The 1,027,102-nt window shown below is 52.0% G+C and overlaps 33 protein-coding genes and 3 long non-coding RNA genes across 96 annotated transcripts; 17 read left to right on the top strand and 19 right to left on the bottom strand.

Moving 5' to 3' along the window:
* The first annotated feature begins 3,172 nt into the window (after positions 1-3,172).
* TRPM2 (transient receptor potential cation channel subfamily M member 2) lies at positions 3,173-23,211 on the top strand. Of its 2 annotated transcripts, XM_052804498.1 has the most exons (33): positions 3,175-3,497; positions 5,013-5,279; positions 5,623-5,708; positions 6,209-6,377; positions 7,242-7,422; positions 7,813-7,979; positions 8,419-8,599; positions 9,142-9,203; positions 9,434-9,634; positions 10,020-10,122; positions 10,364-10,485; positions 11,647-11,997; positions 12,460-12,597; positions 13,299-13,428; positions 13,732-13,877; positions 14,036-14,148; positions 14,254-14,467; positions 15,040-15,158; positions 15,483-15,615; positions 15,758-15,929; positions 16,413-16,596; positions 16,876-17,057; positions 17,208-17,340; positions 17,459-17,546; positions 18,179-18,266; positions 18,689-18,840; positions 19,389-19,465; positions 19,557-19,658; positions 19,984-20,070; positions 20,273-20,378; positions 20,926-21,027; positions 21,540-21,656; positions 21,918-23,211. In XM_052804498.1, exons 2-33 carry the CDS (start codon positions 5,085-5,087, stop codon positions 22,041-22,043), a joined length of 4,527 nt encoding a protein of 1,508 aa, XP_052660458.1. In that variant the 5' UTR covers positions 3,175-3,497; positions 5,013-5,084; the 3' UTR covers positions 22,044-23,211. The 2 variants fall into 2 exon arrangements, with proteins under 2 accessions (XP_052660457.1, XP_052660458.1); XM_052804497.1 differs by having other exon boundaries at positions 3,173-3,497; positions 14,036-14,467.
* Positions 23,212-25,357: 2,146 nt separating this feature from the next.
* Positions 25,358-26,858, top strand: LOC128149430 (leucine-rich repeat-containing protein 3-like). The gene has a single exon (XM_052804619.1). It carries the CDS (start codon positions 25,358-25,360, stop codon positions 26,261-26,263), a length of 906 nt encoding a protein of 301 aa, XP_052660579.1. The 3' UTR covers positions 26,264-26,858.
* On the bottom strand, positions 26,079-42,121 carry TSPEAR (thrombospondin type laminin G domain and EAR repeats). 2 transcript variants are annotated; one of them, XM_052804618.1, is made up of 13 exons: positions 41,861-42,121; positions 38,823-39,043; positions 38,498-38,736; positions 38,282-38,372; positions 37,537-37,693; positions 36,994-37,125; positions 35,191-35,423; positions 32,099-32,285; positions 29,895-30,124; positions 29,412-29,599; positions 28,973-29,074; positions 27,073-28,681; positions 26,079-26,187 (listed from the first exon to the last, which is right to left on the bottom strand). In XM_052804618.1, exons 1-12 carry the CDS (start codon positions 41,952-41,954, stop codon positions 28,528-28,530), a joined length of 2,028 nt encoding a protein of 675 aa, XP_052660578.1. In that variant the 5' UTR covers positions 41,955-42,121; the 3' UTR covers positions 26,079-26,187; positions 27,073-28,527. The 2 variants fall into 2 exon arrangements, with proteins under 2 accessions (XP_052660578.1, XP_052660577.1); XM_052804617.1 differs by lacking the exon at positions 41,861-42,121 and having other exon boundaries at positions 38,823-39,171.
* Positions 42,122-52,471: 10,350 nt separating this feature from the next.
* Positions 52,472-73,052, bottom strand: UBE2G2 (ubiquitin conjugating enzyme E2 G2). Of its 4 annotated transcripts, XM_052803432.1 has the most exons (7): positions 72,939-73,016; positions 69,376-69,478; positions 65,643-65,678; positions 65,510-65,555; positions 59,796-59,914; positions 56,484-56,624; positions 52,472-54,563 (listed from the first exon to the last, which is right to left on the bottom strand). In XM_052803432.1, the coding sequence occupies exons 4-7, from the start codon at positions 65,548-65,550 to the stop codon at positions 54,436-54,438; spliced, it is 429 nt and encodes a 142-aa protein (XP_052659392.1). In that variant the 5' UTR covers positions 65,551-65,555; positions 65,643-65,678; positions 69,376-69,478; positions 72,939-73,016; the 3' UTR covers positions 52,472-54,435. The 4 variants fall into 4 exon arrangements, with proteins under 4 accessions (XP_052659392.1, XP_052659389.1, XP_052659391.1 ...); XM_052803429.1 differs by lacking the exon at positions 69,376-69,478 and having other exon boundaries at positions 72,939-73,052; XM_052803431.1 differs by lacking the exon at positions 69,376-69,478 and having other exon boundaries at positions 52,472-54,548; positions 72,939-73,051.
* Positions 73,053-74,273: 1,221 nt separating this feature from the next.
* On the bottom strand, positions 74,274-78,048 carry LOC128149133 (small ubiquitin-related modifier 3). Its single transcript, XM_052803981.1, has 4 exons — positions 77,914-78,048; positions 77,367-77,495; positions 75,664-75,735; positions 74,274-75,002 (listed from the first exon to the last, which is right to left on the bottom strand). The coding sequence occupies exons 1-4, from the start codon at positions 77,932-77,934 to the stop codon at positions 74,940-74,942; spliced, it is 285 nt and encodes a 94-aa protein (XP_052659941.1). The 5' UTR covers positions 77,935-78,048; the 3' UTR covers positions 74,274-74,939.
* A 3,756-nt stretch (positions 78,049-81,804) lies between these two features.
* On the bottom strand, positions 81,805-91,968 carry PTTG1IP (PTTG1 interacting protein). The gene is made up of 7 exons (XM_052803982.1): positions 91,699-91,968; positions 88,867-88,919; positions 87,787-87,895; positions 84,787-84,895; positions 84,614-84,679; positions 84,151-84,197; positions 81,805-82,598 (listed from the first exon to the last, which is right to left on the bottom strand). The coding sequence occupies exons 1-7, from the start codon at positions 91,796-91,798 to the stop codon at positions 82,555-82,557; spliced, it is 528 nt and encodes a 175-aa protein (XP_052659942.1). The 5' UTR covers positions 91,799-91,968; the 3' UTR covers positions 81,805-82,554.
* Positions 91,969-105,726: 13,758 nt separating this feature from the next.
* Positions 105,727-134,874, top strand: LOC128149360 (diacylglycerol kinase beta-like). Of its 2 annotated transcripts, XM_052804480.1 has the most exons (25): positions 105,727-106,006; positions 112,266-112,529; positions 114,673-114,749; positions 116,065-116,230; positions 117,030-117,269; positions 117,980-118,150; positions 118,534-118,583; positions 119,191-119,265; positions 119,379-119,498; positions 120,541-120,658; positions 120,835-120,923; positions 121,379-121,495; positions 121,627-121,725; positions 121,855-121,968; positions 122,066-122,139; positions 122,269-122,343; positions 122,433-122,518; positions 122,732-122,821; positions 123,241-123,401; positions 124,956-125,020; positions 125,999-126,089; positions 128,920-129,121; positions 130,625-130,745; positions 130,835-130,895; positions 131,464-134,874. In XM_052804480.1, the coding sequence occupies exons 2-25, from the start codon at positions 112,463-112,465 to the stop codon at positions 131,560-131,562; spliced, it is 2,628 nt and encodes an 875-aa protein (XP_052660440.1). In that variant the 5' UTR covers positions 105,727-106,006; positions 112,266-112,462; the 3' UTR covers positions 131,563-134,874. The 2 variants fall into 2 exon arrangements, with proteins under 2 accessions (XP_052660440.1, XP_052660441.1); XM_052804481.1 differs by lacking the exon at positions 105,727-106,006 and having other exon boundaries at positions 112,486-112,529; positions 114,673-114,733.
* A 2,015-nt stretch (positions 134,875-136,889) lies between these two features.
* On the top strand, positions 136,890-150,091 carry ETV5 (ETS variant transcription factor 5). Its single transcript, XM_052802781.1, has 13 exons — positions 136,890-136,989; positions 137,482-137,621; positions 137,757-137,844; positions 137,994-138,041; positions 138,144-138,194; positions 143,524-143,653; positions 143,794-144,048; positions 145,840-146,099; positions 146,875-146,934; positions 147,410-147,478; positions 147,865-148,034; positions 148,858-148,959; positions 149,140-150,091. Exons 2-13 carry the CDS (start codon positions 137,577-137,579, stop codon positions 149,359-149,361), a joined length of 1,500 nt encoding a protein of 499 aa, XP_052658741.1. The 5' UTR covers positions 136,890-136,989; positions 137,482-137,576; the 3' UTR covers positions 149,362-150,091.
* A 23,082-nt stretch (positions 150,092-173,173) lies between these two features.
* BOK (BCL2 family apoptosis regulator BOK) lies at positions 173,174-208,921 on the bottom strand. 2 transcript variants are annotated; one of them, XM_052802783.1, is made up of 10 exons: positions 208,826-208,921; positions 208,433-208,666; positions 208,067-208,304; positions 205,615-205,741; positions 193,167-193,871; positions 191,910-192,288; positions 187,774-187,902; positions 180,403-180,566; positions 177,628-177,687; positions 175,264-175,324 (listed from the first exon to the last, which is right to left on the bottom strand). In XM_052802783.1, the coding sequence occupies exons 6-9, from the start codon at positions 192,130-192,132 to the stop codon at positions 177,649-177,651; spliced, it is 555 nt and encodes a 184-aa protein (XP_052658743.1). In that variant the 5' UTR covers positions 192,133-192,288; positions 193,167-193,871; positions 205,615-205,741; positions 208,067-208,304; positions 208,433-208,666; positions 208,826-208,921; the 3' UTR covers positions 175,264-175,324; positions 177,628-177,648. The 2 variants fall into 2 exon arrangements, with proteins under 2 accessions (XP_052658742.1, XP_052658743.1); XM_052802782.1 differs by lacking the exon at positions 177,628-177,687 and having other exon boundaries at positions 173,174-175,324; positions 208,826-208,918.
* A 501-nt stretch (positions 208,922-209,422) lies between these two features.
* STK25 (serine/threonine kinase 25) lies at positions 209,423-230,838 on the top strand. Its single transcript, XM_052803860.1, has 12 exons — positions 209,423-209,614; positions 210,577-210,703; positions 217,086-217,316; positions 218,533-218,589; positions 219,694-219,802; positions 221,082-221,239; positions 221,506-221,691; positions 221,908-222,053; positions 222,956-223,070; positions 223,363-223,434; positions 226,923-227,059; positions 228,625-230,838. Exons 2-12 carry the CDS (start codon positions 210,653-210,655, stop codon positions 228,662-228,664), a joined length of 1,302 nt encoding a protein of 433 aa, XP_052659820.1. The 5' UTR covers positions 209,423-209,614; positions 210,577-210,652; the 3' UTR covers positions 228,665-230,838.
* A 3,519-nt stretch (positions 230,839-234,357) lies between these two features.
* On the bottom strand, positions 234,358-315,245 carry FARP2 (FERM, ARH/RhoGEF and pleckstrin domain protein 2). Of its 8 annotated transcripts, XM_052802893.1 has the most exons (29): positions 315,186-315,236; positions 314,262-314,330; positions 310,429-310,662; positions 292,222-292,326; positions 290,795-290,837; positions 285,941-286,019; positions 283,951-284,048; positions 281,642-281,756; positions 274,042-274,189; positions 272,577-272,666; positions 270,726-270,889; positions 270,513-270,581; positions 269,330-269,387; positions 268,373-268,613; positions 255,014-255,192; positions 249,481-249,570; positions 248,650-248,783; positions 247,571-247,652; positions 246,302-246,539; positions 245,086-245,216; positions 244,208-244,276; positions 243,721-243,810; positions 243,293-243,313; positions 242,926-243,008; positions 240,957-241,075; positions 240,107-240,270; positions 237,668-237,775; positions 236,719-236,870; positions 234,358-235,516 (listed from the first exon to the last, which is right to left on the bottom strand). In XM_052802893.1, the coding sequence occupies exons 3-29, from the start codon at positions 310,630-310,632 to the stop codon at positions 235,426-235,428; spliced, it is 3,165 nt and encodes a 1,054-aa protein (XP_052658853.1). In that variant the 5' UTR covers positions 310,633-310,662; positions 314,262-314,330; positions 315,186-315,236; the 3' UTR covers positions 234,358-235,425. The 8 variants fall into 8 exon arrangements, with proteins under 8 accessions (XP_052658853.1, XP_052658856.1, XP_052658854.1 ...); XM_052802896.1 differs by lacking the exon at positions 314,262-314,330 and having other exon boundaries at positions 315,179-315,245; XM_052802894.1 differs by lacking the exon at positions 314,262-314,330 and having other exon boundaries at positions 310,429-310,664; positions 315,186-315,238.
* Positions 315,246-327,045: 11,800 nt separating this feature from the next.
* Positions 327,046-350,269, bottom strand: SEPTIN2 (septin 2). Of its 2 annotated transcripts, none has more exons than XM_052803661.1 (13): positions 350,203-350,269; positions 347,830-347,862; positions 346,569-346,689; positions 342,160-342,246; positions 341,128-341,251; positions 338,037-338,171; positions 337,631-337,748; positions 336,202-336,303; positions 335,740-335,885; positions 335,015-335,098; positions 332,509-332,566; positions 330,494-330,606; positions 327,046-330,063 (listed from the first exon to the last, which is right to left on the bottom strand). In XM_052803661.1, exons 2-12 carry the CDS (start codon positions 347,836-347,838, stop codon positions 330,502-330,504), a joined length of 1,089 nt encoding a protein of 362 aa, XP_052659621.1. In that variant the 5' UTR covers positions 347,839-347,862; positions 350,203-350,269; the 3' UTR covers positions 327,046-330,063; positions 330,494-330,501. The 2 variants fall into 2 exon arrangements, with proteins under 2 accessions (XP_052659621.1, XP_052659622.1); XM_052803662.1 differs by lacking the exon at positions 350,203-350,269 and adding an exon at positions 349,734-349,972.
* Positions 350,270-350,394: 125 nt separating this feature from the next.
* Positions 350,395-392,634, top strand: HDLBP (high density lipoprotein binding protein). Of its 2 annotated transcripts, none has more exons than XM_052802747.1 (28): positions 350,395-350,537; positions 369,620-369,687; positions 370,230-370,342; positions 371,273-371,427; positions 371,966-372,181; positions 373,843-374,049; positions 374,523-374,738; positions 375,582-375,788; positions 376,003-376,110; positions 376,668-376,772; positions 377,813-377,891; positions 378,588-378,727; positions 379,030-379,134; positions 379,394-379,507; positions 379,838-379,924; positions 380,090-380,221; positions 380,531-380,749; positions 381,563-381,784; positions 382,015-382,233; positions 382,947-383,085; positions 383,846-384,000; positions 384,627-384,731; positions 385,469-385,603; positions 386,168-386,311; positions 387,087-387,272; positions 388,712-388,828; positions 389,295-389,423; positions 390,170-392,634. In XM_052802747.1, the coding sequence occupies exons 3-28, from the start codon at positions 370,267-370,269 to the stop codon at positions 390,254-390,256; spliced, it is 3,804 nt and encodes a 1,267-aa protein (XP_052658707.1). In that variant the 5' UTR covers positions 350,395-350,537; positions 369,620-369,687; positions 370,230-370,266; the 3' UTR covers positions 390,257-392,634. The 2 variants fall into 2 exon arrangements, with proteins under 2 accessions (XP_052658707.1, XP_052658708.1); XM_052802748.1 differs by lacking the exon at positions 350,395-350,537 and adding an exon at positions 365,282-365,393.
* A 977-nt stretch (positions 392,635-393,611) lies between these two features.
* Positions 393,612-402,029, bottom strand: ANO7 (anoctamin 7). The gene is given in 23 exon segments (XM_052805126.1): positions 393,612-393,969; positions 394,072-394,155; positions 394,647-394,680; positions 394,683-394,788; positions 395,199-395,404; positions 395,640-395,791; positions 395,894-395,991; positions 396,127-396,181; positions 396,592-396,703; positions 397,325-397,427; positions 397,519-397,617; positions 397,911-398,048; positions 398,136-398,279; positions 398,573-398,665; positions 398,900-398,994; positions 399,388-399,553; positions 399,646-399,756; positions 400,069-400,126; positions 400,252-400,373; positions 400,729-400,836; positions 401,124-401,264; positions 401,764-401,856; positions 401,940-402,029. Coding segments are annotated over 23 exon segments (2,766 nt in total).
* A 5,584-nt stretch (positions 402,030-407,613) lies between these two features.
* PPP1R7 (protein phosphatase 1 regulatory subunit 7) lies at positions 407,614-424,226 on the bottom strand. 2 transcript variants are annotated; one of them, XM_052803037.1, is made up of 11 exons: positions 424,102-424,187; positions 423,336-423,413; positions 423,045-423,167; positions 418,694-418,749; positions 417,652-417,717; positions 416,863-416,993; positions 415,790-415,952; positions 412,698-412,814; positions 411,619-411,723; positions 410,577-410,663; positions 407,614-408,000 (listed from the first exon to the last, which is right to left on the bottom strand). In XM_052803037.1, the coding sequence occupies exons 2-11, from the start codon at positions 423,376-423,378 to the stop codon at positions 407,824-407,826; spliced, it is 1,068 nt and encodes a 355-aa protein (XP_052658997.1). In that variant the 5' UTR covers positions 423,379-423,413; positions 424,102-424,187; the 3' UTR covers positions 407,614-407,823. The 2 variants fall into 2 exon arrangements, with proteins under 2 accessions (XP_052658997.1, XP_052658998.1); XM_052803038.1 differs by lacking the exon at positions 423,336-423,413 and having other exon boundaries at positions 424,102-424,226.
* A 104-nt stretch (positions 424,227-424,330) lies between these two features.
* Positions 424,331-445,644, top strand: PASK (PAS domain containing serine/threonine kinase). Its single transcript, XM_052803036.1, is given in 18 exon segments — positions 424,331-424,880; positions 425,319-425,532; positions 426,619-426,854; positions 427,818-427,988; positions 429,327-429,467; positions 430,039-430,173; positions 430,862-431,152; positions 431,499-431,598; positions 433,145-433,319; positions 434,529-435,844; positions 436,520-436,701; positions 438,646-438,813; positions 439,558-439,683; positions 440,284-440,418; positions 441,952-442,151; positions 443,594-443,727; positions 444,730-444,876; positions 445,084-445,644. Coding segments are annotated over 17 exon segments (4,035 nt in total). The 5' UTR covers positions 424,331-424,880; positions 425,319-425,360; the 3' UTR covers positions 445,290-445,644.
* Positions 445,645-445,964: 320 nt separating this feature from the next.
* MTERF4 (mitochondrial transcription termination factor 4) lies at positions 445,965-447,233 on the top strand. The gene is made up of 3 exons (XM_052803977.1): positions 445,965-446,342; positions 446,422-446,606; positions 446,701-447,233. Exons 1-3 carry the CDS (start codon positions 445,997-445,999, stop codon positions 447,055-447,057), a joined length of 888 nt encoding a protein of 295 aa, XP_052659937.1. The 5' UTR covers positions 445,965-445,996; the 3' UTR covers positions 447,058-447,233.
* A 51-nt stretch (positions 447,234-447,284) lies between these two features.
* On the bottom strand, positions 447,285-469,890 carry SNED1 (sushi, nidogen and EGF like domains 1). 9 transcript variants are annotated; one of them, XM_052803967.1, is made up of 33 exons: positions 469,586-469,890; positions 466,434-466,721; positions 465,660-465,800; positions 464,801-464,963; positions 463,763-463,888; positions 463,520-463,633; positions 462,590-462,703; positions 462,209-462,322; positions 461,958-462,074; positions 461,534-461,659; positions 461,144-461,248; positions 460,571-460,684; positions 460,299-460,415; positions 459,694-459,810; positions 459,493-459,609; positions 459,117-459,230; positions 458,862-459,035; positions 458,556-458,669; positions 457,493-457,606; positions 457,004-457,117; positions 456,803-456,916; positions 455,883-456,179; positions 454,477-454,660; positions 454,275-454,387; positions 453,471-453,749; positions 452,901-453,045; positions 452,474-452,556; positions 451,605-451,691; positions 451,238-451,354; positions 450,648-450,738; positions 449,938-450,021; positions 449,642-449,679; positions 447,285-449,211 (listed from the first exon to the last, which is right to left on the bottom strand). In XM_052803967.1, exons 1-32 carry the CDS (start codon positions 469,787-469,789, stop codon positions 449,643-449,645), a joined length of 4,338 nt encoding a protein of 1,445 aa, XP_052659927.1. In that variant the 5' UTR covers positions 469,790-469,890; the 3' UTR covers positions 447,285-449,211; position 449,642. The 9 variants fall into 9 exon arrangements, with proteins under 9 accessions (XP_052659927.1, XP_052659929.1, XP_052659936.1 ...); XM_052803969.1 differs by having other exon boundaries at positions 450,648-450,735; XM_052803976.1 differs by having other exon boundaries at positions 455,883-455,945.
* Positions 469,891-481,225: 11,335 nt separating this feature from the next.
* Positions 481,226-486,021, top strand: MAB21L4 (mab-21 like 4). Its single transcript, XM_052803885.1, is given in 5 exon segments — positions 481,226-481,724; positions 482,818-483,040; positions 483,885-484,038; positions 485,209-485,565; positions 485,806-486,021. Coding segments are annotated over 5 exon segments (1,302 nt in total). The 5' UTR covers positions 481,226-481,240; the 3' UTR covers positions 485,890-486,021.
* AGXT (alanine--glyoxylate aminotransferase) lies at positions 485,980-490,190 on the bottom strand. 2 transcript variants are annotated; one of them, XM_052803884.1, is made up of 11 exons: positions 489,903-490,190; positions 489,590-489,782; positions 489,185-489,249; positions 489,005-489,105; positions 488,704-488,774; positions 488,291-488,375; positions 487,968-488,063; positions 487,647-487,716; positions 487,454-487,549; positions 487,114-487,242; positions 485,980-486,675 (listed from the first exon to the last, which is right to left on the bottom strand). In XM_052803884.1, the coding sequence occupies exons 1-11, from the start codon at positions 490,155-490,157 to the stop codon at positions 486,568-486,570; spliced, it is 1,269 nt and encodes a 422-aa protein (XP_052659844.1). In that variant the 5' UTR covers positions 490,158-490,190; the 3' UTR covers positions 485,980-486,567. The 2 variants fall into 2 exon arrangements, with proteins under 2 accessions (XP_052659844.1, XP_052659843.1); XM_052803883.1 differs by having other exon boundaries at positions 487,114-487,239; positions 489,903-490,178.
* A 1,993-nt stretch (positions 490,191-492,183) lies between these two features.
* On the top strand, positions 492,184-534,377 carry KIF1A (kinesin family member 1A). 26 transcript variants are annotated; one of them, XM_052803127.1, is made up of 51 exons: positions 492,184-492,198; positions 497,982-498,133; positions 502,378-502,454; positions 502,559-502,738; positions 503,255-503,320; positions 503,513-503,691; positions 504,047-504,158; positions 504,545-504,622; positions 504,944-505,009; positions 505,285-505,302; positions 505,679-505,754; positions 505,869-505,947; positions 506,158-506,300; positions 506,723-506,749; positions 508,099-508,307; positions 508,841-508,920; positions 509,249-509,324; positions 511,576-511,655; positions 511,944-512,050; positions 512,679-512,762; positions 512,888-513,068; positions 513,151-513,223; positions 513,478-513,571; positions 513,696-513,844; positions 514,004-514,182; positions 514,272-514,409; positions 515,342-515,605; positions 519,039-519,157; positions 519,239-519,324; positions 519,646-519,784; positions 519,950-520,118; positions 520,462-520,552; positions 520,926-521,044; positions 521,228-521,283; positions 522,014-522,122; positions 522,244-522,310; positions 522,403-522,487; positions 522,866-522,971; positions 524,927-524,953; positions 526,483-526,506; positions 527,920-528,034; positions 528,280-528,413; positions 528,550-528,611; positions 528,717-528,862; positions 529,129-529,341; positions 529,500-529,577; positions 529,875-529,999; positions 530,148-530,294; positions 530,412-530,604; positions 530,680-530,798; positions 531,395-534,377. In XM_052803127.1, the coding sequence occupies exons 2-51, from the start codon at positions 498,028-498,030 to the stop codon at positions 531,435-531,437; spliced, it is 5,493 nt and encodes a 1,830-aa protein (XP_052659087.1). In that variant the 5' UTR covers positions 492,184-492,198; positions 497,982-498,027; the 3' UTR covers positions 531,438-534,377. The 26 variants fall into 26 exon arrangements, with proteins under 26 accessions (XP_052659087.1, XP_052659114.1, XP_052659093.1 ...); XM_052803133.1 differs by lacking the exon at positions 492,184-492,198 and having other exon boundaries at positions 508,174-508,307; XM_052803129.1 differs by lacking the exon at positions 492,184-492,198 and having other exon boundaries at positions 515,366-515,605.
* A 551-nt stretch (positions 534,378-534,928) lies between these two features.
* ILKAP (ILK associated serine/threonine phosphatase) lies at positions 534,929-547,693 on the top strand. Its single transcript, XM_052803161.1, has 12 exons — positions 534,929-535,059; positions 535,803-535,868; positions 536,263-536,319; positions 537,400-537,522; positions 538,424-538,550; positions 539,527-539,633; positions 540,100-540,193; positions 542,088-542,175; positions 543,510-543,631; positions 545,419-545,538; positions 546,925-547,006; positions 547,223-547,693. The coding sequence occupies exons 1-12, from the start codon at positions 535,014-535,016 to the stop codon at positions 547,361-547,363; spliced, it is 1,173 nt and encodes a 390-aa protein (XP_052659121.1). The 5' UTR covers positions 534,929-535,013; the 3' UTR covers positions 547,364-547,693.
* A 1,875-nt stretch (positions 547,694-549,568) lies between these two features.
* On the bottom strand, positions 549,569-552,780 carry ERFE (erythroferrone). Of its 4 annotated transcripts, none has more exons than XM_052803165.1 (6): positions 552,375-552,780; positions 552,038-552,225; positions 551,818-551,926; positions 551,654-551,744; positions 551,454-551,532; positions 549,569-549,955 (listed from the first exon to the last, which is right to left on the bottom strand). In XM_052803165.1, the coding sequence occupies exons 1-6, from the start codon at positions 552,778-552,780 to the stop codon at positions 549,935-549,937; spliced, it is 894 nt and encodes a 297-aa protein (XP_052659125.1). In that variant the 3' UTR covers positions 549,569-549,934. The 4 variants fall into 4 exon arrangements, with proteins under 4 accessions (XP_052659125.1, XP_052659124.1, XP_052659122.1 ...); XM_052803163.1 differs by lacking the exon at positions 549,569-549,955 and adding an exon at positions 550,905-551,125; XM_052803164.1 differs by having other exon boundaries at positions 551,654-551,926.
* Positions 552,781-553,701: 921 nt separating this feature from the next.
* On the bottom strand, positions 553,702-558,039 carry KLHL30 (kelch like family member 30). Of its 4 annotated transcripts, XM_052803159.1 has the most exons (8): positions 557,772-558,039; positions 556,669-556,965; positions 556,408-556,576; positions 556,108-556,194; positions 555,724-555,879; positions 555,441-555,629; positions 554,721-554,866; positions 553,708-554,141 (listed from the first exon to the last, which is right to left on the bottom strand). In XM_052803159.1, exons 1-8 carry the CDS (start codon positions 557,898-557,900, stop codon positions 553,890-553,892), a joined length of 1,425 nt encoding a protein of 474 aa, XP_052659119.1. In that variant the 5' UTR covers positions 557,901-558,039; the 3' UTR covers positions 553,708-553,889. The 4 variants fall into 4 exon arrangements, with proteins under 4 accessions (XP_052659118.1, XP_052659115.1, XP_052659119.1 ...); XM_052803155.1 differs by lacking the exon at positions 557,772-558,039 and having other exon boundaries at positions 553,706-554,141; positions 556,669-557,562; XM_052803157.1 differs by lacking the exon at positions 557,772-558,039 and having other exon boundaries at positions 553,979-554,141; positions 554,721-554,954; positions 556,669-557,764.
* Positions 558,040-558,335: 296 nt separating this feature from the next.
* ESPNL (espin like) lies at positions 558,336-560,436 on the bottom strand. Its single transcript, XM_052803160.1, has 3 exons — positions 560,003-560,436; positions 559,738-559,911; positions 558,336-559,648 (listed from the first exon to the last, which is right to left on the bottom strand). The coding sequence occupies exons 1-3, from the start codon at positions 560,090-560,092 to the stop codon at positions 558,410-558,412; spliced, it is 1,503 nt and encodes a 500-aa protein (XP_052659120.1). The 5' UTR covers positions 560,093-560,436; the 3' UTR covers positions 558,336-558,409.
* Positions 560,437-568,168: 7,732 nt separating this feature from the next.
* LOC128148849 (uncharacterized) lies at positions 568,169-575,749 on the top strand. The gene is made up of 3 exons (XR_008237417.1): positions 568,169-568,316; positions 573,594-573,777; positions 574,571-575,749. It is a non-coding gene; the product is annotated as an uncharacterized LOC128148849 (long non-coding RNA).
* Positions 575,750-582,510: 6,761 nt separating this feature from the next.
* LOC128148848 (uncharacterized) lies at positions 582,511-598,855 on the top strand. 2 transcript variants are annotated; one of them, XR_008237416.1, is made up of 4 exons: positions 582,511-582,895; positions 584,197-584,244; positions 586,051-586,131; positions 598,753-598,855. It is a non-coding gene; the product is annotated as an uncharacterized LOC128148848 (long non-coding RNA). The 2 variants fall into 2 exon arrangements; XR_008237415.1 differs by lacking the exons at positions 582,511-582,895; positions 584,197-584,244 and adding an exon at positions 584,549-585,056.
* A 28,589-nt stretch (positions 598,856-627,444) lies between these two features.
* Positions 627,445-631,705, bottom strand: LOC128148850 (uncharacterized). Its single transcript, XR_008237418.1, has 3 exons — positions 630,681-631,705; positions 629,332-629,379; positions 627,445-627,525 (listed from the first exon to the last, which is right to left on the bottom strand). It is a non-coding gene; the product is annotated as an uncharacterized LOC128148850 (long non-coding RNA).
* Positions 631,706-875,928: 244,223 nt separating this feature from the next.
* On the bottom strand, positions 875,929-881,531 carry SPACA6 (sperm acrosome associated 6). Its single transcript, XM_052805125.1, has 9 exons — positions 881,258-881,531; positions 880,644-880,718; positions 880,241-880,309; positions 879,965-879,988; positions 879,801-879,878; positions 879,433-879,536; positions 878,802-878,955; positions 878,323-878,473; positions 875,929-876,070 (listed from the first exon to the last, which is right to left on the bottom strand). The coding sequence occupies exons 1-9, from the start codon at positions 881,529-881,531 to the stop codon at positions 875,929-875,931; spliced, it is 1,071 nt and encodes a 356-aa protein (XP_052661085.1).
* Positions 881,532-887,822: 6,291 nt separating this feature from the next.
* On the top strand, positions 887,823-889,648 carry LOC128149191 (fibrinogen-like protein 1-like protein). The gene is given in 4 exon segments (XM_052804080.1): positions 887,823-888,021; positions 888,956-889,220; positions 889,222-889,502; positions 889,505-889,648. Coding segments are annotated over 4 exon segments (810 nt in total). The 3' UTR covers positions 889,570-889,648.
* A 2,543-nt stretch (positions 889,649-892,191) lies between these two features.
* LOC128148845 (fibrinogen-like protein 1-like protein) lies at positions 892,192-925,504 on the bottom strand. Its single transcript, XM_052803172.1, has 3 exons — positions 925,456-925,504; positions 894,091-894,210; positions 892,192-893,027 (listed from the first exon to the last, which is right to left on the bottom strand). The coding sequence occupies exons 1-3, from the start codon at positions 925,478-925,480 to the stop codon at positions 892,393-892,395; spliced, it is 780 nt and encodes a 259-aa protein (XP_052659132.1). The 5' UTR covers positions 925,481-925,504; the 3' UTR covers positions 892,192-892,392.
* On the top strand, positions 898,762-905,650 carry LOC128148843 (fibrinogen-like protein 1-like protein). The gene is made up of 4 exons (XM_052803170.1): positions 898,762-899,490; positions 901,159-901,302; positions 903,384-903,446; positions 904,533-905,650. Exons 1-4 carry the CDS (start codon positions 899,487-899,489, stop codon positions 905,159-905,161), a joined length of 840 nt encoding a protein of 279 aa, XP_052659130.1. The 5' UTR covers positions 898,762-899,486; the 3' UTR covers positions 905,162-905,650.
* VPS37D (VPS37D subunit of ESCRT-I) lies at positions 915,114-917,971 on the top strand. The gene is made up of 4 exons (XM_052803171.1): positions 915,114-915,296; positions 916,281-916,452; positions 916,808-916,890; positions 917,076-917,971. The coding sequence occupies exons 1-4, from the start codon at positions 915,174-915,176 to the stop codon at positions 917,532-917,534; spliced, it is 837 nt and encodes a 278-aa protein (XP_052659131.1). The 5' UTR covers positions 915,114-915,173; the 3' UTR covers positions 917,535-917,971.
* DNAJC30 (DnaJ heat shock protein family (Hsp40) member C30) lies at positions 921,949-926,660 on the bottom strand. Of its 2 annotated transcripts, none has more exons than XM_052803174.1 (2): positions 925,456-926,660; positions 921,949-923,011 (listed from the first exon to the last, which is right to left on the bottom strand). In XM_052803174.1, exon 1 carries the CDS (start codon positions 926,585-926,587, stop codon positions 925,952-925,954), a length of 636 nt encoding a protein of 211 aa, XP_052659134.1. In that variant the 5' UTR covers positions 926,588-926,660; the 3' UTR covers positions 921,949-923,011; positions 925,456-925,951. The 2 variants fall into 2 exon arrangements, with proteins under 2 accessions (XP_052659134.1, XP_052659133.1); XM_052803173.1 differs by lacking the exon at positions 921,949-923,011 and adding an exon at positions 923,616-925,201.
* On the top strand, positions 926,635-932,070 carry BUD23 (BUD23 rRNA methyltransferase and ribosome maturation factor). Its single transcript, XM_052803169.1, has 12 exons — positions 926,635-926,727; positions 926,843-926,880; positions 927,201-927,296; positions 927,513-927,595; positions 927,693-927,789; positions 928,600-928,696; positions 929,057-929,107; positions 929,633-929,718; positions 929,930-929,975; positions 930,290-930,351; positions 931,458-931,547; positions 931,697-932,070. Exons 1-12 carry the CDS (start codon positions 926,680-926,682, stop codon positions 931,749-931,751), a joined length of 849 nt encoding a protein of 282 aa, XP_052659129.1. The 5' UTR covers positions 926,635-926,679; the 3' UTR covers positions 931,752-932,070.
* A 3,408-nt stretch (positions 932,071-935,478) lies between these two features.
* STX1A (syntaxin 1A) lies at positions 935,479-1,025,826 on the bottom strand. 2 transcript variants are annotated; one of them, XM_052803167.1, is made up of 10 exons: positions 1,025,710-1,025,826; positions 1,007,236-1,007,313; positions 1,005,927-1,006,026; positions 965,186-965,260; positions 961,477-961,550; positions 948,148-948,256; positions 938,690-938,763; positions 938,235-938,372; positions 936,377-936,487; positions 935,479-935,691 (listed from the first exon to the last, which is right to left on the bottom strand). In XM_052803167.1, exons 1-10 carry the CDS (start codon positions 1,025,737-1,025,739, stop codon positions 935,614-935,616), a joined length of 867 nt encoding a protein of 288 aa, XP_052659127.1. In that variant the 5' UTR covers positions 1,025,740-1,025,826; the 3' UTR covers positions 935,479-935,613. The 2 variants fall into 2 exon arrangements, with proteins under 2 accessions (XP_052659127.1, XP_052659128.1); XM_052803168.1 differs by lacking the exon at positions 935,479-935,691 and having other exon boundaries at positions 936,377-936,593.
* Positions 1,025,827-1,027,102: the final 1,276 nt, after the last annotated feature.

Here is a 1,027,102-nt window from a genome sequence, read left to right as displayed (position 1 = left end):
CCGCTCCATCCCCTCTCGCAGACCGGGTGGCTGGGAGCTCCCGGCATTGGGGCTGAGCTGCTGCCCACACCTGCCTGCCGCCTTGGCAGACCTTGCTTCCCAGTGAGCAGACCCAAACGTTGGTGTCGAGAGTTTTGGCGGCCACATCTGCCCCGGCAAGGGCAGCCAAGCATGAGGTGAGGCTGCTCAGGGTGACCACGGGCTCTCAGTGCCTTCTGCCCCAGGCATGGATGCAAAGACGAAAATCTCGTGGAGATTTAGATCAGAAAACTGGCAAGCAGGAGGTGGCTCTTTGGCGCTTCCCAAAGGCTCCCTCTGAGCAGCATCCTCTCGTTGGAGGTCATCCGTGTGGCCTTTTCTGTCCTTCCCCGGCACTCCAGGAGAGCAGGAGGCAGGGTGTTTGCAAGCGGCTTTCTGGCACCTAGAGAAAGATCCAACCCTTGCAGGGCTTTTGGCAAAATCCCCTTATGGCACAGCGTAACCCGCTCTGGTGCTGTATTGCAGGGTGGCATCGGCTCATCTGCACAAGAGCCACTCTGTGCCGGGCATCAGCCCATGCCAGGACCGGGCAGGGATTAAAAGGCTGAATCTGTAATGGATCCTCACTGGGCGACAGGTGTTTAAAGGCTTTGATCTGCTGCTTCTTGATTGTATTCCAGCCCCTCGATGGAATTTCTCACGTGTAACCAAGCCCTGCTAATCCATCCTGGCCATATATAATGGATGGCAGTGGAGTGAAGGAACACAAATGTGGCTGAATATCGGTAACAGATGTCCGGGCAGCGGTGCAGCAGGTCCCTCTGCTGAAGATCCCCCACTGCCAGTACCTGCCCTCTGTGCCAGCCAGTGCAAAACCCTTCCTCTGTCCCCAAAACCTAGCTTGGCCGTGTGCAGGGGCAGGCACCATGACCAGGCTCAGCAGAGAACAGGGACATTCTCTGCTGGCCTGAGGAGCGGGACGAGGCTTGGAGCTGAGCCACCATCTCCAGGACTGGTGCCGGCGGTGCTGAGAGGGGCTGTGCCTGGTTTCTTCCACACCGGTTTGCTAGCCCCTGCGGGCATGCGCCCCTGGCCGTGCCTGGGGAGGGGCTGGTGGCCACAGTGCCTCCACTACAAATGCTCCCTTCCTCCCAGCCAGTGCTGGCCTCTGTCTCCACCAGGCAAGAGGCATTGCTTCAGGAAGGAGGCATCCTTCACAGGAACTCCTTGGAGAAACGGGCCCAAATGATACCTTTGGGGTGCAGTTCCCAAACATCAATCTGGCTGAATTTGACCTGAGGCATGGGACGTGTGTTTGGGCACAGCCCCCCGATAGTGACCAGAGTCCTTCATGCTCTTACCTTGTTCCTCCCGCTGTTGCAAATGGATGTTAACTTGCCAGGATTTGCTTTCAGCCTTGCTGGGTTTTAGCTGGGCTTCTAGGAGGAGTGGGAACCACCCCAGTGCACTGGCTCCATGCAGGTCCCACTGGGCCACAGTGGTTTTGGCATATGCAAAAGTGAAATAAAAGCCACGCTCTCCAGAGAGCTAGCCAGCCAAGAGCGGATGAACGTTCACATTAATGTGTAATTAATATGCAGTTCTGGCTTCAGTTCTTTTGGCAGTGCAGAGTTAATTACAACTAAACTGTAAAGCATTGCACATGGATTTTATTTACTGCCTTATTAGTGGCATCTGTTCTCCCAGCAAAATGTCTCAGCTGTTTGCTCTTGTTCAAGGAATCCAGAACTCATTGCATAGATGGCCCATGCTAACTTATATGCTTTGGCTGGAAAGCAAGCTAAAGGATGTGATTGCACCACCGTGTTTTCTGTTGGACCCTACTTGTTTGTTTAATGCATTGCCCCAGCCCCTGAGCCCATCGGAACATGAAGGGGGACACAGGGCTTCAGCCCCAGACCTGAAGGATGTGCCTGCATTTGAGAACCAGCAACATCTCTCTTCCCAGCTGTCTCCCAGCACTGCCCCATGATGTTTTACAGTCTTCTCCAGCAAGAGTGATCGGGGATGTCCGGGGCCCAGTGCTGCAGGATCCTCAGCTCACGCCAAGTCGCAGTCGCCAGGGCTGCAGCTGAGCCACAGCAGGCCAAATCGCTCACTGCTGCAGCGTCCACTGCCTTGGCTGCCTTCCTGGCCTGGCTTTGCTGCTTAACACATGTCCTGAGGAAGATGAATGCTGGTTTTGTTAAGTGAATCTTGTGGCAAATGCAAATTAAGTGGCTGCAAATCCAGTGGAGAAGCCAGTTCATTTAGGGCATGGAGCATAACGGGAGGAGGAGAGCATCTGAGACAGGGAGGTGGGAAGCACCAGCCGAAAGGCTTTTGATCCCTGTGGTGTGACAGTGAGGTTCCTCACCCGGGGCTTGTGTTACGAACATTCACACCTGGCCTGTGCCAACCAAGGAGAGAGGCTGGGATGCAAAGCATAGAATTACAAGGGTAAATACTTATTCATGGGCATGACGTGTCCCAGCCAAATCAGGGCACCCTAATGTGGTTTTACATGGGGTTCTTATACCCTTCACACGGTCAGGTACAACACGACTTGACTAATCACTAACAGCCACGCTATCAATTGCTAATCATGGTCAAACTTTGCAAAGCCACTCTATTTCTGCAGCATTCTTGCCACTTGTCTATTGACCCAGGCATCCCTGGAGTCAGTCTTGCTTGAGTTACCAATCTGTGATGCCAGACGATGCTGGGAGGGTTTCAAAGACGTGTCAGAAGGGCTGGGATGCTGGCATTATCATGGTTGACTGGGGTACCCTTTATCCTTCAGGGACAGCTCTGAGCTTCCACGAAGCAAAGTCCTTCTTTCCAGGGCCGGGCTGTCCTTTATTTGTTTTACTTCAGCATGAACAATACCAGAGTCTCCAGGAAAATTCCCCTACCTCATCACATCACAGTGTATAACTAAAATATATATATTATATATATATATATAAAGTTAATACACTTTCATACTATATAGTCTGACTGAAATTGATAAGGAAGAGATTTTTCATCACACTTGCCAAGCCAGCGACACACCCAAGTCTCCATCAGAGCCACTGGGCTGCTGCTTCCTTCCGGCAGCATCCGTGTGCCCCTGCTTGTGACATCTGCCAAGAGGGGCTCGGGCACGAGCGTTTCGCCCCACGTGGGGCTGACGGCAGTGGCAGGCTGTGCGCTTGGAGGCTGCAGATGGAAATCGCTGCTGCGGGCAGCGAGGAGCATGACTCAGCTGCTCTAGCAAACTCGGGGCTTGCCTGGGCTCTGCAGCTTCTCGGCAGGGACCTCTTCCGCAGCCTGATTTGCTGGGAGGCTGCCAGCCGCCCTTGCCATCTCCTCCTCTCTGCAGGCAGCTCGCAAGCAGCTCTGCCCTATTCTCCGCTCATCGTCTGTCTCTCCAGTGACAAAATGACCCGCCGGAGGAGAGGGACACGGGGCTGAATCCCTGTGACAGGCACAGAGCAGAGGAGCTGGTGATGCAGTCAGAGGATGCTGCGGGGAAGGTACGGGCAGCCTCGCTGACGGTCGTGCCGATGGAGGGGCTGAGGGGGTGGGCATGGTTCATAGGCAGTGTTCAGCGCCTGCGGTCAGGGCTTTGCACCCTTGTCCCAACCGGTGCCGTGACCACCCTGTGCAGCCGAGAGGTGACCTGACCCCTGGTGTGAGGGTTCTTGTGCTGCCTGCAGTGGGGCAGGCTGCCAGGCCCCTCGGGGGTGCAGCCCCCCTCCCACTGTGCTTGCCGAGCCCCGGGGGGGACGGGCAGTGTGTGCTGCGGGAGAAGCTCTGCCCTTGGCCCTGGAGACCTTAAGGACAGGTATTCTGGGTGTTTTACCAGTACAGTTGTTCACCCCTGGGGTGCCCATAGAGGACCCCACGTGAGAGCCCTTCTGCATGGGCTTAGGAGCTGCTTGTGGCCATGCCCCAAACCCCCACCAGCCTGGCCACCCTGGGGGGCCAGGAAGAAGAATTAAGGATGTGTTTGACCTTATTTAGACAGATCTTTCTCAAGCAATTAGAACTGCCGTGGGTTGTGCTGACGCAGAAAGCCAGTCTGCCAAAATCTGGCTCCTAAGGTTGGTGGGGCTGCGTACTTCCCAGAGGGACCGTTTTCCTCGCTGCTCCCTGCCTGCAGCAGCACAGAGCCTGGGGGAAGGAGATGTGAAGGAAATACACTGGTAGCCATAATTTTGCTCCGCCACGCTGTGTCCCCCCAAAGGGCTCTCCACCCTTTGGTGTGATGCCAAGTTTGCCTTGCAGAAAGGCAGCCAAAATCCTCCTTAAACAAAGGCCTGCTGACCCCACAGCTTTGCCAGCGCTTTACCTGAGTGCTGTGCTTCCTCCATTACCTAATCACATGTCCCCTGAGAGGACACCATTCTCCTTTGGGCTCCAGAAACACCCAGGAGCTTTGCCATCCTTGCTCTGGCAGCTCTCCAGTCTCAGCAGTTCAGGAGCTCAGCAATGGGGGCTGTGGGCATTGGGGAGGGCTCAGGAGTATTTCAGTCCCCGCTATGCAGCATGTCTGTGTGCACCTCAGTTTTAGCTCTGGGCTCTCAGGGGACCTTTGCAGGGGGCATGAGACCCCCGCCTCTACGGAGGAGTGCCCTGTCTCTGCAGCCAGCATGTTGATACAGATTTTCCATGCAGGGCCATGCTTGGGCTGCTCGCACAAGAGACCTGGTTTCTGCTCTCCCTGCTGCCAGAAATATCCCAGCTGCCTGCAGCAGAGAGCAAGGGAGGAGAGCTGCGGGCTGGTGGATGACCAGGCAGCGGAGCAGACAGGCCAGCAGCTGTGCTGGCGGGCAGAGCGTGGTGGGGTCAATTTGTGGAGGCTGATGGGCTTCCCCAGGGTAGTGTGGTGCACGCTGAGGCTGGTTCACCACCCACGTGGCCCCTGTGTCAGGACCGTGGCGAGGGTCCAGCAGGTTTCCCGTGGACGTCTCTCCACCCAGGAAATGATGGACAGGATGCCCCAGTGCTTTAAGCCCATGGGTATCCTTCTTTTCTGCTGCGCTCAGGATGGAGATATTCTGGACCTCCCAGCCTAGGAACAGGAGAGAGGAGGCCAAGTGGGACAAGACACAGCAACCATGGCTGTGCGTGGCCGGCGCACCAAGGTGCTCCCCTCCGAACTGAACAAGGTGTGCCCCGAGAGAGGACACGATCCCGCCACGCACCCCAGGAAGATGAGCGACTTCGAGGTGGTCCCCAACCTCCAGCAGAGCAGTAGCAGTGTCTCAAAGACCAGGCGGAAGGCACATTTCCCTACGGGTAGCAATGAAAAGGCAAGTTCATGAGGTGTTGGAAGAGGGGGTGGTTGGCCACACACAACGGAAGAGCATTAATGAGTTGTCTGGTGACTCATTAATGGGAGCATTAATAACAGATCACTTTAGATTTAGGGACAGACAGAAAAAACCCAAATATCTGAGGTACATGTCCAGCATTCATATCTCCTCTTCTTGGAGTACATCTGGCTTTGTCCTTGCAGATAGCGATGGAGCTTTCTTCCTTCACGTCAAAAGAAGTGCCCAGAGATGCTCCAAGCACCAGGGTGTCTCGCCCCTGGTGTAACTTCTGGTCCTTTGCAGAAACCCTGACCCCTTGCTGCTTTTCCTGCTCCCTCAGGAAAATCTCATCTCATGGATTCCTGAAAACATCCGGAAGAAAGAGTGCACCTACTTTGTTGAAAGCTCCCAGACATCAGATTCTGGGTAAGTCAAACAGTCCTTCATTCCCCTCCCCTGCCAGGAAAGCAGAAGGGGTGTTTGGTGACAAAGCTACAGCACCAGAAAATCCCACCTGTCTGTTAAGGAAGCTGGTGTCAAGGGGATTCACAAATTCCTTTTGGACTGGTTCTTCACGCTGCTGTGTGTCACCGCATGGCTGATATCCCGTGTCCCAGTGAGGAACATTTCTGATGCTTTCGCATGCAGTCATTTCCATCCATGCTTCATCCAGAGCAACCCTAATATTTCTGTCCTAAAACTCTGCAGGCAGAAATATCAATTTTTGCTAAATTCTCCCCCAAACAATGCCTTTGTTTCTGCACACATTCTGAGCCGGAGGATGAGCTGGGTGGGAGATGCTGGTGCATGCGGTGTTCTTAATGAGAACGCCAACACCTCCTGCCTGGCCTGAGGCAGGTGGGCCAGCTGGGCTTTGCCTTTTGGGTTTAGATTGGTTTTGGCAAAGTTGGTGGTCTGTGTTTCAGGAGGATTGTGTGCAAGTGCGGCTATCTCAGGGAACAGCACCTGGAAGATGCTGCCAAACCTCCCATCTTCCTGGGGAAGGAATGGGACCCCAGCAGGCACATCCAGGAAATGCCAACAGATGCCTTCGGTGATATCCACTTCACGGGCCTGGGACAGAAGATGGGGAAGGTGATCTTTTTTTCCCATCTGTGGTGCATGGGGAGACAGTGTTCAGGTCTTGCCATCGCAGATGAAATGCCAGTATCTCCCTCCTGAACGAGAGGAGGTTAGGAAAGTGTGGAAATGCCCCAAAGCAGAGGAAGATGGGGTGGGACAGGATCTCTCCTCTCTCCCAGCCCTGTACCCAGTCCCTTTCTGAAACCATGAGACTGATCTTCATGCTCTGAGGGCCATGCTTCAAGGAGTAGCTGTTCCCTGTCCTTGTCCTTAGGTATATAAACTGGGGGGGAGTCGGAGGGGAGGGATCGCTGCTTGGGAACTAACTGGGCATCAGTCGGTGGGTGGTGAGCAATTGCATTGTGCATCACTTGTTTTGTATATTTCTTCTTCTGTATGGGGGCAACTGATACTGGTGTGGGTTGGTTCGCTGGTTCAGCTGCAGTGCCTGTTGTGGGGGTTGGAGTGGCCACAGTGCCTGTTGCCTTGTTGTTAGATCCAGAGACTTTCTCTTCCTCTTGAGAGTACTGAATAGTGTTGAACTCCCCTCAGTTTATATAGTGGGCATGACATCACATGGTATGGAATATCCCTTTGGTCAATTGGGGTCAGCTGTCCTGGCTGTGTCCTTCCCAAATTCTTGTGCCCCTCCAGCCTTCTTGCTGGCTGGGCATGAGAAGCTGAAAAATCCTTGACTTAGTCTAAACACTACTTAGCAACAACTGAAAACATCAGTGTGTTATCAACATTCTTCTCATACTGAACCCAAAACAGCACTATACCAGCTACTAGGAAGACAATTAACTCTATCCCAGCTGAAACCAGGACAACCCTGTTGGTTTTACCCAAAATGTGTATATGCTCCCTTTTTTGCAGTATGTGCGCGTCTCCTCGGATACCCCTCCACGGGTCATCTACCACCTCATGACACAGCACTGGGGCCTTGATGCACCCAACCTGCTCATCTCAGTCACTGGGGGAGCCAAAAACTTCGTCATGAAGCCAAGGCTGAAGAACATCTTCCGGCAAGGGCTAGTCAAAGTGGCCCAGACCACTGGTAAGAGATGCAGAGGCTCTCCCTGTGGTTGTAGCAGGAGAGGGACCTGTCATCTGGCCATGCCAGGTTCAGTGAGTTGGGCTGCTGTGGAGATGCCGAGCTGGCCCAGGAGGCCTGTAGGTCCCTGTCTGGACTACCACTACCAGGGATGGACTGTTCCTGCTCAGTCGCTGCAAACAGGCTCACAGGGAGCTGGACTGAGAGATGCGACACTGTGCTGAAGAAGGCATCTCCTGTGCTGCCAGGGCTTGATGTAGTGGGCAGGGAAGATGTATTCTGGGGGATGGAGCACCTCTGAGGACCAGGTGTTCCTGCAGCCATATAGGGGGATGTTAGGAGATTGCTGTGAGCAGAGCCTCTCCCTTCCCAAGCCCCTCTCTGACCCCCCAGGGGCCTGGATCATCACAGGGGGGTCCCACACTGGTGTGATGAAACAGGTGGGAGAGGCAGTGCGCAACTTCATCCTGAGCTGCAGCCACAAGGAGAGCGAGATTGTCACCATTGGCATAGCCACCTGGGGGACTGTGTACAACCGGGAGAGCCTCATCTGCCCCATGGTGAGCCAGGCAGAGTTGGAGATGTGTTTGCTTTGCCTTTGTCTGGACTGCTGAGGAAGTCCTGCCAAGGACTGTGGTGGGAAAGGGTGCTTCAAGATGTGCCCGTGGCTGGCAGCCGTGGTAAAACCCAGCAGCACCAGAAGGAGTGATGGTCCTGGGCTGATGTTTGCTGAGAACCCCTCTACCCTACCCAGTATCTTGTGTAGGTGCTGCGCTTCTTCTGGGAGGACTCTTGTGGGTGTGAGGGCAGGTGGAGCAGAGACAGAGGAGCATGGGGCAAGACTGATGAGAGGACTGCAGGGTGGGCAGGGCCAGCTGTTTGGCCAGACTGTCCCCACGTGCTGGCCTGTTCCTGTCCCACACGCTGGTTGCTTTGGGCATCTGGTGCTCCTCCGCAGCCCTGCCAGGCTTTTCCCAGAGCCTCTCCTGCACCTTACAGGGTGGCTTTCCAGCTGAGTACATACTGGATGAGGAGAACCAAGGCAGCCTGTCATGCCTAGACAGCAACCACTCCCACTTCATCCTGGTGGATGATGGGACCCATGGGAGGTATGGGGTGGAAATCCCCCTGAGGACCAGACTGGAGAAGTTCATTTCGGAGCAGACCAAGGTGAAAGGAGGTAACGGCAACACATAGCCAGGCCTGAGGCAGGGGAGGGCACAAGGAGGGATGGGCCATCCATTGGTAAGGGGTGCCCATCCTGGCCTCCGGTGAGAGGGGAGGCTGTGGCTTCCTTGGAGGATCCAGGCAAGGGGTTCGAATGGGTTGTCATGATAAATGTGGAACCTGGTTCCTCAGTAACATAAATCAAAGAGCCTTTCTCTATCAGCTGCTTGACTTATGGGGTCACCAAAGGGGTCTCCAAACCTTGTGATGCTGAGCTGATCGGGGGAGTTGTTTCTCCCAAAGGGCCAGGCCTCCAAGGGGGCTTCTCGCTGTGCAAATGATCTTCTATTCTAACATATGCACACACATGCTCCAGCAGCATGACTGCCAGGAGATCATCTCCCCTCTCTCCTGGAGCCTGGCATGTCAGGGGCAGTGCTCCCACTTTGCCTTTCACACCCCACTGCTCAGAGGGGACCACATTCAGCTGCATGGAGGGGTGGCGGTGGGGGGCTGCCCCACAGGGAGGTGACCCTGGGCTCTGCTTCCCCACAGGTGTTGCCATCAAGATCCCCATCGTGTGCGTGGTGCTGGAAGGAGGCCCCGGGACACTCGATGTAAGGAACTCCTCCTGCCCACTCCCAGCAGAGCTGAGAGGCGGGGGTGGTGGGAGGGGGCAGCTCCTTGCCCAGGGTGCTGCTTTCCAGTGTTGGTGTGAGCATGGTGCCACACTAGCTGAAATGCAGCTGGGTGGGAGTGCTGCGGAGCAGTGGTGTGGGTCTCAGGCTCAGAGAGGGTCTGCTGGCCTCTGGGTGGGATTAGGACCAGACTCCCCACTCTGGTGCAGACCATCTACAATGCCATCACCAACGGGACTCCCTGTGTGATTGTCGAAGGGTCTGGGCGTGTGGCCGATGTCATCGCACAGGTGGCCAGCCTGCCTGTGCCCAAGATAACCATTGCCTTGATCCAGAAGAAGCTGAGCGTGTTCTTCCATGACACCTATGAGCTCTTCACTGAGGACAAGCTGGTGGAGTGGACCAAGAAGGTGAGCCTCTTGCAGGGAGACAGCTCCTCTCGCTGAGCTTGTGGAGATCAAAGGGGTCCCCAGGGCTCCTTGCCCATCAGCAGCAACGCTCCCAGTGTGACATTTAAGGGTCATCTTCCACCGACCATCCATCTTCCCCCAGCCATGCTCAGCATTGTCCTGGTGGGCACCCCAAGGGCTGAAGCTCTGCTCCTCCACTGCTTGCTCCCTTTGGGTAGAGAGGTACCATTTGGGACCAACCCCAGCCGGGCTGGGAGACACAGCACAGGGGGTCTGCAGGCAACCCGAGGGGAGCAAGGAATTGCCCCACACAGGACAGGGGGCTGCGGGAAGTGGCAGGGAGGAGGTGCTGCTGCTGATATCTTGCCCACGGCTCTCCTTGTAGATCCAAGACATAGTGCGGAGCCAGCAGCTCCTGACCATTTTCAGAGAGGGCAAATATGGCCAGCAGGACGTGGATGTGGCCATCCTCCAGGCCCTGTTCAAAGGTGAGGGGTGGGGAGCTGCTTGGGAGGATGGGGCAAGATGAATGGGATGGGGGGGTCACAAGTCACCTCCTGCAGCTGCCTGACTTATGGTGTCACCAAAGGGGTCCCCAAACCTTGTGATGCTGAGCTGATTGGGGAGAGATGTTTCTCCCAAAGGACCAGGTCTCCAAGGGGGCTTCCAGGTAGTATTGTCTCGCCGTGTAAATGATTCTCTGTTCTAACACATGCACTTTGCATGCAGCATCCCGAAACCAGGACCACTTTGGTCGGGAGAACTGGGACCACCAGCTGAAGTTAGCTGTGGCCTGGAACAGGGTGGACATTGCTCGGAGTGAGATCTTCACGGATGACTATGAGTGGAAGGTAAGGGACTACCTGTGCTGCTTGTCTGGTGAGGCTTACAGCTTGTCAGGTCCCACTTGAAGACTGTGGATTGATCGGTATTTTGTTCAAAACCAGTGTCTTTTAAAGACAATCCACTAACCTAGACCCAAAAATACCTCTTGCCAGCTCTGCCCTGTGGTCGCGGCTCATGCCATGTTGTCAAATGGCAACTTGTCCCTAAACTCCTCTTATCCAGCCTGGTGTTTCCCTGCTCAAACTTTACTACAGAGTGGGGCAGGGAGCAGCACAAGCCAGCTCTGCTGTCCCACGCCTGGTCCTGCTGTCAAGAAGTCGAAGCTGAGCAGGGTTATCTGTCCTTTCTGATAGGGTTGTGGGACTTGGAAGGGATTTTCCTATTTCGTTGGACACTTTGGGTTCCCCCAGCTCACATACCTTTTGTGGGACTGGGAAGGGCTAGTGGGAACTAGGAACCCCAGAAGGAAATATTTGATGGTGTGAAAATGCACAGCCCAAGAAAGATCCACAGCTTTGTCAGGAAGGGAGGATGAGGCAGGCACTCAGATTAGCCAATGCAGGCCAGGGCTGTTACAGGTCCTGCAGCCCTGGACAGGTGTGGCTGGTATGAAAAGCTGAGGCTGAAACCAAGCTGTGGCAGAAGCTCAGCAGGTACCTTCCTTCCAGGACAAACATGTACCCCCTTCCCCACGGGCTGTGCTTTCACATGTAAAGGTTGCCTTGGAAAGGAAAACCTCACAAAGGCTGAACTGGGTGACCATCGGGAGCAGCCAGTCTCCCCATGGCTGAGATCCAGCTGGCAGCACCATGATCCTTCTTCAGCTGAAGAGTTTTGCACAGGGGACAAACTTGTGAGGTCCTGTTCATTTGTATGGTGCATCCTCATGAGCTGGGGAAAGAGGGTCTACTCTCTACCCTACCGCATCCCTCCTCCAGCAGCCAAGGGAGCAGAGGGCTTCTACTGCCAGAGGAGAGGGCATACTAACCCACAAGTGTGTCTCTGGGGGATGTCCCACAAGTCCCAGTACCTCCCAGCTGCTCTCTCATACCCAGAAACTCCTTGTGTGCTCAGGGATAAAATCTTCCCCCCATCTAAGTGAGGACCATGGTGGGGGCCCTGCTCTGGGGCCATGGAGCCCCTCACCTCTGCCTCTGGCCTGCCAGCCCACAGATCTCCACCCCGTGATGGCAGCTGCCCTGATCTCCAACAAGCCAGAGTTTGTGAAGCTGTTCCTGGAGCAGGGAGTGCGTCTCAAGGAGTTTGTCACCTGGGACACCCTGGTTTACCTCTACGACAACATGGCACCATCCTGCCTGTTCCACAGCAAGCTGCAGAAGGTGCTGCTGGAGGAAAGAGAGCACACAGCTGGCTCCAAAATGCCAAGAATCCAACTGCACCATGTCTCTCAGGTGCTGCGGGAGCTGCTGGGCTGCTCCACGCAACCTCTCTACCCCAAGCCCAAGCACACGGAGCGGCCCCGGCTCTCCATACCCGTCCCACACATCAAGCTGAATGTACGCATCTCCAGGTTACAGGGTTGTGTTAGGGAGGGGGATGCTGGCTCAAGAAACCATGCTGGAGGTTGCAGCTAGGTCTCTGTCCTCTTGCCTGCTCAAGAATCCCACTTAAACTCCCTTAAAGCCCTGCCCAAGTCATCTGCCCCACATTCAAGGTGCAAATCCCACCCTCCTACACCTGCAGCCCCATGTGGCTGCATGACTCTGGTGGGCAGGAGCCAGTGGGGTGGGTGCACTGGTCAGGATGGACACATCCCCAGGTGATCCTGGCTCTAGAGAAAGTGGCATTTCCAGGAGGAGTCCAGTCTTGGTCACCCTGCTGTCTGCAGCAAAGGCCCTTCCATGGGTGGTGGAAGCAGGCACCAAAGCAGGGTTCAGGGGTGGCTTTGTGCTGAGAGGCTGTCTGCTTTCTGCAGCCTCTTGGTAGGGGAATGGGTCTGACCATTGCACACCTTGCAGGTTCAAGGGTCAAGTCTCCGGTCCCTCTACAAGCGCTCTGCCGGCCGAGTCACCTTCACCATGGACCCGGTCCGCGACCTGCTTATCTGGGCTGTGGTCCAGAACCGCAAGGAGCTGGCAGAAATCATCTGGGCCCAGGTATCACAGCCCAGAGCTGACGGTCCCAGATGAGACGCTCAGATGGAACCAAACCTCCCAGCCCCAGGAGGAAAGATTGAACCTGCTGGCATTTGGGACAGCAGGCGAGCTGGCCCATGGCAGTGCCCGAGCCTGACCCCCAGGCAAATGGGAGCCAGCTAGTGAGCCTCCGGACACTCGTTGTTCATCCCCAGACACACACCATGATGCCAGATCCCTCCCTTCCCCGCCAAAACATACGCTGTGGGCAGAGGTGATGTGCTGGGCCAGAAGCATGCGCTTCCTTGCAAAGCCTGAGAGAGGGCTCAGCACACAGCAGGCAGGACACAGGTGCATGGCAGCTGGGGTGGAGAAGGCTTCCACCGATAAACAGCATTCCCAGGGCAAGAGGCAGTATGGCTGGCAGCATGGTGTGTGCACCATGCAGAGCCGTGGAGTCACACCGTCCCATCACCCAAGGCTTCCCACTGGGAGAGCAGGGGTGTCCCCATATTCCCCATGGCAGTGGGTTACCTGCTGCCCCTGCACCCAGAAGGGAACACAGCTCAGCCCTTGTCACAGCAAGCTGTCCATCCTGAGCAGCAGTCTGCTTGGGACACCTTCCTTCCCTCCCATAGGAGCCATGGAGTGCTTGGCAGGGCTCCCGGGACTTGCAGGATAGGGGCAGACCCCCACACTCTCTCTGGCCTCTTCTGCTCCAGAGCCAGGACTGCGTGGCGGCTGCACTGGCCTGCAGCAAAATCCTGAAGGAGCTCGCCAAGGAGGAGGAAGACACCGACACCACCGACGACATGCTGGCCCTGGCCGAGCAGTACGAGTACAAGGCGATTGGTGAGCGGGAGGGGACCAGGAACCCAGAACTGCTCTCCTGCCCTGCAGGGCTGGCTAGCTTTGCCCAGGAGGTGTCTGGGGGGTGATGGGTGGAGTGGCCGGTGCCAAACAGGGGTCCCCTCCTCACAGTCAGGGTCGTGGGGCTACGAGGGCTATGCCTGGGTGGTGGTGGGAGCGCAGAGGGTGGCCACTGCATGGTGCAATGTCCAGATCCTGCTGCAAAGAGTGACTCAGCGGGCGCCTTGCTGAGCACCAAGCTGGCCCCAGAGCTCAGCCTTGTCCCTCGGGTCCCTGCCCTGCCAGGTGTGTTCACAGACTGCTACCGCAAGGATGAAGAGAGAGCCCAGAAGCTCCTCACCCGTGTCTCTGAGGCCTGGGGGAAAACAACCTGCCTGCAGTTGGCATTGGAGGCAAAGAACATGACTTTTGTGTCCCATGGGGGTGTCCAGGTGGGTTCCCAGCAGTAGTGCTTGGAGGGGGATTGCCCAAGTGAACCCTGCCCCAGATCCGGGGTTCCTTGTTGGCAGCGGTGGGGCTCTGCCCTGCAGCCCCGCTCTGACGGGGGGTGGCTTCTATAACCAGTGCTCCTCTCCCTCCCTCCTCACAGGCCTTTCTAACCAAAGTCTGGTGGGGGAAGATGTGCGTGGACAACGGGCTTTGGCGGGTGATTGCGTGCATGCTGTTCTTCCCACTTCTGTACACCAGCCTCATCACCTTCAGGTACTTCTTGCAGCCAGGGCATGCATGCACCAAGGCTGGCTGGGAGAAGGTGCCGTGGCATCTCCCTGGGCAGTTCAGCCCTGCTTCCACCCCTGCTCCCCGCAGGGAGAAGAGGCTGCAGCCTGTGGGCTGCCTGACACGCCTCCGAGCCTTCTTCACAGCACCTGTCGTCATCTTCCACATGAACATCCTCTCTTACTTCACCTTCCTCCTGCTCTTCGCCTATGTCCTGATGGTTGACTTCCAGCCATTGCCGTCCTGGCGGGAGTACCTCATCTACTTCTGGCTCTTCTCCCTGGTGTGTGAGGAGACCCGCCAGGTACGGGGCAGGCAGAGCAGAGGCTGGGAGGAGGCAAGAGGAGGGAGAGACACCCCCTTGGGTGCTCCTGGAAGATCCTGCGTAGCTCATGTTCCCATGCTGCTTCTCATGTCACCATCCATTCGGAGAGGTCCCAGCACAAGGGACTGCCAAATCCCCCTGTCTCTGAGGCCAGAGAATCTCCTTGGCCACATCTGGTCTGGCCCCTGGTACTTGCAAAAAGACATGCTGTTTTGAGCTGAAAATGTCAGGAGATGGAGGGATCACCTCCTTCCTTGGGCATTTATTCCCAGAAGCATTTCCAGGCTTTGCTTGACATTTAACTTCTTTCAGCTTTTGCTTCAACATCTCAGTGCCTTTCTTCACAGGACTAAACAGCCCCACATCTCAGGTATCTCACCCCATGCTCATTCCATGCCCCTATAGACAACCCCATAGGCTCAGGTTAACTTTGGGTAAGCAAGAGGGTCCAGTGACGGCCAGCAGGTCTGTGTGGTCCCTCCCATCTACAAGGCACATGAGCTCTTACAAGGCTTTCTCTGAAATGCCAACCCCTCTTCTCTTCCCAACAGCTGTTGTATGATCCAGATGGGTTTGGGGTTGTGAAAATGGCTTCCCTGTACTTCAAGGACTTCTGGAATAAGTTGGATATCTGCGCCATCCTAGTCTTTATCACAGGGCTGACTTGCAGGTGAGTTGCACAGCCACTTGTCTGGCAGCGCGCAGGCTCAAGCCACAGCTGTAGGCTATAGAACTAGTGTGAGAATTGTGCAGGTTTTTTAATTGCAATTTCTTCTTCCAAAGGCTGGTGAAGATTTTTGTGGTCATGTGATTAATTCTGACCAATTTGCCACTGCTTTCAGCTGCTTTTAGCAGAGATTTTTTCATGCCGCAGCTCTCACCCAGCACTCTAGGGAAGCTCACTAATCTTGCAGAAATGTAATGCTGTGAGATCAGAAAAAAACCCCCACACCAGCGGCACTGAGATGTTTCCTTTCCTCTCTTGTGTGCCCAGGCTGATCCCGTCAACTTTATACCCCGGGCGCATCATACTGTCACTGGCTTTTATCATTTTCTGCCTGCGTCTGATGCACATTTTCACAGTCAGTAAAACGCTGGGGCCCAAGATCATCATTGTGAAGCGCATGGTGAGAGTTCCCCTCCATCCTGCCAGGGTGATCAGCTGGAGCAACCGGATGCCTGCATGGGAGGGATGTGCCGCCTGTGTTATACTATCCTGGAGTGGGGTTTGCTCCAGGACACAATTTTGCTTCCCCTCTGTCTTTGCAGATGAAGGATGTCTTCTTCTTCCTCTTCCTGCTAGCAGTGTGGGTGGTGTCCTTTGGGGTTGCCAAGCAGGCCATCCTGATCCACAATGAGGAACGTGTAGAGTGGCTTTTCCGTGGCGTGGTCTACCACTCCTACCTGACCATCTTTGGGCAGATTCCCTCCTACATCGATGGTAAGGGACACTGGCCTGTGACAGCGCGTGGCGTGAGCAAGGTGGCTGCTGCAAGGCTGAGGGGTACCAAGCTCATGCCACAGTCTGCCTAGCTCTCGCCATGTTGGCCCGTAGAAGTCCTGCACAGGGCTCCTCTCCAAACACAACATAAGGCCAAGAGGGAGCAAGGACAGGGCGTGGGGATGGAGCCCTGCTCCAGTACGTTGGGAGCATTGCCAGCAATGCAAACCCAGGGACTTGCATCTGCCCAAGCAGCCAAGAGAGCACACTAGCAAAGGCACAGGACCATGAGTCGATCCAGCTCAGTGCCACAGCTGCAAAGCTGGTGGCAGTGAGCAGAGCACCTGGGATGATGCAGATCGAGGTCAAATCCCTGCCTAGTGCTAAGCTCCCTTGATGCTGGCTGCTTTCAGAGAGCCCAGTGTGCTCCCTGAGACACCGTGAGGTTTGGCTGCAACGAAGTCCTGCCGTGCTCTCTTGCAGGGGTCAACTTCAACATTGACCAGTGCAGCCCCAATGGGACTGACCCCTACAAGCCCAAGTGCCCAGAGACAAATGAGGACAACAAGAAACCCATCTTCCCAGAGTGGCTGACGGTCATCTTACTGTGCCTATACCTGCTCTTCACCAACATCCTCCTCCTTAACCTCCTCATCGCCATGTTCAAGTGAGTTTGATCTGGCCCCATGGCCCTGACAGTGAATTGAGCTGGCTTTGCTTACAGGCTTGGCTACAGCCAGGGCACCGCACACTGAGAAAGTGCAAGGAGGGTCCTGGGACACATGCTGACCAGAGCACAGGGGAGTTTTGGGGGGGTTTATAGATATGGTGGAAGTCGCAGATGCAGGCCAGGGCTAATCAGGGATGGGTAGGAGCCAGGGCACCATACAGATACGATGTACCCCCTCATCCCCATGGCATGGCTGACACCTGGGCTCTGCCCCAGCTACACCTTCCAGCAGGTCCAGGAGCACACGGACCAGATCTGGAAGTTCCAGCGGCACGACCTGATCGAGGAGTACCACGGCCGCCCACCTGCACCTCCACCCTTCATCCTCCTCAACCACCTGCAGATCCTGGTCTGGCGAGGCTTGCTCCGCAGGCCGGCCACGCGCCACAAGCTGCTCAGTGAGGACCAACATCTTCCCTCCTGCCCTTTGCCCCCTGCCTGGGGCACGGCACTGTGCACCGAGGCACAAGGCACGACGTCTGGGCTGCGGTACCGGGTTTTGGAATGCCCGGAGATCTGACAGCACTGCTGTCCCCTTTCTCTGGCAGAAGAGAAGCTGGAGAAGAATGAAGAAGCTGCCCTCCTCTCCTGGGAGATGTACCTGAAGGAGAACTACCTGCAGCACCAGCAGTGCCAGGAGAAGCAGAACACAGAACAGAAGATCCGAGACATTGCACAGAGGTACCAGCACTCCTGAGACAGGGACATCCTTCTGTCCTCCAGTGTCCTGGGCAGGAAAGAGTTGGGATTAGTGCAGGAGTGGCTGCTGAGGGGTTTCCTTTCTGCACTGTCCCTCCAGGGTTGACATGCTGGCAGAGCTGCTGGACTTGGACCGGCTGAAGAGGACAGGGCTGGTGGAACAGAAACTGGTCTCTCTGGAAGACCAGGTGAGGCAAAAGCTGAGCAACTACCTAAGAAATGGGGAGTTTTCCAAGGGCTGAGTCAACTGAACTAGAACACAAGAGAAAGTCCCGCTGAATCAATCCCCCGTCAAACAGTTTGAGTTTCCTTGCCAAAACAATAGTATCTGAGAGGAAAAGGTTATGGGAAATGTTCTGTTTGACTCCAAAGTGAACAAGATGAAGGCAGTAAGTGGTGGAATGAGCCCCTGCCTCCACTGGTCACCCAAGCAGTTAGATCTGACCCAGCTCATCTCCTTGGCCCAAGAGGACCCTCCAGACCTTCCCCCTCCTGTGAAGCTGTTCCACACTCTGCATGAGCAGTGGGGTGCCTGGGGAGCAGGACCAGGCCCTGACGTCTCCTCTCTGAGACAGCCGCAGCACAGCTGCTGTTTCCACTTCCATTTCTACCTGCTTTGAAAAAATGTTTCCCCAGAGGTGGTTTTCCAAGCCGAGCATCAGGGCACAGCAAGGATTGCTGCTGTCCTGGGGGGATGAGCAGCCAGGAGCCAAGGGCAGCAGTGCCTCCTGCCAGGGCTGTACCCTGCAGTACTCGAGCGAGGGAGCCTTGAGGGGCAAGCTGGGGTCCAGGAGGGCTGACCCTCTCTTGTCCCATGCAGGTGCACCAGAGCACCCAGGCCCTGAGGTGGATAATGCAGGCGCTGCAGGGCAATGGCTTCGGCTCAGGCGAGGACCTGCCGCCCATTGGTAAGTGGAGCCCGTCTCCACCCCAGCAGCACCGGGGAAGCCCAGGACCCCACGCTGGTGCCCGCAGGCTGCAGTCCAGAGCTGAGCAGCCCCTCACACCCCTCTGTTAAGCAGTAAGGCAGAGGCAGAGGTTCCTTGGGCCCAGGGAGGTTTGGGGGCTCTGTGAGGCTGTCCAGCCCCTCCTGCATCCATTCCCACCCTCCGCACCAGAGCCTGCAGCCCATGGCTGAGGCTTTCCATGGCAGCATCCCCAGAGGAGCTCCTCTGGGGCTTTCCAGAAGGGATGCCGGGGGCCAGGTCCCCAGGGTACAGCAGCATCCCCATGGAGAGACCCAGCCAGCCCCCTCAGCAGAGCCGTGGTCCGCAGCACTGGACTCAGCATCCTGCTTTGTGGGGCCTCGCTGTGTACATCTGCCTTGCAGGCTCCAGCAAAGCCTCAGAGACGAAGGAGGTTGACCTGGAGGGGAAAGCCGAGGAGAGCCAGCCCCCATACCATGTGCTTGCCCGAAACCTCCTGTACCCAGGGTCTCACACCCACCGCTGCCCCGTGCCGGATGAGAAGGTGCCCTGGGAGGTAGGAGCTGTGACCCTGGGCAGTGGGGCTGGGAGCAGGGGCCATGGGGCAGATCCCAATGGTGGTGGGAAGAGGAACAAACCCATCATCGCACCTGTGTCGCACTTGGGAGCTCCTGTTCTTCCCAGCCCTCGGGCAAGTGGCTTCCCGGAGCAGCAGCTCCAAGGCCTTCCCAGGGAAAAGGAAAGGTGAATGGGCATCATTCCTGCTTGGCTCTGCAGTGCTAGGGATGCCTGGGGATGCTTGGTGGGGAAACAGAGGGTACAACCACCTGCCTCTGCGTTTCCTGAATCAAGGCTGGCTCAGGGTCAGGGACAGGATCTGGCACTGGCTTCCACAGGGGCATGAGTGAGAGGCACAGACCCTCTAGCCGAGAGCCTGAACTCAGCCCCCGAGCAGGGCCCGGAGCCCTACATGCCTCGGGGAGTGATGCCACAAGCTAGGCAGAGAAAGGGATTGGGGCAGAAAGTGTCCCCGGGGTCCCAGTCCCTGCCTGCCGCCAGAGCACGGATGTAAGGGGGGGCCTGACATGGCCACGTGCTCTGCAGGTGGACTTCCCACTCTACGACCCTCCCGTCTACTCAGCTGACCACAAGGACATGGCTGTGCAGGACCCGTTCAGCCCGTGAGTGTCCCCCTGAGGCTCCCCGCTCCTCTGCCCCTTCCCCTGGGTGGCACAGCCAGCCCTCCCTGCCGGGCTGCCTCCTGCCCCCCAGCTCTTTGGAGTCTCTCCTGAAGATCAACTACAACACCATGGACGGGCTGATTGACCGGCAGAGCTTCCATGGGCTCTACGCCGTGCAGGATGGGCTGCCGCTGTGAGTGCATCTGCCATGGGGGCAGATGGGCTTGGTGGGAGCTGGGGTGCCCATCTGTAGGCAAAGCACCAGGGAGATGGAGAATCCAGGGGGGCCTGGGTGCATCCATCCCCTTCCCACTTCCCTATGGCTAATGGTGGGGCAGGGATAATGGCATGCATCTTCTTCAGGGCTGTCCACCCCCTCCAAGAAACCCAGAACCCCAGAAGAGGTGCAGCGCAGTGGTGGGAAATTTGGGGATGCGGTTATAGGGCTTTGATCACCGTGACGGGGTGCACAGCAAGACCCTGGCACCATCCCAGCCTACTCACTCTCTCCCTGCCAGGAACCCCATGGGAAGGACAGGGCTGCGAGGACGTGGGAGGCTGCGCTGCTTTGGGCCCAACCATGCCCTGCACCCCGTTGTGACCCGGTAAGCACATGGGGACAAGGAGGTGTCCTGCTCCAGGATGGGGCTGGGGAGGTGGAATGGAAAAGGGGGCACGAAGCCATCTCAGAGAGACTGGCACCTGTCAAAGCCCACCGCTGCCCATTCAACATGGGAACCTGTGCCAGTGTGCTGGGCAGGGGGGAGCTGAGTCCCGGCTGCAGCATAACAGCAGCCTCTCTCACAGCTGGAGGAGGAATTTGGATGGGTCCATCATAAGGAAGAGCCTGAAGAAGATGCTGGAAGTCCTAGTGGCCCAGTACCCACTGTCGGATGTCTGGGCTCTGCCCGGGGTAAGAGCTGGTGTAAACCAGCTGGCACAGAAGGGTCTGGGGAGATGAGGACCAGCTGGTGGCTGGATACCCTGCAGAAAAGGGAGAAACACAGATGGGTGTCACAGCCTTGTCCAAGGAGGTACCTCTGCCCTCCCACAGAGCATCTGCGTGCAGGGCTGTGCTGCCAGGAGTGCTGGACAGGCGGTGGTCCCATTATGTACCCCCACCCACCCTGACCCACTGACTCCTGCTTCTCCCTCCTCCTCCTCCATGGCTTCAGTTCTCACATGTCCTTCGTGTGAGCATGTTAAACCATTGGCATAGCATCCTTTGACAGAGAGGTCCAGGGGTTGAACCAGGCAAACTCAGACATCTGCTTGGGCACAGCTGAGGACTTCTGGCAGGAGAGGGAGGGAGGGAGGCACCACCCCTGCTTGCTCCCCCCACCAGAGCTTGTGGCATCTTCTGCAGTGGTGGCAACTGCCCAATGGCCAAGCTGGTGGAGGTGAGGGAGGCTGGGCTGGGCTAATGGCAGACCCCATGCCTGACATCTGCTTTGGCACAGGGGTCACTGGAGCCAGGTGAGACGCTGCCACTGAAGCTCAAGTGGATCCTGCGCCGGGAGTTCTGGTCCCAGTTCCAGAACTTGCTGAAACAAGGCACCGAGGTGGGGGGGCATGTGGGTGTCCCAGTGGTACAGGGGCACATGGGTGTTACAGCGGTACGGGGACATGCAGGCATCACCCTGGTACAGGGGCACACAGGTGTCATGGCGGTAGAGGCACATGGGGGCATCACCACAGTACGGGCACATGTGGACATCATGGTGGCACAGGGGCATGTGGGTGTACCCAGGGTACAGGGGCAGGGTGCATCACACCTTGGCCACTGCTCCCACTGGGAAGGAATGGCTGGGGGAGGTGGAGACACGCCATAATGGCCTTGTACCATACAGGGGTCTGGGAGGCAGCCCAGGGACCCAGGGGGTGGGCCGCACACACCGGTGTCTGTGCCTGCTGTGATCGCTCTCCACGGCTCCAGCTGAAGTGGGAACAGGGTGCTGGTCTCCAGCAGGGCAGAGGAGCTGTGGGGTGATGCCTCCCCACCCCCGGGGCCTCTCGGTGCCCTCAGATTGGTGGTGAGGGCTCTGCTAATGTGGCATTCCTTCACCATGCACAGATACACAAGGGGTACCTTGACGACCCCCGCAACACAGATAACGCCTGGGTTGAGACGGTCGCCGTCAGCGTGCACTTTGACAACCAGAACGATGTGGAGATGAAGCGGCTGAATTCGGTATGGGTTTCTCACCTTTGTGGTTCCCTGACCCGGCTCTCAGCAGGCATGGGGCAGGGGACCCAGAGCTCGCCCTCGTCAGGAGTGGGCTTCTCCAGCTGCATGCAGTGGAGGAAGAACATGGGGATGAACACGGGGTGGCACTGCAACGGGGGCCCCAAAAAGAAAGGGCAGGAGGCTGGGGACTAGAAGTACTGTTGAGCGTGGCTGGCATGGCCCCTTGCCAGCAGTGCGTACGTGATGTCTCTGGTCCCCTTCCAGTTCCTTCAGGGCTGCGACCCGGAGCTGTGCATCCGCTGGCAGGTGCTGGACAAGAGGATCCCCTTGCACGCCAATCACAAGGAGCTCCTGCGCAAGGTCTCAACCCTCCTCGGCGCCTACTACTGAGTCCTCAAGCACAGGCCAGGGCTCCTGTTGCCCCAAACCAGGTTCTGGTTGGGACCTGCAGCTCTACCCCAGCTCACCTGTGAGACCATGGGCAGCTGCTGGACACTAGGTACTTTGGTTGCCTCCGTGGATGGACATTGCAGGTCTCTGGGAGGAAAATGGTCCCCTCCCCACCAGCCGGGGGCAAGGGGCTGCCTGGGCAGTGCCTACACAGCATCCCAGTCACCCGAGCCACCAAGCTCAGCCCAGCTTGTGTCTTGGTGCTTCCACATCAGCCACAGCACTAGCCCAGGGCTTGGGCCAAGCAGAACCACGGGACTGTTCCTGCGAGGTGTTCCTTCTCTCAGCTCCCACCTGCTCTTTACTTCAGTGTGGGCACTGGGGACTTGCCAGCCTCAGCTACCCCTCCACCCAGGATATCCATCGGGCGTCTCTGCTCCCCTGCTCCTGCTCTGAGCCCTGACAGCCCCACTGCCACAGCTCCTGGAGGATTGCTCTGGAGAAGGCTTGGGGTCTTTTGCACCTAAAGGCCCCGACTGCCCTGCAAGTCACTCCTGTAGCAGCTGTCCCCATATCTCTGTTGTCTCAGACCCAACAACATGGTCCTGAGCTGTGATCCAGCACTTCTGAAGGTGTGAGCAGCTCTTGGCTTATATACCTATGGTTTCATAGCTCTGCACAAGTCCACCCCCACATCCCATACCGTTCTGTGATCCTGCGTGTGTATGCTGAGCACCGTCTTGTAGCTGAACTCCTTCCCTCTGTCTGAGCCAAGGCACCAGCTAAATGTTGCCTGCCTACCCCTGTCCCCTTGTGCACATGGACAGAAAGGAGGGGGCAGCTTGCTGGGACCCAGGTGATCCATGTTCTGTGGTCCCTTGGGCAGGTAGGGACAGGAGAGAGGACATCAGTGTGTCCATTCCAGACATCTCTGCTCTTAAGGTGTCCTTCACTCACCTTTTCTGTTGCCTGCCATTGGGAGAACACAGTTCCCCCACCCTCTCCCGATGGATCAGACACTGGCCAGCCAGGGCAGTTCTTCCCACAGCGGTGGCCACCACAGCACAACTGCAGTTTCACCAATGATGCACTGGGGCTTGATGAGGGTGCGGTCAGAGTGGCAATGTAGCCAACCCAGCTCAATAAACGGTGTATTAAATAACTAAAAGGCTGGTGGTCTGTTATGGCTGTTTAACCAGGGGCCATTCCTGGAGGCAATGCTTGGAGCGCACTTCCAGGACAAGCCCAGTTTGAGCATTCCCACCCCCAGTCTTGTTGCACGAACTCACTTTGCTCGCAGACTCACACACCCCCCCCCCGCAACGCTGGCTGCAGAGATGACTTGACACGTTTGGAGTCAATGTGAGGAGGTGCTGGAAAGCAAGCTGTGTGCCAAGGCGATGGCACACTACCTTCTCCCATTGCTCTTGGCCTGCTCGATGACCGCTTGTGGTCTTCCATCACTGTGCTCAGCCGAGAGCCAGCGCAGGCGCAGGGAGGGCCAGGCGGGGGGCACAGCTGGGGAGGGAAGAGGCAATCCTGCCTTACAACGGCTGAGAAAGCTTTGCAGCCCCGAACCGACGAGCAGCAGCCACAGCCTAAGGAGAATTGCTGAAACCTAATTAGCATCACTCAATTACAGCACAAAAGGGCTCCAAGCAGCCGCTCGCCCACAGCACCCGTGGCTGTGCTGCCTGGGTGGCCCCACCGCCCCGGTCCAGCGGTCTCCTTGTCACAGGGCACCCCCCGATCCCCCCCCCGATCCCGTCTCCCCCGCACCGCCTCTGCACCGCCCGGTGCCGCCGAGGCGGGGACCGTCCGTCCCGGGGGCCCCGGCAGGAGCAGCCGCAGCAACAGGTCGGATCGGAGCCGGAGCCGGAGCCGGAGCTGGAGCCGGTAAGGGACCCCCGGGACTCCAGGAGGCGGGGGGGAAGGGGGGGACTGTTCTGCTGCGCGAAGCCCAGTGGGGCCCCGGCTCCCCAAACCCCTCGCCGGGCAGGTCCGGCTCCCCCGGTCCCCGGCCCGGGCGTGAGAGCGGGTCGGGGCTGGGCATCACCCACCCCCGCTCCGCAAGCACACGGTGGGGGGCGGCTGCGGCCCCTCAGAGCCCTGCCAGGGCCGGGAGCAGGCTCGGGCAGGGGGTGGGAACCGGCATCGCGAAGCGCATCTTTGCTTCCCCCGGAGAGACTGGGTTGGCAGACCCCGGGACCATTTGTAGGGCCAGAGAGATTCCCCGGCAGCGTGATTTAACCTCCCCTGGAAAAGTCCACTGCACAGTCCCACACCCCTGAGCAGGTCTGCTGGCAGCATCCCCCAAGCATGAGCATCCCCCGGGTGGTACCCTGAGGTTGCTCATACCTAAGAGATGCTGGTACTTAAGGGATGCTGTTACCAGGGGGATGCCATTATCAGAAGGATGCTGGTACCAGAGGGATAATGATGTGGTGCCCAGCTGGCACCATGGATAATTTCATTCCCGGGTGAAAGGCTCCCTGGGCCTGCCAGGGTCCCACCCCCGAACTTCCCCCCCCCCCCCCATGGGGATCTCTTCCCCTCCCAGCCTGACCAAGGCAGCAGGAGAGGTGTGAGTAGCACCAAAGGGCAGAGGAAAGAAGACCCACCTGCTTCACCTCCTGCCTCATCCCCAGCAGGGCTGGGGTGGCCCTTGGGGTTCCCAGATCACCCCCTTTACTGTGATAGTCAGTGGCTCCTCTCTTAAGCTCCAGCTCCAGGAGTCAGGCTGTTAAACCATACACTTTGTTTACTTTAAAAAACGAAGTCACCTCCAAACCCCAGCTTTGGCAAAACCCTTGGAAACGTGACTTGTACCAGCTCATGGACCAGATGGGGAAAGCAAAAGAACTCCACATTTTGTTATTTAAAAACCCGGTGGTGATTAAGCCAGTCTGATGATCCGGGGAGTCTGACTCATCTTTTTTTTTTTAACACTCAGGGTCGGTGAGATAGATAGGAATTTACTGCTGCTGTTCTCCAGCAGCAAATCACCGCATCCCATGTGGAAACTGGCAGCAGGCTGGGGCAGAGGCTCGCAGGCCCCATGCCAGTCTCGACACCCCCATCCTGCAGCACCCTTTGCCTGCCTGGGCGGTCTGTGCTGAGATGGGGGGGGGGGGAAGGTTTAATCTCTGCAGCTCTATGTCCAGGTATAATTAATCTTAAACCAAATTAAGCTGTCCTGGAAAAGATGGTAGCCAGTATCATTCTGCCCTTGTTTTCTGGGCTCCTGAGCCCAGCCTCTCACTGCTTTGCCAGGGCACATTACACATGAGACGTAAGTGGTATTCCAGGAAATAATGCCGTGTCATATCCCCTCCACCCACCGCTTTCCTCCAGCAATGGGAGAGGCTTTGCGGGATCGCAGAGCAGCCGCCCTGCTGCCCAGGAGCTGCTGCAGCCTCCGGGGAATCACCAGCAGCCATGCCGAGCTGGCTGGGTGCAAGATGACCCTCACACCCACGCCGGCAGCCAGCGTCGCCCAAGCTTTCTTTTGTCTCTTGCTGTGCGTCCCCTGGGGCAGCTCCTGCCCCCCGAGCTGCCAATGCACAGAGCGAGCAGGGGCAAAGGCTGTCCTCTGCAGCTCTCGGCACTTGGAGGAGATCCCCAAGGACATCCCCAAAGACGCAGTGTTCCTCAAGTTAGACGCCAACAGCATCACCAGGATCCCTAGCAATGCCTTCAGGCACCTCTCCCACCTGGAGGAACTTGATCTCTCCAGGAACGCCATTGAGAAGATCGACAGGGCAGCTTTCAAAGGGGTGGCTGCTGGGCTGCGTACCCTCGACCTCTCCAGCAACCGCATCCGCAGCATTCCCAAGGAGGCCTTGCTGGCACTTAATGCGAAGCTCCGGCTGGCCAACAACCCCTGGCACTGTGAGTGTGCCTTGCAGGAGGTGCTGTGGGAGGCACGGCTGGACCCTGACTCCGTCCAGGACATCACCTGCCACACAGCCCCACGCGAGGAGTATGTGGGCAAACCACTGCTCCAGGTTCTGGATGCCGGCGTCAACTTCTGCAGCGTGCGTCAGAGGACCACGGACGTGGCCATGTTCATCACCATGTTCGGCTGGTTCGCCATGGTCATCGTCTATGTGATCTGCTATGTCCGGCACAATCGAGAGGACACCTGCAAGCATGTTGATTACCTGAAGTCACTGCCGAGCACCCAGGGCCATGCAGAGACCACCAGCACTGCCCTGTAGCACAGGATTGGGGTGCCCTGTTCCCAGCTTCTTTGCAGGGAGCCAGTGGCAACCTGGTGGGCTTCTAAGCTTCTCTATGGGATTTTCCAGTGCTTGCTCCAGTCCTGCAAATGAGTGCCACTGACTTTGCCCCTCCCCAGCAATGCTGGACTGAGCGTGAGCAAATGACATGGGGTAGGGATGCTGGGGACACCCCATGCAGACCTGTCAATGGAGCCCATGTTCCCAGGGAGGAACACCCCCCCATGCAGACCCCTTCTCCCCTGCCAGAGTTGGGCTCGCAGGGAAAGCAGCCCCAGCCACATGCTTGCGATCCATGTGGTTTAAAGAGAACAAGCCCATGGGGCAGAGACAGACTGGGGGAGGGGGCTTTCATAGGGCCTAGAGGTCCCTGGAGCCTGGGGTGCAGAGGGATGGGTCACTCTGTGCAGTGGGGTCACCCTGTCCTGGCTCCAGTGAGGGACCGGCCTTGCAGAGAGCAGGACATCAGCCCCCAGCTCCCGCGCAGCATCTCAGCAGCCTCTGCCTGCCACCAGCAACCCGGGGGTAAGCTCCCAAACCTTTGATTTCTCAATAAAGCCTGCACATAGGAAAAGCCCTCAGGGTCTGTGCTGCACTGGGAGCCAGGTGTCCGGGGAGGGCAGTGGTGCTCGAGGGGGTTGCACTTGTCCTAATTCAATCTCTCCCACAATAGACAAGCCTAAATTCAATGTACCAGCTCGACTCCCATCACATTACATCCCCTCCACCCTTACCCGAGCCTGCCTCAAGCAGGGGCCAGCTGGCTAAATGGTGCCTCTGCCCTTCACCTGGTACGTTTTGCCTTATGTTGCCCTTCCTCAGGGCCGAATTAGAGACACTGCTTGTGGCTCAGCACGATGGAAGCAAATCGAGTTCTGCCTTGTTTCATAAGCAAGAAATGGTCCTTCCTGGCAGAGCCAGCTGCACCCGCGGCTGGGCTGGGAGAGGAGGAAGGTCTGCAGGGGCTGCTTGTGGCTGCTCTCCCAGGCCCGGACCCCAGGGCCACTCAGGTCGTGTCCTCCCCAGCCCATTCTTGGGGGGCTGGCACCTCCTGTGGGCTCCCCAGCGCCAGGGTGGGTGGCCCAGCCCCAGTGGGAAACCCCGGGCCGGGGAAGGCTGAACGATGCTCTGGGCCAGTGGGGAGAGGGTCCCAGGCGGGGGGAGGCAGAGGGGCACCCTCACCCCAGAACCTCACTGTGCTCAGGGCCACCTTGTCCTCGTGGGCCACCTATGACCATGGACATGGCCCTGTCTCGCTCGAGGGTGGCTTGTTGAGTGGAGGGAAGCCTCTGCCATTGGCAGAGCAGCTCGGGTACCTGCAGTTTGTGCGTGGGACGAAGGCTGGGTGCACACAGTTTATTAGAGCGCTGGTTAAGCAAAAGAGTCCCCCAGACAAAGGCGAGGAAAAGAAAAGAGGCCACAGTTTCACCTGGAGCGGTTTTGGGTCTTTCCCATGCCCGTGGTAGCTGGATTGGTCTCAATGCACAGCAGGTTTGCTCAGGAGTCACTGACCTCATGCAAAGAAGTGCAAGGACTGGCAATGGTCCTTGTACATATCTATGGATTTGTACAATATATATATGTCACTTGGTGAGGATGATCAAAACCAGCCACGGCGGAGCGGGAGGGTGGGCAGGCATCCATGGCAGCGGGATGGGGTGGCAAGGCCACCAAAGAGGGACACAAAATGTTGCATGCAATGTCAAACCAGATGGGTCCTCAGCAGTGCCACAGCCCCAGGTGCTGGGCAGCCAGTGCCAAGTCCGAAGCCATCTTTTTCCCCAATTTCTTACTTGCCATTTTCTCCCCATGCCACACACCCACCCTGGCAGCACACGCTCTGCTCAGTTCCTTTCTTCCCTGGCTTTGTGCAAGCTCTGGCCACAACCAACAGCAGCTCTGGGTCCCTCCTGGCTGGAGACTGCCAAGCGCCAGCATCTGGTGAGCCTGGGGAAGCACCTGGGTGCCAGGCACCCTGGGTAGGACATGGCTCTGGAGCATGGCAGGAGAGCTTGCCCAGAAGAAACAGCACCAAAGCAGGATCACAGCCCCTTTGCCAGCCCATGCACAAGGCTGCAGGGAGCCCTGGTGCTCCCTTCCTCCTCCCCCTCCCCCTCCTGCGGAGAGCACAACCAGCCAGCTGCAGGGCTCATGCTGCAGCCATTCCTGGGCTCTGTGGTCCATCTTCACCTCAATGCCCAGCTCGTCCCGATCCTGGTGATGAGCTGAGTGTCTCAGCCACCTCAGGTGGTTTTCAGCTTGAGCACCTTGGAAAGCGGCTCCTTGGCACTAGAGTAGAGGAGGTAGGAGCCCTCGACGGTGTGAAATGCCTCCCAGTCTCTACAGCCAACAGTGGGGAGGTGGTGAGCTGCTACGAAGCCTTCATAGCCTTGCCACCTGCATGGGGAGGGCAGTAAGCTCTTGGGCACAAGCTGGGCACATGAAAGGGGGGCAGGAAAGCTGAGCCGTGGAGCTGGCATCTCCCACCTCCCCGATGTGGCTCAGGGTGGGATGTCCCTCACTGGGCCTTCTCATTCCTGCCCAGAAACCTCCCCAGAAACAGGGAGCAGTGCTATCTGTCCTCCCTGGGCAGATGCACCAGCACCCACAGAGGTTGCCCCCGTGCTGGGCTCCCGGCAGAGTCGTTCCACCCAACCACGCAACCCTGCCCTCCTCCCACAGCAGTACCTGTAGATAATACTGTTAACAGAGAAGGTGAAGCCATCAAAGGAGTTTGCCACCACCAGAAAAGAGTCGTCTCCCACCGAGAAGAACTCCCAGTCCAGGGCACTGGGGATGAAGCAAGTGGAGGGGCAGGTGAGGTGGCCAGCCAAGGAAGGGGCTGCGTGTCCGTGGGGCTGAGCCCACCCCACCCCAATCTCTGCCACCCTGATGATACACAGAAAACCCCGCTATTCCCAGGCTGCTCCTGAAAGGAAATCCACCCTTGTTCCCAAATCCAGGGCCTTCTCCTAGCTCCCACAGGGATTTGGTGCCAAGGACCTGTCACCCATTGCCCTCCCCACCCGTCTTGGTCCCTGGCAGCATGCAAGCCTGCATGAACCCTTGAGGAGACCTCCAGGTTGTTCAGGGGACTGAGGAGCACCCTGACTCTTTGCACAGGTACCTGTAGGTGAGGAGGTCCTGGAATTTGACAAACATCTGGGCAGTGATGTTGAGCTCATAGATGGAGGAGTTGATGGCATAGAAGTTAGAGGGTGCTGGCATCCCACTGTCATAGCTGTGGCTGTTTGCAACAGCCAGGAAGACTCTGTCTCCGATACTGAAGACCTCCCAGTCAGCAGCACCAAAAGTCTGTGGGGAAGGAAGCCCCATGAGAAGCTAGATGTGGACAAGCCTTTGTAAGCCAAGGATGCTGCAAGGTGTGTGGGGAACCTGCAGGAGGCATGGCAGGGAAGTTATCCACTGCTAAAACACTCCAAGGAAAAAAATAAACCTCGCTCTCTCAGTCCCTATGGGAGAATCAGTGGGAAACTATCACTACCTTTCTAGAGGACTGAAGAGCATCTGTCTCTGTAATTATTCCCTGGCTTGTCTAAACCCAGAGGGAGGACCAAGGAGTAGAATTTGATCAGTGACCAAGCCTTACCAGGATAGACTGGAAGAGCTGGAAAGAGCCACTGAGCCAGATGTAGATGTGCGAGTAGATCTTAGTGGATGTGCCATTGAATGTGTTAGCCACAGCCAGGAAGGAATATGGCCCGATGGTGAAAAATTCCCAGTCGTAGGCTCCAGAGGTAGGGATGGTCTGGTTGGTTTCAAACAGCCCTGTCCTGGGGTTCCACCTGTATATCACGCTGTCTATGTTGTGGTTATTCCCTGGGGGAGATGGACAGACAGACGTGCACCATGAGGAAAAGGAATACCTGGCTCACATAAGAAACAAGACCCAGAAACAGGTTCAGCTACACAAATATTTGCCAGCTGGTTGCTAGTGACCGATTGCTCCCCAAGAAGTAGCCAAAGAGACTCAAGAGCCTCCATCCCCACCTAGAGCCTCCATCCCCATTGAACACGCTGGCAGCTTGTTCCCAAGCATGTTGTAGCAGCTTCATGGCAGCCCCTGGCAGAGGAGGGATGGGAGGGTGCCATCTCCCCACATGAGCAGCACACCAGAGGCACCGTGCCAGCATCCCAGGGCGGCCAAGCTCTGCTGGCTGTCCCACAGGGTGGCCATGTGTTGTGGGGCCAGTCCCAGCCAAATCTCTAAGCTATGAACATCATGGGCTGCCGTCACCCTTCGTACACAAGCTTGCACATCTGGGAGGGGGGCCACAGCTGGAAGGGCACCGCACTGATTTTTTTCAGCTCTCCTTTGCTAAGTCCCTGTAATCAGCTCCTGAGCACTGGAGCTGGCCAGGGACCTCCATGTGCTGATCCCCGCTGATAGCATGAACTCCAGAAAGAGGGAGGGGATGCTGCAGCCCAAAGCCTGCCCTGTGCTGAGCACTCGGGCTGGGCCCACCAGCACCAAAGCACATGCTCCATGCAGCTCCTGGGCTCTGTTGAAGCATCTCAACCTCGTGTCTGTGTGGGACCCAGCTGGCTTTAAAGCTAAAAACCTTTCTGCACCTCCAGCCTGGCATGACCCCTCCAGCCAGAGACGTTCTTCTAATAAAGAGCTGGCTTCATCAGGACAGGAGAGGAGCACCACCAGCCCCACACTCACTAAGCACTGCTGTACTCCACTTGGTCCCACTGGTGTTTCTGTTGGCTGGGCAGCAGCAGGACCACGTGTTAATGGCTTTATGGGCAATCCTCATTGCAATGGAAGAGCCTTTGGCAAGAAGGGCTGCAGGGAGTGTGGGAAATGGCCATGTGGATAAGTGGCAGCTCTTCAGGGACCGACCCTCCAACACCCCCTAAGGGGAACATCCCCAGTTTGGCTTGGCCATGATGGTCTTAACCCCTGCATGATGTGCATGGCCAGCGAAGGGACCTTTCTGCTGCCACTGCCACGGGAGTAGGTCTCATCCAAACTGGCCATGGTGGGGTCTAACAGGTCACACGGGGAGCTTCTAGCCCAAGCAACCTGCCACCAGCTTTGAGCCTGGTGCAAGAGGAGTGGATGCCCCAGGAGCCAGCCCTGATGGCAGGGAAGAAGCGCACTGGCCCAGAATCTGAACCCAGCTAGGAGCATCCTGGAGAGCCGGGGCTGTGGTATTGACCCATTCATCCCTTGTGCTGAGGGGTGCACCCCCCCAGTGCAGAACAACTCATGGCCTGGGAGGGGAACGAGGCTGGATCATGTCTGCAGGGTGCCCAGGGAGGGAGGGATGTCGGCAGGCTCTCACTCAGCTTCCCTCAGTTTCCTGTGTGCCCACAAGGCCAAGGCTTTGGCTTCTCAAAAGGCTTAGCCCCTGCAAACCCAGACAGCTGCCCTCACCACCTCACCATGTTCACCACGTTATGTAGCATTGGGGAAACAAATGAAAAGAAGTGGAGACATTCAGCAAAGACACCGTCCCCACTCCTGTCCCTGTCCCCTGCAGTCAGAAACCCAGAGGGGGACCATGTCAGCTACTTCCCCGAGTGCTTTTCTCTCCTAAAATGAGAGGGTCTGCAAGGGCTCGGGCTTCCTGAGGGACACCACACTCTGAGCTGCGTGCACTGACTCCCCGGCTTTGCCCTGCATGCTGGCAGAGGATGCACAGGGAGCTGCAGTGTTTCCATGGCAATGGGAGGATGCTCTCGAGCCGGGTGCCTGCAGCGGGGTGCCGTGGTCCCCACCATCACCCCAGGGCTGCCTGCCCCGGCTAAGCCGGGCCGGTAGGGAATATAAGGGCTGGGTACCTTCTCTGTGGTTGACCACTGCGAGGAAAGCCTCTCCCTCAATGACAAATGCCTCCCAGTCCCTAGCGCTGTGCGTGGTGATCCTCTGGTACGTGATGAATTTCTCTTTCCTGCGGCTCCACTTGTATATTACAGAGAACTCCTGACCCCTGTCATTCTGCTCAAAATTAGCCACTGCTAGGAAGATCTGAAAAATAACAAGCCAGGACATCTTGGTTTTCTCCTCTCAAAGGGGTGCGGACAAGCATGGGCAGGGTGAAGACGGGATGGGTGGGGGAGGCACCCATGGGATGTGGGGCCAGGGTCCGAGGTGGCTGGTGTGGGGCAAGATGGCCCTGGTTGGCTGGGGTCCCTGAGCAGCCCCCAAGCAGCACAGTGCACCCAAATAGGAGGACAGGGGCCCAGTGGCCCGTGGGTCTCTTTGTGCACAGCAGCAGCAAAGCCCACTGCCCGCAGAGCCACAGCCTCAGGGTCAAGAGGAAGGAGAGCCGTGCTGCGGCCGCTCATGCCCCACCAGCCCTGTAGATGGGGAGCATGGCTGTTCTGGCGAAACAGGCTGGGAGGGAGGGGAGGGGTCCAAGCTACCAAACCTTCCTCATAAGGAAAGGTTGTTCAGAAGAAAAATCGCAGATGTGATTATAATACGATAATAACGATGATGACGATTCCCTGAGGCAAAACATTTTCCACACCAAGAAAACCCCCTTGTGAGTGTCAGGGGCAAGTGTGCAGCAGCAGAGATGGGTTTGCGCAAGGCAGGGAGCGCATCCAAGCTCATGGGAGCATGCAGTGTGGCATGCTAGCTCCGCCTCTCCGGCGTGGTTCATATGGAATGGCAGAGGTTATGCCCCAGTCTGGGCCACAAAGAAGCACAGGGACACAGCCCACAAGCAGAAAACAGTCAGTGGGGATGGTCTCCTGCCTCCCACCCAGCACAAGACCCTGCCAGCACCAGCCTGGGACTTCGTCCAGCTGAGGCTCAGCCACCCCTGAGGATGGAGACCTTTCCCCCTCAGCGGCCTGTGCTGGGTCCACACATCCCTCCAGGGAAGGTGCAACTGCAGCGCTGGGCAGCTCTCGCTGCGAGCCCTAGTCCAGGGAGTCTCTTCAGGGCATCTCCAGAAATGTAGCTTCGGAGGGAAGAGAAAAGCCTGGATCCAACTCCGCAACTCAGGAACCTGTGGTCCCTTGCTCTCCATTGGCAGGAGCCACCAAGAGACCCCGACACTTCCCTCTGGGGCTCTTCACCCCATCCTGGCAGAGCATCAGCAGGTCCTGGTGCAGTAACAAGGTGCTGGCACCTCCAGAGGTTCATCCCACCTGCAACGTGTGTGAGGAACCTGGGCTAAATGGAGAGGTCTGTACTGCTGCTGGTGCAACAATTATCTGGTTATCATCTCCATGCAGAAATGTGCCAAGCATGGGCAGCTGCACTCAGGGTGTCTGCCTCTGTCACCAGCCATTCTGAGCTAGCCCCAGCTAGAAAACCTGCCCCAAGCTGTGCAGGAGAGAGGTCATCCTGCCTAGCAAATCTGAGTAAGTTTTTCTCAGTGAAGACCTGAAGGCAAACCCAGAGCACTTGAGCCTTGGCGAGCACCAACACAGGTGCTTTGCCATGTGGGAACCACAGGGAGTTGGGACATCCCAGGCTGGTCATCTTCTCTGCCCCCACAGCCGTCACTGCAAGGGGATGTTGTGGGTCCAGCCTAACACTGGGGAGCCTCAACGTGGTTCCTATCAGCAGATAAACCCAGCCGAGGATGTTGCTGTCTCCTGCCTGTGGGGGTGCAGCCGCTTTGCAGAGTGGGCACAGCGCTGGGGATGGCAGGCATGCTCCCAGCCCAAAGCCAGTTTTGCAACACAGCTGCATTTTCAGGGGTTGACCAGGTTTTCTGCAGGACCCCACCGTCAGGCAGGTAACAGGGGATGTGGCCCATTTGAATCCAAACAGCAGGGCTGTCAGTACCACCAAGCCTGGAGGCAGGACTTCTGCCCATCCCTCTGTACCCTGGAGCACTGGCTTATGATGGGGGAGCCCTGCAGCCACGGTGTGTAGCATCTGGTCACAAAGCCAGAACAGGTCATGCCAGAGACAAAACAATCCCAACACCCCTGGGAGCTCTGCACAGAGCTGGCTCTCAGCAGATGTTTGTTGGTCTTGCCCAGGGCTCCTCACAAAGTGATAAATAGTTCCCCAGGGAGAGAAACCAGGCAGAAGTCCCATGGCAGATTGCCCAGGGGAGAAGAGATGGCTCCAAAGTCCTGGAATGATTTAAAAGCAAGAGGGCTTAAAAACACAGAAGCTTGGACTCGGTGGGTCTCAGGAGGGAGCTATGGGCTCCGATGGCTCTCTAAGACCACGGGTAGATCTCTGAGACCAGAGTGGACCTTCTACATGGCCGGACACCCACCACAGTCAGACCTCAGTGAGGGCTTTGCTCTCTGTGCTCACATGTCAGGAGCTGCATGTCCCTGAGAGCAATGCCACAGCTGCTGCCTGGGGTGATCCCTGCCTCACTTCACAGTGCCAGATAGGAACTGCAGCAAAACCTGCTTTCTGGGGCGGGGGAATCAGCCTTTGCACCAGCGTGGAGGCTGCACTATGAGCACACCCAGGCCAGGCTCTGTACTCTGCACGAAGGACATTTTGACACTGGCACTCACTACATCTGAGGCAGGAACAGGCAGAGCCTGCTAGAAATGAACCCCAGCACATGGCAGGATCCAGATCCAACAGCTGGCTTTGGAGGCTGACCTCGCAGACATCCTGGAGATCCCTGGGGAAGAGATCTGAGCACTCCGGATGCTGCCAGCATCAGTTGCTGAAAATGGCCTGGGTGGCTGTGGTTGTTTCTCAGCAAAAATAGTATACACAGAGGGTAGCCCACAGATCAGCCAGCAGTCCCTAGGACAGACCCTTACTGGCTGAACACATGTATCAGTGTCACCCCATCAAAGAGAGAAGAGAGAAAGATTCACCCCCTAAACCCTGCCCGAGACTCGGGGCTTCAGAGGAGAAGCTGGTGTTGGGCAATTGCAGTTTACTATACTGAAATATGAAGGCACAGAAATAACCTTCCAGGCAGACTTACCTTCTTTCCTATAGTGAAATACTTCCAGGACTGAGCTTGGTAGGTGGGGATGTTCTGGTAGGGCACAAACTTCCCGTTGGTCCACTTATAGATGGCCGATCCCGGGGCGGTGTACCGGTTGGCAGTGGCTGCAAACAGTCCCACCTTGGGGATGGTGAAGACCTCAACACCCATTGTCTCAGAGTTGGTCACCAGGTTCTGGTACTCCTCCAAATAGTCCAGCCTTTGTTTGACTAGGAGACCACAAAAAAAGAGGCATGAGGTTAAAACCAGATGACCTTGCCTGGAGAGGGTCTCCACGTTGCATAGTGGAGCTGGCTCTGTGGTGCTTGCTGATGTATGGAGCTTTACGGCCGGGGGTTGGGGGGGAATGAAGGTCCTGGTGTTGCTGGTGATGCAGGGCCAAAACCCAAGCATGTGGTAAAAGGCCTGACTCCATCTCATTCAGCAACACATCCAGCCCCATCCACCCCTGCCTGTTCTCCGGCGGAGGGCAGGGCTGCAAAATGCTCTGCCGGGAAGTCTCCTCTGGGAGGGGGGAAGAATGACATGCCATGGATTTTGATTGCATCTTACAAAGTAGGCTGATATATTTATCCTAAAGAGAACGGGGAGGAGAGGAAGAGACCTACAGCAAAAGGGCCTGGGCTGCTGAGATGAGCCGGGTTAACCCGCACCCACCTGCAGGTGTGGCAGCCCAGCGCCAGATGTTTTCTCTGGCTGGAGTCAGCATGAGCTCTGGAAGAAGTTAGGGAAGACTTAGACACAATTAATGCCAGAAATTAGAATGGAACAGTCCCAACGGCGAATGGGTGGGCACTGGAAGGGACAAATGGCAGGAGAAGGGCTACAAGAAGGGCCAGTGCTGGTGGCACCAAGTGGTGCAGGTCAGCAAGATCCTGGCACGAGATCTCCTTGGGAAAACAAGGACACAGTGCCAAGTCTGATGACTTCCAGAGGTAGGGAATGATAGGGAGTCCACCCACTGCCAGCTCCTGTGGGGAGCAAATGGCTCATCCAAACCCACCATGTGGGTGCTAGCATAAGAAAAACCCCGGCAGGGGGGGAAGGACGGCTGGGTTGCAGGCATGCTCCGTCCTCCACGTCCTCACCAGGGATCCTGGGCAGACTGCCTGGAGCAAGTGGGAGAGTGCCAGTGGGCAAAATCCATTTCGTTATCAAATAACGTCCATCCCTCCAGGCTCTGGTTGCTTTGCCACCTTCTTGCTCCAATGTTGCCCCATTATTTTCTGCATGAAGGCCACCAGAGCTAGGATGACATGGGGACCTGCCTCCGCCACCCTCCCATTGCTCCCTCTGGTATATCTGGCAGCTGATGAGTCTTTTTGCTCCTTCTTGTACACCCGCAAGTGCTTTGGCACTGGGAGCACCTGCACCTCTGGGGCCCCACAGCAGGGAGCACCCCAGCACTCCAGGCATGGCTTTCCATGGGCTGAGCTGTCCCGCTTGGACAGACCGGGAGCTCGTTCCTGACTGGAGAAGCCCCAGGAGGGACGGACAACATGGATAAGTTGGATGGACAACATGGTCATTGTGTGAGTGATCGGGGAGCTGGCTCACAGAGGCGCTTGAATCCAAAGCTGCACTGGAAGTGTCGATGTGGGCACCAAGAGCAAAGCAAAGCCCAGCCAAGCAGGGGAGAGGCAGGGGGACACCCCAGCCCCTGCATTCTGCTGTTGCCTGACTTGGTTCCCACCCCAAAGTGCTGTCAAGGTCAAATCTCTGCTTCTCCTCTGCTGCAAGAGCCTCCCTCCACCCCAAGAGCGCATTGCACACCAGTACCTTCCAGCATGGAAATCCAGGCGCTGCCGTTGCAGAGGTACAGCCCTCGCCGGGAGGCATTGAACCAGAACTGCGCCTTCTCCTGCTTGGTGCAGGGTGGACGGGACCCCAGGGTCACCTTCGTGTCAGTCTCTGGGCACAGAGAGGAGCAAGGCAAGCGCCTCAGCACACATGATGGAGGAGCAGCAAGGCTCGTCCCCGTGAACATAGGAAGGGTTGGATGTCCCAGTCCCATCCTGATGATAGGCACCAGAGAACGGGGGAAACGGCATGCTGGCACCAAGCTGGGAAGGCACTGGCTGAGAAAAACCTGGGGGCTGGCGCCCGTGGGGCTACTGGCATGAGCCCAGCGCTGCCAAGGGACATGGACAGGGGCTCTCCAGGTGGGTTTGGACCTGGATCCCACACGCACATTGAGAAACATAGGGTACTGGGGACACCCTCTTCCCCTCCACTCCTGCTCGGTGCCCAGCCCCACACAAAGATCCTTCCTCAACAAACGCAAGGCAGCCAATTGAGCCCGCGCCGCAAGGAGTTACTGACCATAGGGATATTTTAGCACCTCGTTGCTCGCTGGCTTTGCGGGGAGATCCTGGAGGACAGTGGGGACAGAGAGTGTCGCTACTTTAAAGTTCATGGCGGTGCATATCCGAAGGGTAGCATCAGCTCCTGGCAGCAGGACAAGCTGCCTCAGCAAGCCCTGGGAAAGTGGGAGCAGCAGGTTGGAGAGCAAGTCCAGCAAGACCAAGAAATGGAAACTGCAGGTGATTCATGCCCTGGATTTCCCTCCCAACTCTTGCTCGTTGCCCTCCCTCCTGGGCTGTGGAAGCCTCCAAGGGACTCACGCACGTTTATCAGATCCTCATTACATGCTCAGCCTACCAAAATCTCCATGCCGCACAATTTAACAGCTGGTGCAAGGGGAGCATTGGCAAGGGGCTTGTTAGCTGCAGATGGCTTTCACCGCCTCCACTTTTCACTACCGGTCAGGATCAGGCACTGCCCTAACCTTTATATCAACGAGACTGTGCCATCAACTGTCTTTCTGCCACCACACCACTGGCAACGTCCTCTTAAATTTGTCCCACAAAGTGCCAGTTGCCAACACCACCCCTTGCATGTCCACAGCCGGACGGGGATCGAGCCCAGCAGCAGGACCCCTGGCCACTTCCCCTACCCGTGCCATGGCCCAAGCCCTGCCAGCATAGGGGGGCTGAGAGAGGGCTGCAGCTTGCCCCATGGCTAGCCACGAGCACCCCTGGGAAGCCCTGCACCATGGGGCACCTACCGTGAACACGCCTTTCCTTCTCCTCCGGTTGCCCAGGTAGAAGCTGGCTCTCTTCACCGACAGAGAGGCTGGAAATGGTGTCTCCACCACCCTGCGGATGGGCAGAGAAGAGGCAGGGGACAATTTCATGGATCTGCTGGTGGCTGGAGGAGATGCTGGTGGAGGAACATCGCCCTGCCAGCCCTCCTGACCCCCCTGCCGCCACCCCCAACCTACACGTCCTTGGGGAGGCTGCAGTCCACCGTCAGGGAGAAGGACTGTCCAGAGACAGCCAGGACAAGCGTGTGCCACTGGTTGTCAGAGAGGGAGACGTTGGGGAAGGTGACGCGGGTCTGCCAGCCGCCGGCGTGCTCCTGGCTCCAGAAGAGGAAGTGGAGCTTGTTGGGGGCATAGCGCAGCCCCACCAGCACACTGGGGCTCTCCTCTGCCATCAGCGTGAAGATGTACTCATTTCTCTGCAGGAGGGCACGGACTCAAATCTGCGTGCCGTAAGCTGCAGGGCTGGGCTGTGCCCGCTCTGTGCCCGGCCGGCGGCACTTACCTTGGCAGGGACGCTGAGGACCCTCAGCGTGACGATGATGGAGAACTCCTCGGGGAAGCGGTCGCAGTGGATGAAGAGCCGGGAGGCGGGGAAGCCCAGGGCATGAGGCCGCGAGGCAGCGAGCTGGAAACCGCGCACCCCCTGCACTTGGAACACCCTCATGCCGCGGGCCAGCCCACTGGTGGGGACGACCTCCGAGAGGATGTCCAGCGGGCGCAGGTCTGTGCCAAGAGACAGCAGAGCATGTCACGATGGTGGCAGCCATCCCACCCTGCCCCGCTGTGGGATGGCGTCCCCGCCTTGAGGTGGGGTGCTCGGCGGCCTGGCTTGCTGAAGGCAGCCAGCCCATCTCCAGCACTGGCCAGAGGCTCCACAGCAGCAGAGGGGGTCCAGCGTGTCCCAGTAGCCTGCTGTCCCCTGCCCAGGGTCTGCGCCAAGCCCCTGCTTTGGGGACACAGGGAAGGTTTGGCCTCCAGGCACCAAGGCTGACATCTCCATCCCCACAGCAGGAACACCAAGTGTGCAGGGTCACTTGCATGAACCGTCCCACTGATGCAGCTCCAAATGCTGACCCTGGGGCTGGGACCTGCTGGCTGGGCAGTCCCAGGCTGTCACCAGCTTCCTCGGGATCCACCAGCACCAGCAACCGCAACCAGAGCCAGGAGAGCGGGCAGGGATCCAGTGCCCGCAGGCTCGCTCATGGGGTGGCCACCCGTCCCTGTCCCCAGGGCGGTGGGGCACGACGCTCCCTGCTCCAGTCCCGATCCAGGCTCTCCCAACCCAGCCCTAATTGCACACAGGCACGTACTCCCCTGGCAGGCACCAAAACCGCTCATTAAATAATTATCCTCTCCCCAGAGAAGAAAACAACGTGCCCAGCCCCAGGGCATCACCCAGGTGAAGAACAGCACTGCACACCGGCACTGCAAAGCCATCCCCATGTAACAGTGCCAGGGTCACCGTCGGTCTGACATCTTGACAAGCTCCGTGCCGGCAGCCATGGGAAGGGCTGTACCCGCGGTGGGTGCTTCTCTGACCTTCCTTGCCTTGGCACCCTCACAGCTTTAATTTTTGAATGCTTCCCTGGCAGGATTGCAGTGTCTGTAGTGAAGGGCAGAGGGGCTCGGTGATGATGCCCAGAGGATGAAGCAGCACTTGGCTAGACTAAAAATCCCCGACTCTGTCCCTTCCCCAGCGAGACCAGGCTTTTAGCTCCTATTTGTACTAATAAATCTCGGCTGCTGGGGCACAGCGGGAGAGCTAAGAGGGAGGGAACTGTGAGCAAGGCTGGACTGGCGTGTGTGTGAATCCAAACCAGCTGGAGAGGGGAAGCATTGCCCCCCCAGGCACCCCCAGCCAGCCCAAACCCAGATGGGCAGAGCAAGGAGGAATCTGCTCGTGTGGCTCCATCCAGCCTGGAGCAGGGACACCGGCGAGGTCCTTCCCACCCTGCCACCTCTGCGTCCCCCCTGCCCGCCCCTCCGCTGGTTTAAGCTGCTCCTAAAGCACAGCCTTGGTGGGGGAGGCTTAACTGAAACAACTTATTTCAGAAATGCATGACTTGGGGAATGACCAGTTCCTGTTTTTCTCAGCAAAAAGCACAAGTTGAATTCAGGCTTGGATTTGCGGAGGGGTTTAGGAGCCCCCAGCTGCCCCAGAGGTGGCTGGGATGAGCTGGGGGACAGCTCAGCCGGGGCCAGAGGCTGTGCCCAAGGCTGTGGGTCGGGAAGGGACCAAGGCCTAAAACCAAAACCAAATCCCTAAACCCAAAGATGTGCATCCCAATCTGCCTCCCACACCAAGGCGCTGCTAACGATCAGAGCGGAGCCTGCGGTTAATGGCCGGGAGAGTGGCTGGAGTGTTTCAGCCCAGGTCGGGCAGTGCACGTGCCTGGCAGCTGCCTGCTCCACAGGGTGGCTGCCCACAGCCAGACGGCATCAGGGCTTCACCGGGAGCTGGGGCAAGGCACCAGCAAGAGGGACACAGGGTTGGTTAAATGTGCTGATGCTGGGGCGTTGACATCCCCTGGACCCCTCCAGCGGAGGCTGCTTGGGGACAGCGGGGACATCCCCGGAGAGACCGGAGCACCTGGGGGAGGAGGCGGTGGACAGAAACTCTCTGATCTCTCCCAGTTTTCCTTCTCACCGCCGGCTGGGCTGTAATAAAATGTAAATACAGGTGCCATCAAACCGAGACAATCCCCAAGCACACACAGCCTGGGCCCAAGCAGCCCCAAAAGCTGGGCTGAAGTTTCACTGCCCAGGCAGGGACTGCGTGGCATGGGGACAGGGATGGGAAGGCAGGGCCAGGGGACGGGGACCCTCTTTGGCGCGGGCTGCTCTTGGCGCTTCCCTGCGGGAAATGCTGTCGGAGTTGCCAGCTCCTTGGCTGGGGGTGGCGGGACCGAAACTTTCCGGGACATTTTGCTGCTGAGAGGGTGTAGGTTGTGTCTGGCAAGAGCACAGGGAGCCCCGGAGAGTCCAGGGCAGGAGGGACTTTCCGGGGGGGACTTCATGGCTCTCCTCTACTTCTCCTTCCAGCCCTTCCCTTCCCCTCCCCACACATCGGTCCCCAGGGCCAGCAGAACTTGGGACAATGCTTGTGCCGCAGGGATGGGCATACAGCTCTCCCCATGGCACTGAGAAGGGCTGGTCGCTCCCCAGTCCTGTGCTATGCCAGGGGGCTGCAGGCGCAGGGTTGACCCCATTACCCACTGCCCATGGGTGCGGGCAGGATGCTGGTAGCTGCAGCACGCGAGGCATTGCGCTGTGCTGTCACCCCGAGACTCAGTCCACTGGCACTCGGGCACTGAAACCCTGGGGCTGGGCTGCCAGGGAGAGGCTGCCCCACATGGGGCACCCCACAGCAGCCACGTATCCCCCCCAAAACGGAGCACGCTATCTGGGGTCTGCCCTGGCAGCGTGGGGAACATCCCATCCGTGGGAGCACACGGGTCCCGGTGTGTTTCCCCGGCACGGCCAACGCCTGTCTTGACACCTCCCTCCCGGCACAGCCCACCCGCCGGCCTTCGCTCCTACCTGTGCAGTGCTGCCACGTCCTGCCCCCCCGGTTGAAGTCCCCTCCGATGGCCCAGTGGAGGAGGATGACCCAGAGCAGCAGCGGAGCCGACATCGGGGGGCTGGCCTCAGAGGGTCCATCCACTGGGGCCCTCCTGCCGACCGCTCCTCCGTGCCCAGGCAGGCACCGCTCGGCTCAGCTCCCCTGGGGGCTCTCGCATAGTCTGCCAGTGGGACGACCTCCTCAGGGACGTGCCACGCTGGGCTGCTGCTTCGCTGCTTCTGGGGTGCTAAGCCCCAGCTCTGCCGTCCCCTTGCGTGGGCATCGCCCCTGGGGGCACGGCAGGGGTGGCGGGTGGGGGGCCGGTGGGGGCTCCCCCGGGGCGGCCGCAGAGGCAGTGCCGGCTGCAGCCTGCGCGCAGACATTTAAATGAGAAGTTCGTGGTGGGAGAGGAGGAGTCCCAGCTCCTTGAAGAGCTTTTATCTTTTGCCCAACCCTCTGGAAGGCGGCTTTGGGGAGTGATTTTTTAATTTCTTTTTTTTTTTCTTTTTTCTTTGCTTCCTTTCATTTTTGGTGATTCATTTTTCCGGGGTCACGTGGGAATAGGTGGAAGATTCGCCCCTGCCTGGAGACACCAAGGTGGAAACTTTCCTGCCCATAAAAGCCTTGGGCTTTCGGCAGCACAATCCTAGCCTGTACTGGGGGAACCTCTCTCCCCTCCGGTCCACTCCACCCTGCCCAAAAAAACCCCAGACCCCACAAGGTGCATATTTCTCCCCCAAAACGACTTCAGGCAAGTGATGCACAGCCAGTGCCTCAGGCAAGGCTCCAGCCCAAAGGCCAGCCACCGGATCCAGCCCTGCCATGAGGATGGCGGCGGCATCGGTTCGGAAACCCTCGAGGTTATGCTGTTCAAATGGGAGAGAGAGCAGTGGAAAAACTCCCTGCACGCAGCAAGCTCTGCTGGGTTTCTCCAGCCACAAAACGAGTTACTTCCATTCCCCGAACAATTGAAATAGGCTCCCACCCCCCTCCCCCCCATCCCCAAAGCCTTCCCGCAAGGCGAGCGCTAGAATAGAAAGCGGATGGCCAGGATGAAACGCCAAAAACTGTGTCGCAAACCAGGGGTTTCGTCAGCAAGGAACAGCCGGAGCCGGACCCGCGGACATGCCTCGCTGCCGGTCTGTCCACACCCCTCACTGGCCCAAAACCCACCGTGCCGGGACCAGGAGGGTGTAGCCCATGGGGTGCGGGCACACATCGGAGCTTTTGGTGCAAGGAGCACCCTGCGCCTCGGTCCCAAATCCTGAGAGGAGCTGCTATTGGTGCCTGGAGACACCCAAACGCCATCAGTGCCTCCATCTCAGAGTCAAACAGCCCCTGAAGGCTGGAGGGCAGCTGCACGCATGTCTGGGGATGCTCTACAGCGAGTAGGGCTGCGTGGAGATCCCCCTCCCCACAAAGCCTCTCATTGGGCATCCCCCAAATTAGGCCTCCACTGCGATCACACTTAAGCAGAGCTTAAGTGGAGCTTAATCTCTCTCTGGAGAGAGCTGCAAAGGCAAGGCACCACTGGCTCCCCATCCCTCCTCATCCTCGTAGTGAGGACGGTGCCCACCAGCACAGCCACCACCCAAACCTGGGGGTCCCGAACGGCAGCCGCTGGTGGTGACCATGAGGGATGCAGGAGGCACGAACCATCCCATCTCGCCTGACAGGCTCGGCCCCTCGTGCTGCTCCCTGTGGCCTCAGGGATGCCCACCAGCACTGGGGCTGGGAGCGGCCATCTCGCCGAGCCCCCACACTGTGTCTGCTGGCAGGAGGAGTGGGGTCCGGCATCCCCGGCCCATCCGGCATAGAGGTCGGTGCGTTGGAAGGGAGGCTGGCGTAGAGCGGAGAACGGCTGCTGGCAAGACCCTGCCTCCCGGCAGGTTGGCGCTGGGTAAGGCGGCACAAATGAGAATCAGAGCCACCACATTTCCCAGGGCTGCACACATGTGTCAAGTTAAGCGTGGCTTTGGCAGCACCACTCTGAGCAGGGGGACTCGCACAAGCGGACGGATTTTGGGAAGTCTCCCGCTGAGGCCAGCCCCAGCTCTGCGAGGGTCCAGGCGGCCCATGCGAACCCTCCCAGGGAGGGAGGAAAAGTCCAGCCAGGGATGCTGGGGTGACTGGTTTTTCCAAAGGGGATGCAGCAGCCTTTGAGCGCTTCCTTGGCCAAAAAGCCGGTTGATGGGGACATGTCTAGACCCAAGGACACAGCTGCGGGTGTCCCCTCCAGAAGCAGGGGGATCTGGGGACTTCCAGGCAGGAGGTGGAGGAACTAAAGCCCCCGTCAATAAGCACGGAGGACATGCCAGGTGGTACTGAGCCCAGCACCGTGGGCTCAGGCTGCTTTTCAGCCACATGCTGTTAATGAACGTCCTCCTGGTGAGGACAGGGACCTTGACAATCCTCAAGGATTTTCTCCATCCTTGGGCTGGGGACCCTGGCATGGCAGAAAATGGTGGAGCGGCTTGGGTAGTGTCCAGTGCTTTTCTCCCTTCCCAGGAGGACCTGCCCAGGGAACCAAGCTGTCATGTGAAATAAGGACAGGGGCCCATTGCTGCCCGCAGTTGCATTGGGTCCAGGACCTGCTTCATGTCCCAACGACAGTAGGAAGTGGTCCGCAAAATTGTTCCTAAGCACACACGCGCACATTCCTATGTGCACAAGCAAGCGCGAGAGGATGAAATAAAAGAGACAAACAGTGAGATGCTTGCCTAATTCGCATGGGTCGTAAATAAAACCATGTGGCGGCTCCGAACAAAACGATCCTTGGATTTCCACCAAAAAGGTTTGGCCATCCCTGGGTTAGAAAAGGTTGAGAAACTCATCTGCAGGCAATAAATTTCAAGCAGAGCTTCCACGCAGAGGACAGTGCAAGGAGGGCACCTAATCAACGCCAGGGACAGGCTGGACCCTGCACACAGGGTAATGTTCCCACTCTTCCAAGACTATAACTCGTTCCTTATTATTTGCAGACACAAAGTCATGTTTCAGGGCTTGTTATGCCCTATTCATTTCAGTCTTTATTCCTGACATCTGCAAGATCTTTCTCTCTTGAAATGCAGCGCGCATACAGGCACTGGCTGTAGCGAACCTTTGAGGGATCCTATACATAACGCCCAGACACATGCAGCACTGCCCATCTCACGGATGTCCTCGGCCCTGGCTCCAGCCAGCAGTGGGCAGCACCGTGTCCATCCTCCTGCCCGCACCGGCAGGGCCAGGGGAGCTGGCTGAGCCCAGCTGGCCACCACGCAGGTATGGCCACACGCACACCTACGGGGATGGAGCTGGAGGTGATCGGTGAGCGGATGGAGCTGGTCTTGCCTGCATGAGCAGCAGGGTCAGGATCAGCCCTTGGGGGTCAGTTACGAAAGGGATGGGGGAAAATTTGTTCTCAGAGCAACACTCCAGATCGCAGTTCCCCAAATCCTAGTTCAGGTTGGACACTGGGAACAACACCTTCCCTGGGATGGTGGGATGGAGAGGGACGGGGTCTCCATCCCTGGCAGTTTCTGAGGTTCCTCCTTTGTCACCTCTGCCCCTTCTTGTAGGCTGAAAATCTTCTCTGTGTTTCCTGGAGCTACTTCAGCTCCCTGAGCCCAACCCACTGACATAAACTGGAGTTCCCACAAGAAATCTCCACACTAGGAAACCTGTCAGTGCCATACAAGAAGTGCAAATGTCGTTAACCCCATCGCCTTTCAAAAATTTAATTCCCATAAGTTTTGGAGAGGTTCTGCCAGGAAAAGTTTTGTCGAAGGACTGGGAGGATTGCAAAAGGCACTGTTTTTAGGAAAGCCACCAAAAAAAGCACAAAGCCGCCCCAACGCTGCAAGTCTTGCTGCCAGCTTCCCAGGTGCGGAGCTGCCTTCGGGAGCAATCCCTGCCGGGCAGCGGTGAACCACCAGCATCGCTCACATCCCAGAGCCTCCTGTGTCCATACACCCGCACACCTCCCTGGCACTGCCAGCCCCATGGTCCCATGGAATGAAGGAACCGGGAGCTGCCATCCTGGCAGGGCTCCTCCGGCTTTGGCCATGGGCAGCAGGCAGGGCTGGCCACCTGCAGCCCAGGTCACTTCCCAGGTAGCTGGGAGCGAGCCGAGCATTGTGCGCCGCGTTTGGAGGACACATGGCAGCCAAGCTGGCAAACTTCGAAAGGGCTGCAAAAAGCAGTCACTTAACTTTCACCAGTATGAGCAAAAAGACAGGCTTTTAGACTACGCTTCTGCACCAGAGCTGCTTGGGACGGGGCTAGGCAGTGCCCAGCAGCTGCATCTTTCCTTGCTTCTCCCCTTCATGTGACAAACAGCCCTTTACCGCTGCCTGTCCCTCGGCGACAATGTTTTTTTTCTTTTTTGCAACCTCCCCCCACTGCGCCTGAACCTCTTGCAAGAGGCTGAGCCACCTCCCCGCAGCCACAGGACCCCCAACCTTTCTCTGTAATCACCATTTTCCAGCAAGGTGGCTCCATACGGATGGAGGGCATCAAACCCAAGCAACCATGAGCATGCAAACTATGGAAATGGGGCTCCGGGTATTTTCTGGAGGTCTTACGTCTACACAGAGGCAAAAGAGTAGCAGGGGGGCTAACATGTCACTCAGTGGTGGTGCAGGAGATCCAGGAGCTCTGCCTGGACTCCCTGCTCCATCTGCAACGTGAAAGCCCTGCTTGCCTTTGAGCTCAGCTAAGATCTCTCTGCAAAGGGAATAAACAGAGCTCCTAAGGCCAAGAGGAAAGAGGCAACATTCTCATTTCATGCTTACTGCTAGAAAGCCCCCAGGTGCCCGTGCCCACCCCAGCCTGCTCCCAGCTCTGCGCTTCTTCAGCGATGGCACTTGCCCGAAGACCCCGGGGGTTTGCAGAGCATGAGCTTGCAAGCGGAGAGTGGAAAAGGGAAGGAGTTTGCAAATGTCTAAGCCTTCCTCTGCCAGGAGCAGCAGTTCATCAGACTGAATATGCAAACCTGAGGGCTCTGCGTGGGGAAGCTTGGCTGAGCAAACTCTGTGCCAAGTGCTGCATCTGTCTCAGCAGGCTGCCTTGGGGTAATGCCTGAGCCCTGGGGCTGGCTCTGGGATGGGGACAGCCGCTCCCCACGCAGAGAGGGATCTCCTTTGGCAGTCCTGCGGGAAACCTTCTGCCTTTGCCTCATAGCCCTTTGATCCTGGCAGTGACCACACGCTCCAGCTCGCAGCAGGCGGATGGCGGTAAACAGCAGAAAAAGCCACAGCAGGGAAGCCCAGGGTCTTGCCCCCACATGCCTGGGCCTGTCAAGGACAGAAAAAGGGATGCATGATGCTGCTTGGCCCAGAAACAATCCCACGGCTCCCCAGTTAGGGCCTGGCCAGCACCTTGTCTCCCAGCTGAAGCCCACCTCAGACTGCCTGGGGCAGTAGGAAAAGGTGTGGGCACCACAAGCCCCTCCGCCGGCCAGAGCTCCTCCAGCGCAGGCAGCAAATTTGCTGCCTGCACTCAGGGCTGGGGCCAGGTCCTCCCTCCTGCCAGGCTGCGGTGGACAGAGCACGGGCAGGCTGAGTGCCCTGCAGTGAAGAACAGCAGCTTTAGCACCACTTTGCTCTGCAGCCTTAAAAATCCTCTTGCCCCATGACAATGAGAATCGCGGCCCAATTTTATTGCTTGCCCATATGACAATGTAAAGCTTTTATTATTATATTAGCGATGATCCAGGCTCTGGGGCGGGACCAGGAGGGCAGCAGGCGGCAGAGCGGGCGGCTCATGAGGTGGGCTTGCCGGGTGCCAAGGCGGGATTGCAGGCAGCCACCCTTGCTCTGCCCACCCACCGGCAGCTGAGCGTGGCTCCATCTCCTCTGACATCCGGGGAGGGAAGAGAACAAAGACAGAGAACAATTGCTATTGTTTTCCACGACTTTCTTCGGGCCAGTTCCTCCAGCGTGGTGCTGCCGCCCAGCCACTCCGGCTGCGGCACCGTGGTCCCACTGCGCTCGGAGCTGTGCAGATGCCGACAGGGACACGGCTCCCATCCGCAGGCGCCTGCCACCCAACTGTCAGAGCCTGGTCCCCACTAGCACAGAGGGAGGTGGAGCTGGCATGGTTACCCCACACGCCACAGCTCTGGTCCCACTCCACTCTCCCCCTGCACCCAGCACCGTCAGGCATCCCCGAGATGCTCAGGCACGGGGATGTCCATCTTCCCATAACCCACCAAGGTGCAATCCCCACAGCGGGGAAGGGGCGATCCCAGCCCACAGCTCAAAGTGGTAGGGAAGGAGAAGAACGGAGCAGGCTGTCCCAGGGAACTTGGCTCACCTTCCCCTTCACCGGTCCCATGCAGTCCACGCGGTGAGGAGAGCCGCCTTTGCTGGCAGTGGGGCCTCATACCGGAGAGCGGGACATCATGCAGCAGGACCGCACATGAGCAGGACGAGCATCCCCTTGATTGCCCCCCTGAGCAGGGCTCTAATTACAGCCCGTCCTCTCCTGGGCCAGCGCCACAGCACCCAGAGATCACTGCCTTTGAAGTCCAAGCTTTCAGAAACCACCTCGAGGCTGCTCCTAATTGCACTTTGCAAGAGCAGGGAGGGATTAGAGAAAGTCAGGAGGGGACAGGTGAGGGTGGCAGCAGGGGCTGCTGCAGGAGGGGGAGCTGGGGTCCTGCCGTCCGGGTGCTCAGCATGTGGCATCACCCTGGGCTGATTGTTCTCCACAGGTCCCGACGGGGGAGCAGAAGGGTGTCAGCAGAAGGGTGTCTACAGAAGAAGAAGGTATCTAACCCATGAGAAGGGATTCAACCTAACATGAGTCTTGTTTGATGGGGATTGTGATTAATTGGTAAAATACATCAGATGCCCCCTGGTTACTGACTGGGTGTTAAAAGGATGGATACTGAAGAGCATCAAATGCTAAAAGCGAGGCTGCATGGGGACAGTTTGGGCAAGTGGCTTCAGCAATGACGCCGATGTTTTCATAAAACCAAGTTTCATATAGAGCCCTAAGACTTTAATGAGGCTCTCAAACATGAGCACTCCCGCCAAAGCCATGCCTAGGCTCCAAGGCAGAAGATCTTGTGTCAAACCAGGACCTGCCCAAGGACAAAACTCAACTTCTAATTGCCTCTCCAGGCAAAGGAGATTTGAAAACACCTGCCCTTCTGGCATCCCTCCTTCATTGCAAGAATGGCTGCCGTTAACCAAGCTCAAAGGGATCGATGCATTGACCAGACCGGCAGAGGAAGATGGGGATCCTGGTGAAGCAGCACACCAGGAGAGGAGCCTGTGTGAACCCATCCCAGGCAGACTCAGCAAAGAAACCCCGATTCACCCAACATCATTATGCCTGCTCCAATTTGGGTTCAATTTGCCAAATTGTTTTGGCGTGGGAAAAACTGGTTCGGGGCAAAACTCCCAACCCTGCCATGGGTGGAGAGCCTCCCTGTGTCGGGCCCAGCATCCAAACGCGTGGGTGCCCCACCCCCACCCCCCCAGCATGTTGCATCCTGCATCTCTGCTGCTTTGAACCCACCTCCTGCATCACCCCGCAGCCCCCAGAGGGGCGGCCGCATCCATCTCCACTCCACAGCCCGGCGAGCCATGCCCCAGGGCACCCATGCCCCCGGCCACCCCCCACCCCCCGCAGCCCCTCCGGCCAGGGTGACCTGGCTCCTTTCAGAGCTGTGACAGCAGCGCAGAGCCATGCCGCACACGCCTGAGTCCTGCCTGCATACTCCAGTTAAACACATCAAAGTGCCCCTGGAGAGCCCTGCCTTGGCGAGCCGGGGCTGGCTGGTGCCCCACGCACGGAAGAAGGGGACTCGGCCCAGGACTTGGCTCATCTCCCCCCCCCCCGCCCTTCAGCAACAACATGACTAGACAGACCCACTTGCAAATCACTCCCCGAGAGCTCACGCACACGCCACTAACACCGGCAGCTACCCTGTAATAACCCACCATCCGTATCATTACCATTAATTATACATTAACATACCCCATAATCTTAACTGCTGCTAAGTCGCATCTCGGGGGGTGCGAGCCACTTTCAAAAGCCACCTGGCTGGTTCTCCTTTGGTTCTTACACCACCCACCCCAGGAGAGGGGCTGGTGGCCGAGGCAGGACTAGGATCAGGCAGGTGTTTGCGAGGATCAGGGCTGGGATGGGCAGGAAGATCACCAGGGCTGGAGTGACAGGGAAGGCACAGATCTCCCGGCCACCTCGTGCTCCTGCGGCACCATGAGAGCACCAAGCACATTACGCAGGACCACCAAGCATTAAGTGGCTCAAGTGATTTTCCCTCTCCAGCACTGGGTTTCATTCCTGTGGCACCAGGGAGCCTTGCACAGCTGTAGCTGCCTGCATGACCCTGATGGTGCTTTTGGTGTACATAACATCAGGCCAGACCCAGCTGCGCGAGAGGTGACACCGGGAGCCCTCACCAGGGCTGGTGCAGAGGCTCGGCCACCTTGCTGTTCAGGCAGCACATGGGGAGAGCAGCTCATCCCAACCAGACCCTCAGATACTAGAGGAATTCTCCAGATTCCTGCACCTTCCCCTTCCCCATGACACCCCTAACCATCCCACCAGCTGGCAGCAAGGCTCTCAGCGTCCCTCACCTTGCGCACCTCCCAGCCCCTGACCTTGCTGAAGGGCAGAGTGATTTTCTTCTTCCACCGAGTCAGGGAAATTTGAGAGAAGCAACACAGGGCAGGTAACGAGTGCTGCTTCTCACCCAGGCAGTGTGGGGACCTCCCAGGCTCATACCTCCATGGCCTGCCGCTGCCCTGGCTCACTGCTGCCCAGCCAGCACACACAGCCCTTGCCCCACGCCACAGGGTAGGGGGAGCTGCTGCTTCAAGGCCCTCGTCTGGAGCTACCTCCTAACAGCTGCGCTGATCCCACATCCAAGACAATCCCAGTATCAGTGGCATGGCTGGTACTAGGGATGGACGTTTGGGGTCTGGGCTCAGAGAGGGGGTGGTTTTCCTTTCGATTCTCATAGGGGTAAAATGCCCGCAGCATCCTCATCAAGATGCAAATTCAGGAGGAAAGCAAGGATCTTCCAGAGATGCAGCTTTCACCATTTTATCTTGAAGGCAGCACACCACCTTCCATTCATGATATAGCTCCAGCCAAAAATAAGCTGGAAAGAAGCCTGGGGCTGGCTCTGCCCTGAAGCTGCAGCCGTTTCATGTGGCTCCAAAGCCTCTTGCCCAGCAGCTTGTGCTTTCAAAGAACCGCTTGCATGCGCACAGGCACACAAAACACAATTAATGAATGTCTCGCATCCCACTGTGTGTGTTCTGACACAGCCCCATTTGCCAAGGAAAAAAAAAGCATGCGTGTGTGGATATATGTATATACAAAGGCTTTAAAGAGGACATTGCTTGCATTTTTACAGCTTTGTTGAAGGGTTTTGTTTTTTTTAATATAAAAGCCTAAAGCAAATATAATCCAGAAAAAGGGGGGTTTAAAATCTTTAATACTTTACCTGCATGCATAACACCTGTAGAGCTCCAACACTCCCCAAAGAACATGTTTTATAGTAACTGTTTCAGACTGAAAAAAGGCAACTGCTCAGGAAAACATTGCTACTGGCTAGTATTACACACGCTGCCAACACGAGTATTCTTTCACAACAGGAGAGGATTAAGCCTGTCAGGGAAGTCTATCACGGGATCGACATGGCAGCTTTACGAGCTTCAACTCTCAGGTGTTCCCCAGATGTAATAAGCTGCCTGCACAGTGAAACCCTCTTGGGGTAAGCTGGGCACAGCAGGAACTCACCCACCTCCACCCAGTCACAGAGCTGTGTGAGACGAACCCTCATGCTGTATGCTAGGATTCAGTTTATTACAGAATAATGACGATGAAGTTTTATTTCTTTCCTGCGAGTAAAACAAACAGGGAATCTACCACTCCAACTGCAGTGCCATGTCTAAGCCTGTCAATGAACACAAATGCTCACCGCCGGTTTCAGCTAAGCAAACAGCCATCGTTCAGGACAGTAGTTCTCACCTTGACAAGGCAAGTTTTAGTCTTCTAAGGTGGGCTTCTGCTTACATTTTGTTGCCTGCAAGACTGCCCGGCATATATCTTCACTCAGTGGCTTAAAACAACCTGAGTTAGCAAGCCCGCTGCATGCCAGTCACTTAAAAAGAAATTATTTTATTTCTAAACAACAGAGATTTGGGGAGTATGGAAATTCTCAGTAGGAATTGGACATCCAACTGTCCTTCTCAAAGCCAAGAGCTAATATCAGCAGATTTTGAATGATATATTAAAACTCACGATTCACCTGTTGCCATAACAAGACCTTCCTAGGCCAGGTACATGGATCATAACAAGACCTTTGTAAGAAGCAAAGTGCATCACATCTTCCAGCTCTCAGATTTTTATATTTTTCCTTGAAGTATCAAGTCATTGCCAGCATCAGAGACAAGACACTTGCTCAGAAAGCCCAAGCAACTATGTCAACTCTTCGACCCCTCTAAAGCATCCCCTGTGTTTTAACTGTGTATAAACCCTTCCACTCCTTTGGACTAAGACTGTATTGGACTCTTTTGAGCAGTTGTTACCCATATAAAAAAACCCACTGCAATACATTTGCATACATCTAGGAAAGGAGAAAATATAATCACTTTATTTTCAGTATACAGACTAAATTCCACCATAAAATAAAGATAATGAGTGAGCACACATGAATAAAATACTCTGCACTTTAAAAAAGCCCGCTTTTGCCATGTCTGCTGAATCCATCGTTTGCCACGTGGTGCTCGCAGCTCTCCAGAGTTGTTTCCAAGAGTGGCTGCAGTACTCCCAGGACCAGTGCTCCATCTACTACAATTCAAAAAAAGCTCCCAGTCTGCATAGATGTGCTACATTTTCCTGTATGCCTTGAAATACTAGTTAGGTACAACACTATTTAATCATCTCTGCTCCCAAACTATGTCAGGTCCCCCTCCCATCCTTACACCAAAGCAAGAAGAATTACTTCTACAAGGAGGCAGAATCAGCAAGTTGTAGCAATACAAACTCTTCAGAGGTGCAGAACAATGGTATACCGCGATCTGCAGCACGTGAATATGCAGCATGGACAGCAAGACATAAATACTGATGAGTTGTACACATGCGCATGCACACAATCACCTCTGTAAAGCTTTCTCCACGGTGCGACTCCTTCAATGTCACAGGCTTGTCACAGGGGAGGGAAAAAAAAAAAAAAAAAAGCAAAGCCCTTTTCAAATGTAGCCCATTTAAAGCTGCCAACAAAATTTGTTTTCATGTCCTATCAATGGGCATGTTATTGCTTGTAGTAAATTGGAGAAGATTTGGACCTACACAAGAGATTCACCTGCAAAGCACAAAGGTCATCAGTGGCCCCTAAGCAGTTTTACAAACTGATTGTGGCTGCTCATGCTTTCCACACCCTCCACCAATGGTTGGCTACAATGCTCTGCAGTTCTAAACATGTGTCGTACCATCCCCTAGAGAACACAGTCGGTGTCTTCTCTGACTAATATTTAAATACACAAGAGCAGTCAGCATAAAGAAGTGTTACAGTTCATTTTACAAAATCCATCACGTCCCTCTTCACTGGTTCACCTGAAAAACGGGTGACCTGGGCTGTAATGGCAAAGGCCAGCAGTGCCTAATCCTCTCAACACCCAAATGTCAACAGAAGAGGAGCTGACAGTATTGCAGAGATATTTTACATGCCCAGTGGAGCACACACATTCTCACTGGACTTTCAGGCTGCCAATGACCTACCTCGTCCATGGTGAACCTGACCAAAACCTTTAAGAATCCAGTTTTCACATCTTGCACCTCTAATTGAATGTAAAGTTTACAATTAAGTGTCTTCAAGGAGTAATAAAGCAACTCTTGGGATTTCTTCCAAGCAAACACTGACTCAAAGGCTCAATACAAACTCACAGTGTTAAATGGGAACACCAGCCCATTCTGGACCCCCAGTCAGACACCGACAACAACTCCCTAGATCTTCTTTTAAAGTTACATGCTGCACAATCACTTTCTTTGCTAATGCATTCTGACTATAACCTTGTTTTATAGCCTCTCTTGCTAACTATACTCTTCAACTCAGTGCTGACTGCAAATGCTGTCCTTAACTTAGTGAGTATCATAAAATTGATAGATTATTTCCTGCCTACTGGTGCTCCAGATGCAATGCTACCTAGAAAAACATACAACTAATTCTTCCAGCAGGTGATCCAAACCAGCTCTGTTCTCAAACAGCAGATTGGTGAAGGCGGGCTGCAGATTGCAAAGTCTCCAAGCTTTCCATACGATGAAGTGAGGTAGCAACAAGCAGCCTTTGAAACAGCATTGTCTCCATATTTTTCCATAGTATTAAATCCCTTTTCCACACAATTTAGTGAGTGAACTAGAGGCTTCTCTGGAGCAGTGGAAGAAGAAAAGAGATGGTAAATAAATAACGAATGATAAGAATAACTAGGCTAATAGTTTTGCAAAGTGTTCCTTTTTGGTACCAGCACTGAGCACTGCTCGTTTTCAGGCGGAGAGAAATACAAAACACTTCAGTCTGTTTGTGAGCTTAAAGTCCAAGTGACTTCTGCACAATCTGCTTGGCAATTTTGTTAAATTGTTCTCTGTCTTCCCGCCACATCTTCGAGGCGTCTACATTGGCTCCACTTTCATCATTTGGCTCTGAAACGAGAAAGACTGAAAGATAGGTAGGCAGGCAGGCAACGGAGCAAGACCCTCTCGCTTTTTCAATAATGCTTCAGCACTGCCACTTCCCTGTGGCTTTGGCACACTCCCCCTGCTTGGGACTACAGAAACACCACTAAAGAAAATCCAATGACAGTTGCTGGGTTCCCAAATGGTTCTGATTTAACTGATCACAAGAGAATATCAGAGCAAGGTTGAGTTTAGGTAAGAAAAAAATGGCAGAGGAGCAAGACTCTCTTTTGTTTATGCTCTCAGCAGTTGAGCCCCAGCATGCACATGGAACACCACAACACGGCACCACCAGTGTCATCAAGCGTTTTTAAAACTGCACACTGCTCCCTGCAAAATGTTTTTTCTGGTTCTGCAGCTTCACAGACACAAAGCCCTCCCGACCAGGCCACCCAAACAGGCTCTGTCACTCTTTAGGATGGCTTGTCCTATTAAAAAACAACAAAACAAACCAAGAAAACCCATAGAATGCTTTCATTTCTACAACATCTTTTATCCGAGGATTTCAGAGCGCTTTACAAAGTACATTAAGCCCCTGTGACTCCAACACTTCATTTTGTACAGAGGTAAGCTGAAACACAGGATTTGTCAGGTTTGTGGTCAGCATACAACAGGACAACTGTCACAGGATTACACAAGCCACTAAGACAGAACATACTCTACCCATTTTGCTTCACACACTAGTCCAAATCCACCCCAGCCCCATTTATGGCAGACATCTTGGGCTCACGTCTTTCTCAACACAATGCTGATGGTCCGCCCTTAAAAGCCAGTAGACACCCAGCTCACCCAGTTTGGTAAGCTTGGGCTTACCTTATCTGCAGAACCAGAGCCAAGAGTTTGCCAGCAGCCTGAAAGAAGCTGACCATTGATGTTTTAGACTAATTCCACCAGAAGCCGTGGGAAAACGGGATGCACAGGCAGAGAATAAGAGAGACCAGGTGACTCCCACACTAACCAGTCTAGGTAAGGCTGCACCACAAACCAACTTCTTGGAGGCCACAGGAAGCCCAGCAAGGTACTGTTTGTCTGCACAGCTTCCCAACGGTAGGTTACTATTCTGAAGCTAAAACGGTCCTATGTAAAAATCTCTTGCTAGCTCTTTGATCAACTTTGCTGCTTCTAAACCCTCTAAACCTTCTAAAATCTTTTATCATTCAAAACGATTCTAAGGGACACAGCTCTGCCCTTTTCGGGCAGTTCAGTGGCTCTGTCCGCTCTGTGGTAAAGAATCTGACTTTCAGGGAGCTGTACACAACGGAGTTGATCCACAGCCCTTGCTAGATTTAGGGAAAGCCATTTAAAAGGCTGCACAAAAAGTTTTTTCACCTCATTCCTCAAGAAACCTTCCCCTGAACCAGAGGTGGCAGAATGGGGTACATTCCCAGGCTGGCAAAAACCAAACAGAAATGGAGGGTGCTGGCTTGTGAATCACGGAGGCCACAGACTCCAGTTTACCATACTGGTTAGATCTGGCTGGTAACCCTTCAGCTGCTAAAGCCAAATCCAACACAAGCTGTAATCAATAGCTTTAAGATGTGCAAGAGCTAAACAGGCATCATAGCAAATACAAAGACAGAGCACAGGTTTTATGCAGGAGCAGGGAACCAGCTGAGCCTCCAGACCCACCTGCCCATCACCATCTCCTCGGCTGCTGCTGACCTGGAAGGAAAGCAGTGCAGTTGCTCGCAAAGCTGGAAACACCTGTTTAGTTATACTTTTTCAATTGTTTTCAGAGAACTGGTTTATTAATAAATAAATACTAGGGCTTTAAGAACTGTGATTGCTGCTGAGCAGCTTTAAATGTCCTTTGCTCACTTAACAAATCAAACAGCAAGAAGCAGTTACTGAGTTAGCTAGAGCAGCTATCTGAGCTACTGCTAACAAAACAGCAGTCCTTACCTGCCAGCATGCTAACAACTGACAAGAGGATCTTTTCCACACTCTGCACAGGACTCCACCGCTCAGCGCTGCTCTCATATCCCATGGGATCATCCCCAGGAGCATGAAGAATAGAGATGCAAACTCTCCCATCTGGGTAAACTGCACAAGAAGTACAGGGGATTGATTGTTACTCAGTGGAAACAGTTGGCCTCTGCGGATCTGTAGCACAGATGAATGTTTGGACACGGCCTTTGTATGACTGAAGCTAAACGCAGTTTTAAATTTCCTCTTCCAAAGGCAAGCGGACACAAAAATCTGAAAGACAAAAATCTAGCAACAATTTCCTTTAAGCAAATCTAACAAACTTGGGTCATCCTTCCCTAACAGAAGCCTGCTGGGAGCACTCCTGTCATTTAATAACTAGTGACAGGCTCCACGGAAAAAGGAAGAGATGCAGCCTGGTGGAACAAGACAAGTATTTACGCACAGACACGGCTCCAAGTTGGTAACCAGTCCTACTTAAATCGAAGGGTAACAGTCACACAGCACTGAATGCACGCTGGAGTCCTCCACTGGACCGTGACTGTAAAAAGAATTAAGCAAACTTGCTCTGCTGCAGCAAGGAGGGAAAAGTGGTATGTTATAAACAATATAATTGATCTTATTTTGAACATTACTGAGGTACAACCAGCTTGCTCTGCTGCAGCAAGGAGGGAAAAGTGGTATGTTATAAACAATATAATTGATCTTATTTTGAACATTACTGAGGTGCAACCAGAAGAGTTCACGCTACTTTTTTAAATTTTGCTTAAAGCTCTCCTGCATTAAAGTGCATGGAAACAAGGTAACCTGTCAATTAAGGATACAGACATCTTCCCCTCCCACCTGTAGCATAAGCAAAGCATGTGCAACAGTACAAGTCCTCTGCACAGACGCGGGACTCCACTGACTTGATAATGAGGCCTAAGAAAGGTTGAAGAGGCAACACAAAGAGAATGGAGTTCAAAACACTGCTTTAGCAGCATGGCCTAATTCTGCAGCCTCCCAAGGTGTGACAACTTTATCTCAGTACTTCCAGTGCTTCTATTCCTCAGGTGTCCAAACCTGTGCCATTGCCAGGTGAACAAGACAAAACAAAAAGAGGGAATGACCGCTGGAAGCAGTTGTGCTCATTTCCAGTTCCTTCCATTCACCCAGCTAATGTCTGCACAAGCTTGCAATACGTAAGCACTTTGGAAGACTTTTATTTGCATCCCCTCCTGCAGCCCCAGGCTGGGGACTGGAGCTGGTCTAGCTGTAGCTGGAAGAGATGAAAACAGCACGTGCTCAGTTAGCACTTCTCCTTGCAAGTTCGGAACACACTGGCAGAAGGTATTTCACTTGTAATTTACTCTAATGTTTTTATGTAGTGCCTCATTTAAAACAGCTGGACCACAGCGGCACAGTCATGATAGCAGAGGCTGATTCCAGGAAGATGTACGCATCTTCCCACTTTGTCACTAAGTGCTAACACAAGACTTGCCATTAATTGCTACTTTGAAGTTATCTTCACCAGAGCATCCACGAACATAGTTTTATTTTAAGAGAATATAGTTCTGTGGTATCGCAATTCCTCCTGTACATAACACAAACTGCAAAGGTAAGGGGAACACAGCAGACTTTTTAAAGATTTTCCTTGCAACTCCTCACAGGTGGAGGAGTAAGCACTTAAGGAACAGAAAAAGCACAGCACAGCCACCCATTTCTACAGCCTTTCTGGGTATAACCAGACCATCACAATCCTACCCGAGAAGAAAGATTGAAGTATCTACTTTAGGTGATCTCAACTTTAGATTAACATGACCCAGAGTCATGGGACTTTAAAGAGCTAAGCTGACCATCCAGTATGTTTCAGTTAACCCCACGGGGGAAGCGCCCATGTGCAGAGCCACTCTGTAACACATGAGAGTCAGGCAGTTTGTGCTTCTCCACACCCCACTCCTCCTGGCTATGCTGCCCACAAAGCAGCTGCGAGCAGCGAACCTCAAGCCAAGGCCACAACTGCAGCTGCAGAGTATTGCCTGGACACAGATTTGCTCACAGAGACCAGTTCTGCCAAGAAGTTTGGGTGAATTAGTCCAGTTGGAGCAAGGTGTCAATGCGGCCACACTGCTTCCAGGTGCCAAACGCTGCACTGCTGCAGACATCAGAGGTGATGCTACGCTGCCTTGGGCACATCCGCACAGTTCTATGCTGTGACATGCAGGTGTGTCTTCCACAGGAGAACAGGAAGATGTGGATTAAATGGGCAAGAATCCGCATCAGTGGTGCTTCCAGAAGGAAAGAACAGAAGAACTTAAAGAAATTGCAGAATTCCTTGGAATAGGATGAAATAAATCGATTCCCAGCTGACATTAAGATCTGCGTTATGCAAGTGCAGGAACGTCAGCTGGGAAGGAAACACTAGGCAGGAGGGCAGCATTTTCCTTTTACTGCTCTCAAGTGGCAGAGAGCTAACAGCCTAGAATACAGATCCAGCCCATCAAATCTGGGTGCTGATAAACAATCTTTATGCAATCCATGTTGATTTAGCAGATGCCATAAGCAACAATTTTACAAAGAATGCCAAGGCTGACTCCAGAAAGCAGTGCTCCAGGCTGCAAAAGGGGGCTTTAAGGTTTTTACCTGTCCAAGGCTCAAACTTGTTAGCTGTACTTGTTACTTCAATTACTTCCACTGAAAAGTCTTAAGATAATATTGTCACCATCAGAATTGCAGAGAAAAGGCCAGCAAAGTCTTAATATTAAATGCCTGCAAATGAGTCATCTACTTGGACGGAGTACTCTGTAATTCAGAAAGATCACATCAGAAATGTCACTAAACTCATGACTCAATGGGGAAAAAGCCATGCTGCCCGATGAAGCTGCACCCACACTTTGGTGAACATGAACACATTTTCACTCATTACAGTAACATCAAACTACTTAAATACAAGCCACAGAGCAAGACTGGAAAGAGTCTGTATTAATTCACTAAATCTTGCATGATGTATAGAAGATCTATCTTTGGACTATTTAGACAATAGTTACAAGTATTCCTGGAATGATCTTAAAGACAGTGAAATTGTTGGAATCTTTATTGGACTGTTTATGACCAAAAGGTATATGAAGAATAATGTGATAAAGTGACAGAGCAAAATTGCTGGACAGCTGAACACTCCTACTGCATACTCAAGGTTGGAAACAGAGAGAACCACCCTTGGGAAGGATGCCAGCTCTCCTGCTGCAAAAGTCTGTTTTTAAGGTGCACAAGCAACCCACTCCCCCATATGTCCTGCTGCATCAGACTCACTGTTCGGATGGAACATCTCGCACGTGAACCTCATCTTCGGAGGACTTAACGGGTAGTCGAGTGGAAAGCTCAGAATAGCAGGGAAAACCCCATACTCAAAACAGGTGTCTTCAGGACCCCTAGAAACAGATAAAAAGCTATTCACCAGAGTTTTAAATAGTTCTTTCACCCAAAAGACATTTTAGGAGGTTTGGGTTATATCATCTTCTCCAGAAAACAAAGAGTTAATGCACTCTTAGCCCACACCTCATAAACTTAAATCCAAATATGGGGTTTGGGAGGGAAGGGGGAAATCAAAGCTTGCACACTAAATTACTAGGAAGGTCACAACACTGCTTAATTAGCAGGGTGTGTCTGCATATAATTGGAGTATCTGGCTCCAAGGCATGTTCCGGGATTTGAGCATCTGCACGTCAAGAGAAAGCAGAGGCAGGTGTGGGACTCCTGTGCCTTTGAAGATACTGTTATGCTGCACAAGACAGAGATGTCAAATGCTGTAGCTCAAAAGTAATTTATAAAACCTCGGAGATTCAAACTGCCAGTATTGAGCATAACCACACATAAACACTCAGCACTATCTGATGCAAAAAATACAGCAATGTTTTGTAAAAATAAAAACACAGCTCAGGGACCATAATTGCTAGATGCAGGACAACAATGTTTCTTTGCAGACTTAAGGTATTTAGTTTGCACTCCCTCAAGTGCATGCGGAGAACAAATGGCTGCATCAGGGTTCTTGTAGAAACATTTCCTTATTGTGCTCATCATCTAGTTCAAAGTGCAATCAAGTTACGAATATAGACAAGTATTTTACTCTCCCTACATAAAACGTTTTTGGAAGGTGAGCAAAAAAGTTTATTAGGCATGATTTATTCGAACTTGAGGAACCATCTGGAAGTTATAACACAAACATGATCTCCCTTGATTGCAAAGATCATGAAACAAGCTTCATCACTGAAAGTCTTAGCCAAGGAAACCTCATGTATTTAGTAAAAAGCTCTTCAAACAAGGGTTACGCTGTCTGGGAAATAAGGTTTAGGAAAATATTCATGCCTTCTCCTTCCAATCCACATTCCCCATGCCAGAAAGAACATAAAAGTTCAAGGACTCCTAACAGTTAAGGCTGCAACTGGTAATCTACAGAAAAAGAAAATTGAGACCAGCAAAACCTAAAGCCCTAGGAGGCTCACTCTCTTAAACTTTGGGATTCAAAAGAGTTGGCTGCTAGATAAACACACGAACTATGTGATTTAAACCTGAATATTGACACTAGCAGGTTAGATTAGAGAAATGCATCAACATACTGCAAGAATGAAAGCTAAACCATCTCAACCATTTTGTTCCCTTTCTGGCCTTTTCCCTAAATTTACTCAGGATTCAATTCGCATCTGAGAGTACACTGAATGCATTTTTTCATGAACATTTTAATTTGAGCTGCATTTTAAAGGCTTATTGTTGAACTTCTAAGAGTATGTACATACACGCATTGAAAAGCTGGTGGGTGTCTTATGTTCTGTTTTGAGAGCAAACACACAGCCTTAAGGGCTCTTCTGTCAAATATGTTAACCCAACATGCTCCATTTCAGGCCCTGTATTATGTGAGCAAAATGCTTTTCTTTTAGCCACTCACTGCTGCCAGGATCAACTTCAAAGAAATTATTAAAGTTAATCCAAGACAGCATTTGCAACTACAAAACACTCAGGAGGCCGCAACATTTAAACTTGACAGCACCACTTTCAGTTCAAAAAGGACATCATCAGGGCCAGAGAGGTAGAGAGCACAGCACCTCTTGAAATCTTTGCAGAGCAGGTGGTGTGATTGCAAAGTACACCACATTCAAAGCCTCCATGCCTTATGCTATGATCTTGTCTGAGCTGCTATGCTAGTCGAAGTCCAGACTACCCAGTACTCGATTAGGGTTCCTCCAAGAAACACCCAGACCATGCAGTGGTGACACCCGTCCCACTGAGCACAGAGCACTGAGCCAACGGGCCAGTTGCCTTCAGCAGTTCCCACACCCCAGGGAAGACAAAGCACTGGCCACTACTAACCGCGAGCACACAAAAGGCACTCATTCTGCATAGGCTCGAGGCATGTAACTCTAAGAAAAACCTTGTCTTAAACCTGCTCCATCTAAGACTCTTTACAGCCTGCAAAGCAGGCAGTCTCTGCATCTTTTTCCATACCCGATGCTACTCTACAGACTTCCCTAAAGCATTGAGGAGCAGCCGTCAGTTCTCCTCCGGCCATTGTATGGCATTAAATGACTTGCTAGACAACCAGACTGCTTAGTTGTGAGAGAGATGTAATGAACAACTCTGTTGACATAAGATATAGAATGAAAATAAGAAACTCTGAACTCCATGAGCTGGCTATTACTTAGGCAAGGGCAAGAAAAGGATGGCGGGTATCTGCCAAAATAGGAGGGAAAAGCACATTGACAAGGACAATTAATACTATAATCATAGCTTCACATACATTTGTAAATGGCTTCTTATTTGTAAAAAGATGCTGGAAGAAGACCAAAACCCACAGTCATCAGATGCTGTCAAGGGGAATTCCGTGCTAAACAAAAGTCATAAGCCTAATTATAGATCTAATTACTTTTCTAGGCAGGTTTTTGGTAAGTTGACTTCAATTTATACTGTTTAGTTTTCAAGCAATCTTTAGTTCTTAACAATTATGTGGTTTTGCATCTTTTGGGGATAAACTTTAATAGCAACACACACTTGCATATGCCAATCAAAAAGGGCAAAACTTGGTCTCGAAACATTCAATTCATGAACTTGCACAACACAATGCAGCCTGTAGGACCTCACGCAGCGCTACGGAATCAAGCGGCATTATGGTAAACTCTCTCGACATGCTGGGGCTATTTATCACCACAAATAAGTCACCCTGTTGCAAAGATTTGGCCTTCATAAATACTCTAATTCAGCTACTGTTTCATGTCTCATCAAAAGGGTGCATTTTACCATCAGGCTCCAAACCTCCACGATTCAGAAAGACTACCACGTTTTATTTTCAGTTGTGGATCTATTACACTCACTTTGGGAGCATAAGAACTGTTCTATCATTCAGACATGTGAATACAGCCTTAACGTTTATATGTTTAACATTTATCCAGTGCTGCTGCTGCAGGCAAGAACACCGGAAATACAAATTATTCCCACCATTATTTTAAAAGGCATTATTTTATCTCTGAGACAAGCTCTTACACCAATCTGTGTAACATTACCTAGCCCACCTCTGAATTGATAAACAGGCAATGTCTTTTCTCTCTTAGGTCTTTTTTTTTTGTATTTATTTGCCATTACATGTGCTCTAGCTTTATATAAATTGGGTGAAGGGAAAAAAAAAGTATTCTATTCTGTTCTTCATTATTGTGCTACTTACTTACCTTTTGCACTTCATCTGTCTAAAACTTTTACGCCAACTATAATTTCCTCATCTGCACTTCTTTCATTCCCATAATCTCACAAAGCACATTTGAGATTACAAAACATTCGAGAAGATTATCACAGACAAATATAAACAAGTCATTTAGCTTGCTTTCCAAATGTACGCAAATACTTCTACTACTAAGACTTTTGTAAAGAGATGAAAGTAACCAAACATGTTTAGGGTAAATATGTTTCTATTGTACCACAGCTTCAGAATTTAGCAGACCTTAAAATATAATTTTATTATGACACACACACAATACAGAAACCAAAATTAAAGCACCTCCACCCCTCATTTTGCGCTGACAAAGACCTGAAGCTCAACACTCAGCACTTTCAATGGCTTTCAAGTCTGCAAGCGGCTCCTCTGTTGTTTAAGAATTTGTCATGGGAAACATCAGAAAAAGTATTTTCTAGGTAATGAACCAAATCCAAAAGTACTTCTGTGTGTCCCCCATGAAAGCTCTACTCAACCACAAAATCTCTGCTATGAGAAAGTACCAATAGGCAGGAATTTCCTTCCAGATTCCAAGAAGTGCATTAAATCCTCTGGGATTTCCATACTCCAAGCAACGCACAGCTGTCTGAACTGAAATTTGGTACATTACAAAGCACATGTTTCAGAAAAGCGGTAACTATCCCACTTGCAGAAAGAGAAAGTATAAGACACTGCAGCCAAAATCTTTGGTGTCAGGCAACAAACCACCTATTTCCATGCTAAGTGTTTCATTTCAGGAGGCTGAGCTACCAGGAAGTACCACCTGTTTATCACAGGATAAATTGCTGCACATAAGCAGAGGCATTTGCCAACTCTTCATATCAATCAGCAAACAAGCAGTGGTAATCCTAATCTCCATTTACCAAGGCCTAAAATAACTCGGAGGCTCACGCTTGCCATAAAATAGGATCACCCACGCAGCTAGCTTGTGTGGAATAGGTGATGTGCTACAGCTTGGTACGCTTTTGTATTGGTTGCATGCCTGATCCCAAGAAATCTTGTTTTTCACCCCTAGACAATACACTCCAAGCAAACTGAGCTAGGAAAATTCTGCCACCCATGCTCGTTGAGAATCTCCTAAGTCAGCACTAGTGGCTGCAGTGAAAACCTGCCAAGAACACAGCAGGTACACTCTGAGCGGGGCCACGGCCACTGCCTGCTGCCCCCAGCATCCTCTGGGACCCCCTGACCCTGGCTGAAGGAAAGGAAATCACCAGCTCTTACTAAAGGAATCTTGAAATATGGAGCCTGGATCTACCCTAACAACAGACCATCAGCTTCAAGACAAACTTAGCCGTTTGGAGCTTCTTCATCTTTTCATTCTGTAGCATTTGCGTAAATTGTCAGACCTGAGTGACAAAGGTCTCTCTTTCTCTCTCCTGCCATTTTAGAACTTTATTTTGTAAAACTCACCAGTTATTCCATGCACTCAAAGTTCCCAAAGAAGGGCACAGCATGAGTAAAAGAGTACAAGCAAGAGAGAAGATGACTTTTAAGATGCTGGGCAAGAAGATTTTGTCTTTTCATGGCAAGTTTTGCTACGAACAACTGGGCCTATCAGTTCAGGAGTGGAAGGAGGAGGACACAGCTTTGTAAAGAAGTCTTTGTCACCCCCCAAAACGCAACAGGTAGTGATCAGAGCTATTCACCAATAGAGGAGCTTTCTACACGGAACCACTGCACCCAACATCTTTACACCAGCAGCCGATTCATGAAGTGTAAAGAATTTCACAAGAATTATTTTTTTTTTAAATTTGAATACTTTCTCAGATCAATCCCCTTCCATTTTTCTAGAAAAAAGTTGAATAGTTAGTAAACCAATTTTAGACATTAATTTTTTTCTTCTGTCACTGATAATCTGTGTATTTTGCTCCACTTAAAACATGAGAAAAACCTGTCCTATATTTGCAGTTGAGTAAAGTTCTCAACAGGTTTGTGTGATTTACAAGCAATTAATTGTTTCCTACGGTGTTTGTATATGCAACGTATATCCAAGGGAGCCCAAATGAGTATTCCTGTCAAATTTGTATGTTACTTATGCTGAATGTTGCTTACTATAATGACAACTGTACAACAAATGATCACTTAAGTCCCAATGCTGCCTCTATCACACTGTTTAAATTCCAAATAGAATTCCCAGTTTGGGTCAGAAAAGAAGCTCCCAGCTAAAGGTAGGCCAAGGTCGATGTTATGCAGAACTGATACATTTTCTGCATTCTTGTTCTCCTAGAATCTAATCATAGCGTGCAGATACAAACCAGTATCAACTTACATAATCAGAGCTTCCCACTCAAAGAAGTTCTCTTCATTCATGGGACCTATTAAGAAAAAACAAAATAACACTTAGCACTACCTGAAAGCAAGGCAACAACTTCACAGTGCACAAACCCTGCTCAGCTCCTCACCTGCTACTATCCCTTCCGGTGGGTTCAGGGTCAGCTCTATAAAAACAAAAACACAAGGAAGGTTAACATGACCTGCAAGCCCGAGCATTTTGGCTGCACTTGGATGGCCACAGCTTAGCACAGAGGCCCCGCCAGCAAACACCCTGGGGGAAAAGCTTGAGGACACCAGGGGAGAAATGTTCTGGCCATGCTTTACTGCACAAGACTCCACATCCAGAAGGCCCAGTATCTCACTGCTGGCAATTTAACTTCTTCATGCAAGAGAGTTTTGTAGCCAACATTATTTGCTGTTTTGTGATTTTTCAGGCTCCCAGAACTAGTCTTCCCAAGGGCAACAATTTAAAACTGAGAAGGAAGGAAAAAACCTCTTTCCACAAAGCATGAGGAACACTCTCCTCTTTGAGCACTGTGGTATCTGCAGGTACAAACTCTACAGCCTGAAAAGAAAATGGGTTGTATTCCCATAACCCCTCTGCACCAATTCAGACTTGGCAGCATCACAATACAAACCCCAAAACAAAGCAAAAAGTTGGAGAAGCAGAAGCAAGAGAGACTTGACAAGCGGCTCTGTTCCTTGAATTTAATTCGACTCCCCCTGCATGGCCTGGAAAATGTGAGTAAAAAAAGCAGCAGCAATAAAGCAGCCATGGCTGCACAAGGCAAGTTTGGATTCATCAACCCTCACTTTCTGTAGGAAACCGGTACAATTCATACAATAACCTCCAGCAGCAGTACCTCATTTCCAGCCTGCTGAAGCCCAGCACTCTGTGCACTGATAAAATAATAACCAGTTTTTCTACTATCTAGTGCAATGACCACCAACTTCCAGTTTCCGAAGTCCTGCAGGGTGGTAGCAGCTGGTGAGGCAAAGTTCAGCTGCGCACAGGCAACCAGTGGACCTGCAGTCCCTGCGGGGCTGAACACCAGCCGCACAGCTCCAAGTGGGACATGGGGCAGCCAGCAGGACTGGTGGCAGGAGGAGACGCTCCGAGGGTGTCAGACCGGAGGAGGTGACAGGATGAGGCCAACTTAAGTGAGGGCTGTAAGCTGCTTACCTAGAACAGTGTTTCCTAACCAATGGCCTGTGGACTGCTAGTGGCCCATAACACATAAAAAGTGGCCACAGGAAGCGCCATGCGCTTTCCCACGCATGAAAACAAGCAGGAATATGGACCCGGGGAATATGGTAAGTCTGATAAACGAGACACCTGACCTAATTTCTGTTAGGCTATACGTGAAAACTGTGGGTAGCGCTGCACAAAACAGCACAATGATTTTTGTCTTAAAACAGCTAAGTTACTGTTGGATTCAAAAATGTACTGAGATACACCAACAGGAAAGATAGTGAAACTCTTCTGTTCACTCACATTGCCATTAACTTTGGCAAAGACCTCTCCAATTGAAGTTCAAAAGCACAGCAGCAGATTGAAACTCAGCGTTACGGTTTCCCATGAAGTCCTGATGTTAAGGAGCAGGTTTTTCCAGCTTGATAGTGGGTCTCTAACAGCTTTTCTTGTTGATGTTTTGAGACAGAAAGAGGGAGATGTCAACCCAGGAGCTCCTGGAATCATTTTGCTCCATCTTGTGGCTCTCTCTAAGAAGAAAATCCCTCTGATATTTCCCACGATTTCCCTTGAAAAGCTCAGCAGCTTTTCCAGCTGCCCGGTGGCAGCATCTGCTTGTCCCCTGCAGTGGGCAGCCATGCAGAGGTGTGCCATACAGCTCTCCACCCCCAAGGAAAACTGGGGCGATGGGAAGCAAGAGCCAAACCCCGCCAAGCAAAGGCCTTCACAACAATGGAGGTTTAATTCTCTACTTCACCTTGCTCAGCTCTCCCCTCAGAGATAGGCAAAAGAGGTTTCCATCCTTAAGGATCAGGCAAAGCGGTAACTGGGCACTGCAGGGGCACATGAGCTTTGATTTTGAGTGGCCACTACTATGCCTGGTCATTGAGGAAGGAAAAAACCCTTTTCCACATGGATGGTCACATTCTACCCTGTGATTTTTCTAGAGCTCATTCAAAGGGAAATTGGAAGCACAGCTTTTGGGAGCTACACAGCACGAACTGCCAGTAGCTGACATAGCATCAGCGGCTTCAGTCTTACCAGAGCCTCCAAAATAGGGTCACTTTAATGGAATGTCAGGGGGGATATTTTCCAATTATTTTTAAGTAAGCAGCAAAAAAACCACGCGATCAGAGCATTTGTTTTAAACTTTCACAAGTCAGCTCAGCCAAACAGTCTCCTACCCCACTCTCCTCCGCCACCCTGTCCCTCTGCGGCTGTCCTCCCGAACAAGTCATGTGGCACAACAGGAGCACGACAGCAGATGAAACAGCCCACCCTCTGCTCTCCACAGCATCTGGCCTGGAGTAACTTCTGGCTAGGCCAAGTTTGGCCTCCTGGCCTGCAAGACAACCCCCCTGCTGCCCTGCATGCATGCTTTAAAGCTTTCCCAAGGAAAGCTCTCCCCCTCTGCAAGTACCATGCCATGCTGCCCTCTCACCGTCCACCCATGACGGCAGCATGCCAGCGCATACCCACACCCCAGGCACCATCACCTGAAGGCCTCAAACACTGACGGGCAGTTTCTGTTCCTGCATGTGCTATTTCCCAGTGATAGCAAGGAGCTAAACCCTCTGCCTGTGCTGAGCATGGACAGCATCCAACACAAGGCATTGATGGGGGAAACGCAGATCCTGAAGCTACACCAGCCACCACCTCCCTGTGCTGGTATTTTACATGGTGCTATCTATCAGAGCTGCCACCACCAGGAGCCGTGGGATAAAGCAGCCTCCCGACATGCAGGGAGCACCCTACTGCCAGGCAAGCCTTCACAGTTCCTACAGAGAAAATGCACAAGCAGCAACATCCTATTAAGGGATTCCAAGAGACGGAAGGACAAGCAGTCAATGTGGAAAAAAGGATAAAACAGAAAGCCAGAAAAGGAATCAGTTCTGAAAGAGGTAAAAGGGAAGGCCAAGAAAAGTCTCTGTGGAAAACAAAGGAACAGCAGAGTCACAAGGAGAAGCTGAGGCTGGCAGCTCCTGCTGGAAGGCAAGGTTGTGGTAACGTATAGGCACCAGGTCACCTATACATCACCAAAACCACTTCAGGGTGCCCCAGGGTCTGGGGGGGTTGTAGGGAGCTCTCTACTCAGACACACGTGTTGGGTGCATGTTGGAGGAGCCCATGGTGGTGCAGCCCACCACCTGATTCAGAGCAACATCTCTTCAGCACTGGAGAGCATTTGGAGCAGTTTCCTTCTTTGCATCCTCCACGAGGCATCCTGTTCGGTTTGCAGGGTGGTTCTGCTGCACGCAGTCAGGGGATTTGCTTCCAAATCGAAACACGATGAAGTCCCAGCTTGTAGCACCACAGCTAAACCTTACTTAAAAGCTTTTCCTTGTAAGCTGAGACTGAATGAAACAGAGCCAACACCAGCGAAGTGCAAAGCTTCTGTTAGGAACTTGGGGCAGATTTGGGTGCACACACAATCAATGCCTCCCTTTTCATTTCACTGCTCATTATGGAGTTGTCACAGACCAATTATGCCTTGGCCAAAAGGAGGAGAACTGAAAACACACCTTTTTGTTAAAGCAGTTAATAAAGGCTGATCACATTCTTAAAAGAGAAGTTCAGCAGTATGCTTTCTAAAAACTCTATCAATTTAGCATATCTCCAAGGTGATTTAAATGCACCAGACTCAGGAAATATTAAGGGCACATACTCACCTCAATATCTGACAGCATCTGGACTGAGATGCTTGAAACCAGAATCTTGTTCTTTCCGCTCTGCCAGAAATTTTGTTTTCTTCTCTCCTCTCTGATGTAGCATCTGATCAGCATAAGGCAATTTGAGCTCAGACGGACACACAGCGCAGTGTGTGTCTGAGATATTTCCTCAGTGTTATGCTTAGGAAAGAGCATTTTCAGAGCACATGTAACAGGGACAGCTGCAGAGGCCTACCACAAACGTTCATCCCTCTCTTCCCCCCAGAGAGAGCGGCTCATCACAACCCTCACTGCTGCCGCGGGACTTTTCTTCAGCTCCACGCGAACTCTCCCTAAGCAGTAAGGATAGGAAGCACCCACTGAAGCACTGCCAGATTCTGTTCTGTACAACAAAGGTGTATTTCTTCTGTGAACTCTGAAATCTCCAAATTAATGTAAATCTCCTCTTTTTAACCCAACAGCACTCCCAATGATACCTGTTGGCATTACAACCCACTGCTCTATTGCCTCTTTGTACCAATAAGGAAGTACAGCGCATACAACTAGGCACTACAATTGTTGTGTCTCCACAGATTTGACTTAATACTTTCAACATAACCCATTTTAGATTTTAAAAGTTCAGCCAGTGATAAAGACATCTTCAAGATCATGCAGCCAGGAAACAGTAAACATACAAGAAGAAGGTTTCCACCTCTTAACTCTCACAAACATAACCTGCTATTGAGAGACTCATTTCAGGCTTTAACACTATTCTAAATCTAAATCTAGAATCAACAACAAACACGTGTTCTAACAGAAAGTATGCCCTTTTTTATATCTGATTTTTTGGAAAGCCTTATCTAAATTAGTTCTGGCAGAGTAGAAAAATACTTGACAGCAAAAAGTATGAGACACTCCAAACATGCAAAAAAAGACCTGAATGAGGACAAAAAATAAATCCATCTCATCTGGCTGCCCAGAGCCACTTTCCCTTCCTTCTCCACAAAGAAGGGAAAACAGTGCAATTTCACAACCTCTCCCAAAATGAAATAATGTATTTGGGCTCCAACAGGTAGAAACTCCTCACAATGTCAAACATTTTTCACACAAGGTAACAATAAACCTTTATTTAAAGATTTAAACATGAGCACGCACATACACAGGGAAAATCAAAGACCAAAACTAAAAAATAAGCAAGTAAGGAAAGAATTAGAAGTCTGGTAAACAAAATACACCCACCAGCAATGCACTGACTGCCAGACATCTCTGTTGCAACTAGAAGTAACTGAAGGGAAGAGATAGAGAAGGAGAAAACTAAAGAAAAAAAAAAAATTGTGTGCACAAATATACACATAGATATATACAAGATTTCATCTGAGGTGGGCGGCCAGGAGGAAGTTTAAAGTCACTTCCACACTCACACTCACACAGGGCCACGCAGCGCTTATGCCTGCACCAGGGACATGCATCGGGAACACGCATCGTCAGGAGGGAGCTGAAAGTTCAAGCAAAGCTGAACCTCAGACTACAGCCCTGTCCCCAGACAGGACCTTCTCTTTTTCTGCAAAAAGAGGCAGCAGAACTACCTACAACTAGGAACTATTTTTATTTTTCAAAATAACTTTCGCTGAAAATTTCTACAGGACAAAACAGCTTCTGAAGAGCTGCGACTGCCCAGTCTTTTCGGAAACACTAGGGAAGGGTTATAATTCAGGCTTGATTCTGGGCTTTGTAGCAAAGTTTGATGAGAGCACCCACTAAAGGAAAGTAACAACCCTGGAAATGCACACCTAGCATAGGGTAATCCAGGCAGCCACAGAAACGGAAAAGGCTGGCTTACCCTAATTCTGTAACTCAGGTCTCCAGAAGTAAAAGCACTGTACACTTAGTCATTGTAGATTACATTCATTTTTTACAACACTATGTTTCATTAGAGTTGGGAAAGTATTTATAAAGGAGGATCACAAACAAGATGGTATCTCAATTCATGGCAAGTGTTACCCTGGGAAACTATCGGAGAAGATTCACGTAATGTCTGCCTGTAGCATTAAGTCAAATTCTTTTTGATGCTCTTTAATATCACTTTTTCCTACAGAATTAATTAATACAAGACATTCTAGTAAGATCTCAGGGCTTCTCAACAACAAAGGATCAGAAACGCTTTTTGGGACTAAGGGGATTTACGTAAGAGAACAGGTAAAAGCAGAGTCAAGTCTTTTTGCAGCTGCCTTTCAGGTCAGTGCTTCTGGATTACAATAGAAAAATGCAGGTTTCTAGGACTTGCTGTCGGCACAAGCTTTACCTGCACAACCACACCGGCGGGGCTTGCTCACCATCCCGAGCAGCTACCGGCAGCAGCCCGAACAGCAGGGGGAACCCACGCCAGCCTCGGCCCTCGCAAACACCTGCGTGACAGTTCAGCTTAGAGACCTGTGCTCTGCAGAGCAGCCTGAGAATAAACACAGTATTGGCAGGAAACGTGTCTACAAATACTCTATTTTATACAGGCTGGAGTCTTCCACAAAATGATGGTAAAGTGAGAAGCAACTCCTCGTCCCTGGACAATGTCGGGAGCTCTGTAAATGACCTTCACTGGAGCAGGAGACCAGTTCTTATAGCTGAACACCATCCTTACCCTACCAAACACGTTTTTTTTTTTCTCCATTCTATTTCCTTGCCTTAAATAAAAGCCAGAACATCGGAGGCCAAAAGCAACTAACAAACAAACAAGCAAAAAATATTTCTTGCCCAAAAAAGGCACCTTCGGACACCCCGCAAGCTCACCAGGAAGCAGGTCACCCACCCCGGGACAAATGGGATGTCCAGAGGGAGCCAGCCTACAGCAGCAGGTCCCTGCTCCCTGTGGTGGGGTCGGCAAAGATAATCTCCCACAGATTTTTAAACAAAGAAGTCTATGCTGTCGATCACTAAATTCGAGTTTCAAGGCTGTTACTAACCGCTGCGCTTCCATTAAGGTCTTGACAAACACCTCTAATTATCTTTGAGGTAGCAAAGCTCTGCAACAGAGGCTTCCTTGGCTCATTTTATTCCACCTGGAAAATTTAACGGGGTAAAAACCAAAAAGAATTGGCCACTGGCCCAGGATCCCCAGGCCTTCCCCATGACTAAGCTCCCCATGCCACTGTGTCCCAGCTGAAACAGCCGGGGCTCACAGCCAGGGTCGGTGCACAGGACGGTTTCCCACCGAGGCCTACAGCAAGGGCGAAGGGAGAACCACCTCGCAGAGGGAAGCAGTGCCAGCCATGTCTCTCCTCTTCCACAGCCGCGCTTCACAGACCCCGGTGCCCCCTAATCCCCCGCCCCAGGTGTCTCTCTAGGGAGTCAGGGAAAGCTCCACAGGCCGAGTGGAGCCGAGCAACCGGCGGGGACCGGGAAACCGTGGCCGGCGGGGGCACAGGGAGGTGCCCCGGGGGGAGGGAGGCCCACGGCCTGCCCCGCCGCCGTCACCGCCTCGCCCGGCCCGCGGTCTCCGGCCCTCCCGGGCTTTCAGAAGGATCCCGTCAGGAGAGGCAGCGGGGAGGGAAGACCAAGGAGTGCCCGGCCCCGCCGCTCCCCGGACTCACGCTTGTACTCGGCCATCAGCCGCTTGAGCGCCGTCCCCGCCATGGCGCGGCCCCGCCGCTCCCGCCACCGCTTCCGGGGCGGGCGCCTAGAGAGGACGGCTAGAGCGGTCGGCCGCCTGCCCCTCCGCCTCTATGATACGCGCCCAGTCCTCCCAGGGCCGAGGCCGCGCATGCGCAGAACGGGCGCCCGCCCTGCGCCGCGCCGAGCACCCCCCGGGCAGAAAAAAAACCTCAGGCGAGAGGCTCGTCAGGGCTGCACGGAAACAGGCGGGCCTGGCGGCGATCCTTTAGGTACCAGGCTGCACAGACGGAGGGAGAAACTACAGCTGTTCGCCGGGGAGGGGAGGAGAGAGAAAAGAGCGCAAAAAGTCGTATTGTGCGGCAAAATCCCCCAGGAAGGGTGGGTTTTGCTGCTAAGGGAGGGGTGCAGCGGATACCCCCAGGGATTTATACTTCTGCTGCCTCAGAAGCCTCCAAGGTGGAGGTCTGAAGCACCGCCGCCGCATACACCTCCCCAGCAGAAAGGGAAAGAACCAGCCAAGGGGGGCACTGCCGTATCGAGCGGAAGGCATGAGACAGAGTACCAAACTATATTTACTGTATACAATAGTAAAGGACAACAAATAAATGTACAAACTGGTGAATAAACAGCAAGATCTACAGGATGTCCCACCCCAGCCCATTTACAAGAAAACGAAAAAGAAAATAAGGGCCTTTCCAGCAAGATTTCCAGCAAGAGGGAGATGATCTAACACTGCCAAAGGGGTCGGGTAAATATAAAAGGCAGGTAACGATCCCACGGGGCAGCAGCACACAACCTACCGAGGGACAACAGGACAGCCTCGGTAAAAATTCATCTGGAACAGGCTCCACACGAAGCCCATCACACAAACGCATTTAAAATTCAGTAAGTTTGGGGAGGCAGTAGATTTTTTTTTTTTTTAAACACACAGACACGCACACACCTCTCTCTCCTTTTGCTCACCAGGTTCTTGACAGCTCTTCTGCACATAGAGCTTGGTGACATTAAAAGGCGCTTTCTCCCCCTCATTTATCAAGTTAATCTACCAAAAACAAATACTAAAAAGAAACCTGAGGCTGCAGACTTCTAGTACCCACTGAGAAATAGTCACATACTAAAGAGAACAGGAGAAAGGTGACAGATTCTGCCCAGCACTCAGCAAACAACAGCTGATGGTGCAGTGACGGGTTTCTGTTTTTATAAGCTTGCACAGCAAAAAAAATGCTGCTGCTCTATCATGAGTGTTGAGTGTTCGTTTTTGGACCAGCTGCTCTGCTAACTCCAGTTCTGACAATAATTCAGGACAAATCTCATTTCTGCATTAAAAAAGTATATTTCAGATGACTTTATCATAATATGACAAAGCATATGTAAATCTGCAATATTTTAAACTCCAACTCTATACTAAGCATCGTATCTGCATGTACCAGCCTCGTGTCACAGGCTTAACGCTTCTGAAGTAACTGTGTTTGCAACACGCACTAAAAACTTAAAATCAGCGTCTCTTTTCCTTCTCTTAGGCGTATCTTAAAAGGAAACTTTTATGCTCACAATTGGCATGAAAATATACTGAATTATTTACATGATTAGAATTAAACAGAGGGGCAAGACCAACAAGAACCAGGAATGAACACTCCATGTCCTAACACATGGATGAATATTTAGGCCACAGGTTTAAAGAAAAAAAAAGAAAAAAAAAAGGTAACAGCAGAGAGACAACGCATATTACTTAATCTGAACTTAAATCAAATTGGCCCAATTTAAGATATAGATTAATCCCTGCAGATACTGTTTTGACTTGCACACGCAGTACGTCAAAGACAACAAGCAATTTTGGTAAATGTCCTCTAAAGTTTAGAAGAATTCCGTGTGATTGGCATGTTCATTTGTTTACTGTTTAATAGCAAATCCAAGGACAGATGAGAGAGTGAGGTGTGATGAGGATCCTTGAACTCCTCTTCTCAAAAGGACGGTATGTCTTAACACGCTCCACCTGTCTGCTGTTGGAACACATCGATAGTGTCTTCATCTTCCATCTCCAGCTGTTAGAGTAATACAGAAAATACAACACTTGAAATACAGTTACAAAAGCACTTAGCTCTCTACTCCTAAACCGTACCAGTAACAGAGCACTTAAGGTGTAACTTTAATTAATTAATGCATGAAACACTTTCCATCAGGCACTCCATCAGCCCTCCCATCGGAGGATCGCCAACACCAAAATGGGTTTCAGAGGCATGCTGGTCAGTCAGACGGAACTGGGCGGTTTAGCATCTTCTACAACAAATCACCCAGCTGAACATCTCTGCACCTTGCCTCCGGCCTTGCCAGCCCAAGAAATTCCCCATGTTCTCAGCACTGCTAGAGCCAATAGTGGCTACGGCTTCAGTGCCGGCTCAGAACAGGTCGACACAGAAACAGGACAGAGCCCAAAGTGCCGGCACTTGCCAGGGGTCCTTTCCACACCAGCACTCCGGTGCCAGCTTGTTCAGCACCAATGCTCCTATGCATTTTCCTCCCCGCCCACCAACAGTGAAAACATACAAGGCAAAACCAAAAAAAATCCCACCCTAGACAAATTATTTGGAACATACTAAACTTAGAGCAACTACTTCAGGATCATTTTGATTTCAAACCCCTTTGATCTGCACACAGACATCAAAATATCTGTATGGCAATTTGCAGTAAAAGTGTTTTTCATACCTGTGCAGGTGTGTCTGTTTCACTAATCGGTTGTCCATCAAATCTGAATCTAATCTGCCTCATTGACAAGCCCTGCAAGTTTAAAATAATTAATATATGAGAAACCATGCTTTTGTTTCTGAATCCAAACAAAACATTTATGGATTTACTGTCAGAACAAATATTAACAAAATTAAGACTCGAAAGATTTAACCAGACAGGAAACTTGGTGCATCTATCTTGCTACATAAATTGAGGAAGCGGAACTGTTTGAGTGACATCCTTCTGCACTGCTGTCACAGCAAGGACTCTATATGGAACCACAGGTGTGGGTTTGGCACCTGGGTCTGATCCAGGTTCTGATCCTGCTCTGCAAGGCACAAGTATCAAAAGCTAATTTACAAAGGTAATTTAAGAAGCGATCAATGAATACACCATTCTATAAAGCCTCAGAGGATATGTCAGGAAGGAGCAGGAATTGTTTCTCATGCAGTCAGAGAAGTAACAGTAGATTAAGTTGACTCAAAGGACAACATTTTAAAAAAATCTGAAAACACCCTACTTTTTAGCGTAACAGCTATCAGCACCGACTACCCCTAGTTAAGACAAGTTTTCACTCCTGCCGGCCTTCTGCTCCCAGTTCTACGTCTTTATCTTCTGGTGAAAAAAGGAACCATGAAGAAGACTGAGGAAAAAAGAACCTGCAGAACTTGATGCAGATTTTTTACCTGCAAGGTTTATTAGAAAAACGCTAGGGTTTAATGTCGGAAAGTTAACGTTGCCCTTAAAATTCGAATTGAATTCATGACTGAATCCTGTTTTGACAGTGTTTAATCACACGAGGCAGTCTTTATTCCCTGCCCCAGGGATCGAGGTCTTTGCTTTGCTCTCCAAAATCCTTCAAAACCCCCATGCGATTCACACTTCCAGTCATACACAGAGCCACAGGAATGCCAAAACTCCCCGAAACTCTCTAAAGAGGTCTATGGATGAAGGGAAATGCCAGCAAACAAAATCTGACTCCACTTCTGAAAGCCATTCACATCCCCACCCTCTGCTCTGCGCCACCTAATACAGCGTAGAAGCGCAGGCACCAAGGGCTACAGACTCGGGAACCGGGCTGTGGGGATAAATCCCTCTCCCGTCTAGCTCAGGGTGGCACTGAGAAACAGCCTCCGGCACAGAGCAGCTGGCTGCCACCTGCAGAACACAGCAGTCCAAACTCTGCAGTGGGTGAGGGGAGAGACACATGAAGGGAGGAGAGAAAAAAAAAACACCCAAACCAACCCACAATGTAAGTCATGGCATAGGAGTATTTGTTTTCTGCTGTTTTCCAAATGGCAAACACGCTCTATATAAAGTTGACAAAAGTTTTTAGAGATGATAGAACTGAGGGGTTGTGAGGCTAAAAATTCAGAGCAAATGGGTCTCAGAGCCAGAATCACAACTCGAAAAATTTTGCTAACCCCGTCACAAGACACGTGTTTAGAGCTCTAGGAGCACCTGATGAACAAGAGGCAGTTTTCATTAACTGAAGAGAAGAACTCTAACGCTTCAGAGTCGGCAGTAGCCCAACTCCTCGCCCTGCCAGGCGCCTACAGGGCTATATGCACCCCGACGCACTAGTACTTGTAACCTTGCAGCCGAGTTCCCGCTGTCCCGAGGACTCTTCCCCAGGGAGAGCGGGGGGAGCAGCCGGCGGGGCCGGGCCGGGCCGGGCCTACCTGCCGCTCGCAGTACGCCTTCATCAGCTTGCTCAGCGGGGTGTGCCGCTTGATTTTGAACTGCACCACGGAGCCGTCCTGCCCCGCCACTTTCAGGTTGATGTGATCGTTCTCCGTTTTCACGCCTTCCTGGATGAAAAGCGGGAGGAAGATGCCGATTCAGAGCCCCGGCCAGGCTCGACGTCCCTCCCCCCCGCCCCCCGCTCCCAGGGCGAGCTGCCGGACCGGCAGCCGCGCCGCCAGCCTCGAGGCGGGAGGGGAGGCCGTGGTGGAGCCGGACGCCACCCGCTGCGGCCTGCGGAGGCTGGGCGGCCTCCCTCGGAGCGGCGGGGGCCCGGGACTCCGCTGGCTGGCCGGCCGCCTCCCCCTCCCGCCGCCGGGCCCCGGCCCGGCCCACGCCGCCATCTTGGCCGCTGCACGCCACCGGTCGGGGCGGAGCCCCACCGGCAGCCCTGCCCCGGGGCCCGGCGGCCAGGCCTCTCCCCCCCCCTCCCCTCGGGCCCGGCCACGCCGCGGCTGACCCCGGCCCGGCCGCGCCTCGCCTCACCTTGGGCTTCTCCTCCGACATGGCGGCGGGGACGGGATGGGGGGCGGGGGGGGAGGGGAGGGGACGGCGCGCTCGCGCGCTGAGAGAGCGGCCCGCGCGCTCGGCTCCCGCCGCCGCCTGCCGCCCGCGAGAGCGCGCGCCTCGACTCCGCCCCCGCCCTGCCACCGCGCCTGCCGCCCCGCGCGCTCATTGGCCGCCCCCGCCCCGTCACGTGAGGAGGGGGGGAGGCCCGTATCGGCCGGGGGCGGGGAAGGCGACGGCGCGCACCTCCCCCGGCGGCTCTGGAAAGTGCGTCACGGGGAACCGGAAGCGCTGCGGAGGGGCGGGGCGCTGCCACGGGGACGGAGGCAAGGGGCGGGGCTAAGGGGCGGAGCCAAGGGCAGCCGGGGCCCCGCCGAACCGCAGGGGGGGCGCTGTGCGCCGCCGCGCTGGCAGCGGTCCGGGGAAGGGGCGGCCGCGGCCTTCCCGCCTGGCCGCCGGGCGGCCGCCCGGGGCAGCCGGCGCTCCGCTCCCCCCGCGCCTCGCCCCGAGCAGCTGCCGTGCCACCGGCAGGGGAATCGGGCGGGAGGCGGGGGGGGATGGGAAGGCTTCCAGCCCCAAAGCACAGCGCGGTCGGGGGCTCCGATGTGGGCCTGTCCGGGAGTCTGCCGGCCCGGCCCGACGCCGAGCAGCCGGGAGGGCAGGAGGTTAGCTCTGCTGGAGAGCACTGGGGGGAGGGTTCCGGGCTTCCCTGAAGAAGAGACCCCCGAAATACAAGGCACATCCCGGCTGGGGCCACTTGTCCCATGGGCAGCGCAGGCAGCTGCCCTTCAGCAGGCGGCTGTGCCAGGGCTGCCTCCCCCAGCCTGGACAGCCTCCCCACAGGATTGCAGCCCTCCGCAGCACGGGGGTGTGCGGGACCAGGAGAGGAGAGGAGGGTCTCCCCCAAACCTCCATCTCAGCCTCTTCCCTCGCCCTGGCCTTCAGGAGAGCAGGCACTGGCCCTTTTGGGGATCTGCTTAGAAGAGGCCCAGTGGACTCTCCCTTCCCCTTCCCTTTCTGGGGGTGCATCCCTCTCCACCAGTTCCCAGGGCCATATCCCTCCCACTCCCCCAGTTCTGCAGCAATGAGCAAAGCAGCACGGAAGAAACCAGGCATGGCCCCTCTCAGCATCCCCGGTGTTTTTATTTCAGAGGGACCCCGGGGGCACCGGCTGCCCCGCTCAGAGGTGGAGCCGGGGAGGCAGCATGCGCCCAGCTCTTCCTCCCGGACCCTCCGCAGCCATGACGGGTCTTGGATGTTCTCTGGAGGGTAGCGGAGCTGGCTGCGCCTGTCACTGTCCCACTGCCCAGACAGGCTCCGGAGACACTGGTGGGGCACGGGGGGCTGCGCTCCCTGTGCCCCACAGAGAGTCTCTGGCACCAGGGACCTCCGGGGCCCCGCTGCCGCTGCCCCTGCCATGGCCCCACATAGGGATGGAATCGGCCATGGGGATGGAGGCCCACCCCACCACGGCCATCCTCCACTGGCAGGCAGGAGGCCTGTGCTCACAGCTCAGTCTTTACCCAGGGATTGCATCTCCCTCAGGGCGTTGTCCCACCTTTCCTATTACACAGCAGAGTGGCCAGCCATGCCCTGCCCTAGGAATGGGCCCAGCACCAGCTTTGTCCAGCCTTTTTGTGCAGGGTTGTCCCACAATCACAGCACCCTGCATGTGCGACTGTCCTGTGGCTTAAAGCCAAGGTCCCCTTTACACCCCATTAACCCCTTCTTTCCAAGTTCCCTTGTGCATCCTCCGAGCGTCCATTGTCCTCGGCCATGCACCCCATGGGTGGTAAGGCACACTGACTGTCCCACTGCTCAGCCATGCTGTCCCTGTTGCCATCTGCTTCCCCCCACCCCAAGCAGGGCTGGCTTCCCAGCATGGTCACCTCGCAAAGGACTAACGAATTCTCACAAAGGGTCTTTTTAGATGCCAGGCTCTTGGTTGCAGTGCAGACATGTTTCTTCCTAGACCTGGGCAGGCATCTCAGCCACCCAAGGTCCCAGCTTCACCTCCCCACTGCAGGCCAGCCGAGCCAAAGGGATCGACAGCTTTGGAGCGCATCAGCCACATGATGCCTGCACACAGCAACCTTCACAGGAGTAATTAGAAAAATTAGCAGAAGCTCCATCACATGCTATGGAAGGCAGCCTCCAGGCCAGGGATACAAGCAGAGGATGCAGCGCTTCTGCCCAGCGATAACTGGTGCTGCCCTGGCAGCACAGCATGCCCTCTGCTTGTCCCCAGGGCATGGTTATGCTCCATCCAGGCAGGGACCCAGTTCCCCAGGTGAAGCAGGTCCCTCTGCTGCCCTGGTTCAACAGAGGAGCACAGAGCCTGTAATGAGTGGGGTCCCAGCTAGGGGAACCTGCTTGCAGGGGTCCCCCATCCCTGAATGTTTTGGAGGCACCACCCCTTACTGCTGGGAGTGGGACCAGTGGAAGTGCTCAGGTAGCCCAAAGGGATTATACTGGTCCCAGTCCCCAGGGCAGGATGGGACCCAGAGCCCAGTGTAGCCCAGAAGGCGTAAACAGCTTTGCAGTTTAGCACCAGCTGCCCCCATACATTGCTTGTTCTTAAACAAAGCTCCCACAGGGTCCCCCATATCTTTGGCTAGCAGGGGGACCACAGCCCCTCCAGGCCAGTGTACCCAGTAAAGCACAGGGCACAACCACGATCTTTATCAACATTTTCACTTCTCCTTACAGGGCTCCACGCTTTGTTTTCCCTGCGCACAGGGCATTTTGCACAAGGAGCTCCAAACCAAATGCAGGGCATTGGGGATTTCTCTAAAGCATCATCTCCCAGCCACGCACAGCTGGGTAAGATGCTATCACCATCTCCCACAGCTCTTGACTGGCAGCACCAGGATACAGCCCCTGCCCAGCCAGTCCAACAGACTAGGACAGCTCATGGGAGAGCACCCATGAGAGCTTGGCAACCCAACCCTACTCTTTCAGTCCTCCTCCTAGCACTGCAGCCTAGTTCACACTTAACAGGAGCCAGGTTACAGACCAGGTGCTTATTGAGCATTGGCAGAGTCATTCACTTTGTTCCTACCGCCTGAAGCCAAGTATCTTCTGGCAGCAGCCAGAGACAGCCTAGATTAAAAGTCACCTGCAAGTCTTGCATCACTGACCATCCTGGCAAAAGCCAGCCAGGTTCTGGCAGCCAGCGCACAGCTCAGGCAGCAGCAGCAAGGTTTCACAGCTGGTTTAGCTTCAGAAGTTCAGCGCGAGCAGTTTGTGTCCAAGGGCCATAAGCCTGGCAATGCAAATGGAGAAGTTTATGCAAGCCCACAGAAATGCTATCATCTGCAGTCCTGAGCGAGTCACCCCACCTGGCAGAAGGCAAGTCAGCTCTTCTTAGACAAAACTATCAGGGTAGATGTATTGCTTGCATGCGAGGCTCCTTCACACTACAAAGCCAATTTTGGTCAAGTATAGGACCACATAAGAGCAGTCAGCTCCCACCCTCCTTTCCCCACCCCTGGGCCCCTTATGCAGGTAGCACAGGACGGGGTTTAGTCTGTGCCCAATGCTGCCCAGAGCCCCCAGGCCACCCTGCTCAGACAAGGGCTTTCAGGGGTGCTAGGAGACACAGGCCAAGCTCTTACAGAAGGACCCAGCTCCTTTCTTAGAGAGCAGCCTTACTCCCAACACCCAGCTTTTCCTAACAACTGACCATCTCCATGAACAGACTCCTCCTTTCAAGCCCAGCAAGAGTTCAAGGAGGCCTTGCTTCTGCCTCCCACAGCTACCCCATCAGGGCCTGACAAGCCAGGGCCACGTAACAGTGACAACTCCATCAGCCATCGCTGCCAACCCATACCTGGTGTGGAAGCAGAATTAAACTGTTTCAGACTAGGATAGTAATCAAATCAGTTTAATATATAGTCAACACATTGTAAATGCATCTGAATCCTACGTATTGCTATCAGCCATGGCCATCAAGCCCAGGAGACCACCCTTCTAGAAAGGCACAGAGAGGTAGGAGAGTTGGGGCATTTCCCCAGAATAGTTGCAAGTGAGAACGTGCACATGGGACCTTCCTCCTGGAGACCCGAGATAGCCAGAAACTTGTGCTTTTTGAAAGGAATGCTAGTGTGCTGGGACAAGTACAGGCACCTGGAATAACAGCCAAGGCCTCCTGCTGACCAATGAGTCAAGAAACTCTTGCTGGCTTTTGTCTGTACTAAAACAAAAAAGAGAAAAAGAAAAGGGGGGGGACAGAAGAGCCTGGCTCTGTGTGTGTGAAGGGTATTTGGTGAGGCAGGAGCAAGAAAGATGCATAAGGTTGGTTTTGCCCTTGGCCAGGCACAAGGACTGTTATTTGCATTGCTTCGGACTCTGTTACCACCCCAGAGGTGAGGGAGAAGAAATGTGTCATCCTCCAGTATTGCCACCATGTTTTCCTGCACCAGCAGAGCAAGAGCAAAGCTCTGGAGCACACCAAGCACCTGGAGCGGGGACAATGGTGTCACCAACCATTTGGCTCATCTTCTATGGCAGTTGAAGTGGGAAGTGGCACCACGGTGGTCTCCTCATGGCAAGGGAAGCATGGAGTCCTGCAGCTTTGCAGTAAGGCACCATTCACCAGGGTGGGCAGGTCCAGAGATGCTAATTCTCAAATTTTGCATAAGGGTTCTCTTCCTTGAACAGGCCTAGAAGAGAAGAGAGATTCATTCAGACAGCAGCTGCCATGCCAGTCACGGCCAGCAAGAAACCTATTTCTTGGTAACAACTCTTGTCATTTGTGCTTCATCCAGCCTCCTGTCCTGCAGCCTGTCTGAAAGACCTGCTCTTACTCAAGCCATGCATGAAGTCAGCACTATTTCACTCTCCTCCTCTACACAAGAGGAGAGATCCATTAAGAAAATCAACCTGATAGCAAACTCCTCTCCCAGGCAGTCCATATAAAGTCCAGGTAAAGCAGCACAACTGATCTTCCAGAGCACCCCTTCTACACACTCCTTCTGTTGGACTGGACTTGGAAGCAGAGAGCCCAGACCCAAACTAAATTAAAACTGTTCTTAGACTTGCTCCCCTGCTCCTACATCCACAAACTGGGAGACAGCAAGGCAGGGTATGGGGCTGACTCCTGGGCTGGTGACAAGCCCCCATGCCACTCTGTTGGCTCCTTTCCCAGCCCTAGCCCAACACTTTTGAGGAGGAACAGCCAGAAAGGACAAGATTGCAAACTCTGCAGTCAGGCTGCAGCAAGACAGAGCCCTGGCATGGCAAGATGGTTCTGGAGCACACACAGCTCTTCCACAATCAGGTGCTTCCCCACCAAGACCTCCTTCAGGCACAACCTTGCCTGCTCTTCCTCCCCTAGAGAAGCCAGCCCAGCCAGAGGCCCCTGGATCTCCTGCCCAACCTGGACCTGCAGCGGGCAGCAGCTGCAGGCAGAGCAAGGGTCTCCAGCTTTCCCCACAGCACCCCCAAAGCCAGAGACCACCCCGCTCAGTGTGCATGAGCCCAACTGCTCCCTGCTCCACGGCCACCCTGCAAGAGCCCCCAGCAGCCCCAACGGGCAGGCAGGAGAGACCACTCCACCGGCCCTGAGTGACCGGCTGCTCCCCGCTTCCTTCTAGGCTGCTGTCCCCCTCAGGCAGGTCCCCACCTGCCCCAGGGCCATGGGACTCATCTGAAGGACAACCCAGCCCCAGGAGGGCGGCTGTGCACTCCCAGCACCAGGGGACTAAGCCACCTCCCAGGGAACTGCTGCCGGTACAGAGGACCAGCTCTGCAGTCAGGCTGGTGCCTGCTCTGTGCTCCTGCAGCTGTGGGCACCTGGGCTTCTGCCTGGCCCCCCACCCACTCGCTGACCAAAGGGCTGCCAGAGGGCTGTGCCTGAAGGGCAGCAGCATTACGGGTGGTGCTGTGTCTACCACCTTCTGCTTCTCCCCTCCAGTCAAGCCCCAGCAGCTTCTCCCACATGGTGAGTTTGGAGGACACAGGTCCCAGGGAGTGTTAAACACTCCCTCATCCCTGCCCAAGAGAAGCAGCACTTGTGCAGAGTCACACACCATGACCCAAGCATCTCTCCACTTGCTCCCAGAGGGCAAGAGAGCAATTCATTGAGACGGGGGAAGCAGAGACTATGTTTTCCCTGCTGGCCAGGTCTCCTCTGCAGCTGTAACCACAGCAAGGAGCACAGTTACCGAGGCTGCTTGATCTAAAGCTTAGTTTGAGTCTCTCGCCTCACTGTACCATATTTTCTTCGGATTTCATCATGCCGTGATTTCATCTCTGCTCTTCTGCAAGAAGCAAAACCAGAAAAGCCACAAGTCAGTGACTGGCAATACAAAACCAAGCAAGAGGAGCTCCTTGTTTCTTCCCAGCTTTGGGAGCTCCAGGCTGCCAGGTTTGCTCAGCCCCCCACCACCCACCTCCTGGAGACTCTGGGGACCACCAGAGCCCACACACATCAGCAGCCCTTGGGAATTTGGACACACAACCCTGTTGTGATGCTGCATCCATGAGTCACCCCAGAAGGACATTGCTTGTGAGGTTTACATTTGAACTAGGTTTGAAGCAGCCACTGACTGCATGTGTTGAGCCCCACGTGCCTCCTGGTATCACGTTTGACAGTACAGGCAGGAGCCAAATCATTCTGCAGCCTGAGGCAGTGCGGCTCGCTCACAGGGAAGCGGGGGCTGTGGGGCAACCTCACCTCTCCTCCTGCCGCACCCGCCTCTTCTCCCGCTCCCTGGCCGCTCTCTCGTCATCCTTGTCTAGCCTGACAGACAGAAAAGCCCGTTAGCAGCGCTCGGCACTCAGTTCTGCAACTGCGCATCGTTGCATCTGAGTTACTCCGAGAAAACAGGGAACCCCTCCAATACTTGCTTTTTGTTCTTTTTCTTACAACGGCAGCAGCAGCAGCAGCAGACCCCCAACATGATAAGGATCACTCCTCCCACCACAGACATTGCAATGATCAGGGCTTCAAAGTTCACTAAAGGATTTGACAAAACACATTTAGCACACAAGTACATGGCTGCCTGGAATTACAATATTTACAAGCATACGGCTACTGTCACCAGCAGCTTCAGTCACTGGGCTGGAGACGGGCATAGCAGCCCGGGAAAGCAAGGTGGACATAGTTATCTATAGGTATACCAAGCATTGGCACCAGCACGTACACACCAACAGAGTATATGTAGCTGCTAACTATAGCCCTCAGTTACTGGCTATGAAGGCAGGCAAGAACAAAACACACTCAGGTCAAACTCCTCTGGCAGAAACAGGAGCAAAGCTGTCTTAATCACTAATCCAGGTGAACAGTAACCCATCAAGGGAAAAAAAACTGGAGGCTTCAGTGCTGAGGAGCAACCCCTGACAGAGAGGCCACAGCTGGCACTGGAATTACTGCCCATAGAAGCCAGCCTCAGAAGTCATCTAAGATGAGATGACAGTGGACTGGAGGCACTTATGGGTGTCTGGAGTCCTTGGGAGAGAGACAAAGTGAGACAAGATCTGTTGGGATTTATCAGCTTGGGGCCAACAGCTGAAGGCAGAGGGCTGCTTCATGCACCCCACTACCACATCTCCCCAGGGCTTGGGGGATCTGCTCGCCCATGCACAGCACAGAACCCGCTGGGACGTGGTGGTGAAGCAGCAGCCTTGAGCCCTGGCCCTAGAGAGGCAGTCATCCTGCTCAGCTCCTGCAGCAATAGCAGTAGAGACACCAGCCAAAACAGACATTATCTAGACATCACCTGAAATCCTTTGCAACAAAGAGGGGTGTCTTCCAAGTATGATTCAGACTGTTCAGAGGCATGGGCCTGTGGAAGTATTTGTTTAGGAGCCACTTCACACACAGCAGCCAAGTTACAGAAACCCTAGTGTGCCTGAGCCTGCTTAGAGCACTTCTGATCCCCTCTTCACCACACAGCTCAGACCGTGAGCCCAGTGGCAAGCCTGAGCACCGCACATGATGCATTTCAGAAGATGCCTGCCTGTCCCCTCACTGCAGGGGCTCAGCAGTAGCAGGCTTATTGAGGTGCTCCAGGCTGAGCTGACTCACCACTGAACTTGCTTTCAAAGCCTTCAGCTCCTGCTCCCAGTGGAGAGCTTCATCACTGCCAACAACTGTGCCATCTGACTCTCAAATCATACCGCATCCCTACCCAGGCTAGAGTGGCAAGCACCACACGAGGAATGTGGTTCCAGATACCAACCACAGACAGCTGCCATGGCCTAGCAGGTCACCAGTGAGACCAGAAGTCAGCAAGCCACCAGCTTGCAGACACTTGTGTTTGTCCCCACAGGTGGGCACACACAGCCTCTCCAGCAGTCACCCAGCAGCAGGGAGGTCTGCAGGTCTGTTTTCCCAGTAAGGCTTTGAGAAATATGGTATTTGAGACCTGACTGTCCATGGAACTATCTTGCCTCGGAGCAATGTGAAGCTTTTGCTGGCTGCGCTGCGAGAGACCCATGGAGTCATGTAGGGGAGAGCCAAAAAGCCAAGGATCAGAAGTCAGCCCAGTGGGGGAGAGACAAACCCAAACAGGCTCTTTAGCTCAAAAGGGAGTTTCTCCACCAGCACATGTCTGTATTGGTGCTTCTGAAACCTTGGCTTTCAGGGTAAGCCTGGGGTTCAGATCACCCCTTCCCACAGAGAGAGGTCCATGGCAGAGCACCGGGCACTTCTCCACCTGATGGTAAAGGCTTAAGTCACACACACAAAAAATGCAGACTCACTTAAAAGCTAATCTCCCACAGGACTAATCTCCTCTAAAGCAAGTTCTACAAGCAAAGGAATGCATTCTTTTATAATGAAACCTTTTGTGAAGCTACTCACATAAAAACTAGTTATTTCAAGGTCTTACACAAGTTTCAGAAAAGCATAACGTAGTGCTCACAAAGAGGAGATTCTTCCTCCACAATGCATGGGAGCGGTTTTAACCCCCTTATGGGTACAGAAGAGAGATCAGCCTCAAGCACAATAGATGACAGGCGACCACAATTCAAATCCAAGCTTCCCATCAAGGGGAGAGGTGAGAGAAACCAAGCCCCAGCTTGCTTCCTAGCTGCCCCAGCCCCCAAAAGCTCCAAGCAGGAGCATGCACCAAGCTTGGTCTAAACAAGACACTAATTTCACCAGAAACCCACCAGGAAACAGAGCACCAAGGAGGAAAGGCAGCCAACAGTCAGCTGGCAGCCAGAAAAAGCTCCCAGAGGTGACCTGGTGGCAGGCAGCCAGCTGCAGCACAGCTTATGCAGGGCTAGTTTTGGAAGAGGGTATTTTCTCAGGTGGGTAAGAGCTGAGCAGGACCGCAGCACGCTCAGCACTAGAAGCCCATGCAGGCCTCCAGAGAAGTCACCTCGCTTTTGGTTCCAAGAGACCCTGTGAGTTTTAAGAGCCCGCCTGGGACAGCAGCCACACCGCTAAATGTAAAGAGCCAAAAGCAGTGCAAGGAACAATGCATGGGGTGCAGAGGAGAGAGCTGCCAAAGAGTCAGACACTGGTGTGCACACTTTGCACACCAAAGGGTTGGTGAAGGGTTGCACAGGCAGCTGCCTGCAGAGTGCCTTCGACTCTTGTTCCTAGGTGCTAGCCACGTTTGGAAGCCTCCATCACACCAAAGCACGAGGAACGTGTTTAGAGTAACTAAAGCCCCGCAGGTCCTTCTTGCCAGAAGGCAGGGACTGCTCACACTCTGCTTTCTCACCCACTCTTCAGGAAGTTTGCAGAACCCTGATTGACTTCAGCCTGTCATTGCTACACCAGTAGTGAGAAAGGGAGGCAAGGGAAACCTCCCATTACCACTAGCACAAGCGGCAGTCAGTGCCGTTTAGCAGCAAGCACTAAAGGCAGTCATCGCTCAAGCACGATCCACTTACCCCAGCAGACTCCCCAGCGTGCAGAGCGGAGCTCACAGAGGTCAGCTGCGGGGAGGACTCTCCGGATGGGGTACTCCATGCACCTCCCGCTGCTGGCACACCACAGGCACTGGGACACAGGAACCAGGCAGCACAGCGTTACTGGCATGTGGCAGTACTGCCTGTTAGCCGCGCTCTGCTTTGTTAGCCACAGCAATAGGGGTACCGCCTCCTGCTCCCAAGAGCCAGGTACCACCCAGCAGCAACGGGACGCTCAGGTGTAAGAGTTGTATATGATCAGCACAGACTGCATCAGGCTTGCCTGCACCAGGAAAGGCAGGTGAGGGGAGCGCAGATTTCTAGAGCAAGTAAAGGTGCTGAGAACCCTTCTCCTGGCTTGCATGGTGGTAGTAATCACCAAATCCTTTGTGTTTATTCTGTGCAACATTTTTGGGACAAGAAAAAAGCCTTTGAGACAAGCCAATCAATGCAGAACTGATGAGCAGGAGAGGTTTGTGTGTGCCCTTACTAGTCTTCCACAGCCACACTACCTGCAGCGGCTTTGCACCCTCCTCTCCTGGCGGCTTCAACCCCCAACACCAGCATTTGGTTGGGTTTGGTCAAACTGGTTCTGGCTACGTCAGCTGTGAGATCTGACTCAAGTTCAAGTTTGCTGATACCAGAGATAAGGCAGCAGAGGTTGGCAGGACACAGGTATGCATCCCACATCCACCCAGTGCCACGGTACCCACAGACTGGTGGAGGGGCAGCTGGACCAGCCAGTCCAGCCCACTCACTCCTTCACCATGTGCATCCCCCTGACAGTGTCTCCCATTTGCGAGGAGGAGCTCAGCAATTCCATTACTCAACTAGAAAAGCATACAACAAAACCCAAGCAGTTTCTAGCAACCTCTTCCCAGAGCACCAAGGGGTGTTTGCCCTCTCACCATCACGGGTGGGTGGCATTTGCAGCATGCTCAGGACAAGAACAGGGGAGCAGCCCCCCTTCCAGGAGGGAAACTGCTCTGTAACAGCCCCACAAAGCCCATGCTACGTTTTCAGGCATCACGAGAGGTTGGGAGTTTTATTGCTGCTACTTACGGTGACATTTTTCAGACACTCCTCACAGCTCCTGTTCGTATACTGGTGACAATCTACAGGAAGGAAAAAAGACACCTCAGTACTTTGAAGAGATTCTCAGTGGTTTAAAACTCTGGGTGCCTTGCAGCCTGCTCCTGCCCACTGCTTTGCTCGCTCCAGGAGGCAGTCACTCCTGTTGGACCAGCAGCAATGCAGCTTAATGCTGCTGCAAGAGCTACCAGCTGCAAAACACAGTGTCACGGTGGGAAGACCAAATGCAAAGGGAATTCATCTGCATTGCCCACGCTGACCCAAAGCCCCGAGCTGTGAGTTCCTCTCCCTGGGTCTTATTTCCCTAAAAGCCTGAGCATGTGCTGTGGCCAGCAGGCAGCAGGACAGCTGGGGGACACAGCTGGGGTCAGTCCAGGGGGACCCCACGGGGACAAGGACAAGCATTGGGCAGGTGGTGCAGTCCCATATCACCGGATGATGGAGCAGCTCAAGCAAACAAGTCCCAGACAAGGAAGTTACTACCAGGAAAAGCAGAAACAGAGGAGCACAAGGGGGGACACACAGCTACAGTCCCTGTGGGAGCCTGTACCCTCCCACTGCATATGAGGACTGTACCCTGCCCCAGCCAATTCATCCAAACCCTCCTTCGGCAGGAAACGCTCCAGGTGACAGGAACAGCACCGCAGCCAAAATCTGTGCCCATGTTCAGAACCTGTTTCCACCTCCATTTGGCAGAGGAAGACCCCTGGCCTATAGACACGGCTGGCTCTCAGCACCAGTGCCACCATGGATGACAACATCCCCAGGGGATGCAGCTCAGCTGGGTGGGGAGGAATGGGTCAGGTCTGAACACAGGACAAGGTAGCCCAGTCCAGCCACCTTTCTGGGCTTGCCTGCAGCTCCCGGCAGCGCTGGCTCTTCAGGAAAGTCTTTCTACAGGATACTTACCTGCCATTTCACTGGTAAGCTCCCCCAGGTCCTCAGGAAGGGTAGTTTGCCAGCCCTTGAGGATCAGCCATTTAAACCTCACCCCTGCCTAAAGAGTTTAAGCATCAGCCTGTTTGACTGTGGTTTTAAAAAAAAAAAACAAAAAAAACAAACCACAAACCAATTTGCCTGACTACTCAGTAACTGGTGGCAGAAGGATCACTGCTTTGCAGCACCTTAATCAGGAAAAAATCAGTCCCAGAGGTGCTTGTTTTCCACGCTCACAAGCAGCAAAACTGCATTTTCTCTCTCCAGCTGGCAGGAACCCTCAGCTGTGACCCACTGTCAACAGTCACATGCTCTGCACAGACCTCCAAACAACTGGGCGATTTATTAACATAGCTCAGATAAGGGTGTTTACACACCACCAGGGGAGGCCGAGATTGCAGATTTTAAACACTTTAGGAAGCTGAGTCTTCCCCATTTCTCCAACTGAGGCCGGAAAAGCATCACAGCATCTGTGCTGCCCCGAGACTGCTTACAAGGAGTCACGCAACAGCCCTCTCACACCGCAGGAGGCCATTGGTGGGCAAAAGGAGAGCCCATGGTTTTAACTGGGCTTCCTACTGATGCTCTGCTTTCCCCAGGGGTGTCCCCTCTCCTGGCACTCCCTGCTGGGGTTCATCCTCTTAGCTGTTAAGTCAAAGCAACCCTCTTACAGCTGTATGGGAATGGGCCATTTCCAGGACATTTGCAGCCCTTCAGGATTGGGTTTTTGTCCGAACGTTGCATCTCATGGGACAAGCCCACTTGCATGGGACAGCACAGGAGGCACCACAGTCCTCAGGGACAGAGGTGGCAGAGCAGCTCTTGCTGTGTCAGAAGCCTCCTGAACAATGCTTTTGCCACTTGGCTAAAAGAAAAGTGAAGTGAATGGCTTGGGGGGAAGGAAGACAGCAAAACACATGCTGGTCCTCACTCTCCTCCCAACTGGAGCCACCATGCAGCCATCAGAGGGCTAGTCATTACGTGGAGGACAGTTGCTCACTCCAAAGAGCAGAAAGACTTCTTGGGACACCCCTGAAGGTGGCTGTCCCCACCCTTTGCGAGAGCTTCTTTTCCACCTGGCACAGCACCCACAGGGCTATGCTATGTTGTCCACCCACCAAGGAGAAGCAGCCGGCCACTCGCTGCTCCTCACCCTCACCCGGATCTGACAGCGCCCATCTTCTTCCTGGTGTGAAGCTCTCAGCCTGAGGGTCCCCCAGCCCGTCTCCCCTGTCCTGAAGGAGGATCTCTTCCTCCAAAGGGCCATCAGTCGCCCAGTGAGTCCCCCCTAGCCAGGACTGGTACCCAACTCCTGTCCGAGACCTGGCCAAGCCGTTAGCATCACCAAACATACAGTTATATTGCGGCAGCAGCTGGAAAAGTGGCAAGTAAAGCCTCTCTTCCAGCAGCCCACCTTCCAGACCCCAGAGGGGCACGCCAGTGCCCTGTGCTGCGTAGGATCGCACCCTGCGGAGCTCCCACCGAGGACGGGACCTGCTTTCCCGGCTCCCACTGCCCATCCCCATCCTAAGTGGCCACAGGACCCTGACCAGTGGCCACCCCGCACCCAACCAGCGCACGCCTGGAGCGCAGCCCACGGGGTGCCAGCCCGCTTCACCCACCAGCCGTCCCGCAAAAGTGGGGTCCAAAGCAATCGCAAAACCATGAGTTTTGGGTGCTCTGCGAGGAGCGCTTGCTGCCAGGATCCACTCCCCATCCCCTCCGGCGCTGGGAGAGGAACACCCAACCGGGCCGGGACCGCAGGGCTCAGACAGCCACCCCCCCCACCCCCGCCCCGACTCCCGACGGGGGAGGGTGTCAGGGGACCGGACACCGGGGCACCCACCCCGCCGGGACCCCGCTTACCTCCCGGCACGTCCTGAGCGGCGGCGGGCAGCAGGGCCTGGGCCAGGAGCAGGGCCTGGAGCAGGGCCAGGGCGGCGCCGAGCCGGAGCACCAGGGCCATGGCAGAGCCGGGCAGGGCGGGCGCCGCCGCATATGTAGGGCCGAGCAGCGGAGGCGGGCCGGGGGTGGCCCCTCCGTCGGCGGCTACCGGTGGGGGAGGGGGCCGGAGCGTACGGAGCCGGAGGAGAGCGAGCACCGGCTGGAGGAGAAGGAAAAGCCGCAGGGCAGAGGAGGGCCGGGGGGCGGGGGCTGGAGGGGGGTCCCGCCCGGTTCCACACCTCCGGGGCTGCCGGTGCTCGCCGGGGCCGGGGGGGCGGACGGACAGCGCAGCCCCGGGCCCGGCCGCAGGAGGGAGCCAGACCCCCGCGGGAGGGAGGCTGCGGAGGCACCTGCCCTCCCCCTAAACCCGCCGGGTTTGGGTAGTGCCAGCCCGAAACGGAGACCCCTTGCCCCCTGCGCCAACCGACCCCCCGGAGCCCCTTCCCTCACTGTTACAGCAGTCTTTATAGCATGGAAGTGCCTTAACTTTGTTAATACATTTATTAGTTCATATGTGATGTGACGAGGGAGTGGAATTTTCCTGGAGACTCTGGTGTTGTTCATGCTGAAGTAAAACAAATAAAGGACAGCCCGGCCCTGGAAAGAAGGACTTTGCTTTGTGGAAGCTCAGAGCTGTCCCTGAAGGATAAAGGGTAGCCCGGTCAACCACAATAATGCCAGCGTCCCAGCCCTTCTGACACGTCTTTGAAACCCTCCCAGCATCGTCTGGCATCACAGATTGGTAACTCAAGCAAGACTGACTCCAGGGATGCCTGGGTCAATAGACAAGTGGCAAGAATGCTGCAGAAATAGAGTGGCTTTGCAAAGTTTGACTGTGATTAGCAATTGGTAGCGTGGCTGTTAGCAATTAGTCAAGTCATGTTGTACCTGACTGTTTGAAGGGTATAAGAACCCCATGTAAAACCACATTCGGGTGCCCCAATTTGGCCTGGACACATTATGCCCATGAATACATATTTACCCTTGTAATTCTATGCTTTGTATCCCAGCCTCTCTCCTTGGTCAGCACGGGCCAGGTGTGAATGTTCATGGTGCCCAGGGCATTGTGGTCTCCCGCCTGGGCAAGGCAAGAAGCCCGCTGGCCTTAAGCCCACATGTTCAACATTCGAGCTGTGAGAAGCTGCATCGATATAAACAGGGATTTTCACATGGTGTAGGTCAAGAATACAGCTGAGTGCTTTCCTGTGCTGGAGCCAGAGCTCCACACTGCTTGATTCATGCCCAGTGATGCAGACAGCCTGAAAGAAATGGGTTTCCGACTGTCAGTTCGAGGAGGGTTGTGATGCTGCCTGCGTGGGGCTGCTCTGGGACCTGGTTTTACCCCAGATCCCTTGGTAATGGGGTAAGAGTATCACTACGTGCACATGGGCTTCTTGGCAGCAGCAGGGCAGAACCGCTGTTCCTAGGAGTGCACCCATCCCGGCTTGCAACTCTGCACCCGGGTCCCCGTGGGTGCCGCAGGGTGCTGTATACCCACCAGCCACTGCTCCCCTGCTCCACAGTGATGGCTGAAGCCACCGTCCCTTGAAGTTGGGTGGGCATTGGGCTCCAGCGTAAAGGCACGCTAATTCAGAACAAGACCAAGCTTTTTCAGGCAGACACATGGCTGCAAATCCCCAGAGGGCATCACGCCCTGACACCGTCAGCCTATCCCTATCGTGCCCCCAAAATGCACCTTGCCCCCCTCAAGGTGCAGGCAGGAGCAGGCAGCCTGGCACAGGCAGCGGGATGGGGAGACACAAGCTGCCCCCTCGCCAGCACCGTGGCCAGGAGCACCCTCAGGATCCCATGGAGGGACTAAGCACCGCCCAGCTATTTCTCTGTGGGAAAGCTGGCCGAGTTGTTCATGGCTGACTGGTTTTGGCTGTGGGGCAGGCGTGGGGCCCCATGAAGGAGCCCGTGGGTGGGAAGCAGGAGGCAGCACTGGAGATGCACTGCAGAGCTGAGCGTGGGTGCCAAGGGCAGAGCTCTGGCTTGGTGCATAACTGACTCCTCAGCGTGGAGGCAGTTCAGGGAGAAGGAAGAAAATGTATTTTGGATTGCCCTAAAATAAATAAAGACGACGACTAGTATTTTTCAGCAAAACAGAGAACGAAACCTGAAGAAAGTGATCCCATAGCTTGAGCAGGCAGCATTGCTGGCGACCCCTGCCACCACCAGCTTCATCGTGCTCTGCTCTGAAAGCTTTGCTCTCCCTGCCATGTTCCTGGTGTCCTTGAGAGCCAGATGGGCTGGCCGCTGGTGACAAAGCTCCTGTGGGCTGGGAGAGTAAACAGCCGATAACATTAGGTTGGCCGAACCGTGGGATGTGGGGGCTGAGCCGTGGGAGAGGCGTGATGCATAGGAGGGAACAGGCCTCTCCATTTTGCCACCGCAGGTGAGCGCTCTGACGCCAGCAGTCGCCTCTTGCAGGTGGTTCAGATTTTGGCAGCTCCTCGGGAGAAAAATGGGGCTTTTTCTATCTAGTGGGGACTTGGGGGCTGTTGAAAAGTCATGAGACCTGGGAGTTTGTTCCTCTGAAAGCAGCTGCTGGTTGAGGCTGGGCAGGCACTGGCATCACTCCAGCATTAGCGGGCCCAGGGAAGTCTCCCCGAAGCTGCCTCCAGGGCTGGAGGCAGCTTTTTCACAATTGCTGAGCAATGCCCTGAGACCAGAGCCACTGCCGGCTGGCTTGGGCAGCAGGAGGAAGCATCTACTGAACCATTTCTGTTTGCAAAGTGCCTCGTTCAGTTGTCCCGGGTTCATTCGCGAAGCAACACTTGGGCTACGGAGCATCCCAGTGGCATGGGCAGGGACCCAGAGTGAGCACCCGTGGGTGGGCACCTGGGCACCGAGAGCAGGCAAGGTGCCAATGGGCAAGCCAGGGGAGACTGAAACGCTGCTCTAACCCCACCAGCCTTTCCAGTCCCTCTCCTTATTTGTCTCTGACGGGTAATTTCAAACCCTTCAAGATGGCCTCAAGTGGTTTCCAAGGCGACGGTGCTAAAGTCATCACTGCCATGGAAACCCTCTCTTTGGCATAATATAAATATTTCCCTTGAAGGAGGCTGGATGAGTGGGTGATGTGCTATTTTCTAGCACTCCCTGGCTGCAACAGGACAATCTCCAGGAGATGGGGGGGTGCCGGGGAGGATAAAATTAGCTCGCCATGCCGGCCAGTGATGGAAAGAGGCGATTGCCGGTGTTTCAGTGCAAAACTTGGGCTTGTTTGTGTCAGCGGGGTCCAAATGAAAAAGATTTGCTCTGTAGGGAGGAAAAGAAAAAAACATGAGGGGGGAAAAAAAAAGATTGAAAACAGTCACTTTTTCTCGTGCTTCTTCAAAGTTTTCCCTTCAGTCCCAACCCCATGTCCCCACTGGTCAGTGCAGGTGGGGGCAGTCCTGGAGCACCCTCGATGCTGGATGAAAGACAGCTGAGCCTGAGCCAGCTTCTCCTGGGAGCACGTGCGTGGCCGAGGTGCTTCATTTTCCTTTTAATTGCTTCCTTTCTGTCTCATCAACTCGCCAACACCTACACTTGAGCCAGGGGAGAAGTGCTGGCCCGCAGTCCCCAGCATCGGCGGTGAAGCAGGAACCCCCGAAACCCCCCACTGTGCTGCAGCATCCCCCAGACCAGGGCTGCCTGCAAAGGCGGTGGCTCTGCCGTGGGCCCCAGCCCCTCAACCCCTCCAGCCCCCCGCCCACCTGGCTGCACTGTGCTCAGCACCGGGGCACGTCTCCGAAGAGGGGCTGCTGGCGTGCCTGGTGTCCCGCATGGCAGGGACGCCCTGGCGGACCCGTCCCCCCTGGCACGTGGCTGTCCCCGGCGCCACCCCGCTGCCTATGGCTCTTGTCAGCCACCGGCCGGGGAGGATTTCCGAGCTGCCGTGGGAGATCCTGGCGTGGCAGAGTGGGTGTTTTCCTGAACAGAAACCGGGCCGAGTGGAGCAGAGGTGCCAGCAGCACGATGGGAGCTGGGGATGAAGTGTCCAGAGAGCCCGTCTGTGCCCGGGCTGGCATGGAGGTGTAAACACCCCCTGTCCCCGAGCAGATGGCTCCTCTCACATTCACGCTCCAGGCAGATACCAAAGGCCTTTCCTAACAAATAAAACTCCCACCAAACGCAAGCATGTTCCGGGCCTGGAGCAGCGCTTCTGGCTTTCCTGGAAGAAGGGGATACTGGGCTGGACCGCCTAGGCTATTTTTAAATCGCCGTAGCAACCAGAGGATGGGAAGACATAGCGTGCTTCCGGATGGGGGTGAAGTCCCCCCCTCCGTGCTCTCGCCTGCTGATTGCTGCCCTTAGGCAGGGGCTGGGGATGGACAGGGGGTCCCGGTGGGTACAGCCCCCACCAGCTGGCCTGGCTGGAGGAGAAGGGCTCGCCCTGTGAACCTCCCCCAGCACCACCCCAGAAATTCTCCCAGGAAGGCAGAGAGCCGCTCCGAGGCCCGTTTGCCCTCCCTGTCCCGGGAGGTACTGCCAAGGGTGTTGGGAGGCCAGCGGGGTCAGACCCTGGCACCTGCTTTTCTTTTTCTCCCTTTGGAAAAAAAAAAAAACAACCCAAACCCAGAGCAAAACAATTAAAATGTTCCAGCTGCTGCCTCGGAGGAGTGATCCCAGATAAAACCCCAAGGATCTGCCAGCTAAATATAGCCTGAGCCCCATAAATTAAACAAAAGCTTTTTGCTGGGCTCTCAGAAAGCCAGTTCCAACAGCAGTTTTATCTATGTAAGGTATAACTCCGGCAGTATTTGTTATTATTAGCCATACCTCCCCCATGTCATCGACCTCCCCAACGCTGTTGTTTAGGAACATGAATTGTGCAGAGCCAGACTTCTCGCTCCCGGCAGCTCCTCTGCTGCAGCGCAATCACACCTCGGGCTGCTTTCCTGCCTTTTCGTAAGAATCTACAAACCCATTTTTTTTCTTTGGGACAACTTGTGATTATTCGATATTTGCCCATCTCAGATGTCCCATGTTTTCTAGGGCCACCCTCATTTAAGGCCTGTCTCGGGCATCTGCTTAATTTTTATCCCTATCAGCTGTCCTAGGAGCTCTGAATCCTTAAATAAAATACAGTCTGCAATGCAAAGGTGTTGGAAAGCTCTTGCAGATACTGTGCAAGCCAACACGCATGTAGATGCCGCCTTTTTCGCATCAAGGTTATTAACAGTATGTTACACTATTATATATATTACATTGTATATATATGATATTATATAGCCAATGACTTATGGCTTTCTGGGAGTTTTCTTCCCCAACCCTTTAAAGAAGTTTCAGCATCCTGCTGCCTCGAGCACACGTGGCCAGCTCATGAGCAGAAGCTATGCTGCTTGTGTTTCTGAGGATGAGTCCGCGCCGCTTTCTCTCCAATGCTTCCTCCCAGCGTGCTGTGCTTGGTGTGATGAGTGCATCCGACGCCTGGTTTCCCATCCCAGATATTTAGGCTTTGTTGCTTTTTCTATGGGCTTTTGCAAAAGTATTTCACTTAGGGCACCCAGAGCTGTTCCATCCCAAAGCCAAGGGCTGGCCCGGCCAGTGTGCAGCACTGCTGAAATCCCGGCCCCTTGCTCCATCCCAGTGCTGGGCTTTGATTTCATTTCTGCATTTGCTGGTAGGTCTATGGCTGAGTAATCCAGCCCACATCTCAGAAAGGTGTGAGAAGGGCTGGCAGCCCAGAAAATCCAAATCGCCTTTTCCAAGTGAAAGCACCATCTCCTCGCCGAGATTTTCTCGGCCTCCCATTGCTCCTGGCTCCCGGCAGCACGACCAGCTCTGCTGAAACCACCTGGCAAAGTTCCTTCTTGCTGAGCTACGAGCGAGCAAGCCCCCATGGGTGCCAGCCTTTCTCCGAGGCGACCTGCTTGTCTCTTGTCCCCCGTGTCGTCATGGATCCTCCTAGCTTTTTTGGTTCCCTGCAATGGTTTTTAGGCAGATAGCCCTTTCCTGGACAGGGCGTGAGGAAGAGGAGGACGGAGCTGCCTCCCCTGGTTCCTTCTCAGGGGCTGGAGGCAGCCCAGGGACTCTGCACCAGCATCCCCTCCATCCCTTGGGAGCATCCCAGGGCGGGTGGGAAAAAGGGTAAGGTTCCCCCTCCCACCATCTCCTTGGGTTTGTACCTCTGTTTGTAAACATGCCTTTACCTGCCCCCTCGGCAGGGCACAAAAAAACCCAAAACCCCAGGCTATTTTAAGTGAACTCAACACCACCACCACCCCCCCCCCAAAAAAAAAGAAGTCAACTCTGAGGCCGTCATGGCTATATTTAGTTGGAACTTTTCTGTCCAGGATTCAGACTCTATTTGGAAACCCTGTACCTTGGCACGCAGCCAAGCATCTCGGTTTTATACAGTAATCCCTCAGCATATGGCAAATATTTCCCATCTCCTGGTGGCTGCAGCACTGGCCCCGGCAGCCCAGCAGCGGAGGGTTTTAAGCTGAAACTGAGACAAGCTGGCTGGCTGTGGCTGTGGATTCACATCTCAGACCCAGAAGGTCTTTTAATAGAAATATCTTCTTGACGTAGCTTTAAAAAAACCCCAAACCCTGGGAGCATCAGAGCTGTCCCCTGCCCTGGCCCCCAGTGCCTGGTGGGCGTTTTCGGGGTGCAGACCTTGGGGTATCTCTACCAGCCACTGGCCTGGGGTGATGCCTGGGAGCGGGGTAATGGGGAGGAAGATGTGGGGCACCCCAAACCATGCCCCCAGGCCTCCCTGGCTGGTTCAGCTGTCAAGGTGGGAAACAACTTCTGGCTTATTTTGTCCCTCTCTCCACTGAAAATGTCATGAAAATTCCCGTTTCACATGCCGGCAGTTCTGGGGTTGACACAACAATCGCCCAGAGCACGGTGTAGTTCCCAGTAACATGATGGTGTTTTGGTGCCAACAATTTTGTCCTGACAATCTGCAGGTGTCTGAGTGATGCTTGGGGAAGCAGCATCCTCACATGCCCTGGTCCTTTGGATGAAACAAGGCTCATGACAGCATCTCTCATGGAAACACAGAAAGTAACCGAAAGTAAAACTGCAGGTTCCCGAGTGCCACATGCATTTCCCTGCTCTGTGGCAGCTGTGAGATAGAGAGAAGCAGGAGCCAGCTGAAAAAAGGTGATCAAATGACTATTTATACAGCCTTTCCAAATATTTTAGACTCGTGACATGCATGATGATGTATAACAAAAATATCTGCTTCAAAACCTTCCAAGTTAAATCCCACATCCTTATTTTAATTCAGGAGTTCAAGGGATTTAAGGAAGTATATACTTAAAGCGATTCTTCTTATCGCTCACAGCAAGGAGTGCTCCAGCCAGCGCTCAGGTACAACAGGGCAGGCTTTGGGGAGAGACCTACACCCCAGCACCATGACCCTGGGGAAGACGAGCCACGGCAGGGATGCTGTCTGGACCAGCTGTGGGAATAACACGAAGGGCATCTGCAGGGATGCATGGGATCAGTGCCTTCGAGACGGTTTTATTCAGGGACCCACCTGTCCCCATCGGCGGCCCCGTGAAGCCTGCCACGGGGAGTCTTTGTGTCCCCTGCAGCCTGGCGCTCCAGACTACTCAGCCTAATAGGGTTTCTAACGAAGCTAATTTAATCTCGCTCACTTAAGAGAGGCCAAAGCGCCCAAGGGACCGTTCGGGGCTCTGCAGGGCCCAGGAGCTGGGGGCAGCTGAGCCCCCAGCCCCCAGCCAGGTGTAGGCAGGAGCAGAGGGGTGCCTTGGGGGTGCTGGCGTCTCGCAGCACCCCAGCCTCGCTGCTCCTCACCTTCCTCGTGCCGTAAGCACCAGCACAGCATGTCGAAACTAGAAGTCTGGCGGGCACAGCCGGGAGCAGAAGACAGCAGCAAACAAAGATCCACCAGCTCCTTCTGACCCCATGCAGCAGCAGACTCCACCGTGCTTCCCCAGCGGCTCCACGGCTCCCAGGGCAGGGCTGTCCTGGCAAAGCTCAGCTCACGCCAGCACGCCACGCTGGGACCGCATGCTCCAGTGGTCCAGCCCAAGGCACCAGTCTGCTGGTCCCTTCCCCTGCCTCGGCGGCGGCAGCTTGTGGGGTCCCCCCCCCGGTCACTGCGGCATTCGATTCCCCTCTCCACCCTGCGCCATTTCCCCAGCTTTGGTGGGAGAAGCCTGAGAATGGGCGGCAGAGCCCATTCCTGCAATGCCCAAATGTCTGCTGGAACAGAGCCAAGCTTTACAGAGTAGTTTAAACACCCGCTAGCTTGTTCCCTAGAGCCCGGTGATTCATCAATAGCCACTTGGTTCAGCTCTACCCCTTCATCATCCCCGAATGCAGCATTTCCCTAAATCACACGGGCTTTTTCTGCCACTATTACACACCTGCGGGTCCAGCTGTTCCTCCCAGACACTTTCTATACAGTGCCATCCTGCTTTAAAAGTGCCCACTGCCTGCATGACATGTCCCGCCTTTGGGCGAGACACAGGTTTGTCATGGCAGGTTTGATCCCCGCAGTCTCCCTGCAATCCCTCTTCCCTGAGGACAGGGGTTTCCACGCCATGCTTATCGCCCCACACAGCCACCCGTGTCCCTTGCAGCACAGCCATGCAGGACAAGAAGGATGGAGATTTGGATAAAGGACTCTTTATGGATGAAAGGCTGGTGGAAAACGTGGGCAGCCCAGCCAGCCCTTTGGTTAAGGATGCAGGATCCATGTGCGCACTCCCAGTGAGATGGGGCGGCCATGGGAACCAGCTACCTCACAAAAAGTGACCCACAGCCAGGTGGGTGTTTGCAGGTTCTGGAGGTTCTGCACATCCCAGAAGGTGGAACGAGTTGCCCAGGAGCTCTGCTGTGCAGCGAGGTTTTTTGCTGTAATTCTGGTTTTTCTCAGTCTCAGCCTGGGAAGTTTGAGCTCACAGTGCCAAATGCCGCCCCGACGTGTTTATTAATGCTGATTGTAAAAACTTGGCAAAAGCATTCACCATCAGGTCTGCAGAAATCCTGCTGGATCCGCTGCCTTCCAACCAGATGGGCCTTATTAAGAGATGTCATAGCGCTAACAACATCTGACAGCTCTTGGACTCCCTTCCCTTCTCTGCTCTGTGTGCTCTGAGCAAGGCAGCAACCTGAGCTGAGAGCTGAGGGGAGGCAGGACCCCACTGTTCCCATGCCTGCCCCAAGGGCACGGAGCCGGGGCTCTGCCTTGGCGTGGGCTCCTGCACCCCAGATTTCCTTCATGTTCCTCACCTTCCCTCCTCCTCCTGCCTCCCTTTTCCTGCTGGAGCACCCAGCTGCACCCAGGTGTGTGCAATGAACTGTCACCCACAGTGTCGGCCACTTGAGGTTGCAGGTGATACATTGATATCTCTGTACAAGAGGGTTTTTCCATGTACTTCGTTGAATGTGTGATTTTTCCACTGTGCTATTTGCTTGAGTTAAAATAACCACTGGGAGCACAGATATGGCAGTCTACAGAGCTGTTTTCTACATGTTTTAGTAACACAATAACACGCCAACATTAGCAGACACAGGCAGAGCACCTCCTGTACGGCTGGGCTGAAGCATTTGTCTTTGCTCTGCGTTTACACTGCCGAGGTGTAATTTTGGGGAGCAACATGGTTGGAACGTGGATGGGAAGGTGTGACATTGCACCCTGCATTTTGGGTGTGTGGCTGGCCATCCCCGCTGCTCTCTGCTGACGGCTTCTGCTGCCGCGATGCTGTGATGCCTTCCCTTTCTCACCCATTGCATTGTCACTGTGGTCATCATCTTCTGCAGACTTAAGGTCACTCAAGGGGAAACAGGACAGGGCTGATGTTTAGCAGAGCACCCATGGGTGCTCTGACTCGGCCCATAGCACTGCTCTTGGTCACCCGGCTCCCTCCCACCTGGGTTTCCCCAGCCCGTGCTGAGCTCCCAGGCTCAGGAGGAGCCGGCGGCTTGCAGGTTCCATGCCACCGGTCGCCATCTCAGCCTGAGGTCCTCCTCCAGCCTCAGGGAGAACGCCGCTTCGCCCAAATCCCTGACTCGCACCATCTTTCCCCAACAGCAGGCTGGATCCGTGCAGGAGCTGGGCTTGGGCAAGAGCTGCGCAGCCTTGGAGAGCTGCTGCTGGCACTGCTGCGTGTCTTGCCTCTGACTGCATTGCTGCAGCTCTCGCTTGCTGCCAGCCCCTTAGATTCCAAAATCAGAAATATGTCACCCTCCAGAATGTCATCCTGCCTAAAAGTCATGCAGTTTGGTCTCCAGGTGCAGGAAGCAGGGATGGAATCACCTGGCAGCCAGCAGTGGAGATGCTGTTGTTTCCCCTGCTCTGATGCCAGCACCCCTAAGCAAGAGGCTGGGAAAAGCCCACTGGGGTGACACCAAGTTCTTTGGAAAAACATGGTAATGAAAGCAGCCAAGCGGCCGAGAGGCCAGCTGTCCTGCCCCACCACAGGCTTGGCTCGCTGGGCACTGGAGCCCCAGCACAACCCCCGGGACACCCCAAATCACCATGACCAGTGGCTGGGAAGGGGCCAGTTTGACAGCGCCAGCATCTCCCGCCTCTACAGCTGAGTCCCTCTCGGGGGACATCTCATCCCTGCTGCGTTTTCTAATTTCCAGCCTAATCTGCCACTCGCCAGGTTCATTGCAACTTAATATAATGCTGGTGACGACCCGCAGGCAGGAGCAGGAGAGCTCGTCCCTGCTTGTCCCTGGGGGCACCACCGCTGAGCAGAACAAAACCTGTAAAAAAAAAAAAAAAGCAGCTTGGAAATTTCTCAAGTGTTTTTTATGTTTTGGTTTGGGGGGGGGGTTCCCCTTTTGAAATTTACCATCTTTCCTCTGGTCACTGAGAAATAACTGGGGGGTGAAGGGCAGGCAAACAGCTTTCTGAGCAGCCTTTGGAGCAAGAGCTGGGGCCAGAGGAGCCTGGGCTCATTTTAATTGTATCTTGACTGCAGTGCTCGTTACTCAGAGCCCTAATGGGCTCTGCGGTTCCCATTTGTAATCACACATTCAGTAAAATAATCAAGTTATAATTGCTAGGGATTCCTTCTCCGCTACGTAACAGAGCGCAGGCAGGGGAGGTGGCACTGCAACTGAGCTAGCAGCAAACCTCAGCATTGCCTCGGGTCAACGCTTCAAGAGCAAATTAACCAGAGCTAAAGCAAAAAGAGAGCTGATAAAAATCCCTCAAATCTGCCCAGATGATGAAATGACACTTTTAATGTCTCCTTTGCTTGTTGCACTGAGAAAAGCATCCTCTTCCTTTTGGGTAGCCCTAAAATAAGTCTTGCCCTGCTTCCATGCCTCTGCCCGTGCCTCCAGGAGCAGCGGGGGCTGTGGAGTCCCGCTGGTGCTAGGCAGAGTAGGCAGGGAAGGGATTTCAGCCACCAAAGCTGCAGGGACCTGCGCTTTCTGCCTATGGCTTTGCCAGACCATTTGCCTCCTGATTCCCACTGGGGTTTGGGTCCTGCCGGGGGGAACAAGTGAAAAAGAAGAAATTACTGAGCATCAGAACAAGGAATCGTTAAATGACTCAGGTTTAAGAAGGACAATTTTCGCCAGGCAAAATGTGATGGCTAGACGGGGCTAGAAAACAGGGCTGCGGCTCTCATCACTCCAGCTTTCAGCGCATCGCTTGCATTAATCCAGAGAGCCAGGCTCGGCCAGCCCCAGCCTCGAGGAGCAGGGCTTGGCAGGAGCGCTTTGCCAAGGAGGCATGGGCAGTGGTGGCTGTGGGGTCTCTGGCAGGTGGTGGGTCATCACTGATCCGCAGCTGGGAGCTATCGGCATGGCGGGGAGAGTATTGGTAAGCTGATGGGGACTGGTGAGGAGTTATGAATCCCCAGGGGGAGAGATTATGAAACGGCAGCGTCCCCACATCAGCACATTATTCTTCCCACTTCTCTGGACCCGTTTTTTTCACCTCCAGCATGCTCAGAGGCTTTGCAGCTGCTGCCAGCACTCCCAGACCACAGTCACTGCCCCCCCAGCAAAGGGACCTTCCTTGTCCCGTGAGTGCAGAGTACTGCAGGCTGCATGGTCAGGGTTTTCAGGCCTGGGGATCGGTGTTTAAGGCAACCGTAGGTAGCTCTTGTCCACCCAAATCCTGACACCAGTGTCTTTCCCACTAAGGGAATCAATCCGGGGGGGTGAATCCGCTGCCCACAGCCCTTTGAGGGAGGTCAGAGTGTGCTGGGACACAGCATGCAGATCTGCAAGAGAGAGACATTTTCACCAGGGCTTGTGCCTAATCGTAATAATTTTGTCTTTCTATCATTTTAATCTACTAATTAATCCCTGGAAGGAATACCTACTTGGATGCGGGGAAAGGATGAAATGCTTTCATCTGGATGTGCTGGGAGTGTTTCACCAATAGCCTGGGCAGAGCATTAGCAAATCCAATGCAGAATGGGGGAGTACAGCATCTCGGCTGAGCTATTGGATTCTCATGGTTGAGCTGGACTCCCTGCCTCAAAAAATATTCACGCACTACTCATGCACGGCCCAACCCCTGGCAGAAGCGCCTGGAGCTCCCAGCCATCTGGAAAGCCCCACGGGGGCCGCTGCTGGCCAGAGACCATTGATGGAGGTAATAGCACATCCCTAGTGCATCACTCCCGCAAGGGCCGAAGTCAGCCCTGAGCTGGGCAAGGTTTCATCTGGTGCAGGGTTTCTTTCTGGGAAAAGGACTCTGCGTCTGCCAGCTGAGCCTTTGCAGGAAGTATTTTACCAGCTCTGGTCGGGTGTCTGCCTGCCCAGCCCGGAGCCGATGTGCCCTGGTACCCTGGGCGAAGGCAATAGTGGGTGTCCAGCCAGGAGCCTTCCCCATTCTTCCTCCTCCTCTTCCTCTCATCCACATGGTTGGCAACCCACCGCCTCCCTGTGGAGATACCTCCCCGGGATGGATGAGAAGTGACCCGGAGCCATCAGACAGGACGAGGACAGGGCTGGGATGCTGGTCTCAGGGGAGAAGAGAGGTCACCCGCTTTGGCCAGGTGCTGACCCAGGTTTACAACTCCCGAGGGAGACAATCAGCGTGGATGGGAGTGGGGGAGCTCAGGGCCCTCTTTCCACTGCTTGGCAAGGTGAGACTCCTCTGTGCTTCGCCACAGCCCATCGCCATGGGCCGGTGGGTGCTTTGAAGGGATGGTCCTCTTGCCCGGGTACAGATGACATGAGTGCCACCAGCTCCCCTAAAACTGGCATGACCCTGGGGACTCTGTCATCCTCAGCATCCCAGCCAGGAGCCCCAACCCATCTCTCTGGGGTCCCAGGCAGGAGGGAGGGAGGGAAAGTGGGGCTGGGAGTGGAGAGATCCCAGGCGTAAAGCGGGAACATCATATGGACTGGCATGCCAGAATGCAGCTATAGCTGTGTGTTCTGATCCTCTGTTCGTTTCTCTCAAGAAAGTTCGGTCTCAGCTGTCAGTCCCCTTCTCCTGCTTTTCTTGAAGTTGGAGAACAATGTACATGGATGGCATCTCTAATTAATATAAATATAGCGAAACATAAATAATAGACATGCCTGAAATAGTGTCACCCCTGAGCAGGCAGGCGTACGCGTCATGGAAAGAAAATAAAAATGCTTTTTATCTGTTTTGGCATTTGTTTGTTTGTTTGTTTTCAGTAGTTTGTTCCGTTCCTTAGGAAAGAGCAACCTTTGCCATGGGTGAAACGACTCAAAAGCAGGACAGACCGAGGTGCAGGGAGGGTAAAAAGCCCCAGGGAAGAGAGGGGATGGGGATGTGAATGGGTGGGAATGGGGATGGGAATGGGGATGGAGATGGGAATGGGGACAGTGGACGAGGAGCGGCGGGGCACGGTGCGGGGCCGGTGGGAGCTGGGGAAAGTCCTGCTGCTATCGCGGGGCGGGGGGGGGGGGGCGGAATTAATAATAAATGAGTTTTATGATGGAAACGCGGCTCCCAGTCCTCCCCGCAGGCGGGCTGTTCCGCCCCGCCGTTTCTCGGGCCCGGGGAGGGGCGGGGGCGCGGTCGGGGCCGCCAGGCTCTTCCCCCCTTCTCCTCCTCCTCCTCCTCTTCCTCCTCTTCTTCTCTCTCCCCCCGGCCTCCCCGGCCGCCCGCCGGTGCCGGCGGAGGCGGGCGGAGCGGAGAGGAGCGGGCTGGGCCCGTTCGCATCCCCCCGCCCGGCTCCGCCTCGCCGAGGGAACGGGGAGCTGCCGGGCCGTCCAGCGAGGCCGGTAACTGGCAGCCCCGGAGCCGCCGCCACCGGAGCGAGCTGGCAGGTCCCCGCCGATGGCACCGCGCTGCCGCCTCCAAGTAAGGGGACAACGGGGGCGGGGGGGGGGCGGTGTGTGACAACCAGGGACCCGCCGTGGGCTCGCCACGGCCGTGGGAGAATTGCCGCGACCCACGCGGGACCGCCGCTCGCCCAGCCGCCACCTCCCGCCCCGGCCGGGACCGATTTGACGGGGCTGGCCGCCCCGCACCCCCCCCCCCCCGCCCCCCCCGGTGGCCGCGGTGGCCCCCCGGGCTGGTCCCGACCCCGTCCCGAGGTGTTTGGGCCAGGTTTGGGAAGCGGGGGACATGTCTTCGAGGAGCAGGGCAGTGCTGGGGTGCGGGAGCCGGGGTCTCAAGGTGCCCGGGTCAGGGGGGGGCTCGACCTCTGGGTAAAGGCGCCCTAAGGGTCGGGAAGGATGGGGCAGCATCCCCTTGTCCCCCAGGGTGGAGAAGATGGCTGCCACCGAGCCTTTAATGCAGCCTGGGGAGGCTACGCGATCTTCACTGGTGTCTCAGTGTGTGTTGGTTCTCAGCTTTGCTATAAAACCACACACCCTTTCGATGGGCAGAGAAAGAGCCCGAGTCAGCTCTTCCCCCGCGTTGCCAGGCTGGAAAAGCTCGTTAGTGTCTTTCTTGTTAAGTAAAAATTGCTGGGGCCGTTTGTTTTGGAGAGCAGGAGGACCGAGGAGGTGTTCAGCATGCCTGGCCTGCGGAAAGAGGCTGTCTGCGACTTGTTCTTCAGGTTGTTTCGGGGGTTGAAAGGGGAGAAGAACATATTTCAAAGCTACCGGAAAGCAGCGCTATCCCCCACAAGGTGCAGTTAACCCACAGGACTTGCCGCCGCAGGATTCTCCCAGGGAGAGAGCTGGGGCTTCCCTGTGCTGGCAGCAGGAAGCCCTCAGTTTGTAGGTGCGAGGTGATGGAGCCAGGAGCCTGGGGAGGATCCCAGGGAGGATCCCAGCCCCCAGGCTGGGGGACCAGCCGCTGCCTCCCTGTCTGGCGTGGGAAGGGGCTTTTCCAAGAGACAAGCTCTGGTCTGGCTGGGACCTGCAGGGGAGGTGGCAAGGGGACGAGTCTCACTCAAACAGCATCCTAGCTCAGATCTAGTCTGCTCTGAACTCAGCCAGCAAAATTATTCTCTAAAAAGGCAACAGTAGTAAGTTGGGAAGTTGTGGGTGTCCCTAGGGTGTGAGCCGAGCTGTCCTGGCCCTGACGGGCTGATGGCAGGGGGGGGGGGGGTGGTTCCAGAGGAGCCATGCTGGGTCCCCGCTGCCCTCACGCAGCTGGGCTGAGCTGAGCTCTCCCAGCTCCCGGTCGGGAGTTGGTACGTCCGCAGCCCGACCCTGGAGCCAGATGGGCAGCCACGGCCACCCTCCTCTTCCCATGTCGCTGCCTGGCTGTGTGGGAGAGAGCACCCACCACGTTAGAGCTGGTCACGGTGGTGGCAGGTGTCTCTTCTACCTGGCTTTGCCGTCGGGGAGAGGGGAGCATCTCTTAGCGAAACGCTGTTTGCTCGCTTAAAAGCTGCCAGGGAAGGATGCCCCACAGCTGGGAGCATGCGCGGAGGCCCAGCAAGGTGCTCCTGGCAGATATGTGCATGCGGCAGGGTTTGGGGTTGTGCACCAACAACCACCTCTGTGTTTGCTGGACCGCTGCCAAAGGCAGGGAAGTGGGCAGCTGGCACGATGCACCGAAAAGCAGCTACTCCAGGTGGGAAGGAGCACCTCTCCTCCCACAAGAGGTGCTCGGGGCTGGTGGGCACAGGCTTATGGGCAGCTGCCTGCATGGGTGCTCTGGGCACCCTTGCTAGCACATTTCGTTGCTCCAGTGCTCAGCACTGAAAGCAAAGTTGGTGGAAGCTACCTGGGCAGCATGCCTGGCTCTGTGGGGGTGGGTGGGCAAAGGGCTGGGGGAATGAAGAGAGCAACAGGCAGGCAGGATGGAAAAAGCAGATCCTGAATGTCCTCTCAGGCTGGCAAAATGCAGAAAAGTGCATTCTCCTGTCATTGCAGAAAATAGTTTGAGCGTGACTTGGTTGGGGTTTGTTTGCTGCAGTGGGACAGGAGGGATTTACACTCCACCCACCGCCTCAGGGGCCTCTCCCCAGTCCAACACAAAAATAGGCTGATCTTTCCAAAAGATGGGGCGGGCAGGCTGGAAAATGCCATTCCTGCAGGGAACCCCTGTGCTTCTGTTCCTGGAGAAGATGTTGCAAGTGACTGTGGCTTTTAGCGGGCTCAGCCAGGGATGCCAGGGAAGAGATCGGCTTCAGGCCGTGCCGTACCCCACTGCTGTTGCAGAGCTACAGCCTCTGCATGTGCACGTGTGTGTATGTACAGCAGGAGCTCTCCCTCCTCGTGGCATCTCCTGAAGCTCGAGGAGCTGATGTTTTTCCTTCCCAAAGGGCATCGGAAGAAGAAATCTCCTGCGGGCAGGGCATGCACTTGCAGCCCCATCCGCCTGTCCCTGCGGAGCAGCTGAAGGCTGGAGGCTCTGCAAGAGCGGCCGCTCTTCTGCTGGCACCTGGAGGCTCTGCTCCAGCTTGGGCAGAATTAGGTCTCCATCACTAGCTCCAGTCCCGGAGAAGGCAGGCGGGTGCCGGTGGAATAAGCCCTCCCAAACCCACGGCAAGCCCCATGGCACTGGGCTGCGTGCTGGGGGAGCAGCCCAGGAACTGAGTCCTCCCTCCTCGGCAATGCCAGGCAGTCGGGAGCCAGTGGGGAGGCTCATGGGCAAGGGAGGTTGGCTGGAAAACAGCTCCTCTGCCCTCCCATCACTGCTCCCGGGAGCCCCCCGCACACTGGGGGTGCCTGTGGGCAGCCCTTTCTGGTGGATACCAAGATGTGCCTATTGCCCGTGGCTTGGCTCTGTCACTGCCTGCCCGGGCCCCACTTGCCAGTGGAGACTGGCCCATTGCCAGCTTCAGCCTGGCATCTCCCGTGTTGACGTGAGCATTTCAGGCCCTACACGGCCGGGCCCTGGCTCCCACTGAGCTGCGTCTCTGCCTGCACCCTGCGATGCTCCCCACGGTGCCTTCTTCATCACCCCTCACCCAGCCCTCAGCTCCCTCGCCTGGCCCCGGGTCTGGCAGGATGCTCTGTGTGGGGCTTCCCGAGGGCTCCGGCACCAGCTAATCCCCTGGGAGGGTTTGGGAGGTGGTGGGAGCCCTCCTGGCTCCCCCCATCTCCATCCTCCCCCAGCCACTTCAGCTGCCCTGAGTCACACTGCGCCGCCGGTACTGGCAGAATGGCAAAGCCCACACGCGTGGCTGGCGGGCACGGAGCAAGGAGGGGGAGAGGGGCTGCGTCCTGGTAAGCGCTTTCAGGCAGGGTAATCTGGTGTTATTTGTAACACTAGTAGGGGAGCTATTTTTAGAGAGAGGCAAATTTGATATAATAGAACATAATTTGCCGCTGACAATTCAGAGGGCAGCCAAACGAGCAGCAGCTGGATTCCTAAGGAGGCTTTTTCCCGCCCTTCCTGAAATCCAAGGCTGACGTGCCAGAAGTGGCATTTGTTATTCCAACAATTGCTGGGGGAAAGCCCCTTGGGATGGCCCAATTAGCTCTGCTTTGCTTTCCTTCTATTGCTTTGTGCCGCCCCATAACCCGCTGTTAAAAGAAGCGAGGAATATTTTTGCTGCCATCCATCGTGGGAGGGCTCGGTGCACCCGAACTCCTTTGGGCAGCTGGAGCCAGCCAGGTCCCCCCCTTTGCCTTTTCTTCTGTGGGCCGAGCCAGCTCTGCTCTCTCAGTCTCCGCTTGTATAAATTTAGGATGAAAAATAGGTTCTGGTCAAACCAAACAGCTCATTTGCCAGGAAACGGAAAGCCTGTGTGCACTCCTGGAGGGTTTCTAACAGACTAAGTTCTTCTGGACTGGCCTCAGAGATACCTCGGGACAAACCCTTCATCCTGGAAAGGTGCAAACACCATATTCCTGCTTGTCCTTTCCCCGAGATGAAGATCCACGGAAACCCGATGCCAGTGCAGGAAGACATTGGGTAGGTTTTTTTTCTATCCCTGAAACTGTTGTGTCCAGCCTGTCCCCAGTTGGTGGCATGGGGACAAAGAGCCGCCGGGATGAGCTGGGGTGGCCACAGGCTGGAGGCGAGTTGCCATGGGGCCAGCAGGACCCCAGCGAGGGTGGGGAGGTCACGTTTCCCTCGGGGTTGTGTGTTCTCCCCACACGAGTGCCCCAAGGACAGAGCAGTAAGGGCACGTGGCATCATCCCCCCAGCCCGGAGGCAGCCGTCCCCCCGCTGCCCTGGGCAGGAGCAGCAGAAGCATCTTGGGGGAGGGATCCCCAAGCCCTTGCCAGCTTAGCCCCCACCGTGCTCCTGGCAACCTCAGAGCCATGTTGCGCTGCAGCCAAGAAGCCCCAGACCATGGGACAGGATTGCGGAGGACAGCGGCTGTCTCCTGCCAGCAGGCGGAAGGGAGAGCCAAGGGAGAGAGCTTTTCTGGGCGGCAGCAGCACCTGCCCAGCTCTTGGAGAGCATCCTCAGGCGGCAGCATCCCCGGCAGGTCACGGCTTCATACCCAGCAAAATTTGCCGCAAGGCAAATCCCCACTGCCTGCCAGCCAGCCCCACATGGCACGTGGCTGCAGCAGCTCCCAGCAGTGAAGCAGGGTGTGCTCTGAGCTGCAGCTCCTGGCTGCTCCCGGGAGGAAAGGGCTGAGCAGGACTGTGTCGTTTAACTCCAGCAAATGTGTGCCTGGGGTGTGATGGGCTTCTCTCCAGGTGTGCAGTCACTCCCCGCTGCTGGAAAACCCCTCGGCTGCCATTCTGGTGGGTCACTGCCCTCCCCGTAGCCCCGAGGAGGGGTCTGCAGCACTCCTTCCTCCGCCAACACGGGGCTTTGCCCTTGGGCTGTGTCTTGCCCTGAAATACTTGCAGTGGCTGGAGTTAAAGCCAAAATAACATTAGTAAAGAAAATCGGTTTTGCTGGGGACTGAGCAGCAATGCTCCCCTGATCGTATCCCAACAGCCACGTGAAGGGGGTCACATCTCCTTGCTGACACTGGGGCTGCCCTATGTGGTTGGGGTGAAGGAGAAAGTCTATCCCAGAGACCAGCTGTGGGGGTAATTCTGGCGGATGAAGGGTAAAGTGCCTGCCCCCGGTGCACCCCGTATGTGACCATCCCTAGGGACACTGGCTGGGGTTGGTGTGGCACGTGGGAGCCAGCAGGTCCCCAAAATGACTCGCTCACCTTAATCAAATACCTTTTCCCACGAATGAAAAGCCATGCCGTGGGCAGCCCAGCCAGCCGTGGGGGGTGTGGGTGCTCCCTGAGCATCGCCCCAAGTCATGTGGCCCATCCCAGCTTGCTCGTGCTCTGCTTTCTCCAGTCCATCAGCTCAGGTTGGTGGAAACAGGGAGCCAACATATAGCAGGGAGACATCCCTAAAATTGAGATCAAACTGCTGTAATTTGATCCTTGAAGAACAACCACCTCGATGGCCAGTTGCCCTTTCCCCCCCATGACCGATTTGGTTAAGTGAAGATGCTAATGAATTTTGAAGCTTGCAAATGGCTGGGCTGGAGAGGACTGCTTGGTTGGAGGTCCTCTGACACTTCGTCTGTGGCGCAGGTTTTTCCAGCCCAAGCAGGTTGCCTTTCACCCAATTTTGAACGTAGGTTTTCATTGATAATGATTCTTGGCGGTGGAGCCAGCTAAAGATCACCACCAGCTTCGGAGATGGAGGTGCGAGCTGGGAGTTTCCACTCGTTCGGATCCTCTGCCTCTGGGCACCGCATCTTCTCCAATTAATTATGTCCTTCCTTCTGCTCCCATCACACTGGGTTCCCCTGGAAAATGCTGGCGGTAAATAAGGTGACAAGCTTCTTTCCCTGCCCATGTCGAGCCGCAGCCTCCAGCCGCCGAGAGTTGTGGCCATTGCGGGTGGCACTGCTCTGGCTCCATGGCAGAGGGGGTCCCCAGGGGACACCGAGGCCTGGGGATGGTGACGTGGTGAGGTTCCTCCTTGCGCTCGCCCCTCTTTTTGCCAGCCCCCCGCTGCGGCCAATGCACTCCTCTCTGTTCCTTTGGGGCACCTGGAGCAGGGGTCCACCACATCTGTGGTGGGGGGCCCTCCCCAGCTGGGAAAGCACCCTTGCAACCCATTTCCGAGCTCACGCACCCACTGTGCCAGCTCTGCTGACCATCACCACCGTGGGCGACTCTTTATCCCCGAGCGGAGCCACGGCAGGGCAGCCTGTGCAGGCAGGAGCCAGCCTCTGCCTGCTGCAGGCAGGGCACTGCTGACCCCCTCCTCTCTTTCTATCCCCCCTCTAGGGAGGAAGGTGCTGAGCTCTGAAGCTCCAGGGTTTTGCTGCCCGTGGGCTCAGCAGGATGATGCCAGCCGGCCGAGAGCCCCCCGCGCCCCTCGCGGTGCCAATGTGACCAAGCGGCCGGCTGGGAACCGCGACGCCAAGCCTGGCACGGTGAGCGCAGTGGCTCGTGGCCCCCGCTTTGGGGCCTGCCACCCAAAGATGAGCGATGGCGGGTGGATCTCGCTCAGCCCCACCGAGTTTGCCCAGCTCCAGCAGTACACGGACTGTGAGTACCCCACACCCTCCCACGCATCCCCCCTGGGACAGGGAGAGGGGTTTTACAAGTCCTGTTGATCTGTGCTAGACTGGCGTACTAGACATCTTTGGTGTCCTCCTGGAGAACTAGATGACTTCTTAGGGTTTGGATGGGGAGGCTGGGAAAGTCCCTGACGTCCAGCACTGGCTGGTGAGGCACGGCAGAGGAGTCCCCATGCCTGCGCGCCTGGGAGGATTTAGCTGAGCACAAGCCCCCCCTGCTTTGGGGGACGCACACATGAGCACGGCTCAGTGCCTCTGAAGGCGGCCGGCTCCCACGTTCGTTAGCGAAGCGAAATGCCAATGAGAAAAGCAGGCTGGCTTTTCCTAAACACGTGGAGCTGCTCCACGGCTCGCCTCAGGTTGCCAACCCTCTGCAGTAATTTTACTTAGCGCTTTTGCAGAGCAACCCTCTCCTGCAGCTCCTGCCGAGGAGAGGAGGTTGGCAGCAATGCCGTGGGGTCCTGGGGCTGCGAGCAGCTGGGGAGGGAGCTTGGGCAAAGCCCAGGTGTCCGAAACCAGGTCCTTGAGGTCCTACCTGCCCGAGAGCCGGCGTGCGGGCATGCTCGTTGCAGTGGGCAATGGAGAAGCGGTGCAGCCTGGGGAGGTGCTGAGAGCAAGGCAGGATGGGCAGGAAAGCCCAGCCAGGACCATGGGATGAAGGGAGAAGGGATGTAAAATCTCCAGGGCACTGCTTTGCAGAGGCAGCACGGCCCCAGGGTGAGCATACTCCTGTGGCTGCGCCGGAGAGGACTGGGAGGCAAAGGGGACCCCAGGAACCCCCTGGGGCTGTTCTGGGGACTGTTCTTGGGGCTGCTGTGCGTCGCAGGGGCGAGGTCAACCAGGTCAAGGCTGGCAGCGTGGGGACGCACGGTGTCCCAATGCAAAGAGCCCAGTGCAAGCTGCCCCCAGCACCCTGCCCGCCTGCCAGGCATCCTGGGCAGGGGCGGGCAGGGTTGCAGGCAGAGGTGTGTGTGCAGAATCGCTGTCTGCATCTGGTCCTGCCTCACCAGAGAACAAGCTCTGCTTTCTTGAATCACAGACCATAAAACACCATCTGTAATGCTGAGCTCAGAACATGTATGGCATCTTCGTTTCATTAATCAAAGTGTGGCAAGCGAGGCTGCAGCGTGGGCAGCTGCCCTCTCCCCGGCAGGGTGGCCTGGCACCAGGCCAGGGACCAGGGCTCAGGGGTCTTCCCACAGGTCCTCCCCAGGCCTGGGGCCAGGACCTGCCTCCTCAAGCTCACGCTGGCCCCTGGTTGTGCTCTGCAACCCCCAGACCTGCCCCAGGCATCCCGGACAGTCGTGGTCCAGCACCAAGCTCCATCCCCAGCATCCCCGGCAGAGGGACGGAGGGAGCAGGAGCCAGCACAACCACCCCGCTTGGAGAAAGGATTTCACAGTAATTAACAGGGCTGGTGTGTCTGAGAGCCTTTTAAATGGACATGCCCAGAGATATGTGTCTGAAGGTTAGGGCTTAACATTCCCTCCCCTTGATATTTTCTTCTGTTTTTCCCTTGTTTCCCAATTTTGGAAGGACCTACGTGCCTCCAGGCCTGAGGACACCCAGCCAGGGAAACTCACATGCCATTTACTATTGGTGTGGAAGTTTGCACGGAGCAATACCGTTCCATTTCTCCCTGCTGGCACCTCCTAGAGATGTCAATGGGCAGCCCAGGGCAGGCTCCGGGGATGGCTCGGGCTGCCAAGGGAGTGCCAGCAGGCATCAGCTCTCAGTGTGGGGGTGGCCACCCAAAACCTGTGCGGAGGGTCCGGGGCAGGGACGGCCAGGGCATCGCCCCCAGAGCAGCCGGGACCAGGGAATGGTCTGGGCTTTCCTTGCTCAGCACCGCAGCTTCGCTCTGGGTCTGTGTTTATTTTCATATAGGTAGGAGGAAGAGGACCCATGCCTGCCAGCCAGCTTTACATGTATGTTCTGCCCTCCAAAGTCGTGGGGGGGAAAGTAGGGCACGGGTGGCCCCTTCCCAGGCATGGAAGGAACCAGAAATTGTATATCCAGCAGATAAACTCGTCTCCACCATCCTGCTGGTGGCCTAATGGTGAAGGGGGCTCACTGGCACCGTGCTCAGTGCGATGCCTTTGTCTCCCCAGACTCCACCAAGAAGCTCAAGGATGTCCTGGAGGAGTTCCATGGGGACGGCGTCCTCTCGAGGTACAACCCCGAAGAGGTATGGCCCTGTCCCCTCCAGCCTCCCCCCATGCTGCTGGCAGCTCCCAGCTGCCTGCCAGGTCCCGCAGCTAAAAGCAGCCGGGAGAAGGCAGGTCGGTCTGTCTGCCCCCCACCTCTCCCCATGGCCATGCTCCTGGGACTGGGGAAGATGCTCTCACAGATTGGGAGCATCTTTCCCAGCCCCCAGCCATCCCGGGGACCAGGCTTTCCGCATAGCCATCCCACTGCATCCCACCGATGCTGGCAGGACCCTGCAGCCGTGCTGCTGTCCTGTGCTGGCTGCTGGCTGCCTTGCTGAGAGCGTTTTGGGGCATCTCCTTGCCAGGCAGAAGCTGGGAGGGACTTACTCTTTCTTCCCCCAAAAGCAAATGATTTTGCTGTTGCCAGTGTGGGGACAGGGGAAGGCCTTGTGCCTTCTCGCTCTCGCCTGGGGAAGGCTGGGGTTATTTTTTCCAAGTGGTACTTTCAGAGAGACCTATTAGCGTGCCAGCAGGACAGAGCCTTTCACGGGGACCATAATCACTAGAAACGAGATGAAACAAGAAAAACCAGCGGGCTGAATGCGACAAGGAGGGGCAGCAAAACTACCCAGCTATTCAAGGGCACCACAGGACCCTCGCTTCAGCTGGGGCCACAAAAGCTGTTGGGAAGGCAATGTCCCGATGCGATGGGGATGCCCAGCGGGGAAGGAGGAGGCAAGGAGACCTCGGGAGGACGAGAGTCCCCAGGGGCTGGGGGTGGGCTGGAGGGTCCCGCTGCTCCATGCCTTGCCCCGCCGGAGAGGGACGTTTTCAGAGCACAGCTCGTTACACCCCTCTGCTTCCAAAAACCCCAGCCTCCTTTGGCTGTTCCAGAAGGTCTCTAGTTCCCAATCATTTGCCAAGACCTGAGCACCTGGTTCTGTTGGAGCCTCCTGCCCCTCCAGCAAGCTGCCCACCATGCAAGCAGTCTTCAGACAGCTGCCCTGCCACCAGCAAGTGCCCTCCCACTGCAGCTCTGCCCTTCCCTGCCGCTCCCCTTGCTCCGACCCCGGCTGCTGTGGCTCCCGTCCCTGCTCTGAATGCCGCTGGCCTGGCTCGGCCGTGCGTGCCCCCAGCAGCCAGCCAGCACTGGGGACTTCTGGCCCTGCTACCTCTGGGTCCGTTTAGGTCCACTGCTAGGATCTGGGAAGCCAGTGGTTTTGGGGAGGGCTCTGCAACTGATGTGCCCGGTGAGGGGGGGCCCAGGGCATGGGATCCCCACCCTGCCAGCAGCTCTGCACCCCCATGGTGTGCTCGGGGCACCTCCATCATCCTCCTCTGTCCCCTCCCCAGCCCATTGACTACGAGGGCTTTCGCCTCTTCATGAAGACCTACCTAGAGGCGGATGTGCCCGAGGAGCTTTGCCAACACCTCTTCACCTCCTTCAAGCGTAAAATATGCCAAGCCTCCCCCGAGACCGAACGTCAGAGCCCCAGCGTCTCACAGCTCAACACCCTCGGTGAGCCAGCCCTGCCCCCGCCCCCCAGCTGGGCACATCATGGCATGGCGGCATGGCGGGCTCACCCCCACGCCGCCCCATGGGGACCAAGGTTGCAGGGTGGCACCCACAGTGGGTGGCATCGGGGCCAGCACACAGCCCAACAGATGGGTTCCTAGGGACCCTGCGCTCCTCTGGGGAGGAGAGGGCTTTCCCCAGGGGGGAGACCCATGGGGCATCATTGCACTGATTCCTCCCTTTCCTCCATGCATTCAGAGCCCAAGTCACTCAATGCCAGCATCTCCATCCAGACAGAGGTGGCCTATGCCCCTGTCGCAGGTACTGGTGTGGGCAGCCACTGAGCGCACAGGTGGCTGCACCCGGAGCAGGGGACGTGTGCCAGGCACCCAGCTTCTGCCTCCCCCGGCCCCAGCCTGGGCGGATTTGCAGCACATGGAGACATCTGCTGAAAGGTCTATAAACTGCAAAAGAACAGGGAGAACCCTCCCCGGGTGCTCGGCTGCCACGTCAGGGCTTGGGAACAGCTCTGGCTGGTGGTGTGGGACCACATCCTCCCTGCCTGGTCCCAAGCACCGTGGCAGCTGGCACCCAGGGAGCCACGGGTCCAGGCAGGAGGTTGAGGGGCTGCCCACGGTGCCCCTCAGAGAGCCCTGGGGCTGGGATGCCAGCCTGCTTTGGGGCTAGTAAAGAGGACCCTGGGTGAGCGACTGGCACCCGTGTGGGGTTCCTGGAGGAAGGGGCTTGCTGGGTGCAGGCACCCTGGTGTCACGCTACCCACGGGCATCTGTCTGCTTTGCAGGGATTAATGGGAAAATGCTCCTAAGTGCCCTGGGACGACACCCTCCTGAGCCCAAGAGCTGCCACAGCAATGCGGCTGAGCTGCAGCCGGCATCCCTCACCCCGGCATCGATCCCCAATGCCTCCCCGAGCTGGTCCAGGTCATCCTCCCAGAAGTCCACCACCGGCGCCCCTTCTGCTCACAACTCCTCGGGCTCTTCGAAGATCTCCTCCGGGTCCCTGCTCAGCCCTCAGTCGCCAGGTGAGCTTGGCCAGGGCTCCATGAGGGACACAGGCAGTGACAAGCCCTCCCCGGTTTCCCAAGCCGCGGAGCCACACTTTGCCCCAGCAGCACAGCTGGTCACGTGCCTGGTGCAGTGGCAGTGACCTTCCAAACTCGGCGGGTTCCTGGCATCTTGACACCTTTGCTTTGCAAACTTAAGCTGCCGATCCCATCCCGCAGAGCCCCCACCAGTCAATGTCTTAATTACCTGTCAGCGAGGGGGGATCGGAGCGGTGAGTCACGGCTGCCTCCAGCCCAGCTCCTGCCAGCCACCGATGAGGGGAGCGCTGGGAAGGGCCCCTCTGCCAGGAGCACCCATCTGCCGAAGGCTGCTGTCGGCATGGGCAGGCGCGAGCATGGGGGTGTCCCGGTAGCCCGTCAAGCTGCCCCGCCACCAGCCGAGCTTCTCGCTCCTTCTGGCTGGGTGCTCGTCCCCAGCAGAACACGTCCCCGTGGGCTCCTGCCGCTCATCCCGCCCATGCCTGCAGTGCTGGCGGTGTAGGGGTTTACACTCCGGGGACCGACGGACAGTTTCCAGCCCTGCTCCTGCGATGGCACGCAGCCCCACGCCGAATGGGTCCCTGCCCCAGAGTTTACGTGCTGCCAGCCCCGTGTCCCACCTGGGGATGGCTCCTGGCCCAAACAACCAGCCCTGTGGATGGCCTTCATCCCCCTCTCCCTGCTCACAGGCACGAGGACTGTGGAGAAGAGGTTACCCTTCAGCCTGCGGAAGAGCCACAGCTCCCTGAAAGCCACCCCCCCACCGCCCCCCACCCCCCTGGCCCAGGTGGTCCACCTGAAGGACATCGTCTGCTACCTGTCCCTGCTGGAGAGGGGACGGGCAGAGGACAAACTGGAGTGTAAGTGGGACCCTGGGGCCACGGGCTACTGGTCATGCCATGTGGAGGAGGAGGCATCGCCCTGGGGGAGTTCACCCAAGGAAGGGTGTGGGGCTGGGCGCTCCTGCTCACTTTTTAATGCTGAAACGTTAAAAGCACTTGGGAAAGGTGCTCAGCATCGCTCCTCTGCTCCCGCTTGCTGGGACCCATGTCCAGGTGGGGACCACGGCTTCCCTCCAATACCCCACAGCCCATTATGGGCTCAGGCCATGTCTTGCCCAGGCTGAGCTGGCATGGTGTTGCTCCCATCCCGCAGCCCTGGCAGCCCCAGCACCGAGCACTGGCTGCCTGGGCTTCCCTGGGGCTGGGCTCTAACCGGCAGCTGGCTTCTTTTCGCCCTCCAGTTATGTTTCGCCTCTACGATACTGATGGAAATGGCCTCCTGGACAGCTCGGTAAGCTTCCCTTGGGAGAGAAAGCCGGGGCCACTCGTGGGGCTGGAGACACGCAGGGCCCTATCAGGGTGCCCACTCCCCCGGTGAAGCACTCTGAGCTGAATAGGGATATGGGAAGGGAGGAGGAAGGCAGCAGCATTTGCTGCGGGGCTGGACCATGGGGCTGGGGAAGACACGCCAGCTCTGCAGCATCCAGCAGCAGCTAGAAAAAATCCACCCACCAGTAACTGGAGCTCTACATCAGGTCATGGTGTTTCAGAAAAGGAAAAATCATGCACACCCTTCCCCCAGGATGTTTTCTCTTTGTCCTTTGGGTATCTCCCTTGAAAGCCGTTGCAAATAAAAATCTGTTTTATCAGAGCAGTTTGTCTGAGGGAAAACCCACTGCTGGTTTTCTGGCAGATTTTCGGAGGAGAAAGCAGCACCCAGCACCCACTGAGTAGTAGGGTGTTGCTGGCCCCCTGTGTGGGCAGGGGGCCCGGGGCAGCCTTGGGTGTATCAGGACGTACACCTGATATGTCCCTGGTTTGGGGGTTTGAGGCTGGACATGCCACTTGTGCCCGAAGCCATCCCTCAGCGCTGGGTGCCATCGTCTTTCTGTGCTCAGGAGCTGGATCGTATCATCAACCAGATGGTGCACGTGGCTGAGTACCTGGAGTGGGATTCCACTGAGCTGAAGCCCGTGAGTGCCAGGGCTGGGGGCAGCCGGAGGGCTGGGGGGGGCTCTCGGCCGTTGCCAGCAGCCGGGGTTCACAGGTGACATCGCTGTGTCACCACATCTCCTCCCTCCTCCAGATCTTGAAGGCAATGATGGAGGAGATCGACTACGACCATGATGGGACTGTGACACTGGAGGAGTGGATCCGGGGTGGCATGACCACCATCCCTTTACTGGTCCTCCTGGGGATGGAGACGGTGAGTGCCCGTGCAGGCACCAGCTTCGGCTGCATCCAGCCACCCTGCCCGCTCCCGGAGGAAAGCCCCGGGGCTGGCAGCAGTGGAAGAGAAGGGTGGTGATGGAGGGTGTGCAGGGACCACGGGAGGGCACCCTACCCCCGGTAATGGGCCGTGCACCTGTCCAGCACCCGCACAGCCCCACGCCAGGCCCCGGCTCCCCAGCCCCTGCAGACATCCCCACCCTGCCTCTGCTGACCGGCCTTCACCCCCCAAATCATCACAAGCTCAGTTTTGAGCTGTGGTCGTTGCCAGCTGCCATGCCTAAGCAGGCTGGGTTTGCTCCTTGGGATCGTAGCGCACTCCGGTTTGATGAATATCTAATCAATAAGATGAGCACCTAAAATGCCAGCCACTCTCCTGGGGTGAGCTTCAAAGAGCGGGGGGGGGGGTGGTTTGGGACCCCCCTTATTTCCCCTATGTTGCTTTTTCATCCTTTTGGGCTTTGTTTCATTGGGGTGCATCCCTGGCCATCGGGTAATAATTTGCAGGGAAAGTCCAGGTTTTTGCTCCCCAGTGCCTATTCTGGTGTTTGCTTCCCATGGAGAGGCAGGGGGGCAGGCTTTCTGGCAGGAAGATTCAAGAAAACGGGGAATTTTAAGTGACTCCTGCAAAGCGCTTGTGCCTGGACCCAGCTGTTAGAGGTTTGCTTTGGTCACCCCATGGTGGCGGTGGCCTGGCCCCAGAGGTGGAGTCACTTTCCCATTGGCCACCAGCAGAGCATTCCCACGGCTGGGCTCTGCCGAGGGGCCGTGGGGAGCTGGAACTCCATGCCAGGAGTGCCGGGAGCCGGACATGCCCGGGGAGCAGGGGGACGTGGTGGCAGGAATGGTCGGGGGAACAGCAGGGAGAAGCAGAGCAGGGGGAGCCCATGGTCCTGCTGGGAGCAAACTCCCACAGACACGCTGGGGGATTTTACGGGCTGAAAAGCTGATAAAAGTGGTGGGCTGGGACCCCCAGCAGGGGAATGACCCCCCTCGCCCTCCACTCTCGTGCCGTGCAGAACGTGAAGGATGATGGGCAGCATGCCTGGAGGCTGAAGCACTTCAAGAAACCTGCCTACTGCAACTTCTGCCGCACCATGCTGCTGGGGGTCCGCAAGCAGGGCCTCTGCTGCTCCTGTGAGTCGTGGCCCCCCCATGCCCCCAGGCCGGTGGCTCCCACCCCATCCCAGTGCCCCAGGGAGGGGGGACTTGTCCCTGTTGGTGCTGAGCCCTGTGGGTGCTGCAGGATGAGCGGGGAGGGGGCAGTGCCCATGCCGGGGAGTGATGCTCACCAACTTCTTCTCTCCTGCCAGTTTGCAAGTACACCGTCCACGAGAGGTGCGTGTCCAAAGATATTGCCTCCTGCATCAGCACCTACGTGAAATCCAAGAGAAACACAAGCGTGAGTAGGCGGCTGGTGTGTTTCTGAGCCTGTGGGTCTCCTGTGGAGCCCTCCCGGAGGCAGCACCGCTGGCAGCAGCTGGCCCTTGGTCTCCTGCCTTGGTCCCCCATGGCTTTTTGCCCTGGGATTTGCCCCTCGGGTCCTGGGCAGCAGCTCACAGGCATTCCCAGCATCCAGAGCCTGGCAGCGCACACCCTGTCCCCAGCCCCCAGGGACCTGCGGGATCCCCAGCCCCAAGGTTTGCCATGGCTCTGGGTGGAGGATGGGTGTCCTCGATGTGCTGCATGGAGCAGCAGGGAGGGAAGGCGGCCATGTGAGGGGCTGGTTTGGATCAGACAGCACCCCTGAACAACAAGCCACCCTTCGAAGTCATGGCAGCAGCCCTTAGTGGAGAGGAGACACCCACAGGACAGTGGGTGCTGCGCCTGCAGTGCCCCCCGCTCCGTGCCTTGCAGGTGATGCAGCATACCTGGATTGAGGGCAATTCCCCCGTCAAGTGCGACAGATGCCACAAGAGCATCAAGTGCTACCAGGGCATCACTGGCCTGCACTGCGTCTGGTGCCAAGTCACTGTGAGTACGCAGGCGCGGGGGGCCCAAGGTGTACCCTGGGGTGCACACTGCATGGCTGGCCCTGGGGGAGGAGAGGCTCACAAATGGCCTGGCGTCCCCTGCCCGACATCCGTTCCTCCCACTCCCTCCAGCTCCACAATAAATGTGCCTCCCACGTGAAGCCGGAGTGCGATGGGGGCCTGCTGCGGGACCACATCTTGCTGCCTTCCTACATCTGCCCCGTCGTCCTGGTAAGTCCCTATCCTTGCTGCTGGGTGGCAGGGACCTGGCAGGGCATCGCCACGGCCGACCTGCCTTCCCTGGCTGCCGGCGCTGCCTTCATGAGGCAGTGTGCACATCCATGCCTCTGTTCCCCAAAGGACAGGCAGTCCCACTGCCGGAGATCGGAGAGCGACTCCCCTGCCAGCACTAGCCCTGAGGACAACCAGGGCTTCAAGTTCAACTCCACCACGGTGGATGGGCAAGGACTGCAGGTAGGTTCCCACGCCGGGCTGCCGGCGAGCTCTGCCACGGGTATGCGCCAAGCCCCGCAGCGGCTGGGTGTTCGCAGCCGCGCTTTCTGCCCTCCAGATCAGCCCCCGGCCCGGGACGCACCCTCTCCTGGTGCTTGTGAACCCCAAGAGTGGAGGAAGACAAGGGGAGCGGTAGGTGGGGTCCTGCCCGGGGAGACCATTCCCCTGGGGTCAGGGGCTGCCAGTCCCTCGGGCTGCCCCGGCACCTCTCTCGGAGGGGGACTCGCCTCTGCGGCGTCCCTCACGCTTCTCTTGCCTTAGGGTCCTCCGGAAATTTCACTATCTGCTCAACCCACGCCAAGTGTACAACCTAGACCGCGGCGGGCCCACACCGGGGTAACGGAGATGCTGCAGCTGATCCTCTGCCCCCTCCCGCCGGCCCCTGCTCCCCCACATCACCCCTTGTCTCTCCTGGCTTTCTCCAGGCTGAGCTTCTTTCGGGACACTCCGGATTTCCGCGTCCTGGCCTGCGGAGGGGACGGCACAGTGGGCTGGATCCTAGACTGCATAGGTGAGCGAGGAGCAGGCATGCTCCCGCAGAGCATCGTCCACCTGCGTCCTCGGCGATCTGCCGCGGGTTCCCGATATTTCCCACCCCCGGCGAGAGCGGGGTGGGGGTCCTGCCAACAGCATCGCCTCTGGGCTGCCGGCCAAGGAGGGACGTGGAGAGGAGCAAGGAATGAGTCCTTTCAGCCCCAAACCTCTCTTTCCCCTTGAATTGCAGACAAGGCGAACTTGGTGAAGCACCCACCGGTGGCTGTCCTGCCCCTGGGAACAGGCAATGACCTGGCCCGATGCCTGCGCTGGGGAGGAGGTGAGGCCAGGCGAGCATCACCCAGAGGGTGGCCGGCCCATGGGAACCATCCGGTGCAGCTGGGTGGGTGCTGTCCTGGAGGACGGAGGGCTCTTGGGATGAGGCTCGGGGCTGCATCTCAGCCCTGGTGACTCCTGATGGTGCCTCTAACCCCTTCCAAAAAAAGCAACTGCTGCTTTCTAAACCCCCATCAGCCAGGTCCTCCCCAACAACCTTTTTCATCTGGGAGAGCCGTGCCGTTAGCTGAAATCTCTGCCCCCGCTGCAAGGATGAGCTGAACATCTCACTGGTGCCATAGCAGCAGCCCCAGGCTGCCCTGGGTGCTTGGCACCCAACTACCTCTGGCCCCACATGTCATGACTGTGCTCCCCTTCATCCTTCTTCATCCTCCTCTGATGCCCATCTTCTCTCCCTTACAGGCTATGAAGGAGGCAATCTGATGAAGGTCCTGAAAGACATCGAGCACAGCACAGAGGTGATGCTGGACCGCTGGCAGATAGATGTCATTCCCAGTGACAGAGAGGCCAACGGAGACCCTGTCCCATCCACCATCATCAACAACTACTTCTCCATCGGGGTGGTGAGTACTGCAGGGCAGGGATGGGTCCTAAGAGCGGCCCAGAGCACAGCACACACGTATTCTAGCTGGAGAGAACAGCACAGCACAGGGCTAGTAATCGGTGCCCAGACCAGCGCCATGCCCTCCGGAGCTGCCCGGCCATAGCAAAGCGGGCAGAGACGAGCTCTGGAGGCCAGCGGATCAGGGGGGCTGTCCCCTGGGTCCCCAGTGCAGCCGCAGCCTCAAACCCACCTGGATCAGGGGATTCCCAGGGCCATTTCCAACTCAGCCGGTGAGAAATGCCTCGGCTGCTGTGAAGGCATTGGAGCAATCCAGCCCGGTGGGTGCGCTCGAGGGGTGCCAGCCCCCCACACTTCCCTCCTTGTCTCCTCCTAGACTCATCCTTAGCCCTCTTCCAAGCCAGCCCCAAGTTAATGCCCAAGAGCGGGGGCTGGTTCCTGGTGACATTCCTCAGAGACTATAAAAGCCTTTCTAAGTGTTTGGTGAAATTCTACATTTCAGCTTGAGTCTCCCAAGCCGGGGACTCTCCCTCCCTGCTCTTCCTTGCTCACGTTCCCACCCTCCCTCCATCTCCTGGCGTTGTTTTTCTGGTATTACTGTCATTTGTAATGACAGCACTTAAATGCATAAACAGGCATGGAATCTCTCTCCTCCCAGCCGGGAATATTGCAAGACCAAGTGTGTGGGGAGCTTAAACAGGATTCAGAGAAGTTTGGGGTCCCAGGGATGGGTTGAGATCTGCTGGACACCCCACCTGAAGCTTTTGCCGAGACAGCATCCATCGTCAAAGCCCCGCTTTGGTGCTCAGACCTGTGTTTCCCCATGTTTTCCTAACCCAGGGAGGGTTAGGGAGCCCAGGGAGGACGGCAGCCCTGTGCCATGGGGCTTTCCCCAGCACCGGGGGTCAATCCTGGGAGTGGCAGGGCTTTGGGTGAACAGCAAGGCAGAAAGCACTTCTCTTCCCGGGGGCTTGCAACATCTTTGTCCTGGGCCATGGGTGCCTGAGCAGTACCACCACGGCGTGGGTCACCCACCCAGCAACGCTGCGGGATGCTTCTAGTTTCGCATCAGCTCCTGCTAATGCCAGGGCATGTCACTGCATGTGGCATTTGGTGACAGCTTCCGAGTCGGGCTTAAACACTCCCCACCTCGCATAGGAGAGGTTGCAAGGAGTTTCAGGAGAGCTGCCACCCTGCCAGGGGAGCTGTCAGGGTGCCAGGTCCTCGGGTGTCCCCGGAGCCCCACTGCCCTGCTGGTAGCCCTTCCTCCCTCCCTCAGCATCATCTCCATGTGGAGCCCCTACGATGAGGGAAGAAGGCCAAGTGCACTAATTATGTCTCGCTTAACAAGCCCATTCAATGCTTTGCGAGCAGCCTGGCTAAGGGTGCCTCCATCACCTCGGCATGGCCCCCGCCCTGTGCCCCCATGCCCCGGGGACCAGCTTCGAGGGCAAAGAGCTGAGCCCCTGTATCCTGGCACTTGCCCACAGGGCGCAGGGGGGGGTTCTGTTTCCCTGCTGGGCCGCTGACGTCTCTGCGCTCCCTCTCGCCGCAGGACGCCTCCATCGCCCACCGCTTCCACGTCATGCGAGAAAGGCACCCCGAGAAATTCAACAGCAGGTAAGGGCTGCCCGTGGTCCCCCCCAAAAGCCGTGCACCATGCCAAGGGGACATACTGGAGCCTGCTCCCCTCTCACTGGGCTCCTCTTGCCCCTCTCCCCATGGGACTGGCGACAGCCCCGAGGAGGTGGCCCGGTGTTCGCCAACCTTAGGGGACGGGCAGGGGATGCGCCAGGCACAGCCAGGGGACAGGGGCTGGGCACAGTGTGAGTCCAGGGTGCTCCTTCGGGCCCCGTGCAGCGTGGCAGGCTGCTCGAACTTGGCCGCGCAACCAATTACGTTCATTCATGCTTTATAATTAGCACCAAATTCCAGGACCGGCAGGAGCAGGCCAGGCGGCGAGGGCAGGGCAGGCAGCAGGTCACAGCTCGCTCCTGCTGTGCTCGGGGTGCAGGGAAATGGCATGGTCGCAGCAGGAGCTGTGGCTTGCAACCCCCATCCCCATGTTCAGAAATACCTGCTAGAAAAAAACAAATGGACCAAAGTGTCGGGCTCCGCTCTGAAATTCAGCTCCCTTCGGCTTACAGCTCCCCCTCGAAGCCTGACGCAGCAACTGATGCAGGGGATGAGCAGTGGTCAGGAGCTGCCTGGCAGGGTGCTGGGAGGGTGTGAGGCAGGGTGCTGAGGTGGGGGACATCCCCTCTGTGGGGTAGCCTGTTCCCAGCAGCCCTGTCGAGAGACAACAGTCCACGCTCAGCTCTGCTGAGAGCCGGTGGAGGAACCCCATCCCATGCTGGGGGACCACCCAGCACCCACATCCGTCTGCTCCGCAGAGGGCTCAGAGCCAGGTCCGCCTGAGCCAACCCCTGTCCCACAACACAGCTCCCTGGGGCCGTGGTGCCAGCCGTCTCTCCCCATGATGGCTCGTGTCCCCATCACGATGGCTCCAGAGAGGCTCTGGAAGCCCATCCTGCTGCCGGCTGGGCTGGGGCAAGGTGCCGCTCCCAAACGGGATGTTGATGCTGCTCTCTGCCCCAGGATGAAGAACAAGCTGTGGTACTTCGAATTTGGGACGTCGGAGACCTTTGCAGCCACCTGCAAGAAGCTCCACGACTACGTCGAGGTGGAGGTGGGTTTCCCAGCATGGTCCCGGGCTCCCGCCACGGCACAAAGGCTTTTTGGGAGATGTCACCCATAGGTCCTTTGGGCAGAGTTTTTGGCTGTTCAGGGAGGGGATGCCACGGCAGCTTTGACCCCTTACGGCAGTAGGAGGATGCGATGCGGTGGCTGGCAGGACCTGCTCTTCCACCATGCGGCGCTTGCTGCAAAGCTGGCCAGCTGCAGGCAGAAGAATAGCCCTGTACTTCCCCCCCCCCCCCCTTCCAGCTGTATTTCAGAGCGTGACTGGAATACTCTCTCTGTAAACTCCGCGTCTGCTCCCAGCCCTCGTTGGATGACATGGAAACAGCCTTTAATTAGAGCGGGGAGGAGGGCCCACGGTTGCTAAGAGCGCTGTCATTTCTCTGCTCTCGCTGGGGGGGGTTGGGCCTGCTTTGCTGTAAACTTCCGCCTCTTCTTATCTCTGGATAAACGACCCTTTTATAACTTAGGCTTGAGGGCAAAGGGGGAAAAAAACCATCGCTTGCTGCAAAGGGTTGGCGTGGGTCTGACCAGGTGGTGGGCACAGGGTCGCTGGCAGCAGGCAGGCAGGGAGCGGGCAGAGAGCAGGCAGAGCCCAGGGAGCCAGTGGCGTGGTGTGGCATGTGTGGCCGTGGGCAGAAGGACTTTGAAGCCTGTTTCTAGGCGAGGAGTTTCAGGCCTTCCCAAAGACCAAAGGGGGTAGCTGTGCCCTCAGCAGCTGGTGGGTAGGGGCAGGAGCAGGGATACAGCCATCTCGCCCCCTTCACCGGCCACACACCAGCATCCCGGGGCAGATAAAGTCCGGGTCCGTAGGGTTCGATGCTGCCAGAGATGGGCACGAGGTGCCCCGCATGCTGCCCACGCGCTCCCCGCCAAGCGCGCGTCGGCAGGAAAGCGTTAATCCCGCAGTATTTGAAGTTGAAAGCGGCAGCCTGTCCTCCCTCCGGCTCCCAGGCAACTGTCAGCCTTGCAGAGAAATGGCAGTTTTGTTTTGGAAATTGGCACTCATTCCCCTACAGCTCCTGGAAATGAATTTGCTTTTTTCCCCAGCTGCAAATTTCTACTTCCAGCATCGCTGCCAGCGTGCTGTCAGCTGCCCCTGCTCAAAGAGCCCATTGTAGCTCGCTGGCACACTAACAGGGGAGGGCTACGCGGGGAGAAATCGCTCCTCGCACGCCTGGGTGCATGGGCAGACGTGGGCAGCCATGGTCCTGCCCGCCCCACACGCCCCTCCGGGCAGGATCGGGCTCCCACAGCATCCCCGGAAATCCCACAGCCCAGGCAGCCCTGGGCAGCAGACTCGCTCCCATCCCACCGCGGCCAGGTCAGTACCGGCCACCTCGCAGGTAGGCAGGAAAGATGCCTGCAGTTGGGGGTGATGCTCGGCTCAGCTGGGCGTGGGATGTGTTGTCTGTCCCACAAGGAATCAGAGCCCTCTCGCTCAGTATCTGCCGCTCAGAGCGTTAGGGTCTTTTCTGTTCCTACAAATCTCGATATCATTAAGATGTATTGAGAACGAAAGGATTTACACCCTTTACAAGCCTTGGAGAGACAGCTCTTCACTCCCAAACCAGAAGAGTCCTGCCTTTTGCTTTCAAGGCGAGGCTAAAAATAAGATCTCGGAGCATCAGGGGAGGCAGAGCAGATCTGAACACACAGAGACGTTTGCTCGTGTGTGCACCCAGCTCCACATACGTGCAGCTGGCATGCTCAGCGTTTACCGACAGCATATTAAAAATAAGCTGGAGACCTTCACTCTTTGCTAGAGGAAAACAACTGGAGTCAAAGCAGCAGCAGGGGCTCATCAGCCCATTCGCATTCCTCTCGGCAAAGCAAGAGAGAGCAGAAATGCCGTCACATCACCAAAATGCAAGGAAAAAAATGTGCTGGTATTTGCTGAAGCGTAGTGTGGCAGGTAGAGAGCGGATGCATAAAAGAAAATACAAATGCACTAGAGAAAATACAGTTGCATGGGAAAGCGGCTGCTGCATCCAGAGGTATCTAGAAAGAGGATCCAGCGTTGTCTGGGTAGCATGAGAGTGAGAAGACCTGAAGTTAAGAAATGCATTTCCATGGCTGCTGCTTCCAGTCATGTGGTAAAGCCTCAGACAACAGATATTTTACCTTCTACAGGGAATTTTCAGCTGAGGCAGTCCTGCTGTATGACAGCAAAGCCCGGGATACCAGTTCTGTGCTGCCTTGCAGTTTTCTCTCCAAAACCTGACATTTTTTCTTCTTGGCACCTTTCTTATCATTTCCTTCCAGTCTCATTTCTAGTTTCCAAATTGCACTTGAAGACAAACTGGTTTCAGTTAGTTTTGGGGCAGCGAAACTTTCTGATTCTTTGGGGTCAATTTGAACAAGGGGAGGTTGGGGAAACATGTGCTGGAGGTGCTTGGATGGAGGTCGCTCCAGGGCCGAGGTGGTATTGCATCCTAGTTTGGGTCGCAGCACCGAGCCCGGCCGAATTTTTATGTGCCCTCGTAGGAAATTTGCTTTTCGAAACCGCCATCTCAGACGTGTAGTAAAATTCATATTGAAATAGAGGGGAAAGCAGCACAAGGAAGGCGAGGTGGTGGTTGTCAGCCCTAGGAAAGCAAAGCCGGGGGGTATTTGTTTGCACCTCCAGCCCCAGCCGCCCTGGGGCTGCCCATGCCACCCTGGGCCGGGTTTGCTCTGGGGACTGTCCAGCAGCACACCACGCTCGGGGACCCCTGCTCCTCTGGCGGGCAGGCGGGGAGACGAGGCTGAGCTCCGCGGGCACCGGGCACCATCTCGCCGCCGACCCCACGGCCTGATGCTGCCCATGTGCCCCGCAGTGCGACGGGACCCTGCTAGACCTGAGCAACGCGTCCCTGGAGGGCATTGCCGTCCTCAACATCCCCAGCATGTATGGTGGCTCCAACCTCTGGGGCGAGACCAAGAAGCAGCGCGGTTACAACCGGCTGGGCAAGAAAGCGCCGGAGAAGCTGCACGCCACGGTGGTCACTGACACCAAGGAGCTCAAGTTCTGCGTGCAGGGTGAGCGGTGGGGCCCGGCAGCAATTGGGGTTTGCGGGGTGTGGGGGGTTAGCAACAGGGAGGTGGGCAGCCACCGGTTCTGTCTGCGGCTCAGTGCACATGGCGCTGGAGCAACGGCACTGAAGGGTTTGCTATCGGTTCCCTCTCTTTTGGGGTGCTGGGGTGACCGCAAGAATGATCTGGCCAAGCTGGTGAAGGAGGGTGGCTCTGCCTGCCTAGGTATGGCCCAGCACCGCGTTTCTCAGGGCTGGTTATGCCGTGCCATGGTGGCCAGAGAGGATGTGGCTCCTGTGCCCTGCCAGGCACCTCTTCCCCCACCCTCCGGGGATCCCGGCTCGGGTGGTGCCTGAGTGGGACCCGTCACCTGCGGGCATGTGGCTGGACAGCCCCCAGCACCCCGTGGGGCTGGCAGGCAGCCGCTGCAGGGCTGGGCACCCACTGCTGCAGAGGAGGAGTCGGAAGCGGAGCTGCAGAGCTGGCACCAAGGGCTTTTGTAAGCATCTTCCCAAGCTCTGCCGCAGAGCTGCCAGCCTGGCTGGGGGGGTTCGGAAACAGCATGGTACCCATGCTGTGCCCCAGCCGGCACCTCGCACCCGCTTGCTGTGGCCACCGGATCTGTCTCCGTGGGCACGGGCAGGGCGTGGGCAGCCCAAAGTGTTGCCAGGGTTCCCCCACAGAGAGCAGTGGTTTAGAAAGCAGCCAGCAAAATAGGTCAAGCGCCCTTATTTTCCACCCGCCACCTTCCACAGCCTGGGGCTGGGGTGAGAAACAGCCCCCTCGCCGCGTGGCTGCCAGGACGGCTGTGTCATTGGCCATCCGAGGCTGTCACTGGCTGTCCCTCGCCAGGCGTGCCCGTGGGTACAGGCAGCAGGGAGTGGGGGAGAGCAAAGGCCTGTTCCAAAGGGTAGTGAGAGGCAGTGGGGTCGGTCCCCTGGGCACGTCCCTGCTTGCAGGTGGGCAGGAGGGTGGGGGGGGGGTCCACCAGGGGTGAAAGAGGACCCTGAAGGGAGTGAGAGATGGAGCGAGTTGCCCCAGTGTTGGGCACCTTCGGTGATGGCCCAGAAGAGCAGGAGGAGCTGGGAAAAGGGGCGATGCTCTGGGATCCCTCCCAGGGAGGATTCCGTGGTGCATCCCAGCTCCCGGGGGGGGGGCTGCAGTGCCCCAGGGCACCCAGGGGATTGCGGGGGTGCGGGGGTGGGGTGGGCGTCTGCCGCCACTTCATGCAATGCTGCAAATAAGCGGTCGAAGGGCTGGTGGGGATCCGGGCTGCCACCCTGCAGCCATGGAGGTCCAGACGCTATTTCAGACCAGGGGTATTTTGGACAGCAGCATTGTCCAACGCTGCAAACGCCCAGCTGGGCAGTCTCAGGGCACAGGGGACATCAGGACACATCCCCACAGTGCCACCAGCCCCGGTGTGCTGGTCCTGATGTTTTGGATGATGGCAGAAGGCAGGGCATCCCTGGGGACGGGGAGACCGACTCGGATCCCTCTCTCTTGCAGACCTCAGCGACCACCTCTTGGAGGTGGTGGGGCTGGAGGGTGCGATGGAGATGGGGCAGATCTACACAGGGCTGAAGAGCGCTGGAAAGAGACTGGCCCAGTGTTCGTCTGTCACCATCAGGTATTTGTCCCTGACCGGGCTGAGCGCCTGACCGATGGCAAAAGCCTGTGCCTGTGTCACCCTGCATTCCCTCTCTTTGTGCCTCGCAGGACATCCAAGCTGCTGCCCATGCAGGTGGACGGGGAGCCCTGGATGCAGCCATCCTGCACCGTGAGAGCGGAGGAGGGAGTGGCTCTGCCACCAGCAGCCGGGGCGAGCAAGGGCTGTCCACATGGTGGGACGGGGCAGGCAGGGGCTGACAGCATGGCAGGCAGCCTTGGCTGCCCATGCAGCGTGGCAAAGCCTCTGGAGTTGGAAGGAGGCTCCTCCGCTTGCTGGTGGGTGGCCGCAGAGCCCAGCCACCTGTGACTTCTGTCTGCACCCATGCCGGTCCCCAGCTCGTGGCAAGCCATTGCAGGAGTCATGCGGACAGGGACACGGTCATCCCTTGCCGCGTGGGTGGGTGCAGTGGGGTTCCCCACCATCTGGCAGGCAGCTTGCCCAGAGGAGAAATCCCTCTGCCCGTCCCCGTGCTGCCTGGATGTGATTCCGAAGCTGTTACTCCCATGCAGCAAAGCATTTAACGACCCAGCTGGGGGCTGGCAGCAGCTCCTCACCCCGGTGCTGGGTGCTGAGCTGCTCCCGGCTTTCTCGGGTCGCTCCCTGGGGTCCCCAGGCTGGGGGATGCCCGGGAGGGCTCGGAGCCCATTACTGAACTGGGTTTTTCACTTCTTTTTAGGTCAAAATTACACATAAAAGCCAAGTGCCGATGCTGTTGGGCCCCCCACAGAAGAGCAGCTTCTTTTTCCTGAGGAGGAGAAACCGAACTCGAGATTAAGCAGTGTGCAAGGAGCCATGGTCCAGAGGCACCTGGCATCCTGGACACCCACCCGCTGCAGGGGGTCCCCAAATCCCTGCTCCACAGTGGGGAGAGAAAACACCCCCCCAAGCCTGGTGGGGATGCTTTGTCCTGGGAAGGTCTTGGAGGCTCCTTCCCAACCACCACAAGCGTCTTCTCCAGCTGGGATTGAAGTGGTGGGCGAAGGCAGGCCAATGCACAGGGAGCGCATTCGCTGGAGCAGTGCTATGACTGGAGTTTTTTCCCTTTATTTAAATAACCCCCCCTGCTGCCTGCCCCAGCGGAGCTGCAAATGAACGTGCTCCCAAGAAAATGCCAAGCTTCACTTATTTATTTTTAATCCCCTTGAAAGACACTCAATGTTTTTGCTGCACTGGCTTTCTGTCCACCTTGCACATTGGAGAAGTTATTTATTTTCTTAGCCTAGAGGAGATGGTCTCTGCCATGCCTTCAGCTAGTGCTTCTGGGATGGGTTTTAAGCAGATGCAAAGCCAGCCTTCACTGCCAGCCCTGTGAGCTGCCAGGCATGGGATGGGCTGGGGACAGACAAGATGGTGCCTGGGCCACGGGGGCAAGCGTGGGGTGGATGGGAGGATACTGTGTTTTGACACGGAAGTGGCAAAAAAGGGATTTGGGGGCTGATTCTTGGGAAAGCCCCGTGCCCCAGCTCTGGGCTTTGTGTTCGTATTTATGTATTTATTTAGCAAACTTTGGGGGGACTTTGGGGCTCACCTTCTTTTTATAAGCCTGGGTTGGACACGAACGCCACCTCCCTTCTCTGCTGGCTGTCCCCCATGGCACTTCCTTCCAAGTGGACTTTCCTCTCTCCTAAAGCCTGCCAGCCTGTGCCGGGGGCTGGGGACCGACATCCAGAAGCTCTTCTCGCTTGGAAGTGTCCCCCCTGGCCTTTTTACACATCTCCTCATGTGCTTCGCCAGGCCCATACTCTCCCAGTGGCGGCTGTGCTGCCTCCGGTGCTCCTGGATGGCTGCAGGGAGCAGTGAAGAGCTCTTGCACCTCGGTTTCCGCACAGCCAGGTCTCCCCCTGACCCACCCCGAAGCCAAGGAGCTTCGCAGATGCCACTGCCAGCCCCCTGCCTGCATGGGCGCCCGCTGCTCACCACCTGGCTGCTCCTTTTCTCCTCGCCCAGCTGGCGTGCACGGGCAGGTTTCGGTGGCATCACCCATGTATCCCCCACTAGGCGTGTGTGGAGAGACCACGGGACGCAGCTGCTCCCCAGGATGCAACGGGGCCCAGAAAACGGATGAATGCATGGAGGCCGTGGTGGACTAGATGTGTGCCCCACTTCATGGCACTCCCAGGAGCTAGGAGTTGGCAGGACCGGCCCACGGAAAGGCTGCTGGTTGCTTCTGCTGGCACCTGCTGCCTCCTGGGGTGGCCCTGCATGGGGGGACACCCGGCTCCTGAATCAGCTCCCACTCCCAGGCAGCTCCCTCAGGTCTGGCAGAGGCCCCTGTGCCACTGTGAGCAAGCCGGGAGCAGCGTGTGCCCTGTGGATGTTGCTGCAGGCAGGAAAACTGCTGCTTGTCCCTGCTATGCCCCTGCCAGAGGGTGGGGAGCCATGGCTGGGACAAGCCACCCTCTCCTCCCCAGTGACCCAGCGCCCGGTCTCTTCTCATGCTGCAGGTTCCCATTCAATAGGATTCCCCTGGTAGTGCAGAGGGTGCTGCCGTCACTATGCTTTAGAGTGAACAGTGAGCTGAAAGGGAGCCGTTTGTCACCCTCCCCAGGCAGAGACAGTAATGCTGTTGTGCGCCCATTCAAGCTTTAGCTCAGGGCTGTTTCTGACAGCAGCCGTAGGGCCCTGCTGACATGGGAGGAGGTGTCGGCAGCGCCCCAGGGGACTCCCAGCTGGCCTCTAGCCCACGAATCCCCCTCGTGGCCAGAGCGCAGGAGGAGGCTCCAGTGGGCTGCCACGGCTCCCTCTCCTCCTGCCCTCGGGCAGGGCGAGGGCAAGCTGGGGGGCAGGTGCTCACTGCAAGGCAGGAGAGCACCGCGGAGCGAGTGGGAGCAAGCATGGGCCCGGCTGGCAGGCACAGAGGTCACCACAGCTCACCGGAGCCATGAGCTGCGTACACAGGCACGCTCCACCAGCCGTGCATAAATCCCCCCTCCTCCTCCTCGTCACCCCAGCCAGCCATTAATGAGTAGTGAGGTGAAAGCGTAGGGGAGCTAGGCCAAATAAACCCCAGGTCTCCTGGACCAGCGGCCTCCATTGGAAAAAAAAACCCTTGATCAAGCTTTACCGGCAGGCAGGTTGATGGGTTTGATCTGTGGGATGACAACACACGAGGTCAGCAGTATTTATAGCAGCAGGTTTGGCTCCATTTCCCTGCCCGCTTGGCCTCGACCCAGGGTTTTATCCCAGGCCTCCGATTAGAAAGTGCCTGTATGGAATCGACAATGTTTTTCACCACCGACCTGCTCCTTGCACCCAGACATGGTTTGCTGGGCTCCGGGCAAAGAGCAGTGCTTGGGTCTGTCTGCTGCAGTTTGCAATCAGTGGTGCCAGAGCCGGGGAATCAAGCGGGCACTGTCTGGCAGCATGCCAGGGGGCCAGGAGTGTTTGTTTGAGCTCAAAGCTGGAGGGGGAGCACCCAAACATATGTCCTGCAGGGTACAGGGAGCCCAGGGCCACCACCCCAGACCACAGGGGAATGATGACACACCAGCACCAGTCTGCCAAGGGTGACGGGCTCCGATAGAGACATCCCCTTCTGATGATCAGTGAGACGATTCCTGCCACCTCCCCCGGGGGACATGGCTTTGATCCGCTCCCACCATACCAAACCCATGGTTCAACAGGCCTGGCAGCTAACGACCTCCTTAGTCCAATGGTGCAGAATCTTCAGCCCAGGAGGGGACCTGCAGGGGCTGGGATGCCAGCCCGGCTGTCCCCGGCTCCAGGGAGGAACATGCCATGCAGCCGAGGGGCACGCGAGGTTCTGAAACCAATCTCCCCAATCTCCCTTGGCATCTCCCAGCTCAGCCCTGTTTGTCCCTCAAAGGCCACAGGATGGACCCCCCCAACCCCGCCCCCCCAGCCCCAGGCACCGGTGCCAGTGCGCAAGCACCCTGCCGAGCCGGTGCCGTTCTGGGGGACCCCTGATTGCTGGGGAACCCATTGCCATGGGACCCCCAGCCCCGTCCTCCTGCTGTGTGCGTAGCCGTGGTTGCCTGCATGGAAATGGTGTCCGTAGCATAGTGCGTGTTGCCGTGTACACCTGGACTGCTGTGGGCTTGCCTCAAATAAAGATGATGATTAAATACTTGGCTGGTCCTGGGGTGCACGGGGGTTCCCCGATTCCTGGCCAGGCATGGGGTCCCCACCTTCGGGGACTCAAAGGGGAGGTGCCCAATTCGGGGTGCCAGGGATGAAGAGGTGTTGTCAGTGGCAGCGCGATGGAGCGGTCCTCAGCAGGAGCTGCAACTGGCTAAATATGGAGCCTGCAATTTTGTTCCCTCCCCCCCCCGAGTGGGCTCTAAATTTAGCAGGCGCTGGTTGCCATCCCCCCTCCCAGCCCTGGCTCTCCAGGGGCTTTGGCTCTTCCCAAGGCACCCCTGCGGCCTCCCACCCGCCTGCCCCCTCACCTCTCCCTGTGCTGGGTGACAGCAAGAGACCTGGAGGACCTGAGCAGCCCCTGGCCAGTGCGGGACCGTGGCCGCCTTGGGTTGCCAATTGTGCCCAGCTTTGTGATGACCGGGCTCGTCCCCATAGCCAGCCTTGCTCCCCAGCCCATGTTTTGCCACCCGCCCGTTCATGTGTCATCTGCTAATTTTACCAGCGGTGATTTAATCCTGGTTGCCTGCCTGCAGAGGGGAAGTGAGAGCACCAGCACCTGCAGAGCCCCCCGGGAGCCATCCCCAGGCGGCAAAGACACCCCATGCCCCCTGCGTGCCTCAGCCCCCCCCCCCCCCCTCCAGCACGCAGGCACGCGGCATATCCTGGTAGCACCCCACCCGCCATTTCACCCATGCCACGATGGGAAACAAGCTATCTGCCATTACCAGCGTCATCCCTGGGAGACGGTGGTGGCCCTAAGGGACTCTGGAAGCTCATCAGTATGCCAAAATTGACAGAGGAATTCCCATCAGCAGCCCAGAGATGTGCTGGGCAGCTCTCCCAGGACACCAGCAAGCCCATGACCTGAAGATTTCAAAATGATGAGGACAACCCCATACCAACAGGCTTCCTAGCCCCTGGGCATCTTCCCAGGATCTGAGCAGAAGGCTCCTCTCCTTCCCAAGCTGCAAAGAGCAGTATGTAACTGAGCACTATTCTTTGTCCCTTCTCCAGCAATTAATATCCTGGTCTCACTCCGCAACATAAGGCCTCCACACAGTTCATTTTTCCTGCACAACCTGCTGCATCCTCCCCGAGCTGCCACTGGCAGGTCTCCATGGCAGGTCTCACCACCTTCAGTTTACAGATGGGGAAACTGAGGCACGTGGCAGAGCAATGCTGGGGTGGGGGGCCTGGCAGGCCCCCAGCAGCATGGCTCTATCCTAAACTCATTCCCAATCCTCTGAGCTATTTGCAGTCCTGCAAGGGCCTGTGTCCACAAACCTGCAGCAGGGGGATCCGGGGCCAGGGCAGCCCCAAAGCCCCTGCAGGTGGGAACTATTTTCCTACGGCCTCCTCCCAAGAGCCCTTCTCAAAGGCTCTGCCTGAAGGAGAAAGGCTGCCAAAGCCAGCACTCAGGCGTGGGTTAGCCCCGAGCTCGCAGGGGGACCCGTGTGATACCACCTTGCTGGTGCAGAACCACCTCCCCAAGAAAGCAGAGGGGACCCCAAGGTGGGGACCCCATGGCATGTGAGGCCCAAGGTCTGTTCCATCTGCAGAGGTTGCTATGCGGCAGGTTCTCGGGCACGGGAGTGCATGGAGCAGCATGCCCCCGGATCTGGCCGTCCCCCCCCAAGGCCGTCCGTTAACGCCCCAACCCCACTCCTGGAGCAGGCCGCGGCCCCTTTAAATCCTGCGCTGCCCCAGCCCCACCCGCCAGCCTCTTCCCCCTTCTATTTTTTTATGAATGAAAAACGTTCTCGGCGGAGCCATGCAAATCACGCCGCGCCCATTGGCTGCCGCCTCCCCCGCCCACCCAGCCGGCCTCAATGGTGCTCGGCGGAGCGGCGCGCGGGCGGGCGCGCAGCGGCATTGCGGCCAATCAGACGGCGCGGGCGGCCGAACGGCGGCGCCCCATTGGCCGCCGCGGAGGGTAAACAAGCGGCGCGGGGCGGGGCGCGGCGCGGCGGAGGCCGCTGGCTCGGGGGTTGCGGGCCGGCGCAGAGCGGCAGCGCGGACCCCGGTACGGAACGGCGCCTTCCCCGGCCGCCCCCGGCCCCGGCTCGCCCCGCGGTGGCCGAGCCCGCGGCTCCCCGGCCGGGTACGCGGGGCCTGGCGGCGGGGGGGCAGGGCGGCCCGGGGCGGGGGCGGTGTTTATGAATGGCGCGGGCCGCGCGGTGTGAATGGCGGGGGGCGCGCGCGAGCGCGCGCGGGGGAAGGGGAGGCGAGGCGAGGCGAGGCGGGGGCGGAGTTTATGAATGGGGCGCGCGGGGCGGCGTGGGAACGGGCCCGGTTGCGGCGCGGCTCTGCAGTGCCGAGCACCGGCAGGGGCGGAGGGAGGCGGCCGCCGGACGAGGGGAGGCGAAGCGAAGCGGCCCTGCCTGCCTGCCTCCTCCCGCTCCCACGGCGCGTGATGTCACGGCCGTTTCTATAGAAATTGGGTGACATCACGATCCGGGGGGCTGCGACCCGCCACGGCAGGAGCGGACCGGCTCCCCGGGGAGGCGCGGCGACCCCGCACCGAGCCAGCCCCGGGGGCGGCGGCAGGAGCTGGGGCCTGATCCTGACACTCCACACCCCCCCCCCCCCCCAGGCACACGCACCTGCCGGAGCCCGGGCGGGCCCCCTCCTTCCCGGGTCGGCGTCGATGCTGAGCGGGCCGGGGGCACTGCCCGCCTCCCCCGCACCATGGATGGCTTCTACGACCAGCAGGTTCCCTTCATGGGCCCCGGGGTAAGTTTGCCTTGTGCCCCCTCCCCACCCCCCCTGTCCGTGGGGGCACCCACCCCGTCCTTGGGGGTGCCCCCCCACCCCGTGGGGGTTGGGGACTGCCGCCCTCCTGAACCATTCTCACCCTGGTCCTTGCAGAAGTCCTGTGCTGAGGAGGGCCGAGGCCGGCCAGTGTCCGATAGGAAAAGGAAATTTTTGGAGACTGACCTGGCCCACGACTCGGAAGGTAGGCAGGGCTGGCCTGGGGGGCCGTGGCCTCGCTGCAGCCCCGTGAGACCGCTCTCCTTGCGTTTGTCGGTTTAGAAATAATCCTGCAAATAATGGCAGTTTTATTTATTCTTCTGTGGACTGCATAAGTCTTTCACTCTGTTCCAGAGCTCTTCCAGGATCTCAGCCAGCTCCAAGAGGCCTGGCTAGCTGAAGGCAAGTCTTCACCTCCGCCTTTTGCCATGTAAAATCTCTCTGTGAGCATTTTTTTGAGAACCGAAAACGTTGTAAAACCTCTTTTTGTTGTTGTTTTTTTAGCTCAGGTCCCCGATGATGAACAATTTGTCCCAGATTTCCAGTCTGACAATTGTAAGTGATTGTTCTGGGTTTTCATTCTTGGGGTGGGGTAGGGGAGGGGGCGGAATGTTTGGGTGCCTGTGCAAAAGCTTGCAGTGGGTTTGGAGCCACTTCCTTGGGAAAGCGATTGTTGCTGGGGCTGAAACCGTGAAATCGTGGACTTTTGGGAGCAAGCACGTGTGGCTTGGGTTCATCTAGATGAAACTTGCAATGTCCTGTCTTTAGTGAACGGGGAAAATTATAGCCAAATGCGTGGAAATAGCTTTAACTGATCTCTGGGCTCCTTGGAGCCTTGCTGCTTGTTTGTAGTAATGTTGATTTGCTTATAAACGCTCCTTTTCCTTTTCAAGTGGATGCGAGAGCCCGTGCTGGGCTACTTGGTTAGCCACAATCTCTGCAGTTTCTGCAGCTTTTTACAGTCCTGGCCCAGCACTGTTGTCAAGAGCGGACCTGAGTGGTGAAACTTGAGCTGCTTTAAGCAGCATTAATCACTGGCAAGCGAGCGTGTTTAAAAGGAGGCCAGTGAAAATGTAGTCCCTCTCGAATTGCATAAGAGCGAGAGTTGGTTCTGAGCCGTTGTTCGTTGCTGGAACGGGTTAGCGGCGAGGGCAGGGACTGGTTAATGGCGTGTGGTGCTTGCGCGGCTCTCGGGCGCTGGCTCTCCTGGCATTGAAGGCTGGGTTGGAGGGGAAAGGCGGGGGGGGGGGGGGGGGGGGGGGGGGGAAGATCAGGATGTTTGGAGTCGTTACCTGGCAAACAGAAGTAGTAACTTGGTGTTGGTGGCTGGGTTTTGCTGCTGAGCCAGACAGCTACAGAACTTAAAGGAAATCAAATTTAGCCTGCAGTCGAACAGATTTTTCATTCCAGCTTTGTCACAGCATGCAGCGAGGGTATCTTCTCCTACAGTAAATGCATGTTAATTATTGCTCTTTGATTACTTCTGAGTGGGAAGCTTGCCATTAAACTGTTCCAGACAGCCCAAGTTTTCAGATGCGCTTTTTTTCCTTGTCTCCCCTGAGATAAAAGGCAAGCCCAGAGTCAGAAACGCAACTGGCTGTTGACATCCTAGTGCAGCCCGGCAGCTCTTGCTTGGAGCGGTAGAAACTGCAGCGTGCGTGGGAGGGTGGCTCTTAGAGCTGAAGCTGTTTCCAGTGCCTTTTGGCAGTCTCTTGTTTCCTTGTAACCTGAAGAGCTCAGAGAGAAGAGACAAACTTTTCTGGCTGATGCAGGGGAGGAAAAAGAGGAAAAAAAAAAAAAAAAAAAGGCAAGGCATTTGGTTGAGACTCTTCAAACATTCTCCTGACCTGCTCGGCCTCTGCAGACCTGGTGTTGAAATGACTTTGTCACTTGAAAGGAGCTCTTCTTGCGTGACTCCCTGCTGTAATAACCTTCCTTAACTTTCCTGGGGAGAGAAGCAAAGGTTCCCCTTGCTGCTGCACAAGGGGCTGTGCTGGCTGTGGGGGGACTCGGACAGCGGTGGAGGGGGATGGGGAGCCCAGCTCATCCATACCGGCACTGGAAAGAGTTTAAAGAGGAGAGAGTCTCCAGCTGACAGCTTTCTGGCCCCATCTTCTCATTTCACTCTGGTTTTGAACCGTTTGCAGTGTAGGAAGAGAGAGAGACTCAAATCTGGTGCAGCCACCCCCCTGTACCCAGCTTTCGCTAGCAGGAACGTGCTGCTTTCCTGGGCTGGGGGTCACATTGGGGTTCAGTGCCTCTTCACTCCAGGGGAAGGTAAATCCTTCCCTAGTCCATATGGATGTTTGCAGACATGCATTGGACTCGGTTCTTGCAGTCGTATAATTCTGTGCCTTTTACCTGAGGAAGCTGCCGCTTTCTTTTATCCTGAGCAAACGAGCTCCATCTCCTGCCCTGTTGCATTCCCAGGGCCAGGCTTCCCCAGCACAGCAGCAAAAAGGAACAAACCAGGCTCAGTTCTGACCCTGTTGCCCTGGGGAATGCCGCTGCCATGTGTGCCGTGTCGAGTCACGGCGATGCTCCGAACTGCAGCATCATTCTCACCTTGCTAAAAAACCCTCATTGCGTGGGCAGCTTGGCTGCTGCCTGCTCGCTATTCCTGAGTCTGTAGCTGAGGTCCCTGGCAGACACGGGCTTAATATTGGGATTTAGCACCAAAGTGCCATAACACGCAGGAGGGTGGTGGGTCGCTGCGCCGGGGAGGAAATCCTGCCACGGGGATGGGGAAAGCAGGGCTCCTCTGAATAAGGGATGTGTTGTTCTCAGCGCCCTGGACCGAGGAACAAGAGGCCGGATTCAGTGCTTAGAAGCTGGCCAGAGAAGTGGCAGATCCTCCTGGGAAGGCAAGGAGGCCATGGGTGACGCTTGCAGAGCTCACCACGCTGGCTATCGTGCCACATCCCTGGCCGGGCATAGGTGCAGGTTTGCTGGCAGCACTGTCCTGGGGAGAAAGAAGGGTATATGTACAACGGTATATCTTGATTGGTTGTTTAAATAACCGGGAAGTGATGGGGTCATGCTGGGGAGATCAAGCATCATGAGAAGCTTTGCCTTTTGCAGGGGTTTGCTCCCAGGGGACTTGTGGCCCCCGGCCTGGGTGGTGCGTGGCTAAAGCCACAGGCAGGGCACGGAGCAGGATTTCTTACACACCAAAATGAAAGCAGGAGGTTTGTTTCTGAGGAAGAGTTGTTTAAACAAAGGAAAGCAGGAGCCTGGTTTCTATTTCTGGCTCCTCTCCTGGCGTGACCTTGGGTGCGTCCTGTAATGCCGGGGGATGGAGGGGCAAGCAGGGAGCTCGGCTCCCAGGTGATGTCTTGAACGGGTGCCAAGGTCCCCAGCCGGTGCCTGGGCTGGAAATGGTGGTTTTGTTGCCTTCCCCTTAGCTCGGGCAGCGAGTGCCACCAGCAAAGCCAGCATCCTCCAGGCTCGGCCTCTTAGAGGTCCCATCGCGCCGATGGTTGGGAACAACCTGCCCTGTCCCCTGCCAAGGGATTCACCAGCAATTCAAGGCCCCAAACGGCTTTGGGGTGTCAGCTTTCCCTGGGAAACTCTCTCCCCGGGAGACCTCTTGGCTGAAGGTTGGCGTTTGGGGCATCTCCAGCTTGGCTGGTGGTGCGGCACTGGGGGGAACGCCTGAGCACCCCCCATCTTCCCCTCCCGGTTGTGGCGCCTTGCTGGCCGGGCACAGCAGCAGCACACATGGCTGGTCCCCTTGCCCGGCCTCCCCGGTGCTCTTCCATCCCCAGGGACTAAAGCAGCCCAGACAGGGGCCGTCAGACACCCACGGGTGCTCTCACCGCTCCTGTGGCTCAGTCCCGGCATGGGTGTGCCGAGGCGTGTTCTCCAGCCCGGTCTGTAGTTAAGCTGCTCCCTCTGCCTTTTTTTTTTTTTTTTTTTTTTTTTTTTTAGCTTTTAATTACAGTGCCGAGTGCAGGACTGGAAAGGTTAAAAGCACTCGTGCACCCAACGTGCCTTTGAGGCACTGGGGCAGGGCATCTCCTTCCCCGAGAACCCTCCTGCCGCCTTTCCCGCTCCCTGCCTGCCTGCTTGCTGCCGGGGACCCAAAACCAGCTACTTCCCCCCCACCAAAAGCTGCACAACCAGCCTCGGTCCCCCCCTCGAGTCCCACCACCGGGCGCTCTGGCCTCACCGCCCCGGCTGGCCACGAGCTTGGCGGCAAGAACATGTCTTGCCGAGCAGCGCTGGCCGGCCCCGCGGTGTTTGTGTAAGGAATCCAAACGTTGCACAAAGTCTAGGCTTGAGCAGCTGGTCTCTGTTAGGATCTTAAGGCTCGTTTCCCTTTTCTTGAATGGCAGCGCTAAGCTCTGGGGAAATTTTTCTTTTCTTTTTTCTTCCCCGCCCCCCCCCCCCGGCCACATGAATGGAGCCCTCCAAATTGTTTGTGAATGGAGGGTGGTGCCCGCTCGGAGACTTTTTTTTTTTTTTTTTTTTCCTCTCTCAATGAATAACCAGACCCTATTGTACGGCTGGCGGAAAAACAACTCGCTCCAACAACACGGAGCCTGTTAGGGAGAAACATGCCCGCGATAGGCAGCTGGAGCCCTTCCAAAGCCAGTTCCCCTTGCTTTCCTGTGGCTCGCAGGGCGCCCGGGCTTTGCCGCCGCTGCGCCGGCCCCCCATTAGTGCTAGAATGCTGAGAGCGGCAAAACCTCGCTTGGCGGGGGTAGAGGGGGAGAAGGAGGAGGGGGATAAATCCAGCTTGGGAGCGGGTGGAAGGCATGCGGGGGGCTATGCTGGCTCAGCGCTGGGCTTTGTGTTTCAAATCCTCCTCGGGGGGTTTTATGCCCTTGGTACCAGCTGTGCCGGGCCCTTGCTGGGGTGGGGGGGAGTAGAGAGGGGAGTCAGCAGCTCTTTAAAGGTTTTGACAAATTAGGGGAGCAGCTAATTACCTGGCAAGCTGTGAACAGTTGTCCTGGAGCTATTTGCTCCTCTCCACTGTAGCTGGGCTGTGTTTAGACTTTGCATGAAGCTAATACTCCACTTCCGATTAGTCTTGGCTCTCCTCTGCAGGCACTATTTAGGTAAAGATCTCTGAGGCGCTTTCCCTTTCCTAGAACGCCTGCTTTTAGAAATTAATTAGGTTAAGCTTATATTACTCGGTTTAAAATTATATATAGCGACGGGGCTTGGGGGGGCTGGGAAGGATTGGGGTTTAATGGGACGTTTGCCACTTGAACTCTACAATTGTGGGACCCTGGGACTGGGTCCCCTTGGAGCACCGTCGCCGGGGGAAGATGGATCCCATTTAGCCTCTGGCCAGCTAACTGGGAGCTGGGTATGTCCCTGCGAGGGTGAGCGGGTTGCTCTGTCCCGTTTACAAGCTCTTGGAGCTCCAGGTTGTCAAGCCCCCTCATTCCTTGCCCCACAGCTCAGGGAGGCAGATGCTGCCTGCTGTGCCTGGGCTCGTCTCCCCTCACTGACGGGTTTTTGGCTCGGCCCAGGTGCGTGTCTCATCCATGGCTGTCGTCGAGATGCCTGTTCCCCTCTTGCAGCCCTTGCTGTGCCCCCTCTCACCCTGTGCCGTTCCCCTCTCGGATCCCAGCGGGGAATGACTCCCCCTCTGCCAACGATGTCCTGGGCTGGTGGGACTGTCCCAGCCCCGGGACCTCTGCCATCCCCTGCAGAAGTCAGCCCTGCCACCCCGCCTCAGTCCATCGGCACGTCAGGGTCTGCCGGGGCACCGTCCTGCCGTGGTTTGGTTGCCTGATGCTCCTCTGGGGGGTGGTAATTTGGCACCTGATTCCCAAGCAAAGAGCCCCCACGGGGATGCTCCCCAGGGGTGACATCCCCCATCCCCTTCTCCCGCACAGGTGAGCCCATGTCCTCCTCTGTCTCGTTGCAGTGGTCCTGCACGCCCCACCTCCGGCAAAGATCAAGCGGGAGCTGCACAGCCCTTCCTCGGAGCTGTCGTCCTGCAGCCACGAGCAGGCTCTCTGTGCCGGCTACAGGGACAAGTGCCTCTACAACTGCTGGTAGGTAGCGCCAGGGCGGCCGCTTGCCAGTGGACCCCTTGGGTCACGGCACAGGGACTTGTCTCGTTTGTCGGCCTCTGCCAAGCGGAGGTGCCCTCGTTAGCGTCGCCATCAGCCCCTGTCCCCTGTCCCCTCTGCAGTGCCTATGACAGGAAGCCCACCACCGGGTTCAAGCCATTAACGCCGCCTGCCACGCCGGTGTCTCCTGCACACCAGGGATCAGCCCTGCCGCCGCCGCCGGCCCCGGCTGTGCAGGCAGCTGCCCATGGGGCGGCCCCGGTCCCACACCCGCTGCAGGAGCAGAGGCAGCAGACCTTCGCCATGCCGCGGCCGCCTCACCCACCCATGCACATGCCAAAGATGATGTCTGAAAACCAATACCCTGCAGAGCACAGGTAAGGCTTCTCCCGCCCAAGTGAGCGCTGGCATCTTGTGGGTGTTTACGGGGACTTTGGCCCTCTTGGGATGGATCGGTGGCCTCAAGCTGTGGGGAGGGAAGGGGGTTGCCTGTCCCCTTGCTGCAGTCACAGACCGCGGGCCAGATGTTGCTGCCTGGGGTCCCATGGAAACCAGTGCGGCAAAACTTCCCACTGGGATCTCACGGCTCTTTCTCCCCACGGGTACCTGCTCCTCCCAGGCCTGGGGACACTGGGCAGACCCTTTGCCTCCCCCTCGGGAAAGGCGAGGGAGGCAGAGGCTGTAACCTGCATCCATCCATCCCTGTGGTGGCAGGCGATGGTGCTGAGTCAGGGCTTCCGCTCTCCTCTCTCCCATCCGCCGCAGCTCTCTGCCATCCAAGCTGAGCCCTGCCAGGCTGGGGAGCTGCGGGCATCCCCATCCTGCCCCTGAGCGCCCCTGGGCTGAGGGTTGGTCCTTAGCTCCCATGTGCTTTGCGTGGCATCCCTGTGATTTTGGGGCTACGGAGGGAGAGACCCTGCTCCCCACTTCCTCTTCAAGCTGTGGCTTTATCTCCCATCAACCCTGCATCCCTGGAAGCTTTGCCAGTCCACTCCCTCGTCCTGGGTTTGCTTGCGCTATCAGTAGGTGGCATGGTGCAGGTCACAGTTGACCTCCAACTTTGCTTGTGGCGTCCTGGATGCCCTTTGCTGCGGTGACAGCTATCATGTCACCAGCAGTGGGGTGTCCCCTTCGGGCATGGGGCTGGACGTGGCAGCCCAGCAAAAGCCCCATGCAGTGGGACCATGGAAACCCTCAGGACGTGCCCGCAGTGGGAGAGCATCCCTCCGCGGCGAAGTGGGGCTTGGCTCCGGGCAACCTTCGAGCTATGTGGGGGTTTGGCTGTGACCCCTTGGGAAGCGCAGTGCCAGCGTGGGGCTTGGGTTTCACTCAGGAAGGGCAGAGGGACACAGCTCGGAAATGGAGTAATCCCAGCCCGGCAGCTGGGAGAGCTCCAGTTACAAAGCCAAATGGCACACAGCCGGCCGAGAGGAGCCAGGCACGGAGATCGGAGATCGCCTTTCAAGGTGCCGGAGGACGAGGGGGATGCGGCAGCACCCCCTCGAGATGGTCCCTTATCCACCGCTGCCAGCAGAGACTGTGCTGGGTCCCAAGCCAGTGGTGGCAGCAGCCCAGAGCCAAAAATAGTGCTCCCTGCTGCCGAGTTCAAGGTTTAATCCCAGCCGCGCAGGTGGATTAGTGGCCGGCTGGAGCTGCGGAGTGGATTTGGCTTTGCGTAAGTGCCCGCCCGGGTGCAGCATCTCCTGGGCCCCGCAGCTCTTGCCCTACCACCCCAGGGGCAGACTTTACTGGATTACGGAGATTTTTACTGTTGTGGGGTGGTTTTTTGTTTCCTTTTTCCACTCCTATCCAGATATCCCCACCGCAGCACGGGGCTGCCATCACCCGAGGCGCATAGTGCTCTGCAAAGAGCTGGGCCATGTGTTGTCCTGCTCCTCTGGCGGGGGGGTCCTCAGCGCTTGGAGGGGGATGGGGCTCCCTACCACCCCACTGGGTCCCCCCAGACAAGCCCTCGTGGTGGCCGTGCTCCCGAAGAACCGTCCCAGCCCACTACGGGTGGGACACAATGCCACCCAAACCACCCTGGGAGCACCCTGGGCTGAGGGCACCGAGCCGGCGCAGGGTCCCGGTCTGGGGCGGGAGCTGGCGGCTTGCCGGCAGGGCTGACCTTGCCACCCCTCGGTAACACCGCGTCCCTCTCCCCTCAGGTTTCAGAGGCAGCTGTCTGAGCCCTGCCACCCCTTCCCACCGCAGCCCAGAGTCCCGGGGGACAGCCGCCCCGTCTACCACCGGCAGCTGTCAGAGCCCCTCGGCCCCACTGCCCCACACCCCCCTCAGGGATTCAAGCAGGAGTACCACGACCCACTCTACGAGCATGGTGGCCCAGGGCTGCCCGGCCCCCCTGGCCATGGCTTCCAGCCCACCATGGGCATCAAGCAGGAGCCCCAGGACTACTGCATTGACTCAGGTGGGTGCGAGTCGGGGTGGGCAGCCGAGTGCCAGCGCTTGGTGTGGGGGGGTACGTGTTACACCAGCAGCAACCAGGGGAGCAGAGCCATCTCTGCTGTCTGTGGCTCATGGGTGGCAGCACGGCAGGTGCAGGGTTGAGCCTCAGGCAGTGGGTGCCATGTCACCCTGGGACTCCCGCTGTGTGGGCTGCTGTTTTGCCTGGTAGATGATCTCTCTCTTCCCCTCCCTCCCCTTTCCTTTCCAAAGCCGGGGTGGGGGCATAGAGCAGGCATTCACCAGATGCTGCACGGTGTGGTCTGTGCCATAGCCACGGGCTGGGGTGCCCCACAGCACCGGCAGGGTCCCCCCGCACCCCTGGCCTGGGGCCAGCTGTGATTTCTGGCTGCTGGACCCCACCAGCATCACGGAAAAATCCTCTAATCGCCTTAGGACCTAAAAATACCCTGACCTCGGGATGGAGGGTGGCACAGCCGAGCAGATGGCAGGGGAGGTGTGGCAATGCCTCCCTTCCTGCAGGGCCCGAATAACATGGTGAAAACCCGAGCTGACTTAGACCTTGCTCCCAGCACTCATTCCAGTGGCCCCCCACTCCCCCTAAATCATACTGGTTTTCCCCCAAGGCTGGAGGTGGGTGCAGTGGCCCAGAGTGTGCTGGGGTGGGGGGAGATGCCCAGGCTTGGCCACAGGATGTGCTTGGGGCGGAAGATGTTGCTGAGCACTCAGTGGGACCCACAGTACGTACGTCCTTAACGCTGCCTTCATCTCCCTCGCAGAAGTGCCTAACTGCCAGTCCTCGTACCTGCGGGGGGGCGTCTTCCCCAGCAGCCATGACGGTGAGTCACGGGCATCCCTGGTGTGTTCCATCCCATCCCTCCCTCAGGGCAGGCAGACCCCCCTGCCTCACGCCTGGCAGAGCTGCTGGGCACTCTGAAAACGCCCACGAGAGCCTACATGCAAGCAGCACCAGCACCACTGCTAAAAATAGGGTCTGTGCCATGCAGCTGCTAGCCCCTGCGAGCATGCCACGAGGGCATGGCACCTCCGTGCCACGTAATCTGGGATAACGCACCCAGTGTAGCTACTAAGAGGGTTTTGGTTCCCCCAGCTCCCCAGGGTGAGGGGAGGACAGAGCTGCGTGGCGCTCAGCTGGCAAGCTGGTGAGATGCCACTGAAATAACTGGGGATGGGGCTGCTCCTGGCACTGGGGGACAGGGTCTTGGTGCTGGATTGGGCCAAGCCAGAGGTTTTTTGGGGTCTGGCTGGGGTGGTGGAAGGGCCCTGTGATCACCAAGGATCTTTTCCCCCTAGGATTTTCGTTTGAAAAGGACACACGATTGTATTTTGATGACACATGTGTGGTACCGGAGAGGCTGGAGGGTAAGAATCCAGCCCCAGAGGAGGGCTGGGGGGTGACCAGGGCTCACGGAGGGAAATTCAGGGCCGGGCTCCACAGCGGCTGGCTTTTCGGCCAAGCTGTGCTGGCACGGTGCTCTTGAGAGTTGCTGAGCATCATCCTGCATGGCTGCTCGGCATCACCGCCGTGCCCCGTCCCCATCCCTGCCACCCACCCCACGCCTCCCCTGCTTGCAGCGCCGATCCCAGCACCTCTCCCCTCTCCCACCCTGTGGCCTTATCCTGCACGGGGGGGGTCCCAGCACAGGAGCGAGCCCAGTGTTGCTGTATGTGTTCCCATCTGGGGGTGGCACAGCCCGGGAGGGGGACAGAGCTGGGTTGTTTAACCAGCTGTGTCTCTGTGCGGGCAGGTAAAGTGAAGCAGGAGCCCACCCTGTACCGCGAGGGCCCTCCCTACCAGCGGCGCGGGTCCCTGCAGCTCTGGCAGTTCCTGGTCACCCTCCTGGACGACCCCGCCAATGCCCACTTCATTGCCTGGACTGGCCGGGGCATGGAGTTCAAGCTGATCGAGCCCGAGGAGGTACGGGATGGGTCCTGCTCCAGTGCCCAGCGAGCTGGGGCTGCAGCCTGGGAGCAGCCGCGGGGTGAGACTGGGGGGGTCTGTGGGGGGGCCAGATCCTTCCCATGCAACACAGCGGCTCACGCTTGAAGCGAGACATGTGTCTTTACTCTCTGAGCAGCTTTTGAGGGTGAGAGGGGAAAAGCCAGCCACCCGTCTGCGCTAAGCAGCTGTAGAAATTTGCCTTTAATTTCCTCTGCTGCCTCGGCATGGCATGTGCTCTGCTCCCGGAGCTGCTGGCGGTCACTGGCCACGGTGGCGTTGCTCCCGGGCCCACCACTCAGCCATGGCTCCCTCCCTCCCAAACTGCTCCCATCCTTCACCCTGGGTGCCCAGCAACAGCTCCCTGCCAGCACGGTGCCGTGCTGGAGCCGTGCAGCTCTCTGCAGGAGGGTGACACAGAGGAAGAAGCTGTTTGGGGAGTAATTGAAAGCAGCTGTAGTGCCGAGCTGCGCATTGTGGGTAATTACGCATAATATCTCTTACGCCGTGCATGGAAATTGTGGTTTATTGAAGCGGCTTTTTTGGCAGGCTCCCCTAATCAAATGTCTTTTGATTCGGCTCCCAGTTTGGTGGTGGCGGTGTTATGGCAGCTGCCGCTTGGAGCTGGGGCATTTATCGCAGCAGGCAGAGAATTGCTCCGGGACCGCAGTGATGCTTTCACCCCTGGCTGCTCCAGCGCCCAGAAATGAACCCCTACCCCACATTTCCATTGTGATTTCCTTCAGGGATCCAGGTCTAAGCCCCGCTGGAGCCTTCACGGCTGCTTCCTCTCTCCCTACAGGTAGCGCGGCGCTGGGGCATCCAGAAGAACCGGCCAGCCATGAACTACGACAAGCTCAGCCGCTCCCTGCGCTACTACTATGAGAAGGGCATCATGCAGAAGGCAAGTGACCCCGCTACCACGGTGGGGTGGAGGATGTGACTGTCCCCTGCTGTCACCCCAGCATCCTGGGGCACAGCAGGAGGGGCACTAGGTTCAGCATTGGTCATGCTGTGCTTGTTATTCCCTGGGGTCGGGGGGAGAAGGTGCAGGGGACCTCTCATGCCCTCCTCCTTCTTGCAGGTGGCTGGCGAGCGGTATGTCTATAAGTTCGTCTGCGACCCCGATGCCCTCTTTTCCATGGCCTACCCCGACAACCAGCGTCCCTTCCTGAAGACGGAGCCTGACTGCCCGGTGCCCGAGGAGGAGACGGTGCCGCTAACGCACTTCGAGGACAGCCCGGCGTACCTCCTAGAGATGGATCCCTGTGGCAGCCTTCCCTACGCGGAGGGCTTCGCTTACTGACTCGGCCAGCCAGCAGAGCCACGAGCACTAGCGCATCCACTTTGGGCAAATACGGTTTTGTAAAGAATATTTTTTTGCTGTTCATAAGGAAAAAAAACAAACAAAAACCAAGAAACAAAACAAACCATGCACGCACACACAAATTGGAGGAATCTAAAAGGCCTGGTGTGTGTCGCTGCTGAATTCCCACCCTTACTGTCCAAGGGCTAGTGCATAGGACTGCCCACAGCTGGCACCTCCCGCCAAGCATCGGCGTGATGTTTTGGGGCGACGGGAGCTAAAGATCCAGTCTCTGACCCAGGCCCTGTTCCTTGCCAGCACCACGAGGGCCAACGGCTCCAGCAGCACCCCGGGACTGGGCTGAGCCGATGTGGCCACCTGGCCAATTGTCATGACAATCTGCTTTGCATCGAGCACGATCTGCGTAGCTGCCTTGTGTGGTGGAAAGGGCTTTGATTTGCACAGAGGAGGGATGCCGGGGCTGGGGGGGCCGCCTGGGCCAGCACCCCAGGGCTGATGTGCGCAGCATCCTACCCTAACCCCGAGGAGCCTTCTGCCTTCTTCCCAAACCACCCCTCCCCACCCCATCCTCATGATATAACCTGATATAATGGTTTCTCAGCCCCTCCCAGGTCTTCTCTGTGCCCCTCTTGCTCCTTCTCCCCAGGTCCGGCTGTGGGCTATGGGTTGCATTTCAGGGGAGGAGATGCTGACCTTTTTTTTTTTTTTTTTTTTTATGTTTTAGAAGGAAAGAAAAAAAAAGGTTTCTAAACTGATTTTTGTAGATTTTTTTGTATTTTAAGGCAAAGCTATTTTTTTTTCAGCCTGGCTGCTGTTCCCAGAGCCCCTGGGGGACACCGCCCTGGCTTTCCCAGTGGCATGCTTGCGGGGGGACCCCTCGGTGCCCACAGCTCCCCAGGATGGCTGCCGAAGTATCTGGTCCACTCCATTTCACTGCTCCAGTCCTGTTTCCCAGGGGAGCCGGGGCTGAACCCCGGTGCCAGCTCAGCTGTGCTCCCCTGCCCTGCTCAGCATGGCCTCGGAGCTGGGCTGTAAGGCTGCGGGCGGGCAGGGACGGTGGGGTCCCTCACCCTGCTTCCCGGGTACCTCGCTTCCCTCCAGCTCCCCCCTCCCAGCTGCACATCCTAACACTCCTCCACCACTCATATATCCATATCTGCCTATCCCCCTCCCTCCACTGGCTACATGTTTTTGTTGTAAATGCTGTATAGGAAATTTTTTCTCTTCCTTAGTTAGCTTTGGTTGGATTTTTTTTTTTTTTTGACTGATTCATTCTTTTTTGGGGAAGTATGAAGATTAACTCTGGGTAGACTCAGTTGCTCTCCCCACGGTGGCTGCAGTGGCCTGTACCGGTGGGGAGCATTCAGTTGTGGGAACTCTACCTTGGGGACAGGGTTTTAACCATTTGCTCAGTGTGGCAGGTCTACGGTGCAGAAGGGGTTAATCTGAGGACTGATTTGAAATAATCTTTACTGGAGCAGGGCTATGTATCTCCTGCAAAGCTGCATTACATTCTGTACTGTGTACAATAAAGGATCTTGCTTTCTGTTCCTCCCTGGCTGCCTGGGTCCCTGCTTTGCCTGTGCTGTGGGATGTTGCTGGGGCTGGGACGGAGCCTCTGGCTGGGCTTGTGGGGGTAGAAGTGGTCCCAGGGTATGGCCCATCACTCAGGGCGTGTGGGGCCATGTGTCCTTTGCAGGAGCTGGGACCCCGTGGGGGTCCAGGTCACCAGGGCAGGGCTGCCCTCTCCCTGGCCTCAGTGGTGTTGCTCCCAGGTCTGGATGCGGCCGTGGCTTTCACAAAGCCACATCCAGTGAGAGGATCCATTTGAAATGGGGGCAGCTTCTGCCTAGCAGGGTGCAATTTAATATTGCCTCCTTGCAAAGGTTTCTCAGCTGCCTCTGTCTCCTTTGCTCTCCCTTGGAAACCCAAGCTCCCCACCATCACACAGGGCTAAAGCTGGTGGGGACTTCTCAGTGTTGAACCCAGAGAGGAAAGCCCCTTAGGAGCTCCTAGCAGTGGTCCCCCAGCACTTACTGGCCCCATTTCTAAGCAGGGAAAAATCCCCATGGAGCAGCAAGATCTGCAAAAGGCTGCAGGAGGTGGGTGGAGGGCAAGGCCCGGCTCCATGAGGACCTGACTCAGTTGAAGCGCCTGTGTTTCCCCTGAAGGGCTGGAGAAAAGCTCAAATGCCCTAGAACTGCCTGGTCATGTTGGCCTCTATTTTAGTTGGTTAAAGCAGGTTCAGATGGGATGTCCACCAGTTCCCAGCCCCATTGCCCGTGGTGGGGTGATGCTGCTGGAGACATCAATGGCTCTGCTCTTGCAGGCTGTTTTCACAACCCAGCCAAACTCCATCCCTAGACATGGCAGTGGAGAGATGGAAGGTCCTTATGTGCTGCGATGCTCTTCTTTGTATACTGCACCTCTCCTCGGTCCACGCCTGGCTGCCAGCCATGTTGCTAATAGGTTCTTGAGCTGCTCTTCTTTCATCATGCCCGAAGTATGAAGCTGAACAGTGAAATGTGGCTGTCTCCTAGCCCAGGCAGGGCAAAGCAGTCTCCCAAACACCTAGCAAAACCAATTAACCCAGCATGAAGCCTTCCAGGAGTTAAATCAGCTGCTCAGCCCCTGAAGACATCTCCTCGCACTCCCTAGGCAGCACCATGGCACCAAGCCTTAGTGTTTGGCAAGTGAGCCCCTAACTGATGCTCACATAGGCTCTCCTGTGTGGGCAACCTGTGGCCATTTAGCAGCAGGGCACCATTTGGGTGGGAAGGAGCTGCAGGACGAGTCCTCCTAGCTGTGCCGGGGCCAGGGGCTGCGGCAGGACTGCTGGGCGACCGCAGGCAGCAGCTCTGCCTGCACCTACAAGGGGCTCTCAGTATGGTGAACCCTGCCCCCGGGGCACACATCCATGGCTTGTGCCAACCTCCCAGCCCTATCCCATTTTTTTTTTATTTTCTACAAAGCTTTGTCCTCTGCCTATGGCCACAAAAATCAAGTTAAACAAGAGGGGATGTGAAGAATCTTGCTGGCAATCTGAGCTCCAGACAGCACCCAGTAATCCCACCTCGATGGGGATTTCAGCAGACTGAGTCCTGGTGATGAAGATGGAACAAGGGGAAAATGGGGCCACCGGCAGCGCAGCCGGCAGGCAGATGGCCCGGGGCGGTGGGACCTCAACCTGGCTGCAGCGTGAGTATTTGGGACCAGTTATGGACAGCGAGGATGAGCAGATCGGGCAAAGCCTTCACAGAGCAGCTTGGCATGCTACAACCCAACCAGGCCTGCAAATCCTGCTGCAGGCAGGGCTGGGGGGCCCCCAAGACCATCCCATGTGCTGCCCTTGCTGAAGAGTGAGGCTAGGACAAGAGGTGTTTTTGTTTTGTGGTTTTTTTTTTCTATTCCAGCCTGTCAGTGTGGGACAAAAGGGTTAAGACCCCAGAGGGTTTGATACCACACTGGCTTTTAAGTGCTCAGGGCATCAAGAATTTGCTCCTCCTCTGAGCCTGCTGCACATTACACCTCCCTCTGCTGCACACAAGAGGTTTTTGCTCCCTGCAGAGAAGATGGAGCTGCCTTGAGTGCATGGTCTCACTCATCCCCCTGCCCCAAGGCTGCTCAATGTCCTGCCTGCGGGCTCCCAGAGATGGGGACAAGAGGCAGCCCAGAGGCTGGGCTAGCATTTGCCAGGAGTTGGGGAGATAGAGGGGAAGCAGAAGGAAAAGCTTCCCTGCTCTCTGCACACCTCCTGCCCCATCAACCACTGCTCCAGGGCATGGTGACGAGCCCTCCTTGGCAACACTTTGGCATGCAGTGGAATGGGGGTCCAGGCCCGGGGAGCACTGCCGCAGCCACTGCTGCTTCCCTCCAGGACCAGGAATGGCTGGGGCCACCACCGCTCCATCCCCTGGACCGGCCACCTTGGTCCCCTCCCTGCATACCCCAGCACTGTCTGCCTCCTGCTTTCCTCCCGCTCCACCCTGGCTGCTGAGGATAAAGAGGAGCGAGCAGAGAAGATGGGAAGGATGAAGCAGCATTTTTGGGGACGTTTCAGCCATCCAGGCTGGGCAAAACCCTGATGCTGGTGTCAGCCTCTGCAACCCTTCAGATAGCAGCTTCCATCTCCTACTCAGGTTGTGTGGTAACAAGACCATCGGTGATTCAGGGTGAACAACAATCTGCAATACTGTGTGAGCAGATAATAAAATGGCAGCTGGTACTGAATGGGGGTAAATGTGTTTTTCCTATTTTCTTCTCTTTGCAGTCTTATAATGTGTACCAAGCTACTCCCTCCCTGGAATAAGAGCTCAGCTTTTACCAGATAGTCCAAAAGCTGTTCAAATGAGAGGCGCACGTTAAAAATCATTTGGGAAAGAGGAGCCCGTAAAAGGTAGAACATCATTACAGCCCTTTACACATCCATAATTCACTGAGAGCATTTCTGCTCTCCCCACCTCAGAAGGATATAGCTAGACTGGAAAAGGTTCAAAAAGCAATCAAGATGGCTCTTATACAGGAGTGTATAAATAGACTAGCACTTCCATCTGGGGCAGGATTTGTGGCTCAGGGACTTCATATTTAATAGCCCATGGTGGAGTTTTCCATCCCTGACTGGAAGAGCATTTGTGGGAAGAATTAATTGCCCATGCGGCTTGTTCTTATGGCAGCCGGCAGGACCGGCAAACCTAGCGCGGCCGCCAAGACCAGAGGTGCCGCATGGTCAGCGGCTGCTCCGCACGAGCAGCGAGCCACGGCTCCCACCTGGCCAACATCCCTTTGTCCCTCACGCCTGGGCTTTGCAGTTTGTGCATGCGGCTGCTGGCTGCCCTGGCCGGGGAGGTAGGTCACATCGCAGCAATTCCTGTCTTCCCTAGCTCTTCAATCACTTGATTTTTTTCAATAAGTGGGTTTAATTTGGCTTTTAAATACCTGGAGCAACATGAGTGGCTGCATGCCTGAAGGCAGCTTCAATATGGGTGAGCTTCAGCAAAAAAATAAACAAAAATTTGGGCTGACGAGTAATTAAAACGTGAGGACCGTCGACCCACCAGGCGCTGTGCTATCCCCCCGGGTGTGCAGGGCACACAGCTCCCTTTGCATCTGTCTGGCACCACCTCGTGGGTATCCAGCTTCTGCTCCTGGACACCGTGGTGTTTTGTGGCCCTGTAGCACAGCTGGAAAGATCTTTGGTATCGCAAATGTGCTTGTGTTCATACCCACAGGCTGGAGCATGGTGGAGAGGACTTACCTCCAGCCTTTGTCCTGGGGCTTTATTCTGCTTTGGGTCTGGATCACCAACTCCAAGTCTCCCACTCCTGGGCAGGCTGTAGGTAGAGGGAGACCACTGAAACCACCTTCTCCTGTGTTCCTTTTGAAAAGAAAGCAGGGGCTGCACCTTGGAGTCTCTGAGCCCTCCAGTGCTGAGTTTCCAGCCACTCACAAGGCAATAATACCGTAATAAGGCACTAAGTGGCTTCTGAAACCATTAGCCATTTGCTGCATTAAATGCTCGCGCTGCCACAGGGGAGGCTCCGTCATTCCCTCGGCCCTTTTTCGGAAAGGGGATCAACAAGAAGCTTCCCAGAGGCTCAGGTTGGGGGGGGTGCCCCGTCTTGTTGCAGCGGGAGCAAGCTGGGATGAGGGCCCTCTGGCATTGGAGGGCTGGGTGCTCACCCGGCTGGGTGCACAGGATGGGGTCCTGGGTGGCGGGAGACTCACAGCATGGGCAAGCTGGAGCAAAAGGTGTAAGTAGGAGGTTTTTGTTTCCGCTGGCAATGAAGTGGGGGTGAGGGATGGGAGGAGGGAGCCAGGGACTTGTCTGACGTACAAGTAATCAGCTGTATCATCTTATTTTGAAGGCTTTTTTGTTTAACATAAATAAAACCATCCTAGAGAGACCAGGTAGCAACTGAGGCCAGAAACCAGGAGCTCTCACAATATTGGGCTAGCATAGCTGTTACCCTTGCAAGGGCTAGCCAAGCCGATCATCCATCTTTCTGCCATAAACTTTGCTGGGAGTCATGAAGGGATTCAGAGAAAAAAAGGTCTTCAAATGGCGCAGCCAGGCCAACCCTGGTACCAGCCTGGGCAGCATCCCTGGGCCTGGCACCCTCCGAGGGCCGTTCCCCGCCTGCTGCCCCAACGCTTTCTCCTGCAAGGCTGCAAGAAGACACACCGAGGGGTGACCTGCACCCAGGCTTGCAGGAATCTTAAAAAAAAAAAAAATCTCTTGCCTTCTTGGCTGTCTCAGACCCAGGAGAGGGCAGCAGCAGCCCAGGCTGCAGTCTCAGCTACCCTTGCCAAAGCTGGTCTTCAACTCCTAAGCTGCTCAGAGAACGCTGAGAAAGAAAAGCAATGTATGCAGTGAGCAAGCAGAAAGCAAAACTGCAGTGAGCAGGCTAGTGGTACTCTCTTGGGCCTCAAAATTGTTTGCTTTCAAGGTGGAAGTGGAAAGAAAACGGTCTTTCTTTGAAAACAAACTAGAGTGCCAAGGCTTTTCATGGCAGTCTTTCATTCTTTGGCTATCAGTCATCACTGTATGGATGCTTTTTACAGCACCAGAAAATAAGGTGGCAATGCTGGGGCTGTTCCCAATAGAGGTGGAAGGTAAGCACAGGCAATGACATGCAGTGTGTGCACTTCACACTGTTGCAGAGATACTAAAAGCCGGTGAAATCCTGCTCTGGAGCTATTGTGGCTTCACTCAGAGCACTTCAGGACAATGAAACATGATTACCAGCACTTCATGGGCATGCCGGCTGCCTTTCCCTTGCTGAGCTTGCTGTCCCTGAAAGGGGGGGTTGGAAACAGGGGAAGTTTCTACTTCTCCACCTTGGTACCCCAAACACAGGCTCCCTTCCAGCCTGGTCTGAGGTTCACAGCAGACCGCTGTGAAACTCTTCCTGCACATTTTCACTCACAGCATCACCTTTTTAGGTCAGCATCTTCCGGTGCAGCTGTGGCCCTGCCTTTCAGCCAGGCCAGCCCGGTAGCACCCTCCTGGTTTTACTGAATGAGATCACCAGGATGAGTCATGTAGGCAGGTGAGAGGGAGGAGGACATCCTTACAGCCACACTGAAATCCTAGCCACCCCTTTGGCAACACATTATGGAGCCAACCTGGCTTTTGCTGCAGGCACTTCCATTTCTGCATGTGTCAGTCTTCCCTGGGGCCCATGGGAGGCAGCATGCGCCTCTCCTGGCTTGCAGCATAAACCACATGGCCTCCATTCTCAGTCAAGCTCAACTGATTCTTCTGATTTTTTATTTTTTTTTTTTAGTTCACACCCTCTGAAATCACAGCAAAGTGCAAAATTGTTGCTTACCAAAGCTGTTCTTCTGAAATGAGTCATTAAAGAAGGAGCCTTGTCATTCTGCCAGACACAGCCTGGTTGCTTCTCTAGATGCAAGGACACAAGAGAACAGCTTGCTGCTCCGTTTCTTCGACCTGCCTGCACCCTGGGTGTTACCCAGCGTCCATCCAGAGCCTGGACAGAGTAAGTCCTGCATTATTCCCACCTCTTTGGATGACCAGCCCTTTTCACCCCATTTTTGGGTGAAGGCCCCGCGTGTCTGTAAGCTGGCTCGGATTCAGTTCCTTTAATTGTGTGTGCATCCAGGAGCTCTTGCATGTCTTTATGGCTTGAAGCCCAGCGGGTGTTCATCGGAAGGGGGGGTATCTGCTAAGGAGATCCACATGTCCTATTGTGTGTGCTGGAAAGCCTTTGTGAGCTACTGAACTTGAAGCTGTTGGGCTGATGAATGCAATGGTACTCAACGCTTGTCCATGTGGTAACATTTTGGTGATGCCGTGCCTTGTACCAGGCTAGCAGCTTGTTTGGGGAGCTACCTCTGTGTCCAGCACTCCTGCAAAATAGATCTTTTATTCTTTTATTCAGAAAACCCTTCAGCCAAACTCAGTCTTGCCTCTTCCATCCATCACTCCCTCCCTGGTGGCACCAGGGCAGAGGAGAGGCTGTGGAGGGAAGGAGAGCAGTAATATCTTCACATCTGATGCTGCATCCACACCAGCTATTGGGAGACATTACAAAAATCACAGCCAAACTTTTGAACCTCTGAGAGCCACCAGATTTATGCACTACATACAGCCTGACTTTCTTTTTCCCCTGAGATGATGTCCTAAGTCTGCAAAGTCAATGGGAACGGTGTATTCTTGCTGCTTGAGAAAAGCCAAGCTGCAATATTAGATATCTTACTGCAATTTGGAGTTTAGTTCCTTACCTTCATGTTTTGGACTCACCCTCCCTGGCATGCATGAGGTTTTCTTCTTAAATCAGTACCAGAGACAGGAATCAGATACGGGTCTTTTGGAAGCTTGTCTCGTGTGTCTAGTGCAAGACCCAAGAGCACATGTGAAGCTAGACCTACTTTCCATGACTGCTCTTAGTTCCCTCTCTCCTTTTGTAGTCTGGAGCTGACCTGGCCCAAAAAAAAGCATTTCTGAGGTGTTTTGTGTTCACCTCCACCCAGCTGTAAGCAGCTTACAGCAAGCTGTAGAGCACAGATCCCTGAATTTTCTTTCTTCATTCTTTCTTCTTCCTCCACAGACACTCCCCAGCTGAATCCTGTGATGGAACCCCTGTCCTGGATGCTGGGCACCTGGCTCTCAGACCCGCCAGGAGATGGCACTTTTCCTACAACAAAGCCCTTCGAGTACCTGGAAGAAGTGCACATCTCTCATGTGGGGCAACCCATGCTCAACTTCTCCTAAGTCCAGAGGTGTGTTGGCAGCAGCTTTTGGATCTGAGCAGGTATAGCTCCAGTGAGATTTGTTGGCTTTGCTTTTTTTTTTAAAGCAGTAAAGTAAACAGGTTTCATCCACCAGGTGAGAGGATTTGACAAGATCTGGCCTGATAATTTCATTTTTCTTTAAAACTGCTGATTGTTTGCAGCCCTGTTGAAACATGTCCTAGGCTGCACACCTGCAGGCAGCTAGCCTAAAAGCATGCCCACATAGCTGAGCATTTAAAAATTAATTCATACCTTTGTCATGGAAGAGACATAAATGGACAGGATCAGCAAGGTGATCATAATTTGAAGCCTGGGGCATTATATGGTGAAAAGTAGTACAGGACAAGCAACAGAAGTGTTGGAAGGGAGCTGAGAAGTGGAGTTCTGTGGGCATCACATGTATCTTAGAGCAGCCCCAAAGCTGCCAGAATGGCATTGCCACCAAGAATGGCATCACCTGGGACTTTCTTAGTGCAAAAAATGAGGAGCCAAGTATCAGGGCACAGCCTTGGTTATTGCTCGAGCAAATACAGTCAGCAACAGTCTTTGAAAGCTCAGCGATTCTTCAGCCGAAATCTAGTGTGCAGTGTTGCACGGATTAGCCAAAAGACAGGCTGTGGAGGAGATGCCCTGCATTCCCGCTGCACACTGCTTGTTGTGACAGAGCTGTCAGCCAGGAATGGGATATTTTTAGCCTGGTTTCCAAAGGAAACAAAGCTCCAGCAACCATGCTCCGTCTGTCAATTCCCCCCTCCAACTTTTGAACAGTGGTTACTTTTAAAGACCTTTTTTTTTTTTGCTGGGGAGATACAGTTCCAAAGCATCAAACACCCATAAGTGTCAGGGAAACAGGTGACTGGGTAGAGGTAGAAACCCCTCTTCTCCCAAAGTCATGGAGATGCTGCCACCTGACCCCACCACCCTCAAATACTCCGCACGCTGAAGAAGCCTTATGGATGTTCAACCCATGTTGGACTCCAGACAGTCCCACCACGACGCAGGACGCCTTTCTTCACCAGCCACAGAGCTCGTGGGCTGGCATGGATGCTCCCCAGCACAGCTGCCATCCTGCACCACCAGCACAGGTCCTTCCCCTCCCTTGGTACAACCGGGTGGCCGTGGTTAGGAGACATCCTTCATGTACGGGCAAAGCCAAACAGGAGGAGTAACTTGGGTATGTGCCCCCAGGGGAGGCTGCAGCAGCTGCAGGCACCCAAATTCCTCCTTAACAGCATGTCTTTGCTGTGCTCCCCCCCACCTTGCTTCCAGTTTCCCAAGCGCACAGATTGCTTGCAGAGGTGCTCTGTGCCAGACCTGAACTGTCAGCCTTTAGGAGACATTGATTTTGCAGGATTATTATACCTTAGTTCACATAAGAAACATATTCTTTCCACTTTCAGCTCTGAATGTTTCAGCAATGGATAATTTCACCCAGTCTGTCACGTGGCAGCACCTGGACAAGCCCTCTGGTCAAGCTCTTCTTGTGTCTGTTGCACATTTATCCCATTACCATTGGGGTGGCAGCTGATGGTATGGCATATCCCTGGTCCTGGGGCAGTTCACCATGGCCAAGGGGACTGGTGTCAGCCCTTTACAGCAGGAACATCCCAGTTGCATGGAAGAGGCACATATAGAAACTGCTGTTGCATGAGGGAGTCCTGGGCACAGATTTAGCAGCAGCAGCTCTGAGATTGCCTCTGTCTCCTTTTCCACAGAAGGACACAGAGATGGAAATGCTAAGAGGAATGAGATGAAAAGCAAAAATATTCTCGAATAAGCAAGTAATAATGATGCACGAGTAGAGTAAGCCCAGGGCAGTAGGGTATGGAGGCACCCAGCCCCCATCAGTGCATCTAAGCCTTGCCTTCATTAGCAGAGGCCTGGGCAGACTCAGCAGTACCGTAGCACTATAAAGTCAATTTTCTTTATATGCAACATTTATCAGCCATGGTATGGGTGACCAAACACCCAGTCATAAGGGCTGTTGGGGGATGGTCACATATTTGAGCCAGAAGCCTTTGGTTTTAGGGGAAAGAAAGAAATCTGTTCTGCTATTGCTTCCAGCAAGCGACAGATGAAAAAGGCCAGACTTGCTGCTAAAAAAAAAAAAAAGGCAGCATTGAGAAAAGGGAATATTTGGGACAGAGTGCAGCCCCAGCCCCAGTGCAAGGTCAGGCTGCCCAAGGGAGCTCCTCAGCCAGCTGCTCAAGAGACTCGGAAGCTATGGAGTATCTCAAGCCTGAACATAAATAACTAAGCCTGGCTACAAGCACCAGCTGTGCAAAAAAGGGGACTTCTTTTTTGTGCATTTATGTCTTCCAACCTTGAAATATTATTCTCCTGTTGCCTCAAGCACTGGTGTATCCAGACATGGAGATTTTTCTTTTAATCCTGCATTCATTATCTAAGTACTATGAATGATCATGTGTTTAAATAAAATAGCATTTCCTCTGAGACAAGACCAGGCTAAGCACTGTGGGGTTTTTGCAGCACTACAGCATTTTTTGTAACCTGATTCCATGCATCCAGCCAGAAACCAGCAAAGCAATGCACCAAAAGTGTAGATTCATCCACCTCAAACCTGACACAAGCAAGGTGGCCACCACCAGCACCCAGGGAACAGCCCAGCTTCCTCCTGCCCCACCGGTGCAGCGGCAAAAGCAGTGCAATCATTGTTCTTTAGTGCTGTTTTCAATGTGATGTGGAAAATTATTGGGCTGCTCTAAAGGGTCCATCCTTATATCTCATCAGTGGGTTCAGCATCTTCTTTCTGGCACTAACAACATCATGTCCAAAGCCCCGCATTTCCAGGACTGGCTGCATGCCTTTGCCCAGAGCATTTGGCTCAGTAGTTCTCTGGTCACAATAAATCAAAATATTACTCGTGGGAGACACGAGTCTCCTCTCCTGAAATGATAGCTTGGTATTTCCAGAAATAGCTTGCAAACGAAAAAAAAATACTCAGTGTGTAGCAGGAATTGCAATCAAATAGAGGCTGGAGTCTTCAGGATGGCAGGTGACGTGCACATCACCTTCGTTGTATCCTACTCTGCTTTCCTGGGAGGGGGACACACACAGATACAGCGCTGCATCTTCCCACTGCTCCTGTGAGTTGCCACAGTTGACTTTTTGGTAGAAATAGAGAGGTGCATGCCTTGGTTCATGAGCTCCTGGGTCTAGAGTCCTCCTTCTATTGCTAGTGTCATATTTGGCCAGCTGCTCCTTCTAAGCAGGGTCAGGTTTAACAGCCCACTTAAGCTGCTGTCAACACTCACCGTATTTGATTCTGCAGTGCAGGGTAGAGCTTGTGGCCCTGGCAAGGTGGGGCTGTGGTGGCTTTAAACCCCCTTTGCAGCCCCTCCATCCAGGAGTGTTTGGTGTGACCTGTATAGCAGGTTCCCTATTAGAGACCTTCCCCGGGCTGTGGCACTACCAAGAGACTTCACACTGCTGTGATGGAGGGTTTCTTCTGCTCCAGCCTTGGTATGATTGAAAAGTAACCTAACCTCAGCATGGTCCTCTTTTTTGTCTCCTAAACTAGGAGAATCCCCCACTGTCTGGAAGTGGTGCCTTGAATGAGGGCATGGATTTAACCTGAGTTACTGCAAGTAAAAGAACTTTGAGACCCAGCTGATGCCCAAGTTTGGATCTAATTACACATTGCCTTCAGGAGCTCTTGGAAATATTGCATAGCATCCTTGCTTATCTTCTCCGTAACAGTCTTCAGAAGGTATTTTGTGGATTACAAGATGAGAAGGGATCATTAAAGCAACAGCTGCCACGCTGAGCCAGGCCAAAGACCTCTCCAGCCCAGATCCCATCTCCAGCAGCAGTCAGTGGCAGGTGCTTAGGGAAAAGACTAGGAAAGTCTTGCCTCAATACCTTCGTAGGGCAGTCGAGTGCATTTGTTAGTGCTGGTCTTCTGGAAGGACTCAAGTTGAGGGCATGCACAGGGAGGATGGGGGTGTCCAACAGTGGCTCTCCCTGGGACACACTCATGCTCGCCGGCCCGTGTGCTGGGAGGTTTAGCTGCTTTACGGGCAGGAGAGCCGGACTTCTGTGTGTCAGCTCTTGCTTTCTTCCATTGGAGCTCCAGCTGTCTCCAGGCCCTTCCATGTCTGCTCTGCGAACAAGTCCTTCCACTTAATAAACAACTTCTTGGGGTTATTGTGTTTTTTGAATAAATTGTGTCTCTGGAAAAATGAAGACAGCAAAATTCCCTGCAGACTGCTTTCGTGTGGGATATACGGGAGCTGCACAAGTCCAAGAACAAGCTCCAACTCCTGGTCTGATCTCATAGCTATAGGAATGTAGTCATACTTTTATGAGTGTGTATTTTATTTTTTATTGTTTGGTATGGATTTTTTAATTTTGTTTAGCTTTTTACTGGACTTTGGATCTGGCCTTCAAAGGCAATCACAGCTGTTACTGAAAAACTCTGGCAGACCTTAAAAAAAAATTCCAGAATTTCAGAGATTCTCAAACTTTTCTTGCAGTTTCCCATAGTTAATTAGCAGGATTATCTTGTGCTTCCCCCCTGCTCGCTGCCCTCACACGGAGTCCCTGAGCCTTTGAAAGCTCTGGCAGCTGGTTGACTTTCCAGGGCATTCACATGTTGCTCCTGGCCCTGGTCCCACCGGTGGTGGCTGGTCCGGGCTGGCAGCTCTGATCTCACTGCCAGCTCTGATCCATGCTGATCGTCCCTCTTCTTATGCAACAGCAGCTTGGTGTGACACAGCGAAGCCAGTTTTGAGGCACTGCAGACCCTTCTTTGCCTCCAACCTGTCTGTGTGTCTGAAGAAAGGTCTGACAAAGAAAGGGTGGCAGAGCCAGCCTGGTAAGATCAGCAGCTCCTTGAGGCTCAAAGCTCTGCTAACTTCAAGTTGAGGGTCCTAAGTTCCCTTTGCATCATCTGGGTTGAGAAATGTTCTAACCTGGTCAGGGCCAAAGACAATAAAATAAGTTATGTCTTTTAATTATGGGGGTTTGGTTCTTTACAAATGAAGCGTATTAAAGAAACTGCCAGTTGTGTCTTGTTTACGAACAGAACTGCTGTGGAGAAGGTTTCTCTGGGCTTGCACTGTTGGTTTTAAATGAGTCGCACTACAGAGCTTCACCAAAGGCCTTCAAGGCAGCTGGCCTCTGCTCACGCTGCCAGGTGCCCATCTCAGCAGGGAAGGCTGCCCCAGATCTTGCTGCTAGTGGCTTCTCTCCTCTTGAAACACAGCCACCGAGGGGTCTGTTGGAAAGGCAGGAGGAGCTGCTCTCCTATGGCTTGCATAACCCCACACAGCAGGAGCAAATCTGCAATTAGGATTCCTCTCCCTTGCTCCTCTGATCATCTGGATGAGTCATATCAAGCTTCTCTGGAGCAAGAGCTGCATGTTTTCGTAGCCTGTCTGGGTGTCTGACAACAAGGGTGATGGGTGGAGGGTCCCAAGAGCTCTGCTCTTCTCTCCCGCAGACTGGCCATGCTGCCCCACCACGGGGATTTTCCTGGCAAATTTAAGAATTTAAGGGAGATTAAGGAAGAGTAAGCAGCAAGCAGACAAGCAGTTCTGGACAAATTTCTTCAGGACAGCATAGAGTCACACCTACTGAAGGCTGGATACTAACTGTAATGGTTTTTATTCCCTTTTCCTAACTATAATGGTGTCTGTGCATGGAGGCTTGCGACAGCCCAGCTGCTTGCGGCAAGCAGAGGTCTGCCACCGGCCCAGAGCCAGGAGAGCTGGCTGCTACTGCCAGCACCACCACCAGCATCTGCGTGGTGGGCAGAGGGCACAGCTGGAGTGCCAGCAGCCGGGCATGAGGTTGTGCTGGCCCAGCAGTGGCGGAGAAAAGCAGGTAGAAAAGCTAAAGGGGCATTATCAAAATGAGTCTGTTCTTGCATCTGCTTTGCTTTCTTGAGCATGCATTGGCCAGGAGAGCGGGGTGGCTGCTGTCCGAAGGGCACAAACCCCAGATTTAATTGAGGGTTCGAGTTTGTGCAGATAACATCAGGGCGGTAACTCCGCTGCATAGCTTCAATTGCATTCACAAATGCCTGCCCATAAATGTTTGTATCTGCAAAAGCAGCATCCAGAGCCTGGAAAAGCAGCCCAAACTCTGCTTCCTTCTGGTGCACGGGTTTTTTGCTGGTTTGTTTTGTTTTTCAAGAGTGGCAATGGTGCCTCCTTTATTTCATGGCTTTATTTTTAATGCTTTATAGGACGCACATCACCAGGGAACCAGAGCTCTTAATTACAAACATTTTAAAAGAAAATGGACCATCTTGCTGTGGGTGGGTCTACTTAGCATCACTGCTGCTGCCAGGGAGGCAGACAACTGCCTGCCCCCCTGCCTGTGGGCTTTAGGACTGGCTTGCAGAGAGCAGAGCTGCACAGATGAGGGTGATATTTTGGTTCCCAGACTGCTTTTTAAGTCTAATAACATATTTTCAGCAGGTTGAACTGTTACTAAAGGAGGAGAGGAAAGTGTCAGGGGGGTTTCCAAACACACTGCTTATGATCTCCCAGGAGTGCCTAAAGAACAGGCGTGTTTTTCAAATGTTTTTACTCTTTCGAGCTATTTTTCTCAGTCTTCTGTGCACTCTTGACACTCCCACTCCTGGAAAGTAAGGCCAGGAAGCCAACGGCTGTAAATCCCATTTGTCTGTGCCATGTATACAGACCTCCGTTGGGGACCAAGCGCTCCCCGACATGCACCGATGCTTCTGCCTTCCCCAGCGTGACGGTGGCAAGACAGCAGTGAGCACATGAGATCTGCAGGGACACAGTGCCAGGCTCTTCCCTGGCTCTGGCTGTGGGAAGTGGCATCGGAGGCTGCACACAGCCTCCCCTGGACAAGCTGCTGCTTTTTATCACACCAGGCTTTTAGGGTAGGGGCAGGCAGGTAGTGTTGCCCCCTTAAACCTCTCTTATTTCAAGGGGGCAGATTAAACCCTGCTCTGCTCTTAGCCTCTCGTGCTCCGGCAAAGTCCACACTCAGGAGCTGTCAGCCAGGCAAAATGTGATTAATGACCCCTCCCATCACACAAGAGGCTGCTTGGTCTCATCCCATTCAAAAACCAATACCACTTTGGTTGGTTTAATAGCCCAGGTGGTTACACCCAAAGCACCCATCCCTCCTGAGACAGCCCTTTGCTTGCCTTCGAGTTTGAGGTACTCAGCAAACCCGGCATGGCACATGGTGCTGAGCAGGAAGAAGACAGAAGAGCTCGTTTTTCAACATCACCCAGAGGCTTAACACTGTGATGTCCCAGCGGCATGTCCCACCTTCTCACGAGCCCCACACCTCCTCTGCACGGCCATAGGTGGTGGAGCAAGCAGCTCCCTCAAAGCACCCAGGGGACACAATTTTCTGTAGAGGGCAAGGATGGTAAATCAGCATGGAAGAGCCAGCCCATGTTTATACCCAGGATTAATCTGAGAGGCTGTTTCGTGCTACCACTGTTGTATGGGATCACTGCACTGGTGTCTTGTGTGATGCTCCCCTGCATTTTAAGGTTCGTGTGCTGCAGGGTTGCTGAACCCCGACTCCTCCATGCAGCTCTGTGGCTGCTACCGACTCACTGCAGCTGCAGCTTCATCTAGGCGTCACACAGCATAACTGTAGGGTAAGGACAATTTCTCTGCTAGAAATCGTTCCCTGGTTGCTGTGAAATTCCTGGGATTTTTTTCTTTTTGCCAGCTTTGGCCCAGTTGTCTTTTGGTTGTCTCCCAGTGCTACCAGCAAGTGACAGCACCTTCTCATTCTCCTCTGAGCAGCTTCCCCACGTACATCGTCTGACTCCTTGCTCTGAGACTCCTGCCCATCTAAGGGACATGCAAAGCCAGACAGACCCATGCAGCCTGGCACTGAGAGCCGTAATTTTTTCCCAAGCATTTAAAGCCAGTGTTGTGTTCCTTAAGTCTAACTTAAGTCAGATAAGGTCGGGGAGACAGAAAGCAACCGGCTCATGCTTAGAGGCTCTTGTCCCCTGTTGGCATCCGCACAACAGCCAGCCACCGCAGCAGCTCAGGCGTGCTGCCTGGCTGCAGCACCGGCACTGCCCAGGAGCCCCCACCCAGCCCAAAGCCAGCACCCTGAGCACTGAGCCACGGGGAAGAGCCTCCCTCTATGAACAAAGTCAGCCTGGGAATGATGCAGCCTGCAAAGGCAGGAGCCAGCTATGCTGTCCTGTTTGATCCCTCCAAGGAGTCATGTCTTTTGTACAGCATCAGTTGTAGGACGTTAAGTCATCCTGTTCGCTCCCTTAGTGCTCCTTTCTTCCTTCACTGTTTGGTTTTGGTTCAGGGGATGGGAGCAGTTCAGCACTACCAGTGGTAAGGGGTCAGGGCAGGCCATGCAGAAACCACAGCCCCGTGAAATAATTTCAGCATGAGAGTTTAAGGTAAGCGCATTTTGTGTTCTTTTTAACGTGCCTTTTCCTGCATAGCTAGTTCATCGCTAGTCACTGAAAAAGCCAGGAAATACTGCAGAACAGTCCTGCTCCTCCTGCCTGCTGCCCCATCTGCACGCCCACGCAGCCTCAGCTGCCCCAGGCTCAGTCCCACAGCTACCAGCACAACACGCTCAGCGCTGCCTCGCAGCCCTACCAAGGCACAAGCCGGAGGCCAGCCGCAGCCAGGGGAAGACTGGGGAGAAGATTGCAAGCATGGGAAGCCTCCTCCCCTTCTCCAGCTGACCACAGCTACCTCTCAAAAGTGTTTCCTCAAGACAAGCTGCCCAGTATTTCACTCCTTCAAAGCCTGAGGACATCACTGTCCTTGGAGAAGTTGCTGAAGTAAATTGGAGGCACTTTGCTAAATCTTTTAAGTGAAAGATAGCAGGATTAAATTCCACTTTTGATATAATCCTCAACCCCATCTTCAAGGGAAGTGCAGCATTGCCTCCAGCCCCAGCTGGTGCCTCCATACTGAATCACTCTGATCCCAAAGTAAATAAAGCTCTTTGAAAAAGGGCAAATGTTTTCTCAGCTGCTCTTCTTCCCTTCAAAAGAAGGGCTGATTGAAATTTTTATGTCTGCAGACATAAATATATGCAGTCAACAAATGCTTCTTAGTAAGAAACTATCTTCACAAAATAACTGGTTTTTGGAAAGCACATTCTAAATCCATGGGACACTCCTGGACCACACTGCTCTCCTTACAGCTTTTCCTTCTCCTTTCCTTCCGTGCTGCACATTTTATGGACTCCTAAATGGGCCAATTTAAGTCACTGCAAATCAATCCTAGCACGCTGTCAGTTCAGGCTCCTGGTGTCCCCAAGACTTTGCTTCTGCTCAGCCCTGGAGCTCCGTTTGCCCCAGGAGACGGCAAATATAAACAGCCCCTTGGCATAAGATGCAGGAATGATCTGAAGGGCCAAACCCCCAAAGTGGGTGCCAACCTGCCTTCTCCTGCTCAGGGAGCTACTGGGCCCTTACCCAACCCCTGGATGGTTGTATGTTCCTTCTCCTCCAGCTCCAGTTCCGAAACTAGAGCTGAAGCCTAAAGCCGACGAGGCAACCTTTCTACCAGCTCTGACAGCAGGCTGAGGGCAGACTTCCAGCTGAGCTCAGGGCTGAACACTATGAACCCCAGCCCAGCTCTCCTACGCTTTGGAAATTGGTAGAAACTAGGCGTGAGCATTCACTCACACAAGTTCGACATTTTCCAAAGTCAGAGGGCGAGTTCATGCCACGCCAAGTCCTTGTGCAGCACAGACAGACTTGCAGCTTGCCTGCACGGAGGGATGGGGACAACGCTGCCCATCGAGCCTTCTCGATGGACGGCAGCACTCTTCCCTCCTGCCCCAGGGCTGAATGTTGCCTGGCTGCAGGTACAACCTCAGGCTCAAGCCCGCTCAGGCCGGCTGCTCTTACCACAATGCCTTATCCCGGTGCAGATTGCAGAGAGCCTGCCTGGTTTTGAAGGCTGCCTTGAAAATGTCACCCAGTACAGGGCATCTCCTTGAGCCTCCAGCCAGCCCTGAGCCAGTCCCTTGGAGGACAGGCTGGCCCATCCAGCTTGTACGCTGGCCCACCGTCTGCAGCAGCAATATTACTGTGACTTTTACCTCCCCTTACGTGGCCTTCACAGCACCAGACATGTAACTACTTCGCAGCAGCTCATTATAGCAGAAACTAACCTGCTTAACATAGAGACATCCCACTCAGCTACCCCATTCCATCCAGTCATCACCCCTGCAGAAAACCTCAAGGCTGCGAATGCAATGTCAAAATAACACAGGGCATTCTGCTAACTTTTTTTTTAATTAAACAGCTTAAATTTAAGCAAAGCTGCTGTGCAATTTTTCCAGTCTTCCCACTGATATGCTGTAGAGTTTGAGAAGGGTGTCTCATAATTTAGATCTAGCTAGTTACAGACTCCAGCAGGTTTAGTGCTTGTAATAATATACAGCCTTGGCTCAACTTTGTGAATCTATTGCTCTCCCTCAGAGACAAAATGTTATATTGCAACATGTTAAGTATTTTTAGTAGTGCTGTTCTGCTCTTCCAGTTAAGCCTTAAAAACCAAGGGCACAGATATCCAAAGCATCTTTTCCCAGCTTCAAGTAATCTACCATTAGCCACTAATTACATGCTCACAGCATGCATCAGCCCAGTGAGTACCAACAGGAACCAACAGCATGTACCCAAACCTTGATGGCAGCAACCTTTCAGCAGACAGGAGAGCCTTTGTACACAACGCTTTCAGGGTTGTTCGCTCCCTTTCAAATGCCAGTCGAGCTTTCTCCTTTTCCATCCTGTATAAATGCATGCAGCCAGCCCTAATAAAAGGGAAAATATGGCAGGCAACGGGGCCATTGCTGCAGGTACGATGCTGTTCAGGATAGCACCCAACTCCACCATAGCACCAGACGTTTTGGAAAGGGTTGCCTTCTCTGGGAGAGAAAACAACCTGCTGGGTGAGATACTTTTCCTCAGGAGCTCTGGCAGCAAACCTACACTTCAAGCATTGAGAGGGAAAGCCTGACAGCACAGGCAAGGGGTTTTGCCAGCAGAAGCTTGCCAGGCTTAAAAAGGGCAGTCTGGGCATCTCCTGGCTGAGGAACTGAGAGCAAAGTATGTTCTAGCAGCTTACCAGTGATTTAATTTTTCTTTTGAAGTGCCAAGGAGATCAAAATAGAAGGCTATATTTGGGGTTTGTTTTTTAATCCCCTTCCTAGATGATCAGAAAATACAGGCTCTATTCTGGTGGGAAACAGGAACAAACTGTCCCCGTGGCAGCCACTGCACAGCCCCCGACTCACGCGTCCACATTGGGAGTAAAAAGGTGACACCGTGATGCTGAGAGGGCTTCAAGTTTGACTTTTGGGTGGCTTTATGTTACCTAGACAGCATCACAGAGCATTGGGAGAATGGATCTGCATTGCAGGGACCGGCTGTGGGAACTCCAGCTGCTGCCTAATGAAAGTCAGGCGAGAGAGGGCAAGGGAGTACCTCGTGCTGCAGGACAGAGAGCGCCATTGCAGGGCCTGATCCTGCCAAGTGGCCAGTCCTCTCGGCTCCCATCAGATTAGTGATGATGAAGGTCCTCGGTACTGCCCATAGTCCTCCAAAGTCCAAAGCAGTTGCCCTTCAGTTGACTGAAAGGGACTTGGGGTCAAGCTCAGCACAAGTCATATTCTGGCAGGGGATGGGGGTGTTCTGCAGGTAGAAAACACACCTTATCTTGCTTAAACACAGAGCTTAACAAAAGTATGAGTGGAAGTCATGAGATAGGGCCAGAAGTGGAAATTTTAAACAAGAGGGGATTGATCTCTGCAGTGCTTTTTTTCTGAGCTTAGCTTCACAATTCGGTATGTGACGTAAACAGAGATGTGTCATCAAGTCTTCCTGCAGTGATGGAGAAGAAAAGCTCTAGTGCTGTCTGCTGGTCTATGAGCAGAGGAAAGAGATGAAGTTTCTTCTGAGCTAAAGCTCTGAAATACGCTTGGAAGGAAGCTGGAAATTCCCTTCCCAACACTTTTTTTTTTTTTTCTTCCCCTTCTGTGAAAGGGGAAACTTTTTTTTCATCTGACCTTGCCTGGACATGGACTGCATGTCGTGTGATTGACCCAGGAGCACTCTATTTCCCACAGACTCTGCTTGAATGTGCAATGCACTTCCAGGTCCTGGGTGATGGTGTAAAGTTCAACCAAGGATCACTCTGTTTAGCTGTGCTAGGGGCTTGTAATCCCAGTGGGTCAAAACGTTTAGATTTAAAGAAGGTTACAGGCTTTTCTAAGGGAATATTTAAACTCCATCTGTCAAACCACTTGCATAGAAGAAATTTATAGACTCTGCCAGCAGAACACTAAATTACTGTTTTCTTGTCTCTAATTTAGTAGCATGCATTGTTTTCATATTGCCCTACGAGAATAATTAATCTGTGGCAAATTTATGCCTATAAAAATTATAAATACTTGATTTAAAAACAACAAGAGTAAAGAAACTCAAGGAGACACATGTTGATGAGAGCCACATCAAGAAGGCTCTTGGCAAAGCCGTCAGAATGCCTTAAGGGCCTGATCTTTTCAGAAAGCTGTCTAGGGGACTTGAAACCTGCTTCGTATTCAGTTTAACTGTGCACAAAAAAACCACCCCAGTTCCAGACTTTGCACATTAAAAGGAGAATAAAAAAATTAATAATAATAGGCACCATTTTTTCTCAGGGTCTAAACAACAAGTTTGAAAATGAGGAAGTTTGGTATTGCAATTTTCCAGGAAACCTCAATGTCGCTCTGCGATGCTACAGTTCCGTACTGCAGTATATAATACAGATGCAAGTCTGACAAATTAAGGGCTTCACAGATTGTTTTCTTTCCATTTACAGGAGAAAAAGCAGTGCAGGAACACAAGTGACATCTGCTGTGAGACTGAGACTGCTTCAGTTTTTCTAGTTGCTTTGAAGAAGGTGAACCTACTGCCAATGTTTGACAAGGGAGAGGTATAAGTAAGGCTGTGGTTGAAGCAATGTCAGGTCTAGGACACGATAAGGATTGCTCAAATGCTCGTCATTGAAATACCCAAGCCGAGACAGCTTTTCTGCTCCCTACCTTTTTGATAAAGCAAATATTTCCATTGACTGAATGTTGGTCTATTACAAAGAAACAGAAAATGAAGATGGCGCCGGGGGTGTGTGTGGGATAATCCTTACAGGAGCAAGTTCTTCTGTGAACAAAGGAGTGCTGAAGCTCAGGTTCCGGCAGGCTCAACTCTGACCTTGACATTCCCCACTGTAATAATGCACAGGCCACTCATCTGCAAAATACTCCACATACACTAAAATATTTAAGATGCCGTTTCCCCACCTCCAACCCTTTCCCCCTCCTCCCGCTACTCTCTAGGCATCTCCTGTACCTCCAACCCGTCCCCCACTGCAACAACCTCACCTTCCCCCTGTGCACCCAGTTCTGGTGAGACAGCAAGGCAGGAGGCAGCAAAAGCTTGGCTGGATTTTACATGTGCCAAGTGACTGCTGCCTAATGGGGTGAACAGCAGCCACATTTCCCGGTGCTAAAACGAGGTCTGTCCCCTGCCCCTGTTGTGACTGCTGCCCTTTAGCAAAAGGGGATGAAATTGGGCAGTGGACTGAAAGGTCACTGGGGACAGGGAGCAACCCCCAAGACAGTTTGTTCATAGGTAAGTCTCACTTAGAACATTCAGTATGATCAAGACAGCTTAAAAAAAAAAAAAAAAATTGAGGCAACTTTCACTACAAGCAATTTTCTCAAGCAGATAATTGGAAACACCAGGGAAAAAAAGAAAGGTGAGATGGCTAGTTTGGGGGTTTTCAGTTTTTGATGCTGGAAGAGGAACAACAGACAGGCTTTCAATATGAAGCAGCATAATAGTACTAACCTTGGTACTTACATTCTTGGTTTTCTTTAACAGCTAAATAAATTAGACACACTCCTAGGACCTTCACCAATCATATAAAAGGAAAATGTTTATTGGGGTGATAAACAACCAACCCTGATGTCTTCCATCAGGTAGGATTGGCCAAAAGGGAAAGAAAAATCACAGAGCCTCAGAACTGTTGAGATTGTAAAAGACCTCTGGAAATACTCTGAAATGCCAAAATATTACAACTAAAACTGAATGCAACATAAATACTTGGCTGAATCAGGCTCGACTGTTGCTTCCCAAATGCACAGCAGTATGCGCAATTCTGTTTGCTGTTTATTTTGGTAGCAAGACTGGTGCCAATGTGGTTATTGCAGAGTGAGTGAGAAGGGTAAAAATATCACCCTGGTTTAACACTAAGTGCAAGACAAACAGCACACTGTTCAGCTCCGGTAGGTAGGCTGCAGGGATTAGCAAATGCAACAAGAAAGACGAAAGCCAGGGAAGTCTGAAATCTATTTGTGGGGAGCTCCACCACCTCTTCATTAACAGCAGTTTCCAGACTGAGTCTCTGTCTGCCTGCCTCTGTAACCCCCTTCCCACCCACACACATTCCTTTCCAGCAATGCTGGTTTATTTGGCTTATCATTATCTTTTTGCTAAACCCATTTAATTAGCACATTTAACTCTTTATGTTCCTTAATAGTCCCCTGATATCACTTGTTTACTGAAAAAGCAGTTATAGCCTTAAGTATTACATTTCAAAACAGCATCTAAATTGAGAAAGGTCTTGACAGTCCCAGTGTACAACTGTGCTAGCTCTGTTAATTCACATACACTTCATAAAACACTAGGCATGATAAGGCAAGCTGGACTTTACGAGCTGCGAAACTGTCCAAGCCAAAGCCTGCACGCAACCAGGGTATTTCCAGAAATCCAAAGCCTACTTTTTCATAAGCTTCTTTAAGACAAGGAAGCTGCAATGAACTATGCTGCTTTTACTGCATCTATTGCAGCTCAGAGGGGGTCCTCACTGTGCTGCTCAAGGCATAATTAGTTTACTTCACTGTGTATGCTATACCTGGTCTAAGTTTCCACAGCCAGAGCTATCAGGAATCTAAGGAAGAAAATCCCAAGTGGGAGAGGTGTCAGCAAAACCCCTAATACCGATATAATTACGTCAGAAAAAAAAAAAAATTCCTTTGGCAACTTGATTTTATTTGGGGAACTGCTGCAAGCTTTACACATACACAAAAATGCACCAGCCTTAGGGCACCATCAGCTGCATCCACACTGGGAACTTTGCCAGTATAACCCCCCGCAACTTTTAATAGCGTAGCCAAAGTCTGCCTAGACACTATCAAAGGCAGCACGCAGCTTCGATATGGAACAGGAGGCTTTCTCCTTCTCAGTGTTTTTATTGGGGGACTGGGGCAAGGGGAGGTTGTCTTAAGGGTTTTGCTCCACAAGAATTACTTTACTACTGAAAAAGTACTAGTAGACTGAGCTGGTAGGGCACCATTCACTGCGGGTGTAGTACTACGGGTAAAGCTGGGGCTAGTACCCATATGTCAAGGCACCAGCAGAGTGCAAAAGGCTAGACCAGTCAAAAGCAGGACACTGCAAGGGTATAACCACCTACATATCCTCTGCCAGTGGTTCTCTTGGTCAGAGCACAACACTAGTAACTGCTAGCAGAAACCCTTCGCACAGATATAACCAAAAAGTAAAAGCTTTGCTTCATTCTCAAACCCATTGTAACTTCTGGATGGAAACAGTAAAGCCCCTCTAAACACAGGGTGTGGGAGGGAAATCAGGAAGAAAGCCCAGCAAAAACTCCTATAACGCCACATGTTCTTAATCCAAAAGAGTGTTCTTCTGCGACGCCACACTCCCCAGAGCAAGGCACCAAGCAGGCTGTCTCCCGCAAGGCTTTGGCAGAGAAAAGGCTTCATAGCCTTCCGCTGCCAATGGCAGGGAGGCCCCACTTCTGTTGGTGAAAACAGCACATTTCTGACATGGTAACAACATGGGTTAAGTTCCTAGCATGAACCGTGTGAGTTGTTTTAACACGTTAACACGTTCTACCAGGGGAAAAGCTGAAGTATTTTTAGCATGGCCCGAGTGTTTGTCTCTGCACTGTTCTGGCCTTTTTTGGAATTTTTAACTCTGGAAACAAATACAATACCGTTTGCAATAGTGAAACACTACCTATTTTCTTTTATTGCTTACCACAAAGACGACTGCAAGTTGTACTTCCTAAGACATTAAAGGAGAAACATAAATCAGCTACTTTTGACATGGCTTTCCCCCTTCACAACACCACACAGTTCACTTACTGTTTCCCTAATTCCTGCCCATGCCCCCCAGCCTTTCCTACTTACATGCTTAGCTCTGATGAAATCTCAGTGGAGAAAACGTTTTTCTTCATTATGAAATTCAATCCCTAGTTGTTGCTTGAAGGTGTTGCCCCTTGCTCTCCTGTTTGAAATAGCATGCGAGCACAATAAGACAGGTCAACAAAATACACTTGCAAACGGCATCACATGCAACTGCCCTCTAGTCCTGCCCCTCACGCGGCCACTCAGTCCGATTTCCAAGATGTGTCAGGGAGAAGCATCTGATGACAATATGTTTGGTTTTATCATGTAAAAACCCACAGCTGCACTATCCCCTCCACCATGCTGTGCTGGGGCAGAGCCCAGCAAGTCGGAGTTGAGTATAAAGAAGGAGATGGAGTTTAAGCACAGATGTAACACCAAGAATCAACGCAAGGTAAGTCCGAGGACTGAAGGGGGAACTACATGGAGCAAAGGAGGGAGTCTCCCCCTCTCCTATTTTCTATCCCATTTCAAATAATATGCCCTTCCTCCTCCCCTCTGTCTGGCACTAGCATAAACATGCAACACAGCCATAAGGACCAGATATCTGACAGTCCACGCTGCACACAGCTGCAATCAGGGTGCCCAGGGACTGGCAGTGTCCAGGCCACACACCCAAGTCACCCAGGGAAACAAGACTCTTGAAAGGATTAATGGCAAGAGAGGCTCCTGTGGCCACAAAAAGGAGACTGTGGTTGATCATCTGCTCCCAGCTGAAGGGAGAGAACAAGCCTTTCATTTGTCCTGGTTCTTCTCTTCCTCCTCTTCAGATTGCCATTACCACTGCTTCTGGAGCGGGGGAGGAGGTGGGGTAGGGGCGGCTGCACTTGGCGACTCGGATTCATCTCTCGGGCAGCAGGACGAAGAAGATAGCCTTGAGGAAGTGACCAAAGCTGCAAACAGCTGCCACGAGCCAGTGAGAGCGAAGGCTGGGGTCAGTATTCACCACACATTTTGCGATGTCTGCCTAATGAGGAGGGAACAGAGATCATCAGAGAGAGATGCTCAGAACCACATCAGCCACCACTGCAGACTCTCATGGCCCCACAACCCACGGCACTGTGACACCACGGCACTACCACAGCTGCAGCACCGCTTTGCCACACCGTTAACAGCCACAAATTCTTGCTCTGACACTTCCACACACTGCAAGTTATTAAATCAGGCTCAAGAGCTCTGTGAAATACACTTTCTTCATTCCGCATCAACAAGGTGAAGTATCCCCCTTTTCAGCCACCTCTGGGGGAAGAAATGTTACAGATGATTATCAAGCATTTTCCATTTTGAATAGCTAAATAGAAGAAAGTTTCTTCCCCTTTTGAAAAGGGCTAGGAAGCCTTGGCAATATCAGCATTCTCATCCTTTTCTGTAAAGCAAGATGCTTCCCAGAGGTTGTCCTGCTTAGTATCAGCAGCAAGCTACTTGCACTTTTTCTCTTGCCTTAATGTTTTATTTGGAACTCATTCAAGCAAGCCAACCCCCAATTTAAAACTAAAGCAATGCAAGCTTTGTTTGTGGAAATATGTATGCTGGCAGAGATGCCTCCCAGACATGTGGGCCAGATTTAAAGATCACTTGGGCAGCTGGTTTCAAGTATTAACAAGAATAGAAGCTGGCCTGCAATGAATAAAAAATAACAACAATCCAGCAAATTCATGAAGACAGGATCTCAGCTGGCATTGGAAGGAGAAGGTGGAAAGTATCTGGAGGGTAAAGTGAACAGGACAGAGGTAGATAGAAAATTGCACCTTCTGGTGGGGGAAACAAATTAAAGTTCTGCCAGCAATATAATTGAGTTTGTGGTTACACTTCAGCCTAGCACAAGGAGATATGGACTGTAGTTCTGTAACAGAGGGAGCACTGTTAGCACATCAACTTGATGCGGTTTTCAGAAATGGCTTTTGGGTGGCAAATGTGAACAAGAATCGGGTCACAAAGAGGGTAAATATTCATCAGCCCCAAAAGCTTTTTCATTACAAGCTTAGCTCAGCAGTCTTCCAAGTTTGCCTTCTAACACAAGTCTCTCACTGACCAAGCAGAGGGAAGTCAGACTCTCAACCCTGAGATGTTCCTCCCATAAAATGGGACACAAGAGATGCTGAATACTGCAACAATACTGCAACCAGTATTTCCCCTTTGTTTAAGACATGGGTGAGCCTCGCCTGACCCACCTTGATAATAATTACAGGAAAACAAAAGGGTAACTGAAGAGTCAAATCCCTGTGTCTGGTTAGTGAGTACAGCTGCACTAACTGACTCCACCGTCATCTACAGACCAAAGGTCTGTTGACAGCAGCCTCAACATCCTCCCACACAGTTCCAGCAGTTCCTCCCTCACGAGGAAGTCTGAAAGGCTGGCACGCTGAATCACTCCGCACCACTGTTCTGCAGGGAACATTAGGAGATGATGAGCCCACGAATAACTGACAAGTAGAGATTGCTGGAGGAATGAATACAGGCATGCAAGGATGGGAAGAAACACGATGACAGGAGGAAGCTGAATCAGCACATGGACTGCTCCTGAGGCTGAACACCAAGGTGTGGAAATGCTGCTGCCCATAGCTACAAAAGCACAAGCAAACGTAGCAAACAGCCAAGACAGCACATAACAGAAGATGCTGCAATGTAGCACTGGTGGTTATAGGTACTTTCTCTGTATTGTGGAGGAAAGTAAAATGGGTCTGCCTAAATGCTTTCTGTGATGGCTTAGCAAACTCACTCCATTTGCATTTGAAAAAAATCTGAGCTGATTCGGCCTGTCCAATTTTAGGGACTGGCACGGCATCATATTTAAAACACAGTTGTGTCATGATGTCTCTTTTGTCAAGAAAAGTCATGATGTGCAGGTACCTGTCTGAACGTGTAGTCAGATGTTAGGGTAGCTGATCAATAAGAAACCAAAGATCTGAAGGGCTTTAGTGCCTCATGTGAACCAGTACAAGGCCCAAATATGTGCAGAGCGTTAACTTCCAGGTGAGAACGTGTGAACTCCTTAAAGCTGTGCTGTGCCCTACCAAAGGCAATGACCTCACTGCAGCTAATCACTGCAGCTAAGCAAGAGGAGCTGCAGTCAGAAGCACTTACAAATTTGTATTGTACTCGCTTAAACAAAATTGCTCAGCTGTTTAACAATTGCCTTAGCTATTGTTATCCAAATAAAGCATACCTGATAAGGCACTGGAATTGAAAATTTCAAAGCTACTTAATAAAACAGGTCTTTGAGTCTTGTGAGGCATTGATAAACTGTTGCAACGGCAGTTTGATCCTCACCCGTTAATTATTGAAACAAGTTCAAGTCTCATGCTCCTCTGTAGCAAATGTATGTAACAGCTGTGGAAAAAAAATTAATAATAATAAAAAAAATCTTTCTATTCTACTGAAAAGCCACTACTGAGGCTGCAAACTCTCCCCAGGGAGAGATGATGCCTCAAAGGATTAAACATTTCTTGTTTCTCCCAAGAGGTTTGTTTTGGGTTGGGCTTTGGAGGGGTAGGGTCTTTCTCCACCCTGTGGAAGCAGTATGGGAACCTACAGCTGAGTGGAGATTTTCAAATGCCTTTCAAAGGTCTCCACAGTGGCTTTTCTGAAACAGCTCAGAGCATAGTGGTTCCTCTTGGCAGCCTCAATCTGAACCGACACGTAAGAGACAGGGGCCATGTGCACAGGTGAAACAAGGACTCCATGCCAAGATAAACCAACAACCAGCTAGGTCAGGCAGCAGATGAAAAGGTCCTCACTACAGAGCTGTTTCGCCTGACCCATTTGTGAACAAGGCTGGGAAATTTCACACTGCAGTGCGTAGATCAAGAGGAAGAACGTTCAGGGAAGCACAGCACAAGATGGCAAGAGGATTAGCAGCCTTTCCCCGGACTGAAGGAACCACTCATTTCCAGAGGGAAAATATCTCCTTGTTGCAGCCCGAAAGTGCTGATAAGGGTACTGGACACAGGCTGTAATCAGCACAACCCAGCAGCTTTTACAGTCATTTTGATTGACGGGGGACAGTGAGATTGGCTTCCCTTTCTTAGGGCCAGATCCCAGGAGCAAGCAGCATAGGTACAGCAACTGCAATAGCAACACGCTGGCCATCCAAAAAGGGATGATCAGCAGAAGGAGCTAGCAGTGGACAGGACTTATCTCCTCAGCTGCAAAGAACCATTTCTGGTCTGCGGATGGGTTTTGCAGCTTGTTTGCTATGCAACAACCTTTCAAAAAATATCCATTTGGAACTATCAAAACACCCTGTTTTGAACTCTAACAATGTAATACAAAAATTAAAACAAGATGCTAACTTATCAGAACATGCATGTTTTACCAAAACAAAGAAAAAAATTTGTTGGAAACTAGGAGGAGACACATTCCTATGCCACATTTCAATTTTACTGCAACTGGATTTTTTCCAAAGGAAAAATGGTTTCAGAGAATATATTTCAACCAGCTCTACAGGTACCCAGTTAAAATAAGCCTCAAATGATACTGAGGCAGGGTTTTCACAGGCAGGAACAGTGCTACTTACTCAGTTGCTTTCCCAGGATATCCTCTTCACCTACCTTGTCACAATTGTTTGTGCAGACACAAAATGAAACGGATCAGGGCATTCAAATCAAAGGTTACTTTTCAGCTCAACCAAACAGTTCCCTGACTCAGTTGGCCTCAAGGTCACGCAGTTTTAGAGAGGGCAGGGATGATTTAAGGTGGCAATGACACTTAGTAAATGCAAGGGATCCAAAATCAGAACAACACTACTTTTCCAATTGCCCTTCATCAAAAAGGTGCCTTCATTCCTGGAGAAACTAGGTGACTGAATCAGCTACAGGCACACTTGGGAAGTCTCAGCACAGAGCAGCAAAGCTCAGTTTAGAAAAGACATCCCCCTCTCTCCAGGTCTGTGCAGAGTGGGGAACCTGACCGTTTCCTGACAGCTCAGGAATAAATATCACCTCTTGGAAAGGAGAGAGCTTGCCACTGTGGCTCAGTCTGGAAAGAGCGCATGCCTTGGGAACAAGATGTCCCATGAGCTCAGTGCTGTCATATGGCAATATTTAGCTCTAGGCAGCATCTGCCAGGCAGTACACCAAAGTGCTTTGGGCCGTATTGCTCCAAGGAGTGTCTATATCCCTGCCAGAAAGGCACAGAGACCCTGGTACATACATCACCCAGCTGCCAACCACTAACATAGCCAACCAGTCATCTCAGTCTCCTGGGGAGGTCACTAGAAAGGTGTCTGGCTATTCCACAGCACCAAAGTAAAGCTCTTACTCTGAGCCATCCTCCACAGGAGCATTGTATTTCCCACTGAGTACAGAGAGAACCAAAGAAATCAGATGCTTAAAGCCATATGATATGGAGCTACCCTCCAATGCAGAGCAGCGCCGTGCCTTACCCACAGTCTCAGAACAGGCCAGTGACAGAGCCACGAGCCCTCCCACTGTCGATGGGTGTTATGAGTGCCCTTCAAAGCATAAGTGTGCTACAATTTGAGCTACATCGGAAGGAGTTATTCATGGAGCATCATCAGGGTCAGGTCAGGGAATGGCACAAACTATCAGGTTTTAATATCCCTTTAAAATTCCTTATAGTGGCAAGTCACATTAATATACTAAGCTTTGACTTGCGGAACTGTGGGGCAGGTGAAAGGGGAATTAAGTTGGCAGGACTCATTTTTTTCAGTTTCTAGAAAACAGCTGCCCAAGAGAATGATCCTTATTTACAGTCTTCCACTATGACTGGCTGGCAGCTCCAGAGATATTCAGGTCAGGAACAGAAGAGGCCCTGGTGGGTCAGGATTGAATTCGTCTGGCACAGCTACGCAGGAAGCTGAGGACCAGAATAGCTGATGATGTTGAGGACGGGACCGTGAGGCAGTAACAGAGCTATATGGAGTCTAGCACAGGGGCAAGTAGGACAGTGGTGGCCACAGGGCTATAGAAGAGAATCTCATCCATTTTTTTTCTGCATAAAGCTGCAGTGGGCACACTCTCATTAACCAGGATATTTTCTGGTCTGTATATGTGGAAGCAAACTTGATCAGATAGCATCTCTTACCCAGCCTCCTCTCCTTTTCAGCCATGTCACCAAGGTCTTGCGGACAAACTCTCCCAGGCAATCTACAATGGTGTGAACCATGGCTGGCTGTGCATGCCGCACACAGTCCACTGCCAGCCCAGCTGCCACAGCATAGAGAGACACAACCTTGCCCCACGTGATGCCTATGAAAAGAAGAAAGGTCATTCAGATTTACACATGCACACATAGCTCAGTCTCGAATAATCAAAAGGAAACAGCTCTCCTTCATTACACATGCCCACACTGCATGTGTGCAGCTCTGAGTTCAGGTGCAGTCACAGTTCTGCATGCTTTCCACCCTGGTGGAAAAGAAATACTAAGGCACCAGGATTGGGGAAAACTCTCCACCTGGAGAAGCAGAATTAAATGATCTGACCTGGGCATGTTTTGACCCCCTCTGAACACTGGGTGCACAGCTTTGGAGAAAGCAGCCCAAAGGCACCATCAAAATATGGAAGATGTGCACCACCATGGTTTATATTGCCATTAACTCTCAGCCATGCACATGCTGCACAAGAGGTGATTGAATTCAAAGAGTTTGAGCAACCTGGGGGTTTTGTCACCAGCACAACTCTTAAACACCGTTAAGACAAAGCATTCCTGTTTTGTTTTTTTTCTAGATCAGAGGAGACTGTTCCAATGCAACACACAAAGCACACATGAGATAGGCATCTTCAGTCAGTTCTACCATGACATGAGCAAAAAAGGGAGGCAAAGCTACAGGGCCAAGATGGTTGCATCCTCCTTGATGTAAGGAGTACAGCTCAGTCTCCACCTGAAAACCAGGTAACTTCAAGAGTTTTGCCACTCTGCCTTCAATACTTAACACTGCATCTCCTATTCCACTGAAGGCAGGGCAGGGACGGAGTGTCAGTCAGTTATCTAATCTCCCAGAAAACAGCCTTCCTGCTAGGCTGACCTGCCAGCATTGAATGATCCATGGAAGTTGTCCCAGCAGCAGTCATCTTCCTGTTAGTGCTAGCGATAAGCGTTGAGCTCAGCTCTTGGTACCAGAAAACGTCCCTGGGTCTCCCCTGCACTTTACCAACAGCACTGGGCATAAATCCTCCATGCTTGAATATTGCAGCCAGCATTCCCTCATCAGGCTTTTACCAGGACCAGTGACCTGGAAATGCAACCTTTCTGCACCCATGCAGAACAACTACAACAGCACAATGGCACATGGATTTCCTTTGGATCCGCTAGGAAGCTGAATTCCCCCCTCACTTTATTGTCTGGAATAGCAGTATTTGACAAATATTTTGTGAAGTATTTTACAGTGTTAAGTCTCTGTGGAATCTGTCCAAGGTCTCTCCCAAATGTAGTCAGAAGCCAAGTTTCAGTATTTAAAAACCACACAAAACTGTTCTTGCTGGGCTGCAACAAGAAAGCAAGCAGGTGAGAGGAAGGAAAGATTAGTTCAGTCACTAGCTCTAAGGACCAGAAGGGCTTAAACACACGATCAGAAAACTGGATGCACTCAGCAATCTATCAGCTAAGAAAGCAAACCCTTAAATACAATTTAAATGCAGTGAAGAGTCTCCCTCTTCCCTTCATTGCACTCCCAGATCCCAAGGCACCCTGACCCTTCTCTTTGGGATGGAGTTCCAGACTCCTCATGCCTGTTCACACTGCAGCAGAGCTCCTTGCATTCCTTTACAATACACACAGGTTTCAGAGCATTTCCACAATCCTTCCACTTAGTGCCTCAAAAGGAACGCTCACACTAACGCTTTTAGGAATTGCTTGCTTTTTTTTTTTTTTAAACAAGTACTAACCTTCAGAGAAACTGTTAAAATGTCAGCCACAGGAATGGCTTGTTAGACTGAAGAAAATCCATTCAGTGTTCCAAAAAAGCCATTTTTCACTCATGACTGATACAAGATCAAAATCTACAGATGATCCTTTTGTGAGGCTCTGTAGCAACAGTAACAGCAGTAGCTCAGAGTCTCCTGTGATACTCTCCAAAATCAGAGGAAGTTACTAATATAGCTAAATTGGCTGTTATTCTGATTTTATTTTCTGAGTAGGCCCTGCAACATCCCTTCCCCAGAGCTGCCACTCAGGAAGTTCACTGCCTGTGTGGTATTCACACTATTTATCTGTCTTTCTCACATTGCGTGTCACCGTGACAGCCAGCAGAACAGGCCAGGAAGAGGCTATGAAACCACATGAGAAAACACTAGACAGAGGGCTTCTCCTGGCAAGAAAGAGGCTGTCCTGTTGCAGGTCAATACCTCTCCACCCAATGAAAGAGGCCTTAAAGGTTACCTCTTGCTGACCACAACCTCCTGGACCAGAGCTTCAGCTGGCTTATACTTATACAGCTTTAGTGTAAGTCAATTTTTTACAGTTCTCCACCCCTGCCGAAATGTGGCTCCTTGCATCTTGAGTGACATGAGCCAAAGTTACCCAAAATTCCAGGGAAGAGTTCACTGTCTTATTCCCAAGCTTTTACTGACAGCGCTCTTTCTTAAGCATCTGAAGCAAGTCCATTAGCTTTGAGATATTTACATGGCAGTAACTAAGACTGACAGGGGGCTGAGGCCACCCTGGTAGAGAAAGATGGCTGCAGTCTCGATTAGTTTTGTTTTAAATCCAAGTTTCTCTTTCCAACAGAAGAAAAGTGTATCCACAGCCTAGACCCATGATTTCACTAATACACAGGAAAGCAGTTTGCTCTACAGACATGTCAGTCCAGGGATCTCCTCCCAGGGAGGATGGAGAGAAAGCCCTTCAGCTCTGGGTTCCCTGCCAAGGTTGCTATGTAGCAGTGCTTGCTGCAGGACTTGCACGAGGTGAACGCTTCCCCAGCACACAGACAGAGCCCTTCTCCCTTTCACACAGACAGCAGAAAGAGGGCAAGCTGTTGGCCAATGCTTATCATGGTGATGGATGTGAAGGGCTCAGCGGTCACTTCCCATTATCCTCCTCTTTACAGAGCATGCCTGTAAGGGTCAAACCAATCTTTCAGTCTGCTTTTCCTGTTACTGGCAGAGCTGGGCCATGGGGGTGAGGGAGGAGGAAATCCCCTCCTGATTTCTCTGCATGGAAACTCCTATTGCCACTGCTGGAAGCAGAAGATGGAAACAGCTGGCTGGGCTCCTCACCCAAGACAGGAGGGCTCAGCTTATGTGCTTGTTTGCACAAGACATTGTAGGGGAGGCCTGAAGCAAGGGAAGAGCAGACACCCCTAACAGCTGCTCTAGATCAAAGCTGCGCCATGCCTGTGGCCAGTCCCTCTGCCCCAGGAAGGCTCTAGCAGCCACCCAGGCCCAGGGCAATGGGCCACAGCAGCCCCCATCTGCAGTTTTCCAGGACACCAGCTCCATTAACTTTTCTCTCTCAAGGACCCCCTTGGCAGGGGTAGAGGAGCACAATCTACTGAGAGAGCAGTGCCTCTGCCCTCTGTGATGTCCAGACCAGGGTCAGGGTGATACTAGCTTGATGCGTCCCTCAGTATAAGCTGGAATTGCATCTAGCCAGTGCACATGAGCAGAGAAGACACATTGTCTTGCTGCAAATTCCTCAAAAGGTCTGGCTGCCATCCACATTGGGTGAAACGGGCACTCATCACCAAGTGAGACAATCTATTCACAGCTTCCCGCTGTGCGGACTAGCATGCACAGGAGCTAACAACAAGAGGGAATGGAAAACTGGTTCAGAAAGGAGTGATAAAAAACAGAGAAAGCTTTGAAAGTTCTGCTCACAGAGATGGAACAAAAGGACACAGAAAAAGTGAAAAGCTTCTTAGAAGGCATTTTAAAAAATAAGAAATACAAGTTTCAGACTCAAGGCCAGTCATGGAGCTGAAGGTATGTAAACACTGGCGAGCCCAGGGGAAAATGAATTAGCAGGAGAGGACCGCTCTTGAAAGTGTTCCCACTGCATTTCAGCTTGCCTGCCCCAGGGGAGAGCTCAAGAAGCCATGAGACATGACTGTGCAGAGTCTCAGAGCACCACACTATCCAAGGTTACTCAAATAAACTTCCCTCTGCTCCACTCAGCATCAAAACCTAACTTGCAAATCAGACCTAAGAGAAACATGATCAAAGTGCTAAATTTCAAAGCTAGGAGAATATAGCCAGATACAATATACTTTCCTCTGGTGGAGAGAAAATGCCAAGAGGGAGGTGCACAAGGCAGGAAGCTCAACTCATAAGGCCTAAGCAATGAGGAAGCAGTGGGATGCATTTCTAACAGCATTTGCTCCTGCAGGGGAAAGTATTTTCTCCTGAGAACCCATTAACCATGCATCCTTGTCGTACAGGGTTCACTTCAGCCCAAGCACTCTTGATTAAAAACTGACGAGCACCCAAACCAATACAAAATCAGGATGAAAGCTTTTAAAGAGCCCTCATGCCTAGCAGCTCTTACCAACCAGAGGAAACTGTTTCCTTTAGGAAAGGAAAATGCATCTCCCTTTTCTGCTTCTGTTTTTCCACTAAGTGACCCCATCCTTCTGGGATTTATTTAAACAGCTCAGCCAGGCCCCAATCAAAAGCCTGTTAAAGTCAGTGGAAAGTCTCTTGCTGGCTGCAGAGCAGCTTTGGACCACACACCAGAACCACTGGTATTTTCGCAGAAGTGATGCTGCTGCAGATCCTTCAACATCCAAGGCAGGTCAGGGCTCTGCGGTGCCAGTCTCCACACAGATAAGCTCTCCTTGCCCTGAATAACTAACAGGTTGTATGGAAATAGGGAAGCAAAACACAGCTTGAGCCGTACCATGCTCCGTGACCTGCTCCGTTTCTGCCTATATTCTCAGCTGTTAACCTCGCTATAATTGGGATTCAAGCTGTCCTTGCTACACCAGAGAAAATCCAAACCTGAGATAACTGGAACAGACAATGCTCTAAAGTCAAATATGGCACAATGTACCTATGCAGTGGGACCAACAAGTATGCCAGATGTCCTCAGTCTTGCCTTCTTGAGAGGTCTATGTAGGGCTTGTGCTTAGTCAAGACTTGTAGACAGCATGGACAGGAAGTGAGCACAGCCAGAGCTACAGTGTGAAGACTCAAAACCAGACCAGAGTGTGGAAGAAGGCCATGTAAAAGACTGAGGAGATAACTTCTCCAGCAAGATAGGGTCAAAATCCCCCACTCCCTTGCTGGAAAGGCATTGCGAGTGACTAATGGGGCTCCCCTAACTGTCTAGGCACTGCAGTGTCAGGCTGTAGCTGTTTTCTTAATAAACTGGACAGTGAAAAATATGCTGAGATGCTTTAGCCATTGGTAATTGGCATGAAAACTCAGAGTCTTGAGTCTCTGGTTTCCTTTGCTCAGTAAGAGCCTCTTTCCTCTGAACTATGAAAAAAAATAGGAATGAATGTCTGGCTGCCACAGCCAACTCTGATTTGCTCGATTTAGCATTAAATGCTGAGTCTTGAGACTGCAGTTGGGATCCAGGAATGTTAAAAAAATCAGCAAACTCCTCCCCCTCTGCCATTCAGCACCCTTCTAGCAAAAGAAGTTACAATACTGAATTGATAAAAGCAATTGAATACACAGCCCCAGCTTCACGCTCACAGGTTATCCTGTTAGCTGCTCTGAGGCAGAGCTGAGAAAGAACAAAAATCAGAACATACAGAGCACTGGGAAGGTTTGAATCCATCCCCTGCGCAGCCAGCCAACTGCCAGCCATTTACGCAGCACGGTGTCCCCAGATGAGGGGCAACACTAGCAATAGAGCTTAAGCCTGGGCTTCTGCCATGTTCCTAAAGACTCTAGCATTGCTAGCCTCAAAGGGCTGAGTCCAGATCCCATTCTTACTACCCTGAAAACCCCAAGTTTAGAACCAAGAGTTACAATTTCTAGCTTTACTTTCAACAAAACCATTTTAAACCATCCACACTTTTCACTTCACTGCTGAGCTGAGAATTTGAAGAACGCACAAAAAAATGCAGCTCTCAATGAATCTGTCAACATACATTGGTGAGAGCGGGACTCCCAGAAGCCGGTAGGGCTTTCTCCCCAGCATCATGTTTATGCAGCATAGCAGCATGCACAGTCTGCTCTACCTGCAGCCATCTACCTTTCTGGCTTAATTCCCTGTGTCACTTCAGCTTTGGAGGTGGGCCAGTTCTGATGTAGTCAGCTATAGTCATCTAAGAAGAAAACCTACTTACCTGCAATGCAAATACCTGAGCCTGTAGACTTGAACTTCGTTTTTCTATAAGCTTTGATGCAAGTAAATCTCTGCACTAAGTGACAAGACAGGGCACCTGCACTTTGAACACAGCCATGCTCAGACATTCCCGCCATACTTGCCCAGCTCTTGCTTTCCAAGCCCATATGGCCTCCCAAGCCAGCCAAGCACAAAGGCAATCCGCATTCCAGGCATGCTCTGAAAGGATGCTGAGGGCTGCAGAACTAGCCACAGAATCCAATTCTATCCATTTCTTATGACACAGCATCAGTTTCCCTGATCAGGGGAGTTTTCACACTACTATGCTGTCAGCAAGTAGCTGTCTTTGTTTTTTTCTTTTTATTCATTTGTTTGTTTCCAGTCTCTAACATCTACTGTTCCTCTCATGGACAACACAATGAGACATTGCAGAAAACCTACAATGGCATCAGGACTTGCCTGACCTAAATCTCCACCTAAAACGTTTCTCTTCCCTTGATTCCCCCAGACTGCATTCCCAATCACAGGCAGGGACTGTTTTCAAGGAGGCTGAGGTTCCCTTGCAGGAACATAGCACAGAGCGTATCTTTGCTTTTGACAGTCACCTCTGGGACCAAACAGAAGCAGAAGAACATTCATGTCTAAGCAGTGAGAAAGCTCAAAGCACCTGCTTGTCTGGAACAGCTAGCCTCAAGGGCCAAGGCTCCTGTCTCTCTGAGTATGAGAAAGGAGAAGCAGCAGGTTCCATTGCAGTTCTGGCTATTGCTGGGGAAAAGGAAGCCAGAAAGAGAGGAACTCCCTTGTGATGAGTTGGTTCTGGCTCCTAGCATCAGCAGCATGAGCTGGAACATGGGAGACTCCCATGTAATGAATCTTCTCCAGTTGCCAATGATGAGCAAAGGAGCTTGGAATGAGTGACCTCCCTGTGCAATGAGGTAATACCACCTCCTAATGAGGAAGGGCAGGAGATGCCTTCTAGAATGAGCGAGAACCTGCCAGGAGTATATAATAAAACAGGGCATTTCCCTGCCAGAACAACAGAGCATAGAGGAGCTCTCATTAATCATTAAAGCAGGGCACACTGCCAGACTGCCCACAGCCCTTTCAGAAACCAGGCCCCATCTTGCAGGCTATCCCAGAAACATGCCTTCTCCAAGAGAGGTGGCTCCATCCTGTTCCTTTCTGCCCAGCCCTGTCTGCATATCTGTCAGGGCACAGTACCTGCAGTGAAAATCTGTGCAGCTACTGCCAGGAAGGCGTCCGTCACCACCGTCTCTGAGTGCAGCGAGATGTTCAATTGGCGGGCAATATTCCGGTAGACATTGGGGCGAATGTATTCCAGCTCATCCCCTGGAAACAAAGTCAGGAGTCAGCACACAGAACACCAAGTCCTGCTCTCACTGTGTAGGAGTTACAGCTGGGGCCACCCCATGTATCCCTTCAGCCAAAAAGATTTAACCCCAGCTCCACCTTAGTTTAAACAGGCAGCAGAGTGCTTGGGGTCATTTAGATGCAACCCCCTGCCACCTGCACCCTGCTTTCCTACTATCCTCTGCACCTGGGGCTTCTAAATGGCATAGGGACAGGCAGTGGCCCTGTACCAGTGGTGTGGCTGCAGTAATCCCTGATATAAATGATGTTCCCAGGCCGGCTGCCTGCCTTTCCTCCAACACAGGAGGCCTCAGATAAGCAAAGCCATCTCATTTTTCTTCAGAAGTGAAAAGGAGGCATGTACATCTACGTAAGCTTTTGAGAGATACGCCCTTTCTCAACACCCCATCAGATTTGTACAAAAAAGCCTCATGATAAGAGCGACTCAAGAATGCTGGAGGCTGATGAAAGCCAAGGATCCACCCAGAACTGCACAACATTAATTGAGCAGACAGACTATCAGCTCAGCTATTTTATGCTCACACAGGCACGGAGTGATGATGTGGATTTCTTTCTCTCCTCCAAACAGTTAGAGAGATGTTCGTTTGCCTGGCTGACTCCTCAGCAACAAGGTTCCTGACACACACAGAGACATGTGCTTTCACCTCCAGGTTGTTTTCTCCCCATCTGGGAAATGGTTGGAGGTGTTAGGCTAGCTTGAAGACCAAGATGGAAATACCAAGGACAAGCAGAGAACCTCCTCCCTCCCACAGGTTTGCACTATGGAGCCTGGGCAAGAGCAGTAAAGCTTTTCCTCTGTAGCAAAACAAACCATTTTTGAACAGTAGAATTAATAAAGCCCAGTTTCCAATGGATTTCTCTCTCTATAGGGGTTCACAGATACTTAACAAGGGTTGCACAGCTGCTGTAGGAGCATTACACAATGCAAAGGTGCATGGGACCAAGGCCCTTTGTGCACGGAGAGTCCTATTTGGTTTAGATTTAGAAGGGTGCTCTGCATCCTTCTCCTGCACAAGGGTGCTCTGGGGCACCCAGGGGAAGGGGAGAGCTGTCACAACAGCTTTACATCCCACTGCAAGACCCAGATGACTTGCCCTACTCAGAGGGCAACTGATCCTCCTGAAAATTTCATTTAGATGGGGACCCAAAAGGAAGATGACACCCCAGTCAGGAGCTTGTTAGAGAGTCATTAGCTACTGTACCTTGATTCATCTAACTGGTTACTGGCACACAGCACAGTACGGGCAAAGCCCAGCTCTACAGAATTCCACAGACAAGCTCTCCGGGCTCTTTGTGTGTGTGAGATTGTACCACACAATCTGATGGCAAGAGGAAACCCTGCCAACACATGGTCAGCCCTGATAAGAGGAAACATTACTTGCACTACTCAACAGCTGCTTTCTCCTCTCAGGGAACACACAGGCTTCCCTGTAAATGCAAGGAAACGGGGATAGCCCTGCCCCTGGTTAGCCGAGAGGGAGGCATGGGAAGCTGGGATCAGCACTTGGTAGCCTGCCACCATTACAGCTTTTAACAAGCAGTGCCTGGAGGCCCCAGATGAGATCTGGTTTTGGTTGGAGGCACATATGCTGCTAAAGCGGGCCCTGCCCTGGAGCAATGCACAGGGCAGACAAAAGCAAGCAGAGGAAGAAATGCACAGGAAAAGCAGAAGAAAGCAGTCCCAGGCTCAGGGAGACTCCCTGCCCTGGCAGCCCCAGGACTTCTCCAGCAGCACATTATATCGGTGGCCATCTTTGGTTTCCATATTCAGATGCCCAGCTGCGCACTTTGCAACATTTAGAGCAATTTCTGTGCTTCTCCTCCTTCCTCCAGTAATCATGGAGGAACAAGTAGGGCAGCAGTGACAGTTCCCACATGCAGAAGCTCAGTGCAGAGGTGAAAGGGCCCTTGTCTGGGTCTTGGCCACAGAAGAGACAAGTTCAGATAAACCAGACCTCTGACACATATGGCAGGTTGGTCTGGAGTGTCTCATTTGGCCATACCATTAGGTTTTGCCACCTCTGACTCATTAATTGCACTAATTAGCTGTTAAGCCTCACTGAGCTGATGGGCTATCACTCCCCAGACTGCAGCTGCATTGCCTGTGCCCAGCACCTTTGCTGGCCCACCAGCCAGTTCATCGGACTCTGTGTGCAAGAGGGCTAGGAGATACTCCAACTTCTCATCTCCACAGGCTTCTCGGCACTATCGTGGAGGAAAAACTGGTCTTGCTTGTTGCACTGCTTAGTAAGCAGCGGAGGTGGCTGGATACCACTCGGCCTTGTACTGGTTATAGCAGCAAAGGAGAAAAGAAAGGGACAGGCCATGTGGCAGGTGGAGTTTCTAAACAAACAGGACAGAAACAACTCTTCATCCTAATAAGGAGGACTGCTCACCCTTATTGTTGCATGGGTACCACATGGCGCTCTCCAAACAGATTTGCTCAGAGAAGGTGCCAAGTTCCTGGGACTATCAGCCAAATCTTTCCATCTGGACATGAATAAGTAACAGGAGAGTCACCCAGAAGACGCCTTCAGATCCAGTCTGCCACCCATTTGCCCTTTAACATGCTCCTGGCCACCCACAGAAGATCTGGTTGAAGGCAAACAAGTCTCAACCCCAACCCAGGCAGAGAAGAAATGGAGAAAAAAAGAGGCAGTGAGACTGACAGAAGAACAAAAAAAACCCCCAAAGATCAAACAACCACTGGAAACAAAAACAGAAGTAAAGTCAGCACAGGAGAGAAAAAGAATGAATGAAGAAAAAAAAAAAAAAAAAGAAGTCAGTTAAAAGAAACACAGCTATGCCTTAAAAAGAAATTTGGGATAATATCAAACAGAAGCAGAAAGAAAGGGGAGAAAGTGGGGAGACCAGCCTGGTCCTGAGTTCATTAGGCCCAGCTAAAGGTTACTTCACCAGACTTATTTGAACTTTGATGTAATTAAATCAGATGCAAATGCTAGTGGTAGTTTCCAAGCCAGACATGAACTAATATACCAGCCCACAGGCAAAGAGGGATGTTGGAAGCAACTTCCAAGAATGAGAGTGTCAGCATCCCAAAAGAAAAATGGCTAGACTGGAGCGCACAGGAGGCTAAAACCTAAAGCAAAAGGCCAGGCAACTGTCAGCATTTAGAGGGTGCTCCTGATACAAGCACAATCCAGAGCATGCCTTCATGAAGCAGCCTACAGGCATAACCTTCAAATTGCTCTCCCTGCAGCCCCGGCAGTCACCTGGCCATGAGGGGGGCTGGCTAGTTTGGGCACTGAATGGCAGTGTAAGCCAGGCAACATCAGCCAACTCCTCCCTGCTCCAACAAAAAGCAAGAAAACTCATGTCTTGCTAAATGATTAAGGTAGGCAAAGGAAAATTAAACACACTGTCAACACGCTGTCGTTGAAAAGCAGCTTTTATAAATCTCCAATGCGTATGGTCTAAGCAACTACCCCCAAATTAAACATCCTTGCAGCTGGGCAAGCAACGGATGAAGCCCAAGTCTAGAGGTAGCAGTACTCTACTAGATGCCAGCTTGGGCTGCATCACAGCAGCCAAGTCACCTGCATCCAGAGAAAATACTGCAAGACTTGTTAAAATGCCAAGCTGAGAAAGACTACTGAAACTACTGTGAAAACTGTTACACAGCTGGAGTTTTATGCAGATAAAATTAGTTTGCTCTTGGGCTTTCTTGGACTGCATCATACTTTTAAGTTATTGCAAGTCCTCAGAAAAAAGTAGCTCTGCAGAAACACTGTGCTGAGCAGTGCTCCAAGGGACTGAGGAAATGCAAGTAAAGGAGCTGTTTGGGGAAGATCACCAAAACCAAATCTAAATGCCCAAAGCAGAGACGAAAAACCTCTATATCATCACATGAAAAGGCTCTTGGCACTCATCAGTTCCACAAACCTTAGTCTGTTCTGAATTGCTCCCTATAGTTTCAGTTCCCACCCATACCCGCAGGGACTTACCTAGTCGCAGCAGTATGGTAGACACCTCGGCCAGCTTACCACCAGGCACTGGTGCATTGCACTCAGGTTTGCTCCAGCTGACACCCGCTCGAATTAGCCTTGAATTTATGTAGTCTCTGCAGAGAGCCTTGGCTTGGGACACAAGCTCCTTGTCAGTGGGAGACCTGTCAAAAACCTCCATCACCTCTGCAGCAAAGACTGAGGAACGGCGTAGCACCTCCATCCTTGGCTGCTGAACCCACACCTCAGCATACACTTGCTGGAAGGCTGAGCCGATGCCTTAGATGAGAGTCTGCAGGAGCTGTGTAGTAATCCTCTGGTCTCTTTCTTTGTTACAGCTCCCAGCAGCTATTCTCAAAAGGCCAGTTTTTCATTTTACCTGGTGAATAAAAGCATCTGTAAGTCCTCTAGCATTGCAAAGATGTAAATCAGAAGCCCAAGTATTATACCTTATAGTTACACTAAAGCCAGTAGTATCATATTTGCAAAACATCTGTCTCAGTGCATCTTACAGACAAGGGGCAAAATCTTCCGTCTCTCAGCAACTCTGACTTTCACTGTCAGCATGACCCACAGAAGGGCTGCAGTTTTGACCTGTCAAGGTGTTTCCTCTTTTCCAGTTCAGATTCAGCAGTCCTAGAATTACCCTTCAGAGAGACTAGATGGTCAGAGCATGGAAACAATTATAGAATGTGTAGACAATCTCAGCTTGTTTCAATTAAGCTGGAAAAAATACTGAATCCCAAATACCAGCTACAGTAACCTCAACCAGATGTCAACAGACATTCCAGCTCAGTAGGTCATGGATCTTTCTGAAGAAATGGCACTATTGCAAGAACAGGGGTACAGGAGCATTTGAAATGTCTGGACTGAGACAGTTTACCACACTCTTAGTTTAGATTTTGGTTCTGCCACTCTTTTTCTCTTTGTCTTTTTTTTTTTTCCAAAGCAACATGCATACCATTTCTCAAAAAGCTTTAGCAATAGCAGAGACAGCAAAACAGAAAAACAGATATTTTTAAAAAGTTTTCACGTGTGAATGCCTAAGGAGAAAATCCAAAATTTCTTCAGAGGCACCTGAATTCATCTGTTGCTCTGACTTTTTAACCCAGTGCTGCTTTTGAAGTCAGTCAGACCAGTCTTTATTCAGATGTTAGTGTTTTTCAGTCCGCAGTTTTAGACATCTACTTACAATAACGACCTACGAACAAAATAAAGCCAGTTATTTTTCTTTGTCCCAATGAAAAACATATTTACCTCTCATGTTGCACTTTCCCCCCCCCTCAGTGATTTCTTTTGGGGTTTGGTTTCCTGTTTCTTTGGAAGATCTGCATCAATGAACACCTGGTTTAGGATTCTGTAGGATACTGTCACACTTCTCTGGAGAGCCCCAGCCTTCTCCGCAGGGCTCCCACCAGTGCCTCCTTCCCCATCGCCCTCAGCCTCGCATCCTCCGCTCCACCGGGATCCTCGGGGCTTGCTCTGCTGCTTTTAAAAGACCCAGCCGGCAGAGGAAAGCTTGTAGCTTTAGCCTTGTAAGGAAGATGAAATAACCGGGAGGTGGGGTTGCTATAGCTAGAGATCAACGCTTTCTCCTCCCTTTTCTTCTCTCTTAAGGAGGTTCTCTGTTGTTCTACTGCAAGCACGCAGAGGCTTCGTTCAAGGACTTGTCTCTGGGGTGAGGGCAAGAGCAGAATTTCAGGAGCAGGTTACCCCATGTAACAGAGAGCAATGAATGCACCGCTGAACTAGGAATAGCTGCGGGTGAATTCCCACAGCGGCTTTTGCAGAGTTGATGTTGGCCGGTCATTTTCAGCCGAGTCGGGCAACTACAGGATGTCATACTTCAGCAGTGGGCTAGTCATGCCAGTTCAATCCAAAACAATGGAGGTGATTAACAAAGAGAGCTGCAGGTGGGGGCTAAAGCAAGGGGTGCTTGCATTTCCTGAAACTACGAGTAGTCTGGTTAAAAAGAAAAAAAAAAAAAAAAAAAGTGGGTTTGCTGATAGGAAAGAGTTTGTCCAGAATGAAGTGCTTTGCAGGAACATGTCCATTTCATCTCAGTGTGTTAAGAAAACTCACATATAAGGTTTAAGGAAAACATTTCAATTTCAATTCCAACATACTTGGAAATTAATTTCAACATCAGCTTCTTGTTGCAACATTATCATATTGAAGCCACAATGCTCAGCTTTTTTTCTGTGTGTGTGTGATACCATTTTGACTCAATAGACCACATACAAATGTTGGCTTCTTGTGTTATGATTTGAAACAAAAGAAGTTTTTGAAGTTTCCTGCAGACAAGAAATTCTACCAGCCCAAACCCAAATTGTCCCCAACAAATAGGAATTTGTAGATTAACAGCTGGGTATGTGGCATGGTCAAAATACAGCCTTTCCGAAAGGAGGTCAGAAGCAAGAAGTAACTGTTGTCATCTCTTGCTTGTTGCCTTTGAGAAAAAAACAGAGGTGAGTACACCTCTCCAAGGTGTTGATCACAAAAAACCCCCAAGCACAACCTGCACCACTGCTGGTCTCAAAACTGAGAGATAAAAAGGAACAAACAAACCGCATGAAAAAGCCTTATTGTATGATGTATCAAATACTCTGGCCAGCATCCAACACACAATTTACAGGCTTATCACAGAGCATATGTTTTGGTCTGCCATTAACTGGATTGCTAGAGACTGCTTTGCTGCACTGGGACGGGGGCTGTGGTAAACCCTCTTCTTCCTCCGGCAACGTGATCCTCTTTCTGACCTGGCTTTTCCTGGGAAAGGAGCAGGGTTAAGGAGAAGTACGTGTGTGCAGTGGTAGTCAGCTGGGGACCCCGGCTTAGCTTGATACGATCATGTTAAGATGGCAATAGTGACTGTGCATCTCCAGCACCAGAATTATTTGCTCAAAGATTCTCTGAGAAATTTGGGTTTATCCACTAGCCTTCCTCAATTTTAAATATAGTCACTATAGACAGAGGCCCATCCCATAGAAGCTGAAATCAAGACTCCAGAGATCCTGCACTACTGCCCATCCCTAACCCACCCCTTCTCTGCATAGCATGCCTGATGGTCTCTTGGAAAATCATATTTTTGCCTTTGTGACTCTGAAGGCTGAAAAATCATTAAAAATTATGTCATAGCTTCCTGCAGCAGCTGACAGCTTGAAACAGTAGTCCTATTTAAACTGCCCCTATTCAGTAGGCCTCTGAAACAAAGATGAATGCTTAAATATCAGTATTGCTTAACTAATGATAATGTTTCCCAGAACTCTGGCAAATATGCAAGTGCCGCAGTGCCTCCAAGCTCTCCACGGGTGCCAAACCCATCCCACATGTTCCCTGCCCGACTGTCACAGTATGCAGCACCCCCTCAACTTCCACCCTGCAGCAGACACAAAAACTAGAAACATGAAGGATGTGTATAATAAACCAAACTTTGTACAAAAAAGCCCCAATAGTGCATGGTATTCTACCTATATTATTTGCACACTAAAAATACAGCTTCCTACTGAAAGATACCTTTATAAGTAAAAATAGATGGAACCACAGCATACTGCAAAGAACAGCATGATACAATCCAAGGAGCTGTCAGTGTAATGTGAGCCTCTTTTCCCATAGTATGTTTAGGCTACAACACTTAGAGGCTAGATCTATACTGGAAAAACCCTTGTGGCAAGGGAGTATTAGCAAACAGTGTGGAAACACCTTATATCACCCAAAACCACTGTTCCCAGTGTAGCTATTACTGGCATGACAGTGTTCTGGCTGGAACAACAGGATCCACACCACAGCTCCTGCCTCTCTCAAATGGGGTGACCAAAACAGCTTGGAGCATTCATTTAGTAAAACCAGGGGACCACAGAGATATGACTGCGTTTTATAGGTCTGTCAAGTGGAAACAAACCCTGGAGAACCCACATCAGCAAGAACACAGCAATAGTCTAAACATAGACAGCTTGTGCTCAATATTAAATAGTTTAACCATTAGGGAAGTAAGTCTCTGGAAGGGCCTTTTAACAGTTGCAGTGGAAGCAAAATAGCTAGCTAACTGCGAGCCCACTAAGCTTGTGAAAGGGTCTGCATGATACCGTTTCCTACAATAGCACCAGAATAACCCTGAGTGCCCTAGGAGGTAATTTCCATCCTTGTGTTCACACAGCCTGGTTTCTATCAGAGATACTGTTTTGTTTCGCCTGACGGTGCCAATCCCAGCCACTTCACGCAGCCTACAATTCCAGCAGAAACTGTACACTGTAACACTTAGATCCCATGTTCTAAAACACCTGCAGAGCAAGGACTTAGAGAAGCAGAGGGATGCCAGAGACGCACAGTTAATAGCCAGAGAGCCTGGGAATCAACCCTGCTAGCCCCTGCGTGCTACAAGAGGTTTCCCTTTAGAGAGAAGATGCTCTGGCAAAATACTGGCACTGTGACCAGACCAAAGCCTTCCACCAAACCATCCCTGAACCTTCTTTTGCATTATGCCACCCAGTTTTAACATACCATCGTCTCCCTGCTGTCTCTTCCTGTCTGATTTTTGCAGCAATATTTCAATTCTGTGTTTGTGAAGTTATCACTTACCACTGTGAAAACACCTATGATGTCAGGCTTTAGGCTGCAAAGCCATACAGGAGGAACAGGGAGGCTAGAAGAAACACTTCTTTTTATACAGAAATATTTTGCCAGCTGCAACAGGAAAACAATACATGGAAGTAGCAGCTTAATGGGACCCAAGTAAAACACTGAGCCTTTTTGAACCTTTCTTTTGTCTCTAAAGAGCTTGATTCAAAGCCTCCTGGAAGCCAAGCAGTTACTTGTATTACTTGCATGATGGGATCACCCTGGAGCACCATTCCTGGAGCAGGATTTTGCAGTGCCAAGTGTCATGTGCCAGACCAAAGAGGCTGTATCACAGTGAACTCCTCTTCCATGGCCTTTAGACTCTTCTCCTTCATGAGGATACGGGTCTAGTGACTTAAATGCATCCAGTTTAGCAAGCAATCCATTACTTAAGTGTCAGCATAGATTATCACTGATACCCAATGTTTTCTTCTCTGAACCCACTGCCATGCTCACTACCACTGCTTCTACACAACTTCCTTGCTATATGTATGTTTTGACAAAGGCAGAACAAAGACATGGCGTACTCCAGAACTGATGTATAAACACACTGAAGGGGAAACTGTAGCAGGAATTGAATGTTATCAAGCAGTGCTATGAGTTGAGTCACAGAATGTCTCTACTTGTAACCAACTATTACTACTCAGGTATCAAGCCAGCAGCTGCCCACTGTGAAACAGCAGCTTCTAGCTAAATCTAGGACTAAATGAGACTGCGTCGTCAGCTTAAGAACCTAATTAGATATAACAGTAGATATAACTGGTTTGGTTGTTTCATATCCTCTAATTTGCTTCAAAATTACATATTTTACTGAACCAATCATTTCATAAGCTAAGGCGGTGGCAGGCACACCAAAGAAATAAGAAATTTTAAGTTGTTCCAACAACTATAGCTTTGTTTTGAAACACAAATAAAATATTTACATACTGTACCACCAAAATAGAAAAGGCAGAAAACAACTAATGAGGTCACTATCTCCAAGAGAGCAAAGACAACTCTTCCCTTTCAAGCTCTAACCCACAAAGGCAGAGGATGAGCCTTTGTCTCATTCTAGTGATTGATCACCCACAAGGTTTGGGAATCACTTCCACGCAGGACACGTGCATGTGGACAGGCAAGTGCCTCTGCCTGCAATAAGCCTGAAATCTCAAGAGCCTGAAGTGAGTGCAGGCACTTCTGCACTGGTTCAGCAGCATTTACAAGCTCTGATGCATTTATCTGCTGCTTTGAGACATGTGCTGGGGCACAGACATGTCCTACGCAGGCAAATGTATTGCTGGATTGGATAACCACAAGGCAGCAGTCTTTATCCTGCACACATCTTCATGCCCTAAACAGGCTCCAAGGGATTTACACTCGAATTTTGCATATCCAGAATGTAGCCCTACTTTTAATTAAACCCTTACTGACTTTCAGAAAGGCTCTTCAGGTTCTTCAGTCTTAGCCTCTAGTGCTGGGCAGGGCAGCAACTATGCTTTTAAAAAATCCTATCTTCTGAAGTTGTCAGACAAGGAGGGTAGGCTGATGTCTCTAGTCTACACAGATCAAATTCGGAGCACATGATTTCTTCATAGGCAGTTGATTATGCCATGCAGCATTTCGACCATTAGGATGCAGTTCCACCCTGACTGCCAGCAAAGTGTTTCTACACACTCGATACACCCTAAGAGTTTGTGGAACTCCATGTTGACAAAAATTTTCTTCAAGACTGCTTTGGTTAACAAGATTGACCCTTCTTACTCAGTGGGGCAGTATAGGGCTGGTTTTTTCAGCAGCAGCCGAAATCTAAAGCAACCTTCACCTCCAGCTGCTCATACCCATTCCCAAATTGTCCTTCCTAATTGCGCTGCTGTAATTTTGTGTTTGCTGGCACTGTGGACCGGTTCCACGAGCTGGCTGGTTATTTTTCATTCATATGCGATAAACCTTCCATCCAAAGCACATCTGCAGATGGAGTTGTATTAGTACAACCAAGGTAGCTACAAGCAGAAGGAAACAACTTTCGCTTTGCCATCAAGACAAATGTCCATGAAACTATAGCACTAGTATTGTTTCTGCACATAAAAATGCAGCTGTGGTGATCTGGAGCTTCCTAGTCCACTGAGAAGACAGAGAAATGCTGACAAGGTAATCAACAGGTCCTTCCACAAGAGCAACGATTGCTCAGCATGTCTGGGTTTCCCAGCACTTTCAAGATGACAACTTTCATGAGTTCTGATGGAAGAGACTTTAGGTAAGAGAAAAAAAGAAAAAAAAAACCAAAAAAAGAAAAGAAAAGGCAACTTCTTGTTACCTGACACTGAGATACTTAAATCAGGCACATGCAATAGCCAGGACAACAGCAATTCCTTCCTTCTGGCTGAAACATGAGCTTGACGAAGTAGGTGTCCAAAACAGGGTTAACTTACATTTGTTGACTGAAATCCATCATCTCCCTTACTTCCAGCTGGAAACCTTTGGGCCAGTGTTGACATGACTCTGAAAGGCAGTTGGGTGCAGTAGCTGCTCTGAATGTTTGAGACAAGGTGATACATATGGCCACCCCTGCTCAGGGAAAAAGCAAAATCCCACCATCATTGTTAGTGGTCCCTTCCTGGGCTTCACAGAGCATCCTGGTTATTTTTCTGGGCTCTCAGGAAAGACCTGCTACAGGTCTTGGACCATCAGTTCAGCAAGGGCCAGGAAGCTCTTTATGCCCTGCTTCTTGCCCAGCCTGCACATCTCCTCCAGCATATCAGACTCTAGCACTGTGCATTGGCATGACAACAGCAAATAACTAGCCAGATGTTAAAAGCCATTGCCAAAGATGCTGAGGGCGGACCCACTTCAGTCAAAGTGATTCAAGACAGTTTTAATCATATGTAAGAATCAGCAAGCAGGAAATCTTGTTTGAGGTCACTGATTTTAATCTGGGTTTATATTTGTTTCTAAGAGAGGGTGAGTCTCAGACTTGCAGGAATTAAGACCTGTTCATTTGCATCTGAACACAGCTCAATGCTATGCTTTTTTCCCTCAGCTATAAAGGAGGAAAGTGATGTGTATTTAAGCAATTCTACAGCTGATACAAATCAGAAATCTGAATGTGTCCAGGGTATTTTCTACATAGTGGGCTACTTTTATTTCATGTTGCTAGTGTATGCCCCTTGAACATTCATACAAATGCAATTAAAAAAATAGAAATAAAATTATGTCTTTATGCACTAAATTAAACTTGCAAATATGAAGTTGAAAAGGTTTTTAGAATGCAGAAAAGCACCTGAGGCAAAAAAAACCCACAACAACATAGAACACTTCTTATTCAGCTACTGAACTGAGTCAACTGTTGAAATGAATAAGCAGCACAAGACCAATAGCCTTTTCTGGGAATAAAGTCAAAACTTCAGAGAATTTGCAATCTCAGAGAAGTCTTTCTTACTGAGCTAGTTCAGTTTGTAAACTGATTATGAGGAGCCAGAGAGGCAAGGAAAAAAAAAAAATCGACTACGTATTGGTCAAGACAAATTACTTTTCACAAAAAGCCTGAAGAACAACCTCAACATAAGCAATGCTGGTTGCTTATATTTTGCAAGACATTCACACACCATTCTGCTGTGCTTTACTTCAGAATTTCAACAAATGCTCACAGCTCTAATATTTTTGGTTTACAGCAAAGAAAGGGCTTAAATTGGACCTGATGACCTCAAGGGTCTTTTCCAACCTAAATGATTCTATGAAATATTTACTTATCTACCTGAGTAAACTCTAAGTGAAAACTTGCACTAAAAGTTCCCTTTAACATTCCAGAAATTTCACCTGAGGGAGGTGAAGTGGCAGTAAGAGTGCAGCATCCCACAGGTCATACAGGGGCAAAACGCCGGCAATAATCAAGCCAGCTTAAATTTGAAGTCACTCAGCAGCAAGGAGGAGGTTAGTCAGTGAAACTAGACTTCGGGGAAGTGTTTTCAAAGAACGAAGTAGAAATACATACAACTACAGTTCTGGGGAAGAGAGGTTTCGCACTCAAGCAACAGCTGAAGTGTGTAGTTACTTCAGTAATTTTAAGTGAAGCGTTAGTGGTTGTAAGGGAGGGAGTCAGTGTTGTTTAGCATCATTCTGTGTGGCGAAGACAGCGAGAAATAATACATACACAACTGGATCACACATTTAAGAACAGCTGCATTGGAGAGGAGCAAACAATGAGAGAAACTCTCCCATGTAGTGAGATTTCCACTACTGCCAAGACACTGGGAGCAGTTAAACATATCTCCTCTCACAGCCCTCTCTGAGGAAGACAAGCAGCCACTGTGCTGTCTTGTATGCTTCCTGCCAAAGGTTTGTTGTTTAAGGGACACAGGTGCCCCTCTAGTAGAAGTTGGAAAGTAGGGTAGGTGTATGGCATGAGTCATTTAACAGACATAGCTTCTTGATTAAAAAGAAGTAGATGATGCTCATTGTGAGTTATCAGAGCAAAAAAATCAGCTTCACGCAGACCTGCGCAGGGTATATACACTATTTCTCTTGCATACTCCCAAAGCATATTTTCACTTAAGGTCTGATTTCTCATTTCCTCGTAACCACAGACCAGTTTCTCTGGAGAGAAGCCAAAGCAGCACAAAATTTCTTGCTGGCACTACCATACATACAGCATTTTGTTAGAAGAAACACAATCTTTGTGATTTAAGGAGAACTTCAGTTCTAGAAGGAGCCATGAGATCAGGCCACTGCAGTGTGAGACCAAAGAAGTGATTTACATAAATTATCACTGAACCTTGCAGAAACTCACATGATAGAGCTGTTAATGGTAGCTTTGGTCCAGACAGCAGAGGCCAAGGAAGTATTCATTAACAAACAGAAGTTTGATGCTAGCACTAAGCCCCTCATCAGAAAGAGGCATAAAAGAGCAGGTAGCTTTGCACCTTCTTGTTTTACAAGACGACAGAAAATGCTTTTTGGAATCCTAATTCAAGCAACTATGCACTCAATCAGGTAACTCTGCATCTTCCTGTTTAAAAATATTTCTGGACAAATATGTGCAAAGAGGTGTCTTTCCTTAACAAAACACAGATTGCTATTTTTCCCTTCCACAAGGCGTCTCGGATGCACAGCACAGGAGTCCTTTCCTCTGAAGTACATGCATCTGAGTAATTAGTTTTATTTAGTATTATATTTTAGTTTAATGGCATGAAAAACATGTACTGATAAGAAAAAAATTTCCTGTCAGCAAGGGGAATAACAGCTGTTAAGTCACCTGGGGACAGAAAGGAGGGGTTTTTCTCTGTAAGACCTTGCATACTGAACTCAGACCCAGGGATCAGCACTACAATGGGTTTACTCCACTGTAGTTTTCAATACACAAGTGAAACCGTGAGTTTCCTTTCCAAGGAGTCTCCAAGTGGCTTCCACACATTGGAGCTGTCCTCACAAAGCATGTCAGCTCAGACAGTAAAAGCTTCAGAAAGACACAGTGGAACTTTCACAGAGGAAAGCTTGAACACAGAAGGGGTCAGAAGCATCTCAGAAGAATGAGTCAGGCTATCATTTTGAATTGCGGAGATCTTTGGAAACACAAGTATGGCCACACTGTGATTTTACCAGAATTACAGCTGAGGAACTCCTGTTCCTAGTTTGGACATGGGTGAGGAAGCAGGTGTTCAGCCAATCTGCACAGGCAATAGGCAGGCAATTAAAACAAGCTGCTTTTCTCCAGCAGTTCTGGATAGTGCCATCTCTTTCTCCTCATTTTCCTGGGTGGATAACTCCCAAGTGGATTCAACCACATTTAGCAGCTCCAGTTTAAAAGCCGGCAGGTAACTGAAGCACAATGTCATGCCATCAGTTCCAGCAGAGCATTTTGTTCTCTGTTTCAAGGAGCATTTACACTAATTTCCATAGAGGTACTGCGTGGTTCCAGACAGGAGTCGCTCTTGAAGGGCTCAGTGAGTGCCAGGTCCATCCCCCGATAAACTGTATGCCAGCACCTATCCTTTGTCACTCAGTTAAACAGGGGTCCACCCACTCCCCTGCAGACAACTTCCAAGGTAGTTGGAAGAGACCAGCAGGAAGGCAAAAATCTCTCCAGGAATGACATTAGCCACTTACATTCCTGCCTCAGCACAGAGGTCTGCAAGAGCCCAGGATTCTGCTTCATCATAGAATCACAGAATATTTTGCATTGGAAGGGACCTTAAAGATCATGTCATTCCAACCCCCCTGCTATGAGCAGGAACACCTTCCACTAGACCAGGTTGCTCAAAGTCCCATCCAACCTGGCCTTGAACAGTTCCACAGAGGGGGCATCCACAACTCCTCTGGGCAACCTGTTCCAGTGCCTCACCACCTTCACAGTGAAAACTTCTTCCTTACATCTAATAAAAATCTACCCTCTTTCAGTTTAAACCTGTTACCCCTCATCCCATCACTACACTCCCTGGTAAAAAGTCCCTCCGCATCTTTCCTGTAGGCCCCCTTTAAGTACTGGAAGGCCGCTATAAGGTCTCTCCAGAGCCTTCTCTTTTCCCGGCTGAACAACCTCAACTCTCTCAACTGTCTTCTACCACTAGACAGGAACACGGCTTGGAAGAACCATAGTTTAATTTAGGGACTAGTCACTGTGGGAAGCAAAGGGGTGCTGAGCCAACAGGCCAGTCAGCTGCACTTGGAGCTTTACAGCTGTAAGTGTCACTCAGGCTTATTCCACTTTGCCAGCAGAATTGAGAGATAAAGGCTCCTTTCTCTGCTGAACACTCAAGACAGCCTTAAGAGCCACAATATCAGCAGAAAGCAAGCCCCATGCAGTCAACATTGCAAGATTTGTAGCGATACAGTGTGAAAGCAAGAAGTCTACTTTAGCTTTAGCAGTCTACTACAGTCTCCATACAAGCAGGGATCTCACAAAGAGCTATCATCAAAGCAAGTAGATTCCTACAGTACCAGCTCAGTCTGATCTATCTTGTAAGGGTATGGATTCTTCTTTGAATTCCCTCTTGCGTTCCTACAAGGAGCAAGGTTTAAGGCCTGGAGCAGTACATTACTGCCAAAACAAAGCAATCACTTTATGCTTATCAGTAGCTGTGATGCACCCAGGTACAGCAGAACAAATCAGCCCTATGCCTCGCACCAAAGGGAGGAGTAATTTAGATATAGAGCACTCTCTGCTACTACTTTGCTTTGCTAAATTCAGATAAGATACTTACTGTTGCAATTCAAGACCTTCACCAAAAAGAAAGGCAAGTGGGGAGAACACCCCCATTTAAAACTGTCAACGAAGCTTGCAAGTTCAAGCAAAGACTGTTTTGGCATGAGCTTGAGTAGCATCTGGTATACAGAAGCTCAGTGGCCAAGCCCAGATGCAAACTATAACCCACGGCAAAGAGGAAAACTGCTGCTGAAGTCCAACTCTCGCTTCTCTCTGTACAAGTGCATTCTTTCCTAGGGCTTGAAAGCTCCACTTTGCACTGGGCAAAAGCATATAGCTTGAGAAGGTGACAAATTCAAAAGGATCTTCTTGTCAGGAAGACAACTTTCCTTCTGTTCTTGTAGGGTTACAGCTTAACTGCATAATGCAGCAAAAGTGCTCTCCCGCATCACTGATCTCCAGAAGTACAATACAGAAAACCACTTCAGCTTCTCAACATACTAATGGAACTAGAAATAGCTCCTCTCCAAACGAGAACTGCAGCATTGAGAGAGTTATTCTGTTGCACTTTTTACAGTAAAGTTTTAACCCATCTATCCTGCTAAGTAACTCTACCTTCAGGGAGGGTACTTAACACCTAGCACACCCTCTAAGGCTAACCGCTGTGCTCCACAGCCCTGTTTACACCAGAAAAGTACTACCACTCTTCAGGGCTCTCCAGGCTCAAGGTACATAAGCCACCGCTGCAAAGAATGTCCCATGACAACCCCGCAGAGCAGTACAGAAAAAGCTGAGGCACCAGACTTCATGTCATCCAGCTGCCATGTAACCCAGTCACTTAGCAGCTGTTTCCATCTCTATGCACATTGCCACCCTCCGTGACACACACTTCACTCTCTGCTATTTTACCCTCGCTGTGCCTGAAATGCTATTATTGTGCCCAGAGTAGACAAGAGAAACTGAACCAGACTTGTCCTGGGCCACGCAGCAGGAAACCTCAGAGTCTAAGGGCAGCAATCTAGCCACCGGCCATCACCTCCCCTTCTCCTTTGCGAGCAAGAGACATGCACGTCAAAGCTGAGTGAACAGTATCAAGTTACTGGCTTTGACCACCACCACTTCATGCTCCGGCACAAAGGGCTGCGGGAGGCAGACTGTGTGACCCACGCGGGAAAGGAAAGAGCAGCAGCAGAGTAACGGGGATTTGGCAGGAGTGGGTGCTGCTATGTGCTGCCTTCCTGCAAGGAGCCTGGCCCTGCAATGCGCTGTTGCCACCTGGTGGCACCAACAAAAGAGCAAACCACTTAACCAGCCCCGAGAGCCACAAAAGCTCCCAGACAGCGCCATTTGTCTGGCGAAGGCGCTGGAAGGGCTCTCGAGACCCACTGCAGGTGTGGGAGGGGGAGAACAGGGTGGAAAGCCCTGAGCTGCTGCAGGCAGAGCCAGCGCCAGGACTCGGGCAACAGCCCCGGGCTCACATGCTCATCTCAAACACGGACTAGCTGCCACCTGCCCCAGGGACCGGAGGACATCTCACAGCCAGGCCATACCATACCGCTCTGCTCAGCTCTCCGAGAGCAGTGTCGCAATAACTTTCTCAAGAGGTACTGAACAACATAAATCTGGATGTTTTGAGTAATTCATACAGAAAAATCTATCAGTGCTTGAACCAACCACAAACAGACACTTTCTTGGAAGAGTTTCATAAGCCAGAGCAGGTAAGATGTAAAGCAATAGCTCTTGAGGTCCTTCCCTCATGTTTTGGCCATAAATAGTTACACCTCTGGGCAAGCCTGCAGAGGCACTAGACACCATCTACTCAGCGGCATTCTTTGCTTTTATCAGTAGACTGGGCTCCAGGCTGACCCTCCTTAAGATGTCTTACCACACTTTTTAATCCTCCCTCACTTTCTGTCTGACCCAAGTAAGCATGCAACAGGTGGGGATACTTTAATACAACTACAGCACTTTTACCTTCAAGTGAGGAAGCAACTTTGAGATGTCTCACTGAAGATTTTCTTGTTCTCAGAAGCATCTGGTGAAGGGCAGCGAACAGCAGGAGAGCAGGCTACAGGACCCCTCATGATTCACTCAACACTTCCTAGCAAAAAGTAAAGGCTGTATTACTTTAGCAGAACATCTAAGAACACATCAGTAGAAGTTTCTTGGAACAACTATTTACGCTCTTCTCTGGACTTCACAGAAACAGCCAGGTTTATCAGCTTATTGGGCAAAAGTTGTAAATGCCTGTGTCAAGATTTCTCTTTTACGAGAGTATTACATGGGTTATCTCAAGCAGTGTTTATGCCACACTGTCAGCAGAACACAACAGTTTTCTGAAGTAATTACTTTTTTAAAGAGAGAACGTTAAGCAATTTTGATCCCCTCATCTCCAACAAAGGCTCCAGTTCCATGGACAGGAATGGAGCAGGCTTCAATCAGGCAAAACTTGGCTTGGGAATGGGGACTGCAGCACAGCTTATTTCTAAGCAGCTTGCAGAATTAAGGTGGGGTTTGGGGGCAGAAGGGGGTGTTGAGCAGAAGACTTGTTTAAATACTGCATTTTTTTGTCACCAGCTTTTAACCTAATTTTTCTTCATTCTGGATGTTTATCCTTCTGCTTTAACAGAAAGAACTAGAAAAGGGAGAAAAAAAATTTAACTAAACCAGCTTATCCCCTTGAAAATAATACTTTTTAAAAGTTATTTCTTCTCTATTGTGAGAAGAAACCCCAACAACATACACAGCCATCTTTGGTTTTTAGCCTTATTTCCCCACAGCATCCAGGCTTGGGCAGCCGTACAGCACACAGGGATAGCAAATATACATGCTTACACGCATATGTATTTGACTCTTTCCTGCTCATAGTTTTTGACCAATTTTAATCAGCTTGGGAAAAGGAGTAGGAACCCCCAAAGCACAAAGTTCATACAATTTTGTGAAGCAAAAGGTAAGAACTTACTAATACAGCTATGAAGCAAAAGGCAAACCAGCAGCGTCAGAACTGGCATAGAAGAAAGGGACAGCAGCAAGGCTGGCTTTGCTCCTAGAGCTGCCTGCTCCATCAGCCATACCTGCTTTCATGCCTACCTGCTTCAGGAACAAGATAGTCCTCCATACTACCCCAACAGACCTAGGAGGAGCTGCCTGCTTACACTGATGGCCAGAGTCAGGAGCCAACACAGTCCTGCCAAAGGCTCCCTTTCCCATAGCCCTGCTTCCCAGGGCCAGGTGAAAGCTTTAACCCTAAATAGCAAGCCACAGACCTTTTGTAGGCCTGGGCACTCCAGCGCATAATTAACTCTCTGATGCTTTCCTCTAGCTGAAATATTTCCTCTTTTGCACTTTCTTAGCTGGCTTTTTTAAAACGTTGATCTCTTGGAGGCAGGGACTGGGTTTCTTTCTGTGGAGGTACAGATTTCAGTGCAATGCACAGGTAGCTTCTGGGTGCTGAAGCAATAATTACGTAGATACAACTTGTAGTATGATTGTTCTGTAATCACAATTGCTAATGTTAACAACAACAACAAAAAAGCTGGACTGCTAGGAATACAGCACCAACTGAAAAACAGGGGAGCAAGGAGTGTAAGAAGACATTTCTACTTTCCTATTGCTCCAGTTGATATATTCCGAGAATGAAATGGAGGTGGTGATGGACACAAACATGGCATCAACAGCCACAGAGAAGTCAGGGAAGCCTGCTTCCTCTGGGTCAGCAATTTGTTTCTGTATTCTTTTGAGCACATTAATAATCCTCTCCCCACACAAGAAAGTCAACAGAAATAACTGCCTTGCAACAGAGTAATCATCTCCAGTTCTATACATACAACTTGTCCAAACCAAAGTGACCAGCTACTGACCCACATGTGGTTTCTTCTATGTGGTGACCAGACCACAATTCCCACACAACCTCTCCTGCCCATCCACGGACCCTGTTGCTACGAGGCAGGCTGCCCACGGGTCCCAAACAAGGAGGAACACTAGCCTACATCCAAATCCCCTCTGTTTCCTGTGCTTCTGGGCCAGCTCTAAAACAGCTGACCAGCTTTTGCAATTTAAGATGGGCATGCCATGCTAATCCCACAGGCTGATCACCCTTATTAAAGACTTACCCTAAATTAAGCTGACAAAACAAGTTAATTGCTGCTCCTCCCTGCAGTCATTAGCAGCTCCATGCTACTATTATCCTGACACTGTAACCACCCTAAGGTCTATGGGTGAGGTTAGTAAGACAGCTTTTTGGTGTATGTTCAGACTTGGCACGTTAATTAACATAAACATTTTTTTGTGAGACTTTTGCCCTCTTGCCTGCTGCCAAGAATGAAACTACATGTCTAAATTAAAGAGTCTCCTGACAGGAGGTGGAGAGCTGAGCTGCTGGGGTGAGATGATTCCCAAGTAATATAGACAGGGACTCACAACTTACCCTCCTACAGGGTGATTTGTATGCGTGCAGAGAGGGGATGGCTCACCCCTGGGTCCTTGCAGCAGAACTCCCTTCTCCTTCCTTTCCCACTTTGCGAGGAAGCTTTGATTCCTCTGTGCGTTCCTAGATCTCCTAAGTGAAGGTGGTGTGCTGGAATAGGGATGTTTATGAGACACGTTGGTGTGGCTAGAGGGTTGGTCCTGCAGGTATAAACTCAAAACTCAAGCAATCCAGGGATCTGAAAGGGAAGACCTTTGTTGAAAACCTTCCAGCCGAGATACAGTTCATTTAAGTACAAAAATATTATCCCATTACAGAGGTATTTGATGCCAGGCCTCTATCTAATTGATGTTTTCTCTCAAGTACCTCCAAGTGCCGGATGGTGCAATCAGGGGGTAGGGAAACAGAGGGATGGGAGAGGGCTGCTCGATGCAGCCCATCCGTCCACGCAGCAACCTGTGTCACAAGGTTGTTCGGTTTGCTACAGCTCTTCACAAAAGCAGCACAAATCCATCATCAGAAGAAACGGCTTTCGACAAACACTGTGGGTGCAGGCAGCCACGCCAGAGCTTGGTAAAAAGTTGTGTCTTGTTTTGTTAACTGTGGGCAAGAAAATTTAAGTCCAGTTTTAAAGCTGACTAGCAACAGAGCAGGTGAAAATTATTTTTCTCCTGTGAAACCGCGGAGAAAAAACACAACCCCACGAAGCAAGCCCTGGGAAAAGGGCGACGAAAGGGCCCTCGTCCCCCTGCCCCTCACCTCCCCCGCTCCCAGCCTTGCTCCGCCGGGATCCCCGCAGCTCCTCGGGGGGGCCCCGGCCCCTCGCCCTCCCGGGGGCGGTCTGCGGGCAGGAGAAGAGCTGCCACCGCGGCAGGCTGAGGACGGGGCGGCCCGGCGGGCTGGCGAGAGGCGCCGCCGCCCTGAGGGGAGGCGCCGTGAGGTGGGAAGCGGAGCCGGGAGGACAAAGGGAGGGGGCTGGTCCCGCCCCCACCGGAGGGCAAAGGGGGTCCGCCCCCGCCCCGCCCGGCGGCCCAGCGTGGTCCCCGCCCCGCCGGGGAGGCCCGGGCCGGGGCAGCCCCGCCCGCGGCGCGAGGGCCGCTGGGATGGGTAGTCCTCGCGTCCCCCCCCCGCGCCCCCCGCGCCGGAGGACTTTCCGTCCCAGCAGCCCCCGCGCTGGCGCCCCGCCCTCCCCTCCCGCCGCGCCCCCTCCCGCGGCCCGCCGGGCTCTGTAGTCCACGGGGGCGCCCCCGCGGCCGGCCGGCACCGCGCGAAAACTACGCCTCCCGGCAGGCAGCGCGGCGCGGCCTCCCCCGCGGCCCCCGCCGCCCCCGCCGCGCCGTGTTGTTGCGCCCGGCCCGGCCCTCCCCACCCCTCTCTTCTCTTCTCCTCTCTTCTCTTCTCCCGGTGACCCCGCCGCCGCGGCCGAGCTCGGTGTCCCAGGGCAGCCCGGAGCGGCAGCGGCTCCGTGTGCCGGGGCCCGGCCCGGCATGGCAGCGCGCTGCCCTTCGCGCGGGGACCGTTGGCCGTAGAGTGCGGCGGGCTGCCCGGGTAGGTGCGGCGGACCCCGGGGCCGGGAGGGGTCCCGGGGACCGTGCGGGGAGGGGATCCGCAACAGAGGGGGCCTGAGGGGGCCGTGCGGGGCGGGGGGAACTGTGGAGGGGGCTGGCGTGGGGCGGCTCTGAGGAGGCCGTGATGGGGCGGGGGGCCCTGGGGGGGTAACTGGGAGGAGGGGGACGGGGGTGAGGTGGGGTGAGGGGTCCCTGAGCGGGGCTGGGGGGATGTGCGGGGGGGCTGTGGGGCCATCGTGACGGGCGAACGCTGAGGGTGCCGTGGTGGGGAGCTCTGAGGTAGGGGGCCCTGGAGAGGGCCGGGCCGGGAGTGCCCGGGGCTGGGCTGAGGGGTCGTGCTGGGTTGGGGCTCTTTTGTTGCTGGGGTGAAGGGGAGCCCTGTGGAGAGGGTTGCTGAGGGGCACAGGGTCTGGGGGCAGAACTGGTGGGGGAATGCCCAGGCGTGGTGTGAGGTTGGGGCTCCCTGAGGAGAAAGAGGTGCACTGGGGAGCTGAGCATTGCAAGTAGGTGTACTGGGGAGAATGGGAGTGGAGGGGTACCCTCCGTGAGAGGATTACTGGGGAACAGTAAGGAGGAAAGGGCTGTCTGAGGATAATGCTGTGGGCTGTGCTGGGGAAGATGCTGGGAGTGGTGATGAGGGGATAGTGCTTTAGGGACAACTATAATACTGGGGAGTATGCTGAGGTGATGGTGGGGAAAACGGTGCCTGAGGCTTTGTCAGTGTATATCATTAAAGTGAGGTTCCTTGATACATCTGAAAGGCATGTCTGGAAAGAATTGAGAAATGGGGTTTGCAAGGAGGGGCTGGCATGCTTAGAATGGGCTGGTAGGTTCAAGGAGAACTGCAAATCAAGGAGAAGAAAGATGCAGGTAGCTCTTTTGGGGAATGAGCCAGGCTCTGAGAACCTTGAATTAGAGCTGTTGTGTTCTTGCTTGTTGTAGTTGACCAGTGGATGAGAAAGCATCGCTCTCCTGCTGTGCTACGACGTCCCAACCCTCCCTGATTTTGCAAAAGCGGATGTCTGACTATCCTGTAGGCATGGCTCACTTGAGAGAATTTGCCAGCCAGGTAAGTGGCAATTAAAAATTTGTTTTAAATTCTTGTATCAAGAGCAAACTGTCTTAAGTTTGCTCTTGAAATGAGTTTAAAACAAATCACCAGAAAATCACTTTTTGCCACTCTCTTTCTCTCTTGCACATGTCTCAGTTTACTCCTGTTAGCTGATTGATTTGTGTCTTATTCTGTGGTGGCATTGGACTGAGAGTGTTAAGTTGCCAGTGATATAGAAAGGGAATACTTCACCCAGCATGGTGCCTTTCTCTGAGGTTAACTTTGCTCTTCTTAGGGAGACAGGAATCATTGGCTCGCTGAGTATTTTGGGGAGGGGAAGTCTAGAAATGGGAACAGAAAAGTGCAGACTGTGCCAGACATACCGTACTGAAGTGTTCATAGCAGTAGCCTGAGAAAAATGGTGCTTGTAACGCAAATGCATAAGAGGTAGTGATATTTAATACTGAACGTTTAACTTTTCTGAGAGAGAGATCAGCCTCAGTGGATGTGGTTAAATCCTGTTGTTGTGATGACATTTTCATAAAAGGAATGTGGAAGGATGACGTCATGACTTGGGACTAAAAGCTAAACCACATTAATAGTATTGGCTAGAATCTTCTTTCTTCTGAATTTGGTTGTGGCGTGTGTTTGATTATAGGCAGATGTCAATACTGAATGTAGGTCTTGTTAAACCATGTTTTGTGAGAATTTTTGGCATTTTTCTCTTCTGCTCCTAGGTATAGGGTTATAATACTGAAAGCTTTAGTGGTTTGAGATGATGCTTTCTCCAAGCCTTTTCTGATTTAAAATTGATTTGCAATGCATCTTAGTTTGCATGCTGTCTTTCACATAAACTGTTTCCTCAAAGCGTGTATGGAATTAAATGCAAATACAGTGCCTGAGTGAGTCGTATAGGGAGAGAAATGAAAGGAAAAGGAAAGGATACTGTCTGGTTAGGGCTGAGAACTGAGTTCTGTAGCTACGGAGGAGGTTGCTCTGAAGCTTTTTTGTACACAACATTCACTAATGAAGCTTATCAGAGTTCCAGTGGTCTCATCTCTGAATTTATTCTGCAAATATAAGGCATTCTCAGATTCTGTCATCCCATGACTCTCTGGTCCTCGAATAGGAAAGCAGTCCATGTTGTCCATTCCTCAGGGCTCTTCAGAAATCCTTGATGGGACCTCATAATCTATGTTACTGAGGCTTACAGTAGGAATTGGCTCAGAGTTCTCTTCACCAGAGTTGATGGAGTGGTGGGAGGTACTGTGAAAATCGAGAGACTAAGACTTGGGCTGGGATGTCAGAGGCTTGACTTGTCTTTGATTCCCAGTTCTGTTGCTGATGTGCAGGGTTACTTTAGGCAAATCCCCAGGTTGCTTTACCTCTGTGCCTCCATTTTCCTGCCTCAGCTAGTTGGCTTTCTCTCTTTTCTTGGCTGCTCTTTGCTGTGTACATACAGAAGAGTGGGTCTCCGGTCTTTGTTGGGAGCCCTATCTGCTAGACGATGTATTTGTGTCACTGTGTTTAAAGCTCTGTTCTGAGCTCTGTTTCTAGTTTTGTGGTTCCTTATGTGACCTTGAAGAAGCCATTCAAGTTCTCTGGCTAAGTAAAGCTTCGCTCCCTTGAAGCAAAAGAATACTATCTGTGGAGCCAGTTGGGAGTTTCAGACAAATTCGTGTGTTTCAAAGTGTTGAACACAAGCTTCCCTCTTGTCTGTACTCCAGAAGTTCAAAACTGTCTCAGGTTTAGCAGTTGAGAAGAGCCATGTACAAATTTCTTATAGACAGGGAAGCTTCCACGTTTCCAGATACAAAGCTGGTTTCCCCAAAGAGAACATGGTGCCTGCTGCAGATATCTCTGTTGGTGGCCCAGAGGTTAGCGTGTAGCATGCAATGTGGGTAAATGCTGGATGGGAAGGTGGGGAGGAGAGGAGGCAATGAAGGAAAGAAGGTCAGTAGTTGAGGTTTATTAAAACCAACTTCCTCCTTCCACTGCATTTGGCAGAGGAAAATTATGTTTGTTTGTTTGGCTGGTTGGAAAGTGCTCTAGTCAGAAATAACACTAAATGCTGCTGTAGTTCCATATAAACCTTTGGAGGCTGCCAAACTCCCAGTCAGCTTCAGCTCTCAAACTACTATGTCCATGACAATCTTTTTCTGTTACACACTTCTCCCATATAGAACAGCGATTCTGATACTGAACTGCCCCAGACCAAGGAACTCTCACTTCTAAAGGGTTTAAGTACCTCTCAGTGTTTTATGCAGCAGATGCAGGTGTGACTCTTGCTCATGATGCTGAATATGACTCTTTTGAGAGTGAGATCCAGCCAGACACAGCCCAGAGAGAAGACCTTGAGCTGGTTCAAAGGGTATTTGCTTCTGTTCCCAATATGCAGCTTATCTTTCCAGGTAGTAGCTACCCTTTCCAGGGTAGCTATTTACCCTTCTTCTCTAGTCTCTCAAAGGCTGTGGATATCACGTCTCTGCAGCTGGAGGTGTCAGAGCTGCCAAACCCATTCTTTCCCCATGAAGCAGCTGGTGTTACTGCCAGGCTTGTCTCATAACACACTGCAATTCTTAATTCCTGATGTCTGCAGTGAGTCGCTCTGTTTTAAAACATGGCATCATCAGTTGTGATGGCAAACACTCCCACACCTGTCATGACAGAGCACCCTTCTTTCCTGTGCTGTGAGATTAGATCCTGGAGGGCAAAAGTGGAGCATGTTACTCGTAGATTGTCCTCATCCCTCTCATACTTATTCCCTCCCCTTCCTGCGCATACAACCAAGATAGTGCTTTGTGTGCTCTCCCCCCAAAGCCTGTTCATGCCTGACTGAACCATCTCTAGTGTCTGACTGCTCTCAATGGGGAGAAACAGCATGAGGCTTTTTGCTCCAGAACTGCTGTGTAATTGACATTCAGTCAAGCAAAAAGGTACAGTGAGGTGACTATCCCTTAAAGGCTTTACGCATTGTAGTAGAACAAGGAGCAGCAGCTGGTCAGCTAGCTCTTCAGACTCTGGCCTGGAGCTCCATTTTGCAGCCCTGGTGGGTTCTGTGAATGTGGAAGAAAATGGAAAGATCCCAAGCTGGTGAGCAGCTGCAAAGTTGACAGGTGCTAATAAGCTTCTTTGGGTTATCTGTGCTCATTTATGCAGGTGTAAAGCATTTCACCTGGATTCTCTTACTTTCTACTTTGCAGCCAGGGTGATTATCTGATAATAAGGCTGGCACTGAGATTAATTTGTATTTAGAAAAGGGGTAGATTGTGCTTGTTAGACCCTTCACTGCAGTGCTCTGCAGGTGCAAATCTATTGGGGTAGGGGAGAGTCAGGCTACACAGAATGTGTTCTTCTCCTCCCATGCCCCCCACTTGAGCCCCTGCCCCGAGCGTGGCAGCGTGCTTCTCTTCTGTCGGAGCAGTGCACTTGCATAGCTCTCCATTCCTGGCATAACTACATTTGTTCTACGGTCTGGTGAGTGCCGATGCTTCTATGCCCATCGATCTGAACATTTGCTCATCAGCAGCGAGTTACCATGTGGCAGCTCAAACGGGAACTTTTTTTTAATGGACAAGAGCTTTTGAGCAGATGTCCTGCAGACTAGCATCGTTTTATCTATCTTAGTTTGTCATGGGAATTCAGGATTGCTTTCATGAAAATGCCATCTGGCAATGTCTTCTGTGGTGTCCACAACAGTAGTTCACAAGGTGTTCCACTGGGCAGATATTGACCTGCTTGTATTGGGGATGGGCCTGTTTCCTCCTCCCTGTTTACGGAAAGTGAAGAAGTTCATTAGCTGACTCTGGTACTGCAGCAGGTGTCCAGGAGACCGTAACTGTGGCTGGAATGACTCTCTGCCACTTTGCCCCATACTCGCTCACTAGGTTCTGGCTGTTGCTGGGTATGACTTGTGTGATTTTGGCAGCTCTGTCAAGGGACGCATGTTCTGAGGCCCTCCATAGAGTCATACTCTTGCCCTGTCTCCTGAGAGCTCTGAAGCATTTCCAGGTCAGTTTTGAAGTGACAGGTACTGGGAAGGTAAATCCAGTACCTACAAAGTTCCCTGTTCCAACCTAATGTGATGGGCCTGTCTCTTCTGCCCATCAGAGTTGTATCGCTTTCCTGAGTCCCTTGGGCAAAGTTTCCATGTGCTTGTCAGGAAGGTTTGTCTCCTTCACCGCCCTGACCTGAACTGCTTTGTTCCACAGAAAACGGGATAAACCGACATCGAAGTATGGAAGCTTGTTTACGAAGCTGTCCGTGATCACAGAGCCCAATACCTAAAACAGTGGTTGTCCCAAAAGCTGCCTGCAGTAGCTGGTGCCCTTACGTTTGATGTCCTGTTCTTGAAGAATCAGTCCTAATTCTTTGATGTGCCATGCCAGGCTGAGGAGGGGAGCAGTAACTTACACCTTGCCATTTCTTTTCTCATGGAAAAATTACTTACATGGGAGGGGAGGAAGGTTTTCTTGCAGGGTTGCTTCCTGGCGGGTTTCATGTGGATAGTGTTTCCTTTACTAGCTGAGCCAGGTGCTTCTAGGAGATGATCCTCTTTATCTCCCTTCTCCCTGATGTGTGGGAGCGGCTGATATGGTGAGTGGCATTTTTACAGTGCAGTAGGTGAGTGTGCAAGGTAACATCTGGGCCACCTTGCTGCCCCTTCCTGTAGGTTGGTCAAGAGGTGGAAGCTGCTCCTGGCCTCTTGTGAGCCTGGACTAGCCAGACTGTTCTCCCTGCACTGCAGTCGTCATTCTCATGTTGTCTCCTGGCATTTTTCAAGCTCAAAACCTCTTCCTTTCCCCTGCCTCACTCTCTCCAGTCCCTGTTATGTATCTCCAGTTCCTTTCATCTCTGCATATCCCCTCCAGCCTGTTTCCAGTGCATTTGTTCAAAGTACAGCCTGTTTGGGTGTTGCCATGGATGCACAAGGATATTTGGTTATCCTTCTGCGTCTTGGACTGGAATGCATGTGGAAATCCTGTTGAGCGAGCTGACTGTAAAGCTTACTCTGGGCCTGGCTTACTCCCTATAGCAATGCACTGGGCACAGAAGGCAAACAACCTGTAATGACTGGCTGGCTTAATCATTAAGGAGCACCTAGGGCTGCTCAGTGATGGCCTGCTGCTAGAACCTGGTGTTGGACGGAAAAATGCAGCTGCCCAGTTCTCAGATAAAATCTCTACCAGGTCAAGTCCTTGAAAGGGAGCGGTCCCTCTGGGTGACATTTTGGAGGTGAGACTGAGAAGTTCTGGGTGTGGAAAACTCACTGTAACAGCTTGGCTGCTTCCTGTAGGTCAGGCCATATTTTCCAGATTTTTTTTTTTTAAACTAGACTTATTTTTTTAAAAATGCAGAAAAACTAATCACAACGAGCCTTTTAGTAGCGTGAAGCAGAGCAGGACCTCCTGGTCTGCAGCTGGACAGAATGAAATAGCATCAGAAAATTATTCTGATTTCTTCCCTTTCTTGTCCGTATTCATCTTAATAAAGAGTTAACTTTGAAGCTGCTGTTAAAGAGTCAGTATTTCTCTGATCATCTTGGTAGCTTCCCAGTTGATGTGCTTATCTAATGAGGGAAATGCTTTTGCATCTGGGCGTGCCAGCCAGAGGAGAGGCTGTTCCAGAAAAGCAGGTCTGCAGATGGAGTGTCCATTCAGCTCTCTTGTCTCCTCTGGAATAGGCAGGTGTCTGGCCTACTTGCTGCTGACCTTCCAAAAGACATGAGGCTCCATCTGCAAACATCTGAAGAGAGCAGGGCTGGGTGCTGCTTGGAACTCAGGCTGTAGCAGAGAAGACAGCTAATGTGAACTGCTACTTATATTACTGGAGTATTTCACCCTCTAAACAAGTAGGGAAGGGTGCAAATCTTTCAAATCTTGCCAAGCTTTGAATGCAGGAAGGCAGTCTAGGGAAACATCCTTGTGAACTTCCTATGGCCTCTTGCTTGTGCCCATTTTTCATCTGGATCTTCAAAAGGCAGCTGGTTCTGGTATGCCTTGCCTGTCTCTATTCAAGCGTGAACAAGTGCTTGCTCATGGAGCTGCTTTGGCACCAGTTCAGTGCCTGCAGTTGAACAGTCCTGTCCCAAAGGTGCTGACACTTTCTGTAGAGATACTTGCTGACATTCTCCTTCTGGGCTTCTCTCCCCTTCTTCCCCCGCTACAGTCTGCAGGGGTGGAAAGCCCACGTAAAAGGTTTCTTCAGTTCTTCTAATCTTAGATATATTCTGTGTTAAGCTTCTCAGCATGTGGAGATCTTTTAGGATATGTGAGTTTCGGGTGAATTAAACAACACAGTAGATGCATAGATAGGGAGATGAGCCGTATGGGTATGCATGGTGCTCTGCAGGCTGCCGTGGGACTTCATGGATATTTCCCATCTCTGCTTTCTGGTTTAGCACTCTAGGGTGGATCCTGAGGAGCTGTTCACCAAGCTGGAGCGGATCGGCAAAGGATCGTTTGGTGAAGTGTATAAAGGGATTGACAACCGCACCAAGGAGGTGGTTGCTATCAAGATCATTGATCTGGAGGAGGCTGAGGATGAAATTGAGGACATCCAGCAGGAGATTACAGTGCTCAGCCAGTGTGATAGTCCCTACATCACCCGGTACTATGGCTCCTACTTGAAGGTAGGACAAAGCCATGGTAATTCTCTTGCCAGCAGTTTGGGAATGGGGTGGGCTTCTGTATGGGTGCTGCAGCTGATGGTGGCATACAGCACCGAAAGGTGCCCAATCTGTGAGTGTCTGTGGCAGCAGGAACAGCAGTGGCTCTGCTCACTGCGTTTATGTGGTCTTAATAGGAAGCTGGGCTTTAAGACACTTGCAAAGCACATGGAAATGAGGTGCCTGGTACAGTGTGGTCCCAAAAGCAGGGCACTTCACTGGAGAGAAAATTATTTGTTGAAGAGGCTGACCTCTCCCCGGTTTGACCGTTCTTGAAAGGAAGTTTGTGGAGTACTTTTCCAAAATACCACAGTTTTAGGGTACTACCACTGGGGCTTTTATGCCTCTGGAAAGAAGAGGAGTTTGAAACTGTACTTTGTGATCTTGTGATCATCATTTCATCAGAAGTAGTGAAAAGAACAGGAACTGAGTCTTCGGAGGAGTGCTGATACTGCTTCCATTGAGAAGAGGTTTAGGAATCCCCAATGGAAGCTACTAGTGGTGATGACCAGAAGTGGCCTCTGCATGCCAGCTGCTGGAGGTATATGTAACACTGGGTCTGTAGCAAACAGTTCCTGAGCTCTTTGGATCCTGATTATTCCTTGCATATTTTTCCAAAGGCTGTAATGCATTTTCTCAGCCTTCTACTGAAAACTCCAAGCAAGCTCTAGTTTCTTGGATCTGCTGCTTATCTCCTACCAGGACCCTGTGAACCTCAGTCTGGAATTCTCTTCTCTGAGGAGTAAGAGAGTGTCTTGCTGATCGTACCCTTCAAGCTGGCAGTCCTGTTAATGAGATCAAAGGCCGCAAAGCTCCCCTGTCATTGTCAAGAGGGAGGTGTGCTAGATCTGTTGCAGTGATGTTAAATGGCTCCAACTTGAGAATATGCTTATCTCTGTGGGCTGTGTAGTCTGGTGCCTGCAGGGCCACTAAGCTTGCTCAGATAAAACTGCAGACTGAGAGAAAGAAATGTACTGGGGGCAGGTCCACTGCTATAATGCTGTGTCAGCAGGAAAGAGGGATTTGGGAGCTCCCTTCTTAAGCCTCTGAAAGCTGTGGTGTGCAGCATCTCTTAGATTGTGTACGGGACTACTCATGTGTCTTGCTGCCTCTGGGGTGTTTCACTTTTCTGCCTGCTTTTTTTACAGTCTTTCCTCTTGATTTGTGCTCTTGCTTGCAGGGCACTAAGCTGTGGATAATCATGGAGTACCTAGGAGGAGGTTCAGCCCTGGATTTGGTAAGTATGTGGTAAGCTCTGGACCATGACAAACATTGGCTGGAGCCTTAGTTTGTGAAATGCCCATAAGCTGGACACTCACTTGCCACACACCATCTTTTTGACAGCCCTGTGCCTGAAGGGTAGGCAGTGCAGAACAGACGTGCTGGTTATGCATATCCCAGGACAGAGGAAATGTTTGCACAGAGCTCAGCTGTCAAAGCACTGTACTCCAGCGTGCCCTGCTGCTTTACAATGGGAAGAGCCAGCAAACTGAAATGTGACAGCAGCCAGTTGTTTTTGAGCAGTGTAAATCCATACTTCACCTAATAAGAGTTCATGGTATTGTTCAGTGCTTGCATAGCATCAAGCTCAGCAGGGACCTGGTCTATGATCAGGATTCCCAGGTGTTTGATAGTACAAATTACGTCTAACAAGTTACCCCAGATTTTAAGGGAATACAAATGCAGAATAAACGCATGGGCAAAGTTCTGCCATGCTGTATTCTGTTACAGGATTTTGCTTTTCTCCTTAGGACAATAAAGCCTGTTTTTCCAGAGCAGTAACTAAGGTCATGTAGTGAAAACTGCTGAGCCTGCACTGACTTGGAGGAAGGGTGTAGCGGAGGGGCTGTCATCAGCAGAAGTCATCTTAGTGTCAGAACCTCAATTATTGCACTGAGAAGGCAGGACTTGTTTAGAGGAGAACTGATGGAAAGGAGAAGAGCTTTGATACACTACTCTATAGCCAGAGGGTAGAAGTTGTCTCCAGGCTGTTGCAGTGGCTGAAATTCAGTTCTTGCATGCTAGCAGAGACTTGAACAAGAGAAGCTGTTAAGATGTTCTGTTCACCAATGTATTTCCAGGCCAAAGCGAGAGATGAGCATCCTGCTGTTTGTCTGGGAAGCCTTTAATAGACTAATAGAAAATCCCCCAAAGATTTTCCATTTAATGTTGCCAGGTGCAAAGTCCAGCATTCTGCTTGCAGGATGTGCATCAGGCATGCAGTAGGTATTTCCTGCTGAATATGACCTGCTTGGCCAAGGTTTCCAAGTAACAAACTGAGAGGCTGGAAAATCCAAAGCATCAGTCACCCTCCTTTAAGTCATCTTTTGTCCTTTATCAGCTGAAGCCGGGACCCCTCGAGGAGACTTATATAGCTACTATCCTAAGAGAAATCCTAAAGGGTTTGGATTATCTACACTCTGAGAGGAAGATCCACAGAGACATCAAAGGTAAGAGAGGAGAGCTCAGCCCTCTTTCTTGTAAGGGATGTTATTAACGTAAGATTTAGAAGTATTATACAGCAATAATCTGAGAAGTTTCAAAGACTGTTTCTCAGTGCTGCTTTTCCTGTTGGGTTGCTTGTTTCTGAATCTGGTGCTTATCATTTTATTGCAAGTCACATTTTTCCTGTCTTTAGGGTTTAGAGTAACAGTAAGGATCTGTAGCTCTTCTCTGGCATTTGTAGTTTGGACACGCAGGGGGCTAAAGCAAAGGAGTCAATGAAAGGCATGCTCAAATATTAGCCGACTCTCAGTTATGTCTGGACATTTGCTTTACTGCTGGACCCCAAGGCGTGTGTATGCTGGTTATCATGGTTATAACTTATTGTAAAGGTGAGCTGTCCTCATGCAGGGTTCACAGCCCTAGAAAATCAGGGCAGCTTGTGTCAGCTTATCCTGTTACTGATTTTTATAGACATTGGCCGTATGCAGTGTAGAGAGACCTGGCATCTGCCTCCCAATGAGCAGTCTCACACTGAGCACAGACCATCAAAGGACAGCAGGAGGGTGAGAGGACAGTGCTGTGGAGATGTGGCCAGTGTTGGATGCTAACTGCTCTGACCCTCTGCAGGAGGGGATGTGAGCAAGCAGAGCAGAGAAACCTCATGCAGGGAGATACACAACAGAATCTTTTCTACATATGTGAGACCACACATTTCTAGTGCTGCAAGCTGTGCAGGACTGTTGGCCACCAGCAGAGTTGGGAAATGCTGAAAGTTTGTAGGTAGGGTCCCTCTCAGAATGGAAAGTCCTACAAAAAAACCCCCATGGCCCAAAACATGAGCAATGTTGCTCTCTTAAGCTGAGTGAGTGGGAAGCAGTACAAGACCAGGATTTGTGAGCTCTTTAGAAGGATTTGCTATTTAACCTGTGCTGAATGCTACTCTGAAAAAAAAATCAAGACCATTTGAGGTATCTTGGGCCATGTTGCACTCTCTTCTTTGTGTGGCCAGGAATCACATCTAGTTGATTGTGTGGCCCTTCACATCTACTCCTTGCTACTCCCCTAGAAATATTCCCCTTCGGATCCAGCCAAGTGGAGGAACTTGTTCCGTGTTACCCAGCAGAGGTCAGAGCATGAGAATGAGTCTGAGGCTGGAAATCCGAGCTGAGCATTTTCACTGGGGCAAAGGAGGATGTCACAGGAGGTCCATTCTCAGTATTCAGTTCTGTGTGTGCTGGAGATGATTCAGAAACCAGTGGACTTAATGCTTATTTGTGTGAACAGCTGCCAACGTGCTGCTTTCGGAACAAGGAGATGTGAAACTGGCTGACTTTGGGGTGGCTGGACAGTTGACAGACACACAAATCAAGAGAAACACCTTTGTCGGGACTCCATTCTGGATGGCACCAGAGGTCATCAAACAGTCTGCTTATGACTTCAAGGTGAGCTGGGAGCAGGAGGATCGCTACTTGGTGCTACTATATATGAGATGGTGCTAGGGTTAATACAGGGATTGGAAGTGCTGCTTATTGCAGGAATGATACTTTCCTGTTATGGTTCAGGGTCTGTTGGGGAAGTTTGTCTATTAGACATGAAACACCCTGATTTTATGTGATCAGCCCTTTGGCTGTGCTAAAGTTGCATGCTTCCATGTTGCAGAATTGCTCCGTGCTGTTCCGTGCTGTCACTGTTCTTGCTCTTCTTTCAGGCAGACATCTGGTCCCTTGGAATTACAGCCATTGAACTAGCAAAGGGAGAGCCTCCAAATTCTGACTTGCATCCTATGAGGGTTCTCTTCCTGATCCCCAAAAATAACCCTCCAACACTTGAGGGTCACCACAGCAAGCCCTTCAAGGAATTTGTGGAAGCCTGCCTCAATAAGGATCCTAGATTTGTGAGTATTGCTGTCCACCTGTGAATTTGCGTAAAGTATTGCAGAGGTCAAAGATTTATTTAGCAGGAAGACCTTTTGGTGCAAGGCTCCTGGAGAGGAAGAAGTACTGAGCTTGCCGAATGGACGGGCAAGCCTGGCAAGAATTGAAGTCCATGCACTTGTGTGTTTAGTGTACGGAGATGGTTAGATGTAGCATGCTTTCCTTATTTGCTCCAGAGGCCAACGGCTAAAGAATTGCTAAAGCACAAGTTCATCACACGCTACACCAAGAAAACCTCATTCCTAATGGAGCTGATAGATCGATTCAAGCGCTGGAAGTCGGAGGGCCATGGAGAAGATTCCAGTTCTGGTGATTCTGATATGTACGTACATGTTCTGCATGGAGGGGTGCCTCTGCTGTACCCTGCATGCCCTGGGGTGGCCTACTGCAAACAGCTCAGGTCTTTTCCCCACCTTGGTTGGAGATCTTAAAGTAGCTCAGGGAGACCTGTGAGCACCTGTTTGTGGGAGCAGGTGACTGCTGCCTCAAGAAACAGGCTGTTACCTCCTGTTCAGTGGGACCTGGTACTCTATTCTAGTCTTACCCTGTGGAGCCTCTTTATTGAGTGTTGAGGAATCAGAAGTACTAACAAGAAATGTCTAGTCTGTGTGTAACTAGTAAAACAAGGCTCTTGTTGCCTTTATTTTATGCACATTCAGTTAAATGCAAGAGCTACAGGCTTCAGTAACTGGCAACAGCTGTGTATGTGTGTTTGTGTATTCATGGGTAGAGAGCTTTGGTACTGATGTGGAGGATAATGAGGCTATGAGCCTTGGGTGAGGAAAGAGCGCTTTGTTGCCAGGCTGGTGTCACAGAGCTTCTCTTCACCTGTAGTGGCAGCGACTCAAGTGACCAATGATTCTAGGAGGTTGGCTTGCAATATCTAAGCCTGGCCCCTCAAATTGTGCACTTGGATTGTCTTCAAAGTCTCCTAAATTTAACTAGCACTTGAAACTGTCTTCAAGCTGGCTAGAGCAGAAAGGTGGTTGTGGTGATTTGGAAACGTGATGTAGTACTTAGCTCAGATCTCTGTGGTGCTGTATATGGGCTGTAGAGACTGAACCAGTTTCTCTTTAGGATTTTTACTGGGATAGGGAAATGCCTGTGCCCTGTGGTGATACGACAATCAGGTGGGGAAGAGCTTGTGACTATGGGAATGCATGGGTAAAACTCCCAGTATATGGAGCTGAGGCTTTGTCTTGACCTTCCCCTTTTCATTTGCAGTGATGGAGACACAGAGGATGGAGACCAGGGTCCAATCTGGACGTTCCCACCAACTATTCGCCCCAACTCCTTGAGCAAGCTGCACAAAGGAATGGCTCTTCATGGTTCCCAGAAGGTCTGTTTGCTATCTGTTCTTTCAGAGGTGGACTGAACTAACACAAGTGAGGGTCTTGGGGAAGCTACCAGTCACTCGTGTTCTGTCTAAAAATTTACTTCAGTCTGGTATCAAGGGTTGGTGCCCCAGAGTTGCCTCTTCCGCATCATCAGGGTCCTGCAATCTGTGGCTTTCGTGAGACCTGGTGAGGGGACTGCCATCAAAGTGCTGTGAATTTACCAAAGGCTTAGTAGTTTATGTGCCCTGGGAGCCTTTGCCTATGCTTGTAACTTCTTTCCATGTTGCTTTCTAGCCGACTGAGCCCATCAAGAGGCAGCCACGGTCACAGTGTCTCTCCACACTTGTTCACCCAGTTTTTGGGGAGGTGAGTAGAACCGTCTTGGTGTCTGTGGTGGCTGGAGATGAAGTGGAAAGCGAGTATGTCCCTGGAGTGTCCTCTCCAATACACTTGTGTTCCTAGAAGCATAGCATTACTATGTTGTCTTCTGGTGAGGATAAGGTAGAGGAGTACCTGTTTCTTATCCGCGTCTTAGGCTTGCCAATGCCTGGGTAACTCTGGATTCTGATGTCCCTGGACGCTGTGGCTGAAGTTCAGCTCCTTTGAGGGCAGGCAGGTATTTGAGCTTGCATGTTGCTGTGCATGTTCCCTGCCCTCATGCTATATGCCGCTGTCCACAGCGGAGTCACTGAGGGAAATGTGGGTGGATTAGAGCAGGAGCTGGCTTTGCCAGTTACTAGGCTGCCTTCTTGATTTATACATGCCTGCTATTGCTAGCATGCCAAGGCCAAGGAGTTACCACCATACGGCCTGTGGAAGGTAGACAGAGAAAATGCGTTTGGAAAATCCACCCTGTTTCCCTGCATTGTGTCCTGGGTGGGGATGCAGAGTTGAAGTAAAAGCTACCATTAATGATGGGATAGTGTCTGTATCAGCGGAGAGCTGAATTGTCTTTCCAGCTCAGTGATGTTTTAAGGGAGGAGAAGAGGATGATAATCATAAGGGGGCTGCTGGCTAGGGGCTTCAGTTGCTGTTTCCAGCAGGAGTATAGGAAAGGTGGTTCTGCTTCAGAAGAAATCACTTAGACACTGCATGGCAGGGTTCTTTTCTTGGGTTACTGGGTCACAGAGACCGTTTCTCTCATCCTGATGACTTGTTCTTTTCTGGATCTTGATGTTGTTCCAGGGGTGGCCCAGCAGAGAGCTGTGCTTTTTCAGGGATAGTCTCTGCACTTAAATCTCTTTTCTCGGATCTAGTGCTATGTGGAAAGAGGGTTTGCTACAGGGCAGGAAGCAGAAGTCATTCTGAAAATGACTCATTCATTTTCAGTCATTCTCAGTCATTCTCAGGCTCTTGAGACAGCACCGCTTTGGAAATTGAGAGGTTTAGCTAACTGGCTTCTTCTGTACTCTACTGGGCTTGACTTTCCAGAGGTCAGAGCATGATGCAGAGGGTCTGGGTCTTGTAGGCCTAGACCCATGAGAGAAAAACGGTTAAAAATAATGTTGGTTTCTGATGCAGGCAGTTTATTTGTGCAGCATAATCACTGACATCTGGTTCTCAGCCCTTTCTGTTTAGGGGCCTTCTGGGGGAGGGGGTGGTCAGAGCTGTGAGTTCTCCAAACCAATGGGTAAATCTTCGTGCTTCTCCTTACCAACCTTGCTGCACCAGTTCCAGGCAGTGGATCTTTCATTTCTGCTAGTTTGACTCCCTTGCCCCAGATTTGCTGATCCTCCTTTCCTTTGCTTAGACTTCCCTGCTGGCTATGCCCATCCCACTCAGCGAAATCAGGTGCAGGAAAGGTTCTGGGCAGTCTCTGAAATAACCTGGCTTCTATGTGCAGTAGTAGGGGGCTGGAAGAAAACTTTTCTCCAAGTAGGAAATCTGCTTCACTGCTGGTTGCACACGTTGTTCTTTTCAGTTCTAGTCTCCTACCAACAGCAGACTTTCTCCTTCTCACCATTGTATTATTGCCTCTTAGACCTGCTAGGTTTTGATCACATCTTTCCATAAAAGGGCTGAAGCTGGGCTTTGTGAATTGAAATCTTACTGAGATGCTGTTCATAATCTTTTATATGTCTTCCCTGCATGTGTATTATTGGATGTTAATATTGAAAATGACCCATGGTGGGTCATTAACATGGATGTGGGCAACTGCAGATCTGGAAACCTGTCTGCCCGTTCTGGGGCAGGGAGGAAAGGTAAGGTATTTGGGCCTGGAGGGCCAAGCAGTAAAATAAAAGCCAACCTGTAAGTCTTTGCGTGGTACAGCTCTCTAACCCCCTGCTAACCTACAGAAAACTCTTCTGCAGTGGAAAGTGGCAGAGTAACACAGACTGCTCACATCACAGGCTGCTGGGCAAGCTAAAGGTCAGTGGCTTGGCATCAAAGGCTGATGATAAACTGGCAACTTACCTGCAGGACAGACCTTGTGTCTCATTTTGCTCTGAGGCAGACAGTCTTTGATCGGGTAGACGTCAAATCAAATCCTTGGCTTTAGCATTACAACTATTTTTGGCCTAAGAAGTCTGTATCCTTGATGTGTAATGGAGTTGCCCTCTGTGCCCCCTGCCACTTCTGAATGAGCAGAGGCATGTGTGAGTTGCTGCCACAGCTGAGGCTTTGTGTTAGTGAGCAATTACCCCACTGAAGAGGCAGCAGCTCTTTTTGGCTAGGAATGGTTTTATTTCCAGTGGGGGACTTAGAGCACTGGGATGGCTGCAGCTGGGGATTAGCATTCATATTGTCCTGCTTTCTGGACCATGGAGAAAAGGCGAGCTCCAACAACAGGAAAGGCTGATCCTAGAATTGCAGGCAAAGAACTGTGAGGCTTATGTAAAGCCCTTTAATCAGCATAGTCTAACGGGAGCTTAATTGAACTGGACAGTGGTTAGCTGGCAGACATTGCTTGTTCAACAAAAGGTTTTGATTTTTGTTCAGCTCACTGTGTAATGACGCGCACTAGGGAAGGGCCTGGCGCATGAGCTGCTTGTGAGGAGGAGGTGGGGAAATGCTGCAGAGGATGCGACTGTGGGTTTTCCGACGACAGACTCCTTCAGGCCTCAGCATCAGTGACCTGTAAGGAGTTCCTTAATGACAGAGGTGTAGCTATTTCAAATTAACAACTGGAACCATGTGCAAGTAGACTTGTGGCTGGTGAGGCCTAGTCGGAGTGCGCTAACCATGATGGATGTGAACTGAGGCTTTTCATCTAGGGCAGATGCTGCACATGGAGGTCTTGGTGCGTGGGCTTCATTCCCCTGCTCCCCTGGGGAAAGCTCGCTCTTGGGGAGGATTGTTGGAGACCAAGTGGCTCAGGATCCATAGTGTGGCAGTAGTCTGCCTTGGCCTCCCAGCCACTAGAAGCTACTCAAGACTTTTTTGTGGTTATTAAAAGTGGTGGTGACTAACTCCTGGTGTTAAGATATTTTTCTGCCCTACCTGTCTGCAAGCCTTTGTGTGCCTCTGGGTGCTAAGCTGTTGTTAGCAGCAAGGGTGACTGTACTGGTTCAGATACCGCTGGAGTTCCTTGTTCTGTTACTGCTTATGGGTTTTCAGGGCTGTTGATCCATTTCTAATATCATTTAGTTTGTTTAGGAGTACATCAGGGCCTGTTTGTTAAGGACTTCAATTGCTATCAGAACCTGGAGGAAAGTTGACACAGACAACTGACATTGGACTTCTGTCTTCCTGACCTATGAAAAGAGCCCTTTTTCATTTTTTTTAATGTTTGCCCTCCTGCACCCTTGTGGAGTCATACTAAAAGGGAAAGGGACTTAATATCTGTACTGCACTGCTTGACCAGTGCTTTCTGCAATGAGATAAGGAACTAATGTGCTGTTTCTGGGTTGCAGCTTAAAGATAAGCACAAGCAGACTGGAGGCAATGTGGGAGCGATGGAGGAGCTGGAGAATGCCTTTAGCTTGGCTGAGGAGTCCTGCCCAGGCATCTCTGACAAACTGATAGCACACATGGTAGAGCGGGTACAAAGGTGAGTGTCCTGTAGAGCGTGAGCTGGGCTGGAGCTGGCAGTGAACCGAATCACTGTCATACTCCATCGCTATGGTAAAGGTTGGTGCTGAGCAGTCAAGACACCCAACAAGCGAATATTGATGACAGCTGACCTGATAGTCCCTTAAGTCACTTCTTTTAACTGCTTTTCATTTAATGGAAGTGGTTCTTCCTGCCTCAGAAGTCCTTTCTCACACTGAAAAAATTTCTGTAGTGTAGATGAATGTTGCAGAGCACGGAAAGATGCTGCTATTCACCTTCATCTTGCTTAGATATATAGAGATATATGATGTCCTGCTGGTCCCATTACCCAGGTAGCGAGCACTATGCAAAATGTCATCGGGATTGCTTCTGCAATAGTGAGTATCTGTTTCATCGCAAGGAATGTGCTTTACAGCACTACCCGCAGCCAGTCACTCTGCTTGCACAGCTTCAGGCAGCAGGAAAGTGTATTTTTCCTGAAGTGAAGTCTCGTAGAATTAAGTTCTTTGCTGCTCAGCAGGTGCTGCGTCAAATTTGCTTCCAGTACTGGTGCCAAGTTCAGTCACATCCATGTGTTGCAGGCAACAGTGTCAGATCCTGATCACAGGTTTATCAGGCTTTATTTAACATTAATTTTGCTTTTCTCCCTTTCACAGCAGGCTGTCCTAAATCTTGCCCTTTCCTCACCAGCTGAGAAATGTTAACATTTGGCCCCTCACTGGTTAGAAGGCTGGAAGTATTTTGCTATACATGTGACCAAAGGAGCCATTCTGTGCTCAGGTTTACAGTCTTTACACCCTTGAACTTGGGCTTTCTAAGCATTTACTTCTGATGGGTATAAGCTGTCATAGTTTGTGCCTTGTAGCTCAAGTATCCATTGGATGCTGTCAAAGAAAAGCCTTAGATATTAAGGACCGAAAATACTGGCCATCCTTGAGGGCTTCTGTTACTAAGTCATTCAAGCTTTCAAGCAAATATGCTATCGGCCTGTTTGTTTAGATTCCCACATCTAATCATCACTTAAAGCCGGAAAGAGAATACTCTTATCTCTTCTGGCTGACCCACGGAGGTGACAGAAAGTGTCCTGGTGATGCCTGCAAAAACTTTAGCCTCTAGCTGAGCAGGAGGTACTCGCAGCTGGGTGACATCAGGGCAGCTGTTTCAGTATCATTCACTTCTATTGGCCTAGAAATGGCACTACTGGCCGGCACATAAGTGCAAGATGCTGGGGTTTTTTTGGAGGTTTGCAAAACCTCACAGACCCTGGTTAGTTTCTTACTGTAAACCACTAGTGCTCAAAATTTCTTACTAGCCTAAAACTGAATCTTAAAAGCCTGAAAAAAGTGCCACCTTGGCTTTTTGTTAAATTGGTGTTTTTTTCTTTCAAGACTTCTTTATCTAGAAAACTGACAGTGGCAATGGGAGTGGGGACAAACACATCCACACTTACTTACCTCTTCATCCACAGACAGGCTGCCTGGCGCAGTGTGTGTGGGCTGTCTTCCAGGTGAGGGCTTGAAATGGATAGTAGTGACCAGTTTCACCCGTTATTCTTTCTTGTAGGTTTTCACACAGTCGGAACCACCTGACCTCTGCCCGCTGACGCCGACATTCCCTGCTGCTGTTTTGAGGGGGGAAGGATTTTTTCCAGCTTCATACGAACTACATCTCTAATCCAGACTACCATCTGCTATTGGATGTAACATTGTGTTACGGACTCCAGGACATTTCAGAGCCTCCATATTACACGTGTTTCCATGATAACCCAGGGTGGGGTTTGCAAAGCAAGTACAATTTAGACCTTTTGCAGAACCCGAGATGGGTGGTCTAATTGTTTTTACAATGTAATCAATGCAGTTTTTAATTGTTTCCCTATGGATGTATCCATTTTGGCTTGGTTTGATTCACAGCTTGGTACTGGTAAATGCCTGGCTACTGGAAAAGAGGGAGATTCTCTTCCATTGAGATATATTTCAAAGGTGAGCCTGATGGGTTTAGCCTCCTGCCCTTCCTAAAGAAGTGTTTGTGAGCAGTAACGTGTGAGTGCAGGTATGTTTGCAAGCTCTCCATGCATTATGGCCTCTGGGAAAGTGAGAGCAGGTCTCCAGTTGTTCTGGAGGATTGCTTCAACTCCTTCACACACCAGTAACAAAAAGCTTTCCAGTATAGCAGCAGCTGAGTAAGTAAGCTGCTGCTCTTTCCCAGCTTGTCATTTCACAGGAGGATGGGTTTGCTGACTGTACTTTTTTTTTTGGCTCTGGGACATCAGTTTGTATTAGGCCTTGGTTCATCTAATTCAGGCAACAGCAGAACTTGCCTTGGGTCTCAAGGGACTGGAAGGCAAAGTGGTTACATTTGGTTTGGGAGCTGGTGGAGTTCCTTTCTGTGGTGCTTTCTGCAACTAAAGCAACTAGATACACAGGTTTGGCAGTCCTAGTCTCTAAGCCAAGCAAAGCAGACACTTAACTGTGTGTGCCCAAAGGTTGCAGAAGGATTAAAAAAAGGGGGTGGGGGGAACACAACAGCCAAAGGTGCTGACGGGGCTTCAGTGCAAAAGGCAGATTGACGTTGTGCAGCAGTTCTTGAGGCAAGAAACCGGTCGTCTACAGAAAGGTATAAATTGGATGGCTAGCAGCAATGGTAGCCGTGTGGTGTTGTGGCTGGGGGTTTGCAAAAGCTGCTCTAGGCCTCCATCCCCTTCATCTCAACTTTCCCTTTCTGGCTCTTCTTTCAGCCTGGAATCTCAACTCACTGAAGCCAGGGCTCTGCTCCAATTGATGAGCTGTGGTGGTGTTTGCTAGCAGAGAAATTAAAGCATCTACTGCCATAGTGGCTGCTTAAGGTATTCCAGTGGAGTCATCCCCAACTAACTTTGCTTTCTGTATAATACTAGTTTATAAAGCAAATCTTTAATTCAGGTAAATGCACAGATCTTAAATCTATACTTTAAAGGTCTATAAAAATAGACTTAGGAAAATAACTTCTGGATAGCTAGTTGCTTAGAGATTGGCTCTCTAACTGTAAAGATATTCCCATTAAGTCAGCAAGACCTTCGCTATCCAGATCTTTCTGTCTGGGTGTGTGTGAATGATGTGACTCACCCCAAAGCCACTGAGAACAAAAGCTGTAGCTGTTCAGCATTTTTTTTTTTTTTAAAGATAGGCCACTTAGCAAGGCTTGATTTTTGGTATTTTGATTCAGACCTCCAGATTGTCAGTGCTGGGCTAAAAGTAGCTCAAAAGGACCATACATTCCCTCCTCCCGGTGTGCAGTGTTCACTGTAGCTTATGACTATCCTTTACTCTTCCTCTCTGATGGATAAATACAGGCTCAGCAAACACTATGAACTTGTCCAGTAGAGAAGAGGTGCTGCTGTTTGATCTTGCTGGAGATGATCTGCTGCAGAGCGGCATTTATCTGTGGTGAGAGCCGTCTCGGAGCCTGCATTTATGAAGAACCAACCCATTTTTTTTCCTCGGGAGAAGGGAGTTAACATATAGACAGGAAACTTACTGAGGTGGAAGGCAGAGGCTGCAGTCCAGCAGAAAGGCAGCTGAAGGGCTCCTGCTGCTTTTAAAGTTGCTGTTGATGACGGTAGCAAATCGTGTCAATAAGGTACCTTGTGTTATTACTCACATGCACTGCAGTGTAATGAGTAAACTTTTTAAAGAAAACAATCCCCACAAACTTTGTCCAGTACTCAAAGAAACAATGGTTTTAGTTTTTAAAAACATTGAAAGGGATCTGCCACTTTCAATAAAGTAACAAAACAAATGAGGCTGGTGTAACATTGTATTATTAGGGAAAAACTATTTGTTCAAATTGCTTTTCTCTGCATTCTCCTTAGTCTTCCTCTGCATCTTCCTGCCTCACATACAGTTAACAGCGACCCGTAAGCCAGACCCAGTGTTAAGTACTTTTGGTGCACAGAGGGAATACAGTGAAAGGCACATTACATCATTACTCCTTTAGCTGTTGCACACCGGTGTTAAGGGAAGCACACACTGTTTGCAAAAGGGTAGCTGTGCTCTGGAGAATGCTTCAGTGTGGTTTCTGCTGGAGTCTGTTTATTGATCTGGTGACAGGACTGTGGTGATGGTGCAGCCTTTCTCATCTGCAGCTGAAGTGGGGAAAGGGTAGTTTTAGTGCAGCACTTTGGGGATGAGCACGCAGAGATACGCAGATGGGTACAGCTTGTATTTTGTGGGGGTGACTGAAAGTCTGCCTTCTAAAATGAAAGCTCTGACAATTAATGTTCTGCCAACTGTCAGACTCTCTAAACCTTTACAACGACGTACTTAACTTCACTGCGTGCAAGCCGTGCTGCACTTGCACCCGAGCGGTTTCAGTACAGCTGGACGCTGACCACCTTGTGTACATGCATGTTGCTGACACTTCAGCAGAGAGAAAGCTCTGGTGAAGCTTTCTTTTTTTTTTCTTTCTTTTTTTTTTTCTGGTGAAGCCAATACGAAAGAGGGAGGTGAATTATCCACTGTAACAGGAGTCACTCTTGTAACTGGGGGAGACAAAGGGAGCAGTTGCCAGAACAGCTCTGGTAAGTTGCATTAAACACGTGATAGGAACTACTGCAAAAACTTGCTCTGGTTTCTGAAGCAGTGAAGCAGGACTCTGTTACACTGAGTGAAGGACGGCCAGCCAGCCCCGCAGGAAGCAGGGAACACTGGTAGCATTTACCAGAAAGGATGGCTTTTTGAAATGAAATGAGACCATGGATATTAAGCCATGAGGTCCCAAGAGCATGGGTTCATCTCTCCCTTAACATACATCCGGCTAGCAAGAAACCAATGAGTAAGGAGCAGCTGTATTCTGTTCTTTCCTAGTGCTCTTTAAGGAAACTGCTCATGATTGTAGCAAAGACAAAAATACTCCTGCAGGGTTCTGGTTAAATTAAAATACTACATGGTATTGCACAGAAGAACTGCTATGACACTGAAATCCTCATCCATCTGAAAGCTTGCCAAGGTAAGAGGTAAGCAGTTTTGCCAGGAATAGTGAAGTTTCTGGCTTTTAGAGCCTGTGCTCCTGCATTTTAAATGGTATTCTCCACCCGAGAAGGGACTTTTGTTGCCTGCTGACCTTGGTTTCTGATCAGCTAGCACCAGAGGCTCCTCTTTCAGGGACCACACCTCAGCCACTGTAGATAGCACATGCATCCTCAAGACAGGAAATATTGCGCTGCAGGTTAACACACATAAGCAACTTGAGGATCATCTACTCCTCAGTTGCCCAAAAATCTTAAGGAAGGACTTCTGCTCACTGCATCTCTCCTGCAACAGGAGTTGTAACAGTACTATTCTGCTACATGGATGTGACAGGAGGATAAATAGAGCATAAGTGTTCAAACAGTCTGTGGATTAGCCATGTAAGTACCTAACAGTCATGTACCAACACCTTTAAGGTGTGTCCTTCCCCTGTGTTCTTTGATCATTTTTCTCAATGTCTGAAGTTGTTTCCTTGTGTTCCAGGCTAAAGCAGTGTTCCCTATGATACGAGATGGAAAAACAAGTGTGGGGGGAAGAGACTTGGCTAGAACCTGCAAGGGAGTGTACAAAAGCCAAGCCTCCATGGTGCTTGCTGAGGGTGAGGCCATCTTGTACAGTTCCTTCCGTCTACCCGTAACACCTGGTACATTTCAGTCTGATCTTTAATGCATGGTGCTAGGGAGACTGACAGCTGATTTATCGAGGTAGCTTAGACAAAGTCTAGCTGATGTTAAGCAAGTAAGCTACCTCTGTCAGCTAGTTAAAAGAAAAAAAAAATTAAAAGCACCAGGGCCAAATACCAGGCTATTTCACCCTCTGGCAGAAAACACTGCAACCTCTCTTGCACTGCACTCGCAGAAACACGTTTCTCCTGCTCTTCTTCCCTTGTCTCTTCTGGCAATTAGCCAGGCCTTGCTTTCATAACACACATGCCAGAGCATGTGCACTGCCCTTCAACACAGCTTGCTTTTGGGGACCCCAGGGCCTCTGCCCCAAGCCTGTGACACAGCTGCGCAGGCCCCAGCCTGTGCCGCAGAGGGTGCTCTGTCCCCCATACAAGACTTTGCATTTATCCTCACTGAATTTCAGGTGGTGTTTGTCAGTCCCTTCCTCCTGCCCTGCCCTGCCCTGGAGCTGCCCCCTCAGCCAGGTGGCACTTACAGGCTCCATAAAGGCAGCTCTGACACCTCCTCCACATCATTCTGACTCGGTGCTGTCTCTCTGCTGCGGATGGAGCAGAACTTGATGCTGGGTAAGCTGAGAACCAGAGTCTTGGAAAACTACTGCATAACTTGAACAGTGAAAAAAAATACCTTGAATCCTGGTGCTAGAAGGCCCTGCTACAGTAGGTGAGTGCAACTAGAGGCTGGGTAAGTGCCAAGACCCCCAGCTGCTGACAGAGACCCTGCTCCTCCTCTCTGCAACTTGCTCCTGCACAGCTTCCCTGCAGGAGACCAGCAAAGGGCAATAATTGCATGGGAGAGCTCTTGTGAAAGAGGAAATCACTCCTGCTAAGTGACTCCAGTATGTGACTGTGACAAAGGAGCGGTCAGCATTGTCCAAGGAAAACCACTGAATGCAAAGACCCATTAATCAGCAGAGTGAAACCTCTTCTCTCAGTTCCAAAGAACAGCACTGCTCCTGCACAGATGCCATCTGCCTCCCCACAAGCACGGCCATGGGTGGGGATGGTGGGCTCAGGAATAAGAGGCTGAGAGACTTTTATACCAAGATGCTATTTACTTTCAACAGTCATATTCAGCTGCATTATAACATATCTAGTCAATCCATATGTATACACCTACAACAGTTAATTAAAAAAGACACTAATAAATTAAGTACATTTAACTTACATGGGACAATGGTCATTGTGACAGTGGTAGTGAAGGCTGGATCTGCAGTCACTCGTCTTGTCTAGGACACAAATGCCAAGCGAGCGGTCTGGAAAAATCCCTCCAGAACCCCCTCCCTGCAGTCCTCATCCCACATGTTTTAGACCATAAGCTGAAACAGCCTTGGAGAATGCACATGCTGGCCTCTGTGCTTCCTTTTTTCACAGGGATCGCCACATTCCTCCATCCTCACAACATGCAACACTTTCCTTTTTCTTTCACTACACCACTCCATTGATCCTTCTAGTACACAAATACTTTTCTATCTAATATAAAAGCAGAGTCCCTAGAGCCCATCAAAGCCACATCCAACAGCATTTTGTGGCACTTAGCTTATTTCAGTCCTTCTGTGGAGGCAACCAAAGGTGACAGCTTTACAAAAACAGAACGAACTGCAAAAGTTTCAGATTTAATACAGAGATTTAATAGAGTCCACAGACACTAATGCTCCATCTGGAATCCAGTGACTTTTACACCTTCACGAGAAACAGAAGATGGATCCCACCCCAAATTTAAAGGTAAGAATAGGGATTTGCAGGAGTCTTTACGTGACACAGAAGCACAAGCAACAGTGACTTTCAGAGAAGCTTGTTCTCCTATATTGCTCAAATGCCTTGAAAACATCACCCATGTATGGGTGGAGAGTGTGTTTGCCATCCCATGCCTTAAATAATGCCTACTACAGGATAAAGAAACTCTGGAGCTGTGATAAGAGAATAGCGATTGACCCTCTCAGCATGCGCCATAGCAGAGATCAGAGGAAAAACCATGTGCCCTACCTGTACTGACCCACAATGTACCAAAACCTCAACAGCTTAGCAGAGGTTCAGTCCTCCTGCTTCCCCTGGAAAATTGCCACCATGGCAGTTTCCAAAGAGCAGAGCTGTTCTACGAGAAGTGCAGTTTCTGTTCAAAATGAACTGTGTTTAAGCTAATAAACCTGTGGATTCTGATAGTCTGAGATGACTGTGCTGGCAGGTTGACATTAACAGCAGCGAGACAGCAGTTGTATAGCCAGCCATGCTGAGCATCAGGGGAAGGGAACTTCTGGGAGCCAGCAAGCCCTGGCACCAGCAGCTGTGAGCCAATCGCACCACGGACAGATGCTATTTTTCTTCCATATATGCTGACCATCCAAGTCAAAATGTAAAAACGAGGTGGCATTTGCCTTCAGGGCAGGCAAGGGTGTTACTGTACAGGTACAACTGGAACAATAAACCTTCCATGATGTGTGCACACCGGAGCTCTGCGGTTGTTAGGTTCTCTCTAAGTAGGTTCAACTGGAACAGACTTGACCCTCTTCCATACCACTGGGAATGGATGTGATCCCCGTCTGCAACTCCCTTGCTCCCACTTTCCATACCAGGTGGAAATGAGCTTCCTGGTTCTTTGCTTTATCAACTCCAGAGACTCCTGTTTCCACCTGCCTCTTTTGTTGATGTTTACAGCAGATCCAGCTCTGCCCTGCTTCAGTCTGTGTGACTGTCGTTCTCATCCTTTGGAAGCAGCAGGCTCGACCTGGCTGGAGAGCTGGTGGCTCTCTTGATCACCTCCATCCACCTGGTAAGAAAGGACAGGAGAAATGCTCAGCTCCTCACTCACAGATGCATAATCTTGTCCTTCGGTTATGAGCTGTACCCCTTTCACCAAACCTCACAAAACATCCGTTTTGTACTTTTCTTTTACAATTCTTTTAGGAAACTAACTCTTCAAATGAATAGCTTGAGATGTGGCAAATACACTTCAGAACACGGTTGCCTGTCCAAGTAACAGCTCTACAGTGCTTTGAGCTCCAGAGAGCTCTTACGAAAGCACACTGTATTCTCTTGTAAGTGTACAGAAAATGTTTACCAGGGAGGACAGGCTGACAAAAATTTTCCTTAGTCAATGGATTGCGTTTCTTACGATAAATTATGTAACAGACTTGCTTATATGGAAGAAAGCAAAACAACAGTGAAAAAAGCAAGACAAACCTCCATTGTGATTTAGACGGTTTTTCCTTCAAATCACTACATGAGACCAGTGGATTAAAGAACACAACCCTGCTGTCTCGGGTAGCTGGTCTGTACGTTGCTCACAACTGTGTGATACTCTCCCAAGGAAAGGGGAAGTATGTGGCACCTTCTCAATAAAACCACACTCCAAAACAACTGCTACTCCCCTGCACGGCAAAATACAATGCAAGGGTTTTCAACAGCTAATGTAATAGCAAAGTTTTGTACGTGATGCATTTCAAACATGATTCACTTTGGACCATGTGTGGAAGCCCCTAACAGCACTGCTAAACATCATTACAGAGAAAGCAGTAAAGTGAAAAGCAGCACTGCACTTGTTGCTCTCAGCCTTGTGTTATAACACCTGTTTCCAGAGATCAAGAGGAAAAACAAACAAACAAAAAAGTATTCTTGCCAGAACTCTCAATAATCTAGAAATCTGACTCCCAAGACCTAGTGGGTTGAACATCTCACAACCCTTCCACCCATGCTGCTCCCCAGCTCCAAGGAAGCGCCAGACCCCTGAGACAAAGCAGAGCCTACAGCTCTAAGCGTAACCACTGGCCTTACCCTGCAAGGATGGTTCTGGCCGAGGAGGGATCTCCAAACATCAGTGGTAGGAAGAGGAAGGGAACTTTATTAGTGAGAATGTGCTGTAAGGTCACTTGGACTAGGAGGTAGTCAGGAGAAAACAGAGGGCTCTGGATGATCAGCCAGTGAGTTAACAGCATGTTATACACCAAGACAGACACACAAAACAGAAATTACCTCTCAAAGGTGTATTTGCTCTCAGCCCTGAAGAAATACACATGGGACTTGAACTGCAGCTTGAAGACATAATCCTTCTGAATGCCATCTGCCTCTACAGGGGAGCTGACTGCGTAGCCAAGCAGCGGGAGACTGGCCAAGGGATAATCATCCTAGAACAGCCCAATAGCCCACCCCTTAGTGCAAGGCATCCCCGGCCACAGAGTTCAACCCAACACGCACTCACTCTTTTGCACTGTACAGGTAAGGTCTTTGTATTTTTGTTTAGGTAAGAACGGGAGGAGGAGCAGTCTTTATCTTTTGCAAAGCTGCCAATAGCTTATAATAAAACCTTCCCCCAACTCCTGAGTTACTTGCTTCTACTCCCCTGCCCGTTGCTGCCTCCTGGGCTCCCCCCTTCCCCCTCCACATCCTCTCTCTGGAACCCCAAGCACAAATCCAACACGAAAGTTAAAATATCCCTCCCAAAAGAAATGTGCCCTCAAGACAAGAAGCCTGAGTAAAATAAACACAGTTTATTGGGTTAATAAGATGAAAATGCACAGGTTGCACTGCAGCACACTCCGTTACCAAGCAGGCACTGAAGGCACCGTGGGCAGAAAAATCCCCAATGCCTGTTAAACTGTGCTGAAGCCCAGCAGGGAGGGAAACGGACAGAGACTGACCAAAGGCTGCCGATTCCCTCATCTCCACTAGTCGCTGCCATGAGGAGACATTTTCCCCCTCACCCACAAAAGGTCGGTACTATCAAAAGGATTGGAAATCCTGATTAAATTCTGCAAGAAGGGCCCATGGCCTTACAGAGACCGGCTTTGTTACAAACTACCTCCTCTTCCACTTGTCACTCCCCTTCAAACAGCAGTGAGCTGCACCTGGAGCAGAAAGCCAAGGACCTCCAGGTTCCCCTCAACAGCCCAAACACGGTCCCCCCTCAGCTGCATTTGCTTACCTGGTGCGTTTTGTAGAAGAACAAACAGAAATTGGTGAAGACGACCCACAGTTTCTGCCAGCCATTGCTGTTCTTGAACTTCCTCAGCAAGTATCCAGAGAGCTGGTTCTAGCACAGAACAAAAAGAAAACTACTATGAAAACACAAGTCGCTGCCCTTCAGAAAAAGACAGCAGCTACCGCAGATAAAAAGCTTGAGGCTGCCTGCCATAACCAATCCTGCACTTGCTCCTCTGTTGTAAGAGGCCTCCCAGGTATTTCACATGGTGACTGACTTTGTATCTTCAGTTTACCAATTCACAACTATCTTCTTATGAAGGAATTAGTGATTTCTCTCCACTAATACCAAGTTCCTCTTTACATTTAAGCACTCGCTGTATCTCAGCACAGTGTCAGGCAGCACACAGGATGGTGCTGCACCGACTTGTCCCTCCAGCGACCGCTCTCCTTTGTGGCCTACAGTCAGGGGAACGGTGACAGCCACGAGGGTGTCCATCCCTTCAGCCACCCTTTTTTATGTACAGAAAAACCATGTAGAACACACTGTGTGAGCAGGAAAATAAAGCAGAAGAGGAAACAGAGGGTGCCAGAGTTGTGGACAAGCTACATGTGGCAGCTATGGGAAGCCAAGCCTGGCGTGGCAAGCAGGCTGCAGGGAAGTTGGACATTGCTGCCTTGGGAGTCAGAGTCACCCAGCGCTTGGGCAGCAGGATAAAGAAACCTAGGGCATGGAATGACAGCAAATGGATTTTGTAATTAGACAAAAAGACTGGATACGCAGCGGATTTACATAGAGAACCATTTTGGGAAGCATGAATAGGAGGAAATCCTGTATCAACGAGGCAACATTACAACTCTGCTGCTGGCTGGCTGGGGCATCCTCACGCCAGCACACGTGGGCTCACTGCGCAATTACGAAGCAAGCAGCAGTACATTTTCCTTGGCATCCCATGGCTCCTCCCCACCAGCGCAGAATTTGAGAGGCATTTTTACCTGGATCATGCACAGGTAATCAGACAGGGATAGGCTCTGGTTCCGGTACCAACAAACATGGGTGATTGTGTTGGGCCGTTGGGCCTGGCCCAGCAAATAGCGAGGAGGAAGCTCTGGAGAAACAGCAAGAGAGCAGAAAACTGAGCAGAGAAAAGGGGGAGAGAAAGAGAAAAACAGAACATTAGGATAAGAGAAGTGATGCGAGAAAGGCATCTGTTAAATGAAAATGGATTGTGAAAAAAATGATGGTATTAGAACACGGAACATATGAAAGTGAGAGTGAGCTGCAAGAACTCACACGTTTAGTCCCAGAGCCTGTAGCAGAATGGCCTCATTATCCAGGTACAGAACAGCAAGATGGTGCCTTTCACAAGGGTATCGGCAGAAAAAGGAAGGCTTGTCCCCTCTGACAGAAACTGCTTTCTTTGCCAGCTAAAGTGCCCAACTTCTGGACCCTAAGCCAAGGTAACGCCTGCAGGACCTCCTTTACTGAGCTGATTGATAAGCTCTCTACATCATGAAAACTCAGGAGCTTCAGTGCCCAACTTTTAACTCCTTTCGTTAAATAAAAAGTGCCTTAATGGCAGGGCAGGGAAGGTAGGAAGGTACAAATACACAGATGCAGCACCCTGCCCCATTGCCATTTGTCTAGTTAGTCACCTCCTCTCTCTCTTCATGGTATTTAGGGTCCGTCCCACTCCTGGAAGTCTTCCAAGCATGCCAGCCTCCACGCAGATGTCCTACCCAACCGACCTTGCCAAACTGCCGCCTGAAGTGAAATTGTAGTGCCAGTGCAAGCAGTGCTCTGCGTAAGGAATGCTGAACAGACATTTGTTTCAAAATCTGCAGGATTCGGTACCAAAACATGCCACCAGCACTGCATCAAGCCGTGCTGAGTGGCAAGACCCAAGGTAACAGCAGCTCAGCGGGCACATAATAAATCTCTGTTCAGCATAACACGACACTGCCGTCAAATGGCACTTTCTAATGCTTGCTGCTTGCTCCTGCCCATGAATGAAGGGCAGAGAAGTCACATTCCCACCAAACTTAAAGCACTCTTCTTAATTCTAGGTGCGGTACAGCAGCTAACCAGACCTCAGTATAGCAGAGTCAATCTCTAAAGGGAAATATCACAGATAGGTAACTTATCCTCCAGCAAGGCTGATGAAACCCAAAGGAACAATTTAGTCCTAGGATATCCTGGGTTTCCTGTAAAATTTCCTGCCTTCAGTGCCTTTGCCGAGCAAAGCCCTGCTGCAAGAAGAGCAGAGCGTGCGTATGCGGACACACAGACATGCACAGAGGGGGAGCAAGCATGCAGTGGCCTTTTAATGGCCCATGCTCTCCCATGGACACAGAGATGAAATTCTGCCAAGGCGAAATGGGAGATGGAGGACGAGTGGCTGGGCGGACAGAGTGAGATGTGAGAGCTGTGCCCTGCAGGTACCTCGACAGCCACACTGTGGTCAGTCATGGAGACGCTCGTGTTGCGGTACCAGCACACGTGCATGGTTGTGTTGGCACGGTGATGGCTCTGCCTGTCCAAGGAGCTACGAGAAGAGTGTATGTCATCTTCGGACTCCTGTTCTAGAGAGACCTCATCAGAGGATCCTGGGGGAGGAGAATTCAGCAGCAGTTTACGAAAAGTGTGCAATACAAAGAGCAAGAGAAGCAGGGATTCCTGAGAAAAACTGTTTTCTCTTGCAATGGTTCAGTTTTAAAATACATTAACTTGAATTGGTTACACAGCTCCTAAAGGCCACTCGGAGCAGATCGTTTTGGCTTTCATTACTCAGCTCTGCTTGGGGCACCTCACTCAATACTGTGTAAAACAAACAAATATCTCCACACTTCATCTTCAATAGATTCTTAGTGAAGAACAGGAAGAAGTGCTCCACGAAGGGACACTACATGTTTCACCACGTCCATAACACCACCAGAGACAGGCAAGAGAATGCTGGGCTATAAAAGCTGATCTCCAAAGGCACCACATTTCTGGACAAGAAAATACCCTATGTGGTTAAACTGAGAAAAATTTAAGTAAGAGATGAATAAGGACCTTATAAAATTAACAATTCTGCAACTGGGGCATCTCTGCTGCATTTAAAGCTACCAGGAACATCAGTCTAGGAAGACAAGCATATTTCTTTTGATTAAAACAAAACAAAAGCACAATTAACTCTCCATTACCATGTGAATTATAAAAATACTCCCTTTATGTCATCAAATTCACAATAGGAAAAATGAAAAGGACATGACAACTGATGCTTTTCAAGAAGGCAGGAAACACCACTTACTGTTGGAGCGATTGCATACTGAGTTTTCCAGAAGCATGTCAGATTTCTCAGTAGATTTCTTGGCCATTTCAATTGCCATGTTTAGGTCTTCCATCCACTTCCCCATCTCCAGACGGGTACTGCAAGACAAACAGTGCTAATGGAGACCCAACCCAGCCAGGAGCCGTGACAGAGTGCTAGGTTGCTGAAGGAAGGCACAAGTCACTGCCCAATACAAGGAGCAGTCCCTTTCCAGTAAAAAAATAAAAATAACATAAAAATTCCTCCAAAGCACAAGCTTTCCAGACAGGAAGCTGACCTCATACAGCCTTCACCTCTACTTTCAAGACTTGAAACAAGACTGAAATAACCATTAAAAACTTGGGACTTCATAGCAAAGCAAATGAATAGACAGCCAGAGGGTCACATAATAGCACCCTCTGGAGCTATCGGACTCAGAAGACAAATTATGGCGTCTAGGCCATCGCTGTTCTTCGTACAGAGAGCTTCATAGCTGGTGGGTTATTTCAAACGTGAAATCATGTTTTCCCTGCAAAAAGCAGGAGATGGGTGGTAGGACCATACTAGAAAGGATTTTTTTGCAGGATAAAAGGCAACCTGAAAGACAGCACATCTTTTAAAGGGGACAGAGGATTTACGTTACATCTCAAGCAAGCAAAACACAGAGTGCAGGAAGATGAGGACTTCTTTCACCCCACATAGTTTCCATTATGGGTTATGTGGCTCACGCCATGATTACAGGGTAAGAGCTTTACAGCTCATATATGTGTATCTATATCCACCGGCATGCAACAGCATAAGCTTTTCCTTCAGACATGGCCACAGCATTTATTTTTTACCTCTGGCTACATTCCCTGTGTGCACTTGGGAGGGTCTGTGGGACTTTTTTTGGTAACCATCTCTTTTTTCTGCAAGTTTTTAATTTAGACTGAAAATTCCATGCACGGTGTAAGCCCAGCAGCAATTTTTTTTGTTTTGACAGGTAGGGAGAACTAACATAAGAAAAACAACCACCTTTGAGCTATTTCTAAGTTATGACAAGGTAAAAATTATATCTATTTTTCCAAATTTAAGAACCTTTCAAGCACTTTTTGATTCGCAGCTGCTGAGAAGCAGTTATCTTAAAAATAATTGACATTTTGAGGCATTAGGCTGGAATTAAAAAAAAAGTTTTGCTTGCCGAATATGTCTGCATACCAAGAAGTATTGGCTCCTGTGCCACTACATACATGATTTATAAATGTTCAGTCATGGTTATTTTTCAACAACAGGTTATCAAACAGTAAATAACACTATAAATTTAAGGTTGAGATATAGTGCTCCCATCCTGCATTCTTAGCATACCCAACTCCAGCTGCCTTTTAGAGGACCTGCAGAGGGACAAAACCTCCTAAAGCTGATCCTGAGAGAACAGGTGCAATAGACATCCTAAATATATTTCAGATATAAAGCAAAAAAAGAAACCAAACTCACTGCACAGGGACAAGTTACACTGAAATGGTAACAGTTTTCTCTCCAAGCCAGCCTTTAATTTTTCCTCTCCCTTCCCAGCTTCCTCCATGAGATCCATGCCAGAATTCTCCCCTCCTTACACCCATTTGCATGTTCTGGATTTTAATTCTTTTGGGGTCTCCAAAATACTTGTACGTTTAGATTTTGTTTTGTCTCCTGCTTTATAGTAGTTGTTTAAAGGATGACACCAACAACTCGGCTAACCAGAAAACAACACAATGGCAACATTATTGCTGCTGCTGGGTGTGTAATAACACGCCATTCAGTGAGATAAACTACTCCTTCCCAAAACACAACACTGATAAAGGAGTTGTGAAGCGTCCTGCGTTTGTTTTGAAGTCATGCTTTCCAGAGGACACATGAAACACCGCCCTGGCCCTGCACCAAACAATTGAACAGTAACTCTTTGGAGAAGGCATCTATCAAACCTACAGGCAACTGAGAAAATAAATGTTACCTTGCTGCAACCACTATAGTTTTTTGTGCTGAATAGATGGTGAAGCAGTGTGGGACGGCCCATTCATTCTCACTCTCCTCCACCTGCAGAAAAAGAAAAGGTTTTTCTCATCACTGCTCGGTGACTGATAAACACTAAAACTGTCCTCCTTAGCTGGCTAGGAATTTGAGTCAAATATGATTACAACCCGGTTGCAGTAAGTGCAAAACAGCTACTCTTTTAGGAATACCACCTACTTCAAGTCTATTTTGGCTCTACATAAAAATCTATATTGTGCGTTTCTACTGCTGCATCTCTAGCAGCACAGCACCACATCCAACAGGGCAAGAAAAGGAGGGTTCTGAGCAGGATTCAGCTTATTACTTACCGGTGGGTCGAGCACTATCAGCTGCAAATCAAACACAGAAAGAACAGTCCCATTAGAATAGGGGGGTGGGGAGGCAGGAGGACTGATTATATGGCTAGGTGTGTGCACAGGGGAAAAACACCAGGACAAATCCCAATTTCCAGATCAGCCTCTCACAGCAGTGTGAAAAAGAACGGTCAAAAGGGTGTGCTCCCGCTGTTTTGCTAATGCGATGGAAGGAATAAGCATAACACCTGCAGACAAGTCTTTGTTTGACACACAGGCTGCGGCACGCAAAGGTCCAGTCCACGGCCAGCAGCACCACAGGCTGCCGTCACTGGCCTGGGAGCAGCTTGCGGCGTTGGTCCTTGTGCCCTGAAGGAATGCCTCAACCGGCCTTAAGGCAAAGTCATTTCCTTAATGCTGTGATGCAACTTGAAACCACTTACCAACATGCCATGCAGAGGAAGATGTCCGTGAATTTTGAACTGATTTGTCCCTGTAACCCCTTTGCTTGTGTACAGTAACATATCTGAGAACTGAAAAAGGCAGAAAGAATACAATCAATATTCTGAAGACAGCAGGTAGGGCCAAGTATTTTTTGACATATTTTTAAAAATCTGTTGTTTAAAGGCCACTGTCGACACATGAAAAAACACCATATCTCAAGTCAGTTTGGCCTACTTTCCTTAAAACCACTCTTTCATTTACTTACAAAGAGAGGCAATTAGTTTTTAAAATTCTCTTAAAACTATGTGCCATTAAGGGAAGAAGCTGAACAGACAGTATTGTCACAGTCACGCTCTATCTAAAAATCCCTCAGAGTGAGTTTTCAGTTACAATTGCTGATTTTCATCACAAACACATGAAAACACACTTTCACGACAACTTTATCTTGAAGACTTTGGGTTTATGAAAATCAGAAGCAACACCCACCAGGAAGAACATCCGCTGCTGTAAACCCTTCTTAGTGAGCTTGTACAAGCAACCTTCCCGGATAAACTCCTGCAGCGGAAAACAGAAAGTTACGCAAAGCTTGATCTTTCCCAAACACAGAGAATTTTAATGGTGGGTTTTTTCCCATCCCAGAATATACAGATGTTGATTGGTACCCAGCAATGATCGCCAACAGATTTGTTAAAACGCCAGATGACACCTTTCTTTCTGTTTTGCACCATGAATCAGCTCCTTCCTGCAGCCAGCATTTAAATCAAGCAAGCAAGAGAAGGAAAAGGAGCAGAGCTCCTGTTGGACACCAGCAGTTCACCTATTACACTTACATCCCACTGCAGTGATTGCCATAGCATCCCAAAAGCATATGCGATGCTCCTGTACTTACGCTCAGTATATCTATCAAAAACAAAGAAACAAAAAACCAAGCAGGAACTAAACAAACTCCTAGAAAAACAGAGTCACCGATACCAGTTTTGCCCAGTGACGTGGCTCTCACCATCACTACATTCTCCACGCAGTCTCAGTCCGCAGACGGACATAAGCAGATCTGGTAGTGGATTTCCTATCAAGTACATGACATGCTGCTTCCCACTCAAACACAGAGCACCATACCCCAGTATACCCAGAAACTGATGTATTGTCAACACAGAAGCATAGCCAGAGTCTAAGCAGAAGCATTTTTGATCTATTCTCTAGGACATCACCAAGACCTATGGGACCTACCATGAAGACAATTATACAAAGACTTCACAGTCGTTCCATAAAACAGAGAGGCAGTGATGGCAAATACATGGTTGAAAGGCACTTCCTCGGCAATAAAAACAATAAAGGCTCTAAAAAAACTAAGCAAAGGTACTTACCCTACCGGGTGCCGTGAGATTATCTATACCAATCAAGTCATGCTGCAGCTCTGTCAGCTTCTGGAAATTCTCCAGGCGGATGAGACTGTGCTGCAGCCGAGATGTGATTTCTGTGACTTCCTTCAGCGCATCTGTAAGGAAAATGGCACCGAGGGGATCAGAACAGAGCAGATGAACCCCAGCCACCAGTTTTATCCCTGGAAAACTGAATCTGAAATTTATAGTCAGATTTAGAATAGGACAGAATAGTTCAGTTGCCAGGGACCTACAACGATCATCTAGTCCAACTGCCAACTTCTTAAAGCATATTTTATAGCTACCTAGGACCAAAATGGAGATGAGCAAGCAACTTCATAGCACTTCCTATACTTCTGGAGATTACTGGGTATCTCAGATTTTGCACATATAATAACTATTTACCACATAGCCAAAAGTAAATTAAAAAATTGAAGCCAACTGTTTCTGCCAAAGATTACTTTATAAATGAATGGAATATAGTATGCAAGCTTTTGACACTACAAAGCAATTATTTTTTGTCATGTTTTTACTTATAAATGACGAAGAGTTCCTAAAAAACCCTACTTTTTTCCCTGCTATAAAAGGGGACAAGAAAATGACTAATTTTCCAGCTTTGGTTGAAACATTAAGATCCATCAAGATTACCACGAGAAAGACACTTTCTGGAATGCCAGAAAAAAACATTCATTCTATGCAAAGGGAAGAGTCTACATCTAAGTTATGTTTTTCATTTTCCAAACTAGCAGTTAAGGCAATTTTCTATCTATTGCAGAAAGTTTCGAAGCCCTGCACCAGAGCACAGCAGGAGGGTAGTGAAACCTGGTACCGAAAACCTTGAGGAAAAACTAAGTTAATTTTAAAACGTAAGCTAAACTTTTTTTTTTAATTTTTTTTTTTTAATTAAACTGCCTTCTGTCAGTTTTCTGCTGTTCTACTTGGTGTATTCTGGGTTTTTTCCCCAGGATATTTAAATTACAGTATTCATTAAGCAGTTGTGTTTTCAGCAATCTAAATCAAAGTTCCTGTGTATTTTGCAGACCTGCATGCAAGAGTCAGAGAGGTCCTGAATGGAGAAAAAGTGTTTACATTGAACTTGTAGATGTAAAGCTTGTTGTCTCCCACAGGATATGGGCAAAATTTTCTATGTACATGGGAACGGGTTTCTGCCTTGCACATATACAGCTGAGTGCTCACTCACTCCGGCAATCTGCAAAGTCCCGGTGCTCTGCGGTGTAGTGCTTGCAAAGTCTCGCCAGGATCAACTTGTAGTGCATCAGTCTCTGGATCGGTTTGAGCAGAAATGTGTTGAGAGGCAGGTAGCAAACCTTCTGCAGCTCAAACTCCTTATAAACTGTTTCCAGCTTCTTTAGGCGTTTAGTTGCTTTCTCCAGTTCTGTCAGGACCTCATCATGCTTCTGCAGATAACTGGTAAACTCCTGTTGAACCATACAAAAAATTACTCGGATCAAAGGAAAACAGTCTTTAATAGATTTCACAGTGAGTAAGAAAAAACATCCAATTGCAGCTCTACTTTTGTCTCTGACCATGATTATATAAGCCAAGACTGCATATATTCTCATAAATACTGACAAAAATAGCATTGACAACATTATGTTTCAACGACTTCATTAAAAAAAAAACCACAACAGTATCAAAAATAAAAATATTTGCTTGGTTGTCCTCTGTTTGCTGTTTACTGCAGCTGTGCCTTCCTGTGCCACTGATGAGAACAGCCGGTAGCACCACCCATTAATACTTCACCAGTCTGAGACAATTCTTGTTGATTACAGACTTTTTTAGGACAGGCAGAAGTGAGCTGAGAGGGTTGTCTCATCTAGGTTTATCTATTAAAGAAACTGGCAGGCAGCTCCCAGTCAGGGTCAAAATAAGTGTCTGTGCAGCACTATGCCCATGTCTGCTGGAAATATCAAATACAGAGCGCGCTGATAGTCAGAATAGCAGTCACACACTTCTGCACTCCTATTCAAGCCACTGGTTTTAATGGAATAATTACTTCACTGCTATAGCACAAGCGTAACTGTCCCATGAAGGCACTCCAAATAAAGGTGACTTCATTTCAGAAGAACTACTCTGCAGTTAAAAAAAAAATTTGGATTTTGGAATTAAACCACCTTATGAAACAGTGTCTCCACAGGGGAGAGTTTGAGTTGTGCAAATGTAGGAGAGATGGTGAAGCTAATTAAATAGTTTGTCTTCTGCTGAATAACCAATAAACAACCAACCTTTTCTCAAGGTAAATGTAGGTCGTTAAATAAGCAACAGTGGTATAAACCCTTGCTGTAGATATTTTATTACATTTTCTTTTTAATTTGTTTATCAACAATAATTGTTTGCAAGTCACTTCAAGTTTAGTGGAAATACTAAACGCCTTGAACTCTCATCCTTGACAAAAGGAAAAAAATGACTCAACAATCCTGTGATTCCATTTTTTTAATCCTTTATCTACCTTTAGAGTACACATATTCCTGAGCATGACATCTCCAATGCGTTGATAATCTCCTTTCACATGAGCATTGGTTTTTCCTTCCCTGAAACACACATAAGGAGATGAAATAAGAAGGCACAGGACATGGGAGATCAAGAAATGTCAATTTCCTCCCTCCACCTTCCCCTGTACTTCAAGACGTAATCTTTACAAAACACTTCCTGGGTATCTGTGTATTTTAAGGACTGCTTTAGTAAAATTAAGGGAAGCAGTACTAACATTAATGCCTTCTCTATCCATTTTTAACCACTTGACATTCCCATTTCACTGTTCGGGTTGAAAACTTGGTACAGTAAATCTGGAGGCTACATAAAATAACAAACAAAGCCATGCTTAGAACACTGGGAAAGGAATAGAAATGAATTTGTGTGAAAGTCTATTTGGGAGTTTAACCTCTCAGACTTCTGAATAAATGTCACAACATGATCCCACCTGGATTTATGAATTTATTTTTGTTCATACTTCATTTATATTAACCAACTCCTTTTGAATGGTAATTATATTCTAATATATTACATCTCAGGTAAGGAGAAAGTAATAAAAAGGTTAAAAGACTAAAAGCATGCTTTTTGAAATAAATTGTGCTGCAAGAACTGAACTCTAATCTTAATTACAAAAAAGTGTTTCCTATATTTTCACCTGGAGATTCATTAACCAGAAAGTGTTGAAAAACACACACATTCTCTTTTTGACCTTGTGTTCCTCCTCTTTTCTAAGGCTAGAGAGACACCACCAGGTTATATTAATGGTTGGACTCGATGATCTTAAGGGTCTTTTCCAACCTAAATGACTCTGATTACAAAAACCTTGGTCTGGTGTACAATTCATGCGATATTATGTACAAGGCAGTGCTTGAAAAATGGGCTTTGCAAACTGTATTTAGTACTGTTTTTAAAACTATGATTTATTAAAAGACTTTTTCCTTGATTTTATTCATGCAGAAATACCAGTTCAAATACAGATTAAGTACAGTTTTGACATGAGGATGTAGGAAAAGGTCCCCCCACTCGTTGCCCATGCACTGCACTATTAACGCTTACCAGAGCGATAGCCTCTGCTCAATCTCTTTCAGGAAGCCTCGATGAAACTCATAAATTGGGTCTATGTTAGAGAAGAGTAATGTCATCAGGCCCTCTGGCATAGCGTTCTCCTTGATGACTGCGCTGCGAAACCACTGCCAGAAAAATAATAAATTATGACAAATTTTTCTATTTAAGAAATTAATCACTAGCATACAAATTTCTGCTCCTGCAGCAGTGGGGGAGGAGAAAGTGTGTACACAGGGAAACAGCAGGCAGGAAGGAGAAATATTTAGGGAAGACATAATCTGGGAAAGACGAAAAGACGTAATTTCTTTCCTTGCCAAACATTACAAATATGAGGCTTATTGGTTCTGGGGACAAGCAATGATGAGATGGTTGGTAACGGCTCTAAATTACAGTCAATTACCGAGTGGCTGCCACAGCTGATGTTACACCACTGCTTTTACCTCAACGCAGATACAACTGCTCTTTCATAAAACCTGGAGCCCTGTGCAAGTTATTCAGTAGCTGGAGACATCTCGTTGCGTGTCTCATACTGCACTTTTAATCACTTTCGGTTCCCTGCTTTCTGGCAGGGATGTGAATATTACAAATCAAAATGATATGCAATGTAGCTATTGGAGCTAACGATGGAAGTCCAGAGAAGATATCTGCTCTCCCACATGAGGACCTATGGAATAAGGAAGGTAATGCTACATGGCTCATGGATTATGCTTTATCATAGGACTTTCTTCTGCTACCTGGAAGAAATTCCAAGTTTTTCCAAATTAACAATTACAAATCTGTTAAGAAAAGGAAAAGCATTAAAGAAAGTTAAAAAGCCCTTACCACTGTAATAACTTCCAGGTCCTTTAGATATGTCCGTTCTGTAGCAAGAATCTCCTTTGCTATGAAGTATGCCTTGTCAGTTGGATAGCGCTGAAAGAACAGACAGTAATCAATAAGTATTCAAATATAAATGTTCTATTCATTACTAAGCACAAGCTCAAACCCTACATACATTTCCCCTTGCTGTGTGCAAATGGAGCATTTGATTACTAATCGTACATCTCTCTATTCAGTACTGTATTCTCAGATACTGACTTTGCTATAAAATAATATTTATATTTCAAGATTATTAAAAAATAATGTCAATTATATGCCAGTTTTATGAACTTCCATTTCAAAATCAAGGGAGCACTTCACAAAAATATGGAAACAGTTATTCCAAGTCTCCTAGGTATTAAACACTTCTTTGATTAAAGTACAGCAGATTTGCAACACAGTCCTTTTCCAAAACTATTCCATTTCCATGCACAACTTTTACAAAAATCCTTTGAAGATCATATTAGTTAGTTAAGAAAACACAAAAATCAAAATACATCAGTTGTTGGCTGCATGGTTGCTCTAGGGCTGCTATTTAAAGAAAAGAGAAGACAGAATGGACATGGAAGCACAAAGGAATGAAACGGTGAAGAGATATGTTCTCCAGTTGCAACGAACCAAAATCAGAGTTAACCTGAAAACATACATTATTAAAAAATCACGTAAATACTATTAAGGAACTAATCACATTCCAAGCTAAGATGCTGCTTTGTCTCCTTAGCTAGTTTGTGCCAAATCCTCACCCAGTAAAAATAAACGACAGCAAAACCATTTGAGTTACGTCAAAATTTGGCCTCCATCTCTGCCCCTCCTGAGGGTAACGCAGCTTTGAAAATTATTTCTCCCTTTTCCTTGTACATACCAAGTTAATAAAAAATTCTCTTTTGAGAGATGCTTTGAGATGCCCTCCAGCGCCATCAGCACAGCTACTCAGTGCTTCTAAATCCTCCATCTCAATATTGCTCATGGAGGAGACGTTCTCCTGGTTGCTCAGTAATGTATCAATTGAGTCCATCTTAGCCACATAGAATCCCTGGAGGTGTGTATCCCCAAATAATTAGTTTTGAGAAACTATCCAGCCTCTTTTCAGGTTATTTTATGCTAGTTAGTGTAGTCCCACACATCAGCGCCCTCCCTAGAGGAACCAGAGGACATACTTCTATTCCCTCCACAGCCATCCTCTTAACTTCAACATACCTGTCTCAGGTACCTGGTGTCAGGGAAAGTCCTACCTAATCTTGGCTTCAGGTATTTTTTATTTTTTCTTGGGCTATTTACCTGACTGTAGCTTCATAAATCCTCAAAATGCTGTTGAACCTCAGTGGGCAACCTTCTCAAACAACCTCTTCCCAAAGGAAACGACATCATTTTTCTGACCTCCCTGGAGACCGAAGCGACACAGCTCTTTTATCTCACTTACCAGCTAGCTTCCTCCTGCAGCACTTACCTGTCCTGAAACACCCTGTTTATCAACCAATGGAACAACACACACTAGCTTGACTATAACTTCAGATGCCTCTTACATGATATGAGAATTACTGCCAAACAGGTATGTTTTTTGTGTAACGCAGCTTTGTGTACACCTCCTCCCAGGCTCTGCACAGGATATTAGAGCGCACAATGCCCTTAAGGGACTAACTTCTATGGAAAAAAATTAGTTTCCCAAGGCAAAGCAAAGCTGGGTTATGGAATCAACCACAGGCTGCGACAACAGATCTCAGGAAGCCTCATCTCTCTAGCCATGGCAGAGATGACCCTGCTGCGAGCTCTGCACAGCATCACCGCACACATGTGCATCTGCTTGCTTCATCCCTCTCCTCAGCATCACCTCTCCTCTCTGGGGACTCCCCAGCAGCCTCCCAGCTCACCTGGACCCGCCACCACCTGATACCCATTTAAACAGTTGCTTAAACAGTTACCCTCAAGCAATGTATATCATCTAGTATATTCTTGAGAACCCTGGAAAGGACCCTGCCCGTCCTCCATCCATACCTTGTGCTTTGATCCTCACTCGAGTGCTTTTTCCCCACTCTCAGAAATATTCTTCTGGATTGTTTCTTCCTTGAAAACTTACACAACATGAAGGCATGCAAAAACATACCATGCCCACAACCTCACGCTTTTCATAGCCTGCATGGATCACCTTTCAGCACTTCTGCAGGTTTTCACTTTATTCTCCAGCTGACATGTGCTAGCTTGAGGCACAGAAGATGCTTTTCATTTCCCAAGCATCTTCTCTTCCCTTCTCCCTCCCCACTGCATCATCACTTTCTGTTTACTCTCTTAAGCTCCTGCTGCTTTCCAAATTGCTCCCTGCTGAAATTTAGTGCCCTTAATTTTCTTTCTTTTGGTCTTGCACCAGTCCTAACTGAATCCCCTGTGCTGAGTCCTGGCAGCAGCTGCTAGGCAGACCCTGTACCAGAAGCACCGAAAAGCAGTACAGCCGTCACAGTGCAATAGGGGCTCTGTGAAACACTTTAATTACCGGGCAGGCACTGCAAGAAGAAAGAAAATCAATACATGCCCGAAAAAAAATAAACACAAGAACTCTCTGAGGCGGCAGTCTGCTTCCAAAGTCCAAAGAAAACATTCCTACAATCATAGCAGGCATCAAGGCAAATATCGCCACTTGGAAAAAGTAGTGTTTCGCTGTATTGTGTGCACACAATCCCACCTTTGCTTGTGAGATTTCTGTATGTTTCCTGAGCAGCTGAGAGTCAGGACATACAGTGCAGGGATCTCCAGATCATCAGCTGAGACAAGAGCGAGCAAGCTTGCACCTGCCGGCACCAAGAAGTACCCAAAGACATGGTGAAGACAGCAAACAGCATGGGCCTGTGACCTTCTTGCCTGACAGATCCTGACAGAGGTAAGACAACCAGAACATTGGATGGGGCGAGCAGAAGAGCAGGAGTAAAGAGCACACAAGGTGGTTTCTTCGAGGCTGCACAAAAAACTATAAGATTACAGTGTGGCTGCTGACTCCATAAGGAACTGAGTTTGGATGATGGAGCCTTCCTTGCACTGTAATGGAAGGTCCTGGATCCTTCTCAAGCACCGAAGAGTCAATAAACCTGGCTGCTCACTCTCTCTCTGCAAGCAGGCAAGGCAAGGGGAGAAAAGCAGTTTGCAGAAAAATGATCATGGAAGTCTGCTGTTAGGTGGACTTCTCTATCTTACCAGGAAAAATGCAGTGTTCTGTGGAGTGCAGTTTGTCAAACAGTATATACCATGCCCCTACAAAGGCAAAGTCTGGTAGTTTGTCATCCACATCCGAAAAGTAGTCAAAGAATGCATGCATCAATGTATGTATACGCACACACTCATTTATTTCTCCGAAGTGCATCTAAATGCTTGGAGTCATTGCTTAAGAAAGAGGAGCTGGCTGGACTAGAAGATTCAAGAGTTCCCTTCCAACCTCAATGATTCTGTGGTTGCAGATTCTTGTTATTGCTAGCAACCACTGTGAAAGCCTGATAACATGGTGCAGTGTGGATAAAAGAGAAAATCTGAATCACACACTGACATCTGGACATCTCTATCATTTCGAAAAACTGTGGAGGCACATGAAGCCACTGCTTACCAAAGCTCATGACCAGATGTCAGTATGAAGCAGTACACCAGCTTTGCTGCATAGGCAAGAGGAGGCTTGCTGCACAGAGTACGTAAGACTCTGGAGAAGCTCCCAGGAGACCACGGTTAGAATCTGTGGACTACCACCACTTCCTTCACCTTTCAGAAAAGCTCTGCAGCATTCCAGTGCGCAAGAGGCTATGGATATAGATGATGCACTGGGGCAGAGAGGTCTTGCTCAGTGGACCTGAAGAACAGAGCGAGGAGCTGAAGTTCATGTCTCAAAGACTAAAGGTGGAATCACTTCCAGAACAAAAACATTTTATAATTAGGATTACCTGAGAAAGCAAGGGTAAATCCTAAGCTCTACATGGGGGCGAGGAAAACCCCACATCATGTTGGGGAGTTTCCAGCTAAGGCAATCAGTGCTTACCGGTGGAAAGAAAGGAAAGCGGCCTAGGCTAAGGATCAGTACCTAGACATAAGCACATCTTGAAGACCTGAAGTTGTTCCTGCTTTGAGACTTGTTGCAGCCACAAAAGTCAGAGGTATTGTTGCCCCCCTCTTTTCAGAAAGCAAGCCTCAAGCTTCCGCAAGGCCAGAGCATTGTCCACCTCTCACCAGACAAGAGTCAGCCATGGAGGGGGCAGCTCCAATGATACAGGCAGCTCTGCTGAACAAGCCCATGACTGGGTGTAAGAGGATGCACCGCGATGCCTGCTGCTGAGAAAGCTGAAGTTGAGCTCAGGTCCTCTACAGCCCGAGGGGAGATACCTCAGGACCACTCTAAAGGTCCTGTTATGCTTAGAAAGAATGGCTTGGAGGATGACCGTATGGTGAGATGGACCAATGAGACATGGTAAGACTGTGTGGGAAGTAAGGAACCTAGGAAGAACATACCTTATATATTAACAAATGGTAGCTCTGTGCTATTCTCTATGCTGGTAAATGAAATTATTTTAGAACACATTTTTATTAGTGACACACAACACTGCACAGACAGCACAGTCCAGTAAGCTGACACGGATTAAACATGACAGCATTCAGCAAAGACAAGGCCAGGTTCCACGTCACCACGTGACACAATTTTTCATTACTGAATGATCCAAAGGCAACCGATTTCCAGAATTGACAGCCACCTCTGCCACCAGCCTTTCAGACTACTGCCCTGGCAAGAATCACCTTGAACAATTCACCTGCTTTGCAGTGTCCATTCAATATTCTCAGCACAAAGACAAGGGGTTTTTTGCATTCTAATGTAATAATTACAGCCCAAAAGGCGCCAAGTGCACCACTACTGTTTTACATCAAATATGTATCAACTGTTTCCCCCCAAAACAGCTCACTCAAGAAGCCATGCCTCTTACAACATCTCAAGTTGGAAGGGACCCACGAGGACCATCGAGTCCAACTCCCTGCTCCTTGCAGGACTGCCTAACACTGAACCATATGACTAAGAGCATCGTCCAGATGCAACTTGAACTCTGACAGGCTTGGTGCCGTGACCACTTCCCTGGGGAGCCTGTTCCAGGCACCGACCACCCTCTCGGTAAACAACCTTTTCCTAATGTCCAATCTGAACTTGTTTCCATTCTGGGGTATAAAAGGCAGATTTCAAGCACAGCTCCTTGCCACGCTGGGGCCCTGGGCAGCAGTTCCTGCTAAAACAGCAGAAGGTGGTCCCAGCAGCAGACGCCAAGACAACCCCTATGCCAAGAGGGCAGTGGGGACTCTGGCCGCAACAGCAACATACACAGACCCAACCAAACCTTCAGCACTGGAGTTTTTAACACTAGCCACCAAACACATCTGTTCTACCACAAAATATAATGCAACCAACATTCAGTGATCAGCAAGCACAGCTCCTCACCTAAAACCATCACTTTTCTCGTGACATAAATTCCCAGTCACGTCATTATCTTACCTTACGTTTCATTTCATCATCCTCTTCTATCCTGGCACTGCCAGCATCACTGAGGACAGGACTCAGAAGAGGAGATGAACCCTGGCCAGCTGTGTTCAAGTTCACCTGAAAAGCCGGGTTCAAGCCCAGGGGACTCTTCAGCATGAGGGAAGAGAGCTGAGGATGGTCTACTGGGATGCCTGGGTGGGAAGAGAACAAGAAGATGGAGAGGAAAAGGAGAGAAAATGGTTTCAAAGACAGTGCATCTAAGACGATTACCCTCTGTTACTGTAAACCATAACTGCAATCTTACATTTTTTTAAAAAGGCAAAAGAAAAAAAGGCATATACATCCAAAGACTTAAGTGTGTATCTCAAAGCAAACAGAATGTTCCGTGCAACCCAGCTGTTACGTGGCAGCACAGTAAGCACAGACACCTTTACAGCTGCATTTAAGGGAAAGGATAAATCTTTTAGTGTCTAGGAAAAAGTGCTCAAGTCCCACTGAATTTTGTTAAGTAGCAGCAGGGTTTGCAACATAGGATTATACTGCAGTAACAAGAACACAGCTTTTAATTTTTCCTTTTTAAAATAAGAATTACTTTTCACCCCAGGGAAAAGCTACAACAAATCATTCCACTACACTCCAGAAGATAAAGCTCATTCAGAAATCAGGGAATCTCCAAAATTGTACCAATGGGAGAGGAAAACATATTGCTATTCAAAAAGGCAGCATGCAAGAGATTTAATTCCTGGCTCTTCTAAGCATATGAATAGAATAATCTACCGATCTCAAAGGACAACAATTTTGCAGCACTGAGTATTAATTGGATGGACACAATCCTCTTGCACAGCAAAACCTGTCTGAAGCATGAATAACATGTACTGGTTTGCTTTAGATTATTAACTGTCAATCTTCTTTTTATATTCTTATTCCATTTGTGGACCCTTCAGAGATTTCTGACACCATTACAGTGAACTTAAACCTATGAACAGTAGCTCCTCTCCTCTCTTCTGCAGACTCCTTAGAAAGAGCATGCAGACGCCCCTCAGGTGTTCACAGTGAAAATGACTGTTCAAGAAGCTCCCCTTTTTGGGACCAAACGAAGGCAACAGACACTCCAATTACTCACACTACACCCACAAAATTCCTACCTAAGCTCTCCTATTTTTCTTTTCTGATCTTCCCTATGATAAATAGACAAGCTTCGTCAGATCAGGCAACTGAAAGGGTACCAAGCGCTTCAGTATCTATGGCTTTCACCGCTCTGCTCAAACACTCAGGCACGCTCGCAACCCTCCCTAGCATGATTTGTTGTGCATTACAAGCAGAGAGCAAGGGCTAAATCACCTGACTGAAGGCAAACGGAAAAATGAACAGCGAAGCCAAAGATGCCAACTCGCCAGTTCCCAGACTACTTCAAAATCACCCCAAAAAGCTTTAAAAAAAAAAAAAAAAATCAGCCCCCATGGATATCCAGTATCTCTCAACACAGGCACAGGGCACACATGCTGGAGGAGAAGGCATTAGGAGCTTTGTGATTCACTCCTGGAAGGAGCAGCTGCTGCTCTCTGGCTCAGGAAGCAGAACCACTGCAAGGCACCCGGCAGCAAGACAATGGCGAGGGAGCCCAGGCGTGTTTTTTCACATTGACAAATGCAGGAAGCTAAACAGTGCTGCGCTCGGTCACCTGGAAGAAATTCAGATCATTGAGGCTGCGGAGTTAACTATTAATACGCTAGTTGAGCACAGTCATTCTGGAACAGATTTTTGCTTCTGCCTGGGCATTTTCTTCATTCCCACTGATTTTAGTATTAGCACAGGAAAGCAATAAAGTCTGGCATTTGTTTCACCTATACACGGACAGGAGTTTACTGGAAGTTTGCTTTTACATGTCAGGGATGCTGAAACAACAGCTTAAAAACAAATTATCTACAAGCTTACAGGGGTGAGGAGCTTCTTTAAATTCTTGGAATTTAACACGGTGTAGTGACAGATTCCAGAATTTGTAACTTGAATTGTATCTGGACAGACCAAATGTTCAGGGGAGCGAAAGAGAGATAACTTGCTACAAACTCCACTGCCTGCCTATTTCAATCGAGTTGTTCTAGTTTTTATCACCTCCAACAGCAGAAGCTGGCCATTAAATTCATTTTGAACATTTGCTCATTTGTGTCTGACAGCAAGAACCCTGTTTCCTGAAGCCAGAGTGATTTATGAAAATGAGAGGCACATTCAGCTCCTCAAGCAGCCTGAAACAACAAGCAGAACAAGCTTCTTTGGGGGCAGGAGTGCCCTTCCCCTGCACACCGATAGCTACAGGAGGACACCCTATAGCCTGCTGTTTATTTCCCTAGGATGAAAGCAATATAGAATTCAGGAAGGAGCTGTTACAGCTGCAACACGTGACAAGCTGTCAACTTAACTGGCACATTCTGCAAAGGGACTTTCTGAGGTCAATGTGACTTCTAAAATTTGTCTTTTCTAGAAAGGACTATAAAATGTCATGGAGCAGCTCTGGTTAGCTTTTTTGCTAACTTTTAAGTGTTTGATGTAAATTCAATATGATGGTATATCTTGGCAGATGATGTTACAAGCGTGTACTGAAATTTTCATTCTTGTAATCCAACAGTATTTCTCCACTAGAGCAGCAAATGGGGAGCTCCCAGTCAAGCAGGTAAGATGTACAGCGATTCTCTATTCTCCTGGGGAAGGATGGTGAAGGAAGAATCCATGCAACAGTCGGAGCAGCCATTGCCACTTTCAACAGCTGTTCTGTGTAGAAAACTCCTAATTAGGTAGAAATATTGGTGCAAAGATCAGAACGTGTGAATGATTTCCTCCAACATCAAACCCTGGTGCACCGAGGTTCTCCCTGCCCCACAGGCAGCAGCATCCTCCAGGTATATTAAAAGGGACTATTCTTTGAGAGGAATGTTTCCATGTTTCAACATCCTGCATGAAGTGGAAATTTGTTCTCTACGTGTAAGTCATAACACAAACATCCCAAAGTGGGAAGCCTCGCGGTAAGCAGGAGTCAGAGTTTCCATGCAATGACATGGGTATTCAACGATGTAAACCAGATGACCCTCACTGACATAACTGCATTCTGTACACGACAAATTTCTGCTTTCACATCACACGCAATGCACTTAACTCAATGCAACATCAAAAAATGCGACAGTTGTGTGTAATACTCCACATACTCAAAGATCTTTAAGAATATTAATACTTCTTAGTTAATTACACTATGTAGTTATAACCATATATCCTTAAGCAAACAAAACCAGAGTTTCATAAAAAGACTAGCATGCATGTAATTGAAAAAAATTAATAAAATAATCAAGTCTAACAGTAAAACATTGCAGAAGCACTGTAGTTTGCATGAACACAGCTATGGACTTCAGTGAGGATGCCAGCCTTATCTTTCACAGCTACTGTATAATATTGTCAAACTATTTTATTATTGTTTATGCTGCCTCTTCTTTTGTCCAGGCATAAAAATGCGAAAGCCTCTGTCTAATATATAAAACTATGACTTAACACAAATGTTCGTCCACTCTACTTTTTACTGAGAGGATCTTCAGTGTATACAGATGTGAAGGTTCATACTCAAATTTGAGAAATACGTTTAGAATACTATACAAAACCAGTCATGAGAAGTTCATTATGGGATTACAAAACAACCTTAAGCCAGCTGCTGTAACCATGACCTTACCTTGTATTTTCTTCAAGAGTATTCAAATCCCATCCCTCTCACTGACATTATTACAGTTAACATGCAATTGTTTTCTTTTTTTTTTTTCTCTCAATACATCTATTTACTGTCCAATATCCAAACTCCATTCTTATTTGCCTTGCTAATAGAAATTGAGCAGACATCTTCTCTAACCTGTCAGGCATTTAGCAGGGAATACTTTACCCCTTGCAAACTTCAGAGAGGTGGGTAGTGAAGGAAAATTTTGGAAAACTATCATCCAACATCAATCAGCAATGCCAGAGAAAGCAAGGAAGAAAGCACACAGCAGCCAGGTTTTAAGTCTGACTTGTAATTTACTACATTAGCATAAACCAGTTTTGGTCCCACGTTAGGGACAGCAGCAAGCGACATGCTAGGGAGATGAAACCACCTTCCCCATCAAGCTTTGGGAGAAAAAAGGAACCGATACATGAAACATTACAACTGGTTTCTGGAAAAAAGAAAAAAAATCGAGGAGAACAACCTGCTAGATTACTTTCTTAACCGTAACACTAAATTTTATCATTTGAACCTTCAGGAGCCTCTAAATTTCTGTTGTCTGAAATCAGTCGTGTGATGCTTTACTCTCATAAACTTCTAGAAAACGTCATATATATACACTAAGACTTTTTTTTTTTTTGCGGTTATAAAACAAGTTAAATTGAAGCATACTTATACAATAGGTAAGGGAAAGGACATTTCATGCCTTTGAACTCCCACAAATGGAAATGGGGGGCGGGGGGAAAGACTTAAAATTGTGTATATGAGTTTTAATTGCAGCTTTAATTTTAAAAGTGGTTCTGGAAAACTGGCATGCTGAACCCCAACATCTCATTTTTCTGTGTGCCTTCAGAAGCACATCAGCTGACATTCAGAAAAAGCTTTTGCCTTTCCCCTGCCATCCCCTTGTCAGTACTCTATACTGTTAGAAATGCAAAGCAAAATTTCTTTGGAAAAATTCTGGTCTATGGGAAACATTCAGCTCCAGCAGGAACAGGGAGATGGTCCAGGGTCTGAGGCAGAATCTGGACTAAAAACAAAAAAAGAAACAACCCCCCCCCCAAAAAAAAATCACTGCGACCATGGTGACACTAACTGAAAAGATGAGAGTTTGATTTTCAGATCTGAAATATCAAATCTAGGGTCTGTCATACCTTACATTACTCAGATCACTGGCTATCTGTTGTTTTAGAAAAAGAGAAGCACACAGCTCACAGCTGTGTGGACTTTCCTCCCAGATTAATACAATTTTAAATGGTAAAAGCTCTCACTAAGGGACTAGGCAAGTTTATTGCAATACCGGTTTTGCTAATTATATTAATATGGACTAGCTTTTACTAAAAGTTTAAGCAGGACCAGACTTCATTTGGTTTACACTGAGATAAGAAACTTGATAATAAGCTAATAAGCTTTTGACATCACTTCTCAGTTATTTTTCAGAGTATATTTCTGTTCTTCAATCTAAATTCAATCTCTACACATAAAGCCAGATTTGAGTGCAAAGCTTGACAAAAATAAAATGCAAGTACTGGTTCTGTAAGCTTTATGCTTGAATGCTCAAAACAATTCAAAGACAGACAACAAAACAGTATCCCAATAACAAAGAGCATTATTGGATGTACTAAAAGTTATGTGAGGTTCAAAGGTTAGCAATTCAACTCCTTATCAGAAGGGAGTGCCCCTTGCATTTCACTGGTTGATTTCCTTTAAAGATGTACTTTTATTAGTATTGTTATTACTACTACTTCTTCAAACAGATGAGATTCTTTTTATGCTAAAGCACTGCAGTGGCTGACCAGAAAAGGATGGGAGCTGGCTCAGAGCCCCCTCCTGCCCAATGCCCTGCTGAACCCATTCCTTGCACAGACCAAATTATTAGTTCTAGAGTGGAAGTGTTCTGCAAGCTAAAGTACTACAACTGAAATCCTGGAATATCCCAAATCTTCCTTCTTTCAAAGTATCACGACTATTACATTTTTCTCCTGCAAATCTTCACTTTAAAATAATGAGGGATAGTTGGGAGATCGAGAATCTTGAAAAAAAAATTATCTAAGAGACTTCAATTTCAAAGATTTCTTTCTTATCCTCTAGTGGGTACAGATCACATTAAACATTAGAGCATGTTTATAGCACTTGGCATGTGCCCCAGTGAAACCGTATGTACCTGTGAAGTTACACCTACACGCGATACTGTAGGAGAGTCTTAACGTTGGTCCCAGTTTCATGGTTATGTCCATGATCTGAAACGACCGCCCTTCCTTTGCCACCTTTCCCCCTCTTGTAAAGACTACGGTATTTATGGGCAAGAAAGAATATGTATCTGTTGTTATAGACTGCAGATTGTAAACTTTTGTACTGTCACAGCGTTAAAGAGAAATCTCTTTATGCTGTCTTGACAGCTTTGACCTGTCTGTGCTAAAACTACGACTGCACAAACCTCTGCAGGATCGCTGAAATGAATGGTCAGGGTTTCAACCTAAATCGCTTATTTATGTCAGGTACATATTTTCCTTAAGTCTACGTAAAATTGGTTTAACTTTGCAACAAAACAATCAAAGCAAAGTTAATAAAATTCAACCCCTGTAATAAAGCGATATAACATGCTAAGGTCCAAAATCTCCTGATGTTCAAAATGAAGTCAGAGTCAACTCTGCCCAATAATTCCTCCTTGCTGAAAAGCAGTTTTTTGGAGTGGGTGTTTTCATTCAGCAAACATAATATGGAGAATAATTAAAAAAAAAAAATCATCAATTCAAACTAGCCTAGAAACCTGCTCAGTTTACTTCTGCGAGTACTACTGACTTTTTTTAAGCAAATGTTTACCTGATTCAGGAAAAGAGGATTTACCCATACATTGGTCACAGACTCCTGAAGGAGAACTTTCAACCTAGAAAACATGCAATTGCCTCCATATCCTATGTTTACAATAAAGGACAGGCTTCCAGTAAAAACAAATATACAGGAGAGAATTCGAGGGACATAGCCAGTTTAAAAGAAAGTATCTCCACAAATAAACATAATTCCTATAATGAAATCTGAGCTTTTAGTCCCATTTGTATGCCAAGCAAAAGGTTCGCACAAAATGGTAATTTGAAAACCACACCCCAATATTTGCCCCAGCTGTGCTCTACTTTCAACAAAGGGGTACAGGAGGAAAACTGCCTGGAGAAATCTGGTAATAAAACTCTAAGATGCCTTGGCTAGGAGAACAAATATTTATTCTATTTCAAACAGAAGGGTAATGAAAAATAAAGCTAAAAAGCCCACGTTGTCATTTATATCAAAGTTTTCCTTATTTTATTGCATAAACAATTAAAATTATTAATTAATACAAATCTGTAGGTTCATAACCGGCAATCTGAACAGACACAAAGATATTAAAAATCCCAACATGTAATTCAATAAAACATTTACCGTATAAAAGATAAAGTTCAAGAGATCAATTAAGAAATTCCAGCCCTCTGTTTTCTTAACGTAATCCTTTCCTGAAAAGAGTAGCACCTATTTAATTGGGGAGTCACTCTAACCAAGGCACGCATATCCCTGTACATATTGATACATGGGCATTTCGTGTTTCTTACCGATCTGCAGGGCTGTCACAAGCCACGCTCTCAGCTGCCAACTGAGCCTTGTGCATTCGAGCAACAGCAGAATATTGTGACTGGAAAATTTATAGAAACACCTTCCCCACAAACCAGGTTCAATAAACCATGCTCCAAGTTTGAAACCTGCAAGGCTACAGCCCACCTAATGGACTAATCCTATGATAGCCCAAGAGCAGATAATAAATTAAGTGGATTTTATGACACGTTTGGAACTGAAGTCTCCCCATATTCATACAAAGAGCGTATATGTATACCCATACATATACACATAGCATTTGTGACAAGTGCGATGTAAAATCTACTAAAAACTACAGGTTATGACAGCTAAAAGACTATACTGAAAATTGTATCATTCATTCAATCAATACCTGATAATTATGGCTTAGAACTTTTTGCAAAATGACAATAATGGGAATGACTTACCGACAGGTTTGCACCAAAAAGCATAAAATTATAATGACTTTTATTAGCGTCTCCACGAAATCTTACCCTTATCAAGATTTGCAACTAAACAAAAACTACCATCACCAAAAACCAAATAAAAAAACCCAACAACAAACCAAAACCAAGCCACCAACCAAAAAAAAAAAAAAATCCCTTAAACAAAATCACCTATGACCACAAAACAAAGATACACAGGAAAAAGGAGATCAATACTTGGTATTATCCAGCAACTCTGAAATTCACTGGAAATCAAAGTGAAAGTTGAGAGCAGATCAATATATCGCCCTATTCTATCCTAAGATAAAATATGATAAGTCCTGGGAAATATACAGCATGTATTACTTGAATAATGAATGAGTACTTTAAAATTACAAAGTCTACACGCAATAGATAACACAGGATAATAAAGTTTACCAAAGTTTAACTGGGTGATGGATAGGTCAGAGAATATTCTTTGACCCATGTTTTGTGCAAATTAAGAGTTCCAGTAACTGCATACATAAAGATCAAAAGTGTTCTGATGTAGTGCTTTACATTTAATAAATGTGTTTAAGCATAGAACAGTTGTAAAGCATACACGTACAGGATTGCAGGTACAGCTGGTGGATGCACAGTCTGGAGCAGAACAAGCCTGGAAACCCCAGTGGTTCTCCATACTGGAAAAACACGGCACTAAAACCTGTACGTTGACTAGAAATTTAAGTACCTACGTATGTCCCCCCCAGCCTCCTACAGATGGGGGCAGAAAGCAAACGTGAAAGAACGTACCTGCAGAAGTGACAGTGTCAGGGGGAGGAGAGGATGACCACTCACTTGCCATGGACAAGTGAAGGTTTGCACCTAGGCTTTCATCTGCTCCTACCACAGCTCCTCAAAATGCTTTCTTCTCAAGGTGAGCATGCATGGGACACTCGACAAAGATCTTCTTATTTTTCCTATGTAATCTCCCCCCTTTCTCATGCCACGTGATTCCCACAGCAGCTTTCGCTGCTCAGGGTCCGCAAGGGTCCCAGCTCTCTCAGTTAGGTGGCTGGCACCAGCTCCCCACCTGCCAGCATACTACTCACCTTCATGAAAAGAAAACTTGTGTGCTCAGGAAAGAAACAGAAATCAGTACCGGGAACTAAGTTTTAGTAGTATCAACACTGTAAAGAGAAAACAAAACAAACCTTAAGGAGTAACACTGAAAGCTTAGCAGCATCACTGGTACTCAGGACATAACCACACTGTACTGAAGTTCAGCAATTCCCTTACGCTACTCAAAGACAAACAATACAGACAGAGAACAGAAAGCCCTTCCTTCTCTCATCATCTGCCACTGCAAGAGACAGCTGGGGGAGAAGAGGATGCCTGGCATGGCTCTGCTACACTAAAATAACTCACAATTGGTGCTTGAGTTCACTGTGAAGCACTGAGCCATCCTGTTCTCTTGAAGGCAGTCTGTTTTTCTCTCCATCTCTATTGGAAAGTGAACTTATCCCTCTGGAGGAAATGATAAAGAACCTTTTCTCACAGCTTTCTTGCTATAATAAAGACTCTACTTACGAACTAAATTTTATCCTCTTTTGTGCCTATCTGGAAAACCATGAATAAAACAGCAGAGCTAAGCATGCAACTATACCCTCAGAAGCCCTATAGCTTTGAAAAATCACAAAAGCCCAGACAGAAACCACAGCAGCTATATGCTGTCAATTAGCAACAGCAAAGATATAACTAGCAGGTGGCAGGGACACAGGCAGCAGCACTGAACTCTCACACAACCTGCAAGTACACCGCAGTGTGCAATCCCAGCAGGGGATATCGGCTTGTAGTTGCTGACCAGCATTGTTTTTGCACAAGCATCCCAAATCCAGGTATACAGGGGAGTCAGATGATGTGAAGGCTCAGTGTTCCTGGTGAAACCCATAACCAAAAACCTTCATCTGAACAGCTCCATATCCAGGTCAAAGCTCTCCCCAGCCCACCAACCTGTCCTCACCTGTGGATCCACACATCTTGCTCTAAGCTAAAGGACAGAGATCCTAGTCACTCCCATTCCTTTAGAAAACAAAAGGGGCATTACATTAAAATTCTTTATTACTTTTTTTTTTTTAATCCCTGAGATTTAAAATTGCCAATAAAAGATCTGCATAGTTGCAAAATACAAAAGAAACATTGAAGACGCCTTTTCAAACTAACTGCAGTGCAAGAAAATGTACTGGCAAGCCTTCCCTCAGGATTGCCAAGCGTGTTTATTGAAAATACAGGCAGCTTTTTCCTAAGATCTTTTGAAAATCTAGAGAATTTAGTTGGATTTATTCCCATATTAAGCAATTCTAACACATTTAGAGAGAATGCCTGTGACTGATGCACAGAACATGAAATGGAGGCAGACATGGTTATATGTAAATAGGTGAATCCTGATTCTTTTTTTTAAAGATCAAAGAAATTAACAGCCTTTCTCTAGGTGTTTATCTACATATTTGTCCCTGACTACCACTTGTAAGAGAGTTTGCAGAGAATTCTGCCTTTTTTCTGTTTTTCTTTTTCTTTTTTAAGTTACATAACGTAGTTAGCTGTGGGAATGAAATCAGACAAACCACCTAAAAACATAGTTAAAGGTACCAGCTTTGGACACAACTGAAGACCTCCTCCAAGTGCCTATTTAGAAATGTCACATTACACATCCACAACATCATCTCCACAGGTACGAATAAAGTCACACAAAGAGCCAGAACACACATTCAACAGAAGAAAAAAAAAAAAAATAAAGTAACGTATAGCATTTATAAACAAAAAAAGAGCAAACTGCTATACATTCCTGTAGGTCCAAACTAATACTTTGTACTAAATGTGCTTTGATTTTCTGTGCCACTGGCAAAGGCAACAGGTTTCTCGTGGAACAACAGAGATTCCACTCAAACACAGTAACCGCAACATAAAAGCAAGTGCTGTGAACAATAATCATATCTTGGAAAAAACTAAACTAGAAGAGGTTTTACCTCCTCGTGTTCTAGCATAAATTGAGAGGAATTCCCTTGAAGTTTTAGTTATCAGAATTTTGAGAAATAGTGTTTTTTAAACATTTGATTAAAGAATGAAGGTCTTTTAACGATATATCACGACCACATTTAAGAAAACTGATATGAGTAATATTGAGCATAAAGTTATATTTGTAACTGTAAACTGCTTACTTTGGAGGTGTTGATTGTACTAGTACTGCTCGCTCTCTGCAAAGGACTGAGAGCTGGGCAACGGGGAACCCCAAATCCCAATGGCTGAAGGAGATGATGCTTTCCATTACAAGGTTTTGGTTAGGTGTTATGTATTACACATTCTTGCTTGTACAAAAGCAAAATACTCTAAAAAAAATGTTATTTCCAGCTGAAGCTCAGAATTTCACTCCCCCCCAATCCATCACGTTGGCAGACAGGAAGGACATTTCACAACTTTTACTGTTTCACCTCAATAAATGTTGCTAAATTAGATGTGACCAGTTCAGTAACTGTCTTTTCAATTAAGCTTTCAAACTTACAGATCAAGTCTCACCTCAGTTGCCTGACTAAAAAAAATATGTAAAAGCAGTGAAGCTCTAACTGTTGGCTACAGTATTCACTCCTCCTAACATCTCAATTTCTCAGAAAGATTATGGTATTTTTCTGAATACAGCCCATATTTTAAAGAAGAAGTTAAAGCTATCGCCAGGTTTACCAACACCTGTCTTCCACAGATAAAGGACATTTTTATGAATTATTTTGTAAGCATTTTTATGCAGAGTGATTAAATAAAGAAAAAGAAGGTGAGACAAAATGCAATGGGGATTAAGTGCTTTTATAGTCTATGCATATATCTCCAAACTGCTGCAAAGCAGAAGTGTACTTGTTTGTTGCTGAGCTGCTGAAGGCACTTTGAGGTCAGAAAATACAATGATTGTCATCACAAGAAGTTTTGGCAACTGCTATTTTCACTTGATTGTGTACACATTCCCTCTTCTAAGCTACCACGTAGGTTATTTTCTCTCCAAAGTATACCGCAGACATGTTGCATAGGTTGATATTTTAAAACTTTCCTTCATAGTTGATTTGAAGATTGTTAATTTTTTGATTGTGGAAACAAAAAAAAACCCAAACAAGGACTCTCACTGCAGCACAGAAAAACAGCTAATTTACTGGATGCCGCTGCCTGTTAACAAGCATATGCAAAAGTGACTGTTGCATTAGGGTGCTGGAGGAACAGCGTATTATATCAGACTCTTATAGATACTTTTATAGCCAAAGAAATCCTTCAATATACTGTAATTCATGATGTCTGCATGAGCCAGTTGATGATACCTAACTTCTCTGAAATCAGTGGTTTTTCCTAAATGCAGTATTTTGCGAACATGGTAGCCTTTTATAACACATTCTGGATGTAGTGTGATGCATATAATGCAACACCAAAGCTAGGATGCTTTGAGGGAAACTGAAGAGGTATGTGAAAAAAAATTTTAACAAAATCAACTACGTTATGTGATTTAAAATTCAGCCACTGGTTAGTTTTCTTGCTTAAAGTGACTGACATCACATCCTTTTGACTTCTAAGTCTGAACAGCATAGAGGGATCCACCGCAAAAATCAAGAATCAATCAATTGACACGTGCCTTCTCTGTCCAGTCTTCTTGGGTGAGATTTTTTAAATTATTCTGAAAGTCAAAAGCAAAGTTATCACCGGTGGCTTGAGCAAAAGGGTTACTAAAGAAAAGGTTTACATCCAGTGGCGCAGCAGTTTCAGAGTCCCAGGAGTCCGTGTCTGTGCTGCTGGAGTCTTCTGTGGTGGTAGGCGGATAGCTCAGCTGTTCCAGCTGGTCAATAATGTCCGTGAACTGAAAGGCTGAGCTGGATTCGGAGCGGACTGAGTAGGCGGGGAAGTTCACCATGGAACTGGCCTCCGAATGGTTCGCGGAGCTGTACGCGTGCAGGGAGGACGTACCGTTCAGCGGCAAATTATTGAGGGAGCTGCACTCGGAGCGGTTGTTGATGAGCGAACTTGTTTCAGATGGGCTCAGGAGGCTTTGCATTCTGCTTGCTTGGGCCTTCACCTCAAACAGCTCTGAGGTATCTGATGGTCTCTCGTTGCCATTGAAATCGCTCCCTTCTTCAAATTCAAACTCATCTTCCATATTCATATCTACTGCTTCAGTTGAGTACCTGTCAGGGCTTGACTGAGAAGAGATTGGATTTTGCTGAAGGGCACCTGTAGTTAAGCCAGGCGATTCTGACACACGTTTAGAGAAATCAGAGCCCTTTAACTCTAAACCACTGTACACATATGAAAATGCCTCAGAGCCCCCAGCAAAAAAGGAAATTTCTGCTGGGTCATCATCAATAAATTCCTCTGACACCTGTAACTGTGAATTTGTCAACGTGAAAAGAGGGGCACCCCGACTGCCGTGCTGATGCTCTTGTTCAGCAACAAAAACACCTGTGGTAAAGTCATCCTCATCATTGTCATTTTTACAAACAGCAACCCTGCTCTCCCTACTACTCCTCTCTACATCTAGATCTACACCACAACCACTCTCAACAACAGGACAAGCAGGGTTACAGTTTCCTGCAAAACTACCAAACCCAACACCTTGGAGCACGGGAGATCCGGACTGCTGCATCAGTTTCCTCCCTGCTGCTTCTGCTGGCGCTGCAGTGTTTTTTTCTGGAATCCTTGTGTATGGCGCTCGGGGGTCCAAAGAGGAAGGGCTGGTTTCTGCAAAGATGGGCAGGACAGGAGTAGGAGTGGCCGATGAGTGAACTGAGTGGAAGGGGACAGCTGCTGAGGCAGGAGACCCTGGGGTTCTCAAGCCCTCAGTGAATGGGACACTCTAAGAGGAAAAAAAAAGTAGAAACACAACAGATGAAAAGATTTTTATAATATATAAAAACAAACACAACACCCAGTTCCTGATGCAGAAGGAATACATGCTTCAAAAGAGCTCACTTCACAGCAAACAAAACATTGCATACAGAAACAGATCCAGCAGCCCCAGTAAAAGGCAAGACCTTTTTTCCTGAATTCTGGTAACTGGATGGAAAATTAAATCCATGTATTTTATAGCCTCTGCTGAAAGAGCATCCATAAGGGAAAGTAATACAAAACAATGACAGTGAAATCCTGTGATGTTTCCTTAACCTCCTGCAGGTAAAGCAAGTGCATTCAGTGAAACACTTGTTTCTTGCCACTGATTGAAGAAGGCATCTATACAATGAACTCAACACTTCCACAGAAAGCAGTTAGATAGTACCTGAAGAAAAACCGATCCTCTGAAATAACAACATACTAGAAAGTATGACATTTTCTTTTCAGTTAAGCTGAACTCCGAAAAGGAAAATATTACTCACTTTAGTCTCCACTGTCTACAACTACCAAAACTGATACTACCCACAAAAACAAGAAAAACTGCGCATCAGGGACAAAGATCAAACGGTGAAAGTGATTCCAGACAAACAGCTCACTCAGATGACCTTTCCTTCACCATCATCTCGGAAAGCTAGTTGTCAGCTTCCCTGACTACAGTATCAAGAGTACTGCAGAACTGACCTGTTTTGGCACGTCGGTGTTCAAAGCGCGAGTGGACGCTCTGACTTTGCTGTGCCTCCTGCAGAACAGAGAGCATCCTGTGAGTTTCCAAGCCATGAATCAGCCTTCTCCCTTCCCCATTCAGCTACTTCCATTCTAGTAGCCAACAGAAACATCTCAGGCTGTATTTTATCATGTTTTGTTAATAACTAGTTCAAGATCTTAAAAGTCACAAGAATTGTAAATTAAACAACGCAGAAGTAAGAAACATACAGAAAATTGAATCAAGCTAGATCCAGATCATTCATACCACTGAAAGAGAACTCAAGAGCAACTCGGGGCAGAAGACTAGACTAAATAGCACACTTAGTTTAACTTCTTCCTTTGTCACCAGTATAAACATCTACAAATGAATGGCTTCAAAACCAGAGTGAGTTCATCTGTAACAATTTTACAATTTATAATTCAGTCAACCCTATAATCTATGGCACATAAACATATGTTACACCCCAAAAAGTGGTATCCTGTATCACACTTGTGCTTAGATTCATTCTATGTCAATAATTTACTAGAAAATCAATCTTTCATACAGAAAAGAGCTCAACTGTAGTCCAAGACATTAAAAATATTTATTAATAGTAGATTAAGGCAAATTTCTTAAATTTCCTGTTAAATTCCTATAATCTTTCAGATTAAAGACTATGAAGGGTTTCCCATATGTAGACAGGATTGTTTCATATCAAAGTAAATGACAATTCTATAATTAAAATGCACATTCTTAATTTATTTATATGTTTAGAAATGAATGAGTACTTAAGGTCACAGTTTCAGACTTGCAGATCCCAAGTTCAATTATGTGCTCTGCCACTGGCTAGTTGCATAGCTACAGTGACATACAGACAAGTCGTCACTAATTTCAGTGAATCTTCAAAACATACTGAACTTTTAGATGGCTAAGTCACACATTATCCACGGACATTAAAATGCAATACTGAAACTTTCCTAAGCTCCTTTACATCATCACAAAATTATAAATTTTTCTAAATTTAGTTCAGCTGCCTTAAATTTGAGGTAGACCTTAGTAACTAAAAAGTCAGCAAATGACCATGCCTCCAAGCATCATTTAGAAAGACTGAAATTTAGGAAATAAGGGCACTGTGAAAGTCTCAACTACATTTCACTTTACAAAATTATTTGTACTTACCTTTCATATGGGGTTTTCTTCATCCCACTGTCCTTAATATAATCCACTAGTTGCTTCTGTGTTCGTCCACTGCGAAAGCACAAAAGTACAAACATTATGAAACGCAGTGGATGAGAATTATACATGGAATGGCTTTAGAATACTTTTTCCTTTCGATCTCATTTTCTAAGATATAAGGAATTCAGCTTTAATAAATCTGTTGTTTCTCCCTACCTGTATCTGAATGATGACCCTCTGGTGAAGAACACTGCTTTAGCCTTTGGCTTTGGCTGATCAAAGAGCCTAAAGAATGTGTGATATTCAACACAGATTTTCCAGAAGTTTTTACACTCATCCCTACTTCCCAAAAGAAACTCCAACGTATCTTGATACGGGCCCTGAGAACAAAACACAAAAGCTAAATAGCTAATGGCAATGGAGGAGAAAAGGAAAGTGCCAACAAAAAGGCTGAACTCCAGTGAGATGCAGTATTTTGCTAAGTCACTTCTCATATGCCTTAAAGCAATGGAAGTGATTCTGAATGCAGTTTAAGTTATTTAATAGCTTTCAAAAATATTTGTTTACCTTGAAACTGTAAAAGTGTTTAAAATGCACTTGACTTTAGAAACATGCTCAATATAATCCACCTTAAGAAATCTGGATCATAAAGTTAGGAATTTGAAAGAAATTAAAATATTTAAGTGAAATAGTAGCGATTTTAAAATACTTTTTCCTTAGAAGTTCTGATGCTTGTCTTACTTCCTGAGATTTAGAGGAGACTGGAAAAAATTGTGTATGTCAGAGTACAGTTATCACATGAAATGTCCGAGGGTGTCTTTGTGAGACACATTACTATACATGCAGACAGTGTGTCCTGCTTCAGCTTTCCTTGATACACATAACTGTAGCATGTCCAAACATTTTTTCCCCCCATTTTAATACAAGCGTATGTTGAACGTAATCTAGTCATCCAGTGTGGAAGCAACAACTTTGATGACATCTGCAATCAAAAACATCTACTGTAAATCAGCCAAGCACGAAAAATAATACTTCTGCTATACAGACATACAGAAAAGATAAGGCTGTAGCAAGAGTAATCACACAGTCCTTAAAATTAAGCTCCAACAATATAATCTCAGCCATCTATTCTTTCCTGAGGTGTATCAGGTTATTCGTATTTGAATCAAGGGACTCTCTACCAGATTACTCATTCAAGCAGCACATATTCAACAAGTAGCTGGAGGAAATAGTCATATAAAGCAATCACTGTTTGTATCAGCAGTGCACTACAGTGTTCTTTTAAGGAGCTATAGCCAAAAAGCACTTCCCTAACATATTTTTTATGTGCACTACAGGGACTTTATCCCCTTCTACAGTATGTAAAAATTCTGACTGGGCAGGGCCACCCCGATTGGCAGATCCTCTGGTGTTGACTAACCAGGTGGCTTTTGCTAAATGTGTATCCCAATGTTTGAAAGTTCCACCCCCCATTGCTCTCAATGTAGTCTTTAACAGTCCATTGTATCGCTCAATTTTCCCAGAGGCTGGTGCATGATAGGGCATATGATACACCCACTCAATGCCATGCTCTTTGGCCCAGGTGTCTATGAGGTTGAATCTGGCAAACACAGCGCAGTCTGTTTTTTGTTTTCTTTCAATTACTAAGTTATTTCAATTACTAAGTTACCTTAGTTAATTTTGACAATAATGGATTGGAGAGCTCATGAGAGTGTTAACCTCCACTTATATCCAAGGGAAATATTAAATGTAACTTTTTCAGAGTTAAAGTACTGAGACAGGATGCACCAAATACTTGGGTGGTTTTTTTTTTTTCCCTATCTTACATTTACACATGTGTATGCTTATGTCAAGGATAAGCTGAGGCTGACACACAAAACCTAAAAATCTAAGATGATGGACATGAGGTGAGAAAGGAAAGATTTTTACTTGACTGATGAAGTCAGGCCTACCCCACTGAAGTAGTTTTATAAAATTACAAACTCTAGAATTTTCCATAATAAAATTAAGTATACGTATTTTTTTCAACACTGACCAGCCTATTATTACAGTAAAACTTACACAGACCTCTGGGTGGAGTTTAATAAGGAATCTTTTCCTCTTGAAGCTTAGTTTACGGACCTTCGACCAGTTGAAGGTATTGATTTTCGTATTACCCTGAATTAAAATGGTAACAGTTAAAAGTTGGCAGAAGTTTCAGAAGTAAGAGCAGCAAACAAAATTCTGTTGCAGGCATATATACGCGTGTGTGTGCACACATACCACCCCCCAACCCATTCTGTTGGATTTTTATTTCTGGTGACAATATTCCCTTAAACAATTTTATCTTTCAGTACAGGGATAGCTACAAGTGCGCGATGTCTGTCTGTCTCTGCAAAGACACTAGAAAACTGAATGAAAACCAGATGGGAAAGGAATGCTTCAACCCCATCAACATTCAGGATACTTTATGGTACGAACAAGATGAGGGTTTCGTTTTATTTCGATGCTTTCCTTTTCCTCCAGACAGAACTCTAGACACACTCCTCCAAGTCAATTTTTCTAATTTGGCAGTACAATATACTGAAGAGTACTTGCCACACATGTGAGGAATCCTGCCAACCTCTCTTGCTCACAAGCCTGCTTATTTGGCTAAAACTAGGCTCTACCTTCACTTCAACCTGCTGCCCCACACCAGACCTCCCCTCCCCATACCACTGACTCCCAAAGCCTCGGGGAAGGACCCCATCAGCACTTACTACCACAGCAATTCTCCTGTCACCCTCTATGAGCAAAGGGAGACAAAAAATGGTACTTCAAGAGAAAGACCCAAATGAGCTGAAATGATGGAAACCTCAGGGGCTGAGGCCACTGAGGAGGATCAAGAGGAATTGCAGGACTGCAGTGGTTGATGCACCTCCGAAGAGAAGCTGCCCCGCAGTAATGAAAGAACAGGTAAGTCACAAAATGAATAGAAAACGAGTACCCAAATGGAAATATTTCAGTAGGTTGGCTGCCTGTGTGTTTTGGGGTGAGGAAAATAGTATGATCACTTTCATAAACAGAACTCTGATCATCAAGTAGCTTATTTAATACAACAAAAGTAATTCTAATTCTAAAAGTAATTCTAATTGGTCCGATTACTTCAATGAAACAGCTTTCTATACACCAAGAGCAACATTATCCCAGCAAAAGTACACTGTAGCATTAAAACAAGGGAAACTGAACCAAAATTCCAGGATTACAGACCTGTTCCAGGGCTGTACCAAATGAATTGATGATTTTCTCTGAACACATACATAACTTTCAAACAGACAACAAAAACCCTTCTACTTCGCTGTCACTGTTGGTTTTGATGCTCTTCTCTCTGCACCAACAAGGACAAACTGCACGAAACAATATTTTCGGGGCTTAAATGAAAGTCCCTTGACCATAAAAATGTGCTAAATTTTAAAATCATCAGAGCCACCTAAAGTTAAAACAAGAGACTTACTCCCAAGACGCGCTAATGGAAAGACAGACACACGTACCCAGTCCGCCCTCCCCACCTTACCTGGAATACCAGCACACCCATGTGTGAAACAGCTAGATTAATTTTAGTGCCCTCACGGTCAGATGCAAGGTGAAATCTGATGCCATACATTTCCAGTTTCCGAGCAATTTCAAGCACTTGGAAGTCTGATTCAGCAGGAGTTTGACCCCTATAATGAGGAAGAAAAATAAATAAAGCTTTAAGAACAACCTGATTCTACAATATTGCCAACATGGCTAATGCGCTTAAGTCAACTCTGGCACTAAATGAGAATTTTCTATCTCATCTAGTTAGGCAGTTTCACACCAAGTTAAGTGTTACACTGAAACTTTTGTAATAGGAGCAATATGCAACGGCAGATGACCAACCTAAAATGCATCCCATAGAGGTACTGAAACAAATGCTAACTAGTTCAGAGCCTTTTCAGTTCAGAAACAATAAAGCTGAACAAATCCGAATTCAATCCACAATGCTCCTTCTCCTGCTTGCTTGTATACACATTAATATTAACCAGCTATAAAGTGAGAGATGAAAGAGCTGCACAGCCAGAAACAAAGCAAATACTCCAACAGAATGACCCACTTCAGACAGGGTTTCAGGACTACATCAGAATTATTACGCCAGTACTATCAGGTGCAATGCATTCCCCCAGTCTTTGGCTGTATGATTTTCTCCTTGCCAAGGAATCCTGAGAAGGATTTTAAAAATGAAGTTATCATCTGCTGTTGAAATGACTTTGAAAACAGGAGGACAATGTACACACATGGAGCACCCCCTTTTTGAGTGTGCGCAAAGTCCAAACAAGCAATACAGGCTATTACAGGCTCTAGCATGCACCAGTCACAGATTCTGCCTTCATTTACTTCTCTGCAAGTTTGCTGAAGCAAAACAACTGACATTCTGTTTTCCTGCATGACAAAACAGTCCTGTATCTTCTTTTTTTTTATCTCCCCCCCCCCCCCCCCCCTTATTCTCCACGAGGGGGAGTTTACTGGATTATAGTGCATTTTTCAGCTGGCTCTCAGGAACAGGAGGGGTGGCCATGGACGGTGCATCCAGGCTCATCACCAGAGGCAGGGCAGAGAAGAGCCAGCAGCCACAGAGCAGGAGAGGTGCAGTGCCTGAAACGCCTCTTGCCCAGGACACAGAAAGCGGTGCAGAGCACTCATGCCACCAAAACATGCAAGGGCCAAGACCCCAAAATATGGATGACCCTGAAATATATACTTTCACAAGCCTTGAAATGACCTAGTGAAGCACTGGTACTTGTATTGACGAGACATTTTCCCTACAAGTCAAAACTGTCTCTATCAGTTCGGGGGTCTTGACAGGGGGTTTAGGATACTCCAAGAACAAGCAAATGCTGCCATGGAAATGAAGGAGTTCTTGCTTCTGAATGTGCCCCAATTACACTGCAAAGTAAAAAAGTCCTTATTACAAACACAAGCCTGTCGCCTAAGGTAGTCTCTGAACTAAAAACATACTGCCAGGCAACACTACCACCCAATTTAGGCATAAATACAGTCCAAGGGAACTAGCTAAGGCAGGAGACCCCTCTCCTATGCTCACTTCACGGAAACACAAGCAGCACAGAACCTGCCGGGGCACTGGGACCAGTGAGGCTGCTTCAGCCACAGCTGTATAAAATGACCCCTGCACCCCTGCTGAAAATGATTAAAAATAATAAATATTACATTACTTCCAAGCAAGCGCCACACAAGCCACCTACACTAGTGCATTGATGGAATTGTTCTTGCAATGTGCAAGTTCGCTAGGATAAATGTAAATGTACAAGGAAGACAGACAGGGGAAAAAAATTTATTATTATTCTATTTACACCAACTAGTGCTGAAACCAGATTAGATTCCTGCACACACAAAGACAAATTTTAAAAATCCTCTTTTCCAAGAAATGGCCTTTCTTCCCATAAATCTGTATTTTATTTCATTAAAACAGATGATAAACTATTTGTAGCATGACCTATTTTTGTGTACTATGTAGTGCCAACCACAACATTGGTCCTAAATAAATTCTCCTGCTACCCTAACTTGCCTTTCTAGGTATGCTCCTTAAAAATACCTCCTTCTACCTGCCCATAGTCCTGTTTTAGATTAAACAGCTTTTTTGTTCCATATACATTTCTTTTAAATATAAAGAGAATATTAAAGTAAATGATTATTACATTTGAATTTATCAGAAACAAGGATGATGACAATACATATTAACTGCATATAGGAACTGTCTCTAAAATTCAGAGTGCAATTATCAAACTTATTTAGTATGCTAACATTTTAAAAATGGAAGTTGTCAGAAGAAACAATGCTGCTTTGATTCTTAGTAAAATGCTCCTTAGACTAAACACACACATAACACAAAAATGCACTGAGAAAGTAAGCCTGAATGCACATACATTTGACGATAGGATTTCAACAGTTTTCTATTGCCTTATTCATTCTGGGGGCGGGGGGGGGGGGGGGATCTAAAACACTACAACAGGAAACCCAAAAACTTTCTTGCCAACTGGAAAAAGCAGGGATTCAGTGAAGTTCCTAACTTTACAAGTTCAGTCCATATTTCAACCTTATCCAAATGTCAATATTACATGACCATGTATGTATAAAGGTATTGTAAAGAACAAACACAGAGGAAGAAAAAATCTGATTTCAAATGGAAAAAGAAATGCCAAACTACATAAAGAGTCTTGCAGTTGCCCTTCTACCAGTGTTAACACCACATGTACTAGTTATGTCTAAGAGCTTACTCTGGAAAAAAGATTTCTCTTCCCCTTACTGAAACGAGTAATGCTGGAACAAGTGTTGCTATACTGGCATTAAGTGTTACTAGCATTTCTTCCATAGATTCCTTAACTGCATCAAAATAGCTGAAGTACCATGGTTCCTGTTTATTAAACACATACAAGACAAAAAAGGTAGATCATAAATATTAATTTTGGCCACAGCCTCCTGAGTTACACTCCAAGAGCACTGCGTGTAACTCCCACCCACACTAATTCCTGCTATAATTCTTCTGAATACAGCGACATTAAGAATGAAAGTGGTGCTTTGTCTTTTAAAGAGGATGCTGACGATGCTAAGGTTGCCGGAGGTTGGGAAAGGGGGTTGGAAGGGAAAGGAAACAAATATTTGTTTAAAATGGCAACTAGAAAATTGGAGCTATGTAGTACTAAAAATTCTTCATAAACAGTCCAGTAAAACTGATGCAGAACCACCGGCAGTTATTTTATGTTCCATTAGATATGATCCAAAGCATAGCGCATCACAGAAAGAATAAACAAAAAAAACCAAAACAATTTTAAGAGTGTTCTCATGCACACAACCTGCCTGTACCTACCAAAGGAAGAGCTTTGAGTGGGGAAAGCCGGGAGCGATGCTGGGCAGCTCACACTGCACCACAAACAGTTACAAATGAGAAGCAGTTTCAGAGTAATTACCCTCAGCTGTTTGCTGCAGACTAAGCTGCACAGACCAGCCTGAAAACAATCTGGTCTAATTTTGTTCATCCATTAAGCAGATAAATCTACTTAATCTTCTCCAGGTCAATGGACAACAGACTATCTATTACAAGTATTTTCCAGCAAAAACTGCTGTCAATGCAACAGGTTTTAGTGTAAAGGTTCCTTTCATACATCCATCTAGACAAATATTGGTGGTGTGTTACAATATTCACATGGCAATCAGGGCAATGGATTCAAAATAAATGCTGTTAAATGTCAGGCGATTTACAGAGCATTTAAAACCAGTGATTAATATAGAATTTCAACGATGAAGTGTCAAAATGCTGCATGTGTAGAAATTGTTTAGACTACATAGCAACCTAATGTTATAGTTTTTCTAATTTACAAACAGTTTAAAGAATTTAAATCATGGACAACTAGGCTAACAAGTTGTGAAAAGACATGAGGGATAACAGTAAATGCCACTATAAATGTATCAAATCTTCTCTTTCTTTCCTGGTTTATGTATGTACACACAAACAAAAAAACCACAGCCATCTGAAGGCAAGCAAATTATGTTATGTTTAATTCTGGACTACACTCACCCTGCAGCAAGTATTCTACTCACACTACTTGCAGGAAGGCTGTAAACATTGCATTTTGAGTGTCTGGGGTGCTAGGATTTAACTGCACCACCACAAATACACCATCTTCAAAATATAAAGTTGTTTTTTTTTAATAAACTACAGAAATAAAATAAGTAAAGTTAATTCAGGCTCTTGCTGAAGCAACTAAGTAATGTGCTGTACCAAAAATATAACTCATCCTGTTTACTGTTACTACATTTGCAAATTTAAATATAAAAACAATATTTCTATATTTGTGAAAGTAAAAGAAAGTATTTGTAAAAGTGAAAGAAAAAAATAAAGGATATTTAATAGAAAATAAGCTTTCAATTCCCATCTTTCTGAATACAACATTCTCAAAATATTTTCTCTTCTTTTGATACAGAATGGATTAATACACAGATTCTGTTTTATTCGGCTTTATGTTCTACCACTTCTAATAGCTACAGTGAAGCAATGAAAAAAAAAAAAAAATCAAACCGCAACTTTCTGATGTGAAGAGACACTCCATAGTGTCATCCAAAGAGACTGAGCACCCTCTGCAAAGGCATACACAAACTCCTGCTCCCCCAACTCATGCATGGCACCAGAAGGCGTCCTGCTGCAACTCCAGCCCGAGAAAGGCAAATCGATGCTCCCAGCTTGACGTGACAGAGAAACCCCCTGTAAACTGGTGTATGAGTAAGTATATTCAAGGCAAAGCAAGGGCTGTAAAGAAGGAAAACTGAGGCAGGAAGAAGATGATGCAGTAGCAATCTGGAGATGAGACATCCTGCCAGAAATGGGCTTCTTTTCCTGGAGGCTGTTTATATGAGAGGTCTCTGTCAAAAGCAGTCATCAGTGGAAGAAAACATCAGTCTGCTACAGGTAAGTGGGGAATAATAAGGTCAACAGAAGGAAATAAAAAATGAAAATAAAACACAAAGATAAAAATATGACATGCAAGGATGATGAGAGAGAGAAGCATTTTGTCCATTTAACCACACTGCGCATCGCCACGAAGGAGACAAACGCCCAAGGCTCATGCTCCTGCTTGCTCTTTGGAACAGAAATGAGGAAAAATTTGTCTAAACTCTGAGAAAACATGGGACCTTCACAACTCCGACTAAAAATGGAAAAGGGTGGCCAATACTCCCTGGGTAAGGGAAGAGAGAAGAGACATGTAAGGAAGTCACAGCTATTTTTAGGATTGCAGTGCTTCCAAAATTACATCTCTAACAAAAATTTTTCCAAAGGCACATGGGGATTTAAAACACACATTCAGGGTACTCAGGTATCACTAACCTTCCATTGGAACCCTTCCTAACCACACACCTCAGCTTTTAATCTTACCATGGTTTGAGCATACACTTCTAAATAAGATTTGCAATGATTTTAATAATATGGCTGTATTAGATGCAATTCTCATTAAACTAATGAAAAGTACACTTATGAAGCAAGGAATCTTTTCTTATTAACCTTCCTCTGACTTCTCCCTGACAAGCAAGAATACAAACTTTCCTTACTGTAAAGAATGATTAGAAGTAACTTGTTTGAAAAAAGCTCAAACCCAATTAATAAAATTACCAGTCCCTGACTCACTCAGAAGACAGTCACGACCTTTCCATCAAGAAAAGTAAACCAAGAAAATTCCCCACCAGCAGAAGCAACCCAGTCAGATCTAGGCACATGATTAACAAAGGGCTGTTCTGTGCATGGTCTGGATGTACTTATCCCAGAACTACAAAATCACACATTTCATCTCAAATTTGAAAGCCATCAGCCTATACTGCATGATGTCATCAAACCCTTTCATTAAGCCATTTGTAGCTTTAGAGTCCACAGCATCTTGCAGCAGTAAGCTTCACAATGTTGTTACGAGTTGTATGAAAAGGATGTTCCTCTGTTTCTTTTAATTTGCTTTGAAGTTACTGCCTAATTGTTTCAGCACTTTTCTTTTGACATGAGAAAAATAATGAAATATTCTGTGCAATTAATGGTTTCCCTCACGCAGTTACCTTCTCCCAAGGTGAAAAATCCTAGCATACATTTTAATTTACTTCAAAATTACTTCAAATTGCTTCAAAACAACATTTAGTTTGTTCCTTCATCATTTCCACATGCACCTCAAAGGTTCAAAAGCAGCAAAAAAGTAACAAACACCTGATTTCATCAAGAATCAACAAAGCTGAAGTTCCATCAGTACCACTAATTTCAGTACAACTGAAAATGAGTCATCGTAAAAAGCAAATAGTTAAATACTGAAATTCTCAGGAACTGATTTTCTAATAATACAGGATGTGTCTTAGCCTTAAACACAGACGCTGCCCTGAAAAATCTCCTTGTTCTGTCTTCAAAGAAAGTCAGTCGACAATAATGCCCAAGTTGACCCACACAGAGTGAAAGGAAAATTTAAATTTCTAATATAGTATTTGAATTATAACACATAACCATGCACAATGAACTGTGGTGTGGATATTCACAACAAATAAAAGCACTTCAAATTGCTAAATCCTAATATGCAAGGTCTCAAAAATTACAGAAAAGAAAGACCTATGGGTCTACCTCTATCACCATTTTATCAAACACCTCATCTTGATTTAACCTGTCAGCTCTGAGAACTGCACAAGCAAGATTAGGACCATTATGGCACGTAATGGTCTGGAATTTCTCAGCAATATCAACATTGTGTGTTTAAAAGCCTATACGAACAAAGCTGTGGCAAATACAGATCATGCAATGCAAACCCTGATCTTCCCCGTAGTATTTTGGTCACAACAGATCCTCCCCGTAGGTTGACTTCTCTTTCATAAGCACCATGTTGACTGTCTGCTCCAAATCTTCTTATCAAAATATTTTACACTGCACATACCAAGCAGATCTTCACATTTTAAGACCAGCCAGATTAGACCATAAAACACACAATCTTACTGTACACTGAATGCGCACGGTGGGAGCAGTGGGCATTTCAAATAACAAAGCACTCGTTTCTGCAGTTCCTGACTGCATGTTGGAATTAATTTTATATTTGTGGCAAATAGTTTCTTTGTCCCTAATAAACTTTACTTATTTCAAAAATACTCCAGCTTTGAGATAAGGTATTGCATAAATTCTGATGAAAGTTATTTCTACCCCACTCCCTCCATCCTTCTCCATCTCCTTTATGCTTAATGAGTTCAGAATGAGTACAATGCAATTGATTTCTAATTATTTAAATAAAAACAAGACCTATGCATTTGATAGCAAGCTGAACGTAAACTTTGTAGACTGGAAATTCTGAAGAACGATTTGCCTAAAACCATTATTACAAGCTCATGATAGCTTTCTTTGGTATGTTATTAGAGGTGCACTGAAGAAAATCCCTTGAGAAAAACTACTGCCCAACAACTCTGTCCTTACTATGTAACTATTGCTGCATCCAACTGTTCTTGCTAGATGTAAATGGTGTTTAACTTACACAATCTTAACATCATCTTATCGCACAGCATGCTCAACCTCCACCATGAGAGTCCATCTGCTCCCCAGGAGTATACATTAGCAGTATACATTAATCCTCACTTACACATGCTTCCTGTGGAACTCCAGAATCTTTCCTTCAATTCTTTCCTGGTTTGGCAAATACTGGTTTGTTTTAAGGTGTTCTCGATCCTCTGATTCATCAAAATCCCCTATTTCGGCTATTACAGAAAACAAAACAATGTTAGAATAAGAAGGAAAAAATGCAAAAGGAACAATGGCAGAAAATACTTGGTAAGAATTTCAGAGACCCCAAAAGCCAGAATGTATTTTCCTTTAAGTGCTTCAAATTTGTGCATTATGCTTTGTATCCAGCTTCATTTTACAAAAACCTCACATTTATCCCAAGCAGACTTCCTGGGGATTATAGCAGTATTTGAACAACATTTTGAAAACTTAGACTTCTTTACAGTCAAAGATGTGAGACTTGTAGAAGTCCTGTGAGGTGGTCTAAACATTTATTCCTTACAGATAGCTCATACCAAACCGGGACATTTCAACTTAATTTTTCTAAATATATGTAAAATAGTTATGGACAAGCCTACTTGGGAAGAGGGCAAATTTAATTTTAGGAATTGTCCAAAAATAAATACATAGCAAAAAGAGAAAGCAGTGTTATGTGACTATAAATCCCCACAGCGCCTACATCTTGAGTTTTGGTCTCCCCTTCACATATTCACACCTTTCAGAAATGATGCTGTGGATTTAGGAAGAGATTTACAGAAGAAGAAAGCATGAAGCAAGAAGTGCAGAACAGCTTCCATCTGATAAGACAGAAAAGACCAGAAGTCTTTAGCTTGGAAAAGAAAAGCATGAGGCAGGCAGAACATCCAGCAGATGTATATAAAAATTACAAAGTTGAATAATCACGTTTTTTTTAAAAATTATTTACTTTTTCTGATAGTAAAATATGAAGTTACAATATTAAATTAAAATGCAAAACTTTTAAAAGGACAAAAGGATATAAGTTATCCTACAAACCTCCCCAAAACTAAGCTGTGAAGCTCATTTTCATGGGAGGATGCCAAAAATATAAGCAAATTCAAAAGTTAGACAAATGCATGGAAACAAAGTTCATCAAGGGCAACCAAACAAAGAGATGCAGAGTCAATCTTTGACTTAGAAGGGCCACATGCAAAGATCACTGGATGGATGCAGCAAAGGAAGTATCACCATATGCTTGCTCCATTTCTGAGGGCTTCCCCATAGCATCTGCTATCAACTACTGTCAGAGAAAGGAGACTGGATTAAATGAATTAATAATCTCATCCAAGGCAGCTGTTCTTAAAAAGAACACAGCAATATCCTGTTTAAAATCAAGCCAGCATATGAAACAACAAGAAAAAAAAAAAATTGAAAGGCACTTTTAAAAAGAAATTTGTGTTAAAAATAATCATACTCTTTCTCACTTCTAATTTTCTAGTAAGGTAGAATCAATCTAAGCAAGGCCAGATGCTGAGATTTGCTCACCAGCTCCACACTGCACTGCTGGAAAATCATGAGCAAATTTTAATTGTGTCACTCACTGATGGCACACACACAAGATGGATTTGCTTTTCCAATAAAATCACCATAACTAATATTATTATAATTGTATTATTATATTATAATGCAGAATTATATAACTAATAACTATTTAGCAGTGAACATGTGAAGAAGTATCATTTAATAGCTTTTGTTTCAAGCCAGCAATGAGGCACAAAAACCCATTTCTGCAGCTCAGGTTACAGATTTGTAAACACTCTGTGATTTGGCTGCTGCTCGAGCTGATTTGGTGTCTGAACCCATTCAAGGTTTTCAACCTACTCATCTTAAAGGCCACATTTTTAGGTCTTTAGGCACATACAGACTGAGCGAGCAGCAACATGGAGAGCTTCCAAACCAATTGCTTCCCATTTCCATTTGCAATCCCAGCAAGGATGAAAGCTGCTGACAGCCATACTGTTGAACTTGTTCTAGTTTTATTTCAGCCCAGTCTATACACTTATCTCCCCCCCCAGCCACAGGGAAATTGAGAAATGAAGCCAAGGAAGCACAGAGGCAGATGGGAGCAGCTGTCTGGAAGATGAGGAGTGCTAGTGACCCTGTTTGCAGACCAGGGAAAACAGACAACACGCAAAGGGTTTGGTTTCGTATAGTCTCCACAAAGCCAAAGTTATCTCATACATAAGCACCAGCTGTTCCTCACCACAGCTAGCCCTGATGATAATCCAGTGTTATCAACGGGTTTACTGCATGTACAGAAGGAAATACTGTGAGATGGAAAATGCTTTTCGTTACCAAAAGCTTCTGTACGCTATAACTTGGGTTAGCAATGGCAACATCACCCGATGTCACCACAGTTGAGATACTCACATTGCAGAAGGTGAGAGACCAGAAGAGCGGCCGTGTTGTCACTGCAGGTCAGTCGTTCCTCTGCCAAGTCTCTCTTGATTTGCAATGCAAACAGGTACCTAAGAAAGAGTTACAAGTACCACCTTGACACATGAAAGAATGTTAAAACAACTGAGCAGTCCTTCATAAAACTAGCATCTCCTAATTCTTCCTCTCTCCAAGAACAAGGTAACACAGAAGCCTTGCTACCACAGATGGTCAAATCAAACCAGACAACCTGTGACTAATCCAGTGCAATTTATCATCATAAATGAACACACAGGAGGAATGAAGCAGAAGAAAAACCACACTTTTAACAAGTTTGATCTGTGAAGTAACAGCAGCTGTAGTTTTTAGCTGGAAAGAAACTTAATGAATAGTTCAAGTGACTTTATCTATTACAACAAAGATGGGAGAACATCACTGATCCTAGTATCTTATTAGGAAAAACAATGAGTGTTTCTGCTAGCACTCAATTAATTTACTCAGTGGTTGTATTTTCCAGGACTGTAATGTTAGCAACCTACAAAGACAGCAAGAAATTAAATTTTGTTTTCTTAAACCACTACACTCATTTAACTAAAGTATTTCCCAAATCAGTTGTTAAAGAGGAATAGATTTCTGTGTAACAGTTTTGTGTAAGTGACAAGCTGCCTGCAAAACATACAAGGATAGAAGACAAACATGGCAGCCTTGAAAGTGTGCTGATAAGGACTGACTTAGTAACCTAAACCAATTTTAATACATTTTTATGAACGTAATGCTGGCAAGTCTTTCCTGCTTTCTTTTTTACTTGAAAGAAGGTGCAATAAGGACTCCAGTAAATAGGTAACAACTTATTACTATAAACCTTTGAACTGACAGACTGATCGATATTCTTTACTGAATTACAACCTGAAAGAAAACAGTAATTTTTTTTAAAAGAATTAATTTTAAAACATTATGTAACACATTCTTGAGCCAAAAGATAATAAAAGGTAAAAAATTTTAAAGTACTGTAGGTATGTATTAAAGACTATGTAAAGTATGCTGTTTTCTGCGTATCTGACTGAGCTATCTTGGTTTCTTCAACAGACTCACAATAACGTGTACGTATCATTAACAGCATTATGAAATACCTAGACACTCTAAGCACAGACCAGACTTCCATGATAAGTACTCCATAAATAGACAAAAATACAGTTCCTGCTCCAAAAAGCTGTATTCCTAATGAAATTCCTACAAGAAACAGCAATTAACATAAGAAAATGGGGAGCAAAGGAAATATTTAGATAGCATTATTCATTATAAGAGACAAGCACATCGCATCACAGCAGTTACCATGCTGGTTTGCTCTAAAATAAGTCTGAAGGATAATAAGGAACCTCTGCGGATCTCTCAAAGGAATTCCAATTAATAGTAGTAAAACTGGGAAAAGCACTAAATGAGATCTTTAAACACTAAAATCTTGGATAATGTCCTTGTTACAGGCATAGGCTTCAAACCACATTCCCAGGTGCTAGCAAGTGGATAGGTCAGCTTAATTTACCAAAAATCAGTTAGCAATCAGCAGAAGCGACCCATGATGAGCATTGGTAAAAAACTTGAACAGTAAAGCGTGTTTGCTAGTTGTAGAATACTTAAAGCATGGACTTCTGAAGTTTAAATGATAAATCATTTATTAAAATATGTACTGATTATTTTATACAGGTACTGTTCATAAATTTTAGTATTTCCTCTATACCCTGTCTCTTTTGACACCATGATGTTTGGCAAGCCGTAACCTGCACTGTTTTCTGTTTTGAAAAATGTTTTTTCTGATAACATTCATCTGCCAACATGTGTCTGCTAAAACCGTTACACTAACAAAAAGTGCTCTTTTGCTCATCTTCAATGTAAGTTTTGTTTGGAAACAGACACAATGCCCTCCTACTCCGACATTCTTTTTATTTCAGTAGGTAATGCAAATCAAATTTATCGAAAAATACTTTACCTAGTATATTCCTCTTGCAACTGACCCGGGTCTGGAGGGAAAAACTTTACAGCTAGACGAAGCATTGTAGTCTTTGGTCCTATAAGAAAAATGAGTCATTTCACAAAAAAACCCTTGTTCTTCATAAGCACATGCATATTATGTTTTCCAACATGCAGAGAAATACAACGCACACAAAGCCTAGCCAGCTTTCGGCTTGCCAGCTAACTATAGTGGGCCTATGGGGTATAGATTGTCCATGTCAACGGAGATACAAGCAGGTAAGTTTGCAGAGGAACTGTCTATACTACTTCCAAGGCAAGTCTGCAGTCTGAATGCTATAAAAATAGTTTTGCGCAACATGAAAGCTATAATACCCCAAAGTAACTGCTTGACTGGATACAAAAGTATTACAAATGACCCAGTGAGAGGTTCCCAGAAGGGGAAGAGGGTGGAGACACATCCCACAGGCTCTCCCAACACCAACTGCCACCATCAGAGTTGTCAATGAACTGAATCCACAAGCCGGAACCAGCTGGCTCCCCACAGAGATAAAAGTGTGTTTGCAGCCTGCTCCCAGCATGCCCGTTAATACCCATTTCTTCCCAATTTTAACACTGTTCTTGTCAATCTCGACAACAGGGAGAAAACTAATTTAACGTTTAAATCTAAACAGAATCCTACGTAACTATTTGGAATAGTCCATAACACTCTGTGTAACATTTTACAACAAAAAATCCAACTGCAACTGAACTGCGTTAACAATTTCAGCATCAGGACTCAGTCTGCTGAACCAGCTGACTCGATGCCCACATTTCCCTGTTTCACCAATATTTTCAGAGAAATATTACAGGGGACCAGAATTGCTTACCATGCCACAACTGGGCACCACCGTTCTGCTGCTTTTTTTCCTGTCTTAAAGCAGAAAAGGCTGAGTATTTTGCAGGCAGTCAGAGCAGTAGCCAACCTATGCTTACAGAAGCCTACTGAGCATCCATCTCACATTTGCAGCATCCCCCGTACAAGAGGACCGCCGCTCATCTACCGTAGCCCCATGCTCCACCGACAGCATCTACACCCAACTGAGACAGACCGAGACCTGTCCCCACTGTGCACCTTCCCACGAGGAGCGAGGACAGTCTGCCTTGAGTGTGCTGAGCCAGAGAAAGGCAGGGCAAACTGAGGAAAGATGGACCCCCCTCTAGAAGGCAGAGGAAGACCTGGGAAGGTAAAAACTGCAACCCCTCTTCTTGCTAGACTCTTCTCCTCTGGGTGCTATGGGCAGCATATCCACGTATTTCATGACCCGACTGAACCTCAAAGCCAGCCCTGCTTACGCATGACCTCCAGAGGTGCCTTCCAGCCCCATCCACCCCAGGACTCTGCATGCTGCTGCCGTTTCAAAGGAAGCTTAGCCAAAAAAAAAAAAAAAAAAATTTGTTTGAGCATGTTGGTAAGCACAAGCCAGCCTGCTTTAATTTATTTTAAACACCAAGATCTCTTAAAGCTTGACAAAGTCCAATTTAACCCCATCAACCCCAAAGTACACTGATTTCTTCTGTCCGGAATACCTGATTCCCATACGCCAAATGTTCCTCCACTCACTCACTCACCCTTTCGTTTGCTAACAGCAGAATAACAAACTTTGCTTTCTGCCAAGTAACTGGGAGAACTAACTCTCAGACTATCACAGCTGTCAGAAAAGCAGCTCCCAGCCTCTGATACCAGAATTACCAAAGCTTTGGTGAACAAAAAAAAAAAAAAAAAAAAAATCCACATTCTAATTACAGTGTAGTATCTAGAAATGAAAGGAGGCTGGAAATAACACCCTATACATATACTAGTATTGCTGAGGGAGCAATTTTGGCAGTGTTTTGAGCATCACTTACATCAAATGACAGTAAATATTAAAAATTAAAAACATAATACTGCATATTTGCTTCTGTAGCACAACTCCTCCTCTTTTTGTTTTTTTAATCTCACCTTTCCTCTATGAATAAGTCCCATTCTAATTAGGAAAAGAAACACTAGCCCAGTCTTAACCAAGATGCAGAATTTATTTTAAGAGGCCAAATCTAAGCAAAACCTAGAACAAAAACAAACAAAAAAAAGAAGCTGGGAAAAACTACCCACGTGGGTATGGTGAACACAACACTATATAAAACTGGCAACACCTCAGAGAAGGTATCCAAATGCCAACCTGATATTGTGCACCTGTTAGGAAGGCGAAAATTTGGATCTAAACTCCTTGCCTTCTGGAGTGGTTCGGTATTAAAACTGACTGCATTCATTTGAAATTAATGAAAAATAAAATCCTCATCATACAACACAAAGTTCTATATATCTCAGAATAGATCATAAGCCAAGACTAATTTGAAGTAAATGTTAATAATCTAGAGCTTTTGTTTTAGATAGCATGTCAAAGACTCAGAACTGCACACCTACAGCTACACAGCAATCAACATCAACATAAACTAACAGGTTTGAGCTGTATTACCTTAAAGCCCATGATAACATCTAACATTCCCCTACTGCTGGACTAAAAGTTACACAGTTAACTCCAAAATCATTAAATTCCAAAAAATCATTCAACCCCCCCAAAAAACAACAAAAAAGAACCTCAACAAAACTTCTTAAAGTGAGAATATAGGAAAAGATCATCCATCAATGCCAAGTTCAGGCATTTCTTAACAACATGAGCAAACTCACCACATCTCATTCTTCCAGAATTTCACTTTTCCCTTGGGAAACACCCAGCAGCCGCACACAGAGCAAGGGCAAACAGAAAGGAGCAGACTGCCTTTGTGTGCATCACTGCCAGGCTAGCCCACCTGCACCCAGCTGCTACCCACGCCTGCAGCAAGCCCAGGCAGAGGGGCACCGGGGAAAGGCAGCCCCAGCATGGCTGGGGAGCATAGAGGCTGAAGCCACAGCAGATGTGGCTAGCCTTGCATAGCTGTATGGTCAGAAGTAAATATCTTTCCGCTATTGCAGCTTGCTTAGTCCCTTACTCCTGAAATGTCCACATTACCAAGTAGTTAAATTAATTCTCCTCTTAAGGCTTTGTATTCAGCTGTACTGTCAAAGGGAAGTTTTAGGAAGATGTTCCTGTGCAATCATGTCAGCTACTGGATTCAATGAAAGAACAGCTTAAATTACTATACATGCAATTAACGTTTTGTAAACATTTTCAAGGCTTTCTACAGTCCTATCTCATTTCAATTTTAAAAACAGCAGAATGCCAGGAAGGGATTCAACTAGCATAAAAAGAAAAAAAAAAAGAGCTCTCATCCAAGCTATCAAAACTTTACAAATTTAAAATTTATTTCAGAACTTGAACATGTGCCAGACAACTGACTGGTGTCTCCTACAGATTAAGATTAAAAAAATTTTAAAAGAAATCTTTCGGTGTCACTGGCAACATAACATGGGTGGTAGATCACCAAGCAGCAGAGCAGCCATAAATTTTAGCACATCCCCATTGTTTTAGACGATTTAAGAACAATATATGTACCATCAGGGAACACAGCCATCAGTCTATGGTCTAAGACCAAGCTTCGCCAATTTATATGGTATAGAAGAGGATGTAGAAGGAGTAACCAAGCAGCACCACAGACCTGTGGTCCACCAGATCTTTTGACTAAAACATAATACCTTATAGCCAGGAGCACTGGAAAAACAAACCAAGAGTAACTGCATGGAGTATATAAAAATATGGCACTCCAACAATGGGGGGGGGGGGGGGGGGGGAACAGAGCGTGAAAGGCTTCCTAAGGAAGCCTTCTTTTATAAGCTTCTTCCTAAGGAAGCCTTCTTTTATAGCTGATTTGGCTCTTCTGCTTAAAAAACAATGTTGGTAAAAGTTAAAACCATGACCTTAAAGTCAAAAAATCTAGCCAGAATTTGTGATTTTTTTTATTTTCTGGCAATAAGCTTTAGGCAGAAGAGTAACTAAAAACTATCCCCCAGCACTGATTTTCAACATTTTTCAATTAAGATTTTGAAATGGAGTAGGAATCCACCACACCCTCCTGATCCTTGCTCTTCCACAAAGCCTTTACAATCAGAAACAGAAAACAAGCAAACAGCTTAACCCTGTTCTAAAGGAAAAAAAGTTTGATCTAATCTTTCAACATCAGAAGAACTAGCATATTGTATTCTTCAATTATTTTTAGCCTTTAGAGTGCACTTCACATTACTTTTTAGAGTAGCATAAAGCAAAGATGGCATCACTACTGCAATATCCTCCTGGCCAAGGAGCAGAAACAAATTTCACAACCGAAGCAAAGGGAACTCTGAAGCTGCAGCCATCCACCAGGTGGGAGATCTCTACCTCTGCTCTCTTAGCAAAGCTGTTCCTGAGCACATCGAGAGAGTTTTTGAGAATGAGATGGAAATACCACCCCGCTGAAACTCCCTGCATGTCAGCAAGCCCTGAATGCAGCTTTTTGTAGCCCTTCTGAAAGGTGCGTCAGCTCTCAGACAGGATCTCACAACTGCAGATGCTACCTCCTCCCGTGCAACGGGTACAATAAGCCAGAATACTCCTTTTTCTTTCCACCGTAAGACAACACAACTTACAAAAGCTCAGAAATGGCAAATGTCATGTTTCACTTAAACATAACACCAGCTGACCCAATCTATCTAGATATTTATCACAGAGAAAGAATCATACCTTCATTAAGTTTCCATTCCACCCACTCCATACTACATATTAAAAACGTCAGGTTTGCATGCCCAAACAGGAACCACTATCACCCCTACCAAGTACAATTTTCAGGGAAGCATAACCAGTAAATCAAGTAATAATTGTGAAAGCAACCCACATAAAGCAGATGCAAATTAAGGAAAACTTCCTTTTTTAAAACTACTTACTCCGTACTTGTTTAATAACAGGTTTCATAGGTTCCAGCCAAATCTGAAATTAAAGAAAATAAAAATTACAAACTGACATTTGTATTTGAATGCAATATGAAAACATTAAAAGTAAATTCAAATAGAGCAGTAATTTATGAGTATACATTTCTTCCTCACTGCAGTAATGCAGCAATTCCTTTGCTTTAAAAAAAGTGTACTTATCTATTTGAACTGACATTTATCATGCATCAATAGAAAAACCACTGATCCGTACTTAAAGCTCATCTGGACAGAAGAAGAGCCAAGTCAGCAAAAGCACACCATCACTGCCAAGACGACAGAAATCATGCCAAAACACACAACCCTAGACAGGAGCCAGGCTACAGAGTTACAGAAGGTCTGGAGAACATGACAAGGTCCAACTTTTTTTGCCTTTCATGCTTTGTCCATCTCTCTTACCTACCTACTTAAGGTTTTTTTACTCGATATTAATTTCCCACAAATTTCTCTCTTTTGACAAGCACATTTTTAAAGAAAGACTATTGTTGTTCTTGTAAAAGGAGTAGCCATAAAATCAAAGCAAAGTATTCTGGATGCTCAACTTTTCCCCATCACTCCAAACAAAAAACTGTAACAAGACAATTATGTTTGGTCTTTACTAGTTACTTCTCTGAGAGAGTGCTGAGGATCTTAAGAACCTTATTAGATGCAGAAACACTTTGGATGCTTTGCAGAAGAAACGGAAACTAAACAAGCTTTACTGTATTTCCTTGGCTCAAGAGCAGTGTGTATTAGTGCTATTAGCATTCTCTATGTTCTCAGTCATATTTTCTGTGTGCGAGTCCTAAAACTAGAAAAAGTAATAGAAAAGACACAATTTTGGGAACATTTTTTCGTTTCGAAGCCACATTGTCCTCTTTGCAAGGTACAGGATAAGCGACTAGGAGACTCACAGAGTGTCAATATTTATCTAGAACAATGATTTAAAAACTTGCAGGTCTATATGTCTGCTGAGGTTTCTATTTCTTAGAAAGAGGTTCATAATGACCCTTCAGAGAAATTAATTGAAGACTGAATAAACTGAAGAAAAATATGAACACTACCAAAATTACACATTGTAATACGATTTTATAAGTGCTCCACAGACTACATTTTGAGTTGATGTTTCCCCTTTCAGAAGGAGGATTTTATCTATGTCCCTGAAGGCAGAAACATCAGCAACTATTTAACTGCTTTATAGGTTTTTGAGATTTAACAAGAAGTAGAATGCGATTCCTCCCCTCTGCTTTATTAGTTGTTGTTGTTCTGGTAAGCGAAGCAGATTTCAAGAATCAAAGAGACAATCCTACAGGAGACTCCAGCAGACTTTGAAACTTTTGACACTCAAGCAACTCCGTTCACCCAACCTTTTTATTATATTGAATTCATTGGGGAAGTGTACATACCCAATACGACTGGATGTTCTGGAACTCAATCCCAAAGTAGTCCGATTCAATCAAATTCAGATGCTTATAAACTTCTGTCAATAATGTCTGGCCATAATATTTTGACTAAGGAAGTAAAAAAAAAAAATACAGTGAGATTAATATGAATAAGTTTACAGCAAATTAAAAAAAAAATTATGGCATCTTTAGAAACTGTAGAAAAAGATCTCAAAAGTTTTTCCACATCATTCTTGTCACTTTAACATGCAAACATCCAATATACAGGCACAGGTCCATACAAACAAATTCCACAGAACCAGAGGAACTCAAGCTGGAAGGGGCCACTGGAGGTCATCTATGTCCAACCTCCTGCTCAAAGCAGGGTCAGCCATGAGACCAGACTAGATCAGCTGCAAACTATTTGCAGCTCCTTCAATAAACCAGCACCATTTATTTGTGTAGCTGGACGGTGTGGCTTTCCCCGAGCTGCAGCAGACTGAAGCAGGGGCTGCCAAAATCCTGCTCGCACGCACACCTCCTCGCTCGTACCAGCACCAGGGACCACGCAGCCATGCACAACTTGCACACCAGCAAGACTTGCAAACATATGCAGATGCTCCAAGCAGGCCCAAGACAGCCAAGGAAGGCTGGCACAGGGCAGTTTGCACCCAACCAGGATTTATCCCCAACCTAGGAAGCACTGGCCAGCCCCGCAGGAGAGCAAGAGCTGCGCAAGCAGGACTTTACGGGGCCAGGCTGACCACTGCCAGGGATCACATCGACTGAGTGGAGGCTGCTTATCACAGCACGTGCAAGGCCTTTGCTGACAGAACTAGAACTCGTCTTCTACAAAGGAACATCCTTCAAAAACCCTAACCCTAACTTTTTTCTTGTAAGTGTTCAAGAAAACCCAAGGTGATAGTATTTATTCTGTTAACTAACAAATAAATAGGAAGGCTATAGTTCCCTGCCAAAGCAAGCAGTGGGAACCCAAACACCCTCCTCTCACACCATACTTTCTGTGTACTCATTTGCAATGAATCCCTCCCTCAAAAAACCCAATCACTAACCCTTTTCGCAGTCAAGTTAGGCACAAAGCCACGAAGCAAACATCAGCAGAAAGCGGCTACGGTAACATGGGAGAAAACGGGAAACTTTCATAGCACACCCAAAACAACTATGCTTGGGTCTGCTTATTAAAACATACGAGCTTGCTCTCAACATCTATTATTGCATGACTGTAGCAGCCACCACAAGAAAAATAGCATTTATGAACCCACACATTAATGCATGAAAAGAATTCAAAGGGCTTTTGCATCACTCAGTACCTGTTCCAGCAACGCACAACAGCTAGCAGGACAGCTAGTGTAGGCTGCAGAAGGAGGTAGCATGGCCACTGATATCCATGTTCTACCTTGGACCGTGGAAGTGATCCTGCAACTGCGGCTACAGGGTCTGGCATCACTCTGGTCGGCCGGGTGGTCCGACAGAACACAACTCAGGCATTCACACCACCAAGGACTTGTTTATTTGGAAAAGTCGGAGTGCCGGAAGACTACGACTTTCCCATCAAAGCAGGCACACAGTTCTGTAATTGGCTCTTTAAACTCAGAACGGTGTCTCTTTTAAAAGTATAAGGCATTATAATAAATTAGTAAAAGAATAATTCAATAAAATGTGCAAATGAAAATATCTAACAGAAAGAATGGGCCACTAGGTTAAAATAAAGAGGGTTTAAAAAAGTAAAAAAGATGGTGAAAGTTGGGGAAATTGTTTCACATTACTGAGATGTATAAAAATTCAAGAGTAATTGCTTCTTACAGGAAAAGAGATTAACTGTCGATGTTTTTAGAACTGTGCAATTTAGCTAAATACCTCTGTACTACTAAAAAAAAAAAACACCACAAACTTCAGTGAGAAAAAGTGTGGCAGCTCTGCAGTACTGCAGATCTGAAATAGCTTTGGTAATTGCACTGCTGTGAATGGAGCTGACTGAATCCAATGCTATAAACAAAGAGGAAAGTAGAGAAACAGAAGGACAGAGAATGACACAAGATCAGCCCATCCTTCTCATTCATGCTTTCACAAGTCACAGTTATCTATATGGGCAAACATGGGTGTGAAGCATAGGTCAGGTGAATTCACCTGGTACAAACACCACTCATTCATAAAGTTTCTTGGTATCATGCTGGATCAGGCCACTGACACTGAAACCCCCAAATAAAACTGCAAGTCAGGAGAAATGATCCAGTTCTTCATCACTTCAGTGGATACAGAGATGCCTGGTTGGGAGATGACACAGTATGGTGAGAACGAGCGCTCTCCTCTTTTTCTGGACAAGTTTTGTGATGTCTAAAACGGCATTTTCTTCATAAGAACACAGTTGATTTTTTTCTTTTTTTTTTAGCCAAAATCTGTGCTTGCAGAAGACTCTGTGGGTATGGGTTTTGTTTTTTTAAATGATGACAATGAAACAAGGAATGATACAGGTAATGGTAAGCCACATCTTCAGTAAATAAAATTCCTGGTCTTCTGTCTACAGGCGTTACAGACTGCTTGCCACAGGACACACATGCTCCTGGAGAAATGCATTTTGAAAACTGAATTTTTAACTCTCAAATGAAATACATTTCTTGCTTTGCACTTGTGAATAAATCTTAAAATAGTAACAAAAGAAGAAAATATCCTTAACTATAGTAGGACCCTTTTTATTTTTTTAAACAGAAGAAAATACCCTTAAATATAGTAGGGCCTTTTTTTTTTAAAGGTACAGATACACATGCATGTATTTATTATTGTATTGTATTCTAAAACTGTACCACAGATTTGAGAAAGGAGTACTTTTTAGCCAGTGATATTTGTGGGGATGCAGCTATACGCTGACCAACATTTATACTTCCATCTGCAGAAGATGGGACACGCCAGCCTGCCGTTTCACAGATAGATCTATTAACTTCTAGAAGCCATGGACCAGGAGATGTCCTGTGACCCCAAGTCTTCAATTTCTCATTTGTGAAATAAGCAGTAATTCTGGTTCCAACCACCATCTGTTAGAATCGATAAACTTGGATTAGCTTGTGAAAGATGTCTGGTAACAGTTAGACAAGTTTTACAGCCAAACAGTGTGCTATGTTGATTAAGGAAACTGTGTCCTGTCCATGGCTAGTCATATACAGCCATTAAAATTATCCCGATCAGATTGTAATACACAACTTTCTCCCATGCACAGCATTTAAACTGAGTTATGCCTCTGTGGCTCCACCAAGCTCCATGCCCGATGACAGCCCAGCTGCCTTCTATTCTCGCCAAAAGGGAGGCTGTATGGCATACACACCCCGGCACCTCTCTCCTTCCACTGTTGAGCCTGCACTCCCTTCAAGAGAAACTGGAGATGAAGAAATTAAGATGGTCAGAGCTGGGAGCACTTTCCAACTGATTAAATTATAAAGGTGCCATTCAAATGCTAAAAGTGTAAAATTATTTTGACTGGGCCATCACCTATAACTTTGGGTGTCATTTACAATAATAAGTTACGAAAAACCTCATTCTAAGCTGAATGTCATTTCATAGTACTTCCTTCAAAGTATAAAGCAACAATAACAATGCCACATTTTAAAAGAACAGTATTAACTTAATTTGATTTTATTTTTAAATTAAAATTGGTTACAAAAGCTTGAGACAGAACACAATCTTTTATTATCATTATGTCTCAAATGCCGTTGGAAGACTCTTCTTAGAGCTACTTAGTTCCTCAAATTGTTTGTTACACTTATAACCATCCTTTCCAAAAAGCTTCTTTAACATTTTGAAGTTGACAAAAATGAAAGTTATATAGCAGGTAGCTCCATGTCATTGTTTAATCTGCATAAAAGCAGCACAAAGCAAAATCTTTTAAGTAATTACTTAATTACTGTAATTTTGATGTCAGGGCAAGAAGCTGCATGAATGCATTTCAGAAAGGTCCCGTTTTCAATACAAATCCACAACACAGCATACTTTCCATTCCAAACTTCTCAATTACTCTTTATATGCTGCCAAGACAACGACTACTGATATTACTGAATTACTGAATTATTCCACATAAAGAAAGAGAAAAAAAACAAACATACAGGGTAAAAAAAATTAAATAGCTAACAAAAGCTTTCCCCAGTGACCCTGCTCTAACTGTACTACAGACTATTTTAACAAGTCATCATTAGAAGAATGTTCAGTACAATAGATTTTTTTTCCAAATCAATTTGAATATTCAGATCAAGCTTGAAAAGATCCCTCAGAGCTGTGCAAGCAGGGTAATCTGACAGGCGGTGATGCTACAGAGGGCCCTGCACTGGCAAAACACCAGCGTGGCAATCCCCTGCCCACATGCAGGAAGAGTAACACCTTCAGAACAGGCTCAGTGCTGAGCCAGCATCAGGCAGGAACAGAAATTAGTAGGAACAAACATTTTAAGCTGAAGTTTCTTGACTGAAGGAGGTATCTATATTGTTTACTCAGCCAGAAAAGTAAACATATTCAATGTTAGCAATTTTTAGGACAGAGGAGTAAAATGTAAGTAATAGGAAAAAGTTGGAACAACAGCTATTTTTGTTTTATCATCCCAACTGCTATTTCCTCAAATATCACTACCTACATGGCAGATCCTTCCTCTTCCGTAATGTTTTAGCTTAGGAAGACAGAAAAACAAACTAGGAATGCACAGCCTATGATTTTCAGTTGACCATAGTTCAGTATTATCGAAATCAATTCTTCCTCAGTAACTCCCAAACATGTCTTCCAGTACATCTTAACTTTCTGCTTCCACATATCTTAACTTAAAAACAAAAAAACCCCAAGTCTTTTCATAATGAGTAGTATACTCGTATTCCAAAACAGACAAACTGCCCTTGCTCAAACTTTAAAAAAATGAAATCCACATTCGGCAGCAGTTAGGCTGGGGGGGGGTGGGGGGGGGAGAAATCCATCCAAAAGCCAAGAGTTTTGAAAAAATGGAGAGTTATAAAGCAGAGGTATAGAATGGAAACTCTTGTGCAGCCAGAGCTGGAGGAGCCACTGGCCCCCAATTTCAGCGAACACCAGCTGACCTTGGATTTTGTGTTACAGAAATCTGCAACTCCCGGGAAACCAAATCCTCCAGTAAACACTGTGTCTGCATGAGAGGAAGAAGTTTATATTTGACATCATCACTAACAAGTGGCCAACATGGAGCACCCCGCAAGCAAAGAGAAGCGCAGGCATGAAAAGTAAACTGAACTGATTTAAATAAAGACCCCTTCACCATTCACAGATTTTTTTTTTTTTCTTTTCATGTACTGTAGTGGTCTTCCTAAAGAAAAAGTGATTTCTCATCTTTTGGCAAATTAAAAAAAATTACAATCGGCAACTAAACCATAGTATTTACACTAGACTTGTTATTTCCTTTCTTAACCAGAAATATACAAACATTTCAGTGAGTTTATAGCTCTGTTCATCTACAGCCCTTCTGTAATCTGTTAGATCTCTGTCCAAATGCAGAGCGAGACATAAAAACACCTTCAAAACTCCCTATTAATAACTATCATTAATGCCACATATAAACAAAAACTGCATTTATGAATACAGGGTGTACATTTAAACCACATCTATTAGAAAGAAGGAAATAATATAAGATGGCAAGGAATACCATTCATTAACTTTTTGTTTTCATGGCTAAAACAAGATGACTTTACAGCTCCATATCAAGTTTTTAATCAGCAAACTGGAAGAGTAAGAAATAACTGTCTTCTTTTTCAGTACTTTATTAGTTTCTTCAATTTTGATTACAACAAGTAACTCAAATGAAAACGGTCCCTGCCTCCCCACAAAAATGGGTACCTGGTAACAACAGACATATCAACCTCTGGTTTCATGTGCTCAGCCAAATACTGCTTAAATAACTATTTCATTTTGATTATCTGAACATTTAACAGTAACTTTCAGCTTCAATTATTCCAATTTTTCTTTAAATATATGTATTTGTTTTATTCACTCTTGCATACTGACAGGTCCCAACTACAGGTTATTTTACTAAGACAACACCAGAAAGAGTTTGTAGTGCATTTAACTACTTATAGAGCATTGGATGCACAGCCTATGATGTCAGGGGATTTGACTCCCTTGTACAAGGTCCTCCGCGCTGCTGCACACCTCTGCAGTCCCCACCTGCCACTTACTGAAGATGACAATCCTGACCTCTTCCAGAATTGGGTCAAGAGCTACAGGAGTCAACCCAGCACATAAGGTTTGTGAAACTTCTTCCAATTTTCCACCCTAGTCACTGGCATGAACTATTTTTTTTAAAAAACAACAACTTTTTTTCCCACCTGAGGGAGCACAGTCCAGCTGCCAGGGCACTACTGGAGGTCTCCCATTTGCAGCGGCAGCCTTTCTACGTGGCGCTGGGAGAACCCCCAGCTTCTCCTGGCTCACTCCGAGGAAGCCGAACCCATCGCCAGACCTCATTTCCCGCGCCTGCTGCCTGCACCTTCACCGTGCCAGCAGGGCAGCCGCTGGACACTGGAAAGCACCACCATTGGTGCAACATCCAACGAACATCCACATCCACCTCAAGCTGCAGCCACGTGGCATTTCTTATTTCATGGTCACAGACTGAACTCTGGGAATACACCGCCACCCTGAAAATTATTTTGTAATTTCTTCACAAATTCAGATAGTGTACATTTTCACCGTGAAAATGTACTTCTGTTTTTTAAATATTGTGTGTCATGGTATTTCTACATGGCGTTGAAATCCAATTTACTCAAATATGGAAGCTGCAAAAACAAAGACAAATTTCTGAGCTATTTTAATTTACATTATTACACTGCATATTGGGCATAATTTTTCGTTTTAAAAAAAATTGTAAGACTCCCCCCCCCAAGGTTTTTTGTCCTAAGATTTCAGTGGTTGGGTTTGTTGTGGGTCAGGTTTTTTTAAACAGAATCCACAGCCAGACAAATTATTCTAGAAATGTAAGCCTCTGGCTCATTTAATTAAGGTTAGCTTTAAAACCTGTGATCATTTAAAGGTTCAAGCAGTGTTAAAGCACTTCACTGCCAAATGAACCAGCTCTACCCAACAAACATGCTTTTCCAGAGTGGCTAGACCTGCTGGATGCCTGAAAGTAGGAAAACAATAATTTGTTGACATGGGAAAAGATCCCCAAGAGGGAGGGAATTATGTGAACAAGATTGGGAAATGTATACTTAGGTAGACTGCATGCAGAGACAAAAAATGGTCCCGAGTTCCAAAAGCCCTCTCATGCTAAAATACCTGGAGCACTTGAAATAAAACACACTGTGCTCAGAGGAAAACAAAAAGGCATCACGGTTAAGCATTCAACCAACATGTGGTCCCCAAAGCACTACATACAAACAGCACACAGAAGATCCATATAAAAATTATTGGGCATCAAGCAGAAATTCTCAGTTGCTTTCATCACCTGGAGAGAAAATACAAACATGCACCCCCCAATACCTCTGCTTCATACACTGCTCTAGACCACCTGGGAAGAGGTAAGTCACCCAAATTAAAACCCTGGACCTCATCACTGGAAAGACTTTTGCAGGACTCTACTGCTTGACGATTTAGCACCAGAGTTAATGCTTGCTAATCATCAAACGTTCAGACGACAGAGGTGACAGTATCACTGAAAGCAGCAGCTTTGGGGTGGCTGATCCCACACAGACGCGAAGCTCGTGGCAGTGGAAATGCCAGAAAACTCCGCTAACGGTGATGCTGGGACTTTTTTTACAACACATACTATTTCAAATAATCTACAAAGGGCCAGAGCAACACCACACCAACAGCCCTCCTGAAACATCGAGGGCACACTTGAAAGCGCTCAGCCTCGTCAGCACGCTACATTAAGTAACTGCACTATTTCGAGCCTTTAAACAACTTGGTGGCTGAAATAACCAAGGACAGATACAAGTGCCTAGTTATAAAAATGGCCTGCTGTCAAAATGGGCAGCATGCCATTTATAGCCATTCTCAAAAAAAGCCTTTTTCCACTTCAAGAAATTAAGGTTCATAACAGAATGTCTAAGCACCTACTTTGTTCATGCAAGCTGTACAACAGTATAATAAAGCTAAGAAACTACAAGTTAGGAGGCTGATATCTCAATTCCCCCCCCTCCCCCAAACTTTGCTACAAGACCCTACAGACTTGTGTGAACCACTGCACCTTCCTACACCTGCTCCCTCTAACATGCCTGGCCACTTCACACATTTAGATTGTAGGTATTCTAGGAACTTGCACAGCATCATTTCCTATGTGTGTGTATATGTATATAAATAAAACTCTATGTTTTTAAAGTCATTTTAAACACAGACATTACTTTGCTTCCCTTTGTTCATAAAAAAATTACCAAAATTGTAGTCTTTCTCCATTAATTATGCTTTTGCCTTGAAACCATCATCCATGCCCACATCAACCAGATTTGATCTAGGCTTTCCCTGTAAGGCGTTACGGTAGTGCAGGTTGGCACACCACTTTGAGGAAGCCCGCCCAAAGAAAATAGTTTAAAGCATCAAGGAAATAAGATAGACACAAAGATTCTTTACACAAATTAGGTATTTTTACAGGAAAGGCCAAAGCTCTCTTTTGTTTTGCGCAAAACTGAAATTGTACCAGCTGTCCTATCACTCCCCACTGTACTTTGAGCAGAGCTTCGATACCATGGTGATGGGTTAATAAATACCTATAGACCAGATTAGATAAGGCTGAAGCTTTGTTAACTTCCCCCTTGCCAGCAGGAGTCTCTCCTACATCTCTGGCTTTGGGCTAGCTGCCCAAGCAGCAGCCTGAGAGGCACAGTGATGCTCGTCCTTCATTTCAGTTGAAGACATGTCAGACAGGTCTAACACAGAGTCTCTAAAAAGTCCTCTTTCCTTTCTTTAAACTAATATGGGTATTTCACCACTCCTGTTTTGCGCTCAGGCTCCACCAAGTGCTGTGCCCAAGCCTTCTGCCATGGGTGGCCGATGGAGAAGAGGAGCAGCTCGGGTAGCAGAGATGTCAAACGCGTCAGCTTGGATCTCGCTGCTGGCAAAGCAGGCCTGCAACTGAGTTCCCATCATTTCTCTTGCCTGAGCAGTGAGGAGGCATTAATAGTTAAAATACTTCATCTCCCGTTCCTCTGCCACAAGGCTGGGAAGAAACAACTTCTTAAGCAATGTTTTCAACTCTGCTTTCGCCATCATGAGAGCACTCCAAAACACATGCATGTATGTAAAACCCAAGCACGGTGCTACAAACGCGTCAAAAAGGCATCACAAGTTCTACTACAAGTGAAAAGAGATTACTAAAGAGCAATATACTCCAATTTAGAGAGCCCCATTGTTGTTTCCCCTTGTTTCATACCTGTGGGTTTCAACCATGCAGCTCAGGTCAGGGCAGCAGCACATGCAGAAGCTGTTGAAAGACTTCCAGGAGTGTCTCTGAACTCACAATACAGACTACTTGGCAGCTCAATGCTCTTTTTTTTTTCCTTTCCTTTTCTTCTCAATTTCTTATTTTTATTCATGAATGACTGCTCTGTCAGACAGATGGGTCTTCCCCCCTCCACATCCAACATCACAGCCTTAAAAAATAAATCTTTTACACTAGGTATTGTCACCAGAGCAGTTTAAGTATTCAATTTATATGGTCTCCCTCTTACACAAGTAGGCAACGTTACCCTTGCCAGAAAGTGTTTTGTTGCAAGGAGAAACAGATGACACACAGGTATGCTTTTGCAACCTTGGTTATTTAAATGCACATTCACAAGTCTTTGCTTCTCTAAACACAGCTGGGTACCAGGTGATGCCATCCTTGCTCAACATCAAGTCCCTTTTTTCAGTAGGCACTAACCTAAAATTTCTCCGAACTGCCTCTTAGCACACTGCATTTCTGTAGCTGTCTTTAGCTGACTGTGGATTATTTCTTTGTTGGTTTGGGTTTTTTCCCCTTTCAGGCTCTATATGTTCTACAGAATTATCCATGTGTGGAACCAACTTTGAATGTCATCCACACCCAGACAAGGCTTCCACAGAACTACCTTTTTTTTTTTTTTTTTTTTTTTTGAATACAGCATTTCTTACAGTTATTTTGATAGAATGGCATAATAATTTCAACGGATTTTCACTATCCTTCACCACTAGGTTATGAAAAAAGAAATGAACACCTGCATTCTGCAGGAGTGTTTAAGAAACTAACAGTATTTCCTTTATTAGTGATGACAACACATTATTTGAATTAGTAAGGAAGCTAACAGGTAACAGCTTTTTATTTACAAGGTTGTATATCAGTTAATTCCTCTCAGGTGCCTTCTGAAGTAAGTACAAGAACTGTACCACTGCACATATGCCAAGACCATAAAGTTATGCATTGGTTTGTTTACTTTATCAGATCTCATGCAGACAGAACTATAGGCAGAAAGTTCTCAGTAGGTTTACGATAAATTAGAGAGCTTGAAAAGAGTTCAGCTTTACACCAACTCAGTGCTAAGCTAAGTAAATACAGCTCTTGTACCCTCAGTTCACTCTTCTGAACCCGTACAAGAGAAGTTTTTCATCTATGCACTTCGTGTGGTGAAGCATACTCACTATAGTATATCACAGCCATACAAACAGTTACTAACTCAATCCATTACATTCATATTTCAAGGACTGCGATAACATTTGATCACCATGTTACTAAATGGTTTCTATGTTTTAAGTTACAATATGTGCATATAATAGACTTTTCATACAGGAATATTCAGATTGTTTCTCCTTTGCTGCAGTATAAATCAATTTTCTTTTCACATAATGGGACACCTAATGTCGAGAGAACTGTAAAGTAGTAAATTGTTTTTATAATAAAATTTAAGTTCACATCTTCCCTTAAAAAAACCCAACAAAACACACACACCAAACGTCTCTCATAAAATGGCTGCGTTTTTACCTTTCCCCACCCAATGCCACATTCCTACATAGCATCAAAAAAGTCAAGCCCCCAAACACAAAATAACAGGTCTAAAAAATATATAGTAGAATCAAACAGTACACAAACTGCAAAGCTTCAATTTACTTTCTTCTTAAACCCTATAATAACTTCAAATTTTAAATAGTGAATTACTAACTTGCTCTTCTGAGGTCAGACAAAAATAAGTCCTAAGGCAGCTTATTTGCCATATTTAGGAAAGTCAAACCGGAGCAATGACAAACATCTGACTATGATTCTTTCTGGAATTCTGACCATTTCTTCCCAGCCAGGGAAGAAAAACACTGAGCTGACTAACAGAGAATCTTGATTCCTTCAGCATAGCGCTTAATAGGATTCAGAAGCAGCCTGTCCTCCCACTTCCCACATATTTAAGCTGTTAATACTTTTACAGCACAGAGGGGAAAAAGCCTTTATGAAAGGAAGGTCTAAGCAAGCGAAGGGAGAGCAAGGGAGAGGCAGGAGGGCAGCTTATGCCAGAGCCTGGCTCTGACAGAGAGCCGGCAGCAGGCTGCCCCATCCTGCTGGAGAAGCTGCAGTGCTGTAACGCTGGCCATGCGCTCACAGTCCACCACAGCTCGCAGTAAGGACAGCCCCTCTGAAATATCATTTCAGAGTAAATTTTTTTCGGTGCTCACGAGACACTCTCCATTTTTAACAGAAGGACATTTCTTACTTAAAACTGCTCAACAGCAGCATTTCAAGCCGTGTAATTTCTGCTTCAGCCCCAACTAAGTTCTTAGGGGTACTAACGCTACCATAAGAAGTTACTGATAAGCAGCATTTTTCAGTGTGCATGAGCTGAAAACACTCCCTCCAAACCATGGGATGTCACAAGGCATGTACAAGCTGTCAGATTGCTTCCTCTGCTGCCCCAAAAACCTCCCGCGGTCCCAGCCCAGCTCCTGATTTCAGGGCCCCCGACTGCAGCGAGTCACGGCCGCAGGCTCCCACGGCTGTTGGAAACAACAGGCATCTGAAGAGGTGCCTTTTTCACGACACCTTTTCAATTACAGGTGCCTGCAAACTGCACAGAAACCAGAATAACTAAACATAGTTATTCTAAGCATACTGGTGGAAAGCAACTTTGCACTTTTAATAATGCTATTTGTATATTTAAATAAACGAAGGAAGAGTAATATAGGTGGCCAGCAAAGACAGCATCACTATCGGACAGAGTAATCATCAAGTAGCTGTTTTCAACTTAGTATAGAATAAGCCACTTAAATTTTATGGTAATACAACAGTAAGTTTCACAGGGTACATCAGTAAACTCCAACACAGACATGAGCAGTGGGAGGACAATACCTAATAAGAAAATACAAGTGGGGAAAAACTAATCTTATTTGACTAGCCTATTCTCATGAACAGCAGTGGAGTCAAGCGTTTCCCTCCCAGGCCGCCCACTGGTGTCAGAAGGAGAGGGACACATCACACAGTGCCGCAGGGATGGGGAACCAGCTCCATCTTTCACGTACTTGGTAAGAAAATGAGAAAAGATACAACCACCTTCAAGAAACTGAGTCACACACAAGGAAACAACAGGCCTGGTAGAAATACAGAAAATACAAAAAATGCCAACAAAATGAAAAGCATTTTCCTAAGGGCCAGCTCCATTCTCCAAGGCACGAGAACGCTTGCACTAGCCTGACCCACGGAGAACAACTTCAGAGCATGGTGAGGCTGCAGGACAAAACCCAAATCCCAGGACAAGTTAGTTGAAATCTAAGGCAAATTCCAACCAACATAAAGCTAACTCATACTATTAACATGCTTTATCAAGAAGTTACTTCATTATATTTAAAAAAGAAAGAACAGACTTGTGTGCTTAAAGCAACCTGACAAAGAACATCATGAAAGAAAACATTCTAGTTTAAGTTTTCCCATTGAGTAAAACAGGCAGGCAGACCCACCTGGTTTTGCTGAGCGCTAAGAACTGTGCTATGATTTTATGATGGCTATTACAGTTCTACAGACTGCATTCTCCAGTAGATGAAAATAGAGAAAAATTCAGCTGTAATATAATGCACAAGTATTTCTCACTCCCAAGTTTTATTTTACGTTCAAGCAGAAGAACAGGAAGTGCACGCAACTGAAGAGGTGCCAAGTTCTCTGCAAACAGAGTTTGGTAAACTTGAAGCATAACAATCTAAACTTCTTTTTCCAGGGCACTTCCTCATAGCATAGAGCATAATTCAAGTAAGAAAGCAAGCACGCATATTTCCTACATAAGGAACAACATACAGACCAAATATTAAACATTACATTATGGCAGCAATGCCATTACATATCTTAGAAGCTACTGCAAAGAGAAAACTCGGTCAGAGAAGCAGACCTTACAGTCTGCCTGCCTACAGACCCCCCAAAACAGTATTGCATTGGAGAAAGCACTGGAAGATATTGCAAGTCTGACCCCTTTCTTGTTGACTAAACCTGCTATTTCACTTACCGGGATTTTAAGATAGCACCAGACTCTCACCTACCATCAGTACCACCCTCCTTTCAACTATGCCATGCAAAAAGACCCCTTGTTTCCTCTAACCCAGGTGCACACGCTGTACTCCATGTCTTTGACAGCCCGTACGTCTGTCCCTGTTGTAATACACTCCTCTTCCAACTCTACTACAAATCAACGCAAAAGCTTTCAGCAAGTATAAATCACAACTTCCAATACCCTAAATTCCTATAGCCTAAGTTGTCCTTTGTTGCAGCACATTTTATTGTCTTCCATAACCAGCACCAGACAAGTATAATTTTACCAAGTGGTCATTTTGGCAAATTAAACCCAGCCCAGGCCCTTCTACTTAACAGTCTGCCATGTTTTTATGCTGATCAAAGGCCTCCAAGTTTAATCTCTTAAGAAAATCGGGAAAGCTGGCAGAACTTCTATTGTAAAGCCCTGATTACTTTGAAGTGTGCCCCTGGTCTGAATTAAATTGAATTTTCTGACCATTCATCTAGTAGTCTGCAAAACCACCCATTTGGACAGACTTAGCTTGGAGGGATGAGGACAGGTACCCCGTGATATGGCACAATGCAAGATTTGAACTGACTAAACAAGCTGGCCATAAAAAGGGACAAAAACACAACTTATGAAAATAATTAATACTCCAGCCTAGCTTTGGATGGATACGTTTCATTCTCTTTTCTGTTTTGGGAGGGAAAGGAGAAACCATAAATACCCAATTTTCCATTTTTTAAACTCTATAAAACATTTGAGCATTTCTCCATCCCCTAACATTCAAAACAGATTCCCTGGAGAGGAGGTCTGCCCCAGCATACTTTAAAGAATAGCTCCCTCTTACTGATTAATGAAATTCAGTTAGAAAGAAAACCTTACAGTACAGATGGTGAGAGCAGACAGAGACAGTGGGTTTTAGACAAAAGGCAGTGAAATGCAGCTATATTGAACTTTTAACACTGTTCTAGATACAACAATAACATGAAGGAAAGACTGTCTTTTCCTATTTTGTTCACATCCCATCCGTTATGCCACTTTGTCAGCTTCTCTTCTTGCTCTTTAGCGAGTTAAAAAACCCAAGCAACAGGGAAGAGCTACCAAATGAGAGTATCTACCAACACCTGCCAGGAGATAAGCAAGTGTTTTAAATGCATCTTGGAGAAAGGAGGGGATAACAAGGAAAAGCTGTATGGATTAAATCATTATTGTGGCTACTCTGTTTATCCTGTATGGTTAAAATTGCTGATGTGGGTCATTTTAGGCAGCTTTGCAAGCGAGGCAGTACAGGGCTCCTGTGTCAGCTTCCCTACCGTGCTGCACAGAGAAGGCTCCTCTCCAGAAGCTGACCACTATGCCTAGTCAGTCTCTTCCACCGACACACCACTTCTCTCAGTAAAAAGTTACTTCCCACAGTTCTTAAAGACAGAAGGGAAAATGATTTTAAGAGGGAAAAAAAAACGCCTTTTGCCATAAGCTACATCTCCATTAGAAGGCAGTGGCCCCTATGAGAAAGGCCTCAGTGTCCCACTACACTGAAAAACTATTGCTGACCTAAATCAATAAACACAAACCTCATGAAGCAGGTAGTGAAGACAACACCATCTCTCATTTCCACACCCAGTGAAAAAAATTGCAAAAGCAAAGAGGAGCGGGCAAGCAGCACTGCAATCAGAGCCTCAGTCCCTCTAGGACAGCTCTTTAATCATGAATTTCTCTCATTGCTTTTTAAAAAAAAAACATCTGTGCTAGCCCACACCACCTATTCAGCAAATGTGGCTGACTCTTCCTGATTCTAGCCCTCAATCCCCAGGTGAAAAATTTCAATTTTCCGTCACAAACAGCAGTCAGCAGTTACTGCTATCCCACCAGTCCACCAAACAAATTAGGAGGCAGAGGGTTACAATTTAATACCTCATCCCTGTTTGCTATCATTTGCTACCTCATTTAGACAAAAATGAAAAGCGATGTAAGCAGTGTATTAGTAGGACTCCAATGCTACAGTTGCTGACTACAGACCTTTTTGTGCTTGATGCTCTACAGATGAACAAAGGATGACCCCTCCTCCTCACCGCTTACAAAATCAGGCAAAAGTTTCTCAGTTTTTCAGTTCCGACTGACCTTGTAAAGAATAGTACAACGTTAACTATGGCCTCAGCACACTAGCTGCCCAAATTCGGGTGTTTCTGTGGATGTCATAATCAGAGAGAGCTTTCCAGGTAAAAAGAGAAAACTAAGGTAGTTCCTAATTATGGGAGACCTCTCATCATGATGGGAAAAAACAACAACAACAACAACAAAGGTACTGCATTGTGGCCCAATTAAGGGATGGAGCCAAGCACCTTCTCACACAAGACTACAGGTAGGGCCCTGAAGGACCTTGAAAGCAGAGATAAGCAACCTACGTTTGAAGCTACAAAGAGAGGGAGCCAGTGGAGCGATGCAAAACTGGTCAGGCAGTAGCAGCTGCTAGGAACAATGACTGAGTGGGTTGCCTCTTCCTGCAACATGCAAAACGGGTACATACTCAGCAAGACTGGAGAGGCTAAAGCCAACAAGAAGGTGATCACAACAACAAAGGAGTGAAACAAGGTGGTCCTGGATGGGATGAGTGTTAGCTGTTTAGTTAAACAGTACCATCCTAGAGATTGTACAGCATGCCTGCAGGAGATGGCCTGCTAAAGGAAATGAAGAAATTGGAGGTGAATAGAAACTACATTATTGGTCAGACAGGTGAGACGGGAGTATGACTCACAGCTGTCAAAAAAAATAGTGTGAGCAAGGAATTCGTGGGTTTTTTACATGTCAAGCTTGATGTTGACACATAAATATCAAAACCAAGTTTCATCAGGCAAAGGCTGATTTTATTTAGAGCCAAGAGACAGTGAAGAGTTGAGACATCGTAAAGAACTGAGCCACAACTGAATCTGAATTTGATCGTAAGACTAACGACGAAGTGCTGTAGGATAAGACTAGGGGTAAAGGATGAAGCTAAACCAGACCTGCAATGCAAGCCAGAGAGCGATGAAGATAACTGGAAGGATATACAGTCAAGACTGTTTCAGCAGGCAAAGGAGAACCAGGTCAAGACAGTTTCAAAAAACAAGGTATTCTGAAAGCAGTGAACTGTACCAAGAAGAGAGGAGAACCAAGGGAGGGTGCTCAGAGGTTAGAGGACAGCAGAGAAACTAGCGCAGAGCTCCAGGACAGGACTGCAGGGCCACCCGAGCATTGGCGAGCCTGAAGGTGAAAAAGGATTCTGAGGTTGTCTGAGAGGCAAGTGTAGTCAAAGGATTTCCCATCAGCAGTAGATCAAAGACAATAAAGCAGGCTTTGACTGTGTCAGAAAGAGCCAGATAAGAGTTATAAAGTAAGATGAAGAGGGTAAGGTTACTGAGGAAAGTGGAGGATTTACATGAGAAGAGCAGACAGAGTTGGTACAAATATGACAAGGAAGAGAAGGAAAACATCTATGCTAATACACAGGAGATTTCTAATCATTGACTTCATGCAATAAAGCAGGAACTAGGAGTTATAAATTCTTTCTTGATTTTAACAGCTTACAGTAGACTTGCACCAATTTTCAAAATTACAGGCTTGGGGAGGGTTGCTTGGTTGTTTGGTGGGTTTTTTCTTTTCCTTTTTTTTTTAAATCAAAACACAAAAGCACCATCTACACCAATTTGAAAAAAAAAGAAAATCAGACTTCAAAAGAACCAAAATCAGCAGATTTTTTTTTTTTTTAATATTCTAACATAATTTAAAAAAAAAAAAGCTTTTGTGTTCTATGCAGTAAATGAGGGATGGATGGGTTTGCTGTACCTTCTGTGTCCTCAGGTAGGGGGATACAGGCACAGCCTCACACTTAACAAAATAAAACAAAATCAGATTTTATGTTTGAAAGTTGAACAGCTGGATGGCAATCTGTAGAAGACATCCCCAAAAGCCACTATTTCTTCAGAGCTCCACAGACATCTTTTTCACTCTATTTGGAAAACCCTGTTTAAGTCTATGCAAGAAACTAAGGCTACAACTGCCAATTATAAAGTCAATTTGATACTAATGTAGAATATCTGATAGCTAAGTACCTTCACTAGAATAGAGCTCTTTTCTAACAACAGATCTTTAGGCAAGCTAAAATTAAAGTCTGAGGTTAATGTTGAGAATGAAACAAGAATATGAAGAACAAAAATTTTTGATTGTTTAAAAACAGAACAACCCCAATTTGAGCACGGTTTGTGTTTCTTAAGGCAGATTTCCCCAATTGCTAAGCAAGCCTAGTTTTAAATACAAATTTTCAGAAACACTGCCACCCCTCTGGTGCCTCCCTCCCAAAGTGTGGCAACAAGCAAAAACTTCCAAATAGGAGCAAGTTTACTTGAAGAGGATACAAACCATTAAAATAATTAATAAAAAGTAGTAACTAAAAAAACCTCTTCTGCTCTCCCAGCTGCCAGATTGACAAAGCTGCATGTGGCTCAGGGAGCAAGAACAGTTTGGCAGAAAATAGTTGGTGTTCCCCCAAAGCAAATAACAGTTAAAGCTTCTTGTTACAGTATGTGCTTGTATTTAAAGTCTGTTAAAAACCCAAAACATCCATTATACTTAAAAGATTTTAAAAAACAAGACGTGCTACTCATTTAACTACTTGTAAGTAGGTAAAATCCCTACAGGAATCTTTATTCAGACACTGCCTCAAAATGCCCCAGCTCTGTACAGTAGCACATCCTGTGAGCTTTACCTTATCAAAGGCTAAGTGTACCTGAAATCAGGTTTAAACCTCTTTTACCTCAATGTCAAGTACTTCCACCGTGTTGTCCAACATCTTTATTTTGATTGGTAGGTCCCGCTCGTGTGTTTTGGCAGGCGATGATGCCATTGCAGTAGAGAGGTTCTGTCCCGGCTCCAAGGTACTCACTCCTGTGGTCTTTTGGACACCCAAACGAGAGCCAGGAGTCTGCAGGACTCTGTATGTTCCTTCTATCTCTCCCATCTTTCAACAGCAAGCAGAGTCTAAAGAAACCTGGAAGAAAATAGAGGATTACAGCCTGAAAGATAGTTTTCCACCAATATCCCGTATGAAAATGCTACCCACCAAAACACAGTCACACACAAAGTCCTTATTTAATGCTCTTCATCCTGCTATCAAAACCGATAATAAAGTTGATGAAACTCTGGTCAAAAATCCAGCTGCTGGGAAGAAAGATAAGTGGCAAAAAAAATAACTCTTCCAAAACACAGTTAGGAAATAGGATACTCAAACCTGCGCCCTCCACCCTCCTTACACACTGACACTTTAATTTCCAGTTAATTTTTCTGCCAATTTACCTCCCTAAACCAGGTCACCACAGTATGAACACTGCTCACAGCACAAGAAAAGCCACCTGGAGCAGGCCATGGAGGGAAAGACAGGACTCTGCCTTTCACTGGTACCTAGGCGTCCCATTGACTTTGCTACAATATCGGACCACACCCTGAAATAACAGGAACAATTAACTTTCTTCATCCCCCAGAATGATGACTCATGCAAAACCGTAACTACTCCAACCAATGCTGGCAGCTCAGAGCCTTCATAACACAGATTTCTGCTGCAGATAACAGTTCTTCACCTTATTAGCAAACCTGCATTGTACCCAGACTAAGTCAGTGGGCAAAAATCTCAATTACAGACATCTATGCTAGTTCAGGTAGACCAACTCCTACATTGTGATCCTTACTTTCATGGTTTCATGGCAGTTGTTACAGACCAAATGTTTAATTTGACATGGAGAAAAAAAAAAGTGTGCCTCTCCCTGGCTCTCCTGCACCACAGGAGCAGTGGCAACATTTGCACGGGGATCGCAGCAGGGTCTACGTGAATGCAAGGCACGTGTGCTCAGGATGCAATGCACCCAACAAAGCCACTGCTCCACGCTCACCGCTGGCACGAAGTATTTGGCAACAACGTGCAAGGTGCTCAGCAGAAATGCACATGGAAACCGATAGGCTCCTTGGTGCTTTTGGTTGCATTTCCCAAATACCATGCTATGTCTGAACAATCGAAAGTATGTGGTTACTGACGCTGGGACAGCCTTCACGTGGCTACCACACTACAAAAAATTCAATGAAGTGTTGGATTATTGTTTTGTAATAAACATGTTTTGTCTAAAAAGGAGAGAGGCAGATCATGAAAACATTCCTTTGTCCCTCTACGCTTTGAGTAGGTAGGCAACCCGCTCTGTGGATTCAAATGGAGCCAGCCTTACATGTTGTTAAAAATTTGTGGGGGGTTTTAGGTTTTAATCCTTGCACATGTTGAGATTGGTCAAATGTCTTCCTGGCTTGCAGATCAGTGGGTTTCAACGTTATGGGGTTTTTTTGCTTTTTAAACTTGCAGACCCCTGTATAGATAAACTTGTCACAGGAGAGAAGACAGATGATGCCTCCTCCCTAATTACACCTACCAGAAGGCTTGTTTGGCTTAGTGGTCTCTCAGAGCCCTTGGAAGCGCTGCAGAGCCCTGCCTGAGCAGCACAGCTCAAGACCACTGCAGAGATGCCTCCAGCCTCCCGGCTGATGACACACATGACGAGAAAGCGTGAGAAGGATGAGCTCAACCTTAAAAGTGTGTGTACACTGCCCAGTGCCCGACCTACCAGTTTTAGAAACTTTCTGCTAATTTGTCACCTTTCTTAGACCATTTTGTGCATATCCTTTCACTGAACTTCCCAGTTTGTGTGGCCACACAGCCAAGGAGAAAAACTTTTAGGTCATAAATTTTAAAGTTACCACAACAGCAAAAATCACCAGAGACAGTTGCCCAGGTTACACCTCTAACTGCTAACCTGAATAGAAACCATAGCTCAGTGTCATCTATATCTCCTTGATACTCTGTCCCTTTTAACTTAACTGTATGGTAAGATTTTGCTACTGCCATTCAGAAGCTTATGAGCAACTGAAGTTGCCCAGAATCAGCTATACTCCTCACAAGGCTATTTATAAGACAACCACTCTTCAAATTAGCACTCTCTGAACACATTCACCCTGTTCCGAATAAACAGCTACTGGAAGGCATAGACCCTGCAGTTACTCAACAGGAAAAAGATGTGAGCAGTGACAGCTGAGGCAGTGCACAGAGCAGCCCTGCAGCAGAGAAGCTTCGGCAGCCTCCCCTCCAGCTGAAGCCAGGCAGTTCCCAAAGGCAAGGCAGGTAGGCCACCCAACTCCGGACTAAACAAGGAGCTCCTGGGTACTTTTACTAGCTTTGGTTACTAGCCAGGAGAGACTAAAGTCATGTCAAGCAGAAACTGCAGATGTCAAAGACCTTCCTCACAGGTGTTAACAGGAAAAGTGAACTCAACAGGGCTCGACCAAGCATCTTGCTGATGACACATTCCTAAAAACTTTTACCACTAGACTAGTCCCCAGCCAGCATATATTCAGATTTTTAAGGTCTAACAAGCACCCAGGCAGAAAACACAATGTGCAGAAGCAAGGCACATTTCCCTAGAAAAGCAGTGCCCTGCCCACCGCGTGGCAGTTGTGAGCATGTCCCCACGCCACATCCAGTTCCCTCCCCACGCATGCTACTAATGCCGTTACAATTATTAAAAATTCCCAAATAGCCTGGCCTGCTCCAACTGCCTCAAAAACCAGAAGCGGGAGGAGTATTAACCAAGCCAAGCACTACTTCCAGTTTTGCCACCAATTATAGTTATGTATCATGTTTTATGTAAGCTGACTACATATGATGTTTCTTAACAAAAACGATTGTGCGATGATTTAGGAAGCGTTTCAGTTTAAGGGGCTGACTAAAGGAAAGGCTAAGGAAAATGAAAGAGTGAAGCCTAAGATGGGCTGCAAGCATTGGGAAGAAAGAGAGGCTCTATGGGCAGAGCAGAGAAAGTGTCCAACAGCACTGTGAGCCTCCCACCCCAGGCGAGCCAGAACAAGGTCTCATCTACCTCTTCACCAAAGCAAAACTAAAATGCAGTTACCACAATATTAGCGGTTCTAAGAAAAAAAATCTTTATTGCATTTACCCGCCCCGGACTTCTTCACACCAAGTGCTTAACCTGATAATTTCCTATAAACCGGGACCAGGCATCAAAGCTAAATCAGCTCCCTGAAGCACAGTGACAGAATGACTGTTGCTCTCAGGCCCAAGTAAAGGAGCAGCTGGGAACACAACTTACAAAATTGAGGTAGCTATGTACTTTTTGTTGCTTTTTTGAAATGGCTTCAAAGTCACAATGAATTTTATCTCCTACTTGGATGAAATAAACTTATTTTTCAGAAGCAAGACAGCATTTTTCAGCTAGCAGCAAATCTGGAAAGGCAGCTTACACCCAAGGATATGCCTGTGCAAGATTCCAAGGGCTTTCAAATGAACTCCTCTGAGCACGGTGTCTTTTAGTCAGTCACTACGATGCTCCATGCCTCACCTAAGCAGAAGGCTGGTCTCAAGTAGCACTGGTTTCCCAGCTCCCAGGTGTGAGCAGGGTGATCCCTGCATTCTGCAGGAAGAGATCCCCACCACCTGCTCACAGTGGAAACCTGCAAGGAGCAGCAAGGAAGCACTCTCAGCAGGAGCTCTCAAAGCAGGTCCCTTCAGTCCACCAGAAGCAAACTTTCCTCTTTTACCTTTTTCACCAGGCAATAGCATCACCACACCAAGGTGGTACCAAGGGATGCATCAGGAATCCAACAACTGCAGCGAAGAAGGATGAAGACTATGAGTGCCCCTGCCGCACCAGGAGAGACATCTCTCCCTGAAACCCGGAGCCCTCACTCCCATTACAAACACCGAACACCATCCCTTGTCACGACCACATAAGGGGTCTCATGGTGCTCTCCTGCAACGGTGCAGCAGCACCGTGTGCCGGGGACCACAGGCTTGCCTGCAAGGAGATGGATGCGCAGGGAGGGTGGAGAACGACCGCATCTGGTCCCTGCCAGACGAGTGGGGCTTCAGGAGCGCTTCTCCAACTGATTACAGGGAATCAGCGGGGCGGTGCAGCACTACCCCCTCGCACCCCCGGCACTGCGCCCGGCCAGCGCCGGGGGTCCCTCGCAGGGAGGCGGATGCGGAGAGGATGGGGATGGGATAGGCCGGAGCACAGGTGCGCAAACACTCCCAGCCCGAGAAGAAAGTGGCGAAACCGCCCAGGCCGGGACCCGGCAGCCCGCTAGGGAAGACGCTCCCGAGCCCCCCGCCAGCCAGAGGCCCCCCCCTCCTCAGGGCTGAAGGAGCGAGGGCCGCAGACCCTCCGGCGGCGCGGGCAGGGCAGGGCAGGGCCGGGCCGGGGCCCCTCGCGAAAGCCTCCGCCCGGGTCCGCAGCGCACGGCAGCGGCCGCAGGCGGCGGAAGTGCCCGACGCGCAGGCGGGCCGGGCCGGGCCGGGCCGCTGGCCTGGGGCGCCGCTCGCCGGCAGCCCCCCCCCAGTTCCCACCCCGCCGCCCGCTCCCCCCGGCCCCACCGCCCGGCCTGCGGGTCCAGCTGCCGGGACGGCTCGGAGCCGGCCCACGGGGAACGCCGCGCCCGGCCTCGCCTCGCCTCACCTCAGCTCAGCGCCAGGGGCCGGGCCCGGCCCCACCGCGCGCCGCCGCAGCCCCAGCCCCAGCCCCGTCCACCGCGCAGCCCGCGCACACTGGCCCAGCGCCGGCCCCGCCCCGCCCGCCGCCATTGGCCGGCCGGGGGCGGGGCCGCGGGTTCCGGTGGCGGCGGCGGGGCGCGGCCCGGCGCGGCCCGGCCCGGCCCGGCCCGACCTGTGCCTGTGCCGCCGGCAGCGGGCGGGTAACGGAGCTCCGGGGTCGGCCCGGGGCATCCCGGCCCCCGCCCTTCTCTTACTTCCATCTGAGTCCCCCAGGGAACGTTGGCAGCGGAGGAGAACCCGTGCGGCGGCTGCGGGAGGCCCGGGGGGGATGCAGGCCCCCTGCGCCCGGAGAGAGATGGGGGGAGGAGGGCTGTCCCTCGGCCCTACCCGCTCCACACCCCACCCCCCCCAAAAAAACCCCAACAAAACAGAAACCTGGAATCACGCAGCCGGACGGACCGAGGCACCCCAAGCCGGCCGGGACTCTGCCTGGGGCTGCAGAACACTGGCAAGTGCAGCAGCTGCTGAGATCCAGGCAACACAGCTCGTAGGTTTTGCTTTGAATAGTGAAGATCACAGGTTTCCAGTAATTTTCACAAGCAGACCGATTTTAAATAGGGATAGAAAGAGCCACAGCACTGCAGAAGGGGAGAGAAGACGTGGGTGCTGCACCCATGTGCCAAGAGCCGGCCCAGTGGCATCAGGCACTGCAGAGGGGCTGAAGACCATCAGAACATCCTCCTCCTCCTTCTCGCTCCCCAACCAGCAAGCTGGTCCGCCAAGTACCGCAGACAAGAAGCAAACGCTGTAGGAAATTCAGCACAGGATGAATAGAGTTCTGCCTGAACACACCTTTGCACCTTCAGCGTTCGGAGTCTGCTCAAAAGCAGATGCCAAGGCCTAGTGATAGTGGGGCGGCCAGGGAAAGAGCAGTCCCTGAAAAGGGGTGCCTTTGAGAAATGCCCCCGGTCACCTGGAGGGACCGCATCTCCCAGCAGTCTGCTCTTCAAGACAAGAAGCAACAGATACTTGGATTTCTCTAGGAAAGGATTGATGGCCAATAGCACAAGAAATGCCAAGAGCCACCTTGTTTTTGAGAACTTGACCTTTTCACAACAATTTGAAAAATAAAATATTAGCATAGCATATGACTTTTATGTTAACAAAACACATAAATCATGCAGAACAGCCCTTTCAACCTGGAGCAGCTTCACCACTCTCACCCACAGAAAGCAGCAACTCACAAATTTAATGAGTAATTCCTGACTAGCAACATTCTCCTCTCTTTAAAAGAAAAAAGACACAAGGTTTTAAAAACATGTCCCATTATTTCTTCTCCTTAAAAAGTGAAATGGAGCTGAAGAACCTCATGCATACAAAAAAATCAGGCAAGTTGCAAAAGTATACACAGCATTTTAGGTAACTCCATTCATAAAAACATTTGTGATTCCAATAAACTGAAGTGCTTTCATAACTGAAATGGATGTTTCGGTATCCTGGTTTGCCTACCATTTGCATTGCTCTTCCATAGGCAATGAAAATGGAGTAGTTGATTTTATTTGCAGCTTAAGCACTAATACAGTTTCACATCCTTTAATGTGCAGACACTTCAGAATAATCTTCATTTCCATCACTGACTTTAACATCTAAAAAGAGCACAAAAACTTTCTTTTGCAAGTTGGAGAACAAATCTCATGTGATCACTTTAAAAGCAATCAGAGAGGAAGCAATAATTACAGATATAGTAAAGTCTTTAGAAGCGTCAACACCCTGCTGTTTATGCTTCGCTGTATATTGCTAACTTTTATTGCTCACACAAACCACACGTAATTTACTGCGCTGAAACAATCCAGTAATGAAAAGGCACCAAAGGTTGTGTGTGTTCGAGTGTCCACATACCCAGTACCTCTGTTTCTACATGCACCTCATTTCTAGCCTTTCTACGCACCACAGGCAAAAAAATTATTTTTCGTCATAGCATGAGGAGTTTGGCAGGATGCACAAGTATTCCTCTGAAACCAGTTTACTTGCCATGAACCAGAACCTTAAGAAGTCTCTCCTTTTCATACCTGCATTCCCAATTCTTCAGGGTAGACAATACCATCCATGCTGATGGTACCTGGCAGCTATCGCTGCCTAGATGCTAAAACCTTTCTATAACAGGTTTTCTCATCTATATATATCTATATATATGTATATCTATATATCTCATAGAATCATAGAATGGTTTGGGTCGGAAGGGACCTTCAAAGATCATCTAGTTCCAACCCCCCTGCCATGGGCAGGGACACCTTCCACTAGACCAGTTTGCTCAAAGCCCCATCCAACCTGGCCTTGAACGCTTCCAGGGACGGGGCAACCACAGCCTCTCTGGGCAACCTGTTCCAGTGCCTCACCACCCTCACAGTGAAGAACTTCTTCCTTACATCTAATCTAAATCTGCTCTCTTTCAGTTTAAAGCCATTACCCCTTGTCCTATCACTACATGCCCTTGTAAAAAGTCCCTCTCCAGCCTTCTTGTAGGCCCCCTATATAGAGAGAGATATAGATAAGAAAACTATAACATACATACAAGTCACTGTAACAGCTGACTTCTCCCTCTTAGAGAAGTCACCACCCATTTTCACACTCCTACCCGCATGCTTAAGGAGCAGGCTACGAAGGGACATGGCACCACCTGCCATCTTCAGTTCCTTCCACCAGAAGCAGGGGAAGGGACAAGAAGGGACAAGACTCCACTTTTACGAGCTAGAAGACAACGACAGCTCTGCCCTCTGCACTCACTGAATCATTCGGCAGGGAATTGGCCGTGAACAGATGATGCAATTCCTGCTCCCAACCAAAAAGGGTACAAATAGGAAGCGCCTTACCAAGCTGAACCTCTGTGCTACACACTTGGTTGTTTACAAAACTGCTCAGCAACTGGAATGCACAAAACGTGCTTGAGACCTGGTGTTTGGTGACTGGATCTGAAACCTAAAAGAGGGAATGGATGGTTATCTAACCCACTACACATGGACTCGGCAATATGTTCCTCACAGCTATCCACAAAGACCTCTGAGTTTCCTTAACTCCCATGAAGGCAAATTTTCTGACCATCCAGGCAGTTATGTTTTAATCCTTTACAGGAGAAGGAAGTTTAGAGAACAAAGCTAGAAGAATAATGTCGTTACACATGAAAGTCAGCTGTTGCTGTTGCAAGGATGCAGTGTCAGGACAAAGTACAATTTTATCCTTGTGAGATAAAAAACGGATAATGAGGTGTAACTCATTCAGTCAACTAATATTACAGATAACCTACACCATATTCTCCTCTTGGCCTGAGTGGGACAATTAGAATTACCCTTATACTACACTATGATGTCATCTCTTTCTTTAATCACCCTCTGGATGAGGGTGGAAGAAGTCCTTCAAAGCAGGTTTCTTGTCCAACCAAGAAAAAAAGCAGCTGGAAAAGCTTCTTCCTGTTCAAATTCTTCATTATGGCAAACAGAAACTCTGCAGACTGAAAAATTAGACTTATTGCTAATTTCGTTGGCACATATTTTCCAAATACATACTACAAATTTTTGTTTCTTAGAGCTCTCCTATCTCACAATGACAAGACAAGCAATTCCAAAAACTTATATGATGTCTCCCCTTCTGTCTATAGCAGAAGATAGGTACAGCTGAGAATGGAAATAGTTACAATCATTTAAGCCAGCATTTTGTACCATGTACACCATGCTTCCCCACTTTAACTGGGCTGCACATCACCAGTTCACTTCTCTAGCATGTTGCACTGGGACTGTATAATGACAACATGTGTAGGCATGCCAAGGCTGAAGATGTGAAGACGAATTGGTATGGGTTTCATTGCAGGTAGGCCAACCCAAGCACCAGAATCCCTGGGGGGAGCAGGTTCACAGAGCTTTGAATGCCACAGTTCACTGCTGTTGTCCTACTTTGGTTCAATGTAGTGCAGTGCCTTGTGCTACAATTCTCCCGTCAATTACTACCTAGAGATATTCAACAATTTGCTGTACACATCATTAACCTAAGCCTAAGTGCAGTGTCAGTTGGGACCAACTGCAAGGGCTGATAGCTTTCTTCACAGGATGATCACTCTTTTCCCATCACCTTTGAGGACCTGGTGTCACAGTACCAGCTGTAGAGCACCTCAGAGGTCCACCAAGGGAAAAATTCTCATTTCCACAAATGTGTTCATATCTTTGGCTGGCTGTCATGACAGTTAGTGACTACCCTGATCATATTCCTGACCTGAAAGTGTTTCATCCTGGAAGAGCTCAATCAAGTACTTTCCAGTTTGTAACGGTCGGTGCAGCAGAACCAGACAGGAGACTAGTTGTCTTGTCTCACCAAACCCTTCTCTGGATTGCCTTCCACATTGACTCAGACATCTCAGTAGAAACTGCGCTACATGGATTGGTGAATCATTCCTCAACCTGTCTCATCAGTGATAAACAAGCTCTCTACCTAACAGCTCAGAATTGCATCAGACCACTTCTCAAATAGGAAACCAAGCCAATTTCAGCGATTATAGCCAGGTGTTGTTCTGTACTCGCATCTCACTTGTACCTCAGATGGTAGGAAAATATGAAAAAGAAGAGAATGAAATCATAGAATTTGATCAATACACTGATTTGATCAATACATTGATTATAAGCAAAAGGCAAAAGGCTCAAGCCAAGGCGAACAGGAGTTGCTGGGTACCTGAAGATTTGATCGGTGTGATCAGCAAAAAGAATGAGTAGCACAGACATACCTGTACATATCATTTTCTGGAATTCCTCTCTTACACCAGGTTCACTTCCTGTTAAAGTTGACCTGGAGGCACAGGAGACCTGCTGTTCTTCAACACTAATGAGTGAAGATACTTCAAAAACAGGCAGAATGCACCTTGTTCTACTGGCAGAGATACGTCAAAGGTACTCATCATTAGCAGCATCTTGCTAAACCAACTACAGAAACTAATTTCCATGCTACAGAAACTTGTAGACTCTTTGAGGGGGGGGTTCCACTTCCAATCTTAACTACTTCTGCCACCCCCACCCCAGTCATGCTATAGCACTTCTCACAGGGAATTGAGACAACCCTTTTGGGCTTTTCAGGTTGCTCCCCTTTGAGGCATTTTTTGGGAGCCCTTCTACACACACTACCTACCAATCACATTGCCCTTTATAAAGTGCAAAGTCCACTAGCCTCAGACTATAACCTAGAATTAAACCTTCAATATTAACCAATTCTTTAGAACAGGCATGAGCACTTAAGTACAGGAAGAAAATTCTGCTAGTCTGCTAACAGAAAAAATTAGTGGATGCAATCCTTTTTTGCAATCACCTACTTTGACTTTCATCATCGTATCTGTATTTTAAGTTAGCTCTCATGGTGAAAGTGGCAATTACACCAAACAAATTAAGCACAGCACATGTTCATACCTGCGCGCGCGCACACACACACGCAGGCACCTGCTCTGCAACTTCTTTCAGTCTGGTTAATGTACCTGCCTAAACGTGTTCTTCTTGCCCAGAAGGTTCAGTCTATAGCCAGCAGCAGTTCTGAATCAACAGCACAAAAATCAGGAGCATACACAAGCTACAAGCTGCAAAGGAATACGGCTGCTGAGCCACAAGACTGAAACAAAAGTCCAGGCAAAAACTGCCAACCGTGCCACCTATTTTCTTCATCTATAGGTAGCCGCAAAAGAACAGACACAGTCCAATCGCACATTGCCCCCATGTGGTAAATCCTTCCTATTGCAGAAAAGCATAAATATCCCTAGAATTCCCCTAAATTTGCTTTAAACTGAATCCCAAGATTTTCCAATACATGTTAATTCTTTGACTGTAACAGTCTAAACATTAACGAAACAGTAATTTTTACAACATTGCAATTTATTTCTCTTTTTTACTTAACAAAACCTGCACGGTGAGGTTAACCAAGTATGTCTGAAACAGCAAGGCCTAAAAAAATACCCCATACAATTGGGAGTGTCAGAAAGCTCCCCCCCGCCTTTTTTTTTAATCTCATTGAGTTTCATCTAATTTCCCTACCATAAAATCAGACTAGTATTTGTTATCTCAGAGGAGCTGCGCAAGGGTTCAATCCAGTCATGACTTGTACAGTGCTTCAAAGATCTACATCAAAAACTTCTGTAAGTGGTTGGGGAGGGAGGGGGTGGGAAACAAGACATCACCAAACAGAAACCACCACTCCCCCAAAATCTGAAATTCTAACAAGAAAAAAAAATCACCTCTTTTTCACATACCAATAAACTTTAGTCAACACAACTACACAAAAGCCTGATTAATGTACATTTCAAAAAAAAGTATAACTATAAAGGAGAGAAAGGCCTAGTCCTATTTCATAGACAGGATACTTCAGAACAAAAAGAAAAATTAAGGATCTACAAACACTAATCACAGATAAGCATGGCAACTATTTTACCGCCAAATAAACCCGACTTGAGGTTTTCAGTAACACTAACTGTGCTACCTTAAGTTACTTTCCAAAAAATGAGGCAACCGAATGGTAGATTGCTAGCAAACCAGTGAACTGTTAAGATTCCCCACTCTGCCCCCCAAACTAAGCAAATTGTTCCAGCTGTTTGTCCCAGGAACCAGAGGGCGTAACTCCCCATGGACACCGAAAGGCAGAAATCGAGCATGGCCCAGGGCTGCGCACAGCTTGTCAGACACATGGACTGCCATTCCTGCAATGCTGTTTTTCTGCGTTTCAAAGTAGATAAAGTAGGCAGCCTGAAACTGTTTGCTGGGCATGCAATGAAGATTAAAACCAGCTTTCTTGCTCTGGGTACAAACTTCCCAAAGAGAGTGCTAGTCAGCAAGCTAACTGCTTCACTGAGATACCACTGGCAAGCCAAACCGCATGTTCTCTTCAGGGGAAAAAGCTCTGAACTTGGAGCAAGTACCACTACAGGAACAGCTTGGCCTGGGTTTTAGGCTCTCCCTTATGAAAAAGCTTCTTAAAAGTAAAAATGAATCAAAAACATTAAAACAACAGGGGAATTTGCAAATTTCAAGGCTCAGGAGTGGGCACGTTCTGAACAAAGTGCTTTACTGCCGGTGCCTTTCCCTTTTTTTTAATAAACATGCTGTTGAAGCAGCACAGTATCTGTTTTAATGAGTGTTTTGCATTAGCTCTCAGGGTGTGTTTATTTATTCATTCTACAGAATATGCTGAGTTATCTTCACATAGCTTGGGAGCTCCTCCATTTCCTACATGGGAATTTTCCCATGAATTTTTGGCTTCCGCTTATAAAAAATGAGGCGATTCCGTCTCTTTGCCCCACCGGCCTCAATTTGTTTCTCAATAAAAACCAGGAGGACAGCCAGCTTACGGCACTTTAAGCACGATACCTCAACACAGCAAAGTTGCTAATGGCTGACATGTCTTATAACTCAAATATCTCTGACTTTTTGCCTTTCTGTGACTTATGTGGTTGAGCAGAAATTTGTATCTGGCAACGTGGACCCCTCTTGGAATGCAGCCATACCTTAAATCTGATGTGCCAAGCACCAGTTACGTCACCTCAGAAGATAGGTGCAAAGCTGAGGATCTGAGAAGGGCTCAGACTAGAGCATAAACAATTAGCTGCATCAGTCCTACCAAACCATTTATACTGGGTTTCAAAGTGAGCAGGAGTAAGCCCCAGGCTTGCCAGAGTTAGTAACTCTCCTTGTTCTTTTCCTATCAAGGAGCTCAGTCTTTCCCACAGCAATCAAAGCACTGCACTTCTTGCTTTGTGGGACCTGTCTCTTATGACTGAACAGGCTGTCTGCAGGGCCGCCTTGGCTCTAGCCAGAGGTAGTTTCCGAAAAGCATGTTATTCTCTGTCTGAGATAGTTGGACACCTCCTCCGTCTTGCTAGATTTACAGGCTCTCATTCCTGCGGGTGGAAGGAAGCTTCATTTGTCTACTGCATTTCAAGCACCGAAACTAAACTTGCAAACGTACAGCTACATCAGAAGATCTTGCCTTGCTAAACACTGTAGATACTCCCCAACGCACCTGAAACTTTGACACACCCTTACATGGCTATGAGCCAGACCCAGGCAATTCTGTCACATCTGGGCTGCACTGTCAACAAAGCCAGCCATCAAACCATGCCTTTGCCAAACTTTTTCTTCCTTCTCATACTCCCTCCATTCCCAGTTTCTGGACTTGACCCAGAATTACACCAAAGCTGACTTCACAGCACATGCTCTCACCTGGTTACTGTGACAACAGGCCAATTTCAGCATCTTTCAAATCTTCATATAAAAGGACACACGAGCAGGTAACAGCACCTCCCATTTTTTGGATGCTGAAGAGATTCCTTAGAGCGCTGTGCTCTGTAACAGTCTGCCTGTGTGCTCTGGCAGCAGGGTGCCGCACGGAAGAAAGCTAGTCCAGTAGGACACAGCTACAATACCAACGGCTGCTCTACTACAGGGAAAATACCTGCCTCACTGGTAAACCCGACTGCATTCCCAGCCTCTTTGCCTTCTGGGCTGTCCAAATGAATAGGACATGCTGCGGCCCAGAGCCAGGATCAAGCATCTCTAGAAAGAAGCAACAGATAATGGTGGGAACAGGGCTCTAAGACAACAAAGTTGTTAGCAGAACCGTTCATTTTAACACTCCTGAGAAATGCACTCTGGAATTGTTGCCTGTGGGAAAAGCTCTACAGCAAGTTGAATTATAAAGTGGTTTAATCACCCAAATGAAACCTTTCTTTCCACTGCAGGAATCCTTTAAGAGTTTTCTGGCGCTCTCTCAGTGTCTGTTAGCAGGAGCCCAGTGTTAAGCTCTTTGTGCACTGTTCCATACACAACGTTGGGAAAACAGCAAATACAGAAGATCATATAATTTCATGGAGTTCTTTGTACTGAATTCTAGTAGAATGTCTTTCCAAGCGACAGCTTCAATTCTTCCCAAAGCCTTTACAGATTATATTCTTGCACATTCCCCAGACTGTCACCAATCAACAACCTTGTTTGCCCTCTATTTCAGATACTCCCATAAAGCATGCAGCATTTCAGGATCTACTACCAAGTGTCCAGAAAAATGCAGAAAAAGTGACATTTTTCTTTACACAGAGGTCAAGAAACAGGAGTTAACAGATATTTTGTTCACCCTTTTTTTTTTTTAAACTACTAAATCTGTGAAACAAACTAGCAAAATCCTGATGGAAATCCTCTTTCAGGGCACAGATGCAAGACAAACCAGCAAGAACGCCCCTGAGTAGTCAATGAAATGGACGCATGAGTTGTGCCTAGCCACATCCATACTAGATGCTCAGAAAGAACCATGCAATATTTGTCTGGTCGACCACATGATAAACAGGACTTTGTGTGGTGCAGGATAGTTACCTGAAAACAAGACACTTCTCTGCACTCATGCTGTCTACTCAGATATAAACAACTCAAAGTTACAATTCACAAGTCTGAACTTCATTTCTTTCAGTCTTGTGAGGATATCCTACTAATTTCCAGCTTTTTTTGAAGATAAAGCAATAAAAAACTCCATCCCTTTTTGCATTTTTGATACTGCTGCCCAGGACAGTAAACTGCAAGTGCATTGTTAAGAGAAAGGCCAAATATATAGTCCTTTTTGGTAGAATTTGTTAATGAAATGCCAAGCATTCTTTTCTTCTAGCATCACAAGACGGCTTTCTTCTCAGTCACTTATTCTGAGGTCATTAGAGTGTTTATGAAGAAAGAGAGAGCACTATGACTAATTCATCCACAGGTGTCAACTAAATGGAAAGCCTAGGAGCAAGTGGTGTAAATTTGATCTCCAGCCCAGCCATCCTAATATTCAGAATGACCTGAAACAGGTACACAAGAGGCTCTAAACGATCTTCTTCCTCATTCCTCGCTGAAGAGCCCAGGGAGTAAGCTCCAAGTACCCTCTTCAGAAAAGGGAACACTTCTGTAGGCAAGCCACTGTCACTAACTAGAACAAGAAGAACCTACAAGAATGTTACCCCAAAGGTGTGGATGAAATACAAGAAAAATGCTGGAAATTTGCAGGATACCAAATGGAAGACGCAAAGGGCAGGAGTCTAAAGACAGAAGAGAAACATCTACTGAATAGCACAGAGACGATCAGAAGAAAATAAAACCTAAGGACGCTGAAGAATGGTACCAGTGGGCGAAAAGGACTGGAAAAGAAATATTCATAGAAGCACGGGCATAAAGTGGATGAGAAATGAATTCAGAGAAAAAGGTTAAAAAAGATACACATACACAGTTATACAGAAAATCTGCATCCAAATATATTCAGCTGTGTTATGCTACCATATACAAAAACATGAGTTTATCTGCATAGCCGTATACTAACAATGCACTGCAATGCCTCCAAAATAATGGGATAGCTTAGGCTTATTAAGAACATTTAAAGTAAAATAAAACTTGTTCCAGCATGTCAGCACACGAGTCAACATGCTGCCTAAAAAAAATGCTTTAGTGTAACACTCCTTCTAGCACTGTCAATGGCAAAACAAGGTACAAATTACATTATCAATGTGGATAGTGAGGTTTATAATGATTTTAATAATGTTTACACCAAACTACCATAATTTTTTTTTTTTTTTTTCAAGCCCAATCTTCCTTTTTCTTCCTACGTGGGAGTGTATAATAGAAAGGTTGGAGAAGACCACTGGCACTAATCCACACATTTCTGAACAGAAAGCGTACAATATGTTTACCCAGTTTTGTGAGGTGTTTCACATGTCAGTTTGACATGCTATTTCAGTCGCTGTCCACAATTACCATTCTTTTTGTTTACGAGCATGGAACTAACAAATCTGGAAGATTTTTTTATAATAAGTTTTCCAGTAATTATTTCATTGTGCAACTCTTAGTGCAATTCTTTTCCAGCACTCCATTCCACAATTGGATTTGAATTCCACAAAAGTAGTGTTCTATACCTGACAGAAAGGATGTCATTGTGAAAAAAAATACAATCACTACAAACAAAACGTCTTCTTTCAAAAAGCAGGTCTGACATATTCAGGATGCTTCCTTGCCTCTTGTCTCACTATAGCCTAAAAGTGAATCTTCCTTTAATGTACCAGTTCCACACCAAATACTTCAGATAAATGAAACATAAACATACTTTAAAACCATATATGAAGGGTCACAACATGCATAAGTTTCACCCCTGTGGAGTGGTCTGACTGCATAATGTGTGTGCCCCCCAGCAATGCAAAGCAATCCCGTACAGCAACCCAAAGCAAGCTGTCCAGACCAGGGCACATGCAAAAGCAACACATTCCAAATTTAAAGTATTGCTGTAAAATCCTCTGGTATTAACAGTTAGCTCAAGAATCCAAAGACAAGGACACAGCCTGGTGCTCTTAATCTGTAACAGCCACAGGGGTCACTGAAGTCGTTTCACGGGAAAAGGAACCCTAAATTATTTTGGAATATCTAGAACAAAGATCAAACACCCTTTCCCTCTCTCCAGAGATGAAGCACGATTAACTGAAGAAAACAGTGACCCTTAACACTTAAAGCACCACCTAAAAACAAGTAGTTTCATTCTATGCTAACATATTAATTAAGGGACATGCAAGCTTGGTGAAAGCTGCTGAAAAAGCAAGATCCCATAGGTAGGACTTTGGCAGCTCTGGGAACACCCATAGAGAAATGCACTGTACCAATACACTTGGAGCATACAATACTCAATGACCATATTTTATGCAGGTTCATCCATGTGTTCTCTTTCAACCACATCTGCATTCCTCCTGCCTATTTAAAACATATCACCACAAACAAATTCATATTGCCAGGGTTGATTATAATAACAAACCACAACAAAAAATTGTATTTTAGCATTTTTTTATTATAGATTTGGCTAATGGCAGTACACAAAACAGAATATAACAGATTTTTGTACCAAGAGCAAGTAATTTTTGCTACCAACTATAAAGCTCTGCAAATTCCAAAGTATTTTGACTCCTAAAATAAAAACCATTACAATGCTGTAACAGAAAAAGAATTGTGGCCAGTTCAGCAAGCCACCAAACAACATCTACCTTTTGCCTCCGTCTTTCTTCTACCCAAGTCTTTCTTCTACCACTAGCTGAGTCTGTCTGAAACAATCTGAGAAAGGTAGTCTCACTTTTCATGTCTTGCCATGAAACCATTAATTACAAGACCATCACAAGAAAAGCGAAGGGGAAATAGACCTTCAGAGACATCAGGCACACTACGAATGATTGCCCCAAAGACTTGGGAAGAAGAAGCAATCAGCTGTCTTAAGTATTTCAGTTAAAATGGCACGTGCCATAAACTTGCTTTTTCCTATTAAAAAACAAAACAAAACAAATATGAAAATATTTCTCCTGCTAGAATTTGTAGATCAAAAATTATTTGCCTAAGAATCAAACAGAATACTTTATCCTGATCAAATATTTTAATAGATACAAGATATTTCAAAGAATAAGACATTGCTTAAAATAATTCCACAGGTAGTGACCAAACAGCACTAAATGCATGGATAATCTGCTTTTGTTCCCATGTTAGAAAATACAGGAAAAAACTATCAAACCAACATACCCAGAGAGAGTTACATGTACAACCAGTCCCCCTTTGCGTACATTTTAGATTTCACAGTTTTTCTTCAAGTACGGGTTCATAGTACTATTGCAGCTTACCATACCCTACCAAGCTTATAGGTGAAAACACGCATGTCCCAGAGTTGCTCCCCTTGGCAAAGCAGACAGTGTCTGAAGCATGCTGTGTTTAAAACACTTAACAGAGGGATACCAGACAAATAGCTTAAAAGTGGACAAATACTGTGTTATCAGAAAAAACAAACAGATTTGTGGCAACTGAAGAACAGCATGGGACTTCACAAAGTATTTGATGACTTAAGTTTACAGTAAGTTTTTTTGGTAAATTTATGACAACTGATTCACAAAAATATATCAAAAGAAATAAATAAGTTGTTGTGCAGTGTTTTCTGACAATACTGCCACATTACTTTGTTTCTACACATTCTTTCGAAAAAGCAAGAGAAGAACTTAGAAGTGCATGTTTTTCCATCTAAGTTTCATATGTAAATATTTGACAAAATGAGACTTAACACTTCTGTGCATCCCAACATACAAAAAGGTTCTCATTTTCACTTTTCTCAAGGTTAGGGAAGGTCACATTAGTTGTGCAAAACTTTGACAGTAATTACTTTTGAGAAGAAAACTGGAGCTCCCTAGCAAAGACTACAATGCAGGATTTTACTTCACATTTTTCAAAAGATTCAAATATAAACCAATTCATAAACAGTAGTTTCAGGCAGCTAAAAATTTCAGTTGCCTAGCAGGTTTACATTTAATCTAGCCACTTAAGTACCACTGCAATTATACATTACCTGTAGAAATCCCATTAATTTTTTCAAAGAAACATTAAAAAAATTATAAAAGTCACAGCTGCACCTGAGCTCAAAGAAGAGAAAGAAGTTGCAATTCTACCTATTTATTAGCTGTTCAGATAACAATGTTTTGTAACAGATCAGATTAGGAAATCTGATTGCTGGCTTTATCAGAAGTGGTAGAAAAACCAACCGCAGTGTATTACTGCTTACCCTATCAGCTACCACCTATGTAGCTGTATACTATATAGCTGTTATTACGTACTGCAAATACAATACCAGACATGATATGTAGTAGAAGTCCAGCCAAGCTAAAAACCAGTCTCCTTTACTATCAGTGTTAAGGAAAGTGACCTTGGCCTAAAAAAACCCCAACAACTGTAACTTACCGGAGTCACTTCCAAAGTAATACTGCTAACTCCATCTTGGAGCAAGACCTTAAAATACAGTTTGCATTGATCCTGTCAGGCACAGATCACTTTATAAAAAGAGAAGTGTGCTAGTATATATTTTATACTACAATTAACAGTTTGCAATGCCCTAACAATAGTATGAAAATACTCATTAGGAATTACAGAACTTCTTACACATTTGGATATAGGAAACACCCATGCATAGAAAACTACTCTTTGGGGTTTACCTCATTTAACAAGATCAGCATTATTCAAGTTTATTTGGCTACAGTAATGCCAGAAAATAGCAGGACTGATTTGGGCTGACCTACAAGAAACTCTTAAAAATTATCTGCAATAGTATAAGAGATTTTAGGCAAACAATAAAGAATATACATGCCTCAAGGTTAAATCTGAAGGAAATAATGCCTGTCATCTAAAATATAGCGTGCACCTTAAAGAGGCATTTCCTCTTATTTCTTTTGTTAAGACACAAGGCATGCTTGAATTTTAGTTTGATACTTGCAGAGGCCAAGGAAATCATCCGCACTGAGCAAAGACAGAAAAAGGGCTGATGGTCTCACAGACACACACCTGTAAACACTGCAAAAAGTATAAAATTAACCTTGCGGGGATCCTTAGTGAGGCGACTATCACATGCCACTGAACAAGATATCACTGACAGCTGTTTACTTCTAAAAGTGATACAAAGTTAAAGGCAGGGAGCTAATAAGCCATATTAAAAAAAAAAAAAGCAATTATTATCTAACGCCATATCAGGCTAGAAAAGTTTCAATGTCTATTTTGTATCCCTAATACAATGGGAAATTGAAAATAAGCTAAATAAGCTCAATATAAGAATTACTAAACAAAAACAAAGTCAAATGTGTATAATATATAAAATACCCACTGACTACATGTTATGAAATAGGTATCACAAGAGTTACCACAATGCATTTCCACGTTAAACTCTAAAGCAAACTCTAAGTCACATGTTCAGCAAAAGGCTTCCTTTCTGGTGTAACACCACCATAATTCAACTCCAGAAGTTCTCTTTTAAGTCAGGGTATAAAGTAATCTAAAAACAAGACAGAAAAATACAATTTAAGATCAGCTATCTTCTTACAGTTAGAAACCCAAAAGAACTGCATACATTTTAAAAGTCACAATGAAACAATGACTTCATCATGAGTTTGAGAATCACCTCTTTACACAATTTCAAAGATTCCTTCCATGATTCTTGCCAGCACATATTTTATTGACTTTCTGGAAAATTTGAGTGTGTGTGTATATATATATACACTCACATACACACAAAACCATGCTAATATTTAGTTTGGCTCCAAGCCATTTCACTCCACAAACAACAGTTAAACCTTAAAAATTAAAATTAAGACTGAAACCTATGCAAACCCACCTTGCAAACATTTTTCCAAAACTTCTTAATACCAACCACAATTACGAGTAGTTAAAAGAAAAACCCTTTAAGTGGCATCTGAATATCTTACCAAAGACTTTATACATGGTGTCCGTGAACTGCACTACTATCTCCTTCTCCACTTTGCATCTGCATCTGCATCTGTGCCTGCATTCTCGCAATCATCTCCTGCATGCGACGAAGCTGGAAAAGTAGCACAGAAGAATCCTGTAGCCTAATCTCACCTCAGAATAGGATTCTTTGCTGCCACCACACTATTAATTATTTATATTAACAAGGGTACATGTATCTGCATTATCTTTATCCAACAGATAACAACCTCAGGTTATGGCATCTTCTGCTGCTCTTCTTCATCCCTTAAGAGGTTGGAAATTTAGTGACTGAAATAAGCAGGCTTTATTACTGTAATTTGGGATGAGATTTTTAAGCATCTCTAAATGGAAGTCTCTGCTTCCTGTAAAGTTAAATGCATAAAAATGATGGTGCTGAAGTGCTGAACAAACACAGTTACTAAAGCTTATCACCAGAAGAAAAACAGCTTGTTTACATCCCTCCAAACTACACCTGTATCTGTCATCAAAAAAAATTGGCAGGATTACTTCCCAACTCCCTTGCTAGTGATGACTAGGTGGATGCAAGTATTACAGGCAAATCATCCAAGGAGACCTAAGCGTTATTAAAAATGGTTGAAGCTCAATTTTAGAGCACTGCAACATTTAAACACAGGGTAATCACATAACTCACTACTAAGATTAATTCAGCCATGTTGCATGTACGATACTTAAATTCTTTTATTGTACCCAACTCTGACACGTGGGAAGTCAACCTCACTACTGAAATATTTTTGGGCATCTTTGCCTTTGTGCACCTACACTTTAAACTCGAACTAAAGTGTTAAGCTTAACAATGAAAAGTTAAACCTGTGAAATGTTTACACTATTCTTTTTTCATATTCCTTGAAACAATGACCCTTTTCACTTTTAGTCTAGTTATCTTTTGGGACTTGGGTAGCCACTAAGACCACTGGTAGAAGACTGAGTGTCTGCTTGTGCTAGGGCTGACCAAAAAGTCCATCTAACTCAGCCTTCTCTCCAACACTGGCTATTAGCAAATGCATGGAAGAGCCTAACAGCCAGGTGCACACACCCAGTATTTCCTGACATATGCTCTCAAACTCTAGAAATCTGTCAATTCTGAACTTGCTAGACCAAAAAATTCTACCTTTGTGTTTAGTGAGCACATTCATGGAGAAAGTAAAACTCCCCAGTCTCTCAGCATTTTTGAGCTCATCTGCATTCTTGCTATGCACAAAATTCCATGCTAATGAGTTCCACAATTTACAGACTATCTTAGAAGTATCTTGTTTATTTTAAATCAGCCACCTATTAATTTCATTAAGTGTGACCTGTTTGTTGTAGATTCCCATTCATCCTCACCCATCATCTATGACTATGTAAAGCCCCTTACTATATCCTTCCCATCTGTCATCTACTTCCCAACAAGAGCATTAACCTCATCTCCCCTTGTACAGGACCTGCTTCAGATCTCCACTTCAGCCTTTCTGCCCACTTTTTGCTATTCACTGTACTTTTTCCAGTCTTGGCCATAACATTCTTGGGTTAGGGGGACAATGCAAACAGTGTTAGAGCTATGCATTATGGATTTATCATAGCGGCAGAATGAGATTTCTGTTTCGTTCTTTATTCCTGACAATTCCTACCACTGTTTTCTCTTTTGCTGCAGAGCTGAACTGACTTTTTCCCAATCTGCAGTTGCTAACTTTAGAACCTTTACTCATGTGAGGATGGCTCTCCCTCCCCACACAACATGCATTACATCCATTGCTGATTAGTACAACGGAATCAGGCATATTACCAGATTCCACTTGTTCCAATAAATCAGTATCCCAAGGCTCCTCTACACCTCTTCACATTCAGTTTTGTTACTGCACCTCGAATAACTTTGTATTAGCAAATTCTGTCTTTTCATTTACAAATTACCAAGATCATATAAATAATTTGACCTGAAATAGTGATACAAGAATAAAAATTCCCCCATCACAAGAGTAGAGTTCTGTCATCTTACTTCAGCTTCTTTTTCAAGCAGAATCTGGTCTTTATTTACTTCTTCATCTTCTATTTTCCTAAAACAAGATGGATATTGTTCAATAATGTGCATACATTCCAGATTTTGAACTTCCAGAGAATACTTTGTTGACAAAATCAAGGCTCTCAGAACACATCTGATGTGTCAGAGTTTCAGAATACAAACAAATTCATTGAAACACGTTCCCCATATAGCTGCAATTCATGTTTTTAAATTATTTTTAAGATGCCAATTTATCCCTTACTCCTTCATAAAGTTATGCCCAGAACAAGTACAAACTTCAAAAACCATTCTAGCTACGACTTTAAAACGCAACAGAACTCTGCCTGTAGGCATCAATACAAACTGTTTCTGAACAGTATTCAAGTATAACAGTTTACCTGAGCATAACAGTATCTTAACCAATTGCAATTTGAGTACCACACAGCTGTAGCAAATTCAAAAATACTGCAAACCATATACTCAATTCTTCTCTTTCATTGGTGCAATAAATCAATACAACTAAATCAAATTATAAGTTCAAGGTAATGCTGGACAAGATGTTAACAAAAATATGGAAGCAACATGTAAAATAACCAGTGCTCTAAGAAATTCTGTATCTGGAAACCTGGCTACCTCCCAGCAGAACCTTCCTTTGATGCAGTTCTAGCCCATCTCTAACTTCATGAACGATGTTTGCTCCCAAACATCTGAAAGGCTCATAATCAAAACCATAGAACACAACCACTGTACATATCTGGAATCCTTCCAGTTGGAGGAACTCTTTATCCTCTGCTCCTCTTAAGACTTTGAGGTTTGATTATTTTTCCAGTATAGTCACCTTTCTTTTTTTTTTTTTGCAAGTCCAAAAGATTTCTTTTGTATAACACATTAAAGTATAGTACGCACATTGATTAATTCTGTCAAAATTAAGCAAATGCTCTCAACCAGTATCTCAGCAAACCCTTGCTTAATTGGGACGTTCCAGTTTTACACTGAGAAACCAAACATAAGGATATTTTTATGTACTACATTTTCAAGATTACCCACCACTTTGTAATAGATTTCTCCTATCCCATGTTGCAATGGGGAAGATCTGCTAACAGATCTAATCACACAAGTCCCATCAAAAGTGCAAAGTGAACAAACTGATGCTTGTTGAAAGGTTAACAGAGAAAGGTTAACAGAGAAATAGATTGTCAAAAAATCCTCTGTGCCCAAAAGCCTCTGAGAACATTAGTGAATACAGTCAACAAGCACTAATTGCCAAGCACTGCCTCTGGGATAGGTGCAAGGTTGAAATAAATTCACACACAAACTACCCTCACTTATAGTAAACTTAACTACATTCTAGCACCACTTCATAAATGTGAAAACAAAGACATATGGACCACTTAACTAGACAAGATACAAAAACATGTTTTAGTTTTACAAAGAAAGATACCCCAACTTAACAGCAACTTACTGTCACAGGTCCTTGGCAGAGGCAACTTTAAATCCTCTAAAAATTGCTAAACATTATTTTAACTCTGGATGACCCTAGGTTACATTACTTCTAAGACCTTTGTACATACCTGTTGGATAACAGGCACCAGAACTTGGTAAAAATATTATTTTTTTTTAGCTTGAACTTCAGAAGACAGGATTTAGAAGTCAGGGGAGAAGAGCGTGTCATCTTGCCTGAAGGGTAAACTAGACTTGTAGGCCAATGCTACAGGCAGAGACAAACTCCTTTTCCTGAAAACTGACTAGGCACCTGACAAACCCTATGTCAACAGCATGATGGAAAAAGCTTTGCAAAATGTATCAAACCCAGGGAAATGTGCAATTATGAAACCCTCTAGTGGTTGAAGTAAGAGAAGCAACTGAAAAACCTAAACCAGGAAACACCCCGTTTTCAACAAGAACTCACAAACCCAACTTCACAAACCCTGCTATTTTAGTTAAAAATGGGGCGTTCTGCCTGTCTCTCTTACCAGGAAAGCTGTGCCCTACCCACCACAGCTCAAAATAGGGTTGAAAGACAATCTCCTGTGACTGCTATGCAAAGAAAATTATTTATGTATACCACGTTTAATAAAGCAGTGCAGAAGGACTTCAGTTTCTCTTTTTAAAGATGCAGTCCAAATATTCCAGTAGTTAATTCTGAAAAACCCCCCTTTTTTTAACATATCAGCACTGACCTAGCTTGCAGATTTTTTAAGATAACATTTATCATAGACATCTGCCCTACTTACTTACCTCCAAGATTCCAGTCCAACTGTGTTCAAGCCTTAAAACAAAGCAGAGAACTAACTATACCCTTTTAATGCCAAAACTGTCTCTTCAGATTTAAGTAATACTTTTCCTTACACTCAGTGTAAGCTGGCTGACTGAACTTGGTGCTGACTGGAGCTACAGAGCTGTCCATGATCTACCAAATCCTAGCAATGAAATGGTAGGAGAGACAGCGAGAGACAAAAAAATCAGAAGAGAAAGAAACAGCATGTAACCATAAGATGACAACCTGCCACCTCGTTTGAGCCTCTCAGAGCGGAAGTTCTCATAGTGGAGATCCTGGGTCACCTCCTGAAGGTCTTGCATATGGGTGCTGGAGGAAGAAAAATAATTAAGAGAAAACATACTTGTGTCGCATCAGCTTGCTTCATCAGCTCTCACATTCAGCACTGTATTGGATGTGTTCAGCACATACACCCATTTAACATGCTAATTTTAAAGCTAATTTAAGATAAATTGGTGCAATAAAAGACACATACAGAGACCACCTCAGACCCTGAGGCAGCCCTGACATAAGCTGTCCTCCTGGGTGAGGTATTTGATGAAGCAGTGCTGGGCAGGGGAAACAGAGTAGCAAAGCCTGGTGGACTTTTTAAGTCTACTCCTTTGCAGACATGTATCTACATATAGTTATATTTAAATAAGCACAAGGTGTGAAGCAACCGGTTTTATGTTCCTGGGGCTCTGAATAGCAATACAACACTGTATTCGACAAAAGATTATTTTCACAGAATCACTGAGTAATTCAGATTGGAAAGAACCTATGGAGCCTATGTGGTCCAGTCCCGGCCTAGGCCTAGGCCAGGTAGGTCGAGGCTGCTCATTGCCTTCTCCAGACAAATTCTGAATGTCTCCAAGGATTCCACAACCACTCCAAACCCCCAATATAGTGTTTGAGTATCTTCCTGCCGATTGTTTTTTAAACTACCATTTAAATGGAATTTTCTAACTTACATTAACATAGTCCTCAGCTTCAGGAAGTCATTATGTTCCGGATTCTCCACTTCAACTACACCCCATGGGTAGAGTCGACCTCTAACTTTTTTACCTTTGGCTTCAATGAGTTGATTGGATCCCACTACACAAAATGGAATGCTGGCCTGAAAGCCAAAAATGCAAAAATTACTAATAATGAACCAGAATAAACAACTCCAAGAACAACTCCTGTTCTGCTCAGCACTGTGTATTATGGTAATAAGTTCCTAATGCTTTTAATTTGAAGGTGTAAAGGAAAAAAAAAAAAGTAATTGTTACCACCATCTTCCAGATAGGGAAGCCTGGGCACAGAGACACAGTGACTCACTCAAGGTTTCATCGCAGGTCACTCACTGTATGTATCTTGTTCTAAAGCCACCTGAGCAGTCCAAAAAGATACACTATATTATCCACATACGTAACCTATGAAGCCAGTCATACCTTCAGGAGTCTGGTCTGCTCTTTAAAATCTTCATCCTCATCTGATTCAGCATCAGGCAGGTGATAAATCTTGATGCTATGCTCTTCTATTTCATCCAGAATCTGAGATTTATCATATAAGAAATAGAGATAATATACATGTAAAGTCAGTACTTTTAGATCTTAAGGTAAAATTACTTAATCAGTTATACACAGTCTCTTGAGAAATTTGGGCCTATCTCACTGATCCAAATTACTGAGCAAGTATTTGTTTTTAAACACCATATTTCTTCAGGATATTCAACAACTACTTGCTACAGACTTTCAGACAAACAATAGTGTTCAAATAAACACCATCCTTTGTGGATTACACATAAGAAATCGTGGTTTTTTTAAACCTTTGCAATTGGGTTTTTTTTAATTATAAAGCATTGACTCAGAAGTCGTAATTGCTTTGAACAGCCTAAAACTCCTTGCTCTTGCCTCTGAATTACTATTTGGGGGGTAGGGGCGGGAGTGTTTAAAAATCTAACTAAGCTATAGACACAAGAAATACTTTATTCTGTCTTCATGACTGCTAAGAATGGCATCTGCAGCTGGAATCCATTTGCCATAAACCTGAATTTTGCTCTTTATAAAAAAAATTTTAAAATCTTTAGTTCTGCAGAATTCTAGCATAATACATATATCAAACTAAAGTATACACCTCTTTTTATTGCAAGTCGGGTAAGATAACTATAAGGATGTTCAGAATAACTGAAAAAAACATAAAGTTTTAAATATAACAGCTAAGACTGGATCAAGTGTGCCTTCTGGAAAGTTAATTCTAACATTTCTTTCTAAATTTCATAGTTGTTATTAACTTATGATGGTTTGTTGCATTCCCGCCCCCTACCCCCGCCTCAGCAAAGATAGCATCAAGTCCTGCAAGACTGAATATGTTAAGGGGTCTTGCCCATAGAAAAAAAAAATAGAATGTATTACAAGAGGGTGACACAGAGGAAGAAAAACAACCCCAAAATCAGAAAAATCTCTGAAAATCCCATTTTTCAATGATCAGAATTCTGACTGGGTAAAAAAATACATGCACATTGTAGAAGCAGATACCATCTCTGCTTTGTGACTCATAAAACAGGTTAGGGAGCAATTACCATTAGCAAACACATTTAAATATTTTTCCAAAGTTTCAAAAGTCACTCATCATGTAATTGTAAATGTAGCCAACCTGCCATTTCACAGGCAACATTTTAAGGACAATTTCTCAGTTAAATACATAATAAAAGAAGTTACAAGATATCAAACTACATATTAAATAATGTTACACTGTACATGAGATTATATTTTTCTTGGCTAGGACAGAGGAAGGTTAAATGAGAATGCCCCTCTCTTCAGTGACCATGCTGCTATAAACAAAGTACAACATTTTTCAGCAAGCTAGAAAAATACTTACCCTTTTCTTTAGTCTTTCTCGCTCTTTCAGAGAAAGTGTATCAGCTTTTGCAATCACTGGTACAATATTTACTTTGTTGTGTATGGCCTTCATAAACTCAACATCCAGAGGCTTAAGGCTAAAATTAAAATATGGAAAATTTTTAATCTAAATTACCCAAAGGCTTAAGGCTGATTAAAATATGGAAAAAGTTTAATTTATTTTTAATCTAAACTACCATTTTATTTTCACACCAATAAGGAGATTTCTCTCTTTACAGAGAGAAAGAACATACCAAATTAATTCCATCTGTTCTAGCACTTCCTTAAGCAATGGCAATCTGATTCTGAAAATTTAAGTCAACAGGCACAAACCAACTCCCCGAAGTAAAATAATTTAAAAAATAAAATGACAGAGAAACACCTACCCATGACCAAATGGTGAAATGAAATAGAAGCAGCAATGAACCCGGTTATCTATGATATGCCTTCTGTTCAAACCACTCTCATCATGCAGATATCGCTCAAACTGCTCATCAATGTAAGAAATTATGGTCTTAAAACTGTAAAACAAATATGGATTCAAGAAATCATGCTCGTTCCCAAATGGTCAATAATTTTAGTGATGTTTCAAAGGTAATATTAAAACAGCAAGACATCCTTCTGATGAACCAACCTGTTAGTGGACAAAAATTCATTTACTGGTGCTGTAAGACTGTGAAAGTAGAAGAGCATAAATCTTAAAATTTTACGTGAGTTCCAGAATAACAAACTACTATGCATAATTTTTTTTTTTATTAAGGTAAAATATACATACATATAACAGACATCTTAAGCTCTACAGCAAATTTCTCTTGGGTTAGTCTTTTGGCTAGTATTAATTACACATGCTAAAGATAATCTAAGCTTCTTGTTCCAAATTGATTTAAAATCACAGAATGGTTTGGGTTGGAAGGGACCTTTAAAGATCTTGTCCAACCCCCCCCTGCCATGGGCAGGGACATCTTTCAGTAGGTCAGGTTGCTCAAAGCTCCATCCAACCTGTCCTTGAACACTTCAAGGGATGGGGGATCCAGAACTTCTCTGGGCAACCTGTCCTAGTGTCTCACCACCTTCACTGTAAAAAACTTCCTTCCTTATGTCCAGCCTAAATCTACCCTCTTTCAGTTTAAAACCGTTGCCCCTTGCCCTGTCACTACAGGCCCGGGTAATAAGTCTCTCTCCATCTTTCCTATAAGCCCCTTTTATATATTGAAAGGCCTCAGTAAGGTCTCCATGGGGCCTTCTCTTCTCTAGGCTGAACAACTCCAACTCTCTCAGCCCTTCTTCATTGCTGTTCCAGCCCTTGGATCATTTTCATGGCCCTCCTCAGGACCCGCTCTAACAGGTCCATGTCTGTCTTGTGCTGGGGGCTCCAGAGCTGGATGCAGGTCTCACAAGAGCAGTGTAGAGGGGGAGAATCATGTCCCTTCACCTGCTGGCCACACTTCTTTTGATGTGTCCCAGGATACAAATGGCTTTTGGGGATGCAAGAGCACATTGCCGGCTCATGTCCAATTTTTCATCCACCAGTATCCCCAAATTCTTCTCTGCAGGGTTGCTCTCAACCCATTCAACTCCCAGTCTGTATTGATATTGAGGGTTTCCCCAACCCATGTGCAGGATCTTGCACTTGGCCTTGTTGAACTTCATGAGGTTTGCATGGGCCTACTCCTCAAGCCTATCAAGATCCCTCTGGATGACACCCCTTCCCTCTGGTGAATCAACTGCACCACTCAGCTTGGTGTCTGCAAGCTTGCTGAGGGTGGGCTCAATTCCACTATGTCATTGATGAAGGTATTAAACAGTATTGGTCCCACTACGGACCCTTGAGGGACACTAAACATTACTTAGCAACAACTGAAAACATCAGTGTGTTATCAACATTCTTCTCATACCTAGCTCAAAAACATAGCACTATACCAGCTACTAGGAAGACAATTAATTCTATCCCAGCTGAAACCAGGACAAAAGGGTAAAAAGGAGGACCCTAGGAACTACTGACCAGTTAGCCTCACCTCTGTGTCCAGTCAAGGATTTTTCAGCTTCTCATGCCCACCCAGCAAGAAGGCTGGAGGGGCACAAGAAGTTGGGAGGGGACACAGCCAGGACAGCTGACCCAAAGTGGCCAACGGGGTATTCCATAGCATGTGACGTCACATCTAGTATAGAAACTGAGGGGGGGTGGGGGCAGGGGATCACCGCTCGGGGACTAACTGGGCGTCGATTGGCGGGTGGTGAGCAATTGCATTGTGCATCACTTGTATATTCTAATTCTTTTATTATTACTATTGTCATTTTATTAGTGTTATCATTATTAGTGTCTTCTTTTCTGTTCTATTAAACTGTCCTTATCTCCACCCACGAGTTTTACTTCTTTTCCTGATTTTCTCCCCCATCCCACTGGGGGGGGGGGGGGGGGGGGGGGGGTGTGAGTGAGCAGCTGCGTGGTGCTTATTTGCTGACTGGGGTTAAGCCACGACACCTTTTTAAAAATGGGCATGATGTTTCCCTTTTTCCAGTCAGTGAGGACTTTGCCTGACTGCCATGACTTTTGAAATGTGATGGAGAGCAGCTTGGCAACTACATCTGCCATAGACAACCTGACGAGATGGGATGCATCTTGTCAGGTCCCATAGACTTATGTATATTCAAGTTCCTCAGGTGGTCTCAAACCTGATCATCACTTATGATGGGAGGGACTTCAATTCCCCAGTCCCTGCCTTGAGGTTCAGGGGTTTGAGAGATGGGGGAAGAGGATTACCATTGAAAACCGATTGCCATTGATCTCAAGATTATTTTTCAGTTACTTATTATAATGTACTTTTAGTACTTTAAGTACTCAATTACTTATTATAATGTAAATTTCTCAAAAAACCCCAACCAAACCCAAAGACGATGAAAGTGCACTTAAAAATGAAGCACAGAATCTGAGAATGCTCAAATCAATATGACAAGATCTAAAGGTGGATTTTTACTTGCACTAAAGACTAGATGAACTACCTTCTCAGAGTATTGTTGAATTTCTTGTGACCAGTGGTTCCATTGCTTTCTGACTATAAAAACGTCAAGGTCACTGTTCACTTATAACTCTTCCAAACTTAAAAAATATCCATGTCACGAAATTTATTTCAAGTTGTGTGGAAGTTCTTCATGCCTTTTTACATGTATCTGAATGAACTCATAACACTTAAATTAAGCTTCCTCAAAATTAGAAAACATGCCCATCTCTCCAAAAATCACACCTCAAATTCAGCACTTTGCATAGCCCACCAAAAAAAAGGGAAGATAATGACTTACAGTATAATTTGGAATGGAAGTGTTTAAAAGAGCTAGGGTTGCCACTTGGGCCATCCTACTTTGAACTGCGTATCATTATTAATATAGCCCCACTTCAGTTACTTATTCCCCACCCCCAGAACAAATAGGAAATGGATGTTGGTCTTCATACATAGATCAATATATATCCTATGTACATACCAGTCTCGACAATTGATAGCATCCCCATACCCTGGTGTATCTACAACCGTCAGACGTAGTTTCACACCCCTCTCTTCAATTTCAACCGTTGAGGCTTCAATCTGCACAGTGCGTTCAATCTTTTCTAAAAGACAATAAACTTGATCTTTCAGAATAGAATTCATAAGACTATGTCATTTTGAGATAGGCTTAAAAGATTAATTGGCAGATGCAATCATATAAATATTATTCCACGAATTACCTTTTAAGGCCTGATAACTTAACAGCAAGGCTCAGTACTTAAGTTCTTCAGATTTTGTTAGAGGAGTATATGAAATGTCATAGTGTTCTTAAATATAATGTAGAAACTAAGCCAAAAAGGACTGAGAAAAAACTGTAGGTAATCAGGAATTTGGAGAACAATACTAAAGTATACGTAATGGATTTTCTTCCTAAGGTTGAAAGTGATAAGTAATCATCAGCTAACATGATAAATTATTAAAGCCAGTCATTCAACAAGTAGAAAAGAGGGAAAAAAACAGCATCTTCCTCTATTTTCTTACAACATTCTCTTTTGCTGGATTATTGTATGCCTTGGTTAACAGAATAAAAAAGGTACAAGGGACTGAAGAAAAGGAGGTGAAGTTCACATTCACTAAATATCAACCCAAAGCAAAGGAGTCAAGTTGCAAGTCCAAGCAGACATAAACAATGCATATGTTTCGAATTGCAATAGGTTAAAAATTAAAGGAAGTTTCTGATTGGTTTAGTTCATTATTTATCTTACTGTGACACAATGACGTTTTTTAAGCAAAAGAAGGGATGAACTTTCTAGGCGCCAATATGAATACACCCGAGGACTAAACAACAAAGACCCCATATACATCCTGGATACAGAGGGAACCAATTCTATCAAACAGTTCAAGTATAAGGAAATACATTAGCAATTATTAAAGCTAGAAATCACTACTGGCTGTTACTAAAATCCAAAGACAAAAGCATTCAACTCCAAAAATATCAAGAACAGAGATACTAGAACAAAGGTGTGTTTACCAGCAGCTCCTGGAATTATCCTTTCTGGGTAGAGATCTGTCAAGAAGAGGCTGTTTATTAATGTAGATTTTCCCAATCCAGATTCACCTGTGATTCAATATAAAGATAAATTCAACATATTTACATAAATAATTTCAACTGTATCCAGACAGTATCATCTGACTATACATTTCTTCATGTTAAACGTAAATCTTTTAATTTAAAAATTTACAGCGTATAATTTTGTATTAGAAAAGTTTGCACAAGAAGGTCAAATAACAATTTTTACATCTCAGCTTTATAATACACTTTCTCAGAGCTTTCACTGATGATTTGTAATTAAATCTGCTAGTCAAGTGGAGTTCTGATCAATTTAGACTTAAAATTTCCCATTTCATGTCTCCTGATTTTTTAAGGCATGCTTTTCTGCTATCAATCCAGAATGTAAAAGATCATACACAGTGAGAAGCTAGATCCTGCCTAGGCTATATCATGAATTTAAACAATGAAAAAGGCATTACTGAACTTCTGCACAGCCAGCCACCACAAACTGTGATTTACTTCTGCTTTTTATACTAACACAGCAAACAAGAACCCAAGGGAAGAAGAATATGACATGGCCACTGAGCATAGACACAGAGCCATTTTTTTTCACTGATGAAACTGGGGATTACCAAAGTGTACCATAAATATATTTTTGTTCTAGGGCTGCTGACTAAGCCATGAGGAAAGTTCAAAAAATGTTCACAGCATAAAAAAGACCAGCAACTCAAAGTGCTCAGTACTTGAATTCACAGAACAAATCTTTTTCTAGAATTTTGGTTTTATTTCAGGTGTTGATAGAATTAATTAAAAAATTAGATGTTAAAAATGATGGGCCGCATGAGCCCTCTGAGTAACAGACTATAGGAGTCTGACAAAAATACCTGAACAAAAGAAAAAAGAAATGGAATTATTTTTTAAATAAAGATTCGACTAGGAGCTGACAGTTTTTAATGCCTTACAGAATGCATCTCTCAGATCAGATTTTATCAGTGCAGCCTTCACCAGTGAAAGAGACATGCAGCCAGAGAAACTCAACAGTAACATGGTATCATTTCAGCAAAACCAAAAAAGTATGATTTTAACCAGTGGCACATTCCATACTTTCAGTCTGGGTAAATATTACATGTATAACAAATCAGTTTTCATAGTCGCTGTGAAGGATTAATGAAAAGAGTAGTTATTCTAACTACTGGCCACATTTAGTTAAGAGTTTAGTGACTCTCTGTATTGGGTTTGTGTGGCAAGGTTTTGGCTGGAAGCTTCCCCTATGTCCAACAGAGCCAATACTAGCTGGCTCCAAGATGGACCTGCCGCCGGCCAAGGCCAAGCCAATCAGCAATAGTGGTAGCGCCTCTGTGATAGCATATTTAAGAAGGAAAAAAAGTTGTGGGGCACACAGAAACAGCAGCCGGAGAGAGGAGTGAGAACATGTAAGAGAAACAACCCTGCAGACACCAAGGTCAGTGAAGAAGGAGGGGGAGGAGACGCTCCAGGCACTGGAGCAGAGATTCCCCTGCAGCCTGTGGTGAAGACCATGGTGAGGCAGGTTGTCCCCCTGCAGCCCAGGGAGGTCCACGGTGGAGCAGATATCCACCTGCAGCCCGTGGAGGACTCCACGCCGGAGCAGGTGGGTGCCCGAAGAAGGCTGTGACCCTGTGGGAAGCCTGCGCTGGAGCAGGCTCCTGGCAGGACCTGTGGAGAGAGGAGCCCACGGAGCAGGTTTTCTGGCAGGACTTGTGACCCCCGTGGGGGACCCACGCTGGAGCAGTGTGCTCCTGAAGGACTGCATGCCATGGAAGGGACCCATGCTGGAGCAGTTCATAAAGAACTGCAGCCCGTGGGAAGGACCCACATTGGAGAAGTTCGTGGAGGACAGTCTCCTGTGGGAGGGACCCCATGCTGGAGCAGGGAAGAGCGTGATGAGTCCTGCCCCTGAAGAGGATGAAGTGGCAGAGATGTGTGATGAACTGACCATAAACCCCATTCCCCATCCCCCTGCGCTGCTTGGCGGGGGTAGGTAGAGAATTCGGGAGTGAAGTTGTGCCCAGGAAGAAGGGAGGGGTGGAGGGAAGGTGTTTGGGGATTTGGTTTTATTTCTCATTACCCTACACTGGTTGATTGGTAATAAATTGAGTTAATTTTCCCCAAGTCGAGTCTGCTTTGCCTGTGACGGTAATTGGTGAGTGATCTCTCCTGTCCTTATCTTGACCCATGATCCCTTTGTTATATTTTCTCTCCTCTGTCCAGCTGAGGAAGGGGGAGTGATAGAATGGCTTTGGTGGGCACCTGGCATCCAGCCAGGGTCAACCCACCACACTGTCAAGTGAAATAACTATTTAGATGAAGTTACAGCTTAACGATGAGAATGAACATGAAATTGTTAATAAATGCAAGTAGTTAGGATTTCTCTGGAAGCAACACAGCCAAGCAGCCAAATTTTTATAAACCCCAGCTCATATTGTCACAAACCAGAATAAACAATGGCAGAAAAAAACAATGCGAAGAAGAAAAATAATTGATTAGGACTCTGTCAGTGCAGATAGCTTTTAAAGAAACATTCTCCTGCTCAGAAATTAAGCAGCATGGCAACTTAATGAAGAATAATAGTTCAATACAGGCATTGTGATATAGCCCACAAGAGAACATACTTAAACCCCATGCACATTTCAAGAGAAAGAATTCACATTCCAAACTGTTGAAACAATCAACAATTTAAAGCACGGTTTATTTTATCTTACATTGACTGACTCCCTCTGCTAGTGTATCTTAAAATATCACTCCAAATTTTCAATGAAATTACTTTTCTCCAAGTTCTCTTCCTGTACCTTTCATTTATCCCTTAAAACACTGGCAGGCAATGACTGTAAAGTTAAATTTTATTCTGAGACATGGGTGGGGTTAATTGCCTTTCTGTTACTCTCACACCATGTAATTTTCTCCCTATTTTCTCTTCTACAAGAGGCTAGAAAAAACTGTTTGGTCTATATAATTTTACACAGCTTTCTGCCAGAACTGTTTCATATAGTAATATTTGCAATTAATCTCAAAGAGATCTGGAAATTAAGTTTAGCTGCAGCAGAGAAAGTACATCTTTTGTTTCTCAGAACTGTTCAGATTTTTAGGATCACTGAACAGTAAATTCTGAAGAGTTACAGTAGATACCATAATGTGAAGCATCTCCTTATAGTTCGGCTTTACCCTTAGATTTTATAAGATATCCATTATGATATTATCCTAAGCAAATCCAATGAAAGATACAGTAAACAACTATGATAAAATTCTAGGAAGACAAAAATAAGGGCCAAGTCTGCCCAACACTGAAGTACAAAAGAGAGAAACAGGATAAAAGCAATGCTAGGGCTGTCATATGGCAAAACTAATGAAAGGTTTGAGCATGGACTCTTTCTGTAACTACTGGAATCCCAAACAATTAAGAACTTAAACATCTCCTATCACATACTGCTTCACCTCTCCAGCTCATTGCCCCTGTGAAGTCTCTTGGACAACTCTAACACACAAATGGGATTTACTTCTTGTGACGCCAGGTAATAAAGAACCTAATTCTATTAAGGTACTTTTTGCAAAAGCCTATTTTAAAAGGGAGAATTACAGAGTTCAAACACCAAAACTCAGAAGTTACAGCTCCCAAGCAGTATGACAAGGAGAGATACAGAAGATGCCCAAGCCTGATTTGGCAGCCTACTTAATTTGCAAAAATAACACCAACTTCTCAGAGGACCAAGGTATTTCTGCAGTCACACTAGATTTTTCTTTCCATTCCAGATATCAACACAGATTCTCAATGAAATATTGAATAGAATTAAACTTTAAGTTATAATTGCTAACAGAAAATCAAGATCAATTTAAAGAGTAACAGCTTGCATCAAAACCAACTAATCCAATCCTCATTCTTCTCTTACAAGAGTATTTAGAAGGGGTGTAAAGACCAGTGTTCAGATTCTTTTGAACCATGGAAGCATAAAGAACGTTTTAAATAGAATAGTCTCCTTAATACTATTCTCTTAATCAGGACACGCAAGCAAATAAAGATTGTATTCAAATGCAAAACCAGTTTAAAACTATATTTTAAATAGAATGCTTGAATCCTGTAAGACAGGAGAGAAGGAAGGAAGTAATGACCACTGGAGTGCACAACAGAATTTCTCCACCCACAAACTTATCAATATATTCAAACATGGTATGTAGCATGGAAAACAACTGCTGCATGAATTAATAAACTATAAAAGAAAGTTGAATGCTACAGCACAGAAGAGCTTTCTGAGGCAAGCTGAAGCCTTACAATGGTGGAAGTAACATTCATTTTAATTCCAAATTCCCTGTGAGCAAGTACTAATTTTGAGAAAGACTATAAAATGTTTCCTTACCAACTACCATAAGAGTAAATTCAAACCCCTTTTTCACAGACTTCCGGTGAACCTGATTGGGAAGGTTTGCAAATCCAACATAGCCAGGGGTCTCTGGATTGGTAAACTGAGCAGGCTGTTGCTAAAAATAAAATAAAATAAGAAAATAATAAGCAACACTCAAGACATACTTGTTTGTATAACTGCCTTCCTCAGTTATTTCAAATGGTTGGAAGCTACACGACATACAGAGAGAAAACTACATGCGTATTCCTACTACTCAATGGTTTCACAATGAAGTACAGAACAACTGCATTCACCTAGAGTTTACAAGAAAAAAAAAAAAAAGAATTCATTTAGTCAGCCACCCAGACAGGATCACCTGAAGTAAAAAAGAAACAAAAAGCCAAACATTTATTTATTGAAGTATGAAGCACATTCACTAATCACACACTTTTTAAACAGTGTCTTCACACACATTTGAAATAAAAAAAGCTTGCGTCCCATGTTTATGGACTTAAATAAGGTGACTATTTCTAATCTGGCTTTAGCACATCCAAATGAAAACCCTGAACAACCAGTGAAGTGATAGCCATCTGCTGGAAGTCCTCTTTAGAGATCTCTTTTAAAGGGGGGGGGGGGGGAGGGGAAATTTACACAATAGTGTTTCAAATGCCCACTACTACAAATACTACAGCGAAATCTTTAGATCTATTAGTTTCCCTCTTCAAACACATTACTTAGGCACCCTTTATCATTCATTTCACTCCAATAAGCTAACATGGATGTTTTACCCATTATACCAAACGCAGGGGACCACGAATTAGATGAATCCCAGCATGTCAAAAATATTTTAAGTTATCACATTGTTTATGAAGGATTTTACCGGAAAATCAGTTGACGCTATTAGTAAATAAAGAAATTAAATCTAAGAACATCCTTTCTTAAATGATTCCCGTTCAAAACACAGTAGCAGAATGGAAGTTCCAATGAAAATGCACCAGGAAGCTTGTATGTAACTCCATGACCAAAACTAAATCCTTCCAAGAGTATTAGTTAACTCCAAAGGTTTATACTTGTAGGAAACTACTTTAATATGTTTTACATCACTCAACCTTTCAATGTTATTTCTTCTAAATGTGAATTCTCTCTTACTTATGACCCAAAATTTAGCATACACATCACCATCAAACACGATGCAAGTTACACTTGCAGATTAATATTTAAAAACAAAATATCTGTTTCACATTGTTACATTGGAAGATAGAAATGTTGTTCTTACCTTGGACATTTTTATGGAAGGTCAGGAACGAATCTGGAAAAATAATGATGTTTTTCAGTTTATTGAAAATCATATAAGAAAAAAACCCCACAAAACAAAAAAGCCCCACAAAACCATATAATATCCACCATTGCACATAAAAAAGAAGCATTCTTGATTGGACGTCCAGAATTTGAAACAGTGTCAATTGCTTCACAGAGTACAAGTATTTGACTCTTCGGTATTACAAGGGGCAAAATTTTCAGCAACCATTGTTCCTATTATCATCACTGGGCAATAAATTCAAGCAACATGAATGTGTGGTGCTAAAGGCACTAGATGTACAATAAACCGTTTTGAAGCCTAAAAAAGAAAAGTTTACATCCTTTCCGGAAACTAACCAAACCAAACACACTGCTTAAAGACATCTTACTATTTACAGGAAACAGTTTTTTCAAAACTAAAAAACCCAACTCGGGTATTATTTTTTCTTTTTAAGCCTCCTTCCCCTCAACATTTCCTTTCATGCTCGAGTGTTCTGTGAAGAGTCGACAGCTTCAAAATAAAACATTTTCTCTTCTTCTCTTGTCTGGATGCTTGCAAACTCAGTCATTTTAACTTTTGTTGCCAAGATAAGATTTTCACATGCAGCTGCATCACTTTGAAATACAAAGCAGACACACACACACAAAAAAATCTCTCATCTAACACCTCTATGCAAAAAAGTCTCTTGACAAAGACTTGCCAACACTTCTATCACACTAACTTGCATGAGTTCAAGAGATCATATAAATTACTATGACAATATAAAAATGTCAGCATATGCTGTATCTTCAAGTGATCAGTGCTCCAAGTCCCCTTTCTAGTCCCTCCACTGGCTTGCCCTCTCACCAAAAAGGTATCTGTTCCCACTCACAAAGTCCACATACCATAGCCACCTCTCATCTATCTAGCTCACTCCCACTTCCATTCTATGGATTTGAAATTATCACCATCTGATTCTTCCCGACTTCCAAGCAGATTTTTGTCAGTGAGTTCAGCTTCATGTGAAATGACACCAAATTGCTTCAATGTACGACACCCTTCAGTCTGTCCCTCCCATCAAAAAGCCATCTTGAAGTCAAAGCAAACTGCCCAGTGTCAGATGGACAAGAGCCCAACCTTTTTTGTGCTAGGCAGAAGGCAAAGTTGTTTGCAAATTGTTGATGATTTCCAGCACCTATGGCATTTGCTTCTCAAAGCTGCTGGATATGTATATATCTGAAAGTGCAACCTCCTTTAGGTTTATTAAGATGCAACTTTTTAGCTCTCCATCATTACGCATCCTGATTACACACACAGAATAAAAACTGGACAACATGCTTCTCAAGTGAAATTTCATGCTAAAAATAAAATCTAGTATCTGTAATGTCTGTATTTCAGTCAATAAGCTGGTCTATGACCTATAAAGCATTCAACTATTGAAGGGGTTATTTCTGAGACTTTTATCACCATGCAAGACTGCTCCAATAGCAACTCTTCCTTCCAAGAGTGTTTCCTGCCGAGTGATGTCATTGATCCCTGCTTAACCATTCTCCATGAGAGATTTTCAATGCCAAACAAAACTAGATCCCGCCAGAACACAGAAGAACATTCTTTTAATTCATGAGGCTTGTCTGTCACCCAATTATTTCTCAGAAGCAGGCTAAGAGCAGAGGAAAGTTTCTCACAGCTACCAAGAAACGAAGGACAGCTACTTATGCAGATGGCTGTAGTTACATTATGCTTTAATATATGGACCAACAGAAGCACAGAAATCTTTCACGAAGGATCTTTCCCATAGCATTCCCTTCAGGGCAGCGGCTGAGCGCTCCCACGCAGGCAGTAGCAGGCAGTCTCAGAGCAGTCCAGATTTTCCTCTGGAGCTGGTCGATCATGTTCCTTACCCTCCGGTTTCAACAACCCGGCTGGAGTTTTCTACGAGAGCGTCTCATGAAGCGTGGCGCGCAGAGTGCTCCGGAGTGACTACCTCACCTCCTCTGGAAAGAGGGAACCGCAGCTCCGAGGCCCTCCCGTCGGCGGGTACTTCAGGCGTTCAGGCGACCACAAGGCCCCGCGCTCGGCGGAGGCAGGCCCGGCGCTACCTAACCTCTCCGACACCCCCAAGCAACTGGCGGCTCTACAGCCGCCGCCCCGCCCCGCAGCCCCCATCGGCCCACTTCCTCCTCACCAGCATCTCCCCCGCACCCCTCCCAGCCGTCCCACCGCCTTCCCTCAGTCCCGGCCCGCCGAGAGCGTCCCGCGGGAGCGCCCAGAAGGGAGAGCCGGGGAAGGGACTCTCCTTTACCGCCCCTCCAGAGAGGCGCCGCGCAGACGGACCCCCGAGCCCCACCGAGGGAAAGCAGCGCCCCTCACCTCAGCTCCCAACGCCTCACACAGCCAACTACCCCAACCGCCGCTCCCGCGCGCGCGCACCGGTGGGGGGGAGGGGGGAAGGGGAGGAGGGGAGGAGCCGAGGCCCGAAGGCCCCGCCCCTAAGGCCCAGCCCCCGGGGCGGGACCGGGAGGTGCGGCGCCGTGGCCGGCGCGCATGCGTCCGCCCCATTCCCATAGCAACCCGCCGGCCAAGGGTACGTGGGGGAGGGATCACCCGTATGTTGGTAGGTCACGCACAGCCCTTTTCTTTACCAAGATGGCGGCCGGCCCCTCGGCCTTGTACCCAGCATAGGCTTCGCTGCGGGCCTACTAGAGGTAAAGCCGGTCCCGGTGCCCGGTGGCGCCGGCCGCGCGGGAGGGCGGCGGGGGGTGGGGAGCGCTTCAGGGAAGCGGGAGGAGGGCGCGGGCCCGGGCCCGGGCCCGGCTCTGCGGCCGGCCGCGTTCCGCTGCCTCCAACAAGATGGCGGCAGCAGAGAGACGGGCTCCGCGGGCGGAATGTCTAGCGGGCGCCCGGCTCTTCTCTATGGTCTCGGCCTTTCCGATTGGCGCCGGGTGGGCCACGTGCCGCTGGGGCGCCCCCCCCCCCCCCCCCCCCCCATCGAGAAGGGGTGCGGAGGGGCGCGCTTCGCCGGCCTCTCCCGCCGTCGGCCTCCCCCGCCGCCGCTCCCTCTGGCAGCGGCCGCCCCGCGCTGCGTCGGCGACGGGGAACGCTCCGGTGTCAGCTAGGGAGCGGGCAAAAAAACATGAGTCATGCCCCGTTTCCCCTCCGCCCCGCGGCTCAACGGGGGATGTTCCCGGGCCGGCCCTGAGGGGACGGGGACGCCTGCAGCCGTGACGGCACGGGTGCGGGCGCCACACTTCCCCCGCCCGCCCCCTTGGCACGGCGGCAGATCCCGTCCTGTGTCCCCAGGCTCGGTCTGCTCCGGAGTGCTTGGAGAGGTGCAGCAGTCCCCTCTCGCAGCGCCGGTGGGCCCGAAATCCGAGGCTCCGGTCACGGGCTTCTCTGGAGAAGGGTTTCTGTCTCACCTGTGGCTCTTCAGGTAGAGCCAGGCGCTTCTGTGTGATAGAGGGGATATTCTGCCTGTTTACCGGACTGCTCTCTGGTTCTGTAGGGTGGTTTTATTGCCAGTTATTTGTAGAACAGGGTGATTCTGAAGAGCATTAGGCGTGGGGAGTTCATGATTCTCGGGCCCAGCTTGGCTATAGCTGAAGTGGCTTGACACATGATAAGTAGTGCTTCCCATTGCTGGCCTTCCCCAAACAGTAGGAAGGATTCCTGACTGGCAAGAACAATTCATTCCGGAAGATGAGAAGCAAGAGAGCAGGTCATGCTGGGAATGTTAGTAATAGCGACAGCAGCTCACTCATAACTGATAAGATGAGCCAAGGTCCTTGAATTCACAGCTCTAGTTTAGAATTTGAATGCCAATTCACAACTCTGCAGCTGGGAAGTGAAGATTAGACACATTCAGTCCCAAGGAGTTTGAAGGAGCCATTTCTTTTCCTATGCTGTTGTGTAATGACAGAGAAAATTCTGCACACAGATATATGCTGTATTGCTTTATTGCAAGTTCTCTGTTTAGTAAGGCAAGTGAAGCTGCTGCCTGATGATTTAGTCTCCGTTTTTCCTACTGTTGCTATCCAAATGCTACACAATTGTTTTCAGTTAGAAGACAATTGAACAGCTAGTATAATGGCTTTCTCCCCCCACTCCGCCCCAAACCAGATTGGAAAGTGGTGTTTCATGTGTCATTTCATAGGTGGATTGGATATCCTTCCCTCTGGTAGAGGAATATACATCAGAGGCAAGGCAGGAAAGGAAGCAATAATGTAATTTATAGCTGTGTGTCTGCTAAAGCTCTGTTTCTCCAACCCTTTGTCTGTTTAGATTTAAGCTGTTGGAAAAAGCAGTCTTCCTGTTTGTACATGGATTTTCATACAGCATGACCCACATCATAGGCAGGGCCACCCACATACTCAAGCCACAAAAAAACCCCAACCTTTTCCTTCCAAAAAAGTCCACAGTAGTATAGTTTTTCACAGATCAGAATGACAGGCACAGGAAAAGCTCTCGCTAGATGTGGAGGTAACAATATGTGGAGGCCTGTAAATGTAGGGTAGAAGAGGCAGTGTGACCATCTAGTCTGAGCTTCGCCACTACAGCAAGACATAGTAAACCTGGATTGTTCTCAAAAGACCGTTTTCTAAATGGCTTCTAAGAAGTGGTTAAGAAAGATGCTCTGTTTGTCCTATATAAATTGTTCCAGTGTTTCGCTCCCGATAGCGTGATACATACTCCTGTCTCCTCCTTTGTTGCAAGTTAAGCTGATTTCTTGTTGTCTTCTTTCCCTCCTCTCCCCCAATTCTGCCTGAAAAGGTGAAAAATTATGGCATTACTTCTTACATATTAAAGGTTATTGTGTTCCCCACTTTCTCACTGGTCTCGCTTGTCTAGGCTGGGATGATCAGGGAAGAGATTTCCCCTTGATCTGGAAATGAATCATAACATTATCATTGTAGCATAATGGTAACAATAGTCACTTATTTTTGGTAGGATAAGGGCAGTTGTTCTTAGTCAAGTAGCTAGTCTTTTTTGCAGTTCACATTAAGCTGCTCCTGAAGATGGTATGGTCTACTATAAGAGCGATCTGTAACCTTGGATTTCATAGCTGTTACCAGAGTGGAGAGCCATCCCAGACAAGCCAGCCTGTGCAGTTTATGCTTTTTCAAAAAAAACTGGGGTGTTTTATCGGTTACAGTATTTCAGCTGATACTGCCTTTCCCAAAACATACTCTTCCCTTTGCGTATAGAAGCATGTTAAGCTGGTACAAATGCACTCAGGGTTGTGCTACTGTGAGAATTCAGGTAATTCACCCAGGTCACTACCAGTCAGATGGTTAGAGTAGTCAGCAGTGGCACTGAGACTGGTCTACAGTGTTCAAACTGAATGCGGGTATGTGGCTGAAGAAGTTCATTCACCATGACTGGGAGGTTATCTGATAATTCGAGGCATGGGTTTCTGTAGAATATGAGATTTATGTGAAAGTGTTGTTTCTCTTTAAAAAAAAAAAGTCATTCAACAATGGTTCAACTTTGGTTTGTATTCAAGAATTCTACAGAAGGAAATCCTCAGGCCTATACTGTGCAGAGCTTATAAAATGAACCTTAAAGCAAAATAGCAAGACTCTGGCAAGTGTCCTCATGGGTGTTTTGAAATGGGCAAGCAGTAAAGACAGGGTCTGGAAACTGCCTTTGCACTTTCCTTGCCGCCAGAAAGAGAGAAGTTGGCAGATAAGTCAGTCTCATCCTTAGCAGGAGTAGGCACCCAAGCATACCCTGGCAAGACATGGTAACAAGAAATACAAGCCTTTCAGCGCCCTGTGGATCAAGCACAATAATAGCCTCCTCCCTGCAGCATTACCCTTATGGAGATGCTGTTACAATCTTAACAAAGACATGCACCGCTAAAGAAGTTGCAACAGGGGTTTTTAAAGTGGGCTGAGAAAGGCATGTTCACCCAGGATGTAACGAGTCTAACTTGTCCAAGAGCACGTTACTGAGAGGCCCAGAGCCTGTAAAACTTTTGCAATATGGGTCTGCGCAAGAATGAAGTAGGTGTTATTTGTATTAAAATATGAAAACAGATAAAGAAGAGATAGGAAAGTAAAACCCAGCTGCAGGATTAGGCCTCTGTTCCTCTTCCTAATTACCCTAACCTTGAAAGAAGAGAGTGTTAGGCTGTATTGTGTAGTGTGGTGGGGTTTGCTGGTGGTCTTTTTGTTTTGCTTATTGGTTTTTCTGGGGCTTTGGTCTAGAAGCTATTCCAGCGGAGTCCGTCTTGCCAGGAGGCTGTGGTATTTATCATGGGCTGGGAGACTGCGTTCGGAGTGGAAGGGAGGGTCCTGGTCAGCAGGGCCTGTCAGGGGAGGGATTGTGGAGGAGCTCAAGAGACACCTAGAGCTGGTCTGCAGACCCCAGGTGCTTGTGCTAGGCTGGTAATTCAGGCAAGAGTCTGGCATCCTGAGTTCGGGGCTTGTTTCAAGAGCTCTCTTCATTTGAGAAATTCCTAGTTTTAGAAGAATAATTTTGGCTTACAGGTTTATCCTGGATGTGGAATTACACCTGAGAGAATTCAGCATGTGGCTTTATATTTAGGTGTCCTTTAGCTTTAAAAGACAGACTGTTTATGTACTAAAAATCTTTTGATTTACATTACCATTATAAATGGAGGAGTCCTGCATACCTAATAATTCTCGTGGCCTTTTTCCCCATCTTCCTTCTGTGAACTGATGTTGCCCCGTAGCTCTCATGGTGTGACTTCAGTGGAAGAGAATCAGGGAGTGGGGTTGAAAAAAGATGTATCAATAAACCAGGAGGAAACGTTCTAGCCAAAGCAGGGGGAAAAGCTGCTTTATTTGGAATATTTTATGTGACTTTGGGTTGCTAGAAGATTTATGTCTTTAAGGTTTTAATTCTAACAAGGAAAGGTAGTCAGGCTGTGATGAGTGTTCTGAGTTTATTTTGTGTCATAAGAAACTTACATATGTTAAAGCCAAAGTGGTTCTTTTTTCCATCTTTTAGGTGATCTAAAGGTGTTTCTACCCACACAAGCTCTGGAATTTTCCCAGCACTCTCACAGAAATACAAGTATCCTTTCTAGCAGCTACCATATAATACAGATACTTGTCTTTGAACTTGCTGGTCAACTTTGTCTCTCATGACTGGTTCAATTTTGTTGAATCTTGCATCTGGTAGATCTTTCAAGCTTTGAAGATATCTACTAATATTTTGCATATTATTACTAGATATATTAGCATGTAAATATCTTGGGTACATTTATACCTTGCAGTGTTAATTTTGACTTCAGCTGATTCAAAAAAAACATTTGGTTTAATCTCGGTGTACTGTAACTTGGGCTTGGTGTCTGTGTGTTCCTGTGTTTTGGGGAGGGCTAAATAGGTAGCTTCTGCAAAGAAGATGGGGCTGTGCATTTACATACGTGTTTGCGTATAAGAAAGCTGGTTGGATTTCCGTTTACTGCTCTAAATAAAACAAAATGGTAGTGGTATTTAGAGGGGGGGAGAAAAACTTGTCATTACGCTTATGGGTCCTAGCAATGCTCTTACCTCAGTGAAGTCTCTTTAATCACACTTTTGGCAATTGTTGGACTTGGGGAGAAACCTCTGGCCCCAGCAGGAGCAGCATGTGGCCCCAGTGCCAGGAGCAGGTTCCTGAGTGGAGCCAAAGGGGCAGCCAGGTGGAGCAGGGCAGTCTCAGTCCAGCGGCCGTATGGGTGCGGAGGGCTGACCTTGGCCACAGCTGCCCGTACCGTGGGAGCTGGCTGTGTTGCTGAGGCAGCGACGGAAGCATGTCACTTTTTTGTGAGGAGCAGGGGTTGAAGCAAGGAGCTGTGTCCAGCTAGAGTCACAAAAGAGGTGCTTGCAAAGCAGCAGACAGAAAAAAACAGGGAGAAACCTGAGAGAAAAGATGGACCACAAAAGGCTTGGCTAGAGGAAATCATGAGTTTAACTTCAATGGAAAAACAGCCCTGGAAGAAGGGAAGGGATTGGTTCAGTAGCTTAAAGACACCAAGAAATGATGATTCACAGGAAAAGTTTTGCCTTTGAGAGGATTGAATGGCACAGTAATATTCATGCGACCTCCCTTAAATGACGCTGTTTATTAATTGCAAAGTAAAATGGATTTACTTGTTGACGCAAAATGGAAGTAGTACCAGATTCTCTTACACTCAGCAGCACGGTATCTGGAACTGTTTTCCAGCAACAGTTTTGTCTTTTCTAAAGATTTTTCACTGATGAGAAGGAACCATTTGGGAAAAGTTTGGGGCTGGAACTGATGGATTTAGTTAGCATTAATGGAAGAAAAGAAAACAAACACCCAAGCAAACAAAAAACCCAAAACCAACAAACAGAATTCCACAAGTGACTTGCATATAAACATATGTCACAAATCAGGGTGATTCTGGTAAAAGCATCCATGTGTATAACTTGTGTGTACACCATACCTTTTACCTGCACAAGAAATGCTTGTGAATGAAAATTTCTGGAAGCAAGTGCTATTATCATGACAATTGATACTCGTGTGCTGTAGTTATGCATTTATTAGTCAGATATCCCAGCAACTGACTGGATTTTAAGGAGGAAAGACTTGGAACCCTGCCATGTTTTGACTATTACTCTTCAGCTTGGAGGTGGCAGGACCCAGCCTTTTCTCTGTGTTAGTAAGCTGGTAATTGCTTGTTGGGGTCTCTGTCAAAGCCCATAAAAGTGCTGTCTGACCTGTACATGGGTCAGGTGATAAGGTGCATATCAGGACCCTGGTTTTAAAGGAAGGTTACCGGTATCATATCTCATAATAAATATCATAAGGCTGGTATGGCTAGCTTTCATAAAGCTAACCTCTAGCATATTTTTCATCAAGGGTTGGATAACTGGAATAATCTTCTTGCATCATTCAAATGTCAGGCTTGGTTTAGGATATTGGCATGTAGCGTGGGCATCGCTCCCCTGTCCCTTTTCCCCCACCCCTGCTAGTTCTGGTTGACTGGTATTTAAAAGGTTTTTGCAGTGGGTTGTCTGAAAAATCAGCAAAGGCCTTTTTTTAGAGGAACACTGAACACCTTGATGGCTGTTGCTCAACTTGGGTGATGCCAGCTGCAGTAGTACCACTTGCTGGTTCTCTTCCTGTTGTTTCCGGTACGGTGTTTCTGTCTATCCCTGCGTTTCTGGCACTGAGAATTAAACTGGATATTTCACAAAATAAACTGGATATTTGCCAAAGATGAGCGGCAAACAAAGCCTAGGCCAGGCTGTGTGGCAGGAACAGGGACATTGGGCATGGGTTGAGTACATGGGTTGAGTTAGGAAAAAGGAAGAGCGTAAGGGCCAGAGTTGAAGCAAGGAAGATTTCCCCACTGGCAGGGGCAGAGGCAAAGCCAGAGAAAGCTCCAGCGGGGCAAGAGGCTAGGAGCGATCAAAATGGGCTTGTTGCTGCTTGCCCCAGCTGCAACCTTGGGTGAGGAGCTGGGGGTATCTGTGTCTCTCCAGGGGGCACTGGAGACGGTGTTGGCTGTCTGACCGCTCCTGCCCTTCCTGGAGAGGGGAGCGGGGCTCTGCTCTTTGCAAACCAGGCCCCGACCGTTTCCATTGCACGGTAGAAAGTAAGTTTGCTGTTATCTCTGCTCAAGTGATAAAGCTGAACATAAACCCGTGTTGGAGCAGTTGAAAGCTGAGAAGAACAACTCACAGAGCAGGCAGGGTGAGAGTACGGATGGGAATATGTTATGGCTGGCCTGTTATTGCATATGCTTTTGTTTTCAAAATGAATACTTCAGCCGTTGGTATAGCCTGCTGGGATTTAGGCACATGGTCTTACAAGGACCCTTGAAATCTCTGGAGAATAGCAAGTGGTAGATCTGTGACTGTTGCTTAAAAGTAGAGCTGGTTAAGTAGCATTGAGGAAACTTTAAAGTTCTACACCTGCTCTTATAAATAATTTCATGAAATTAAAATACTGAGTTGATGGCTCTGTTGATTGCAGCAGAGTTGTGGGTAAAAATGAGAGCAAGCAGCGAATATTTAGAGGAGTTTAGGAGTTCTTGGAAATTTAAGAAATGGTAACTCCTCTTTTTTGTTTGAAAACTTGTATTGCTCAGGGCACTATTCTGTTAATCCAAAAGACAATAACAATGTGTGGGTGGAGGACCGTACAGCGTGAGGTATCAAAGCAAAAAAATTTGTACCTAAAATGGCATGTGTACCCTTCTAGTTCAGCCCGAAGATGAGCAGGGTAGAACTGGAAATGATTCAGTTATGAAAAGAGGTTTTAAGCATAAAATAATATTATTTGTAACAATTAGTGGAAATAGATTTACTCCGAGTTCTCACTATCTCTCTCTCTCTCTTCTTTCATAGCAGGCTTAGAGTGGCCTTGCAGAGTTGGAAGAGAAGACTGTCTGGTTTTTTCACTGTCAGTTTAGATCACCGTGATGTAATTCTGTCTAACACATGAAGAGCCTTTTGCTTGGCCTAGTAGAGATTAGGAATTAGTGCTTGTCTGTGGATATGTTGAGCCCCTGTTGCATGTGCTATGAATAGGACAAAGGGAAGGCTGTGCTTAAATAGTGAGGGTCCTATCATCGCTTTTAAAAAGTGGCAGTTGGAATCAGTTATTTACTTTAATGATTTTTCAAAGGAATTGTTGCCAAACTGAAGATTTTTTTTTTCAATTTTAAATTGCTCCTTCCCTCTCCAAACAAAGCTTTCCTGCAAGTTTAATTATTTTATTCTTTTGAGGTTTTTGTCACAATAATGCTAACTTTTCTGGGTCATATTTTCAAAGTGTTTATTGTAACTGAAAGATAGAAGTAAAGTTAAAAAAATTACAGAATTGGAGAGCCTTGTGAAGCCATGTGACTTGGGAAACTGGAACTTGGGAGGAAAACATACCAGAGCATATAGAAAGTTTATAAAAATGGAGCTCTGGCATTCTCTTAAGTCTTTGTTATCCAATAAACATTAGTAACTGAGGAATCTTTAAAATCTTTCAAGGAGCTGTGAACAACCTTGCTTAGGTTTTTCTGTACAATACCTAGAATCAAAGTAGCTAAGCAAGATTTTAAAAAAATTAAACAGACAAAAATAAATTTCTGTTTACGGTTTCCATGCTTAAGTTGCAAATTGTCCCCCTGCCCCCCTGAAAAATGTCGGTTGGGACATCTCATTTAGTTTGCCACTTAATTTTTTTTTTTTTTTTCCATTTGCTGTATATATTACCTAATTGAGTCTCTCTGAAAAGAAGTGGTTGTCATCGTTATAAACTGCTGTAAGCAGATCCTTAAATCCTGCCCTGCAAAACATCAGCCTAAGAGTACCTCTAGGAGGGTCTTAGGGAGCATGGTGACACATTCAAGCTGAGGGACACGGTCAGCTTTGAATTTTCTGAATATATGACACTTAATGTGAAAAAAGGCAAGTGTAGGGCTTGCAAGTCCCTTGCCTTTCCAAGCTGTGTGATGTGTAGTGCATGACAGCTTCTGGCAACATCTCTTAAAAAAAAAAAAAAAAAAAAAAAAAAAATTGCCATGTGTTCATTTTATATTGCAGCTGCCAAGGGAGAGGGAACAAGAGACACTGAAAAGGTAAACAAAAGAGCTCCAACCCTGTAGCCAAAGGAGGGTGAAGTGAAAGTTTCCTTTTGAAGAACAGAAAGGAAATAGCGTGTGCTTTGTTGTGCAGTATCTCTGCAATCCTCTCTTCTTGGGTAACTGTGATATTAGCAGGCTTTGGGAAGTAGCTCTCAGCTAATTATTTGTGGAAGATTTTTTTTTTTCTTCTGCAGTGCAGGTTGAACAGAGAGCAGTGCTGCAGCACCACTCTGAAAGCACCTGTGTATGATGAGCACACAGTGTGGTGGTAATTTAAATTAAAAAGCAAGTTCAGATCAGCATAAAGAACCAAAACTGAAATTAAAGGTTCTGACTGCAAGTAAGAAACCTCTTTCACTGGTAGGATAGTCAGGTGTTGGAATAGGTTGCCCAGAAAGTTTGTGCAGCTTTGCAGTTTTCAAGACCTGACTGAAAAAAGCCCTGAACACCCTAGTCTGACCCTGCTTCGAGCAGGAGGTTGGACTAGAGACCCTGGAGACTCGGACCGCCAACCTGTTGCACGATGTTCTGAACTTCTGTTATTTCTTTCACTTCTGTTACTCTGTGCTATTGCCGCTTTCCAGGCAATGTATTGGGAATCTTTGTTTTCTGAATCTCTTTTCCAGTTCTTGAGTCCAGTCAGTGTTTTGCTTTACTGTGAAACTGTAAAGCAACACGGGAAGATACTGTATTTCATTTTGTCCCTCATGTTTAAAAAGTATTCCTCTTCGAAGTGTTTATTCGCTCCCCAAGGCCAAGAACTTGAAATTTGCTTCTACGTTGACAACCTTTTCAATCCCTAAATTTGCCTATAACCACCTCCGAAATACAGGTGGGAAATTTACCTCAGTCATTCTTGGTCTGAATGTATTACTACTGTTTTCATCTCATTCCATTTTATCTATGCCATTTTATCTTGGTTATTTGAAATCCTAACTTCTCCTGAAAGCCAAGTTTGTGCTAAATAATCGGATTTGTCTCCCAGTGTAAGTGGAAGGACGGACTCTGACCTGTTCTCTGTGGCTTCGTTTTGTTTTGCTTTTGGATTGATTTTTATTAAACTGTCCGTTGACTTTCTTCCTCATCTCTGAAATGGCATTTGTTTTGTCCTAGCACCTGGCATCCAAGGATCACAGCATTCTGAACAACCTGAAATGAAATAATGAGTCCACAGAGTAAATCAAGACTGCTGTGTGTGCGCAGCAAGGGCAACCGAGAGAATTTCACTGGTCGATTCACCAAATCAGCAGCAAAATTAAAGAGTAGAGCTCAAGCCTCTTGACTGGTTTGTCTGCATTAACCACTAAATCTAGTTTTCTCAGTCTCCCTGTGTAAAACATGCATATCTACCACTTAACTAGCAGCTTTTCCTCTCTCTGCAGTCAGAGGGCTTGAAGCTACTTGTTCACGCTAGAACTCTATCCACACCAGTAAGTTGCTCCTGCTCTTCCTACCTGTTTTGCTTGCCCCTTTTCATAGAGCACCCTGTGATAGTCTAGGAAGGGCAGTGTATATATTTTTTGCTGGCTGATGGTTGCATAATTTTATTGTCAGGGTGCCCAGGAAATAAGTCTTTTAACCGTTTTGGCCTGAGAGGCCTGCTGAGGTTAGTCACCTTCCTTCAATGTCTGGTCAGCTCTTCTTCTGCTTGTGCAAGAGAATTACCCTCCATAAACAACATAGGTTTATGAGGAGAAAGGCAAGTGGTGTTGCACTCCCCTGGGATCCCTTATTTATACCACCTAGGTCCTGTGTGAGACAAACTTGCAGTTGCTCATCTTCCTTCCATCTCCTTCCCTTCTTCACATGAATAAACAGTTGGAGTTTCTACCAGCAGTTCTCTACTTGGGTATTTACAGTGGGCCTCTGAAGATGGTGGGGTTGCATTAAGTACAGCCAAGGGGCAGAATTTAGCCTACAGAATAATTCCTTCCTAGTACTGATGTGTGAATGGGGAAGAGAGGTGCCTGACCTGCATATCCCTGGAAGTTTTCTTCCTCATGGAAAATAAAGAAATCTGGTCTCAATGTCACTGAGACATAAGCAATGTGAACTCACGTTCAGTCATTTTTTATGATGAAACTTTTCTTCATTCTCTTAGGAGAAGGATCTCTGTAATTTGACCCTTAACTTCAGTTTAATAGAGGTTTTCCTGTAGAAATAAAAACATTCTATTGGAAGATCCCATGGCAAGCCATCGCGATAGCTTTAGAGCCGAGAGACATATCTTGCTTGCTCTGGCTGAGAACCCCAGTACTCCCTGCCGTACAAGTGCCCTGTGTCCTGAATCCTCTTCCACTTCTTTTTCTAGTGTGATCCAAAGTATTCCCCCACCGCTTTTCTCTTCATGCCACTGGTAAGGGGTGTGCTGAAATGGATACTTTCGGGGTAGTCCTTTTGTGGTGTTCTCTGACTTCAGTGTGTGGGATAAGCACCCAGAGTACAAAAAGGGTGCTTATTTGTATAGTTCTAGAAATCTGGAGTAACATTTAACAGGAAATAAAGTCACAGCACACACTCTTTGGAGCATACTTGGGTTGCTTTCCAAATAAGGTTTGCAGTTTCTGGCAGGAAAAATAGGGATCTCTTATAACAACAGAAAATAAGAACAGGCTAGAAGAAATCCTTTGCAAAATCCTAGCTCAGCTGAGGGCGAATGTGCCAGGAAAGACCAACCTTTTTGTGGTCTTTGCTCCAGTGGTTTAAGGAGCTGAAAGTTTCTTCTCCCTTCCCCAAGACTCCTGGGGTGGTGTGATTATGGAAAGCTTCTTAACTCCTCAACCTTTTCTTTCATACTGGTGAACACGTGTTCCAAAAAACCAAATCCCAAACCTGTTCAGTGTTAGTTTTATCTCTGTGTGCATTCCATATTTTTGCTGGTCCATTTCTGTGTCCTCCCTCAGACTGGTGAGAAGAGCTGCCAATTTGATAAGCCATGGAAACTATGTATTGCCCAATCCTCCACCCTTTCTGTCACACATTGGTGCTCTTTTTGGGAGGCTTCCTTTTCAGTTGTTCTCACAAGTCATGAAACCAGGGTCTGTTGTAATGCTGCCAAAATACAGGATGCTACGGGGGAGAGGGGCAGGTTAGTGTTTGTCAAGGGGTTGGGTACCACCTTCTGTCTCCTTTCCCCTCAGCTACCAAAAATTCCTACGCCTGGCTTATAGAGGAGCCATTTTACACACATCTCCATGACAAGCATCCTGCTTTGGGTTTGGGGTTTTTTTTTGATGTGAGATTGCACTTGTGGACAAGGAGACAGAACAGGCACCAAGCAGCCCCTGCAGGCTTCTCTCTGCCTGTACCCCATTGCCTTATGGAAGAAGAGGGACGGGGTGGGATGCAGATGGTCAATATTGTGCTGGCAGGAGGAGAGGCAGGTTGAAATAGGCCTCCTAGCACCTTCTAAATGTGCTTTTAACCATGCGCAGGACAATTCTGTGCTTACTGAACGTGTGACGAAAGGTGAGCTCTCCCCGCCACTACTGTCTTCCTCCAAGGAGAACAGCCCGTGGCAGGTTTCTCTCAGCAGAAATCATTATTTGAGGGTGGCACGCAGTGAGATGCTCTAGGCCTTCCAGTAACTTCTGGGCCTGGCAGGCTTCCCTCCCACCACTTGCAGCTGTAAATAAAGGAAGAGCTGCAGAAACATGCGGGGAAGATTCCCTCTTAAACAGTCCTGGAGAGGAAGCTGTGATAAAATCCATAATGTCCTAGCAACTTCAGTGGCTGCAGCAGCACTACACAGATGGAGCAGGAGAGGGGCATATGGTTGTCCCTTAGCCACGAGGTGGCATGTCCCCACAGAGGGCCCCTGCTGAACCAGATAATGAGGTGGAGTTGAGGGAGAAGGATGTTGGTGTTTCAGTAAGGTGCTCTAGTCTGGGGGTTGTGATGCTGCTCTGGTTCCCTGGCACAGGGGATCACAGTAGTTACCGATGTCAGAGTTAATTGGATGCAGCAAAGTTAGAGTGTTGAAAGGAGGCTGCTTGCTTTGCGCTGGGGAGATAAACACAAGGGAGTGAAAGCACCAGAAAAGCATCATGCACCTCGACCGAGGTTCAGAGTGCTAGGCTCCAAGTCCCAAATTACAACCCCCCGCACTCCCAGCTGCTGCATGGAAGCAGAAGTGTCTGAAGTCTGGAGGTGCTGTGGTTTGCCCAGGTCCCCGAAGCTCCGCTTTTGCATGAGCCACCTCTGTCTTGGTAGGCACCAGCCTGCTTGCATGTCTTACGGGGTGCTGCTGGCATCTGCAGCCTAGACATTTTTTGTCGGAGGAGCCTGAGCCAGCTCTTAGAGCATATATGACGTGGCAGCAGTGGTTGCTGCTTTTCTGTGCGGCAGCCCCGTGCTTGGAGCGGTATCCCTGCATCCTCGCAGAGACCAACAGACTTTTTGAGGAGAGGCCGGGACTGGGGGAGATGGATCATTGTGGTGCCTGGGCTGGGTGTCAGCTCTTGACGACTTTTCTCCTCCCTTTAAGATACTTCCTGATTTCACTCACAAGTTTATTTTTATTTACAGTGATAAATTGTTTGTGTCAAAAAGTTAAAATGCTTTAATGATGTCCTCCCAGCTGCAGGATTAAGAGAGGAAAACCAGAGAAATTACTCTTGTTCAATAATAATAAGTAATCTTAACTTTACTTAGGGCTAAATACTGTCCATATTTCCATAAAAACAGCACATGAATATCTCTAAAAATTACTGCATGTAATCAAAAGCAGTTATTCCAAAGAACTCAAATTTCTGTGGTCAGAGCTCCGCAAAGCAGGTTCTTACGTTTAGTTTGCCAGGGTCTGGGAGAGAGCAAGGCGTGAATGAGAAAACCAGTCACTAAGTGCAAGTTATGAATGATGAGGAAAATTAGTTCTGTGTAGGAAAATGGGCAGAGACCAAGCTAATGCAAAAATCAGTTCAAATTCCATGTATTTTTACACTGATGTGACTTTTTTTTTTTTCTCAGTTCCCTGAGGGTGCAGGGCTAATAATTAAAAACATCTATATTGCACAAACTCTAATAAACATCCTCTCTGCAGGAAAGGAGGGTATTGTGCTCGCTGGCTTGCCTTTCCCTTCCTTCACTCTTCCCTATTGCCAAATTAGAGACTGGAATAAGGAGAGGGGCTTTCTTTTTTTGGGGGGGCGGGGGATTTTATTTTATGTTTTTTAATCTTGCTCCTACCTTGCCCCTTCCCTTGTCTGCAACCTCCGCATCGGGTAGCGGCTGCTTTGACACAGACTGTGCAAGAGGAACAACAAGTGCCCTTCTGGGGCTGGAGCCTCAGTGTCCCTCCCCACTTGTGGGACAGGGCAGATGCCCCAGGTGTTTGCTGCTCTCCAGTGCCAGCCGTGGTTTTAAGACTGATCGGAGCCCTCATGAGCTGCTCCAGCTCGCTAACCCTGCACGAAACCGGTCTCAGCTGAACAAAGTCGGTAACGCTCAGCTCTGGGGAGCTGAACTGACTCCCAGGACCGCAGAGGGGCCCGGGCCGGCCAGCCGTGCAGGCTGGCTTCTGCAGCAGCTCCAGCCCTCGCGTCCCCCTGGGCCACGGCCGGGAGGCGCTTTCCGCCTGTGAAGCCGTTGTTTGAGGGAAGGGGGCCGGGGGCTTTCCCGTGGGTGTCAGCCTGGGGCGGGGAGCAGGCAGCGGCTCGGCCCCCGCGGCGCGCAGAAGCCACCCGCTGCTCTCCTCCCCCGCCGTGAAGCCCCACGGGCTGGGCCGGGCCAGGCCGAGCGGCGGGAGCGGGGCCGCCGCCAGAGCCGCAGGCTCCCGGGCCGGAGCGCTGCTCCGCTCCGCCGCGGCGGGCAGACAGCGGGGCGCCCCCGGCGGCGCGGGGCACGCGTGGCGGGCCGGCCCCGCCGGGAAGGGGCATGTCCCGCTGACGTGCGGGCCGGGGATTGGCAGCGGCCCGGCCTATATAGGCGCCGGGGCGGGCGCCGCGCTGCTCTCCCAGGAGCACTCCGGTTCTCCAGCAGGGCGGGCGAGCGGGCACCGGCCGGAGTGAGTCACGGGGGACGGGGGGCGGCCCCTCCGCCGCGGCCGACGTGGAGGCTGGCGGGGCGGGAGGGGGGAGCGGCCCGGCGCGGCGCGGCGCGGCCTCGCTTCCTCCCCTTCGGCACCGACGCGTCGGCGCCGCCGGGAAACTCCAGGCCAACTTCCCGCCGGCCGGGCCGGGCCAAGTCCGGCAGGGGGGAGGGGGGGTTGGGGGTCCGGCCCGGCGGCGCGGCCTCGGCCGCCGGTGCCGACACGGCAGTGCCGGCCGGCAGCAGCTGTCGGGTTAGCGCCGGGGTGCGGCGCCGTCCCGGGGCCGGGCCGATGGGGACGCTGGGCCCCGCGGATGCGTGGGGAGGGGGCGGCGCGGACCGGGGTCCCTCTCGCCGGGAGGAGAGGGGTGGCGGCGGTGGTCAGGGCGACTCCGCGTCGTCCCCGGCGGTCGGAGGGTTTGCGCCTGGTACGAGCCAAAACGGTGCGGCGGCGGGCGGGCGTTCTTCCAGCGCCGGATCAGCCGGCGGAGCGCCGGCGGCGGGCAGCCTTCCCCCGGGTCGCGGGGGCCGAGCGGCTCCGCTGCTCCCGTGACTGGAGGGGCGGGCGCCTCGGGCCACCGGCGGGGGCGAGCGGACGTCGGGAAGGTGCTAACACTGGACTCGGGGCCCGGCCGTGCTCGAGGGGCTGTCACCGGCCCCCCCGCGGGAGCACCTTTCACCCCCTTGCGTGACGCGGCCGTCCCCGGCCTGCAGCCCAGAGGGCCGCGCCGGGCCGGGGCTGCTGCCGCCGCCCCGCCCGCCGTGCTCCCGGCCCCGTTCCCGCCCGGGCGGTGCGTTGAGGCTCGCCCACCTCTTCCCCCCTCCCCGCTCAGCCCCTCGCGGGGGGCGCGGGTGACAGCAGGTCCCGGCCGGGCCCTTTAAGGGCCCCGCCCCGCCGCCCCGCCCCCGGTGCCGGCAGTGCTGAGGTGGCGCTGGCGGCGCCGCCCGGCCCGCGGGGCCCGGCGGCTCTCCCGCCTCGCCTCGGCGCGGCCCGGGCACCGCGGGGGGAAGCGGAGGGGCGGCTCTCCGCTCGGCCCCGGCGGCGCCCCCGCTGCCGCGCTGCTCCGTGCCGTTGTCCCGGGGAAGGCGGGCGCTCCCCGAGGCCGGCTGCCCCTCTCGGTGCGCGGCCGTGGAAGCATTCCCCCGGCCCCGGTGAGAAGCACCGACGTGGCATGCCCCCGCTCGGGCCCGGCCAGGAGGACGCGGGCGGGTGCGTGTTCTCGTCGGCTTGGCTCCGGTGAGCGGCTGGGCAGGCACAGAACAGCTCCCATCCATCCAAGGGCAGGACGTGGCCGGGGAAGGTGGCAGGTCACGGCGATAGTGGAAGAGCAAATAGAGGGGACAGACAGGTCAGGTGTAAACCTGGCTGCATCTAAGGCACCGGTCGTGTTGCGCTCTCAGATGTACTGCTTCAGGAATCGCTGCGAAGGGAAAGACTCCGTTGTGCTGCACAGCAGCTGGCCGCCTGCATGATCCCTTCAACACCAAGGGGCCTGGGCCTTCAATATCTGGGAGAGCCAGTCGGTTGTCAGAAAGCAAGTATTTTCATATATGACCACTCACCTACCAAGAGATCACCCTGCCCTGCGTGAACATCTGACAGAGGACGGTGGCTGCCACAACCAGCCCAGCCCTGTTGCTGCATGCAATCCTAGCTGCATCTGACTTTAGCTACCTCGATTAACAAAATGCTAATATTTTTATTAAATAGAGTTTTAAATAACACGTAACTGACATTTCTGTCCACAAGTACTGATTGTATTGGCAGTGTAACTCACGACTTTGCTTTTGTTTCTCTTCATACAAATGTTTCCCCTGTGGTTAGGTCTGGCCCTTGCCGAAGGTTATTTTTAGGATGATTTCGTTCTCTTTATTCTAAGTGTGCTCTAGACTTCTGGAACTTCTTTTGGCGCACAAAGCCTGTGCTACAGACAGTGCATAAACTAGGCAGTTCAAAACCTGTTGACCCAGTCAGCCACACGCTAGCATGACGTAGCTGTAACCTTAGTTTCAAAACCTAAAGTGGGAAGTTGAGGAGGTGTGGGCTCCAAATGCAATGCCTGAGCTGCTGGTTTTGATGTTATGTTTTAACATACCATTCTGATGGCCGCCTCCAATTTTGGCCAGAGATTAATCCCTGAGGCCTACAATATTCCAGATGTTTGGGGTTACTGGAGACGAAGAGCATTTGTTCTTAGCTTGCTGTATGGGTGATGAAGCAGAAATTCATATGGATAAACGCTGCCCTTAGATTTCTCTTTGAATGTCTAGCTGTTCTCTGAGGTGGAGGCTACAAGGAAGATCTCTGCAGCTGGTGTGGATACAGTGAAACCAGCAGCTGTGCCTTGAGGTCACGGCTCGCAGGCAGGTGCTATATTGGGTGTCGTTCACTGACTTCTCATCCTTACCCTCCTCCTCTAAGGAGCAGAGCACATGCAAGATGAGCCAGGTGGTGCTTTCCTGAGAAATGAGAGTTATAAGCACACCCATGCCACTAGCAAGGCTCTAGCCAGACCTTGGCAGCTACTTGTGATGTCTAGGATGCTTCTCGTTCCTGCCCTCGTTCCCATTTGCAGCTTGCCATGAGGTGGTGGCACCCTCGGTAGTGACCCAACGGGCTGGAGGAGCCGGCGGCTGAGTCTGCAGGCCTTGCCAAAATAGTCTGGGACAGGTGCCACGCCTCTAATGCGCTTTCCTTGGTTCTGCGGCAGCTTGAGCTGCACAGTCGTGTACCCTGGACATGTAACCATGTATTACACCACGGTGTAACCATGGACAGCGAGGAGAACTCAGGTATTTCTCTGAGATCAGATTACTGGCCACACTTTAATGTATACCAGAAAATGCCTTGCAGAGCCTCTGCCTGCTGCAACAGCTGTGCTACAGACAGCATGGTTGGCTGGCTGTCCTGGTAGCTGCCACCTCGTAGTAGCAGATCCTTACAGGATTAATTGCAACATTAGCTCTATTGCTTTGATAGCACAGGTGGTGTTGCCTTATGCCTGATAAGAGGTGTGTTGAAGTAGGGGGAAACACTCTAACCTTCACTGAGGTGCAGATCAGGCCTGTATGGCCCAGTTGTGTTCCTGCTCTGCTTGCTCTTCCCTCCTTTCCTTCTGTTGCTGTCACCTTCCCTTACTGTGCTACAACATAAGCGTGATGTGAGACACCTCATCAGCAATGCTGTGTTTTGGGGACCTGTTTCTGACACATGGGGAGGTCAGAAACAGCAGCTATCAGTTTACTGAAGTGTCTTGAATTTGGTGGTCAGACGAAGGTCCGAGCAGCACTGCAGGGTTTGTGTGGGAGAGGGGCCTCTTGTCCCATAAGCAGTCAGAGGCACTAGATTTTTGGAGAGTGCAAGCCCTGCGACAGCACACCTAACCACTGAGGGGGACTCCAGGTGTGGGAAGCTGTTGTACATCTGGCAGAGTGTGTACTGTACCAGCTTTTACATTTTTACTTATATTCCTAAACAATTTTTTCAGTAAATCTGCAGATCCAGATACAGAAGATGTAAAGCTCCCACCAACAGTGTATTTTTTTTCCTGGTTCCATCTTGTGTACACATTTAAAATAGTCCATGTAAACCAGCATGGGTTTTGTTCTTCCAACTTGCAGACTTAGGCCTGGAGACAGAGCTCAGTGCCTGGTGCATGATCTTATTACAATAAAAAAATGAAGAGGTGGACTGACCAGCAGCTGTGTGTGGAAAGTCCTGAGTGTTTGCCTTAGTTCGTGAGGACGTCTGTGTTGATTCACCCAAGCTCCACTAAACTACATTCCTAACTTCTGACTGATGGCAGTGTTGTTGGCAGGTTTTCAGGTTGTTAGTCTCCTCTGACTAGATGTTGATGCTCTTGCTTGCAGCCCTGAAATTTCATGTCTATCTTGCACATCTGTTATTAATTGACTGTATTTTTGCCTGATACTGGATGGCTGCTCTTGTAGCCAGTGTGATGAAAGAGTAGCTACTCTAGGCTTCCTGCTGTGAGGTTTAAGTAGATAGTGGTGTTGCCTGTAGCTCTAGTGACAGGTAAAGTATAGTGAGATGTGACTCAGTATGAGAACATTTTGGATAGGGTGCAAGTTTGAAACACACTACAGACAGTGCTCTTTTGAAAGTTACAGTAACAGGGGTGTCATGTTTTCCTGTTGTCTTGGAGCAGTCGCATAATTTTTTTTTTTTTTTCCTCTGTAAAGCAAAAGCTGGCAGGCTGACAAACGGGCAGCTTACAGGACGGACTCTCTGGCTACTGACCATTTAGCTGGTAAGTTCTTATTTTGGGAGAGCCAAAGATCTTGCTGTTTCTGAGCTTGCTTATCAGAGTGGCTTTCTGAGTGTATCCCTAAGTCAGCGGGAGTTCAGGCACCTAAAAAGTCTTTTTCAGGAAGAGGCAGCATCCTAGGCGCTTTTTGTTTTCTCTCCAGGGTTACACAATGGTCTTGGACTGACTATCCAGACCTTCAGATACTCATTTAAAAATTGCACACTATTAATAATTGATAGATTAATTAGAGTATGCTTTAACAACTTCTGGTGTCCCCCTTTCCAGTGACCTTCTTAGGTTGCACATCCTCTGCCTTCTTAATGAGGAGCTCTGGTTTTGGTGACTACTGTGCTGTGAAGAAATAGTCCCCCTGAGTTCCTGTCTGGTTCAACAAGAGAACTGGGCAGCTGACTGGCTCTGTAGGTGCTTTTTGAGAGGCTGACTGGAAAAGTGCTCAATAACACATACTTTGTCTTCCTGGAGTGACTTTTGTGCATCTTGAATGGTGTTGGTAATAGTGTTGCCACCTCTGTCTCTTCCAGTGGCATACCCGGATTGTGTGTGGGTGGGAAGTCGACAATGAGCTCCGTGGCAGTTTTGACCCAGGAGAGCTTTGCTGAACACCGCAGCGGCCTGACTCAGCAGCAGGTGAAAGGTGAGAAAACACAGTTGAGTTCCTGTGATGTGCCTCTAAATACAAACTGCACAAGCAAGGCTCCTTGCTGTTACCCAAGCTTGCTCCATGCATCCGGTTCCCCACAAGTGCGCAGACGTTGCATTCTCCGTTCCTAGATTGATGGCCCACCAAACTCTGGCTTTCCACCACCAGCAGCACAGTGGTGATGCTGCACAGTGCAGGGCCAGGAGAAGGCAAGCCTCAGATCTTCATATTGCTCTGGCTAGCAATGCTGTTAGCCGTGGGATGGGGCACATGCAAGAGTGGGGCATTGGGCTACAAGAGAGCCTCATGGGATCAGTGTGCTGGGCTGTCGTTTCCTTCCTCTGCTCAGCCAGGTGCTGGGGAAAGTCAGTATAACTGTATTAACTGACTCACTGATGGGTTTCGGCACCCATCCTCCAGCTGCAAGCTGGCCTACTTGGCATGGCCCAATGCACAACTGAGTCAAACATAGGGTACAGGCTTTCCGTGGACTCTGCCCTAACTGTAGTGCTTCTCTCTGCCTTCCTCCTGGGTGTATGTTTGTCTTACCCCCTTCTGACCTGCAGCCTTGCTCTGTTCCTTTCACTTCTTTCTGTTTAGCCTGTTCTCCCCTAATTAAGCCCTTCTTGACAAAGTTGGCAGTAATGTGCTGTTTGCTGCCACCATTCACTTGCACGTTCACTTCCTGCAGCCGTAGTGCCAGCTCAGACAAGGCTGGTTGTTCATGGCATCTACTGCAGTCTGTGCTGAGGTCAGTTGGGCTCCAGACTTGGCTGCTCCACAAGCATAACTGTAATAGGATTAATAGTAGTGCACGTCATTTGCTCTCCCCTGTTAGTAGTGCCTAAATACAATTGGGCTGCCTATGAATAGGGGCATTTCTGCTGGGAGAGCATCTCATTTACCCTGTTTGCTTCACCTCAGTTACAGCTTTAAACTCTGAAGAAGAGAATGATCCTCCAACCTACAAGGAAGCCTTCCCTCCGCTCCCTGAGAAAGCACCATGTTTGGAAGCTGCCCAGGAACCTGCTGGGCCCTGGAGCAAAATCCGACCAATAAAGGCTTCTGTCATCACTCAGGTTGGTGGGAGTGGGTGGCTTTATCTCCCTCCTTTTCCTTCCTCCAAGAAGTAGGTGAAGTGAAGCTTTCCCTGGAGTATGAAATCCTTAGTGTGTCAGATTGACAGCCTCTTTGCTGTATCTTACCCTGGGGCATGAGGAGGACTGCAGCCTGAGAGCTAGGACTGCTCTGGAGGGGAGGGATGCATTGGAAAACTGTCCAGAAAAAGCTCTGCATCCCTGTTCCACAAATAGCTGGAGCAGGCCTGAAGGGAGGACTGCAGAATTCAAGTAGTGAGCACTAATCCATTAAAGTATTCCCCCCATAGCATGAACTTTAGGAAGACACCCAGTGTGGGGCAGACTGCCTGCTGCAGTGCTCTTGCACTTTCCCTGGTTGCAGCTGGTGTCTCCACTGGAAAGCTGATGGGTTGCACAAACCTGGGAACTTAGTATGCCAGTAAAGTCCTCTATGGCAATAAGAGAGGGAGGCACTGGCAATCAAAAGCATACTGACTGCTTGCTGTGCCGTTCTTTTATCTGTCATGTGGCTGAGCAGGTGTTTCATGTGCCACTGGAGGAGAGGAAATACAAGGACATGAATCAGTTTGGAGAAGGCGAGCAGGCCAAGATCTGCCTTGACATCATGCAGAAGACAGGAGCTCACCTGGAGCTGTCTCTCGCAAAGGACCAGGGCCTTTCAATCATGGTCTCTGGCAAGCTGGAAGCAGTCATGAAGGCTCGGAAAGAGATTGTCGCCCGGCTGCAGACTCAGGTGAGGGCATCTAACTGTTTCTCACTTCATCTTTGCTCTTCCCCAAGACTCACAAATGCTTTGAGACCCTTGGGCGTGTGTGCTTATAAGCCGAAGAGGTGTTATTAGATGACTAATTCAGCTTTGCCATGTATTTTCAAAGCACACAATTGGCAATTTGGAATGGAAATGAGGCTTAAAATAGGGTTCAAAGCTAATTACAGGCCATGGTGTTGCATGAAGGGTGGAGTCTGCAATCTCTGAACACTTGAATTGCAAACAGTGACTTTGTGCTGAGGTGCTGGTGCTGGAGGGGGTGCAGGCCCCTCACACAAAGCTAGTAGTGTGTGAGAACGGGACTGTGCTTTCTCTGAAGTCCTCCAGAGAAGAATGTGGAGGGGTGGGAGAAAGAAAAGTAGAGAAGAGGAAGTCCTGCCAAAAGCTGAAAGCTTCAGGTCAGGGTTATGGATTGTGTAACTCAAGCCACACTGGTAAGGAGCCGCAGCCCTGTTGTTTCAGTTGCTTCTCCTTTCAGTCCTCTAGGTTTTGATTTCTTACCTTCAGATTCTTGAGTTCATAATCAAGGTGGTAGTTCTTGTTAGGATATATCACAGCCAGGTCTCAGTGTGTGTTTTAAAGTGTAATGTCAAAGGTAGTTAATGCAATAGTTAATACCATCTCTGCTTAGTGCTGTTCAGCCCATGTGTCATACCCTGCCAGAGGGATGAGAAAGGGACAATTCCTATGTAATGTGCATCTGAAAAAATAGTTGAGGTTGTACTGCCACAGATCCATGACCCACTGTCCTCTAATATACCTCCTACTGCCCTGGCCCCCAGTCTAAAAGGTGTGTCTGTATTCCCAACTCCTCCTAGGCTTGGTTAGCTTCAGTACAGGGACACAGAGTTGAAGAGTCACACCAAGTGATCTTTTTTGATTTTTTTTTTTTTCTATTGTAGCTTGAATTTTAAGTGTCTAATTACTGTTAGTAGTTACATATTCACAGGCATCGAGAGCATGGTAGCAATCATAAGCTACCAGGTCAGTAAAAACTCAGTGAGAAAGGAAGAAGTCGAGAATCCCTGTTACAAACCAACCTTTTAATGGTAGGTTGAGAGAAGCTCTTGGGACTCCTTTTCCAAGAGGGGCCTTCTAGAAGAGCAGCATGTGCTACATTGAAGACACCTTAGTACTTAGTAGGGATAAGCATCTCCTAGCTGTCTGCCTGCTGGAATAGGTTTCTGGTGTTGAATTTCTGTCTCCTAGGAGTTAGACTGTGTGTCTTGTTCTCTGTAGCCTTGGCAGCGGATGTCAGAGGTCAGATAACTCCACCCATGAGCCATCACCTCAGTTGGTGTCTGGTACTGCTCCAGTGTCTTGCACTGGAGGACAGGCACCTCCTCGTCTGTGCCTAAAGGCCTTAGCTAATTCAGAGTACTACTCCTGTCCAAACAGAAGGGGTTTGAGGGAAGGGTGGGGTTTAAACTCCTAGTATACAGGCACTGTAGATCAACTGTTCTGGTACAGTTTCAGTCCTCGAACAGAACGTGCTGGGAAGGCATTGTGTTTGCTCCTCAGTGAGTACTGCTAAGCAGCATTTAACTTGCTTCCCCTGGCTCTGTTCCTGTGGATCTGCCAGTGCAGGTGCGGGTTCTCACAGATGCTTGGTTCTTGTGTTGCAGGCTTCAGCAACAGTTGCCATCCCCAAGGAGCACCACCGTTTTGTCATTGGAAAGAATGGCGAGAAACTGCAGGACCTGGAGCTCAAAACTGCAACCAAAATCCAGATCCCCCGCCCGGATGACCCCAGCAACCAGATCAAGATCACCGGCACTAAAGAAGGGATTGAGAAGGCCCGACACGAGATCCTGCTTATCTCTGCTGAGCAGGTACTTCAGTACTGTGATCACTGTCATGGCATTAGCTGGACAGCCATTTTGCTTCTCCATGGTATATTAGAAGTTTGTAGCCACCATGGCCACAGTCAGTGGCTAATATTTTAGTCTGAACAGAGACGTATACTGTGCCACTGGCTGTATGAGCACTGCTGCCAGGTTCTGCAACTTATGGTCCTCCATTTTGTCCATCTCTGAAGTCAGATAAGCGTGTTTCATATTTGAAGTGAACCATATTAGGTGCCAGCTGAGGTAAGGCAGGAGATTACAGAGGTGAATATCATAAATCAGCAGCAGCAACAGCAGTATTTGCAGATTGAAAGGGTTGGAGATCTACAAGCCTGGAAACTGAAAAGGGTGCTTGGGCCAGAGTGTCAAGCAAGACAGCACTGGGGACTTAGCTGTGTCTGGCAGTGACTGTAATACAGAGGGCAGTTCCCACTGAGGTCTGTTCTGGGCTCTTCTAGGATAAGCGTGCCGTGGAGCGGCTGGATGTGGAGAAAGTGTACCACCCTTTCATTGCTGGCCCTTACAACAAGCTGGTGAGTGAACTTATGCAGGACACAGGGACACGCATCAACATTCCTCCACCCAGCGTCAACAAGACAGAGATAGTCTTCACAGGAGAAAAGGAGCAGCTAGCCCAGGCCGTGGCTCGTGTTAAGAAGATCTATGAGGAGAAGGTATGGATGGTCCATAAAGCTTCCCATCTTCCCCTGACGTGCTCACAGTCCCTCTTCCATTCTTGTTCTACTTTTGTGCATCCCTCTTTTGCATCCTCCTCACGTCAGCTCTGGCTCAGCAGCTGTTGCAGTACATGGCCCTGGATCTTACCATTTCCTTGCTCAGCAGAGTGGGACTTGGGGTGATGCTATCAGGGAGGTGATAGATTTCTCGCTTTTCTGTGTCATGGGAATTAGCAGACTACAAAGAGCTCCCCTGGCGCTTGTTCACACAGGTGCTACTAAGGAAGGAAGGAAGTATGAAGTCTACAGTGGTGGCCATCTGACAGTATCAAAGTTGCTACATAAGTAGAAGTTGCTGAAGAGTGAATTTCACTCCAGTTTATTTTCCACAGCCAATGTCACAGTGAATATCCTTGTGGATTGTTGGGCTGTTTTTCCTCGTGGTTAGGTCCGTATTTGTACCAGTCTGGATTTCAACAAAGATAATCAGCTTATAGCCTAGTAGCCTACGTGGTGTTGCATTACAGTACTTCCTAGGGGACAACTGGGTGTTGAGCCCTGTTGTGCAGGGAGGGGGGGGTGTATGTGGTCTCTTCCACGTAGTCTTCCAGGGAGCATGACACAGAATACGAGTTTTGTACTTCACCTGTGAATTTTTGAGGACAAGGCTTTCTGTAGGCAGGGGCCTAAAGGGTGCTAGCATGCTGCAGAACCACTGTGCTCACCTTTGCTTTGCTCTTTACTGGGTGCAGAATTTCACTGCATCTTGTGCCTCTTCCTTTCGCTCTTGTCCTTCCCTGCCCCTTTGTGATTGATGCCCCAGTGCCTCTGCCCCTACAGAAAAAGAAGACTACTACCATTGCAGTGGAGGTGAAGAAGTCCCAGCACAAGTATGTCATCGGCCCCAAGGGGAATTCCCTGCAGGAGATCTTGGAGAAAACTGGAGTCTCTGTCGAGATCCCACCCACTGACAGTAGCTCGGAGACGGTGATACTGCGAGGCGAGCCTGAAAAGCTTGGGCAAGCATTGACTGAAGTCTATGCAAAGGTATTGACGAGATGGGCTAAGCCTTCTTTGAAAGTCCTATAAAGATACATCCGTGAGCACTGACAGGTGTGGGGGGTGTGGTCTCTGTTGGGCTGTTAGAGATGCAGCTTAGATGTCAATACTGAGGGTGCAGCACGGGAATTGGAACTGAATTTTTGTGAAGACCTCTTCCAGTCTGTCCATCAACCAGCTTCTCTGTTTTTCTGTCTCTCAGGCCAACAGTTTTACCGTCTCCTCGGTCTCTGCCCCCTCTTGGCTTCATCGTTTCATTATTGGAAAGAAAGGACAAAACCTGGCCAAAATAACTCAGCAGATGCCAAAGGTATGGATGAGCCGATTAGCTTAGCACCCTCTAATGTAGAATATGGTTTAGTCCAGATCACTATTTGTAGAAGAGAAATGTATTGTGGTGTGGGTAAAACCAGGGAGGAAATGACACAGATCTTAATATTAAGGGGAGCCTCTCTTTTACTGCTGCAAACACTACTCATCCTATGTTATTCTCGTGGGTTGAGCCCTTCAAAGGAGGCTTTATGTGGTACTATTTTGAGAGTTGAGGTAGCAGGACACCTGCAAATGCTGACTTCAATGAGGCTTCTCCCTGGTGAGTTAGATGGTACCTAGAGAAAGGCTAGGTGAGTAACTTCTCCAAGGCCCTTGCAGACTCCAGGACAGCACCAAAGCCTTGGGCTCTAGACACTGTGAGACGGCCGGGATTGTAAGTTACCTACTTCTGAAACCATGGGAATGATGTGTATAATTTGTGGGAAGGAAACCATCTCGCAGTGGCAGGGCTTCATAGTGTAGGCCTGACTAATGGCATTGACCTGGCTTGTATCTTGGAAAATTCTTGCTGGATTCATTGCCTTGTGTCTCAAGGTTCACATCGAATTCACTGAAGGAGAGGATAAAATCACTTTGGAAGGACCTACAGAAGATGTGAATGTGGCTCAGGAACAGATTGAAGTCATGGTCAAGGATCTGGTAAGTTGGTGTTACTAGTTCGAGTAGATAAGAAAGTGGAGGAAGAAGAGGCAACAGAGCAGAGATGATGAGGTGTCTATCACATCCATATGATGTCTTGACATGCTTAACAGAACTTGCAGAAGACAAGTTGTGTGGCAGATGGATGAAACCCTTGGTTACGAAGCTTGTCCGTAGCATTCTTAAAAAATCAGCAGCAGGTCTTAAATCTTTTGATGCAGAGAAGGAAGGATTCTCTTTCAGTCGTAGCTGGAGAGGCATATGAGTCCCTTTAAGTGTTTCACAAGCATGGTGATCTTGGCTCAAACCAGAGGAGTGCTTCTGCTCTGCTTAATAGCAGGAGTGCTTGTAGCCAAGTACTGGAGAGTCAGTGCCAATACTGGCAGTAGGCAGTTACTTAGAGCACAAGTGGTGGCCTATGCTACCTAGCCCTATGTCCTGGTTTCAGCTGGGATAGAGTTAACTGTCTTCCTAGTAGCTGGTATGGTGCTATGTTTTGAGTTCAGTATGCGAAGAAGGTTGATAACGCTGATGTTTTCAGTTGTTGCTAAGTAGTGTTTAGACTAAAGTCAAGGATTTTTCAGCTTCTCATCCCCAGCCAGCGAGAAAGCTGGAGGGGCACAAGAAGTTGGGAGGGGACAGAGCCAGGGCAGCTGACCCAAAGTGGCCAATGGGATATTCCATACCATGTGGCGTCACATCTAGTATAGGAACTGGGGAGTGGGGGCGGGGGATCGTGGCTCGGGGACTAGCTGGGTGTCGATCGGTGGGTGGTGAGCAATTGCACTGTGCATCATTTGTACATTCCAATCCTTTTATTACTGCTGTTGTCATTTTATTAGTGTTATCATTATCATTATTAGTTTCTTCTTTTCTGTTCTATTAAACCGTTCTTATCTGAACCCACGAGTTTTACTTCTTTTCCTGATTTTCTCCCCCATCCCACTGGGGGCGGGGGGGGGGGGGGGTGAGTGAGCGGCTGCGTGGTGCTTAGTTGCTGGCTGGGGTTAAACCATGACACCCTATACAATTCTTTATAGATCAACCGGATGGATTATGCAGAAATCAACATTGACCACAAATTCCACCGACACCTCATTGGCAAGAATGGAGCTAACAGTAAGTGGGGTGCCTTTCTAATCCTTCCCATGCTGGGCCTCTCCGTGTTTAGTAGATCATACCAGGGGCTCTGCAGCTCATCCAGTGTGCCATCTCCATCACATTTCCTCTGTTCTTCTAGAGTGGTGTTGGCACAAGGAGATAAATGGGCAGTGAGGCCTTGGGATCGCTTTAATGTGTGAAAGCATCTTGGGAGGTTGAACAGTAGTGGGGTCACTTTGCCGTGTCCTGGAGGAAATTTTTTTTTTTTCAGTTGGAGAATTGTGTTGTCTTTTTTTTTCTTTTTTTCTTTTAAGTTGCTCTATGTGAATTACATTTTAGCAGCTGATTGGGGGTGGTGGAAATCTGCTTGGTGAGTTTCTCTGCAAGAAAGAAATTGGGATTAGAAATGAATTATCATCTTCTGATCTAAATGTGGTGCTGTTTGGGGAAGAAACAGATGCCTCACTCTAGCAAGTGAACAATTGGCTCTGTAGATGCCACAGTATTTACTTGTACAGGTTCTTGTGTGGCACAGATCTGCTCTCGCTGAACGCCAGGGTGAAGAGGCACTTTCCCCTGTTTCAACCTGACCCCACCGGCCCTTTCTCAGAGGCTGGTTTACTTCTTAAACAGCCTTTAAGCAGTGATAATCAAGGTGCCTTGCTTCCAAGTCTTGGCCTAGCAGACTGTGTCACCACAGTCCTTGCCTTGAAGTTAACAGGATTAAGGACCTCTACAAGGTGTCTGTGCGCATTCCCCCGGACAATGAGAAGAGCAACCTGATCAGAATTGAAGGAGACCCACAGGGGGTCCAACAGGCCAAGAAAGAGCTGCTGGAACTCGCTTCCCGTATGGTGAGTAGGATGTGATGCTTGGGAGGCTGCAGGGTTTGGGCTCTTCTGTTCCCTCATAACCTTCTGGTGCAAGTGTGTTCCCCTTACCCACCAAGCACTTGGATCTCATGACAAGTGCGAGTTCCTTTTCACAGATGTATTCTTCTATTCCCTTGGACACCCCTTCTCTGTCAATCTAGAGTGAATTTTGTCTAGAGGAGAAGAGGGACAATGCTGGCAAGTAAACTGTCAGGCAGCAAACTGGTAAATAAAAGTGTGTGGCTCTCCTGCTGAACACTCAATGTAAACTCTATTCTCATCAGGAAAATGAACGCACCAAGGACCTAATCATTGAACAGAAATTCCACCGGACCATCATTGGGCAGAAGGGCGAGCGGATCCGGGAAATCCGGGAGAAATTCCCAGAGGTATGGCTTTCTAGATGAGGGATCCAGAGAGGATATTTCCTACTTGGGTAGTAAACACATCGTCGCTGAAGTCAGCGGCTTTAGTGGCTCTGTATCTAGTATGTATGAGAAGATAGTTCTTTTGGCCAGAGGCTGCTAACATGGTTACCCTTTTCTGAATGGGAAAGGGTATGTGTAGGATCCCCCCAACTCTTGCATGTGTCTGACACAACAATTCTTGCATTTGCTTGAGTTCGCTATAAATGACTGCCTCCTGCAGGTTATCATCAACTTCCCAGACCCTGCGCACAAGAGTGACATCGTCCAACTTAGAGGTCCCAAAAATGAGGTGGAGAAGTGCACCAAGTACATGCAAAAGATGGTGGCAGACCTGGTAAGGGGGACTTCTGTCTTCTGTTTTCTCCTGCATGCCTGGATAACCCTGGAATAAAGCAGAGGTGTACTGGATTGGCTAGGGCTGAAACACCTCAAGATGAGGGAGCTGTGGACACTGTTCTGGCTGGCTGGGGGCAGGGCGGTAGTACCTGGTTTTTAAGGGCTGTAGGGCAAGGTACTTGCCTTTGCTTATTCTTGCAAGTCTTTCGTACAGAGAACTTCACAATAGACTTAGTCCCAAGGAAGAGCTTGTTTATCAAGTCCCTGGGACAGGGCCTGGCTTGCCATGGCAGTGTAATCTTAAGTTCTCCCTTCTTTTCTCCCTTAGGTTGAAAACAGCTTTTCTATTTCTGTCCCCATCTTCAAACAATTCCACAAGAACATCATAGGGAAAGGAGGTGCCAACATCAAGAAGGTGAGATATCTTTCCTATCTCCAGTGCTCATTATGGTCACTGCCTGCAGCTAAATCCCACTCGCTGCTCTCTCCTGCTCATTGGTGATGTCAAATATAACCTCCAAGGGCTTTTTTCTGACATGGGACACCTCTGAGATTATTTTATTTTTTTCCTTTGTGGCAGATCCGTGAAGAAAGCAACACCAAAATTGATCTCCCAGCAGAGAACAGCAACTCAGAGACAATAGTTATCACAGGCAAGAGAGCAAATTGTGAGGCTGCTCGCCACAGAATTCTTGCCATCCAGAAGGAGCTGGTAAGTGAAATAACTGATGTGTTGCAGATGAGGTACTTATATGTTGCTAGAAGACATAATTACAGAAGTGCTTGTAGTGGGGGAGGGCAGGGAGGAGACAAATGTGAGTGTCAGTCTGTGATTGACTCTTAAATCTAAGTTTGTGGCTGCTCATGTGTCAGGAGTAGCCAGTCTCAAGCCCCTCTGGTCAGGCATTTCTTACACATAGCTCTATAAAGCTCCTAGCAATGTGGGAGTAGGAGCATAAGTAGAGTGGGCACAAACAGGTTTCTGCAGCTTGACTAACAGCCTAGTACTGTCCTCTCTTAGGCCAACATCACAGAGGTGGAGGTCTCTATTCCTTCCAAACTGCACAATTCCCTCATTGGCGCCAAAGGCCGCTTCATCCGCTCCATCATGGAGGAGTGTGGTGGAGTCCACATCCACTTCCCCACTGAGGGCTCTGGCAGTGACACCGTCACCATCAGGGGCCCAGCCCAGGATGTGGAGAAAGCCAAGAAACAGCTGTTGCACCTGGCAGAGGAGAAGGTGAGGCTTGTCTCATAGGGGAAGGAGCAGATTGGTTTGGCCAGCTGTTTCTTTTTGGGGGTTGAAGTGATACCTTCTGTCTGCTGGGAATCCTCTGGCATCAGATGGCCTAATCCTCTTTGGAGGGATTTGAGTACAGTTTGGATGATTAAAAGAAAACTATGCTTCCATCCTCATGACAATGAGTTCTTCCCTGATGGGTGGAAGAACTGGCTGTAATGCTTCTCTGCCCAGGCTGGGGATATACTCAAAGGGTTAAGGTTCCCTATTCCTGTGGTTTGAATGCTGTTGGGTATCCACACTTCCTTGAAACAGCTTACTCTGCGTATCTCCTTTACTTTTTTCTTGGTCTCTGAATTACAGCTCCGGTTCTTCTGTTTCACTGGTTTGAGAACTTAGGGTTACAAGACCTTGCTCTGAGTTGTGGTTGACTGACTGGTCATCTTAATAGCAGGAAAAAACCCTAATATCAGCATGTGAACATGTTCTCCTGATCGTTAGGTGCCTCTGCTGCCTGGCTTGCAAATGGTTATGCTGCCTTGTGTGAGTGTCAGACCCTTCTCCTAGGGAAGTCTTTTCTGCTCATATTCTCACCAGTCGTGCTGAGTGTAGAGTTAGCTTTTCAGCCCTGAGAACATCTTCCGGGTGGTTGTTTTAATTTAAGACATCATACACCTTTTTGACTTCGACATCTACCTTGCTCTTGCAACACTGTGTATGTGGGTGCAGGTAACATACCTACATGCTTACTGTTGATGCTGATGTGTATTTTCTATATAACGGCATGTTCCACGGGTATCTGACTCCTTTCAGCAAACAAAGAGTTACACTGTGGACCTCCGTGCAAAGCCAGAGTACCACAAATTCCTTATTGGTAAGGGTGGTGGCAACATCCGTAAGGTGCGTGACAACACTGGGGCCCGCATCATCTTCCCAACCTCTGAGGACAAAGATCAGGAACTGATTACTATCATGGGAACTGAGGAGGCTGTCAAAGAGGCGCAGAAGGAGTTGGAGGCCCTCATCAAGAACCTGGTATGAACTACTTTTTCTAGTTTCTTGCCTATCACTGTAGCAAGATGTAGCAAGTCAGTGTGGAGGACCTGCTTGTCCTAAAACCATCTGCTGCCCTTCATGGGAGCTCAGGAAGATCCTCCTTGCTCTTACTTGTTGGGGTGAGGTTGTAAACTGTTTGCTGTTGCGTGCAGCAAACTTGTGCTTATCACCAGGACAGGCAGGGTTGACTGGCTGTCATCTACTGGCAGGATAACGTGGTTGAAGACTCCATGGTGGTTGACCCCAAGCACCACCGCCACTTTGTCATCCGGAGAGGGCAAGTTCTGCGTGAGATTGCAGATGAGTATGGTGGTGTGATGGTCAGCTTCCCACGCTCTGGCACCCAGAGCGACAAAGTCACCCTCAAGGGAGCCAAGGACTGTGTGGAGGCAGCCAAGAAACGCATCCAGGAGATCATCGAGGACCTGGTATGTTGCAGGAAAACAGTTTCTTCTATATTTTGCTGTTTCAGTAGTGCAGGTTCAAGGGAACCTCATGTACAGCCAAGCTTTACGTGAACAAGTTCCATAGTAGTTCTGGGATTTGAAGCTTTGCTGTCAATATATAGGGTCTGCAGTCTTTAGATAGTGGCCTGGGGAATGACACCTGGCTCCATAATGGCAATGCTATATGAAGGAATTGCTTCCTCTGACCATCTTCTTGGTTTTTAGGAGTGGAAATAGGAGATGTTCCTTGGTGTACTTCTAGATGTTAAAAGATTGGTGCCTTCTTGTGCCTCTCCATGCCTGGCCTTGGACAGTGGTTGCTCTCTGGGGTTTCCTGTGCTGTTAGTATTGGCTTTTGGAAGCAGACAGCTGTCAAATCTGTTCCCTTCCTTTCTTCTTTATCTTTTTCCTTTCTTCTAATGCTTCCTGCCCTTCAGGGTAATAAAATAGAGAGTTTGAGTTTTGGTCTTGGAAGCCTTTAACATCATGGATTGGAGGCAGCCTTCATTAAGAAATCCTCTGCTAACTTTTCTGAGAGGAAGGATTCTAGGAAACTTTCAGTTCTTCCCCTGTCAGCAGCTATTATCTTTTCTAACTCCTCTCTATGTCCATTACGGATTTCGCCATGCACAAGCATCCTGTTTTCTGGTGTGAAAGAGGCTGCATTGCAATAGAGCAACTCTGCTTTCTCACAGGAAGCTCAAGTGACAATTGAATGCACCATCCCACAAAAGTTCCACCGCTCCATTATGGGCCCCAAAGGATCCCGGATCCAGCAGATCACCCGGGACTATGGTGTCCAGATCAAATTCCCTGACAGGGAGGAGAACCCAGGTATACACATGGATGCATGTTTGCCTGTAGTGTAGCCTACACTCCATATCAGTGGAGGTGTTCTACTTAAAATCTATTGAGAACTGACCCCAGGTGTTCCCTACAGGCCTTGAATCTGGACTTAGCATCAACCTTGCTCTCTTGGGAAGAGGGGACAGTTTTAGGAGGTAAAACCACAGACCTGGGTGTTCTGAACGTGTTCTCACTGCAGAGTGCAGGGAGTACGAGGACCTACCTTGGCAAAAAGGGGCCTACAGGCTTACCAAGGTCTTTCTGAGCCCTCATGCTCTTGTTGCTGGGTGTGCTCAATGCAGCACAGCTGGGGCCTGTTGGATACTCTGGCCTAGCACCAGCCATCCTGCTCTAACATCCAGTGCTGTGCTGGTGAACTTCCCGCTTGGGGAAGAAACTGCCAGCTTTACTTGTTGCCTCTGCTAACGTAGGAATGCAGCCTCTGCTGACATAAGAGTGTGGCCTCTGCTTCCATAGCACAACTGCAGGTCCTTTCTATGCAGGCAAAGGCAATATCAGTGCTCTGCAGAGAGGTGTTGAGCAGACTGTCTCGGTGGATGTTCTTGTTCTGCTCATTCCAGGCTAAGCCATGGCAAGCTGCCTGTACTAGGAGTGACCTTCTCCACTGCAGTCTATAGTGTCTGACCTCTTGTGGCAAAGCCCAGGCTGAGCCTGAGGATCTAGAGAGGCTGATAATGAGCAAGGAGGGGGCTCTGTCCATTTAACATGAGACTTTCCATGTTTCCAGCCCCTATTGCAGAGCCAGCTCTGCAGGAGAATGGTGAGGAAGGTGGGGAAGGCAAGGATGGGAAGGATGCAGATCCCAGCTCTCCAAAGAAGTGTGATATCATCATCATCTCTGGCCGCAGGGAGAAGTGTGAGGCAGCAAAGGAGGCACTGCAGGTATGTGGCTCTCTAAGCCCCTTAGCCCTGTGATGTAGTGATGCCCTGATGCAGGAAGCTCACTGCAGGCTTTAGTGGTGGTAATAAAAGCTACTTAGTCAAGGTTGCAATCCAGCTGGTCACTGATGCTAACTGTAGAGGTGGTCTGTACCGCTCAAGGGAAGTCCTCTGCTCTGTGATTTAGCCTGGCAGCTTGAATCATAGTGCCTGACCTTGCAATTGCTAGAGCTTGTAGGCAGCCCTGAGTTACTTGCCATAAAAGCATGACATGCTTGTTTTATGGAGCACAGCTGGAAAGAGTCTGATTGAGGCTGAATCATTCTAGCTTTAGCAGACCTTGCCATGCTCCCTTAGTGATGTTTTCCAAGTCTCTGCTAGATGGAAGCCAAAGATATGAAAACAGCCTGTCCCCAGAGGCAGGGTTTAAGATTGCTTGTTTGGAAAAAATGCTTTAACACCCAACAGGTCATCTTGGTGTTCGCAGCCGTTCTCTCTTCCTGTAGTTTGTATCCTGACTACAAGGGAATGTACCCCAGTTCAGCAACACATTATTTTGGGCAAGTATATGGCAAGCTGAAAGACAGGAGAAGTCTTTCAACTGGTAAACTGTGCTCCCTCCCCTGCAGGCTCTGGTTCCTGTCACCATTGAGGTAGAAGTTCCCTTTGATCTTCACCGTTACATCATTGGCCAGAAAGGAAGTGGGATCCGCAAAATGATGGATGAGTTTGAAGTAAGTTGTTGCCCTTCCTTCCATCTCCTCTGTCCTGGAGAATCTATAAGTGACCATGTTTGTGTGGTGGCAATCAGTTGCGACATACTCAGGACGGTCATAGCTTGACTGTGGAATACAGGCTCTGTAATAGGGAAATGAGACCTGTGTGATTTAGTCCCTGGCTCCGGGGCTCGGCAGGTTTCGTGCTGAAGCTGTGTTAGTTGATGCTGTGAGTGTTGCATGACTTGCTTGGTGCCTACAGGGATTCCTCACCAGTGTGAGAGTTGTTTTCTTCCTAGGCCATGGGAAACAGCTCTGCCGTGCCTGCTCATTTGGGAGAACTCCCCAGAAGCCCACAGGGACTCTTGGGGCTGATGCAGATTGACTGCAGACAGCACTATTGAACATGTATTTTGTTTCCTAGCCTCTCCAGGCTAGCACAAGGACTGCTGGGGGCTGAAGCCCCACAGCAAAGCAATCTGATAATGGCTGAAGAAACAGGGTTCTAGTCAAAAAATGTCAAGACACGGTCCCAAGCAACTGATTCTAGGTGGCCCTGCTTGAGCAGGGGGTTTGGACCAGATGACCTCCAGAGGTCCCTTCTAACCTCAGCCATTCTGTGGTTTAGGCTGTCTGGGTGCGAGCTGGTCTTGGCGGCCGGGTAGATCAGTGAGATGCCAACCTGCAGTGATAGGCATCACAAGTGATGCAAAATGAGCGGTGATACAAACCAATAATCGCTACTTGTTGCTCAGGTGAACATCCAGGTCCCTGCTCCTGAGCTGCAGTCAGATATCATCACCATCACTGGGCTGGCTACCAACCTTGACCGTGCCAAGGCCGGGCTGCTGGAAAGAGTGAAGGAGCTGCAAGCTGAACAAGAGGATCGGGTAAGGCCTGCGCCTTTCTTCTTCCTTCCAGCCAAACAAGGCTTCAGCCTCTTGAATGTTCCTTTCAGAAGTTGTGCAGACTCCTGGAACCCCTCGCGTTTTAAGAGCACCCTTAGGGCTCTGGGTTACCCAAATGTAACTCATTTAACGTGAACTGACAGGAGAGTTTTGGGATTCTATTTTAGGTAACTTTGGACTGCCCAGGGCTCTATCACACCTTCATGTACCTTTAAGACACCGCAGGGTGGGAACTTCACTGTGCTAGGAGTGTCTCTGTACCTATTCTCATTGAATCATTATCACAGCTCTGAACAAATAGGTTAGGGATGAGTTGGATGGTTGTTTGCTACTTGTAGTTTCCTGCTGATCTTGGCGAAAGCACAAGGCCCCAGCAGATGGATGTCTTGAGTGCCCTTCTGTAGCCACATATGCTCAAGCAGGACCCTGCAGAATCTGTTCCGCTCATCTGAAAAGCCAGAAGGAAATGCAGGGACTTAGATGGACATCACTGGACCAGCCATAGTGTGTTCCCTGCTGTTGTAGCTCACTCTGCTTCTGTTCCAGGCCTTGCGAAGCTTCAAGCTGACAGTCACTGTGGATCCCAAGTATCATCCTAAAATCATTGGACGGAAGGGAGCAGTGATCACCCAGATACGCACAGAGCATGAGGTCAACATCCAGTTCCCCGACAAGGATGATGAAAGCCAGGTGAGAGGTCAGAGGGGGTACTGTCATGGTTTACCCCCAGCCGGCAACTAAGCACCACGCAGCCGCTCACTCACCTCCCTCACAGTGGGATGGGGGAGAAAATCAGAAGGGTAAAAGTGAGAAAACTCTTGGGCTGAGATAAAGACAGTTTAATAGGTAAAGCAAAAGCCACACACACAAGCAAAGCAAAACAAGGAATTCATTCACTACTTCCCGTCGGCAGGCAGGTGTTCAGCCATCTCCAGGAAAGCAGGACTCCATCACACGTAACGGTTACTTGGGAAGACAAACGCCATAACTCCCAATGTCCCCCAGCTTTATATACTGAGCATGACATCATATGGTCTGGAATATCCCTTTGGTCAGTTGGGGTCAGGTGTCCCAGCTGTGTCCCCTCCCAACTCCTTGTGCACCCCCAGCCTACTTGCTGGTGGGGTGGAGTAAGAAGCAGAAAAGGCCTTGACTCTCTGTAAGCACTGCTCAGCAGTAACAAAAACATCTCGGCATTATCAACACTGTTTTCAGCACAAATCCAAAACATAGCCCCATGCTAGCTCCTATGAAGAAAATTAACTCTATCCCAGCCAAAACCAGCACGGGTGCAAAGAAGGCTGATGGTTGTCGTCTCTGAGCATAGGAAGCACAGCATCTTCTCTAGGGCTCTGAACGCCCTGCACTGTCTTTGGATAAGGTGGAGCGTAAAAGGGATTAGCAGGGAGAAGGCTTGCTCAGCTGCTTATGAGCTTTGTCTCTCACATATTTCCCTGTGTCCCAGGCCCAAGACCAGATCACCATCACTGGCTATGAGAAGAATGCTGAGGCTGCCCGGGATGCCATCATGAAAATTGTTGGCGAGCTGGAGCAGATGGTCTCTGAGGATGTGACTCTGGACCATCGTGTTCATGCACGCATCATTGGTGCACGTGGTAAAGCCATCCGCAAAATCATGGATGAGTTCAAGGTGAGCGGTGGGGCGATGCAGCACAGGTTGGACTGGGCCTGGGTGGTCAGTGGTGCTGCTTGCTCCTGTGCTAAGAGCTTGGTAGCAGCTTGGTGCTAGGGGCTGAGTTCAGGAGCGTGTGGCTCACATCTTGTGGTCCTTGTGTCATGTGCCTGTTGAGCACTTTGAGCTGGAACAGGCACAAAAGAAAAGCCAGTGCTGTCCTGCTCACCTCCAGCTCTGTCACCACAAGCGTGTGAGCAGAATCCCTGGGCCACGGCACCCTGGTGTGCCCTGGGCAGCTGGGCTGTCTGGACACCACACCCAGACACCAGCTGAAGCATCCCCACGTGACCTCAGCTGTGAGTCACCCTTCTTATGGGAGCCAGGCAGGGAGAAGGCTGAGCTCTTCCTGTCTTGCTGGAACACAGCCAGAAGAGGAACCTGGAAATGCTTCCTTGGTGCTCTGGGTTAGCCCTGCAGACAGCAGTGAGCCCTGTCCCTCTGTGCAGCCCTTTTGGTGGGTTTCTTGGAGACAGGGTCCCAGATGCCCTTCAAAGGGAGGAGGTGGTTATGTCAGCTACTCCAGTTACTGGAAGTGGACAGCCAGGCCTGTCGCTGGGAGGCTCTGGGAGGAGACTGTGCCCAGACCCCCTCAGCTTGAGCTTAACTCAAGGAAATCCTCTGGATTTCTTTGTCTCTCTAGGCCACTGTTGATTTGCTTGACTTTGGGAATCTTGACACACTCTCAGGGCTCCAGATTTCACAAAGTCTGCTGACTCTGGGAAGGGCAGGGACCTTTGCCCGTGACAGCATGTGGCAGCAGTAGTGTGCTTTACCACAGGGGCAGTAGTGAATGTGAATCCAGAGTGATGAGGCTTTGGAGACTTGTATCTTGGCTTGGCTCAGTTGTTGAAATAAGCTGTTTGGTTCCCAGATGAGCAGCCCTTGATTTTGGTCCTGTCTACGTGGCTTCCCTGCACTCATCTGGAAGGCAAGCTGTGAGAGAGCTCAGTGGCTGTGTATGGGGTACACTAAGCCAGCTCCATAAAGTGATTGTCAGCCAGGATTACTCTATCTGTGGAGGAGACAGAAAGCTTATTGTGCTTCATGCTAATGGCTTGATGGTGAAAATGCTTGCAGCAGTGTGAGGACACTGTCTGGAAATGCAGCCCTCTTCTGCCTCTGCTGCAAGTGCTGCACAGAAAGCAGTGGGCCTCTCAGCAGTGAGAACAGCAGAGGCTGAAGATGGGTCATTACTGCAGACTCTGTTCTGCCAGGCTTCAGGGACAGGTATGCCAGTGCACCCCACAGCGTCTGAACTATGGAGGTCCTAAACAGACTTGCAGTAGTGACAGATCAGGGCTTTTCTCTTCTGTGAATCTGATGATGAGGGTCATGGGGAGTCTGTGGCTTTTCACATGTGCAGATGTAAGTCCCGTCCTGTTCTTGCGTTGCAGGTGGATATTCGCTTTCCCCAGAGTGGAGCTCCTGACCCCAACTGTGTGACTGTGACAGGACTCCCTGAGAATGTGGAAGAAGCTATCGATCATATCCTGAACTTGGAGGAGGAATATGTAAGTGTTCAGCAAATCTGTGCAGGGGCTTAGCAAGGATTTCCTCTGCCACAGAGCTGGATGACTGAAGTATCTCCATGTGGTATTTTCTGCCACTGCATCGGAGAACTCGAGCCCTGTGCAGGTGGCAGTTGGCCCTCATCTGCAACTGTCCCTCAGACCAACTGGGTGCAGAGCCCCAGGCTGTGCTCTGCAAAGCAGTGCAAGGACTGGCCCCACTGTCCAGGAGAGGACAGTGAATGAGAATGCTGGGACACCACCAGGATGTGCACATGCTTGCCTTGCTGCCACTTGCTTCAGTTAGGAGTTGGTGGCCCTCAGACTAGTGCAGAAACAATGTGTTCAGTCATTGTAGAATGGACCATTGGACAGGTTGCAGCATGGTGAGGTGGTGGCAGGAAGGTGTGGTATACCAGCTTGAGGAACTATCAAGATCCCCCCCCCTAACTGGGCCATGTCACTGCAGCTTGCAGATGTGGTGGACAACGAGGCAATGCAGGTGTATATGAAGCCCTCTTCACATGAAGAGTCCAAGGCCCCATCCAAGGGCTTTGTGGTGAGAGATGCCCCCTGGGCCACTGTCAACAATGAAAAGGTGAGTGCTGCTTCTGCTACGGGCCTGGGGGCACAGGGTGTGTGGCAGCCTCTGCCAAGGACTTACTCTGAGGTCTGGCCCTCCTATCTTGGATGGGGAAACAGAGCACTCTCCCTCCCTTGGTGGCAGAGAAAGCAGTGAAGGGCCCTCCTGCTCTTTGTGGCCTCTGCAAGCTGAGAGAGGGTCTGGGCTCTGCCTCGCCAGCTTCCAAAGCACTGCTGTCTTATTTCTTCCAAATGTCTTGCCCACACTGACTACCTCACTGTGGAGCTGTTGGGGAATGGGGGACCCGTACCAGAAAGTGTCCTGCCAGGTCTTGTTGTTTTTAGGGGTAGGGACGAGGCCCTGGGACTTCTGACTCTTCTGCTGCAGCACAGAACTGGCTCAATGTTTGCAGCTGTGTTCTGGCTGGGAGCAGCGAGCTGGGACATGTGGCAGCTCTCTCCTCAGCTGCCCTGGTGCTGCTGCAGGACTGGCCTGACCCCACTCCAGTGACTGAGTTACTGAGGTTGGACCCTCGGAGCCCTTGATCCGCCTGCCATTTGCTCCTATTTGCACCCTCCTAAATGTCATCTCTAGATGGCTTGACTGTCCACCCTGGGCAGTCCTAAGGACATAATGATCCTTTTCAGCCCTCACCCATTGTCTCTGCTCATGGGACATCAGAAATGCTGCTTAGCTCAGGCGCACTGTGCAGGTTCGCAGCAGGGCAGGAGCTTAACTTGTTCCCTTTTTGTTTGCTCTAGGCCCCTGATATGAGCAGTTCTGAAGACTTCCCCAGCTTTGGGGCTCAAGTGGCCCCCAAGACTCTTCCCTGGGGACCCAAACGATAATGACCCGGAAGCAGAAACTCCTCCAGCCCGCTGACCTGACACTAACCTGCCACAAATACTTCCTGTCTGAAATCTGACCCAGCGGCTGGAGCACAAGTCAATTGCCCCAAGAGGTCTCCTAATGGTGTCTGGAGTGCTAGACCCCATCCTGCTCCCCTCAGCTATCACTGTGGCTAGGACCCACCCTCATCTCTTGATGGATATTCTTTCCTCCTTTGGAACAAGACTTCCACTCAGATTCAAACACTAAATGTGTGTGTTTTTGTTAGAAACTTCATAATTGACTCAAAGTGGCTAAGATTTGCAGCTTCCCAAGCGCTAGCAGAGCAATCTGCTCTTTTGAGCATGTCTTACTAGGCATTCTCGCCTTCATTAGGAGACCTCCTTTACTGTGGCTAGGAATCTACTTCCTGTCTCATGACCTCAGGAAATAAATTTCCTTGACTTTCTAAAGCCAAAACGTTTGCCCTCTTTCCTTTGTGTTTATCCCAGGCCTTACCTTACCTTTGTAGAGTGCAATCAACTTTTTTCCTTTTAACTGCCAAAAAATCATTTAATGCTGATAGCTGACTGTGGGGAGAGCTTAAAATAATCTAAAAGGTCAGAAACTTGCTTTTTAAAGGAACAAAACCTTCAATAGGCTGTAGAGGCAGCAAAGATGGAAGGGACCAGAACAACGTATGGCTACCCTGGTCAGGTAAACACCTCTGAGTGCAGCACGTAGTGAGCGTGCCCCTGCGCCACACCAAGCACAGCCCCAGTCTGCACGCTTGACAAGTCTTCCAGCGAGCGATGACAGACCCCGCTCCTAGTTCCCCGCGCTCCCTCATTCACCCTTCCCAACAGCCAACAGTGTGAGCAGGCAGGCGCGCCAGCACATGAAAATGTTACCGGATGGGACAGATTTGGGTTGGCCAAGGTTGCTGCAGTGGCATGGCCCAGGAGAAGCTGGTGGGAAGCACAGCCTTGAGAAGCTGTAGTCCTCTGCTAGCACTGCAGCATCTAGGCACGAGCGGTAGGGCTACCTATTACTATTGCCTTCTTTCTACCTCAAAAGTCAGTATGATGGTGGCCTCTCAGTATAAGTGGGTAAGCAGCTGTTGCAGCTCTTGCCCTGGCACCCAGAGCAGAAGTGTGGAGGAGAAGCAAGAGGAGCCTTTTGTCTCCAGTGGCTGTGGGAGCTCCTCCGGAGGGAAGCTGAGCACAGTGACAATGAGGCAGGCTGTGAATCAGAGAGAACTGTAGGACTACTTGCTGAGCTAGAACAGGGCTCAGCCCCAAGGCCGTAGGTGCAGCCTTGCCACAGCCTTCAGCTGCACAGGTTGTGAGCCAGGCTTCTGCTCTGATGGCACTGGGGGGCTGATGGCCTGGTGCCTTGGGCCCGCCCCGAGGCCTCCATCGTATGGGTAGTAGAGGGTGATCCATGCTCTGTACTCTGGGCCGCTTGCACCTAGGCCCTGCCACGGCTTGCTCAAAGGGGGCTGTGTCCAAGCTCCTCCAGCCAGTAAGAGGAAAACCACGTCTTTGTGGAGGGAGGCAAGGAGCGTGGGATTTCTGTGTTCCCTCCTTCCCCTGCCTCAGTCCTACAGAGGTTGTAGTCTGAGCCATTCCTCTATCCCAGCTGCTTCAGCTCTTGTCCCTAGCCTCTCTTCTCTAGTGCTGCTTTCGGAGCAAAGGCCCAAAACTCTGGCAGGCTGAGCCCAGCATTCTTGCCTTTCACTGTCTGGCAGGCCTGACATGCTGATGCTTCTCCTTCCCGTGCCAGCTCTTCTTGGAAGAGGCTGCTATGCAGAAGTTGAACCAAAACCTCACAGTGCTCTCCTTAAGTTTGAGAAATGACTGAAGCTGACTATGGCCTGTTGCAGGGCACCTGGCTGCCCCTGAAGGACAGGGTGGCCTTCCAGCACGGGAGACAGGGTGGGTCAGGCAGAACTAGGGTGACACCTTCCCATCTGCGTCTGTCAGAAAATGGTTATTTCCCCTGTAGCTTAGGTCTGTCCTACATCACTGAGCCTATCACCCCCTCTTCTTCTTTAATGCCCCTGCCCCCCCCATGCCCTCACCAGTTGCACAGCTAGGCTTGAGTTACATTTGGGGCACCACCATCTAGGCTCGTGCCCCACAGCCCGACCCTCCACTCTAAAGAAGGTCATGAAGTGATTGTACCTAGTACTGTCCCCCCACCACCCTCCTTCTGCAGCAGACTGTGGCATGTGTCCATTTCCTCTCTTTGACGTCTTCCATATTGTATGTTTCCATAGCAATGATCCCTTGGCCTTAACTTTGGAATTTGGAGACTATATGCAAACATGTAAAAAGGCTCATGAGTATGGATGACACTGGAATTTTATAAATTCTAAAATAAAACCTGAAACAGCTTGGAGTGTCACGGATATTATTTCTACTGGTGGGTTGAGATCCAAGGCAGCCCTTGCTTGGCTGGGTTTAGCCCAGTTTGAAGAGTTGCAGCTTGCATGCGTGAGCCTCTGCTGCGGCGATGCCCTTGCTGAGGTGAGACTTGCGCAACAAGTGGCTGGGTCGAGGGAGGACATGAGAGCAGCACCAGGCAGCAGCGGAGGCTGTGCCCTCCTTGCGGGGAGCCACTGACCTGCTCGCGCCCAGGGAGGTGGTTCTGGGGACGCTGCCAGCATAGGGGAGGAGAAGGCAGCACCAGCCATGGTCCTTTTTGCTCACCTCCTCCATAACCAGAGCCTCTCGTCTGCCTTCTGTGACTGGCACCACCGCACAGCACCCACCAGCCAGGGCCAAGCTGCCGCTCTCCGATAAACGAAGCTTGGCTCAGGGGCTGCTGTGTTGGATGGTCACAGCATGCCTCTCAAGTTCACCCGCTGTATCCATAGCTCTCCCCCTCCCACCAGCAGCTCAGCCGTTCCCACTGTACCTGCTGGTGCTGGCAGGAGCAAACCCTCTGGCTGTGGTTACTTCCAGCACAGGTGGAGGCAGGAGGGGCAAGAGCTGGTGCAGGAGGCTGTAGCCCTACCTTTGCTCGCCCTGAGCGGCAAGTGGAGCTGTGGTTGCACTGACCAGTGGTGCGGTTGCTGTGGGCAGGCGCTGCCCTGCGCTAGCTGAGCACAGCCCAGGGATGTGGTGTGGCCAGCCTCCTTTAATTGGCTCCGTGCCAGGTTGTTTACACAGTGGTGGAGTTACCTTGCAGTAACACCAGTGAGCTTGGACACACACCCAGCACCAGCTGCGTCCCTCCCTGCCTTTAGCAGTAGCCGTCCCCAAATGCCCGTGTGCCAGCTGGCCAGGGAAGACATGCCTGCTGCCCCACGGCTCCAGGCTGGTCAGCAGCCCTTCAGTCCTGGCACCGTGCCACGGGCCTCAGGGCGTGCTATGGCACCCAGCTGCTGGCGAACTGTTTGGTTTCCCAGTCCCTGCCTGTGGCCGGATCCGTGACACTGGCCTTGCTTGTCTCCCGTCTCTCCAGAAGGACCCGAACCACAGAAAAAGGGAGCCGAGGTTTGCAGTAGTAGGAGCTGCCGCCTTGCTTGCCTGTGGCTCTGCACAAGTTTAAAGCAAAAAAGGCTTTAGAGGAGGAGGCAGAGGAGCTGCCACAGCCCACCTTCTTCTCAGCCAGGGCCTCCTTGGCCAGGTACCGTTCACACTTCACCTTGACCTCCATGGACTGAGGAATGTCAGGTACCAGCCATGCAATCACATGTCCGATAAAGAAAACCACATGCTAGAAGTGAGCAGGGACACGCAGGTTCACCAAGGTGGCAGGTCCTCACCACCCGCCCAAGCACCGTGCCCTGGGCCACCCTGCAGGGCTCGGCAGCTGCTACTTCAGCATGATGATGAAGCCCAAGCGTACAGCCAGCAGCTGCCAGTAAGTCAAGGTCAAGTTGCCATCCCGGTCCCATAATGCTCTGTATCTGTGGGACCAAAGTGCAGTTTTTGCTGCCTCTGTCCCTTTCTTGGCAGGTGTCACCATTGCGCATTGCTGCTGGTGCTCTTTGATCACAGCTCCTAGCCCAGTGTGCTATAGGGCACAGCAAAACCAGCCCTGGGCCAGCCTCAGCCAGGACCCAGGCGGCTGCAGGTAGCCCAGCCCTGGGGCACTTTCTTCTTTGCAAAAGCACCTCCCTCCACGACCAGGGAGCTTTTGCTTCAGCCCCGGGACCAGGCTGGGCAAGCGACTCCCCGCACCCCCAACTGCCCCACACACGGGCACATTCAGCGCATGCTCAGCCCTGGGATGAGTGAGGGCCCCAAGGGTCTCAGGACTAAGTGGGTAGACAACCTGGACCTGGCTAAAGGCCACTGTGCTAAACAAAACAATTGCTGTGGTGGTGGCAGAGAAAACCAAATCCAAGCATAAGCAAACGAGGAGAGGAGCCAGACGAGGCAGGAGGGGGGTTCTCACCTGCACGTGGTGTTGCTCTGCAGGACAAAGTCCCATGTGCATATGCCAAGGTGAAGTTCACATAGCCGCGCAGGCTGCTGTCATGGACATACTTGTAGTACACACGGGGCAGGAAATCAGAGGTGAAGGTGATGAGGAAGGCCTGGGAGCAGGGACATGTGCTGCAGCAGGTCCTGCAGCCGGGGGACACCCCATTGCCACCGGCAGGACCTTCTCCGCACCCTGTGCTCCTGTGGTGGCTTTCTGCCTCTCTTTGCCCTCAGCCTGACAAACCAGACATGAAAGCTGCTTGGTCTTAGCAGCTTGCTGCTCATGGCCGCTGTGTCCTGCTCTCACCCCTCGGTTAAACCCAAGCAGGGCCACATGCCCTGGAGGGTGATGGTTTCCCACTGCCCGTGACTGGAGCTGTGCCTTCTGCAAAGGTCGACCCACTCCAGGCACTGCAGCTCCCCTTGTCACTCAGTGTCCTGCAGTGGCCAAACGAGTTTTTCCCCCCTAATTCCCCTAGTCTGCTTGCAGCCCCCTCACCACCCATCTGCCCACCCAGCGTACGTTGCTGATGATGGCCAGGTGGGCGATGGCCTCCAGGATGGAGAACCAGATGCCGATGCCCTGTGCCCGCTCGGCCACAGGCTGCCGGTAGTCACAGACAAACTTGTGAGCATCCGGGCGGATCTCCACCCAGTTGTTGAGCAAGGCAAAAAGGGGTGCCAGGGGACAGGCCGCCACAAAGATGGTGATGAAATCGAACTGCAGGACTGGGAGGAAGAGGAGGAGGAGGTTGAGAGATGGCAGCGGCAGCTGTGGCATCTCCCAGCCCTATCCTGTGGGGAGCAGGGCAGCCCTTCTCCCTCCAGCACCCGCAGGCTGCTCGGGGCGAAAGCTCCCGCAGCTGGTCCCTTCCTCCAGGAACCTCCTGCAGGTCCTGCCTTTCCCTGCCAGCTTTCTCTCTCCCAGCGCTTCAGCCCTCCCCAACCCAAGGCCGGTCCCTACCCATCTCCAGGTACTCGTCAAACAGCCCCTCGAACACCAGCAGCTGGTGGTCCACCACCCAGGGCGCCTGCTCCACCAGGACCGACTCCCCCTCCTTGCCTGCTTTCTTGGGGGAGAGGACCTTGTGCTTGTGCCACCAGCACTTCAGCTTTCTGGGGAGACGAGAGGGGCCATGTCCCCTGCTGCAGCCTGCCAGCACCGCTCAACAACCCCTCGGTAGAGCCCTGAAGCCTGGCAAGCCCCAGCGTACTCACGGGATGGCCACCTCCTGCACATTGTTGATGATCTGCTTCCCCACCATGATGACCAGCAGCTCCTGTGCCAGCTCGATGAAGCACCCACCTGGGCTGCACTGCGGGGAGAAAGGGGCCCTCAGCCTGCCAGGTCCGGCACACAGGGATGGAAGAACCCTGAGCACAGGAAGGCATCCCTGCAGCACGCACCGGCTGGGGCGGCAGGCTCGGTGTCTCTCCCGCCCAGCACTCACCTCCTCGTTGCGGACCCCCAGAAAGCTCAGGTAGTTCCCAGGGTAGCCAATGAACCTGCCGGAGCCACAGCAAAGCCATGAGCTGGGACCCCAGGTGCCTCAGCACCCAGGGATGCATCTGGAGCGGCCCCAGGGAAGGAAGGGCTTTTTCTGGTTCACCCAGAGCCCTCTTCTCCCTCACCAAGGGGTACAAAAGGGCTGGCAGTGGGTGCCTCTGATGGAGACGGTCCCCCAGTCCCAGACTGGGACCAGCTGCACCGGTTAGCCCACAGCAGGCTGGCACTGCCCTTGTTACCAGGCGTCCCGTGGCCCTGTGAGGGCTCCCACTCTCTGATGGGACCGTCCCTCCCTGCCACAGTGCTCCTTGCCCATGATAGCAGCAGCACTTCCCCATCCTTCAGCTATGCGAGGCCTGGGGTGCTGCAGGAGATGGGGGAGACCCCCTGCTCCTCCCAACGTCCTTACTTGCCCTTGAAGAAGGCGATATAAACGGGAGAGGAGTAGAAGGTGACAAACTGGAAGACAAACACTTTGAAAGTGAAGGCATCCTCATACTTGGTCTGGGTGCGCTGCATCTCTGCTGGGGGGGAAGCACAGGGACATGGCCCTACACTGCTCCAGGATGCTCTTCCACATCATAGCCGAAGTTACCCCACATCGCTTGACTCTAACCAGCCCCCACAGCACAGGGTCCCCAAACCTGCTGTGGTACCCATGAAGGCACCTGCCACTTGTTCAGTGTCTGGAGACATCCATCTGCTTTGCACCAAAAAATAAATCTTCCTCCTCTCCGCTCAGTACAAACAGGCTTTGTATCTCATTAAATACAACAAAAATATCCCACATGCTTTTCTCCCCCAGACCTCAAAAGTCAGCTTGAATATTTTCATCAAAATCCCCCAGACCTCAAAAGTCAGCTTGAATATTTTCATCGAAATCCCCCAGAAAAGCTTGAGCAGAAGTTAAACCTAACATTTTTTTGTTGTTGTTGCCAAAACACTTTTCAGTGAAGGTCTTATTTTCCCAGCTCTCCTCTCCTCCATAGCCATCGCCCTCTTGAGTGTCAGCCAGCCTTCCCTCCAAGGCTGTGGATGGAGCTCGTGTCCCAGCAGCAAGCTCACTGGGTTTGGTGCTCTGCCCTTCTTACTCACCACTCCCTCCCATCACCATCTGACTTGCAGGGCCCTTGCCAGCTTACCCCACTTGGCGAGGAAATGAGCCAGGGAAATATAGATCTTGGAGAGGATGAGGATGAAGATGAGGTTCACCACTGAGCCAGTGATGCTGGTGATGCGGGATGCCTACAGGGAGAAGCCACATGCAGAGCACAGAGGGTGGCGAGCAAGCCCAGCAAGTGAAGCAGGTCCGGGAGTGGCTCTAGCCACCTCTTACCGAAGCCACAGACCAGAAGTACCCCGAGCTGGCGAGAAGGATGGTGATCACTGCTCGGTAGAGGAAAATGGAGACCATGAACATCACCACCATGGCAATCTGCAAACACAGCACGTGGGTATGAGCAGCTTGTGTTGGGAGGGAAAACTCCACCATTAATCCAGGGCACTACAAGTCCCAGGGGAGCTCCAGGGCAGGCAGCCGAGCCTGGGTGCAGCGGGGTGCAGGCTGAGCTGGTGGAGAGCCACAGGTTCCACCATGGACCAGGAACACTCATGTTCATCCTCAGTTTAACCCATGCTCTCTTACCCCAAACTGATCCCATCGCACCACGTCCCGCTGCCCCGGGACAGATGCTGGGCAGATGCTGCTCCAGCCCCCCGTTATCTTACCATCATTGTAATGACCATTGAACCAGCCAAAATCCAGTGGAGGCGGCTGCGCTTGGGGAAATATGGCTCCTCTGCCCCCGTTACAGGGTTTATTATCATCATGGGAGCCATGGCTGTGAACTGGGGCTGCGGCTGCTCCTGGGAAAGAGGGGGAAAGGCATCAGGGGCACCCGGTGGCTTTGGTCCATGCAATTTTGGAAGGTGCTGCAGAGGGCCAGACCCCACCTCGATGTCCTCGAACTCAGAGCAGTCCCAGTGGTGAGCCAGGGACGTATTGGTCCGCTTCCAGAACTCCAGGAACAGCAACGCCCACAGGGACATGAAGGTACTGAAGAAGATGGTCCCGCCATGGTCAAAGAGCCGTCCTGCCTGTGGGCAGAGTGGGGCTGAGGGATAGGCAGGAGACCAGGCACGGCAGCGGGAGGCTGCCCTCTGCACAGCTGCCATGGTCCTCGGTGTCCCCAAGCCATGGGGCAGGCAGCGAAGAAAGGGAGAAGGGGCTGCCTGGGAGCCTTCGCCAGGGAGGGAGGAGTGGGAAGATGGGTGGGAGAGGAAGCTCCGGGCCAGCACGGACCAAGGGCAGGAGGCAGACTGGGACAGCACAGGCTAACGCTGGGGTGGAGATCTCCACCCTGGCCTTGAGCTGCCCTCCAGGACCTCACCATGAACGTCCTGTAGATTTTGGAGAGCTGCCAGTAGGGACAGGTCTTGCAGAGGGGACATATCCAGTACTGCTCTTCGCTCGCACAGATCTCCTGCCTACGGGCAAGGAAGGAGCACCAGCAGCCTGTCAGGGCTCGGCCTTTCCCACCGCTCCCCGTTGGACCATTCACTGGCAGTTTTGCACCAAGTGCTGCGGTCGAGCCCCAGCAACCAGCCAGCACCAGCACATTCAGGGGTGCGGGCACCCCCCCACCCTCCTCCCCACCGCCCCAGGTGCGAAGGGAGCATGGCCCCGGGGAAGGTTGCGAGTGGGGAGGTCGGGGCACTTATGAAGGTACGTCATTGATCATCAGGAAAATTCCAGCGATGAACACCACCGTCCCCACCACCGTGGCAGGCAAAAGCCATCCTGTGTAGAAGCCTGGAGACAGCAGGGACGGGGAGCATGAGTCCTGCAGGCCTCCATCATGGCCACCAAGCCAAGAGCAGCTCCAGCCACCGAGGATGACACCTGCCCAAGTGCAGCATAGCACCAACCTAAAACCACACAGGGTTTGGAGGACCTGAGCATGGACCTGGGGCTGCAAAGTACCCGTCAGGCTCTACCCTAGTCCTTTTAGGACACATGGGGCATGGCTTGTGGTGCCACCACTCACTCACTGCCCTTGAAACAGAGAGCATTCCAGGTCAGAGCTGCATCTGCATCCCAGGGCAGCCAGGAGCTGCTGCCCACGGCCCCTTACCCCGCACCAAGAGGCCGAGGGAGCCATTCCCTGGGAGAGCCGAGGGCTGCTCTGGAGCAGGCAGGACTCACCCAGCCAGGCGAAGTAGAAAGCAACCTTATCCCCAAAGTACTTGCGGACATGATCCAGCGGCTGGTACTTGCTCCACTTCCCTCAGCTGGCCCAGTACTGGAAGAGGACTTGGCGCTGGCTGAGGCTGCCGGCAGCCAGGTCCCCTGGCCGGAGCTTGTAGGGACCCTGCAGGGAGAGGCAGGAGGTGGGCGAGGGGCTGGCCGGGGGTGCACGGCCAGCTGGTCAGCACGGCTCCCTGGGGGATGGCAGGGTCTTGCCTCGTGCAGTGGGAAGGCAGCAGCGAAGACATTCTCGCTCAGCAGCCGGTCCACCCCCACCTCCTGCTCCCCAGAGTGGCCGTACTGTGTCATGGCCAGGATCTCGTAGAGCTGCTGGGGCAACACCAGGAGAGGTGAGGGGGGGACGCAGCCATCCCCCACGATGGGGAGAAGGGTCCCCACCACCAGTCAGCTTTTCTGCTACCAGCTCCAAGCCTGATTCCCAGATGCTGAATGGCAGGAGGAGGGTTTCCACCCAAGCCTTTTAATCCCCCCTGGAGTTATTAGCACACAGCAACCCAGTCTGGGACCTTTGAGACCATGACAACACATGACAACACACCCACTCACAGCACTTCTTCCCCAGACCCCACAGCCCACCCAGGACTGGGGAAGAGAAGCCGTAGTGGCCCCAGTGCTCACAATTTGGTGCCGCTGGGTGGTGGAGAAGAAGGTGTCCTGCTCATTGCTCCCCAGGAACCTGGAAGGGTGTGGAGGAGCAGCTCAGCAGATCCTGGTGCTTGGCAGGGGAGTGTGGCACCCCCTCCCTGCGGTGCCCGCCAGATGGGGACCACCTCCCGACACTGGCCCTCCTGGGGTGCTCACCAGCGCAGCTTGTTGGCCTTGAAGGGGCATGTGTAGTAGTCCAGCGGCAGGTTGGGAACCTCCTGGGCCATCAGGTTGGGGATGCCCAGCCGCTGCAGCACGTTGGCTGACCAGTTGGAGGTCTATCTATCTGGGCAGTGCCTGCATGGACAGCAGAAACATCTCAGGAGGAGGGAGCGGGAGCAAGATGGCAGCCAAGCTGGGGAGGAATAGAGCCTGGGCTGTGCCAAACGCAGGAGCCTGCTCTTCGAGGGCCAGGGAAGGAGGGGATGGGGCGCTGGAGGAGAAGTTCAGAAGGGGAACGAGGTGGGATCCCATAACTGTGCATGGGACAAGACTGGTGACAGGGGACTGCTGGGTACACTGGAAAGCAAGGAGGCATCAGAGACCCACAGCAAGCACCTGCCCAGCCTGTCACCCAGAGTGGGATACCTGGGAGCACCATCCCCAGTAAGCTCGGGCACCACAGCCCCTCACCTGCAGTGGCACATGGAGCTGGAGCGCCTCAGCGTAGTAGCAGAGCACGCTCCAGGGCACACTCAGAAGCAGGTAATGCACCACCTTCTTCTCCATGCGGGTCATGTGCTGTTGGGACAAGAGTACCCCAGCAGACATGAGGCTGCTGGCACCACTACAGTCCCCACAGGAGGCACTGGGGTGATTCCACGCTGGTGTGGATCAGCCTGGCAGAGCTGACCCAGTGGAGAAGAGCACAAGCACATCCCACCCCGTGCTCTAGCTTGGCTGCCCGCAAGCCCGGGCTCCCCTCCTGTGTGAGGGCCCCCACGGCGTGGCATCCATCCGCCCAATTCACAGAGCAAGGCTGCGGTTATCACAGGGGGGTAGAAATTCGAGGTTAGGTCCCCAGGTACCTTTTCCATGTGGATCCCAGCAGCATGAAGCTCATCCAGAAACTTCTTCCGCCAGGTCTTGTGGATGGTGGCAGATCTCTCCTGCAAGTCCCTGTTCTTGCGGCTGTCCTGCTGCCCGCTCAGCTCCCAGGGAACAGTTTCCTACACCAGGACAAAGTCTGTGGCAAGGAAAGTGAGCTCGTGCCCACCCCACGGCCAGGAAGGGCAGCAGATCCCCAAGCTGTCCCTGTCCTGCGTGTCCCTCTCCTGCAGGACTTGGTGCTCTCATGGGGCTGGGTGTTGTCTTGTGATTAAAACAAGGAATCGAGGGAAGGACATGCTTGGTCTGGAAGGGGCTGCCAGCCACCTCACTTGGGTATTTCTAGCGTGGGAGGTAGGAAGCTAGAAGCCCCTATTAACATGAGTTGAGGACAGCAGCTGTCTTGCAGAAGGTAAAGGCTTGAGCATCCGAGCAGGGCAGTGCCTGCCACGGCTTGCAGGAGGTCTGATGCCTTCTGGACGTGTTGTACAGACCAGCTGCAGTCAGCAGGACCTGCTGCTGCCAGGTCCAGCCATGGAGCCCAGGGGCTTTCCCCATCCTCCTCAACCCAGTGGGCCCCATCCAGCCCCAGCCTTCTCGCCAAGATGGAGAGGAACCAACCTCAAAGACCAGCCTTTCTCCCTCACCTATCCTCGTACAGCCATCGCTGAAGATGTTGGCTGTGCTCTTCTGGTCCAGGGCTGCGTCGCTGGGCTGGAAGTAAGGCATACGGGACGATGAGAGCAGCGATTCCCCAGGCAGCTCAACTGCGAGGGGGACAGACTGCAGCCACCTACCTGGGGGATTTCAATGGCTTCCTCACTCAGGCTGCCATAGTGAGCGCCTCTGCCATCCTGCCCCACCAGGCTGCAGTGGGGATCATCCATGGTCCTCCTCCACTGCATGGCAAACCTTCATGCCCCCTCCTCCTGGTGCTGAGAAGCAGACCCAGGCAACTGGCGCCTGCCCGCGGTGCATGGACACCCCCCAGCCCCACCACCCCTTCCAGCAGTGCTGGAGCCCCGGCACTGGCAATGTGGCCTCACTTCCTTCGCTGCCGGCCCCTCAGCTCCTGCCCACATATGGTGAGACCTGAGACCCTGCTCTGCCTACCATTGGGAATGCTTCCAGGTGGAAAACAAGGAGATACAAGTGGTCAGCGGTCTTGTGCAGTGTCCTCCCTTCACACCACCACCTAGACCCCCTTCAAGGGCCCCTCTCTTCTACCAACAAGGCCAAAGACATGGCGAGGAACCACCTACCCTTGCACCTTTTCTCAACGGTCGGCTCTGTCACTGTGGGGAAGGACTTTCCACCACCCTCTCCATGGGGTGACCCAGCTCAAAGGCATGTCCACCAGCACGCATGACCCCATGATGGAGAAGCCAGGGACCCCCTCTCCACCCCAGAAACCAGGTCCAGTCCATGCCCAAGCACTCTACGTCCAAAAGACATTGCAAACTGAGCTCCCCCAGCTCTCAGTTTTGGAACTGGAAACACCTCAAGAAGCCAAGGTAGGAGATGGGAACCTCATGCGATGGCTGAGACACATGGAAGTTGAATAATGAGCCAGAAAGCTGCCTTCTGCAGAGGTGTGGGGACCAGGAAGGTGTCACAGCAGCATGAACAGCAGCCTGGCAGGGACGACATTGCACATGGAGCAAAAGGAAAAAGTTTTTCTCTTCCAGTGCATCCTCCACCTAAAAAAGGAGCCTGGGAATCTCCATGTGTCCTTCATTAACATATTTTGTTATCATGAAGACCATTACTGATCAGGAGCAAGAGCTGCTGGTTCAGTTTTGTGCTCCTTGAGTCAGATGTTTGTGTTTCAGCTGACTTGGTGGTGCACTCCAAGGATGCTGGATAAAAGCTACCAGCAGCACTGCCAACAGCAAGGACTACACGTTAGCCAGGGGAACCAGCTCTGTCAGTAACAGAGCGGGGTAAATGCATTCCCATTTCTCCAAATCTTTGAAGGGGGCTGGCTCAGTTCATTACCACCGTCACACGACGTGCCCACAGCCACGGCCTTTTGCACTGTGGCTCCGAGTTCGTTGCTAAATAGCAAGGAAATGGAGTTGGCCTTTCTAATGATGTCAGGTTGCTCCTCAGAAGTGAGGTGGCTCTTCATCATTACTTTCAAGACAGGTGGTGTAAAAGAAGAAATGCCAGCCAGCCTCAGTTTCTCAAATCCCCACGTGCTCCTGGCCAAAAGCAAGGCAGACAAAGCCTCCCTTTGCAGAAACCATTGACAACCTGCACCAACAGAGCTCTTCTGATACAAGAGCTTCTTCTGAGCATCAGTGGAGCAGGAGGAAGACATCTGCTAACTCCACTTAAAAGCATTAGAAACTCATTCCTTGAAGCAAGGAAGTGATGGGAACAGGCTGGGCCTCTTGCTCCTACAGTAAGGACTGCTTAGTGTGGAGATAAAATGTGCTGGGATGGTGAAGAGATGTCAAGGTGCCATGAAAAGCCCAAGCTTCTGAATGTTGTACCACCCAAAATGTCCCCAGCTGGGCTCCTCGAAAAGGCCAAGTCCCTCCTGGGAAAATGGCCCTGCGACAACCCACCAGATAAACCACGAGGCAACCAGCAAGAAACCCGCACGACAAGATGAAGACACACCTGAGATAGCAGCGAACATGAAGTCAGTCATGCTGGGAGGATGTACTGGGGGCCTGGAAAACCAGGAATGTGCTCGGGAATCAGGGCAGAGCCCTGCTGAGCCAGGCAGAAGTGCAGGTACCAACCTCCACCCAATTCCCTTCCAGCACCTCAGCCCCCCAGGCACCTTCAACCAACCCCGTCTAAACTTCCACACCTTGGGCCAAATTCTAGCTTCACTTATACCCTTTGCAACTCCTACCAAGTCAAGGGGGTTGCTAGTCAGCACCAAGTTTTGCTTGGTTTGGGTCCTGTGACCTTTCAAAGCCCCGGTCAGACTAGCCGGGAGGGCTGGGGCAATACATGCCAAGCACAGAATCTCCCTGGGGAAACACACCCATGTCCTGTAAAGCTCCGGGCTGATCTACCCCCTGAAAAGCCTCCATCACGCCCAAAAGTCCTTTTGATATCTGGAACACATGGGCATGCATCTCTTCTGAGCAAGCAAGTCTGGACCTAGCCCTCTGGAGCACCTGGCAGCAGAGTTCCTTTGGGTGCAGCATCTGGTCATCGCTCCCACCAGATGGTGATAAAAACCTCAGCCGACCTCCACGACAGCCCAAGAAACAGGCACCTCCAAGCCCTGCTTCGGAGCTGGGGAGGGAGAGCGTGGCGGGGAAGCAGCAGCAAGGCCAGGCTGGTGCCGGGGAGCTGGATGAAGGCACAGGGGTCTGCCGCATCCTGCCCTGCTCCCGCAGCTTCCAGTGAGATCCCCAAACCTGCAGCTTTTTCTACCATACCTGCTGCTAGGGCTCCGGCCCCGCTTGTTCCTCCCACGGTGCCAGATCCAAGCGCCAGCACGGCACGGGGCAAAGGGGTCCTCCCACCGGCCCTACCGCCGCTCTTCACCTGCTTCTCCTCGGGTGGGGAGAGAGCGGGAAGTGCCACCCCACCACTCTAACCCAGCAGTCGACTGCTGCTTCCCGTCTTGGGAAACACCAGGCTCCCTGCGCAAGAGGGGTAGAGCTTGGGGAGAGGAGGAGGAGGGGAGAACAGGTTTGCAAGTACCTTCCTTGTTTGCAAGCACCTTCCTCCAAGCAGCCCGGAGGAGGCCCTGCCTTTGTTTGAGCTGGAGGTGGGGACCCGAATGGCCCTGAACAAACAGGGTTTGGCAGAGCTCGGGGCCACGCATGCAACATGCCACAGACAGGCAGCGAGGGGCAGCAGGTTCCCCCCCTGCACCCTGGAGTCCTGTGCCTGGCCAAGGCACAGGGCTTTTGGGTTGCCAGGGAAGCTTTAAGCACCATGCTCACCTCACACCCGCAAGAGAAAAGTTTCTGCTGGGTTTTTTGCAACACTGGGGAGGGAAGAGGAAAAAAACCCAGCTCTGGTTTGCCTCTCAGGTGCTGCCAACCAAGGGGCAGGCTGCCAGCCAGCAGCCCAGGGGACAACATGGGCATGCAACGGTGATGGCCGCTGAGCAGCTTGTGGACCCAGGGGGGGGCTCAAAGAAACTCACCCCACCAAACACACACACCTGCAGCAGGATGAGGTGAATCGCCCTGGTTCAGCAGCATAGCAGGGTGCAGCTCCCCACCAGCCAAGCCTGGCATCATCCCACCACCTCCAGCAGCTTCTGTGGCAGCACAGGCCAAAGCAGAGCTGTGCTGGGTGAGCAAAAGGAACACAGCCTGTGAAGGGAACCTCCAAAAGCTTCCACAGGGCCATACAGTCCTGCTTAATACTGCCCACCTCCTGCTAAGAAGCAGGGATTCACCCCACTCTTTCAAAGATCAGAATGAATACAAGTACCACCAAGAGCAAATTTTTGAACACCCCTCCCATTTTTCTGTTGTAGTTCTCCATTGTTTGACAAGGCAGCAGGATGGAACGCGGCTCTGATGGGCAGTGGCCCAATGAAACCTTTGAGGCTGATGTGCAGAGACCAGCACATCTCCCGCTAACACCGACACCCCACCCGACCAGAGCTATTGGCTCTGGTCTGATCCCAACAGAGGGAAGGGATCTGCTTCCTTAAAAAACAGCCAGAATTTGCATTTTTGTGCCAGAGAACTTGCAAACCTACACACCACTTGAACAGCTTTCATATTTAATATACGTTTCTTTGCTATGTTCCTCTGCAAGCACGATGGACCACATTGGAAATGTCTCCCAGCTACCTCACAGGTTCACTGAACAGACCAGCACGCACAGAAATCTCCGCCGTGTCTGCTGCAGACCCACTCACTCAATTCTTCTCCCAGTCAGCACACATTGAAACACCCACACCAGCCCACGCCAGGCAGCAGCTGTTCCCCCGGACTGATGACACAACTGTTAGACAAACACAGTCACAGGTGGCAAGTGCTTCCAGGGAGGTTTTCCAGCCACTGAAGGTATGAAGTTCAATTGCCCAGATCAAACATGGGTGCAGAGAGACGGTGATGCCGCATTGCCGTATTTACTGGAAGCAGGACATAATTCATATTGTTTCCCAAGTGTAAATACCATCTGTAACAAAGTGCTACCAAACCATTACCTTGCTGACCAGTAGCGTTAGTATATTTAATATATTAATATCAGTTGTATTAATTTAGTATTAATAACAAGCAAATGATGATGCTAAGACAATGCTGAATACATTGGCCGCAGAACAGACCTGACTAATTCCTAAATACTGCAAGAGGCTGTATTAACGAAAGTGCTTAAGGACTCCTATCAAATAAAGCCTGCTCCAGCAGGCACTGACAGCTTGAAGATGACAGCTGTCACTCAGCAGAGATCAAATAACTAATGACAGACAGATGTACAGCAGTGAAACAAGCAGCAGCTTTACACCACAGTAATCTTGCTGTCTCCCCCCACATCAGTACAAAGCCCTTTTGAGCCCCTTATAGAGGGCTAGGCCTTATTCCTCTCCGCAGTCATACTGCCAAAACTGCTGTCCAAGTGTGTGGCACTCCAGGCAGGTGGGCTTTATAATGAGTTTCTACCAAGGGACCTTGATGGCATTTTTAAGATGAGAGACATGTTTGAAGTCATACTACATCAGTGGCTCCCTCTGGAGTAGGTCCACTCATTTTCAGTAATAATCAGAAGGTTCACTGAGCCTTTCAAACTTTACTTCTGGCTGGGGAGATGTTCAATACGAGCATCGAGGACATGCAGGCCACATCCAGCACTCCCCTGTTCTGGAAGGGATCTGGAAGCGGCCTTGGCTTTAGCCTGGGAAGGATGAGCAACACACCTCAGAATCTGCTGTGCTTTGCTCTCAGTCCTGGGAAATCAGAAGGTAAATGAAGCCACAACCACCAATAGAGAACCTGTAAGCACAGACTAGACCCCTTACCTCCTCACGTGGAATCCATAGACCCTCTTACCTCACTCCTTTTAACCCCTCTTCCAGTTCCCACCTCTGCCTACAGCACGTTTAAACATGGAAGCCCTACAACTAGTGGCTCCGTGAAGACTGGTAGCTTATCCGGGCATGTACACCCCCACACTGCTTTCATACCTCAAGCTACATGTCCTCAATCCTCTAATGAGCTTGCAGCCATGTTTAAAAAAATAAAACCTGCTAACCTTCCCCCCTCCCCGAGTTTTACAAGCAGATATTTAGCCCTGACTCACACCTGATAACCTGGATGGGTGTCTCTATCAGATTCCTCCCCACATCAACACCATCACTGCATTTTCACATTTTCAGACCACCGTTGAGCCTGATCTGGAAGCGATGTTTGCAAGGACATTACTAACCTGAAGGTGTGTCACAGAGTCAACAAAAGTCAGCAAGTGGCTCCAGCCTGTTGCAAGTGCTCACTGCCAAAACCTCCCCCATAAATAACAGACACAAGCACAAGGAAGCCTCTTGTGTTAAGATTTAATAATAATAACAACAACAACATTTCAAAAACAATGAGTGCATTGTACACAAGATCTGGTATTCAGTGCTTTTTATTGACCATTTGCTCTGTGAGTGTCAGTGTACTGAAGACCTGGGGAGTAGTAAGTGGATAAAAAACCCAGTTGGGACACTTCTTCAAGGAGGGCAGGAGAGAGAGGGCAGCAGGAGGTTCAGAATCGAACAAACGTGGCATCAATCTGCCGGACAGTCGGGAGGGCCAGCATGATTTTGCGCCGGTACTGGGGATCCTTCTGCAAGGGGTTTCGCTCCAGATACACGGTTTCCAAGTTCTTCGCTCCTTTCAGCTCATCCAGGTCGCTCCAGCTCTCGACGAGATTATCGTTCATCTGCAGAGCACATACAGGCACACTCACACAGATACTTCCAAGCTAAGCCTGGCTAGCAGGAGCCTAGCCCCACCGACGCTGCTCAGGAGGATTACTACTACCCAGGAGCAGTAACGCTGTACAGTCTTCACGCACATATAAGACGACCCTGTCTACATGATCCTTCTCCCCCTGGAACCTCTGAGATGTGCTCTCCAGTTGCACACTCCAGGCCTCGCTAACCATCTCCAACCTCCCCATGCTGTCCAGGCCTGCAAGTCAAATGTTCCACCCTTCAGACAGCGTATCCAGTCCAACTAGTATGCTGGGAAATACCCAGCAAGACACTGAGACAGTCTCTTTATACAGTGTCCCAGCCCATACGCTGTCCATTTAAGGGTTGGAAATCATTATGTGAAGATTTTCTTCCACTGTGACATCTATCTTTACTTTCATGGCTTCCCAGGAAACATTAAAAAAGGTCCCAAACTGATGTGAAAAGTGGCATTTTCCTCTCCCCTTCACATCACTTCCCCACAAAAACTGTTTCTGTACTCTGCAGAAAGCACCAAGCTCTCCAATTCCGGTTCTCCTCCTGTCAGCCCTGGAGCTGCCCCACTGCTGGCACTGCAAAGGAATTCCCATGCAAGGGGATGAATGCTTCAGCTGCCTGGCAAGGAAGCAAAGTGTGCAACGTGGCCATGTGCTCTCCAACCCAGAGACTTCAGCCACCCTTTGCTTTTGGATACAGAGGCAGTCACTACAGCAATACCACCTTTAAATAAAAAATAAAAATAATTTAAAAAAAAAAAAAATCAACAGATTGGCTCTGGCCCCCCTCAACAACTGTTTTTCCTTGCATCAGGCACCCATGGTAAACTGGAAACTTTGTGCACCCTGTTTGCTGGGTGGCAGATAAGCACCTCTATTTTCTCCAGCTGCCTCCCTCCAGCTAGTTCAGTGAAAGAAAACGGCTTCACCATTGGGACTGTCAGCGTTCCAGCTGGAGACAGCTTTGTAGTTAAGACCCTGGACTAAGATGCTGAAGAAAACCTGCTAGCTCTTTCATTCTGCTACAGCTCATCACAACATTACTTCAGCCATGCCTTGACCTTCGGATGTCTCAGTCCCTCCACTGAGGAGGTGGTACTGGGACACTGTTAAAAGATTCCCGCTGTATCTAGGATGTGAAGTTCTGCTTCCTTAAGGTGTTAAAGGACTTTGTTATGTGGCTTCAACTCCACAGTCAGTGATAAAATATAAATTAGTAGACGCAACACTTGTTCACATCAAAGGAAATCCTGCCCTGCTCTTTATCAAAAAGCACATAACCTTTTTTTTAAAAGCAGTGTTAAAGTGGAAAAAAGGCAGAAGGGCATTTTCTGGGTTCAGCTAACAGATCTTGGCCAATGCTCTGCTGTGACAAAGGACTCTTTAAAGGCACTCATATTCTTGCAAAGGAAGTCCAATGAGGTTAGGATCTTCCCTTTACTTTCTGTAAAACAAGTGGAAACAGCTGTGCAACGCCGCCTTCTATAAGCAGAGCAACAGCAAAGAGGAAGACTGGAGGAAATTGCAAAGGATCACAACAGGTCCTGCACCAGCCATGCTGCACTGTCTCATTTTTACCACCCAAAAGATATCATGTTAAACGGGCTTCTCAGCTCCTGATTTAAAGAGTTCCTTATGGAGTAGGCACAGCCAGATAACACCACTGGCCATCTGCTAAGCCACACTGCAAGATGAGGAAAATGGTCCAGGTAGCCTGGACTTCAGGCTCTAGCTTGGTTTCATTTGCAGCTGCTTTCTACTCCTTTTATCTCAGCCTCTGCCCAAGAACTGAACTCCAAATGACACACATTAAGCAGCACAACTCTTATTCTCAGCCTTGACATGCAGAAACTCTACAAGAGCTAAAGCATGAGCCAACTCATGGACATCTGCTGCTTTTTCCCCCAAACTTTAGCAGATTTGTGCACTGCTCGCAGATATGGCAGGGTACAGATGCTTCAGGAGGGGGTGTCTCTGCATATTTCCTGACCAGACTTATGAATGACAAAGGGCTTAGCTATTTAGGGTGCCAGTAAGAAACAGAAGCAACCCTAAACAGTTATCTACCTCATAGGACTGGAAGTAAACCGGAAGATGGTTTCATTTTCTTCATATTTATAACAACATGAACATATCGACTCTGCTCTAAACAGGTACTGCACTCCGGTGCAGTGGTGAGACAGTATCAGCTTCCCCCATACACTGTCATGCTCACTTAAAGAAAGATGAGATCTGCAAAAATAGGACACAGTAGGGCTGTTTCATAACCATCACAAGTGGGAAGGCAGGGCCTATTTCCTAGGTAGAGACAGGCTTGTTACCACTAAGCAAAGCCCTGCAAAGAATTTTTTAAGCTCAACTCTTTCCTTAGAAGAAACCATCATATACTCCATCCATGCACACTGTTAAGATCTTAGCTGGTCACCAGCACAAGAAGAGTTTACTCCAAGACATACATGTACACCACCCTCCCAGTGCTCCCCATCAGAAGGGTTTCTTTCACTGTTGCACAGACATTTCAGGGAACAGCTCCAGCCTGGGCTTACCCAGAACTCCTGCAGCTCTGTTAGGTGACTGATATTTTCAATCTTCTTGATTCTGTTGGATGCAATGTCCAGCATTGTGAGTTTGTTCTAGACAAGCAAACACAAAAACATTAGGCTGGATTTCCTTTCATCTTCTCTGTCCCACTTTTTTCAGGCCCAGAGTTGGAAACTGTCAGAAGCAAAGACATGTTATTGCCAGCTGCTTACATGCAGCACAAGACCTCTCACTGCCTAAATATAGCAAGGAAGACTGTTTTTGATTAAGCTGGGTTACTGACCTCCCAGAAGCCATGTGACAAAAATGAAAGCAATTACTGGCCAGATGGCAACTGCCAGCCAAGGGCTCCTAAAAAGTGAGCTTTCCTCGTAGTACATTAAGAAGAGGAATCCATTAAAAATCAGATCTTAAGCGTCCTCTCAAGCAGCAGAGTTGAACAAACTTTTTGCAGCAGGAAAGCCTACAGTTTTAGAAAAAGGGTTTTTTCCTGCCTTGCACACAGCCAACTAAGTTCCAGATTGTCTCTGCTCTCTGACAATGCCATCCACTGTTGGGTCAGAATGAAAACGCTACAGGCTTCTGTGAAATCAGTCCCATTCAGAAATCTCAAATGTATACTGACACGAAGGCAAGCCACACGCCACAGCTTGTCTCCCTTACTCCCAGCTCCAGTTGTTGTCCTATTGAAAAGAACTCATGATTATCTATAAACTGCTGTCTGAAAGGCTGCAGCAGAGACAGCCAGCTGTGGCCATCAGCTTTTCCACTGCTGAAGATCAGCCAGGCCGCTGCATTAACCACATCTTGTGTTTCCCCTCCCCAGGTCATAACAACAATTCTACTCCAAAAGATCTGGAGGAGCTTCACCCATGCAAGATATTTTAACATAACAAATACTTGGATCTGTGTGGTCGTTTCAAGAGACTCGGGACCCCCCATGTAACTGGGGAAACTGAGGAACAAAAACTTCCAGAAAAGCACAGCCACTAAGGGGAGCAGCTTAGGGCAGTAATTCTGTCACACAGTTAGCAAGAGCCTGCTCACATTGTTCTCCAGTCCCTCGATGACTTCGATGCCATTGTGGCTGAGGTACAACTCGCGCAAATTCACCAAGCTCTGCAGCCCCTCAATCTTGGTCAGACGGTTATTCTGAAAGTGTAACAGCGGTTTAAGTCCACTCTAAACAAACCAAAACCCAAGCGAGTCATTGGAGAAAAAGCATTTCTCTGAAGTATGGATGGGAAGGGGAAATGGTCTGCTTGGATCCACATCAATCTCATGAGCTCAGCTCGTTTGACCTCTCTACCACCGATGCACCATGGGAGCCAAAGTCTAAGTTTAGAAGAATCAGACTCTGACCTTCCCATCAAAAGTTGTAGCCTGAAAGTTTTCCACTTGGTATCTTTAGAAACAATAGGCCTACGCATTAATAGCGTTCATTTTGTAGGTCTTTTTAATGTGATGGGTCAGAAGGGAAGTTACAACACTTCAATACACTCTGCTGTACATAATTCTTTATGTCCTATAGAATAATGATGCATACAGGTACTACAATATGTAGCAAGTATGCCTTTCTTGGCAACAGCTGTAAAGGATACCAGAATGCACTACCATTGGCATATGGATGAGAGGGAGACTCAATGAAAGAAATTAGTTGAGTATCTTTTATCCCACCTTTGACAAAGGAATAAACTTTCCATAAGCTCATTAAGGACAAATTTCACTTAGCACAGGCTTTTTCACATTTATTCCCTCTTCAGGAAGAGGGTAGTGACACTGAGCCTGCTGCCACTATAACAACTTCCCTGGCATAACTCATTTGATGTTATTGTAACATATTAGGAAACAGTACATCAGGAAGAAAATGGGGGATAACGTACATTTCCTCTTCTCTCTTCCATAAAAATCAAACATTTTTTTATCATTTTATCAGTGCCTGTCAATCTCATTTAGTATTAAAGGATGAGAAAAGACAGCACAGAGAATATCACACTTCCTTCCAGTACAGGAGTTTGATTCAGACACTGAAGACCTGCTGATTCAGAAGAGCTTAGCCTAAATCACAAGGTGGTTCATGTAACCAAGGCTGTTCAAAACATAACAGTACAAAGTAGAATCAATACCTGTATACTGAGCACAGTCAAGTTTGTCAGAGCATCCAAGTTCTGGAGCTTGGTGATTTTATTCTTTCCAAGGAACAGACTATCAAGATTAGCCAAAGTATCGATGTTTTCAATTGCCTGCAAAATGACCAAAGGAGACAGTGTTATCACTGCGATGCAAAACTCCAACCTGTGGATGTGGTCGGCATTTTACAGCCTTGACCCATGGAGCTGCACTCCTGATAAACACAAGCCTGCCAACTCCACACACAAAGCGTGCAGAAAGTAGGGCCTCCCTTGTGACCCAAGAGCAGAGTAAGTGCAGGATTTTGTGCAGTGACAGTGAACCTCAGCTGGTGTTGACAGCTGGCTTGCGGCACTACTATTCACTGATTTTCAGCGAGGGTCATGTTGCTTTGTCCCAGCTGTTGCCTCCACTGTCCAGGCAGCAAGAGCAGAGAATGAAAAGGCTCAGGGAGCACTGAAAGTGGCATTCCCTGGGCCATAAGGTGTATCCAGGGCAGGAGATACTCATTTGTGAAGCAAGAAAAATCTGTCACTAGTGAATGGAAAGAGAATCTGGGAGAAGAAAGTACCATTTGCAAATTTAGTCCTGACCATCAGGGACTGCATAACACAGTCCGAGGCAAGCTGTTTAGCTTCTCTGCACAACAGTTTCTCTGTGACAAGCAAGGTTAACTGTCTCATGGGTGTATGTGTTAATATATTTAACTACTGGCTACATATTCATGCTACTGGCAGAACATACACTTATCAATTTAAGTGATGTACATGTTTTAAATATACACACTACTGGCAGAACATATACACTATACCAGTTTAAGTCCTGAGCTCAGCCTTCAGTGGGAGAAAATAAGAATCTCTGTGAGGCATCAAGAACCACCATATTCTTTATTTATAAAGGACAGGGCACCAGAAAGCACAAACAAGAGAGAGAAAAAAGGGCAAGAAAAGGGGAAAAGGGTGGGCTTAGAAAAGGCTCCTGTAAACAGAAGGAAAGAAAACACAATGTTTTTTTGCAGGGGAAAGCCTCTTAATTAAAAAAAAAGTGCTGTTAAAAGAGACAAGAATTTTAAAAAACATACTTCAGCTCACAGAAGAACAGTAATATGGATATAGATACACACACTGCTGTGCATCTGTGCTCAAGTACCTTGTGACATCTCAGCTTTTCCACATCCTTCTTGCCTGGCAGAATTTCAGAGACTAGCAGTGCTGGTGAGACAGGCCACTGAGTCCTACCACCACTTAGTACTCTGTGTGCATGTGTGCACGCGCGTGTGTGTGCACGCGTGTGTGTGTGCACGCACACGTTTACCTGTGCATGTATAAAAAAAGGAAGAGGAAGATGGACACAAACACACACGCTATGAATTTATAGATACGCTCTGGAAGGGAAAGAAGCTTTTCAACCTCTATCCCACAACTGCCAACAGATTCAACATAAGGTGTTTATCAGCTCAGATTTGGATTCACCCTCCTTCTAGCCTGTGGACTTACCCCTGTTTTGACCTTGCAAGAAAATGATATATTTGTTGCTCATTGTTGCTCCCCCAGCCCTGAAGAGGAAATATTTGTGACTCTAAGGACACTGAGAAGAAACAGTCAGGTGAAAAAAAAAGCTACTTGAACCTATAAAAAAGCCACACTTAAGTGAGAGTATGACACAGATGGACACGAGGGGAAAAAAACCCTAAGGAACAAATAAAGAAGTGCTTGCCTTATAGTTGCCTCAGTCCAACTTTGGAAAAAAAAGCATGAAATGTATCAGCTCAAGCATGAAGTTCTGCTTCCCCACCATTCATAGAAAAGGAACAGAACTACAGTGCTTATTAAGTCATGACGGACTCCAGGGTAAGTGTGGTCCGAAAGGTTAGAGTGCATGCAAAATGACTAAGACAGCATCACTGCAGAAGCTTTAATGCACAGGGGATGAGTATATCAGGCACCTCAGAGCCAAGAAAGCTGCCTGAACAGAGAGTCCATAGGCTTTTACCCTAAAGAGTTAAGGATATGCCCACCTGTAAAGCACATAGCCAGACCACCCCACCAACAGAACACTATTAAGAGAGTTCTACGTGCCTCCAAATAACATGAGATGTATTTCTTCATGCCTAGCCTAGGCACAGGTTACTCACTCCAGTAAAGCAATTAGAAGCATAGAGCAGTGCTGTTTGAAGAACCCAGAATAGAATTAACAGATAAACAGAAAAAACGCTAGTTAGTGTGCTTCCACAAGGCTTGAAATACAGAGGAAAAACAGTTCTTTTCCCAATTTGCTCCTTCAGCATAACAAGTAATTTTTCAGAGTTTGTAAATGGGGGGTGCCAGCTTAGACAGTTTTCAGATTGAGATGCACTCGTCTGTTACAAGGATTTTCTAAAGCATATATAATTGAAAAAGCTTCTAAAAAATTAATAGTTTACTTTGCATGTTGCAAGTCTTTTGTGTCATCTGTTTCACCAGTTCTCTTACAAACTGGGCAATATGCAGAAAAGCATACCTTAGGGACAGGAGAGACTACTCAGAACTGCTTCCCTTTATGTGGCATAGATTTTAAATCACCTAAATTGAAAAAGTCACAAATTGCACTATAAAAAAAAAAGTAATCAGCAGCACAGTACCAGGTTTTTCAGGCATTTCAGAGCAAAAATCTTTTTCCTGAGTGAGACTGACATAGCAGGTTATCAGTTACACACACAAATCAAACTAGAATTAAATTTGCATTCAATAGGTTTTATCAACACAGCTCCAGCCTCTAGGAAGGTAAGAGAAAACAATAATTGCTAGTTTTGATAGGCTTGGCTCTCTTGCAGGAGGAAACTGTCATCTGCAAACGGCAACACACAGGGGATGCACAAGTTCATTAAAGAGAGAAATTCATAAATAGTAATTTAGTAGCCAGGCAATACACGCATACATAATTAAAGAATCCAGCATGCGCAGCAATAAGCAATTACACATTAAATGACAGGAACAATAAAAAGAACAAAATTGCAAGTAAAAATCAATGAAGTGCACTTTCAGAAAAGGCTAATCCCAAGCCAAAGAGCACAAAACTCTCCAGCTAACATCTTGTAGAGCAAGCCTACCCGAATTCGATTGGATCCCAACTCTAACATCTGTAGCATCTGCAAGTTGCTCAGATTCTCAATTTTGCTGATTTTGTTGTTGACAAGGAAGAGTTTTTTCAGTTGGGCAAGACGATCTAGTCCTTCAATGTGTCGCAGAACGTTAAAGGAGATGTCCAGGATCCTGAGATAAAACAGAACAAAGGTCTCTTCAGTCCATCAGGCATGGATGATTCTGGAAGAGGCACTTGTAAATCGGTGGGGAACCTCACTACCTGCAGAGATCAAGCAATTTGCTAGGCCTTGAAGCTAGAGTCATAAGTGTCATTTCTTTTTATCAGAAATGACAACAAATATAATTTTCAAAATATTTCTATTGTGTGTCAGGGGAAAAAGTTAAAAAAAAAAAAAAAAAAAAAAGATCTGTCATATGCAGAAGATAGCTATCCTTTTGCTCAGCCATGGAGCTGCCACTGTGGGAGGCAGCCAAACTTCAGTACCACATATTTCTTGGGAAAGGTATGTGCCTACAAGATCTGCCTCTGACAGGACAATGACAAGGCCTCCCATAAGCATGAAGCAGTTATGACTGTGGGAAGTAGGTCAGTCCTCCTCACCCCCAGTGGGAACAGTTTTGTAATGTATCTCCAGAGTGATCACAGACAAGTGCCAGAAACTGGGAAGAGCACTACTCCTTCCCTAACACCCTCCAAAAAAAGTCCTAATCTCACCTGAAATCTCTTGTCATTTTTTGCAGGAATAAAACCTGTTATATGGAGCTCTTGCTGCCAAGAGCAAGGGGTACCTGAGTGCTTCCACACCTGCATGGAAGCTGCAACCACCTATCATTCTCGCTGCCTTATACAGCACACATTTCATTTGCAGCTGACTGCCCCTGGTGAGCTTCAGGATAATGAAACTGGTTTACTGCACAGGTTAACTATCAATGGAGAACAGACATTATCCTTCACAGAGCACCCAAATGAATCATAAGAAAGGCATGGGTGATAAATACTGCAGTTAAGTACAGCATGAGTAATTCAGTGAGTGGCAAACCACCCTCAACCTGATCCTGGTGATTTCCCCAGACTCACTCAAGTTCCACCAGAGACTCCAAGTTCTCAATCTTCCGAATTTGATTGTCATAGAGATCCAGTTCCCGCAAGGTCTGCAATTGCTCCAGGTTCTCAATGCGCTTAATCAAATTCTGACGGAGACACAGAGTCTAATAGTTGGGGAAAAGTTTAAAAACAAACAGGAAAATGGATATGAATGACGGCATGTAATGCCTTTTGGCATACAGACAACAAGGTTGGGGTTTTTTTCCCCCATTAAGTTTTGTTGGATTTTGTTGGGGGTTTGTTTGTTGTTGTTGTTTTTTTTTTTTTAAATAGAATCTTTTCTTGTTTTATTCCAACTCTACAGAAGAAAATCTTTTTACCACAAAGATGGTCAGACGCTATAACAGCAGCCCCAAGAGGCTATGTAATCTCCATCCTTGGGAATACTCAAGAGCTTGACTGGAGAAGGCCTCAAGCAACATGCTCTAACGGGACCTACTTCGAGCAGGGGTTTACTAGAGACCTCCAGAGGTCTTTCCAAGCTGCATTATTGTATGTTAAGCCTGCTGTGTGAGTACAGAATGTATCTCTCAGGATGAGCCCTCATGCATCATCTCTCATCCATTTCCAAAACCAATTTGCAAAACCCCAGGATTTTTATTACTGCCTGACAAATGGGTAAACACTACCTCCTTCAGTTAAACATGAAGTGAACTCATTAGGATCTCAGTTAAAAAGAGACTCCTGTATCTGTCCTCTTATAGGTTAGCTATGCAAAATCTCCAGTTCCAAGAGGCATTCTCTATTCCTTAGGACTGTTACCTTCACTTTCTTGAGCACCTCAAATCCTTCAATCTTCCCAATTCGAAAATGATTCAAGTCAACATCCTGAAAGACAAATTGAGGGATTCAACAGTTGTTTCAGAACACTCTTCAAAGACCAACCTGGTACTTTGTTCTAAGGAAAATTAGAGTCTTACAAAATGTGTAGCTCATTAAAACTTCCCTTCAAAGAGCTTGTGAAAATTGCATTTGGCACATGATTTTACCATCACAGGTGAAGTATGTGGCCTAAGCTTGTCAACTGCAAACACAGCATCTGTGAAAAGGCAACAGCCCTTTCCTGAGTCTGAGCATTGTTTTGCCAAAATTAGAAATCTTTTGCAGTAAATTCTGAATTTACTGAGAGACAAATTCTGCTGTCTAGCATGAATAAAGCATTGCATAAAATTCTCTTACCCACTTTGCTAGGGCTTAACTGGAACACACCTTGCTATTTCCAGTTCCAGGCCTCAGATGAACAGGAACCACTGACAGTTCAAATATCTGGTGGTTCTGTGAACATTAACTCTGCACCGGTGATCAGCTGATGCACTTCACATCTGTGCTGTCCAGCCCCAGATGTTCCAGTTTTGCAGGTCAATCAAAAAGAAATAGAGCACTTCACCACCCAAGCTCAAAAACTCTCCAGCTAACAGGCTCATGAGGCTGCTGGTGCCAAGGCACAAGGCTGGTTAAGCAGCTGTGCCTATTACAAATCATGGGTCTGACAGTAGCAATCAGTTCATTAAAGATATTCTCACAAAAGCTCATAGCCCATCGATAATGCTTGCAGCATAGCTCCACTTTCAGTGCCTCCACGCTTAATTTAAAATTCTAAATTACTAACAAAAAAGTTTCAGCTACTGATCAAGAATAAAACACCTCTACTTCTAGTCTAAAGGCTTCGAACCAATTCCAGGGAAGATCATGGTAGCCAGCACCTTCAGAAGAATTAGATCTTTTAACCAGGTTTCAATACTTGCCTTTGCCCATCTTTTCTTCCTGCTGTATAAAGTCCGTAAGGACAAAAATCTGCCTTTACCTCAGCTTCTGGGTCCAGGCTAATTGTTTCCATGTCCACTGGCGTCTCTGCTTCTCCTGCAGGAGAAGCAAATACATTATAAACTTCTGCTACCTGATAGCTAAAGGCAAGATGACAATGGCTAACATCTGGAGAGACAAAGGGAGCAAATGCTCCTCAGAAGAAGAAACACATTAGATGCACAGTTCAGATATTCTGCTGCATTAAAAATACACTTTACCTATTTGGCTTTCATTGTGACAGCTAGTTATGAAAAAAAAACTTTTCTTAACAACAGAATTTCATGCCTAGATGGAAAAGACAGAAAAAAAAGCACGTTCCCCAGTTTACCTGTGTGGCTGCTGAATAATGCTGGCTCAAGACTGATTTGGGCGGGATTCCTTTTCTTTACACTTAGGGCCACCATCCCTCTGAACATACACCATCCAAAGTGCCTATGCTCCTCCGATAACCTAATACAACATTGCCAGGAAGGAATCTAAACTGTCTAGTGATAGTGCCAGGAGGGACCAAGCATCTCAGCAAACCCACCCTTCAGCTTTGCTTTCATAAATACTGCCAGTTTATGTCAATGTTGTGCACGCTTTTGCATGGATCCCCCTTCTTTTGTTTGGCTAAACTCACTAATATGCTAGAAAACATCGTTTATCACACTGCATACATTTTCTTGGGAAATGCCTTTATAGCTCTGGAAGACAGCCCAACATTTGCTGTGCTTCTATCACTGCACAAGAGGGAGCGAAGTTTACCGGATAAATTCATGCTGAATAATTCATGCCCGATTCCCATTTGTTGAAGATCATGCGCTGGTTGCATCGATTTCCAAAGAAAGTCTAATTCGACTTTGAAAAACAGACATACAACACGCAACCCCTTTCCACTTCATGTGTGTAGCTTCTGTACATACTACCAAAAAACCAAGGAACTTTAATTATGGTCAAATCCCAAATGCTTTGCATTAACTCCTGCATTACTGTATGCAAGCTCATTCCATTAACCCAGAATTAATGACTATTTTTATAGCCCAGCACGGTTACAACATTCTTGTAAATGACCAATGTCCCCTATACTTAACGAGTGTTTTTCCTACTGATGCTTGGCATTGTAAGTAGTATTGTAAGGATGAACAGTACAAGAATTACAATCTTTGATACTGCCATCAAACTCCAAGTTTTTGATAGCTCCACACACCATCATTTACCTTGCTGTATTTGGGCTACTGCTCTTGCCTGGGCATTCAAACAGGAATGAGCACTAACTGAACTGACTCACAGAAGTTAACACTGAAAAGCAATCCTCTGCCCCTCATCTTTTAATATGCTTTATAGCATAAATTAGCAGGGAGCATAAAGTATATTTTGGGGATGCAAAATGAGCTGGTAGGCTTGGTGACATTGAACAGTGGTATCGAAATGCCACCACAACTGACATGCATACATATGCCTGTCAGCATTTTAGCAGTGGGCAACACTTGAATTTTCTTATTTTTCTTCCAGATCAGGAGCCATGCACTTCAGCAGGGGACTGGGATACCCTACCCTGCTGCTACCAAGGTTGCATCTCCTTGATCTATGTCTAGGGTACAAAGGCTGCCAGCACAAAGCGCTCCAAGACAAACAAGCACCCTAGCTGAATTTACAGCCAACAGGAACACAGCCCAAGTTTGGAACAACAGTTATTTGAGATAATCACATAAAAACCCAAACTATTTCCCTTGCATTAAGTTGCACTAGCAGTAAGTTAATGCTCATGGTGAAGGAACTTGTCCTTTTGAGACTTCAAAGTTGTCCAACAATAAAGCCAGTCATGCACTCAGTGAAAAAAAAAAAAATCTTCAACAAAAGAAAAATTCAAGCCAAAAAAATTCTTCAACCTGGTTTGGCTGGCAGGCTTCTCTATAAAATTACATGTTTCATCACAGCACCCATTACAGACCATTTATACACATTTGGTTTTGGCAATGTGTTAAATACTCTGTTCCAGGATCTGTCAAAGGGTAGGTAGCTCCTTGTATTTTTGCCATATGGCTTCAAGTGACCAGTCCTGGTAGAGCCAATGTGGGGAAAAAAGCACTCAAGTCCGAAGGCACAAAACCAAATCACACAGGATATGTATATCGAATTCACTGAAATAAAAGCAATTTAAAACTGAACACAGAGGCAATAGCGTTTATGTAACAAGACCAACTCTCATAAAGTTTATGCAGTATGTATAAAACACTCTCCATATAGCAGTCTGAGTGAGATGTGTATACTGAGAACACTCATAAATCAGTCTTGGTATAAGAATGTTAAAGTACATTTTCTCTCAAAGAGAAAGAAAAATGGTTCTAGCAAATTTACAGTCCTATCAATTGTCAACCTACATTTTATTTATGAACCAAGTGGACATAAAGCACCCTAAACTGACCCTTCTACAATCACTTTATGATCAAAACTGTAATTTCACTTGCATGCAGTAAGTATGCAGACAGCACTTTAGTCCACAATTTTTAATGCAGTAGGTTTCTCAAGAGGAAAAAAACATTGCTCTGGCAGTGAAGTTACTTAAGTGAATTTTTGTGTAACCCATGCCTGCAAGCTACACAGCTTTGCAGATGTAGGAAAAAAATACGACATTCAGGAAACCCAAATTCTGCAGTACGGAACAGTAGTTACTGAGTTATGTAAGTTCACAGTACCACAAGCATTTAAAGCAACTAAAAGCCTAACTACACTTTTTAACTGCATATGCATGAAAAATATTATAAATAGCTAAGTTATAAGATTTCTAAACAGAGGCGCTATTCCTCAGAGAATTAGCTAAATGATTAATTTGAAATTTCAGCTGCTTGAGCTCTTTCTATTTATGATCTTCTGTGACAAATGTGGAAAACTCTTCATTTTCCTTTCACTGAGAAACTCAAAGCTGGCTGCGGAAATTAACTCAAATGTTCCAAAAATTTCCTCTGCTTGGTTTCTGCCCTAGTAGAAGTTTTCTGAATCCTAACAGTTTGGAAGAAGTAGTAACAATACAGCCATTACATTAAATAGTACCCAGTGTAACTCAGTGACCAAATCGAATGTGTTTTTCTTGCTTTCACTGGAATAAAAGTACGTAACTTGAAATATTTTCTCTAATATTGTAATTCCTGGGGGAACAACATACAGAATATATCCACAAACGCACAGCTAAATTACGTCAGCTGAACGCTCAATATTACATGCATGCAAAGGAAAACTGTGACTGACTGATCTTCATGGTTGTATTAATCATATACTGCTTGGGATGTACAATTTGCAAGGTGTGCTCTGACACTTTTACAGACATCACCACAGCATTTTTCCATTAATATATAGGGTTTTTATATGATCAACAATGAATTAGACTAGATAGAGTTCATTTAGTTAGGAGATGAGATTTAAAATTCTCATAATAATTTACTAGTATGGAAAATACTTTTGCAAATTCTAACAGGCAAGGTTAAGATTAGGAGGGATCTGCAGCAGACGCACAGTCAAAAAGGATTAAAGTTTGCTGCATTATTTCACTTCCATTTCCAGACCAATAATAATCACACAAGCATCTCTATCAAAAGGACACTATTACATCTCAGATTGTTAGCTAGCACCAAAAGTCCAGATCATATTGCCATACAGGGTCTTCAGAAACAGATCTGCTCATGACAAATTCTATGCAAGCTACTGAAAAGCAAACCCTTCCACCAAACATGCACAGGCTTAAAAAAGTCTGTCAACATTTCTACCCAATGTTCTAATACAAACAGTAAATACAGTAGCAAAAGTTTAAAGTCAAGAGGATTCAAACAGATATAATTTTGATAGGTCTTAGAATTTTTAAATTAAGAAAATAAAATTGACAGCTTCCTTCAATCTATCTAGAAATAGTCATCTTTGCCTTCCAAAGGAATCTGGCAACTCTTTAGGTAGAAAAACTACATACACTAAAGCAGAACTATGAAAAGCTGCTTATGTTTATTTCTAATGAACATTTCCAGCATCTTTCCACATAAAGTTAGTATGTTTCCATAACAAAAGTATGAATAAAGGTGTTTTGCATTTTGATATTAAAGATTTGAAAGAGAAATGTGGATGGATAAATAAATAAGAAAAAAACCAAAGGTCTAATATCAGTGGTTCCATTAAAAGAAGGCAGCTTTATTTTAGCAATGATAACACTATCATGTGTTTATTTGTAGAGAAAACTGCTCTAGGGCAGATTCACGTTGTTCACTAACATTGATACAACCATCACACAGCCACAAGAAACACGAAGGACTGATACATGTACGCTACTGTATGCGCTAGCAAGACGACACTTCCTAACACGATCATTTAGGCTGGCAAGGTACCTGCGGAGTTCTCGCCATTCTGCTCATCTCTCAGGCTCTGCTGACTGAGGTCTGTTACTAAGCGAACTGCTTGCTTCTTCCCTTCTTCGTCTCCTGACTCCTCCGATTCAATCCGCTTATCAACTGCATAAGATACATAATAGCAGAATTAGGCTATTTTCAGCAGTGGGGCAGGGGGGAAGAAGTAGCAAGCAGATATAATAACCAGGATTCACATATACCACTATGCAGTTAGTAGAAATCCTAAGTTAACTAAATGAAAGGTTTAGTCTTAAATAAAAGGCCTCTTACCCCTTGTTTCTACTTTGATTTTGGATGCACTTTTTCCTCCCATCACATCTTCCTAAAACCAACAATCTGGGAAGAAGACTGGAGGAAAAAGGAAATTTCTTAGATCAATGAAGTGCAATTCCAAAGATTACGGAGATGGAATTAGAACTATCACATTTTTAAAACTTTTAGGAAAAAATCAGTATCGTGTACAATAGTACCAATGACATGAAGAAGTGAAGGCATCAAAAAATAATTAAAAAAATCCCTGCACGTAAAAGCAACCGGCTCCCCAGCACAGCCTGCGAGATCCCTTCACCGCTTACCCAGCCACAAGTCTGCTGGCCACCCTGGCCCCAGGGACCTGAAGCTCCTCGCTCCCCCCTCAGTATTTGCTCTCGTTTCACGGGACGACTGAGGAAAAGCAACGCCATGCCAAGGGATTTCTTTCCTATTATCTTTATTTTTTACGTCACGGTCATCTCCACAAACCCACTTTTCCACCTCTCGTGCCGGGAGCCCCCGGGGAGGTGGAAGGCGTCGCGCCATGCCCCAGGTAATACACAAACCGCTCCCCCTGGCTCGGGCGGCCCGCCCCGGCTCGGCGAGCAGCCAGGGCCCCGTTCCCGCCCCCCCGGGCACCCGCCCTCGGGGTGGACACCCGCGGGCTGCCCAGCCGCAGAGGGCCCACAAGCCCCACCGCGCGCAGCTGGTAGCCGCCCCGCCGAGCGGCGGTGCCCGAGCGGCGAGCCGTCCCGACCCCTCAGCGGCCGCGGCCGGCTCTCACCCTCCATCATCTCCTGCGGTCCCTCTCCGCTCTCCGCCGCCATATTGCTTCTCCTCTCACCGCCCCCTTCCGGAAACCGCCTCAACCGTCATCGCAGCCAATCAGAGCCCAGTGCTGGCTACGGGCCGCAGCCAATCACACCTGCAGGTGGTGCCCCAGGGGGCGGGGCAGCGCCCCGGCCACCCGCGCGCATGCGCCCCGGCCCCGCGTCCTTCTGGGGGTTGTAGTTCTCGGCGGGCAGGGCGGGAAGCAGTCGTAGCGCCAGGCGCTGCTGCAGCAGCTGGGGACCTGCTCCCTCCCTACCAGCGCCTTGGGCCTGAGGCGTTACGAGCTGCTTTCGGCCTCGTCGTTGCGCCTACACATTCTTCGGAGGATGGCTGTCATCCTGCGGAGGGGCCTTCCACCTGCAGCCTTCCACCCCCGGAGAGGGGACCCCGGGGCAGGTCGGCCGGGGCTGCCTGGGGTGGGCGGCTCGAAGCAGGGCATCGCGTGTGGCGGCGTGGTTGTGGGGGGAAGAGAGGCCGGAGGGAGCCGCAGATTCCCCGACTCCGGATCAGTTTTGCCTCCTCCCGCGCCGGCGCCCCATTGGCTCCCCTCCGTGCCGCTCTCCCACTGCCTTCGCTTATTGGGCGATGCGGCTGCCTAGTCCCGCCCCCTACTTCCTCGCGCCCATTGGCTGTGTGGTGACCGGCCTGAGGAGTGGTGGCCGTGGCCGTGGCGGTGGCCGTCCTGGTGGGGCTGGGGCCGGGGGTGGGACGGGGACCGGGCCTTCACTGCCGGTGAGCTAGGGCTACAGCCCCGGGGGGGTGGACGGTGCGGGCCGCACCCTGGGTGGGAGAGGAGGAGGCTGTGCTACACTTGCTGACTCAAAACTGGGAATTACTTCCCAAATTACCAAAGCTTTTGCTTTTAAAACGAGCAGGAATGGGGAGAGGGTGCATGCTGGGTGCTTGGTAGCTCTTACAGAAATATGGTGGACGTGTCCTGTTGATCACAGGTATCCTATACCACCTGGGCAGGATAATAGTCAATAGAGTCACATTTGCACTAGCAACACAGACCAAAAGTTAATCGGACATGCAAGAACGAGCGGCAGTTTTGCCGTAACTTACAGGGCTGTGCTTTGGGTTAGAAGGCATCGTTACCTGCCAGTGTCCCAAGCTGGGACTCAGTGCCTGACTGTAAGGCTGACTGAATTTCTTACGTTTCTGTTACAGATCGTGGCTCCCTAGGTGTGGCGTGGCAACCAGAGCGTGCCCATGGCAGCTGAGGCTTATAGCTCCTCTGAAGGGGGCCTTCTGCCTTCACCAATAGGCTTAGTCCTTGCTCTCTTGAATGACTCTGATAAGCTAAGTAGATCATACCCCTGGGACAGAAAAAGCAGGAAAAGTCAGCTCTCTGAACTCTGCCGGCTTAGAGCATCTCTTTCTGGTGAGCACAGTATTTTGAGATTGAGTGTCAGCAGTGAAGGTGATGTGTTTCAGACGGTTTCAGATCTTTCTCCTCCCCTCCCCCAAACCTAGAGGGAATAGCAATAAGTAGCTGCCAGAAAGCACTTGTTCAATAAGCATCTAAGCCACAGATTACTGCACGCTGGGAGAATTTACAGGGGATGCATTGCTGGATTGGTGCTCTGCACTTGCACTTGTTCCTGGGCAACTTTTATTGGCTGCCATTGGACCACCCTGCCATCTTGTATTAGTATCTAAAACATGAAAAATTTCCCAATGAGGAGAAAGATGTTGTTATACTGGATTCTGTTAGGAGGGGAAGAACTTTGCAGTTTACAATGCGTCTAGATCCAGGCTTTCCTTTTTTTTAACATGGTGAGCCTATTCATACTGTATGCGGTGCATAAATGCAGAGATGTCCTTGTGATAAGTTGTTCATAATGCTTCTTCCAGTACTCCTAAAGCTTCAAAGCTGCTTACTGTTTTGGGAGTGGAGTGATGGCTTTTTTCTGCTGTTGCCATTTCCCAGGGAAATGTTTTTTACAGGCAGAACCTTTGAAAATTTTAGTACAATCACTTGGCATTGTGTAACAGAAAACATCGGTGTGGGCACAGGTATTTCAGTGTCACGTCTTGTGAATAGTTAACTGGTTTCTGACTAATGCAGTATTTAATAAGGGCTTGAACACTTACTGTAATTATATTTAATAACAGTTTAAATTTTAACTTGAGGGATTTCAAAACCTTTTAAACTCGTGTTAAGTGAAAAATAAAAGTTAACTAGTCTGGTTGAATCTTATGGATGTTGGCAATTTTTTTCTAGCCTACGGACTGAGTTTAATTGTTCCAGTGGCTGTGATTCAAAAAGATATGTTTGTTAGAATTGTTTCTGTTTTCTTTAGTTTCATTGATTTTATTTTATTGTAATTTCTTTAAAAATCTAGAAGCATATATTTTGTGATTATTTGACAGTTGCTTCAGCTGACAACTAATTTTTTTATTCATTCCTCTAATACTGCTGTAGTAGACTGTTATAGCTACGTAGCTGATCTTTATCTTCTCACAGGGGAGAAATGGAGCTCTTACTGTTTGTCTTCACTGGCAGCTCGTAACATTTGTACTAGCAAAACTGGTAACTCATGGGCTCAATGGGCTCCTGCCTCTCTCTCCACTTCCATTGGAAGTTCTGCTTCTTGCTCCTTCTTGCATGCCCTTGCCGTGGAGGAATCCAGCCAGCACCTCCCAACTGCTGCACGCAATCCAAACAAAGCCATCTTCACCGTGGATGTCAACACAACAGAGGTATTTGCAGTCGTAACTGCTAAACTAAGTAGGCTGTAACTGGTAGAGGTTGTATGACATCAGACAGGCTAAAATGTCTGTTGTTGTTATGTGTATCTGCAAGCAATCAGAGCGTCATGAAGGCATTTTATAGTCTGTTCAAGCTCAGTAGTCTTCTAAAGACTGACAATGCATTTATTTCCATTACAGGTTGTAGTTAGCAAAATATGCAAGACCATATCAGAAGCATGCATGTCTTGAGTCTTTTTTCAGCTGTGAAGTGGCACAAGGGAAGAAAGGAAAAGCAGAATGTTCTTCAAGCCTTCTGTCTGTTAAGTGCCAACCCTGGGATGGGTTTGTGGTAGCACGAGGCCTCTTTATCTGCCCCAGTAAATATGCTTTTTGCATTGGGAGAGAGAGAATTTCTCTGTTTCTGTCCTGAGAGTAAATATTAATATAAAATTGAGTACTGAAAACTTTAAAGAGCTGTGCCATTTTTAGCTTGACCTGACAGTTGGAGCTTACCCATCTTAAAGGCATTTAATCCTGACTTGGTCACAGGCTTAAGTATGTCAATGACTGGTGTGATTACCTCATGCCTTCAGGTGTGGATAAAATTTTGTGGTCTGCCTAGGCTTTGCTTGCAAATACAACTTTGCAGTTTTGCCTCCATGAATGTAATTATTTAAATGACACAAGAAGCTGGAGCTGGTAGGCAGTTAAAAGAAAGCAGGAAACCTAAAAGGAAAGCAATGTCTCAAACCTTCTTAACCAAGAAAATGTGTGGGCAAGGGATGTCCTAGAATAAGAAGCTTTAGTGAACTGTTTTTGAAGAATTCAGATTTTTAAAGAACCCCTCCATTTCCACCAAGAGGAAGGGATATTATAAGACACTAAAGCAACAACATGAGATGATGATCTATTAACAAAACTTACTGCTTTTATTCTTTGTTTTGTTTTGGTGGGTTTTTTCTGCTTTTCTAGATCCTAGTGGCTAATGACGAAGCCTGCAAGCTGCTTGGGTGCAGTAGTCAGGAAGTCATTGGTCAAAAGCTGTCCTGCTTGATATCCAAATCCAGTCAAGAAGTATGGGAAGCTGTGGGTGAGGAGTACATAGAAACTGATGAATGTTCATCGGTGGTTTCAGGAACTGTGGTACGTGACATGTTCAAGGAAATATTCCCCACCATATACAGTGTTTTTGTAGGCTTTCGTTCGGGGTTTTGGGGGTATTTTTGACATTTGCAATATAATTTCCTGATATATTTAACTTTGTGGGCATTTGGCAGTTATGTCATTTGTAGGACCATTTGGTTTAAAAGTTTGCAGATGTGGGAATTCAGAGGCCAAAAGATGTTTTGGGAGGCACCTGTGAGAGCCTTGCAGCTGCTAACATGTATAGTCATGATGACTTGACCAAATCAGAACTTAAAGGACATTAGATTTAAAAAAAATAAAATAAAATCAATATAGTTGCTTAACATGGAAAAACCTGTTATGGAAAAGTTCCAGATTGTCTGGTCTTTTAAAATATTTTTTAAATGATCTTAAATTGCATTGTGCATATTATAAAGTTACAGGTCGGTCAAATACTGTGAAATGTCTGTGCCAAACACCTAGTTGGTGCAAAAGAATGGAATTGATATTTTGCCTATAGTGGGGCTGTTTATTAAAGAACTGCATGAGAAATGTCTCAAAATTATTTTCTTTTGCTGCTTTTGTGAGCTGTCACTTGAAAATACTTGGAAAATGACCTCATATTCTTCCTGGTGTGTTATTTTTGTACTGAAATTGTCAGCATCTCGGAGCTTGATCTTCCTCAACTGGATATGGGGGGAGTGGGGAAATATCTAAGTGTGATTCAGTGAAATCCAGGATTAAAATTAAATGTCTGATAAAGGCACTAATTCCAAGCCATAGCCATTCCAAGTACTTTATAGGAGTCACTGTAATTCATAAACCCATTCTGTCAGGATCACATAAAGATGATACAAGACTTGATATGAACACTGCAGGTTATGAGATAAGTAAACATTTTCTGATTTGAGGAGAATCTTCTCCCGTAAGAAATTAAACTGCTATTTTTGCAGCTGACAGTAAGAACTGTGTTACTCATGTGGAGTATTCATTAATACCATGGGACATCCCTTAAATAAGGCACCTCTGAAAGGCACTTCTCACTGAATGCAGGGTATTAGATTGGCACATTATCATGCTGAAGGAAATGCCTTTAGTCTTCCTGAGGCAGGGAGAGAAGATACAAAAGGAACAATGACATTTTGTGTATGATCAGTGAATTATTTGCAAACCTTTTCATCTCTATATTAAAACTGTGTTTCTTCCAGTAAAAAACTAGTAAGTAGTCAAGAAATAATGTTTTTCTACCAATGATGGGGAGATATCCTGGCTCAATATCTTATTCTTGTTTGAAATTCTTGCTAAGTAACCACAGTCTTAGTAAATTGTGACTACATCTCTGAATCCTATGGAAAGGTGGATATTATAGGCCGTCTCAAAGAGAAGATCCCTGTCTCGGTCTGGCTGAGGCGAATAAGAAGCAAGGACAGCCAGTGTTGTGTGGTTGTGCTGGAACCAGTGGAAAGACTTTCAGCCTCTGTTTCCTTCAGGGTTGACGTGAGTGTTTTCCTAATGATCAAATCAGATGGCGGTTTGTGAGAGTTAATGTGTGAATGAAACATGTCTAAAAGCCAGCAGGCACATCACTGTTTGTGAACACGAAGTGTGTGCATAGCACTGCCTGAAACCGGTATTGCATGTGCAGGACCTGTGCATATTTCTCCCATGCATCTCGCCTTGATGTATTCAACAAGTCGCATTAAAATACACTGTCTGTTGGCCATGGACATCTTAGACTTGAACAGTGACGGTTTGGCAGGGGGTTGCTTATTCATGGCAGGGGTGCCCTTGTGAAGGGATCAGCTTGCTGAGGAAAAGTTCTGTGAGGAGCATTGGACTCCCCTGCTTCTCCCCTGCAGCAAAGGGCAGGATCTCTGCACGATAATGTTGGAGAAGTGTTGCATTATGCTATGTCTGCTTTTACTGAGGTAGTTGTATCCATGAAGAGACTGCAGAATGAAACTTCCTGCCGTTTGCTTAGATATTTGCAGAAACTGTTGTTAAAGGATTGAGTGGACTGTGGCTAAAATGCTAAAATTAAAGTAGTCCTGTAAATTTTCTTCCCAAGGGAGAGATTACATCATGTGACCTCCTTTTTGCCCATCTCCATGGCTACCCAACATTGGAAGAAGTAGTTGGGCTCCACATAAAGGACCTGATTCCTTCTGTGCAGATCCCTCCTCTAGGCAAAAAAATCCCAAAGGTATAGTATCAGCACCAACCATGTTCTTCCATACCCTTCCCATTTGGAACATAGGGCCACACTCTTTTCCCTCCTTATGTAACAGAAGAAAGCCTTTTCGGAGAGAAGCGTAAGTCCTCTGAAAAAGGGTATGCTGTTTATTTATGGAGCTGCTGTCTGAATATTTCCTAACTAGGAATGAGACCAAGCCCTGACCTCTCACTGTGGAATCTGTCCTGGTGAAAGACACTTTTCTCCAATCCTGGCTTTTTAAGAAACCATGCTGTCTCTCTCAGTTCCCTAAAATTCCTTTGAATTCTTTAGCCCGTTTCAGTCATGTCTTTCTGAGGAGTGAAAGTCTAAAGAATACCCAGATCTTGCAAATGCCAAGATAGTTGGCATTTGCATGGCATTCAACTATCTAGGCAGCTATTATTAATGCCTCATTTGCTGAAAAGCTGCAGCATGGACTTTCCTGGTCTTCATGATCAGGATATTCATACAGGAGTTCAACACTGGATTCCAAATCCTTAGAAAACCAGACTTGGTTTTTTTGATATTCACAGGATTGGTTCTTTTCTTTTCCTGCTCCTTTTTCCTGAGAATGTTCCTGTGTAATTTTATATCAGTACTGAATAAAACCAAAACATTTGGTTAGTGAGAGATTTTATGTTTGTTTGGGGTTTGGGGTTTTTTTGCTTTAATTTAGAACCTCAGGATCCAGCGAGCTGTAGGCCGATCCAGAGAGGGTAATGCGTTTCCTCTCAGTTTAAAGCTGCAAGTAAGCCTTCTGGAGGAGGACCAAGCGGCAGTGCAGAAAGATGGTGTTCTGCAGGCAGAAAAAGAAGGCTCTTTCACAGGCTATCATTACTCTGCTACAGTCGTTTTCTCCACCATCAGTGGTCTTGTTACTGTCGAGTCAGATGGAACCATCTGTGGCATCAAGGATAGTTTTGCTTTAATGCTCTTCGGCTATGAGAAGAAAGAACTGTTGGGAAAGGTAAGGTAGGAGTTTTAATCCCTCCCAAAAGACTGCTATGTCTGGCAGCATATCCGTTGGAATTGTAAAGTTGTCTTTTACGCTCGTTTCTGTCTGTCACAAAACCTCTGTGTGTCGTGTCGGCGAGTGAGTTGTTGGATGATATGCAAATTCCCTTGCTGTAACTGCTAAATCTTGCAGTGCTGAGGAGCTAGTATGGATTTCAAGTACATGTTCTCCATCAGTCAGGTGGATCACTTTTGCCTGGCTATTCATCAGAATCAGGTCCACAAACATGGATTGTTAGCATTTGCCCCCAACCTGTGAGAGTCAGCTTAGCTTTGTAATGTTTCATTCCATGTTTTAGAACATTACATTCCTGATCCCTGGTTTCTATAACAACATGGAGAGAAGCAGTGACTGTTCTTTGCCATTACCTCCTCTTGACGACTCCATGGGGACAGAGGGTGAGTGCATCTTTGAAGATGTTACTGCCTGCCATACAACTAGCTCTGGCTGCTGGAACAGAGGTAAAATGAATAGAGATGAGAGATTTGCCTATGAACATGGGAACATGCTTTGTAAAAGCAGCATAACTCCGTGCAGTTTTTAAATTGGATTTCCACTATAACCTAAGGCAAACAGAATTGTTCACCTAAGGTTGTGCTTCTCTCTTTGTTGCTAAGAAGATGAAACTGAATATCCAAGTTGGAAATTACACTGTTAATAGAGAATGCTTTGTACTTAACGAGCGCTTCCCTTTCCCTCCCTCCCCTGTTAGGCTATCTCTGAGTATTTTAAGACGTGTAAAATATAGCTTTTGTGACAGTACTGCAGCAGAACTGTAGATAATTAGGACTAATATTTTAAGGAAAAATTCTAATATTCTTCTGAATTGGCTCATGTTGCTGGCTAATATTCAATGTTACATTGCTGTGGTGTTTCAGTTAGGAGTCATCACATATTCCTCTGATGCACTTCACTGCATTTACAAAGAATTTGTCAAAATTGTATTTCTCTGAACACAACAGGAATAAACAGAAGCAAGGAAGCCTCATGTCTCCTAATCTGTCTTTCCAGCTAACTCTGCCCAAAACAGAGAACACAAGCAAGTCCATACTTTCATCTGTATTGCAAAAGATCTTTTGTGCTGGTTTTGTCTCTTTCATTTCTTTTTTTCCCCTGTTTTCTTTTTCTCTTTTCTTTGCTTAGAAATGCAAATCTGCATTGAAACCAATGCACACGACTGGAACAAAGAAGAGTTAGTAGACAGTATGCAATTTCTTAGGTAATTCTTTGATGAAGTGATGCCTCTAATCTAGGAGTAATTCAGTTCTTCAGTGAGGAAGCATTGTTGGCATTCAGCCTTTACTAAATGGAAGGATGTTTCTAGATTCAAATCTAGATTTGTTCACTCATTAACAATACTTAGTTTGCTTCATCTTACAAACTTGTGTTTTTCTCTTGATCTGTTGTCACTGGGGAAGGAAGGAAGTTCTTGTCTTATTCTTTCTCTTAAACATATTTAGACTGTATACTTTTTGTCTTGCAATTTCAGTGAGTTATATAAATGCAGTCTAAACCTTTTCATTTTAAGTGTTTGGAATGGAGAGCGTATGTGTGTTTTCATTGGTTTGGGGTTTTTTTTGCTGCTGCTATTTGTATGATCACTTTATTTCCAGATTTTGTATGGTCATTGGCCTTTTTTTAGGTCTCTGAACTTCAGTCCAAGTAGCTAACCCAGAAGGCTAATACTTGTCCAAGAGCTTTGATAGGAAGGCAAATTTTAGCAGCCCTGAAACATTTAGATTCCTGCATGTGATGACTTCTCAGGCCAAAGTAGAGTGGAGTGCTCACATTTGGACCACTTTGCCTTAATCAAGTCTTTTATACTCAATTCCTTTGGGACGAGACAGACCAAGGCAGTTCCAAGATTGTTTTTAATCACTGTAGTCTCTGAAGCCTAAACAAAAAAGGCTAAGTTGGTATGGTTTTGTTTCTTGTTTGGTACAGACAGCAGCTTCTTGGCTGCATCTTTAGCAAGCCTTCTGTCAAGAGATGAAGAGCAGAAATTGAAACAAAGACACAAAGACAACAAATTAATACATGATGAAACTAAACAAAAGAATGGGACTGGTTTATTTTCTACTCTCTCACCTCCTGCAGTGGCATCCACACCCTCTAATAGGTAGGCATTTCATGGACTGCATATTCACTTTGAAAAATTAAGAGCTGTGGTGGCAATCACCAGCAAAAACTGTTTTTTCACCTCTATGATGTCTGTGGGAAGGTGTAATAAGAGCCTTCCACACTTTGCTCTCTTTAGAATCTGAGCGCTATTTGCAAGACAGGTTGAGTTTTGCCTACCTTAGATTCTTGTTTAGATCTGTACAATCTACAGTTGTAAAGTTATAGGAGTTCCATCTCTAACAGGGACCAAATGCTTCACCCAAGCTAGGGAAGGTAATTAGGTTCTATCTTTGCTAGATCAGAAACAGTGGATGTTTATCTTCTTCCATGGTATCCACCACTAGCTGGTGTTGCACTGAAGCCAGCTTACCTGGAATGAATTCTAAATGTTATTCCTTCCAGTGCTCGGTGTAACTGTGACGTCATCCATTAAAACAGGGTACTGTGTTACTTAAGTCCAGCCATTTTTATTGTACCTTTTCAGGTTTTTTTCCTGTTAGGAGGTTAGCAGTTCTGCACAAGTACCTATATGATGCACATGGTTTATCTTAAGTCAAATTTTAAGCCTTCCACATTAACAATTCTAACCCTCAGAAAATATTTACTGCCCTTTTTAATACATAGACTATCACAGCACACTTCTTGCTGCTTTTTAAAGACACTGACAGTCTCATTGTTTTCTTGTGCTCTCCTGGGTTTATGCCTCTCATGTCATAATTGGATTGTAAGTGCTCTGCTGCATGGATTGTTTTTCTACTCTGCATTTTTAGTAATAGAAATGTTTGTAAAATACCTTGTGCTATGGGCTTCAGTGAACCATGGTTAAATTGATGGATGGGGACATCCATCTTCTGTTGGACAGACAAAGGATCTTCTGTTCTCAAGACTGGAAGTATCCTGCCACGTGTACTGGCTTTTTGTTGTGGAGAATGATCTATGATATATATTTAGAAATTAAGCTAAAGAAGGACATAATCCCTAGGGAAAGAGTGCCATTCGAGTGTACCTCTTCTTTGGCCAAGATGGAATTTGTTAGGATTTTGGATGCCTGTGCCAACAGCTTTCTGCCTTTTTCTTTTAAACTTAAAACAATTGGTGCAGGTTTTAAACAGTGACCATGGTAATGGCAGAGTGGATTGTATACAGTATGACAGTTTTCTCATTCTTTTGTCATCATGATATCACTGATAACTTTGAATCCTTGCAGCAAAGACAGCATTGCTACCAATGAGCTGTCAGCCCACCATAGAGAGCCTTACCCTGAAACCTGGCTTGACAGAATCAGAGCAGTGGAACAGTGTAGAACAGTGGAAATGGCAGGATCAAATAATTCTCAAAAGATGCTCTCTGCAAGGCTCTCTCCCATGTCATCTGATTCAGAACAGTAGGATTTAGGTCAGAACATGAAGATTCCAGTAAGAAGCAGTGATAGTGCAGTATCTGGTGCATCCGAGACTCAAAATGCCAGTGAGACTAGTATCTTGCCTAACCAACTACAAGTTCATCATCAAGACCTCAAGGAAGTAAATTGTCGGCAGGTCTGTAGATTACTGTATGAAATGCTGAAGCATCAGCACTCCACTGATGCCTGGGAACAGGCTTCTTCAGCAAATGTTGCCTGGTCGCCTGTTTGTTCTAGGCTAGAAGGCAATCTAGATACTGCATCCTATGGCCCAATTAAGCTGTCTTCTGATGTTACTTGTAACTCACCTGGAACACCAACAATAGATGAACCATTGTCTGGGGCAACACTGGACTACCGACAAGGCTTTCAAAGCCACATGGTTACAGGGCAGTTGTCAAAAAAAAACTTGATGTGTGATGCAAAACATTCCAGCCTTGAGCATGTTGTTGTTGAAAACTGCCTGCTAAATGATGCTTCATCCTTCTTTGCAAATGGAAGAAATACTATCCATGATGTTTGCTCAGGAAATAAAACGGGTTGCAGTGCTTCTGCACCAGGAGTTGCCATGTCCTCTGAAGATGTTAAAGAATCAGACACTGAGCTGAACTGTGTTTGCTCTGGTCTTGAGGTACTGGGTCTGAATATTGATGTCAAGGAGAACTCAGACAATTGTTTAGGTATTACTGCAGCTCTTGCAGGAGCATCCTCCACTAATGCAGCAGACTTGGCTGTAGGCAATATGCTAACTCAGAAAAACAGTGCCTTTTCAACTGGGCAAGAAAAGCAGCTGTTGAATGGTGTTGCCATAGAAGATGGTTCTGGGTGGCTGGCCTCCCAAAGGCATGTAGAAAACTCTGAGGAATCCTCCAAAGCACTTCTTGAGAAGCCTGAAACTCTTGCAGAGACTGTGGGGGACAACTTCAACAGAAACCCACTGAAAAGCAAAGGTAGTCCTGAAGAAGACTGTCAGTTGCATGGGCAGCAAAATATGGAGATAAAAGGAACATCGACCCCAGTGAAACAAGAAGGAAGGCTGAATCCAGCAGCTCCTTTGACCTTGGAGATTCTAGAAGGCAGCTACGCTGGGAATTGCTGCCACAGAGATGGTTCACAATTAAGTAAGTTAAACCTATTTCTCCCCTTCCCACAACTTTTATTGGGGTGCTCTTTTTCACCCACATTTTTGCAGAAGGCAGACAGTTCTGCTTAGAAGCTCACAGTGGAGAGGAAGGAAGAAGCTGTAGCATCCAGGAAGAAAAAATGGTATTTAAGTCTACTCAGAGGGTACTGGAAAAGCAGGTGGTATAAAATACAAAGCTACTAAGAAATTAATCCAGACTGAATGGTCAGAAATATTCTTAAAACACAATTAAAAGATTTGAACCTGATAACTTCTAATGAACAGAAAATATAAAGTCCATTGTAAAACTTGTATTTAAATTGTATAATGGAATGTTTCATTTACTCCTTCAGCTGGATTCTGTGGCTTGTTGTATAAAATCCTCATTTTTATGTAATTTAGAATAACGATGTGAAATTAATAATCACAATCGGACACTGACAAAAGTTTCTGCTGGGGTGTGGGAACTATGGAGGTAGCCGCCAAGTATCTCTAGAATAGCTGTGCTTTTGTCAGCCCCTCTGATGATTCCTTACTGAGTAGGTGTTCCCCAAATGAATAATGGAGGAATTCACTTTGTTAAGAGCTCAGAATTCTGTCCTAAACTGTCTGTGGTCTTATTCAACACTAAAGTTTCATTCTACCATTTTAACTTCCTCACCTGTTTCTACAGGTATACTCTTCGAAGTGAAACGTGTAGAACTGCAGGGCCGCGCCATACTTTTCTGTGTCTGGGTGGTGAAAGACCTTCTACAGAGCCAGAAGGAAGCTGTAGCAAAGAGACAGCTTTTGCTCTCCAGTCTAGCAAGCTCTGCCCAGTCTATTGCTGATCTTTCCACAAATAATCTTGGAGAAGTAAGAAATCCTACCATTGTATAATTCTCTCCTTGTTTGACTGTTAAGCTGAAGCTAAAGTCAAAAAGTTTTTCCAATTAAAATAATGTCATGAGGTGGTGGGTGGATATTGCTGTTTCTTTGTTTCCCTATTTTTATGTCAAAAGAAATGTTTCAAATTGCTATTTTGTACCATTTCCGGTAGTGTGTGTTTGGCTTGGTGTAGTTACCTTTCCAGTCTGAACAATGAAAGCACCTCATTTAAAATTTGTTCTTAGGCTGGTTTAAGTACATCTACAATAGAAGTTTGCAACCAGTGTGGTGAGATTAATTTGTAAACGAATGCAATCACACTGGCACCAATGACACAACATTATTTAAAAAGGAAATACTAGGCTGAAAACTTCCCTTGACTAACTTGTGTCAACAAAAGAAAACTGCAGTTTTTAGCTGCCTCCTGAGATGCTGCATTTGGGATGGTGTTCAGAAAGCTAACACCGCATAGCTGAATGGTAGGTACATGTCAATGCCATAAAACCCGAACACAGAACTGCTCAGGCCTGCTTTTTAGTTAGTAGTGTGGTGTAAAACTGACAGTACCTTGACCAAGGCTGTAGAGGACAATAGTATCTTTGATCAATTGAAATAGCTAATGGTGATCTTCTAGATCCCTTGAATAAATGTATGCATTCCCTAGATCTTTACGTAGCTGGATTTTATGATGACCTTAACAGAGAAGTACATACATATTTAGATATCACATGTGTAACACATATAGTGGTGACAGTTCCAAACTACAGGAGATTCTAAGGAGCTGCTGTTTATTGAAATGTACTGCAAATTAGAGACGTAGTTTCTTTCCCGTCTCGCTTCTAATCAGTGAGCTGGAAGATAAAGTAGATATTTGAGTGAAAAGCTTGGCTATTGGCAAAACTTGCTATTTGGAATATTTTTTATGAGACCTTTGAGAGCTGAGTAATAAGGTCGCTCTTGTTTACCTTTTAGAAAATCATCTTCCGTGTACATGCACATGTATGTTGAAACACAAGCAGTTCTGATCATTTAATGTATAACTCCAAATCTCACTATTCCAAACAAACGCCCCCATGAGATTTGTTGTGTTTCCTCTCAGTATGTCATAAAGATGTTATATAACATCTAAAGATGTTCGATGTTATGTATAACATGAAGATGTTGTCATGCATTTTGGACACCATCTTTGGTGGAGAAACGTAATGATTGCTGAGACAAACAACCCCAAGTCCTATCCTCAGAGCAAGAAAAACTTCTGTTGTGTTTAATTTCTCATGCAGTGTTGCAGGCCTTGGTAGGAAGGCATGTGACGTTTCTTTACTAGGGATTTTACTGGGGTGTTAAAATTTAGGAGGGTATGCCTTGAACTTGTTTGCTCTTTGTGTCTGCTAAGAGACCAATCTACAGAACTGAAATGCTTGCCAGCATTGCCAGAAAGTTTGGTAAACACTGGTAATTTAATATCTTTTATATACTAACTCTTTTTAGGTTACTGAGGCAAATAGAAAGCACCAAATTTATAGACAGGGCTTAAAGCAGCACCTTTTTAGTTCTGTCCATCTAGAATACACTTACCTGGAAAAATTACAACATTGGAAGTAACCTACTTTGATGAATAAATCAAATAAAGTTATCATTTGGTGATAGACCACAATGAATTCATTTTCCTACTTGCACAGAGAGTTTTGTGTGAGCATTTAAGGTGCATATGTTTCTGTTTTCTTTACCTTTCTCTGAATTAAGCAGTATTTGTAGCTGCTGACAGCTGACTGTTGAGTTAACTTGTCTTGTATGGTGGTTACATCAACATACAGTTCTTGCTATCAAAACCAAAGATCACTTACTCCTTTTAGCTATTCTTGTAGGTGTGTATAAACATGATTCTGTGGCTTGCTCATTTTTTTTCTTGCTATGTTTTTTACCTGTACCTAGTCCATCAGATCAACCTCACTTTTTGAGAATTCCCGAAGAGCTGAAGAGCTTGAAGGATTAAGGGCATGTGAGGGAGAATACGCAAAAAATTACAACACTCTCCATCTTATTGGCAAAGGATCTTTTGGCTTTGTCTGGACTGCCAGGGGCAAGAAAGATCACCAGGAGGTTAAATATTTCTTTTAGATCTCATTGCAATAAGTATTTAGGATAAACCGGAAGATTAGAGTGTTCGTATTCTGTCAACACTACACTATTAAAAGCTGCTATTTGGTACATCGGGGGTTTCCTTTGTTTAAACAGAAATCTGAAATCACTAACCTCATGGAAACAGGACAGCAAAATGTTTGCATTGGTGTAGTATATGAATGTTACCTAAGACAACAGGCACAGAATAAGTCTGACCATGTAGCTAATTTAACCTGTTGAAAGAAGTATACGTTAAGCTTAACAGAATTACAGGTTTTAGTCTTCCGTTACTAAAGAGAATGACAAACTTCAACCGTGCCATGACTCAAGAATGTGGAGTAGACATGTTGAGGTTATGGGACCCTCCTCTTTATCAGCAGAAGTATTTTGGGTGTTGAGTGGCAAGCTCTCGTGTTTCTCTGCATGGATGTCAAGTGCTCATTTCCCTCCACTGCACCACTATGCCAGAAGTCACCACTGCTGTAACTGGGTTGATAAGAGAGCTGGCCCATCAAAGCCTTTGCAATTCGGAGCATTAATAAAAAGAAAATAGATATATTCCATTTCTGTGCATCGTTTAGCTTCTAAGATACTATAAGCAATGCATATTAGGTTACTTCTGTCCTAGTAATATGATTCATTAATGTTTTTCCTGGAAATTAACTTACCAAACACTTAAAGCCATACTTTTGCAGGTGATGCTGAATTCTGTTGTCTGTCTAGGTTGTCGTAAAGTTCATCTGGAAGGAGAGGGTGCTTGAGGACTGCTGGGTAGATGATCCTGATCTGGGGAGAGTTACTCAAGAAATTGCAATCCTGTTGAAGCTGCAGCACCCCAGTATCATTAAGGTACAGTGAACTCAGAGTGAATGCGGTTTGAACTTTGAATACTTGCTGTCTCGTGTTACTCTTCGGGAGTGAGGAAGTGTCCTGTATTAAATCTACCTTTGCAGGAAAGAAAGGACCCACCTGTCCTGCTGTGTTTTGGAGGGTATTTTACAGCAGACTTGCTTGCTTCGACACTTTTACCCCAAACAATTGATGTAAACATAGATCTGAAGGTGTGACTCTTAACAGAAAAAAAAGCCTGTATGTTATTTCAAGATGATATGATTCATATCTTAGAAGTGCGATGTCACATCTGAACGTATACTAGTTCAGTAAATAATCTGGATACATATCTTGATTCCTCTTCTTTGTTTTGGGGTTGTTGGTTTTGTTGTTTTGGGTTTTTTTCCCCTAGAAAGAGAATTCCTCTTGGTATTAACTCTGCTCTCAGTTTTAATTATGCTGTCTTTTCAGGAAATATTTGTGCTCAGTAAAATGAGACTTCAAAGATTATAATATATGTTGATTAAATCTCCAAGAGGAGAGCAGTGTTTGTTTAAAAAAAAAAAAAAAAGGCAGTTTGAGGATGAAGCACATTATTAAAAAAAGTGTTATTTATAGGTGCTGGATGTATTTGAAAATGAACACTTCTTCCAGCTGGTGATGGAGAAGCATGGCTCTGGTCTGGATCTCTTTACATTCATTGATAATCAGCCTAACTTGGATGAGCCATTAGCAAGCTATATATTCAGACAGGTGAGAGCTGGGAATGTACAGTTGCTACATGTAGGTGAGATTTGGTTAATATAAGAACCAGGACCCTATTTCACTCAAAAGAATTACTGGCTAATCAGCAGGCATGCTGAATCAGTCATGCTCAATACCTGCAGAACTTTTCCTCATTATTCTGTAGAGCTGATTTCTAGCTAACTGAACTGCTACCTGCAGAAACCTTTTCAAGGTTTACTTAGAAGCCTATAACAAAGAAACCTTTACAGGACCTTACTTCATATGAGGGTTTCCTGTAGAGCCATTGCCTCTTGGCTGTGACTATAGCAGCACACACCCCCTGTCACCTGGATGCCCATTCCTGTAGCAGTCACATTTCCTCTGTGGAAGGAGGAGAGCGCACAGAAGTTGCCCCAAGCCTCACTAAAAGCCATGCTTTCACTTAGATAGATGCTTGATTTAGATTGGTTATGGGGGTAAAGGGCTCTCCTCTCTTTAAGGAATTTAAAATCAAGAAATTATCTTGGATTTTAACGTGGCATAATGCAAAATAACTCAAGGTAGTTTACTGTGAGTCAGGAGCTCGCCTGAGAGCTGAATTGTCCTTTGTTCATTGAGTCAACCGCAACAGCAGTCCTCAAGTAATTCCCCCTCACATGTTTTGGAGTAAATTCCTTGCTCTAAGGTATGCAAGAATTACTTTGCACATGGTAACCCACCACTGTGTCCACACTCCCCTTGCTGGGGGTGCTGATGGAAGGTGGTAGCCAAAGTGATTCACCTTCTCGGTGTCTGCTGTGCAGTGTGTGTTCACAAATTGCAGTCTATGGTCCCTTTAGACTTCTGATGGATAAGCCCTTTTCCTAAACCAACCTGGAGTTTGTAGGGGTGCTTTGTTACTTCAGACCTGTACAGTATTTCTCTGCAGAGGGAGCTTTGTGTTATAAATAGAAACTTTTCTCCCTCAGCCATCTGCTTTTCTTGCTTAAATGTATTGTGGTAGGGATCATGATTGTCACCAAGGTGATATAATTCTGATGCTATTCTTAATTATGGCACTATAGCATGAATCGTGCAGCAAGAAGAATGGAATTTAGGAGTGACTATATTATTTATGCCAAACTTCACTCTTAAATGCTTTGTCATCCTGCAGTATTGGAGGCACACAGTAATATCCTTCTGGAGAAATCAAAGGACCCTCCAAATGAAGCTGGGATAAAAATAGAGTAACCTGCAGGATTGTAACAGTAAGCTCTGATGCTTCTAACCAAAAAAACAAGTGCATCGTGACTACAGCATGCCATCTTCCTGCACATTTGTGAGAGGAAAGCAAGCAAAGGCTTTTTTAAGTCTCTCTCCCAAGAGCATTGTAACACCCACTGCAGCAATGCTGACAGGCATGCCCAAGTTCGTTTCCAGCTACCAAAATTAGGATCTGTATCTTGTTTATATAGTGTCAAAACAAGCCAAAACGTGGCTATCGGAACTCTGTGATGCTACGTAGATTGTCCAGAAGGACACCTCTGTGTAGTAACACCTAGTTCTTTCCTCCTCTTTCAGCTTGTATCAGCTGTTGGGTATCTCCACTGCAGAAACATCCTTCACAGAGATATCAAGGATGAAAACATTGTCATTGCTGAAGATTTCACAATTAAATTAGTGGACTTTGGTTCAGCTGCCTACCTGGAACCCGGCAAATTGTTTTATACCTTCTGTGGGACAATTGAATACTGCTCACCGGAAGTGCTGTCTGGCAAACCGTATGTCACCCTCTGAAAAGTAATTTTTGTGTCCATCACACCAAAAAAAATGCGTGTGCAGGGCTGGAATAGAGAAGCCAAGCTGCTTTGCCATTGGTGGTCTGCTAGAGTATCTAACCATGGAAAACTGCACTGAGATTTAGGGCACTTGCAATGACAGAAATTACTTGTAAAGGTTTGAATGCATACAAAGTTGTTTCTGACTAAGTCTCTCGACAGGCTTTCTTATTCTGGTCAGATGTTTTGCAAAGCCTTGTACTAATGTTTGTCCTACTGCAGAGCTGAGTTCAAGAACAAGCCTATGATTGTAATTTCCAGCCTGGTAGAAGAGTCTGGATGAGTTGTGTTGTGACTTGAATGTGTCCTATTTCCTTAATCTTTCACAAATGTACATCAGCTTGCTAACTTTCTCTTCATACCTGCGTATGAACACACTGACGTGTCTCTACCAAAAACTGCTCTTTTAGAGAGGTGGTATAAGCAAGTATTGCTGTGTAACATCCACCCCTTCCCATGCCTGGGTTTTGTACTTCTCCCACTCTCATCTCGTCTGTTCCCTTCTTTCCTGCTTGCTTCCCTGTATGAATTTTTGCAGTTTGATCATTGTTCATCTCCCCGTTGATTTTTGTGCTCCTCTGGACTCAAGGGTTCTTCCCTTGCAGCTTGTCTTGCTATCTTGGACGTGCTGCCCAAATCTTAGCTGTCTTTTCCCTATTCTCTCCTTCTCCAAGTGCTCTTTATGTGGAGGCTGGTGGTCTCACACTCACTCCTGGAGGAAAAAGCCTTACGATCACAGGGGTGTAAACATTAATTGTACGTACAAGTATGTTATCTTGCTCTCGTTTCACAGCTGGTTTTGTGGGTCCTTCAGACAGCTCCTCTTAATGGGGCAGGGGGGAAAATGCTATGCAAGGAGGAGAGGAAATCCCTGCTGGGAATGAGATGGAAGATGAAGCAGCACTGCCCTGGGAATTCAGCCTGTTCCTGTGTGAAGAAACTGACCCTTTTTCTCAGATGGTGTCTAGATAGTTAATATTTATTTCCAAGTAGCTTCTGTTTTGAAAGGGATGGGAGGAGGCAAATGGGATTCCACCGAAGTGTCTGCTCTTCCAGTTAAATATTTACTTGATAGTTTTGGCTTATGGTGGAGAAGGAGGAGGCTTAAGTTCTCTTGTCACCAGCTTACGCATGTGGAAGTCTAGGTGCATATTATACATACTCATCAACCAAAACTGGTCAGCCATTCTTTGGTTGTTTTTCTTTCATGGAGAAGTGTAATACAGACTTCTCAAAAACACATGAGAACCTTATTAGAATTCTCGCAGGCTTCCTATGTTAAAAATTGGAAATAAGGGCTATCAGCCACCTTTTTTCTTTTTACTTTCTTTAGCACACAATTATGTATTTGCAGTCTGAGTTTATGCAAGTTTATGTCTGCATAGGTACCATGGCCCTGAGCTGGAGATGTGGTCACTTGGTGTCACCCTTTACACCCTAGTACTGGGAGAGAATCCCTTCTGTGAGCTGGAGGAGGCTATGGCAGCTGTCCTGAATCCTCCTCGGCCTGTGTCAAAAGGTGAATTTTTCCTATTTGCTTTTCTAAAGGAGCAGATCTCTTGGGAAAGTATGCGTGGTATTTATTCCCCGGAAATAAAGGGGAAGACTGAAAAATGCTTCCAAATGTGCTCTGCAATTTTAAAAGCTGCTCACTGAAGCAGAGTTATCTGAGGTATCCTTTTTGGGCAAGTTCTGCAGTTCTTCATGCCTGCGATGAACACAGCTATCTGCCCTATGTGTTATTAGTTTCAAATTCCAGGCCTCCCATTTGTTATGATGACCCAGCCTATCAGCTTGTGAAGCTTCGGTGAGGTTTATACCTGAGAAAACCAGAACAAATAATGCCTGATGGGAAGGTTCGCTCTAGTAGATAACTTTAAGATCAATAATAGCACTCATGTAACGCTAATGCAAGTTTTATCTCACTTGAACTACTGCCAGTCAATGCCATGTCACTTTTGGGAAGGACGATAATGTGTTAATTTATCATTTCCAAATGAATTGTATGCCTTGACCTCACAGGAAAGATACATTGGCCTTGTTTTCTGTTGGAGGTATAGAAAACTAATTGCATGTCAGGCATCAGCAAGTCCTCTGGGGTCCTTGAGAGCGCTGTGGTTATATGGCTTCAGGGTGCCGCAATAGACTGGTAAATTCTGGAAGCTTTCCCTGAACGCCGAGTGCACCTTTAATCACAGATCAAATGGGGGATGACTGCAGGACAAGACTGGGCTTGGAAACGGTGGGCCAGGGTTGCGTCTGTGGCATTTGTTTCTATTTCTGTCCTCGTCAGTGTCAACTCTGCTCTTGATTCTCTCTTTTCCCAACCTGGAAAAATCTCAGGTCATTCCCAGAGCTGAGCACACGTGACTAAGGCTGTGGGAGAACAGTACTGCACAAGGGATTTACAGGGAGGACTTGTAATTAAAATCTGCATTCTTTGAATACGGACCATGTCTTGCATTCCCAGCATGCCTAAAACACAACCCGAGCCATTCCTCTTACTGCTGTCTCTCCCCAGGTCTCATGGATCTCATCGCCGGGCTTTTGCACCCTGTTCCAGAGCAGCGCACAACTCTAGCCATGTTAGCAGAGGATTGTTGGCTGAAGCAGCCTGTGAACCTGGGTGCTTATAGCTGGGAAGAGGTGTACATCTCTGCTGAAACAGGTGAGACATTGCTCTGAAGGCTTTCTCCTCCATCCGCGGCCCGCCAGGCAGACAGGAATGACTTAGAAGAGAAGACTGAGCTGTGGTTAGCAAGATGCTTCTCACCAGAAGGTCACCTGCTGATATCCAGATGTGCTCGGTTTGAAGACGTGCCCGTTGTCCAGCGGGACCTATGGATCACCCCTCACTGTTTGTCTTTCCCCCTAGAAAGCAGCAGATTCCGAAACAGTTCCAGCGAGCACGCACACAGAGACGGGCTCCCCGCTCCACACATGGAGAGTGAGCCGTGCTTGAATGGTCCCGGCTGTGAGCGTGCAGATCCTTGCTGGGAAGAAGCAGCGGCTGTGGAGTGCCAGGGCTCAGCTCTGGGCCATTGCAGCCATCCCTCTCCACAGCGCCCCGTGGAACAGTAACTCCCTTACTACAGGGGACACGCTCAAGAACCAACAGGAATTAATTGTAAGCGCTTCTCTCTTGCAGAAAGATTGCTGCTGCTTCTCTCTTGTAGAAAGATCTGGCGGTCAGCACTGAGCGGTAGGCAGGGCTGTTCTGCCTGGGCAGGATTCTTCTAGAAAAGCTTCTCGCTAATAAGCATTTAGAATTATTCTTATACAAGGATGTGTTTTAAAGCTGAGAGGTGAAGATTTCAATGTCTTGTTTAAATTGGTCGTAAGTTAGTTAGAATGTATTTTTATTGCCTGTTTTTACTTTTTATATGCAGTTTCACTCTTTCTGAAAAGTGAACAAATAAACGTTGACTGCCCTCTGCGTGTTGATGGGAGTTTGTGCGCACAACGCCGCCTCAAAAGCAGACACAGAACTGCATGACGCAGGGTTTCCCTCCCTCCCCCCTTTTTTTTTTGTCAAAGAATACCGGAAAGAAAAGCAGGCTTCAATAAAGAGAATTTTAACTAACTCGCAATACTGAGACGCGGGTTAATGTAAGACCATTTCAGGGCCCAGCCTGGCTGCTCTCAGGCTTCCCGGCCTGCTCTCAAGCGCCGCCCGCAGGGGGAGCGGGGCCGCTCCGGGCCCGGGACCCCGCGGCGGGGGAGGAGCGGGGCGGAGGCGGAGTGGGGGGTGGTGGCGGGGCCCTTGCGGCTCCTCCCCGCGCCGGGCCATGGCGGGGCGGCTGCTGCGCGGCTGCGGGCGGGCGGCGGCGGGCTGGGTCCCGGTGCCCCGCGGCCTCCCCGCCGCGCCCGGGCCGTGCCCCCGCCGCGGCTGCGGGGAGGCGGCGGGGCTGCGGGCCATGGGCTTCAGCGAGGAGCAAGCCCGGCGGCTCCTGGGGCTGCGGCCCCGGCTGGGCCCGCGGCGCCAGGAGGCGGCGGCGGCGCAGCTGCTGCTGCTGGGGCTGAGCGCCGAGGCCGCCCTCGGCCTGCTGGAGCGCAGCCCGGCGCTGCTGGAGCTGTCGGCGGAGCGGCTGCAGGGGCGCGCTGGGGAGCTGCGGCGCCTGGGGCTCGACGGAGGTAGGGCGGCGGCGCGGGGAGGGGGCGGGCCGGGCCGGGCCGCCGGCGCCTGCCCGCCCGCTCACCCCGGTGCCTGCAGGTCAGCTGCAGGGGGCAGTGAGGCGCTGCCCCCAGCTCTTCACCGTGCCCCGGAAGAGGATGGCGGCGGCGGTGCGGCTGCTGCGGGAGCGGTGCCTCTTCACGGCGGAGCAGCTGAGGGAGGTGCTGGGGACGTGCCCCGCCGTGCTGCTGGAGGAGCCGCGCCGCCTCCACCACCACTTCCAGGTGAGGGGCCCGGGCGGCCGGCCGCGGGGAGAGCCTGCGGCCTGGCGGGCACCCGCCCCGGCTCCGTGCCTGAAAGACCCTGTCCCACCCGCAGTACGTGTACTTCAGGATGGGGGTCCAGCAGAAGGAGATGGTAAAGGCTCGTCTTTTCCGAATGCCCTTTGCCGAGCTCAGGAACCGGCACATCTTCCTGGAGCGCCGGGGGCTCTACCAGACCCCACACAAGGGACAGACCCAAACCAGTAACCCAAAACTGAAGGACATCCTCCAGCTCCCGGAGAAGGACTTCCTGGCCAGCCTGGCCCGCTCTACCCCAGAGGAGTACGAGGTCTTCAAGAGGCTGCTGGCTCGGGAGGAGGAGGAGGAAGAAGAGGAAGAGGAGGAGGACAGGGATGCACTGTATGCAGAGGAGGATTTGGACAGTGAAGAAAGTAAACCAGCCCAGGAGTGAGGCGGTGAGGCTCCAAGGTGCCCAAGCTCTCCCATGCTGGCACACTCCCTGGCCCCACTGCACTCGTGGGTGCTCTGGACCACCACCCCACCCAGGCACCAGCCTTGGTGGCTGCTGAGCTCCATGTGCGGGGCTCCGCTGAGGGGCAGCAATAAATCCCATATATCAGAATACAACACTAATCCTCGTTCCTCCTCCTTGACCAACTACTTTAAAAAAATAACCAGTTCCCATAAAGTGTTTTTATTTAAAAAAAAAAAAAAAACAAACCAAAATAACTAATTTATTTCCAAGGCTAGGTTAAAACCTTCTGGCTGCATTACGTATTGTGCTGCCTGTGGGGCGGGAGGCAGCAGGATGCTGTGCCGGCTCATAGCAGGGCTGTGCTTCCCCTCGCTGTGGGGACAGGCCCCACAGCAGCGCTGGCTGGGCCCAGGGACTGTGCTGAAACAGGACTGTCCTGTGGCGGGGCTGCCTTTGCAACCCGTGTCAGCGCTGGTCGCATGGCTGACAAGGTAGGGGTGCAAGCAGCCCCAAAACCTCCCCTCCCTTGTGGGCAGCAGAGACTGTTCTGGCTTTCCCCTAGCCCTGCTCTTCCAGGCAAGGGCTGGCTTCTCATTCCCCAGGGGAGGCACGACACCTGGGCTCACCTTGCAGCAGGAGGAAAATGAGGCAAGTCCATCTCTGACTCCAGTTCTTCTCTGGGAGCAGAGCTAGAGCCTGTGCAGGAGGGGAGCATCACGCTGGTCCTGGCTTTACGTTGTCCCTGCCACTCCCAGGCTGCTGCCGGATGCCTCAGCAGCCGCTCCTGCGGGCCGAGCACTCTTACGCTGCTCCTGGGAGGGAGAGGGTGGTGGCAGGAGCAGCGAAACTCCTGGGCCTGTTCTGCTCTGAGAGCATCTTCCGGGCTGCAGCTCGACACTCGTGGCTGAATAACAAAGCATGCTGCGATGCTTATGGGAGGGGAGGGCGGCCCCGCGGGGATGCTTCCCACGCTGCTGGGGAAATAACACTCTATACCATAACTACGATATATCTCTGGTATGTATTAATTTATAATATACACTGTGTACATTAATACACAAATCTATGTTTAACTAGTGTTGTCATACAAACTCACAAAACTAGGAATGTTTCTAAGCTACACTTTTTCCTTGCCTGCCCTGCTGCAGCTGGTGGGGCAGCCACTGCGTGCTGGTCCTCTCCTCCGCAGACAACACAGCGCTGGCATCTGGGCACTGGGTGGTGCCAAGCTGAACGCAAAGCGAGCAGCTCAGGGGGATGGCACGGGGAGCTCGCTTCATCACCGAGCCCATGCTGTGCCCTGCCCTGGCTTGGAGGCAATCAGCGTCAGAACAAATGTGGTTTTAACACCTCAACTGATAAATTTCATCCTACAGATCACTTTTAAAATTCTTTCTAGGTGCTCTATTGCTTTCTGAGCTGGAAATTTGGTTAAAACCAGGGATTGTTTACAAAGCAAAGAAAAAAGGCAGGCAGTAGAAGCTGCCTCCATTTCCCCTGCTAGAGCAGAGAAGACAGGGACGTGCCTCCACTGCCCACAGTCACGTTGCTGCTTGGGGGAAGCTGCTCACCATTTCTAACTTGTCTACATAGGGAAGGTCTCCTCCAACCAGATTGTTTGGGCCACATTTCAGGTGATAGCTAAGGCTTTTCAGTCTGCATTAAACTGTTTTATTTGGGGGTTATAGGTAATTTATAACCTTGGATTACGAAAACAGGTTGGTGCAGATGCTGTTGGCAGGGAGCTGGGCTCAGCCCCGCCAATGCCTGAGCAGAGCTGGGAGCCCATTCCTTGTGCAGAGCAGCTGGAGGGGGGCTAAGCGGGGCTGGTCCCCTCGAGGGGCAGCCAGCCAGCCACTGCGGTACACTGGCGCTCAGCTCCTCAGGGGCAGAGAGGCAGCCGGAGTAAGGCAAGCCAGAGCGAAGGCAGTGCTGGTCCGGCGGAGGGAAGGGAGTGCTGCTCGGCGTGCCAATCCGGCTGCATGTCCCTAACGGGCTGGAGGAGAGGGAGAGGCTGATGCCAGGCAGGAAGGTTCCCCCGCTGTGTTCAACCCAGTGAGCAGATCTGATCTTCCTGGTGTTTCAAAAGCCCTTAGATGTGGAAAGACGAAGTTTCTACTGCTTTGAACCCTGTGAAGGAGCAGGAGAAGAATGAGCTGGTGTGCAGAATCCCCCAAAAGCCCCGCAGCTGCCTCTTCCCACACTGTGTACCCGTCTCGGGCTGGGAGAAGGGGACCTGCCCTTTCCAGGGCTCCAGCCTTTGCCTTGCGCAGGCAGCAGCCGGGCCCTTTCTGTGCAGGAATATCTTGTTCATGCAGCTGCAGAGCTGTGGGGAAGCAGAGCATTGCCTTCTGCTCCTCCACCCCAGCCAGAACCAGAAGCCCTCAGCCACGTGCCCAAGCCCGACCAGCATGGCAGCTGGAGAGCCCTCGCACCCCTCGACATGGCAGCGTAAGCCTGGGCTGCGCTCTGGCCTCCACCCTTCTCCTCCCCGACTCCCTGTGCAGTGGCAGGAGCTGCCCCTGCCCATGGCTGAGGAGGGCCTGGAGCAGATACTTACTCTATGGCTTCTTCAGTGTGTGACTGTTGCTTGGTTTTCTGAAAGAGAAGGGAGGAGAGCAGCGTCAGCCCTGCAGCCCCACAGCTGTTGCTTGCAGGGAGGGCATGCAGAGCTGGCGTCTCAGCCTCGGTCATACGCTCGTCACACTCTGTTCTGTGTGGGGTGCCTGCACCCCTCTCCCAGTCCACCCCCAGCCTGGGCATCCCTGCGTGTGCTGGGTGACGCCAACTGGCTGCATCCTCCTGTCTCGGGCCACAGGAAGGCCGGCGTGCTCGGGGCGCTGCTGCTAGCTGTACCTGCTGGTTGTCTTCTCGGAACCGGTGCCCTCGCAGCTCTCCTTGTAGCAGATGTCCTGGTGTACCTTGTAGACTCTCCTGTATCTGCACACACAGCAGAGTGGCAAGTTGTAGGGAATAATAGGGACAGATCTGCTTTTATGAGTGCGAGGGGGGAAGTCTGGGGGTCTCCCCCATTTCCTTCCAGGCTGCGGTAGCCAGCCTCGGTAGGAACGGGTCTGAGCCTGCTATGCCTGAGGGCTGACCCCACACAGCCAGGCCCTTGTGCCTCCATTGCAGGAGACAGGGGGCAGAGCAGAGGCCCCCATGCCCTGGCATTACAGCAGGGCTGGCCCCAGCCCTCTGCTTGCAGATAGGAGAGGCAGCTAGGAGCTGAGCTGGCAGGGGATCTGCTGCTGCCTGGAGGGGGGTCACGCACACCAAATCCAACCTCGCTGCCACGTACGGGGGTAACACCGCTATAAGGCTGTCATTTCAGCAACACCCTGCCCTGAAACACAGCTGGTGGGGCAGCCCCAGGGGCTCAAGGGCACATGAGGCTGCTCAGCCTGCGCTGGGGAGGGGGCAGCTGCAGCCACCTGGCAGCTGCCAGCCGGGGTCTGCGACGGCCTCGCATTCCCTCTCCCTTCCCCGGAGCTGAGCTGCAGGGAGACATCCCCGGCTCTGAGCACAAGGGGAAGGGGGGAGCACAACCTGCAGGCAGTACTCACAGGTAGTGGCAGGTGCCTCCTTCCCACACAGGGAATGACTTGGTTTCCGAGTACAGCCGCGTGCACGAGTGTGGCACCTTCTTGCAGGCTGCTTGGGGAACAGGAGAGGGGAGCTATCAACAAGCCCACCTCTGGCCCTGCCTGCCTGTGCCCCGTGGCAGGGGGGTGGCAAGGCCCCCCTGGCTTTCCCTGTGCTGTCCTGGAGGGCTGGCCTCAATGGAGCTGACCGGCCAGGAAAAGCAGAGCCCCCAGTCTCGCAGTGCCCAGATAACTACATGGGCAGGGCAGGAGCCTGGCTTGCCTGGCAGCAGCAGAGGTCTCAGCCAGAAGCGGGGAGCAGACCTGTGCTCCCAGATCTGCCTCCACTGGCAAAAGCAGAGCCCAGCCCCTCTCTCCGCTCTTGACACAGTGCAGCCCTCTCTAGCGAAACCTGGGCATGGTGGGAGCCCCCTTGGCTGGGAGGAGCCAGGTGCTGACAGGGTGTGCTCGGTGACCTGAGCCCTAGGTGACCTGTGGCTGGGACAGCTGCCAGGCTGGGCACGTGCCCGGGCAGAGGGAACTTGGCCTTCCGGCAGCAGCACGGCACTCACCCAGCTCGCAGAGCCGGCCCTTAAATCCCAGGCGGCAGTCACAGTGGTAGGACTTGGCATCCCTGGTGCAGGTGCCTCCGTTCCTGCAGGGGTTTGTGGAGCAGTTCTGCCCCTCGCCTGCAAAACACATATGGCTGTCAGACCCCAGGGCCACAGCACAGCCCTGCCCACCCCACCCTAATGTGCCAGGGTGCTTCCGGGGAGAGCTGCAAGCTGGGATGGGGCAGCTGGCAGCGGCCCACGCCATGTCCCTTGTGTGCTTCCCGGCAGGGCAGCAACAAGGAGAGCAGGCTGGTGCCCAGCACCCTCCCTGCCTGTGGGGCCCAGGCTGGGTCCCTGCTGCTCATGTGTCTCCCCCCAGACTTACTCTTGCTCTTTGCCTCACGCAGCTGCAGTGCCAGACTGCCCTGGCTGGACACCTCCGCATTCTCCAGCTTCACTGGAGCCTCCGGCTCTGGGCAACGAGAGGGTCAAATGTCACCTCCAGCCAGGGCCAGACCCAAAGGCAGCCCCTCTGATGGGATCCAGCCTGCCCGCAGCATCAGGGAGCTGGTCAGGCCTGAGGCAGTGGTTTAGCCTTTCCCAGTTGGCACCCCTAGAATTAGGGTGACCCCCTCACCCTTCCTGGAGGGCTGTGGGACACTGAGCCCTGGGGAGGCAGGGGCAAAGCCAAGACATGCAGCGAGCCCAGGACTGCCATCAAGTGTGCCGGGCCCCTTCCTCATCCCACAGTGTGGGGTTCCCAGGCCTAGTAGGATATCTTGAGCTGGCACTTATATCCCTGGTGTTCCAGGGATGGCAAGTGGGGGGGGCTAGTCCCGGGCTAGCGAGGGGCTTCTTGCCCAGGTGCCCTCCTCAAGTGTGAGGCTGTGCTTGGCGGTGGGAGCTTAGGCTGCTGGGCAGGCAGGGGCTGCGCTGGAGGGCTGCAGGATCACTGCCTGGGCTCCTGCTGGCAGGGGAGAAGGCCAGCCTGTACCACAGCCAGCATTGCCTCCTGTCACCAAAAGTCTCTCTCTGGACTCCCCAGCTGGCTGTGCATCACCCCTCTGCCTGGATAGGGGTCTAGCAAGCAGGTCAGATGTTCGTCTGCCCAGGGAGAGGTGGGAGGGCTCTGCCTTCCTCTGTGGCTCCCCCAGCCCTACAACAGCCTGCCTGGCTGCCACCCTGTCCTGGGGGGAGGCGTAGGAGATGGCACTGGGTGACAGAAGGGGACCAGAAAGACAGCAGAGCACTTACGTGTCTTCACAGTGATGGATTTACCCAGTGCAGTGCCAAACCTGGCGCTGATCCTCCCTCTGCCATCCACCAGCTCGGTGAACCTGGGACAGGAGAGCCATGAGGGTACAGAGCACTGTGGGTCCCCCAGGCCACAGCCGCCCCATACACTAGGGCTGGAGGCAGCTGGATAAAGCACTTGCTGGGTGGCATCAGGCTTGGTGCAAGTCCTGCGGGCTCAGCTGCGGGCAGCGTGGGGGACCTGCTCACAGGACAAGGGCCTGCCTGGCTCAGGACCCCAGCAGGTGGGCAAGAGGCGCAACCCAGCAGGAGCATGGCTTGACCCTGTGCACGCCTGGACACGGGATCTGGGAAAAGGGGCTGTGCTTAGCCCGATGCTTGGGCCAAGTGCTGGTGGAAGACCCAGGAGTGCTGGAGCAGTGCCTACCTGGGGGCTGGTGAGGGCTCCTCAGCTATGTCGTGATCCGCTAGCAAGCGGAGCTCAGGCAGGAAAGCTGGGGGCAGCCTGTTGCGCAGGACCCGGGGGTGTCCACCTTGGCTCCACCGTCTCTCCGGAGCCCCATCCCTCTGCACTGCAGACCAAAGGGTTAGGCTTAGTGGGAGGCAGGCCATGAGTCAGCACAGCAACCCAACTCCCAGCCAGTCCTCTGGTCCCCAGGCTGCCATTTAGGGCTCTTTGGGAACACGTGCACACTTTCCACATGCCTGGGCTGCAAGCCCTCATCCCTGTGAAGCATCACTGAGCTGTACCTCTGCATCTGCCCTCTGCTAATGGAGGGCACCCTGCAACCCCCCCACCTCCCTTTGCAGGGAACCTGTGTCCTGTCCCCACAGCCTGCTGCAGGCACCTGGTTCTGGGGCAGCAAGTCCCCATGGGCTTGTTACTCTGTTGGTCATCTGGTTTCCTACCCCCTGCCCCCCTTCGCCGTTAGCTCATTGCCTCCCTTGTGCTGCAGCAAACTGGCAGTGCCCCAGCCCCAGCAAGCCGGGCACTCACAGGTGGTGACGTAGAGGTGGATGGGCTCACTGTGCACTTGGCCTTGCTCCGTGTTCTGCACAGCCGTCACGGACAGGCGGTACCACTGCCCAGGGAGCAGGTCCCGCACTGTGTAGGACACAAGCTTCCCATTGGGCACGTAGCGGCTCTTCACACTCTGAGCGGTGGTGACGTTGATGATGTACCCCTCCACAGCACCGGTGGGTGGCTGCTCCCACACCATGGCCACGGAGGTGGTGGTGACGCGGGAGGCAGTGAGGTTTTGGGGGGGTAGAGGCCCTGGGGCAGGCAGGAGGTAAGGAGAAAAGGGGTCAGCGCTGGTGTCCCCGAATGGCGACTGCTCTACTTGCTCACACGCCACTTTATAAGCGTGCCAGGGCCCCAGCTTGCCTGGGTGTGCCGCAGCTAGCCCTCAGCCCAGCTCCAGCTGTGCAATGCACCAGGAGGAGATGCTCAGCGCTTGTTCCGTGCCAAAGCGGGCAGGGCCTCACTGTACCTGGGTCTGGCCCTTGCCCTCCAGCTGCCATACAGCAGGGGATGAATCAGGCCCGTGTGGGCCTGAGCTTGTGCTGCTCTTGGGCAGTGAACAACATCTGGCAGGGGAGGACATGCTGCTGCCTTGCCTGCCCTTCCCAAGAGCTGCCTGCATGCCTCCTACCCGCCGTGCTGGCCAGACAGGCTGACGGCTTTCACACCTTCCCCTCCCTGCAGCTTTCCTGCTGGCCACGAGCCGCGGCTGCCCCGGGCCTGCCAAGACCGAGGGCCCCTGCAGCGGTGGGGTGTGGTGAAGGCAACCCCACTCACTCGTCCACACATGGAAGGGGGCCGGGACCAGACTCTCCGAGGGGTGGTCTTCCGTCCCCAGGCCGCTCAGCGTTGTGACATGGACGATGTACCTCTCTCCTGGTTGCAGGTCCCTGTGGAAGAGGAAGGCAGGGTGGGAAGGGGTAAGCTGGGCAGCCTGGGAGGGCCAGCTGGCCCAGCACCCGCCTGCCACCCCACTCACAGGAAGGTGTACTTGGCCACGCTGCTGTTCAGCTCCACGGTGCGGTCTGCCAGGTCCCCCGGCCGGCGGATGGAGACACGCACCCTACTGACGGTGGAGTGCTTGAGCCGGTGGAGAGCCCACTGCACCGTGATGGCGCTGGCTGTCACGTTTGTGATCTCAAAGCCTTCCACCGTACGCGGTCCTGGCCGGAGCAAGCGGAGAGGACTGCGGTCAGCCTCTGGTCATCATGGGTTGCCCTGTCCCTTCCCCATGCCCCTGCAGAGGGGGTCCTGCCTGCCCTTCTGGATTGGCTTCCCCAGCAGGAGCAGCTCAGTGCCACCTGCCCTGCCGGACTCACGCTCTCCCATCCTCACCACCTGTGGGCAGGCGGGAGGCACATCCTCTGCCTGCCTGCAAGGCCTCCTGCCATCCACGGCACCCCTGGGGCTGTCCTCCTCTGGTCCCAGCCCCCCCCACCAGCTCCAAAGGAGCCACAGTGCCTGGCCCTGGCCCTAAGCCCACCTAAGCACTGCCCAGGAGGCCATCCTGAGCGCAGTTCTCGCTGTCCCCAGCACCCATCCCTGGCTTGAGGCCTCCCGAGATGCTGTGGCCAGCAGCACAGCCCCTTGCTATGCCCAGTGCCATGCTTGCCGCCTCCTTCCCTGGGCTTCAGTCGGTCTCAGCCCACTGAGGGGGTGGGGTGATGGGGCACGCAGGCTTTCCTGCCACCATCCCCTTCTCATTACAGGGCAGCTTTTCTAGGTCTAATCCCCTCCATCCTCAGTTTGCACTTGATTTCCACATCTCCCCGCCCTAGAAAGCGGGACTGCAGCTGCTCCACCTGCCCATGCTCCCACAGAGGCATCACTGTGCCCCTCTTCCCTCCGCCTGCGGAGCAGAGGTCCCTGCCAGCCTCTGCTCTTTCTGGCACATCCCCACACTGAGCCTGGGGGGATGATGGGGTGACTCGCCCATGGGGCTCATAGTCAGAGATTGCCCGGCCCCGGTGGCCCACTGGCATGGGGGCTTCTCCAGCTCAGCCAAGCAGCACCAGGGACCCACGCTACCCTGGGCTCAGTGACAAGGAGTAACTGGTGCAGCAGGCACAGCCTGGCCCTGATGAACAGGATCCGGGAGCGGTCCCGGCTGCCAGCTCCCTTACCAGCCCCCGGGCAGGGGCCTGGTGAGCTGCGGGTGGGTTCGGTCCCCTTTTACTCACAGCAGAGAACAGCAATTCTCTGTGCCAAGCGCCTTCCAAAGGCCCCAGGCTGGATTTTTAGGATCTGCACCACCAAACCCACCAGGGTTTGGCACAGGCCCGGGCTGCGGCCGGAGCCGGCGACAGGGGGGATGTGGCACAAGCCCTGGCGCCTGCGGGGGCTGCAGGTGCTCACGACCGCGATCCCCCCGGGGACGCTACTCACTAGTGCGTGTGGTGAGCATGACGGGCCTGCTGATATCATTCTTGTTGTTCACGTTGCGTTTGACTGAAAAGACAGAAATATTGTAGGCTCTGCCGGAGGCTAGTGCCCGCAATTGGTGGGCAGAACGACTTCGGTCCACAAAATCTGTCCTGCGGTAAGAGCCGTCGAGGGATACGTACGTCACGGCGTAGCCGTCAATGAGTTGCCTGGCGGCTGCGTCCTCAGGTGGGTGCCAAGAAATCAACACACCAGTGTCCTCCACCCTTTCCACCTTTAATGAGGTTGGTGGCAGCAATTCTTCAGGGTGTGGGCAAAAGCAAAGGGGAGAGGTAACGCCATGAATCTTTAGAGAACAGACCCCGGCAGCAAGAGGCAGAGTGGCAGTGATGGAGGATGGGGCCCTCGCCCTCTCCCTTGGCACGCTTGGCAGGGGCCCTGCGGGTGCCAGCTGCCACTGGCCCGGGAGGAGCCAGGGCACCAGGAGCACTCCCAGCCACCACCACCCAGCAGCACCGGCGGCCGAGCACCTGCCGCCGCCTGCCAGGCCTAGGGTGCCGGCGAGATGGGGCGAGGGGCCCCAGGGAGGCCGGTGCTGGCAGCGAGAGGCTTCCCTCGGACGCCTCGGCCTCCCCTCATGAGGGCATTTGAGGGATCGCCGTCGCTGCAGGGGGACCAGGGAAACCTGTCCCCAGCAGCCTCGTGCAGAGCCCAGCGCCTGTGGCAGCAGCTCAGCACGCCAGCGCACGCCCGACACGTCGGTGGGGCCGGGCTGCCCCCCGCGGAGGCAAGGGCCCAGCCCTGCCTGCCTCAAGGAGAGCTGCTGGTCCCGGACGGCGTCGAGCCCCTCGCAGACAGTGGCCACCGCCGGGCCGGCGTCGAGCCCCGCGCCACGTCCTGGTGCCGCTGCTGAGGGCCTTTACCTTTTTCGCAGCTCTTGCCTGTGTAGCTGACTTTGCAGGTGCAGCTGTGGGTGCCATTGCCGGGCAGGCAGTAGCCTCTGCTCCCGCAGGGACTGGAGAAGCATGGGTCGCTGGCTGCGGGAGAGACATCAGGCCCAGTGACATTAGTGGTGCCGGCTAGCCAAGTGGCCGCCCCACACTGAGCTGCCCTGCCCCCCTCACCTATCTCGCAGTGGTAGCCGAAGAAACCCTCTGGGCACACGCAGAGGTAGGAGCCCCCATAGCTCTCGCACTCTCCTCCATTTCGGCAAGGGGCTGACTCGCAGGCGTCTACTTCTGGAGGCAGGAGGAGGCCAGCAGTGAGCGGTGGTCCCCAGCATGCCAGCAGCCAGCTCCCGCAGGCAAGCTATGGCAATGACCCCCCCCCAAGGGGGCAGCAGGATGGATGCACAGCCCGGGGCTCAGCACAGCCAGTCTGGACCCAGAATCCCACCCAAGCACTGCGGTGGCCGCATCCCCTGGCATAGGGTGGATGCCTTCGAAAGGCGATCCGTCACTGGCAGACACCTCATTCCTCACTCCCTCCCCACCAGAGTTTCGGGGTCAAGGTGCCCAAGAGAGCAACCAGCCACCTGGCTCAGTGCCGGTCCTGGCAGCGTGCCAGTGCCCACAGTCCAGCCTCCCACTGCCCCGGGAAGGGCAAGTCCCTACCTGTCTCGCACTGGGTCCCCACAAAGCCCTCGGGACAGTAGCAAGTGAAGGACCCGGGGAGGTCCCAGCAGGTCCCGCCGTTCTTACAGGGCTCTGACTGGCACTCATCGACATCTGGGGAGTGGTGGGAGAAGAGGTGCCAGCTCAGCATAGCGATGGGGGGCTTGGAAAGGCAGTGCTTCTCCTGCAGGGCACAGACCCTCCCCACATTGCTCGCTACCCCCAAGCCCACCAGCCAGGAACAGCCCCGCTCCTGAGGCCATCAGGAGCCCACTGCCCCACACCTGCCCCTGCACAGGGGCTGCAGGAGGAGCTGGGCATGGAGACATGCCCGCAGGGACACCTGGGTATGGCTGGCAGTGTGGGGGGCTTTGCCAAGAGGTCACCTAGGATGCCTGTGGCAGGTCCCCTCCTCCGACCCACAGCAAGCATCCCGCCTTCTCCCACCACTGTCCTCTGCCAGGCCCTGGGGAGCCAGGCTTGAACTGCCTGCCACAGAGTGCCACCAGCCCCCATGCTGCCCATCGCCCCCTTCAACCAGCACCCGCACGCAGCCAAGACCATGTGCACACACAGGAGCAGGAGCACAGCACAGCCAAAAACGTGCTACATCAAGCTGCTTTTCTCCCCACATCTTGGCCAATAGCTTTGGAGCCAGGCAGGGCACTTCCCACCCAGATCCCGAGATCTGGAGCTTCTCTGCACGGGCTTAACATGCCTCAGGAGAAGTCATTGCCCCATCAGCGACAGAAATGCCCACACGGCATCCACTAGTGGGAGGACACAAGTAGCGCACATGCCCCTGCAGCCCTGCCCGCTCCTCGGCCCAACTGGGAGCAGTGTCTCCCTGCCAGTGCATCCACAGCCGGCCAGGGGCTCTGGGAGAGGAGCCCTCGCTGCAGGCTGATCTGAGCATGCAGTTGGGAGACTGAAGCCAGCACACACAACCGCAGGCAGCCCAGCTCCTGGTCATGGGGTTCAGGCCCTGGGGGCTGTGGGACGAGGAAGGGTTTCCTATAGCGGCCTGCGGCAGCCCTGAAGCGTGCCCGGCACGGTCGCTTACCCGACTCGCAGTGGTGGCCGGTGTAACCTGGCTCACACAGGCACAGGAACTCGGCAATGCGGTCCTTGCACCGGCCACCGTTCAGGCAGGGCTGGGACAGGCACTCATCAATCTCTGCAGGCATTTGGGCAGGGGAGAGACAAGGCGAGAGACGTGAGCACCAGGCAGGGGTCCCTGGGGCGCTCTGTCTGCAGACACGGGCAGGGGAGGACTGGAGTACATGTCCTGGGGTCACCAAGCCATGGTCATGACCATGGCCCACTGGGACTGTGCCCCAGGGCTCGGCCACTCCTCGGTGCTCCTCACCATTGCATTCTGGGGGGTCGCTCCAGACGCCTGGTAAGCGGCAGACACGGGGGTGGTTGTGCTGACTGAGGGTGTAGCCCAGCTCACACTGGTATTCAGCCAGCGAGCCCACCTTGGTGGAGTTGAAAGAGGCCTGGGCGTGCTTCACCTCGCTGGGGACGCCGCAGTCGACCTCTGGGGAGAGACGGCAGGGTGAGCAGGGCCTACAGAGGCACCCCGAGCTCCCAGCTGACAGGGGCAGAGCAAGGCCCTTACCAGACTGGCAGTGCTTCCCTACATAGCCCACGGGGCACGTGCAAGCATAGCCCCAGCCGAGGTCCTCGCAGGTAGCACCATTCTCACAGGGGCTAAGGAAGCACGGGGAGGGCGCTAGAAGAACGGAGCAAAGAGTGACTGCTGCAGACTTGGCAGAGGCCAGGAACTGGAGCCCTTCCCTTCCCCCCCCCCCTGGCAGCACTGCCCTGCCCTCTGGCAGGGTGCAAAGAAGAGTTGAAGCACTTCAAATTACAGGGAAGGGGCTTCAAAGCAAGCAGCGAGGCTCACTTGCCGCCACCATGACTGTCGGCTCTGCCGGCAGCCCCAACACCTCCCCAGGCAGCCTGCAGCACTGGTGCACCCTGCTCACACCTACCAATCTCGCAGTGCCGGCCAGCGTAGCCTGGGGGACAGTCGCACTTGTACTTGCCGATGTAGTGGAAGCAGGTGCCCCCGTTCTGGCAGGGCCCCGAGGCACAGGGGTCTGGCTTACCTGGGGACAGAGGGCAGGCAGGAGCTGAGCAGCGAGCGGGACGACTGCCGCCTCTCCTCCCTGCGTGGGGGCCGGGGGCCGTACCGATCTCGCAGTGCTTGCCGGTGAAGCGGTAGGGGCAGGTGCAGTGGTACTCGCCATCCGCCTCCCTGCAGGTGCCCCCGTTGCGACAGGGCCCCGTGCTGCACAGCCGTGGCTTGGCTGCAGAGAGAGGGCCGAGAGCAGGGGTCACCCACTGCTGCTGGCACCCCAAGAGCCACCACCTCCCACCAGCACCCCATCAAACCCCTCGCTATGGGAAAGCCGAGCACACCCGGGCCTCACAGCCCTAGGCTCAGCAACACCTTGAAACGCCACCCGTGCAGATGCATGCCGGGGCCTTGGGGGACCACGGGTGCATGATGCCTGGGGACTGACGGCCACTCCTGAGGCCAGAAGCTCAGGCATGCAAAAAGAACTCCAACAGCGATGGTATTGTGCAGGAAACACAACTGGATTGGCGGCTGTGACCATCAGGGGCCATGAAAGGAGCCACACAATCCTCCCTCACCCTGTGGGATGGGATGGGATAACCTGCACCCACTTCCAGCTGCAGCTCAGCAAGCGGCCGCTCATCTCCCACAAGGGTCCAGGCTCTTCTCCCACCCCCTGCCAGGTCCTGGGGCTAGCAGGGAGCTCTGTACGGGTACCTTTCTCACAGTGCTTGCCAAGGAAGCCTCGAGGACACTCGCAGGTATATGAGTCATCATGAACCTCACAGGACCCCCCGTTCAGGCAGGGCTCCGAGTCACAGGGGGATGGCATCGCTGCAAAGCCAAACACAGGGCGTCACTGAGGACTTACGACCAGGGGTGCAAGGGCTGCTCCCTGGCTGATGACTGTATCCCTGCTCACACCTCTGGCCCCTGTCACAGGTGTCCCTCCCTGGGGCTGGTCCCGCATCCCTGCAGACAAGACTTACTGTGGTTGGTGCTGTAGTCAGTGTGGCAGACACAGAGGTAGCTCCCGCCATACTCCATGCAGTACCCACCATCTGGGCACTGCGTGTTCATGTTGCACGGTGTGGTGGTGACTTCTGCAAACACACGGCCAGCACCAGCCTCTGTCAGCCAGCAGCAGGACACCCAGCCGGCTGCCTGGCCAGAAACAGGGGTCTCCTAACTTTGCAGGGTCTGATGAGACAGGAGGGACCCTCTGTACCCCACACCACAGACCGTGCGAACGGCAAGGGCCAGCCTGGATGCTCAGCGAGCTTTCGAGCAGGAGTGCATGAAGGCTGCGGTTCCCCTCCCCACCCAGGGTGGCCGGGCTGGGGCCAGGGACTGGGAGAGGCACAGGTCAAGGGGGAGCAACGGAGGTGGAAGCGTTGCCTCCTCACCAGGGGACAGTATTTCCAGGCTCAAATTCAGTGCGTGCCCCTGGTACTGTGCTAGGCTCAGGCATGGGCAGAATGTCTCCTTGCTTGCCCAAAGCCTGCCTGGCTCAAGCATCCGGGAGAGGGAGCAGACACAGCAAGTGAGAAGCCCTCACCTACCAAATTCACAGAGGAGACCAAAAAACCCAGGTGGGCATTGGCAGATGGTGACATTCCCCTCCAGACAACTGCCCCCATTGCGACACTCGCAGCCCTCCGAGAGTTCTGCAAGAGAGGAGACAGGAGCTTCCCAGGACCCCTCCTGCTTGCGGGACTGGGACAGCCACACAGCCTTGCTGGATGCCACCCATGGGGGAAGCTCAGGGGGACAGAAGCCACGAGCCCCCGCCCCCAGACACCCAGGCACAGCCTCCTTCAGCAGGACAGACCCACTGTTCAGTCCAGGAGCCCGGAACGGACTCTCCGGGGCTGCTGCTTCTCCCTCTCAGGAGCACGAGGGCTCCCCTAGAGACATGACACCCCACCGGAGAGACCCCCCTGGGTACTCACTGTCTCGACAGTCCTGCCCAGTGTAGCCCTCCCGGCATTCGCAGATGTAGCCCTGCTCTGTCTCCAGGCAGCTGCCCGCGTTCTGGCATGGGTGGGAGAGGCAGGCGCCAGGCACACGGGGCCCACCTGCGGGGAAGGGGGAAGCTGAGCCAGAGCCACCCCAGCCTGGAGCTGGAACACCCTCTGTCATGGGGGGAGCCAGGGCAGAGCTGGTCTAGCCCAGCTTCATGCCGGAGACCCCACCACAGCTGAGCAGCCCTGATGGAAGGAGCTCCCTCCAGGCAGCACCACGACCCCTCTGCACATGCTGCCTGCCAGCTTTTGGCACTGCCTGTGGCTGATACAGCCCCTTCTAGCCTCTTCCCGCCTGGCTCCTCTGAAACCAGCTCCCGTGCTGCGCTGGGCAAGGTGTGCCTCCACTCACCGTACTGGCAGTTGTTGCCGTAATAACCCGGGGAGCAGGTGCAGATGTAGCGGCCAGGGCGGATGTAGTTGCACGTCTGCCGGTTTCTGCAGCTCCAGTCCTCACAGGAAGATGAGTCTGGCGGGGGGGAAAGGAAGCGAGCATGCAATGAGCAGAGCCTGGCCCTGGGAGAGGGGCCGTGATGGCCAGGAGAGCATGGGGGACACAGTCCCTGGTGTGGGTGGTCCCGGAGCGCAGGCAGGAGCAGGCACCTGTCTCACAGCGCTGTCCCACGAAGGGCTCCAGGCACACGCAGGTGTAGTTATCAACCATGTCGACACAGTGCCCACCGTTCAAGCACGGGCTGGACTCGCACTCGTTCACCTCTGCAAGGGGAGGCCGGGAGGGGCAGTCAGGCCAAGCGCGGACACTGCCAGGCTGCTGGTTCACCTGCTGCCTCCCATCCTGGATGATGCTTGGGAGGAGGAAGGCGACAGCCAGAAAAAAAAAAAAAAAAAAAAAAATCAGTGCTGCCGGCAATGCCAAGCCCTCTCCTCCCAAAACTACAGCCGGGGATGAAGCAGGGTGGGAAGGCAGCCTGCCAAGGCGTGAACTGTCACCATCTCCCCCCGGTGCCTGCTCCTGCCACCCACCTGTCTGGCAGTCCGCCCCCGTATACCCCAGCTGGCACAAGCATGCTGCCGTCCCGTTCACCGCCTGGCACCTCCCGCCGTTCTGGCACACCCTGCTCTCACATGGTGACTCTTCTGCAGCGGGACACCGAAAAAAAAAGAGACCGGGGGTGGGGATCAGCCCAGGCCCAGGACCGGCACGTGGCATCCTCTGCACACACGGTGATGCTGGGGCCGGGCAGAGTGCAGCTTGGAGCCACCAACGCACCCTCCGGCGGGAGGTGGCAGCCGCGTCCCCAGCCACGGCTCTTCCCAAAACCCTTCCTTGGGCAGCTCAGACCTTTCATTCCTCTGCGCCTCTCAGATGCCAGCGTGCTGTGCTGGGCATTTCTCCCTCCCTCCCTCCCTCCCTTCCCCAAAAGTCAACTCCCTGCTCACCTTCTCCACTGGCCTGGAGGCTCACTGGGAGCCAAACACTTTGGTGGCACTTCCACCGGCTGGCGGAGGCCAGCGGTGGGGGAAAGTAGCCACCATGGCCCCTAACGAGACCAGGAGAGTCCCCACTGGCTTTGAAAGGCTCGGGACCAGAGCATCACCTGCAAAAGCAGGGCCTCCGAGACTTCTGTTTAAGCACTAACCACCAGTTTTTCTGACTAAGGGAGCAGTGGCAGAGAGAGGTGCTGACGGCAGGGCTGAGCCAAGCCCTTGGCAGAGTGGGCTGCCAGCGGCAGGAAGGGCTCACAGCCAGAGCAAAGTTTCCTTTGCCTGCATCAAGCTGAAATCCAACCGGCCATCGTAAACCGCTCGAGCCCAGCAGCTGCCACAGGAGCCCCAGTCTCGAAGAGCTGCCCCCCCATCACCCCCAAGAGTGGCAGTGCCCCCCAAGCCTGGGGTCTCCGCTCTTCAAATGTGGCAGAGCCAGCCCTGCCACACCAGCAGCCCCACACTCACCGGTCTCGCAGTTGGTGCCTCTGAAGCCCGGCAGGCACCTGCAGCTGAAGTTGCCGGCACCATTGAGGCAGGTGGCTCCGTTCTGACATGGGTGGGAGAGACACTCATCCACATCTGAAACAGAGGCCCGTGTGGGGACAGGAGCTCAGGGCAGGGACAGGGACAGCCGGCACACAGCAGCGATGCCGGGAGCGAGACCTGCTCCCTGCGGCGAAGTGCCAGGAGCTCAGGGCTGGCACTCACCGACATGGCACCTCTTCCCAGTAAAGCCAGCCAGGCAGGAGCAGGTGTAGGAGGGGTTCCCCGTGATGCAGTCCTCGATACACTTCCCCCCATTCAGGCAGGGCCGCAGCGTCAGGCAGACAGACGCTGTGGGGACACCGGTGCCCCGCCGTCAGCCTGCGCCCTGGCAGGGCTCACCCGCCGCCTTCCAGCCACACCAGCGCCAGGGTCCATCCCCGCACCCACCCGGCTTCCCGGGGTGCTCGGGGAGCCCATGGGGGCTGCCTGCCTCACGGCAGGGCAAGGTCCGCTCCTCACGGGCTCCCCTGGGACAGAGGGGCTCTTTTATTCCTCCTGTGTGAGGGGGAGAGGCTGCACAGAGTCAGCCCCACCAGCCAGGGGCACATGGACATGCCCTCGCTTATCACCCAGGGCAGAGGGAAAGGGGGACAGGAGAGCCCACGTACAGCAAACCCACCAGTAACGCAAGACACACGCAGATCATGGGTGGGAAAACATGGCTGGGGGGGAGCAGGGACGAGGAACGGGAGGCCAGTGGCGCTGCAGGGGATGTGTCAGGACCCCCGGGGTGGGGAGTGTGGCCCAGCCCTAGTGCCCCGGCCAGTGGCACCCAGCAGCCCTCCGCATGGCTCGCCCCGGCCTCCTGGGACTTACAGACATATGCATTCCCCAAGGGTGCCAGCCCCTCATGCCCTGCCCTGCCCGGCAGCAGGCCGGTGGGGTCCCGCCTGTGCACCGTCACCTCCTCCCCAGCCTCCCTCATAGCTCCGCGCAGGCTCTTTTAGTCTCAAAAGTCTTCCTCCCCTCCCCATTTGCTCTCCCAGCCCCTTCCCAGCCCCAGGGCACCCATGGGTGCCATCCCCAGCCACAGCAGGCACTGAGGACGGTCCCCCCATGGCTGCCTCCCCTCCCTCCCCAAGCCCTTCAAGCCGCCTCCTCCACCCCACGGAGGTGGGGGTTGAGGCAGGGAGAGACGGGGCTGGAGAACAGTGTGGGGTTGGGTTGGGAGTTAAATAAACCTAACTGCTGTCCTCTTACTTGTATTGCTGCAGCCCCCCACTTGCACCTGGGCATCATCGATTCTGAACACCCAGCGCCCGGGGATACCCACATTTGTCGTCATCTCCACGTCAGCGATGTCATCGGTGCGGGATCCGGGGATGTTGAAGTAGCGCTTTCCATCACCGGCGTTAAAACCTGCCTGGGAGGACAAGGGCCGAGGGTAAAGAGACATCACTAGCGCAAGGGGGAAGGTGGCTAGAGCATGAGGGCTCATCTCTCCTGTCACTCAGCACCGGCATCGCTCGGACTGACTGTCCCCTTCCACAGCCACCGGCCAGCACTCAGCCCTGTCCACATGCCGGGACAACAGCCGGCATGACGGGGCGAAGCGGCCACCCTGCCCACTCGGTCCCTCCCCTGGGATTCAAAACCCATCCGCTTCCTCTCCACCTGCAGCATCCTGCCTGCTGCAGGCTGGCGGGCAGGGAGCCAAGCACGGATCAACTGCCAGTAAATTCACACATCCGAATGGGTACTGGGGTTTCTGTGGGTGTTCGCTTTTTTTCCCTTAAACACAAAAACGCACACAAGGATGAAATAAAAATATAAGCAAAAGCTGTGCTGGCTGTGGCAGCTGCTCTTAAAGGCTGAGGTTAGGAAGGAAAAGGGACTAAGAGGCAGCAGCCAAGGCAAAGACCTGTGGTTTCGGGATAACAAAGCCCCCTGTATGGTCTTGGCTTTGGGAGCCAGAGCACACGCGGATATTTAAGAACTTTAAAAAAAAAAAAAAAAAAAAAAAATAGCAGGGGGAGGTTTTCCACCTCCAAAAAAACCCAAACCAGGAGCCACAAGCTTGCAGGGCAGATGCGTCCCAGGGGCCACGTTTGCCACTTACCTGCGCCGCGATGCCGCCGAGCCCAGCAAAGTCCCCCCCACTGCTGGCGTGCATACCCGTGGTCCAGGTGATGGACTCATAGTTGAAGATGGTGAAGGAGAGCTTGCCGTCTGTGATGAGAACAATCTGGAAAGTGTTTACCTGCAGCAGGGAAGGGAAGAAAGCAGTGAGTGGGCAGGAAGGGGGCAGGTGAGCCAGCCAAAACCCAGTCAGAAAATAAAATGATGGAAAGAGCATTTAGCAAAGGTGTTTCTTTGAGCCCCAGTCCTCCTCTGCAAGAAAAGACAGTTGGGTTTAATTATTTTTAACCCTAAGGTGTTGTGATCCCCCCGCCCAGCACCCCAGCCAGTAGGATAGCTCACTTCTCCTGCCGGGGGAACAGGAAAAATGGAGAGAAATGTGGTTATCAGTCCTCTGGAAGAAAGGCAGCAAACCCCATCAGCGACCGGCTCCTTAGCACAACCGCAGGCAGGCAGGCAAACGCCGCCCTGCTGCTGCCTGAGAAGGGGGACACCGGCGATTTGCAGCCTCCACACAGCACAAAGAGGAGAGTTTGGTTTTGCCAGCCTGGCGCTGCTCTGTCATGGCAAGGCATCGTGATGGAGCCGCCGGGGTCAGCTTAGTCCTGCTGACGGCTCCGTGCCACATGAGGCAGGAGTGCCACTGCCGTGGAACGCACCGAAGCTCCAGCAAGATGCTCCTTTTAAAAAAAAAAAAAAAAAAAGACACACAAACTACCCCTAAATTAATGGCTGCTCTGCCCCAGCTACTCACTGGTGAAAACGAACTGCCCCCGAAGAAGGTCACTCGGTACCAGGTGGCGATGAAGACCCACTGCGCGGAAAACCCCGGAAACTCGGGGAAATACTGCGCGATGTCCCTGCTTGCTCTCTCTAAGATGGGCTGCTCAGTGCTCTCCCGGTAATACACATCGCCCGCCCGCCGGTTATCCACGTCAGCCCAGAAAGCAGCCACCACGCGCCGGTCCTTGGAGATGGGGAAGGCCACCGGTGTGAACTGGGACACCTCCTTCAGGAATGAGATGATCCCGTTGTTGTTCACCTGCAGAGAGGGAGGGAAAGAAACGGGTGGCCACGGTTGATTCCTGCCACCAGCAGGAATCCATGTTTTAGAGGTGCTTTCCATTTCACCTTTTTTTTTTTCACCCCCTGTTTCCACAAACATTGGAGCACTTCCCCTTCCTGCCCTTGGAAGTGGAGACGTGCCCCAGCACCCACAGCCCCCCACCCCAGCCGCTCGCTCACTGGAGTGCGGCTGCGGGGAGGCAGCTGCCCGAACAAACCCAGCCCTGTTCTCCACTGCGGCCAGGCCAGGGGAAGGGGGAACAGCTGAGAAAACTGCAGCAGCCCCAGCGCTTTAAACAAACAGCACCCAGTGCACTTGGCCAGCTCACTCTGGTGTTCTTGGCGGGGACGAGGGGCTGTTTTGTTTGCTCCCTGCTCTCTTACAGCTGACACACAGCCTGTGGGGCTGGGGTCTAGGTCATGCCCGAGCCAGGCAGCCACCAGCCCAGGATGGGGGGAGCCTTGCTGGGCAGCAATCCATCCGCCAGCATGCGTGGTGCTGCAAGTGAGCTAACGAGCGGTCGAGCTAATGGGCTCATGCCACCATCCCACGCAAAGCCCCCCGTGCTGGCTGGGCCTCAGCGGGCTGCTCTCATTAAAGCGGGGGATGCCAGACACCCAGGGCAAGATACTGCAAACTCTGAGCCCTTCCCCAGCACTAATTAACTGTGGCAATTAGGGTCCTGGGATGCCTGGCCCAGGGACACATGGTGGAGGCGGCCCTCAGCCCAGGGAAGGAAGCTGGAGACAGTGGACGCTGCTGCCTGGAGCACTGCCTCCTGGCTTGGGGATGCAGGGGGAAGGAGGAAGGGGAGGAAAACCCCTGCCTGCACTGATGCCTGCTCAGGCAGCAAGGGGGCAGGGATCAAAGGGAAATGCTCTTGTTCTGACCCCCCAGATTCCCGGGAGGAGACGCTGCCAGCACCCTGCTGCAGTGGCAATCCCAGTGGGACAGGCAGCTCCCAGCTGCTCCGCTCCCCTGCCTGCAGTGCTGCCTGCAAGCAACAGCAGGACAGGCAGGAGTACACAGCCCCCCAGCTGAGCTCCCTAGCATGCAATGCCTGGCTCCAGCAGCACCGGCCCGGCAAGCCCCTGGGCTGCAGGGTGGGAAAGGGGGGGCACGGTGCAGGCAAGAGGCTCTCCAGTGGAGAGAGCAGCCCTGGCGCGAAGCAGGCAGGGGCAGGCAGCAGTGTCATGCTCGCGTGCCGACAAGGAGCTGGGAGCTAGCGTCCCACCAGGAGCCGTGCCAAAGCCAGCGTGCCTGTGCCCCAGCTGCCTGCAGGCCCAGGCTGGGGGTGAGAGGGATGATGGGCTGTGACAGCCTCGTGCAGCCCCTGGAGAGGGTCCCCAGTCCCCGAGGAGGGTCCCCAGCCCCTCCATGTAAGCACAGAGCAGTCCTTGCTGTGACTAAGGGGAAGAGGATTCCTGTTTCCCAAAGCCTCTGTAACCCCGCAGTGTCCGCAGAGGAACATTCTTCCCGTGATTAAAGCAAGATGGGAGAGAGCCGGAGCCAAGAAGGGCTGCTTTTGTTGTTGCTGGTTTTTGCAAAGGAGGAGGGGGTGGTTGGAGGCAGCCCTCAAGGACGAAGGTTTCCAGGTGAGCCCAGCCTCGCACCAGCTTCCCTGGGACAGCTGCTCCCCAGGGAGGAGCAGGCCTGCCAAGCAGACCCCCATGATGGGGGCAGGCAAGCTGGCCCTGCAGAGCCAGGGGGGTCTAGGTTCAGGGGAGGGGGATGCACTGCCCTCTGACTCCTGCAGCCCCTCCAAGACCCAGAGCTGGGCTGTGCATCCCATATGGGACACCCATCACATCACCTGGCTTCTCCCAGCCTCTTCTATCCTCCCACCGTGACTCAAGCCCCAAGCCCAGGTCCCTCCTGCTGGATGGCAGGACTGGTGCTTTTATCAGGGGGAAAAAACAACACCAGCGAGGACCAAGGATCTCCTGTGCTTAACCGAGGCAGCAGGATGGTACACCAGCCCAGCTCTGAGATTGCACCGAGGTGATGCTCAGCCCTCTCCTCTGCCAGCTGGGTCCGGATCGTCTGTCAAACCGGGGAGAATAGAAGGGACCAGGATGCTGGAGGATTCACTGTGCCAGGTGGGAGCCGGCGTGGGGAGCACAGACCCCATCCCAGGATGCAGGGCTGGCGTTTGGAACTAGCACCACCCAAAAGGCTCCAGAGGCAACTGGGCACTTGGAGCTGCTCCTCTGCCTGACAGCCACAGCCATGGGGGACACGAGAGGCCAGGTGTGACTCAAGCTCTCCGGCCACGGTCCCCTCAAGGTGGCTCAGGAGCTGCAAGGGAGCACATCAGCTGGGGTCCCAGCAACCCGTCCACCCCAGCGGGCACAGGGAGAAGAGGAGAGAGAGTGGGATGTGCAGAGCAGCCAGCCAAGCCCCCTGCAACACAACCAGAAGGGCAGCTGTGTTTATTCTGCATTGCACCCAGAGCCCCGTCGCCGCCTCCTCCCCGGCGAGGGCTGCCATCCAGGGGCTGCAGCACGCCTGCTCCGAGCTCTCACCCACCCCACCACAGGCGAGTGCTTCGTCCAGCATCCCCAGCATGGCGGGGCCAGGACCCTCGTTGCACCACCCGAGGTGGCCCTGGCCCCACCGAGCTGGGGGCCCAGTATGCTTCCCAAGCCCAGGACCCCGCCGGATCTGCTCGTGCCCTCAGCATGCCATTATTCCTCTGATGCTCCGAGTTCAATGGGGACCACCCGAGGGCCCCCGTGGCAACCCACATGCACTTGGACCCATCTGAGCGGGATAGTAATTTAAAACTAAATGAACTAAAATGAACTAGGAGGCCCTCCCCGCCGCCCCCCGGTACTCACGTAGAGGCCGGTGTGCCCCGCGCCGAAGAAAGGGAAGGGGAGGGAGAGGGGCCGCAGCTCGGAGCCGCCGTCGTCCTGCTTCCGCGTGGCGGCGTCGCCCTGCGTGGGCCCGAAGGGGTAGAAGTCTGCCAGCGGCACCACGCCGCCCGCCCATAGCCACTCGCCCAGGGCCACCAGCACGGCCCAGCCCGCCAGGCCCCGCATGGCCGCCGGGACCCGCCGTTTGCTTCTCACGCCGACGCCGGCACCGGCCACCGCGGCATGGCGGCGCGGCGGGGGAAGGGCACCCGCCGACGGGCACGGAGCTCGGCTCGGCTCGGAGCGAGTCCGGGCGGCCCCTGCGCGCAACCGATCGCTGGGAGCTGCGGACGCGGAACCGGGCAGCCGCTGCAGCTTGAACCTCCGCCGCCGCGCCGAACCCCTTCACCCCGCCAGCCCCGCCCCGCCGCGGGTGATTTGCATTGCCAGGGTGCGGCCAGCCAATGGGCGCTCGGCGCGCCAGGAGGGCCGTGGTGGAGGGGCGGGGTATGCAAATAAAGCGGGGCGGGGGGAGCAGCGCTCGGGTGGGCGGGGCGGGAGGTCCCCCCACGGGGCAGGACACCCTCCCTGCCGCCCCCTCTCCTCCCAAGCCCCCCGCGGAGGGACCCCTCGCCGCCTCCTCATCCCCCACGGGGAAAAGTAGCCACCACCCAAGGACACGCGTGGGTGCAGAGCCCCCCTCCAGGGCCAGCCGCGGCCCCGCTCCACCTCCCCATCCCCAGCTGCAGTTCAGCAGCGGGTCCCCTCTGCTCCTTTAAAACAGAGGACTGGAGGGGAAAAAAAGAGTGTAAGAGGAAAAAAATGGTGGTGGTTGCTTTTTTTTTGCTCCCCCCCCCTTTTTTTTTCAGGTGCTAAAAATATTATCAGGAAATTCTTTTCAGGAATGCCATGTTTTAAGTTACGCTTTAGGCTCAAGGGCGTCTTTGTCTCCACTGGAGAAAAAAAAAAAACAACCCACACCCACCCTACATTTATGATCAGCAAATGGTTTTATCAAGAAAGCCCAAGTCCCCCAGAACACTGCTGGGGCTGCCCCCTGGGAGACCCCACTAAAAAGCACCGGTGGGTTTTGATAGTTAATTGATAGTTAACGATGGGTGCTGCCTGCACCGCTGCCGGGCAGGTGCTGGGGTGAGGGTTGCAGCCGGACCGGGGGGCTTGGTGACCCCATCGCCTTCCACCTCTGGGTGCCCCCATGACTGCACCTAACCTGTCCCATGGCAGGAGTCTCTGGGGTGCCCAGGCACAGCCGGGGCGGGGGGGGGGTGTGAGGGAGAACCCCATCCAGCCCCATCCAGGGTCCCGGCAAAACTGGGGAGGGCTGTCGCCTGCCCCCAGTGCTGGGTTGGTGTGGGAATCCAGTCCCTGGCTCCAGAGGTTTTCCATGTTATTCCACACCCCCGCTGTATAAATATCCTCTGCTGTAACGATTGCGAGGTACGTTTGAAAAGGGGCCAAGGAACAAATTATGTAAAGAGCAAAGCGGAGGAGCAAACAACAGCGGGACTGGGTTAGGACCAGCCGCGGACACTGCTGCGGAAAGTCTGCCTCACCGGGGCCCAGCTCTGCCATCGGTGTGAGGGTGCTCCCAAAATCCTCACCCACGCATTGCTGGCCGCCCCGGGAGGCAGCAGCGCTGGTGCGGAGATCGTTGCCTCTCTGTAGAGTGGGGGAAACTGAGGTGTGGGGTGGAGGGCCGAAAGCGGGGCTTGGGCGCAGCGGGGGGCCTTGTGGGCAGCAGGGGTGCAGCACCCAGGGCAAAGCTGCGGGGCTCCAAAATGCTCACAGCACCCCCGGCAGCGCCAGGACCTGCCCCCCCTCGGAGCAGTCCTGAAGCTGGACCCTGAGATCTGCCCGACCCCTTGAGATGCCAGGGCACCTCAGCCAGCACCAACGCTCCAGGACCAAATGTGCCGCAGGCAGCCAGCCCCCGCCAAGCCCCGCTGCCAAACACAGCAAGGCGTCCCTGTCCCTTTAAAAATCTCCTGGAAGAAAATGTTAAAAGAAAAAAAAAAAAAAGGTGAAATCCAAAATAAATAAACGGCCACATCCGGATTTCTCCCCCGAGACACTAATAAAGGCTTTATGAGTTTGATATGAATTACCCTACCCAGCCATTTACAGCTGATCTGGAAGGCATTAGGCTACTCGCCCCTTCCCCGGCCCGGGGGGACGCCGTAGGGGGGGGATGCAGCGGGGGCACCGCCACCCTCTCTCCTCATGGCCTATCCGTGGGTCCAGGGGTGCCGGATGACACCCATCTCTTTTGGAGAGCGACTGGAGGGGGCTCTTCTGGCTGTCACAATCCACCACCTCGCAGCCAGGAGGGTGAGCCCTACACTCCTGTGGTGGGCGTTGCGCCCACCTCGTGCCATGTGCTCCAAAAAGTCCTGTCTCCTGGCCCTGCCGTGCCGTGACAGGCCCCACTGCAAGCCCAGCTCCCAAGGGATACGGGGACATAGTGGCAGCAACCTGCCCCCTGCCGCCATGAGCATCCCCACAGGGGCCATCCAGATTTCTGCCAGCGGGTTTTCCCTCCGGAGACGGGTAGGGCAGGCAGGAGGGAGCAGCCATGCCAGCAGCCATCCCGAGCATGAGGGAAGGATTTTCTTCCAGGCAGGCTTCACACGGGAAATCACCGCAATGCTCCCCCTGCATCGTCCCAATCCAGCTCACTGGGACGTTAAATCGAAAGCAGCAAACCGAGTGGGGAAAACAGCTGTGGGCCCCGGCCAGCAGCCATTTCCTCTGGGCCAGGAGCTGGAGCCAGTGCGAAGCTGGGATCCGTGCTGGGAAGGCTGGGAGGAGTGCAGGGGGAAGCAGCCCTTTCCCCGCACCATCTGGCCATACTCCGGCTGCCTGTTCCCTCTCCGGGAGCAAATGCCCCTTTTCTCCACCTGCAGTTGCATTCAGGGTGCCTGGCTTCTCGGTGGCTTCCCAAACATGGCCGGGACACCCCCTGCGCCCACCCTGGGGGGGTGGGTTTGGTGGGGCTGTCATGCTGGGGTGGGGACTGTGCAGGTCCTGGGGGCATCCCAGGTTTCCCCTGTCTTTCCTGGCCCCCGTGACAGGCGATGCTCCTCTGCGAAATGCCTCAGCACAGGTCCCAGAGGCGTTTGGACCTGGTGCTTCCTCCCGGGCTCTGCAGGCACCCGGCAAGCAGGTTGAGGAGGCTGGTGGGCACCGGGCACACTGCGGCACAAGTTCGCCCACTGCAAAGCTGCACCTGAGGGAGATGCCCGGGAGCAAGGGATGGAGGCAGAGGTCCTTCAGCGGACCCCAAGCCTGTCTCTCCCTGGCATCACAGCCCCAGGGTTGCCCCAAATCCGCGGGCAGTTGCCCCCCGGTTTTTCCCGGCTGCCACTCACAGCCCCAGGGTTGCCTGCTGCCTCCCATGAAAGGCAGCCCTGGAAAACCATTGGGAAAGAACACAAACCCTACCCACCCCAACCCCGGGCCAGGCCCCACACGTTTCAGGGAGGGGGGGACATGCAGAAAGGATCCGGGGAGCTATTAATGATCCAGAGAGTGTTCAGCACGGATGCTTTCGGGCAGAGGGGCCTGCAGGTCAGCACATGGTTTGGATTTGGCTCTCCCCCTCCCTTCCAGCTAATGAGGCTGAGCACAGGGAGCGTTTCCCGCGGATGTCGAACATGTGCGTGGCACAAGCATCACCTCCCATGGGGGGAGCGAGGGGGGAACCAGCCCCAGGACCACGGTCCCCGGGGCGGGTGAGGCAGCCAGGTAGCCCAGGATGGTGCGCAGGCATTTAGGGGGGGAGCCGAGGTTTTAATGAAGGGGTTTGAACTCATTATCTGGCCCAGGTTCAAAGAATGCAAGAACAGGAATCACGCGCATAAATGCGGGTGGTGGGAAGGGGCTGAAGGGTGGCCAGGAGGACAGAGGTTACTGCAACACACAGCTCCCGCTCCCCCTGTGCTGCCCGAGCCCACGACGGTGCCTGCCTTTGCCCTCCGGCTCTACGGGGCCGTGGGAACGGGGGGACCCCTTCCCCTCTCCCACCCCCTCACCTCCCCCGGCAGGCTGGGACCCCCTGAACCACGTGGCCAAGGCATCTGGTGGCTGCGGGTCAGCTGAGCTACGGCAGCAGGGTCATCGCGTGGTGGCAATTGTATCCCCTGCCTTGCCCAGCCAGGGGAGCCTCAAGCGAGCAGAAGGAAATGGGTCTGGGGGTCTCCAGGTGCTGCCATTTTAAGGCTGTTCCCCTGCCTCTCCGGGGGGGCGGCAGCTCGGGCCTTATCAGTGGTGCTGGGGGGACATGGTGTCACCAGGAGGCAGGAGAAGAGCTGTGGCTGTGCTGGTGACTGGTGACACCGGTGCAAACGGGGATGTGGGACCATTTAGACGGACACAAATCTCATTCCTTGGGAGAAACCCTGGCCCAAGGCTCTCGCCCCAGCACTGCAAAGCCAAGCTTTTGAGATGCTGAGGGTGCTGCCAGCTCTGGAGGGATGGGGATGCTGTACCCCTGCCACCCCATGGCACCAGGGACCACCCTGCCAGCTTAGCTGCCACCCTGCTCCTCCCCACACCAGTCCCTGTCCCCATCATGCAGCTCGGGGAAGGACAGGGATGCAGCGCTTCACCCAAGGATTTCTCCAGCTCCTGGAACGGTCCCAGTGCAGGGGACAGTGCTGAAACCAGGACGTGAGGCTGAAACCGGTGCCTGGCAAAGTCCCATCCCTGGCTGGGGCTTCTGGCAGCCAGCGGCTTGAGTTGATGCAAGTGAAAGCCACGCGCTGCTGTGGTCCCCAAACCACATTAATGAAGACCTCAAACCTGCCGCGAACCCGTGCCAGCAAGTCCAGCAGCCTGCAGGGCCAGGGCCGGCCACAAGCACCTCCAGCATCGCAGCGTGGTGTCGGAAAGCAACACCGGATTTCCCAATCCAGCTGAAAGCTCCTCGGATGTTCTGCTGCTTTGATTATTTGACAGACCATGTTTTTTAAATTATTCTTGTATAAATATTTATGCGTTTTTACAAGAACCATGCTTTGAGTAACAGGCCATGGCAGAGGAAAGGCCAGAGGGGAGGGGGCTGGACACTGGATTGCTCCATCCCTGCTTCGCAGGTCAGTTCAGGGTTGAGCATGACTGGTGGGGGATGCCGGGCTGCACCCATGCCCAGGGCCCCGGGGCAATGCGCGCTGGGTGCTGACAACCCACCCAAACGAAAGGAGGATGGTTGGTGTGATGCTGCCCCTTTCCCTCCTGTCCCCGGGGAGCAGAGCCCAGCCAAGCACCAGCCCGGCCGAGGGCCAAACTGCCTGCTGCGGGGTGCATGGTGCTGGCCACTGCTGGGAGCCCCGTGCAGCCCCACACGCATCCCTGACCTCATCCCCAGCCTCATGCCCGGTTCCCTTGCCTGGCCAGGTCTGAAAACCACTTCCCGCAGCCACCCCGAGCCAAGAAAGCCCTTTCGCCGCCCCGCCACTGGACAGCAAGGGGGGACGTGGCTGCCGGCAGTATGGAGACCACTCCTCTGTTCCCCGCTCCCACCCTGGGTACAGCTCCTCTGTCCCCCTGCTCCCACTCCAGCACTGCACCCCAGCCAAGCCCTTGCACCCTGGGACAGGTCGGGAAGAAGGCGGTGGGCGCCAGGAACCCCTGCAAGTCTCCCAGAGAGAGAAGGGGATTGGGTGGGAGGCTCTGGGAGTCGTTGCAGCCCCCGCATCTGGTCCCAAAGCCCCGGGGCCAGGGCTGCAGGGACAGCGTCTGCAGAAAAGCCACCCGCTGTCATGGGGACTCTCCCTGCTGGCCCCATCCTGCTCCCCAGGACTGTTGCTGTGGTTTTTGGGAAGGATGAGGGTGAACTCCCCCCCCTCCCCTCCCCCACCCACAGATGGGATCCACAACCCAGCCTCGCGTTTTCCGCCGAGCTCAGCAGAAATTCACCCAGAAGGTCAGTGACCAGAGAAAGGGACGATCCATCATTAAATAAATTGTTTTCATTTCCCAGGATAAAGGGCAGGAAAAGGGGGGGGGGGTGTTGGACCAGGACTGAAAAAAAAAAGAGCACAAGGCAGGAAAACCACCCCCCGCGCTCCCTGCTGTTAGCAGCCTCGGCTCCTTCCCAGCGCTCTCGCAGGGCTTTTACAGCCAAAGCTCTTAATGTGATTATAATAATTATTTCTTTCCTAGAAATTTTTTTTTTTTTTTAATAAACAGCCTCTTTTGAAACGTCGCTGGGGGAAGCCAAGACTCCAGCTGAGCTCTGGCCCGCAGGAAGGAGCAGGGGCTGGGGGAGCGTGCGAACGCGCGCGGGTGCGTGCAGGCAAGCACGTGTGTGCGGGAGCGCGCGGGTGCCTGTGGGGGCACCCTGGGGTCGGGGAACACACTCCACTGGAGCTTGTGAACATGCTTGGAGCTGTGAAAACCCAACGGTTCCCCGGGGACAAACAAGCAGAGGGGTTCCTCTCCATCTCTCTCGGTCCAGGTGCCCCATCGAACCCCTCCTTGCACCCCTGCTCTCCTGCTCCTCTGTGTGGTCCCCCCAGTCCCAGGGCCGGGCTTTGAAATCTGTTGAAAAGAGACCCTTTTTGCCAAAATAAACAGCCTGTCATGTTAAATTACTCTCCCTTCCTCTCTACCTCCCCTGCCTGCGTCCGCACTCCCCATCCCAGTTTTTTTGCCGGGAGCCGTGCCGCGCCGCTCTGGGCAGGCTCCCAGCCCCAGCGGGAGGCTCGTGGGGCACAGGGGTGCCGCCGCTGGGGCTGGTGCAGAGCCAGGGTGCTGGGGCAGAGCATCACCTACCTCCCGCATCCCAGTCTCCCTGTCCCCCACCAGCTCCTCCACCCACCAGCTCAACCCCCCAGTGTCTTTCTGCTGGGTGGTGATGGCATCTTGCAGGGTCCGGGGCCCAGTGGTGACGCTGCGCACAGACTGCTACGGAGGGGCGAGCTGGGTGAGGGACGCCGGGGGCTCGCTGCAGCCCCTCGCCCAACCCTGCCATATCAAGTGCTCCCATGCCCCCTGGGTGTTTTCCTCTCTCTTGCTTGCCCTTGCTCTTATTTTTGGGTTGTTTTCTCTCTCCTGTTTCTAACAGAGCGAAAATTCATAGAGCCATAAAATACCAAGATGGAAAACGAGCCATTAGCTCATTCAGCCTGGCCCCTCTGCCAGTGCCAGGCCATTCCCCGCCAGCCTCCCGATGACCTGTCCAGCCCGAGCACTGCGCACTCCAGCCATGTCTTCCGCGGCCTAACTGACCTTCCTCCTAGGAGATTTTCCCCCACGTCTCGCCTCCGACGGAGCTGTGCTACATTTGAGCCTCTCGCTGGGTTACCATCCTGGCGCTGCCCTGAACGCGCAGCCCTGTGCCATGCCCAGCTGCATGGCTCGCCCCACGCATGGCACAACCCCGGGCAGGGCTCGGCTCTCTGGCGTTCTGTTGCTTCCTCTGCACAGGATGGAGCTTCTGCTGTCTCCCCACCATCCTGACCTGCGCCATCCCCTCCCCACACCAGCTCCTCTCCCTCCTGCCGGGGGGGCCGTCTGCCTCAGCCTCCCCCGGCGCCCAACTCAGGCTCTGCCAGGGCGGCAGGGAGGGATGCCAGCGGGCGCGGGGTGGCCTCACGCCCCACAGCCCCCATGCACAGGTCACAGTGCCGGACCACCTCCCTCCAGCAGGCAAAGCACAGGCAGGGGCCAGACTGGTCACGCTGAGCTGCCTGCTTGGCCTTGGTGGCTGTTCCCCTGCTTTGAGGGGGACCCCCCCTCTGCACCCCAGCACCGCCGAGCTGCCCCCCAGCCTGGGGCATCGGGCAGCATCCAGCAGTGCCTCTGGCTGCTCCCACCTCTGCCAGCTGGCCAGCTGTGTCGCCAGATGTGTCGCCAGATGTGTCACCAGCTGTGCCACCACCCAGCACTGCTCCCCGGCCAGCTCTTCCTTCTCGTGCTGTGCCTGCAGCAGGGCTGCTGCCTGTGCCTGGCAGCAGCGGGCTAGCTGCTCCTCCAGGGCCTGCTCCCAGCCCCTTGCCTGCAGGGGAGAGGAGGAGGAAGGGGAAGGGGAAGAGGAAGGGAGAAGGGGAAAGGGGAAAGGGGAAAGGGGAAAGGGGAGAGGGGAAAGGGAGAGGGAGAGGGAGAGGGAGAGGGAAAGGGAAAGGGAAAGGGAAAGGGAAAGAGAAAGAGAAAGGGAAACAGAATGGGAAAGGGAAAAGGAAGAGGAAAGGGAAAGGGGAAAGGAGAGGGGAGAGGGGAAAAAGAAAGGGGGAAGGTGAAGGGGGAAGGTGAAGGAGGAAAGACAAGGTGAAAGAGGAAGGAGAAGGTGAAGGAGGAAGGGGAAAAGAGGAAGGGGAAAGGGGAAGGCCTCAGCCTGTGGGAAGGGGCAGAGGGCAGCATTTTGCAGCACCCACCTCTCGACAGTGCCACCCAGAGGTCTGCAAGGTGCAGGTGCCAAAGGCAGCAAGGAGCTGTGGGGGGGTCATGTCGCACTCGGTCCTCCCAGAACCAGAGCTCTGCCAGCAGTGGGACCAGGACGCCAGGGTCATGCTGCGGGGTCAGCCAGCACTGTGCCAAGGAGGGCATGGTTCCCCCACCGGCACCAAGCCCCTCGGGGGGACTGCCCTGTCTCCCCACCCTAATGAGCCTTACCTTCCTACAGTACTGCTCCCGCTCCCAGTTCAGTTCCTGCATGACACCCGTGGCCTCCTCCAGCATCCCTGCTGGGCGCTGGCTGAAGGACTGTCCTGGCTGCTGCCACAGCAGGGACTCCATCCGTGACAAAGTGATGCTCCTAGGGCATGCAGTGACCCTGTCACCAGTGAGCCATGCCCCACCACCCCTGGAAAAGTGGTGGCCTGAGTCTCTCTGCCTGCTTTTCCCCACATCGGGGCCTGGAGCAGTCGTCTCTTCTGCCTGGCTTGGGCTCAGCATCCTCCAGGATGAGCCCAGACCCTTCTGATGGGGAGGGTGAAGCCCCCAGGAGCCCTGCTTTGGCAGCAGGGAGTCCTGCTGCTTTTGGGTTCCTCTCCGGGTTGCCAGCCAGCTTGTTCTCCCCACATGATGGAGGAGGGCAAGACCGAGCTGCACGCTCAGCCCTGGTCAGGACAGCGGTTGTCATGGGGGACTGAGTGCCCCCTGCTCAGGTGGGGTGAAACCGGGAGTGCGGGGCTCGGGTAAGGAGATGCAGAGCCTGTCACCTGCTGTCAGGGGTTTAAAATCTGGCTGGGGCTCCCCAGCCCTGGGCACCCCCAGCCTCCAGGTTGTGAGGAGCCTGGTGTGGGCTCCCACTCTCCTCTGTGGCTCTGTATTGCAGGTGCGTGAGGATGCTCTGTGGGTTGAAGCTCTGGCCCTGCTCCCTCTTGGAAGGCAGCCAGGGGTCCCTGGAGCTCAGCTGGCAGAAGGACAGACAGACAGACCCATGCCTGGAGGGCAGCTCCTCAGCCACGTGGGACTGAACGAGGCAGGAGGACGAACTGGAAACAACCCTGGGGAGATCCAGAAACCTCATCTGGGCTGTATAAAACAGCCATAAAGATTCTGAGCCACAGGAGGTGGGAGGACCAGCCGTGAGCCCCATGGCTTTCTCTCCCCTCCCCAGAAGTGGTCCCAGGGCCCCACGCTCAGCTGTGACCCCCATCCCACACGGGTTCCTGCTGCCGCAGAGCCTCCCCTGCTCCCTTCCCTGCTCTGACCAAGGGCAGGAACGGTTTGCAGGGAAGCCGGGGATTATTGAAGCACGGTGTCCTGCTGGGAGAGCCCTGCTCTGTGCCGGTAAAGCCAGGGAACCTGCCCTGGGGAGGGCACAACATGCACCCTCCTCTCTGGGATTTGTGGGAGATCCTGAAGGACTGACTGCAGGTAGGAGGCTACAGCCAGGAAGGCTGTGCAGAACCAACAGCCAGTCTCTGCTCTGTTGTGGCCGGTGCTGTCCTAACTCTGGGCAGCCCCGGGGCTAAGCCTGTCCCGGGCAGCTCTCGGGAGGTGGAAGGTGACCAAGACCCCGCTCATATCGGAGCACGGGCCCGAACCACAGCCCTTGCCTCAGCACCATCTGCTCCTCCTGGCGGCAGCCAGGCCGAGGACCGCCACCTCCCGCTGCCCGCCGGTTTTGGGGCCGAAAGCCCCGGTTTGCCAGTCCGTCCCCCCGCCCCAGGGCGATGCTCCCCGCCGCCCACGGCCGTCGCCAGGCAACCGCGCCGCCGGGCCGCGCCGTCGCCATGGCGACCGCAGCCGCCGCACTTCGGGCGTGGCGGGGGCGGTGTTGCCGGGGTGACGGTGGGGCCTACCTGGGGGCGGGGTCTACCGGGGGGGGCCTAGAGGCGGGGCGGGGCCTACAGACGGGGCGGGGGCGTTGAGCTGGGCGGGGTCCGGGGGTGTCTGCCCTGCTGAGGGGCGCCGGGAGCTGCCCGCAGTGGGCGGGCCGGGGCCGGGGCCGGGGCCGGGGCCGGGGCCGGGGCCGGGGCCGGGGCCGGGGCCGGGGCCGGGCGAGCTGGGGGCCGAGTGCAGGGCTGAGCCCAGGGGGTTCTGCCCAGCCAAGAGGCACCAGGAGCTGCCCACCCCTGGCAAGCTTGAGCCTGAGCCTGTGCCTGTGCCTGAGCTTAAGCCTGATGAAGCCGTGGGCTGGGCCCACAGGGCTCTGCTGAGCGCCTGCATGGCAGGTGTGGGGTCCCACAGCCCTCCCACAGCCACCGCAGCATGGCCCGGCTCCGGTGTGAGCCCACTCCCAGCTCCCGTGGGTGCAACACAAGTTGGGAGCAGACCTGCCCTGGCAGCCCCAGGCAGCTGGGCCTGCTGAGCCAAGCTGTGCCAGGGCGGGAGAGTGGTGGGTTGTTGTGGACACATATTTAGCTAACGGTCGCAAAAGTATTCCAGACGCCTTTAGAAGGCCTTGAACAGAATAAACAAGAAGACAAAAAAAAGAAAGATGCCAATTAGAAGAACACAGGTGCACATTCCAAGATAAAGGGAACTTGGCATGAAGAACCTCAATTCAGCAGTTTATCTTAACCAATTAGGCTGAGACAAGTTTCGCATGTTTTAGTTAGTATAACCAATTGTGTCCTATGTTTAGGCGCGTGTACAGAGTTAGTATAACCAATTGTGTCCTATGTTTATGCGTGTGGACAGAGATAGTATAACCAATTATATTTTAGCTTTTGGCGCGTGGACAGCTGATGTTTAGCTTGACAAGGTATATAAGCACGCTATTTGGGCAATAAAGGGAGAACAACTTTAACCGTATCGGTGTCCGGTTGTTACTCGGCTCACGTCTCCAGATGGGTCCCTGCTACAGTGGGTCACCTTCACCTGGTGTTGGCTGTGAGGAGATGCTATCGGCAACGCAGCCCCGGTGCCAGGAGAGGTGTGGGAGGCCACAGCGTCGTCCTGGCGCGACCCACTGGCTGAGCATCCCTTGTCATCCTGCTGGACTGCCCAAGGGGCCATGGTGTGACTCGGTACCCTGCCCTGGGTCTGCCCTGGGGGGACACGGTGCTCCTGGCAGCTCTCCCTGGCGCTCACCCAGCAGTGGTGCTTGTCAACGCCCGGCTGCGGCTTCCCTCCGCCCGCCCTGCACAGCTCCCAGCCCTGCCCTCCCTGCCCACATATTTTCACTCCCGCCCAAAGCAGGCTTGGGACAGCCGTGGAGCTGCCATGGCAGCCAGTGCTTCCCACTGGCACAGGTACCTCGGGGTGATTGTGTCCTGCAAGAGGCAGCGGCTGGAGCATTTCCAGCGGGCTGAGGACATATTGCTGACCCTGCTGGAGGGCGTCCATGCCAGGGAGCCCTGCTTCCTCGTAGACTATGCCAGGAACCTGGAGGCCTTTGAGTTCGCTCTCTGCGCCTCCTAGGATGCAGTTACCATGGAGGTCCCCCTGCGGATCGATGGTGATGCCCTGCGGGTGCTGGCATGCTGGCCCGGGGACACCCCAGCCGGGCACCGTCCAGGGCTGGGCACCTTCTGTCTGGAAGTGCCCTCTCCAGGGACTGACTTGGAGGACTGGACCAGCACTGTGGATGTGATGGAGCGGGGAGATGGTGCGGGGTGCCTGGTTCCAGGCAAAGTCCTCCAGCACCTAAAAGAGCTCCTTGTTTCGGCCATCGTGCGCTGCCAACGCCTCTTCCTGCTTCAGCCAGGTGCGTACACCAGCACGGCTCTTCCCCAGCCGGGAGCTGCCTCCAGCACAGCTGGGGAGGCCAGCTCGGTGGTGGTCCCTGCGCAAACGGGCTGGGGCGTGATTCCCCGGGTGCGTGGCCCACCCAAAGCCTCCAAGAGTGAGCGAGCACCCTGCCATGCGCTGGGACAGGCTTTGCCCTCAGCTAAGGAAGGGGAGATGCAAACTACTTCCTGCCATCCCACGACAGCAGAGTTGTCCTCGGGCATCTTCACCCTGGGCTGATGGCACCCTTCCTGGTGGGTGGCAGCTCCATGCAGGGTTCACCCACCCCTGCCGTTAGTCCCTGGAGAGGGTTTGCGCAGGGACTTGGCGTGTTTGGCTCACCCTAGCCGCATTCCCCCCATCTCTCCTGACCTCCGAGTGCCCCTTGCTCCCTGTAGGAGGCTGTTTGGAGGGTGAGCTGGAAGTGTGTCAGGGCTGGAGTGGGACCTTAGTGCATGGGTCTGACCCTGCACACACATGGGCCCCAGCTGGGAGCAGCGTCCCCGGGAAGGACACGGTGGGGAAGGGACCCTGGGAATGCCCATAGGGGACCCATCAGCTTCTTCATGCGTTTCCATCTCCAAAGGTGCTTCTTGAAGTAAATCTCAGCCCTGATGAAAAGGTGATGTGAGAGGACCAGAGGGTCTGAAAGTCCCCAGTAAGCCCACCATTCCCTCCTTCCTCCATGGCCAAGCCAGAGCCCTTCATCTTCCTCTACCTCCTCAATCTGAGACTTTTCCTGGTTCATTTTTCTTGGACCACATTGTTTTTCTTGGCACCATTCAGCTACCCAGCAGCATGGCCCTGTTCAGCCACTTGGGCCTTCCTGCTGTGCCCACACCCGCTGGCCTGGCCCTGAGCCCTGCTGGAGCGATGCTCCTTCCCCAAAACCACCCCAGCAGAGTTTGGAGAACAGCTTTTGCCAGGGAACTGCAGCCAAACTGCAGTGCTGGAAAGGGATGAGTTGAGCGGGGTGAGACATGCCCACAGGCATTGCGGCACATACCCAGTTCAGCCTGTGGGACCGGCTGTGGTAACCTCCTAAACGCAGCCAAACCCTCTGTGTCTAGGTGACCTCAGTGCTGAAAATCTGCAGGAAGATGCCATGGAGCTCTCCCTGCTGATCCGTTGTGGCTGGAAGACCATCCGCTTTGACATTGTCCCAGTGGTGAGGAGGCGACAGGAGCCGCTCTGGCTCAAAGGGCAGCAGAGTGACAGGGGCTTCCCCAAAGGCAGCCTCTGGAAGGCCATGGAAGAGACCCATTTTGTCCCTGCCTCTCCCCATTGCTGGAGGTGAGTGGCTCGGCTGCGCATATAGCGGGGTGACCCTGCCCCAGGGATCCCCCCTGGCCAGCAGCACTGCCGGGTGTAGGCAAAAAGGGGATGGGGAAGTGGAGGGATATGTCAATACTGGAGTGAAGTCACCCCCTTGTGATGCCCAAATCCACTGCCCTGTGTTGGGGAAAAAACCTCAGCCGAATTTGAGACAGCTCAAGAAAGAGTGGGGGATGCAACTGAAGGAGCCCCCCCAAATTGTTCGTAGGAGCTGAACCCTGGCCCACGCAGAGGGTGGCAGCTATCAGATCCCTGCTCAGGCTTCAGGAGTGAGCCTGGGCATCTGGCAGCAGCACTGTGATGAGGTGCCTCCCAGGGCGGGCTGCGGGAGGGAGCAGGGCCAGGGTGACACACATCTCGCCTGCCAGCACAGCTACCCGGCCCCAAGGAGGGGCTGAGCATCTGGCTGGACCAGCCCAGGCTTATTTTGGGCACGATGTGGTCCAGCCCGATGCTCGGCCCCTCCTTGGGGTCCATCCAGCCTCCCCTCCGGGGCAGCCTGCAGCCCTCCCCACTGCCACGTAGGGGAGCACAACCCCACTTTGCCTCCCCTCTTGTCCCTCCCAGGAAGGCAGGAGCTGCTCAGCAGCATTCCCATCATGCTGCAAATCTCCCTGGTCCCTCTTCGTTAGAGGCAGGTGCAGGAGGTGGATCCAGGATGCTGTGTGCCTGGGGCCACATGGGTGGCCGGGGGAGATCCTCACGCGTGGTACAGTGCTGGTCACTGCAGGTATCCTCTCCCCAGCTGGAAGGATGCGGGTCTCCATCCTCCCTCTCAGTGGACCCCACTTTCTCTCACCAGATCCTCCACTCATCTCCCCATCCTGAAACTGCTCCAGGCAGTGGACATGCTGAAGGGACCCCATCTGGACAGTCTTCGCCTGCTTGATCAGCTATGCGTCCAGGACTGGGAAGAGGAGGCTGGGAAAGGCAGTCTCACCTTCAACCACCTGAAGGTAGGTGGGTTCTGCTGGTGGGACAACAGCTCTCAGAGGAGGCAGAGCCAAGGCTTCTTCCCTGCACCCTGCCACAGCTGAGTCGCTGCTGGAAGAAGATCCCAAGCAATAAGCCCGAGTGCCTGCAGTGCTTTGGGATGTACTGCCCCATGGCTGTGTCCGGAAAGGATGCACGCTGCTGGGCATGGTTAGAGGGGTTTGATCCTTCTTCCTTGCAAACAGCAGGCACTTGCTGGATTGAACCAGCAACCTCCAGCCTGAAGCACCCTGAGCGTTGAGAGCTGGGGCTCTGTGCCAATATGCCAGGCATCCTCTGGCACAGGCTGCCTGTGTCTGCAGAGGCCATGCTGGGGATTGCATTGCTGTGCCTGCCATGCCGCAGGTTGTCCTGTGCCCCAGTGCACTGGGAGGTGCAGGGCTGAGGGTGGCGTTTCTTCTGACAAAACCCTCTTCTCCCCACCCAACCTGTTTTTGGCACTCTGGACCCATGCCAGCTGGTGGCACTGGTTGGGAAAGGGGCCATGCTGGGGACAGTACCTGGTGGCACAATCCAGGTGTGCCCTGCCTTGTTTGTGGTGGCTCTCTGGGCTGGGGTGGAGAAGGAGGCAAAGTTGTCTTCTGCTGAGAGAATGGCTCCAGCTTTATGTTTGCTTTATGTTGCATTCTTTGATGTTTTGGGGTTTTTTAAAAAAAGAAGGGCACAGTGTGCATCTGTCCTTCAAAAAAGCATCTTCTGCTTCAGCCCACCGTGTGCATTGACCATTAAGTTGTGCCAAAGAAGCTGGCATGGCAGCTGCTGGGGGTTCACCTGCCTTGCCAGTAGCTGATAGAAACCAGAAGCAGGGTTTTTTACTATTGCTTAGTGCCTGCAGAAAGCTTGGGTGTGTTGTTTTGGGGCTGCTGCAGAGCTGGGACCTGCCTTGGAGCTGAGACGGGGGCTCTTTGGGGAGTGAAGCAAAGGTTCAAAACTAAGGGGTGGTGGGGCATCGGCTGCGCCTGCAGCAGCCTCAGCAGCAGCTCCAAGAGCCTGCGCAGTCCTAGGCTGCTGAGGACGTGATGTCTGTGTTGAGGGCTCAGCCCCATGGGTGGTTGCATGGTGACCTGCAGGGTGTGAAGGCATGGCCTTTGTGGGGAGTGCTCGATCCCGCACCCTTCTCTCCCTCCCTGCAGATGGTGCTGCTGTGGAGCATGGAGCTCTTCCCCTCCCCAGAGGACTGGCAGGACCTGGAGGGCTCTGTCTACAGGCTCTTGGTGATCCTCCTCCGCTGCCTGGCCACCCGGCACCTGCCCCACTTCCTGCACCTGGAGGAGAACCTCTTCCAAGGAGAGGCCCTGGACCTCACCTCCCTCTACCATAAGGTGGAGAGCTTCGCCCAGGACCCCTGACGATTCCTCCGCTTCCATTTTGGCCTCCCTGCACGCACTAACAGCTGGCCCACAGACCCCAGCACCCGAGCCCTCCTGCACCTCCCCACCAAGGACAGGTCCTACTGGGACACAGCCTACTTTGACATCCTGCTCAACCAGGTAACGCCAGACCCTCAGCTGGTCTCATGAGACAGAGCGCAGCAGTGCCGGAAACCACCTGGTCTGGGCAGCTTAGGATGTGCTGGAATTTGCCCCCCCGAGCCCTCCAGCCCTTGGCAGCCACTGGCATGTGCTGCCCAACCCTACTGTGGAGGCTGCGGGAGGCTGGCAGTGCTGGGGCACAGGGCTCAAGCAGAGTGGGGAGCCCTCTCTCCTCACTCTGCACCTGCTTCTGCTTAGTTCCAGGTGTACCGGATCCAGGACAGTGCGCGCCGCTCGGCAGTGTCCCAGCTGCTCTCCAAGATCCAGCAAGTAAACCCCTAGCAGAGCTGAGCAGAACCCTGCTGCCACCCCATCTGGGTGACTCAAAACTCCAGGGGGGTGTAAGGCGAGCTACAGAGCCAGGGAGCAGCATGCTGCCAAGTTGCTTTATTGAGGAAAGATGGTACCGGGGAGCGAGTGCATGTCTGCTGCAGCTGGGTGGGGATGCACGGCCTCTCAGCTCCCCTAGTAGAGCCGGGCGCTGGGGCGGGTGTTTCATCCCAGGATACCTAATCTGGGGGGGGATGGCTGGCACCCTGTGCTGCTGGGCTCTGGTGCAGGGATGGCTGAGGGTGATGGTGGTGGGAGGGGAAAGGACCTGTGGTCAGATCCTACATTGAGCCCTCTTGTCAGCTTGCAGTGGGGCTGTCATGCCCCGGGGCCAGGGGAAAGGGAGGAGCTGGGGGGTCAGGCCATCAGGGTGAGGAGTGACCCTGCGCGGGGACTGGGAGAAGGGGTTTTGAGCCATGTCCCTTGTTTGCAGAGCTGCAGCCCTCACCTCGATGTCCCCCGCTCTTCCAGCTTCTCCTTCCTGCTCTGGCTCGGGTTGCTGGGTGTTGCAGTGTTTCCTGGCAGTATCCGGGAGAGGTAGGGGAGCCCCTCTGCCTGCCAGCTGCCTGCAGCCGGGCATGGGGGGGAGCGCCACACCGCCTCATCCGGAACCCCCCTTTGCAGGGGTGCTCAGAGCCTGCTGCGTTGGCAGCACCGGAGGGCGTCTCGCAGGGCGCTCAGCACACGGTCCACGTTGCTGCTGGTCGAGTTGCAGCCCATGAGGCCGATTCGCAGGACCTGGGAGGGGAAGGGCGAGCATCTCCCTGCAGCACCCACTTTTGCAGCCATGCCCTGGTGCCGCCTCCCTGTGATCAGAGTGGCTGGCAGCAGAGTGCAGGCTTCCGCGCGGAGCAGGGGGTGTGCGAGGAGCGGCCATGCGCGTGACTGGGTGTGAGTGCATGTGCACAACTCCCTGCTTGATCCTATTTAACACACATTTCTTCTAAAGACGTGTCACCCCGCTAGTTATGTGTGCAGTTACTCAATTATGCGCGGCAATTGTGCGTGGTTAGGAGCCGCTATGCATTGCTGCAGGCAATGGGATGCATCCAGCTGTGTGTTTGCTGTTTGCAGCCAGAGAGCACCAGTTAATCATGGGGTGCGCTACTGATGGATGTGACTGCAGCCAGGTTCAGTGCCCAGCCATGGGCAGTGGGAGGAGAGGACGCTGCCCACCTGGCCCACCGAGGCACCCAGGCCCCCGGCGATCTCAATGGCGTGGTTGTCCATGAGAAAGGCTACAATGTCCTTCCAGTTGTAGCCCTCAGGCACCCTGACGGTGGTGACGGTGGGAAGTCTCACCTTCTGGGGAAGAGAGAAACGGGGTTAAATCTGCAGCTCCTGGCTGTGGCCCTGTCCCCCCAGTGAGCCTGGTAGCCTGCCAGGAGGAGATAGCATCACTGGGAGGGCAGTTTTTTCTCCAGCATCAGAAGCTGCCCAGGCACATCTCCAGCCGTGCAGGGCCATGTCCTCATGCTGCCCCTGCACCATGGTGGTGGGCTCACCCTGCACCCACCTCCTCCTTCACGAAGAGCTCAAGCCCCAGGTCACGCAGCCCCTGGCACAGCTTGGCACAGTTAGCCCGGTGGCACTCCCAAGAGCTCTCCAGACCCTGTGGGCAGAGAAGAGGGAGAAGGTCCTGGCACCCACTGCTCCCCCAAACCCCACCGGCACTGCTGGTGCCCCCCTGCCTGCACGGCACCGCTCACCAGCTCTGCCAGCATGGCCAAGCCTTCCCGCAGGCTGAAGAAGCTGTTGATTGGTGCTGTATGGTGGTACCTGCAAAACCCAAGAGGCACCCAGGTGGTTTAGGCTGGCCCCGTGGCAGAGCAGTACCCAGCTTGCAGTGGGGGGGAACTGGCTTGTGGCCTCCTCCCTCCTCTGCACCCAGCACAGAGGGGATGCAAATCCCTCAGGGCTGCTTTGTGACCAGTGGACAGGGCGAGGGGGAGACAGGCAGTCCCCGAGACAGGGTGAAGGCTGTGGGTGGGACAGCTGTGACCATCTGTCTCGGGACAGCCCGTTCTCACCTTCGCGGCTCCCCATCACAGCCCCAGTAGTTTCCCAGCCAGCCCATGTCCAGGTAGAAGGACAGGGGCTTTGTCTTCCTCCTCAGCATCTTCTCCCTGGCAAAGCAGAGTGCTGGGGAGGAGCCGGACCTTGACCCTGCCAGTTCCAGGGTGAGGTCAGTCCTGCGGGAGGGCCCCCCCCAGCAAGTGGCTTGGCTCCAGCACCCATCGCTGCCCGGAGATGGGCTGGGCTCTGACCCCGCAGAGCTGGCAAAGCAGGGGGAGTGACAGCCTCCCCCCAGCCCCATCGCCTTTCCCCCCAGTGTGCCCAGGGCTGCCCTTACCTGGCTCCCTCACTGAACGAGATGGGGGCACTGCCGGGGGGGGCGTTGAGGACCTTCTGAGACCCCGAGTATAGGACGTCAATCTCTGCCCGAGAAGGGAGGCAGCTCCTTAGGGACCAGAGGCTCCCAGCAGGGACACACTGAGCCCCCCAGCCTGGCTGCAAGCGGCGGATGGGAAGCACAGGGTAGCACATGCTGCAGGTCCTGCTTGTGGTTGGCCAGCTTTGGGGGACACCCTGGCACTGCTGACAGTCCCCCGAGGGGAACAGGCTCTCTGGCTGCAGCTGGACCAGTTTCTAGTGCTGCTAGCCCAAAATACAGGCAGTGGGGCTGATCCCACTGCCCTCCCTCCCTGGCCCAGGCGTGAAGCCCCCTTGTCCCCTGGGTGTCCCTGATGGTACTGTGGCTCTTACCCTGCTGGTCCATGAAGATGGGGGATCCCCCAAGGGATGCCACCGCGTCCACGAGCAGCAGGCAGCCATGCCTGTGGGAGGACAGAGCACAGCCTGGTGTCCCTACCACCTCCTCTTGCCACCCCTCTTCCTCCAGCCCTGGCATCCCAGTCACCCCAAGGCCACGTGTCTCACTGGCACCAACCGCTTCCAGCACAACAGAGCCAGAGGAGAGCCTGGGGCATATAAATCCCAATGCCCCAATCCCCAACAGCAACCTTGGGGTGCCGCCAGCCCCTGTGGGTGCCCGCCATGCACTGACCGGTGACACAACTTGCCCAGCCCCTCCAGCGGCTGTAGCACCCCCGTGGAGGACTCCCCGTGGGTGATGAAGAACACTGAGGGCTTGTGCCGTGCCAGGCCCTGCATGAAACAGAGGGGAAGGTGACTGCTCCTGGAAGACAGCTCGCGCCTGCTGCCCCACACTGCGGCTGGCACTCACCTCCTCGATGTCCCACGGAGTGAAGTACTCGCCTGGGGGCTTCAGCAGCTCATGGACATTGGCTCCTGGGAGGGATTTGGGGAGAGGGAGAGTGAGGTTTGGGCATGCCTCCCCACTGGGCAGCCACCTGTTCCACGAGGGAATCAGTCATGCATAAACCAGGAGCACGGCCGCCTGCCAGGGTTCGGCCTCCCGTGGATTTGCCCAATGGAAAAGCCACAAACCACCGTAAGCAGAGGGACATGACCCTGGAAAAAACCTGGAGCGCCCTCCAGCTGTGGAAGCCATGTCGCTGGCCACTGCTGCTGGGATGGGGACAGCAAGCCAGGGGTCACGTTCTGGCATCCCACCCGCGAGCCCGGTCCCCTGAGCCCTGCCGGTGCTGTCTGGCTGTCCCCAGCATACCCAGCCTCCTGGTGATGTCGGCAGCACGTTGTCCCCAGATGCCGTTGACGGCCACCAGCGCGGTGTCACCATGCTCCAGGAGGTTGAGGAGGGCAGCTTCCATGGCACAGTGGCCGGTGCCACTGATGGCCAGGGTCAGCCGGTTCTGTGTCTGGAAGGCGTACTGGATGCCCGCCTTGATCTCGTCCATCACCTGTAGCGGCAGGGGACCAACTGACACTGCTATTGCCCCCCTTGCCCTGGCAGAGCTGTCCCAGCCCCTTGTGGGGCATGAGGGAGAGGAGGGGAGGAAGGCTGGGCTGGGGCAGCTCACCTGCAGCACCTCAGGGTGCATGTGGCCCAGGAGCTGCTGGCTGCCTGCAGCCAGGATGCGGGGGGGCACATTGCTGGGCCCTGGCCCAAGCAGCAGCCTCTCTGGCACGGCCAGGGGCCGGAGCAGCCCCTGGGGCGGGGGGACGCAGAGCGGGCTGGTGGCCATGGTGCGCCTTGCCATCCGCAGGAGCCGAGCCCAGAGGAGAGGAGCAGTGGAGGCTGCCCGTGCAGCACCCAGCACTGCAGCACAGTGCATCCCGTGCCAGTAGTGTCCAGCGTCCCCGTGGACCTTGACTCTGGGGCTTGGTGCTCCCCCCACTGGACCGGACTCTGCCCCTGGCCTCCTCCTTGTCCGGTTAATGTGCCACCAGCACCATCCCTGCTGCCTCAGCCACCGCATTTTGGGGGGGTCCCCCCTTGCTAGCGCTGGGGGGGCGTTGCTCCTCAGGCACGCCAGCCTCTGGGACTGGCAAGCACACATGCAGACCCCGTCGCCGTGGCCCCCAGGACACGGTGGTTGATGGTTCCCAACACCATCTCAGCAGGTGGGATCCCTGCTCCTGGGCATGCAGCTCCTGTGCCATGGGATGGTTGCACCGGGACTGGCCCGGCGCAGCCGCCACGGTCACGACTCCTCCAGCAGCACAAAGCTCTGTCAGCCAGGTCTCCCTGACCAAGGACCTGCCTTGCAGAAAGGACGCCTGGCCGAGCAACAGCCGCCTGGAGGAGGCTGGCCATCGGGATGGCTTGCACAAGGGCAGAGCCATGGGTGGGACACAGTGGCAGTCCCCACCGCAGCGAGCTGTGCTCTGCGGGCTCAGCCTGGCTCGAGGGCATCACAGCATGTCCTGATGATGCCACAGGCCATGCGTGCCTGTTCAATATGCTGTGCCTCTCACACACCACATGTGCCCACGGTCCATTGTATCATGCCCATCCTCCGGCACGTTCTCTGCCATCCATACTCTGAAACATGAACGAGCTGCCTGCCGCCGGCTCCTGGCAGGTTGAGGAGCAGGTCCCTGGCCAGAGGAGCCACTCGGTGAACAAAACTTTGGGCTGGGGATGACGATTATGGGGTGGAAAATGCCCCACCATGGCAGAGCTGGCACTGGTGGCCGGTGCTGAAGGCATTTGGGGCGGGTGCGTGGGGCTGACACAGTGCGAGGGGAGAGCACTTCTGCCTGGGCAGCCGGGTGGTCGGCTCTGAGAGGAGCTGGGAGCCAGTGTAGCCAACACCACAGGGATGGTGGAAACTACAGTTAGCCTGGGCACTGCTGCCCGGCCATCATCTACCAGAGTGAGGACAAGAAGTCCTGATGTCCTGAGAGGTCCCAAGCCAAGTCCTCATCCTGTGCCCCAGCCATGTGCTCCCCTGGCTGAGGGGATTGCTGCCGGATGCTCGCAGCATTGACAAAACGCTCAGTCCCTAAAACTCCTGCGGGAGGGACCCGCTGGAGACCCACCACCGCTGCGGTGGGTGGGTGGATGAAGACCCCTCTGCGGGTGGACCCCTCTGCTGCCTGTCCTCCAGGGAGACTTGAGGAAGGGCTGGGGGTAGGGAGGGGATGTGTGGCCTCGCTGTTGGCGTGGAGGGGCGAGGAAGGACGCACTGCTGGAAACAGCTGGCGGCGAAGGCATAATCTGCTTTCCGCGCTGGGTCTAAATTCCCCGGCGCAGATGGACAGGGAGCCGGCCGTGCCACTCCCGGGGTCTGCGGGGCGGGGGGGTATGGCTGATCGGGCCGGGGGGGGTGAAGAAGCTCTGTCCCGGAGGTGGATGCTGGCAGCCGGGGCCGGCGGGGGCCGGGGGCCGGAGAGGGGGCCGGGGGCCGGCGGGTAGACCTGGAGGGGGCAGCTGTCCCCGGGGCGGCGTGCCGGTGGGGCCGGGGTACCGCGCCCGGGGGGCAGGCGACGGCTGCCGGGCGACGGCTGCCGGGCGACGGTTGCCGGGCGACGGTTGCCGGGCGACGCGGGGGGCCCCGCCCCTCCCCGCGCCCTTGCGGCGGTTCTGCAGCGCGGACCGGGGGTGGGGGGGATGTGCTGACGTCACCGCTCCATCCCCGGCTCGCGCCCTCCCGGTTCACCCACCCCCGCTTTCTCCCAGGCGGCGGCGGCCAACCAGCGCGCGGGGCGGGGCGGGCGGGGACCGCAGGGGCGGGGCTGCCGCCACCCGCACCGGCACCGGCACCGCATCGCATCGCACCGCACCGCACCGCACCGAGCGGTTCGGCCTCATGCCGGTGCCCCCCGCCCGCGGCTGAGCGCTACGCCCCGCCGAACCGGGCACAGGCACAGGTACAGGTAGGGGCGGGCGGCACCGTGCGGGACGGGGCAGCCCCGCCGAGCCCGGGTGGGGCTGCGGCAGCGCGGGCGCGGTCCCCGGACGCCGGCCGAGTGGAGGGGGGGGCGTCCAGGGCTGTCCTGGGATGGCGGTGCCGCCCCTCGGCCCCGGCGGGGGCGAGGCGTGGCGGGGGGGAAGCGGGACGCGCCCTCCCGGTGGCCCGGCGGGGCGGGGGGCTGCGGCCGGCGGCCATTTTGCGGGTTCCCCCCGAGGCGCGGGGGAGGGAGGCCGGGCGGGGGCTGCCCGCGGGTCCCCAGCGCGGCAGGCGGCGGGTGCCGCCCCGGCTTCCAGAAGGATCCCACCGGGGGGGGCCTTCCCGGGGACAGGGTGACGCCTCTGCAGCCCCGGCACCCGCCTGGGGTGGGGAGAGGGAGGATGCTGTCCCCGCTGCCTGTGGGAGGAGGCACACGGACCCCTTTTCACCCCAGAGCCGCCCCACTCCCCTCTCCAGAGCAGGTGGCTCTGGCCATGATGCTGAGCCATCTTGCACCATCATCATTATGCTTCAGAGTCAACGATGGTGCTGGAGGGAGCAGTGGGCACCCCAGCTGGTGCTCTTGCCGGGGGTGGGGTGGGGTGGCTGGCAAAGGCGCTGCAAAGCCGAGGCTCTTGCTTGCCCCACAAGGACGAGCTGCTGCTGACCTTGCGCTTGGGGGCAGCTGGGTGAGGGCCGCCATGTCAGTCTGGGCCAGCGCCGATGGCTTCTGCCTGGAGAAGGGGGTGGTCCCTGAGCAGAGGGACTGGTGCAGAGCCCCACGCTTGGCCACCCGGGCTCCCAGGGAGCAGCCCTGCACCTGCCCCATTGTCTTCATCCTCTGCCTCTTCGTCCTCCTCTTCTTCCTCCGCCATGGGGCAGCATCCCCTCCCTCAGACCCCACAGATCCCCTGCACACTGGGGTCTCCTGCCTGCTCAGGTCCCACGCCTCTGCTGTGGGGCTCGGGGAGGACAAGGAACCAGCTGAGCATCTCCCCTGCCCCTCCATGGCCGTCCTTCCACGCCCCAGTGCCTGGAGCAGCCCCTCAGCAGGTGGCCTCCTTGGCATGGGGGGGGGGCAGCAGACCCCCTCCCCGGGTACAGCTAGGGGTGTGGTGGGCTCTACCATCCCCACACGCTGCTGCTGACCTCCATTTTGTCTGGGAGATGGCAGCCAGCGCTGGCACAGATGCTGCTGCTGCCACCCCCCCGCCTCCCTGTGTGTGGCCAGAGCTGCAGCCCTCAAACCCTGGGGAGTGTCAGAATCTGGTGTTCCCCCCCCCTCCCTGGCTGCCCACCCCTCTCTGTGCCCAGCCATGCTGGTAACCCGCTGGAGCTCACTGCCTTTTCTGTGCAGCTTTTCTCCGCTATGGGTTTTAGCATGCGGAAGAGAAGATGGAGAGAGCGGGCAATGGAGTGGCAGATGACTCGCCTTTGCAGCAGGGATAAGGAGCTGGCCAGTGGTGAGCGAAATGCCTCATCCACGGCCTTAAATTTGCTACTTGCAGATTTAATTCACATTGAAATTCTCAGGGAGCTGCAAACGCTGCCCCGAAGCCATGTCCTCCATTGGGCTAGGTGGGAGGCGAGGGGGCACAGGGCAGGGTGCCCATGATGGCACCAGGGAAGTGGGGGGCTGTATTTCAGCTGGGGCTGGGGGGGCACCTGCCCCTGCCCCTGCCCAGGGCTGTCCTCTAAGCTGCTTCCCCACCTGCGGGTGCTGTGCCGGGGAAAACTGCACTGTCACAGCCCCTTGCCCTGTGTGGAGCAGGAGGCGAGCGGGGAGCAGCTGTCAGGTTCGGCTGGCAGGCACCGATGGAGCCGCGTCATCTGGACCAGCTGCCCCCAGGGTCTGCCACTGTCCCTGTTGTCCCCAGAGGGAGGGCAGGGTCCCGTGGTCCCACATGGAGCTGGGGGACCCCAACAAGGGGTACAGGGGAAGAGCTCGTTAAAACAAAGCCCGTCGGCGGCTGAGAGCACCGTGGTTTGGGAGGTGCAGCCAGACAGGGCGTCCGTCCTCGCCGCCAAGGTGACGTGGGGATGCACGCAGACAAAAGGAGAAACTCGCCTTGGATTTCCCTAGGCGCAGGCAGCTCTTCATCTGTTAGAGCTGCCTGTGGCCCCAGCGAGGCAGCCCCTGCCCCAGGCTGGGCGCAGGGAATGGAGCATCCTGGCCGTGCCGACCCACGTTAGTATCGCTCAAACCCCGGTGGCCTGCAGCACCCAAGGGACAGGCAGCACAGCATGTCCCTGCAGCATCCTTAGGGGAAGAGTTCACTGCGGGTGGCACCTGGGGACAATGCTCCCCATCCCACTGGTCACCTCTTGGTGGTGGCAGGGAGGCTGCCAGTCAGTAGCCCTCAGACTTAAGAGAGCTCTTGTTAGCTAATCTCTGCCCAATTAATCTTAGCTGATCCAGTTAATCATCGCTCTCTAGGCCTTTCGCTCATCACTGAGGGCTGACGGGTGTGCCAGTAGGGATGGGCAGAGAGCAGCGGACTGCGCAGGAAGGGGGGGAAGGGGTGCCCTGCAGAGTTGGGGGACAGGTCTGGACATGCACCCCGGCACCATGGCCCCGGGGACTCTGCTGTCGTCCCCTGCTGTCTCGCATGTGTGTGGGGTGGCCCCAGGAGGAGGTGGGGAGGGAGCGGGGATTGGGACCGTGGTGCTGGCCCACTCCCAGCGAACGGCTGATAGCAGCTTATTGAATTTCTCTCGATGGCGGATTAAGCAGGTGGTGGCCGGCTGTCCCCAGGCAGAGTGAGCTGGCTGGGCTTGAGTTGCCTGCCTGCCCTGGGGGAGGCTGCCTGCCCCTGCCCTGCCTGTCCAACAGCCTGCCCGCTGCAGCATGTCCCCTCTCTCTGCGGGATGCTGAGCGTCTGTGGCCAGTGATGCCAGTGCTGGCCGTGGCTGGTGGTGCTGCCACATTACGTGGGGTGCAGGCTGAAATCCTCCTCGTGGCCGAGCCGGGAAAATAAGTGTCGAGGGAAGGAGCTGGGCAGGGGGCTGTCGGTGCTCCCCAAGGGGACACGGTGCTGCCTGGGGTCCTTGTGCTGCTGTGGCAGAGGTGGGACTAGAGAGCTGCAGAGGAGCAGGGGGGAAGCGGCATGTTGCTGACCGAGGAAGTTGAAGAAAATGGATGGAGACAGAAAATGGAGCCGAGCGTGCGGCTTTGCAGCAGGGAATACCGGCAGGGAGAGAAGCCTGTGCCACTGGGCTAGGCAAGCCAGATGGCTTGCTGGGAATTTGCCGGGATGTGGGCATTGGGATGGCAGGGAGAGAGGAAAGGTTCTGCTGGCGAGGAGGGGACTTCTCACGGCCAGCGAGGGTGGGCTGAGGGGGTACGGGTGTGGAGCTGAGTGGGGCCTCCCAGCAGAGGAGGGCGAGCAGCCACCGATGGAGGGCACACAGCAAGATGAGGTGCCCGGAAAAGTGGGACGAAGGAGAAACTGGAGCTTCTTTGTGGGAAGTGATAGGGCTGGAGGGGGCTGTGATGGGAATGGCGCTGGGGCGGGAGGGAACAAGGGCAGGGTCTGAAGCTGCCTGTGGTGGACAGTGGTCGGTCGCGGGGCTGCTGGGGTCACTGCCGGGTGTGCTGTGCTGGTGCTGGTGGGTCTTGCTGAGGGCTGTGCTGCAACACAGAAGCCTGGGGACCTGACCCACCTCTTTGTATCCTTGGGAGCTGGAGAGACAGCAAAGTGGGGGAAAGAGAGCTGTCCAGGCTGTGGAGGAGGAGAGGGAAGCGTTTGACGCAGGCAGTTGTCGGGTGCTGCGTGGGGTTTAGCCCAGCAATGGATCCATCATCCCTGAGCACCAGCGGTGCCACAGGGTGGAGCAGCTCAAGCCGATGGCCTCGTGAGGATGCAGCTCTTCCACCCAGGAATATATCCCATCGTTTCATGGGAAACCCAACTTTTTTGTTTCCCTTTGGCGAGGAGTCCTGTTTAATTTTTCCTTTCTCCCCCATCTGAGAAAGCAGCAGATTGGGGAAGGCAGAGGCCTGTTGGTACACGGCAGCCCGCTTGCCAGCTCAGGGACTCAACGGTGGTGTTAAACGCCCGCTTAAAATAATCCGTGCTCAAGAAAGCCTGAGACCAAATGCTTGAACTCTGGAGCTGGTGGGATTTAAGGGTGCAGTTGCTGGCTGAGCGCAGTGGGAGCTCCAGAGCCATCCCAGCAGGGCAGGGAGGGGAGGGCTTTGGAACCCTAATGGGAAAAGATTTGTCCTCCTCCTGCTGTCAGGGATGCAAGCTTGCTTTTAAAACAGGTGAAGCATTTTTGAAAGAGCGCCCAGCTTATAATACTTTCTGGCTGCAAATTTTTCCACTGTGCCACGAATATACCTGCCTTTGGGCAGAGTATACGTTGGTTTTCCTCCCACCCCCTTTGGAAATGAAACCAGAGCTGTCAAACCTCAGTTAGTTTTAAAGCCATCCCCTTCTCTTGGGACACTTTCCCTTTGGTGGATTTATTTTTTCTTCCTTTTTTTTACCTCCTTTTCCACAAATTTTTCATTTCTACTGTGGGAAAACCCATCTCGTGTTGAGGACCCATCCTTACTGCTCCAATTCCTTCAGGTCATGGTCCATGTAACCAGAGCTGTGCCATTGCTTGCTCCTGATCTCCTTCATCCCAGAGTGAGCATCCCGCTGGCAAAGACCAGGCTCAAAAAGCCCCAGGGCATTTGTAAACACCCTTGCAGGAGTCTCACAGGCAGGGATGCCGGAGGAGCTGATGCCTGCCCGTGCTGCAGGGTGCTGAGCTCCTCTTCAGCTGGCAGGCTCATCATGAGGAGCCAGGGAGCAGGGGATGGGCAGGAGAGGGGATGGACGTTAGAAGGCAGGAATGGATTTTGTCAGGGCTGATCCCGAAGGACCCGGTGGCCAAGGGAAGGACCCCAGCATTCTTTTCTGGCCAATGCTAGTGAGGCTTAACTGGGGCTCGGGGAAGGTGGGACCGGCTGCAGAGAGCCCAGACACCAGTGCTAGGACGAGTGGCTGCTCTGGGAGATGTTAGAGAGCAGTTTGTTTTGTCTTGTGAGGTTTGTGATTAATAATTTATTAGCAAAAGGAGTGGAAAAATGATTGTGAGCTGGGAGCTTCAGCTGACTGTGATCGTCACCGGCTTGCTGGCTGGTGCTGCTGCTGCTGACGCCGCACATCTGCTTTTGCCGGGAGCTGAATGAGAGGCAAATACCAGCAGTTGTGTTCAACAGCCGCCTCCTTTCTCGACATGAATGCCATCGTTTTCTCCCCCCTCCCCTCCACCCAGTCCTGCTGCCGAGTCCCCACTCTGCTGGGGCTGGAGCAGAGGCAGGAGGCTTGGGTGATGGGCAGGGAATTGTGGGCTTGCTTGCAGGTGAGGGGCTACCTGCTCAGTGCCGTTGGCAACCCAGGATGGAAAAAACACTCCTTGGGAGTCATGCTGATGCTGACAGTGCCTACGTGGCCCTGTCCCTTGCTGTGGGTGCCCACCAAGTGATGCCACAGGGTGATGGAGGCTCTGGGTGCTGCCCTGGGGTAAGGACAGGGATGTCCTCTGGGACCAAGCAGGGGGTCCTGACCTGAGATATGGGGGGGAGGTGGGAGAGGCAAAATGTGTGCAGATCAAGGGATGAAACAAAATGTCATCTTTTGGGCAGAGGCAAACCAGCATTCCTGGGAGGTTTCGTTGCACAGGCTTTCCGTTCATCTTTCCGCCACGGCTGCAAGATGGGGATTGGGATGCGAGCTTTCCTAATGCCCTTTTCTTCCCTCCTCGCAGGACAGCCGCTGCTCCCCGCTAGCAGGACCCACCTCCGGCCGGCGCAATGGCGGGAGCATCCGTGAAGGTGGCAGTGCGCGTCCGGCCCTTCAACTCACGGGAGATGAGCCGGGAATCTAAATGCATTATACAGATGTCGGGAAGCACCACCAGTGAGTGCCGGTATCGGGGGCAGAGGGGCTCGGGAAGGCTTTGCATGCTGCCTGGTGAGAAGCACGCATGGTCTGGCTATGGCAGCGAGCACCAGGCTGCTGGGATCTTTGGTGTGGACACCCGTAGCCCCTGGTGTCATTTGGAGGAGGGAATCAGGGGGGTGATGTCACCTTTACCACAGGGAAATGCAGTCCAGCTGTTGAAATGGCAGTGGTGGGATCTACGTGGCACTGAGCCCTTGGGTTTCGGTGGTACTGAACAGGGCAGCATCCCCCAGGAGGCAATGAGGGAGGAAGAATCAGAAGAGCCTGGAAATGCTGCTGCATGGATGTGGGGCCAAGGGTGCCTGGCCCGTGGTCGCCTGCCCAAGCATTGAAGCCATGCACCGGCTGGCAAGCAGCTCCTGACGGCACTGCCTGGCTGGGTACCACGCACTGCGGTGTGCTGCGACCCATCCCTCCTTCCATGGGGCTTGGAGCCACAGCACCAGCAGGATGGAGGGGTGGGAGGGGGTTTGCTGAGGGAACAGTGTGCTCGGGGAGGGGGGACATAACATGGGGGCTCTGGGGCCAACTGTCCTGTCAGGAGCCTGTCCGGCTTTCGCTCCTCTTTAAATAACGGCTGCGGGAAGTATGGGGTGGGAGAGGTGGCCGAATCCCTCCTCTTCGGCTCTGGAAGCCTCCAGATGGGGCAGCATCTAAAATAACTCCCTCCCTGCCTGCCTGCCTGCCTGCCCCAGGCTTCCTGCGTCACTGACGGCGGTGGGTGAAAAACCGGCTCCAGCTACCCCCGCGGTGCAGCCGCCGGGCTGCCATGACAACCCTGGTGGGAGGGAGAGGAGGGCACCCAAGGGTGCAGGGTGCCTCTGTGACCCCGCCGGGTCCCTCCCTCACCCTAGGCCTGGGGAGCAGGAATGGGGGGGTCCATGGGGTAGCATCTGCCGGTCTCTGGTGTCCTGGGGGTCTCTCCCTTCCTGGTTGTGCAGGAATGCTCTGTCTGCCTGGGGTGCGGAGCTGCTCCCCCCACTTTACTGGCCCAGCAGGAGCTGCTCCTGTGCCCGGGCCTGGGTGCAGGCAGGAGAAAGGTCCCTTCTGGCCCTGAAGGGTGGGGGTGACCTGCCCCCCCAGGCCCAGGCCCGGTCAAAAGCATGAGGCATCCCCCACCTCGGCCACGGCTGTGTTTGCTCAGAACGATCTGCCTATGCCCATCCTGCAGCCCCCAGCCCTGCTGTTTGCAACCCCCCTCCCCAGGCCATGCTGAAGGCCCCTTGTCCCCCTGCCCGTGCTGGGGAGGGCTGGCAGGGCCGTGGGCAGGAGCAGGGCAGTGGCCCGGCCAGCTCTTTGCTGACAGCGAGGTTTTTCTCCATGAATGGACAAACCGTCGGCTAATCCCCTTGGCCAGGGGGCTGGGGGGCAGGTGCTGGGGGGGCTCTGGTGCCTGCTTGGGAAGGCAGGAGGATGCCTGTAGTGCTGGCTGCACCCCCTGCAGAGTTGGGACTGTCTCGGCCCCCCTGGCTCCTCACAGAGAAGCCAAAAATAAATGTGTTTGGGGGGGCGAGAGCAAGTTTCTCCTTTCCCAGGATTATTTGCAGAGACCCTGCACATACCAGAGCAGGGCAGGTTGTTCTTCTGCCTAATGCGTTAAGCCCTGTGGGGGGGCAGCGGGGGCCAGGACCGGAGCGGGTGAGCCCTTCTCTGCCGTCCTTTTCCCCCCCAAACTTACAGCCACCGCCCCCTTGGCTCACTGCAGCGCGGCTGCCTGCCAACACTGCCACTTTGTTCCCGTGGCGTCCCCCCGTCTGTGCGGCCGCAGGGACCGGCCAGGGCACCAACACCCCCGGACCCTCTCCTGACAGCTCCTGCCAGGACGGCGAGGAAGGGACCCCAGCTTTCATCCTGCAAGGCCATTAATATTCTCTGGCCGGAGCCGTGCCTCTGCAGGCTTTAAAATACGGCAGTTATTTTCTCTCCTGTGGGTCTTGGGTTTTATCCTGCTTGGTGCTTGCCCACTTGCTATGCTCTGCCATGCTGCTGGCTTTTCAGGGCGAAGATGAGGATCATCTCCAGATGTTTTCCTCCTCCCCTCTTGTCTGTACGTCTGTCTTCCTCCCTCCCCCCTGCCTTTTTTAATCCCCTTTGGCCAGAGCATGAATCTTTTGCAGCAGCTTTGCAAAAGCCCTGGGATGCCTGATCACAGGAGAGGAAAAGAACCACCAGCAGCATTCAGCCATGCTGAGGCAAATAAATGGGAATGAAAGGGGCATGGGGAGAGCATTTCAGCTCGGGGACGGGAGACCTGCTGCTCTCGGTGTGCTCCCTTCTCCCCTGTGTTCCAGTCTCTGGCCTGCTGGGCCATCTGGGCAGCTGCAGCTGGGATACCCAGATCTGCTCGGTGCCGTCCCCAGCTGCTCCTCCGCCCTGTGCCTGGCGTGGGCTGGCACTGGGATGCAGAACAGCCGCCTTGTGCAGCCCCATCCTGCCCGCTCCTGCTTTTGCCCCATTTTTGACTCATTTGGGAGGGGGAGGGGGATGCTCCCGTTCACTCTGATAAGGGTCACCTCCACAGGGCAGAAGCAGACGCGAGCCAAGCGCACGGGGGCCGGGTGGCATGGCAGAGCTGCCAGGTGAACCCCAGGAGCTATTGGAGATGCTCCACCTGACTTCTTGCATGGCCTCTGCACCCACTTCTCTTTGCAGCGGCCACTCGCACGCCCTCAACACACCGACTAGGCACCAGCAGGGACAGGCAGCCCCTGTGGCTGCCCGCACTGCCCAGAAAGGCCTGGTGCCGTTTTGGTCTGGATCTCAGTGGGGACCTCCAAGTCCCCATTTGCCGCTGCGGGATGGGCAGTTACTATGGAGATGTCACTTCCCAGCCCTTTCTCCTGAGAGAGCAGCTCTGGCTTTGGTAATTAGTCTGCCTGGGATGCAGGAGGCATCCGGAGCATCTGAGTCATGCTGTCTCCAGTGGGCAGGCAGGCAGGGAGCCAGCGCCCAGCCCCTCTTTGGTGCTGGTGCTACGCTCCTGCCCACAGCAAGGGACATCTGAGCAGCACTGTGCTGCAGTTTTTGCAGTCGGGGTTGGATCCTGCCCCCGTTTCCCGCCCTCCACCTGCCTGCCTTGCTGCCTTTGCGGGCAGGGATGGATGGGTCTCAGGCCAGAAGTGGCAGATCCTTCCCAGAGGAGAATCCATCGTGGCAATGGAGGAGGAATTGGGAACAGAAAGTATCTGTATCTGTAACGCTGCGCACCAGGACATCCGAGCCCACAGGCAGCAGGCTGCGCCATGCCTGGGGCTGCTTGGGAAGGTCCCAGCTTGAATCCTGAGCAGGCACGAGCCCTGGCTGAGTGCCGGCCCCGGGGCAGGGCAGGTTGGGGCTGCAATGGAGGGAGCTCCATTGGCCTTGGTGCTATATGGCCTCCTTGTCCCCGGCGGTGGCAGGGAGCAGCTGTGGGCACGGGAGCTGCGCTGCAAGGTCATTTCAATGTCACCTAACATGGCTGATGGCTGGATCTCGTGATTAGCCTGCCGGTTTGGGTTTCTTCTGACGCATCTGTTGTTTCAGAAAAAAACCCATCATAAACGCTCTATGGGGGGAAAAAAGTGGCGAGTGAGGAAGAGAAGTGATGCACTCTAATTTCCATGGCAACGTCCTTTTCACCAGGGGATGGGAAAAAGCAGGCTCTTGTTTCCGCTGGTGGTGTAACACAAAGCATTAATCACCCTGCTGGGTCTGGGTACCCAAAAGAAAGTGCAGGGGAGGAGAGGCAGGAGCCAGAGGGGGCCTGGGGGAGCCCCAATGGGGCCGTGGCTGCTCCCACCCCACAGCACTGATGCATGTGGCTTTGGGCATGGCCCCCCAGCTGTGGGGTGAAGGGAGGCTGTGATCCTCCCATGCCAGTGCCAGTGCTGGGCTCCCACGGGCAGGTGCTAAAGCAGGAAGGAGCTCAAGGGAAGGAGCCGTTTCCCTCGCTCTGTGCCCAGCGGGATGTTTGGGCAAGGCTCTGCCCTGCTCCCTGGATTGGTGCAGGCTCTGCCAGCCGTGGCATCCACCTCCTCGGCTGGGACTGTTGGGGACTGGGGGCTCTGGACCCAGCTGCAGAGCTGGAGGGTCCCAGTCCCGCTTTCCAGGACCATTTCGGACTGAACCCCATCAACCTTCTCCCCTCATGAGCGGGATGTGGGTGGCAGGGGTACCACGGGTGGCCAGGTGGCCTCATGTTCCCATCTGTTTGCCCCTAGCTATCCTGAACCCGAAGCAGCCCAAAGAGACACCAAAAAGCTTCAGCTTTGACTATTCCTACTGGTCCCACACCACGGTAAGCAGCAGGAGGTCTGAGCCTGCCTGGAGCACTGTGCTGGGCTGGGGAGAGGTGGGAGGACCTCTTTGCCAAATTGCTCCTTGTCCCCCTCCTCTCTGCAGCCCGCAGACATCAACTATGCATCTCAGAAGCAAGTGTACCGGGACATTGGGGAGGAGATGTTGCAACACGCCTTCGAAGGCTATAACGTCTGCATCTTTGCCTACGGGCAGACGGGTGCCGGAAAATCCTACACCATGATGGGGAAGCAGGAGAAGGATCAGCAAGGCATCATCCCGCAGGTACTGCCTAGTGAAAAGCTGCCTGTTCTGCTGGTCCTAGTGAGATGCCGAAAGGAAAACTGGAGTGGAGAGGGAAGAGGGGAGCAGGGCAGGAGAGGGGCCAGGCTTTGCCGAGGTCTACGGCAGCCCTGCCATGGCAGTGAGCCAGCGCGGCTGTGCTGGAGGGCGGGGGGCCAAGGAGGGTCATGCCAGACTCCTCCAAGACCAGATGAATTACGCTCTGGTTACATGAAGCCGGTGTTTGTGAGCAGCAGTGGTCCAAGTGCCAAGCCGGTGGCGGCGGTGCTTGCTGAGAGCTGCCGCGTGCTGGTCCAGCAGGGCACTGGGGCGGGTGCTCTGGGGATGCTGAACTCCCCATATCAGCAGGGGGGCTTCTGCCAGCTCCCCAGGAGCCATCCCAACACTCAGGGGCTCTGGTTTTTGGGGTGAGAAGGTAGAAATCCCTGTGGCCAGGGCACCCTGGGCAGGGGCATCCTTCTGGTGGGGGGCTGAGCAGCCTGGCTCTTCTCTCCGCAGCTGTGCGAGGACCTCTTCTCCCGCATCAATGACACGACGAATGACAACATGTCCTACTCCGTGGAGGTAGGCACCCCATTGCCTGTCCAGCTCCAGCCTCCCACCCAGCTCTGCAAGCCATGCCAGTGTGCAGCCCCCTCTTTGGGGGGTCCCGTCCCTGGGTGTGGGGTGGGGTGGGTGAGCAGGACCTGATTGTGCCTATACACTGAGTGTCCACGTCCTGCCAGCTGCTAGCCCTGCCTGTGCCCTCTGCTCTAGGTGAGCTACATGGAGATATACTGTGAGCGCGTGAGGGACCTCCTGAACCCCAAGAACAAGGGGAACCTGCGGGTGAGGGAGCATCCCCTTATGGGCCCGTACGTTGAGGACCTTTCCAAGCTGGCTGTGACCTCCTACAATGACATCCAGGATCTCATGGACTCTGGGAACAAGGCCCGGTGAGTTGGGGGAGCAGGAGATGGCCAGGATTTGGAAAGCTTGCAGACATCTCCAGAAGGTCCTGCTTAACTTCCTTGCTTTCCTGGTTTGGCTGCTCTGGAGGTGGCAGTCCCCTCCTGTCTGAGCATTGGGTACCCCCCACTTATTTTCACCTTACCTCCTTCCTGCTCTCAAAACGCCCTGGAGCCATCAGGAGAAAGCCTGGACTTTTGCACATCTCCTCCCAGAGTCCTCTCCTGTCCTCCAGACTTGCCTTCCCATCATGTACCCTGTCCTGAAATGAGCCCTGGCCTCATCGCCACCCACTCTGGTGTCCCCTGCAGAGTGTCATGCCTCCCTGTCCTCTACCCACAGCACGGTGGCTGCCACCAACATGAACGAGACCAGCAGCCGCTCCCACGCCGTGTTCAACATCATCTTCACGCAGAAGCGGCACGACGCTGAGACGGACATCACCACTGAGAAGGTGAGAGCAGAGCCTGGGGGACTCGGGGGAACCTGCGTGGACCCAGGAAGGGCTTTGTGTGCTATCGACAGCACTTGGGACGAGATGGTGCGGCCTCATGGAGAGTTGAAACAGGATGGAGATAAGTCCCAGGCACACTCTGGGCTCACAGTCCCTCGAGGGACTGGCCCCTGAACAGGATATTTGGCAGCTGGTGCCCTCCAGCCCTGCCTGCAAGGATGTTAGCCCTGCTCCTGGCCAAATCCCGGCAAGGATGAACGCGCAGAGCCCGCCTCTGCCTTCAGAGCAGTGTCACCTTGCAAGAGGTCTTTGCTCCCTCTTCGGCTCTGTGCCAGGGCCTGGTTTGTTGTGCCTGCCAGGGCTGACAGCCTTGTCTCTGCCTGCAGGTCAGCAAAATCAGTTTGGTGGACCTGGCAGGGAGCGAGCGAGCTGACTCCACTGGTGCAAAGGGCACAAGACTAAAGGTGAGAGCTGGCGTGGGGTCCCCTTCTGCCGTTGGGGATGCCGTGTCCTGCCCCCTTGTCCCCAGCTGTGACATCTCTTTTCCTTGCCTGGTTCCTTGCCCACTATGCTGCCAAAATCCTTGACGGGGTTTTGTTTGAAAGCTGCCCAGTGCCAGTTCCACTGCAGTCCATGAGTCCCACCTGGGAGGTGCTGGTTACCCAGTAAGACTAGCTGCTCTTTGCCCATCCCCTGCTGGGACTTCCCAATCCTCCTGGTACACTGGACTTTAGTGCTGCTCCGAAATGGGGCCTGAGCATCTGGGGTTTTCCTCTCTCCATCAGGAAGGAGCAAACATCAACAAGTCCTTGACCACACTGGGGAAAGTCATCTCTGCCTTGGCCGAAATGGTAGGTAGCTGGAGCACAGACGAGCGGTGGCACCATGTGGGAATGGGCTCAGCTCAGCAGGGATGGGGTCAGCTCTGAGCGATGGAGCATCCCAGCTCTGAGTGATGAGCAGATACATCCCAAGCTGCCCCCGGGGCTGGGATGAGCTGGGCTGGTGAGGCTGCTGTCTCACTGGGGACCTGCACCCGCTGCTCTCTGCTTGGGGGATGGAGAGCTGTGATGGGTGCTGAGGAGGGGAGCAGCTCACTTAAACAGTCTTTTCACTTTCTTTGCAGGATTCGGGGCCGAACAAGGTAGGTAGCCTGGCTGGGCTTGTGAAGGGGGGGTTGGTTTTTAGCACAGGTGGTTGCGAGTGGGTGGCAGGGTGGCTTAGGGGTGAGGCTCTGCCCAGACCCATGCCATGCTTCTCCTGGGGGCTGGCAGAGCCCTCAGCATCCTCCTCACCCTCCTCACCCTGTGGCTCTCAGTACCTAGCGTTAAACACCCGCCCTGGCCCAGGCAGGGCATTTTACATGCAGGACCTGTGGAGCTGAGCAGAGCTGCCTGAGGTCACGGTAGACGGACAGAGCCATCCTCCTCCGAGTCCCCATGGCTGGGGACCGGCTGTCACCTTCCCTTTGAAGAAAGCAGGCAGCCTGACAGCCCTTCCCTCCTCTCTCCATCCCCCAGAACAAAAAGAAGAAGAAGACGGATTTCATCCCCTACCGGGACTCAGTACTGACCTGGCTGCTGCGGGAGAACCTGGGTGAGGACATGGGTGGGAGGTGTGGGCTCAGCGGTGGGCATGGCTGCCGAGCAGAGAGAGACGGCTGGCGTGGGGACCAGTGTCTCCCTGATGTGGATGTATCTCTCTGGGCAGGCGGCAACTCCAGGACAGCCATGGTCGCTGCTCTCAGTCCTGCTGACATCAACTATGATGAGACCCTCAGCACCCTCAGGTAGGAAGAAGTACCCTTGTCCCCCCACAGCGGGCAAGGGCAGGGTGCTGTGGGGGGACCCTGCAACCTCAGACAAGGGGCCAAAGGATTGTCCCAGTGCTGGGATCTTCCAAAGGATCGCTTGCTGGAGGGGCTTAGTGGTAATCCCACTTGCCCAGCAGCTGGGGGTTTGCCCCTCCTGCCGCTGCTCAGGGCTCTGCCCTTCCCTAGGTACGCTGACCGTGCCAAGCAGATCCGCTGCAACGCCGTCATCAACGAGGACCCCAACAACAAGCTCATTCGGGAGCTGAAGGACGAGGTGGCACGCCTGCGTGACCTTCTCTATGCCCAAGGCCTCGGGGACATCATTGACAGTAGGTACCGCCCAGTACTCTCTGGCAGTGGCTCCAGGCAGGGGTGGCCTGGAGTCCCCCCGGCCTGCAGGGCCAGTGTCCCCGCAACTACCCTGCATCCTACTCTGTCGGCCACACGGCATCACGCTGCCAAAGCGTGGTTAGGATGCCTCCGGCAAGCCCCTGCACGCGCATTTGCAACCCCCGGCCCACTTCTGTAAGGAGGAGGAGCTGCTCTAGACCCAGCAGACCTCCCCTTCTCCCCCTTCACCTCCCATCTTCAGCATCCCGTGCCCAGCAATGGTGCCAGGAAGATGTTCCCGGGGCTGTGCCCACCCGTGGCCCCTCTTCCGTGTGCTATTGGATATCCTACTGAGATGAACCCACTCTTGTTCTGTTCTCTCTGTCTTACCCCCACTCCCTGCCCTCTCTCTCTCTCTTAGCCCATCCTGCTGCGGGAGGATCCAAATGTGTGTATTCCCCATCACTGGTACTCTCTGTTGCTTCACGGCTTTTGGGAGGCATAGGCTGCACCCAGGGGCACCTGTGCAGCATGGGGAAGGGCTCCCGTAGCCAGCCCCAGCTGATGGAGAGGGGCTTGCTGTCCCCAGGGAGCTGGCAAAGGGAATGGTGGCAGAGTCACAGTTAGCGCCTGGGCTTGGGATAGCGCTCGGAGGGACCAGCGTCCTCCACCGTGCCGAGGGCCCAATCCCCACGGGGACTCCTTCCTCCATGCTGTCATGATGTTTCGTGTCGCTGCTGCTGCTGCTGTCGCTGCTTCTGCTGGCGCTGGGGCTTATTGGGACTGGAGCCCGGCACGGCACTTCGGCGGGCTGGCACAATGCTCTCCTGATGAAGGGCTGTGTGGTGATGGCCAGGAGGGTTTTGCCCATGGATAAGCGCTGTCACCCCATCCTGCCCTGGGCTATGGCGAGCCCCCTGAGGAGACGTGGACCTGGACCCTCCCCTCCTGGCTCAGCTCCCCCAGATGTGGGCTGATGGAGATGGGTGATTAATGCTGCACCTGCTAGCCTGTGCCCTGCCCTACTCTGGCACAGCGCACCAAGGCCCTGTGACTTCTCGGGGCTGGAGGAGCATCTCTGATACCTGCGTCCCTTTGCCACGGAGTCTGGTGGCAGCTGATGCTCGGGGTGCCGGCAGGCAACTGCTGCTGTCTGTAACAGGTGTTTTGCCACCTTGCCCTCACTTTGCTCTCTCTCTGGCTGCCTGGCCAAGGTGCTGCTCCAGTGGGCCAGGGGCTTGGGCTCTGCCAGTGAGGGGATCCCACAGCTACTCCTCCTCCTCCATCCCCCTGACCCCTTTGTGGTGGAGGGCCACTGCCTCTCCTCCCCTTCCCTTCTCATTCTCTGCCCTCAGATCCAGCTAATCTGGGGCAGCTGGGCAGGGAAAACCACTCGGGCTGTGTTGATGGGGGAGGATGACAGGGGCAGTGGCACGCTCTTGGCAAGGATGGTCGATCCCAGACCTGATGGCTGCAGGATCTGGTGTTGCAAAAAAGCATCCCTGGGAGCCCAGGAAGGCTCCAGGGCTGTTCCAGCAGCTACTTCCCAAAACAGCCCAGTGCTCCTGGTGGGCTGCCCGGGCTGGGGGAGAGACGCGTGTGCCCTTGCCCTGCTGCTGCCTGCACCGCTGTGCTGTCGCCTGTGCCTTTTCCTTGTAATTCCTGGCTTTCTTCTCGATGCACCCGGCCACTCTTTTTTTTTTTCCCAACAGCTTTTCTTCTCTCTATCTTTCTCTTTCTCTCTCTCTTCCTGTCCATGTGTCTTTCCCTGGCCCAACCCTCCTTCCCCACCCGTAGATGTGTCCGACTTTGAGAACAATAATGATGCTAGAGGGGCAGAGCTGAGTCACCGCCATGACAATCTCTCCACAGTGACCAATGCCATCGCTGGGATCAGCCCCTCTTCCTCCCTGTCGGCCTTGTCCAGCCGCGCCGCCTCCGTTGCCAGCCTCCACGAGCGCATCATGTTTGCTCCAGGCAGTGAAGAAGCGATCGAAAGGCTCAAGGTAAGAGGCCAGCACCTGGCAGGACGGAGGGCTCATCTCAATGCTCTTGCACTGAGGCTTGTGGAGGGGGCTCAATATTTTCTGGAAACCCATTATGGATGACGCTCATGGAAAATGATGCTCAGGCATGCTCTTCCAGAGCAGACAGACCCAGAGCTGCCCAATGCTGTGGACTGCCGGACGGGAGACGGTTCGGCATGGTAGGGCTCACCTGGTGCTGCCCTCCTTCCCATGGGGTGACTGCTGCCCCTGCCCTGTGGGACGGGCGCTCGTGGCTCGGGGTGGGTGCTCCTGGCTCAGCATGGTGCAGGAGCAGGCTGGCAGCAAGGGGATGGAGAGGATGATCTTCCTGCCTTGCTCTTTGAAGATGGTGATGATGGAAAGATGTGGGTGAAATGCTGCCGTTGCTTGTTTAAACCAGCCTGAAACTGGGACCAGTGTCCCGCTGTGGCATGCTGGGCAGAGCCTGGCAGAGCGGGCAGGTGTGCCTCCTGTAGGACACGCTAACCTCCTGCTAACCCTGTGATCGCCAGGAAACAGAGAAGATCATCGCGGAGCTGAACGAGACATGGGAGGAGAAGCTGCGGAGGACGGAAGCAATCCGGATGGAGAGGTGGGTGGGTTGGGGTGGGATGGGACAGGGTAGGGTTCCCCAGGCATCTCCCCTCCTCTGCACTTTGCCTACAGCAGTTCAGGTCCTGGGGGCAGCTGGGCAATTCGACTGTGCAGCTGTACCCTACCCCAGCACCCACCACGTTAGCCTGTATGGACGTGGTCTGCTCTGAGAAACCCTCCTGAGGCACGGAGTTAACTGAAGCAAGCCCTATGGCTGTGATCTGTGAGGCAAACCCATGGGCTGAGGTCCCATCCTGGGTTTCTCTAGTGCTGGCTCCAGGGGCTTGTGGGTCTTTAACAGGCTCTTCTTTCCCTTGCTCCTTTAGGGAAGCGTTGCTGGCTGAAATGGGGGTGGCCATGAGGGAGGATGGAGGCACCTTGGGTGTTTTCTCTCCTAAAAAGGTAGGATCATCTTATTCTCTTCTTCCTGGCAAATGAGGGCTGGTTTGTACCCCTGCAGCTCCCTTCTGACTTGCCCTGTCGCTGCCAGCCGGCCCCAAATATTTCTCTAGCCTTTTCTTGGCTCTGAAATCTATGGGGGAAATCCCAGTGTTGGCCCTGCTGGGTACAAACATCAACAGAAATACATGGCTAAATGTCCAGCCACCATTGCCTGGATGCTGTCCCCATTCAGGTGGGGCTTTGCTGATGATCGCTGTGTTGGACTTCAGTATCAGCTTATAAAAATCCATATTTTGGGGTATACGAAATTGCTGCCCCTGAAACCGGCAAGTCCTCACTCAGAAATGTGGGTGCGGAAATATTCCATACTCTTTATTGCTTGAGCATCCTGGAAAGTATTTTCTAAGCAAAAACTGGCTGTGCCCCAAAGAGTTAGTGTCCCAGCAAACCCTGCCAAGCACCAGTTACAGCACATCACTGCCCCTTGCTTGTCTGTATAACCATCGCGGTAGTGATGTCCAGTTTACAGCCCCAACCCTGTGAAGCCTGCGGAGCAGCATGGGCTGCCAAGGTGCAGGCATGTGCTGGTAGGACCAGGGCGCGTTCGCTTGGCTCTCCTGCCACACCGAGGGATGCTCTGAGAGCTGCCCCGGCAGCTGATGCTGGTTGGCTTGGCCAAACATCTTAGTAGATGTTTGCGTCCCCAGCTGAGGTGGTGACACTCGCTGATGAAAGCTTCGGGACCTTCCCCTTGCATGCCTTGGCATGGCTCTTAGGACAAATTTCTACACCGTTGTCTTTGTTTCTCATTCTTGTCTCAGTTGCTGCCTGTTAGGACCCCAGATCTTTGTGTAGAAAGCACAGGGGTTTATACCCTGAAGCAGGTTGGTCTTGGAGGTGGGGCATTGCTGTGGTGGTCTTGATGCCTCCTTGCTCTTCATCTATCTGGTGGGTGGAAATTTCTCTGACTCCTCCAGTGGCTGGTGAGGAAAGTTAGCGTCGATAGTGTGCAAAACCCTGTTTCATTAAGGGCAAAGCAGGGCAGGACTTCGTTGTCCTGCTGTATGCCATCGCTGGGGAGGTTACGTCTCGAAGGAGCTCAGTGGAAGGTAAAGCATCTGCCTTCTACTAGCCAGCCTTGCAAATCTGGAGAAAAACTGCAAGCTGAAGGAGTCTCAGGCCCTGGGGCTTCATATCTGCCCAGAGGGGCCTGAGGTTAAATGTTACAGGCAACTTACTCCTGCTAGCCACCATGGAGAAGAGCCTGTGTTTCCCCCTTGGCCTCCAGCTCTCCTGCACTATTTGGAGTGAGTCCCTCCTATCAGCCAGGGCTTGTAGCACTGTTGTGAGGGGGAAACCTCTGCATGCCGGGTGTTAGCAGGCTGATAAGACATTTCTTATGGTCTCTATCCTTATTTCTGGGAAACTCAGAACTTTACCTGCTGATACTCCTGGGACTTTGCCTGTTGCCTGAAGATGCAATCACAGCAGCTTGCAATGGGGTGAGACAAGCTAGCTGCAGACAGAGAGGACAGTGGCCGGGGGAGAAAATTCCCTCTCATCAAGAACAAAGTGGTTTGTGACCTGGGGGAAGAAAGTGTTGGGAGGGAGCTGTTAGGAAGGACACCAGGGAGTGAAATTCAGCCTGGAGATACGGCTTCAGGTTTCCACTACCTTTGGTTGAACTTCTGGTCTAGGACCTGCTCTTTTGGGTGCTTTATCTGTCCTTGTACCATCAGTGGAGGAAAACAGGCACTTTGAGTTCCTCTCACCCTAAACCAGCTGTTGCATGGGATGTGTCTCTGCCTCAGCTACACTGTCCATAGCAGAGCTGGGGGCTATGGTGAGGCAAGGGCCCATGGACACGCAGTGCAGGCGAGCAGGGTCCTGCCCCAAGATACACTAAGCCATATCAGGGACTCCCCATTGGAAGTGTTCGGCTCCATGTCGGGCCTGTTTGCAACACGAGTTTTCAAAGGCAGCTGGCAGAAGGGTGCCCAGAGCTTAGCCCTTTGAGGAGGAAAGCAGAGAGGCGTGTGGAGGCAGGTCATCTTCATCCCAGCTGCTTGGTTCTCTGCAGTCCCCTTGAAAAGTACATGCCTGGGCATGTTATTCTGGAGCTACGGAGGGCAGGAGAGCCCATGCAGGAGGCAGCCTGAGGTGCTGCTGAGTTCCCATCTCCCTCAGGAGCATCCCTCAGCACCTGGGTAGACGGGGCGCACCAGGGTGACTCCTTGTTCGTCTCTCCCAGACGCCCCACTTGGTCAACCTGAACGAGGACCCGCTCATGTCCGAGTGTCTTCTCTACTACATCAAGGATGGGATAACAAGGTGAGGGCGAGGTCCTGCGGACTGGTGGGAGCCTAGCCCCGATCTCAGTGCCTGACTTGCCTGGGTGGGCAGCAGGGTGACAGCTGTCCCCGGGCTGGGCACTATTCCTGGGGCATCCCCAAAGTGCCATAGCCATGTGGGAACAATGTGTTTGCCTGGCAATGCTGTTAGGGATGTTGGTCCTGCTATGCACCAAGGGCTGCTCCTGTTAGCCCCAAGGATGGTTGTGGGGGGAGGCCCAGGGAGGGTCTGCTTTGAGGAAGGATTGAGCTGGGTTTCCCCCGGCAGGGTTGGCCGGGAAGATGCGGAGAAGAGGCAGGACATCGTTCTCAGCGGGCACTTCATTAAGGAAGAGCACTGCCTTTTCCGCAGCGACACCAAAACTGGTGGTGAAGGTATTCCTTGTCCGGAGGGCCTCCACCTCCCTGGGGACCTCAGTCCCTCTGCATGTCCCCAGCACCTGCCCCCAGCCGGGGCTCCGGCCCTCCTCAGAGTAGTGGGGCTCTCTTGCATGGCCGTGGTCTCTCCAAGCTTCCAGAGTGAGCTACGGCCCTCACCTAGCTGGGAGGGAAGCTCATGCAAGGCATGTGGAAGCTGCCACGGTGAGGCAAGCCAGGGAGATCAGGGTGGGAGGGAAGAGCAGACTGTAGATGATTCTCACAGAGCAGACCCCACCCTGCAAACCAGCAGGAACCTGGGGGTGAAAGGGCTTTGGGAGACGAGCCTGGGGAGGCTGGAGATGCGTGTGGGAGGCTCTGATCTCCTCTCACATCCAGTCTCCAGCTGCTTCTAGTCCTTGGGACTGCTCTGATTAACACGAGGTTGGCCGAGCCCCATTTGTTGCCCAGGGCATGGGTGCTGCTGCTGGGTACCCTGGTTCCCCCCACTCCACACCTGGGGTGCTGGCTGGGGCAGCTCTCCCTTTCTAAGGCTGCAGAAGCAGCGGAGCAAGAGATGAGGGGTTTATCCCTCTGCTTCCACCTTACCTTTGCTCCCTCTCTCCCCCTCCCACTGACTCTGCAGTAATAGTGACCCTGGAGCCCTGTGAAGGCGCTGACACCTACGTGAACGGCAAAAAGGTGACAGAGCCCAGCATCCTGCGCTCAGGTGGGTCCCCGGAGCCAGCTCACCAGTGCTGCTCTAACCTGCCTCCCTCCATCCAATGGGGGGCCTGCACATTGTCCCACATTAAACCCACGCCCTCACCCCATGCCCCGCGTACATCCCTGTAGGAAACCGCATCATCATGGGGAAGAGCCACGTCTTCCGCTTCAACCACCCCGAGCAGGCTCGGCAGGAGCGGGAGCGGACCCCATGCGCTGAGACCCCCGCTGAGCCCGTGGACTGGGCTTTCGCTCAAAGAGAGCTGCTGGAGAAGCAGGGCATTGACATGAAGCAGGAGATGGAGCAGCGGTGAGGGCACAGGGACTGGGGCGATGGGGAGTTGGGTATCCACCTCCAGGTTGGTCATCCTCTCCTTCCCCATTCCTCCCAGGCTCCAGGAACTGGAGGACCAGTACCGGAGGGAGCGGGAGGAGGCGAATTACCTTCTTGAGCAGCAGAGGCTGGTAGGTGGCCAGGACCTGACTCCTTCTCAGGCTGTCCAGGCATGACTGAGTTCTGTCAGATGTTTGCATGGGGTGGCTCTGTGTGTCCTAAAAATGAGAACAAACCTGTTGTTCCTGGCGTTGTCCTCATAAGCACGGATTCAGAGGAGGGAGGAAGCCAGGTTCCTGCGGGGTGGGGGGAGAAGCTCTGTGTGGCAGCATGGAGGAAGGTCACACCTTGTGGGTTGCATCATCCCTCTCCCTGCTTCCCCCAGGACTATGAGAGCAAATTGGAGGCTTTGCAGAAGCAGATGGACTCTAGGTATTACCCTGAGGCAAATGAGGAAGAGGAAGAACCTGAGGATGAAGGTGAGGGCTGGGTTTTGATGCTTTCTGCGAGAGCAAGAAGAGTGGACCATGGGTCCCCTGGGCACCTCTACGCTGATGTCCTCCCTCCCGGCGGTGAGGTGACTGTCCCTCCATGTCCCCACAGTGCAGTGGACAGAGCGGGAGTTCGAGCTGGCCCTCTGGGCCTTTAGGAAGTGGAAGTGGTACCAGTTCACCTCCCTCCGCGACCTGCTCTGGGGCAATGCCATCTTCCTCAAGGAAGCCAATGCTATCAGCGTGGAGCTGAAGAAGAAGGTGGGTGCCCGGGGCTCCTCTCTGGCTTGCTGCAGCACCCATGGCTGAGGCCACAAGCATGGGCAACCAGGGAAGTGCTGAGGAGGGGGTTGCTGAAGACACAGCATGGAGCCCGCTGTCCTCCAGGGTGGCTCACCGTCCCCCTCTGTCCCTCTCCAGGTCCAGTTCCAGTTCGTGCTCCTCACAGACACACTGTACTCGCCTCTCCCTCCCGACCTGCTGCCTCCTGATGCCGCCAAGGACCGGGAGAAGCGGCCATTCCCCCGGACCATCGTGGCCGTAGAGGTGCAGGACCAGAAGAATGGGGCGACGCATTACTGGACCCTGGAGAAGCTGAGGTGGGCAAACGATGCCTGTGCCAGGGAGGGCTCGGCCAGCCTCAGCCTGGTTTCTCACCACTGCCTGCCTCATCCCCCTCTGCCTGCAGGCAACGCCTGGACCTGATGCGTGAAATGTATGACCGTGCAGCAGAAGTGCCTTCTAGCGTCATCGAGGACTGCGACAACGTGGTGACCGGCGGAGATCCTTTCTACGACCGCTTCCCCTGGTTCAGGCTGGTCGGCAGGTGAGCGCTTCGGCTCCTTCTAAGTGCGGCTGGGACCCGCAGGCAGCCCTGTGGAAGGAAGCGACGCTGGCTCTGCTGTGTGCAGGGTGTTGATCTCCCTGGGGCTGCACCGTGCGAGGATGCATTGCCCTCCCGGTGCCGGTCAGGGCCCATCTTGCCTGTGGTGGCTGTCCTCTGCATTGGCTGCCGGGACCCCAAAGGACCCACAAGCCACTGGCAATGCTCCTGCTGCCTGCCCTAACACAGTGCTGTGAGGCACGGGCTCTTGGCTTGCTGCCGGTGGGAGGTGGGGGGCTGCAGCTGTCCCGCAGGCTGAGGGCCCATGGTGTCGCGACCTCTGCCCCGGTGGGCACGTGTCCATGTGCACGCGTTGGTGTCCAAGCATCCGTCTGTACGGTATGTGCCGCGCGTCTCCGTGCGCTTCCTGCATGCTGGTTGGAAGGGTGCGGTGCCAGCGATGAGGATGGGCCACCCTGGAGAAGGGGTCTGCCCTGGCGGGCAGGGGGAGCAGGGGGCTGAGCCGCATGGCCCAACCAACCACATCTGCCGTGGAGGCATCCCCCCCATGCCACGGCATGTGGAGAGATTCCCTTCGGTGGTGGGGGTGGCGGCAAGCCTCGTGCCACCCACTCTGTCCCCGCGTTGTCCGCAAAGCCAGCGAGGGGAATCCCCACCGTTTGCACCTGTTCCTTGGGTCGCTCTTTTTTCTGCCCTTTATAGCCGACGGCTGTTGGTGGCTTCCTTTAGAGACGCACCAGATGGGCAGGTCTTTATTTCCCGACATCCCTTGGTTTAAGCAGAAAAAAAAACCACCCCAAAATCCAACCAAGAAAAAAAAATACCCCCCCCAAAAAACAAAATTCCTATTCTTGCTCCCTCTGTTTGGAACAGCTGGTGTTAACCTGTCTTCTATCTTGTTGTACTAACCTTAGTTCAGATATCTCTGGCTGCAACAGCTCTCCTCTTTTCAACACATGCATGAGCGAGCGCATGGCTGATCTCACCCCCTCCCCTACCTTCTCGAACCCCGACTCCGACATCACCGAGCCTGCTGACGAGCAGCACCAGGGGCAGGAGGAGGAGGAGGAGGAGGAGGAGGCGGAGGACCTGGAGGAAGACATCTTTCCGGAGTGCCCGCTGTGTGATGGCCGGGATCCGTTTTACGACCGCTCCCCCCTGTTCAGTTTAGTAGGAAGGTTGGTGAGGTTTTAGGAGAGCATGCCGGGAAGGAACTAGCTCTTTCGCATGAGGGAACTGCTTTCGGACACGACTCCCACCTCCAGGGCGTCCCAGAGGCACAGGGGGTGGCTGGCTGGCTGAGATTGCTGCTGAGCCTGGGACGCCAAGCAGGGCAGCGAGGTGCCCACTGAGGTAGGGCTGTGTGATGAGCACAGCGGCAGTAGGGAATAGCGAGGGAAGGCGGACAGCGCCAGCTCCACCAGAGACCCTTTAGGCAGGTCCCTCTCCCCGGGGTGGCCCCCGAGAAGGGGAGCTCTGCTGCATCTCCGGCACCAGAGGAGCCGGGCGAGCTGCACGGGGGTCTCGGACCTGGGCATTTCTGTCCCAGGGAGGGGCACCTCCCAGCTGGCGTGGAGGCACTTTGAAGCCATGTGTGCCTCTGCCACCAGCTTGGCCGTCCCACCTGCGTTGGTCAGTGTGAGCCCCCCACGGACACAGAGGCTTGGATGTCCCCAGGCGTTCGGTTGGATGAAGCTGAGGGGAGTGAGGGGAGAGCCGGGCACAGCAGGGAGAGGAGGGCTCTGCGAAAAGCGGCGTTTTTCTCTCGCTGCCTGTGCCCAGTGCTTGGCTTGGGCCATCCCTGCTGCCTTGGCCCAGGAGATGTTCAGGGAGGTTGCGGGGACCCGGGTGCAGGCTTGAAGTCCTCCTCAGCTCTGGCCGAAGATAAGAGCTTTGGTTTCTCATACCTGTTGGCCAGGAGACCCCCCCCTGAGCTCCATCAGTCTTGGCCTGGAGAAACCCACCAGCCACCACAAAACTGGCTGTGCCGCCAAACCCGGTTGCAATCTGCCCATCCCCAAAATGGGATGCGGTGCTACCAGCTCTGCTCCGGGGTTTTCCCAAGGGGATGTGCACCCAGAGCTAGTCCCAGAGCCTCTGCCCCAGGCAGGAGCCAGAGGTGCTCATGATGGTGAACCTCTCCCCACTGGGACTGCCCTGATGGTTGGAGCTGGACCTCCTCTTCCTCGGTGTGCTAAAGCCAGGTTTATCCCTGCCGGGCAGAGTGCGGGCAGCGAGGTGGGGAGGAGGGGGACCAGCACAGGCAGAGAGGGTGGAGGTGGGGTAAGAGTCCTGCAGCCTCAGACCGAAAGAGCTGGGTTCTTCCCCTCTTTTTTTTCTTTTTTCCTTTTTTGCTTATTAAAAAAAAAAAAATAAACAAACATCAAAAAAACCCCAAAACTCTTGGGGGCACCTCAAAAAAACAAACAAGGCCCTGCGGCAGCAGCCCCGCTCTGTGCCGGGGGCATGTTCCCCGGAGCTCGGCACCTTCCGACTTCTTTTGAGTCTGCCCTGGGTTTGGCTCCCCACACAGCAGCTCCGCCGGCCACATTTCTTGTGAAGTGTGCTTGGATTGGTTTATGATTGGATCCTTGTCTTTGGTTTATTTTCCTTTCTTTCTTTTTTTTCTTTTAGGTTTTTTTTGGTTTGGTTTTTTTTTTTTTAGTTTTTTGGGGTTTTTTTTTTAGCTGCTGGCTCTATCTCTCCAAAGCTTTAGCAAAAATTGGGGTTATTTCACTTTCGTCTTCCTTTGGAAAGGCTTTTCTTTGGTCTGAGCATGCCATCTTTGCACCTCACCAATCTTGTGGTTAGTGTCCCTGCCCTCCTTCCTCTAGTGACACACTTGTCCCCCTCCTCCCCGCCCCCCCCCCCCCTTTCCTCCCCTCTCCACCCCCTTGGCTTCAACACCAGCTGCCCTGCAATTTCGGGCAGGCGGGCGCACCCAGATCCCCGTGGTCGCAGGGCTCTGCTCTGGGCATGTGATCCTGCTGGGAAGCTCTGGCACAGTCCAGCCACCTGTCCCCAGTGGCCTCCAAGAAGAGATGGGGTGAGATGGGCCCAGCAGGAGACAGTGATGGGGCATCACCTTTGCTTCTACAACTTGAGTCCTTGGAGATGCTTTGGGTGGAAAAAAGCCTCAGTCAGCGGTTGGAGGTCAATGGGAGTCACCAGAGCATGGACTTTGGGGCTCAGGCTGCAAGTGCGGGGCTGGGGCCTCCGGCAAGAGCCCCCCTGAGCACTTTTGGGTGCCATTGGATGTCTGCAAAGATGCCTGCGAGGTTGAGACGTCACGAGCAACGCTGCCAGCCACCTGGAGATGCAACCCTCATGGGAGCCTCCCAAAGCAGAAGTGTCCTGGCTGGCCCCAGCACCATCCCGCCCTGCGACACCCGAAGACGCTGCATGTCAAGATGCCAGTGGGTGGCCTGGGGAGGGGCGCTGGGCACCCTGCACCACCTCTTGCTGGGAGCTGTGCTGCCCCACAGGCAAGGGTAGTTCGCACCATTCGGGCAGGGAGCTCAGTGCCAACAGCTGCGGAGGTGACTTGTGACCTCTGAGGGCACGGTGCGCCGCCATTGCCAGAGCTCCAGGAGGACTGTCTCACAGCAAGCCGGCCGGTGGTGAGGTTGAGGAAGGTGGCAAGAGGAGACAAAACACCTGAGAAACAGGGAGCTGCGGCCTGGTGGGAGGTGCCGGCAGAGATGTTGTGTGGCCATCAAGTTGAACCCTGGTGTGGCACCTTGCCGCAGTAGCGTCAGCGACCTGGACACCACGGAGGACGGCGGGGAGGCTCAGACCTGCTGCACTGGGGGTGTGCAGCTCCTTCCTCGCCCACAGGGAGAAGGCGGACGTGCCGTCCCCGTGATGCACTGGCAGGCGGCCCAGGACCCCGAAGCCACACGTCTGAAGGGATGGGGCAGGGGGACACACGCTGCTGATGCCGCCAGCCATGCCGTGCAGCCTCCCTCCCAGCTGGGCAAAGGCTGCCTGCAGCCGCCAGTGGTCCTCTGACACCGTGGGCAGAGCCGGGGCCAGGACCCCCCTGGCACGTTCATCTCTGGAGGCTTCTGGCCTCCAGCCAGGACCTCCTCCTCTCCCCTCCTTCGCTCCTGCTGGCCTCTACCTCCCTCGTCACCCTCCCTTCCCCCCCGCCTTGCCCCTGTCCCCCCCACGGTGACTCTGCAGCTGCCCCCGAGTCATGTCGCAGCACCTCCTGCCCTAGTCCTCCGGCTCTCCACTGCAGAGAAGGTCCTCTTCCCTCCCAGCTTCACGGTGGCACCAGCGCAGCCCCCCTCCCCTCCCCGCCCGCCACGGAGGTGACAGCCGGAGAGGTACGCGAGCCCCATCTGCTTCGTGGTGCTGCCCGCGGTGCGCTGCCCGCCCGCCCGCCTGCCTGCGGCACGCTGCCCACCTGCTGCCCGCTCCCTGCCCCTCTCGGCTGGCCCTGGCTGCCTTCTCTTTAGTTTTGCTTTGCAGCGCCGCGGTCGCGCCATGAGCGGTGACCTGGGATCCCGGCCGCCGCCGGCCGCGCCACCCGCGCCTGGGGACCCGCGGGTGGGAGCAGTGACCGCTCCCCCCCCGTGTTGTGTGTGTCCCCCCCCTCTCTGGCAGGGCTTTCGTCTACCTGAGCAACCTCCTCTACCCCGTGCCCCTGGTCCACCGCGTGGCCATCGTCAGTGAGAAGGGTGAGGTGAAGGGCTTCCTGCGTGTGGCCGTCCAGGCCATCTCAGGTAGGAGGGGGACTCCCCCCAAAATGTGCCCCTTGCATCCCCCATGCCCCCCACACTGGCTCACCCCCATCCCTCCTCCAGCGGATGAGGAAGCCCCCGACTACGGCTCCGGTGTGCGGCAGTCAGGGACGGCCAAGATATCCTTTGATGACCAGCACTTTGAGAAGGTATGGCGGTGGCCAGCTCTTGGTGGGTACCCAGGGACCGCAGACCCCTGCCTGCCACGGTGATGCTCCCCCATGGGGACCACCGGGCTCCCAGAGCTATAGGCATCACACTGAAGGGGCCATGCTCCCAGTCCACCTGGCAGACCCCAACCCTCTGGCACCCACCGGTGCACCCCCCTGCTCTTGCCCATGTCCCGGGGGGGGCTGCCGTGAGGTGGGAGGGGAGAGCTGGAGGTGCCCCGGTGCACAGGGCGGTGGCAGCAGCACAAGCGAGACCACCTCGGGGACCACCAGCATCCCTGAGCCCCACTCCCGGCACAGTTCCAGTCAGAGTCGTGCCCAGCTGTGGGGATGTCTCGCTCGGGGACCTCCCAGGAGGAGCTGCGCATCGTTGAAGGCCAGGGGCAGGTCAGCGACGTGGGTCCCTCTGCTGATGAAGTCAACAACAACACCTGCGCAGGTGAAGGGGTGCTGACAAGTGGTTGGGGAGCGGCCCCCCCACGCCGGCACCCAGCCTCCTGCGCCCACCCCAGTGTCGAAAGCCCACTGCCCCGGTGCAGGGCTGCTGGCAGACACCGAGGGGGGTGACCTCCCCGCCTTGCTGAGGACCCTCCCCTCCCTGCAGTGACCCCAGAAGACCTTCTCCTGGACAGCCCGGAGAAGCCTGTGCCGGACGGGCCGCTGGAGGCGGCTTTGGACCACCTGAAGCTGGGCAGCATCTTCACTTTCCGTGTGACAGTCCTGCAAGCCTCCAGCATCTCCGCAGAATATGCAGACATCTTCTGCCAGTTCAAGTGAGCCCCTGGCCCCGCATCTCCCACTGTGCTCTGGCCTTGGGGCTGGCGGTGAACGTCGGGGAGCCCCAGCCCCCCAATCTCTGAGCCCTTCATGGATGGGGAGTCAAAACCAAGGGCTGTGGGATGAGCCCATGTGTTTATCTGGTACCTTGTTCGGTAACTGGCAAAAGGCAGGGAGAGGCTCCCATCACCTTTGGCAGGGGGGTCCTGTGCCAGCCCAGGGTGTGGGTGGCAGCACTGGGGGGAGCAGGCTCTTCTCCTGGTCCCTACCCTCTCTCCCCTCCATGCTCTGGCACATCCCCATCCCGCAGCCCCCAAGCCATCTTCCTGCCCTCCACAGCTTCATCCATCGCCACGATGAGGCCTTTTCGACAGAGCCCTTGAAGAACACGGGACGGGGGCCACCACTGGGTTTCTATCACGTCCAAAACGTACGTACCCCTCCCCTGCCCACACCCCCTCACCCCCGTGGCTGCCGGGGTCTCCATGGGGCCGTGGCTGGATCTTCTCCTCAGGGGAGCAGCTTCCTCCTGGCTTTCCCAGCCCATCACAGCCGCCCAGCTAAGCCAAGCTTAGACAAGGCGGATGTGTGGGGGAAAGACCAAAAGCTGCTGCCCTCCACCTGAAAAGGCTGGGATTTCATGGCAGTGGTCTTGGTGGGGAGAGCATCCCTGGGTCACAGAGAAGGGGTTGACAGAGATGCGGGGAATCAGACAGGCTTGCACCCCCCACCTCCCTGGTGCTGTTGCCGGCTGCATCCTTTTCCCAGGTAAATTGCACCATTGATGGCTCTTTCTCTTCCAGATCGCTGTGGAGGTGACCAAGTCCTTCATTGAATACATCAAGAGCCAGCCGATTGTATTTGAAGTCTTCGGGCACTACCAGCAGCACCCCTTCCCACCTCTCTGCAAGGATGTCCTGAGGTGGGCACACCCTGGGCCACCCCTGGCCCCTGGGTGCCACAGGGGCACCTGGTACAGCCGGCTTCCTGGAGACCCAGAGAAAGGGGGGGCAGGTGGCGGGAGGGGGTAGCCCCAGGACGTAGGTGTGGTTGGCCCAGTTCAGGGGTCCTGTGGATGCTTTAACCGAGCTGGTTCTCTCTGCAGCCCGCTGAGGCCATCCCGGCGTCACTTCCCCCGTGTGATGCCACTCTCCAAACCAGGTAGGGAATCTGGCCTCCTGCTCCTCCCCCTGCCCATGGTCCCCATGCTGGGTGCAAGGTCCCCTTCCCCAGGCAGACCAGTTAGGACCCCAGGGGCACCACAAAATGTACAGTAGGCCAGAGCACCCAAAAGCCCTTGGCGCCCATTCCCACAGCACCCGGCTGATGCAAAGAGCCCTTCTCACCTCCTGCGGAGTGGCAGGGAGGAGGCTACCCACCCTGGATGGCTCTGATGGCCACCCAGCCCCACCATCCCACAGGGGCTGTGTGGTCCCTGCTGTGCTCTGGCCGCCAAGACCCGAGTTGTTGGGGTTTGGCTGAGCACTGTGGTTTGCTGTGCGGTTCCTGTGCCAGCACCGGGGGAGCCTCCCTCCAGCCGTCCCGGAGCAGCTGTCCCCGAGCGATCCCTGGAGAAGTGCTGCGTGGTTTGGGACATGTCTGTGTCAGGGCTGTGGGCTCAGGGTGTCCACCTCGGGGATGGGTGAGGCCGGCTGCATCCTGACACCCTCGCCGCTCCACGTTGGGCATGGGAGAAGGCACGCTGGTGGTCAGTGAGGTCCCCGGGGTGGGGCTGTCACCCTCTATGCGCGCCCTTCTGCCTTGCTGCCATCTCCATTTGTCTCCCCGCCCTCCCTGCCTGCTCTGTCCTTACCCTGCCTACCATGACGTGCCTCACTCCAAACGTCAACAGCAACCTCGCCCTTTAAGCTGTCTTTCTGCCCTGCTGCAGTGCCTGCGACGAAGCTGAGCACCATGACTCGGCCCAGTGCCGGCCCGTGCCAGTGCAAGTACGACCTGATGGTCTTCTTTGAGATCTGTGAGCTGGAGGCCAATGGCGAGTAAGTCCTGCCGGAAAGGGGAGTGGGAAGGAGAGGGAGGCAGTGCGGTGATTTGCCCAGTGCTTGGCACCCCCAAGCAGGCTGATGGGGCTCTGTATCACACTGTGATCCTCTTTTCCAGCTACATCCCTGCCATTGTGGACCACCGTGGAGGCATGCCATGCCATGGGACTTTCCTCCTCCACCAGGTACTCCCTTCCCCAAGATGCTGTCCTGGCTCTGGCTCCTGCCGGGAGCTGTGTTAACCACTGCCCCTTCTCTCTGGCCTCATGGGTCTCAGGGCATCCAGAGGAGAATCACCGTCACCTTGGTGCATGAAACAGGCAGCCTCATCCGCTGGAAGGAAGTGAGGGAGCTAGTTGTGGGTAAGCCGAGCCAGGTTGAGTGAGCAACCCCCAGCCCACCAAGCTCCCAAGCATCCTCTCAGGCTGTTTCTCACGCACGTTTCCATGCGGGGCTTTACACCTTGTCTCCCCTCCCGCCCTGCAATAGCAAAGCAGCGGCTGCCCGGCAGGTGACACCGGGATGCCACCTGGGCAGGATGCCTCAGTCCTGGCCACCGTGCCCAGGAGCTGGACCAGGACCCCTGGTGCTGAGTGGCTGAGTGCTGGGTGGCTGCTACCTGTGACGGGGGAGCTGCTCTGCTGGGGGATGCAGGCAGGCGGGCTGCCCCTGCCCCTCGCGGGGACCCTCACAGGGCCACCACCTGTTGCCTGAGCAGCGTCCCCATGCTGTGCTTGCAGGTCGGATCCGGAACACCCCAGAAGCAGACGAGTCTCTCATCGACCCCAACATCCTATCCCTGAACATCCTCTCCTCAGGGTACATCCACCCCTCACAGGAGGACCGGTGCGTGCCTCTTCTCTTGCTCTTCCCCAGCTGTGGTGAGGGCTGGGGGGAGGATGTGGGGAGCCCCTCTGTCCCCTGGGTGGGCTCTCAGCCCCTCTGCAGGGTCCTGCTGACCTGTTGCTGCCTTGGGGGGGGCTTTCCTGGAGCAGCAGAGGGTCTTGGGGTTCAAGGCCGCCAGCTCCCTTCCTCCTCCTCCCCGAGGCTTCTCCGCACTGGGCTTTGGCACTACAGGGAATTTGGGTGGGGGTCCTGCTCTCTGGTGGCAGCTGTGATGACGTGGTGCAGAGAGCCAGTTGGTGCCAGGAGGATGTACCGACCCAGTGGCTGGAGGGCACCTGCCACAAAGGGCTATTTGTCCTGTGTCCCAGCAAACTCGCTGGAAAGGCCACTTGGTGCCCATGGCTGGTCCCCATCTGTGCAGGGGTGATGCAGGAAAGCCATCCCCCATCGCTGCCAGGTGACTTTGGGGATGCCTGCCCCTTCACACCAGTCCCAGGGGCTGTGTCTCCTGCTGTGGGTTTGGCAGAGGGGTGGGAGCAGCGGGGGCCGGAGGTTTTTTATCTCCAAGGTCTCCCTGGCTGGGTCCTGCAGTGGCGGAGGGGAGCAGTGAGTGCAGAGGGCAGAGCTCTCCTCTGCACCAGGGTTGCTGGCAAAACTCAGGGGGCTGGCGGGGGTCCCTGGGCAGAATGCGTGTGTGCGGGCAGCCGTGACAAGACGGGGACAGTCATTGGCAGCACCAGGAGCAGTGGGACTGGTCCTGGGCTGTGTGCGTGGCAGTTGCTGGTGTAGGAGCATCCCAGCAGGGACCGGGGACCACTTTTCCCCTCGTTTTCTTCGGGGTCACTGCTGGCCCAAGGTGGCCTGTTCCAAGGCAGGGTGTTTTTGTGGGGGATGACAGGGGTCTGGACAGGAGGTGCCAACCTGCAGCACTCCCAGGGCAGATTCTGGGCACGGTGGAGCAGCAGGCACGCGGTACCCGGGCAGCAGAGCCGAATCATGGGGTCGGGTACGTGTGCAAGTGTTGGACCAGGAGACTTTGGCACAGCCACAGGGACAACAGAGCAAGGCCAGGCGGGGACGGTCGGGCAAGGAGGGCTTGGCCCAGCAGAGCTGTAGTGGTTTTTGCTGGGCTGCTGGGAGCTGGGGGGCTGTGGCACCCGCGGGCTCCTGGGGCTGCGCTGTGTATGTCAGCTCCTGATGTGGCCGGTTGGTCCCAGGTGCAGCCAGATCAGATCTTCAGCATCTCTAGTGTAGCCTGGCAGGGGAGATGTGCCTCCTGCTCCTGCATTCCCCCCATGGGTCCTGCTGGGCAAGGGGATACAGCTCAGGCTGGGGGGATGTTCCGAGTGTGGAGAGAAGCAGGGAGACAGGGGCTTGGGTTTTGCAAGAGCTCGCCTCACCGGCATGCTCAGAGGGTCTGCGCCTCAGGGCCAGCCCCAAATTGGGGCCGCGGGCCAGCGTACACGCTGTATCCATCCTGTATCCATCCCGTCGAGCCTGGCCAGGGCTGGGCAGGGGGAGGAGGGGTCAGCTGGCTTCATGTGGGACGCCAAGGGGTGCTCGCCGCAACCACCCCCCGCTTCCATCCTGCATGCAGGCACGCACGCTTCGGCCCCAGCAGCCTGCAAGGACGGGCAGAGGGAGGGCAGTGGGCAGAGCCAGGGCCCGCTTCACCCTCCTCGCCGGCTGCTTGTGCTCCCTGCTTCGCTGCCTTACGCCACACAGCCTTCATCGGCCAGAGCAGCCCTGGCTCCCCCTCCGCAGCCTTCCCAGTCCCCACTCAGAGGGAAACCAGGGGAGTGGTACGGCTCCCTCCCTGGCCCCCATCCATCCCTGCATTGAGCGCCCAGGGAGGCGACGCGGGGGGCAGCGCCCAGGGTCCCCCCTCGCTTCTCTCCGCTGCTGCTGCCCATCCGAGCCCACACTAACCATGTGATTGTTTTGTGTTTTTGCAGGCAGTTTCTTGATTCGGATATGCCTAGGTATTATTTGTTTCCATTGGTTTTTTTTCCACCCCATCCCCCTTCCTCTCTCCCTTTGTTCTTTCTCCCCCCTCGCCTCAGCGCGCTCACTCCCACTGGAGGCAGCACTTGGACATCCAGCCCTCCATCCCTCCACACGCCCCATCCCTCTTCCCTCCCGCCCTGGCACCTCTCGCTCACTAGCCCCCTTTTGCTGTTCGTTTGGGCCACGCTCTCGCTGGCTGCCGCTCCCCCTTGCACGCCTACGTCCCCATCACCTGATTTGGGTTTTCTTCTTGCTTTTTGACTTCACTGCTCTCCCATCTCTGGCATCTGGCACCAAACGTGCCGCACCCCCATCACCTCCCGCCCCAGCCCCAGCTCGGCCCCCGGCGCCACTTGGAGTAGCTGTAGGGCTGGTGCGGACCACGGCAGGGGCTTCGGGGCGCCTTCAGCCCTTGCCTGGGCACCTGGTGATGGTGGCAGCACTGCTGGGCGGTGTGGTGGCACGCGCAGTGGCTGCCCACTCCATGCACGGTAGTCCCGCGGGCGTAGGTGCGGCATACGGGCGGTGTGCGTCTGTACGCAGGCGTGACGGTGTGTGCACATGCCCATACGTGGCACAGGCTGTTATACCCCTGTGTAATGGGGGGAACAGCTGTTCAGGGACAGAAGGGGTTCAGCTGGGACCACAGGGTGAGCCTGGTATGTGGCGCGTGGGCAAGAGCCATCTGACCCAGATGCTGCTGCCAGCCTCTGGACGGGAGCATCACTGAGGCCCCAGAGGAGGGGGCATCCCGCCACTGTGCCCCACAGTGGAAGAAGAGGGGGATGCATCTGGGAGACAGGGGATGGGGTCTTCCAAGTCCTGGTGGGCTCCATAGCTTTGTGCCTGGGAGGTTGTCCTCCCTACAGCAGCTAGAAGCTGGTCCTGCTCGGAGATGCCCAACGGCAGAGCTGTCCCTCTAGTGGCACCCTGTCCCCTTGGGTTGCAGGGGGACGGATCCAGCATGGATCTTGCCCCCCGCTGCAGGAGCATGCGGGCTCACACTGGCATTGCCTGTGGGCTCTCAGCACAGTGATGCCCTCCCTGTGGACCAGGGGACAGGCCAAGAAATCATCTCCTGCTGCGTGGGTGGTGGTGGGATGGCTGGTCCCCCATGACGGGCATCTTCGGGGGGCTGTGCTGAGCAGGAGCTCCTTGCCCTGAGATGGCAGCAAGGGCAGAGTTAAGGGGATGGGGAGCATGCATGTGCTTGCTTCCCAGCTGCTGGACCACGAGGAAGGTGGGAGGCAGAGGGTGTTCACCCAAGCAGGTAAACCTCTGTCTGCCCTCACCGAGCTCCTTCTGGGCTCCAATTCAGGGTCCAGCTAGGCAGGAGCTCCTTTAGCCAGTGGTGTCAATATGGGGCAAGTCCTCCTTGAGAGGGGCTCCCCTTCCTTGCAGCCCCGCTCCCACGCCAGCCCCGTATGGACGATGCTTTCTGACCTTTCGTTTTTCTGTGTGTGTATGTGTGTGTGTTTGTCCTTGGGTCGCCTTCCACTTATAGCATTTCGTTTGGAAATGACACTAGGTATTTTGTTCACACCCGCTCGGTCTCGTCCCTCCTGCTTCTCTCTCTTTCTCCTTTGCCTTCTCCCTTTGCTTTTTGCTCTTTCCCCCCTCCCCTGAGGCTCCTCTTCTCCTCCTCCTCCCTGGGGAGCACTGTCTTCTCAAGCTACCTGTGTCTGCAAAGCGATCCTTCACCTTGGCTCTGTCTCACATGGGGTTTTTTCTGTATTTTATACACCTGAAAGCGTCGCTCTCCCTCTTCTTTCAATGCGAGGACAATTGCAGCCAAGAGCCTCTCCCTGCTCCTTCTGGCTGCCCCAGCTCTTGTTAAAAGAGCCCCTCAGCCACCTAGATGCTGCTTCAGGGATGTGCTGAAGCGTCCTCATTGAGACATCGCTGAGGCATGGCTTCCTGAGGATGCTCAGGCGGGACCCAGGGCTGCGGCAGCTCTGGATGACTTTGGGGAGTGGGTGTCCCATAACCCCAAGGCTGGCCCGGGAGGGAGCCCAGGAGTGGGGCAGGGGGTGAAAAGGGGATCCCCCATGCTCTCGAACCAGAGCCGCCTCCTGCTTCCCCCCACCTTGATTCCTTGACCTGAAGAGGGCGGTTGCCACTCTTGCTCTGGGTGGCTGCACTGTCCTCTATGGGACCCCATAGGCACCGGGCGAGTGAGGCCGGGTCCCCCACTCCTTCTCCCAGCCTGGGAGCCATGGAAAACACAGCGAGGGGAGCGAGGCAGCCTGGTGGGAATGGGGCTGGTGATCAGGGCAGAGCAAGAGCCAGGGGAGGCAGCCTGACAGGGGCCAGCCACCAAATTGTGGTCCTCGGGTCCCGCTGGGGCTCAGGGCTGGCAGATGAGGGCAGCGCTGGGGAAGGGGACCTGTCTGGCAGGGGAGCTGCTTTCCCAGGGGTGGGCTGGCAGCAGTCCCCCAGTGCTGAGCATCCTCCCTCCTTTCCCTTCTGGCCATTGTCACCTGAAGGGCGACAGCTGCTCCTGGCGGGGGCCAGGAGGTGCTGCGTACCCCGGGGCTGGATGGTGGGGACCTGGCCTGGGTGCGCTGGGGGTGGCAGCCCCCCACTCCAAGCACGGGGGTGGGGCACGCACCCTCCTTTGCCTTCCCAGCCTGCCCTGCCTTGCCTGCACTCCAGCTGAGCCCCCACTCCTCCTGCAGTCCCTCCTCCCCAAAAACCTCCCCAGTCTGTCGGCCGCTTTGAGGGTGCCGCGTCCCCCTCCCGCCACGCCTTGTCCCCCTTTGCCTTGAGCCTGCGTCCTCCAGAGTGGCTGTCCCCATCTGTCCCCACCGCGTGTGCATGTCCGTGTGTCCTTGCAGGCCTGCCGCAGCGCTGCGGGGGGGGACGATGGCATCTCCTTGCTCGCTTGCTTGGGGTCCCGGGGGGGTTGTTTTACCGGCTCTGCTATTTTTTTTTTTGGCAGGACTTTCTACCAGTTTGAGGCAGCGTGGGATAGCTCCATGCACAACTCTCTGCTGCTTAACCGTGTCACCCCGTACCGGGAGAAAATCTACATCACCCTTTCTGCCTACATCGAGGCAAGGACCTTAGTCGGGGCCATTATAATGCCAACAAAGTCTGGTATTTCCCCCACCATCGGGGTGCAGCCAGTGTGAACCCCTCCTTAGCTGGCACCAATGTTAATGGGGTGCAGGATTCAACCTGGTGCTTGGGGGCCCTGTGGGACCCCAGCAGTGGAAATGGCTGGGCACCAGGGGTGGAAAAGACCCACTGGGCTCCCAGGCTGCAGCCCCCTGACGTCTCCCCCCCTGCCCTGCTGCAGATGGAGAACTGCACTCAGCCTGCCGTCATCACCAAAGACTTCTGCATGGTTTTCTACTCCCGGGATGCCAAGCTTCCTGCCTCCCGCTCCATCCGCAACCTTTTTGGCAGCGGCACCCTGCGGGCTTCCGAGAGGTACCAGGACGCTCCTGCCTTTCTGGGGGAGGAGAGCCATCATCTGGGGACTGGGGCATCCCAGCAGCCTGGGCGAAATAGCGGGGGCATGGGGATGGGGCAGAGCCAGTAATGCCTCGTCTCCCCTTGCTTGCAGCAACCGTGTGACAGGAGTCTATGAACTCAGCCTCTGCCGTGTGGCCGATGCCGGCAGCCCAGGTGGGTGCCGTGTCTCTGCCCGGGTGTTCACTGTGAGGCTGGGAGGCACAGTGTGGCGGTTGGGGCTGTGAGTCTGTCCCCCCAGCTGTGTGTCTGTCCCCACAGGCATGCAGAGACGGCGCCGGCGTGTACTGGACACCTCCGTAGCCTACGTGCGGGGAGAGGAGAACCTGGCTGGCTGGCGGCCCCGCAGCGACAGCCTCATCCTTGACCATCAGTGGGAACTGGAGAAACTCAGCCTCCTGCAAGAAGTAAGAGTCTGGGCTAGAAACGGGCCAAGATGGTGCAATTTGCAGGTCAGCCCCTTGCCCTGCCAGTGCCAACTGGGTGTCTCAGCCCTCCCAGTTGTGGGAAGAGGCAGGAGCGGGGCTGTACCACCGGTGCTCGCTGCTAGCTGGGTCCCAGCAACCCGAAGCTAATGAGCAGATGGGGTTAATGGGGCCTGGGAAGCATGGTCCCCGAAAGGATGCTGGCTGGGGGAAGGGGCCCACCCCTGAGCCTGGCTGCCTGTGCCTAGGTGGAGAAGACTAGGCACTACCTGCTCCTGCGCGAGAAGCTGGAGACGACCCAGCGCCTGGGCCTGGAGACCCTGTCCCCCTGCTCCAGTGAGGACTCTGAGTCCCGAAGCACCTCCAGTGTCTCCTCCCCGCTCTCTGTTGACGGGGCCCCCGAGGGCCGCATATCTCCCACCGAGACCCCCAGTGAGAGGCAGAAGGAGCTGGCCGTGAAGGTACCATCCTGTAGCATCCCCAGCTCGCGGGGATGAAGTCAGGAAGGGGCTCCCACTGGGTGGGAGGGGGTTGCGGCAGGACAAAGCCCAAGAAGAGTGGGAGGAGGAGGGTGGAGGAAGGTGCCTCCTGCCCCACCATCATCCTCCTCTCTCCGCAGTGCTTGCGCCTGCTCACGCACACCTTCAACAGGGAGTACAGCCACAGCCATGTCTGCATTAGCGCCAGCGAGAGCAAGGTACTGCCGCTGCCTGGGCTCCACCGGGCTGGCAGGGGCCGGGAGGGATACGTGGCTGGTGGGGACTGGCTGGGCAGAGACCAGATGGGCACCATGGCCTGAGTGGTCCCTGCTCCAGGGTCCCTACTCCCTCCACTCACCCTGGTGTTCCTAGAGCTGTTGGCTCTCAGGACAGTGCCAGGAGAGGACCCGGCTGGCCAGAGGTCTTGCCTCTCCCCATTATGAGCAGGCACCTGGTCCTTTGCCTGTGTCCGGCTTTGGGCAGAAACTCAAGTCCACACCTCTGCTTCTCCACAGCTGTCTGAAATGTCCGTGACCCTAATGAGAGACCCCTCCATGCCAGCTCTTGGGGTCACCACTCTCACCCCCTCCTCGACCTGCCCATCACTGGTGGAAGGACGCTACAACGCCATGGAGGTCAGGTAAGAAGGTGGCCAGGACATTCGAGTGATGCCTCAGCATCCCCCTGAGCAGGGCAGCTGTACCACTGGGATGCAGTCCTGTGCACCTGCAGACAGGTGTTCCCCAGCCATCACTCTTCCTACACTCCAGCCTCTCCTCCCTCCCCAGACCCCCCCAGATCTCCTCCAGGGCGGAGAGCCCCGACCTGGAGCCTGCAGTAGAAGGAGAGCAGAAGAAGTCCCCGGCCCGCCGGCCTGAGGAGGAGAAGGAGCCCCAGCGTTTGCTGGTGCCTGACATCCAGGAGATCCGGGTCAGGTAGGAGCAGCTGGGGCAGCCAGTGAGGGAAGTGCCTTGGGGCTGGGGGAGACCATGACCTACCATTGCCACCTCTTCATGGTCCGCATCCTACCCTGACCTCGGTCCCTTCTGCAGCCCCATCGTCTCCAAAAAGGGCTACTTGCACTTCCTGGAGCCCCACACCAACGGGTGGGTGAAGCGCTTTGTGGTGGTCCGGCGCCCGTACGTCTACATCTACAACTCGGACAAGGACGCGGTTGAGAGGGCCATACTCAACCTTTCCAAGGCCCAGGTGGAGTACAGCGAGGACCAGCAGGCCATGCTCAAGGTAGGGCGCCGGCAGCCAGCCCCACTCCACACACCCCCTCGGGCAAGGGACTCAGCCCCAGCTCTCCCCTGGCAGACCCCGAACACGTTTGCGGTGTGCACGGAGCACCGGGGCATCCTGCTGCAGGCAAGCAGCGACAAGGACATGCACGACTGGCTCTACGCCTTCAACCCCCTCCTGGCTGGGTCCATAAGGTACTGGGGGAAGCTGGGGGAAGGGGGGTGCAGGGAAGCCCTTGGTGGGGGGTCTGCAGGCAGCCAAGCGTGCTCCCTGCCCTGTTCCCAGCTCTCCCTGCTGCAGCCCCCCCAGCCAGGTGTGGGGAGCTCCTCCTGCACAGAGTTGTGCCTGGACAGGCTCTCAGCTGGCAAAACTTGGACCATATTAACCTTGATTTCAGCTTCTCCCCACTTAAATGCTTCAGTCTAGGGCCATATCCTGGCTAGTACAGAGGCGTTGTTGTGCTGAGTTCAAAGCAACATCCATGCCTGGCAGCAGGGACACTGGCCCTTGCCTGTTCTTGAGAGCATCTCATGTCATTCTTGAGAGCATCTCATGTCGTTCTTGAGAGCATCTCACAAAGTTCTTGAGACCATCTCAAGTGGCAAGACTAGCGGAATAGAAGTAAATGCACAGAAATTTGTGTGCTCTGGCTGAAGACACGTTAATTCTGTGTCCCTCCAGCTCTGGCTGGATTCAAGCACCAGCCTGGAGCCAGGACACCAAACCCAGGGGACCACACCTCTCCTTGTCCACATCTCTGACCCCTTTTGTCCCTTGTTTTCCAAATCAGATCCAAGCTGTCCAGAAGGAGAACAGCCCAGATGAGAATCTAACCTGAAAAACACCCTCCACCTCATCCATCTGCCAACAGGATAAGATAGCTGATTCTGTCTCAAGACTCCCCATGTTAACGTCTGATCTCTCACACCATCTGCTGCCCCAGCTGTCTGCTCCATGGAAGGATCTGTCTTGATTCACATCTTCACGGGGGAAACTCACTTCCTTTCGTAGCTGCAAAAGTCTGGACCCGCCTGGGCAGGATTTCTCGTGCACATGCCATCTTCTGCCCGTCCCCCCATGGGTGACCTTCATGTCACACCATCTGTAACGCTCCAGAAAGGTCCCTGTTAGAGGGGAGGGAGCGAGGAGGGCGGTTTCGGCTAAAAGCTGGTCTTTGATCTACAGAGGTGGGAGTGCGGTAGAGCTTGGAGGTGGAAGAGCAGGAGGAATTGCCTCCACGTGAAGGGAAAGTGGTAGTTTAGGTATGGGGATTTCCTAGTTTATTGATGTTTCTGCAAGAGATGGCAGGGTAAGATCAGGTGTTGGTAGTTTAGGATGATATTTATAAAGTATTTATTTCTATTTACGTCACAAAAATCCCATAAGTTGGGTCCTGGCCCCCGGACAACACCACCCCCAGGCAGGGGAGAGCCTTGGCGGCGGGCCAGGGTCCCGGAGATGCCTTCCCCGGGACATCCCCGGCATGTGCCCGGCAGCTGAGCTCTCGCCCTTGCTCCCCACCCTTCCCCAACCCTCTGCTTTCCCCCCCCTGCAGCTTAAACTACTCCCCTGAGCGGTGGCTGGACAGCCCACCATGTCTTCCCAAAGGAGGCAATTCCTACCTGCCCCATCTACCTCTGGAAGGGGGGGAGCCTGCCGTCTCAGCTGGCCGGGGCACCCACATCCATGCGGATGGGCCACCTTCCTTCGGAGCTTGGTCCTGCTGGAGGGAAGAGGAGGGCTCTGGGGACGGCTCTGCCTGTCACCTCATGCAGGGCTGTCCTTCCCGACCAAAAGCACACAGGCCACCTCCACTGTCCTGGCCTGGGGCTTTGTCCAAAGGGGATTCCCCCCCTCTTAGGGCAGGACGCCAAGGGTCCCATCCCTGCGGGGAGTGTGGAGGTTCAAGTGGCTGCTTCCAAAGCCAGATGGGAAAGTCCCCAGGAGCTGGGGTAGGAACCACCATCCTAATCCACAGGATCCTTGTCGCCCTTTCCAAAAAGGGCTGTCACATCCTTTCTCCTTTCTCCTCCTAGCAGGACAACAGACTTGAAGGAGGTCGAAGGAGCATGGGAGAGGCTGGCGCGGGGGTGTCAGGGTGGGGATGGGGCTTATTTTTACTATTGTAGCTGGCGTTTTCTCGCTCCTCTTCCCCTCCTGCAGAAGTGAGCGCCCACCTCCTTCCCATCCTGCTTCCGTCGGCACGTTAATCCAGGGGGCTTCCCATGGCAGAGGTGGCTTTGCCGAAAATCCTTCTCCTCCAGCCATCACCGCTTCCCACCTCCCCCAGCAGCAGCTCTCCCTCTCCTCCTTCTCCCATGTCTCACCCATGGCAGGATGCTTTCGTTCGGGGCTTCCCGAGTGGCCAGCGGCATCTGGCACAACTCTGAGCAGGAAGGCGAGCATCTTCCTCCATGCACCTCCTGGGCAGCCCCCGCCCCCGGCTTCGCTGTCACGCCTTTGCAACTGACCTTCCCTCGCTCGGCACTGCTGCGCCTTGGCTCTGCCGCACCTCCCTGTGCTGTTTGTGGACTGGGGGTGGGGGGTGTGTGGGGGTGCTTGTGTGTATCGGATGTGGTGCCGTCTTCTTGTTATGCTCGTGTCGTGGGAGGCACGGACAGGCAGGTGGGCAGAGGCTTGCAGGGACCCCCTTGTTGCATGTTGGGCACCGTTCAGCTTGGGTTTCAGGTGATGGAAAGGGTTTGGGGATCCTTCCTGAGTCGCTGCTGGTTCTGCCCAGCCTCACCACAGCTCCTTGGGCGTCTCACCCCATCGCTCTGGCCCAAAGCCACAGCAGGGCTGCCCCTCGCAGCGCTGCTCCCCGGGCAGGCGGCAGCTTGCCTGCCCAGGACAAGCTCCCTATCAAACTGGGTTATTTTCCCCACTGTGATCCATTTTAGAGACCTGGAGGGCGACTCGTGCCCTTTACGGAGGGAGAGGTGCCCGCCCAGGGGCGTGGAGGGGCAGAGCTGGGGCGAAGCAGGGGCCCAGACTGCCACATCCTGGCTCCTCTGCCCTGGGCAAGGAGTGGTTGGGACCATCCCAAATTTCAACGTAAGGGGCTTGGGGTGGAAACACTGGGTGTCCCAGGGGAGAGGGGAGGCTCTTCCAGGGTGGAGGCAGCTTCCGGCAGAGACAGGACCCGTGTCTGCCAGGGACCAGACACGGGTTCGCTGGCCACAGCTGGGCGGTGCTGCCTGTGCTGCAGTCGTGGGGTGGCCATGGGCCGGGCGTCCTCCAGCCAGAGCCGAAATGTGCCTGAGGCCAGCAAACCTGCAGAGCAGACAGCTCGGCTGGGGGCCGCCGCACTGGGGGCCGAAGGAGACATGGCTGCTCACTGGATGCCCGCAGCATCCCTGCGGGACATCCCCAGCTCGCAGGCCACCGTTGCTGTCTTACTGGCTCCGCTCTCGCCAGCACCACACGTGTCCCCGGTCAGGCCCCTGTTCCCCCCCTCCCCGTCCCCTCTACCACCACAGCCCTCCAGGATGAAGAATGCAAACCTGAGGTTTAGGCACGACTGTGAGCCCCATCAGAAGGGAAATTTCACAGGGGACCGGTGGTGTGGAGGGCAGGCGAGCGCTGGCAGGCAGGCCCAGGGCCTGCAGAGGAGGGAGGCTGTGCCCTTCATGCCCTCCGGTTCCTGCCGGCCATGGCAGCACCCCCCGGGCTCTCCCTGCCCTGTGCCCGGGGGGTTGGCGCCTCCGGTCCCGGCCGCCTGCGCGCACGTGAGGCTTGTTCGGTTCTGAAATAAATGTGGTATTTAACGCAAACACCCCCGCGCCACTGAGCTCTCCTTCCTGGGGCGGGTGCCTCCAGGCCGGCAGCAGCGACAGCGGGGAGGCCCCCAGTGGCCCGGGGCTGCGGGCGAGGGGGCTGTGCCGCTGTGGGGCCTGCTGGGTGAGGTCGCACGGGGTGCGGGCACAGGGCACCGGGCACCGGCACGGAGCCCCTCCTGGCGCCGCCAGGGGGCGCAGCGCGCCCTTCCCGCCCTGACGGGCACGCGGCGGGCGCCCTCCCGCCCCCGCCAGCGATTGGTAGGCAGAGCAGGGGGATTGGTCAGCCTGGCGGAGCAAGGCGTGAGGCAACGGCACTGATTGGCAGGGCGGCCCCGCCTTCCGATTGGCGGAGAAGGCGCGGCGCTGCCGCCCGGCGGGGGTGTTTGACGGGGCGCCCCGCCTCCCGCTGGGGGGATTGACAGGCGTCTCGCGGGGGCGGGCCCAACGGCGGCCTTCCGCTCCCGCCCCGCCGCCCCGCCTCTGGGCCGCGCGCCTACTTCCGGCCCGTCCGCGGCCGCTGATTGGCCTCGCGGGGAGATTGGCAGCCTGGGGGGCGGGGAGGCGGGCCCGGAGCGGCGCCTGGGCAGGAGGAAGCGGCCTCGGCGGCGGCGCTGCCGGCGTGGCGGCGGGATGGATCTGTTCGGGGACCTCCCGGAGCCCGGCTCCTCGGCGGCGGGTGAGGGGCCCGCCACCTCTGGGGCGGGCGCCTAACCGCCGTCCTGCTGTACCCGGCCCCGGGGCGGGGCCTCGCCCAGGCAGGGCCTGACAGGCCGCGGGGCCCCGCCGGGCCTGCTTCAGCGCCGCCGGGGCAGCGAGCTCCTCCGGGGGCAGGCGCCGGCCCCGTTCTCCCACCGCTACAGGGAGAGCACCGGGGCGGCGGTAGCAGCAGAGGGCTTGAGGGGCGGGTGGGGGAGGGGGCGGCTGCGGGAGGGGATGGCTCAAAAACCCTTGGAGAAATTACAGGTTTTGGGGTTTTTTTGTGGTTTTCTTTTTTGCCTGGGACTCGTTCAGATGCAGAGCGTTAGCCGATAGGTTTAGGTCGTGCTGGAGGCTTTCCCCTCTGTGCTGCTGCGGGTCGGGGGTCTGTGGAGAGCTGTAACAGTTACTTGAAATAATTTGGTGCTTTCTGGGCCCCTCCCATCCTGTAACATCTTGGTCAGACTGCTGAGGAATGTTAACACCAGTTGAGTGAATTGCTAGCAAAAAAAAAAATATATCTGTTTTCAAGATAGAAGTTCACGTCATCCCCAGGCGGGTGGTTGTTTTGCTCGTGTAGGACCTGCCTAAAGTAGAGATGGAAGAAAGATAGCCAAGGCTCTCCTCGGTTACCCTACTTGTGCTCACGTGGGGGGCAGTCCCTCCAGAAACCAACCCCTGAATGCCCGCAGCGGGTCCTGACTCTGCCCTGGTGTCTTACAGGGAAGGAAGCCCAGAAAGGGCCTCTGCTTTTTGACGATCTCCCACCAGCCAGCAGTGCTGACTCAGGTATGAGTGCTCCCTTCCTGCCGTTAGTTCGGCTTCCCGTGTTTCGTCCATCAGCATCTCTTGGGGTGAAACTCATGTAAACCCTTTTTGTTAGACAGGATAAAGACAGTCGAGTTGTCAGCACCTGTGTGCAGAGCAGTTGCTTTCCTCTTCTTGTGTTTTTTTTGGATAACCAGAATGTTATAGATGTTCCACATATGTTCCATATAAGTATACCCTGAAAGAAATGTAAGGCCTGAGTTTGCCCCCACCGTCCAGTAACAGAAGTGGAAATTTGGCTTGCTTTGGTAAACTGGCATTTTATAATTTCTGCACCTCAGGAGGGGTGTACACAGAGCATTATTCCCTGAAAGGAACAAAGGTATTTAGTTCTTGCCTTTTTCTTGTGCTCCAGGAAAAGGAGGTTCTTTACTTTTTGATGATCTTCCGCCAGCCAGCAGCGGTGACACAGGTAAGGAGCTGTGTCAGCTCACCAAGCCTCTGCTGACCTGCCCTTCTCAGGAAAACCCACTGATGTAGCCTGTTTTGTTGGCCCCATGGCAAGTTAAGCTGGTGTCCGGGTTGGCTGATACTGGTCATGGCGATCTGTTTGTGCCCTGATTGTTTAAGTTGGGATTCTGACTCTTTAAAAGTAAACTTAGATCTGTTCCCAGCAGTACATCCCTCTGATGTCTTTTGGGGACCCCTGTTGTCTGTGCCTGAAAGCTCCCTGCTTTGGGAGTGAAAGTACATGTACACTTGCTAAGAGTGAAGGCAGTGCTGGCCCGGTGCTGCCACTGCCCTGGCTTCTGTTGCTTTTCGGCTGTGGGCACAGACTGCCTTCTTGTTCCTAGCTGTAAATGTCTTCAAAACCAGACTGCTGGTCTGGCAAGGCTTTCTGCAGGCAGCCAGGTGTTTGCTAGCACCTGGGAGGAGGTGAGATAATTCGCTATACCATATGAGAATAAATCTCCAGAAGGAAAAGGCTAGGGTTCTGACATCATGGGAATCGTATTTTGTTTGCTAGCTTTAATTTGTAACCTGTCTTCTGAAACCCTTAGAAAATTCAGAGTAACAAAATGCACTTCTTTGCATTGTTGTGGGCACAATTTATGGACACAAATGAAAACAATAAAAAAAAATCAGAAGTCCTCCAACCTGAAATGTTAACTTCCTGAGCAGTTAACTGCAAAAAAGGCTGGTAGCTAAGAAACAAACTGTAGGTTGGTGGGGAGAATCAACAACCTGCCAGCCAAACACAACGGTACTGTGCCTGAGGTAGGGTCATACAACATAAAGTGATCAAATCGGCACTTGCTGGGTTAGACAGCGATGTGTACCGTGGGTTGTACGTGCTGAGTGAAGTTGTGTGTGTGCATTTGTGGTCAGTTAGTATGTCTTGTTCAGTAATACCTCTGGTCGCTTAATACTGTGTGAGTGTGTGAGCCTGCGCTCCTGAGAGTGCTTCAGTATAAAAGGACTAGCTGCTGAATTTATACAAGTAAAACAGAGCTGGAAGACTTCAGCCACCTGCGTTTTTGCTTTCTTTCAGCCTCCAGTGCTACTGAGCAGGTCTCATCAGCAGGGAGCCATGGGAAAGGGGAGAAGAGAAAGTCCTTGGAGGAGGAAGAGAAGAATGGCAGGGAAGAACTTGTGGAAAAGAAAGTTTGTAAAGGTTTTCAGACAGTTTGAAAACAAATGTACTTGATTTGTACTTTTGATGTTGGGCTGAGTAAGTCCAGACCAAAGCTGAGCTTTGGTTCTTCAGTCCACTTGCATTTTCAGCCTATCGTAGGGAACAAACTGCTGTGGCGGTCTGTGGAAGCCCCTTGAGCTCCCTGGCACTCTCTGCCTCCCTCACCTGGGCCTTCTTACTGGCCCTGCTGAAGTGGCAGAAGCTGAGCAGCAAGCACCTTGGTGTTTGTAGGTTAAGTTCCTATGCTGCCAAGGAGGGGATTGGTTGTGAAAGCTCTGGAAGACTAGAGCTACACCAGTTTCTTTTGCCACATCCACAAATCTCTCCACTGGGTGGCTGCTAAGAAAGCCAGAGAGAGGGACTTGCTGTTACCTATAGGGCATTAGACTTCAGTGCAGGTGCCTGCCTGTTATATTGCAGCTTTGGGAATAAGATGTGTTCAGGGGTATAAAGGAAGGGACATGTTCTGGGAACAGCAGACCCTGATTTCCTGTCCTTAGCACCCTCTTAAACCTGTGCTTTGTTTAATCTGCAGGTTCAGTGCCATACACTTACCCTGCCCCCCTACCCCTTTTTGGTAAGAGCCCTGTCCAATGCCAGCAGTCCCACTTGGCTACAGCTGCCTGCCAAAATGGGGGCAAGCGTTTTTTATAGCTGCTGACCTTGGGGGCACTTAAAACCCCATGTTACAAAATAAATATATCCTGTTCAGCAGAAAGTGCCAGATGTTTTGTTGCAGGATGAGGGCAGTACTTTGCTGCAGTGCTAGGATAGGGTTCTGAAAGCTGGAAAGTGGTCACTGGTTTACTGGTTTTCAGCCTGAGCTGAAGAGATGGAGGAGTTTGATTTGCATGCGTGTATCTGCTTTGTTCCCCTTTAGGGTCAGCGGGCATTCTTGGATTGAAGGGTTATGTGGCAGAGAGGAAAGGTGAAAGAGAAGACATGCAGGATGCACATGTCATCTTAAACGATATCACTGAGGAATGCCAGCCTCTGCCCTTCCAAATGTAAGTGGGCCCCAACTGCCAGAATAAAGCTGTGGATGGCAGCCATCACAGGGGTGAAGGAGCTCCAGCTTGCTTCAGCTAAGCGCATGATATGATCCTTTTTGCTTTGAGCAGCTGAAGCTCTTGATTACACATGCGTCATGGTATGCGGTTTGGGCTTGTTATTGGGAGACCTGGGCTGAATCATTAGCTGTGTTCCTGGGCAAATCACGGGACTATTATATACAAATACCTGTGAGGGCCTGGTAACTCTGGATATTGAGCCTCTGTTACCCAAATGTAAGTGTGGGTTTAGAGATCCTCAGTTTAATTATAAGTAATCGGGCCTTGCTTTGGGGATTTTACAGTGTGTAAAACCCTAACTGTGGCAATGGAGAGCGCTCAAAGAAGAGAAGACAGATGTCAGAACTCTCTCATTTGAAAAGTTTAAATCTCTTAGCAAATTAACACATATAAGTGTGTGTAAGGGGGAGTGTGTGTATTTAAAGGAATGCTCTTAAGCATCATCCTGATACTGGATTTAGCTTCTGAACTAATATTGTCCCGAGAGCTTTGTGTGCTGAGGGATCTGAGTTTCTTGTTTGCAGCATGGTTTCAACAAGTTTAGGCATGGAAAGAACTGTAGGACTACACAGACACTCTGTGTAGTGCTGGCGAGTTTGCAGTGCCCTTGGGGTGAAATGTTTAGCTGCTTTTATGCCAAGTTGTGGTCTATAAATTCTCTTTTGCCCTTCATTTTCTTGAGGGGTGGAAAATTACAAGAAAGTTCTCACCTCAGTGCTTCCACACGTAAACCACATAAATGCTTGAATGTGTGAGCTTAGAGGTGTGCTACCTTTGTTTGTGCCTTGGAGTGCAGTATTTATTCAGCCTGGCTGACACAGGGCAGGGTGTTACGGAGACAAATGTACTCAATCCTACCCTCTGGCTAATGGCCTTTCTTAGCCCCTTTCTGCTGCTCTTTGTTCCCTCACAGCACACGTGTCTCGTACTTCGCTGTTTTTGATGGCCATGGGGGAGTCCGAGCCTCAAAATTTGCAGCACAGAATCTGCACCAAAACCTGATTAAGAAATTTCCTAAAGGTGAGAGGAGTGGAATAAGGGCTGTAGGACAACCATCACCTTTTCTGCCTTGACATTATGGCAGTGGATAGGGAAACTTATTTGTTTTGGCGTAGTTCTACAGTTCCCATCCCTTTTTCCCAGTGGGCCAGTGAGACTGCATTGTCTCCCGGGAAAGTTTTGGCACAAGGGTACAAGTAGCCAGTTGTAAACTGCTAAACAAGTGTGAGATGTGCTGTTGCCAGTTTTGGCAGTGCCACTTCAAGCGTTAAAATATGCCTGTGGGGGTGAATGGTATGTCATAAATTCTCCACACATGTTACTGGGCAGATTTTTGGTAGTGTGAGCCCAGGATGCGCCCTAGCTGGTCTGCACAGGGTCTGAGAGATGCACTGCCTGATTGAATGTTGGATGAGCGAAGGGAGGGACTGGGATAGGTCAGATACATTTTGGCTGGAGCTTAGTTGCTGTTTTCCCTGTCTGACAGGTGAGGTAGTCAGCGTGGAGAAAACTGTGAAGAGATGCCTTTTGGATACCTTCAAACACACAGATGAAGAGTTTCTAAAGCAGGCATCCAGCCAGTAAGTGTAAATGCTTCACATGTGTTTGTATTTCTTAGCTTGCATCTCACAGGCCTTAGTTCTGAGCAGGGCAGAGGAAACCTTGAGTTGTGTGTATGCGTTGGCAAAACCCCATTCACAGCTTAGCTGTGCCAGGCTGTAACTGCCAGCTGAGTGCCTGCTAGAGCTAGATCACGGCACGTTCTGGTTTTACTCTGTGGTAAGTGGTCTGTAGGACCCCTTAGACTAAAATACATGTTTGTAGTAAAGGAAGGAACCAAAACATGAACACGAATGCACCTCTGTCCTTACCATGGCATCTTGTTTGCCTTCTTTTTAAAGACTTAGCATGTTGCTTAAGTGACTTATCCCATACTGCCTGAGATCAGATCTCTGTGTTTGACGGCATCAGAGTGTGGCAGGAGGGCATCTGTAGAGCAGTACTTTGCAGGCTGCTGTGTGCAGCTTGCTTTAGAGCTGCATTCCTGTTGTGAGTATGTGCTTGCCAGGCTGGAGCACATCTCTGAGGTTGTTTTTAATGCCCTGTGTTGAAAGACTTAACTCTCCCAATGTAAGTTTAAATCTTGCTTTCTTCACCTCTTGAAAACAGAGATGTTGATAATGAATGTCCCTCATCTTAAGCTTGTTTCTAGCAGATTATTTTAAAATGAAGCTGAAAAGCACAGCAGCTACTTTCTGTGGGATAATTGCCGGCCTGCCTTCCGGCTGGGTTTTGAGTGCAAGCACCCTTACCTTCTCTCAGTCTCTGCTGAACTGGCACACCAACTGTGTGGACTAGGGAAGATGTAGATTGCATTTAAAATACAGTCACTTTGTTACCAGTCCTTTACACATTTTTTGGGGTGGGGTTTTTTTTTTCTGATTTCATAGTGACACCTCTAACACAGGCTGTTGGTGCATCTGATTCTGAGATTGCCTGCTAACTTTCAATTTTAAGTAAATTACAAAGTGGCTCAGTCTCTTAATCCTAATCAGATCAACAAGTTTGACCAAGAAAAAGGAAAAAGCTTCTTTGAGTCTGTCACAACAGTGTTGTTCCCAAACCAGTCTCTGTTTCATCAGAAACGTGACTTACAACAAAGGCGCTATAAAGGATCACTAGCGATAGCTGTATTGATGATGAAATGAATGATCTTCATTCAGCCGCACCTTTGAAGTTAGGAAGAACTGGATGAAGTATGTCTAGAAATGAGTTTCTCAAAGCTAGTTTCAGTGAAGTGTGTCACTGTAGCCGGGCTTCATTGTGGGGAGGGCTAGTCTGGCAGCTGTAATCTAAGAAACGCTTCTTGTTTTACCTAGAGCTGTAGAGATACAAGCTTAACTACAGCAAGTGAAATATCAGGAGAATGACTGAATGAGTGGTGTTGTTGCTGAGGTGGGGTGGTGAGGACTGAGGCAGGTGGGCAGGGGTACTGTGAAAAAAGGAAGGGAAATGAAAGCAAAAAGGAAGGCAACTCTGCGGCAATCCTGGCTGTGCCTTCCTTTTGCTGCAAAGAAGGAGCCTCCTGAGGATGAGTTTGGGGTGCTTATTTGCTCATGATGCTATAGCTTCTGGGCAGTCATTGGGGCTGAGCCTGTTCCAGCCACAGATGAGCTTTCCTGGGAGCTGAATGTGAAGAAGGGCTGATATGAGGAGCATGGCTGGCAGTATTTGAACCAGTTGGGCATTGGCCATGCGTTTAGAAGGCAGTACTCTGTGCAGCTCCTCTGTCCTTGACCAGCTTGCTATTTACCACTGTTTCTCTAGCTGCTTGCAGGCAGCTGCTGGGGGCTTGTGCTAGCTGACTGCTGCGTGTTGGCACACGACACTTCCTTGAGTCCCCAGGAGCACGCTGTGACTAACTTCTTAAACATTGTTTTCCCCACTTAGTAATCTCATTTTTGTTCCCTTCAGGAAGCCAGCATGGAAAGATGGCTCCACAGCTACTTGTGTCCTAGCTGTCGACAATATTCTCTACATAGCCAACCTTGGGGACAGCCGGGTAAGCAGAATGGAGGAGCCCACTGCTGGCGTCTCGGTTCCTCCGAGAGCTTTATTAGCCCTGAAGGGCGAGGTGTTTGTGTGGGATGTCCCAGTTGCCCTGAGCTCCCCAACTGTTCCTAGAAAGCATCTTGTTCTGGGTAGGTGCAGGGTACTTCTGTGTTGTCTCCCATAGTGTAAAACAACAGTGTGTGGTAGCACTCTCTTGGTGACGCTAAATATCTCACAGTAGAATAGACTATTTCAGTTGGAAGGGACCTACAACGATCATTTAGTCCAACTGATGAGCCGTCCACTTCAGGGCTGACCAAAAATTAAAGCATATTAGTAAGGGCATTGTCCAAATGCCTCTTAAACACTGACAGGCTTGGGGCATTGACCACCTCTCCAGGAAGTCTGTTCCAGTGTTTGACCACCCTTTGGGTAACAAAATGTTTCCAAATGTCCAGTCAGAACCTCCCCTGGTGCAGCTTTGAACCATTTCTGGGTGTCCTGTCCCTGGATCCCCGGGAGAAGAGCTCAGCACCTCCCTCCCCACTTCGCCTCCTCAGGAAGCTGCAGAGAGCAATGAGGTCCCCCCTCAGCCTCCTTTTCTCCAAACCAGACAAACCCAGTGTCCTTAGCCACTCCTCGTAGGACATTCCTTCCAGCCCTGCCACCAGCTTGGTTGCCCTCCTCTGGACATGAATGTCCAGTACCTTCACATCCTTCTTAAATGGAGGGGCCCAGAACTGCACACAGTACTCGAGGTGAGGCCACACCAACACCAAATACAGCGGGACAATCCCTTCTCTTGACTGGCTGGTCATGCTGTGTTTGATGCACCCCAGGATGGGGTTTGCCCCCTTGGCTGCCAGGGCACACATTCCTGGCTCCTGTTGAGCATACTGCCGACCAGCACCCCCAGATCCCTTTCTGCAGGGCTGCTCTACACCCACTCCTCTCCCAATTTGTACTTGGGCCTGGCGTTACTCTGTCCCAGGTGCAGAATCCAGCACTTGGACTTGTTAAATTTCATGGCATTGAAGATTGCCTGATGCTGCAATCTATCTAGATCCCTCTGCAAGGCCTCTTGTCCCTTCAGAGAGTCAACAGCACCTCCCAGTTTGGTACTGTGAGCAAAATTGCTAATGGTGCATTCAACTCCTGCATCCAGATCACTGATAAAAATATTGAACAGCACTGGCCCTAAGACTGAGCCCTGAGGAGCACCACTGGTCACCAGTCACCAGCCCGACGTAGCCCCATTCACTACAACTTGTAGCTTGCTCTCAAGAAGTTCTTCTTGCTGCAGTTTTGTTGTTGTTTAGTCACAAGGGACTTTTGTCAGCACAGGCGATTCTGTGTCGTTACAATGAAGAGAGTCAGAAACACGCGGCCTTAAGCCTCAGTAAGGAGCACAACCCCACCCAATATGAGGAGCGTATGCGGATACAGAAAGCTGGGGGAAATGTCAGGTAAGTGCCTAAAGGGTGTGAGTGAGCAATTCTAAACCCTGGCCCAACTTTGGGCCCAAGCACTAAGTTTCTGGTGTTTCTTGAGCCCAGTGCATATGCTAGTGAGAGCCCAGAGAGAATCTGTTGCTGTCTGTGGGAGGCACAGTGGTGCCTGAGATGTCTAAGGATTCAGTGGCTTGAGTTGGTTGATGGGGGCTGGCTTCCCAGGGGCTTACAATGGCAGTGGGGTGCTGTGCTGCAAAGGCAGGAAGAACCCATGTGAAAGCCTGGCAGTGTGGTGCAAGCATGGACATGCTTAAGCTTGACCTACAGAGCTGGACTTGGTTGTTTAAGAAATTATGACTTCCTGCACACTGTAGAGTGTTCTGTGAACAGAACTCACTTCCGTGCTTGCGACATCACCTCTCCTTCCTTGTCCTGTGAGAGGTGGGATGGTTTGAGAGGGCATGAGAAGCCCTTGATGTCAGTTGGTGTTGCTGCCCTGGGGGTTAGCTGATGCACTGAGGTGGTCTGCAGTAGGAGGGAGGTTTCTGGAGCCAGAGTGGGATTATCTTAATGCATATCCTGTGCATGTAGGTGTGCATGGCTGTTTGGGCAGCTGTGTCTGCTTCCCTGGCTAGGTTCTCTCCCTTCTCTGAAGGCTGTTTCTTGATTTAATGGCATCCTCACAAGAGAGGACTCGGTGCAGGTGAAGTACCTTGGTGCCCGCGGAGGCAGAATGCCCCCCCTGGGGTGGGGAGGGGTGGGCTCAATTCTGTCATGCTGCCATGTCTGGAGTGCCTTGTTCCCCTTATCTCTGGAGAGCACATGCTGCTTCTTATGCTTAGCACTGATCTATCTTTGCACGCAGGAAAGAGATGGGCCAGTGTCTGTTAGCTCTTTTCAGAACTGGGGAAACATCTCCCTGGCTGCCTGGGAGCCTCTCCCACTGCTTGTAATTCAATATTTTGGACCCAAGAGATAAGTTGCAGAGTGCATGAGCATCAGATCCCTTCTCTGTGACGTGCCTCACTTCTTGCTTTTATCTCAAGCGGGGCTGGTTGGACTAAGAGATGAATGAGCTTCTGGCTTTCCAGAGTGCACAGAAGAGCCTTTTGGGGGAGAAGATGCTGAATTGTTGGAAAGGTGGAGTGTAGGAAGGTGCTTCTGTTGGGGCAGCACTCAGTTAATTGGAAAAGTTTAGCAAACAAAACTGCTTCCTAAGGAGGACTGTAACTCGGGTTTCACAGAACTGGTTGCTGCGATTGGTGGTTAGTAAAGACCAAGTGATCAGGAGAAAGTGCCATGGTTTTCGCTCCTTGGAACTGCCCCCAGCTGAGCCAGTCTATAGGGGTTGGTGTCCTGATAGGCAGAGGACAGGAGGGGCTGCTGGCTCAGACCCTGGTCTTGCCTGCTGCACTCTGTGCTTCTGTTGAAATGCAGTTGGCTAGATACCTTGCCAAAAAATAATCTGTGAATTCAAACCTCTGCCTCTGGGAGTTCAGCTCAGCACATAACTCTTACTTCCCTGGCTTGCTAGGCTAAGCAGGACTTGAGTTCGGGCAGGGAGACAGAAAGCAGTCTTGAATTCTCCTGACTTCATTTCTTCCCCCCCCCTCCACTTGTTTCCCAAAGCTTCACACAAACATGCAGAAAGGGAAAGAGACTTTGAAGGGAAGATTTGAACTTGCTGGGAAAGTGGGTCAGGATTTGTACGAGGCAGCTGAATGCACCATGAAGTCCATCAGCCAGTGCAGTGAGATGTGCGTGTGTGGGGAGGGCTCTCAGTGTTTTCTTTCCTTGTGCAGGGACGGAAGAGTCCTAGGAGTGCTGGAGGTTTCCCGCTCCATTGGGGATGGCCAGTACAAACGGTGTGGTGTTATCTCTGTGCCAGATATCAAACGCTGCCAACTCACACACAACGACAGGTAAAGCGTGCCCGTGCACAAGGGGGTTGCCTGCATCCTAGCTCTGCTCAGCAGAAGTAGCACAAGCTGCACAACACCGTATGCTCTGCTCTTAGGGCCAAGGCACTTCAGACTGATCACGCAGAATTAGAGGATGCTCTTACTGCTGATGTCTCTCTGCTCCTGTTCTTACCACTATAGTGGGATAATGCTGCTGCCTCACTCTGTCAAGATACTGTAAAGGCTCCTGTTGGAGAAACCGGCCTCACAGCAGTGATAACATACATGAGCCTTAGACTTCCTTCATGCTCTGAATGAAGCAGTTTGTTAAGGCTTGAATTCTTGGATCCCTATCCTGTCCAAGAGTTGTTTCTAGCAGTCATGGTACCCACAAATACCATTGCATTTGGCTCTTGGTATTTGGAGATTTGAGATACTTTACTAACATATGATTGGCAATGACAAATTGCTGTGAGCTTTCAGGTCAGTATGGCCCTGCAGGCTCTCCGAGGTGAGAATGTAACCCAGTACTGCTGCTTTTTCTGGGATTAGAGTTGCATATCAAATGATCCACTCAAATATTTCTAAAGATATTCTGAGTATCAGGCTCTGAAACGACGTCTTCAGAGACGTGCTGCTCTGGCAGGCTGGCCACTTCTGTGCGATAATTGTAGTTTTCCTTGTCTGGTGACTCTGGTTAGGGCTCCTGGTTAATACAATCCCCTGTGCAGGCATGGAGTGCACAGCAGGCTGCCCCCCGCCATCCTCTGGTGGTGAGCTAGGAGGCAGTTCTCCTGGCCTTGGGCTTTGTGTCCCCTGAACATTCTGCAGCCTGCAGCAATACCTTGTGGCAGAGTTTTCCGATCACAGTTACGCCTCTATTGCTGGGTTAAGCTGCTTGCTTTTCTTTTTAATATTTCTATTTAAATTTTTGCATACCTCAGGAGCGTGGAAATGTAAAGGATTTAAAGGGATGCACATAAGGTATTAAGCTGGCTGTGTTTCTCTATTTCCTTGCATTAGCTACTTCACAGGGAAAATATGTGAATGAAAAGGACTCAAAGGAAAGAAGCAGTTCTTAGAGAAATAATGGAGCTTTCCAGCAGGGTGTGGTATATGGTCTTGCCTAATGGTGCAGTGTCAGTAGGACTGTCAGGATGTCCTGATATAGGTCTTGCATTGTTTGCCTGACTCTTTGGCCTGTACTTTGAATTGCCTCAGCTCTGTGAATGGTAGGTTCTGGAGCACCAGAGGACTTCTGGTGCTTCCGAGGGATTTCCAGATGAGCTTTATGGCATCTTCCCTTTCAATTGGAGCGTGGGTACTCATAAAATAGCTTGGAGGGATTTTGCTGAGGCTGGGGAGCCAAAGATTCAGCCTTGGAACCTGTCTCTGCTTGATTTCCAGGTTCATTCTGATAGCATGTGATGGCCTCTTTAAAGTCTTTACACCAGAAGAAGCTGTGAACTTCATTGTGTCCTGCCTGGAGGTGAGGAGAAGGCAGCGTGGGGGCTGGGTTTGTCAGGGCAGGGGACACGAAATGGAATGCCTCCAGCTTGCAGAAATGTACTTCTGCCAGGGTATCCTCCCTTTTACATGAGGTTGTCCTTATTTGTTTTGCTTCCCCATGCTTGGAAATTACTATGTGCTTGCATCTACATGCTTTGCTGGGAGCAATCAGCATTGTCTTTCCTCATCCCAACAGGATAAGAACATCCAGACGAGAGAAGGGAAGCTAGAAGCAGATGCTAGATATGAAGCTGCCTGTAACAGACTGGCCAACAAGGCAGTACAGCGAGGGTCAGCGGACAATGTTACGGTCATGGTGGTCCGGATAGAGCACTGAGAGATGAAGTGCGGCAGCAGGATCCCCAGCTTGCAGCGGATGTAAGGGAAGGAAGAAGTCAGTGTGCGTGCATGTGTGGCCGGGGGAGGGAGGGTCCTGCTGGATGCTCTTCAGTGTAAATAAAGGTGGTTTGTTTTTTTTTTTCTAATAGTTTTAGCTCACTTGGCTAGCAGTGTTTTCTAAGTGGCTGCCACAGTGGATCAGCCTATGCGGAAATCTCTTGTCCTGTCAACCCCCCGTGAATGTCTTGGCAAACCAAATAAATCCATTTTGCAGAGGTGCTAGCAAGAGCAGGCATCTGTGGGCATGAACTCTGCCAGCTGTTCCAAATGGTGCAGTTCTGCTGCTCGTTTCTTTGAGCTTTGTGTGAGGCCCTTGGAGAGTCCTGAGCTCTTAAGACTCAGTGGGAGCTCCCAGTCGGGCTGTAGCGTACGGACTGTGCAGTACCCCAGGCCACCAGCTTGTGATGCAGTGTGGGCTGTTCTCTTAGTGCTGGGAAGGAAATCTTTTGGTTCTGAAGCTGGGTTGTGAGGTTGCATGAAGCTGAGTGATACAAACTCTGCTTGCAGAGCAGCAGTGTACCTTCCCTCTGCTTGCAGAAAACATTGAGGTTTTATCCCAGTTGTTAATATGGCAAAAGTAGCTCCTGATGTTTATTGGGAAAGTGTGTTCACCAAATGGACCTGCCAGGCAGCTGAGATAAGGGCAGGCTCTGTGTTTGTCTGTGTGCTATCTGAGGAGCAGGCATCTCGGGTTTTAGGTACTTGTTGCTATTAAGTGTCCTGTATCTCATCCCATCCCCATTTCTCTACCAGCTGTTGCTGCAGAGAGTTGGTGTGATGTTTTCCAGAAAAAATTTGGCTTAAGACCAAATGAGAGTGTGAAAGCTAAACAGATTGGGCTACCAAAGCACTTGAATTCCAGATTACTCAACTTTCCTGTCCTGTGGGTGAGACAGTGCAGTGAGGGAGATGAGCCAGTGGGTCCGTGCAGTGGTTTCTTGTGCAACCTCCTCACTCTGCATGAGAAATGGTGCAGTCCCAGAAAGAGGTTGGGTAGGTTGGTGGCAGTGGTGCCTGCCGTTTTGTGCATAGTCCTGTGCAGGGTTGTGAGGCTTCCCCAGCTCTTCTCTGTTCCCTGTGTTTTCTGGAGCTTTGGGAGATGGTCTTGGATCCTGGGCTATCCGTTTTCTTGAGCACGCAAAACCATCCTGTTGTTTGGGACAGGTGACTTGACTTCTTTCATCTATTTGTGCTACCATTAAAGTTCACAGGCCGAGTTACGGCCTAGCTCGCACTAGCTTTCCGCATCTTCTGCAGAGCACTGAGGAAGGAATCAGGCCTCTGGCACATATTTTGGGTAGCGCGTGCGCCTCCACCGGCTTGTTCTGCTCCCAGCCATTCCTGTGTACTCTGATGTAAGGTCACACTGCAGGGTGAGCTGAGAGGGAATTGCCCGTATTAGTAACACGCTCTGCTGCTTCTGCTCTTGAAAACCGCATCTGGAGAGCCAAGACAGAGTAGTATGGAGTTTGTTCAGTCTGTGGCAAAAGAAACCCTGATGGCAGATCTCAGAAGGGCAACTCGCCCTCCCTTTTCCTATTCCTGCTTTTCACAGCTCTTGCACTGGGGAGAGCCGTGTGCTGCGCTGCAAGAGCTGAGCCAAGCACCCCTCTCTCTGGTGCTCCCTCCAGGAGGCCCCTCTTAATTCCAGTGCAAGAGCTGGTGAGAGCAGTATCAGCTTGTCCTTCTCTGACTGTCTTCTCTCCCCCTCCCTCCTCTTAAAACTCTTCCTTCCTTCCCTTTGGAAAGAGTACTGAAAGCATAACTCCAGCTAGGAACATAATGCACAGTGTTATGGTACAGTTAATAACTGTTTCCATAAAATGGATCATATTGTCCATTTTTCAGGGCAAAGGGTAAAAGGAATCACTGTGGAGCAGGTTTCACCATCCTTGTGAGTAGCCAGACAGTTAGAAAGGCAGGTTCAACCCCAGCTTTTATGGAAGTCAAAAAACGGTTTGCTTGTATTTCCTGGTAGGGTGGGGTCTGCAAGAGGTTTCCTGAAAATAAACTCTGCCTGCTGTATTGCTCAGCAGCATCCTGCTACCATGGGGAGCTCTGAGACCACTACCCTCGGGTGGCCCATGCAGAAATGCTGTACATGCAGCTCCCCTCATGCAGCTCCCTTCCCTTGGGGCTGATTTTCTAATCCCCCCCCCCAGCACCTAAATTAGCCCCCCAGTAGCTCCGACTTAATCAAGTCTTTCAATTAACTTTCAATTTTGTGTTCAAGTGCACTGGGCTCTATTTCTCACTCGCAGAGGACAGCTTACCAGCTCGGCAAGCCCCACTCTCCAACAGTGAGTCCTTTTGTATCTTCTTGGTTGTGTTTGGTAGGAAGGGATGGTGGCTGATCTGAGCAAGACTGCCTTGGCTCATGGTCACGCATGGTAACTGGGAGATGCTGCCCAGGACGAGCTCCTCAGCTGGGCAGGAGCTGCAGAGGCCTCGTCTCTGCCAGGATGCTGCTGCCCATCCGTTTGGATGGGGGAAAAGCACATCTTTCCTTTCAGAGACAAGTTCTCTTTGCCTTGGGGAAGAAGTTGGCATTAAAACTGCACAGCCAGAGCCCTCCCTCCTACCCCCCTGGATCCAAACATGCCCACCCATGAAGAGCTGCAGCAACAGCTACTTCACCAGGCTCCTTGAGGAGATGGAACCTGCGGAGAAGGCCAGGCAGGGCCAGGAAAGCCCTCATGAGCAAGGTCCAGCGCAAGGAGACTGCTTTCCCCTGCCTACGTGCATGGATCCCTCAGGGAAGGTGGGGCTGGGTGCAGTTTGGGCTATCTCGTGGTGTTGCTGGCACAGCTTGCCCAGTGTTACATGCTACTAAAAAATAAAACCTGCGGCTCCCTTGCCCCACGCCCAGCCTGCCCTGGTACCTCTCCTGCAGCCCTCGCTCCAGCACGTAGCCCTGCGCCTGTCCTCGGCTCAGGCGGCTATCAGCACCAAAGCAAGGAGCATATCTGAGTTGCCCACAGCCTGGGCCCTGTGCCATGGGCAGGGAACGCCTGGCGTGGAAGGCCATGGGACAGGAATTTGCTTTAATCAAATGTGCGGCATTATCGGAACACTGCTCTGCTTTGAAGATTAGCTGCAAAGGACGTTGGCTTCTGCCAGCAAATATTCACTGCTAATACATTGCAGGGAAGCTAAAGCGATACAAATAATCTGTTATGGGCTGCTGAGAAGCTGGGCAGGGAAATCTGCTGAGAGCAAAAACGGAGGTCTGGGGCTTCGTCCCAGGCATCGATGTTGAGCCCTGCAGAGAAAGCAGCTGGCTGCTGCCACTGTCAGCAGCATTTTCCAATATAAACTTCCAGCCCTAGCCTTTAGATAAAAGTTAACTCCTTTAGCTCCTTGTCAGGCTTTTTATTATTATTATTATTATTATCCTCCTCCTTTCCTCCCTGATCTTTTGTCCAGCTTCAGATAGTTCTGCAGCACGAGCAGTATTGGGCCAGCCTCCAGCTCCTGCAGCAGCGAAAGGTCTTCCCTGGGCTTGGTGCTGAGCTGGTGAGGCATGATGGTGGCTGGCAGAGGGAAGGGTCCTGCCGCTCCTGGCACCAATTCAGTTCCCTGGGTAGTGCCCAGTGCCTCTTCACACACCCAGCAGAATGGCACTGAAATCAGAGCCACTTTGAACGGTGAGGGGAGAGCCTGCAGCGTTGTCCACAAAAACAGAGGCATACTGCCCAGCCTGGAGGGAGAGAGGGTATAATGGGGCTGGGACATCTCTGGGCACTGGGCACAGCCTGGCAGAGCAAAGGAGGGTGCTCTCCCCTGTGCACAGCAGCTGGGAGCTGGAGGGGCTGCTCCCCCAGCATCCTGGGAAAAGGATGTCACGGAGGCCAGTGGGGCAGACCACCCATAGTATGTGCTGTAGTGTCCTAGCAGACCTCAGCCCTGAGCGTCCTTTGGGCTTGGAGCTGGGCTAAGAAACAGACTCCATGCCCGGCCCTGGAGCTGGCGCCATGGAAGGTGCCTTCCTGCCTGACAGGGTCCTGAGCTGAGCTGGTACCACTAACCTGCAGGTAAAGGACTCCGGTAACGGAGATGGTGAAAAGGTCACTGCCACCTTCCAGCCGGGACACTGTCTCCAGATTGCTGCAGAAGAGGGAGGGTGGTGCTGGGAAGAGTGTGTCCCTCCTTCCCCTGTGGCTGCTGGACTCCCTCCTCCCTCCCTGGCCCAGGGTCCCTCTCCCCTCCTGGCTTTGCCCTGCCCTACCTGTTGTGCTGGCAGTGGGACTGCACGCAGATCAGCAGCCGCAGACGATTCTCCCTGCGCGGCTGCCCCTTCCTCTGCTGCTCTCTGCGCACTGGGACAGAGGGGAGGGTGAGAGCCGTCCTGGACCTCCCCGGCGGGGCCGTGGGGGGTCCCCGAGGGCTCACCGATGTGCAGCGTGGCCATGAAGGTGTAGTACCCCGCGATGGGGGCTGTGTACTGCCCACTGGTCAGGTTCAGCCCCGAGCCACGGTGGAACATCCCCTCCCTCTCCGGCTGGGGATGGGGAAAGGCTCGTGTTAAAGAATCGGCCCCTGCGCCAGGGCGGGTGCCCCCATGGGCAGGAAGATGGAGCAGGCAGGAAAGGGCAGCAGGTTGGGCACTCACGATGTAGTAGAGCTGCAGCTCCTGCTGCCCTCTCTGCTCGACGGAGATGTTTTCGCGTGTCCGACAGTGGAAGGCGGCTTCCACGCGACGGTGGGACCCGGCCTGTGGGTTGCCTTCACCGCTTTCCTCCTCTTCCTCACGCCCTTCCCAGGCCTTCCTGCGTGTCTTCGCCTGCTCCTTCACCATGCCTGACCCCAAAACCCGACCAGGGCTCGCCTTTAGGAAGGAACTTCGGCTTTTCCTGGCCCCAAGAGGAGACGGCGCCCGGCTCTGCCGCCCGGCCCCGCGGTGCCTCGTCCCCGCTGTCCCCTCCTGTTGCCCCGGGGCCGCTGGGTACCTTTCAGCAGGAGGTGCAGCTCCCTCAGCAGCTCTTCCAGCACGGCGGGGGCCCAGGGGGGGGCAGGGGCAGCGCCCGGCACACCGACTTGCAGGGCAGCCTGGGCTGGTTGTCCCGGAGATTGGCCTCCGGGTACCGGAGCTGCGCCAGCCCCCGTCCCGTCCCGCATCGTGCCCGTCCTGCCCCGGTCCCGGCTGCGGCTCCCCCGCCCGGAGCTCCCGGCCAGCAGCAGCCACGCCTGACGGGGGTCCACGCCGCCAGCCCGGAGGACGGCCGCCCCCGGCCCCCCGCGTCCCGCCTCCGCCGCCCTCCCCGCGGCTGTTCCCGGGCCCGGCGACCTCTCCCGGGCCGCCCCCGCGGAACCGGCGGCGCAGAGGAGCGCCAGGCACAGCTCCGGCAGCCACATCCCGCCGCCGCCGCTACCTGGAGGGAGGGCGGCCCCGGCCCCGGCCCCGGCCCCGCCTCCGCCTCGGGGCCTGCGAGGGCGCCGCGGGGCCCGCCCCGCTGCCGGAGCTCGGGCAGCGCTGCTGCCGCGGGAGAGACCCCGCTCTCCCCTGCGGCAAGCGGGGACCCCCCGTGTGTGAAAGCCGCGGGGAGCGGGGGACGCTCCGCCCCCCCACCCCCCCAAGGCGGGGGGCTCCCCCCAGGACCCGCAGAGCCCCTCGGCATGCTTCGGAAACAATAAAAAACCTATCACAGAGGAGATTAATCCTCAAACGATGCTGGCAGAGCTATGATGTCCCAGTGCTGGTGGTGGGACTGGCCATCGGGGAAGCATCGCCTTGTGCTCAGCCCATCCTGGGGCGTCCTCTGCCACCGGGTACCAGCAGAGATGGGGATGGGGCAGGAGGCACTGCCAGCTCTGTCCAGGCACCCCAAGCCACAAGGGTGCCGGCTGCTTCACCATGACCCTGGGCTCACTTCCCGGGGTGCATGCTGCTTATCCCAGGACAGAAATCAGGCTGAAGCACCCCACCGCAGGCCAGTGTGCCACCCAAGGATGCAAAGCATCCAAAAACTGGTTTATCTCCTGTCATTCTGCTCCATGGGGCACTGGAGTGTGTCTGACACTTCTGTGTGGGCCACTGACGTGCTGGAGAGCTTTGGGTGTCAGGAAAGAGATTCCCCGGGTCCTCCTTGTGTTTCTTTCCCCATGCTGGATGTCAATGTGATGGGGAAAGGAGCCATCAGGCAGCAATGCCAGTCTCTGATGGGATGCCACTTTGGGAGGCCTCGAAATACCTGAAAAGCTTTGGGGTTTTGGAGGGGGGAAAAAAGCAGTTCTTAAAAAAAAAGAAACAAACTAAAAGAGAGCGTTAGCCAAAGCGTGTTTATAAGGAAAAGCCTTTTCCCTGCAGTGGCGAGGGGTGGGGGGGAATGTGCTCCCAATGCCCCAGCCAGCCTGGCAGAGGGGTTTCCATCTGTCCCCCCCACAGAGCTGAACTGGCAGCAGGGAGAGAGGCAAGAGGGGGGGAGAGCAGCTGCGCAGGGTGACAGGCAATGCTGTGGGCTCTCCTACCACCTATGGGCACCCTGGAAAGCCTCCGTCCACTTGGAGGTGTCCAGGAAGATGGAGGAGGAGCTGTGGAAGAGCCAGAGGCAGGGCAGGGAGCCCTCCCGCGTCCAGAGGTCCTTGGCGCAGTCATACACCTCCATCTCCACCCGGTAGTCCCCGTCCATGCCCTTCCAGTGGCCACCGGTGACAAAGAGCTGGTCGCCCAGCGGTACCATCCCGCCGTTCTCATGAAGCGTGTGCAGGAGCTGCACCTGCGTGAGGGGTAGGGTGAGATGTGCGGGGACCCCCCCCAGGGACCTCCCGCTCCCACCGCAGAGGACGTTGACCCACCGGGTGCGTCCCCCTGCCCATCCTCTCTGCGAGGTTTGGGGGCCCCTGGGGCCGTGTCTTGCTTTTAGCAGCATCCCCACGTTGTGCTTGTATGGGAGCAAGGTTGGGGATGCTGTGGGGAGCGGCAGGGTCTGGATGGTGGAGGGGACAGGCAGGATTTTGCTGGACTGTGCATGCAGGAGCCCGGCACACCACTCAAGAGGGTGGTGCTGGAAAAAGGGGGGTCCTGTGGGCTTCTGCAGCGTGAACGTTGTAAGTAATCATGGTGCAAAAGCTGTGCTCCTAGTGCGGGTGTGATGGGGAGCAGGGAAGGAAGGATTGGGGCAGCTTCAGCTCCACAGGGGTTAATAGAGCCAAGGGATGAGTGGGCAGGAGGGAGAGGGGGTGCTGGCACCTGGGGGCAACAGGTGCAGGGGTATGGTTGTAGGCTGCTGATGGGGAGAGAACAGCTCCCCCAACTCCCTGAGAGGGTGATTGTGCCCAGTCCCGCATCCCGCTACCTTCTGCCAGATGTTGGCCTCTGGGTTGTACATGTAGACCTTCTTGGTGTTGTCCCCAATGAGGTAGATGAGCCCACGCAGGGTGGCACAGCGTGGGGCCGAGAGGTACTTGGGGATGAAGGGGGAAGTGATCACACTCCACAAATCTGCAAGGAGCAGCCGTCAGCAGTATGTCCCAACCTCGGCTCTTGATGCAGCTGCTAGCGACCAAAAAAAGCATTGCCGAGCCTGCAGCTATTTAAAGGGGGAGTTTGAAAGAGAGGGGACAGAGCGGCTGGGCAGGGTGGCACCCACAGTCCCCATCCCAGATGAGGGTCTTGCATAAAACAAAGTGGGGATATTGTTTGTAGTGGTGGTGTGGGATGGGGAGACCACTGTGGACTGTGCAGAGGCTGTTCGAGGAGGTAGCGTTGTCACAGGGGTTTAGTTCCTCCCTAAGGCAGGCAGCCTCCCCCGCCCCTCTGCCCCGGGGATCCTGCTCCACTGAAGCTCAGGTCCGGGCTGTGCTGGAGGTCTCCAACTCAAGTCCGTGCTGCTGGCAGCCATGATCCTGGCTGGCCCCTGGCCCCATGCCACAGCCATCGCCAGACCCCGTTAGCACCTGCTCACATCCCACGGGACCATGCCTGGCGGCACAGGATGTTGCCTGCCTGGGGGTCCCACTCAGTCCTGCTCCCTGGGAAGGCAGTGGTGGGGTGCAGTGGTGGGTCCAGCTCTCACCTTGGACAGGGTTGTAGCACTGCAGGGTGAGCGCGTTGTACTTGACAGCGCAGGAGCCCACCAGGTAGAGCTTGCCCAAGCAGCTGGCGGCCGCAAAATTGCTCACGTACTTGAGGGCTGGGCTGATGGCACACCAGCTCTTGTTGTAGGGGTCGTAGCGTTCCACCTCCACTGCGTCTACCGTCGTCCCTGCAGGGCGGCAGGATGCTGCAGCCACCCAACTGCTTTGGGGCAGCCACGGACCCCTGGCCCAACAGCACCCTTGGGGTCTTCATGGCCTTACCCCCAATGACGTAGATCTCACCGTTGAGGATGGTGCTGGTGTGGTTTGTCCGGGCTTTCAGCATGGAAGCGATGCGCTTCCAGGCACCATCCCTTGGGCAGAAGCACCAGACCTGGGTCGTTGACCACGTGTCATTCTGGGACCCCCGGGAGCCGCCTGGGGAGGGATGGGTCAGGCGGGCCAACCCCTCTGAGCACAGCCATCCCTGGGCATCCCTTGCCAGAGGCTGGATCCGCCCAAGAGGGGAGCAAGGAGAGGGCTTTGCTTGGGGAGGAGGGTAGCCCCCGGCCCCACGCCAGCACCCCGTGCCCACATCTTTGTCCCTCATCCTCCATCCCCGCTCCTTGGGGACCCCCAACCTGCACCAGGAGCCCCGGCACTTACCTGTGACGTACACATCGTTGTTCAGAGCCACCAGGGAAAAGCCCCATTTGTTGTAATCAGGGAAGTCGGGCAGAGCCATCCATTGCCCTGAAACCCAGCAGAGCCAAGTGATGACCCCCCCCAGCCAGTGATGATGCTTTTAAGCCAGCCCTGTTTCACGCTTCCCTCCCCCGTCCTCCCTCCAGTGCCCCTCCTGACACCAGATCATTTGGCAAGAGGTGGCTTTGGGGTAGACGGAGGGTTAATTAACATGCGTGGGGGTGTGTATGTGCTTGCCCCATCCCTGCCACGGGCACTTACTGCTTTTGGGGTTGTAGAAGGCGAAGTTCCTGGGGGTGGACGGCATCTCCAGCCCCCTGTCCTCATCCTCGCCCTCCTCCAGCACATGGCCGCCAACCACCACCAGCACCTCCTCCAGCTTCTGCGGTGGCGTCAGGGGGTTCTTCTGGGCACTGGCATCGCTCTGCCCCTGACAGAGGCCGGGGCAGGACCATCAGGCTCTGAGCTGAGCCTCCCCCCGCCCCGGCTCAGGTCGTGGGATTTGGGGCAGGGGGTACACACCATGGCACGGGATCGGGCAACTAGGGCCTTGCTGGCATCCGAGTCACGGATGAGGGGCTCGGTGGCAAGCAGGTTCTGCAGGTACTGGTCGGGCAGCGAAACAAGGTGGGCCAGCTCCAGCAGCTCGGGCAGGAACTGGGCTCGGGGCGCCGGGTCGTGGCGTACCCAGCGCAGCACGGCCTCGGCCAGGCTCTGCTCCTCCTGCACCTGCAGCTGGTCGTTGGAGAGGTAGGTGGCCAACCTCTCCTTGGAGAGTTGGAGGAACTCCTCCTGCAGAGAGACGGCTTCAAAGTTCTCCTGCAAGAAAGACCAGGCCTTGGAGGAGACCTCAGGGCAGCCGTGGCTCTCACCGAACTCGCAGATACCTAGGCAGTTGGTGGCATCCATCTGCTGCCGGAGGTAGCGGCTGCAGACCTTCTGGATAGTGGGGAAGTGGAGCTGGCTGGAGGTCCGCATCAGCCCCTCCACGTTGCCCTGGTTGATGGTGACCTTCCCGGTGTAGGCGAAGTCGAGCAGCATTTCCAGCGCGCTGTGGTCCACCTCCTTCAGCTCCACCCGTGCGGCAATGCTCTCGGCGAAGTCGCCAGAGAACATGGCGTGGAAGTAGTGGCTGCAGAGGGCCAGGACGCCGCGGTGGCAGGGGAACTCCCGCCCGCCCGCCACCAGAGTCACATCCGCCAGTTTGGGGTTGGCGCGCAGCCGCTGCAAGCCCTCCAGCACACCCTGGGCGTGTGAAGGCAGGCAGAAGTCAAAGTCGTCCACGTTCCTCACCATGGTGCTGGGGATGGCCGCGGGGCCTTGCCAGCAGACAGAGCCCGAGCAGAGCGTGGTAAGGTGTCCCTGCCAGGAAAAGCCAGTGACATCTCCCTCTCTCCCCCCTCCCCTGGCACAACCGCCCCTTCCCAGCACCTGATTCACAGGCACCAGCAGGGGCAGGAGAAGCACTCCCTGGAGCCCCCCCACTCCCACTTCCACGGGTGGCCATGATTTCTCCTTCCCATGCTCTGAGCTGCCCTGCTGGGTCTGCCACCGATTTTTCGGGGGTGGGGGTGGTTTTGGGGCTGGGTTGAGCCCCGCTCCGGCTTGCTCCCTCCCGCTCTCACCTGGGCTTTGCAGACCTCTGGCCGTCCCGCCGGGAGGGAAGTGGCTGCCGTCCCGGCACCGGGGAGCGACACTCCGGCGCGACACGGGATCCAGCCGAGACGGGGGAACACGCTATTTTTAGGCGGCATCGGGACACCGCTCCCTGCTCTTAAAGGCACCGTACAGGCAGAGCTGCCCGCTGCTGCTCATCCCCGTCGCCCCGCGGCTTTGCTGCTTTTTGGAAAGCATCCCTCCGCGGCCAGCCGGGCACCGCAAGCCTGGGGGTAAAAGGCTCCCCCCACCATCCCGCCCCGCCCCCCCAGGCCCATCGGTCGCCGGCGGTCCCCGTGACGTCCCTCCTCCCCCCGGCTGTGGCCGCCGAGGCCGAGTGTTAAATATAGGATGTTATCTCACTCCTCGGCGGCCACAAATAAACGGCGGCAGCCGCCTCGCTGCGGGCGGCCGGGGGCGAAGACACCGATCCCTGGGCCGATGCCTGGGGGAGGGTGGAGGGGGTCGGGGTGCCGGGACGGTCCCCCTCCGCCCAAAAGCTTTCTCCGTCGCCCCGGGAAGCCTCGCTCAGCTCGGACAGAACCGGAAAGGCGTTTATTGCAGCCCGCGGCTTCACGCAGCCCTCCCGCCCCCCCGCCAGCGGGCATCACTCCTCCGAGCTGAAGATCTCGGCTTCCTTCTCCTTCCAGAAGGCGAAGCTGCGGTCGATGTAGCGGCAGATCTCCTCCCCCTCTCCTCCGGCCTCCCCCGGCCGCCGAGGTGAGCTCTGGGGGGAGCCGAAATACTTCGCCTTGATGTCGTCGAAGCCGTCCTGCCAGCCCCGCCGGCCGGCGGCGATCTCGTCGGTGACGGCGCGGTGGAAGGCGCGCACCGCCCGCCAGCCGTGCCGGCCCAGCTGCTCGAAGACCTCGAAGCAGAGGAGGTGGCGGCCGCGGCGCTCCTCGGGGGGCAGCTCCTGCTCCAGGATGCGGAAATAGCCCAGCATGAAGAGCTCCAGCGTCAGGCTCTCGTAGTCGGCCGGCCCCCCCCCGGCCCTCTCCACGAACTGCTCCGGGGAGAGCGGGGCGCGGCCGGCGGCGGGGGGCGGGGGGCGACGGGAGGCGGCCTCCCGCCAGCCGCCCAGAAGCCGCTGGATGGCAGCCCTCTGCCGCGCCAGGCGGGCCGCCCCCCTCTCCCCGGTCCCCGCTGCCTCCCGGGGGTCCCCGGCGGCCGGCGGGGGGGGCCCGTAGGTGGACCGTCTCCAGTGGCTCAGGAAGAGCATCACGATCCGCTCCTTCCTCAGGCTGCCCCACTCCGGCCCCGGCCCCGGCCCCGGGGAGCCGCCGCCGTCGGAAAACGCCTCCTCGCAGCTGATGCCGGAGTCGCTGGCGGCCTCCGCACCGCTCCCCCCGGCCGCCTTCCCCTCCGCCGCCCCCCACGGGGGCTCGAAGGCGCCGCGGAGGCTGCGGACGCAGACTCCGCACTGCCGGATCTCCCGCTGCGCCAGGCTGCCCGCCGGCTCCCGGGGCTGCCCGCCGGCGGCGCCGGGGGGGGCGGCGGCGGCGGCGGCGGCGGCGGGGGAGGCGATCCGCGCCCCCTCGGCGTGGGCCAGCAGCGCGGCCAGGCTGCTGACGGCGCCGGCCAGGCGGCCACACCAGAGGGGCAGGGGCTGCCCGGGGCCGGGCGGGGCGCTCCGCACGGTAATGCTGAACAGCGGGGCGGGCAGGAGGGCGCGCAGCTCCCGCGCCAGGCGCCGCAGCTCGCCCTGGTACGCCTCACCCCGCCGCCGCAGCCGCAGGCTCTCCACCGCCCGCTCCAGCTGCTGCAGGTCTGCCTCGGTCAGCAGCTCCCCGAAGGGGCCTAGCACGGCCTGGCGGGAGGGCGAGAAGCGCCAGGAGCTCGCGTCCTGCGGAGAGGGGCCGTCAGCGTTCCCCCACCACCACCCCGGGCCGGCAGCGTGCTCCCCTCCCCGTCCCCGGGACGCCCCGTACGCACCTGGCTGCCCGCCGACTCCTCGTCCGCCAGTCGGGCCCGCAGCCGCCGCACCATCACCTGCCGCTTCCACTCGGGGATGGGGCGGCCCCGCTCGTCGTGCGTGGGCACCAGGAAGTCCGCGTCCGCCTCCGCGGGGTCCTGCCCGGGGGGGTCCGCCGGCTCGGCCGCCCCATCCTGCGCGGGCAGAGTCACGGCGGGGGGCTCGGGAAGGGGGGCGGCAGCCGAGGGGACGAGCCGGGGGCCGCGGGCGGAGCCAGCGACCTACCGGGTGGGTGAAGAAAGGCGCCGGGATCCTGGCCCGCTGCGAGGGCTTGCGGAGCTTCTGCTCCGCCGGCACCGACCTGCCGGGCTCCATTCCCCGCCGGGCCGGGCGGCTGCCGGGGGCAGAGGCTCAGGCCTCCTCCTGGAGGAGGGCAGGCAAGGGGAGATGGGCCCCCAACACTCCCAGGGTCCCCCACGCGTGACCGGGTGAGGACGCCCGGCACATCACCCTGGTCCTTGCGGGGAGCCCTCCCCGGGAGAGACCCACGGGCGGGCGTTTCCTTCAGCAGATGGGACGGAGGTGCAGAGCCCCTGCTGACCCCTCGCCCCCGGAGGACACCGTGATGCCCCCGCAGCCGAGGACCGAGCCCGGGGCTGCCCCCATTGCCGGCAGCCCTTCTCCGGGCGACCCATGCCCCCGGCCCACCCGCCCCGCTCCCCGGGGGGCGACGGCCTGGCTTTCCCCAGGGCATGGGCGTGCCCGCAGCCCCAGCCCCAGCTGGGCCTTACCTGCCGCGGGGGGGCTGAGCCGGCTGCCGGGGACAGGAGGCACTCGGGAGCCCCCCGCCGAGTGCAGGGGGTCAGGTCCCGCCCTGCCCGGGCAACACCGAAAGGTGTGTGCAGCTGCACCCTCAAAGTCCCCAGGCTGGGAGCAACGAGCACTACGGGGCAGGAGGGGAGGCCGAAGGGGCTGGGCAGCCCTGGAGCAGGCAGGGGCCACGGCTGCAGCGCTGGGGCAGGGCAGAGAGCGCAGTGAGCAGCACATTAATATTTGACGGGGGCATCGAGTGGCAGCACCGGGGCTCAGTGGGTGGCACCGGCACCGGTCCTGGAAATAGCGGCTCGGTGGCTTGGCTCCAAGCCTCGTCCTGCTCCTCGGGCCAGCCAAGAATGGCCAAAGCTGATCACAGCGCCTGCCCCCGCACACGGCCAAGCCAGGTTTTGGGGACAGAGGGTTTTGCACTGGCTGGCACAGAGGGCAGGTACTCTCAGTGGGGGATCTTCGGCAGGGGGACCTGCTGCACCACTGCCTGGACATCTGTTACTGATATTCAGCCACGTTTGTGTTCCTTCACTCCACTGCCATCCATTATATATGGCCAGGATGGATTAGCAGGGCTCAGTTACACGTGAGAAATTCCATCGAGGGGCTGGAATACAATCAAGAAGCAGCAGATCAAAGCCTTTAAACACCTGTCGCCCGGTGAGGATCCATTACAGATTCAGCCTCTTAATCCCTGCCCGGTCCCAGCACGGGCTGATGCCCGGCACAGAGTGGCTCTCGTGGGCTGATGAGCCGACGCTACCCTGAAATACAGCTGCAGCGCAGAGCAGGTTATGCTGTGCTGGCGGCAGCACAGCATCCTGCAATATTGATGGGGATGTAATACGAAACACAGGAACATGGCGTGGTGCCGGCTGCGCCACGTGTCTCAGGTTAAGCAAACAGATGTTGGGAGCTGTGACACGAGCCACATGCGAGCCTGCTCCCATCTCGTTGCCAGCATGGCGGGCGAGGGCTGGAGCTCTGCCAGCTGCTGGGCCAAGGGGAGATTTTGCCGAAAGCCCTGTGAGGGCTAGATATTCCTCTAAGGGCCAGAAAGCCGCTTGCAAACACCCTGCCTCCTGCTCTCCTGGAGTGCCGGGGAAGGACAGAAAAGGCCACACGGATGCCCGGCGTGGCCTGGGACCTCCAACGAGAGGATGCTGCTCAGAGGGAGCCTTTGGGAAGCGCCAAAGAGCCACCTCCTGCTTGCCAGTTTTCTGATCTAAATCTCCATGAGATTTTCATCTTTGCATCCATGCCTGGGGCAGAAGGCACTGAGAGCCCGTGGTCACCCTGAGCAGCCTCACCTCATGCTTGGCTGCCCTTGCTGGGGCAGATGTGGCCGCCAAAACTCTCGACACCAACGTTTGGGTCCGCTCACTGGGAAGCAAGGTCTGCCAAGGCGGCAGGCAGGTGTGGGCAGCAGCTCAGCCCCAATGCCGGGAGCTCCCAGCCACCCGGTCTGCGAGAGGGGATGGAGCGGGGGTGGCAGCGAGGGCCTGGCACCCTTTGGGGCATGCTCCCACTGCACAGCTCTCAGGGAGACCCTGGAATGGGGGGAGCTCTGGGTTACCCTGGAGACTTCCGAAATACAAGGCACATCCCGGCTGGGGCCACTTGTCCCATGGGCAGCGCAGGCAGCTGCCCTTCAGCAGGCGGCTGTGCCAGGGCTGCCTCCCCCAGCCTGGACAGCCTCCCCACAGGATTGCAGCCCTCCGCAGCACGGGGGTGTGCGGGACCAGGAGAGGAGAGGAGGGTCTCCCCCAAACCTCCATCTCAGCCTCTTCCCTCGCCCTGGCCTTCAGGAGAGCAGGCACTGGCCCTTTTGGGGATCTGCTTAGAAGAGGCCCAGTGGACTCTCCCTTCCCCTTCCCTTTCTGGGGGTGCATCCCTCTCCACCAGTTCCCAGGGCCATATCCCTCCCACTCCCCCAGTTCTGCAGTAATGAGCAAAGCAGCACGGAAGAAACCAGGCATGGCCCCTCTCAGCATCCCCGGTGTTTTTATTTCAGAGGGACCCCGGGGGCACCGGCTGCCCCGCTCAGAGGTGGAGCCAGGGGAGGCAGCATGCATGGTCCCCTGAGCCCAGCTCTTCCTCCTGGACCCTCCGCAGCCATGACGGGTCTTGGATATTCTCTGGAGGGTAGCGGAGCTGGCTGCGCCTGTCACTGTCCCACTGCCCAGACAGGCTCCGGAGACACTGGTGGGGCATGGGGGGGCTGTGCTCCCCGTGCTCTGCAGAGAGTCTCTGGCACCAGGGACCTCCGGGGCCCCGCTGCTGCTGCCACTGCCCCTGCCGGCCCTGCCACGGCCCCACGTAGGGATGGAATCGGCCATGGGGACGGAGGCCCACCCCACCACGGCCATCTTCCACCAGCAGGTGGTGGATGGCCATGATGGGCTGCCAGCAGAGCGGGCAGGTGGCAGCGATGGTGGTGGCAGCCCAGCGCTGAATTCATGACAAAATTCATGCCAGCATGGGTCCACGGCAGCGGGGTCTTCAAGGGGACCCAGGCAGATGGGGCAGATGTCCCCCTGCCGGGACCTCATGGTGGGTCCCGGCACCGCCAGCTCATGCCTGGGCCCCTCCAGCGCTGCTGCTGCTGGGACTTGATGGGTGCCGCTGGTGAGACTCGGCTGCTGGCAGGTCACGTCTAGTGTGCTGTTGGTAGCACTTTGATGGCTCAGGCGCTGCCCACAGGATTCGACCTCTCGTGTATCGCTATCAGTACATGGGTGGCTCAGGTCCTGCCCACAGGACTCAACCTCTCATGTGCCACTAGCAGTATGTGCCACTGGCATGTATCATTGCCCACTGCAAGTGATGTCATGGGGTGACTGTGACTCTCTGGTGACATCACAAGGCTCTCAGGAGCGTACCCAGGAGCTCCCCCAGCCTCAGAGACACACCCTGTGATGCAAAACCCATCTGGCAGTGTGCTTCACACCTCTGCGTTTGCTCAGGCCCCTTTCAAGCGGTCCCTGTTGTTGTTGGTTGTTGTGCCAGCATCACACACTCACAGAGCGGTTGCAGTTGTCAGGGGCCTCCAGAGCTCATCTGGTCCAAGCCCCTGCTGAAGGAGGGCCACCCTGAGCCAGATGGAGCCTGGGCACCACTGAAAAGAGGCAGGCTCCATCTTCTTTGCACTCTCTCTTCAGATATTGATATATATGGAGAAGATCCCCCCAGCCTTCTCTTCTCCAGGCTGAACAGTCCCATCTCTCTCAGCCCCTCCTCATTGGAGAGATGCTGCAGTCCATTCCCCATGTTGGTGGCCCTTCACTGGACTCTCTCCAGTCTGTCCCTGTCTCTCTTGTGCTGGGGAGCCCAGCACTGGACACAGCACTCCAGGGGTGGCCTCACCAGTGCCGATTCCCTCCCTCAACCTGCTGGCAATGCTCCTCCTCGTGCAGCCCAGGACACTGCTGGCCTCCTTTGCTGGCTCAACTTCAGCGTGGTGTCCACCACAACCTTCTCTGCAGAGCTGCTTTCCAGCAAGGCACCCCCAGCGTGTCCTGGTGCCTGGCGCTGTTCCTCCCCAGGGGCAGGATTTTGTGTGTCCCTTGGTTGAACTTCAGGAGGTTCCTATCAGCCCATTTCTCCAGCCTGTCGAGGTCCCTCTGGGTGGCAGCACGATCTCCTGGTGGCTCAGCCACTCCTTCCAGTTCTGTATAGAACTGTGACTGATTTTGTTGGTTTGGTTTCTACATTTTGACTATCAAATAAAAGCAGAGGAAGGAAATCAAGGGAACGAGCAGTTGCATACCTCCCATTTCTTTAATTTGCAAAACCGACTTAGTATTTTACTTCCAGTTGATCCTGCAGAGCAGCCAGTGGGAGACTGCTGAAATCTGGGAGCATCCCCTGGGTGCAGAAGCACTGCTCCTGAAATCACAGAGCCTGCCTTAGTTGAGAGAAGAAAGTAAGAGGGACTGGGAAGAGATTTCTATTTTCTTTCTGTAAGCTGCAGCCCCATGTAATTAGCACTGGAGACTGCTGAGGCCATAAACACACAAAACCCCCCCATCATTACACACTCTACACTTGCCTTAAAGCTGGACAAGAATGAATTCATTTGCAGCTTTCCTGTTTCCTCAGCATTAGTAGTATCTTCAAAGTCCATTTTCTTACTGCAGCAACACAGCCCAGGGATCTGGCAGACTCTGCAGGAAGAGGAGGAGAAGCTGCTGCTTGAACTAGCATTCCACTGGGCTTCAAGTTCCTCTTGCTCACAAAACCTTATCACTAGAACATCAGGCAAGTGTCTAATACCCATGTCAGACCACCGTCTCAGCAAGGGCCCGCTCTTCTCTGGTCCTTACTTGAAAGCCAATGAAGGAGAGAAAGGAGCAGACAGAGAATCTCACCCTCTCCTTGGCTTCTCTTACACTAGGAAGAAGTTAAGGGAATGGAACAACCTCGTAAGTTCTTCCTTCTGCAAGAAGGAGAGTAAGTACAGCGGAACAGCCCATGTAGCTTTTTCTGCAGTATTTGAGAGATTTATTAACTCTGCCCACAGCAGGGTGACAGTCCTCCTAGGTCTTAAATGTTATGCTTGCTAGAAGATACATTAAACTGTTGTCTAGTTCACTGCTTGTAGGACAAAACTAACTGTAGTCCAGGCAAGAGACAGCTACAATTGGTAACCTAATGAAATAAAGCTCATAGCTAAGAGCCACTGATAAGGGAAATTGTACTATGAGGGCCTCCTGCATCATGATCCCTGTTGTTCCAGGCAGAAGGGACTTGGGAGAGAGGGAGGGATATGGCCCAAGGCTCTGGGGAGAGGGAGAGGCTATGGCTGCGGGAACTAAAGGGAGAGAGATGAACATTGCACATGGAAATTCAGAATTGCTTGATTTTATGGATTATCCAAATCTATTTTCACTTCATGGCCAGTGTCAAAATGATGGCTTTACTTCATAGAGATGGTTACCTCTCAACAGACTCCCAGAGGCTGAAACCACTTGACTAAGTGGTAACGTAAGGCCAGATGCCGCTAGAAGGCATTAATGCTGCAGAGGAAAGCACTGGGGAAGGGGATGGCAAAGAGCAGGGCTGCTCGCGCAAAGCTTAGCTTGGCTTCCGCACGGAAGCACAACTGCAGTCTAAAACCCAGCCTGCACTGTAAGAACCGGCACGTACAATGGAAGTGTTCTTCCCAGTAAACTTGGCAAGCTCTTGTGCCTGGAATCAAATGTATGGTTCAGCTCAAAGGTACAAGGAGTTTTGCTTCTATCCAGTTACTGACTGATGGGTCTGTTAAAAGCTTTGCTGCCGGGATTGAACACAATAGCAAGTCTCAGCTGGGGGTGGTGAGACTGTCACAGCTAAAGGGATCAGGAGGTGTCTGTCACCCTCGCGCCCACCCACGCTGCCAGCTGGAAGGAGCCAGCGCTTTGCTCTGTGTGCATGCACCAGGGAGAAAGGCTGGAGAGCAGTGCTTGCGCTTCCTACCTGACACACTGGGTCAGCAAAGCCTACCTCAGCTCTAACCTCAGGCTCGGTATTTCCCCCCCACAGGCAAGGATTTCAGTTTGTTTTCTCTACACACCTTGAGATACACAAGCACAGCTGTTCAAATGTCTGCCTGAGCAGAGTATCCCACAGCACTTAGAGGGCAAAACTCTGTGCTCTGTACAGGAAGACAATCTGAGCCTTTACACGGAGGAACACAAGCCACTTGGCTGATGAGCAACTTACAAAGTTGGGGATTTCAAAGCTTCTGACACCAATAGCTCAGTATTCAGGCCCCAGGAAGGAACCCCTCTGCTGAGTGAGTGTTTGATCCGAGCAGGCAAGTGTGTGCCCTGAGAGGATATTGTCACAGGTAGAAGGCTTGAAATGCAGTGACTGTGTTAACACACAGGTGGTTTGCAAACTCTTTTGGGCAAGGATTTAATTTGCTTGTGTAATGCCTCACACAACTGTGGCCTTGGAACTAATAGCAAAATAAATACCTGATAATTTCCATACAGTCAGTGTCATTACGTATGCATTCTGAAACCATGCAAGTGCTAACAAGCAATTGAAGTGTGGCAGGATATTGCCATTCACTAGGTCTTTAAGTCTAAAAAGAAATTTGTAGTTCAGATGCCATCACAAACATTATGTTTTTACGAAGGATTCTAGTAAGTTAAGTGTTCCTGCCTATCTCTAGCAGTGCAGAGGCCTCTGGTCTTTCTTTAGACTGATGATTATTTATGATCTGGGTTTTGGGCCAGCTTTGAAAATTGTTCAAAAGGTGCCTTGTAGGTTGGGTAAAATAGGTAGCTGCTGCCGTAACTCTCTAGCCTGGAAAGAAGAGCTGTGGAAGTGAGGAGGGTTTCTTTTTTCTTCTGCTGTTGTTACTGGGAGGAAAAGCAATAATTAACTCTCTCTATGCGATGGCCCCAAATGCCAAATGTGTAGTGCACTTGAGATGGATTGCTCCTGTACTGCCAAGACTGAGCCAAGGCTCCTCAGTGCTTTGCACGCTGGTGTGAGCAGTGGAAGTCTTTGTGCAGCTGTGGGTACTGGCTTTCTGTGCTGCAGCATGGAAAACAAGAAACACGAGGTAAGTGAAAGAAATTGATTATTTTGTGCCAAAAGGAGAATGTCTGGTAGTCTTCAAAGTTGGAATCTCTCTGCTTGGAATTTAAAAACTGTGTTTACCATGCTGTTATGTTTAAATGAGGGGGAGGGTGTATTGTAGTCACAGATGCTGAGTTCTGTTAAGAAGGGTCTTTGCCTTCTGAGTTGAGCTTTCTTGGTTTTACATGAAAAGTGCCTCAAGCAGTACGAATTCAGATGGCAGTGAAGGAATAAAATCTACATGTGGATTTAGAGGCGAATCAAAAAGGATATCGCATGACTGTTTTAGTATATGAACTTTTTAAATCGGGATTTTCTTTTGTTTTTGAGCAAAAGGCCCACTTCCCATGTGCCTACATAAAGCCCGCTTTCTCTGATAGAAGCGTGCAATATGGCTTATGATGTAATATTTACTTTCTGTATAAGCTGTACTATGCTGTGCTCTTTTAGGCTTGTAGTATTGTTTTGAAACCCAGCTCTCCACATCAAAGATGCAAGCTGTGTAATCTGCTTTCCCCCAAAATGCAGAGCAAAAGAACTGTCATAAATACAGTCTGAACACATTGACTCTGTTGTGGGGCACTACAGTTTTAATCTTTTAAATTGCACAAGTGCATTGAGGAAATCACGATAGCAGGGTCCTGTCTTTCAAAAACGAATGCTGCCTTTTGGAAGGATGTAGGAGTTTATTTAACAGAACAAGTACTATCTTAAAGGAGTATACAAGCAAAGGGCAAGAAATAATGCAATGGAGTGAGATCTGAGTTACTGTGGTATAGTTTTGTGATGATACAGCGGTTTGAATTGAACTCATAATAATTTTCTTTGAATACTTAAAAATCACAAGCATGCAACTCTAGTTGCTTGCTTGGTATATAGATAATGCCTATCTTTTGCATGTGCTGCTGTTACTTAAAAGATTATTGGTTAGGGGGTTTTGTTTGGTTGGTTTTTTCTTTCCCCCACTGTGGTTTATTTGCTGTATGATCCTCATTCTTTTTGTCACCAGCATGGAGAACACAGCTCTGCTTCAGCCCTGAAGAACCTCTTCAACTGCTTCAACCTCAGCCCCTAGCACCACCTCTTTGGTTGTCAGCATGGCAAGCAATATGAACACTGCAAACAGCCTTGGCCTGAGTGTTACCGGTGTGTCTATAGCAGCTTGCTACCACATGGACAGCTCCCTTGGTGTCTTCAGGTTTGCAATATTAACTGGCAGAGGAGGAGGGTTTTGGTTTTTTTCTAAAAATTGAGTAAATTGATAAGTGGAAATGAATGGTGGTGTAGATGTTTCTTGTTAGTAAGAGTTGTCTCTGTACTTCAGTTTTTTTTCATTAAAAGATAGTAGGGTATTAGTTAAAGAAAAAATAGTCTGTAGGGGTGTGTGTATATATCTATACATGCCCATACATATATATATTACAGGTGTCTTTATATACGCACACCCCTACGGGTGTTTTTTCCCTTTAATATCCTACTCTGTGTGTGTATGCATATACACACACCTACAATTTTTATTCTTCTGTATCGTCCTATGTACTCTGTGATTGTGTGTGTGTGTGATATATATAATCTGTATATATACATACATACATATGTTTAAAATAGTTTTGGGTTTTTTTTTTTAAACCACTTGGAACTACCTTGGCTATTTAAACCCTTCTTGGTCTCAGTACAGTGCTTCCCTTTGTTTTGTTTGTAGGGCCTTGGTCTAGACTTGGTTTTTCTAGTATCAGACAGAGTATTACTGTCTTTGCAGTACAGTACTACTGCAGGGTGTAGTATTCTCTGTGAGGAGGTGTCAGACTGCAGGTGACAGAAGATTGTAACAGTCTCGTATAAAAATCAAATACCTGAATTGTTAGGTCAGTAAGATTGGTTTTTTTGTTGTGTGTTTTTTTTTTTCCTCCCAAAAGCCAAAAAACTAATCCTGGAATTTGATTTTGAATTAAATACAAACATTGATTCTTGCAAGTCTCCAGCCCAACTATCTGCATTAAAAAAAACATTGTCAGCTCCTAAGCTTGATGAGAACAGCAGAGGTGATTACAGATATGCAAGGGAAAAGGATAAAAAACCCTGCAGCAGTCTATTTCAGCAGTCCATAGGCATAAAATTAAGCTCTGGACTAAGCAGCCACAGCTGAGTTTGGTAAAAGAATTGACCAAAATGTCCATTGTTCTTTGTATAATACTTGGCTGCAGCCTTTATCATCTCAGCTTCGTTCAAATAAGGCATCCCATCTCTTTCAGTTTTTTTTCTCTGGCTCAGGTTGTTGCTTTTCTCTTAAAGGTCTGTTTTTGTGGTGAAGTTATTTTTTAGCTGTGTTTTGTTTTTTTCACGGCAACTTCCTTGAACATAGCTTACAGAAGTGTTCTATAACAGTATTCCTTGAGCAACCAAGAAACCAAACGCGAAAGCAAGTCTGAAATCTAATGATAGACAATATGAGTGCTTTTATGATCAACTAAGCTGTACGCTATCCAAATATTACTGAACTTTAAAAAGTGTGCATTTTGCTTCTACTTCTTTTTGTACTGTGTCTTACTCTGTTTTAATTAATCTCAAAGCAAATCCAGTCTTTGTACTGCTGTTAATACTGTTTATTCTTGCATTTTTCTCTGGGTATGGAAAAAAAACATGTTGTCTGCTCCGTGGTCTCATACTGGGAGTCTGTGCTGTGAGTGAATGCTTGCTTTGTAATTTTAAAGCTGTGAGTGAGACTCTAATTTTTAGTGAGTATTTATTTGCTTCAAATATACAAAAGCTCACTCTTTTAAAAAAAAAAAAAAAAAAAAAAAAAGAGTTTGCAGATTTGTGTGCCGTTTTCCTTTTCTGATGTGGATGCAGTATGTCCAGTGGAACTTTACAGCAGGGCCAAGTGTGAGGGCTTGCAGGGTGCGTGGTCCCATAAGCTTCTTCTCCTAGCCTTTGTTTTCAAGCATGAGAAGACACTGTGCTGTGATGCCCATTTTAAACTATATGAATCCCAGACTACTAAATTGCAGTCCTTATTTAGCTGGGCTCTAGGCATTCCATCTCCATCAGGCAAGTTAAGAAAAGAGAATGCATGTAAGCAAGGATTGGGAAAGTTTTACTGATGTGGTTACTGGAGTTTGAATGGTGCTGTCTAGATGAATGTCAGGGTCTGCTTCTTTCAGATGCAGGAGAAGTTTCTGTGATAGCAGAAAAGGTGCTTCACCAGCTTGTGTTGTCACCTGCCCACCTTACCAGCAACAGTCCTTGTCCTGACCCACTGTCAGCGAGGGCTCTGTGGAGCTCCTGACACTGTCACCCTTCGGTATCATAGGGAAGAAATACCAAGTTACTGCAGTGTTGTGCCCAGTGGTGACTGGTGGCTGAAAGCTGCTGTATGCCATCATACCTGCTGGGGGGATGATCTGTGTGTAGGTAGTATCTCTGGGGCATCTCCAGTTCATGTCTGGAGAGCACCTTTGTTCAGTGCTGTTTTCTGCTGTATAGTAGGCAGACTTTTTTTTTTTTTTTGCATGGTGGTGGAGGCACTTAAGTAGTATTAATTCCCAAGATACCGAGCGTTTCAGCTTTCTCTTGCTCTCGCTGGGACTTGGAGTGGTGCAGCACCTCTGGAAAGGAGGCTCGCTCTTGATTTGCATACTAACATCTGGGTTGACTTTTAAGTGCTTTGAAGTGTTACCTGAATGTGTTTTCAGCTTCCAAATGCACCTGTGGAATGTGGTAAGTCCCCATTAACTTCAGATCCTTAGTGTTGTTTACAAAAGCAGGTCAGAGAAAGGCGGTCGCTTCGTAAGACTGGAACTGGGGCTGGTTTTTACCTGGTATAAACCTGTCTCTCCCCATGAGAAGGTAGCTAATGCTTTTTAGTGCATCTTGTAAGTGTTGCTTTTCTTAGCAGCTGTACAGGGAAGTGCAGGCCCTGGACTCTAGTTCTTGATCTGCGAGAGCAACTGCTTTCTGCTCGACTGGCATGCAGTGCAGTGTCATGTGCCCTTGACTTTATATCCTGAAGGTAGCAATGTTAATGTAGCGGACAGAGGTTGCGCAGCACAGACCCTGTGTCTGCTCCTTGTGTAGGACATGCTACTGTGTCCTCCTTCCCTTCTGGGATTTGTAGACCCTCCCTGCCTCTCAGGAGGAAGACTCAATTTGCTGACGCAAGTAGTCCAGGTCTAGAGGTGGTAGAGTGCTGGCTGTGTTGGAGAGCTTACCGTGATCAGTTCCTGGCGCAGGTTGTGCTTTTTGTTTGATGGGAATGATGAATCTGAGGTACTTCAGCCCCTTAGGAGCCAATCTGAAGTGCTGTTCTTGAACGCCTGTTCTACACATCCTCTTAGTCGTGGGTACATCAGGGATTCCTTCAGTTAATTTTTTGGATTGGAGAAAGATCCACAGTCATTCTGCATTTTACAGCTTTTTATTAATAAATGGCATTGCAAAGTATATGCCATCTGCTTTCATCCTCCATCACCTGTTTCTGCTAAGGAAGAGTTGTGTTGGGTTGCTTGTCAGGAGCACTTTTGGAGCAAAAATAAGAGGATGTCCCCTCTTGTGCCTTTCTCCTCTTAGGCAAGTGACTGCTCTTGCTGATGGCAGAGGGCTGGAAGCTTTCTGCATGTATTTGCCAGAGCCAGGGCCTTGTAATGGGGGTTGGGGCGGGGGCATGTCTCCAACTTGCCTTTGTAGTTCTCTGAATTGAAGTGGGAGATTCTTACCTGAATTTGGTGAATCTAATTCAGCAGGTGTGACACTTGCACAGTGGTTTAACACCTGCTAAGCCTACAGCCAAGACTTCACCTCTACATCTGGAGCAGGATGGTTTGCCTTGCCTGTGCGAAGTGTGTGTCGCAGATGCTGGCGGCTGTGGATTTAACATCAGGAGGTTGCGGAGGCGGAAGGATGAGGATGTGTTTCTGGTTAGGACTCGGTACAGAGGGGAAGGGGAAACTCCCTGGCTGCATCCATGCCTCTTGCATGTCTGCTGCCACATGTACCGCTGGGTGTATTCCAGTAGGTTACATGTTTTGTGATGTTTGGTCTCACTTGGTACGGTGACAGCAGTTGGCACGCGGATGTAGCTGGCATAACTCCCTCTTTTCCTCTCCTGTTTGAATGCTTGTTTAGGCTGTAATTCAGTGGTACTTTAAAGAGGGTTTTAAAAGCCCTAGGCTTTGTAACTTGGGGTTGTGGTGTGCAGGAAGGAAAAACATAGATGTGGTGGGGTTTAATCTGTGTAAAAGAGTTGTTTGGGGTAGAGTGCGTACACAGAACCAACCTTTTGCACAATAGAGATGAGATGACGGGATGTTTTGCAAATTGCAAATTCCTGCATAGAGGACTGCCCCCCACCCCAGACTATTTGCCAAGGGATCCTTGTTTAGCTGAGGTTTCAGATTTAGATTTTGTGAAAGCAAAATGTACTCTTTTACTCAATCTCACGGCATAACATAATGGTGCTAGAATGTTTTGTTAGGACTAGAAGCTTGCTGTAGCTTCCCATGTAGTGGTGGAACATGGTGTTGCTTAGGTTGCAGGATTCCTAGCCTGTTTTCATTGCTGGGTGAAGTGCTAAAAGTGTACAGAGCTACAAAGAGTAAGGTGTGCTTGTGTGAGAATATTTGAGTGGAGAGAACTTCAAAATTATTTAAGAACCTGACCTATCTGAGCAGCAAAGTGACTAGTGAATATCAGGGTTATACTTGCTTACAGCTAGCCTGTTGATCAGCAAAATGCACTTGGTGGCAGCTGGGACAGGAATTTTTCTCCCATGGTCACCTATTGCAGCTTGGCAGGTAGCTAGATGGGGTGTGAGCGTGGTGGAGCCCTGCTTTCCTAGAGATGGCTGAACACCTGCCTGCCCATGGGAAGTAGTGAATGAATGCCTTGTTTTGCTTTGCTTGCTTGTGCGGCTTTTGCTTTACCTATTAAACTGTCTTTATCTCAGCCCACAAGGTTTTTTCTTCTCACGTTTACTCTTCTGATTCTCTCCCCTATCCCAGTGTGAGGGAGGTGCGTGAGTGGCTGCGTGGTGCTTAGTTGCTGGCTGGGGTTAGACCACGACAGAGCTCATGGGGGAAACCAGTGTGACCTTCTTTCCTCTGTCTGCTGCTCATGGTGTGTTCCCTTAGAGGCTTGTGGAAGACAGAGCAAAGCTGCTCTTGATCTGAAATGGCTTGTGATCTTTGCTTCTCTGGCGGAGCTGGGGCCTGCTGAGCATGAAGCTTCTGGCTGTGGACCATCAGTGGAGCTGATAGCCTCAGAGGAGAAGGGAAGCAGTGTATGGAATTGAAGCTGCTGCTTCAGTAGCATCCATGGGATTTGTCTGAAGTGCTCCCTAGCAGTGGGGAAGCTTCGGTGTTGTGGAGAATACGAGTAGGTAGTTCCTCTTAAAGAAAATACTAGACTTCAAGCAGCAGCACTGCAGAGGCGAAGCATCCATCTTCCTCACTGCGTTGTATGTCCCTTCTCTGTTTGACAGGTATTCGATGGGTGAGCTTCTACGAGCACATCATCATAGTGGGAACGGGGCAAGGTTCCTTCCTGTTTTACAGCATCAGAGCCCAGAGGTTCCTGGGTGAAAAGCCCCACTGTGCCTGCCATGGACAGAAGCAGAAATAGGAGGAAGCAGAGTTTTGCAGTTGACTACTGGGAAAGGCTGGCTGGTGAGTAGCTTGAGGCAGTAGGAGACCCTTTACACAGGGGTGCCGCAGGGCTTGAGAAGTGGTTCTTTTTATAGTACTGGGAGCTATTACATGAAAGGCATCCCAGCAAAACAGTGATCATGTAACCGATAACTGTAATCATGCATGAAATGCAAGAAGTGCTGCAGAATTGCTTTCTACAAAAGCTTTCTGAAAGAGTATTGAAGGTTGGTTGCTTGAGTGTAAGTCATACTGAGTACTGCTCTTGCACACCGATTCATGAACGAACTAGATTTTATATCTTTATGTTTCTGAATGTCATCTGACCTGTAGTTTTCAGAACCTCAAACACAAAAGACATTGTCTTCCTTTCAAACTACGCTCCTGTAGCGTGGCACTCAAAGTGAGAGTGATTTCATTTAATTGTGTGCAATTTTAGAAAGTGTGGCTTCCTGAGGTAATGCCATGGCAGGCACTTGAGTTCAATTTCCTGCATGTTCTCATAAAGCAGTTAATGGCTTTGTCTAACTTCTAGCCATTACCTTTTCTATCATTCTGGTGTAACTTTAAAAAGGAGTGAAGCTTGGTATCTTCCCTACCCTTCACCTCTCCCCCCTCCAGTGTTTGGCCCAAATGTCCTGAAGCTTTTTCTGAGGACAACTCTGGTGTCTTCAGGAAGTTGATTTGTCTGAAGCTTCACGGAGTGTTAATAGAAAAGATCCCTTCTTAGGCTCTGGAAGCTACCTTTGGCTATTGTGAGACAAGGTTTTGGGTTGGCTTGGCAGCAATAACAATCTAACCTTTCCTTTAACAGAATCCTGATGAAACCTGGAGGAACTATTTTTCTGACCCAAATTTCTTCCCAAATGCTCTTCAAACCCACTGCTTTGACTCGTCTGGGACAAAACTCTCTGTGGCAGGAGGTCCCCTTCCATCAGGACTTCATGGAAATTGCACTGGTCTCTGGAGCTAATGATAACTCTTTACAAATGCTGGTCTTTACACAGATTTCGCCTTTTCTTCTCCTTTTTTTAACAACAAAACCATGTGATGCTGTTGTTTTCTGATTTCAAGGCAAGTTATTTTTTGGCAGAGATTTCTGTTGGTCTCCAGCAGTTTTGTTCCTCTTTTTGAAGCAGTTTTTTGCTTTAACCTCCTTGATGCTTTATATGAAGGGTTTTTGAAATCTCTTTTTATTGTATTGAGTCCAGATGCCTCTTCCCCCACATTGAGGCTATCTTGGCCATGTGCCCCCTCCCCTACTTTGCTGTGAGATAGGGTTCCTTTCTCAGAGAGGGGTTGCTCCTGGGCTTTCTGTGAAAGTCTGGGGGCTGCGTGTGTGCAGGTACTTTGTGTCAGTGATGTTACCTGGAGTGAGGGCTACTTGTAATCAAACAACATTAGATGTATTTATAAGAGAGAAGCTACTGCTTTATCTGCAGACCTGGCCCTGGCCTGGGTTGATCTTATTTCTTAAAAGTACAGGTCTAATGACACTGTTTATACATAGAGGAATACGGTCATTTTAAGCTGTACTTGTTGGAGCCCAGGGATGGATTCCCTGGGAGTATTGCCCATCAAGCCCAAACTGTAGGAGTGCAGGAGTTTTCAAAAGTGTGTTTGTATTTGAATTGTAGTTTTCAGCAGTGCTGGGAGCAAAAATGGATCTCTCTTCCTCCTCTGCCTGTCCCAGGTATCAGCTTGCACAACTGGAGTTTGCGTAGGCTGTTCTGCAGCATGGCTATTGCAGGGGGACATGACATGGAGGGCCTGCAGAGGTGCTGAGGGAAAATGGGGGCTAGGGGCATGAGTGTTCTGGTTGTTCAAAATGGACTAAATCTCTCCATTTTCCACATGAGCCAAGGTTCCCGAGTGTGCTGCTGCTGTAGCTCATGGGTTCTTCATAACCTGCCTACAACCCAGGATGTTTTTTGTCCCAGGCTGTGGAAACTTTTCCCATTTTAGCTGTTCTGGTTGGCCATCTCCTGTAATGAGCCAGTGTGATAAATGAACTGGTTTGTCGTTTTTGTTTGTTTTTTTTTTTTTTTTTTTTCCCCCAAGGTTGAAGAGTGCACCTCAGGCTTCACTAACGCAAGCTAGAAGCTTTCCATGTAGCAAGGTAACTTGCTGTTAGCTCGTGTTGCGCTAGCACCTGCTGTCATCCTGTTTGCTATAGGAAAGGCTCAGTCTTCCCCCAAATGCCCTGCTGCCTTGTGCATTGAAACTCCCTCAAAATTCTGTGGGACTGGGTGGGGAGAATAGGTCCGATGGCCTTCAGGTCCAGCTGTGAAGCGTGTGCGTTCCAGGGTGATGGTCTTCCCCACTGCTCAGCTAAAGTGCAGGACTCCAGGGTGCTCCTGCTAGACTTTTGGCAGGCACTAAACTCTGTTTGTTACTGATGCCTCTGTCCTGCTGGGATGAATGCCTTTGCCCTGCCGCTGTTGCTGGTGGAGCAGACTGTGCCTGTACCTCACTGCTTTGGTGCCAAATGGGCAGTTGGTTGAAGCTGAGAAGACAGACAGGGCTGGGACATGCTCTGTTCTCCTGTCTCTGCTGGAGGTCACAGCCACCACCGCAGAGTAGCTCTAGTCCCCTACGCAGTTCCTGGCAGACTGCCTGGAGCTAGTCTGCCTGTGTCCTTGTGGTTCCTCTCATCTCTGTACTCAGTACCTTCATCAGTAATGCCAAGCAGTGAGCCTCAGGCTTAATTTCCAGTTGGTAGTGGAGAGTTGGATGGAAATCCTGCAAGGAAAAGGAATGCAGTTCCCTCCCCTCCAGGTGGAAATCCTGGCCAGAGAAGAGCTCTCCCAGAGGTGCACCTGTCCCAGAAGTACAGTTTACTCCCGCTGAGCACTGCCACGGGTGCTTCACAAACAGCTCTTCTTGTGACGTTTCATAATTCTACTTCCCTTGTGGGTTAGTTGCTTAAATGGAATCAGTTCATGGTGCTGCGTGTGTGGCTCTTCAGGCTTTTCTCAGAAAAAGGGCAAATTATATCCCCTGGGGTAGCGAAGGAGCATGCCAATTTTAGAGTTGTTCATTGTTTTTTAAAGATGTTGTAACGGTGCCTGTGTTGTTCTGTGATGGCAACATACTGCTTTGGTTATTTTACAGGCTTTGAAAAGTGGAAGTATACAGAGAAGAAGCAAGTCTTGGGTGAAGTATGACAGGTTGTGTATTTCTAGGATTATTCCTCCAGCTACTGTGTAAGATCACTGTGTCAGAGGGAATGTGTTCTACTTATTTTTTTTTTATTTGAGCTTGGTTTGAGGTGCTGCTTGCTTTTTTTTTTCTTTTTTTTTTTTTCCTTCCCTTTCCTAAAGAAACTAGACACTTGAGTCTACTTGAGTGTCCTCCAGTTGTGCTGAAACAACATTTACTAGTTAGGCGCTGAGTGTCACCAGCGGCAAAGGAAAACTCCTGGTCTGGAAGTCCTAGCCCTGATGTTGGTCAATTGAAGCATATTGCAGGTCTGGGTGAGGGGGCAAAAAGGGTGTTTGTATGGACTGAGCTTCAGCTTCCAGATAGAGAGGCTGATCTTTCTGCAGAGTCGGCAGAGTCTCTAGGTTACTGCAGAGGCATCCCTGGAAAGTGTCCCTCTCTGCTGACTCTGGTCTCCCTGAGTACCTCAGTGTGTGGTCCTAAAGCCTGGTAGTGTGAGTGCCCTTTTCCTCCTTTTTTTTCTTGCGTAGGAAGCTTTGGACAAATCTCGGAAGAATCTGGACAATGATGTAAAATTCCTTGAGTCTCACCTGCTTCTGTGTATTCTGCTTTCAGGGTGCTTTCTTGCAAAGAGAACTTCTCATGGGGAGGGATCCACCCTTGTTGCTGTATGAAAATTCCCCCGAAAAACTGGAAACAAACTAGATAGTGCTGCAAGCCTGCAAACAAATGGGGCCAGAGAGAACTTGATTTCTAGCTTTTTCAGTGGTTTGAAATGCTTGTAGCCATACAGATGTTAAGTTTCTGAACATTTTGTGGTTGGTCATCTGTCACTTTTGGTCCAGTCAGTGTTGTTAGAACTTGAGATGGAGAAAGGTGATGATATGCCAACTGTCCAAAGATAAGTGATGGGAGAAAAAGCCAGGTTTTCTTACTTGATTTGATTTTGTTGCCCTGTTGAGTTAGATACTGGAATTGAAATCCAGGCTCATGGGGAGAAAGCCAGGGGTTTCCCATCAAAGTGCAGGAATGGCTGTAGGGCAGGGAATCTCCAGGCTCTGCATGGAAGCGATCTGGGGGCAGCCTGTTGTTGAAATGGCAGATAGACCCCTGTGATGGATGGAGTTGAGTCTTGTGACTGTGCTTCGGTAGCCTCTTGAAGAGCTCACTGTGCTCTGCTGAGACCCAGTGGCGTGCTGTATTGGGTTTGTGTGGCAAGGTTTTGGTAGCAGGGGGTTTACAAGGGTGGCTTCTGTGAGAAGTTGCTGGAAGCTTCCCCTGTGTCCAACAGAGCCAACACCAGCTGGCTCTAAGACGGACCTGCTGCCGGCCAAGGCTGAGCCAATCAGCAATAGTGGTAGTGCCTCTGGGATAACATTTAAGAAAGAAAAAAAAGTTGCTGGGACAGATGGAAACGGCAGCCGGAGAGAGAAGTGAGAACATGTAAGAGAAACAACCCTGCAGACACCAAGGTCAGTGAAGAAGGAGGGGGAGGAGATGCTCCAGGCGCTGGAGCAGAGATTCCCCTGCAGCCTGTGGTGAAGACCATGGTGAGGCAGGTTGTCCCCCTGCAGCCCAGGGAGGTCCATGGGGGAGCAGATATCCACCTGCAGCCCGTGGAGGACCCCACGCTGGAGCAGGTGGGTGCCCAAAGGGGAGGCTGTGACCCTGTGGGAAGCCTGCGCTGGAGCAGGCTCCTGGCAGGACCTGTGGATCTGTGGAGAGAGGAGCCCACAGAATAGGTTTTCTGGCAGGACTTGTGACCCTGTGGGGGACCCACACTGGAGCAGTGTGCTCCTGAAGGACTGCACACTGTGGAAGGGACCCGTGCTGGAGCAGTTCGTGAAGAACTGCAGCCCATGGGAAGGACCCACATTGGAGAAGTTCGTGAAGGACAGTCTCCTGTGGGAGGGACCCCATGCTGGAGCAGGGGAAGAGTGTGATGAGTCCTGCCCCCGAGGAGGATGAAGTGGCAGAGATAATGTGTGATGAACTGACCATAAAGCCCATTCCCCATCCCCCTGTGCTGCTGCGGGGGGGTAGGTAGAGAATCCGGGAGTGAAGTTGTGCCTGGGAGGGAAGGGAGGGGTGGAGGGAAGGTGTTTTGAGATTTGGTTTTATTTCTCATTACCCTACTCTGGTTGATTGGTAATAAATTGAGTTAATTTTCCCCAAGCTGAGTCTGTTTTGCCCCTGATGGTAATTGGTGAGTGATCTCTCCTGTCCTTATCTTGACCCATGAGCCCTTTGTTATATTTTCTCTCCCCTGTCCAGCTGAGGAGGGTGGAGTGATAGAATGGCTTTGGTGGGCACCTGGCATCCAGCCAGGGTCAACCCACCACACATGCCTGTTTTCAGACTGTCTTATCTTTTCCAATGTTCCTTAATGATTTCCCTCCCTTGTTCTTGCCTGCCCTCCAGAATGATGTGTTTGGGGTTGCGTCCTCCACCCCACATCATCCCAGTCTTTACTGCAGCAATATTGTACTTGCAGTGGTGATCTCTGTTGAGCAGCAATGGGCTTGCTGGCGTTTTGTCAAGCCATGCTGGAGACCTTCAATTTGCTTTATTTGAGACCGAGTAGACCTTTGAGGCTGGCTCAGCCTGTAGAAGTGGGCAGTTGCCCTTGTCCATGTTTGACTGATGGGATTACACAGTAAAGGTCTATTCCTGGGAGGGTGGGGGGAACAGGCTCTGGTTTATCTCACATTAGGCACTTGAAGGAGAGAAAAGAACTTTAATCGTAACAGACCTTGAGACTTTTCTTCCTGCTGTTGACTTTTCAGTCGTGGGAGCTTTTGTGCTGCTGGCGAGTGTAGGAAGCAGCTAATTCTATGGCTCGGCTCTTTTCAGCAGACTAGCATGTTAATTTGGGCATCTTTGGGTATTACATTGTCAGTGTTTGTGATCACATGTAATCAAACTAGTGACTTTAATTCTGGGTTTGGTAATACCCAGCTTGCAAGTACTGGGCAGCAACCCCTCAGTAACAATTGGGTGTTACCACGATGGACATTCCTAAGGAAGTGGGAGCTACTTTGCAATGTTGGCTTGAGCACAGCAATGAGGGTGGTGCTCAGCCTCTTCCCCAAACACCTTCTCCTGGGAATTCCTCCAGCTTTCTCCCTTTGTACAGTCGAGTCATCCAGGGAGAATTGCTAGTGCTCTCCTTGGGTGCTTTCCGGGATTGTGGTAAAGAAGTGAGTCCATATGTTTGGTTCCCTCATCAGTGCTGCTGGCGTTAGTCTAAGGGGAGTAAATGGCCAAAGGATAGTTAATAGGTGCTTGTTCCTAGTCTCAGTTGTTCATTTTCCACTTAGATCCATTTTTAAGACTCTCTACAAGAGTGTGCCCAGTGATCTTACTGGACTTATTCTGTCCACAAAGGTTACACTGACATTGTGGGTGACTCTTCGGTCTCCCCTAATGAGGGGGACTCCTAAACTTCATTATGGGGATATATTTGCTGCCTCTGTTTCAAGTCTTTGGCTGCTTTTTGTATCTTGAGGATTAAGATACTTGTGTATCTGTTGTTGTTCTCCAGAACTTCATCCTCTTCCCTCGCCTGAGCACTTGCTTTGTATATAGCCTGCATCTGCAGAGTTAACAGGTGAAAGGTGGTACTTTATTTACTGTAGTGTCTCTAAAACTCTTAAAATGGTATTTGAATTTTCTGCCTTCTTAGCTGGGTGCCTGTCTTGTTTCTTAACATTTCTCCCTTTGGAGCTTTGGAAGTGTCTGGCAAGTGTTTGGCTTGTCTTGGCTTCTCTTTGCTGGCTTTACAGGGGAGATTTCTTGGCAATCAGTGGTGCAGGTTGCAAGTGTGAGCTTCTGGCTTCCTGTTGCACCCCAGGTGATGCGAGACTCCTAGCAGATGCAGAAGTGCTTTTTTATTTTATTCTAGGGAGGTGGTGGTGGTTGTTTCTAAACTACCCACAGTGTGCTGAGTTTTCCTTACCAAGCAAGGGGAGAAGTTACTGCTTAGAACTTTACAGCTGAAACTACAAAGCCAGTCCCTTAACTGTGCCAAGTTTCTTGCCCTAAGAGCCGTTGCTGTTCTGGTTACAGGAATAACTGTGCAGCTGGAGGAGCAAAGTGAGGAAATGACAAAGCAGTTCAAGGGCTGACAATGGATCAGAGTGGGGTACAAGCAGGTGAAAGCGCTGCAAGAAATATGTCCTGCTGCTGCTTCTGAGAATATCTTAACTTGGAAACGTGTTATAGGAAAATGATGTTGAGTTTGAAGATCCAGGGCAGAAGTGTGAGGGTCTGATGCTTCTGCATTGTGTGTTTCCAAGTTCTTTGCCTTTTCAGCCCAATTGGTTTAGAGTATAGCTAAAGGGATTTTGCATTAGAGTAAGTCTTTATTGGCCTCGTATCAAACACGGATGTATGACAGTGGTGTCAGACTGGAGAATGTGAAGGGTTTTTAATTTCAGTCCTCATACCTGTTGAGATGCTGTTTGAAGTGTGAATCTCTTACAGCTCAGCTGAAGCATGATTTTCCTGAGTCTGGACATCCTGAGGTGTGGCTGTGTCTTCCTAATGAGCACTTCTGGTGCCAGCTTTAGGACCTGCAGGTGACACCTGCAAGTCTTCATTGCATAGTTGAAGGAGGATGGGGGAGGGAATTGGGTGTTTCTGCTGGGAGGAAATACTGAGGAGGAAAAGAGGATACTCACTCATAGGGGAAGGACAAGGGAGGATGAGAGGAGAGGGAATTACTGGTCCTGATCGTGCAGTGCAGGTGTTGTTTTTCAGGGACGTGGTTAGGGCAGAGGGGCTGCTGTGTGCATCGTATTTTTACCAGCTGTCTTGGGCAGTGAACTGCACTGTAAGGCCTCCCTCCTGCTCAGCTGCACTTGAGCTGTTGCCTGACTCCACACCTGCATGCAAAAGGAGGAACTAAGTGTGAAAATTCAGTCCCTGTAGGAAGAGTCACCTGTTTGTGCAAGACTGCTGCATGCAGAGGAAGATCAGTTGTGGGTTGAAGGTAATGCATCATTCTGGACACAGCACACAAATAGCAACGAATGGATTTCAGCTTTCTCTGTAGAATGAGTTTAACATACTATACTTTGTCAGGTTTTGATTTGACATTAATATTCTGCTAGTTCAGTACCTCAAGAATAAAAGATATGCTGCTAAATTTTCTTGTTTTTTGTTTTTTTTTTTTACACTTACTAAAGAACAGTTCTAGAGTCTGTGAGAGTTCACGAAAAGCAACTTGTATGTCTAACTTCTCTCTGAGAACCTCTAGATTTCTCTTCTGTCCTTCTAGAAATGTCTGACAAAGGGTTTCAGAACGATTGCCTTGAGGTGTGTATTTTTTCAGTTGCATTGAGTTTTCTTTGTTGTTGTCTTGTCCACCTTCAGTTCCCTTCCAGAGGCTTTGAGGCAATGTTCTTTGGTTAGAGAACGAAGAACCTTAAGGGGTGGGGCATGGAATTTAATTATAATCCTGGGCTGTGATTCTACATCCTTTTCCTTTGTGCCAAGTCAGCTTCAGATCCTCCATTTCCTGGCTTCACTCCTGTTCCCTCGCAGGGCTTTGTCCCCTCTTATACCTACTTGACTGTTAGTGCAGCTGCCCTCTGAACAACATCTGTGAACTGATGCAGCACAAGAGCCTCCCAGATGGAAGTGCACTTTGGCAGGCGATGTAAACCTTTGTTCTGGTTTAGATTGTAACCCTGTGGTCATACGTGTTTGAGCTGAGAGAACTCTGGGTATATGTCTGTTGGGAGAGTTGTAAGGCTTTATAACTGAGTTTTCTGCCAAGGACACAGTGACATAGAGCTCCAACTTCTAGTCTTTTTGTGGGATGAGGTATGTAGCTGGATTTTTTTTTTTTTTTTATTAAGATGTTCACACTGGCAGTACTCTGTGTAGTTACTATTCTCTGTGTATCACCAGAAAATAAACTCCAGTTATATAAATTGATAAAGTGTCAATTTGCCAAAGCCAAAACTTCATGGTAAGTATAAACACAAGATTTTAGTTATTTTTTTATAGTAGGGCTGTGCACTTTGGAAGTGAAAATATGTAGCTACTTGACAGAAGTAAAGAATGCTGCTTTCAGAATGGAAAATCTAAGTCCTTAGAATTGAGATTTGATTTGTCCTTGGTTAGAGACCTGTTTTTCCATCACCTAATTGCTGTCTATTAATTAGACACTTAAAAAAAAAAAAGTTAAAATGACTGTTAGGTATTTAAACTGCTCCAGCTTGACACTGGAATCTTACCTGTAGGTTTTTAATGTAGGTCTGTCCTTCTGAGTTTGTACTAAAAATCAAAGTGAAGGACACTCGTCTGCTTTGAGACTACTCTATAGAGTATAGTGGCACAGGAAAAAAAAAACCAGTCTTTTTTTATTTGGGGGTCGCAGTTTATTTGGATCAGTTGCATGGATCATTGATACTATGGCTGTTTCTGGTAAAAAATCAATTTTTTTTTTTTCTTTTTTCCTTCTTTCTCCTCTCGAATTTTATACTGATGTACAGCTCTTCAAGGTGCTTCCCTAAGACCTATCATCAGGGCATTTGAAACCACTTGGAACTCCCTTGGCTATTTAAACCCTTCTTGGTCTTAGTACAGTGCTTCCCTTTGTTTTGTTTGTAGGGCCCTGGTCTAAATTTGATTTGTCTAGTGTCAGACAGAATATTACTGTCTTTCCAGTAGGTGTTGCCACGGGAGGATCTCTAAACACAGTGAGTTAGGGGGAAGGATTCCACACAAGACGACTAATTTCAAGAGGGGTGTTGGTTATCGGTTAATAACTGTGGAATACAGCAGGGCAATATCGGTTTCCTGAAATCCTATGAAAGACTAATTAATGAAAACTCAGTTTGTTTTGTCAAGCTATCAGTACAGCTGTGTGAAATCATAGGTTGCCTGGTGGTCTAGTCATCAAATCTTAAATCCTGCTATTCTTGGAATAATGGTTGCAGCCAAGAAGGCTGTTGCTCTTGCTCGCAAATCTGAATGCCTTGTAGATTTTTCACAAGTTGAGGAATGATGCATATTGAAGATGGGATGGTCAAACTCTCCTCAGAGGACTGCTGTCACCAAGAAACAACATCAGAGTGACAAGCTATTTTAAGCTTAGTATTACTAGCCTTCTCATGCTACAGTGCGACTTGATGGCACAATGTGACGTATAGCTGTACACCTTTCAAAGAGACTGGGCCTAGGTCGAACTCTGTTTAAAGACCCAAATGGGTCAGGGTCAGAGAAAAGTGTTATAATGATGTTGTATTTTTCTCTGTCTCTAAGCAGATGTATGTTTATGATGATTTCCAGATGCTTCAATCCAGGCTGCCAAAGGTAAGTAAATGGCTTCGTTTATTTAATGTTAAACAAGTTATCTTCAGTGTTGATTGCTTGTGCTACTCAAATGGGCTCATTTAATGGTGATGAAGAGCTTATCCTTATGTTCTATATTCTGTTTTTTTTAAATATCCACTAATGGTTTCTCTAGGTGGTGTAAATGGATATAGAGCAACCGTTGCATCGTGCATCGGTCCATCTGCAAATTGTGTCAGTAGAAGCAAGTGTGCTCTGTGCTTCTGAGTGGAGAAATTGTCATACGGTTCCTACAACAATTAACATCTTGTCAAATGTAGTTGCAATCTGAGTGTGAATGTTTTCTCTTGCCAAGAGGTAGGGTTGAACAGCAAGTACACAAATTGGCAGCCAGTGGGTGCATCTGAGAGGTTTTGGAGGTGTTCCTAGGTGGAGATGTTTGCATATGCGTCATGGCAACCAATGCAGGTGAGCTGCAGGAGGGAGAGTATACGAAGTTTTCTTCCTGACCCGGATGCAGACCGTAAATGACACGTGAGAGACGCTGAGCTCCCAGACAGATTCACAAAGAGCCTCAGCCTAGGTTGCAGAAAGGTAAAGAATTTTGTTTTCAGAAAACTAGGCTAAGGATCTTGGAGAGAAAGTTGGGTCGTATGCTAACTGAGAAGAGTCACAGGATTAAACGATGCAGTGTATCCGTAGAGGCAGAAGTGGAGCAATGAGCAGTGACCTGGAGAAGAAGTATCACGGGATGAATGCCATAATTAAAGGTCCAAGTCCGTACCAGGTCTTCCATGCGGAGTGTGGGGACAACCAGAGTCAGAGAGTCAAAGGTGAGTCCAGGGACATGCAAGACAAACCCCTGTCCAGCTGCATGTCCTGAATTGAAGCAGTAAAGTTGAGCGCATTAATGCAGATTTGAGCTACCCGATCATGGCAGGATCCTTGGAAGAATTGTCAACAGAAATGAATGGAATTACGATGATGATGATGATGATGATGATTATATATTTTTTATTATTATGCTTCTAGGAGTTACACATGTCACCTTTGAGTGTAAAAGATTTACATTTAATGAATGTATCTTATTTGATGCAATTCCTTTACGAGATGATGCTTGATTAACACATTTCCAGCTAATAAGAATAGTACAGCTAAGCTCCGTGTTAATTTGAATAAGGCTGTTGTTTTTGAGCAGTAGTTTCTTTGTATTTTGATTTCTGAAGTTATGACCTTTTTTTGAATTGCTTCTCATAAGCACCCCTAAACAGATGTTTAGGTACGTTATTTGAGCAATTTTAGACTTGTGGTGCCTTTACCTACGTATTGTCATTCTGTGAGGTGATTGGGGATTATTTTTTAATAAGTATTTCTGTCACTTAGTAACCCTCAGTGTCTTCAAAAACTTTTGTCTGTTTAGCTTCTAAGTAATTTTCTTACTCAGAGTGGTAGTATAAATTACAGATGGAGCAGTGTTGATAGCATCGCTAATACGAGCTACTTGTTGTGTATGTAGCCCAAAATCATCAGTTTAGTAATCTGTTGAAAAAAAAACTCCTTTGCAAAGTTTGGAATAAAAAAAACCCCCGAACTGGTATTTTTGTGCTCTCTTCTCAGGTGATTGTCAAAGACATTACAATAGGCGCTAAACTATGTTTTCATGTTTTAATTTGATTTAACCTGTCCAGGACTGTGAAGCATTAGGTCGTCCATCTTCTCTGAAAGACTGCTTTGTGTTACCGCTGCCTGGTATTTTGATTTGCTCACTCCGTTCTTAGCTTGGAAGAAACACTCCTGAGGTCTTACTCTCCATGCTCCTTGTTTCAGGTTTCCTCGAGTACTTGCCAATCTGATGCGACTAATTCTATGGAAGCTTGTCAGAAGTCGTCATTGTTTCAGTTTGCAGAGGTGAGTTTCTTTAAAAAGGGTTGTTTTCCCCAGTGTTTCTTTTTAAGAAGCATCTGATGTTGAGCTGCAGGAGAAGGCAAAAATCTTGAACTAAAATTGATGCTTATATTTGTTGCTTCTTTTAGGGTTTATGGTACTGGATCATTTATCAGCCAGATAGGTGAAACTTGAAGTGCAGGAGAGCGTGTTTAGGAACGTGGTGGAAACCCTAGTGCAGTAATGGAGCTGTGGTTTAAGCAGCAGCTTAGAGATGCGTCGTTCCTGCACTTCGTTTTTAACTGGAGGCTTAGTAACTAAAGTTTTAACGTGTATATTTGGATGTTATGTTAATGTCCTTTACCTATTGTGGCTGCTTTAGTTGTTGACTCCATAAAAAGTAACTGTAGTTCTGGAATTTCCAAAATTTTCTTCTCTTCTATAACCCCCAAAGAGCTCTGCGCAACTGTGGTTTAGTTTTGCAATGGACAACACTTTTGTCATGTCAAACATATTTCCAGGAATTGCTAGAACTGCAACTGTGGTGGTTGGCTGGTTTGTTGTTTGGTTTTTTTTTGGTGTGGGGGTTTTTTTGTTTTGTTTGTTTGTTCGTTTTAAAGTATACCCTATTTCATTGAAGTTGTAATGGATGTCCTTGGCATAAGTTGCAAGACAAGAACGAGGTTGCAAGAATCCTGGCCCTCTGCAAGCATCACTTGCTCGTTTCTATCTTTCCTGGTTTTGAAATGGTCATAACAAGTGACCTGTAAATATTTAGCTGTGTAAATATTGATTGTACAGGACACTGGGTGGTGTTTGAGTAAGTGGGTATGGAAAGAAATGTTGTCATAGCAGGGGCTTCTTTTTATGACTTGTGTTCACACCAGCTGTGAATCTGACTCCTGTGTCTTTAATACTCATTGCTCTGTGCACCTGCTTACTCCCCGCTCACCATCATCACTTACAGAGCAAGTAATAATTTGACATCCATCTTCCAGTATTTCTAAGGTGCTTTTGCATATGTAAACTGTCAGTTACACTGTCAGTTACACTGTCAGTTGAGCAACATAATACTTTGTGTAGTGCCTCTTGATAACCGGTCTGTTTCTTGAATTGTCACTGCAAGGTCCTTTGAAGAGCAAGACAGATACCAGCTCACTGAATTGTTTCAGTTCATTTTACCATGCCCAAGAAGGAAAGTGCCAGAGCCATGTGGTAGTAGGCAGGAACTGTGTTGTGTGCTGCAAGATATGCTCTTGCTAAGGGCTTGTGACTGCTGGCTTTTCCTTTCCCGTTGAAGGACAACTTCAGTGGGTGCCAGGAAACAAGCTCATGTGCACCATTAAAAGATGCGGTTTGGAAGTAGTTCACAAAGGCTGAGACACGTAACTGCTAGCCAAAGTTTTGCAATGCGCTAGCCCCATCAATAGAAGATAAGCATTACAGGCTCCAATATCAAAAGAGTAGGAACTAAAGGGGGGAGGGGGATTTGGAATAAGGTGCCTGGTGACTGTTCTACTGGCCATGACAACAGTTTATCCTTTAAGGTCCTTGATGCCACTCCCCCAGTGATGATGAGTAATACAGTTGGGTTTGCTGGTGTCTTCATAAAATGCCCCCTCGTGGTCACTACAATGATTTCCTGAAAGGGCATGCAAAGTATTGCCTTCCCTGTTGTCCTGGTTTAACCCCAGCCAGCAACTAAGCACCACGCAGCTGCTCACTTGCTTTCCCCCCCACCCAGTGGGATGGGGGAGAAAATTGGGGAAAGAAGTAAAACTCGTGGGTTGAGATAAGAACAGTTTAATAGAACAGAAAAGAAGAAACTAATAATGATAACACTAATAAAATGACAACAGCAATAATAAAAGCATTGGAATATACAAATGATGCCCAAGGCAATTGCTCACCACCTGCCAACCAATGCCCAGTTAGTCCCTGAGTGGTGATTTCCCCCCTGCCCCCACTCCCCCCAGTTTATATACTAGATGTGATGACATCCCTTTGGCCAGTTTGGGTCAGGTGTTTTGGCTGTGTCCCCTCCCAATATCTTGTGTCCCTCCAGCCTTCTTGTTGGCTGGGCATGAGAAGCTGAAAAATCCTTGACTTGAGCCTAAACATTACTTAGCAACAACTGAAAACATCAGTGTTACCAACATTCAAAAACATAGCACTATACCAGCTACTAGGAAGACAATTAACTCTATCCCAGCTGAAACCAGGACACCAGTAAGTCTCACTACATCTGCTTCTAACTGCTTGTCATCTCATGTGGTTTCATGCTTCTTCCAGTGCAAGAGGCTGAAGAATTTCATGCCTGAAGAAGAGAGCTTTAGTCTCTGTGGTATCTTGAGCTCCTATTTCCAAGAAAAGTAGCCAAAGATAGCTGACTGTGCCTCTTCCAGGAGTTTCCATTAAAAGGATACCTGCATAAATAATGATCTGCATAACAGAAAATAAACCGAGACCAAAGTTCCCACTTGAATTTGCAAAGTACTTCTGTGAATCTGCATAATCACTTGCTTTTAAAAAAAAAAAAAAAATCAGCCAAATCTATAGGTCTACTTAAAGAAGTTTGTTACTTTTGAAAAATTAACACAGCTGTTTCAGTTTTCGGTACCACCTTCTCTTACCCTGTAAGGGCAAAAACCAATGAGTAAACCAATTCAGATTTATTACCGCTTCAAAGCTTTGGAGATACTAGAGACTCGCAGTTCAGTAAGTGAGCTACCCCATCTGTTCCCAATGGCACAGGTGCTGCATAGTCCAGTAAGAAGTGAATTCTGTAGCTGGCTGATTCCAGGAGACTGAAATATGGTAATAGCAGAGAGACTTACCAAAAGGACAACTAACTACTACACTTAATTAATATTCATTATGGTCTGTACCCACCTATAAACAGTCTGAAGAGAGACTGTTGCAATTCAGAAATTGGTACTGAGACCTGCTTCACTTCTGGATACCTTTACTGCTGCAAGTCTGTCAAGCTTATCTGGCCTACTAAGTGAGACTGTAGGTCCCAGGAGGAAGGTCTTGCTGCAAGAAAAGCTTTAATTCCAGCTTTCTTTACAGATCATGTGATCAGCTTGCTGACAGATGCTGTCTTGTAAATTGGTGGTGCTACCTTGTCTCACCATCTTCACCTGTTCTTTTACTCTATTTTTAGACTGCTAGGGCTTTAGGGCAATTTTGGGGGATTTATCATCCTGCCTCCACAGCACAATGGGGTGGTCTAACACTACAGCTCCTTGGCTGCGTGGCAACCCCATGGTCAATCTGATCTCTTACATGCTTAGGCAACTACATGTGAAATGATCTACACATTGTTACGCAATCTTTCCACTTCACAACAAGCACAGATTGTGTTTACTCTATCATACACTCAGCAGTCAGCGCTACAGGCCCGGAACTGTTCATTTGTTTCACAGTGATTCATCCAGTGGTACACTGATTTCTTTTTGGGGTCCCTGAGCTGTTATGCTACTGCTACTAATTCTTTTTCTCCAACAGTGGGCTGTGTCAGTGCTCTCAGGGTACAAAAAGCCCATTCTGAAGTAAACCTGAAGTAATTACAATGTTTCTTCAAAAATTAATGGAATTTAGTTGCTGGATTTTTAAAAACTAGAATTTATATTCCTTTTACATATCTTAGTTACACATGGTATTGTTTCTGCTTCCTGAATATGCAGCTTTAAGCTTCAATGTCAACATAAATACTGGTACAGCAATGCAATTATAGGAATATTTGCAGAAGCAAAAGTGCTATGATTTACATCCCAAAAGCTCTGTAGTGTCAGGTGACCCAGTTACTACAGACTTGGTCAGTTCAGAACTTCACACTTGCAACACAGTTAAAGCTTTATTTGCAAAACAGCACTGCTGTAACTGGTCAAGTGGAAACCATTTGACCTGACATGTTTTTAATTGTAATGTAGACAGAACTTTTCTGTAATGTAGACAGAACTTTTCTGTAATGTAGACAGAACTTTTCATTTACATAGCCTAGGACTAACATATACTTCTGGTCTGATGCCAGAGGACACCAGAAACGTAGGAAGGGAAAAAAAAGAAGGCTGCTTGGATAATTTACTCAGACTATTACTGTCTCATAGTCTCATGACTGGCATATACTGTCTCATGACCGGGATAGTCATTATTATCCCAGCTTGGAAGACTGTTTACTAGTGCCCCTAGAAGAAGAATGGAAAAATAAATATACAGCTGAATGGAACCACAGAATAAATTATATTTAGCATAGTGATTACTGTTACATATAGTCTGAGAGGATTATGAACAACCTATACTTGTGTGGTCAACAACCCTGCCTCATAAACATCCCTGTAATTAATTTGAAAGAACAAAACCTGGGGGTAAATAAATGTAGTGTTATTTTTGCTCCCTTTAACAGAGCGTTTGGCTCCTTAGCTATATACAGACAGTTGATTCACTGCAACTGATGAAGCAGGAATCTCCAGCCAGGGATGAAGGACTCAAGTGTGCCAGAGACAAAGGTGGTGGCAAGAACCTTCTAAAGTGATTACCGCCCCCCCCCCCCCCCCCCAAACCACAAAACCCAGTTATGGTTTATGAAAACAATAAACAGCAAAGTAGCTACTGCTTAACAGACTAAAGGGTTTTGCCCCCCCCCCCCCCATTATTTGTGACTATGGCCACTCTATTCTCTTGCAATCCTGTCCAGTTCTCTTTCTTTTGCAATATCCTCTCCTTTATAAGCCTCTAACCCACAATTCTTTCAACTTTTGCCAAAGATACTGGCTGTCTTCCAACCCGGAGCTTTCTAATGCAGTCTGCATAGCAGTGTTTTATGAACAGAAGTTTGGTATCTTCATAAATTCTGCAACATGGTTTCAGTGACTAGTTAACCTGTTTACATACATTCTGAATCCAAGTCACAGGACAGGTTGGTTTTTGTGACTTTTTCAAAAGCTGTTTCAGCTAGTGACAGTTAAGACTTTAAAAAGACTAATAGGATAACTGTTACAAGAATATATATTTGGGAAATGAAGACTGAAATAAGTTAAACTAAAAAGCATATTTTTGTTTACATCAATAAACACGTATTTATGTGAGGTAGTCTAGGCACTAGAACAGTCCATTCAGCTTTTCACTTAGTCCACTGAGTAAAAGCCCTTCAAAATTACATTGTCTGGAGATCAGCTGCTGACATCTTCTGGATTGCCACCATCTTTGAATGTTGAATCCTGGCCAATTAACTAGAAGAACAGAATACACAGACTCAAAATAATTGCTATACTAAAATTACTTTCATATTTGAGTACAGCTTCCAGTCAACACATTAAATGTATTAGTGGCCATTCTTAAAACAACATTTAGACAAGACTGCCATTACCACACAGGAATCTCAAGCCTCACAAAAAGTCTTACTACCCAAACCTTGAAATCTGTACTTGAAATACCTGTTACATTGGGGATGTATATATGCATTTTTTCTTAGTTATGTCATTCATTGTACATCAGTAATTAATTCTACTTCAAACCCTCCCTGACCTAGCCCCCCTTTGTTAAAGAATTCTCAGTCATGGGTTTCTCTAGGTTTGCCTTATTAACAACTCAGAGTTGGGCCACCACCACAGTGAATGGCAACCCACAAAATTCTCTCTCGATTTTATATACCCTTTAGGTAATTCATTATCTCAGTCCAAAGTCTTTGTAATTTTCCAGTTGATCTCGGTTCCCATGTTGTTATTGTTCATCATTGTCTTATCTCATCAATTCTTGTCTTGTTCAGTCTGGTCATCATCCTGTGGTTTTTGAAGTCTGTCTTGGGTCAGCCATCTTCTCATCCCCTTTCCTTTGATGTCTCATACCTACACAATTCTGAGAAAACCTCTCTGGTTGTTCCATTAACTATTTCACATTTATCTTTGTAAGCTCTACATATTTTAATCACTCCCCAGCTAAGCACCTGTATCTTGCTGATTTTTCATCTTTTGTTCAACCTGTCTCTACTGATTAGCTTGACTGGGTTTTAAACCGATCCTGGGTTAGGGCTATACAGGGGGGCAGGCTGGAAACAATGTTCATGGCCTGTTGAGCAGCTCTGTTGCAATAGTAACCTTAACTCATTCTATATTAATTTCTAACAGTCTTGTAGTCCTAAATTTTTAAAATCTTCTACACCCTTCCTTACCTTTTCTCTGTCTACTAGTTTTTTGGGGCATTCTTCTGATGTAGGTGAATGAGGTACTTCAGTGGTCATTTAGGTGCAGCATTCTTAGGATCTGTAATTGGAGTCCCACTTAATTCATGCTGTCCTTGGATAAAATGTGCTCTGAGTTGAGAAATTGTGTTGTGTCCTGGAATGATGCAACCAACTGGAGGTCCCAATGTTCTTACTGCAACTGTAGCCTCCATTTCTGTGAGAGACACCGAGCTTTTAGAGTTCAGCCATGAAACTAAAGACTGCATTCCACCCACTACTTCAATACGTACTTGAATCAATAACAGGAATGGAGAGTCCCTTAGACACTGATGGCACAGCTACACGAGATATCTTCTCTCTATTGTTAGCACCATTAGATTTCTGACACACAGCATTTCTGTAAAAGTCAGATGCTAGAGTTATAAAATACTCTACATTTCATTTCCAGAAAGTCCATGCAAGACAAATGTCTATCTTCTTAGCTCATTGTCACAGCTCTACTAAACAACAGACTTACAGGCAATCTAGCACGAGATGATCTTCATTTTGCTGAACTTCAGACCGCAAATTTAAACTTAAGCATTTTGTTTAGTGAGTCTCTACGTACTTGTACTGTTTTCTAGTATATCCAGCACTCTGTACTGCTTGTAATGAATCTATCTGCTCTACCCATACAGGCATTCAATTTTATTTTTTTTGATGCTACACCTACAGTACCAAACAGTCTGAACACAGCAAGCATTACACATTTGGTAGTCTTGGGCTATTACTCTCAAGATTACATATTCCTCCTGTGCTGAAGTAGCTTATGAACAAACAGAAGTCCCAGGAAGTGACAGACACTTTTACTGCCCAAGTTCTCATACTGCTGCACCAAGTCAACAGCAGCTCTAGTGTTTCTGTGATCAAGATCAGCACTTCATTAGAACATAATACTGCTTGGCATTAACCGTACTTTTTGTTAGAAAGAACAGTTACCTACATACAAAACACTCCGGCTTCAAGTTACACACTAACCTAAGGGGATCTACATTCAAGACCAAGTAATTTCTCTGGTGTCAAGTTCTTCTTTCTTCCTATATGTGTTCATGTACATTAAATTAATTTTTTCAAGGATTTGTTTAACCTGTCTCCCCCCATGCCCAAAGGAGATGACAGCTTTGTTCCTGAAGCCGTTAGAGCCCTCCACATGCTTATGAACAACATAGATTCAAACAAGAAATCCTAGACCTCATTCACATTGTGAGTCAGTTAAAAAGCAGCTTCTTCACAGTTTTAAGGTTATGGTGCCAACCTTTCTCTCTCTGCTGTAGAAGTGTCCAATTTAGAAATCTTACTTAACGAAGAGGAATTATCTGGTGTTCTGGAGTCCGTGTCTCTGGAACTGTCCAAACAGCTTCCATCTGAAAAAGTCCTTTTGCACTGAAACCCACTAGCGTTTTAGCTAGTACCTGGCATACTTTGCTGAAACAACAACAACAAAAAAATGAAGTCTTCAAGTAATTATTAAAGCAAAAAAAATATTGCCAGAAGAGCCAAATTTTTATTATACCACCTGTCTTTTCTGTAAGGTTTCTGCAGGCAAAAAATAGTGGAGATGCTTTCTCTTCACATGAGCTGCCTCAATCTTCATACCTTCCTTTAGCACACTGAGGTTGTTAGCCTGGCTGTAAACTAACAGGAAAATTTAGTGTTGTAGCTTAGTGGGAATGTTTGCATTAGGTATTTGTCAAAGTTACGTATGGTTTCTTTAGAAACAGCAAGCCTTTAAGTCTGTCTACCCCAAACAAAGAACAAGCAGTTGTCTCAAGATGAATGTGACCCAAGATGCCCATTTCACATCCAGTACAGACCAGATACATAACAGCTATTTAAGTTCAAATATGCATTTATATGCTCAGCTACCACTGTGGTTTGCTAATCATGCAGCTCACATCTGAGCTGATTTTAACCTGAAGGAGATAATGCTCCTTAACCCTTAGTTTTCTGGTTGAAAATAGATCTAGATGACTTTCTGAATCAACCCAATTGTGCTCAGCTGATGAGAGATCAGACACCTTACTCAAGATTCAGAATAATTTTTTAATTTGATATTTACAGTGGTGATTGTGGGTTTTTTTCATAACAGTTCTGTAACATCATATAACTTTTCAGTAATTCAGGTGTTAAAACTATCTGTCCAAGAACGACTGGATTTTAGGGACATCTGACTTATCAGAACCACTACAATTTAAACCAGTTTTTCTTAACTGCCTGCAAACAACCTTTTATGCAACTAAAAAAATGCTATACTAGCACAGCAGTTATTACAGAATTAAGTCACTTTTAGATAAGTTTAACAAGCCTATCATGAGCATAACTGGAAAGTCAGCTCGCTTACATACAGGGTGGGAATCAAAGTAAGGACGTGAAACCAAAACAAAAAGGCTTATAAGTCTTTTTACAGGAGACCTAGAAGTGAAATAAAAGCACAAATATGAACATTCACACCAGTATGAACAGTTGCTTCAAAGTAACCTCAGTAATGTTTTTTATGGAAAAGTGAGATAAAGTTTATTTAACAAAAGCCTTCCAAACTGTGAGCCTTATACTCTTGAGCCCATCAACTTTGCCCTCTAAAAATATTCTCTCAAAGTCAGGGCACATGATAAAAGCTTTCTTGCACATAACTACTGGTCACTCCCACATTTGCCAAAGGATACCACACCTAGAGAAATACCTTTTCTGTCCAATCTCTCTGGATTCAAACCCTATATCTGAAACATACTATAGGCTGTGCTTCACTAAACTAAGAGCACACAGCTATGCTAATGAAGTTTGTGCATAGAAATACAGAATTTAACATTAGTTCTAGCCTCTTAGCAGTACATAAACCTTGTTGACATAATTTACATTTGCCACAACATTGAAATGCAGTGCCACTGGATATAATGTACAAGACAAGCATCGGTTCAGATAACAGTGCAAGTCTGAAGAAGTCACCCCACCTGGCTTGAAACTCAGACAAGAGTTTTGATGCCTTTTTTCTGTGCTTTTCTCATATTCCAAAGCATGAGCTAAAAAGAAGGTCAGCTTTTACTGCATTTACTCAGGTTGTCTGAGCAACACAACACACAGCTCACGCTGGTACCATGGATACATGTTTGTTTGCACTGATGAAGAGTTTAAAGGAGCCCACTGTTTAGAACTTTTTGTCCAAACACACTTGTCACTTCAGAAGAGTAACCTGATTTCCTTAGTTCATCATTATGATAGGCATGAGCCTGATGGCACACATGTGCTTCTGAAAGGCACAAGAGCAGTCAGCCTGGGAAGAAGTAAACAGATTGTGGAAAAGACCTATACTTTCAAATGACTGCTCATCCCCAAACCCCTTTATTCTAGCATTATCTAACAACACTTGCAATTATTAGTTTATTTCTACATCTGTCAAAAGTAATAATGGAAGATGAACATGAAGCTTTATGTGCAAGACTGCATGTCGTTACAATGTGACCACTCACCCACTTTCAAAGTTCTGGGATGATATCACACACACTGTTATTTTGGAAAAAATACTGTCAACAGGCATTAACAACTTATTTTAGAGCCTGATACAGTTAATTCCCACTTTCAAAGTTCAGCAACTGACAACTGTTTTTAACAAGTGTAGCTACACCCAGTAAGTGGACATCTCCTGGCTTCACATCAGACTGTCCACTTCATGAATTGCAGTTCCTTTATGAGTGTTTACTATGATCTCCAGAACTGTTATTTCACATATGGTATATGACTGTAGTACACACTTTTGTTTCAAGATGGACTTACTTTGCCAAAGTGTCAAAATAGTGTGTTTTTAAGGCTAATCTTCTATGTGTTGCTCTCTATAGAAATATCTAATAGCTAATACCAGAAGGAAGCACAATTGACTTTGTGAAGCAACTTGCACTAGAATAAAAAATTGAAACCCTACGAGACTAGAGCAAAATGTAGGCTTACCTGTACCTTTGAACAGCTGTATAACGTATGTTAAAGCAATGTTAATGCTTTCTGCATTTTCTACTTTCCTAAATACGATTCCAAGAAACCACATTTGACACATACCCACTCCTAAAAAGACAGATTCACAAATCTATCATTTATGCACAGATGCCAGTTATTTGGATGCTAGCATCTACTCTCAAGAAGGGATTAAGCAAAACAGTTTAGTTGTACGCAGCAGTTAAAGATTAGAGTCAGTCCATACTTAAGTTCCCGGAGAACTCCTCCCTGAAGTTCTCCCTTTAAAAAGATCCTACATGCTCAGAACCTTGCCTGTCAGACCTTGTACCTACAAAACAGTAGGTACTTAACTGAACATCTCTCACAGATAAGCTGAGGTGAATGAATATAAACCAGGTACAATACATTGGCCAAACTGTATTTCAGAAAAGTAATGAAACTCACTGTTTACAAAGTTCTCGGTTGCCAGGGGAAGACTGTGGCTTTACATGTGCAATAGATATAAATTCATTCCTCTCCAAGTTTCCAACCAGCACACGAATTTTAGATTCAACAAGGCCAATCCTAATAAGAACAAGAGACATTTACTCATTTTAACTGTATCCAGCACAGTAGTTATATGCCTTTTTATAATACAATGCTAATACAAAAATGCTAACCAGTCAGTAAGTAGTAAGTTTCATTCAGCTGAACAGATACTAGATATCACACACACTGTAGTTTGAGATGCTTCCAGTGACATTTGAGCTTTAAAGTTTCCAAAGACAGAGGTAAATAAGTTTAACTTGTACTCTTAACAGGTCAGATACAACACTTCAACATATAACCTATGATGAAAATAGCAACAAAAAGCAGATTCCCAGCACCTCTGGCTGCATTTTGAAGTGCAGCAAAACTCCTTTTTACCCCAAAGATCAAGGAAAAGAATAGTTTAGAAAAGGCTCAAGCACAACTGTTCAATTACACCTGAATAAAGACACAATTCTTCCTGCAGATTGATCTGTGAAAAGAGTTTATGCCCTTTTCCAGCCAAATGGAAAAATATAGTTCCTATAATAAACAAATGATCTAGTCAACACAGTCTCATCAGAAACTTACCCAAGAAATGTGTCATGACCACAGAGGCTCTTCATTTAAATGAAGTACTGGCATTTCACCCTTTTACCTAAAACACTTCTAGCTTTGAAAGCAGTCAGAACTCTGTACGTTCTTCAAAAGTATCTTATGTTGATAAACAACAGAGATGTGCCATCTATTCCCAAATCTGTTCAAGAGTTGGTGAATTAAACTTGTTCTTATAGCAAACTGAAGCAAGTGTATCTTCTGCTTTTAATTTTTCCAGATACAAAACTAAGCCCCCTTTGCTGCCATTTCTGTCACTGCAAAAACATCAGCTTTTACTGGAGCCAGTACTTTCCTCATCTTTATTTGAGATATACAGTAAGCTTTGTTCACTTAAAAACATTTCACATGAAAAACTATTTGGCTCTAAGCTCTCTGCCCATAACTCCTTGTTGTATACTTAACTGTGACTGACATCAAGCTGTAGCTGATTGATACAGTTAAGTGAACAAATTAAAAAGTTCAGGTAAAAGGTATTACCTATTAGAGCTATTTTTAAACATGAAATAAGATGTCTTTTAGAGGTAGCACAAGAATTAAATTATTTGCCTTAAAGCGCAAGCCAAACTCTGAAGTATAACCAAGGTGCCCTCAGAACAGGAGTCTGTTACAGAGCCGTTTTGCTTGCTTACTTGAGCAAAGCAGGCAAAGTACTCATTTCTTAAGAATAAGAACACCACACACATTACAGTACCTTAATTCCTCACTGTTTCCCCGTATTTCAAGATTCACAGTTAGTCAGCCCATTCACATAGGTTAAACAAATTATTATTGGTATCTCCCTTGAGACAGTGACAAATATGTCATAAGCAGTCATTTTCTCTAACTACAATTGAAGTGGTTCTCACATTGCATTTCACAAAGTAGATCAGCACTCCTGCAATTTACCTATCCACTACCAAGCATGCTGAGATGATAATTTTCAGCACTAAACATAAGATGCCTGAGCACACTACTAGATTAAAACTTAGTAAATACTATTTATCAGCATTCAGATGCCCTGTGCAGACGGTCAGGTTTCACCCAGATTAAACAGCCTTGTTTCACTTCACTGGAAAAAAGTAGGCTCTGGAATAGGCTGACTACATAACCAGAGCAACTAAGCACTGAGTGCAATCTAGTCCTAAATTAAATATTACATCCAGTAAAAAAGTTATGAAACCAAGTCTTCTGAGGTTCTACCAACAGTGGTCTTCAAAGTGTGTGTGTGTGTGTGTGTACCCCAGGGTGCACAAGACAATCCACTCGGTACAGGAAGAAAAGATTAGAACTTCAGTAATGTGTATGTAACTTGTAAATAAGTAGATATATACTGCAAGTATGTGTTCAAAATTTTTTTTTTTTTTTCCCCCCCACAGGAGCGCACAAAAGTTTGGAGACCACTGCTCTATAAGTCTGTAAAAGATCTAGCTCTCCAGTGTCCACTACACATCCGATGACATCAAGTAATCCCTCTTTACTTCTTTCTGTGCAACAAGGAACATCTTCCTAACTGGTGTTGGGTAAGCAGTCTCCTTAGACTCCTTGCATCTGCTCCTCCAGATGACACAGAGCATCTGACCTTCAGACATACGCACACTAACCCTCTTTGTTCCTTCTCATCATAACTTAGATCTTTAGGTTAACTTCTTAAACAGCAAGATTTATGTTGACTTCCCTTCACAGCTTTTAGATTTGCTGATGAACTGTCTGCTTAACTTGGTACTGTATTCCATGCCTAGTTGCACAGTTGAATACTTTATTTTTGTTAACTGTATTAACAAATGAAGTGCAACACTGAATTGAGTGTCAATTATGTATTGAACTCACATTCAAAGCAAGACTTACCACTCTAAGTGACGTTCTTCAGTAGAGGCACTAGCAGTCAGCACAATATAATGTTTAGAAGAAAAGAAAAATTAATATCCTAGCTCAGGACTTTATATTCCTTCAAGTGAAACCAAAACTGCCTTAAATGTGTAGAAAATTACTTCCAGACAAGACAGATTATATCCTGCATTCAGCACAGTATTAACTGAAGAAAAACTGATTACATCCTTTAGAATTGCATTCTGCTACATTCTAAGTATCAGAGTTGATTTTTTTAAAAAAAACCAGTGTCAGTGGCATAACACATACAGTTTTTCTATCTTTCCTATACTTATCCTTACCAAAATGCATATGACTACCTCCAGTTCCTGAAAAACAAACATTAATGCCATCTTCTATTTAGACTGCAAGCTAAAACTCACTATGCTAACCAGTAAGTAAATAATTTCAGGCTCAGATAACAGATTTCATACATACTTGTATTTCTGAAAGAAGTTCAGTGGTTCAAAGAGCTTTGACCAGTCTGATTTTCCTTGGAGAAATCTCATTTGTAACTGCAAGACCTACAATTAAGGTTGAAAACCTTATTACCATTTTGTTTTTAAGACTAGCAGAGCATGATATAAACTTTGTAAGATACAGGTTTTGAACAGTAATTGACAGATCAAAAAGCAGGAATTCCCTTGACACAATGCAGGTCTACTACAACAGTTCATTGTAAAACTGGTCCCTTATTGCCTGCAACAGGTATACTTCCCAGAGAATCTTCTGCCTAAAAGGGCAGAACACCTTATGGAATATAACCAGTTCAGATCGTGGTTTCATATAGCAAGAATTATACTTTTTAATCAGTTAGTAAGCATGGAAGGAACTTTACCACGTTTGAGCTCCTCTACCATTACTGCTCACGTTGATGTAGATATGTTGTATGTAGAGTTCTGCTGTGGATAGGCTGGGGTGATGATAGGCATTACGTGATATCGGTCTGATGGGTTCACCTATGATGTTAAAACAATTTTGCTCAGCACCAGCAGCTTAGGTTAGAAGAAAGTTTAAAGGCTTCCGAATTCAATGTCTACATACCCTAGGGTCCCATACTGGTAAATTTAAGATTGCTCTCTTCATGTTGTTTGAGCAATACAGGTTTTGGCCACTCCCTGTATAAGAAAAGCCAGTAACTAACTGTCCATTTAAAACTCTGCCATGTAATTCAGGGTAGGATTGAATGTTGTTGGTGTAAATCTTATATAAAGAACTACTACTTTATGCAAATTAAAATAGTCATAAATAGCTCTTACCATTTTGAAAAAAAAAAACAAGAAGAACTTGTTAACCAGAGTAGAAGCCAAAGCATTTGGATAGAGTTGACACATTCTTGCTACTAGCACAGCCCAGGAAACCCCACCGAGAAATCCCAGGATGTTGGAGTAAATGCCACATCCTACGATGGATACATCGTTGTTAGCCTGTAGTCTTTCAATACCCAAGTATGTTCCTTCAAATTTACAGCACTAACTTCACAATCTATAGAATACCTAGTACACTTCAGCCTCAAAGTCAGTTATTTTTGCAGTGCACTAAGGCCAAAATTGTTGGTCCTTACAGCGATGAGAAAAAGAATCGTTACCACACCACTTCCCAAAATACTGCTACTCTGAAATTTGCCTACGCTGCTACAGCTACTGCTTCACTCCAACTTCCCTTAAGAAAAAGGTTCTGCCATTCTTCTAGCACTTGCTCTAGTCACATGCACAACTGGTATTTTCTTATTCCTTATGTATCAAGCTTTTATACTTCACTTAGCATTTTTATCCTTTGCAGTCAGGTTCCTGATAAGCAATGCAGCACCTTGTCTTGTAGGCACTCCCCTCTTCTCTCCACTCTACCCCCATTAAAAAACACACAGAATCTACCCCATGGACAGTCCTTGAATCTAAACTAAAAAAAAAAATTTTTAAACTAAAAACTGTTATGTAAACAGCTATCCAAAGCTGAAGTACTTCTAATGCTATTATTTTTTCAGCATGAGGTGCCTCTGAAAAGTTTAAAGATCACAAAGAATCACATTACTCACGTTTTGCCCACAGTTTAATTGCACGGAGCATGAGCCAGAAGTTCTTTTTATTTGGCACTAGGTGCAATATTTCATCAGTAACCCTGTAGCCCGTAAGAAAAAAGGTTGAAGTACAGAACTTTGTAGTAACAGGTTCAAGTCAGTTTTATGCTATACTGGATCAATAGCTTACAGTTTATCCTTCAAGTCTATGAAAACAAGTTTGGATTACTTGCTTTGTATTACCTTAAAAATTAGAGATTACACATAACATTCAGTATCATGTCAGGTAACTGGTGCCCTCAACAGCTTTTTCATACTTTAGACTACAGCCAACAATTTTCAATAAGGCCCTTCTACAGGATTCTGAAAGCTAGGTTTCTTTCGACAGCCAGGAACAATTAAACCAGTCAGTGTTAAACAGTGAGCAAGTTAAGCTTCAGGTATTTTAAATTTTTTTTTTTTTTTTAATGAACTACCACACATTCTTCTCTATCAAGTGCTCTACCTATTCATCTGAAGCAGTTTCTGTGGCAAACTGGAACAATGCACACACTCCAATCAAAGAAACATGAAACACAGGTCTATGTAAACACACAACTTGAAACATCTAAATTTAAGCCCACTCACCACCTCCTCAGATCTCAAGTATACAGGGGATCAGTTTCTGCATCTTGTACAGAAACTTGGGTTGTGTAGTGTGCATTCTATACCAATTTTAGTAACATTTTCTTTTTAAAGATGTGTAAATATGCTTACCATTTAAGCTCCGTATACATCTTATGTCCAGGCTTCTGAGACACAAGTCATCTCTCAGATCAAGATTATCAGAAGCAGTTGGCATAGACAGTCTTGCAAACACGAGATCAATCTTAAGAGGAAAAAAGTGCCAACTGTTAGAATGCCACAGTTTGCAAACAGCACACTAGTGGGGGACAGCTAGTCAAGTCTAAAAAGAGTGGTTAACATTTGTATTTAGAATTATGTGACTATAGATACATCTCCCAAGAGATTTATTTGCCAGAAGACTCAATAACATTTCTAGAAGTTCCATATTTTATTTACAAAACCTTCATTGCATCACCCCTTTCTTTTTAAGCTGTGGAAAGGAAGAGGGTTTTTATAAGTTGAAAAAGGTTACTCTAGACTTAGAATTTGAATTAAAAGGGAACTGAAAATTAATCATAGAATTAAGACATAAGTTCAATCACCTCAACTATACTTCAGTAAAGGAGAGAGCATTTTCTTTATGCAGTAAGCCCTTTTGATCCTGAAGTATCTGGTTTTTAGTACAGTCTGAGGCAAGAAAATTATTCTGTGAATGTCTGTACCAGATAAAGGCCACAAAAAGGTCATTGAATAAACGTCTTCATGTTAGTGATACCAAGCAGTAACTTGCTTAGGTACTACAGCATGCAGGTGTTTATTCATTGTATAAGATGTATTCAAGATAGCAGGATTCCTGCAGCTGACAAACCTAGGCAGGAGTCAAATGAGTACTTTTACTTTCCATTTTCCAGATTGTTTGTCCCATGACCACTTCATTTTGGATTTGCAGCAAAACATTTAGTCTGCTCACATGATTCATACAGTGAACTACACTATACACATCCCTCTGTAGAAAGCTAGCTTGTCAGAGCTAAGAAGAATTAGCAAGGACACTGCCTCTGCTCCCACTCTGCACGATCCTAGAGATAAATGCTATTCAAGCAGGCTACCCTGGTCTACAGCACAGATTTAGAAAAAAGATGTCCCTGATGCTCCCATGCCTGCCAGGCTTCCTAGGGGCTTATTTCCCTATAAGCTCCCATTCTACTGCATGGGATAGGTTCTACTGGGATAGGTTGTGGTCCAAAATAGCACAGTCACAGGTCCCTGGAAAAGTTATCCTATTCCAAAGCAAGAAAAGATTTACTCACTTAAAGAAAAGAAAAAAAAGAAATGCTTACCTCAATGCCATCAAACTAAAACTTGACAACTGGTACGTATGCATCTTCAGCTGCCTGTAAAGGAGAGGATAGCTATGTAAGAAAACATGTTTTGCTACTAGTCTCAGGCTGAGTAGCCAGAGAAGAACATGACCAGAGGAGAATGAATTAGAGGTCCTAAAGTACATCCAGAGGAACACCACAGCAAAGGTACTGACAGAAACCTTTCCACATCACATTCAACTTCCTTAGTTCTCAGGCTGCCCCTTCCTCTACCTCTCTACCTGCATGCAATTACGTTATTTCCAAGCCCCTTAGTGCATCTAAGATTAAAGCAAGGCTCCTAGGGACAACCTTGCTTTTTGATACTACAGCAGACTCATTCCCAAACCATGGGTAGGGGAGAAGCGAACCACAAAGATTCTTGTGTGATGTACAGTCATTGGGGAAGGGAACCAAAAGCCTGACTTCAACATTTTCATGCTGCGTAAATAGTATTTTAGAAGGTGCTAAAAAAATCCTCCGTTTTAAATTTTGGTTTGTAAGACAATCACTACCAATATGAGTCTTTAACATGAATATTTTATTGTAGGAGTTGCACAATCTATCAAGGAGAGAGCTTGCTTACTCTTAGATTTTTTTATTTCCTCCTGATGTTTTAGTTTTTCAAAGAATGACTGAAAGAAATCCCATCTTTCTACATGTCTAGGAGCAACACAAACAGTATCTATGTCAGCACCTGCAAAGAGATTCCATTTCTTCTGTTACTGTTGGAAGACACTTTCAAACATTAGAACTATGACCAGACAACAAAAGTTTACCTTTAGTGTGTACTCCAAGCCTGTAAGAACCAAATGTAAATATTTTGCCACCAACATTTGCTACTGCTGAAGGGGGAAGATTCTGTGGGTAGAAGAGGAAGTTTTCTGTAGAATATTAGATACACATTGACCTACGTGCAAGTTTAAGTAGCATATAAGTTATTTAGAAAGACTACAACAGCCTCCATAAACAATGTCTTCTCACTCCCGTACTGAGTTCTTAGTCTAATAGACTGATACTGTTTTTCTGAGGTGAGTGCTTGCAACTCACAAACAAACAAAAAAAGAGAGATGAGTAACGTAGCAGTCATTTCATGAATTAAAAAAATTAAGACCTATTATCAGTCTTCCCTGCAGCAGACCCACATAATTAACACAATCTAAGAGCCACACCAAAGGCAAGTCTAGTGTAATAATTTGAAACTAGTTGAGTGCTGTAGGCTGTTTGGGGCAAGATTGCTGCCCATTTACCATCTATCTCACCCCACAATATGTTGTTTCAGCTTTGTTAACTGCTACAAGTCAACTGATGGAGCCACTTCACAAATGTATTCAGTGCCCCAAGGACTTTAAGATCTTGATCTGAAGTATCTTTTATACATTATTTCAATGGCAGTTACTACAGATCTCCTTGACACTTAAGAAGACAGTTAAAAGTTGAACTTTAGCATAAATCCTAGTAGTATCACCTTTAAAAGAAACAAAAAGGCTTCAGTAGTTTTGATAAGAACATATCAAAAATCCTTACCTTGCTCTCACCAAGTTCTGAAATCCATTCTTTGACCAAGTTATTCAGTTTACCAAGAACGACCAGCCTGTAAAGAAAATTCATGTTAAGTTTGCCCTAAAAAACCCCAGGAGATTAACAAATTTTACAGTCTTGTTATACCTATGATTCAGTTCTTCCTCATCTTCAAATATCCCCCAATGGTTTCATTGCTTCAACCAGCTTCTGAGTATGAATGCAATCTATATCCTTAGGAGGAGCCAACCTAATTGGAGGTAATTCCTTTGAGGCTGGTTCTGCAGCCTAGGAGTACTGTGGAGAAAATAAAATACTGAAGACTCCACAAAAGGAAAAAAAACAACCAAAAACCAAACCCAACAACCACCTTAATGGAAAACACCCTTCCACTTACAGGTTTCCAAATCAGCTTCTGCTCTTTTGCCCAGCATTAACATAAATGAGGGAAAAGAGATTCTGCTTATGGTTTTTAGATAACTTGACCTAACTTAGAAGTCACAACTACTTTTTTAAAAAACATTTGTGGGTATAAGAAAAGATCCAAGTTGCTACCATCTTAATAAAGCTTATTTGCATTGCACTAGGCAGTTAGAACTGATCACCAGGAAATGAAAAGATTTGAAATCCACTAAGGGTGACACTACATACAGCACAAGTTTTGGACACATTTCAGTTTCATATCAGTTTTGATTTAAGGATATTCCCATCAGCTTCCTGCTAACATTAAACAAGACAATTTAACACTGGCTTCTTCTAGTTAAATGTATTTGCTGTGCTTCTACTGACTCTGGAAGGACATTATAGTTGATTATAGATGAAGGACATATAACAAAGTGGTCTGTTAAACAGAGTTGTTGCAGTAAATTCACCATTACCTTGGTTTTGTTTATGGAAGAGGATGAATGAAAACATCAACCAATCTGCAGCTAATGTTGCTACCAGAGCCTTGTGCTCTTAACACAGTGTTCTATTTTTATAGTTCAGAGGCTTACAGTACATACATCTGTTTTAATCTAAATCCAAGAGATGTATGTCAGCATGTAAAGCAGCACAAGTTAAGCTCTGTTTGTAGAAGGTGCTCAAATCTGGTTTAGCTAGCTCACTGCCCAGTTAGGCTGAGCAGGACACCAGGCACCTGGGTTTGGAGGCCCACAAGGTTACTGCCCCTGGAACTCCAGTCACAGCAAGGCATCATTTTCACCTCCAACCCTCCGCTTGCCCTGACTGTTTAGACTTACTTGCAATCAGAAGCAGCACAGGACTGACATGGCAGGACAACATTAAATTAAAAGCAGCATAAGCTTGCTTTTTTTTTTTTTCACCATAGAACCCTTGCTTTAGAAAGGGAAAAACAGAGAAAGAAATCCCTGCTTTGCATTACCAGCTGAAACCAGGAGAGAGAAGGAGTGGGACAGGAGGTAAGAACTGTACTTAATAGATCAAGGCACTCTACAGAAACACTAGCAGCAAAAGGGGGAGACATTTTAAAAAGGTCTCTACAACTCATCATGCTTGTCAAAGAGTCCATATCCAGACCCTAAGGCTAAAAGGATTAATTATGCCATTATTCAAACCGGGTATTTTCCTATTTCACATATGGACAACTTCAAATATTAGCTGGTTTAGTCAAGAGATGCTTACAACCATTTAAAGTATCTGACCCGCTTTGGCTGGAATGGGATGAGGAAGTGCTCAAAGGACAGCTTCAACACTTGGTTTTAAAAAGATAGCTTATTACAGCTCCTTATTTCTAATTGTTACCTTTACTCTTCCACTGAAGGAAGATGGATTTCTCTCTCTCAGAGTAGCTTTATCCAACTACAGACATAGCTTTTAGTCATCTAGTGGGTTCCCTCCATCCCCCTTCTCTATGAGCTCATTTTTCAAACTTTTTTCTATGCGTTTTCCAAAAAGCTGGAGGGGGGGTATTAGGACTGTAGTCATATCAACTAGTCTCCCCAGTCAGAATGGCTGTTTACTTACAAGTGTAACTAGGCCTTGACCTAATTTGCCTTGCCTTGTTTATAGGCATTATCAATTTCATAAGTGAAAATATTCATAATGAATATTTTCCTTCTTATGATACCATTTTCATAACAAATACAGAAGGAAAGCCTATGTTTAATTGCTGTGCATTACATCTAAATTAAAACACCTAGAGCAGCAACTTCCTACGTTTTGTGTATTACTTGCATTGTACAACTTGCACAACAGAAGAATGGGTTTTAGACTTTGCTAGCATTCAAGATCGTTCCAGTGTACAGAAGGCCACCATCTGCCTTTCATTGCTCCATTCTTCCTACAGAGACTCTAATTAGAGATTGACATAAAGGACAATATCAATCAGATATTATTAAGAGCAAATTCTTTTAGTCAATAGTAGATATTTTTCAGTTGGTTGCATGTATTACTGAAAATTTGATCTCACAACTTAAATGTTGAAGAAAATGGCACTTGGAAGGTTTTATTGAGAGAGTGACTTATACCCAATAGAATTTGTTCCCCTTTTGGAATTAAAAAAAAAAAAAAAATCTTACTTCTCTCTCTCAACTGTACCAGACTGCCAGGCATATAGAAAGAAGAGATCTTAAGAGAGAAAGTAGCATATGTGGCATACTACCTATGCATCCATCAGCCTTCTGTTTAAATGAGAAGTCTGTGGCAGTTTAATATTTTGCCAACTCTTGCTATGATTTGTCCACCATAGTGAACAGCTCCAACATGCTTCTGTTCCGAGAGATCCTTATTTTATACAAGAAGTTAAACTGATTTGTTCCAAGTTTTGTCACTTATTTATAGCTTCACAAAGCTGCAAGCCATTTCTTTTGCATACTCCAAGACACAACGGATAAGTTTACACTATTACAGTTCAGGGAGTTGCCTTCAGCCATCAGGGCGGTGTATGAGCCTTCACTGTGAATGCGTTTCTCTGATTCATGAGGTCAGCTTGCCTCCAGCCAGGTAGAAATTTATCACTCCAGCCTTTTCCACCCTCACCACTTGGGAGGAGGAATGACTGGAAATCAGCTCCTGAAACCCCTAAATTGATAGCACAAAACAAAACAAACCCCAAACAACAAACAAACCAAATCCAACCAACGAAGTAAACCCCCAAACCCCATGACCTTCACTGAAGTAACACCAGCTACACCTTCTATTCCTACTGCACAAACTCATGCTAAAAAAAGCCTGCAGACACCTGCTGGCAAGTTAAAGCACCTTATTCCTGCCAGCATTCAGAGAAAGCCACTTTTTTTTCCGCCTTGAAGCTAGGTCGGTAGCCCGAGAGCAGCACTCAGCCGCAGCCGCCAGCAGCCTGCAGCCAGCCGAGCCGTTACGAGCTTATGGCAATGACACAATGCCAGACAGGCACCGAGAACCTTATGCACAACTATGTCAAAACCAGCGACTGCAACAAATTTTTCCAACCTAAATGATTTTATGATTCTATAAAGGAGCTGCTTGTGTTGTTGGGTTGGTATTTGAATGAGCCATTGGTACTGCTGTTGGTACCCAAGCTGATGACACGTTTGCAGGAGCTGGGGGATATCCTGGAGGGGGGACAGTGTACCCAGCTGATAGAGGCTGACCAGGTGGAAACTGAGGAGGAAATGGTGGTGGTGGTACCCCCACTGGAAGAGGAAGTGCATGGCGTGCTGGAGGATACAAGGGAGGTGGAGGCACAGGCACAAAGAGTGGTGTTCATGCTGGTAGTGTTGGGGCCCGAGTCCTTTGGGTACGTTCACTGTTTGGGCATCCTCAATTTGAGCTTCTAAAGAAACCCCCAAACATGTGTCACTGTTTGTTACTCTCTCCCCTGATTTTAAAGAGGAAAGTGAGTGAAGCGGGAGTATGGTGGCGAGCACTTCTTGTTCTCAACTGAAGCCTTTTTCTCCCTGCTCTCTGTTCATTTGAGACTACGCTCATTTCTTGATCCTCATACTTGCCTTCCACATCCTCACCCCCAACAGTTCCCTCAGTCTTCTCTCCTTATACTCAGCTTTGTGACCGTGGACAGAGGCTGCCCATGCTTAAAAGAGACTCCCATCTCTCGTGCCAATACTTCACACTTCTGATCTTCAAAGTACTGCACAGATATTAACTCGTCTTCTCCCGAACTTCTTTTATCTTCTTCCATGTACACTTCCTATGTTGTTGCTTCATGATGATGTATTTGGCCTGCTCTTGTCCCTGAATTGTTATTTTCCTGCTTACTGAATCGGAGATTTTAGACAATCTGTGGGATGGATCCTGGTTTTTGTTCTGATTTATCTTTAAGATTTTATAAACACAGTGCACCCTTACAATCTATCTATAACACATATATTCCAAAAGGAAGGACTGACCTGACACTGCAATAATAGATAAAACAGACTCCTCTCTCTCCAACTGAGAGAAAGCAGCTTGGCTATTTGGGCTGACTAAATTGAAGAAATTCAAAGTTGTCATAAAATAAGAGTGTTGACTTTTCCAAGAATTTGCTCAACCAGCATCAACTAAGTTGTTAGAAAAAGAATGTTGGAGGCTGACTTCTATTGGGAGATCAGTTTCTACAGCCCTGTTCAGCCAGTAATCAAAAGGGTGGCTTTCCACTTGATCCTTTAATTGTATTTAACTTTGATATGTAATTATGGTTTCCTCAAAAAAGAGTTCCTTTTTCAGAGTCCTCTTTTCAATCAGGTACTAGAGTTTTATTTTACATAATTTTACTGCAAGCACAGACCCCCTTTGTTAAAGCGAATTCAAATTAGGCCATTTAAAAATTACTGACCACTTGTATTCTCCGCAACTATCTGTGCATACTTACTTCATTATAAATCAGCTGTTGCAGAAGTTAAGTGTTACGGCCTCGTTTAACAGCTTACAAGTAGTAATACATTGAATTTCTGTAGAATACTTACAGCTCCCAGCCTGGTCTGCCACCTGCTAAGCAAATTGTACTGACTCACTGGATAACCTTTTGGAGTGGAGAGAGGAAAAAGCAAAAAATCCCATTCAGTTTATCTGAAGATAATTTTTTAGAAGAAATTCTAAAGTTACAGTTCCTTACCAGTGGTAGGTATTGATCATCCTTGGGGGCCCAGATGACTTGCTAATGCTGGTTGTCTTCGCACAGGAACCTGACAGCATTAAACGCAGACAGTTGGAAAATAAGCTCTACTAAAATATAAGAATCACTGCATATGTTGAAATAAAGGTTACCTTCTCTTCCAACAAACTGCTGATTAACAGAGAGGAAGATGTAGAAGGTTCAGTGGTGGTCACCAGAGCAACAGGAGGTGTAAGTCATGAGTGGTGGTGGAGGTGGTGGCAGCTGCTGCTGCTGCTGTTGCCGCCGAATCTGCTGACGGAGCCTTTTTGTGTAGCCAGTTCCATTTTTGAAGTTGTTCACAGCCTAGAGGCAGAAAAACATTTACAAAAAGGTAAGATGAAACTTCAGCAGATACATGAACAAAAGCCTGCGCAGAGGAAAATTACTTGTGTATTCCTGTAAGTGCTATCAATCCTAAAAGAAACCAACATACAGATATATGAACACATCACATTAAACACTGATACTAATGACTGGTAGCTGAGAGTATCTGTATTTTAAGTACTTCAGTGTTAACGCTGAATTTGAAAGCGAGGCAATCATGTTAAACAAAAGCGTGATCTGAATTTGCCAGATTGTCTCTAAAGAGTTTTAAGCTTCTGTGACAACAACAGATAATGTATTTGGAAAGTAAATTTAGCCTTATTCAATTACACCTTGCTTAAGGACATGTAAATTAATATTTTCTTCCCTTTCAGCTTTTTACAAATAGTCTTTTCTTACAAGCACTTTACATAAAAGTCATCATGTTACCCGGCATAGGCACTTGCTGGCAATTAAAGCATCAGGCGAAACATCTGTCTGATGACATGTTGGGCATATATGTTTCTCAGATTCCAGTAATGCTGTTCTAATACCTGTGTATAATTAGAATAATCAAAATAGTATTTAGCCAAACTAAGGAAGCTTTGGGGGTTCTAATCAGCTATAAAAACATGTATATGATTAATGGGTGAATATGGTCTTGAACTGAAAGCATGAAGCTATAAATGTTCAATAGTATAAAAAATTTCTAGTATGCAGCAAATAACTATATGGTTTTCTATCTCACTGTTGTAACATCTGAAGATGTAGTGTAGGCTGTGTCTTGATGTTTCAACTAGTCTTTTTCCCACTGTCTAGTACAGCGAGAAGTCCCCAACCTCAAGGTTAATGAATGAAACATGTCTCAAAAAAAACATTGGTAGGTTTGAATTCTGAAGGTTTTAACCAACTCCCCCGTGGAGAAGAATGTGGATTAAATGCCTAACTATCCATTTGTGGTGACTTATGGTGGCCTGCAAGAGTTGGCTATATAATTTTGTATGAGAGAAAGGGCTGTGGACAAACTAAATGCATTCAATATCTAATACTGTAATCACCTGCACAATTAGCCACTCTCCTCATACTTGTCCTTCCACTTGTAAAGAAGATTTAACTAGATATGTAAAAGGGGAAAAAGCTTCCTGGCTTTTTTCTCCCTTTATACGAGAAGAGCCCTTTCCTATTCCGGGTATACTTAAGTATAAAATAGAACTAGTAACAAAGTAATTTTGTTATCTCCTCTTTCTGCTTTCAGTAAATCAGATGTGATGTTTTGAATTAACAAACATGGAAGTAACACATTCATCACAATAACTGTTTCCACAGCAGGGAATAACAGCTGCATCAATCATTATATCCTTACAAATGAGACGTAACAACTCGTCTGGAACAGGATCATCATCACCTGAGGAGGATGGCTCCTCTGGTAAAAAGGGAGGCTTTTCCTTCTTTCCTCTACCATAAGCTTCCCCGGAGGAGGGGTGGGGAAGGAAAAAGAAACAAGTTAAAGATGGGTAAAGGAGAACTTTTCCAAGCTTTGGATTTTATCAAAGGAAGAGAAGAGATGGAATTCTTACGCCACATTAGCCTTCTAAAACATAGGCGCTTAGTGTAAACTACTTTTCTATAGCCACAACACTAGAAGAGGGAGGGAGGAACAATCTTCCTTCTGCAGAACTCTCCCATTCACTGGATCAACTAAGAAATAAGCTCAGACTAGGAAAATAATTTTTTGACAGCTAGAAATCGGGTGAAACGAATCCCACCTCTCCTTTGCCAGAGGATAAATGTAAATTACAGGCTCAGGTTAAAGTTAGTCTCTGAGTAATTACATTTTATAAAAGGAAGAAGTCTGTGTTACAGCTTCTACAAAAGGAGATCCATGACAGAAAACCAGAAGTGCTACCAAGTTCATTTTAAAACAGCCACTCCTGTCAGCACACAGTAGTATTTTCTTAGTTTATAGCAACAGGAAAACTTCAGTCTGTTTCACACACGGGATTTAGTAAAAGTCAGAGGGGGAGGAAATCTCAGTCCAACAGCTATGTGTTAAATTTTGCAAGAAGCCTTTGAAACATAAAACAAAATGAGCTCTCAAAGCTCCACTGTAAACGCTACTGAAATGTTTTGCAGAAACACAGATTCTTAGAATACCACAGGTTTAACCAGCTTCCAGGGGCATGAACAGTAGGCCACCCTCAATATTGGAAAGTATCACAGATTTTAAGCTTAAGATACAATAGCAGTGCTTCCTCCCCTGTAGTGACAGATGCTGGCCAACTCGGTTACATTGCCACTCAGATATTTACACGTGGTTTCTCTCGTTCACTTTTTGGTCAGTCCACTTAATTCCATACTTATGCTTTAATAGTTCGCATTGCATATTTTCCACTATTTGTCAGCATAGCACCCTTTGTATTGGGTACCTCTATCATGAAACTCCTTGGAATTCCTGTGTTCTTTTTAATTCTGGGAACAGACTCAAAATTTTTGTCCTGTTAAGAAAAGAAATGCAGATGTACCTCAAGACCCACACTTAAAATGACGTTTCAGTGATTATTTTAAGCAGCAAAAGCCTTTAATCCTCTCCTTTTACCTAGCGTAAGGGTTGCTCAACTGAAATACTTATTTTCCTAAATGGATATAGCCAGGATGTTCCAAAGGCTTGAGCAGGGTTTTGAACTCAAGCGACATTCTTTGGCTTAACTTCAGGTTCTTTAAGGGTGACATATCCCTTAGCTCACCATTCACTCAGAAAAGACACACAAACCCGCTGCTCCTCCTCCAAAGCGCAGTTCAGAATGAGAGATTAATTCGGTGCGCTGAATCAGTCACTGGAGGAACCTACATCCACCATCTATAGGTGAAGACTGAATTCATACCTCTCGCATATACCTTCAGTGACTAATGTTAAATGGCATCAATACTCAACCAGGGACTTAGTGTAATTAAAACACACAAATATTCAATAGATAGGGTCAAGATAAATGTCTTGGTTTTGTACGAAATAATAAAAACTGTGAACTGTCATTAAAAAGAGTGGAAAAAAGAAAAATTTCCACTAATACTGAAATACATAAAAAAATGCATGAAAGTTCACAGAGAAAGATCTATGGATATATTTAATGTCTACAACCTAGAAAAAAGAAAATTTCACATTTATAATTCCAGCTTCCCCTTGAATTTTGAAGGGGTTTGCAACATTGCCATATAACCTCTGCATTTTACCCTAAGAGAAACAATTCTTAATGAGTATTCATTTATTTGTTACACAACTGCCAAGGTAAAACAATTAAAAACTAAGTAACACCAGAAGTCCCCCACAATTGTACCCCATTTATCAGGCACCTTTTAATGTAGTGGCCAGGTTTTCTGCAACGAAAACAAGTGTATGATGGTGGAGGTGGACCCAAGGGTTTCTTCATGTAACTAAAAGGTTTTGGGGGAAAAAAGAAAAAGGTATGCATGTGTCTCTCTTGTTAAAACAAACATCCCTGCAATTTTTCCATAATCTTCAAAGAACAGATTTGACAATCAGCACTTACTTGATTGAATCGTATTCACGGCAGGACCATATCATCAAAGCTTTTATTTCATCTTCTTCGGAAGCAATGGCTTCAGCCAGATTGGCAGTCTGTTTAACAGGTAATTATTTGACGTGCACATTAGAAACACATTTAAGCCCTCACAGCCAAAGACAACACCACTCACCGAATCCTGTAAAAAGCAGCACAACGCTAGCTGAGATTGCATGAGAACAGCAGCTTACATAAAATGTAGCTGTCCTGAAGATGTTCTGGGGAGTCCTTATGCCATTACAGAATGTCAACCTAGTTGAAAAGAGCATTCCTGGGCACTCAAAACCTTGGGCTCTCTTTGTGCCTTACGTAAAAACTTGTGTAACCAATCCAATTTTCTTCCAAGTGGACTGAGGCTACGTGCAGCAAAAATTACACTATCCAGTATTTTTAAGCTGATGTTTAAGCTCCAGACTAGTTGAAGGAGAAGACACCCACTGTACATTTAACTGAAAGATGTATGCAAGGATCATTATTTACATTTTGCAGCATTAAAAGGACACACAAGAGTCGGGGAAGTTGCTTTTGCTTGCTGAAATTCAGCTTCCGACACAGAAGCGTTGTTTAACCTTCAAGTGCACAATCTCTCTTAAATCCCTCAGAGCTGATGGGGAGAGGCACATCTTGCATCCCTGAATATCTGGGACTGGGAAGAGGCCTTGTTGGAATGTGTCTTCACAGCCTTAAAAACAATGAGACATCCAGCAACCATCCTTACCATGTGTATTCCAAGATAAAAAGAAATACTGGCAACACTGTTTATCATGGGGAGGAGGAATACAGCTGGAAAACTGTAAAGAAAACCATGCAACAGCAACACAGGATTCTGGCTGCGATGTGTGTTATTTCATGAAAAATGACTTGAAATAAAAACTGATGGTTGGTGGGAGTTCTGCATGGTAACATAGCTGGAGTAGGTTGAGAATACTTTAATCAGGGAATCAGAAAGCTATTTTAAACATTGGCATAAATAATACAGATTGTAATTCAAAAGCAGAGCACAAAAAAAAATCTCCTAAGGGAAGATGCATAATAGCCTCTTTCATACGCACAGTATTTATTTCTGTGGAGGTGAAGCAGGCTGAAAACCACAGAAGACAGCCAGGAAGAGCAGAAAATTCGCTGCAATAAATAAACAAATTGCAAAGCATGTTCTAGCTTGACCTCACACATATTTTAAAACAAATACTTAAGTGTGTGCAGTGTGTACAGCATCGGTTTCTCTTTATTGGCTCATATTCCACACTGGATTAGCAGAGGAGAGAAAAAAAAACCTGCTTGAATATATACAAATAAATTTTTTTGGCTAACGATCACAGCTATTGCTATCTTCCATACCTGCCTCAACTCTGACCTCTAAACCGCAGTGCCTTTCTTACACCAGGAACTCGGCCATCTTTTCCAGATGCAGGAGCACATCCCCACAATCCCCAGGAGACCTGCATCTCTATCAAAAGGCATTTGCAGCTAAAAGATGAATTGGCTGGCATGGGTCTCACCCTGTCCAGCAGCCCAGCAGCTCAGGCGCTCCCTGCAAAAGTCCTACATCCACACCCCCTGCTCACTCAGATTTGCAGTTAGAGCTGTGGCTCTCTCACGGACCAAGCGCAAGGCTGAGCTCGAGGTTGCAGGCATCCCAAGGAGAGAATCTCCCTTTAACGGTGGCTGACCCACTTTCTGTAAATCTGGAGTGGTATCGGGACAATTAATGGGCCAGAGAGAGACAGAGAGAAAGGAGCTATGATGTGCCTGCTGGGAGCTCAGCTTCAAACCCCCAATTCAACTGTTACTAAATTATACAAAGTGGAACAGCTTCCCTGGGAGCAGACTCGCTGCATCCCCTCAGCCTGCCCAGCCGCCTGCTACCAGGGCACTCTGCTCCTTTGTGCTAAAGTCCACCCTCCAAAAGAGGCAAACAGATCTAAATAGAACTTTCTTTTTCCTTTACTGAACTAAGTAACAGGGATGTCCTTTTATTTTTTATTTTTTCCTGTGTGAGGAAGGAGGTAAGTACCTAACTACAGAAGATTTGTGCCCAAGACCCTGAATTGCAGGTGGCCTGTGCTGCCAGCCCAGAGCTGCACAGTTTATTGTTTAGGACAGATGGGATTCAGGCTTTCGCCTTTTATTTGCCCATTCCTCCTTCGTAACTTGCAGGCTTTTTTTTTTTTGGATCCTCGATTTTCACTGTGACGTCTGGGTGTTTGCTGCATCCTGAAGAGTCTTCTGAACAAAATGAGACGCATGTCTTGAGAGGCCACAGCCCAACCAATAATTGCCTACATCTCTACTAAGCAACAACAACAGTAATTTTTTAGAAGGGGGTGGATCATCAAATTGGTGACACAGAATTAAAAGATTGTTTTTCTAGGCCACTTTAATTTAACAGAAACCTGGAGATTTGGGTTCAAAATACCGAAACACTTTAAAGCCGAAACACTCTTTGTAGCTGCCACTTTGCTTATTCTTGTTTGAAAGAAATAGTTGGCAATTTGAACATGTTTTCCACATCAATTCAACCAGATTTGTTTACATTCAAACTTTAAATCTAAAATATATAAAAATCCAAACTAAAAAAAATTGCACTATGCTCATAATTTTTACCTAACTTTTTAAGCATCTTTTGCTCAAAATATTTGTATTCTGATTATAATCCAGTATTATTTCTCTGAAGTTATAGAGCACTTTTTTCACTTCAGTGCAATTTAGTTAGCTTATGTCCTAAAAATACTTCATTCCTGATGACTGACAAAATTCACAGTGCAAAATGAGATGCAGAATCTCCCTGTGCAGTGCTAGGCACCTTGGGCAGTGATCCTCAGAAACAGGACAAACAGACAGTGCCTAAGCTTGTCAGGGATGAAGCAAAGAGGAAAAGGCATCTAATTAGACCTACTCGAAGATCCAAGCATGATCTTCAAACACAAACTTTCTTCCACAACTGAATGTCCAAGACTGACTTTCCTTTCTGTTAGAGAGAGAGGGAGGGAGGGAGGGAGATACTACTTGGCTTCAATAAGGGCTAACAGCAGAGTTGTCAGAGACATGATGAGGAACACAGGAGACTGGGGTGTGATTCATCTGACTAAACATGGATGTCTCTAATGTAGACACCCATGTCTGAGCCAAACTTGGTCCCATTTTTAGGCAACAGAGAGTTCAAAGTACTGTTTATCTTATCCTAAAGTAAATACTTATGTATTTGGTCAGAAAGACCGTGCATTAGATTCACTAATTTTATTCACTATATCTCCTTTAAAATAAAATGGGACCTCATGCCAGTTGTGTAGGCAGAGATGATTACGACTGCATTACAGATACACAACTGAGGTCAGACAAATTACAGTCCACCTCTGTGCTATCCACTTTGGCTCAAGACTGTGAATTTACATCTGCCTCACCTCCAAAGCAGCTCCTGTAACCCCCAGAAGGAAAATGACAGATTTGCCTGTTAAAGCTCTTCCACTTCCTTTGAGCAATGACACCAGTCACTGGGCCAGAGAAAGAGAGCCAGTCCCCACCCACAGCCCACAGCTCCTAAAGGTCATCTAAGGAGATCTGCAGATTCCAATTTTGCCTCTTCTCAATCACAAATGCTGAGGGATTTATGCCACACAGAGGAGCTCCAACAGGATCTACTGGCTGGGCTGGGTCTGTTGACCCAGCTGGGAGGGACCATTCGAAAACTGCCACAGGGACCCAGACATTCTGAAGCATGTGGGGTGGGGCTGGGCTATGCAAATGACAGACCCCCCAACAGCTGCTTCCACCCCACTGCCATCCACCAGACCTCACAGCACTGGTCGCCTTCCAGACCTCACCGCACCAACTGCTACAACACACCAAAACTTCGCAGAGTGACACCCCTCCATGCTCAGCTCTAGGACACAAGCTTTGAGGATGGCATGGGCTTGAACCCAGACATGGCATCGTCGCTCCTGCAGGGTGAGATGGGCATGTTAATATCCCTCCAAAAGAGGAAAAAAAATAACATTACAAGCTCTCAACCGGACACAACAATAGCTTGAACTCATTGAAACCCAACACAGAAGATGTCTCTATGAACTTCTCATCCTAGTTTTTAAACAACCAAAACATTTTAGTACAGTTTAGACAATGATGACTAATTGCAAGAAATCACACGAGATCATCTGAATGCCACTTTAAAGACTGTTTAATGTTTAAGCAAGCTGGGAAGAGATTTTGTCAGCCAGGAGTCCATCAGCAAGCACTTGAATCTTTAACGGAACCAATTTTTGTAACACAGAATGGGTATTTTTAATCCTAAAACCATTTACTCTAACTAGGGGAAGGTAATTCACTGTATACTAGCACTCAGCTATTCACACACACCTCCCCCCTTTTTTTAAAAAAAGAAAACCAACAAGTTGCACTAAGCAGTATTTCAGATGGAAGGCAAATGTAGGTAATCCTTCCAGAAATATAGGCAGCTCAAAGCAATTGTCCTCCTGTCCCATAGAGAGCATCCCAAAAGAAGACTGAGCTCCCCAACAGGTCTTGCATAACTGCAATCCCTCCCCAGGAAGCCCAAAGAGCAATATGATGCTGTTGAAAAGTCCCAGTCCTCAGCACTTGAATGTTTTCAGAGCAAAAATCTGGATAAGAACAGGAGCCCCATTTGCGGCTCCACAAAGCACAGCCTGGGAAAACCAAAGCCAGCAGCTGAACTTGGAGCTTTTACAGAAGACCTCTGCACGGCAGAAGCATCCTCACTTCCAACACCCTGGATTCCTCCCCTCCATCTCCATCACTGCCTCCCATCTCCCCATGCTCTCCTCTCTCCCAGGCACTTTTCTCACCCATTCCATGACCTCCCAATGCCTCTGTCTTTCTCTGTGTTTGTGTGGCAGATGTTACCTCAGGAGCATTGTCCCAGCTGGGTCACCTGCCTCTCCTTCTCTTCTTCCTCTGCTGTCACACAACTGCTCCAGCTCTCTGATGCCCTTTTGGACCTCCAAAGCCCTTTCATCCTGCCTCCCTTCTGCTGTTAAATCCTGTTCCTGCAAGAGAAGTGACAACCAGTTGCTCTCCCCTCTGTGGCATCTTACCTGTATCTTCCTGAGCTGGACAGCTGGTGGGAACTGTCGCCATCAGACCCAGCTGTGCTTGAAGTCTTCTTCTGGGACAGGTGCAGCTCTGGGTGTGCTTGGTGTGTACCATGCTTCCTGAAGGAGAACAGCAACAATCAAAGTTACTCCTGGGCAGTGTCCTGCTGGGACAGCTGATTTGAAGGCACATTTGCCACAGGTCCTGACGCTGGCTGGTCCAGGGGTGCTCCCTGTCCCCTAGCTCAGCCACGGGTCCCACATCTGGCTCCTTCCAGAAGGATTTTGGAAAGCCCATTCCCAGCTGTGAGTTCCAGGCCAAGGGCATGGGGCAGAAACAGCCCCCTCCCCTGAGGGCCCCAGCCCCTAACTGGCCTCTGTCCCCAAACTACTAAAACTTCCAGACAGGCTCTCCCTGTAACTACCTTCAGTTTTAAGAAAAGAAACTGTATGCTCCCAGATTCAGTAGTCTAACTAAGACTGTCAGAGGGTGATTGGGATTCAATTCCAGAACAAAAGAATATCCATTACAGAATCTCAGCCACCACCTCCATCATCGTCTGTTAAAGGATTTTCAAACATGGGTTTCTCTAGGTTTGCTTTATTAACATCTCAGAGTTGGGCCACCACCACAGTGAATGGCAACCTTCCAGAAATTTCTCAGTCTTACATACCTTTTTACTACCTATTATCCCAGTCCAAAGTCTTTGTAATTTTCCAGTTGATCTCAGTTCCCATATCGTTATCATTCATCATCATCATCTCATCTCATCAATTCTCGTGTCCTGGTTCTTCTGAAGTTAGTGGTCATAGGCAGAAGGTCTCCGGTCACCACAGTCACTTACCCTCTTACACACCAAAGATCACCTTTGAATTTCTGAAAATCACGCAGGCTATTCTATCAATTTATCTTGCTCTAAAGTTAATCACTTACTCTTATGTCTTAGGTCTAAGATGTATGATCCTTCTTCTGTTGATCCAGCTTGACTGGGTTTTAAGCTAGCCATGGTGAGGGCTACACATGGGACAAATAAGTAGCTTATGCATATTGTTTTACAAGCACCTGCATTCTATTAATCACATCTAAAGCAATCTCTCATCATTAGTTATATGTCTAATATGAATAGTCTTAGAAACAATGAGGCTTAAGGCCTAGTTCCCTTTAGTCGTCACTGACCCACAAAAGCTGCGTTGTAAAAAAATCTTACAGCTAATTAGAATTACCCTCTGCTCCCCAAATCTTTGTTCTTCTCATACCTCAGACTACTGCAGTAATAATCACATAATTATTCTGTAATTACCACAGATCTGAAACCCCTCCAACACATTATTCCCTGACGTGCCTGACAGTACTCTCGATAAGGGAGAACCATCACTAACCATGCACCCACCTGTTAGACCTTTTGCCTCTGTGACTGAGCACATCTACATGGATCTCTCTGCCTGACAGGAGATGACTAGCCTGAGGAAAAAAAAAAAAAAAAAAAAATCTTATATTGTCTTGGTTCTAGAGTACGCAAGGAATTTATGATAGTGATACAAACAAGTTTAAGAGAAAGCAGGATAGCAGAAGCAGCAGAAAATGTGCTATGTCTCACCCACCTTCAATTTCAGAGGAAGTTCCAGGAGTGGTTTTTTGTGTTTGTCTGTGGGGTTTTTTAATCACTGCACAGCCCAAGTGAAAAAACACACACCTGCATTTTATGTAGAACTGTAAACTACAATAATAAAACTATCCAGTCTATGTAATTACACTTCTTTCCAGGATACATCGGTCACATTTTTTACATTTCAGTGGAGAGTTTTATATTAAAAATCCCTGAATTCCGATATGAAAATAGCAAAATGTCACCTGTAAATCTTTGAAAAGACCAATACATTGAAGGAAAACTGTTTATATAAACTGTAAATGACACGTTTCTGCTGCCAAAGGCTATAACACTTTTGAGTATCTTTGCCATCTTCATCTTCACTTTCTTCTGATGACATTATAACTACTGTCCTTCAACATTAAACTGCTCAAGCACTCTTGCCAATTATATGAAATCCAAACTGCCTTACTGTCCTAGTTTTGGCTGGGATAGTGTCCCGGTTTCAGCTCGGATAGAGTTGTCTTCCTAGTAGCTAGTACGATGCTATGTTTTGAGTTCAGTATGTGAAGAATGTTGATAACACTGATGTTTTCAGTTGTTTCTAAGCAGCGTTTAGTCTAGAGTCAAGGATTTTTCAGCTTCTCATCCCCAGCCAGCGAGAAAGCTGGAGGGGCACAAGAAGTTGGCACAGGACACAGCCAGGGCACCTGACTCAAACTGGCCAACAGGGTATTCCATACCATGGGACGTCACATCTAGTATAGAAACTGGGGAGTGGGGGTGGGGGATCGTTGCTCGGGGACTAGCTGGGTGTCGATCAGTGGGTGGTGAGCAATTGCACTGTGCATCATTTGTACATTCCAATCCTTTTATTATTGCTGTTGTCATTTTATTAGTGTTATCATTATCATTATTAGTTTCTTCTTTTCTGTTCTATTAAACCGTTCTTATCTGAACCCACGAGTTTTACTTCTTTTCCTGATTTTCTCCCCCAGCCCACTGGGCGGGGGGGGGCAGGGCAGTGAGCGAGCAGCTGTGTGGTGCTTAGTTGCTGGCTGGGGTTAAACCACGACAGATAGTAACATTTCTTCAGGGTAGTTTGTATGGGGCTATGCTTTGGATTTGTGCTGAAAATAGTGTTGATAACAATTGTCGAGAAGATTCATTACAAAAAAATCCCCAAATCCAGAACATCCATTTTACCACATATTTTTAAAATATGGTGTATAATACTTGAATAAGCATTAATAATAATTTTTAATATTGAACTAAAATAATTCAAAATCCTAGTTTTGTTTGAGACAGCTCAGGGAACTTACTCAGGACCCCACTGGAGTTAAGTGATCTTGTACACTGCACTTTGCAGGAAGAGGCCCTCAACTTTTTCTACCGTAATGCTTTCTCAGCTCTTAATGATTTTTTCAGTGCAGTATGAAGGGCAGAGAAGAGACAGAAAAACACCCAGACATCAAAGTATAACCTGAGAACATGCAGGCACATCTTGCCTCCTGATGCATAACGTGAGGAAAGAGTAAAGAATTTAGTTTGACAAGAGAATGGCAGCTCCTAACAAAACGCAAGTGAGATCCATGTAGAGAGGCAGCCAACATTTCACTTCGGGGGGGGGGGGGGGGGGGGAATCTCTTCATAGTCAAAAAACAAACTGCAAGAGATACAAACTTAGGATTCATTCTGCCAAACTTGCTGGCCAAATGTCCAAAGTAAGAGGATGGCTGATCAATCAGCTCTCAGGGATGTGGGATACTTGGAAAGTAATGGGCACATAGTGAACAATCCAGACTCGATGGAATTGACCAATTTGTGAGCCAAGGATGTTTTGTAGGCAGCAGGTTTCAAGGACGCTTTGCTTGTGTATACATATTTAGCTAACGATCGTAAGAGCATTCCAGACGCCCTTAGAAGGCCTTGAACAGAATAAACAAGACGACAAAAAAAAGAAAGATACCAATTAGAAGAACACAGGTGCGCATTCCACGATAAAGGGAACTTGGCACAAAGAACCTCAATTCGGCAGCTTATCTTGACCAATTAGACTGAGACAAGTTTCACATGTTTTAGTTAATACAACCAATTATGCCTTATGTTTATGCGCGTGTACAGTGTTGATATAACCAATCATTAGGTGTAACTAGGCGCGTGGACAGCACATGCTAACCAATCTCTAATTTGCTTATGCGTGAACAGTAACTAGAATGAACATATAAACCGAGCTATCTTGGCAATAAAGTGGCATCTGCTTGATCATATTGATTGTGTGCAGTGTCCGTGACTTCCACGTCAACACAGGGAGATTACAGATCTCATTCCGTGTCTTCATACCATCTGCTAGTTTCAATCAGAATCATCAGAACCGGCAGGAGCACACACACAAAGAGCCCCTTCTTATGTAAAGGCTTAACTTGGAGATCATTAGGATCACTACCTTTTTTACAATGCAGGTCAGCATTTTATCTACTATATTACATTCTAGTTTGCATAAGAAGCATGTGCCATGGTACTTTTCCACTTCCCCCCACCCCAGAACAGGCATTTCACTTCAACACAGATGTGTAATAATTTCAGCATATAGGCAAACATCAGAGGTATTAATCTATTTTACATAATGGCTTTACCTGGGAAGAGTACAGCTTCACCTAAGGGCAGGCTGGAAGAGAAGATACTGACTAGCTCTCACACTCCCAATTTCAAGGCATTCTGACCAAAAGGTTTGGATTCAAACCTTCTACTCAGCACAGAAATAAAGAGAAAGAGTTGCCATAAGCCTTCTCAAAGTGAGTATGTGAGAACACAGCAAAACCATTCTCAAGCATGCATTTATCTTAAATGCTAATAACCTCTTGAACTAACCAGCAAAGTTCTACCTTGCTGCATGCTGCACCTGATTATTTTTTTGATTAAATCACTTAAGAGAAAAACCTCAAAAAAGCAGATGAGAGTAAACAGTTTGGGGGGTTTTGGCTTCATTTTGGTTTTAAGGTGGTTAAACAAGCAATTTTATTACTTCCACTCTCCAGAAGCATTTTCTTTGTTTAATAATGGATGAGAGTTTAGCTAAGTAAATCCAAGAGGTACTCTTGTTTCTTCTCAACAAAAGAGTCATCACCATCTGTTTGCATTTGCCAAACACACATCCAGTAAGACCAAGAGAACAAGGACTCCCATCTGCTCCATTTCCCTTGCATGGCAAGAAGGATGACAGCAACCAGCCCATGGGAGCAGACAGCTTGCAAACAGCCACCGTGCTAAGGAACACAGCCCACTGCTCAGAAATCACTGGCCTATGTAATGGCTTTCCATAAAGGTACAAATGAGAAGGACAAAAGAAGGACCAAGTACCTACAAGATCAGAGCAGAATGAGAAAGCCTAGAGCGTGACTTGCAACACTCCAAAATGAAAAATAAAAAACCCAACCCCAACCTCTTACAAGGATATCACATCACCTTGGAAGACCTGTGCACTTGCCTGCATGCCAGCAGGACACAAAGTCTTACTCCTAGCATTTTCATCATCTGTTGTGGCAAGCCACTGGGCAGGCCTCATTAGCCATATCCTCAACAGCTTTGACAACTGTAGCACTTGGGACAGACAAACAGATGACAGGCTAGCTGAGGCTGTAAGGAAGAAAGAATCCCATGCTACATGTACATATAACAAGCTGTTTCCGTGTGACAGGGGACTTGTACTCTGGGGGGTAAGGGTGTCCGTTTTAAATGACAAATCTACTCAATGGGATCTCTGTCTTCACAAAGAGGCACTCTTACTCACCCTCCTGCAAAGGCAAAGAGAAAGGGAACACATGAAGAACCAGAACAGAACTGGGCTGGGATGGCTGCCAAGTCTCCAGGCACATCAGGCCACAGCACACTCCACATTTCTTCACAGGTCTACCTGGCTACTGGCTAAATAACTACTTTGTCTCCCTCCCTCTTTTCTTTCGTAGCACTGTACATTGCTGACAGCAGCCTATTCCAAATTGCTTACCATAATTTAGCTTACTAAATGCAGTAATGCATTCAGGTATTTTATGGCACCTAAATCAGTAAATTGGTTTTTTCTTCACCAAACCTCCCAAGAAATACAGCTTGGCTAGGACGGGCCTTGATAAAAACACACAGTACACAATTACCTTAACATTTAACAGGAGGCATGCTGTATGTAGTCAAACCTCTCCAAGTACACAGAATGACAAACTGGGTATCTTATCCTCCTCCACCATAGCTCCAGTCCCAGTCTTCTCAGACACACCCTGAAGATACATTTAGCCTAACTGGTTCTGTAAGCAGTACCAGACTCCCCCAAATGGGCAAGAAGAGTATAGGTGTGGGAAATCAATTTCTAGAGGCACATTAAACACATGGGAGAAGACATTCTTCAAAACAATCTTTAAGAACCCCAAATTTTCAATAAATGGAGAAAGGAGGGGAACTTACATACTTAAGGGTAATTTATAGGCTTTAGAAGTCACCACCTAACAATGCTGCTACATATCCTTGTAGCTGTTGGGATAAGCTTCCTTTGACCTGCAGTTTATTTTTCACAGGATCCCTGCCTCTAGGACAGTTGCCATTTTGCACTGCTGCAGCCTCTTCCATAGGCAGTGCATAGTGTCATTTCAGAATGCCTTTTATTTGTTGCTTTCCTAGATGTAAATTAAAAGGCCATTTGGAAAAAAACATCTGCAGTGGGCCTTTGGTATGGAAGGCCAGGAAATGTTCACAAGCTCAGTGTCCTTTGTGTATGCTACAGCTGGTCAACATCTCATTCAATCACTGGTTATTCCACCCCACTCCCCCCGCCCCCCAATTTTCTTAACATAATGCCATCATGAAGGTAAACATCTACTGATGGGAATCCCTTACCAGACAGGGTGCTTAGCCATTCAGTGAGAATTCTTACTGGTGCCTTGCTTCCCCCTATCCTCCCCCCCCCGACATTTCAGCCATTATACCTCAGCAAACTGAAACAATGCAGACTCCTCAGTTTGTTTTACAGCTCCCGGGACTCCAGGCTGTGATGTGCTTGAAGAAATCTGTCAGGAAAACAATTATGTTTGTATTACCTAACTCTTCAGTTTCAGTATCAAACTTCAACATGCTAGATTTCTGATCTATCATACAGAAAGACTCCTGGGACCTAAGAACATGCAGATGACTCCCAGCACACCTGTACAATGAACAGTATCTACCTTCCCAAGAGACATGTAAATGGGTGATCTGTGAAATAGTGATCTTGAATAATTTTTCACAAGGGAAGTCTTTCCTAGGATCAGGCTAAGATTTTTTTGAAGGGCTTTTATTTGCTCACTGGTATGTCAAAAGAGGGTTAGCAACAAAAACTGGACACTATACTGCATTTCACAATTCAGTGAAAGACCTGAGACTGCAGAATAGTGGTGCTGATTGTGCACACAAATTGCTGTTTAGCACGGAAGGTAAGTGTGGACAGGGACACAACACATGCAGGTACTTTTAAGAAGGGATACCAGATCCATCCCAGACATCCAAGGGAGCTGCTTTTTATACTGTTTAAATTGTGTCAGTTCTTTTTGTCACAAATGACACCTCTGATTCATTTTAGGCCTAGGTACAGTACCAATTATTTTGCCATTGACGCACACACCTGCCATGCACTGCTTCGGTGCAGCCTCAGTACAGGCTAAGACTAGCTAATATGCATTTCTAATTACTGATCATCACTGAGCTACTTCCAAACCGCATCTTTTAATGGTGCACATGAGCTTGTTTCCTGGCACCCACTGAAGTTGTCCTTCAACGGGAAAGGAAAAGCCAGCAGTCACAAGCCCTTAGCAAGAGCATATCTTGCAGCACACAACACAGTTCCTGCCTACTACCACATGGCTCTGGCACTTTCCTTCTTGGGCATGGTAAAATGAACTGAAACAATTCAGTGAGCTGGTATCTGTCTTGCTCTTCAAAGGACCTTGCAGTGACAATTCAAGAAACAGACCGGTTATCAAGAGGCACTACACAAAGTATTATGTTGCTCAACTGACAGTGTAACTGACAGTGTAACTGACAGTTTACGTATGCAAAAGCACCTTAGAAATACTGGAAGATGGATGTCAAATTATTACTTGCTCTGTAAGTGATGATGGTGAGCGGGGAGTAAGCAGGTGCACAGAGCAATGAGTATTAAAGACACAGGAGTCAGATTCACAGCTGGTGTGAACACAAGTCATAAAAAGAAGCCCCTGCTATGACAACATTTCTTTCCATACCCACTTACTCAAACACCACCCAGTGTCCTGTACAATCAATATTTACACAGCTAAATATTTACAGGTCACTTGTTATGACCATTTCAAAACCAGGAAAGATAGAAACGAGCAAGTGATGCTTGCAGAGGGCCAGGATTCTTGCAACCTCGTTCTTGTCTTGCAACTTATGCCAAGGACATCCATTACAACTTCAATGAAATAGGGTATACTTTAAAACGAACAAACAAACAAAACAAAAAACCCCCACACCAAAAAAAAACCAAACAACAAACCAGCCAACCACCACAGTTGCAGTTCTAGCAATTCCTGGAAATATGTTTGACATGACAAAAGTGTTGTCCATTGCAAAACTAAACCACAGTTGCGCAGAGCTCTTTGGGGGTTATAGAAGAGAAGAAAATTTTGGAAATTCCAGAACTACAGTTACTTTTTATGGAGTCAACAACTAAAGCAGCCACAATAGGTAAAGGACATTAACATAACATCCAAATATACACGTTAAAACTTTAGTTACTAAGCCTCCAGTTAAAAACGAAGTGCAGGAACGACGCATCTCTAAGCTGCTGCTTAAACCACAGCTCCATTACTGCACTAGGGTTTCCACCACGTTCCTAAACACGCTCTCCTGCACTTCAAGTTTCACCTATCTGGCTGATAAATGATCCAGTACCATAAACCCTAAAAGAAGCAACAAATATAAGCATCAATTTTAGTTCAAGATTTTTGCCTTCTCCTGCAGCTCAACATCAGATGCTTCTTAAAAAGAAACACTGGGGAAAACAACCCTTTTTAAAGAAACTCACCTCTGCAAACTGAAACAATGACGACTTCTGACAAGCTTCCATAGAATTAGTCGCATCAGATTGGCAAGTACTCGAGGAAACCTGAAACAAGGAGCATGGAGAGTAAGACCTCAGGAGTGTTTCTTCCAAGCTAAGAACGGAGTGAGCAAATCAAAATACCAGGCAGCGGTAACACAAAGCAGTCTTTCAGAGAAGATGGACGACCTAATGCTTCACAGTCCTGGACAGGTTAAATCAAATTAAAACATGAAAACATAGTTTAGCGCCTATTGTAATGTCTTTGACAATCACCTGAGAAGAGAGCACAAAAATACCAGTTCGGGGGTTTTTTTTATTCCAAACTTTGCAAAGGAGTTTTTTTTTCAACAGATTACTAAACTGATGATTTTGGGCTACATACACAACAAGTAGCTCGTATTAGCGATGCTATCAACACTGCTCCATCTGTAATTTATACTACCACTCTGAGTAAGAAAATTACTTAGAAGCTAAACAGACAAAAGTTTTTGAAGACACTGAGGGTTACTAAGTGACAGAAATACTTATTAAAAAATAATCCCCAATCACCTCACAGAATGACAATACGTAGGTAAAGGCACCACAAGTCTAAAATTGCTCAAATAACGTACCTAAACATCTGTTTAGGGGTGCTTATGAGAAGCAATTCAAAAAAAGGTCATAACTTCAGAAATCAAAATACAAAGAAACTACTGCTCAAAAACAACAGCCTTATTCAAATTAACACGGAGCTTAGCTGTACTATTCTTATTAGCTGGAAATGTGTTAATCAAGCATCATCTCGTAAAGGAATTGCATCAAATAAGATACATTCATTAAATGTAAATCTTTTACACTCAAAGGTGACATGTGTAACTCCTAGAAGCATAATAATAAAAAATATATAATCATCATCATCATCATCATCATCGTAATTCCATTCATTTCTGTTGACAATTCTTCCAAGGATCCTGCCATGATCGGGTAGCTCAAATCTGCATTAATGCGCTCAACTTTACTGCTTCAATTCAGGACATGCAGCTGGACAGGGGTTTGTCTTGCATGTCCCTGGACTCACCTTTGACTCTCTGACTCTGGTTGTCCCCACACTCCGCATGGAAGACCTGGTACGGACTTGGACCTTTAATTATGGCATTCATCCCGTGATACTTCTTCTCCAGGTCACTGCTCATTGCTCCACTTCTGCCTCTACGGATACACTGCATCGTTTAATCCTGTGACTCTTCTCAGTTAGCATACGACCCAACTTTCTCTCCAAGATCCTTAGCCTAGTTTTCTGAAAACAAAATTCTTTACCTTTCTGCAACCTAGGCTGAGGCTCTTTGTGAATCTGTCTGGGAGCTCAGCGTCTCTCACGTGTCATTTACGGTCTGCATCCGGGTCAGGAAGAAAACTTCGTATACTCTCCCTCCTGCAGCTCACCTGCATTGGTTGCCATGACGCATATGCAAACATCTCCACCTAGGAACACCTCCAAAACCTCTCAGATGCACCCACTGGCTGCCAATTTGTGTACTTGCTGTTCAACCCTACCTCTTGGCAAGAGAAAACATTCACACTCAGATTGCAACTACATTTGACAAGATGTTAATTGTTGTAGGAACCGTATGACAATTTCTCCACTCAGAAGCACAGAGCACACTTGCTTCTACTGACACAATTTGCAGATGGACCGATGCACGATGCAACGGTTGCTCTATATCCATTTACACCACCTAGAGAAACCATTAGTGGATATTTAAAAAAAACAGAATATAGAACATAAGGATAAGCTCTTCATCACCATTAAATGAGCCCATTTGAGTAGCACAAGCAATCAACACTGAAGATAACTTGTTTAACATTAAATAAACGAAGCCATTTACTTACCTTTGGCAGCCTGGATTGAAGCATCTGGAAATCATCATAAACATACATCTGCTTAGAGACAGAGAAAAATACAACATCATTATAACACTTTTCTCTGACCCTGACCCATTTGGGTCTTTAAACAGAGTTCGACCTAGGCCCAGTCTCTTTGAAAGGTGTACAGCTATACGTCACATTGTGCCATCAAGTCGCACTGTAGCATGAGAAGGCTAGTAATACTAAGCTTAAAATAGCTTGTCACTCTGATGTTGTTTCTTGGTGACAGCAGTCCTCTGAGGAGAGTTTGACCATCCCATCTTCAATATGCATCATTCCTCAACTTGTGAAAAATCTACAAGGCATTCAGATTTGCGAGCAAGAGCAACAGCCTTCTTGGCTGCAACCATTATTCCAAGAATAGCAGGATTTAAGATTTGATGACTAGACCACCAGGCAACCTATGATTTCACACAGCTGTACTGATAGCTTGACAAAACAAACTGAGTTTTCATTAATTAGTCTTTCATAGGATTTCAGGAAACCGATATTGCCCTGCTGTATTCCACAGTTATTAACCGATAACCAACACCCCTCTTGAAATTAGTCGTCTTGTGTGGAATCCTTCCCCCTAACTCACTGTGTTTAGAGATCCTCCCGTGGCAACACCTACTGGAAAGACAGTAATATTCTGTCTGACACTAGACAAATCAAATTTAGACCAGGGCCCTACAAACAAAACAAAGGGAAGCACTGTACTAAGACCAAGAAGGGTTTAAATAGCCAAGGGAGTTCCAAGTGGTTTCAAATGCCCTGATGATAGGTCTTAGGGAAGCACCTTGAAGAGCTGTACATCAGTATAAAATTCGAGAGGAGAAAGAAGGAAAAAAGAAAAAAAAAAAATTGATTTTTTACCAGAAACAGCCATAGTATCAATGATCCATGCAACTGATCCAAATAAACTGCGACCCCCAAATAAAAAAAGACTGGTTTTTTTTTTCCTGTGCCACTATACTCTATAGAGTAGTCTCAAAGCAGACGAGTGTCCTTCACTTTGATTTTTAGTACAAACTCAGAAGGACAGACCTACATTAAAAACCTACAGGTAAGATTCCAGTGTCAAGCTGGAGCAGTTTAAATACCTAACAGTCATTTTAACTTTTTTTTTTTTAAGTGTCTAATTAATAGACAGCAATTAGGTGATGGAAAAACAGGTCTCTAACCAAGGACAAATCAAATCTCAGTTCTAAGGACTTAGATTTTCCATTCTGAAAGCAGCATTCTTTACTTCTGTCAAGTAGCTACATATTTTCACTTCCAAAGTGCACAGCCCTACTATAAAAAAATAACTAAAATCTTGTGTTTATACTTACCATGAAGTTTTGGCTTTGGCAAATTGACACTTTATCAATTTATATAACTGGAGTTTATTTTCTGGTGATACACAGAGAATAGTAACTACACAGAGTACTGCCAGTGTGAACATCTTAATAAAAAAAAAAAAAAAATCCAGCTACATACCTCATCCCACAAAAAGACTAGAAGTTGGAGCTCTATGTCACTGTGTCCTTGGCAGAAAACTCAGTTATAAAGCCTTACAACTCTCCCAACAGACATATACCCAGAGTTCTCTCAGCTCAAACACGTATGACCACAGGGTTACAATCTAAACCAGAACAAAGGTTTACATCGCCTGCCAAAGTGCACTTCCATCTGGGAGGCTCTTGTGCTGCATCAGTTCACAGATGTTGTTCAGAGGGCAGCTGCACTAACAGTCAAGTAGGTATAACAGAGGGGACAAAGCCCTGCGAGGGAACAGGAGTGAAGCCAGGAAATGGAGGATCTGAAGCTGACTTGGCACAAAGGAAAAGGATGTAGAATCACAGCCCAGGATTATAATTAAATTCCATGCCCCACCCCTTAAGGTTCTTCGTTCTCTAACCAAAGAACATTGCCTCAAAGCCTCTGGAAGGGAACTGAAGGTGGACAAGACAACAACAAAGAAAACTCAATGCAACTGAAAAAATACACACCTCAAGGCAATCGTTCTGAAACCCTTTGTCAGACATTTCTAGAAGGACAGAAGAGAAATCTAGAGGTTCTCAGAGAGAAGTTAGACATACAAGTTGCTTTTCGTGAACTCTCACAGACTCTAGAACTGTTCTTTAGTAAGTGTAAAAAAAAAAAACAAAAAACAAGAAAATTTAGCAGCATATCTTTTATTCTTGAGGTACTGAACTAGCAGAATATTAATGTCAAATCAAAACCTGACAAAGTATAGTATGTTAAACTCATTCTACAGAGAAAGCTGAAATCCATTCGTTGCTATTTGTGTGCTGTGTCCAGAATGATGCATTACCTTCAACCCACAACTGATCTTCCTCTGCATGCAGCAGTCTTGCACAAACAGGTGACTCTTCCTACAGGGACTGAATTTTCACACTTAGTTCTTCCTTTTGCATGCAGGTGTGGAGTCAGGCAACAGCTCAAGTGCAGCTGAGCAGGAGGGAGGCCTTACAGTGCAGTTCACTGCCCAAGACAGCTGGTAAAAATACGATGCACACAGCAGCCCCTCTGCCCTAACCACGTCCCTGAAAAACAACACCTGCACTGCACGATCAGGACCAGTAATTCCCTCTCCTCTCATCCTCCCTTGTCCTTCCCCTATGAGTGAGTATCCTCTTTTCCTCCTCAGTATTTCCTCCCAGCAGAAACACCCAATTCCCTTCCCCACCCTCCTTCAACTACTAACAACTGGCAGGGGAGCACAGCACTGGCTGCTGTGGGAGTCCTTGCATTGGCAAGGACACGTGCCCGATCCTAACCAGGAGACTACTGTATATTGAGGAGTCAGTGGTCCATAGAACAGTTAACAGGAGAAGGCATGGGCCTGGTGCTGTGCAATGCTGCAAATAGAGCTTGGCCTGTGTTGTGCTGCATACGTCCCTTGTTCACAGGATAACCTCAGCCTGCTAACCATAACAAAGGACCCTGTAGACAGCTCCTGCTACTGGCAATTACATGTCCTTGTCTCTATCACTAAGTCAAGCAACAGGTTGTCAAGTGAATATCCTTTTGTTTGACAGCAGAAATGATGAATGGTATTATTTTGTTCTAAGAAAATCCTGGAAGAGCTCAAAAGATCAAGTTGTCAGTGGAACCTCTCCACAGGCAGGAACTGCACCATGGGCCATGCCCTCATTGGAGGTTGCTCTGACCACACCACTTGGGGTTCCCAGCATCTGAAGGACATAAGATTAGCTAAACCATCCTCTTCTTCCTTCTGGTGTTAGCTTCAACAAATGGAATTCTAATCAATACATTACATAGTCTGAGGGCCTTTCTTACAGGGCTCACAAAGAAAACTATGGCCAGTGTGCTACTGTTTCAAATCCCAAAGAAGGGTTCCCAGTGTACTGTTTAGGGCTAGGGCTTAGAGTTTATTATCTAAGGATTTAGACCTTTCCATTTAATAGTAAGTCATCAACCCTGAGCCCCAAAGTGGTAAACTGTAAACCTTGGAACCCAAATGGTCACTGGGGATTTGAAGTTTATGGATGAAGTTAGATTTGAAATCCCATGCCCTGATCAGTAAATGAGGAAACTGCAAACCCTGACTGGTAAATAATGAGCCCCACAAAATGAAGTAATAAACCATGGCTCCTGAGTGAGGAAACCCTCAAGAACAAACTCTAAATTATAAACTGTAACTGAAAAATCCCGAACTTTCAGTTTTTAACACAGTTGAAAGCACGCTGAGTAGAATCCATCTATGGATCCAAAGCTACATCACTAATTCAATACTGAGGCACTGTCAACACCTGCTGCAAGGTCCTGGGCTCCCTTTCCCACCAGATCTGTCTGCATTCCTCATCTTTAACTGCACAGGGGTCTTATTCTCACCCTGATGCCCTGGGGGCCTACCCAGTGCTCCCCTCCCTTACCTTGATCCACCTCTAGCACATACCCCTGCATACATCTTGGTGTTCTGATTTTGGCTGGCACTCAAGCTTACCAACTTCCTGGCACCCTCTCTCTCTCAAAGCCATTCATCCCTGCGCTGGTCCCCTGCCCTGGTAAGCAAGGTCAGACTTTTTTCTTCTGCTCAGAAGAAATGACTGTCCAGTGTTATGTGGCCAACTCATCTGTGAGAACACACACATGGAAGGCACATCACAAAACACCCTGCTGTACAAAAAGGACTGCTGAAATGTTGCACCTCACCAAGAGTGTCACTGAAACTTTTCTAATGCGACAATGGTTTTATAGATACTATGTATAACACGTTAAACAAAAGGGATGACCATCCCAACAGAGCACTTGGAAAAAAAAGTGGCCTCATCACATCAAATTGTGTCAGCGTTAGAACCTTACTGCCTCACCTTTCTCTGCACTCCTATAACAACATTAGGTGGCTCAGTAGAGGTTATTTTTGTACACACTGAAAGTTGTTCCTGGCCCTCACCTTCCCTTTGCAGCCTATTCACAGGCCCAACTGCGCTGGGGATCTGCACTTGCCTTAGCACCTAAACGTCTCATCACTCTCGTTCTCTGCACAGCCTATTTCCAAAATTGAAAACATCTGGGTAGTTCTCCCAGAAGGAAGGTGCCAGGCCTGAAAGCTGTTCCTGGCCCTCACTTTCCCTTTGCAGCCAATTCACAGGCTGAACAGCACTAGGGATCTGCACTTTCTTAGTGTCATGTCCCAATTTCTCTGGACAATAACTCAGGTTTGCTGATTCCCAGGTCAGGATTAAGGTGAAACAATACCAGGGATCCTTAACTCACAAAACTCAACTTTTATTCACTCTCAACAAGAATTGGCATGCTCACCACAAAATTGGTATGCTTAAAACAAGAATTGGTATTGATGCCAGATACCGAAAATCCTGTGGTAGATTAGAAAGTCCTGTTTTAAATTAAGTTAGTTAGCCAAGATCATTCTGAGCTTTTCTATTCTTCCTGTTTAATGGTGCCTCACCTGGAGCACCGATTCTAATCCTTTCTATTCTTCCTGATTGATGGTGCGTCCCTCTTGGCAGGAGAATGAACCACTGACCCAATACAGAGCGACTTAGCAGTCAAAGTGAGGAGGGGAAGTAACTGGAAGATGTTCCGATCTACCAATCCATCCAAACTCCCTATCAGATGTGGAGGAAGCGGCTGAGATGGCCAGCGCCTGAGAGAAGAGGCTTCCTCCTGCTGAGGCAGACCGAGAGGTGTAATGACTTTGATCTGTTCTCAACTGACATCAAGGCAAAAGGGTCAAGGACCTTGAAACTGAAGACTGAATATCTGTCCTGGTTTTGGTTGGGATGGAGTTAATTTTCTGTCTAGTAGCTGGTAGAGTGTTATGTTTTGGATTTAGTATGAGAAAGATGTTGATAACACACAGATGTTTTCTGTTGTTGCTAAGTAGCGTTTATACTAAGTCAAGGATTTTTCAGCTTCTCAGGCCCAGCCAGCAAGAAGGCTGGAGGGGCACAAGATGTTGGGAGGGGACACAGCCAGGACAGCTGACCCAAAGTGGCCAAAGGGGTGTTCCATACCATGGGACATCACATCTAGTATAGAAACTGGGGGGGAGTTGGGCTCGGAGAGATCGCTGCTTGGGAGCTAACTGGGTGTCGGTCAGTGAGTGGTGAGCAATTGCATTGTGCATCACTTGTTTTGTATTTTCCAATCCTTTTATTATTGTTGTCATTTTATTATTGTTAGTATTATCCTTATTAGTTTCTTCCTTTCTGTTCTATTAAACTGTTCTTATCTCAACCCACGAGTTTTACCTTTTTTCCTTCCGATTCTCTCCTCCACCCCACTGGGTGGTGGGGAGTGAGTGAGCGGCTGTTGCTGGCTGGGGTTAAACCACAACATGAGCCTAGAAAAGTCTCAGACTCTTGTTTCATACTTCAATTTCTGTTCGAGAATGGAAGGAATGCTAAGCGTTACCATGTTTGACTGCCCAGAGGGAGGAAGGAGGAGGCCACAGGCAGGGGGAGAAGCAGTGAAGTATAATACTGAATAAGTCTGATATCCAGGATGCACACATGCTGCATAGCAGTGATAGAATGTGCTGGAATACAAACACACTTACTTTCACCAATTTGGTTTTGTCATACTCTTCCCGATATTGGTAAATACATGGCCCGAGCACAGCATATCATTTTTCCAGTTGAAATGTACTGAAGTTCTTAGTTACATCACTGACAAAATTCAACAGTTGCTGAAGAAAAAAATGGAAGCAATACCAGTTAGAATAGCACAAGATCCTTTGAATGCGCTCTGTACATTTCCAGACGTTAAACCATAACAAAACAAGAGACATCCTACTTTCTTCTATTGTGAAATACAATGTCAGTGACAGTTCAGAGAAGAGATTAAATCTCTTATGAGATTTCCCTCGAGAAAATGAGCTAATTCTTCATAGTTCGGAGAAAAGGAAGGCTCAAATTTCAGATGATATTTTATTACTAATCAGTCTATCATAGGAATGATCATAATTGCAAATCAGCTGCTTCCAGAACAGCAAGGAATGACACGAGCCACATAGCACAGTCTCTTTGTTTTGTACCTCAAGGGGGTACTTCTGGTCACAGAGCTGGCAGCAAAGACAGATCAGAATCCAAGGGCACATCAGCTGTTTCCATGGCTGCTCTTCCAGAGTAGAGGCTTCTGGAAGCCAGTATCCCTGTGGTGTTGGGTCTCTGAGCAAGCCCTTACTCCCTCTGCACATCCCCCCGTAGTCTCTCAGCATGTACAGAGACAGCAGTCCCTTTCGGACAGGGACCGTCTTTTCATTTTGCGCCTCTCCAGCGTGAAGCAGTGACGCCCTGCTCCTCCAGATGCGCTCCTTGCTGCTGTCCAGTTCACCTACTAAATCAATAGGAAGGAGATGGTAGTGTTGCTCGCTATCTCACACTGTGTATTATTACACTGCAGCCTGATGAATTAATACTTCTGCATTTAAAAAGAGGTGGATGTTCTTGGGTGGCCATGGACATGCAGTGTTGGCTTGTCTGTGTTAGCTGCTCTTGTGAGGACAATGACATTTTTGTAGGCCACTAGAGTGTGGTGCCCTTTTCCCTGGAGTGAGGAGCTCTGCCCTGAGGCTCACCTCAGCCCACCAGAGAGATCATCACTTGGTCTCCTGCTCTTGGCTCTCTCCTGGCGAACCAGAGGGCTGGCTCCTGGCCGTGCTGCAGCTTCCTTCATCTCAGGGAGACCCATGGTTGGTGCTGAGGCTGTGCAGCTGGTATAGGCCTTCAGCCCTGCACTGGGGCATCGGACGTGGCGAGGGGCATGGCACAGCAGGGGCCTGGCCTCTCACGCAGCCTTTCTTTCTCCCTCCCTCCTGCCCCTTCTCCTCAGCCTTTCTGTCAGACCTGGTTTGTTCACAGTCCTCGCAGGCCCAACTGCAGAGCCTTTCTGCAATGACCCCTGAGCCAAGTGGCCATGGGGCTGAAAGCAACCCAGCTGCCTGCTATCCCAGACAAGCCTGGCAGTGCCGTCGCCGTTGCAAACACCACCAGATCAATTTTTCAGGTATTTCCGGAGATGACAGAAGTTAAGGCTGTCTTCTAAATGGACAGAACAACCTGCTGCCTCTCAAGAAAACCTTGGGAGAAGTGCTTCAGCCTTCAGCTAAGCACATGATATGGGGTCTTGTAAGACATGATGTCCGTATCACTATGCTTTTCTACAGGTGGATACGACACAGTCCCTCCAGGAGCCCATGCCACGTACCGGTCCTGCCCTCCTCTTCCCTGCCCTAGCAGGGGGTGCAGGTTGGGGTCCAGCTTCCCGCAGTTGTTGGCTGCTGCATGCCTCTTGCCCCAACCGATGCCACTGCAGCACTGCCAGCTCGCTGCAGACACACAGTGGGAGGAGGTGGCGTGAGCACAGGGAGACCGCTCTCCAGCCGGGGCTCCCAAGCTGGGTGCACGCCACAGCTGCAGAAGGCGGCTCTGCCGAGAGGCGAGTGCCAGGAAAAGCGCCTGTCTCCCCCGGTGCTGCAGGGAGTGGGAGGAAGGCCAGCGCGGGAGAGGAGACACTGCCCGGGTCTGGAGAGATTTACCACTTGAGCTTGTCCTGCAGATCTGTCTGGTCATCCCTCTGCCCCCTGCGCTTGCGGGTGACCTGCCTCAGGATGCACGTCACCACCTGCCGCAGGGCCTGGTGTGTCTATGGGGGAAGGCTCCTGCAACAGCAAGGACAAAGTCTCTCTGACCCTTCAGCTGTGACTCTCCTGCCTCTTCCTGCGCCCGGCCCCACAACCCCTTCAAGGCAGGAGGAGTTTCAAGCACCTGCTTTGGCCCCAGCCATCGGGCTCTGACCCAGCTCATTCCCATGGCTGGAGAAATCCCTGGGCGCTCTGTGAGGCCCCATGGCTCAGGGGTTGGCTTTCTTGACCCACCACCAGTGGCTCACCACCACCCCAGTGCTCCAGGCCTCGGCTGGAGCTGGCCCACTCTTACCGCTTAGGGGGGGACAGTGTCATCCTCGCAGACTGTGGGTGGCTCTTCTCTGGCTTTTTCCCACGCCTCCATCATCGTCTCCAGGAGGTCGGGGCTGAAGTCCCCTGTCTCTGTGCTAGTCGAGGGGCTGACTGATGCTTGCTCAGAGGAACTGATTCCTGCACAGGAAGAGACTCTCATACAACAGCCCTGCACCCGGAGGGTGCTGCTTCTCAGAATGCAGACCCCCAGGCCACTTCTGGCAGGGACCCCAGCGGGATGGGGAAAACCAGGAGAAGGACCTCAGCATACCCTTGGGGTGATGCCTGAGTGTCACCAGGGTTTTACTACAACTCCCTGTTGCCCCTCTTGCTCAGGAAAGGCAGCCCAGCTCTGCTGCAGCAATGCTGCTGGGATGGCTGGGGTGCTAGAGGTATCTTGCAATCTCAGCCCCCCCAGCAGAGAAAGTGCTCTTTTCTGCAGGAATTCAAAGTACCTGGCTCCTCTGTGTCTCCTTTTCTCTCCTAGCCTTCTCTTTGGTCACTGGCGGGGTTTGCAGTTTGCTTTTTTCTCCTCCGCCAGTTCTGTTTTCTCCTTTTCCTCTTCATCCAAGTATTTCTGGATGTGTTCTGGAAGCTTCTTCCTCTTCAAGTGTTTATTCTGGAGGGGGATGAAAATGCAACAGCAGGCAGCATTAGTCTGCCCTGCAGAGGGCTGGGCTGTTTTCATTCCTACCCTCCCTTCTTGCCCCTTCTCTTCTGCCTTTATGTCCACACTGGTTTGCTCCCAGGTTCCTGCAGGCTCCACCAAAGAGCCTGTCTATAATGACTAGGAAGATAAGTGACCACCAGGCTAAAAACCACCTGGCAGCTGGCTATTCCAGACAAGCCTTGCAGTCACATTGCTGACAGAAACATTCGCAAGTAAGGTCTTTGGGTGTGTTTCATGAGGCTAATGGAAGTGAAGAATATATTCTCAAATGGCAGAGTCACCCGCCTCTCTTCAAGTAAGCACCAAAGCAACTAGTCAGTGGTCCTGTGCACACACAGTGAAGAATCTTGTGAGAATCGGCATGTGTGGAGTGACACTTCTCTACAGTCCAGTATGACACGCTCGCTGCAGCAGCCCGTGTCAGGTACCTCTTCTCGCCTCTCAATAGCTCCGGCAATGAAGTCTACTGTTTGGGGTTCGACCAGAGGAATTAGTTTCTCTTTGTCTTTCTCCTCCAAGGAGCTCCCCTGGATGGCCAGTAGCTGCCTGCAAAGACAGAACAGGGTGTGTTGGCAGGAGTGCAGGAGGAGCTGGTTCTGCATCTCGTGCTTCCAAGTGGTGCACCTGCTTCTGCAGCACAATGCGCTCTACTTGCTTCCTTGTAATCAAGTCCACAGAGACAGAGAAGACCCCAAGCAGTCAGACACAGATGTGCCCAACAGCCCCACTAAAACTCAGGATGCCCAGGTCTAAGCCCTCTCTTGCTGGAGCAACGAGAGGAACAGGGTCCTACGCCCAGAGATACTGCTACACCCTTTGGGTCAGTGCACTGAAATCTGCCCAGTGGTCCGAAATAAAAGAGCGCGCACGGACTGGACGAGCAGGTTGGGCACTGTGGACGCGGTGTCAAAAGGAGGGCACGACCTCATGAGAAAAGCCACTGCCACTGAGCTCTCCTTGGCCCTTCTCTTTTGCAGGCCATAAGACACAGAAGAGGCTTCTGGTTAATCGGAGGAACCTTCTGCAGTAACCAAGTGCAGAACACTGTTATCAGGAAATAGAAAGGTCGGGGTCAATACAATCTGAAGGGAAAGCCAAACAGACTTTCCGCTGCTGGAATGAGCACTTGCAGTTAGTTACTCAACAGATCCGCACAGCAAGAGCAAAGAAAGAAAGAATGCTGCTAGCAGAGACTGCCAATAAGCTAAAAGACGACTGCCATGCACCAATAAACTATTAGTGAGTGGGAAAAGAGAAAACTGCACTTTGAGTTTGTCTAGCCTCTGTGTCCAGGAAAAACAAGATGCTCCCAAATTGATCGTACAGCCTCTTCCTTTCCTTCCCCAGCACTACCAAGTCGTCTTTTCCAGTGTATTGCATCTTTTATTTAACTGCGCCTTCTCACTGCACTGCTGGAACAGCGGGATCACACGGATGCAGCACCAACTCCAGGCACCAGCCCTGCTGATCTCATGGCCACCACATCACAGCCAGCAGACTGCTCCTGGTGCTCCATGTCACAAAGGCGTTGCTGACACGACTAGCCCCAGAAGGGGATAAAAAGGGCTGCGCCAAGCCAGACTGCCAGACGAGGGGGCAGGTGAGCGAGAGCTGAGAGGAGCAGGCACCCAGGGAAGGCAAGGAGGCTGGGGCTCCCCACAGCAATGGAGGGTGACTCCTCTTCGGCTGCTTCTCCTGACAATTACAGCCAGACTCCTGCAAAGGGACGCAACAAGGCCACGGCTCCTCTCCTCTCCCACCTCGTCACTTGGACGGAGAGCTCTCAACACGCTACAGGACAGATAAGACACCCCTGGCCACTACCCATCCCGGTCTTGCAGGGAGCTTCCCAAAGCCACGGGCAAAGGCAACGCCACAAAATTGTGCCCTGGGGGGCTGAGGGCTGGTCCCGAAACGGACATCCTGGCACCAGCCATGGCCATGTCACAGCCAGCAGATTACGCCTGGTGGTCCACCTCAGAAAGGGGTTGGACACACGCTGCCTATGCAATGGTAGAAAAAGGGCTGCACCAGACGAGACTGGCAGACGACGAGACGGGCTAGCAAAGACTTACAGGCTCTGAAACACCCACCGTATATGTAGCCCATCCTCATCCTACAGACAGCCAGAAGTTGCCCACCCTTGTGGGCAAGGAGAGAGCCGCACCACCCACCCTATCTCGACCCCATCCAGGTCCCGCAGGCAGAACAAAGGTGCTCGCAGCCATGGACAAAGGGAGCTCTGCAAGAACCACCGTAGCTGTCCCCCATCCTCGTGCTACAGACAGCCAGAAGGTGCCCACGCTCATGGGCAAAGGGAGAGCCGCACCACCCACCCTACCTCTACCCTGTCCAGGTCCTGCAGGTGGATCAAAGGTGCTCGCAGCCATGGACAAAGGGAGCTCCGCAAGAACCACCGTAGCTGTCCCCCATCCTCGTGTACGGACAGCCAGGAGGTGCCCACGCTCGTGGGCAAAGGGAGAGCCGCACCACCCACCCTACCTCTACCCTGTCCAGGTCCTGCAGGTGGATCAAAGGTGCTCGCAGCCATGCACAAAGGGAGCTCCGCAAGAACCACCGTAGCTGTACCTCATCCTCATCCTACGGACAGTCAGGAGGTGCGCACACTCGTGGGCAAAGGGAGAGCCGCACCACCCACCCCAGCTCTCTAACATGTCATGGTCCCACAAGCAACTGGAGGGAACACGCAGCCATGGACATTCTCAGCTTTGCTTCCTTTCACAGCAAGACGGGCGCAATTCCCACACTCCACGCAAAGACACCCTCAGCGCTGCCAGCCACTCGTGGACGCACGCTTCCACACTGGGCCACGTCTTCAATGCCAAAGGTGGGAAAGATCACCTTCCGAAAACTCAACAAGCGTCCTTCTGCCACAAGAGCCCTCAAACCCACAACTCGCAGCAGCAAGTACCACCCAAAGCTTCAAAACAGGGCCGTGGCTACCACCTGCTGCTTTTAGTTCTCTTTTAGCCTTTGCCGAGCTGCTGCTCTGTACACTGATCCTACAGCCTCTTCCTTTCCTTCCCCAGCACTACCAAGTCTTGTTTTATAGTGTATTGCATCGTTTATTTAACTGTGCCTTCTCACTGCACTGCTGGAACAGCGGGATCACACGGATGCAGCACCAACTCCAGGCACCAGCCCTGCTGATCTCATGGCCACCACATCACAGCCAGCAGACTGCTCCTGGTGCTCCACGTCACAAAGGCGTTGCTGACACGACTAGCCCCAGAAGGGGATAAAAAGGGCTGCGCCAAGCCAGACTGCCAGACGAGGGGGCAGGTGAGCGAGAGCTGAGAGGAGCAGGCACCCAGGGAAGGCAAGGAGGCTGGGGCTCCCCACAGCAATGGAGGGTGACTCCTCTTCGGCTGCTTCTCCTGACAATTACAGCCAGACTCCTGCAAAGGGACGCAACAAGGCCACGGCTCCTCTCCTCTCCCACCTCGTCACTTGGACGGAGAGCTCTCAACACGCTACAGGACAGATAAGACAACCCTGGCCACTACCCATCCCGGTCTTGCAGGGAGCTTCCCAAAGCCACGGGCAAAGGCAACGCCACAAAATTGTGCCCTGGGGGGCTGAGGGCTGGTCCCGAAACGGACATCCTGGCACCAGCCATGGCCATGTCACAGCCAGCAGATTACGCCTGGTGGTCCACCTCAGAAAGGGGTTGGACACACGCTGCCTATGCAATGGTAGAAAAAGGGCTGCACCAGACGAGACTGGCAGACGACGAGACGGGCTAGCAAAGACTTACAGGCTCTGAAACACCCACCGTATCTGTAGCCTATCCTCATCCTACAGACAGCCAGAAGGTGCCCACCCTTGTGGGCAAGGAGAGAGCCGCACCACCCACCCTATCTCGACCCCATCCAGGTCCCGCAGGCAGATCAAAGGTGCTCGCAGCCATGGACAAAGGGAGCTCTGCAAGAACCACCGTAGCTGTACCCCATCTTCGTGCTACGTAGAGCCAGGAGGTGCCCACGCTTGTGGGCAAAGGGAGAGCCGCACCACCCACCCTACCTCTACCCTGTCCAGGTCCTGCAGGCGGATCAAAGGTGCTCGCAGCCATGGACAAAGGGAGCTCCGCAAGAACCACCGTAGCTGTCCCCCATCCTCGTCCTACGGACAGCCAGGAGGTGCCCACGCTCATGGGCAAAGGGAGAGCCGCACCACCCACCCCAGCTCTCTAACATGTCATGGTCCCACAAGCAACTGGAAGGAGCACGCAGCCATGGACATTCTCAGCTTTGCTTCCTTTCACAGCAAGACGGGCGCAATTCCCACACTCCACGCAAAGACACCCTCAGCGCTGCCAGCCACTCGTGGACGCACGCTTCCACACTGGGCCACGTCTTCAATGCCAAAGGTGGGAAAGATCACCTTCCGAAAACTCAACAAGCGTCCTTCTGCCACAAGAGCCCTCAAACCCACAACTCGCAGCAGCAAGTACCACCCAAAGCTTCAAAACAGGGCCGTGGCTACCACCTGCTGCTTTTAGTTCTCTTTTAGCCTTTGCCGAGCTGCTGCTCTGTACACTGATCCTACAGCCTCTTCCTTTCCTTCCCCAGCACTACCAAGTCCTCTTTTCTAGTGTATTGCATCGTTTATTTAACTGTGCTTCTCTCTGCACTGCTGGAACAGCGGGATCACACGGATGCAGCACCAACTCCAGGCACCAGCCCTGCTGATCTCATGGCCACCACATCACAGCCAGCAGACTGCTCCTGGTGCTCCACGTCACAAAGGCGTTGCTGACACGACTAGCCCCAGAAGGGGATAAAAAGGGCTGCGCCAAGCCAGACTGCCAGACAAGGGGGCAGGTGAGCGAGAGCTGAGAGGAGCAGGCACCCAGGGAAGGCAAGGAGGCTGGGGCTCCCCACAGCAATGGAGGGTGACTCCTCTTCGGCTGCTTCTCCTGACAATTACAGCCAGACTCCTGCAAAGGGACGCAACAAGGCCGCGGCTCCTCTCCTCTCCCACCTCGTCACTTGGACGGAGAGCTCTCAACACGCTACAGGACAGATAAGACAACCCTGGCCACTACCCATCCCGGTCTTGCAGGGAGCTTCCCAAAGCCACGGGCAAAGGCAATGCCACAAAATTGTGCCCTGGGGGGCTGAGGGCTGGTCCCGAAACGGACATCCTGGCACCAGCCATGGCCATGTCACAGCCAGCAGATTACGCCTGGTGGTCCACCTCAGAAAGGGGTTGGACACACGCTGCCTATGCAATGGTAGAAAAACGGCTGCACCAGACGAGACTGGCAGACGACGAGACGGGCTAGCAAAGACTTACAGGCTCTGAAACACCCACCGTATCTGTAGCCTATCCTCATCCTACAGACAGCCAGAAGTTGCCCACCCTTGTGGGCAAGGAGAGAGCCGCACCACCCACCCTACCTCTACCCTGTCCAGGTCCTGCAGGCGGATCAAAGGTGCTCGCAGCCATGGACAAAGGGAGCTCCGCAAGACCCACCGTAGCTGTCCCCCATCCTCGTCCTACGGACAGCCAGGAGGTGCCCACGCTCGTGGGCAAAGGGAGAGCCGCACCACCCACCCTACCTCTACCCTGTCCAGGTCCTGCAGGTGGATCAAAGGTGCTCGCAGCCATGGACAAAGGGAGCTCCGCAAGAACCACTGTAGCTGTACCTCATCCTCGTCCTACGGACAGCCAGGAGGTGCCCACGCTCGTGGGCAAAGGGAGAGCCGCACCACCCACCCCAGCTCTCTAACATGTCATGGTCCCACAAGCAACTGGAGGGAACACGCAGCCATGGACATTCTCAGCTTTGCTTCCTTTCACAGCAAGACGGGCGCAATTCCCACACTCCACGCAAAGACACCCTCAGCGCTGCCAGCCACTCGTGGACGCACGCTTCCACACTGGGCCACGTCTTCAATGCCAAAGGTGGGAAAGATCACCTTCCGAAAACTCAACAAGCGTCTTTCTGCCACAAGAGCCCTCAAACCCACAACTCGCAGCAGCAAGTACCACCCAAAGCTTCAAAACAGGGCCGTGGCTACCACCTGCTGCTTTTAGTTCTCTTTTAGCCTTTGCCGAGCTGCTGCTCTGTACACTGATCCTACAGCCTCTTCCTTTCCTTCCCCAGCACTACCAAGTCCTCTTTTCTAGTGTATTGCATCGTTTATTTAACTGTGCTTCTCTCTGCACTGCTGGAACAGCGGGATCACACGGATGCAGCACCAACTCCAGGCACCAGCCCTGCTGATCTCATGGCCACCACATCACAGCCAGCAGACTGCTCCTGGTGCTCCACGTCACAAAGGCGTTGCTGACACGACTAGCCCCAGAAGGGGATAAAAAGGGCTGCGCCAAGCCAGACTGCCAGACGAGGGGGCAGGTGAGCGAGAGCTGAGAGGAGCAGGCACCCAGGGAAGGCAAGGAGGCTGGGGCTCCCCACAGCAATGGAGGGTGACTCCTCTTCGGCTGCTTCTCCTGACAATTACAGCCAGACTCCTGCAAAGGGACGCAACAAGGCCGCGGCTCCTCTCCTCTCCCACCTCGTCACTTGGACGGAGAGCTCTCAACACGCTACAGGACAGATAAGACACCCCTGGCCACTACCCATCCCGGTCTTGCAGGGAGCTTCCCAAAGCCACGGGCAAAGGCAACGCCACAAAATTGTGCCCTGGGGGGCTGAGGGCTGGTCCCGAAACGGACATCCTGGCACCAGCCATGGCCATGTCACAGCCAGCAGACTACACCTGGTGGTCCACGTCAGAAAGGGGTTGGACACACGGCTGCCTGCGGAACGGTAGAAAAGGGACTGCACCAGACGAGACTGGCAGACGACGAGACGGGCTAGCAAAGACTTACAGGCTCTGAAACACCCACCCTATCTGTAGCCCATCCTCATCCTACAGACAGCCAGAAGTTGCCCACCCTTGTGGGCAAGGAGAGAGCCGCACCACCCACCCTACCTCTACCCTGTCCAGGTCCTGCAGGCGGATCAAAGGTGCTCGCAGCCATGGACAAAGGGAGCTCCGCAAGACCCACCGTAGCTGTCCCCCATCCTCGTGCTACAGACAGCCAGGAGGTGCCCACACTCGTGGGCAAAGGGAGAACCGCACCACCCACCCTACCTCTAACCTCTCCAAGTCATGCAGGTGGATCAAAGGTGCTCACAGCCATGGACAAAGGGAGCTCTGCAAGAACTACCGTACCTGTCCCCCATCCTCGTGCTACGGACAGCCGGGAGGTGCCCACGCTCGTGGGCAAAGGGAGAGCCGCACCACCCACCCTACCTCTACCCTGTCCAGGTCCCGCAGGCGGATCAAAGGTGCTCGCAGCCATGGACAAAGGGAGCTCCGCAAGAACCACCGTAGCTGTCCCCCATCCTCGTCCTACGGACAGCCAGGAGGTGCGCACGCTCGTGGGCAAAGGGAGAGCCGCACCACCCACCCCAGCTCTCTAACATGTCATGGTCCCACAAGCAACTGGAGGGAACACGCAGCCATGGACATTCTCAGCTTTGCTTCCTTTCACAGCAAGACGGGCGCAATTCCCACACTCCATGCAAAGACACCCTCAGCGCTGCCAGCCACTCGTGGACGCACGCTTCCACACTGGGCCACGTCTTCAATGCCAAAGGTGGGAAAGATCACCTTCCGAAAACTCAACAAGCGTCCTTCTGCCACAAGAGCCCTCAAACCCACAACTCGCAGCAGCAAGTACCACCCAAAGCTTCAAAACAGGGCCGTGGCTACCACCTGCTGCTTTTAGTTCTCTTTTAGCCTTTGCCGAGCTGCTGCTCTGTACACTGATCCTACAGCCTCTTCCTTTCCTTCCCCAGCACTACCAAGTCCTCTTTTCTAGTGTATTGCATCGTTTATTTAACTGTGCTTCTCTCTGCACTGCTGGAACAGCGGGATCACACGGATGCAGCACCAACTCCAGGCAACAGCCCTGCTGATCTCATGGCCACCACATCACAGCCAGCAGACTGCTCCTGGTGCTCCACGTCACAAAGGCGTTGCTGACACGACTAGCCCCAGAAGGGGATAAAAAGGGCTGCGCCAAGCCAGACTGCCAGACGAGGGGGCAGGTGAGCGAGAGCTGAGAGGAGCAGGCACCCAGGGAAGGCAAGGAGGCTGGGGCTCCCCACAGCAATGGAGGGTGACTCCTCTTCGGCTGCTTCTCCTGACAATTACAGCCAGACTCCTGCAAAGGGACGCAACAAGGCCACGGCTCCTCTCCTCTCCCACCTCGTCACTTGGACGGAGAGCTCTCAACACGCTACAGGACAGATAAGACAACCCTGGCCACTACCCATCCCGGTCTTGCAGGGAGCTTCCCAAAGCCACGGGCAAAGGCAACGCCACAAAATTGTGCCCTGGGGGGCTGAGGGCTGGTCCCGAAACGGACATCCTGGCACCAGCCATGGCCATGTCACAGCCAGCAGATTACGCCTGGTGGTCCACCTCAGAAAGGGGTTGGACACACGCTGCCTATGCAATGGTAGAAAAAGGGCTGCACCAGACGAGACTGGCAGACGACGAGACGGGCTAGCAAAGACTTACAGGCTCTGAAACACCCACCCTATCTGTAGCCCATCCTCATCCTACAGAGAGCCAGAAGTTGCCCACCCTTGTGGGCAAGGAGAGAGCCGCACCACCCACCCTATCTCGACCCCATCCAGGTCCCGCAGGCAGATCAAAGGTGCTCGCAGCCATGGACAAAGGGAGCTCTGCAAGATCCACCGTAGCTGTCCCCCATCCTCGTGCTACAGACAGCCAGGAGGTGCCCACACTCGTGGGCAAAGGGAGAACCGCACCACCCACCCTACCTCTACCCTGTCCAAGTCATGCAGGTGGATCAAAGGTGCTCACAGCCATGGACAAAGGGAGCTCTGCAAGAACTACCGTACCTGTCCCCCATCCTCGTGCTACGGACAGCCGGGAGGTGCCCACGCTCGTGGGCAAAGGGAGAGCCGCACCACCCACCCTACCTCTACCCTGTCCAGGTCCCGCAGGCGGATCAAAGGTGCTCGCAGCCATGGACAAAGGGAGCTCCGCAAGAACCACCGTAGCTGTCCCCCATCCTCGTCCTACGGACAGCCAGGAGGTGCGCACGCTCGTGGGCAAAGGGAGAGCCGCACCACCCACCCCAGCTCTCTAACATGTCATGGTCCCACAAGCAACTGGAGGGAACACGCAGCCATGGACATTCTCAGCTTTGCTTCCTTTCACAGCAAGACGGGCGCAATTCCCACACTCCACGCAAAGACACCCTCAGCGCTGCCAGCCACTCGTGGACGCACGCTTCCACACTGGGCCACGTCTTCAATGCCAAAGGTGGGAAAGATCACCTTCCGAAAACTCAACAAGCGTCTTTCTGCCACAAGAGCCCTCAAACCCACAACTCGCAGCAGCAAGTACCACCCAAAGCTTCAAAACAGGGCCGTGGCTACCACCTGCTGCTTTTAGTTCTCTTTTAGCCTTTGCCGAGCTGCTGCTCTGTACACTGATCCTACAGCCTCTTCCTTTCCTTCCCCAGCACTACCAAGTCCTCTTTTCTAGTGTATTGCATCGTTTATTTAACTGTGCTTCTCTCTGCACTGCTGGAACAGCGGGATCACACGGATGCAGCACCAACTCCAGGCACCAGCCCTGCTGATCTCATGGCCACCACATCACAGCCAGCAGACTGCTCCTGGTGCTCCACGTCACAAAGGCGTTGCTGACACGACTAGCCCCAGAAGGGGATAAAAAGGGCTGCGCCAAGCCAGACTGCCAGACGAGGGGGCAGGTGAGCGAGAGCTGAGAGGAGCAGGCACCCAGGGAAGGCAAGGAGGCTGGGGCTCCCCACAGCAATGGAGGGTGACTCCTCTTCGGCTGCTTCTCCTGACAATTACAGCCAGACTCCTGCAAAGGGACGCAACAAGGCCGCGGCTCCTCTCCTCTCCCACCTCGTCACTTGGACGGAGAGCTCTCAACACGCTACAGGACAGATAAGACACCCCTGGCCACTACCCATCCCGGTCTTGCAGGGAGCTTCCCAAAGCCACGGGCAAAGGCAATGCCACAAAATTGTGCCCTGGGGGGCTGAGGGCTGGTCCCGAAACGGACATCCTGGCACCAGCCATGGCCATGTCACAGCCAGCAGACTACGCCTGGTGGTCCACCTCAGAAAGGGGTTGGACACACGGCTGCCTGCGGAACGGTAGAAAAGGGACTGCACCAGACGAGACTGGCAGACGACGAGACGGGCTAGCAAAGACTTACAGGCTCTGAAACACCCACCGTATCTGTAGCCCATCCTCATCCTACAGACAGCCAGAAGTTGCCCACCCTTGTGGGCAAGGAGAGAGCCGCACCACCCACCCTACCTCTACCCTGTCCAGGTCCTGCAGGCGGATCAAAGGTGCTCGCAGCCATGGACAAAGGGAGCTCCGCAAGACCCACCGTAGCTGTCCCCCATCCTCGTGCTACAGACAGCCAGGAGGTGCCCACACTCGTGGGCAAAGGGAGAACCGCACCACCCACCCTACCTCTACCCTGTCCAAGTCATGCAGGTGGATCAAAGGTGCTCACAGCCATGGACAAAGGGAGCTCTGCAAGAACTACCGTACCTGTCCCCCATCCTCGTGCTACGGACAGCCGGGAGGTGCCCACGCTCGTGGGCAAAGGGAGAGCCGCACCACCCACCCTACCTCTACCCTGTCCAGGTCCCGCAGGCGGATCAAAGGTGCTCGCAGCCATGGACAAAGGGAGCTCCGCAAGAACCACCGTAGCTGTCCCCCATCCTCGTCCTACGGACAGCCAGGAGGTGCGCACGCTCGTGGGCAAAGGGAGAGCTGCACCACCCACCCCAGCTCTCTAACATGTCATGGTCCCACAAGCAACTGGAGGGAACACGCAGCCATGGACATTCTCAGCTTTGCTTCCTTTCACAGCAAGATGGGCGCAATTCCCACACTCCACGCAAAGACACCCTCAGCGCTGCCAGCCACTCGTGGACGCACGCTTCCACACTGGGCCACGTCTTCAATGCCAAAGGTGGGAAAGATCACCTTCCGAAAACTCAACAAGCGTCTTTCTGCCACAAGAGCCCTCAAACCCACAACTCGCAGCAGCAAGTACCACCCAAAGCTTCAAAACAGGGCCGTGGCTACCACCTGCTGCTTTTAGTTCTCTTTTAGCCTTTGCCGAGCTGCTGCTCTGTACACTGATCCTACAGCCTCTTCCTTTCCTTCCCCAGCACTACCAAGTCCTCTTTTCTAGTGTATTGCATCGTTTATTTAACTGTGCCTTCTCACTGCACTGCTGGAACAGCGGGATCACACGGATGCAGCACCAACTCCAGGCACCAGCCCTGCTGATGTCATGGCCACCACATCACAGCCAGCAGACTGCTCCTGGTGCTCCACGTCACAAAGGCGTTGCTGACACGACTAGCCCCAGAAGGGGATAAAAAGGGCTGCGCCAAGCCAGACGAGGGGGCAGGTGAGCGAGAGCTGAGAGGAGCAGGCACCCAGGGAAGGCAAGGAGGCTGGGGCTCCCCACAGCAATGGAGAGTGACTCCTCTTCGGCTGCTTCTCCTGACAATTACAGCCAGACTCCTGCAAAGGGACGCAACAAGGCCGCGGCTCCTCTCCTCTCCCACCTCGTCACTTGGACGGAGAGCTCTCAACACGCTACAGGACAGATAAGACACCCCTGGCCACTACCCATCCCGGTCTTGCAGGGAGCTTCCCAAAGCCACGGGCAAAGGCAACGCCACAAAATTGTGCCCTGGGGGGCTGAGGGCTGGTCCCGAAACGGACATCCTGGCACCAGCCATGGCCATGTCACAGCCAGCAGACTAGACCTGGTGGTCCACGTCAGAAAGGGGTTGGACACACGGCTGCCTGCGGAACGGTAGAAAAGGGACTGCACCAGACGAGACTGGCAGACGACGAGACGGGCTAGCAAAGACTTACAGGCTCTGAAACACCCACCCTATCTGTAGCCCATCCTCATCCTACAGACAGCCAGAAGTTGCCCACCCTTGTGGGCAAGGAGAGAGCCGCACCACCCACCCTATCTCGACCCCATCCAGGTCCCGCAGGCAGATCAAAGGTGCTCGCAGCCATGGACAAAGGGAGCTCCGCAAGACCCACCGTAGCTGTCCCCCATCCTCGTGCTACAGACAGCCAGGAGGTGCCCACACTCGTGGGCAAAGGGAGAACCGCACCACCCACCCTACCTCTACCCTGTCCAAGTCATGCAGGTGGATCAAAGGTGCTCACAGCCATGGACAAAGGGAGCTCTGCAAGAACTACCGTACCTGTCCCCCATCCTCGTGCTACGGACAGCCGGGAGGTGCCCACGCTCGTGGGCAAAGGGAGAGCCGCACCACCCACCCTACCTCTACCCTGTCCAGGTCCCGCAGGCGGATCAAAGGTGCTCGCAGCCATGGACAAAGGGAGCTCCGCAAGAACCACCGTAGCTGTCCCCCATCCTCGTCCTACGGACAGCCAGGAGGTGCGCACGCTCGTGGGCAAAGGGAGAGCTGCACCACCCACCCCAGCTCTCTAACATGTCATGGTCCCACAAGCAACTGGAGGGAACACGCAGCCATGGACATTCTCAGCTTTGCTTCCTTTCACAGCAAGACGGGCGCAATTCCCACACTCCACGCAAAGACACCCTCAGCGCTGCCAGCCACTCGTGGACGCACGCTTCCACACTGGGCCACGTCTTCAATGCCAAAGGTGGGAAAGATCACCTTCCGAAAACTCAACAAGCGTCTTTCTGCCACAAGAGCCCTCAAACCCACAACTCGCAGCAGCAAGTACCACCCAAAGCTTCAAAACAGGGCCGTGGCTACCACCTGCTGCTTTTAGTTCTCTTTTAGCCTTTGCCGAGCTGCTGCTCTGTACACTGATCCTACAGCCTCTTCCTTTCCTTCCCCAGCACTACCAAGTCCTCTTTTCTAGTGTATTGCATCGTTTATTTAACTGTGCCTTCTCACTGCACTGCTGGAACAGCGGGATCACACGGATGCAGCACCAACTCCAGGCACCAGCCCTGCTGATCTCATGGCCACCACATCACAGCCAGCAGACTGCTCCTGGTGCTCCACGTCACAAAGGCGTTGCTGACACGACTAGCCCCAGAAGGGGATAAAAAGGGCTGCGCCAAGCCAGACGAGGGGGCAGGTGAGCGAGAGCTGAGAGGAGCAGGCACCCAGGGAAGGCAAGGAGGCTGGGGCTCCCCACAGCAATGGAGAGTGACTCCTCTTCGGCTGCTTCTCCTGACAATTACAGCCAGACTCCTGCAAAGGGACGCAACAAGGCCGCGGCTCCTCTCCTCTCCCACCTCGTCACTTGGACGGAGAGCTCTCAACACGCTACAGGACAGATAAGACACCCCTGGCCACTACCCATCCCGGTCTTGCAGGGAGCTTCCCAAAGCCACGGGCAAAGGCAACGCCACAAAATTGTGCCCTGGGGGGCTGAGGGCTGGTCCCGAAACGGACATCCTGGCACCAGCCATGGCCATGTCACAGCCAGCAGACTACACCTGGTGGTCCACGTCAGAAAGGGGTTGGACACACGGCTGCCTGCGGAACGGTAGAAAAGGGACTGCACCAGACGAGACTGGCAGACGACGAGACGGGCTAGCAAAGACTTACAGGCTCTGAAACACCCACCCTATCTGTAGCCCATCCTCATCCTACAGACAGCCAGAAGTTGCCCACCCTTGTGGGCAAGGAGAGAGCCGCACCACCCACCCTATCTCGACCCCATCCAGGTCCCGCAGGCAGATCAAAGGTGCTCGCAGCCATGGACAAAGGGAGCTCCGCAAGACCCACCGTAGCTGTCCCCCATCCTCGTGCTACAGACAGCCAGGAGGTGCCCACACTCGTGGGCAAAGGGAGAACCGCACCACCCACCCTACCTCTACCCTGTCCAGGTCCTGCAGGTGGATCAAAGGTGCTCGCAGCCATGGACAAAGGGAGCTCCGCAAGAACCACTGTAGCTGTACCTCATCCTCGTCCTACGGACAGCCAGGAGGTGCCCACGCTCGTGGGCAAAGGGAGAGCCGCACCACCCACCCCAGCTCTCTAACATGTCATGGTCCCACAAGCAACTGGAGGGAACACGCAGCCATGGACATTCTCAGCTTTGCTTCCTTTCACAGCAAGACGGGCGCAATTCCCACACTTCACGCAAAGACACCCTCAGCGCTGCCAGCCACTCGTGGACGCACGCTTCCACACTGGGCCACGTCTTCAATGCCAAAGGTGGGAAAGATCACCTTCCGAAAACTCAACAAGCGTCCTTCTGCCACAAGAGCCCTCAAACCCACAACTCGCAGCAGCAAGTACCACCCAAAGCTTCAAAACAGGGCCGTGGCTACCACCTGCTGCTTTTAGTTCTCTTTTAGCCTTTGCCGAGCTGCTGCTCTGTACACTGATCCTACAGCCTCTTCCTTTCCTTCCCCAGCACTACCAAGTCTTGTTTTATAGTGTATTGCATCGTTTATTTAACTGTGCCTTCTCACTGCACTGCTGGAACAGCGGGATCACACGGATGCAGCACCAACTCCAGGCACCAGCCCTGCTGATGTCATGGCCACCACATCACAGCCAGCAGACTGCTCCTGGTGCTCCACGTCACAAAGGCGTTGCTGACACGACTAGCCCCAGAAGGGGATAAAAAGGGCTGCGCCAAGCCAGACTGCCAGACGAGGGGGCAGGTGAGCGAGAGCTGAGAGGAGCAGGCACCCAGGGAAGGCAAGGAGGCTGGGGCTCCCCACAGCAATGGAGGGTGACTCCTCTTCGGCTGCTTCTCCTGACAATTACAGCCAGACTCCTGCAAAGGGACGCAACAAGGCCGCGGCTCCTCTCCTCTCCCACCTCGTCACTTGGACGGAGAGCTCTCAACACGCTACAGGACAGATAAGACAACCCTGGCCACTACCCATCCCGGTCTTGCAGGGAGCTTCCCAAAGCCACGGGCAAAGGCAACGCCACAAAATTGTGCCCTGGGGGGCTGAGGGCTGGTCCCGAAACGGACATCCTGGCACCAGCCATGGCCATGTCACAGCCAGCAGACTACGCCTGGTGGTCCACCTCAGAAAGGGGTTGGACACACGGCTGCCTGCGGAACGGTAGAAAAGGGACTGCACCAGACGAGACTGGCAGACGACGAGACGGGCTAGCAAAGACTTACAGGCTCTGAAACACCCACCGTATCTGTAGCCCATCCTCATCCTACAGACAGCCAGAAGTTGCCCACCCTTGTGGGCAAGGAGAGAGCCGCACCACCCACCCTACCTCTACCCTGTCCAGGTCCTGCAGGCGGATCAAAGGTGCTCGCAGCCATGGACAAAGGGAGCTCCGCAAGACCCACCGTAGCTGTCCCCCATCCTCGTCCTACGGACAGCCAGGAGGTGCCCACGCTCGTGGGCAAAGGGAGAGCCGCACCACCCACCCTACCTCTACCCTGTCCAGGTCCTGCAGGTGGATCAAAGGTGCTCGCAGCCATGGACAAAGGGAGCTCCGCAAGAACCACTGTAGCTGTACCTCATCCTCGTCCTACGGACAGCCAGGAGGTGCCCACACTCGTGGGCAAAGGGAGAGCCGCACCACCCACCCCAGCTCTCTAACATGTCATGGTCCCACAAGCAACTGGAGGGAACACGCAGCAATGGACATTCTCAGCTTTGCTTCCTTTCACAGCAAGACGGGCGCAATTCCCACACTTCACGCAAAGACACCCTCAGCGCTGCCAGCCACTCGTGGACGCACGCTTCCACACTGGGCCACGTCTTCAATGCCAAAGGTGGGAAAGATCACCTTCCGAAAACTCAACAAGCGTCCTTCTGCCACAAGAGCCCTCAAACCCACAACTCGCAGCAGCAAGTACCACCCAAAGCTTCAAAACAGGGCCGTGGCTACCACCTGCTGCTTTTAGTTCTCTTTTAGCCTTTGCCGAGCTGCTGCTCTGTACACTGATCCTACAGCCTCTTCCTTTCCTTCCCCAGCACTACCAAGTCTTGTTTTATAGTGTATTGCATCGTTTATTTAACTGTGCCTTCTCACTGCACTGCTGGAACAGCGGGATCACACGGATGCAGCACCAACTCCAGGCACCAGCCCTGCTGATCTCATGGCCACCACATCACAGCCAGCAGACTGCTCCTGGTGCTCCACGTCACAAAGGCGTTGCTGACACGACTAGCCCCAGAAGGGGATAAAAAGGGCTGCGCCAAGCCAGACTGCCAGACGAGGGGGCAGGTGAGCGAGAGCTGAGAGGAGCAGGCACCCAGGGAAGGCAAGGAGGCTGGGGCTCCCCACAGCAACGGAGGGTGACTCCTCTTCGGCTGCTTCTCCTGACAATTACAGCCAGACTCCTGCAAAGGGACGCAACAAGGCCACGGCTCCTCTCCTCTCCCACCTCGTCACTTGGACGGAGAGCTCTCAACACGCTACAGGACAGATAAGACACCCCTGGCCACTACCCATCCCGGTCTTGCAGGGAGCTTCCCAAAGCCACGGGCAAAGGCAACGCCACAAAATTGTGCCCTGGGGGGCTGAGGGCTGGTCCCGAAACGGACATCCTGGCACCAGCCATGGCCATGTCACAGCCAGCAGATTACGCCTGGTGGTCCACCTCAGAAAGGGGTTGGACACACGCTGCCTATGCAATGGTAGAAAAAGGGCTGCACCAGACGAGACTGGCAGACGACGAGACGGGCTAGCAAAGACTTACAGGCTCTGAAACACCCACCCTATCTGTAGCCCATCCTCATCCTACAGAGAGCCAGAAGTTGCCCACCCTTGTGGGCAAGGAGAGAGCCGCACCACCCACCCTATCTCGACCCCATCCAGGTCCCGCAGGCAGATCAAAGGTGCTCGCAGCCATGGACAAAGGGAGCTCCGCAAGACCCACCGTAGCTGTCCCCCATCCTCGTGCTACAGACAGCCAGGAGGTGCCCACACTCATGGGCAAAGGGAGAACCGCACCACCCACCCTACCTCTACCCTGTCCAAGTCATGCAGGTGGATCAAAGGTGCTCACAGCCATGGACAAAGGGAGCTCTGCAAGAACTACCGTACCTGTCCCCCATCCTCGTGCTACGGACAGCCGGGAGGTGCCCACGCTCGTGGGCAAAGGGAGAGCCGCACCACCCACCCTACCTCTACCCTGTCCAGGTCCCGCAGGCGGATCAAAGGTGCTCGCAGCCATGGACAAAGGGAGCTCCGCAAGAACCACCGTAGCTGTCCCCCATCCTCGTCCTACGGACAGCCAGGAGGTGCGCACGCTCGTGGGCAAAGGGAGAGCTGCACCACCCACCCCAGCTCTCTAACATGTCATGGTCCCACAAGCAACTGGAGGGAACACGCAGCCATGGACATTCTCAGCTTTGCTTCCTTTCACAGCAAGACGGGCGCAATTCCCACACTCCACGCAAAGACACCCTCAGCGCTGCCAGCCACTCGTGGACGCACGCTTCCACACTGGGCCACGTCTTCAATGCCAAAGGTGGGAAAGATCACCTTCCGAAAACTCAACAAGCGTCTTTCTGCCACAAGAGCCCTCAAACCCACAACTCGCAGCAGCAAGTACCACCCAAAGCTTCAAAACAGGGCCGTGGCTACCACCTGCTGCTTTTAGTTCTCTTTTAGCCTTTGCCGAGCTGCTGCTCTGTACACTGATCCTACAGCCTCTTCCTTTCCTTCCCCAGCACTACCAAGTCTTGTTTTATAGTGTATTGCATCGTTTATTTAACTGTGCCTTCTCACTGCACTGCTGGAACAGCGGGATCACACGGATGCAGCACCAACTCCAGGCACCAGCCCTGCTGATCTCATGGCCACCACATCACAGCCAGCAGACTGCTCCTGGTGCTCCACGTCACAAAGGCGTTGCTGACACGACTAGCCCCAGAAGGGGATAAAAAGGGCTGCGCCAAGCCAGACTGCCAGACGAGGGGGCAGGTGAGCGAGAGCTGAGAGGAGCAGGCACCCAGGGAAGGCAAGGAGGCTGGGGCTCCCCACAGCAATGGAGGGTGACTCCTCTTCGGCTGCTTCTCCTGACAATTACAGCCAGACTCCTGCAAAGGGACGCAACAAGGCCGCGGCTCCTCTCCTCTCCCACCTCGTCACTTGGACGGAGAGCTCTCAACACGCTACAGGACAGATAAGACACCCCTGGCCACTACCCATCCCGGTCTTGCAGGGAGCTTCCCAAAGCCACGGGCAAAGGCAACGCCACAAAATTGTGCCCTGGGGGGCTGAGGGCTGGTCCCGAAACGGACATCCTGGCACCAGCCATGGCCATGTCACAGCCAGCAGACTACACCTGGTGGTCCACATCAGAAAAGGGGTTGGACACACGGCTGCCTGCGGAACGGTAGAAAAGGGACTGCACCAGACGAGACTGGCAGACGACGAGACGGGCTAGCAAAGACTTACAGCCTCTGAAACACCCACCGTACCTGTAGACCATCCTCATCCTACAGACAGCCAGAAGTTGCCCACCCTTGTGGGCAAGGAGAGAGCCGCACCACCCACCCTATCTCGACCCCATCCAGGTCCCGCAGGCAGATCAAAGGTGCTCGCAGCCATGGACAAAGGGAGCTCTGCAAGATCCACCGTAGCTGTCCCCCATCCTCGTGCTACAGACAGCCAGGAGGTGCCCACACTCGTGGGCAAAGGGAGAACCGCACCACCCACCCTACCTCTACCCTGTCCAAGTCATGCAGGTGGATCAAAGGTGCTCACAGCCATGGACAAAGGGAGCTCTGCAAGAACTACCGTACCTGTCCCCCATCCTCGTGCTACGGACAGCCGGGAGGTGCCCACGCTCGTGGGCAAAGGGAGAGCCGCACCACCCACCCTACCTCTACCCTGTCCAGGTCCCGCAGGCGGATCAAAGGTGCTCGCAGCCATGGACAAAGGGAGCTCCGCAAGAACCACCGTAGCTGTCCCCCATCCTCGTCCTACGGACAGCCAGGAGGTGCGCACGCTCGTGGGCAAAGGGAGAGCTGCACCACCCACCCCAGCTCTCTAACATGTCATGGTCCCACAAGCAACTGGAGGGAACACGCAGCCATGGACATTCTCAGCTTTGCTTCCTTTCACAGCAAGACGGGCGCAATTCCCACACTCCACGCAAAGACACCCTCAGCGCTGCCAGCCACTCGTGGACGCACGCTTCCACACTGGGCCACGTCTTCAATGCCAAAGGTGGGAAAGATCACCTTCCGAAAACTCAACAAGCGTCTTTCTGCCACAAGAGCCCTCAAACCCACAACTCGCAGCAGCAAGTACCACCCAAAGCTTCAAAACAGGGCCGTGGCTACCACCTGCTGCTTTTAGTTCTCTTTTAGCCTTTGCCGAGCTGCTGCTCTGTACACTGATCCTACAGCCTCTTCCTTTCCTTCCCCAGCACTACCAAGTCCTCTTTTCTAGTGTATTGCATCGTTTATTTAACTGTGCCTTCTCACTGCACTGCTGGAACAGCGGGATCACACGGATGCAGCACCAACTCCAGGCACCAGCCCTGCTGATCTCATGGCCACCACATCACAGCCAGCAGACTGCTCCTGGTGCTCCACGTCACAAAGGCGTTGCTGACACGACTAGCCCCAGAAGGGGATAAAAAGGGCTGCGCCAAGCCAGACGAGGGGGCAGGTGAGCGAGAGCTGAGAGGAGCAGGCACCCAGGGAAGGCAAGGAGGCTGGGGCTCCCCACAGCAATGGAGGGTGACTCCTCTTCGGCTGCTTCTCCTGACAATTACAGCCAGACTCCTGCAAAGGGACGCAACAAGGCCGCGGCTCCTCTCCTCTCCCACCTCGTCACTTGGACGGAGAGCTCTCAACACGCTACAGGACAGATAAGACACCCCTGGCCACTACCCATCCCGGTCTTGCAGGGAGCTTCCCAAAGCCACGGGCAAAGGCAACGCCACAAAATTGTGCCCTGGGGGGCTGAGGGCTGGTCCCGAAACGGACATCCTGGCACCAGCCATGGCCATGTCACAGCCAGCAGACTACGCCTGGTGGTCCACCTCAGAAAGGGGTTGGACACACGGCTGCCTGCGGAACGGTAGAAAAGGGACTGCACCAGACGAGACTGGCAGACGACGAGACGGGCTAGCAAAGACTTACAGGCTCTGAAACACCCACCCTATCTGTAGCCCATCCTCATCCTACAGAGAGCCAGAAGTTGCCCACCCTTGTGGGCAAGGAGAGAGCCGCACCACCCACCCTATCTCGACCCCATCCAGGTCCCGCAGGCAGATCAAAGGTGCTCGCAGCCATGGACAAAGGGAGCTCTGCAAGATCCACCGTAGCTGTCCCCCATCCTCGTGCTACAGACAGCCAGGAGGTGCCCACACTCGTGGGCAAAGGGAGAACCGCACCACCCACCCTACCTCTACCCTGTCCAAGTCATGCAGGTGGATCAAAGGTGCTCACAGCCATGGACAAAGGGAGCTCTGCAAGAACTACCGTACCTGTCCCCCATCCTCGTGCTACGGACAGCCGGGAGGTGCCCACGCTCGTGGGCAAAGGGAGAGCCGCACCACCCACCCTACCTCTACCCTGTCCAGGTCCCGCAGGCGGATCAAAGGTGCTCGCAGCCATGGACAAAGGGAGCTCCGCAAGAACCACCGTAGCTGTCCCCCATCCTCGTCCTACGGACAGCCAGGAGGTGCGCACGCTCGTGGGCAAAGGGAGAGCTGCACCACCCACCCCAGCTCTCTAACATGTCATGGTCCCACAAGCAACTGGAGGGAACACGCAGCCATGGACATTCTCAGCTTTGCTTCCTTTCACAGCAAGACGGGCGCAATTCCCACACTCCACGCAAAGACACCCTCAGCGCTGCCAGCCACTCGTGGACGCACGCTTCCACACTGGGCCACGTCTTCAATGCCAAAGGTGGGAAAGATCACCTTCCGAAAACTCAACAAGCGTCCTTCTGCCACAAGAGCCCTCAAACCCACAACTCGCAGCAGCAAGTACCACCCAAAGCTTCAAAACAGGGCCGTGGCTACCACCTGCTGCTTTTAGTTCTCTTTTAGCCTTTGCCGAGCTGCTGCTCTGTACACTGATCCTACAGCCTCTTCCTTTCCTTCCCCAGCACTACCAAGTCTTGTTTTATAGTGTATTGCATCGTTTATTTAACTGTGCCTTCTCACTGCACTGCTGGAACAGCGGGATCACACGGATGCAGCACCAACTCCAGGCACCAGCCCTGCTGATCTCATGGCCACCACATCACAGCCAGCAGACTGCTCCTGGTGCTCCACGTCACAAAGGCGTTGCTGACACGACTAGCCCCAGAAGGGGATAAAAAGGGCTGCGCCAAGCCAGACGAGGGGGCAGGTGAGCGAGAGCTGAGAGGAGCAGGCACCCAGGGAAGGCAAGGAGGCTGGGGCTCCCCACAGCAACGGAGGGTGACTCCTCTTCGGCTGCTTCTCCTGACAATTACAGCCAGACTCCTGCAAAGGGACGCAACAAGGCCGCGGCTCCTCTCCTCTCCCACCTCGTCACTTGGACGGAGAGCTCTCAACACGCTACAGGACAGATAAGACACCCCTAGCCACTACCCATCCCGGTCTTGCAGGGAGCTTCCCAAAGCCACGGGCAAAGGCAACGCCACAAAATTGTGCCCTGGGGGGCTGAGGGCTGGTCCCGAAACGGACATCCTGGCACCAGCCATGGCCATGTCACAGCCAGCAGACTACGCCTGGTGGTCCACCTCAGAAAGGGGTTGGACACACGGCTGCCTGCGGAACGGTAGAAAAGGGACTGCACCAGACGAGACTGGCAGACGACGAGACGGGCTAGCAAAGACTTACAGGCTCTGAAACACCCACCGTATCTGTAGCCCATCCTCATCCTACAGACAGCCAGAAGTTGCCCACCCTTGTGGGCAAGGAGAGAGCCGCACCACCCACCCTACCTCTACCCTGTCCAGGTCCTGCAGGCGGATCAAAGGTGCTCGCAGCCATGGACAAAGGGAGCTCCGCAAGACCCACCGTAGCTGTCCCCCATCCTCGTCCTACGGACAGCCAGGAGGTGCCCACGCTCGTGGGCAAAGGGAGAGCCGCACCACCCACCCTACCTCTACCCTGTCCAGGTCCTGCAGGTGGATCAAAGGTGCTCGCAGCCATGGACAAAGGGAGCTCCGCAAGAACCACTGTAGCTGTACCTCATCCTCGTCCTACGGACAGCCAGGAGGTGCCCACACTCGTGGGCAAAGGGAGAGCCGCACCACCCACCCCAGCTCTCTAACATGTCATGGTCCCACAAGCAACTGGAGGGAACACGCAGCCATGGACATTCTCAGCTTTGCTTCCTTTCACAGCAAGACGGGCGCAATTCCCACACTTCACGCAAAGACACCCTCAGCGCTGCCAGCCACTCGTGGACGCACGCTTCCACACTGGGCCACGTCTTCAATGCCAAAGGTGGGAAAGATCACCTTCCGAAAACTCAACAAGCGTCCTTCTGCCACAAGAGCCCTCAAACCCACAACTCGCAGCAGCAAGTACCACCCAAAGCTTCAAAACAGGGCCGTGGCTACCACCTGCTGCTTTTAGTTCTCTTTTAGCCTTTGCCGAGCTGCTGCTCTGTACACTGATCCTACAGCCTCTTCCTTTCCTTCCCCAGCACTACCAAGTCTTGTTTTATAGTGTATTGCATCGTTTATTTAACTGTGCCTTCTCACTGCACTGCTGGAACAGCGGGATCACACGGATGCAGCACCAACTCCAGGCACCAGCCCTGCTGATCTCATGGCCACCACATCACAGCCAGCAGACTGCTCCTGGTGCTCCACGTCACAAAGGCGTTGCTGACACGACTAGCCCCAGAAGGGGATAAAAAGGGCTGCGCCAAGCCAGACTGCCAGACGAGGGGGCAGGTGAGCGAGAGCTGAGAGGAGCAGGCACCCAGGGAAGGCAAGGAGGCTGGGGCTCCCCACAGCAACGGAGGGTGACTCCTCTTCGGCTGCTTCTCCTGACAATTACAGCCAGACTCCTGCAAAGGGACGCAACAAGGCCACGGCTCCTCTCCTCTCCCACCTCGTCACTTGGACGGAGAGCTCTCAACACGCTACAGGACAGATAAGACACCCCTGGCCACTACCCATCCCGGTCTTGCAGGGAGCTTCCCAAAGCCACGGGCAAAGGCAACGCCACAAAATTGTGCCCTGGGGGGCTGAGGGCTGGTCCCGAAACGGACATCCTGGCACCAGCCATGGCCATGTCACAGCCAGCAGATTACGCCTGGTGGTCCACCTCAGAAAGGGGTTGGACACACGCTGCCTATGCAATGGTAGAAAAGGGACTGCACCAGACGAGACTGGCAGACGACGAGACGGGCTAGCAAAGACTTACAGGCTCTGAAACACCCACCCTATCTGTAGCCCATCCTCATCCTACAGACAGCCAGAAGTTGCCCACCCTTGTGGGCAAGGAGAGAGCCGCACCACCCACCCTATCTCGACCCCATCCAGGTCCCGCAGGCAGATCAAAGGTGCTCGCAGCCATGGACAAAGGGAGCTCCGCAAGACCCACCGTAGCTGTCCCCCATCCTCGTGCTACAGACAGCCAGGAGGTGCCCACACTCGTGGGCAAAGGGAGAACCGCACCACCCACCCTACCTCTACCCTGTCCAAGTCATGCAGGTGGATCAAAGGTGCTCACAGCCATGGACAAAGGGAGCTCTGCAAGAACTACCGTACCTGTCCCCCATCCTCGTGCTACGGACAGCCGGGAGGTGCCCACGCTCGTGGGCAAAGGGAGAGCCGCACCACCCACCCTACCTCTACCCTGTCCAGGTCCCGCAGGCGGATCAAAGGTGCTCGCAGCCATGGACAAAGGGAGCTCCGCAAGAACCACCGTAGCTGTCCCCCATCCTCGTCCTACGGACAGCCAGGAGGTGCGCACGCTCGTGGGCAAAGGGAGAGCTGCACCACCCACCCCAGCTCTCTAACATGTCATGGTCCCACAAGCAACTGGAGGGAACACGCAGCCATGGACATTCTCAGCTTTGCTTCCTTTCACAGCAAGACGGGCGCAATTCCCACACTCCACGCAAAGACACCCTCAGCGCTGCCAGCCACTCGTGGACGCACGCTTCCACACTGGGCCACGTCTTCAATGCCAAAGGTGGGAAAGATCACCTTCCGAAAACTCAACAAGCGTCTTTCTGCCACAAGAGCCCTCAAACCCACAACTCGCAGCAGCAAGTACCACCCAAAGCTTCAAAACAGGGCCGTGGCTACCACCTGCTGCTTTTAGTTCTCTTTTAGCCTTTGCCGAGCTGCTGCTCTGTACACTGATCCTACAGCCTCTTCCTTTCCTTCCCCAGCACTACCAAGTCTTGTTTTATAGTGTATTGCATCGTTTATTTAACTGTGCCTTCTCACTGCACTGCTGGAACAGCGGGATCACACGGATGCAGCACCAACTCCAGGCACCAGCCCTGCTGATCTCATGGCCACCACATCACAGCCAGCAGACTGCTCCTGGTGCTCCACGTCACAAAGGCGTTGCTGACACGACTAGCCCCAGAAGGGGATAAAAAGGGCTGCGCCAAGCCAGACGAGGGGGCAGGTGAGCGAGAGCTGAGAGGAGCAGGCACCCAGGGAAGGCAAGGAGGCTGGGGCTCCCCACAGCAATGGAGGGTGACTCCTCTTCGGCTGCTTCTCCTGACAATTACAGCCAGACTCCTGCAAAGGGACGCAACAAGGCCGCGGCTCCTCTCCTCTCCCACCTCGTCACTTGGACGGAGAGCTCTCAACACGCTACAGGACAGATAAGACACCCCTGGCCACTACCCATCCCGGTCTTGCAGGGAGCTTCCCAAAGCCACGGGCAAAGGCAACGCCACAAAATTGTGCCCTGGGGGGCTGAGGGCTGGTCCCGAAACGGACATCCTGGCACCAGCCATGGCCATGTCACAGCCAGCAGACTACACCTGGTGGTCCACATCAGAAAAGGGGTTGGACACACGGCTGCCTGCGGAACGGTAGAAAAGGGACTGCACCAGACGAGACTGGCAGACGACGAGACGGGCTAGCAAAGACTTACAGCCTCTGAAACACCCACCGTACCTGTAGACCATCCTCATCCTACAGACAGCCAGAAGTTGCCCACCCTTGTGGGCAAGGAGAGAGCCGCACCACCCACCCTATCTCGACCCCATCCAGGTCCCGCAGGCAGATCAAAGGTGCTCGCAGCCATGGACAAAGGGAGCTCTGCAAGATCCACCGTAGCTGTCCCCCATCCTCGTGCTACAGACAGCCAGGAGGTGCCCACACTCGTGGGCAAAGGGAGAACCGCACCACCCACCCTACCTCTACCCTGTCCAAGTCATGCAGGTGGATCAAAGGTGCTCACAGCCATGGACAAAGGGAGCTCTGCAAGAACTACCGTACCTGTCCCCCATCCTCGTGCTACGGACAGCCGGGAGGTGCCCACGCTCGTGGGCAAAGGGAGAGCCGCACCACCCACCCTACCTCTACCCTGTCCAGGTCCCGCAGGCGGATCAAAGGTGCTCGCAGCCATGGACAAAGGGAGCTCCGCAAGAACCACCGTAGCTGTCCCCCATCCTCGTCCTACGGACAGCCAGGAGGTGCGCACGCTCGTGGGCAAAGGGAGAGCTGCACCACCCACCCCAGCTCTCTAACATGTCATGGTCCCACAAGCAACTGGAGGGAACACGCAGCCATGGACATTCTCAGCTTTGCTTCCTTTCACAGCAAGACGGGCGCAATTCCCACACTCCACGCAAAGACACCCTCAGCGCTGCCAGCCACTCGTGGACGCACGCTTCCACACTGGGCCACGTCTTCAATGCCAAAGGTGGGAAAGATCACCTTCCGAAAACTCAACAAGCGTCTTTCTGCCACAAGAGCCCTCAAACCCACAACTCGCAGCAGCAAGTACCACCCAAAGCTTCAAAACAGGGCCGTGGCTACCACCTGCTGCTTTTAGTTCTCTTTTAGCCTTTGCCGAGCTGCTGCTCTGTACACTGATCCTACAGCCTCTTCCTTTCCTTCCCCAGCACTACCAAGTCCTCTTTTCTAGTGTATTGCATCGTTTATTTAACTGTGCCTTCTCACTGCACTGCTGGAACAGCGGGATCACACGGATGCAGCACCAACTCCAGGCACCAGCCCTGCTGATCTCATGGCCACCACATCACAGCCAGCAGACTGCTCCTGGTGCTCCACGTCACAAAGGCGTTGCTGACACGACTAGCCCCAGAAGGGGATAAAAAGGGCTGCGCCAAGCCAGACGAGGGGGCAGGTGAGCGAGAGCTGAGAGGAGCAGGCACCCAGGGAAGGCAAGGAGGCTGGGGCTCCCCACAGCAATGGAGGGTGACTCCTCTTCGGCTGCTTCTCCTGACAATTACAGCCAGACTCCTGCAAAGGGACGCAACAAGGCCGCGGCTCCTCTCCTCTCCCACCTCGTCACTTGGACGGAGAGCTCTCAACACGCTACAGGACAGATAAGACACCCCTGGCCACTACCCATCCCGGTCTTGCAGGGAGCTTCCCAAAGCCACGGGCAAAGGCAACGCCACAAAATTGTGCCCTGGGGGGCTGAGGGCTGGTCCCGAAACGGACATCCTGGCACCAGCCATGGCCATGTCACAGCCAGCAGACTACACCTGGTGGTCCACATCAGAAAAGGGGTTGGACACACGGCTGCCTGCGGAACGGTAGAAAAGGGACTGCACCAGACGAGACTGGCAGACGACGAGACGGGCTAGCAAAGACTTACAGCCTCTGAAACACCCACCGTACCTGTAGACCATCCTCATCCTACAGACAGCCAGAAGTTGCCCACCCTTGTGGGCAAGGAGAGAGCCGCACCACCCACCCTATCTCGACCCCATCCAGGTCCCGCAGGCAGATCAAAGGTGCTCGCAGCCATGGACAAAGGGAGCTCTGCAAGATCCACCGTAGCTGTCCCCCATCCTCGTGCTACAGACAGCCAGGAGGTGCCCACACTCGTGGGCAAAGGGAGAACCGCACCACCCACCCTACCTCTACCCTGTCCAAGTCATGCAGGTGGATCAAAGGTGCTCACAGCCATGGACAAAGGGAGCTCTGCAAGAACTACCGTACCTGTCCCCCATCCTCGTGCTACGGACAGCCGGGAGGTGCCCACGCTCGTGGGCAAAGGGAGAGCCGCACCACCCACCCTACCTCTACCCTGTCCAGGTCCCGCAGGCGGATCAAAGGTGCTCGCAGCCATGGACAAAGGGAGCTCCGCAAGAACCACCGTAGCTGTCCCCCATCCTCGTCCTACGGACAGCCAGGAGGTGCGCACGCTCGTGGGCAAAGGGAGAGCTGCACCACCCACCCCAGCTCTCTAACATGTCATGGTCCCACAAGCAACTGGAGGGAACACGCAGCCATGGACATTCTCAGCTTTGCTTCCTTTCACAGCAAGACGGGCGCAATTCCCACACTCCACGCAAAGACACCCTCAGCGCTGCCAGCCACTCGTGGACGCACGCTTCCACACTGGGCCACGTCTTCAATGCCAAAGGTGGGAAAGATCACCTTCCGAAAACTCAACAAGCGTCTTTCTGCCACAAGAGCCCTCAAACCCACAACTCGCAGCAGCAAGTACCACCCAAAGCTTCAAAACAGGGCCGTGGCTACCACCTGCTGCTTTTAGTTCTCTTTTAGCCTTTGCCGAGCTGCTGCTCTGTACACTGATCCTACAGCCTCTTCCTTTCCTTCCCCAGCACTACCAAGTCCTCTTTTCTAGTGTATTGCATCGTTTATTTAACTGTGCCTTCTCACTGCACTGCTGGAACAGCGGGATCACACGGATGCAGCACCAACTCCAGGCACCAGCCCTGCTGATCTCATGGCCACCACATCACAGCCAGCAGACTGCTCCTGGTGCTCCACGTCACAAAGGCGTTGCTGACACGACTAGCCCCAGAAGGGGATAAAAAGGGCTGCGCCAAGCCAGACGAGGGGGCAGGTGAGCGAGAGCTGAGAGGAGCAGGCACCCAGGGAAGGCAAGGAGGCTGGGGCTCCCCACAGCAATGGAGGGTGACTCCTCTTCGGCTGCTTCTCCTGACAATTACAGCCAGACTCCTGCAAAGGGACGCAACAAGGCCGCGGCTCCTCTCCTCTCCCACCTCGTCACTTGGACGGAGAGCTCTCAACACGCTACAGGACAGATAAGACACCCCTGGCCACTACCCATCCCGGTCTTGCAGGGAGCTTCCCAAAGCCACGGGCAAAGGCAACGCCACAAAATTGTGCCCTGGGGGGCTGAGGGCTGGTCCCGAAACGGACATCCTGGCACCAGCCATGGCCATGTCACAGCCAGCAGACTACGCCTGGTGGTCCACGTCAGAAAGGGGTTGGACACACGGCTGCCTGCGGAACGGTAGAAAAGGGACTGCACCAGACGAGACTGGCAGACGACGAGACGGGCTAGCAAAGACTTACAGGCTCTGAAACACCCACCCTATCTGTAGCCCATCCTCATCCTACAGAGAGCCAGAAGTTGCCCACCCTTGTGGGCAAGGAGAGAGCCGCACCACCCACCCTATCTCGACCCCATCCAGGTCCCGCAGGCAGATCAAAGGTGCTCGCAGCCATGGACAAAGGGAGCTCTGCAAGATCCACCGTAGCTGTAGCCCATCCTCATCCTACAGACAGCCAGGAGGTGCCCACACTCGTGGGCAAAGGGAGAACCGCACCACCCACCCTACCTCTACCCTGTCCAAGTCATGCAGGTGGATCAAAGGTGCTCACAGCCATGGACAAAGGGAGCTCTGCAAGAACTACCGTACCTGTCCCCCATCCTCGTGCTACGGACAGCCGGGAGGTGCCCACGCTCGTGGGCAAAGGGAGAGCCGCACCACCCACCCTACCTCTACCCTGTCCAGGTCCCGCAGGCGGATCAAAGGTGCTCGCAGCCATGGACAAAGGGAGCTCCGCAAGAACCACCGTAGCTGTCCCCCATCCTCGTCCTACGGACAGCCAGGAGGTGCGCACGCTCGTGGGCAAAGGGAGAGCTGCACCACCCACCCCAGCTCTCTAACATGTCATGGTCCCACAAGCAACTGGAGGGAACACGCAGCCATGGACATTCTCAGCTTTGCTTCCTTTCACAGCAAGACGGGCGCAATTCCCACACTCCACGCAAAGACACCCTCAGCGCTGCCAGCCACTCGTGGACGCACGCTTCCACACTGGGCCACGTCTTCAATGCCAAAGGTGGGAAAGATCACCTTCCGAAAACTCAACAAGCGTCCTTCTGCCACAAGAGCCCTCAAACCCACAACTCGCAGCAGCAAGTACCACCCAAAGCTTCAAAACAGGGCCGTGGCTACCACCTGCTGCTTTTAGTTCTCTTTTAGCCTTTGCCGAGCTGCTGCTCTGTACACTGATCCTACAGCCTCTTCCTTTCCTTCCCCAGCACTACCAAGTCCTCTTTTCTAGTGTATTGCATCGTTTATTTAACTGTGCTTCTCTCTGCACTGCTGGAACAGCGGGATCACACGGATGCAGCACCAACTCCAGGCACCAGCCCTGCTGATCTCATGGCCACCACATCACAGCCAGCAGACTGCTCCTGGTGCTCCACGTCACAAAGGCGTTGCTGACACGACTAGCCCCAGAAGGGGATAAAAAGGGCTGCGCCAAGCCAGACGAGGGGGCAGGTGAGCGAGAGCTGAGAGGAGCAGGCACCCAGGGAAGGCAAGGAGGCTGGGGCTCCCCACAGCAACGGAGGGTGACTCCTCTTCGGCTGCTTCTCCTGACAATTACAGCCAGACTCCTGCAAAGGGACGCAACAAGGCCACGGCTCCTCTCCTCTCCCACCTCGTCACTTGGACGGAGAGCTCTCAACACGCTACAGGACAGATAAGACACCCCTAGCCACTACCCATCCCGGTCTTGCAGGGAGCTTCCCAAAGCCACGGGCAAAGGCAACGCCACAAAATTGTGCCCTGGGGGGCTGAGGGCTGGTCCCGAAACGGACATCCTGGCACCAGCCATGGCCATGTCACAGCCAGCAGACTAGACCTGGTGGTCCACGTCAGAAAGGGGTTGGACACACGGCTGCCTGCGGAACGGTAGAAAAGGGACTGCACCAGACGAGACTGGCAGACGACGAGACGGGCTAGCAAAGACTTACAGGCTCTGAAACACCCACCCTATCTGTAGCCCATCCTCATCCTACAGAGAGCCAGAAGTTGCCCACCCTTGTGGGCAAGGAGAGAGCCGCACCACCCACCCTATCTCGACCCCATCCAGGTCCCGCAGGCAGATCAAAGGTGCTCGCAGCCATGGACAAAGGGAGCTCTGCAAGATCCACCGTAGCTGTCCCCCATCCTCGTGCTACAGACAGCCAGGAGGTGCCCACACTCGTGGGCAAAGGGAGAACCGCACCACCCACCCTACCTCTACCCTGTCCAAGTCATGCAGGTGGATCAAAGGTGCTCACAGCCATGGACAAAGGGAGCTCTGCAAGAACTACCATACCTGTCCCCCATCCTCGTGCTACGGACAGCCGGGAGGTGCCCACGCTCGTGGGCAAAGGGAGAGCCGCACCACCCACCCTACCTCTACCCTGTCCAGGTCCCGCAGGCGGATCAAAGGTGCTCGCAGCCATGGACAAAGGGAGCTCCGCAAGAACCACCGTAGCTGTCCCCCATCCTCGTCCTACGGACAGCCAGGAGGTGCGCACGCTCGTGGGCAAAGGGAGAGCTGCACCACCCACCCCAGCTCTCTAACATGTCATGGTCCCACAAGCAACTGGAGGGAACACGCAGCCATGGACATTCTCAGCTTTGCTTCCTTTCACAGCAAGACGGGCGCAATTCCCACACTCCACGCAAAGACACCCTCAGCGCTGCCAGCCACTCGTGGACGCACGCTTCCACACTGGGCCACGTCTTCAATGCCAAAGGTGGGAAAGATCACCTTCCGAAAACTCAACAAGCGTCTTTCTGCCACAAGAGCCCTCAAACCCAAAACTCGCAGCAGCAAGTACCACCCAAAGCTTCAAAACAGGGCCGTGGCTACCACCTGCTGCTTTTAGTTCTCTTTTAGCCTTTGCCGAGCTGCTGCTCTGTACACTGATCCTACAGCCTCTTCCTTTCCTTCCCCAGCACTACCAAGTCCTCTTTTCTAGTGTATTGCATCGTTTATTTAACTGTGCTTCTCTCTGCACTGCTGGAACAGCGGGATCACACGGATGCAGCACCAACTCCAGGCACCAGCCCTGCTGATCTCATGGCCACCACATCACAGCCAGCAGACTGCTCCTGGTGCTCCACGTCACAAAGGCGTTGCTGACACGACTAGCCCCAGAAGGGGATAAAAAGGGCTGCGCCAAGCCAGACTGCCAGACGAGGGGGCAGGTGAGCGAGAGCTGAGAGGAGCAGGCACCCAGGGAAGGCAAGGAGGCTGGGGCTCCCCACAGCAATGGAGGGTGACTCCTCTTCGGCTGCTTCTCCTGACAATTACAGCCAGACTCCTGCAAAGGGACGCAACAAGGCCGCGGCTCCTCTCCTCTCCCACCTCGTCACTTGGACGGAGAGCTCTCAACACGCTACAGGACAGATAAGACACCCCTGGCCACTACCCATCCCGGTCTTGCAGGGAGCTTCCCAAAGCCACGGGCAAAGGCAACGCCACAAAATTGTGCCCTGGGGGGCTGAGGGCTGGTCCCGAAACGGACATCCTGGCACCAGCCATGGCCATGTCACAGCCAGCAGACTACGCCTGGTGGTCCACCTCAGAAAGGGGTTGGACACACGGCTGCCTGCGGAACGGTAGAAAAGGGACTGCACCAGACGAGACTGGCAGACGACGAGACGGGCTAGCAAAGACTTACAGGCTCTGAAACACCCACCGTATCTGTAGCCCATCCTCATCCTACAGACAGCCAGAAGTTGCCCACCCTTGTGGGCAAGGAGAGAGCCGCACCACCCACCCTACCTCTACCCTGTCCAGGTCCTGCAGGCGGATCAAAGGTGCTCGCAGCCATGGACAAAGGGAGCTCCGCAAGACCCACCGTAGCTGTCCCCCATCCTCGTCCTACGGACAGCCAGGAGGTGCCCACGCTCGTGGGCAAAGGGAGAGCCGCACCACCCACCCTACCTCTACCCTGTCCAGGTCCTGCAGGTGGATCAAAGGTGCTCGCAGCCATGGACAAAGGGAGCTCCGCAAGAACCACTGTAGCTGTACCTCATCCTCGTCCTACGGACAGCCAGGAGGTGCCCACGCTCGTGGGCAAAGGGAGAGCCGCACCACCCACCCCAGCTCTCTAACATGTCATGGTCCCACAAGCAACTGGAGGGAACACGCAGCCATGGACATTCTCAGCTTTGCTTCCTTTCACAGCAAGACGGGCGCAATTCCCACACTCCACGCAAAGACACCCTCAGCGCTGCCAGCCACTCGTGGACGCACGCTTCCACACTGGGCCACGTCTTCAATGCCAAAGGTGGGAAAGATCACCTTCCGAAAACTCAACAAGCGTCCTTCTGCCACAAGAGCCCTCAAACCCACAACTCGCAGCAGCAAGTACCACCCAAAGCTTCAAAACAGGGCCGTGGCTACCACCTGCTGCTTTTAGTTCTCTTTTAGCCTTTGCCGAGCTGCTGCTCTGTACACTGATCCTACAGCCTCTTCCTTTCCTTCCCCAGCACTACCAAGTCTTGTTTTATAGTGTATTGCATCGTTTATTTAACTGTGCCTTCTCACTGCACTGCTGGAACAGCGGGATCACACGGATGCAGCACCAACTCCAGGCACCAGCCCTGCTGATCTCATGGCCACCACATCACAGCCAGCAGACTGCTCCTGGTGCTCCACGTCACAAAGGCGTTGCTGACACGACTAGCCCCAGAAGGGGATAAAAAGGGCTGCGCCAAGCCAGACTGCCAGACGAGGGGGCAGGTGAGCGAGAGCTGAGAGGAGCAGGCACCCAGGGAAGGCAAGGAGGCTGGGGCTCCCCACAGCAATGGAGGGTGACTCCTCTTCGGCTGCTTCTCCTGACAATTACAGCCAGACTCCTGCAAAGGGACGCAACAAGGCCGCGGCTCCTCTCCTCTCCCACCTCGTCACTTGGACGGAGAGCTCTCAACACGCTACAGGACAGATAAGACACCCCTGGCCACTACCCATCCCGGTCTTGCAGGGAGCTTCCCAAAGCCACGGGCAAAGGCAACGCCACAAAATTGTGCCCTGGGGGGCTGAGGGCTGGTCCCGAAACGGACATCCTGGCACCAGCCATGGCCATGTCACAGCCAGCAGACTACACCTGGTGGTCCACATCAGAAAAGGGGTTGGACACACGGCTGCCTGCGGAACGGTAGAAAAGGGACTGCACCAGACGAGACTGGCAGACGACGAGACGGGCTAGCAAAGACTTACAGCCTCTGAAACACCCACCGTACCTGTAGACCATCCTCATCCTACAGAGAGCCAGAAGTTGCCCACCCTTGTGGGCAAGGAGAGAGCCGCACCACCCACCCTATCTCGACCCCATCCAGGTCCCGCAGGCAGATCAAAGGTGCTCGCAGCCATGGACAAAGGGAGCTCCGCAAGATCCACCGTAGCTGTCCCCCATCCTCGTGCTACAGACAGCCAGGAGGTGCCCACACTCGTGGGCAAAGGGAGAACCGCACCACCCACCCTACCTCTACCCTGTCCAAGTCATGCAGGTGGATCAAAGGTGCTCACAGCCATGGACAAAGGGAGCTCTGCAAGAACTACCGTACCTGTCCCCCATCCTCGTGCTACGGACAGCCGGGAGGTGCCCACGCTCGTGGGCAAAGGGAGAGCCGCACCACCCACCCTACCTCTACCCTGTCCAGGTCCCGCAGGCGGATCAAAGGTGCTTGCAGCCATGGACAAAGGGAGCTCCGCAAGAACCACCGTAGCTGTCCCCCATCCTCGTCCTACGGACAGCCAGGAGGTGCGCACGCTCGTGGGCAAAGGGAGAGCTGCACCACCCACCCCAGCTCTCTAACATGTCATGGTCCCACAAGCAACTGGAGGGAACACGCAGCCATGGACATTCTCAGCTTTGCTTCCTTTCACAGCAAGACGGGCGCAATTCCCACACTCCACGCAAAGACACCCTCAGCGCTGCCAGCCACTCGTGGACGCACGCTTCCACACTGGGCCACGTCTTCAATGCCAAAGGTGGGAAAGATCACCTTCCGAAAACTCAACAAGCGTCTTTCTGCCACAAGAGCCCTCAAACCCACAACTCGCAGCAGCAAGTACCACCCAAAGCTTCAAAACAGGGCCGTGGCTACCACCTGCTGCTTTTAGTTCTCTTTTAGCCTTTGCCGAGCTGCTGCTCTGTACACTGATCCTACAGCCTCTTCCTTTCCTTCCCCAGCACTACCAAGTCCTCTTTTCTAGTGTATTGCATCGTTTATTTAACTGTGCCTTCTCTCTGCACTGCTGGAACAGCGGGATCACACGGATGCAGCACCAACTCCAGGCACCAGCCCTGCTGATCTCATGGCCACCACATCACAGCCAGCAGACTGCTCCTGGTGCTCCACGTCACAAAGGCGTTGCTGACACGACTAGCCCCAGAAGGGGATAAAAAGGGCTGCGCCAAGCCAGACTGCCAGACGAGGGGGCAGGTGAGCGAGAGCTGAGAGGAGCAGGCACCCAGGGAAGGCAAGGAGGCTGGGGCTCCCCACAGCAATGGAGGGTGACTCCTCTTCGGCTGCTTCTCCTGACAATTACAGCCAGACTCCTGCAAAGGGACGCAACAAGGCCGCGGCTCCTCTCCTCTCCCACCTCGTCACTTGGACGGAGAGCTCTCAACACGCTACAGGACAGATAAGACACCCCTGGCCACTACCCATCCCGGTCTTGCAGGGAGCTTCCCAAAGCCACGGGCAAAGGCAACGCCACAAAATTGTGCCCTGGGGGGCTGAGGGCTGGTCCCGAAACGGACATCCTGGCACCAGCCATGGCCATGTCACAGCCAGCAGACTACACCTGGTGGTCCACATCAGAAAAGGGGTTGGACACACGGCTGCCTGCGGAACGGTAGAAAAGGGACTGCACCAGACGAGACTGGCAGACGACGAGACGGGCTAGCAAAGACTTACAGCCTCTGAAACACCCACCGTACCTGTAGACCATCCTCATCCTACAGAGAGCCAGAAGTTGCCCACCCTTGTGGGCAAGGAGAGAGCCGCACCACCCACCCTATCTCGACCCCATCCAGGTCCCGCAGGCAGATCAAAGGTGCTCGCAGCCATGGACAAAGGGAGCTCCGCAAGATCCACCGTAGCTGTCCCCCATCCTCGTGCTACAGACAGCCAGGAGGTGCCCACACTCGTGGGCAAAGGGAGAACCGCACCACCCACCCTACCTCTACCCTGTCCAAGTCATGCAGGTGGATCAAAGGTGCTCACAGCCATGGACAAAGGGAGCTCTGCAAGAACTACCGTACCTGTCCCCCATCCTCGTGCTACGGACAGCCGGGAGGTGCCCACGCTCGTGGGCAAAGGGAGAGCCGCACCACCCACCCTACCTCTACCCTGTCCAGGTCCCGCAGGCGGATCAAAGGTGCTTGCAGCCATGGACAAAGGGAGCTCCGCAAGAACCACCGTAGCTGTCCCCCATCCTCGTCCTACGGACAGCCAGGAGGTGCGCACGCTCGTGGGCAAAGGGAGAGCTGCACCACCCACCCCAGCTCTCTAACATGTCATGGTCCCACAAGCAACTGGAGGGAACACGCAGCCATGGACATTCTCAGCTTTGCTTCCTTTCACAGCAAGACGGGCGCAATTCCCACACTCCACGCAAAGACACCCTCAGCGCTGCCAGCCACTCGTGGACGCACGCTTCCACACTGGGCCACGTCTTCAATGCCAAAGGTGGGAAAGATCACCTTCCGAAAACTCAACAAGCGTCTTTCTGCCACAAGAGCCCTCAAACCCACAACTCGCAGCAGCAAGTACCACCCAAAGCTTCAAAACAGGGCCGTGGCTACCACCTGCTGCTTTTAGTTCTCTTTTAGCCTTTGCCGAGCTGCTGCTCTGTACACTGATCCTACAGCCTCTTCCTTTCCTTCCCCAGCACTACCAAGTCCTCTTTTCTAGTGTATTGCATCGTTTATTTAACTGTGCTTCTCTCTGCACTGCTGGAACAGCGGGATCACACGGATGCAGCACCAACTCCAGGCACCAGCCCTGCTGATCTCATGGCCACCACATCACAGCCAGCAGACTGCTCCTGGTGCTCCACGTCACAAAGGCGTTGCTGACACGACTAGCCCCAGAAGGGGATAAAAAGGGCTGCGCCAAGCCAGACGAGGGGGCAGGTGAGCGAGAGCTGAGAGGAGCAGGCACCCAGGGAAGGCAAGGAGGCTGGGGCTCCCCACAGCAATGGAGAGTGACTCCTCTTCGGCTGCTTCTCCTGACAATTACAGCCAGACTCCTGCAAAGGGACGCAACAAGGCCGCGGCTCCTCTCCTCTCCCACCTCGTCACTTGGACGGAGAGCTCTCAACACGCTACAGGACAGATAAGACAACCCTGGCCACTACCCATCCCGGTCTTGCAGGGAGCTTCCCAAAGCCACGGGCAAAGGCAACGCCACAAAATTGTGCCCTGGGGGGCTGAGCGCTGGTCCCGAAACGGACATCCTGGCACCAGCCATGGCCATGTCACAACCAGCAGACTACGCCTGGTGGTCCACGTCAGAAAGGGGTTGGACACACGGCTGCCTGCGGAACGGTAGAAAAGGGACTGCACCAGACGAGACTGGCAGACGATGAGACGGGCTAGCAAAGACTTACAGGCTCTGAAACACCCACCCTATCTGTAGCCCATCCTCATCCTACAGAGAGCCAGAAGTTGCCCACCCTTGTGGGCAAGGAGAGAGCCGCACCACCCACCCTATCTCGACCCCATCCAGGTCCCGCAGGCAGATCAAAGGTGCTCGCAGCCATGGACAAAGGGAGCTCTGCAAGATCCACCGTAGCTGTCCCCCATCCTCGTGCTACAGACAGCCAGGAGGTGCCCACGCTCGTGGGCAAAGGGAGAGCCGCACCACCCACCCTACCTCTACCCTGTCCAGGTCCTGCAGGTGGATCAAAGGTGCTCGCAGCCATGGACAAAGGGAGCTCCGCAAGAACCACCGTAGCTGTCCCCCATCCTCGTCCTACGGACAGCCAGGAGGTGCGCACGCTCGTGGGCAAAGGGAGAGCTGCACCACCCACCCCAGCTCTCTAACATGTCATGGTCCCACAAGCAACTGGAGGGAACACGCAGCCATGGACATTCTCAGCTTTGCTTCCTTTCACAGCAAGACGGGCGCAATTCCCACACTCCACGCAAAGACACCCTCAGCGCTGCCAGCCACTCGTGGACGCACGCTTCCACACTGGGCCACGTCTTCAATGCCAAAGGTGGGAAAGATCACCTTCCGAAAACTCAACAAGCGTCTTTCTGCCACAAGAGCCCTCAAACCCACAACTCGCAGCAGCAAGTACCACCCAAAGCTTCAAAACAGGGCCGTGGCTACCACCTGCTGCTTTTAGTTCTCTTTTAGCCTTTGCCGAGCTGCTGCTCTGTACACTGATCCTACAGCCTCTTCCTTTCCTTCCCCAGCACTACCAAGTCCTCTTTTCTAGTGTATTGCATCGTTTATTTAACTGTGCTTCTCTCTGCACTGCTGGAACAGCGGGATCACACGGATGCAGCACCAACTCCAGGCACCAGCCCTGCTGATCTCATGGCCACCACATCACAGCCAGCAGACTGCTCCTGGTGCTCCACGTCACAAAGGCGTTGCTGACACGACTAGCCCCAGAAGGGGATAAAAAGGGCTGCGCCAAGCCAGACTGCCAGACGAGGGGGCAGGTGAGCGAGAGCTGAGAGGAGCAGGCACCCAGGGAAGGCAAGGAGGCTGGGGCTCCCCACAGCAATGGAGGGTGACTCCTCTTCGGCTGCTTCTCCTGACAATTACAGCCAGACTCCTGCAAAGGGACGCAACAAGGCCGCGGCTCCTCTCCTCTCCCACCTCGTCACTTGGACGGAGAGCTCTCAACACGCTACAGGACAGATAAGACACCCCTGGCCACTACCCATCCCGGTCTTGCAGGGAGCTTCCCAAAGCCACGGGCAAAGGCAACGCCACAAAATTGTGCCCTGGGGGGCTGAGGGCTGGTCCCGAAACGGACATCCTGGCACCAGCCATGGCCATGTCACAGCCAGCAGACTACGCCTGGTGGTCCACCTCAGAAAGGGGTTGGACACACGGCTGCCTGCGGAACGGTAGAAAAGGGACTGCACCAGACGAGACTGGCAGACGACGAGACGGGCTAGCAAAGACTTACAGGCTCTGAAACACCCACCGTATCTGTAGCCCATCCTCATCCTACAGACAGCCAGAAGTTGCCCACCCTTGTGGGCAAGGAGAGAGCCGCACCACCCACCCTACCTCTACCCTGTCCAGGTCCTGCAGGCGGATCAAAGGTGCTCGCAGCCATGGACAAAGGGAGCTCCGCAAGACCCACCGTAGCTGTCCCCCATCCTCGTCCTACGGACAGCCAGGAGGTGCCCACGCTCGTGGGCAAAGGGAGAGCCGCACCACCCACCCTACCTCTACCCTGTCCAGGTCCTGCAGGTGGATCAAAGGTGCTCGCAGCCATGGACAAAGGGAGCTCCGCAAGAACCACTGTAGCTGTACCTCATCCTCGTCCTACGGACAGCCAGGAGGTGCCCACGCTCGTGGGCAAAGGGAGAGCCGCACCACCCACCCCAGCTCTCTAACATGTCATGGTCCCACAAGCAACTGGAGGGAACACGCAGCCATGGACATTCTCAGCTTTGCTTCCTTTCACAGCAAGACGGGCGCAATTCCCACACTCCACGCAAAGACACCCTCAGCGCTGCCAGCCACTCGTGGACGCACGCTTCCACACTGGGCCACGTCTTCAATGCCAAAGGTGGGAAAGATCACCTTCCGAAAACTCAACAAGCGTCCTTCTGCCACAAGAGCCCTCAAACCCACAACTCGCAGCAGCAAGTACCACCCAAAGCTTCAAAACAGGGCCGTGGCTACCACCTGCTGCTTTTAGTTCTCTTTTAGCCTTTGCCGAGCTGCTGCTCTGTACACTGATCCTACAGCCTCTTCCTTTCCTTCCCCAGCACTACCAAGTCCTCTTTTCTAGTGTATTGCATCGTTTATTTAACTGTGCTTCTCTCTGCACTGCTGGAACAGCGGGATCACACGGATGCAGCACCAACTCCAGGCACCAGCCCTGCTGATCTCATGGCCACCACATCACAGCCAGCAGACTGCTCCTGGTGCTCCACGTCACAAAGGCGTTGCTGACACGACTAGCCCCAGAAGGGGATAAAAAGGGCTGCGCCAAGCCAGACTGCCAGACGAGGGGGCAGGTGAGCGAGAGCTGAGAGGAGCAGGCACCCAGGGAAGGCAAGGAGGCTGGGGCTCCCCACAGCAATGGAGGGTGACTCCTCTTCGGCTGCTTCTCCTGACAATTACAGCCAGACTCCTGCAAAGGGACGCAACAAGGCCGCGGCTCCTCTCCTCTCCCACCTCGTCACTTGGACGGAGAGCTCTCAACACGCTACAGGACAGATAAGACACCCCTGGCCACTACCCATCCCGGTCTTGCAGGGAGCTTCCCAAAGCCACGGGCAAAGGCAACGCCACAAAATTGTGCCCTGGGGGGCTGAGGGCTGGTCCCGAAACGGACATCCTGGCACCAGCCATGGCCATGTCACAGCCAGCAGACTACACCTGGTGGTCCACGTCAGAAAGGGGTTGGACACACGGCTGCCTGCAGAACGGTAGAAAAGGGACTGCACCAGACGAGACTGGCAGACGACGAGACGGGCTAGCAAAGACTTACAGGCTCTGAAACACCCACCGTATCTGTAGCCCATCCTCATCCTACAGACAGCCAGAAGTTGCCCACCCTTGTGGGCAAGGAGAGAGCCGCACCACCCACCCTACCTCTACCCTGTCCAGGTCCTGCAGGCGGATCAAAGGTGCTCGCAGCCATGGACAAAGGGAGCTCCGCAAGACCCACCGTAGCTGTCCCCCATCCTCGTCCTACGGACAGCCAGGAGGTGCCCACGCTCGTGGGCAAAGGGAGAGCCGCACCACCCACCCTACCTCTACCCTGTCCAGGTCCTGCAGGTGGATCAAAGGTGCTCGCAGCCATGGACAAAGGGAGCTCCGCAAGAACCACTGTAGCTGTACCTCATCCTCGTCCTACGGACAGCCAGGAGGTGCCCACGCTCGTGGGCAAAGGGAGAGCTGCACCACCCACCCCAGCTCTCTAACATGTCATGGTCCCACAAGCAACTGGAGGGAACACGCAGCCATGGACATTCTCAGCTTTGCTTCCTTTCACAGCAAGACGGGCGCAATTCCCACACTTCACGCAAAGACACCCTCAGCGCTGCCAGCCACTCGTGGACGCACGCTTCCACACTGGGCCACGTCTTCAATGCCAAAGGTGGGAAAGATCACCTTCCGAAAACTCAACAAGCGTCCTTCTGCCACAAGAGCCCTCAAACCCACAACTCGCAGCAGCAAGTACCACCCAAAGCTTCAAAACAGGGCCGTGGCTACCACCTGCTGCTTTTAGTTCTCTTTTAGCCTTTGCCGAGCTGCTGCTCTGTACACTGATCCTACAGCCTCTTCCTTTCCTTCCCCAGCACTACCAAGTCCTCTTTTCTAGTGTATTGCATCGTTTATTTAACTGTGCCTTCTCACTGCACTGCTGGAACAGCGGGATCACACGGATGCAGCACCAACTCCAGGCACCAGCCCTGCTGATCTCATGGCCACCACATCACAGCCAGCAGACTGCTCCTGGTGCTCCACGTCACAAAGGCGTTGCTGACACGACTAGCCCCAGAAGGGGATAAAAAGGGCTGCGCCAAGCCAGACGAGGGGGCAGGTGAGCGAGAGCTGAGAGGAGCAGGCACCCAGGGAAGGCAAGGAGGCTGGGGCTCCCCACAGCAACGGAGGGTGACTCCTCTTCGGCTGCTTCTCCTGACAATTACAGCCAGACTCCTGCAAAGGGACGCAACAAGGCCACGGCTCCTCTCCTCTCCCACCTCGTCACTTGGACGGAGAGCTCTCAACACGCTACAGGACAGATAAGACACCCCTGGCCACTACCCATCCCGGTCTTGCAGGGAGCTTCCCAAAGCCACGGGCAAAGGCAACGCCACAAAATTGTGCCCTGGGGGGCTGAGGGCTGGTCCCGAAACGGACATCCTGGCACCAGCCATGGCCATGTCACAGCCAGCAGACTAGACCTGGTGGTCCACGTCAGAAAGGGGTTGGACACACGGCTGCCTGCGGAACGGTAGAAAAGGGACTGCACCAGACGAGACTGGCAGACGACGAGACGGGCTAGCAAAGACTTACAGGCTCTGAAACACCCACCCTATCTGTAGCCCATCCTCATCCTACAGACAGCCAGAAGTTGCCCACCCTTGTGGGCAAGGAGAGAGCCGCACCACCCACCCTATCTCGACCCCATCCAGGTCCCGCAGGCAGATCAAAGGTGCTCGCAGCCATGGACAAAGGGAGCTCTGCAAGATCCACCGTAGCTGTCCCCCATCCTCGTGCTACAGACAGCCAGGAGGTGCCCACACTCGTGGGCAAAGGGAGAACCGCAGCACCCACCCTACCTCTACCCTGTCCAAGTCATGCAGGTGGATCAAAGGTGCTCGCAGCCATGGACAAAGGGAGCTCTGCAAGAACTACCGTACCTGTCCCCCATCCTCGTGCTACGGACAGCCGGGAGGTGCCCACGCTCGTGGGCAAAGGGAGAGCCGCACCACCCACCCTACCTCTACCCTGTCCAGGTCCCGCAGGCGGATCAAAGGTGCTCGCAGCCATGGACAAAGGGAGCTCCGCAAGAACCACCGTAGCTGTCCCCCATCCTCGTCCTACGGACAGCCAGGAGGTGCGCACGCTCGTGGGCAAAGGGAGAGCTGCACCACCCACCCCAGCTCTCTAACATGTCATGGTCCCACAAGCAACTGGAGGGAACACGCAGCCATGGACATTCTCAGCTTTGCTTCCTTTCACAGCAAGACGGGCGCAATTCCCACACTCCACGCAAAGACACCCTCAGCGCTGCCAGCCACTCGTGGACGCACGCTTCCACACTGGGCCACGTCTTCAATGCCAAAGGTGGGAAAGATCACCTTCCGAAAACTCAACAAGCGTCTTTCTGCCACAAGAGCCCTCAAACCCACAACTCGCAGCAGCAAGTACCACCCAAAGCTTCAAAACAGGGCCGTGGCTACCACCTGCTGCTTTTAGTTCTCTTTTAGCCTTTGCCGAGCTGCTGCTCTGTACACTGATCCTACAGCCTCTTCCTTTCCTTCCCCAGCACTACCAAGTCCTCTTTTCTAGTGTATTGCATCGTTTATTTAACTGTGCCTTCTCACTGCACTGCTGGAACAGCGGGATCACACGGATGCAGCACCAACTCCAGGCACCAGCCCTGCTGATCTCATGGCCACCACATCACAGCCAGCAGACTGCTCCTGGTGCTCCACGTCACAAAGGCGTTGCTGACACGACTAGCCCCAGAAGGGGATAAAAAGGGCTGCGCCAAGCCAGACCGCCAGACGAGGGGGCAGGTGAGCGAGAGCTGAGAGGAGCAGGCACCCAGGGAAGGCAAGGAGGCTGGGGCTCCCCACAGCAATGGAGGGTGACTCCTCTTCGGCTGCTTCTCCTGACAATTACAGCCAGACTCCTGCAAAGGGACGCAACAAGGCCGCGGCTCCTCTCCTCTCCCACCTCGTCACTTGGACGGAGAGCTCTCAACACGCTACAGGACAGATAAGACAACCCTGGCCACTACCCATCCCGGTCTTGCAGGGAGCTTCCCAAAGCCACGGGCAAAGGCAACGCCACAAAATTGTGCCCTGGGGGGCTGAGGGCTGGTCCCGAAACGGACATCCTGGCACCAGCCATGGCCATGTCACAGCCAGCAGATTACGCCTGGTGGTCCACCTCAGAAAGGGGTTGGACACACGCTGCCTATGCAATGGTAGAAAAAGGGCTGCACCAGACGAGACTGGCAGACGACGAGACGGGCTAGCAAAGACTTACAGGCTCTGAAACACCCACCGTATCTGTAGCCTATCCTCATCCTACAGACAGCCAGAAGGTGCCCACCCTTGTGGGCAAGGAGAGAGCCGCACCACCCACCCTATCTCGACCCCATCCAGGTCCCGCAGGCAGATCAAAGGTGCTCGCAGCCATGGACAAAGGGAGCTCCGCAAGAACCACCGTAGCTGTCCCCCATCCTCATCCTACAGACAGCCAGAAGTTGCCCACCCTTGTGGGCAAGGAGAGAGCCGCACCACCCACCCTACCTCTACCCTGTCCAGGTCCTGCAGGCGGATCAAAGGTGCTCGCAGCCATGGACAAAGGGAGCTCCGCAAGACCCACCGTAGCTGTCCCCCATCCTCGTCCTACGGACAGCCAGGAGGTGCCCACGCTCGTGGGCAAAGGGAGAGCCGCACCACCCACCCTACCTCTACCCTGTCCAGGTCCTGCAGGTGGATCAAAGGTGCTCGCAGCCATGGACAAAGGGAGCTCCGCAAGAACCACTGTAGCTGTACCTCATCCTCGTCCTACGGACAGCCAGGAGGTGCCCACGCTCGTGGGCAAAGGGAGAGCCGCACCACCCACCCCAGCTCTCTAACATGTCATGGTCCCACAAGCAACTGGAGGGAACACGCAGCCATGGACATTCTCAGCTTTGCTTCCTTTCACAGCAAGACGGGCGCAATTCCCACACTTCACGCAAAGACACCCTCAGCGCTGCCAGCCACTCGTGGACGCACGCTTCCACACTGGGCCACGTCTTCAATGCCAAAGGTGGGAAAGATCACCTTCCGAAAACTCAACAAGCGTCCTTCTGCCACAAGAGCCCTCAAACCCACAACTCGCAGCAGCAAGTACCACCCAAAGCTTCAAAACAGGGCCGTGGCTACCACCTACTGCTTTTAGTTCTCTTTTAGCCTTTGCCGAGCTGCTGCTCTGTACACTGATCCTACAGCCTCTTCCTTTCCTTCCCCAGCACTACCAAGTCCTCTTTTCTAGTGTATTGCATCGTTTATTTAACTGTGCTTCTCTCTGCACTGCTGGAACAGCGGGATCACACGGATGCAGCACCAACTCCAGGCACCAGCCCTGCTGATCTCATGGCCACCACATCACAGCCAGCAGACTGCTCCTGGTGCTCCACGTCACAAAGGCGTTGCTGACACGACTAGCCCCAGAAGGGGATAAAAAGGGCTGCGCCAAGCCAGACTGCCAGACGAGGGGGCAGGTGAGCGAGAGCTGAGAGGAGCAGGCACCCAGGGAAGGCAAGGAGGCTGGGGCTCCCCACAGCAATGGAGGGTGACTCCTCTTCGGCTGCTTCTCCTGACAATTACAGCCAGACTCCTGCAAAGGGACGCAACAAGGCCGCGGCTCCTCTCCTCTCCCACCTCGTCACTTGGACGGAGAGCTCTCAACACGCTACAGGACAGATAAGACAACCCTGGCCACTACCCATCCCGGTCTTGCAGGGAGCTTCCCAAAGCCACGGGCAAAGGCAACGCCACAAAATTGTGCCCTGGGGGGCTGAGGGCTGGTCCCGAAACGGACATCCTGGCACCAGCCATGGCCATGTCACAGCCAGCAGACTACGCCTGGTGGTCCACCTCAGAAAGGGGTTGGACACACGGCTGCCTGCGGAACGGTAGAAAAGGGACTGCACCAGACGAGACTGGCAGACGATGAGACGGGTTAGCAAAGACTTACAGGCTCTGAAACACCCACCGTATATGTAGCCCATCCTCATCCTACAGACAGCCAGAAGGTGCCCACCCTTGTGGGCAAGGAGAGAGCCGCACCACCCACCCTATCTCGACCCCATCCAGGTCCCGCAGGCAGATCAAAGGTGCTCGCAGCCATGGACAAAGGGAGCTCCGCAAGAACCACCGTAGCTGTCCCCCATCCTCGTGCTACAGACAGCCAGAAGGTGCCCACGCTTGTGGGCAAGGAGAGAACCGCACCACCCACCCTACCTCTACCCTGTCCAGGTCCTGCAGGCGGATCAAAGGTGCTCGCAGCCATGGACAAAGGGAGCTCCGCAAGAACCACCGTAGATGTCCCCCATCCTCGTCCTACGGACAGCCAGGAGGTGCCCACGCTCATGGGCAAAGGGAGAGCCGCACCACCCACCCCAGCTCTCTAACATGTCATGGTCCCACAAGCAACTGGAGCGAACACGCAGCCATGGACATTCTCAGCTTTGCTTCCTTTCACAGCAAGACGGGCGCAATTCCCACACTCCACGCAAAGACACCCTCAGCGCTGCCAGCCACTCGTGGACGCACGCTTCCACACTGGGCCACGTCTTCAATGCCAAAGGTGGGAAAGATCACCTTCCGAAAACTCAACAAGCGTCCTTCTGCCACAAGAGCCCTCAAACCCACAACTCGCAGCAGCAAGTACCACCCAAAGCTTCAAAACAGGGCCGTGGCTACCACCTGCTGCTTTTAGTTCTCTTTTAGCCTTTGCCGAGCTGCTGCTCTGTACACTGATCCTACAGCCTCTTCCTTTCCTTCCCCAGCACTACCAAGTCCTCTTTTCTAGTGTATTGCATCGTTTATTTAACTGTGCTTCTCTCTGCACTGCTGGAACAGCGGGATCACACGGATGCAGCACCAACTCCAGGCACCAGCCCTGCTGATCTCATGGCCACCACATCACAGCCAGCAGACTGCTCCTGGTGCTCCACGTCACAAAGGCGTTGCTGACACGACTAGCCCCAGAAGGGGATAAAAAGGGCTGCGCCAAGCCAGACTGCCAGACGAGGGGGCAGGTGAGCGAGAGCTGAGAGGAGCAGGCACCCAGGGAAGGCAAGGAGGCTGGGGCTCCCCACAGCAATGGAGGGTGACTCCTCTTCGGCTGCTTCTCCTGACAATTACAGCCAGACTCCTGCAAAGGGACGCAACAAGGCCGCGGCTCCTCTCCTCTCCCACCTCGTCACTTGGACGGAGAGCTCTCAACACGCTACAGGACAGATAAGACAACCCTGGCCACTACCCATCCCGGTCTTGCAGGGAGCTTCCCAAAGCCACGGGCAAAGGCAACGCCACAAAATTGTGCCCTGGGGGGCTGAGGGCTGGTCCCGAAACGGACATCCTGGCACCAGCCATGGCCATGTCACAGCCAGCAGACTACACCTGGTGGTCCACGTCAGAAAGGGGTTGGACACACGGCTGCCTGCGGAACGGTAGAAAAGGGACTGCACCAGACGAGACTGGCAGACGACGAGACGGGCTAGCAAAGACTTACAGGCTCTGAAACACCCACCGTATCTGTAGCCCATCCTCATCCTACAGACAGCCAGAAGTTGCCCACCCTTGTGGGCAAGGAGAGAGCCGCACCACCCACCCTACCTCTACCCTGTCCAGGTCCTGCAGGCGGATCAAAGGTGCTCGCAGCCATGGACAAAGGGAGCTCCGCAAGACCCACCGTAGCTGTCCCCCATCCTCGTCCTACGGACAGCCAGGAGGTGCCCACGCTCGTGGGCAAAGGGAGAGCCGCACCACCCACCCTACCTCTACACTGTCCAGGTCCTGCAGGTGGATCAAAGGTGCTCGCAGCCATGGACAAAGGGAGCTCCGCAAGAACCACTGTAGCTGTACCTCATCCTCGTCCTACGGACAGCCAGGAGGTGCCCACGCTCGTGGGCAAAGGGAGAGCCGCACCACCCACCCCAGCTCTCTAACATGTCATGGTCCCACAAGCAACTGGAGGGAACACGCAGCCATGGACATTCTCAGCTTTGCTTCCTTTCACAGCAAGACGGGCGCAATTCCCACACTTCACGCAAAGACACCCTCAGCGCTGCCAGCCACTCGTGGACGCACGCTTCCACACTGGGCCACGTCTTCAATGCCAAAGGTGGGAAAGATCACCTTCCGAAAACTCAACAAGCGTCCTTCTGCCACAAGAGCCCTCAAACCCACAACTCGCAGCAGCAAGTACCACCCAAAGCTTCAAAACAGGGCCGTGGCTACCACCTGCTGCTTTTAGTTCTCTTTTAGCCTTTGCCGAGCTGCTGCTCTGTACACTGATCCTACAGCCTCTTCCTTTCCTTCCCCAGCACTACCAAGTCTTGTTTTATAGTGTATTGCATCGTTTATTTAACTGTGCCTTCTCACTGCACTGCTGGAACAGCGGGATCACACGGATGCAGCACCAACTCCAGGCACCAGCCCTGCTGATCTCATGGCCACCACATCACAGCCAGCAGACTGCTCCTGGTGCTCCACGTCACAAAGGCGCTGCTGACACGACTAGCCCCAGAAGGGGATAAAAAGGGCTGCGCCAAGCCAGACGAGGGGGCAGGTGAGCGAGAGCTGAGAGGAGCAGGCACCCAGGGAAGGCAAGGAGGCTGGGGCTCCCCACAGCAACGGAGGGTGACTCCTCTTCGGCTGCTTCTCCTGACAATTACAGCCAGACTCCTGCAAAGGGACGCAACAAGGCCACGGCTCCTCTCCTCTCCCACCTCGTCACTTGGACGGAGAGCTCTCAACACGCTACAGGACAGATAAGACACCCCTGGCCACTACCCATCCCGGTCTTGCAGGGAGCTTCCCAAAGCCACGGGCAAAGGCAACGCCACAAAATTGTGCCCTGGGGGGCTGAGGGCTGGTCCCGAAACGGACATCCTGGCACCAGCCATGGCCATGTCACAGCCAGCAGACTAGACCTGGTGGTCCACGTCAGAAAGGGGTTGGACACACGGCTGCCTGCGGAACGGTAGAAAAGGGACTGCACCAGACGAGACTGGCAGACGACGAGACAGGCTAGCAAAGACTTACAGGCTCTGAAACACCCACCCTATCTGTAGCCCATCCTCATCCTACAGAGAGCCAGAAGTTGCCCACCCTTGTGGGCAAGGAGAGAGCCGCACCACCCACCCTATCTCGACCCCATCCAGGTCCCGCAGGCAGATCAAAGGTGCTCGCAGCCATGGACAAAGGGAGCTCTGCAAGATCCACCGTAGCTGTCCCCCATCCTCGTGCTACAGACAGCCAGGAGGTGCCCACACTCGTGGGCAAAGGGAGAACCGCACCACCCACCCTACCTCTACCCTGTCCAAGTCATGCAGGTGGATCAAAGGTGCTCACAGCCATGGACAAAGGGAGCTCTGCAAGAACTACCGTACCTGTCCCCCATCCTCGTGCTACGGACAGCCGGGAGGTGCCCACGCTCGTGGGCAAAGGGAGAGCCGCACCACCCACCCTACCTCTACCCTGTCCAGGTCCCGCAGGCGGATCAAAGGTGCTCGCAGCCATGGACAAAGGGAGCTCCGCAAGAACCACCGTAGCTGTCCCCCATCCTCGTCCTACGGACAGCCAGGAGGTGCGCACGCTCGTGGGCAAAGGGAGAGCTGCACCACCCACCCCAGCTCTCTAACATGTCATGGTCCCACAAGCAACTGGAGGGAACACGCAGCCATGGACATTCTCAGCTTTGCTTCCTTTCACAGCAAGACGGGCGCAATTCCCACACTCCACGCAAAGACACCCTCAGCGCTGCCAGCCACTCGTGGACGCACGCTTCCACACTGGGCCACGTCTTCAATGCCAAAGGTGGGAAAGATCACCTTCCGAAAACTCAACAAGCGTCTTTCTGCCACAAGAGCCCTCAAACCCACAACTCGCAGCAGCAAGTACCACCCAAAGCTTCAAAACAGGGCTGTGGCTACCACCTGCTGCTTTTAGTTCTCTTTTAGCCTTTGCCGAGCTGCTGCTCTGTACACTGATCCTACAGCCTCTTCCTTTCCTTCCCCAGCACTACCAAGTCCTCTTTTCTAGTGTATTGCATCGTTTATTTAACTGTGCTTCTCTCTGCACTGCTGGAACAGCAGGATCACACGGATGCAGCACCAACTCCAGGCACCAGCCCTGCTGATCTCATGGCCACCACATCACAGCCAGCAGACTGCTCCTGGTGCTCCACGTCACAAAGGCGTTGCTGACACGACTAGCCCCAGAAGGGGATAAAAAGGGCTGCGCCAAGCCAGACTGCCAGACGAGGGGGCAGGTGAGCGAGAGCTGAGAGGAGCAGGCACCCAGGGAAGGCAAGGAGGCTGGGGCTCCCCACAGCAATGGAGGGTGACTCCTCTTCGGCTGCTTCTCCTGACAATTACAGCCAGACTCCTGCAAAGGGACGCAACAAGGCCGCGGCTCCTCTCCTCTCCCACCTCGTCACTTGGACGGAGAGCTCTCAACACGCTACAGGACAGATAAGACACCCCTGGCCACTACCCATCCCGGTCTTGCAGGGAGCTTCCCAAAGCCACGGGCAAAGGCAACGCCACAAAATTGTGCCCTGGGGGGCTGAGGGCTGGTCCCGAAACGGACATCCTGGCACCAGCCATGGCCATGTCACAGCCAGCAGACTACGCCTGGTGGTCCACGTCAGAAAGGGGTTGGACACACGGCTGCCTGCGGAACGGTAGAAAAGGGACTGCACCAGACGAGACTGGCAGACGACGAGACGGGCTAGCAAAGACTTACAGGCTCTGAAACACCCACCCTATCTGTAGCCCATCCTCATCCTACAGACAGCCAGAAGTTGCCCACCCTTGTGGGCAAGGAGAGAGCCGCACCACCCACCCTACCTCTACCCTGTCCAGGTCCTGCAGGTGGATCAAAGGTGCTCGCAGCCATGGACAAAGGGAGCTCCGCAAGACCCACCGTAGCTGTCCCCCATCCTCGTCCTACGGACAGCCAGGAGGTGCCCACGCTCGTGGGCAAAGGGAGAGCCGCACCACCCACCCTACCTCTACCCTGTCCAGGTCCTGCAGGTGGATCAAAGGTGCTCGCAGCCATGGACAAAGGGAGCTCCGCAAGAACCACTGTAGCTGTACCTCATCCTCGTCCTACGGACAGCCAGGAGGTGCCCACGCTCGTGGGCAAAGGGAGAGCCGCACCACCCACCCCAGCTCTCTAACATGTCATGGTCCCACAAGCAACTGGAGGGAACACGCAGCCATGGACATTCTCAGCTTTGCTTCCTTTCACAGCAAGACGGGCGCAATTCCCACACTTCACGCAAAGACACCCTCAGCGCTGCCAGCCACTCGTGGACGCACGCTTCCACACTGGGCCACGTCTTCAATGCCAAAGTTGGGAAAGATCACCTTCCGAAAACTCAACAAGCGTCCTTCTGCCACAAGAGCCCTCAAACCCACAACTCGCAGCAGCAAGTACCACCCAAAGCTTCAAAACAGGGCCGTGGCTACCACCTGCTGCTTTTAGTTCTCTTTTAGCCTTTGCCGAGCTGCTGCTCTGTACACTGATCCTACAGCCTCTTCCTTTCCTTCCCCAGCACTACCAAGTCTTGTTTTATAGTGTATTGCATCGTTTATTTAACTGTGCCTTCTCACTGCACTGCTGGAACAGCGGGATCACACGGATGCAGCACCAACTCCAGGCACCAGCCCTGCTGATCTCATGGCCACCACATCACAGCCAGCAGACTGCTCCTGGTGCTCCACGTCACAAAGGCGCTGCTGACACGACTAGCCCCAGAAGGGGATAAAAAGGGCTGCGCCAAGCCAGACGAGGGGGCAGGTGAGCGAGAGCTGAGAGGAGCAGGCACCCAGGGAAGGCAAGGAGGCTGGGGCTCCCCACAGCAACGGAGGGTGACTCCTCTTCGGCTGCTTCTCCTGACAATTACAGCCAGACTCCTGCAAAGGGACGCAACAAGGCCACGGCTCCTCTCCTCTCCCACCTCGTCACTTGGACGGAGAGCTCTCAACACGCTACAGGACAGATAAGACACCCCTGGCCACTACCCATCCCGGTCTTGCAGGGAGCTTCCCAAAGCCACGGGCAAAGGCAACGCCACAAAATTGTGCCCTGGGGGGCTGAGGGCTGGTCCCGAAACGGACATCCTGGCACCAGCCATGGCCATGTCACAGCCAGCAGACTAGACCTGGTGGTCCACGTCAGAAAGGGGTTGGACACACGGCTGCCTGCGGAACGGTAGAAAAGGGACTGCACCAGACGAGACTGGCAGACGACGAGACGGGCTAGCAAAGACTTACAGGCTCTGAAACACCCACCCTATCTGTAGCCCATCCTCATCCTACAGAGAGCCAGAAGTTGCCCACCCTTGTGGGCAAGGAGAGAGCCGCACCACCCACCCTATCTCGACCCCATCCAGGTCCCGCAGGCAGATCAAAGGTGCTCGCAGCCATGGACAAAGGGAGCTCTGCAAGATCCACCGTAGCTGTCCCCCATCCTCGTGCTACAGACAGCCAGGAGGTGCCCACACTCGTGGGCAAAGGGAGAACCGCACCACCCACCCTACCTCTACCCTGTCCAAGTCATGCAGGTGGATCAAAGGTGCTCACAGCCATGGACAAAGGGAGCTCTGCAAGAACTACCGTACCTGTCCCCCATCCTCGTGCTACGGACAGCCGGGAGGTGCCCACGCTCGTGGGCAAAGGGAGAGCCGCACCACCCACCCTACCTCTACCCTGTCCAGGTCCCGCAGGCGGATCAAAGGTGCTCGCAGCCATGGACAAAGGGAGCTCCGCAAGAACCACCGTAGCTGTCCCCCATCCTCGTCCTACGGACAGCCAGGAGGTGCGCACGCTCGTGGGCAAAGGGAGAGCTGCACCACCCACCCCAGCTCTCTAACATGTCATGGTCCCACAAGCAACTGGAGGGAACACGCAGCCATGGACATTCTCAGCTTTGCTTCCTTTCACAGCAAGACGGGCGCAATTCCCACACTCCACGCAAAGACACCCTCAGCGCTGCCAGCCACTCGTGGACGCACGCTTCCACACTGGGCCACGTCTTCAATGCCAAAGGTGGGAAAGATCACCTTCCGAAAACTCAACAAGCGTCTTTCTGCCACAAGAGCCCTCAAACCCACAACTCGCAGCAGCAAGTACCACCCAAAGCTTCAAAACAGGGCCGTGGCTACCACCTGCTGCTTTTAGTTCTCTTTTAGCCTTTGCCGAGCTGCTGCTCTGTACACTGATCCTACAGCCTCTTCCTTTCCTTCCCCAGCACTACCAAGTCCTCTTTTCTAGTGTATTGCATCGTTTATTTAACTGTGCTTCTCTCTGCACTGCTGGAACAGCAGGATCACACGGATGCAGCACCAACTCCAGGCACCAGCCCTGCTGATCTCATGGCCACCACATCACAGCCAGCAGACTGCTCCTGGTGCTCCACGTCACAAAGGCGTTGCTGACACGACTAGCCCCAGAAGGGGATAAAAAGGGCTGCGCCAAGCCAGACTGCCAGACGAGGGGGCAGGTGAGCGAGAGCTGAGAGGAGCAGGCACCCAGGGAAGGCAAGGAGGCTGGGGCTCCCCACAGCAATGGAGGGTGACTCCTCTTCGGCTGCTTCTCCTGACAATTACAGCCAGACTCCTGCAAAGGGACGCAACAAGGCCGCGGCTCCTCTCCTCTCCCACCTCGTCACTTGGACGGAGAGCTCTCAACACGCTACAGGACAGATAAGACAACCCTGGCCACTACCCATCCCGGTCTTGCAGGGAGCTTCCCAAAGCCACGGGCAAAGGCAACGCCACAAAATTGTGCCCTGGGGGGCTGAGGGCTGGTCCCGAAACGGACATCCTGGCACCAGCCATGGCCATGTCACAGCCAGCAGACTACGCCTGGTGGTCCACGTCAGAAAGGGGTTGGACACACGGCTGCCTGCAGAACGGTAGAAAAGGGACTGCACCAGACGAGACTGGCAGACGACGAGACGGGCTAGCAAAGACTTACAGGCTCTGAAACACCCACCGTATCTCTAGCCCATCCTCATCCTACAGACAGCCAGAAGTTGCCCACCCTTGTGGGCAAGGAGAGAGCCGCACCACCCACCCTACCTCTACCCTGTCCAGGTCCTGCAGGCGGATCAAAGGTGCTCGCAGCCATGGACAAAGGGAGCTCCGCAAGAACCACTGTAGCTGTACCTCATCCTCGTCCTACGGACAGCCAGGAGGTGCCCACGCTCGTGGGCAAAGGGAGAGCTGCACCACCCACCCCAGCTCTCTAACATGTCATGGTCCCACAAGCAACTGGAGGGAACACGCAGCCATGGACATTCTCAGCTTTGCTTCCTTTCACAGCAAGACGGGCGCAATTCCCACACTTCACGCAAAGACACCCTCAGCGCTGCCAGCCACTCGTGGACGCACGCTTCCACACTGGGCCACGTCTTCAATGCCAAAGGTGGGAAAGATCACCTTCCGAAAACTCAACAAGCGTCCTTCTGCCACAAGAGCCCTCAAACCCACAACTCGCAGCAGCAAGTACCACCCAAAGCTTCAAAACAGGGCCGTGGCTACCACCTGCTGCTTTTAGTTCTCTTTTAGCCTTTGCCGAGCTGCTGCTCTGTACACTGATCCTACAGCCTCTTCCTTTCCTTCCCCAGCACTACCAAGTCCTCTTTTCTAGTGTATTGCATCGTTTATTTAACTGTGCTTCTCTCTGCACTGCTGGAACAGCAGGATCACACGGATGCAGCACCAACTCCAGGCACCAGCCCTGCTGATCTCATGGCCACCACATCACAGCCAGCAGACTGCTCCTGGTGCTCCACGTCACAAAGGCGTTGCTGACACGACTAGCCCCAGAAGGGGATAAAAAGGGCTGCGCCAAGCCAGACTGCCAGACGAGGGGGCAGGTGAGCGAGAGCTGAGAGGAGCAGGCACCCAGGGAAGGCAAGGAGGCTGGGGCTCCCCACAGCAATGGAGGGTGACTCCTCTTCGGCTGCTTCTCCTGACAATTACAGCCAGACTCCTGCAAAGGGACGCAACAAGGCCGCGGCTCCTCTCCTCTCCCACCTCGTCACTTGGACGGAGAGCTCTCAACACGCTACAGGACAGATAAGACAACCCTGGCCACTACCCATCCCGGTCTTGCAGGGAGCTTCCCAAAGCCACGGGCAAAGGCAACGCCACAAAATTGTGCCCTGGGGGGCTGAGGGCTGGTCCCGAAACGGACATCCTGGCACCAGCCATGGCCATGTCACAGCCAGCAGACTACGCCTGGTGGTCCACGTCAGAAAGGGGTTGGACACACGGCTGCCTGCAGAACGGTAGAAAAGGGACTGCACCAGACGAGACTGGCAGACGACGAGACGGGCTAGCAAAGACTTACAGGCTCTGAAACACCCACCGTATCTCTAGCCCATCCTCATCCTACAGACAGCCAGAAGTTGCCCACCCTTGTGGGCAAGGAGAGAGCCGCACCACCCACCCTACCTCTACCCTGTCCAGGTCCTGCAGGCGGATCAAAGGTGCTCGCAGCCATGGACAAAGGGAGCTCCGCAAGAACCACTGTAGCTGTACCTCATCCTCGTCCTACGGACAGCCAGGAGGTGCCCACGCTCGTGGGCAAAGGGAGAGCTGCACCACCCACCCCAGCTCTCTAACATGTCATGGTCCCACAAGCAACTGGAGGGAACACGCAGCCATGGACATTCTCAGCTTTGCTTCCTTTCACAGCAAGACGGGCGCAATTCCCACACTTCACGCAAAGACACCCTCAGCGCTGCCAGCCACTCGTGGACGCACGCTTCCACACTGGGCCACGTCTTCAATGCCAAAGGTGGGAAAGATCACCTTCCGAAAACTCAACAAGCGTCCTTCTGCCACAAGAGCCCTCAAACCCACAACTCGCAGCAGCAAGTACCACCCAAAGCTTCAAAACAGGGCCGTGGCTACCACCTGCTGCTTTTAGTTCTCTTTTAGCCTTTGCCGAGCTGCTGCTCTGTACACTGATCCTACAGCCTCTTCCTTTCCTTCCCCAGCACTACCAAGTCTTGTTTTATAGTGTATTGCATCGTTTATTTAACTGTGCCTTCTCACTGCACTGCTGGAACAGCGGGATCACACGGATGCAGCACCAACTCCAGGCACCAGCCCTGCTGATCTCATGGCCACCACATCACAGCCAGCAGACTGCTCCTGGTGCTCCACGTCACAAAGGCGTTGCTGACACGACTAGCCCCAGAAGGGGATAAAAAGGGCTGCGCCAAGCCAGACCGCCAGACGAGGGGGCAGGTGAGCGAGAGCTGAGAGGAGCAGGCACCCAGGGAAGGCAAGGAGGCTGGGGCTCCCCACAGCAACGGAGGGTGACTCCTCTTCGGCTGCTTCTCCTGACAATTACAGCCAGACTCCTGCAAAGGGACGCAACAAGGCCACGGCTCCTCTCCTCTCCCACCTCGTCACTTGGACGGAGAGCTCTCAACACGCTACAGGACAGATAAGACACCCCTGGCCACTACCCATCCCGGTCTTGCAGGGAGCTTCCCAAAGCCACGGGCAAAGGCAACGCCACAAAATTGTGCCCTGGGAGGCTGAGGGCTGGTCCCGAAACGGACATCCTGGCACCAGCCATGGCCATGTCACAGCCAGCAGACTAGACCTGGTGGTCCACGTCAGAAAGGGGTTGGACACACGGCTGCCTGCGGAACGGTAGAAAAGGGACTGCACCAGACGAGACTGGCAGACGACGAGACGGGCTAGCAAAGACTTACAGGCTCTGAAACACCCACCCTATCTGTAGCCCATCCTCATCCTACAGACAGCCAGAAGTTGCCCACCCTTGTGGGCAAGGAGAGAGCCGCACCACCCACCCTATCTCGACCCCATCCAGGTCCCGCAGGCAGATCAAAGGTGCTCGCAGCCATGGACAAAGGGAGCTCTGCAAGATCCACCGTAGCTGTCCCCCATCCTCGTGCTACAGACAGCCAGGAGGTGCCCACACTCGTGGGCAAAGGGAGAACCGCACCACCCACCCTACCTCTACCCTGTCCAAGTCATGCAGGTGGATCAAAGGTGCTCACAGCCATGGACAAAGGGAGCTCTGCAAGAACTACCGTACCTGTCCCCCATCCTCGTGCTACGGACAGCCGGGAGGTGCCCACGCTCGTGGGCAAAGGGAGAGCCGCACCACCCACCCTACCTCTACCCTGTCCAGGTCCTGCAGGTGGATCAAAGGTGCTCGCAGCCATGGACAAAGGGAGCTCTGCAAGACCCACCGTACCTGTCCCCCATCCTCGTCCTACGGACAGCCAGGAGGTGCCCACACTCGTGGGCAAAGGGAGAGCCGCACCACCCACCCTACCTCTACCCTGTCCAGGTCCCGCAGGCGGATCAAAGGTGCTCGCAGCCATGGACAAAGGGAGCTCCGCAAGAACCACCGTAGCTGTCCCCCATCCTCGTCCTACGGACAGCCAGGAGGTGCGCACGCTCGTGGGCAAAGGGAGAGCTGCACCACCCACCCCAGCTCTCTAACATGTCATGGTCCCACAAGCAACTGGAGGGAACACGCAGCCATGGACATTCTCAGCTTTGCTTCCTTTCACAGCAAGACGGGCGCAATTCCCACACTCCACGCAAAGACACCCTCAGCGCTGCCAGCCACTCGTGGACGCACGCTTCCACACTGGGCCACGTCTTCAATGCCAAAGGTGGGAAAGATCACCTTCCGAAAACTCAACAAGCGTCTTTCTGCCACAAGAGCCCTCAAACCCACAACTCGCAGCAGCAAGTACCACCCAAAGCTTCAAAACAGGGCCGTGGCTACCACCTGCTGCTTTTAGTTCTCTTTTAGCCTTTGCCGAGCTGCTGCTCTGTACACTGATCCTACAGCCTCTTCCTTTCCTTCCCCAGCACTACCAAGTCCTCTTTTCTAGTGTATTGCATCGTTTATTTAACTGTGCCTTCTCACTGCACTGCTGGAACAGCGGGATCACACGGATGCAGCACCAACTCCAGGCACCAGCCCTGCTGATCTCATGGCCACCACATCACAGCCAGCAGACTGCTCCTGGTGCTCCACGTCACAAAGGCGTTGCTGACACGACTAGCCCCAGAAGGGGATAAAAAGGGCTGCGCCAAGCCAGACGAGGGGGCAGGTGAGCGAGAGCTGAGAGGAGCAGGCACCCAGGGAAGGCAAGGAGGCTGGGGCTCCCCACAGCAACGGAGGGTGACTCCTCTTCGGCTGCTTCTCCTGACAATTACAGCCAGACTCCTGCAAAGGGACGCAACAAGGCCACGGCTCCTCTCCTCTCCCACCTCGTCACTTGGACGGAGAGCTCTCAACACGCTACAGGACAGATAAGACACCCCTGGCCACTACCCATCCCGGTCTTGCAGGGAGCTTCCCAAAGCCACGGGCAAAGGCAACGCCACAAAATTGTGCCCTGGGGGGCTGAGGGCTGGTCCCGAAACGGACATCCTGGCACCAGCCATGGCCATGTCACAGCCAGCAGACTAGACCTGGTGGTCCACGTCAGAAAGGGGTTGGACACACGGCTGCCTGCGGAACGGTAGAAAAGGGACTGCACCAGACGAGACTGGCAGACGACGAGACGGGCTAGCAAAGACTTACAGGCTCTGAAACACCCACCCTATCTGTAGCCCATCCTCATCCTACAGACAGCCAGAAGTTGCCCACCCTTGTGGGCAAGGAGAGAGCCGCACCACCCACCCTATCTCGACCCCATCCAGGTCCCGCAGGCAGATCAAAGGTGCTCGCAGCCATGGACAAAGGGAGCTCTGCAAGATCCACCGTAGCTGTCCCCCATCCTCGTGCTACAGACAGCCAGGAGGTGCCCACACTCGTGGGCAAAGGGAGAACCGCACCACCCACCCTACCTCTACCCTGTCCAAGTCATGCAGGTGGATCAAAGGTGCTCGCAGCCATGGACAAAGGGAGCTCTGCAAGAACTACCGTACCTGTCCCCCATCCTCGTGCTACGGACAGCCGGGAGGTGCCCACGCTCGTGGGCAAAGGGAGAGCCGCACCACCCACCCTACCTCTACCCTGTCCAGGTCCCGCAGGCGGATCAAAGGTGCTCGCAGCCATGGACAAAGGGAGCTCCGCAAGAACCACCGTAGCTGTCCCCCATCCTCGTCCTACGGACAGCCAGGAGGTGCGCACGCTCGTGGGCAAAGGGAGAGCTGCACCACCCACCCCAGCTCTCTAACATGTCATGGTCCCACAAGCAACTGGAGGGAACACGCAGCCATGGACATTCTCAGCTTTGCTTCCTTTCACAGCAAGACGGGCGCAATTCCCACACTCCACGCAAAGACACCCTCAGCGCTGCCAGCCACTCGTGGACGCACGCTTCCACACTGGGCCACGTCTTCAATGCCAAAGGTGGGAAAGATCACCTTCCGAAAACTCAACAAGCGTCTTTCTGCCACAAGAGCCCTCAAACCCACAACTCGCAGCAGCAAGTACCACCCAAAGCTTCAAAACAGGGCCGTGGCTACCACCTGCTGCTTTTAGTTCTCTTTTAGCCTTTGCCGAGCTGCTGCTCTGTACACTGATCCTACAGCCTCTTCCTTTCCTTCCCCAGCACTACCAAGTCCTCTTTTCTAGTGTATTGCATCGTTTATTTAACTGTGCCTTCTCACTGCACTGCTGGAACAGCGGGATCACACGGATGCAGCACCAACTCCAGGCACCAGCCCTGCTGATCTCATGGCCACCACATCACAGCCAGCAGACTGCTCCTGGTGCTCCACGTCACAAAGGCGTTGCTGACACGACTAGCCCCAGAAGGGGATAAAAAGGGCTGCGCCAAGCCAGACCGCCAGACGAGGGGGCAGGTGAGCGAGAGCTGAGAGGAGCAGGCACCCAGGGAAGGCAAGGAGGCTGGGGCTCCCCACAGCAATGGAGGGTGACTCCTCTTCGGCTGCTTCTCCTGACAATTACAGCCAGACTCCTGCAAAGGGACGCAACAAGGCCGCGGCTCCTCTCCTCTCCCACCTCGTCACTTGGACGGAGAGCTCTCAACACGCTACAGGACAGATAAGACAACCCTGGCCACTACCCATCCCGGTCTTGCAGGGAGCTTCCCAAAGCCACGGGCAAAGGCAACGCCACAAAATTGTGCCCTGGGGGGCTGAGGGCTGGTCCCGAAACGGACATCCTGGCACCAGCCATGGCCATGTCACAGCCAGCAGATTACGCCTGGTGGTCCACCTCAGAAAGGGGTTGGACACACGCTGCCTATGCAATGGTAGAAAAAGGGCTGCACCAGACGAGACTGGCAGACGACGAGACGGGCTAGCAAAGACTTACAGGCTCTGAAACACCCACCGTATCTGTAGCCTATCCTCATCCTACAGACAGCCAGAAGGTGCCCACCCTTGTGGGCAAGGAGAGAGCCGCACCACCCACCCTATCTCGACCCCATCCAGGTCCCGCAGGCAGATCAAAGGTGCTCGCAGCCATGGACAAAGGGAGCTCCGCAAGAACCACCGTAGCTGTCCCCCATCCTCATCCTACAGACAGCCAGAAGTTGCCCACCCTTGTGGGCAAGGAGAGAGCCGCACCACCCACCCTACCTCTACCCTGTCCAGGTCCTGCAGGCGGATCAAAGGTGCTCGCAGCCATGGACAAAGGGAGCTCCGCAAGACCCACCGTAGCTGTCCCCCATCCTCGTCCTACGGACAGCCAGGAGGTGCCCACGCTCGTGGGCAAAGGGAGAGCCGCACCACCCACCCTACCTCTACCCTGTCCAGGTCCTGCAGGTGGATCAAAGGTGCTCGCAGCCATGGACAAAGGGAGCTCCGCAAGAACCACTGTAGCTGTACCTCATCCTCGTCCTACGGACAGCCAGGAGGTGCCCACGCTCGTGGGCAAAGGGAGAGCCGCACCACCCACCCCAGCTCTCTAACATGTCATGGTCCCACAAGCAACTGGAGGGAACACGCAGCCATGGACATTCTCAGCTTTGCTTCCTTTCACAGCAAGACGGGCGCAATTCCCACACTTCACGCAAAGACACCCTCAGCGCTGCCAGCCACTCGTGGACGCACGCTTCCACACTGGGCCACGTCTTCAATGCCAAAGGTGGGAAAGATCACCTTCCGAAAACTCAACAAGCGTCCTTCTGCCACAAGAGCCCTCAAACCCACAACTCGCAGCAGCAAGTACCACCCAAAGCTTCAAAACAGGGCCGTGGCTACCACCTACTGCTTTTAGTTCTCTTTTAGCCTTTGCCGAGCTGCTGCTCTGTACACTGATCCTACAGCCTCTTCCTTTCCTTCCCCAGCACTACCAAGTCCTCTTTTCTAGTGTATTGCATCGTTTATTTAACTGTGCTTCTCTCTGCACTGCTGGAACAGCGGGATCACACGGATGCAGCACCAACTCCAGGCACCAGCCCTGCTGATCTCATGGCCACCACATCACAGCCAGCAGACTGCTCCTGGTGCTCCACGTCACAAAGGCGTTGCTGACACGACTAGCCCCAGAAGGGGATAAAAAGGGCTGCGCCAAGCCAGACTGCCAGACGAGGGGGCAGGTGAGCGAGAGCTGAGAGGAGCAGGCACCCAGGGAAGGCAAGGAGGCTGGGGCTCCCCACAGCAATGGAGGGTGACTCCTCTTCGGCTGCTTCTCCTGACAATTACAGCCAGACTCCTGCAAAGGGACGCAACAAGGCCGCGGCTCCTCTCCTCTCCCACCTCGTCACTTGGACGGAGAGCTCTCAACACGCTACAGGACAGATAAGACAACCCTGGCCACTACCCATCCCGGTCTTGCAGGGAGCTTCCCAAAGCCACGGGCAAAGGCAACGCCACAAAATTGTGCCCTGGGGGGCTGAGGGCTGGTCCCGAAACGGACATCCTGGCACCAGCCATGGCCATGTCACAGCCAGCAGACTACGCCTGGTGGTCCACGTCAGAAAGGGGTTGGACACACGGCTGCCTGCGGAACGGTAGAAAAGGGACTGCACCAGACGAGACTGGCAGACGATGAGACGGGTTAGCAAAGACTTACAGGCTCTGAAACACCCACCGTATATGTAGCCCATCCTCATCCTACAGACAGCCAGAAGGTGCCCACCCTTGTGGGCAAGGAGAGAGCCGCACCACCCACCCTATCTCGACCCCATCCAGGTCCCGCAGGCAGATCAAAGGTGCTCGCAGCCATGGACAAAGGGAGCTCCGCAAGACCCACCGTAGCTGTCCCCCATCCTCGTCCTACGGACAGCCAGGAGGTGCCCACGCTCGTGGGCAAAGGGAGAGCCGCACCACCCACCCTACCTCTACACTGTCCAGGTCCTGCAGGTGGATCAAAGGTGCTCGCAGCCATGGACAAAGGGAGCTCCGCAAGAACCACTGTAGCTGTACCTCATCCTCGTCCTACGGACAGCCAGGAGGTGCCCACGCTCGTGGGCAAAGGGAGAGCCGCACCACCCACCCCAGCTCTCTAACATGTCATGGTCCCACAAGCAACTGGAGGGAACACGCAGCCATGGACATTCTCAGCTTTGCTTCCTTTCACAGCAAGACGGGCGCAATTCCCACACTTCACGCAAAGACACCCTCAGCGCTGCCAGCCACTCGTGGACGCACGCTTCCACACTGGGCCACGTCTTCAATGCCAAAGGTGGGAAAGATCACCTTCCGAAAACTCAACAAGCGTCCTTCTGCCACAAGAGCCCTCAAACCCACAACTCGCAGCAGCAAGTACCACCCAAAGCTTCAAAACAGGGCCGTGGCTACCACCTGCTGCTTTTAGTTCTCTTTTAGCCTTTGCCGAGCTGCTGCTCTGTACACTGATCCTACAGCCTCTTCCTTTCCTTCCCCAGCACTACCAAGTCCTCTTTTCTAGTGTATTGCATCGTTTATTTAACTGTGCCTTCTCACTGCACTGCTGGAACAGCGGGATCACACGGATGCAGCACCAACTCCAGGCACCAGCCCTGCTGATCTCATGGCCACCACATCACAGCCAGCAGACTGCTCCTGGTGCTCCACGTCACAAAGGCGCTGCTGACACGACTAGCCCCAGAAGGGGATAAAAAGGGCTGCGCCAAGCCAGACGAGGGGGCAGGTGAGCGAGAGCTGAGAGGAGCAGGCACCCAGGGAAGGCAAGGAGGCTGGGGCTCCCCACAGCAACGGAGGGTGACTCCTCTTCGGCTGCTTCTCCTGACAATTACAGCCAGACTCCTGCAAAGGGACGCAACAAGGCCACGGCTCCTCTCCTCTCCCACCTCGTCACTTGGACGGAGAGCTCTCAACACGCTACAGGACAGATAAGACACCCCTGGCCACTACCCATCCCGGTCTTGCAGGGAGCTTCCCAAAGCCACGGGCAAAGGCAACGCCACAAAATTGTGCCCTGGGGGGCTGAGGGCTGGTCCCGAAACGGACATCCTGGCACCAGCCATGGCCATGTCACAGCCAGCAGACTAGACCTGGTGGTCCACGTCAGAAAGGGGTTGGACACACGGCTGCCTGCGGAACGGTAGAAAAGGGACTGCACCAGACGAGACTGGCAGACGACGAGACAGGCTAGCAAAGACTTACAGGCTCTGAAACACCCACCCTATCTGTAGCCCATCCTCATCCTACAGAGAGCCAGAAGTTGCCCACCCTTGTGGGCAAGGAGAGAGCCGCACCACCCACCCTATCTCGACCCCATCCAGGTCCCGCAGGCAGATCAAAGGTGCTCGCAGCCATGGACAAAGGGAGCTCTGCAAGATCCACCGTAGCTGTCCCCCATCCTCGTGCTACAGACAGCCAGGAGGTGCCCACACTCGTGGGCAAAGGGAGAACCGCACCACCCACCCTACCTCTACCCTGTCCAAGTCATGCAGGTGGATCAAAGGTGCTCACAGCCATGGACAAAGGGAGCTCTGCAAGAACTACCGTACCTGTCCCCCATCCTCGTGCTACGGACAGCCGGGAGGTGCCCACGCTCGTGGGCAAAGGGAGAGCCGCACCACCCACCCTACCTCTACCCTGTCCAGGTCCCGCAGGCGGATCAAAGGTGCTCGCAGCCATGGACAAAGGGAGCTCCGCAAGAACCACCGTAGCTGTCCCCCATCCTCGTCCTACGGACAGCCAGGAGGTGCGCACGCTCGTGGGCAAAGGGAGAGCTGCACCACCCACCCCAGCTCTCTAACATGTCATGGTCCCACAAGCAACTGGAGGGAACACGCAGCCATGGACATTCTCAGCTTTGCTTCCTTTCACAGCAAGACGGGCGCAATTCCCACACTCCACGCAAAGACACCCTCAGCGCTGCCAGCCACTCGTGGACGCACGCTTCCACACTGGGCCACGTCTTCAATGCCAAAGGTGGGAAAGATCACCTTCCGAAAACTCAACAAGCGTCTTTCTGCCACAAGAGCCCTCAAACCCACAACTCGCAGCAGCAAGTACCACCCAAAGCTTCAAAACAGGGCTGTGGCTACCACCTGCTGCTTTTAGTTCTCTTTTAGCCTTTGCCGAGCTGCTGCTCTGTACACTGATCCTACAGCCTCTTCCTTTCCTTCCCCAGCACTACCAAGTCCTCTTTTCTAGTGTATTGCATCGTTTATTTAACTGTGCTTCTCTCTGCACTGCTGGAACAGCAGGATCACACGGATGCAGCACCAACTCCAGGCACCAGCCCTGCTGATCTCATGGCCACCACATCACAGCCAGCAGACTGCTCCTGGTGCTCCACGTCACAAAGGCGTTGCTGACACGACTAGCCCCAGAAGGGGATAAAAAGGGCTGCGCCAAGCCAGACTGCCAGACGAGGGGGCAGGTGAGCGAGAGCTGAGAGGAGCAGGCACCCAGGGAAGGCAAGGAGGCTGGGGCTCCCCACAGCAATGGAGGGTGACTCCTCTTCGGCTGCTTCTCCTGACAATTACAGCCAGACTCCTGCAAAGGGACGCAACAAGGCCGCGGCTCCTCTCCTCTCCCACCTCGTCACTTGGACGGAGAGCTCTCAACACGCTACAGGACAGATAAGACACCCCTGGCCACTACCCATCCCGGTCTTGCAGGGAGCTTCCCAAAGCCACGGGCAAAGGCAACGCCACAAAATTGTGCCCTGGGGGGCTGAGGGCTGGTCCCGAAACGGACATCCTGGCACCAGCCATGGCCATGTCACAGCCAGCAGACTACGCCTGGTGGTCCACGTCAGAAAGGGGTTGGACACACGGCTGCCTGCGGAACGGTAGAAAAGGGACTGCACCAGACGAGACTGGCAGACGACGAGACGGGCTAGCAAAGACTTACAGGCTCTGAAACACCCACCCTATCTGTAGCCCATCCTCATCCTACAGACAGCCAGAAGTTGCCCACCCTTGTGGGCAAGGAGAGAGCCGCACCACCCACCCTACCTCTACCCTGTCCAGGTCCTGCAGGTGGATCAAAGGTGCTCGCAGCCATGGACAAAGGGAGCTCCGCAAGACCCACCGTAGCTGTCCCCCATCCTCGTCCTACGGACAGCCAGGAGGTGCCCACGCTCGTGGGCAAAGGGAGAGCCGCACCACCCACCCTACCTCTACCCTGTCCAGGTCCTGCAGGTGGATCAAAGGTGCTCGCAGCCATGGACAAAGGGAGCTCCGCAAGAACCACTGTAGCTGTACCTCATCCTCGTCCTACGGACAGCCAGGAGGTGCCCACGCTCGTGGGCAAAGGGAGAGCTGCACCACCCACCCCAGCTCTCTAACATGTCATGGTCCCACAAGCAACTGGAGGGAACACGCAGCCATGGACATTCTCAGCTTTGCTTCCTTTCACAGCAAGACGGGCGCAATTCCCACACTTCACGCAAAGACACCCTCAGCGCTGCCAGCCACTCGTGGACGCACGCTTCCACACTGGGCCACGTCTTCAATGCCAAAGTTGGGAAAGATCACCTTCCGAAAACTCAACAAGCGTCCTTCTGCCACAAGAGCCCTCAAACCCACAACTCGCAGCAGCAAGTACCACCCAAAGCTTCAAAACAGGGCCGTGGCTACCACCTGCTGCTTTTAGTTCTCTTTTAGCCTTTGCCGAGCTGCTGCTCTGTACACTGATCCTACAGCCTCTTCCTTTCCTTCCCCAGCACTACCAAGTCTTGTTTTATAGTGTATTGCATCGTTTATTTAACTGTGCCTTCTCACTGCACTGCTGGAACAGCGGGATCACACGGATGCAGCACCAACTCCAGGCACCAGCCCTGCTGATCTCATGGCCACCACATCACAGCCAGCAGACTGCTCCTGGTGCTCCACGTCACAAAGGCGCTGCTGACACGACTAGCCCCAGAAGGGGATAAAAAGGGCTGCGCCAAGCCAGACGAGGGGGCAGGTGAGCGAGAGCTGAGAGGAGCAGGCACCCAGGGAAGGCAAGGAGGCTGGGGCTCCCCACAGCAACGGAGGGTGACTCCTCTTCGGCTGCTTCTCCTGACAATTACAGCCAGACTCCTGCAAAGGGACGCAACAAGGCCACGGCTCCTCTCCTCTCCCACCTCGTCACTTGGACGGAGAGCTCTCAACACGCTACAGGACAGATAAGACACCCCTGGCCACTACCCATCCCGGTCTTGCAGGGAGCTTCCCAAAGCCACGGGCAAAGGCAACGCCACAAAATTGTGCCCTGGGGGGCTGAGGGCTGGTCCCGAAACGGACATCCTGGCACCAGCCATGGCCATGTCACAGCCAGCAGACTAGACCTGGTGGTCCACGTCAGAAAGGGGTTGGACACACGGCTGCCTGCGGAACGGTAGAAAAGGGACTGCACCAGACGAGACTGGCAGACGACGAGACGGGCTAGCAAAGACTTACAGGCTCTGAAACACCCACCCTATCTGTAGCCCATCCTCATCCTACAGAGAGCCAGAAGTTGCCCACCCTTGTGGGCAAGGAGAGAGCCGCACCACCCACCCTATCTCGACCCCATCCAGGTCCCGCAGGCAGATCAAAGGTGCTCGCAGCCATGGACAAAGGGAGCTCTGCAAGATCCACCGTAGCTGTCCCCCATCCTCGTGCTACAGACAGCCAGGAGGTGCCCACACTCGTGGGCAAAGGGAGAACCGCACCACCCACCCTACCTCTACCCTGTCCAAGTCATGCAGGTGGATCAAAGGTGCTCACAGCCATGGACAAAGGGAGCTCTGCAAGAACTACCGTACCTGTCCCCCATCCTCGTGCTACGGACAGCCGGGAGGTGCCCACGCTCGTGGGCAAAGGGAGAGCCGCACCACCCACCCTACCTCTACCCTGTCCAGGTCCCGCAGGCGGATCAAAGGTGCTCGCAGCCATGGACAAAGGGAGCTCCGCAAGAACCACCGTAGCTGTCCCCCATCCTCGTCCTACGGACAGCCAGGAGGTGCGCACGCTCGTGGGCAAAGGGAGAGCTGCACCACCCACCCCAGCTCTCTAACATGTCATGGTCCCACAAGCAACTGGAGGGAACACGCAGCCATGGACATTCTCAGCTTTGCTTCCTTTCACAGCAAGACGGGCGCAATTCCCACACTCCACGCAAAGACACCCTCAGCGCTGCCAGCCACTCGTGGACGCACGCTTCCACACTGGGCCACGTCTTCAATGCCAAAGGTGGGAAAGATCACCTTCCGAAAACTCAACAAGCGTCTTTCTGCCACAAGAGCCCTCAAACCCACAACTCGCAGCAGCAAGTACCACCCAAAGCTTCAAAACAGGGCCGTGGCTACCACCTGCTGCTTTTAGTTCTCTTTTAGCCTTTGCCGAGCTGCTGCTCTGTACACTGATCCTACAGCCTCTTCCTTTCCTTCCCCAGCACTACCAAGTCCTCTTTTCTAGTGTATTGCATCGTTTATTTAACTGTGCTTCTCTCTGCACTGCTGGAACAGCAGGATCACACGGATGCAGCACCAACTCCAGGCACCAGCCCTGCTGATCTCATGGCCACCACATCACAGCCAGCAGACTGCTCCTGGTGCTCCACGTCACAAAGGCGTTGCTGACACGACTAGCCCCAGAAGGGGATAAAAAGGGCTGCGCCAAGCCAGACTGCCAGACGAGGGGGCAGGTGAGCGAGAGCTGAGAGGAGCAGGCACCCAGGGAAGGCAAGGAGGCTGGGGCTCCCCACAGCAATGGAGGGTGACTCCTCTTCGGCTGCTTCTCCTGACAATTACAGCCAGACTCCTGCAAAGGGACGCAACAAGGCCGCGGCTCCTCTCCTCTCCCACCTCGTCACTTGGACGGAGAGCTCTCAACACGCTACAGGACAGATAAGACAACCCTGGCCACTACCCATCCCGGTCTTGCAGGGAGCTTCCCAAAGCCACGGGCAAAGGCAACGCCACAAAATTGTGCCCTGGGGGGCTGAGGGCTGGTCCCGAAACGGACATCCTGGCACCAGCCATGGCCATGTCACAGCCAGCAGACTACGCCTGGTGGTCCACGTCAGAAAGGGGTTGGACACACGGCTGCCTGCAGAACGGTAGAAAAGGGACTGCACCAGACGAGACTGGCAGACGACGAGACGGGCTAGCAAAGACTTACAGGCTCTGAAACACCCACCGTATCTCTAGCCCATCCTCATCCTACAGACAGCCAGAAGTTGCCCACCCTTGTGGGCAAGGAGAGAGCCGCACCACCCACCCTACCTCTACCCTGTCCAGGTCCTGCAGGCGGATCAAAGGTGCTCGCAGCCATGGACAAAGGGAGCTCCGCAAGAACCACTGTAGCTGTACCTCATCCTCGTCCTACGGACAGCCAGGAGGTGCCCACGCTCGTGGGCAAAGGGAGAGCTGCACCACCCACCCCAGCTCTCTAACATGTCATGGTCCCACAAGCAACTGGAGGGAACACGCAGCCATGGACATTCTCAGCTTTGCTTCCTTTCACAGCAAGACGGGCGCAATTCCCACACTTCACGCAAAGACACCCTCAGCGCTGCCAGCCACTCGTGGACGCACGCTTCCACACTGGGCCACGTCTTCAATGCCAAAGGTGGGAAAGATCACCTTCCGAAAACTCAACAAGCGTCCTTCTGCCACAAGAGCCCTCAAACCCACAACTCGCAGCAGCAAGTACCACCCAAAGCTTCAAAACAGGGCCGTGGCTACCACCTGCTGCTTTTAGTTCTCTTTTAGCCTTTGCCGAGCTGCTGCTCTGTACACTGATCCTACAGCCTCTTCCTTTCCTTCCCCAGCACTACCAAGTCTTGTTTTATAGTGTATTGCATCGTTTATTTAACTGTGCCTTCTCACTGCACTGCTGGAACAGCGGGATCACACGGATGCAGCACCAACTCCAGGCACCAGCCCTGCTGATCTCATGGCCACCACATCACAGCCAGCAGACTGCTCCTGGTGCTCCACGTCACAAAGGCGTTGCTGACACGACTAGCCCCAGAAGGGGATAAAAAGGGCTGCGCCAAGCCAGACGAGGGGGCAGGTGAGCGAGAGCTGAGAGGAGCAGGCACCCAGGGAAGGCAAGGAGGCTGGGGCTCCCCACAGCAACGGAGGGTGACTCCTCTTCGGCTGCTTCTCCTGACAATTACAGCCAGACTCCTGCAAAGGGACGCAACAAGGCCACGGCTCCTCTCCTCTCCCACCTCGTCACTTGGACGGAGAGCTCTCAACACGCTACAGGACAGATAAGACACCCCTGGCCACTACCCATCCCGGTCTTGCAGGGAGCTTCCCAAAGCCACGGGCAAAGGCAACGCCACAAAATTGTGCCCTGGGAGGCTGAGGGCTGGTCCCGAAACGGACATCCTGGCACCAGCCATGGCCATGTCACAGCCAGCAGACTAGACCTGGTGGTCCACGTCAGAAAGGGGTTGGACACACGGCTGCCTGCGGAACGGTAGAAAAGGGACTGCACCAGACGAGACTGGCAGACGACGAGACGGGCTAGCAAAGACTTACAGCCTCTGAAACACCCACCGTACCTGTAGACCATCCTCATCCTACAGAGAGCCAGAAGTTGCCCACCCTTGTGGGCAAGGAGAGAGCCGCACCACCCACCCTATCTCGACCCCATCCAGGTCCCGCAGGCAGATCAAAGGTGCTCGCAGCCATGGACAAAGGGAGCTCCGCAAGATCCACCGTAGCTGTCCCCCATCCTCGTGCTACAGACAGCCAGGAGGTGCCCACACTCGTGGGCAAAGGGAGAACCGCACCACCCACCCTACCTCTACCCTGTCCAAGTCATGCAGGTGGATCAAAGGTGCTCACAGCCATGGACAAAGGGAGCTCTGCAAGAACTACCGTACCTGTCCCCCATCCTCGTGCTACGGACAGCCGGGAGGTGCCCACGCTCGTGGGCAAAGGGAGAGCCGCACCACCCACCCTACCTCTACCCTGTCCAGGTCCCGCAGGCGGATCAAAGGTGCTTGCAGCCATGGACAAAGGGAGCTCCGCAAGAACCACCGTAGCTGTCCCCCATCCTCGTCCTACGGACAGCCAGGAGGTGCGCACGCTCGTGGGCAAAGGGAGAGCTGCACCACCCACCCCAGCTCTCTAACATGTCATGGTCCCACAAGCAACTGGAGGGAACACGCAGCCATGGACATTCTCAGCTTTGCTTCCTTTCACAGCAAGACGGGCGCAATTCCCACACTCCACGCAAAGACACCCTCAGCGCTGCCAGCCACTCGTGGACGCACGCTTCCACACTGGGCCACGTCTTCAATGCCAAAGGTGGGAAAGATCACCTTCCGAAAACTCAACAAGCGTCTTTCTGCCACAAGAGCCCTCAAACCCACAACTCGCAGCAGCAAGTACCACCCAAAGCTTCAAAACAGGGCCGTGGCTACCACCTGCTGCTTTTAGTTCTCTTTTAGCCTTTGCCGAGCTGCTGCTCTGTACACTGATCCTACAGCCTCTTCCTTTCCTTCCCCAGCACTACCAAGTCCTCTTTTCTAGTGTATTGCATCGTTTATTTAACTGTGCTTCTCTCTGCACTGCTGGAACAGCGGGATCACACGGATGCAGCACCAACTCCAGGCACCAGCCCTGCTGATCTCATGGCCACCACATCACAGCCAGCAGACTGCTCCTGGTGCTCCACGTCACAAAGGCGTTGCTGACACGACTAGCCCCAGAAGGGGATAAAAAGGGCTGCGCCAAGCCAGACTGCCAGACGAGGGGGCAGGTGAGCGAGAGCTGAGAGGAGCAGGCACCCAGGGAAGGCAAGGAGGCTGGGGCTCCCCACAGCAATGGAGGGTGACTCCTCTTCGGCTGCTTCTCCTGACAATTACAGCCAGACTCCTGCAAAGGGACGCAACAAGGCCGCGGCTCCTCTCCTCTCCCACCTCGTCACTTGGACGGAGAGCTCTCAACACGCTACAGGACAGATAAGACACCCCTGGCCACTACCCATCCCGGTCTTGCAGGGAGCTTCCCAAAGCCACGGGCAAAGGCAACGCCACAAAATTGTGCCCTGGGGGGCTGAGGGCTGGTCCCGAAACGGACATCCTGGCACCAGCCATGGCCATGTCACAGCCAGCAGACTACACCTGGTGGTCCACATCAGAAAAGGGGTTGGACACACGGCTGCCTGCGGAACGGTAGAAAAGGGACTGCACCAGACGAGACTGGCAGACGACGAGACGGGCTAGCAAAGACTTACAGCCTCTGAAACACCCACCGTACCTGTAGACCATCCTCATCCTACAGAGAGCCAGAAGTTGCCCACCCTTGTGGGCAAGGAGAGAGCCGCACCACCCACCCTATCTCGACCCCATCCAGGTCCCGCAGGCAGATCAAAGGTGCTCGCAGCCATGGACAAAGGGAGCTCCGCAAGATCCACCGTAGCTGTCCCCCATCCTCGTGCTACAGACAGCCAGGAGGTGCCCACACTCGTGGGCAAAGGGAGAACCGCACCACCCACCCTACCTCTACCCTGTCCAAGTCATGCAGGTGGATCAAAGGTGCTCACAGCCATGGACAAAGGGAGCTCTGCAAGAACTACCGTACCTGTCCCCCATCCTCGTGCTACGGACAGCCGGGAGGTGCCCACGCTCGTGGGCAAAGGGAGAGCCGCACCACCCACCCTACCTCTACCCTGTCCAGGTCCCGCAGGCGGATCAAAGGTGCTTGCAGCCATGGACAAAGGGAGCTCCGCAAGAACCACCGTAGCTGTCCCCCATCCTCGTCCTACGGACAGCCAGGAGGTGCGCACGCTCGTGGGCAAAGGGAGAGCTGCACCACCCACCCCAGCTCTCTAACATGTCATGGTCCCACAAGCAACTGGAGGGAACACGCAGCCATGGACATTCTCAGCTTTGCTTCCTTTCACAGCAAGACGGGCGCAATTCCCACACTCCACGCAAAGACACCCTCAGCGCTGCCAGCCACTCGTGGACGCACGCTTCCACACTGGGCCACGTCTTCAATGCCAAAGGTGGGAAAGATCACCTTCCGAAAACTCAACAAGCGTCTTTCTGCCACAAGAGCCCTCAAACCCACAACTCGCAGCAGCAAGTACCACCCAAAGCTTCAAAACAGGGCCGTGGCTACCACCTGCTGCTTTTAGTTCTCTTTTAGCCTTTGCCGAGCTGCTGCTCTGTACACTGATCCTACAGCCTCTTCCTTTCCTTCCCCAGCACTACCAAGTCCTCTTTTCTAGTGTATTGCATCGTTTATTTAACTGTGCTTCTCTCTGCACTGCTGGAACAGCGGGATCACACGGATGCAGCACCAACTCCAGGCACCAGCCCTGCTGATCTCATGGCCACCACATCACAGCCAGCAGACTGCTCCTGGTGCTCCACGTCACAAAGGCGTTGCTGACACGACTAGCCCCAGAAGGGGATAAAAAGGGCTGCGCCAAGCCAGACGAGGGGGCAGGTGAGCGAGAGCTGAGAGGAGCAGGCACCCAGGGAAGGCAAGGAGGCTGGGGCTCCCCACAGCAATGGAGAGTGACTCCTCTTCGGCTGCTTCTCCTGACAATTACAGCCAGACTCCTGCAAAGGGACGCAACAAGGCCGCGGCTCCTCTCCTCTCCCACCTCGTCACTTGGACGGAGAGCTCTCAACACGCTACAGGACAGATAAGACAACCCTGGCCACTACCCATCCCGGTCTTGCAGGGAGCTTCCCAAAGCCACGGGCAAAGGCAACGCCACAAAATTGTGCCCTGGGGGGCTGAGCGCTGGTCCCGAAACGGACATCCTGGCACCAGCCATGGCCATGTCACAACCAGCAGACTACGCCTGGTGGTCCACGTCAGAAAGGGGTTGGACACACGGCTGCCTGCGGAACGGTAGAAAAGGGACTGCACCAGACGAGACTGGCAGACGATGAGACGGGCTAGCAAAGACTTACAGGCTCTGAAACACCCACCCTATCTGTAGCCCATCCTCATCCTACAGAGAGCCAGAAGTTGCCCACCCTTGTGGGCAAGGAGAGAGCCGCACCACCCACCCTATCTCGACCCCATCCAGGTCCCGCAGGCAGATCAAAGGTGCTCGCAGCCATGGACAAAGGGAGCTCTGCAAGATCCACCGTAGCTGTCCCCCATCCTCGTGCTACAGACAGCCAGGAGGTGCCCACGCTCGTGGGCAAAGGGAGAGCCGCACCACCCACCCTACCTCTACCCTGTCCAGGTCCTGCAGGTGGATCAAAGGTGCTCGCAGCCATGGACAAAGGGAGCTCCGCAAGAACCACCGTAGCTGTCCCCCATCCTCGTCCTACGGACAGCCAGGAGGTGCGCACGCTCGTGGGCAAAGGGAGAGCTGCACCACCCACCCCAGCTCTCTAACATGTCATGGTCCCACAAGCAACTGGAGGGAACACGCAGCCATGGACATTCTCAGCTTTGCTTCCTTTCACAGCAAGACGGGCGCAATTCCCACACTCCACGCAAAGACACCCTCAGCGCTGCCAGCCACTCGTGGACGCACGCTTCCACACTGGGCCACGTCTTCAATGCCAAAGGTGGGAAAGATCACCTTCCGAAAACTCAACAAGCGTCTTTCTGCCACAAGAGCCCTCAAACCCACAACTCGCAGCAGCAAGTACCACCCAAAGCTTCAAAACAGGGCCGTGGCTACCACCTGCTGCTTTTAGTTCTCTTTTAGCCTTTGCCGAGCTGCTGCTCTGTACACTGATCCTACAGCCTCTTCCTTTCCTTCCCCAGCACTACCAAGTCCTCTTTTCTAGTGTATTGCATCGTTTATTTAACTGTGCTTCTCTCTGCACTGCTGGAACAGCGGGATCACACGGATGCAGCACCAACTCCAGGCACCAGCCCTGCTGATCTCATGGCCACCACATCACAGCCAGCAGACTGCTCCTGGTGCTCCACGTCACAAAGGCGTTGCTGACACGACTAGCCCCAGAAGGGGATAAAAAGGGCTGCGCCAAGCCAGACTGCCAGACGAGGGGGCAGGTGAGCGAGAGCTGAGAGGAGCAGGCACCCAGGGAAGGCAAGGAGGCTGGGGCTCCCCACAGCAATGGAGGGTGACTCCTCTTCGGCTGCTTCTCCTGACAATTACAGCCAGACTCCTGCAAAGGGACGCAACAAGGCCGCGGCTCCTCTCCTCTCCCACCTCGTCACTTGGACGGAGAGCTCTCAACACGCTACAGGACAGATAAGACACCCCTGGCCACTACCCATCCCGGTCTTGCAGGGAGCTTCCCAAAGCCACGGGCAAAGGCAACGCCACAAAATTGTGCCCTGGGGGGCTGAGGGCTGGTCCCGAAACGGACATCCTGGCACCAGCCATGGCCATGTCACAGCCAGCAGACTACGCCTGGTGGTCCACCTCAGAAAGGGGTTGGACACACGGCTGCCTGCGGAACGGTAGAAAAGGGACTGCACCAGACGAGACTGGCAGACGACGAGACGGGCTAGCAAAGACTTACAGGCTCTGAAACACCCACCGTATCTGTAGCCCATCCTCATCCTACAGACAGCCAGAAGTTGCCCACCCTTGTGGGCAAGGAGAGAGCCGCACCACCCACCCTACCTCTACCCTGTCCAGGTCCTGCAGGCGGATCAAAGGTGCTCGCAGCCATGGACAAAGGGAGCTCCGCAAGACCCACCGTAGCTGTCCCCCATCCTCGTCCTACGGACAGCCAGGAGGTGCCCACGCTCGTGGGCAAAGGGAGAGCCGCACCACCCACCCTACCTCTACCCTGTCCAGGTCCTGCAGGTGGATCAAAGGTGCTCGCAGCCATGGACAAAGGGAGCTCCGCAAGAACCACTGTAGCTGTACCTCATCCTCGTCCTACGGACAGCCAGGAGGTGCCCACGCTCGTGGGCAAAGGGAGAGCCGCACCACCCACCCCAGCTCTCTAACATGTCATGGTCCCACAAGCAACTGGAGGGAACACGCAGCCATGGACATTCTCAGCTTTGCTTCCTTTCACAGCAAGACGGGCGCAATTCCCACACTTCACGCAAAGACACCCTCAGCGCTGCCAGCCACTCGTGGACGCACGCTTCCACACTGGGCCACGTCTTCAATGCCAAAGGTGGGAAAGATCACCTTCCGAAAACTCAACAAGCGTCCTTCTGCCACAAGAGCCCTCAAACCCACAACTCGCAGCAGCAAGTACCACCCAAAGCTTCAAAACAGGGCCGTGGCTACCACCTGCTGCTTTTAGTTCTCTTTTAGCCTTTGCCGAGCTGCTGCTCTGTACACTGATCCTACAGCCTCTTCCTTTCCTTCCCCAGCACTACCAAGTCTTGTTTTATAGTGTATTGCATCGTTTATTTAACTGTGCCTTCTCACTGCACTGCTGGAACAGCGGGATCACACGGATGCAGCACCAACTCCAGGCACCAGCCCTGCTGATGTCATGGCCACCACATCACAGCCAGCAGACTGCTCCTGGTGCTCCACGTCACAAAGGCGTTGCTGACACAACTAGCCCCAGAAGGGGATAAAAAGGGCTGCGCCAAGCCAGACTGCCAGACGAGGGGGCAGGTGAGCGAGAGCTGAGAGGAGCAGGCACCCAGGGAAGGCAAGGAGGCTGGGGCTCCCCACAGCAATGGAGGGTGACTCCTCTTCGGCTGCTTCTCCTGACAATTACAGCCAGACTCCTGCAAAGGGACGCAACAAGGCCGCGGCTCCTCTCCTCTCCCACCTCGTCACTTGGACGGAGAGCTCTCAACACGCTACAGGACAGATAAGACACCCCTGGCCACTACCCATCCCGGTCTTGCAGGGAGCTTCCCAAAGCCACGGGCAAAGGCAACGCCACAAAATTGTGCCCTGGGGGGCTGAGGGCTGGTCCCGAAACGGACATCCTGGCACCAGCCATGGCCATGTCACAGCCAGCAGACTACACCTGGTGGTCCACATCAGAAAAGGGGTTGGACACACGGCTGCCTGCGGAACGGTAGAAAAGGGACTGCACCAGACGAGACTGGCAGACGACGAGACGGGCTAGCAAAGACTTACAGGCTCTGAAACACCCACCGTACCTGTAGACCATCCTCATCCTACAGAGAGCCAGAAGTTGCCCACCCTTGTGGGCAAGGAGAGAGCCGCACCACCCACCCTATCTCGACCCCATCCAGGTCCCGCAGGCAGATCAAAGGTGCTCGCAGCCATGGACAAAGGGAGCTCCGCAAGATCCACCGTAGCTGTCCCCCATCCTCGTGCTACAGACAGCCAGGAGGTGCCCACACTCGTGGGCAAAGGGAGAACCGCACCACCCACCCTACCTCTACCCTGTCCAAGTCATGCAGGTGGATCAAAGGTGCTCACAGCCATGGACAAAGGGAGCTCTGCAAGAACTACCGTACCTGTCCCCCATCCTCGTGCTACGGACAGCCGGGAGGTGCCCACGCTCGTGGGCAAAGGGAGAGCCGCACCACCCACCCTACCTCTACCCTGTCCAGGTCCCGCAGGCGGATCAAAGGTGCTTGCAGCCATGGACAAAGGGAGCTCCGCAAGAACCACCGTAGCTGTCCCCCATCCTCGTCCTACGGACAGCCAGGAGGTGCGCACGCTCGTGGGCAAAGGGAGAGCTGCACCACCCACCCCAGCTCTCTAACATGTCATGGTCCCACAAGCAACTGGAGGGAACACGCAGCCATGGACATTCTCAGCTTTGCTTCCTTTCACAGCAAGACGGGCGCAATTCCCACACTCCACGCAAAGACACCCTCAGCGCTGCCAGCCACTCGTGGACGCACGCTTCCACACTGGGCCACGTCTTCAATGCCAAAGGTGGGAAAGATCACCTTCCGAAAACTCAACAAGCGTCTTTCTGCCACAAGAGCCCTCAAACCCACAACTCGCAGCAGCAAGTACCACCCAAAGCTTCAAAACAGGGCCGTGGCTACCACCTGCTGCTTTTAGTTCTCTTTTAGCCTTTGCCGAGCTGCTGCTCTGTACACTGATCCTACAGCCTCTTCCTTTCCTTCCCCAGCACTACCAAGTCCTCTTTTCTAGTGTATTGCATCGTTTATTTAACTGTGCCTTCTCACTGCACTGCTGGAACAGCGGGATCACACGGATGCAGCACCAACTCCAGGCACCAGCCCTGCTGATCTCATGGCCACCACATCACAGCCAGCAGACTGCTCCTGGTGCTCCACGTCACAAAGGCGTTGCTGACACGACTAGCCCCAGAAGGGGATAAAAAGGGCTGCGCCAAGCCAGACGAGGGGGCAGGTGAGCGAGAGCTGAGAGGAGCAGGCACCCAGGGAAGGCAAGGAGGCTGGGGCTCCCCACAGCAATGGAGAGTGACTCCTCTTCGGCTGCTTCTCCTGACAATTACAGCCAGACTCCTGCAAAGGGACGCAACAAGGCCGCGGCTCCTCTCCTCTCCCACCTCGTCACTTGGACGGAGAGCTCTCAACACGCTACAGGACAGATAAGACAACCCTGGCCACTACCCATCCCGGTCTTGCAGGGAGCTTCCCAAAGCCACGGGCAAAGGCAACGCCACAAAATTGTGCCCTGGGGGGCTGAGCGCTGGTCCCGAAACGGACATCCTGGCACCAGCCATGGCCATGTCACAACCAGCAGACTACGCCTGGTGGTCCACGTCAGAAAGGGGTTGGACACACGGCTGCCTGCGGAACGGTAGAAAAGGGACTGCACCAGACGAGACTGGCAGACGACGAGACGGGCTAGCAAAGACTTACAGGCTCTGAAACACCCACCCTATCTGTAGCCCATCCTCATCCTACAGAGAGCCAGAAGTTGCCCACCCTTGTGGGCAAGGAGAGAGCCGCACCACCCACCCTATCTCGACCCCATCCAGGTCCCGCAGGCAGATCAAAGGTGCTCGCAGCCATGGACAAAGGGAGCTCTGCAAGATCCACCGTAGCTGTCCCCCATCCTCGTGCTACAGACAGCCAGGAGGTGCCCACACTCGTGGGCAAAGGGAGAACCGCACCACCCACCCTACCTCTACCCTGTCCAAGTCATGCAGGTGGATCAAAGGTGCTCACAGCCATGGACAAAGGGAGCTCTGCAAGAACTACCGTACCTGTCCCCCATCCTCGTGCTACGGACAGCCGGGAGGTGCCCACGCTCGTGGGCAAAGGGAGAGCCGCACCACCCACCCTACCTCTACCCTGTCCAGGTCCCGCAGGCGGATCAAAGGTGCTCGCAGCCATGGACAAAGGGAGCTCCGCAAGAACCACCGTAGCTGTCCCCCATCCTCGTCCTACGGACAGCCAGGAGGTGCGCACGCTCGTGGGCAAAGGGAGAGCTGCACCACCCACCCCAGCTCTCTAACATGTCATGGTCCCACAAGCAACTGGAGGGAACACGCAGCCATGGACATTCTCAGCTTTGCTTCCTTTCACAGCAAGACGGGCGCAATTCCCACACTCCACGCAAAGACACCCTCAGCGCTGCCAGCCACTCGTGGACGCACGCTTCCACACTGGGCCACGTCTTCAATGCCAAAGGTGGGAAAGATCACCTTCCGAAAACTCAACAAGCGTCCTTCTGCCACAAGAGCCCTCAAACCCACAACTCGCAGCAGCAAGTACCACCCAAAGCTTCAAAACAGGGCCGTGGCTACCACCTGCTGCTTTTAGTTCTCTTTTAGCCTTTGCCGAGCTGCTGCTCTGTACACTGATCCTACAGCCTCTTCCTTTCCTTCCCCAGCACTACCAAGTCCTCTTTTCTAGTGTATTGCATCGTTTATTTAACTGTGCTTCTCTCTGCACTGCTGGAACAGCGGGATCACACGGATGCAGCACCAACTCCAGGCACCAGCCCTGCTGATCTCATGGCCACCACATCACAGCCAGCAGACTGCTCCTGGTGCTCCACGTCACAAAGGCGTTGCTGACACGACTAGCCCCAGAAGGGGATAAAAAGGGCTGCGCCAAGCCAGACTGCCAGACGAGGGGGCAGGTGAGCGAGAGCTGAGAGGAGCAGGCACCCAGGGAAGGCAAGGAGGCTGGGGCTCCCCACAGCAATGGAGGGTGACTCCTCTTCGGCTGCTTCTCCTGACAATTACAGCCAGACTCCTGCAAAGGGACGCAACAAGGCCGCGGCTCCTCTCCTCTCCCACCTCGTCACTTGGACGGAGAGCTCTCAACACGCTACAGGACAGATAAGACACCCCTGGCCACTACCCATCCCGGTCTTGCAGGGAGCTTCCCAAAGCCACGGGCAAAGGCAACGCCACAAAATTGTGCCCTGGGGGGCTGAGGGCTGGTCCCGAAACGGACATCCTGGCACCAGCCATGGCCATGTCACAGCCAGCAGACTACACCTGGTGGTCCACGTCAGAAAGGGGTTGGACACACGGCTGCCTGCAGAACGGTAGAAAAGGGACTGCACCAGACGAGACTGGCAGACGACGAGACGGGCTAGCAAAGACTTACAGGCTCTGAAACACCCACCGTATCTGTAGCCCATCCTCATCCTACAGACAGCCAGAAGTTGCCCACCCTTGTGGGCAAGGAGAGAGCCGCACCACCCACCCTACCTCTACCCTGTCCAGGTCCTGCAGGCGGATCAAAGGTGCTCGCAGCCATGGACAAAGGGAGCTCCGCAAGACCCACCGTAGCTGTCCCCCATCCTCGTCCTACGGACAGCCAGGAGGTGCCCACGCTCGTGGGCAAAGGGAGAGCCGCACCACCCACCCTACCTCTACCCTGTCCAGGTCCTGCAGGTGGATCAAAGGTGCTCGCAGCCATGGACAAAGGGAGCTCCGCAAGAACCACTGTAGCTGTACCTCATCCTCGTCCTACGGACAGCCAGGAGGTGCCCACGCTCGTGGGCAAAGGGAGAGCTGCACCACCCACCCCAGCTCTCTAACATGTCATGGTCCCACAAGCAACTGGAGGGAACACGCAGCCATGGACATTCTCAGCTTTGCTTCCTTTCACAGCAAGACGGGCGCAATTCCCACACTTCACGCAAAGACACCCTCAGCGCTGCCAGCCACTCGTGGACGCACGCTTCCACACTGGGCCACGTCTTCAATGCCAAAGGTGGGAAAGATCACCTTCCGAAAACTCAACAAGCGTCCTTCTGCCACAAGAGCCCTCAAACCCACAACTCGCAGCAGCAAGTACCACCCAAAGCTTCAAAACAGGGCCGTGGCTACCACCTGCTGCTTTTAGTTCTCTTTTAGCCTTTGCCGAGCTGCTGCTCTGTACACTGATCCTACAGCCTCTTCCTTTCCTTCCCCAGCACTACCAAGTCCTCTTTTCTAGTGTATTGCATCGTTTATTTAACTGTGCCTTCTCACTGCACTGCTGGAACAGCGGGATCACACGGATGCAGCACCAACTCCAGGCACCAGCCCTGCTGATCTCATGGCCACCACATCACAGCCAGCAGACTGCTCCTGGTGCTCCACGTCACAAAGGCGTTGCTGACACGACTAGCCCCAGAAGGGGATAAAAAGGGCTGCGCCAAGCCAGACGAGGGGGCAGGTGAGCGAGAGCTGAGAGGAGCAGGCACCCAGGGAAGGCAAGGAGGCTGGGGCTCCCCACAGCAACGGAGGGTGACTCCTCTTCGGCTGCTTCTCCTGACAATTACAGCCAGACTCCTGCAAAGGGACGCAACAAGGCCACGGCTCCTCTCCTCTCCCACCTCGTCACTTGGACGGAGAGCTCTCAACACGCTACAGGACAGATAAGACACCCCTGGCCACTACCCATCCCGGTCTTGCAGGGAGCTTCCCAAAGCCACGGGCAAAGGCAACGCCACAAAATTGTGCCCTGGGGGGCTGAGGGCTGGTCCCGAAACGGACATCCTGGCACCAGCCATGGCCATGTCACAGCCAGCAGACTAGACCTGGTGGTCCACGTCAGAAAGGGGTTGGACACACGGCTGCCTGCGGAACGGTAGAAAAGGGACTGCACCAGACGAGACTGGCAGACGACGAGACGGGCTAGCAAAGACTTACAGGCTCTGAAACACCCACCCTATCTGTAGCCCATCCTCATCCTACAGACAGCCAGAAGTTGCCCACCCTTGTGGGCAAGGAGAGAGCCGCACCACCCACCCTATCTCGACCCCATCCAGGTCCCGCAGGCAGATCAAAGGTGCTCGCAGCCATGGACAAAGGGAGCTCTGCAAGATCCACCGTAGCTGTCCCCCATCCTCGTGCTACAGACAGCCAGGAGGTGCCCACACTCGTGGGCAAAGGGAGAACCGCAGCACCCACCCTACCTCTACCCTGTCCAAGTCATGCAGGTGGATCAAAGGTGCTCGCAGCCATGGACAAAGGGAGCTCTGCAAGAACTACCGTACCTGTCCCCCATCCTCGTGCTACGGACAGCCGGGAGGTGCCCACGCTCGTGGGCAAAGGGAGAGCCGCACCACCCACCCTACCTCTACCCTGTCCAGGTCCCGCAGGCGGATCAAAGGTGCTCGCAGCCATGGACAAAGGGAGCTCCGCAAGAACCACCGTAGCTGTCCCCCATCCTCGTCCTACGGACAGCCAGGAGGTGCGCACGCTCGTGGGCAAAGGGAGAGCTGCACCACCCACCCCAGCTCTCTAACATGTCATGGTCCCACAAGCAACTGGAGGGAACACGCAGCCATGGACATTCTCAGCTTTGCTTCCTTTCACAGCAAGACGGGCGCAATTCCCACACTCCACGCAAAGACACCCTCAGCGCTGCCAGCCACTCGTGGACGCACGCTTCCACACTGGGCCACGTCTTCAATGCCAAAGGTGGGAAAGATCACCTTCCGAAAACTCAACAAGCGTCTTTCTGCCACAAGAGCCCTCAAACCCACAACTCGCAGCAGCAAGTACCACCCAAAGCTTCAAAACAGGGCCGTGGCTACCACCTGCTGCTTTTAGTTCTCTTTTAGCCTTTGCCGAGCTGCTGCTCTGTACACTGATCCTACAGCCTCTTCCTTTCCTTCCCCAGCACTACCAAGTCCTCTTTTCTAGTGTATTGCATCGTTTATTTAACTGTGCCTTCTCACTGCACTGCTGGAACAGCGGGATCACACGGATGCAGCACCAACTCCAGGCACCAGCCCTGCTGATCTCATGGCCACCACATCACAGCCAGCAGACTGCTCCTGGTGCTCCACGTCACAAAGGCGTTGCTGACACGACTAGCCCCAGAAGGGGATAAAAAGGGCTGCGCCAAGCCAGACCGCCAGACGAGGGGGCAGGTGAGCGAGAGCTGAGAGGAGCAGGCACCCAGGGAAGGCAAGGAGGCTGGGGCTCCCCACAGCAATGGAGGGTGACTCCTCTTCGGCTGCTTCTCCTGACAATTACAGCCAGACTCCTGCAAAGGGACGCAACAAGGCCGCGGCTCCTCTCCTCTCCCACCTCGTCACTTGGACGGAGAGCTCTCAACACGCTACAGGACAGATAAGACAACCCTGGCCACTACCCATCCCGGTCTTGCAGGGAGCTTCCCAAAGCCACGGGCAAAGGCAACGCCACAAAATTGTGCCCTGGGGGGCTGAGGGCTGGTCCCGAAACGGACATCCTGGCACCAGCCATGGCCATGTCACAGCCAGCAGATTACGCCTGGTGGTCCACCTCAGAAAGGGGTTGGACACACGCTGCCTATGCAATGGTAGAAAAAGGGCTGCACCAGACGAGACTGGCAGACGACGAGACGGGCTAGCAAAGACTTACAGGCTCTGAAACACCCACCGTATCTGTAGCCTATCCTCATCCTACAGACAGCCAGAAGGTGCCCACCCTTGTGGGCAAGGAGAGAGCCGCACCACCCACCCTATCTCGACCCCATCCAGGTCCCGCAGGCAGATCAAAGGTGCTCGCAGCCATGGACAAAGGGAGCTCCGCAAGAACCACCGTAGCTGTCCCCCATCCTCATCCTACAGACAGCCAGAAGTTGCCCACCCTTGTGGGCAAGGAGAGAGCCGCACCACCCACCCTACCTCTACCCTGTCCAGGTCCTGCAGGCGGATCAAAGGTGCTCGCAGCCATGGACAAAGGGAGCTCCGCAAGACCCACCGTAGCTGTCCCCCATCCTCGTCCTACGGACAGCCAGGAGGTGCCCACGCTCGTGGGCAAAGGGAGAGCCGCACCACCCACCCTACCTCTACCCTGTCCAGGTCCTGCAGGTGGATCAAAGGTGCTCGCAGCCATGGACAAAGGGAGCTCCGCAAGAACCACTGTAGCTGTACCTCATCCTCGTCCTACGGACAGCCAGGAGGTGCCCACGCTCGTGGGCAAAGGGAGAGCCGCACCACCCACCCCAGCTCTCTAACATGTCATGGTCCCACAAGCAACTGGAGGGAACACGCAGCCATGGACATTCTCAGCTTTGCTTCCTTTCACAGCAAGACGGGCGCAATTCCCACACTTCACGCAAAGACACCCTCAGCGCTGCCAGCCACTCGTGGACGCACGCTTCCACACTGGGCCACGTCTTCAATGCCAAAGGTGGGAAAGATCACCTTCCGAAAACTCAACAAGCGTCCTTCTGCCACAAGAGCCCTCAAACCCACAACTCGCAGCAGCAAGTACCACCCAAAGCTTCAAAACAGGGCCGTGGCTACCACCTACTGCTTTTAGTTCTCTTTTAGCCTTTGCCGAGCTGCTGCTCTGTACACTGATCCTACAGCCTCTTCCTTTCCTTCCCCAGCACTACCAAGTCCTCTTTTCTAGTGTATTGCATCGTTTATTTAACTGTGCTTCTCTCTGCACTGCTGGAACAGCGGGATCACACGGATGCAGCACCAACTCCAGGCACCAGCCCTGCTGATCTCATGGCCACCACATCACAGCCAGCAGACTGCTCCTGGTGCTCCACGTCACAAAGGCGTTGCTGACACGACTAGCCCCAGAAGGGGATAAAAAGGGCTGCGCCAAGCCAGACTGCCAGACGAGGGGGCAGGTGAGCGAGAGCTGAGAGGAGCAGGCACCCAGGGAAGGCAAGGAGGCTGGGGCTCCCCACAGCAATGGAGGGTGACTCCTCTTCGGCTGCTTCTCCTGACAATTACAGCCAGACTCCTGCAAAGGGACGCAACAAGGCCGCGGCTCCTCTCCTCTCCCACCTCGTCACTTGGACGGAGAGCTCTCAACACGCTACAGGACAGATAAGACAACCCTGGCCACTACCCATCCCGGTCTTGCAGGGAGCTTCCCAAAGCCACGGGCAAAGGCAACGCCACAAAATTGTGCCCTGGGGGGCTGAGGGCTGGTCCCGAAACGGACATCCTGGCACCAGCCATGGCCATGTCACAGCCAGCAGACTACGCCTGGTGGTCCACGTCAGAAAGGGGTTGGACACACGGCTGCCTGCGGAACGGTAGAAAAGGGACTGCACCAGACGAGACTGGCAGACGATGAGACGGGTTAGCAAAGACTTACAGGCTCTGAAACACCCACCGTATATGTAGCCCATCCTCATCCTACAGACAGCCAGAAGGTGCCCACCCTTGTGGGCAAGGAGAGAGCCGCACCACCCACCCTATCTCGACCCCATCCAGGTCCCGCAGGCAGATCAAAGGTGCTCGCAGCCATGGACAAAGGGAGCTCCGCAAGAACCACCGTAGCTGTCCCCCATCCTCGTGCTACAGACAGCCAGAAGGTGCCCACGCTTGTGGGCAAGGAGAGAACCGCACCACCCACCCTACCTCTACCCTGTCCAGGTCCTGCAGGCGGATCAAAGGTGCTCGCAGCCATGGACAAAGGGAGCTCCGCAAGAACCACCGTAGATGTCCCCCATCCTCGTCCTACGGACAGCCAGGAGGTGCCCACGCTCATGGGCAAAGGGAGAGCCGCACCACCCACCCCAGCTCTCTAACATGTCATGGTCCCACAAGCAACTGGAGCGAACACGCAGCCATGGACATTCTCAGCTTTGCTTCCTTTCACAGCAAGACGGGCGCAATTCCCACACTCCACGCAAAGACACCCTCAGCGCTGCCAGCCACTCGTGGACGCACGCTTCCACACTGGGCCACGTCTTCAATGCCAAAGGTGGGAAAGATCACCTTCCGAAAACTCAACAAGCGTCTTTCTGCCACAAGAGCCCTCAAACCCACAACTCGCAGCAGCAAGTACCACCCAAAGCTTCAAAACAGGGCCGTGGCTACCACCTGCTGCTTTTAGTTCTCTTTTAGCCTTTGCCGAGCTGCTGCTCTGTACACTGATCCTACAGCCTCTTCCTTTCCTTCCCCAGCACTACCAAGTCCTCTTTTCTAGTGTATTGCATCGTTTATTTAACTGTGCTTCTCTCTGCACTGCTGGAACAGCGGGATCACACGGATGCAGCACCAACTCCAGGCACCAGCCCTGCTGATCTCATGGCCACCACATCACAGCCAGCAGACTGCTCCTGGTGCTCCACGTCACAAAGGCGTTGCTGACACGACTAGCCCCAGAAGGGGATAAAAAGGGCTGCGCCAAGCCAGACTGCCAGACGAGGGGGCAGGTGAGCGAGAGCTGAGAGGAGCAGGCACCCAGGGAAGGCAAGGAGGCTGGGGCTCCCCACAGCAATGGAGGGTGACTCCTCTTCGGCTGCTTCTCCTGACAATTACAGCCAGACTCCTGCAAAGGGACGCAACAAGGCCGCGGCTCCTCTCCTCTCCCACCTCGTCACTTGGACGGAGAGCTCTCAACACGCTACAGGACAGATAAGACAACCCTGGCCACTACCCATCCCGGTCTTGCAGGGAGCTTCCCAAAGCCACGGGCAAAGGCAACGCCACAAAATTGTGCCCTGGGGGGCTGAGGGCTGGTCCCGAAACGGACATCCTGGCACCAGCCATGGCCATGTCACAGCCAGCAGACTACACCTGGTGGTCCACGTCAGAAAGGGGTTGGACACACGGCTGCCTGCGGAACGGTAGAAAAGGGACTGCACCAGACGAGACTGGCAGACGACGAGACGGGCTAGCAAAGACTTACAGGCTCTGAAACACCCACCGTATCTGTAGCCCATCCTCATCCTACAGACAGCCAGAAGTTGCCCACCCTTGTGGGCAAGGAGAGAGCCGCACCACCCACCCTACCTCTACCCTGTCCAGGTCCTGCAGGCGGATCAAAGGTGCTCGCAGCCATGGACAAAGGGAGCTCCGCAAGACCCACCGTACCTGTCCCCCATCCTCGTCCTACGGACAGCCAGGAGGTGCCCACGCTCGTGGGCAAAGGGAGAGCCGCACCACCCACCCTACCTCTACCCTGTCCAGGTCCTGCAGGTGGATCAAAGGTGCTCGCAGCCATGGACAAAGGGAGCTCCGCAAGAACCACTGTAGCTGTACCTCATCCTCGTCCTACGGACAGCCAGGAGGTGCCCACGCTCGTGGGCAAAGGGAGAGCCGCACCACCCACCCCAGCTCTCTAACATGTCATGGTCCCACAAGCAACTGGAGGGAACACGCAGCCATGGACATTCTCAGCTTTGCTTCCTTTCACAGCAAGACGGGCGCAATTCCCACACTTCACGCAAAGACACCCTCAGCGCTGCCAGCCACTCGTGGACGCACGCTTCCACACTGGGCCACGTCTTCAATGCCAAAGGTGGGAAAGATCACCTTCCGAAAACTCAACAAGCGTCCTTCTGCCACAAGAGCCCTCAAACCCACAACTCGCAGCAGCAAGTACCACCCAAAGCTTCAAAACAGGGCCGTGGCTACCACCTGCTGCTTTTAGTTCTCTTTTAGCCTTTGCCGAGCTGCTGCTCTGTACACTGATCCTACAGCCTCTTCCTTTCCTTCCCCAGCACTACCAAGTCTTGTTTTATAGTGTATTGCATCGTTTATTTAACTGTGCCTTCTCACTGCACTGCTGGAACAGCGGGATCACACGGATGCAGCACCAACTCCAGGCACCAGCCCTGCTGATCTCATGGCCACCACATCACAGCCAGCAGACTGCTCCTGGTGCTCCACGTCACAAAGGCGCTGCTGACACGACTAGCCCCAGAAGGGGATAAAAAGGGCTGCGCCAAGCCAGACGAGGGGGCAGGTGAGCGAGAGCTGAGAGGAGCAGGCACCCAGGGAAGGCAAGGAGGCTGGGGCTCCCCACAGCAACGGAGGGTGACTCCTCTTCGGCTGCTTCTCCTGACAATTACAGCCAGACTCCTGCAAAGGGACGCAACAAGGCCACGGCTCCTCTCCTCTCCCACCTCGTCACTTGGACGGAGAGCTCTCAACACGCTACAGGACAGATAAGACACCCCTGGCCACTACCCATCCCGGTCTTGCAGGGAGCTTCCCAAAGCCACGGGCAAAGGCAACGCCACAAAATTGTGCCCTGGGGGGCTGAGGGCTGGTCCCGAAACGGACATCCTGGCACCAGCCATGGCCATGTCACAGCCAGCAGACTAGACCTGGTGGTCCACGTCAGAAAGGGGTTGGACACACGGCTGCCTGCGGAACGGTAGAAAAGGGACTGCACCAGACGAGACTGGCAGACGACGAGACGGGCTAGCAAAGACTTACAGGCTCTGAAACACCCACCCTATCTGTAGCCCATCCTCATCCTACAGAGAGCCAGAAGTTGCCCACCCTTGTGGGCAAGGAGAGAGCCGCACCACCCACCCTATCTCGACCCCATCCAGGTCCCGCAGGCAGATCAAAGGTGCTCGCAGCCATGGACAAAGGGAGCTCTGCAAGATCCACCGTAGCTGTCCCCCATCCTCGTGCTACAGACAGCCAGGAGGTGCCCACACTCGTGGGCAAAGGGAGAACCGCACCACCCACCCTACCTCTACCCTGTCCAAGTCATGCAGGTGGATCAAAGGTGCTCACAGCCATGGACAAAGGGAGCTCTGCAAGAACTACCGTACCTGTCCCCCATCCTCGTGCTACGGACAGCCGGGAGGTGCCCACGCTCGTGGGCAAAGGGAGAGCCGCACCACCCACCCTACCTCTACCCTGTCCAGGTCCCGCAGGCGGATCAAAGGTGCTCGCAGCCATGGACAAAGGGAGCTCCGCAAGAACCACCGTAGCTGTCCCCCATCCTCGTCCTACGGACAGCCAGGAGGTGCGCACGCTCGTGGGCAAAGGGAGAGCTGCACCACCCACCCCAGCTCTCTAACATGTCATGGTCCCACAAGCAACTGGAGGGAACACGCAGCCATGGACATTCTCAGCTTTGCTTCCTTTCACAGCAAGACGGGCGCAATTCCCACACTCCACGCAAAGACACCCTCAGCGCTGCCAGCCACTCGTGGACGCACGCTTCCACACTGGGCCACGTCTTCAATGCCAAAGGTGGGAAAGATCACCTTCCGAAAACTCAACAAGCGTCTTTCTGCCACAAGAGCCCTCAAACCCACAACTCGCAGCAGCAAGTACCACCCAAAGCTTCAAAACAGGGCTGTGGCTACCACCTGCTGCTTTTAGTTCTCTTTTAGCCTTTGCCGAGCTGCTGCTCTGTACACTGATCCTACAGCCTCTTCCTTTCCTTCCCCAGCACTACCAAGTCCTCTTTTCTAGTGTATTGCATCGTTTATTTAACTGTGCTTCTCTCTGCACTGCTGGAACAGCAGGATCACACGGATGCAGCACCAACTCCAGGCACCAGCCCTGCTGATCTCATGGCCACCACATCACAGCCAGCAGACTGCTCCTGGTGCTCCACGTCACAAAGGCGTTGCTGACACGACTAGCCCCAGAAGGGGATAAAAAGGGCTGCGCCAAGCCAGACTGCCAGACGAGGGGGCAGGTGAGCGAGAGCTGAGAGGAGCAGGCACCCAGGGAAGGCAAGGAGGCTGGGGCTCCCCACAGCAATGGAGGGTGACTCCTCTTCGGCTGCTTCTCCTGACAATTACAGCCAGACTCCTGCAAAGGGACGCAACAAGGCCGCGGCTCCTCTCCTCTCCCACCTCGTCACTTGGACGGAGAGCTCTCAACACGCTACAGGACAGATAAGACACCCCTGGCCACTACCCATCCCGGTCTTGCAGGGAGCTTCCCAAAGCCACGGGCAAAGGCAACGCCACAAAATTGTGCCCTGGGGGGCTGAGGGCTGGTCCCGAAACGGACATCCTGGCACCAGCCATGGCCATGTCACAGCCAGCAGACTACGCCTGGTGGTCCACGTCAGAAAGGGGTTGGACACACGGCTGCCTGCGGAACGGTAGAAAAGGGACTGCACCAGACGAGACTGGCAGACGACGAGACGGGCTAGCAAAGACTTACAGGCTCTGAAACACCCACCCTATCTGTAGCCCATCCTCATCCTACAGACAGCCAGAAGTTGCCCACCCTTGTGGGCAAGGAGAGAGCCGCACCACCCACCCTACCTCTACCCTGTCCAGGTCCTGCAGGTGGATCAAAGGTGCTCGCAGCCATGGACAAAGGGAGCTCCGCAAGACCCACCGTAGCTGTCCCCCATCCTCGTCCTACGGACAGCCAGGAGGTGCCCACGCTCGTGGGCAAAGGGAGAGCCGCACCACCCACCCTACCTCTACCCTGTCCAGGTCCTGCAGGTGGATCAAAGGTGCTCGCAGCCATGGACAAAGGGAGCTCCGCAAGAACCACTGTAGCTGTACCTCATCCTCGTCCTACGGACAGCCAGGAGGTGCCCACGCTCGTGGGCAAAGGGAGAGCCGCACCACCCACCCCAGCTCTCTAACATGTCATGGTCCCACAAGCAACTGGAGGGAACACGCAGCCATGGACATTCTCAGCTTTGCTTCCTTTCACAGCAAGACGGGCGCAATTCCCACACTTCACGCAAAGACACCCTCAGCGCTGCCAGCCACTCGTGGACGCACGCTTCCACACTGGGCCACGTCTTCAATGCCAAAGGTGGGAAAGATCACCTTCCGAAAACTCAACAAGCGTCCTTCTGCCACAAGAGCCCTCAAACCCACAACTCGCAGCAGCAAGTACCACCCAAAGCTTCAAAACAGGGCCGTGGCTACCACCTGCTGCTTTTAGTTCTCTTTTAGCCTTTGCCGAGCTGCTGCTCTGTACACTGATCCTACAGCCTCTTCCTTTCCTTCCCCAGCACTACCAAGTCCTCTTTTCTAGTGTATTGCATCGTTTATTTAACTGTGCCTTCTCACTGCACTGCTGGAACAGCGGGATCACACGGATGCAGCACCAACTCCAGGCACCAGCCCTGCTGATCTCATGGCCACCACATCACAGCCAGCAGACTGCTCCTGGTGCTCCACGTCACAAAGGCGCTGCTGACACGACTAGCCCCAGAAGGGGATAAAAAGGGCTGCGCCAAGCCAGACGAGGGGGCAGGTGAGCGAGAGCTGAGAGGAGCAGGCACCCAGGGAAGGCAAGGAGGCTGGGGCTCCCCACAGCAACGGAGGGTGACTCCTCTTCGGCTGCTTCTCCTGACAATTACAGCCAGACTCCTGCAAAGGGACGCAACAAGGCCACGGCTCCTCTCCTCTCCCACCTCGTCACTTGGACGGAGAGCTCTCAACACGCTACAGGACAGATAAGACACCCCTGGCCACTACCCATCCCGGTCTTGCAGGGAGCTTCCCAAAGCCACGGGCAAAGGCAACGCCACAAAATTGTGCCCTGGGGGGCTGAGGGCTGGTCCCGAAACGGACATCCTGGCACCAGCCATGGCCATGTCACAGCCAGCAGACTAGACCTGGTGGTCCACGTCAGAAAGGGGTTGGACACACGGCTGCCTGCGGAACGGTAGAAAAGGGACTGCACCAGACGAGACTGGCAGACGACGAGACGGGCTAGCAAAGACTTACAGGCTCTGAAACACCCACCCTATCTGTAGCCCATCCTCATCCTACAGACAGCCAGAAGTTGCCCACCCTTGTGGGCAAGGAGAGAGCCGCACCACCCACCCTATCTCGACCCCATCCAGGTCCCGCAGGCAGATCAAAGGTGCTCGCAGCCATGGACAAAGGGAGCTCTGCAAGATCCACCGTAGCTGTCCCCCATCCTCGTGCTACAGACAGCCAGGAGGTGCCCACACTCGTGGGCAAAGGGAGAACCGCACCACCCACCCTACCTCTACCCTGTCCAAGTCATGCAGGTGGATCAAAGGTGCTCACAGCCATGGACAAAGGGAGCTCTGCAAGAACTACCGTACCTGTCCCCCATCCTCGTGCTACGGACAGCCGGGAGGTGCCCACGCTCGTGGGCAAAGGGAGAGCCGCACCACCCACCCTACCTCTACCCTGTCCAGGTCCCGCAGGCGGATCAAAGGTGCTCGCAGCCATGGACAAAGGGAGCTCCGCAAGAACCACCGTAGCTGTCCCCCATCCTCGTCCTACGGACAGCCAGGAGGTGCGCACGCTCGTGGGCAAAGGGAGAGCTGCACCACCCACCCCAGCTCTCTAACATGTCATGGTCCCACAAGCAACTGGAGGGAACACGCAGCCATGGACATTCTCAGCTTTGCTTCCTTTCACAGCAAGACGGGCGCAATTCCCACACTCCACGCAAAGACACCCTCAGCGCTGCCAGCCACTCGTGGACGCACGCTTCCACACTGGGCCACGTCTTCAATGCCAAAGGTGGGAAAGATCACCTTCCGAAAACTCAACAAGCGTCTTTCTGCCACAAGAGCCCTCAAACCCACAACTCGCAGCAGCAAGTACCACCCAAAGCTTCAAAACAGGGCCGTGGCTACCACCTGCTGCTTTTAGTTCTCTTTTAGCCTTTGCCGAGCTGCTGCTCTGTACACTGATCCTACAGCCTCTTCCTTTCCTTCCCCAGCACTACCAAGTCCTCTTTTCTAGTGTATTGCATCGTTTATTTAACTGTGCTTCTCTCTGCACTGCTGGAACAGCAGGATCACACGGATGCAGCACCAACTCCAGGCACCAGCCCTGCTGATCTCATGGCCACCACATCACAGCCAGCAGACTGCTCCTGGTGCTCCACGTCACAAAGGCGTTGCTGACACGACTAGCCCCAGAAGGGGATAAAAAGGGCTGCGCCAAGCCAGACTGCCAGACGAGGGGGCAGGTGAGCGAGAGCTGAGAGGAGCAGGCACCCAGGGAAGGCAAGGAGGCTGGGGCTCCCCACAGCAATGGAGGGTGACTCCTCTTCGGCTGCTTCTCCTGACAATTACAGCCAGACTCCTGCAAAGGGACGCAACAAGGCCGCGGCTCCTCTCCTCTCCCACCTCGTCACTTGGACGGAGAGCTCTCAACACGCTACAGGACAGATAAGACAACCCTGGCCACTACCCATCCCGGTCTTGCAGGGAGCTTCCCAAAGCCACGGGCAAAGGCAACGCCACAAAATTGTGCCCTGGGGGGCTGAGGGCTGGTCCCGAAACGGACATCCTGGCACCAGCCATGGCCATGTCACAGCCAGCAGACTACGCCTGGTGGTCCACGTCAGAAAGGGGTTGGACACACGGCTGCCTGCAGAACGGTAGAAAAGGGACTGCACCAGACGAGACTGGCAGACGACGAGACGGGCTAGCAAAGACTTACAGGCTCTGAAACACCCACCGTATCTCTAGCCCATCCTCATCCTACAGACAGCCAGAAGTTGCCCACCCTTGTGGGCAAGGAGAGAGCCGCACCACCCACCCTACCTCTACCCTGTCCAGGTCCTGCAGGCGGATCAAAGGTGCTCGCAGCCATGGACAAAGGGAGCTCCGCAAGAACCACTGTAGCTGTACCTCATCCTCGTCCTACGGACAGCCAGGAGGTGCCCACGCTCGTGGGCAAAGGGAGAGCTGCACCACCCACCCCAGCTCTCTAACATGTCATGGTCCCACAAGCAACTGGAGGGAACACGCAGCCATGGACATTCTCAGCTTTGCTTCCTTTCACAGCAAGACGGGCGCAATTCCCACACTTCACGCAAAGACACCCTCAGCGCTGCCAGCCACTCGTGGACGCACGCTTCCACACTGGGCCACGTCTTCAATGCCAAAGGTGGGAAAGATCACCTTCCGAAAACTCAACAAGCGTCCTTCTGCCACAAGAGCCCTCAAACCCACAACTCGCAGCAGCAAGTACCACCCAAAGCTTCAAAACAGGGCCGTGGCTACCACCTGCTGCTTTTAGTTCTCTTTTAGCCTTTGCCGAGCTGCTGCTCTGTACACTGATCCTACAGCCTCTTCCTTTCCTTCCCCAGCACTACCAAGTCTTGTTTTATAGTGTATTGCATCGTTTATTTAACTGTGCCTTCTCACTGCACTGCTGGAACAGCGGGATCACACGGATGCAGCACCAACTCCAGGCACCAGCCCTGCTGATCTCATGGCCACCACATCACAGCCAGCAGACTGCTCCTGGTGCTCCACGTCACAAAGGCGTTGCTGACACGACTAGCCCCAGAAGGGGATAAAAAGGGCTGCGCCAAGCCAGACGAGGGGGCAGGTGAGCGAGAGCTGAGAGGAGCAGGCACCCAGGGAAGGCAAGGAGGCTGGGGCTCCCCACAGCAATGGAGGGTGACTCCTCTTCGGCTGCTTCTCCTGACAATTACAGCCAGACTCCTGCAAAGGGACGCAACAAGGCCGCGGCTCCTCTCCTCTCCCACCTCGTCACTTGGACGGAGAGCTCTCAACACGCTACAGGACAGATAAGACACCCCTGGCCACTACCCATCCCGGTCTTGCAGGGAGCTTCCCAAAGCCACGGGCAAAGGCAACGCCACAAAATTGTGCCCTGGGGGGCTGAGGGCTGGTCCCGAAACGGACATCCTGGCACCAGCCATGGCCATGTCACAGCCAGCAGACTACGCCTGGTGGTCCACGTCAGAAAGGGGTTGGACACACGGCTGCCTGCGGAACGGTAGAAAAGGGACTGCACCAGACGAGACTGGCAGACGACGAGACGGGCTAGCAAAGACTTACAGGCTCTGAAACACCCACCCTATCTGTAGCCCATCCTCATCCTACAGACAGCCAGAAGTTGCCCACCCTTGTGGGCAAGGAGAGAGCCGCACCACCCACCCTACCTCTACCCTGTCCAGGTCCTGCAGGTGGATCAAAGGTGCTCGCAGCCATGGACAAAGGGAGCTCCGCAAGACCCACCGTAGCTGTCCCCCATCCTCGTCCTACGGACAGCCAGGAGGTGCCCACGCTCGTGGGCAAAGGGAGAGCCGCACCACCCACCCTACCTCTACCCTGTCCAGGTCCTGCAGGTGGATCAAAGGTGCTCGCAGCCACGGACAAAGGGAGCTCCGCAAGAACCACTGTAGCTGTACCTCATCCTCGTCCTACGGACAGCCAGGAGGTGCCCACGCTCGTGGGCAAAGGGAGAGCCGCACCACCCACCCCAGCTCTCTAACATGTCATGGTCCCACAAGCAACTGGAGGGAACACGCAGCCATGGACATTCTCAGCTTTGCTTCCTTTCACAGCAAGACGGGCGCAATTCCCACACTTCACGCAAAGACACCCTCAGCGCTGCCAGCCACTCGTGGACGCACGCTTCCACACTGGGCCACGTCTTCAATGCCAAAGTTGGGAAAGATCACCTTCCGAAAACTCAACAAGCGTCCTTCTGCCACAAGAGCCCTCAAACCCACAACTCGCAGCAGCAAGTACCACCCAAAGCTTCAAAACAGGGCCGTGGCTACCACCTGCTGCTTTTAGTTCTCTTTTAGCCTTTGCCGAGCTGCTGCTCTGTACACTGATCCTACAGCCTCTTCCTTTCCTTCCCCAGCACTACCAAGTCTTGTTTTATAGTGTATTGCATCGTTTATTTAACTGTGCCTTCTCACTGCACTGCTGGAACAGCGGGATCACACGGATGCAGCACCAACTCCAGGCACCAGCCCTGCTGATCTCATGGCCACCACATCACAGCCAGCAGACTGCTCCTGGTGCTCCACGTCACAAAGGCGTTGCTGACACGACTAGCCCCAGAAGGGGATAAAAAGGGCTGCGCCAAGCCAGACTGCCAGACGAGGGGGCAGGTGAGCGAGAGCTGAGAGGAGCAGGCACCCAGGGAAGGCAAGGAGGCTGGGGCTCCCCACAGCAATGGAGGGTGACTCCTCTTCGGCTGCTTCTCCTGACAATTACAGCCAGACTCCTGCAAAGGGACGCAACAAGGCCGCGGCTCCTCTCCTCTCCCACCTCGTCACTTGGACGGAGAGCTCTCAACACGCTACAGGACAGATAAGACACCCCTGGCCACTACCCATCCCGGTCTTGCAGGGAGCTTCCCAAAGCCACGGGCAAAGGCAACGCCACAAAATTGTGCCCTGGGGGGCTGAGGGCTGGTCCCGAAACGGACATCCTGGCACCAGCCATGGCCATGTCACAGCCAGCAGACTACGCCTGGTGGTCCACGTCAGAAAGGGGTTGGACACACGGCTGCCTGCGGAACGGTAGAAAAGGGACTGCACCAGACGAGACTGGCAGACGACGAGACGGGCTAGCAAAGACTTACAGGCTCTGAAACACCCACCCTATCTGTAGCCCATCCTCATCCTACAGACAGCCAGAAGTTGCCCACCCTTGTGGGCAAGGAGAGAGCCGCACCACCCACCCTACCTCTACCCTGTCCAGGTCCTGCAGGTGGATCAAAGGTGCTCGCAGCCATGGACAAAGGGAGCTCCGCAAGACCCACCGTAGCTGTCCCCCATCCTCGTCCTACGGACAGCCAGGAGGTGCCCACGCTCGTGGGCAAAGGGAGAGCCGCACCACCCACCCTACCTCTACCCTGTCCAGGTCCTGCAGGTGGATCAAAGGTGCTCGCAGCCATGGACAAAGGGAGCTCCGCAAGAACCACTGTAGCTGTACCTCATCCTCGTCCTACGGACAGCCAGGAGGTGCCCACGCTCGTGGGCAAAGGGAGAGCCGCACCACCCACCCCAGCTCTCTAACATGTCATGGTCCCACAAGCAACTGGAGGGAACACGCAGCCATGGACATTCTCAGCTTTGCTTCCTTTCACAGCAAGACGGGCGCAATTCCCACACTTCACGCAAAGACACCCTCAGCGCTGCCAGCCACTCGTGGACGCACGCTTCCACACTGGGCCACGTCTTCAATGCCAAAGTTGGGAAAGATCACCTTCCGAAAACTCAACAAGCGTCCTTCTGCCACAAGAGCCCTCAAACCCACAACTCGCAGCAGCAAGTACCACCCAAAGCTTCAAAACAGGGCCGTGGCTACCACCTGCTGCTTTTAGTTCTCTTTTAGCCTTTGCCGAGCTGCTGCTCTGTACACTGATCCTACAGCCTCTTCCTTTCCTTCCCCAGCACTACCAAGTCTTGTTTTATAGTGTATTGCATCGTTTATTTAACTGTGCCTTCTCACTGCACTGCTGGAACAGCGGGATCACACGGATGCAGCACCAACTCCAGGCACCAGCCCTGCTGATCTCATGGCCACCACATCACAGCCAGCAGACTGCTCCTGGTGCTCCACGTCACAAAGGCGCTGCTGACACGACTAGCCCCAGAAGGGGATAAAAAGGGCTGCGCCAAGCCAGACGAGGGGGCAGGTGAGCGAGAGCTGAGAGGAGCAGGCACCCAGGGAAGGCAAGGAGGCTGGGGCTCCCCACAGCAACGGAGGGTGACTCCTCTTCGGCTGCTTCTCCTGACAATTACAGCCAGACTCCTGCAAAGGGACGCAACAAGGCCACGGCTCCTCTCCTCTCCCACCTCGTCACTTGGACGGAGAGCTCTCAACACGCTACAGGACAGATAAGACACCCCTGGCCACTACCCATCCCGGTCTTGCAGGGAGCTTCCCAAAGCCACGGGCAAAGGCAACGCCACAAAATTGTGCCCTGGGGGGCTGAGGGCTGGTCCCGAAACGGACATCCTGGCACCAGCCATGGCCATGTCACAGCCAGCAGACTAGACCTGGTGGTCCACGTCAGAAAGGGGTTGGACACACGGCTGCCTGCGGAACGGTAGAAAAGGGACTGCACCAGACGAGACTGGCAGACGACGAGACGGGCTAGCAAAGACTTACAGGCTCTGAAACACCCACCCTATCTGTAGCCCATCCTCATCCTACAGAGAGCCAGAAGTTGCCCACCCTTGTGGGCAAGGAGAGAGCCGCACCACCCACCCTATCTCGACCCCATCCAGGTCCCGCAGGCAGATCAAAGGTGCTCGCAGCCATGGACAAAGGGAGCTCTGCAAGATCCACCGTAGCTGTCCCCCATCCTCGTGCTACAGACAGCCAGGAGGTGCCCACACTCGTGGGCAAAGGGAGAACCGCACCACCCACCCTACCTCTACCCTGTCCAAGTCATGCAGGTGGATCAAAGGTGCTCACAGCCATGGACAAAGGGAGCTCTGCAAGAACTACCGTACCTGTCCCCCATCCTCGTGCTACGGACAGCCGGGAGGTGCCCACGCTCGTGGGCAAAGGGAGAGCCGCACCACCCACCCTACCTCTACCCTGTCCAGGTCCCGCAGGCGGATCAAAGGTGCTCGCAGCCATGGACAAAGGGAGCTCCGCAAGAACCACCGTAGCTGTCCCCCATCCTCGTCCTACGGACAGCCAGGAGGTGCGCACGCTCGTGGGCAAAGGGAGAGCTGCACCACCCACCCCAGCTCTCTAACATGTCATGGTCCCACAAGCAACTGGAGGGAACACGCAGCCATGGACATTCTCAGCTTTGCTTCCTTTCACAGCAAGACGGGCGCAATTCCCACACTCCACGCAAAGACACCCTCAGCGCTGCCAGCCACTCGTGGACGCACGCTTCCACACTGGGCCACGTCTTCAATGCCAAAGGTGGGAAAGATCACCTTCCGAAAACTCAACAAGCGTCTTTCTGCCACAAGAGCCCTCAAACCCACAACTCGCAGCAGCAAGTACCACCCAAAGCTTCAAAACAGGGCCGTGGCTACCACCTGCTGCTTTTAGTTCTCTTTTAGCCTTTGCCGAGCTGCTGCTCTGTACACTGATCCTACAGCCTCTTCCTTTCCTTCCCCAGCACTACCAAGTCCTCTTTTCTAGTGTATTGCATCGTTTATTTAACTGTGCTTCTCTCTGCACTGCTGGAACAGCAGGATCACACGGATGCAGCACCAACTCCAGGCACCAGCCCTGCTGATCTCATGGCCACCACATCACAGCCAGCAGACTGCTCCTGGTGCTCCACGTCACAAAGGCGTTGCTGACACGACTAGCCCCAGAAGGGGATAAAAAGGGCTGCGCCAAGCCAGACTGCCAGACGAGGGGGCAGGTGAGCGAGAGCTGAGAGGAGCAGGCACCCAGGGAAGGCAAGGAGGCTGGGGCTCCCCACAGCAATGGAGGGTGACTCCTCTTCGGCTGCTTCTCCTGACAATTACAGCCAGACTCCTGCAAAGGGACGCAACAAGGCCGCGGCTCCTCTCCTCTCCCACCTCGTCACTTGGACGGAGAGCTCTCAACACGCTACAGGACAGATAAGACAACCCTGGCCACTACCCATCCCGGTCTTGCAGGGAGCTTCCCAAAGCCACGGGCAAAGGCAACGCCACAAAATTGTGCCCTGGGGGGCTGAGGGCTGGTCCCGAAACGGACATCCTGGCACCAGCCATGGCCATGTCACAGCCAGCAGACTACGCCTGGTGGTCCACGTCAGAAAGGGGTTGGACACACGGCTGCCTGCAGAACGGTAGAAAAGGGACTGCACCAGACGAGACTGGCAGACGACGAGACGGGCTAGCAAAGACTTACAGGCTCTGAAACACCCACCGTATCTCTAGCCCATCCTCATCCTACAGACAGCCAGAAGTTGCCCACCCTTGTGGGCAAGGAGAGAGCCGCACCACCCACCCTACCTCTACCCTGTCCAGGTCCTGCAGGTGGATCAAAGGTGCTCGCAGCCATGGACAAAGGGAGCTCTGCAAGACCCACCGTACCTGTCCCCCATCCTCGTCCTACGGACAGCCAGGAGGTGCCCACACTCGTGGGCAAAGGGAGAGCCGCACCACCCACCCTACCTCTACCCTGTCCAGGTCCCGCAGGCGGATCAAAGGTGCTCGCAGCCATGGACAAAGGGAGCTCCGCAAGAACCACCGTAGCTGTCCCCCATCCTCGTCCTACGGACAGCCAGGAGGTGCGCACGCTCGTGGGCAAAGGGAGAGCTGCACCACCCACCCCAGCTCTCTAACATGTCATGGTCCCACAAGCAACTGGAGGGAACACGCAGCCATGGACATTCTCAGCTTTGCTTCCTTTCACAGCAAGACGGGCGCAATTCCCACACTCCACGCAAAGACACCCTCAGCGCTGCCAGCCACTCGTGGACGCACGCTTCCACACTGGGCCACGTCTTCAATGCCAAAGGTGGGAAAGATCACCTTCCGAAAACTCAACAAGCGTCTTTCTGCCACAAGAGCCCTCAAACCCACAACTCGCAGCAGCAAGTACCACCCAAAGCTTCAAAACAGGGCCGTGGCTACCACCTGCTGCTTTTAGTTCTCTTTTAGCCTTTGCCGAGCTGCTGCTCTGTACACTGATCCTACAGCCTCTTCCTTTCCTTCCCCAGCACTACCAAGTCCTCTTTTCTAGTGTATTGCATCGTTTATTTAACTGTGCCTTCTCACTGCACTGCTGGAACAGCGGGATCACACGGATGCAGCACCAACTCCAGGCACCAGCCCTGCTGATCTCATGGCCACCACATCACAGCCAGCAGACTGCTCCTGGTGCTCCACGTCACAAAGGCGTTGCTGACACGACTAGCCCCAGAAGGGGATAAAAAGGGCTGCGCCAAGCCAGACGAGGGGGCAGGTGAGCGAGAGCTGAGAGGAGCAGGCACCCAGGGAAGGCAAGGAGGCTGGGGCTCCCCACAGCAACGGAGGGTGACTCCTCTTCGGCTGCTTCTCCTGACAATTACAGCCAGACTCCTGCAAAGGGACGCAACAAGGCCACGGCTCCTCTCCTCTCCCACCTCGTCACTTGGACGGAGAGCTCTCAACACGCTACAGGACAGATAAGACACCCCTGGCCACTACCCATCCCGGTCTTGCAGGGAGCTTCCCAAAGCCACGGGCAAAGGCAACGCCACAAAATTGTGCCCTGGGGGGCTGAGGGCTGGTCCCGAAACGGACATCCTGGCACCAGCCATGGCCATGTCACAGCCAGCAGACTAGACCTGGTGGTCCACGTCAGAAAGGGGTTGGACACACGGCTGCCTGCGGAACGGTAGAAAAGGGACTGCACCAGACGAGACTGGCAGACGACGAGACGGGCTAGCAAAGACTTACAGGCTCTGAAACACCCACCCTATCTGTAGCCCATCCTCATCCTACAGACAGCCAGAAGTTGCCCACCCTTGTGGGCAAGGAGAGAGCCGCACCACCCACCCTATCTCGACCCCATCCAGGTCCCGCAGGCAGATCAAAGGTGCTCGCAGCCATGGACAAAGGGAGCTCTGCAAGATCCACCGTAGCTGTCCCCCATCCTCGTGCTACAGACAGCCAGGAGGTGCCCACACTCGTGGGCAAAGGGAGAACCGCAGCACCCACCCTACCTCTACCCTGTCCAAGTCATGCAGGTGGATCAAAGGTGCTCGCAGCCATGGACAAAGGGAGCTCTGCAAGAACTACCGTACCTGTCCCCCATCCTCGTGCTACGGACAGCCGGGAGGTGCCCACGCTCGTGGGCAAAGGGAGAGCCGCACCACCCACCCTACCTCTACCCTGTCCAGGTCCCGCAGGCGGATCAAAGGTGCTCGCAGCCATGGACAAAGGGAGCTCCGCAAGAACCACCGTAGCTGTCCCCCATCCTCGTCCTACGGACAGCCAGGAGGTGCGCACGCTCGTGGGCAAAGGGAGAGCTGCACCACCCACCCCAGCTCTCTAACATGTCATGGTCCCACAAGCAACTGGAGGGAACACGCAGCCATGGACATTCTCAGCTTTGCTTCCTTTCACAGCAAGACGGGCGCAATTCCCACACTCCACGCAAAGACACCCTCAGCGCTGCCAGCCACTCGTGGACGCACGCTTCCACACTGGGCCACGTCTTCAATGCCAAAGGTGGGAAAGATCACCTTCCGAAAACTCAACAAGCGTCTTTCTGCCACAAGAGCCCTCAAACCCACAACTCGCAGCAGCAAGTACCACCCAAAGCTTCAAAACAGGGCCGTGGCTACCACCTGCTGCTTTTAGTTCTCTTTTAGCCTTTGCCGAGCTGCTGCTCTGTACACTGATCCTACAGCCTCTTCCTTTCCTTCCCCAGCACTACCAAGTCCTCTTTTCTAGTGTATTGCATCGTTTATTTAACTGTGCCTTCTCACTGCACTGCTGGAACAGCGGGATCACACGGATGCAGCACCAACTCCAGGCACCAGCCCTGCTGATCTCATGGCCACCACATCACAGCCAGCAGACTGCTCCTGGTGCTCCACGTCACAAAGGCGTTGCTGACACGACTAGCCCCAGAAGGGGATAAAAAGGGCTGCGCCAAGCCAGACCGCCAGACGAGGGGGCAGGTGAGCGAGAGCTGAGAGGAGCAGGCACCCAGGGAAGGCAAGGAGGCTGGGGCTCCCCACAGCAATGGAGGGTGACTCCTCTTCGGCTGCTTCTCCTGACAATTACAGCCAGACTCCTGCAAAGGGACGCAACAAGGCCGCGGCTCCTCTCCTCTCCCACCTCGTCACTTGGACGGAGAGCTCTCAACACGCTACAGGACAGATAAGACAACCCTGGCCACTACCCATCCCGGTCTTGCAGGGAGCTTCCCAAAGCCACGGGCAAAGGCAACGCCACAAAATTGTGCCCTGGGGGGCTGAGGGCTGGTCCCGAAACGGACATCCTGGCACCAGCCATGGCCATGTCACAGCCAGCAGATTACGCCTGGTGGTCCACCTCAGAAAGGGGTTGGACACACGCTGCCTATGCAATGGTAGAAAAAGGGCTGCACCAGACGAGACTGGCAGACGACGAGACGGGCTAGCAAAGACTTACAGGCTCTGAAACACCCACCGTATCTGTAGCCTATCCTCATCCTACAGACAGCCAGAAGGTGCCCACCCTTGTGGGCAAGGAGAGAGCCGCACCACCCACCCTATCTCGACCCCATCCAGGTCCCGCAGGCAGATCAAAGGTGCTCGCAGCCATGGACAAAGGGAGCTCCGCAAGAACCACCGTAGCTGTCCCCCATCCTCATCCTACAGACAGCCAGAAGTTGCCCACCCTTGTGGGCAAGGAGAGAGCCGCACCACCCACCCTACCTCTACCCTGTCCAGGTCCTGCAGGCGGATCAAAGGTGCTCGCAGCCATGGACAAAGGGAGCTCCGCAAGACCCACCGTAGCTGTCCCCCATCCTCGTCCTACGGACAGCCAGGAGGTGCCCACGCTCGTGGGCAAAGGGAGAGCCGCACCACCCACCCTACCTCTACCCTGTCCAGGTCCTGCAGGTGGATCAAAGGTGCTCGCAGCCATGGACAAAGGGAGCTCCGCAAGAACCACTGTAGCTGTACCTCATCCTCGTCCTACGGACAGCCAGGAGGTGCCCACGCTCGTGGGCAAAGGGAGAGCCGCACCACCCACCCCAGCTCTCTAACATGTCATGGTCCCACAAGCAACTGGAGGGAACACGCAGCCATGGACATTCTCAGCTTTGCTTCCTTTCACAGCAAGACGGGCGCAATTCCCACACTTCACGCAAAGACACCCTCAGCGCTGCCAGCCACTCGTGGACGCACGCTTCCACACTGGGCCACGTCTTCAATGCCAAAGGTGGGAAAGATCACCTTCCGAAAACTCAACAAGCGTCCTTCTGCCACAAGAGCCCTCAAACCCACAACTCGCAGCAGCAAGTACCACCCAAAGCTTCAAAACAGGGCCGTGGCTACCACCTACTGCTTTTAGTTCTCTTTTAGCCTTTGCCGAGCTGCTGCTCTGTACACTGATCCTACAGCCTCTTCCTTTCCTTCCCCAGCACTACCAAGTCCTCTTTTCTAGTGTATTGCATCGTTTATTTAACTGTGCTTCTCTCTGCACTGCTGGAACAGCGGGATCACACGGATGCAGCACCAACTCCAGGCACCAGCCCTGCTGATCTCATGGCCACCACATCACAGCCAGCAGACTGCTCCTGGTGCTCCACGTCACAAAGGCGTTGCTGACACGACTAGCCCCAGAAGGGGATAAAAAGGGCTGCGCCAAGCCAGACTGCCAGACGAGGGGGCAGGTGAGCGAGAGCTGAGAGGAGCAGGCACCCAGGGAAGGCAAGGAGGCTGGGGCTCCCCACAGCAATGGAGGGTGACTCCTCTTCGGCTGCTTCTCCTGACAATTACAGCCAGACTCCTGCAAAGGGACGCAACAAGGCCGCGGCTCCTCTCCTCTCCCACCTCGTCACTTGGACGGAGAGCTCTCAACACGCTACAGGACAGATAAGACAACCCTGGCCACTACCCATCCCGGTCTTGCAGGGAGCTTCCCAAAGCCACGGGCAAAGGCAACGCCACAAAATTGTGCCCTGGGGGGCTGAGGGCTGGTCCCGAAACGGACATCCTGGCACCAGCCATGGCCATGTCACAGCCAGCAGACTAGACCTGGTGGTCCACGTCAGAAAGGGGTTGGACACACGGCTGCCTGCGGAACGGTAGAAAAGGGACTGCACCAGACGAGACTGGCAGACGACGAGACGGGCTAGCAAAGACTTACAGGCTCTGAAACACCCACCCTATCTGTAGCCCATCCTCATCCTACAGACAGCCAGAAGTTGCCCACCCTTGTGGGCAAGGAGAGAGCCGCACCACCCACCCTATCTCGACCCCATCCAGGTCCCGCAGGCAGATCAAAGGTGCTCGCAGCCATGGACAAAGGGAGCTCTGCAAGATCCACCGTAGCTGTCCCCCATCCTCGTGCTACAGACAGCCAGGAGGTGCCCACACTCGTGGGCAAAGGGAGAACCGCAGCACCCACCCTACCTCTACCCTGTCCAAGTCATGCAGGTGGATCAAAGGTGCTCGCAGCCATGGACAAAGGGAGCTCTGCAAGAACTACCGTACCTGTCCCCCATCCTCGTGCTACGGACAGCCGGGAGGTGCCCACGCTCGTGGGCAAAGGGAGAGCCGCACCACCCACCCTACCTCTACCCTGTCCAGGTCCCGCAGGCGGATCAAAGGTGCTCGCAGCCATGGACAAAGGGAGCTCCGCAAGAACCACCGTAGCTGTCCCCCATCCTCGTCCTACGGACAGCCAGGAGGTGCGCACGCTCGTGGGCAAAGGGAGAGCTGCACCACCCACCCCAGCTCTCTAACATGTCATGGTCCCACAAGCAACTGGAGGGAACACGCAGCCATGGACATTCTCAGCTTTGCTTCCTTTCACAGCAAGACGGGCGCAATTCCCACACTCCACGCAAAGACACCCTCAGCGCTGCCAGCCACTCGTGGACGCACGCTTCCACACTGGGCCACGTCTTCAATGCCAAAGGTGGGAAAGATCACCTTCCGAAAACTCAACAAGCGTCTTTCTGCCACAAGAGCCCTCAAACCCACAACTCGCAGCAGCAAGTACCACCCAAAGCTTCAAAACAGGGCCGTGGCTACCACCTGCTGCTTTTAGTTCTCTTTTAGCCTTTGCCGAGCTGCTGCTCTGTACACTGATCCTACAGCCTCTTCCTTTCCTTCCCCAGCACTACCAAGTCCTCTTTTCTAGTGTATTGCATCGTTTATTTAACTGTGCCTTCTCACTGCACTGCTGGAACAGCGGGATCACACGGATGCAGCACCAACTCCAGGCACCAGCCCTGCTGATCTCATGGCCACCACATCACAGCCAGCAGACTGCTCCTGGTGCTCCACGTCACAAAGGCGTTGCTGACACGACTAGCCCCAGAAGGGGATAAAAAGGGCTGCGCCAAGCCAGACCGCCAGACGAGGGGGCAGGTGAGCGAGAGCTGAGAGGAGCAGGCACCCAGGGAAGGCAAGGAGGCTGGGGCTCCCCACAGCAATGGAGGGTGACTCCTCTTCGGCTGCTTCTCCTGACAATTACAGCCAGACTCCTGCAAAGGGACGCAACAAGGCCGCGGCTCCTCTCCTCTCCCACCTCGTCACTTGGACGGAGAGCTCTCAACACGCTACAGGACAGATAAGACAACCCTGGCCACTACCCATCCCGGTCTTGCAGGGAGCTTCCCAAAGCCACGGGCAAAGGCAACGCCACAAAATTGTGCCCTGGGGGGCTGAGGGCTGGTCCCGAAACGGACATCCTGGCACCAGCCATGGCCATGTCACAGCCAGCAGATTACGCCTGGTGGTCCACCTCAGAAAGGGGTTGGACACACGCTGCCTATGCAATGGTAGAAAAAGGGCTGCACCAGACGAGACTGGCAGACGACGAGACGGGCTAGCAAAGACTTACAGGCTCTGAAACACCCACCGTATCTGTAGCCTATCCTCATCCTACAGACAGCCAGAAGGTGCCCACCCTTGTGGGCAAGGAGAGAGCCGCACCACCCACCCTATCTCGACCCCATCCAGGTCCCGCAGGCAGATCAAAGGTGCTCGCAGCCATGGACAAAGGGAGCTCCGCAAGAACCACCGTAGCTGTCCCCCATCCTCATCCTACAGACAGCCAGAAGTTGCCCACCCTTGTGGGCAAGGAGAGAGCCGCACCACCCACCCTACCTCTACCCTGTCCAGGTCCTGCAGGCGGATCAAAGGTGCTCGCAGCCATGGACAAAGGGAGCTCCGCAAGACCCACCGTAGCTGTCCCCCATCCTCGTCCTACGGACAGCCAGGAGGTGCCCACGCTCGTGGGCAAAGGGAGAGCCGCACCACCCACCCTACCTCTACCCTGTCCAGGTCCTGCAGGTGGATCAAAGGTGCTCGCAGCCATGGACAAAGGGAGCTCCGCAAGAACCACTGTAGCTGTACCTCATCCTCGTCCTACGGACAGCCAGGAGGTGCCCACGCTCGTGGGCAAAGGGAGAGCCGCACCACCCACCCCAGCTCTCTAACATGTCATGGTCCCACAAGCAACTGGAGGGAACACGCAGCCATGGACATTCTCAGCTTTGCTTCCTTTCACAGCAAGACGGGCGCAATTCCCACACTTCACGCAAAGACACCCTCAGCGCTGCCAGCCACTCGTGGACGCACGCTTCCACACTGGGCCACGTCTTCAATGCCAAAGGTGGGAAAGATCACCTTCCGAAAACTCAACAAGCGTCCTTCTGCCACAAGAGCCCTCAAACCCACAACTCGCAGCAGCAAGTACCACCCAAAGCTTCAAAACAGGGCCGTGGCTACCACCTACTGCTTTTAGTTCTCTTTTAGCCTTTGCCGAGCTGCTGCTCTGTACACTGATCCTACAGCCTCTTCCTTTCCTTCCCCAGCACTACCAAGTCCTCTTTTCTAGTGTATTGCATCGTTTATTTAACTGTGCTTCTCTCTGCACTGCTGGAACAGCGGGATCACACGGATGCAGCACCAACTCCAGGCACCAGCCCTGCTGATCTCATGGCCACCACATCACAGCCAGCAGACTGCTCCTGGTGCTCCACGTCACAAAGGCGTTGCTGACACGACTAGCCCCAGAAGGGGATAAAAAGGGCTGCGCCAAGCCAGACTGCCAGACGAGGGGGCAGGTGAGCGAGAGCTGAGAGGAGCAGGCACCCAGGGAAGGCAAGGAGGCTGGGGCTCCCCACAGCAATGGAGGGTGACTCCTCTTCGGCTGCTTCTCCTGACAATTACAGCCAGACTCCTGCAAAGGGACGCAACAAGGCCGCGGCTCCTCTCCTCTCCCACCTCGTCACTTGGACGGAGAGCTCTCAACACGCTACAGGACAGATAAGACACCCCTGGCCACTACCCATCCCGGTCTTGCAGGGAGCTTCCCAAAGCCACGGGCAAAGGCAACGCCACAAAATTGTGCCCTGGGGGGCTGAGGGCTGGTCCCGAAACGGACATCCTGGCACCAGCCATGGCCATGTCACAGCCAGCAGACTACGCCTGGTGGTCCACGTCAGAAAGGGGTTGGACACACGGCTGCCTGCGGAACGGTAGAAAAGGGACTGCACCAGACGAGACTGGCAGACGACGAGACGGGCTAGCAAAGACTTACAGGCTCTGAAACACCCACCCTATCTGTAGCCCATCCTCATCCTACAGACAGCCAGAAGTTGCCCACCCTTGTGGGCAAGGAGAGAGCCGCACCACCCACCCTACCTCTACCCTGTCCAGGTCCTGCAGGTGGATCAAAGGTGCTCGCAGCCATGGACAAAGGGAGCTCCGCAAGACCCACCGTAGCTGTCCCCCATCCTCGTCCTACGGACAGCCAGGAGGTGCCCACGCTCGTGGGCAAAGGGAGAGCCGCACCACCCACCCTACCTCTACCCTGTCCAGGTCCTGCAGGTGGATCAAAGGTGCTCGCAGCCATGGACAAAGGGAGCTCCGCAAGAACCACTGTAGCTGTACCTCATCCTCGTCCTACGGACAGCCAGGAGGTGCCCACGCTCGTGGGCAAAGGGAGAGCTGCACCACCCACCCCAGCTCTCTAACATGTCATGGTCCCACAAGCAACTGGAGGGAACACGCAGCCATGGACATTCTCAGCTTTGCTTCCTTTCACAGCAAGACGGGCGCAATTCCCACACTTCACGCAAAGACACCCTCAGCGCTGCCAGCCACTCGTGGACGCACGCTTCCACACTGGGCCACGTCTTCAATGCCAAAGTTGGGAAAGATCACCTTCCGAAAACTCAACAAGCGTCCTTCTGCCACAAGAGCCCTCAAACCCACAACTCGCAGCAGCAAGTACCACCCAAAGCTTCAAAACAGGGCCGTGGCTACCACCTGCTGCTTTTAGTTCTCTTTTAGCCTTTGCCGAGCTGCTGCTCTGTACACTGATCCTACAGCCTCTTCCTTTCCTTCCCCAGCACTACCAAGTCTTGTTTTATAGTGTATTGCATCGTTTATTTAACTGTGCCTTCTCACTGCACTGCTGGAACAGCGGGATCACACGGATGCAGCACCAACTCCAGGCACCAGCCCTGCTGATCTCATGGCCACCACATCACAGCCAGCAGACTGCTCCTGGTGCTCCACGTCACAAAGGCGCTGCTGACACGACTAGCCCCAGAAGGGGATAAAAAGGGCTGCGCCAAGCCAGACGAGGGGGCAGGTGAGCGAGAGCTGAGAGGAGCAGGCACCCAGGGAAGGCAAGGAGGCTGGGGCTCCCCACAGCAACGGAGGGTGACTCCTCTTCGGCTGCTTCTCCTGACAATTACAGCCAGACTCCTGCAAAGGGACGCAACAAGGCCACGGCTCCTCTCCTCTCCCACCTCGTCATTTGGACGGAGAGCTCTCAACACGCTACAGGACAGATAAGACACCCCTGGCCACTACCCATCCCGGTCTTGCAGGGAGCTTCCCAAAGCCACGGGCAAAGGCAACGCCACAAAATTGTGCCCTGGGGGGCTGAGGGCTGGTCCCGAAACGGACATCCTGGCACCAGCCATGGCCATGTCACAGCCAGCAGACTAGACCTGGTGGTCCACGTCAGAAAGGGGTTGGACACACGGCTGCCTGCGGAACGGTAGAAAAGGGACTGCACCAGACGAGACTGGCAGACGACGAGACGGGCTAGCAAAGACTTACAGGCTCTGAAACACCCACCCTATCTGTAGCCCATCCTCATCCTACAGAGAGCCAGAAGTTGCCCACCCTTGTGGGCAAGGAGAGAGCCGCACCACCCACCCTATCTCGACCCCATCCAGGTCCCGCAGGCAGATCAAAGGTGCTCGCAGCCATGGACAAAGGGAGCTCTGCAAGATCCACCGTAGCTGTCCCCCATCCTCGTGCTACAGACAGCCAGGAGGTGCCCACACTCGTGGGCAAAGGGAGAACCGCACCACCCACCCTACCTCTACCCTGTCCAAGTCATGCAGGTGGATCAAAGGTGCTCACAGCCATGGACAAAGGGAGCTCTGCAAGAACTACCGTACCTGTCCCCCATCCTCGTGCTACGGACAGCCGGGAGGTGCCCACGCTCGTGGGCAAAGGGAGAGCCGCACCACCCACCCTACCTCTACCCTGTCCAGGTCCCGCAGGCGGATCAAAGGTGCTCGCAGCCATGGACAAAGGGAGCTCCGCAAGAACCACCGTAGCTGTCCCCCATCCTCGTCCTACGGACAGCCAGGAGGTGCGCACGCTCGTGGGCAAAGGGAGAGCTGCACCACCCACCCCAGCTCTCTAACATGTCATGGTCCCACAAGCAACTGGAGGGAACACGCAGCCATGGACATTCTCAGCTTTGCTTCCTTTCACAGCAAGACGGGCGCAATTCCCACACTCCACGCAAAGACACCCTCAGCGCTGCCAGCCACTCGTGGACGCACGCTTCCACACTGGGCCACGTCTTCAATGCCAAAGGTGGGAAAGATCACCTTCCGAAAACTCAACAAGCGTCTTTCTGCCACAAGAGCCCTCAAACCCACAACTCGCAGCAGCAAGTACCACCCAAAGCTTCAAAACAGGGCCGTGGCTACCACCTGCTGCTTTTAGTTCTCTTTTAGCCTTTGCCGAGCTGCTGCTCTGTACACTGATCCTACAGCCTCTTCCTTTCCTTCCCCAGCACTACCAAGTCCTCTTTTCTAGTGTATTGCATCGTTTATTTAACTGTGCTTCTCTCTGCACTGCTGGAACAGCAGGATCACACGGATGCAGCACCAACTCCAGGCACCAGCCCTGCTGATCTCATGGCCACCACATCACAGCCAGCAGACTGCTCCTGGTGCTCCACGTCACAAAGGCGTTGCTGACACGACTAGCCCCAGAAGGGGATAAAAAGGGCTGCGCCAAGCCAGACTGCCAGACGAGGGGGCAGGTGAGCGAGAGCTGAGAGGAGCAGGCACCCAGGGAAGGCAAGGAGGCTGGGGCTCCCCACAGCAATGGAGGGTGACTCCTCTTCGGCTGCTTCTCCTGACAATTACAGCCAGACTCCTGCAAAGGGACGCAACAAGGCCGCGGCTCCTCTCCTCTCCCACCTCGTCACTTGGACGGAGAGCTCTCAACACGCTACAGGACAGATAAGACAACCCTGGCCACTACCCATCCCGGTCTTGCAGGGAGCTTCCCAAAGCCACGGGCAAAGGCAACGCCACAAAATTGTGCCCTGGGGGGCTGAGGGCTGGTCCCGAAACGGACATCCTGGCACCAGCCATGGCCATGTCACAGCCAGCAGACTACGCCTGGTGGTCCACGTCAGAAAGGGGTTGGACACACGGCTGCCTGCAGAACGGTAGAAAAGGGACTGCACCAGACGAGACTGGCAGACGACGAGACGGGCTAGCAAAGACTTACAGGCTCTGAAACACCCACCGTATCTCTAGCCCATCCTCATCCTACAGACAGCCAGAAGTTGCCCACCCTTGTGGGCAAGGAGAGAGCCGCACCACCCACCCTACCTCTACCCTGTCCAGGTCCTGCAGGCGGATCAAAGGTGCTCGCAGCCATGGACAAAGGGAGCTCCGCAAGAACCACTGTAGCTGTACCTCATCCTCGTCCTACGGACAGCCAGGAGGTGCCCACGCTCGTGGGCAAAGGGAGAGCTGCACCACCCACCCCAGCTCTCTAACATGTCATGGTCCCACAAGCAACTGGAGGGAACACGCAGCCATGGACATTCTCAGCTTTGCTTCCTTTCACAGCAAGACGGGCGCAATTCCCACACTTCACGCAAAGACACCCTCAGCGCTGCCAGCCACTCGTGGACGCACGCTTCCACACTGGGCCACGTCTTCAATGCCAAAGGTGGGAAAGATCACCTTCCGAAAACTCAACAAGCGTCCTTCTGCCACAAGAGCCCTCAAACCCACAACTCGCAGCAGCAAGTACCACCCAAAGCTTCAAAACAGGGCCGTGGCTACCACCTGCTGCTTTTAGTTCTCTTTTAGCCTTTGCCGAGCTGCTGCTCTGTACACTGATCCTACAGCCTCTTCCTTTCCTTCCCCAGCACTACCAAGTCTTGTTTTATAGTGTATTGCATCGTTTATTTAACTGTGCCTTCTCACTGCACTGCTGGAACAGCGGGATCACACGGATGCAGCACCAACTCCAGGCACCAGCCCTGCTGATCTCATGGCCACCACATCACAGCCAGCAGACTGCTCCTGGTGCTCCACGTCACAAAGGCGTTGCTGACACGACTAGCCCCAGAAGGGGATAAAAAGGGCTGCGCCAAGCCAGACGAGGGGGCAGGTGAGCGAGAGCTGAGAGGAGCAGGCACCCAGGGAAGGCAAGGAGGCTGGGGCTCCCCACAGCAACGGAGGGTGACTCCTCTTCGGCTGCTTCTCCTGACAATTACAGCCAGACTCCTGCAAAGGGACGCAACAAGGCCACGGCTCCTCTCCTCTCCCACCTCGTCACTTGGACGGAGAGCTCTCAACACGCTACAGGACAGATAAGACACCCCTGGCCACTACCCATCCCGGTCTTGCAGGGAGCTTCCCAAAGCCACGGGCAAAGGCAACGCCACAAAATTGTGCCCTGGGAGGCTGAGGGCTGGTCCCGAAACGGACATCCTGGCACCAGCCATGGCCATGTCACAGCCAGCAGACTAGACCTGGTGGTCCACGTCAGAAAGGGGTTGGACACACGGCTGCCTGCGGAACGGTAGAAAAGGGACTGCACCAGACGAGACTGGCAGACGACGAGACGGGCTAGCAAAGACTTACAGGCTCTGAAACACCCACCCTATCTGTAGCCCATCCTCATCCTACAGACAGCCAGAAGTTGCCCACCCTTGTGGGCAAGGAGAGAGCCGCACCACCCACCCTATCTCGACCCCATCCAGGTCCCGCAGGCAGATCAAAGGTGCTCGCAGCCATGGACAAAGGGAGCTCTGCAAGATCCACCGTAGCTGTCCCCCATCCTCGTGCTACAGACAGCCAGGAGGTGCCCACACTCGTGGGCAAAGGGAGAACCGCACCACCCACCCTACCTCTACCCTGTCCAAGTCATGCAGGTGGATCAAAGGTGCTCACAGCCATGGACAAAGGGAGCTCTGCAAGAACTACCGTACCTGTCCCCCATCCTCGTGCTACGGACAGCCGGGAGGTGCCCACGCTCGTGGGCAAAGGGAGAGCCGCACCACCCACCCTACCTCTACCCTGTCCAGGTCCTGCAGGTGGATCAAAGGTGCTCGCAGCCATGGACAAAGGGAGCTCTGCAAGACCCACCGTACCTGTCCCCCATCCTCGTCCTACGGACAGCCAGGAGGTGCCCACACTCGTGGGCAAAGGGAGAGCCGCACCACCCACCCTACCTCTACCCTGTCCAGGTCCCGCAGGCGGATCAAAGGTGCTCGCAGCCATGGACAAAGGGAGCTCCGCAAGAACCACCGTACGTGTCCCCCATCCTCGTCCTACGGACAGCCAGGAGGTGCGCACGCTCGTGGGCAAAGGGAGAGCTGCACCACCCACCCCAGCTCTCTAACATGTCATGGTCCCACAAGCAACTGGAGGGAACACGCAGCCATGGACATTCTCAGCTTTGCTTCCTTTCACAGCAAGACGGGCGCAATTCCCACACTCCACGCAAAGACACCCTCAGCGCTGCCAGCCACTCGTGGACGCACGCTTCCACACTGGGCCACGTCTTCAATGCCAAAGGTGGGAAAGATCACCTTCCGAAAACTCAACAAGCGTCTTTCTGCCACAAGAGCCCTCAAACCCACAACTCGCAGCAGCAAGTACCACCCAAAGCTTCAAAACAGGGCCGTGGCTACCACCTGCTGCTTTTAGTTCTCTTTTAGCCTTTGCCGAGCTGCTGCTCTGTACACTGATCCTACAGCCTCTTCCTTTCCTTCCCCAGCACTACCAAGTCCTCTTTTCTAGTGTATTGCATCGTTTATTTAACTGTGCCTTCTCACTGCACTGCTGGAACAGCGGGATCACACGGATGCAGCACCAACTCCAGGCACCAGCCCTGCTGATCTCATGGCCACCACATCACAGCCAGCAGACTGCTCCTGGTGCTCCACGTCACAAAGGCGTTGCTGACACGACTAGCCCCAGAAGGGGATAAAAAGGGCTGCGCCAAGCCAGACTGCCAGACGAGGGGGCAGGTGAGCGAGAGCTGAGAGGAGCAGGCACCCAGGGAAGGCAAGGAGGCTGGGGCTCCCCACAGCAATGGAGGGTGACTCCTCTTCGGCTGCTTCTCCTGACAATTACAGCCAGACTCCTGCAAAGGGACGCAACAAGGCCGCGGCTCCTCTCCTCTCCCACCTCGTCACTTGGACGGAGAGCTCTCAACACGCTACAGGACAGATAAGACACCCCTGGCCACTACCCATCCCGGTCTTGCAGGGAGCTTCCCAAAGCCACGGGCAAAGGCAACGCCACAAAATTGTGCCCTGGGGGGCTGAGGGCTGGTCCCGAAACGGACATCCTGGCACCAGCCATGGCCATGTCACAGCCAGCAGACTACGCCTGGTGGTCCACCTCAGAAAGGGGTTGGACACACGGCTGCCTGCGGAACGGTAGAAAAGGGACTGCACCAGACGAGACTGGCAGACGACGAGACGGGCTAGCAAAGACTTACAGGCTCTGAAACACCCACCGTATATGTAGCCTATCCTCATCCTACAGACAGCCAGAAGGTGCCCACCCTTGTGGGCAAGGAGAGAGCCGCACCACCCACCCTATCTCGACCCCATCCAGGTCCCGCAGGCAGATCAAAGGTGCTCGCAGCCATGGACAAAGGGAGCTCCGCAAGAACCACCGTAGCTGTCCCCCATCCTCGTGCTACAGACAGCCAGAAGGTGCCCACGCTTGTGGGCAAGGAGAGAACCGCACCACCCACCCTACCTCTACCCTGTCCAGGTCCTGCAGGCGGATCAAAGGTGCTCGCAGCCATGGACAAAGGGAGCTCCGCAAGAACCACCGTAGATGTCCCCCATCCTCGTGCTACGGACAGCCAGGAGGTGCCCACGCTCATGGGCAAAGGGAGAGCCGCACCACCCACCCCAGCTCTCTAACATGTCATGGTCCCACAAGCAACTGGAGCGAACACGCAGCCATGGACATTCTCAGCTTTGCTTCCTTTCACAGCAAGACGGGCGCAATTCCCACACTCCACGCAAAGACACCCTCAGCGCTGCCAGCCACTCGTGGACGCACGCTTCCACACTGGGCCACGTCTTCAATGCCAAAGGTGGGAAAGATCACCTTCCGAAAACTCAACAAGCGTCTTTCTGCCACAAGAGCCCTCAAACCCACAACTCGCAGCAGCAAGTACCACCCAAAGCTTCAAAACAGGGCCGTGGCTACCACCTGCTGCTTTTAGTTCTCTTTTAGCCTTTGCCGAGCTGCTGCTCTGTACACTGATCCTACAGCCTCTTCCTTTCCTTCCCCAGCACTACCAAGTCCTCTTTTCTAGTGTATTGCATCGTTTATTTAACTGTGCCTTCTCACTGCACTGCTGGAACAGCGGGATCACACGGATGCAGCACCAACTCCAGGCACCAGCCCTGCTGATCTCATGGCCACCACATCACAGCCAGCAGACTGCTCCTGGTGCTCCACGTCACAAAGGCGTTGCTGACACGACTAGCCCCAGAAGGGGATAAAAAGGGCTGCGCCAAGCCAGACGAGGGGGCAGGTGAGCGAGAGCTGAGAGGAGCAGGCACCCAGGGAAGGCAAGGAGGCTGGGGCTCCCCACAGCAATGGAGGGTGACTCCTCTTCGGCTGCTTCTCCTGACAATTACAGCCAGACTCCTGCAAAGGGACGCAACAAGGCCGCGGCTCCTCTCCTCTCCCACCTCGTCACTTGGACGGAGAGCTCTCAACACGCTACAGGACAGATAAGACAACCCTGGCCACTACCCATCCCGGTCTTGCAGGGAGCTTCCCAAAGCCACGGGCAAAGGCAACGCCACAAAATTGTGCCCTGGGGGGCTGAGGGCTGGTCCCGAAACGGACATCCTGGCACCAGCCATGGCCATGTCACAGCCAGCAGACTACGCCTGGTGGTCCACGTCAGAAAGGGGTTGGACACACGGCTGCCTGCGGAATGGTAGAAAAGGGACTGCACCAGACGAGACTGGCAGACGACGAGATGGGCTAGCAAAGACTTACAGGCTCTGAAACACCCACCGTATATGTAGCCCATCCTCATCCTACAGAGAGCCAGAAGGTGCCCACCCTTGTGGGCAAGGAGAGAGCCGCACCACCCACCCTATCTCGACCCCATCCAGGTCCCGCAGGCAGATCAAAGGTGCTCGCAGCCATGGACAAAGGGAGCTCCGCAAGAACCACCGTAGCTGTCCCCCATTCTCGTGCTACAGACAGCCAGAAGGTGCCCACGCTTGTGGGCAAGGAGAGAACCGCACCACCCACCCTACCTCTACCCTGTCCAGGTCCTGCAGGCGGATCAAAGGTGCTCGCAGCCATGGACAAAGGGAGCTCCGCAAGACCCACCGTAGCTGTCCCCCATCCTCGTCCTACGGACAGCCAGGAGGTGCCCACGCTCGTGGGCAAAGGGAGAGCTGCACCACCCACCCCAGCTCTCTAACATGTCATGGTCCCACAAGCAACTGGAGGGAACACGCAGCCATGGACATTCTCAGCTTTGCTTCCTTTCACAGCAAGACGGGCGCAATTCCCACACTTCACGCAAAGACACCCTCAGCGCTGCCAGCCACTCGTGGACGCACGCTTCCACACTGGGCCACGTCTTCAATGCCAAAGGTGGGAAAGATCACCTTCCGAAAACTCAACAAGCGTCCTTCTGCCACAAGAGCCCTCAAACCCACAACTCGCAGCAGCAAGTACCACCCAAAGCTTCAAAACAGGGCCGTGGCTACCACCTGCTGCTTTTAGTTCTCTTTTAGCCTTTGCCGAGCTGCTGCTCTGTATACTGATCCTACAGCCTCTTCCTTTCCTTCCCCAGCACTACCAAGTCCTCTTTTCTAGTGTATTGCATCGTTTATTTAACTGTGCCTTCTCACTGCACTGCTGGAACAGCGGGATCACACGGATGCAGCACCAACTCCAGGCACCAGCCCTGCTGATCTCATGGCCACCACATCACAGCCAGCAGACTGCTCCTGGTGCTCCACGTCACAAAGGCGTTGCTGACACGACTAGCCCCAGAAGGGGATAAAAAGGGCTGCGCCAAGCCAGACTGCCAGACGAGGGGGCAGGTGAGCGAGAGCTGAGAGGAGCAGGCACCCAGGGAAGGCAAGGAGGCTGGGGCTCCCCACAGCAATGGAGGGTGACTCCTCTTCGGCTGCTTCTCCTGACAATTACAGCCAGACTCCTGCAAAGGGACGCAACAAGGCCGCGGCTCCTCTCCTCTCCCACCTCGTCACTTGGACGGAGAGCTCTCAACACGCTACAGGACAGATAAGACACCCCTGGCCACTACCCATCCCGGTCTTGCAGGGAGCTTCCCAAAGCCACGGGCAAAGGCAACGCCACAAAATTGTGCCCTGGGGGGCTGAGGGCTGGTCCCGAAACGGACATCCTGGCACCAGCCATGGCCATGTCACAGCCAGCAGACTACGCCTGGTGGTCCACGTCAGAAAGGGGTTGGACACACGGCTGCCTGCGGAACGGTAGAAAAGGGACTGCACCAGACGAGACTGGCAGACGACGAGACGGGCTAGCAAAGACTTACAGGCTCTGAAACACCCACCGTATCTGTAGCCTATCCTCATCCTACAGACAGCCAGAAGGTGCCCACCCTTGTGGGCAAGGAGAGAGCCACACCACCCACCCTATCTCGACCCCATCCAGGTCCTGCAGGTGGATCAAAGGTGCTCGCAGCCATGGACGAAGGGAGCTCCGCAAGAACCACCGTAGCTGTACCCCATCCTCGTGCTACGTACAGCCAGGAGGTGCCCACGCTTGTGGGCAAAGGGAGAGCCGCACCACCCACCCTACCTCTACCCTGTCCAGGTCCTGCAGGTGGATCAAAGGTGCTCGCAGCCATGGACAAAGGGAGCTCCGCAAGAACCACCGTAGCTGTCCCCCATCCTCGTCCTACGGACAGCCAGGAGGTGCCCACGCTCGTGGGCAAAGGGAGAGCCGCACCACCCACCCCAGCTCTCTAACATGTCATGGTCCCACAAGCAACTGGAAGGAACACGCAGCCATGGACATTCTCAGCTTTGCTTCCTTTCACAGCAAGACGGGCGCAATTCCCACACTCCACGCAAAGACACCCTCAGCGCTGCCAGCCACTCGTGGACGCACGCTTCCACACTGGGCCACGTCTTCAATGCCAAAGGTGGGAAAGATCACCTTCCGAAAACTCAACAAGCGTCCTTCTGCCACAAGAGCCCTCAAACCCACAACTCGCAGCAGCAAGTACCACCCAAAGCTTCAAAACAGGGCCGTGGCTACCACCTGCTGCTTTTAGTTCTCTTTTAGCCTTTGCCGAGCTGCTGCTCTGTACACTGATCCTACAGCCTCTTCCTTTCCTTCCCCAGCACTACCAAGTCCTCTTTTCCAGTGTATTGCATCGTTTATTTAACTGTGCTTCTCTCTGCACTGCTGGAACAGCGGGATCACACGGATGCAGCACCAACTCCAGGCACCAGCCCTGCTGATGTCATGGCCACCACATCACAGCCAGCAGACTGCTCCTGGTGCTCCACGTCACAAAGGCGTTGCTGACACGACTAGCCCCAGAAGGGGATAAAAAGGGCTGCGCCAAGCCAGACTGCCAGACGAGGGGGCAGGTGAGCGAGAGCTGAGAGGAGCAGGCACCCAGGGAAGGCAAGGAGGCTGGGGCTCCCCACAGCAATGGAGGGTGACTCCTCTTCGGCTGCTTCTCCTGACAATTACAGCCAGACTCCTGCAAAGGGACGCAACAAGGCCGCGGCTCCTCTCCTCTCCCACCTCGTCACTTGGACGGAGAGCTCTCAACACGCTACAGGACAGATAAGACACCCCTGGCCACTACCCATCCCGGTCTTGCAGGGAGCTTCCCAAAGCCACGGGCAAAGGCAACGCCACAAAATTGTGCCCTGGGGGGCTGAGGGCTGGTCCCGAAACGGACATCCTGGCACCAGCCATGGCCATGTCACAGCCAGCAGACTAGACCTGGTGGTCCACCTCAGAAAGGGGTTGGACACACGGCTGCCTGCGGAACGGTAGAAAAGGGACTGCACCAGACGAGACTGGCAGACGACGAGACGGGCTAGCAAAGACTTACAGGCTCTGAAACACCCACCGTACCTGTAGACCATCCTCATCCTACAGACAGCCAGAAGTTGCCCACCCTTGTGGGCAAGGAGAGAGCCGCACCACCCACCCTACCTCTACCCTGTCCAGGTCCTGCAGGCGGATCAAAGGTGCTCGCAGCCATGGACAAAGGGAGCTCCGCAAGACCCACCGTAGCTGTCCCCCATCCTCGTCCTACGGACAGCCAGGAGGTGCCCACGCTCGTGGGCAAAGGGAGAGCCGCACCACCCACCCTACCTCTACCCTGTCCAGGTCCTGCAGGTGGATCAAAGGTGCTCGCAGCCATGGACAAAGGGAGCTCTGCAAGAACCACTGTAGCTGTACCTCATCCTCATCCTACGGACAGCCAGGAGGTGCGCACACTCGTGGGCAAAGGGAGAGCCGCACCAGCCACCCCAGCTCTCTAACATGTCATGGTCCCACAAGCAACTGGAGGGAACACGCAGCCATGGACATTCTCAGCTTTGCTTCCTTTCACAGCAAGACGGGCGCAATTCCCACACTCCACGCAAAGACACCCTCAGCGCTGCCAGCCACTCGTGGACGCACGCTTCCACACTGGGCCACGTCTTCAATGCCAAAGGTGGGAAAGATCACCTTCCGAAAACTCAACAAGCGTCCTTCTGCCACAAGAGCCCTCAAACCCACAACTCGCAGCAGCAAGTACCACCCAAAGCTTCAAAACAGGGCCGTGGCTACCACCTGCTGCTTTTAGTTCTCTTTTAGCCTTTGCCAAGCTGCTGCTCTGTACACTGATCCTACAGCCTCTTCCTTTCCTTCCCCAGCACTACCAAGTCCTCTTTTCTAGTGTATTGCATCGTTTATTTAACTGTGCTTCTCTCTGCACTGCTGGAACAGCGGGATCACACGGATGCAGCACCAACTCCAGGCACCAGCCCTGCTGATCTCATGGCCACCACATCACAGCCAGCAGACTGCTCCTGGTGCTCCACGTCACAAAGGCGTTGCTGACACGACTAGCCCCAGAAGGGGATAAAAAGGGCTGCGCCAAGCCAGACGAGGGGGCAGGTGAGCGAGAGCTGAGAGGAGCAGGCACCCAGGGAAGGCAAGGAGGCTGGGGCTCCCCACAGCAACGGAGGGTGACTCCTCTTCGGCTGCTTCTCCTGACAATTACAGCCAGACTCCTGCAAAGGGACGCAACAAGGCTACGGCTCCTCTCCTCTCCCACCTCGTCACTTGGACGGAGAGCTCTCAACACGCTACAGGACAGATAAGACACCCCTGGCCACTACCCATCCCGGTCTTGCAGGGAGCTTCCCAAAGCCACGGGCAAAGGCAACGCCACAAAATTGTGCCCTGGGGGGCTGAGGGCTGGTCCCGAAACGGACATCCTGGCACCAGCCATGGCCATGTCACAGCCAGCAGACTACACCTGGTGGTCCACATCAGAAAAGGGGTTGGACACACGGCTGTCTGCGGAACGGTAGAAAAGGGACTGCACCAGACGAGACTGGCAGACGACGAGACGGGCTAGCAAAGTCTTACAGGCTCTGAAACACCCACCGTACCTGTAGACCATCCTCATCCTACAGACAGCCAGAAGTTGCCCACCCTTGTGGGCAAGGAGAGAGCCGCACCACCCACCCTACCTCTACCCTGTCCAGGTCCTGCAGGCGGATCAAAGGTGCTCACAGCCATGGACAAAGGGAGCTCCGCAAGACCCACCGTAGCTGTCCCCCATCCTCGTCCTACGGACAGCCAGGAGGTGCCCACGCTCGTGGGCAAAGGGAGAGCCGCACCACCCACCCCAGCTCTCTAACATGTCATGGTCCCACAAGCAACTGGAGGGAACACGCAGCCATGGACATTCTCAGCTTTGCTTCCTTTCACAGCAAGACGGGCGCAATTCCCACACTCCACGCAAAGACACCCTCAGCGCTGCCAGCCACTTGTGGACGCACGCTTCCACACTGGGCCACGTCTTCAATGCCAAAGGTGGGAAAGATCACCTTCCGAAAACTCAACAAGCGTCCTTCTGCCACAAGAGCCCTCAAACCCACAACTCGCAGCAGCAAGTACCACCCAAAGCTTCAAAACAGGGCCGTGGCTACCACCTGCTGCTTTTAGTTCTCTTTTAGCCTTTGCCGAGCTGCTGCTCTGTACACTGATCCTACAGCCTCTTCCTTTCCTTCCCCAGCACTACCAAGTCCTCTTTTCCAGTGTATTGCATCGTTTATTTAACTGCGCCTTCTCACTGCACTGCTGCAACAGCGGGATCACACGGATGCAGCACCAACTCCAGGCACCAGCCCTGCTGATCTCATGGCCACCACATCACAGCCAGCAGACTGCTCCTGGTGCTCCACGTCACAAAGGCGTTGCTGACACGACTAGCCCCAGAAGGGGATAAAAAGGGCTGCGCCAAGCCAGACCGCCAGACGAGGGGGCAGGTGAGCGAGAGCTGAGAGGAGCAGGCACCCAGGGAAGGCAAGGAGGCTGGGGCTCCCCACAGCAATGGAGGGTGACTCCTCTTCGGCTGCTTCTCCTGACAATTACAGCCAGACTCCTGCAAAGGGACGCAACAAGGCCGCGGCTCCTCTCCTCTCCCACCTCGTCACTTGGACGGAGAGCTCTCAACACGCTACAGGACAGATAAGACACCCCTGGCCACTACCCATCCCGGTCTTGCAGGGAGCTTCCCAAAGCCACGGGCAAAGGCAACGCCACAAAATTGTGCCCTGGGGGGCTGAGGGCTGGTCCCGAAACGGACATCCTGGCACCAGCCATGGCCATGTCACAGCCAGCAGACTACGCCTGGTGGTCCACGTCAGAAAGGGGTTGGACACACGGCTGCCTGCGGAACGGTAGAAAAGGGACTGCACCAGACGAGACTGGCAGACGACGAGACGGGCTAGCAAAGACTTACAGGCTCTGAAACACCCACCGTATCTGTAGCCCATCCTCATCCTACAGACAGCCAGAAGTTGCCCACCCTTGTGGGCAAGGAGAGAGCCGCACCACCCACCCTACCTCTACCCTGTCCAGGTCCTGCAGGCGGATCAAAGGTGCTCGCAGCCATGGACAAAGGGAGCTCCGCAAGACCCACCGTAGCTGTCCCCCATCCTCGTCCTACGGACAGCCAGGAGGTGCCCACGCTCGTGGGCAAAGGGAGAGCCGCACCACCCACCCTACCTCTACCCTGTCCAGGTCCTGCAGGTGGATCAAAGGTGCTCGCAGCCATGGAAAAGGGAGCTCCGCAAGAACCACCGTAGCTGTACCTCATCCTCATCCTACGGACAGTCAGGAGGTGCGCACACTCGTGGGCAAAGGGAGAGCCGCACCACCCACCCCAGCTCTCTAACATGTCATGGTCCCACAAGCAACTGGAGGGAACACGCAGCCATGGACATTCTCAGCTTTGCTTCCTTTCACAGCAAGACGGGCGCAATTCCCACACTCCACGCAAAGACACCCTCAGCGCTGCCAGCCACTCGTGGACGCACGCTTCCACACTGGGCCACGTCTTCAATGCCAAAGGTGGGAAAGATCACCTTCCGAAAACTCAACAAGCGTCCTTCTGCCACAAGAGCCCTCAAACCCACAACTCGCAGCAGCAAGTACCACCCAAAGCTTCAAAACAGGGCCGTGGCTACCACCTGCTGCTTTTAGTTCTCTTTTAGCCTTTGCCGAGCTGCTGCTCTGTACACTGATCCTACAGCCTCTTCCTTTCCTTCCCCAGCACTACCAAGTCCTCTTTTCTAGTGTATTGCATCGTTTATTTAACTGTGCTTCTCTCTGCACTGCTGGAACAGCGGGATCACACGGATGCAGCACCAACTCCAGGCACCAGCCCTGCTGATCTCATGGCCACCACATCACAGCCAGCAGACTGCTCCTGGTGCTCCACGTCACAAAGGCGTTGCTGACACGACTAGCCCCAGAAGGGGATAAAAAGGGCTGCGCCAAGCCAGACCGCCAGACGAGGGGGCAGGTGAGCGAGAGCTGAGAGGAGCAGGCACCCAGGGAAGGCAAGGAGGCTGGGGCTCCCCACAGCAATGGAGGGTGACTCCTCTTCGGCTGCTTCTCCTGACAATTACAGCCAGACTCCTGCAAAGGGACGCAACAAGGCCGCGGCTCCTCTCCTCTCCCACCTCGTCACTTGGACGGAGAGCTCTCAACACGCTACAGGACAGATAAGACACCCCTGGCCACTACCCATCCCGGTCTTGCAGGGAGCTTCCCAAAGCCACGGGCAAAGGCAACGCCACAAAATTGTGCCCTGGGGGGCTGAGGGCTGGTCCCGAAACGGACATCCTGGCACCAGCCATGGCCATGTCACAGCCAGCAGACTACGCCTGGTGGTCCACCTCAGAAAGGGGTTGGACACACGGCTGCCTGCGGAACGGTAGAAAAGGGACTGCACCAGACGAGACTGGCAGACGACGAGACGGGCTAGCAAAGACTTACAGGCTCTGAAACACCCACCGTATATGTCCCCCATCCTCATCCTACAGACAGCCAGAAGTTGCCCACCCTTGTGGGCAAGGAGAGAGCCGCACCACCCACCCTACCTCTACCCTGTCCAGGTCCTGCAGGCGGATCAAAGGTGCTCGCAGCCATGGACAAAGGGAGCTCCGCAAGACCCACCGTAGCTGTCCCCCATCCTCGTCCTACGGACAGCCAGGAGGTGCCCACGCTCGTGGGCAAAGGGAGAGCCGCACCACCCACCCTACCTCTACCCTGTCCAGGTCCTGCAGGTGGATCAAAGGTGCTCGCAGCCATGGACAAAGGGAGCTCCGCAAGAACCACCGTAGCTGTACCTCATCCTCATCCTACGGACAGTCAGGAGGTGCGCACACTCGTGGGCAAAGGGAGAGCCGCACCACCCACCCCAGCTCTTTAACATGTCATGGTCCCACAAGCAACTGGAAGGAACACGCAGCCATGGACATTCTCAGCTTTGCTTCCTTTCACAGCAAGACGGGCGCAATTCCCACACTCCACGCAAAGACACCCTCAGCGCTGCCAGCCACTCGTGGACGCACGCTTCCACACTGGGCCACGTCTTCAATGCCAAAGGTGGGAAAGATCACCTTCCGAAAACTCAACAAGCGTCCTTCTGCCACAAGAGCCCTCAAACCCACAACACGCAGCAGCAAGTACCACCCAAAGCTTCAAAACAGGGCCATGGCTACCACCTGCTGCTTTTAGGTCTCTTTTAGCCTTTGCCGAGCTGCTGCTCTGTACACTGATCCTACAGCCTCTTCCTTTCCTTCCCCAGCACTACCAAGTCCTCTTTTCCAGTGTATTGCATCGTTTATTTAACTGCGCCTTCTCACTGCACTGCTGGAACAGCGGGATCACACGGATGCAGCACCAACTCCAGGCACCAGCCCTGCTGATCTCATGGCCACCACATCACAGCCAGCAGACTGCTCCTGGTGCTCCATGTCACAAAGGCGTCGCTGACACGACTAGCCCCAGAAGGGGATAAAAAGGGCTGCGCCAAGCCAGACTGCCAGACGAGGGGGCAGGTGAGCGAGAGCTGAGAGGAGCAGGCACTCAGGGAAGGCAAGGAGGCTGGGGCTCCCCACAGCAATGGAGGGTGACTCCTCTTCGGCTGCTTCTCCTGACAATTACAGCCAGACTCCTGCAAAGGGACGCAACAAGGCCGCGGCTCCTCTCCTCTCCCACCTCGTCACTTGGACGGAGAGCTCTCAACACGCTACAGGACAGATAAGACACCCCTGGCCACTACCCATCCCGGTCTTGCAGGGAGCTTCCCAAAGCCACGGGCAAAGGCAACGCCACAAAATTGTGCCCTGGGGGGCTGAGGGCTGGTCCCGAAACGGACATCCTGGCACCAGCCATGGCCATGTCACAGCCAGCAGACTACGCCTGGTGGTCCACGTCAGAAAGGGGTTGGACACACGGCTGCCTGCGGAACGGTAGAAAAGGGACTGCACCAGACGAGACTGGCAGACGACGAGACGGGCTAGCAAAGACTTACAGGCTCTGAAACACCCACCGTATCTGTAGCCCATCCTCATCCTACAGACAGCCAGAAGTTGCCCACCCTTGTGGGCAAGGAGAGAGCCGCACCACCCACCCTACCTCTACCCTGTCCAGGTCCTGCAGGCGGATCAAAGGTGCTCGCAGCCATGGACAAAGGGAGCTCCGCAAGACCCACCGTAGCTGTCCCCCATCCTCGTCCTACGGACAGCCAGGAGGTGCCCACGCTCGTGGGCAAAGGGAGAGCCGCACCACCCACCCTACCTCTACCCTGTCCAGGTCCTGCAGGTGGATCAAAGGTGCTCGCAGCCATGGAAAAGGGAGCTCCGCAAGAACCACCGTAGCTGTACCTCATCCTCATCCTACGGACAGTCAGGAGGTGCGCACACTCGTGGGCAAAGGGAGAGCCGCACCACCCACCCCAGCTCTCTAACATGTCATGGTCCCACAAGCAACTGGAGGGAACACGCAGCCATGGACATTCTCAGCTTTGCTTCCTTTCACAGCAAGACGGGCGCAATTCCCACACTCCACGCAAAGACACCCTCAGCGCTGCCAGCCACTCGTGGACGCACGCTTCCACACTGGGCCACGTCTTCAATGCCAAAGGTGGGAAAGATCACCTTCCGAAAACTCAACAAGCGTCCTTCTGCCACAAGAGCCCTCAAACCCACAACTCGCAGCAGCAAGTACCACCCAAAGCTTCAAAACAGGGCCGTGGCTACCACCTGCTGCTTTTAGTTCTCTTTTAGCCTTTGCCGAGCTGCTGCTCTGTACACTGATCCTACAGCCTCTTCCTTTCCTTCCCCAGCACTACCAAGTCCTCTTTTCTAGTGTATTGCATCGTTTATTTAACTGTGCTTCTCTCTGCACTGCTGGAACAGCGGGATCACACGGATGCAGCACCAACTCCAGGCACCAGCCCTGCTGATCTCATGGCCACCACATCACAGCCAGCAGACTGCTCCTGGTGCTCCACGTCACAAAGGCGTTGCTGACACGACTAGCCCCAGAAGGGGATAAAAAGGGCTGCGCCAAGCCAGACCGCCAGACGAGGGGGCAGGTGAGCGAGAGCTGAGAGGAGCAGGCACCCAGGGAAGGCAAGGAGGCTGGGGCTCCCCACAGCAATGGAGGGTGACTCCTCTTCGGCTGCTTCTCCTGACAATTACAGCCAGACTCCTGCAAAGGGACGCAACAAGGCCGCGGCTCCTCTCCTCTCCCACCTCGTCACTTGGACGGAGAGCTCTCAACACGCTACAGGACAGATAAGACACCCCTGGCCACTACCCATCCCGGTCTTGCAGGGAGCTTCCCAAAGCCACGGGCAAAGGCAACGCCACAAAATTGTGCCCTGGGGGGCTGAGGGCTGGTCCCGAAACGGACATCCTGGCACCAGCCATGGCCATGTCACAGCCAGCAGACTACGCCTGGTGGTCCACCTCAGAAAGGGGTTGGACACACGGCTGCCTGCGGAACGGTAGAAAAGGGACTGCACCAGACGAGACTGGCAGACGACGAGACGGGCTAGCAAAGACTTACAGGCTCTGAAACACCCACCGTATATGTCCCCCATCCTCATCCTACAGACAGCCAGAAGTTGCCCACCCTTGTGGGCAAGGAGAGAGCCGCACCACCCACCCTACCTCTACCCTGTCCAGGTCCTGCAGGCGGATCAAAGGTGCTCGCAGCCATGGACAAAGGGAGCTCCGCAAGACCCACCGTAGCTGTCCCCCATCCTCGTCCTACGGACAGCCAGGAGGTGCCCACGCTCGTGGGCAAAGGGAGAGCCGCACCACCCACCCTACCTCTACCCTGTCCAGGTCCTGCAGGTGGATCAAAGGTGCTCGCAGCCATGGACAAAGGGAGCTCCGCAAGAACCACCGTAGCTGTACCTCATCCTCATCCTACGGACAGTCAGGAGGTGCGCACACTCGTGGGCAAAGGGAGAGCCGCACCACCCACCCCAGCTCTTTAACATGTCATGGTCCCACAAGCAACTGGAAGGAACACGCAGCCATGGACATTCTCAGCTTTGCTTCCTTTCACAGCAAGACGGGCGCAATTCCCACACTCCACGCAAAGACACCCTCAGCGCTGCCAGCCACTCGTGGACGCACGCTTCCACACTGGGCCACGTCTTCAATGCCAAAGGTGGGAAAGATCACCTTCCGAAAACTCAACAAGCGTCCTTCTGCCACAAGAGCCCTCAAACCCACAACACGCAGCAGCAAGTACCACCCAAAGCTTCAAAACAGGGCCATGGCTACCACCTGCTGCTTTTAGGTCTCTTTTAGCCTTTGCCGAGCTGCTGCTCTGTACACTGATCCTACAGCCTCTTCCTTTCCTTCCCCAGCACTACCAAGTCCTCTTTTCCAGTGTATTGCATCGTTTATTTAACTGCGCCTTCTCACTGCACTGCTGGAACAGCGGGATCACACGGATGCAGCACCAACTCCAGGCACCAGCCCTGCTGATCTCATGGCCACCACATCACAGCCAGCAGACTGCTCCTGGTGCTCCATGTCACAAAGGCGTCGCTGACACGACTAGCCCCAGAAGGGGATAAAAAGGGCTGCGCCAAGCCAGACTGCCAGACGAGGGGGCAGGTGAGCGAGAGCTGAGAGGAGCAGGCACTCAGGGAAGGCAAGGAGGCTGGGGCTCCCCACAGCAATGGAGGGTGACTCCTCTTCGGCTGCTTCTCCTGACAATTACAGCCAGACTCCTGCAAAGGGACGCAACAAGGCCGCGGCTCCTCTCCTCTCCCACCTCGTCACTTGGACGGAGAGCTCTCAACACGCTACAGGACAGATAAGACACCCCTGGCCACTACCCATCCCGGTCTTGCAGGGAGCTTCCCAAAGCCACGGGCAAAGGCAACGCCACAAAATTGTGCCCTGGGGGGCTGAGGGCTGGTCCCGAAACGGACATCCTGGCACCAGCCATGGCCATGTCACAGCCAGCTGACTACGCCTGGTGGTCCACGTCAGAAAGGGGTTGGACACACGGCTGCCTGCGGAACGGTAGAAAAGGGACTGCACCAGACGAGACTGGCAGACGACGAGACGGGCTAGCAAAGACTTACAGGCTCTGAAACACCCACCCTATCTGTAGCCCATCCTCATCCTACAGACAGCCAGAAGTTGCCCACCCTTGTGGGCAAGGAGAGAGCCGCACCACCCACCCTACCTCTACCCTGTCCAGGTCCTGCAGGCGGATCAAAGGTGCTCGCAGCCATGGACAAAGGGAGCTCCGCAAGACCCACCGTAGCTGTCCCCCATCCTCGTCCTACGGACAGCCAGGAGGTGCCCACGCTCGTGGGCAAAGGGAGAGCCGCACCACCCACCCTACCTCTACCCTGTCCAGGTCCTGCAGGTGGATCAAAGGTGCTCGCAGCCATGGACAAAGGGAGCTCCGCAAGAACCACCGTAGCTGTACCTCATCCTCATCCTACGGACAGTCAGGAGGTGCGCACACTCGTGGGCAAAGGGAGAGCCGCACCACCCACCCCAGCTCTTTAACATGTCATGGTCCCACAAGCAACTGGAAGGAACACGCAGCCATGGACATTCTCAGCTTTGCTTCCTTTCACAGCAAGACGGGCGCAATTCCCACACTCCACGCAAAGACACCCTCAGCGCTGCCAGCCACTCGTGGACGCACGCTTCCACACTGGGCCACGTCTTCAATGCCAAAGGTGGGAAAGATCACCTTCCGAAAACTCAACAAGCGTCCTTCTGCCACAAGAGCCCTCAAACCCACAACACGCAGCAGCAAGTACCACCCAAAGCTTCAAAACAGGGCCGTGGCTACCACCTGCTGCTTTTAGTTCTCTTTTAGCCTTTGCCGAGCTGCTGCTCTGTACACTGATCCTACAGCCTCTTCCTTTCCTTCCCCAGCACTACCAAGTCCTCTTTTCTAGTGTATTGCATCGTTTATTTAACTGTGCTTCTCTCTGCACTGCTGGAACAGCGGGATCACACGGATGCAGCACCAACTCCAGGCACCAGCCCTGCTGATCTCATGGCCACCACATCACAGCCAGCAGACTGCTCCTGGTGCTCCACGTCACAAAGGCGTTGCTGACACGACTAGCCCCAGAAGGGGATAAAAAGGGCTGCGCCAAGCCAGACAAGGGGGCAGGTGAGCGAGAGCTGAGAGGAGCAGGCACCCAGGGAAGGCAAGGAGGCTGGGGCTCCCCACAGCAATGGAGGGTGACTCCTCTTCGGCTGCTTCTCCTGACAATTACAGCCAGACTCCTGCAAAGGGACGCAACAAGGCCGCGGCTCCTCTCCTCTCCCACCTCGTCACTTGGACGGAGAGCTCTCAACACGCTACAGGACAGATAAGACACCCCTGGCCACTACCCATCCCGGTCTTGCAGGGAGCTTCCCAAAGCCACGGGCAAAGGCAACGCCACAAAATTGTGCCCTGGGGGGCTGAGGGCTGGTCCCGAAACGGACATCCTGGCACCAGCCATGGCCATGTCACAGCCAGCAGACTACGCCTGGTGGTCCACGTCAGAAAGGGGTTGGACACACGGCTGCCTGCGGAACGGTAGAAAAGGGACTGCACCAGACGAGACTGGCAGACGACGAGACGGGCTAGCAAAGACTTACAGGCTCTGAAACACCCACCGTACCTGTAGACCATCCTCATCCTACAGACAGCCAGAAGTTGCCCACCCTTGTGGGCAAGGAGAGAGCCGCACCACCCACCCTATCTCGACCCCGTCCAGGTCCTGCAGGTGGATCAAAGGTGCTCGCAGCCATGGACAAAGGGAGCTCTGCAAGAACCACCGTAGCTGTCCCCCATCCTCGTGCTACAGACAACCAGAAGGTGCCCATGCTCGTGGGCAAGGAGAGAACCGCAACACCCACCCTACCTCTACCCTGTCCAGGTCCTGCAGGCGGATCAAAGGTGCTCGCAGCCATGGACAAAGGGAGCTCCGCAAGACCCACTGTAGCTGTACCTCATCCTCATCCTACGGACAGTCAGGAGGTGCGCACACTCGTGGGCAAAGGGAGAGCCGCACCAGCCACCCCAGCTCTCTAACATGTCATGGTCCCACAAGCAACTGGAGGGAACACGCAGCCATGGACATTCTCAGCTTTGCTTCCTTTCACAGCAAGACGGGCGCAATTCCCACACTCCACGCAAAGACACCCTCAGCGCTGCCAGCCACTCGTGGACGCACGCTTCCACACTGGGCCACGTCTTCAATGCCAAAGGTGGGAAAGATCACCTTCCGAAAACTCAACAAGCGTCCTTCTGCCACAAGAGCCCTCAAACCCACAACTCGCAGCAGCAAGTACCACCCAAAGCTTCAAAACAGGGCCGTGGCTACCACCTGCTGCTTTTAGTTCTCTTTTAGCCTTTGCCGAGCTGCTGCTCTGTACACTGATCCTACAGCCTCTTCCTTTCCTTCCCCAGCACTACCAAGTCCTCTTTTCTAGTGTATTGCATCGTTTATTTAACTGCGCCTTCTCACTGCACTGCTGCAACAGCGGGATCACACGGATGCAGCACCAACTCCAGGCACCAGCCCTGCTGATCTCATGGCCACCACATCACAGCCAGCAGACTGCTCCTGGTGCTCCACGTCACAAAGGCGTTGCTGACACGACTAGCCCCAGAAGGGGATAAAAAGGGCTGCGCCAAGCCAGACCGCCAGACGAGGGGGCAGGTGAGCGAGAGCTGAGAGGAGCAGGCACCCAGGGAAGGCAAGGAGGCTGGGGCTCCCCACAGCAATGGAGGGTGACTCCTCTTCGGCTGCTTCTCCTGACAATTACAGCCAGACTCCTGCAAAGGGACGCAACAAGGCCGCGGCTCCTCTCCTCTCCCACCTCGTCACTTGGACGGAGAGCTCTCAACACGCTACAGGACAGATAAGACACCCCTGGCCACTACCCATCCCGGTCTTGCAGGGAGCTTCCCAAAGCCACGGGCAAAGGCAACGCCACAAAATTGTGCCCTGGGGGGCTGAGGGCTGGTCCCGAAACGGACATCCTGGCACCAGCCATGGCCATGTCACAGCCAGCAGACTACGCCTGGTGGTCCACCTCAGAAAGGGGTTGGACACACGGCTGCCTGCGGAACGGTAGAAAAGGGACTGCACCAGACGAGACTGGCAGACGACGAGACGGGCTAGCAAAGACTTACAGGCTCTGAAACACCCACCGTATATGTCCCCCATCCTCATCCTACAGACAGCCAGAAGTTGCCCACCCTTGTGGGCAAGGAGAGAGCCGCACCACCCACCCTACCTCTACCCTGTCCAGGTCCTGCAGGCGGATCAAAGGTGCTCGCAGCCATGGACAAAGGGAGCTCCGCAAGACCCACCGTAGCTGTCCCCCATCCTCGTCCTACGGACAGCCAGGAGGTGCCCACGCTCGTGGGCAAAGGGAGAGCCGCACCACCCACCCTACCTCTACCCTGTCCAGGTCCTGCAGGTGGATCAAAGGTGCTCGCAGCCATGGACAAAGGGAGCTCCGCAAGAACCACCGTAGCTGTACCTCATCCTCATCCTACGGACAGTCAGGAGGTGCGCACACTCGTGGGCAAAGGGAGAGCCGCACCACCCACCCCAGCTCTTTAACATGTCATGGTCCCACAAGCAACTGGAAGGAACACGCAGCCATGGACATTCTCAGCTTTGCTTCCTTTCACAGCAAGACGGGCGCAATTCCCACACTCCACGCAAAGACACCCTCAGCGCTGCCAGCCACTCGTGGACGCACGCTTCCACACTGGGCCACGTCTTCAATGCCAAAGGTGGGAAAGATCACCTTCCGAAAACTCAACAAGCGTCCTTCTGCCACAAGAGCCCTCAAACCCACAACACGCAGCAGCAAGTACCACCCAAAGCTTCAAAACAGGGCCGTGGCTACCACCTGCTGCTTTTAGTTCTCTTTTAGCCTTTGCCGAGCTGCTGCTCTGTACACTGATCCTACAGCCTCTTCCTTTCCTTCCCCAGCACTACCAAGTCCTCTTTTCTAGTGTATTGCATCGTTTATTTAACTGTGCTTCTCTCTGCACTGCTGGAACAGCGGGATCACACGGATGCAGCACCAACTCCAGGCACCAGCCCTGCTGATCTCATGGCCACCACATCACAGCCAGCAGACTGCTCCTGGTGCTCCACGTCACAAAGGCGTTGCTGACACGACTAGCCCCAGAAGGGGATAAAAAGGGCTGCGCCAAGCCAGACAAGGGGGCAGGTGAGCGAGAGCTGAGAGGAGCAGGCACCCAGGGAAGGCAAGGAGGCTGGGGCTCCCCACAGCAATGGAGGGTGACTCCTCTTCGGCTGCTTCTCCTGACAATTACAGCCAGACTCCTGCAAAGGGACGCAACAAGGCCGCGGCTCCTCTCCTCTCCCACCTCGTCACTTGGACGGAGAGCTCTCAACACGCTACAGGACAGATAAGACACCCCTGGCCACTACCCATCCCGGTCTTGCAGGGAGCTTCCCAAAGCCACGGGCAAAGGCAACGCCACAAAATTGTGCCCTGGGGGGCTGAGGGCTGGTCCCGAAACGGACATCCTGGCACCAGCCATGGCCATGTCACAGCCAGCAGACTACGCCTGGTGGTCCACGTCAGAAAGGGGTTGGACACACGGCTGCCTGCGGAACGGTAGAAAAGGGACTGCACCAGACGAGACTGGCAGACGACGAGACGGGCTAGCAAAGACTTACAGGCTCTGAAACACCCACCCTATCTGTAGCCCATCCTCATCCTACAGACAGCCAGAAGTTGCCCACCCTTGTGGGCAAGGAGAGAGCCGCACCACCCACCCTACCTCTACCCTGTCCAGGTCCTGCAGGCGGATCAAAGGTGCTCGCAGCCATGGACAAAGGGAGCTCCGCAAGACCCACCGTAGCTGTCCCCCATCCTCGTCCTACGGACAGCCAGGAGGTGCCCACGCTCGTGGGCAAAGGGAGAGCCGCACCACCCACCCTACCTCTACCCTGTCCAGGTCCTGCAGGTGGATCAAAGGTGCTCGCAGCCATGGACAAAGGGAGCTCCGCAAGAACCACCGTAGCTGTACCTCATCCTCATCCTACGGACAGTCAGGAGGTGCGCACACTCGTGGGCAAAGGGAGAGCCGCACCACCCACCCCAGCTCTTTAACATGTCATGGTCCCACAAGCAACTGGAAGGAACACGCAGCCATGGACATTCTCAGCTTTGCTTCCTTTCACAGCAAGACGGGCGCAATTCCCACACTCCACGCAAAGACACCCTCAGCGCTGCCAGCCACTCGTGGACGCACGCTTCCACACTGGGCCACGTCTTCAATGCCAAAGGTGGGAAAGATCACCTTCCGAAAACTCAACAAGCGTCCTTCTGCCACAAGAGCCCTCAAACCCACAACACGCAGCAGCAAGTACCACCCAAAGCTTCAAAACAGGGCCGTGGCTACCACCTGCTGCTTTTAGTTCTCTTTTAGCCTTTGCCGAGCTGCTGCTCTGTACACTGATCCTACAGCCTCTTCCTTTCCTTCCCCAGCACTACCAAGTCCTCTTTTCTAGTGTATTGCATCGTTTATTTAACTGTGCTTCTCTCTGCACTGCTGGAACAGCGGGATCACACGGATGCAGCACCAACTCCAGGCACCAGCCCTGCTGATCTCATGGCCACCACATCACAGCCAGCAGACTGCTCCTGGTGCTCCACGTCACAAAGGCGTTGCTGACACGACTAGCCCCAGAAGGGGATAAAAAGGGCTGCGCCAAGCCAGACAAGGGGGCAGGTGAGCGAGAGCTGAGAGGAGCAGGCACCCAGGGAAGGCAAGGAGGCTGGGGCTCCCCACAGCAATGGAGGGTGACTCCTCTTCGGCTGCTTCTCCTGACAATTACAGCCAGACTCCTGCAAAGGGACGCAACAAGGCCACGGCTCCTCTCCTCTCCCACCTCGTCACTTGGACGGAGAGCTCTCAACACGCTACAGGACAGATAAGACACCCCTGGCCACTACCCATCCTGGTCTTGCAGGGAGCTTCCCAAAGCCACGGGCAAAGGCAACGCCACAAAATTGTGCCCTGGGAGGCTGAGGGCTGGTCCCGAAACGGACATCCTGGCACCAGCCATGGCCATGTCACAGCCAGCAGACTACGCCTGGTGGTCCACGTCAGAAAGGGGTTGGACACACGGCTGCCTGCGGAACGGTAGAAAAGGGACTGCACCAGACGAGACTGGCAGACGACGAGACGGGCTAGCAAAGACTTACAGGCTCTGAAACACCCACCGTATATGTAGCCCCATCCTCATCCTACAGGACAGCCAGAAGTTGCCCACCACCTTGTGGGCAAGGAGAGAGCCGCACCACCCACCCTACCTCTACCCTGTCCAGGTCCTGCAGGTGGATCAAAGGTGCTCGCAGCCATGGACAAAGGGAGCTCTGCAAGACCCACCGTACCTGTCCCCCATCCTCGTCCTACGGACAGCCAGGAGGTGCCCACACTCGTGGGCAAAGGGAGAGCCGCACCACCCACCCTACCTCTACCCTGTCCAGGTCCAGCAGGCGGATCAAAGGTGCTCGCAGCCATGGACAAAGGGAGCTCCGCAAGAACCACTGTAGCTGTACCTCATCCTCATCCTACGGACAGCCAGGAGGTGCGCACACTCGTGGGCAAAGGGAGAGCCGCACCAGCCACCCCAGCTCTCTAACATGTCATGGTCCCACAAGCAACTGGAGGGAACACGCAGCCATGGACATTCTCAGCTTTGCTTCCTTTCACAGCAAGACGGGCGCAATTCCCACACTCCACGCAAAGACACCCTCAGCGCTGCCAGCCACTCGTGGACGCACGCTTCCACACTGGGCCACGTCTTCAATGCCAAAGGTGGGAAAGATCACCTTCCGAAAACTCAACAAGCGTCTTTCTGCCACAAGAGCCCTCAAACCCACAACTCGCAGCAGCAAGTACCACCCAAAGCTTCAAAACAGGGCCGTGGCTACCACCTGCTGCTTTTAGTTCTCTTTTAGCCTTTGCCGAGCTGCTGCTCTGTACACTGATCCTACAGCCTCTTCCTTTCCTTCCCCAGCACTACCAAGTCCTCTTTTCTAGTGTATTGCATCGTTTATTTAACTGTGCTTCTCTCTGCACTGCTGGAACAGCGGGATCACACGGATGCAGCACCAACTCCAGGCAACAGCCCTGCTGATCTCATGGCAACCACAGCACAGCCAGCAGACTGCTCCTGGTGCTCCACGTCACAAAGGCGTTGCTGACACGACTAGCCATAGAAGGGGATTAAAAGGGCTGCGCCAAGCCAGACCGCCAGACAAGGGGGCAAGTGAGCGAGAGCTGAGAGGAGCAGGCCCCCAGGGAAGGCAAGGAGGCTGGGGCTCCCCACAGCAATGGAGGGTGACTCCTCTTCGGCTGCTTCTCCTGACAATTACAGCCAGACTCCTGCAAAGGGACGCAACAAGGCCACGGCTCCTCTCCTCTCCCACCTCGTCACTTGGACGGAGAGCTCTCAACACGCTACAGGACAGATAAGACACCCTGGCCACTACCCATCCCAGTCTTGCAGGGAGCTTCCCAAAGCCACGGGCAAAGGCAACGCCACAAAATTGTGCCCTGGGAGGCTGAGGGCTGGTCCCGAAACGGACATCAAGGCACCAGCCATGGCCATGTCACAGCCAGCAGACTAGACCTGGTGGTCCACCTCAGAAAGGGGTTGGACACACGGCTGCCTGCGGAACGGTAGAAAAGGGACTGCACCAGACAAGACTGGCAGACGACGAGACGGGCTAGCAAAGACTTACAGGCTCTGAAACACCCACCCTATCTGTAGCCCATCCTCATCCTACAGACAGCCAGAAGGTGCCCACCCTTGTGGGCAAGGAGAGAGCCGCACCACCCACCCTACCTCTACCCTGTCCAGGTCCTGCAGGTGGATCAAAGGTGCTCGCAGCCATGGACAAAGGGAGCTCTGCAAGAACCACCGTAGCTGTCCCCCATCCTCGTGCTACGGACAGCCGGGAGGTGCCCACACTCGTGGGCAAAGGGAGAGCCGCACCATCCACCCTACCTCTACCCTGTCCAGGTCCTGCAGGCGGATCAAAGGTGCTCGCAGCCATGGACAAAGGGAGCTCCGCAAGAACCACTGTAGCTGTACCTCATCCTCATCCTACGGACAGCCAGGAGGTGCGCATGCTCGTGGGCAAAGGGAGAGCCGCACCACCCACCCCAGCTCTCTAACATGTCATGGTCCCACAAGCAACTGGAGGGAACACGCAGCCATGGACATTCTCAGCTTTGCTTCCTTTCACAGCAAGACGGGCGCAATTCCCACACTCCACGCAAAGACACCCTCAGCGCTGCCAGCCACTCGTGGACGCACGCTTCCACACTGGGCCACGTCTTCAATGCCAAAGGTGGGAAAGATCACCTTCCGAAAACTCAACAAGCGTCCTTCTGCCACAAGAGCCCTCAAACCCACAACTCGCAGCAGCAAGTACCACCCAAAGCTTCAAAACAGGGCCGTGGCTACCACCTGCTGCTTTTAGTTCTCTTCTAGCCTTTGCCGAGCTGCTGCTCTGTACACTGATCCTACAGTCTCTTCCTTTCCTTCCCCAGCACTACCAAATCCTCTTTTATAGTGTATTGCATCGTTTATTTAACTGCGCCTTCTCACTGCACTGCTGGAACAGCGGGATCACACGGATGCAGCACCAACTCCAGGCAACAGCCCTGCTGATCTCATGGCCACCACATCACAGCCAGCAGACTGCTCCTGGTGCTCCACGTCACAAAGGCGTTGCTGACACGACTAGCCCCAGAAGGGGATAAAAAGGGCTGCGCCAAGCCAGACCGCCAGACGAGGGGGCAGGTGAGCGAGAGCTGAGAGGAGCAGGCACCCAGGGAAGGCAAGGAAGCTGGGGCTCCCCACAGCAACGGAGGGTGACTCCTCTTCGGCTGCTTCTCCTGACAATTACAGCCAGACTCCTGCAAAGGGACGCAACAAGGCCACGGCTCCTCTCCTCTCCCACCTCGTCACTTGGATGGAGAGCTCTCAACACGCTACAGGACAGATAAGACACCCCTGGCCACTACCCATCCCGGTCTTGCAGGGAGCTTCCCAAAGCCACGGGCAAAGGCAACGCCACAAAATTGTGCCCTGGGAGGCTGAGGGCTGGTCCCGAAACGGACATCCTGGCACCAGCCATGGCCATGTCACAGCCAGCAGACTACGCCTGGTGGTCCCTCTCAGAAAGGGGTTGGACACACGGCTGCCTGCGCAACGGCAGAAAAGGGGCTGCACCAGAGGAGACTGGCAGACGACGAGACGGGCTAGCAAAGACTACAGGCTCTGAAAAACCCACCGTATTGTAGCCCATCCTCATCCAACAGACAGCCAGAAGTTGCCCACTCTTGTGGGCAAGGAGAGAGCCGCACCACCCACCCTATCTCGACCCCATCCAGGTCCCGCAGGCAGATCAAAGGTGCTCACAGCCATGGACAAAGGGAGCTCTGCAAGAACCACCGTACCTGTCCCCAATCCTCGTGCTACAGACAGCCAGGAGGTGCCCACGCTCGTGGGCAAAGGGAGAGCCGCACCACCCACCCTACCTCTACCCTGTCCAGGTCCTGCAGGCGGATCAAAGGTGCTCGCAGCCATGGACAAAGGGAGCTCTGCAAGAACCACCGTACCTGTCCCACATCCTCGTGCTAAAGACAGCCAGGAGGTGCCCACACTCGTGGGCAAAGGGAGAGCCGCACCACCCACCCTACCTCTACCCTGTCCAGGTCCTGCAGGCGGATCAAAGGTGCTCGCAGCCATGGACAAAGGGAGCTCCGCAAGAACCACCGTAGCTGTACCTCATCCTCATCCTACGGACAGCCAGGAGGTGCGCACGCTCGTGGGCAAAGGGAGAGCCGCACCACCCACCCCAGCTCTCTAACATGTCATGGTCCCACAAGCAACTGGAGGGAACACGCAGCCATGGACATTCTCAGCTTTGCTTCCTTTCACAGCAAGGCGGGCGCAATTCCCACACTCCACGCAAAGACACCCTCAGCGCTGCCAGCCACTCGTGGACGCACGCTTCCACACTGGGCCACGTCTTCAATGCCAAAGGTGGGAAAGATCACCTTCCGAAAACTCAACAAGCGTCTTTCTGCCACAAGAGCCCTCAAACCCACAACTCGCAGCAGCAAGTACCACCCAAAGCTTCAAAACAGGGCCGTGGCTACCACCTGCTGCTTTTAGTTCTCTTTTAGCCTTTGCCGAGCTGCTGCTCTGTACACTGATCCTACAGCCTCTTCCTTTCCTTCCCCAGCACTACCAAGTCGTCTTTTCTAGTGTATTGCATCGTTTATTTAACTGCGCCTTCTCACTGCACTGCTGCAACAGCGGGATCACACGGATGCAGCACCAACTCCAGGCACCAGCCCTGCTGATCTCATGGCCACCACATCACAGCCAGCAGACTGCTCCTGGTGCTCCACGTCACAAAGGCGTTGCTGACACGACTAGCCCCAGAAGGGGATAAAAAGGGCTGCGCCAAGCCAGACGAGGGGGCAGGTGAGCGAGAGCTGAGAGGAGCAGGCACCCAGGGAAGGCAAGGAGGCTGGGGCTCCCCACAGCAACGGAGGGTGACTCCTCTTCGGCTGCTTCTCCCCACAGCAACGGAGGGTGACTCCTCTTCGGCTGCTTCTCCTGACAATTACAGCCAGACTCCTGCATAGGAATGCAACAAGGCCACGGCTCCTTGCCTCTCCCACCTCTTCACTTGGATGGAGCGCTCTCAACATGCTACAGGACAGATAAGACACCCCTGGCCACTACCCATCCCGGTCTTGCAGGGAGCTTCCCAAAGCCACGGGCAAAGGCAACGCCACAAAATTGTGCCCTGGGGGGCTGAGGGCTGGTCCCGAAACGGACATCCTGGCACCAGCCATGGCCATGTCACAGCCAGCAGACTAGACCTGGTGGTCCACGTCAGAAAGGGGTTGGACACACGGCTGCCTGCAGAACGGTAGAAAAGGGACTGCACCAGACGAGACTGGCAGACGACGAGACGGGCTAGCAAAGACCACAGGCTCTGAAACACCCACCCTATCTGTAGCCCATACTCATCCTACAGACAGCCAGAAGTTGCCCACCCTTGTGGGCAAGGAGAGAGCCGCACCACCCACCCTATCTTGACCCCATCCAGGTCCCGCAGGCAGATCAAAGGTGCTCGCAGCCATGGACAAAGGGAGCTCTGCAAGATCCACCGTACCTGTCCCCCATCCTCGTGCTACAGACAGCCAGGAGGTGCCCACACTCGTGGGCAAAGGGAGAACCGCACCACCCACCCTACCTCTACCCTGTCCAAGTCATGCAGGTGGATCAAAGGTGCTCGCAGCCATGGACAAAGGGAGCTCTGCAAGAACCACCGTAGCTGTCCCCCATCCTCGTGCTACGGACAGCCGGGAGGTGCCCACACTCGTGGGCAAAGGGAGAGCCGCACCACCCACCCTACCTCTACCCTGTCCAGGTCCTGCAGGTGGATCAAAGGTGCTCGCAGCCATGGACAAAGGGAGCTCCGCAAGAACCACCGTAGATGTCCCGCATTCTCGTGCTACGGACAGCCAGGAGGTGGGCACGCTCGTGGGCAAAGGGAGAGCCGCACCACCCACCCCAGCTCTCTAACATGTCATGGTCCCACAAGCAACTGGAGCGAACACGCAGCCATGGACATTCTCAGCTTTGCTTCCTTTCACAGCAAGGCGGGCGCAATTCCCACACTCCACGCAAAGACACCCTCAGCGCTGCCAGCCACTCGTGGACGCACGCTTCCACACTGGGCCACGTCTTCAATGCCAAAGGTGGGAAAGATCACCTTCCGAAAACTCAACAAGCGTCCTTCTGCCACAAGAGCCCTCAAACCCACAACTCGCAGCAGCAAGTACCACCCAAAGCTTCAAAACAGGGCCGTGGCTACCACCTGCTGCTTTTAGTTCTCTTTTAGCCTTTGCCGAGCTGCTGCTCTGTACACTGATCCTACAGCCTCTTCCTTTCCTTCCCCAGCACTACCAAGTCCTCTTTTCCAGTGTATTGCATCGTTTATTTAACTGCGCCTTCTCACTGCACTGCTGGAACAGCGGGATCACACGGATGCAGCACCAACTCCAGGCACCAGCCCTGCTGATCTCATGGCCACCACATCACAGCCAGCAGACTGCTCCTGGTGCTCCACGTCACAAAGGCGTTGCTGACACGACTAGCCCCAGAAGGGGATAAAAAGGGCTGCGCCAAGCCAGACCGCCAGACGAGGGGGCAGGTGAGCGAGAGCTGAGAGGAGCAGGCACCCAGGGAAGGCAAGGAGGCTGGGGCTCCCCACAGCAATGGAGGGTGACTCCTCTTCGGCTGCTTCTCCTACACAATTACAGCCACACTCCTGCAAAGGGACGCAAAAAGGCCACGGCTCCTCTCCTCTCCCACCTCGTCACTTGGACGGAGAGCTCTCAACACGCTACAGGACAGATGAGACACCCCTGGCCACTACCCATCCCGGTCTTGCAGGGAGCTTCCCAAAGCCACGGGCAAAGGCAACGCCACAAAATTGTGCCCTGGGGGGCTGAGCGCTGGTCCCGAAACGGACATCCTGGCACCAGCCATGGCCATGTCACAGCCAGCAGACTAGACCTGGTGGTCCACGTCAGAAAGGGGTTGGACACACGGCTGCCTGCGGAACGGTAGAAAAGGGACTGCACCAGACGAGACTGGCAGACGACGAGACGGGCTAGCAAAGACTTACAGGCTCTGAAACACCCACCGTATCTGTAGCCCATCCTCATCCTACAAACAGCCAGAAGTTGCCCACCCTTGTGGGCAAGGAGAGAGCCGCACCACCCACCCTACCTCTACCCTGTCCAGGTCCTGCAGGTGGATCAAAGGTGCTCGCAGCCATGGACAAAGGGAGCTCTGCAAGAACCACCGTAGCTGTCCCCCATCCTCGTGCTACGGACAGCCAGGAGGTGCCCACACTCGTGGGCAAAGGGAGAGCCGCACCACCCACCCTACCTCTACCCTGTCCAGGTCCTGCAGGTGGATCAAAGGTGCTCGCAGCCATGGACAAAGGGAGCTCCGCAAGAACCACCGTAGCTGTCCCGCATTCTCGTGCTACGGACAGCCAGGAGGTGGGCACGCTCGTGGGCAAAGGGAGAGCCGCACCACCCACCCCAGCTCTCTAACATGTCATGGTCCCACAAGCAACTGGAGCGAACACGCAGCCATGGACATTCTCAGCTTTGCTTCCTTTCACAGCAAGGCGGGCGCAATTCCCACACTCCACGCAAAGACACCCTCAGCGCTGCCAGCCACTCGTGGACGCACGCTTCCACACTGGGCCACGTCTTCAATGCCAAAGGTGGGAAAGATCACCTTCCGAAAACTCAACAAGCGTCCTTCTGCCACAAGAGCCCTCAAACCCACAACTCGCAGCAGCAAGTACCACCCAAAGCTTCAAAACAGGGCCGTGGCTACCACCTGCTGCTTTTAGTTCTCTTTTAGCCTTTGCCGAGCTGCTGCTCTGTACACTGATCCTACAGCCTCTTCCTTTCCTTCCCCAGCACTACCAAGTCCTCTTTTCCAGTGTATTGCATCGTTTATTTAACTGCGCCTTCTCACTGCACTGCTGGAACAGCGGGATCACACGGATGCAGCACCAACTCCAGGCACCAGCCCTGCTGATCTCATGGCCACCACATCACAGCCAGCAGACTGCTCCTGGTGCTCCAGGTCACAAAGGCGTTGCTGACACGACTAGCCCCAGAAGGGGATAAAAAGGGCTGCGCCAAGCCAGACCGCCAGACGAGGGGGCAGGTGAGCGAGAGCTGAGAGGAGCAGGCACCCAGGGAAGGCAAGGAGGCTGGGGCTCCCCACAGCAATGGAGGGTGACTCCTCTTCGGCTGCTTCTCCTACACAATTACAGCCACACTCCTGCAAAGGGACGCAAAAAGGCCACGGCTCCTTTCCTCTCCCACCTCGTCACTTGGACGGAGAGCTCTCAACACGCTACAGGACAGATGAGACACCCCTGGCCACTACCCATCCCGGTCTTGCAGGGAGCTTCCCAAAGCCACGGGCAAAGGCAACGCCACAAAATTGTGCCCTGGGGGGCTGAGCGCTGGTCCCGAAACGGACATCCTGGCACCAGCCATGGCCATGTCACAGCCAGCAGACTAGACCTGGTGGTCCACGTCAGAAAGGGGTTGGACACACGGCTGCCTGCGGAACGGTAGAAAAGGGACTGCACCAGAGGAGACTGGCAGACGACGAGACGGGCTAGCAAAGACTTACAGGCTCTGAAAAACCCACCGTATTGTAGCCCATCCTCATCCAACAGACAGCCAGAAGTTGCCCACTCTTGTGGGCAAGGAGAGAGCCGCACCACCCACCCTATCTCGACCCCATCCAGGTCCCGCAGGCAGATCAAAGGTGCTCACAGCCATGGACAAAGGGAGCTCTGCAAGAACCACCGTACCTGTCCCACATCCTCGTGCTAAAGACAGCCAGGAGGTGCCCACACTCGTGGGCAAAGGGAGAGCCGCACCACCCACCCTACCTCTACCCTGTCCAGGTCCTGCAGGCGGATCAAAGGTGCTCGCAGCCATGGACAAAGGGAGCTCCGCAAGAACCACCGTAGCTGTCCCCCATCCTCATCCTACGGACAGCCAGGAGGTGCGCACGCTCGTGGGCAAAGGGAGAGCCGCACCACCCACCCCAGCTCTCTAACATGTCATGGTCCCACAAGCAACTGGAGGGAACACGCAGCCATGGACATTCTCAGCTTTGCTTCCTTTCACAGCAAGGCGGGCGCAATTCCCACACTCCACGCAAAGACACCCTCAGCGCTGCCAGCCACTCGTGGACGCACGCTTCCACACTGGGCCACGTCTTCAATGCCAAAGGTGGGAAAGATCACCTTCTGAAAACTCAACAAGCGTCCTTCTGCCACAAGAGCCCTCAAACCCACAACTCGCAGCAGCAAGTACCACCCAAAGCTTCAAAACAGGGCCGTGGCTACCACCTGCTGCTTTTAGTTCTCTTTTAGCCTTTGCCGAGCTGCTGCTCTGTACACTGATCCTACAGCCTCTTCCTTTCCTTCCCCAGCACTACCAAGTCCTCTTTTATAGTGTATTGCATCGTTTATTTAACTGCGCCTTCTCACTGCACTGCTGGAACAGCGGGATCACACGGATGCAGCACCAACTCCAGGCACCAGCCCTGCTGATCTCATGGCCACCACATCACAGCCAGCAGACTGCTCCTGGTGCTCCACGTCACAAAGGCGTTGCTGACACGACTAGCCCCAGAAGGGGATAAAAAGGGCTGCGCCAAGCCAGACCAGGGGGCAGGTGAGCGAGAGCTGAGAGGAGCAGGCACCCAGGGAAGGCAAGGAGGCTGGGGCTCCCCACAGCAATGGAGGGTGACTCCTCTTCGGCTGCTTCTCCTGACAATTACAGCCACACTCCTGCAAAGGGACGCAACAAGGCCACGGCTCCTCTCCTCTCCCACCTCGTCACTTGGACGGAGAGCTCTCAACACGCTACAGGACAGATGAGACACCCCTGGCCACTACCCATCCCGGTCTTGCAGGGAGCTTCCCAAAGCCACGGGCAAAGGCAACGCCACAAAATTGTGCCCTGGGGGGCTGAGCGCTGGTCCCGAAACGGACATCCTGGCACCAGCCATGGCCATGTCACAGCCAGCAGACTAGACCTGGTGGTCCACGTCAGAAAGGGGTTGGACACACGGCTGCCTGCGGAACGGTAGAAAAGGGACTGCACCAGACGAGACTGGCAGACGACGAGACGGGCTAGCAAAGACTTACAGGCTCTGAAACACCCACCGTATATGTAGACCATCCTCATCCAACAGACAGCCAGAAGTTGCCCACCCTTGTGGGCAAGGAGAGAGCCGCACCACCCACCCTACCTCTACCCCATCCAGGTCCTGCAGGCAGAACAAAGGTGCTCGCAGCCATGGACAAAGGGAGCTCTGCAAGACCCACCGTAGCTGTCCCCCATCCTCGTGCTACAGACAGCCAGGAGGTGCCCACGCTCGTGGGCAAAGGGAGAACCGCACCACCCACCCTACCTCTACCCTGTCCAAGTCATGCAGGTGGATCAAAGGTGCTCGCAGCCATGGACAAAGGGAGCTCCGCAAGAACCACTGTAGCTGTACCTCATCCTCATCCTACGGACAGCCAGGAGGTGCCCACGCTCGTGGGCAAAGGGAGAGCCGCACCACCCACCCCAGCTCTCTAACATGTCATGGTCCCACAAGCAACTGGAGGGAACACGCAGCCATGGACATTCTCAGCTTTGCTTCCTTTCACAGCAAGACGGGCGCAATTCCCACACTCCACGCAAAGACACCCTCAGCGCTGCCAGCCACTCGTGGACGCACGCTTCCACACTGGGCCACGTCTTCAATGCCAAAGGTGGGAAAGATCACCTTCCGAAAACTCAACAAGCGTCCTTCTGCCACAAGAGCCCTCAAACCCACAACTCGCAGCAGCAAGTACCACCCAAAGCTTCAAAACAGGGCCGTGGCTACCACCTGCTGCTTTTAGTTCTCTTTTAGCCTTTGCCGAGCTGCTGCTCTGTACACTGATCCTACAGCCTCTTCCTTTCCTTCCCCAGCACTACCAAGTCCTCTTTTCCAGTGTATTGCATCGTTTATTTAACTGCGCCTTCTCACTGCACTGCTGCAACAGCGGGATCACACGGATGCAGCACCAACTCCAGGCACCAGCCCTGCTGATCTCATGGCCACCACAGCACAGCCAGCAGACTGCTCCTGGTGCTCCACGTCACAAAGGCGTTGCTGACACGACTAGCCCCAGAAGGGGATAACAAGGGCTGCGCCAAGCCAGACCGCCAGACGAGGGGGCAGGTGAGCGAGAGCTGAGAGGAGCAGGCACCCAGGGAAGGCAAGGAGGCTGGGGCTCCCCACAGCAATGGAGGGTGACTCCTCTTCGGCTGCTTCTCCTGACAATTACAGCCAGACTCCTGCATAGGAATGCAACAAGGCCGCGGCTCCTCGCCTCTCCCACCTCGTCACTTGGATGGAGAGCTCTCAATATGCTACAGGACAGATAAGACACCCCTGGCCACTACCCATCCTGGTCTTGCAGGGAGCTTCCCAAAGCCACGGGCAAAGGCAACGCCACAAAATTGTGCCCTGGGGGGCTGAGCGCTGGTCCCGAAACGGACATCCTGGCACCAGCCATGGCCATGTCACAGCCAGCAGACTACGCCTGGTGGTCCACGTCAGAAAGGGGTTGGACACACGGCTGCCTGCAGAACGGTAGAAAAGGGACTGCACCAGACGAGACTGGCAGACGACGAGACGGGCTAGCAAAGATTACAGGCTCTGAAACACCCACCCTATCTGTAGCCCATCCTCATCCTACAGACAGCCAGAAGTTGCCCACCCTTGTGGGCAAGGAGAGAGCCGCACCACCCACCCTATCTCGACCCCATCCAGGTCCCGCAGGCAGATCAAAGGTGCTCGCAGCCATGGACAAAGGGAGCTCCGCAAGACCCACTGTAGCTGTACCTCATCCTCATCCTACGGACAGTCAGGAGGTGCGCACACTCGTGGGCAAAGGGAGAGCCGCACCACCCACCCCAGCTCTCTAACATGTCATGGTCCCACAAGCAACTGGAGCGAACACGCAGCCATGGACATTCTCAGCTTTGCTTCCTTTCACAGCAAGACGGGCGCAATTCCCACACTCCACGCAAAGACACCCTCAGCGCTGCCAGCCACTCGTGGACGCACGCTTCCACACTGGGCCACGTCTTCAATGCCAAAGGTGGGAAAGATCACCTTCCGAAAACTCAACAAGCGTCCTTCTGCCACAAGAGCCCTCAAACCCACAACTCGCAGCAGCAAGTACCACCCAAAGCTTCAAAACAGGGCCGTGGCTACCACCTGCTGCTTTTAGTTCTCTTTTAGCCTTTGCCGAGCTGCTGCTCTGTACACTGATCCTACAGCCTCTTCCTTTCCTTCCCCAGCACTACCAAGTCCTCTTTTCTAGTGTATTGCATCGTTTATTTAACTGCGCCTTCTCACTGCACTGCTGCAACAGCGGGATCACACGGATGCAGCACCAACTCCAGGCAACAGCCCTGCTGATCTCATGGCCACCACATCACAGCCAGCAGACTGCTCCTGGTGCTCCACGTCACAAAGGCGTTGCTGACACGACTAGCCCCAGAAGGGGATAAAAAGGGCTGCGCCAAGCCAGACTGCCAGACGAGGGGGCAGGTGAGCGAGAGCTGAGAGGAGCAGGCACCCAGGGAAGGCAAGGAGGCTGGGGCTCCCCACAGCAATGGAGGGTGACTCCTCTTCGGCTGCTTCTCCTGACAATTACAGCCAGACTCCTGCAAAGGGACGCAACAAGGCCGCGGCTCCTCTCCTCTCCCACCTCGTCACTTGGACGGAGAGCTCTCAACACACTACAGGACAGATAAGACACCCCTGGCCACTACCCATCCCGGTCTTGCAGGGAGCTTCCCAAAGCCACGGGCAAAGGCAACGCCACAAAATTGTGCCCTGGGGGGCTGAGGGCTGGTCCCGAAACGGACATCCTGGCACCAGCCATGGCCATGTCACAGCCAGCAGACTACGCCTGGTGGTCCACGTCAGAAAAGGGTTGGACACACGGCTGCCTGCGGAACGGTAGAAAAGGGACTGCACCAGACGAGACTGGCAGACGACGAGACGGGCTAGCAAAGACTTACAGGCTCTGAAACACCCACCCTATCTGTAGCCCATCCTCATCCTACAGACAGCCAGAAGTTGCCCACCCTTGTGGGCAAGGAGAGAGCCGCACCACCCACCCTACCTCTACCCTGTCCAGGTCCTGCAGGCGGATCAAAGGTGCTCGCAGCCATGGACAAAGGGAGCTCCGCAAGACCCACCGTAGCTGTCCCCCATCCTCGTCCTACGGACAGCCAGGAGGTGCCCACGCTCGTGGGCAAAGGGAGAGCCGCACCACCCACCCTACCTCTACCCTGTCCAGGTCCTGCAGGCGGATCAAAGGTGCTCGCAGCCATGGACAAAGGGAGCTCCGCAAGAACTACCGTACGTGTCCCCCATCCTCGTCCTACGGACAGCCAGGAGGTGCCCACGCTCGTGGGCAAAGGGAGAGCCGCACCACCCACCCTACCTCTACCCTGTCCGGGTCCAGCAGGCGGATCAAAGGTGCTCGCAGCCATGGACAAAGGGAGCTCTGCAAGAACCACCGTAGCTGTCCCCCATCCTCGTCCTACGACAGCCAGGAGGTGCCCACGCTCGTGGGCAAAGGGAGAGCCGCACCAGCCACCCCAGCTCTCTAACATGTCATGGTCCCACAAGCAACTGGAGGGAACACGCAGCCATGGACATTCTCAGCTTTGCTTCCTTTCACAGCAAGACGGGCGCAATTCCCACACTCCACGCAAAGACACCCTCAGCGCTGCCAGCCACTCGTGGACGCACGCTTCCACACTGGGCCACGTCTTCAATGCCAAAGGTGGGAAAGATCACCTTCCGAAAACTCAACAAGCGTCCTTCTGCCACAAGAGCCCTCAAACCCACAACTCGCAGCAGCAAGTACCACCCAAAGCTTCAAAACAGGGCCGTGGCTACCACCTGCTGCTTTTAGTTCTCTTTTAGCCTTTGCCGAGCTGCTGCTCTGTACACTGATCCTACAGCCTCTTCCTTTCCTTCCCCAGCACTACCAAGTCCTCTTTTCTAGTGTATTGCATCGTTTATTTAACTGCGCCTTCTCACTGCACTGCTGCAACAGCGGGATCACACGGATGCAGCACCAACTCCAGGCAACAGCCCTGCTGATCTCATGGCCACCACATCACAGCCAGCAGACTGCTCCTGGTGCTCCACGTCACAAAGGCGTTGCTGACACGACTAGCCCCAGAAGGGGATAAAAAGGGCTGCGCCAAGCCAGACCGCCAGACGAGGGGGCAGGTGAGCGAGAGCTGAGAGGAGCAGGCACCCAGGGAAGGCAAGGAGGCTGGGGCTCCCCACAGCAATGGAGGGTGACTCCTCTTCGGCTGCTTCTCCTGACAATTACAGCCAGACTCCTGCAAAGGGACGCAACAAGGCCACGGCTCCTCTCCTCTCCCACCTCGTCACTTGGACGGAGAGCTCTCAACACGCTACAGGACAGATAAGACACCCCTGGCCACTACCCATCCTGGTCTTGCAGGGAGCTTCCCAAAGCCACGGGCAAAGGCAACGCCACAAAATTGTGCCCTGGGAGGCTGAGGGCTGGTCCCGAAACGGACATCCTGGCACCAGCCATGGCCATGTCACAGCCAGCAGACTACGCCTGGTGGTCCACGTCAGAAAGGGGTTGGACACACGGCTGCCTGCGGAACGGTAGAAAAGGGACTGCACCAGACGAGACTGGCAGACGACGAGACGGGCTAGCAAAGACTTACAGGCTCTGAAACACCCACCGTATATGTAGCCCATCCTCATCCTACAGACAGCCAGAAGTTGCCCACCCTTGTGGGCAAGGAGAGAGCCGCACCACCCACCCTACCTCTACCCTGTCCAGGTCCTGCAGGTGGATCAAAGGTGCTCGCAGCCATGGACAAAGGGAGCTCTGCAAGACCCACCGTACCTGTCCCCCATCCTCGTCCTACGGACAGCCAGGAGGTGCCCACACTCGTGGGCAAAGGGAGAGCCGCACCACCCACCCTACCTCTACCCTGTCCAGGTCCAGCAGGCGGATCAAAGGTGCTCGCAGCCATGGACAAAGGGAGCTCCGCAAGAACCACTGTAGCTGTACCTCATCCTCATCCTACGGACAGCCAGGAGGTGCGCACACTCGTGGGCAAAGGGAGAGCCGCACCAGCCACCCCAGCTCTCTAACATGTCATGGTCCCACAAGCAACTGGAGGGAACACGCAGCCATGGACATTCTCAGCTTTGCTTCCTTTCACAGCAAGACGGGCGCAATTCCCACACTCCACGCAAAGACACCCTCAGCGCTGCCAGCCACTCGTGGACGCACGCTTCCACACTGGGCCACGTCTTCAATGCCAAAGGTGGGAAAGATCACCTTCCGAAAACTCAACAAGCGTCTTTCTGCCACAAGAGCCCTCAAACCCACAACTCGCAGCAGCAAGTACCACCCAAAGCTTCAAAACAGGGCCGTGGCTACCACCTGCTGCTTTTAGTTCTCTTTTAGCCTTTGCCGAGCTGCTGCTCTGTACACTGATCCTACAGCCTCTTCCTTTCCTTCCCCAGCACTACCAAGTCCTCTTTTATAGTGTATTGCATCGTTTATTTAACTGTGCTTCTCTCTGCACTGCTGGAACAGCGGGATCACACGGATGCAGCACCAACTCCAGGCAACAGCCCTGCTGATCTCATGGCAACCACAGCACAGCCAGCAGACTGCTCCTGGTGCTCCACGTCACAAAGGCGTTGCTGACACGACTAGCCATAGAAGGGGATTAAAAGGGCTGCGCCAAGCCAGACCGCCAGACAAGGGGGCAAGTGAGCGAGAGCTGAGAGGAGCAGGCCCCCAGGGAAGGCAAGGAGGCTGGGGCTCCCCACAGCAATGGAGGGTGACTCCTCTTCGGCTGCTTCTCCTGACAATTACAGCCAGACTCCTGCAAAGGGACGCAACAAGGCCACGGCTCCTCTCCTCTCCCACCTCGTCACTTGGACGGAGAGCTCTCAACACGCTACAGGACAGATAAGACACCCTGGCCACTACCCATCCCAGTCTTGCAGGGAGCTTCCCAAAGCCACGGGCAAAGGCAACGCCACAAAATTGTGCCCTGGGAGGCTGAGGGCTGGTCCCGAAACGGACATCAAGGCACCAGCCATGGCCATGTCACAGCCAGCAGACTAGACCTGGTGGTCCACCTCAGAAAGGGGTTGGACACACGGCTGCCTGCGGAACGGTAGAAAAGGGACTGCACCAGACAAGACTGGCAGACGACGAGACGGGCTAGCAAAGACTTACAGGCTCTGAAACACCCACCCTATCTGTAGCCCATCCTCATCCTACAGACAGCCAGAAGGTGCCCACCCTTGTGGGCAAGGAGAGAGCCGCACCACCCACCCTACCTCTACCCTGTCCAGGTCCTGCAGGTGGATCAAAGGTGCTCGCAGCCATGGACAAAGGGAGCTCTGCAAGAACCACCGTAGCTGTCCCCCATCCTCGTCCTACGGACAGCCAGGAGGTGCCCACACTCGTGGGCAAAGGGAGAGCCGCACCATCCACCCTACCTCTACCCTGTCCAGGTCCTGCAGGCGGATCAAAGGTGCTCGCAGCCATGGACAAAGGGAGCTCCGCAAGAACCACTGTAGCTGTACCTCATCCTCATCCTACGGACAGCCAGGAGGTGCGCATGCTCGTGGGCAAAGGGAGAGCCGCACCAGCCACCCCAGCTCTCTAACATGTCATGGTCCCACAAGCAACTGGAGGGAACACGCAGCCATGGACATTCTCAGCTTTGCTTCCTTTCACAGCAAGACGGGCGCAATTCCCACACTCCACGCAAAGACACCCTCAGCGCTGCCAGCCACTCGTGGACGCACGCTTCCACACTGGGCCACGTCTTCAATGCCAAAGGTGGGAAAGATCACCTTCCGAAAACTCAACAAGCGTCCTTCTGCCACAAGAGCCCTCAAACCCACAACTCGCAGCAGCAAGTACCACCCAAAGCTTCAAAACAGGGCCGTGGCTACCACCTGCTGCTTTTAGTTCTCTTCTAGCCTTTGCCGAGCTGCTGCTCTGTACACTGATCCTACAGTCTCTTCCTTTCCTTCCCCAGCACTACCAAATCCTCTTTTATAGTGTATTGCATCGTTTATTTAACTGCGCCTTCTCACTGCACTGCTGGAACAGCGGGATCACACGGATGCAGCACCAACTCCAGGCAACAGCCCTGCTGATCTCATGGCCACCACATCACAGCCAGCAGACTGCTCCTGGTGCTCCACGTCACAAAGGCGTTGCTGACACGACTAGCCCCAGAAGGGGATAAAAAGGGCTGCGCCAAGCCAGACCGCCAGACGAGGGGGCAGGTGAGCGAGAGCTGAGAGGAGCAGGCACCCAGGGAAGGCAAGGAAGCTGGGGCTCCCCACAGCAACGGAGGGTGACTCCTCTTCGGCTGCTTCTCCTGACAATTACAGCCAGACTCCTGCAAAGGGACGCAACAAGGCCACGGCTCCTCTCCTCTCCCACCTCGTCACTTGGATGGAGAGCTCTCAACACGCTACAGGACAGATAAGACACCCCTGGCCACTACCCATCCCGGTCTTGCAGGGAGCTTCCCAAAGCCACGGGCAAAGGCAACGCCACAAAATTGTGCCCTGGGAGGCTGAGGGCTGGTCCCGAAACGGACATCCTGGCACCAGCCATGGCCATGTCACAGCCAGCAGACTACGCCTGGTGGTCCCTCTCAGAAAGGGGTTGGACACACGGCTGCCTGCGCAACGGCAGAAAAGGGGCTGCACCAGAGGAGACTGGCAGACGACGAGACGGGCTAGCAAAGACTACAGGCTCTGAAAAACCCACCGTATTGTAGCCCATCCTCATCCAACAGACAGCCAGAAGTTGCCCACTCTTGTGGGCAAGGAGAGAGCCGCACCACCCACCCTATCTCGACCCCATCCAGGTCCCGCAGGCAGATCAAAGGTGCTCACAGCCATGGACAAAGGGAGCTCTGCAAGAACCACCGTACCTGTCCCCCATCCTCGTGCTACAGACAGCCAGGAGGTGCCCACGCTCGTGGGCAAAGGGAGAGCCGCACCACCCACCCTACCTCTACCCTGTCCAGGTCCTGCAGGCGGATCAAAGGTGCTCGCAGCCATGGACAAAGGGAGCTCTGCAAGAACCACCGTACCTGTCCCACATCCTCGTGCTAAAGACAGCCAGGAGGTGCCCACACTCGTGGGCAAAGGGAGAGCCGCACCACCCACCCTACCTCTACCCTGTCCAGGTCCTGCAGGCGGATCAAAGGTGCTCGCAGCCATGGACAAAGGGAGCTCCGCAAGAACCACCGTAGCTGTACCTCATCCTCATCCTACGGACAGCCAGGAGGTGCGCACGCTCGTGGGCAAAGGGAGAGCCGCACCACCCACCCCAGCTCTCTAACATGTCATGGTCCCACAAGCAACTGGAGGGAACACGCAGCCATGGACATTCTCAGCTTTGCTTCCTTTCACAGCAAGGCGGGCGCAATTCCCACACTCCACGCAAAGACACCCTCAGCGCTGCCAGCCACTCGTGGACGCACGCTTCCACACTGGGCCACGTCTTCAATGCCAAAGGTGGGAAAGATCACCTTCCGAAAACTCAACAAGCGTCTTTCTGCCACAAGAGCCCTCAAACCCACAACTCGCAGCAGCAAGTACCACCCAAAGCTTCAAAACAGGGCCGTGGCTACCACCTGCTGCTTTTAGTTCTCTTTTAGCCTTTGCCGAGCTGCTGCTCTGTACACTGATCCTACAGCCTCTTCCTTTCCTTCCCCAGCACTACCAAGTCGTCTTTTCTAGTGTATTGCATCGTTTATTTAACTGCGCCTTCTCACTGCACTGCTGCAACAGCGGGATCACACGGATGCAGCACCAACTCCAGGCACCAGCCCTGCTGATCTCATGGCCACCACATCACAGCCAGCAGACTGCTCCTGGTGCTCCACGTCACAAAGGCGTTGCTGACACGACTAGCCCCAGAAGGGGATAAAAAGGGCTGCGCCAAGCCAGACGAGGGGGCAGGTGAGCGAGAGCTGAGAGGAGCAGGCACCCAGGGAAGGCAAGGAGGCTGGGGCTCCCCACAGCAACGGAGGGTGACTCCTCTTCGGCTGCTTCTCCCCACAGCAACGGAGGGTGACTCCTCTTCGGCTGCTTCTCCTGACAATTACAGCCAGACTCCTGCATAGGAATGCAACAAGGCCACGGCTCCTTGCCTCTCCCACCTCTTCACTTGGATGGAGAGCTCTCAACATGCTACAGGACAGATAAGACACCCCTGGCCACTACCCATCCCGGTCTTGCAGGGAGCTTCCCAAAGCCACGGGCAAAGGCAACGCCACAAAATTGTGCCCTGGGGGGCTGAGGGCTGGTCCCGAAACGGACATCCTGGCACCAGCCATGGCCATGTCACAGCCAGCAGACTAGACCTGGTGGTCCACGTCAGAAAGGGGTTGGACACACGGCTGCCTGCAGAACGGTAGAAAAGGGACTGCACCAGACGAGACTGGCAGACGACGAGACGGGCTAGCAAAGACCACAGGCTCTGAAACACCCACCCTATCTGTAGCCCATACTCATCCTACAGACAGCCAGAAGTTGCCCACCCTTGTGGGCAAGGAGAGAGCCGCACCACCCACCCTATCTTGACCCCATCCAGGTCCCGCAGGCAGATCAAAGGTGCTCGCAGCCATGGACAAAGGGAGCTCTGCAAGATCCACCGTACCTGTCCCCCATCCTCGTGCTACAGACAGCCAGGAGGTGCCCACACTCGTGGGCAAAGGGAGAACCGCACCACCCACCCTACCTCTACCCTGTCCAAGTCATGCAGGTGGATCAAAGGTGCTCGCAGCCATGGACAAAGGGAGCTCTGCAAGAACCACCGTAGCTGTCCCCCATCCTCGTGCTACGGACAGCCGGGAGGTGCCCACACTCGTGGGCAAAGGGAGAGCCGCACCACCCACCCTACCTCTACCCTGTCCAGGTCCTGCAGGTGGATCAAAGGTGCTCGCAGCCATGGACAAAGGGAGCTCCGCAAGAACCACCGTAGATGTCCCGCATTCTCGTGCTACGGACAGCCAGGAGGTGGGCACGCTCGTGGGCAAAGGGAGAGCCGCACCACCCACCCCAGCTCTCTAACATGTCATGGTCCCACAAGCAACTGGAGCGAACACGCAGCCATGGACATTCTCAGCTTTGCTTCCTTTCACAGCAAGGCGGGCGCAATTCCCACACTCCACGCAAAGACACCCTCAGCGCTGCCAGCCACTCGTGGACGCACGCTTCCACACTGGGCCACGTCTTCAATGCCAAAGGTGGGAAAGATCACCTTCCGAAAACTCAACAAGCGTCCTTCTGCCACAAGAGCCCTCAAACCCACAACTCGCAGCAGCAAGTACCACCCAAAGCTTCAAAACAGGGCCGTGGCTACCACCTGCTGCTTTTAGTTCTCTTTTAGCCTTTGCCGAGCTGCTGCTCTGTACACTGATCCTACAGCCTCTTCCTTTCCTTCCCCAGCACTACCAAGTCCTCTTTTCCAGTGTATTGCATCGTTTATTTAACTGCGCCTTCTCACTGCACTGCTGGAACAGCGGGATCACACGGATGCAGCACCAACTCCAGGCACCAGCCCTGCTGATCTCATGGCCACCACATCACAGCCAGCAGACTGCTCCTGGTGCTCCACGTCACAAAGGCGTTGCTGACACGACTAGCCCCAGAAGGGGATAAAAAGGGCTGCGCCAAGCCAGACCGCCAGACGAGGGGGCAGGTGAGCGAGAGCTGAGAGGAGCAGGCACCCAGGGAAGGCAAGGAGGCTGGGGCTCCCCACAGCAATGGAGGGTGACTCCTCTTCGGCTGCTTCTCCTACACAATTACAGCCACACTCCTGCAAAGGGACGCAAAAAGGCCACGGCTCCTCTCCTCTCCCACCTCGTCACTTGGACGGAGAGCTCTCAACACGCTACAGGACAGATGAGACACCCCTGGCCACTACCCATCCCGGTCTTGCAGGGAGCTTCCCAAAGCCACGGGCAAAGGCAACGCCACAAAATTGTGCCCTGGGGGGCTGAGCGCTGGTCCCGAAACGGACATCCTGGCACCAGCCATGGCCATGTCACAGCCAGCAGACTAGACCTGGTGGTCCACGTCAGAAAGGGGTTGGACACACGGCTGCCTGCGGAACGGTAGAAAAGGGACTGCACCAGACGAGACTGGCAGACGACGAGACGGGCTAGCAAAGACTTACAGGCTCTGAAACACCCACCGTATCTGTAGCCCATCCTCATCCTACAAACAGCCAGAAGTTGCCCACCCTTGTGGGCAAGGAGAGAGCCGCACCACCCACCCTACCTCTACCCTGTCCAGGTCCTGCAGGTGGATCAAAGGTGCTCGCAGCCATGGACAAAGGGAGCTCTGCAAGAACCACCGTAGCTGTCCCCCATCCTCGTGCTACGGACAGCCAGGAGGTGCCCACACTCGTGGGCAAAGGGAGAGCCGCACCACCCACCCTACCTCTACCCTGTCCAGGTCCTGCAGGTGGATCAAAGGTGCTCGCAGCCATGGACAAAGGGAGCTCCGCAAGAACCACCGTAGCTGTCCCGCATTCTCGTGCTACGGACAGCCAGGAGGTGGGCACGCTCGTGGGCAAAGGGAGAGCCGCACCACCCACCCCAGCTCTCTAACATGTCATGGTCCCACAAGCAACTGGAGCGAACACGCAGCCATGGACATTCTCAGCTTTGCTTCCTTTCACAGCAAGGCGGGGCGCAATTCCCACACTCCACGCAAAGACACCCTCAGCGCTGCCAGCCACTCGTGGACGCACGCTTCCACACTGGGCCACGTCTTCAATGCCAAAGGTGGGAAAGATCACCTTCCGAAAACTCAACAAGCGTCCTTCTGCCACAAGAGCCCTCAAACCCACAACTCGCAGCAGCAAGTACCACCCAAAGCTTCAAAACAGGGCCGTGGCTACCACCTGCTGCTTTTAGTTCTCTTTTAGCCTTTGCCGAGCTGCTGCTCTGTACACTGATCCTACAGCCTCTTCCTTTCCTTCCCCAGCACTACCAAGTCCTCTTTTCCAGTGTATTGCATCGTTTATTTAACTGCGCCTTCTCACTGCACTGCTGGAACAGCGGGATCACACGGATGCAGCACCAACTCCAGGCACCAGCCCTGCTGATCTCATGGCCACCACATCACAGCCAGCAGACTGCTCCTGGTGCTCCACGTCACAAAGGCGTTGCTGACACGACTAGCCCCAGAAGGGGATAAAAAGGGCTGCGCCAAGCCAGACCGCCAGACGAGGGGGCAGGTGAGCGAGAGCTGAGAGGAGCAGGCACCCAGGGAAGGCAAGGAGGCTGGGGCTCCCCACAGCAATGGAGGGTGACTCCTCTTCGGCTGCTTCTCCTACACAATTACAGCCACACTCCTGCAAAGGGACGCAAAAAGGCCACGGCTCCTTTCCTCTCCCACCTCGTCACTTGGACGGAGAGCTCTCAACACGCTACAGGACAGATGAGACACCCCTGGCCACTACCCATCCCGGTCTTGCAGGGAGCTTCCCAAAGCCACGGGCAAAGGCAACGCCACAAAATTGTGCCCTGGGGGGCTGAGCGCTGGTCCCGAAACGGACATCCTGGCACCAGCCATGGCCATGTCACAGCCAGCAGACTAGACCTGGTGGTCCACGTCAGAAAGGGGTTGGACACACGGCTGCCTGCGGAACGGTAGAAAAGGGACTGCACCAGAGGAGACTGGCAGACGACGAGACGGGCTAGCAAAGACTTACAGGCTCTGAAAAACCCACCGTATTGTAGCCCATCCTCATCCAACAGACAGCCAGAAGTTGCCCACTCTTGTGGGCAAGGAGAGAGCCGCACCACCCACCCTATCTCGACCCCATCCAGGTCCCGCAGGCAGATCAAAGGTGCTCACAGCCATGGACAAAGGGAGCTCTGCAAGAACCACCGTACCTGTCCCACATCCTCGTGCTAAAGACAGCCAGGAGGTGCCCACACTCGTGGGCAAAGGGAGAGCCGCACCACCCACCCTACCTCTACCCTGTCCAGGTCCTGCAGGCGGATCAAAGGTGCTCGCAGCCATGGACAAAGGGAGCTCCGCAAGAACCACCGTAGCTGTCCCCCATCCTCATCCTACGGACAGCCAGGAGGTGCGCACGCTCGTGGGCAAAGGGAGAGCCGCACCACCCACCCCAGCTCTCTAACATGTCATGGTCCCACAAGCAACTGGAGGGAACACGCAGCCATGGACATTCTCAGCTTTGCTTCCTTTCACAGCAAGGCGGGCGCAATTCCCACACTCCACGCAAAGACACCCTCAGCGCTGCCAGCCACTCGTGGACGCACGCTTCCACACTGGGCCACGTCTTCAATGCCAAAGGTGGGAAAGATCACCTTCCGAAAACTCAACAAGCGTCCTTCTGCCACAAGAGCCCTCAAACCCACAACTCGCAGCAGCAAGTACCACCCAAAGCTTCAAAACAGGGCCGTGGCTACCACCTGCTGCTTTTAGTTCTCTTTTAGCCTTTGCCGAGCTGCTGCTCTGTACACTGATCCTACAGCCTCTTCCTTTCCTTCCCCAGCACTACCAAGTCCTCTTTTATAGTGTATTGCATCGTTTATTTAACTGCGCCTTCTCACTGCACTGCTGGAACAGCGGGATCACACGGATGCAGCACCAACTCCAGGCACCAGCCCTGCTGATCTCATGGCCACCACATCACAGCCAGCAGACTGCTCCTGGTGCTCCACGTCACAAAGGCGTTGCTGACACGACTAGCCCCAGAAGGGGATAAAAAGGGCTGCGCCAAGCCAGACCAGGGGGCAGGTGAGCGAGAGCTGAGAGGAGCAGGCACCCAGGGAAGGCAAGGAGGCTGGGGCTCCCCACAGCAATGGAGGGTGACTCCTCTTCGGCTGCTTCTCCTGACAATTACAGCCACACTCCTGCAAAGGGACGCAACAAGGCCACGGCTCCTCTCCTCTCCCACCTCGTCACTTGGACGGAGAGCTCTCAACACGCTACAGGACAGATGAGACACCCCTGGCCACTACCCATCCCGGTCTTGCAGGGAGCTTCCCAAAGCCACGGGCAAAGGCAACGCCACAAAATTGTGCCCTGGGGGGCTGAGCGCTGGTCCCGAAACGGACATCCTGGCACCAGCCATGGCCATGTCACAGCCAGCAGACTAGACCTGGTGGTCCACGTCAGAAAGGGGTTGGACACACGGCTGCCTGCGGAACGGTAGAAAAGGGACTGCACCAGACGAGACTGGCAGACGACGAGACGGGCTAGCAAAGACTTACAGGCTCTGAAACACCCACCGTATATGTAGACCATCCTCATCCAACAGACAGCCAGAAGTTGCCCACCCTTGTGGGCAAGGAGAGAGCCGCACCACCCACCCTACCTCTACCCCATCCAGGTCCTGCAGGCAGAACAAAGGTGCTCGCAGCCATGGACAAAGGGAGCTCTGCAAGACCCACCGTAGCTGTCCCCCATCCTCGTGCTACAGACAGCCAGGAGGTGCCCACGCTCGTGGGCAAAGGGAGAACCGCACCACCCACCCTACCTCTACCCTGTCCAAGTCATGCAGGTGGATCAAAGGTGCTCGCAGCCATGGACAAAGGGAGCTCCGCAAGAACCACTGTAGCTGTACCTCATCCTCATCCTACGGACAGCCAGGAGGTGCCCACGCTCGTGGGCAAAGGGAGAGCCGCACCAGCCACCCCAGCTCTCTAACATGTCATGGTCCCACAAGCAACTGGAGGGAACACGCAGCCATGGACATTCTCAGCTTTGCTTCCTTTCACAGCAAGACGGGCGCAATTCCCACACTTCACGCAAAGACACCCTCAGCGCTGCCAGCCACTCGTGGACGCACGCTTCCACACTGGGCCACGTCTTCAATGCCAAAGGTGGGAAAGATCACCTTCCGAAAACTCAACAAGCGTCCTTCTGCCACAAGAGCCCTCAAACCCACAACTCGCAGCAGCAAGTACCACCCAAAGCTTCAAAACAGGGCCGTGGCTACCACCTGCTGCTTTTAGTTCTCTTTTAGCCTTTGCCGAGCTGCTGCTCTGTACACTGATCCTACAGCCTCTTCCTTTCCTTCCCCAGCACTACCAAGTCCTCTTTTCCAGTGTATTGCATCGTTTATTTAACTGCGCCTTCTCACTGCACTGCTGGAACAGCGGGATCACACGGATGCAGCACCAACTCCAGGCAACAGCCCTGCTGATCTCATGGCCACCACATCACAGCCAGCAGACTGCTCCTGGTGCTCCACGTCACAAAGGCGTTGCTGACACGACTAGCCCCAGAAGGGGATAAAAAGGGCTGCGCCAAGCCAGACTGCCAGACGAGGGGGCAGGTGAGCGAGAGCTGAGAGGAGCAGGCACCCAGGGAAGGCAAGGAGGCTGGGGCTCCCCACAGCAATGGAGGGTGACTCCTCTTCGGCTGCTTCTCCTGACAATTACAGCCAGACTCCTGCAAAGGGACGCAACAAGGCCACGGCTCCTCTCCTCTCCCACCTCGTCACTTGGACGGAGAGCTCTCAACACGCTACAGGACAGATAAGACACCCTGGCCACTACCCATCCTGGTCTTGCAGGGAGCTTCCCAAAGCCACGGGCAAAGGCAACGCCACAAAATTGTGCCCTGGGAGGCTGAGGGCTGGTCCCGAAACGGACATCCTGGCACCAGCCATGGCCAAGTCACAGCCAGCAGACTAGACGTGGTGGTCCACGTCAGAAAGGGGTTGGACACACGGCTGCCTGCGGAACGGTAGAAAAGGGACTGCACCAGACGAGACTGGCAGACGACGAGACGGGCTAGCAAAGACTTAGAGGCTCTGAAACAGCCACCCTATCTGTAGCCCATCCTCATCCTACAGAGAGCCAGAAGTTGCCCACCCTTGTGGGCAAGGAGAGAACCGCACCACCCACCCTATCTCTACCCTGTCCAGGTCCTGCAGGCGGATCAAAGGTGCTCGCAGCCATGGACAAAGGGAGCTCCGCAAGAACCACCGTAGCTGTCCCCCATCCTCGTCCTACGGACAGCCAGGAGGTGCCCACGCTCGTGGGCAAAGGGAGAGCCGCACCACCCACCCCAGCTCTCTAACATGTCATGGTCCCACAAGCAACTGGAGGGAACACGCAGCCATGGACATTCTCAGCTTTGCTTCCTTTCACAGCAAGACGGGCGCAATTCCCACACTCCACGCAAAGACACCCTCAGCGCTGCCAGCCACTCGTGGACGCACGCTTCCACACTGGGCCACGTCTTCAATGCCAAAGGTGGGAAAGATCACCTTCCGAAAACTCAACAAGCGTCCTTCTGCCACAAGAGCCCTCAAACCCACAACTCGCAGCAGCAAGTACCACCCAAAGCTTCAAAACAGGGCCGTGGCTACCACCTGCTGCTTTTAGTTCTCTTTTAGCCTTTGCCGAGCTGCTGCTCTGTACACTGATCCTACAGCCTCTTCCTTTCCTTCCCCAGCACTACCAAGTCCTCTTTTCCAGTGTATTGCATCGTTTATTTAACTGCGCCTTCTCACTGCACTGCTGCAACAGCGGGATCACACGGATGCAGCACCAACTCCAGGCACCAGCCCTGCTGATCTCATGGCCACCACAGCACAGCCAGCAGACTGCTCCTGGTGCTCCACGTCACAAAGGCGTTGCTGACACGACTAGCCCCAGAAGGGGATAACAAGGGCTGCGCCAAGCCAGACCGCCAGACGAGGGGGCAGGTGAGCGAGAGCTGAGAGGAGCAGGCACCCAGGGAAGGCAAGGAGGCTGGGGCTCCCCACAGCAATGGAGGGTGACTCCTCTTCGGCTGCTTCTCCTGACAATTACAGCCAGACTCCTGCATAGGAATGCAACAAGGCCGCGGCTCCTCGCCTCTCCCACCTCGTCACTTGGATGGAGAGCTCTCAATATGCTACAGGACAGATAAGACACCCCTGGCCACTACCCATCCTGGTCTTGCAGGGAGCTTCCCAAAGCCACGGGCAAAGGCAACGCCACAAAATTGTGCCCTGGGGGGCTGAGCGCTGGTCCCGAAACGGACATCCTGGCACCAGCCATGGCCATGTCACAGCCAGCAGACTACGCCTGGTGGTCCACGTCAGAAAGGGGTTGGACACACGGCTGCCTGCAGAACGGTAGAAAAGGGACTGCACCAGACGAGACTGGCAGACGACGAGACGGGCTAGCAAAGATTACAGGCTCTGAAACACCCACCCTATCTGTAGCCCATCCTCATCCTACAGACAGCCAGAAGTTGCCCACCCTTGTGGGCAAGGAGAGAGCCGCACCACCCACCCTATCTCGACCCCATCCAGGTCCCGCAGGCAGATCAAAGGTGCTCGCAGCCATGGACAAAGGGAGCTCTGCAAGATCCACCGTAGCTGTCCCCCATCCTCGTGCTACGTACAGCCAGGAGGTGCCCACGCTCGTGGGCAAAGGGAGAGCCGCACCACCCACCCTACCTCTACCCTGTCCAGGTCCTGCAGGCGGATCAAAGGTGCTCGCAGCCATGGACAAAGGGAGCTCCGCAAGAACCACCGTAGCTGTCCCCCATCCTCGTCATACGGACAGCCAGGAGGTGCGCACGCTCGTGGGCAAAGGGAGAGCCGCACCACCCACCCCAGCTCTCTAACATGTCATGGTCCCACAAGCAACTGGAGCGAACACGCAGCCATGGACATTCTCAGCTTTGCTTCCTTTCACAGCAAGGCGGGCGCAATTCCCACACTCCACGCAAAGACACCCTCAGCGCTGCCAGCCACTCGTGGACGCACGCTTCCACACTGGGCCACGTCTTCAATGCCAAAGGTGGGAAAGATCACCTTCCGAAAACTCAACAAGCGTCCTTCTGCCACAAGAGCCCTCAAACCCACAACTCGCAGCAGCAAGTACCACCCAAAGCTTCAAAACAGGGCCGTGGCTACCACCTGCTGCTTTTAGTTCTCTTTTAGCCTTTGCCGAGCTGCTGCTCTGTACACTGATCCTACAGCCTCTTCCTTTCCTTCCCCAGCACTACCAAGTCCTCTTTTCCAGTGTATTGCATCGTTTATTTAACTGCGCCTTCTCACTGCACTGCTGGAACAGCGGGATCACACGGATGCAGCACCAACTCCAGGCAACAGCCCTGCTGATCTCATGGCCACCACATCACAGCCAGCAGACTGCTCCTGGTGCTCCACGTCACAAAGGCGTTGCTGACACGACTAGCCCCAGAAGGGGATAAAAAGGGCTGCGCCAAGCCAGACTGCCAGACAAGGGGGCAGGTGACCGAGAGCTGAGAGGAGCAGGCACCCAGGGAAGGCAAGGAGGCTGGGGCTCCCCACAGCAATGGAGGGTGACTCCTCTTCGGCTGCTTCTCCTGACAATTACAGCCACACTCCTGCAAAGGGACGCAACAAGGCCACGGCTCCTCTCCTCTCCCACCTCGTCACTTGGACGGAGAGCTCTCAACACGCTACAGGACAGATGAGACACCCCTGGCCACTACCCATCCCGGTCTTGCAGGGAGCTTCCCAAAGCCACGGGCAAAGGCAACGCCACAAAATTGTGCCCTGGGGGGCTGAGGGCTGGTCCCGAAACGGACATCCTGGCACCAGCCATGGCCATGTCACAGCCAGCAGACTAGACCTGGTGGTCCACGTCAGAAAGGGGTTGGACACACGGCTGCCTGCGGAACGGTAGAAAAGGGGCTGCACCAGACCAGACTGGCAGATGACGAGACGGGCTAGCAAAGACTTACAGGCTCTGAAACACCCACCGTATCTGTAGCCCATCCTCATTCTACAGACAGCCAGAAGTTGCCAACCCTTGTGGGCAAGGAGAGAGCCGCACCACCCACCCTATCTCGACCCCATCCAGGTCCTGCAGGCAGATCAAAGGTGCTCGCAGCCATGGACAAAGGGAGCTCTGCAAGAACCACCGTACCTGTCCCCCATCCTCGTGCTACGGACAGCCAGGAGGTGCCCACACTCGTGGGCAAAGGGAGAGCCGCACCACCCACCCTACCTCTACCCTGTCCAGGTCCAGCAGGCGGATCAAAGGTGCTCGCAGCCATGGACAAAGGGAGCTCTGCAAGAACCACCGTACCTGTCCCCCATCCTCGTGCTACGGACAGCCAGGAGGTGCCCACGCTCGTGGGCAAAGGGAGAGCCGCACCACCCACCCTACCTCTACCCTGTCCAGGTCCTGCAGGCGGATCAAAGGTGCTCGCAGCCATGGACAAAGGGAGCTCCGCAAGAACCACCGTAGCTGTCCCGCATTCTCGTGCTACGGACAGCCAGGAGGTGCGCACGCTCGTGGGCAAAGGGAGAGCTGCACCACCCACCCCAGCTCTCTAACATGTCATGGTCCCACAAGCAACTGGAGCGAACACGCAGCCATGGACATTCTCAGCTTTGCTTCCTTTCACAGCAAGGCGGGCGCAATTCCCACACTCCACGCAAAGACACCCTCAGCGCTGCCAGCCACTCGTGGACGCACGCTTCCACACTGGGCCACGTCTTCAATGCCAAAGGTGGGAAAGATCACCTTCTGAAAACTCAACAAGCGTCTTTCTGCCACAAGAGCCCTCAAACCCACAACTCGCAGCAGCAAGTACCACCCAAAGCTTCAAAACAGGGCCGTGGCTACCACCTGCTGCTTTTAGTTCTCTTTTAGCCTTTGCCGAGCTGCTGCTCTGTACACTGATCCTACAGCCTCCTCCTTTCCTTCCCCAGCACTACCAAGTCCTCTTTTCCAGTGTATTGCATCGTTTATTTAACTGCGCCTTCTCACTGCACTGCTGGAACAGCGGGATCACACGGATGCAGCACCAACTCCAGGCAACAGCCCTGCTGATCTCATGGCCACCACATCATAGCCAGCAGACTGCTCCTGGTGCTCCACGTCACAAAGGCGTTGCTGACACGACTAGCCCCAGAAGGGGATAAAAAGGGCTGCGCCAAGCCAGACGAGGGGGCAGGTGAGCGAGAGCTGAGAGGAGCAGGCACCCAGGGAAGGCAAGGAGGCTGGGGCTCCCCACAGCAATGGAGGGTGACTCCTCTTCGGCTGCTTCTCCTGACAATTACAGCCAGACTCCTGCAAAGGGACGCAACAAGGCCACGGCTCCTCTCCTCTCCCACCTCGTCACTTGGACGGAGAGCTCTCAACACGCTACAGGACAGATAAGACACCCCTGGCCACTACCCATCCCAGTCTTGCAGGGAGCTTCCCAAAGCCACGGGCAAAGGCAACGCCACAAAATTGTGCCCTGGGGGGCTGAGGGCTGGTCCCGAAACGGACATCCTGGCACCAGCCATGGCCATGTCACAGCCAGCAGACTAGACCTGGTGGTCCACGTCAGAAAGGGGTTGGACACACGGCTGCCTGCAGAATGGCAGAAAAGGGACTGCACCAGTCGAGACTGGCAGACGACGAGACGGGCTAGCAAAGACTTACAGGCTCTGAAACACCCACCCTATCTGTAGCCCATCCTCATCCTACAGACAGCCAGAAGTTGCCCACCCTTGTGGGCAAGGAGAGAGCCGCACCACCCACCCTATCTCGACCCCATCCAGGTCATGCAGGTGGATCAAAGGTGCTCGCAGCCATGGACAAAGGGAGCTCTGCAAGAACCACCGTAGCTGTCCCCCATCCTCGTGCTACAGACAGCCAGGAGGTGCCCACACTCGTGGGCAAAGGGAGAACCGCACCACCCACCCTACCTCTACCCTGTCCAAGTCATGCAGGTGGATCAAAGGTGCTCGCAGCCATGGACAAAGCGAGCTCTGCAAGAACCACCGTAGCTGTCCCCCATCCTCGTGCTACGGACAGCCGGGAGGTGCCCACGCTCGTGGGCAAAGGGAGAGCCGCACCACCCACCCTACCTCTACCCTGTCCGGGTCCTGCAGGCGGATCAAAGGTGCTCGCAGCCATGGACAAAGGGAGCTCCGCAAGAACCACCGTACCTGTCCCCCATCCTCGTGCTACGGACAGCCAGGAGGTGCACACGCTCGTGGACAAAGGGAGAGCCGCACCACCCACCCCAGCTCTCTAACATGTCATGGTCCCACAAGCAACTGGAGGGAACACGCAGCCATGGACATTCTCAGCTTTGCTTCCTTTCACAGCAAGGCGGGCGCAATTCCCACACTCCACGCAAAGACACCCTCAGCGCTGCCAGCCACTCGTGGACGCACGCTTCCACACTGGGCCACGTCTTCAATGCCAAAGGTGGGAAAGATCACCTTCCGAAAACTCAACAAGTGTCCTTCTGCCACAAGAGCCCTCAAACCCACAACTCGCAGCAGCAAGTACCACCCAAAGCTTCAAAACAGGGCCGTGGCTACCACCTGCTGCTTTTAGTTCTCTTTTAGCCTTTGCCGAGCTGCTGCTCTGTACACTGATCCTACAGCCTCTTCCTTTCCTTCCCCAGCACTACCAAGTCCTCTTTTCCAGTGTATTGCATCGTTTATTTAACTGCGCCTTCTCACTGCACTGCTGGAACAGCGGGATCACACGGATGCAGCACCAACTCCAGGCAACAGCCCTGCTGATCTCATGGCCACCACATCACAGCCAGCAGACTGCTCCTGGTGCTCCACGTCACAAAGGCGTTGCTGACACGACTAGCCCCAGAAGGGGATAAAAAGGGCTGCGCCAAGCCAGACTGCCAGACGAGGGGGCAGGTGAGCGAGAGCTGAGAGGAGCAGGCACCCAGGGAAGGCAAGGAGGCTGGGGCTCCCCACAGCAATGGAGGGTGACTCCTCTTCGGCTGCTTCTCCTGACAATTACAGCCACACTCCTGCAAAGGGACGCAACAAGGCCACGGCTCCTCTCCTCTCCCACCTCGTCACTTGGACGGAGAGCTCTCAACACGCTACAGGACAGATAAGACACCCTGGCCACTACCCATCCCGGTCTTGCAGGGAGCTTCCCAAAGCCACGGGCAAAGGCAACGCCACAAAATTGTGCCCTGGGAGGCTGAGGGCTGGTCCCGAAACGGACATCCTGGCACCAGCCATGGCCATGTCACAGCCAGCAGACTACGCCTGGTGGTCCACCTCAGAAAGGGGTTGGACACATGGCTGCCTGCGGAACGGTAGAAAAGGGACTGCACCAGACGAGACTGGCAGACGACGAGACGGGCTAGCAAAGACTTACAGGCTCTGAAACAGCCACCCTATCTGTAGCCCATCCTCATCCTACAGAGAGCCAGAAGTTGCCCACCCTTGTGGGCAAGGAGAGAGCCGCACCACCCACCCTACCTCTACCCTGTCCAGGTCCTGCACGTGGATTAAAGGTGCTCGCAGCCATGGACAAAGGGAGCTCTGCAAGAACCACCGTAGCTGTCCCCCATCCTCGTGCTACAGACAGCCAGGAGGTGCCCACACTCGTGGGCAAAGGGAGAACCACACCACCCACCCTACCTCTACCCTGTCCAGGTCCTGCAGGCGGATCAAAGGTGCTCGCAGCCATGGACAAAGGGAGCTCTGCAAGAACCACCGTAGCTGTCCCCCATCCTCGTCCTACGGACAGCCAGGAGGTGCCCACGCTCGTGGGCAAAGGGAGAGCCGCACCACCCACCCCAGCTCTCTAACATGTCATGGTCCCACAAGCAACTGGAGGGAACACGCAGCCATGGACATTCTCAGCTTTGCTTCCTTTCACAGCAAGACGGGCGCAATTCCCACACTTCACGCAAAGACACCCTCAGCGCTGCCAGCCACTCGTGGACGCACGCTTCCACACTGGGCCACGTCTTCAATGCCAAAGGTGGGAAAGATCACCTTCCGAAAACTCGACAAGCGTCCTTCTGCCACAAGAGCCCTCAAACCCACAACTCGCAGCAGCAAGTACCACCCAAAGCTTCAAAACAGGGCCGTGGCTACCACCTGCTGCTTTTAGTTCTCTTTTAGCCTTTGCCGAGCTGCTTCTCTGTACACTGATCCTACAGCCTCCTCCTTTCCTTCCCCAGCACTACCAAGTCCTCTTTTCCAGTGTATTGCATCGTTTATTTAACTGCGCCTTCTCACTGCACTGCTGGAACAGCAGGATCACACGGATGCAGCACCAACTCCAGGCAACAGCCCTGCTGATCTCATGGCCACCACATCATAGCCAGCAGACTGCTCCTGGTGCTCCACGTCACAAAGGCGTTGCTGACACGACTAGCCCCAGAAGGGGATAAAAAGGGCTGCGCCAAGCCAGACGAGGGGGCAGGTGAGCGAGAGCTGAGAGGAGCAGGCACCCAGGGAAGGCAAAGAGGCTGGGGCTCCCCACAGCAACGGAGGGTGACTCCTCTTCGGCTGCTTCTCCTGACAATTACAGCCAGACTCCTGCAAAGGGACGCAACAAGGCCACGGCTCCTCTCCTCTCCCACCTCGTCACTTGGACGGAGAGCTCTCAACACGCTACAGGACAGATAAGACACCCCTGGCCACTACCCATCCCAGTCTTGCAGGGAGCTTCCCAAAGCCACGGGCAAAGGCAACGCCACAAAATTGTGCCCTGGGGGGCTGAGGGCTGGTCCCGAAACGGACATCCTGGCACCAGCCATGGCCATGTCACAGCCAGCAGACTAGACCTGGTGGTCCACGTCAGAAAGGGGTTGGACACACGGCTGCCTGCAGAATGGCAGAAAAGGGACTGCACCAGTCGAGACTGGCAGACGACGAGACGGGCTAGCAAAGACTTACAGGCTCTGAAACACCCACCCTATCTGTAGCCCATCCTCATCCTACAGACAGCCAGAAGTTGCCCACCCTTGTGGGCAAGGAGAGAGCCGCACCACCCACCCTATCTCGACCCCATCCAGGTCATGCAGGTGGATCAAAGGTGCTCGCAGCCATGGACAAAGGGAGCTCTGCAAGAACCACCGTAGCTGTCCCCCATCCTCGTGCTACAGACAGCCAGGAGGTGCCCACACTCGTGGGCAAAGGGAGAACCGCACCACCCACCCCACCTCTACCCTGTCCAGGTCCTGCAGGCGGATCAAAGGTGCTCGCAGCCATGGACAAAGGGAGCTCCGCAAGAACCACCGTAGCTGTCCCCCATCCTCGTGCTACAGACAGCCAGGAGGTGCCCACGCTCGTGGGCAAAGGGAGAGCCGCACCACCCACCTTACCTCTACCCTGTCCAGGTCCTGCAGGTGGATCAAAGGTGCTAGCAGCCATGGACAAAGGGAGCTCTGCAAGACCCACCGTACCTGTCCCCCATCCTCGTGCTACAGACAGCCAGGAGGTGCCCACACTCGTGGGCAAAGGGAGAGCCGCACCACCCACCCTACCTCTACCCTGTCCAGGTCCCGCAGGCGGATCAAAGGTGCTCGCAGCCATGGACAAAGGGAGCTCCGCAAGAACCACCGTAGCTGTCCCGCATTCTCGTGCTACGGACAGCCAGGAGGTGCGCACACTCGTGGGCAAAGGGAGAGCTGCACCACCCACCCCAGCTCTCTAACATGTCATGGTCCCACAAGCAACTGGAGCGAACACGCAGCCATGGACATTCTCAGCTTTGCTTCCTTTCACAGCAAGGCGGGCGCAATTCCCACACTCCACGCAAAGACACCCTCAGCGCTGCCAGCCACTCGTGGACGCACGCTTCCACACTGGGCCACGTCTTCAATGCCAAAGGTGGGAAAGATCACCTTCCGAAAACTCAACAAGCGTCCTTCTGCCACAAGAGCCCTCAAACCCACAACTCGCAGCAGCAAGTACCACCCAAAGCTTCAAAACAGGGCTGTGGCTACCACCTGCTGCTTTTAGTTCTCTTTTAGCCTTTGCCGAGCTGCTGCTCTGTACACTGATCCTACAGCCTCTTCCTTTCCTTCCCCAGCACTACCAAGTCCTCTTTTATAGTGTATTGCATCGTTTATTTAACTGCGCCTTCTCACTGCACTGCTGGAACAGCGGGATCACACGGATGCAGCACCAACTCCAGGCACCAGCCCTGCTGATCTCATGGCCACCACATCACAGCCAGCAGACTGCTCCTGGTGCTCCACGTCACAAAGGCGTTGCTGACACGACTAGCCCCAGAAGGGGATAAAAAGGGCTGCGCCAAGCCAGACCGCCAGACGAGGGGGCAGGTGAGCGAGAGCTGAGAGGAGCAGGCACCCAGGGAAGGCAAGGAGGCTGGGGCTCCCCACAGCAATGGAGGGTGACTCCTCTTCGGCTGCTTCTCCTGACAATTACAGCCAGACTCCTGCAAAGGGACGCAACAAGGCCACGGCTCCTCTCCTCTCCCACCTCGTCACTTGGACGGAGAGCTCTCAACACGCTACAGGACAGATAAGACACCGTGGCCACTACCCATCCCGGTCTTGCAGGGAGCTTCCCGAAGCCACAGGCAAAGGCAACGCCACAAAATTGTGCCCTGGGGGGCTGAGGGCTGGTCCCGAAACGGACATCCTGGCACCAGCCATGGCCATGTCACAGCCAGCAGACTACGCCTGGTGGTCCCTCTCAGAAAGGGGTTGGACACATGGCTGCCTGCAGAACGGTAGAAAAGGGACTGTACCAGACGAGACTGGCAGACGACGAGACGGGCTAGCAAAGACTTACAGGCTCTGAAAAACCCACCGTATTGTAGCCCATCCTCATCCTACAGAGAGCCAGAAGGTGCCCACCCTTGTGGGCAAGGAGAGAGCCGCACCACCCACCCTATCTCGACCCCATCCAGGTCCTGCAGGCAGATCAAAGGTGCTAGCAGCCATGGACAAAGGGAGCTCCGCAAGAACCACCGTAGCTGTCCCCCATCCTCGTGCTACAGACAGCCAGGAGGTGCCCACACTCGTGGGCAAAGGGAGAACCGCACCACCCACCCCACCTCTACCCTGTCCAGGTCCTGCAGGCGGATCAAAGGTGCTCGCAGCCATGGACAAAGGGAGCTCCGCAAGAACCACCGTAGCTGTCCCCCATCCTCGTGCTACGGACAGCCAGGAGGTGCCCACGCTCGTGGGCAAAGGGAGAGCCGCACCACCCACCTTACCTCTACCCTGTCCAGGTACTGCAGGTGGATCAAAGGTGCTAGCAGCCATGGACAAAGGGAGCTCTGCAAGACCCACCGTACCTGTCCCCCATCCTCGTGCTACAGACAGCCAGGAGGTGCCCACACTCGTGGGCAAAGGGAGAGCCGCACCACCCACCCTACCTCTACCCTGTCCAGGTCCCGCAGGCGGATCAAAGGTGCTCGCAGCCATGGACAAAGGGAGCTCCGCAAGAACCACCGTAGCTGTCCCGCATTCTCGTGCTACGGACAGCCAGGAGGTGCGCACACTCGTGGGCAAAGGGAGAGCTGCACCACCCACCCCAGCTCTCTAACATGTCATGGTCCCACAAGCAACTGGAGCGAACACGCAGCCATGGACATTCTCAGCTTTGCTTCCTTTCACAGCAAGGCGGGCGCAATTCCCACACTCCACGCAAAGACACCCTCAGCGCTGCCAGCCACTCGTGGACGCACGCTTCCACACTGGGCCACGTCTTCAATGCCAAAGGTGGGAAAGATCACCTTCCGAAAACTCAACAAGCGTCTTTCTGCCACAAGAGCCCTCAAACCCACAACTCGCAGCAGCAAGTACCACCCAAAGCTTCAAAACAGGGCCGTGGCTACCACCTGCTGCTTTTAGTTCTCTTTTAGCCTTTGCCGAGCTGCTGCTCTGTACACTGATCCTACAGCCTCTTCCTTTCCTTCCCCAGCACTACCAAGTCGTCTTTTCTAGTGTATTGCATCGTTTATTTAACTGCACCTTCTCACTGCACTGCTGCAACAGCGGGATCACACGGATGCAGCACCAACTCCAGGCACCAGCCCTGCTGATCTCATGGCCACCACATCACAGCCAGCAGACTGCTCCTGGTGCTCCACGTCACAAAGGCATTGCTGACACGACTAGCCCCAGAAGGGGATAAAAAGGGCTGCGCCAAGCCAGACCAGGGGGCAGGTGAGCGAGAGCTGAGAGGAGCAGGCACCCAGGGAAGGCAAGGAGGCTGCTTCTCCCCACAGCAACGGAGGGTGACTCCTCTTCGGCTGCTTCTCCTGACAATTACAGCCAGACTCCTGCATAGGAATGCAACAAGGCCGCGGCTCCTCGCCTCTCCCACCTCGTCACTTGGATGGAGAGCTCTCAACATGCTACAGGACAGATAAGACACCCCTGGCCACTACCCATCCCGGTCTTGCAGGGAGCTTCCCAAAGCCACGGGCAAAGGCAACGCCACAAAATTGTGCCCTGGGGGGCTGAGGGCTGGTCCCGAAACGGACATCCTGGCACCAGCCATGGCCATGTCACAGCCAGCAGACTACACCTGGTGGTCCACGTCAGAAAGGGGTTGGACACACAGCTGCCTGCAGAATGGTAGAAAAGGGACTGCACCAGACGAGACTGGCAGACGACGAGACGGGCTAGCAAAGACTTACAGGCTCTGAAACACCCACCCTATCTGTAGCCCATCCTCATCCTACAGACAGCCAGAAGCTGCCCACCCTTGTGGGCAAGGAGAGAGCCGCACCACCCACCCTATCTCGACCCCATCCAGGTCCCGCAGGCAGATCAAAGGTGCTCGCAGCCATGGACAAAGGGAGCTCTGCAAGATCCACCGTAGCTGTCCCCCATCCTCGTGATACAGACAGCCAGGAGGTGCCCACACTCGTGGGCAAAGGGAGAGCCGCACCACCCACCCTACCTCTACCCTGTCCAGGTCCTGCAGGCGGATCAAAGGTGCTCGCAGCCATGGACAAAGGGAGCTCTGCAAGAGCCACCGTACCTGTCCCACATCCTCGTGCTAAAGACAGCCAGGAGGTGCCCACGCTCGTGGGCAAAGGGAGAGCCGCACCACCCACCCTACCTCTACCCTGTCCAGGTCCCGCAGGCGGATCAAAGGTGCTCGCAGCCATGGACAAAGGGAGCTCCGCAAGAACCACTGTACCTGTCCCCCATCCTCGTGCTACGGACAGCCAGGAGGTGCCCACGCTCGTGGGCAAAGGGAGAGCCGCACCACCCACCCTACCTCTACCCTGTCCAGGTCCTGCAGGCGGATCAAAGGTGCTCGCAGCCATGGACAAAGGGAGCTCCGCAAGAACCACCGTAGCTGTCCCCCATCCTCGTCCTACGGACAGCCAGGAGGTGCCCACGCTCGTGGGCAAAGGGAGAGCCGCACCACCCACCCCAGCTCTCTAACATGTCATGGTCCCACAAGCAACTGGAGCGAACACGCAGCCATGGACATTCTCAGCTTTGCTTCCTTTCACAGCAAGGCGGGCGCAATTCCCACACTCCACGCAAAGACACCCTCAGCGCTGCCAGCCACTCGTGGACGCACGCTTCCACACTGGGCCACGTCTTCAATGCCAAAGGTGGGAAAGATCACCTTCCGAAAACTCAACAAGCGTCCTTCTGCCACAAGAGCCCTCAAACCCACAACTCGCAGCAGCAAGTACCACCCAAAACTTCAAAAAAGGGCCGTGGCTACCACCTGCTGCTTTTAGGTCTCTTTTAGCCTTTGCCGAGCTGCTGCTCTGTACACTGATCCTACAGCCTCTTCCTTTCCTTCCCCAGCACTACCGAGTCTTGTTTTATACGGTATTGCATCATTTATTTAACTGCGCCTTCTCACTGCACTGCTGGAACAGCGGGATCACACGGATGCAGCACCAACTCCAGGCACCAGCCCTGCTGATCTCATGGCCACCACATCACAGCCAGCAGACTGCTCCTGGTGCTCCACGTCACAAAGGCGTTGCTGACACGACTAGCCCCAGAAGGGGATAAAAAGGGCTGCGCAAGCCAGACGAGGGGGCAGGTGAGCGAGAGCTGAGAGGAGCAGGCACCCAGGGAAGGCAAGGAGGCTGGGGCTCCCCACAGCAACGGAGGGTGACTCCTCTTCGGCTGCTTCTCCTGACAAATACAGCCAGACTCCTGCAAAGGGACGGAACAAGGCCACGGCTCCTCTCCTCTCCCACCTCGTCACTTGGACGGAGAGCTCTCAACACGCTACAGGACAGATAAGACACCCCTGGCCACTACCCATCCCGGTCTTGCAGGGAGCTTCCCAAAGCCACGGGCAAAGGCAACGCCACAAAATTGTGCCCTGGGGGGCTGAGGGCTGGTCCCGAAACGGACATCCTGGCACCAGCCATGGCCATGTCACAGCCAGCAGACTAGACCTGGTGGTCCACGTCAGAAAGGGGTTGGACACACAGCTGCCTGCGGAACGGTAGAAAAGGGACTGCACCAGACGAGACTGGCAGACGACGAGACGGGCTAGCAAAGACTTACAGGCTCTGAAACACCCACCCTATCTGTAGCCCATCCTCATCCTACAGACAGCCAGAAGCTGCCCACCCTTGTGGGCAAGGAGAGAGCCGCACCACCCACCCTATCTCGACCCCATCCAGGTCCCGCAGGCAGATCAAAGGTGCTCGCAGCCATGGACAAAGGGAGCTCTGCAAGATCCACCGTAGCTGTCCCCCATCCTCGTGATACAGACAGCCAGGAGGTGCCCACACTCGTGGGCAAAGGGAGAGCCGCACCACCCACCCTACCTCTACCCTGTCCAGGTCCTGCAGGCGGATCAAAGGTGCTCGCAGCCATGGACAAAGGGAGCTCTGCAAGAACCACCGTACCTGTCCCACATCCTCGTGCTAAAGACAGCCAGGAGGTGCCCACGCTCGTGGGCAAAGGGAGAGCTGCACCACCCACCCTACCTCTACCCTGTCCAGGTCCCGCAGGCGGATCAAAGGTGCTCGCAGCCATGGACAAAGGGAGCTCCGCAAGAACCACTGTACCTGTCCCCCATCCTCGTGCTACGGACAGCCAGGAGGTGCCCACGCTCGTGGGCAAAGGGAGAGCCGCACCACCCACCCCAGCTCTCTAACATGTCATGGTCCCACAAGCAACTGGAGGGAACACGCAGCCATGGACATTCTCAGCTTTGCTTCCTTTCACAGCAAGACGGGCGCAATTCCCACACTCCACGCAAAGACACCCTCAGCGCTGCCAGCCACTCGTGGACGCACGCTTCCACACTGGGCCACGTCTTCAATGCCAAAGGTGGGAAAGATCACCTTCCGAAAACTCAACAAGCGTCCTTCTGCCACAAGAGCCCTCAAACCCACAACTCGCAGCAGCAAGTACCACCCAAAACTTCAAAAAAGGGCCGTGGCTACCACCTGCTGCTTTTAGGTCTCTTTTAGCCTTTGCCGAGCTGCTCCTCTGTACACTGATTCTACAGCCTCTTCCTTTCCTTCCCCAGCACTACCGAGTCTTGTTTATACGGTATTGCATCATTTATTTAACTGCGCCTTCTCACTGCACTGCTGGAACAGCGGGATCACACGGATGCAGCACCAACTCCAGGCACCAGCCCTGCTGATCTCATGGCCACCACATCACAGCCAGCAGACTGCTCCTGGTGCTCCACGTCACAAAGGCGTTGCTGACACGACTAGCCCCAGAAGGGGATAAAAAGGGCTGCGCCAAGCCAGACTGCCAGACGAGGGGGCAGGTGAGCGAGAGCTGAGAGGAGCAGGCACCCAGGGAAGGCAAGGAGGCTGGGGCTCCCCACAGCAACGAAGGGTGACTCCTCTTCGGCTGCTTCTCCTGAGAATTACAGCCACACTCCTGCAAAGGGACGCAACAAGGCCGCGGCTCCTCTCCTCTCCCACCTCGTCACTTGGACGAAGAGCTCTCAACACGCTACAGGACAGATGAGACACCCCTGGCCACTACCCATCCCGGTCTTGCAGGGAGCTTCCCAAAGCCACGGGCAAAGGCAACGCCACAAAATTGTGCCCTGGGGGGCTGAGGGCTGGTCCCGAAACGGACATCCTGGCACCAGCCATGGCCATGTCACAGCCAGCAGACTAGACCTGGTGGTCCACGTCAGAAAGGGGTTGGACACACGGCTGCCTTCGCAACGGTACAAAAGGGACTGGACCAGACAAGACTGGCAGACGACGAGACGGGCTAGCAAAGACTTACAGGCTCTGAAACACCCACCCTATCTGTAGCCCATCCTCATCCTACAGACAGCCAGGAGTTGCCCACCCTTGTGGGCAAGGAGAGAGCCGCACCACCCACCCTATCTCGACCCCATCCAGGTCCTGCAGGCAGATCAAAGGTGCTCGCAGCCATGGACAAAGGGAGCTCTGCAAGACCCACCGTAGCTGTCCCCCATCCTCGTGCTACGGACAGCCAAGAGGTGCCCACGCTCGTGGGCAAAGGGAGAGCCGCACCACCCACCCTACCTCTACCCTGTCCGGGTCCTGCAGGCGGATCAAAGGTGCTCGCAGCCATGGACAAAGGGAGCTCTGCAAGAACCACCGTAGCTGTCCCCCATCCTCGTGCGACGGACAGCCAGGAGGTGCCCACGCTCGTGGGCAAAGGGAGAGCCGCACCACCCACCCCAGCTCTCTAACATGTCATGGTCCCACAAGCAACTGGAGGGAACACGCAGCCATGGACATTCTCAGCTTTGCTTCCTTTCACAGCAAGGCGGGCGCAATTCCCACACTCCACGCAAAGACACCCTCAGCGCTGCCAGCCACTCGTGGACGCACGCTTCCACACTGGGCCACGTCTTCAATGCCAAAGGTGGGAAAGATCACCTTCCGAAAACTCAACAAGCGTCCTTCTGCCACAAGAGCCCTCAAACCCACAACTCGCAGCAGCAAGTACCACCCAAAGCTTCAAAACAGGGTCGTGGCTACCACCTGCTGCTTTTAGTTCTCTTTTAGCCTTTGCCGAGCTGCTGCTCTGTACACTGATCCTACAGCCTCTTCCTTTCCTTCCCCAGCACTACCAAGTCCTCTTTTCCAGTGTATTGCATCGTTTATTTAACTGCGCCTTCTCACTGCACTGCTGGAACAGCGGGATCACACGGATGCAGCACCAACTCCAGGCAACAGCCCTGCTGATCTCATGGCCACCACATCACAGCCAGCAGACTGCTCCTGGTGCTCCACGTCACAAAGGCGTTGCTGACACGACTAGCCCCAGAAGGGGATAAAAAGGGCTGCGCCAAGCCAGACTGCCAGACGAGGGGGCAGGTGAGCGAGAGCTGAGAGGAGCAGGCACCCAGGGAAGGCAAGGAGGCTGGGGCTCCCCACAGCAATGGAGGGTGACTCCTCTTCGGCTGCTTCTCCTAACAATTACAGCCAGACTCCTGCAAAGGGACGCAACAAGGCCGCGGCTCCTCTCCTCTCCCACCTCGTCACTTGGACGGAGAGCTCTCAACACGCTACAGGACAGATAAGACACCCCTGGCCACTACCCATCCCGGTCTTGCAGGGAGCTTCCCAAAGCCACGGGCAAAGGCAACGCCACAAAATTGTGCCCTGGGGGGCTGAGGGCTGGTCCCGAAACGGACATCCTGGCACCAGCCATGGCCATGTCACAGCCAGCAGACTAGACCTGGTGGTCCACGTCAGAAAGGGGTTGGACACACGGCTGCCTTCGCAACGGTACAAAAGGGACTGGACCAGACAAGACTGGCAGACGACGAGACGGGCTAGCAAAGACTTACAGGCTCTGAAACACCCACCCTATCTGTAGCCCATCCTCATCCTACAGACAGCCAGGAGTTGCCCACCCTTGTGGGCAAGGAGAGAGCCGCACCACCCACCCTATCTCGACCCCATCCAGGTCCTGCAGGCAGATCAATGGTGCTCGCAGCCATGGACAAAGGGAGCTCTGCAAGAACCACCGTAGCTGTCCCCCATCCTCGTGCTACAGACAGCCAGGAGGTGCCCACACTCGTGGGCAAAGGGAGAGCCGCACCACCCACCCTACCTCTACCCTGTCCAGGTCCTGCAGGCGGATCAAAGGTGCTCGCAGCCATGGACAAAGGGAGCTCCGCAAGAACCACCGTAGCTGTCCCCCATCCTCGTGCTACGGACAGCCAAGAGGTGCCCACGCTCGTAGGCAAAGGGAGAGCCGCACCACCCACCCTACCTCTACCCTGTCCAGGTCCTGCAGGCGGATCAAAGGTGCTCGCAGCCATGGACAAAGGGAGCTCCGCAAGAACCACCGTACCTGTCCCCCATCCTCGTCCTACGGACAGCCAGGAGGTGCGCACCCTCGTGGACAAAGGGAGAGCCGCACCACCCACCCCAGCTCTCTAACATGTCATGGTCCCACAAGCAACTGGAGCGAACACGCAGCCATGGACATTCTCAGCTTTGCTTCCTTTCACAGCAAGGCGGGCGCAATTCCCACACTCCACGCAAAGACACCCTCAGCGCTGCCAGCCACTCGTGGACGCACGCTTCCACACTGGGCCACGTCTTCAATGCCAAAGGTGGGAAAGATCACCTTCCGAAAACTCAACAAGCGTCCTTCTGCCACAAGAGCCCTCAAACCCACAACTCGCAGCAGCAAGTACCACCCAAAGCTTCAAAACAGGGCCGTGGCTACCACCTGCTGCTTTTAGTTCTCTTTTAGCCTTTGCCGAGCTGCTGCTCTGTACACTGATCCTACAGCCTCTTCCTTTCCTTCCCCAGCACTACCAAGTCCTCTTTTCTAGTGTATTGCATCGTTTATTTAACTGCGCCTTCTCACTGCACTGCTGGAACAGCGGGATCACACGGATGCAGCACCAACTCCAGGCAACAGCCCTGCTGATCTCATGGCCACCACATCACAGCCAGCAGACTGCTCCTGGTGCTCCACGTCACAAAGGCGTTGCTGACACGACTAGCCCCAGAAGGGCATAACAAGGGCTGCGCCAAGCCAGACCGCCAGACGAGGGGGCAGGTGAGCGAGAGCTGAGAGGAGCAAGCACCCAGGGAAGGCAAGGAGGCTGGGGCTCCCCACAGCAATGGAGGGTGACTCCTCTTCGGCTGCTTCTCCTGACAATTACAGCCAGACTCCTGCAAAGGGACGCAACAAGGCCACGGCTCTTCTCCTCTCCCACCTCGTCACTTGGACGGAGAGCTCTCAACATGCTACAGGACAGATAAGACACCCCTGGCCACTACCCATCCCGGTCTTGCAGGGAGCTTCCCAAAGCCACGGGCAAAGGCAACGCCACAAAATTGTGCCCTGGGGGGCTGAGGGCTGGTCCCGAAACGGACATCCTGGCACCAGCCATGGCCATGTCACAGCCAGCAGACCAGAACTGGTGGTCCACGTCAGAAAGGGGTTGGACACACGGCTGCCTTCGCAACGGTACAAAAGGGACTGGACCAGACAAGACTGGCAGACGACGAGACGGGCTAGCAAAGACTTACAGGCTCTGAAACACCCACCCTATCTGTAGCCCATCCTCATCCTACAGACAGCCAGGAGTTGCCCACCCTTGTGGGCAAGGAGAGAGCCGCACCACCCACCCTATCTCGACCCCATCCAGGTCCTGCAGGCAGATCAAAGGTGCTAGCAGCCATGGACAAAGGGAGCTCTGCAAGACCCACCGTAGCTGTCCCCCATCCTCGTGCTACGGACAGCCGGGAGGTGCCCACGCTCGTGGGCAAAGGGAGAGCCGCACCACCCACCCTACCTCTACCCTGTCCGGGTCCAGCAGGCGGATCAAAGGTGCTCGCAGCCATGGACAAAGGGAGCTCTGCAAGAACCACCGTACCTGTCCCCCATCCTCGTGCTACGGACAGCCAGGAGGTGCCCACGCTCGTGGGCAAAGGGAGAACCGCACCACCCACCCCAGCTCTCTAACATGTCATGGTCCCACAAGCAACTGGAGGGAACACGCAGCCATGGACATTCTCAGCTTTGCTTCCTTTCACAGCAAGACGGGCGCAATTCCCACACTCCACGCAAAGACACCCTCAGCGCTGCCAGCCACTCGTGGACGCACGCTTCCACACTGGGCCACGTCTTCAATGCCAAAGGTGGGAAAGATCACCTTCCGAAAACTCAACAAGCGTCCTTCTGCCACAAGAGCCCTCAAACCCACAACTCGCAGCAGCAAGTACCACCCAAAGCTTCAAAACAGGGTCGTGGCTACCACCTGCTGCTTTTAGTTCTCTTTTAGCCTTTGCCGAGCTGCTGCTCTGTACACTGATCCTACAGCCTCTTCCTTTCCTTCCCCAGCACTACCAAGTCCTCTTTTCCAGTGTATTGCATCGTTTATTTAACTGCGCCTTCTCACTGCACTGCTGGAACAGCGGGATCACACGGATGCAGCACCAACTCCAGGCACCAGCCCTGCTGATCTCATGGCCACCACATCACAGCCAGCAGACTGCTCCTGGTGCTCCACGTCACAAAGGCGTTGCTGACACGACTAGCCCCAGAAGGGGATAAAAAGGGCTGCGCCAAGCCAGACTGCCAGACGAGGGGGCAGGTGAGCGAGAGCTGAGAGGAGCAGGCACCCAGGGAAGGCAAGGAGGCTGGGGCTCCCCACAGCAATGGAGGGTGACTCCTCTTCGGCTGCTTCTCCTAACAATTACAGCCAGACTCCTGCAAAGGGACGCAACAAGGCCACGGCTCCTCTCCTCTCCCACCTCGTCACTTGGACGGAGAGCTCTCAACACGCTACAGGACAGATAAGACACCCCTGGCCACTACCCATCCCGGTCTTGCAGGGAGCTTCCCAAAGCCACGGGCAAAGGCAACGCCACAAAATTGTGCCCTGGGGGGCTGAGGGCTGGTCCCGAAACGGACATCCTGGCACCAGCCATGGCCATGTCACAGCCAGCAGACTAGACCTGGTGGTCCACGTCAGAAAGGGGTTGGACACACGGCTGCCTTCGCAACGGTACAAAAGGGACTGGACCAGACAAGACTGGCAGACGACGAGACGGGCTAGCAAAGACTTACAGGCTCTGAAACACCCACCCTATCTGTAGCCCATCCTCATCCTACAGACAGCCAGGAGTTGCCCACCCTTGTGGGCAAGGAGAGAGCCGCACCACCCACCCTATCTCGACCACATCCAGGTCCTGCAGGCAGATCAATGGTGCTCGCAGCCATGGACAAAGGGAGCTCTGCAAGATCCACCGTAGCTGTCCCCCATCCTCGTGCTACAGACAGCCAGGAGGTGCCCACACTCGTGGGCAAAGGGAGAGCCGCACCACCCACCCTACCTCTACCCTGTCCAGGTCCTGCAGGCGGATCAAAGGTGCTCGCAGCCATGGACAAAGGGAGCTCCGCAAGAACCACCGTAGCTGTCCCCCATCCTCGTGCTACGGACAGCCAAGAGGTGCCCACGCTCGTAGGCAAAGGGAGAGCCGCACCACCCACCCTACCTCTACCCTGTCCAGGTCCTGCAGGCGGATCAAAGGTGCTCGCAGCCATGGACAAAGGGAGCTCCGCAAGAACAACCGTACCTGTCCCCCATCCTCGTCCTACGGACAGCCAGGAGGTGCGCACCCTCGTGGGCAAAGGGAGAGCCGCACCACCCACCCCAGCTCTCTAACATGTCATGGTCCCACAAGCAACTGGAGGGAACACGCAGCCATGGACATTCTCAGCTTTGCTTCCTTTCACAGCAAGGCGGGCGCAATTCCCACACTCCACGCAAAGACACCCTCAGCGCTGCCAGCCACTCGTGGACGCACGCTTCCACACTGGGCCACGTCTTCAATGCCAAAGGTGGGAAAGATCACCTTCCGAAAACTCAACAAGCGTCCTTCTGCCACAAGAGCCCTCAAACCCACAACTCGCAGCAGCAAGTACCACCCAAAGCTTCAAAACAGGGCCGTGGCTACCACCTGCTGCTTTTAGGTCTCTTTTAGCCTTTGCCGAGCTGCTGCTCTGTACACTGATCCTACAGCCTCTTCCTTTCCTTCCCCAGCACTACCAAGTCCTCTTTTATAGTGTATTGCATCGTTTATTTAACTGCGCCTTCTCACTGCACTGCTGGAACAGCGGGATCACACGGATGCAGCACCAACTCCAGGCAACAGCCCTGCTGATCTCATGGCCACCACATCACAGCCAGCAGACTGCTCCTGGTGCTCCACGTCACAAAGGCGTTGCTGACACGACTAGCCCCAGAAGGGCATAACAAGGGCTGCGCCAAGCCAGACCGCCAGACGAGGGGGCAGGTGAGCGAGAGCTGAGAGGAGCAAGCACCCAGGGAAGGCAAGGAGGCTGGGGCTCCCCACAGCAATGGAGGGTGACTCCTCTTCGGCTGCTTCTCCTGACAATTACAGCCAGACTCCTGCAAAGGGACGCAACAAGGCCACGGCTCTTCTCCTCTCCCACCTCGTCACTTGGACGGAGAGCTCTCAACATGCTACAGGACAGATAAGACACCCCTGGCCACTACCCATCCCGGTCTTGCAGGGAGCTTCCCAAAGCCACGGGCAAAGGCAACGCCACAAAATTGTGCCCTGGGGGGCTGAGGGCTGGTCCCGAAACGGACATCCTGGCACCAGCCATGGCCATGTCACAGCCAGCAGACCAGAACTGGTGGTTCACGTCAGAAAGGGGTTGGACACACGGCTGCCTTCGCAACGGTACAAAAGGGACTGGACCAGACAAGACTGGCAGACGACGAGACGGGCTAGCAAAGACTTACAGGCTCTGAAACACCCACCCTATCTGTAGCCCATCCTCATCCTACAGACAGCCAGGAGTTGCCCACCCTTGTGGGCAAGGAGAGAGCCGCACCACCCACCCTATCTCGACCCCATCCAGGTCCTGCAGGCAGATCAAAGGTGCTAGCAGCCATGGACAAAGGGAGCTCTGCAAGACCCACCGTAGCTGTCCCCCATCCTCGTGCTACGGACAGCCGGGAGGTGCCCACGCTCGTGGGCAAAGGGAGAGCCGCACCACCCACCCTACCTCTACCCTGTCCGGGTCCAGCAGGCAGATCAAAGGTGCTCGCAGCCATGGACAAAGGGAGCTCTGCAAGAACCACCGTACCTGTCCCCCATCCTCGTGCTACGGACAGCCAGGAGGTGCCCACGCTCGTGGGCAAAGGGAGAACCGCACCACCCACCCCAGCTCTCTAACATGTCATGGTCCCACAAGCAACTGGAGGGAACACGCAGCCATGGACATTCTCAGCTTTGCTTCCTTTCACAGCAAGACGGGCGCAATTCCCACACTCCACGCAAAGACACCCTCAGCGCTGCCAGCCACTCGTGGACGCACGCTTCCACACTGGGCCACGTCTTCAATGCCAAAGGTGGGAAAGATCACCTTCCGAAAACTCAACAAGCGTCTTTCTGCCACAGGAGCCCTCAAACCCACAACTCGCAGCAGCAAGTACCACCCAAAGCTTCAAAACAGGGCCGTGGCTACCACCTGCTGCTTTTAGTTCTCTTTTAGCCTTTGCCGAGCTGCTGCTCTGTACACTGATCCTACAGCCTCTTCCTTTCCTTCCCCAGCACTACCAAGTCCTCTTTTATAGTGTATTGCATCGTTTATTTAACTGCGCCTTCTCACTGCACTGCTGGAACAGCGGGATCACACGGATGCAGCACCAACTCCAGGCACCAGCCCTGCTGATCTCATGGCCACCACATCACAGCCAGCAGACTGCTCCTGGTGCTCCACGTCACAAAGGCGTTGCTGACACGACTAGCCCCAGAAGGGGATAACAAGGGCTGCGCCAAGCCAGACTGCCAGACGAGGGGGCAGGTGAGCGAGAGCTGAGAGGAGCAGGCACCCAGGGAAGGCAAGGAGGCTGGGGCTCCCCACAGCAACGGAGGGTGACTCCTCTTCGGCTGCTTCTCCTGACAATTACAGCCAGACTCCTGCAAAGGGACGCAACAAGGCCGCGGCTCCTCTCCTCTCCCACCTCGTCACTTGGACGGAGAGCTCTCAACACGCTACAGGACAGATAAGACACCCCTGGCCACTACCCATCCCAGTCTTGCAGGGAGCTTCCCAAAGCCACGGGCAAAGGCAACGCCACAAAATTGTGCCCTGGGGGGCTGAGGGCTGGTCCCGAAACGGACATCCTGGCACCAGCCATGGCCATGTCACAGCCAGCAGACTAGACCTGGTGGTCCACGTCAGAAAGGGGTTGGACACACGGCTGCCTGCAGAACGGTAGAAAAGGGACTGCACCAGACGAGACTGGCAGACGACGAGACGGGCTAGCAAAGACTTACAGGCTCTGAAACACCCACCCTATCTGTAGCCCATCCTCATCCTACAGAGAGCCAGAAGGTGCCCACCCTTGTGGGCAAGGAGAGAGCCGCACCACCCACCCTATCTCGACCACATCCAGGTCCTGCAGGCGGATCAAAGGTGCTCGCAGCCATGGACAAAGGGAGCTCCGCAAGAACCACCGTAGCTGTCCCCCATCCTCGTGCTACAGACAGCCAGGAGGTGCCCACACTCGTGGGCAAAGGGAGAACCGCACCACCCACCCCACCTCTACCCTGTCCAAGTCATGCAGGTGGATCAAAGGTGCTCACAGCCATGGACAAAGGGAGCTCCGCAAGAACCACCGTAGCTGTCCCACATCCTCGTGCTACGGACAGCCAAGAGGTGCCCACGCTCGTAGGCAAAGGGAGAGCCGCACCACCCACCCTACCTCTACCCTGTCCAGGTCCAGCAGGCGGATCAAAGGTGCTCGCAGCCATGGACAAAGGGAGTCCGCAAGAAACACCGTAGCTGTACCTCATCCTCATCCTATAGACAGCCAGGATGTGCGCACACTCGTGGGCAAACGGAGAGCCGCACCACCCACCCCAGCTCTCTAACATGTCATGGTCCCACAAGCAACTGGAAGGAACACGCAGCCATGGACATTCTCAGCTTTGCTTCCTTTCACAGCAAGACGGGCGCAATTCCCACACTCCAGGCAAAGACACCGCCAGCGATGCCAGCCACTCGTGGACGCACGCTTCCACACTGGGCCACGTCTTCAATGCCAAAGGTGGGAAAGATCACCTTCCGAAAACTCAACAAGCGTCTTTCTGCCACAGGAGCCCTCAAACCCACAACTCGCAGCAGCAAGTACCACCCAAAGCTTCAAAACAGGGCCGTGGCTACCACCTGCTGCTTTTAGTTCTCTTTTAGCCTTTGCCGAGCTGCTGCTCTGTACACTGATCCTACAGCCTCTTCCTTTCCTTCCCCAGCACTACCAAGTCTTCTTTTATAGTGTATTGCATCGTTTATTTAACTGCGCCTTCTCACTGCACTGCTGGAACAGCGGGATCACACGGATGCAGCACCAACTCCAGGCAACAGCCCTGCTGATCTCATGGCCACCACAGCACAGCCAGCAGACTGCTCCTGGTGCTCCACGTCACAAAGGCGTTGCTGACACGACTAGCCCCAGAAGGGGATAAAAAGGGCTGCGCCAAGCCAGACTGCCAGACGAGGGGGCAGGTGAGCGAGAGCTGAGAGGAGCAGGCACCCAGGGAAGGCAAGGAGGCTGGGGCTCCCCACAGCAATGGAGGGTGACTCCTCTTCGGCTGCTTCTCCTGACAATTACAGCCAGACTCCTGCAAAGGGACGCAACAAGGCCACGGCTCCTCTCCTCTCCCACCTCGTCACTTGGACGAAGAGCTCTCAACACGCTACAGGACAGATGAGACACCCCTGGCCACTACCCATCCCCGTCTTGCAGGGAGCTTCCCAAAGCCACGGGCAAAGGGAACGCCACAAAATTGTGCCCTGGGGGGCTGAGGGCTGGTCCCGAAACGGACATCCTGGCACCAGCCATGGCCATGTCACAGCCAGCAGACTAGACCTGGTGGTCCACGTCAGAAAGGGGTTGGACACACAGCTCCCTGCGGAACGGTAGAAAAGGGACTGCACCAGACGAGACTGGCAGACGACGAGACGGGCTAGCAAAGACTTACAGCCTCTGAAACACCCACCGTATCTGTAGCCCATCCTCATCCTACAGACAGCCAGAAGTTGCCCACCCTTGTGGGCAAGGAGAGAGCCGCACCACCCACCCTATCTCGACCCCATCCAGGTCCTGCAGGCAGATCAAAGGTGCTAGCAGCCATGGACAAAGGGAGCTCTGCAAGAACCACCATACCTGTCCCCCATCCTCGTGATACAGACAGCCGGGAGGTGCCCACACTCGTGGGCAAAGGGAGAACCGCACCACCCACCCCAGCTCTCTAACATGTCATGGTCCCACAAGCAACTGGAAGGAATACGCAGCCATGGACATTCTCAGCTTTGCTTCCTTTCACAGCAAGGCGGGCGCAATTCCCACACTCCACGCAAAGACACCCTCAGCGCTGCCAGCCACTCGTGGACGCATGCTTCCACACTGGGCCACGTCTTCAATGCCAAAGGTGGGAAAGATCACCTTCCGAAAACTCAACAAGCGTCTTTCTGCCACAAGAGCCCTCAAACCCAAAACTCGCAGCAGCAAGTACCACCCACAGCTTCAAAACAGGGCCGTGGCTACCACCTGCTGCTTTTAGGTCTCTTCTAGCCTTTGCCGAGCTGCTGCTCTGTACACTGATCCTACAGCCTCTTCCTTTCCTTCCCCAGCACTACCAAGTCCTCTTTTCCAGTGTATTGCATCGTTTATTTAACTGCGCCTTCTCACTGCACTGCTGCAACAGCGGGATCACACGGATGCAGCACCAACTCCAGGCACCAGCCCTGCTGATCTCATGGCCACCACATCACAGCCAGCAGACTGCTCCTGGTGCTCCACGTCACAAAGGCGTTGCTGACACGACTAGCCCCAGAAGGGGATAAAAAGGGCTGTGCCAAGCCAGACGAGGGGGCAGGTGAGCGAGAGCTGAGAGGAGCAGGCACCCAGGGAAGGCAAGGAGGCTGGGGCTCCCCACAGCAACGGAGGGTGACTCCTCTTCGGCTGCTTCTCCTGACAATTACAGCCAGACTCCTGCAAAGGGACGCAACAAGGCCGCGGCTCCTCTCCTCTCCCACCTCGTCACTTGGACGGAGAGCTCTCAACACGCTACAGGACAGATAAGACACCCCTGGCCACTACCCATCCCGGTCTTGCAGGGAGCTTCCCAAAGCCACGGGCAAAGGCAACGCCACAAAATTGTGCCCTGGGGGGCTGAGGGCTGGTCCCGAAACGGACATCCTGGCACCAGCCATGGCCATGTCACAGCCAGCAGACTAGACCTGGTGGTCCACGTCAGAAAGGGGTTGGACACACGGCTGCCTGCGGAACAGTAGAAAAGGGGCTGCACCAGACGAGACTGGCAGATGACGAGACGGGCTAGCAAAGACTTACAGGCTCTGAAACACCCACCGTATATGTAGCCCATCCTCATCCTACAGACAGCCAGAAGGTGCCCACCCTTGTGGGCAAGGAGAGAGCCGCACCACCCACCCTATCTCGACCCCATCCAGGTCCTGCAGGCAGATCAAAGGTGCTCGCAGCCATGGACAAAGGGAGCTCTGCAAGAACCACCGTACCTCTCCCCCATCCTCGTGCTACTAACAGCCAGAAGGTGCCCACGCTCATGGGCAAAGGGAGAGCCGCACCACCCACCCTACCTCTACCCTGTCCAGGTCCTGCAGGCGGATCAAAGGTGCTCGCAGCCATGGACAAAGGGAGCTCCGCAAGAACCACCGTAGCTGTCCCCCATCCTCGTCCTACGGACAGCCAGGAGGTGCCCACGCTCGTGGGCAAAGGGAGAGCCGCACCACCCACCCCAGCTCTCTAACATGTCATGGTCCCACAAGCAACTGGAGCGAACACGCAGCCATGGACATTCTCAGCTTTGCTTCCTTTCACAGCAAGGCGGGCGCAATTCCCACACTCCACGCAAAGACACCCTCAGCGCTGCCAGCCACTCGTGGACGCACGCTTCCACACTGGGCCACGTCTTCAATGCCAAAGGTGGGAAAGATCACCTTCCGAAAACTCAACAAGCGTCCTTCTGCCACAAGAGCCCTCAAACCCACAACTCGCAGCAGCAAGTACCACCCAAAGCTTCAAAACAGGGCCGTGGCTACCACCTGCTGCTTTTAGTTCTCTTCTAGCCTTTGCCGAGCTGCTGCTCTGTACACTGATCCTACAGCCTCTTCCTTTCCTTCCCCAGCACTACCAAGTCCTCTTTTCCAGTGTATTGCATCGTTTATTTAACTGCGCCTTCTCACTGCACTGCTGGAACAGCGGGATCACATGGATGCAGCACCAACTCCAGGCAACAGCCCTGCTGATCTCATGGCCACCACAGCACAGCCAGCAGACTGCTCCTGGTGCTCCACGTCACAAAGGCGTTGCTGACACGACTAGCCCCAGAAGGGGATAAAAAGGGCTGCGCCAAGCCAGACCGCCAGACGAGGGGGCAGGTGAGCGAGAGCTGAGAGGAGCAGGCACCCAGGGAAGGCAAGGAGGCTGGGGCTCCCCACAGCAATGGAGGGTGACTCCTCTTCGGCTGCTTCTCCTGACAATTACAGCCAGACTCCTGCAAAGGGACGCAACAAGGCCGCGGCTCCTCTCCTCTCCCACCTCGTCACTTGGACGGAGAGCTCTCAACACGCTACAGGACAGATAAGACACCCCTGGCCACTACCCATCCCGGTCTTGCAGGGAGCTTCCCAAAGCCACGGGCAAAGGCAACGCCACAAAATTGTGCCCTGGGGGGCTGAGGGCTGGTCCCGAAACGGACATCAGGCACCAGCCATGGCCATGTCACAGCCAGCAGACTAGACCTGGTGGTCCACGTCAGAAAGGGGTTGGACACACGGCTGCCTGCGGAACGGTAGAAAAGGGACTGCACCAGACGAGACTGGCAGACGACGAGACGGGCTAGCAAAGACTTACAGGCTCTGAAACACCCACCGTATATGTAGCCCATCCTCATCCTACAGACAGCCAGAAGTTGCCCACCCTTGTGGGCAAAGGGAGAGCCGCACCACCCACCCTACCTCTACCCTGTCCAGGTCCTGCAGGTGGATCAAAGGTGCTCGCAGCCATGGACAAAGGGAGCTCCGCAAGAACCACCGTAGCTGTCCCCCATCCTCGTGCTACGGACAGCCAGGAGGTGCGCACGCTCGTGGGCAAAGGGAGAGCTGCACCACCCACCCCAGGTCTCTAACATGTCATGGTCCCACAAGCAACTGGAGCGAACACGCAGCCATGGACATTCTCAGCTTTGCTTCCTTTCACAGCAAGGCGGGCGCAATTCCCACACTCCACGCAAAGACACCCTCAGCGCTGCCAGCCACTCGTGGACGCACGCTTCCACACTGGGCCACGTCTTCAATGCCAAAGGTGGGAAAGATCACCTTCCGAAAACTCAACAAGCGTCCTTCTGCCACAAGAGCCCTCAAACCCACAACTCGCAGCAGCAAGTACCACCCAAAGCTTCAAAACAGGGCCGTGGCTACCACCTGCTGCTTTTAGGTCTCTTTTAGCCTTTGCCGAGCTGCTGCTCTGTACACTGATCCTACAGCCTCTTCCTTTCCTTCCCCAGCACTACCAAGTCCTCTTTTCCAGTGTATTGCATCATTTATTTAACTGCGCCTTCTCACTGCACTGCTGGAACAGCGGGATCACACGGATGCAGCACCAACTCCAGGCACCAGCCCTGCTGATCTCATGGCCACCACATCACAGCCAGCAGACTGCTCCTGGTGCTCCACGTCACAAAGGCGTTGCTGACACGACTAGCCCCAGAAGGGGATAAAAAGGGCTGCGCCAAGCCAGACCGCCAGACGAGGGGGCAGGTGAGCGAGAGCTGAGAGGAGCAGGCACCCAGGGAAGGCAAGGAGGCTGGGGCTCCCCACAGCAACGGAGGGTGACTCCTCTTCGGCTGCTTCTCCTGACAATTACAGCCAGACTCCTGCAAAGGGACGCAACAAGGCCACGGCTCCTCTCCTCTCCCACCTCGTCACTTGGACGGAGAGCTCTCAACACGCTACAGGACAGATAAGACACCCCTGGCCACTACCCATCCCGGTCTTGCAGGGAGCTTCCCAAAGCCACGGGCAAAGGCAACGCCACAAAATTGTGCCCTGGGGGGCTGAGGGCTGGTCCCGAAACGGACATCCTGGCACCAGCCATGGCCATGTCACAGCCAGCAGACTAGACCTGGTGGTCCACGTCAGAAAGGGGTTGGACACACGGCTGCCTGCGGAACGGTAGAAAAGGGACTGCACCAGACGAGACTGGCAGACGACGAGACGGGCTAGCAAAGACTTACAGGCTCTGAAACACCCACCGTATATGTAGCCCATCCTCATCCTACAGACAGCCAGAAGTTGCCCACCCTTGTGGGCAAAGGGAGAGCCGCACCACCCACCCTACCTCTACCCTGTCCAGGTCCTGCAGGTGGATCAAAGGTGCTCGCAGCCATGGACAAAGGGAGCTCCGCAAGAACCACCGTAGCTGTCCCCCATCCTCGTGCTACGGACAGCCAGGAGGTGCGCACGCTCGTGGGCAAAGGGAGAGCCGCACCACCCACCCCAGCTCTCTAACATGTCATGGTCCCACAAGCAACTGGAGCGAACACGCAGCCATGGACATTCTCAGCTTTGCTTCCTTTCACAGCAAGGCGGGCGCAATTCCCACACTCCACGCAAAGACACCCTCAGCGCTGCCAGCCACTCGTGGACGCACGCTTCCACACTGGGCCACGTCTTCAATGCCAAAGGTGGGAAAGATCACCTTCCGAAAACTCAACAAGCGTCCTTCTGCCACAAGAGCCCTCAAACCCACAACTCGCAGCAGCAAGTACCACCCAAAGCTTCAAAACAGGGCCGTGGCTACCACCTGCTGCTTTTAGTTCTCTTTTAGCCTTTGCCGAGCTGCTGCTCTGTACACTGATCCTACAGCCTCTTCCTTTCCTTCCCCAGCACTACCAAGTCCTCTTTTCCAGTGTATTGCATCGTTTATTTAACTGCGCCTTCTCACTGCACTGCTGGAACAGCGGGATCACACGGATGCAGCACCAACTCCAGGCACCAGCCCTGCTGATCTCATGGCCACCACATCACAGCCAGCAGACTGCTCCTGGTGCTCCACGTCACAAAGGCGTTGCTGACACGACTAGCCCCAGAAGGGCATAACAAGGGCTGCGCCAAGCCAGACCGCCAGACGAGGGGGCAGGTGAGCGAGAGCTGAGAGGAGCAGGCACCCAGGGAAGGCAAGGAGGCTGGGGCTCCCCACAGCAACGGAGGGTGACTCCTCTTCGGCTGCTTCTCCTGACAATTACAGCCAGACTCCTGCAAAGGGACGCAACAAGGCCGCGGCTCCTCTCCTCTCCCACCTCGTCACTTGGACGGAGAGCTCTCAACACGCTACAGGACAGATAAGACACCCCTGGCCACTACCCATCCCGGTCTTGCAGGGAGCTTCCCAAAGCCACGGGCAAAGGCAACGCCACAAAATTGTGCCCTGGGGGGCTGAGGGCTGGTCCCGAAACGGACATCCTGGCACCAGCCATGGCCATGTCACAGCCAGCAGACTAGACCTGGTGGTCCACGTCAGAAAGGGGTTGGACACACGGCTGCCTGCAGAATGGTAGAAAAGGGACTGCACCAGACGAGACTGGCAGACGACGAGACGGGCTAGCAAAGACTTACAGGCTCTGAAATACCCACCCTATCTGTAGCCCATCCTCATCCTACAGACAGCCAGAAGTTGCCCACCCTTGTGGGCAAGGAGAGAGCCGCACCACCCACCCTATCTCGACCCCATCCAGGTCCCGCAGGCAGATCAAAGGTGCTCACAGCCATGGACAAAGGGAGCTCTGCAAGAACCACCGTACCTGTCCCCCATCCTCGTGCTACAGACAGCCAGGAGGTGCCCACGCTCGTGGGCAAAGGGAGAGCCGCACCACCCACCCTACCTCTACCCTGTCCAGGTCCTGCAGGCGGATCAAAGGTGCTCGCAGCCATGGACAAAGGGAGCTCTGCAAGAACCACCGTACCTGTCCCACATCCTCGTGCTAAAGACAGCCAGGAGGTGCCCACGCTCGTGGGCAAAGGGAGAGCCGCACCACCCACCCTACCTCTACCCTGTCCAGGTCCCGCAGGCGGATCAAAGGTGCTCGCAGCCATGCACAAAGGGAGCTCCGCAAGAACCACCGTAGCTGTACCTCATCCTCATCCTACGGACAGCCAGGAGGTGCCCACGCTCGTGGGCAAAGGGAGAGCCGCACCACCCACCCCAGCTCTCTAACATGTCATGGTCCCACAAGCAACTGGAGGGAACACGCAGCCATGGACATTCTCAGCTTTGCTTCCTTTCACAGCAAGACGGGCGCAATTCCCACACTCCACGCAAAGACACCCTCAGCGCTGCCAGCCACTCGTGGACGCACGCTTCCACACTGGGCCACGTCTTCAATGCCAAAGGTGGGAAAGATCACCTTCTGAAAACTCAACAAGCGTCTTTCTGCCACAAGAGCCCTCAAACCCACAACTCGCAGCAGCAAGTACCACCCAAAGCTTCAAAACAGGGCCGTGGCTACCACCACCTGCTGCTTTTAGGTCTCTTCTAGCCTTTGCCGAGCTGCTGCTCTGTACACTGATCCTACAGCCTCTTCCTTTCCTTCCCCAGCACTATCAAGTCCTCTTTTCCAGTGTATTGCATCGTTTATTTAACTGCGCCTTCTCACTGCACTGCTGGAACAGCGGGATCACACGGATGCAGCACCAACTCCAGGCACCAGCCCTGCTGATCTCATGGCCACCACATCATAGCCAGCAGACTGCTCCTGGTGCTCCACGTCACAAAGGCGTTGCTGACACGACTAGCCCCAGAAGGGGATAAAAAGGGCTGCGCCAAGCCAGACGAGGGGGCAGGTGAGCGAGAGCTGAGAGGAGCAGGCACCCAGGGAAGGCAAGGAGGCTGGGGCTCCCCACAGCAACGGAGGGTGACTCCTCTTCGGCTGCTTCTCCTGACAATTACAGCCAGACTCCTGCAAAGGGACGCAACAAGGCCACGGCTCCTCTCCTCTCCCACCTCGTCACTTGGACGGAGAGCTCTCAACACGCTACAGGACAGATAAGACACCCCTGGCCACTACCCATCCCAGTCTTGCAGGGAGCTTCCCAAAGCCACGGGCAAAGGCAACGCCACAAAATTGTGCCCTGGGGGGCTGAGGGCTGGTCCCGAAACGGACATCCTGGCACCAGCCATGGCCATGTCACAGCCAGCAGACTACGCCTGGTGGTCCCTCTCAGAAAGGGGTTGGACACACGGCTGCCTGCGCAACGGCAGAAAAGGGGCTGCACCAGACGAGACTGGCAGACGACGAGACGGGCTAGCAAAGACTTACAGGCTCTGAAAAACCCACCGTATTGTAGCCCATCCTCATCCAACAGACAGCCAGAAGTTGCCCACTCTTGTGGGCAAGGAGAGAGCCGCACCACCCACCCTATCTCGACCCCATCCAGGTCCCGCAGGCAGATCAAAGGTGCTCACAGCCATGGACAAAGGGAGCTCTGCAAGAACCACCGTACCTGTCCCCCATCCTCGTGCTACAGACAGCCAGGAGGTGCCCACGCTCGTGGGCAAAGGGAGAGCCGCACCACCCACCCTACCTCTACCCTGTCCAGGTCCTGCAGGCGGATCAAAGGTGCTCGCAGCCATGGACAAAGGGAGCTCTGCAAGAACCACCGTACCTGTCCCACATCCTCGTGCTAAAGACAGCCAGGAGGTGCCCACGCTCGTGGGCAAAGGGAGAGCCGCACCACCCACCCTACCTCTACCCTGTCCAGGTCCCGCAGGCGGATCAAAGGTGCTCGCAGCCATGCACAAAGGGAGCTCCGCAAGAACCACCGTAGCTGTACCTCATCCTCATCCTACAGACAGCCAGGAGGTGCCCACGCTCGTGGGCAAAGGGAGAGCCGCACCACCCACCCCAGCTCTCTAACATGTCATGGTCCCACAAGCAACTGGAGGGAACACGCAGCCATGGACATTCTCAGCTTTGCTTCCTTTCACAGCAAGACGGGCGCAATTCCCACACTCCAGGCAAAGACACCCTCAGCGCTGCCAGCCACTCGTGGACGCACGCTTCCACACTGGGCCACGTCTTCAATGCCAAAGGTGGGAAAGATCACCTTCCGAAAACTCAACAAGCGTCTTTCTGCCACAAGAGCCCTCAAACCCACAACTCGCAGCAGCAAGTACCACCCAAAGCTTCAAAACAGGGTCGTGGCTACCACCTGCTGCTTTTAGTTCTCTTTTAGCCTTTGCCGAGCTGCTGCTCTGTACACTGATCCTACAGCCACTTCCTTTCCTTCCCCAGCACTACCAAGTCCTCTTTTCTAGTGTATTGCATCATTTATTTAACTGCGCCTTCTCACTGCACTGCTGGAACAGCGGGATCACACGGATGCAGCACCAACTCCAGGCACCAGCCCTGCTGATCTCATGGCCACCACATCACAGCCAGCAGACTGCTCCTGGTGCTCCACGTCACAAAGGCGTTGCTGACACGACTAGCCCCAGAAGGGGATAAAAAGGGCTGCGCCAAGCCAGACGAGGGGGCAGGTGAGCGAGAGCTGAGAGGAGCAGGCACCCAGGGAAGGCAAGGAGGCTGGGGCTCCCCACAGCAACGGAGGGTGACTCCTCTTCGGCTGCTTCTCCCCACAGCAACGGAGGGTGACTCCTCTTCGGCTGCTTCTCCTGACAATTACAGCCAGACTCCTGCATAGGAATGCAACAAGGCCGCGGCTCCTCGCCTCTCCCACCTCGTCACTTGGATGGAGAGCTCTCAACATGCTACAGGACAGATAAGACACCCCTGGCCACTACCCATCCCGGTCTTGCAGGGAGCTTCCCAAAGCCACGGGCAAAGGCAACGCCACAAAATTGTGCCCTGGGGGGCTGAGGGCTGGTCCCGAAACGGACATCCTGGCACCAGCCATGGCCATGTCACAGCCAGCAGACTAGACCTGGTGGTCCACGTCAGAAAGGGGTTGGACACACGGCTGCCTGCAGAACGGTAGAAAAGGGACTGCACCAGACGAGACTGGCAGACGACGAGACGGGCTAGCAAAGACTTACAGGCTCTGAAACACCCACCGTATCTGTAGCCCATCCTCATCCTACAGACAGCCAGAAGTTGCCCACCCTTGTGGGCAAGGAGAGAGCCGCACCACCCACCCTATCTCGACCCCATCCAGGTCCCGCAGGCAGATCAAAGGTGCTCGCAGCCATGGACAAAGGGAGCTCCGCAAGAACCACAGTACCTGTCCCCCATTCTCGTGTTACGGACAGCCAGGAGGTGCCCACGCTCGTGGGCAAAGGGAGAGCCGCACCACCCACCCTACCTCTACCCTGTCCAGGTCCTGCAGGTGGATCAAAGGTGCTCGCAGCCATGGACAAAGGGAGCTCCGCAAGAACCACCGTAGCTGTCCCCCATCCTCGTGCTACGGACAGCCAGGAGGTGCCCACGCTCGTGGGCAAAGGGAGAGCCGCACCACCCAGCCTACCTCTACCCTGTCCAGGTCCTGCAGGCGGATCAAGGGTGCTCGCAGCCATGGACAAAGGTTGCTACGCAAGAACCACCGTAGCTGTCCCCTATCCTCGTGCTACGGACAGCCAGGAGGTGCCCACGCTCGTGGGCAAAGGGAGAGCTGCACCACCCACCCTACCTCTACCCTGTCCAGGTCCCGCAGGCAGATCAAAGGTGCTCGCAGCCATGGACAAAGGGAGCTCCGCAAGAACCACCGTAGCTGTACCTCATCCTCATCATACGGACAGCCAGGAGGTGCCCACGCTCGTGGGCAAAGGGAGAGCCGCACCACCCACCCTACCTCTACCCTGTCCAGGTCCAGCAGGCGGATCAAAGGTGCTCGCAGCCATGGACAAAGGGAGTCCGCAAGAAACACCGTAGCTGTACCTCATCCTCATCCTATAGACAGCCAGGATGTGCGCACACTCGTGGGCAAAGGGAGAGCCGCACCACCCACCCCAGCTCTCTAACATGTCATGGTCCCACAAGCAACTGGAGGGAACACGCAGCCATGGACATTCTCAGCTTTGCTTCCTTTCACAGCAAGACGGGCGCAATTCCCACACTCCACGCAAAGACACCCTCAGCGCTGCCAGCCACTCGTGGACGCACGCTTCCACACTGGGCCACGTCTTCAATGCCAAAGGTGGGAAAGATCACCTTCCGAAAACTCGACAAGCGTCTTTCTGCCACAAGAGCCCTCAAACCCACAACTCGCAGCAGCAAGTACCACCCAAAGCTTCAAAACAGGGCCGTGGCTACCACCTGCTGCTTTTAGTTCTCTTTTAGCCTTTGCCGAGCTGCTGCTCTGTACACTGATCCTACAGCCTCTTCCTTTCCTTCCCCAGCACTACCAAGTCCTCTTTTCCAGTGTATTGCATCGTTTATTTAACTGCGCCTTCTCACTGCACTGCTGGAACAGCGGGATCACATGGATGCAGCACCAACTCCAGGCACCAGCCCTGCTGATCTCATGGCCACCACAGCACAGCCAGCAGACTGCTCCTGGTGCTCCACGTCACAAAGGCGTTGCTGACACGACTAGCCCCAGAAGGGCATAAAAAGGGCTGCGCCAAGCCAGACCGCCAGACGAGGGGGCAGGTGAGCGAGAGCTGAGAGGAGCAGGCACCCAGGGAAGGCAAGGAGGCTGGGGCTCCCCACAGCAATGGAGGGTGACTCCTCTTCGGCTGCTTCTCCTGACAATTACAGCCAGACTCATGAAAAGGGACGCAACAAGGCCGCGGCTCCTCTCCTCTCCCACCTCGTCACTTGGACGGAGAGCTCTCAACACGCTACAGGACAGATAAGACACCCCTGGCCACTACCCATCCCGGTCTTGCAGGGAGCTTCCCAAAGCCACGGGCAAAGGCAACGCCACAAAATTGTGCCCTGGGGGGCTGAGCGCTGGTCCCGAAACGGACATCCTGGCACCAGCCATGGCCATGTCACAGCCAGCAGACTACGCCTGGTGGTCCACCTCAGAAAGGGGTTGGACACACGGCTGCCTGCGGAACGGTAGAAAAGGGACTGCACCAGACGAGACTGGCAGACGACGAGACGGGCTAGCAAAGACTTACAGGCTCTGAAACACCCACCGTATCTGTTGCCCATCCTCATCCTACAGACAGCCAGGAGTTGCCCACCCTTGTGGGCAAGGAGAGAGCCGCACCACCCACCCTATCTCGACCCCATCCAAGTCCCGCAGGTGGATCAAAGGTGCTCACAGCCATGGACAAAGGGAGCTCTGCAAGAACCACCGTACCTGTACCCCATTCTCGTGTTACGGACAGCCAGGAGGTGCCCACGCTCGTGGGCAAAGGGAGAGCCGCACCACCCACCCTACCTCTACCCTGTCCAGGTCCTGCAGGCGGATCAAAGGTGCTCGCAGCCATGGACAAAGGGAGCTCCGCAAGACCCATCGTAGCTGTCCCCCATGCTCGTCCTACGGACAGCCAGGAGGTGCCCACGCTCGTGGGCAAAGGGAGAGCCGCACCACCCACCCCAGCTCTCTAACATGTCATGGTCCCACAAGCAACTGGAGGGAACACGCAGCCATGGACATTCTCAGCTTTGCTTCCTTTCACAGCAAGACGGGCGCAATTCCCACACTCCACGCAAAGACACCCTCAGCGCTGCCAGCCACTCGTGGACGCACGCTTCCACACTGGGCCACGTCTTCAATGCCAAAGGTGGGAAAGATCACCTTCCGAAAACTCAACAAGCGTCTTTCATCCACAAGAGCCCTCAAACCCACAACTCGCAGCAGCAAGTACCACCCAAAGCTTCAAAACAGGGCCGTGGCTACCACCTGCTGCTTTTAGTTCTCTTTTAGCCTTTGCCGAGCTGCTGCTCTGTACACTGATCCTACAGCCTCTTCCTTTCCTTCCCCAGCACTACCAAATCTTGTTTTATCGTGTATTGCATCGTTTATTTAACTGCGCCTTCTCTCTGGACTGGCTGCCAGCCAGTCGTGGACGCACGCTTCCACACTGGGCCATGTCTTCAATGCCAAAGTTGCCCACTCTCGCAGGCAATGCAGAGCTGCACCACCCACCATAGCTGCAGATTACCTAGGTTCCACAGCAGCTTGAAGGTGCCCAGTTGCCATGGACAAAGGCAATGTCGGAACACCTACCACCTCTGTATCATGTCATGGTTCATAAAGCATCTGGAAGCATTATGCAGCCATGGACAATGAGAGCATTGCAACACCCGTTTTATCTGTACCCCATCATCATACCAGATATATCTGAAGCTTCATACAGCTGTTGACAAAGGGAGCACCGTACCACCCATCATATCTTTACCTCCGCACGGTCCTAGAGCCAGCTAGAAACTGCCAAGATTTTCTTTCATGCGTTAATAATCATCAGTTACAACAGTCTAAATGAGGATTTCTATTTAAAACTTAATCATCCACAGGGTGTTTTAAAGCAAGTTCTGGTTTGTGACTATCTTGTAGCAGTTTATTATGCCAAGAAAAAGAAGCAAGTGTAATCTTGGTGACATACACATAATATTTGAGATCTCAGTTTTGCTGTTCTAGTCAAATTGAATGTTATGCATCCTGCACGCCATTAGTTTGTACTAACGTATGAACAATGCCTTTGCAGCGGGTTTTACAATCAGTCATAACCAAAGAGATGTTTCAGTGATCAGATGAATACGACATGTGTGGAAATCAGCAACCTGGTTCTCAAATAGATTAAAATGTGCCTGGGTAACCTACATTTTTTTGCTCCCCAGTATTCTGACACAGCATCACATATTTCTCTGACAGGATACTATTTGGTATTCTAAGAATAGCTACATAGAAGATACAGATAGAAGATATTGAAGTTTAAAAATACTGTTAGCTTTTTTAAGATAAAAATGGGGTTTTCCCCATGTTTTGAAGTTGTTTAGGGCTACTTCCCTGAGTTTATAAAAACTTCCCTGAGTTTTTATTATTTTGTGTCACCAAGTGAAAACTCAGGAGAATTTTAGAAGATCTAATTGGAAACATCTACAGAGCTCTACAAAGTTCCAATTATGTCCATTAAACTAAAAAGTCATTAAATCTATCTAACAAAAAAAAATAAAAACAATCCAAAAAAAACCCCCCACAAAAAAAACTCAATACAAATGGAATTCCTTACAGAAACAGTTTGCACTACAATATGTACGTCCATCTTTTGGCTGGATGACTGTTCTGTTGTGTCAGTACTTATTGAACAAGACAAAATAAATACACATAAACACCCAGAGACACAGTCAAAAGCACTAGCAGAACGTTTGCTTTTTGCACAGCAAAACTAGCAACACCAAAAATAATCTGCAATATAAAGAACATGAGCAGGAAGAGCTGAGATGCTCAAGAACTTTGTTGATTGTATAGTAACGTGTTAAGATTCTGTGACATTAGGGCCTCCAAACACAGTTTTAAAGCCTTCACGAATCTGGAGATAAAGTAATTTAATCTATCCAAATGAGAAGCCAAGAAAAAATAAACGACCTACAGTGTATTCCGGCCATGAAAATTTGCAGAGGCATGCAGTAAAACATACAAATATTCACATGAATAGGTAAAGTTCTATATATATACACAAAGACACACATACGTATACACTCTAAAAACAACACAAATACATACACAGTAAAAAACTAGTTATATATAAGAAGATCTAGGTTAAATGAAAAAATTCATCCTTCTGTTACTCTATCCAAGTATTTTCAAACATTTCCCTTCACACTGAAAACAGGCACTCAGGCTGTTGTTAGATTGCAGACTATAGTACCTCACACACAAGCTGGCCTTATTCCATATTCAGAAATCAAATTTGCAAGATAATGGGACAGTAAAGCACAAATTTTTGCTCCTTAGAGGCAGGTTTCAAGAAACACCATTATCCTCACAAAATCCTGACAGAAATCTACCACAGCTACTACATTAAGATTTTGTCCTGGAAACCAAGGTTGCCTCAGGAGATAGCCCAGGCATGGCTATGCCTGGGACCTATGGTGATTTGGCAGGAGAGGAACACGTAGAGAAATATTTGTCCATTTCTGTACCTCACAAGCACTAAAAATCCGTGAATCCCCCATTTAGAGAATTAATTTGTAAATGGGAGATCACACTTAAATAATTCAGGATTTAATTCAGGACAACGTTTCCTTCAAAGACTTAAGTATTCCTTTAATAAATTGCTTCTGGCTTATATTACCTGACACAAATACATCTGGAGCTAGGTACATTTTCCTCTGATCATGTCATAGGCACATGTGGTTTGTCCTAAGAGAGGTCTCAGCCTAGTTTTTCGAAGGAAATCAGAAAGTCGAGGTTAGCTTTATCCCAAAGAGACACTTGCTAAGGGAATACACCTGAGAGATACTATAGTGGACCAATCTACTTCTGGCTGACATCAGTAAAGTTTCCAACTCTCCACAGGCTTCAGTAGAAGGTGACAAACTATGCAGCCAAAAAAGGCACTGAGGGACAATCAAGCTAGGTGACAGCAGAGAACTTGATGACATCATACGTGGCAGATGATGTTCCTCACTAGTTTAAATACAGAATTGAAACACATGACACTGGAAGGTTTTCAGTTCTTACCTGTTCTTTTATTTCTGTCCACATAACAATACTTGATTTCATAATCTTTAAATAAGGCATGGATTTCCTAAAGAGAAAAGTACAAGTAACATCAGATAAATAATTCACCAGACCAAATAAGTGCATAATTCATCTTCCCCCCCCATGAACAAACGCCCCCCAAAACCCGCCCAACCAAAAAACTTTCCCAATGAACAGAAAATCTCACCATAGAAACACTATCAAATATGTTTTTAAAAGAGCTTGTTATACTACTGCATCAATGTTTTTATCTCATATATAAAATTGGCTTACTGAATTTGATTAATTTACTTTTCGTTACATAAAGTCACATAAGCACAACAGCATGTCCTGTTGACTGTCTTTTGATAAAGATGAATAACATCACAGTTCGTTAAATACCAAAACCCCAACAATTTCTCCGAAGTACAGCTAGCATAGTTAAAATACCACACAGACAAGAAATACCAGCAACATCACATCATGCAGTTTACTGAGGGCAGGAACGCTGTCATAAAATACAACAGTTGGTTTAGTTTCCTATAACTGCTCAAGTTCACTTTAACAGATTTTCATTCTTTTAATAATGAATATTCTTTCAACCAGCAGATAATTGTGCCCAGAATAGCCCCCGGAAAGTGTCTTCTATCAATTACTGCACACATGCTCAATGAAGAATCAATCCCAAGAGCATTATTTGCTCCCACTAATTAACAGAGAGAGAACAGGGCTGTGGGAGGGGTGGGGTAGGAGCGAGTGTAAGAAAGAGGTGTGTACCAGCTTGCTGTGGCTATTCCCCAACAAGAGCAAGGTGTATGCACATGCCCCACAAAAACCACCAACTATTACCAGTTCAGTGGCTAGAATGCAGACATGAACGTTAACCATCCCCAAGAAGAAACCGGGAGTAGTAATGTGGATATAAGTATTCTTTTACGTGGATAAGTCCCATAAACAATAGCGAAAGACCATCTCAGTACGCAAAATAATCAACCAACTTTGTCTGAAAGTTTAATTGCAGACAATTTCCAGTAGCCCAGTCTACTTGCCAGTTTGCTTATTCAATGTACATAGCCTAGCGGTTAATTGGGTTCTCTGTGACTGGTATCAGGTGCATATCTTTTAGTCAAGCCAGCACCAATCTCTAGTTTCACTAGTTAACAGCTGTCAAATACTACATTAAGAAAATATGGCAGCATTTCAGAAGTTACCAGCCATCCTCTAATCAGATGCCATGAGGATGTGGTTTCAGAAAAGCAAAATACACCAGGCATAATTCAAAGATTCGGACCAGGTAGGCAATTTGACTGTGGACATCTCTCTAACGAGAATTAGACAGTGGTTCATTCTCAGTCATGGGAGCCTGAGAAGACACTTTCTGCACAGTTTTGTACAGCTCAGCTGTATTGTGGCACTGAGGACTCTAAAGAAGTTATTTCTGTCCCACTTAGAAAAAGGGGGACATGTTTACCTTTTTTATTTCCTAGATTATTTTACAAGAGTAACACTGAAAATTATATATGATGATTAAGTAGCAGGAAATACTATTTCAAACAGCTCAGAGCACCCTTGAAAGCCGTCTGTGAATCAGATGATTCCACATGATTTCCCAGTAACTGTTTGAAACTTCAATTGAGAGGGAAAACAGCCTGTATTGAACATATCTTTGTGGGATAATTATGAGGTCTCCTGTAAAAAATGATGAGAACATAAGGAAGATTTAAAATGAAAACGTAATTTAAGCAAAGTAGTTTTAGTAAAGATTTTAACACCAACTTCCACAGGTTGTTGTAAACACTGCCAGGTTTGTGCAATGGGCTCTTCCAGGAAGGTGCTTGTTCTTGTGCTCTCATGGCCCCCAGTGGCAGCGCTGAGACCTCTACCTGCGGAACTGCGTTTATGTAGTATTTCAATGAAAGCATTTTTCACATAAAGACCATTTGTAACAATTTACAAAAATAAAACACACTATGCCGGCTCTTAAGCAAATGTGTACTCCTTCAAATTAAACAGATACATAGATAACTGTGTACATTAGACTAAGATTCTTCATAATATTTTCAGAATTACAAAGCCGGCTTTTGGACTCAGGCACTTCTCTAAACTTTACCTTCAACATCTTTCAACACTTAGGTCCCTCAGAAAAGGATGAACACTACCATTTTAATGTTGTTAACAGTTTCTACTCCCGACAGCTCAGAGCAGAACTCTCAGGGAAAGCAACAAGAACACTTTACTTGCTGTTCCTAACCAGGTTCAGCTGTGCACCACCAAACATCATGCACCAACAGCACTGAACATGGTTGGTCCCTTTGGTGTGAACAGTTACCCAGTATTTGGGCCAGGAAGGAGTGTTTACTCTGGGAGGAGAAACAGGTCATCCGAGTCAGGTGTATTCTCTGGCACAAACCTATTAACTTGCAAGGAATGTAAGCAGAGGGCTGTTTGCCTGAGCACAGCAGAAACAAACAGCCACAGTTCATTTCCCATTCCCAACCTCCCAGCAGCCTGCCAGCTCATGCACCCGGGGAGCCCAGCCTCCACACCCCCCAGCCCAGCTATGCCAGCCCTCTCCCCATGTCAGGACCTACCACCACCACTGCACACACCCACGGAGAAGTCACCAAGCCCCTACCCACACTGTGCAGGAGGAAAACCTTTCGCCCTCCCCAGGTTAGCCTCACCTTGGCACTGCCTTGTGCTGGGCAGCCAAGTGAGAAGGGCAACGCAAGCACTCACCATTTATCATCATACAAGGTTTAGCAAAGCAGTAGTAATAAACCCTGTGGTCGTACCACACACGAGCACTCGCTGCCATCCCCAGTGCCACCACTTCACCCATGCTCACAATATCCACATCCAAACCACCTGTTGGGCAAGCCAGGCCACTATTAGTATTTTTTGCACATAACTTTTACAAAACTGCTTCTCCTAAAAGATTTTTTCCTCTTTTATAAATGAATGAGTCTACTAGCCTAAAAAAGAGTGACTGACAATTACCACGATAATCATGATTTAACTGTGTCATACTAAGTCTAAACAAAATGGCAACATCCACTAACATGCTGAAGGTCTAGCTGCCTGAGTGTCAATGCACTGAACATCAGGCTAGATTATGGTATTTTGACAACAAAAACTGCAAGCAGTTATAAAGCTATCTGGCAGACACACAGCAGTCATGGATCCCGTGAAGTTTCCAACACAAACGCAGTGCCTATCTTGGCCCTCAATTATTGCACTCCTAGGACTGACTCCTAGTTGGCTCCTGAACCAGATGTAAAACTCAGCACCAACTCTTGGGCACCGAGGTGTGTTTGTACCTGAGCAAAGTCCCTGCCAGGCAGCTCCCGGGGGATGTCTCCCTGGTCAAAGCAAGGATGATACATACCACAGAAACGGAGAGGAGAGAAAACGGAGGACAGACCTTGCTCAGAGTAACAGCAGTTGCATAAACACACGGGCCATGCTAGCAGCTCTAACTGAACATCCTGGAACAGAAATGTAACCAATAATGCTTAGCTACTATACAGACCCTTAATCTTTCAAAGTTCTTAAAAGCAGACTTTGAAAGTTACTTTATCTTATCATCAGTAAAAATTAAAATCCTAACTAGAAAATAATCAGTTCATAATTTAAAATTAGCAGAAAGAGCAAAACCAAATATATTAAAGGGAGTTTAAGAGAAACCACTAGTAAGTACAGGCTAAATACACTTTTAAAATGTATTACTTACTATTATAAGAAATATGGTCTTCAAATACTTCAGTTCTTGGCCTGTCCTGTCTTGCCTTGGGTAGAAAACCTGGCAACATGAGTTTTTACCACATACCATCTGTCTGAAATTTGCATCTCTCAAATGGAAAGAATGCCTTCCTTAGAGAGGATCTGTCTTTATGCTTTACCTGCACTGTTTTAAACACAAACAAGAAAGGGAGTCATTAACAGGCATATTTGTCCTATTTATCAGATTAGTAAAGTTCAATGTATTATTTCTAATAAAATCAGCTTTTCATACCCAGGATCTCACAGTGCAGGAAAAGAAATATGCAAGAAATACTCAGTCGTCACCTGGAACAAGATACCATGTATATAAAGCCTACAGCACCCTAAACCCAAGTATTTTTCTCTCTCCAGATGCAATACCAAAATGTGTTATTCTGGCAACAAAAATATTTAACAATTATAATGGCGCCTGGCCAGATTTCTACAGTAAGCTTTAGTGGTGTTTCCAATATAAACACTGTACAAGCCTGGTCTATAACTTCGCTCTCAGTAAGTAGCTGAAGGCCTAAACTTCACTCGCATATTCTTGAAACGGACTCAATTATGTTTTAAGTAGTTGAACTAAATAACATGTTTGGCTAACCAAGAAGTTTTAAATCATCTCATAAACTAAAAAAGACTTTGTTTTCATTTGTGCAGGCAGAGCAGGAAAGAGGAGGACTTCTCAGGAAAAAGCTTTACATTTACAAATTATATAATGGGGTGTTCCTTTAATTCAAATTTCAGACCACTGAATCTTTGAGTCCATGACATGATACATGGATTTCACTGCAGATACTAAAAAACCAAAAAAGTCTGCTGTGAAAAAAAAAAAAGGTAGTAAACAAGAGAAGATCAACACACTTTAAAATAACAATCTGTTACTGAGGGAAAATCCCAGGAGACTGTTCGAGAGTAAGAAGTGGAGTACATAACACCACCAAGAGGGTTAGATAACAAAGCACAGGGACTGATGCAAAGTGCAATTTTAAACATCTCCTGTCTACTAATGACCACAGAGGTTGGAGGTCCTCAAATTTTCACCACATGGTAAAATTGACTGCCTTGCTCCTAACAAGCAAAATTTCAAAGATTGGGCTTACCATACCGTATAGTATGTTCTCTTCTTTGACAAATTTTCAAATTTTTTTCAATGTTGCATTAAAGAAAGTTCTTCGATGAGCAATGGCTGTAGGATCAAGTCTAAGATGTGTAGCAGATGTCTACCTGCCCAGGCATCCAGGAACAGTGAGCACAGAGGCATGCCCTAAAGCTTTTGCTCAGCACAGTCCCTCTTCACTTCCATGAACAGTCACAAACTATGAAACCTGAACTAAAATCAAGCCTGTAACTTTAAGCCATGAATTGCCTTTGGGGCAAACCTTTTTGTTTGAGAATTGACTCTCACACCCTCCAAAAGATCTTTAAGTAATACAAAAAAACCATTAAGACAGAAGAACAACAGTTTCTCAATAACCTTATGATGGACATGGAATGAAAACCATATTTCTCTGATCTTCCAGAGACATGTTAGTGTGTTGGTAAGAGGAACACTATGGGACTGGAAATGAATTTCATCATCCTGAGTATAGTGGGTGGTATGCAAGCTAAATGAAAGATGAAAAAGACATGGAAGAGATAACATGAGAGAGCAAGAACAGAAAACAAAAGAAAAGCAATAAAGAAAATCAAAAAGCACGTACATCCTAAGGCATGAGAGCTACTCACTATCCAGCAAGTATGCCTTTCACGTTCAGTCAGTGTGACGGAGGACTGATTAAAACACAAAGGCCCCTTCTACTTAAAGGTCTCGCATACAACAGATGGGGAGAGAGTACTTCCTGAAATCGTCACAGTTCATTAAAGGCTTTCAATCAAAAAGGAACAAGGAAAAATTGAGGCTAATCCAGGGAGAAAGAATAAAAAAAACCAACCAACCCCACCAGAAATAGCGTCATAATAAGTAGCTATTTGTCTTTTGATCAGGAACAGACACCAGTGAAAAAAACTGGATGGGTACATCAGGTCCCAAAACACAAAAATCAATCACTATCCCAGGTGGACTGCACCAGTTTCTCATCAACACCTAAATGTTTTGTCTTTCTTTAGGTTCTGTCGTGCCAAAGAAGAACTACAGGGTATTAAAATAATTAATCAGCCCTACTTTACTTCATGTCCTACATTAAAGTAGAACAAACCCTCTGCAAGATTTATTTTCTAGCCTCAGATGTTAAAGAAAAGCAGAAATGTGAATGTACTATGGCGGCATTTAAAGATAAACAAGCACAGATCAGAAAATGGTTGAAAGCAAGTACATCTTCCACAGCACTGGCTTCTTAGCTACAAAGAGGGGAATCAAAAAGTGAACAGCCCTCGTTGGTCAGCTAATCTTAGCAGTGAAGATTGGAGATTTTGCCACAAATCTTGGGAATGATTTGCAAGAAAGATACCCAAAGTCTATTCTTCCTAACAGCAACTCCATGGGGTACAAACTGGCAGGCCAGGGTACCAGACTGCCGATTATGTCAGTTATGAGCCGCTGCTCCTATGGAAGTGAATCAGACATGAATAAGGAACCACTAACAGTGAAAAAACAATGACTTGGGGGAAATAAAAAACAATTCTTCTAATCCATTGGTGTAATTACAAAAACCAAAACAAACAGAAGCTGACTTGCCATACACCACTTTAGCAAAATAAAACTTCCCGCTCAGTAAGGTACAACTTCACTTACACTCTGGTCATCCTGAAGTTCTTGGCATCTCTTTACCAGTAAAGGAGATAAGTTGTTATTGTTACCTTCTGTCCCTCTGCCCAGAGCAGTCCTCCTGCCTCCCAGAGCACCCAGAGCAGTTTTATGATAGTTCCAAGGACCTTCAATATGCGATGCATGCCTTTGAGCACTGCACTTTCAACATCTTCTACAGTTGTGTTCCTTGCTGTTGAAATGGACTAGTTGATTCATCTCTGATGGTTCAGGGAGATGCACGCACAACAAGGCAAGCACAAGAGACATGCAACGAAGAGATTGCCAATTCATTGCCAAGCACTGACCAGAATAAAATGAACAACTACAACCATGCTTACCTTTAAGTCTCTTTGCAAAGATTCTTGATACAAACATCAGTCTTACCACAATACTGCATCAGAGGATATTAATGCTAACAAGAACAGACCCACTATCTGACATTTTTCAAAAAGACTGACGCCAGTGGGACAATCTTGCCTGTCTTACTGTAAAACATCACACATGACTGCCCTGCTAGGACTCCTTGGATCCTGCTTATGGCCCTTCATCCTAACGAAGCCATAAAATGATTACTCTGGCAAGAGCAGATGACACTTCCCCACTCTTGCAAGAAGAATTTCAAGTTAGAGGAGTATGTTCTGCAAAGGCTGCAGGAGAGAGGATCGTTGCTCTGGAGAGCGCGTCCTGTATGTGAAGGCTGCTATGCGACACAACGCTCTTGATGCAAGCAGCGAAGCTCCACAGAGAAACAGGAAGGCCCGTTGTGACCCTCCGTACAGCCTGGTCCACAGTCGGTACTGGAATTCTCTTTTTAAGACAGTAGTCACTGCTACAGTATTACCTCAAAATCTGAAGTACATTCAGAATAACACCTAGGGGTCCCATATTCTCAGTGCACCGTGTCTTATCAGATCACACCTCTCCAAAAGCTTCAGAGCAAGAAGATCAGATTGATCGGAGAAGGAATGCCCCCCAAGCAGAACAAAATACCAAGCACATTTTTAATATAGTTTCCATATAGCCACAATGATAGAAAAATATCAGATTGAGGGAGGAAGGGAGGGAAAACACGACATTAGTTAAGGCAAGAGTTGATCTGGTAAGCTGTTTTACTCACAACACTGACCCAACTAACAGGAATCAGTAACAAGTGCATTTCTAGCTAATTTTATAGATTCAGCAATCTAAAAAGTATCAAAAATATAGCTGTACAGATATCAACGGTGCTTCATCTCAAGATTTAGAGAAGTCACAGCAACGGTGTATGTCCGTTTTTAGGTCATTATTGCACTAAAGGTTTGATAATGTCCACAGTTCGGGTACTGTGCTGGAGGAATCAGAAGAGGATAAATATGGGGGACTAACTGGCAACTCTAGAAGACTTCACCACGACAGATGAGTACAAAATCAATTGACTTGCTAACCAAACAGTAAATGGAGACTTTGCCTTCAAGAACAGTGAAGGTGCTAATAAAAATGTTTACCACATATCTGTCACAAAAATAGCTTTCTCCGTGGCTGTAGTGCTAGAATTGCTTGAAGAAATACTAATCCTGCAAGTACATATTTGCAGGTTGAGCTATAAAGCCCAACGCAGAAAGAATCTTCTTGACATAATTTTGACTTAATTTGTTCCCCCTTTGGATTTGTTTCATACTGACACTCCATGAAAAAAGCTCCTACGGGAATGCTGACTTACTTGATGTGACAGACTACAAAGTGCTTTCTTCAGGCCGTCCTTCCTCCTGAAAACAGGCTCTGGATTTCCTTAAGAACAAAGATGTTGCCAAATGCTTTTAGAGAGAAATCCCACTTGCCAAGATTCAAATGTGGGCAGCATTTGCCCCTTAACAATAGCCGCTGAGCACCTAAAGTGCTGAATGCTTCTGACACATAAAGATCCCTCTGTTTGTTTGGTTTCTAAGACTACCAACCCGTGGTACAGTGTTTTTGATTCAGAAACTTCATGGCTAAGGCACGTTTCTTCTGTGGCCTTAAGAGTATTTTTTTTTTATTCAGTTTAACACAAGTGGAACTCCAAAGGTAATAGAAGATTACAAGTACAATAATAAATAAATAAAGTTAATATGTAGCTACAACTGGCAGGGGAAAATGCTTGTTACCTAATTTCACGTGAAAAATGTTGGAGTTTTGTTCTCATTTTGAAGATGATGAACCTTCTGACAAAACTGAACATCTCCACCAATCTATATCAGCAGAAGAGTCATTTCTCGCTTGAAAACTATTTTGGTAAATCTTGGCCTCACTCTTCACATGGTAACAACGAATGATAGCAAACCCAACACCCCAGTGATTAGAAATGAATAATGACATTTATGAAAACCTATTCTAGAAGACTTTGCTGCATTTTAACGATGTTCATCTCTTTCCTGACGGTAAATAAATTGGCCAGGTTAGCTATAGTTTATCTGATTTTACTTGGCTAACCAATCATTTCAAGAAGAAAACAGCAGACAAAACATCTCTGCACAGTGTTTACCAAAGGTGCTAATTTGAAATAAGAAATGTTAAGTTTTATGGTAATTTTTGGAAATGCATGACAGCCAAATACACAGGTGTACTGAACATGCCTGACCACAAACATACTTCTTTCCAAAACTGCTCCAGGCCAGAAACTTTCTCTCTACAGCACGACTATTCTACCTTTACACGCCAACACCAATTGCTCAACAATGTTAAAAATCAAAATGACATCTTTTGAAACTGTATTTCAGGATCTGTACATGGTGGTACTGTTCTAGCCTAGTAACGGGTGAACATTAGAACCTTGCATATGGAGAAAAAGGCATCTAAGTGCTACTTTTAAGTCTTCAAAACCAAATGGCAAACTTCCAAGATATTGTGTGGCTGCCAGATTGGACCTTAAGGCTAGCATTCTTTGTCTGACCAAGCAACGTCAGACTTGATGGCTTCCATATTGACGAGATGGGCTTCTAACCAGTCCACATGTGAATTCATGAAGTACCTGCTGTGTGCAACAGGAGCAAGTAACACAACTGTTCGAGTGTCCGACAAAGTGATCCCACTCTGGCTATCCACAGCAAGCATCTTGTGACATGCCAGTAAGTCCTCTCTGTCAACACAGTCACACGAGATGGCTTCTTGAAGAGATGATGAAGATCAGCAGGGTTTTCCAAGTTGTGAGTTTGCTACTGATTAGATCATTAAGTCGCTATAAATAGAGGTGAGGCTCTATGTGTAAAACATCATGCAGGATCTTAGCAAAACTGTCACGTCTAAAATTCTAACTACCTACAATCACACTACAGCATGGCCAAACAGACCGAAAGGCACCATATACATGAGAACAAAACATGAAGTACACTGGCAAGCAAGCTCAGTACTCTGGATCAAATTATGCTCATCACTGAAAAGATTCTCTCTAAAATGAATGGTCCCTTTCTACAGGAGTTACGGAGAAAATGATAGTCTAACACATGCTGCACTTACCCGCAGGTAGTAAAATCGTCTGTGCTTTAGAAAAAGAGGGGAAGAGACACACAGAGTGATTTAGAACAAAAGTTGTAATTACATTCTTATACACTTGTGCATCAAGTTGAATATTTGGAGCCGGTAAAGATCTCGTAAGTGACTGTGCAATTAAATCACCTCAAAATCTGACTCACATGCATCAGGTTTAAGAGTTCACCCATCTTCTCCTCTGAAGTGCAGCAGTTTGAGTGGAATTTTCCTAAACCACCAACAGATTGCGGAAAACCACTTTCACTGACTACACGCTGCTCACCTCGGAAAAAAAAAAGAAAAACAAAACCCAGGCTTGAAGCTTCTTAGCTTTACTTTTACACAGAAACTGGATGTGTTGCAGGATCGTGAAGCCACCCTACCTGTCTGGATGCAGTGAGGACGTAGGTGCCACCTCACGGGTACTGCTAACGGGCCACACACCGGCCGCCACTTCGCTTCAGGAGCGGTCACACAAGTGCCATTACCCAACTCATCAGCCTTGCCGACTTGCACACCTTGCTGCCGGCATGCCGAAAAAAGCGCTGCCCCTCACAGTCCCCCCGGCTTTGCCCCGGGACTGGGGCTGCTCTCTCACGCCCTGCGCCCCGACTCCGGCTCCCGCAGGCGAGCAGGTAAGCGCCGGCGCCAGCGCGAAGCTGCCGCGGAGCCGTGCCCTGCCAGCCCGGCGTCGCCCCCCGCGGAGGAGGGCGGCAGCTCCCACCGTGGGGGGAAGACGAGCTGGAGCCGCGCTCCGCAGGCACCGCGGCTACTGGCGGTAACAAAGCCATCTGCCAAAGAAGGCGTCGGGAGGAGAAGCCCGAGCGGACCCGCGGCGGGGAGGAAGGCAAGCCGCGGCCCCCTAACTCCCCCGGAGACAAGGGCAAACGCGGGCCGCCGGGCAGCCCGGCACCTCCCTCACGCCGGCCCTGGGGAGCGGCTCCCCCGACTCCCCCTCCGGACGCTCCCCCGCCCCGGGACGGGGCGCCCCGCCCCCGGGCACGGCCCGCCTGAGGCGCCGGCAGGAGTGCGCCACGCCGCCGGCCGCCTGAGGGAAGGCAGCGGCCGTACCTGGCTGCTGCTCTCGGCCGGCAGGTTCCTCAGCCAGGATCTGGCGCCTGTCGCTCAGCTCCCGGCGGGTGCTCGCCAGGCGCCTCGCCACCTCCTCGGGGCCCAGCGGCGGTGGCCGAGCCCCCCGCGGCGGCTCCGCGGGCAGCTCCGCGCCGCGCTCGGCTGCTGCCGCCATTCTTGCAGAGCGCTCGGGCGAGCGGGGGCAGCCGCGGCGGCAGACGGGCGGGCAGTGGGGGAGCCGCGGAGCACGGCACGGGCCGCTGGCGGGGCGCGGGGAGCCACGCCAGGCTTCGCCGCGCTCCCCGCCCCCGGGCCCGCCCCGCTGACTGGCCGCGCCCGCCGCCCTCTCCCTCCTGGGGGGGAGGCTGAAAGCTGTGGAGGGCCGTGAAGAGGCAGCGGGCTCGGCCTCCCCGCCAGCCACAGAGGGGTGGGCCGACCCCGGCCCGGTGCAGCACAAAGGCGGTGAAAGGAACGCAGATGCCCCGCGAGAAGGACAACGGGGGCTGTGGGGGGGAAGCAGAGAAAACTCGAGCAGAGCTCGGTAGTGCCTGTAATGGCCTCAGGCTGCGAACCTCTTCAAGGGATGTGGGATGCACGGGGATCAGAGGGTGAGTTTCATCCCCACAGTAACGTGTATCTCGTGTCAAATTTTAGGGAAGGTCTTGAGCACTCCCGAGGGGAGTTTGGGGCTCCATTATGAGGACAGTCACCCCAAGAGCCATCGTGAGGGCAGTGCCTCAAGGAGGCCAAGGCCTGGACACCGGCCCTCTCTTTCACTGAGGCACAATGCAGCTCATCACACCCAGAAGGTATCGTTTCCCCAAAGTCCCGCTCTTGATACCTTCCTTAGGTACAAGTCCACCCGGAGAGACCAAAATGCAGAACGACAACAAAACAAAGCAGATCTCCAGTGAACCCAAACGCTCCATCAGAGGTTAGCAGGCATGATGGCGCAAGATGATCTCGTTCTAATTTTATTCTGCATCAGAAACATACCAAACAAATTACAAAGCGCCCAAATGGGTAAACCAACGCCTGGGTGCCGCACTTGCAGCAAAAGTCACCCTATTCTGGCAAAGCACCATGTAATGGTGGATGGGCAGGCACAGGGCTTGCGAATGTCATGCGAAGAAAAGGAACGCAACATCCCGATAGAAGGAAAGTATTTCTGGGAGTCACTATAAAAGAAATTTTCCCTTGTATGAAGCCTCCGTCCGTAAAAATGTTTCACTCTGTTAGCACTTGCTTTAAAAAAATAAAATAGGTTGTTCTCTTGGAAAATTCATTTCTCCTTAGCATAGTTACTTGCAATGTCATTTACAACTCAGTAAATTTAGCTCTGAACATCATTATCATTGCTATAAATGAATGAAGAATAATTTTAGTATTTGTATCCATTTGTAGTTACGAGGCTGACCACAAAGAACAGGCAAAAGAAAATCCAAACCTGAAAAACAGTGGTCTTAAAAAGGAAATTGGAAATATACTTTGAGTTAAATTGGGTATATGTGACTAAGTTCTTGCCAAGAAAATCTAATTCTGGATGATAATTCTTGACTAGGCTTAAAGTGCCGTTTTAGAGACAGGGTTACCAGTTACAGAAATGGCGCCCCCTCCCCCGTACCCCCAAATAACAATAGTGTTTTTAGAAATTGCTTTAGTCCAAACCAAAGCTAGCAAGTTAAGACTACAAAGAATCTTGAACATTCATTACTAAAATTAATTTTAAAACTACTGAGCAAACAATAATCAAAGTACTTTTTGTTGGGTTTGGTGTATTATAAAAAAATTTGTCAGGGCTGACAAGCTTCCTTTCAAGCCCTGTTCAAGGGCTTCCTTTTCCCTAAATTTTTAAGCAGGTGATGTTCCTCCTCCTTCAGTATTTGCATTCTGTTTAATGAATTTTTGGAAATCAGAGGTATGAAGGACATTTGTAAATGGTTCATCTATTTGTCACGGGAGAATTTGAGAACTGCCAAATTCAGCCTGTCGGGACAGGCTGTCAGAACAGTATTACCTTAGCCTTCATACTTAAACCAAGAAGCAGGAAAAACTACTATAACAAATTATTAGTGTGAGATCTGATCTAAAGAAAACTTCATATTCTTAGAGAAACAAGATTTTCATAGGTCGCCATTCTTTGAGGAATGTAAGTGAAAATAAGTATATACCTGCTATTTTTTCAAATTTCAGAGGAAGAGTTGCGTTTTAAAACTATGAAATACCTTTTCCAGCCCAAGCTGTGAGGTATAGGATTCTTAAGTCTTAAGGATTTACAAAGTAATAATCATGCTACCTATAAAATTATCCTTGGAAAAGATAAAAAAAATTATGAGTGAAAAGGCTGCTAGTGACTATTTACAAACTGATTTTCCGGTCAAGCTATGAAATTGAAGTGAGGATACTTAAATACTGTCTCCTCAAAACCTTTCCAAAGCATAGAATAGATTATGTGATGTAAATTATTCTGGGACCACAAAAAAGATTGCTCTGCTAGGAATACTGAAACACGTAACTATCTCCTCAGAAATAATTACCAGATTAAGCTGTTACAGTAGAATTACAGATCTGCTCAAACACTATACAGTTTGGTGAAGCTATTGGAGTAGTGAAAGCAGAGTGATTAATTATACCATTAATTTTTCCAGTTTGAAGGTCGATACTCTGGTTCATCTGTATGCTACTGATAATTAATCCTACCTATAGCAATTACCTTCCCAAAAGCTGCCTGCCTTTTTTTTTTCTTTTGATAGGCTGCAGGTGTATCTGAATGGAAGTCATTAAAAGTTAAAGTGCATTGCTAAAAGAAATATCTCAGAAATGAATAGTTTGATATTAATGGCAAAACCAAAACTACTGCAGTATTAGTTGTAAATAGTTCCAGAGAAATGTAAGCATTTTTCTTGCTTAGAGATACATATTTGAAAGATTGCATTTTGTAGGTAAGTGTATTCATCTTTTTATCCCCCCCCCGCAATGCTCACATTCCATTCTGTGTACAGGCAGTTGATATCACACAGGTAGATGAAGGAATTGCCTGCACTAAAAGGCAGCTATGAAGTGCTGCGGGAAGAGAGCAGGAAAGATCCAAACTATTGCCATAGTCCATGGAGGCGGTCCATCAAAATGAACAAGGAGGTAGGGCACGCATCACCTCCTATGACAACCAAAATCAGCCAAACGGGCGTCAGTACCAAGAACCAATCTGACCTGAGGAAATACTCCCTCTTGAACCCAAATGTCATCCCTGTTTTGAACTACAGTACACCCTCAAGCAGGTACCTGGAGAATTAAAATATAATTTTAAATAGAAGAACAATCAAAATTAGGCACCGATAAAGTAAAACACCGGAGTCCTTTGGAGCCCCCGCAGAGCATCATTGGGCACATTAATACAGTATAGAGGTTGTGCGAGCCGACAATCCAGCCTTCTTGGAACCTCCACAAACATATCAATGCATTAGATGTGCAGGCCTTTCATTTGGCAAGTTAATCTTCTGCCTTCAGGAATTCTCCCACTTTACCATACAGTTTCTGCCAGAAGCACCAAAACCCTGGGCTGGTGGCACAGGTTACTGTCCTCTGTGCTGGCTTTGGCCAGCGCTCCTTCAGGTCAGCCATTACTGCTCTCAGCTGTTCTTTGGAACTGCTAACTGCTTTGTAACAGTGAAAATAAATTGTGTAAGCTTAAGCAGTCCTTGCTAACCCATGCTGTGAGAAGTGACGCAGGTTAGGGAACCCACTCCCAAGCCTCTGTGCTTCTCTGCGGGAGTGGGAAAGGTCTTCAGGAAGATGCTGAGATAGTGCAACTCAGGATGAACTGCAAGTGGTAACAGTCTCCACCCAGCTGTACCCAGGAGAGGAAGAAGACAGCGCGCCAATGCATGTATGTATTTTCCTTAAAGAATTTCATCTTGATTACAGACCATCCTTCTATATGCAGACATTGTATGCATATGTTTGTATGAGTATACTGTTACTCACTTCATGTTGCTTTCAAGACAAAGCCCTACACATTTATGCTTTGCACTCCAAACAGTCCAGTTTTCTAATGCACTTTCATTACATTTCAAAATTGCTGCAAAAGCAAAAAGCACTATTTAAAAAAATAGCAGAAAAGTATAGTGATCTGCAAATGTAACTTTGGTTGCCCTGCTGACTTGATGCTATTATACAGATAAGCCACTTTGCAGTAATTTAATTTAGTTCACTAAATTCCTTTTTAATTAAGAGTAATGTACCCATCCACAGCAGTTGCTGCTGTAGCGCTTCTGAGCTGAAGATTAATTTACCCATGCTTCTGCAGCTTCAAAGTATCACAAGCCATATATATTTTTTCATTTTTATGGGATGAGAGTGTTAAAACAGAATTGTGTCACATTCTTTCTGAATTAAAGATGCACTCAGGCATAATTGTCCATGTTCAAAAGTACAAACAAGTTCAGATCTGTGCAGATAAAATAAAAGCCAAGTTTTAGAACATCTGCTGGATCTCAAAGACCCATCTGATGTTCCCAGGTATACAAGAACGTATCTGTGAGCTATGTAGGTAAGTGATTTCTTATATGAAAGAGAAATCTAAACAATTTTCTAAAACCTGAAACCATGCGATTGGTATGTTTCCTGCAATGAGGGTGTGGAATCCATCAGTTGCTGCAAATTCGACTCTTCCATAAAAATCCCTGATTGCTAGCACCATTTCATGTGAACAAAGTGAAAACAATACCATTCTCTTTAGTCTATATTATGCCCACTGTTTCAAGCTCTAGCTGCTCCTTTTGTTTCATTAGGAAACTGAAATTTTGAAACCAAAAGATGTAGATTCAGTTGTCAACACCAGTAATTAGTTCGGTGATGATTATCTAGATGCTCAATTGTTTATCTCGAAGATGCATCTTGCCTCCCAAATATACCGGAGGTGCCAAAAGTTCCTTTCACCATTTTTCTAACAAATTTAAATACCTTCTGTGTTCTCAGTGTACTACCATTCCATAGTGCAGTAACATTGAGGATCATTAAGAAACAAATGGAATTTCATATCAAATTACCAACCTAGAACAGCACGGTGAGCAACTGATACCTCCAGTATTCTGATGAAGCAAAAACTTTGTAACCCCTCTCTGCAGCTACTGCATAGTCTCAGGCTTCACTTATTCTGCAGGGTTGCGATTCACTAATTAACCATTAGAATAACTAAGCATATCTAGACTGCCATTTTGTTGAGATAGGTATTGTGACATGGCAAGCCCTCCCAATTAACTGCTAAGCTTGTTTTAACATCAGAGGTACTTTGATTAATGTTTCATTCTCCAGGCACTTAGGAATTGCAGTAATATAGGATCAGACTTCAGGTCCATCAAATCACATCCCAGCAGTGCCCATCTTGTCAAAGAAATGCCAGATGGGCAACACATTGCTTCAGAGACCACAACAGCCACACGCTTCATTCAGAGTTGCATTGCCAATAAACAGTTACTTTCACTTTGCTCGCACTCCTTTGCGGGAGCCTTATATGTACTGTACATAGCTCACATTCACTGGGATATGTCAGGTACTGCTGTGTGTGACCAAAAATGGCATGTTTCTTCACTCCTGAAATGTTCTTCCATACAGATACGAAAACACTTCAAGTGACTTTGCCCACAGCTGAACATTTTCTTTTTAAGTGCAACCTGATAGCTATTAAACTTGGTGCAACACTGCTCCTAAGTGTGTTAGGAATGATGGATTATCCCAGTTACAGACTGGTTAGCAACTTCTCCGCAGTTTCCATTCTGTAACACAGTGGTCTGCAAATGAACAGTAAGACTGTAAAGATAGAAGAGGTAAGAGCTATAACTTATAAAACAAGTAACTATTCTGAGGAAATTATTACACTGAAACGTAATGTAATAGTCTATTTTGAGAATCATGGTCTTTGCACTAGAATTTGTAACCTTTGTTGCCTAATGCATATCATTAGCAAATCTGTGTGAAGGTTATATTTAAAGACAGCAAAAAGAGAGTAAATCTCAAAACAAACCACCACAAAACAAATGCAGCTTCTTGAATAATAACTGAGAACAAAAGAAAATAAGATCAAGCAAATATTCTAAGTACAGTCCTCTTCAATAAATGGCCCTAAAGCCCAATATTTTCACGAGGGAACCTCAGCAAAACTATCTCCTAAAACAATGCCTTGCCTGCTTTAAATCACCATTCTTCCCTGCATAGGCTTTATTTTTCCTCATTCAGAGTGAACTTCAAATTTAGTAATAACTTATTGGCAGAAAGTACATTTTGGCAATTTTAGTATTAAAAAAAATGTTCCTTGCGTTTCTAGCAAAAGCAGGTACATCCCCACATTCCTACACAGAGTGTTTTTATTGGCTAACCTGTTAACGTGCTGCAAGTTGTAGTTTCAAATCATTCTGTCTCAGATTCTCCGTAAGGGCCTATTTTTCTAGGAACTGGAAACTGATATTGATAATTCACAGGAAATTGTGAACTAATTTCACATCAAAAAATAGTGAAATCATAATACTGAATTAAAGCATTCCAGAGGGTGAATCGGTACATCTCCATTACTATCTCATTTACAGCCCTTACATATCTGGCTAATTATAAACCTGAAGGAAATCTTTGACATGATTTAACTGAATAGCTAGCACGTACTGGGAATGAACAGGCATTTTACCAGCAATTTGTTTTGCATGATAAACCAGTCAGTGATTTATCCCTGCCAGCAGAGGTTGGAGTCTGAAACACCCCCACAATATTTTGTCCTTAAAAACGCTGTAACTTATTAAATATGGAAGACTGGCATAGAGGATGTAATGCAAGCTAAACTTTCCCAATGAGTTCTTAAAAAATTGATGAGACTTTAAAATGTTCTGCCAATCAGTTATAAAAAAGGTTTCCACAGAAACTGTCATGCAACATGAATTTTTGCTATAAAAACATTTATTGAAGTGTCGAACTTCTATATGTTCATTCTGTTTTCATGGGGCGCAAAAAATCCCACCCCCTTTCTGTTATCCAGGCTCTCTGGCTGAGGTTACGGCAGTAACACATTTTGACTTGTTTATAGAGATTTCCTTGGTTAAGCTGCAATGAAAATAAACACACTTAAAGAGGTTGTTATTATTTTGCAGGAATTAGATCATGTAGTTTAATTACTCAACCTTTAATCTCTCCCAAGTGCATGTGATTTGCATACATTATGCCAAGAGAATTGATATTGGGAGTAAATTAATTGTTAAAGTGTCAGAAAGTTGGAAAACTGAAATTAAGTATACTAAACCTATTTGACCAAGTTCCCAGTTTCCTGCAGTTCTCAGTGCCAACCCATCTCAGAGTGTCTGTCTGATTTCATCACCTCTAAGTGCAGTGAAAGGGGTTTAAAAGTAGAAAAATCCATCAATGCTGACCAAACCGGAAATATTTGGCAATCTAATCCAAGGCTGGCCCATTGTTCAACTGGTGTGATAGTGCCTGGGTTTAAAGAGGAGAGACCGCCAGTTTTATAAGAACTTTGGTGTGGCATGGCACCACCTCTTTCTGCGCGTTTTTTCACGCAGACGTACTGCTTGTAAAAAGTGCTGACTTGACGGTCTCGGAGGCTGAGGTTGTTCCCTTTATCCGTGGAGCGGCTGTTGTACTCGCGCCCTCACATTTCGTTGCCAGCTGGAGGGTGGGGTAGAAAAGTTCCTGCACTATGCTTTTTGGCCTTTCCCTTCCTTGCTATCACTATTTTTGTTCCATTAGCGGCAATAACAGCGGAGAGCACTCGTTCAGGCAGTGCTCCAAGAAGCTGGTGGTTTTGCCAGTGTCAGCTATAAAAATGTAGAATAGAATAGAACAAAACATAATTGTTACTGCTGGCTCCCAGCTTCTGAGAACAGTACCATCTACTGCTACCATTAATGAAACCAGCCCAGGGTTAACAACAGAAAATTTTTTCCACAGACTTTAGACGAGGCCACTATGATTCATCTTGGAGCTGAAGGTGAAACTTCCAGATCTAATCCATGTTCTGCCTCTGCCATCAAATTCATGCTTCCCTTCTGCTCAGGCCATCGCTGTTGCTAACTGGTAGCAACTGCCACTGTCTGATGGGCATAGAATTGCATTGCATTACAACAAAAGCCTTCATTAAACCAAGTAGATCTGATTACTTGAAGGAAACTCTTTTGTACTTCAGACTTCTATTTTCCGTTAATATATTATTAGATCAACTGTTTACTGAAAATCTCACTAGAGAGGTAGACATGATTAAGCCTTTGCCTGGAACGGAGCAGGCAACCAGTAAGAGCATGTTCTAGTGCAGGCTGCCATGCACAGTCAGTAACTCCCTTTGGAAACTCCTGTTCACACACGGTGTTAGACATGCTCTCAATTTCTGCCAGTTCAGGCTCCTTTGGGTTGCCAGGCAGAGGATCTGTTTACCCCAACCTCAAAAAGCACAATTCAAAGCAGGCGATATAAATGGTGCAGAGGCAGGGAAGCATTGGGCTCTTTGATGGAGATAAAACTGGCAGCGTTTCTGCGCATGCACTGGCAAACATACCCGTTATGTTTGGCACTTCACTAACACGGCAGGGGTTGGAGGACTTCACTCTCGGACTTGAGTGTCTAAATTCCACTGTAGCCTTGGCTTCAGAAACACAAACCCTTCTGGGAAAAGGTCCTTCAGTGACTCGGTTCAGAGCACATAAGGTAGAGAAAATAATTACCTCTCATCATGTGGAAGTGCTGCAAATAATATGGAAGACTCTATGGCACTTATCATAGTTAGGGTCCATGGCAAAGGGGGGGATTGTACAGCAAAACAACCCAACAGTTACTGAATTAACTGCTGTAGGAATTAATATTCCAAACATCACTGAAAGCCTAGTGCAGGCTCCTTTGAAAATCTCAGCCATAGCTGGGATTCTCTTTTAAAAACAAATAAAATGGGTAGCTAAGAGTTATGAATACTGCAAATTAATCTTTGCACTTGCATAAAGCCTTCTGCACTCTCTTAACTTGATCCAGGACTTCTGCATCCTATTTTTTCTCCCTTTTCCATATTTGCTGCCAGCTTACTACCGTAATTTGTACGTTGGCAAATACACTTTCTATCCCCATCACCATTTCTGGGTCACTTTACAGGCTAAAGCCTTTGAAAACTAGAGATCTCATTTTGACTAGTTATAGTCACAACTACTGCTGCACATGTGAACATCTCATGAATTCTCATCTGTCTTCTCTCTCATTGCCAAGGGTAAGGGTAAAGATAGTATTTCATGGCTTAAGTGGCCTTATAAAACGTTCATGGGCAAATTGTAACATACTCTTCTTTCCAAATCACATTTTTTATGAAGGCAATAGTGTAAACAAAAAAAAATAATCTCAATTCATTTTCAAGCAATATATTCTGAACATGTAAACAGCTTCTATATCTGGGCAGGCCATCTGGGCCACTTGGATGGAGGTCCTGCTCGTTACGTATAGGAAAAATTAATACACTTCACAGTGCTCAAACACTGAAAGCACTGAGTCAATTTAACCTTAGTGAACACAAAGCAAAGGTAACACTCATTTTCATTTCAAAAGAACTTTTTCTACAGGAAATTAATACAAGTAAGTTTCAAAAATGAAACAAGTGGAAAATTAAGGGCCATGAAGTCTACCAGTTATAGGTAAGGAGGATACAGGGTGTGAGTCCAAGTCAGGCAGCTAACTGCTCATTTTTTGATCTTGCTCCTCAGTCAATACAGTAAAATCATAATGGGGAGGGAAGGCCACGTCAGCAACACAGGCAATAAAAATGGAAGAGCTTTCATGCAGCTTCTTAGAAACCATGATTACATTCATGTCGTGGTTTAACCCCAGCCAGCAACTAAGCACCACACAGCCGCTCACTCATTCCCCCCCACCCAGTGGGATGGGGGAGAAAATCAGGAAAAGTAAAACTCATCGGTTGAGGTAAGAATGGTTTAATAGAACAGAAAAGAAGAAACTAATAATGATAATGATAACACTAATAAAATGACAACAGCAATAATGAAAGGATTGGAATGTACAAATGATGCACAGTGCAATTGCTCACCACCCACCGATCGACACCCAGTTAGTCCCTGAGCGGCAATTCCCCCGCCCCCACTCCCCCCAGTTTCTGTACTAGATGTGGTGTCACATGGTATGGAATACCCTGTTGGCCACTTTGGGTCAGCTGCCCTGGCTCCGTCCTGTGCCAACTTCTTGTGCCCCTTCAGCTTTCTTGCTGGCTGGGGATGAGAAGCTGAAAAATCCTTGACTTGAGATTAAACATTACTTAGCACCAACTGAAAACATCAGTGTGTTATCAACATTCTTCTCATACTGAACTCAAAACATAGCACTGCACCAGCTACTAGGAAGACAATCAACTCTATCCCAGCTGAAACCAGGACAATCCATTATTGGGTTTTGTTTTAAATGAACAATAGTATCTTTACCAGCATCACATTTATTCCTGGTGGGACAAGGTTAGCTGTCAGCATTTGAAGTTGTGATTTGTCTTCATGGCTGTCATCGTCTCTCTTGCCCCTATCATTTTCCAGGTTCGACATACACACTGACATTTCTACACACCATTACAAACAGAACAAGGCAACTGTTAAGAGAAAAATTTTGGATCATCTTACTAACAGCTGTCACCCTGGTAATACAGTGGAAGCACTTTGCATTACTGTGTGAAAAGACACAGCCTGAGCTTGGTCTGCTCTTTTTCCAAGATAGATGGGGCTAGGGATACTAGGAAAATGATACACCCCACCTCCCCCTGAAAGGAACAGGCTTTAAAGTTCTGAAGTGAACTGATTCAAAATAGAGCCAGGGTATAATCAAATGCAGAGGTAATTAGCCCCCATCACATTCTCACCTCTGTCTCTTTCTACCAGTATCCTTTCTCCCAAACACAGTTTTGCCTCTCAGACTTAAGTGGCTTTATTGATGTGTAGATACCCCATGAACATCACATGGGCCAGAAGCAGGGAACACAAGTAAAAGACATGTCCCAAACAGCTCAAGTAGAAAGGGTGTGAAAACTGTAATACTCCTGAATGTAATACTCGTGCAGAAATAAACATATGTGATCAGTGTGCTATGACAAGGTCGAGAAAACTTTGAAGCTGGGCTTATCATTTTAGCCCTAGAAAAAGCGTCAAGAGCTGCATGTTAAGGTTCTGGGGCAGACTCTCCTCAGGCAGCAGCAGGTCTGGCTGCACCCAGGAGAGGGCAGCAATACACAATCACCCTGGACAAGACCTGATTTTCCTAAGGGTTGGCAAAAGGGAAATGAAATGGGGTGAAGCACTGAAACAAAACCAAGGAAAGAGGTTTTGGCTTTTTTTTTGGGGGGGGGGGGGGTTTGGTTATTGTTGTTTTGGTTTTTGCTGTTGTTTTTTTTTAATTCCCACCCTACTATTTCTCTCTCACGAGTTATCAGCTCACCCTGGACAGCCAAAAGTGACATGTGCTGGTGTCTCCTCCAATGTATCTGGTGGTGATATGCATATACTGCTAGGACAAGCACCATAATGCAGCCCATAATGCCTCCAGCCGCTGGGCCGACTGGTGCACTTTTGATCATGTCCAGAGTGATTACCTCATCTCCTAAATCAACAGGGACAAAACAGAGGAAAAAAACATAAGTGCTTGGCAGAAAGGTTGAAATCAACATCTCTGAAGATTAGAGAAGATCTTGAAGGCTTTTTCTAGGTGCTTAACTGCGCACATGCCAGACAGCACACTTGAAATAAAAGAAATTCAGAGACGATACATCTTAAAGACAAGAATGTATAGCTACACTCAGCTACACATCAATATTTTCGAAAATGTAATACCCACAACAGGCCTGATGCTACTCCTTTACTGCTTGATGCACTATTTATGCTAATTTACCACTAGCATAAGAGATAAACGTGTTACGTGAAGCATACTCCAACACTGAAAGTGCATGTTATTGAATACAAAGAGTTGAATGCAGCATTTGTTCAGAAAGGCAGTTACCATTGCTCCCAAGTCATCCACATACAGGATCTTTGCTCCCACAATGCCACCCAAGCATTCCTTCTGAGGGGCACAATAGGACTTATCCAGATGGGCCTTCCCATCACTGTCTACCATACACCACTCACAGTCCAACACACCAAAGCAATCCCTGAAAATGAAAACTGAAAGATGACCATATTTACTTTCAAGTTCCAACACTTCTTGTTTGGCACAGCTCAGTCTATTTTAGAATCGTGAGAGAGAGGGAGGCTAAAATCATGCCTAAACCCTCACATATGTAATGTTTGGCCACAAAAAACTTCTCATTAAAATGCTCGAATACCACAAAGGAAGTTACACAGGGAAGCTGCATCTTCAGTATGCATCTTCCAAGTCTGTTTGCTTTGGTTTTTTCCTCCATCACTCAGCCTGAGCAAAAGGAGAACATCCTACTTGTAACTCCTCCAATAAGACATTTCTCAGCATGGTGAAGTCTGACTATGGTTCCACCCTTTTTCTGCAGTCCTTTTGAAGATGGAAGAAAGGATTTGGGAAGTCTGGTCAGAGCACGGTATGTTCTAGCAATCTCAGTTCCCTAGAGACCACTCATAACTAGCAAAAAACAAGCCCTCAAGCTTTTCTACGTAATGCCAGGAGTAGTACAGAGAAGCAGGACCCTAGAAGCTGACAGGCAGCTACCGCCTCTCACGTGCTCCAAAGTCACCACCGCAAAAGTACTGTCTACTTTCTGTGAACACTTTAGTCCACGCATTTCTCCAGAAGGCAGACAAACATAGCAGCACTATCGATTTTGCTAAGAGGAAGAATTCGTTGTCCTTTCAACAGCAAATCTTCCACTTACACAACCCTTGGTTCTCAGAGTCACAAAGTGTGATGGGAAAGCCATTTGTTTGCTATTAATGGTGTTACGTGACTCAAATGGGAATACTGAGGTCTTCTGTTTCTGTGCTGCAGCATAATGTCATCATTGGTGTGTGCTGTAATATCTCATTCTGGCATCATACTTCTTTTTTTTTTCCTTCTCTGTTTTTTTCTTTAAAACATGTAAGGAAGAGCTATTTTCACTTATTTATTTCAAGAACACAGTGTGTTTTGAGGGATAGAGAACACCAATTTACCCGCTCTCTGTTCTCTGATTGCACTGAGTATTGATACACTGTGGAAGAGCATCCTGTAGGCTCGGATCGATTGCTGTGAAAGTCATTGGCTCCTGATGAACTTCACAACTTGGATTCCTATATTGGGGCAAAAAGTAAAGCCTTGTATTATAAAAGTAGTGAAAGCACAATCAGTGAAAAACATCATTTTTACCTATTACGTATCATCTGCTTAATTATTCTAAAAATACTGTCTATTCTATCCTGTATCACCTGTAAGTTAGCATGAACAAACAAGTAATTTTGTTAATTAACTTCTGTCACATGCCGTTCCATTAGAGGAGGGCTGTCCTCGCCTGCTTCCGGCGTTAGTGAGGTTGCCGGTACATTCATTTACCTCCAGAGGGCACTCGCAAGGCCACTTACATTCGTTCTGTTCCATTCTTCGGGGACAGAAAACAGACAGAAAATGCATCAGACATTGCACCATGACTTTAACCCCTCAGTGCTGCTCCGTAACAGGAGTTCGCCATGGAGAAGGCTGTTCAGTAACGTTTCTTCTTCCCCCAGGAACACAGGAATGGCTCTACTCTGCACTGGGACTGAGGACAATGTCATAACAGAGCCTCTCTGAGCTGTTACCCACCCCCTGAAATTTAAAAAGCAGACAACCCCTGGGCACGTCGAAGGTCTAGATGCAAGGATCCTTCTTGCCAGTGCAACAAACATGTTAATGATGCTGGTGTAGGCAAAATCTCCTGCAAGCACCAGGATCTCCTCAATGAAAAACTATGTCAATCCACATAAAATCATGGGTATTAATATGTCAGGACAAAGGGCCTGACCCACAGATAACTGCCCCTGAGAAACTGAATCTGTTGTGGTCTTTTAACATTATCTACCCAAACATGTTGTCATGGTTTCAGCCCAGTTGGTAACAAAGGATGATGGAACCTCGTGGGTTGAGATAAGGACAATTTACTGGGACAACACAAAAAGAGAAGTTACAACAACAACAGTGGTACTAATAAAAGAATATACAAAATGAGTGATGCGCAGTGCAACTGCTCACCACCTGGAACCTGACGCTCTGCCACTTCCCCCACCGAAAGCCAAGACACCCCCCCCCCAGCCCACTCCCCATTTATATACTGAGCATGATGTCACATGGTATGGAATAGCTCCTTGGCTAGTTCAGGTCAACTATCCTGGCTGTGCGCCCTCCCAGGTTCCTGTGAAAATTAACTCTGTTCCAGATGAACCCAGGACACATGTCAAGAACCAACTACTCTGTGTTTTATACAGACAATAAGGCAAAGGATTAGAGGTATGCTAAGTCACTGTGCCTCTTACAAATAGCATAGGTAAAGTAACTATTTTGTTTTCACTTCAGTTTTGCACTGCATGTTTTCATTTAGCTTATAAAATAAATGTGTTTTTATAAACCTTGAATCAAGAAAGAGGGAAGAAGTAAATGCCTAGACCGGCCCACTCATTTCCAATCTTCTGCTCAGCTGTGGCAGTTGAGGCAGAGTCTGTCTACCATACTGCAGGCACAGAAAGCAAGTGAATTGCAGGTCTCATTGACGATTCCCACAAAGGCGTTGGTGCCCAGGATTCTCAGCAGCCTGTACTTGAGGCAGTGACTGCCATGCACAAGGTTTGTCAGATCACCCTAGGAAAAAACAAATAATGTCAACGGTCTAACAAGAAACCCAGTGTTTTAGGGAGCTGAAGAAAAAATACGCTTAGCTTATAAACACTACGAGATGTGGCAGCAGCGTTGAGTCTGATATCCTGCTGACAGCAGGTTACATTTCACTCCTTCACATATTGCTCACCAACCCATCCCCACTGTGCCAGCCATCGGTGACCTCTGCAAAGAGGCTCTGCTCTGACAGGGAGACACCATCACGACTTGTTGAAAACTTCCTGGCACATGTACTACAAAAAAATACACCACAGCTCTGTTCAGCTGTGATCTATTTGGTAGGCAGACTCATTCCTCATTCCTATTTGCATGCCACAATCTTAAGATTTTGCTCTGTCCCATACAATTTCCTTTACAGTAATACACTTTCTATTTTGCATTTCAGGGGTGGGAAAAATGTTTAAGCCTACCTGACATAAATCAACGTATTCTGACATAACTTTCAAATATTTTTGACCCTCATTTACCACCTTCTCCTCCCAGTAATAATTGAAAAGTATTATTTAAGGAGCAGCTTCTCCCATAGAGCTTAGCGTCTTTTGAATAATTCTGCAGTGATCTTGCAAGGGTGGATCTGTGGCGTTGCAATCAGCATTTATGGCACAGCGAGAGACAACAGCCCCTGGCTTAGACCTCTCAGTGTGGCTGAGCACAAGAGGAAGCTCACACATGACCCATGCGGATCGCAGAGCACTCAGGTCTCCAAAGACTGCAGCCTGACAAATGATACTCTGAATGCTCATGTACACCGCCTCAGTAAATGCATTTATTTGGACACCTAACTAAAAGATAAGTTATTAGAGACCTTCACTACCCATGTCATAGGAGGACGTGACACTGGTCAGAGTTGGAAGCCGGAGGTCAGGTCAGAAGATCCAAAGCAAAAATGCCAACTACTGCTGGAAAGTCCTCAATGAACAACAGAGAACTGCTCTTATTTTCATGATGCTGGATGAGACTTTGCAGACATCAACCACAGTTGGCCAGCGATCACCCACTCTATCTCTACCCCATTCAGGTCCCACAGGCAGATCAAAGGTGCTCACAGCCGTTGCAAATATTCTGGTAAAGAAATCAAAATTTAATCACATAGAAGAGTTAGGTTTGGTTAAGAAGTAAAATTGTGAAGCATAATGTATAGGATTGTTAAATTTGAAATGTAGCCATAGAAACTTTAGGAACTGTGTTATGTGTGACTATAGGAACCTTAATATTGTTAAAGTTTGAAATAGCTAACCATAGAAACCTCACCAGGAAGTTACTGGTTTTTCTATGTTTTGTTTCAAGAAACTAAGGAAACTGTCATGGACACCAGTTTGCTGTTTGGAAACCCCCTTACCCCTCTGTCCTGGTTTCAGCTGGGATAGAGTTAACTGTCTTCCTAGTAGCTGGTACAGTGCTATGTTTTGAGTTCAGAGCGAAGAATGTTGATAACACTGATGTTTTCAGTTGTTGCTCAGTAGTGTTTAGACTAATGTCAAGGATTTTTCAGCTTCTCATGCCCAGCCAGTGAGAAAGCTGGAGGGGCACAAGAAGTTGGCACAGGACACAGCCAGGGCACCTGACCCAAACTGGCCAACGGTGTATTCCATACCATGTGACGTCCCATGCAGTATAGGAACGGGGAAGTGGGAGGCAGGGATTCGCCGCTCGGGGACTGGCTGGGTGTCGGTCGGCGGGTGGTGAGCAATTGCACTGCGCATCATTTGTACATTCCAATCCTTTCATTATTGCTGTTGTCATTTTATTAGTGTTATCATTATCATTATTAGTTTCTTCTTTTCTGTTCTATTAAACCGTTCTTATCTCAACCCACGGGTTTTGCTTCTTTTCCTGATTTTCTCCCCCATCCCACTGGGTGGGGGGGAGTGAGTGAGCGGCTGTGTGGTGTTTAGTTGCTGGCTGGGGTTAAACCACGACACCCTCCCATCACGATTTGAGCATCGAAGATTCCAATCAGTAGAGCTAAGTGTAACTGACCAATGATTGTTTTTAAATAAGAATATTGATAAGGTTATATAATCAAAGGACCAATCATTATAAAGGTTAAATTTAAGAGCGAGCATAGTATGCATTTTTATGTAAAGAGCTTATGTAACAATGACCTGACAGAAAAGGTCTATAAAAACTGATGGATTTTGATACTAAGTTGGACACACCTTTGGAGGAGCGATACCCCGTGTCCCCAGCGCTGCAATAAACAAAGTGCCTGCTGCTTAACTTCACATTGGTGTTAAGGAGTTTTATTCCGGATTTCGGTAACACAGCCATTGACAGAGGGAGGTCTGCAAGACCCATCGTATCTGTACACCATCCTCATCCTTCAGACAGCCAGAACGTGCCCACACTAATGGGCAAAGGGAGAGCCGCACCACTGTCACGTCCCAATTTCTCAGGACGAGGACTCAGCTTTGCTGATTCCCAGGTCAGGATTAAGGTGAAATGACACCAGGGATCCTTTCACTCACAAAACTCAATTTTTATTTGCTCACAGCAAGAATTGGCATGCTCACCACCAAAATTGATACGCTCACAACAAAAATTGGCATGAAACTATGTCAGTAAACTGTGTAACATGTGCTAACCATGCATCACCAAACATATACTACAGGCCTTGCTTATCTGGGAATCAGTTCAGGGAAGACAATAAGGAGATCCCTCCCGTTGAGTCACGAGGTTCAGAGCAGACCCCCTTGCTTTCTAGACTCCTTCTCAGAGAGGAGCCTAGGGGCGGCTGGATCCTCTCTTAGTCTCAGACTTGGTCAATGGTTTATGTCTAAAAGAATGAGGTGTACGGATTATGGAAAAGGAAAAGGGAAAGAGAGAAGAGAAGAGAAGAGAAGAGAAGAGAAGAGAAGAGAAGAGAAGAGAAGAGAAGAGAAGAGAAGAGAAGAGAAGAGAAGAGAAGAGAAGAGAAAAGAGATTTCACCAGTCCTGGGTCCAGTGTTGGTTCAGTCAGCCGAGGGGTCAGGCTCCGGTGGGCTTGCACACCTGGGGCTTCAGTTTGTGTCCTTTTATCATCCTTGCCCCTCCTTCGGGCAGCCATTAGGCTAATATAGTGTCGTGAGCGGTTTGTGAGCCTTTGGGCTTGGGGGTCGTTTGGGAAGTAACTTCCCCTTCCCTGCATGGTGAGTTGCCCTGTTCAGGATATCAGAACAGCACATCAGAACTGGGATCTGTGCACCCTCTAGCACACCCTCCCCCTCCTGTTGCTGATGGGTGCTGATCGGCTTCTTTTCACCTGGGGTTCCTTGCTAGGCAGAGTTCCTTGTTATGCAGTTAGTCGTTAAGCAGAACTTGCCCCACCACAATGTTTGCAACATTAACTCTTTCAGTCTCTCACAACAACCCACCCTATCTCTACCCCATCCAGGTCCCACAGGCAGATCAAAGGTGCTTGAAGCCATGGACAAAGGGTGCTCTGCAACACCCACCATATCTGTATCTGTACGCTGTCCTCATCCTTCAGACAGCCAGAATGGGCAAAGGGAGAGCCACACCACCCTCATAATTTATGCAAGTGTCTCACCTGGCACGAGGCTCACTCCCCTCAGCTTTCTGACCCTGCTCTGACTTTACAGTCATTGCAGGTAACCCCTTTGGAGAAAGCCTTGCTCAATGAAGGAGGTGCTGCTCGGCAAGATCCTCTAGAAACAGGAAATGAGGCGAATCTTCAGAACAGCATCTTGGTGTTATTCTGGCAACTGGGTGCCTATTATGTCCTAGTTCTAACAATAGTCCCATGAGTGCTACGGGGACCTTATCTCCTCCCACAGTATGCAGGGGTTTTGTTTGGGCAGGACCAGGACAGGTAGCAGATCCTCTGGTGATAACCAAGTGGCTTCTGCTAAATTTATATCCCAGTGCTTCCGTGGCCCATTGCCCAATGTTCTCACCATAGTCTTTTGACATGCGGAAACAGACTCCACAATCAGTGAGATTGTAAAGTAGGTATGTTCATTCAGCGCTGGGCAGCACGGGGGGGTAGTCCCACCAAAGTCGTGCGTGCCTGACTTGGCAGTTCGCTTTAAATTTATACAGTCAAGTGTTACATATACATAGAGTTTCGCAATATGCCTATACATAGGCATGACCTATCCCCGCTTCATATTAAAATTAGCTCCAGGAAGTCATTTCCATAGTCTCCTCTCAACTGCACTTGCGCAGTGCCTCCTTATGGTGCTCATCTGGTGGTCGTGAAGATGAAGGCTGTATGTCTTCTTCGCGGTGAATTCTTAACCTTCTGTCCCTGTGCAGACTCAGTCACTCCTTGGCATTTATCCAAATCACAAGGCCAGTCTTGGCTGGTTCTTGGGGTCGACTTCTGCTTCTTATCAGGGACCATCTCTTGCCCCAGTCAGCCTCAACAATGCAAACGTTAAACATCACCTCTCATCCCCTTGAGCCATGTCTACCTCTATTGAAATTTCTTTAACTTCATTATAAGCTAGATAATTATTAAACAGTTCCTATCTACATTCATATATGTACTATATCTACTAAGGTTCCTTTGGCTCCCCATCTCACTTTCACAGTCCATTATCTCTCTCCATTTTCCAGAGGCTTTGTTGGTGGTAGGGGATGTGATACAACCATTCCATGTTGTGTTTCTTTGCCCAGGAGTTTATGAGGTTATTTTGGAATCGAGTCCCATTGTCCGATTCAATTCTTTCTGGGGTACCATGTTGCCACAAAAATTGCCTTTCAAGACCTAACATGGTCTTTCAGGCAGTGGCATGGTTTACAGCCACTTGCCCTGGCATGTTCGTGGCAGTGGTCTAATATAGTCAATTTGCCAGGCCTTGCCATATCAAAAATGCAGCTGCTGCCCTCTGTTCCAGGGAGACTTTACTTGTGTGGCTTACTTGATGGCAGTATAAGTTTCACATTCATGAGTGATCTGCGTGATGGCCTCCCTGGTCAGGTCCACCCCTTGTTCATGAGCCCATCTGTACATTGCATGTCTCCCTACATGTCCCGGTGTTTCGTGGGCGCATTGAGCTATAAATAGCTCACCTTTATGCTCCCAGTCCAGGTCCACCTGAGCTACTTCAATTTTGACAGCCTTGTCTACCTATTCATTGTTTCAAGGTTGTTCAGTGGCATGGGTTTTGGGCACATGAGCATCTACATGACATACCTTTAGAACAATGTTCTTCTACCCAGGCAGCAATGTCCTGCCACAATGCAGCAGCCCAGATGGGTTTAGCCCTGCACTGCCAATTGGTCTTCTTCCATTGCTGTAGCCACCCCCACAGGGCATTAGCCACCATCCAGGAGTGAGTACAGAGATAGAGTACTGGCCACTTTTCTCATTCAGCAGTCTCTAGGGCTAGTTGGATGGCTTCCAATTCTGCAAACTGACTTGACTCACCTTCTGCTTCTGTGGCTTCGGCGACCTGTCGTGTGGGACCCCACACAGCAGCTTGCCACTTCTGATGGTTTCCTACAACACAACAGGATCCATCAGTAAACAAAGCCTAATGCCTTTCATCTTCTGATAACTCATTATATGGTGGTGCCTCTAGAGCATGAGCCACCTCCTCAGGCAATGCTGCAAAATCTCTGCCTTCTGTCCAGTCCATGATCTCTTCCAGGATTCCTGGGTGGTTGGGTTTCCCCAGTCAAGCCCATTGCATTATCAACACTACCCACTTACTCCATGTAGCACTGGTTGCATGATGTGTACAAGGGACGTTTTCTTTGAACATCCAGTGTAGCATGGGCAATCACGGTGCCAAGAGGAGATATGCGTCTGTACCAACAACTTCTGAAGTGGCTCGAATCCCCTCATATGCTACTAGTATCTCTTTTTCAGTCTGGTTGTAATGGGCAGGGTATATAGCTGTTTGACCTTCTTTGTGTTCACAGTGGCTACACCAAAAGCCCATCGGTACTCCTTTGGGTTCTTGAAGTACCCTCTCCTGAGGTAGTCTATGCCAAGGCTACAAGGGGCCTCTGGGCCAGTCACAATGGGGTGCTCTTTCCACTTGTCCCCTGTTAAGCTCACCTCAGCCTCCAGTACAGACAACTGTTGGACTCCCCCTGTCACTCCAGAGATCCAGATGGGTTCTGTGCCCCTGTACCCTAATGGCACCAGTGTACACTGTGCACTGGTGTCTACCAAAGCCTTCTACTTCTGTGGGTCTGATGTGCCAGGCCATTGGATCCACACAGTCCAGTATACCCAGTTATCCCTTTACTCCTCCTGGCTGAAGGCAGGGACCCTCTATTCCTGTACCCTGGCAGTGCCAGACCAGAATTCCCCTCACCAGGATCAAGGGAGGTGATCTCAGTCCTTCTGTGTCTGGGAGGTTGCTCATTGCTTTCTTGTGTCTCTACAGCAACTAAGCTGACAGCCTTCTTGAGCGACCCCTTCTCAACAGCTGTCTTCCCTCTCAGTTCACGTACATGGGCTCCCAGCTAAAAGGTGGGTTCACCATCCCACTTCCTTGTGTCCTCCCCATGGTCATGCAGGAAGAACCAGGATGCACCACGCAGCATGCGCCTAGGGCTCCCTTTCCCTCTGACCAGGGCAGGAGGGGAGGCTTCTTAGGGCTCCCCTGACAGCCAAGGTGCTGGTCCATGAGGATGAGGAGGGACAGAGATTTTCTTCAAAGTTTGGAGCCCAGAAGATGCTTTCTCCACAGTTGGTGTATCCGTATCCAGGCAATACATTGTGTCTAAGCTGTTAGAATATGATGCTGGAGCATTTTGAATCATCTTCCTCCACATGGCCTGTGTGCAAAGGACATCCTCTGGATCTTTGGAGACCTCATCATTGTCTAGATCACTGTAGATGACTCCCAGCACCGCTAATTCTCTCAGGTACTGGATGCCTTTATCCGCGGTAGTCCACTTTCCTGAGTAGTTCGCAAGATCTTCCTTGAACACATATCTTGCCCGCACACTTGAGAGGAGCTGTCTCCAGAGACTGCAAATTGCTGCCTCTTTTCCAATTCCTCTCTCAATTCCAGGGTTTCTGGCAAGAGATCCCAGCTGTTGGGCTTCCTTACCTTCCAATTGCTGACTGTCAGCCCTATTATCCCAGCATCAGAGCAGCCAGGCAGCAATCCGCTCACCTGGCTGGTGGCTGTCATCTTTCCTCATGTCTCAAAGGTCTGACGACAAAGTCAGGGACTGGGTAGTTTCCACCTCCTGGCTGATTTCTTTCACTCCTTCCTCCCATTTCTTCAGCAAATGACAGGCTTCCTGATCAAACCCTTCCTCTTCCTCCTCCTTCTCCTCCCTTGCTAATTGACGATATAGACCTGTTGACCTCCTTGTCCATTGTTTCTTTTTCACTACCAGGGCAATTACTGTAGTTGTTGTTGTTTGGGTCCCTATCTCAAGCATGGTGTCCTCAGATGTGGTTTGAGTCCCTGTCTCTACTCTCATGTCCTCAGATGTAGTTTCCATCCCATTGTCAGTCAATGCATTCTCAGAGGTGATTTGGTTCCCTGCCTTAATCACAGTCCTCTGATAGTACTGAACTGTGGTTCTGTAGGTACAGTGCTAGAAGCTGCTTGTTTTCATTGGGGTATGCAAGGCACCCTTCTATCAGATAGCGCCTCAGATTACCAGGGTTACTTGCCAGTTCAGGTGTAAAGTCCCAGGGTATGGGAGGTAATAATCACCCTAGGCACCTGCCCAAATCCTTCCACACACTCTGCTACCCAGGGATGGCTGCCTCAGGGCACATTTCAGTGTCACCTCACTCAAAAATTGCCTTCTCTTATGCTAGGACAACACCAGCATCCAGAAACCCCACAATATGCCAACAGCATTAATTAGTAGTATTAAACGGCTCACATAAGGGTGAGCAAGGACCTCAGAAGCCTGCATCATAGAAGCACCCACATCAATCCTGGTTAGGAAGAGGGAGGTGTATTCCCTCATCCCCTCCCCAAGATAGCTCCCCCAGCCCAATAAGAGAATCAATGCCAGGGCAAAGCCCATAGCCATTGTTTGTATTAACATGCTCCCAAGCTCAGCAAAATAAAGAGATAACCAGTGCAGCCAGCAAACTCCATGACCCATGCAGAAGCTGGCCATGTAATAACTATTATAACTGTAACACACTTAATACAAAACTGCTGTTGTCTTGTGCCCCACGTTGGGTGTCAAAAAGGACTGTGGTGGGTTGACCTTGGCTGGCTGCCAGGTTCCCACCCAGCCGCTCTATCACTCCCCTCCTCTGCAAGATGGGGGGAAGAAAATAAGATGAAAAAGAACATGTGGAATGAGATAAAGGCAGTTGTCCTGGTTTCAGCTGGGATAGAGTTAACTGTCTTCCTAGTAGCTGGTACAGTGCTATGTTTTGAGTTCAGAGCGAAGAATGTTGATAACACTGATGTTTTCAGTTGTTGCTCAGTAGTGTTTAGACTAATGTCAAGGATTTTTCAGCTTCTCATGCCCAGCCAGTGAGAAAGCTGGAGGGGCACAAGAAGTTGGCACAGGACACAGCCAGGGCACCTGACCCAAACTGGCCAACGGTGTATTCCATACCATGTGACGTCCCATCCAGTACAGAAACGGGGAAGTGGGGGGCAGGGATTCGCCGCTCGGGGGACTGGCTGGGTGTCGGTCGGCGGGTGGTGAGCAATTGCACTGCGTATCATTTGTACATTCCAATCCTTTCATTATTGCTGTTGTCATTTTATTAGTGTTATCATTATCATTATTAGTTTCTTCTTTTCTGTTCTATTAAACCGTTCTTATCTCAACCCACGGGTTTTGCTTCTTCTCCCGATTTTCTCCCCCATCCCACTGGGTGGGGGGGAGTGAGTGAGCGGCTGCGTGGTGTTTAGTTGCTGGCTGGGGTTAAACCACGACAGCAGTTTAGGAAAGAAAAAGCAAAGGTTGCACACAGAAACAAAGGAAAACAGAAAGATTTATTCTCTACATCCCCTCAGCAGGTGATGTCCAGCCACTGCCTGGGAAGTAGGGCCTCAGTATGTGTAGCAGTTGCTCCAGAAGACAAACACCTTAGTGACGAATGCCCCCCCCCTGCCCCCTTCTCCTTTCTTTTAGTTTCTATTGCTGAGCAGGTGTCATATGGTATGGAATATCCCTTTGGTCAGCTTGCGTCAGCTATACTGGCTATGTCCCCTCCTAGGTTCTTGCCCACCCCCAGCCTACTGGCCTTTTGGTGTGTGGGAGGTGTTTTGGAGAGATGGCCTTGATGCTGTGGGAGCACTGCTCAGCCATAGCCAAAACACTGGTGTGTTATCAATACCTTTTTAGCTATAAATACAAATACGCATTAAGGGTGGCACTTGCACAGCAGAGTTGCGTGTACAAATGCTCAAAAGTGAATGGTAACAGACAATATCATGGCCAAAGCCAACAGGTTATGTAAATTGTAAAAATAAATACGTGAATAGTCTTCAGATTGCTTACAAGGAATCATGAGCTGTAACACAAGGGCCTACTCATGCTCCCAGCCGAGAGCCACCTTTATTGCTGGCAATAAAGAAGGGGTTTCATCTAGTGCACACTTAGAATCATAGAATAGTTTGGGTTGGAAGGTACCTTTAAAGGTCACCTATTCCAACCTCCCCTGCAATGTGCAGGGACATCTTCAACTAGAGCAGGGTGCTCAGAGCCCCATCCAACCTGACCTTGAATGTTTCCAGGGATGGGGCATCTACTACATCTCTGTTAAAGAAGCGCAATTCAGTCCGGGTGTCCAGTGTTAGTTGCTCTGCAGTTCAAACCCTAGGTTTCCCAAAGCAGAGTCTCAGGCATCAAATCTCATAAAAATAAATAATTCAATAGGGTAGTACAGCAGCAGGATCAGCTTGAGCTGGGGGCCTCTGGGGACAGACCCCAAACAAAGAATTCCCTAGGCAATTATACCCTTACAGACTATGCAACTGCCCTTCATGTGCCTTTTGTGCACCCTTTGGTCCAATAGTGATTCTGGCCTGAGATCTTCCAACAACCGCTGACTCCTTATTGGATTCCTTCACTGCCTCCAGGCAAGCCGTTATCTTGTCTAGTTGCAGCTGCTGTTGATGGTTGTACCCTCCTTATCTTCTGGTTTGTGCTGGCTCTGAAGGCCTTGTCTTGCTTGAATAGATATAAGTTCAGTACAAGTTCAGCAAATCTAGGTGAAAGTTTACAGCTTGCAGCCTAAGGCTTCAGCAAATCTAGCTACTCATGCTAAGTAAGTGAACAGCATACTAAATCACACAACATTACAAGTCTAAGCAATTCATTCTATTTAAAAATTACATATTTAAGCAGAACAACTAATATTTCTTAACACTGGGCAACCTGTTCCAATGTTTCACCATCCTCAACGTAAAAAATTTCTTCCTTGTATCTAGTCTAAATCTACCCTCTTTTAGTTTAAAACCATTACCCCTTGTCCTATCCCTACAGGCTCTACAAAAAAGTTGGTCCTCATCTTTCATATAAGCCCCCTTTAAGTACCAAAAGGCTGCAATAAGGTCTCCCTGGAGCCTTCTCTTCTCCAGGCTGAACAACCCAACCTCTCTCGGCCTTTCTTCATAGAAGAGGTGTTCCATCCCTCTGATCATTTTTGTGGCCCTCCTCTAGACCTGCTCCAACAGGTCCATGTCTTTCCTGTACTGAAGACTCCAGAGCTGGACGCAGCACTCCAGGTGGGGTCTTACAAGAGCAGAGTAGAAGGGCAGAATCACCTCCCTCGACCTGCTGGCCACGCTTCTTTTGATGCAGCCCAGGATATGGTTTGCTTTCTGGGCTGCGAGTGTACATTGCCGGCTCATGTCCAGCCAGGCAGCATCCCTATACTCTTCCCAGGATACCTGTCCCTGCTTCCACTGCCTTTGCATTTTCTTCTTGCCCTTTAGTTTGACCAGCAGGTCTCAACTACACCCATGCCAGTCTCTTGCCTTCCTTTTCTGATTTCTTATACCTGGGGATTGAATGCTCTTACGCTCTGTGGAAAGCATCCTTCAAGATCTGCCAGCTCTGTTCTGCTCCCTTGTCCCTGAGGGCAGTTTCCCAGGGGGTCCCATTGACTAACTTCTTGAACAGCTGGAATTTTGCTTTCCTAAAATTCAGGGTCTCAACTTTACTCTCTGCTTGACCCATACACCTCAGGACTGCGAACTCCACCAGTGCGTGATCACTGCAGCCCAGGCTGCCTCCAATCTTGACGTCACCGATTAGCTCATTTGCTTTGGTGACAAACAGGTCCAGTATTGCATCCCCTCTAGTAGAGCTGTCTATTACCTGGCTTAAGAAGTTATCCTCAATGCACTCCAGGAGTCTCCTGGATTGCCTACAGCTCACTGTGCTACTTTTCCAGCAGATGTTGGGGTGGTCGAAGTCCCCCAGCAGGGCAAGAGCCTGCGAGCGTGATGCCTCCTGTAGGTGGAGTAAGAAGGCTTCATCAATAGGTTCCCCTTGATCAGGTGGCCTGTAGTAGATACCAACCACAAGGTTCCCTTTGTTGCCTCGGTCTCTAATTCTTACCCATAAGATTTCAACCTGCTCCTGTCTGTTCTTCAGAGACAACTCTTTAAATCTATCCATTTCTTGATGTAGAGGGCAACCCCTTCACCCCTCCTTCCTCGCCTGTCCCTTCTGAACAGTCTGTAGCCATTGATAGCTGCACTCCAGTCATGGGATTTGTTCCACCAAGTTTCAATAATGGCAACTAGGTCATAGCTTTCTAGCAGCATGGTGGCTTCCAACTCCTCTTGTTTGTTGCCCATGCTGCATGCATTGGTGTAGAGACACTTCAGCTTGGCTGTCGGACGTGTCACCTTCTTAGAGGAACACCCCTTCCTTTGAGGTATTTCACTGGTGTTTCCCTGTTGGCTCCTATTACCTCAGGATCCCTTGGCTCATCTCCATAGGACTTCAAGTGTGGTGTAGTGTACCCAGCATGTCTCAGAACAATAGGCTGAGGGTCCTCACTAACACCCAGTCCCTCTAACCTTGGCGTGTCATACCACAGCTTGTCATGGGCAAGCCTGATATTATCCCCCTCCCCCTTCAAGTCTAGTTTAAAGCTCTGTCAATGAGCCTCACTAGCTCATGAGCAAAGACCCTCTTCCCCCTTTGAGAAAGGTGAATCCCATCTGACACCAGCAGGCCTGGAGCTGTGTAGGCCTTCCCATTATTAAAAACCCCAAAACTGTGGAGGTGGCACCAGCCATGTATTAATATACTGGGTCCGTCTGTTTCTTCCAATGTTGCTGCCCACAACTGGAAGGATAGAGAAAAAAGTAACCTGTGCTCCAGATTCCCTTACCATCTGTCCCAAGGCCCTGAAGTCTCTTTTGATTGCCCTTGGACTATGTGTTGTGGCTTTGTCACCACCCACATGGAAGAGCAGTAACAGGTAATAGTCCGAGGGCCGTATCAGGCTAGGAAGTTTCCTAGTGACGTCCTTCACCCAGGTCCCAGGGAGGCAGCAGACTTCCCTAAGAGGAGGGTCTGTCCGACATATTGGACCCTCGGTTCCTCTTAGAAGGAGTCACCTACAATATAACCTGTCTTTTCTTCCCCATGGAGGTGGCAGTGATACGGGGTGGGGGGGGTAGGCCTTTCTGACCTTGGCAGCACCTCTGGTGTAGATGGACCGTCATCCACATCATCCATTGACTGGCCTTCCACATCCAGAGCCTCACACCTGTTGTATAGAGGCACCTGGGAGGGCAAGGAGGGGGTTTGCCTGCTGCCTTGACCGTGGACTTGCCTCCATTCACTCCTTTGCTTTAAGCCACTCTCTTTCCCTGTCCATGTCTCTCTCACACCGGGGAACCGGGGAACTGGACTCCAGGTATGGCCTCACCAGTGCTGAACAAAGGGAAAGAAAGGATCACCTCCCTTGACCTGCCAGCAACACTCCTCGTAATGCAGCCCAGGATGCTGTTGGCATTCTTTACCATGACCGTAGATTGCTGGCTGATGGTCAGTTTCGTGCCCACCAGGATCTCCATGTCCTTGTTCATAGACCTACCTTGCAGCTGGATGGCACCAGGATTGACTCCTGGAGTACACAACTGGTGTCCAGCTGGACTTTTACCACTAATCAGCACTCTCTGTGCCTGTCCATTCAGCTGGTTTTCAGTCCAGCTCCCTGTTCACTTATCTAATCCATATTTTGCTAGTTTGTTTGTTAGGATATTCTGAGACACAATGTCAAAAGCTTACTAAAATCAAGCTAAACAATATCCACTGCTTTCCCCTCATCCATCATGCTAGTCCCTCATTGTAGGTGGCTATCAGGTTACTTAAATATGATTTCCCCTTTGTAAATCCATGCTGACTACTCCAGATCACCATCTTGTCTTTCATGTGCCTGGAAATGGTTTCAAGGACTAGCTGCTTCATCACCTTCCCAGGTATCAAGGTGAGGCTGACCAGCCTGTGGTTCCCTGGGTCCTCCTTCTTGCTCTTGAAGCTAGGAATGACATTTACTTTCCTTCAGTCTTCAGGCACTTCTCCCAGTTGCCAGGATTGATCAAAGATTATTGAGAGTGGCCTTGCAATGACATCGGCCAGCTCCCTCAGCACTTGCGGGTGCACCCCATCAGGGTCCATGGACTTCTGTATGTCCAGTTTGCTTAAGTATTGCCTAGCCTGATCCTCTTCCACCAAAAGTATGTCATACCTGCTTCAGACTTTCCCACTGATCTCTTGAGCCTGGCATCCCTGAAGGCTGGCCTTCCCAGTAAAGGTAGAAGTGAAGAAGTCATTGAGTATCTTGGCCTTTTCCATGTCCTGTGTCACCAGGGCCCCTGAACAGGAATTCAGCAGCAGGCCTGCATTTTCCCTAGTATTCCTTTTGTTTATGTACTTGTAGAAATCTTTCTTGCTGCCCTTCACAACCCTGGCCAGATTCAACTCCAGGCCAGCCTTGGCTTGCCCAACCCCATCCCTGAATGATTGGACAGCATCTCTGTATTCCATCAGCCATCATATCCTGCTTCCATCTCTTGAACACTTCCTTTATATGTCTGAGTTTACTCAGGAACTGCTTGCTCATCCACACAAGCCTTCTGCTACTTTTGCTTGATTTCTTGCTTGTTTGCAGGAAATATGTAAGAAAAAAATAATATAAACATACATAATAAAAACATGTCCCCTGTCTCCACCTACTTTTTTGCTTTTGAGGTAAGGAGTGTGGGCTGGTGGCCCCCACTTCCATGGGTTCCTCTGCTTGGAGTGGCAAGGTGGGTGGTGCAGAGAAATGGCCCATCACCTCTGAGGATGCTGGTACACTCTCTGATGCACTGCCAGCCTCCTCTCCAAAGTGATAACCAGGCCTGAGAACTGCCTCAATCTCTGGGAAGGGTCCACTCTGGCCATCTCATCATTGAGACCCTCAGTCAGCCCCAACCTGCAGTGGGCCATAAGGGCTCATTCCCCTGGGGTCAGTCCCTTTGGACAGTCTCAGCAACCGGATTTTGTGCTTGGCAGCTGATGGCTTCTGTGCTAGAGCTCCAGCAAAGCTGCCTTGAGCTGCTGTCCTCCAGCTGAGCACATCCCCCAAACGGCTCCAGAGCATCCAATAAGGAACCAGGGTCCTGAAGGACACGGTCACGTCGCCATGTAGCAAATGACCATGAAGAAAGCCCTCCACTGTGGAACTGCAGCAAACCAGCTCCCTTTCTGCCCTTGGCTGCTCCATGTTGTTCTGAGCCCCTTCAGCACTCACCGTGGTCTGAGGCAGAGACAAGAAAAGAGCCTGAGATGTCTGAGAGGAAGGGAGAGCCCATGCCTGGTGGCTGCATCCTTCTGTCTCCCTCCTTTGCCATTTGTGTATGCTCCTGTCCTCAGCATTCAGCATGGGAAGAGCTTCATCCCCTTCCCTTTGCTTCACACAGCCATCTGCCTGAGGGAAACCTGTGTCTGAAAGGAATGTGATTCCCACTGCCCCACACCCCCACAGTCCACTGCTTAGCAGCAGAAGAAATAGGCAGGGATTACAAAAACACAGTGTGTTCCTAATGGGAAACTATTATTTGGATGAGAAATGTGAGCTGCAGCCTCCAGGATGAGCACATGGTAGCTCTGTTGTGTTACCAGATGACTGCAAGAGGAGAATGTTCTTGCTCAGATCAGGATCAGCCTCTGGGGGATGAGGGAGCACAGGCTGAGTCTTCGGCCCAGAGATTGCAGCTCAGGCTCCTAAACCACAACCAGTACTGACAGCACCGCAGATTTAAATACAATTGGAATGTCAGCCCAGGTGATGGAAATGTTTTACCAATTGTGTGGGACTGAATGCACCAATGGGATATGGGCATACTCTGCGTGTACTGCGTTTGCAGCTGTTTTTTCATGTTTTTCTGGTAGCTGTTTTTTCTAACATAAGTCTAGGTACATTTGAAGGCAACATAGAGCACTGGAGATACCGTGATCACAGTCTTAAGGGCTTGTTTGGGTTTTTTAATCTCTTCTTCAAGGAATCCTATAGCATTCTTCCTGTACTGTTTGGCCATTTTGTTACAGACATAAAGTCTACAAAATCTGTAGCAGCAATCTATCCAAATTACCAAATTGAAGTCAACTGGGTTATACAGTGGTATAAAAGTAAATATGTGATAAAATGCTTTTAGGCAAATAATCAGAGGAGAAAGTAACTTGGCATTTGTAGTGCCCATGACATATAAAGGTGTTATTATACATGAGTATCTTTGATACATCGGTATCAAGAGAAAGCTTTCCTACAGGTAGCAGTCTGACCTTCCCTTAGTGCTAGCTGTTGAAATGCAGGGTCAGGACTGTCAGAACTATATTTTGGACTGCTTATGCACTGCCAAGTACCCAGTTTTTCTGTATGCAAGCCCCAACCCCCCAGATCTCTATCTGCAGCATAATCCAGATTTTTAGAACTGTGTGGTTCTATTTTTAGACTGTTCCCATTTGCATATGCCACCCCAATGCAAGAAAAGCATTTGCAGAAATTTTGGTCCTCAGGGGTGGATCTATGTGTCAAGCTCTCCCCTAGGGTGAATCCAGGCATTTGGCATCCCCTGGGGGACCCTGTTGTCCAGGTCTGTGGGACGTCCAGGGGTCACTGAGGTCTGGGAGGCTCCGACATTGCCAGGTGGCCCTGGGAGGCAGAAGGAGAAATGGAGAAAGAGGAGGAGAGGGGAGGAAACCGTATATCCCCATCCCAGGGAGGGGGGAATCATGGGGCATCTGGGGGGCCCAAGGGGCAGTTAGGGGGTCCTGGAAGCAGTTGATGGGTCTAAGGGTGAAAGTAGGGGACCCTAGGGGCAACTGGGTCAACTGACTGTAACTGGGGCCCCCAAAGGGACAGTGGGGGTTCTGGGGAAAGTGGTAGCATGTCAGGGGCAGTTAGGGAATCTGGGGGAAGCAAGACAGCCTGGAGTGGCCCTGGGTGCAAGGTAGGGGTCCCAGAATGGGCCAGAGAACAGTGGGAGTCCCAGGGGGAAATAGGACTCTAAACTGTGAGTTTAGGAGTCCTGGCAGCCTATGGCCCTCATTGGACACCCGGTTCCCCTCACATTTGTAGGGAATCCTGACGGTGCAGGAGGGTTTGGGAGTCCCATGCTGGTCTGTGGGGAGCCCCAGAAGCATAGGGGTTTTGAGGTTAAGGTTTACCACATCAGGACAACTCACAGCAGCAGCAGCATGAGTGCCATGGAGCCAAGTGCCAGACCCAGCCCCAGCAATGCCATGTGGTGCAGGGGGGTCCTGCTGTGGGGCCAGTGCAGCACAGCCTTGAACCGAGCCTGGAGTCCCTGCTCTGCCTCCACACTTCCCCCTGACACTGTGAGGACCCAGGCACCTTGGGTCATGGGGCACTGCTCCCCAGGGAGCAGGTGTCCCTGCAAGACCTGCTTCAGCCACAGACCTCACTGCCCCCAGGGCCCCAGGCGTCTGGGTGTCCCTGCTCCACCCCACGTGCCCTACTTCCCCCAGAGGAGCCAGGCATCAGGAAACACCTGCTCCACTCCACCTGTCCACCATGGAGCCAGGTGTCCTGGCACCCAGCTTACACCCCCATGCACCCCCCCTCCCATGGACCCAGGTGTCTGGGGTCCTGCTCCACCCCACACGGCTCACTGCCCCCAGGGCATTCAGGTGTCTGGGCGCACCGTTGAGGTAGAAGTACTTGCGGACCAAGGGCTCAGAAAGGACCCCCAGGCGACAGGCGATGGTTCCTGGAGTGGGGTCCTGGAGGGTCAGACTGAGAGGTCCCTCTGCACTCCCCTGCAGCTCCTCAAACAGCGCCAGATCCTGTGTGCGCAGCTGGGGTGTGGAGAAACACATCAGTGCAGCCTGGTCCACCAGGTACATGAAATGGCATACATGTGTATGCAAAGGCACCCATGTCCTGCACATGATCGTCACGTCCCCTTCATGATTCTTGTACCCTTTGCTCATGCACGTGCATGCACCTCATGTATGTGCTTGTGCCCATAGGGATGCACAAGCAGGGCATATGCAAAAGTCATTTCCTTCACACATGTGTGCACATGAATCTGCAAACACAGGAGTGACCTGCCTCCTGCTTGCATGCACCCTTCACATGGGTGAGCACTTGCTTTCATCCTGTGCATGCTTACACACATGCTACTTATACCACACGTTATCTACTGTATAAGCAATACCTGTATCTATTGATAGTCCTCACAAGTGCACAACTGTGTGCATGCAGGCATTGCTACCCATGAATGTCTCTCATGAATGTCTCTGTACACCCTTGCACGTGCATGCGCAACTCACATCCTTGGCAAACATCCAGGTAATGGGCAGGTCGGCGGGAGTGGCAAAGGGCACATCGCAGTGCAGTGTGATGGCTTCATCCGTGTGGACCCACATGTCCTGCACTGGGAGCATTGACAGGCATGTGAGTTCACATCTGCTGACGCACTTACAGAAATGACTGTGCTGCTGTGCAACTGCATGTGCTTGTGTGCTCACAGTGGGGATGGGTAAGCATGCACCTTGGCACACTCTTGTGCACTCATAGTAGGCCAAGAAGACGTGCCCATATGTGGGAAATGAAAGTTGCCCCCAGAGCCCTGGAGGCATACAGTTCCAGGGTGGGGCTTAGCCCAGCCTGGATGCCTGGGTCTACCATGGCCTCATACCTGGGCAGTCCAAGGGAAACTGGCAGTCCATGAGGCGGCAGGTAGCACACTGGAAGATGCGGGCAGCTGGCTGGTACCCTGGGAGGGAGGGACTTGCTTGTCCCAGGAGGATGGGAGATGTACTAGGGGATAGAGGGTTGCAAGACAGAGGGATGGGCACTCACCACAGGGGGGGATGCAGGCTGGAGCTGGTGGGGAGGAAGCAGCATTAGACTGGGGATCATTGGGAATCCACATCCATGTGATGAGCTGTCAGGGCTCAGCCCTTGTCTAGCCCAGATGGGGTCCCCGGGGGTTTCTCCAGGATGGGGGTGCCCAGAGTGGGGGTCCCTGGGGTGTAGGTGTCCAGTGTGGGCATCTCTGTGACAGTCCCTTGAGTGGGGGTCCCAAAGGTTTCCCAAGGTGGGAGTCCTGGGTGGGTGTCCCCACTGGCCCCATACCTTCCTCTAGCTGGCTCAGCTTCATCCAGATTATGTTGACAGCTTCCTGCAGAGACACCTCAAAGGGCTCTGGAGTGTCCCAGATGTCCAGGTGAGACAATGTGCCCTCCCCCGATCCCCATAAACCCTCCACAGACCCCACAGATCCCCTGTACGACTCACCTAGACCCCATATATCCATCTTGGAGTCCCGTATATTCCCAAATACCCCCTCAAAAACCCCCAGAAGCTGTATACCTTGAAGCCCATATACCCTCAGGATTCCCCAAATATCCCCTTACAACCCTCAGACCTCCATATATCCTATAATTCACCACACTCCCCATTCAAGGCCTCCATGTCCCATCCCCCATGCCCCATGTCCTGGCCCTACCCCCTCACATGTCCCATGTCCCCTGCTCACTCATGTCCCTCTGCTTCTTCAGAAAATGCAGGGCATTCATGATGATCTCCCGAAGTGCCTCATGCTGCCCTGACCCTAGGACCAGTACAGGGGCACTGGGACCAGTACAGGGTTGGGGTTGGAGGTTCAGGGATGGGAGGGTCCAGTAAGGGCTGGTGGTTTCCAGGGGTTCCTGGAGTCCTGATCAGGGTTTAGGGATACTGGGAAGGGACAGGTATCCGTGGGGATTCCTGAGGTCCTAGGTAGGGCCAGGGGGTCCCCAGCATGTACCTGGTCAGGGTTGGGTGACTCTCAGGGTTCCAGGCAGGGTTGGCATCCCCAGAGGTCCCTGGGTTCCAGGTTGGGCATGGTTGGGAGTCCCTAGGGTGCTTGTCTGGGGTGGGTCCCTGGGGTGCCCGTTTAGGAAAGGGGTCCCCAACTGCCTGGGATCCTGGCCAGTGTCAGTGTGAGGGCCTTAGTTGAAGTGGGGAACCTCAGAGGGCTCTGGGGTCCTATTCAGTGGGGGGGTCCCCCTTGGGATGGAGATCTCTGGCAGGTTGGATGTGCCAGTCGGGATGGGGGTCCATGGGCAGGGTCCCTGTTGGGTTGGGTGTCCCTTGGGTCCCATGACGCACCCACAGTGACAGAGGCGAGTGGCACAGCAGCCTGGACAAGGGCCTCAAGGCAGTGTTGATGTTGGGGGTCCTTGAGGGAGGCCCCAGTAATGTCACAGCAGAGCTGTGACCGCTGAATGGGGGACCCAAAGCAGAGCAGGCAGGGGTGCACCCCAGGGAGCCAGGACGCCAGGGCCACCCAGTGCCACAAGCCAGGTCCCTCTGCCTGGATGCCTGGGTTTCCAGGGAGCCAGGGGGCCAGCACCAGCATCAGGGGCACCCACCACCACCCCATGGCCCCAAAGCATAGCACCCAGATGCCTGGATCCCCAGGGAACAGCAGGGTTCCTAGGTGGAGCCCAGGCACCTAGGTTCCAGGCAACAGAAGGGTTCCTAGGCAGAGTCCGGGTGCCTGGGTCCCCAGCGGACAGTGGAGTTCCTAGGCAGGTCCCAGATGCCTGGGTCCCCTCTTGAGGAGTGGGGATACCCAGACACATGGGTCCCCTGGGGTGTGTGGGCTGGAGAAGGGGCTCCCAGTCCCTCATTTTGGTGTCCCCAAATCCTCTACCTTCAGTCCCTGCCAGTCACATTATTTGTTGTCCCCAAATCCCCTCTATTTAGATGTCTAATTCCTTGCCTTCACCCCTGATAATCCTGTCCTGTCAGCACCCCCAGTCCAGTCTCTTGCAGTTCCCAAATCCCCTTCTTTGAAACCTACGCAAGGCTTCTCCTTTTCATTCCTCCATATCCCATCCCATGAATACCTCCATACTCACCCACCGAGGCAAGCTGCCCAAGAGCTGGCCCAGTCCGCAGCAGAGTGGCAGATCTTGGTGCACAGGTGTATTGGGTTTGTGTGGCAAGGTTTTGGTAGCAGGGGGGTTAGAGGGGTGGCTTCAGTGAGAAGCTGCTGGAAGCTTCCCCTATGTCCAACAGAGCCAATACTAGCCAACTCTAAGATGGACCTGCTGCCAGCCAAGGCTGAGCCAATCAGCGATAGTAGTAGCACCTCTGTTATAACATATTTAAGAAGGAAAAAAAGCTGCAGGGCACACAGAAACGGCAGCCGGAGAGAGAAGTGAGAACATGTAAGAGAAACAACCCTGCAGACACCAAGGTCAGTGAAGAAGGAGGGGGAGGAGATGCTCCAGGCGCCGGAGCAGAGATTCCTCTGCAGCCTGTGGTGAAGACTATGGTGAGGCAGGCTGTCCCCCTGCAGCCCAGGGAGGTCCACGGTGGAGCAGATATCCACCTGCAGCCCGTGGAGGACCCCACGCTGGAGCAGGTGGGTGCCCGAAGGAGGCTGTGACCCTCTGGGAAGCCCGCGCTGGAGCAGGCTCCTGGCAGGACCTGCGGATCTGTGGAGAGAGGAGCCCACGGAGCAGGTTTTCTGGCAGGACTTGTGACCCCGTGGGGGACCCACGCTGGAGCAGTGTGCTCCTGAAGAACTGCATGCCGTGGAAGGGACCCATGCTGGAGCAGTTCATGAAGAACTGCAGCCCATGGGAAGGACCCACATTGGAGAAGTTCGTGGAAGACTGTCTCCCGTGGGAGGGACCCCATGCTGGAGCAGGGGAAGAGTGTGATGAGTCCTGCCCTGAGGATGATGAAGCAGCAGAAAATAACATGTGATGAACTGACCGTAAACCCCATTCCCTGTCCCCCTGTGCCGCTGGGTGGGGGGGTAGGTAGAGAATCCGGGAGTGAAGTTGTGCCCGGGAAGAAGGGAGGGATGGAGGGAAGGTGTTTTGAGATTTGGTTTTATTTCTCATTACCCTACTCTGGTTGATTGGTAATAAATTGTGTTAATTTTCCCCAAACTGAGTCTGTTTTGCCCCTGACGGTAATTGGTGAGTGATCTCTCCTGTCCTTATCTTGACCCACAAGCCCTTCGTTATATTTTCTCTCCCCTGTCCAGCTGAGGAGGGTGGAGTGATAGAACGGCTTTGGTGGGCACCTGGCATCCAGCCAGGGTCAACCCGCCACAACAGGGTCATTTCCTGAGGCAGGGAAACGCCATGGCAGTGGAGAGACCCGCCGGCAGCCAACAGCTCTCATGAGAGATGCTGATGAGGCCTAGGCTTTGCCAGAGCAACCGCGGCCACCCCCACACCTGTAAAAAGCAGACTAGCAGCAAGGAGCACTGCAAACAGAGCAGGCAAACAGTGTGGCATGTCAGCCAGGGTGCGGCACGGCAGTTTGTGTGGCAGTTTGTGCGGAAGTGCACACAGGAAGGGCATCGTCACCCTACCAGCTCAAGAGGTGAGTCCCATTGGTGGTCACCACCCTCTCAGAATGAGCTTAGCTATGGTATCCACCTGGCAGAAAGCCATGTCCTCTGCACTCATCAGAATGCATGTGGCAACCCAGACAGAGCTCCCACGAAAACATACAGCCAACCATGCCTGAGCCTGCAGGGTGTGCCAGAGCCTTTCACTGATAAGGATGGCAGTAGTGAGAACAGCTGTGTGAGGTGTGACCAAGTGGGTGATCTTCTCAGCCTGGTGGCAGAGCTACGAGAGGAAGTAGAAAGGTTAAGGAGCATCAGGGAGTCTGAGAAAGAGATAGGCTGGTGGAACCATGCTCTGTCCTCCCTGAGACAGGCAGGAACAGCCACCAGAAAAAAAACCCAAGATCAAGGGGATCCTGCATCCTCCCCTCAGAGGGCCACGAAGATGATTAAGGGGCTGGAGCATTTCCTCTTTGAGGAAAGGCTGAGAGAGCTGGGACTGTTCAGCCTGCGAAGAGAAGGCTCAGAGAGGGGTCTTATCAATATATATAAGTACCTAAAGGCACGGAATGAAGAGGTGGGAGCCAGGCTCTTTCCAGTGGTGCCCAGTGCCAGGACAAGAGGCAATGGGCACAAACTGACATACAGGCAGTTCCATTTGAAAATGAGAAAACACTTTTTCACTGTGAGGGTGACCAAACACTGGCATCCTTGGGGATATTCAAAACCCAACTGGACACTTTCCTTGGTGGCCTGCTGTAGCTGACCTTTCTTGAGGAGGGGGTTGGACCAGGTGATCTCAAGAGGTCCTTTCACATCTTGCCATTGCATCCCAATGAGATGGCAAGAGAGGCCATCACGTTGCCACCTGCCTCAGCAAACCCCTTGTTTCCCCAGTGCCAAAAAACATCTTACTTCAATGGCAGCAAAGAGGGGCTGGTCAGACCACACTTATTAAGGTCCCACATTACACTCCCCTCTACCCTTACCCTCCTGGATGGGCACACCTTCCAAAACAATCCTCTAGTTGAATCAAGAGCCTCCCATAGGTTTGTGGCCTCTGAATTTGCCCAGAGCACCCAGACCCTTACCCAACCCACCCCAAACATTGTCACTGTTACAGATGGGAGAACACACGGTGGGGCCATAATCCAAGAGACCTTAGAGTAACCATGACACTTGGGCTCCCAGAGAGTCTATCCTTTGGCCCTAGTTATGGAAGCACAAATCTGTCTTTAACCGGCACTTGGGATCCTTGTGCTTCCCTGTGGGAAGGGAAGACCCAGATCCCAAGGCAGGAGCAGGCCCCAGGAGCCATCAGGGTTTGCTTCCCCTGCCACAGGGCTCTGCATGGACAGTTCCAGAGATTCCCATGTTACTGCTTGTGGAGGCAGTACGATGCCAGCACCCTTGAGTCCTTTTCCCCCTTCTGAAAGTGTAGTTCACTGAGTTAAGATGTTCAGCTGGCCATGTCCGAAGTCAGCTGCGTCACTGAAAAGGGCTATCGTGAAAAAATCTAGAAGTGAGGGCCTGTTCCTCCTTCCCCTGGAGACCTGCTTTTAAGCTGTGCCTTTACCACTGGCTACATGGCAGCTGTGCAGCAGCTATGTCTGTGCCCAGTCTCATTCTGCCCCTGATGGGACCTGCTGACTCGGACCTTCCCTGTCTCTGCAAACATGCTGGGTCTGTGGCCCCAGCAAGCAATGGACTATCACTATCTCCAGACTGGAGTCTTATCCTGACTTTCTACTGAGCATCCTGCACAAAGAGGTCCCTGCTGCCCAGGAACCCTGCCGGGGTCTCCGGGGTGACAGGATTTGCAAAGGGAAACAGGGTGTATGAGAAGGGAGTGGAGGGCTTGGGGAGTACCTGAAGGCATACAGAGTGCTCTGGCATGAAAAGGAAAGCAAATGTAGGACACTGGGATGCACTGCAAAGAAAATGGGGGACTCTAGGTGGCACCAGAAGGCCAACGGAGGAGTCTGAGGTGTACAGGAGGGAAATCAGAGGCGGCCGAAGGTGCATTTACCACAAGGTAAATGGAGTGATTCTTAAGGGACAAAAGGACCAAATGGAAGCCTCTCCATTGCACCAGAGGGCAAATAAAAGACCCTGGGGAGCATCAGAGGGCACATCAAAACCATTCATTCAATTCTGTGTGCATTCAGATCCCCTCAATGAACTCTATTCCTCCACGTGTCACTGTGGTCCCTTCCATTCTTCTGTATGCAAGCTTATGCTCCCTCTGTTCCCCTTTGTGGACCCTCAATTACCCCCCATTCCCTTTTGAGTGCTTGTAGATCCTCTCTGCTCCCCCACCTGTGCCTTGGAACCCCACAGTTCCCATCCATGCATGCTCAGATCTCCACCCCCCCAGTCCCCACCATCCTTTCTGTGTGCCTTACATCCAAACCATGCCTCTCCACATGCTTTCAAATTCCCTGTGTTCCCTTCTGGGTGCTTGTAGATCCCCTCAGACTCATTCTGTTCACTTCCAAGCACTCTCAGATGCTCTCCATTCCTATTCAGCTGCTTTCATATCCTCTCCATTTCCCTCATTTTGCTCTCTTGAAACCCCTCTGTTCTCCTTGGATAAACAGATCTTCTCCAGTCCCTCCCTTACATACTCAAGCGTCCTCCATTCCCCTCTGTATGCACCCAGATCTCCTCTGTTCCCCTCCTTGAATACTCAGATCTCCTCTGTTCCTTTCAGCATCTGCTCAGTGCTGGCTTCTCCCCTCTGTGCACACTCACATCCCTCTTTTCCACGACAAGTGCCCTCAGATTTCCACTGTTGCCCTCCATCGACACTCAGAACCCACCCATCCCTTCTGTGGGTGCTCAGTTCCTATGGGTTCCACTGTCAGATCCCTTCCAGACCCTCTGTGCACCCTCAGTTCCCCTCTATTTTCCCTCCATGCACCTTCAGATTGCCTCCATTTCCTCTTTATGCACACAGGGTCAAGATTTCTGCTTTCCCCTCTGTGCATGCTCAGACCCCTCCATTCCCCACTGTACATGCTCAGATCCCCATTGCTGCCCTCCATCCACCCAGTTTCGCTCAATTCCTGGGCAGACACTTGCTTTCCTCTGTAGCCATCCATCCTGCATGACCAGTCTCCCAAAACCAATGCCCCAGAGACCACAGCTGTCTCAACTGGCCTACAGAAACCTTTTAGCCAGTGTCTTTCAGCAGGCCAAATCAGCTGCATCCTTCCAGATCAGGACTGTGGCCCACTGGGGAGTAGAGACTTCTGCTTCCCCCAGATGGAGATCACATCTGTCACAACCCTCTGTCTGCTGTCATGCAGTCCAGAAAACACCAGCTGCTCCAAATACTGTCCCACAACAGGCAGTCTTTCTGGGAGTCTTGGGGCTGCTCCAACTTCCCCACCAAGAGCTAGGCTGGGCTTGTCAAAAGCACATTAAATAAGAACCAATGGATCTGGCAGCACCCTGCTGTAATGGTGGGAGGCGGGAACATCCCCAGTGTTTGCTTTCCACACTGGTTGGTGACTGGCATTCAAGTGTTTATTTATTGAGCTGCACTCTTCAAAGCTCCCAAATAGTTCCCAGGGGAAATTCCAGCCAACGAGCTAAGCACTCACACAAAAGACCATTCCAAGGACTCTTGCTGGCAACAGGTTTATTATCTTTGCAGCTCAGGAAGCTATGCACTTAGAACCACAGGCACCTTCACCTTGGCTTGTGTTTTCTAAGGGCACAAAGGAAATCCAGCCTGATTTCCTCCTCTGGGAGAAAGGAATCTGGGAGACGGGGGTAGGACCGACTCAGACCGCCCACTGCAGAGGGCCCTACAAATGCCTCTGTGAGACCTGCCGCTCCACAGTTTTGCACTCCAGAGAGCATTCCGGCGTGGATGCCATGGGTGAGTACAGGGCTGGGAAGCAGAGGGTTCCTTGCTAGCAATGGGAGGAGCACAGGTAGGGCAGCCCAGCAATAGGGAGAGGCTCCATGCACTGGTCCTCGCACACTGATGGGGAGCAGTGGCATCAGTGCCCTTTAAGGGCATGCTCACCTGCCACCCCTTTGAACACCAGCAGCTTGTGTCATGCCTTCTGGCTCACCCCAGCCAGTCCCCTGTTTCAGGGGCCAGGGAGGAAACTTGGCTCAGTCGGGTTTGGGGTGCTTTGCTCCACCCAAAACTATCATCTCATGCATGACTTTTTGGGAGCTGGTCAAGGGGAAAAGGCAAGGTTGTCTACCCCGTGGGCAAAAATGTTGAGGCCTTTTGGCAAGCTTTCCAGCTTGCACAGACTAGTCTGATGCTGGTCAGCATGCTTGGTGCACTCCTGCATCTTACATGGTTGTGTTACACTGTGCAGCACTAGAGCCATGGGATTTCGTGCCTCTCTGGAAGGAGGGTCACATTTCATCTTTTCTCCATCTTTTCCTTTTCTAGCAGCCCAGTGCCTTCTGCTCCTTGCTTGTGTGCTGGTCTTGGCTGCCCCAGGCCACTCCATACATATACAAACCCTAAACATCTTCAAGAAATCTCCCTCCAACACTTCGGTGAGTGCTCTGAAGAAAACCAGTATGTAGCATCCTGTGGGCATTGCAGTGCTCTCACCAACACCTTTCAGTTCCTTGGTCTGGGTCAGCCCTGGCTAGTAAACAGCCCTAGCCCATGCTCTGGGCCAGTGGAGGCTGGATAAAATGACACTTGGGAGAGGGTGTGCTATGATGCCTCAGATCCAAAAAACACCTCCATAGTGTATACAGGCAGGTGGGCTGGGGAGATGTGGCATCAACCCCAGGCTTTGCTCAGATGGGGAGAGGAGCTCTGCCCATCTGGCAGGATGACTTAACTGTAGTGGGAAGTCCTGCAGCAAGTGAGCTGAAGGCATGGGGAGACCACACCTGCCAGCACAGGGGGGTTCCAGTGATGTGTGCTTATGTACAGCCAGCTCTGGGTGGGGAAGGACCCTACACGATCCCTAGCCCTGGCCTGCTCCAGGACGGAGGATGGTGGATGTGAGGAGGTGTATGCAATGCAGGCTGCAGTGCTGTGCATGTGCATGAATGTGTGTGCACTGTGCAGACTGGTAAGGGTGTCTGTGTGCTTGAAGGGGTCATTTTTCTCCTGTTCCCTCAGTCACAGGCAGGGGCAAGGTCCTCTCACCTTCCTCACCAGCATGACCCTGCTTTAGTGACACAACCCCTTTTTCAGGAGACCCAAAGGAGCCCACTAGTGTCCATATCAGCCTTCTGGACTGATACCAGCACAGCCCAGGGGGTCTGGGGCCTTTCACTGGGGCTACCTCCTGTTAGGTGTCCCATATGGAAGAGGAACAGAAGGCTAAGGCCAACCCACTGTCACCTCCAGCCAAGCACATTGACTTCTTTTGGCTGGGACAGCTGATTATCCCCCAGGTACTCTGGCTAGATGTCCCTCTATCCTGCCACAGGGTGAAACATGGCGTCCTGTTGCACAAGCTTTTGTTAAATCACCCTCTCTCCTGCCCCAGGTTGGCCCAAGGACTGCAGTGAGGTCTCTGCTGGCAGCCCCAGCGGCATCTATGTCATCCAGCCCACAGGACTGCACCCCATTGTGGTGTACTGTGAAATGAATGTGACGGATGGGGGCTGGACTGTCATCCAGAGGAACTGGCAGAGCACAGAGATCACCTGGGCTGAGTCCTGGAGCACCTATAGGTACGGCTTTGGGAACCTGCACACCGAGTACTGGCTGGACACTGAGTACATCCATCAGATCTCCAAGCAGAAGGTCTACCAGGTTTGTCATCTGGGATGCTGCAAACAACATCAGGTTCGCAGAATACAACCTCTTCAGCCTGGAAGATGAGTCCCACGGCTACCGGCTGAGGCTGGGAACGTACTGGGGGACAGCGGAGGATGCCATGGACTCAGACAATCCCAGGAATGTGCACAACAACATGAAGTTCTCAACAAAAGATCAGGATCAGGACACTTACAGAGGGAACTGTGCCTCCTGCTCTGGTGGTGGGTGGTGGTACTCGGTGTGTTATTCTGTACGGCTGAACATCAAGGGGGGCGCAGCCTGTGCAACAGGAAGTGCAAAGCTTCTGCCATCCTCATCAAACCAGCTCCGTACCATTAGTACTCTTTCCCCCTCCTGTCTGCACTGGGCACATGGCCAGAGGAGTGCCCTGCTGGGGCCTGTTTTGCTGGCTGGAGGGCTGGGGGTGAACAGGGTTGTTACTGTATATCAAGAGCTGTTTTCTTTTCCTCTTCTCTTGAAAAGTAGCAAAGCTCCCTGCTTTGTCTCTGGCCTTTCACCTCTTGTGGGTTTTTAGGGGTCATCATTAGAACAAGTCTTTATAAAAGCTGCGATTTCCAAGCATGTTCCTTCTGGGGAGAAAACTGTGCTGAGAAATCCAAAGCCCTCCTGATCCAGCAAGGTCTTATTCTCTTTTTTCTTTGCAGGTATAGATGACTTCAGCAGAAAAGTATCAGTCATCACTAGCTAACCTGATCTAAGTTGCTCTGAGCCCAGGCAGGCCATGTACGCACCATTTCCCTGCTGTAGTCTGTGTTCATCCTGCAGAATAAAATTGCTTTCAGAACCTGCAGACATGCGCAAATGTCCCTCATTTGTTTGGGAACTTCTCGCAACTGCTGCCAGTTTCTTGCTAGAAGCAGACCTGAGGCTCCTGGTGCAGTAAGAAAAGACTTTCAAAGGGAAAATTTTTCATAAGACTCAAATGAGGTATTAGAGACAAGACTTTCACTTAAAGAAGAGAATTGGGTTTTAAGGTGGGGATCTTTCAAAAAGGGAATGCAGTACCACATGGCCAAGTGCAAACACTGAGGGTAGGAGGGAAGCATCAGCTCAGTTCAGCCCTACCAGCCATGACCTGGAGCTAACCAGAGACAGCAGGCCAGGCCAGCATCATCCTGCCTTGTTTACCTTGTGAATGCTGGCCCAGGCCTTGGAAGGTAACTGGAAGAGTGGACAGGGAAGAAAGGGACAACAGCACTGCCAGGCCACACAGCGCTGCATGGTTGGGCTATCTGGGGCAAGTCTAAGAGCTGAGGCAGCCTGACATGGCAGGCGTCCCAGAATTTGAAGAGGCCTGGATCAGCTTGGGTCCATATGGGCTTGCTCCAGCGTGGTGATATCTCTGTGCACTGGATAGCTCAACAGTGGCCATGGTACCTGTGATATGGTCTCCCAGGGCTGGGCAGAGGAGAATGATGTCTTGCTGGCTGCACTCTTGCTAATACAGCCTAGGATGCAGTTCACCTTCAACACTGCAAGGGTGCATTGCTGACTCCTGGGCAAACTGCTGTTTACCAGGAAGCCCAAACCCTTTTCTGTCAAGCCTCCCCCCTCCAGTTAGGTTGTACATCCAGGCTGGAGTGCAAATGACTTTTTAAGCCCACAGTCATATCTCTCAGTCCAGAAATGCTACTCTCAAGTCAGCTCAAACTGGGAAGCCTTTCTCAACCAGCATACCCTCATACATTCAACTCCCCATGTATCAGGGCTGCAGGCCCACAGATGCCTCCAGGGCAGCCAAGGCTGCCTGTGCAACCTCTTCAGGAACACAGCACTGCCATAGCTCTGCAGGGTGTGCTGGGACCTCTGTCACAGGTCTTGGCCTGAGAGTCCCAAGTTGTTCAAGATTCACAGCCACAAGCCTTCCTTGAGCTCAGCTTTTCTTCCAAAGACAGAGGAGAGGAACTGTGGCTTCTTTCAAGCTCTAAGTTCAAACTTCTCTGCATTGCAAAGGAGATCCATAGCCACATTCCTGCTCTGCAGCAGAGCACAATGGGACTGAGTGACCTGCATCTCTCATGCCCTCAGGGAGCCCACCACCCTCTCCACACTCCAATCCATGTTGGTTTCTGCCCTTTCCCAGCACAGAGCAACTACCCAGCCATGGACAGGGGCAAACTGGAAGCAAGGGTTTTGCTGGCCCTGTTGGCTAATTGTAGCCTTACAGCCACAGTTCAGTGCACAGAGGCTGGAACAAGCCATTGGAGGCAATATTGCATCCAGAGACCTGAGAACCAAACCACAGGCAGAATTAGGTACAACAGCTGTTCTAAGCTGTGTACAACCATACCAAAGGGAGAAAAGCTCATGTCACAGGCTGATGCTGGGGTCAGTCAGCAGCAGGGAGAATTGGTGCCAGGCCTTTCACTATGGAACATTGAAGTATTTCAGAAAAAAAAAGCAAAATCAGCACAAAACTCCTGCATGCCACACCAGCTCTGCACCAGCTCAGCCTGGGAGCAGAATCAGCTCTACAGCTGACCTGGCCCAGCACTGCCTGAGCAAATCATCTTGAAACCAGCAGTCACCATGCCAAGCCCTGGGGGAGGTGAGTTCTGCACATCTTGGGCAGGTGTGTCTCCTTGCCCAGGAGAGGACCTGCATAATACACCTACTTTCCCCCAGGTCCACCACCCCAGAGACTGGACAGGTTGATCCCCCAACACTTATGTGCAGTGTCACAGCAGCAGATAGACACAAGGCAGCAAAGTCTGGCTCCAGGGTTTATTGCAGCTGAATTCTCCCACCATGGGTAGCAGAGCTGTGGGGCATATGGGGCCCAGGGAGGGAGCAGGGTCTGAGCAAAGCAGAGAGACACCAATTGCACAGGGAAAGGAACTTGCACTGTCTCCCCCTCCCCAGGACAGGAGTGGGCACACCTACCCCAAACCAGTGCCTGCGTCCCAGTGCCGGCCAGCACCGTGGCACTGGGCGAAGCTGCCCGTGTGCCCAGAGCTCCAGGCGATTGCTCTTGAGCCCCAGAGCTGCTGTGTTTCAGCTGGTGATGGTGCAGGTGCTGCAGGCAGTGCAGGATGTGCACTGGGACTGGCACAGGGCTGTTGGCAGGCACGGGAATAGGGTGCTGAGCTGGGGATGGTGGCACTCCCCCAAACTCCTGGGAGGCTGGGTGCTGCGGCACGGTCAGCACACATCTGTGGGTTTGACCAGGACGAGGGAGGATGTGCAGTCACCATTATCGCAGAATCCTGGCCAAAGGATGTGTTTTTTGGCATTAAGCAGGACATTCTGGCACCTGTCGTACCACCAGCCCCCATAGCTGTTGGCGCAGTTCCCACTGTACTGGTCCTGGTCCCTGTCGGTCGTGCTGAACTTCATGTTGTCGTGTATGCCCCCCTTCTTGGGGTGATAGCTGGTCAGATAGTCATCCCCATCACCAGAAAACCGGCCCAGCCTCAGTGGGTACCCACTAGCCTCACTCTCCACCCTGAAGATGTCATACTCAGCGTAATGGGTGACGTTGGATTTATTCCGTACGATGAAGCGGACCTTGTAGGTGCCCTGCTGTGTCAGCAGGTGCAGGTACTCGGTGCCCAACCAGTGATCACCCTGCACGTTCCCGAAGCCATACTTGTAGGTGGTCCAGGATTGCTTCCATGTGAGCTCAGTGTCCTGAGAGTTTCTCTGGACAACAGTCCAGCCCTTGCCTTCAGTGTCCATGTCGCACCACACCACGCGTGGGGGAGACCCTGCTGGCTGGATGACGTACACCCCGCTGGGGCTGGTCTTGCGGAGATGGCTGCAGTCTGCAGGGAACCCTGCAACAGCACCAGTGGCAAACACAGGTTGGGGTGGGAGAGAGAAAGATCATATGACTCTGTCAGGGCAACAAGGAGTTCCTGTAGGGGAGTGAGGACTCAGGACAAAAAGGGCTGGTTTTATCTGTGGTCTACTCCACAGTGTAGAGTGGCTTTTCCACTGGCTCATCCACAGAGCAACTGAAGGTCTCTAAGACAGTGGCCCTGGTAAAAGCCCTAGGATCTATTTCTTGTGACTTGCTATTTCATTTGGAGCCTTCTAATGCATCTGGCCAACAAAAGAGGGGAAAAAAATCTTCCAGATGCCAGTGATGTCCTCCAAGTATATCTGGCCCTCACACAAGGCCCTTGATATATTGAGGTACAGCTCTTGCATGGATCAGAAGTGTCCAAAATGCTCCACTGGATGAGGATGTGTAATGAAAATTTATGTTTCCCCTGGGGGTCATGGCATTGCAAAAGAAGGCTAAGTTCTACCTCGATCTTGCAGGGACCTCTTCCCCCAGCTTGTTGCAGTTTATCTGTTAGCAGGACTGATCTGTCGTGACCTACTTGCCAAACTAATTTGCTGTCTAATTTGTTTTTCTTGTTTTGTGTCTAATAAGGGACAATTTGCTGTGGGAATTCCAATTCAGCCCATGAAATTCTGTTTTTTTTGGGCACACAGGTCTTGCAGGGAGTGTAACCCTCCCTTGCAGGAGCAACGCAAGCTAAAAAAAAAAAAAAATTGCTGGGAGGATGTCTCCTAGAACTGAAGTGTAAAAAGACAGAAGCACCACAGAGCAATCCTGCCAAGTTATGATGTTTGGGCAGAAACCCCTTGGTTTCTGTATGGAGCCACCAAGGGGGTGAGGATGGCTTGATGGCTGTCAGGCTGCTTACCTTACAAGCCATGGCCCAGGGGTCTGTGTGTATGAGGAGTTCTTGTGTTGTGCATCAGCTGGGGTGCATGCTGGCCTTCCTAGCACTTAGCAGACCTGAGAGTCAGTGCTGAGCTAGGGAGACACTTTCCTGCTCTGCACCTTGGTGCCCAGCCAGTGCCCCCCACCCACTACATACTCACCACTCCGGGAGCTGGCAGTGGGTACTGCTGGGCCAGCACTTGCACAGAGGAGAAGCATTGCCACCACTGTGGGTAGGAGGACAAGGTCCCCACGGAGCAAACTTGTTGCAGCCTTGTACCCTGGGGAGAAAAGGGCCCAGCACCATTAGGATCCCTGGGCAGCCCCCTCTGCCCCTGCCAACAGCCCCCAGAGAGCTTGGACCAAGGAAGGCAGAGCCATGGGGTGCGGGTAGGAGCATAGGGCTCCCAGGGTGGTGGAAGCTGCAGCTTTGGTGCAGACTCTGCCCATGCAGGGCTGAAGCAAGGTGAGAAATGGCTTTGTCACCCTCCTGATCAGCCGCTTCCCTGCACCAGACAGCAACCTGGAGATCTGTTCTCAGAACCTACAACCCAAGAGTAGCTAAGAGAGGACAATGACACAGCTAGATCTGGGGAGAGTAGTTTGCCAGAGGGGAGGGATCACAGTTCTTTTTGGAGTAGTCATGCTTAAGCCTTTTATATAAGCCACTCCAGCCCAATGACAGCTAGTGGGAAACCAGATCCGAAGGATGGGTCCTATTGCACAGATACCACCTCCCAAGCAGACAGGAGGAAGTCTCCTGGGCCCACACAGTGACACAAGCCCAAACCCTCTGTGCTGGCCACCAGCACACCCCTACACCCTGCACTAGCTCAGTTACTGGGGGAGATGCCATCAAAGGGGAAGGACCCCTTTGCAACCACATGTGCCACATGCATTGGTCAGGAAGGGAAAGGACCAAGTTGAAATCTACGTCTCCACATTAACTTCCCTTGACAGGACATGGGAATACAGGGCATAGGTAGCCTGGGGAAAGCATAGGCTGGCACCAAGCATGTGTGTCATTTGGTGCTTTGGTCTTGCGTCCCCTCTGCTACCAGGGTGCAGCATTTATCACCCAGGCAAGATCACGGATGCTGTCTGGCTAGTCATCTTGTGCCTTTGTATACTCACCCTGGTCAGATCTTGTTTGAGCCCAGCACCACACATGAATGAAGTGTGCAGCTGGGAAGATAAAACTCACCCATCACAACAGCACAGCTGAGCAGAGAGCAGGAATCCTGTGGTGCACCCTCCCATGCCAAGCTTTCCACGGTGACTTTATAGGCACTGCACACACCCACTTCTGTTCACACTTGTTATTTGTAGAGGCACTTTCAGATTGTGACTTGAGCAGTTTTCAGATCCCATGATAGCACAACTAAACCCCCTGAGAGGAGGGAGGCATGCCCTTCCAGCCAGAGAAGTACAAAATAATCCCCTCCATGATGAGGGATTTCAACAATTGACACTCCCAGCTACACAAACACTACATGTGAATTGCCCACTTGGAGCAGATTCTGGACAGCCATGATCAAACTGGAGAGACCCAGATTTTTAAGGACAAGGACATACACCCAGAAACTAGAAAAGGAGGAGAGATTAGGTCTCCTATGTGCCCAGTCCCAAAGGTGACCTTGGAAAGATGAGGACAGGTCCTCAAGAGACGTGCCTGCTTGCTAACTCTCCACTGGCAGGTTTCAGGATCAATGAGTTAAGTCATTAGGCTGGAACCAGTGTCCAGCAGCCAGAAGTCACTGTATACACAATGTCCCCTGGCACCCCAATCTGCATGCTCTGAGTAGAGGGCGAGGGCTCCAGGTAACAAACGGATGCCTGTGGGTCCCTTTGCCACTCTCCTTCCCAATCCCTGTCTTTGGCCTGGTGAGTCCTTGCAGATCTGCCCCCAGCCCCAGAAATGTCGACCAGGGGTTGCTCTCTCCATGGGAGCAAAATGCTCTCAGGACAGATTGTTTGGGAGGGCTGTTCTTCATGCCAGAAGGTGCAGACAGCTCCATCACTTTGTCAAGCCAACTTTAAGAGAATAAAGATGTGGCCTTTCTACTTTCTTCTCCTGTGTTGGTTTCAGTAGCCTACTGACCAGATGTCTTCTTCATGGCTCAGGTTTAAACCTGATGTTCACAGCAAGACAGTGTCAAGTTGAGGCTCCCATCAAACTTTCTGTACTGCAGTAGCCCACATGAAGCAGTGCAACTCGCAGGCCTGGATGGACAGCAGCATCCAGACCTCTCCGGGGTACGGGATCCCTGGATCACCTTTCATCTGAATCCTTAGATGTCACCCCTGCTTGCTTGGTTAGAGGTTGGGAGCTCTTGTCCACAGCCTCATTTATTTTGGGAGAATCACTAAAGCAGCACTCTCAAGCCTATGGAGGGAGAAAGGCCCAAGCTGCCCTGGGAAGAGGGACCCTAGGCAGAGGGGCCACGTTCCTCTTTCTGTGGGGGCAGAGGAAGTGAGTGACTTACGGGCTCCCATGGGGTGCCCCCAGAGCTAATGCCAGCACTGAGCAATGCAATGCCTTGGGGTGGGGTGCCTGTGCCAGGGCTGGCAGGCAGGCTTCTGCTGGTGAGCCAGCACTGGGATCACTGGTGGCAACAGGGCTTCCAGGTGCAGCAGGAACATGGGCCCCACAGATCATGCAGAGGAAGTCCTCCCCTGCCCCTGTGTACAGCAGGCTCCACTGGGCTGCTCCAAATAGATGCAAATAGTATTTCCTTCAAAGAAACAGTGTGTCAACAGGACAGCTTATCTACAGACCAGCAGAGACCCCAGTTTTGACTTTAGCTCAAATATTCCAGTGGATGGTGTCTTCAAAGTTATCAAACAAAGGTTTTCTAAATCACACTGATGTGGGACCTCTTTCTAAGAAGACAACTGCAAGAGGACCTCTGAGCAGATATGAGTTGGAAACAGAGCTGAGGACAACCATTCCAGAGAGGCAGAGAAGGGAGCACCATGCAGGACTCAAGGGCAGAGAACGAAGGCATGAGCAAGCTCTCTGGGGGCAGCAAAGGCTGGCTGCTCCACACAGGCAGGCAAGTCAGAAGCCAAGAGTGCACCCCAAGGAGGCAATGCCCTTGATGGTGGGGCTCCGTCCTGCTGGGTCTGAGCACAGCAGGCAGAGCTGAGTGTTGGCAACAGCCCCGGGCAAGGCAAGCAGTCAACTGGGTCCCAGATCCTGGACAAAAGGACAGAGTGCAAAAGGCAGGGCTGGAGATAAGCTACAACATGGATCTGAGCGGTCCATCAAGGGAATAAGCTATCTACAGTGCAGGTCTAAGATCCATCCAGAAAACAAGGCCAGAGAGGGGACTGGAGACCAGTACTCACGAAGTGTGGTTCAGGTTAGGACTGAAGGCCCAGGGCCAAGCTGAAACAGGCCTCATGGGCCCAGGTGATGGTGCCAGGTGGGACTGGTCACCAGCCACTAAGGCCTACTGGTGCACTCAGGGCCATGACAGTAGCAGTTAATCCTGAAAGAACAAATCACACCTGCCTGGCTGGCTGTACAGGTCTCATGCTCCATAGGCCCTCAGGCTTTTGCTATAGCTCTTTGAGCTTACAAAGTTGCTTCTCAAGACACGTTCTGCTGCAGCCAGTTCTGAACACCTCTAGGATAGAAATCCCACAGCCTCTTTCTGGGCACCTGTTCCACTATTTGACCAACCTCATGTTAAAAGAAGTCCCTATTTCTAACTGGAATTTCCATGTTCCAACTTAGATCCATTGCTTCTCATCCCACCACCATGTACTTTCTTGAACAGTCTGGCTCCAAGTTCTTTGTATCCTCCCATGAGGTAGTTGTAGTCAGCAATAAGACCTCCCCATTGTCTGCTCTTCTCCAGGTGGAGCAAGCCCTGTTCTCTCAGATTCTTCTGGCATGTCCTGAGCTCCAGGCCCCTGACCAGTCTGGTGGCCTCCACTGGACTTGCTCCAGTCTGTCAATATGTTTCTTGTAACGAGGGGTCCAAAGCGAGACATGGTGCTCCGAGAGCCTGACTCCATCTGCTCTCCACCCTCCCACCACGTAGCTGTAGGCAGCAACAAGATCCCATCTCAGCCTTCCCTTCTCCAGGCTGAACAAGCCCATCTTTCTCAGGCTGTCCACAATATGTCATGTGCTCCTGCCTCGACTGTCATGGTGGTCTCAGGTGGACTCCTGGAGTTTTAGTCACTGTTGTGCACAGGGAAGCCCCACACAGGACACAGCACTCCAGCTGTCATCTCACACGTGGAAGTGAATAATCCTTTCCCTCACCCTCCTTGGCTGCATTTTTCCAGATGCAGCAGTAAACAGATCTGTGCCACAACTGTGGCTCTTTCAATATCAAACGTATATTGAGCAGGAGCTGGGCCCCAGGACACAGCTGGAGTTTCAGAGAAATCCCCTCTATGGCCTCCCCCCTGCCTGCTTTGCACATCCTAACCCAAACACCAGCCACAGCCTCCTGGAAAAGCTGGCTAGGGACTGGAAGCTGCTGGTGAGGCTCTGCTGAGGGTTGCTGCGTGCCTTTGCTTGCATCTGCTGTTGAGCAGAAGCAACAGCACAGCAGGGTATGCACAGGAGCCTCCAGGGCCAGGCAGCCACGCTGCAAGCAAACAGCCTGTGACAAAAGCCCAGCCTCCTCCTCTGCAGGCTCTGGCTATGTTGTGCTGTCCAGCACAAGGTGGATGCTGGGGTACAGGAGTCCTTGTAACTCAGAATACTGTGGGTATCAAACCCTAGGAAAAGGATAGTCTGGCATTTTCTGTAAAAAATCCATGGTGTAAGCACTCCTAGTAGCAGAGAGGGGCTTGAACTGAGACCATTTTGCATCAGTGTCATGTCACGATTCCCAAAACTCCCTTGTGACTGCCACAAGGGCCACGGTGCCAGGAGAGACTACAGTGTACGTTGTGCAAGAGGCAGTGTGGTGGTGGCAGGCCAAGCACGTCAGAAGGCACCTGGAGTGGCACTTTCTGAAGTTCGATGCACAATTTGCCAGGAACACTAGAGTACCTCTTCCCTGAAGGGTCTAATGGGGTCCCCAGTGGCCGTTGGGCTTGATGCCTGCTCTGGAGAGAGAGATTTATGCCTGATGTTTGATTTCCATCGAGGAGAGGGAATGTCATCTGGGTATTTACTTATGAGTTGAAATGTGCTGAGGTGCCCAGAGGATGCCGTTCCCTGGGGAAACGCTGCCAGGGCAGGGGGGCAGCCAGGCACTGTAAATGGCAGTTGTTTTAAGGCATTTGCTTATTGGCACCAAATTATTTGCTTTGCCTTTGAAGAAAGCTCTTCAGAGCTTTGCCTCTGAAGAAAGCTCACCTTCATGAGACACAGCCTTCATTGTCTGAGGACAAATCACTTAAAGATGAAGAGCAAATAAGCCATAAACCACTAGTCCTGTTGCCAACCAGAGGACAAGTGCTGTGGTTTAGGTCTCGTGCCTCCACCCCCTCACCTGCTGAGCCCTATAACTTTCAGGCTGGACACCCCTCTGGCCAGGCCAAAACTGCTCGGCTTCCCGCTCCGCAGGGTCCCCACAGAGACGGCATGGGTGAGTGTGGGATGGGATGGGAGGGGACAGCAGCACTGCGTGTGGCTGCGGATCACAGGGCACCACAGCACTTTCTCTTCTGCAGGGCCCCCTTCTCCCCACACCCCAGCCATCCCAGCGCTAAGTCCATTACATTGTCTGGGCTCACTGTGCCCTGGCTGGGAACTGGAGCGGGAGTCTGCATGTTCTGCTATTTTCAGGCTGTATCAGCATAGCCCTGGAGTGACAGATAGCCCATTTTACAAGCCTCATATTTACCAAACATGTTTTGTAATTTTCAGTTCTCCAAGGAAAGTATTAAATACCCTAGAATAGAAAACAGATCTTTTAGACATTCTTGCTTAAGGAGAGATATTGAACAGGTATCAAGATCTGGAGGTTAGATGCTCGAAAGCATCCACTGCTGTCCCCAGAAGAACACCCAGGAGAGGCTCATCCTCTCCCCTGCATCTCGCCACCCAGACCTTTCATGACCATTCATGGGGCAATGGGCCAGCAGTGGAGGGAGCATTGCTTCTCTGGTGGCCTAAAGAAGAGATGTCTTTAAACATGCCTCTAAACACAAGTGTATCAAGATACTAAATGTTATGTAGGAATTGAGAAGCAAATCAGTTGAACTGAAGTGTGTTTAAAAGACCTTTCCTGTAAAACTGTAACCAGCACAAATGATTGGGATGACTCTGAGCATTCCCAGAAAGGAGTGCTTGTCTCTAGGGTGGCTGCAATTGCACACAGCAGTTCCAGGCCAGCATCATTGGTCATTTTCCTTCTCAGTCATCTCAGGGAATGGTGCCAAACCCATGTATCTCAGGCAGTGCAATAGGTTTGGCTCTGCTCCTTTTTGAACAGTGGTGGGATCAGATTGGTAATCTGCCAGGGTGAGCTACATCTATCATATCAAGAACAGATTTCCCCATGGGCAGGTGTCTCCACAATGCCCCACTCCCTAGGAATTGTGATAAACTTTCTTTAATTTTATTTAGATTCAATATTGCAAAAAGTGTGCTGGTTTCCTAGCTGTTCTGAACAAGAACAAACCAGAGCAGCTGGCTACATATGGAAATCTTGAAATAGTCATATAACCATATAAAGGGCATAATTTGCACCATCCAAGCAGTAATTCCTGGAAGTTTGTGATGCCCCTCTCAGTCATGCTGATTTCATGCAGAGCAGAAAAGGAGACACGGCCCTGCCTGGGGCTTGTTCCCACGCAGACATCTGGGTTCTTACTGGCCACAAACCCAGACTGGAGGCAGGAGTAGTCCCAGTTTACACCATGTGAGTGTGTCACGGGAGCATGATGGGAGCTGGGAGGAATGGGGATTCCTCCCTCCATGCTCACCCTGCTTGTTATCTCCAGCCCTGAGACCTGGTTTTTACAGGGATTTCTGATTACAGTCACTTTGCGTTTGTACAAGGTTTTCGCACTTCTCCTGTGTCAAACACCACCGGCAGCAGGTGACACTGCTAATGACTCCTGCCAATGAGTATATGGCAGCTCACCTAAATGAGTGAATTGGGGCTTACAGCTCCAAGAGGGAGCTGTACACATAAAGAATTTTATTTTCCTATTTTACTCTGCAAGTAAAGGAGTCAAATGGGATTCATGACTTTCTAGTGGAAGAGTTATGATCTCTTTCTTCTTTTTCCAATCTCTTCCCATTTCAGCTAGCCAGCGCCTTTGTCTCCTGCTTTTCACTTGCCTGCTGGCCCTGGGAACATCTCTTCTTGCATTGGAGATACAAAACTTGCATCTCCTCAATGGCACGACAGATGAAATTATTAATGTTCCCCCAGAGTCCTCTCAGCTAGGTAAGTATACCACTACAATAGGGAGAGGCAAACAAAGTCATGTTCAGTCAGATCCTACGGAGACGTCCTCAGCAGCCTAACCACACCCCTGTAACACAGAGGAAGGACTAAATACTTCTCTATGTGTGGGCAATGCCAATGCAATGTAGGCTGTCTTACTGGAACAAGAATCATCTCCTCTCAGAGTCCTCCTCTGCTTGCTGCCTGTCTCTTCCGTCTGGCATGAAGCTCTTCTGTCCATAAGTGAGTTCAACAGTCCAAAGCCCAGAGTTCATAGGAACCCAGGAGGAGGGACAGGTTCGGTCTCGTTGGCAGCAAGACCAAACCAAGGGTGTTGTGGGCCATGGGCTCTTCCTTGGAGAAACAGTGTTAAAGATATTAAGGCAGACAATCTCTCTCAAAACAATGTTTTAAGGCCATGGAGAACAATGGCCACCTCTGGAAATCAAAAGGTCAGTGGAGAACTGAATTCAAGAGAGAGGTGAATACAAAGAGGAACTAAATGAAGTTAATACAAAGAGTCTAAGCAGCAGTACTGACACAGAGCAATCAGTCAGATGATGGCACAGAGTAACCTACAAATACCAGGGTATATTGGAGCAATGAGAAAGCCTCGAAGAAATGCTCCTGGAATAAAACTGGGGGCTGTGGGTAGGACATGACATGACAGAAAGAGCTGCTTCCCTTCTAAGGGAGGAGGAAGAGTTCTTGGCAGAAGAGCTCAAGGTCCAAGTGTTTGATGCTGGTTTCACATCAGCCTTCATTGCAAAGGTCAGCTGTCAGGAAACTACCAACACAGGGAGCATCCGTGACCGAGACAAGAGCTTGGGCTTCATCAAGAACTGCAAGTCTGAGTTGAGAAAGGGGGTGTGTTCTGGGCTTCACACTCATCTCTCACCCAGACCATTGGTAGGGTGCTCTGAAAACATGAGCAGCATGAATGCAAGACGGGTAAGCAGGGAGGCATGCCAGAGAAGACAGGCTAAATTTCAGAAGTCTTGACTTGTGGAGGAATGCTTCCAAATGGATGGGAAGTGAAGGCAGAAAGAAGCAGGGGCAGACTGTGGCTTACAAAAGGAGCATGAGTGAACAGCTTCACATGGCTGTAGTAAAATACCAGGGTAGGAAAGTCCTCTAGACCACATTACATGAGCGTTTCCCACTCCACACAGGCTCAGGCCAACCACCACATTCACTGGTGGGCTTCAAGATGCATTTGGAGAGAGTCAAAAGGAAAGGGGTCAAAAATCTGGCAGGCAGGCTGCGTCAGGGAAGGCTGAAGAACTGAATGGTTTAGCCCCAAAATCAGAAGACCATGGAGGAGGAAGTGATAGCAATATTACAGTCTGTCTGCAAGAAAAAGCATACTCTGTGTGTAGTAAGAGAAGGAATGGGCTTATACACAGTGCGAGAGGCTTGTTAAACACTTCATAAGGGATGGGATAGGAAAGCACCAGCTGAGAGTGAAAGCAGGGAGCAGATATTTGAGGATGTCAGAGAGCAGCTGCTGCAGGGTTAGGCGTCTGTTTCAGAGAGGGGACAGGAATGGCTTTTGTGATTCCATAAGCCTGTGATTAATTCTCTGTTTTATAGCCATCAGTGGATATGCAGAAGATGTCTTTGCAAAAGAACTGCATTAATTCACTCTTCCAGCAATGCCCTTAAAATTCCCTTCTGACCCAGCTGAGCAGAGCCCCTCTCCCAACTCCTGATACCTGCACCAGTTTTCCTGTGTCTGTTCTCACGTTTCTTTCCCCTCTTCTTCCTGAGTCCCTTCCTAACTGCTTCTACTGCACCTTAACAACAATCCTTCCAGTGTTGCCACCACCATTCGGGGTCTTTCCCCCACACAGTGTGTCCAAATCCCTCTCACCAATGAAGCATCTGCCCCATTTTAACACCACGTAAATTACCCCAAACTACCAACTGGCTGATATCTGAAATGGTAAAGTCCCTCTGGAATTAGGAGCAACAACAGAAAAACAGGAATATCATCTGGAGAAGATTATGCTCTCACAGCAGGCATTTGACATGTCTACTCTCAACACTCACTCCTGTCTCCTCTGTTCCTGTTAATTCAGGTAATGAAGGCAAACATGTTCGACAGGTCAGAGACATTGCCCCCCACCCACCAGCAGGCCATGGTAAGTCTCTTTTCAAGGAGTACATCTGCTCATAAGGTTTCACCATTGCCGGGCTCATGAAGAGCTCTCAGCCACTGTAGCCCCTGTCCCCTGGCTCCTCCCAGGAAAAATGTTGTTTTTCTGATAGGCTGCAGAGGTGTCACAGCTCATAACCGCGAGGGGACTCTTACCAGCCATGTCCTGGACTCAGTAGTTGATGAGGATCTTTAGCATGGGGAATTTTCTACCTAGAGATCCAAACTGGAAAGTGATGCTTCATTATTTGCCTTTGGAAGTTGTGATTAGTTATTTTCCTATTTTCACTATACAGTTGATGAGAAGACTGGGTAAGACAGGGACTGACTGCATCACTGAACTGACTGAGTCAACAGTAGTCCATGGGACCACAAGATCGGTCCTATCTGCGTAGGAATAACCAGTAGCAGAGGTAGTGGGAGCGGAGCAAGTCCCTTCCCAGAAGTGTGTAGGTGCATTCAGCTGTTTGTTGTATAAGGTGATGACACTCTGGAGCATGGAAAGGCCGTAATCAAATCAAATAAGTCAGGAAGTCTCTAAAGAGCTGCTCAGGTAAGCCCAGAGAAAAGCAATGGATTTGCCCTATTGAGATGACAAGGGCTGATTTAATTGTTAGCAATATGGATGTCTTGATCACACTCTCTCCAAGGTTTCTGAGATTACTATAAAGCTCTAAAGCCTCCATGCTGTAACAGCAAATGGCTTTATAACCCAGATTTGCATCTGTCTGTGTGGTGATACATAACCTGCGTGCTACAGGCAAATCACTGCAGCACTGCAAGACTGAATCCATCCTGGGCTAGGGTGCATTGTGTGCTGGGTGAAGGAAGGTCTCAGCAGGCCAAGACATTTTGGCAGCATGTCCCCATCAGTTTGAATCCTGTCTTGGGAAGATATGAAGTCCAACTCTTACATTGATCATTTCAAGATTTTGATTTACTTCTGTGAGCACATGCCAGGAAGACAGCCCAAGAATGTGTGTGCAAAAGGATATAGGCACAAAAGAAACACCAGGTGCTTTCAGTGTCTTATTGTGTGGGATTTAATAACCAACTCTATTTCCTGTCCCAGGTTGGCCCAAGGACTGCAGCGAGATCCCTGCTGGCAGCCGCAGCGGTGTCTACATCATCCAGCCAAAAGGGCTCCACCACCTCGTGGTGTACTGTGAAATGAATGTGACAAATGGGGGCTGGACGGTCATCCAGAGGAACCAGAAAGACACACCAGTCACCTGGGCTGAGTCCTGGAGCACCTACAAGTATGGCTTTGGGGACGTGCGCAGCGAGTACTGGCTGGGCACTGAGTACATCCATCAGATTGCCATGCAGAAGGTCTATCAGGTCAGGTTTATCATCCAGGACTCCACAGACAACATCAATTTCGCAGACTACAACCTCTTCAGCGTGGAAGATGAGTCCCATGGCTACCGTCTGAGGTTGGGCTCCTACACAGGGACGGCAGGGGATGCCATGACCTCAGACAATCCCAATACCATGCATGACAACATGAAGTTCTCCACAAAGGATAGGGATCAGGACACTTACAGTAAGAACTGTGCCTACAGCTATGAGGGCGGATGGTGGTACTCAGCTTGTTATTCTGTACGGCTGAATTTCAAGGGTGGCATGACATGGGGCAGCCTGTGCAAAGGGAACTGCAAATCCTCCCTTATCCTCATCAAACCAGCTCCATATTGTTAGTGCTTCTTCCCCCTCCTGTCCACACTGGACACTCTGCGAAGGCTCTGCATGGCCAAAGAGTTTGAGCCTTTCTGGAGCAGAGGGAGGAGCCCAAGGGTAGTAGGGTTTTAGTGAAATGCCGCTTTCCAGTTCTCTTCTCTGAGCGCAGGCTCCCCCTCTGCTCAGTTCTTTTCCCCTGTGCTTGCCAATGATTCCTTGTTATTATGTTCATAATCAGGAACAAAAAATTCACTTTTGAAATTTGTGGATTCCACATGTACCTTCCCTGTGGGAGGAAGACACCGAGCCTTGGAGTGACTTTTCATCAGAGTTTCTTAGCTGCCTCCAGAACTCACAGAAAGCAAAAAAACTACATGCCACAAATTTCCGTATACTCTGTGCCTCTCTGCAGTGTCTGGTAAAGCATCCCAATAAATTTGCTTCCTTGAGCTCTTTCTTCATTAATGAATGTCTGTTCTGTAACTCTGATGTGCTTGCACTGAGACGCCAGAAATCCCATGTCAGGTGCTAGGACTGGAGTCTTGGGGCTTGTGGAGGGAAAAAGCCTTGAGTGGTTCTCACAGGAATGGATGTAAGAAAATTAAATCTAGTTACACTGAGATAAAGGACCTGTGATCTGCACAGGAGGGTTCAGAAGGGACCTGTCATGTGAGAGAACTCTTCTCACATCATCACCATGTTCACAGTCCAGCGTCAAAAGCTGTGGCAATGTCCTGGTGCCAAGGTCCTGCTCCTGCTGGGAGGCTGCGTCTGTCAGGATTTGTTCCTCGCTACCTGTCTGTCTGCACAGTCATGCTTTGATCCTGCAGAAACATGATTTCGAAGTTGTCAGTAGATCTGTCTGCTGTGACTGAGAAGCAGTGAATTTAAATTGAAGCAAAAGAGAAGTAGGTTAGGTGTTAGGAAGCACTTGAATTAGGAGACACTAATGAGGGAAGAGCTCATTACAGGAATGAACTCACCATAGTCAAGTTTCTGAGATCAATTTAGATCAACCTTTGCCGGGAAAAGTGCAGACAGAACTGATGATGTGAGGCTGCAGGACAAGGCCCCTGCAGCTCCTCCATCCCACAACATGGGCACTGCCAGGACAGACTGTCTGAGAAGCACTTTCACCTTCACAAACCATTTCTGGCTTTGTCTTGGGGCAGCACAGCAACAGCAGTGAGTTCCATTTCCAGGACTGATGGCTAAGGGAAAACCCAGCCCTCGCTTGCCAGCTGCAGAGCCCAGTGCCATCCAGGAAGGTTTGAGAAATTAGAAAATACTGAAAGAAATGAGCAGTGGAGTAAGAAGAGCCAGAAAGTACCTTATACTGCTCCAGAGAACTGCCCTCAGCACTTCAGAGCATGGGGGGCACCTGTACCTAGGGATGTCTGAGGAAAAAGATTGCTCAGGGCTACTTCTACTGAAAGCAGCTCTCAGGTGAAGCAGGCTGCACTTGCTCTCCTGAGAGCCTCCAGCACCAAGCACTGAGCCCCCCTAAACCAGAGCACAGAGGACTGGTGGGACCTCAGAGTGTGATAATAGATAAGCGTTTGTTAATCAAATCTTGCTTATGTTAGTAGAAAAACCAGATGTCGGCCTTAAAACAGGAAGGAGGGAGTCTTGCATTAGCTACAGATAACTGGTAATGTAAACAATGTTTGTGCAAGCCTTGTGTTTATACAAAAGGTAATAAAACATGTATGTGTCAAGTGGGGGGCCCAGGGTGGTCACAGGAGGAAGACTTGGGGCCTGTAAAAGGTAATAAAACACGCATGTGTCAAGTGAGTGGCACAGGGCAGTCGCAGGAGGAAGACTTGGGGGCCTTCATCCCAGCAATCACCAGGAGGCAGAAAAAGACCCCCCTAGCAACAGATCGGCGCAGATGCGGAGTACACCAAGGAAGCCAGAAGGCAGAAAAAGACCCCCCTAGCAACAGATCGGCGCAGACGCGGAGTACGCTAAGGAAGATACGTATACCGAAAATGACACATATACCGGAAATAGAGGACTATAAGAACTGTGGCTACGGGAAGGGGGGTTGCGAGCCGTTGGTGGAGCAGTGGCTCCCCGGCCGCCCAGCGCTGTTTTGCCTATTTACCGCTTGCTTAATAAATTACTTCTAATTATTCACCACAGTCGGCTCCTGGACCTTTGTCCAAACTTATAACAATTTTGGTGCCGTGACTCGGATCCAGGCAACTGCGACTCGGGACTCGCACGCTGGGGAGGCGCCCCATCTCCGGATGGCCCCAGAGTGAGAATCTCCCGTGTCGAGACCTGGATGCCTGAACCCCTCCAAATTCGGTAAATAGGCAAAAGAAACTGCAGAACCCCATAATTTTTGTGCACGAAGACCAAGTGAAGACTCTGGAGTGAGTAAGTATTTTCGTATTTTGCGGTAATCCACTTGGTTGGGGTTGGGTATCCCGGAGTGTAACGGCTGAGAGGTCTCGGGGAGACCAAGTGAGTGCGGACCCTCCAGTAGTGCAGTTCTCGTAGCCCGCGAGGGAGCGAGTCACGACCGAGGGGAGCGGTGTGTGTGTGTGTGAGTAGACACTCCGGAAGATGGGACAGAGGAAGAGCAAGCCCTCTAATCCCATGGGTGGCAGCCAGAAGAAACTGCCGGATATTCCCCCGGATAGTCCGCTGGGGTTAATGCTTGAATATTGGAATGATTCCCCACAAAGGCAAAATAAAAGTAAGGAGAAAATGGTATACTATTGTATAGAAGTTTGGGGAGGGAAATCCCTTAAGGATCCCCATATAATATGGCCAGTCTTTGGGTCTTCTGAGGATTGGGTATGTCAGCAACTGAACTTATGGGTAAATGATAAAGGACCCCCTAACCCTGAGGAAAGAAGATATGCCGCTTTATGGGTACCGCAAGGGGATGAGAGGGTATCTGTACTTGTCTTAAAGGAAAAGAAGCGAGGGAGGTCATGCCCTGAAAATGATGCTTACGGGTGGCCCCCTCCTTATGCTCCTCAGCCGCCTGATTCACCCCCCAACCCTCCCGCTGCCGAGGGTCAGGATGACCCAGGGGATTCCGATTCGGACATGGGGAGCGGAAATTCTTCCCATACCCCTCAGACTCCTCAGGCCCCTTCCACAAGGATCACAAGGAGTAAAGCTAGGGAAGAAAAGTTATTTCCCCTCCGAGAAGTCCTTGTCCCTGGGGGTGGGGGTCAGGCTGGAATACCGGGAGCCGGCTACGTTTCAGTCCCACTAAACACCGGAGATGTCCGGGAATTTAAGAAAGAGATGGGAAATCTGTTAGAAGATCCCCTCGGAGTAGCTGAAAGATTAGACCAATTTTTGGGGCCCAACATTTATACCTGGGATGAAATACAGGCAATTTTAGGAATATTATTCACATTAGAAGAGCGGGACATGATTCGGAGAGCTGGGATGAGAATATAGGACCAGCAACATCAGGCGGGCCCGGCAGAAGACCAAAAGTGGCCTAATCAAAGACCCAATTGGGATAATCAGAATCCTGAGCACCGAGCTAATATGGCTGATCTCCGTGCAATTATTATTCAAGGAATTAAAGAATCGATCCCTAAAGGTCAGAATATCAATAAAGCCTTTAGTGAACAACAAAAGAAGGATGAGACTCCTACTGATTGGCTAGAGCGATTAAGAAGGAGTCTCCAGTTATATTCAGGAGTGGACCCTGCAACTCCTGTGGGTCAAGCATTATTAAAGACCCAGTTTGTGGCAAAATCTTGGATGGATATTAGAAAGAAATTAGAAAAGATGGAAGATTGGCAAGAGAGGGGATTAGATGAGCTGCTCTGAGAAGCTCAGAAGGTTTATGTAAGAAGGGAGGAAGAAGCACAAAAGAGACAAACAAGGATTTTGGTAGCAGCAGTGAGGGAAGGGCAAAAGGGAGCTTTTGCAGCCATGAGAAGCCAGGGGGGAGGTCCAAGAGATAGATCTAAAAGGACCCCTGTGCAACTATCTGAAAGAAAGACCGTGAAAGACACAAGGGACGTGGAATGTTTCTATTGTAAAAAGAGAGGACACATGAAGCGAGATTGTAGAAGGAGGATAGAGGATGAAAAGATGTTTAATGAGGATTAGCGGGGTCAGGGGCTCTATGTGCTGAGGACCCCAAAAGAAACAGAGCCCTTGATAACTTTAAAAGTGGGACCTCAGCAACAAGAAGTGGAGTTCCTAGTGGATTCCGGAGCTGAAAGATCTACGGTACAAACTTTACCTAGAGGATGTAAAATATCTCCCGAAAGAGTTAATGTGATAGGAACAAAAGGTGAACCCTTCAAGGTTCCCGTCACACAAGATGTAATGATTGAATAAAAATGCAAATATGGGGTTGGATCATTTTTGTTAGTTCCCAAAGCAGAATATAATCTATTGGGGAGGGATATGATTGTGGAATTGGGAATTAACCTAGAAATAAAAGATAAAGAAATAAAAATAAGATTGTGCCCCCTTACTGTGACCGATGAAGAAAAGATTAACCCCGAAGTCTGGTACACTCCAGAGACGGTGGAAAAATTAGATATTGAACCCTTCGAGGTCACTATTCGGAACCCTGAAGTACCTGTGAGAATAAAACAGTACCCATTGTCGCAAGAAGGGAAAAGGGGACTTAAATCTGAAATAGAGAGATTAATCAGTAAAGGATTACTAGAACCTTGTATGTCTCCTTTTAATACCCCAATTCTCCCTGTAAAGAAGCCTGATGGGAGCTACAGATTGGTCCACAACTTACGGGAGATAAATAAAAGAACAGTCACCAGATTTCCCCGTGGTAGCAAACCCCCACACCCTGCTTAGTCAACTGAATTCTGAAAATCAATGGTACAGTGTAATAGACCTTAAGGAGGCCTTTTGGGCCTGTCCTCTTAAGGAGGAATGATTTAAAAATCACCCTGAGAAAAGGACACGAATGAACCAGAACGTAACTGCTGTATGGGTAAACAATATAAGTGAGGCTGTGGGTCAGTCTGGACTACACATGCACTGATGATATAGTTATTACTTGTATAAACCCTGACTGTAACCGTTACCCTTTTGTATGCTATGCTTGCAAAGTGTGTCGGGAACAGTGGTGGACCCATTGCCATAAAGGGGAGCCCCCGAGAGAGGTGTATAGAGAGTGCTGGGAAAGGAGAGGAATTTAACTGAATTGGCCTTACAAGTAAAAGTCTCAACAGGACAACTAAAAGAGTGATCCAGAGAGTGGTGGGAAATCTTTAGCTTAAGTATAAATCCCGAAAAATATTGTTACTATCACAATGAACCCATTCCTTATATAGTTGAAATTACTCAAGTGTGTTGCCGTGAAGCCTTAAAGGGAATACGTGCGACTCACCAGGAGTTAAAAAAAAAAAAAAAAAAAAAAAAAAAATCGGTACAAGAACCCCTGAAGAATACCCCTGCTGCCGAGAAGATGGCACACCCCGTTGCTCGAAGCAACCGAGTAGACGGGCGAGGCAGAGGAGTAAAAAGGTGGGGAAGAGAAACCGAGAGCCCAAAGAATGGGATGGTACAAGAGCATTGGATGAATTGCCTCGAAGTTAACCCAGACTCTCAGGCTAAAAGCTTAACATCCCCTGGTGATTACAGTCGTTATTCCGACCCAAATGGCAACAACACGGCATACACTTCACCACAGATATCAAATCCATTGAATACAATTGGCCAAAAGCATACTCCACAATCCCGACGCATTTTGGTATTTTTATTGCTGCTATTGTATCTGGGAAATTCTCAAGGGGAACACAAATATGCACATCAACCCTATAAATGGACTCTAAGCAGGTGGGAGGACCAACAAAATATCCAAATCATAACTACGCCAGGAGCCCCAAGTTTTACTCCCACTCTCTGTCAATTAGTCCCCAGAAAACCATGCCACCCCAGCCTGGGATTTTATTTTTGTCCCAATTCAAACCCTGGGAAAGGATACTGTAACTATCCGAATGAATATTACTGTGCTTATTGGGGATGTGAAACTGTCGCCTCAGATTGGCAACCAGGGGGAGGCAAGGATCCTCATATAACAGTAGGTTGGGGGCCCCCTGGATGCACGCCACCTCAACGCGACTCTGCTGGTGCGACAATCGGCTATTGGCTTGGGAGTTGTGAATACATATATATAAATGTATCCAACCCTTCAGATCCTGGGTGGATAGTAGGTAGAACCTGGGGAATGCAATATTGGGAACCAGGAACTGATAAAGGGGGTCTGATCTTGATCAGGAAAGAAGTTTTACCAAATGATCCCATAGGAGTCAGCCCCAACTCAGTACTTGCAGGAGAAAAGGAGACAAAAGAATTAAAGGAATTAAAGGATAATGCTGCCACAGGGGTAATTAATGTCGCCTCTATTCCGGAGAATGAGCCGCAAGAGAAAATTGAAGATAATTCATTGTGGAAGCTTGTTCAAGCAAGCTACCAAGTGCTCAATGCCACTAGTCCAAACCTAACTGAACATTGCTGGCTCTGCTATGGCATCAAACCCCCGTTTTATGAAGCCATGGGAGTGACCTTTAAATTAAAAGAATCAATGGTTCAAACCCTGCCCAATGCCTATGGGGAAAAGAAATGGGACAAAAGCAGGGAATAACTTTATCCCAAGTCTCCGGAAAGGGTAGATGCCTGGGAAAAATCCCATTAGAAAAAGATCACTTATGTGGAGTAAAAACCTCACTAAAAGGGAAACCTCCAGCAGACTGGCTGATACCCGCAAGAAATACTAAATGGATTTGTTCTAAAACTGGAATTACCCCTTGTTTATCTCTAAAAGTGTTTAATGAAAGAGATGAGTACTGCATACAAGTGATAATCGTCCCCAAGATAATTTACCATCCAGAGAGCTTTGTATACGATTACCACACTGTACGGGAACATCACTTACAAAAAAGAGAGCCTTTTACGGCGTTAACTATAGGCCTGTTAATGGCTGCAGGGGCAGCTGGAGCAGGAACTGGTATTGCCTCACTGATCCAACAAGATCAGAAATTCCGAGCCTTGAGGGTAGCTGTAGACGAAGACTTAGTAAAGATTGAAAAATCTATTAGTGCTCTAGAGTCCTCATTAAGGTCATTATCTGAAGTGGACCTACAAAATAGACGAGGACTAGACCTAATGTTTTTACAACAAGGGGGGTTGTGTGCTGCTCTTCGAGAAGAATGTTGTGTGTATGCAGATCACACAGGGGTGGTTCGCGACACCATGACTAAACTCCGGGAGGGATTAGAAAAAAAAGAAAAAAAAAAGAAAGAGAAATGCAGCAAAGTTGGTACGAATCGTGGTTTAATCACTCCCCTTGGCTCACCACCTTATTATCAACGATAGCTGGGCCACTCATTTTGTTAGTTTTAGGACTTACTTTTGGACCATGCATTTTTAATAGATTAATCACCATAGTTAAGGGGAGGTTGGAAGCAGCACAGTTGATGCTAATTAGAAGTCAATATGAACAACTTAGAGAGGGCGAATTGCAAATCGAAGAAGCCCCTATCTTAGAAAGAGCAAAAGAAGCAGTGAGACGATTTGATGAACAAAATGGGAAAAAGAAAGAGGGGGGATTGTGATAATAGATAAGCGTTTGTTAATCAAATCTTGCTTATGTTAGTAGAAAAACCAGATGTCGGCCTTAAAACAGGAAGGAGGGAGTCTTGCATTAGCTACAGATAACTGGTAATGTAAACAATGTTTGTGCAAGCCTTGTGTTTATACAAAAGGTAATAAAACATGTATGTGTCAAGTGAGGGGCCCAGGGTGGTCACAGGAGGAAGACTTGGGGCCTGTAAAAGGTAATAAAACACGCATGTGTCAAGTGAGTGGCACAGGGCAGTCGCAGGAGGAAGACTTGGGGGCCTTCATCCCAGCAATCACCAGGAGGCAGAAAAAGACCCCCCTAGCAACAGATCGGCGCAGATGCGGAGTACACCAAGGAAGCCAGAAGGCAGAAAAAGACCCCCCTAGCAACAGATCGGCGCAGACGCGGAGTACGCTAAGGAAGATACGTATACCGAAAATGACACATATACCGGAAATAGAGGACTATAAGAACTGTGGCTACGGGAAGGGGGGTTGCGAGCCGTTGGTGGAGCAGTGGCTCCCCGGCCGCCCAGCGCTGTTTTGCCTATTTACCGCTTGCTTAATAAATTACTTCTAATTATTCACCACAGTCGGCTCCTGGACCTTTGTCCAAACTTATAACAAGAGTACAGCCCATGCCTGCCTTGCAATGGGCACCACAGCACAGGGAGGGGAGGCACAGGACAGCTCCGTGATGGACTTGACATTGGCTGGAAGAGAGGCTCTCCTGCACCAGGGGCACAAGATGGTAGTGGCAGGTGGAGGATGGCTGTCAGGATGGTGCCCCCCCCCCCCCAGTGCCCCCAGAGTGGATTTAGCTTCCAAAGTCAGCAGGCTCAATGACATCAGGTGGCACTGGGCAGACTGTGAAATGACACTGCTGCTGCTCCTGGGCCTCTGGGGTTTCCAAGCAACAGGCAAAATTGGAGTTGCATTTGCACTGCTGGACTAAGGAGCAAATGATCCTTATCCCGGTAGTGCTGTCTTCTGCTAGGGCTCTCCAAAGGCAGTGGAGAGACACGGGCCAGCAGATGCAGAAGAGCATCCTAAAATATCCCCACAGTACAAGAGAGCTGGCACCCACAGGCCCAGGAGGATGGGCTCAGCGAGTGGGTGTCTCTGCATTGCCATCTTGTCCCTCCACCACAGCACATCCCAGTGTACAGACTGGTTCTCATCTCTCCTACAACAGCACCAGCTCCACACAGCCCCTTATTCCAAGCTACCCACCCAAATGCTTCCTAAATCCTGCTGGGCTCTTGGCCACCCAACAGCACTGACCACCAGCCCCCAGCAGCTCCCTGGCAGCTTCCCTTCACTCAGCTCCAGCAGCCAGTGTTGGTTTGAGGTGACACCTGAAGTCAAGCACGGACATTAAATGCTGTCTCCCACCAGACATTTGCTCCATGGAAATGTCCTGGCCAGGACAGAGCAGTCCCCGCTCCAGCAGCAGTGCACGGCTCTCCTTGCAGCTGCGGTTTTTCACTAAGGTAAAACTTCCCCGGGAAGCAATCCCCACCTCCCCTGAGGTCCTGGTTTGCTACTTCTCCCCAGCTTCTCCACCACATCTTTTACCTAAAGAGTAAGAACCGGGCAAAGATACAAGGAGAGTTTCCAGCACAGAGATGTCCTGAGGTGGAGCTGATAGTCCTCAGGCAGGTTTCTGCTCCCTGAATTTTTCTTTTAGGTCTCTGAATCCCTGCAAACATTTAGTGACCTCAACACCCTGCAGCGAGCACTTCCCCATCACAAATGGGGCAAGCGCTCCCCCCTCTCCCTTCCCCAAAAGACGAAGGGGACCTGCAAAGAGCCGGCAGTGACAGCGTGCATCATTGCTCTCTCTCTCTCTCCTCTTCTGAGCAGATGGGTACAGCGGTGCCAGGATGTCCACAGGATGCACAAGTGCAGTGCCATGAAGTACAGGGTGAGGCCAATGCAGTGATAAGCAGGATGCACTCACTGTGGTGCAGTGCAGGGCATACCCAGTGCTGTGCAGGATGCACATAGTGTGGTGCAGCGCAGGATACGTGCATGGAGGTGCAGGATGCACACAGTGGGGTGCAGTGCAGGATGCACATAGCAGGGTACAGCATGCACAGAGCGGAGTGCAGTGCACAGGATGGACAAAGTGGAGTGCAGTGCAGGATGCACACAGTGTGGTGCAACGCAGGATGCACAGTGCGGGTTGCAGTGCCGGATGCACACAGCGCGGTGAAGTGCAGGATGTACATGGCAGGGTGCAGGATGCACACAGCGGGGTGCATTGCCGGTTCCAACCCCCAGCCGGGGGCGGGGCGGTACAGAACCGCGGCGCCTTGTGCTCAGCCGCGGCTCCTTTAAGACCGCCGGGGAGGGTGAGCGCGGGACAGCGCGCGGCGGGGGCGGGGCGCGCGCAGCTGCCGGCGGAGCGGGGGGCCCTGGCCCGTGCCCGCTTGTGCTCCGGCCCATGTCCCGGCCCCCGGCGCTGCCCGGCTCCCCGCGCCGCTTCGGGGTGCTCAGCACCGCGCAGCTCCGCGCCCTGCTGCAGGACGAGCCCCGGCTGCAGCGCGCCGCCCGCCTCAGCAGGAAGGTACGGCCGGGGGGGGGCCGGGTCCCACAGCCGGCGGAGCGGAGCCGAGCCGTGCAGCGCTCGCCCCCAGCGGGGCTTTCCCGGTGCACGGGGTGGAGCCGCCCGCAGCCCGGGGCACCGGGCATCACCCCGCCGGTCCCTGGCACCGCTGCACGTCGGTCTTCCCCTGATACCTGAAATCCCGCCCGCCGAGCCCGGAGGCTGTGGCGGAGCAGCAAAACCCACCGGCTGGCTGGGGTGGCCGCGGGGAAACCTCGGCTTGGGCGTCCCGGCCGGCGGCTGCGCGGGGCTCCTGGTGCCGCTCGGAGTTTCGGCAGCCGTCGCCTGCCAAGTAGCCTCGGGCCACCAAAATCCAGGGCAGGGCCACAGCCGCTGCCTTCGCTGCTCTCAGCTCTCACTGCCCCGAAATTTGGGGGAGGCTGGTAGGCCCCGGCCCCTCGCCGTGCCCTCCACGTCTGCCTTCGTTGCCCACAGCTGGGATGAGCCCCGAGTGCTCCCTGGCTCCAGCGGTTCCTGGCGCTTCTCTGCGGTAACAGGGTCGGGTTATTCTATAAATCATTCTCAGCCTCATTTCATCATCTTTCCCCTGGGCCTCTCAAAGCGCAGCCCAGCACCACGCTCTACTCCCCTCTCTGGGTGGGCGGAAAATGTGTGTGCACCGAGAGAGGGTGTGTTTCTCTCTCCTGACATCGTTGTTGGCTAACGAGTACTTTCCTCTGCAAAGGGGACTGGGTAGCCAGCTGTGAGCTTTCCCACATTCAGGGTAAGCTGCCCTGTGGTGTGTGTAGCCTGGGTCCAGCCATCGCATCCCCCCTGGGACAGACTCCCTTTCCAGGCAGAGCAGAGGGATGGGGACAGTGTAGGAGGAGAGGGTTTGCCCCTGGATGGAGATGGACACCCTCCCGGCAGGCTGCCAGCTCTGACTGGTTCTGTCCATTTCTCCCAGTTCTGACACCTCCCCCCACTCACTTCCCATCCTCGCAGTTTCAGAGTCTGCAGCTGGAGCGGGAGATGTGTTTGGCTTCAAACTGCACCCTGGCCAGGGTGAACCTGTCCCTGCGCCCGCGGCTGGAGGACGGGAAGGCTTCCCTAGCCATCAGGTACCAGGAGCTGCAGGAGATACGAGAGGCATGTTGGGACAAGCAGCAGCGTCTAGGTGAGTGAGGTGCAGCCAATGGGACAAGGCAAAGCCCAGCACGGCCAGAGCAACCCACGTTAATACAAGGGCCCGGGTGGGCTTAGCATCCTCGAACCTGTGCTGGGGAAATGGCCCAGCCATGATCAGGAGCAGCGGGGGGCGATGCTGCCTGCGACATAGCCAGCCCTCGGCTGGCACTGATGCTGTGGTGGGATGCAGGCCTCAGTGTGCAGGTGGCTCCAGGGATGTGTTTGAGGGTATTTCAGTTCAAGGGGGGCGAGATCTGATGCTTGGGGGTAGGAAAGACCACAGCCCCAGCAGTGGGGGTGTCTGGCGGGAGGTTTTTCAGCAGCCCCATCCTCTCCTGACACAGAGGCTTACCTGGAGAAGTGGAGCCCGCAGAGTGCCCTGAGCCAGCTCCAAGCCAAGCTCGATGCCTCTGAGGCAGAGTCGGAGGTGAGTCAGGCGAGACCCCTGTGCTGCTGCCCCTTCCTCACCTTGGCCCTGGACTCCCCTTCATGCCCTCCCATGTGCCAGGCCCTGGAGAAGAGTCCCGGGTCTGGGGGTGCTCAGCTATCTGCACTCCCTTTGTGGTCCCACGGCTCTCTTGGCTTGATGCTGCCCCACTGCCTGTCCCACAGGCACAGATAAAGCAGTTCCTGGCCCAGGACCTGCCCCTTGATTCCTTTCTGGAGTCCTTCTGCCAGAGCCGCACACGCTCCCACATCTGCCGGACACAGCTGGAGAAACTGCAGGAGCTGCTGCAGAAAGACCAGGTGGGCAGGGACCCTGTGGGCCCCATGGGGTGCCCAGGTGCCCTGGCTAGCCCAGCACCAACCCGCCTTGCCCTGCTTCGGAATGGAGTAGCCCCCAAAGCCTTCCATCTCTCCTATGGTTTTGTGCCTGCCTTTCTCATCCCCTCGGAGGCTGTTGTGCCCTTTGCCATGCCGGCTGTGCCTCGCAGACACCATCTCCCAGCCCTGGGACACCAGCCAGCATCTCCCCGCTCCAAAATCCCCAGCCCGGGCTCACCCCTGCGCCTCGTTGGACACATCCCCCTGCTCAGCCCCCAGCCCTTCTGCAGGCAGCAGTGGCTGTGACACCAGAAGCTGGAGCCTCCACACTGGTAGCAGGGCAGGGATGGGGGATCTTCCCGCTCCTGGTCCTGTGCCTCCACGGGGGCTGCACAGGAACACCCTGGCCAGGGAGCACGTGGGGGTGGGTTTGTGGTGTAGGCACAGCTCCGAGGGGCTGCGGTGTCTGTTGGGCAGGCATGGGGTGGGTGCTCACAGGGGGTTGGTGGTGTTTGGCCGGGGGTGGGATGGGGCGGGTGCTATGGCCAGGCACTGCACTTGGGGAGCTGCTGGGGGGAGGTGTCTGCATCCACAGCAAGAGGAACAGTGACATGAGGTGGGCGCGGGTGGTTTGTAGGGACGTCGGTGGACTCTATCAGGTGGGAGATAGCAGGGAAGAGGGCCCAGGAGCAGTGGGCACCGTGTACTTTCTAAATAAAGGCTCTTTTCCACTTTCTGTGTTACCCCTTGGCTCTGGCTATGAACAGAGGGATGGGACAGGCAGGGAGGAGGTGGTTGCGTGGGGACACTTGCCAGGCTTGGTGGTGACTGGCACTCAAAGAGGGTCCTCCAGACTGGCAAGCCCCCAGGCATTGCACCTGCACTTGGCTCAGCCCATCAGTGCCCTGGGGAAGGCAAAGAGCCCCCACAAGGGGAGCAGAGAGCCCAGTGAGTGTGTGTTTCCACCCAGATAGGTGCCAGGGACTACCTCCCAGCAGTTTGGCCCTGCACATGGTGAAGACTTCTGGTAACCAGAGATGCTGTATGCCAGCAGCCAAGTCCTCACCCCCATGAAGGCCAGTCTCACTCATGCCCCTGCGGCAGCTTGTCTCATGGGCCTGTGTGCAGCTCTGCAGTGTTTTTAGTACCCATTCTCCATCCACCCTTTTGCACTAGCCCTGGCTTCAGACACCACTGGAAAGGCAGCAGGAGGCCTAAGCTCACCCTGTTTCATCCCAGGCTCCTCTGTTGTTTTCCTTAATTTCATGCAATGGATGGTGAGACAAGCCTGGGGCAGGGGATAGCCCTGGTTCCTCCACTGCAGCTTCCTGGGCACCCTGGGGTACTTGTTCCCTGCTCTGGGGTGTCTCTTGTGCTGGTTCTAGCTTTTGATTGGGTTTCAGGTTCTTCTTGTGCATTCAGCCCATCTGGTTGTAGCATTTTTTCTTCCTTCCCAGTTGCCTGCCCACCCTGCAGCTTGGCACTGTTATGTGGACTGCTTAGAAATCGCCCAAAGCAACAAGGGGCCCTGGCTGTGGCTACAAAGCATCCCAAAATATGGACCATTGGCTTGCAGTGTCTGATCACCCCCTCCACCACTGAGGGTGCTGGCTCTTATGCCAAACTCCAGCCCTCACCTGTGGGAATGGCACCACTCATCCAGTATAACCAGTTAAAACAGGTTTAAGACTAGGATAAATTGGGGAGCAGCCACTGTGGCTTTATTGGCAGGCAAGGAGATGGTAGTCACTGGAATATCTGGGGTTTCACAGAGCACCTCCTGCTTTCCTGGGTCCTACCAAGCTCTGTTTGGGCTCAGCCTGTCAATGAAAGGTACCAGGACATGCCTGACTGCCACAGTCAGGCTCTGTGGCTCACCACCTCTGTGGCTTGCCACATGCCAGGAGGAAGGACCATAGTAGGCTGGCAGCCATGGCACAAGAGCTTGGTTGGCCTCCCATACCAGTCCCACAGGGCTAACCTAACCAGGGAAGTAAGGGGACCAAGCAGGAGCACTTAGGAGGCCACTTGGTCCATGTGGGGCTATCTGTGCTGTGTCTGGAGAGGGCTGGGATGCATAGGCAGCCCTGTCCTACCCCGTGTCATGGGGTCCCCCAGACAGTTGCCCAAGCTACCCCAAGGGCTGCACTGGACACTGTGTGAGATGACCAGGGCTGTGGGTGCAGCATGGGGACATGGGCCTGAGTGATGTGTGGGTGTAAGCACAAGGCTTCTCCCTGAGGATCTGGATGCCCACCTGGGAGATTAAGGCCACCTTAGCACTTGCCTCAGGAGGAAAGGACCCCAAGGCAATGGCATGAGGATATGGTGTATGCTGGAGCCCAGAGCCAGGCACCTGTACAGGCTGAATGGCAGCCAAAGGCAATGCTGATGAGCCGTGTCACTGCCTTGCAAGATGGGACCGGGCGCAGCACTGGGGCTGGCACTAGTGCACATGTGACCATGCACGAGGAGCCAAGCCACCCAAAAACCAGCCAGGCACAACCAGTGGGTCTCCCCAGCCAGTGCGTGCTTTGCACAGCTCCCCAGGGCTGAGCAGTCCCAGACAATGCTGCATGGGTCTGTCACCAGCTCCAGGACTAAATTCCCTGGCCCCGAGCAGGTACTGAGTCACCTTACGGCAAGGGCAACTGCGGCCCCATGAGTGTGAACCCTCAAGGTAAGCAGCTGCCTCTCTCCAGCCTGGGGAGGGTGAGCATATCCCACCAGAGCTGACAGCACTAAAAGCAACGGTCCAAAGAACAAAGTGAGCTGGGACGCTGTGGCCCTGGCTGGCTTTCTGTCCATAGGAGCCCTGCAGCACCCCCGGGCACCTGCCCAGCTCAGGTAGCAGTGGGCAGGCCCTGGCAGCCCCATGGTCCTGCTGGACTGGCCACCACCCCACTTCAGCCAAGGTCCTTTAACCACTGGGAAGCTGCCAAGCAAGGTGATCCCCTGCCCTGGGGAGGTTCCTCCAACCCTGGAGTTGGTCCTGTCCAGTTTGGAGCACGTACTGCCCCAGGCGGGTGGTTGGACTACCCAGTTGCAGTGGTCCTGGTAGGGAGTGTACATGCAGCACTAGAGCACCCCGTGCCTCTGGGGAATGTGGCAGCATTGGGTGTCTGCCTAGAGTGTGTGGTCAGCACCTCACCATACTGGCAGCTCCAGCCCCTTCCACAGGCAGACCTGGGCTGAGGACAAAGTCCTGCACAGGGCACAAGACAGGGACATTGGTAACAGACAGGAGCTGGCAGCAGCACAGTGATCCCTCTGTGCCCCTCTTTGCCTGCACAGTGGCTCTCCCTGCCTGCACCAAATGCTGACTGTCCCACAGGGCCATGTCAAGGGTGGTCAACGTGCCCCCGGGGAGGAGGAAGCATTGCCAACAGGTGTGCATCTGCATTCATTTCTGCACTGGGCCAGGCAGCAGCCAGCTCAGCCCCAATGCCAGCTGGTGTGCAGCCAAACCCAGGGGGGCAGGCAGGGAGCTGGCCCTGCCAGCTCTGTGGCCTCCCTGGCACCCCCAGGCGTGGCTTTTTGGAAGCCAGGCTGGGTAAGCAGCAGCCCCCAGCCCAGGAGGGATAGGACACCTGGAAGAGAAGGGGTGCCCCCAGCATGAGCAGCCTCCAGGAGACCCTTTGAGCCACAACCCCAGGTCGGCAGGGGATGCAAAAGCCCAGGCTAGGGCCAGTCATCGAGGGGTGGTGCCAAGGTGCCCCAGCTGGGCCCCCCTGTATGGCAGGCACTTGGCAGACAGCAGGGCTGTTAACAGAGGAAACTCTATTAATGGTTAACTCTATTAACAGAAGGGTTGCCGCAAGGGATGCTGGTAAAGGGAGGGGCAGCTGCCCCCCATCCACCGGTGCTGCCAACCATGTGGCCCTTCCCTGGGGCAGGGGTAGAGCCGCCGCGGGCCCAGCTGCAGCCGCACTGGGCTGCAGAGCACTGCCCACAGATCCCAGGGCAGGTGAGGGCTGGGGCTGTCCCCTCACCCCCCTCCCTGCCAGGCCAGCCCCTCTTGGGTGGGGGGGGCATGATGGCCAACCTTCCAGTGCTGCTCAGGACCCTGCTCACCTGGCCTGCAGCTCCTTGTCTCTGCCCCTTATGCCCCCAGCCCTGCTGGCACCCCCAAAGACCTGCCAGGAGCCAGGTTTAACCCATTCCTTCCCAAAGAGCAGGCCAGCTTCTCCAGATGGAGGGAAGAGGCCCCAATGAGGCACCAAGACCCCATGCCTGCAGGCTGCACCACCCAGCAGCTGAGGCAAGCAGCTCAGTGGTTACAGGGACATCAGCCCATGAGAACAGGCTGGGATAGCACTAGGCAACGAGGTCTACACTGAGCTTGCAAGGTGTCAGGACAGGGGCTGTCAGGCTTCATCCAGGCTTGTCTCAGCTTGCCTGGAGCTTTTGTTTGATTTACTTAGTTTGTAATGGCATCTAATTACCAAGTGGCCATTAACTACTTAGTTTTAGTTTTGCTTCCCTTTTACAGTGGCGTGGTGTGATGTCTTTTGTTAGTAATTCAAGGGTGGATTGAGTAACACAGAATAAACCCTGGGGTGAGGGTGCAGGGTAGAGCAGTACAGGCCTGGAGGGGTGGGCATAGGGTGATAGCTGAGACCCCACCAGCAACTCACCCTTGGGCAGTTCCTTTCAGTGATACAAATCTAAGAGCAGGCAAAAATAGGTGTCAGGGGTAAGAGATCAAGGAATCAGCATCCAGCATGCACACAATACATCATTTAATAAAGCCAGACATAATGTGGAGCTGCAGAGCAACAAAGAGAGGCGTAGGATGTGCTAGAAAATGTGTAAAAGTGGCCCCAGTGGACTCGAGAGCGAGGAGGAAGAAATCCCCACTGTGAACATCACACTCCTCCCAGCAAAGGCCTCAGGATGCCAACAACTCATGGTGACCTCCTCCCCAGCTGAAACTGCCATCCTCACCACCCGGAGAGCACGGGCCAGGAGGGGGCTGTACAACAGCTGTGACTGCAGTATATTACTGAGATTAGTTTTATACTAACTGGATATATCCTTAAAGGAGGCAAAGCCCACAGTAGACTTGGGAGTGGAAGCTGTTCCCTGCTGTGACCCCAACCCACAGCTGCCTTGTCCCCAGCTGCAGGAAGATGGGCTGTCTCTCACAGAAACAACCCTCTGTGGCTCAGTACCCCAAGGATCCCTCCTTGTTGTCCCTGAGGTGTGAAGACAGCCAAGAACACAGTCAATTGCAAAGCTTCACTGTCTGCTGCATGGCTCAGATGCAGCTGCCAGAGGAAGGTGCTGGAGCAGTGCACAAGCCTATGCCTCCTCACAGCAAGTGTGAGGGAAAGCAAACTCATCATGGCTCTCACTGATCTGCCCAGCGCTTCTCCCTCTCTGAAGACAGCTCTGTAACCCTCTCCAATTGCTCAGCGTCCCACTGCTGGAAGCAATGAACAGTCACCTCTCAACAACAGTACTGCTGAACCACTGCCACAGGAGAGGTAGAACATGGGGTTTAAATACAGAGTAGGTCCCCGTGCAGTAAGCCTCACACATCCTATCAGCCCCACTTGTGCCCTGTTTCATCTCCTTTTTCCACTTTGACCTTCTGATCCTGGTGGGCTTGTACAGCTCACACAAGCCCCTGCCATCACACCACTGCTGTCACAGTTAGGCCCTGCTGTATTTCCCCTAGCAGTTGTGCCGCAGGCACCCTACAAGAACTGCACTAACCTGGCTAAAGGAAAGCCCCAAGAAATCCGGTTGCTCCTGGCACCTTTCCATCGGAGAAACAACTAGGGAAAGACAAGAACATGACAACAGTGTTGACACAAGAAGACAAAGGGGTAGAAACCTGGTGTGCTGGGAGCTGGCAGCTGGTCTGTGTATTTGGACTAGCTACAGCCACTTGGTGCCCAAGCTCCTGAAATCCTTCCTGGAGCAGAGGAGCATTCAGGCCTGACGAGGGCGAAGGTGACGCTGGGGAGAAGTACACATTGTACCACACCAAAAGTGACACACTGGATGCCCCAAAGTATCCCTCCGTACCCTGCTTCCATGCTTCCCCTCCTCTGAGCAAAACTAAACACTGCCTGCAGAGAACACGTCACAAGTGCACAGCAACCCACGTGTGTCAGAGGCAGCACAGAACAGGTCTCCAGCAGGCAGGAGTGAACTCCACAGTGGCCCAGGGAGGACATCCTATCCAAGCCCCACTGACTGCAGGCAGGATGCCCACCCTTCCCAGCACGGCCTCAGGGAAACAGGACCCCACTCCCCACCCTCTTCCTCAACCTGCTGCAGTCACTATGTGCAACACCAGCCTGTCCCCTAGCCTCCATTTTCCAGCAAGTACAAGGAACATTTACCAACCAAGCCCACCAAAAGAAAGGTGTGTCATTTCATCACCAGTTTATGGCTAGTTATATTTAATGTTCAAGATACATCGTGGACACCTGAGGAAGAACCAGTAATATAAACTGCCCAAACCACCCATTGAAAGGCACATGGATTAGCTCAGTTTTGGTGCCTGGGTACTTCACCCCACAATTTCAGACACAAGCACCAGACACAGAGCAGGAGCCAGCCCAGCTGGCTTACTGCAGCAGCTCTTCCCTGTCCCAGTGTTAGGGAGCAGAGTGATGCAGGCAGCATACCAGCTAGCCTGTTCCTCCTGCTCCACACCAGACCCTCTCTCTGCCAGGAAGCTGGCTCACAGCTCGGTACAGAGCCTGCCTGCAGGAACAGCCCACAAGCCCCAGGCCTTGGCACTACATAGATTTAAGAAAGATCAATCCAGAGGACACCTTGTGTTTGGCAGGGCTGCCTTAAAAACCTGCAAGCCACACCAGGAACTGGAGAGGTGCTCCCTAGTACCCACCATTTCCTATGGACATCCTAGCTCTTCCAGCCTGGAAGAGAACATTTCCTGCCAAACTCTGCCAGAAAAGTCGCCTCTGATCTTTCAGGTGAGTTGGTTTATGGCATGAAAATGCATCAGCACATGACACAGAGCCACAACTCTGGAGACTTTCACTCTGTAACGGATACCCTTGAACGCTGGGTTCCTGCTCTTCACATACTGACATTTCAGCACTATAATCCCACACAGAAGGATGGACTGACAACCAGAGAGGATCCTGGAAAGCTCGCACTCTGTCCCTGGGCTGAATTTGCTCCAAACATGCAGCGGTCTCCGGAGTCTGCAGCTGGAAGTGGTACAGTGCTTTCCAGAAAAGGCAGAAAGCTCTCCTGTACAGTATATACCCTGTACCAGGAGGCATTATTACTCCCTGCCATGCTACTGTCTCAGGCTCAGTTTAGTATCACAGAACTCCACAGCCAGAAAACATGGGGCATTTGCTTTTAACATTTTTGTGTTGGGAGAAATCATAACCCAAGGTCACTGCAGTGAGGGGAGAGGGCTTGGTCCCTGTGCAGACCGGTGCCAGCCAGGCGCAGCAAATCCAGTGCAAAGTAATGCAGATGAATGAAGTCTTTGGCACACTCAGAGTTCAATACCATGAAGCTTCGCTCACTCCACATACTACCAGCATAGCACAGGTGAAACCTTCACTCAAGGAAAGACAGAAGCTCCGAGACACACAATCTTTAGTTCTTAAAATACTTCAGTACTTAAATAGGCAAATACTCTTATGTGCAAATGATACTTAGATACATATAAAAGACAAATAATGGCACTCAGTGGTCAGAAGCATACCACTCCCAGCCACGAAGGCCTGTGTGGGATGGTCTTGTGCGAAGCTCCTGGCAAGCCCAACACAGGACAGGCTGTTCTAAACACAGCAGTGTTTTGGACAGCACCTCCAGCCGATGTCACACACTGACCAGGACACGAGCCGCCACGGGCCCAGGTTTCATTATTCCAGGCTGCTGAAGCCAAGACTTCTGTACTTGCGACACAGCAGGGCAAGCCCTGAACAGGGACAGACGAGGGCAATGATGCAGTTTGGAGACCAACACTCCTAAAATTCCCCAAAGACGTAGTACCAACAGATGTGACAGCACAGAGGTGGCAGGTCTTAGATTAACAGAAAACCACAGAGAGCCTTAACTCAGCACCAGTGAGAGCACCCCCCTCGAACACACACAGCACACAAACACCACTGACAGCCATTTAATCTCTGCTGTGGCTTAGACCAGGCACATGGTTCCCACCAAGGTCAAACAGCAGTGCCAATGTCCCCTCCACAAAGCAGAGTCCACGAACCACATTTACCTGTCAGGCACTGTCTGCAGGTCATATTGGCAGAGGGTGCACATAGCAGCCGGTCAAGCCCCTACACCGTCTGCAAGGTCACGCTGGTGGCAGGGGCACATCACAGCCTGCGGAGCAGAGCCCACATGCGGTAGCCAGCGGTCACATGCTGTCTGCAGGTCACGCTTGCAGAGGTCACATCGCAGCCACATATTGTGCCTGCCAGTTGCCCTCCATGTCTGAAGGTCATGCTGGCAGAGGGGTCAGGTCACAGCCCACGGACCAGAGCCCACACACGGAGCCTGCTAGTTGTGCACCATCTCTGAAGGTCACACTGGCAGAAGGGACATGTCTCAGTCTCAGGAGCAGAGCCTGCACACGGTGCCTGCCAGCTGTGCGGGTACAGGAAACGCCCCCCAGCCAGCGTGCCATGCCCACTGGTGACACTCCGTCCCACCGCAGCAGTGGAGCTATGTGGGTGCGCCGGTGGCTACCCTGCCCTGCAGTGGCGCCGCTGTCACTTGAGGCCGTAGAGGATAGCGAAACCCAGGAAGAAGATGAGCCCGACCGAGAGATCGGAGACAATCCGGAAGCATCCCTGGGCCGCGGCCTCCTCCCGGCGGAGGCGCAGCTGCTCCCGCCGCGCCCGCAGCACCCTCTCCCGCTCCAGCTGCTCCCCGTAGTGCGCCCGGTAAAAGGCATCGAAATCGAAGGGCGGCCGGACGGGCCCACGGCGGGCGGCAGCGGGGTCCGGAGGCGGCGGCGCGGGGGGAGGGGGCGGGCGGCCCTTGGGCTGTGGGGCGCCGCGCAGGTCCTCGCGGCTGAGGAGACCGCGGTCGTACTTGCGGCGCAGGGCGGCGCTGCCGAGCACCCGATAGGCCTCGCTAACGGCGGCGAAGCGGGCGGCGGCGGCGGCACTGCCGGCGTTGCGGTCGGGGTGGTAGCGGAACGACTGCTCGTAGTACGCCGTCTTGATCTGCGCCGCTGTCGCCGTGGCCGGGACTCCCAGCACCTCGTACAGGTCGCGGCGCGCCCGCGGAGCTCCGCCGCCCGTCTGCCCGCCGCGGGACGGCGCCAGGGCGCGGCCGGGCCGCAGGGCCCGCGGGGCGGCGGGCAGGAGGCGCCGCAGGCAGCCGAGCGCTGCCGGCTCCATCCCGCCGCGCCGCCTCAGCGCCCGACCGCCGCCATTTTGGGCGCGTCGGGGCCCTCCGCGCGCGGCGCAGGGCAGTGACGTCACGCGGCGGCATGGCGGGCAGCGGGCGCCGGCCCGAGCACCGCGGGCCCCCGGAGCTGGTGAGCGGCGGGGCGGGCGGGAGGGCCAGGCCGTTCTCTTCTGTTCTCTTCTGTTCGTTCCGTTCCACTCCTGGGGGTCCTGGGCCTCACCGGCTCCGCCTCTCTCTCGTTGCAGTTCTACGATGAAGCCGAGGCGCGGAAGTACACGCAGAAGTACGTCGGGGGGGATGGCTCCGGGGCTGCCGGGCCGCGCGGGTGGTCCTGTCATGAGGCGGTGGCGGGGGGTGTGGCTCGTCATGGAGCGGACAGTGGGGGAGCCCGCCGGGCGTGGGGGGGGTCCTGCCGTGAGGCCTGGGGGGCACGATCCCGCCGAGTGGCAGCGGCGGCGGAGTCCCATCGTGAGGCGGGGCGGAGGGGGGGGTAGCCCCGCCACGCGGCGGCGGGGGGGGTGAAGTCCTACCGTGAGGCGGTGGTAGGAGGCATCGCGCCGCGGGGTTGCAGCCTGCTGCCTATGCCCTGGCCGTGCCTTGCAGCTCCCGGGTGGTGGAGATCCAGTCGCAGATGTCAGAGCGGGCTGTGGAGCTGCTGGGACTGCCTGAGGACCGGCCGTGCCTCCTCCTGGACGTGGGGTGAGCGGGGGCCCTGCCCTGTGTCGTGGCAAATGGGGCATCTGGGCCTTCGGCTGGACGGGTGCCCGGGTCGAGGGGCACCCAGGCCCCACGGCACCAGCGTCTCTCTGTTGTGGGCTGAAGAAGAGGGAAAGCCTGCTGTAGCATTGCAGCTGGCCGGCATCACCCTCGGACCAGGCCCATGATCCCTGTGCTTTCCCCTCTTCCTCCCTTCAGCTGTGGCTCTGGGCTGAGCGGGGATTACATCTCCAATAGGGGTCACTACTGGATTGGCATGGACATCAGCCCTGCCATGCTGGGTAAGCAGGCCCTCCTCCCTTGCCACCCTTGCCTCACCTCCAAGGTGGTCCCCAAAGGTGTGAGCTGGTTGCCTGAGCCATTCTCTGTTCTGTGCAGATGTGGCCATGGAGAGGGAGGTGGAAGGAGACCTTCTTCTTGCAGATGTGGGTCATGGCATTCCTTTCAGGCCTGGTATGTTTGACGGCTGTATCAGGTGAGTTTGTGTTTATAAGTGAGCTCTCTTGATACTCCACATAACTGCACACATGGTCTGTGTATGCTGCATAATAGATGAGCGTCACTCTTTTTGCTCCATGCAACATGAGTCCACCTCTCTGGGACAAGCTGCTGAGATCCTGGATGGTAGAACCAGCTTCTGACAGCTGTTGCCCAAGTGATGTTTGTCTTTTTTTTTGTGCTGGTGAGCTAGGAAGTTTATTGAAGTAAATAAAATCAAATTGGGAATATTGTCAGGAGGGTTGAGACCTGCTCCAATGAGGAAGACAGAAAGTATGTCTGTACTATTGCTCAGCTGCAAGGTCAGTCCCTGGATCAAAGGTTTGATGGTTGGTTTTGGGATGAAGGGCTAGGTGAAGGAGACAGAAACACTTTTCTGCTTAGAGAATACTTCAGAACTCTGGGTATTCCCTTCTGCTGGGAAGGAGCAGGGACTATCTTTTGCTCATCCGAATGCTTGCTTTGGGATTGCTCATTTTGGAAAACCTGCATGGCCACGCAAGGGCCACAGCTAAGCACTTGAATTACTTGAGCACCTGGCCTAATGAGGATGACTGGTGATTCTTTTGTGCTTGAATAACTACTGTGCCTTGTTGGGTTTTGGCATAGTGAGTCTCCAGAGGGGTTTGTGTAACTGCAAAACAGAAGGCAAAGCTGCGTGGAGAAAATTAAATTGTTTCCCTGAAGCCTGGCACATGCTTAGTGCTGGAAGTAGACTCAAAGGGAGGTGACAGGCTCTGCGAAAGAATCAATGGCTCAGGGTCCCGGGTGTCTTGTTTTCTTTCAGTATTTCTGCAGTGCAGTGGCTTTGTAATGCTGATAAGAAATCACACAGCCCTCCAAAACGCCTTTATCAATTTTTCTCAACTCTTTATACTGCCTTGGTAAGTGTCATGCTCTCCCATGCCTCTGCCTACTTTTACATCCTTGCTGGTGCATTTTAGCAAGATATTTTAAGTCAGGTATTTTAAGTAAATGCTGCTCTGAAATGGAGGCCTGGCAGGAGCACCCATTTCCTATCTCCTTGCCTGCCTGCATGGTGTCTCACGCTTCTCTGATCCCTGCTGTTGCTCCTGTGCCTTGCTGTGCTGTGGAGGAGCTGGCTCTGTAGTCTAAGCAGCTCTTCTGGGAGAGTTCTCTAGGAGGCTTTGGGGAGGTGGGTGCTAGTGTCTGGGCTACGAATTGGCTGACTAGAGGGGTTGCCTGCACTGAGACAGGTTTGTGACTGACTTTGTTTCCTGTAGGCCCGAGGATCCCGAGCTGTCCTGCAGCTGTACCCTGAGAACTCAGAACAGGTACAGTACATCAGTCAGTGGGGAAGAGGTACAGGCAGAGCCAGGCAGAGAAGTCATGTGCTCTTTGGGCCTCTGAATGCATCGTGTTTCTCCACATCTGGTGTGTGTCTCTGTCCTTCCCACCAGCTGTAAAGCTCTTCAAGAGCCCCCAAAAAACCCTGTAAGGAGAATGCCCTATGCAGTTTCTGTTGCTTCACAGGTTGTCTTGGGCTGAGCCTTAAAATGAAAGAAATTGGCAGGACATGATCTGCATCTGCTGTCCTGGATTTTCCTGTGTGGCTGGGTTTGAAGACAGTAATCAACACTGTAGTGTAACTCCCCAGGGCTGGAAAATCCAGCCCAGTATCCCTCTTCTGGAGATTCTGCTGTGCCAATTAACCCAGGCTAGACTAAGGAGCGAGTTTAGCAGGAGCAGGAATGACCCTTCTTTGGCATGCGCAGTTAGCTATGGTCGAGCCCAGAGGTCTCTTGGGCATTGCTGGTGGATGACTGCTAAATAACTTTTGCACATGCTGCTTTTTCCAGGTGGAGCTCATCACAGCCCAAGCCATGAGAGCTGGCTTTACCGGGGGAATGGTGGTAGATTACCCCAACAGCGCCAAAGCCAAGAAGTGAGTCCTGTGTCTCTGTGTATGTGTGTGTTTGGGGTGATGCCTGGGTTTAGCAGTGATTTTTTTTTTTCCAAGCTGTTCTCTCCCATGATACAGTCCTGGACAGAGGTTATAGCTTAGATCTGACTCTGTTATAAACAATCTTAGTCTTGCCTGGGGACTGGGAATCGTGTGCTGAATCCCAGCTTCATGCTCCTTATTATTCTTTCAGGTTCTTCCTTTGTCTCTTTGTTGGGGCATCTGGCACATTACCAAAGGTGAGGAGCAATGTGAGGCAGCAGAGTTGTCCTCCTGGCTGCTGGGTGGTGTGGAAGAGCTGTGGGTGAGAGTGGGAGCCAGGCAGCTCTGCGCATGCAGATGTGACTTCATTTATACATTTGCTGTCAGTGTCACCAACCCCTGCTCTCCCTGAGATCTGGTTTCTTTGCCACAGTTTCTGGAAGACCAGTTTGTTCCTGCTCCAGTCCTTCCTCTTGCAGAGGCCTGGGTTCCCCTTAATTTAGATGGCATGACTATTAGCTAGCTCTGTCTGCTCCAGAGGAGAGTGAGACTTCATAATTTTGCTTTTCAGGGCCTTGGTACTGAGTGTGCTGATGGAGAAGAGATACGCCAGGCAAAGTTCACCAATGAAAGGTACCGTGTAGGGGCTGAATCTGCAAGTTCTCCCCAGGCAAGGAGCGTAGGGGGTTATAAGGGCTGGGTTTTGCTGACTGAGGACCACAGCGCTGCCATGTGAGAAGTGACGGAAGGGACTGGGAGGACCCTTGGCAGCCCAGATGGGCACTGCTTTATCTTATCGAAGGGCCCCAGACACAAGGAATGGAACGGGTTAGTTTGGAGGGCTTTGCTGTGGCATCATGGGGCTGTTGATGCTTACCCTAGAGCTGCAGCTGAGCATTCAGTTTGAGGTGCGCTTTCTGTATGGCACTTGGCTCTCCAGCTCAGCACTGTAGCATAAGTCAGTGGTGATGGGAGGGGGAATGTTTACAGTGCTGGTGATACCAAGCATGGCTTTTTTTTGTTGGGGAGGCAGGCTGCTGTGCCTGAAGCCTGGTGTTCCCTTTATTCTGCTGTCAAATTCTTTGCTTAGCTCTGCTTAGCTGTGCCCTAGGGGGTTTCTCCTGCTGGCCAGGTCTCCTCCCATGATAGTGGTGCAGGGAGGAGCCCCTCTTGCAGCCAGTGGGAGAGACAGAGAACAAAAATCAGAGGAAAGTCGTCGTGGCTGCCAGGAGCTTGTGGCTGCCATGTTTTCCTGCCTCTTACACTGATGTCTCTGGTCACTTAGTCCAGAGAGTACCTGATCTTGGAGGGCAACAGCAGAACTAGAAACTTGTTGGGAAGCCAGAGGCTTTGTCTGCTTTGTTCTTAGTAGAGCAGACAAGGGGAAGGTGGTTGTGCTTCAGCCTGTATTCCCCCAAGATCCCACAGCCCAGTGTGCTGGTGGTGTGTCAGATACGGCACAGGGGAGTGCTGGCCTGCTGCAGCCTGTGGAGGGTAGGTATCCCTTGGTTCAGAGCTGGGGCTGGAAGCAGCCTTCTCCCCCAGTGCATCTGGAGTTAGACTGTTTGGCTACCTGCCCCAGTGCTGGCTGAGCCTCTTTCATCCGGGGTAGTGGGAGGGGTATTCGCTAGTTTTATGAAGCAGAGGGCATGCCCAGTTCTGGGTGGCAATCCTCCAGGGCAGAAAACTGTACCCCTGAACCTCCGTTCCTCTCCAGCCGCTGTCCACTTTGTCTGTAGGACACGGTTCAGAAATGCTAAAGGCAAGTCTGTGAAGAAAAGCCGGGACTGGATCCTTGAGAAGAAGGAGCGTAGACGACGACAGGGCAAGTAAGTTCAGCTGGGTCCTGCCTCAGTTGAGGCTGACTGTGCTGGTCTGGCCTCCTGTCACTTGTTCAAACTCCTGCCATGAGGTCACTTCCCTTCCCCTCCCCTCTCAGAATGACCTGTGGATTGTGCTTAGCTGCTTTTCTCCACAGGGAAGTGCGAGCAGACACAAAATACACAGGTCGAAAGCGCCGCCCTCGCTTCTGAATTGCTTTGGATGCTACTGGTGTGGAAGATGGTGTGTTGGTCCCTCCAGCGAGCCTCTCATGGATGGCACAGATGGGCACCCCAGGCCTGGGACTTGCTGGGACAGGTCATTGTGGCTCTTGAAGCTGTAAACTGGCTCAGGTGCTGCCCAACAGCCAACTGCAAAGCTTCCAGCCCTGTTTTCCTGGTGAAGGTAGAGTGGCAGATAGTGCTCTGGCCACTTGGTGTCTGCAGTGCCATTGCTTATCTTCCTGAGAGTGCAGTGAGCCATCTGGAGCTCCAGGTGAGCCAGAACATTAAATTCAGCCTTCTCACTAAACAGTCAATGAGTCAGAAGTGTTGCTGGTCTCCTGTGCAGGGGAGTACTGAGGTGGGAATATAGCACGTAGTTCCCTGCCAGCTTCCCCTCTGCCCACCGACCAGGACTCGGGCAGTATAAGGATGTGTGTCCCATGAGGGCAAATGTTCCTCCTGGCAGAAGTGTTATTCCTGTGTTGATTGCTCCTGTGGGTGCTTCACATCAGGCCCTCCCTGCACGCTTTAGTGCTCCCAGGGTGCTGGGGTTGTCCGCACCCCAGCCCATGCTCCCCAGCCCCTCCTCCCTTCCCCTGAAACAAAGAGGAGCCAGCCAGAGCTTTACAGTTACAAATGTTTATTCTACATAAAAATTCCACAAAACGGGAAGCTGTTTTGCACCCAAAGCTTTGGGAGAAGAAAGGGAGGCTAGCAGGGAGGGAAGGGTGAAGGAGAAAAGAGGCAACATACAGTGTCATCCAGCCCAGTGAGACAGAGCAAGCCAGGGTCAAGATCCACATAGAAAACAAGGACACTTAGCTCACAGTACAGCAACAGTACAACTCCACGGTGGGCTCGGAAAGCCTTCAAGTACATTAATTACAAAAAACCAATCCCCAGTTCGAGTGCAAGCTGTGCGTGCCCCACACTGCTTGTGGAATACTGCATCAACACACTCCTGGCGCTGGGAGGGCAGGTGGCACTTGGAACAGAGGTGGTGTCCCAAAGGACAAGCGGTCTGAGGTTGGGGGCTGGAAAGAAAAAGTGAAATGTCTTCCCAAAGCACAACCACACTGTTGGTGTTTTGGTCTGTACATGCAACGACAGGTAGGTAAAAAGGAACTGAACGGGGCTTCCCGTAGTGCAGGGGTAATTATTGCACCGAAACACCCTCCCCTCACAGCGAGGACAGTGTGAGCCTGCCTGTGGGGCAGCAATGGCAGCCTGCTCCTCTGCTTCCCTCGTGTAAGAGCCTGGCACCACCACTGCCTGCAGGATCCCAGCAAAGTGCCAGTGGCAGAATCGCCTACTGTGGCCCTGTCCAGCTCCTGCTGCTGGGGTGCTGCTGGCAGTGGTGGTACCAACAAGGAAGGAGCAAGTGCCAGAATCCCCCCAGTGCTGTTCTTGGCCTCGTGCCTTGATGGGGTGGGCCACAGCCCTGATGTCATGTGAGCTTGTGCCACAAAAGCTGCTGCTTGGAAGAAAAAGTCGCCTTGTGCTAGCAGTGGGCATCGCTGCAGGGTGAGAGCCTGAGAGGAGCTTTTTTGCCTGCCTGTCCAGGAGCAGCCCTGCCAGCAGTGTTATTGCTTCCCAGAGGAGGGGGCCTCGCATTCTTGCACAGAGTCTGGTGGCAGGGAGCTGCACAGGGGCAGGAGCAGCAGGCACTCATGCATCACCAGCTCCCTCTCCTGTAGCCAGATTCATCGCTGCAGCAAGGACCCTGCCCATGCCTGCCTCCTGCCCTGGAGGGTGTTCCAGAGCCAGCCTGCCCCAGCTTGCAGGGGTCCCAGTGCTCCAAGCCCTTTGCACACGCAGGCTGCAGTGTAGTAGCTCACATCAGTTGTTGCAGGACAGTGAAAAAAGGGGGCTCTGGTCTTGGATGTTCTCATGTGGGGGGCTTGGGCTGGACAGGGCAGGGGACCAGGCTGGACACGCTTCCCAAGGGTGGCTAAATGCTACCAGGGGTTGTATTTTTGAGACCTTGGGTAACAGTGGCAGGGAAAGAGCTGTGTCTGGGTTGCTGCTGGGCAGGGCTGCACCTGGGGAAGGCAGCACTGTGTCTTGGCTACAGCCTGCTGCCTTTCACCCCATACCTGTGGGCACCACACACAGGGCCAGCACCTGTGCTAGAGCACCCAGCCAGGGTGGAGGAGCACGGGGTTGGAGCAGCCCTGCCCTCACCCTGACTGGAGCAGGGAGGTGACACGCTGCCCGCAGCTGGAGTACTCGCTGCCATCAAGTGCCCTTTTTCTGCTACCAGCATCTGGGCTCATGTCCAGCCCCTATCCCATTGTGTGGCTGTGAGCTTGGCCCCAGGTGCCTACCCTGCTCTGGGCTTCTCTGTGGTGCTTTGGCATGTGCATGGGCCAGCTGGAGCCATGGATTCTCCAGAGGAATGTGAGGGCAGAGCCCTGCCCCCAGCCCGAGGAAAATGGACAGTGGCAACACAGGGCCCCTCTGAGCTGCCAGCAGGCTCAGGCCACCCCACAGTGGCTGCATCCATGTAGTGAGCACAGTGGAGGGCACAGGGCAGCCAGGTGCTCCCACAGCACCCCACCGAGTGCGGGTGCCTCACTGGATGGCCCAGGGGGTGAGCAGGCAGAAGGGCACTGTGCCAGGAGGAGGTGACAGGGGCGGGCAGATGCCAAGAGGTGGTGAAGACATGGAAGGGGCAGTCAGGCACTGCCCTGCTCAGGAGCTGGTAGGATAGAGAAGGAGGAAGGCTGTTGTTCCTAGCTTGCAGGGGGGTGGATGCAACAAGGGCCGCTCCTGGGACCATGACAGGAGAAAGCCCAACTGCCGCCAACCCCCAGCTATGGGTGCCTATGTGGAGGAGTGAGGCTGGAAGCAGCCCTGCTCCCAGGCAAGCACTGCCAGGGTCTGCGGGCATCAGAGCCAGCCCCAAACCCTGACAGCCAGAGCCCAGGCCTGTGGGCAGCAGGAGCTAGGGCCACCGTGTGCTGAGGCTGAGAATAGAACAATGAGGCTTTGGTGCAGGACAAGTGGCCAGTGAAACGTGCTGGCCTTAAAGTACCTGTGCCAGGGCCAGCACCAGGGTGCAGCACAGGTCCCCACGTGGCCTGTCCCCATCCCCAAGCAACTGTGATGGCCCCAAGCAGCAGCTCCTCATCCCACACTGTTCCATCAGGCACCCACCACCAGCAGCAGCAGCACATCCAGCCCCTGGCACCCACATCGGGGGAGGGCTTGCCTGGGAAGGGGGCAGCCCTGCCATCGGCAGAGCAGTAGGGACGGAGCCCTGCAGCCAGGCACAGCCACGGGATGGGCAGGGATGGGGGAGGCAGGGCCTGGCAGAGCGCACCCCTGGGGATGGGCCCTGTGAGAGAAGCAGCCCAAGGAAAGGTGTTTGCAAGCACAGGCGTGGCTGATGGACATAAGAGCTCTGGCTGGAGGTGATGGGGAAGCTGGGGGAGGTTGACTGGGCATTGTGCTCCTGAGGATGCCTAACACCCTTCATCAGTCCCTCCTCATCCTTGACTGTCACTAACACAGACTGCCCAGCACAGGAAGAGTAGCAGCGCCCAAGGGCACCTCTGTCCCACCCTGGTCCCAGCCAACCACCCAGGCTGGAGAAGTGATGAGAGCTTGGGTTCCCCCTCAGGGTCCCCCTTGCACCCATCACCATCCCCTGCACCCTGCCTGCGCCCCGGGGCCGGCGCTCCCTCCACACAGACGCACCGCACACACAGCATCACAAACAACCATGCATTAGAAACTGAAATGCTGCTGGGAGGCTCCGGGGCTGCGTGGTTTGCTCTGGCGTGGCTGCGGCCCCATGGCACGCGTGGCTCCGTCCATTGCACACAAACAGTCCCGTGGGGTGAGTCTAGCCGAAAATGCCGCCGAAGGTGGAGGCAATGACGATACCCAGGATCACGCAGCAGATTATGATCATGATCTTCTTCTGCTCAGGCGTCCCAGCACCGGCAGGGAGAGAGGGCAGAGGGGACTGTGAGTGTTGGGGCAGGCTGGCCCCGAGAGCTGGGGGCTGCAATCTGCCCTGTTCCTGTTTGCCCATGGTGGGCTCTGAGCAGCACCTTGGGAGCCAGAGGGGCTCCGGCAGCCCTGGGGCAGGGATGGGCACCCCAGCTCCCCCTTCAGCCCTGGGCTGGCAGAGCTGAGCTGGTGGGCCCCAGGGTCCCCAAGCTGCTGAGCTGATATGGGACCAGGTGGGGGGACTGGGACAGGCAGCTGGCACTGCACTCAGGGTCAGAGCTGGACCATGCCTTTTCTCTAGGTTTTTTTTTTGGCAAGGGACATGGCTTTCACAGCAGGCCTGGCCCATGGGATCCACCCTGTCCTTTTTCCTCCCCTCCAAGCAGCACCCCTGCCCCACAGCTCATCATCAGCGCTGACACAGCCTGTGCCGGGGAGCTCTGCCTCAACTGGTGCCACCAGCGGAACCTGTGCTGCACCCAGTGGTGTGGGGTAAAGCAGTGCCCAGGCACCTGTAAGGCTGCGCCATGATACCTGCTCCTCTGTGCAGGCAGTGGGGCAGGCAGGAGTGCCAGGCAGAGGCCTGCCCCCAGGATGGAGGTGTCAGCAGTGTAGGCAGGGGAAGATGGGCCCCAGCCAGTGCTGTGACTCACCCGTCTGGCTTTGCTCTGGTACTTCACTGCTTTTTTGGTGTCAGACACAGCCCGCTCCACGTAGTCCACTGAGTGCTCCACATTGTACTCTATGCGGTCAATCATCTCGCCCTGCAGAGTGGAGACAGAGCCCACGCACCCGCACACACACAGACGTGAGCTCCTTCCTGCTCTGCTGCTCCCCGGCACTATGTGGATGTCACCCTGCCCAGCAGCCCTGCACAGGAGAGAGAGGGACCGTCAGTCACCTGCAGACAGTGGGTGCCCTGGGGTGGGAGCTCCAGACTGTGGGCTCTATCCCAGAGGGTTGGGATCTCTGTGCACATCCCAGCAGGGAGGCAAGCAATGGGATTCCCCAGCCCAGTCCTGGCCTGGTGGCCACCCTGTCTAATATCTCAGGTGACATCAAGGCCACAACAGGACCTACACTGACACCACACCACACGCTGCTGAAACTGAGGGAGCAAGGACTGCACCAGCAGAGCCACGTGGGATGCTCACAAAACCACGCACATGCAGAGGTGACCACTCTGATCCACACAAGTGCCCTGCCGAGAGCAGAGGGCCCTGGAATGAGGCTGGCGAGGCTGGACTGCAGGGCCCCCTGCCCTGCTCTGCCCCCCCGGCTGCAGGGATGGGCTGTGGATGTGGACTCCTGCAGATGTGGGGACATGGACTGGGGTGAGCTCCCCCCAGCCTGTCTACCTCCTTTGTCCCCATCCTGACTGCACAGGGAAGCAGCCAGGTCCGGCAGCAGCTGCAGAGAGAGTCTGACAGTTCATGTGACTGACAGGGTTGGGTGGCTCGAAGCCCAGCACCCTCTTGCATGGCACAGAAGGAATTGGGGCTGCAGAGCCAGGGGCGTCATAGCCAGCAGCTCTCCAATACTCATTTCTCAGCCTCATGCTGGAGAGCAGGGGGAGGACAAGCCTTGCAAGCCCAGGAGTGCTCTGGTGTTACCCCCTCCCCGAGCACTGACACCCCCCCCCTCCCAGGCTCCCTGCTGCTTGCTCCCTGCCTTGCCTGAAGCTGCTGCTTCTCCTTCCCACCTGTGCCATGCCAGGGGCAGAGCAGGCAGCTGCCAGCACTGCTGCCAGCCCAGCACCGCTGCCATCCCAGCACCCCTCTGCTCCTGGTGCCAGCAGCTTGGAGCCTCCCAACCCACAGGGCAATGCAGGGTGCTGGCATGGCCTAGCCCTTAGAGCGGGGCAGGGAACTGCGAATCCCCCATGTCTGTCCTCCGAGGCAGACAGGACGGGGCACCAACACTGCCGTGCCACAGCCACCCTTGCCTGCCTGCCAGAGGCAGGCCCTAGAGCCACACGAGAGCTGCAGACATGCAGGGCACAGCCATGCAGAGCAGAGCATGCAGCACCGGCGGGGGCTTTACCTGCCACTGATGTCTCCTCGGGCCGTGGCAGCATGGTGGGCAAGAATGGGGGTGAGCAGAGACACCAGAGCATGTGCTTAGCTGAAGGACCAGGTGCCACGGGCTGGTGGCACAGCCAGAGGCGGCCTGGCAGGACCACCGAGGCTGGTGGCACCCTGAGCTCACCTGGCAGGGCCCAGTGCTCCAAGGGAGACGGAGAAATCTCTACCTGCATGGCAGCCACCCGCTGCCCTCCTCCAGAGCCCATCACCGAACCTCCCGCCCCAGGCACACAGCAGCTCCCCAGCTCTGGGGTGCAGGGTGGGTGGCTCTGGCCCCAGGGACCCCAGCTTAGCCCCAGTGGGAGCTACATTGGTCCCAGATGCAGTTTTTCCTCTCAGCACCCACCCAGGCAGGGCACTGCTGGCAGCCCCATCACCCTCCAACCTCCCCAGGTGAGCTAGCCACTGGGCCACAGCATCTCCCTACCTGGCTCTCCACCAGCATGGCCATGTCCATGAACATGTCATGCAGCTCTCGGATGCTGTTCTCCAATTTGATGATCTCGCTGTGCCGTGTCTCAATCTCATTCAGTGCCTGCTTGGTGATGTTTGAATCCATAATGATCTGCAAGAAGACAGGGCCACTGAGCACCATGCTCAGCCCCTCAGATGCCAGGATTAGGGGCACCAAAAGAGGGAAGGCAGGAGCCCCAGAGACCCTCCAGCCAGGCAGTTTGCAGCAAACCCGCACCCCACCCTCTGGCGAGGATGCAGCCCCTGCTCAGGCAGCATCCTCCAGCCAGACCTGAGCACCCAGGTCCCACCTCCTGCATGGGCTGTGCTCATCCCTCCTGTACCGGGGCCACTGTGGCAGCACATCCACCAGCCAACCCACCCAGGATGAGGGGGGCTGGCTCAGCTTTAGCCCGTGCCGGTGCTTACCCCAGAGGAGAAGATGGCTGGGTTGCCGCTCTCCAGCATGTCCTCCAGTTCCTCGCTGGTGGTGGTCCTGCCAGCTGCAAGTGACACAACACAGGTCAGCCACGAGCCCCCTGTTCCAGCCACGGGTCCCGCAGCCCTACCACAGGGCTCTGCTGTCTCCATGGCATCTCCTGAGAGTGGAGTGGAGCAAAGCTTCCAGCCCTGAGAGTGCACCAGGCAGTTCGAGGGGCTGCCATCCCACAGCCCGACTCTGTGCCAGCCCTGCAACCCCTCTTTTTGAGGGGGTCAAGCTGCCAGCTTGGCCCAGTTCATCCAGGAAAGCCTGTCTGCCCCTCCTCCCACAAAGGGACAATAACATCCTCCAGGATGAGTCCAGGGCACCTCTGAATGGGGGCATGGAGGAGACATGGCAGAGTGCAGGGACAGCCCATAGGACAGTGCTCCCTGCTTCCAGCAGTGCCACACCAGGCTCAGACCAGGGAGGTGCCCAAAACCTTGAACCCAGTCCAGACCTTCACCACAAGTGTGTCAGTGCCCCAGGGAGCACTGCAGGGGACCCTGGCCACCCAGCCATGTCTGGCCACCACCCCACAGGCATGGTGCATGCTGCCACCCTGCCTGGGGAGTTCCTCCAACAAGGACACCTCCACGCTTCATGACGCATCTCTTTCCTTGTGAGGTCCTGCACCTGGGTCGGGGCAATGCCCAGGACTAGCACAGACTGGAGGAGGGAGGGAGAGCAGCCCTGTGAAGAAGGACTGAGAGATTCTGGTTGGTGACAAATGGGACATGAGCTGGCAATATGTGCTTGCAGCCCAGAAAGCCAAGCGTCTCCTGGGCTGCATCACCAGCAGCGTGGCCAGCAGGTCGAGGGAGGGGATGCTCCCCCTCTGCTCCGCTCTCCTCAGACCCCCTCAGCACTGCAGCCAGCTCTGGGGTCCCCAGCACAAGACAACGGTTTTAAACTGAATGAAGGTGGGGTTAGCTTGGACATAGGGAAGAAATGTTGTACAATGAGGGTGGTGAGACACTGGCAGAGGCTGCCTATTAAAGCTGTGGCTGCCCCATCCCTGGAAGTGTTCAAGGTCAGGTTGGACGGGGCTTTGAGCAACCTGACCTAGTGGGAGATGTCCCTGCCCATGGCAGGAGGGTTGGAATGGATCATCTTTGAAGGTCTCTTCCAACACAAACCACTCTGTGAGCCTGTGATTCTCTTGCCCTGAGATGCAGAAACGAGAAGAGCACCCAGACCTCCTGTGCTCTGCTCCTTGCTGGGGCCCCACATGCATGGGCGCTCTGAGTGTTCATGACAGGAAAGCGCATTTCTGGCTTTGCCTCAGGAAAACAATGCCATATCAGCAGATACTGGTGGTGATAGCAGCCAAGAACACGTGAGAGCCTGCAGGCTCTCGGCAGTGTTACCAGTGCCACATGGAGGTTGTTTGCTGTCTCCTGGCACCAGGAGGCTGCAGGAAGGGAGAGGGAGTAAATCCAACCACACACACGCAGAAGACTCCAGTACAAGGACTTCATTATCTGGTAATGCTCATTAGCTCTGTTTTCCCACAGACCAACAGGGTTTACATCCCTGGCTGGGCCAGGAATGTGCAGCTTCCTCATCAAAAGCATGTAACAAAGCTTTCTGGATGCTTTCTGGGCCATGTGATAAACAGAGCACAAAGACCAGGAAGGGTGGCAGGGTGCAGAAACCTGCTGGGGTCCCTTGCAAACACCACCAGGGACCTGGGGCTCTGGGAGGCCGGAGAGCACACTCCAAGACTTGTAGGAGGCAGCTGGGATCGTTCCCCTCATCTGCCTTGTGCCTGCACTTCCTTGCCCGGCAGTGAGAGTGTTGCATGGTTCCTTGCTGCCTGCATCAGATTTGTTTCTCCTCCAGGGAACACAGGCAAGGAAGCAAGGAGTGGGCTGAAAGGATGGGAGCAGCTCTCCCGAAGGCCTCCAAGGAGCAGGACTAGCTAGAGGGCTGTGACAGTGCCCCGAGCACAGGGGACAGACCCTACATACAGGGTTCTGAAGGGGTCTGGCACCTGAGAGGTGACATCTGAAGTCTGTGTCATCCCAGATCCATTGGGCAGGGCTGGATCCAGTGCAGCAGTTCCCCAGCACCTGCAACAGGTCATCCACAGCAACCAGCACAGATGGGACATTGCAGGAGAGAGCAGGAGCTGAGAGCTGCACACTGGAGCTCATGGGGTTTCTAAAAGCAACATGGAACTGTGATGGACAGGTGGCACAAAAGAAGGAGACATTTGCTGGGGTGTCCAAAAAAATTACAGTTGGAAGTGAAATAGAAAATAAGAAAAGAGCAAGAGAAAAAACAGTGGCCAGGAGGGAAAAATGGAAATTCCTTAAAATGAAATTTTTCTTTTATTGGTTTTCTTGAAATGAAATACTTTCTCTGCAGTTTAATTGTCCACAGCCAGGAAGGAATTCCTCTATTATTTACGTGACTAATATCTCATAATCTAAAAAGCTAAGGGGATTTTTATTTTAATAACTGATAGAAACGCCTCAGTGATACTGCGAGCATGGCCCAGCTGGGATCGAGGGCACAGACCCTACAGAAGCCAGCACTATTCTAGCACACCCAGGGCTGTCTGGCAGGAGCTTGGGACAGGCAGCCCAGGATACATGGGAACAGAGCAAAATGGGATGACTTCAGTCCTGCTCTGGCTGGACACTGAGCTTTCAAAGTAATAGGACAGCTCCTGGGCCACCAGTCCAGGTCACGGCAAACTGTGGTGCTGTGTGGAAACTGGAGCATCCAGACCTCCCTGAGACCACACACTCAACAGGGAGAGCAAAGAAACGTAGAGAATGGTGGCCCAGACAGTGTGGGGAGAGCACCAGGGCAGTGCCATCAAGTGTCCTGGCCTTGGGCTCTCCCAGCAGCAGCTTCTATTGCTGTAACTCTTGGGGGACAAGCAAGTTGCCTTCAACATACACGAGGAGCCTCAAATGGAGCCTGCTCCCCTCCCGTTGGTACTGGGGGCTGGAGGGAGGGACTCAGCCTAGTGGCTCAGCAGGGAGCCCAACCCACAGCTCATTGCTTCTCCTCTGCAAACGGAGTACATCTTTAAATCCAGCTGTGTACTGCAAGGAGACCAAATAATGAACAGAACAGACCTTAAGAACATATTTTAAAAGTATAATAAAGCTTATAAAAAGGAAGAAAAGGGACTTGCCCAACACAGCAGAGAGATGATCCACGTGTGAGATGCTAGCATCAAGAACCAGAGGAGAGGAGCCGCAACCTGCTCCTCCGTGCTTGGTCTGCAGCCCCGAAGAGAAGCAGCGGGAGGCGGATGACAGGGACACCTGCCTCACAGCAGAAGCCATCCTTCACAGAGCAGGAGTGAGGATGCTCTGGGAGGGCTGAGCCAGGAGCCAGTGTGGTCCTAGCACATGCAGGGCCCTCACCAAGCTGGCACCCATCCCACAGCACGTGAGCAGGGTGCTGAGAATGGTGTCCAGCAGCAGGGCCAGACAACACAAGCTGTGAAATCAGCTCTGGGGTAGCTCTAAAAAGCCCCGTCAGGAGCTATAGGAGATGGGGCTGGAGACAAAGCTACAATGCAGGGCCAGGGTCCTTCCAGGAAACATGGCCAGGAAAGGACTGGGGACACTGGAACAGGTCACCCAGAGAATCTGTGGCTGCCCCATCCCTGGGAGTGTTTGGACGGGGCTTTGAGCAACCTGATCTAGTGGGAGATGTCCCTGCCCATGGCAGGGGGGCTGGACTGGATCATCTTTGAAGGTCCCTTCCAACCAAACCACTCCGCAAGTCCACAATCCTATGACATGACTACAACAAAGATCCAAAGTCCCAGGAGACAGGGCTGGAGACAAGCTATCTTGAACACAGATCTGAGCCCACACCAGGAACAAGGCCAGCGTCAGGGCTGAAGACAGGTACCTCTGCAGCATGGCTCAGATATGGGCTGGGTGGCCCAGGCCTGATCTTACACAGCTCCTGGACCCATGGGCAGAGGTAGATGTCCCGTGTGAGACTGATCTAGATAACTAAGACCTGTTAGTGCCCCCAAAGTGCTGAGAAGCTGCTGCTTTGAAGCAACAGAACAACCTAACCCTTCTCCATAGCCCCCGTGAGCCCAGTGCAGCCTGCTCATAGCTGCAGGTGAGGGCTGAGCTCTTCTATCTGTATGCTCACAGGTCTAAGGAGCTCCACAATGCCAATGTCCCCTTGGGTTGATCATGGTCCCCACGTTCCCCAGCTCCAGGAAAGGTCCACAGACCGTTTCCAGCCACCGTTACATGTTTTAGGGTGACAGAGCATCACTCCCACCAAGGGTGACCTGCAACGCCTACTTGCCAGCTCTTCCAACCTGTTGGCTCCTCGCTCTCAGCTGAAACTGCCCTGGTTCCAGGATGGGAGAACAAGGGCTCAAACAGCACAAATTTACAAACCTTCCTGTTGAAAGTGGTCAACTCTGAGCCGTCACTGGCACAGTGACAAGGAGGAGCATGCCAGGCATGGTGCATCAAGGGCTACTTGCTCTGCCCAATTCAAGCCCTAGAGACAGCCCCGAGGGCAAGCAGTGGGATCAGCTCCAGGAGATGCCACAACTCTTGCAGGCAGAGGCAGGATGGGATGCAGGATACACGTTCTCATCCTGGCTCTCACCACCTCCTTGCTGCCCCATTCCCCTACTGCAGAGCACGGGGCTGGTAAAAGCTGCGGCAAGGTGAAGGATAAGAGCAAAGACATCACATGGATTAACAACCAACCAGCCAGCCAGTGCAGGCTTGGCCAAAGGCCATAGCTGGTCAGGAAGAGCTTGCTTTAATGCTGAACCAAAGCACGAGGCCTAGAGGCTGCATCTTTCCCACACTGTCCAGCACAACACTTGCCAAAGTTGTATAACCAACCTGCAGGACCCCAGAGAACTTTCCAAGGAGTCCACCACCTTCTGGCCAAGTTTCCTGGTTTGGAAAGGCTGTCATCAGCTCCTCAACAGCAATAAAATCAGATGAAAGTGTGCTGGATACTTGATTGATCTGCTGCCCACATCACCACAGAGCTACTGCACAGCCACAAATGGGAATGAAAGGACTGAGTCAATGCAAGGTGCCCACAAAGAGAGAAGAGCCTGAGGGAAAAGCCCTGCTTTGAAACTTGGCAAAACACTGGAAAATCATGAGAACTGGACCTCTGCCTCCCCAGAGAGCTCCAGAGTACATGTGCTTCTTACTTGGCATCTCTAGAAATTAAAGTTTTCTGGGGAGAAGAAACTCTGTCAATGAGCAAAGCAGCACAGAGCATCTCTGGGAGCTGCAGCACAGAGGGAGGAGCAAACTCAGCCCTGAGCTGGCAAGGAGAGAATGGTGAGAGATGATGCACAGGTCATGGTGTAGCAGGGGCATCAGAAGCTCTGGGGCGGCCAGAGACATGAAGCCACCGAGGAGACTTTCCACCTTGAGGCCACTGGACAGTCCTTGGCCCTGCAATGCCCAGCTGGATGGAGCGACCGTCCCCATTGACCAGATCCCAGGGGATGGGGCAGGAGCAGATCCATCAGGGCATGCAGGACCCTGGGGAAGCTCCCAGGGAAGCCTGTGGTGCCACAGCTCACACCCATCAACCAGCTGACGTCGAATGCCTGTTTGTCCAATTCTGCATGCCAGATGCTCTATAAATAGGGAAGACATCAGGCACCTCAGGGCTGCAGAAGTCAAACATGCCATGACTGAATTAACGGTACGGTTCAGCTGTGCTCCTTTGGCTTGCAGCATCCCTCCTTCTAGTGGCAGGGCTGCATGAGCACCCACAGAGCAACAGCTAGGACTCAGGTTGGAAACACGGAGGACAAGGCACCTTCCCAAGGCTGGGATCCTCTATCTGGATCTGGCTGTCAAGCTCTCATTAGATACAAATCCATACAACTCAAGGAGAGATGGATAACGCTGCCCCATCTGCCTGTGTGCATGGAGGTAACAGGTATGAGTGACTCGACCCACTTGGCCACCCCCCAGCTCAGACAGGTCTAGCACTGCCTGCAGTGGTGTCGGGATGAGCAGACTTCAACTATAAAAGCCTGCCCAGCATGTCACAAACTGCCACCTGCCTCCCCATCCCTCACGATCCCTTTCTGCTCAGCCCGCGGTGGGCTGCAGGGGCCAACTTCCAGTGCTGTGCAAGCATTTTCACCCAGTGAGACACTTTTAGCTCAGATAAATCCTGTGGTCATTCCTGAGATGAAAGTGTCACAGGAATCCTAAATAAGCCCGTCTCAGCACCAGGGGCTCCGGGACCACCTGGGGGTGCCTGGAGGAGCTGCCAGGGCTGGAGCAGCCCCCAGACTCTCCTGGCTCAAGAACAGCTTGGGATGCACCCACAACTTGCCTTTTTGCACACCAATTAACCTGGTGTTGCACAGTGGGGCAGGGGCTGATTAATTCTCGCAGTGCCTTTGGAGATGGCAGATGCTTTATTTTTGGCTCCTTGGTCTTGCACATGACAAAACTGTTCATAAAAACAAGCAGCGTCTGTGCAGCACCTCCATGGCTTCAAAGCTGCACACCCACCACAGAAAGCTCGTCCAAGCTTCAAATCCAATTTCTCTGGGAGCAAAACCTAATTAGATTGAAGATGTCATTTCTCATAATGGAGAAAATGGAGAGGAAAAAATGAAGGAGCAACACCTCCCACCACAGGCACGGGGAGGCTCGTGCCTGGGGAGCGCAGCTCCCAGCAGCAGATGCAGGGACACCGCTGGTGGGGGCATGGTCCAGCCAGAGGACAGCCACCCAGCATGTGTCACCAACCCCAGGACACAGCATCCTGCAATCCCTCCACAGCATCTGCGATTTCGGTGTGTCTGGGAGCAGAGTGAGTGAGTAAGGGGGTGGTGAGGGCAACAATTAAGGCTGGGGCAGAAGCAGTGGGAAAGGAGAGGACATGCACTTCATCACATCAGACAGGCTCCCAGGCTCAGCATGTGCTGGATGGGCAGGAATGATGGCAAGGGTCACTGAGGCACAACCTCTGGCACACACAGACATGGTGGTGCCTGCACAAAGAGAAGGGGCAGATCCTGAGAGGGCTGTGGAGAGCCCCAGAGGGTGACTGTGGCCTGGGGCAGTGACTCTACATCACCATTTCTTCTGCAACTGTCCTACTTCCAGAGCAAGAAGCAGACGCAGTTAGAAGGGAGAAGCTCGCCAGGTGCTGGGGAGCCTCCCCAGAGCAGCTGAGAAGTCCCCGCTCTCATACTTTCAAAACCTGAGTGATTTACTGGCTTTGCTGTCGGAGCTCCCAGCACTTTCTATCTTTGGATTGATCAGCTGAAAACGAGAGCTGAGGATTTTGTAGAGCTTTGTGCAGTCGCCACATCCCAGCTGAGCTCCATTCAAAAAAGCCTGTTCAAGAGCCCCCAGAGCAGCAGGGACTGAAGATGCTGGCTGGGACACCGCAGGACAAGCAGAGCTCTCTGCCCTGGAAGCACTCCTGATAAAACTTCAATAAGCTTGTTACTTTTGATGAGACTTTTTGCCAGAAGAGATTTTCCACTGTCCTGACAGAGACAGCTTTTGCAAAGGACTGTGCACAGGATTGTGTACCTTCCCAGCACAGATCCCATCCTGCATCTGCATCTGCTCCACACCTCCACCCTGAAGGGAAAGCAGGTTCCTCACCATCACTAACTAGGACACCCCCTCTGCATCCAGCCACTGCACCATGGTGAGTCCTGAGCAGCCTTTTCCTTGTGCCCTGTCAATGCTCTGTCAGGCACTGACAGCCCGGCAGGATGGACAGAGTGAAGACAAGTATATTTTAACATATCTGCATAATTTAAGCAAAACGGCAGGGTCTTTCCAAAATCTGGTAGTAGAAAAACAAGAGTAAGGTTTCTTTCAAGTCTGCAGACAATTAAGGACCTGGCTAAGTCCTTTCAAATCTTCTCCTGTCTTAGAAGGAAGGCATAGGGATACCTTAAATTCCAATTTACATTACAAGCCACCTCTATGGCTGGGTATCACTTACAGAACAACATCAGCTGACGAATGAGTCAGCTGGAGCAGTGACACACTCACTTTACATTAAACGTCAAGCTCTTGTTGAGCCTCCTGTCACTCAACCTTTCCATTCAGCCAGTGTGAAACACTTCTATTATTATTATACATTATAAAGACTAATCTTAACAGAGGAAAGGCTTGCACAGCTGAGTCTCCTTCTGGCCCTCCACAGAAACTACCATACCCCACTGGCACCCAGATTCCCAGGCATCTGCAGTTCATGAAGGACATTCCCATAGGTGACCTTCAAGGACACCATTCTGACTCAAAGATCTCCTACTGTATTATTCATGCTGAGTTGTGAAAGGGGATAAAAACACCCATTTGTTTGTGAGAGAAAAAGAACTTGGACTAGGCTTCAGACTTTCATTTTGAGCACAGAAAACCAACACCTCTCTGACAATGAGATTATTTGCAAAAATCTCTTTTAATCTCTGCATGCCCTGACTTCTCCCTTGTTTGCTTATTCCCCTAATTACAGTGGTGGTATGATTCTTCTTTGCTGGGAGATGACCACATTTCTCTAAAACTAACCAGGTATCACCGATTGCCCAGAAGAACCACTAGGAGAGCAGGTTTTGTGGACAGGAAGGACTGGACTTCTCTTAGAGCAATGGGCTCTGATGCAGTGAGATCTTAGTGCCATGGTGGTGACAGCCTCAGAGGTGTTACCTGAGGACCACCTTTGGCCAGAAGACATCACTACCGCTGCTAAAAGCCATCATGGTCCTGGGTCCAGGGAGATGCTGGGGTAATTGCCCCACTCCAGAAGCAAGGTCCCACTTTTCCTCCCCATGCTGGAGGGCTCCCCTGAGCACCAGCCCCATGAGGACGCAGGGGATGACAGCCTGCCCCAAACCAAGTGGCTGCCTGGGGCAGGCACCGAGGCTTATGCTCCTCCTGCAACAAGGGAAACTGCTGGAGCAGCGAGTGCCCCCATCTCAAGAGCTCACTTCTCTGGTTTTATATTTAGTTCAGTTCACCCACAACGAAAAGCACCCAGAGAAAAGGCAAGGCAACACATGGGAGTCAGGAATTCCTGCTAGCTTCTTTGAATTTGAAATTAGCTGCAAACAAGGAAGAAATTTCTCTCCCTGTGCTCTCTGCACTCTCTATGCAGCATTTAAGAAAATCTGAGATGAGTTTTGGCGCTTTGCTGGATGAGCTTTGCTGGATGCAGTTTGGCACCAAAATGCAAGGTACCACCACGTGCCTATCTCCCAGCAGGACCCGTGTCCTGGTTGCTCCCACAGGTGCACGCACAGCCCTGTGCACCCCTGGGTTTTCACGGGGGAGCTCTGCACAGCTGTGGGAGCAGCTCTGACCCGGCGAGACCCAGTGCAGGATGTGGCCCCACGGTACACACAGCCTGGCTGCCCTCCCCCTCTAGGTTTACTCACTGATCTCCAGCTGCCTCTGAATCCTGCCCTTGCAGCGCTCCCGGTAGTCTGTCTGCGTGGTGTTGTACTCGGACATCACCTCCACGAACTTGCGCGACAGCGTTGAGTGCTGCAGAGGGGAGAGGAAGAGAGAGTGAGGGTGAGGGTGCTGTGGGAGGGAGAGACCTGCCACCTCCAAGCCAGGGGAAGGCTCAGCCCTAAGCGCCCCCCACACCTCTAGCAGCCCAAAAAGCATTTCTGGCCCAAAAGCTGCTCTGAGGAGTGTGACAAAGCACAAGGGGGGCAGGTGGCAGCAAGGTGACACGGCCCTGGCTGGGGGTGAAGTGGACGCACCCCTCACACAAGCCCAAGCCAAGCATAGCCTTCAGCCCCCAGACGACGCCCCAGGTGGTCATGGCTGGCAGCACCCTCCTCGCACCACACGACAGGTTGTGCCAAAGCAGCCTGGAGCCGAGGCCACAACGGTGCCCTGCATCAAGCCCTGCCTGCCTCTGCCATGCTGCCGGGATGTGCCAGACCTGCACAGGCACAGGATGGACCCACAGTGGTCACTTTGCAGGGCTGGAGCTGGGCAGGAAGGCCCTCGGGGGACCCTATGCCCTCAGCCATCAAACCTCTGCCCTGGCTGGCAGCACCATGGCATAGCTGGCAGGGAGAGCCGAGGGGCCAGGGCACACAGGCTGGGTCAGGGGGATGGGAGATGTCCGGGGTAATTGTCCCTGCTCCAGAAGCAAGGTCCCACTTTTCTTCCCCACACTGGAGGGCTCCCCTGAGCACCAGCCCCATGAGGATGTAGGTGACGATGGCCTGCTCCAAACCAAGCAGCTGCCTGCATCGCTGCCAGCCCAGGGCAGATGGTGTGGCAGAGCTGTCAGCCCCCCGCACACACAGCACCCTCATCTTACTAGGCTGCTTTCCATTCTCCACGAAAAGTGCCAGAAAACCTTGGAATTACACCTGAGCAGGGTCCAGCTGAACACACTGACCCTCCTGGTGCTGGCTGCTGCCCCCATGGGGTAAGCTCATCCCCATGTGAGCACCCACCCTGGGGCCTGACTTGCTGTCTGATCCAGCTGCCAGGCTGAGCACAGCAAACAGCCCTGAAGATGTTCCAGGAAGGTCAGGACAGAGCATCATGTGCATCCTCCATCCAAACGCTTGTATCTCTTAAATGAGCCCTTCCCCCAATGTGCTAGAAATCGAGTTTCACAGGAACATGGACTCATAGAATGGTCTGGGTTGGAAGGGACCTTCAAAGGTCATCCAGTCCAACCCCCCCCGCCTTGGGCAGGGACATCTTCTACTAGATCAGGTTGCCAGATCATAAAAGCCTTTGCACTGCTCTTCAGGGTCATGGAAGGCTTTGTTTGGAGGTAGTTTTACTTGCAATAAAAAAAAAAAGGGATGCATTTCCTTCGTCTTGTTCCTGGGAATGGTTGGGTTATATATTAAGGCACAGAAAAACCCACCCTGCAGCTGAGAGCTTCACTCTGACCGATGGCACTCGCACAATGTGAAGAACTGCCAGCAGTGGGACATGGGACTCGGCTGTGCCCACTGAGCGGGGCTGGAACAGCAGCTCTGCTAGTGCTGGCTGCCTTCGCACCACTCCAAGCTTCTCGCCCACCATGGCTGTTGGGAGCAGCTGTTCCCCACTGCACGCTCACATCCTCTCTGATGAACTAGGTGCAAAGGACTGGCAAGGCGCTGTTGCGGGTCGCCCTTGCTGGGACTGAAGCTCTGTCACCCTAAAACATGCAACGGTGGTTGGAAATGGGCTGCGGATCTTTCCTGGAGCTGGGGAGGGTGATCAACCCAAGGGGACATTGGCATTATGCAGCTCCTTAGACCTGTGAGCGTACAGATAGAAGAGCTCAGCCCTCACCTGCAGCTATGAGCAGGCTGCACTGGGCTCACGGGGGCTACGGAGAGGGGTCAGAGTGTTCTCTTGCTCCAAAGCAGCAGCTTCTCAGCACATTGGGGGGACTCTTGTCACAGAATCATGGACTCACAGGATAGTTTGGGTTGGAAGGGACCTTCAAAGATAATCCAGTCCAACCGCCCTGCCGTGGGCAGGGACATCTCCCACTAGATCAGGTTGCTCAAAGCTCCATCAAACCTCACGTTGAACACTTCCAGGGATGGGGCAGCCACAGCTTCTCTGGGTGACCTCTGCCAGTGTCTCACCACCCTCATCATACAACATTTCTTCCCTATGTCCAAGCTAACCCCACCCTCGTTCAGTTTAAAACCATTACCCCTTGTCCTGTCAGTGCAGGCCCTGGTCAAAAGTCTCTCTCCCTCTTTCCTGTAAGCCCCCTTTAAGTACTGAGTGGCCGCAGTAAGGTCTCCCCACAGCCGTCTCTTCTCCAGGCTGCACAGCCCCAACTCTCTCAGCCTTTCTCCATAGCAGAGGTGTCCCAGCCCTCGGACCATTTTGGTGTCCTCCTCTGGACCCACTCTAGCAGGTCCATGTGTGTCTTGTGCTGGGGACCCCAGAGCTGGCTGCAGTGCTCCAGGGGGGTCTGAGGAGAGCAGAGCAGAGAGGGAGCATCCCCTCCCTCGACCTGCTGGCCACGCTGCTGGTGATGCAGCCCAGGAGCTGCTTGGCGTTCTGGGCTGCAAGCCCACATTGCTGGTTCACATGTCTGATTTTCCACCCACCAGTCCTTCTCCACAGGGCTGAAAGCCTCCCTTTCCAGAGAAGGCAAATCTGGTGCATGAGTTTCAAGCGAAGCCAAATCCAATACTGTGTCAGGCAAGAAACACTGGTGCGCTTCTTCAGCCATGCAGCAGAAGCAACAGCACATGACTGATGGGCCACATCTAACACACCCATCCTAGGCACTCAGCATCACTCTTGTATGCAACAGGCACCTGCAAGCTGGGACTAGCCAATAGGTCCTGGTGCAGGGGGAAGAAGGTTGTCTTATCTCAACCTCACCCCATGGACTGCTTGTGCAGCCCAACCCGGGGAGCACAGAGCAACAGGAATAGGGAGAAATGGTGGAAGGTGAAAGGAGAGGAGGCAATGGAAAAGGGATAGGAAAAGAGGACATTCAGAAAGGATCAGAAAGAAGATACAGAGAGACTGACATGATGAAGAAAATGCCTATGAGCGATTGCTCTGGGACTTTCAGGGCAACCTGCATGGCCTGAGCTCACACTTAAGAGAGTTACAGCCCACAGAGAACCGAACCGAAAGGCTGTACCCAGCCCTGCTGAGCTGGAGCAGCTCTCAAAGCCTCTATGCAGTGGGGGACCAGTGTAATGCAGCATCTCTCCAGGGTCAGACATACCTGGTGCACACTGGAGCACCCTAGCCAACACACCCCTACCTCCAGGAGACCGCACTGGAGACATCTTGAAGATACAATTGCGTTTGCTTTGCAGCTATTCTGAGCAAGCAGCAGCTCGGTATTTATGACAGAGCCTCAGAATCAGCTGATCTTATTCCTCCTCTGCTGGCAAACCTCACACAAAAGCCCCCCAGCAGCTTAAGCTTCAGCAGGCAGCCTCTGCTCGAAAGCTGCACGGCCCAAAGCAAGGTCAAAACAGCTCCTGAGCATCATGGCTTGAAATTCGGCAAAGACGCGATGTGCCATCCAAGCGACTCTCCTGCCTTTTCAAAATTGTTTTCCTAAAATCCAGTTTATTCTTATTCAGCTGAAAAGTATCAACATATGTTGATCTGCAGCCAAATATAGCCTGGGTGTTGAATGACACCCCTTTTTGCTAATCAGTATAACACACCATACCTTTTTTACTTAAAAAGTTATTTAACTTACTGTTTATTTTGTCAGATTGTTATTTTATGTTCCCACAGGCATCCCAAATGTCTACAAAATGCATTTGTTTCTTGAAGGAACATGGAGTTTCATGCAATATGGGCTGGAAAAAGCATTTTAAATGGCTTTCAGTCATTAAATAAAACTACCTGAATATTCAGAGTAAATAAAAAGCATATAAAAATGTACCTTGCATTTGAAAGAAACTCATTAAACAGAAAATATTGACTAAAGTTAGGAAATTGGGTTGTTTTACTTGGGGCCTGCAACTCTTCACTCCCCAAATGTGGGGAAAGCAGCCCAATTTGCTGAACCACCAAGCTGGATTTCCAAAGAGCTCATACAGCTCTGGGTACCCACTGGGGGCTTTCAAACCCCCACAAGCATCCACTGAAACCTGGGACCTTGGCCTTCAAAGTTTTTAATTAAGAGAAAGACATTTCTGAAGTGTTCATCCCATGGGGGAGCCTGTGGGGAATGCCAGCCTTCCTCCTGAGCCTGTCTGGGTTACAGGGGGAGCAGAGATCCCACTCCTGAGTTCCCACCAGATGGGTTTGTTTCAGTGTTTGAACTAGTCCACCGCACTGGCTAGATAAACCAAGCCTGAAAGCCACTAGAGCAAAAGCTATTCTGAATAACAAGGACCGAAAGTACTGGCATTTGGAAGAATGTAAATAGCAGCTTTTGCTCTGTTATGAGCTCAAAACTTGACACGTATAGAAACACGGAAAATACTGTCGAGATATCTGGGATCCTGCATCACTGGCAATGTTTCTGAGCTGGGGATGCCCTTGGGAGCTGCGACTCCAAAGCCCCTGTATCTTTCTGCTGCTGGTGAGCTGACCGAGGCAGAGTGCTTTATTCAAACTGCTGCTGTGAAATGGGGACAGAGTGGTTTTAATGTAACGAATTTAGAACATGAAAGCAACTTTTCCTCATTGCAGAAGCAGCCCAGGAGCAAGGCTGCCTTGGGACCACTTTGCCAGGGGCTTGTGGAGTTTGGGACAGACACTGAGGGACGGACTGGTGCTTCCATGGAGGAGACCAGCACCATCAGCTGCCCCAGGACCGTGGCTGCAGGACCAGTCCTGCCTGATGTGCTGGGGCACGTGCTCATATGAGCCTCCCTGCCTTGTTGGCTCCAACACAGCCCAGCCAGCTGGCCTGGGGTAAGACAAAGCCGTTCCTATGAAAGCTCCAGGTCTGATGAGGCTCTTCTGGCTGGAGATGACAACAGCAAAGACAGAATAAAAGCCCATCATCTTAATGCTCAGTTACTCCTAATTTACAACATGTTAAAACAAGGGCAGAATCAGCTCCTCATTCCTCCTTTTACTCAGTGATTTGCTCACAGCAAAGTCCATACAAACTAGTGAAGCCCTTGTTGCAGAAATACTACAAAAGAACCATGCTTAAAGTAACAGGCATATCTAAATCAGCCCTGCAGTTCAACTCATCCCAAATCCCACACACAAAACTAGGAAGGGAGGTGGGAGCGGGGCCAGGCTCTGGGGAAACACAGACGCATTGCCCAAGCACTTGGGGAGGAGCTGGGAGAGGCAGAGCTCGACTGCGGCAGTGTGAGCGGTGTGCAGGGCAGTAGGATGGGCTGCCCTAAGTACCAAAGAGCCTAAGGAAGGCTAAGGAAGCTATGGTCCCACTGCTCAAAGAGGCAGGAGCTCTAGTGACATGGGACGCAGCAAAGGCTAAGGTTTCCATTTCTTCTTTTGTCTTGGTGATCACTGGTAATGTTTGTCCTTGGCCTTCTGGTGCCCTCTGAGCAGAGGCCAGTGGTGTGAAACACTACCCACGGAAAGGGATGTAGACTTTGGGCATGCTTAAGTCAAATGGAAATACACAGGTCCATGGAACCAGGTGGGAAGTATCCAAGCATGCTGATGGAGCTGGCCAATGTCACTGCAAAGGGCCAAAGATGGCAGTGATCATGAGTGGTTCCAGAGAACTGGCAAAAAAAGGGAAATGCCACACATCTTCTGGGAGGAGGATCTGGGGAATCCGTCACCCTCCCCTCGGTCACTGAGTAAATCCTCCCAGAAGGACAAGAAGGTAATTGGAAACAGCCAGCATGGATTTACTGGGGGCAAATCATGCTGTGCCATCCTGATGGCCTTCTGTGAGGAGATAACTAGCTGTGCAGATAAAAGGAGAGCAGAGAATGGTGCACACCCTGAGTTTAAGGCCTTTGACACAGACTCCCACCATATCCTTATAGCCAATTTTGATAGGACACAGGTTGGATAAAGTTAGTGGAAAATTGTCTGGCCTGTCAGGTTGTGATCAGCGATACAAGTCCAAGCAGTGGCCAGTTCCTAATGGTAACCCCTCAGTGAGTGATGCTGGGTCTGAAAATACCATTAAACATCTTCACCAGTAATCCATGATGGTGGAGTGGAGTGCACTTTCAGCAGGTTTGCAGAAGACACCAAACTGGGGAGAGCGATAGAAGACAGGGCTGTTATTCAGAAGGACCTCAACAGTCTGGAGAAAGGGGAGTTCCCATGAAGCTCAAAGGCAAATGCAGTGTCCTCCACTGGGGACAGGATGTACATCACAGGACAGGCTGGGTGCCAGCTGGCCAGAAAGCATCTAGAGCTCCTGGAGTCCTCATGGATGTCAGGCTGCCCAGGAGTCAGCAGTGAAGGTAAAACTTATTGTGGGCTGGGTGAGCAGGACAGCCAGTGGGCTGGGGACAGGGATTGTTCACTTCCACCTAGCACTTGTGGGACCACAACTAAAAAGTGCCATGTTCTGCTTGGGGCTCCCCAAAACACATCGTGTGGGAGTGAAGCCAGTTGAGGTCACCAAGGTGTTCTGGGCTGGAGCACAGGACAAATGAGGACAGGCTGAGAGAAGCAGGGTTTCGTCAGCTGAAGGTGACAAAGCTGTCAGGGGGATCTTATTGCTGCCTACAATGACCCACTGGGAGAATGAAGAAAAGGAGCCAGAGTCTTCTTGAAGGTGCACAGGGGCAGGACAAGAGACAACGGACCAAGCTGGGACACATGGAATTCCAGTTAAATATTAAAGGGAGAAACATCATCATAAGGGTGGTCAAACACTGGACCGTGGCCCAGAGGACCCATGGACTGATGCCTATGGCATCTCCATCCTTCTAGATACCAAGAATGCAGCTGGACAGGCTATGAGCAACCTGATGCAACTGGCAGTGCTCTGTGGCAGGAGCTGGGATCTCCTGAGCTCCCATTTCACCAATGTGCTGTGATCCCATGACAAGGAACAAACCTGAGTGCCAGATTTCTGTTTGGGCCGTTGCTTGTCCCTGGATAGCCGGGAGTCCAGGGGGGACATCTGTGCTACAAACACAGTCAATGCCAGCTGCAATAGCTCCATTGCAATGCAGTGCCCCCACTGAGGATCTGTCCCATGGCACCAAAAATTCAAAATCACACCAGCAGCACACTGGGTACCGGGACAAAAGCAACACAAGCAACGGCCAGGGATGTTTTCACACTAATGGTATGTTCCAGCCAGAAAACTGCCTTAATGCAAGGTCACCCCACACTGTTCCCCATGTGACAGTGACAACAGTCACATCGGTACAGTTCACCCATCAGGCACACACAGCCTGGCAGCGCTGCTTGCCAGCCCTTACAGAGCTGTCAGCTCCTCTTACCCAAAGTGCGCCGTGACAAGCGAAGCCAACAATGCAACCCTTGGGACAACAGTGCTCTGTGCCCAGCTCACCTCCCAGCCTTCAGTCCGTTCTGCACACACAAGCGTGCATGCTGGGCACGGGGTCCCAGCATGGGGTTGGCATCCCTGGGAAGACGAACAGCCACAGGAGCCCGGAATCAGAGACCACCCAGGTCAGAAACAAAAGCCCCAAAGCGGAGCAGTGTGCTACATCGCCCATCTCAGCCTTCCAATGCAGGGGTTCCAAGCTGCAGCCTCGAATAGCTCCCCTCCCCTGATTTCCTGCAGAGCTTAGAGAAATGTTAAGAAATGCCCAAATTATGAGAAAAAACTCCCACTTCCTTGACTGAGTGGTCCATGGCCGAGAGAGTTGGGGTTGTTCAGCCTGGAGAAGAGAAGGCTCCGGGGAGACCTTACTGCAGCTGTTCAATATATAAAGGCGGCTTGTAGGAAAGAGGGAGAGAGACTTTTGACCAGGGCCTGCACTGACAGGACAAGGGGCAATGGTTTTAAACTGAACGAGGGTGGGGTTAGCTTGGACATAGGGAAGAAATGTTGTACGATGAGGGTGGTGAGACACTGACAGAGGTTGCCCATTGAAGCTGTGGCTGTCCCATCCCTGGAAGTGTTCGAAGTCAGGTTGGACAGGGTTTTGAGCAACCTGATCTAGTGGAAGATCAGGCAGGGGGATTGGACTAGATGATCCTTGATGGTCCCTTCTAACCCAAACCATTCCATGACTATGGTGGAGCAGAGCCCTGAGCCTCACTCTCCCACGTGCCAGGATGATGTCTGAACCACAGACCTTCAAACATGGCGCAAATCTAAACCATGCTGAAATTCATGGCCCTGGGCTACACAGCACCAATTTGTGGGCACCTCTAGTTTCCTTGGAGACTGCAGAAGTAATGCCTTTGCCTGGGAAACATGGGCACACCACAGCCAACACCAAGGACAGCCACCTTGGATTGCCACCTCCCTGCTCTCCCCCTCCCTGCCACTGCCACCCAGCACATGCATTTGAGATGGCAAACAGCTCCTGAAGGGCACAGAGCAGAGCACAGCAGAGTGGAAAGCCCGGTGGGGGTTTCACAGCACTGCTGTCAGCACACAGCAATGTCTCTGGAGTGGTAAAGGAGAGGGTTTTTTTCTGGGAAGAGATCTTCTGACTCTCCCTGACACTGCCCAGCTAGAGCAGAGCTCTGCCTGTGCCAGGATCCCTCTGGGGAGGGACAAGGAGAGCTAGCCTGCAGAAGGACTTGCTGCTGTTCTGCTTTGCTGTTGCACCTTCCTTTGCTTTGGCTTTGCTATGCGCCAGCAATTCTCCTTTCCACTTACTCTAGAGACAAACCTTTCTCTTGCCCCAGTTTTGCAGAGGACTGTTTCCCCACTGCCTCAGGCTCAGCCGTGACAACTTCTCACCACTTGTGCAGGGCCAGGAGAATGCTGGGCTCCGAGCTGGAAGCTGCCTCTGCAGAGGTGATCAGTTAACGTCACCCGTGTATTGATTCAGCACTGACTGCGGCATGGGAGAGCAGACTACTCAAGTGGCTTCCCAGACTGAAAAGGAGATAAACTATAAACACCCAAATTCCTCTGGCTTCACTGCAGAGTGCTTAGAGAAAGTAGGATTTTTACTGAGCTGTACTTGTGTGTAGACCTCCTGCGAACGCAACAGATCCATGCCTGGATCCCCACCCCTGGGTGCTGAAGAGCAATGCTGGCAGCTCCCATTGCCTTTATCAGTTTAATTGTTTGCTAAAACACAACCATTGCTGCAGAACAAGGCCTTGCTTCTCTGCTCTGAGACACCTCGTTTTCCTCCACATCCTCCAGTACAACCAGTGAGGACAAGGCACTGGAGCTCGTCCTGCAGCGATGCAGATGCAGATTCCACTGCTGGAGCAATGACTGCATCTTGCCAGGTGCTCTCTCACCAAAGGACCACCAGAAGGTTGGCCAACGCGCAGTGAAAACTACACAGCAACCCTGCATGGTGGGGCAGAAGACAAAGCTTAACCCAGAGAAGGCTCATTTTAAGCAGCTACGATAACGAGACATCGCTCATAGCCCTGCACCAACCATGCAGCCATCCTGCGGGTGCCCTGGACCCAACACATGCATGCCCTCAACACAGTCTCTGGCAATGCAGATGGTCTGCCTGGCCACCACAGTGTGCCTCGCCCCTGGGGAAATGTCTCCAGCCTGGCTGAGCTCTCATCGCACAAGCCCATGGCTGAGCCAGGCAAGGCTGCTTAAAACACACACATGAACCAAAGAAGCTCAGCACCAGAGTGCTGCAACTGAGCTAGCAAAGCTTAGCATGAGACTGCACTGAACAGGAAGGCAATTCATTCAATAAAAAAAAATTAAAAATAAAGCTGGTTTCACTCCCTCCTGGATTCACTCATTTTCTTGTGCCCCAAACTCACATGCACCACAAGACACATGGCCAGCAGCGCTTGTGTGTGACACGTCCTACAGGTCCCCCTCGTCTCCTGGGCTCTTTGTTACTGGTGGCCACAGAGGTGTTTGGGATGCACCTTCTGTGCTCACCAGGAGCTGCCAGCTACACTGATCTTCCACCCCACTGACCTTTCCTGCCTCAGGGTCATTAGGCAGCACAGCTGATTTACAATTATGGAATGATTTAAATTGCATGGGACCTTCAGAGGTCCTCTAACTCCTGTCCTGGAGTAAGCTGCCAAATGGTTTTCCACCCTAAGCCTTCTTAGAAGCTGCATTTATCCATGCTGGCATCTCAGTGACTTTTTGGGTTAGGTGCCATCAACCCACACCAGTCTTGTATCCCTTCTTCTGTCATTCCCTCTGCTGCTTCCATGTGTACACTTCCATTCAATTTATCTAACTGTTTCTCACCTCTCCCTACAGGAGACACACTCGTGAGCAGCGGTCCCCAGACTCACCGCTTTTGAAGCACAAAGTGAGAGGACAAAGAAATGCTTGTGCCATTTCCCAAGCCATAAACATTTCAACAAGACCTCTGTAGCAAGGACCAAGCAAATGAACACTGCAGAGCACAGAGAACAGTCCAGAGAACCACGAACCACGCGTGGGAAGTTGGAGACGAGGGGACCTGTGGTCTGAGCAGGCACCTGGGGTCACCCCAGCGAGACCCCCACGACAGCCTGATGCATGGTATTTTGCAGGACAGAAGTGACTCTTTCAGCCTATACATGAGCCAGTGGCTTTAGTCCAGGTAGCAGTAGAGGGGGCAATGCTAAAGTCAGATCCCATGGCAGGGTGCAGCAGCACCCAGGAGTCAGCCATGGCTTAGGCACACAACTGTCAGTGGATGGCCTGATCCTGCCATCAGGACTTAATCACCCTTGTACAGCAGGGACAGGTTCACCCATCCTCAGCTCAGGTCTGCTGGAGCAACACCCTGGTGCCCCCAAAGGCAGCAGTATGGGAGAGAGAAGCCAGGTCAAACCCCACACTTGAGAAGGCCTCTATGGAAGTGCTTCCCCGCTGCACCCATGGCCTGGGGCAACACCACAAAGCCAACACAACACCTCTCTAGAAAAGCCTTGGAGGGATCTGCTCCATCGAGGGTGATACACAGATGATGGGAGAAGCTCTCATCAAACAGTTCATGCAATCAAGCCTCTGATTTTCCTTCTGGCAGATGGAGGATCCAAAGCCATAAAACATCATGTTCTTTAACAATCACTTCCCCATGAGAATTAATGCACATTTTCAGCCCATTACTGAGTAGTATGGCCAAGTTATACCACCTCTAAATGAAACACTTGTTTGCTTTGTACACTTTCTGGAGATGAGTAATCTCCTCTGTCTAGTGCCTTTTCATCAAGCTAAACCAGTTCAGCTTTTAGAGCTCAGGCCATAGCTGACAACGGACAGACTCAATAAAAAAATGCCATGGTCACACAACAGAAGATGCCAACCCAGCACAAATTCACTTTTTTTGGATCCACTTTCCTCTAAGACCTGGAGTTAATAAAGTGTTCGTGGGTACAATGTCAGGTGCCACCTACTCTCCCACTCCAGTCAGCACGAAGTCTTGCACATATGCTGGGGCCAAGGTGCCACAGCGTGCCTATGCATGATCTGGATAAATTTGCACTGCTGGCTGATCCAACAGAGGCCACTAGAGCCATGGACTTGGTCTCTCCTGTCTCCATCCTGACATACTCTGCAATCCTGGGATGTCTAAGACATAGCTCTGACTTCAGAAAATGACTAAAAAAACCCATGTCCTATTTTCACAAAGTACAGATTATTTAGGAACTGAAGCCCTGGTTTCAAAAGCAGCTGGAGACCATGGGTAACCTTGTCTTATGAGACCTCAGGTCATCAGCGGTCAAATGCTTCTGAGTTAACCTCAGACCTGTGAAGATTTTGCAGGCTGTATGAGGAGTGTATGAAGCTCAGTTACCTCCCCTGTCCCCAGCTCCCCCTCAGCATCCCTTCCCTCAGCACTTCCCTGGTGCTTTGCACTGCCTTCCCAGGTCATGCCTGCCTGCTGCTTCCCCAAAGAAATTTTCTTTTGGCACTTTCTGCCAAGTCACTGGCCTTGCCACAACCCCACTGACAGTTGGTGTTCTCAAAGTCTTCCCACTAGCACCCACCATGGACATCAGAGAGATGTTTGTGACCTGTCCTCACTTTCCAGCTGCCTCAGGCCAGGACCCTAGCAGTGCCCAGCAGGGACATCTGCAGCAGAGCTTCCCACTGCAATCAGCTGCTCCTGAGAGAGAAAAGCCTCACTACAAGACACTCCAAAACTTCCTTCATCAAATATTTCTAAGCTATTTCTTGACTTTGGGGAGGTGGGAGGGGAGTTAGAATTGTAGGATAATTCAGGCTGGAGGGGACTTCAGGAGGTCATGCAGCCCAACCTCCAGCTCAAAGCAGGGTCGGTGACTTCTAGTTTCTAGTGAGTGCTGTTGGACCCACAGACAAGCCCCACGTCCCTCAACCTCCATCTCTTGTAGAGCCAACATGCTCCGCCCCACCTTGGCTGCAGACAGAAGTGTGAACAGCACGACTATTCATCACAACTGAGCATAATGTAGCCTGAGGACCACCCTGGCCAAGGAGAGGGAGGTGCACCCCATCTCTACCTCTACCCCTGGATAACTCTGCTAAGAAGCCCATCAAAAGAAGGTGCTAGTTATTGGTTGTTTCATGGGAACAAGAGGAAGAGTTGTGTCAGCCCTTCAAGGATCTAACATTTCCTGGACTGCAAAGCCGGATCGATGCCCGGTGGAGGGGCAACCACAGCCCCAACAGGGAAGAACATTTCCAGCAGGCTGCAGGCCTGCACAGTACTCGCTGAAAGACCACCCATCTTCTTAGATTAAGTGAAATTTTAGGTGAGTTACCCAGCCGCATCAGTAAGCCTTGGTCTCATTTACGAGCTGCTCAAGCATCCTTCCAGGCACTGCAGAAACACACGGAGACTTCAGGTTTCTGAACACATTGCAGGCAAATGTTCTCCCCCCAAAGCTGGCACTTCAGAGGGTATTTTTGCTCCAGTCAAAATCACCTTTAGTGAGATGCTTAACATGGATGTGCACAAACCCACACGCCTGTTCGTCCATGCAGACGCCCAGACTTGCACACAAGGATGAAGCTGATGCACACTGCCCTCCCCTCCACAGCTCCCTCTGCACCTACTTATGTCACGGGTCTTTCAGGCTGGCTTTTTCACTGATCTATTCGGAAATGTGCTGCATTACTTTGCCCAGTATTTGCACACCAGAGCTTGACTGCTCTAAAGCCAAGCAAGCCCTCCTCTCCCATCACCTCCCAGGACCCCACAACTGCCTCCAGCTGCTTGTCATCCTCCCCTCCCCAGTGCCACAGGGCAGAGACTCACCTGAGTTTTCCTTATCCGCAGGTCAGCAGATGACCTGTTCAGTCCTTCCTCTTGTTCAATACTCTGCTCAATACCTGGTTGGGGAAGAAGGACACAGATTATTTCATGCTGTTTAGAGAAGGAAAAGGGATTGTTTGGCAAAGGGACTGTAAAAGACTGAAGCCTGCGAATCGAGGAGCATCTGGCACTGAGCAGTCCTGAGCTCCTGACTCTAGCCTGCAATTTAGCCTGGACTGGCAGCAAAGCCCTGTTTCATTACTGCAAAGCACTCAGTGCCTGGCCACTGGCCAAGACTTGGTGCTGTTGAGGGCAGTACCCATCACCCCCCAGGCTGGTGAGTGAGGATTTCAATACAAAATTGATGTAATGCTCGGGTCTGATCTCCACACTTTCCAGTATTCAAACAAAATGGAGTGCTGTTCTCCCCTGCTAGGCAGGAGGAGGAAACCCAGAGCTAAAATGTCTCTGCAAAATACCAAAGCTCAAGACTTCTCCAGGGACCCTAAAAATAGCAGGTCTGCCAGCTGCCCAGCCCTGCACAGGGAGGACCCACCAGGCTGGCGAGAGCACGCTTCATCTTGCTGAACAGTCCTCTGCAGCAAAGCAGAGATTTGCCCTTTTAATTATGCCTAGTAGTGCAACTAAGTGGGATGAATTCCTCACTTGCCCAAAGACCATAAATCACAGCAGGGAGGAGCACTGCCCTGCTCAGCGTCCCACCATGGTCTGGACAGGGAGAGGGCATGGGGTTGCAGTGCAGGAGGTCTGGCACAGAGCAAGGCAGTGCAAATCTGTTCCTCAAGACCAGGTCGGGACATGCTAATTCAAAAACTTAAATTCAGGGACTTAAAAAGCCTGGAAGAAAGCTCCCAACAGCAGGCTGGCCCAGTGTGCAGATACATGTCTCCATGTAGACCACGAGGTGTGAGCTGGTGGCATCCCTTGAGTTTGGCTGAAGACTCCATTCCCAATGCAGATGTTCCACAGCTCTCTGAGCCTGGCTGTCCCCAGCACCTTCCATGTTGGAGTAGGTCCCACGAGCCCAGCATGGGACAGGTTCCTCCTGCACCAGGGGCTTCCCATTCCCTGGAGCTGCCCAGCTTCCCATCACCATCCAGTACAGTAGAGCAGAGTGCAGGACACCACCACCACAGTGGGCACCTGTGTTTCTGCTGCATGCTGGTTAGCACTGGTGGCCCCACAGTACCAACCTGCAGAGAGCAGCAGCACTGTAAGGAAGACTGTGGGCCTGGGGAACCCTTTGCAGTGCTGGCCGAGGGTGTCCAACAGCACAGCATGCTCTGGGGAAGTGCTGGAGAACGTTGGCACAAATTCTGCACTCCGTCCTATTCTCTCCTGGAATGAGTGTCTGTATCTAAAGCTTATCTGAAAGGCCCCGTCCCACACAGCCAGACAGCCATGGCACTTCTCCTGTGCACCCCCCCTGCTTGCGAGCACACTGGCTGCTGCCTGCCCAGCATATTTCATCAGCAATTGGTCTTCCTCCACACTGGTCATAAATTGTTCCCTGTTCCCAAGGAACAGTATTGGCAAACATTGTACATTTATGATAATTAATAAAATCACGTTTTCCCAAGAAGCTGGTAATTAGAATTAGCCACTGCATGAGCAATGCCTGTCCTAAAGAAGTCAATTTGTTGTCAGCAGATGGTGTTTTTGATCAGTCTTAACTGTTTTCTTTCATTGATCATGCTGGCCATGAGACGATCTGGGACAAAGCACAAGGACTAATCATCTGTTGCTCCAGGCAAATACGATACCAGTGAGTCTTTTCTGGAAGAAGGAAACAGGAATCAGAGCCCATCCTGCAATCCTTCAGGCTCTCAAAGCCCCTTCAGAAACACAGAACAAAACACATACGGAAAAAGATTTTTGTTTTGCACAGGTTAAAAACCCTGTCCCCACCTGGACACCAGAGATCCCAGTATGGGCTGGGGGGGCTCTGGTCCATGGGAAGGGATCCCCTGGTCAATGAAATGGGTAAGCTGGCCCCTAGCTCTCCCTCCGGGGTCTAGCTGGGATCATACATCAGGAGGACAGAGGGCAGCAAGGGGACAATGGAGGTACAAGTCTCCTTCTGGCATACACATGGGACATGGTCATGCCAGTGGTGACGAAAAACAGCTCCAGCTGTATCTAAGTCCTCCACAACTGCAGGGCTCCCACGAAACCCTGGGATTAGGGAGAATGTTGCTGCCATGGGGTAAGAACCAGCTCCTCTCCCACCTTTCAGACACGGCCAGGTCTCTGCAACAATCTCAACCAAATCCCACACTGATGTCGAAGACCACTGCAGGCAAATCTGAGCCACACCAGGGTGACCTGTCTCCTGCCTCAAGATGCTGCCATGCTCACTGACACCCCGAATCCCCTGGGGTTCCAATCTTGGGCTTTTGGACTCATCCAAGTGCTCCAGCACAACCCTGGCCATCAGTGGGCTGACAGTCATGTTGTTGTCACTCCCTGCTTGTCAAAGAGATTGACTGACTCTTCCAATGGTGGAAACTAATGGTCACGTTGGCCACACTCTGTCCCTGCACTGCTCAAGGTGGAGGCATGCCAAGACAACAGGGAGTGCTGACGAGACAGGATAACCTTCCCCAAGCCCAACGGCCCCTTTCTCCCCCACCACCTGCCCCATAGAGCCCATGCCTGGAGACAGCAGTGCCTCCTGCACTACACTAGCAGTGTAGCCTGGACGGGCAGGAGGCATTGCTGCCTGGGGCAGCACCACCAGCAATGCAGCCTGCACTGGGGATGGAAAGGTAAGACCAGCCCAGCGAGAGCTGGATGGGGGCAGCAAGAAGCACAAGCCCCAGGGCAGCATGCCCCATGCCAACACACTGCCAGAAAGCTGGCAGCACCACCCAGCCCAGTCAGAGCCACACAGGGAAGAGGGACCATGGCTGTCCAGATGGGACCCCTTGGTGCTGCACCTGCCTAGGCTGCCTGTGCCAACCTGGCTCACTTGGGAAGAGCCAGCTCTTCTTGGAGGCTTGCAAGTCCCACAGCAGCACCTCTTCAACCACTCAGCCCTGGCAACCCAACCTTTAGCTGTGCCGTGAGTTTGCTCACAGCCGGGGCTTGCTGGGAGACCCCAACACCTGCCAATGCTGGCAGCATGGGACATGCTCACAGCCCACCAGGTGCTCGTGGGCCCATTCCCTCACCTCTATCCTGGGAACAGGGCACAAGTGGGCAAATTCACAGAGGGCAAATAAAAGCAGCTAGAGGATGCTAGGGGGAGGGAAGGTGACGCCCATCCCCGGGTGATCTGCAAAGCAATGGCAGATGCCACTTCTAGCTGTTCCTTCCCCCAGCTCGGCGACCCCTCCCAGTACAAGCTCAGGTTGCCAGTGAACACAAAGACGGGGTTGGGCTGTGCTTCTGTAACCTGCCCTTTCCTACCTAGAGCAAACCACCCCAAAACTGTCTTGACCTGAGTCAAACACCAGCTGCTGCCAGCACAGGGTTGAGATGACAGCCAGGGCCCCACAGCATTTCTGGTCATGGGGGACTAGTGGGAAGTGCTGAGCACTGGGGGAATGGAGCAGGACCCGGGGCAGCAATGCTGCCTGCCTGCTGCGTTCCCAGCCCAGCATGGGACCTGCAGTACCCACTGCCTGGGGCTGCAGGGCAGGAGCACAGCAGGCAGAGCCCCACAGCAGCATCGCTGGAAAATACTCACTCTTTAGCTTGGAGCGCACTTTGTTCGCCGTCTTCTTTATGTCAGACATCAGCTCTTCCAGCTCTTCCTTCGTTTCTGGGGAGAAAGAAAAGAGCAAACAAACACAGACCTTAGAGACATGGCTAAAATCTGCTGCCCGGCCCCATAGCATGTGGAGACCAGAGCTGCGAGCACTCCCACCTCCAGACAGGGAGTACTTCCACCCCATGTACCGCACTGGATTCTCCTCACAGTCCTGAGCCGGGAAATAACCCTGCTGCTAGTCAGGCAAGCAGGGAGCCAGGCAGCCGTTCTGCAGGACCCCCTGCCCTAACCTGCCCCATATGCAGCACTCTGCAGAAAGTGCAAGGGAAGGGATACACAATGCACAGTGCTGGTTCCTGTAGCAGAGAGAAAACCACTGCTGGACACCAAAAACCTTCTGCTCACCAAGGGCTGATCTCCCAAGCCCCTGCCATGACAGCCAGCCCTCCCCAGGGCGTTAACGAAAGGTCACATCTTCCACCAGCACCCCCTGACTAACAGCCAGTGTGTGTGCGTTTACGCCCCAGCCTGAATTTGCTGCTTTTGGCAGAAGTGGCCAGAAACCCCCTCAGTGCCACAGCCCACATCTCAGGAATGACTCTGAGCAGCCCAGCAGTGGCAGGAGGGTGTAAAGCAGTTCTTGTATTTCAATGGGCAGGGGCAGAGGAGGTGCAAATAAAAACAAGAATAAGCAAGTCCCTTCCTCCCTGGCCCCACAGGCATCCCATGCATGCCTGTGTGACCTGCATGCAGCTCCCACCATGAGAAGAGCCCTGCCGAGCACAGAGCCTGTCGGTGAGTCTCAGCATCTCCCAGAGTCGCCTCTCCAAGACTGTGAGGGCTTTCACAAGAGTTTCCCAGGCTGTAAGGACTATTGACTCGGCTAGAGAGAGGAGGAAACTACAGCATATGCCACACTCGAGAGATGTAAATCAGCTGGGGAAGTTCCGAGCCCTGCCTGAACGATGGGATCTGGCACGGGGCTATCTGCCCTCATTCCCATGTGCAAACACCAGGAATAAGCTGAGATCACCACCACTGACAGCACAACCATTGTAACATCTCCAGGCACTCGTGTCTTGTAAGACCCTTCTCTGCATTACAGCAGTATCTCCAAGCCCCAAGCTGTGCTCGGCAAGCCCGATCGGAGTGAAGCTCCTTTATCAGCCCTGCAGAGGGCCGACATTGGTGAGGGATATTGGTGGGTGACAACTGGCACGTCAGCCGGCAATGTGGGCTTGCAGCCCAGAAAGCCAAGCAGCTCCTGGGCTGCATCACCAGCAGCGTGGCCAGCAGGTCAAGGGAGGGGATGCTCCCCCTCTGCTCCGCTCTCCTCAGATCCCCCTGGAGCACTGCAACCAGCTCTGGGGTCCCCAGCACAAGACACACATGGACCTGCTAGAGTGGGTCCAGAGGAGGACACCAAAATGGTCCGAGGGCTGGGACACCTCTGCTATGGAGAACGGCTGAGAGAGTTGGGGCTGTGCAGCCTGGAGAAGAGACGGCTGTGGGGAGACCTTACTGTAGCTGTTCAGTACTTAAAGGGGGCTTACAGGAAAGAGGGAGAGAGACTTTTGACCAGGGCCTGCACTGACAGGACAAGGGGCAATGGTTTTAAACTGAACGAGGGTGGGGTTAGCTTGGACATAGGGAAGAAATGTTGTACAATGAGGGTGGTGAGACACTGGCAGAGGTCACCCAGAGAAGCTGTGGCTGCCCCATCCCTGGAAGTGTTTGAGGTCAGGTTGGATGGGGCTTTGAGCAACCTGATCTAGTGGGAGATGTCCCTGCCCACGGCAGGGGGGTTGGACTAGATGATCTCTGAAGGTCCCGTCCAACCCAAACCACTCTGTGAGTCTGTGATCTCAGCCAGGTTCCTATCCCAGAAACCAGAGTGTCCTCGAAGGACCTGAGATGTGCAGGTGTGCCCCTCGCCACCCTGTGCTTCAGAAACTGCCAGACCCCCTGAGCACAGCAGCAGGGCTGGAATGGGGGGCACAGCACGTGTGCCCAGCACGCAGGTACCCAGCTGTGCTCTACCTGCGCAGCCCTTCATGCTCTGCACCTGCAAAAAGGCTAGGTGGTACGAAACTCCTTGTGTTCACCCATGGGCTTGTGGCAGCCCAGCTGGCTTGCCAAGGACATAACCGTGCCCCAACTGTGGGACTGGCCAAGCCCAAAACTCAGCAGTAACACCACCACGTTGCAGTATCTCAAAATCCAGATACGAAAGAAAGTACAAACCACCTCCCATTCAAATATGATTTCTCAGAAATGCTGCCACCCTAATGTTCCCTCTTGATTTTGATGAGATCAAGACTTACTTAATTAAATAAAACTTTGTTTAATAGACCCTATGCACATTAACTGAGTCATTTCAATGGCTGTGGTAGCTCTGATGCTGTATGCTCTCAGCTGCCAGTCACAGGCATAATTAGAAAATCATGATGATGGGAATGTGCTGCGGGAAGGTCATATTCTCTCGACGGTTGTACACATTTCTGACTCAGAGCTAAGATCTTCAGTACTATTGGGAAAAGGAGAAACTGAACACGTCTGCGAATACCTCCACCCCAGGCAAGCCAAGACAGCAGCCTCACCAGGGGGAAGCGGTACAATTATGTATTTGCTAGAGAAGAAGCACAAATGCAGGGAAAGGAAGAGGACATTTTCAGTTGCAGTTCTCATTTAAGTGACTAATTATTTTTTTTTCCCATTCTTGAAAGACCTTGTATCTAATAAAGAAACAAACCAGCCTGGGCTGAGTAACTCCCTGCACCTGGACGGGCTGGGGCAAGCTGACAGGGAAGCGCACAAAAACCCAGGAGTGTGGGAGACAACAGGCTGCCACGAAGATGGGGACAGTCCAAGAGCTGGGCTTGCTCACCTGGGAAGGGAAAAACGAAGGGGGTTCCTACTGCTGCCTACAACTCCCCAGCAGAAGGGTGGAGAGAAGCTGGAGCCAGACCTCCTGCTGGTCCTTGGAGGTGACCTTCAGCTGCTTGCTGAAGCTTGGATGTGCACAGGGACAGGACAAGCAGTGATGGACCAAGCTCGGACACACAAAATTCAAATTAGGTATTAGGAAAAAAAATTGTCATCATGAAGGCAGCCAAACACTGGAGCCAGAGAGGTTGTGGGAAGTCCATCCTTAAGGATATTCAGCATGTGGCTGGGTGAAGGCCTGAGCAACCTGATCTAATGGAGCTGCTGGAGTGTACTGGCCTAGGGACCTCCAAGGTCCTTTCCCACCCATATCCACCTTTGATCTTATAAAACAATTTCACATAACTCGCTGCTATGTACTTTCCCTTCTCCCTGCCAATTCAGGCTGAGGGATATGCTGCAGTGATGCTATCACTGGGGACACACATGGCGAGCGGTGAGCGTGGGTGAGCATTGCCCCGAGCTGGCCACTCAGGAAGGGGACAGGACCACACGGACGGATGGAGGGACACAGGACATCAGCAGCTATGGTGCCTTCCCTTAAAATATTTCCAACTGAGCAGCAGGGAGAAAACACTCTTTCTGGCTGGCTTTGAGTCACAGGATGTGTGAGGATTACTTGGCGACCTGGCAGGCACAGGCTTCCCAGACAACTATTTTCACATCCATGGCGTCTGTTTAAGTAACTCACTCAAATCTATTTAACCGTTCATGGCGAGTAACATTCAGCAACAGGAAGCTGAAGTACCACAACATCACCGCCGCTACAGCTGGAGTCACCCCAGCGAGCAGAGCAGCGCTAAAGGGCAAGACGTGATGTTTAAGAGGACGGGCCAGGCTCCCCACATCCTACAGCCAACCTGGGATGTCTGCTCTGCTCCTGCTGGCACTGAGCACAGCAGGGGAGCAGGGATGCCCCCATGGCCACCAGCACATGCATGGTGCTGTGTCCCCAGTGCCCCCTGGGAGGGGGGAGGAGGCTTTGGTGCAGGGTCAAGCCTTACACCCCTGAGAAGCTCCAGGTCTGCTGTGACCTGCCCTGGAGGGGAGCCCAGGCAGCACAGGGGAGGCAGGGGTGCAGGCAGGGGTGCAGGAAGCAGTGGGAGCTCTTTCTCCTCCCTCTGCCAACAGCAAACGGGGCACCTTGGCAAATGCCCAGCCGAGGCTGGTAACACCACTCAGCTCCAGCACAGCTTCAGCTGCTTGGGAAAGAGGAAAAACTGATTCCCTTGTGCTTCCCTTCCCCGCAGCTCTCTGAGGTCCCCAAAGCATCCCCCATGCAACAGGGAAGGGGACAAATACAAGGAACCGGTGCCCAGAGCTGCCATGTAGGATGCTCCTCAGGGCTGGGGGCGGGGGGAGGGGCACTCCTGCCTGCAGCCAAACACTCAGCATTGCCGTTCACCACTGTCAATAAAGGAGGAGAGAAAAAGTCTCCAAACCGGCCAGCAGCGAGCAGGAGGACAGCAGCAGGCAGGCAGGCAGGCACCAGACCTCCACCCTTCACAGTTAACTGCAGGCTGCCCACCGCAGCACGCCTGAGCACCACTGTGACGGTGACTTTGCACACACTACAGTTCTCAGCCGTTGAAGCTTCCTCACTCACTTGTTGTTCGGATTAATAAACCTTCACCTCTTTGCGACCTGCAATTCTTTACTGACACCAACCAACCAATGTAATAAAGAAAAGTACAATTTCAAACTAATTCATAACTGAGTTACCTGACAAAGCTGTGAAGAAGGATCTTTTTGGCAAAGAGTTAGCTCTTTCAATAAAAAATTAAAGAAGATCCTGACCACAGTTCTTCCAAGGAAATTATACACCTTTCTTGCCTTAAAAATTTTCTTCTGTCTCTCGCAGGTTACCATTGATGTGCCTGTTTATCTTGGCACTTAAATTTACAAAATGTAGGGTATTTTTTAAAGGCAAATGCAAAGAGGAAGCACAGGCCTGGCAGCCCCACAAGCTACCTGATCTCTGGGGGCAAACCATAAGGAATCCTTCCTAGGGATCTACGGAATTGGTTGAAACATTTTCCATAGTGTTTCATGGCCTTAAAGTAATAAAAATGAAACCTGTTTTAAAAACCACCAGGGAGGAGATTGGCTAGAAAGGCTGTTCCAGCCCCAAGCTGGGAACTACTGACCACTCAGCCTCACCTCCACACCTGGTAAGGTCACGGAGCAGATCCTCCTGGAAGATGTGTCAAAACATATGTATGACAGGGAGGCGATGAGAGACAGCCAACACGGCTTCACCAAGGGCAAATTGTGCCTAAGCTGGTGGTCTTCTACAATGGAGTGACTGCATCGGTGGACAACAGAAGAACTACAAATGTCATCTACCTGGGAAGGGGTGGCATCCAGAGGGACCTGGACAGGCGGGAGGAGTGGGCCCATGTGAACCTCAAGAAGTTCAACCAGGCCAAGTGCAAGGTCCTGCACCTGGGTCAGGGCAATCCCCAGGACCAACACAGACTGGGGCATGGATGGATGGATGGATGGATGGAGGGCAGCCCTGCAGAGAAGGACTTTCCAGCTGAAGTCCCATTTGCCAAAAGAGATCTGGGATACCAATGACCTCTAAGCAGTCCTTCAGTTCCCAAATGTTCCCTCATGTTACTTCTTGGAAACAGACCTCAGAGTCTGACATTGCAACTTATTTATTCAAGCTAAATAAAACAAGAAGAAAAAAATTAGACGCTTGGTTTGCAAGGCACTAGCTCAACTCTTTCCTAATTTTCTAGAATTTTTTTCAACTCTGACCAATACAACCATTTGCAGCATGTATGACAGAATGGGGGAGCACACAGAAGGGTGAGCAGGAGAGAGCTGCGTGACTGCTGCCCCAAGCAGAGGCAGGATTGTCCCTTCCATGCAGAATCAACACAAGGAGCTCCAGCTGCTTGCTGAGCTGCAGAAATAGGACACAGTGATGCTGTCCATCTGCCTTCACCAGGAGTGAGAGCATGGGAGGCATCTGGTACCATCGTGAGAGGCCAGCAGCCCTGGGATTTTTAATTTCCAGCATGCCAGGAGGGACAAATCCTGCTTGAGATGCAGCAAGGAGAGATGCTGCCAGGGGTCAATGTCAGTGCAAAATGTCACAAGGCTTTTACACAGGAGCAGAACAGAGATGATGCACAGAAGTGTCTGAAAAGCTCTTACAGATCCCCTGGGACTAAAGGCGCTCCCCGAAATGCCTTGTCTGTACCATCTGGCTGTGTTTGGAGGTCATCCGCAATGGATTAAAACTGTAGCTTTTGACTTTTTAAGACATTAAAAAAGGAAGCAGGTGAGATGTTTAACTGATCTTTCTATTACATATTTTTAGGAAATTAAAAGCTGGTTATTGGTAACACCAGTGGGACTGTGCTTATAAAATGCCCTTTTATGTTAGTGATGATGGATCCTGTTTCACACATCCTGGAAACCCAGCATGGTCCTCGCAGGCTGCTGGTCCAGCCAGGCAAAGGCGCTGAGCTGCAGTCACTGAGAAGCGCGGAGTCCGAGTCCACTGGCCAGACACTGGGAGTTTTGCACCAAGAACTGGGCTTGCAATGGTGGAGTAGCCAGGGGCAGCCTTGCACCAGGAGCGCAGCATGCAAAGCCCTTTCACAGCCTGTTGATGAGCTGGCCGATGGCTGAGCTACCCCCTAGGGTGTTCTCATCCTGGTTGTCCTCCTCTGACTGCTCTTGCTGATCTGGGCTGGCCTCAGAGCTGGGAGGCAAATCTCAGGATGAAAGGAGAGCCATGCTATGCATTAACTGTTTCTCATCCAGCCGCACTTGTTGGTTGCTTATAATCCAGCAGCACAAATGACGGGATCAAAGTTTGCTTGCAACAAAGCATTTTGGTTTGGGGATGAACCTGTGCAAAAGGTGGAGGATACAGAGACGGTGCAGCACAGTGCCCCATTCCAGTTTCTCTTTTTTTGGAGAAAGTGTTGAGATTTCATTTTTTTCCAATTACTCACACTAAAACAACAGTTTGCAGATGGTGATGAAGAGCTAGGCATGAAGAGGAGCCATGTAAATGCCATAACTCTGCCTGGATATTCGTGTGAGCTCAAATCCAACTTGTGCAACAACATGGCTCCCAAGATCTGCTGCCCGTTCTGCCTGCAGCGGGCTTATGGAGCCACCTGCGATCACAGCCATGGAAGGAACAGTTTGCATTCAGCAGCAAACCTAGTGGGACCTGCAGCTTGCCTCCGGCATCCCCAGCCTGTCATGTCCCACACTGGTACTCCAGCTTACAGCTCCACTGGAGCTGCTGTTTGGAAAGCAGGAGGTCGCTGAGATGATGGGAAAGAGCAACTGCTCAAAGCAGGGGGAGTTTAGGAGATATTTTAATTAATTTTTCAGCAATAATTACATACCCTGAGTTATGATGAAAGCTGGAGAGTGTAGCTCTGTTTGCACAGCTATGAGGTTCTGCTAATACGTGGCTCAAAGCAGGCAAACAACCCAATGAAAGCACAGTAGTTTTGCACAGGACCAATCCAGTGGGCACTGTGTGGGCGAGGGCAGGCAGCTGCAGCCAGCAGCCCTGGGGACTCATCCTGGCCCATGACAGAGCTGCCTCCACAAAGGGCACCCAATTAAGATAGCAAAATTTATGTGAATGAACGGCTTTGGATGGCTGCTCCCACCAGCTGCAAATGTACCCATTTGTCAGAGATCTCCAGCCCTGGCTGTTTTTACAGTATCACCCGCAAGGTTTTGGGGTGCCCACCACTCCAGGAGCAATTAGCTGGCTGACGAGCAAATCACTCCTTCCCTTACCATGGCCTCCTCCTGTTTTCTTCCCAGCACCCTGTCCTCCCCATGGCTCCACTCTGAGACTCTCAGTCCACCCCCCATTAGCTCCAGGGTGGCACTAAATGCCATCACGAGCTGCACTCCGCGAGCACCCTGTCCCTTTGCTGCCCGCTCCCATCCCGCTCAGCGCCACACGCAAACCCCGGGGAGCTCCAGGATGGATGCAGGGTGCGGTGGGAGAGCAGTGCTGGGGCTTATGGGGAGAAAAGCTAGCCCAGCCCTTCCGCAGGCACTCAGCGGGCAGAGGTACCAAGTACAGCTGCTCAGATTTATTTTTACAACACCGAACCGCATTAATTGTCTTACCCTCCTTTAATTCTCTTGATAGAATTCCACTTCAAATACTCTATTATTTTGCCCAGAAGCAAGGTTGGGTTAATCAGTCAATAATTACCCAGCTCATTCCCTCTCTCTTTCTTTAAAAAAGTGACACTGTGCTACCTCCCAAGCTCCTGATGCCCATCAGGTACGTGGAGACTTATTGGAAATCAACACTAATGTTAGAGGCACCATCTTACTCAGCTCTTGGAAAACTTCCCGATCAATAACTTCAGGTAGACACAATCCAGCAGTGTCTATTTTTGGTACCAACTGTTTAGCAACAATCCCAATTACTGTTGGAACATAAGAATATAATCATCCTAAGATACATCACGTGTTTTCTCAAACACTCAAAAAAAAGCATTTCCCAAATCTTTCTGTCCTTTCTGCATTATTCTCCCATTTACCATTATTAATGCACCAAAACGGCTGAGAGGTTTCTGCTCTTCTTTAAACATGTCACAAAGAATTCAGACCGTCCTTTGGGCTGGTGCTTGCTGGGTTTTCCAGCTCCGTGAAACTCCTAGCTCCAGTTTCTGTGCCACTGGGAGAGAGAGAGTGGGAAAATACTCTCCTCCTCCCCACTACATATGGGAAAACAGACAAATGTAAATCAACGACAAGTAAAACTCCAAAAGTAGGAGTCACAGAAAAGTGGAAAGAATCTCAAAAGGATGCAGTGAGAATATAGTGCTTTAAATTTATTCTGTGCGTACATGATATAAAGGAGCAAGTCATGACCATCCGCACCAAAGCTTCTTGCTTTTAATCTTTTACTCAGTTCCCCTTTATCTCCTGAGACAGAAAGGGGATTGAGGCCCTTTGGCACAGGTATGCCATGTTTTCATGACAGGATGATTTGTTTATCGTTTCTACCAACCTCAAGGCCGTTGTGCTGACGCCCAGCCAGCCCCAGCACTGAGACCTGAACATGAGCAGTGCTGCTGCACAGGGGGTCCTCCCCCGCCCAGGCTGTGGCAAGGATATTTAACACTTCAGTGATGCAAATCTTTCTTCCAGGTCTGAGTAACATGAACTAGGCTGAATTTGGGATCACAAACGAGCAATTGCAATTCTCTGGTTTATTAATTGGTTTTATAACAAAGATGTCTGGGGCAATTAAATAATGCTTTTTTGTCCCATGCTTTAATCATAGGATCACAGACTCACAGAGTGGTTTGGGTTGGAAGGGACCTTCAAAGATGATCCAGTCCAACCCCCCTGCCAGGGGCAGGGACATCTCCCACTAGATCAGGTTGCTCAAAGCTCCATCCAACCTGACCTCAAACACTTCCAGGGATGGGGCAGCCACAGCTTCTCTGGGTGACCTCTGCCAGTGTCTCACCACCCTCATTGTACAACATTTCTTCCCTATGTCCAAGCTAACCCCACCCTCGTTCAGTTTAAAACCATTGCCCCTTGTCCCGTCAGTGCAGGCCCTGGACAAAAGTCTCTCTCCCTCTTTCCTGTAAGCCCCCTTTAAGTACTGAACAGCTGCAGTAAGGTCTCCCCACAGCCGTCTCTTCTCCAGGCTGCATAGCCCCAACTCTCTCAGCCTTTCTCCATAGCAGAGGTGTCCCAGCCCTCGGACCATTTTGGTGGCCTCCTCTGGACCCGCTCTAGCAGGTCCATGTGTATCTTGTGCTAGGAACCCCAGAGCTGGTTGCAGTGCTCCAGGGGGATCTGAGGAGAGCGGAGCAGAGGGGGAGCATCCCCTCCCTCGACCTGCTGGCCACGCTGCTGGTGATGCAGCCCAGGAGCCACCTGGCTTTCTGGGCTGCAAGCCCACATTGCGGGCTCATGTCCCATTTTGCACCCACCAGTATCTCCCAGTCCTTCTCCACAGGGTGATCTCCCTTCTCCCCTCCCTCCTCCAGTCTGTGCTGGTACTGGGGATTGCCTCAACCCAGGTGCAGGACCTTGCACTTGGCCTGGTTGAACTTTGAGTTTCACATGCCTTACTAGCACTCTGGCTGTATACTAAAGCACATTCACCCATCCTTCCCTTTTTATCTTCGCCTCCTTCAGGAGGATGGCTCTGATCCACCCTCAGGCAAGCACTCATCCTGTGATGAGTGTGGTGACCCGGCTGCACTCTCCACCACCCCTCAGCACTCCAGCCCACGTTGCTTTCTCCCCAGGCCAGAAATAGCACTCATTTATCTGACCCTTTTCTAGAAGGCTGTCACTGAATGCAACCCCAGCTGAATCAGACTAAGTTAAAAAAGAAAATCATTAAAAAAAAAAGCAATAGTTTTAGACCTCTTCAAACCCCAGAGCCCAGCACAGGAGGCAGAGCTCTGGAGGGCCACTGACCATCCCAGGCCACGTCAGATGCTGCTCTGCAGGACTGCACGATCATACATGCCAGAAGCCTACATCAGGACCTACATCAGACACCTCCCCTGGCCTGTCTGGTGGACCAGTCCCCTTGGGCAGGGGCAGGAACAGCTCTGCTGGGAGCAGAGGGCTCCCAAGTGGAAGGTCCCACAGGTCCACCAATGCAGCCCACTTCTGCATGACCCACCATGGGCGCAGCAGTTGTTTGACCCAGGACACACAATGGCTCTTCCCAAAAGCAGAGATACCCTGAATGCCATACTTAAATTGTTCAGGATGAGAGAGCAAGTCCAAGCTAAAGAGTCTACACCAACGAGGGGCCCTGGCCACTGAGCAGAGCGAAGGGTGGTGGAGAAGCAGGGCCTGATCGAGGGACTGGGTCCACAGAAGGAGGGAAGTCCTTCAGCCCACGGACAGGGTGATGCAGATCACATACAGTGACCCCATTTGGACAAAGAAAAACAGGGCTTCATGCAGAAAGGCAGCCAGCCAGGGAATTGTGGAAAGGTTATTTTTAGAGTTGCACATTTCCATGATAAAGAGCAAGTATTACCTCTGGCTGGAAAGAAAAGTTTTTCTAGCACTGGTGGAAAAAAATGACCCAAAGAAGTCCTACCACCTGGAGCTTTGGCTGCGAGAGAATGCTCTTCAAGACGTTGTTATTCATACCCAAAGCAGCACGTGCAAACTAAAAGCCCCAGAAAGCACCCACCAAAGAGTTCAGACATCTCTGCTGCCCAATCCAGAATTTTTTTCTTAAAAAAAAAAAGGCCTGATTTATATTTTTAAACACGGACTGAAGTGCAGGGAACTGTGTGACTGTTCACTCAACTCCTGCTTGGATTTTGGCTAACATGCTGGGAGCAGCACCATTAGGTCCAAGGGAAGAAAACATGCAGGCAGGACACGGTGGCCAGAGAGGGCTAAAAGTGATTCCACAGCCGCTGTCGCCTGCAGCTGGCTGTCTCCTGCAGCCATCACCCTAGCTCATTGGTTGTCTGGTGGTTTCTTCAGAATCCACTAACTCATGGAAATAGTATAGACTAAACTTCCAAGCTGGAAGGTATAACTATGTCAGTTTACTCCAAAAGTTTTTTAAGTGGATCCAACAGAAGCCGAACTGCTGAGGCTTTCATGCTTCCCAGTGTGATGCCTGCACCATGATGGAGGAGGAAGGATGAGCACTCTCACCCTCTGCTAGGTAACTGTTTTGCCCATGGATGCATGAGTTACAAGTTGCAAGTTATGAGTTGCAAGTTATGAATGAGAGAACTTTTGAGTTAGAAACCTCATGAGTTAAGTGATGGATTAGTGAATTCACATTAGACTACCCTGTGCAAAGGGTATTGAGCCTTGTTTGTCGTTTGCTTTCTTTCTGAATGAGCTCATAAAATAAACTTTAACTTACAGAGTACATTATTGTCCTGTGATTTTGAGAGATCCAAATGTCCCATGACAAACTGTGTTGCTCGTGGCCTGTTCCCAGGCAGGCTGGCTGGTTGTTCTGCTGTTGTGGGTCCCAGTCTCCCTCACCCCTGACTCTCCCCATTCTCCCCACCCTGGGCCCTGAGCAGGGCAGTGGCCATCTGATAGCTCCCAACCTCGGCTGGAGCTTCCACCAGAAGGTTTGCTAGGGCAACACCCTGTCCAGGTCAACCAGTCATTGCAATCTGCAAATCTGTCAGGTGTCAGAGCAGATGGCTTTGGGCACAGGGAGGCCAGGAAGGTCCCTAAGAGCCACCCACTGCATGGCAGCCCACTGCATCTCCATAAAAAGCAACCCATGAACAATCATCGTAATGCATTTAATCAACAAAGGGAAATAGACTTTGGTGATCAGAAAGCTTTAGCAGCAGCCCAGGTCACTGAGTGTCGCTAAAGAGGCAATAGGAAAGGGATGGGGAATCTCAAAAAGGGAAAAAATCCACCTCACAGGGCTGGGCACTTGCTCAAGTATCTTTTTCATAGAGTCATGGACTCAACAGAATGGTTTGGGTTGGAAAGCACCTTCAAGGGTGATCCAGTCCAACCCCCCTGCCATGGGCAGGGACATCTCCCTCTAGATCAGGTTGCTCAAAGCCCCGTCCAACCTGACCTCAAACACTTCCAGGGATGGGGCAGCCACAGCTTCAATGGGCAACCTCTGCCAGTGTCTCACCACCCTCATCATACAACATTTCTTCCTTATGTCCAACCTAAACCTTTTTGCTAGGCCACTGGTAGGGACAGTGCTCACCCGGGCTGCCAAGCCCCGGCGGCTGCCTGCTCTGCCAAGCCCCTGCTGAGACCCTCCAGGGAAAAGCCAGCTCTCCCTGACTTTGGGAACTGGCTTCATTCACTGAGGCTGGCATCACCCAGGGCCATGGTCAGGGCGAGCAGGTGACCGCAGTGGCAAGGCAAGGTTTGGTCCACCCATCCTCTCCCGCACCCATGTCTCTAAACATAAAAGCAAGCCAGTTCCGTGCCTTCATGTGAGACACGTGTGCTGGGGCTGAGCCCTCTTCCACGATCCCCGTGACAAGGCTGCCTTGCTCTTTTGTTTGTTTGTTAATTTACAGAAATCAGAAACAAGTTGTTCCTGATCAGGAACTTCCCCTGATCCATCTCAGGAGCACGAGATCGCACCCACCACTGGCTGGAGACTTCCCTCCCCATGCAGGGCAAGCACATCAGCAGCCCCTGACCAGTCCTCCCTGCCACCATTGCCCAGTTCTCCCCAGCACCTCCCCAGCAACCAGTCCCTGCGACTCTTGAGATGCTGCTGCTTGTGAGCTCTTCCCAGCTTCCCCCCACCCTTGCTGCCGGAGCCAGCAGGAGCCCGGCAGCCAGCGGCTGCAGGCAGTGCCAGGAGCTGCGTGCCGTGGCAGGCAGGGCCGACGTGCTCTTCAGCACGCTCACTCCAGCCTCCCACTCCTCCCCAGCATGGCGTCAGCTGCCAGCATCACCAGCGTGTCACCAGCTGCCTTTTCCACAGCGCTCATTAACTCATCAGAGGGGAACTCTTCCCTCCAAGGGAGGATGGAACAGGGAATCCCAAAAGCAAGGGGACCACTGTGACCAGCAAACCTTGCTTGCTCCCTGCTTCACCGCTCCAAACTTCCTGCATTGTCCTTGCTCAGTGCCCCTTAGAGAAGGCCATGTTACCTTTGACTGCTCAAAATAAAAACGGAGAAACTAGGAATGGTGGTAGGAAGGGAGGAAAACCAACTTGTCTTTAACAAGGAAGATGAAACAACACAGTTTGAATGAACAGAAGATAACAGAGACCCTACAAAATTACTGCAAAACAATGCAAGGATGCATTTGGACTGTACAGAAAGGAAGGGGAAAAAAGGATGGATGCAGGTCTGGGATTGCACAGACCAACTGCCAAGTACTCATTTTCCCTCCTCAGCTCTTGCACAGGAAAAATTTTTGTGTACTGTCTCATGGTGGCCCCCCACGCTTCCTCCTTGGCACTGACTCACTCATTCCCTCCTGGCCCCACATCTCAGCAGCCTCCTCCAAAGCCCTCCTCCTGCCGCTATGTTGGACTTGTCTTGCTCCCGCCATCCATCTCCCTTAATTACAGCTTCCCAAGCCTGTTCCCTCTCTGTGCGCTGGAATTCACCCTCCCCTGCCACATCGCTCTCCAGATTCCTTTCTTTGCAGGGATTTGCCTTCCCCATTTGCAGCGCTGCTCACTCTTAGCTAATTACCTAGCACAACAGCAGGTTCTGCCCTGCCAGCTTTGCCCTAAGCATCTGCTGTTGGCAGCTGGCTGGCCAACCACCGCTACCTGTCTAATCATTTGCAGACTTAAACAATCTCTTTAAAATTTAACTACTATGCAAGTGAAGCCGTCTGCAGGCACCCACAGCCCCTGCTGCCATGCAGCTGGGCAACCCCACACGTCTCGCAGAAGAAGGTCCTCATGCAAGAGCATTGCCCAAAGCTTACTCTCCCCAGGACTTCAGCAACCCCAACATGGCCAGGGGAGCCCTTCTCCTGCCCAGGAAGGGACATCCCTCTCCCTGCAGGGTGGTATTTCTACCTTTTAGACAGCAGGTTTTGTATTCCCTGGGGGCAGTCCTTGGGGAAATCTCATACTGGGGTGCCTTCTTAATGTCTGTGGCCATGCCCAGGGCATCCTGGGTCACAAGACATGGCTGTGTCCCCCACGCTGTGCACTACAGTCACGGTGCATCCTGGTCTTTCCCACCAAACCCTAATAGACAGAGGCTTTTCCCCATCATCTGCCTTTTTCCAAGTTATCCTTCCCCACATTTCTGGCCCCTTGATCCAAACCCAAAGCACTCATATGCAGGTGTGGGGCTGCTCCATACAAAAAACACATGGCCATTGCCCACACTTTGCATCAAGACGTGCTCACAGTTCTACAGCAGCTCTTGCAGGGACATCAATGTTCTCCTCCAAGACTGCAAAGCTCAACTCTAACTCTCAGTGAATGACAGCTTTCATACACACAGGTGATGCTCAGGAAAGACAGCAGAAACCTCCAGCTGTTGCAGATGTGAAAAAGGCACTGCTGCTGAGCACACTTCAGTGGGGTGGATCTAACACAGCTCAGAAGCAAAATTAGCTTCAGGACAGGTGAAGGTTTTAATCAAAGCAAAATGTGTAAGGAAGGAAAAGTGGCAAGGAGAGCGTATCGTTGGTTTTCCTGCAGTATGTAGCAGCCGGGGGCTAGGCAGGGATGTACGGGTATATCACACTCGTGCCACCAGGCTGGACACAGGGACCAGATGATTAAAGATTCACAGTCGGACTGGGGAAAAATGATGAATGACTCCCATGGGGGGGGTCACTCCTGGGTCAAGTTCAATTCAGTATTTTCATTAAGAGCTTGCAGGCTGGAGGAAAAACCACCCACCGGCTCACAGAGGCGGCACAGAAGAGCTGTGCTTTCTTCACCTATCTGATTTAAAGACACACTTGATTAATGACAAAACCAGGCTAAAAATCAATTACAGAGATACTGAAAAAGGATAAATCTCAGCTGGTTCCCATGGACAGCAATAATCTAATGGTCAAATACAACTCCAGGACCTTGTATCCACTCATACCCTGGGAGGAGGTTATATGAGAGCCAGCAAGGAAGGAAGCAGCCAGTGGCAGGATGATTCATGCAGGGATCGAAGACATTTTTTTCTTGGGAAACAACGAATCTGAGCAGGACTCAGGTAGACAACTGCCTCTCCGAGCTCAAAGCAGCTCAGAGGATGGGCAGTGCAGATAGAAGGGGCCTGTGATCCCACCTCCAAACACAACATCGATGCTGTATCCCAACAGCACTTCCACATTTCCCAGATGAGGATGTACCAGAAGAAAATCAAGTGCAACAGAGGCCAGAAAGCAGGATTTCACCCATGGGAGGTCTGGAGATGCCACCTGATCACTGCATGCAGGCACTGGCCCATGGAAAAGCTGCTCACACACAGAGCAGTCTGAATACTACCTAATCTCAGCAAAAGATCTGGTTAATCCAATTTTCTGGAAGTACTTGGTGTCCACTAATGCTTGGCTTGCCTGCTTCTTGCAGTCTGTGGATAGTTAATCCCCTGTTCAGTCCCCTCCTTCTGGGGTCAAGGGATGATCAGGATTTCCCATACCAGCCTTAGCCAGGCCACAGGACTGCCAGACTGGTGCTGGGACAGGGACTGCACTCAAATGCTGTGTTGCAGAAGATACGACACCTGTGTGCAATGGTCAGGGAGGGACAGGTTCTTATTGTTTCCATCTCGGTAACTAATAATGGTCTCCGAACTTCTGAAGACCAGACACTAGCCATCACCAGACATGGTCCACTTGATAATGAAGATCTGTGTCCTCAAGAAGTCTTCTCTGATCCAAGCTCGCATGCTCTGGACCAAACTAAGCACCAAATCTGCACTTGCGTCATCAGGAACCTCCACTGACTGGGGCCCCGCCTCTTTCATGGAGGACACATCACCCAGCCAACTTCTTTGGCATGGCAGGATTTCAGTCTTTCCTGCTTTTGACCTACCACAGTCTCCAGATGTGGAGCAGAGGTCCATGCCAATATCAACCAGCCTGTGGTTCTGTAAGGAAAGGGTTTTTTACTGCTGACTGATCACAGGTCACCCAGAGATGCTGTGAGTCTCCATCCTTGGAAATATTCAAATACCGTCTGGTCATGGTCCTGGGCAACCTGCTCTAGGTGACCCAGCTTGAGCAGGGATGTTGGACCAGGTGACCTCCAGAGATCCCTTCCCACCTCAGCCAATCTGTGATTCTGTGAAAATAAGGAGCTGTAGTGCCCTGTGATGTATCAGACCAGACAAGAGAAGCTGCTGTGCTGTGTGTTTCATGAAATCTGTGAAAAGCAGCCATGTCACAGGATGTCATGGCTGCAGAACATCACCTGGCCCCATGCAGCACCACTGATGCTGGTCCCTGGGCTGGGGGGTAAGGGCAGGTAAGGGGGACAGCCTGCACCTTGCTGGACACATGCAAAGGGGTACCTCCTCATCCGGAGACTATCTGAAGCAGATGGGAGGAGACCCAATAAAGCAAGGAGGTGTCATTAACAGAAATTGTTCAAGAACGAGAGAAAATGCCTTACAGAAAGAGATTCCAGAGCCCAAGAGAAGACTATCTTTGTTACAATCTGCTATCACCTTACAAGGAGGAAGTGCTGAAAACCGAAGAGCTGGTTAGTCTTCACCATGTCCTTATATCAAGACCTTGATCTTCTGGACCACCTCCTTTGTCAAACTCAAGTTACTGAGTTCAGTGGAGGAAGAACCAGGACAAACACCACGGCTCAAAGCATACAGGTGCCCAGGCAGCACCGCAGTCCTGACCAACCCTGCACCATTTGGTTAGAAAACTCAGACAACCCCCCCATCCAAGCCTGACTAAACTAAGTGGCTGCCTTTTTCACTGTATGTTGTATCTGACCATGTCCTGCAACACATGATGCTCTTCATCTCCTTCCCTGGACAGCCTGCACACCACAGGAGTAAGGAATAACCAGCAATATGCAGCAGCAACACACTCAACAAGGATGCGAAGTCCAATGGCTGGAGCAGTGCTGCTGATCCTGCAGCACTCTGGCCAGACGGCTCTGAAGGGGTGAATCTACGTAATGTTTTTTGGCAAAAAAATCCAGCAGTTTCACAGTGAAAACACCATCCAGAGCAGTAACAGTTAAGGTTGGTGCTGCCTTTCAGTATCGGTTACACAGGCAAACATTGACAAGGACAGCAGTTCCCCTTCTGGCACACCCACTATCTCATCCGGGACAAGCCCATTTCCTCTTATCATTAATTATTACACATTAGGAGCCTGCAAAGTTTTAATAGCCAATTCCAAAGCTCTTCCTAGTTCCTAGCAACCTTCTGCTCCCACACTGCAGAAGACACTGTGCAGCAGATGAAGCCCCCAGCCCCCTGGACGGGCACTCCTGCACCCCAACAGCATGGAGAGATGGGGGCCAGGACCGTTCCCCACTGCCAATGCTTTCCCCAAACAGACACAAGTGTGAGGCTGGGCAGCACAGGAGGGGAGGACATGGCTCACAGCAGAGGCCCTTCCTCCGCCAGCAAGGGTGAAGAGCTTTGCAACAGCTTTTATCTAGCTCTTTCCCAGTGCTTGCTCCAAGCCATGCTCTAACAACGTTTTAACGAGCCCTCAGCAGGTGCTGCATCCCTGCGTGACAGCAAAGGGCACTCGCCCTGACCACGCACACAGCGGTGGTTTGTCAACACCATGACTGGGCTTTGCCTGCTCGCTCTTGACATTTCAATAGCTTCTGCAGGAGCTATTTTTGTCCACCCACCGTGCGGTCTCTGCTGAGGGCAGGGCTGCTACACAAGCAGCGAGAGGAAGGAGGAGGCGAGGGAGGATGCAGGAGTCGAAGCCCCCAGACAGATGCTCGTGGCAGCAGCGGATGGTGCAGATGAGCATCGCTGCCAGCAGGCTTATCCCGTGGCCCACCTGCACGGTGTCCCTGGCTGCACAGGCTGCTCGAGATGAGGGCAGATTCGCTTACAGCCTGCCCCAAGCTGGGGGGTTGGAAACCCCCACAGCGCTGTCATGAAGGAGGACATGGAATCACCCCATGCGTCAAAACCAACCCCGCCAACTCCCTTCCTACTGCCCCTGGCAGCAGCAGCACCCTGCACATCCCAGCGTGGGTGGGCACAGGGTGAGCCTGCACCACAGCAGGAGCAGTTCGGCAGAAAGCCAAGGAGCCTGCACAGCATCTACCTTTGGAGGATGAGGGTAGAGAGCACATCTCACTATCAGGAAAGGAGCCTGGGGGCAACAGCTCAGGATTGGCAGTCAGCACCACCCTGGTGCACTCCACCCTGTCTGGGCATGGTTTTGCCTGCACGCAAAGCAGGATGGATTTTACATTTGCATTCATTCAGTGATGTTAATTATGACTCCCAGGCACATGTAACGAAGGAGAGATTTCCAAGCCCCAGGTCCCACCAAGCCAGAACTGCTGCCTAAAACTCCAGGTCACACTTTAGACAAGCTTGGACAGTTCACAAGTTAGTGCCTTCATGTAACTTAATTTGGTCTTTTACTAAATTCAAAGTTTGGAAATAGGAAGAGGTTACTGCCTGAACACCAACCCCAACAGACAAGCATCATGGTCCTCCTAGAAACAGAGCTAGGCGGGCTCATGCCTCAGCACCAGTGCTCCCCACTGCCAGGGGCACCGAAGCAGCTGCAAGAAGGAACTACCGCAGGCTCACAAAAGCCTCCTTCCATCACAAGATTCTGGATTTTTCATATAACAAATTACTTCAATCACAAAAATATGGATTTCTTTCCATTCCTTCTGTTGCTCACAACCAGCAAGCTGATGGGACGCCATTCCCAGCCACTCCATCCATATTAGTCACCACCTTCCCCACCAGCGGTGTGTTCAGACAAGGACAGATGCTGGTCCCAATGGGAAGCCTTTCAGCAGCAAAGTTAACTACTAGATTCTACACTTCAGGCTGCTGAAAAAATCAGCTCAGAGCTTCTCTAGTGAGAGAGCAGGAGCTCCCCAAGGTTCAGATGCTGCGAACAACACCCTGCTCAGAGCTGGTACAGAAATGGGTCCACCGTGGAAATGGAGCTACGATGGCATACATTGATGACTGCTTTTAGATAGCATTTTTTCACATAAAACTGAACAACAGGACAAACAAAAAAGAATATGAATGAGGGTTTAGATATCGCTTTATTTGCAATTAAAAGCAAAAATTATGCATCCTTCCACAGCTAAATCTTGACAGCAGCTCCATTTGACATGGCTCCACCACCGCAGAAGCGGAACTGCTAAGCAGGATCTTCGTAAAACTGAGAGGAAAATGAGGTGGGTGATATTCTGCTTACGTTTTTCAAATTGCTTTCCCACCAGGCTGCTTTCCTGTAGCACCATAAGCTATTAAAAGCCCTTGCAGTACTCTGAAGGCACAGAATTATCTTCCAGATTGGGAGCTCCAGATTCATCTTGGTCACGGTGAGATATATAATCCACACATGGTGCCATTACCCACTCTAAGCACTGTCTCTGCAAGAACCCAGATGGATGCCAAGAATAAGGCACTTCTTATAGCTGTAGCATTTTTAAGAGACGTTAACATGCCTTGCATAAAAGTGTCCTAATTTCTGACTTGGGCTGAACACACGAGTCGCTCAGCTGCATTATTCTCAAAGCCTATACCTGTACAGAAAAATCCCAGCTTCTCTCTCACATACCCAACCTGCTTAGCAAAAAGGGCATTATAAAGGCATGGACATGCTAGTTTTTTCTTCATGATTCAAAACCTTTAAGCTCTCAACGGAAAAAATGTTACTACACACATCATTTCCAAACACTTTGCAAAGAGCACTCCTCAGCTTAGGATGACACATACATAGTGTCATCTTCTACCATCACCACAGGCTGATGCCTTTACAGGTGACTCTGTGCTCAGGAGGACCTTGGCCCCAAAAACCTGGGAATCAGCATGAGGTTTGAATTGTCTTTCATCAAACAACAGTAGGTGGGGTGACAAGAAGCAACGCAGAGACACCAGTGCTTCTTCCAAGCTGAGGTACAACCGGGAAGAGTTCTCCACCCACAATGACAGGGCTTTACTGCCTGCATTTGGAGAGCAGATTTGGCATCTGGCTCTTTCTGCCGTTCCTCTTATAGAAAGAGGCTGCCTTTCAAGTGTCGACATTGCCACCTCTTCTTCAAAATGTTCTCACTACGCTAAAAAAGAACAAGAAAGGAAAGGGCCGGTGGAGGTCGCATCGGCTACGGTTTCTCACCAGCAGCTTTGGCCGACTAAGAGAACTTCGTAACTTCAGCCTCATTTCTTCAATGGAAAAGCTTCAAAGAGAACACCTGCCTATCTGGGAACAGCATCACGCTGCAGCCGGGAAGAGCAAGGCAGCATCACAGGTTGCTCCAACAAGCCAAAGGCAAAGGGAGCATAGAAAAAAACCTTCCGGCGTGTCTGCCCCTGCTCTGCTTTTGACCCAGAAACATTTTGGGAGAAATTTTGGGGTTTCTATCCAGTGATTAATTGAAGTAACCACAGAAACAAACCATCTATACTTCTTTGCTCTAGATAAACACTAATGAACACTGAGCTTCCCCAACTGCTCTCAGGGCTCCAGAGACTCCTCAAGGGGTCAGCTCCTTCTTGAACCCAGGTGCTCTTTATCTGAGGTTGAGGGCCTCTTTCTGCTGAGCCTTTTTACGATTACATCTTTAAAAGATTAAAGACCAATAATTGTTTGAAGTGGAAATTAAGACCTGAAGATAAAAACAGTGAACTTGAAACCCTTCAACACAACCTGTCCAGTTGTAATAGCCCAACTGTTTATTACAATTTTGAAATATTAATATAACTCTAAACCTTTTCATGTTGCAGTAAAAAGCCAAGCAATATTCAAAGCATCAATCACAGGCATGGAACGAGTGATGGTTTCACGTCACGGCACTAGAGAAAGGCTGGAACTGACACAGGCTCAAGTCTGCACATGGGCACATCAGGATTTGATTATTTTCCACCAAAACTTTCCCCAGGAGCTGTTCCCTTTGTGGCTGCGGTTAGAGGGACAAAATAAGTTTCAACACTTGTACCCACCACTTTTGACCAGACCCGAGAGGGAAAGGCTTCCAGCAGGCTCAGACTGGGGCCAAGGAGGTAACAGCTAAGAGAACACCAACAAAGAAGCTGTTAGGTTGTAGGAAACGGCGCACACACCCTTGCATGCACACAGGCACACTCAACAGCTGCTTTGGAGATAGTTTCCACCAAAACAGACTAAAACAATATCAAGGGCGTTTAAATTAACATCTCTGATGTGACCTGTCTCAGATGGGGTCAGTAAACAGGTAGGGTGCCCACAGGGTGGGTCCTCTGCATGGGGACAGTGGCAAAACTCTGCTGCATGGGACCCACCATGGGACAACCTTCTAGCTTGCTGACTCACCAGCACGCTGGGTGGTGGGAAGGAGACAGTACAACAGCCAGGTCCAGGCAGCAACTGCTATAGGAAATTATCAGGTCAATGCACCTCTTGATGGCCTCCAGCTCTGACTGGGGGGCACATGGAGAAAACAGAAAGGCTCTAAGGACAACTGGGCACATACAAAGCCTTCCACAAGAAGGCTGCACGTGCACCTGCCCGAAATAGGGAACACCTGTGTTTTATCACAGGGACAGAACACCAGTGCTTTTCTCTAAAGCAGAGAGTGAATCCCGTATGGAGATCCCTCGCTATAAAGAAAAAGTGGAATAATGCTACTTAACAAATAACCAGAATTCTCACTCATCCTGTGCTCCTCCTTGCAGCTTTCACCTTGTCCAAGATAAAAGGTTTCACCTTGTCCTGGATAAGAGTCTTCTCATCCTTACTGACATAACATAGCTGGACTCGGTACCCAGGGTACCAGGCAACCCCCCTCAGCCACCAATAACAGGAGCACGAGAAACCTCAAAACACAAGAGCAGAGATGCTTTCCTCAGGTGAAGCCCTTTCCAACACAAGGTGCAGTGTCTCAGCACTGTTTCACATCTCACCTCTGTGCTGCATGACTTCTCTGGCTGATGACCAGTTGTGCAGTCATCAGCACTGCAGACATCTTGCTCCCATTTCCACAGCCTGCCTCCGGGCAATGCCACCAGAGCGGGGACACCAGGGAGGTCTTTATCTCCCCTGTTCCTCAGTGCCGTGCTTGTAAATGGGACAGGAGCTGTACTTCCCTTCCCATGCAGAGTTATTTTAGATTTACAGGTCAAAATGCTACTACCTAAGCGCCACTACCAGCCGTGATAACCTCTGGCAGTTATCTGAGCAATGAATGATCACTCTTCTTATTAGAAGTGCACAAAGAAGTGGTTCGCAAAGGGCTGGAGGCTTGTAATAAATAATATCTGCACAAGATCGTCTTCAGCTGCGCACACGTGAGTATTTACAGATCAGAAGCCAAGTTGTGACCTGTTGGATTCTAGACCAGTTGATTAATTATTTACCTCTAAGCTAATTAATCATCCATTAACTCTTTGTGAGCTCTTCTACCAGTAGGGCACACTCATGAAATGACTCAATAAATGCTTCTAACATCTACAGCTTCATACAATTAAGAAGAAAAATCTTCCATGGGAGAGTCCCAGGCCAGAAATCAGAGGAGGCCACATCCCAGCTGCATTTTATCTTCTTTCCCTGACAATTATTTGGCCCTGCCTGCTTATAATGCCCTCCATTATCCACCACCTGGTGCCCACAACAGAGTGCTTCTCCAGACAGCACTTTTTTTTACTCACAGCCAAAGCAGCTCTTTTATTTGCATTTTTGCTAATAATCTGATAACTCGATTAGGAAAATAATACAGTTCTGCTCCACCTCTGTGGGGCCTGGAAACTCATTAACAGTGCTAGGAAACTGCAAGAAGCTTAAACCTATTAAGCAGGCTCTGCTGGCATTAAAAGGAAGCTCAAGATTTATGCTGCCTGTCCTCAGAAAACATTTCTCTCCAGCAGACCTGCAGAAACTGAGGCAGGATCAGTGGGGGGGAGAAATACCACCATGATGGAAGCATCAGGGCCGCGTACAAGCTGTGCTCTCCTCTGAGAGCCTTCAAACCTAGTGCTGCCCCGCCAGAGCCTCTGCAGCCTTCCTGCCTGAAACAGCAATAATTTTTCCCATTTCCCCAACCAAATGCAAACTAAAGGCCTCCCAAACCCCAAAGGTCTCAGGTCTAGGGTGTTTCCGCTGCAACGCCATAGCTCATCACCACTTTGCTTCCCATGTGAAGCATCGGCATCAGCATCTGCCAGCAATGCACAGGTTCCCCACTGCTATTTGACTCTATTGATACTCGCGGTTTCTTCTGTCAGAGAACTTTTCTTTATAGCTTAATTTGAGGCTATAACTCAGCAGATCTCCTGGATGGCAGAAATGCCGTGAGAAGTCCCCCCATAACCCTACAGCAAGATCCTCCATCCTCCAGCCCCTTTGATGCTCATGTTCTGCTACCTATTCTGCACATGAGTTCAGACACCCTTGCACCCACTCCCACACCCAGGGTCTTTCCCACACACCACTCACCTCAATCTGCTCATTAAACTGGGACTTCAGACTGAGATTTTTAAGGGTATTTGGTGTCATACACACGGCTGACAAGTCCCTGATTTGAGGTCCTTGCCTGCCTGCACTGTGGTGTGACACAGCTGCCACATGGGGCTCAGTCCCAGTCCCCCCAGTAACGTCACCTGCCTGTCTGGAGCCCAAAACATTTGTTTCAGAGTCCTCTGAGCAGCAGGAGGCAGGAGCTGGTCATCTGTTCATCTCCAACTCTGCAGGCTCAGTGCTGGGGGAACCCATGGTCCAAACTCCTAACACTGGGATTGTAAGAAATAGATCCAAAAGAGATGGGGATGTCACCTGGCTGTCACCCCTCCACCACAGCAGTTCCATCACATGCCTGGCAGTTCTGCAGCTGCTTGAAGGGAAACCTCCAAGCAAGTCCCCAGCCAAGCCCTATGCAGGGTGACACCTGGGACACACACAACAGCTTTTCTCACATGGGCGCAACTGTGGATCACCTCGTTTCCATCCTAAATGTGGCTGCTGTCACCCCTGCTCTCCTGGAGCACTTCCACGTGGCACCCCTCTCCTGGGGGCACAACTGGCATCGGTGATGAGATCTCACAATGTACCCAAAGTACTCATCGAATAACAAGCACCACGAGCCTGCTCAAGAAGTGGGGTGTCAAGCCAAGACCTCCAACACCCCCCAGACTCCAGTGGGGACCCCTGTGCGAACCATGATTTCAACACCCAGGACCACAAAGGGGATGATTTCAACACCAAACTGAAGCCTCTGCTGGTCACACGTATCTGGCTGCCACTCACTGGATCCCCATCATTGGAAGTGTTCAAGGTCAGGTTGCACGGGGCTTTGAGCAACCTGCCCCCATGGCAGAGGGCTTGGACTGGATGATCTTTGAAGGTCCTTTCCAACCCAAACCACTCTGTGAGTCCATGATTCTGCGGGGAAACCCAAGCCGCTACAGCCTGCACCGGGTGGCTGTTGTGCAAGCCAAAGGAGGTGACCACTCAGCTCCACCGCACCGCAGGCAGAGCCCAGAAAAGGGCAAAAGCACCCAGTTACTAGCATGAGGGGCAGAGGACATTTCTTCCAAAGCAACCAGGCTGCTCCCATCTCTCAAGTATTGGGATAACATCCTGGCCATGACACTGAGCTCAGCATGGTATCACCTCTCCTCCCCACTCCCTCCCCTGCATCCCACAGCCACAAACTGCTCTTCTCCCTTTCTGCAGGGAGGATCCAGCTCATCCCTCTGCCGTGCTGCGCCCGCCCCCTGCTCCACAGGCACCAGCTCCCTCTTCCCCGCAGATGGCTCAGCTGAGCTGTACTCAGTGTAGCTCAGGGACAACTGGTCTCAGCTTGCATTTCATGTTGAAGCTGGCTGTTACCATATCAGGTATCAAAAGGGCTTGCATCCACAGAACAGCTGCTTTTTCAACCATGTGGTCGAGTCTGGCTCTGTCTTCTTCACACCCTTCCACCAGGTGTTCGTGCTGATCACCACCACGAACCCGGCACCTCAGCCAGTTTGCAATCCACCTCACTGTCCACTTACTTATCTATTCCCTACTTTGTCAATGGGGATATTATGGGAGACAGTGTCAAAGTCTTGCTAAAGCCAAGCCAAACAGTACCCGCTGCTCTCCCCGCACCCACCGAGCCAGCCATCATAGAAACTGTCAGGTTGGTCAGGCGCTATTTTCCTTTTGTAAACCTGTGCTCCAGATCACCTTCTTGTCCTTCGTGTGCCTGGACACAGTTTCCAGGATTAGTTGCTCCTTCCCAGGTGTCACAGGGAGGATGACCAGCCTGGAGCTCCCCTGATCCTCCTCCTGCCCTTCCTGAAGACTGCAGGGACATTTGCTTTCCTCCAGTCCTCAGGCACCTCCCTGATCACCATCAGCTTTCAATGATAATTGCAAGTGGCCTCACAATGATGCCAGCCAGCTCCCCCAGCACCATGGGTGCACTCCATCAAGGACTCCAGATCCGTGTACGCCATTCTGAAATGTTCCCAAACCTGATCCTCTTCTACTGAGGGTCAGTCTTCACTAATCCAGACTTTCAAAGTGATCTCAGGGGCCCTTCCTGACCTCCCGTGGTTTTGTTTAAAGCCCTCCAACAGGACTGAGTTCCTGCAGTGCCGACCTCCCCAAGTGAGCAACTATTTCTTATAAAAATCTTTTTTAAACATGAGCTAATGCCTTTACTGTACCCAACACCTCTTCCCTCCATCACCAGAGCCAGAGAGAATCAGCACCATCCGGCTGCTGGGAAGACACTTCTTTGCTGCTCATCCCTGCCCTGGTGCAGGCACCTACTCAGCACAAATGACTTGTTTTCAGAAATACTTCCACTTGGCAAACAATAAATACAAGTCCCCTGAGTCAGTGACCACCAGCAGATACTCGTCCCCAGCTCCATCAAAGCATCCCCCCTCAGGGGACAAGAATGTATGTTTTAAGGTCTACGTGATTACTGTAAGGTTTTTGCCCCAAAAATTAAAAAGCGGGGAGGAAGAAAAGCAACTTTCCAAAATACAGCTCACAAACCACCCAAGGTCCAGACAGCGCCCACCCTGCCAAACCGCTCTTCTTCCCAGGGGCTGACACTGTCCTAACATCCACCCACGTGGGATATCAACGCTTCCCACATCATCACAGGACACAGCAGCCCATGGTCCAAGACATCATGAACTCAAATGCAGCCTTTGCCTGAAAACCACTGTTAAGACCAGGTGCTGGCAGGGGACTACGTGGAGGCAGCGCAAGGGCAGCAGTGAACTCATGGAGAGCAACCTCAGCTCACATAGCTCCAGACTCTCCTTATGGCTTTGGTAATAACACTTGATGCACCACGTCAAGGGCTGCTCCCAGAGGTGGAGGAAGCATGGAGAGGAGAGGCGAAAGCCTGGCCTTCAAGAAATCATCAAGAACAACTCACTGGAAAAAGAAATCAGTTCCAGGAGAGGGTTACTCATCCCTGCGGCCACCAGCAGTAATGTGGGACACCAAACTCTGGTGCCCATTGGCAGAGAAGAGCCAAGAGGGAAGGATCTGCCAGCTGAGACCTGGACCAAAGCCCTCACCAGCTGGGAAAAAACAGATAAAACTTGAATGAAAGCCCCTAAAAAAAGAAAACCCTCCGAGGCTGGGAGACTGGGCAGAGCAAAGGGCCATGCAAGGTTCCGCTTATCTCTGGCTTACCAGGAATGACCAGACACCCACTGACCATCACTGTCACTAACACAGTGCAGGCATTGCTACTGGGGTGACAAATTAACAACTAATTTCCTTGTCCCTATCAGCCAGCATCAGCAAACACTACATATTCAGGCTGCTGAGTCTGGAATATGAAGCCAAACCCCATTTCTAATCTCTCAGTCACAAGCCAGGATTTAATGGTAACAGCTCCCCAGCCCACATGTCCTCATGTCAACGCCTCCAGAGGAGACTGGTCCAAACACGGCACACCATTGCCAACAGGAAAGGAACTGGAGCGTGCTAATGACACGACAAGTCCCTGAAAGAACAGCCCAGCAATCTATGATTGCATTAATTGCATCTACGAGCCAGCCACGTTATGCAGAAAGTCTCAGGTGTGAGAAAAATTATTCAGCAGCGCCACATCCCATTAAACCATCCCCAGCCACAGGCCAGGACATCACTATTGGGGACAGCCCCGGCAGGCTGGGTGCACCAAATGAGTGAGAGGGTGTCCAGGGTGTAGACACGACTGGGGTGCATACTCACATCTCCATCCCACTGTGGGCACACAAAGCTGCAGAGCATCTGCAGCGCGCACCAGTGAGCACCCACTTATTACAGGCAGGGGATCCAAGCCCTGATAATTAAGCAGCAAATTGCACAGCCTGCAAAGCTGGGTCAGCAGAAACACCGCTGGGGTTTGGTGTTTTCAGGCAGGATTTCAGGGAGGGGAGGGGGCAGGAATGCAGAAGACCTGATGTGTGCACAGCCCCTGCAGACCCCACAGCGTGCAGGGATGCAGGACCGACAACCTAGCCATGCAGCCTGTGGGTTTGTGCTGCGACCTTCTCTGCAGAGGTTGACTTTTGGTTAAATCTTCAGCGGGACAACTGGGAGGCACTCTGCTGTCCCAGCAGCGGGAATGGCTCCTCTCCTGTGCTGCTTCTCTGCAGGTGTTTCACCTCACTGCTTGCTGGAAGCTGGCTGCATGCACTCTGCCAGACTGCAGGCACAGTGCATGGCCCCGGTGCTGTCCCTCTCCTCCTGGCATGGCAGGCGAGCCAGCACTTGGCCACAGTGCTCCAGAAATCACACTAGCCTTGATGGCTGCAGCACACTTCCTTGCAGCCACCGCTGCTGGAAAACATGGGCTTGTCCATGACCCTGGAGGTTCAAACCAGTACAGAAACGAGAGACATGCTGTCGTAGGCGGGACGGCTTCCAGCACGACTGCTGAATCACAGCTGAAGTGAGCTGGCACTGAAGCAGAGCTCTCCCCAGAGGGAAAGCTGGGGGAACTTGGAGAAACTAGAATTGAAAATATGGGTTTGATGGGTGGACTATAGTTGGATAGGGAATTGGCTGGATGGCTGTGTCCAAAGACTTGAAGTCAATGGCTCAATGCGCAAGTGGAAACCTGTAATGAATGGTGTCCATATTGGGACCAATACTATTTCATATCTTCATCAATGACACAAACAGTGGGATCGAGTGCACCCTCAGCAAGTTCGCAGCTGACACCAAGCTGAGTGGTGCAGTCAATACGCTGGAGGGAAGGGGTGGCATCCAGAGGGACCTGGACAGGTGGGAGGAGTGGGCCCATGTGAACCTCAAGAAGTTCAACCAGGCCAAGTGCAAGGTCCTGCACCTGGGTCAGGGCAATCCCCAGGACCAACACAGACTGGGGCATGGATGGATGGATGGATGGATGGAGGGCAGCCCTGCAGAGAAGGACTTTCCAGCTGAAGTCCCATTTGCCAAAAGAGATATGGGACATCAATGACCTCTAAGCAGTCCTTCAGTTCCCAAATGTTCCCTCATGTTACTTCTTGGAAACAGACCTCAGAGTCTGACATTGCAACTTATTTATTCAAGCTAAATAAAACAAGAAGAAAAAAAATAGATGCTTGGTTTGCAAGGCACTGACTCAACCCCTTCCTAATTTTCTAGAATTTTTTTCAACTCTGACCAATGCAACCATCTGCAGCATGTATGACAGAATGGGGGAGCACACAAAGGAAGGGAGGGAGGGAAGAAAGGAGGGAAGGAGGGACAGCAGCCCTGCAGAGAAAGACTGGGGGATACTGGTGGGTGACAAATGGAACAACAGCCAGCAATGTGCATCTCCTGGGCTGCATCACCAGCAGCGTGGCCAGCAGGTCGAGGGAGGGGATGCTCCCCCTCTGCTCCGCTCTCCTCAGATCCCCCTGGAACACTGCAACCAGCTCTGGGGTCCCCAGCACAAGACACACATGGACCTGCTAGAGTGGGTCCAGAGGAGGCCACCAAAATGGTCCGAGGGCTCGGACACCTCTGCTATGGAGAAAGGCTGAGAGAGTTGGGGCTATGCAGCCTGGAGAAGAGACGGCTGTGGGGAGACCTTACTGCGGCCACTCAGTACTTAAAGGGGGCTTACAGGAAAGAGGGAGAGAGACTTTTGACCAGGGCCTGCACTGACAGGACAAGGGGCAATGGTTTTAAACTGAACGAGGGTGGGGTTAGCTTGGACATAGGGAAGAAATGTTGTACGATGAGGGTAGTGAGACACTGGCAGAGGTCACCCAGAGAAGCTGTGGCTGCCCCATCCCTGGAAGTGTTTGAGGTTCAGGTTGGACAGGGCTTTGAGCAACCTGATCTAGTGGGAGATGTCCCTGCCCCTGGCAGGGGCGTTGGACTGGATCATCTTTGAAGGTCCCTTCCAACCCAAACCACTCTGTGAGCCTGTGATTTTATGAACTTTCACAACCAGCAGTACAGGGGCTGCTGGTGTTGGCAGCAGAGGGGTGGCAGGAGTGGCCTTTGTGAGAAGACACCAGGAGCTGCCCCCTTGCTGGGCACAGCCGCTGCCAGCCAGCTCCAAGACAGACATGTCACTCCGCGAAAGCTGAGCCTGTCAGTGGACGGTGATGGTACCTTTTTGATAAAGCATTTAAGACAGGGTAAAAAACAGTTTGCAACAGCAGCTGTGAGAGAGGAGAGAGAATATGTGAGAGAAACAACTCTGCAGACACCAAGGTCAGTGAAGAAGGAGGGGGAGGAGGTGCTCCACATGCTGGAGCAGAGATTCCCGTGCAGCTGCTGGAGAAAATAATGGTGATGCAGGTTGTCCCCCTGCCGCCCATGGAGGACCCCACATCGGAGCAGGTAGATGTGCCCTGAAGGAAGCTGTGACCCCACGGAGAGCCTGTGCTGGAGCAGGTTTTCTCCCATCTTCAGACTGAAGCTGTAACTGTCGTCCTGACACCACAACCCATCTCCCACCCACAAGCTCCCCAGCACCTTGCCATCCCCAGACTTCCAAAGCAACTACACTCCCTGCTATTCACCCCGAATTCCCTGAGCAAACAGCCTCAGCCTCACCATGACCTGAGATAAGCTGGAGAGAGCCCACCTCCATGGCGGAGGAAGAAGCCAGGGGACACACTGGTCCGAGCTTTGGAACATGCATGAAGCCAATCCCTCCATGCCATGCCCACAAGGCTTCCTCCCACTCCTGCATCCCCTGCGCAAATACCTAAAGCTGGGCAGAAGGGAGGTGGACACAAGCCAGCCAGTGTGGGCAACCTGGGGACATGGCAAAGGAGCCTGACAAGGGGAAACAAAAATAAACCCCAGGTCCTAACCAAGCTTTTGGGCAGCTCCCAGCTACAAACAACGCCCAGCTTGGGAAATCGGAGGTCACAGTCGTACCCAGTAATGTTCCACAGATGCCCGAGCTGTGTGCCTGGTGCGTGGGTGGCAGGACTGGTGAACACCCATGTGGATGTCCACGTACACCCCATAGGAGGGCTGACAAACACCCGTGCAGATGTCTGCACAGGCAGGAGCGGGGCTGTTGAGCAGCAGCTCCCAACAGCACGAGGAACAGCCTGGATCTACCTGCGGGTGCTCCTGCCAGCACCTCTGATGCCCTCGTTAAACATCTAGCCACCTCTGCCAACAGAGATGATGAGTCCATGCTGGGCAGGCAGTCAGCTCTGCGCAGGCAGCGGGGCTCTGCCTGCAAGGGCTGGAGCTGGCAGCTGCCGGAGCAGCAACCGCTCCAAATTGGCAGCTCCCAGGCACTTGCCAGGAGGCAGACCCCCACCACCAAGCTCTCTGCAGGGCTCCCAATTAACGGCAAATGGGCAGCAATACCCTCTGCGGCAATCAATCATCTTCCTGGGTTACAGGGAAATCGTTATTTCTAACTACCCCCGTGCAGTTCCTGATGCACCCACACGCCAACGCGGGATGCACAGCCTGGCAGGGCCGAGGAGCGGGCAAGCAGGCAGCAGCCCCCGAGATCAAAAACGCGGGTGCAGTAGGAGTGCGGCAGGCAGAGACCCAAGAGAGAGGGGGCTGGCGCAACGTGTTGGGAGAGTAGGCAGGAGCTACATGCTGAAGGTGGGCGGTGTCGCGAGGCAATAAAATACAGGGATTTGGGGGGAAGTTTAGGGGGAAATAGCTATTTTCTGTGTGAATATTTTCTCCTAAAACAAGCACTGAAAAGATTTGGAATGACATTCAAACACTTGATTACTGCAGCAATTCAATCCAATACACAGCAGCAGTGTGTTAACTAACTTTTAAAAAAGGAACAGGATTATATTCCAAACCTTCCCCTAAGAATAATTTTTTTTTGCCTTACCACATTGTAATATTAGGCCACACTTCTGTATGCTATTTCTGAGCACTGGGTAAAATATTGATTTGGGTCTCTAAGCCAGGAGTGGAGATTTTCTCTATTTTCAGTGTTCTCCTTCATTTCCCCTTTTTTGAGCATGGTGGTTTCTGCCCCTCTGGGTGTGGATCCACATGCTGCATAGCCCCGCTGCCATGCAACAGGCCAGCACAACTGGACTGGACTATCCTACAATCCTATTCTAGGTCTCTTTATTTTGTCATTATTCAGAAGTAAAAAGGTCATAGGTATCTCATGAATACTTCCAGCAGCACTATCGGCGTTGCCTGAACTCTGAACAACTCCAGTCTTGTCCTTGAAAGAGTGAAGTAAGCTCAGCAGTAAGCACTCACCGCAGACCTGCAGGGAAGGGCGGTGGGCAGCTCGGCAGGTCCTGCCCACGCAGGGCAGATGTGTCCAGCCGCCGGGTTTGCCGCTGGCCAAGGCAGAGCAGCTCATTTCACCAGTTCCTGCCATTTCCTGCCTGACCCACTCAGACACTGGTTGGTCTTTCCTGAACTGGTTTTATGAGGACCTCTCCACTGATAATTGTCAGGGATGGGACAGGCAAGCCTTCCCAGTGGGGAGCCACCCACCCTGATAACAAACCCACTCCCCAGCTGGGCTTGTCTAGCTGGGTGCTCCCTGCAGGAGTGGTCCCATCACCATCCAACCTGCTCTCCCAGCAGACCGCCAAGTCTCCCACTGGGTACCTCAGCTGTGAGCCCTTCGGTCGCTCTCCCGGTTTCTCCTCAACGGCTTTTTCAGTTGATGCACACTGTTCTCAAACTGTGGATAGCCAAACTGGCTGCAGCACTCGTGTCTGTTCACGCCAGAGGACAACACAGCAGACACAGACTCCCCGTTTCTGACTGCCGCAGCCTGGACACGACACAATCCAACGGGTTGGAGAAGCCACTTCTGGCAAACACTAGCCCTGTCTAGCATAAAGCCTCCCACGCTGCAGCCACAGTCTCCTCTCCTCAGCGTGTGACCACCTACCCAACCAGCCCAGCCAAATGGCACCCGCATGCCTGTGCCAGGGACCTGTCCCACCTCCTCCTCCAGACCCAGCCCATGTGCACTCCTTGCTGTGCTTCTGTTTCTCCACACTGTAAAAGCTCTCAGCGTCCTTCAGCACTCGGATTTCCTGCTCCCTCCCACCACCTGCCTAAAATCTTCACTTTAATCAACTCCTCCTCTCCCTCCTTCCACCTAAAACAACCACGCACACCACCCTGCCACACGTGGGTAAAGGTTACCCAAAGACACATACACAACTGCCATTTTCCCAGCTGCCCCCAACCTGATGGGTTTTTACCAGTAATACCTCCTCAAGCTGTTTCCAGCAGTTTCCAATTCACCATCACTGACTTCTTCATCTCTCAATAACTTAGTTATAGCTTTGTAAAGCCAGTTCTTGGAACTCCCCTGTAGCAGAAGCCCCTGGGCATGGGTGACGCAGCAGCAGCAGTGCCCGCAGTGTGATCCCCAGGCATGGGTGATGCTGGGGACCCAGATCACAGGACCTCTGGCCACCCTCCTCCTGCCTGCGCCCCTGCCCTGCTCTGCCGGCCAGATCCAGGCTGCCCCCCGCTCTCGGCATGCCTAGAAAACACAAAGCCTTCCTCGTGCCGCAGTGCCAAAGTAATCCTGGGAAAGCACAGGAACAGGATTTATGGCTTGCTCATCTCAGCCCTCCTAAACCTACTTCTGCAAATAACGGATTACCTCCCAGTGTTAACCCTGAGACAAAGGAGATTTAGCAAGAGAAATCTGAGATCTAGCTGCAAAGTGTACACTGCTGGGTTTGGATGCGATCTGCTAGAGAGCATCCTACCCCACCCCTCTGCCCCACTCCTGCCTGCACAGGCAGCACCTGCAGCACCCCGTGGTGTGCCAGCCCTGAGGCGAGGGCACGCTGCTGTGCACCGAGCTGCACTGCTGGGCGACACGGCAGCTCATAGAGTGGGGATGTGGCTCTGAAGCGCGTCAGTGCTGCAAAAGCCATGTGCATGCAGGCAACCCCCTGGTCTCGTTGTTTCCGTTTCCCAGCGCTTCCCGAAGCAGCCCCATGTTTCTGCTCTTTCACCCTTTGGCCTTCAACCCCCCTCACCTGCCTCCCCCACCAATGCCAAGCCTGACAACTAAAAGTATTAGAAATCACAGAAATTTTCATGCCACGTGGAGTACAGAAGGGGATGGGGAGGGGATGCTGGCTACTGTAAGCAGATGAGAGAAACTCAACCACAGGCTGGAGTCAAAAGCAAGCAACACTCAGGAGCAGTGCCACTGCAACACATGTCCCCATGCTACCCAGCATCCTGCCTGCTGGGGCCAGCACCGCACCCCAGCTTGCTGCCTGCTGGAGCAGGGGCTCCTGGCTGCTGCAGAGGGGCCTCCGGCTCCTCTTCTCCCCTCAGCATCCAGGGCCCAGCTGGTGCCAACCACTATGAATCCAGCAGGGAGAGGTGAAGAGAGCCCAAGGAGAGCCACACGGCTGCGTGCCTCAGGCAGCAACCCAGCCTGCTGGACCCATTGCTTGCTGGAAGAACCCCAACCTGGCCAACCTGCTGGGCAGGAAGAGCGAAACTCTTCCAGCCAGCACTGCAAGGGGCACAGCTGCCATATCCCCTCTCATTTTTGTTCCTTTCCCTTTTTCCTCCCTCTTTCCAACCTCCCCAGGCCAAACAACTCAGGCTGCAGGAGAGGGCAGGCAGCCTCACCGTGCAGCTGGAACCACCAGTGCAGCACACCACGGCCCTGGCCCGGCTCAGCTCACCCACCCACCTGGACCCCAGCCACAGCTCAAGGACCAGACAAGGCTGCTAAGTTCAAGGGGAGGAGACGCAGGGTGGGGAGCAGAGCCGAATTCACACGCAGACAGGAGGAGCCAGTGGAGAAAGACATGAGAGTGCAACAGGCAGTGGGGTTCAGGGCAGTGTTGGCCCCATATCCCCTCACCCCCAGGGCTGCCCACCTCCTGCCAGTCACTCTGTCCCAAACCACCTGGGACACAGCAAGAACAGGGGCTGCAGTAGCATCCCGGGGCTCCGCTGCTGCAAGACGCACAAAGCCTAGGAGCCACAGGAGCTCTCCTGCGCTACAACAGGAGCAGCAATACCTCCAGCAGCAAGGATGGGCTTCTGCTCCAAAAGTCACCTCCTTGTTGCCCATCATGCAGGAGGCTCTGGAGTGCAACGGGGTGCACAGCCCAACAGAGATAAAGTTTTTCAGCAAAAGCTGCACCTTGTGGCAGCAATAACGTCTTCCAGGAGTGCCACTAATTGTTTGGTCTAAATTAAGCCCAAAACAATTACAGAGCAGCTGATTTTTATTCTTTTTTTTTATGTTGCCATGATTCAGACTACAGTTAATTGATATTTACTCTGCATTCACTTGGTGTCACGGATCACCCAGCGTTGTTCAGGATGACAGAGCAGACAATAGGTGCTGGCGATCACAAAGCTCGGGCATGCAGGTGGGGTGCACAGCTGCTGTATGGTAAAAGGGAATCTCACCTGGCATAACATATGGCACATCAAGGGGACATGAAAGGAAAAGCCACACAGGCACAAGAGAGAGAGGCAGAGATGTCCCAGGCACCCTCACTGCGGCATTGGAATGATGCACAGAAAGTCTATGCATGCTATTCCTGTGAGCAGCACCTGAGTGAGGGCTGGCAGTGGTTGCCACCATGCTGGGAGTGACGAGGCTGCAGGAGCCTCACACAAGTCCGTGCTGAGCGGCAGCAGTGGCCAGGGAAGGTGAGGACCAGAGTGAGCATCCCTGCACCCAAGCTTCCCCCTGCTGTGCCTGCACCCCATGACGCCCACCAAATCGGTTCTGGGAGGTGCTGGGCTGGTTTAGCGCTGAAGGGAGGTGTTTTGCCAGCTTGATCCCCAGCTCCATTAAGGATCCCCCGGAGACATCGGGGAGGGCTGGACAGTCCGCTCCCTGACACAGCTGAGCCTCTTGCTCACACGCACATGTGCCACCACGACCCGCCAACCCTCACTTTATCCATCTCCTTCAAACACTCATCACCTGCGGGTGCCCAGGCCCAGCACCCGGACACGGGAAGCCCTGGCCTGTCCCACACAGACAGACTCCAACTTTCAAAGGGGTAGCAACATGACAAGGTAAGAGAAGGGCAAACCCAGCCTGAAAAGCTCAAGAAATTCTGACCAGCAGCCAGGGCCCCCCAAAAATCCTGGAGACCTCATGCCCCGGGGTACCCCAGTCCTTCAAAACCAGAGCTGAGGCAGGTGACAGGGAAAGCAGGGATTACGCAAAGCCCTTGCAAAACAACGAAGCTGCTGCGTGGACCCGACAGGATGAAGCCAGAAGGGCAAACAGCTATTTAAGCTAAATATATTTGTTCTTGGGATGACGTTGGTATGTAAATTGATCATAAATAGACTCAGGCTGGAAATAAGAAGATGGCTCCTGACCACTGGAGGTTAAGTCTGTCGTGGTTTAACCCCAGCCAGCAACTAAACACCACGCAGCTGCTCACTCACTCCCCCCCACTCAGTGGGATGGGGGAGAAAATCGGGAAAAGAAGCAAAACCCGTGGGTTGAGATAAGAACGGTTTAATAGAACAGAAAAGAAGAAACTAATAATGATAATGATAACACTAATAAAATGACAACAGCAATAATAAAAGGATTGGAATGTACAAATGATGCACAGTGCAATGCTCACCACCCGCCGACCGACACCCAGCCAGTCCCCGAGCGGTGAATCCCTGCCCCCCCCCCCCACTTCCCCATTCCTAAACTGGATGGGACGTCACATGGTATGGAATACACCATTGGCCAGTTTGGGTCAGGTGCCCTGGCTGTGTCCTGTGCCAACTTCTTGTGCCCCTCCAGCTTTCTCACTGGCTGGGCATGAGAAGCTGAAAAATCCTTGACATTAGTCTAAACACTACTGAGCAACAACTGAAAACATCAGTGTTATCAACATTCTTCACATACTGAACTCAAAACATAGCACTGTACCAGCTACTAGGAAGACAGTTAACTCTATCCCAGCTGAAACCAGGACAAGTCCTAGAGGGGCCCTTCAACAAGAATTACCAGGAGAAGAAACAAAACTCGTTCAAGATGGAGCTGGAGAAATGCATGAAAGGGTGATGACAAGCATCTCTGTGTAACACAGAGACAGGATGCAGCCACCCAAGGCAGCCCCCGAGCACAGCATAGCATTGCCATAATGACCACGGGCATCGTTAGTGCAGCTCTGCTCAGGATGCCCAAGCCAAGCGAGGTGTTGGAGCTGCTCTGCAGGAGCTCCCGAACCTCCTTGGTGGGCAGAGGAACCCCCGTCCCTGCACCAAGCACCCCTCCGTGTCTCCATCTCACACCAGGTTTGCTATACTGGGCAGCGTCGGCAGAGCAATGGGGCCATCCCCCGCCACAGCTGCACCAAGCATGGGGTGCAAAGACAGCCTGAGAAGACCTTCCCCTTAGGGACCTAGCCTGAGGAGGAAGAGGAGCAGGATGCAGGGAGGTAGGATGCTGAGACCCAGGGTGGCAGATGGCATCTCCTCCCCACCAGCCCGATGAGCACCCACACCCTTCCACGCATGCCGCTGCCAGCACAACAAAGTGCACCTTTGCCACGGTGCAGCTTCTCGTTTTGGCGTGAGCTCACCTGCCTCAAAGACGTGGCAGGAGGAAGCAGGCAGGCAGCAGGACCGCTGCTCCCAGCACTGGAGGCAGCAGGGGCAGTTATAGGGGAGGAAGATGGGGCTTCCCGCTCCCCCTCCCCAAACAAGCAGAGTCCAGCAAAGCACATGCTCCCTGGGTCCTCCAGCAAGCAGGTAGCTCTGCTGCCATGCCACGCCCTGCCAACCCCAACAAGGCTGAAGGACCACCTCTGTTGGTGGGGACCCTGCCATCTACCAGCTGCATTGGTGTCCTCGTCATCTCCAGCCCTGCTCTGGAAGGTGTGGTGAGCAACCAAACCCTGCCTAAACTCCCTGGGCCACTCATGATTTTACGTCCATCAAATCCACGCCACACCTTGCCATCCAACCAGGCCAAGTGCAAGGTCCTGCACCTGGGTCAGGGCAATCCCCAGTACCAGCACAGACTGGGGGATGGATGGATGGAGGGATGGATGGAGAGCAGCCCTGCAGAGGAGGACTGGGAGATACTAGTGGGCAGAAAATGGGACATTAACCAGCAATGTGGGCTTGCAGCCCAGAAAGCCAAGCAGCTCCTGGGCTGCATCACCAGCAGCGTGGCCAGCAGGTCAAGGGAGGGGATGCTCCCCCTCTGCTCCGCTCTCCTCAGATCCCCCTGGAACACTGCAACCAGCTCTGGGGTCCCCAGCACAAGATACACATGGACCTGCTAGAGTGGGTCCAGAGGAGGCCACCAAAATGGTCCGAGGGCTGGGACACCTCTGCTATGGAGAAAAGCTGAGAGAGTTGGGGCTGTGCAGCCTGGAGAAGAGACGGCTGTGGGGAGACCTTACTGCAGCCACTCAGTACTTAAAGAGCGCTTACAGGAAAGAGGGAGAGAGACTTTTGACCAGGGCCTGCACTGACAGGACAAGGGGCAATGGTTTTAAACTGAACGAGGGTGGGGTTAGCTTGGACATAGGGAAGAAATGTTGTACAATGAGGGTGGTGAGACACTGGCAGAGGTCACCCAGAGAAGCTGTGGCTGCCCCATCCCTGGAAGTGTTCGAGGCCTGGTTGGATGGGGCTTTGAGCAACCTGATCTAGTGGGAGATGTCCCTGCCCCTGGCAGGGGGGTTGGACTGGATCATCTTTGAAGGTCCCTTCCAACCCAAACCACTCTGTGAGTCTGTGAGCCTATCTACCATTGAGCACCTGATCAGCCCCACCGCACCTCCTGGACACACCACAATAATACAAAACAATAATTTCTAAACAAGGTGTGGGACCTTCTTTTGCTGCCCAAACAGTTTTTGGCATTATAAACTGAATTTTCTACAATACCAAGGCAAGGTAACACTGCAAAACAAAACCAGGAGCACTCTCCACGTCCTGGATGCTTCTGGAAGTCACGTCAATGTCACCATATCTTGTTCACTGCAGATATTAGACTTTTAGATAGATTATTATGCTTTTAGGCCACAAATGCCCTCTGCAGCCTGCGCTCTGGCTCAGCCCCGAGTGGACACTGTGTCGATGCATGCTGTATGAGCCCAGCAGCCAGAAGCAAAGCAATGACAGCTCTTCCCAGGAAACACCCAGACAGAAACACTGCAAAATCTTACAGTGCAAGCGCAGACTAAAAAAGCCTGGAGGATGACTGAGCAACAGTCTGAGACACATGAATTCCCTTCACAAAAACCCTTGCTTCCAGGCTTCGCCAAGTAAATTTTAGCTGAGGAGCAGGTGCCAGGAGAGAGGAGCATGAGCATGAGACAATTTCCAAAGGGCCAGGTTCTTCCAAGCAATTAGCAATATCCATTGATTTGGCATAGGGCTGGACATAAGAAAATGTGTGTACAGACAACCTCCTGGGACCTCTAGAAACAATTCACAGTTGGATATGAGCAGACATGGAATTGCACTGGGCAAATGAAGAGAAGTGGATGGGAGGGGGGTCGATGACAAGGCAGAGACTTGGTCTCAGCTTCCCAGCCCCCTAAGCGCACTTTTGCACCAGGGCCACTGCAGCCTGGAGGCCATGAGCAGTGTTCAGCAGTCACTCGCTGGCCCATGAAAGCAACACCTTTGCCGACGACAAGGGCTGCCAGCAGCTCAGAGCCATCCCGTGTGGTCAGCCCTACAGCAACCATCAGCCCTGCAATCACCAGCACCATGAGGGAGGTTGGTGAAGGAGAGCCCACAAAGGCTCACGGCAAGACTGAAGGACAGGCTTGGGCAGCAGAGACATTCAAATGATGTCCCTCAGTGGGTGAGCCTTTCCAGGGTCCAGCCCCACTGATAAGCAGCTCCACTCAGCTGTGCTCACCCCTGCTCTCCCTTGCACAGCTCAGCACCTCGGTCCCACCTGCTCCTTTGAGCTTTGCACAAGGTGGGAGGGCTTTGCAGACACCAAAGTTGGAAAGCCTCTGCACTAAGGAAGCCCAGTTGACCCCACCAGCCCCAGGTGCTCTGCCAATGCTGGCTCTACTGGCTCCCCCAGGAGATGCACTGCTTGCACCTGGGGACAGGGGAGCTCATCACCCACAGCTCTAACTCTGCCAGATCCCACAGACTCCCAAATGTTGCCACTTTTTGGGTGCTGTGCTCCTTAACTTCTGTTCCTGGCAACAAACCTCCTCAGGAACACAAGACTGGGGAAGAAACAGCGATATATCAGTAAGGTCTGGAAGGGACAGACTCTTTGGCCAGCCAGCAACAAAATGTCCTTCAGGACAGAAAGGGCAGGGTCACAAATGCACACTGCAGGCCTAAAGAAGAGCTGTACCATTTCTGGGCTAAGCAGGCAATGCTCAGCCTGTTCTGCAAGTGCTGCCTCATCCATGCACCCTCCCCAGGCAGCCCGGGGCAAGACAATGGCCAACCAGCATAAAAACAGCCATTTGCTCTTTTCAGCCTCCACATTGCCCCACCCTTCAGGAATTCCCCTCCAGCAGCCTTGCTGGACCCTCACCACCTTTCAAGGTCAGAAAGCCATCAGTCATCCCTCCACCCCCTTCCCACGCAGGTCCCAGCCCTCCCTCACCCCGGCCATCAACCACCTCGGCAGCTTGTGGCTTTCCAGCCATGGTCACTTGCAGACAAGAGGACTTCTGCCTGACTCCAGCCACCCCACAACTGGCCCAGCACAGCCCAGCCACGTTCCCACAGGGACACAAGGAGATCACAGCTCACTCACTCTCGTCGGGGTTGGGCGATGCAAGAATGGCGCTGTGCTTCCTCTTCACTTCCTCCACGTTCTCCGAAATTTTATCGATGAACCCTCGAATTTCTTCCACCTGTGGAGATGGACAAGACGACAGGTCTCCTGTGAGAGTACCTGGACTTTTGGAAAGGGGAGGGATTAATAAACCCTATCCCAAAGCATCCATGACAAATCTGAACCACAGCAAACATCCTCCTGGACAAATATTTTCCATCTGGATCCTCAAACTGTAGGACCACCATGAAATCAGACCTTCCACATCACAGCAGCCAGCTTTGCAGTCACAGCAATGTAATGCAGACTCTATGTCCTGTATCCTTTGCAATGCACTGAGAAACATTTGGGGTTTACTTAAATTAGCATCAGATCTATGGATTCCCAGATTCTGCACCTCCAGTATGGAGAATATTGCTGAGGTTGCACAAGCCAGGCTCTGTCCCGGCTCATTCCCCCACGGCTCTTTGCTCCAGGGGCTGAGAAGCCCAGTTGGACCCTCACCCCACAGACCAGGGAGGGCACATTTGCCAGCAATTCCATGCTGGCATCTTCCCCGCACTTCTGTACTACAAGGAGACATGCCTCTACTTGTGCTGTCTGCCTGCCAGCATGCCCACCCCCTAGCTCTGTATTCTCCTTTGACTCACACCACCACTTTGCTTATCTTCCTCCATCTGCACGTCAGATTTTTTTCATTCCCCACTCCATTGCCTGCACAGATACATTTTAACACCCCCTACACACATGCCATGCTAAGGGTGTGCTAAAAATCCACATGCAGATCTTATAGCCACCTACATGCCAGAAGACAACCTCTTGTTTGGTAACGAGAGGCACAAAAGTAAATCAATCCCATGAAGAAACTGCTACTCCGCAGAGGTGCTGTCAGGAGAGGTTTGAGAGCAGGTCCACTTTAGCAGCAGGCTGGAGGCAGGCAGGCTGCAAGGCTCACCCGCTCCCACCGACTGGTCACCTGGCCCAGCTGCCCCACTGGTTTCTGGAGGAGGAGGTGGCACAGCAAAGCATCCATAGGGCCAGGTAAGCCCATGACAGCCCCAGGTCTGCATGGAAGCCTGGTTCCTGTTAATCAGCATGCTAAGCGTAACCCCCAAGGACTCAGAGCATCAGCTGAGCAGCATCAGCCAGGGCAGGACCCCCATCCCCACCTCGACCACTGCTCCCAGCCTGTGGTGGGAGCCTGTACCACAGCCCTGAAGCCTGCTCCAGCGCTAACAGAAAGCTCTGAGCTAGGTTTAAAGGTGCACTGCAGAAACAAATCTCTCACCTGCTCAAAGAACTCATCCATGAAGCGGTCCCGGTCCACACTGACGGTGACTTCATCATCGTCGTCACTGTCTTTCGCCTGCAACGACATGGAGAGAGAGGCATCAACAAGTGCTTCCTGCAAAGTTTGCGGCTCCATTTCAGGGGCATCTTCCCCTTTGCTCACTTGCTCCCAGGAGCCGGGGCAAACACCAGCCAGAGCATGGGATGCCCCGGGCACCGCCACACCAGAGCACTACAGACACCAACAGAGCAGAGGACGGCCAGCTCCAGCAATAAAGGCATGACGCAAAACACCACTGCAGCCAGCCGCCACACTGAGTGGCCTCCTGTGGCAAGTGCATAACAAGACTAATGACACCTATGCATTTACAGAGAGCTGGAGTCAGGAACTTTATGAGCTATCCTCAGCTATGTATGAGCACAACGGCTCTGCAAACAGCAGTGATGGGAAACACAAGGGATGCTGTGATGGGAAAGCACGAGGGGTGCTGCGATGGGAAAATACAAGGGATGCTGCAGAGTACAGGAAAGGTTGGGAGAACAGAAAATACAACAGAACTAGTAAAGCCTCAGCAGGCAAATGAGGGGTTGTCCTTGTCTGCAGAAGCACGTCTGCCATTGTCATCAGAGATGAAAACACCTCCTGTCCCAGCAAGGCAGAGGACGAGAGCTTGCAGGGGAAAGAAAAATTACAGTCCTCTGTGTAAGGAGACATTTAAAAGATTATTATCCAAAGCAGATACACGATGGAGGGAAATGGAAAATTAATGGAATGGAAAAGTTTTTTCTTACTCCATCTTCACTAGAGAGAAGGAGCCAGTGGAATGGAGAAGATTTAAGAGAGAGGACTATCTCTGCTCATCTCATAATTGTCCCACATTCTGCAGATGGTTACACATCACCCCATGGCCCCTTCATACTTTGCAGAGAGCTAGCCAACACGGTCTTCAGAGGGATGCCTCTTACTTCGAAATAAGTCAGATGAAATACCTATCCTTCCCTCTAAAACGGTCTTTTCAACCTAGGGTGACTCATTTGAGTGGAGTCACCCAGAGAAGACCTCAGCTTCCAGCCTTGCCACCGCTCGTGGCACCCTTTGCCTTGGTAACCACTTCGTGAAATGCTTATCCAAAGACCTCGAGATCGGAGAGCTACCGCGACTCAAGTGACAATCTCACCCTGACAAGGAAAAGCAGACACATTGCTGCCCTTACCCCACCACTCTGTGGGCACAAAGAATAAATGTTCCCTGAAGCCAGGAATTCAGAATTTGTCATTTTAGCCACAACTAGGCCCCCCTGCCAGGGCTCAGCAGGCAGGAGCTGCCTGCACAGCAAGACTGGGGCATGGCAGAAGCTACCAGCCTGCCAACGGGTCAGTGCATTTAATTGATGGAACTGGGCAAGATCGACCTGAGGATGAGCACCAAGAGCTTTCTTTTGCTTTGACTTAGATCTCTTCCCTGCGTTGCTAAAAATACACCATCGTGCTGGGAGTACGGACCGGGAGCGGGGTCAGTGGCCCCCTGCCTGCACAGGCATGCCTGTACCTGTCAGGACTTGCAGAGAGGTCTGCACGCTCCCTGCAGAAGGCAATGCCCTTTGCATCAGGCAGGACACAGCTTCTTCCCTGAAGCTTTTTGCTCTCAAAATGTGGCAGTTTGCTCTTGCAGCAGGTCCACACCAGCCTCTCCCGCCCCCCGCTAGCAGTCCCAGCCCAGCATCAAGAGCCAGAGCATGACTCAAGGCTTAGTGTAGAGCTGGATGCACAGCCACATCCAACACCACCCACCCAGCCCCGGGGCTGGGGGCAGGATTTGGCCACGGGCTCTGTTACACCCCGCCTGCACCCCAATGCCACTAGGCAGCCAGGCTGGAGGGACCCCCGCCCTCTCCTCCCCCCGCCCTCTCCTCCCCCCGTCCCCTGCCATGGCTGCTTCGGCCTCGCTCAAACCCATCTTAGCAAAATAAGGGCTGTCACCCTCAAGTCCCAGCTCCACTGCTGACTGCATCATTCGTTCAGCCTGTGAGCGAGCCTTGCTGCACCAGCACAGCTGCAGCTGGCTGTAAGCAAAGGTCTGCTCGGGTCTCCAAATGAACCAAGAGCAATGCCTACACCCGCTCCATCGCTCCCAGAGTGGCGCAGGCACTTCCCTGGCAACCACAGCATGTGAGCAGGAGGGCTCACCATTGAGGAGGTTAAGAAGCATCATCTCCTAAAGCTAGGAAGGATGTCTGCATGGATGGATGCTTGCTACGTGGATGTAGTTACCATCCATGTTTGCATTTCAGTTTACACGCCACCAGAAATCCTGCCTGGTTCGTGCTGTGCTTGACTTTAAGCGTCAACTGCCTTCAATTAAGACAGGTGGTACCCAGAGCCTGTCAGATGGGCAGTTATAACTCCCTTAACTCCTGGATGGACTGAGGGACTTTTTACCAGCACACGCAAACAGGCATGGTTTCTGCTGGCCTTGTGCTGGTGTTATCCCAAACAGCAAAAGCGGTCACAAACTCCCACCTACACCCCCTCCGAGGATCTCAGAAATACATAATGCTAACAGATACTGGGGACACACGTTGCAAGTGATGGAAGATGCAGTCGCCAACGCAAATGCCGCCCTGGACTCATGCGCCTCCAGGTCACGGCATCCTCCTTCCCAACATCCTGATCAGCCTCTCCATGTCAGTGACAAAGACATCCCTGACAGCCCCTGCAGCCAGCAGCCTCCACACACGGGATTTTAGCTGTGGGGTGCCTTCTTTATTAGCTCAGTGCAACCGTTTGGCTGCTGGATGGTGGGCTGCATTTCATAGAGATTTCTCAGAGGAAATGGCGCTGTTATTGCCCCTGCACCCGCTGTACCACTCCTCTTCTGTGCTCCTTCCAGCTCTCCTGACTCCAGCTCCGTACCATGAAGCTTTTCTCAGGCAGCAGCCCACCCCCCAACCCATCCCCAGCACCCACCACAGACGGACTGGCTCATCCCTGCACCTCAGGGCACACAGGCCAGCACACCATCCTGCCTGGAGGTTTACTCCACAGCCCAGGGGCTGTGCAGGGGGTGAGGGCTGGCACTGCAGCCCAGGCTGGGGGCAGACCACCTGCAGGGCTCTGCCTGCAGAGCAGCTCTGCCAGGGGACACGTGTCCTACCTGCAGCCCCATGCCACCTCACCACGTGCCCAACAGGATGGCCATCCACAGGATGGGGTCAAAGGAAAGGGGGCTAAGAGCAGCCCTGCAGAGGAGGACTGGGGGATACTAGTGGGCAAAAAATGGAACATCAGCCGGCAATGTGGGCTTGCAGCCCAGAAAGCCAAGCAGCTCCTGGGCTGCATCACCAGCAGCGTGGCCAGCAGGTCGAGGGAGGGGATGCTCCCCCTCTGCTCCGCTCTCCTCAGATCCCCCTGGAACACTGCAACCAGCTCTGGGGTTCCCAGCACAAGACACACATGGACCTGCTAGAGTGGGTCCAGAGGAGGACACCAAAATGGTCCAAGGCCTGGGACACCTCTGCTATGGAGAAAAGCTGAGAGAGTTGGGGCTGTGCAGCCTGGAGAAGAGACGGCTGTGGGGAGACCTTACTGCAGCCACTCAGTACTTAAAGGGGGCTTACAGGAAAGAGGGAGAGAGACTTTTGACCAGGGCCTGCACTGACAGGACAAGGGGCAATGGTTTTAAACTGAACGAGAGTGGGGTTAGCTTGGACATAGGGAAGAAATGTTGTACAATGAGGGTGGTGAGACACTGGCAGAGGTCACCCAGAGAAGCTGTGGCTGCCCGATCCCTGGAAGTGTTTGAGGTCAGGTTGGATGGGATGATCTCTGAAGGTCCCGTCCAACCCGAACCACTATGCGATCCTATGAAAGCCCGCTCCCAGGACGAGCAGGATGGGAAGCACCAGCAAGCCTCTGCAGTCCTGCACAGGAAAAAGCACCTCCATCACAACTTCCCCCAATCCTAGACAGTTTTTCTTGCCTTCATTCTGACAGGATCTTAATTTGCAGGAATTTTGAGCCCCTTTCTGAAGCTGTGAGGAAAGCATTCCCCATCATTAATCTTAAATGCAGGCTTGTAACATGACCACACAGGCCAGAGAGTACTGGCAGCAGAGGAAAGGCAGTAGATCAGCGTGCCGCCCACGAAGATGCCCATCTCCTTGTCACCTCCTGCCCGTCCCTTCCACATCCAAAAACGCCCTGGCTCATTGCCCGCAGGATGCCACATCACTGCTTGGTCCCATTCCTGCTGCTCACTGGACCCTGTCATTTGTTAGTCCCAGAAATCCCAGAGGAAGGCGATGCACTGCACAGAGGGAGGGTTTCTGCCAAAGCCACATGCAGCCTTGTTGGAGGCACTTTTATTTTCAAGGCAGCTCAACCCCAGGCACAGCAGAGCGCTGACGCACAGGCAGGGCGATGGTTATTTAGGACAGGCGCTGAACACAGCACTGCCCTGCTGAGTGTGGGGAGTGCGGCACAAAAGCCCAGCCGGGAGCCCTGCAAAGAGGAAATTACAAGGATGGAGCCTGCTGGTCAGGAGGGCACATGTCACTCCAGGCTGGAGAAGGGCACCATCTGTCCAACCCACGTCACTGGAAATACCCTCTGTGCCACACCGCCCCTGACACAAGGCATCAGGCTGATCGCTCGGCCAACCGACACCCCCGCATGAGGGAGGCAGCAGTGGCGTTAGCTGCGGGGCTAACAAGGACTTGAGTGGGAGGAGGTACCACTGGGCAGGCACAGCTCCCTGGGATGCAGGGCACTGAAGGATCATCGGCTCCCAGCATCTCCCTCCATCCCAGGGGTCAGTCCAGGCATGCTGCTGGCCCTCACAGGCACTGTCACCCCTGGCTTGAAGTGTATTCCCATACACTGCTGCCAAAGTAGAAACAAAACCAAAACACCCTTCCTAAGGAAACCTAAAGTGTCCACCCAGCTGACAGCATTTTGGCTTCACGCATCCCAGCTGTGAGCATTCCAGGTTTTCAAAGCCACATGGAAAGCTCCTGTCTAGGTCACAGCTACCCACCAGTGCTGCTCAACACAAGCAGCAAACAATTCACAGCCTTCAAAAGCCTGGGCTTGCTTGCCAGCGACAAGCAAGGACCATGCACTCCCAACACCACACAGGCACACTGTGCACGCCATCCTCCCGGTGCTTCTCAGATGTCAAAACAGCCATCCATCCAACCAACTCTGCATCCTCTGGGCATGCCTGACATGTTGCAACCTCAGGCAGCAAAGGCTGCCCCAAGACTCCTTACAGGGAGAGAGGAAACAGAGCAACACCAAAGTGCTGCAAGTCTAAGTGTCTTAGATGAGACTAGCTCTAAAAACAGCTTACAGCAGGTGACGAGCCCAAGTTAATTAACACAACCAGCCAGCATGCAGCTATGCTTGCCCTGCAGCCTTGGTGGGTCACTGGCATTGCCCACTTTATGTATATAGGTACCGCATGGCAGTGCTGACCCCTGCCTGTGTCACTGGCACGGGGAGCGGATGCTCTGCCACCAGCACATCCGGAGCAGAAGAGCAGGAGGGGTTTGATCAACCTCCCTCCTGCCTCGGGCACTTTCAGGCAGCACCGGGGACCCACGGTCTCTGGGCTTTCACCCCCCACACATGGTAGGTGAAGAAAACCTTCTTTTGCAGGGTTTTTTGTTTTTCCAGCCCACCCGAGGCCAAGTGGTGAGCAACACAGTGGGTAGCGTGCTGGCAGGGGGGATGGCTCTGGGAGCCATTGCCTCCTTGCTGCCTCTGGTGCTGCTGAGCGTGGGGAGCGGGATGGGGAGGACAGGTCAGCCAGAGCTCCTCCAGCATCTTTCAGGGCCTCGCGGGCTTAAAGATGCCCCTCCACAAGGGCTGAAATCCCAAGAGGAGGCAGAGCTGAGCTTCAATACTCTCCCTTCTGGCAAAGTGGAGCAGTGGATGGGAAGACGGTCCAGAGCCCCGGAGCATTCCAGCTCTGTGGGTTTTGCAACAAGCACACCACTGATAAATTCATTATCAAGCAGATTACATCCCTCTGGTTCGAACCAGCCCTGTTCCCTCTGCAGGCGCTTTCTGGAAGACAGCAGAGGAGCACAAAACAACTGAAAAGACTCGAAGCCTGTTCCCCTCCAAAAAGCAAGAGGTGGCAGGCAGGGTGAGCTGTGGCAGGGTGTAACGAGGTCTCTATTATCTCAGCAGTGGCTACATGCAGGCTTTAGCTCCTGCCCTCTTCTGTTAGCATTGCAGATGAATTTGACCATGTCCAGATGCATCTGCAGAGCCAGTACAGGCAGCAGAGCCGTGCCAGGGCAGAGGAGCAATGGGCTCAGCCGCTGCTGGGCACCTCTGCATCCCAGGGGACCGTGCTGACCCCCGGCTCATCCCTCCGCCAAGCTGTGCCAGCTGCACTCACAGCCGTGCCAGCTGACCCTTTCCTAGGAAAGGCCTGCACGCACAAACAGGCAGCAGGCAGCAAGCCCTGGCCCTGCCTCCAGCCACCACGCGGGGCTGCAGGGTCCAACGCCATGCGCTGCATCCCATCCTCACCAGAGATAAGGCAAGCTTCGCAAAAGCACAAGGAAAGGAAAAAGCCACATCAGCTACTACCCCCCTTTTAGGGACCATTAAGTTAAGCAAAAAAAGGCCTCATCCCCAAGAGATGCAGGATGCTCCTCACTTGCTTTGCTTCCACACCGAATCTGGGTTTTTTATATTTACTGGACACCTCTGTGCTGATCTGCCCAGCCTGAGAAATTTCAGCCATCTGGGCTTGACTTTCTTTGCAAAATGAACTGCCCTTTCTGTACTAAAAGAAAAGTGCCCCGTGGGATGTACAACACAAGGCTGCTCAGTGTGGGGATGCTCTCTGAGCAGCAGTGGGTCATGGCCAGGACCGCATCTCCGCCTGGAGGAGCACATGGGCGTCCAACATCAGTCATCTTGTTCCCTGTGTCCAAGTCCACGAGGCCAGGGCACTGCTGTCAGCACCCGAGAGCTCCTGCGGCAGCTCACTCCCCATGGCTCCAGTGTGTGGCTGTGCACATCGCTAAGAAGGATGATCTCTTCTCGGCCATCTTAAAAAGCCTACAGGACACGTACTACAGCGTATGGATGCCCAGATCCCTGGAAACATCCCAGCCCAGCTCTGTGATGCTCAGCAGCAGAAAAGCAGCTCACTGCGGCTCTGCTGCTGAAGCTTCACGTGAACAAGGTCCAAAGCACCCATGGATTTCCTACCCACCAAACTACCACCACCCTCACCCTGGGAGGCTGCATTGACCCTTCTCACCTTAGGGTTTGCTTTAGCGTTTTGCAGCAGCCAAACCAAGTCTTTCCTCAGGAGTCCAGAGGCAGAAGTCCTGCTCCAGAGGGTTTTCAGGGAGGTGGCGTCAAGGCTGAGGATGAGGACAGATGGAGGGTCTGCTCCCGGGAGAGCACCCTGGAGAGCTGAACCACCTGAGACCATGGCTTAAATTACCTACAGCCTCAGTCTTAGCATTTTTTTGCAGACTATATATATAATACAGCTATGCAGCATAATAAACTGGGTATTTTATAGCTATGCAGCATAATAAACTGGGTATTTTATAGCACACAGGCCTCAATTCAGCTATGCGCAATTCTAACATTCACTAAAACCAGCCCATACTTCCCACTACCAACTTTTTGACGAATGAAAGTTCAAGGCACAAATGACTTTAGCATTCAGCAACATCTGCATGAGTCAGTAGGCATTTCCACTTTCCAACACTAGCAGTGCAAGGGAGAACAAGATTTCAAAGAGTTTTGTCCTTAGCTGTTGGCTTTCAGCGCTGCAGAATTACATTACCAGCCTTTGGTATGAAGCCCAACCCTGTTATCAGAGCTGTGGTTAACTCTTAAACTCAGTTTTAGAAGCAGGCATGTAAAATTCCACTTAACTATTAAGAACAAATGTCAGAGGTGACAGAGGTGACAGCAGTCCTGCACAGGGCAAGTAGTTTAGCTCACTGACCTCCTCCTGTAGCTCTAGAACATGGACAGTACTATGATCTACTGGAAAGGCATTGATACTTTACAGTCAATACTTTACAAATTTGCAATCATGGCTAAAGAATAATTTGGGTGAAAAACAGCAGACAGACTTAATTCATCTGAAATTAATTTCTTAACATCCTTCTGATGGTGGCACCATCCTTGTTACAGCTTCTGTGCAGACCAGAACTGTGCACAGGCAGCAGAAGCACCCGCAGCCATGGCACTCATCTCCCCTCTCCACCCCATTGCATATTTGCCAGGGTCAGCACTCAGAGAGGTTTCTGCCAGGATCGCCACCATGCTTTGGTGTCTACCAAGTGTTCTACAACTAACACCAAGTGCTGGTGATGCCCACCAGTGACCACAAGGTCTGTACCAGGAAGCTGCCAGCAAAAAGAGAAGGAAAGCCTCAGGCAGAGGGGGCAAGGCAGGCGGCACCACAGCTCCCACGGCCTGTGTCACCAGGAGAGGATCAACACATGAAAATCAAGGCAGTCCATAAAATGGTTATCCTTCAAATCAGACTACACTGCCTACAGACACTCATGGAATGTGTTGGTTTGGAAGGGACCTTCAAAGACCCTCCGGTCCAACCCCCCTGCCATGGGCAGGGACATCTTCCACTAGACCAAGTTGCTCAAATGGTCACGAATGCTCAAACATGGGAATGACATTTCTTTGGTGCTCTTGCCTAGACCACATAAAGGAATCTTAGTACCATCCAGGTGAGACACCGAGCCTCCCAGGAGGCAAATGTCTTCTGGAAAACCAAAACGAACAATCATTTCATACACCACACCTCCTTGATGGAGGATCTGAAAGCAATGGCTGATGAAAAGGAAGACTTAATACTAGAAAATCTGCAGTAGACATCACAGCAGAAGTACTGCATGATGAGAAGTGGCCATGGCTGGCAGTGAGCTTCTGAAAACTCACAGGTCAATGTGAGTAGAAGATTTTATTTTTAATTATTTTTTAGTTAGTTCCCATGAAAAGAAACCCAGGTCTGTAAGTATTCACTAGAAACTTAAATATCGTACTATTAACAGAAAGTTCAGTCCCATCTTGCAGCAGATTTTGACGCTATGCAGCCCAGGTTTGTACCCTGCGCCTGGTGGTGAACACTGAGGTGCTGGTGGACACCAGAGGAGCAGGGAACAGGGAGGAGGAACCTTCTCCAGTAGAAGGAGAACACTGGCCTAAGAACAAATGCACACAAATAATTTACGCAGGAGATCTGGAATTTTACAACCCAGTCAGGACCCAATCTAGTGGAAGATGTCCCTGCCCATGGCAATGGGGTTGGACTAGATGATCTTTGAAGGTCCTTTCCAATGCAAACCATTCAACAATTTGATGACTGTGGTCCTGCAACGGCTGTCCAACAGCAGCAGGGACAAGCCACTTCTCTACAAGAGGTCTCGACAAGGCTGTGAAACAGGCCAAGGAGGCCTTGTGCAACAGCAAGGTCTCGAATGCAGACGAGCACACACAGCATTGGCCTCAACCTCAAAGGGACCTGGATGAAGTCTCCCCGTGAGCAGCGCTGGTAACCTTGGAGGCTGAGGGGAAGCTTTTCCTTAGCCTGACCTCTCCGCTGCTGCTGCAGCAGCAGGACTTCCTATTCTCCTCTGGATGCCCCCAAGGACAGTTTTTGGCCAGCAGTCAGCAGATGTCCTGGGCTCCACTCACTACTTCTACGGCTCCTGCAAAGGTGATGGAGGAAGAGACCCTCCTGCCAGAGGAGAGTGACTGTACAGGGCTATCTCTTGCACCTCCACTGGAATTACTCAGTGTATCACACTGAAGGAGGTTGCAAGTTGTTTCAGGACATCTCTGATATGGGACCTGAGCACTTAGGATCTGCTTGTATTCAAGGCAGGTTAAAGAAAAGCAGATAAAACATCTATTTACAAAACTTGGACTAGACAACACATGGAGGCAGCTCAGGAAATGGTGAGCATCAAAATTACAGTGGATTCACAGTGGGTTTCTTATCACAGCCCATATTCAAGGATGTCTGGTTAAGCCAGTCACCTGGAGCTGCTTGCACAGGGTCAGCATCAGTTCTGCAGATTTGAGTTTCTTGAAGAAACTTTCTTCCTGACATGACCTGCTGGCTTTCACACACAGTAGTGTGGAGCAGGTAATGGAGAAGTGCAGTAGAGAAGGGCCATGCCTATGGCCTTCTGCAGGAATGGCAGTGGGGTGCCTCCGGGTTCACACCACCACCTCCTAAGTATCACCGCATCCTGTGCCAGCATCACATAAAAAGACATATGGGGCTGCAGCAGCAGCAGCGTGGCCAGCAGGTCGAGGGAGGGGATGCTCCTCCTCTGCTTCGCTCTCCTCAGACCCCCCCTGGAGGACTGCATCCAGCTCTGGGGTCCCCAGCACAAGACAATGGTTTTAAACTGAGCAAGGGTAGGGTGAGGTTGGACATAGAGAAGAAATGTTGTACAATGAGGGTGGTGAGACACTGGCAGAGGTTGCCCAGAGAAGCTGTGGCTGCCCCATCCCTGGAAGTGTTCGAGGTCAGGTTGGACAGGGCTTTGAGCAACCTGATCTAGTGGGAGATGTCCCTGCCCCTGGCAGGGGGGTTGGACTGGATCATCTTTGAAGGTCCCTTCCAACCCAAACCGCTCTATGAGCCCATGGCACACCATATGCTGCAGCCTGTCCTCTGCTTCCAGCCATCAGTCTGCTTCCCCGTTTAGGGGGCAAGGCAGCACCCTCATTTCAGACACCAGCCCTGCCATTGGTCACCAAAGGCAGAGATACAGGCAGCCTGTGGCACATTGCCCCTGCCCTCTCCCCCTGCCTTCCAGCTCAGCAAAACCTTCTACTCCTCATGCTTCCAGAGTTGCCTTGTTTTATATTTTTTTTCTAAGTAAAGACGGTCCCGTTGGCTTTATGCCTGGTCTGGTCCTGACACAGCACTGTTTCTGTTTCCCATGCTGTCCTTCTCCGCTTGCCTTCCCCTCCCCATGCATCTCCTCTAAGGATAATCCCACAGACGCCGTTGTTCAAGGACATTCAGCCATCCCCTGCTGCAGGTTTGCTCAGGTCACCCTGCAGCTGCCTGAAGCCAGGACATTACTGCACACTCCATCTTCCCGGGTCTTCCACTGAGCTCACTCTCCCCCTTTTTGCTAATATATGTAATTTTCTGGAAGTAGCAATTTATCACAGTACTTAGCTTAATGAGCCTTACTGTACATGTTCTGCCTGTAGTGATAATTTTGCATATTTCCTGAGAAATCTTGTTAAAGGGGAGATACATAGGAAAACAAACATTTGTATAGCTTCTGAGCAGCTCATGCAAAGGCAAACACACTTGCAATTAAAAAAATGGGAACTAGCCTAAACCCCTTTGGCTTGAGCCCTTTTAGACATCCAGCGCACAGCCAATGTACGCGGCTTGCTAACACGTCTCATTACTCTTCGGCATCCACAGCGCGGTACCAGGTTTCAGGAGGCAAAGAGTGTTTCTCCATTCAGGTTGACTTCAGTGGGACCACCAAGCCCCCACTGCACCAGACGTTGAGCTCCCCAGCAGACACCAAGGGACACTGGGGCTCAGCATCCCCCTCCGAGGCTGGTGCTGGTGGGGGCTGAGCCCACTTGTCCTTCAAACCCCCGTCCATCGCCCCACTCCCCCCCCCCCGGGGTGCAGACCCCCACTGCAGGCCCCAGCCTCCTCCTGGGGTGGGGAAATGAAACACCATCCAGAGCTGACCTACAGGCTGGGCTTTGCATGCTGCTGTGTTTAAAGCACATCAAAGGGTCTTCCCAATTTTAAGTTTTCTTTGGCTTGCCCTACTTGGGTGCATGCCCACTGCTGCTAACAGCATCCCTGCAGCACAGGGACGCCCAGAACCCCACAACTGCTGGGGAGCAGAAGAACACCTCAGACAGACAGCGTGCAAGGCAGGCGTTGCGGACTCACTCTACATCGCCTCTGTTACCTTCTGCCATACCTAGCTGACAGGCCTGGCAGACGCCAGGGAGCAAGGACTCACTCATGTCTTACCCCCTCCTGCTCCCCAGGTCCATGAGGGAGCAGGCAAAGCAGCTTCCCCTGCCCCGGAGACGCACACTCACGGCGGGGAGACGGTAGGGCCAGGCGTGGTTCAAGGGCAGCCATGGTGCACAGCCTTCCCCAGCAGCTTTGCTCCTTCCAGCCCCCAGAAAATCAGCTTTTCGGCATCGCTACCCATCCCACTGACTACAGCCAGACCCGGCGGCTGTGTGGGCTGCACACACAATACGGAGCTGCTGGCTGTAGCCTGCCATGTGACAGCCCCGGCTCCCCAACGCATGAGGGAAGAAGCAAAGCTGAATTATTTACGTGACCCTTTTGGTTGAATAGAAGAGCTTGAAAGTGCACTGGGCAACCAAGAGGGTTAAAAAAGGAAAGGAAGACAGCATTTAAATAAGCAAATATATCTATCTCCAGGGTCAGCAGGGACTTTTGCACTGGGGGGTGGCTCCAGAAAAGCCCTGCTGCTCAGATGGAGATCAATGAGACCCAACTCCTGCTGCAAACTTTGGTCAACTTCACATTTGTGCCCCCGAGAAAGAAATTGTTAACAGGAGCAGCACAGGATTATTAACAAGAGGGGATGGAGCAACGTCTGGCTGCAAGTCCTGGGGGGCCACGCTGCAGATTTCAGCTGCCACAGGAGTGAAGAGGGTGGATCCACAGAGCTGGACCTGGAGCCGACCTTGCGTTCTCTCTCCTTTTATTTTTAACGCACGCCTCCCTGCAACTCCCACAGGCAGGAGGCAGTGCTCCAAACAGGGATGTGGCAGACAGGCAGGCAGGAGCGGGGGGTTTCAGCCAGCTGGGGAGGACGATGGCATGGCAGAAATGCACAGACATTGCTGGAGAAAAGCACCTGAAAACGGCTGCCAGAGAGGAACAATGGGCATGGGAGGAAAGGGCCCAGCAAAACCATTTGAGCATTTCTGCAAGCTGGAGACAAGCGAAAGTGGGTCTGGCTCTGCACCTGTGCCTCTCCCATTGGTATGGGTTGGGAAACAGCTCCTTACTCAAAAATGAGGTATGATGAGAAACAAAAGGCAGACATGAAATAAAGAACAATTCTTCAACCCCTGGAGGGATTATTCTCACTTAACACTCATTTGAGCAAGGCAAGCCTTTAGATCCAACGGGAAGGTCACCAGAAACATGACCATCACTTTGTACCCTTGCTTTATTTCAAGTAACAGTCAAGGCTTCGGTCCTACAAACACCTCTGTGGCCACTCAGACTTAAGACGACTGGTCCCACCACACAAGGTCTGTGCTGGGGGGCAAAGGGAGACCTCCAGGTCCAAACTGACCACCTTCTCCTGTCACCAGTCCAGAGAAGGTCCCTCTCACGCTGGGGTCGCTTCTGCCGGCACTGAAACCTGCCAGGCCTGGACACCATCCCGCAAGCACAGTAGCCTTGCCAAACTTCTCCCCACAGCGCCTGAACCCACGATTTGGGCAGTGTCCACTCTAGCATCTCAAGGAACACTTCCACCATGTAATTGCAAAATAAAACATCAGGTGAGCACTGTCTGATAGGGAACAGGGAGAGAATCTGTCAACAGACAAATGGTCTTTCCCAGCCCAATTAGAGCCCAGCAACGGCTACAGTCACCAAAAATCAATAACTATTGGAAATTCTGCTAACTGGCTGTATGAAATGTTGAGTCCCATCCTCCCAAAATCACCCAGCCATATCTTTCTTAACGGCGAGTAACACCAAGCGTCTGGAGTTCCTCCAGAGACAGCAACCCTGACCCAAACCATCCAGGTCCACCCAGCCACCAACACCCCACGCCCCTCCAGACCGCCATGTCCCCTCGAAACCCCCTCTCCTGGCCCAGGCTGGCATCTCACAGCAGCCTGCAGTGCCTTGGCATCATCTCACTGCTTCAGCAACTGGGAGCAAGTGCAGGGAATTGAGTCTTGCTGGAAACAGGGCACTCTGGGACCAGGAACTGCCACATGCCACTTCCACGGCTTGCTCATCTTCCTCGACACAGACAGTGGGATCGAGTGCACCCTCAGCAAGTTCGCAGCTGACACCAAGCTGAGTGGTGCAGTCAATACGCTGGAGGGAAGGGGTGGCATCCAGAGGGACCTGGACAGGCGGGAGGAGTGGGCCCATGTGAACCTCAAGAAGTTCAACCAGGCCAAGTGCAAGGTCCTGCACCTGGGTCAGGGCAATCCCCAGGACCAACACAGACTGGGGCATGGATGGATGGATGGATGGATGGAGGGCAGCCCTGCAGAGAAGGACTTTCCAGCTGAAGTCCCATTTGCCAAAAGAGATATGGGACATCAATGACCTCTAAGCAGTCCTTCAGTTCCCAAATGTTCCCTCATGTTACTTCTTGGAAACAGACCTCAGAGTCTGACATTGCAACTTATTTATTCAAGCTAAATAAAACAAGAAGAAAAAAAATAGATGCTTGGTTTGCAAGGCACTGACTCAACCCCTTCCTAATTTTCTAGAATTTTTTTCAACTCTGACCAATGCAACCATCTGCAGCATGTATGACAGAATGGGGGAGCACACAAAGGAAGGGAGGCAGGGAAGGAGAGCAGCCCTGCGGAGAAGGACTGGGGGATACTGGTGGGTGCAAAATGGGACATGAACCAGCAATGCCAAGTGGCTCCTGGGCTGCATCACCAGCAGCGTGGCCAGCAGGTCGAGGGAGGGGATGCTCCCCCTCTGCTCTGCTCTCCTCAGATCCCCCTGGAGCACTGCAACCAGCTCTGGGGTTCCCAGCACAAGATACACATGCTCTAGCAGGTCCAGAGGAGGCCACCAAAATGGTCCAAGGGCTGGGACACCTCTGCTACAGAGAAAGGCTGAGAGAGTTGGGGCTGTGCAGCCTGGAGAAGAGACGGCTGTGGGGAGACCTTACTGCGGCCACTCAGTACTTAAAGGGTGCTTACAGGAAAGAGGGAGAGAGACTTTTGACCAGGGCCTGCACTGACAGGACAAGGGGCAATGGTTTTAAACTGAACGAGGGTGGGGTTAGCTTGGACATAGGGAAGAAATGTTGTACAGTGAGGGTGGTGAGACACTGGCAGAGGTCACCCAGAGAAGCTGTGGCTGCCCCATCCCTGGAAGTGTTTGAGGTCAGGTTGGATGGGGCTTTGAGCAACCTGATCTAGTGGGAGATGTCCCTGCCCCTGGCAAGGGGGTTGGACTGGATCATCTTTGAAGGTCCCTTTCAAACCAAATCACTCTGTCATCCTATGACACTTGCACAACTCCCTCATCTCCTCCCGCTTTCTCTCAAAACATAATTCGTAATTATTTTACCATTTGGACCTGTCTCACACCCTGGAAATCCCAACATCTCACCCAAACCGAGCCGCCACCTCCCAGGTAGGATGAAGCATCATGGGACCCTCACTGTCCTGCACGCATGCACCATCTCGTCCTGGCCCCACAGCATCCTGGCCATGGAGCCTTGCTGAGCTAGGACAGCAGAGCCCTCGCACGCTGAGCAGAGCTTCAGGCTCTTCCTCCATCCGCAGCAGCTGATGGCTGTTTATAATGCAGCACCCTCAGCACCAGCCCTCCTCAAGCTTTGGAGGACACAGCACAAGCAGAGCCTAAATAAAGACATTTTAGGTGTCTGGAACACAAGGAGAAGCAGCTTGGAGACTGTCCCAAAAGCAAAATAAATTATTTTTTGGATTATTTTTGTCCCATTCCTTCCCTGCCACCAACACTGCAGAGGGACAACCACAGCAGGAGGGACTGCTTTTAGGGTTTCCGGGAAGGGGACCAGCTCCAGCCCCACTCCAGATAGGCAGGAAACACAATCCAGCGCCAGAGCTGTGGCACCTACCCTGGAGCAGCTGAGAGCAAAGCTCTGCTGGTCTCATTCCTGACATCCTTCACAGCCAGTCAGTTGCTCTTCCTCCACAACAAGAGGACATTTTTCAACCATAAGCTAAATTTCCTGTCCCTGGTTCAGAGCAGGCCTGGGGGCACTACCACCCCCAGGGCACTAGATAAACTTGAGTGAGTCTGAACACAATCGGAGGTCAAGATTACAGGATTAGCATTTTGAATTTCAAGTACCATTTTAAAAATCCCATTGAGACATGAAGCTCTTGTTCTGCACAGCAGTGAAAGCCCTGCATCTCCTCCTCAGCTCCAATAATGCCAGCTCTTTATTTTTTAATTCTTTCTTATCATCCCTGGCAGAATTTAAACACTGTATTAAACCAGCAAGAAACTGGCCAAGGCTATTAATAAGGCTGGCTACTGGCAGCACAGGAAAAAAAAGGCCAAACACTCCCCATACTCTATCCACTGCAGCACCTCGCTCCTCCCAGGTGACTGCCACCACCAAGGCTGTAAATCCACATTTTCCACGCGTGCTGCCCCGCTCCTCCCAGCCCTGCCAGGCTCTGCCCCAGCGTGGGCACCCACTCAGCTCCAGGGCATCCGGATGCTCCAAGCTGGACCTCCATCCCCAGGAGCCCTGGATGCAGCAGGGAGCCCAGGGGAGGATGCTGCACCCTTTGGCATTAGGCTGATGAATAAGGATCATCAGCAGGAGTGAGGCGAAAATGCATTTTTTCTTAAGACATATTTAAAGGAATTGAGAGATTTTAAAATACTCTACTGCATCACTTCTCAGCCAGCACTGGCTGCCAAGAGGACATTCACAGGGCTGGTTTTTACTATTATTATTAAAAAGCCTATTTTCCAACCCTATTTCACAGCCTGCGCTGTTGTTGGAGAAAGAGCCCCATGTCTGGGTGCTTTCCAGGTGCTCGGGCTGAACAGGGGGGGTGCAGTTGTTCTTTATATAGCCCCTTCCTCCTCCAGCATCGACAGTCACCCCCTCAGCATCGACAACCACCCCATCGGCCCCTTGTTGGCATCACCCCAGCTCCGTCCTCCCGGTGTTTTCCAGCCCAAGCCAAACTCCCGGCTGAAGCGATTCTGGTGGAGTCTCTGAGGGGACTGGCCAGCCTGGGCACCCACAGTCATCCCTGCTACCCCTTGCTCCACATCTGGGTCACCCACTCCCCTCCTGCAGGTCACCCCCCCGGGATTGGAGCACAGACAGCGTGGCCAGACCCCTGCTCGCCTCCCAGGCGACTCGACAGACCCAATCATTAAGTAAAAAAAAAACAACAACTCACCAAGAAAAAGCAGCAAAGCAAGCGCTGGTGTGACGGCACGAGGCGGGAGGCTGGATGCTGGAGCAGTGCCCTGGGATTTCAGGCTCTCGTCCAACCCCGGGCATCCCCACTGCTCCCGCATGCTGCAGAGCTCGGCCCCACGCCGGGGGCAGCAGCACCCCTCACCCCGGGGTGAGCGGGGGGGGGGGTGGCCGGGGGCCCGGTGCCCGCCCGGGCGGTGCCGCCGCTGCAGTGTCTGGCAGGCAGGGACAGGCAGCAAAGGGGCTGTGAGGGTCCCCGCCGTGACACGCATCGAAGCCGCTGCCTGTGCTCTGCCAGCCAAGCCCCCCGTGACCCGAGGGGGGGCGGTCTCCGAGCGCCCCACCGGCGGGGCAGAGGGCGGGTGCCGACGGGCCCGGGCGCTCCCCCGGGGCTGGCTGCGGCCGCGGACGACGGCGCCAGACGCCCCCCCCGCGGCCTCAGCGGGACCCCCGGGCCACGGCACCGGGCGCCAGGTGGCCGTTTGCAGCAGCAGCGTAGGTGCCGGGCCCGGGTGGCGGAGGGCGGCGGGGGGCACTGGGCACCGCTGGGCTTGGGCCCGCGGGCACCGGCTGGCGTCCCCCCCGGCGAGGCAGCAGCACCCGAAGGGCTGCACGGCCCCGGGCTCTTCCCAGGCCAGATGACATCAGCAGAGCCAGGAGAATGAAGAAGCAAAATGGGTGCAGAGCGGGGCGGCCGAGGCGGGAGACGGCGGCGGCTGGGCACCAGCACGGCAGGGCCAGGGCCCTGCTGCCCGCGGGGCACTCCCGCCCGCAGCAACCCCGCCGGGCGCTGCCCTCCCTGCTCCGGGTAAAAATAAACATTTTCTTTTTTTTTTTTTCCCTCCGGCTGGGATCGCTTGCAGCCGGCTCGGCTTTCCTGACAGCCAGTCATCCGGTGCCGGGGGAGATGGGGTCCCCCAGGGCAGCGCCCACGGCTCACACCGCCCGCCCGGGAGGCGCAGCCGCCCGGCGCCGGGGGGAACCAGAGCGGCCCGCGGGGAGCGGGGGGGGGGGGGGGGGGGGCGGCGCAGCCCGGGGAACCCCGCTCCCGCCCCGACACCCCCGCGAGGACCGGGGGGGATTCAGCCCCGGCCCCCCCGCTCCCAGCCTCCCCCCTGCGCCGCCGCTCGAGACACGGCGGCCCCCGGGCCGGGGTGGGGGGAAGCAGCGAGGGGACGACGGGCGGTCCCCGAGCACGGGCAGAGGTGGTGCCCGCGCTGCCCGCACCTCCCGCCCCGCGGCCGGCGCCCCCCACTCACGGCGCGCAGCTCCCCGGTCCGGTCCTTCATCCTGCCCGGCCGCTGCCGCCGCCGCCGCTGGGTCCGGCCTCCGCGTGGGGGAGGGGCGGGCGCGGCACATGCGCGCAGCCGGGCGGAGCGGAGCAGGAGCAGGGCCGGCGCTGGCGGCCGAGGGGCGCGACGGGGGAGGGCACTGCCGGGAGGGGCACCGGGCGGACACACCTTGGGGTCACACTGGGGGGGGGGGAGGCAACGAAGAGGGGGCACACCTGGGGAAGACACAGCTACGGGGGATCAAAGTGGGGGGAGTCACCGGGGGGTCACACCTAGGGGGCATCACATCTGGGGGGGGTCGCATCTGGAGGGGGGCACACGAAGAGGACACACCTGGGGATAACACCGGGGAAGATCACACTTGAGGCTCACACTTGGGGCTCAGCTGGGGTCTCTCACCTGGGGGGGGTCACACCTGCAGGACATCACATCAGGGTGCTCTCCTGGGGGGGCACACAGCAGGGCAGCCCTGACTGCAGGGTCACACCCGGGGGTCACCGGGGCAGCAGCAGCACCGGTGCTGGGTATCTAGCAGACACCACAGTTTGGGGGCACCAGCAGGAGGGGCTCCCCAGCCCAGGGACAGGCAGGGGCGGTGGAGGGGTGGTGTCCACCCTGGGGGACCCCAACCCCGGGCTCACAGGGAGCAGTGAGGTGCCAACAGGGCTCAAACAGGCAGTGCCAGTTCGCTGCTTTAGGGGGAACTGATGGTGTCAAGGAGACACCCCTATGCCCACCTTTCCCAGGGACAGAGCAGGAATGGGACCTCCCACAGCCTGTGCCCGCCGTTTCCTGCATGTTCTGGGGCTGCCCTGGGGCCAGCTGGTCCAGCCTTAGGGCTGCTGGCCACAGCTCCGGCAGCCCTGGACATGTCCAGCATCCCTGGGGTGCACCTGGTGCAGAGGCTCAGGTCTCCTCCCAGAGCTCCTGTGCCAGGGAGAAGCTCCAGAGCCACCAGTGCAGGGGGTGGCTCTGCATGGGAACAGCTTTCAGTGTATTAAACCAGCCAGGTGGGAGTCAAGCAGAAATGTCACAGCAAAACCCCGCTCCTGTTCCCTGCAAAACCTCCGGCCATCAAAACTCAGTGTCCTGGCAAAGACCTCTTCCCCACGGTCCTCCAAGTTCACCCACTGAGCAGATAATCCCTGGAACTGGACCTACATCTCGATGAGAAATGGCCTGAGCCAACCCTGCTCAGGTTTAAATGTTTCCATAGAAAAATTAAGATGCCTGGATTAAACATCGATGGGACTGTGACTGATTTTAGAGAATGAAGATGGCAAGATGCCGTTTGCCAAGCAAACTGCTGTGGGATATGAAATGAAGGAGCACCAGCCGACTGGGAGATGCAGTGTGCCCG

Source organism: Harpia harpyja, chromosome 12, assembly GCF_026419915.1.
Source record: "Harpia harpyja isolate bHarHar1 chromosome 12, bHarHar1 primary haplotype, whole genome shotgun sequence".
Taxonomy (NCBI): domain Eukaryota; kingdom Metazoa; phylum Chordata; class Aves; order Accipitriformes; family Accipitridae; genus Harpia; species Harpia harpyja.
This window is presented reverse-complemented; position numbering and strand designations above follow the sequence as displayed.

Excerpts from the sequence above, each read along its gene's own strand:
- STK25 (XM_052803860.1), top strand. The coding sequence starts at position 210,653 with ATGTCTGACTATCCTGTAGGCATGGCTCACTTGAGAGAATTTGCCAGC. Across the intron at positions 217,317-218,532 it reads ACTATGGCTCCTACTTGAAG|GGCACTAAGCTGTGGATAAT; the intron begins GTAGGACAAAGC and ends TCTTGCTTGCAG. Across the intron at positions 219,803-221,081 it reads GATCCACAGAGACATCAAAG|CTGCCAACGTGCTGCTTTCG; the intron begins GTAAGAGAGGAG and ends TTGTGTGAACAG.
- KLHL30 (XM_052803155.1), bottom strand. The coding sequence starts at position 557,442 with ATGGTGAGGAACGTGGACGACTTTGACTTCTGCCTGCCTTCACACGCC. Across the intron at positions 556,577-556,668 it reads TTGCCCGATCCCGTGCCATG|GGGCAGAGCGATGCCAGTGC; the intron begins GTGTGTACCCCC and ends GGCCTCTGTCAG. Across the intron at positions 554,867-555,440 it reads GTGCTACAACCCTGTCCAAG|ATTTGTGGAGTGTGATCACT; the intron begins GTGAGAGCTGGA and ends TGCTCCTTGCAG.
- SPACA6 (XM_052805125.1), bottom strand. The coding sequence starts at position 881,531 with ATGGGGTGGTGGTGGGTGCCCCTGATGCTGGTGCTGGCCCCCTGGCTC. Across the intron at positions 880,719-881,257 it reads ACTCGCCTCTGTCACTGTGG|GGTCAGGGCAGCATGAGGCA; the intron begins GTGCGTCATGGG and ends TACTGGTCCTAG. Across the intron at positions 878,956-879,432 it reads CCTGGATGTTTGCCAAGGAT|CTGCGCACACAGGATCTGGC; the intron begins GTGAGTTGCGCA and ends TCCACACCCCAG.
- MTERF4 (XM_052803977.1), top strand. The coding sequence starts at position 445,997 with ATGGCGGGGCGGCTGCTGCGCGGCTGCGGGCGGGCGGCGGCGGGCTGG. Across the intron at positions 446,343-446,421 it reads GCGCCTGGGGCTCGACGGAG|GTCAGCTGCAGGGGGCAGTG; the intron begins GTAGGGCGGCGG and ends CGGTGCCTGCAG. Across the intron at positions 446,607-446,700 it reads GCCTCCACCACCACTTCCAG|TACGTGTACTTCAGGATGGG; the intron begins GTGAGGGGCCCG and ends TCCCACCCGCAG.
- LOC128148843 (XM_052803170.1), top strand. Across the intron at positions 901,303-903,383 it reads CCCAGAGTCCTCTCAGCTAG|GTAATGAAGGCAAACATGTT; the intron begins GTAAGTATACCA and ends CTGTTAATTCAG. Across the intron at positions 903,447-904,532 it reads CCACCCACCAGCAGGCCATG|GTTGGCCCAAGGACTGCAGC; the intron begins GTAAGTCTCTTT and ends TTCCTGTCCCAG.
- STX1A (XM_052803167.1), bottom strand. The coding sequence starts at position 1,025,739 with ATGAAGGACCGGACCGGGGAGCTGCGCGCC. Across the intron at positions 1,006,027-1,007,235 it reads TGGATGAGTTCTTTGAGCAG|GTGGAAGAAATTCGAGGGTT; the intron begins GTGAGAGATTTG and ends CCATCTCCACAG. Across the intron at positions 935,692-936,376 it reads ACCAGAGCAAAGCCAGACGG|AAGAAGATCATGATCATAAT; the intron begins GTGAGTCACAGC and ends ACGCCTGAGCAG.
- ILKAP (XM_052803161.1), top strand. The coding sequence starts at position 535,014 with ATGGATCTGTTCGGGGACCTCCCGGAGCCCGGCTCCTCGGCGGCGG. Across the intron at positions 539,634-540,099 it reads GATTAAGAAATTTCCTAAAG|GTGAGGTAGTCAGCGTGGAG; the intron begins GTGAGAGGAGTG and ends CCTGTCTGACAG. Across the intron at positions 545,539-546,924 it reads CAACTCACACACAACGACAG|GTTCATTCTGATAGCATGTG; the intron begins GTAAAGCGTGCC and ends CTTGATTTCCAG.
- BOK (XM_052802782.1), bottom strand. The coding sequence starts at position 192,132 with ATGGAGGTGCTACGCCGTTCCTCAGTCTTTGCTGCAGAGGTGATGGAG. Across the intron at positions 187,903-191,909 it reads TACCATACTGCTGCGACTAG|GGGATGAGCTGGAATACATT; the intron begins GTAAGTCCCTGC and ends CTTTGTTTCCAG. Across the intron at positions 175,325-180,402 it reads TGAAAAGGAGAGGAGGCTGG|GCAGACATCGCAAAATGTGT; the intron begins GTAAGAGATGCT and ends CCTCCTCATTAG.
- AGXT (XM_052803884.1), bottom strand. The coding sequence starts at position 490,157 with ATGCACTGTGCTGCAGTGCTGGGTGCTGCACGGGCAGCCTCCACTGCT. Across the intron at positions 489,783-489,902 it reads TGCACCCTGAGGTGCTGCAG|GTGATGGACGAGATCAAGGC; the intron begins GTGAGCTGCCCC and ends CTGCCGCTACAG. Across the intron at positions 489,106-489,184 it reads CTCCGTGGGACATCGAGGAG|GGCCTGGCACGGCACAAGCC; the intron begins GTGAGTGCCAGC and ends TGTTTCATGCAG.
- LOC128148845 (XM_052803172.1), bottom strand. The coding sequence starts at position 925,480 with ATGACCTGCAGACAGTGCCTGACAG. Across the intron at positions 894,211-925,455 it reads CTGCAGACAGTGCCTGACAG|GGTACAAGGCTGCAACAAGT; the intron begins GTAAATGTGGTT and ends TTTTCTCCCCAG. Across the intron at positions 893,028-894,090 it reads CACTGCCAGCTCCCGGAGTG|GGTTCCCTGCAGACTGCAGC; the intron begins GTGAGTATGTAG and ends GTGCTGTTGCAG.
- ERFE (XM_052803162.1), bottom strand. The coding sequence starts at position 552,780 with ATGTGGCTGCCGGAGCTGTGCCTGGCGCTCCTCTGCGCCGCCGGTTCC. Across the intron at positions 552,226-552,374 it reads GCTGCACCTCCTGCTGAAAG|GCATGGTGAAGGAGCAGGCG; the intron begins GTACCCAGCGGC and ends TTTTGGGGTCAG. Across the intron at positions 551,126-551,653 it reads TCCCACTGCCAGCACAACAG|GCTGGGCAGTATGCCTCTGT; the intron begins GTAGGGCAGGGC and ends CTCTCCCTCCAG.
- ESPNL (XM_052803160.1), bottom strand. The coding sequence starts at position 560,092 with ATGGAGCCCGGCAGGTCGGTGCCGGCGGAGCAGAAGCTCCGCAAGCCC. Across the intron at positions 559,912-560,002 it reads CGCCTTTCTTCACCCACCCG|GATGGGGCGGCCGAGCCGGC; the intron begins GTAGGTCGCTGG and ends CTGCCCGCGCAG. Across the intron at positions 559,649-559,737 it reads AGGAGTCGGCGGGCAGCCAG|GACGCGAGCTCCTGGCGCTT; the intron begins GTGCGTACGGGG and ends CCCTCTCCGCAG.
- LOC128149360 (XM_052804480.1), top strand. The coding sequence starts at position 112,463 with ATGAGCGATGGCGGGTGGATCTCGCTCAGCCCCACCGAGTTTGCCCAG. Across the intron at positions 120,659-120,834 it reads GCAGGGCCTCTGCTGCTCCT|TTTGCAAGTACACCGTCCAC; the intron begins GTGAGTCGTGGC and ends CTCTCCTGCCAG. Across the intron at positions 122,140-122,268 it reads GGAGGAAGACAAGGGGAGCG|GGTCCTCCGGAAATTTCACT; the intron begins GTAGGTGGGGTC and ends CTCTTGCCTTAG.
- SNED1 (XM_052803967.1), bottom strand. The coding sequence starts at position 469,789 with ATGCGGGGCCTGGCGGGCTGGGCCGTGCTGGTGGCCCTGGGCGAGTGG. Across the intron at positions 464,964-465,659 it reads TCGGCGGCATCGCGGCGCAG|GCAGGTTTTAACGCCGGTGA; the intron begins GTAAGTGGCAAA and ends TTGTCCTCCCAG. Across the intron at positions 463,889-464,800 it reads GGGGGGCTGCAGCAATACAA|CGTCTGTCTGCCTGACGCTG; the intron begins GTAAGAGGACAG and ends GTGTCCCCACAG.
- PPP1R7 (XM_052803038.1), bottom strand. The coding sequence starts at position 424,144 with ATGGCGGCGGAGAGCGGAGAGGGACCGCAGGAGATGATGGAGG. Across the intron at positions 411,724-412,697 it reads TGACTGTGCTCAGTATACAG|AATAACCGTCTGACCAAGAT; the intron begins GTATTGATTCTA and ends TTACACTTTCAG. Across the intron at positions 408,001-410,576 it reads CAGAGCTGCAGGAGTTCTGG|ATGAACGATAATCTCGTCGA; the intron begins GTAAGCCCAGGC and ends TGTGCTCTGCAG.
- FARP2 (XM_052802896.1), bottom strand. The coding sequence starts at position 310,632 with ATGGGAGAGATAGAAGGAACATACAGAGTCCTGCAGACTCCTGGCTCT. Across the intron at positions 290,838-292,221 it reads AGAACATCCAGTCGTATTGG|ATTTGGCTGGAACCTATGAA; the intron begins GTATGTACACTT and ends CTTTAATTTCAG. Across the intron at positions 255,193-268,372 it reads CGGATCTCCCGTGCTCCAAG|GCATCCCAGTAGACCATCCT; the intron begins GTGTTGGGTTTG and ends CTTCCCACCCAG.
- LOC128149430 (XM_052804619.1), top strand. The coding sequence starts at position 25,358 with ATGCCGTGTCATATCCCCTCCACCCACCGCTTTCCTCCAGCAATGGGA.
- VPS37D (XM_052803171.1), top strand. The coding sequence starts at position 915,174 with ATGTCCCGGCCCCCGGCGCTGCCCGGCTCCCCGCGCCGCTTCGGGGTG. Across the intron at positions 916,453-916,807 it reads GGACAAGCAGCAGCGTCTAG|AGGCTTACCTGGAGAAGTGG; the intron begins GTGAGTGAGGTG and ends CTCCTGACACAG. Across the intron at positions 916,891-917,075 it reads CCTCTGAGGCAGAGTCGGAG|GCACAGATAAAGCAGTTCCT; the intron begins GTGAGTCAGGCG and ends CCTGTCCCACAG.
- TSPEAR (XM_052804618.1), bottom strand. The coding sequence starts at position 41,954 with ATGTCGGCTCCGCTGCTGCTCTGGGTCATCCTCCTCCACTGGGCCATC. Across the intron at positions 35,424-36,993 it reads CTGGATTTCCATGCTGGAAG|TCAAACAAAGGCTGGACTAT; the intron begins GTACTGGTGTGC and ends GTGGTCTCCTAG. Across the intron at positions 29,075-29,411 it reads CAGGACCTCCTCACCTACAG|TGCCCTGGACTGGGAGTTCT; the intron begins GTACCTGTGCAA and ends CTTCATCCCCAG.
- LOC128149133 (XM_052803981.1), bottom strand. The coding sequence starts at position 77,934 with ATGTCGGAGGAGAAGCCCAAG. Across the intron at positions 75,736-77,366 it reads AGGCGTACTGCGAGCGGCAG|GGCTTGTCAATGAGGCAGAT; the intron begins GTAGGCCCGGCC and ends TTAAACTTGCAG. Across the intron at positions 75,003-75,663 it reads AAACAGACACACCTGCACAG|CTGGAGATGGAAGATGAAGA; the intron begins GTATGAAAAACA and ends TTACTCTAACAG.
- ETV5 (XM_052802781.1), top strand. The coding sequence starts at position 137,577 with ATGGATGGCTTCTACGACCAGCAGGTTCCCTTCATGGGCCCCGGG. Across the intron at positions 138,042-138,143 it reads AGAGGCCTGGCTAGCTGAAG|CTCAGGTCCCCGATGATGAA; the intron begins GCAAGTCTTCAC and ends TTGTTTTTTTAG. Across the intron at positions 146,935-147,409 it reads CTTCCCCAGCAGCCATGACG|GATTTTCGTTTGAAAAGGAC; the intron begins GTGAGTCACGGG and ends TTTTCCCCCTAG.
- HDLBP (XM_052802747.1), top strand. The coding sequence starts at position 370,267 with ATGAGCTCCGTGGCAGTTTTGACCCAGGAGAGCTTTGCTGAACACCGC. Across the intron at positions 380,222-380,530 it reads TTGCCATCCAGAAGGAGCTG|GCCAACATCACAGAGGTGGA; the intron begins GTAAGTGAAATA and ends GTCCTCTCTTAG. Across the intron at positions 386,312-387,086 it reads ACAAGGATGATGAAAGCCAG|GCCCAAGACCAGATCACCAT; the intron begins GTGAGAGGTCAG and ends CCTGTGTCCCAG.
- SEPTIN2 (XM_052803661.1), bottom strand. Across the intron at positions 342,247-346,568 it reads ATTTACTCTTATGGTAGTTG|GTGAATCTGGATTGGGAAAA; the intron begins GTAAGGAAACAT and ends ATTGAATCACAG. Across the intron at positions 338,172-341,127 it reads GCTATCAATTGTCGAGACTG|TTTTAAGACCATAATTTCTT; the intron begins GTATGTACATAG and ends TTTGTTTTACAG.
- PTTG1IP (XM_052803982.1), bottom strand. The coding sequence starts at position 91,798 with ATGGCCCTGGTGCTCCGGCTCGGCGCCGCCCTGGCCCTGCTCCAGGCC. Across the intron at positions 84,896-87,786 it reads ACGCTGGGGAGTCTGCTGGG|TGAACTTTGAAGCCCTGATC; the intron begins GTAAGTGGATCG and ends CAAATCCTTTAG. Across the intron at positions 84,680-84,786 it reads TGTAAGAAAAAGAACAAAAA|GCTAGACAAGGATGACGAGA; the intron begins GCAAGTATTGGA and ends TCTGTCTGTCAG.
- DNAJC30 (XM_052803174.1), bottom strand. The coding sequence starts at position 926,587 with ATGGAGCCGGCAGCGCTCGGCTGCCTGCGGCGCCTCCTGCCCGCCGCC.
- BUD23 (XM_052803169.1), top strand. The coding sequence starts at position 926,680 with ATGGCGGGCAGCGGGCGCCGGCCCGAGCACCGCGGGCCCCCGGAGCTG. Across the intron at positions 929,719-929,929 it reads AACAGCGCCAAAGCCAAGAA|GTTCTTCCTTTGTCTCTTTG; the intron begins GTGAGTCCTGTG and ends TTATTCTTTCAG. Across the intron at positions 930,352-931,457 it reads GCAAAGTTCACCAATGAAAG|GACACGGTTCAGAAATGCTA; the intron begins GTACCGTGTAGG and ends CTTTGTCTGTAG.
- TRPM2 (XM_052804497.1), top strand. The coding sequence starts at position 5,085 with ATGGCTGTGCGTGGCCGGCGCACCAAGGTGCTCCCCTCCGAACTGAAC. Across the intron at positions 15,930-16,412 it reads GATTCCCTCCTACATCGATG|GGGTCAACTTCAACATTGAC; the intron begins GTAAGGGACACT and ends GCTCTCTTGCAG. Across the intron at positions 17,341-17,458 it reads ATCCGAGACATTGCACAGAG|GGTTGACATGCTGGCAGAGC; the intron begins GTACCAGCACTC and ends CTGTCCCTCCAG.
- KIF1A (XM_052803127.1), top strand. The coding sequence starts at position 498,028 with ATGGCGGGAGCATCCGTGAAGGTGGCAGTGCGCGTCCGGCCCTTCAAC. Across the intron at positions 508,308-508,840 it reads AAGCGATCGAAAGGCTCAAG|GAAACAGAGAAGATCATCGC; the intron begins GTAAGAGGCCAG and ends TGTGATCGCCAG. Across the intron at positions 524,954-526,482 it reads CTTGATTCGGATATGCCTAG|CATTTCGTTTGGAAATGACA; the intron begins GTATTATTTGTT and ends TTCCACTTATAG.
- UBE2G2 (XM_052803429.1), bottom strand. The coding sequence starts at position 72,981 with ATGGCGGGGACGGCGCTCAAGCGGCTGATGGCCGAGTACAAGC. Across the intron at positions 65,556-65,642 it reads ACCGGAAGGGATAGTAGCAG|GTCCCATGAATGAAGAGAAC; the intron begins GTGAGGAGCTGA and ends TTTTCTTAATAG. Across the intron at positions 56,625-59,795 it reads CGAGATGTTCCATCCGAACA|TTTACCCAGATGGGAGAGTT; the intron begins GTGAGTCTGATG and ends CTTCTTGTGCAG.